This window comes from Dermacentor andersoni, chromosome 11 (assembly GCF_023375885.2).
Source record: "Dermacentor andersoni chromosome 11, qqDerAnde1_hic_scaffold, whole genome shotgun sequence".
Classification (NCBI taxonomy): Eukaryota; Metazoa; Arthropoda; class Arachnida; order Ixodida; family Ixodidae; genus Dermacentor; species Dermacentor andersoni.
In genome coordinates this window covers 208,279-1,257,060 of record NC_092824.1, presented here as the reverse complement: position 1 = coordinate 1,257,060, position 1,048,782 = coordinate 208,279, and the positions used below count along the sequence as shown (strand labels likewise).

The following is a 1,048,782-nucleotide window of genomic DNA, read 5'->3' as shown; positions in this document are numbered from 1 at the left end:
ACGATAATAGACTGGAGGACAGCGATCTGGATTAGAGAGCGAACGGGGATAGCTGATATTCTGGTTGACATTAAGAGGAAGAAGTCGTGCTTGGCAGACATTGCAATGCGTAAGGGAGAGAACTGCTGGTCTATTGGAGTTGCAGAATGGGTGCTAAGGGAAGGGAAGCACAGTCGAGGACGGCAGAGAATAATGTGGACGTGATGGAATTGGGAAACTTGAAGACACATGGAACCAGTTAGCACAAGACAGGGGTATTGGAGATCGCTGGAGAAGCTTTCGTCCTGCGATTGACGTCAAAATAAGCTGATGATGATGATGATGACGATGATGATGATGTGACGACATCCATGCCAGCTTCGCGGCATGTCATTCATGTTATGACATGCATGCGTGTCATGCACGTTCTGATAGCTCGATTTGCGTCGATTGCGGGGTGGGGGGGGGGGGTCTAGTAGCGGCGTAGCCAAGTGGGGCACACCGGGCACTTGTAACGCTCACTAACAGTAAATTTTTTGCTACTATGGCAATGGCCCCGCTCCTTCCCCCTCCACGGTCAATTGGGACCCCACCCCCCCTCACACGAAAAAATTTTCTGGCTACACCACTGTGGGGAGGGGGGTGTAAGATTGCTCCAGACCCCTCCCCCTAATTTGTCAATGGAAACGGGGGAGGGTTGGGCCGCTGCCACCGGGCCGCAAGCCTTAGGCAGCCCAATTACCGGCTGCATTTCCCTTTGGACGTGAATACTGCTCTAATGTCATTACACTGTAGGATTCGTGGCGGTTCTAGGGCCCCCATGCGACAATAAAAAAAAAAAAACACATACAGCCATCAGCAAGTCATAGCTTGAGCAGATCTTTGGGAGCTGGGCAAGACTCTCATAAAAAAAAAGCTTGGCACCCCTCTTACATGCATTGTCAACTCTGGGTCACCGCTGACTGCACATTTCCGGTAAAAAAATCATACAGGAACTCCTCTCGGATTTGTCTAAGTATGCGTAAGCATTGTGACTCTTCCTCATCCACACGCAGTCCATGTCGTTATCAATGTTACGAGACTTGATCCGACGAGTATAAGCGACAGCGCTGCGGCGACACGAGCTGCTGTGGTCGGCGGCGCCAAGTGAATGGCGCAAGAAAAGTACTGCAGGTGGCGGGGCCAGGTGCGCTGTGACGTTACGTTCGTTTTGAGCCGTTATCGCTATTTAGCACTTCTCAACCGCGTCGAACCATTATCAACCGTTCTCCGGCGGCGGCGGCTGCTTGTGGCACGGCCGCGCGAACCGTATCTCGAAAGCGAACTGCAATTTAGACAGAGTGTGCCCACTGCTGAAAACTTCACGCGCTGTGTTCTCACCGTTTACTTCGCTTTGAAAACAGACGCGCGTACACCTATCTTGAAAGTGATATGCGAAAAGAGCATAGTGCGGCATAAGCTGAGAGCTTCGTGAGCGCTGTGTTCTCGCCGCTTCAGTCGCGTTGAAGCGAGAGCTATCACGAAGGTGAATTCACTCGCTGCTGCGGGTTCTATTTTGAAAGGTATCGTGCGGTACGGACTGACGGACGGATGGTTTTTATTTGTGGGTAACTATAGAAATGCTTACCATAGAATAAAGAACAAACTTAGAGAAGGGAAACTGTACCTTCCGCCGTGGTTCGAAAATAAGCAGTGGCAGCGCATGGAACTTACTTTGGGGGACGCCAGATGACGTTGCTCAAACCGGAAGCGGAAGTGCACATTTTTTTTTTAGAGCAAAATTCAATATGGCCGTTTTTTGCCGGTCGCGTACGCTGGTACGCGCCATGCTTGCCCTGCAGGCTATGCGGCATGCCTCAATGCCTTCGCTGCCGCGTAGGTGGTGCGTTCTAATTGCCAAGAGCCTCTACTGACGCCCATACAAACAAGCCACAAGTGAGTGAACAGAACGCGCGACTTTATTGGCAGAAGACAAGCAGTGTACATTCTCGTGCAATAGCAGAAATAAAGTTTGCATGTCGAGATACGCTGGAATCATTGATGCGAGCTCGTAAACGGCTCACCGTCGTCGTCGCACGTGGTGGTCAGGTTAACGAGCAACAACCAGCAGCGGAAACATATTGGACAGAGTGTGCCACTTGTTTGCAGCGACAGTCGCCGTAAAAAATGCAATCGGGAGACGCAGGCATCTGCTACCGCAGCCTACACAGCGACATGGGCTACCCCAGATTTTAGCCATTCACTCCTTTCCAACCTGCACGTTTCTTTTCTTTCGGGAGCCGCTAATGTGTGGCTCACACTTGCTGTCTCACATTGTCTCACTATGGACAAGTCGCTTTCGTGGGCATCGCCTCCATCAGCTACTTTTGCGGGCCTTTCCAACCATCTGGCTATCAACTTCATACGCATCGGACTATGTAAGCACGTATGCTGGTCTCCGTTCATGCCTAATCGCGGCCGAGAAAGGCCAGAGGCACAATATGCCCATTGCTGCAGCAGGAAAGCGCGAACGGGGAGCACGAATCATGGTGCATGAAAATTGGGAGTCTATGTCGCTGTGCAGGCTGCAGGAGCGAATGCTTACTTCGAGAGACTGCTTCCCAGTGCAACCGACCAGGCCGCAATATTCTAAAAACATAACACTGCGACCATAACCAAGTGACATAACAGCAAAATTAAACAGCAATCAGTCACCGCATGAGGTTCAGACAATACATTATACATTGGCGACGAACCATATGGCAACAGTGGGCATTCACATACACGGGTCTCTTAGGGTACATTGAGCTGCCTACCTACAGGCGTAGTGCCTGCCTTCGTCGCACGTGGTGGTCTACTAACGAGCAACAACCAGCAGCAGAAACAGATTGGACAGTGTCCCACCTGTTTGCGGCGACAGTCGCTGTTAAAGATGAGCGACTTGCAGTGCAAAGCAATCAAGTGACGCAGGCATCTGCTGCCGCAGCCTACACAGCGACATGGACTACCCATCATTTTAGCATTGACTCCTTTCCAGCCTGCATGTTTCTTTTCTTTTGGAGGCCGCTAATGTGTGGCTCACACTTGGTGTCCCACATTGTCTCAATATGGACAAGTCGCTTTCGTGGGCATCACCTTCATCAGCCACTTTTACGGGCCTTTCCACCCAACTTCATACACGTCCGACCATGTAAGCACTTATGCTGGTCTCTGTTCATGCCTAATCGCGGCCGAGAAAGGCCAGAGGCACAATTTGCCCATGGCTGCAGCAGGAAAGGGTGAACGGGGAGCACGAATCACGGTGTGCGTAAATTGGGAGTCTATGTCGCTGTGCAGACTGCAGGATCATATGCTTACTACGAGAGGCTGCTTCCCAGTGCAACCGACCAGGCCGCAATATTCGAAAAACATAAAACTGCGACCGTAACCAAGTGGCATAACAGCAAGATTAAACACCAATCAGTCACCGCATGAGGTTCAGACAATACATTATACATTGGCTACGAACCATCTTACGGCATAATGCTTGCCTTTGTCACATGTGGTGGTCTGGTAACGAGCGACAACCTGCGGTACAAACAGATTGGACAGAGTCTCGCACCTGTTTGAACCAACAGTTGCCGTTGAAGATGAGCAACTTCCATTGCGAAGCAATCAGGTGACGCAGGCATCTGCTGCCGCAACCAACACAGCGACATGGACTACCCGGCATTTTAGCGTTAACTCCTTTCCAACGAGCACATTTATTTTCTTTCGGGGGCTGCTATGTGTGGCTCACACTTTGTCGCAATGTGGACAAGTCGCTTTTGTGGGCATCACCTTCGGCAGCCATTCTTGCGGGCCTTTCCACCCATACGGCTATCAACTTCATACACTTCGAACCATGTGAGCACATATGCTGGTCTCCGTTTTGAGCAAATCATGGCCGAGGTAAGCCACAAGCACAATTTGCCCATTACTGCAGCAGGCCAGAACGAACGGGGCGCACCAGTTACGGTGTGTGTATACTGGGAGTCTATGTCGCTTTGCGGACTGCAGGAGCAAATGCTTACCTCGAGGGACTGCTTACCAATGCAACTGACCAGACCCCCACATCTGAGAAACGTAACACAGTTACCACAGCCAAGTGTGGCAGCAAAACCAGATTCTGCAATCAATCACTTCACTGTAGCTTACACAAAGACCCAGGCTATCAAGGAAGAGGAGCAATCATCCACGAGACTAGGAATATGGAAAATGAGAAAGCTTGCATTCAAGAGAGAAGCCACTCTGCTCTGCAAGCATTGAAGGCTAAAAACATCAAGAAAAGTAAAATGGTGCATAGCACATGTGCATAGGTTAATGCAAGACGCATGCCGTTGCTGCATCAGCTATTTCAGGAGAGGAATTGCGCATGACAACATACACTAGAAGATACTGCTACAGATATGTTAGGCTGCTAGACAGTGACTGGTATTAAGTATCAGCGAAGAATCCGTTGACCTTTATATTTGGATGAGGATGAATGACCTCTAACAAAAATGGGCAATGAGAAAGCTTGCATTTATAGAAGAAAAATTACACTTGGCACAAACGGAATTAACATGGCTAGGAAGCTGATTAAGGGCAAACTGATGGAACTCAATCTTTTGGCCAGCGTCGTCCGTGCTTGGTCAGATGTTGCAGGTGCACCTGAAGACGAAGAATTTCTAGAAAGTCCTTTTTGAGTTACCTGGATGACTCAAACAAATGTCCGTGCTGGTGGAATGGTGGCTGAAGCTCTTTTCAGTCTTGACACAGTCCTCTGCAGACTTGATATCTCATTCATATTCTTCTGCATGTGCTTCTTTGTTCTTGGTGTAAAAGCCTTGCAAATTCGGCTCCAGCCCCTTCCTGTTGGCGCAGATAGGAGCTCCTGTGATGACCAAGATGGGCTTGGCATAGACTCTGTTGAGGCAAAACGGTGACACATGAGATACAGCACAGATTAGCCAAATTTATGTGTGTTTTATATGTTCGAACCAATTATACTGAACCATAAATATGAACAAACATTCATATCTGCTGCAAACAGCAAGCCAATACAGCATATATCAAACATATTTATTTCTGAACCATGTGTTGTTTACCTTGTAGTAGTAGCCAATGTGCACACAATGACCTTGTTGTAGCAGGCAGCAGCTTCTGTTTAGTGCGTGGAGTGTGTTGCTTTATACTGGTGCCGTCTTCATTACTGCATGTCTGGAACAGAAATTTTGACTGAATCAGAAATTGAAAAAGCAAAGTTTTAAAATGCAAAAAGGTGTGACATATATGTTGTAATGATTTGCGACTACAGAACACATGCAAATGTACACTGTCTGTTCTAGGGTGCTTAAGCAGCATGTTAAATAAATATTGCTATTGTCCATAAAATTGATGTCTGCCTAACTACAATGCATGTCAACAGCGCAAGTACTATTAAGATTACAAATGAGAACATTTGTGGGTTCATTTATACACTAGAAGTGATCACACTGCTAGTTCCACAAGCAAATGCATGAAAGTCATGAAGCTATTAGAACTGATGCATTATTTTTCTCCACGAACGTGATGCACTGCGGCACTACTGCAAAAATAAATGCCCTACGGTAAACCAAACTGAACAGCAAGAACATTTGGAACCAACAAGTACGAAATATGAGTGAATTATCACGCTTGCAACTGTTTAATACATTAAGTTCTGTACTTTCACATCATTTTACCAAAGGATTATCCGATTTTGTGGACGAAAAGAGATGCCGGCGGACTCGAAAATAAGTTTTATATGTATATTGTTAAGGCTACCCAGTCACCCATGGCCACGGCTACAATAAGATGAAAAATGAGGCGCGCGTTCCGATATCGCTCTTTCTTTCCCGATTGTGTGTGTATAACGATAGCCTCGTCAGTAACGGTTTATTTAGGAAACAGCAACGGAGGATCCCGACTGCCATATGCTGTGCAGGATCTAGTTCGTTAACTTGTCTCCGCCTGTAAGTTAATGAGACGAATATTATATAACGATTCAAGCAACGGTGTTAAACGACTCACCGTTATTGCCGTTGTCAGCCGCACCAGAATCCAACTCCCGTTTCGATGCAGACGTGTTCCGAATGGCTCACGACCGATACCCAACTTTCGGGCTTACATGTCTGCTTGCAAACACGTCACTTCACCCCAGGTTAAATAACGCGTGACATCGAAGCGCAATAAACTAGTTTTAGCGAAAAAGAAGCAACCAGTCTGAGCGCACGAACGAATGAATCCGTGCCGCCATGCACTCGAAAATACCGGTAAAAATTTTAAATCCAGGCCAGAGGTCACGTGAAATATCGATGATGCTGAACGCTATTTGCGTTTATAATGGCGAAGAAACAATAAACTTACTAACAAAGAGCACACTATCTAATTAGCAATGATAATTTTGCCCTGTTTTTATGTAAAAGAAAAGGCTTCGGTAATTGTAAGAGAAAGTTTGTAAGATATAATTGCGCTTATTACGGCGCCTCTACCGGGAAATGTTGGAACTAACGAACGAATCCCGAAAGTGATGCTACTACGTCGGCTTTGTTAGCAGCGGCGCGCGGTCGATTTTTTCGCCCTCTGTGGCCATTTGTTGAACTTGAGAGTGTGCTACCCCTGTGCTTACGTTATAAAAAAAATCGCAGGGTTCGCGGATGTCGCGATAACAACCAACTCCGTCTTGATCGCCCCCTCCCCACCCCGGGAAAAGGGACACTACGCCTCTACCTCAGTTGAAGAAACGATGATGAAACGTTAACGACAAGAACGGCGTTTTCTAACGCGTTGTCTTATGGCCTCCGAGATTTGCGCGCAAAGCTGGCTCGCGCGAACCTGGGGGGCCATAATTGGCTGCTTAATAGCATTAAAGGACAAAAAGATAATACCAAACGACACAGTAAAAATGCAAACAAAGAACTGATCTTCGCTATACTGTTTGGGGAAAAGAAATAAAAAATTAGACAGCCGCAACACACGCCACTAAAGCCACCACCGCCGGCATAACGCGGAACCAACAGTTGGCAACATTCGTTCGCGCTTCATTGCTTCGTGCTTCGTCCGCACGGAGTGTTCGTCCGTTTTGTCTCCGCAACGAAAGCCGCCATCCTTTCGCGCCGGCCGTATTGTCATAGTTTTGTTTTTCTGCAAGTCCGCGCACGCAGCTCATCGGTAGCTGCACGGGTGCACGGCGTCGCATTGCGACCTGCGGCATTTTCTCGCGTTCGCGCAATCGGTGTGAAACATGTCGCATGTGAAATATTTGATAGAAGTGCCTCACGTCCAAGTCAAGCCGCCGTACGGGTGTATGGCTGTGTGCCCCGTTCTCGGAAGCGTCGACGGGTTTCCGGCATGCGGATTTCAGGTACGTGCAAATGCGTTTCGCCCTCCCATTGAGCTCCGGAGCAAAGCGTGCAATATTTCATGGGAAAGATGCAGTGCCCGTCATCATGGTGTGAATTTCGAGCGGGAAACGAGAACTGTGGCACTTAGAGCACACCGCGGCTGCTAAGTCAGCATTGAAATTGTTTTACGTTACCGTAATATGTTGCTGTCTGTCTAATCTGCGGCTTGTGGACAGCTAGCCCATTGACTTTTGCTTGTGGCAGCGATAGGTATATAAATGGAAGCGGTAGTAATTTTTGAGAGCAGACAGTTGTTTCGCGCGATGTTTGGTCGTGTTCATGGCGTTATGAAAGCTAGAAAACTAACTGGCTTGATCGTGCTTAGTTCCAACTCTAAGGGGCGTAACGTTGGCGCTGTATATGTTTGTTTTCTGTACCACGAGTACCACTTTCATGCTTTTGTTGCATGAGAGTGGTAGCTGCTGCATGCCGTCTGGGCAGAATACAATAAAAGCAATTTCCTCACTTTCATACGTATGCAATGTGACGTAACAAAATTTCCAGCCTTTTATTCGGAGCGTAAATGTCCAGTATAGTTTAGTAAGAAACTCAAATTCTGTCTTAGCTTAGTAGGCGTGAAACAAGTGAAACTCTCATTCCTTTTTGAATTGTTCGCCCAAACCGCACCGCCCGCAGATGCGTCATCGGGTAATTGACAGTAGCTTCGCTACGTGAGTTCTTTTATGCGCCAATATTGCCCGGTTAAGTATCCTGTTAATTTATGCCGACGCTCGTTCATCTTGATTTTAAGCGATTACTATCCACGAGTACCGGACGATGCCAAACTTGTTGTGAGGTGTAGCAAACGCGGGAAATTCAAAGTGGCGTGGCTGCAAGTTCCTGTTTTTACGTTTCTTGCATTCAAAGCCAACAGACACAGTATCACTGATTTATTTCCATTTCTGCTTTACTTGATCAATCTAATGTGACAACTGCATTTGCTCTTTAATGTTCTCCATTTATGTGTATTCAGCTTGGCTGCCAGAAAATGCTTGAATTTTTTTCAGTATCCAAGTGACGAAATATTTCACTTACGGCCGTGTGTGAAACACTCAAGATGACAAAACTGATAGCAAAATGATGAGATGTTTCTTTTATAGCGTTTGGACTCGACTTTTGGTGAGGATGTCGATCGACCTCGGGCCTGGTGACCGCACACCCGACATGGCCAAAGTGCAGCCTATCAGTTGAGTGCCGCCGAATGGACCATCAACATCGGAAAATGAAACAGAGCCAGGTAGGGGCAATTTTTACTTTGGAACAGAATACTGACAGCTGCCTCTTTTTTTAAGAACTAAATAACATATTTACAAACCTATCCTTTCTCTTTGTGCAGCCTACATAGAATTGTTTTTTGCTTGTTATACAGATCTTCAGAAAGCAGTTCTTCTGAACCCTTTCTGCATGCACAAATAAATAAAGAGGAGTGCACTTTCTGAAGAAATTGATGCACTGAAATGTGCGTTCGACACACAATGAGATGCAAAATAACCAATAACATTAGAGCGGTAAAAAAAAACAAGTTTGAAACATGTTCTAACGTCATAACCCGCCTTGGCATACGGATCTAAATATAACAGCAACAGAGGTGCATGCAGAGAAGTGTTTGTAAATGTTTGCAAGATATGTACGTTGTCTAAGAAATTGTTTTTACTTACTCGGAGCTTCTTGGTGCCGTGGCAGTGCAGTAAAAGCTCAAAATGATGCCCCTGCTCCTAATAAAGCACCTTTAGATTTTAAAATTAAATTATGGGCTTTTACATTCCAAAGTCACAACCTGAAGTTTTGGGAACCTGGCCTTCTTTAATGTACACCCGAATCTAAGTGCATAAGCGTTATTGCATTTTACCCCCATTGGAGGGCAGCTGCCATGGCCTACATTGAAGTTAGGACCAGCATGACTGAGCAGCATGGCATCATAGTAAGTGGGCTATAACACCAGGTCAAAATGAGAAATACTGCTTAGAACTACCAACTTCTTGGCTCACAAGCACTTTGCACTAAGTTAAAGGAGTATAGAGTACTGACAGCGACCACTTATGTACCAATTTCTTTTGAGGCTGACTGTTATTAGGGTGCGAAGCTTCAATTAGTCAAAACCAGCCTAAATTACAGAACCAGCTCAAAACACGCACCAGGTATAGCTGGATTTGGACATGAAAATGGAGTCAATTCATGTCGCCGAAAATGGAGGTGGCAGTCACACTATGTCATGCATTTTGCCTAAAACATAGTCAATAATAATTAATCAATTTCTAAAATATTCTTTTCAAAAAGTTTTTTTCAAGCATGAAAGGAGGAGCCAAATGGTGTTCAGGTGCACGAGTGGTTAGTTGCATGGCACTTTTCGCATGTATTCACTGGCTTCTTTCAAGCTTGAAAAAAAAACTTGTTGCACCTATTGAGCAGTAGAAAGCTGGATCGGTAATTTTTCAGGATGCTCTACAATTTTTGCACTGACACTCTTGCTTTGAATATAATATTTGAGCAGTTAAATAATCGTTAATAACTAATTACCTAATAAGGAAAAATGCAAGAATTGGTTTCACTTCCTCAAAACAATGGCAAACGACATTACCTTGGTGCTGTTCAGCTACGTGGCACTTTTACATATTTAAAGCTTGCACATGTCAGACAGACCACCTGGTAATTACAAGGCATATATAGCAGTGGCTAAGTTGTGTGAGCCAGCCATGTGTAGCGAATCATGCGAAACGGCCATGTTTCTTTGACTTAAGGGCATGATAAGATTTACATGCTCGACACCTTGTATCAGTGGGTTCTAGGCCTGTTCGTAGTTTAGCTGCTACATAACCAATATTTCTCCACGTGTAAGCTCATATGCATCTTTCAAGTATATTCCCTCATGTGTCCAAAATAAACCATCCTCGCGCTTCCTTCATTATGTCTTCATCTGTGGCTGTGCTAAATTTTTAACATGCAACTGCACAAATGTTCATCTAGTTTTCATATTTCCTCGTTGTTTGGTGGCTTTATTTCTGAACAAGTTGTTTTCGTTAAACCCTGTTGCACACAGCAGTACACAGCATTTCTTCCTAGAGTGGGAATTTTTTTTTTTTCAGATTGACATTAATACACCTTGCCTGGGCAATGTAAGGCATTCTACATAACACGGCCCTGCAATAATGTTTTATATTGCATTCCAGCATCACGCAAAAGCTGTTTACTTACCATATTAGAATATGTATAAGTGTTGGAAGTAACAGAACTGGAAGAAGCCAGCAGATAATGAGGCCAAGGAAAGCATACAGGAACATGTTTTAAGTTTTTTATATGAAGTATAGAAATGGTAAATTCTAGGTAAATGAAAGTGGATTAAAAGATATCCACCTGTGGTTGAGGAACGGACCCATAACCTTCACATTACGCCTGTGATATACTAACCACTGTGGTACTACGGCCATGTTCGAGCGTCGACAATCTGAGGGGCCATTGTGGACGGTTGAATGCTGCCTCGGTGGCACAGTGGTTAGTGCATCGCATGCCTAATGCAAATGCTGTAAGTTCGTTCTCCCCCCACGCCTGTTTTTTTTACCATTTTCATTTCCCTTTATCATTTCTACATTTAAATAGAAAATTACAAATAAGTTTCCACGTGCCTTCTCTGGCATCTTCCAGCTGTGATTCAGAAAAAGTTTGACCCTCAGTATCCTTTCTTCTCATTTGGAAGAACAGGAGCTTCATTTTAAAAATAATGAGTTTACTTTGTTCAGCATCTCAATGTGGTCTCAAATCTTATCACAGCATGTGTATTACTAAGTGAAGTTTTTAAGATGATGATATAGCATGGGACCTAATTAGTAGCCTTTGTGTTCAGATATATGACTAGTCTAATAAATAGGATTTTAAGAAGCACTTCTAGCATGGTCTGATCATGTGTTTAAAAAACTAATCTAGCATGATTTCAGGTATAACTGTTGCCCCTGAAAAATATTTGGATCATCTGCATTGGTATCGTTTTTAGAGAGCACCAATACTGCTTTGGTTGAAGTAGCCTCGTGGAACATGAAGCATCGCTTCTTGCTGAGTCAAGGAAATATCTGCATATCTGAGGTGCATGTGTCATATGCTCGAATGCTGTTTAAAGGCTGCTAATAAGAAAATTACTTCACTTGCCTTCCAGAGATTGCTTCAGTAGTCTATGCTACTCGATCATAAACAATTTACCAGAGTGAACATTCATCACAGTTGGCTTTGCAATGTTTATGCAAAATACCACAATTGCCTACTAGACATGTGACTGCACTAAAACTTGGAATTATTGACCAGTAAGATTTATGGGACAGCAAAACTTGTGTTTATTACTCCAGAACAAAATGCCAGGCACTTCGGTTATTTCTGCCATAGAGTTTCTTACAGTAATTACTAGAGGGAACTCTGGCGCTCCAGTCGTACCACCATGGGAATGATGGGAAGCACATGGATTTGTCTGATATTCGTGCTTGTGAATTCAGACGTTCTTGTGGCTTCGTATATTATACGCTATATAAATCTTATTTTAAGTTTCAGCGCAGTCTATACTCTTCGAAGTGCAGAAGACGGCGCCAACACGCACAATTGCTATTAATTGCAACGATTGAGCTTGTCCAGGTGGCCAAATCGAAAGGCGCCAAGCGTCTCAAGGCACTGGTATGCCCGCGATAACTTCATCAGGGCGTTGCACTCGCTTGTCGTTACATGCCTCCGTGGCTTAATGGTTTCAATATCAGACTTCTGCTCTAGAGTTCCTGTGTTTGAATCCTGTCGTCGGACGATTTTAATGTTTATTCATTTATTACACAGAATATTGTTGAAAATGACTAGTTTACAAAGTCACAAAGCCGCTTGAAGCCAAACACGAAGTTTAGGCAAATCCATGTACTTCCCATAATTTCCATGCTGGTACAGCCGTTCTTGTTTGATCTCCTGTAGACACTAATGTCAGAGTTACCTCTAGTAATTATTGTATGAGACTGATTTCTGCACCTCACTCTTGCAGAAGCGGCACCACACCTGCTGCGTAAACATGCACTACCTTTCGTCCAAGTGCAGGGAATGCTGTGAACTCGCCCTGTACAAAGCCTGCACTAAGTAAAACAAATCACAACGTGCAGTTGCTGTCACGTTGAACTGGTGGAATGAGTATTGAAATGCAGCACCTCCTGAACTAGTTCAGGAAGTGCAGGTTAATCAAGTGGAGATTATATAGTAACAGAAGTTGAGTGATTCTGCATTACATTCACGAAATATACTTCATGATACTTTTCCATTTATTTCCTCAGTTATTAAGAATCCATTTTGCATTGTTGGACAAAACTACAGAATGCCAACATATTTTCTAGCATTCACTGGTAGCAAACATGTCAAAACTTGTTCTAGTTTCTGGATTGCCGCTTCAACCGTTAACCCCCTAGTTAATTCCGGAAAAATGTACAAAATTTTCCAAATTTTTTATGTACTCAATTTTCGGTGTCATTCTCATTTTAAAAAATAATTACTTCATTGGTCTCTGGTTAGAAATAACACAAAAATAAGAGCTGCTCTTGAGGGCAACTTTCCCTCAATGCCGACTGTAACTCATCTTTGACAATAACAGCAGCATAACATCGGGCAGAAAGAGTGCGACTCGTCATTGGCGATATTGGTACTACCTGCAGTCACTAGTACAGCTTGGGATCAAGGGTTAAAGGTTGTGACTTCGTTGCTGCCCAATTTTAATTCTGCAGCTGTTACACTTGGGTGTATCGCGTGTATGTACGTGTGCATGCATTAAAATGACTTCACGCTAGAGCAAAGCAACTGTAGCGCAGAGAGGCATTAGTCATCTTTATATATTTGCTTTGTAAAGATGCGCTAAGTTTATCTTTTGCAATATAGACTTGGTGCTCTATGGCCAAAGATGACCTTGTGCTACTAAAACCTATCAATTAGCTTTTTGCAGTAGCAGGTACTCATTCCTTTTTCGGGATTGGTGTGCGAGTTTTAATTTGTTTTTCTTGAACTGTGCAATTCCCACTCAGAGGACTGCATGTCATCTGAAGTGTTCCTTTTTCAATCAAGAATGTTGTGGTTGTGTTTGTGAAACTCGATTTCTTGCCTCAAACGAGCTTGTACAAACTGACCAAGCTGATAATTCTACCTGCTTATATATGAAATATGTTGCGGTTATGAACCCTCATAATGAATGACACATAGTATAAAAATTTTATCTATTAAAACAATTTAATGAAATTTTTCATGTTTTTCGCGTTCGTGTTCACTTCTCTACTCTCGTGTCCTGTCTGCATGCCTCACCTCTTTTTTACCACAATGCAGGGGGAAAAGGTTCCGGTAACACCATGCATTCAGTATGGTGGCCCAGACGTGTATGCAAGGAATCTCCTTCATGTGGACCAAGAACTACTCTGCAGTGTCTCGCAGGCTTCCATGCGAAGTCCTCAACATTCTCGTCTCAGTGGAATGGCGGCTCATCTATCTGCGTGTCCATCACCAAGACGGCCAGTTGTAAAGCTCCTGTACCCGTTTAAGAAAGCTTAATGATTTTTTTATTTAGTTTTCACAGTTGGCCGTAGAATCTTAACATTTTTGATGTTTATAACATTTTTACCTGGCACAAAGTGGTGCAATAACTTTAAACCAGTGTAATGTATTTAAGTGATGCTCACTCTAATGCCTATCTGGTTTTGTTAGTGTTTAAGAAATTTGTATGTCTGATGAGGTAAGAGCACTTAAATTTGTCATCGTGGCTTGTTTCAATGAGCTGCTAGGAAAAAAGTCGCAAAACTTATCACACGCCAGTTGTAGCATTTTTGTTTTCATGACTATAGTATACACGTTTCAAAAGATGGAAAGTGGGGAAAAAGCCTGAAGAACATAATCATCCTAGGATTGTCATGTCCTTACAACTCTGCAATGATAATGCCTCATACATCTTGGGAGCACGTTGGTCACAATGCCTGCAGGTATACTTGATAAGAGAATAGCTTGCACCCAGATTTGCCACACAGTTGATGGCTGATGGCTTTTGTTTGTCGTCTTCATGTTACTACTATGTATTCAATATTCATTTAGATGTAAAGGACACTAGAGGCACTGAAGTACCAAGTGACACTTGCATTTCAGGGGACAAAGTGCCCAGCATGCCTGTCACAAAACGTGTTCTAGGGGCTACCTTGCCTCTATAGGTAAATGGATACCAGATGCTCTGCGTACCGTGTAATCGGTGTACTTGTCTGGAGTGCTTGAAAGATGTGCTACGGGCTGTACTGGCACTGTCTGAAGATAATGCATGGTTCTAGAAAGCCTGCAGCTGAGCATCTGTCACCATACTGAAGGAACTGTCCTAATTTTGTTGATGTTGAAATGTAGGAGCTGCAATGAATAGTTGTGAATGTGGCAGTGCTGCCAAACTAAAGCACAAATTACACACCTCGACTCACACAATGCACTCTGAATGTTTTGCTACGTGGTATCTGTGTTTGCTGCCTGACCTTATGGCACCTTTACGAGCAATCGCAGGTGATTGCAGTTGCTGAGGCTTTATCAACTGGGAAGTTGAAAAAATAATGCTGTGCCACCAGTGTGGCTGCACATTCCGAGATGCAAGCTATATTGAACCAGGTGTTCGGTAGACAGTACCTGTGCAGCCAAAACATGGTGTTTGAGCCCTATAGGCAACTACGTTCACAACTGCCCACAAGTGTGCTGTCGGAACAGAAAGTTGAGAACAAGCAGCATTTTTACCGGGGTTCAAACATTAGTGCAAGTCATTCTTTCACCAAGGCTGGTAATCATGCATATGTAATGAGAACAGGGCATTTGTTACACACAAGGCGTCATGTGTCAAGTTTAATTAGATCAGTAATCTATGAGATGGAATTATAAAAAGTGTACCTTTCGTTCCTCAGTGGTCTCTTGGAGAGATGACCATTTCCGGCAGTTTAGTTTTGCCTTCTTTTGTCTAGATTTGGTGTGCATATTGCAACTATAACTAACAGTCAGTGCTCTGTCCTGCCCAGTTTTTATGCTGCTTTTGTGATATTTGCAATATTTTGCAGTTCAGCTGCAAAATGGGACGGTGAATTTCCCCAGCCAGGTGCACAAATCTCTGAACCATTTGTTGATCTTTTAATGTATCATGACCTAACGCAATTAGTAAAGCAACCTACACGCATACATAACGACTCAGAATCTATCTTGGATCTTTTTTTAGTTAGCAGAAGTATGCTTCCTCGGGTTACGGGACTTAGCGTCGTCAACGGCATATCAGATCACAGAATGGTATGTCTTACGATGTGTTTGGGACATGTCGCTCGGGTTCAGCATGAAAAGCGCTCAGTGCTTGTTTTCTCACGAGCAGATGATGTACGCATATTAGATGCTCTGGACTTATCTTTTTCCAACTTTGTTTCCCTCTCCCAGTCTGCTTTATGCTCAGTAGAGGATCTTTGGCAATACTTTAAAGATCTTGTGTTGCAATGCGTGAATAACTTCGTACCGACTAAAGTAATCACTGTCCGCAAAACCCGTCCATGGATAACAAAAGAAATTGTACGCTTGGAACGCAAGGCGAAGAAGACAAGAAAACAACTGCGGAAGCATCCCTCTGAAAGTCGCATGCGCAAACTTTCAGCGCTGCGCACTCATTTAAGCCAAAACATTAAAAAAGCAAAAGACTACTACCACAATGTCACTATGAAACAATTTCTCCTTTCGTCCCCTGCAAAATTCTGGCGGCATTTTTCTTCAAAATCAAAATCCGTGCCCACCCTCTGCATTAATGGTGAAACAGTATCGGAGAAATTACAAGTTGCAGAATCGCTCAACAACTTTTTCTGTTCCGTATTTACAGTTGATAACGGTGAAAAACCCATATTTTCGACATTGCAAAGCGTTCCACCTATTAGTAATATTATAATAACGGAAGAAGGTGTTCTAAAGCTTCTACTTAACATTGATACAAAAAAATCTTCTGGCGTCGATGCGATACCCAACACATTCCTATTCCGGTATGCCGAGTGGTGCTCTAAATTCTTATGTGTGATTTTTAATAAGTCGTTACAACTATCCGAGTTGCCTCATGACTGGAAGTTTGGAAAGATTGTTCCAGTGCCAAAAGGAGGAGACCCATCGCTGCTTTCTTCCTATCGACCCATTTCTATACTCTGCACATGTTCCAAACTTCTTGAACACATTATCTTTAAACATCTAACAGCTTATCTTGAGCTTCATGGTTTTCTTGACCCCAGGCAGCATGGATTTCGTAAAGGGCTTTCAACTACTACTCAGCTTATAGAAACCATTCATGATTTCGCAGCTATTCTGGATGAGCAAGGGCAAATTGATATTATTTTTCTAGATTTCGAGAAAGCGTTTGACCGGGTATCACATACCAAACTCATGATAAAATTGAAACCTATACTTAAAAATGAGTCCCTTCTTTCTTGGATTCAAGCATACCTTACTTCGAGACGACAAACTGTAAACATAGACGGAACACATTCACGTTCAAGACCTGTACTATCCGGAATCCCACAGGGATCAGTGCTTGGGCCCTTATTTTTCTTAATTTTCATCAATGATATTGCACAGGAATTGCCAGTTAAAATAAAATTGTTTGCTGACGACTGCGTTTTATATAAAGAAATCCGTAGTCCCGCTGACCAATCGCTGTTAAATACCTCGCTGTCTACAGTGCAATCATGGTGCAGCACATGGCAAATGAAAATCAATGCGAAAAAAACTGTAGCGATGACCGGGACGCGGAAATGACACCCTTTAAACAACCGGTATTCGATCGATGGGCAAATTTTAGACCGCGTGACAAGCTATAAATATTTGGGTGTAGTTATCAGCTCGGATTTAAAATGGAATGAGCACGTGTCATACATAGAAAAGAAAGCCATGCAGAAGCTTGGTTACTTGAGGCGTTGCTTAAGAAATTCACCCCATGAGATAAAGCTACTAGCTTACAAAACTTTCGTCCGCCCGATTCTTGAGTATGGGTCTGTCGTCTGGGATCCACATAGCGATATCAACATACAAAAGGTGGAAAAAATTCAGAGAAAGGCGATAAGGTTTGTATTCAATTCCTTCAGCCGGTATGCATCACCAAGTGCTATGCTCGAAACAGCAGATCTGGTTACCCTGCAAAAACGGCGATTTAAAGAACGATTAAAGTACATGTATCTGCTCTATCATGGAAAATTGGGCATCGACAAGGACACGTATACCGAGCCTCTAACTCGTCGATCAACTCGGTCTAGCCGCGCTAAGCAGCTTAAAGATTACTACTGCAAAACAGAAGCCTTTAGAAATTCATATTTTCCCCGAACCATTAGGGAATGGAATGTACTTCCTGCTGCGGTGGTTGCCTGCGACACCATCGAATCATTCTTAAAGCTGCTCAAAGAAATTGTGTAAATGACCGGGGTACATACCTGCCCTCCTTTCCTTTTTTTCTTTTCTTTTCGGCTTGTCCTTCCACATAGCTGAACGCACGTGTTTTCTGATGCTTGTGCCACGGCTACACATTTTTACACACTACCACATTATATTGCTCTGACAGGATGTATGTTCTGTAATCGTTTACCACGAATGGTATGCTTATATTATTCTAGTTTAGTTTTTCTGTCTCTTAAGTGTTTGTGAACTTGGCGCTAAGAGCAGTTTACATTTCCTTCTGGAATAATTTCACATTGTTAGCGCTAATTGCTACGTTTTCGCAAATGACACGCTGCTTATATTTTCAGATTCAGTGCTATTTCATTTTGCTCACGCTTCACACCTTGTACTCAGTCTTGTTCGTCATGTATGTAACCACTCCTGCTTAAGGCCTCTAACCAGAGGCTGGCAGTAATCTTGAAATAAATAAATAAATATTGTCTATAGTATTATACATCGTCTATGCAAGTATATGTCTACTATTAGTAGTTTTCATCTTCAACTTTTGTGCAGTGCTCACTAGTTATTACTAGCCATGTTTTGTTCACACATGCTCTTGGATTGTTGCGCGAAGTGACACGGACACAGACTACAAGCAGACAGGACGAGCGCTAACTCTCAACTAAATATGTCTTGAAAGGACGAACATATATATATATATATATATATATATATATATATATATATATATATATAAAGTAATTGCAGAAAACCGCAGCATAAGAACATGACAAGGTATGAAGAAATCAGTTAAACATATCAGGAAGTAGGGAAGTTCAAAAAGGAAACAACAAAAAGACACTACTTCAGATTAACACACGTGTTGTGAAGATACTGAAATTCGCATTCTAACAGACAAAGATGCATGGCTAATGCAAGTCTCTCCTAATTTTTTAATGTGGAATGCCTTGATTATTTCCCGTGTGGTTTGACATTTGTCTCGAAAGAATTTTTGTGTCTTCAAACAAAGGTTTACAACCGCAATTGAAACAATGTGATGCTAGATGTGAAGCATTAGCGTTGTAAAGTGAATGTTTGTTTTCTTGTAGTCTAATATTAATGCACCTGCCGCTCTGGACAATGTAAGTCTTCCCGCACTTGAGAGGATACTGATAAACTATACCAGTGTTACAAGGCACAAAAAGGGACACATGTCTAACGCCGCAATTATCTTTTCTGTTTTGCCACCCTGTTCAAGTTTCCTATTTATCATAGGCACACGATAGACAACTTGCGGGGCCGAGAAAACTTTATCCACATCATATGTATTGACCACGTTCCATAAACCATCTGATAACCTATGTATATAGGGCACCACAGCAAACCTTCTTTTTCTGTTTTTCTTGTTTCTTAGCCTGGCCTTTTACCCATTTTAAAAGCTTTTTGCAGGTTAGTGATAATAAATGCACAGGATAACTAGCCTTCTCGATCCTATTTGTTGTGAAAAACTGTTTCATATTGTGTGGACATGACTAGCTTACTCAGCTCTTAAGTTTGTCATTACTAATGTCCACAATATGAAACAAAGTTTTTGACAACAAATAGATAGAGAGGCATTCCACATTAAAAGATTGGGAGAGACTTACATTAGCCATGCATCTTTCTCTCTGTTAGTATGCGAATTTCAGTATCTTCAGAACACGTGTGTTAATCTGAAGTAGTCTTTTTGTTGTTTCCTTTTTTACTTCCTTACTTCCTGATATGTTTAACTGATGTCTTCATACCTTGTCATGTTCTTACGCTGCGGTTTTTTGCAGTCACCTATATATATATATCTTCTTCGTTTCAATAAAATTTAGTTGAGAGTTAGCGCTCATCCTGGTCTGCTTCTAGTGTGTGTACGTGTCACTTCGCGCTACAATCCAAGATCATGTTACTGTACCAACTCGCCCAACTTTCTATCCTTGTGTTAACATAGACACACTCAGACTTGTTCTTACTTATGTGACCGGTTATTTTTATACTTTATAATAAGATGCAGTGCTTTTCGAATGAAAACATGTGATAGTTCGTAGTGAGATAATTTAAAAAAAACTTTTCTGCTTCAAATTTATTTGAACAAGCCTGTGCCATTATTCGGTGCTTATGTCTTTGTATTGGTATGGTTTTACTCCTTATCTTCCTTTTTACTTTTAAAATGTGCAAACATTATTATGTAAGCATTTCTCTTTATTGAAATAATAAATACTTTTCTTATGACATTTCGTCACAAATTTTACAATGATTTTGTTCAATTAGGTAAGCTTAGACTAGCTGATTGTTATTCTGATAGCTTAACTTACTATGCCTGTGGGATATTCAACGCAAGCACATGGTGAAAAATAAACTAAATTATTGGGTATAAGCAGGTCACTGGCAGTAAATGGAGCATACATATATTTCAGGAAATAGTGCATGCTTATATATTCAACAGCATGCACAGCTACACATGCTGTTTTGTTCGTAAATGCTGAAACAATATTCGAAGTGGAAGCGCTTTGTTGCACTTTGTTCTTTGGCTTTCAGTGCTACTTTTAAGTCATATATGTGAAAGTACTAGTAGAAGCATCCCGTGGAGATAAATGACAACTTTGATGAATAGAGGTATAAAATGTGTGCTTAAAACGGCAAAAAACTGCTTCACAGGCAAACGTATGCTTCTGTAGTACTGCACTTGTTACCGTCGCCAATCCATGCATTGCTTGCGCTCTATTGCATTCAATATGAGCTACGTCAACGAGCTGTGGTGTCTTTCCCTCCTGGTCGAGGTGGTGTTGCGAAAATTTTTGAGCAAGAAAAGTGGAGGTTTTTAATTATTTCTGAAATGCATGCAACCATGCTTTTGGCTGTGTGCTGTTTCCACGGAGTGATAAGTACTGGTGCACCAAGGTGCGGGAGATCCTGTGTCCTTTGTGCAGCGCGCGTTGTTATTGCGCTCTGCATCCTGCCGGCAGTGTACTATCACTGCAGAGGAAGATTACGAAAAGCATAGGATGTGTGCATTTCTGCGATCATGAGACTTAAATTTTTTGCCTGAAAGGGTTGCACGTTATGCTACCACATGACGGACCAGAAGCGTAATATGACGACGCCTCACAGATTCTGGCTCATACTGAACAAGGTAGTACCTTAGCTAAGGCTAGGCAGCATTCACAACAGCTAGTCTGCCCATTAACTACATGGCTGTAGTGAACGCTAAAATACTTGCAGGGATAACACCCTTTCGGAAGGGTGTTGTCCATGGTACACCCATATTGAAAGGGTGGTGTCGTGTTACACCCCATATAGAAAGGGTGTCGTTTGTTTTACACCCATAGGCAAGGTGACGTCATATTAACACCCCTTCTTTTGTGGGGTGTTAATTTGCATCCCTTTGCTTGGGGTGTAGCAATACACCCAAAAAGGGTGTCACCCATGGGACAAGTCATTTACACCCTTAAGGGTGTTAAAATCTTTAGAGTGTACATGTTGTTGCAGGGCTATAATATGTGTCACAAAGTTGTCCCACTAAAATTCAGTACACGCAAGACTAACTCACTATGGCCGGCTTGCTTTTTTGCAAACAGCTCCACAACCCCAGGCGCGGCGAACATGCCTGAAGATAGCCCCAAAAGTTACCAAATAAATTACAATACTTTTTCGGGTCAGAGAATGCGTCACGAACTTGTACATACCAGTAAGATTCAGTACAGGCGAAATTAACTGCGGCACACAGCCGAGCTGCTTTTCGCTAACTGTGCCACTACGCCGAGCGCGGCCACTGTGCTTGAAGAGTACCCCAAAATGTAGTGAAATTGGTTACAATAATGTCTGGGGTCAGAGAAAGCGTCAAAACTTGTCCCGGTAAGATTCAGTACACTCGAAACTGCGTCACACGGCCAAGGTGCTTTTCGTCAGAAAGCCACGTGCAGCGAGCGTGCGCAAAAACTACGAAATAAGTTATGACTATGCTTGGCCTCATAAAGGCGTCGCAAACATGTCCCAGTACGAGTAGTTAACTCATATTAACTAGGCTTGGACTGCGGCGCTGTTTTTCGATAACTGCGTCACTATATAGGTTCAGTTTTGTGCAGTAAGCCTAAATGTGCTTGAAGTGCGTTGCAGACTGTCAAACAAAATTCCTCACCTTGCTGTAGTCCAGTAGCGCAGCGGTGCCGTGTCGAAATGCAGACGGAACACAAGAGAACGCCGGGAGCCCAAAAAAACTGATCCAAAAGAGACGGGTCGCCGAGCACGCGAGCTTCACATACGCAGCCGGCCTCGCTCACTCCTGCGGCTTGTCTGGCGCATAACTTATGCACGCGCGTCTGGCGTGCCGCTAGCTTGTTGCTAGGCAAGGCAACAAAAATAAGTTGCAAAGTATAAGTTCATTTACACGCAAAACTTTTTCACTTTTTGTGGGAATGAGTAAAAAAAATAAAACGTTGCCTGGAAGTTTACTTCACATTCTTTTTTTCTGATGCTCGCGTCAACTAACGGATGGAGTTGAAACTAGGCGTGACGTGTTTCCTGTTGCCAGTTTTCGAAGAGGGTCCCCTCTTCTTGCATTTCTTTCTCTATGATTGCACTGCAATGTACGACCATTCCGATCTGGTGAACCGATGCCTTGATTCGTAGATCAGATTCAGAGGAAGCGCTATTTTGTGCGCAGCCATCGCTGCGCTTTGATAGTTATTTTCTTTTCCAGCGCAAGGTCGCCTTATAATGAGTTTTATTTCTGACGCACTTTTTTGGAACAGCCTTGTTCTCTATTGAGTGACTACTGAGAAATGGACTACGATTTTTGTTGCGTTTGTGTTTACTCATTTATACAAATAATTTATTATTTACAACTGACTTTTTAATCTAAGAAGCTGTAAATGGCAGAAACCTGGACACTCACAGAAGGTCTCAAGAATTAAAAAAATTTAAATGCTTATTAGTCTGGTTTCGCCTAATGCCAAGCAAGGAAATTTGAATAAAAATATCCTTAGAATAATTAAAAGCCTATGCACTTGAAAACGTTTCCTCTGAGTTACCATTTGTAAGCGGATACCCACTTGAAGGTGTTGTGTATTGTGGGTCCTTGACGTACGTCCAACCTTCGAACAAAAGGTCACTCTGAGTTTTTCATTTCGGGAAGGCGTGTTACCCTGCTGCCTTTCACTCCGGTTCACAACCACACAAAAGACGAAAGTTCTGCATGAGTAGCGTCGTTAGTCTAAACCCACGAGCTGCCGTAACTCACCTCGCCTGTATCGCTGTAATTCAGGCTTGGATAGGAAATGTATCTTTTAAATTGACGCTACAGGAGTGCGAAAAAATCTGCCCTCTACTAGCTCAGCTATGTTTCTTTCATATTGTACTTCGTCTGTGAGAGATGAGGCAGGCCACCGACAAAAAAAACTGCAACATACTAAAGAAAAGGGAATATAATTGAAGTGCCAAAGGCAAGGAGTTTAACCATGGGCAATTGGCTACCGTACATATGGGGAGGGAAAAAATTAATGGTAATTTAGCGGTAAATGCGAGAAGAAATGCAGTAAGCATTACGTCGCACCTTTGTGGGGTCCCGGATCCATCATTTATGCCAAGGTTACTAAATTGCAGTACCTGACTCGACAAACGTCCTGTCTCTTCTAGGCGCGAATTGTAACCGACGGTAGGGTCTGGAGCATACCACCATGCATGTATATATATATATATATATATATATATATATATATATATATATATATATATATATATATATATATATATATATATATATATATATAGAGAGAGAGAGAGAGAGAGAGAGAGAGAGTTATTAGTAGAGTTTGCGGAACAGAATAATATGCGGATAATGAATACCTTCTTCCGCAAGCGGGATAGCCGAAAGTGGACGTGGAGGAGCTCGAACGGCGAAACTAGAAATGAAATAGATTTCATACTCTGCGCTAACCCTGGCATAATACAAGATGTGGACGTGCTCGGCAAGGTGCGCTGCAGTGACCACAGGATGGTAAGAACTCGAATTAGCCTAGACTTGAGGAGGGAACGGAAGAAACTGGTACATAAGAAGCCGATCAATGAGTTAGCGGTAAGAGAGAAAATAGAGGAATTCCAGATCAAGCTACAGAACAGGTATTCGGCTTTAACTCAGGAAGAGGAAATTACTGTTGAAGCAATGAACGACAATCTTGTGGGCGTCATTAAGGAGTGTGCAATAGAAGTCGGCGGTAACTCTGTTAGACAGGATACCAGTAAGCTGTCGCAGGAGACGAAAGATCGGATCGAGAAACGCCAATGTATGAAAGCCTCTAACCCTACAGCCAGAATAGAACTGGCAGAACTTTCGAAGTTAATCAACAAGCGTAAGACAGCTGACATAAGGAAGTATAATATGGATAGAATTGAACAAGCTCTCAGGAACGGAGGAGGCCTAAAAGCAGAGAAGAAGAAACTAGGAATTGGCAAGAATCAGATGTATGCGTTAAGAGACAAAGCCGGCAATATCATTACTAATATGGATGAGATAGTTCAGGTGGCTGAGGAGTTCTATAGAGGTTTATACAGTACGAGTGGAACCCACGATGATAATGGCAGAGAGAATAGTCTAGAGAAATTCGAAATCCCACAAGTAACGCCGGAAGAAGTAAGGAAAGCCTTGGGAGCTATGCAAAGGGGGAAGGCAGCTGGGGAGGATCAGGTAACAGCAGATTTGTTGAAGGACGGTGGGCAGATTGTTCTAGAAAAACTGGCCACCCTGTATACACAATGCCTCATGACCTCGAGTGTACCGGAATCTTGGAAGAACGCTAACATAATCCTAATCCATAAGAAAGGGGACGCCAAAGACTTGAAAAATTATAGACCGATCAGCTTACTGTCCGTTGCCTACAAAGTATTTACTAAGGTAATTGCAAATAGAATCAGGAACACCTTAGACTTCCGTCAACCAAAGGACCAGGTAGGATTCCGTAAAGGCTACTCAACAATAGATCATATTCACACTATCAATCAGGTGATAGAGAAATGTGCGGAATGTAACCAACCACTATATGTAGCTTTCATTGATTATGAGAACGCGTTTGGTTCAGTCGAAACCTCAGCAGTCATGGAGGCATTGCGGAATCAGGGTGTAGACGAGGCGTACGTAAAAATACTGAAAGATATCTATAGCGGCTCCACAGCCACTGTAGTCCTCCATAAAGAAAGCAACAAAATCCCTATAAAGAAAGGCGTCAGGCAGGGAGATACGATCTCTCCAATGCTATTCACAGCATGTTTACAGGAGGTATTCAGAGACCTGGATTGGGAAGAATTGGGGATAAGAGTAAATGGAGAATACCTTAGTAACTTGCGCTTCGCTGATGATATTGCCTTGCTTAGTAACTCAGGGGACCGACTGCAATGCATTCTCACTGACCTGGAGAGGCAGATCAGAAGGGTGGGACTAAAAATTAATCTACAGAAAACTAAAGTAATGTTTAACAGTCTCGGAAGGGAACAGCAGTTTACGATAGGTAGCGAGGCACTGGAAGTGGTAAGGGAATACATCTACTTAGGACAGGTAGTGACTGCTGATCCGGATCATGAGAGTGAAATAATCAGAAGAATAAGAATGGGCTGGGGTGCGTTTGGCAGGCATTCTGAGATCATGAACAGCAGGTTGCCATTATCCCTCAAGAGAAAAGTTTATAACAGCTGTGTCTTACCAGTACTCACGTACGGGGCAGAAACCTGGAGGCTTACGGAAAGGGTTCTACTTAAATTGAGGACGACGCAACGGGCTATGGAAAGAAGAATGATAGGTGTAACATTAAGGGATAAGAAAAGAGCAGATTGGGTGAGGGAACAAATGCGCGTTAATGACATCTTAGTTGATATCAAGAAAAAGAAATGGGCATGGGCAGGACATGTAATGAGGAGGGAAGATAACCGATGGTGATTAAGGGTTACGGACTGGATTCCGAGGGAAGGGAAGCGTAGCAGGGGGCGACAGAAAGTTAGGTGGGCAGATGAGATTAGGAAGTTTGGAGGGTCAACATGGCCACAATTAGCACATGACCGGAGCAGTTGGAGAAGTATGGGAGAGGCCTTTGCCCTGCAGTGGGCGTAACCAGGCTGATGATGATGATGATATATATATATATATATATATATATATATATATATATATATATATATATATATATATATATATATATATATATATATATATATTCTTCAAAGCGGTCTCATCTCTCGGCCTCTCCCACGTGACCAACTTGCCAAACTTCACACGCTTAAACTTTTGTTCCTCTGTAAACAATCCTAATGCTACGTATTAAACTATAAACAGAGAGATAAGGAAAAAGAATGAAGCGTTAGTGAGAATTAACCCTGCAGTAAACAAAGTGCACGCACTTTCAAGCGGCATCCTTTTTGTGGCCTTGTGAATGGAATAATGCTTCGACCAATGCCTTCGAACAGGGTAACAGTTGTTCACGGAGCAGAGTGTTGAGTGTGGAAGTGGCAGAGGAGGTGCTCTATACTGTCTCGTAACCTACCGAAAATTGCATGCGCGCTGCTGGACATTCCTAGAAAACTGTATATGCGACACCGAGCCATATGCAACACAGCAGCATTGTTTTGCGATGGCAGATTCCAGGTGAGAGAGAGGATGACATGTACATGAAGAGACGCTATCTTCTGCAGCAATTTAGGATGAAATAAATGAGTGAATGAATTCATTAAAAAAGGGGAGAACCGAACGTCGGTGGAAGCACGTCTCCGTACAATGGGAAAGAAGCGAGGTACAAAAAGAGAAAAAAGGTAGAGTCCAGGTCGCAGGCGATGTCGTAGGTAAGGGTCGAGAGATTATAAGCGCAATTTCTGAAACCAGTTTAATTTCAGTGTAGATGTGTGATGTAGCGAGCAAATGATCGGAGCCAGCACCCATCCTGCGTCCTTTGTGGTAGTATAAGTACCCGCCGTTATTGGTAATTAACGTTTACCAAATATGAACCTTTGCAGTTACTTATTCATCGGCCATACCTCACCACGTATCGCTTAGTGACAGGCCCTGTGAACTACAGCTGCGCTATCGTAACAACGCACGACAATACTGTGACTCTTGCGGTTTCCGATGCCCTACTCGTCACCCTTGCGTTTGCAGAAATACTATAAACATCGGTTTACTGCACATGTTGGAGAACAGACAGTTTATAACAGCGTTTCTCGCCTTACATCCGCTCAACGCTAGCACCTTTGCAGTATGTTACGGTGCGCGTCCCTTCAAGACAAAAGAGAGTTATGGCTCAGCGAGCCAGCAGGCCAGCGTGCCCAGTGTGCTAGCGTAGACGCCAGTGCGCATGCGCGTTACGACATGCGCAGTGGCGTCTACGCTGGCCCGCTGTACCCGGGGGCTCAAAGACGCGAACGCAAACATAAGAGCACGTTAGAAGACAGGGTGCCGTCTTGTGCCTCATGCCAAACATATCCAAGCCAATAATCTATTAGAAACCGTGCTGTCATTATAAGGAGGTTATATAATTTAACTTCTGGAGTGCCAGTGGCAGCCGCCGCCTATGGGAGTGCATGAAGCCGCCGCCGGCCATATTGCTAGAAGAAAAAGAGTGCGGCTAGTGCATATATGTGGCCGCGGTGTACGCGCGGTGCTCCCTGCACTTGCGGTTCCGCGATGAAAACTAAAATTAAACCCCCTTAAGGAGTACTTAAGAAGTATTCGAGAAGTATATGATCAATAAATATCAGTCCGCCGTTGTGCGTCGCTGTTGTAGAAAAAAAAATTGTCATGGTGGCGGGTGCATTGTGTTGAATAAGTTGCAAGAATTGAAAAACAGTCATATTTTCTGTTTTCCTCATTCAGTAAGCTGCTGCGTGCATCGGCAGTGGGATGCCCCTTCGTCGACACGTGGTGTCGGCCCGTATTGGCAACGACAAGACCTCAAAATATAGTAACCTTATGCCATTTCTTAAAAAATCGCTGTATGTTTAAATGAGTGTTCAAGTCGCTGATAATGAAGCTGTTGCTGCTGTAAAGTTTGGAATGAGCGCTCTTGATTTAAACCTAGAAAATAAGCAAAAGAATTTATGGGCACTTTGCTGAGCTAAACTGCGATAGCCGAAAGCCTATCTATGACTGCCGCTGTTGTTACCTGAACTGTTCTGCGAACGGACGCTGCCGTGGCCGCGAGCATGGGATGCAATCACAGCTATACATGCACGTTGACCGTGACACTAAGTTTTTAGCGTACACCACACTTGTCCGACCGATTCTAGAATACGCCAATATAATCTGGTTCCCCTTCACAAGTAGCGGTATCAGCATGCTTGAAATTGTGCAGTGCAAAGCGATTAGATTCATTTTTAACCGCTATCAACGCCTTGATTCCCCGACAGAATTGCTACGCCGTGCAGGTTTGCCCTCACTCCAAAGTCGAGCTAAAATTCCCCGCCTGAAGTTCTTATATGTGCTACTGCACAACTATATTAAGATAGACCACACAAGATACGTTGAAACTAAACAAACAAGGCAACTACATCATACACATGATCTCACACTCCAAGAATATACGTGCAACAACAATGCATCCTATTATTCTTTCCTCCCTAGATCCATTCGGGAATGGAACACCCTTGACCGACTTGTAGTCGAACAGCAAAGAATTGATGATTTCCTTGAGATGTTACATAACGCATTAATACGTACTCATCCACCTGATGTCATTTATTTGTAATCTCCATATGATTATTTTTTTTTTCTATTGGCATGCCTGGCAATACTCGTATTCTTACTTACTTCGTATGTATATTTTTCCCTCCTATTTGTAGTGTTTAGCATATCTACCTTGACAATTACTATTATTACTGTTTCTTTCTGTATCCCACTCCTGTAATAACCCTGTCAAAGAGTTGACAGTATGTTGAAATAAATAAATAAATAAATAAATAAATATGGCTACAAGGTCTGTCGCTGATGTGCGCGCATCCCCACGCGCATGTGTACCCTCTCGGACGCGTCCACTCGCACAGCGCTACTGACATGGCGTTTCCTCTCCTTGCTCCCTTCGCCGGTGATCACCGCTTTTTTGCGTCCACCACGGACTGCGCCCGGACACTCATGAGCCACTGAAGGCTTGTGCCTTAATACGGCGGTATGTCTCATTTTTGTCCAGCGTTTCAGTTTTAACAGGAAAGCCTCATTGAAAGAAAATTTACAATAAAGCTAAGGCGATGATCTGCATCATCATCACCAGCCTGGTTACGCCCACTGCAGGGCAAAGGCCTCTCCCATGCTTCTCCAACTGCCCCGGTCATGTACTAATTGTGGCCATGATGTCCCTGCACACTTCTTAATCTCATCCGCCCACCTAACTTTATGCCGCCCTCTGCTACGCTTCCCTACCCTTGCAATTCAGTCCGTAACCCTTAATGACCATCGGTTATCTTCCCTCCTCATTACATGTCCTGCCCAAGCCCATTTCTTTTTCTTGATTTCAACCAAGATTTCATTAACTCGCGTTTGTTCCCTCACCCAATCTGCTCTTTTCTTATCCCTTAACGTTACACCCATCATACTTCTTTCCATAGCTCGTTACGTCGTTCTCAATTTCAGTAGAACCCTTTTCGTAAGCCTCCAGGTTTCTGCCCCGCAGGTTAGTACTGGTAAGACACAGCTGTTATATACTTTTCTCTTGAGGGATAATGGCAACCTGCTGTTCATTATCTGAGAATGCCTGCCAAACGCACCTAATTTCAGCCTCATGATCCGGATCCGCCGTCACTACCTGCCCTAAGTAGATGTATTCCCTTACCACTTCCAGTGCCTCGCTCCCTATCGTAAACTTCTGTTCTCTTCCGAGACTGTTAATCACTCCCTTAGTTTTCTGCAGATTAATTTTGAGACCCACCCTTCTGCTTTGCCTCTCTAGGTTAGTCAGCGTGCATTGCAGCTGGTCCCCTGACTTACTAAGCAAGGCAATATCATCAGCGAATCGCAAGTTACTAAGGTATTCTCCATCAACTCTTATGCGCAATTCTTCTCAATCCAGGTCTGTGAATACCTCCTGTAAACACGCTGTGAATAGCGTTGGAGAGATCGTATCTCCCTGCCTGACGCCTTTCTTTATTGGGATTTTGATGCTTTCTTTATGGAGGACTACGGTGGGTGTGGAGCCGCTACAGATATCTGTCAGTATTTTCACACACGGCTCGTCTACACCCTGATTCCGCAATGACTCCATGACTGCTGAAGTTTCAACTGAATCAAGCGCTTTCTCGTAATCAATGAAAGATATATGTAAGGGTTGGTTATATTCCGCATATTTCTCTATCACCTGATTGATAGTGTGAATATGGTCTATTGTTGAGTAGCCTTTTCGGAATCCTGCCTGGTCCTTTGGTTGACGGAAGTCTAAGGTATCCCTGATTCTATTTGCAACGGACAGTAAGCTGATCGATCTATTTTCTTTTTCAAGTCTTTGGCGTCTCCTTTTTTATGGATTAGGAATATGTTAGCGTTTTTCCAAGATTCCGGTACGCTCGAAGTCATGAGGCATTGCGTATACAGGGTGGCCAGTTTTTCTAGAACAATCTGCCCACCATGTTTCAACATATCTGCTGTTACCTGATCCTCCCTAGCTGCCTTCCCCTTTTGCATAGCTCCCAAGGCTTTCTTTACTTCTTCCGGCGTTACTTGTGGGATTTCAAATTCCTCTAGATTATTCTCTCTTGCATTATCGTCGTGGGTGCCACTGGTACTGTATAAATCTCTATAGAAGTCCTCAGCCACTTGGACGATCTCATCCATATTAGTCATGATGGTGCCGGCTTTGTCTCTTAACGCATACATCTGATTCTTGCCTATTCCTAGTTTCTCTTTCACTGCTTTTAGGCTTCCTCCGTTCCTGAGAGCATGTTCAATTCTATCCATATTATACTTGCTTATGTCAGCTGTCCTTCGCTTGTTGATTAAGTTCGAAAGTTCGGCCAGTTCTATTCTAGCTGTATGGTTAGAGGCTTTCATACATTGGCGTTTCTTGATGAGATTTTTCGTATCCTGCGATCGCTTACTGGTATCCTGTCTAACGGAGTTGCCACCGACTTCTATTGCAGACTCCTTAATGATGCCCATAAGATTGTTGCTCATTGCTTCAACGCTAAGGTCCGCTTACTGTGTTAAAGCCGAATACCTGTTCTGTAGCTTGATCCGGAATTCCTCTATTTTCCCTCTTGCCGCTAACTCATTGATCGGCTTCTTATGTACCAGTTTCTTCCGTTCCCTCCTCAAGTCTAGGCTAATTCGAGTTCCTACCATCCTATGGTCCCTGCAGTGCACCTTGCCGAGCTCGTCTACATCTTGCATGATGCCAGGGTTAGCGCAGAGTATAAAGTCTATTTCATTTCTAGTCTGGTCATTCGGGCTCCTCCACGTCCGCTTTCGCCTATCCCGCTTGCGGAAGAAGGTATTCATTACCCGCATATTATGCTGTTCTGCAAAGTCTACTAATAACTCTCTCCTGCTATTCCAAGTGCCTATGCCATATTACCCCACTGCCTTGTCTCGAGCCTGCTTCTTGCCTACCTTGGCATTGAAGTCGCCCATCAGTACAGTGTATTTTGTTTTGACATTACCCATCGCCGATTCCTCGTCTTCATAAAAGCTTTTGATTTCCTGGTCATCATGACTGGATGTAGGGGCGTACACCTGTACGACCTTCAATTTGTACCTCTTATTAAGTTTCACAACAAGACCTGCCACCCTATCGTTCATGCTATAGAATTCCTGTACGTTACCAGCTATATTCTTATTAATCAGGAATCCGACTCTTAGTTCTCGCCTCTCGGCTAAGCCCCGGTAGCACAGGACGTGCCCGCTTTTTAGCACTGTATATGCTTCATTTGTCCTCCTAACTTCACTGAGCCCTATTATATCCCCTTTACTGCCCTCTAATTCCTCTATTAGCACTGCTAGACTGCCTCACTAAATAACGTTCTAGCGTTAAACGTTGCAAGGTTCAGATTCCAATGGCGGCCTGTCCGGATCCAGAGATTCTTAGCAGATGATCTGCACGATGGCGCAAGTCCACATGCCCTCCGATGAGAGTAGCCTGCCAAAGTTAGTCATGTGTTACCTAGCGGCTCAAGAAATCGTCACTTTTTTTTCGTTTCTGCGTCAATTCTGCCTGCGTCAGTGACCAAAACGAGAAGTGGGAAGGCGGATAAATTGACGGTGGCGGGGGAATGTGGTATCGTAGTGGTTAGCGTGCCCAGCTTCCGAATGTAGAACGCTGCGGATACAGGGGCTTGAATCACGTGGCTTCTTTGTGAAAACACCTTTCTGTGCTCTCTGGTGATGACGAAGCTAAGCATGAGGCGGCGGCCTGACAGCAACGCTCGCGGTCACCGCAACAGAATAAGCTAGCGTGCAAACTCGCATCTAAAGCCCAACGTATATTCATTGGAAATACAGTATGCCCCTATCGACAAAAAAAAGTCATGAATAACGAGCGCTGTTGTTGAGCGAGGTTGTAGACCGATAATGTCACCAAAGACAGAGTAGCGTTCTTATCTCGGTAACTAGAGATAATTAGAGCAACTGTGCATCAACAGCCTGTCAATCAGCGCGTAAATGATACTTAATTAAGGTCGTTGCGTGCTTGTGCTGTGTGTAGCACGAGTGAGTATTGTAAGAGATGACACTGAAGACAAGGCGGTGAGCGAAGTCCGCGAAAAGTAGTTGAGGATATTGAACGTCAGCGCCGTGTTGACGTAAGCCTGCGACTTCAGTTGCTCAGGTAGCCAGAAAGGCTAGAGTGGTAGCATACCGTTGGGCGTATTTGGTAACCACAGAGATAAACACAGGTTTTGCGAAAACAAAAAGAGGAATAGGGTCAAGTGAGTTGAAAATTAATATAATGAGATAACTCGTGTGGTGTATGAAGAGATTGAAGAAGACAATCAGGTTAGATGGACAACCTTTTTAAGCTAAATAGTATATACCAAGCCAAATGAATCAGCTTGGTGATAGTTGCGCGACACGCCATGGTTTCGTGCCACCAGGACATCATGAAGTTAGGGCGATGACAGTTCGCACTGGGTGCTTGAGAATAAAAACCAGTACACCAGAGACGCCCGAGGGACGTTTCTACGGTACAAGATCACATCCTGAAAAAAAAAATAGCTTGCGAACAGGCACATCGGAAAATCGAGTACTACGGCCGTTGTTGATTTTGTTCAGCATGGCGTTAGCGTTTTATACAGCGTTTATCTCTGAAAAAATGAGATCAAGCTATGTTTATTTGCGTCGCAATTGCGGGCGTAATCATGCAAGAAGTGAAAGCATTAGAGAGTGCCTGAGTACCGTGTGTAGATTAGGTACGACAATGATAGCAACTATACAACATTATCATGATAATCATCATCAGCCTGGTTACGCCGAGTGCAGGGCAAAGGCCTCTCCCATATTTCTCCAACTACCCCGGTCATATACTAACTAAGGCCATGTTGTCCCTGCAAACTTCTTAATCTCATCCGCCCACCTAACTTTCTGTCGCCCCCTGCTACGCTTCATTCATATTTAAAACAGCGCCAAGAAACACGGACAAGGGAGGACACAGGACAAGCGCTGCCAACAGCACCTTTATTGGAGCGTGCGCAAATATATACAATTTGCAACAGGCATAAAGAGAGTGAAAGAAGGGGAGGGGAAGACGAGTCATCGTCGGTCAACTACTGCTGCGCATGCGTCAATGACATTAAACAATATAAAAGAAACCATAACATGGTGGACACAGGCCAAACTGCTTAGCCTCTAAGGAACTTAAGTTCTTTATCACAAAGTGCAATAGAAGGGGAACTAACACAGGTGGCTCCTAACTGACACATTGAAGATGCCTCAAAGATTTCTCTGGCCATCTGATTGCTGTACCTTTTCAACACACGTGTGTCGTCAAAGAGTGGAGAACAGCCACACTTGGCACAAAGCACAGCCAGATTACTGCCAGTCTTAATCTGGACACAGTGCGCATGCTCACGCAAACGTTCATTGATACAGCGTCCTGTTTGCCATATGTAAGTGCAGCCGCAAGAGGTGGGAATAGAATACACTACATTGGTACTGCAATCTACAGGCTTGACGACATGTTGCTTATTACACGGTCCAGGTGTTCTCCGGCTTTCATTTTTTTTTTTTTTGCACATCCTTCCCAACTTGTTAGGCGCAGTGAACACGGCCTTTATACCAGCCCGGCCTGCGGCTTTCTTGATGCGATGGGACACACCATGTATATACGGTATCGCAACAGTCTTGTTTAAGACATCACCCGCTTCGCGCTGTTTCTTGGAGGAACGAGCCTCTTGCAATAAAACTTCCGCCAAGGATGACAGCAGTTGTTCAGGATAGCCACTTGTTTTAAGCCGCTGTACTTGATTGGAGAGGCTGCTGGATATCGAGTGGTGGCAAGAGCGAACGACCGCATTTCTAAGGGCCCCTAGGGCAATGGAGCGCTTCACCACTTTAGAATGGTTGGATGTGCAGGGGAGAAGGTGTTTCTTGGAACGCGGGGCATACGTCCAACACGTGTGCCCTTCCTGGAGGTGTAGTGCAAGGTCTAGGAAGCGCATTTGGCCTTTTTCCGGCAATTCTCTTGTGAACGTCAAACCTCAATAGATGCACTTGAATTTTTCAAACACTTGGTCGAACAGGGTTGTGGCTTCATTAGGGTGGGCAGAAAAGATCACCAGAAAATCGTCGACGTAGCGAAGCACCTTCTTAAGAGGAATTGTGCTGAGTTGCTCCTGGAGGAGACTATCATAGTGCGCCAACAATAGATCACTCATTATGGGCGCAATACGAGAGCCTGTGCATATTCCGTTCTTTTGCACATAGAACTCTTCATTATGCTGGATGACGGTAGATCTTATGTAAACCTGCAGCAGGTCCAGGAAATCGGCGACGCTGGTGCCAACCGCATTCTGGAACCGGACTTGACATATCGTTTCTATGCCTTCCTGCACGACGGCGAAGAGGTCATCTTGAGGTAGGGAACAATATAGGTCCTTGATGTCTACCGAGAACGCCTGTGCTCTTTTGATGCTTGACTCCTTTAGGAACTGGTCTACCTCTGTCGAGTTGCGTACTAAAAACGGGTCATTTATTGGAAGCTGCCTGAGACCTTCCAGAAGGTAGGACCCTAGGCACTTTTGCCAAGTACCACTTCCGAAACAATGACTCTGAAGGGGTGGCCCATCTTGTGAGTTTTAACAGTAAAAAACGCGGAAAGGCACATTCCTTTGGAGCGCTTCATCGCCTTAGACAACGTTTCTAGACCGGCTTCCTCACATCTGCCTACGGCGAACTTCTTGGTCTTGGAAGGGTTGAACCCATCGGCAACTTTAGAATTTTCATTGAGTGCGCATTCTGCGGAAAGGTGAAATTGCAGGGAGTGGCATACAACAAAGCCGCCTTCTTTATCTGACACTAGCAACTTTAAGTCACTACTCCGCAGCGATTCGATGATACTTGATGCCTTCGGTCGACAGGGACCGGAAGATCCCAAAGAAAGTGCATCAACGCACTCCAGAATCACCCTTTCGCAGTCAGGGGAAGCGGCTCTACTCGCACTCCTTCTAACAAGTGACAACGCTTCGGCTTTGTCAACCTTAGGCGGAACGCAAAACTTAGGTCCCAAGCTCAAAACTTTCTCCGCTTGGTGCGTAATAACTACCTCTCCCAGTTTGGCAAGTGGCTAGCCAGGTGGAGGCCCAGGAGGCTTACCAGTGACAATGGGACGAATAGCACGCCAAAGAGCTTCTGGGAGAAGAGACACCACCTTCAGCTGTCGGCGGAAATCTTGAGCGAGCCTGCTCGGGGAGGAGGAGGAGGAGGAAAAACGTTTATTTAGCTCTAGAAAATTCTATGAATTTCGCGGAGTCAGATGGTGTCTTCCATCTTCTTGGCAATGGCCGTCTGCCCCTAGTCCAGGGCTCCGCTGGATGCCGCTGCCAGCTGGGCCCGTCGGATCAGCCCTAGTTGGACGTCCTGACGGTCGCTGGAGAGCATTCCTTCCCATTGCTCCGCACTCGGGTTTGGTATTATTGGTGCCGCATTTGTTTTCTGGCAGGCCCACGTTATATGGTAGAGCGTGGGTGTGTCCTGGCACCATGGGCATTTGTCACTGTATTGTGTGGGTTGTATTTTGCTGAGGGTGTTTAAGTTCGGATATGCACCCGTCTGTAGCAGCCTCCAAGCTACGGAGTCCTCTCTAGTGAGAGACCTATGCGGCGAGGGGTACCGCTTCCTGCTGCCCTTATAGTGATTCAGGATAGCCGAGTATTCTCTGGGGACTGGCTCGGTTTCCTCGAGGTCATTGGCGGAGGGTGCTCGGTATGCAGTGTATCCTCGGGCTACCCTGTCGACCTCACGGTTGCCTTCCACGTCCGTGTGACCCGGCGTCCACATTATCGTGTGTCTAATTGGTTGTTCTTTTTCTGGGTTTTTTGTGTGGGGATCTTCCGAGCGGAGTATGCGGAGCGCTCTGTGACCTATTCTGCCGAACATGTAGTTTCGGCATGCTGTTTGGGAGTCGGTTAGTATTGTTAAGGACCGCCTAGTCCGATAGCCCTCCGCTGCCGCTAGAGCGACGGCCGCTTCTTCAGCCTCGACTACCGTGCAGTCCCGTAGAGATGCGCTGACGATTTCTCGCATATCCGAGTTTATCACCACCGCTACTGCGTTGGGGTTGGTCTGTCTCGCCCTTCTGGTGTATGTGGCTGCGTCCACGTATACCGTTGTTGCCTGGGAAGCTAGGGACTTTTGGATGTATTCGGCTCTCGCCTTCCTGCGTTCTTCGTGTAGGTTGGGGTCCATGTTCTTGGGAATGGGAGCCACCTTGATTGTTTTTCGTATATTGTCCGGGATAGTCGCGGTTCTTTGGGTTTCTTGTATCTGTTCGCTGCATCCCAACTTCTGCAGAAGTTCCCTGCCAGACGGAGTCTGTTGAAGTCTGCGCAGCTGAGCAACATGTTGTGCCTCTCTGAGTTCTTCGAATGTGTTATGAATTCCTAGTGCCAAGAGCTTCTCCGTGGATGTGCATTGTGGTAGGTGGAGCGCGGTTTTGTATGATTTGCGTATGATCGCGTCTATCTGCTGAACCTCGCTCTTGATTGGGTTGTAGTACGGGAGACTGTAGGTAACCCGGCTGATCACCAGACTCCTAACCAGCTTTAGCGTGTCTTCCTCTCGCATGCCTGAGCGTCTGTGGGAGACGCGCGTTATCATGCGAGCGACTTGAAGAGTTGATGTCTTGAGTAGAGCGAGAATGTGTGAGCAGCGTTGATTCGACTGTATCCACATGCCCAAAATTCTTATGAGCGTTTTCTCCGGTATTAGTTTTCCCTCGAGGTAGACGCCAAGCTTGAGCTCGTCGCTAGTCGGGACCGTGCGATTCTGTTTCCCTCTCCAGACTCTGAGCAGCTCAGATTTCTCGGTGGAGCAGGCTAGCCCTCTTGCCCTCACGTAGTTCTCCACGCAGGTCGCAGCCTCTTGCAGTCTTTCTTCTTTTTCTTTAAGTGATCCCGTGTTGGTCCAAATGGTTATGTCGTCGGCGTACATGGCATGGTGTATGCCCTCGATCTCTTTGAGTTGTTTCGCAAGGCCGATCATTGCTATGTTAAATGCTCGGGGACAAATTCCTTGAACACCCCAGTAGAAGTAGGTCCTTCAGGAGCCGAATCTGCCTCCAGGTCTCCGACTTCAAGAGGCGGCACAACCTGAGCGCTTGGTCCTCAGCAGGCAGGAAAGGGCCTACCAACAAGGCTACTTGCGGAGGCACGAATGAACGTTTGATGGCGAACGTGTAAAAGGCGGGCGTTGCAGAAGGCGCGCACAAGAAGAGCTGAACAAACGGATGGCTCAGAGAAAACACAAAAAGGAACCCTGCTGGCAGACGATAAATGATGGCTCAGAAGGGTTTGGTTGCGAGCTAGTTGGTACGGATCATTCATATTTAAAACAGCGCCAAAAAACACGGACAAGGGAGGACACAGGACGAGCGCTGAGTCGTCAGCGCTCGTCCTGTGCCCTCCCTTGTCCGTGTTTTTTGGCGCTGTTTTAAATATGAATGAACCGTACCAACTAGCTTGCACTCAAACCCTTCTGCTACGCTTCCCTTCCCTTGTTATCCAGTCCGTCACCCTCGGTTATCGGTTATCTTCCCTCCTCATTACATGTGCTGCCCATGTCCATTTCTTTTTCTTGATTTCAACTAAGATGTCACTAACTCGCGTTTTATTCTCACCCGATCTGCTCTTTTCTTATCCCTTAACGTTACACCTATCATTCTTCTTTCCATAGGTCGTTGCATCGTCCTCGATTTAAGTAGAACCATTTTCGTAAGCCTCCAGGTTTCTGCCCCATACTTGGGTATTGGTAAGACACAGCAGTTATACACTTTTTTTAGGGATAATGGCTACCTGCTGTTCATGTTCTGAGAATGCCTGCCAAACGCACCCCAGCCCATTCTTATTCTTCTGATTATTTCAGTCTCACATATGATCCGGATCTGCGGTCAATACCTGCCCTAAGTAGATGTATTCCCTTACCACTTCCAGTGCCTCGCTACCTATCGTAAACTGTTCTCTTCCGAGACTGTTAAACATTAGTTTAGTTTTCTGCAGATTAATTTTTAGACCCACCTTTCTGCTTTGCCTCTCCAGGTCAATGAGCATGCATTGCAGTTGGTCCCCTGAGTTACTAAGCAAGGCAATATCATCAGCGAATCGGAAGTTACTAAGGTATTCTCCATTAACTCTTATCCCCAATTCTTCCCAATCCAGGTCTGTGTGGATACCTCCTGTAAACACGCTGTGAATAGCATTGGAGAGATCGTATCTTCCTGCCTGACGCCTTTCTTTATTGGGATTTTGTTGATTTCCTTATGGAGGACTACGGTGGCTGCGGAGCCGCTGTAGATATCTTTCAGTATTTTTACATAGGGCTCGTCTACGCCCTTATTCCGCAGTGCCTCCATGACTGCTGAGGTTTCGACTGAATCAAACGCTTTCTCGTAATCAATGAAAGCTATATATAAGAGTTGGTTATATTCCGAACATTTCTCTATCACCTAATTGATAGTGTGAATATGGTCTATTGTAGAGTAGCCTTTACGGAATCCTGCCTTGTCCTTTGATTGACGGAAGTCTAAGGTGTTTCTGATGCTTTTTGCAATTACCTTGGTAAATAGTTTGTAGGCAACGGACAGTAAGCTGATATGTCTAATTTTTCAAGTCTCTGGTGTCCCTTTTCTTATGGATTAGGATTATGTTAGCGTTCTTCCAAGATTCCGGTACGCTCGAGGTAATGAGGCATTGTGTATATAGGGTGGCCAGTCTTTCTAGAACAATGTTCCCACCATCCTTCAACAAATCTGCGGTTACCTGATCATCCCCAGCTGCCGTCCCCCTTTGCATAGCTCCCAAGGCTTTCTTTACTTCCTCCAGCGTTAGCTGGGGGCTTTCAAATTCCTCTAGACTATTCTCTCTCCCGTTATCGTCGTGGGTGCTACTGGTACTGTATAAATCTCTATAGAACTCCTCAGCCACTTGAACAGTCTCATCCATATTAGTAATGATATTGCCGGTTTTGCCTCTTAACGCATACATCTGATTCTTGCCTATTCCTAGTTTCCTGTGCACTGCTTTTAGGCTTCCTCCGTTCCTGAAAGCACGTTCAGTTCTCTCCATATTATATGTCCGTTTGTGAGCTGTCTTACAGTGCTTGATTTACTTCGAAAGTTCAGCCAGTTTTATTTTAGATGTAGGGTTAGAGGCTTTCATAATTTGGCGTTTCTTGAGTAGATTTTCTTCTCCTGCGATGGCTTACTGGCATCCTGTCTAAGAGAGTTACCACCAACTTCTATTGCACATTCCTTAACGATGCCCATAACATTGTCGTTCATATCTTCAACACTATGGTCCTCTTCCTTTGTTAAGGACGAATACCTGTTCTGTAGCTTGATCCGGGATTCCTCTATTTTCCCTCTTACCGCTAACTCATTGATCGGCTTCTTATGTACCAGTTTCTTACGTTCCCTTCTCATGTCTAGGCTAACTCGAGTTCTTATCATCTTATGGTCACTGCAGCACTCCTTCCCAAGCACGTCCACATCCTGTATGATGTCAGGATTAGCGCAGAGTATAAAGTCTATTCCATTTCTCGTCTCGCCATTCGGGTTCCTCCACGTCCACTTTCGGCTATCCCGCTTCCGGAAGAGGGTATTCATTATCCGCATATTATTGTGTTGTGCAAACTCTACTATTAACTCTCCCCTGCTATTCCTAGTGCCTATGCGATATTCCCCCACTAACTTGTCTCCAGGCTGCTTGTTGCCTACCTTGGCATTGAAGTCGCCCATCACTATAGTGTATTTTGTTTTGGCTTTACCTATCGCCGACTCCACGTCTTCATATAAGCTTTCGACTTCCTGGTCAACATGACTGGGTGTACGGCCGTAGACCTGTACGACCTTCAATTTGTACCTTTTATGAAGTTTCTCAACAAGACCTGCCAGCCTCTCGTTAATGCTATAGAATTCCTCTATGTTACCAGCTATATCCTTATTAATCAGGAATCTGACTCCTAGTTCTCGTCTCTCCGCTAAGCCCCGGTAGCACAGGACGTGCCCGCTTTTTAGCACTGTATATGCTTCTTTCGTTCTCCTAACTTCACTGAGCCCTATGATATCCCCTTTACTGCCCTCTAATTCCTTCCATAGCACTACTAGACTCGCCTCACTAGATAACGTTCTAACGTTGAACGTTGCCAGTTTCAGATTCCAATGGCGGCCTGTCCGGAACCAGGGATTCTTATCACCCTCTGCTGCATCGCAGCTCTGACCGCCGCCGTGGTCAGTTGCTTCGCAGCTGCTGGGAACTGAGGGCCGGGGTTTGGTTGGTGTGTTCATATAGGAGGTTTCGGCCAAGTACTGCACCAGGCTGGCCAATCCTGCTCTGTTGAGGGAGTGCGTTACCGATTCTGGTCACCGGGATCAGGCCACACTGCAGGCCTAGACGCACGGCACACGGTCATCTCATTACGCCCCTTGGCCGATGCACCGCAAGACTTACGATAAAAGGCTTCACTTACGTTTCTGACTTTATTGTACTGCCAGAATATTCACGGGAACTTATATTGGGAATGGATTTTCTACAAGCTAACGGCGCCATAATTAACCTACGTAGGTCCAGTGTGTCTTTCTCGACAAAACAAGCTATACCTGTGGAAGAGTCTGAGGAGCGACGTCTCGCTGCACTGCGTGTCGTTGACGATGACGCAACTGTGCCGCCACGCTGCAGTATAATGGTTCTTGTGGAGAATGAAAGATTTTCCGACCGCAAAGGCATAGCGGATAGAAAAATAGAGCTCCTTTTCAACAAAGGTATTTGCGTGGCTCGGGGTCTTGTTCAGTTAAGCGATGGCCGTGCAAATGTCGCACTTACGAATTTCGCAAATGAATTCCAACACATCGCACAAGGAACAGCTATTGCCTATTTCTACGAGTTCTGTGTAGTGACCGAATTATGCAGCCTAACTACAATGTCAACTGCCCTGCCAGGAACCTGCAGTGTCGACAGATCAATTACCGTCAACCCGAGACTGCCGGAAGCCCAACAGAAACATATATATGCCTTGATAAAGGATTTTTCTGACTGTTTCTCCACTTCCTCGAAGGTACGGCGTACATCTGTTGCAAAGTACAGAATCATAACAGAGAACGCCCCAAGACCGGTATGCGAGCACCCGTATCTAGTTTCACTAAAAGAAAGGGAGATCACCAAGAAACAATTAGAGGAGATGCTTTCAGGTGACGTTATTCAGCCTTCCAGCAGTCCATGGTGGTCTCCCGTAGTGCTCGTCAAGAGAAAGATAACACACTTCGATTACGTTAGATCGGCTTCAAGGTACAAAGTTTTTGTCCTCCCTGGATCTCGAGAGTGGATATTGGCAAATAGAGGTGGATGAGCGGGACCGTGAAGAGACAGCATTGGTATCCCCTGATGGCCTCTACGAATTTAAAGCGCTTCCATTTGGCCTCTGTTCGGCGCCTGCAACCTTCCAGAGAATGATGGACACTGTTCTCGCAGGATTGAAATGGCAGTCGTGCTTAGTGTATTTTGATGATGGGGTCGTATTTTCCACCACGTTTGACCAACATCTAGAGCGTCTGGGACTAGTACTAGGAGCTATCCGCGCCGCAGACTTGACAATTAAGCCGGAAAAATGACAATTTGGCTTCGATGGACTTCGGTTTCTTGGACACGTCATCAGAGCTGAAGGCGTTCGGCCAGATCCCGAAAGGACAGCCGCTGTTGCGAGGTTCCCGACACCCACAGGCAAAAAGTCAGTGCGATGACTTTTTCGGGTTTTTGCGCATTCTACAGAAGATTTGTAGAAAACTTTTCAAAGATTGCTGAGCCCCTTACAATACTAACAAGTGAAGATCAACCTTTCATGTGGGAAATAGAACAACAAGACGCCTTTGACGAGTTAAGGAAACGCCTGCAAGCTTCTCCAATCCTTGCCCATTTTAATGAGACAGCCGACTCTGAAGTTCATACCGATGCGAGTAACGTCGGCCTCGGTGCCATACTAGTACAGTGGAAGAACGGCCAGGAGAAAGTAATAGCTTATGCCAGCCGTACGCTCTCGAAAGCAGAGGCAAACTACTCAGCAACCGAGAAAGAGTGTCTTGCAGTCATTTGGGCAATATGTAAATTTCGGCCCTGCCTCTATTGTAGACCATTCAGCGCAGTCAGTGATCACCATTCGCTTTGCTGGCTGGCGAATCTCAAGGATCCAGCCGGACGACCAGCAAGATGGAGCCTTAGGCTTGAACAGTATGATATTACTGTCGTATACCGATCCGGCAGGAAACACAGCGATGCCGACTGCTTGTCACGCGCACCAGTCGAGAATACTCTGTCAGACGAAGAGGATTTCCCGTTCCTTGGCATTGTTGACGCGTCACAAATCGCTCAACAACAACGAGATGACCCATACTCGCTTCCACTAATACAGCGCCTGGAGGGACTCGACGTTCAACTCCCGCGTATTTTCTCTAGAGAACTTTCCTCGTTCTGTATGCGAGGAAATGTCCTCTACAAGAGAAACTTTGAGAACAGTGAGACAAAGTTTTTACTTGTCGTACCCACAGCTATGCGAGAATAAATTTTGCATGCGTGTCACGATGAACCGACATCTGGACACATGGACGTGAGCCGTACATTCGCCAGAATTCGTCTGAAATACTACTGGCCCGAGTTATTAGCATCAGCGCGGCACTACGTCAAGACTTGTCGCGAGGGTCAAAGGCGCAAGATTCCATCCGTAAAACCGGCAGGCCTCTTCCAGCCAATAGAGCCACCAAAAGCCCCATTCCAACAAGTCGGTATGGACCTCCTTGGACCCTTCCCAACATCATCTTTAGGCAAAAAGTGGATAGTTGTGGCCATGGAATATCTGACCCGTTACGCACAAACTGATTTCCTGTACAGTGCAACGGCTGTCGAAGTTGCAAAATTCTTTGTCAACAATATCGTGCTCAGGCATGGCGCTCCCACAGTTATTACCGATCGTGGAACAGCCTTTACTGCGGACCTAATGAAATGCTTGTTGCAAATGACAGATACTGATCATAGGAGAACTACGGCGTACCACCCTCAGACAACCGGTTTAACTGAACGCCTCAACAGAACACTGACTGACAGGCTTTCGATGTATGTCGACGTTGAACATAGGCTGTTGGACGAAATTTTGCCGTACATCACCTTCGCATATAATACGGCCGCTCAAGGAACAACACGAGTCGCTCCCTTTGAACTTGTATTCGGCCGAGCAGTAACCACAACTTTGGATGCTATGTTGCCGTAAGATGAAGAAAACAATAAGTCATCCGACCTCGATGATTTCTTGCAAAGAGCCGAGGAGGCACGACAGATGGCAAGGTACCGAATACGCCGCCAACAACGCATCGACTCCAGCCGGTACAACCAGCGCCGTAGTGAAGCTCATTATCAGCCCGGTGAGAAGGTGTGGGTATGGACCCCAGTGCGACGACGTGGACTGTGTGAAAAGCTTCTGTGCGGATACTTCGGTCCTTACGAAATACTTCGTCGTATAAGTGACGTCACTTACGAAGTGGAATCCGCTGGACACGAGAGCCCAGGACGGCGCAACTCTGCGGAAGTTGTGCATGTTGTCCGCATAAAAGCCTACCAGGAAAGGTCATGAACAAAAAAAGACAAAAAAACGTGAGAGCCCACAGCAACCCGTACATCCTCTCACGCATCGAGCCGATGCGGTAGGGAGGGGGATAATGCCGCGAAAACTTGGTCACGTTCAAGTTGCGCGCCCTTCTATTGGACACTGTGCACGCCGTACCGTGTTCTTCTTCAGCAACAGGCAGCGATCTTCGCGGCACGGGCAGCCAGTTGGACCCGGCTCGCATGCGCCACGCACACGAGGGTCACGCGACAAGAAAGAGGAAGGCGGTTCGAGCCCAGTTTGAGAACGCAACTGCCGCGGATTTCTTCACGACCGCAGTGACCTTTAGTTGTGGGCAGAAGTTCGCCCTTAATAAATATCGTTGTTTTATTAACATCGTTACAATATAGTTATCAGGTGGCGAAAAGGGCTTATAGGCTCAAAGATGCGCACCGCTAGCTTTCACTGAGCTGCAGAAGGTCGGTTGTTATCGACATATTTCTAACTTTAAAACCCTGTTTATGAATTTATTAAAGTATGTTGGTCTTGCCCACAAAAATAAGTGTATCAAGCTCTATGAAGCTTAAACATTTCTTATCGGCGCCGGTAATCTCGACAAAACTGACACAGAGCGCCGAACGCAATGGACGCGCGTGTATTTTTCTGGAAGCGAGAAAATTTTTACCGGCGTGTGTGCAGCATGAAAAAAATATTTCGTTTTCACGTCATTGTGGGTAGCATTGGGCTTAAGGACGTAGTTAAGTTTGGATGGCCTGGTTGTAAGTAAATTTCACTGATGCGCGATTAGCAATTCTTGTTTTCTTTTTGCTCAGCTCCAACTATTCTAACTTTACAAAGTGAGCAGAAATACCGACACTGTCGCGCACGTAGCTTGGACAGAAAGCCATAAATACCCCATATCCAAGCGGATAACCTAAGCACGACTCCGAGGCGCGCGCAACGCTGTAATGCAGTCGTCGAACAACTGGGGAAGCTAGCTGTCCTCCTCCTTTCGGGCAAGCACTCGCCTACGAAATGCTGGTGACTGCAAACGACGGGAGTAGATGCCGTTCTGTCTAGAGAGAGCGCCGCGAGGACGTCGCTACTAGGCATGGCCTGGACGCCACAACCGGCGGCCTGAAGGCCACCCAGAACGCTGCTTTTCAATTCTTTTTTTTTTTTACTTTTGGCCTTCTCATCACTAAAAGGTTTTCACCACCACCGCCGCCGCGCGTTCGTGTTCGCGGCCTACCTTAGCCGGCCACTGTGAGCAAAGAGGAACAGAAACGGCGTGAAACACGCAGAAAGTGGCAGCCGTGGTGCCCGTTGTATATGAGGCTCAGCGTACTTCACTTGGGATGCACACAGCAGAACAGCAGACAGATCGAGCATGCTGAAGCTTCTACAAGGAATTGCAAAAAGGTTACGTTGCTGCAGAAAGCGTCGATGAACATTTATTTTCGCAGTATTTCAGTAGTTCACGTGCTTGGAAACTGACTATGTTGCGACCCAACGTTTTCCAGGAATAATAATAGTAACAATATATATATATATATATATATATATATATATATATATATATATATATATATATATATATATATATATATCTTGGTTAACACAACACTACTTTTGGGACCACAGCAAATACTGTTTCTGCATAATCGTGCATGCTAATAAAGAGCTTTTAGTAATATTAAGGCGTAAGTCTTTGGTGGCTCATGGGTGTCCGTGCACAGTCCTAGATGGACGCAGGAAAGCGGTGATCAATCAAAGCCGGCGACAGCTGTCACAGTGCTTGATGGATGACCATACAAGCAACAGAGGCTGTCATAGATAGACTTTCGCCTACCGCAGTTTAGCTCAGCAAAGTGCCCATACATTTTCTTATAAGGAAGAAGAAACAGATGTGCTTGATCGTGAACATATAAAAAGATATTCGTTTCAAACGTGATTCAAGCAGTTGACGTGCGAAACGCAACTGCTTGAATTTACGACAGATTTCCATTTTAACATGGGCTCAAACCTTCAAACTGACAGCATCTTTCTCGATTTTTCTAAAGCTTTTGACCGCGTAGCTCATTGTCGCCTGTTTTTGTAGCTATCATCATTAAAACTTCATTCACTAACTCTATCCTGGCTTCGAAATTTTCTTTCTAACAGACAGCAGTTTACTTTCGCTAACAGCTTCTCCTCTCCCCTTTCAGATGTTTCATCCGGTGTACCACAAGGAAGCGTTCTTGGTCCCCTACTCTTTCTGATATACATTAATGACATACCCAATAACTTATCATCATGCATGCGCATTTTCGCTTATCACTGCATTATCTATTGTTCTATTAACGCCTCCGATGACCACCTGATACTCCAAAATGATCTTGACCAAATTATTAATTGGTGTGACACCTGGCTAATGACTCTAAATTCATCAAAATGTAAAGTGATGTCCTTCACCCGCAAACACACTAACTAGGACTATTCTTACTGTATTAAAAATGTCCCATTATCTGGGACCTCATCATTTAAATATCTAGGCGTAAATCTTTCAACAAACCTCTTCTGGACTTCTCACATTACCACCATCTGTGCCAGTCCTTCTCGATCACTGGGTTACCTGCGACGTAACCTTCGGAACTCACCTCCACTCATCCGCAAACTGGCATTTCAAACATTTATTCGCCCTCGACTTGAGTTCGCCGCTCCAGTCTGGTCTCCCCACCAAAATTACTTAATTACCATGCTGGAATCAATCCAAAATAGAGCCGCACGTTTCATTTCCCGGAATTATGACTACCATTCTAGCGTAACTCATATAAAGATTCACCTTTCACTTCAACTGCTAAGTAATCGTCGTGACATAGCCCTTTTGTTATTATTTCATAAATACGCCCACCATACTAACAAACGTTCCCTACACCTAGAAACGCCCTCGCACACGTCGCACAGATTATACAATCATCATAGCTTCACGCGCATCTATGGTAAAACAGAAGCATTTAACTCGTCTGCAATCCCAAGTGCAATATCATTTCTTTTTTTGTCGCGCAATATCATTTAAGTAATGGATTACCAACTTGCCCGGAGTGCTGCTCCCAAGTGCCATTCGCCTCTGGAACAACCTCCCCGACAACATAGTTGCGGAAACTGACCGTGAAAAATTCAAGACACTCACTGTTCGGTGTTATTTTTTCTACCTTTTTCTTGCACTGTTATACGTTTGTTACAAACTTATATAGAGTTCCTTTTTATTGTACTCATATCCAGCCTTATGTAGCTAATATGTTTTTCAGACTTTTAGGCTGTGCACTTGGCTGCTGTTTTCTTTTATTATTGTTGTTACTAGATTGTATGTACTTGATTTTATGCCCACCTTAATCAATTCCCATATAGGGGCCTTGTAAGGTATTTTACAAATAAATAAAATGAATAAATTACGCATTATTCACCGTATAGCTCTCAGAACCAACCTGTATCCACCAAATTAAAGAAATATAACGATCAAATAAACAAGAAATAAACGACGCGTCTGAAGTCACGCTTAAGTCCGCGCGAGAAGTCCATTTTAAGCGATGGTAACTATTCAGTGTGATTGAAGATGTCTCGGGTTTGCGGCACTTCGATCCGGAGCTCTTTCTCAAAAGTCAGAGAAGTAAAAATACAATTTAAATGCTTGCGACGCCCGCCGGTTGCGTACTTTCAAGTACGGCAGAGCGGTGAGATCGGCCCAGATAAAGTCCCTCGATAACTTAAAGTACCGCCACTCTTTGAACTCTGCCGCCGCTGTGCGACCTCCTCGCCTCCTCCTCGCCCTTTGCGCGTCCCTCCCCCCCCCCCCCCCCCCCCCCCCCGCGGCAGCCAGCTTTGGCCCCGTTTTTCTGGATGGCGATTGGTCTCCCGGCGGTTGCCCTTGGAAACGCGTGTATCTTGCGCTTTGCTTGTGTTTTTCTTTTTCGTTCGCGCTATTTTTCTCCTCAGCTCGGCTGGCTCGGCGCTTTGGGTCGGCGTAGCGAACGTTGTACGCTGCGATTCCTGCTCTATGTGCTAGCGCTATGCCGTGCCGTTGCGCATATAACTGCAGCAAGAAGCCTGAAGATGGTTATCCTCTTTTTGTGATATCAAAACGAAAGGATGAAGGCTTGCGCGGGAAGCAGTGGCTGCATAACATTGGCCGAAAAATCTTTGTTCCGACAAAGAACAGCGTTGTTTGCGAGCTGAGGCAACTTTGTTATTGCTCGCAGCAAAGCATCCCGTAATGCTGCATTTTTTTCATTCTTCCGGCCTGCTCGCCGGCGTTTTTGTTGCGGCTATTTACGCTGCATAAACATGCGGTTGTCTTCAGTATGCTTAATATGCTGCACGGCTCCATCACCTCGCACGTCGCCAAATGTTGTTACTCAGCCGGAAACGCAGCACTATAGACTCTGATTTCCACTGTGAACAATTATGTGCGAAATGCAGCCTCTCGATTTCACTTTTCGAGATTTTTAGGATCCGCTGCCTGTTTTACTGAAAATTGATATAGCGGCTTAGAGAGGATCTATTATTTGTAGCTTACGTCGAACTGTGCGTCAGTCAGATACAATTAATGCAAGCCCTGAAAAATATTAGTGGCTAGTATACCTGTGCCATTGCAGGTGATGAGCGCTAGCTAGTCCCCATTGCGTTTTTTAAGTTTTAAGGCGAAAGCCTTTAGATCTCTATTCTTCAACGTGGCGTTGTGAACAGAAAATATCACGTGACCTAAGGAAGGCCAGAGACGACCCAAAGCATGTCCATCCCTGTATAAGAGAATGATTCGCCAAGTTAACTAATGATTTATTAGTGACTGAATTAAGGTGGATTAGAATGTATTAAGGAGGATTACGGTGTATGGATAAGCATACAGGTGTATGAAAGAGGATTAAGGTGTATGAAGGAAGACTAGGGCGGATTAGGGTGGGTTAAGGTGAATTAGGGTTGATGAAGGAGTATTTAGACCGATTAGGGTGGATTAGGTTACACGAACAGGGATTAGAGAGGATTAAGGTATTAAGGTGGGTGCAGAGGATTAAGGTAGATTAGAGTAAATTAGGGTTCATAAAGGATGATTGAGACAGATTAGAATGTATTAGGGTTGAGGGAGGTGGATTACGGTGTATAAAGCAGGATTAAGGTGGATTAAGGTGCATGAATAAGGATTTATCATCATCATCAGCCTGGTTACGCCCACTGCAGGGCAAAGGCCTCTCCCATACTTGTACAACTGCCCCGGTCATGTACTAATTGTGGCCATGTTGTCCCTGTAAACTTCTTAATCTCATCCGCCCACCTAACTTTCTGCCGCCCCTGCTACGCTTCCCTTCCCTTGGAAAGCAGTCCATAACCCTTAATGACCATCGGTTATCTTCCCTCCTCATTGCATGTCCTGCTCATGCCGATTTCTTTTTCTTGATTTCAAATTAGATGTCATTAACTCGCATTTGTTCCCACACCCAATCTGCTCTTTTCTTATCCCTGAACGTTACACCCATCATTCTTCTTTCCATAGCCCGTGGCGTCGTCCTCAATTTAAGTAGAACCCTTTTCGTAAGCCTCTAGGTTTCTCTCCGGTACAGGAGTACTGGTAAGACACAGCTATTATACACTTTTGTCTTGAGGGATAATGGCAGCCTGCTGTTCATGATCTGAGAATGCCTGCCAAACGCACCCCAGCCCATTCTTATTCTTCTGATTATTTCCGTCTCATGATCCGGATCCGCGGTGACTACCTGCCATAAGTAGATAGATGTATTCCCTTACCACTTCCAGTACCTCGCTACCTATCGTAAACTGCTGTTTTCTTACGAGACTGTTAAACATTACTTTAGTTTTCTGCAGATTAATTTTTGGACCCACCCTTCTGCTTTGTGTCTCCAGGTCAGTGCGCATGCATTGCAATTGGTCCCCTGAGTTACTAAGCAAGGCAATATCAGCGAATCGCAAGTTACTAAGATATTCTCCGGTAACTCTTATCCCCAATTCTTTCCAATCCAGGTCTAGGAATAAGGATTAAGGTGTATGAAAGAGGATTAGGGTGGATGAAGGAATTAATGTGTGTTGTTTAGTGACGCAAGGGCCAGGTAGTGGATGAAGAAGCATTAAGGTGAATTAGGCTTGATGAAGGAGTATTAAGACTGATTAGGGTATATTACAGAGGATTAAGGTGCATGAACAAGGATTAAGCAGTATTCCGGTGGATTAAGGTTGATGAAGGAGGATTAAGGTTGTAAAGCCTACTGTAACAAACCTTAATCCATGCTAATCCTTCATCCACCTTAATTATTCCTAATTCGCCATAATCCACCTTCATGCACCTTAAGCCTCCTTAATCCAACCTAATCCTCCTCATTCACCTTAATCTACGATAATTCTCCTTAATGCAGCCTAATCTACTTGGCCAAAAGAAGCATATACAGTGCTAAAAAGCGGGCACGTCTTGTGCTACCGGGGCTTAGCAGAGAGACGAGAACTAGGAGTAGGATTCCTGATTAATAAGAACATAGCTGGTAACATACAGGAATTCTATTGCATTAACGAGGGGGTGGCATGTCTTGTTGTGAAACTTAATAAGAGGTACAAAATGAAGGTTGTACAGGGCTACGCCCCTACATCTAGTCATGATGACCAGGAAGTCGAAAGCTTCTATGAAGACGTGGAATCGGCGATGGGTAAAGTCAAAACAAAATACAGTATACTGATGGGCGATTTCAATGCCAGGGTAGCCAAGAAGCAGGCCGGAGACAAGTCAGTGGGGGAATATGGCATAGGCTCTAGGAATAGCAGAGGAGAGTTATTAGTAGAGTTTGCAGAACAGAATAATATGCGGATAATGAATATCTTTTTCCGCAAGCGGGTTAGCCGAAAGTGGACATGGAGGAGCCCGAATGGTGAAACTAGAAATGAAATCGACTTTATACTCTGCGCGAACCCTGGCATCATACAAGATGTAGACGTGCTCGGCAAGGTGCGCTGCAGTGACCATAGGATGGTAAGAACTCGAATTAGCCTTGACTTGAGGAGGGAACGGAAGAAACTGGTACATAAGAAACCAATCAATGAGTTAGCGGTAAGAGGGAAACTAGAGGAATTCCGGATCAAGCTACAGAACAGGTATTCGGCTTTAACCCAGGAAAAGGACCATAGTGTTGAAGCAATGAACGACAATCTTGTGGACATCATTAAGGAGTGCGCAATAGAACTCGGTGGTAACGCCGTTAAACAGGAAAACAGTAAGCTATAGCAGGAGACGAAAGATCTGATCAAGAAACGCCAATGTATAAAAGCCTCTAACCCTACAGCTAGAATACAACTGGCAGAACGTTCTAAGTTAATCAACAAGCGTAAGACAGCGGACATAAGGAACTATAATATGGATAGAATTGAACAGGCTCTCAGGAACGGAGGAAGCCTAAAAGCAGTAAAGAAGAAACTAGGAATAGGCAAGAATCAGATGTGTGCGTTAAGAGACAAAGCCGGCAATATCGTTACTAATATGGATGAGATAGTTCAAGTGGCTGAAGAGTTTCATAGAGATTTATACAGTACCAGTAACACCCACGACGATAAGGTGAGAGAACAGTCTAGAGGAACTTGAAATCCCGCAAGTAACACCGGAAGAGGTAAAGAACGCCTTGGGAGCTATGCAAAGGGGGAAGGCAGCTGGGGAGGATCAGATAACAGCAGATTTGTTGAAGGATGGTGGGAACACTGTCCTAGAAAGGTTGGCCGCCCTATATACACAATGCCTCATGACCTCGAACGTACCGGAATCTTGGAAGAACGCTAACATAATCCTAATCCATAAGAAAGGGGACGCCAAAGACTTGAAAAATTATAGACCGATCAGCTTACTGTCCGTTGCCTACAAAGTATTTACTAAGGTAATCGCAAATAGAATCAGGAATATCTTAGACTTCTGTCAACCAAAGGACCAGGCAGGATTCCGTAAAGGCTACTCAACAATAGACCATATTCACACTATCAATCAGGTGATAGAGAAATGTGCGGAATATAACCAACCCTTATATATAGCCTTCATTGATTACGAAAAAGCATTTGATTCAGTCGAAACCTCAGCAGTCATGGAGGCACTACGGAATGAGGGTGTAGATGAGCCATATGTAAACATACTGGAAGCTATAGCGGTTCCCCAGCCACCGTTATCCTCCACAAAGAAAGCAACAAAATCCCAATAAAGAAAGGCGTCAGACAGGGAGATACGAAATCTCCAATGCTATTCACAGCGTGTTTACAGGAGGTATTCAGAGACCTGGAGTGGGAAGAATTGGGGATAAAAGTTGATGGAGAATACCTTAGCAACTTGCGATTCGCTGATGATATTGCCTTGCTTAGTAACTCAGGTGACCAATTGCAATGCATGCTCACTGACCTGGAGAGGCAAAGCAGAAGGGTGGGTTTGAAAATTAATCTACAGAAAACTAAAGTAATGTTTAACAGTCTCGGAAGAGAACAGCAGTTTACAATAGGTAGCGAGGCACTGGAAGTGGTAAGGGAATACATCTACTTAGGGCAGGTAGTGACCACAGATCCGGATCATTAGACTGAAATAACCAGAAGAATAAGAATGGGCTGGGGTGCGTTTGGCAGGCATTCTCAAATCATGAACAGCAGGTTGCCACTATCCCTCAAGAGGAAAGTGTATAACAGCTGTGTCTTACCAGTACTCATCTACGGGGCAGAAACCTGGAGGCTTACGAAAAAGGTTCTGCTGAAATTGAGGACGACGCAACGAGCCATGGAAAGAAGAATGATAGGTGTAACGTTAAGGGATAAGAAAAGAGCAGATTGGGTGAGGGAACAAACGCGGGTAAATGACATCTTAGTTGAAATCAAGAAAAAGAAATGGGCATGGCCTGGACATGTAATGAGGAGGGAAGATAACCGATGGTCATTAAGGGTTACGGACTGGATTCCAAGGGAAGGAAAGCGTAGTAGGGGGCGGCAGAAAGTTAGGTGGGCGGATGACATTAAGACGTTTGCAGGGACAACATGGCCACAATTAGTACATGACCGGGGTAGTTGGAGAAGTACGGGAGAGGCCTTTGCCCTGCAGTGGGCGTAACTAGGCTGATGATGATGATGATGATCCTCCTTCATGCACCTTAATCCTCCTTAACCAACCCTAATACTTCTTCATTCCCCTTAATCCACTCAATTCATCCTTATTTATTTATTTATTGATACTGCAATCGCAGTATCGGGATTCTATCAGGGTTGGACGAAGAATTAGGTAGTTTTACAAAACTGGCGAAATGTAGACAAAAGAAATAAGGGTACAGGTGGAAGCTCTGCAGCCAGCATCAGGAATACAACATTTCAACGAGATATCAAACAGTAAAAAATAAAATACACAATAGAACAGTAAAGTGATGAAATGCAGTAACACAGACTAGGGAATATGTTCTGCGAATAACGTCAGTGACGGTTGCAACACTTAATTGTTAGTGAGGTTATTCCAATCGGTAATAGTTCGTGGAAGAAATGCGAATTTAAAACAGTTATCACGGATGCGAAAAGGAGTTAAAGTTAGCTGATGTTGTCGGGTCGCATACCCAGACGAAAAATGAACTAAACGGGCGAGTTCAGTTCTGTAGTGTCCTTTAATTAAGTGGTACATGAAATTAAGCTTTTTATTTATTTATTTATTTAGTTATTTATTTTGAAATGGGGTTTATTGTAGCTCGTTCGAGGGATCGCAGGTAGCTCTAGATCACGAGTCCTAGCGCTTCGCATCAACAACCCGCGCTCGTGTCTCGCGCCGCAGCGGTGGCAGTCCGCACAGTGCCACATGCATATTACCCACTACAACTACCCCCGGGGCGAAGAGGAGCCATCCTGGCGACCTAAGGCGATGATACGATAAGGGGGTCGTGGTACGGCTTCAGGCGGCTGACGTGAACAGTCTCGCGGCCACGGCGGCGTTTGTCCGAAGATGGTGTCACCGGTTCGACCACATAATTTACAGGCGAAGTACACGCGACGACCCGGTACGGACCTTGATATTTCGGAGCAAGCTTTGGGCTAAGGCCTGGAGCTTGGAAGGGCAGCCGAAGCCAGACGTGAGAGTCCACGGCGAAGGACTGTGTGGGCTGATCGTTGTCGTGGCGATCTTTGTGGATTCCTTGGGTATCCGACGTGAACGAGCGAGCCAGTTGGCGGCACTCTTCAGCATGGCGAGCAACTTCGGAAAGAGGGGTGAATTCAGAAGCATCCGGGTGATATGGTAGTACGGTGTCGAGGGTAGTGGATGGTTCACGCCCATAAAGAAGGAAAAATGGTGAGAAGCCTGTGGTAGCCTGAACGGCGGTATTGTATGCGTACGTCACAAAAGGGAGGACATCGTCCCAATTTGAATGATCCGACGCAACATACATGGTGAGCATGTCCCCAAGGGTGCGGTTGAATCGTTCCGTTAGACCGTTAGTTTGTGGGTGATACGCCGTAGTGGTGCGGTGAATAGTGCGGCACGCGGCGAGTAGCTCATGAATAACTTCGGACAAGAAGACACGGCCTCGGTCACTGAGTAGTTCTCGCGGTGCGCCGTGCCGTAAGACGAAATGCCGTAAGATGAATGCGGCGACGTCGCGAGCAGCAGCCGAAGCAAGTGCAGCAGTTTCAGCATATCTTGTCAGGTGGTCTACTGCGACAATTATCCAACGATTTCCGGCAGCACTGCACGGAAGAGGCCCATAAAGGTCGATGCCAACCCGATCAAAAGGACGTGCAGGACACGGTAAAGGTTGCAGAGGGCCTGTCGGATGAGAAGATGTCTTGCGTCGCTGACAGGCTGCACATGACCGAATGTATTTGCGGACATAAGAATACATGCCGCGCCAGTAGTACCGCTGGCGGAGCCGCTCGTAGGTTTTCAGGACGCCAGCATGAGCTTGTTGTGGGTCTGCATGGAAATACGTGCATACGTCGGAACGCAAATGGCGAGGGAGGACTAGCAGCCATTTGCGACCGTCGGGCTGATAGTTTCGGCGGTACAAGATGGCGTCCCGTAGCACGAAGTGGGTGGCTTGGCGACGAATGGCTCGAGGGCATGTAGACGTTGAAGAACTGCTAAGAATCTCAATGAGAGACAGAATCCACGGATCTTTTCTCTGTTCAGACGGCATGTCAGTAACAGCAAGCGTAGCAACCGGGCACTCTATGGATGAAGGTGGCCTTTCGTCGGATCGCATGGGCGCACGGGAGAGCGCATCTGCATCAGAATGTCGGCGCCCGGATCGATAAATGACGCGAATGTCAAATTCTTGGATCCGAAGAGCCCAACGTCCAAGACGCCCCGACGGGTCTTTCAGTGACGCAAGCCAGCAGAGCGCGTGGTGGTCTGTCACAACGTCGAACGGACGGCCATACAAGTAAGGGCGAAATTTGTTTAAGGCCCAAACTATAGCTAAACATTCTTTTTCCGTGACAGAATAATTGGATTCTGCCTTCGTGAGAGCACGACTCGCATATGCAACCACATATTCTGGAAAGCCAGGCTTCCGTTGTGCAAGGACGGCCCCAAGACCAACGCCGCTGGCGTCGGTATGAACTTCAGTGGGTGCACTCGGGTCGTAGTGGCGTAGAACAGGCGGTGAGGTAAGCCGACGACGCAAAGTGGTGAAGGCTTGGTCACATGCCGGAGTCCAGTCACGAAGGTCACCAGAGCCAGCCAGGAGCTTCGTCAGGGGAGCGATGATGCAGGCAAAATTGCGCACAAAGCGGCGAAAATAAGAGCAAAGACCGACGAAACTGCGGAGCTCTTTCACTGTAGTCGGCCGCGGAAATTCTGCGACAGCACGAAGTTTGTCAGGGTCGGGAAGGACGCCGTCTTTGGACACGACATGGCCAAGTATGGTCAGCTGGCGGGCTCCGAAGCGGCACTTTTTCAAGTTAAGTTGAAGGCCGGCGGTGGTAAGACAAGTAAGGACTTCGCGTAGACGAGAGAGGTGAGTGGTGAAATCAGGGGAGAAAACTACCACGTCGTCTAAATAACACAAGCACGTCTTCCATTTGAGGCCTCGTAGAAGATTGTCCATCATCCTTTCGAATGTCGCGGGTGCATTGCAGAGGCCGAATGGCATTACTGTAAACTCATACAGGCCATCAGGCGTAATAAAAGCTGTCTTCGAGCGGTCGGATTCATCCACTGGCACTTGCCAATAGCCCGATCGCAAGTCCAAAGAAGAAAAGAATTCGGCACCATGAAGACAATCCAGGGCGTCATCTATGCGCGGTAGAAGATAGACATCTTTTCGTGTAATCTTGTTGAGGCGACGATAGTCCACACAGAAACGAATCGAGCCATCTTTTTTCTTAATGAGTACTACAGGAGATGACCAAGGGCTGCAGGATGGCTTGATAACACCACGTTCAAGCATGTCTTCAACTTGCTCGGCGATGACACGACGCTCGGTGGATGACGCGCGGTACGGACGCTGGCGTAATGGTGCGTGGTGTCCCGTATCAATGTGGTGAGAGACGGTACTCGTGCGGCCTAATGATGCTTGGTTGCAGTCAAAAGAGGCGTGAAAATCATTTAAAAGAGTAATAAGCCGCTCACGTTGTGTCGGCTCGAGGTCATCGGCAATAGAGCGACAAAAAACATCCGGTGGTACTCGGTTAGATGGCACATGGGGTGCCAGTGCTGTTACGTTGGCAGTATCCACGTCGTCGGGAACAGGGAACTGCACAATAACGTCAGCGTCCACAGTCTGGATGGTACCAATAGTCTCGCCACAGTGCAAAGCCAAAGTGTACGAATTTGGGTTAGAAATCAGTATTTCTGCAGCCCCATGGTGAACCGTGAGGAGGGCGAAAGGCAACAATATAGGCTGGCGGCGAATGAAGACGGCAGCGGGTGAAAACATGACCGTCGCTTCGGCAAGCGATGCGCATGAAAGAGGGACAAATACCGCGCTGTGAGGGGGAAGGTCAGTATCTGAAGCTACACAGATCCTGGTAACATCATGAACTTGAAAGTCGTGAGATGGCAAATCGCACAGAACGGAGAACTGAACCTCAGCACGTGCACAGTCAATGACCGCGTGATGGCGCGACAGAAAATCCCAACCGAGAATCACATCGTGGGAGCAACAAGTTAGCACAAAGAAATCAATCGAATACAAAATGTCTCGAATCAACACCCTGGCAGTGCACATAGCGACTGGCTGAACTTGTTGTGCACTGGCTGTTCTAAGCAATAATACCGAAGGCATCATGGTCACTTTCCGTAATTCACGGCAAAATTTCTCGCTAATCACAGATACAGCAGCACCTGTATCGACGAGCGCAAGACATTTGATGCCATCAACAGACACTTCAATAACGTTAGCGGGGGAAAAAACGAGGACTTTGATGTTCCGACGATGACGCAGTTCGTGCCTCAGGAACTGCGGAAATCAGTTTTCCGCCTCAGTAGTACTGGCACTGGGCCTACGACGCATGGGTGAGAGTGAGCGCCGACGAGGGGAAGGTGAGCGACGAGTATTGTAGAGCTGTGACTGCGGTGCTGGTATGTCATCAGCAGCGTAGGCTTCCGGTGGTGGTCGTGAAGGCATACGGAAAGGTCGGAAGCCGGAGCTGGGTGGTCGCGCGGTGCCCACGAAGGCCGGCAAGCGCCGGCGGCAGAAGCGCGCTACATGTCCCGGTGTACCGCAGGCATAGCATATTGGGCGGTTGTCAGGAGTGCGCCAAGGATTTGTACCTTGCTGCTGTGCGCTGAAAAAGGCAGCGACCTGCTGGCGAGGCGAGGGCGGATGAGAGAACACCGGCTGGAGAGGCGCTGAAGGCGGAGGTGAGAATCCCGGCAGACGAGGCGCCCGTGCAGCGGCTTCAGCATACGTCAGAGGCTCGGCCACAGGAGCCGGCTGACACGGAGGTGGAAGAGCTTCGGTCACTTGCTCTTGAATTACCTGTCGGATCGCTGGAGCCAAATATTGAGAAGGCTTCTCCGTGGTCGGCAAAATCGAGAGCTGTCGCGCGACCTCCTCGCGCACAAATTCTTTTATTTGCGTCAGCAAAGTTGTGTGGTTGTCGCCAATAACCAATGCTGCTAACGAATCTTCCGTAGGCGGTGGGCGCCGAGCTAAGATGCGTTGTTTCCGTAGCTCGTCAAAACTTTGGCACAAGTTGATAACTTCGGCCACGGTACGCGGATCCTTCGCTAGCAACATTTGAAATGCGTCCTCATCAATGCCTTTCATAATGTGTTTTATCTTGTCCTGTTCCGCCATTGACGGATTCACGCGCTTACACAGGTCAATGACATCTTCGATGTAACTTGTGAACGTTTCACCGTGATGTTGCGCGCGCCCCCGTAAGCGTTGTTCTGCGCGAAGCTTGCGCACAGCGGGGCGCCCGAACACTTCTGTGAAACTTGTCTTGAATCTGCTCCACGTTGTGAAATCGTGTTCGTGGTTTCGGAACCAGAGGTTCGCGACGCCGGTTAAGTAAAACAGCACATTGTGCAACTTCGTGATGTCGTCCCACTTGTTATGCTGGCTCACCCTTTCGTAAGATGACAACCAATCCTCCACGTCATGATCATCGGTGCCGCTAAAGATGGCAGGATCACGCTGGCGCAATGCACCGGAAACGTTGATCGTCGGAGGCTGTGGTGCATCTTCCTGGGTGGTTTCGTCAGGCATGGTCGCAGCAGTCGGTAGCGTCCGGCTTCGGAGTTCCAGTTTTCGAGGTTACCCCGCAGCTCCACCAAATGAAATGGGGTTTATTGTAGCTCGTTCGAGGGATCGCAGGTAGCTCTAGATCACGAGTCCTAGCGCTTCGCATCAACAACCCGCGCTCGTGTCTCGCGCCGCAGCGGTGGCAGTCCGCACAGTGCCACATGCATATTACCCACTACAATTTATTTATTTATTTATTTATTTATTTATTTATTTATTTATTTACATATACTGCCATCTTGCATAGCAAGATAATGCAGGAGTGAGCATAGTGCAGTGAAATGAGCGCCGAACGATTTCGCTCATTTATTGTCGGCAGACGAGGTTTGATTAAAAGTTGTGTTATCGATGTACGTCGGTAATTATTGTATACGTATCGAGCAGCCCTCCTTTGAACCCTCTCTACTTTGTTTATGTTAGTCGGAGTGAATGGGTCCCAGATGATAGCAGCGTAATCTAAGGAAGGCAAAACAATACTTTTGTAAGCAAGGAGGCAGACAGATGGAGTGGATAACCGCAATGCCCGTGCTAAGAAAAACAATTTACCAAAAGCGCTACACGTTATGAAATTAATGTATGTTCCAGCTGAGATTGTTAATGACCCAGAACCCTAGATTTTTATATTATGTTACTTCTCCAAGTGCTACATCATTAATACTGTAATAAAACGGTAAGGCATTATTTTTGTGACTCACCCTCATCAATACAGTTTTTTTTTTCAAAATTAATGGGCATTTGCCACGGTTCACACCATGCAGAAACTTTTTGCAACTTGCTATTCAGTAGTATATGATCCGAGACACTTCTCACTTCTGTATAAATGACGCAATCATCAGCGTAAAGCCTAATTTTCCCAGAAATGTTAGACACAATATTGCCACAGAGAGCTCTCCACATGCCAGTTACGAGCACTCTCGTGAGGCATTACTCATCGCATCGCCATTAAAAGGGCGCCAGCAACGCCCCTCCCGTCCAATGAGAAGCCACGGCGTGGCTCCTCGCCTTCGGGGCACGTGAAAAGTGTGTTCGGCGTGGAGACGCGGTTGACTGTGGAATAGACTCCTGTTAACTATTCTTTTAAATCGTGTGAATGCTTAGTATTGAGTTTCCGGGCACAAGTTCGCCCACAATAAACCAGTTTGTTTAGTGTGCTTCTTTGAAGAGTGCTACATTTCTGGTGGAGGTGCAGGGTATGATTGGAAGTCCCCATTTCGTAAGAGAACGGAGCCCTGACCCTCAGCGATTGGAGCCCAGGGAACTGACTCCAGTACACCAGCGCGCCAGCCGCCGCATCCGAGGAGACCCGCCCGAGTTCGGACCGCTACCTGTTGCTGCAGCAGCGCAGGCAACAGGAAGCGCAGGCAACAGGTTTATCGTTTACGAGCGACGGTGCAACCATGACCAGCCCCAGCTCATCGTGTACTCACCACGCACGCCCGAGTCCTTCAACGGCGATACGTTCGAAGATGTGGAAGACTGGTTAGAGCACTTCGAGCGAGTGGCATATTGCAACGGCTGGGACGAGGCACGGAAGCTTCGCAACGTGTACTTCGCGTTACTAGAGTCAGCGAGGACATGGTACGTTAATCATGAAGCGGCGCTATCTTCATGGGAAGAATTTCGGTGACAGCTGCTTGCCACGTATGCCAGCATCGATCGGCGAGAGAAGGCAGAGCACTCTCTACAAGCCAGAAACTAGCGCGCTAACGAGAGTGTCGGCATGTATGTCGAGGACATGTCCAGTCTCTTCAAGCGCGTTGATCCAAACATGACCGTAGAGAAGAAATTACGCCATGTGATGCGTGGCGCTAAGCAGGAGCTGTTTGCAGGACTCGTCCGCAACCCACCACACAGTGTTGCTGAGTTTCGCACCGAAGCGACGACCATAGAGAAGGCGCTGCAGCAGCGTGCTCATCATTACAATCGTGATGTCACCAGCGCACCAGTCGAAATCCTGACAGTAGGCCCAGGCAGTAACACGGAAGCGCTAAGAGAACTGGTGCGATCAATTGTAAAGGAGAAGCTTCGAAAGCTGCAGCTACCGGAAGCCACGCGGACAGTTTCAACTCTCGCCGCCGTCATTCGAGATAAAGTTCGCCACGCAATTCTGCAGCCAGGACGTGAGGAACCGCCTGTGCATCACGAACAACCATCACTGGTACGTCGCTTGCCGACGTACGCTGATGTGGTGCGCCAACCGACCGGGCATAGTGCTCCACTCGTGACCCCCAGCAGCCGCCAGCCGACTCTGCGTAGTGCACCCCTTTTAGCAGAGCTGAGGCCACGAAAAAGCGACGTGGGGCGTGCACCCGACCGGACGCCACTCTGTTTCCACTGCGGAGAAGCTGGACATTTTTACACAATATGCCCATATCGCAGAGCATGTCTTCGCGGCTTTACGATAAATGCACCTTGTCCCCGTAATGGTGAAAGACCCATGGAAATTCAGGACTACTTGACCAGACAACAGGACCCGGCTGCTAGATACCAACACCAGTCACGATCACCAGCGTCTACACGCTAGCGATCACCGAGTCCACGGCCATCCTCGATTTCACCAAGGCGTCGTTAACTGAGCCAACGTCAGGAAAACTGAAGCGAGAGACCTGTGGAGGCGAGGCCTCTGACGTTCGAAAAAGCCAAGATCCTCCGTCAAGTTTACCGAGCAGCCGCGTCGAACAGAAGCGGATGAATAAGATAAGTGAACAGAGAATTTCTTCAGACTTGCGCATTACGATAGACGGTCATGAACTGAGTGCATTAGTTCACACAGGTGCTGGTTATTCCGTCCTAATATATGCGCTCATCAAGGAACTGATAAAAGTTTTGATGTCGTAGAGTGGACCACAGGTATATACGGCTGTTAGGCTCCTCATTACGCCCCTGGGTAGATGTACAGCGAGAATCGGAATTCGAGGTTTTTCTTACGTCGCTGACGTTGTCGTACTACCAGAATGTTCGAAGGATGTAATACTGGGAACGGACTTTCTTCTAACAAATGATGCCATAATCAACCTGCAGAATTCTAGTGTGTCATTGTCTACGAAGCAGACTGTACACATGCAAGGGTCAGAGGAGCTAGAACACGTTGCCTTGCGGGTTACTGACAATGCCATAACCGTGCCAGCACTATGCAGCATGCTGGTTCGCGTAAGAAACGAAGCATTCGATGACTCGGAAGGTATAGCGGACGCCAACGTCGAGCTACTGTTGAAAAAAAGGTATTTGTGTAGCGCGAGGAATTGTTCAACTACGCGATGGATATGCTGAACTTCGGATGCTGATGAACTTCGGAAGCGAATTTCAGCACGTCGCAAAGAACACAGCCATCGCCTTCCTGCATAGCGCTACTGCAGTCACAGATGTGCGTAGCTTAGCGTCAAGGCCGCCTGCTGTCCAAACTCCGCATGACGCCGTAACATCAGTGGCGATCAAAGTCTGTCGCCAGCCCAGAAAGAAATGATGGAGGACCCTATAAATGAATTCGCACAATGTTTCTCCACCTCGTCAAAGGTACGGCGCACACCAATTGTTAAACACCGTATACTAACTGACGAAGCGACCAGGCCAGTATACCGACATCCGTCATCCGTCCCGAGTGTCACTAGTTGAACGAGAGGTCATAAAGAGCCAAGTGCAAGAGATGCTTGAGGACAATGTCATTCAGCCATCAAATAGCCAGTTCGCGTCGCCCGTAGTCCTTGTGAGAAAAAAGGACAATACATTGAGATTCTGTGTTGATTACCGGAAATTGAATTCCCCGCATTGATGACACGTTGGATCGCCTACGACATGCAAACTTTTTCGCTTCATCAGATCTCAAGAGCGGGTATTGGAAAATTGAAGTAGATGAAAGAGAGCGTGAAAAAACTGCTTTCGTAACCTCAGACGGCCCCGTATGAGTTCAAAGCACTTCCATTCGGCCTCTGCTGTGCGCCGGCGACATTCCAGCGAATGATGCACAGTGTCCGCTCGGGTCTCAAATGGCAGTCATGCTTAGTTTACCTAGACGACGCGGTGGTGTTTTCGGCTACATTCGACCAGCATGTGCAGAGGCTGCGTTTAGTGCTCCAAGCCATCCACTCGGCAGGCCTAGCCATTAAACCAGAAAGTGCCAGTTTGGATTCCAAGAACTTCGTTTCGTGGGTCACGTAATTGGCGCGCAAGGTATTTGTCCGGATGCCGACAAGTCTGCTGCCGTTGAGCGATTTCCAAAGCCGACAAACGAGAAGACAATACAGCAATTTTTGGGGATATGCGCTTATGACAGGCGGTTTGTAGAAAACTTCTCAAAAATTGCCGAACCTCTAACGAAACTTACTGAAGAAGACTTATCCTTCATGTGGCATACTGAACAAGTTGCATTCAATAAATTAAAGAAACGATTGCAAGCCCCACCGATCCTCGACCACTTCGACGAGACGGCGGACACAGTAGTCCACACAGATGCAAGCAACCTCGGTCTCGACGCGGTTTTAGTTCAGTGGCGAGATGGGGAACAGAAAGTCATAGCGTATGCTAGCCACACTCTCTCGAAAGCTGAAACAAATTACTCTGCGACCGGAAAGGAGTGTTTGGCTGTCATATGGGCCATCAGCAAGTTCCTGCGATAGAGGTATGGTAGGAACTTGCTGATTCCTACCATACCTCTATGGCAGGCCGTTCCGTGCAGTCAGCGATCGCCATTCTCTTTGCTGGCTGGCAAACCTAAAGGACCCGTCTGGACGACTTCCGAGGCGAAACCTCAGGCTCCAAGAATATGACATTACTGTTGTATACAGGTCTGGAAGAAAACGTAACAATGCTGACTGCTTGTCCCGCTCACCAGTGGAGTCTACGCCTTCAGAAGAAGAAGATTTCCCGTTTCTTACAGTGATGACAGCTTCGCAAATCGCCGAGTGTCAACGGGTTGACACAGAATTGCTCCCACTCATGAAGTACCTCGAAGGATACGACGTCCAAGTCCCACAATGTTTATGAGAGGTTTATTGTGATATTGCCTCCGAGATAATGCGCTCTACAAGAGAAACTTTGAACACAACCAGGAAAAATTCTTGGTCGTCGTACCGTCAGCCATGCGACCGGAAATTTTGGAAGCTTGCCATGATCAACCATCGTCGGGTCACCTAGGTGCCAACCGGCCATTCGCCAGAATTCTTCTCAGCTACTTCTGGCCTAAATTGTTAGCGTCGGTGCAGCATTATGTGAAGACGTGTCGCGAATGTCAAAAGCGCAAAACTCCACCGGGGAAACCGGCCGGCCCTCTCCAACCCATAGACCCACCGAAGACTCCATTTCAACAAGTTGGAATGGATCTTCTTGGCCCGTTCCCAACATCATCGTCAGTGAAGAGATGGATCGTAGTAGCCACGGACTATATAACACGATATGCAGAAACTGGCTGCCTTGCGCGGGGAACGGCAGTTGACGTTGCAAATTTCTTCGTTTGTAACATAGTACTGCGACATGGTGAACCAATGGTCATGATTACCGATCGAGGAGCAGCCTTCACAGCTGATTTGATGCAGTGTTTGATGAAGATGACTCACACCAGTCAAAGAAAAAGCACTGCATAACATCCCCAAACAAACAGCATGACAGAACATCTAAACCGAACCCTGGCCGATATACAGTCCATGTATGTCGACCTAGAACATGAGACATAGGACGCAATCTTGCCTTATGCCACGTTCGCCTATAATACGGATATACAGGAGACAATTCAGATCATTCCATTTCAACTGGCCTATGGCCGCACAGTAACTACCACACTGGATGCTATGTTGCCAGTAGATGATGACAACAGCCCGTACGACGTCGACGACTTCCTACAACGAGCTGAAGAAGCCCGGCAGTTGGCACAATTCCGTACACGCCAGCAACAACGTAGGGACGCAAGCTACTACAACCTCCGCCCAAGCAAGTACCCAAGCCCCCTCCCCCCCCCCCCCCCCCCCACACACACACGCTCCCCGTCCACGGCACTACTTCTCAAACGCATACCTAAAGCGCCGCAAGATCAATGTTGAGACTTGACAGCTATTCGGCGATCAACATTTTGCTGCCTTTTTAACTCCTTTTGGATGGGGTAGTTATCGGGATCTACTGGTATGTGAAGGCCGGTTTCCTCGTCGATTCCGTGCGCTCGCGATCAACTCGATATGTATTCAGTTGTCGCCGCCTATTCAACGGTCACACGTGTAGTGTCTGCTCCCAGCGCGGGTGTTATCTCTATTCCAGATAAGAAGACTGGACTCGAGTAAAACTCAAAGGAACGTTTATTCCACACCGTGTCGAGCGCCGCGCTTCCCGTGGCCCTCCCCCACTCAGCCCAGTTGTCGCACCAGGATTCTTCTGTAATGCACATAGGGGGCGCTGCTTGTGGGTTGGCTTTTGTTGGCGATGCTACAACACGCATCACTGTTGGTTCGTTAGTTCAACCTTCTTTGTTTAGACTGATCTAGAGACCAGGAAAGGGATTCTGTTCGTGGTCAGCTGGTCTGTATGCCCGCGGAACGAGCTGCGGCCGGATAAAGCACCAATTGCGTTTAACATTCCCTTTTGCCTCATTATTTCCTCGAGTGACGGCTCGCCGAAACGCTGACAGATCCTCAAAACCGTATGCCCGTGATATGGGCTAGATAAGGTGGAAAATAAAATAATGCGAGACCTTTAAACCCTTAAACTCATGGGCAGTGCGACTTTCACCCATTAACTCGTCTGGTTTTTCCCTAATTGTGCAGCTCTTTTCGTGCAAAATGGCCAACTGGAAACGAGAGTCGCAAGGAGTTGAGAAATTCAGCGATCTACTAAGGGAGAGAGAACAGCCAAACAGGATGGAAAAGTGAAAATTAACAAATTTACCGTTTGTCTAAGAAAATATTTATGGAACAAGATTCTTTCATTTAATTAGGAAGTAGAGAAAACGCCACCGGAAGTGGAGAACAATTTCGTGCGTACTGGATGACGCTTATACAGTTATCATTCGAGCCGCCTGACGTAGCGTCTTCTCTGCTGTGTTTATATATATATAGGTGTCTTTCTAACCTTCAGCGGCGGCCGCAGTACATTTAGAATCCCAGCGTCCTGTGCCCTACGCGGTTTTATGGGACTGGCGGCCACGCATCCTTACGTAACTTCCCAAATAATATACGAGTTAGTTGTGGCACTTTCTAGTGCAGTCAATGAGGGATCCAAAAGAATTAGTGATTGTTCCGCAAATATATATTTCTCTATAATTCATTCAGAGCGAATTCAAAAAACAGTACTATAGTCGGCTACAGCTTAAAGGGACACCAAAGTCAACGTGGACTGTCGAAATAGCATCCCAGAAACCTCGAAACGCTTGTTTCATGCGAAGAAGAGACTTATTTTAAGAGAAAATGCGTTCTCAAACGTCCGCGTACCTCTACCGCTGTTCAAATCGCCTGTCCTCCGATCGAGGAGTGGTGACGTCATGGTCTCATAGTGACGTTGCGCCGTCGGTGAGTAAAAGGGCGGCCGCAGACGGCACTACAGCTTTTCTGCGCAAAACGCAAACGCGCGGCAAGAAACAGAGCCAAGACAGAGCCGACAGCAGCGCGAAAGCGGAACTATGGTGGTTAGCGGAAGGGAAAGCGCGCGACGATAAGCTGATTATTTTATGATGCCAACTTCGACGCTCGTGGCAATGGACGACGCTGACAACGACACATTGGCTCGCGATGCCGGGCTCGACTTCAGCGATTTAAGAACTGGTAAACTTGACCTGCTGCTGAGGGCTCGCGCTGCCGGCGTCGTTGCGTACTACTGCGACGGCAACTGTATGTCATGGCTGTACATATTCGCACATTAGTAGTTTTGCCTTCGTGAAAGCCAAATGCCGCACTCACCACCCCGTCTTCGACCTGCAGTTGTTCTTGCGCTTCAGAGAATGCAGTAAAGAACGACGGAACAGCGCTACGGGAAAGCATGCTTTGAAAGGCACTCCACACGACTTCAGTAAGTCGGCGTTGAACTCGTAATCCTCTGGACGAAAGTGCAGCGAGCACACTATGCGATTTTTTGGCCGTTTGCGACCGCGCTGTGGCAGAGGTACGGCACTTAACCACTTCGAACGGAGAGGTTCACTCGTTGGCACACAGTGATAAGTAACGTAACGAACGTTGGATTCGTTGCTGCAACTGCCCTTGGCCAAGCTCCGCGGATCGGTCGCGCATCCCACGACATCACATGGATGTGGCATACTCGCTGCTTGTTCCAAATGCAAGTTTCGCGAGCCAGCAGGGCTAGCGCAGCACAACCCGATAACGAAACAACTGAAACTCCAAAGCGCGCGCGGCGCAGAGTCGAGCGGGCAGAGTCAAGCGCGCAGAGTCGAGTGAAAACGAAGCCTTACGACCACACATATTACTCAAGGGTAACGTCAAATGTTATTTTTTCTTAGAATCGAATTGAAATAGACAAGTACCAATGTCTTCCGTCTTATAATCTAATGAAATGATCTTTTTAATGCGTGTAGCTGAGTACTAGTGACATAAATTATGATGAGGAGTGCCTTCGTCATCGGGCAAGTGCCGGAATGTCGTTGTGGGGTCTCAAATCGTGTCATGCATTTACCTCAATTTCTCGGTTACTAAAGCTCTGTTCGCGATTATATTGACGCCTGAGACGTTCTGGAGCATTGCTCTATCACTTTAACTTGACTTCATAGTAACCTTTAGTGTCCCTTTAAGTCCGCCAGCCACTGTTCCTCCGCGAGGCTGCAAATAATTCGTACTTCGAACTTTTTCTGTTACCCTCATAAGGCTGTTACCACAAAAATAATATGACTAACGCGTAAGTTTATACCTTTTCCCACGCCTATTATAGGGGAATGGCGAAAGCCTAATTCTTTATTGAACTGGAATAACATGCTTGCTTCTCTGCAACTATTTATTGTCCTGTTTCACTTCAGTTGGCAGTGATGTTTCATGAGTAAAACGGCTTCAACTGTGAAATGAACTGCACCACAGACTTTTGAAGAATGAGATGTTCCGACTCCATACACTTTGTCCATGTATGTTGCACACCTCATTGCTTCCGCCGATAAAGACTCTTCAAGAACAGGAGACGCTCTGGAGGTATCAAGTACGACGCCATTTGAAAAAGGCCGCATGACGACGATTTTGTTTGCTTCTGTGATTGGCTAGCGGAGTAAAACAACTCCGCGCGGTCCGTGTGCCTTGGTTGCCAACTGCTGCTCTTTTCAAGTTGTATTCTACTGAAGTAATATTTCTTTTAAGCTTTCGGTTCTTGTTCTTGGCGTCGTTCTTCCTGCGCTGCTTTCTTGCGTGAGTCCATTTGACATGGTGCCTTGTTTGCCAAGTAAAGGAGAGTGGTATTGCATAGGTGTAGCTGTAAAACACACCTTACTTGATTTCTCTTTTTGTTGGTTTACACTTGTTTATGGCAAATGGTGGGTGTTATTCACATTTCTACTAGTAAAGGTACCCCCCCTCATTTGCATAGAAAAGTTACCTTGTGGGTATGGACACCAGTGCGTCGTCGCGGACTATGTGAGAACCTCCTTCGTCGATACTTTGGACCTTACGAAGTTATTCGCCGAGTAGGTGACCTGAATTACGAAGTCATCCCTCATGAACAAGAGCGATCAACGCGGCACAACCATGCGGAGGTCGTACACGTAGTCCGCATGACGCCCTACTACGACAGGCAATGAAAACACATCTCCAGATCAATTTGTTTCATACGCATCGGGACGATGCGTTTTCGGAGGGGGACTAATGCCGCAGAGAGCTCTCCAGATGCCAGTTGCGAGCACTCTCGTGAGGCATTACACATCGCAACGCCATTAAAAGAGCGCCAGCAACGCCTAGAGCATGGCGATACAGCTCGTGTCTCCACACGGCAGCGCCTGAGCCTCCCGTCCAATGAGAATCCACGGCGTGGCCCCTGGCCTTCGGGTCGCGTGAAAAGTGTGTTCGGCGTGGAGACGCGGTTGACTGTGGAATAGGCTCCCGTTAACTCTTCTTTTAAATCGTGGGAATGCTTAGTATTGAGTGTCCGGGCACAAGTTCGCCCACAATAAACCAGTTTGTTTAGTATTCTTCCTTGAAGAGTGCTACAATATCATTACTATATATTAAAAACAATAGAGGCCAGGGACGCCAGAGTGAACTGTAAGCTTGTCAGAAAAATGATTGTTAAAAACGACGAATTGTTCTCTGTTTAAATGGTAGGCTGGAATCTACATTACTAATTGTTTGTTATGAAGTATTGTGTCTAACTTATAAATTAGCTTTTCGTGACTGACATTGTCAAAAGCTTTGGAGAAATCCATAAATACAGCGTCAATCTGTGTTCCATTGGTAATTGAAGAGGAAAATCATGTATAGTTTCTGCTAGCTGTGTACAAATTGAGTAACCCCCCCCCCCCCCACCCCCTGAATCCATGCTGATATTTAGTAAAGGAATTGTTAGCTTAAGTTCTTGATCAATCGCTTGTCTCCACTTTTGTGAAGCGGCTCCACTCTGGCAGTCGCCCAGTCTCTCGGAATTTGACTTTCACACAAGGACCTTGTAAACAAAACAAACAAATATTTAGATATTCATTGTGCATTACTTTTGAAAAAGGCATTAGTTGTGTTGTCCGGTCCAGGTGATTTCCTTACCTCGAGGTTTAGCAGCATACTTAAGATACCATGGTCACTAATGACAAGATCCTCCAAAGGCGGCAGTGAGGCTTCAAATTTTGGAAAGATGTTATTGTCGTTAGTAAATACGGACCTAAAATGTTCATTGAAGATATTAGATACTTCTTGTGCATCACTGACCAGAACATCTTTGATTTCAAACTGATCATGGGTCCTTGAGGTTGGGGAAACTGAACGCCAGAATTTCTCAGGAGACTGATATAAATTTGGGCAAAGATTTTTCAAAATAATGCTGTTTGTCAATGACGGTTTGCTTTTTGAGCTGAGAACTAAGGAAAGTTATATTTTGTTCAAATTCCGGAGAAAGAATGTTTGATTTTCTTTTCTGTTTCATGCGCTTCAGTTTTCGTTTTAGCTGCAGTGTCGCCTGAGAAATCCATGGGTTTCTTGTTTTCTTTTTAACAATCACCGGCACGTCACATTCAACAAATTCATGTACCATGCCTTTAAACTGGTCCCAAAGTTTTTGAACGCTTGCAGTGTTGTTACAATATGCATAAATATTAAAGGAAAAAACATCAATAATGGAAACATCGTCAGCATGGGAGAAGTTTATAAAATGCATTTGAGGGCAGATTTTATCAAGAATCATGCCGTAAAGTGTCAGGAGAACGGCCTCGTGATCGGAGATACCAGGTACCTTTACCACCGCAGTCTTTACGAAGTACACTGTAGGAAGCCGGCACAATTTCACTGTCGTAAATGGTATCATTTAACCATGTCTCTGTTAAGACCACGGTCAGGATCTTCGCAAAATAAAGTTCCTTCCAAATCAGAAATTTTGTTTATTATGCTTCTACAATTTACATTAAGTATTTTAGTGATTTAGGAATGGGCTTATGCTGTCATTTATTTTTATTCGCCAGCTTATAACGGGCGTCTTTAACTTCATCCCAGCCGTACATTACATTGTCAACGGACAATTTATTGTGCACTAGTTTCACCTTGGCTCCAATAGCCTGTTCTTGCGCGGTACTCTTCCACAGGTGTCGTATTTCTCGCGTTCTGGTGGAAAAGTCTTTAGAGATAGATATTTCGGAACCCTTTAGCTTGTGCGCGGATTTCAATGCTGACGTCTTCTCTTGGTAGTCTAAAAATTTGAGTATCACTGGGCGTTTCTTATCTTTAAATTTGCAGCCAATTCTATGACACCTGTCAACGCCAGAGACAGTTAATCCTAATTTGGCCTGAAAGACCTCAATCACTACTTTACTTTCAAGCTCAGCTGCTGTCTCTTCGTCATCGTCAGTTAGCCCGTATATAACTAACTTGTTTCTGCGACTCCTATTTTCTAAGTCATAGACTTTAGAAATGAGAGCAGATAACTGTCTATCAACCTTCGCAATAGTGTCCTCCATCGTTTTCACACGGTTGTTCGGTGCGTTCAAACCAGCCAGATGTTTTTCAAAACCTTCTATGCGTTTGGTCAGTGTTGAAATGTTCTTCTCAATATCGTTCTGACAACTGTGTGAGGCTTCCACAAATGTGGTAAACTTTCACTGGCCGATCAGTAATTCGGAAAGCATTTCTTTTTCTGTAGGACCCCGATTCACCTCTATATCACCACACACCAGCAAGTCACTTGGCATAGAAATGACATAACTGAAAACATTTAATAAAGATAGTGGGCAGAGCAGCAGCGCTAAGAAGCGATTATCGCTTCGATAGCATTTAGTAGGTAAGTACTGACTAACCTGCAGTACGAAACAGAAGGAATTCCTTAGCATGTTACGGCTGAGGCTGCTGCCATGCCCACTGGTGAAGCTCGGTGTGGTCTGGCCTTTTATAGCGGGAAAGCGGGTCACGTGGTCCGACGTAAACGCAGTTCGCATAGACGCGGGGATGATAGTTGGCGGCGACGAATCTTCCACGAGGCAAATGTCACCGGCACGTGTAGATGACATCGGATCCGCCCCCTGATTTCATTGTTGCGTGGTGCAGCGGGGAAACAACCGCATGATGATGGCTCGGTTTGCAGCAGAACTGCCACAACCTGCAGTACGAAACACAAGGGATTCCTTAGCATGGTGCCGCTGAGGCTGCTGCCATGCCCAGCGGTGAAGCTCGCTGTGGTCTGGCCTTTCATAGCGGGGAAGCGGGTCATGTGGTCCAGCGTAAACGCAGTTCGCCTAGACGCGGGGATGATAGTTGGCGGCGACGAATCTTCCACGAGGCAAATGTCACCAGAACGTGTCGATGACATCGGATCCGCCCCAGGATGTCATTGTTGCGTGGTGCAGCGGGGAAACAACCACATGATGATGGCTCGGTTTGCAGCAGAACTGCCACAACCTGCAGTACGAAACAGAAGGGATTCCTTAGCATGGTGCCGCTGAGCCTGCTGCCATGCCCACTCTATCCTAACCCTTCTTCATTCACTTTAATCCCCCATAATCCACCCTAATTTATTTATTTATTTATTTATTTATTTATTTATTTATTTATTTATTTATTTATTTATTATACCCTCAGGGCCAAAGCCATTACAGAGGAGAAGTCGGTAATATAGGTTACAAAGACAATCAATACAATACAGTGAATTTTGTTAGAACCTAATTTCAACATTCTCCAAAATAAACAAAGGTTGTTAGTGCATCGCGAAATCGTTGATTATCCTTAATGGCTGCAAGATTAGGAGGGAGGCGGTTCCATTCGACAGATGTCTGGGGAAGGTAGGACAGAAAGAAAGCTTTCGTATTGCAGTTTTTGATGCCAACCTTGTGACGATGATCAGTGCGATGGGAGATGTATTCCGGTGATGAAACAAAATCGTCGTGTAGCTCAACGTGATGATATACCTTGTGGAATAGAGAGAGGACACTGATTTTCTGGCGAGATCTTAAAGGTGGGTGAGTAAAGGTGAATTTTAAGAACGATGGAGAAGCAGAGAAGTTGCGACGTAAATACCCTAACATGCGATTAGCGTTATTATTAAGGTATTCAGTATGGGCACATGGGTACACTTTTAATTCACCTTCATTCACTCTAATTCAACTTCATCGACTTTATTCCGCCTTAATTATCGTTAATACAACTTAGTCCTCCATAATTCATCTTAATCCAATCACTAATAAATCATTACTAATCTTTGTTAATCAGTAATCATCTCTTATACACGGCTGCACATGCTCTGGTTCGCTTCCGGCCTTCCTTCCGTCACGTGATATTTTCTGTTGCTCACAACGGGACTTTGAAACAGAGAGGCTTTTGCTTAATAAGCTGCGCATAAAGCGATGTGCCACAAACAATACTAGATTCGACGCACAAAGTAAGGCATCTCTCATCATAACCCCTCATTTCGCGCTTTCTTACGCCTTTCTTTGGAACAAATAAAAAAAGATATGCCCGCTGCACCTATCTTCTTTTTTCGAAACTTTAATCATCCCAGCATCAATTGACCATGACTTTCAGCACCCAATAAAACACCCTATAGTGAACCCAAACAGTTTCTTGAAATAACTCTGGACTTTAACTTCCACCGAGCAATAACATGCCCAACTAGGGGCGACACCCTGGATCACCCTGGATCTCTTGTTAACATCTAGCCCAGAAAACATAAAAAAATGTGACTTCGCTCCCTGGCTTTAGCGACCGCCGCGTACTTCATATCGGCGTTTCATTACCATTGATAAAGAAAGCCCTCGCGCAAAAATTAATCACTGATTACATGAAGGCTAACTTCGACAAATTTAACCGCGAACTTGCACTCTTTGACAAAGATGTTCGACAGTCATACTCTGCTCCCTCGTCAACGCCAATTGGGAATTATATAAAAACACTATGCTAAACTTAAAAAAACATATTGTTGCGGTGAAGAGAAGGAAGAAGTTGAATTGGACTAGAGGAAGACAAAGTCTGGCAGTTGCCTGAACGCCATATACCTCTGTGGTAAATATACATTATTTTACACTCGTGGGCCTGCTTTCTTCCTGCAACATTTTGGTGGAAGGTGCGGGGTACAATCACGGAACTTCGCAGCGAACGTCATCTACCTGTCGCCACAATGGCAAATAAACCGACACAAGCGACAACACCTCAGCAGCCCATGCCGACGGTCATCCTCACTCATCCGCGGGACCCAGGGACATGTTGTGGCACGGACAACGCCGACGTCGAGGACTGGCTTACGATGTACGAGCGAGTGTGCGACAACAACAGGCGGGATCCAATAATGATGCTAGCAAACGTGATATTTTATCTAAGAGGAACTACGAAGCAATGGTACGACACACACGACGCTGACCTAACGTGCTGGGATGTCGGCAAAGAAAAAATGCGAGACCTGTTTGGCAGACCTGTCAGTCGTCAGCTGGCAGCAAAAAAAGAACTTGCGTGCCGCGCTCAGACGTCCACAGAATCCTATGTCATGTACATACAGGATGTGCTGGCCCTCTGTCGCAAGGCTAATAACAACATGACCGAGGCAGACAAGATTGGTCACATACTGAAAGGTATTGCAGACGATGCCTTCAATCTTGTGATGTGCAAGGATTGTGGCACTGTGGATGCAATTATAAAGGAGTGCCGGCGCTTCGAACAACCGAAGGGCCGCCGCGTCGCTCACACTTTCGACCGATTGCCCAATACCGCCGCGACATCTTCTTGCGAAGACCCGCCGCGGTTCGCTCAGCTCACAGGCCCGGAGGATATCACGCGCATCATTCGCCGTGAGCTTCAGGCCATGGCTCCGGCTTTAGTTCGTTCCAACTGTCGGGAAAGCGTGCCCGCCATCTCCCTTATACAAGCGGTCGTTCGGGAGGAAATAGCAAGTTTGGGCATTCCGTCTCTCTGCTCGGTCCGCCATACAAACACCTACCAGATTTCTCCTGCCGCTCGCTCCCAGACGCGAAGCTTTCCACCACTCCGTCGCAACCCAGCTGACTGGCGCACAGCGGATGATAAACCCATCTGTTTTAATTGCTCCGGTATTGGACACATCGCCCGTCATTGCCGCAACCACTGGTCGTCGCCTCCTCCGTGGTCGTCTCCGAGTCACTACCGCCAAGATCCAGACAATCGTACTTTTTCGCCCTATATGCCGACTAGGAACATCAACGCCGGCAGTGCTCCACCAAGATCCAGCCGCTCCCCGTCTCCGCAAGGTCGTAGGACCCGTTCGCCTCTCATTCATCGCTCTTCTTCCCCTTCTGCTACTGGCCGCTTCGCTTCGGGAAGCTAGGCGGTCCATCTCCCGGAGGTGAAGCTGCAACTCCGACCCGGCCCACAAATCCTCTGTTGACTCTGCCTACATGTGGAAACCTACTGGACATTGAAGTTGATAGCGTTCCTGTTAGATATCTCGTTGATACAGGAGCGCAGCTTTCAGTTATGAGCGCTGCTCTCCGTCGAACGCTCAAAAAGGTTTTGACACCCGCCGTACCGTGCACTGTGCGAGTCGCCGATGGGAGTACTTCACCTGTCCTTGGAATGTGCACAGCACGTGTGACCATTGGGGGCCATTATACCGTTGTTGTATTTATCGTCCTTGAACACTGTCCACACGACCTAATTCTCGGCATCCACTTCCATTCGAAACACTCTGCCCAAATTTACTGCTCCGCGGGTGTTGTACAGCTGGATCTGCCGCTTCCTCCCGACGCAACAAATTGTGCTTCTCACCGCTTATGTTCTGCTGAGTTTGCAAGGCTGTCTCCACAAGCGGCTACATATGTCCTCCTGACGCCCTGTCCTCCCGTACCTGATGGCGAGTACGTCGTGTCGCCGCTTACTGACGTGGTTTTGTCGCGCAATATTGCCCTACCGAGCACCTTAATCCGGATCCGCGAAAACTGCACTCGCGTGCCCATCCTCAATTATGGATTTTCGTCGCATGTGCTGCCACACGGTATCGCCATAGCGCATATCACTCCTTTGGAAGAATTTGAGGTTTCTTCTTTGACCTCTGAATCCTTCCTCAGTAGCAACGAACATTTGTCACCCACTCCTCCGTACTCGACGCCTGCGGACGATGTTTCTAAGATGATCGCCCCTGACATTCCTTCCGAACAAACAGCAGCTCTTCGTCACCTCCTGTCATCTTATCGGGACATCTTCGATTTGGACGACCGTCCACTTGGCCAGACCCCTGTTGTCACGCATCACATCAACACCTGTGACGCCAGCCCCATTCATAGGCGACCATATCGCGTCTCCGCAACAGAAAGGGCCATCATACAGAAAGAGGTTGACAGGATGATGGACAAAGACATCATTGAAACTTCCAGTAGCCCGTGGGTATCACCGGTTGTCTTAGTAAAGAAAAAAGACAACTCGTGGCGCTTCTGCGTTGACTACCGTCACTTCAACAGGATAACAAAGTAGGATGTTTACCTCCTGCCTCTCATTGATGACGCTCTTGACTGCCTTCCCGGATCCCAATACTTTTCATCAATTTACCTCCGCTCCCGCTATTGGCAGATTAGCGTCGATGAGATGGACCGCGAGAAAACCGCCTTCGTCACACCGGACGGCCTCTACGAATTTAAAGTCATGCCCGTTGGATTATGTAATGCGCCAGCTACATTCGACCGCATGATGGACTCTCTCCTGCGCGGCTTGGAAGTGGTCTACATGCCTCTGTTACCTCGACGATGTGATTGTGTTTTCGCCGAACTTTGAGATCCACCTGCGGCGCCTCACAACCATACTCTCCGTGTTTCGCAGGGCTGGCCTTCAGCTAAACTCCTCCAAGTGCCATTTCGGTCGCCATGAAATTAACATAGTCGGCCATCTCGTAAACGCCACCGGAATCCAACCTGATCCACAGAAAGTTCACGCCGTGCGAAATTTTCCTGTACCATGTTCAACAAACGACGTCCGTAGTTTTCTGGGCTTACGCTCTTATTTCCTGCGATTTGTGACAAATTTTGCCGGCATCGCTCACCCTCTGACTGACCTTCTTAAGAAAGACGTCTTTTTCTCTTGGGGACCACTGCAGGAGAAAGCCTTCTCTACCCTGATTGAGCGGCTTACAACTTCCCCAATTCTATCACCCTTTGACCCTTCTGCGCCCACTGAAGTACGAACTGACGCGAGTGGTCATGGCATCGGTGCTGTCCTCGCTCAGCGTCAGCAGGGCCAAGACCGTGTCATCGCTTACGCTAGCCACCTTCTTTCCCCGCCCGAGCGAAATTACTCCCTTACTGAGAGAGAATGTCTCGCGCTCGTATGGCGGTCGCGAAATTTCGGCCATACCTTTACGGTCGGAGCTTCTGCGTCGTAACCGATCATCACGCCCTCTGCTGGCTCTCCTCTTTGAAGGACCCAACTGGACGGCTTGCACGTTGGTCATTGCGTCTACAAGAATATACATTTTCTATTATGTATAAGGCAGGGCGCCGGCATAAAGACGCTGACTGCCTGTCCCGCAATACCGCGGATCAACCGGACGATACCGATGCAGATTCGGACATCAGTGTTCTATCCCTCTCCGGCTTCCTCCACATTGGCGACGAGCAGCGCAAAGGTCCTGTTCTTCGAACACTTATGGAACGCCTGAGCTCCTCGCCCAATGACCCGTCCCTCCGGATGTTCACCTTGCGCGATGGAACTTTATGCCGTCGTAGCGTTCACCCTGACGGTCCGGAGCTCCTCATAGTCGTTCCCAAGCACCTCCGACTCGCCGTGCTCCAGCAACTTCACGACGCTCCTACTGCTGGACATCTGGGCATCACTCGTACGTAGGACCGCCTGCGGCGCCGCTTCTTCTGGCCCCGCATTTATCGCTCTGTGCGCCGTTGTGTCGCTTCTTGCGACCTTTGTCAGCGCCGGAAGACGCCAGCTATGCCTCCCGCTGGTTTGCTGCAACCAATAGATATTCCTACAGAGCCCTTCTTCCGTGTGGGCCTAGACCTCCTTGGCCCCTTTCCAATTTCCATCAAAGGAAACAAATGGATTGCTGTAGCAAGCGATTATGCCACCAGATATGCCATCGCACGAGCACTACCAACCAGCTGCGCTACAGATGTCGCACACTTCTTACTATACGACATCATCCTGCACCACGGCACCCCTCGCCAGTTGTTGACGGATCGCCGCCGCTACTTTCTATCGAAGGTCGTCGATGGTCTGCTCCGCTCCTGTTCTACAGAACACCAGGCTGCTACCGCGTACCACCCTCAAACGAACGGCCTCACCGAGCGACTCAACCGCACGCTAAGTGAAATGCTGGCGATGTACGTTTCCGACGATCACCGCGATTGGGACGTCGCTTTACCATACATCACTTTCGCATACAACTCGTCCCGTCACGACACTGCCGGATTTTCACTATTTTACCTGTTGTATGGCCGCGATCCCACCTTGCCCTTCGACACATTGCTACCTTCCGCAGTACAATCACCCAGCACTGGTTACGCTCCCGATGCTATTGACTTAGCCGCCCAGGCCAGAAAAGTCGCCCGTCATCGCCTCACAGTCTCGCAAGCTTCTCAAAAGCGAAGCTACGACCTTCGGCACCGAGACTCCCATTTTTCACCTGGTTCCCTTGTCCTTCTCTGGACGCCTTCACGTCGCGTCGGCTTGTCGGAAAAACTTCTTTCCCGATATTCTAGTGCGTACCAGATCTTACGCCAACTGTCCGACGTGACATACGAGATCGCCCCAGTCGGTCAGCCTTCAGTGCCTCCCAACGTCACCAGCGATGTTGTTCACGTCGTCAGGCTCAAGCCCTATGTCCTCCCATTAAGTGACGCTCTATAACTTGCACCGGGACGGAGCTACTCCACCGGGAGGGTGATGTTACGGTGAAGAGAAGGCAGAAGTTGCATTGGACTAGAGGAAGACAAAGTCTGGCAGTTGCCTGAACGCCATATACGCCAGTTGTAAATATACATTATTTTACACTCGTGGGCCTGCTTTCTTCCTGTTGTGAATCAGCATGCGCCGCTGACACGTGTTTGTTTTGTTAGATTCACCGGCCATGCCTCTTGTGAATCGGCAGTGGCTGCGGTGACGTCACAAGATAAAGAATATAAAAGCCACACTAACCTCTAATAAAGCGTTCGTTCTTTGCCAACTGCTTCTCGAGTTACTTCACTTCCTGCAACAATATATATCCCTACTATTCTTATAGATACCGACAAAAATAACCAGTGGTTTACGCAACACCTAAAACGTCTACTTAAGAAGAAAAAACGCAATTATCGGAAAGCAAAGTTAAGTCATAACCGCAGAGTTTGGGATAGGTACGAACTAAGTGTCAAAAAGTACATTGAGGCATTGAAGGCTTCTAAAAACAATTTTTTTTCAACTGACCTCTGCTCCTGCAGTCCTTCAGTCTAACCTTCGTAAATTCTTTCAGATTATCTCCCCGCATAAGCGCCAAACTCAGCTCCAGCTATCAGGCGACGACAACGCACTAATTGAAACTGAAAAATGTGCTATAGCCCTTAACAACTTCTTCACATCAGTATTTTCCCCTGCTATAAACGTCAGTTCTATCGAACTACCAAACCACTCGCCGACCACAATGCCCGATATCCAGATTAACCCTAATGGAATAGCAGTCCTAATACAGGCTCTAAAATTATCTTCCTCCGCTGGTTGCGATCAAATCAGCAGCAAATTAATTAAAAACACCAGTTCCCTGTTATGCGCAATACTTAGCTTACTTTTCCAACAATCAATCAGTACTGGTGAAGTTCCCTACGATTGGAAAAAGGCTCAAGTCATTCCCGCCCATAACTATGGTGATCGAACAAAAGCATGTAACTATCGTCCAATTTCTCTAACCAGTATCGCCTCTCAACTGCTGGAACATATCATAGCGACCAATCTAATACACTACCTCGAATCAATTAGCTTCTTCTGTTCATACCAGCATGGTTTTAGAAAACTGTTGCCCTCGAAACTCAGCTCTCTGAATTCACCGATGAAATCTTGCAACACATGGATGATCACGTACAAATTGACGCCCTCTTAGAGTTTTCGAAGGCCTTCGACCGCGTCCACCCAATCACCTACTTGCCAAATTATCTACTCTTGGAATCCCCCCATCACTGATTACTTGGATCGAACATTTCTTAAAAGGACGCTTTCAATACACATCCACTAATTCGCATGTTTCACACCTTTCTGATGTTACGACCGGTGTCACCCAGGAAGCAGGCTTATCTCCCCTGTTATTTTTAATCTATATCAATGACCTGCCATGCAACACAAAAACCAGACTTCGACTTTTTGCTGATGACTGCGTCATCTACAACGCCATCGATAACCCTGGTGATTTCATTGACCTACAAAAAAACAGACACTTTCGTTTCATGGTGTGAAAAATGGTTCATGCCTCTTAACCTTAATAAGTGCCAATATATGTCCTTTTCTCCTAAGCGCAGCATCACAATTTACATGTACCACATAAGCTCAACTAAAATACCACGAACAAACTGCTATAAATAGGTGTTCACGTGACATCGTCGCAATCATGGGTTACTCACATTGAAACAATATGCGCAAACGCATCGCGCACACTTGGTTTCTTGCGTCGCTATCTGAAATCTATATCGCCCCCTATTAAAAAACTTGCGCATCAGACATACGTTCGGCCGAAGCTGGAGGACGCATCATCTATCTGGCACCCCTCACAAGCATATCTCACCTACGAATTAGAAGGCATTCAGAATCGTGCTCCACGCTTTATCATGTCAAACTGCTCAAGTAAAACCAGCATAACTGAACTAAAACGCACACTCGATCTTCCCAGTCGCCAATCACGTCGTATCATCTCGCGTCTCTGCATGCGTCACTCTTTCTGCTATCACCCAATAGCCAGACACCCTCGACTACAACCCCCGCCTAGAATCTCTCCCCGCCTCAACCACAGCTGTCCAATCGGGCACATTCAGTGCCGCACGTCTTCAATGAAGGATTCTTTTTTTCCGAATGCAATAGCGCTATGGAGCACTCTTCCCGACTGCATTGTTTCTTCCGCCGACCACACGACTTTCCGTGAGAAACTAACAATCCACCTCACCTAGAATGTTTTGTTAAAAATGCATTTGCTACATGACCCCTTTTAAGTCAAAAATTGTTAGTGATTCCTTCTCACGCATAGTATGCATTTAGTAGTACTTATGTAGTATATATTTTGTTGTATTTAGTAGTTGCTGATTATTACAGTGATATTGATGATAGTGCCGCTTGCTCGGTTCCCTTCTGAGCTTCACTTCACTTCACTTTGTTAAGGGGACAGGGTAGGTCCTATTCTTGCCATGCATTTTAGGCTATGTTTGTGACCCTTTTTCTCGTGATCTGCTGGGGTTAGAACATTAAACTTGGTGGCATTGTAATCACCAATGTTAGGCAGTGTTACTGAACCAGGATTATTTCTTTTTGAAGATTAGTTTTTTTGTTTTTGTTTTTTTACTGGACCCACCAAATTTTAGAGCCAAATCTGCAGTAAATAGCCTGTAAACAAAAATCCCCTACAAGGATATCTATAATCCTGGTTCAGTAGACTTTCTGTAATGTTTGCTCAGTATCTGGAAAATATTTTCTCCCTAGCTCTTGTAGTTTCTGAAAAAAAGGGTCAAATACAGCAAAATTTGGTGTTTTGAGATAATTGGCTTTGAAGTGGAAGAAAGAGCTTTATTGCAATCTAGGACTATAGAAACAAATTCTGGCGCATTTTTTCAATAGCCACCAGCCTGGTAGTGCCCTCAATTATCAACACTTCTTTTCTGTGCTAGCTGCCTTGTTTTCCGGGCCTCCTTAGTTACCAGTCGTGTAGCCCTCTCTGCAAAGTACAGTCGCCGCCGGTCAACTTCGCGCAACCACTGGACTGTGAACCGTCCTGGAGAAACTCCGAATGACCTCAAAATGTCGGATCGAGCAATGCTGCGGTCATTAAAAGTTAGCACAGCATCCATTGTCGATATTTTCAGCGTCTTGAGGCCAAGAAAGACATTCTTCGGAGTGTGCTCCCATACAACGTTGTTGAACGCCTCATTCGCGTTGCGAGTTTTTCCATAGAGACATTTCTCGAGAAGCTCAGGCTTTGAGAGCTGCTGAAACACCGAGTTGCGCTTCGAGCGTTCCGCCGAGCGCGAAAGCTTCGATGCAGACGCTCACGTGGTGGCCGCGGCGCCCACTGCTGGATTGTGTTGCGGAGAATTGGCGTCATTGGAGGTCGACTTATGCCGGTTTCCGTGGAAGATACGTTTTTTGAAGCACTTCTCTGGCTTCGTCATTGCATTACCGCTAAATAACCAGCACCAAAGAATAAATAAATTCGATTGTCCGCGAAAACACGCCAAAGCACGAGCAAAACACCGCGCGTTGCGAGTAATCCAGCTGCGTCTTTGGATTCGTTTGGCTAAGTGAAATATGCTAGCTAGGTTTTCACTGTTGCCAGATGAGTGACAGCCATTCCGCTAAACGTGACAAAAAATAGGCGGTGAAAAAAATTTTTTTTTCAGTTTAGGAGAGGCAAAGATCCCGAGCATGTGTCAAAGGGGGCGTGGCTGGATGCCGCCTAGGTTTCGAAAAATGTTGATTTTGAGGTAAATATTTCGCGTGCGCGCAAATGAAACACTGGGTCATGTTAAAGAAAGAATAGAGATTTTAAATTACACAAAAACAAAAAATCAATTTTTTTCGGAAAATTTGCCTACCCTGTTCCCTTAACTTAAAAACCCCATTGGAGGGGTATTACATAAGGGGTGGTTAGTAAAATTAACATTAGAAACCGGCGTTCATTTTGAGATATGAGTGACAACAGCTTCGGTAAAGGCAGATGGGCTTGTGATGGCTGCGATGGCGTGTGGAAGGCCGTTCCAGTCCCTCCATGCTCGAATAAAAAATGATGCTTGAAAAGTGGTGGTAGGGGCACGTGCGCGTGCAAACTGAAGTGGATGACCGGTGTGATGAGATATGTATGAAGGGGGCGTGATGTACGGTGGGTGATTTAGGGGGCTGAAAAGATGAATGGAACGGAGAAAGGGTGGCAACCTATCGACGGAAAGAAAGCGTTTCCAAGCCAGATTCGGCTCTCATCGATGAAATGCCGATATCGTACGAATATGAAGATTGAATAAACCTAGTAGCACGATTTTGCACAACCTCAAGTGCATTTGTGATATAAATCTGATGCGGGTTCCAGATGGGAGATGCATACTCAAGTTTCGATCTTACGAATGATTTATAGGCCAATGCTTTTACTTGTTGTGGAGTATGACGCAGGTGTCGCCTGAGAAATCCCAGCAGCTGAGATGATGTTGGTAGTGTGCAAGCGCCAGGACAGATCACAAGATAGGGTGACACCGAGGCATTTGAATGATTCGACTGATTCTATTGGAACATCAGCAATGGTATAGCTAAATGTGAGGGGGTTACGGCAGCGAGTGGAAGACATGAGTTTACATTTGTTAGGATTTAGTTTCATTAGCCAGCGATTACACCATTCTTGTACACTCTTGAGATCCTTCTGAATGAATGTGTGTTCAGATGTGTTAGTAACTTTGCGGTAGATTGCACAATCATCTGCAAGCATATGAATGTTACATGATACATGTGTTGGTAGATCGATAATGTAAATTTAAAAAAAGTGGTCCTAAGACGGAACCCTGGGGGACGCCTGATGTTACTGGGAGTCTGCTAGAATAATGGTTATAAACAAAAACAAACTGGGAGCGGTTAGTCAAGAATGCTTCTATCGACTTTAGTACGTCGGGGTGTAAATGTAACTGAGACAAATTTAGCACCAAACGTTTATGAGGAACTATGTCAAATGCTTTTGCAAAATCCAAGAATATGGCTTCAGTCTGAAGGCTACTGTCAAGGTTAGCATGCAGGCCGTGAAGGAACATTGCCAACTGTCTTTCGCAAGAATAGCCTCTTTGAAATCCGCACTGACAAGGGTGAAAAAAAACAGATTGAGTCTAAAAAGTTCATGATATGCGAGTATATGACGTGTTCCATGATATTGAAAGCATATTTAGCGCCAGCAAACAAGGACGGAAGGGAGACGACAACACAATGCGCTAACTTCAACAACTTGATTTTTAGGAAGTACACCTATATAAACCATGCACAGTGGCGCCACCTCATCCAAATCTTATCCATCCAAAAAAGCCGTCTCCTTATCTAACAGGTCGATTGAAGGGGCACTAACACACGTGTCTCTATTCCGCCAGATAGCCTGCGCTTCAATGATCTCTCGCACGTCTTTATCTTTGTGCTTTGCAAGAACCCGACAGGATTCATAGACCGGCGCACAGCCGCATTCTTGACAGTGGGTTGACAGATGACCGATTTGCTTATTTTTCACAGTTTGGCAATGTTCCCGTAATCGGTCATTAAGACATCTCCCTGTCTGTCCGATGTATTTCTTCCCACAGGACAGCGGAAGCTCATATACAACACTTTCTGCGCATCCCACTGGCGCTTTCCGATGATTCGTAGAGCACCCGGCAGCTGGCTTACGGTACGGGTCTGTCAATCGACATATTTTTGCCAGCTTTTCTGGTGCGGAAAAGACCACTTTTGTGTCCACCCGGCTAGCCATTTTCTTAAGTTTATGTGCGGTTCTATGCAGGTAGGGCACTGCCACTACCTTCCTTCTACGCTCCGTCCTTTGATTTGCCGTGTCCTGAATTGTGCTATCCGACCTGCACCTTTTTAGCAGCCCCTCGACGACCGAAACTTGCACTGATTCCGGAAACCCTGCTGCTGATAGCCTTCCCGATTGATCCATAAGGCTCGTATAGATCTTGTGGTGGCAAGACTTCTTTAGAGCATTTCCAAAGCATAAGTTGGCAATGCTCCTCTTGACGAGCTTCGAGTGGGCTGACCTATATGATAACAGGGGCTTATTAGCTCTAGGTTTATACTCCCAACACGTGTGCCGTTCCATGAACTCGAGCTGAATGTCTAGGAAGCGCAGCACGTTATTGGAGGGCTCTTCAATCGTGAGAGTAAGTGGGCTAAGGCCTGCAGAAAATACTTCGTAAAGCTTGCCTACCGTAAAACGTGCGTCAGGTTCAAAAAGAACGAGATAGTCGTCAACGTATCTGACAACTTTAACCACCCTGTGCTCCGACAAGGTACGGGACAGGATTCTGTTGTGGTGAGCTAGAAAGATGTCACTTAGTATGGGCGCCAAACATGAACCGATGCAAACCCCTTGCTTTTGAATGAATATGTCGTCGTTCCATGCTGCATATGTAGAGTGAAGGTAGCAACTAAGCATGTCTAAAAAGTCTTGAACGGACAAACCGGCTGAATTTTGGAACGGTACCACGCCATACTCGTCTATGCACTCTTCTACACAAGTAATTAGTTTCTTTTGAGGCAAGGAGTAGTACAAGTCCTTTATGTCAAAGGAGCAAGCTGATAAGCTTTTGTCAGAATTTCTTTTCAGGAAATCTACGATTTCTGCAGAGCCCCTAACCAAAAATGGGTCGTCAATATTAAGAATTCGCAGCTTATCTTGCAAGAAAAGAGCGAACTTTTTCTGCCAAGAACCTGTTTCTGAAACTATTACCCTTAATGGGTAATCGGGTTTGTGCGTCTTCGCACTAAACATAATTTGAAGGCAACCAGACTTTGCGTTGTCAATTTCACGAACCAAGTGACTAAGGTCTGCCTTCTTACAAAGACGCTTCGCTTCTAGCTTGATTTTTCGGAGAGACACATTACTACACTGGTCGAACACAGAGGCGATCGCAGAGCAGGCTTTCGTATTAAAATCACCTTCCTTGAGGACAACAAAGCCACCTTCCTTGTCCGCTGGCAAAACACACAGACCATTTTGCCTCAAAAACGAAGTTGCGCGCTTAACCGGTACACGTGAGACCATCGGTTTGTTGCGCGAAACCACATCGACCCCTTCAGAGATACATCGATTCACTTCACCTTGTGGGGCGCACTTTGAAATCCTTCGCACAATGCTCAGAAGTTCCGGTGCGCTCAACCTTGGTTCTACGGCGAACTTGGGGCCAAGTTCAAGAACACCTTCAACGTAGTCTGGAAGACTAACCTCGCCGAAGGTCCTGACGCCACAAGGTCCGGCAGGTTTCTTCTTAGGGATGCTGTCACGCAGGCCGGGTAAGGTCCTCTGCCACAGAAATTCCGTGCCGCTACTGATGATCGCCAGGAAGTCGGTCCACTTCCTGCAGGCACCCTGTTGTTTCCCTGGAGCGCCCAGCGTCGCTCTCAGCAAACCTTTCACCACCCTCGCTTGCCTTTGCCACTCACTTCTCATTATCTTGAGGACTCTGATGCCTTGGCCAACGGAAGGAGCAAGGCCACCAAACAACCGCAGGACTTCGTTGGGCAAATGTTTGCAGCGAATGTAGAAGGAAAGTGACCGAGCTTGGCAATTGGCGTAGATGAGGAGGGAATGGCAATGCTCCAAGATATTGCAGGGGATACTAGTTAATGATATAGGACGATAATTTAATGGGGTGTCTCTGTTGCCTGATTTGAAGACTGGAACGACCTTGCCCACTTTCCAGTCGGGTGGTAAGATTCCTGTAGAGAGCGACTGCAAAAACAACAAAGTTAGGTACGCAGCAAATCCACGGTTAATATTTTTTAAGAGTTTGGAATTAATATCATCTACACCTGCTCACGATGAAAGCTTCATGTTATCAATGATCGAGGTGATTCCGTCTGCCGAGAATATAATTGGCGACATACGCGCAGTTATGTTAGTTGATGTGGGAAGATCTGGAGTTGAAGTCCCGTTAGTAAATACAGAGAAAAATGCTGCGTTAAAAATGTCACCATACTCGCTGTCGCTGACCACTTCGCCATGTGCATTTAACACGCTGATCATGCGCGCCTCCTGGGGGTTTATTATTTGCCAAAATTGACGAGGGCTGTTCGTAAGCATTTTAGGCAGTTCATCGTGGAAAAAGGAGAATTTAGCATTCCGTATAGCCCTCAGATAATCGTCTTCGGCACAAAATATTTACCCCAATTAGTGGGGTGTCCGTTTAGTTTGGCTGAACGGAAGAGACGTTTTTTTTTTTCTTTTCAAGTCGCTTAATCTTTTTGGGGAACCATGGCTTGTTTCGGTTTCCACGGAAGGTTATTCTCGGTATGAACTTATCAACGACATCACCTAGTTTGTTTTTGAATATTGACCAATTTTTATTAGTAGAGCGCGTAGAACATAACCTCACGAACGTAGGAAGAAATGCGCTCAGATCGCTATTAATTGCATCATAATTCCCTTTACTGCACAGGCGGATTTTTACTGACTAAATGGCGTTTTACGGGTTGAAACGAAATTGTGGCGTGAATTACTTTGTGGTCGCTGACTTCTGGTAGATACGCTATTGATGATAAGCTTTCGGGATTACTGGTTAGAATGAGATCTAAGATGCTAGAAGTGCTCAGTGCAACGCGTGTAGGTTCTGATACAAGTTGGGTTAAATTCAAATTAGGGCAGAAATCCACAACATCTCTGGCAGGCTCACTGCCCATAGTTATGGGGACGTCATTGCTCCAGTCTATTTGAGGAAAGTTAAAATCGCCAAAAAGGAGGACTTCTGCCTGCGTGTGTTGACTACTAAGGTCACTCAGACTGTTAATAAGTTTAAATGTGAAATCTGGAATATTATTTGGAGGCTTGTAGCAATGATAGTGTGGGGGGAAGCATGAATTATTAGCCATGATACTTCAACATCAGGAGTGATGTTTTTGGCTACGGAGCACGATAACCGCTGGTGCACAGCAATCAGTACACCCCCCCCCCCCCCCCACATGGCTTTGCAATCCTTTCGATAGACATGAAATTCTGGTAGCTCGGCTAGTACTTCTGTATGTGTTATATCTTCTGTTAGCCAGGTTTCGTTTATCGCCATTATATTACTGTTGGATGGTAAAACAAGGTTGGAAAAAGCGTCACGTTTTGGAAGGAAACTGCGTGCGTTGGTTAAGATTATAGACAATGATATATTAGATTTGGGCTTAACAGCGCAACAGACATTTCTACGACGGAGAAATTGCTATATTATTTCTCTGACAGACTGCGTTTGCTCGTCGTAGACGTAGTGCTTGTGGCCCATATGCAGTGTTTTGAATCGCAAAGAAAAACGTAATGATTTGCTTTTCGCGAAAGTTATGAGGTGCCTGCGAGTGTTTTGTACGGAACGAGAGAAATCCTCTCCCACGCTGAAGCTGGTTCCTTTGAACTTGTGGCCGTTAGAAAGAATCAATTCTTTTGTTTTATGGAAGGTTAATTTTGCTATGATAGGACGGTGGTGGTTAGTATCTGTGCGATGACCGAGACGATGTGCGCGCTCAATTTCTTTCAGCTCGATACAAATATTCAAATGATCGTGGCAGTGCTTGATGATAAGTTGCTCGGTCTGGGCAAACACCTGTGATCCAGTTGATTCAGAGAGGCCATAAAAAATAAGACTATTGCGTCGTGACTGGTTCTTGGCGTCATCAATACGCGTTTAAAGTCAGTGTATCACGGTGACCACTTGAGCGTTACACGTTTTCACGGTTTCAAAGTCAGAGCGCAGGGAGACGAGATTTTGATAACGCCCCTCTAGATCAGTCATGCGTTCGCCCATATCAGCAATAGCTTTGTCCGTCGACAATAAATGAACTTTGAGGTCTTGAACCTGACTGATTAATTGCGACTGACCAACAGACAAGTTCTTCAATTCAGTTAGTAAAGCATCGGAGTTCAGGCCCGGGTTGCTTTTAACATCGCCCGATATCATCAACAAGGCACGAATTACATGAGAACACTTAAGAGCGACAAAAAGGCAGCAGTGCGGGCTCGGCAGCTGAAGCAGGAAATAATTGCTAGACTTCTTAGAAAAAAAGACTAAGCTTTACTAACCTGCATGACAAGAGTGAATGGATTTCCTTTTCCATTTTTCGTCTATCTTTTCTTCCTCTTTTCCCTCCTTTGCGTGATGAAGAGTTGCTCACACTTTGTTTGCCCCCGCCTTTTGTAATGTCTTCCGGGCCTTTAAGGCTTCAGTAAATGAAGTGAAATGAAATCATGTGGCAGAAAATGCGCGGGAAATAGAACTCACCTCAACGCTGCTTTTACATCAGTATAGACCGTTCATACGGCTTTAGGAAAATACCAACCTCCTCATAAACCTTGCCTTGAGCATTATCGATGCTCTTATCAGCATTTCTTAATATTTTCAACACCACTGGGGCGCGCAACTATACTAAAATAGCCCGGCTCCATAGAATGCTGCGGCCCATCGGCGGGAATCCAGGAGAAAAAGCATGCCGTGCGCAGCCGCCGGGCGAGGAGAATCGATGAGGAAAGCGCCGCAAGGGGAAGAGTGTCGCTACTTTCAAATCAGCAAGGGGTTTTAGGCCCAGACTGTCCTTGCTGCCACCTTACGCAAAGCGGCGGCAACTCGAGAGGCATCGCGTTTTGCGCGGCGCATTGCCGGAGCGGCGCCGTTTGGACACTTCTATTCTGCCAGCGAGGTCATCACTGCCCGGCTGTGTGGCGGGAGATTTGCATTGCGATAGGAGTATTCGGACACTTGACATGCAATTTTCTCGTAAACTAAGTCTTTGCTTGGTACGAAACAGCCGTTGCGAGCTTTTCGGAATGGTATTTAAACAGTCTACTGTCGACGCAGTTCTTGCCTTTAGTGTCCCTTTAACTATAGCACAGAGCTCACGTTTTTCCATTGAATGCTGCGTATGTTAGTACTTAGTAGGACTCGATTATCATTCGTAGACGGTCTTGTGCTGCACCCACAACGTGCCTAGCTTGTCGTAACGTAACGTTCGCGGCCAGACCGGAGATGGCGAGGTGATATATTGAAGGGTACTTGTTGCGATAAAGCTTGAACCCGGCCTGTTTCGTAATTTGATCTGCTTGACGAGTCGTAAACCTAAAATTTACCGTTGGCAGAAGTTTAAAAACGCCATTTAAAGCTGTACCGTATTCAGCCAAAGCGTTTCTAGCCTGTCTTGTTGCTGAAGTCGTTCCTCACCAAGACTTCGTTTCCGTTGAGCAGGCAACGCTTGGAAAGCATGGTTTCTTTTGCTGGCATAGGAATTTCAGAATGGTCGGTGGAGACATATATGTGCTCGCAAACGTGCCGATCCTATGCGCACGGGCAATTTCATCAGTCGTCAAAGACAGCTGCAGGGTGTTATTGATAAAGCCAGGTACTTTTCATTCAGATTGCGGTAGCACTACTGAATAGGAATGAGGTATGTTGTAGAAAAGGTTATCTCTTCGCGAACGATCTTTAAGGTCACTCAGGTGGTTACTTCACTGGTTTGTTTCTTATCTAAGGCATTCGACAACTGCGCCGGCCGCGCTGAAATCCTTTGGCGCGCTTCACTGCCTAATGATCTCGTCCCGACTGCCTGCAAGCGCTCTTTTATATAAACATTATCGCCCTTCAAGGCATGGGGTGCTTGTTTTAGTTCACTACTGGCAAAAGACAAAGCACTTTGAGCAGCCTCCATCCGAATACAGTGTTCGTCGGTATTTTATAACAACGAATACAAATGCGTGAGCAAGGTGACGAAGACGCCTGGCAGGCCCCGATTGCAGACAACATCGCCATATTGACACGTCTACTTGTTTGTCTTTATCGGGCGACACGTTTCATGGCTTAACAAATGTTATCACACAGCGCAGGACGCGCCTGCATGTATCGGAAGTTTCTGGAATGTTATCAATGCTTCCATCCGCTGTCTGTGACCGAACCTTGTTTAAGCTGATCGCGTGTGTGCGCAACGCGAATAATGCAGAACTTTGTGGAAGGCACGTGGCTCCCAGCGATTACTCTGGAACATTCGACGGCAGATGTATAAAAGCCGACGCGCTTGACCCGCTGATCAGATTTTCGACGATCGCCGACTGTGTTCGCCGCTGTCGCTGTTCTTTGAGTGTAGCCTGTTTTTGAGGGCACAAGTTCGCCCACTAAAACGCTAGTTTCGTCTTTCGAAGTTTGGCTGCGTTCTTCACAGTCACTACCGCGTGACATCTCGTGGAGGTGCTTGTGCGTTAATGTACCGAACGCCCCCGCGAAGCCGCGATCTAAGCCCGAAGCCCGAGGACAAAACAAACATCGCCCAAGACCAGCGTGCTAGCCGCAGACTGCAAGGACTGCCCCAGAGCAAGGACTTCTACCTAAGATGACAAAGAAGATCGTGGCCAAGACAACCCCAATGGATGACCCAGCGTCCCCTGTTATCCTGCAACAACCTCGGGACCCACCGACCTTCCATGGAGCAGCTACTGAAAACCCGGAATCCTGGCTGGAGACCTACGAAGGAATCGCGACTTTCAACAACTTGGACTCCTACGACAAGCTGCGGCATGTATACTTCGCCTTAGAAGACGCCGCCAGAACGTGGTTTGAGAACCGGGAGTCGGCCATGACAACATGGGACTTGTTGCATAGCGGCTTCCTGCGGACCTTTACGAGCGTCGTGTGCAAGGAAAGGGCCGAACCTATGCTGGAAGCCCGAGTGCAGCTACCTAACGAGAACGTTGCCATATTTACGGAAGAAATGAGCCGTATGTTCCGCCACGCCGACCCGGATATGCCCGAGCAGAAGAAAGTCCACCGAGAAGAAAGTGGCCTTGATCGCCGACATCGTAAAAGAAGAGGCGCACCGATTGCTTGGAGTTCCTGAGGTGCAACCACAATTACCACAGCCCCAGCCAGAACCAATGACATACACCGCCGTCGCATGGCGTCAAGGTCCCTCTCTGCGACCGCCCCAGGGCCCTGCAACGCTGCAATTCTGTCGTCCGCCACCGCCAGCATGCCCACCCGTCGCCCAGCGCAACTACGCGAGGAAGATGGACATTTGGCGAGCCCACGACCACCACGCACTCTGCTATCGCTGTGCAGAAGCCAGCCACGTGTACCGCCGATGCCCATACCAGGAGATGGGACTGCGAGGTTTCGCCGTTAACGCGCCGCGACCACAGATTGGAGAACGACCTCGCGATGTCGCCGACTACCTCGCCACCCCTCAGTGGAGCCCTAGACGAGCGTCCCATTCGCCGTCACCCGGCCGCTACTTGTCGCCGCAGCGCCGACCATACACTGGCCCAGCCCGGGGCTGGTCTGCGAGCCCATATCCGGAAAACTAATAGCAGCAACTGATGGATGTGCGGTTGCTGTTCGTCGAACTGACGAAGATCCGCCGACGAAGACACCGAAGAAACGACCTCAACAGCATAACGACACGCCGCCGTCCCGACGAAGTCTGGAAGCAAGGAATACGCCGCTGAAAGACGACCTGACGACGCCACGTACCAGCCACAGGTAAACGCGATGCAGCCGGGATCCGACGCCAAGACCTAACTATAACGCAAGGCAAAGAACCGCCGACCTCGACGTGCTTCTCGACGGTCACGCAGTCACCGCCTTAGTAGACACAGGAGCCCATTACTCCGGCATCAGTGGACCAGCTCTCGTGTTCACCACGCCTTGAGTGTGCTCGAAGATCAAGTGAGCAACCCACTGCGCTCTGGCATAATCATTTCCGTCAGCACCGAATCACCCGCTGACGTAGAAGGCGTCATCGAGGGTGACGGTGACCAACGTCTACTACCCGACCGTGAAATTTGTGTCGCAAGAAGGATTGCTCAAATGTACGGAGGAAAGTTCAAGCACGTCAGCAAAAGCACGACAATTGCGTAAATCGAGGAAATTCGACGGCGCAATCATCGACCTGAAGTCGAAGTTGATAACGCAGTCGGAAGATCGTGCGATACTGCCGGAGAGCTTTCGTCACTACGCCTTAAGCGTGCTTGAAAGTCATGTCAGCATCCTGCCCCGCTCCAGCATTGTCATTTCCGTCGGCCCCAAAACACCTGCCAACGTAGAAGGCGCCATCGAGGATGACCAACCTCTATTGCTAGACCGTGAAATTTGCGTCGCAAGAGGGATCGCTCGAGTGCACGCAGCAAAAACTAAAGTGTTCCTGACAAACTTCAGCCAGGAGTTCAAACACATCAACAAGGGCACTACGATCGCGTACACCAAGAAAATTCTGGAAAGAATTAATGCGTTTGTCCTCTCGGATTCTCGGAGTAGCCAGACTTTAGGTCCGTCGATGAGAAGTATTTAGCATTGCAGAGTCGATCCAATGCGTCGTCTATCCGTGGGAGGGGGTATACGTCTTTCTTCGTGATTTTGTTCAGTCGACGATAATCGACGCAGAAACGTAGGGTTCCGTCCTTTTTCTTCACTAAAACGACTGGAGACGCCCACGGCCTTTTCGACGGCTGGATGATGTCGTCGCGCAGCATTTCGTCGACTTGTTGTCTTATAGCTTCGCGTTCTCGCGTCGAAACTCGGTAAGGGCTCTGGCGTAGTGGTCGAGCGCACTCTTCGGTTATTATGCCATGCTTTGCGACTGGTGTTTGTCGAATCCTCGATGACGTCGAAAAGCAGTCTTTGTATCGTCGAAGCAGACTTCGGAGCTGTTGCTGCTTAATCACGGGGAGACTTGGATTTATGTCGAAGTCTGGCTCGAACTACGGTCGTCGGTGTAGATGCAACAGAATCCGAGAGGACAAAGGCATCGCTGGTTTCCTGAATTTCCTCGATATATGCGATCGTCGTGCCCTTGTTGATGTGCTTGAACTCCTGGCTGAAGTTTGTCAGCAACACTTTCGTGTTTCCTCCGTGCAGTCGAGCGATCCCTCTTGCGACGCAAATTTCACGGTCGAGCAGTAAACGTTGGTCGCCTTCGATGACGCCTTCTACGTCAGCGGGTGTTTCGGTGCCGACCGAAATAACAATGCTGGAGCGAGGCGGGATGCTCACTTGATCTTCGAGCACACTTAAGGCATGGTGACTACGAGAGTTCTCCGGCGGTATCGCTTGATCTGCAGACAGAATTATCACCTTCGACTTCAGGTCGATGACTGCGCCGTGTTGGTTTAGGAAGTCCATGCCGAGAATGACGTCGCGTGAACATTGTTGGAGGATAACGAAACTGGCAGGGTAAGTCCGGTCATGAATGGTAATTCTTGCCGTGCAGATTCCACTCGGCGTGATGAGGTGTCCTCCAGCGGTCCGAATTAACGGGCCTTCCCATGCAGTCTTAACTTTCTTCAATTGGGCTGCGATGGGTCCACTCATGACGGAGTAATCGGCTCCTGTGTCTACTAAGGCGGTAACTGCGTGGCCGTCGAGAAGCACGTCGAGGTCGGTGGTTCTTTGTCTTGCGTTACAGTTACGCCTCGGTGTCGGATCACGGCTACGTCGATTTGACCTGTGGTTGGTACGTGGCGTCGTCAGGTGGTCTTTCTTCGGCGTGTTCTTTCCTGCCAGACTTCGTCGGGACGGCGGTGTGACGTCGTTGTTATGTCGTCGATGTAGTCTTTTCGGCGCCTTCGTCGGCGGCGGAGGATCTTCGTCAGTTCGACGAACAGCAACCGCACCTCCATCGGTTGCTGCTTTTAGTTTTCCGGATATGGGCTGACGGACCGACCCCGGGCTGGGCCAGTGTATGGTCGGCGCTGTGGCGACAGGTAGCGGCCTGGTGACGGCGAACGGGACGGTCGTCGAGGGCTCCACTGAGTAGCCGCGAGGTAGTCGGCGATGTCACGAGGGCGTTCACCTTCCCGAGGGCGCGGTGCGTCGACGGCGAACCATCGCAATCCCAGGTCGCGGTATGGGCATCGGCGGTACACATGGCCGGCTTCGCCGCAGTGGTAGCAGAGCGGGCGGTGGTCGGGGGCTCGCCAAATGTCCGTCTTCCTCGCGTAGCTGCGCTGGGCGATGGGTGGGCGTGCTGGCGGCGGCGGCGGTGGACGATGGAATTGCGGCGTCGCAGGGCCCTGGCGCGGTCGCGGAGGGGGACCTTGACGGCGTGCGACGGCGGCGTAAGTCATCGCTTCTGGCTGGGGCTGCGGTACTTGTGGTTGCACCTCAGGGACACCAAGCGATCGGTGCACCTCTTCTTTCACGATGTCGTCGATCGAGGCCACTTGAGGCTGCGACGATGGCAAGACCTTGCGCAGTTCTTCGCGCACAATGGCCCTGATGGTCTCGCACAGATCGTCCGTGGCCAGTGATTGAATTCCTGCGTAGTGGGTAGAGCTTGTGCGGCGGTTAAATTGCCGGTTCCGCATTTCGAGTGTCTTCTCGATGCTGGTGGCCTCGCGAAGGGACTCTTCTACGGTCTTCGGTGGGCTTCGTATCATTGCGCCGAAAAGTTCTTCCTTCACACCACGCATGAGAAGGCGGACTTTCTTCTCCTCGGGCATATCCGGGTCGGCGTGGCGGAACAGACGGTTCATTTCTTCCGTGAAGATGGCAACGTTCTCGTTAGGTAGCTGCACTCGGGCGTCAAGCATGGCTTCGGCCCTTTCCTTGCGCACGACGCTCGTAAAGGTGCGCAAGAAGCCACTACGGAAGAGGTCCCATGTCGTCAAGGTCGAATCGCGGTTCTCAAACCACGTTCTGGCGGCATCTTCTAAGGCAAAGTATACATGCCGCAGCTTGTCATCGGAGTCCCAGTTGTTAAAAGTCGCGATTCGCTCATAGGTCTCCAGCCAGGATTCTGGGTCTTTAGTCGCTGCTCCATGGAAGGTCGGTGGGTCCCGAGGTTGTTGTAGGATAACGGGGGACGCTGGGGCAGCCATTGGGGTTGTTTTGACCACGATCTTCTTTGTCGACTCAGGTCCGTGCTCTGGGGGCTGTCCTTGCAGTCTGCGGCTAGCACGCTGGCCTTGGGCGATGTTGGTTTTGTCCTCTGGCTTCGGGCTTGGATCGAGGCTTTGCGGGGGCGTTCGGTACATGAACGCACTAGCACCTCCACCAGATGTCACGTGGTGGTGACGTTGAATAACACAGTAGCAATACTGTGAACGACAAAGCTATCTTTTATTGGGCGAACCTTTGCCCACAAAACAGGCTACACTTATAGCACAACGATAGCGGCGAACACGCTCGGCGATCGTCGAAAATCTGATCAGCGGGTCATGTGCGTCGGCTTTTATACAGCAGTCATCGAAGGTTCCAGACTAATCGTTGGGACCCGCATGCCTTCCACAAAGTTCTACAACATTCGAGTCACGTGATGAAATCAGATAACACAAGGTTCGGCGGCAACAGACAGCGGATAGAAGCATCGATAACTTTCCAGAAACTTCGGATACATGCAGGCGCGTCCCGCGCTGTCCGATAACATTTGTTATGCGGCGAAACATGGTCGCCCGTTAAATATAAGTACACGTGTCAATATACAAGTACACGTGGCAATAGCTAATTAAGCCTCCTGGTGTCTCACTCACCAGGACCTTTGCAGTGTATAGTGGCTGTACGTGAGGAGCCTTGACACTAGATCTTTTGGGCGCTCAGTGTCTATTTCAGTGCATTCAAGCACCATCCTCCTGTCATTCTATTCTTTGAAATACATTGTGAGATAGTTGACAACTGCGGTCTTCGTTGGCCAGAAAATATCATGCTCAAGAATGGTTGCTAGAATTAAAATTGAATCCTTGAAAATGTTCGACAGAGTTGTACGGTAGACACTAAACAACACCGCCAGCAGAGAAAAATGTTAAATCATGATAGAGCTTCATGTATGTGAGGAGCACAGCATCGTCATCACTCAAGGATAAGCGTCGCGTTCTTTGACACAACCGCCTTTCTGTGTGAAGTTCTGTTATGCTGTAGAACAACTCGAAAGAGCCTATGCGTGTGAGGTCAAGAAGAGCATGCTCATCGCGCACTTTTACAATTGTGATAAGCTGTTCTTTTGCAAATATGTTGTTTCTAGTGTGGACCTGAATTCCAATTTCTTTAGACAGCTCCTCAGCCTCGGCACTACTCTCTGAAAGAAAGAAAGGAAAATTGAGCGTAGCAATAACAAATTATAGCAGTCTCAAATATTAATTAGTATTATTACGAACAGCAGTCAAACTGCTGTACTGTTTGCTGGATACCTTCTGAAATTGGAATGCAGTCAACTGGACTCGCAGGCGGAGTATCTGCAGGATGTAAATCTAAAATAAAATTAAACTAACTAAGAAGCAATGTACTATACAGCACAGTTAATGATGTGGGTGCCCAAATGCAACACAAATTTGGCACGTCAAATTTACTATTACTTAAGAGATAAAAATACTGTTGCATTCAACTGGTTCTCGCTCTTCAGCCAGTGTTACCTCAAGTTCTAACATCACGCTGCTCGAGCTTTCGTCGGCGCCTTCTTGGTATTTTTCTCCAGTATCAGTGCAAATCGAAGATGTCTGTGGCAGCTGGTAAGAGCCTATGGGAATGCCTCTTTCCCCTGAAATGGAAATCCAAGGTTTTCTGGACATTTTATTAATAGATAACACTAATGCCGCTTCCGATCGCGACTGAGGCTGATCGGGATCAAAATTATCGATTGCGATTGACTCCCTTTGGCAGCTTGCGCTAGGTAATTTCGATTCCGATGAGGCTAGATAGCGGTAGAAAGTGCCCCATGTGACACACGTTTAAGATAGCTGCGGAATTGTTTTAATACGTAGACAGTAATGACTTGCTGCTACAGTGAATTAAACAACAGAGGAAGCGCTCGTGCGGGTACAAATGCGCGATCAACATTGCTTCTGCATAATCAAACACGATAGGAGCTCTTCCGTGAGTCAATGTGTTACCCTGCTCGCTCCTACACCGAGCAACGCCGGAGCGGGCGACAGCGCATTTCGCCCATTCTGGCTACCACAGATCGTTTTCATTAATTTATGGCATCTACATATATGTGTATATGACTTGTTATAGCTAACTGCACAGAGAATCAATATCGATACACTTACGCCGTCTTATCGCCGCTCGCACAAGCGGCCGCCTCGCATCGTGTGGACGTACAGGCAGGTTGACGGACGGAACTGCTTCCGGCGACAACTTTCGGTACTTGTAGCCTGGTAATAAAGTGACAGACACGTTGACTGAATGCAAAGAACCGAAACGTACACCCGAAATGGCCTTGCCTAGCGTCTTTTATACGGGATATAGAAAATCCTCTTCTCTGAAGTGCTTGCTGCAGACGACGGGGTGTTTTGACGGCCGCTTGCCCATTCTAAGCTTTATTAACCAAACTTTCTTAAGCTTCGTCGACTTTGGATAGAAGTGACACCTTACACTATCTTCCTTGCGAGATTTATATTGTGGAACAGAGTACCCGCCGCGGTTGCTTAGTGGCTATGGTGTTGGGCTGCTGAGCACGAGGTCGCGGGATCGAATCCCGGCCACGGCGGCCGCATTTCGATGGGGGCGAAATGCGAAAACACCCGTGTGCTTAGATTTAGGTGCACGTTAAAGAACCCCAGGTGGTCAAAATTTCCGGAGTCCTCCACTACGGCGTGCCTCATAATCAGAAAGTGGTTTTGGCACGTAAAACCCCAAATATTATTATTATTGTGGAACAGAGTAGTAAGTCACCATCGTATCGCACAAAAACGGGCGCGGACGGTGCAGATCTAGGAGATCGTCGGCGGCGGAGCAGGCAAGTCCTTGTCGTGACGTCACACCACCAGTGTTCGTTCTCGGGGATAATGCTCAACTCCGGAACCGACGCCTATTAGCCCCGAGAACGAAATACAGGGGCGCTGCGAGCGTGACGTCAGGGCAAGGACTGTAGCAGCCTGTCGTCCGCTGCAGTTCGGGCGTTGTCCGGGCGCTTTCTGCGGTGTTTTCGTTTTTTCGCCCTCGTTCTTTCTGCTTGTATACTTATGGTGGTCGTCTCAAATATATTTTTACGACGTCTCCCTTTGCGAACACTTATTCAAAGAGCTAATTTCTTAGACAACAATGCAGCTCTCAAGGACAACGCTACAGTGCCAGCCGAAGGAATGCAAAAGAGCCCATTGCAGGTTTTTCATGCGCGGATGGACAATCGCAAAAACATAGCATACATAAATCCAGTTATACCATACCTGTCGCGGTGCAACAAGTATATCACAAACGCTGGCTATAGATGACTTCTACAACAGTTACGTTGATTTTAATCCGCTACAACAGGTTTGCTCACGACGAGTAGTTCATGGTATAATATCGAATTTTTGCATTTGTTCACAGAAACGCTCGGCAGTAACATGGGGACTTAACTAATACTGGAGTTTAGGTTCTACAACCACCACTTGCTTCTTTAACTGCTTGTCAACATTAGGCGGTTCTTCCCGTGTTTATCTTAAGCGGCGGAAATTTGAAGTAAAGTTAATGAAGGCTTACAGCTATTTACAGAATACAAATGGGAATGTACCAATATATGTTTCCTTTTCCGTGGTACACGTTCAACTCACTTGAGAAATTTACGGGCGCTTGTTGCTTGAGGAATATAGATGACGAATCTGTTTGGCAAACAGGCTGCTCGGCCCAATTTTTTTAGCGAAGTATGCCTGTTAGACCGCAAGGCTGCATCCAGGAAGAGGTCGAAGCGTCAATCATTAGTAGTATGGGCAGTATTGAAGATATCGAAATTCCCCGGTGGAGGGCCAGAAATCAAGTGAAAGTATATGCAACGCTTGAGGTGCTTTCTTTATGAATGTTTGCGATTGGATTGGAGCAAGCTTTATTTAGACTGCACTTGGGCAAGGTTCTCTTTTATGTACCGAGGAATCCAATAGTTACCCGTTTGTATAATTATAGAACGCTGGATCGAGACATGGTGAGACAGAAGGTGCTTGAATTTTCCTTTTCTAGGCAATCTAAGCTGCGCTGTAGTAGCTCGAGAATACTTTAGCCATTCGTGTTGGCGCTGTAAAAAAATGCTTTATGGTTTCAATTCGAAGTTGTAGTGAACTGATGGGTTTCGCGAAGATAGCGTGCCTGGCCATACCGACAGTCGATTGCTACCGGTACGTGATCAGGGGTGTGCCATATTTCGAGAAAGGCTACTGAGGGCCACTATGAAACATTTCATCACTTTCAATTGATGTCATCACTTTTCTCTCAGGTGATTGCTACTATGGTGTTTGTGAAAATACTTTACATGACGCGCCGTCGCGTTAGCAGCCATGAGCAATTCGTTTTTTGGAAGCTTGTTTCAGAGAATGAAAGTAGCAGCAACCTTTTAACGCGACAGCGTTAAGGAGCTCGTGTCGCAGACAAGCCGGTGTCGTCGGTGTCGGCGTCCGCGGCGTTGGCCGTGAGAGAAAAATCCTGGCAGACAATTCATAAATAAAAATAACTTGCAATATGGGCTGCGCGGGAATCGAACCAGGGTCTCCGGGGTGTGAGGCGGAGACGCTACCACTCAGCCACGAGGTTTTTTTTCCTTTATACTCAGCCACGAGTTCGATGCTTCAAAGCGGTACAAAAGCACCTCTAGTGAACGCGGTGTTGTCTTAGAAACGTGCCATAGAAAGCTATACTGTGGTGTATATCGGTAATTGAGCATGTAACTTACAGAAGTTGCAGTTACACGAGTAACGAAGTACGTTTCCGCTACATTTCTTCTGCGCTTTCCGCACACGCAGAGCCATCTTGCGGCAAACACAGAAGAACCCCTCCTGCCTGTACGGCGCTGCCCCGACAGGTGGCGCGCCACGCGCGCATTGGGGCTGTGAGGGGGCCGGTGCGAGGCGCGTCGCGGCCCCGACTCCCTCTCCCGTGACGACGCTTCGCCGTGCTCTCTCGCGGGTTACAGAATCAAGCGTCCTTCCTTTCTTTAGATCACTATCTATATATCTCTCTGCCCGTGCCGATCACGACGTTTGGCTGGCGTAGATCGTTTCCCCCTCCGAGACACCGAGTTCTTTGGTTCGTTCCGCTTGCTCAAGCGCACGTTTCGTTGCAGCGCCGAACGCTGCGTTGCTCGACGCTCACCGCGTGATTGGTGGGTGCAAAGTCCGATGCAGGGCGCCTCGTAAGTGATCGTTGCGCCGTAGCACATTGTCTTACACCCCTTGGCGGATCGACGGGAACGCTGTCGCGTTTCACTCTTGAAGGCGAAGCTTAAGCGTCCTCCAATTTTCTTCATAAGAAATGCGCGCGTATTTTTTTGCGCATTAATGAATGGCCATATTTGAATAGAACAACACACCAGAGTATAAGAATCATGATGACAGATTCTCTGGGCAGTGTCTTTTTAATATCGGATAACATGCTGCCGCCAATTACCAAGATTTTTCTTCCATGTAAAATGCAATGTCGCTCATAGCTAAATACTAAGGGAATGTTAAATGTTTAGTGAGGCATCATACACAACTTCGCGTGTTGAATTTGCAGACATTCTTTTTACGCAAAATTTACGGATAGACACGGCGCATATGTGCATTGCAAAACCAGTAGACCCTTTTAACGCTACATAGGTTGCGATATCCAAGCCGCAATGTTTCTCCACTCACGCGCTTTTGAAGAAGAAACTGTGGTTAGGGCATGGCAGCTGAAAGAAGCCGACGTATCCTTCAATACGTACGGCTCCAGCCACCCATACCCCAAGCATACACGAAGGGAACGAGCGCGCGCGGCAAGCGAGCGAGCCGGAGCGACTCGCGTCCTGGCCGTGACGTCACTCGCGAGAGGGCGCCACTCCTAATTCTCGCTGCTAATGAGCTGCGCTCTAATAAATAACTAGCAAATTTGTCCATGCGCACAACTGACGCGCAGGGCGTGCCGGCGCAAAGACGGATTAAAGCAGTGCGCGCCGAGACGACAATACCCCAACGGCCGTCCTGCAAATGAACACTTCGGCCACTATATCCCAAATGTGCAACACTGGGAGGCCGTGTTCCACGACGGAAGCCCAGGTGGCCAGCTGGCTCTGGTCCGTCGGGCACAGAAGGTGGCAGTATGGCTTCAGTACCCCCTCTCCCAGTTACACTACAATGCGCCGTGTGAAGGAATGGCAGTGCTGACGTTCTCGTAGACTACGGATAACGGCGCACAACTCCTCGAGCAATGCTTCAATTGCATCGATTCCCATAGTATATGGGAACTGAAAAATTTTATAATTTAATAATCAATTTAGGATTATATAAAAACTGCTTCAACCTTTCGTCGTAATATTAGTTTTATGGCTAGACGGCACGCCTCAATGATTCTGCCCGGTTACATCATTTTTGCGCTTTACATAAAGAAATAGCACACAACCTTCGGTTAACGGAATTTGAAATATCGCGGTTAAACTTAGTTCACACTCCAGGAACCCAGATGGCGGAAGCAGCTGCGTGCATGGCCGCAAGCTGGCGGCGCTGCAGTGACGGGCGGCGGCGGCGCGAACGGACGTGTCCGCTGTTTCCGTCATGCTGAACGCAGTCGGCCAAGTTTGCGGCGCAGCCAGAGGCTGCGCGGAGGTCCCTCTCGTCAAGCTCGAGTTCCTCACCGAGGAGACTGTGTACAGAGGTGAGCGGCATGCCATCACCAATACCAGCCAAGTTACGTCGCGTGGCGATGCTGGCGTCGCATTTCTCGGTCCAGGGTTGAGCGTCGCCGCTGTGCAACGACTGCGCTCATATGAGCGCTAGAGTCACGAGAGAATCCCACGACGCGCGGATGCTTTGCATTGCCTTGTCGTCCTTCTACGTGCTCGGCGCAAGCGGTTAGCTTCTGATGATGTCTGTGTTGGCGCGCGAAATTTGACAATTGGTATCGCCCGGCGTTTCGACCTTAGACGGTCATTATCACTCTAAAACGGTTGTCATCATTTTTGACAGGGTGCAATCCAGCACCCTTGAGTGACACGACCTTTCTTTCTAGATGCTATTCAATAGGGCTATATTTTTTTCATACACTGGCTACACAAGTGTTTAGCTAGTGTAGGAAGACGCGTTTTTTCTTTTTTACTTGGGGGAGAGAATGTAGCTCCGCCCACCTACACGAAGGCTTTATTTATATCTGCAGTGCAGCATGAAAAGTACACTTTCAACACTGCGGTTTCGATCAGTGTAGGCAGCAGGCAACAAACAAGTAGGCTAGCGTTACAAATGCGTGTCGACATTTTGTCAGTGACTGTCGGCTCTTTCATAACTACGACAGTGATTATTCGCTGCAAGAGAGGTAGAGAAGTACTGGCGTTACCATATCATAGAGGAAGATGAGCTAATCTTCCGTGAAGTTAAAATCATCTTACTCACGGATGGTGCGGGCTGTTTCAGACTGCGCGTGTACTGTGCATTCCCGATGAATTTCTCTGCAGTTTGTCTAGAATTGTTGATAGAAGAAACCTCGTATATGGGCGTCTTGCGCTGGAGTTTGAGGTATAGTAGCGGCGCCTGGTGGCGGCGTGCGAAACATTATCTGGGTAGTACAAGCTTGGGTAGTATTGAGCGCTGGCTGTGGCGAAGCACGTTTCTACCCCGAGTTTTGCGTCGATTCGCGCTTTTTTCTGCTCCGTTGCGAGTGCGAAAAAGCTCGTCACTTCTCAAAGACCACGCCGACCACGCCGCGAGCTCGCCGCAGCCTATAGTTTAACGAAAACGGACTCTCCGTGAGACGTAATGCAGGAAGCAGAAGGTATCGGCGACGCGGATCCGGAGAGACCTAGCTCAGCCTCGAAAAAGCGTCACCATCGTTACTTCTGCGTCGTGGGCTACCATGAACAAGAAGGCTTGAATCCCAACATCAGATTCTACCTCCTTCCTTCAAGGCCTCACGAAGCGGAGCGTCGGGCCCTCTGGATAACTGCAGTTCGTCGCGCTGGGTGAGCGAAACTTCGCGCCATGCTGACTGCTTCGCCTGTCTTGAAGCTTGCTTGATTATCTGCGTTCTAAAATACGGTATTTTGCACCTACAGCCTTGACGGCAGACCGACAAAGCAGCAGGCATGGCCAGTGATTCACGATTCGAGACCCGGCCACAGCGACAATTAACAATTCGACCGGTGCGAGGTGGTGAAGTGACCAGGTGTGGGCAAATGAGCACAGATGATCGGGCTGATTCGGTGACCATTCACTATCCCACTACGAGCAGCAAAGGTTAAATGTGCTCATGCTTGACCTCAAGCCAGCAAGTTGAGGCAGCGCAGCAAGGTGTATTGATTGCAGCACATAGATGTTCGAGCGCTATCATTAAAAACTACACCAAGCGAGCAGCGCACGAGCTCGCGCTGCAGCGCGATTTCCACGTACGTTAGTGCGAGCTCATATGCATTGCATCATTTATTTATCGCTTGTTAAAGGGACAGATGGCCACTACTACACCGCAGGCATAATTACTTGTCTAGCGACATGCAGTCAACAAAGATTGCAGAAGGCCCGCCGTTTCGCGGCATGTCGAAAGACCGCTGCCGTCGCGGCTCGTACGATCGCGCACTCGAACAGTTCATACATCGCGGCGTGCTGAAAGACCGCTGCCGTCGCGGCGCGTGCCGTCGTGCGCTCGAGCAGTTCCGCACAGTGATGTCTGCTTATCGCTGCTGTGAATTCATTTATATCAAGCATTTCCTCGCGTTTCTGCGCCTGAATCTAGCAGCGTGCAAACCTTACCTCAAGTTCAACTTTGTACGTGACTCGCTTCACTTGCGATTGACACCGCGCTAAAACTTCGCCGCTTGTTTGTTGAACAGTATACACGTATTCGGCGTTGCATATTTTCTTGCCTTTCGTGCCACCCCTGAAAAAATCTTCGGCGCCCGATATTCGCTGCAAGCCGTGGTACAACACAACCGAAAGTGGCGGGTCCCTATTGTAAACGTGCTTTCCGAAGCAGACGACCGACCTTGGTACAACCCAGTTCAGGCCAAGCGGCGCTTTTTAGCACCATTTTCGCAGCGTCCCCTCGGCAATGCAAGAACCCCATTGCCGTTTAGTTGCAGGCACGGGCATATACGCAACCAGTGTGTGCGAAGTGAGGCGAAGTGCGTAGTCAGGTAGACGATGACGCGCAGTCATCTCTGATTGGCTACAGCCCAGCGAGCCAAGTGCACCACACGTCATGGACAAGAACGGCACCGGGAGCGGCGCTGCTGCGCCGGCGTTGAGAGCGATGGATGCGAGAGAGAGAGATTCTTGGTTTGGGAAGGAAAAAATGGGGTAAAGTGCAGCGCAGTAACTGTCTCTCAGATGAGGACACCTCAACCGCGCTGCACAAGAGGGAGAGGGAATTGAAAGAAGGGTGATAGAGACGCGGCGGCGGCCAAAACGGCGTGCGCGGGCAAGTTGGTGGCCTTCACTTATGTGGCGCGGTAACGCGCCTAGCCGTAAAGCCCCTTAATCTCCCAAAGTAGCGCCATTCACTTCCCTCCTCCTCCGCTCGGCGCGGCCTCGACGGTGGCGCCGCCAGTGGTGGGCCTGCCGTAGCAGACGACGGCTAACACGCTACGGGAAGAAATCCGCGGAAAAGCTTGTTCGAGCCCTGCGGAGCAGTTTTTTCAATACAGATGTTGCTTCGTCAGTCGGTAACTGGCATTAAAGATGTCGTGTTGGAATTGTGGAAGAAATAGAGAAAAGGACTATTATTCAAACCGTATTTAAGGCGTAAAGTGCGCGCACGTTGAGAATTCGTTTTGCTGAAACAGACGCAAGCACGCGGTGTGCTCAAACCCGCGCGTAATTACCGAAGTTTCAGCTTTTGACAGCGTGAAAGTATGTGTACGTGGTTTCGTAGGTTCATTTGCGTACCTGCAGGATACTTTTGTTCGGCCGGCGCATGAGAGATTCCGACTGTCTGCGGTCAGCTATGCCTGGCAACAGGGCCGCTTTTTTCATTGCGGCGTGCTTTGGTAATCGTGACAATAGATTGTTTTTTTTTTTACAAGTGCTGCTCCAGGAGGGCACATGTAACGGCTAACGGAGGCTTCTGAAGAGCACTTGACATTACAATAAAGCAGGCGGCGCAGGGAGTGTTCGCATACAACATCGGCTGTCCGCTATAGCACAGCCTATATATACTCCCTTCGCATGCACAGGCTTCGGCGAGCCCCATCCAGCCCTGGTTCTAGCTTTGGTGCTCCCGTTGCAGCTTTGGTGCCCTGGAGGCGCCGTCAATAGTACGAAATAATGACACGTTGTTACAACTAGTAAATAAAATATATTGAAGAAATGCAATCGCGCTGAGGCGCCAACTTCTAAAGCAGCGCCAGCGCGAGAATTATGAAACGCCAACGAGGAATTTACTGGCCCACCTACGACTCTACGATCAAACTGCACGTTAAACATCCCCTGGCGACCTAGATAAGTTTATCCGGAGCCATGCACTACGACCTCCATCAGAGCTTTAGTCGCTTCGGGAAGTTAAAAACGTTAATCACCACAAACCAAATCAATACATGCGGGCGTACATTAGAAGCTAAAAGACTGCATTCATAAGTCATAGTGAGGCTTGCAAAAGCATCGAGAATGTGCTAACTTCTGGTGGAGCTCAAAACACACCCAGTATAAAGTCGCTTCTATGTCACAGGCCAGCTGCAGATGCGTGCACTTTCACCACAAGACGAAACTACATGAAACAAAGAGAGCACGTTCGAAAAAAAAGTCCAACTTCAACGCGCTAAAAACCACGCAGAGCATGGACACATACACTTTTTCGAAGCGGAAGGTGTCAACTAAGCTCAAAAGAAGAGGTTGTGTGGAGCTGTGGCACTTCACGAAGCCATGCGTTCTTTGCCACTTCCTCGAAGTGAACCCGCCCGATCCTGTGAATCCACACTTTTCTTTTTGCGTTGCGCCCGCCGGATGGCAAAGCAAAAAGCTTTTTGCCCTCGCTGTGTCTGTTGCGGCAACTGAAGGCGCAGCAGCACGGCATCGCAATTAAGTTCTCGGCCGTAACACATTCTATTACGCTAACGCATTCCGTCAGTCCGCCTGCCGTACTTTCATCGCGCAGGCCCAACAATGGAGGTCGGAGCGCGCTGGAAAGGAAAAACATACAAAAACGCGGTGCCTGCTCCGCTCTGGAAAGAAACAAATATACAAAAGCGCGGCGCCTGCTTCCACGTGACACAGATTGGCCAATGGGGGAGCGGAGGAGGCTGGGGAGACAGGAGGCGTGTAAAGCCCCTCAAAAAATTGAGGGACTTTAGAGGCGCGGAGGAGGAAGCGCCAGGGTGAGCGGGGTGGCGGAAATATATCAGAATGGCGCTACTTTTGAAAAATTGAGAGGCTTTACCTAGCCATGATGAAGCAGTGCTTCTTGCGCGGCGAAAGCCGCGTCACACATTTCACGAACGTTGCCGTCGATGGCTGGGCACAGGACGAGCAGGGCACGGAGTGCGGCCGCGAGAGCGGCTATTAGCGCGTCTCTGGGGTCGTCGTTCAGAGTGGTTGGAGGGCCGCGCGACGGCTCAGCTGCGGCTGTCTGGGTGCTGCGACCGCGCAGGGCGTCACTGTAAGATCGGCCCTGCGGGGAGCGAGCAGACGTAGGCGGAGCGGCTGTACGCGGCTCGGAAGGTGCGGCGCCGGCTAGCTCAAGCGCTTTCTTGCGCGAAAGGGGCCGCTGAGACGATGACAGCAACACGGCCGCCTTTCTCTCGCGCTACCACTCGGGACAGCTCGGTTCCGTCGACGGGTGACGGCCGCCGCAATTAATGCAGCGAGGCTTCTCTGCGGGGCAGTCTCCTGTGGCATGCGACTCACCACAGCGGAGGCAGCGGGCGTCGCGGAAGCAGGTGGCGCCGGCGGGGCCGAAGACGCCGCAGCGGTCGCATTGAAGTGGTCGGGGCAGACGAGCACGTACGGCGCGCAGCTGCTTGAAAAGCCGCACGCTTGTCGGCACGACGTTCCCGACGAAGGTAACGGTGACGCACGCGCCACTCCGTGAACATGATAGCACCGCGACGGGAGCCTCAACGTTTTTGCGAACCGCGCGGGCGTCGAAAGCAGTGTCGACCCCATGGATGACACCCACACAGGTGTTGCTGTGTAGCGCCTTGGGGCGCACCGCCACGCCGCCGATGTCGCACACTTCGAGGAGGGGCGCCAAGTCGGCACCGCGCGTCACGTCAGCAGCCACCACATTCCCGTGAAAGTTCACGCGAACGCATCTCACGCCTGGCACAGAGGAGAGCTGGGCAGCGATACCGTCCCTTGAGAGTGCGAGGAAAGTCGCTTTGCGCCTGATGGGACGGTAGAGGACCGTGACGGCGGTACCGCGAGCGAGGCCGTCGTCAACGGGTGGGATGTGCGGCTCGAAGTCGATGAACCGTCGGTAACGGCGTCTCCTTCTTGCGGCTTGTTTTGGCTGGTTCACTGCCGGTTGGCAGGCTTGGGCGCCCTCGGCGGCCGCGAGCAGCAGCGGAGAGTTTCTGGGGGTGAGCTCCCCTGTTCCCTCAGCAGCTGGGGCAGGGGTGGGCGCTCTCGGCCGGCTCTCGTTGTGCGAGGGGCCGTCAGCTGGGTCGTCGTCGTCGTCGACGAGAGCAGCCACCACCGCCGAGCGCGAGCCTTTCTCCGCCGCAGGTGCAGTGGGCTCGGTGTTGGTGAGCGGGGGCGACGAGCAGGTCGCCGACGACGACAGTGGTGGAGAAACCGGCCGGACAGGACATGCCTCGGGCGAGGTGGTCGCGTCCGTACGGGAGGACGTAGTGTCGGCACCAATCATGCTTGCGGTTGGCAAGAAGAAGGTGCCGGCACTCTCGTCGGTGTCGCCGGTCGACGGGCAGCTGGCACCGTCCTCGGTAGAGGCAGCCGAGGTGGAGGCCTCGGCGGTGGTGTCCGTTGAAGCGGACAATGCGGCGTGTTGGCCGCTGGGTGTCGTCTTCGGCGCATCAAATGGAAACGCGCGGAAGGGAGTATCCAGGGCAATTGGGGCGAGCGCGGAGGGCGTCGCACTCACGTGCGTAGGCGGGCATGACGGCGTGGAGCTCGTCGAGTCAGCCGACAGTGCACGTAGCGTGCGTGCTTTCAGCCCGCGCTTCCATCGCAACGCAGGAGGCGATCTGCCGGTGCGTGGTTCCGTCCACGTGGCTGGTGCTGCCGGGCTATCGGTGCTCCGAGTCGTCGTTGAAGCCAGGAACTGACTTCTTGGGCCTCTTCCGATGCTGCTTCTTCGGAGGGTCACCCATGAGATGGGGTCTCCGTACAGTAGCGTGGCTCAGGAAATCGTGCCAGCTGCCGTGCGAGCCCTGAAAAGGGCTGCACTCATAAGCGCGGTCGAAGGCGGAGACGTGCGCGCGAGAGAGAGAGGAGATTCTTGATGATGGGGAGGAAAGGTTGGGGTAAAGTGCAGCGCAGTAACTGTCTCTCAGCAGAGGACACCTCAACCGCGCTGCACAGGGGGTAGGGAATGAAAGTAGGGGGAGAGAAAGAGCACCAGAAACAGCAGCACGCCGCGGAAATGGGATGGAGCTAAAGGCGGTCGGCGAGGCCGACAGCCTCGGCGAATGTCAGGAGCGCACGTAGAAGTGTCCTGTGTCGTGAAGGGCAGCCCGAGGGGTGCAGGAGTTCAGTCACGGTGTCGCACGGCAGGCCGTGCCCCCGGTAAACACGGGCAAGGGACGCGCGCGCGAGCGAGAAGTTGGGGCACTCACATAGCAGGTGCTGGAGTGTCTCGATCGCGCCGCCGTCGCCGCAAAGGGGAGAGGGGGCTCCACGCAGTCGATGCCGCCGCTCGGCGGGCCACACAGAACCGGTACGAAGGGCGAGGAGGAAGGCGCGCTCGCGCCTAGTGAATCCGGTCTGCGGGAGATAACGCGGTGGGCGCCCCTGCGCAACTCGGTCGTCGGGATGGCGGAGCGCGAGCTCCCGTCTGAAGTGGAGTCGCGCTGTATCCAGCGAGCTCACCCGGTCTGTCAGCGCGGTCGACGGGTCGTGTGCGCGCCTGGCCAGCTGGTCCGCCGTCTCGTTGTCCGCGACTCCGACGGTACGGGCGGAGGGTCGACCACCAGGCTGTCATACAGTTCGCACACTGTTCCCACTCGTGACTGGGGCAGGCAACGGATGAGGGACAGGATGGGTCCTGCGTCCGGGGCACAGGAGAGGCGCTCGAGGTGACCGAGGGCACGCAGGTGAGCGATGAGCGAGGGAGGCCGTGGCACATGCGAAGCACTCGGCGGTGGTCGCTGTCGATGAGCTTCCACAGCCGGGCACTGACACGACACAGTGGTAGCGCGTACAACACTTTCGGCAGTGCCACCGCAGAGTAGAGCGCCGCCGCGAACGAGGCAGGGCAGCCGTCGCCACGGGCGAGAATGCCGCGCACCGCACTCTCCACTCGACGCATCTCAGCGCGCAGCCGGCGCACAGCAGCGAACCACGTGAGGCGGTTGTCTATCGTGAGCCCCAGGTACCGTACTGTCGGGCGCCAGGGCAAGGGCACTCCTTCGACGAGCACGCAGCCGGTGCGGCGGCGAACACCGCAGGGGCGGATCAGGATAGCCTCGGATTTCGTCGACGACAGCCGCAAGCCGATGGCGCGCAGGAAGTTCGCGACGCCGTCCAGCGCCTCCTGAAGCCGGTAGCGCATCTCCCCCGTCGCAGAGGTCGGCCCGTGCACGAGAAGCGCGATGTCGTCTGCGTAGAGCACAGCACGCACAGGGAAGCGGCCCGTTTTGGGAATGCACTCGATTATGGGCGCGAGGGCAAGGTTGAACAAAAACGGGCTCAACACGCTTCCCTGAGGCACACCGCAGCTCACAGGACGGGGCGAGCCGACCGTGCCCCCGACTCGGACAGCTGATGTTCTCCCGGCGAGGAAGGCCTCGATGTAAGCAAGGAGCCTGCCCTCCACACAGAGCGCCCGCACGGCCGAGAGGATGGTGTCGTGAGGGAGGCAGTCAAATGCGCTCTGGACATCGAGGAGCAGCAAGAAGGCAGTCTCCCTGTCGAGCCTGGCCTGCTCGAGGGTGCCGACGACGACAGCGATGCAGTCCGCCGTGGAGCGGCGAGCGCGGAAGCCGCACTGCTCGGGAGGTAGGGCACCGCGGGCATCCGCAATCCGCTGGAGCCGGGACAGAGCCATCGCCTCCATCGTCTTGCCCGGGATAGACGTGAGGGAGATCGGCCGGTATGAGGCAGGGTTGTGAGGTGGCTTGCCGCGTTTCAGCACGGGGACGATTACAGCATGTCGCCACGAATCCGGGAGGGAGCCGCTGTGCAGGACGTCGTTGTAAGCGTCGAGCAGGAGGCGGCGCTGCGGCTCGTCCAGGTTCGCAGCATCTGCAGCGTGATCCCGTCCGCCCCAGGCGCGCTGCGGCGGCGCCGGCCGCGCGACAGGCCGAGTGAAGTCACTCTCGCACAGGCTTATGATTGCCTGTGCGTGGTTTGTGTGAGCTTCGCCCCGCACGAACACCGCAGCGTACAGCGCCTGTAACACATCCGGGGGCGCGCTGGAAGCAGGAGGGGTGGCAGCAAAAGCGTTCGCCAGAAGCTCTGCGAGCTCAGCTCGCTGATCCCGCGCGCTATGGCGATGGCTAGCACCGGGAACCGCGGTGCCTTCGGGTTCAGGAGGGCCCGGAGGACTCGCCATCCACGGCGCTCGTTGCACGGCTGGGCGAGCGACGAGCACAGGCCGGCCCAAGATCGGCGGCGCAGCTGACGGGCGTGTCGTCTGCACACAGCGTCCAGGCGGTTGTACAAAGTCCAGTCCCCCTCGGCTCCGGTTCGCATCGCTCTCCGCTGAGCGCGGCGGCGAGCGGCGCGCACATTGAGGAGCTTGATGTCCGGGCAAGGGCAACCGGCAGGTGCGGCAACACGCGTCGAAGCCCGATTCGCGCACTCTGCGATGTGCGCGAAGAAATCGTCGCCGCGCGGTGTTTGGGCACAGAAATCGCGGAACATGGGCCAGCGCACGACCGTGTACACACGCATGGCGCCGCGATTCGGCCGCACGGGGGAGGGGGAGATGGGGAAGTGGTCGGATCCCGCGGTGTCCGGGGCACGCTGCCACTCGTATGAGCAGCGCTCCGAAACAAGCCCGAGATCGATCACTGTGGTGGTCCCGCTGCGACGGGCGAAGGTGGGCTGGCCGCTGTTGATGACGGCAAGGCCCGCCGCACCGGCCGCGCCCATCAAGTTCTTCCCCCGGATGGTGGTCTTCGCAGAGCCCCAGCACCCATGATGCACGTTGAAATCGCCACACACCACACAGTCACGCGCGAGCGAAGCGGCGAGGCGCGACAGGAATGTCATGTCGCACTGCAGAGCGGGTCGCACGTACACACTCGCGACCGACGTATCGGTGCCGCGCACACGGACGGTAACGGCCACGCACTCGACCACTGCACAGCACAGATGTTCCGTGGCGATGAGGGCGTGCGGGAGAGAGGCACGCACATACACCGCTGCGCGAGGGGAGCCAGGCGGGTACGCCGCGTCGGTGCAGGGCGCAGCATGGCAGTCGTCGCGTCAGCACTCTGTGGGGCTGCTGTATCCGATGTAGCCGGGCAGCGAGACCTCCTCTGCACGCGCATACGTTTCCTGGAAGGCGAGGACGTCGTAGTCGTGCAGAGGCAGCTGCTCGGCCAACTCTGCGTGCCTTCGCCGCAGGGAGTTGCAGTTCCACTGCAGGATGCGCGGCCGACATTCAGCAGTGGGACTGGCCATGATGGTTCGGTGGCTGTTGTAAAGCCACTGCCTGCAGGCAGATGGATCGTAGCGGATGTTCAGCTGGCAGCATAGCGCCGACTGCTGGCATGGTAACCAGCAGGTTTGCTACCAGCTGATCCACTGTAGTCTGGCCAGGGGGGGCAGCATTGTCCCGTGTCTCCTGACGGCGGGAGGTTCGAGGGGCCGGTACCGGACGCTTGGGTGCGGGGCTGGGGCCTTTCAGCGCGCTCGCATATGACCGCGCCAAGGCTGAGGACTGCTGCTGGTGCTCCTCCCTGACTGCCGCCCTGACAGCACGCCTCGACAGCGCTGCGGTGGAAGAAGCCATGATCGTTGCCACCTGGCGTTCTTCTTGCCATTTGGGGCAGGCTGGGGTGTCGGCCCTGTGGGGGCCCCCGCAGTTCCTGCAGCGAACCGTCCGGCAGGGTTCGCCCTCCGCATGGCTTTTGCCGCAGCAGATGCAGTCGGACGGCCAATGGCAGGATTCCAGCACGTGCCCGAAGCGGCCGCACTGGCGACACTGCACTGGACGCGGCCTGGCCGGCCTCACCCTGAAGCCGAGCTTGAAGAGGCTCAGGTGTTCAGGGGGGACCGGTCCCGCGAACGGGACAGTGACGGTGCTCCCGTCCCGCGTCGCCGACAGCACTGGAACGCTCGACTCCATGGCTCCTAGCAGGTCAGCATCCGCAGGTAATCCGTTCACCCCGTGCAGGTAGCCGGTGCTCTGGCCGCGCACGGCCGGCAGTCGGGCAGTCACCGAGATGCCGTGCAGCTCGGTTATTGCCAGCAGCTCCTCCTGGCATTCCCGGGTGGTGGTGTCGGCGGCCACGATGTTGCGCCTGTGGTTGACGCGCACCGCAGCAACACCGGCCCGCGATGAGAGGGCCGCCGCGAGTGCGAGGGGCGGTGCTCCCCTGAAGGCTCCGCCGGGCGCCGAGGGCCGGAAGAGCACCGTACCGATGACCGCAGGGTCCACCGGGAGTGCTGCAGTCTCCAGGGCCTTCGCACGCCGCCTGTCCCACCTCGACTGCACGAGGGTGAAGCCATCTGAGGTTGGTTCGCTGGCGGGTGGTGTCTGCCTCAGTACAGCCGCTGCAGGCACGCTGGGGGCGACAGGGCTGGCGGGCGGGCGCTGCGAGCCGTCCGAAGCGACGGGAGACGAAGACGAGGCAACGGCAGGAGCTTTGTTGTGCTTCTGGTGCTTCTTCCCCTTTCGCTTCGGCAGCGGAGTAGGCTGGCGTGGCGGGTCCTTCAGGAACCGCGCCGCGGGGTGCTCGGGGCCCCGCTTGGACGAGCCGGGGGGAGGTGCGTCCGCCACCTCCATCGCGTCGGTAGCGTTATCGTGTGCAGCCGAAACGCTAGCAGACGCCGTTGCCGGAGGGGCTCCTGCTTGGGCGGCCGGAGCGGAGAGGGCGGGGGCTGCTTCTCGGGAGGGTGGCAAGATGGCGCCGCCCTGGCCTGCCTGCTCCACGTGGCCGCTGGCTTCAACGTGCTGCTCCGCGCTGGGGGGAGCATACGGCGGCTGCTTGCGACGCGCGGTTGCCTCGTCGTCGTCGCTCTCCGTTTCACGAGCTCGTTTTCTGGAGCTCGACAGGTCCATCTCCTCGTCGTCAGAGGAAGGGAGCGGGAATGAAGCATGGGGCTCCTAGCTTGCTGAGAAACCCTCCGCGGGAGGCTTCGAGGCTACCACGGGGGCAGACGGACTCGTGGTGTGTCCTGGGGCAGCCTCAGTCTGTGAGGGAACCACGGGTGGAGCAGTGGTGGTGGTGGCCCGTTGACGAAGCCATTCGCCCAGCATGCGTGAGGCCCTCACATGCAGATCCTCCCTGGCGCGTAGCTCGTCAAGGGACGCGGGGCCGAGCGTCAACCGGCTCATGCTAGCATGGCGTCGGTGGCGCACGGGCGGCGGGCGCTCGCTTGGCGAGCGAAACTCCATCATAGGCTGCGATGGCCTCTTCTCGCGAGCGGGAAGAAGGCCAAGTGCAGCGAAGGCACGTCACACGTGTAATCTCGAAGGTCGCAGGAAGCGTCCGTTGTCGTGCTCGGAATAGGCGAGGAAGAGCGCGTGAGACGCTGTAGCGTCTGCTGCTGACGCAGGAGCTCAAACCTCACGTCCGCACACGATGGTAGCTCCGAGTAGACCCGCGCACGAGAGGTGGCGGGCGAGCCGTAGTCGTATGAGCGAGGGGCGAAGCGACCGTTAGCTTCGAGTGTCCGGGAACGTCTCCGCCGGATGCGAAGCAAAATTATATTAGCGGGTGGTACTCCTCTCCCACTTCTCGTTCGTACCGCCTTGATTGCCTCCTGCACTGCGCGTGTTTGGGCACGTTTCGTGCCGCGCGCGGTGTTTGCCTACGTGTGTGCTCGTGGACATTTCATTCGAAGGGCGATGTACAGTCGGTTTCACATTTAGGGGAAAACTCGGAGCGCATTGCGTCGTGATGCGGCGAGTGCTTGAGTCAGGCGGCGGCAGCAGCTCGCGCAGGTGCTCGAAGGAAGGGATCTTGAACGGCGTCGTCTGCTACGGCGGCGCGCGCTGGCCGCATTGTCGGGAAACGTTCTACTGTCAGTTGCAGTGCACCAACATCATCGTTACTGCATGAAATGATCCGGAAATTTCGGGCCAGGTATCGTGACGTCATGGATCGGAGTGAACAGGCCTTGTGCTATCTAGGTGGCGTTGCCAGCGCGCTCCGCCGTAGCAGACGACGCAGATCACGACCCCGCCCCTCGAGCGTCTGCGCCTGCTCGAGCTGCTGCCGCGCACTACTCTATTGCCTGCCGCATCGCGATGCAATACGTTCCGAGTTTTCCCCGAAGTGTGAAACAGACTGCACACGCTTCTCTTTGCCGTCAAGAGGATCGGTACGCTTGACGGTTCTTTTTACGGCTGCAATGCGGCGAAAGGGCAGCGTCTGCTTAGCCATGTAATTGACGCTGAGCAGGTAAATGGAAATGACATAGTATGCGCCGCCGGAAAAATTGTCGGCACATACGATGCGGCACATACATACGGCACATACACGAGCTAAAGTCGTTTTTGCAGTTTCTCACAAAATATTCGCTACAAATCCGTGTTGTCTCTAATCGCGACAACGGACTTCCATCGACACTGCGGAAATAAAAAAAAATATATCGCTGCATAGCACGAGTACGACATGCGCACACAACTTTAACTAGTACATCCCCTACAATATAGAATAGAGGCAGCAATGTAAATAGCTTTCGGCTTTAATTCAGGAAGTGGACCTTAGTGTTGAAGCAATGAACGACAATCTTGTGGCCATCATTAAGGAGTGTGCAATAGATGTCGGTGGTAACTCCGTTAGACAGGATACCAGTAAGCTATCGCAGGAGACGAAAGATCTGATCAAGAAACACCAATGTATGAAAGCCTCTAACCCTACAGCTAGAATAGAACTGGCAGAACTTTCGAAGTTAATCAACAAGCGTAAGACAGCTGACATAAGGAAGTATAGTATGGATAGAATTGAACATGATCTCAGGAACAGAGGAAGCCTAAAAACAGTGAAGAAACTAGGAATTGGCATGAATCAGATGTATGCGTTAAGAGACAAAGCCGGCAATATCATTACTAATATGGATGAGATAGTTCAAGCGGCTGAGGAGTTCTATAGAGATTTATACAGCACCAGTGGCACCCACGACGATAATGGAAGAGAGAATAGTCTAGAGGAATTCGAAATCCCACAGGCAACGCCAGAAGAAGTAAAGAAGGCCTTGGGAGCTATGCAAAGGGGGAAGGCAGCTGGGGAGGATCAGGTAACAGCAGATTTGTTGAAGGATGGTGGGCAGATTGTTCTAGAGAAACTGGCCACCCTGTATACGCAATGCCTCATGACCTCGAACGTACCGGAGTTTTGGAAGAACGCTAACATAATCCTAATCTATAAGAAAGGGGACGCCCAAGATCTGAAATATTATACACCAATCAGCTACAGCTACAAACCATTTACTAAGGTAATCGCAAATAGAATCAGGAACACCTTAGACTTCTGTCGAGCAAAGGACCAGGCAGGATTCCGTAAAGGCTACTCAACAATAGACCATATTCACACTATCAATCAGGTGATAGAGAAATATACAGAATATAACCAACCCTTATATATAGCTTTCATTGATTAGGAGAAACGTTTGATTCTGTCGAAATCTCAGCAGGCATGGAGGCATTACGGAATCAGGGTGTAGACGAGCCGTATGTAAAAATACTGAAAGATATCTATAGCTGCTCCACAGCCACCGTAGTCCTCCATAAAGAAAGCAACAAAATCCCAATAAAGAAAGGCGTCAGGCAGGGAGATACGATCTCTCCAATGCTATTCACAGCGTGTTTACAGGAGGTATTCAGAGACCTGGATTGGGAAGAATTGGGTATAAAAGTTAATGGAGAATACCTTGGTAACTTGCGATTCGCTGATGATATTGCCTTGCTTAGTAACTCAGGGGAGCAATTGCAATGCATGCTCACTGACCTGGAGAGGCAAAACAGAAGAGTGGGTTTAAATATTAATCTGCAGAAAACTAAAGTAATGTTTAACAGTCTCGGAAGAGAACAGCAATTTACAATAGGTAGCGAGGTACTGGAAGTAGTAAAGGAATACATCTGCTTCGGGCAGGTATTAACGGCGGATCCGGATCATGAGACGGAAATAATCAGAAGAATGAGAATGGGCTGGGCTGTGTTTGGCAGGCATTCTCAGATCATGAACAGCAGGTTGCCATTATCCCTCAAGACAAAAGTGTATAATAGCTGTGTCTTACCAGTACTCAACTACGGGGCAGAAACCTGGAGGCTTACGAAAAGGGTTCTACTTAAATTGAGGACGACGCAACGAGCTATGGAAAGAAGAATGATGGGTGTAACGTTAAGGGATAAGAAAAGAGCAGATTAGGTAAGGGAACAAACGCGAGTTAACGACATATTAGTTGAAATGAAGAAAAAGAAGTGGGCATGGGCAGGACATGTAATGAGGAGGGAAGATAACCGATGGTGATTAAGGGTTACGGACTGGATTCCAAGAGAAGGGAATCGTAGCAAGGGGCTGCAGAAAGTTAGGTGGGCGGATGTGATTAAGAAGTTTGCAGGGACGACATGGCCACAATTAGTACATGACGGGGTTGTTGGAGAAGTATGGGAGAGGCCTTTGCCCTGCAGTGGGCGTAACCAGGCTGATGATGATGATGATGATCATGATGATCATGATGATGATGTAAATAGCTTCGCTATTTTTTAACAGGGCTGAAGAGGCGGAAGTTGAAAGTATTAGTAATCATTTCTGCTTCAGCAATGCCGGCGCTACCAAGGCGCGGGCGTGTTCGTCCAGTAACTCGATCGATCGGTGCAGTGGTGATGCAGGAATGAACTCCGGTCATGTTCAATGCGTCGTGCACATATTCAATTTCTCGGCAGGCGTGAACTTCGGCCACTGCTAGCGCATTCAACAGAAGTGGTTTCCATTCTTGGGCAGCGCACACACAAACAAAACACTAGAAAGATGACAGGACAAGCGCTAGTCGAACAAATGAAAGTTATTATATTAATAAAAGAATTATATACCGAGTGATTTTAAATTGATGTGGGTTACATATAAAAACCGTCATACACTCAGGAGTGATCAATGATCGAGCTCGCTTCGTTTTCCAGTTGTTTACTTCGTTCGGTGCATCGCACTAATCCATGTCTCTCATCTGCTGTTTTCGTACCATTTTCTTGTGAATCGGGAGCATTTCACTGGTGGCATCAACCATTTCGTGTTTACATTGCTGCCGTGACACTTAACAACAAAATAATAATGTGCGGTCATCCGAAGAGGTGCTGTCGGAAACAAAAGACGTTTCGCGCGCAGCGCGAACTGAACGCGGGCGCGATCGTGAAGGGAAGCGGCGGCGGAAACCTGCACCCGTTGGAGATGAAATCGTGCCGCCAGGGTAGAAACGAGCGCTGGCGTCTAGGATGAAACTTGGCGTGCGGACGTCCATGGATGGCGACAATTCTGATAAGCAGGAGGAGGCCTGGAATCGACATCGGAACGAGATGAAGAGGGAACGAATCGCCCAGGGTTTTAAACAGACGAACAGCGCGCCGAACGACTGGCTAAACGCCGCAACATAGCTGGACAACCAGACTAACCTGGACTTGCAATCAACATTAACCAAGGCCAACCATGCTATGCCTTAGCTTTGGCTACGTATATCCTCGCATAGCCGAGCTAAGCCACTGCCAATTTTTAGTATAGCGCGATATGATCGTTTTAGCGTTTTCGTGTTCCGGACACTAGAGGTTTGCGGAACGCTATTCAATAGGGCTTTAGTATAGCGTGAAACAACGAAGCGCCACAAAGCGCAAAACTTTACCGCGCCATCTAGGCGCGAGCAGTCAAAGCTTTTAAGCTTATTGGCTCGCTATATGGTTAAGAGTAGTCAAAGCAGCATTTTTTTATAGTGCACCGTTTTAGAATAGCGCTTGTCGTCTTATACGTACACATACGTTCAACGCATGCACCTTTGCAGGAGGTTATGTTAAAAAAGAGGGCGCCGTCTCGTGCCTGGTGACAAACTTTAGCAACCAGTCTGTTGTTGCTATGCGGACGCGTCTCGTCAGGCCTACGGACGCCAGAATCGCAGAACGATCTCGGAAATTGGATGCGGTATGCGCTCATCACTAGTGTTTCAGGAGAGTTTAGAGAAAGTGAAAGCTCATTTCAACAGTTATTGGCGATCAACGAGTGAGTGCGTAGCCTTCACGATGACGCGGGGGCTATGCGCGCCGCCATGTTTGACAACGCTATTTTTAGCGTCCGTGCTTTGCAAGCGTTAGCGTCTCCCGCTAAATTCAGCATAATTACAGGGTCTCTTAAAATCTCTCTTAATATGTGAACGGCGAAAGCCTACTCTTCTGCCTCTTATCAATCGCCTATTTCGCTTTTCCTCTTCTCTTTGTCTTCTTTGGTTTCCGCTTTCTCTTCTTTGTCTTTCTCTTTCCTTTTTCTCTTCACCTATTTCCTCATTCTTCGTTTCTTCTGTTTCTTTGTCTTACTTCCTTTTTTCCCTTCTTATGTTTGCTGATTACAAAGACGGCGCCGAATAAAACAACGCACGAAATACCGTTATGTTCCCTTGTGCAATCATTGTCCGTGCATATGTATGAAAGCAGTCATTTGTATTAAAATTGTTTAATAACTGCTGCTGCTGTGTAAAGATGCAGCCACCTCGTCAAGCCACTAAACTCAGTAGCTTTTTGTGGCTGCTCCTTCCTTGTGTATTTGTTCAAGGAGAATAAAAATTCAATTCAATTCAATACTAATTACCAGACGTTTCTAGTGATTTCTAATCAGTTGTGGTCATTACAAGCCGTCGTTAGACTTATTGGTCATTTCGTAGTCATTAGTAGTCATCGCAAGTCATTAGTAATTACTACTCATTACTAGACATTTCTAGTAATTTCTAATTAATTGTGGTCTTTACAAGCCGTTGTTAGACATATTGGTCATTTCGGAGTCATCATCATCATCAGCCTGGTTATGCCCACTGCAGGGCAAAGGCCTCTCCCATACTTCTCCAACTACCCCCGTCATGTACTAAGTGTGGCGATGTTATCCCTCCAAACTTCTTAAACTCGTCCGCCCACCTAACCTTCTGCCGCCCTCTGCTACGCTTCCCTTCCATTGGAATCCATTCCGTAACTCTTAATGACCATCGGTTATCTTCCCTCCTCATTACGTGTCCTGCCCATGCCCATTTCTTTTTCTTGGTTTCAACTAAGATATCATTAACTCGCGCTTGTTCCCTCACCCAATCTGCTCTTTTCTGATCCCTTAACGTTACACCTATCATTCTTCTTTCCGTAGCTCGTTGCGTCGTCCTCAATTTAAGTAGAACCCTTTTTGTAAGCCTCCAGGTTTCTGCCCCATACGTGAGTACTGGTAAGACACAGCTGTTATAAACTTTTCTCTTGAGGGATAATGGCAACCTGCTGTTCATGATCTGAGAATGCCTGCCAAACGCACCCCAGCCCATTCTTATTCTTCTGATTATTTCAGTCTCATGATCCGGATCCGCAGTCACTACCTGTCCTAAGTAGATGTATTCCTTTACCACTTCCAGTGCCTCGCTACCTATAGTTAACTGCTGATCTTTAGGTTCAATTATACATTAGTGGGCAACGATTTAATACAAACTGACACAGTAAAGTATTTAGGCATAACCTTTACAAGCGCGTTAAAATGGAATACCCATATCAATAATACATGTACGAAGGCCTTCCGAACACTCGTTTTCGTGCGAAGAAAATTAACTGCAGCACCATCCTATGTGAAACTAACAGCATATTAAGCTTTAGTAAGGCCAATTCTTGAGTATGGTACCGTAGTGTGGAACCCGCACTAAAAAGGTCTCTCACAGAAATTAGAAAATATTCAAAGTAAAGCGTTGCAATTTATATACCATAAGTATTCTCGACACGAAAGCGTAAGTGCTCTTAGAAGCCAGGCAGCACTGCCTACCCTTGTTTGTCGGCGTCGTGTGGCTGTCATGAAATTTCTTTTTATGCTATGTAATGACAACATTAATATAGATAAGCGAGATTACCTGCAGCCACCACACCGACACTCCAATAGAACCTGCCATAATGAACACATCAGGCAGTATCCGACACAGTGCGACATGATTAGATATTCATATTTCCCATGGACAATTGCAATCTGGAATTTGTTGCCAAAGGAAATTGTAGAATCAGATTCTGTGGATGGTCTTGTCTCTAAATTGGAGCCATATTTTGGTTGTTCATGAAAGTATTTAAGTGCTTAGTTCAAAGGTAATGCGTTGGTTGAGTGATTGGACACTAGTGCACGTGTGATTGCATACTGCCTTATGATCTCAATGTAAATATTGCAATGTGCTGAACAGTGGTGTTTTATAGATGCACGATAAATACAAGAATGTTATACGACTAATATTGCAATTGTTTGAGCACCTTCTGTTATTCCTTGATTCATGAGAAACGAAGAAAGTGTCTTGTGTTGAATACCAGTGCTGTTGTATCGGCGTTTTTTTTTTTGCTTTCTATATCTTTTTTTGCCTGTTTTTCCCATGCTGTTGGAATCGCACCGCTGGCACGAGTTGTTGGAACCTCAGTGCTGACGCCCGTTATTGCAAATGGGTCGCAAGCCCCAAGGGTAGCGTTGGCCTGGCGGCCTGGGGCACTGGAAGCATCCGAAGGTCCCGGCAAAGCATGAGTCGACTGGTAACAGAACAACTGGTTTATTCTAACATCGCAAAAGAGCGCGCGGTCAGGTCGACCGAAGTGGAGAGACGGGAGAGCACGTAACTCAACGGATGAAATCGGAGCCTCTCTCTTGGCGTCCGGGGGCAGCTGCTCTTATACTTTCGCAGTTGAGGGCAAGAAGGAAGGCCTCGTGACGAGACCACGTGACGGCGGGTACGGACAGACTGAGAGACACGTTGAGACGAGTGTAGTGACGCATCGCCAAGCTGGCGCCTGTCAGACCTCCTCGCTTCACACTTGGGGAGCTCCTCTCCCCGGCTGCCGCGCTTTGACAAGCGTGGGCACACACACACACACGCACACACGAAGACACGTGGCACTGAAACACGCCTGGACGCGCTTGGCGGGGAGACTGCGGGAGCTCCGAACGGGCCAAAATGTCCGCCGCTTTGAACGAAGCCCCGGCGTCCGTTGCATCCGCGCCGGCTATACCGCGCGTCGTAGGCGAAACGTAACAGACCGCCCCGCCGGGGGAAGGAGATCCCGATGGTCAGGGGACTGCATCCGCTGTCCGGAGGGATGTCGCTTGATGATGCTCATAACCGAAGTCGGTCGTCCTTCGGCGTTTCTTAAGCGCAGCGCACAGAGAAGGCCTCGTTCTCTCGTTCAGGTTCACACAGGACACTGCAAAGTGACTTCGGGAGAGTTGACATTTTTGTTCTCGTTCCCGGCAAGCGTTAGAACTACGCCGAAAGTCAACCGCTCAGTCAGCAAGCACGGCACAACCCTCACTAAGCCCTGCCAGGCTCTTTCCCCTTTTATACTACTGCCTAGTTCCTTACAGTAGTTTAGCAGCACTCAGAACGCGTCCACAAATCGGAAAATTGCACTAGAAAGCACATCATCACTTTGAAACACTACACAAAAGCAATATGTTAAAAATCCTGCCTCAGGAAGAAAAACATCAGTAACAAACAATTTTGAGGCTGATTCCCACGTTAGGGGCTTCGACTTAAGCCATCGGCGTTACCATTGAGACTCCCCTTTTTGTAACGCACCTCAAAGGAATATTGTTGCAAAGCGAGGCTCCAGCGCAGGAGGCGGCCATTTTTGGGAGAGATGGTCTGCAGCCATTGGAGAGGGCAGTGATCCGTCTCAATGATAAACCTCGAGCCAGCTAGGTAACATGACAATTTCTGAACGGCCCACACGATACACGCACACTCTTTCTCGGTGGCGCTGTACGCCTGCTCACGACTGGTCAGCTTACGACTAGCATACAGGACGGGGTGTTCTACTTCTCCATTTTCCCGTTGGCACAGTACAACGCCCATGCCTCGCTCACTAGCATCACACTGAACAACGAACCCTTTTGTGTAGTCGGGCGATCGTAGCACAGGCTGGCTTGTTAGGGCGCTCTTTAGGGCGCTAAAAGCTCTTTCCTTCGTCTCGTCCCAGACGACTGTTTGCGGCTCTGTCTTTCTTAGAGCATCCGTCAGGGGAGCCGCGATATCAGAGTACCTGGGGATGTACCTCTGATAGTAGCCGGCGACACCTAAGAACGACCGAATATCGGTCTTCGTGCGCGGTTGCGGGAAGTCTCGCACAGCGGCCACCTTTATTTCAGAGGGGCGGCGACGACCCCGACCAATCACGTGACCGAGGTAGACAACCTCGGCCTGTGCTAACTGGCACTTGGGAGCCTTGACTGTCAAGCCCGCATCGCGCAGGCGGGTTAGCACTGCCCGCAAGTGGGCCATATGCTCAGGCCAGGATGCGGAGAATATCGCTACGTCGTCTAGATACGGTAAAGCGAATTCTTGCTGTCCCCGCAACACTTTATCCATGAGGCTTGAAAAGCAGTATGGCGCGTTCTTCAAACCAAAGCTCAACACTTTAGGACGGAATGTTCCCATTGGTGAAATGAACGCTGCATACCTACTAGCCTCTTCTGTAAGTGGAACCTGCCAATAACCCCTGACAAGATCTAGGGTGGAAATAAACTGAGCGCTACTCACTCTCTCAAGGCGCTCCTCGATGTTAGGGATCGGATAAATTTGATCCTTAGTGATGGAATTAAGCCTGCGGTAGTCGACGCAAGGACGAGGTTCCTTGCCCGGTACCTCAACTAAAATCAAAGGGGAGGTATAATCACTCTCACCCGCCTCAATAACACCGAGGTGTAGCATTTTCTTTACCTCAGCCTCCATGATATCGCTCTGGCGGGGTGACACCCGGTACGCTTTGGATCGTACTGGCTCTGGGGAGGTAAGTTCTATGTCGTGAGTAAGGACAGAAGTCCTACCAGGCCTCTCAGAGAACAGACCTTGAAACTCTTGTAAGAGCTGGTGTAGTTCGGTTTTCTGCTCAGGCGACAGCGATGCTTTACTGATTAAGTCACTAATGACTTGATCGGTGTCTTTCCTGTTCGTCACTGAGCCTAGTCCCGGAAGCTCGACCGGAAGCTCTTCGGGAGCGTTTACCATCATACACACTACTGCTTCCCGTTGCTTATAGGGTTTGAGCAGATTACAGTGGTAAACTTGCTGTGCTTTCCGTTTTCCTGGCAGACTCACCACGTAGTTAACGTCCGACAGTTTTTGAACAATCCGTGCTGGGCCCTCCCACTGCACGTCGAGTTTGTTCTTTAGCGATGTGCGCAATATCATGACCTCATCGCCCACCTCAAAACGACGGGCCCTGGCTGTCCGATCATAATAAACCTTGGCCCTCTGCTGGGCCTTTGCCATTGCTTCACCTGACAACTCCTGTGCCCTTCTTAAGCGTTCGAGGAGCTTAAGCACGTACTCCACCACGACTGGGTCGTCGCCCCTGCCTTCCCACGATTCTCGAAGCATGCGAAGCGGAGATCGCAGCGAGCGACCGTACACCAGCTCAGCTGGCGAAAACCCCGTAGCCGCATGCGGCGCGGTCCTTAATGCAAACATCACCCCAGGCAGACACAGCTCCCAGTCAGTTTGATGTTCAAAACACAATGCTCTCAACACGCGCTTCATGACGGAGTGGAGCTTCTCAACGGAATTCGACTGGGGGTGGTGCACTGAGCTGTGTAACAGCTTTACCCCGCACCTTTCGAGAAAGGCTGTCGTCAAAGCGCTCGTAAACACCGTGCCCTGATCTGACTGGATTTCCGCAGGAAAACCAACTCGCGCAAATATGGACAGTAGTGCATTGACTATCTCAACTGAGCTTAGTTCTTTAAGCGGCACTGCTTCAGGGAACTTTGTCGCTGGGCAGATCACAGTCAAAATGTGTCTGTACCCCGTGGCTGTTACCGGCAGAGGTCCCACTGTATCAATAACGAGCCGTCTGAAAGGCTCCGTAATGATAGGTACCAACTTCAACGGCGCCCTCGATTTGTCCCCTGGTTTGCCCACCCGCTGACAGGTGTCACATGTCTTCACAAAGTGGTCTGCGTCCCGAAAACACCCTGGCCAATAGTACTCTTGCAAGAGACGGTCCTTAGTTTTCTTAACTCCTAGGTGTCCGGACCACGAACCCCCATGCGACAAGCGCAACAGATCCTGACGATAGCATTGAGGCACGATCAGCTGATCGAACTCCACTCCTCTGCGGTCTAGATACTTTCGGTACAGGACCCCACCTCTTTCCACAAAGCGAGCATTTTTCTTGGCGATACCTTCCTTGACAATGCAGCGTATGTTTTCTAGGCTGCCATCCTTCTTTTGCTCGGCTATCAAAGCCGCCCGGCTGACTTTTAGCAACCTATTAAGTCCGTCTGACGTAGGCGCGATGAGCAAATCTGCAGATAGCTCTTCTAACTTTCCCGCATCGGGAATTTCCTCTCCAGTATCTGGTGCCTTTAACGCTACAGGCTCAATTTTATTCAGTTCGGACGTGCTCTGAATATCAGCTTGCTGCACCTCTGACCCTTTCTCATTGTTCGACAACGTCGGCCCCGCAACTACCGCCTTTGCAGCGAGCTCCCGAACCTTCGATCTGGTTAAGGCCTGAACGCTAGCCTCACCAAACAAAAGCCCCTTCTCGCGCAGGAGGTGATCGGACCTGTTCGAAAATAGGTACGGGTACTGGGGGGGCAGCATAGATGACACTGCCGCCTCCGTCTCAAGCGCTCCGAAAGGTCCTTCAATCAGCACTTTTGCTACGGGCAGACACACGCTGTGAGCTTCCACGGCTTGCTTGATCCATGCGCACTCGCCCGTGAACATATCGGCTTCTACGTAGGAGGGGTGAACTACATCCATCGTAGCTGCGGAATCGCGAAGCACTCGGCACTCTTTCCCGTTCACGAGGAGGTCTCGCATGTAAGGCTCGAGAAGCTTCATGTTCTCGTCAGTGCTGCATAAGGACAAAAACACGACTTTTGTTTTTGTTTCTGGACACTGCGCCGAAAAGTGACCCGGCTTCTGGCACGTATAACAAACGCGCGCTTGCCTCGTCTCGAACCGCTTTCTGCGTTCGGCTTCGGTTGCCGCCGTCTCCTTACGTTCGGTCGGACTGCTTTCACTCGCATCCGCACTACGTGTGTCCCCCTTTGCTCTCATGGGCGTGAACTTCGGCCTCTCAAACTTGGAGCCAAATTCACCCTTTTGACCGTCCTTAGCTCCGCGAGCCCGACGCGTCACAAACTCCTCGGCTAGCTCGGCGGCTCTAGCCACCGTACTAACGTCTGGCCTATCCAAGACCCAGTACCGCACGTTCTCAGGTAACCGACTATAAAACTGTTCTAGCCCGAAACACTGCAGAACTTTCTCGTGGTCACCAAACGCTTTCTCTTCTTTGAGCCACTCCTCCATGTTTGACATAAGCCTGTACGCAAACTCTGTATATGACTCACTTCTGCCTTTCTCGTTTTCCCGAAACTTCCGACGGAAAGCCTCCGCTGACAGCCTGTACGTTTTTAGCAGACTCGATTTCACTTTGTCGAAATCCTCTGCCTCCTCTCTATTCAAGCGAGCGACTACGTCGGCCGCCTCGCCGGGTAACAAAGTGAGCAAGCGCTGTGGCCACGTTTCCCGAGAGAACCCCTGCTTCTCGCACGTTCGCTCAAAGTTAACCAGGAACAAACCAATGTCCTCTCCAAGCTTAAACGGCCGCATCAGGTCAGTCATTTTGAACAATACTCGTTCTCCTGCACCGTGTGCCTGACTTCCATTACGAGCGCGTTCCATCTCAATCTCGAGACGCTTCATTTCCAAAGCGTGTTGACGGTCGCGCTCTTCTTTTTTCTCTTGTTGCTCTCGTTCTATCTGTTCTTTACGTTCACGCTCTTCTTTTTCTTTCTGTTCTTTAAGTTCACGCTCCTGTCTCTCTTTCTGTTCTTTAAGTTCGCGCTCCTGTCTTTTTGCCGTCTCCCTCTCCTCAATGGTCTCAAGGCATTCCGACAGCTCGTCATCCTCAGCTTCTAACTCAAGAATAGCCCTTAGCAGTTCTGGTTTTCTGAGTTTGTCTGAGACATCCAGACCCAACTCTCTTGCAAGCTCCAGCAATTTCGGTTTGCGCAACGACTTCAAATCCATGGCTGCTCTGAACGCTGCTTTCTCTACTGCCTACTATTGTCTTGCCGCAAACTAACCCGGCAGCAACGACAACCACAATTACCAGCTCTGTTTCTGACACTAACAAAAGCCTGGCAAAACTCAGTAGAAGAAAGTCCCGCACTCACCAAACCTCGCAGCCAAGAATTCAGCGCAGTCGTTCCGCTGCAGGCAACCAGTCATCACACAGGGCTCGTTGCACTGCTCCCGGATGGTCGTTGTGCTGCTCAGCATACAGTCAACCGCATCTCTTCGCTGCTGGCCTCCGTTGTCGCGATCTCACCGCTGGCAACCAGCTGTTGGAATCGCACCGCTGGCACGAGTTGTTGGAACCTCAGTGCTGACGCCCGTTATTGCAAATGGGTCGCAAGCCCCAAGGGTAGCGTTGGCCTGGCGGCCTGGGGCACTGGAAGCATCCGAAGGTCCCGGCAAAGCATGAGTCGACTGGTAACAGAACAACTGGTTTATTCTAACATCGCAAAAGAGCGCGCGGTCAGGTCGACCGAAGTGGAGAGACGGGAGAGCACGTAACTCAACGGATGAAATCGGAGCCTCTCTCTTGGCGTCCGGGGGCAGCTGCTCTTATACTTTCGCAGTTGAGGGCAAGAAGGAAGGCCTCGTGACGAGACCACGTGACGGCGGGTACGGACAGACTGAGAGACACGTTGAGACGAGTGTAGTGACGCATCGCCAAGCTGGCGCCTGTCAGACCTCCTCGCTTCACACTTGGGGAGCTCCTCTCCCCGGCTGCCGCGCTTTGACAAGCGTGGGCACACACACACACACGCACACACGAAGACACGTGGCACTGAAACACGCCTGGACGCGCTTGGCGGGGAGACTGCGGGAGCTCCGAACGGGCCAAAATGTCCGCCGCTTTGAACGAAGCCCCGGCGTCCGTTGCATCCGCGCCGGCTATACCGCGCGTCGTAGGCGAAACGTAACAATGCTCATGTGTAAATCTTACAATCCACTTCCTGTTTGGGTCTAGGCCTACAGTATTGTTAAATAAAAAAATAAAAGAGTGTGCTCGACCGCTCTGCCAGAACCCTTATCGAGTTTCTACGCGAGAACGTGAGCCTATAAGACACCAAGTCGACGAAATGCTGCACCACGACATCATCCAGCCGTCCAAAAGCCCGTGGGCATCTTCTGTAGTCTTGGTGAAGAAAAAGGACGGAACCGTACGTTTTTGCGTCGATTATCGTCGTCTGAACAAGATCACGAAGAAGGACGTATACCCCCTCCCACGAATTGACGACGCATTGGATGGGCTCTGCAACGCTAAGTACTTCTCGTCGATGGAACTCAAGTATGGCTACTGGTAAATAGACGTCGACGAAAGAGATCGCGAAGAGACCGCCTTCATCACCCCAGACGGCCTCTACGATTTCAAGGTTATGCCATTCGGACTGTGCTCGGTGCCTGCAACGTTCCAGAGCGTGATGGAGACGGTTTTAGTAGGATTGAAGTGGCAGACCTGTCTCGTATACTCGGATGACGTCGTAGCCTTCGCCGGAAATTTCGACGATCACCTTAGGCGGCTTGCAACAGTACTAGAGGCCATCAGGTCTTTAGGGCTTACTCTGAAGCCGGAAAAGTGCCGCTTCGCTTACGACGAACTTCTGTTTCTAGGCCACGTCATCAGCAAATCTGGAGTCCGCCCCGACCCGCAGAAGAGAGCTGCCATCGCAACGTTCCCGCAGCCCATCGACAAGAAGCCATTGCGTACATTCCTTGGCATGTGCGCCTACCACAGGCGCTTTGTCAAGGACTTTTCACGCATCGCGGAGCCGCTAACACATATAACCAAATGTGATGTCCAGTTCAAGTGGGAAATGCCACAGGCCGATGCATTTCAAGAACTGAAACGACGCATGCAGTAGCCGCCGGTACTTGAACACTTCAACGAGGACGCCTATACCCAAATCCGCACTGACGCCAGTAGCCTAGGCCTCGGTGCCGTCCCAGTCTAGAGGAAAGACGGATTTGAACGGGTGATATATTACGCTAGGCAGTCGTTGTCAAAAGCGGAAGGAAATCACACGACTGAAAAGGAATGCCTCGCCACCATTTGGGCTACACTAAAATTCCGCCTTTACCTATATGGGAGGCCATTCAAAGTGGTCAGCGACCATCACGCGTTGTGTTGGCTAGCTAACTTAAAGGACCCTTCAGGATGTCTGGCGCGGTGGAGCCTCAGACTACAAGAATATGACATCACTGTAACCTACAAGTCCAGACGAAAACACTCAGATGCTGATTGCCTATCACGCGCCCCATTGACCCGCCGCCGTAAGGTGACGAGGATGACGACGCCTTCCTTGGAATAATCGCGGAAGACTTCGCTGATCAGCAACGAGCAGACCCGGAGCTAAAAGGCCTCGTCGGTTATTTAGAAGGGCACACCGACGTTGTCCGTAGGGCATTTAAGCGCGGATTGTCTTCGTTCACGCTTCAAAACAACCTACTCGTGAAGAACTTCTCACCAGTCCGCGCCAACTACCTTCTTGTTGTTCCGTCGGCGCCGCGTCCAGAAGTACTGCAGGTCTTACATGACGATCCGACCACTGGGCACCTCGGTTTCCACCGGACGCCATCGAGGATACAAGAAATGTATTATTGGTCACGCCTAACCGCCCATGCCGCTCGTTACGTCAAGACATGTCGACTGTCAGCGACGCAAGACACCACCGACAAGCCCAGCGGGATTACTACAGCCGATCAAGCCTCCTTACCGACCTTTTCAGCAGATCGGGATGGACTTGCTGGGGCCGTTTCCGACATTAACTTCCGGAAATAAGTGGATCATCGTGGCGACGGCCTATCTCGCACCCTTCGCTGAAACTAAATCTCTACCGAAAGGCAGCGCAGCCGAAGTGGCGAAATTTTTCGTCGAGAGCATCCTGCTGCGACATGGTGCTCCAGAAGTCATCATCACCGAGAGAGGAACGGCGTTTACAGCAGAGCTCATCCAAGCCATTCTGCAATACAGCCAGACAAGCCACAGGAGGACAACTTCCTACCACCCGCAGACGAATGGTCTCACCGAGTGCCTGAAATAGACGCTCGCCGACATGCTAGCAATGTAACGTAGACGTTGAGCACAAGACGTGGGATGCCGTCCTGCCGTACGTAACGTTCGCTTACAGCACGGCGGGGCAAGAAACAGCACAGATCGCGCAGTTCAAGCTGGTTTACGGCAGGAACCCGACGACGACGCTCGACGCCATGCTGCTGCACGTCACTGTCGAAGAGAATCTTGAAGTCGCTACCTATCGCCAGCGCGCCAAAGAAGCCCGACAGCTCGCCCGCATAAGGATCAAGAACCAGCAGCGTACTGACAGCCGGCACTACAACCTCCAACGATGCTTTGTCGAGTACCAGCCCGGCGACCGTCTTTGGGTTTGGACCCCGATACGCCGATGAGGACTGAGTGAGAAACTATTACGACGCTATTTCGGACCCTACAAGGTCATTCGACGTATTGGCGCGCTGGACTATGAGGTCGTGCCAGACGGCATTTCGCATTCACAGAGGCGTCGTGCACGATCTGAAGTGGTCCACGTGGTGCGTCTTAAACCATTTTACGGACGCTGACGAACTTCCTTATTTTGTGGTTCTCTTTGTTACAGGTGTTTTTCTTTATTACTTTCGTTTGCAGCATCGGATCGATGCTTTTTAAGAGGGAGTATTGACACGTGCACTTGCCTATCTTTATCCGGCGACCGCGTTTCGCCGCCTAACAAATGTTACCGCACAGCGCGGAGCGCACCTGCATGTATCGGAAGTTTCTGGAATGTTGTCAATGCGTCTATCCACCTTCTGTTGTCGCCGAACCTTGTGTTATCTGATTTCATCGCGTGACGCGAATGGTGTAGAACTTTGTGGCAGACACGCTGTCCCAGCGATTAGTCTGGAACATTCGACGACTGCTGTATAAAAGCCGACGCGCTTGACCCGCTGATCAGATTTTCGACGATCGCCGACTGTGTTCGCCGCTTTCGTACTGCTTTAAGTGTAGCCTGTTTTGTGGGCACAGGTTCGCCCAGTAGAAGCTAGTTTTGTCTTTCACAGTATTGCTACTGTGTTCTTTAATGTCACTATCACGCGACAATATGTCGTGATGACGCTTCGGCAGACAGTCCGGCGGTCAGGTCTGCTGCCACAAACTTCACCATGAGCATAGAAAGGCTTTCGCCTTCAAATAGCGGAGGAACGCTATGCGCAAAGCTGCTACAGCGTTCTGAGGATGCGTAGTGTGGCCCCGCTATGGCTTAGCGTATAGCGTGGTGCCACTTGCGCTATACTAAAGCTGTCTTATTTACGTCGTCGTGGCTTATGGGCTTCGCGGGCTCGCATCAGTCTTCCACGGAATTCGACAGGCTGAAAAAGCTCGCCTTCATTGGTTGCTGCTTTCTCGCGTCATTGTGACTGCATTTTGTGAACGTACAACTGCGCAGCTAACCATCGACATGACGACGACTGCTATACCTTCAGTTGGCGTTCTGCAGCAGGTGTCCACCTCGAAGCATAATGAGACTGCGGGCTGCACATACACCATGAATCAGCATAAGGGAGGAATTAGCCTCAACAGTTTCGCCGTCGCGCAGATCGTCGCATACAACCGCTACCGGGACACTTGCGCGTGGTGGTAAAATTACACTGTCGGCGTCAACATGAAGCGCGTTACGTCGGCAATTGTCGCGGCTGTTCGCTGCTCTCTCTGTAGAAAAAGTCACTGTGCGCTCCCGGAGGTCTATAATGGCACCATATTCTCGCAGAAAGTCGATGCCCAAGATGAGGTTCCGAGAACAATCGTGGAGTATAAGGCAGCTGGCTGGAAACGTACACCCACGAATTTGTACTCTGACCGTGCACATGCCCAACGGTGTTACGATATGCCCGCCAGCAGTACGAATTTGCGTTTCAGACCAAGGCGTGATGACTTTTCTAAGTTCCGTCGCTAGTTTTCCGCACAAGATTGAGTAGTCGGCACCGGTGTCCAAAAACGCACTAACGTGGCGGCCGTCGAGCACAACAGGTATGTCAAGCGAGAGTCTGTCACTGAGTTCGGCTGCTGTCGTCGCAGAATCGTGCTGAATAGACCGTGCTCCCGTCGATGGGAGGTCTTCGGAAGGGCGATTATCAGTTGCCTCGCCCCCTAAGGTCGCTGTTCTTAGTTTTCCTGGCGAGGGCTTGGCGATCGTCCTTGCGCTGCCATTGTAGGGCTTCTAGGAGCTGGGGAAGATCGCCTGGGGGACGGCGAGCGCGACTGCCGCCGCGGGAACGTTGGCAGACGCTGCTGGTTCAGGTGCTCTTCAATCGCCCTAGGCCTTTCGCCATATCTGGGCCTTGGTGAATCCGCGGCAAAACCTTGCAGTCCGAGGCGGCGGTATGGGCACTCGCGGTATACGTGACCGGCTTCTCCACAGTGATAGCACAGAGGCCTTCTGTCCGGGGTACACCAGACGTCAGGTTTCCTTTCAAGCGGGCGCCGATCCTCGATACGTTGGATCGGTTGCACTGATGGGAGCGGCGGGACGTATGACGCGGTGTAAGACGTGGCGGGAATGAAGTGGGTCGGAGCTCGGACAGGGACTCGCCCCAAATCTTCCGCATACGACGGCCGCTGCATCTGTGCTGTCAAAGGCGGTGCATTGCTGCTTGGAACGGGATCTTGTATCGCTTGCTGCACTTCACTTCTCACGAGGGCAGAAATGGAACCGAGCATGGGCTGAGGCGGGCAGCTGAGCCGTTGAAGCTCATCACGCACCACAGAGCGGATAAGGTCTCGGAGAACGTCCAGGTTTCCAAAGGCAACCGCGTCCGCAGTGAAGCAGCATTCGCGTGCCTGTCATACGTAGCTGAGCGCTGGTCCGAAGCTGAAGTAGCGTTCGTTTGCATTCCATAGAAAGCTGAGCGCTGGTGTAGCATCTTTTCCATCGTAGTGGCTTCGGTTAAGAATTCAGCCACGGTCTTCGGCGGGCTTCGAACCAGACCAGCAAATAGCTGTTCTTTAACTCCCTGCATTAGGTGGCGCAGCTTCTTTTCCTCTGACATGGTAGGGTCTACCCGACGGAAGCGGCGCGTCATATCCTCTACGTAAGACGTCACGTTCTCATTCGGCAGATGAATGCGGGATTGGAGCGCCCGTTCGGCTCGTTCGCGGCGATCAGCATTGGTATACGTCTCCAGCAAGGCACGGCGGAACTCGAGCCATGATTTGAGGAGCCCTTCTCGGTTCTCGTACCAAGTGCGAGCACCGTCCTTCAAGCTGAAGTAGACGTTTCTCAACTTCGCCGCGTCGCTCCATTCGTTTATCTCGGCCACGCGCTCAAACTGGGCTAACCAGTCTTCAACATCCTCGAAGACATCCCCGTGGAACACTTTCGGCGCTTTCTGTACAAGATAGCTTGTACAAGAATTTCTGTACAAGATAGCTTTCCCATTGACTGTAGTACACCATAGGCTACAGTACTTCTTGTAGTATGCCTGTGTTGTCGGTGTGGGTGGGCCAGAGGTACCTCCAACTGTCACCTGAAATTTTCTGTCTTTCGAAAAGTTACTGTTGAACTTAAGTGCTCTACCAGAAATTTTCTTGTTCATCGTTCCTCTTGTTAAAGTAGCATGAGGTACTGCTGTTAAAATTCTCTTCACTCTTCATTCTTTCATAAGCGGTATTACACAATGCCTAGTAATAAAGTTTCTTCTGCTTATGACCCACTCATATCTGTCAGAAAGGACAACTCTTGAAAAAGGTTTTCCTTGTGCTTAGGGCAGGATAGTAGTATGAGCATTCATGTGATGACATTTATACATCTGTAGAACCAGCTTCCTGACAGAGTAATCGCTATGCCTGCTCATGCTTATTTGTGCAGTGCTGTTGGACAATACATATCGACGCCATGAATCTTTACATGCTCGAATTATCAGAAAAGATGCTTGTTTTTCTAATGCACCCTTTGCATTCGATTGGTGTTATATATTGCGTAAGCACGCCCCCCCCCCCCCCCCCATGCAATAGTATTTGGTAGTTTAACGGTTCAATAAATGATCATTCATCATCATCATCAGCCTGGTTATGCCCACTGCAGGGCAAAGGCCTCTCCCATACTTCTCCAACTACCTCGGTCATGTACTAATTGTGGCCATGTTGTCCCTGCAAACTTCTTAATATCATCCGCCCACCTAACTTTCTGCCGCCTTCTGCTACGCTTTCCTTCCCTTGGAATCCATTCCGTAACTCTTAATGACCATCGGTTATCTTCCCTACTCATTACGTGTCCAGCCCATGCCCATTTCTTTTTCTTGATTTCAACTAAGATATCATTAACTCGCGTTTGTTCCCTCACCCAATCTGCTCTTTTCTTATCCCTTAACGTTACACCTATCATTCTTCTTTCCATAGCTCGTTGCGTCGTCCTCAATTTAAGTAGAACCTTTTTCGTAAGCCTCCAGGTTTCTGCCCCGTACGTGAGTACTGGTAAGACACAGCTGTTATAAACTTTTCTCTTGAGGGATAATGGCAACCTGCTGTTCATGATCTGGGAATGCCTGCCAAACGCACCCCAGCCCATTCTTATTCTTCTGATTATTTCAGTCTCATGATCCGGATCCGCAGTCACTACCTGTCCTAAGTAGATGTATTCCCTTACCACTTCCAGTGCCTCACTACCTATTGTAAACTGCTGTTCCCTTCCGAGACTGTTAAACATTACTTTAGTTTCCTGCAGATTAGATTTTAGACCCACCCTTCGGCTTTGCCTCTCCAGGTCAGTGAGCATGCATTGCAGTTCATTAATGATCATTAACTAAACCTAAGTGCAAGAGGTTTTTTTACCTGTAATTCCCGTTGAAATGCAACTATCATGGCTGGCAATTCAACCCCTCGTCTTGTGTTAGCAGCAGAATGCTATAGCCACAGTTTGGGGGGAGGGGGGGGGGGGGGCAGGTGAATAGATTGAACACCAATTTTGTTGTCTACAGTTTTTTTTTCTTGGCTGTATGTAGGTCAAATGATATTGCGTAACAAAAAACGACACGGACGTGAGGACGAGACACGAAGCGCTTGGTGTGTCGCTTGGTGTAGCGTCCTCTCACGTCCTTGTCGTTTTTTGTTGCGCAATATCATTTGAGTAATGGATTACCAACTTGCCCGGAATGCTGCTGTCATGTATAGGTAACACTTGGAATGGGTTTGTCATGGCAAAAGAGCAGTTTGCGGTCCTGATTGAATAAACCGTATATTCTGTATAGTTGCAATGCATAAATTTCTTTTAAAATCCCAGGATGAGATGTTCTTGCAGGTAGCATAGTATTTCATTACTTATAAAGGTAGTAATTAAAGTTGATATCGTTATATGGGTTTACATACTGGCTGACTTCATTGCACAGTTTTGATTTACTTTCCTCTAGCGTGTCGTCTTCTACTGTTTCTCCTCCACAAGAACAGGCTGTTTGTGTGTTTTTCGCATTGTTGCACGAGTTTTACAATACGGTGCAGGACGGTATGTTGTCACTGTGCCACTACAGCAAGGGAAATGATCTACTATGTGTAGAGTTAATTACCGTTCAAAGCAAATGTTAATACAGGTGCAGTAACCATACAAAGTCCGCAACATATTCAATGTGTATTGGTTTCTGTGCAAGGAAAAATATTATCCGGAGAAGAGATGCGACGTGCATGAAATATTCGAAAACAAATTAACGACGCTGTTTGTTCAAGCCACAGAGTTAATGCTGTCGTAGAAAATTCATTGTGATAGTGTATACGTCTGCTGTGTCAAATTTAGTAAGTAAGTCAGGTGAAGTAACCTTTCAAGATACATCGGGATATTCACGCTTGAAAACCGAGACGTAAAGGCAACTGAACCGTACCACGTTCAGCACAACGTTGAAACTTGGGGTACTTTGCTGTCTTGTCATGTGCACTTGCTGAGGTTGAAATTATTTAAGCTGTTCCGTACGCGCGATTTTGGTATGCTACCCAACAAAAGAAGATTGTGGCGACTCCAAAAGGCCATATGGTCCCGTGGTGATCGAACACCCAACTCTCAAAGGCGTACGAAGCAAACGTGAAAATGCACTTCATTGGCAGCGTAACGTGTCAACCAACGCATTTAAATGGGAGAACGGAAATTGTGGTACAAGTTTGGTGATGCGTCCTTCGCGTACGTACCGAATTCGGCAATCCATGTCTGCGCGCATTGTACTTACAGAAAGGGAGCGAGAAAGCGGAACTGGCCTCCTCAGGCCGGTAAGTTCCTCCTTACACGCACTTCACATGTCGTGCGCTCTTGTGGCAATCAAAAGGGGAGGAACGTTTCTCCCTTGCGTGCGTATCTTGCGTCGCTGCCGCCGGTGATACGAACATCGGCTACACTATACTCTTTTCGATGGAATGTAATGCTAAGTAGCAAAACCCGAGGTCCAAACGTTTCAGCACAAGCGACCACCAGTGTCAAACCTCTAGCTCGAACGGGCGCTGCGATACGAGAATAGTTTAACTCAAAGCAGCGCCCGGCTGCTGACGCCGAGCGAGACAAATCTGTATTCACACTGTCAACGAAAATAAATCCACTTGGGAGTTTTTAACAGATGATGTGCCCTAAAACCTCCCCCTCTCGAATATGTACTCCGATGTATGGGAACAAAACGGCGCCCTCGTTTCGCTCCGTTGGCTAGCTGCCGGAGGATCAAGGCGACATGACGCGATTTTACTCCGCTTCAAAATCATGTTCTCCTGTGAAAACTCCGACAGGTTGCTTTAAAAAACTCCCCTCCGCTGAAACAGGTTGGTCACGTGGCGCTGCCCATGAGGCTGTGCGCCTCGCTAGCGACCGGGCGCGTTCGAGGGCAGTGCTCATGGCTGACGGTTTGTTTACATCTGTGAAGTGTCGTTCCGTGACAGCGTTTCGTCACTTTGTTTTCTGTAGTTCCTTCCAGAAAGCATTATAGGCGTGCCTGAAGCTCACGGTATCTCAACTTTAAGTACGTTAGCTCTGATTACTTTGCTGACAACGATGAATGCAAGAGCAACGTTATCAAGTGCATAAAAAGGCTTAAGTATACCTCGAAGCTGGGGTGCTATGCAGGATGCGCCGAGTTTCTCGTTCACCCGAGTTTTACCCGAGTTTGCTCGACGGAAGTCAGTGAACGGAGATAACCCGAAACGCGCCGAAGGTGCAGGCAAAAAAATATGTAGACAAAAAACCGCGAATGACAACATGAGCGCACCCTGCGCGGCACGCTGCTTCCACGTTTCAAGCGCAGAAGGCTGCACAACGAAACGCGCCAGCGCCGCGTATAGTTATCAACGGATTATCGCAACTTAGCAATACCGTGACTGTTTCGCTGTCTGTCTGCACACTTGCCGTGAGCCGCTTGCCACGCCTTTCCCGGGCGCGTCAAGGGCGTGCCTCTTCTTTCGGGCGCTATCTTTCTATCCTCCATCGAATGCGAACAGAGTACATGGGGCGCATTCTTGCACCTACACTTTCACTCAAATGAATACGTTAAAATACAACATATAGAATAACGAACATTTTTATTTCTTTTAGTATCTGTTTTTTGTTTTCAACGCTAGAAATTTGTGATGACAAACGCAGATCGAGCAAATTATTAAATTTTGCACTTCTTGCCGCGAGTGGCGACAGTGACGCGAAAGCTTAGAAGCGTACATTGAAGCGGTCGCACGCACGAGGGCTTTCATACGGTGATAAGGCGCCTAGGGGCGCTGCAGTGCTATTCTCAATAAAGTCGGTCATGACCCATGGAGGGTCATGGCCACTCTTTTTCTATTAGGGGAATAGAAACGCAGCGCCGCGGTACGGCTGTTCATCGCAGGCGCTTCACTAGGCCATTAAGGCCCCCGCTTTACCAACTAAAAACGACACAACGGCTGTCGCTGCGAAATGGCGGTATGTTATTTTAGAGTGCGTAGTGACGCAGTTCAGTGAAAATGTACCAGTTTATCTTTGTGCGCGAAGCCTCTGTGATACATTGCGAAAAGTGCGTGCTTCCCCAGCGACACAATTCATCGCTTGTCATCGCTTGCCCAGTGAAGGTGCCTCTGAGCGCATGTACGCAGTATATGAGTGTGTTGTGCAGTCGAAGGTGCTTGCGGATTACCTCTGCTCGAGCCAGCAGCGATCGCAGATGGATATCGTAACGACACCGCAGCACTCGCATTTTGGCAGGTGAGGGCTCTTGTGTGCAGGTATGAAATCAGATTTCGAACGGAGAGAGGTGTTGGAACTGTTGAGTGCGCAGTGCTTGTGATGAGGAAATGCCATTGCACTGGGTCTAGAGGAGCGAGCGATTCTCGGACGCTGATCGTGTTAACGACGCTGTGGCTCCGTTTCATCACCGATGACAGAGCAGCCATATCAAACGACTGCTGCAATACGCACTCCTCAGCATCGTCGTCCCACTCGGCGCATCGACGCCTTGCAAGCAGCTACAGTGACGTGCCGATAATTATTTACTGTGCGCTACGCGCCACAATGCAGGCAATGAAACCGTGTTGTGCGGCCATCTCAGCCCGAGAAAATGTATGCATAAGCCAGCGACAGTCAACGCTTTGTTTTTGATAGTGGTGCTCAGTACATGACCGATGACAGTGCGTTGTGCGTGTTTTATGTCGGCGGTCAAGATTGTTGATGCCTCTCAGCTCGACACCGCGTCGCTGTTGCCGGAAGATAAGTTGGGCGTGGCCCGACTGTAGTGGGTGCGCGCGCAAGAGTTACATGCCTCGCGCGGGGCGTGACCTCTGGTTTTGATTGACAGGCGAACTCGTGCTAAACTCGTACATCGCGAAACCCCCTCCGAGTTCAACTCGGGAGCATGGCGGCGGCAGCAGCAGCCTCTTTCATTGCATCCAGAGACAGCAAGCGTCAGTATGACCGTCCGGACCCGTTCACCTACATGACCGACGGGGAGTTTCAGCGTCATCTTCGCCTGTCGAAGACATCACTGCGCTGGCTGTGTGACGAGCTAGGCGAAGACTCTCGTCTGCGGAGACAGTGTGGCGGGCTTCATTCGCTCAATGTCGTAGAGCAAGTCATCTGTGCCCTCCGTTTCTACGGGACTGGGAATTTTCAGGGAAACGTCGGCGCCGAGCGTTACATTGGACGCCATCAAACTACTGTTAGCCACTGTGTCAGAGATGTGTCTGACGCGCTTATCGATGCGGCAGTGCGTAAGCGGTGGCTAGCTTTCCAGAATACTGCGGCTGAGCGGGCATATATTAAAGAATGCTTCCTACTTCGTGGGAACATTACGAACGTAGTCCGGTGTGTGGACGGAGCGTACGTAGGAATTAAGGTGCCTTCAATGTCAGCGTTACTGTGATTAACATTGAAGCAATGTTTAGACACGCCATATTACCAAGTTTGTCACCTTTGTGTAGCCGACTTAAATTTTGTGTTAGCGACATCTCACATGCGGCTGCTTATGATACTGACTTTTTCGCTGGTTGATGACTTTTTGCCGATTGTTATACTTGTCTGTCAGGGTGCCTTCCAAATGGCTCACTTGGGAAAGAGGTTAATTAAGTATAAATACATAAATGGATATCACAAATTGTGTGAAGTAACCTATGAATCCTAATCTCATAAAGAACTTGGGGTTCTTCATTGGTGAAGTTACTTAGTATGCACAATGCTGAATTTTTGGCATGCGTAATCTATCGGCCGCACTATGAAACAGCGAGGCATTGCACAATTTGTTGCAGCGCGAGATGTGGATGTTGCGCCAAGCCGGTTGTGCCTATGCATTTGTGGCGAAATGAAAATGCATTGAGAATCTTAGTGTGTTGGCTTGCATGAAGAAAATACCTCAGATTGTTTGGTCTGTTCACTGTCGATGCATGTGCCAGAGGTTCAGTGTATCTTCTTTTTTTTTTGGGGGGGGGGGGGGGCGGCGCTAATCTGGATGGATAAATTGTATGTTTTCGTCTCATAATGCGGCTCTAATTCTTAAGCAGTAGAACAATGCACATCGAATGCTCTGCAGAACTCTCTGTACGTGAAGATGTCATGAACCACCAAGGCAGAATTACATATTGGGAGAAATGTGGTGCAGATGCCAATGAAAATTGGGTCTTTAACCCACTATGATTAAAAATAAAAATTGCAGAGCAGATAGACCATTTGTACAGCTTTAGAGCAATGATTACACAAAACGTGATATGCTCAAACGAGTAAACGCTTGCCGCAATGCCAAAGTAGGCTGAGCGACATGCGGCATGTATTGGCATTGAACATGTCTCGTAACTGTTATATTTATTGTAAGCCTTCGCTATCACACCTTTCCCTCCGGTACTCCCTTTACTGAAACGTGGCACTGTCTTTTAATTGGTGCCATGATAATAATGGTAACGGCAGCAGCAAGGCTGGTTATTGCTTGCCCCTTTGATTCCTGCGAGTTTAGTGGTAAAGAATATGGCACCAGCATACATACACCTGTGCTGCAAAACTTAACATTTGTGATTTTTTGGAGAGCTAAATTGTGCTGGGAAATTTCAAAGATGTGCACCATTGTGGCCTAATAACTAGAGCATTGGTGAGGTTGAAGACTGGGTGTATTGGTATAGAAGCTTGAAGTTTAATTGCACAACAATTCGACAGGACACAAAGAAGAGAAATACACCAGCAGAATGCTTTGCTGTGTGTGTTACTCTTCTTTGTGTGCCGCTGAATTGTTGTGCGATCCAACTTCGAATAGAGCATTGGGCTTCTTTGGTGCAGGACCGAGGAAGTGTGAGCTATTCGACAACATGCCAGTGCCTTGCCACACAATTATGGAAGTCGGAAGGTTTGCAAACAAAGCTTTGCTTTCAAATCCACCTGCTCATGTAATACAAGCACTGACTGAAACAACCATCATACAAAAATAATGGTGAAATCAATGGCCTGTGAAAAGTGTAATTTGTATATTGACACTGTTGACATACTAGGTGCCATACCGGCCTCAATACTGTACTGGACAGAGCAGTTTGTTTCCTATGTGAAGCACAACCTCCCATTACATGCTGTGCAGATAACCAAGCTCAGTTTGTTTTGACATGCTACACAACATTCACTGTAATCTGTTTTTGATTCTAAAGAAGTGCCAAACACCACCTCTTTTTCAAGGACGTCATGGGAATATTTGGCGAGACCATTTTTACAGCGCCTCATAATGGAAGTGTGGCCAGCCAGCTTTGCTTGGATGCCTTTATAGATTTCTGCTCCTGCACTGTGTGCTATCAAGTTGCAGAAGTCTATGCAACTGGTGCAAGGCATTACGTGTTTTTATAGTCGGATACAACTTTATGAGGCTGCGGAAACTGCACTTTAAGGCAGGTGAACACAAACCTGCACCAATGGGCGCGCACTCTAGACTGACATCGTGCCGCCGGACAGACTAATACCTGCTCGTGGAGAGGAACTATTTCTTTAGACGTGGAGACAATCGGCTGCTGCGCTTTGGTCATCTGGCCGGGCCTCTCCTGTCTTCTGAAGTTTTATCCGACTGTAAAGGATGCTGCTTTTCATACAACACAAAGTACAAAGTGTACAATTATTTGGCCTATGAAATGGATACATCAGAAGTGTGCTATGATGTGTGAAATATAGTACATGCGATTATAAGACAATGTTAAAGAATATGTGGTATCGAACATGCATGTAATGGCACATTTGAATCGGGGAGTGTTGAAGTCATATGCACAGTCTATAGGTGATAGCATTATTAAGCTCCTGCTGTTTCCTGTCTTCATTGTGAATTACACACGGTTCATCTTGTGGCTAATCAACACGCACTGTATTCTTGCACATAAAAAGAACAAACAGCACAATGACGTGTATGCTGCATTAGTGTATTTTTTATTTACATGGTCCAAGAGTGGCACAGGTTGTCTTACGTTTCTGCCTATTTTGAAGGGACACCAAGTGCATGTTACAAGTCTCCTGATATGCACAGCACAATGTTTACTGCAATAATGTTATTCATGTTCTTGAATAATAAACAAAATATTAAACTGAAAGCTCCTTTATAAGGTGCCTTCTGTGGGCTCAACAGGAGAGCAGTGAGGGCACCGATACTACTGTTGCAGAGCAGCTCTCTGGACCTCTGCCATACTCTCAAGAGCACGTGCCTGGCGCTCGCCTACTGCCACCAGGCGGTTGAGTGCCTCCAGCAGCAGAATGTTTTCCTGCAAAAAAGTGTACTGGAATGAATCAGCCGCATACAAACCATTATTTACAAAGAAAAATGCTCGTTGCACTAGTAGTACTAAGTGCCCTTAACTGTGGAAGCCTTTAGTGTAGTATGCATAATAGAACAATGTGTTGGGACAACGTTGCTTTATTTTTCATAACAAGGGTTTTCTTTTTCAGAGCCAATTGTCATGTTGATTAGTGCGCCAGCAGCTGAGGTGGCCCCGCACCTTCATGAGTCTCTACTGTCAGCACTACAAACCTATTTTTGTTCGCTGCAAAACAAATGCCTCACCCTACAATCCCGACTTATACAAGCTGATTGCATCCTATGCCTACAAACATCATATTTTTGACCCATTACGCAATTTTCTACCATCCTCAAGTGTAGTTCTCTCTCCTTGACATCCATTCTGACACGCTTATGTAATCACCTGTTATGAATTGGCACCAAGTCATCGAATACGTGCATGGCCTGCCTGCCGATTCCTTTTTTTTTTCTTAGTCTCAACTAGCATATCAGTTGCCACGGTTTACTACGCCACTGTCTTCCTGCTTTAATGGTATCTCCAACAATTTTTTTTACTTCGCTTTCTGCACAGTCCTTGACATCTCAAGTTTCTTGGTTAACCTCCAGGTTTATGTCTCATATTGCATAACCGGTAGAGTGCAATGGCTCTAAACTTCTTTCAAGGATATCGGTAACGTGGCGATCACAATTCGGTAATGCCTTCCATGTGCTGTTCAACCCATGAAATTTTTATATAAGTTTCCTGCTTTATATCAGTACCTGCTATTGATATTTCACCTGGATAAAGATACTCTTCCATAAATTTTGCGGGCTTAATGTCACTCATGAATTTCTGTTATCTCACCAAGTTAGTGAAGGTTACCTTCATCTTTTCCATATTTTCGCGGGCCCACTTGCATGTAAAAGCACGAGCACTCATTGGTTCTCACTGCCTTCTTTAAACTGCTGGACATTCAGTTCGTTACTACGAAAGTGACTTAATCCATGCACTCTTATTATGCTAAATATGAAACAGTAGAAATATGCTTATCTGCAGTTTGTTGAAGTCGCCTTCACTGTGTTGGTAGCGAGATCCATCGTCGGTACCACCTCCTTGTCGCATCATAGCTATATAGGATGTCTACCTTTTGCCCACACTATGTAATATTCATGACGCTCGCAGTCACGCAGAGTGGAGGAACTCAGCGCACTCGCAGAAGCAGCACCGGACAAGTTGTTCCTTCAGCACTGCGCCGTGAACAGTAGGTGCGCGTTGCGATCTGCAAAATCGCCGAAGCTATTGGCAGTCTTTCGGCGTGCACGGAAAGATTGCTCACGGAGGAACAGAACTATCCAAGAAATAGTGGTCATCGTCGAGCCTGATCACTACGCACACTGCAAGCTCGTTGTACTAGTTTGTTTACACTGTGCGCCTCCGATGCTTAGCCGCCATGCTCGCCCGGTGAATGGATGTGATGACGCCACCAGAGCGTTCCCTCGTGGTATAATGCGAAGCGTACTAAATTACAAATTAATGCGTATTCGGTGTACATGTTGTAAGCTTTAAAATGCTTCTAAACCACGTTAAACTAAGTAATAATATTGTACTAAATGCGTTTGCTTTATAACTCGCTTGTGTATTTAATGCACTCGGTGGAACGACAAACAAGTGAAAGAAGGCACGACCATGCACCGACGGTATGATCACGTGAGCCCCAGTTTGTCGACCGCCCAGAAGGCAACGCCCAAGGATTGATAGCCAGCCAGAGTGAATCCAGATAAACCAATGAAACCGGAGGCTTGTCGAAAGATAAACTGTGTCTCGGTACCATTCGTGCTTTCATCTTCGGGTGTCGCCAGAGCTCGTGAAGATCCCGAGTTTCGCCAAACTCGGCGCATCCTGCATAGCACCCCTGCTCACTGGCTCGTCATGTCGGCTGAGGTTCTGACTGTGTTTTCGGGCTGCGTGACCGTGGCTTGTGTTCTTCAGTGCGTATAATGCGGCTTTTATGTCCTTTTAGGTACATACTGACAATGTCCAGTGTAATGTTTGAAAGGACCGCGTAGCAATGGCAACAGCAGCCGCTGTTTTAGCGACGACGTCCGTGCTAGTCGCACATGAATGGCGTACCCCAAGTTCGTTGCGGTGCTGTGTTGCCACTGAGGAAGACCGGAGTGCAAGCAGCTGTTTTGGTGTATCATTGTACGGATAGCCTCGCCTAAGAAAAACGGTAGACATAAGTATGCGTACTGTAAATAAGGCTTCTTACTGAGCGATGTGAATCGAATTGCTATCGCGCATATAGGTTTTGTGAGAGTGGCTTGTTGGGCTAGTTATTACATGGTTATACTAAGAGAACGCCAGCAAACTTGAGAGTAGAAAAATATTCAAGAACCAGACATAGACAAAGAGACAGGGACGTCGTTTTCATGAATGAAGTTCAATTGTTAGTCCAGCCAATTTCCTGTCTCTTTGTCTATGTCTGCCTCTTGATTTTTTCTACTCTCACGTTTGCTGGCATTCTCTTAGTATATAGGTTTTGGTCACGTCGTTGCTTCCGATATTGTATTTACATTATGCTCCATCCCAGACACTGATTGAGAAACGTACCTACTGGCTCCGAGTTTAAGTATTCACTCGACAGATCAGCGATGTAGCTCCATTTCACAAGCGAGAGAGATCGCTTGGACGCTGAGCAAGTTGTGCGGTGTAGAAATTGTATGACTGCACACTTTTCAGTGTTACGTCGGCTGCTGCGGGTCATGCTCACACGTAATCATTTCTTGCTACGCTACCACTATATCGCAAAAAATTAAATTTTGCTATGAAGTACACGCACTTACATTTTATTGCTTACTGTAACTAACGCACTACGTTTTGGCCGCGAACGCTGGCAGTGTGCGAAGTCGCTTCAGAACTCACAGAATGGCATGCAAATTTTGAAAAATTACGCTATTAACTTTTTCTCTCATTATGCTGAATTAACTGTATTGTGGTAATTAAGGTAATCTGTTAATTTCAGAGGGGCAGATCTCGTATGAACGAGCATGTGAGTCGTAATTCTGAAAACAGCACAGCTGCTCCCTAGGTGGTTTTGAGGCAAACATTATCATGGCTATTATACTGGCAGCGTTGCTTCTTGGGTATCGCGCGTACGTCAGATGTCTTTCAAAGTTGTGCATTGGGCGTTTCTGAAATGTTTATGTATGTCATTATTTATGTGCTTTCATTGACTTGCTTCGTTGAATTTAACGCAGTCTTGTGTGTATATTTCGAAATTTGAGCAGTAGCCTTCACGAAAAAATTTCCACGCAAGCTAACGCGGTACCTTTCATATACTCCCGTTGCACCTCGAAAAAACTCCGTCCATTGCAAAGCAAAAAAAAAAAAAAAATACCACTCCCATGTTTCCACGCCAAAATTTCGCACGCACGCAGTAAAAATTCTTCACCGATCATGCGGAGCATAATAAACTGCCAACCGGGGGGTCGCTAGAGGACAAGCATTATACTCCCACCTGGGAGTTATTTCCGTTTACAGTGCAGGCGCCTCGGCCTAGACACCGCAGATATCATCAGCCAGCGTTTCTCGTTTTGATACGTGACATTATGATGGGAAAAAGGTTAAGCTATCTAAAATGTATGTATTTGTGGCCGTTTTCAAGCGCCATGCGCGACGGCTTCGCAGGGAGAGCAAAATGCTGGCGCCGTCGGCACGTAGCTGGACGGTGTGAGCGCATCAGCGCCTCAAGCGACGCCGTCAAATCCACAGCTGGAATACACATCCTGCAGATAGAGCAAGGAGGCGCGCACCATGCAACCAGATATGTAGCTGTATATCCAGCGTCACTTGCGTGCCGTCTCCGCCCGCCAGCGGCGGCTTCTCCGTGACGCATCGTGTAGCGCGCACTACATTACAGAGACGGGAAGCACGGACCAAGAATACAAGACGTATTTCCTAAAAGCTGAGGCAGAAGCAAACGTACAAAGCAAAAGTACCCAGAAAATAAATTTGGAAAAAGCTTCTACAAATTGCTGACTTCCGCGTTGCAGTTTTGCATATGCGGCTGTCGGCGTCTGAAGAACAAGGCACTCTCGAAGATAACATGTAGACGGACAATTGAAACTACAAAGTACGAAAGGCCTAATGAGAGACACAAGGGTACGCGGCAAGCCATAGAGTTTCTAAACAAATACCCTAGAGGGAAATGTGGCGCTAGTGTCTACGGGGGTTCTCATGAGCGTTGCCTCAACCTACATGGGAATGATGGGAAGTACAGGCTTCGGATTGACTTCGATCTTTAGACTAGCGGCGTTTGCTTGCAGTGCTGTAAACGAAGCTATACTCAAATATTATCGCGTGAAATCTGATTTTATTTCTGCAGTGTCTTATGTAATGCACAACACGTTACATAAACTTTGTATGACTTGGAGATTGAAGCACGGTCTACTACGGTTTACACTAGGACACACCAGGGTATGCATTCTTGTGCAATTCTTTTCCCGATTTAACGCCAGAGAACAATAAAAACGTGTTAAATTTAATTTAATTAATTTATTTCATAATTTTTACAACAGCACTAACAACCGTGTATGTGCTTGTTTAAAGATACTCATCAAGTATTTATGGAAATAAAAATTTTGCATTATGAGAAAGTGTTGCCCCCTTGAGAGGAATGCTACACGCGTCGTCTGCTACGACGCCTGCTCGCTGCGAAGGCGAGACTTTTCTCGCAAATGACAGGCACTTGCGAACTCTCTCGCTCTTTCGAAAGGCTGCGTCGGCTGTCGCGATTGCTGAACGTCTTCAAGTGCTTTTAAGCACATCTGCTGCAGTGCTAGCTAGGGCGCGTATAGCCTCCTACGAGTATGCTTCATTTTATTTTATGTTGACTTACCGCTTCCGAAGCGTTACGGCGTGGCTTTGCACTTACCCATTTTGCGACACTTGACAACAGCCAAGAAGCAGCAACCTTTCAAACCAGAAGTAAGTTTGTGTTCTCAAAGTCCTAAAACACGCATTTCGATGAGGACATAAATGAGCAATGCGTAATGAAGCCCTCAATAAAAAATGTCACTAGAAGTAAACTGTCTGTCTTCTATCAGTAGTGCCTTCTTTTTCGTCTTCTGAAGTTTCATAAAACATGTAATGCTACAGCGCCAACCTAACACACTTAACAAACCAAGGTCCAAACGGTCAAAACATGTTCTTTCAACATTTACGATGCCATCGCTTTCTGGTCAGGGTTTCGACACCACACCGCGACACAAACATCGTCATGGCCGCTGGCCCAGCGCGCTATCGCCACTTCGAGCAACAGAAGAAAGGCAGAGAGCTTTGTGTTGCAATGTCCCACTGCAGATTATAGCAATTGCGCTTCGAGCGAAACCAAAACTTTCAATAAATACTTGTAGACTAGTTTGCCAGTCAAGAAATGCCAATACGTAGCCTCTACTACCCATCATTCCCTTGATGGTTGAACGATCGCAGCGCCAGATTTCCCTCTAGTTATATTAATATGAAACTGTATGCGTCAAACGGATATGCTTATTCTTGAACGGGAGATAAGCTAATGGGACACACATATGTACACATAGGCGCTGTTTCAAGTGCCGGGATTCTAGAAAGCTTCAAGGTGCTGTCGAACTCGAACGTCGGTACGAGGCGAATCCATTCTCTCTCTAGCAGAAAGCACGGCTAGTACGGCGCTGACACAGCTTAGCACTATAGCCGCTCAGAGAGAGACAGCATACTCCAAAGTCGGAGCTATCCTTCTCGGTCACTTCTCGCGAAGGTTGCTCTTTAGTCACTATAGTTACGCTATGGCTATAGTAGTTGTAGCCTGGTGCAGTGTATCGCAACCATCTTCGTTACCACGACTCCCCTGGAGATGGATATAACACAACAGCAGTTCGCCTTCTGCTATTGGTGGGCCAGTCACGGCAACCGCGGTAATCTTTGGTTCTCGTATGTAGCAGTATCCTGACGGCGAGTAACTCCTTGGATGCAATACTGTTTACGTCCGCTCTCCTCACAAATCACACGCAGCTGCTCAGCGTGTAGCAGCGAACGACGTCCTCGATGTCGCAGAATACATTTAGTCTGTGGACAGGCAGGCAAAACATGAACTCTAAGGCTTGCTCGAAAGCGGTAGCTTCAGCTTCCTGGCAAGTCCGGCACACCGCGCGCCGGCTCGCACGTGTACGCTTTGCAAGCGGCGCGCCGCGTATAGCAGGTTGTTCGCAGCTGCTGTATGAAATTCTGCGAGAAAACGTTCAAGCGATCTCAACAGAAGGTATTTTGTAAACGTCAGCGGTTCTTGAAGCGCCATCCGCTACGGCTTCGAAGTGAAAGGCTTAGATCGCCGTCGCCACCGTGTTAATAATTGATAGTCGCTAGTCAAAAGCATTCTTCATAGTGAGGTTTTATATTAACATGTTTGTGTGGATTTGCCGGGCCTATCAGGTGACTATACCCAAACAAATATTCTATCGAAATTTATTGCTGCATAACGTATAACAGAGTCACTCACTGGCGGTCTCAATAGCGGTCACGCAATGGAGGTCGAAACATACTTCAGCGCAATGCGTTGGCGGGCTAGTTGGTGCGAATCCATAATTTGTTTAGCGCAAAACAACGAACACAAGAAAGACGACAGGACAAGCGCCTTGTCCTGTCGTATTTCGTGTGTCCGTTGTTTTGTGTTAAACAAAGTAATTAAGGTCTAAACACCATGGCAGTAAGGTTCAAAGGCATATAGATGTACGCAGCTCGAGCAGTATTTATTTGTGCCGTGTGTCACGTGTTGTGGTTGGTCTGTTCTGCGCAGTATGTTCTGTTGCTCTGTCGTGACTTGAGCCGTGTATGCGTTGTGTTGCTCTGTCGTAACCTTGCCGAACGATAAATGCTAAATATAGCCGCAGCTTTTTTTTTTTTAAGGTTTTAGCGTCATCTATCGAGCCGCGGAGTAACTATACGGTTTAGTTATATGAAGCCTTTCCAGGCGGCATTAAGCGCGTTTTTTGGGTATGTTTGGGCTGGGAGAGTGTTGACGTATCTGTACAGGAAAAATATTCATTCACAGCGGAGGAAAAGAACTAGGAAGCTTACCAGCAAGTATGCGACCTGTAGGGTGAGCAACACAGCAACAAAGAACGTCAAGCGGAAATTCAGTGAGGCTGAAATAATCTCATGGTTGGCGGCAATGGAAGGAAACCTGCCATCAGTAACTACTTAGCAGGAAAAAACGATATCAGGAAAGAAATAATTTACAACTAAAAGGGAAGCTCATTACTTTTCGAAGCGAGATCGGGATGCCTTAGAACATGCACCTATAAAGCGAGATATAGGAAGGAACACGAAGCATGTGCTTGCTGCGGTAAAGCTAGGGAAATGATGGAGCATGTTTTATTGCAATGTGAAGACATCTGATTTTCATCGTATTTTTTTTTTCTTTTTTCTTTTTTTTTCTTTTTTATCCTCGGTAGGACATTAGGCATTAAAATAGCAAGATCTTGGTGGCGCACCTTACCACCCCGTTCCCAAGGGGGCGCTCCTAACATCCATCCATCCATCCACATTAGCGTGTGTGTGTTTGCGTGCGACGGATTGATGTATGGATATATCTATGTTTGCATAAGTTCAACGCCGCGATGTTCTAGCGACGCCATTCCTTTTCGCGCTTCAACAGTGGCCGTCAACGGTGGGTGATTAGCGGTGCAGTAGAGCGGAAGGCATCGCTACAAAATCGTGTCGTATTTGCACCTGGTTTCTTGTATGGGCGAAAGAAAGCTTAGCGAGAGTGTTTTTTTTTCTTTCTTTACAAATGTATCAGTAACGTGCACTATGCTTATGACGCGCACGTTGTTTACCAGCTGCGAACTGGCACAGTTCGTAGGCCTAGTCGCATCCATCGCTTCCCTTGCCTGGAGTCGGCCGTGTTCATTTGGGAGAGGGAGGAACCGTTGCTCCCAAGCACGAGGTAGGGAACTTGCTCCATTTAAAGATGAACGCAGGGAACATCGCGGTTTCTCCCTTAATGGAGCAAGGGTCACTCGTTTTTTCTCAGAGTGAGTGAGACGCGATTTCCCAAAACAAACCGGCGAGATAGCTCTCCGCGCAATTTCGACGGAAAATCGCAGCGAGCGCTGCGCCGGTGCGACTGTGCGGCCAACGGGTTGGTCGCAGCCGAAAATCAGGGGGTCCGGGGGGGTCGGCACTACGACTTTCGTCGCAAACGACGGAAGTGGCATCCTGTGAAGCAGGCTTTTCTCGCGAGCGCTCCACCACAGCAGACGAGCTCTCGCGTGACAACGCGTGCGTCTCGATTGTAGCCGAACGCAGCCCGCTTCTCGGTGGCGCCAGAGCGCGTGGCTTCGGCGAATGTGTCCGTGGCATCGGCCATGGAAATCCGACCACGTCAAGGGGCGAGCGAGCCGAATAAGCCTAGGATAATTCGCGGGAAAATATCTGGGAATAGCGCACACGTGAGACATTTCATCCGTTCCCTGTATCGAAGCTACGTGCGTCATCTGCCGTTCATTGTCGCTTGGATTATCACGCTGTTATATTTTTCTTCTTTAGTTCTCTATGTACATATTTTCCACGCGCTCACTTCTGCCCTTACCGCACATCGAGCATCTGGTTGTTATTCAGTGCTGGGTGTGTCACGCTGTAGGTTCCTTTTGCAATGAGATGTTCCAGCGAGCGCAACGAAGTAGCAGAAAATGTCCGCGCGTCTGCGTCCTCGCGTCGTTCCCTTGCGCTGGTTTTATGAGCCCTGTTTGACAGCGGCACTACTCGTGCTTGCGGTTCCATTAAAATGTACGTTATTCAGATAAAAAAAAACTATAATTCTGGGGTTTACCTGCTAAAACCACGATCTCATTATGAGGCACGCCATAGTGGGGGACTCCGGATTAATTTTGACCACCTGGGCTTTCTTAACGTGCGCAGTTGCGCGGTACACGGGTGGTCTTACATTTCGCCGCCGTCGAAATGCGGCTGCCGCGGCCGCGCTTTGATCCCGATACCCATGGAGGTCAACGTAGTTCCGTTCCGCACCCGCTCGAAATTCGGCCGTCGTGAATTGCAAACCAAGACAGATGTGTTATAAGAACTCCATAGCTACAGAGTCGCCGCAGTGACGTACTTGGTTTAATTAGTGTATTAGTTGGCTTCTCCGCCTATCGGTTAAGAACAAGGTGCAATTAGTTCATGTACATTCTTCAAAGTCTTCTTCTGGATTTTACTTAATGTATACGGAGCCCTTTGCTCCGAATATGGCCTAACGTTGAACAGCAGGAACGCAGGGAAAAAAAAAGAAAGCTGGCTCGCCAGGCTGTCGACTCGTCGTTCAACCGAGCGATAAATCCGCAGAGCAGTTCGTCTATCGTAGGCGCAAAAGTAGGATTCCTTTTTAAACGTGCCCGACTCGATGGAAAACATAAGCGGCGCTATACCTATGGCATTTCTAAAATGGCAAGCCTGCCAGACACATGTCGGCGAATGCCCTTTTATTCTCTCTGCATTCTTGTGTGTCGAAAGCTAGCGGAGCGCGTGCAAAAAAAAAAAAAGAAGAAAAAAACAAGCCAGGAGTTTTACGCACCGCCGGCTGATTTGCCGTATCGGAAATTGCCCTATAACACGCGCATGGCCGACGCGTGAAATTACCTGTTGTTCAGAAAGAGCAGCATCGCATTTGCATATAATAACCTCATTAGTGTGTCGGCAACGTCAACACTCGAAACCTGCCCCCTTTCTGTTTTGACTCATAGCCGGAAAAGGTACGCGGTAATGGTTGTGTTCGTTTGGCACGTTTGGGCATTGTATGCGATATCATGGTATCGTGGTTTCCGAGGAATCAATTGGAATGAGAGCGTTGACGGCCAGCATGGGGGTGTCAGAGCGGTCCCTAATCTTAAGCCAGAAATCTAGACGCTTAAAGCAATATGCGCAGTTTCTGAGTTTTTGAAATGGATCGTAAAAACCGTTAGTATTGTATTACCACTGCTAAAGCGTGCACTTGAAGCGTCGTCTCGGCTTACGAAGGTCCTTATGCGAAGCACCGTCTGCCGCCGTGCGCGTTGGGGGTGGCGGAGCACTCGTATTCTGGTCACTGAGGTAAACGCCCAGCAAACGCAGCTCCACGGCTCGAAATGTTTCTGTGGGAGACTACGCTCTAGTTCTAAATTACAGGGGACCGCCGAGATGACAACCGGGTATTGTGGTTAGGCAAGAAGTACCTGTTTCTTATACCGTCAAGGTGCACACGCCACGGGACTTGGTAGAGTGGCGACGCCACCAAGATCAGCTTCTCCTGGGTACAGCTGACGTTTCTACGGGTGAAGAGAACACGGAAACGTTCTGGGAGTTCTCAGACACACGTGTGGAGACGACTTCGGTAGCGCACGTCGGTTGGGAGGCTGCGCCATCTGTACGAAAATATTCCGCACGCAATCGACAACCACCACGTCGCTACACGCCGTCTTAGTTTTGTATAAGAGTAGCTCCCCCCAAATTAGGCCACGGCAGCTGGCCGCAGGGGCACATGGATAACCCGTTTGTGTTCATCGCGTAGGTAGCCGCAACCCTGCTGCTAATAGCCGCAGGTCATGGGTGAGACACCATGCCTACAGATGGATAACACGCATGCTGCGCGTCCGCTTTCGAACCGCTGCACCACCGAGCCGGTCCTGCTGGCATTGCACAGCAACAGCCCGTACTATGAACACGTCGACTACTCCGAGTGCCGGTTCAGGCTTCAACCCGACGTTGATGGCGCATCAATCGCTTCGTGCCATAAGAAGGGACGGCACATTTCCGCGCGTCATAGGGCACGGCAGCTGGCCGCAGGGGCACATGGATAACCTGTTTGTGTTCATCGCGCAGGTAAGAAAACGCTTTAAAGATTGCATGCAATCAAACGAGCTTTGTTTAGTTGTGCTGCCGTGCCCTGGGATGCTGTGTGAACTAAAGTTTGACATAGTGGATCTCGTCAAATTATTACTACTGGCTGGAGATATAGAAACAAACCCGGGTCCTGATACACCCGAAATTTCACGGCAACTACAACAAATCCTGTGGCATTTAAATAAATGAAGGAACAGCGTTTAACCGCAATAGACAAGAAACTCGAGCAACTTACAACCCTAGACAAAGAGATTTCGTCTTGCGCGGGAAAGATCACTAAACTACAGACAGTCCTTTCAACGCTGGAACTAAGAGTAGACGACCTTGAAAACCGCTCCAGACGATCAAATCTAATTGTTTATGGTGTGCCAGAAGAAGACAAGGAAAATGAAGACACACTACAACCTACAGTAAATGAAAAAATTGTCAAAAATGTCCTGAAACTCGAAGCTGTACGTATCGAACGCATTCATAGATTAGGCAGGCCAGATACCACTAAAACAAGACCAATAATTTTTAAACTTCTCGACTTTACAGACAAAACTAAAATTTTCAGAAATTTTTTCAAGCTAAAGGGGTCAAGTTTTTCAATCTCCGAAAATTTTTCGCCTCGCGATCGAGACTTAAGAGGAAGTTGTGGAATTCTGCCATACCAAGGAAAGAATCCGGTGACAAAATTAATCTAATTTATGATTAACTACGAATAAATGGCGATATGTTCTACTGGGACGACGAAAATAATAATAATAGCTACTTTGAAACCCGGTTCTGTCAATCCTGATCCAAAAGATCAGCAACATGGCCCTCGAAGCCTGCGTTCACGCAGAACTTGATATCCGACTTATCCTTTTTGAACATAAATGCCCGTAGCATATTAAAAAAACGGATTCCCTTGAAGCCTTGATTCTTGCATATGAACCTGACGTTCTAACACTAACAGAAGCCTGGCTAACAGCTGATATTATAAATGTTGAGATAGCCCCTGCCAACTCCGGAAAGACCGGACAACACGAGGAGGCGGCGTGGCCATTCTATTAAAGAAAGAAATCCCGTTTTTAATGTTAACGCATGTTGCGGGCGTTGAGGCTATCTTTTGTAAACAGCGCTTCGCATCCCACACTATTGTCGTAGGCTGCGCCTATCGCAGTCCTTCTTCCGACCTCGACAATATGCGCTGATTGCATGAATACACTGAGCAATATGCATCAGGGTCCAGATTAATAATCGCAGGTGATTTTAACGCTCCTGAAGTGAACTGGCAAACAATGCAGCATCATTCACCCTGTGCTGATGTGTTATTTGACTTTATGTTATCGTTCAACCTTACTCAAATTGTAACTGAACCTACACCTGTACAGGGTTCTAGCTTTTCCATACTAGATCTAATATTCCTCAGCAATCACTTCATAAATGACGAAAATAGATGAAGCTTACTAGATGCTATTTCACGTCACAAAATCACCTATTTCACTATACCTCTTCATGACATCGTTACCCCTCAGCAAATCATCGCTTACCCCTACTATAGTAAATCTAACGACACTAGTACGCTTGATTACATGCTTAATGAATACGACCCGTTTTTGCAACTTTCACATAACAGCAATACGGACATCGATACATTTTGGCTTGCATTTAGCGTCATTATATCTCATTGTATACCCAATTACATACTAACTAGAAAAAAGAAACTTACTAGGCGTAATCCATGGATAACGCGTGACCTTATACATGCGAAACGTAAAGTAAACCGAACGCGAAAATTGCTGAAAGCTAACCCATTAAAATTTACGCATGAAAATTTCAGCGCAGCTACCCAACTTATGAAATAAAAATTAAGCCAGCTAAACGGTACTACTTTACTAATACACTCACAAACGTTTTGAAAACTGCTCCCGCAAAGTTCTGGAGCTACATTAACCAAAAAAATCGTATCGACAACGGAGCCTCAAATGAAGATAACAGAAACTCTGCTAAGTTGCTTAACGACTACTTCTGCTCCGTTTTCACTGAGGACAACGGCACACTGCCGCAAGCAGGCTTCTCTAGAAGTAAGCCTCTAGACCCACTCGCACTAACCGAAACAGGCCTACTTAACCTACTACTTAACTTAGACCCAAAGAAATCACCAGGACCTTATAGTATTCCAAATGCATTCTTTCGCAGATACGCTGAGTGGATGGCCAAGTAGTTATTAATAATTTTTAACAAATCAATCTCCTCAGGTACCCTCTCAAAAGGATTGGAAAACAGCTAAAGTGAAACCAATTTATAAATCGGGAAGTAAAACAGAACCCGCTAACTGCTGGCCGATCTCACTAACATGCACTGTCTGTAAAATATTAGAACACATTATCTTAAAGCACCTAACCAAAGACCTTGAACTTGAAGAAATACTAACAGATTGTCAGCATGGTTTTCGAAAAGGAGTTTCCATGGTCACACAGCTAATTGAGCTTGTCCACAATGTATCGTTAAGTATTGACCTACAAAATCAAATCGATCTAATCTTTGTAAATTTTTCTAAAGCCTTCGATCGCGTAACACATAAGAAATTAATTCATAAACTCGAACTGACCTTGGGCCCTATTCTGAACTGGATCAAAGACTACCTTACTAACCACACTCAGTTTGTAGAAGTTATAACCAGCAATATTCCATTAAATCTAGCGTAAGATCCGGAGTTCCACAAGGAAATGTTCTGGCTCCAGTTTTATTTCTCATATACATTAATGATCTGCCTTCTAGTATTCCAATCAATGTTAGACTGTTTGCTGACGATTGTGTTTTGTATCAGGTAATCAATTCTTATAATGACCATGTGGCCTAGAACGACGCTTCGTCACTTGTATACAAATGGTGTAATGAAGAGCAAATGACTTTAAACATTAAAAAATCAGCTATTTTATCAATTACGAGACGATATCTCCCATCAGAATTTACCTACACTCTAAGTAACGCCACACTTAACAAAGTGAAGGAGTACAAGTCCCTTGGCTTAACGTTAACACACGATTTCAGGTGGGAGCGCCATGTTAACAACGTTACGTTGACCGCACAAAAAGTAGTTTTTCCTAAACAGACTTCTTAGACTAGCCCCCGCCCCCCAAACACAGAACTACTAGCATATAACACATTTGTCAGATCTCTATTAGAATATGATAACGTTGTTTGGTTTCCTTTCACCCAAAAACTCGTTAACAAACTACAAACAATTCAAAGGAATGCACTAAGATATATTTACAACAATCATAGGTTAACTAACACCCACAGAATTGCTAAAACGGACCGGTATACTGACCTTACAAAATCGAGCCAAGCTTGCACGATTAAAAATGATGTATCAAATTATTCGTAATGAAGTCAAAATAGACAGTTCCAAATACTTGTGTATAGCGTAAACACGACACACTAGACATAAACATTCACTATGATTAAACGAACGTTCATTTCATACGGAAAGTCGTAAGCATTCGTGTTTCCATTTAATGACAGGTGAAAGGAGTAAGCTGGACCCTAGTATTACAAACAGCCCATCCTTAACTACTTTTTTAACATTAGCCGAAAATGAATTGCATGCTTCACAATTATGACGTGCCTGTGTCACCATTTATTTCTGTGCCATTTTATTTCATTATCATCATCAGCTTGGTTACGCCCACTGCAGAGCAAATGCCTCTCCCATACTTCTCCAACTACCCCGGTCATGTACTAATTGTGGCCATGTTGTCCCTGCAAACTTCTTAATCTCATCCGCCCACCTAACTTTCTGCCGCCCCCTGCTACGCTTCCCTTCCCTTGGAATCCACTCCGTAACCCTTAATGACCATCGGTTATCTTCCCTCCTCATTACATGTCCTGCCCATGCCTATTTATTTTTCTTGATTTCAGCTAAGATGTCATTAACTCGCGTTTGTTCCCTCACCCAATCTGCTCTTTTCTTATCCCTCAACGTTACACCCATCATTCTTCTTTGCATAGCTCGTTGTGGCGTCCTCAATTTAAGCGGAATTTCAATATTTCATTATATTGTGGGCGTAATCACAATTTTTTTAACGACATCTTAAACGTATCTTATAGATTGCTACCTCTTGTGTATACCTCACTTCTATAAGTTGTATTACTTGCCATTACTGAGTACTATTGTTTATTTATGCGACAGGTTTACTTCTTTTCCTGTTGTAATTATTGCTACCACCATTGGTATTTGACAGACTACCTCATTACCCCTTGTTACACTTAAATTTACTGCTATGTGTTATTGTGTAATTAATGCCTACCATTTTGTTCACATTTTCTACCTTTTTGATTACTTCTTGATTTTTTCGTAACGATATTCGAATGTATTACGTTGTTTTTCTGCCTACTATATTGTTTGCCTTTGCTAATTGTATGTCTATTATGTGTAATCCTAATATTGTGGTAATTATCATTGTTACATTGCAAGATAACTATGTATGCCCTTCCTGTTATGATCCCTGATGGGATGGACAGTATGACTAAATAAATAAATAAATAAATAAAAAAGATAAATTAAGCCGCAGGAAATGTATGTGATAGCAACACGTGCTGTCGATAGCTAGTGAAGCTTCCAAGTAGTCACGTGACCCGACCGCAACTGCTTATTTCTAAGGTTGGCCTGTTCCTCTTCTGGCAGGGTGTCTACCAACCGGGAAAGCCGGGAAAACCGGGAATTCTCAGGTATTTTGAGTAGTCTCGAAAAACTCGGTGAAAACGCAGGGAATTTGTGCTTCTATCAGGGACATTAGCTGTAATTTTACTGAAAGGGAAGTCACGGTAACGCTCTCCCGAGTAACAGAGAGGAATCGTAACGAATTGTCTTTGACGCCGCGTAGTCGGCTGTAGTAGTTGCCAGAGTACAGTCAACGAGCGATTTTCCGGACGCCAGATTATTCTGACGGCTTCGCGGCACCACTACCTACCCAATAGGGTCAATGTATAAGAACGTCTGAACTTTCGGACGCAAGAACCCTTTGCCGTCCGATTTTGCGGATCTTTTGCCGTGACCGCAGGTCCGAAACGGTATTAATAAAAGCCACAACTGGCGCCATTTTGATAACCTCGCCGCCTCGAACCGGCACACTCGCACGCAGATCCGCTGGCAGCCGTAGCCACCACCGCGGCAGTGCTAGCTCTAGCTGCTTCGAGGTTCGGCATCAAGCTTCTTGCGTTCTGTACCGTATTTTTCATTGAAAGAATTCGGCCCTGTCAGCAACGGCACCGACACCGCCTTTGTGGTCATTGCAATTGGCTTCGAAGTTCGGAAAGCACGGCGCGTTGCATGATGCTGGTTCCCGAAAGTTAGCTACACCTCATTACAGTAGTGTTACGCTGCGCAGCATAAGTGTGCGAAGGGGCAACTGTCACGGGACACAGTATGTATTCCTTAATTATACGCGCGTGCACCCGCTATCTTCAGTCACAGTACGAGCACCGATATGCCTAATAAGTGTACTGGCGGGCCTTCGGAGCTTTTTCGTTTTCGCAGACGTTTTCGCGGCCCCTAGGGAGTACGAAAAATCGGACGCTAAGTGCACAGCTGTCCAAGAGGATGCTTCAAATAGTCCATGTGGCGAACGCGCAGCCGAAGGTGAACAAGAAGACAAAGGACCTATACGCATTGAGAAATGAACGGGAAAGGAAGCATGTCGCAGCTTTTTTGAATGAGCTTACACTCTAAAAGCAAAATGTTGGCTGGCACCGAAATGCAGGTGTCCCTCATCCAAGCAAAAAAACTATAAAGAACAGTGAAACGCAACACTGAGGCGTTGTGCGCGGGCTGAGAGTATGTCAGGACAGTTGAGGTTTACACACCAGCTGTTAAGAGAGAATCTCACTTGTGATAAAGTTCAGGCATCATACGAATTAGCTTGCTATCATTGATAGAAATAGCTCATATTCGAAAAAATTATGTATGCGTCTCTTTTTTATTCGTATTTGAGAATGTTCGACTCAATTTGCAGTGGGTTTTACTATTTCTTTCGGAGATATTTAAATGCTGTGCATTTTACTAGCCCCTCCCTTCTGTTTTCTTTTTGAATAAAATAAACACTACCCCTTACTATTCAATTTGGATTCAGTTTTTTTTTTTCTAACATGCTTACTAGAGAGTGACGCCATTGGGCGACATGATGTAGAGCCCGTGTTGGCATAAAACAAAGTTCTGTGCCACTCAGGGAGAACCTGGAACTCTCAGGGAATTTGGGAATGTCGACTTGGTAGACACCCTGTCTGGCCACTTGCACTCGTACTTACGTTCTAGCTGCACGAAGTAGCAATAAACGGTTTTTTACTGTTCTGCGTTCGTCTGCGGGTTGCAATCGTTTTCGGAAAGCTAGGACACCTTGAAGGTGCGCCTTCAAAGCAGCTTTAACTTCTCATTAACATCTCATTTTCCCTTAATTCACTATGACACAACGACCTGTTTTATTGAGTTATCGGAACTAGTGCTCGGATGTGCAATTATATCAAAGGAAAAGAAATATCGGTAGGCCGCTATAAAATTGGAGGGCTGACAAGGTCCGCCTTCGTACTTAGATGGTTTGTCTGTTCTTCGTTTCCTTCGCTCGATTATGCACCGCAAAGGAGTAAATTTCATTGAAAATACGTAATACGGGGGAACGAAGACATTTCATGAAGATTTTAGTTGAGGAACGCATTATCTGTGCAACGATATCCACATTGTAGACGAAGCCTCGCTCAGCATTAGCCAACACCCTCGGACAACGTCATTCCCATGACGGCACAGCGCTCACATATAAACCTCCATAGACGGTGGCGTGCAATTCCCGTCTGGTGATATTGTGAGAACCTCTATGGAGAGCGGGGCGATCGGCGCTGTCTTACCGCGCTAAAAGGGGAGGGTATCAGCTGTTCTTATTTCGTACAGTGACCCTTCATGCCTGCTTTCGCCCCTCTCCCCCAGTCTAGCGCGTAAAATCTTCGTCTCACAAGAACAGACGATAGTCACCTTCTGTGCGACCTGTGCGCCAATCACTGATCCACGCAGTTTCAATCAATCAATCAATCAATCAATCAATCAATCAATCAATCAATCAATCAATCAATCAATCAATCAATCAATCAATCAATCTTTATTTTCATTCTGTCAATAATAAAGGAAGAAGGACTGTGACAAAAAGCTGCTTTTCAGGACAGCTTGACTAGGCCACAGCCCCACAGAAAAATTTAACAGGCGAAATATTGCAGGTAAGGGACAGCAAGTTCACAGTGGTGCTTATATTGCATATATTGAGATTCCACGAAGAATAAGGGAAAGGGGCAGTGCTGGCATGGCGACACTTCGAAGGGCGATAAACGAGGCGTAAATTTCTGAGGTGGTGGCAGCTCTTATTTTCACAAGTGAGGATGACAGCCAGCTCACACAAAACGCGGCCACCGGCCTGTTCCGATTATAACAGCGGAAGCTATACTACGCCATGGGGGTTCTCGCAAGGTCATTCATCGCACTGAGCCGGCGGAGCGCAAGTTTGGCAGGTGTGACGTCACGCCATGTGATCCGCTGCGGTGAGGCGTCGCGGCTGCGCTCGCTCGGACCCTCGCCGCTGCGGTACCGCGGGACTAGACGAGGGTTACAGGGCTAAATATGGTTCGACATGATGTGAGCGCGCGCACGCGTTACGTCACGTTGGCGAGAACAACAATAGCTCGACCGATGGTTGGACCAGCTGCTCGAGAAAAAAAAAATCACGAATCCGCCAGAAAGGCGAAGCACCGAAGCGCAGATAGCTCTACGAAGTAAGGATAGTAGTTTTATCGGCCGTATAAACTTTGTAAACATTCGCTTACTAAACTGACAATGATAGAATATGTAAGCGTGGCTTAACGAGGACGTAGACAGAAACATACGCACAGAGACAGCGCTGTGTTTCTGGGTCTGCGTCTTTCTACGTCCTTCTTCAGTCGCGCTTATACATTCTATCATGGATTCAAAGCAACAAGCCCGTGAAAGTGCTTTAACTAAATTAACCAGCGCAATGTCACGCGCTCACAGGTAAACATGAACACATCTCGCTCGATGAGAGCGGAAACTGTCTGTGAAAACGCTGGTGTTGGGAATCGCGGCAGCAGCCGCGAGCCAATTGACCTCCGTGCATCTGTAGCTTCAACGTGTACGAAACGTTGAAAGCACAGCGCATACAAAGCTACCGGCACTACGCGCACGCTGCAAACATCGCAGATCGCTTTGAAGATGAGGCCTGCGCGAGCGCGCACTTCGGCGACGTCGCAGATCGCTTTGAAGACACACGAGCGCCGCAACGCGTCCCTATGGCGTCCGCCAAAGGCATCTACGGCGCCCGCGATACGGGTGGCTAACACCGTAGTTGACGCCGTGGATGTCTCCACTCTGTACGCAACGTCGGGCGAGGAGGACATAGAGGTACCCTAGCAGCTGCCGGAGAAAAAACGCCCCTCCTCCCGTGCCTGACCCCCCTGCCTCGCGCTCCACAGGAGAGGACACGCATCGGGGCGGCGTTCCTCGGTTGCGCACGCGAGATTGAACCGTGTTCGCCGACTCACCCTCGCACGCTTTCACTTATACGAAACCTCTCGACTACGGCGACGGCAGAAAGGCGCCTGGAGTGTTCCTATAATTCCTATCGCAATAAAAGTGCGCCTGCCGCGTACATCGAAAACGCTGTGTTCCGCAGCAGCGCCACCAGCCGGGGACTGTTGTGTAGGATCGGCAGAGAAAATGCGTGAGGGACGCGCTTCGAACGCCGTCGTCCGTGGAAACCGACGCATCCCATCTCCGAGAATGAATGAATGAATGAATGAATGAATGAATGAATTAATGAATGAATGAATGACAAACTTTATTTTCACAAAGGAGGTATACCGGCGAAGGTGGAGCCTTCATTCCAGGGCCCCTGTGGCCTTTGCCATCTTGCTTGCTCTGTCGATCAGTTTGAGCTGTTCTTCAGGCTTCGAGCAGGACAGCGCAGCCTCCCACTGCTCCGGGGTGGTGTTTTGTGTACTGGTGCTACCTTCGGTTTTTGGCAGGCCCATATAATGTGGTAAAGCGTCGCGTGTTCCCCACATAGCGGGTATTTATAGTCATATGCTGCCGGATAGGTTTTGCTGAGTAGACTCAGATTGGTGTATGTATTAGTCTGCAGTTGTCTCCAGGCAACCGACTGCTCTCTACTAAGGTCTTTGTGGGGAGGGGGGTAGATCCTCTTTAGGGTTCTTTGGTTTTCTAAAATTACTCCATAGCGTCTGGTGACTGTCCGGTTCCCCGTCGTGGTGCGCACCCCGGTTGGCATATGCTCGGGCGTTGGCGTCGGCACGCTGGTTCCCTGTCACAGTTTCATGACCTGGTGTCCACGTAATGGCATGTCCACGTCCACGGTGGCAGGTCCACATGGCCTGATGTCCGCCGCCCGTGTTATTTCTGTGTTCTCTGCCGCTGTCCCCGTCTTTATTTGCGGGCAATGTGATATGTAGTAAACACCAACTAAGCCAAAACTGAAGTTGTTCACACGTAATGAAGCATCTCGAATAGGTGATTTTTCTCGTCTTGTGCATCCGGATGGCCGCAGTGGATATACGTCCACTGCTGTACCTTCTGCACGTTTCTTGCGAGTCCGTAAGTATTGCTGTTGTGGCCTCTTCGCCCTGGTGGATGATGGTGAGTGCTATTGCCGCTTCCTCAGCGTCGAGGATGTTCTTACCTTTGGTCGATTTCTCTAAGCTGGGGATCAACAACGCTGACTACCGCCCTGGAGTGTCTTTTATCCCCGCGAAACAACTTTTGTATGCTTCTGATCTTGCCTTTCTTCTGGCCTTGGGTATATTGGCGTACATGTTTCTCGGTATCGGGCTGATCTCAATGATTTCTCGAATCTCTTTAGGTATGCTTTCTGTGCTGTTAATTTCTCTGCAAGCATCCCTCATACCCACTATCTTCAGCGTGTTCCTGCCCATTGTGGTCAGCATGAGTATCATTTTCTACGCGAAAAGGTGAGCTTCGATATGTTCTAGCATTGTGAGGTTTATGCCAAATTTAAGGAATTTGTCCGTCGAGGTGTTGACCGGCAGTCCGAGAGCGCATTTGTAGGCATTCCTAAGGATTGCTTCTAATTGTTCTTTTTTCTGCTCGAGAGGTGTTTGGTAGGGGACATTGTGTGCAATTAACCACCGCATAAAAAAATCCGCGTGTTGATAAAATTGTATAAACAGGCATAGAGTGCGGCCTGATCCCGGTGACCAGAACCGGTAACGCACTCCCTCACCAGAGCAGGATTGGCCACCCTGGTGCAGTACTTGGCCACAACCTCCAATATGAATACTACAAACCCCGGCCCTCAGTCCCCAGCGGCTGCGAAGCAACTGACCACGGCGGAGGTCAGGCCTGTGACGTAGCAGAGGATGCAAAGAATACCTGGGTCCGAAGAGGCCGCCATTGGAATCTGAACCTGGCAACGTTTAACGCTAGAACGTTATCTAGTGAGGCGAGTCTAGCAGTGCTATTGAAAGAATTAGAGGGCAGTAAATGGCATATAATAGGGCTCAGTGAAGTTAGGAGGACGAAAGAAGCATATACAATGCTAAAAAGCGGGCACGTCCTGTGCTTCCGGGGCTTAGCGGAGAGACGAGAACTAGGAGTCCGATGCCTGATTAATAAGGATATAGCTGGTAACATACAGGAATTATATAGCATTAACAGAGGGTGGAAGGTCTTGTTCTGAAACATAATGAGGGCTACAAATTGAAGGTCGTACAGGTCTCCGCCCCTACATCCAGTCATGATTACCAGGAAGTCGAAAGCTTCTATGAAGCAATGTTTGGGTGCAGGGCTAGTTGGTATTCCATGGTATCACTCGTCACTAGAATCGAAGGCGTGGAATCGGCGATGGGTAAAGTCAAACAAAATACACCGTCCTGATGGGCGACTTCAATGCCAGGGTAGGCAAGAAGCAAGCCGGAGACAAGTAAGTGGCATATGCTCTACGAATACCAGAGGAGAGTTATTAGTAGAGTTTGCAGAACAGGATAATCTGCGGATAATGAATACCTTCTCCCGCAAGCGGGATAGCCGAAAGTGGACGTGGAGAAGCCCTAATAGCGAGGCTAGAAATGAAATCGACTTTATACTCTGCGCTAACCCTGGCATCCCACAAGATGTGGACGTGACCGGCAAAGTGCGCTCCAGTGACCATAGGATGGTAAGAACTCGAATTAGCCTAGACCTGAGAGGGAATGGAAGAAACTGGTACATAAGCCGGTCAATTAGTTAGCGGTAAGAGGGCAAATAGAGGAATTGCGGATCAAGCTACAGAACAGGTACTCTGCTTTCACTCAGGAAGAGGACCTTAGTCTTGAAGCAACGGCAATCTTATGGGCATCATTAAGGAGTGTGCAATAAAAGTCGGAGGTAACTCCGTTAGACAGGATACCAGTAAGGTATCCGAAAGACAGGAGACGAAAGCAGGAGACGAAAGATCTGATCAAGAAATGCCAATGTATGAAAGCCTCTAACCCTACAGCTAGAATAGAACTGGCAGAACTTTCCAAGTTAATCAACAACCGTCAGACAGCCGACATAAGGAAGTATAATATGGTGAGAATTGAACATGCTCTCAGGAACGGAGTAGGCCTAAAAGCAGTGAAGAAGAAACTAGGAATAGGCAAGAATCAGATGTATGCGTTAAGAGACAAAGCCGGCAATATCATTACTAATATGGATTAGATAGTTCAAGTGGTTGAGACGTTCTATAGAGATTTATACAGTACCAGCGGAACCCACGACGATAAAGGAAAAGAATAGTCTAGAAGAATTTGAAATCCCACAAGTAACGCCGAAAGAAGCGAAGAAAGCCTTGGGAGCAATGCAAACGGGGAAGGCAGCTGGGGAGGATCAGGTAACAGCAGATTTGTCGAAGGATGGCGGGCAGATTCTTCTATAAAAACAGGCCACCCTCTATACGCTTGCCTCATGACTTCGAGCGTACCGGAATCTTGGAAGAACGCTAACATAATCCTAATCCATGAGAAAGGGAACGCCAAAGACTTGAAAAATTATGGACCAACCAGCTTACTGTTCGTTGCCTACAAAGTATTTACTAAGGTAATCGCAAATAGAATCAAGAACACCTTAGACTTCTGTCAACCAAAGGACCAGCAGGATTCCGTAAAGGCTACTCGACAATAGACCATATTCACACTATCAATCAGGTGAATGCGAAATGTGCGGAATATAACCAACCTTTATGTATATATATATATATATATATATATATATATATAGCTTTATATATAGCTTTCATTGATTACGAAAAAGCATTTGATTCAATAGAAAGTTCAGCAGTCATGGAGGCAATATGGAAACGGTGTACACGAGCCGTATGTAAAAATACTGAAAGATGCTTATAGCGGCCCCACAGCCACCGTAGTGCTCCATAAAGAAAGCAACATAATCGCAATAAAGAAAGGCGTCAGGCAGGGAGATACGATCCCTCCAATGATTTTCACAGCGTGTTTACAGGAGGTATTCAGAGACCTGGATTGGGAAGACTTGGGAATAAAAGTTAATGGAGAATACCTGAGTAACTTGCTATTCGCTGATGATATTGCCTTGCTTAGTAACTCAGGGGACCAATTGCAATACGCGCTCACTGATTTTGAGAGGCAATGCAGAAGGGTGGGTCTAAATATTAATCTGCAGAAAACTAAAGTAATGTTTAACAGTCTAGGAAAAAAAAACAGCAGTTTACGATAGGTAGCGAGGCACTGGAAGTGGTAAGGGAAAACACCTACTTAGGAAAGGTAGTGACCGCGGATCCGGATCATGAGACTGAAATAATCAGAAGAATAAGAATGGGCTGGGGTGCGTTTGGCAGGCATTCTCAGATCATGAACAGCAGGTTGCCATTATCCATCAAGAGAAACGTGTATAACAGCTGTGTCTTACCAGTACTCACGGACGGGGCAGGAACCTGCAGGCTTACGAAATGGGTTGTATTTAAATTGAGGACGACGCAACGAGCTATGGAAAGAAGAATGGTGGGTTGAACGTTACGAAATAAGAAAAGAGCAGATTGGGTGAGGGAACAAACGCGAGCTAATGACATCTTAGTTGAAATAAAGAAAAAGAAATGGGCATGGACAGGACATGTAATGAGGAGGGAAGATAACCGATGGTCATTAAGGGTTACGGACTGGATTCTAAGTGAAGGGAAGCGTAGAAGGGGGCGGCAGAAAGTTAGGTGGGCGGATGAGATTAAGAAGTTTGCAGGGACTTGGCCACAATTAGTGCATGACTGGGGTAGTTGCATAAGTATGGGTGAGGCCTTTGCCCTGCAGTGGGCTTAACCAGGCGGCGGCGGCGGCGGCTGCTGCTGCTGCTGCTGAATTTGCAGTTTGCAGATTAAGAAGTTTGCAGGGACATGGCCACAATTAGTGCATGACCGGGGTAGTTGCAGAAGTATGGGTATGGGGTAGTTGCAGAAGTAGGGGTGCTGCTGCTGCCTTTGCCCTGCAGTGGGCGTAACTAGGCGCCGCTGCTGCCGCCGCCGCTGCTGCCGCCGCCGCCGCCGCTGCTGCTGCTGCTTGTATATATATATATATATATACATATATATATATATAAATTATTCATTTATTTCGAAAATGACATACAAATACGAGCCTGCGCAAGCCAACAATGGGCTTGTGGGGCAGCGCTCGGCAGAATGGAGCAAGCCAGGGAGCGGCACAGTAAATCAATTATGTACAAGACTCAAAATAAAACTAAAGAAAGAAAGAAAGAAAGGAAAGAAACGAAATTACACATACAAATAAAAAATATAAGATTTAACTTCGGTCCGTGTGCTGGAAGATAAAACTTTATCTGGCAGGTCATTTAACACATCAGGTACATAGAAGGCACGGACACGTTTGCCATATCTTGTCCGTACTCTTGGTAAGGTAAAGCGGTCGCGTGTACGTAATGCTCTGGCGGGGACATACGGGAGGCAGAACTCATTGTTCCATATATACAAAAGGATTACCGTTTCTTTGAATAACCGCCTGAACAAGGGCATGTGCGAGCATAAAAATAGACTGGAATTGTTAGTAATGTGCACACCATACATCACCGCCCGAATTATGGATTTTAGTAAAGAATCAACTTTATTGCGCCAAAACACTGAACAGAAATAAAAAGAACAGATTCCATATCTCAGCACACTGTACGCTAATGCATGTGCTATTGTTTTCCTTACGTAAATTGGGCATAGTGCTTATGCTTGTATGCAATCCTATTGACCACGAGAGCCTGTGTTAGCCTACATGTGTCCTCTTCCTTTATACCTCATCGTCGGATTGAGAATTTTGCGATCATGGTCGTGATCTGCGCTGTAGCGTTTGCGAGCAGTCTGATCATGTGATCCGCACGACAGTTCCTTTGTATCCACAGGCCAAGTATCTTAACTTGGGATACCTCCGGAATCTTCTTCCCCCATATAAAGATGTCTATGGACTTTTGCAGAGTGTATCCGCTTCTGTAGACTCTGAGTACCTAGGATTTCTTCGGGGAGCATGCAAGTCCATAGTATTGTGTATGCGTGGACTGCATCTGTTGCACTCTGCAGGAGGTGTTTTCTCCTAAGAATGAGTTGTCACCAAGATTGTGACGTCGTCGGCGTATATGGCATGCCTGAGTCCAATTTTTTTCGAGCTTCTGTGCTAAGCCGATCATAACAATGTTAAAAAGCATAGGGGATATCACAGAGCCTTGCGGTGTTCCTTTTTGGGCGTGTGGAAGGTGTAGTCCTGATACCTTATATACCAATGGTGGCGGTGTTGTCACTGAGGAATTCTTTGACGTAGTTTTGTATTCTATGCCCGCAACCAATGTTGCTGAGACCGTCCAGCACAGCCCTATGACTTACATTGTCGACGGCTGCCTTCAGATCGAGTGCAAGCAAGATATTGTCACGTGGTGGTGACGTTGAATAACACAGTTGCAATACTGTGAAAGACAAAACTAACCTTTATTGGGCGAGCCTGTGCCCACAAAAACAGGCTACACTTATACCACAACGATAGCGGCGAACACGGTCGGCGATCGTCGAAAATCTGATCAGCGGGTCAAGCCCGTCGGCTTTTATACAGCAGTCGTCGAATGTTCCAGACTAATCGTTGGGACCCGCGTGCCTTCCACAAAGTTCTACACCATTCGCGTCAGGCGATGAAATCAGATAACACAAGGTTCGGCGACGACAGACAGCGAATAGAAGCATCGATAACTTTCCAGAAACTTCGGATACATGCAGGCGCGTCCCGCGCTGTGCGATAACATTTGTTAAGGCTTTTTCACATGCTGCGACTGCAACGACAAAAATCGGTGCTGTCGCACGCGTCGCAATGCGATTTTTAGAGGGCTCATTTCACACGATTGCGATTTCAACAATGCGACTGGTGCGACGCCAAGGGTTGCTTACTGCCAGGTTTTGTGGCACACGCTGCATAATTATTTCATTGTAGTGAGTAAAACGTTTACACTATATTATTATTGACTTCTCTTGATTAGAAGCAAATAATATGTACGTTTACTAATTTAGAAACGTTAGTTAATATTTGTCTTGGAGTGCACGATGGCGGTTTCTGTAGTTCAGTGCGACATCGCGCACGTAAACAGCTGTTCGCAGGTGGTTCAGCGGTTCTTTATTCTGTGGTTCAGTGCTGTGTGTTGTCTTATCTACCTTCTATGACCGTTTCGTTCTGCCTGCGCTACAACAATCTACAAGATGACCTATCGACAAGTTCATATAGCTACCCTCACCGCATATGCAGTATTCGGAATTCGGCTGCCACGAAGTTGTCGTGTCAGCCCAATAAGATCCTCGCGCTACCCGTGCTCGGCGTCATGTTCTGGAGAAATGATGCGTGTATATTGCCCGTCATTGCGCATATGTGGTGCCTGCTCCTAGCCATATTCTTACGCCAAACGCAACAACAAGCACCAACCCGAACGCCCGCGTGTGCCCCTGAACGAAGCCTCAAACGATCTGTGTGATTACTACGTGTAATGAAAATTGTGTTGTGAAATTCAACCTTAGCGCTAGCCTGGTTCGTCCATGGCGGTGCTTGCACTGCGAATATATATATGGGAGCCCTCTCTGAATATTTCTAAAGGCGCAAAAGCCGACGCATCAAATGTTTCGACAAGTTACCGTCACTTTTGTAGAAACATGTACGTTGTAACATAGCATTCTAAAAGACACGCTTCTCGTCCACTTTGTTGTCCCGTGTCTCGCGCTGGTAGTATACTCGGAACTTCTAACAAGAAGACCATATCAGTACGCGCTATCCATAATGCAGGATCGTAGGCCCACGGCAGGCGCACTTGCCGTAGAAGTTTTCAGCTTCCTGCTCAGCTTCGCACGCCTCTCAAGGTTAGCCTGTTTTGTGGAAGTAAATATTATTATTATATTATTAATGTTATTAGATATTATAGTTTATTCACTGTAACTTATAGCAATCGTCCAGATTTCTTAAGCTAGTCATGCATTTAACCTGTATTAGATCAACGTTGTTATGACATGCTTATGGGAGTTAATTCAAACTAGATTGCTCAGCCAGAGAAAGTGCAAATGCAAGTCTCAATGTTTATTCCAATTTGGTATGCCTAAACAGATTACAGTGGCATAATTTTATGCCTGCTTGCATTTCCTGCAATTCAATGTTCAGAGTTGGAAAAACTGATTCCTTTTCTTGCTGTCGAAAGGCTGCTTCAATGTCGATACCAAGCTATAATTGTTCATTTCGAAAGTGTTAAGCAATGACTATATGTCCAAGCTTATCAATGCGTTTTTGTTCCACGAACACAATTAAGTTTTCTCTCTCCCTCTCATTGACAGCCATGGAATGAAACCATTCACTTTCATAAGTATCGGGATGCAAACATTCTGAAATTTGGCCTGAGCATTTGTCTGCATCCTATAGTGCGCATGTTTGTATCAAGTTCTGGGGTTACAATCGCAGTTATCTACACATATTGTTATATTGCAACAAACAAATTTATTTAACTTTGTTTTCAAATCTACAATGTGGCCATGCAGTAACGACTACATTAATAAGCAAAAAAAAACTTCAGATTCAGTGTACGTGTTGGAATCTATGCGAAGTGAAGTTTTTGTCAAGTGGTCAATTAAATGCTGTTAAAGAAACTGCGATATATACAATTTGTCTTAATTTCAACAATTGAACATGTCATCTTTTGCAAGGTTTGCTTATGCACCGCATAGTTCACAACCTTAACGTCATGTAATCTTTATGCATTACACTGTTCACAAACCATACCGAAATGCAAATGGCAGTTAATGTAGATGCACGTTGCGAGACATCAACACAATGACGTTTGTTGAGCAAGTAATGGTGCGAGGTGTATGCAGATGAATGAATGACGTTGTTATGTACTTATTTATATACGGCGCAGGCTGCAAGGTTGGAGTATTATGCGAGGGGGAATAAAAAAGTTGTTACAAAAGGAAGAAGGGCACAACATTAAGAAAAAAACCAGCAAAGAAAGCAGTACCAATACATTGCACCAACTAGTCGAACGTATTTTACTGGCACAACATTATACAATACTTAACAAACAACAGAAAAGGTTACTGCCCATGCACCCTGTACAGACGGTAAACCAGCGAAGCTGAAATGTGCGGCCCCGCTGTTTATCACTGGGTTAATTCCAATGGTTTATTCAAGTCTTTCTATATTATTGGTTATGTCTGTGTTTCTTAATGAGGTTATGCACATGTTTGTCTTGGGTTTATCACATTGTTTATTTGTAATGCCACACATCGCACTTGCAAGATCACCATCATGGAAAGTGCAATGAGTGGTTCATTGTGCTAATCCAGCGGGTCCATCAAAGTCTTTCTGAATTATTTTACGCACTTGTGTTTTGTAGTGCGTTAATCATAATGTTTATGACTCAGTTATGCACTGTAGTTACCAAGTGACACACCGGGGCTGCACATTTCATTTAATTAAATACAGGGACACATTTTTGAACCTATTGGGAAGTCGGAGAGAGACGGCTGCACGCGCGCTCTGCTGTTAGAGAGAAACGACGTCACTATCGCTGTGGCCAATGGCCCACCGCACCTTTGCTGCGCGATAATAATGACATCATGATCTTGTGTTAACCCCATCCCCCTCTGTGTCCCTTCCCTGCAAGAATACGTAGATAAATGTATGTTTGAAATGCATAAGCATTTCTATGTCTACCCAACAAGAAATTTCTCCGTCCATCATGCAAGACGAATGCAATGGCTCACACCCCCTTAAACAATGGCTCACACCCCCACACTAGGGCTTTTGGGATCGGACCACGAGTGTTTCGCCTAGGCATATACAGCTTCACTGTAAAAAGAATGAACACCTTTCTGCTAGCGACCAAGAAAATCATGAGGTGTATTAACAAATGAAAGTTTATTGAACATGACAAGAAAATGCTGGCCGACAGGCAATAAATCGAAATTACACAAGAAGCCGAAGCAAGATCTGATGTGTGTCCATACAGATCCCAACAAGAAACGCATTTATCTCTGAAAGTGTAACAGAGGCCATGCTGACACAAGATTCTCCCAGTGTCTTTGCATCTACAGCTTCCATAATTTCTCTAGGCAGCCGATCTGCACAGAATGCTAGCTTCCTCTACAATGCATTCTCCACATCTGAGCGTGCATTGTAGAGAAAGAAGCTAGCATTCTGTGCAGATCGACTGCCTAGAGAAATTACGGAAGCTGTAGATCTAAAAATGTGGGGTAATCTTGTCAGCACGGCCTCTGTTAGAAATGGATGCATTTCCTGTTAGGAAATTCACATGAATTTCTGCTTCTCCTTTTTGTGTATGTTCAGTCTATTGCTTGTCAGCGAGCATTTACTCGGTGTGTACATTAAACTTTTGGTTGTTAGATCATCTCGGTTTTCTTGTTTGTCCTATGTGTTCTCTGGTGCTATTTGCAGCCAGGCTATTCATTTTTTCAGACTGCAACAAGTCACTTTATTAGCCCTTATGATGCTTCTGTGTACCTTATAAAATCTTTTATTTGGCCAATGTAGCAAGAATGTATAGTGTGAAGCAGTAAGAACAGGGTACGCTAACTTCTAATTAAAAGGTTTATTGTGAAAATGCAGTGATCTATAAAGGTTACCAGAAAGTAGTACATCAATAAAACCTGATAAAGACTAGTGCTTGAAGGAGCCTAACATAAAAGAAGGAAAGGGAGAAAATACATATAGATATACAAGCCCAGAGAAGAAAACATTGTGATTACCAAGTGTGCATGTGGCTACCTTACAGGAAACTCATTCTTTCCCCAATGGCATGGAACTGGAAGAATGTGCTTGCATAAGCAAGCTGTCAGTCTGTCTATTGGAATAACAACAGTGTTTCTTGAAAGGTGCTGCATGCAGGATTGGCAATTGTAATGATTTTTTCCTGCACTTGGAATTTTTCTGTATTTTCTTTCTGTAGCATTTTTAGTTATGTTTGGCTGCATCAATCACCAATTTTTATCTATCCTTCAAAGATGTCTTTCTTTTTCTGGGCAAAACTCGGGGAAGGCGGGAGATGGAAATTCAAGATGATGAGCAACACGAGAACAAGGTGAAAGTAGAAGCCAACGTTTCCATAAGTGGACCTTGAAGAAGACAAGTCCACTTGTCGAAACGTTGGCTCCTGCTTTCACCTTGTTCTCGTTTTGCTCATTGTCCTTTTTTTCTGGTAATTTGTATAACTCGCCACATTTTGACAAATGAACCTCAGTTGAAAGTTAGTCCTCATCCATATCCAGTGTCATCCTGTTGATACTGCTTCATGCTATGCACTCTTGCAACATTTGTGTGTGTGTGTGTGTGTGTGCACACGCGTGGATTTGGATGTGAAATCGGGCCCTTGGGCAGAGGTATCATTCTTCTCCTGTGCAGCCTCGTGAATTCATTAACTATACTGCAACAGAAACACGATGGCCAAGAACGAAGTGAGCACACAGAGCGCTTCGTTCTTGTCTGCTGTCTATCTGTTGCACTTTAGTTAGTAATGAATACACTCAAACTCATCTAGTTTTCATTTATTATGTCGGGCTTATAAGTCCTCTTGTGCCCTGGAATATTTACATGGCTATGTATACTGTAATTTAATTTCTGGCCAAGTGCTTACAAGTCGCGTGTCAATCTCCTGATTTTCCTGCCAATCTTGTGTGATGTGCAGGGTGTAATCTGCACTACAAGAGCTGCTTTGATTGCTTTCAGTTCAGCTTTTCTAGGTGTAGGACGACCTGGAATGGTACTCACTTATATGGGGTTTAGTTTTATGTAGTGTCATACTACTGTTACACTGCTATTGCCAGATCAGTGTACATATTATATGTGCCTTATGTTTGCTTGCATCTTCATGATTAGCAACCTCCTCTGTGTTTTTGGCAGTTGCATATAGTCTCCTGGCCTAATTGTTTGCCCCATATTTCACGGTATAGGCCTGTTGTGTTTCACGTTCAGCTACTCCCGAGGTTGTATTTCTGAAGGGAGGGGTAGTCGTCTTTGCATCTCACATGCTAGCTGGCATAGTATCTTGGGACGAGGTTCTGAGCTCTTGAGACAAAGAATTTGTGCTGCAGGCTGCAACTGTACTCTGCCTAGGTGCTTGTTCGTTAGCTCTTTCTCATAGAGGTCTTCAAGCATGGTAAAGTTGGAAAGACCTGTTATTACTACTCGATGCCTGTATTCGATGAGTTGTTTTTTTCGTGTGCTGCTGGTAATTCATACTGTACCATACCTTGGACACAAGCACAGCATCTGCGATTTTCCATAGTATCCACTCGTCCACCCCCATGATTTCGAGATTATTCTTTTCACCAGGTGTGGAAGTTGCGTCCAGGCATTGCATAATTGTTTCACCCACGTGCCGTCATGGGCTTACACTAGCTGAGGATTTGTGGATGTTGACTTGCGGGCATATTTGTCCAGCTATGTGGATCACAATGTGCAATCTGCGGTAGTTCTTGATTCTAGTCTTTCATTTTTTTCCGACGTCAATATGAGCTGACTTATCAGAAAGTGAGAGGCCAGACTGGCTAAGAAAGTCTGCAGTGTTGTCGAGGGCTTGTTGCATCATTCTTGATTTCTATAGAAGATAGATTTCCCATGTACTGTAATACAGCATAGGCTGTAGTGTTTCTTGTAGTATGCCCGTGTTGGTGTGTGTGGGCCAAATGTACCTCGAACTCTCACTTGGAATTTTCCGTCTTTCAGAAAGTTACTGTTTAAGTGCTCTACCAGAAATTTTTTTGCTCATCGTTCCTCTTATTAGAGTAGCATGAGGCAGTACTGCTGTTAAAAGCCTTTTCACTCTCTTCATTCTTTCATAAGCGGTATTACACAATGTCCTGCAATAAAGTTTCTGTTGCTTATGGCCCACTCATATCTACCAGAAGGGACAACTCTTGAAAAAGGTTTTCTTTTTGCTATGTGTGCGACGAAGTATGAGCATTCATGCCTTGACATTTATACATCTGTAGAACCAGCTTCCTGACAGAGTACTTGCTATGCCTAATCATGCTTATTTGTGCAGTGCTGTTGAACAATACATATTGATGCAATGAATATTTACACACTCGAATTATTACGAAAGATGGTTGTTTTACAATTCTGCCCTTTGCTTTCTATTGGTGTTAGATTTTGCATAAGCATGCCCCCCTATGCAATAGTATTTTGAAGTTTAAGGGTTCAATAAAAGGTGATGAACTAAATCTAAGTGCAAGAGCGTTTTTTTTTATCTATGACACCCATCAAAATGAGACTTCCATGGCTGGCAAATCAACCCTTCGCCTTGTGTTAGCAGCAGAATGCTATAGCCACAGTGGCAGGTGAACAATTTGAAGAACAATATTTCTGTCTATAATTTTTTTTCTTGCCTGTATGTATGTAAAGTTTGGAATAGGTCTGTCATTGCAAAAAAATCCCAGTTTGTGGTCCTTTATTGAATAAACCACATATTGTGTATAGTTGAAATGCAGAAATTTGTTCTAAAATCCTCGGGTGATATATGTTCTTGCAAGTAGCATGGTATTTCATTACTTATAAAGATAGTAATCGCAGCGGATATCGTTATATGGGTTTACACACTAATATATGCGATCACAAACTTATTAGAAACTTACTAGAAACATGTAAGGCATGAATGTTTCTGCACACTTGATCAGCTGTGAACGTGCAAGAACTGCTTGCACTGGCTGACTTCACTGCACAGTTTTGATTTACTTTTCTTCAGCGTGTCGTTTTATACTATTTTATCCCCACAAGAACAGGCCGTTTGCCTGCTTTTCGCATTGTTGCACGAGTTCTACATGATTGTGCAGGAGGGTACGTTGTCACTGTGCCACTATAGCAAGCAATTTACTTAATATGCTAGCTCTAGAATTAATTACCTTTCAAAGCAAATGTTCATACAGATGCAGTAAGGATACAAAGTCCGCAACATAGTCAATGTTTATTGGTTCCTGTGCAAGAAAAAAAAATTATCCAGAGAAGAGGTGCAACTTAACGTGCATGTAATATTTTATTCAAGCCACTGATTTAATGCTATCGTAGCAAATTCATTACGATAGCCTACACTTTTGCTCTGTCAAATTTAATAAGAGGTAAGATAAGCTTTCAAGATGCATCGGGAAATTCAAGCTTGAAAACCGACAAGGAAATGCAACTGAACGGTACCGCGTTCAGCGCGACGTTGAAACTTCGGGTACTTTGCTGTCTTCTCAGTTGCCTTTGCCGAGGCTGAAATAATTCAAGCTGCTCCGTAAGCGCGATTTTTCCATGCTACTTAACAAAAGAAAATTAGGGCGACCTCGTCGTCTGCAGGGGATCGAACACCTGCTAGCACTGACAACTCGCAAAGGCGTACGAAGCAAACGTGATAAGGCACTTTATTTTGTAGCGTGTCAACAAACGTACATAAATGGGAGAATCGAATATGCGGTACAAGTTATTTATTCTCCCTTCGCGTACGCACCGAATTTGACGATCCACGTCTCCGCGCATTGCACTTGACGTGCGAGACGCCATTTTCCAAAACAAACCGGCGGAATAGCTCCGTTGACAGCTCTCCGCGCAATTTCGACGGAAAATCGCAGCGATCGGTGCGACGGTGCGACTGTGCGACCAACCGGTTGGTCGCAGCCGAAAATCGGGGGGTCGCCACTGCGACTGCGATTTTCATCGCAAACGACGGAAATCGCACTTCCGGTGCGACGAAAATCGCATCATGTGAAACAGGCTTTAGGCGGCGAAACGTGGTCGCCCGATAAAGATAAGTACACGTGTCATTACCCCCTTCTTAAAAAGCATCGACCCGATGCTGCAAACAAACGAAAGTAGTAAAGAAAAGCACTCGTAGCAACGAAAACAACAAAATGAGGAAGTTCATCAGCGTCCGTAAAAGGGCTTAAGGTGGACCACGTGTACCACTTCAGATCGTGCGCACCGCCCCTGTGAATTCGAAATGCCGTCTTGCACGACCTCATAGTCCAGTGCAGCAATACGTCGGATGACCTTGTAGGGTCCGAAATAGCGTCCTCGTCGGCGTATCGGGGTCCCTACCCAAACACGGTCGCCGGGCTGGTACTCGACGAAGCGTTGTCAGAGGTTGTAGTGTCGGCTGTCGGTCCTCTGCTGGTTCTTGATCCGCAGGCGGGCGAGCTGTCGGACTTCTTCGGCGCGCTGGACATAGGTAGCGGCGTCAAGATTTTCCTCGTAAGTGACGTGCGACAGCATGGCGTCGAGCGTCGTCGTCGGTTTCCTGCCGTAAACCAGCTTAAATGGCGTGATCTGTGTTGTTTCTTGCACCGCCGTGTTGTAAGCGAGTGTTACGTATGGCAGGACCGCATCCCACGTCTTGTGCTCGACGTGGACGTACATTGCTAGCATGTCGGCGAGGGTCTTGTTCAGACGCTCCGTGAGACCATTCGTCTGCGGATGGTAGGCAGTTGTCCTCCTGTGACCTGTCTGGCTGTATTGCAGAATGACTTGCGTGAGCTCTGCTGTAAAAGCCGTTCCTCTGTCGGTGATGAGGACTTCTGGGGCACCATGTCGCAGCAGGATGTTCTCAACGAAAAATTTCGCCACTTCGGCTGCGCTGCCTTTTGGTAGAGCTTTAGTTTCAGCAAAGCGGGTGAGATAGTCCGTCGCCACGACGATCCACTTATTCCCGGATGTTGATGTCGGAAACGGTCCCAAGTCCATCCCGATCTGCTGAAAAGTTCGATAAGGAGGCTTGATCGGCTGTAGTAATCCCGCTGGCCTTGTCTGTGGTGTCTTGCGTCGCTGACAGTCTCGGCATGTCTTAACGTAACGGGCGACATCGGCGGTTAGGTGCGGCCAGTAATACCTTTCTTGTAACCTCGATAGCGTCCAGGAGAAACCAAGGTGCCCAGCGGTCGGACCGTAGTGTAGGGCGTGCAGTACTTCTGGACGCAACCCCGACGGAACAACAACAAGGTAGCTGGCGCGGACTGGTGAGAAGTTCTTCACTAGTAGGTTCTGAAGCGTGAACGAAGACAATCCACGCTTAAATGCCCTAGGGACAACGTCGGTGTGCCCTTCCAAATACTCGACTAGGGCTTTTAGCTCCGGGACTCTTCGTTGCTGTTCGGCGAAGTCATCCGCGCTAATTATTCTAAGGAAGGCGTCGTCATCCTCGTCATCTTGCGGCGGCGGGTCAATGGGGGCGCGTCATAGGCAATCGGCATCTGAGTGCTTTCGTCCGGACTTGTATGTTACAGTGATGTCGTATTCTTGTAGTCTGAGGCTCCACCGTGCCAGCCGTCCTGAAGGGTCCTTTAAGTTAGCTAGCCAACACAACGCATGATGGTCGCTGACCACTTTGAATGGCCTGCCATATAGGTAAGGGCGAAATTTCGCTGTAGCCCAAACGATGGCGAGGCATTCCTTTTCGGTTGTAGAATAATTGCCTTCCGCTTTTGACAACGACCGGCTAGCGTAAGCTATCACGTGTTCATGTCCATCTTTTCTCTAGACTAGGACGGCACCGAGGCCTAGGCTACTGGCGTCAGTGTGTATTTCGGTATCGGCGTGCTCGTCGAAGTGCGCAAGTACGGGCGGCGACTCCATGGGTCGTTTGATTTCTTGAAATGCGTCGTCCTGCGGCGTTTCCCACTTGAACTCGACGTCACATTTAGTTAGCTGTGTGAGCGGCTCAGCGATGCGTGAAAAGTCTTTGACAAATCGCCTGTAGTAGGCACACATGCCAAGATATCTACGCACTGCCTTCATGGGCTGCTGGAACTTTGCGATGGCAGCTGTCTTCTGCGGGTCGGGGCGGATTCCAGACTTGCTGATGACGTGGCCTAGGAACAGAAGCTCATCGTAAGCGAAGCGGCACTTTTCTCGCTTCAGAGTGAGCCCTGATGACTTGATGGCCTCTAGTACTGTTACAAGCCGCCTAAGGTGATTGTCGAAATTTCCGGCGAAGACAACGACGTCATCCAAGTAAACGAGACAGGTTTGCCACTTCAATCCTGCTAACACCGTGTCCATCAGGCGTTCGAACGTTGCAGGGGCCGAGCACAGTCCAAATGGCATAACCTTGAACTCGTAGAGGCCATGTGGGGTGACGAAGGCGGTCTTTTCGCGATCTCTTTCGTCGACTTCTATTTGCCAATAGCCAGACTTGAGGTCCATCGACGAGAAGTATTTAGCGTCGCAGAGCCGATCCAATGCGTCGTCTATCCGTGGGAGGGGGTATACGTCCTTCTTCGGTGATCTTGTTCAGACGACGATAATCGACGCAGAATCGTAGGGTTCCGTCCTTTTTCTTCACCAGGACAACAGGGGATGCCCACGGGCTTTTCGAAGGCTGGATGATGTCGCCGCGCAGCATTTCGTCGACTTGTTCTCTTATAGCGTCACGTTCTCGCGGCGAAACTCGGTAAGGGCTCTGGCGGAGTGGTCGAGCGCACTCCTCGGTGATTATGCGATGCTTGGCGACTGGTGTTTGTCGAATCCTCGATGACCTCCATCGGTTGCTGCTTTTAGTGTTCCGGATATGGGCTCGCAGAGCGGCCCCGTGCTGGGCCAGTGTATGGACGGCGCTGCGGCGACTAGTAGCGGCCGGGTGACGGCGAACGGGACGGTTGTCGAGGGCTCCACTGAGTGGCGGCGAGGTAGTCGGCGATATCGCGAGGTCGTTCGCCAGTCTGTGGTCGTGGCGCGTTAATGGCGAACCCTCGGAGTCCCATCTCCCGGTATGGGCATCGGTGGTAGATGTGCCCGGCTTCTCCGCAGTGATAACAAAGTGGACGGTGGTCGGAGGCGCGCCAAACGTCGGTCTTCCTTGGAATGCCGCGTGAGGTGAAGGGTTGGCGTGCTGGCGGCGGGGGTGGTGGTGGACGACGGCACTGTGTCGTCACTGGGCCCTGCCGTGGGCGCGGAGGGGGAACGTGACGGCGGGCTACAGCGGCGTATGTCATCGCTTGCGGCTGAGGCTGCGGCGATTGAGGGGCTACACCGAGTTGTTGTTGGAGCTCCTCACGTACGACGTCGGCAATAGAAGCCACTTGGGGCTGTGATGACGGGAACAGCTTCTGTAGCTCCTCCCGCACGACCGCTCGGATAGTCTCGCGCAGGTCGTCGGTGGCCAGTGACTGAACTCCGGCGTAGCTTGTCGAATTCGTGCGGCGGTTGAATTGCCGGTTCCGCATTTCCAGTGTCTTCTCGGTGCTAGTGGCCTCGCGAAGAAACTCGTCGACAGTCTTCGGTGGGCTTCGTACCATACCAACAAAAAGTTCTTCCTTTACACCACGCATCAGTAGCCGGACTTTCCTCGGACATTTCCGGGTCGGCGTGGCGGAATAGGCGGCTCGTTTCTTCTGTAAAAATCGCGGTGGTCTCATTAGGCAGCTGCACTCGGGTTTCTAGTAGTGCTTTGGCTCGTTCTCGGCGTACGACGCTTGTGAATGTCTGCAGGAAGCCGCTTCGGAAAAGGTCCCAGGTCGTTAAGGTGGCTTCTCTGTTCTCGAACCACGTCCTGGCAGCGTCTTCCAATGCGAAGAAGACATGTCGCAGTTTGTCGTCGCTGTTCCAGCTGTTAAATGCAGCGACCCTCTCATACGTCTCGAGCCAGGTTTCCGGGTCCTCAAATGTTGAACCGCGGAACGTCGGGGGCTCCCTGGGCTGCTGCAGTACCACGGGGGACGCTGGGGCTGTCATTGGGGTGGACTTGGTGGCAATCTGTCTGCTCGTTTCAGGTAGAAGTCCGTGGTCTGGGGGCAGTCCTTGCAGCCGGCGGCTAGCACGCTGGTCTTGGGCGATGTTGGTTTTGTCCGCGGGCTTCGGGCTTGGATCGCGGCTTTGCGGGGGCGTTCGGTAAATGAACGCACAAGCACCTCCACCAGATGTCACGTGGTGGTGACGTTGAATAACACAGTTGCAATACTGTGAAAGACAAAACTAACTTTTATTGGGCGAACCTGTGCCCACAAAAACAGGCTACACTTATAGCACAACGATAGCGGCGAATACGGTCGGCGATCGTCGAAAATCTGATCAGCGGGTCAAGCGCGTCGGCTTTTATAGAGCAGTCGTCGAATGTTCCAGACTAATCGTCCGGACCCGCGTGCCTTTCACAAAGTTCTACACCATTCGCGTCAGGCGATGAAATCAGATCACACAAGGTTCGGCGACAACAGACAGCGAATAGAAGCATCGATAACTTTCCAGAAACTTCGGATACATGCAAGCGCGTCGCGCGCTGTGCGATAACATTTGTTCGGCGGCGAAACGTGGTCGCCCGATAAAGATAAGTACACGTGTCAATATTTTCTGCGTATTTCGGCATGGTAGTAAGTACCTCCTCAGTCTGCATGATGATGTCTTGCGTTGAGAGGCATTTTATGGATCCAAACGTAGTGTGTGGCATGAGCTCGTTATCCTACAGGTTGGTCTCCGCCCTCTGAAGCACAATTCTCTCGTATACTTCTCCCAAGCAGGGCGTTGCCCAAATGCGTCGCAGATTTTCCAGGCAGGGAGTCTTTCCGGGCTTCGAAATCATTACTATTTCCGCATGTCTCCAGTCGTCCGCGATCGTGTCCCGTTCCCAGTGTTTATTTACGAATTTTTTCAAATCGTTTGATGGTGTTTTCGTTCAGGTTCCTTATCATGGCGTTGGTGATGCCATCCTTACCTGGCGTAGGGCTCTTTGGGGCAGACATCACAGCGTGTCTCACTTCTGTGGTAATGGGTTCATCTAGAGCGGGATTTTCTTCGCCCGTGCATGCCAAGCTGCAGTCGACGTCCGTTGTATCGCCAATGTAGCGGTGGTTGATGTTCTCTAGCATTTCCCGGTCGGTGCCGTGGAATCGGTGCGGGATGTGTTGGGTCGATTTACGATTTTCGGACTTGGCCATGGTTTAGTCTATAAGAGCCCTTAGCAAGGCCTAGGGTCCCCTGTAGCTCGTTGCATTTTTGGTCCTAGTTGCGCCCTGAGAGTTCTGTCGCATACTCATCCGCTTGTGTGGTGAACTCAACGATCTTTAATCTCACTTTTCTGTTGTGCTTCTGCCGCCTCCATCTTCCTAGTAGCCCCGTCGGGCGTCCCATAGGTGAAAAACATGCTTATCCACCTCGGGTGTGTTGGTGGTGAGGGCGACCTCTCGGGTTAGCCTTTTGCAGTCTGCCTTGATTCTTGCGACCCAGCTCATAATGTCTGTGATCTCAGTGTCTTCGGACTCCGCCCTAGTTTTTGTATAGGCTACCTAGTCGGTGAGCCTAGCCTGGCCAAGTCTTTTCCTGATCGGGGGGGTTTCTATCTTGATGCGCAAAATGAAGTGGTCGCTGCCAAGCGTTGCCCTGTCCTTTTCTCATCAAGCATCCCTCACCCCTATGACGAATGTCAAGTCTGGGCATGAATCTCCGTTGATACTGTTCCCGACTCGCGTGAGTTGAGTGTGATCTGTGATGAGACTGAGCCTTCTGCGATCCTTTTTTCTGGCTAGGTCCCTGCCTTCATTGAGTTTCCTTAACGCAGCCCCAGCTTCTTAACCAGGCACTAAAATCCCCAGGATGACGAGACCCTTCTGGCCTGCTGCTTATTCTGCCTTGCGTAGCAGGTAGCCGAAGTTGGCTTTCCTCTGGCAGGGCGGGCTGTAAATGCTGAGGAGACAGATGCTTTCTTGGCTTCCTTCTTTTGCTGGTAATAATTTCAATAAAGGCGTGGTCAATGTCCGTTGCGTCGATGTCATTCTGATTACGGTGGCAGCCTTGGCAACCAGCGTCGCGACCTTACTCTGGCCGAGCCCTTCATACACTGAGTAGCCCGAAAGAGTGGGTGAGCAGCCGGTTTCCCCTAGGGCGAGTATGTCTGGTGGAGCTGTGCAGTTAGTGATGTCGTGTGTAAGGAGACCCCGCTTTCTGTGGATCCCACGGCAGTTCCACTGCAATATATCGAGGGTTTCCTACTTGACCGAGTGGTTACGGTTGCTCGCCATACTCAGCCGACGGCCTTGTATAGGGTTTAGTTCTGGATTTCATGCCCGTAAACTGTACTTGGCGTTCTCTATCGGCACGCCTCCTCTTGGACGTTAGAAATGTGGTTGCTAAGGTTCGTTAGTGCATTGTTCATGGCTATCCCCGCAGGGGCGTCTGCATCAACAGGCGTTTGGTGTGTTGCGAAACCATGTACCCGAGCACACGAGGGTTGGACCCTCCCACGTGTAGCCATACGCGGCTAGCCGTGTCTGCGAAAAGGGCGATCCTGGGGGTTGAGCCGATGCTGGGTGTACGTACCTTTAAAGCCCCCCGGTGTAGGCAACACACCTCTTCGGCCTCGGCTTCACATCGACGGCACCTCCAGACTGACCCACCTGGGGAAATCGACAGTCGCTTTCTCCTGTCCTCCTCTCCATCTTCGTCCTTCTCTCTCACCTTTTCATCATTCCTGTCTTCTCTTCACTTCTTATTACTTCCGTATTTCCTGGTGGCAAGGGTTAACCTTGTGCATTATGCCCAGCCTTGGGTATTGGTATTTGGTTATAGGAGGGATGTACTGCTGGCGTGTGCATAACTGAATACTTCCAGTCCTGTGTCGTCCCCTGGTTGGGCTCCATGGTGGGTGGCGGCCATCCCTGCCGAATATATTATTTTCTTATGGAATCAGCTTTCCCTCCATTCCCTGATCGCTCCTTCAAGAGGGGGCGCACCTAAGATTCCTTCAACTTCTTTATGGGTTCGAAAGAAATATTCCCAAAGTACCATGTAATTCACAGTCAGCATGAAAGCAAGACAGCCCGAACAATATCCCCTTTTGTTGTGGTAAAATCATTGACAAACTCAATCGGTCCAGGCTACAAAGTAACTACGATGGGAAGCGGCGACCTTGAAGTGCGTGACAAGACCCAGTACAGTAAATTGTCAAAACTAATTGCTTTTAGGTACATTCCAGTTTTAGTAGGCCCACACAGATCCTTGAACACTGTCCGCGGTGTCGTCTCTAAAGATGACCTGCTCGATCTTAGTGAAAGTGAGGCACTTGAGGGATGGCAAGTTCAAAATGTAGTAAAGGTCCAGAGAATAACGATTAGACGCGACGGTAAGGAAATCCCCATGAAACACGTAATCTTAACTTTTAGAACTAGCAACTTACCACACTCAATAGAACAAGGATACTGCAAACTCCATGTAAGGCCTTACATTCCTAACTAGCGCCGATGCTTCAAGTGTCAGCGGTTCGAGTACGGTTCGCAAAGCTGCCTAGGGCGCGCTACCTGTGCAAAATGTGCGTCAAACGAGCACTCATCCGTCACTTGCACTTCCACCACCCGTTGCGCTTACTGTGACGTGGGATCACCGAGCGTACTCCCGTTCTTGTCCATCCTAGAAAAAAGAAAAACAAATCGAAATCAAATTGAAACTCAACCTTTCATTCCAAGAGGCGCGCAAGCGCTTCTCGACGAAGCAGTCTAGTCCGTCCTACACCGATGTGGCGCGCCGGGGAGCAGCGCTACATCATTCGGCGGCCACCCAAGTCACACGGAGTGTGACAGCGGTCACGCCATCAGCCCCCCCTCCCCCCCCCCCGGCTGGAACAGCCAGCGCTGCTGCGGCCCCCGCAAGGGAGGGCCAGCAGACCCTCGGGCCTGTTGGACCCAGGGCCCGTGCAGATAGGCCCAACACCCCCGCAAACATGCCCGCGGCGCAGGCACTATCCACCGCCTCAGACGAAGTGATGGACACAACAAATACAACTCCGGCGTCTCAGACGCCCAGGAACGGCGCAGCTTTCTCGAGCGCACCGGACAGAAAGAAAAATCTCGTATCAGGGGCCTGGAAAGGTATCGTAAGCTAATCTAATCTATATCTCTTAGACATACAGCACAAGACACAGTCAATATGGACACACAGATATTAAAGTGGAATATCAGGGGTTTACTCCACAACTTAGACGACATGAAGGAACTTTTACGTAGGTACACTCCAAAGGTGTTGTGTGTCCAAGAAACACATCTTAAACCTTCGCAAACAAGCTTTCTCCGACAGTGTGCCATTTTCCGAAGACCGCAACGCTTGCCTCGTCGGGCGGTGTGGCAATAATAGTAGATGAGAGTGTTGCTTGCCGGCAATTACAGCTTAAAACGCCCCTAGAGGCAGTTGCAGTCAGATCAGTGCTTTTTGGTAAGCTGCTGACAATCGCATCTTTATATATTCCTCCCAACTGTCAACTCTCCAAAACTGAATTTGAAAGCTTTATTACGCAACTGCCGCAACCCTACATTGTCATTGGAGACCTAAATGCTCATCATACCTTGTAGGGCTACTCTCGACGTGATGCCAGCGGGCGTCTGATGGAAAACGTCCTCTTAAGTACAGGTGCGTGTTTGCTAAATAGGAAGGAGCCAACTTTTTATAGCGTTGCAAACAGGACGTTTTCATCTATAGATTTAGCCATTGTTTCAAGTACAGTCGTGCCGTACTTGGAGTGGAAAGTGCATAAGAATCCATACGGGAGTAATCGTTTCCCGATTGTTTTAAACTTAAGGAAACGGGACGGGTGTTGTCCGCATCTGCCCCAGGGGAAAGCTGACTCAGCGAACTGGCAGCGATAGAGAGAGCTGACATATGTAACCTGAGATGATATTCGTGTGCTTAGTATTGACGATGCAGTGTCATATTAAACCGCATTTATTGTCGACGTAGCGTCAATATGTATCCTGCAAATGCATCGCCTATTCAACGACGTGTTCCCCAGTGGAACGATGTACGTAAGGAAGCGCGAAACAAACAGATAAGGCTTCGAATCAGCTCCGTGACTCTCCGGCTACCGAAAACCTTATCAGGTTTAAAAAAATAAAATCAGAAGGTTGAAGAACGAGCCGCCGTGCCAAAAGGGACAGTTAGCAAAAGTACATTTCCGGCATTAATTCTTATACAGACGAAAGAAAAGTCTGAAACAGGGTAAACAAATGAAAGGCCGCGATACTCATCCTCTACCATTGTTAAACACAAAGCAGACACTCTTGAGGACCAGGCTGATTGTCTAGGAGCTCAGTTCGAGCACATCTCTAGTACATCTCATTACACACATACATTCCAAAAATACCAGCGACAAGCAGAGCAGCCGACTCTGGGTCGGAAAGGCACACCCAATGAAGTATACAATCGTCCATTTAGAATGGCTGAGTTCCAGGCCTCACTAAACTCCAGGAACTGCAGGAGTCCGCTCCAGGAAGTGACAGAATAAAGTATCAGATGATCAGACACTTACACTCTCACAAAAAAATTGTTGAAAGGTTATTGTAATATCATTGTTCAACGTCAACAAATGACCTTGAAAGATCATTGGGAAATTGTTGAAACATCATTGAGGAAATTGTTGACAAGTGTTGATAATTGGCCCGCGACATTTTGTCAAAACCTCATTGTGGCCTCTCAATTTGAAAGATCATTGGCATAGCGTTGAAACTATGGTGTATTTCAATGTTGAAAGTCCATTGAAGCATTGTTCAAGATGTTTGTCAATGTTGAAAGCCCATTGAGGTATTGTTGAAATGTGCTGTTTGTTAACGTTGAAAGCCCATTGAAGCATTGCTGAAGCTCAAAAGTGAAAGCCCATTGAGGTATTGTTGAAATGTGTTGTTTGGTAATGTTGAAAGCCCATTGAAGCATTGTTGAAGATGCGTTGAGTCTCAAAATTGAAAGCCCATTGAGGTATTGTTGAAGTGTGTTGTTCGTCAATATTGAAAGCCCATGGAAGAATTGTTGCAGGTCTGTTGAACATCAACACAAATTATGTTGAAAGCCCTTTATGCCCCACTGGGTATTTAGCAGTTTAAACCTGCACTTTCCTTAAAATACTGCTGAGCTATGTTGCCTATAATTACCTTTGATGTCACGCTGGTATGTTTGCTGTGAGAGGATAGGGATAAAATTTAAATACAGGCGTTTTGTATCGCAGGCCTCTGTCACCCTGGGCTCAAAAACATGCTCCTAGATTGCCTGTAATAAACCATATTGTAAAACTGCTAGCAGTACTGTTATGCCACTTTTTTCAATTGTCAGAGTGAATGGTCCTCCACAAAAGCGAGTGCTCAACTGATGCAGACAAAAACCATATTTCTAGGTGAACTGTTTATTTGTAACCAAACATCTGTGTAAATGTACAACCATTTCTAGTTTGAGAACATCAGAAGCTTCTTAAAAACTATTGCACAGTACAAACTTCCTGCAGCTTGACACCATAACAAAATTGAATACTGAAGATGTAGTCTGTGGCCCTCAAGTAAAACACATTTCCCAAAAGACATAAATTAAAAAAATAAACACCCAAATAAATAAATGTACAAGCACACTGACATGACTAAATACGAACACTCAAAAAAGGTACTTGCTTTCTCTATTAGGTAGCCAGTGGTACCACAACCATGGCATGATTTGCTTGAGCCCACAGCACTCAACTGAGACTTGATATGCAGGGTGGTTATCTTTAAGTTTCATGGAATTTATTGAAGACTGGCTGTTGCAGCTAACATAATTCTAAATACAGAGTGCCAAACATTACTTGCATGAGAAATCAAGACACCATAGCCAGCTGATTAACAAAACCTCAGTTCCTAATAAAGTTTTTATGAATAGTAGCCAGTAATTTTACAAGGTGTATCCACTTAGAATGAATTTCCAGAATGACACCAGTAACGAGACACATGCCATCAAACTGGCTGTAGAAATGCACTGCTGTAGCACCTACTTTTTTTAACAAAACGCACTGTTATGCATTGAAGCAAAAAAGTAACCGGAATGCCCATGTATTTCTCTCACATTTATGGAAAAATCTCGAAACTGGTGTCATCCTGGAAATTAATTTCAAGTGAATATGTCTTTCAAGCTCACTGGCTACAATTGGTAAATTGAAATATGTGCCGTGATGTTATAAGTGAATTAATAAATTTATGAGAATCAGTTTTATGTTTCCATTTCTTGTGCTAGTAATGTCCACCTCTGAATGATCCAGCTCAAGAAGAAGAATTATGCTAACTCGCACAGGCAACTTAAAAGAAATCTGTAAAACTGAAAAAGGATCACTGTACAATCCTTATTTCTTGGTTGAATGGTGTGCTTATGGCAGCAGTTTATTATGCTGCATTGCTGTTGCATGATCCAGTTGTTTTCTGCCATGATAACGTTCCTGCGCAGGTCATTCCATATCAAGCGACTTATTCATATTAACTGCTTCAGATTTTATATGAAAAAGAAACAGCTATTAGTAATGTGCAAGAATACAACAAAGTTACTCCTTGTGTGAGTTCCATTTCAATTTTATTCACTGCCAGAAACAATAACGAAAGAATTGAGAAAAAGATATGGTTTCATGCAAACATGAAAGGCACGTCATTGCCATTACCGGAGATTTTTTGTTGCATTTTAAATTTAAGCCGTCTTATACCTATTAATTTTTACTCATGTATTTTAGATAGCAAAAACCATTTCTACAAAGTTATGTAAAATGCAGTTTTTACTGAACTCTGACAATGGCACTGATGCACTTGCAGGTCTGCGATTCCATGCCGAATCGACCAGCGTTTTTTTTTCTTTTGACACTACACATATAGCTGAAAGATTGCCATATGTTTACTAGAGTTCAAAACTCGTTACCAACTTTAATTTATTTTTGCCAGACATTTTGTAGCATTTTGTTAACAGTTTAGTTTTCCTGCTCAGCTGAGCTAGAGGACATCAATCAACATTCTTTTTGAAATGCCCGTTGTATTGATCGAGGCCTTCAAATGGTGTGCATGGAAATACGGTGAAGTGATGCAACTGCCAAAATAGCCAATTTTTCAAATATTTGAATACTTCAATTGCTTTTGGCACTGGCAAAAATGAGTCAAATTGCAATCCGTTAGTTTTCTTTCGTAAGCAAAAATTCACAGGGCAGAAATTAAATACAGAATGGTAGCCCAGGTGACATAGTATAGCAGAAAAATATATGAAGCTCTCAAGGTTCAGCTGATCCTGTAAAAAAAAAAACTAATTCTAATCGTTTGCAAGAAGCTTCATGTTCATGGAAAAAAACAGCTTTCGTAGTTGGCCAAAAAATATATGATACATTATTGGATAGCTCTACATCTATGCTTATGTCAAGTTAAAAAAGGCAATATTTTTAAATGCGAGAAATTCTTTTTTGAAATTTTGTCAGCACCGACTTTTCTCGGATTTGCGCACAGCTTGCCGGCCGGGAATGCAGACGACAAAGCTGGCTTCGTCTGCAACACAGATGACGGAAGCGGTGTTAGGGTCTGCATTTTATTGCCAAGGGACACATGTTCTAACGCAACGAGGCCTGTGTTTGGTGTGGCCCAGGTAAACCATACAGCCATTGCCCATAAAATATTGTCACGTGGTGGTGACGCTCAATAACACAGTAGCAATACTGTGAACGACAAAACTAACTTTTATTGGGCGAACCTGTGCCCACAAAACAGGCTACACTTATAACACAACGATAGTGGCGAACACGGTCGGCGATCGTCGAAAATCTGATCAGCGGGTCAAGCGCGTCGGCTTTTATACAGAATCGTCGAGTGTTCCAGACTAATCGTTGGGACCCGCGTGCCTTCCACAAAGTTCTACACCATTCGCGTCAGGCGAATAAATCAGATAACACAAGGTTCGGCGACAACAGACTGCAGATAGAAGCATCGATAACTTTCCAGAAACTTCGGATACATGCAAGCGCGTCCCGCGCTGTGCGATAAGATTTGTTAGGCGGCGAAACGTGGTCGCCCGATAAATATAAGTACACGTGTCAATACCCCCCTCTTAAAAAGCATCGTCCCGATGCTACAAATATAAGATAGCGAAAACACAAAAGGACACTTATTAAACATAAGTAACAAAACAACGAAACGAAATCAAGTCCAAAGGTCAGTTACGCGAAGTCCCAAAGTTCGTCAACGCTGGTGGTACGGCTTGAGTCGCACAACGTGGAAAATTTCAGGTCGTGAGCGGCGCCGCTGTGACAGCGAAATACCGTCTGGCACGACCTCATAGTCCAGTGCGCCAATACGTCGGATGATCTTGTACGGTCCGAAATAGCGACGCAAGAGCTTCTCGCTCAGTCCTCGTCGGCGTATAGGGGTCCAAACCCAAACACGGTCACCGGGCTTGTACTCGACAAAGCGTCGTCGGAGGTTGTAGTGTCGGCTGTCAGTCCTCTGCTGGTTCTTGATCCGCAGGCGGGCGAGCTATCGGGCTTCTTCGGCGCGCTGGAGGTAGCTAGCGACGTCAACATTTTCTTCGTCAGTTACGTGCGGCAGCATGGCGTCAAGCGTCGTCGTCGGGTTCCTGCCGTAAGCCAGCTTAAACGGCGTGATCTGTGTTGTTTCTTGCACCGCCGTGTTGTACGCAAAGGTTACGTACAGCAGGACCGCGTCCCACGTCTTGTGTTCGACGTCGACGTACATTGCTAGCATGTCGGCGAGAGTCTTGTTCAGGCGCTCCGTGAGACCATTCGTCTGCGGATGGTAGGCAGTTGTCCTCCTGTGGCTTGTCTGGCTGTACTGCAGAATGGCTTGGGTGAGCTCTGCTGTAAAAGCCGTTCCTCTGTCGGTGATGAGGACTTCTGGGGCACCATGTCGCAGCAGGATGTTCTCAACGAAAAATTTCGCCACTTCGGCTGCGCTGCCTTTTGGTAGAGCTTTAGTTTCAGCAAAGCGGGTGAGATAGTCCGTCGCCACGACGATCCACTTATTCCCGGATGTTGATATCGGAAACGGCCCCAACAAATCCATCCCAATCTGCTGGAATGGTCGGCGAGGAGGTTCGATCGGCTGTAGTAATCCTGCTGGCCTTGTCGGTGGTGTCTTGCGTCGTTGACAGTCTCGGCATGTCTTGACGTAACGGGCGACTTCGGCGGTCAGACGCGGCCAGTAATACCTTTCCTGTATTCTCGACAGCGTCCGGGTGAATCCGAGGTGCCCAGCGGTTGGATCGTCGTGTAGGGTGTGCAGTATTTCTGGACGCAGCGCTGACGGTACAACAAGAAGGTAGCTGGCGCGGACTGGTGAGAAGTTCTTCTTCACGAGCAGGTTGTTTTGTAGCGTGAACGACGACAACCCGCGCTTAAATGCCCTAGGAACAACGTCGGTGTTCCCTTCCGAATACTCGACGAGGCCTTTTAGCTCCGGGTCTGCTCCTTGCTGTTTAGTGAAGTCTTCCGCGCTTATTATCCCAAGGAAGGATGTCGTCGTCCTCGTCGTCTTGCGGGGGGGGATCGATGGGGGCGCGCGATAAGCAGTCGGCGTCGGAGTGTTTTCTTCCGGACTTGTATATTACCGTGACGTCATATTCTTGTAGTCTGAGGCTCCACCGCGCCAGCCGTCCTGAAGGGTCCTTTAAGTTAGCTAGCCAACACAATGCGTGATGGTCACTGACGACTTTGAATGGCCTGCCATAGAGGTAAGGGCGGAATTTAGCTATAGCCCAAATGATGGCAAGGCATTCCTTTTCAGTCGTAGAATAGTTGCTTTCCGCTTTTGACAGCGACCGGCTAGCATACGATATCACCCTTTCAAGTCCTTCTTTCCTCTGGACTAGGACGGCACCGAGGCCTAGGCTACTGGCGTCAGTGTGGATTTCGGTATCGGCGTCCTCGTCGAAGTGTGCAAGTACCGGCGGCGACTGCATGCGTCGTTTGAGTTCTTGAAATGCCTTGGCCTGCGGCGTTTCCCACTTGAACGCGACATCACATTTGGTTAGATGTGTTAGCGGCTCCGCGATGCGTGAGAAGTCCTTGACAAAGCGCCTTTAGTAGGCACACATGCCAAGGAATCTGCGCACTGCCTTCTTGTCGGTTGGCTGCGGGAACGTTGCGATGGCAGCTGTCTTCTGTGGTTCGGGGCGTACTCCTGATTTGCTGATCACGTGGCCTAGGAACAAAAGCTCATCGTAAGCGAAGCGGCACTTTTCCGGCTTCAGAGTGAGCCCTGATGAGTGGATGGCTTCTAACACTGTCGCAAGCCGCCTAAGGTGATCGTCGAAATTTCCGGCGAAGACAACGACGTCATCCAGGTAAACAAGGCACGTCTGCCACTTCAGTCCGGCTAACACCGTGTCCATGACGCGCTGAAACGTTGCAGGCGCCGAGCACAGTCCGAATGGCATGACCTTGAGCTCGTAGAGGCCGTCTGGCGTGATGAAGGCAGTCTTTTCGCGATCTCTCTCGCCGACTTCTATTTGCCAGTAGCCAGACTTGAGGTCCATCGACAAGAAGTATTTAGCGTTGCAGAGCCGATCCAATGCGTCGTCTATCCGTGGAAGGGGGTACACATCCTTCTTCGTGATCTTGTTCAGTCGACGATAATCGACGCAGAAGCGTAGGGTTCCGTCCTTTTTCTTTACCAGGACTACGGGAGAGGCCCACGGGCTTTTCGACGGCTGGATGATGTCGTCACGCAGCATTTCGTCGACTTGTTGCCTAATAGCTTCACGTTCTCGCGTCGAAACTCGGTAAGGGCTCTGGCGGAGTGGTCGAGCGCTCTCTTCGGTTATTATGCGATGCTTTGTCACTGGTGTTTGTCGAATCCTCGATGACGTCGAAAAGCAGTCTTTGTATCGTCGGAGAAGACTTCTGATCTGTTGCTGCTTACTCATAGGAAGACTTGGATTCACGTCGAAGTCTGGTTCGGGGACAATGCTCATCGGGGTAGATGCGGCTGAATCCGAGAGGACAAACGCATTGCTGGTTTCCACAATTTCCTCGATGTATGCGACTGTCGTGCCCTTGTTGATGTGCTTGAACTCTTGGCTAAAGTTGGTTAGCATAACTTCCACTTGCCCTCCGTGGAGTCGAGCGATCCCTCTTGCGACGCAAATTTCACGGACGAGCAGTAGATGTTGGTCGCCCTCGATGACGCCTTCTACGTCAGCGGGTGTTTCAGTGCCGACGGAAATAATAATGCTGGCGCGCGGCGGGATGCTCACTTGATCTTCGAGCACACTCAAGGCGTGTTGACTACGACAGCTCTCCGGCGGTATCGCTTGATCTTGTGACAGCGTTATCAATTTCGACTTCAGGTCGATGACTGCGCCATGTTGATTCAGGAAGTCCATGCCGAGAATGACGTCTCGTGAACACTGTTGGAGGACAACGAAGGTGGCAGGGTAAGTCCGGTCATTAACGGTAATTCTTGCCGTGCAGATCCCAGTCGGCGTAATCAGGTGTCCTCCAGCGGTTCGAAGTTGAGGGCCTTCCCATGCAGTCTTAACTTTCCTCAACTGGGCGGCGATGGGTCCACTCATGACGGAGTAATCGGCTCCTGTGTCTACTAAGGCGGTGACTGCATGGCCGTCGAGAAGCACGTCGAGATCGGTGGTTCTTTGTCTTGCGTTGCAGTTAGGTCTCGGCGTCGGATCACGGCTGCGTCGTGTTGAACTGAAGCTGGAACGTCGCGTCGTCAAGTCGTCTTTTGTCGGTGTAGTCTTGGCTTCCTGACTTCGTCGGGACGGCGGCGTGTCGTCATTAGGTCGTCGAGATGGTTTCTTCGTCTTCTTCGTCGGCGGCGGAGGATCTTCGTCAGTTCGACGAACAGCAACCGCACCTCCATCGGTTGCTGCTTTTAGTTTTCCGGATACGGGCTCGCTGACCGGCCCCGGGCTGGGCCAGTGTATGGTCGGCGCTGCGGCGACAGGTAGCGGCCTGGTGATGGCGAACGCGACGGTCGTCGAGAGCTCCACTGAGTAGCGGCGAGGTAGTCGGCGATATCGCGAGGGCGTTCACCTCGCTGCGGGCGCGGAGCATTGACGGCGAAACCTCGCAGTCCCATCTCCCGGTATGGGCATCGGCGATACACATGGCCGGCTTCTCCGCAGTGATAGCAGAGCGGAAGGTGGTCGGGGGCTCGCCAAATGTCCGTCTTCCTCGCGTAGGTGCGCTGGGCGACGGGTGGGCGTGCTGGCGGCGGTGGCGGCGGACGACGGAATTGCGTCGTTGCAGGGCCCTGGCGTGGTCGCGGAGAGGGACCTTGACGGCGTGCGACGGCGGCGTAGGTCATCGCTTCTGGCTGGGGCTGCGGTAATTGAGGTTGCACCTCAGGAACCCCAAGCGATCGCTGAACCTCATCTTTCACGATGTCAGCGATCGAAGCTACTTGAGGCTGCGACGAAGGCAGGACCTTGCGCAGTTCTTCGCGCACAATGGCCCTTATGGTCTCTTGAAGGTCGTCCGAACCCAGTCCTTGGATTGCATACTGCGGCGTGTGCCCCTGGCGGTTATATTGCCGGGTGCGCATCTCCAGAGTTTTCTCGATCATCGATGCCTCTGCAGAAAACTCAGCCACAGTCTTCGGTGGGTTACGAATAAGTCCGGCGAAAAGGTCTTGCTTGACGCCGCGCATCAGGAAGCGAATTTTTTTCTCCTCCGACATTTCCGGGTCGGCGTGCCGGAAAAGACGGGCCATCTCCTCCGTGAAGATCGCGATCGTCTCGTTTGGCAGCTGCACTCTGGTTTCTAGTAGTGCTTGGGCTCGCTCTTTTCGCACGACGCTTGTAAACGTGTGCAAGAAGCCGCTTCGGAACAGGTCCCACGTCGTTAAGGTGGCTTCCCGATTCTCGAACCACGTCCTGGCGGCGTTTTCCAATGCGAAATAGACATGCCGCAGCTTGTCGTCGCTGTCCCAACTGTTAAACTTAGCGACCCTCTCATACGTCTCCAGCCAGCTTTCCGGGTCCTCAAATGTGGAACCGCGGAACGTCGGTGGCTCCCTGGGCTGCTGCAGAACTATTGGGGCTGCTCCGGCTGCCATTGGGGCTGTCTTCTTGGTCGTCTCTGGACGAACTTCTCTGACGCTCTTCTTGGTCGTCTCTGGTAGAATTCCGTGTTCTGGGGGCAGCTGCTGTAGCCGGCGGCTTGCTCGATGTTCCGGGACGGCGCTGGTGTTGACTTTGCGGTCCGGGCTTGAATTACGGCTTGTCGGGGGCGTCCGGTACATGAACGTAAAGCACCTCCACCAGATGTCACGTGGTGGTGACGTTCAATAACACAGTAGCAATACTGTGAACGACAAAACTAACTTTTATTGGGCGAACCTGTGCCCACAAAACAGGCTACACTTATAGGACAACGATAGTGGCGAACACGGTCGGCGATCGTCGAAAATCTGATCAGCGGGTCAAGCGCGTCGGCTTTTATACAGAATCGTCGAATGTTCCAGACTAATCGTTGGAACCCGCGTGCCTTCCACAAAGTTCTACACCATTCGCGTCAGGCGAATAAATCAGGTAACACAAGGTTCGGCGACAACAGACTGCGGATAGAAGCATCGATAACTTTCCAGAAACTTCGGATACATGCAAGCGCGTCCCGCGCTGTGCGATAAGATTTGTTAGGCGGCGAAACGTGGTCGCCCGATAAATATAAGTACACGTGTCAATATCAATACGAGGTCTGTTAGAAAAGTATCCGACCTTTGGCTGAAGAAAAAAAACTGGCATAACTGGAACGTTGGAAACCTAATCACCCTCAAAGTAGTCTCGTTGGGACTCCAGCCACTTCTCCCAGCGGTGCTGCCATTGTTACAAGCATTCCGAGAAGGCCTCTTTCCGAATGGAGTTTAGCTCAGCTGTCGTTGCAGCCTTGTCTTCTTTTGTCTGAAATCGCGCTTCTTTCAATGGCCTCGTGGTTTTAGGAAACAGCCAGAAGTCACAGGCGGCCATATCAGGAGAGTAAGGAGCGTGTCGAACTACAGGCGTCTGGTTTTTCGCCAAAAAAGTCTGAATCAAGTGCGAGAAAAGCATTGTCGTGATGGATGCGCCATTTCCTGCTGATAACTTCGGTATCTTGCACCACACAGCATCACATAGGCCATGGAGGACATCCCTGTAGTAGTCTTTAGTGATTGTTTGACCCTGTGGTCCGTACCCGTGGTATACCACACTGCGGGAGTCAAAGAAAGCAATCAGCAACACTTTGACGTTGCTGCGCACTTAGCGGTCTTTGGTTGGTGACGTGGAATGCTTCCACTGTAACGAGTGGGATTTAGTTTCCGGGTCGTAAACATACACCCAAGACTTGTCACCAGTGATTATGGTGTTCATGAAGTTGGGGTCACTGTTTGTGGAATCCAGCATGTCTGTGAGACTTCAACACGAAGTTGCTTTTGCTCCACCATGAGCAGCTTGGGAACGAATTTCAGCGCAACTCTCTTCATGACCAAATCTTCGGTGATAATCGAATGTGGATAAAATGTGCTGATGCCCACCTCTTCCGCAATTTCTTGGATAGTCACACGACGGCAATGACCTGGTCATTTCGGCATGTTGATGGCCGACTGGAGCGTGGCTCGCTCTCCACCGATGTGTGGCCGTCTTTAAACTGGTTGTACCACTCCTTAATATGTGTGCTCCTCATAGCAAATCACTGAAAGCAGCATGAATCTTCCGAATGGCTTCCACTTGGCTGTCGCCCAGTTTCTGGCAAAATTTGATGCAGTAGCACTGATCCAGTCGCTCCACCATTTTCCTTGCAATAAAAAACCGACGAGAGCACTGTGTACTACCTCATTCAAACGCTGCGTCCTGGCAATTCACGCTATTGGCAGGGGAGAAAAAATTCGTGCATGCGCACAAAGGTTCAAGGGCGGCTGATGAAAAGGCGCTTGTTTCATATTCATCAGGTGTTCGCAAAAAAAGGTCAAATACTTTTCTTACAGACCTCGTATGTATTAAATACGTGAGGGAATCCTGCAGTGCTAAAAGATATGTTTCATGCAGTTTACAAAAGAAAATAACAGCTATTATGTAGACAGTAAATCCAGAAAGAGCGCTGATATTGTTCATACAAAGCATTTTAAAGGGCATGTCACATTGGAATGCAACATAGAGGGAGCAGGACACTTTGTGTCCTGCTCCCTGGAGCCCAATGATGATGCAAGTAGAAAACACCTTCATAATTAGGACTGAAAACCTACATGAGTATGAACAAATTGTTGTGGTGTTGTTTGCTACCACTGTTTCAGAGCCAGAACATGCTCATCTATAAATGTCATATGTGCCATGTTCAGTCTGATGCGGTCAGACACTATTGGCGACCACTTTTTGCGTTCATGTTAAAAAAATACGAGTTGAGACTGCAGCTGCAGCGCTTGACGTCACCTGCCCTCGTAATGATAAAAAAGGCAGTCAGTTTGTTGAGTAGTTCTTGTGGCTAATTATATTAACAATCTTTCCTCGCTAGATGACATGGCTTCATATATTTATGCTGTATGTGTGATCCACAAATGAACATAAAAAATAGTTTATCGCACTTTAAGAATAATACCTTTTTGTTACTTGTCACATGCATAGCAGACATGTAGGGCTGTGTGATGATGGGTGACATATACTTTCGTGCCAACCACCAAAGCTAATTTGTTTACCTTCAACACGAAGCTTTTTGCAAAAAAATTTGAACTTTACAGTTTTTTTAGCTAATCAAATGAACCTCCAAGGCTTGAAATATTTTCCAGCTATCCCAAATCAACCAGTCTGATTTTATATTTATTTTGTGCCTTCTGTATTTCCCTACGTTAATAAAAATTCAAACTTTGCAAATTTTGGTAGTCACACCACTTCAGTGTCTTGACATGAACACCATCTGAATATCTGGATCATACAATTTCCCTTTCAAAAGAAACGTGTATCAGTTCCTTCTAGCTTAGCTGGGCAAGAACAATAAATTTTTGCCAAAATTCAAAAAAATTTTTGCGAAGGAAAATAAATGAGGAGCAAGAGTTCGGAGCTTCAACAATATCTGTGATGGTAAAAAAAACGCTGGTTGGTTGCCCTGGAATGACTCAAGTGTATGTATGAAAGCAAATTTTCTCAAAAATTTTCTCATGGTACCTACTCAAAATCAAGCAAACTTGAAATGGTTTGCCATATTGGAACAGTTCTTGACAAAATTGGGTGGTTTGGCATGAAATGACTTAAGATACTTAAAAAATATATTAATAAGGAAACACTATCCTTAATGGAACGATATCAAAAACTAACATAAAATGTAGTTTACTATAACAAAGCACAGCACTTGTATTCTGGATAGAGAAATCCAATGTGGGCTTCTCAGGAGACTAGCATAATTATCATAAATAAAATTACCATAAGAATGTCAAGGCATAGAAAGGCACAACATTCGTATGCTCATTTGAGAAATCCAAATTGGGCCCTTCAGGAGACTAACATAAAACGTAGAAATTTCGAGAGTTACAAAAGCACAACACTTGTGTTTTGGTTTGAGCTGTCCAACTTGGGCTCTTCAGAGGCTATTGGACCCATGCGAGAAGCGAGGCCATAGTTCTTTACATAGGGCATGTTGGTACCAGGAAATTTACGGCACGTGAAGCCTGCAAAAACAAGTCAGAACAAGTTTTAAAAAGCAACTTTCACATGCAAAAGAATGGCATGCAATATGCCCTCGTTATAATGAAATTGATTTATGTATTTGCGTTGCTTTATTCCAACTTTCCACGGGTACGGCTTTACAGCATGACCATTTTATTTTTTCAGTGTGGCACAGGACTCCACTAAGTGTCAAATGCAGGAAAGGGCAAAGAGGAACGAAACACTGTAGCAAAATAACTTAATGAATATCCTCAATGTCGAAGATCTGAACTTTGCTTGCTGAGAAACAAAATGGTGAAAAAAATTGATGTCGTTCATAAATAAACGTGAACTGACAACTAAAATTATTTCTTGTAACTTTCATAATTAAAATGTGCAGCACTTCACTGTGCTTTTCCATGCTCCAAATACAATACTGTCATGTCACTACAATTGAGTGTAGTTTCATTTGAAGTTAGGTTTCCTGAGTTCATATGCAGTCGGAATGTACTTCTCGCCTTACAATGACTTAGGACTTTCTACATTAAAGACGACACTGCTTACAGCGAAGTATGCTTTCTGCCTCAACGACTGAATTACTGTTATAATGAGGATTCCGTGTAGTTGTGCACCAAGCTGCTTAGCTGCTTAGCATGCAGAATGTGACAGATACGAAGCAATGCTGTCTTTTAAGAGCCATATGCCATAGGACTGTCTTCTTTAACCCTCTTAGGGTTCACTGCCGTACATCTGTGGCTGTGACGGAACGTTCTGAAAAAATTTGCCCTCTAAGAACAAAGTGTTGCCTAGCATCCCACTGGAGGTGTTGCAACTTTCTGAAACTTCTAGAAAATATTCTTATAGTGCTGTCGCTCCTTGGGTTTCTCCAAAACTGATTTTTCACTTTGCACCTTGGTGTCTGTCATTGGAGTAATTTGGGAGTGTTGCCACAAGCTTTTGTAAGTTTCATTACACAAAAAAATTATGCTGCTTTATCCCGCATAAAAAAATAAAGCATGTAAAACTGAAAATACTGAAATGGTATTGCCAATTTGCTGTTATCTAAAAAAATTATTTACCAGTTTATTTTCTCGGTAAGTCACTCTGAAGAACTTAAATCTGCAATAAAAATATTAAGGATGTGCGAAAAGTGAGTTTTGAGACTGAACCGAATAATGCCAGAAGCAAATCAAATATTGGATAGCTTCTGAATAATGAACAGCTGATATCACAATTAATGTAAGATGAGGTTCACATCCTAGTATTCTTAAAGTTAGCAAGTTTCTGTCATTGTTATGTTATAAAGAGCTGTTTATTTAAAGCACAAATGGAGCAGCAAAAAGTATCTTCACATGCACAGGACTCTTTAGTAAGCATAAATGATTGCTGTACAGCCTCTGAAGTACAGCTACGTAAGTAACGTAGCCTGGTCTACTATTCTTACAAGTTCCTACGTTTTATGTCTATACAGTCAACTCTCACTTGAGTGAACTTCAAGGGACCGAAGGAAATAGTTCACTTAACTCAAAGTTCACTAAACTGAATATTCACTAGACCAACATAAGACATGGCATACAGAGTCAAAAGTTTGAAGTGCAATTCATGGAGCAAACGAAATGGCATTCATATTGTTAGAAATGTGTGAAATGGAATTTGTACATATCAACAAGTACAAGGTTCATAACAGTTTTAATGCTGCCTTTCTCACTCAGAAAAAAATCTGTAATCTTCTTCTGCACTTGTACTTTTAAAGCACAGGACGTAACAAACTGTCCAAAGAGTCAATGTTCTTGTACACTTCTTCTGGCACAGCTTGCTGTTGAGACGCAGTCTTTCAACTTTCCAATGTACCCTCCAACCTGAGCTAGAGTTATAGGGCTTGAAACTGGCGCGGCAGTTGCCTCTTTTTCGTCGCACTCTTCCTCTTCTTCAGGACGAACACTGGAAACAATATCCAGATCCGTCTGTCCAGCACAGGTAATCAGTGCACTGTCACACAGTGCATAGTCTTCAAACGAAGTATCTGATCGTAACTTATCAGTTACGATCAGATAACTGAGTAAGTAACTGATCGTAAAAATAAGCCTTGGTCCTCTGAGCGAGTTCGTTAAACTGAAATATTGATTTCCGAAATTCGTTCAAGTGAAACATTTATCCATAGAATCTATAAGAAAACTGCCGTGGATTCTTAAAAAGTTCGTTATTCTTAAATATTCCATAAACCGACGTTCGTACAACTGAGAGTTTACTGTACTATGTTATTGGAGGTGAAAATTCACCGTACTTTGGCTCAAATTTCATGTTTTATTGGCGTTTCGAAATATTAGAATAATACTCGCATTTACAAATAGTGATCATTCAAAGACTAAATTGTATAGGACACTATTCAATTCGAAAGTTTTGAGTATTTGCACACCACAAAAAATATATACCTCCTAAATTAGAGAGGCATATTTCTCCCCAAAATGTGATCATCAACGGGCTAAACAAGAGCGACAGAAAAACCCATTCATATTTTTGATAAATTTAATCACATAATCAACTTGGCAATGATTCATAATAACCCTGTTAACAGGCAGGTGAAGTAAGGAAGCAGGAAACAATTCTAACAATTTCAGAATTGGAGTAGTGGACATGTCCGATGGTCTGTAAGAAGCTTTATACATTAGGCCCCAATAGCCTGTTCTCACTTTATTGAAGTATGTGGGGAAAAGCCACATAAATATTTTTTTCATATCTTAGAATACAAAGTGATAAAGTGCATGTTAATAAATACGAGTCATAGGTTAGGTGCTTAGAATGAGTAAGCATCCACTAAAGATAGTACTGTTGACAGTGAAGCTGGCAACTCTGTCCCCGTTGTTTCTTTGATTGAAACAACCAAAAGAAAATTGCCACACCACTCAGGTTCCCTCTGCTGAAAGGCTGCTGTCTGGCATCACATGGACCTCCTTCAAGATAGGATCAACTTTAATTCGATGTGGTCTGTCAAAATTGGCGAAACTACTGTTCCACATCTCAGAGCCTGGAGAGCTCCTTTGATTTCTGCAATTTAATGAACGTGCTCCTGCTCGAGCTGAGCAGTAACCACACTTGAGCATAGCTTCTCCGCAATTCGTGTATTAGAATAACACTTTCAGGCTACTTAAACATGTCCTCCATGCCAATAGATTTGGAGCGTGCTTCACAGACAACTATTCCTTGCAATGACAGCCAAGTAGCACTGCTAATGCGCAAATGCAGCTCATTTTATGTGGTGGAGCCACTAAAAACTTTCGGCAGTGAAGGCAGCTTTTAAATTTTAGAAGCATTTGAGTATGGCGGCATTAGGCACTTAAGATCATTTGAACAGTCATTCCTAATGGTAGGCTATTGTAGCACACAACTGCACACACGGGCTACTTGAAGATCGTTTGTTATGCCAATGGCAAATTCATAATTTTAGAAAAGAATGTGAATGTAAAAATGCAGCCGGAAAGGATATATGGTACTTGCCTATAACAGCACTGACCCTGGTGGGGTCAAGAGCCTCTTTTGCCCCTTGGCGTTATTTCCAAAGCCCAAATTGCCCATGAGCTCCTCTGTGAACACATGGTGAAGCAAGGCCCTTGCAAACTTTCCTGGTCCACCATGGCAGGCCATGGTAAGCTGTGCCAGGATAACCTTCTCAATGTGCACTCCTACAACCTATGTGAACCTGTATGTTTAAGTAAATGTTAGCAAAACAGTTTTAAGCCTTTCAAGCACATTCACACAACAGCCCTACTGCAAATAAATTACAAAAGTGCCTGTTGCAAATCTAGAATGCTAAACTTGACTTCTTACAAGCTTCTTATGCTGTCTGGATGCTACATGTTTCAGAAAAACAATCCAGCACAAACAAGAATAATAGACCAAAGTATCCAAACATCTAGTACTTGAAAAGGGGGAGTACCAGCGAAACACAAATGACACGCACACAAGGAAACGACATTAGACACGGACGGACGTTGGGACGGGCCAGCGTCCGTCCCTGTCTGACGCCTTTTCCGTGTGTGCGCGTCCTTTGTTTTGCTGGTACCCCCCTTTTTCAAGTTCATCATGCGCCAACTGGCCCAAGAGTTTGCGCTAATGCACATCTAGTACTATTTATTGTGATTACCATTCTTAGGATACTTCATATTTTCAGGTGTCTGTCTCTATTTTCCCACCCATTTGTGTCAATAGGTAGGCCATGGTATAATGGGGAGATTGGGCTGCTATGTTGAGGGAAGAGTTCAAAATCGACCGTCGGAACAGCTTGGGTGACTGGGTATGCGACCCTGGGCATATGCCACTTTTAAATGAATCTCTTTTACGCTATCTTGGGCAACTGCTGCTGCTTGTGTTGGCAAGCAGCATTAGGAGCTCGAAGAGGTACATGATTGTCGATCATTACTAAGGTTACCACTACACATCACGTTCGCTTGCTGTGCTCCAGAAGTAATATGCGAGATTCCACTCCACTGTATGAAATGTACATAAGCCGCAAAGACAGTATGTGCCAACCACCACCTCAATTAAATTAATCGACTCGCAAAGCGCAGGCTGCACAAGGTCACGGAGTGAACTCATAAGTTTGTGGACAGTCAGTTGATGTCCACGTTACGGACCTCTAGGGAAACTCGGTCATTTCCTCGATGTGCATCATCGTGCCGTCACACATTGTGTTACAGTTCTGTCTGTCTCGTACCACCGTTCTAATAGTCATCACGTATCACCACAATTCAAAACATAAATAGACACTTATATCTACTGCTTATTTAATCTTTATGAAGAGTACTTTGAGCATGAGTTTTTGCAGAGATCATGGATTCTACAGCTTAAAGGAGCACTAAAGTAAAATTAAATTAATTAAATTCTGGCGTTTTAAGTGCCAAAACGACAATCTGATGCTTAGGCACGCCATAGTGGGGAACTCTGGATTTTTTACCAAATCAGGCTGCAAGGTACATGGGCAGTTTTGTATTTCACCTCCATCAAAATGCGGTTGTTTGATCCTGTGACCTCGTGCTTAGCGGCGCTGTGCCAACACCTTAAGCAACTACGGCATGAAAGCACTAAAGAGAAAAATTATCTTAGATGCATCTGTAAATGACCTTCCTACAATTCAAGAGATTCACTCGTACCGTGACAAGAGGCTGAGTAAACTGTAAAAGCAGCAAGAGGAAAGATTGGTGGCAGTGCTGCCTTGAAGTTACCACACCCACTTGCTGTGACGTCATGGATTTTGATGATGTCTGTTCAGGTGTAGGAATTTTTTTTTACAAATAAAGATGTTCTTCATCGTATTCCAAAAACCCAAAATAAAAAGCGTCAGGAACTTTTACAGCACCAATACAGCCCAAGGCTGAAAAAATACTTGGAATCCACGATGTGACAATGAGGTGTCAGCACGAAGATTTTGGGGCGATACTCAGAAAATTGAACTTTGAGCTTTATTTTCTCTAATAATCCAGCAATTACCAAGAAATTTACAGAAGTAGATATTTAAAACGATGCTTTATTTTAAATTCATTTAGGGTGTCATTAGTGTCCCCTTAATACAAAACAAGGAATGCATGTGGCTGCTTAATAGGTTAACAAGCATCACTGGTCCTCATTAAGGTAGGATTATCAGTATAGCAAAGGGCATGCACTGGCTGCTCCAGAGGGGAGCCCCTGCCACGTCCCCTCAACCTCCCAATTTCTGATTGCTTTATGAGCAGTGATGCAATTTCTGTATCTTAAAGATACATAATGCCAAGGAGATTCATGCCATGCTGGCTGCAGTATGTGGTGACGGGCACTTCACACCGTCCAGCTCGGTATCAATCTTTTTGGAATTTGGCCCTTGAAATGCAGAAATCCCCGATCACTGCTCATTCTTCAGCCAACTTTCTCAATGGGTGCTGCTGTTTTGGCTTGATACCCTTAGCAGTGCACCGCTGTGTGACATAGGTCATTATATCTCCATTCTGGTAAAACCAGAAAGATGTGCACTCATGTAGACCACTAATGTACACACTAAGTTTCTGAACGCCCCTCTCATATCAGGCATATACACTGAAAAAGGCACATTCTGCATTTAATATGTTCACAAGTGACGCTGAAATTCACTCCCAGTCCCGGTGCAGTTGCAGTCTTTCAGCTGAGTGCTTAAAGGCGCCATGTCTCCTAATGAAGGCACTCTGCACCAATTGATGAACCCCTCGCCTTGTGTTAGCAGCAGAATGCTATAGCCACAGTGGCAGGTGAATAAATTGAAGAATATTTTTGTCTATAGATTTTTTTTCTCGCCTGTGTGTAAGTAAAATATAGAATAATTTGTCATTACAAAAAAGCCAAGTTTGTGGTCCTTTATTGAATAAACCACATATTGTGTATAGTTGAAATGCAGAAATTTCTTCCAAAATCCTCGGGTGATAGGTTCTTGCAAGTAGCATGGTATTTCATTACTTATAAAGAGTAATCACAGCAGATACCATCATATGGGTTTACACACTAGTGTATGGGTTCACGAACTTATTAGAAACATGTAAGGCATGAATGTTTCTGCACCCTTGATCAGCTGTGAACGTGCAAGAACTGCTTGTACTGGCCGACTTCACTGCACAGTTTTGATTTACTTTTCTTCAGCGTGTCGTGTTATACTGTTTTATCCCCACAAGAACAGGCCGTTTGCCTGCTTTTCGCATTGTTGCACAAGTTTTACATGACGGTGCAGGAGAGTACGTTGTCACGGTGCCACTATAGCAAGCAAGTAATTTACTTAATTTACTAGCTATAGAGTTAATTACCTTTCGAAGGAAGTGTTAATACAGATGCAGTAAGGATACAAAGTCCGCAACATAGTCAATGTTTTTTGGTTTCTGTGCAAGAAAAAAAATTCTCCAGAGAAGAGGTGAAACTTAACGTGCATGTAATATTTTATTCAAGCCACGGATTTAATGCTATCGTAGCAAATTCATTACGATAGCCTACACTTATGCTCTGTCAAATTTAATAATAAATAAGCTTTCAAGATGCATCGGGAAATTCACGCTTGAAAACCAACAAGAAAATGCAACTGAACGGTACCGCGTTCAGCACAACGTCGAAACTTCGGGTATTTTGTTGTCTTGTCATTTGCCCTTACCGAGGTTGAAATAATTCAAGCTGGTCCGTAAGCGCGATTTGAGCATGCTACTGAAGAAAAGAAAATTGTGACTATTCATATTTAAAACAGCGCCAAAAAACACCGACAAGGGAGGACACAGGACGAGCGCTGTCCTGTGTCACAGCGCTCGTCCTGTGTCCTCCCTTGTCCGTGTTTCTTGGCGCTGTTTTAAATATGAATGATCCGTACCAACGAGCTCGCACCCAAACCCTTCTGAGTCAAAATTGTGACGACATCATTGTCTGGTGGGGTTCGAACACCTCCTAGTACTGACAACTCGCAAAGGCGTACAACGCAAACGTGAAAATGCACTTCATTTGCTGCGTGGCGTGTCAACAAACGCATAGAAACGGGAGAATGCAATCTGCAGGACAAGTTTTTTATTCTCCCTTCCCGTACGTACCGAATTGGGCAATCGACGTCTCCGCACATTGCACTTGTTGTGTGAGACGCCATTTTCTAAAACAAACCGCCGAAATAGCTCCGCGATAGCTCTCCGCGCAATTTCGACGGAAAATCGACTGTGCGACCAACCGGTTGGTCGCAGCCGAAAATCGGTGGGTCGGCACTGCGACTGCGATTTTCATCGCAAACGACGGAAATCGCACTTCCGGTGCGACGAAAATCGCATCATGTGAAACAGGCTTTAGGCGCGAGAAGATGGCAGCTCTCGTTGCGAAGATGAAGCAGCGGTGTGGCGGTGAGCCAATGTTGCCAACTGTTTGTTCCGACGTTATGCCGGAGGTGGTGGCTTTAGTGGCGTCTGTTGCGGCTGTCTGATTTTTTATTTATTTTCCCCCAACAGTATGGCTCAGATCAGTTCTTTGTTTACATTTTTTTACTGTGTCACTTGGCATTATTTTTTTGTCATGTTATGCGATTAAGCGGTCAATTATGGCCTCCTATATTCGCGCGCGCCAGCTTCGCATGCAAATCTCGGAGGGCATAGGACAACGCGTAAGGATTCGCCGTTCTTTTCGTTGTTAACGTTTCATCATCGTTTCTTCAACTGAGATAGAGGCGTAGTGTCCCTTTTCCCGGGGGTGGGGAGGGGGCGACCAAGACGGCATCGCAGCCGCCGCCGGAGAACGGTGGATAATGGTTCGACGCGGATGAGTGAAGCGCTAAAGAGCGATAACGGCTCAAAATGAACGGAACGTCACTAGCGCACCTGAGTCTGCCACCTGGACTACTTTGCTTGCGCCATTCACTTGGCGCCGCCGACCACAGCAGCCCGTGTCGCCGCAGCTCTGTCGCTTATACTCGTCTGATTAAGTCTCATAACATTGATAAAGACATGGACTGCGTGTAGATGATGAAGAGTCACAATGCTTACGTATACTCAGACAAATCCCAGAGGAGTTCCTGTGGGATTTGTTTTTACCGGAAATGTGCAGTCGGCGGTGACCCAGAGTTCACAGTGCATGTAAGAGGGGTGCGAAGCTTTTCTTTTTATGAGGGTCTTGCCCAGCTCCCAAAGATCTGCTCAAGCTAAGACTTGCTGATGGCTGTATGCGGATTTTTTTTATTGGCGCATGCCCTCGGACCGCCATGAATCCTACTGTGTAATGACATTAGAGCAGTATGCACGTTCAAAAGGAAATGAAGCCTGTAATTGGGCTGCTTAAGGCTTGCGGCCTGGCGGCAGCTCCCCTCGCCTCCCCCGTTTCAGTTGACAAGTTAGGGGGAGGGGTCTAGAGCAATTTTAAACCCCCCTCCCCCAGTGGCGTAGCCAGAAAATTTTTCGTGTGAGGGCCGCGGGTGAGGGGGTCCCAATTGACCATGGAGGGTGAAGGAACGGGGCCATTTCCATAGTAGCAAAACATTTACTGTTAGTGAGCGTTAAAAGTGCTCGGCGTGCCACCCTTGGCTACGCCGCTACACCCCCCCCCCCCCGCAATCAACGCAAATCGAGCTAACAGAACGTGCAGGACGCGCCTGCATGACATAACATGAATGACATGCCGCGAAGAAGGCATGGATGTCGTGACATCATCATCATCAACAGCCTATTTTGATGTCCATCGCAGGACGAAAGCTTCTCCAGCGATCTCCAATGCCCCTGTCTTGTGCTAACTGGTTCCACGTGTCTTCAAGTTTCCTAATTCCATCACGTCCACCTTATTCTCTGCCGTCCTCGACTGTGCTTCCCTTCCCTTAGCACCCGTTCTTCAACTCCAAAAGACCAGCAGTTATCTCCCTTACGCATTGCAATGTTAAACATTACTTTAGTTACTGCAGATTAATTTCTAGACCAACCCTTCGGCTTTGCCTCTCCAGGTCAGTGAGCATGCATTGCAGTTGGTCCCCTGAGTTACTAAGCAAGGCAATATCATCAGCGAATCGCAAGTTACTAGGGTATTCTCCATTAACTCTTATCCCCAATTCTTCCCAATCCAGGTCTCTGAATACCTCCTGTAAACACGCTGTGAATAGCATTGGGGAGATCGTATCTCCCTGCCTGACGTCTTTCTTTATTGGGATTTTGTTGCTTTCTTTATGGAGGACTACGGTGGCTGTGGAGCCGCTATATATATCTTACAGTATTTTTACATACGGCTCGTCTACACCCTGATCCCGCAATGCCTCCATAACTGCTGATGTTTCGACTGAATCAAACACTTTCTCGTAATCAATGATAGCTATATATAAAGGCTGGTTATATTCCGCGCATTTTTCTCTCACCTGATTGATAGTGTGAATATGGTCTATTGTTGAGTAGCCTTTACGGAATCCTGCCTGCTCTTTTGGTTGACGGAAGTCTAAGGTGTTCCTGATTCTATTTGCAATTACCTTAGTAAATACTTTGTAGGCAACGGACAGTAAACTGATCGGTCTATAGTTTTTCAAGTCTTTGGCGTCCGCTTTCTTATGGATTAGGATTATGTTAGCGTTTTTCCAAGATTCCGGTACGCTCGAAGTCATGAGGCATTGCGTATACAGGGTGGTCAGTTTATCTAGAACAGTCTGCCCACCATCCTTCAACAAATCTGCTGTTACCTGATCCTCCCCAGCTGCCTTCCCCCTTTGTATAGCTCCCAAGGCTTTCTTTACTTCTTCCGGTGTTACCTGTGGGATTTCGAATTCCTCTAGACTATTCTCTCTTCCATTATTGTCGTGGGTGCCACTGGTACTGTATAAATCTCTATAGAACTCCTCAGCCACTTCAACTATCTCATCCATATTAGTAATGATATTGCCGGCTTTGTCTCTTAACGCATACATCTGATTCCTGCCAATTCCTAGTTTCTTCTTCACTGCTTGTAGGCTTCCTCCGTTCCTGAGAGCAAGTTCAATTCTATCCATATTATACTTCCTTATGTCAGCTGTCTTACGCTTGTTGATTAACTTCGAAAGTTCTGCCAGTTCTATTCTACCTGTAGGGTTAGAGGCTTTCATACATTGGCGTTTCTTGATCAGATCTTTCGTCTCCTGCGATAGCTTACTGGTATCCTGTCTAACGGAGTTACCACCCACTTCTATTGCACACTCCTTAATGATGCCCACAAGATTGTCGTTCTTTTCTTCAACACTAAGGTCCTCTTCCTCAGTTAAAGCCGAATACCTGTTCTGTAGCTTGATCTGGAATTCCTCTATTTTGCCTCTTACCGCTAACTCATTGATCGGCTTTTTATGCACCAGTTTTTTCCGTTCCCTCCTCAGGTCTAGGCTAATTCGAGTTCTTACCATCCTATGGTCACTGCAGCGCACCTTTCTGAGCACGTCCACATCTTGTATGATGCCAGGGTCAGCGCAGAGTATGCAGTCTATTTCATTTCTAGTCTCGCCGTTCGGGCTCCTCCACGTCCACTTTCGGCTATCTCGCTTGCGGAAGAAGGTATGCAATGTCTGCCCAGCACGACTTCTTCCTCTTGATGCCAACCAGAATATCAGCTATCCCCATTCGCTCTCTAATCCACATCGGTGTCTTACAGTCTATTATCATCATGCCTAATGTTTTTCATTCCATCGCTCGTTGCGCGGTCCTCAACGTCTTCCCAAGCTTCTTTGGTAACTTCCAAGTTTTGGCCCCATACGTTAGTAACGGTAGAAAGCAATGATTAGCACTAAGCTCCATGGTCATGATTTAGTAATGCCTGGCGTAAGCTCTCCAACAGTTTTTTTTTATTTTTGGTAATTTCCTTGATCAGAGGCCCCTGCGAGTAATTAAATTCAATAAACGTGTTTCTGCGCAGGTTCTAGAGGCTGACTGCCGACCATGACATTTCGTTTTCTTGCCAGGCTGTGGAACATTACTTTTCTCTTCTGCATACTAACTAACTTCGAATACTAACTTCGAATCAGACTTTTACACTGTCTGCGCTAAGGTCCTCAAACGTTTGTGGTAAATAGTGTGCAGCGTTGCTGAGTATGCCAATGTCATCTACAAACCGTAAGTTGGTGAGCTATTTACCGTTAGCCCTCACTCCTAGCCATTCCAGTCTAACTGGTTGCACACCTTGAAGTATTCAGTGATAGCATTGTAAATACTTTGCCATTGATCATGCGAAGCCTTTTGCAGATATCTGGCTATGCAAAGTCGGCGCGTTAGTGTCATCCGTTGGATATCAACATTCGTGGGAACTTCATTTTTGACCGCTGTTCCGAGTCAGTGCGCTGCTGCCTAGATGCCCCGATCTAATCATTCCAGCTACCTGATTCAAGCGCAGGTAGCGCGCGTTTCATGTATAGCCAATATCAACGCTTTATCTGCCAATGTTCATTTATCATATACTGTACGCTTGTTCACTTACTCCCTTATAATCAGGGTGTAAATTAGAAATACCGGGGTGTTTCAAGGGTAAGATAAGTACACCCGCATTACACCCACAAGGGTGTGAAAATGTTAGGAGGGTACAACAAATATGAAAAGGGTGTTTCAAGGGTGTTTACAAGGGTGAAAAGATAAGTGCACCCGCATTACACCCATAAGGGTGCGAAAGTTTAAATAGGGTACAACAAATATGAAAATCAGTATAGTAATACAACGAATACAACCGGTCAAGAAACAGTAATGCGAAGTTTAGGCATAAGGAAAATTGTGCATATCGGCAAAACGTGCCTTGCTTCGCACTAATTGCTGAAACAGCGCGAAACAAGACTCGACAAGAAAGAACACACAATGACATAAGTGCCGGCTTTCAATTTATCCCTTGATGTCGCCACGTATAAATACACACATGAACCGCCAGCGTGAAAGTTAAAAGAACTATAAAGGTGACTGACACACACCTGTACAACTCAACTCTTTTCTCGATAGTGCCAGCGATGACACGATCACACACCTGTTACCTGTACGTGTGATATTCATTGCCTCGATAATTTTGCTAACCTGTTTGTCTGTGTAATGGTTTATAATGGCTTCAATCAAAGGCACAAATGGGTTCGAATGACTCCGTCACCTAGATTATGTCCCACATAGACGGCAGTGCAGGATGGGGTGGCCCTGGTTGCTCTCATTGACGTTGTAGTCATTGTAGCCTGTAGTGCAGTCAATGCAGTACTCAATCTAGGCGACATATCCGTTCTAGGCCATGCGTGCCTTTGTTTGAACAGCCGGATCACCAACCGGGACAAAGGCAAGCGGGTTAGGGAACTTATCGAAGCAATAAATATTGAGCAATAAATTGAGCTCTGTGAACATGGCATCACTGGAACATCACAAAAGAGGTCATGTTTTTGGATCGTCGGCAATCAGCAAAGGGGTGAGTGGTATCGATTGTGCTTTTCAGGTGCATGCTGATGGTTCATGCATTAATAAAGGGAAAATCAGAATCAGGTTCATGCATGTATTCATAGATGCGGAATTCACAGATGACAACAGCATAACAGTTGAAAGTGAGTGCTCGTGTCGTGCGCTCTATTTTGTCCCGCCTTGTTTCGCTCTGTGTTAGCACTTACGAACCATCAACTCGGCCAACAAACCCGCCGCGGTTGCTCAGTGGCTATGGTGTTGGGCTACTGAGCACGAGGTCGCGGGATCAATCCCGGCCATGGCGGCCGCATTTCGGTGGGGGCGAAATCCGAAAATACCCGTGTGCTTAGATTTAGGCGCACGTTAAAGAACCCCAGGTGGCCGTAATTTCCAGAGCCCCCCAATACGGGAGGGGGAGGGGGGCTCATAATAAGAAAGTGGTTTTGGCATGTAAAGCCCCATAATTTAGCTCGGCCAACATGCATAAATTCTGCCTGACATTAGTACTGCACGAGCCAGTGAGATACAAGCAACCAGACATAAGGCATGATACAGTGTTTGTATTTTCACAGTGTAAGCATTGACTCGTTCTACTTAGTGCGTCCAACCTTATAACTAAAATAAATATAGAGATTAAAGTATTTATACAAAAGAGAAATTAGTATTACAATGAATACAATCAGTCACTGAACTGTAAGGGCAAGTTTATGCACAAGCAAAGTTTCTTGGGCAATCTGTGCGTTGCTTAAGACTAGTAATGCATTAAGCAGTGAGCTACAAAGGCGAGATAAGGCATGCTACGAGTTGTTGCGTTATCTTAGTGTAAGCACAAAACATTGATTCACTCTGCTTAGTATGTTCAATTTTGAGACTATAATAAATATTGTTACGTGTGAAAAGACACAGAGGAAAGAGACTATTCACAGGCTATTTACACTGTAGCCAGACAGCCAGGCCGACCTTCGCTCGCGCTTAAGGGCAGGGACCAATTTAATCGTCGTTCTCGCGGCGCCCCGTCTCTTGAGCATCGCTCGATAATATCTTAATACTAACCCCCGGTGGCAAAAGCGCCGCCACGGTGCTGTTAAAGGTCCAAGGCGCGCGGAGAGTTGTAGGGCTTGAGTCGGGCGACGTGGACAATGTCACAGGCTGTCACAGCGGAGGACGTAGTGGGCGTGGCTAGAGCGATTCCATAGGTGACATCGGTCACTTGGCGGAGCACGTGATTTGGGCCTGTGTAACACGAAAACACTTTTTCACAATGGCCAACTTTACGCGTTGTTGACTAAAGCAACACGAGGGTGCCGGGCACAAAATGGACGTCTTGGTGACGGAGGACGTAGCGTTGGTTCGTTTTGCCTTGAGACGCTTGTAGAGGAGCGCGCCAAGTTGCCGAGCATTGCCAGCATAGGCGATTGCATCACGGGCATAATCGCTAGTTCAAGCTATGGACGGTTCTCGCCCATACAAGAGGTAAAACGCGGAAAAGCCAGCAGTTTCGAGACGGGAAGAGTTGTACGCGAAAGTAATGTAAGGTAGAGCGAGGGTCCCAGTCAAGTGGTCGTCTGAAACGTATTTGGATAGCATGTCTGTAAGGGTGTGGTTCAAACGCTCAGTGAGGCCGTTCGTTAGGGGGTGGCAGAAGGCGGTAAATTTATGCTGTATTGAGCAGGCACGCATGATGACATCAATGACTTTGGCCAAAAACGTACGGCCATGGTCTGTTAACAATGGACGCTGAGCACCATGCAGCAAAATTATATCATATAGGAGGAAGTCCGCAACATGAGTTGCGCAACTGGTCGGAAGAGCGCGGGTTACGGCGTAGCGGGTCGCTTAGTCCACCGTGATTGCAACCCACTTGTTTCCTGATGTAGATTCCGAAAATGGGCTGAGAAGGTCTAAGCCGACACGATGGAAGTGCTCAGCAGGGATGTCGAGCGGCTGCAGGCAACCAGCGGGGAGCTGGGAAGGCTTTTTGCGTCGTTGGCAAAGTTCACAAGTGGCGGCGTAACGTCGTACGGAACGGGCGAGACCCGGCCAGAAAAATTTGCGGCGTACACGGTGATAAGTTTGACATATGCCGAGGTGTCCTGCCGTCGGTGCGTCGTGAAGCTATTCTAGAACGGTGGAGCGGAGGTGTTTAGGTATGACAAGTAGGAACTCAGAGCCGTCCAGATGAAGGTTACGACGGTACAGGGTACCGTCGTGGAGGACGAAGAAGCGTAGAGCAGCATCGGCCGGAGAGTGTTCAAAACTTCAGGACGTTGCTCGTCGGCGAAGTGAAGCAGCTTGACACAGAGAATACGCAAGAAGCACTGGCAATATTGGAGGAGTCAGAGTCGTCAACAGGGTAACGCGACAAGCTGTCAGCGTCTTGGTGCAGGCGGCCAGACTTATAAACCACGGAATATGAAAATTCTTGTAGCCTCAAAGCCCATCGACCAAGCCGGCCTGTAGGGTCTTTTAGTGATTAAAGCCAGCAGAGAGCATGATGGTCAGTGACTGCGGAAAAAGGGCGAACGTAAAGGTAAGGACGGAACTTCGCAACCGCCCAGACAACAGCAAGGTATTCTCGTTCCGTGATGGAATAGTTGCGCTACGAAGGTTCTAGGAGGCGGCTCGCATAAGGAATAACGCGATCCTGGCCACGCTGACGCTGGGCTAAGACCGCACATACGCCAGGACCGCTGGCATCTGTACGCAATTCTGTAGGGTCATCAGGGTCGAATTGGGCGAGAATGGGTGGTGAGGAGAGAAGAGTGGCGTTGCGAGAGAAGGCGGCGGCTTCTGCAGTACCCCACGAGAGTTGTACGCCTTTCTTCAAAAGATTAGTGAGGGGTCTTGCAGTTGCCGCAAAATCTTGAACAAAACGACGAAAGTACGAGCATAGCCCGACAAAACTTCGAACGTCTGCGGCTGTCTTCGAAACCGGAAACTCACGGACAGCGCGAGTTTTGTCGGGATCAGGCTGTACTCCGGAAGCGTCAACGAGATGGCCCAGACGAGTAATTTGGCGGTGGCCAAAACTACATTTGGACGAGTTAAGTGGCAGCTTCGCCTTTCGAAATAGATCAATGTTAGTTGTTAGACGCTCCAGGTGAGTGTCGAACGTTGGCGAGAAGACATTAACGCCGTTGAGGTAGCGGGTGCATGTGGACCATTTGAAACCTTAGAGCAAGGAGTCCATCATACGTTCAAAGGTGGCAGGGGCGTTGCATAATTGAATCGGTGGGCTCGGTGGCTGCGCCACGACACTGTCGTCTAACCCACTGGTTTTCGCCTTACAGATGATCGCCGTTGCCCTTTCGCACGTGCTGCTGCCCGCACTGGCGGCTGCTTGTTCTCGGACCCCTTCGGAGCATGCGCCATTTTGCCACCGGTTTTCGGATCAGCGAGGCGTCGCACATGACTGCGCCTCTCCGGTTACCTATGTACTGCCAGCACAGCAATGGATGCTCGATTCATCGTAGATTCCTGCATCGACATCGACGCTCTCCAGCTCGTCGACTATAAAAGACAGCCTACCGCTTCGGCCGCTCTGTGGGCTCGGTGGCTGCGCCACGACACTGTCGTCTAACCCACTGGTTTTCGCTATGCAGGTTGGTACAAGGCGCAGCCTTTTAGCTAAGAGGTGTAGCGACTATTGTCTGGTGCAGCTTCCGAGCCCCCATTGCTGCCTTGCTCTTATGGGTGAATGTGTGGAAGGGATTCGCCGCTTACTAATACTCTGTGGCGACGTTGAAACTAACCCGGGACCCGACACGAACGTTGTGTTGAAAGAATTGCAGAAGATTTCAGCCAGTCAGAATACACTAATGAGTGAAGTTGAAGGCTTAAAAAGTCAGATTTTAAACACTCATAAGATTCTAATGGACTTGAACAAACGAATGACCGAACTGGAACATCATTACCAGGCCATGATACCACTTCAAAATGAATTAGAAGCTGTCAAATATGCCGCTGCTCAAACTGCCAGCGTGATATCCGGCCTCGAAAATCGCCTAGACGATGCAGACAACCGGTCCCGAAGAAATAATCTAATTTTCTATGGCCTTCCTGATACTAACCCAAAAGAAACCTTTGCAAAATCAGAAAAGCTGATCATTGATGAAATCACGGATATCATGAAGGTAAACCTTTAGTTCAAAGATTTCGAACGTGCTCATTGCCTTGGACGCTATTCACCTAACCGGCACCGTCCCATTATTATCAAATTCGCGTCATATAAAACGAAAGAATCAGTCCTGTCTAACGGCCGCAAACTGAAAGGCACAAATTATAGCGTGAGCGAAGATTTTTCACCCGCAGTTCGGAACGCCCGAAAACATCTTATCGCCTGCGCCAAAAGTCAACCTATGCCTTTTTCCATGCGTTTCAAAACGCTCGTTATCGGTTCCCAGCGCTATGAATATGACGAATTGACGAAATCAGTTAAAAATATTCAGTAGCAATCATTGCACAATATGCGTGCAGTTAATAACCGCCCTTCCGCCGCTAAGAAAAACCTTTCCCTATCTATCCTTTACACTAATGCCCGCAGTTTCATTCCCAAACGAGACGCAATATCAAATCTCGTGACGTCATCTAACAGCAACTTGCTAGTTCTAACGGAAACGTGGCTCACAAGTGAAATTAGGGACGATGAAGTAGTCCACGACTTGCCAAACTTCGATGTTTATCGCTACGACCGTCAAGGGGCACGCGGGGGTGGCGTTCTTATTGCTTGTAGTCGTGAATTATCCTGTACAGTCGAGCGCGATTTGAAGGTTATCGCGCGAGCGTCAACCAGCCCAGCACTCCAGGCACCTGGCGGCCGGTTTCGGGACAGGAAAAATCATGATTTCGCACTCTTCTCTCCCTCGTTCGCTGTTACATACAGCAACCATCACCCCGCGACAAACTCACCGCCCTTTCTCTCTATTCTAAACTTTTCATTTGTTGCGATAAAGTGTGGAGTTGGTTACCTCGTATCTTCGCGGGCTTAAGCTAATGTTCTTGGTCACCCATACTTCGTGGCTCAACAGCAATGACGTTACATAGGCTAGATGCAGCTTCATAACGTCCAATTTCAGATAATACCGAAGAATACGTCGTGCGCACTACGATCACTGCCTGTTCGCAGAACCAAAAAAAAAAGAAAAAAAGAAACTGATAGCCCAGCAGGGAGTGACGGCTGCTGAAGGAACAGCAAAAAGAGTGAGGGAAGCAGGCCTGATACCTCCCTCGCCTCGGCAGAGAATTCTGGGCCATGGCGCTGTTCGCGTTCCCGGTCGACGCTCGCGCGATAACCTTCAAATCGCGCTCGACTGTACACCAAATATTATTTCTTCCAACTTAGAAATACTATGGCTTCTTATTCGCTCTTCCCCTCGATATGTCCTTCTAGGTGTGTGCTACAGGCCACCTACCAGTAATACAAACTTCTCACCAGAACTTAACAGTACTTTATGCCAGATTACAGTAAACCATCCTAACGCTCATATCCTTCTGTTCGCTGATTTCAACTTTCCCATTATTCATTGGAATAACGTAACTTCCGCAATGAATAACACAGAAGCGAAGGATTTCATCGACATCTGTTTGAATTTTAACTTAACACAGCTTATCTCAGAGCCGACACGTGTAACGCGCGACTGCGCAAACATTTTGGACCTTATACTTACTGACCATCCAGAGACATTATCATCGGTTACCTACCTTCGTCCTATCAGCGACCACAGTGTAATTCATGCCACATTTGACTTTGCCCCAGCACCCCGTGTTCTTTCCAGCAAAAGTATCAACCTGTATGAAAAAGCAAATTTTGGAGCTATAGATGAAGAATTACGCACTTTTTTTGCAGTCTTTGAAACCTCATTCAATGAACGATCTGTTCAAGACCCCCAACTGGGAACTGTTTAGAAATAAAATGAATGAGCTCGCAAACAAGTATATTCCGAAACTAACATTCTGGTTCAAACTGGTTCAATAAGAATTTCAAGAGGTTGGAAAATAAGAAAAAAAGACTTTTTCGTAGTGCCAAGCTGGAACCAAGCCCAACTTCATGGGATAAATATTACGCCGCTGAGAGTGAATACTTACGTGCTGTCCGCAATGCCAAATGGTCTTTTTCAATAATGACTTACCTAAAATGTTGACAGCCCCAAGAAATTTTGGAAAGTTATCAACCCAAGTACACATGCACTGTAACTCTTGTTGATGATATGGGTGAAATCATGCCTGAAACTGAGTGCGCACTCATATTTAACAACGCATTTTCGTCAGTATTTTCTAATGATAATAACGTCCCATTAACTAATGTCCCTTGCAACAAAGCTTCTAGCATGCAGAGCGTGGTGTTTTATCCTGATGGTGTTTTGCCCATAATTGCAAACCTTAAACTTTCATCCTCAGCAGGTATCGATGGTATAAACTCTAAACTGCTAAAAAGTACAAAATATATTTCTTCATCATTTTTGTGCCTTATATTCTCGCAGTCACTTTCTACAGGTTCCATGCCTCACGACTGGAAGGTGGGGAAGGTCATTCCCATATACAAGTCTGGTAATAAGAACACACCGCTAAATTATCGACCCATCTCTCTAACTAGCCTTCCTTGCAAAATCATGGAACACGTCATATACTCCCTGACCATAAATCATTTGGATGCGAATCAATTTTTTCATTCGCCACAGCATGGGTTCCGCAAGGGTTTTTCTACCGAAACGCAACTAGCTCTCTTTCTACACGACTTACATGTAAACCTTGACTCTAAGCAACAAACTGACGCTTTTTTCTGGACTATGAAAAGGCCTTTGACAAAGTTCCTTACCGCCACTTACTACTAAAGCTTTCTTTTTTGAACTTACACAGTGACGTACTCAAATGGCTCGAAGCATTCCTTACTGATCGCTACCAATTCGTTTCTGTAAATGACAAATCATCCACTCTTCTCCCTGTAACTTCTGGAGTCCCTCAGGGATCAGTTCTCGGTCCTCTTCTTTTTTAAAGTTATATTAATGATTTACCCCAACACGTATCTTGTAAGATACGAATTTTCGCCGATGACTGCGTGATTTACCATCAAGTTTCTACTGCTACTGACGAAAACACCTTACAACAAAGTCTTAACAACGTGCAGTCTTGGAGTGAACACTGGCTGATGTCTCTTAATCTCAACAAATGTAAACATATATCTTTTACCCGTCCCCGTAACCCTTTCCTGTCCTCTTATACAATAGTAAACGTTCCCTTAGAATCAGTAGAATCATTTAAGTACTTGGGCGTCACGCTTCCTCGTGATCTCAGTTGGGGTACGCATATTTCCAACATACTTTAATCAGCTAACCGAATTTTGGCTTCATGAGACGACACTTGCGTGACGCCCCGCAGAACGTAAATTTCTAGCTTTCAAATCCCTTATCAGACCGAAAGTTGAATACGCATCACCCATCTGGAATCCATATCAAGTCTACTTAGTTAACGAGCTCGAGTCCTTTCAAAACCGCGTTGTCAGATACATCCATTCATCCTACTCATACGACGTAAGCGTATCATCCTTAAGGGCAAAATCTGATCTACAGCCCATTGCACGTCGCCGCGCTACTGCCAGCCTTTGCCTCTTTCATAAGTTATTTTACAGTTCCTTATTTCACGAGCCATATACCACACCACCCGCACGCATATCGCTACGAACTAGGCACCCATTACAAGTCTTACGCCAATGCTCCCACACAACTACTTTTTCCACGTCTTTTTTTTCCCGCACAGCATCAGACTGGAACGCCCTTCCCGACCACGTAGCTGCAATCACTTGCCCGACATCGTTTCTCGAAAATGTGTCCTTGTTGGCTAATCAATAACCTGCTTTCTCACGTGTTATTATTTCTGTTTTTATGCACTTGCGAAAATGTAGCTTCCATGTACAATTTCTTCTGTATACCTGTGTTTATATTTGCATTATCAATTGTACCCACCCCTTATGTAATACCCCTAGCAAAGGGGTCTTTAAGGAAATAAAACTGAACTGAACTGAACGGCATTACTTTAAATTGATATAGGACATCAGGTGTGATGAACGCGGTTTTTTCTCTGTCCATGTCGTCTAGAGCAATCTGCCAGTATCCTGAACTAAGATCAATAGAAGAGGAATAGCTGGAATCGTACAGGCAGTGAAGCGCCTCGTCTATACGTGGGAGCTGGTAGGCGTCCTTCATAGTAATGTTGTTCAGATGACGGTAGTCTACACACAAGCGCCACGTGCCGTCATTCTTCTTAACCAACATCACAGGTGACGCCCAGGGACTCGAAGAAGGCTCAATGATGTTTTTATCTAGCATTTTGTTCACTTCATTTTAAATTACTCGGCGTTCCGACGCAGAAACTTGATACGGTCGTCGGTGAATAGGCGTAGCATCGCCAGTAAGAATCCTATGCTTGACCGCAAGCGTCTGGCCTAAAGGGTGACCGTCGAAGTCGAAAATATCTCGGTAGGACGATAATACTTGGCAAAGGTCTTCAGCCTGCGCACAGGACAGGTCCGTCGCAACCATTTTCTTTATGTATTTTGGGATCGGCGCCCGAGACTGGTGCTAGGGAACCGAGCGAGAACCATTGGTCGATAACGCTGCCACGTGATGGTCGCCGAGACAATCACCGGTGGCAAGGCAAGGCAATACCTTGCGGTAGAATTTGCTTTGCCAATCCAAAGTTAAAGACAGGCATGCGAGTGCGGTTCGCAGTAACAGTAAGTATACTGTGAGGCACGGTAACGTCCTACTGTAGTGGAATGTCGGGCAAAGGAGTGACGAGCTACTCGCCATCAGGTACTGGTGCGGACGACAACCTTTAAATATAGGCTATTTACTTTGGCGGCAGGTGAAGAAAGCCGGTGGGACGTAAGCGGCCTTGGGGTGCGTCAGAAGGTTCTGCGAGAACCGGCAACTCAAGGCGAAGGATACTGGAAGAGCAACAATAAGAGCAAAATGCGCAAAGAGAAAATCGACGCCGAGAATTAGGTCGTGGGGGCAATGAGAAATTACGGCGAAGAGGACAGGAGTATGGCGGCCGGCGATGCTGACACGTGCCGTACACATGACGGCGATAGGCACAGTACCGCCATCCGCAACGCGGACGACGCCTGCCGACGCTAGGGTGAGGAGCTTGTTCGGTCGTCGTCGGAAGGCAGCACTCATAATAGAAAGATGTGCTCCTGTATCGATCAGTGCCGTGACAGGATAGCCGTGAATGTCAACGTCAAGAAGGTTTCGGTTCGTAGGTAATGTGAGCAGAGGATTTGAGGCCAGGGTCGACAACGCGGCTTCATCTCCAGAAGCTGCAGTGCCTAGTTTTGCGGCTGGGTCCGGGAGGCGATACGCGGCGAAGAGAAGCGACGCGGTTGCGGCGAACGAGACTGATGGCGTCGAGGTGAGGGCGAGCGGCTGTAGCGAAGGTTCGGAGAAGGAGCATAAGCAGCAGCACGTTCATGGCGGGTGGTATAGGGAACAGAGGGTCTAAAGGTGCGGGATTAAGCGGCGGCGTATGTCCGAGGATGTGGTGGTCATCGGTTGCGGCAGTGATGAGCGTCGTCGCCGATGCGACAGCAGTGGAAGCAGATTGGTCTGTCATCAGGGGTACGCCATTTGGACGGGTTGCGGCGAGATGTGGCAGAAAAGGACTGTCGGGGACGAGGAGGACCGCTAGAGAACTGAGGAACGCTGGGCTGAGACGTGGAACACACGGAGTTCAGACCCACGTTCGGGAAATTCTTGTCTGACGACAGCCTGAATCATCGCTATGGTGGTTGCTGGCAGATCGGGAGGCGTCGCGGAGAAAGCTGGCGAACAGGCAGCCTCGAGTTCGCGGCGAACAATACGGGTTACGTCGTCACAGGGGGTGGTCTGACGCGGTCGAGCCTCACATGTCGACGTAGCAGCAGTGTTGGGCAGCCGCGTGATGTGATGTGCGATACGGCGGCTCTTAGCTTATTCAAGGCGACGGCATTCTTTGATGATGGCGTCGATAGTCGAGACGTGGCCGAAAACAAGCAAATTGAAAGCATCGTCGGCGATGCCTTTTAGCACATGCGATACTTTATCTGCTTCAGACATCGTATCGTCAGCTTTGCGGCAGAGAGCCAAGACGTCGAGGATGTATGAAACGTACTGCTCTGTGGATGTCTGAACACTAGACGCAAGAGCCTTTCTCGCGGCAGCCTTGCGCCCAATGGGGTCGCCGAACAGTTCCCTGAGCTTTTCTTTGAAACTGTCCCAACTGTTTATCTCGTCGTCATGCGTTTGGTGCCACACGAGTGGGGTGCCGCCGAGATAAAAGATGACATTGGCGAGCATAATCGTTAGGTCCCACCTGTTATCAGCACTGGAGTGTTCATACAGCTTGATCCTTTCGTCAACGTCCTGTCCCTCCAGGCCAGAGAACACATCAGGGTCGCGATGTGGGGCAACCGTGATGATAAGAGCAGTCGGACAAGGCGAAGCCGTTGCCGAGGTTGGCTCGTCACCGGGAGGCATGGGGACAAGCTCGATGTGCCGACCACTTCGCAATTCCGTGGCGAGGACGGGGATCGCTAACCTCCACCAGAATGTTACGTCTGAAAAGACACAGACGAAGGAGGCTATTCACAGGCTATTTGCACAGACAGCCAGGCTAACCCTCGTTCGCGCTAAGGGCAGCGACCAACTTCATCGTCGTGTGCGAACATTGTTTAACTGCGCTAACAAACGGACCACAGAGACAGCATGGGACAAGGACGGGCGCAGACTTGCAACTAATGTTTATTCCACTAAGACCACATATAAGTACACCCCCGACATACACCACTGCGCGTGCGAGAAAAAAGAAATGATAAAGGAAAGAAAAACTTTGCATATGCAAAACGCGCCGTACCTACGCTCGTCAATAAACCTCATCTCAATGTTGTGTAAATAAACTGAGGTGTCACTGACACAGTCTTGTCCCTTCTTTCTAATATGGTGCGTCTCGAGTAGCTCTCTGGCTCGGGTATCTCGTCAGCGGCACAAGATCTTTACTTCCTTCATGATCGGCTTGCACGGGCACGCCAAGCAGTAACGCCAAGAAATGTAAATTCGTGTCCTTCTCCCGCCGTCGCAACCCTTCCTTCTTCCCATATGAAATTAATACCACCCCATTAGAATCAGTACAATCCTATAAATATCTAGGTGTAACCCTGTCTCACGATTTGTCTTGGCGCGCACATGTCACTAGCATTATCTCTGCAGCTAACAAAACCTTAGGTTTTCTAAAACGAAACCTACGGCAGGTCCCATCAGATTTAAAGTTACTAGCATATAAGTCACTTGTCAGGCCGAAACTGGAATACGCGTCAGCTATCTGGAACCCGCATCAAGCATATCTCACCGACGCATTAGAATCAGTTCAATATCGTGCTGTTAGATTCATTCATACCTCATATTCATATGACGTCAGCGTTTCATCACTGAAATCAGAATCCGGCTTGTCAATACTTTCATGTCGACGTCGCATTTCCAGTCTTTCCCTGTACCACAAGTTCTTCTTTTCCTCCCTTAATCAAGAGCCTTACATCACAGCAGCAGCACGCATATCTCATCGCACCAGCCATCCACTTCAAGTGGCACGCCCACGTGCACGGACAACCACCTTCCCAGCCTCCTTTTTCTTCCGTACCGCCACAGACTGGAATGGCCTTCCCGCCAACATCGCTAATACGACTTGTCCATCTTCGTTCTCCGAACTTGTAACCGACCATTTTTTTTAAATAATTATTTCTGACGATATTCGGCTATATTATAAAAACCCACCCCTTATGTAATGCCCCTACGGGGGACCTTTAAGGTAATAAACTGAACTGAACTGAACTAGACAGGCAGGTGCCCATTCGTATTATTTCTAATTGACAATTCATGCTCACGCAAGCGCACATTCATGCACCTTCCTGTTTGGCCTATCTAAACTTTGCCGCATGATAGAGGTATCTGATAAACTACTCCAACACTGCAATCGATGTGGAAAATGGCGTGTTTTGTTCCGCACCCTTGGATCCTATCTTTACTTCTTCCTATGCGTGAGCATAGCCCAGCGAGCTTGCCGGGAGCCAAGAACGCTATCTCAACTCCATACCGTTTCACAACCGTTTTTAAGTTGTGGGAAGTCTTGAGAACATAAAGCACAACTTTACGTTTCTTATCCTTGCGCTCCCTTGCTTCGTCAGTAATATTGCTTTCCGTCTTTATCTTCTTAAGCACTGCCTCCACTACTGCTGAAATGAATGATTGCGGGAAACCTGCTTCTTCCAATCTTACAATCTGCGTGTCAAAGCTTTCCTGTATTTTGTGTGTGCAGGACCTTATTAAGGGTGATATGATAGACTGGGTGGCTGTTGCCCGCTTTAGCGTTTTCGAAGGAGCCGCATCGTAGGGCAAGAATTTCTTTTGGGATCTAGGGGTATATTTCCAGCACACATGGTCGTCACAGAAGCGTATAGCGCTGTCTAAAAACTGAATATTATTATCCTTTGTTAGTTCATGGGTGAAAGTCAAACCTTTGCCAAGGCGCTGGAAGATGTGTAGTACACCTGCTATGGCGTCGTCCTACGTGGAACTGGCTTGCTTTTTTAAATGTACAAGAAAATCGTCAACATAACGAAACACGGTAGCAACCTGGTCACGATCGATCCCTTCGTTTACCGCCCTGTCTAATTCTGATAACTAAACATTGCACAAAATAGGAGCAACGCAAGAGCCTATACATATACTTTGTTTCTGCACGTAAATGTCTTCTTCAAACTGTATGAATGTAGAGTTGAGGTAAAATTCAAGCAACGCCAGAAACCTATCAACAGTCAACCCGCATAATTCTGAAAAGACACTTCACCATTAACTTCAATACATTTTTGAACAGCCTGAAACAATGCAGCGTGAGGGATGGAATAAAACAAATATTCTATGTCAATGGTAAAAGCATGGCCAATATCGTCATTCGACTCTATAAACCTAGTAACATCTTCCGAGTTCTTTGTTTCAAATGGGTCGTCCACTTTCACGTGCGATAAGCATTTCTGCAAGAACTTGCTTACTTCGTTCTGCCAAGTTCCTCTTTCACTCATGATAGACCTGAAAGGGTTATCCTCTTTGTGCTTCATGGCCGTAAAAAACACACGATGAAGCCATCACCTTTGCTTTTGTTGAGTGACGTAGCCAGCTTGTGCAGTTCCATCTCTTTGCACATAGAAACGGTCTTCGCCTTTATCTTTGCGGCTTTCACTGGCACAGGCTTGCAGTTCTTTTTCACAGCAGCCGTCGCCATCTCGTAGAAAAGCCCCGACGGCATTACCACAAACCCTCCTTCTTTATCCTGTTGTAGCAGTCTGTGGTCATTCTGTCTAAAAAAACCTGACGATTCCTGACGTTGGGTCCTTCCGCTTTGGCATTTCTTCAGTCTTCTTGACTGTGTTGATTAGGCTGTCCACGCCATCCAATAAACACCTTTCTTGATCCTCTGCCTCCGCTTGCTTGGCCAGGCTCCGGTTTAGGGTCAACCATTCATACGCTTCCAGTGAAGTTTCCATGCTGTGCTTGAGCCCTTTCTTGAGGGTAGACAGAATTCTTTTGGTCACCGCAGCTTCTCCGAGCAGGATAACATTACCCAAAGCTTGTGGTTTGGTGTTCTTCATCTTTGCTAAGACATCTCGCAGGTAACAGCGCCACCAACGTTCCGTCGTCTGCGCTTCTAGCCATTTGGCGTCACGCATTTTGATGGCAACCAGCCATGCAGGATAATTCGCAAAGAAGATGAGTCCCAGCATGTCTACAAAACTCCGCGTACGTCTGCTCCTTTAGCTCGTCGTGCATATTTCGACATACTTGTTTTCCATGTTTCAAGGAAGGTTTCACATGCCCATACAATCGGAGTACATCTTCAGGAACCACATTCTTCCTTATGTAGAAAGCATACAGCCGCGCGCGGCACTTCGCAGTGACGATGTTCGCGATGATCTCCGGAACACGGCTTACAGGCGCGGGAACACAAAAACCATGATGATGATGATGATGAAGCCTCAGGTAATGGCACAAACCCACTGAGGGGGATAGGCCACGAATCGGGTGGTAATATGACTCAATACATAAAATAAAATAAATTGGTTAATAAATAAATAACTCGAAAAAGGAAAGGAAAACAAACATTCCAAGATATAAAATGAACTATGAATACATGAGATGAAGTATTGATCAATACTATGGTAAGCCTTGCGTTGATAGGAATGTTAAAAAAAAAAAGGATATACTTAAACTTGAGTAAGTTAAATTATGAATAGTAATAGTAAGATTTGAACTGTGAATTTGTGCTTTTACTTTTTGAATTTTCTAAACTGCAGTAGAAATAAATCAATTCTTCAAACTAAAAACTATTAACAAGGCATTCTTTTTGTGCCACATAGGAAATTATAAATGGCTAGGCAAACGTTCCTGTGGCTATATCCCAAAACTGTTGCTCCAAGGGAGAGTATAACAGTGCTGCTTAAAGGTAATCCTAAATTTTGAAGTGGAATTTCTAGACATAGTTTTCGATGATTTGAAAACCGCCGGCATGATGATAAAAAATGGTCTATAGTTTCTGGTTCATTACAGAGGTAGCATAGAGGGGATACCGCCAGACCACATCTGTGCAAGTAAAAATTAAGTGTTGGAATACGGCAACGCAGCCTAGTTAATGAAACTTCAAATTTCCGGTTAGGACACCATTGCCGGTTCCAAGAATAATTTAAGTGTAAGAAATCTGAAGATTTTGCTAATGACAAAGCTTTTTTGTCCTCGCTCAAAGAAAATTTCCGATATCTGGCTGCAGTAATGTGCGCAGTTGCCGGCAGCACAAATAGCACAGGACCTACTAAAGAAGCTCTTGCTAAGGAATCGGCTTTTTCATTAATATGAATGTCTCGGTGGCCAGGGACCCATAAACCATAGCCCGCTGTAGAACAAGTTCTTCTAAACTTCATCGTCGTTCTCGCGGCGGCCCGTCTCTCGAGCATCTCTCGATGATATCGTAATAATATAAATATCAAAATAGTATTACGGTACCGTGAGTACAGTACAGAATGTAGCAATACAATCAGTACAACCGGTCACGAAACTCTAACACCAAGTATACGCAGAAATAAAATTGTGCAGATTAGCAAATTGTGCCTTCCTTGAACACTAGTGTTGCATGAAGTAAAGAAAGAAGTGAAGAAGAAGTAAGGAAAGCCTTGGAAGCTATGCAAAGGGGGAAGGCAGCTGGGGAGGTCCAGGTAACAGCAGATTTGTTGAAGGATGGTAGGCAGATAGTTCTAGAAAAACTGGCCGCCCTGTACACGCAATGCCTCATGAATTCGAGCGTACCGGAATCTTGGAAAATGTATGTTCGGCCCATATTAGAATTCGGCTGCGTGTACTTTCCGGTGGCCCCGCCTACAAAATTAAACCTCTCATACTTTTAGAAAGAGAAGCTCTACGGTCATGCCTCGGACTTCCTAGATTTGTTGCCAATGCTGTTTTATATCAGGAAGCTCATATACCCACCCTAGATTGCAGATTCCGCATGCTTACGGTTCAAACATCTTGAAAAATTTGTGAGTTTTCAAAAAGACGTACGCAATATGCCTTTATCACTGAACCTGCTGAGTTTTTCCAAGTATCGTGGTCGAGATTGCACAGCCCTCAGATAGTATTCGTACAAGCACAGTTACAAAAACTGGATGTATCCATACGCCAAGTTTACCATTCAAATGATGCCTTTACAGACCTCAAAATTGAGTTCGAGGACATATTTCCTAATCATACTAAACTATTACCAAGGCGATATTTAATTAATATCTTACACGGCCACCTGCACCAGCTAACCACTGACAACGTAGTAGCTACTGACGCTTCTGTTTGCAATGAGAAGGCAGGAGTGGGGATCTTCTCTGAATCTCTTCAATGGTCCTACTCCCTTCGCCTTCCCGACTTCACACCTATATTTCAGGCAGAACTATTAGCGATTATATTAGCATTACGAAAACTCCCCCAAAAAGACCCATTAGCTGTTATCGGGACCGACGCGCTATCTGTATGCACAGCACTAACTGCATCATTAAATTCAGCAATTCAAAGAACATTTCGTTCGATGATACCTCCGTAGTTACGAAAAGTATGTTTGCTTTGGGTACCGGGACATCGTGGGTTGCACTTGAATGAAATGGCAGATTCACTCGCACGAGCATCCCTTAACGGCCCTATCATATCTGTTTTGCCGACATTAGCTTATGTCACCACGTAAAGGTACAGAAATTTCGCTATATCTCAAAATTCTGCAATATCCATGCTAACACCGTGTTCTGAATTCCACCATCTTGGCTTCCCATGGAATATTAATTGGTGTCCTTCAAGGCAATTGGAAGTATCTTTTACAAAATTGAGATGCCGTATACCTCCTCTAAATTTTTACTTACACAGGTCCCCTCTATGTTCTTATTGCAGTGCACCTGAAACTATCGAACATTATTTTCTCTCATGCCGCCGCTTTCTAAGACAAAGAAGAATATTAGAATACTCATTTACCAAACTTGGCCTATCACTAACCTCGACAAACATTCTTTCTTTTGGGGCAACTTCACTGGGAACCAGCCACAGGGATGCTTTTCTTGCTGTTTACAATTTTATTAGAGAGACAAAAAGAGTACCTTGCTGATTTTCTACAATTATCCATAGTTTCTATTACTTAATTTCTTTACGTTAAATTATTTTATCAATATTCTTGCCAATACTTTCATTGCAAGTCTAAATTACAGTTCTATCGTCCCACGCTCCACTATTCAAATCTAGTTTCTCTATACTTCTAACCTTACGGAAAACCGCCTGCTTCTTGGCCAATCCCCCATAGTGGGTACGCGCCACTGTCTGGGACACAAGACAATACAAGACAAGAACGCTAGCATAATCCTAATCCATAAGAAAGGGGACGCCAAAGACTTGAAAAATTATAGACCGATCAGCTTGCTATCCGTTGCCTACAAACTATTTACTAAGGTAATCGCAAATAGAATAAGGAACACCTTAGATTTCCGTCAACCAAAGGACCACGCAGGATTCCGTAAATCGTACTCAACAATAGACCATATTCACACTATCAATCAGGTGATAGAAAAATGTGCGGAATATAACCAACCTTTATATATAGCTTTCATTGATTACGACAAAGAGTTTGATTCAGTCGAAACCTCAGCAGTCATGGAGGCATTACGGAATCAGGGTGTAGACGAGCCGTATGTAAAGATACTGAAAGATATCTATAGCGGCTCCACAGCCACCGTAGTCCTCCATAAAGAAAGCAACAAAATCCCAATAAAGAAAGGCGTCAGGCAGGGAGATACGATCTCTCCGATGCTATTCACAGCGTGCTTACAGGAGGTATTCAGAGACCTGGATTGGGAAGACTTGGGAGTAAAAGTTAATGGAGAATACCTGAGTAACTTGCTATTCGCTGATGATATTGCCTTGCTTAGTAACTCAGGGGACCAATTGCAATACGCGCTCACTGATTTGGAGAGGCAAAGCAGAAGGGTGGGTCTAAAAATTGATCTGCAGAAAACTAAAGTAATGAACTTGGTTAAAACACGTTGGCGGGCTAGTTGGTTAGAATCCATGGTAGAGTGTATAAGCGCGACTGGACGAGGACGAATAAAGAAACAGATACACAGACACAGCGCTTGTCAACAGTTTAACAGTCTCGGAAGAGAACAGCAGTTTACGATAGATAGCGAGGCACAGGAAGTGGTAAGGGAATAGATCTACTTAGGGCAGGTAGTGACCGCGGATCCGGATCATGAGACTCAAATAATCAGAATAATAAGAATGGGCTAGGGTGCGTTTGGCAGGCATTCTCAAATCATGAGCAGCAGGTTGCCACTATCGCTCAAGAATAAAGTGTACAACCGCGATGTCTTAACAGTACTCACGTACGGGGCAGAAACCTGAAGGCTAACGAATAGGGTTCTGCTTAAATTGAAGACGACGCAGCGAGCTATGGAAAGAAGAATGATAGGTGTAACGTTAAGGGATAAGAAAAAAGCAGATTGGGTGAGGGAACAAACGCGAGTTATTGACATCTTAGTTGAATTTCATTTCATTTCATTTATTTACGCACAACCTGTTGCTTGTATTTTCAGTGTTATTATGTATTACCACTCCCCTCTGTAATGCTTTGCCCTGAGGGTAAAATAAATAAAATAAATAAATTGAAGCCTTAAAGGCCCGCAGACATTACATAAGGCGGGGGCAAACAAAGTGTGAGGAACTCTTCATCACGCTAAAGAGGGAAAAGAGGAAGAGAAGATAGACGAAGAATAGAAAAGGAAACAACGCTCAGGAGAGAACCAAGCAAGCAGTACTATCATCAAAATCACTGTAAAGAAACCATAATATACAACAAAATACATACTACATAAACACTATTAAAACATATTATGCGTGAGAACGAATCACTATCAATTAATTACTTAAAAGGGGTCAATAAGCAAATGCATTTGAGACAAACCATTCTAGGTGTAGTGGATTGTTAGTTTCTCACGGAAAGTCGTGTGGTCGGCGGAAGAGACAGTACAATCGGGCAGAGTGTTCAACAGCGCTATTGCATTTGGAAAAAAAGAATCCTTCATTGAAGACGTGCGGCACTGAATGTGCCCGATTGGACAGCTGTGGTTGAGGCGGGGAGAGATTCTAGGCGGGGGTTGTAGTCGAGGGTGTCTGGCTATTTGGTGATAGTAGTAAGAGTGAAGCATGCAGAGACGTGAGATGATACGACGTGATTGGAGACTGGGAAGATCGAGTGTGCGTTTTAGTTCAGTTATGCTGGTTTTACTTGAGTAGTTTGACATGATAAAGCGTGCAGCACGATTCTGAATGGCTTCTGATTCGTAGGTAAGATATGCTTGCGAGGGGTGCCAGATAGATGATGCGTACTCCAGTTTCGGCCGAACGTATGTCTGATATGCAAGTTTTTTTTATAGCGGGCGATGCAGATTTCAGATTGCGACGCAAGAAACCAAGTGTGCGCGAGGCGTTTGCGCATATTGTTTCAATGTAAGTAACGCATGATAATGATGATGTCAAGTGAACACCTAGATACTTATAGCAGTCTGTTCGTGGTATTGTAGTTGAGCTTATGTGGTACGCGTAATTTGTAATGCTGCGCTTACGTGAAAAGGACATACATTGGCACTTATTAAGGTTAAGAGGCATGAACCATTTTTCACACCATGAAACTATAGTGTCTATGTCTTCTTGTAAGTCAATGGAATCACCAGGGTTATGGATGGCGTTGTAAATGACGCAGTCATCAGCAAAAAGACGAAGTCTAGTTTTTGTGTTACATGGCAGGTCATTGATATAGATTAAAAATAACAGCGGGGATAAGCCTGCTCCCTGGGGGACACCGGATGTAACATCCGAAAGGTGTGAGTCATGAGAGTTAGCGGATGTGTATTGTACGCGTCCTTTTAAGGAATGTTCGATCCAAGTAATCAGTGATGGGGGAATTGCAAGAGTAGATAATTTGGCAAGTAGGTGATTGTGAGGGACGCGGTCGAATGCCTTCGAAAAGTCTAAGAAGATGGCGTCAATTTGTAGGTGATCGTCCATGTGTTGTAAGATTTCATCGGTGAATTCAGAGAGCGTAGTTTCGCAGGATAATAGTTTTCTGAAACCTTGCTGATATGAATAGAAGAAGTTAATTGATTCAAGGTAGTGCATTAGATTGGTTGCTATGATATGTTCCAGCAGTTTAGAGGGGATACTGGTTAGAGAAATTGGACGATAGTTACATGCTTTTGTTCGATCACCAGATTTATGGACGGGAATGATTTGAGCCTTTTTCCAATCGTGGGGAACTTCACCAGTACTGATTGATTGCTGGAAGAGTAAGCTAAGTATTGCGCTTGACAGGGAACTGGTGTTCTTAAGTAATTTGTTGCTGATTTGATTGCAACCAGCGGAGGAGGATAATTTTAGAGCCTCTATTAGCCCAGCTATTCCATCAGCGTTAATGTGGATATCGGGCATTGTGGACAGCGAGTGGCATGGTAATTCGTCAGAACGGAAGTTTATAGCAGGAGAAAATACTGATGTGAAGAAATTGTTAAGGGCTGTAGCACATTTTTCAGTGTCAATTGACGTCAATCAAGAAAAAGAAATCGGCAGGACATGTAGTGAGGAGGGAAGATAACCGATGGTCATTATGGTTTACGGACTGGATTCCAAGGGAAGGAAAGCGTAGCAGAGGGCGGCAGAAAGTTAGGTGGGCGGATGAGATTAAGAAATTTGCAGCAGGGACAACATGGCCACAATTAGTATATGACCGGGGAAGTTGGAGAAGTATGGGAGAGGCCTTTGCCCTGCAGTGGGCGTAACCAGGCTGATGATGATGATGATGATGATGATGATGATGACGGCATGAAGCAGTGAAATAGAAGCAACAGGACATAAGGCATGAAACAGGCTATTTGCATTATCACAGTGTAACCAAAACACATTGACCTAGAAAGCTTTGAAATTTTAGAACAGCTTAAAGTTGAAGTCTTGCAACTATGCGATGAGGGAAGTAATTTTTGGAGGAAGGCAATGGTGCTTTTTCTTTGTGCGCTCTACATTGGTTCCCCTGCCAGAATTCACACCTGCAATGGTCCTAATGCAAGGATAGAATGTCTTGGTTAAAACATGTTGGCGGGTAGTTGGTTAGAATCCATGGTAGAGTGTATAAGCGCGACAGTATGAGGGCGTAGGAAGAAACAGATGCACAGACACAGCGCTGTGTCTGTGTATCTGTTTGTTCCTACATCCTTCCTCGTACTGTCGCGCTTACACGCTCTACCATGGATATAATGTCGTTATACTTGGCACACTGAAAATATCTGTATTTTCTGCCAAGAAATAGCAGGATTGCTGCCCCTCAGCCACCCCAAAATTTGATTCCTATAAAGCCCACATTGCAGTAATCTTTAGTGTTCAACGCAAAACCATCAACTTCTAAGCCAAACTGAACCTCTCCTTAGTGATCATTTGGATCAGGTTTTGCGAGCCTAATATTTTGTTAATCGGATGAGAACTGTTCCCCGAATACTATCACTGCGTGTTAAAGGGATACCAAAACCACTCCAGGCAAATTGTTCTAAGGAAAAAATGATTTTGTTGCACTTTCGCAATTCATTGTCATTTGTGTGGCAGCAAAAGATGCATTCATTGCTGAAAAGCAATAGCATCATCCTAATTTCATTCCACAGCTGGTTAGTTGTTTGGGCCGAGGAAACATTTTTCAAGATTGTTTTTGTACGTATCAGCAATATCATAAAAGGGTCCTATGATAAATGAATGTCTGTAACGTCGATCATCACTCCACGTGTGATAAGTGCAAAAACCAAACAATAAAGGCCATCGCAGCTTAGTTCACAAGTGAACTCGGTACCTACCGCTGTGTGCACTCCAAGCAGAGACTTGTGTCCTTGGAGCACGCAACATTGAAAGCATAGTGCACGAAGAAGGTGAGCTTGAAAGCCTGGCATGGATTGGTTCCATGTATCACTGGCAGGGTGTCAACGCATATGGTGAAGCTCTTTGCGGTAAGAAAAGTGCCTCCTGCACAAAAGAAGTTTTATATCAGGAGTGCTTGCCCGACTGCGGTACCACAGAACATTTTACCTTTCGCAAGGAAGAAAGAAGAACATGGCATGTCCCAAACTTCATCATTGCTGGCAGACTCCTTGTGCAACAAAAAGTTGCAGGCATATAAGAATCAATGCCTACCAAAGTAGCACCATGTGAAAGCTGAAGCCTTCCACTGGTTACAAATAAGCACATGGTAAAGCATAAGTATGAATAAGGTATTTCAATGCTTTCTCAGGCTCACGATAATGTTCGTCCTCGACACTGTGTAGTGAATTAAATAAATGCTTTGGCTTATTATAAGTAAGTGCCACCCGGTTGGTAAGGAGCTGAAAACCAGCATGGGTACTTAAACGTGTTGGCTTAATATTTTGCAGTACTGGGGCTAATATATACCTACATACCGGGCGTCCCACATAATTTGAGCCAAGCATACCAAATATGCAAATGCAACGTAGCTGGATAGGACCAAGGTAATGTTCTTTGCCGTCGCTTGGAGATACTCACATTTCTTTTTCATTACGCCTAATTGGATAATTAGTCTTGATTATACAACATCTCAAATATTATAATTAGATTAAAAGTTTCAGTGAGAAAATTGCAGAGCAACAAGAATAACTTCCGATGCAACTTCTTTTTTTTTTTCATCCGTGCTACATAGGTGTTTTTCCGAGCGTGAAAGAAGGCCGCAAATACACACAAAATTGCCGCATGGCTGGCCTCTCGAGGCACCTCGCTTGTACGATTTTACTTGTTTCTGCATGAATAAAAAATCAATAAGAAAAATAACATACCAAGTTTGAAGACCCCGCGCTTTTTAACGTACTCCACCGCCAACCAACCTAAAAACATCCCACCTTTATTCACTCGGATTTTGTAGTGCGGATACCTGCCAACAAAGCAAAATTTCTGCGCCTTTCATTTTTTCATAGATTATAGTGCTCTTCCGTGTTCCTCACTTCCATTCTCTCTCTTCTGCGCGCTGTGTATTCTTTATAAGACACAGTGAAGCCAAAGTGACGAATCGGTGAAGCGGCAGTCGTTCGCACGCTAGTTCGAAAGAATAGCATTCGCTCCAAACGCAGATGCAGGCGTGCTTTTGGTTCTTTGCAAGCGCATTACGACTCTGCAAACTAGTTGGGGAGACTCCTAGTCTTAAGGTCTCTAGTGGAAACTATTCGGATCTCTCTACTCAAGATTCTACAAGATCCCTCAGCGATTCATTTTCGCTGCCTTTTCAATAGGAGTACGAGCCCGCAACAAGAATTCTGAAAGCCTGCATAAAGTGTATCAATCATGCCTATAAGAATGTGCATCACTCATCTTGTATGTGAATAGCCTGACCGGTGAAAATCACAGGCGCAGCAGGCCGGTATTGCCGCCCGTCACATTCATCCCGCAATGCATGAATGCAGGACCGTAGAAAGAGTAAGAGCTGCAGAATGTATGCTGTTTCACACTCTGTGGGCTAATATTGCGCACAATAAGGTTTTTGGCACTTAAAATATGCGAAGTGGCTGATAAAGAGTGGCAACTGTTTTTCTAATCACTTCTTTTTTTTTTTTTTTGTAACAGAGATGCCCACGTTACCAACCGTTTGGTGATTTGTGGGTCGGGACTCAAAAAACAGAAAAGAAAAGTTTTTTTCATGAATGTGTTCCTGTTTAGAGCGTAAAACAGGGATTTTCTGTATGAGAGCAAAAAATTTCCGTAAAAATAGCCGTTATTTGACACACATTTCTTACAGTGTCATGAAAAGTGCTGTCGCACTAGGAGCCCGCTGGAATGCCCTCACCCGCTCCTGCCATGAAGAAATCAACTGAAGCTTTGCAACCAAATCCAGCGCCTTAGAGCAACCGGCTACCCTGAATCCCTTCTCTCATCCTTGACAGAAGTTCTTGGCCAGGAAATCATATCTCCCAGGGACAAGGGTCGGCCTCAACTTGAAAGATTCAAGCTAGCGGCCATTGCGTACGTGCACGCCGTGTCCCAGCGAGTCAAAAAGCAGCAGGTCGTGCAGGTGTCCGCGTTGTGTTTACAGCCCCTAACAAAAGCGGTTCCTTCTGCAAGAACGTGAACGAAATCCACCTTGACAACACGTCTTGCCGCAACAACCACTCTTTCCACTTTGTGCAGTGCAACAAATTCTTTACGAGGTTACGGAGCTGCAGCATCGGTCAGCAATACGGCTCTGTCTTGGCGTTCCCCGAACCTCAGAAGTGGCAGCCACTTTGGCTGAGGCAGGGGCCTTGCCCCTGTCATTACTCTTCCTACAACAGGGGTTACGACACATTGATCGCCTACACCGTGCCGCAGATGGTCAAGCAATCCTGACCCGCCTACGCTCCCGGCCAGCATGACACATGGGACGGCCGTGTGGCCTCTATAAGGAGGTCATAGGGGACACGCCTGCAAACGCTGTACAGCCTCGCCCACCACATCGACCACCAATCCCTATCTCGACGGAGCTGCCAGGTGTCTCGAAGAACCGTTCCCCAACATGTGCCCTACAGCAGACGGCAGCCTCTCTCCTCCAAGAGAGACTTGGGGACCACCTTCACATCTTCTTTGACGGATCCGTGATACCGGAGACTGGCTCATCCACAGCAGCCTGCGTTGCACCGGCCCTACGAAAGAACAAGCTGTGCTGTCTCCTCGGGCACGCAAGTTCTACCGCAGCAGAGTTAGCAGGACTCCACCTTGCTGTGGACCTACTTGCAGAGGAGCTACCAGCGACCCCGGCAGCCATCTTCTGCGACTCCAAGGCGGCGATGTTCTGCCTGCAGAACCCTGACAGGGCTAGCTTTGGGGTAGCGCTACTCTCTTCAAGACTGACGGCCCTTCAGGACGCAGGATGCTCAGTATCTCTGCGTTGGCTACCGGCACACGTGGGGATCCCGGGCAATGAAGAGGCGTATACTCTGGCAAAAAGTGCCCACCACTCAAGCGTCCCCCTCAGCCCTGCTGTAACGGCCGCAGACTTCTCGAGGCACAGGCTGCGCTGGCACATCATCGCCTGCCACCCGGACAAACGGGTATCCCTGGGCCGGCCTGCACGGCCTCTTCCACAGCACGGCCTCCTACGAAGGGATGCCTCGTTGCTGCTCCGACTGCGAGTTGGCTGCTACTGGACGGCAGCCCGCCGGCACCGCCTTGGGAAAGCCACCTCGCCAGCCTGTGCCTCCTGTGGTGAACCAGAAACTCTCGAGCACCTACTGCTGGCCTGCCCGGCTCACCTGCAGCATCGCGGTCGACTTCTGCAAGAGTTCCACCGCCTGGGGCTCCCATGTTCACGACAGGAAGATATCCTCTTCCCCTGTCGTAATCAGCTACCAGCCTTCCTGAGTGTCGTCGAGTACCTCGACTCGTCGGGGCTCTCGGCGAGACTATAGGACATTTCTACAAACACGGATGGCCTAACGGCCATCCCACCGCCTCGGCCTTCCTGATCGGCCACTACTTCGCTTCCATCTCTACGACCTTCTACCTGTCTCCCTCCTACCTTCTCTCTCTCTTTTAACCCCACCCCCTGCACCCTGCTGGCGCTGAGCCGTGCTCCTGCATGGGTTGCAGAAAATAGCGCTAGCCTTTTCTCCTTCCCCACAAGAACCACTTCTCTCTACGAGGTTACGTGTGGCAGAACGTATAACGAGAAAAAAGGGTTAACCAAGGGCCCCGATTTTTATTAATCATAAGAAGCCAACAGACACTGACACCAAGGACAACATAAGACAAATTGCTTGTGCTTAATAAATGAAATAACGAATTGATAAATTAATGGAAATGAAAGTCGATGAAAAAACAACTTGCCGCAGGTTGGGAGCGATCGCACGTCTTCGCATTACGCCTGCGATGCTCTACCGATTGACCTAACGTGGCGCCGTTTCCCCATCCACTTTCTTGGGTATTTATGTTCCCTAGTAAAACCCAAGGACTGTTAGCCAGCGCCACCATTCACAAGCCTTGGCGACGGATGTGGAACATCACTTCTACCGTAGACTTCACGAGAACGTGATCTTTTTGAGTGAAACCATCTGGTCAATAAACCCACACATGCTACCAGAAGGCACCAACGTTGCCGGATTCGAGACCCTCGTTATGCAATAAACGAGAAGAAAGGGGGTAAACAGAGGGCCCCGATTTTTATTAATCATGTCATAAGAAGCGAACACTGACACCAAGGACAACATAGGGGAAATTACTTGTGCTCAATAAATGAGATAACGAAATGGTAAATTAATGCAAAGGAAAGTGGTTGAAAAAACTTGCCGCAGGTGGGGAACGATCCCACGTCTTCGCATTACGCGTGAGATGTTCAACCAATTGAGCCACCTCGGCGCCGTTATTGCCCGTCCACATTTTTTGGTGTTTATGTTTCCTATAGTAGAACCCAGGCAGTGTTAGGCAGCGCCACCACTCACAAACCTTGGCGGCGGATGTGGAACATTCTTCCGCAGGCGTCACGTGAACGTTTTCTTTTTGGGTGAAGGCAACTGATCAGTAAACCGACACATGCTACCTGAAGGCATGAGTGTTGCCGGGTTTGAGACCCTCGTTATGTAATAAACGAGAAGAAAGGGGGTTCCGGGACCCGAGTGCCAGGCGACCTACCGACGCCACTGTGCGTGGAGACGGCCAAGTGGCACAACGCTTACGTATACTTAGACAACTGCTAGGGGAGTTCCTCCGTGAATCTTTATTTTTCTCCGGTACATGCCTGCTTAATAAGAAAGAGCTTACATCCTACAGCGTTGCACTCAAAACATTCTCTTCTGTTGATGCAAGCCTGATTTCGAGTACACTCCTGCCGTATGTAGAGTGGAGCGTCAAAGAATCCCTACGCAAGTGACCGCTTCCCGATAGTTTTGAGTCAAAACATGATGAAGGCCACACGTTCGCACACGTTCCCCGATAGGAGGTTGAGTAAGCCAAGTGGGAACCTTTCCGCCAACTTACATATTTGAGCCGGTAGGATATTGCCTTACTTAATGTAGGCGATGCTGTCGCGTATTTATCAGACTTTATAATTGAAGCTGCCACTTAACGCATCCATGAGACTAATGGAGTGGAGAATAGAAGTCGCACCGTGTGGTGGTACAACGCATGTTAAAAGCACAGAAAAATCAAAACAAACCTTGGGGACGACTTGGCGACTCTGCAACCGCCGAAAGCTTGATTTGCTCTGAGCATATGAAGTCACTGAGTAGAAGAAGACGTTGACGTTCTAAGAGAGAGAGAGAGAGAGAGAGAGTTTAGAGACGTGCATCTGCGAGATAAGTTCTTACACTGTGTGGAATAGAGTAAATGTGTGAAATAGGGTAAATAAATTAAAAGGCCGGGAGATACACCCACTACCTTAAGTAAGTACCCAAGGTGAAAGCCTAAAATATCAGGCAGATTGTTTGTGCGAGCACGTTGACTATATCTCCAATGTGAAGGCATACAAAAGAGAAGAGGAATGGCACAACGCGGGGGGTCTCTCCTCTTGTGCTCGCGTCTTCGAAGGCTTTTCAAGCTATGTACCAACAGACTCCAGCTCCAGACTCTTCCACGTTGTATCTCCATTGCATCCCATTACACACAAACATGCCTGAGGTTCAAAGAAGGAGTAGACAACTGCGACTTGATGGGATATGCAGACGAAATAAATTGAATTGTGGAGTTTTACGTGCGTGCCAAAATGACGACTTGATTATGAGGCACGCCGTAGTGGGAGACTCCGGATTAATTTGGCCAGTAGGTTATCTTTAACCGGCCCCCAACAACCAAGTACAGGGTAATTGAAAGTGTAAATAGACAAGCAGGAGTCATCAGAAAGAACGTGACAGAAACATGAACAGCGAATTGGATGCAAAGAATGGAAACAAGAGAGCCTTGAAGTTTACCACAATGTGCATAAATAAATTAGAAGGGAAAGTGTGTACTGTAACACAAAGGGCAGTACCCCGCTTATTGAGCCTCGAGATGGTTGCGTAAGGACAAAAACATACCGCAGCAAATATTCGCAACAAGATGAGGCGTGTGAATGCTGCAGCAAAAATCCGGAGACCACTGAGCACATCCTAATGGAATGCGAAAGGATCCACCCAGTAAGACCCGCAGGTAACGTACACCTTCCAGAAGCGATTGGACTCAATGTGGACGAAAGCATCAACTGGTCAGCAGTCGAGATAAACAAGAGGCGTGCAGAGTACTGCTGAAAAAAAATGTAGGGAAGAGATTTATGCGACCGGATACGTTACAGGCAATGGTAGCGGTACAAAGCGGATAGAGAAGTTCTGAAGAAAAAATAAGATTTGTATGAATACAGAAATGCTAAATGAAAAACATGTACAGCATACCTAATGAAATCAAGCAGGCTTGACGACTGTTTGTCACCATCCCGTTTCTAAGGGGATGCCAATTTCATTTCATTTTATTTGATTACCTTAAGGACCCCTCAAGGGGGTGTTGGATAAGGGGTGGATATGCAGGAAAAAAAATTTTTTTTGACAAATGTAATGACACGTTAATTCGGCGACAGGTAGTATGTTACATTTTGAAGAACTATTGTGGGGCAGGTGTTTGCAGCAACGCTGTCGGAAAGGTCATTCCAATCGGATGATGTGCGTGGAAGAAAGCAGGGGGAGAATGTAGCATTGCGGCTGCGTGGTCGGGCGACTTGCAGGGCATGGCCGGTACGATGAGATGTGCGGGCTGATGGGATTATAAGGTTTGGACGCTCACTGGCGCTGTAATAAAAGTTATGGAACAGGGTTAGAGATGAGGAGGGGGGGGGGGGGCGATGAAGCGACGAAGTGCGAGAGACAATAGAGATTATTCTGCTTTTAAGGATGATACAATGGTACGATACGAATAGGATGAATGAGGCTGCTCGGGCTGCACTGGGGCAATCGGGCAATGGGGCAATCGGGCTGCTCGATTGTGCACTGCCTCTAATCTGATGCAGGCTCCAGATGGCTGCGGCGTACTCAAGTTTTGGCCTGATAATGGATTTGGAAGTCAGCAAATTTAAGTGTTCAGGAGTGTGATGTAAATGACGTTTTAGAAAGCCGAGTGTTCTGTTGGCAGACGCTACTAGCTTAGTGATATATGCGCACCATGTTACATCATATGACAATGTTACCCCTATGTACTCATGTTTCGAAACTCTCAGCATTAATGTTACGGACAGCGTAAGGAAAAAAGGGATTACGACGACGCGGAAAAGATACTGATTTACATTTAGTGGGGGTAAGTGTCATAAGCCACTGGTTACAGCATACCTGAATACATTTAAGATCATTTTTCAGAGCTTGCTGCTCAGAAGGGTTCGTGATGGAACGATAAATCACGTAGTCGTCCACAAACACATGAATCTGACACGTTACCCGTAAAGGCAACTCATTTATGTATATTAGGAACAGGGGCCCCAGTACCGACCGTTGGGGGACACGGGACGATACTGGGAGGGGGTTAGAAATGTGCTCATTAACAAAGACGGTTTGGGAACGATTGCTGAGAAAAGCTTCAATCCAGGTAAGAACAAGAGGGTGAATCTTTAGACCAGAGAGTTTAACACTGGTCGCTTTGCGACCACTGTCAGTCGCCGGTGTGAATGAGCCCTTCGACCTGTTTTAGCGTATGCTTCTGTAGTGTGGTCGTCTCATATCATAAAGGATATTTTTAAATTGGAATCCATTCATAAAAAGGCTGTTAGATTTATCGGTGTCCGTTACGACCCTACGTTTTCACCGTCATCCCACGCACACGCTTTATCACTGGACACATTGTCGTTTCGTCGCACGTGTGACCGTCTAGTCATGCTGCACAAAATTGTACACTGATCGACTTACATTGAAGCCCCTATCTCACTGATCACACCTACTGCGCGAATAACCTGATATACTCACCCAATAAACATAGGTCCTTCGTTCCAATAATGGATTGTTTTCAATTTTTCTGTTTTTCCACACACTGTTGAATTATGAAATGAATGGTTCTTTGCGTTCATTGCCCACTAATCAATTTCAGAAAGAACTGCCTAACCATGTTAGTTGACATTCATGTGTTCGTAAGTTATGTACTCTACCTCTGCTATGTCTCTAAATGAGATAGCAGTACTTCTAAATAATAAAATTAAGAAATAAAAAAATGCATAGGGAGCGATCGGACTCGCAACGGACCTTTTCATTCGCTATTGCGTATGGTATCCTAAGAATAATTTTGAGGCCTCTCTTCTGTACTAATTCAAAGATCTTCAGCTGCCCATAATTACTTTGTTTAGCGCAATATAACGGACAAAAGAAGGACGACAGGACAACGTGCTACTGTCAACTGACATCATTTTATTGCCTCACTCCTTTGTAGAGAGCAGCACAACATGCGCTTTGAGCACCATGTACAGGAACCACCACAATATGCGATCCCCAGAGCGCACTCATGTGACAGAATAAAAAAAAACATATTCAGCACTGTAAAAGGTTAAAAGTAGGCACACTAATGTACTGCGAACCCAGTGACTCTATGAAAAAAGCTCCCGATAATTCTCTGGCGGTGGTATCACGGCTCTTTTTCAAAATCGTGGTATCATGAAACATAGCTTTGCACTTGGATATTTTGCAACATTTTACAATGTTGAGCTAAATGGGAACCTCTGCCTGTCGGTATGGATTACTCATGTTCTCTAAGGCGCTCGTTAACACAGCGGCCAGGCTGCCCTACATACACTTTTCCACATGACAACGGAACCTTATATACCACACCGCCCTACAAACTACAGCCTTCGCGTGGTTGTTTTCACAATCTGGTTTTTTGCTTGCTTTTTAAATGCGGCTGCACAACATTGACATGTTCTGAGGAGCATAGAACGCTACTCGCATTTGGTATCTAGTGGGGACATTCTTTAGTTTGTGAGCCATTAGATGAGCTTTAAATTGGGAGACAGTAGGCGACACGTTTGCGCTTCCACTACTTTGTCTCGCATACCTTTTCGCCGGCATGATAAGCTGCCACCTGACGAGACCCGGCTGTTCTGAGGGCTTTTATAGCTTGCGCTTCATTCTTGACCTGACTTCACGTCGCAGGGAAGCACTCCTCCCCGACTGCCGAGTACCCGCCCGCTGTGGACGGTTCAGCCAATGGCAAGCTGTGTGGAGTGGCCGCCCTCAACCACAAGCGTCGGCGGCTGGGCGGCGACCAGCAGGAGAGCCTAGCAGACGAGCTGGGCATGTACAGCGGCCGTCTGCCGGTCCCTCCAGTCTGCACGCCTGCAGCCGATCACCACCAGCGTGGCGCCCGCATCGGTGGGTGTGCGGCGGGATATTGGGCGGAGAGTTGGCAAACCTGACCTATTAGTGTGGGCCAGCAGTTGGCAAGAGTGGTCTAAGCCGAGGCATGTAGCACAAGTAAAAAAAATGGGTGACCGGACGCCACACGTGCGTTACACTCACAATTCATTTACTGCAGTGCCCCGCAAGACCAGAGAAAACGTGCAGAATTGTACGCATGCGTGCAGATTCAACTATAATGAAAACTAATCTCGCTTGTACATAGGTAGACGTGTCACTTCCGCAATCCACATCTTTCAGTCTATTGGCGAACGCGATTCGGTTTCTTTACTCTTTTATTAGCCGTATTGAACCTGTACACCAAGTTCAACAAAAGCAGTTCAGACATATGCAATATGCCTGTTGCCTCAACTCCGACAGAACGAACCCATCTCACAATGAGTGTCGACGTTAATGCGATTAGCATTGGTGCAGTGTAGCGAACGCTGTATTGCCATACTTTTTTTTCTTTCTCTATGGTATTGCTGCCACCGATACGCGTCCCGTATGGAACATGTATGCAGCCGCGTTCCTTTCTTACGCTTCGATGTTATGAGCGTCCCCGTCGGAACGGGACGGTGGGTTGCGCCACCAAGCTCTGGCTATTATACTGCCTAGTGTCCTACTTAGGTTAAACAAGAAAAAAAGAAAAAGAACACTATGAACTCCCACAATCAAAGTTTCTGATCCCGTATTGCGAACTGTGCTTTTGTACGTCTCAGTTTTTTGTCGTTTCCCTACTTCCACCAATCTTCCAATCGCCTCTTACTAATCCCTATTGCGGACATGTTTACTCTTCCACTGCTGTCGCTGAACCCAAGGGATTTGAGGAGGCCAGTGGTGCCTAAATCGACCCCTGGGTAGACGTCTTCACGTTCTAATAAAACAGGCTCCATAGTTTCATTTCATTTCATTTTCATTTTATTACCTTAAAGACCCCTTGATAGGGGCATTACATAAGGAATGGGAATACATGAGTACATAATTTGCCTAATAGACAACTGAACACGCAAACAACAACAAAAAACCATGTGAGCTAAAGTGCTACATACGTCAGCGCAAATACATAGAACTAAATAATACAAACTAAAATTGCACGACCACATAAGCCTGTTAACACAAGTCATTTTCATTGTGAAAAGTGCGCAGTGACACTCTCCATGAACGTACAAGGGCAAATGATGGCGGCGATTTGGTGGGGCAGGTTGTTCGAATTTGTAGCGGCATGGCAAAAGAATGAGACGGCCTAGCTTTACCACAGCAAGCACATGCTTCTTCTTCCCTCTTATATTGCGCTTTATAGGTGCGTGTTCTAAGGCATCCCGATCTCGCTTCGAAAAGTACTGAGCTTCCCTTTGAGTTATCATAAATTGTTTCTTTCCTGATTTCGTTTTTTTCCTCATAAGCAGTTACTCATGGCAGGTTTCTTTTCCATTGCCGCCACCCATGAGATTATTTCAGCCTCTCTGACTTTCCACTTGACGTTCTGTGTTGCTGTGTCACCCACCCTACAGGCCGCATACTTGCTGGGAAGCTTCCATAGTGCTTTTCCTCCACTGTGAATCAATGCTTTTCCTGTACAGATACCTCAACACTCACCCAGCCCATTTACTTTCTTGCATATTCCTCAGTCGTTCTTCACACTCAATGTTACTGTGAGCTTCCTCACTTCAAAACCAGTTGCACCCTGCACAGCTTCCTTTGTAGTCTTTCTGTGAGCACCCAATGCGAGGAGACCCACTGACCTGTGGTTCCTATCGAGTCCTGATTGTACCCCTGATTTGAAACAAACAACCGCATACACCTCGTACCTATTGTATCCCCATAACGCCTTGTGCTTCATTATGGCTGCATTTCTTTTCCCCTTCACTGTTATTGTTTTTTCCTGTGTTTCCATATACCAATTGCCTTCGTTTATCCATATACCAAGGTATTTATATTCTGTTGCGCGAGGTATTTCCTGGCGCTGTATCGCCACTGTCTGTTCACTGTTTTCATTGAATACCATAACACCTGATTTTGTGGCACTAAATTTCGAACCTAAATTGTTGCCTTCCTGTCCACAGATATGAGCCAGACGTTGCAAATAACATTCCTCGTTAGCTAGCTATACAATGTGGTCTGCATAAAATAAACCTGGAAGTTGCTGCTCTACTAGTGTACCCCCTGTTTGAATGAGAGATTAAAGCTGATATTACTTCCTTCTAGCGCCCTCTCCATCCTCACCATGTACATCGTAAAGAGCAGTGGAGATAAAGGACACCCCTGCCTCAGTACCTTGTTGATAGGAACTTTCTCCTCGCTCCTCATTCCTTCCCATTCAACGCAAACGGTGCTTTCTAGGTCTAGCCTTCCTCTTCCAGAATGTACCACAAAAAGTTGTGGTCTACGTTGTCATAGGCTTCTGCAATGCCTAAAAAGGCCACATATAACAGTCGGATTTCTACTTTTGATATTTCAATACACTGAGTAAAAACAAAACAGTTATTATCTAAACGCCCACCTATTCTGAAGCCATTCTGAAGTTCTCCCAAGATGCCATTATTCTCTGCTCATGCTTGAAGGTTTAATTTGATTGCCTGTATTGCTAGCCTTGTACTCATATTGAGGGTTCGTTAAAGCGCAACACAAGACAAGGACAAAAGAAGGTATAAAACGACGACACGGCGCTGACTCTCAACTGATATTTTATCGAAGATATGTCTAACATATTTTGTAGGTGCCAGTTGATAACCATGACATACACGAGACACAGATGAATCGAAGCAACTGTGACAAACTGCCGCATAATATAAATTGAGATAGGTAACGCAGTTCCTTGTCATGACGAGTAATGGACGGTTCGCTGACACATGCCTTGTCCCTTGTCATTATATTGTAAGCATCGGAGCTTTCCCTTGTCAGTTGGCTCGCTTGTTTAAAAATTACACTAGTCTTTTTTTTTATAGTTACGGCTGACAACCGCAAGTCTTGCAATGCTCCGGGACATGAAGTGACGCAACCCCTTGAAGAGATAGCTTATGCTCCCTGAGTCGAACGTTCACACGTCGTTTCGTTTGTCCCACGTACTCTCTACAACAAGATAATGTAATGACATACACAACCTGCTTTGCACAAGTGATGTACCTGTTCACATGTTTGACAGTGCATTTTTCCTTCACTAATTTGCTGAAGGATAACTTCAGCAAATTATCAACTAACGGGCATATACGAAATATTTTATGTTTCGCAGGAAAGCGAACATCAATGCAGTACCTTAAACCAACGTTCTTAATCCCATGCGCCAGCTTGTGTACATACGATAATTCTGCGTTTTTTTTTTCTTTTTTCTTCTGACTTCGTTTTTACACCTTGGTGCTTTATGCTCTTGATGCGGCGAACCATACTTTCACTCACAGATGAAATAATCACTTCAGGGTAACCAGCGTCCAGTAGACAATTTAACTGATCAAAAAAAACAGCCTTCGACATATGAGAAGACGAATTTAATACAGTATTTAGGATAGTTTTCTCTATAGCCCGCTTCACTGCCTTAAAATGACCGGATTTATAGTTCAAAATGGGCTTGACCGACCTGGAATTATATTTCCTTAATGTGAATCCCAACCAACTGGCCCGTCTTGATGCAGTATATGTCTCAACCCAAACCTTCAGGACCCAGCCTGTCTGGCAGCCATTGTAGCCGTGCGCGTATGTAGGGCCAGAGTTGCGTCTTGGCACATCAGACAAGGAATCTGCCCAGCTGACGTGCAGTTGTGTGGGTGGCTCCGGCCTTCCGTTGGACATTCACGAAGATTGTGCAAAATTCTAAAGTCCGAGTGGTGGCGACAAGTTAGAACTATTAAGAACTTACTTCAAATTGCGTGTGCAAATCCTCCGGAAAGTCCACCACATTCACGCCAATAGGGGCAGTGGTGCAACATAGTTGATTCCTCCAGTGAATTCCTTTGGCGCACGGTTCGACCTACGCTCCCGTTGAAGAAAAAAAGGCAACTTGTTCAGGGCCATGTGCTTAACTTGAGCACCATGCCTATTCCGGAGGAACAGAAGCGGGAATTGGGTCTCGGCCCGAAGTACTGCTTCGAACCTCACCTGAACCGCTTTGAGAAGGTGGACACAGCAATGTCGGTCTCAAGGTGTGCCAAATCGGACGAACGTTCCAGGTGTGTTTCGGAGTGTGCAGATGCCACTGCGAGGACAGGAAGAGGGAAGGGTGGCAAGGACGTGCTTAGACTCTTGGTTCACTTTCAGTGTGAAAAGAATTTGCGTGTGGTAGTAGCAGACAAACAGAGGCACTTCGTTGTCATGAATTCTGATGTGCATTCACAAAAGTCTGAGGATGCAGGGCGGAAAATTTTCAAAGCTGTAAAGGTTAAGGCTGCGAAAGTCAAGCAGCAAGCACTATCTTTGTTGGAAGGAAATAATTTTCAACGTTTAGCGGCCAGCGTAAAGAAAACCTTTACGGTTTTTTTTACTGTGAAATCGCACAAGGATGACACGCCGTTCCGGGCCATAGCCTCGGAAAAGGACAGCTGGCAGTTAAGCGCGTCGCGATTTCTGCAGAGGAATCTTGTGCGCTTAACAATAGTGTATCCTTTCCGGATAGCCCATTCGGATAATGTGTGCAGGTACCAGGAAGACAGTTCGTTGAACATTTGGTGTGCCTTCAGCTTAGATGTGGAAAACTTATATTACTCCCTTCCACATGCCCAGGTTATGAAATGTGTTAAAGACTGCACAGTACGTGACAATGATGAAGAAGCCTTCATCAATGGTTGCGGTGTCTCAGTAGAAGCCTTTCTTGAACTTGTGTCCTTATACTTGAGATCTACCTTTGTTTCATGGAAAGGGGGTCTGTATTTACAAAAATCAGGGGTAAGCATTGGCTCGTGCGTAGCTCCTATCATTGCTCACATTTTTCTAGGTTATATTAATAGGCAACTAGAGGGCCACCTTCCTAAGCTTTCCAATAGGGTTTATCGCTATGTTGATGATTTTTTATATTTTTACTAGTGACATTCACGCCGAGGGTGTTGATGAAATTTCAACGTTATTCAGGAAGCACGGCATGGGCCTTGATTTCACTTTCGAAGTCCCTAAGGAGCATCAACTGCAGTTTCTAGACCTGAGATTAACCTCTGGTAAAAATCATGTGTGCTGGAAATATAATCCGAGGTCGGTCAAGCCCATTTTCAACTATATATCCGGTCATTCTAAGGTAGTGAAGCATGCTATAGCGAAAACTATCCTAAACGCTGCAATAAAGAAGTCGTGTTTTCATATGCCGAAGGCTTTCTTTTTGATCAGGTAAATCGTTTACTGGACTCTGGTGACGCCGAAGTGATTATTTCATCTTTGAGTGAAAGTGCGGTTCGCGGCATCAAGAGCATAAAGGACCAAGGTTTAAAAATGAAATCAGAAGAAAAAGGAAAAACGCAGTAGTACCGTATGTGCGCAAACTGGCGCATGGGCTCAAGAACATAGCTTATCGGTACAGCATTGATGTTCGCTTTTCTGTGAAACATAGGATATTGCGCATATGCCCGTTAGTTGATAATTTGCTGAAGTTATCCTTCAGAAAATTAGTGAAGCAGAAATGCACTGTCAAACATGTGAACAGGTACATCACTTGTGCAAGGCAGGCTGTGTATGTCATTCCAGTATCTTGTTGTAAAGAGTACGTGGGACAAACGAAACGACGTGTGAACGTTCGACTTAGGGAGCATAAGCTATCTCTTCAAGGGGTGGCGCCACTTCATCTCCCGGAGCATTGCATGTCATGCAGTTGTTGCCTTGAATTAGAAAAACAAATTGTGTCATTTTTAAACACGCGAGCCAAGTGACAAGGGAAGTCTCCGAGGCTTACAATATAAAGATTAGGGACAAGGCATGTATCAGCCAACCGACTATCACTCTTCATGACAAGGAACTGCGTTACCTATCTCAATTTTGATTATGAGGCAGTTTGTCACAGTTGCTTCGATGCATCTCTGTGTCTCGTGTTATCTCATGGTTATCAACTGGTACCTATGTATGTGTTAGACATATCTTCAATTAAATATCAGTTATGACTCAACGCCGTGTCGTAGTTTTATACCTTCTTTTGTCCTTGTCTTGTGTTGCGCTCAATATTACTACGATATCATCGAGCGATGCTCAAGGGACGAGCCGCCGCGAGAACGACGACGAAGTTGGTCTGTGCCCTTTGCGCGTGCGAGTGTCGGCCTGGCGGTCTGGCTCCAGTGTAAATACCCTGTATATAGCCTCTTTCATCTGTGTTTTTCCACACGTAACATTCTGGTTGAGGTCAGCGATCCCCGTCCTCACCACGGAACTCCGGAGTGGTCGGTACATCGAGCTTGTCACCATGCCTCCCGGTGACGAGACCGCCTTTGCAACGGCTTCGGCTTGTCCGACTGCTCCAATTATCACGGTTGCCCAACATCGCGACCCTGGTGTGTTCTCTGGCCTGGAGGGAGAGGATGTTGACGAATGAATCAAGCTCTATGAACACGCCAGTGCTAATAAGTGGGATCCAACGATCATGCTCGCCAATATCATCTTTTATCTGAGCGGCACCCCACGCGTGTGGCACCAAACTCATGAAGGCAAGATAAACAGTTGGGAAAGTTCCAAAGAAAAGCTCAGCGAACTGTTCGGCGACCCCATTGGGCGCAAGGCTGCCGCGAGAAAGGCTCTTGCGTCTCGTGTTCAGACATCCACAGAGCCGTACGTTTCATACATCCTCGACGTCTTGGCTCTCTGCCGCAAAGCTGACGATAAGATGTCTGAAGCAGATAAAGTGTCGCAAGTGCTAAAAGGCATCGCCGACGATGCTTTCAATTTGCTTGTTTTTGGCCACGTCTCGACTATCGACGCCATCATCAAAGAATGCCGTCGCCTTGAATAAGCTAAGAGCCGCCGTATCGCACATCACATCACGCGCCTGCTCAACACTGCTGCTATATCGACATCTGAGGCTCGGCCGCGTCAGACCACCCCCTGTGACGACGTAACCCGTATTGTTCGCCGCGAACTCGAGGCCGCCTGTTCGCCAGCTTTCTCCGCGACGCCTCCCGATCCACCAGCAACCACGATTGCACTGATTCAGGCCGTCGTCAGACAGGAATTTGAGAACATGGGTCTCAACTCCGTGTGTTCATCGTCTCCACCCACGGTTCCCCAGTTCTCTAGCAGCCCTCCTCGTCCACGGCAGTCCTTTTCTGCCACATCTCGCCGCAACCCGTCCGAATGGCGTACCCCTGATGACAGGCCGATCTGCTTCCACTGCTGCCGCATTGGCCACGTCGCTCGTCACTGCCGCAACCGATGGCCACCAACTCCTCGGACATACACCGCCGCTCATTCCTGCCCCTTTGGACCTTCCGTTCCCTATACCACCCGCCATGAATCCACTGCCGCTGATGCTCCTGCTCCGAGCCTTCGCTACAGCCGCTCGCCCTCACCTCGACGCCATCAGTCTCGTTCGCCCCAACCCCGTCGCTTCTCTTCGCCTTCTATCGCCTCCCGGATCCAGCCGGAAAACTAGGCACTGCAGCTTCTGGAGGTGAAGCTGCGTTGTCGACCCTGCCCACAAATCCTCTGCTCACGTTACACACGAACCAAAACCTTCTCGACGTTGACGGTGATGGCTATCCTGTCACGGCACTCATCGATACAGGTGCACATCTTTCTATTATGAGTGCTGCCTTCCGTCGACGACTGAACAAGCTCCTCACCCCAGCGTCGGCACGCGTCGTCCGCGTTGCGGATGGCGGTACTCTGCCTATCATCGGCATGTGTACGGCACGTGTTAGCATCGCCTGCCGCCACAGTCCTGCCCTCTTTCTTTCTTTATTGATTTATTTAAGACAATGAACATATTGTCTTAGGGTTCACGGCTAAAGGCAAACATTTGCCTGACTAGGCCGTGCCACCCGTACATTGGCAGCAAAATGGCAGTGGCAAGCTTTCAGGAGAGCACACATGAAATTAAAGTAGTACACATTTTCCAACGCTTCAGTACACAATTCGCGTAAGAAGACAGCAAAAAGGTTAAAGTTAATACAGTTTTCTAATCACTTGAAGCACAGCAACAGGGAAAAAGACAAGTACAAAATTTTCCACACCTGTAGCTGAAAGGTTAAAGTTTACACAGTTTTCTAAAAACAAGAAAAAAAACATGTACGAAATTTTCTATACCGGTAATTGAACATTTCTATTAGTCTTCGGATAGTAACAATTCTTTTACCGCTTTGTTAAAGCTTTGCTTTGAAATTCCAGAATTTAGCAGGTCCAATACCAAGGGGTAGTCGTTTAGAAGGTTAGGAAGTTGAACTGCTAGTTTTTGATCTCCGTATTTTGTTCTGCAACGTGGTTTTCCTATCACAGTTTTTCTGAGGTTATAGCTTGTCATTCTGCCATGGTATTTACTTTGGAAGGAACATTTGTCTTCCCAGAATTGCCGTGAAATTTCGTGGAATAATTTGTAAGTGTGAAGTTTTGATGGTGTTAATATTTTATATTTGTTATAGTATGGTTTAGTGGTATCAGTACGTTCTAATTTACCTATCGCGCGCAGTGCGCGGTTTTGGAGTGTTTGAATTGATCTTAAGTTAGTTTGTGTAGAGGTTGACCAAACTAGAAAACAATAAGTTAATAGAGGACGTATAAGCGCGTTGTAAATATTGCGCTTCACATTTATCGGTAGCAAATATCGCAACCTGTTTAGCACACCGACAGCACGAGCAATATTTTTTCTAAGAACATCTACGGGTGGTGACCAGGACATATTTTCATGGAATATAATTCCTAAAAATCTGGCTGTTGGTGCCTGTTCGAGGTTGACCTTCTGAAATTGGAGTGTTAGCTGAGGGTGGATTATTGTTCCTTTTGATTTAAACACTAGATACTTAGTTTTAGTTATGTTTAATTGGAGTTTATTCGCATTTAGCCACAAGCTTAGTTGCTGTAACCAGATTTTAGCTTGCTCAAAAAGATTTCCTATTTCCCTTCCCGAGAAGAACACGTTAGTATCATCCGCGTGTAATATAATATTGGAACAACCTTGAATATTGGCAATATCATTAATATAGAGTAAAAATAAAACAGGCCCCAAGACGGATCCTTGCTGAATTTCGGAACTAACTCCATTTATTGTTGTGTGCTGTGTTCTAGAGGTGGAGATAACTTTTAAGAATGCGACACCACGAATTCCATAAAGAGGTAGCTTTTTCAAAAGCACATCATGTTGCACGCAATCGAAGGCCTTCCTAAAATCTAGAAAGATGCCACCCCCAGCAGCTGCGCCTGGCTGAGAAAATTTTGTAGGTCGGTACGCTGGCAGGCCATTCGTAACTGTATTAATTCAAAATTCAAAGGAACCATCACCGCCGCCTAAGATGAACGAGAGCGCATGTGCCACCTCAGAGAAACCAGTTCTTTATATGTTAATGCAATTGACGGCTTACCAACTGTATCACCATAGAAACCATGTCTCAATGTGTTTCAGCAGTTCAACGGTCAATCAAGTTACACTGTTATGTATAGCATTTTGTCTTGCCCGTAAATCTCAGCGTCAATCATTGGCACTAGCAGAGGCTGGTCTTACGTCTGGCTGGCGTCATATCCAACAGAGTTTTGCGCATCTTTTTGATCGAACCCAAGCTCTCAGTATTTTTGCGCTGCCAGTGCCATCAGTTAGTCGAACGATTTCTCATACAGTTTCGGGTTTGTGTTGCATTGATGAACGCAATATTAACCACTTGTGTAACCTATTTAGTGGTTTGCTAATGCCAAGGTGGTTGCGTTACATCTCGTTTTAACGGTGTAAACAATTTTGCTTTTGCAATGACAACGTTTATACGCTTATAATCACCGAAGAGAGTTATTATCGCATTTAATACTTCGTATAATGTCTGTTTGCATTTGCTTGCTTCTTTTAATGTGCTTCAATTGCCTTTTCACAGTTTCAATGTATGCCGTCCTCGCTCACAGAATAATCTAGAAAAGAACCTGTGAGGAATATGTAAATGAATAAAAAAATTCAAGGGGCACACAGTTATCCCTACGTAGATGAATGCGAAAGAATTGCGATCACCGCGCGATCTTATGCGCTTTCAGTCATCTTCATTTAGCTTCGCCTTAGTTAACACCAAAGGTCGAGGTTTCGACTCCCAACAAACGTCAGGGTCCGTGTGTCTTAATTAACTATACTAATTAACTGCAGCCTAATTAACTCAATATTAATTAATATCAAAGCTCGCTGGTACGACTCCTAAAAAACGTCATGGGTTCTAGTGGCTTAATTAACTCTCTCTTAATTGACTTCACCTTAATTAGCACCAGAGATCATGGGTTCGAGTGCCGTAAAGAACACTATATTATAGTCGAGGGTTCGACGAAAGTTCGTCTGGTCAGGTAACATGATGATGAAGAAATTGCAGTCACTGACCAAGTCAAGTTGAAAATAACAGACGTTTCGGAACCCGTACGGCTTCCTTCATCACACTAAAAGCGGGCAAGAGCCGCAAGTCGTTTTTGTGCCAAAATGTGAGGTACAGAACGGGTGTAGTTCGCAGGCAGATTTCCATCAGTCATGTTGATATTGTTGTCCGTAGTTTGAATAAATAGAGATTGTAACGAGAGTCGGGTCATCAGATTCCTTTCCTTAGCTATTATAGCAGTGTTGTCCCAATCGATGCGGTGACTGCGATTATCGGCGTATTCGTGTCAAGGATTGGTGGTGAGGTAAAAGCACTCTCCGAACCGGAGGGGATGGGGCGACAACAAACCCACCCCGCGTGCGTTTATTGAGGGTTCGACTGCTGACCGGCGATAAGGTCCACGCCTGATCGACCGTGAACCAGAGGCATGAGACGGGAGGCGACGTACAACACACACACTCAATTTAATGCAATAAAATCATGCGCGAGACATACGGGAAAAAGGACATACAAACTACAAGCTGTGGGGCCTAGTTCGCGGAAGGCGTGCGGGTCACACAACACACGCCCTGACGCCACTCGCACGACACTAAGCCCACCACGTGGGAGCTATTAACACTCGCGAAATAACAAGAAAATACGCGACAAAAATGAAAAATACACGCGACAATAAGTAGGGCCAACACTACACTAACAGAACATACAAAAATAAACACGCGATGGATAAATAAATGAAAGATTAAACGCGATTAAAAAAATACAGTCCGGCGGAAAGTTCTGAGAGCGGGCTGGAACACGAGGCTTAACTGTGGCGTGCTTGCCGAGATCCCGGTCTGAAGAGCGTCGGGCTGCTGGTACCTCGCTGCCGAAGATCCTGACGGACTTGCACCGTCTGTCGGTCGAACGGCGAAGACTTCGGCCTGGAGGTTTCAGCCTGCCGACCACATCTTCAGCTGTCTCCCGGTGCACGACCACCCTCCTCCGTCTTCCAAGCCACTCTGCCGCTCCCCGAGCTGCCTCGTCCCTCCGTCGCGCTCAGGCGACCCACGTGACCAAACGGTCGGGCGAGACGGGAACAATGGGGACCGCTCTCCCCCATCGCCGTGCAAGCGGCGCTGTAGCTGGGGCGGCACTGGCGGCCATCCCGAGAGGGACGCGGGCATGCACTCTGTGACAATTCGTGAAGGGCGTTCGAGGCTTTTTTTCTTCTTGGAGACGTCCCTTTGGTGCTCTTTTAATCTTCTCGTGAATTTGGTGGTTTCGCCGATGTAACTGCAGGTGCAGTCTGCGCATGATACCTTGTACATGACTCCAGGGTAATTCTTGCGGTCAAGCCGATGCTTTACATTAGCAAGCTGATTTCTCAGCTTGTTGGATGGCATGCGTGCTCTTCTAAGATCGTATCTTGCGAATGCGCGGCTAAGAGCTTCGCTGACGCCAGCGCGTTTCGTGAACGACTTGCCTTGAGACGGATTTGGATGGAGGACACGAGCTTCCATTGTGTTGGTAAACTTCTTGCGGTACCCGTTTCTGGATAATTCGTGACGAATTGTCTTCAGTTCGTTCTGCATTTCGTGGCCACTTGAGCAGATGTGTGTGGCCCGCGTCACGAGAGATGAGACAATGGATTGCTTGTGGCAAGCCGGGTGACATGAGCTGAAATTTAAGTACCGGCCGGTATGAATCGCCTTCCTATGCACGGCAAATGACCGTCTCGTTCCAATTCGCCGCACGAGGACGTCAAGGAAGGGGAGGCTATTGTCACACTCGTATTCTGTAGTAAATTGTATGGCTGCGTCTGCTCAGTAGAGACGATGCAGGAGCCGTGGAGCGTCCTGCCTTCGCACAATGCAGTCGTCTACGTAGCGGATGAAAACCTTTGGCGCTAGAGCGACGTCAGTGAGGGCCTTCTGTTCAATAACCTTCATGACCAAGTGGGCGGTAGAAACGGAAATGTAAGCACCCATTCCGTTGATCTGCCTGTAAAACTGTCGCCAGTGAAGTCAGTGTTGCTCAAACAAAAGTCTAAAAGCTAGCAAATGTTTTGTACTTCCAAAGGGGCGCGCTCAGAAAGCGTGTCATCCGCCAGCAGGACATCTCTGTACGTAGATACGGCCAGGTCAACACGAACTGAAGTGAAGAGCGACTTGACGTCAAATGACACCATAATGTCTTCTTCATCCAGGGAAATGTCGCGCACTTTCTCCCCGAAGGCTAAAGAAGTCTAAATGTGCGTCGCTGTCTTGCCGGCGAGCGGGACCAGCACTTGGTGTGTGTAACCTGATAACTGGTGCTGCGGTGACCTTGTGAAGTCAACAATAGGGCGTAGTGGAACGCCTGGCTTGTGAACTTTCGGTAATCCGTATATTTCAGGTGGGCACCCGTTAGTACACAAGAGGCGATGCTTTTGCTGCGGTGGTACAAATTTCAAAACCTTGGATAGAAGCTTTTGCAGTTTTGTTTGCAGGTTAACCGAAGGCCGAAGGAACCCACCCAAACCAAGAAACTCATCCTCAACTTATCCTCCTACAAGCCTACTGAATCTGAAGCTGCCGTTCTGCGCAAGGGCTTGAACTTCAACACCGGCACCTCACCCAACCCGGCGAGAGTAATTTGCGCCATGGAATGCGCTGTCACTCAACTTCCTTCTGAAGTAAGAGAAGAAGCTCGCACCCGCGCCATTGGTGTTCTGTCAAAGTGGCGGACGCTCAACCCTCAAGCCCGATTTTCACCTGCTGAGAAACAAGCCATCGAGGGCCTCCGGAACAATGCCTCGATTGCCATTCTTCCTACAGAAAAGGGAAACGTCATTGTGTTGCTCAACAGAAGTGACAACAATGAGAAAATGAAGGATTTGCTCTCAGACGAGGATGCCTACGTCGCGATCCAAAAAGACCCCACGGTAAACCTGCAAGCAAAACTGCAAAAGTTTCTGTCCAAGGTTATTAAATTTGTACCACCGCAGCAAAAGCATTTTTACCATCGCCTCTTATTTACTAACGGGTCCGCACCTGCAATATATGGATTACCGAAAGTTCACAAGCCAGGCGTTCCACTATGGCCTATTGTCGACTTCACAAGGTCACCGCTGCACCGGGTATCAGGTTACCTACACCAAGAGCTGGGCCCGCACGCCGGCAAGACAGCGACGCACATTTCGAATTCTTCAGCCTTCGTGGGGAAGGTGCGCGACATTTCGCTGGATGAAGGCGATATTATGGTGTAATTTGACGTGAAGTCGCTCTTCAATTCAGTGCCTGTTGACCTGGCCGTATCTACGTGCAGAGATGTCCTGCTGGTGGACGACACGCTCGCTGAGCGCGCTCCTTTGGAAGTAAATGGCATTTGCGAGCTTTTAGAGTTTTGTTTGAACAACACCTACTACACTTAGCGCAAACAGTTTTACAGGCAAATGAACGCAACTACCATGGGTGCTTCCATTTCCGTTACTACCGCCAACTTCGTCTTGGAGGTCATTGAACAGAAGGCCGTGGCTGGCTTCGCAACGGCGCCAAAGGTTTTCATCGTAGACGATTCCTTCTGCATTGTGGAAAGGCAGGACGCTTCACGCCTCCTGCGTCTTCTCAACTCAGCAGACGCAGCCATACAATTTACTACAGAATACGAGTGTCACAATAGCCTCCTCTTCCTTGACGTCCTCGTGCGGCGAAGTGGAGCGAGACGTTCATTTGCCGTGAATACGATGGCGACTCATGCCGGCCGGTATTTAAGCTTCAACTCATGTCACCCGGCTTGCCACAAGCTATCCGTTGTCTCATCTCTCGTGACGCGGGCCACACACGTCTTCTCAAGTGACCACGTAATGCAGAACGAACTGAAGACAATTCGTCACGAATTATACAAGAACGGGTATTCCAAGAAGTTTATTAACAAAATGGAAGCTCGTGCATGTCCTCCACCCAAAGCCGTCTCAAGGCAAGTCGTTCACGAAACGCGCTGGCGTCCCATATGCGCCTGGCGTCAGCGATGCTCTTAGCCGCGCATTCTCAAGATACGATCTTAGAATAGCACACATGCCATCCAACAAGCTGAGAAATAAGCTTGTTAACGTAAAGGATCGGCTTGAAAGCAAGAATTACCCCGGAGTCATCTACAAGGTACCATGCGCCGACTGCACCTGCAGTTACATCGGCGAAACCACCAAATTCACGAGCAGATTAAAAGGGTACCAAAGGGACGTCTCCAACAAGAAAAAAGCCTCGAACGCCCTTGCCGAATACGCCGATAATCGCAGTCACCGCATAGATTGGGAAAACGCTGCTATAATAACTAAGGAAAATAATCCGATGACGGGACTCTTGTTAGAATGTTTATTTATTCAAACTACGGACAACAATATCAATAGGACTGATGGAAATCTGCCTGGCAACTACACCCGTTGTCCACGTCACATTTTGGCATAAAAACGACTTGCGGCTCTTGGCCGCTTTTAGTGTGATCAAGGAACCAGTACGGGTCCCGAAACATCTGTGTTATTTTCACCTTGACTTGGTCAGTGACCGCAATTTCTTAATGAACGTTATCATAATTAAACCTGCTTTAATGAACACCGCCTTAACTAACTTCGCCTTAATTGACGTCATTAACTGCCTCGATTGGCTCACTTTATGGTCACGCCAACTCCGGATTTTCTGCCTCACGAGCGATATAAAACTTTATCCTGATCTTGGGTTCTACCGCGAAGGGACACAGACACAGACTAGAAGCAGACAGGACGAGCGCTAGTCTGTGTCCGTGTCCCATCGCGCTACAATCCAAGATCATGTTACACTACCAACTCTCTAAACTTTCTATCCTTTTGCATATATAGCTTTCGCATAAATAAATCAATAATTGAATGTGTAAATAAATGAATAAATGTGACCAGCTCCTGAACTGGATTGCAGGCCGCAGCTTCCTGACGATCCGACACAATGCGTCTGTGTTCCACACGGAGGACTGGAAGCCGCGTGGCTGCACCATGTACTTGCCGCTGGCGCAGGACGTAATGATCAACATGCGCTGCATCGACCAGGTCAGCTTTGAGAGTGACCAGTTCTTCCTCGCAGATGGGAAAGGCAACTACATTGGCGCCAAGAGTGGTGCGTACTAATCATAACGCCTTGCATGCATAAGATGCAGCTGCAGATTAGGTGGTACAGCGCGAAAGCACAGGAGAAATAGGGGTAGAGCTGGTGATAATTAAATTAAATTATGGGGTTTTACGTGCCAAAACCACTTTCTGATTATGAGGCACGCCGTAGTGGAGGACGGAAATTTCGACCACCCGGGGATCTTTAACGTGCACCTAAATAAATCTAAGTACACGGGTGTTTTCGCACCGCCCCCATCGTAATGCGGCCGCCGTGGCCGGGATTCGATCCCGCGACCTCGTGCTCAGCAGCCCAACACCATAACCACTGAGCAACCACGGCGGGTGGTGATAATCATTAAATTTGTTGCGCCTATGTGTTCTTCCTTCTCACGCTGTACACAATCAAAATTGCATACCGACAGGTGCTAGCATATCTTAATGTATTGAGACGGGCGGCCAGCCCTTATAAAAATGAACGTTAACATTCTTTAGAACTCCTACCAACTTTCTATTTACTTTATTGACAGTCTATTTACATTTACATTAAAGTAACATTTGTTCATACACAGTCAAAAGACTTCCTTCTTACTTTTGTATAAAGAATATTTTCAATACAATGTTAACAGACTTTCTTCTTACTTTTGTATATAGAATGTTTTAAATACACGATTAAAAGACTTCCTTCTTGCTTTTGTATAAAGAATATTTTCAATACACTGTTAACAGACTTTCTTCTTACTTTTGTATAAAGAATGTTTTAAATACACCGTTAAAAGACTTCCTTCTTACTTTAGTATAAAGAATATTTTCAATACACTGTTAACAGACTTTCTTCTTACTTTTGTATAAAGAATGTTTTAACTACACCGTCAATAGACTTCCTTCTTACTTTTGTGTAAAGAATATTTTAATACACCGTAAAAGACTTCCTTCTTACTTTCGCACATAGAATATTTTAAGGTCCCCATCAACATGTATTTTTCTAGCTTTTGTCTCTATACCCACTTTAGTACTGCGTCAAAAGGCTCGTTACTTTTGGGTAAAGAATGTTTTACTATACATCATCGAACTATATTTTTTTGTTTGAAGGACATGTATCCTCAGTACGTCCACAGCTCTCACTGTTTGCCGAAAAATATTTAGAATGGGAGGTAACTTGAGAGTTTTTGATAGATTTTTCTAACACACATTAATGCCGATATGACATACTCAGGAGTCAAGCTCTTTGTTTTAAATCATAGTCCCAATCCAAGTCGGTAGTCAATTGTTGACGGAGTGCTACTAAAATGTGTAAAGAAATATGTTCGTAAACTGTTAGAACTAATCTTTTTAAAGGTTCTACTGGACTACGTGAGCGTGCGGTCACGTCAGCTCACTCCGAGAAAATTTGCTTGCGCTACACCACCTGACCGGTGTGATATCGGACTACTGTGCAGGCCGCGCACCAGTTGCAGAGCTTTATCCCGACCTTGGGGCTGGTTAATTAAAGGCCGATTTACGCTTGAGCCGTGACGCGTGCGGTTGTGCAGAAAACTGTACATTTCGCCCACTGGTTCACAAATTTTGGCAAACACTGGACTCGCACATGCAGTGTAAACCGAAATGTGTGTACCAGTCTACGAAATGTGCAAATTTTCGCCCGACCACATGTGTGCGGGCAGGCGGGTGGTGTGCAGTGGGGCTCGAGCGTAAATTTGCCCTTACCACGCACTGCTATTGCAATGCCACCAATTAGCTTTGCAACGAGATAATCAGGTCAGTGCATTCTGCGATATAAATAGTACACCCTAAGCTGGAACGTGTCAGCATAATAGCGCCACGATATTTGTTAAAAAGTAGAAAAAGAGCCGAAACTCAGGTTAACACGGCGCTGGAACGTTGCCGCTCAAATGTCCAAAAGGCTGCAAAATACAGCTGCTGCTGAGTGACAGCGAGTATTGACCTGAGAAGCGCACAGGTCGAATAGAAATAAAAGCTGAACTCTGTGCAAGTAACACCTTTCTGTAAAAAAATAATTAAATTACTCTTACTGTATAAAAAATGTAGCTTTCGACGCGTTCCTGTTCGCTCGCTTTCGTCCCTGCCTCCTACCGACGGCTTCTGCACACTAAAGGAAATAGGACATTGCATTAAACTGAAGGCAAAGTGACTGTGTCAACTGATGTGCTTGATGGCGATGGTAGCTTGCTGTGTGTTAAAACAGATTGAGAAGAAATAATTATGCACTCTTAACATTCAGTGATCTTGCTTCACAACACGGCGACAAAATTTTGAGCTCCGACAAGGGGTCATCATGACATCCGTAATAATGGCATTCCGTATACCAAGAGCCAGAATATCAAAGGCCATGCTTTTGCCCTGCTTCGGGCGTCTGAAAACTGCTAACATCATAGCCGCCACGCTTTGGACATGTATTTGACTATGAAAATAGTATTACTATGTGCTTCACCGCTGGGCGCCAAGGAGCAAAGTTTTGTCTTTGAAAGCAGCAAGTGCTAAAGGATGCTCTTGCGCAAAATAGAATAACCACATAATTTACCCAATATGATTTTATTTTTCTGTTTATTTAATTTCGAGAAATGAGTCGGTTTTCAGAACAATAATTGTCTCGAAAGCTAAAACTATACAGCCCCCAAATGCCCAACAAAATTGAGCTGGCTGTCTTGTCAGTTTTTTTTTTTTTTTGTCAACCTCGGCGAAGAGGTACATTCCTCCCTCTAGCGCACTTCCCAGAAAGGGGTGCGTACACAAAAGCCGGCCACAGCTTTCACCGAGAGGCGACGAATGTCTAGGTGTGAGTCAACCATCCCAAGGTAGTAAGGGAGGGTGGGGGGGGGGTCATGTTTCGGCTAAAAGAGGGGCTTTAGTTCCGCGGCGGTCAAGGCGAAGCAGGTGGATGGAAAGAATGTCACATGCATCTCCCGCGCATGCGCACAAATTTGACAGTTGGCCGAGTCGAGGCAAAGAGGGAGACCATCGCAATCGCCATCAGTTCCTTTGCGACGCCGGCATGGTACGGTCGGAGCGGCGTAGGTGTTTCGTGGCGTTTTGTAGCAGCAATCTAGCTATTTTTGCTGCTATTTATTCTTATGCTGTGTTGTCTTGCCACACCCTGCTGTGGCAAGCCAACCAGCAGGGTGTTTGCGAAGCCCACGGTGCTTTCTTCGTTCCGTGATGTGAGCGTTTCTGGAACTTCTCTGCCAGCTGCGATGCAGTGTCGTCTGAAGTGATTTAATATTGGCACTGTCCGTGTTTTAAACTGCGCAAATAGCGAACAGCTGTTCCTCAAGACTGCTATGCGCCGAAGTTTTCTCTATCTCCAAATTATAATAAAAGGTATGTTCTTTTCCATCATTTTTCATAAACATATTATTTTGATGTTATTTTATTTCCGTTTCTTACGCCGCATTTTGGCATGAAATCATTCTTTGCTCTTTCCTACTCTGGCTGCACAGGATGAGAGATAGTAAAATATTGAGCGTGTAGTTTCACGGTTCATAATTACATATGTTTCAGCGAACCGGTTCACAACGACATAGGTCTCACTGCTTAGACAAGTCCGAATATGAAAGAAAATCATTCGCACTTGTTTAAACATTGCAACCAACGTCATTGTGAACTGGTATTTTCTGACACTGATATTTTGTTTTCGAGTAAAAATAAACGATCACGTCAAATTACAGAGGCGCTCCATATAATAAGGCGTGCTTAAAAATGCGTCAGTCAGCCATTGGTTGCTATCACTGACAAAGTATTTGTATTCTTGTATACTGCTTGAAGCTCTGTAATCTGCTTATATAAAAATGGATGACACGTTTTGCACATGCTCGGTGCAGCTAGCTGGCGCTGTCACGTTCAGTCCTTTCAAAAATAACCAGCTGTGAGTAAGCGCTCGCGTGTCCACCGTCTCTGCGTCCGTGTTATTGTGCGCGCTACAAATTTCACCATGAATAAACCATGTAATTAACTTTTAGTTAGAGTGAGTAACTCATTTAGGCAGATAATTGGTAGAGAAAATTTTGGACGCTTTCGTAATTTTAATAACACGTAGCAAATACAACGCAGCAAAGGATATGCGTTGCAAAATGTGCCAAATCCTTGCCATCTCATCTGCAAGTAAACAGGGATGACGGTTACAATTTTAGGATTCATGTGAACCTTGTTAAAAAGCTGTTCTGTGTATGTGATATGCTAATCTGAACATGATGTTAACACTGACTATCTTGTTTCTGTGCAGGGTTGGTTCATTCTGCAAACATTCTGAGACATCAGCTCTGAATGTAAAAAATCCATTATAATCGATGCCTGCTAGAGATTATGCGACAGCTGCCCTGCCGTAATCAACTAAGTCATCATTCATTTATTATTTTTATTAATTTCTCTACTACTTTTCTCACAATTCTGTGCAAATATTTTTGTGTGAATAAACTTCTTTCAGTGCAAACTTGCATTTGTTTTCCATGTACATGCACCTTTTAGGTTGCATACTGCCTTTTACCAACATGTTCACGCATACTGACGAATTTTTACACCATGCTACTAGGGTGTATAAAGACAAATGTTAATAGGTGATTGGTAGGAAGTTGGCAGAACGTTTACAAACATTGTTCAATTGGAAGAATGTTAATACGGCGTATAAAGAAAGCTTGTTAATAGGGGATTGGTAGGAAGTCAAAAGAAAATATATGAACAGTTTTCTTTTGAAAGAATGTTAATATGGTGTATAAAGAAAGTTTGTTAATAGAGGATTGGTAGGAAGTTAACAGAATATATATGAACATTTTTCTTTTGAAAGAATGTTAATATGGTGTATAAAGAAAGTTTGTTAATAGGGGATTGGTAGGAAGTTAACAGAATATATGTGAACATTTCTCTTTTGAAAGAATGTTACTAGGGTGTATAAAGACAAATGTTCATAGGAAATTGGTAGGAAGTTTAAAGACATCCTATGAACATGTTTCTATTGGAAGTTGGTGGCCAATTGTTTCTAGGGTGTTACTAGAGCGTTGTTAGGATGTATAAAGACAGCTGGTAGGATTTCAATTGACTGTTGGTAGGTTCTAGTAACAAAAGTCTAAAGAGTGTCTAAAAAATGTTGCTAGAAATTTTTATAAGGGAGATGAAGTTTGTGTTGACATAGTCTGTCACAGTTTGTTGCTAAGGTGCTGGAAATCTTGTAAGTTTCTGTGTAACGTCTCAAAAGCTTTTCAAAAAGACCGACATGATGACATGGTGTCCAGAGAAGGACAACAGACTCGAGAGAAGTGTCGACTGTTATGCTGCTACATCGGGCTGCACAATGAGTAACAGCATAGCAGTCAACTTCGTGAGCCGCTAGGAGTTGCAAAATGTAGCAATGTCCTACATGACCATCTTCAGCGTTATGGTGTGACAGTGCAGACACCTTTTTGGAACAAAACAGAAAGTGCTCATAGAAAAGATTTCATACTAAATTATCCGGAATGCTCTGAGGCTTGCCATTGTTTTTATAGAGTAGTGAGGTGCAGGAAATTTATTAATTGCGGCACAAACAAGGACAAAGTGAGGAGCAGACAACACAAGCGCTTACTTCCAACTGGTCGTGTGCTTACAAAATTGCATAATTTGAACACTTTCCTTCATGAGGTCACAAGATCGAAATGCCGACATCAGGTGGGCATGCTCAGAAACTTTGTTTCATTGGACTACAGAAAAACAGAAGGTGCGCTGGCACACGACACACTCGCCTTCGTATTGCAATCTGCTTCAATAATCTCCCTAACATCCTGATTCTCATTTTTGGCTACTATCCTACACATGTTGAACAAGAGTTTACACGGCTTCTTGTTCTATATTCCACAGTCATGACAATGTGCAAAGATTCCCATAGCGGTAATTCTCCGCCTTCCTCGTGTGTTCTAGAACTCTTGCACTCAGACACCTTCCAGTCTGACCGATATAGCTGGAACCACACGATAAGGGAACTCCATATACCACGCCAGACACACATGTTACAAAAGGATCACGATGTTTGACAGTGCACGGCTCTTTCCTTTTCTTTAAAGGATTAGTCATTGGGCAAAGCTTCCCTAGCTTCTCAGGGGCGGAAAGCACTACTATGATATTGCTACGATTTCCTACTCTTTTATGGCGGTGCGACGTATTGTGGATGTACGGAATTACTACAGTGCGTACTCTATTTCCATCTTGAGAGCATCTTTCAGTTTTTTAATCCTTTTTTCAACTTCCCCTCAGCTATTGATACTAGAACACTGTCAGGATACCCTGCCAACGAAAGTCGTGTCACTCGCCTTTTGACTTTTGTCGCACGATATTTGTCGGCAGGGTATCCTGACAGTGTTATAGTATCTATAGCTGAGGGGAAGTTGGAAAAAGGATAAAGAAATGAAAGATGCTTTCAAGATCGAAGTAGAGTACGCACTGTAGTAATTCCGTACATCTACAATACCTCGCACCGCCTAAAAAGAATAGGAAATCGTAGCAATATCATAGTAGTGCTTCCGCCGCTGAGAAGCTAGGGAAACCTTACCAAATTACTAATCCTTTACAGAAAAAGAAAGAGCCGTGCAGTATTAGACGTCGTGAGCCGTTCGTAAAGTATGTGTCAGGCGTGGTACATGAAGTTCCTTTATCGTGTGGTTCCAGCGATATCGGTCAGACTGGAAGGCGTCTGAGTGAAATACTTCTAGAACACACGACGAAGGTGGAGAATTACCGCTATGGGAATGTTTCTGTACATTGTCATGACTGTGGATTACAGAACAAGAAGCCGTGTAAACCCTTGTTCAACATGTGTAAGATAGTAGCCACAAATAAGAATCAGCATGTCAGGGAGATAATTGAAGCAGACTGCATTAGAAAGGCGCGTGTGTCGTGTGTCAGCTCACCTTCAGTTTTTCTGTCTCCAAAGAAACTAAGTTTCCGATCATGCCAACCTGGTGGCATATCGGTCTTGTGACGTCATGAAGGAAAGTGCTCAAATGATGCAATTTTTTTACTTAAAAATTGTAATAGCCCAAACACATGCATCCACAAAGTAACAAGGACGAGACACAAGTGCTGATTTTGTAAGCACACGACCAGTTGGAAGTAAGCGCTTGTGTTGCCTGCTCCTCACATTGTTCTTGTTTGTGTGCGCTTGACCGTGACTTGCTATGCGTAACTAACTAGCCAAAAAGTCGATGCTCTTAATTCGATACGGTCGTGTGATTGGTCTTTACAGAACTGGAGTGCCATGCTGCAGACAGTACCGGTGTGTGTGTAGTGATACACTCCAGAAAAAGTTTGCACGATTTAGCATTTATTTTCTCCCCAAATAATATTCGTCATCTTGCATGGCTTTCTTTTCTTTAGCGCTGAGTGCCCGGTACCTCCAGGTTGCAAATGGCATGCGTACTATCATACTGACATAGCATTCTTGACAGGAAATTAGCAAGCGCAGAGTTTTCAAGAAAGGAAACTGAAGCCAGACAGATTACAGTTATTGCTCGAGAACAATATTGACACGTGTACTTATCTTTATCGGGCGGCCACGTTTCGCCGCCTAACAAATGTTATCGCACAGCGCGGGACGCACCTGCATATATCCGAAGTTTCTGGAAAGTTATCGATGCTTCTATCCGGCTGTCTGTTGTCGCCGAACCTTGTGTTATCATTTTCATCACGTGACGCGAATGGTGTAGAACTTTGTGGGAGGCACGCGGGTCCCAACGATTCGTCTGGAACATTCGACGACTGCTGTATAAAAGCTGACGCGCTTGACCCGCTGATCAGATTTTCGACGATCGCCCACCGTGTTCGCCGCTATCGTTGTGCTTTAAGTGTAGCCTGTTTTTGTGGGCGCAGGTTCGCCCAATAAAAGTTAGTTTCGTCTTTCACAGTATTGCTACTGTGTTCTTGAACGTCACCACCACGTGACAATATACACCCCAAAGTGTTGTAACATTTTTAGAGAGGGAAGTGTTGATTGTTGGCGTATAGGAACAGTGCACATGAAATTAGTGAGAAAAGTAGGCCATCCACTTATATTCCTGTATTTGTGTCCATTACATGGATACTACGTGACATAGAAGTTTTTGCAGAAGGGTTGAAATCTGGGCCAGTTGGTACATACTTGAAGGAAAAAACCAGTCACAAAACGCGAAGGACAAGAAGAGACGTTCGCACCACAACGACTGGTGAGCTTAAGTTTTTACAGCGCAGTAGACTACAAAGGAGACTTACATGGGTGCTGCACTTCCAACTCTGTCTACATTGAAATAGATGCCATACATTTTTTTGCTGGATGTGACCCAACTATGAAAGGATTGCTATTGCACAAGGGTGTATCTTTTGCTTGCTTTACAAATATTATGTGTTGCAGCCAGAATACGGGAATCTCATGCTGAAGGGCTGTATGATCTGAAAGCCGTTTTTACACGGCTGCTAGTCATGACAAGAAAAACCCGGCAGGGGCGTCTGCGTCAGCTGGCGTTTGGTGTGTTGCGACACCACGTACCCGAACACACGACGAGTGGACCCTCCCGCGTGTAGCCTTGCGCGGCTTAGCTGTGTCTGGGGAAAGGGGAATTCTGGGGGTTGAGCCGATGGTGGGTGTATGGACATTTAAGGGCCCCGGCAGAGGCAACACACCTCTTCGGCATCTGCTTCACATATACGGCACCTCCTGATTGACCCGCCTGGAGTAAATCGGCAGTCGCCTTTTCCTGTCCTCTTTCATTTTCATTTTATTTCGGCATTACGGTACATTAGAGCATGCAAAAAAATGCTCGATCTTCGTCTCTCTCTCACTTTTAACATTTCCCGTCCTCTCTTCACTTCTTCTCGCTTCAAACTTTCCGGGCGGCAAGGGTTAACCTGGTGTGGGTACTCAACCTTGGGTATACCATATTTGGTTAAACTAATGGCATAGAGCTGGCGTTTGCAGGACCTGTCTTTCCAGGTCTTGGAGCGTCCCCTTTTGGGCCCCATGGTAGGGGGCTGGCATTGCTGTCGAACACTTTGCCTTTACATATGAAAAACTCATTCCCCCCACTCCCTGATCGCCCTAAGAAACGAGGGTGCAAAGAAGAAGTTTTTAAGCTTTTTGGCCGAAACATTGACAATTTTTCACGATTTCATGTAAAACATTCAGAGAAGAAAGGAAAAGCAGCGAGAACGATCTCGCCTTTTCTGGTTGCAAAGACACTTACTGAAGCTTTTGGCCCTGGTTATAAAGTCTCCAAGTCGACAAACGGCGACCTCCTTTTAGAACTCCACGAAAACAAACACGAACAACTCTCTAGTGTCATTCGGGAATCACCCAGTGACAGTCACACCGCACCGCACAATGACCACCAGCCACGGAGTCGTTTCCGATGCTGATCTCATTGAGCTGAGTGAGGATGAACTACTGGAAGGCTGGAGTGATCAAACTGTGATCATTGTCAAGACAATTAAGATGAGGTGCGATGGCAAGAAGATCAAAGCAAAGCTCCCAATTCTAACTTTCCTATCAAGTCTGCTACCTGAGACAATTGAAGCTGGGTACATAAAGATCCGGGTCTGACCGTACATCCCTAATCCTCTCCTATGCTTTAATTGCCAAAAATTTGGCCACAGTTCGCAAAACTGCCGAAGACGCCAGGCTTGCACTAAATATAGCGCTGAGAACACCCATCTGAAAATGGCGAGAATAGTCCACACTGCTTGAACTGTCATGAAGAGCACGCCGCGTACTCGCGGTCCTGCCCATCCTCGAAAAAAAGAAAAACAAATCGTGACGATAAAAGTAACAGAGAATATTTCATTCAAAGAAGCACGCAGGCGTGTATCCTACCTGGAAAAGAACAGCTTTGACGAAGTGGCGCGTCAAGGGGCAGCGCCACAACAGCGTCCGACGGCTGTCCGACCCACACGCAGTGAGCTGGCAGTGACGCCGTCACTGCCGACGCGAATTGGCATTCTAAAATGGGACAGAGCGGCAGGTGCTTTAATATTGGACTACAAGAACACAAACATTCACTAAACAACCCTAATGCTTCACATCTAGCGCCACATTGTTTCAATTGTGGTTGTAAACCTTTCTTTGAAGACAAAAATTCTTTCCAGACACAAATGGCAAACCACAAGGGAAATAATCGAGGCATTCCTCATCAAAAGATTAGGATTAGGATTGCGTTATCCATGCATCTTTGTCTCTGTTAGAATGTGAATTTCAGTATCCTCACATCACGTGTTAATCTGAAGTAGTGTCTTTCTGTTTCTTTTTTTGACTTCCTTACCTCCTGATATGTTTAACTGACGTTTTTATACCTTGTCATGTTCTTATGCTGCGGTTTTTTGCAATCATCTATATATACATATATATATATATATATATATATTCTTAGTTCTAATAAAAATTTTGTTGAGAGTTAGCGCTCTTCCTGTCTGGTTCTAGTGTGTCCGTGTCACTTCGCGCTACAATCCAAGATCACATCAGAACCTCCTTAAACGTGCCGCCGAGGCGTGCCAACTGAGTTACAAGCGCCCCTCCTGTGGTCAAAGCGAGCACATAGTGGAGGTTATTACTGTTATTATCATTTTGAAGTTAAAGTAGCGTGTTCTGAGCTCCGTGTCGTAGCAAAATCCGGGTTCGCAGTCTTCCGATTTGCCCGTCAGCGAAGGTTTTCGTATATACAGGTGTATATATGGACGTCCGCAGACCAAGTTTCATCCTAGACGCCAGCGTTCGTTTCTCCCCTGGCGGAACGATTTCATCTCCGACGGGTGTAGGTTTCCGCCGCTGCTTCCCTTCACGGTCGCGCCCGCGTTCAGTTCGCGCTGCGCGCGAAACGTCTCTTGTTTGCGACGGCGCCTCTTCGGATGACCGGAAATTATTATTGTGTTGTTAGCTGTCGCGAAATCAATGTTAACACGAAAGGGTTGATGCCACCGGTGAAATTCTGCCGATTCACAAGAAAACGGTACGAAAAAAGCAGACGACAGACATGGATTACTGCGGTACGCGGAGCGAATTAAACTGGTGTTGAAACTCATGGGAGCGGACAACAAGAGAAAGAAGACGGCGGGCTCCAGAGGCGCGCGCGCTAAGGAAAAGCAATAAAGAAAAAGAAGAATCTTGATTTCGTTCGCATCGAAGGCAGCTGTCTCGTCTCGTTTCTGCGACATGGTGCCGTGACCAGGATAGCGGCTACTCCTCTTCCGACTGGCCACGGACTACCAGAACGACGGACTGGCCACAGTAGACGGACGAAGAGGAGGCCCGCATGCGAACCAGCGGCAGCGAGGCGAGACATCGACAGCAAGGAGCGGCACGGACACAGAGGACGGGAAATACGGGAAACAGTGAGGGAGCAACCCAACTTTAATGGCGAAGCTAGACAATCGCAGCAAACAACAATAGTGAAGTTACCAAAGCTAGAATTGATGAATTTCGACGGCGATAGAATGAAATTGCAGAGATTTTGGCGGCAATTTGAAACAGCTGTACACGAAAGAACCGACTTGAACGAAAATAAGAAATTTACGTACCTTCTGTCATCACTAACCGGAAAAGCGGCAGCTGCCGTGGAGGGACTACAGTTTTCCGGCAGTTACTATGGGAATGCCATTGACCTACTCAAGCAGAAGTACGGAAAAGATGACGTGCTGGTAGTAATGCATATGAAAAAAGTAACTAACTTGAATACAGTAGCAAGCTGCAATGACCATGATGGTTTAAGAAAGCTGTCACAAAAGGTGCAAGTGCACATACGTGGATTGGAATCCTTAGGATTCAAAACTGAGTCCTATGCATCGATGTTGCTTTCGATCCTGAAAAGAGCTTTGCCAGTGGATCTGTACATTGGATTCCAGTTAAAACAAGAAGTAATCAGTAGATCTTCAGCACAAGATCAGAACGTGGCTTTACGTCAAGAAGATATTCTCAGGTGCTTGATGAAACACATAGAAGATCAGGTAGAGTGCAGAGAGGAATTGTCGAGAGAAAGGAGAGAAAGCTATGGCATCAGAACGGACAGTAAGCAGCACACAAGAACGTACTTTTCAATGTACAGCTGCAAATTCTTGCATATTTTGCGAGAATACTACTCATTATACTGATGATTGCAGGAAAACGATGCCTTCTGAAGATAAGAAAACATTGGAGGACGGTTAAGCTTCGCCTTCAAGAGTGAAACGCGACAGCGTTCCCGTCGACCGGCCAAGGGGTGTAAGACAATGCGCTACGGCGCAGCGATAACTTACGAGGCGCCCCGCATCAGACTTTGCACCCACCAATCAAGCGGTGAGCGTCGAGCAACGCAGCGTTCGGCGCGGCAACGAAACGTGCGCCTGAGCAAGCGGAACGACCCAAAAACTCGCTGTCTCGGAGGGGGAAACGATCTACGCCAGCCAAACGTCGTGATCGGCACGGGCAGAGAGATATATACATAGTGATCTAAAGAAAGGAAGGACGCTTGATTCTGTAACCCGTGAGGGAGCACGGCGAAGCGTCGTCAGGGGAGAGGGAGTCGGGGCCGCGACGCGCCTCGCACCGGTCCCCGCACAGCCCCAATGCGCGCGTGGCGCGCCACCTGTCGGGGCAGCGCCGTACATTGAGAGGAGGGGGACTTCTGTGTTTGCCGCAAGATGGCTCTGCGTGTGCGGAAAGCGCAGAAGAAATTTAGCGGAAACGTACTTGGCTACTCGTGTAACTGCAACTTCTGTAAGTTACATGCTAATAATTACCGATATACACCGCAGTATAACTTTCTACGGCACGTTTCTAAGACAACACCGCATTCACTAGAGGCGCTTTTGTACCGCTTTGAATCATCAAACTCGTGGCTGAGTGACAATAAAGAAAAAAAAAACTCGTGGCTGAGTGGTAGCGTCTCCGCCTCACACTCGGGAGACCCTGGTTCGATTCCCACGCAGCTCATGTTGCAAGTTGTTTTTATTTATGAATTGCCTGCTGGGCTTTCTCGCTCACGGCCAACGCCGCGGACACCGACGCCGACGGCACCGGCTTTTCTGCGACTCGAGCTCCTTAACGCTGTCGCGTTACAATGAAGCTCAAAGAAGCAAACATGTTTCCGCTGTACCAGGCCTCGCCGTACTGCTAAAATATGTAAGGCAAACATTAGGTGCAAGATATGTCAAAAATGACATGCGACGTCTATGTGCCGAAGCACACAACCGACAGCACAGTTTTACAGCATCTACTCCTGGTGAAATTGAATATCAGAAAGAGAAAACATCTACTTGCCAGTTTATGAACCTCTCATCAAGTGTTTTTCTGCAGACTGCAGTTGCATTAGCAGAAGGCAGAATGCAGTCATGTTATTGTCGTGTTCTGCTGGACGTCAAGGCAAGCCTCGAGGAGCAGATCTCGGGAGAAAACGGCACTCCTCTCTGAGCAGGTGCTACGTACCAAGGAACTGCTGAGCAAGCATCGGGAAGAAGTGGAGCAGCTAGTGAAAACGGCGGAGGCAAGGCTAGCTGACCAGCGGAGACGCATGACGGAAGAGCTGGACGTCCTTCGCTGCAGCCTCTGAGAAAAGGAACAGGCTCTTAGCCAGTATACCAACGAAGAGCAGGTGAAGGCTTCTGCCGAAATGGCAGAGCTTATCAACAAACACGGTGAAGAGGTCCAAAAAGTGTCCTCTGCCCTCGAGGAAGAGCAGAAAAAGACGGAGTCACTCCGCAGTGCACTTGATTTGATTCCCTCAAGAAAGAAAGGGCGAAATCGTAGAGCTTGCAGCATCACAAGTACCAGGTTGAACTCGGCGGTTGACCCAAGCATGCAATTAGACGACTTGCAGAAGAGAATGTGACGTTGCGACGAGAGGCGGAAGCGGCATGCATCGAATATGAGTCTATGCTCTCTGAGGAGAAGTCTAGGCTGAAAGACGAAGGGGAGACTGTTCGTGCCGAGTACTAGTCTACACTGCAGAATCTGGAGGAGAAGCTCCGAGGGACCGAGGTTCGACCACAGGAGACATCTGAAGGAACTGCTTGCAAGACAGAAGCAGTACCAGGAAGAAGTGAAGTTGAAAGACGAAGAGCTACTTCTACTGAAGCACGAAGTGCAGCAGTACGCTGACACGCTTGGCTCGCAAAGGCTGGAGTATGACCAGGAGCGGGAAAACATCGAATGAAGTCTGGAGGCCAAGCACGCTGCCGGGATCGAGTCACTCAAGTCAGAGCACAAGAAAAACACTGAGGTGCTGAGAGAGAGTCTGCAACGAGAGCTGTTGGTACGCCATATTCGTCAACTAACGCTGCATGGAGGAATCAGCGACACATCATCGCAGCTTCGAATTCAGTACTGTATAATACAAGGAAGACAGCTGGTGAAGAAGATAATTGATGGATGTCTGAAGTGCCAAGGTTTTAACGCCAGACCGCTACACCAAGAAACAGCCCCACTTCCTGCTGACAGAGTGAGCTTTGTTGCACCATTTACAGTGGCAACGCAAGGACGTTCAAGAAGGCCAACAGAGACAGCAATCGTGTGATTAAAGAACTACAGGAAGAAGTCTCCAACACAGCAAGCCAGGGAGATCAAATCAAATGGAAGTGCATTGCAGAACAAGCTCCTTGGTGGGGAGGCTTTTATGAAAGGATGGTACGATACATGAAACCAGCAATGAGGAATGCTATTCGAAAAAGACTGTTGTCAAGAGAAGAGATAACAACTAAAGTTGAAGCTATCCTTAATAACAAACCGTTGACCTATGTACACAGCGAACCGGATAAGCCTCTACCTGTTGTGCCGGCTGATATAATAGGTGGAAAGCATAGGATGTTAAAGACATAGCCGAAGGTAAAAAAAAAAAAAGTCAGCATAGAAGAAATGTGGAGAAATAAACAAAAAATCACGAAAGATTGCTGGAAAAGATGGAACAGGAAAAATCTGAAAGAACTGAGAAAGCAGTGTAACGCAAGAAAGCACGTAATGACGGTGAACCAAGGAAATATTCTTTTGATCGGCGCACGCACTCTTAGATCCTTCTGGAACCTGGCTAAGGTCATTGAAGTATACTCTAGAGTCGACGCGAAGCCGCGCTTCTGTCTCTTAAAAACGAAAAGAAGACTCGTTCGGAGACACCCCCCCCCCCCCCCCCCCCCCAGTACAGCATCTTTAAACACTTGAATGCTGCTTCCAATGATGAGAACAAAGCTTTTCGCGGCCGCAAGCTGTTGAACCTCATGGGAGCGGACAACAAGAGAAAGAAGACGGCGGGCTCCAGAGGCGCGCGTGCTAAAGAAAAGCAATAAAGAAAAAGAAGAATCTTCATTTCGTTCGCATCGAACGCAGCTGTCTCGTCTCGTTTCTGCGACAACTGGCAAACGAAGCAAGCTCGTTCATTGATCACTCCTGAGTGTATGACGGTTTTTATATGTAACACACATGAATTTCATAATTACTCGGTACATAATCCTTTTATTCATACAAAAACTTTCAGTTGTTCGACGAGCGCTTCTCCTGTCTTCTTTCTTGTGTTTCGTTTGTGTGTGCGCTGTCCAAGAATGGAAACAACTTCTGTTGTATGCGCTAGCAGTGGCAGTGGCCGCAGTTCACGCGTGCCGAGAAATTGAATATGTGCACGATGCATTGAACATGACAGGAGTTCATTCCCGCATCCCCACTGCACCGATCGATCGAGTTACTGGACTATACAGGCCCGCGTCTTGGTCGCGCCGGCATTGCTGAAGCAGGAATGATTACCAATACTTTCGACTTCCGTCTCTTGAGCACTATTAAAAGATGGCCAAGCTGTCTACATTGCTGCCTCTATTCTATGTTGAAGGGGACGTACTAGTTAAAGTTGTGGGCGCATGTCGTACTTGTGCTATGCAGCGATGTATTTTGTTTATTTCCACACAGTGTTGATGGACCTCCGTTGTCGCCATCAGAGACAACACGGATTTGTAGCAAATATATTGTGAGAAACTGCAAAAACGACTTTAGCTCGTATGTGCCGTATGTATGTGCCGCATGGTATGTGCTCACAATATTTCCCGCGGCACATACGATGTCGTTTCCAATTACCTGTTCAGTGTCACTTACATGGCTAAGCAGACCATGGCCTTTCGCCGCGTTGCAGCCATAAAAATAATCGTCAAGCGTACCGATCTTCTTAAAGGCAAATAGAAGCGTGTACAGTCTTTTCACGCTTAGAAGATAACTTGGAACTTATTGCATCGCGCTGCGGCAAGCAATGGAGTCGTGCGGCGGCAGCAGCTCGAGCAGGCGCAGACGCTCGAGAGGTGGAGTCGTGATCTGCGTCGTCTGCTACGGCAGCGCGTGGTGGCCGTATTGTCGGGAAGCGTGCTACTGTCAGGGGCAGCGCACCGATTTGAGCGGTACTGCGGTAACTGAGCTGATATTCTTTACTAAACGTTGTGCGACGCCAAACTCTGTGCCTTCATTGGCGATAATGGAGTTCCACAAACTTCTTTTGACAGCATGCTTCGTTTGTTCTTTCGAAAGGCCGGAGTACTGAGCGCATGCACGTATATTTCTTCACTGTGTGTGCTACCGTAATAAGCAGCGACAAGACGCACGAAGATGTGCGCGCAACGTGCTCAGTCTTTATTTGACTCGAAAGGAAAACAAAGCATTCAACAATGATAACTATGGGGGTCGAACACGATGAAACAAACGGCTACGATTAAAGGAATGTTTTAGGTTAAGACAATGAGCTGGAAGTGATTTTTCTCGACAATCAATCACCACACCAGACAGACCCTGCCCGCCGGCGGGGAATTGGACACGTCACGCTTCGAACTTCAGTTAGTATCTCGTCATGTCCTCAGCGGCAGCGATGACAGTGCTCATCCTGGAAGGGAGTGAAGTGTAGAATGACTTGATCAGGGATGTGTTCATTCGCAGCACGTCTCAGTCGCTCACGATCGTGAATCGAAGCCTATCCTCGGGCGACTGATAGAGGGGATGGTGCGCCAGCGATACTTTCAACGAGCCCCAGACATCTTAAATGACGTTGGCGCCCGGGGATTGAGGCGGCCACTCCAAGAGAGTGAATGCGCGCTCTTCCAGCAGTTCTTGTACAACACGAGCAGTGTGGATCGGCAACCTATCGCGTTAGATTATGTAGTCGCCTTCCAGGAACGGGCCGTCAAGAATGTATGGAATCAGTACGTCGTCTATGACTGCCCCGCACATTTCTGCGATGAACTTACCTTCGAGGCGTATCAGCGGGCGTCGCACAACGCTTAGGAAAGAATACCGGCTCATTTCACGCAGTAACGATGAGATCGGCGCACTGCAACTGACAGTAGAACGCTTCCCGACAATGCGGCCAGCGCCTGCCGCCGTAGCAGAGGATGCCGTTCAAGATACCGCCCCTCGATCACCTGCGCGAGCTGCTGCCGCCACCTGACTCAAGCGCTCGCCGCATCGCGATGCAGCGCTGCGAGTTTTCCCCTAAATGTGAAACAGACTGTACATCGCCCTTCAAATAAAACGTCCGCGCACACACACTTAGGCACACACCGCGCGCGGTACGAAACGTGCCAAACGCGCGCAGTGCAAGAGGCAGTCAAGGCGGTGCGAACCAGAGATGGGAGAGGCGTACCACCCGCTAGTTGAATTTTGCCCCGCATGCGGCGCTCTCATCGCCGGCGCAGCAGCGCCACTCTCGGTGCCGTTCTTGTCTGTACGTGTGTGCGTACGACAAAGCAGCTTATCCATTCTCCTCGGCTCGGCCTTCAAAGGAGCGCAAAATAGAGGTGCGTCATGTCTAGTCGCCTTTCCGGTGAGAGAAGCGACCAGATTTCCACCATTATCTTACCCCTCCATGTTTTAAGCGCTGTCAAAGGCGGCCGAAACGCCTTATGCCCCAACCACTGGAACGCGCCGGAAAACTTCGGCACGCGCCGAAGCGTCAAAAGCGTCGGTCGGGAACACGGCGAAGCGTAACGACGCGCAGCGATTATGTCTACTGCCGATGCTAGAAGTTTGCCGACGCGCGGCGAAACTGCGCCGGCGTGCACCAATGAGAGGCTGCGACGCGTTGCAGGCGTCAACCAATCGGAGGCTGCGGAGCCTCCGGCTGCTAGACCTATGATGGCCGCCCGTACGAAGGCGCCAGCACCAACTATCGTCCGAGTTCCTTGGGCGTACGACGCGCGCGACAGTGTTCCTGAAAGACAGTATGCCGACGACGTATGCCGACGACGACACAACCGACGACCGTGGGTTGTGGCAGTGCGACGTGGATCCGAAGCGACTTCGAACGACGCCGACTAATCCAACCTGTGCAGTGGGTTCCGCCGGGCTCACTGCGATCGTCTGCTAAAACAGCCAAATCACAATTACCGCAACGTCTTTGCTTGTTGTATGTGTATTTTGTTGTGCTCAAAGCGAATGGAAACATGTTTACGAGTTCCGAAGTCTGGATAATCAGCACTCGCCTATCGCCGATGTTGTTTACGCTACGCGTAGGCCTAGCGGGTCCATCGAGTTCGTAACTGGCGAGTGAACGAGGCCAGCTAAGAAACTCTGTTGAAGGAAGTGAATTTAGTAGCAAGGTTGCATTACAGCGATTTGAAATGTAGTTTGCGCGGTGAACCTCGGCGTGCTTGCATTCAAGACCGGAATCCGTCGTCACCGTTGACGAAGCCAGCCGTCGCCCTCTCCGGCTCATCTCAGGAATATATAACCACATGCGTTGTGTATTTTTTTTCGATTTGTGCATTTTACGACGTTAAACCGTCGTTAAATTTGAGGACAAATGATTCGCGTGTGATGCCACGCGACCGACAAGTTGCCCTTCGATACAGCGGCGTGTGAACTTTGCTCAGCTTACAGGCATCAGCTGCATGTGCGCGAGAACTGAGCCAGAGATATCCGTGAAGAACAGTACACCAAGAATACATCCGCTAACGGCGGAGTAGCACGTATAGAAACCAGCGGCCGGCGATAACCGGCAAACAGTGGCCGGCAAACAAATCGACGGTTTCGGCCTTGCGAAACTGCTCGGAAGGCGCAACCTCACCGCAAGCCTCCATCGTACACGACGACACTTCCTGATCGATTGCTACGGGTCATGCTGTCTGCTGTTGCCGTGCTGTTTCTGTGCTTACTGTTCGCGTGTAGTTCGTTGTGTGTGTCCGAGAAGCATGGCCGGTATGATCACCGACACTGAATTGCTGATCGCTGCTGTTGAGCAGCGGCCAGCTTTATGGAAGGCCCGGCACCGACAGCACAAGAACAAATTTGTAAAAGCGGCTCTGTGGCGTGAAGTAGCGGCCGCCGTCATGCCCGTTGGTGTGGGCATTGAAGGTGAGTTGACTGGCGGATTTTGATGCTTTGCTTATGTCAGCACTGTTACTATACATTCTTCTGATTGTCATGTGCGCAGAAGGCGTTGAACTTGTCCAGAAACGATGGAAGTCGCTACGGGACAAGTTTCGGCGCCTCTTCTTTGCCCACAAGGATCAGCTCAGAAGTGGCGCCAGCCAAGAGGATGCAGAATAGTCGGAGAGTTCATGGCCCTTTTTTGACGCGCTGCTGTTCTTGAAGGACACAATGCAGACAAGGGTGTAAGTGTTAATTTTGCCAAAATTTTCTAATGTCATTTGCACACACAGCTGTAGTTCTGTGTTTGGATACCTTTATTGGATGAGATGTGTTCTAAAACCGAAACTTTGCTATAGCGTCTTTACTGCTTATTTCACAACATATTGCCACATGCAGTGGCACAGCAAGGGGACTAAAGAAGAAGAGAACGAGGTTCGTCTCGGCATCGCGCATCAACGGTTTCGTTTCGTGAAGGACAAACGCCTGGATCCCCATTCAGTGTGTATACTTCAGCAGAGTATGGGCACGTTGCAAGTGCTAGGCGGCGCCCTGTCTTTCCGACCCCTAGCGCCATCTGACGAATAGTTGCGCGAATGTGGTAGGATTACTCACGGCGTCAGCAGCTCGCGCTGCGTGTTTGGCGTCCTGTCAAACGGCAGCGATGGCGCGAAACAGCGTGCCGATATTAATTTTAACCGGGTTTCGGGAATTAAAAGATCTTCATAGCTTTTTTAGGGAAAAGAACTTAGAGAAAGGAAGTCGTCTATTTGAAGTGGGGCACGTCTACGGCGTGAGCGAAGTGCTGAAATCGCACTGATCGGAAGTGACTGCTAGGTTTATTCCGCAAACGAAAAATAATGCACCAGCGAGATGCGTGAAGCTCAGCTTAAGTTACTTCGTTATCTATGGTGTTGACGCATGAAATTATAGGCGACATTGATTCTTGAAGATCGGCGACAGCAGACAAATCCTAGCGGGGAGCTGCGATTGCCGTGCTGGTATCGCAGGGAAGTGCAAGGACGCCGCGGTAGTTTCCCTGTACATACAGGACGGCAAATACGAATCCAAAACATCTCATCCAAGAACGTGGGGCGTACGAACGACTCGTAAGACCTACCAGAGGTATTCTAACGTTGCTCTCCCCAAACACAAAAAAAGGGGATGAACTTACCAGTTGTTAGACTACGCTGGGAAAATATTTTCGCCCAAGTTACTGGAAGTGCGATATTTTTATGTTGCGATTTTTCAGTGCGTGCAAAGGAGGTTCCAATAAACCACGTTGTCAAAAATTTTGGTGATCTCATCTGCCCCTTCGTTGATATGCTGGGCGCAGAATGGTGTATGCCAGCTCAGCCGGCTGCAACCCCTCCTTAAATCTCTCAGCAAGCCCTAGCGCTGTTTGAATGGGCGAGGATTGGGAAAGGGTTCCAGAGCTTTACTGCGGTATAGTGTGGGAACAAACTAGTCTGTTTGCTGCATATCCTGGTACGCACTGCAGGCAGTGACGTAGCAAAGGAGGGGGGGGGAGGGGGCGTAGGCTCCGGGTGCAAGGGGCCAGTGGGGTGGGGGGGTGTCATATGCGTCTGGAGACACGCGGAAATTGTTGATATCCTCGCCTTCCTCGAATAAACCCGGGGGAGGGGGGGGGGGACAGAAGACTTATGGGCCCCGGGTGCCAGACGACCTAGCTACGCCACTGACTGCAGGTGTCCCGTTGCTGCCATCATTGCTGTAAAAGCAAAGAATTCAGCGTTATAACGCACTTGGCATAACGCCGGAACATAAAACAGCTTATGCCGTCGGACGAGCGCTATCCAGTGTTGACGCCGTTCTGGTTCATATGGTCGGCTTGGAAACCTGTAAAACTTTGTTCCTCGTGAGTTGGTGTACGTGCTGTTGCAGCCCACTACTCAACAGCTCGGGTTGCACTTCGGCATTGCTCAGAAAAGGCAACAGCTACGCACGAAACAGTGCATATACAGGCTTTCCGAACGCAAGCGAGCCGGTCGTATCCTGCCGGTTCCGCGCTCGCCGCCGCGAGGGGCGCCCTAGTAGGCGCGGGAACTACGTGCGCAACCTGCCTATACGCGAATTTGGTGGAGCTTGCTGGGTACACCCAACTTATGCAGGAGACCCCACTGGGCAGCAAGAACCTCGCACAATTGGAGTTGACTCCAGTTCACCGCACAAGCCGGCGAATCCGAGGCCTCGCCCCAGAATTTGGAAACCTCCAGGAAAAAGTGATGACTACGACCACTGCGACGTCTATGGAAAGGGTGACAGCGACTTACCTAACGCTGCTCAACCCCCAAGTGCCGACGGCTTTTCATGGCGACATATTTGAAGACGTGGAAGACTGGCTGGCGGAGTTCGAGCGCGTGGCTGCGTATAATGAGTGGGACAACAATGCTAAACTCTGGAACGTCTACTTCAGCCTCCAAGATGGTGCTCGCACGTGGTTTGTGAACCGCGAAAGTGCTCTGTCATCCTGGCCTGAATTTCAGCGCAAGCTACTGGAGACTGACTCCAGCCCCGATCGCCGGGAAAAAGCGGAGCGAGCCCTTCAGTCACGCGTCCAAAAGCCCAACGAGAGCGTCACGATGTACGTGGAGGACATGACGCGTCTCTTTCAGCGTGCCGATCCGAGCATGTCGGAAGAGAAGAAGGTGCGTCATTTGATGAGAGGCGTAAAGGAACAGCTCTTTGGCGGTCTTGTTCGGAATACGCCCAAGACTGTCGCGGAGTTCCTCACCGAAGCCACCGCAATGGAGAAGACGCTTCAGCAACGGTCGAACAAGTACAACCGACAAGTAAATTCCGCCTGCACTCCGGATACGCCCGTAGGCTTCGGGTGCGACGTCGCCTTGCTTTGCGAGCTGATTCGCTCAGTGCTTCGCGACGAGCTGCAGAAGCACCACGGTACGTCGCCGCCGCCAGTCAGCTCCCTTGCCAGCGTCGTACGCAACGAAGTACAGCAGGCACTGCAGGCATCTCTTTCCAGCAGTGAAGCGCCACCTCTGCCAAGTGAATCCCGGCGCAAGACTTACGCAGAAACGTTACTGAGCCCCGCCCAAGCTTTCGCACCTACTTATGTTGCGTCCCCAGTTGCGTTGCAATCGGCACAAGCCGCTCCGACAACTCCGCTACCGTACTTCGACGACCGCCGAACACCCGCGAGGAAATCAGAGGTTTCGCGAGCACCCGACCGACGACCGCTGTGCTACCACTGCGGCGAAGCTGGTCATGTGTATCGGGAGTGCCCCTATCGACGACTCGGCCTGCGGGGTTTTTCCATCGATTCGCCTCGACCTAGGATTGGCCAGAGGCCTCCCGACATCGCAGAATTCATCGAACAGCAGTGCAGGCCGGGTGCATCGCAGTGGCAGTCACGCTCACCCTCACCGCGGCGATGTTTCCCTGCTCGTGATACCACCTCGAGGACAACGCAAGGGCGATCACCAAGTCCACGCCGGGAAAACTGACGTCAGCGACCTTCCGAGGCGGGGCCGCTGATACTCGACGCGCTGAAGACCTCGTATCGTGCCGACCGCAGAACAACGAGAACACGACGACGCCAGAACCAGTTCCCGCCAACAAAATTTCACTGGACATACCTGTGTTGATCGACGGCAGAAAAATGAGTGCACTTGTAGATACCGGCGCCGATTACTCCATTCTTAGTGGCAAACTGGCGAGCGTTCTGAAAAAAGTTACGTTACCCTGGAATGGAGCACCAGTTCGTACGGCAGGTGGCCACGTCGTCACACCGCTTGGCTTATGCACGGCGAGAGTAGAAATTCGCGGTGCTGCTTTTCTCGCCACTTGTCTGATTCTACGCGAGTGTTCCCGCGATTTAATTCTTGGGATGGACTTTCTCCTGGAATATGGCGCCATTATTGACCTCCGCGAGCGCTGCATCACTTTCTTGACACAAAGGGCAACAACACAGGCCGACGCCGTTGGACCCAGATCCGCACTTCTCGTTTCGGACGACAGCATCACGATACCGCCGCGTGCGAGTGTTATGGTCCCGGTCAAGTCCGACAAGCTACAAGACGGTGAAGCCATTGTAGAAGGCAACATTTCTATGTTGCTGGCCCAAGGTATTTGTGTAGCACGAAGCCTTGTGGAACTTCGTGATAGCCAGACAGCGGTCCTCGTTACCAACTTTAGCTTTGAGCATCGGCACATTTTTCGTGGCACTGCCGTCGCCTACGCCGAAGCATCAACGGACATCGTCGAGTGATTTGCTTCTGAAGTGGGCACAAACGACGGTTCGCTCAGAGACGTCGATATAGACTCCGAGCTTACGGATGACCAAAAGAGCGCACTGCAGGAACTCTTGAACAAGTTCCGCGCGTACTTCGCTCGGTCTACTAAGGTGGGCCAAACGCCAATCACGAAGCACCGAATCACGACATCCGCCGACGCACGCCCCATCAAACAACAGCCTTATCGTGTCTTGCCGAAAGAACGTGAGGCAATTCAAGCCCAAGTCAAGGAGATGCTAGATGATGGTGTCATTCAGCCTTCGCACAGTCCGTGGTCGTCTCCGGTCGTTCTGGTCAAGAAAAAAGACGGAACGGTTCGTTTCTGTGTTGATTATCGACGCCTCAACGATGTCACCAAGAAGGACGTGTACCCACTACCACGTATCGATAACTCTTTAAACAGGTTGCGGCGAGCTAAGTATTTTTCGTCCCTCGATCTAAAGAGCGGTTACTGGCGAATTGAGGTAGATGAACGAGACCGCGAAAAAACTGCTTTCATCCCTCCAGATGGCCTGTACGAATTCAGGGTACTTCCTTTCGGGCTCTGTTCGGCACCAGCAACTTTCCAGCGAATGATGAACACCGTTCTCGCTGGTCTGAAGTGGCAAACCTGCCTCGTCTACCTCGACGACGCGGTTGTTTTTTCGGGCGACATTTGACGACCACCTGAAACGACTGCGGCAAGTTCTCGAAGCCATCCGATCGGCTAACCTCACCCTTAAGCCTCAGAAGTGTCACTTCGGCTACAAGGAGCTTATGTTTCTGGGACACGTGGTCAGCGCGGAAGGCGTTAGCCCCGATCCCGCGAAAACTGCCGCTGTAGCCACATTGCCAACACCGACCGACAAGAAAGGTGTCCGACGCTTCCTGGGCCTTTGCGCATACTACCGGCGTTTCATCGAAAATTTTTCGAAGATGGCGGAGCCGCTGACTCGACTCACGAGGGACGATGTATCGTTCGTCTGGGCCTCAGAGCAAGAGACTGCTTTCACTGAACTTCGACAGCGTCTGGTGTCAGCACCAGTTCTGGCCCACTTTGACGAGGAGGCGGACACGGAAGTTCACACAGACGCCAGTATCGTTAGTCTTGGCGCGGTACTTGTAAAACGGCAGGAAGGTATTGAAAAAGTGATCGCCTACGCAAGTCGCACACTATCGCGTGCAGAGACCAACTACACCACTACGGAGAAAGAGTGTCTTGCCGTCGTATGGGCGCTGGCCAAATTTCGACCTTACCTCTACGGCCGCTCATTCAAAGTTGTAACCGACCATCACTCGTTATGTTGGCTTGCAAATCTGCGGGACCCTCTGGGCGACAGGCACGGTGGAGTCTACGTTTGCAGGAGTACGACGTGACCATCGTGTACAAGTCAGGCCGCATACACGAAGACGCTGACGCACTCTCGCGCGCCCCTATCGACACTGCCAACCAAGACATTGAGGACGACGGCGTTTTCCTTGGGCCGTAAGCGTTACTGATTTGTCCACACGGCAGCGCGCAAACAACTCACTACGACCTATATTCGAACATCTGGAAGGACGAAACCCATCAATACCCCGGCACATCGCTCGAGGATTGTCGTCTTTTTGTTTACGACATGGCGTCTTGTATAAGAAGAACTCCGCTGCCACCAACAAGACATACCTTTCGGTCGTTCCAGCAGACCTCCGTGCCGAAGTTTTATTCGCCTGTCATGACGAGCCTCCATCTGGCTATTTGGGTTTTACGCGAACGCTTGATAGAGTGCGCAAATCCTACTACTGGCCGAAACTTGCCGAGTGTGTTAAGCGATACGTCCAAGCCTGCCGTGAATGCCAGCGCCGAAAGTCGCCAGCTGTGAAGCCTGCGGGATTGCTGAATCCGATTGACCCACCTGGCAAACCTTTCGACCAGGTCGGCATGGATCTTCTGGACCCGTTCCCACTGTCATCTTCTGGCAACAGGTGCATAATCGTCGCCACAGACTATTTAACGCGATATGCTGAGACAAAGGCGTAGCCTCGAGGCACAGCTTCCGAGGTTGCCCAGTTTTTCATACTGAACATCGTCCTACGGCATGGCGCCCCATCGCACGTCATCACAGACCGAGGCAAAGCCTTTACAGCGCAGCTCATTGAAGACGTTTTTAAACTCAGCTGCGCAACCCATCGACGGACAACTGCCTATCATCCGCAGACAAACGGCTTCACCGAACGACTGAACAAAACGATGGCTGACATGCTGTCTATGTACGTAGACGTACAGCACAAGACGTGGGACGAGATACTCCCATACGTGACGTTTGCGTATAATACTGATACGCAAGAAACAACACGCTTCACGCCCTTTTACCTCGTTTACGGCCGTGAAGTGCAGACTATGTTAGAAGCAATGCTGCCATGCGACAACATCGATCACCTCGATCTCGCCCAAGATGCCGAACTCTTCGTGCAACGAGCGGAAGAAGCCCGTCAGCTTGCCCGAGTGCACATAAACAACAGAACATCGATGCACAACGTTACAATCTCCGCCATCGACAAGTCGAGTTCCAACCTGGCGATCAAGTTTTGGTCTGGACTCCCGTGCGCCGAAAAGGACTATCCGAGAAGCTTTTGAGTCGCTACTTCGGACCTTACAAAGTGTTGCAGCGGATTAGCGACGTGAATTACGAAGTCCTTCCTGACGGAAGCCAGCCTCCCCGACGTCGACAACCGCAATCTGAGATTGTGCATGTTGTGCGGTTGAAACCGTATCATAGCCGCTAAAATCCGACGTCTTCAGCCGCTTAGGTTAGTTTTTGTTGTTGCTCGTCCCTCAGTGCCTTGTGACTATATCTCACACCACAGTGATTGTGACTATAGCCTATGTGTTCGTCCTAGGCCATCTCAGTGCTCTCACGTCAAGCCTATGTATGTTTTCATTCTTTTATTATTATTTTTTTGAAGAGGGGGTAGTGCCACATGCAGTGGCACAGCAAGGGGACTAAAGAAGAAGAGAGCGAGGTTCGTTTCGGCCTCGCGCATCCACGGTTTCGTTTCGTGAAGGACAAACGCCTGGATCCCCATTCAGTGTGTATACTTCAGCAGAGTATACGCGACAATATTAAGCACTGTCCCCCTCAAAGTAGCCCCTCTACTGGCATTACACTGTTCCCATCGTTTCTTCCATTTTTTGGAAAGCCTCCTGGAACGACTTCTAGGATGCAGTGCAGGTCTGTTGTCACATTGTGTAGAATGTCCTATGTGGTCTGGAAACAATGCCTTTTAAACATGGTTTGCAGTTTGGGAGACAGGAAAAAGTCAGCTGGGGCTAGGTCTGTAGAATACGGTGCATGGGGCACAACAGCAGTGTGACGTTTTGCTGGATAGCTGCGGACAAGGAGCGACATGTAGGCCGGTGCATTTTCACGATGCTACATGCAAGTCTGGTTTTCCCACAATTCAGGACTGTGCACAGCAACCCTCAAATGTGCCAGACTTCCTCGTTTACCATCTGACCCCATGGTACAATTTCCTGATGTACAAGTCCTCTGTAGTCAAACACACAACCAACATCACCTTGCTGTTTGGCTGACTCATGCGTGTTTTTTTTTTTTTTTGATAAGGAGACCCTTTGCTCACTCACTGCGACTGCACCTTCGTTTTAATGTACACCTTTTATTACATTCTTAGGGAAATTTTTATAGGGAGTGGCAAGCAGTTCCTGGCCAATTTCAACACAAGTCTGTTTCTGGTCATCAGTCAGCAAATGCGGCACGAATTTTGCAATGACACGACGCATCTCAAGTTTGTCACTCAAAATTTTATGGCATGATTCTGCACTGATGCCCACTTGTCAGCTACTTCTAGAACAGTTAAACGACGATTTGCACAAATCACAGCACTAACTCTCTCGACATGGTCATCGTCTGTTGATGTGGAAGGTTGTCCAGGCTTGGGATGATCGCCGACTGACATTCTGCTGTGTTCAAGCCGCTTAAACAACTCGTAGCATTGAATGCTACTCATCCAGTTGCCCCCTTTTTTTGGCTATGCAATTGTAGCGGCGCGGCGATGGAGCTGCGCACCACCCCCGCAGCCATAAACAACTCTGCGGGGCGTCTCGCGGGCCTCCCGTAAGCGGACCTTCGCGAGTGTTGGACACCAGGCACACGGACACATGATCCGACTCACTGTGCCGAACGTCGTGCGCGAGCTCCCTTTTCTTATTACTTTGTTTACTGCTTTCCTTTCGCACTAGGTCCGCGCACCGCACATCTCTATGCTCCTTTTCCCTCTTTTCTCCTCTCTCTCTCTAAAGCCCTCGCCACTTCCGGCGCGCTGCGCGCGCCCGCTCAATTCTCTTTTTGGACAGAATAAACTAGACCTTGTTGCCGAAAAGACGTGCGTCCGTCTCTTTAACACGGCTCTACAAAGTTATTGTGGAGCCATGCACAGCAACGAGATGCAACCAGACACTGAACTTACGGGCACGACCGAGCAACAAGACGTCTCTGCGGTTTCCATCCGACTCCCACCATACTGGGACCGCAACCCTGCAGTTTGGTTTCTTCAAGCGGAATCGCAATTTATTCTCTCTGGCGTTTGCACGGAACAACGCAACTACCACCTAGTTGTTTCGGCACTGTCGCCTACTGCTGCAGAAGAAGTTGCCGACCTGCTTTCTGGACCGGCTTCCGCCACTCCATACAGCCATCTTAAGGCTGCACTTCTCGAGCCCGCATGCAGCAGTTGCTCTCCGCAGAGGACTTGGGAGACCGTCGGCCAAGCCAGCTCCTTCGCCGTATGCGGCAGCTCATGAGCGGCAACACAACAGTAAACGACGACCGCCTCCTTCGGGAATTGTTCATGCACCGCCTTCCAGTAAGCGTTCAGATGATACTCGCTACAGCCACGGTAATGGACCTCAACAGCCTGGCCAGCCTGGCGGACAAAGTCATGGAGGTGGTGACGCCAGCGGTGTGCAACGTAACACCATCAAGCACCACTGCGAGTTCAGTGCCGCAAACATCATCCTCCGCCGCTTCTCCCATCGACGTGGTCTGCAATCGCCTTGAACAATTAGTTTGTGCTGCGGAGCGCCATCGCACTTCACCCCGTCACGGAAGGTACCGCAGCTCGAGTAGATCACGGCGTCCAAGAGAAGAACGCTCCCGGTCTCAAACGCCACCACGGGTATGCTTTTATCACCGCCGCTTCAGGCAGGAGGCGCGCCACTGCCTCCGTCCTTGTGCATGGCAGGGAAACCAGCCGGCCGACCTTTAATGGCGACAACCGGTCAGGGCCAAAGCAAAAGTCGCCTATTTCATGTCATGGCCAGAACCACAGGCCAGTAATACCTCGTAGACACCGGGGCGGAGGTCAGCATTATTCCCGCGCAACCTTCCGACCGAACTACACCGCCGACCTCCTATCTTCAAGCTGTCAACGGTAACAGGATACCTGTTTACAAGTCGCGGTCCCTCACCCTGAACCTTGGCCGGCGCCGCGTGTTCCGTTGGGTTTTCCTCGTCGCTGACGTTCGCCGTGCTCTTATTGGCGCTGATTTCCTGGACCACCATGAACTGCTGGTCGATGTGAAACGCCAGCGCCTGCTGGACACTGCTACGTTGCTCTCTGTTCATGGCGTAGTTTCCTGTGACTCGCCTATAGTCGCCCCAACCACAACAATTGCTGGTGATCCTTTTGCTTGCCTCCTTCAAAAGTTCCCCAACCTCACGCGACCACCCGACTGGACAAAGCCCGTACAACATGATGTACGTCATCACATCCTAACAACTGGTCCACCTGTATTTGCTCGCCCACGATGACTCGCCCCAGACAAACTCAAAATTGCCCGAGCAGAGTTCGAACACATGTTGGAACTTGGAATTATACGACCATCGTCCAGCAGCTGGGCGTCTCCGCTCCATCTGGTCCCCAAGAAATCAGGTGACTGGAGGCCATGTGGGGACTACCGATCCCTGAATGCAAAAACCATTCCGGACCGGTACCCACTGCCTAACATCCAAGATTTCACGTCGGCACTGGATGGCACTACACTATTTTCCAAAATTGACCTGGTGCGAGCCTTTCACCAAATTCCTGTCGCACAAGAAGACATTCCAAAAACAGCAATTACCACTCCATTTGGCCTCTTTGAATTTTTGAGAATGCCATTCGGTCTCCGAAATGCTGCACAGACATCACAGCGGTTCATCGACACAGTCACACGTGGTCTGCCGTTCGTTTTCGCCTACGTTGACGACTTGCTTGTGGCAAGCTCATCCCACGAAGAGCACCTCCGACATCTCCATCAGCTTTTTGAGCGCCTATCAGCAAATGGTATCGTCGTCAACACTGCCAAGTGCGAGTTCGGAGTACCATCACTTGATTTTCTAGGCCATCGCTTGGATAACAACGGCATCCGCCCTCTTCCTCACAAAGTGCAAGCCATCATGGAGTTCCCCAAGCCAGCTTCAATCACTAAGCTGCGCCAGTTTCTAGGCCTGGTAAACTTTTACCGCCGATTCATTAGAAACTGTGCTGTGCTGCTGGAACCCCTCGAGCGTTTGCTCTGCGGCAAACAATCGTCAACTGCACTGCCGTGGGACAGCACAACAGATCAAGCTTTCAATTCTATCAAGCACGCTTTGGCCGATGCCACACTGCTGGCTCATCCCAACCCCAGCTATCCGTTGTCGCTCATGACGGATGCCACCAGCTCTGCGGTCGGAGCGGTACTGCAACAAAAAGTAAACGATTGGTGGCAGCCCCTTGCCTTTTTCTCAAAACGCATGACCCCCGCACAAACACGTTACAGTGTTTTCGGCCGTGAGTTGCTCGCCATATTTCTCGCCGTGAGGCATTTCCGGCACCTACTTGAAGGCCGCTCGTTCACAATCTTCACTGACCACAAGCCTCTCACCTACTCAATCGGCCGCTCCGAATCATTATACACTCCACGTGTGGTGCGCCAGCTCGCCTTCATCTCAGAGTTTTCAACTGGCATACGCCACGTCAGCGGCGTTGACAACTCACCAGCTGACGCTCTCAGTCGCGTGGATGCTATCACACGCAGTCGCTCCAAGAGCTCTATTTCAACATCATTTCCTTTCAACCTCCAAGAATTGGCTGCAGAACAAGCTAGTGATTCTGAGCTCCGTCACCTACGTGACGCGTCAACATCTCTTCAGCTTGAATCAGTTACCTCTGAAGATGTGCCAGTTGTTTGCGACACCTCCACGGGCACACCTCGGCCTTACCTAACCACCTCTTTTCGCAAGCAAATATTTGACTCATATCACACTCTTGCACACCCAGGCATTCGCGCATCTCAAAAGCTTGTCTCATCACGCTTCGTCTGGCCGGGCATGAACGCAAATATCAGGGACTGGGTCCGCTCGTGCGCACCTTGTCAGCCTTTCTTGCAACCCAACGAACGTTTCTCCGTTGTGCACGTCGACATTGTCGGCCCGCTACCCCCATGCCAAGGCTATCGCTATCTTCTGACATGTGTCGACCGCTTTACCCGCTGGCCCGAAGCGACACCTATCCCCGACATGTCTGCAGCTACTGTCGCCGCAGCTTTTGTGTCCATTTGGGTATCCCGATTTGGCTGTCCAACGAAAGTTGTCACTGATCGAGGCCGGCAATTCGAGTCGTCCCTTTTCACGTAGCTACTTCTACTTCTCGGAACAGCACGCTTGCGAACTGCCTCCTACCACCCTCAAACAAATGGCCTCGTCGAGAGATTTCATCGCCATCTCAAGGCAGCACTCACAGCGCACGGCTGCCCAAACAAGTGGGTTGACAGACTTCCGCTCACGCTTCTCGGAATTCGATCTGCCTTCAAAGAGGACCTCTCCTGCGCTACTGCGGAGCTTGTTTACGGCACCTCGCTTCGCCTGCCAGCCGACTTCGAAGAAAAGACCCTCACCTCCTCTGTAACAGCAAGCGAGTACGTCGACCAGCTTCGCGATGTGTTCCGAAACCTCCGTCCGCAGCCTACACGTTTTAACAAACCCCGTGCAGTGTACATCACTTCAAACTTGCAGACAGCCACACATGTTTTTGTGCGTTACGGCCCCGTGCGCGGCTCGCTTCAGCCCCACTACCTCGGGCCATTCCCCGTTTTAGAACGTTTTTCTTCTAACTTCGTCGTCGACGTAAATGGGACACGGGATACGATCGCGCTTGAGCGACTCAAGCCAGCATTCAGCGAGGCACCCGCGCTTAATTATCTCGCCTTCCCGGGACATGCGGACTCCGCCTTGCAAGTGCGCGGTTCGTCACCTCTTCGTCGCGTGCACTGGGCTGCCACTTGTGCATTGTGAGCATCGTTCGTCGCTTCCGCTTCCTCTCTAAGGGGGGAGCAATCTGTAGCGGCGCGGCGATGGAGCTGCGCACCACCCCCGCAGCCATAAACAACTCCTCGGGGCGTCCCGCGGGCCTCCCGTAAGCGGACCTTCGCGAGTGTTGGACACCAGGCACACGGACACATGATCCGACTCACTGTGCCGAACGGCGTGCGCGAGCTCCCTTTTCTTATTACTTTGTTTACTGCTTTCCTTTCGCACTAGGTCCGCGCACCGCACATCTCTATGCTCCTTTTCCCTCTTTTCTCCTCTCTCTCTCTAAAGCCCTCGCCACTTCCGGCGCGCTGCGCGCGCCCGCTCAATTCTCTTTTTGGACAGAATAAACTAGACCTTGTTACCGAAAAGACGTGCGTCCGTCTCTTTTACCACGGCTCTACACAATGTAACGTCTGTGTTAACGTTTTGCCAAGTTTGTAGCAAAATTTCAGTCACATACACATTGTTCTTCAATCTCTTTCATTGTCACTTGGGCACTAATCCGACAAACAGCTTAGGCACGTGCTCAGTTCAGCAGCTACAGCGCGTCAAGTAACAGACAGAGTGAAACGCGGTAAATGGCAGTTTGTTGTCTAAGCCTGCCACTATGTGTGCTCAGTAGCTGCAGCACACTCCCTGTGCATGTTGGCGGGCTATTTATTTACAAAATGTTGTTTCTATTTAACTACCACGTATAGTGTAGCTTGTGCATTTTTGAAGTACAAGCATTGATAACTGACAGCTGATGTTGTTGAATATGCACACAGGTGTGCAAAGATTTGAGCAATGCTATCCTTTGCAGATACATGTTAATGTGCTGTTCCTTTGCTAACTTTTATTGTAAAATACAAGGGCGATTTTTCTCCGTCCTCATGGACAGCTACTTCTGCGTCACAGTTACCTTCCTTGAGTACGTCACTACCGAATACAAGTGTCCTACTTCTGCAAATTCGGGCTTCTGAAGTGGTTATCTGGCGATGAAAACTGAACGGCACACAACGAGAAGTTAGTAGTGGGCACATCTTGTGATGTCCTCTCACATTTAGTGCAACCTGCAATGTGCGAGCGCTTTGCCATGCATTCTCACGTAGCTTACATTGAGTGCAATAGTATTTCAGTTGCAGTAACATGACCACTTTGCTTCTAATCAGCAGTCCGGTCATGCAAAGCTGCAGGTAACTTTATGGTGCTTAGACATACCCCACTTTCTACAATGAACTCTATGCGCTCATTTGCTGTATGGAAGTGGCTCTATGCTACTTTTGAAAACGAAACTAATGTCTTCAGGTGGAGGTGTCTTAACTACTACAAGCGATAACATATTCCATCATGGACTTCCTCCAGCAGGAAGTAGAAACTGTGATTGCGATTTAGGTGAACGATGTGAAAAGACCAAACATATCGGTGCAAAGTGGGCAGGCTAGGCTTGCTGAAACAAAGACTAGGCATCTGTTAGTCTAGATAAAATGTGATTAGCGTGAAGAAGTCAGTATTCATAATTGAAAAGAAAGCACGAGCATTGCCGCACACAGAACGGGCAGAGGGCAAATTTGCCCGATTCATGACGCGCCACCAAGCCATTAATTTGTCTCCTCATTTCATGTGTGACATTTTTACATGCATGTTTACACTGCAAATTGTAACTAGTGTTTCGTGTTTTACAGTCTTTTTCATTATTTGCATATCCAGTCATTTTGAAATAAAGTTCCGCACTTACTTCATTATTCTGCAATACAGAAGTGATACCTTATAGGATTTTCGAAGCTAGAGCACAGTGCTTCTTTACCCTTAGTGACGTGCCAAATGACAAAGTGCAAAAGTTTTTAAGTTTGTTATTTGAGGGAATCTCTTGTGGCTACACAATTGCCACTGTAAAGTTTCATGCTTTGGGACACGTGTGATCCATTGACAAGGTCAACATGCTGAAAGGCAAAATGTGTGCTTTTGTATTGTTCCTTGCTTACATAACCACATCAAGAGGAAGAAAATGAGAAAGGGCACAGCTCGTGTCCAGTGAAAAGAATAATGCAAGACGCACCGGTAGACATGTTATGAAAATGATATACATCTTTGTCTTCTTGAAGAAATACGCTATTGCAATAGTGCTAATGCAGGGAATATGACCTATGAGCAGCCACAGAAGAGTTGTGGCAGTGGATGGAAATTATGGTCGTATTACACATGTTGGAAAGGCCTGGTCTGGCTACTGCAATTTCGCACTCAAGTTGTGGGGGCTGGTACCATAAGATGCATTTTGGTTCACACCTATGTTTTGCCTCAAGTAGGGCTTTCTCTTTTTGTAAGCTGTCTTGTTTCTCTCAAAACGAATCTTTCTGCTGATATAAGCCTTTAGATGCTCTAAAACGGCCTCGGCCAATCGCATATCTGTAAACTTGGTTATGACTTCGAGGTTTCTGTTTCATGATTACAGCAGTGCTGCAAACGAATTGGTGGTTCCATTACCTATCACAGCATAACAATATGCTAACAACAGTAATAGTATACAAGATAACTCTGGAATACCCGTTAAAATCTTTATTTCATGTCATTGTGTGGAAAGAGTTTGCACGACAAATATTTGTACATATTGATAGATACGTTTGGCCTTTTTGTTTGTGTAGGACGTCGGGCAATTACACGTCATATCAGACAAGCCAGTGCCTAAGTCCTGGAAGCGAGTCGGCGAGCATTGGAAGCCAGGCAGTGAGCCCAGCAAGCCAGGGGCCAAGGCCTGCAAGCCATCTGCCGAGCCCTGCAAGCCAGTCAGTAAGCCCTGCAAGCCAGCCAGTGAGGCCAGCAAGCCCAACTGCTAGCTGTCAGCCGAGTGCACAGGAGCTTCTTAACAACATCGTGCAATTTGAAGACATGTTCTCCTAGAAGCCTCTGTGCACTCGGAAATAGTCTTGCAAACACCCTCCCGGCCACCACTTTGCCAGCTGCAAACGCATGCAGTGCCAACTACTGCGCTTAGGGATTTTCAAAAAAATGCTTTTACCCCCCAGCACAAAGGCAGCAAAAGAAAGCACGACACTAGCGAAACAGACGCACATTTCGGCGACCTTTGCGAAGCTCTGAAGAAAACAGCCACGCAATGAGCATGAACATTTTGGGCTGTGTCTGGCCAAGTACATGGAGCGTGTGCCTGAAGAGAGGCAGTTAGAACTTAAAATAAAAATGCTAGAACTAGTGAAAGAATTTGCAGATGATTAACTTAATTTTTCATTGATGTGTTTGTTTATTTCAATGTAGAAGAAAAGGCTAAATGCATTACACAGTGAATTGTTAAATAAGGGGAAAAAACAATGTGAAGAAAAAGGAGGAGTAACAAATAGCCGTCACTAAACCAGCTCCGTTGTACTGCAGCCAAATATAGGCTTTTAACTTTTATTCGTTATTTATTTACAGAGTAAATGTGCGGGAAAGGGGACTCTCAGTTCTTTGAATATGCAGCCAGTATGCTTAAAGGGATCCTAAAGGCAAATATGAAGTCAAGCTAAGGTAATACAGTACTCAAGGACGTGCGTGACATCAGTATTATGGGAAGTTGAGGTAAATGCAGTCCATGATTTTATTAACTTTTTTCCTGCTGAAACATTTATTTATTTATAATCTAGTCATGAAAGATGTTAACTGAAAACAAAGTTGGTAATAAATTTTCGCAGAATTTCATAATTTCATTACTTGGCACTCCCACCGCAACATTAGAGAGCTTTAGTTTAGGGGACGCAAGTGGCTTGCGTAAGCAAGCACTAAGAGCGACGGTACTGCGCATGCACGGATTCCTACGTCTAGGTCAGCACATGCGCACTACCGTCACCCCTAGCTCTTGCGTACGCAAGCCACTTGCGTACCTTAATCTAAAGCTCTCCATTATGCTTACATGCAGCATGTGCACTTGAAATCCGTCAACGTGTAGGTATAAATATGAAAAGATTTTTGTGCAGAACACAAGGTGCCTGTCCAGCAATACACGCATTTTGTATAGTGCTAACCAAGCACAGGAGGCGCTCTTCATAGAAATTTCCATGTCTGGGTGCATGCCCTCATGTGCAAAACCATTCGCGAAATATACCCCGCCAGACACACCCATATAGGGCATTAAAGGCCAACCGCAACAAATTTGGGACCGCGTAAGAAACCTAGTTTTATATAGCGTACATATAGAGCCTGCATGCAAGCAAATTCTGACATTTCGAATGGTAGGGGATGCATCCTCAACATCTCGTAGAAAGAGACCTATATATGAAAAAAATGCCACTATTGCCACTTGTTGAAAGCGACATGGGACATCGCACGTGTTGCTCCTCAACATGACCTCGGAGAACAGTGCTGAGCAGTATACGCAGAGTGCCTCAAGCGGCCAGCCTCGCTGCAATTGCGCATGCATTCGCTGGCTTTTTCACTCTTGGAAAAGCACTTGTGTAGAATGTGCTGAGCAACAGAAAGCTGTATCTGGTTTTTTTTATGTTGCTCTACAATTTTCTCACTGACACTTTTCATCTACTTATATTAATTAAGAATTACATTAAGACTAGTCATCCAATTAGGCAGAATGCAAGAAATATTCGGAATATTTCCAGGCGACGGTAAACATTACCTTGGTTCTGTCCAGCTAAGTGGCATTTGCATATTTATAAAGTTTGCGTGTACCAAAGAGAAACACCCTGTATAGTACTATTGCAGCCTGTTTGGGCAAAGTATAATTTTTTTATTGTAATTGGCCTTTAACTTGTACTTTTGACAACACAACCACTTCACAAAAAAATATACAAAGAAAATTGTAATGCTGCATGGAGAATACACTTTCTCCTTGGCCGGGAGGGGTGGTGGGTAGTGGCGGTGATGCACAGAAGGATGTGCATAATTATGTTTCTTCCAGCAGCTTGCTGAAACGAGAATGCTTGCCTTACAAATTCAGCAGTGATGCTTAATTCAATTAACCTAAGAAATTTTGCATGCTGAAACAGTATGATTATGGGGCCTGCAGTGGCAGGGGCAGATTAATTTTGACCACCTGGGCTTGTTAAACGTGCACCCAATGTATGGTGCATAAGCATTTTTGCTTTTCCCCTTCAATGAAATGCGGCCACCTTGGCTGGGATGGCTGTGATGTTTGTATCAGGCCAAACTGTCAAAATGAACTCGTGCGAAGTGACCTGCTACCATATGCACGACTGAAGAGACCAGCTCTTATTATTCTCATGCTGATACAAGACAAATGTGGTATGTGCATGGGGTGCTACTGAATCCACTTGAACATTAATGTTTCAGTAACAATTGCTTATTACAAGACTTGTGCATTGGAATGCCTTTCCCAAACTCAAGCAGATAGCTGTTGATGTGACTGCAAACATTTTTCTTTTTTTTAGCACGAATGTTAGTACTACAGTCGAACGCACTTATAACAATACTCAAGTGCCACTAAAATTACATTGTTATATAATTGATATTTGTCAAGCCGGGTTTCATGAAAAAATCAAAATGGGGGATGGCAGAGCTGTTGTGAGAAAGCTATAATGGCGCGGAGGCCAGTGCCCCACACCACCACATTCCTCCATCAGGCTGCTGATTGTGTTCACTCGTTTAACTGCCTCTTGGGTGCTCCGATCTCATGTACCAAGCCACGGCTGTCGGCGTTATAAAATTGCACTGCTATAACAACTGCTAAGAAGGGTTACGGGTGGTAAGTGATATGCGAGCTCCGCCAAGGCATCGCTTTGGTGGCTCCAAAAGGGGCCTTTAAGAATGCGAGAAGGTTGCCGCGGCAGCCTGTCAACTTGAGAAATCCAGAAGAAATGCTGAGGCGAAATCGCACGAGCATCCCGCCACGTACTTCTCACTGGCTTGTACGAGTAAACCCTATGTCCGTCAGCCTTACATGCTTTATGCAAACCTTGCCGTCATCCTTCATGAAGGCATCCAGGTGCTTCACATAGTGCAGTGAAAGGTTCCTCACGAAAACAGAGCACTGGAGACAGTGCATCATCTGGCGGTCCTTCTGTGAAGACAACGTTGAGGCAACCTGCCCTACCGAGTCATTGCTGCTGTCGTTGCCGTCGGTATCCAATGCAAGCATGTTTGCGACGATCGCCTCATCGGTTAGAAGCACTTAGTTTCCACATCTATAGCTGTGTGCTTTCTTTACACTGGCAACATCGTGCGTTGTCGATGATCAGTGGGCGGATCATTCATCTCCCGTTTCAGCAGCAAGTCAGGGAAGGCTGAGAAACCACGTGGCCAGGAATAATTTCACTGCAGCCAACAAAGACGAACACGAGCGATTAAACTCTGCATAACTGCACTGAATGAGGAGCCAGCGAACAATCTGGGAGCAGTGCAGTTGGCGCGGTCCATTCATGTTTCAGAGGGTGGTGCGGCTTAGAGCTGTGGGTGCTGCCCATTCGTGTTCGGAGGAGTGCAAGAGCGACGGGAGAGAGGTGCACGAAGAGGGGTAGAAAATAAGCGCACGGCGGCCGTTGAGGCAGCGGGCCATCGTTCAGCAGCTCGAATTTCTCGTTTTCATTTTTTTTTTTTCTTTTCAAGGATTTCGCATTTCAATACCTTCTGGCATGAACACCCAGCACTTATACTTCATCGTTATAACCGATAATGCAGCAGCGGGGCATTGTAGTAAGTGGGTTATTTCACCATGGAAAACATACAAAAGTTGACTGCAGCAGCTTTTCATTGTTATAACCAACATATTATTAAAACCGGTATCGCTATAAGTGGGTTCGACTGTACATGCTATAACTTTCACAACTGCTGCATCACCTGTACACAGCACCGCAAGATAGGCATGGCAGATAGGCTGCCATTGGCTAGTGTCATGCGTTATTAAATCTGTTGCATTATCCACTGTGTATTGAAATGGGAGTGTTGACTTTGCAACTGTAGTAACGTCTAGAGTGCTTTGCGTTGAGCAGATGGAAAGTACAAGTGCTTGTAGCACACGAGAATATTTCAATACACATGAAATCGACTGTGACATGAGGGCTCCCTGTGCCTGCTTAACTTTAATGCTTCTTGTTGAATTTGGTGACATCTGTGATACATGTTCTTCGCCGTTCTTTTTCAATTGCACGCCTTTCCATAAACTTGCCATGTTTAGTCTTGGAGTTTGTCTTGTACCTGAAATCTTGATACGCATCTTTGTGTTCGGGGTCCAGTGGTCACACTCTCAGGTTATCGTTTTTGGCAGCACCTTCTATTTCATGTGACACAGTACAAGGCATGTTGTATGATTCAAGCGGTTGTTTGGTCAGTGTACACTGAAAGTGATCATCCAAGCTTACATTGCCTGGGTAATGAATTGCAACAAAAGTGTATTGTTGGCAAATCATTTCTGGTGAAGCCCAGAAAGTGGAGGGACATTCATAAAAAGGAAAAGACTTTCCTTGCTTTTCGAGTTCGCCTAATTTTCTTTTATAGAACACTAGTAGACTCATTTTGGGTACTTTATTTCAGCACAATGTCATGAATCTTTTTCTAGTCTGACAATGTTCTTTCCTTCTTTTTTAATATGTATTGAACAAGCACAATAAAATTGTATGTGCCTAATAGTATGCTTCCTGATATTCCTTCTGAAGTGTAACAATGGTTGGCTATGCAGTTCAGTGCTGTGCAATAAAATATACTACAGCAATTGTGTATGGCGCAAACTTTAAATGTGAAGGTGAGGAAAATGAGTTTGTTGGGAATCAACACAAAAGTCACCATGCGCAAAGAAATCAGAAGAGGAAGCTTTTGAAGAAGTGTGTGCATAATGTACAATTACTTTGGAAAATGTTTGGTATTCTGAAATAAATCTGGACACTTGAAGCAATTATGCATCTTTACACTCTGTCACGTTGTCAGTGCTTCTCCGGTACAAACCATTCAAACGTTCAGATTGCCATGTTCCTGGTATCTGATGCTGTCATTTTGGCAATGTCGGCAAAGACTCGCTTGATATGTTGAAACCAGTTACAAAACATGGTCGTTATTCAGTGAAAGCTTGCCTTGTAGTTCACCAGCTGCTCGATGTGGAGACCTCGTGATACAGTATTGATGCCCTGACATCCTAGAACAATGATTACGTGCCGCATGAGACTTGCCATTGATTTTCTGCCTAGCTTGCAAGGGCATTTCCATAGATATATTTTGTAATTTCAGCTGGTCACAAGCCAGGTGTGGCTCTTGCATGGGAGCAGGCCATTCGGCTCTAATATTTTCGGCCGTGCTTAATCTCTGCGACTCTTTATTACCAAAACAGTGAACAGCAGTCTTTTTTCACAATGGTATTTATTCATTACAAATCACTGTATTCACATTACTGCGCTGCACTCGTCAGAGAAGCCGCTGCCAGAGTGGAAAACAATGCTATAAGTAGGAAAAGTTCACCGCAAGCTGAACAGGCGTCTACAAAAAACACTCAATAACACAGGCAGGAGACTAATTTAGTAGGCCTTTCTAAATGAAGGGTTGGTGTGAGATGTGGGGTAGCAATGTGTTGTCAACTTCCAGTTGATCTGACATTTGTTCCGCACAGTGGCGTGCATCCCATTATTGGCACCCAGGGCGGTGGCCTGCTGCAATGGCCCCTTGCGCTCTAGTTTCGAGCAGTGAAGCAGTTTCATCCTCGTAGCTTGCTCAATATGGAGTTTGCTCTGTAACTAATGAGTAATTGTTTAGTTTTTTTTAAGTGTCCAATGTGACCAGTGCACCACACAACTCCCAATTAAGCGTATTACTTGTAAGGCGTATATTTACATGTTTATTTTGTACTAACAGACAACAAAGCATGAGTTTGCAATTTTTCCATTTGAAAAAAAAAAACACTTCAAAAATAAACAGCAAATATTTTTGGCAGATAAATGTCCAGATTACCATTATAGAAATAAACATGCACACAGAACACAAGAAATACAAACTGACCACATTGAAAGGCCTGTAGAAATATGTATACGCATAGTGTATGCGGAGCCAAGTTTGTTGCAGATTGCATATGTAGCCACACAGGTATGTACAACAATAGATTATCCGCATTTTAAAGTGAAGTTGACCGAAGCACCTTGAAGGGACAGGAAACTGAAGATGAGCCACAAATAGTAGGCCACTAGGCGAAGAAGAATACAGTTTCAGTAGAATGTGGTATTATGGAGCTTTCACAACAAAATTAAAGCACAAATTTATGCCAATTCCGCACTATTCGCTAGCATAGTTGGCCAGGGTGGGGAAGTATCTCTACAGCAGTTGCGAGCGCTATGCAGATGCAGCTGCAGAACATTTTATGTACCCCTAATGACGCCACCGGTTCCACATCTGTGTATAAAGCACCTTTTCGAATCCTAACACAGTACACTTTGGGTCATTGCAATTGTGTTAATTTTTTCAGTCTGATCTCTACCTTGCATCTTGGCCAGTGTCTGGTTATTGACCTTCACTGGATACCTTGAATTTAACTTGCAACCATGCATGCACCTCATCACAAAACTGACAAAAATACAAAAAAAGTTGTGTCAAGCGCACATCATCTCCCGAGGAAACTGCCTACTTATGGCTGGCTATAGTGGAAACGCTAGCTCACACTAAATTAATACTTGTTACACAACTCCAATGGAAGCAATTTGTCAAACTGGTCTAGAAATTGACACCACAGTGCAGTTGTCTATGAAATATAAGCTGTGCCTGGCATGCCGCTCAGCCTCCTATCAGGTCTAGCCTCTCAAGCATCATTGTTATTACCCTCAAAAGATAACTATTATTCTGCCGGGAGGAACCGCAAATCTCCCTCACAGCTGGGGGGCTCCCCATTCCAAAAGTGGACAAAATCAGAGTTCTGGGACTTTTGATTCAGGCCAACAGCTTTAATGGCGAAACAATAAGGAAACTAGACGGCTGCACACTGCAGACCATGAGGCTGATCCGCAGGATTGCCAACAGGCGGTCCGGGATGAGAGAAGCGAATCTGGTTAGGCTAGTCCAGGCCTTTGTTATAGATAGAATAGCTTATGTTGCTACCTTCCTCAGTTTTAGGTCATTCGACAATAAGAAGATTGAGGGCATCATACGTAAAAGTATAAAACAGGCGCTGGGGCTTCCCATCCGCACTGCAAATGAAAAGCTTTTAGCTCTAGGGCTCCACAACACTCTTGAGGAGATTATCGAAGCAGTGAGGATCTCGCAGTATGAGAGACTTGCGGGAAGCCCTACGGGCAGGCAAATCCTAGCTAGGCTAGGCATAAACTATGAGAGGCGGGAAGGCATCAAAATCGACCTGCCGCGAAGCTTGCGGAACCGACTAATAATCCCACCACTACCTCAAAACATGCACCCAATCCATCACAAGGAACGCAGAGAGAAACGGGCCGAGGCTCTTGAGAAGCGTTTCAAAAACTCGAAGGACGTGCTCTTCGTTGATGCTGCAGACTATGGCAACGGCCGCATGGCCCTAGCTGTAGCGAGCGCTGAAACTAGATTGATAGCCAGTGGCACAGTTCCAACGGATTGCTCTCAGATTGGAGAAGTATCTGCCATAGCACTTGACTTCAGCCAAAATTATAGTCAGCGACTATAAGGTTGCGGTGATGAACTTTGCCAGAGGCAGAATTTCTCCCGAGACGAACAGAATCCTGCAGACCTGCTGAGATAGCAGGATAATTGAAATAATCTGGGCACCTGCGCACGCCTTCCTCGCTGGGAACGAGGCTGCTGAAGAATTAGCTCCAGGACTTATATTCCGAGCTGGTGGGCTAGCCGAAGGCTTCACGGGGCGGGACCGCTTAGTGTGTTACAGAGAGATCACACAACACTACAGACTAGGGCGGGTTAAATATCCTCCGGCTGATATATCCTTGAACAAGAGCCAGGCCTCCACTTGGCGCCGCCTGCAAACCAACTCGTTTCCGAGCCCGGTGTCGTGCAGCCTCTACTACCCGGGTCAGCACTCCAGCCAGTGTAACCTATGTAAAGCCAGGGCTAATCTGTCCTGTGGGAATGCCCACAGGCTCCCTCTGAGGGAAGAATAAGGTCTTTAGAACAATGGGAGACCTTATTATTCAGCTCTGATCCAGAGATTCAACTGAAGACCGTCCGACTGGCCGAAACCGCCGCTAGGGTCCAAGGACTCCTGGCCGTCGTCTAGGTGGGAAGGCTTAAAGCCTTCCCTACATCTGTTGGACAAATAAAGTTTTACGATCCAATGCAAAAATCTGCTGTGCCCATGAACAGCCAAAGGCCTTTATGATGGTGCAGTTCAGGAAAATAGCAAGGAAGCACTGAACAAAAAGAACCGCAAGAGTAGCAAAAATAATTCTTAGGACAGGCTCGTAAATTGAAGATTTCAGCTTTGCTGCTGCACATACGTGTGTGGATTTTAGTCATATATCTGACCAATACAATTCTGTCATTTCAGGATTCCTTCAAAGAGTAATAAGCACACTCAGCATGCTTGAGATTGATAAAAACTTAAGGAATGCGAGAAGCGACACACACTGCGCTAACTTCCAACAATTTTATTGTGTTGCCACATAGTGTGTATATACACAAGAGAGCATGCGCAGAAAAATGGAAAGCAGTCACAAGCGGTGTTCTAACAGCAAGTCATTGTACTATGAACATGGTCACATGAAACAAATGCGCACTACTATTTCTATCTATTGAGATACATGGCTGCACTAGGTGTCAGTGCAATAGAGGGGGCACTAATGTGCAAACTACCCAGTTTTCTGATGAAATATGCTTCTGTAATTTCCCACATGAGCTGTAAGCTGTTGCAGATTTCATTAGAAAACGGGGTAGTTTGTGCGTTACTGCCCCCTCTATTGCGCTGCCACCTAATGAAGCCATGCATCTCAACAGATGGAAATACTAGTGTGCATTTCTTTCATATGACCATGTTCCTAGTACAATGACTTGTTAGAACACCCCTTGAGACTGCCTTTAATTTTTCTGTGCATGGCCCCTCTTGTGTATATATATATATATATATATATATATATATATATATATATATATATATATACATATTGTGGGGACTGCGTAGCCCATTTCGTTGCAGCGCCATAGCGCAGCACGTTTTGGGCATAGGAGCCGCAGCGCGGCGAGGTCGCTTTCGAACTTCGCGCGCGCGGTCCATCGCTTTCCCTCTCTCTCGTTCCTCCGAGGGCACCGAACGGCAGCGGGACCCTAAAACACTTGCTGCTGTCCGCCCCCGAACGGTCCAGGGGCTCTCCCGATTGGTCTGTTTGGGTGGGAACCCGCGTTCCCTCTCTCCTGGCGAATCAAGTCGACAGAGGAGCGGGAACGCGGGGAGAAGCTCTCGGACAGCGAAACGGTGCGTACTGACTTCCGATTCTCCCGGTCATCCCTTTGGTTGGCCGGTCTTGCCGAAGGTCCTCGACCTGAGGCGGTTGCGTACCTATTCGTTGCTCCTGTTCTGAAGGCTACGCCAAAGAGACGCGGCTCACTTCACGTGCGCGGTCGTACTGCGCCGAGTCGCCCTCGGAGGCTACTCAGAGCTGAAAGAACGTTGCCCTGGTAGCACAGTCGTTGGGAGCCATCCTCCCGTATAGCGGCGTGCTACCGCGCGTTTGAGATACCGAGTGTCACCCCTTGACTTGTGGGAGCTTCGGCTCACGAGCCCCGCGCCGAAACGGGTGTATACAGATATCCTGAACGCAAAGGTGGTCGTACAATAAACGCCTTCCTTGTACCCTGGGCCTTCTCCTTGCGGCGCTCTGTTTCGCTCCCAGAGGAGACCGAACGAGCGTCCGCTTCGGGCACACGCTACACACGCGGCTGAGCTGATCGTCCCCCGGAGGGGCTCGGATCCTCGGACCCGCGCGGTGGTCTAGGTGACTCCCGGCGGAGCACCGCTATATAGGCACAGACCACAAAGTTGCAGGGTTGTGGTGTGCCGGCGCGGCTGGTTGAGGGCTGCAGCGGGAGTGACTGCCGAAAAGGCGTGCAAGACGCTTGTTGTGTTGTTCTTTTGTCGGGCTCTGCGACGCGGCCGCAGCCGCTTTGTGTGCGCGCGTCTGGCGGCATTCCTGTGAACGTGTTGCGTGGGGGTGGTGTGTGCGTGTGTGAGTGCGCCCGTGCCCGGGGCGAGTGTGCGTGCGCGCTTAGTTGGACGCCCTAGATCGCCGGTGGCATCCCCGACCTTGTGCCCCTACTCGCACCTCCCCGGGGGAAGGCGAGCGAAACCCACTGCGGCCCGCGACGCGAGACCCACCTCGCTTCCCCCGGCTGGCGGGGGGGGGGGGGGGGGGGGGGCGATGTTTTATGGCATCGGTCCTATCTCAGAGTAACGGGATAGGGTTGCGCCGGCGGTCCTGGCCCAATTCCCTGAGCGCAACTTTGAACCGCCGTTTACGTGTTTGTGTACTGCCTGTGTGCATTGGTGGCCGCTTCGGTGGGGGTCGAGACGGACGGGCGAATAGGGAGGCTTCCCGCGTTTTTTTTCGGGCGCCTCCGTAACTCTTGCGCGTTGTGCGCGGGCACTTGTCTACCTGACTTCGAGGCGCAAGGTGTACCATCGATGGCTCTGCAGTTCTCCGCAAACGGCGACCGTCGCGGCGACTCCGCTCTGCAGCATCCAGGGCCAAGGGCAAAAGAAACCCTTGGCTCGCAACGGGACCTGGTTGAGGCCGGCCCGGCCCCTCGGCGGAGCCGGACATCCAAGAGGAACCGCCGACAGGGTCAGACGAGTGCTCGGCGGCTGGACCGGGCTGCGAGGAGTGTGGCCACCTGGGCGTGCCAGCAAGATGGGGCGCCACCCCTGACCTTCTGCAGCAGTGCCCCATGGAAAGCGCAGAGGCGGGTTCGCCGAGATCGCGATGTGAGCCTGGCGCCCTATCCATTCCGCGGGCACACGGTGGCCGAAACGAGCGGCTCGGCGGCGGCACAGTTCCCTCTTCCCGACGGCGCCCGCTGTTGCCGGCTATGTGCCACGCCGGTCTACTCACAAAACCACTTCCGAGGTTCTCTGCACCGGGCTCGAGAAAGGGCCCTTTTTGAGGCTGGTGCTGGCGACCGCAATCCGGCACCAAGCGGCCCTCAGATTGCGGACTCGGATTTGGTGGCCCTGTGCCGGCAACGCTTACGGGAGAACCCCGGGTTCGCGGCAATGGTCGGCGCGGTGACCCCGACGGCGGCTATCGAGGAGAATACGGCACCGGGCGTCAAGACCAAGGTGACGGGCTGCGGAACTTCCCGGACACCCCCGCGTCATACTGACGATCTGATGCACGAAGTGGGGGGGGCTTTCGTGGCCGTGACCGGGCGTTGCGCAGGGGAGCGTGCGGACGAACATAGCGCTATGGGACTCCCGTGAGGGCCATTTCCCTTGTTCGGGCCACCCTTATTATTATCATTTTGTTTTATTGAGTTATCATTTTGTGTTTTGTGTTTAACTTTACTATACTATACGTGTTTTCTGTGTGTAATTGTAAATAATCTTCGTTGGGGTGGAACCTTATTACTGTTTCCCCCGCTCCTGTGTTGCTGTTTTTGTTTTGTTTCTTGTTTATTTGCGTGTGTGTTTTGCCTCTCGTATATGCCGTGACTCATAATAATAGTATACTGATGTAACTTTATAAAATGGTTTCCATTCGTGTTTTCTTTGTATCTATCAGTAATTATCTTTTTCCATGGTTATTTTAACATAGACATGCATGCCACTATTTATGAGCAATTGTAGAAATTTGGGCTGAGCTGAGGTTTGCGCGCGCCCCGCTAGTCTGACCATGTCAGGCCGGTGGGAGGGCGATTTAGGAGGGGAGAGTGTGGGGACTGCGTAGCCCATTTCGTTGCAGCGCCATAGCGCAGCACGTTTTGGGCATAGGAGCCGCAGCGCGGCGAGGTCGCTTTCGAACTTCGCGCGCTTGGTCCATCGCTTTCCCTCTCTCTCGTTCCTCCGAGGGCACCGAACGGCAGCGGGACCGTAATACACTTGCTGCTGTCCGCCCCCGAACGGTCCAGGGGCTCACCCGTTTGGTCTGTTTGGGTGGGAACCCGCGTTCCCTCTCTCCTGGCGACTCAAGTCGACAGAGGAGCGGCAACGCGGGGAGGAGCTCTCGGACAACGAAACGGTGCGTACTGACTTCCGATTCTCCCGGTCATCCCTTTGGTTGGCCAGTCTTGCCGAAGGTCCTCGACCCGAGGCGGTTGCGTACCTATTCGCTGCTCCTGTTCTGAAGGCTACGCCAAAGAGACGCGGCTCACTTCACGTGCGCGGTCGTACTGCGCCGAGTCGCCCTCGGAGGCTACTCCGAGCTGAAAGAACGTTGCCCTGGTAGCACAGTCGTTGGGAGCCATCCTCCCGTATAGCGGCGTGCTACCGCGCGTTTGAGATACCGAGTGTCACCCCTTGACTTGCGGGAGCTTCGGCTCACGAGCCCCGCGCCGAAACGGGTGTATGCAGATATCCTGAACGCCAAGGTGGTCGTACAATAAACGCCTTCCTTGTACTCTGGGCCTTCTCCTTGCGGCGCTCTGTTTCGCTCCCAGAGGAGACCGAACGAGCGTCCGCTTCGGGCACACGCTACACACGCGGCTGAGCTGATCGTCCCCCGGAGGGGCTCGGATCCTCGGACCCGCGCGGTGGTCTAGGTGACTCCCGGCGGAGCACCGCTATATAGGCAGAGACCACAATATATACACATGATGTGGCCACACAATAAAATATTGTTGGAAGTCAGCGCAGTGTTTCTCATCTTTAGCAGTCCTTACAGTCCTTGTCTTTTGCACGGTAAGAAGTTTTTGCTACGAATTACCAACTAGCCCAAGCAACCATGCTAGTTCAATGCTTGTCATTGTTGAAGCTCGTTGATAAGGACAAGGAAGTGGTGTCTAGAGCACTGTACAGGCTGGTCTTGGAAGGCACACATAGTTGCTCAGAGTTCTGGAGAATTGATATGTGAAACTTTAGAGGAGCACCTGAAGAAGCATGACTGAAAGTACTAATAAGTTTTATTTAGTATAGGTATCAAAGTGACAAAATTTTTAATATTCAGTATATATATACCTTGCTCTTAGTTCCCAACTTCAGGAAGGTAGGCACACAAAACAAATTTTATGCAGGTTTGGTAGCGTGAATATTAGCCATAGCGGTGCCCATTCCATGTAGGAAAGCCATGATTTTGCAAATACGAAAACAGGCAGACACCTACGTATGGTGCAGGGAGCATTTCTTCCGCATGCAAGCAAGCACTCGCAGCATTTTTTTTCTGCATTCTTCAGGCTTTCCAAGTAATAGTTGTCAGGTTGCAGAGCATGCACAAGCTTCCTTATACTTGATTACTCTGTTGGATCAGCCCCTCGCGTACAAACGGGTGTAGTCATGTATCCGGAACTTGTACTGAAACCATGATGGGCTTTGTAAAGTACTTGTACAGTAATGCACAAGGGCAATTGAACAGGCAGCGTATCAAAAGTGAGATATTAGACTGCTAGAAAAGCTTATTTCGTCCGCCTGAAATCGATTGTGTGCTGTTCTGTGAATGCAAGCTCCACACGACGCGGAGCATTGCTCGTATTAGGATGAACATCGTCATCAGCGTGGCTATGCCCACTGCAGGGCAAAGGCCTCTCCCTTACTTCTCCAAGTACCCTGGTCACGTACTAATTGTGACCATGTTGTCCCTGCAAACTTCTGAATCTCAACCGCCCCCTAACTTTCTGCCGCCCCCTGCTACACTTCCCTTCTCTTGGAATTCAGTCCGTAACCCTTAATGACCATCACTTATCTTCCCTCTTCATTACATGTCCTGCCCACGTCCATTTCTTTTTCTAGATTTTAACTCAGATGTCATTAACTCACGTTTGTTCTCTCACCCAATCTGCTCTTTCTTATCCCTTAACATTACGCCCATCGTTCTTCTTTCCATAGCTCCTCGCGTCCTCACTTTAAGTAGAACTCTTTTCGTAAGCCTCCAGGTTTCTGCCCCGTAGGTGAGTACTGGTAAGACACAGCTGTTATACACTTTTCTCTTGAGGGTAATGGCAACGTGCTGTTCATGATCTGAGAATGCCTGCCAAACGCACCCCAGCCCATTCTTATTCTGATTATTTTAATCTCATGATCCGGATCCGTGGTCACAACCTGCCCCAAGTAAATGTATTCCCTTACCACTTCCAGTGCCTCGCTATCTATCCTAAACTGCTGTTCTCTTCCGAGACTGTTAGACATTACTTTAGTTTTCTGCAGATTAATTTTTAGACCCACCCTTCTGCTTTGCCCCTCCAGGTCAGTGAGCATGCATTGCAATTGGTCCCCCTGAATTACTAAGCAAGGCAGTATCATCATCGAATCGCAAGTTACTAAGGTATTCTCCATTAACTCTTATCCCCAATTCTTCCCAGTCCAGGTCTCTGAATACCTCCTGTAAACACGCTGTGAATAGTATTGGAGAGATCGTATATCCCTGCCTGACGCCTTTCTTTATTGGAATTTTGTTGCTTTCTTTATGAAGGACTACGGTGGCTGTGGAGCCGCTATAGATATCTTTCAGTATTTTTACATACATCTCGTAATGCCTCTATAATTCCATAATGCCTCCATGACTGCTGAAGTTTCGACTGAATCAAACTCTTTCTCGTAATCAATGAAAGCTATATATAAGGGTTGGTTATATTCCGCACATTTCTCTATCGCCTGATATCACATACACTCTTGAAACGATAATGGATAAAAGGAGCCCACACGAGAAAAACTAAAGGTCCGTTTCATACTACTCGAACATAATCATGAAAGCTACACACACTACTGAGCATGTACCAATGTTTCACACAATGTTAAAACCGAGCCTCACGAAAGGTTCACTGATGCACAATGGGCAAGCCCCCCCCCCCCCTCCCCTTCATTCTTTGAACACACCATTGGCTCTTGCCATGCTACCCGTGTCATCAGTCATCAAAAAGAGAAATGGTGAGGTTTAACCCTGCTGGTGTTACCTGGAGCACCCTGCTGACATAACGACGTGCGAAGGAGGCACCGGAATAGCCAGGGAAGGAGCACGAAATGCACCATTCAGCATGCACCACCAGCAGCACGCAACGTACAGTCAGTATGTTTTGCTGCTGCTATCTCGTGCAGTTAAGAGATGCCCCCTTGGACACTCCTGGTTGGTGCCACTGCCAAGGCACCTGGCCAGCACTGCTGCAGAAGGAGGCAGTGAACAGGTCCCTGGCAGCAGCTGCATCAACCTGGTGGTTCCTTGAGTGCGTTGCTCCAATAGGAAAAAAAACGTTGCCTGCTGTACTTTGCATGCTTCGCCGCCAGTGTCCTGCAACAACATTCCGAAAGCTATCTTCCCTATCTGGGAATTTGTGGGCCTGGGGGTTATAGATAGTTAAGAAGTTGTGAAGCACACAGGCAGCTTTCACAACAAAATCAACATTCTCCGGCAGCAGGTTCATGGTGCGCAACAGTACTCTCCACCTGGCAGCAGTAATGCCAAAGGCATTTTCGACACAGCGCCTGCAGAAATGAAACAAAACACAGTTTGAGCAATGATATTAGATATGACAAACAATGGGGCTTACAAACACGACATGAGCACGTACTCGGATAAGCGCAAGTGGCAAAGTAATGACAGCTTTGCGACCGGGGTAAAGGTTCTTTGTAAACAGAGTGCCATCTGCCTAGTGTCTTGTGAATTGTAGACGCGTGCTCCCCCACACCATGTTGCCTTTCGGGCTTTTTTTGGTGGATCCTTTTAAATATGATCACTTGGGAACACCACTTCAGCTCACCAGCAAACATAACTACGCATTTCCAAGTCAGCAACACATACACGGGGCCACTTTGTGCAATACCTGTGTTGCAAATTGGTTTAAGGGACTGACAACCAGCCAGAACATTTTGCGAGCTGTTCGTAAAAGTGAGGAAAAAAGATTATTTATAGTGATACAATCGAGCCTGCCGATCACGACTTCAATGTAAATTATAATTTTAACTTGCATACAAAATCGCAATAACCAGCATGAATAGGCAATGAACCCTTCGTACTTTGAATGTGGTATATGAGATTACTGTACATTAGCTGATCGTTATAAAGTAGCACATAGTTGTTTAAAATTGCAGTACTTATGTAATTTGGCTTTTGCAATTTATTGTACACGTATTATGCAGCAGGAAAGTGCACACTAATGAGCGCCGCTAGTTTCATGGCAACGAGTGGAGCAGCAGAGCGGGCAGATCCATTCAATGTATTGTGGTGCATATTAGGGCTGCTGTATGCACCCAAGTTTGCAATTTAGTGCCCAGAGCACTGTGAGAAACAAAATGCCATCGACGATTTGTGCCATGAATGAGTGCCAGCCCTGCAATAATAGCACTACTGGCATATCCTACCACTTAGCTTGGTTTGGTTGAAAAAAGCTTCGCGCATGCAGCCTGCAAAAGCATGGCTTTCGAGATCAGTTTATGTTACGTGGAGGGAGCTGTTGCTGGGCCGTAGATTCAGACACCACCTATTATTGTAAATATAATTCAACGCTTCAGGAAACATGAACTGTAGTTTACATTAAACTGATAAACAAATAACTTTTCTTACATATAGAGTCGTACTTGACTTCTACTTTCGACTAATGCCTGCGTAAAAATCGCTATCACAATCACATTTTACTGTTTCCAGCATGTTTCTTGAGCACAACCACATCCGGAATGCAGAACGGAAAATTCTGATAACAAGATGTTCCCAACATTTTCCGCATTACCACTGTACACTAACCACCTGTGCGATAGCTACTCGAAGTGTTCATGTTCACGATAAACTGCAGTGCTCTACATTGCAGAGACTAAGTGCATTTTACCAAACTTGCTTACAAGGACCACCGAGTTGTTGCTACCAGCTGTAGGTGGATGTGAACTTGTTTTTTAGCCAACAGTGCTGGTGTTGCAATGAAATCAGAGAAACACTGTTATGCCATACCTTGCCCGGCTGAGCCTGTAATTGAAGATCCGTTTGTTGTCGTTGAGGTGCCTGGCTGGGAATGGTCGCATGAAATCGTTCCTCAACTGCAAAGCCTCGTCCCCAACAAAGGCATATTGAGCGTTTGTTGATGTTACCGGTAGACAGCCAAGCGAGGGGATGTCAAGTTGGCCATGACTGAGGGCATGACCAAAGTCAGAGTTATTGAATGTCCCACCGTCGCTCATCCGACCTTCGGCGCCCACATCAATGAGTATCTAACCACACGATGATAGTATGACATCATGAGTATCTAACTGCAACGTCTTGTGCCAGCAGTGCTGCATCCCACATAAATTCTGCTCGTTTATTAGTGCTTCGCAAGCAACATGCCATGTCAGTAACAGAAGTGGCCATTCATGCAGTGAAAACATGTGTGCTGCTTCAGTAAGTACACCACTGCAACAAATTGGCAAAGCTGATATGCTGTCTCGAAGGGCCAGAGAGCCTTTACCCTGTAAGTCATTGCAAAGAAAAAGATGACCACTGTGAAATGTATTAAAAATGTGACCAGCAATTGAAGATGCATGCAGGCTCACCCAACACACTCACTCAGGCTGCATACAGGATTACTAAAGACAGACTCGAAGTTTAGACAAGCAGCATTCTCTCAAAGCTCTATTAATTTCATGGTGAGAGGCTGATTATTAGAAAGGAAAATGACGGCCCATACATTCATCACCTAAAATTTGCGGCAAAACTCCTCAATTGCAATGTCAGCGTGATGTCACAAACTTCTGTGCGTTCTTTGGTATCTTGACTCTTCTGTTGATGAAAAAGTTATGGAAACTTGGTCCTCTAGCTGTCTCGCATAATGCAAAAGTTGTAGGTTCAGTAGCCACCAGACTCAGGTAGTTTTGTCATTTACTTTCATTTCTCCTTCAATTTATCATTTCTACACTTCAATCAAAACAACAAAACACTTCCTTTATTCTTCTGCTTGACTTCATTATCGGTTGGTTCTTTCTGGCCGCTGCTATATAAAGCAAGTTAATCCAGATGTACGGATAACTATTACAGCAGGTGCAAACAGACGGTGTCACAATTCATCACATCACAGCAAGCTGGTGTGGGGACTTCAAGGTAATGTTACAAGTCTCATTTCTTGCACCTATTTAAGCTTACTGGCCCTCCTTTCACAAAAAGTGTCCTTTTTGGAATTGTTGGAGACTACTAGAACAAGTAAACCTACTTTGCTCTCTAGTGCCCTTGTTAGCTTGCAATGATAAAATGAGCGAGGGACTCACAAAGTGAATCCACATGAGCTTTTACCTTATAGTTGAAGTATGTGCTGCCAGACTGTCGAGGACAGACGATTGCTACATGCTTGCCATCAACAGCTCCCAAGCGGTTGGCGAACTGCCACCGCGAGGCAAAGCCTTCCGCAACATGTGCCCAGTCTTCTCTGGTACGTTTCTGGACGTAAACAGTGGTAATGCAGTGAGCCGATTAAGAGTTGCTTTTGCACAATATATCATGTGATAATCAAATATGTATTATATTTGAAACACAGGTGCAATAAACAGTGGCAAGACGAGAGGCATCAGCCTAGAACCACTTTTTTTTAAACAAGGGAGACTTGCTCCCATCAATTCAACAACTACGCACATGATACAGTTTGAAATAGAATGCCCAGCTGTTCAGTGACACAGCCAACGTGACCCCCATACTGGCATGCCATTTGATGATTATCCCTGGTTAGGTACATGTATGACAAGCACTCTGTTACCTGTTCCGACACAGCAAACAGCTGAATTCTCAGAAGCGCATCCATCTATCATGCTTTAAAGTGTTCATGCTCGTGAAACTTGGTTTATCCAAAGTTAGCAGACAGTGACGTCTATCCTTTCATTCTTTCTAATTACTCCCATGAATCCAAGTGCAGCTTCCCTATCTCTCCGATACATAATCTCTGTGGCCACCCACTTATGGCATTTCTCGAGTAGAGCACCATGACCGGTAAATGGGCACACATTGCAGATTTTTCTGCTCTTTCACGCCTTGTTTTATTGGGCTACAGAAACAAGGATGAATGGGCAATTCAGATTTTTAAAAAAAGCTTTGAGTGTTAAATTTTTTAACATTATTTAATGCCTCACAATAAATTACAATCACTCTAACTCGATACTTCACATATCAACAGTGTACCGTGTTTGCATTTTTGCAAGCGATACTTATCACAGAAAACAACTTCCTTTGCGTTCCCCCCCTCCCCATGCCTATTTTTTTGTCTGGCCACTTTGACAAAGAAAATGAATGCAGTATAAAGGAACATTCAGTGGGCCACACTGCAGTGCACCTTGATGTATGCATATCCCGGTGTGCAGGTAAATGTCAGTACATAAAATTAAAATATATTAAAGCGCAGGTTGTAGTGACTGCTATGCTTGCAACAGGCCTTTTGTGTATGAGCACTTGAGCATGCATGCATCAGTGGAAATGTGAGTAAACAGAACATTTTCACCTCTATTAAGGGCACAGAATAATTGCATATTGATATTATATGAGCCTATGTAAACATTCTACAATGGACGTTTGTCTGTTTCCATTAAGCGTCAGTGCTTTAGCTTACCTTCATGACATGGTCTTTGAGTCGTGCCCAGATAGCACGACATGACAGGTGAATGCACAAACGTGCCGTCTCAATTCCTACCCGGTAGGCCAATGCAATGGAGGGAATATCTTGCCCAGATGCCAGGTAACTGCAACAACAAAAAGGCAAATGCAAGCAAAAGGTATTTTAGAATCCTAAATTTCTGCTTATGATGAGGTCATCCTTTAACTAAAGATCTACTAACCTCAAGGCTATAGCCAGTCTTTCACCAGGTTCCAGGGGATCCCTGGAGACATGCCACCGTGTCAGGTCTGCTGACACAAACCCCAACAACGTGTCGAACAGTGCTGGCGTCATGCGGAAAAACTTTTAAAAAAGCCGTGGTCCCCTTCACGCATACGACGCATCTGTTAACAAAAGGAAAATTAAGTTAAAATTCAGGTGAATTAAACTGTTTCCGACAAAATTGACACACATACAACGTAACGACATGCGTACATTTTATTTTAGCCCATTCACAATTTCGTTCAATACATTTCTCCTCAAATTGATAAATTAGGATGCATGAAGAAGTCACACATTAAATGTGATATATAGCCTTGGTTTCAATTTTTTTGACAGCTTTTTATCAATATTACATCACAACTAAGTATACTGTATTTCACTACTACGGATATGGGGGTTTGCCTAGGAAAGCACACACGCATGCGCAGCAGCTGTTCATTGGCTATTTGATGTGATTGCTGCTAAGTCAGCAATCACATTAGCAGGGAATAAGCTTGGGCATGTTGGTGGGATACATACAAACTGGGTACATAGTGCAAGAATGACACAAGGACACTCGTCCCGTGTTCTTGCTTCGTCCTTGTGTCATTCTTGTGCTATGTATCCCAGCAATCACAGCAATATAACTGGTGCTCCAAGTGCACAATTAGTAGTGCAGAAAGCTCAGTTATTACATGGAAGGGTGCATACATGTGCAACTATTCTTGTTGCATTATTATTTATAATATTTAACTATGGGCTGATATGTACGTTTCCAAATCTCAGGGGAAAATGTCTACTCTTGCCACAATGGCATATTCTACAGTTGTGCAGTATCACCAATTGTTTGGGTGAATTATTTAGCACTGTGACATCTATCAGGAACCTCCGCATGCGAAATTAATATTTTAATAGCATTGCTGCTATCAGAAAGTGTGGTTGTTTGGAGCTTGTAAACAGTATCTCATGCATTGCACGAAGTAATATCCTCTGTCAAAGGCAAGACTGATATGCGTGGTGCTGAAAGGGAAGTGCCTGCTCAAGTTCTGTCAGTCAACTTCACAGGTATGCTGAAATGCGGCAATGCCACCAACTAAAAGTATTCTGCTGCAAAGCTGGGCGAATCTATACATGAGAGAGGGATAAATTAGTCGCGTTTTCGTTTTATAGGAACCTTTAGCTCGGCCCCAACTGCGATGCCGCCTATCTAAATACATGTAATACACAAAAATGCTTTTCCCAGATAACCCCTCGGCCTGTTTTATTGAAATTTGTTGCATTTGAGAGAACAATTAAATTCTAGTGGGGACTGTTGATAGGAGAATTTCGATTGAGAACCTCAGTTGTTCTACCTCATTTGCCGAAAATCGGCAAGTTCGAAAAGGATGAAATTTCCAAATACGTAACTCTACCAAAAACAAATATCACACTTATGTAAACTGCATCCGTTAGAACAACCAAAGTGGACAAAGTTGAAATAGTGATTTATATCTTACGTGAATTTATTGAAATTTTGACTTGAATTTATTGAAATTTATTGAAATGTTTAAAAGTGCATCGCGAAAGTTTTGCTCATATATCAGCGTTGTGTTTAAGAGCCATGTATAATATATCAATCTTTTCTGCTTTAGATGAACCAATATATTCACTTTTCGGAATTGTGGTATCGCTTTCCGTTGCAGAGTTACGGAGTAGGAAAACTTATAGTGTCGGGTTGAGAACACTAAGTTCAATAATGAATAGGACAAAAATCAACGGCGTAAATCGAAATTTTGCTCCCAGCAGTCCACTACATTCCTCCTAATACTATTAAAGGAGAAAAACAATTTCTCCTTTCCCGCGTATTTAGAGAAGAGAGCAGCGAATGAAACTTACCGCGGTGTGGTAGAGACCTTCCTGTTTGCGCGCCATGAAAACAGGGCGAACCCACCAACGGCGTGAACGCCGCTGCTCTCGTCTCTGCTTTTTCTTTTTGATTAACAGCAGCAGCGCAGCCATCTTCATTAAAAGGATGACTTTGTTATTCCTGGACAGAGCTGGCATGGTCGTGCACCTGCGCTGGCAGGCCATTCGCAAACCGCGCGTCTGTATTGCACTGCCCGCGCAAGCGTTGATGTCGATGACTTGCGGACAGTGTTCTGGCTGTTTTTACGAACCTTTATACATCCAAAAATGTTCATTGTTACTTCAACAGCAAGAAAAAAGGTGTTGAAACTAGCGTATATTCATTAATCAAATGTCTTTTTATATCTCACAACGCATACAGACCACAAAGTCACAGTTTCTAGCTCAGTTGACAGCACGCTGTTTTAGGCCGTGCTAAGCAAAATGGTCAAGGCACAGTGCGCCGCAGCTGAGGAGCGAGCGCCGGCGCGCGTCAGAGCTAGTCTCCAGTGGTTGCGCGCCCTTTCCCTCCAGCCGAAGCGAAGCGACGCGTTCGCTTGCCGGCGCGCGCCGAAGCGTCAAAAGCGTCGGTCGGGAACACGGCGAAGCGTGACGACGCGCAGCGATTATGTCGACTGCCGATGCTAGAAGTTTGCTGACTCGAGGCGAAGCTTCGCCGGCGTGCACCAATGAGAGGCTGCGACGCGTCGCAGGCGTCAGCCAATCGGAGGCTGCGAAGCCTCCGGCTGCTATGGCTATGATTGCCGCCGATGCGAAGGGGCTGACACCAACGATCGTCCTAGTTCTTTGGACGCACGACGCGCGCGACAGTGTTCCTAAACACAGTGTTGTAATAGTAGGCCGACAACGACACGACCGACGACCGTGGGTTTTGGCAGTGCGATGTGGATTCGAAGCAACTTCGAACGACGCCGACTAATCCAACCTGCCCACTGGAATCCGCCGGGCTCAGTTCTATCGTCTGCTAAAACAGCCAACCGAATCAGGATTGTCTGTGGTTGTTGTACGTGTATTTTCTTGTGCTCAAAAGGAATGGAAACATGTTTACAAGCTCCGAAGTCTGCGTAATCAGCACTCGCCTATCGGCGATGTTGTTACGCGTAGACCTAGTGCTTCCATAGAGTTCGTAACTAGCGAGTGAACGGGCCCAGCTGAGAAACTCTGTCGAAGAAAATGAATTTTCAGTTCCGTTTGGTGCTGCAATGATTTAAAATATGGCACTCCTGACTTCGTGCGATGTGTGATATGGTGAATTAACTGTGTGGATCTTGGGGTGGTCAACCGCGGTGTGTTTCGTGTGGTGTAGGGTGACTCTAACGTTAACGGGCAAGCTCTGCGCTGTTTCCAGTGGCAAAGATAACTTTCGAAAGCGAAAGACGCTAGTAGCCGAACTATTGGAAGTACTTACATAATTAGCCATGGCGCCCATTTCAGCTGACAGTGCGCTTTTCTATTCGGCATGTGAATCCAGTTCAGTACAAGTTCACTGTACTGAACTCATGCATCACCAACTCGCCCACCAGCACATGCTCAGGTACTCCTTCACTCACTTCTTTCAAGTTCGTCCGTCTTTTGGGCTAGTTGGGGATAAATCACTCGTGCAGCACTCAAGAACACTGACGCACTGAAGCATACGTGACAGCGCAGTCATGTTTGAGACAGTGTGTCCTTATGCTTGAGCACTGCAAAAAGAAATGATCTGTTTGCAACCTGCGCACCATGTGCAGTGCATAGCAGGACCTGCATCATGCAAGACCTATGCATGTAGCAGCGTATACCAGGATTGCTTCGATGCCTGCTTCAGAAGCAGCAAGTACTGAGTCAATGAAGATGTAATTGATTTTTTATCTGACTGTTTGTTTATGTAAAGGGTAGATGGTGTAAGTGCGTTGAGGGGAAGGTGAAAAGTGTCATCATTGCTTTGTGCAGTCGGTATGCTTAAACTGCTCGAATCCCTTCAGCTTCTACTAAAATGTTTCTTGCTGCGATACTATAAATTGTAATCAGGACAAAGATCTACTCACAACCAAGTAACTAATGCATCTGCGTAGAATGTGATTGATTAACAAGGTAATACTTCCACAATAACATTATGCCTATGCACATCATATCTGCTTGAAATAAATACGTTCCATAAAAGTGGACTGGGCCTACAATAACAAACTTTGTAGTAGCACTGCAAAAAGGGCTGCCATGTACATCAGCCGCAACAAAACTGCTGCGTGTCCAACCTACTTCCTCGGAGGCACCTTTATAAAGACTGTTCGGGCCCTTCCCATTCTGGGTGTAACATTCAGCTTTTCTCTCAGCTTTTCCGCATATGTCTCCAGCATTGTATCTAAGCACCAGCCCATTCTTCGGTTTGTGTCCCGTGTCTCCCTTCCATGATGACGTAAGGTTTTCTGAGCACTCTACGCTTTTATCATTCTGTCACGACTTGAGTACTGCTCATAAGTATAGTTCCCATACCAAACTTGCGACGCTAACAAACTTAAGCTTGTTTAGCGCCACACAACACGCACCCTCTACTCCCGTCTTTTCGTTTGTCGCAAGCTCATGTCAGCCTACGAGGATTGCCTCAAACCCCTCAAGTAGCACACCCCGCAATGCCAGCGCAACATTGTACTAGTCTATACTGGAGGGTGCTGGACGGCTCTCTGGACAGCACTAATCTTTCTTCTTCAGTTTGTCTGAACATGGTGGTCAGCACAGTCTGAGCCCTCATTGCGCCTCTATGGCCCGGCACCACAACTCCATGATTATATCTGGCATACAGAGCTTTCTCTCCACCCCCCTGGCCATTTAGATCCTCCTTCCTTGGGACTAGACTGAATTGGCACCTCTGTGTGTTGTGCACGCGTCGAATGTGTGCGTGTGTGCCGTGCTGTGTGATTGAGCAAGTGTGTGTGTGTGCGTGTGGGTGCATGTGGAGGGGAAGGAGGTGTCTTCTGCATCCTGCAAATTCCTGCTCTTGATGGCTGGCTATCAGACGCTCTAACATAGAGGCATCAGCCTTTTTTTTAGTCTAGGGTGCCAAGTTGCCACTAAGATTATTATTATTATTATTATTATTATTATTATTATTATTAGAATCATCGCTACGACCACAATTGTGTGGAAGCCAGCGTGACACATAATTCAAAATATTTCTGGAGCTTTGTGCGCTCTCACTCTTCTAAAGAGAGTGCCAAAGATCTACGTCTTCTTCATGAAAATAGTGGTGTTGTCTCGAACACTGCTGATTCCTTTGTGGAACATTTCTGTTTGCTATATGGTGTGAAGTATGCAAGTAACCTTTCTTTTCAGTCTGGCATAGTGTGCACGCTGTCAGTCAATGAAAACCTTGTTTTCAAGTGTATGTATGCCTTAAACCTACCCTTTCTTGTGGTGTTGATGGTAGTTCTTGAGCAGAGCTTAAGACGTATGGAAGCATACTTGTTCCCTGTTCTCACAAGCATCTTCAATAGTTCCCTAAAGTCTAGTACGTTTTCTAGCACTCGGAAGGTAGCATGGACATTGCCCATGCACAAATCAGGTGCTAGATGTGCAGTTACTAACTGCCGACCTATATCTATCCTCTGCAGTGCGTTAAAAGTGTTTGAATCGATATTGGATTCCTTGCTTTCTTTTAGTGCTAAGAGCATTTTAATAAATCAACAGCATGTCTTTGTGTTCCGACGACTTAAAACTATTTGAGACTGTCAACAGCGTCCACCACTGCATTGACTTTCAAAAAGACATTTTTTCACTCTCAAACTGGTGCAGCAATAATAAGTACTCTTAAATGCTTCCAATACAATGGCATTAAGTTATATGCAGGAAACGCACCATGTGAAATTTTGATACACCCTACGTGATTCTGAACTAAACGTAACAGCGCAAACGTCTAAGACGAGCCACAAAAAGAAGGACAGGACACACACTGGCGCTGACTAACTTCTTTTTTCCTTTCGTCGTCGATGCATATATATAGCTAGGCCACATAATCGCGCAGGCGCAGAGAATACATTACTGACATCTGCCAACTTATCGTATACGTAAACGTAGGAAATCAAATTCTGATTGGTGCAGGGTCAACGATGTGTCACTAATGCAATTATTTCCTTGTCTTTTTATGTGATAGGCCTCTAAGGCAAGCCGCGCATGTTCATTCTTGAATGAACATGCGCAAGAATGAACATGCGCGGCTTGCGTTAGAGGCCTACCACATAAAAAGACAAGGAAATAATTGCATTAATGACACATCGTTGTCCCTGCACCAATCAGAATTTGATTTCCTACGTTTACCTATACGATAAGTTGGCAGATGTCAGTAATGTATTCTCTGCGCCTGCGCGATTATGTGGCCTAGGTATATATATGCATCGACGACGAAAGGAAAAAAGAAGTTGTTAGTCAGCGCCAGTGTGTGTCCTGTCTTTCTTTTTGTGGCTCGTCTTAGATGTTTGCGCTGTTACGTTTAGTTCAGAAGTATGTACCAACTAGGCCCAAATGAAGTGTTACTGAAAAACCCTACGTGATGCTCCACTCGTTAGGGTCGATGAAAGATCTTGGTGTGTACTTCGACAAAATGCTAAGCTTCTCTTCACATAGATAATTACAGAGCATACCCTTCACGCTCTTATAATTGCATGCCGTGTATTGCGTGATTTCCACTCACCTGTTGTGTTTCTGAAATTCTGCTGTGTGCCTCCAACTACTAGAGTAGGCCTCTGTAAGAGGGGGTGCAACGAACAAACCTAATTCGGATCTCATTGAAGGCATCCAGAATAAATTGATATCTATCTTAAAGCACCACTTTTGCCATTCTGGCGACCACAGTTTAGCCTTCTCAAATCTACCTCAACTCGTACCTACAGTTTCAAGACTTAATTAATCACACTTTTTGTTCCTGTATAAGGTGGTCCATGACATTATACATTCCCTACAGCTTCTTGATCATATGCATTTGTTCATGCCGCAACAGTACATCAGGTAGCATTCCATATTCGTTGCCTGGCCGTGTTGCAAGATTCTGCTATATAAGACTCGACTCCAAAATAAACTTCAGAGTTCATTTCCTGTGTTTTGTGTATCTGTAGATAATCACGTAGGATTAACTCCCTTTTACTCTTCCTCGTTTCCTTTTTTCCCTATTTGTTTCTCTATTTTGCATTTTGTCTACCACATTCATGTTTTCTGTACAGTTTGTCTCACATATTGCTCGTTAAGTGCACCAGTACAAAGGCTCTCTAGCTGTTCCTGGGCACTACGAGAAACATTTGAATGATTGGCTATTATCGGAGTATAAAATCGTGCTTTTCAAGTATGTACTAGTATACAATTTCAGTGCAGTAGCTTTCGTGCAAGTAAAAAAAGGGCATGAATTAAGAAAGTGCAATAATAGTATGCTGTGTGCCTGATCATATGCATGGTGCTATTAATTTCTTCTGAGTTCTAATAATGGCTGGCTACTGTACCCAGTGTTGTCCAATAAAATATTATGCCACAGCAATTATTGCGTGCCTCGCAGAACAAGTTGAACATATCTTTCTTAGTCAAAACATCATAGCAGGCTGAAAACAATAAACTACAGTTTTTTTTTTTTTGTCGTGACGAAGTGTATAAATTATGAAAATAACCTGTTTATATATTTCTTATAATATGCAAATGAGCTGCACCCATACATTCGAATAAGCGCTTCAATAGTACGACTTGGCAAAGGGCAACGAAATACCCCTATTAAATCCCTCCAATTCTCAAGCTTGTATTATCTGACGGTATGTCATTTCATTAATGTAAAGAAAGACAAACTTGACATGTGGAAGCCATGTACAACAGAACATGGCCTTTACACATCGAAATTTTTTCTAGCAATACACTCAATGTGAAGGCCTCCGGAGGCGGTGTTGATGCATCAAAACAACCTCGAATAATAGAGGTGCTCCATGGGCCAGATTTGACGTAATCAAGAATCGGTGGGAGGCAACCTACGAATTACATAAATTTTAGCTATTCTATATTTTTTGTGAGTGCTACAGGTGTTTCAATACCTTTTTGCTGACTTTCTAAGAACCCACCTTTTACGTATATTTCATGCGCCAACAAGCATAATTATATTGACACGGATGCTCTATCTCTATCCGGTGACCGTATTTCAGGCGCTAAAAATGTTCAACGTTATCGCTTGGTGCAGGATGCGCCTGAATGTAACGGAAGTTTCGCGAATGTTATCGATGATCCTGTCTGTTGTCGACGAACCTTGTTAATCTAATGCATACGCGACACGAATTGTGTAGTGGTTTCCGGAAGGCGCACGGCCACCAGCGAATACTCTGCAACTTTCGACAACTGATATATGCAAACCGACGCGCTTGACCCGCAGATGGGATTTTCGATGATTGCCGACATTGCTTGCCGCCATCGTTGCGATTGAGTCTGCACTATTTTTCACCGTCACTACTACGTGACAATATTTCCAACACAGATTCATTCAGTAATACTTTGCACGCCTAATTCTTACATAGTTGGCTGTGCAATGAGCTACCAAAAAATGAAATGGTACGACAGTTTTTGATATGATATGGCATCGTCGTGCAGTTGTTTGCAACGCGATCTTGCAGATAGACAACGGGCAAGCGCTGATGTCGATATCTTGTCTACTATTGTTACTTCAAAAATAAAAGCAAACTGTTACGGCAGGCGCATATTCATTATTCAAACGTGTTTTTTACATCTAAAAGCGCATGGAGATAACTAACTTATTGTTTCAAGCTAGTTTACAGCAGGCTGTTTTAGGCCGGACTTTGACGGATGAAGACAAAATAGTCCAGCAACAGTGCGCCGCAGCAGAAGAGCGAGCTTCGGCACGCGTCAGAGCTTCTGTCCAGTGGTTGTGTGCCCTCTACCTCCGACCAACGCGACGCGAAGCCTTAGCTTGTCGGGGCGCGCCGAAGCTTTCCGATGCGTGCCAGTGGTTGGGGCATTATACCTAGCCGGGTTGTCGGCCGACTGCGCACGTGCGATTCCGGAAATACGAGGCCAGAACCGTTTAGAAATCGTTCTGTATTTAGTTACCCATCGCGATCAACTACAGGCATCTATCGCGGAAAAATCAAGAAAATTTTTAGGCACGTAAGTTTCACAAAATACCCGGCAGAAACTCGTGAAACGCGCTGCCGAGGCGTGCCAACTGGAGTTGGAGTTTCTCCAAAGAGAGAAATTTCGGATAGGTACATCACCAGTATAAGTACGTACACCGATAAAACAAGAGTGTGGAATAAAGTAAGTAAGGTAATAGGTTGGGAGTCAGATCCCCTACCCTTAGTCACCATCACCATCATCATTATCATCAGCCTGTTTTATGTACACTCAGGCACGTACCCAAGGGGGGGCCCGGGGGGGCCCGGCCCCCCCCCCCCCGAAATCAAGTGGCATACCCCCCCCTCCCCACCCACGCCACCACTCCTCAAACATTCCTAAAACGCCGCCAGATCAATGTTGAGACTTGGCAGCTGTTCATCGGTCAGCATTATGCTGCCTTTTTCACTCCTTTTAGATGGCGGTAGTTATCAGCATCTCTTGTAATGTGAAGGACGGTTTTCTCATAGATTCCGCACCCGCGCGATTAACTCGAGATGCGTTCAGTTGTCACCATCTATTCAACCGTCACGCGCATAGCTGTTGCTTTTGTTAGTTCAACCTTCTTTGTTTAGGCTGATCCAGGGACCAGGAGAGGAATGCGACTGTTACTCAGCTGGTCTGTACTCTCATGGAACGAATTGCGGCCGGAGAAAACGCCAGTTGCGTTTAACTTATCCCTTTGCTTCATTATTTCCTCGAGTTACGGCTCGCCGCGACGCTGGCAGATGCGCCGGAAGCGCTGCCCGGAACCATACACACGTGATATGGGTTAGATAAGGTGGGAAATAAAGTAATGTGAAAGAGCGTCCATAATGAAACCCTGCAATAACCCTTAAACCCGTACGCAAGATGACTGTCGCCCGTTACCTCGTCTGTTTTTCCCTAATTGTATAGCACTTTTCGTGCAAAATTGGCAACTGGAAACAAAAATCGCAAGGAGTTGAGAAATTAAGCGATCTACTAAGGGAGAGAGCCAAGGCAACAACGAAACTGCGAGCAAAAGCGAATAATGAAAAAGTTAACCGTTGTTTATGAGAATATTTATGGATCAACATCTTTTTATTTAAAAAGGAAATAGAGAAAACGCCGCCGGAAGTAGAGAACAATTGCTTGTTTTGAATGACGCTTCTACAGTTATCGGTCGAACCGCCTCACGTAGCCGCTTCTCTGCTGTGCTTATGTGGGTGTTTTTCTAACCTTTCGCGGTGAGCGCAGTACGTCTAGAATCGCAGAGTCCTGCGCTCTACGCGGTTGTATGGGACTGGCCGCCGCACAGCGTTACGCAATTCGCGGAACTGTCAAAACTGATCAACAAGGCGAAAATAAATGATATACGAAACTATAACATGAGAAAGACTGAAGAAGCCGTAAAAAATGAACGCAGCCTGAAATCAGTAAAAAAGAAACCTGGCATAGGACAAACCATGATGTATGCACTAAAAGAGAAGAAGGATTATATCATCAGCAATCTCGAAGATATAGTAAAAGCAGCGGAGAAATTCTAAGCTGACCTGTATACAGTACTCAGAGGAGTCACGATACCTCACTAAGACACAGTAATGAACAGGATACAGAAACTCTCCTATAACTAGCGATGAGGTCAGAAGGGCCCTGCAAGACATGAAACAATGAAGAGCGGGAGGAGAAGGTGGAATAACAGTCGATTTATTGAAAGATGGAGGAGACATAATGCTTGGAAAACTGGCGGCTCTTTATACCAAGTGCCTATCGACTGCAAGGGTCCCAGAAAACTGGAAGAATGCAAACATTCTATTAATCTACAAAAAAGGAGACGTTACAGAATTGAAAAATTATGGGACCATTAGCTTGCTCCCAGTATTATATGAAATATCTACCAAAATAATCTCCAATAGAATAAGGGCAACACTGGATTTTGTCAACCAAGGGAACAGGCTGGCTTCAGGAAGAGATACTTTACAATGGATCACATCCATGTCATCAATCAGGTTATCGCGAAATCTGCAGAGTACAATAAGCCTCTCTATGTGGCTTATATAGATTACGAAAAGGCATTTGATTCAGTAGAGATACCAGCAATCGTAGAGGCACTACGTAATCAAGGAGTACAGAACGCTTACGTGAAAAGCTTGGAAAATATTGCTACAGGCGTGTGGTATTTGTTTGTTTGAACGAGGCGCGTAGGCGCCATCACTCCAGAAAAGAGGAGGAAGAACGAACTGGGCTCGCGCTGTGAATCTAACCGGTCAGCGCTGCAACCGTTGTTGTAAATATAATCTGTAAGTAGTTTCTCGTCTTACTGACTCGTCCTTCGCGTAAGAAAATCTACAGAGGTTCTACAGCTACCTTAATTCTACACAAGAAAAGCAGGGAGATACCTATAGAGAAAGGGGTCAGACAGGGAGACACAATTTCTCCAAAGCTATTCACTGCGTGCTTAGAATTCAAGCTATTAAACTGGGAAGGCTTAGGAGTGAAGATCGACGGCAAATATCTCAGCAACCTTCGGTTTGCCGATGACATTGTTCTATTCAACAACAATGCAGACGAGTTACAACAAACGATTGGCGACCTTAACAAAGACAGTGTAAGAGTGGGGTTGAATATTAATATGCAGAAGATTAAGATAATGATAAATAGCCGGGCAAAGGAACAAGAGATCAGGATCGCCAGTCGGCCACTAGAGACTGTGAAGGAGTACGTTTACCTAGGTCAATTAATCACAGGGAGCCCTGATCATGAGAAGGAAATTCACAGAAGAATAGAAATAGGTTGGATCGCATACGGCAGACATTGCCAGCTGTTGACTGGAAGCTTACCATTATCATTGAAAAGGAAGGTGTACAATCAGTGCATTTTGCCAGTGCTGACATATGGGACAGAGACTTCAGAGCAAGTTAAGGACCGCGCAAAGAGCGATCGAACGAAGATTGCTAGGCATAACGTTGAGAGAGACAGAGAGCGGTTTGGATCAGAGAGCGAACGGGTATAGACGATATTCTAATTGACATCAAGAGGAAAAAATGTAGCTGGGCAGGTCATGTAATGCGCCGGTTAGGTAACCGTAGGACCATTAGGGTTACAGAATGGGTACCAAGAGAAGGGAAACGCAATCGAGGACGACAAAACACTAGGTGGAGCGATGAAATTAGGAAATTCGCGGGCGCTAGTTGGAATCGGTTAGCGCAGGACAGGGGTTATTGGAGATCGCAGGGAGAGGCCTTCGTCCTGCAGTGGACAAAGAACAGGCTGATGATGATGATGATGATGATGATGATGATGATGATGATGATGATGATGATGATGATGATGATGGAGGTGGTGGGCCCCCCCCCCCCCCTGAAAAAAAATCCTGGGTACGTGCCTGTGTACACTGCAAAACGAAGGACTCTCCCAGAGATCTCTAATTACCCCTGCAATGCGCCAGCCGATACCAACTAGCGCCTGCGCAGTTACTTATTTCATTCGCGGCCACCATGTGCAATGGCTGAATCGTCGCTTGTATTCCGTTATAGCATTGCCTCGTGCTGTATGCTGCTGCTGCCTCGCTACTGACTATCATGAAAAGCTCATGCTGCTTTCACCCTATCTGTCGTCCATCGATGCGTCAGGGGACAGCTGCGGCTCGCTTCCGACGTCAAGACGACAGGAGCACCATCGTGGCCTTTATAACGAAGAGTCAAACACCACCTACTAGGGATTCAAGGCCACCAGGTGCAGTGGCTTAATCGTCTCTTGCATTCCGTTATAGCATTGCCTCGAGCCGTATGCTGCTGCTGTCTGGCTACTGACTATCATTACAAGCTCAGTGCTGCTGTAACCTTATCTCTCGTCCATCGAATCGTCAGGGAACAGCTGCGGCTTGCCCCCGACGTCACGAAGACAGGAGCACCACCGTGGCCTTTATAACATAGCGGCCATCAAGGCCACCAAGTGCAGTGGCTGAGTCGTCGCTTGTCTTGCGTTATAGCATTTCCACGTGCCGTATGTTGCTCCTGCCTGGCTACTGACTATCATGGCAAGCTCAGTGCTGCTGTCACCCTATCTGTCGTCCATCGAGGCGTCACATGACAGCTGCGGCTCGCCTCCAACGTCACGACGACGGGAGCGCCACCGTTGCGTTTGTAACGGAGGGTCAAACACCACCTACTAGGGATTCAAGGCCACCAAGTGCAGTGGTTGAATAGTCTCTTGTATTCCGTTAGAGCATTGCCTCGTGCCGTATGCTGCTGCTGCTTGGCTGCCGACTATCATAAGAAGTTCAGTGCTGCTTTTACCCTACCTCTCGTCTGTCGAGGCTTCAGGGGACAGCTGCGGCTCGCCCCCGACGTCTCGAAGACAGGAGCACCACCGTGGCCTTTATAAAGGAGCGTCAAACACCACCTTCTAGGGATTCAAGGCCACCACATGCAGTGGCTGAGTCTTCGCTTGTCTTGCGTTATAGCATTGCCTCGTGCTGTATGCTGCTACTGTCTGGCTGCCGATTGTCATGACAAGTTCAGTGCTGCTTTCACCCTAACTCTCGTCAATCGAGGCTTCACGGGACAGCTGCGGCTCGCCCCCGACGTCTCGAAGGCAGGACTACCACCGTGGCCTTTATAAAGGAGCGTCAAACACCACCTTCTAGGGATTCAAGGCCACCACATGCAGTGGCTGAGTCTTCGCTTGTCTTGCGTTATAGCATTGCCTCGTGCTGTATGCTGCTACTGTCTGGCTGCCGATTGTCATGACAAGTTCAGTGCTGCTTTCACCCTAACTCTCGTCAATCGAGGCTTCACGGGACAGCTGCGGCTCGCCCCCGACGTCTCGAAGGCAGGACTACCACCGTGGCCTTTATAAAGGAGCGCCAAACACCACCTGCTAGGGATTCAAGGCCACCACATGCAGTGGCTGAGTCTTCGCTTGTCTTGCGTTATAGCATTGCCTCGTGCTGTATGTTGCTCCTGCCTGGCTACTGACTATCATGTCAAGCTCAGTGCTGCTGTCACTTTATCTGTCGTCCATCGAGGCGTCACTGGACAGCTGCGGCTCGCCCCCAACGTCACGGCGACGGGAGCGCCACCATGGGGTTTATAACCAAGCGTAAAACACCAGCAGCTTGTGATTCGCGGCCACCATGTGCAATGGCTGAATCGTCGCTTTTATTCCGTGACAGCATTGCCTCGGGCCGTATGCTGCTGCTGCCTGGCTCCCGACTATCATGAGAAGCTCAGTGCTGCTTTGACCTTATCTTTCGTCCATCGGGGCGTCACGGGACAGCTGCGGCTCGCCCCCGACGTCACGACGACGGGAGCGCGACCATGGATGGCCTTTCAAACCGAGCGTGAAACACCACCAGCTTCGTATTCGCGGCCGCCATGTGCAGTGGCTGAATGGTCTCTTGTATTCCGTTATAGCATTGCCTCGTGCCGTATGCTGCTGCTGCCTAGATGCCGACTGTCATGAGAAGCTCAGTGCTACTTTGAGCCTATCTTCCATCGAGGCGTCACGGGACAGCTGCGGCTCGCCCCCGACGTCACGACGACGAGAGTGCCACCGTGGCCTTTGTAAGCGAGCGTGAAACACCACCAGCTTGGCATTCGCGGCCGCCATCTGCAGTGGCTGAGTCGTCGCTTGTATTCCGTTGCAGAATTGCCTCGTGCCGTATGGTGCTGCTGCCTGGCTGCCGACTATCATGAGAAGCTAAGTGCAGCTTTCACCCCAGGTCTCGTCCGTCGAAGCGTCACAGGTCAGCTGCGGCTCGCCGCCGGCGTCACGACCACAGGAGCACCACCGTGTCCTTTATAACGGCGCGTCAAATATCACTAGCTTGGGATTCGCGGCCACCATGTGCAGTGGCTGAATCCTCGCTTGTATTCCGTTACAGCAATGCCTCAGGCCGTATGCTGCTGCTGCCTGGCTGCCAACTATCATGAGAAGCGCAGTCCTGCGTTTACCCTATCTTTCGTCCATCGAGCCACCACGGGACAGCTGCGGCTCGCCCTCGACGCCACGACAACGGAAGCACCACCGTGGCCTTTATCACGGAGAGTCAAACACCACCTGCTAGGGATTCAAGGTCACCAGGTGCAGTGGCTGAATCGTCTCTCTCATTCCGTTATATCATTACCTCGCGCCCTATGCTGCTGCTGCCTAACTGCCGCCTATGATGAGAAGCACAGACCTGCTTTCACCCTATCTCTCGTCTATCGAGGCTTCAGGGGACAGTTTCGTCTCGCCTCCGACGTCACGACGACGGGAGCACCACCGTGGGCTTTATAACGCAGTGTCAAACACGACCTCTTGGGAATCGCGGCCGCCATGTGCAGTGACTGCATCGTCGCTTGTATTCCGTTACAGGATTGCTTCGTGCCCTATGGTGCTGCTGCCTGGCTGCCGACTATCATGGGAAGCTCAGTGCTGCTTTGACCCAATCTTTCGTCCATCGACGCGTTACGGGACAGCTGCGCGGCTCGCCCCCGACATCACGACACAGGAGCACCACCGTGGCCTGTATAACGGAGTGTCAAACACCACCTGCTATAGGCATTCAAGGCCACCAGGTGCAGTGGCTAAATCTTCTCTTGTATTACATTATAGCATTGCCTCCTGCTGGATGCTGCTGCTGTCTGGCTGCCAACTATCATAAGAAGTTCAGTGCTGCTTTCACCCTATCTTTCGTCCATCGAGCCGCCATGGGACAGCTGCGGCTCGCCCCCGACGTCATGAAGACAGGAACACCACCGTGGCCTTTATAACAGAGTGTCAAACACCACCTGCTAGGGATTCAAGGCCACCAGTAGCAGTGGCTGAGTCGTCGCTTGCCTTGCGTTATAGCATCTCCTCGTGCCGTATGTTGCTCCTGCCTGGCAACTGACTATCATGACAATCTCAATGCTGCTGTCACCTCTTTCGTACATCGAGGCGTCACGGGACAGCTGCGGCTCGCCCCCGACGTCACGACGACGGGAGCACGACTGTGGCCTTTATAACCGAGCGTGAAACACCACCAGCTTCGGATTCGCGGCCGCCATGTGCAATGGCGGAATCGTCGCTTTTATTCCGTTGCAGCATTGCCTCGTGCTGTATGCTGCTGCAGCCTGGATGCCGACTATCATAAAAAGCTAAGTGCAGCTTTCACCCTAGTTCTCGTCCGTCGAAGCATCGCGGGTCAGCTGCGGCTCGCCCCGCGTCACGACGACAGGAGCACCATCGTGGCCTTTATAACCGAGCGTGAAACACCACCAGCTTGGGATTCGCGGCCGCCATGTGCAGTTGCTGAACCGTGTCTTGTATTCCGTTATAGCATTGCCTCGTGCCGTATGCTGCTGCTGTCTGGCTGCCGACTATCATAAGAAATTCAGTGCTGCTTTCACCCTATATCTCGTCCATCAATGCGTCAGGGGACAGCTGCGGCTCGCCTCCGACGTCACGACGATGGAATCACCACCGTGGCCATTTATAATGCTGCGCCAAACACCACCAGCTTGGGATTCAAGGCCACCATGTGCAATGGCTGAATCGTCGCTTGTATTCCGTTATAGCATTGCCTCCTGCCGTATGCTGCTGTCTGGCTGCTCACTGTCATGAGAAGTTCAGTCTTGCTTTCACCCTGTCTTTCGTCCGTCGAGCCGTCACAGGACAGCTGCGGTGCGCCCCTGAAGTCACGAACACAGGAGCACCATCGTGGCCTTTATAACCGAGCGTGAAAGACCACCAGCTTCGGATTCGCTGCCGCCATGTGCAATTGCTGAACCGTGTCTTGTATTCCGTTATAGCATTGTCACGTGCCTTATGCTGCTGTTGCCTGGATGCCGACTGTCATGAGAAGCTCAGTGCTGATTTGACGCTATCTGTCGCATATCAAGGCGTCACGGGACAGCTGCGGCTTGTCCCCGACGTCACGATGACGGGAGCGCCACCGTGGCCTTTATAAGCGAGCGTGAAACACCACCAGCTTGGGATTCGCGGCCGCCATGTGCAGTGGCTGAGTCGTCGCTTGTAGTCCGTTATAGCGTCGCATCCTGCCGTATGTTGCTGCTGCCTCGCTACTTACTATCGTGAGAAGCTCACTCTTGCTTTCACCCTATCTTTCGTCCATCGAACCGTCACAGGATAGCTGCGGCTCGCCCCCGACGTCACGGTCACAGAAGCACCACCGTGACCTTTATAACGGAGCGTCAAACACCACAATCTTGTGATTCGCGGCGACCACGTGCAGTGGCTGATTCTTCGCTTGTATTCCGTAATAGCATTGCCTCGGGCCGTATGCTGCTGCTGCCTGGCTACCGACTATCATGAGAAGCTCAGTGCTGCTTTGACCCTATCTTTCGTCCATCGAGGCGTCACGGGACAGCTGCGGCTCGCCCCCGATGTCACGACGACGGGAGCGCCACCTTGGCCTTTATAACCGGGCGTGAAACACCACCTCCCTAGGTGTCTTCCACCGAGGCCTCATGGGTCAGCTGCGGCTCGCCACAGGAGCACCACCGTGTCCTTTATAACGGAGCGCCAAATATCACTAGCTTGGGATTCGCGGCAACCATGTGCAGTGGCTGAGTCATCATGATCAGCATCATTTATTTTTTCTTAAGGGCCCCTGTCGGGGTATTACATAAGGGGGGGGGGGTACAGAAGATAAGTATAGAAACAAAGATATGGTTACAATTTCTTACAAGACTCAGCCTGTGGATTCGTATTAAAACAAACAAACAACAACAAGAAAGCCAAGAGGCACACTGAATAGAATAGGAAAGCAAATCAGCAAAACAGTGACAATGTGAGACGGCAATCGCAAAAGAATGAAGGCACAGTACGGTCATTATAAGTGATCAGTAAGCAGCTGCTTGAAGAAAATGGTGTTGCGCTCATTGACTACTCTATCTTGTAAATTGTTCCACTCTATAATGGCGCTAGGCAAAACCGATTGATTAAAGGAAAATGTTGAACCATGCAAGCGCTGGATGCTGCAAGAGTTAAAAAGGCGACGAGATGTACGGGTTGGTGGGATTAGAAGCCTTCCATGCAGTTCGGGGAAGTTATAATGAAGTCGCTGGAAAAGGCACAGCTTTGCAATTTTCCGACGCAACACTAATCGTTCGAGTTCTAGAGATGATTTAATCGCACTGACACTTTCTTCACGGCTGTACCTGGAAGTGATAAATTTAGCGGCGCGATTTTGTGTTGATTCTAACATATTAATTAAGTAAGCTTTGTGCGGGCTCCAAATAGCTGAGGCGTATTCAAGTTTACTTCGAATAAAAGTTTCATGAGGTAGTTTTCTTGTGGATAAGGGCACAGCGCAAGGGTACGTCTCACGTAACCAAGTGATTTATTGGTGTCGGTAGCCAATTTTGTTATATGGTCGGACCAGGTCAACTTGCTATTAATAGTTATACCGAGATAACGATATGATTCAACGGTGGATAGGGCTGTCGAGTTGAAAAAGTACGGGTGATCCTTGTTAGAGCGTTTATGGCATACCTGCGTAACTTTGCATTTGGAGATATTAAGTTTCATTAAAAAGTTGGAACACCAGGTTTCTAATGAATGTAAGTCTTTTTGGAGCATTGCATGGTCGATTGGGTCTGTAATGTGACGGTAGTTAACGCAGTCATCTGCAAAAAAAGTCGGATATTGGATGATATGCCGTTGGGAAGGTCGTTTATGTAGATGAGAAAGAGAAGGGGACCGAGGACAGACCCCTGTGGTACTCCGGAGATGACGCTAGCAGTGGTTGAGCAATGATTTCCGGTAGCTGTGTACTGGAATCGATTATTAAGAAAGCAACGGACCCATGACAATGCGAGAGGGTCGAGACCGAGGCATGAAAGTTTGTCCAAAAGCCACTGATGGGGAGCACAGTCAAATGGTTTGGCGAAGTCTAGATATATGACGTCAGTTTGAAGTGATGAGTTCAAGTGAAATTCAGTACTAATTTCAAGAAGCTGTGTATCGCATGACAAACCAGGCTGGAAACCGTGCTGATAATGAAAAAAAAAAGGCATGATCACCGTGATTACATGCTATTTGCAAATATATTATATGTTCTAGGAATCTACAGGGAATACTCGTTAGGAAAATGGGGCGATAGTTGGAAGGATCAGAGTGGCTGCCTGACTTATATACCGGTACCAGGAGTCTACAGGGAATACTCGTTAGGAAAATGGGGCGATAGTTGGAAGGATCAGAGTGGCTGCCTGACTTATATACCGGTACAACTTTAGTAATCTTCGAGTCATTTGGAAGTGAACTGTCAGTAATACTGGGTAAAAATTATTTATAATATTAGACTGGAAATTGCTTTCGTACCTTTTAGTACCTTAGCAGTGATGTTATCTGGCCCGGGGGCACTAGAAATTTTTAGGTTATCAATAGGTTCATAATGCCTTGAGAATTAACCGTAATGGGAAATATGAGGGGAAAACGGTGGCTGGGCAAATCAAAGTCCTTCAGCGCAGGCTCACGAGTGAAAACAGAAGAAAAATTGATTTCATTACGCCTGACCGCTGATCAAGTGGCACGTTTGAACCGTCAGGATAAGTCAAGGAAATGTTGTTGGAGTTATTGCTTGGTTTCAGAATATTCCAAAATTTTGGGAGGTTGACACGTATGATGTTAGGCAAATCGTGGTGGAAGTTCTTTTTGGATTGCCTCAAAGCGCTAGTGTATTTGCGCAGGCATTTGAAGTCCTTGTCCCACCTTGAACAACATTTAGAGCGTTTCGCATCACGAAACAGACGTTTTTTCCCCTTCCCGACAACCTCCGAAGTGTGTTAGAAAACCAGGGTTTTCCTAAATTACCGCGAATGCGAAGCAGAGGCACATGTCTCTCAACAAGCCATAATAATTTTTTCTTAAATAACAACCAGTTTTCATCTATTGTACGAGAAGGAGCAGTCTCACGAAAAAAATTTGTGAAAGTGTTCAGTTCCGTTTTAATTTTGCTAAAATCTGCTTTGTTGTAGTCCCTAATGTATTTGGTCGAGGGCTGTCTGAATGGAACTGGGATGCAGAGATTAAATAGCAGTAATTTGTGGTCGCTTAGACCAGCAACGGATGATAGCGATTTTATTATTTTGGGGTTAGAAACAAGGACAAGGTCTAGAATGTTCTCCCCACAAGTTGCCATATTAACTATCTGAGTAAAGTTGAATGTAAGGATTGTGTCAAGAAAATCTTTGGATTGCCGGTTATGTGCCTCTAGATTTGCCCAGTTAACGTCCGGAAAATGAAAATCGCCACAGAGCATACAATTAGCAGACGGGAAGCGTGAGTAAAGATTCGCTAGTACAGAATTTAGTTCATGGTTGCAAGAAAGACCAGAGTCAGGAGCGCGATAACAAGCAGTAATCATAGTCATACTTGACCAAAGTGATATATTTACAAACAAAATTTCATGTTGACAGTTCGATTTGGTGACATATGAAGGAACGCTTTCTTTCACAAAAGTCAAAATGCCGCCTCCCCTGCGCCCCAACCTGTCAAGCCTGTGAACAGCGTATGTTTGGCTATTATTTAGTAGCTCGTGGTCAGCAATATTTGGATGCAGCCAAGATTCCGTAAGTATAGCGAGGTCAGTATTGTTGTCTTTCAAAATATATTCTAGGGCGTCTTTCTTAGGCAGATAACTACGCATGTTTGCGAGCAAGACCAACATATTCTGGTAAACAGGGATAGTAATCGAGGCGAGGCAGGTCTGGGCGGGAGAAGAGGGACGCGCATGCCTAGAGAGACGCAGCGACCGCTATGCCCTCAGTTCAACTATACAATCAGATTCAGCATTGTACGTGAATTGCTTGCCATCAAGCAGCAGCTTGTCAAAGCGAAGTTTAAATGATCTGCCGCTCTGTTGTCCATGAAGATAAAGTTTCCTGGGCACCTGTCGAACTCTGGCTGAGTAGTCCTCGCGAATCGAAAAATTCGTACCCTTGAGCTTAGAAGCCACTGCAAGAATTATTGATTTATCTTTAAATCTTGCATATTTTACAATAACAGGCCTAGTTTTGTCTTGCTGGTGACGACCAAGTTGGTGTGCACGCTCCAAGTCGTCTGTACTAACGGATAAACCGAGTTTCTCGGAGCAGAATGATACTATTTTTGTCTGGGACTCAAGCCATGTCTCACCCTTTGTGTCTTGAATTCCACAAAAAAAAAGTAAGTTTGAACGACGCAGGCGATTTTCTGCATCATCGCATTTTTCGGTAAGAACTTTGATTTCAGTGGAAAGTTTTGCAAGGCTACATGTCACGTCCGCCCTTAAACCCATTTCGTTTGACTGAGTCGACTGGACAATCATCTCCAGGGCATCAACGCGAGCCTAAAGGCTGGTTACGAGGGTCTCGAAGCTATTCTGTGATGCTCGGATTAAAGAAAGTTCGGACAGAACAGAGCTTTGTGATGTTTCTATGCGAGATATGGCCTTTGCAATAGTTTCAATGGACGGCGGTGAAACGTCATTTGGTCCTGGGTTTAATTGTACATCTCCCGACAGCAACAGGAGCAGAGTAATTGTTTTATCATTGATGTATAGAGATAACATTTCACACAACAGCCCCCAACAAGTTCCAGTAACACAAGGGGGGCACGACACCGCAAGAAAACAGCGATTTCCAGAGCGGACACAAGCCGCGTTCGCAAGGTAACTGACCTGCGTCAAGAACGGGATTTTTGTGACCACTGTCGTTGCGGTGGCGTGCCCCAACTGGCCCCAATCCGGTGGTGCGATATGCAGTCGATGCGGCTGTCCGTCGTGCATGGTTGCTCGATGTTGCCAGACGAAAAACCAGGCTGTGGCGAGGTAATGGCTTGTGTGAAGTCACTTGCGAAGAATAGTTCAGGGCCATGGGTAGCATCTGGGCGGGTGCGCTTTGGTGATAAGCCAGAAACGTGTTGCTGCCATGGAAGCTCAGCCGAAGCGACAATACAAACCACATGACGAGAACCTGCGTCAAGAAGGGGATTTTTGGGACCACTGTCGTTGCGGTGGCGTGCCTCGTCGTCGCTTGTATTCCGTTATAGCGTCGCCTCGCGCTGTATGCTGCTGCTGCCTGTATGCAGAGTATCATGAGAAGCTAAGTGCAGCTTTCAGCCTAGGTCTCGTCCATCGAAGCGTCAGGGGTCAGCTGCGGCTCGCCCCCGATGTCACAACCACAGGAGCACCACCGTGGCCTTTATAACGGAGCGTCAAACACCACTTACTTGGGATTCGCGGCCACCATGTGCAGTGGCTTAATCGTCACTTATATTCCGTTATAGCCTTCCCTCGTGCCGTGTGCTACTGCTGCCTGTATGCCGAGTATCATGAGAAGCTAAGTGCAGCTTTCACCTTAGGTCTCGTCCGTCGAAGCGCCACTGGTCAGCGGCGGCTCGCCCCCGGCGTCACGCCACAGGAGCACCACCGTGTCCTTTATAACGGAGCGCCAAATATAATTAGCTTGGGATTCGCGGCCACCCTGTGCAGTGGCTAAATCGTCGCTTGTATTCCGTTACAGCATTGCCTCGGGTCGTATGCTACTGCTGCCTGGCTGCCAACTATGATGAGTAGCGCCGTCCTGCGTTCACCCTATCTTTCGTCCATCGAGGCGCCACGGGACAGCTGCGGCTCGCCCCCGATGTCCCGACAACAGGAGCACCACCGTGGCCTTTATAACGGAGAGTCATCATAATCATCATAAGTCTGGTTACCCCCACTGCAGGGCAAAGGCCTCTCCCATACTTCTCTAACCACCCCGGTCATGTACTAATTGTGGCCACGTTGTCCCTCCAAACTTCTTAATCTCATCCGCCCACCTAACTTTCTGCCGCCCCCAGCTACACTTCCCTTCCCTTGGAATCCAGTCCGTAACCCTTAATGACCATCGGTTATATTCCATCCTCATTACATGTCCTACCCATGCCCATTTCTTTTTCTTGAATTCAACTACGGTGTAATTAACTAGCGTTTGTTCCCTCACCCAATCTGCTCTTTTCTTATCCCTTAACGTTGCACCTATCATTCTTCGTTTCATAGCTCGTTGCATCGTCCTCAATTTAAGTAGAACCCTTTTCGTAAGCCTCCAGGTTTCAGCCCCGTACGTGAGTACTGGTAAGACACAGCCGTTATACACTTTTCTCTTGAGCGATAATGGCAACCTGCTGTTCATGATCCTGATCAGAACCCCAGCCCATTCTTATTCTTCGGATGATTTCACTCTCATGATCAGGATCCGCAATCACTACCTGTCCTAAGTAGATGTATTCCCTTACCACTTCCAGTGCCTCGCTACCTATTGTATACTGCTGTTCTCTTCCGAGACTGTTAAGCATTACTTTAGCATTAGTTTTCTGCAGATCAATTTTTAGACCCACCCTTCTGCTTTGCCTCTCCATGTCAGTGAGCATGCATTGCAATTGGTCCCCTGAGTTACCAAGCAAGGCAATATGATCAGCGAATCGCAAGTTATTAAGGTATTCTCCATTAACTCTTATCCGCAATGCTTCCCAATTCAGGCCTCTAAATACCTCCTGTAAACACGCTGTGAATAGCATCGGAGAAATCGTATCTCCCTGCATGACGCCTTTCTTTATTGGGATTTTGTTGCTTTCTTCATGGAGGACTAGAGCCGCTATAGATATCTTTCAGTACTTTTACATACGGCTCGTCTACACCGTGATTCCGTAATGCCTCCATGACTGCTGAGGTTCCGACTGAATTAAACGATTTCTCGTAATCAATGAAAGCTATATATAAGGGTTCGTTATATTCGGCACATTTCTCTATCACCAGATTGATAGTGTGAATATGGTCTATAGTTAAGTAGCCTTTACGGAATCCTGCGTGGTCCTTTGGTTGACGGAAGTCTAAGGTGTTGCTGATTCTATTTGCAAGTACCTTAGTTAATACTTAGTAGGCAACGGACAGTAAGCTGATCGGTCTGTAATTTTACAAATCTTTGGCGGCCTCTTTTTTATGAATTAGGATTATGCTGGCGTTCTTCCAAGATTCCAGTACGCTCGAAGTCATGGGGCATTGCGTGTACAGGGTGGCCAATTTTAACGCGACATCGTTAAGGAGCTCGTGTCGCAGATAAGCCGGTGTCGTCGGTGTCGGCGACGTTGGCTGTGAGCGATAAATCCCGGGAGGCACTTCATAAATAAAAAACAACTTGCAAGATGGGCTGGGTGGGAATCGAACCAGGGTCTCCGGAGTGTGAGACGGAGACGCTACCACTCAGCCACGAATTCGATGCTTCAAAACGGTACAAAAGCGCCTCTAGTGAATGCGGTGTTGTCTTAGAAACGTGCCGTAGAAGGTTATACTGCGGTGTAATTATGAGCCTGTTACTTGCAGAGGTCGCAGTTACACGAGTAGCGAAGTACGTTTCCGCTACATTTCTTCTCCGCTCTGCGCACACGCAGAGCCATCTTGCGGCAAACACAGAAGATCCCCTCCTCGCAAAGTGCGGCGCTGCCCCGACACGTGGCGCGCCACTCGCCCGCTTCTCCCCTTCGGGCCGTGCGGGGAGCGGTACGAGGATGCCCCACTACCCTTGCGTTTAATATGTTTTCTCGCTCTCTCCCCTTCCAACTTCCAGCGTGCGTCACTCGAACTCTCGTGTTTAGGCGACACGGCTCCTCTTTCCGCTCACAGCGCGATTCCTAGGTGCAGCGTCCGATGCGGGACGCCTCTGACGTGATCGCTGTGCCGTAGCGCGTCTGGTGGGAAAGCGTCCCCTGCGATGTGTGCCGAGCTGCTTCCGAGGAGTCATGTGAATGCGTGGTGCTCCCAAGCGAGATAGAGGACGATCCCATCGAGGCGTCAGCCCCATGATCGCGTCGGCCTTCATGGCGCGTCGCGGCGCGGCTGTCCGTGCCGATCACGACGTTTGGCTGGCGTAGATCATTTCTCCCTCCGAGACACCGAGTTCTTTGCTTCGTTCCGCTTGCTCAGGCGCACGTTTCGTTGCCACGCCGAGCGCTCCGTTGCTCGGTGCTCACCGCGTGATTGGTGGGTGCAAAGTCCGATTCGGGGCGCCTCGTAAGTGATCGCTGCGCCGTAGCGCATTGTCTTACACCCCTTGGCGGGTCGACGGGAACTCTCTCACGTTGCACTCTTAAGGCGAAGCTTAAGCGTCCTCCAATTTTTTTTTTTTTCTAGAACAATCTGCCCACCATCCTTCAAGAAATCTGCTGTTACCTGATCCTCCCCAGCTGCCTTCCCCCTTTGCAAAGCTTCCAAGGCTTTCTTTACTTCTTCCGGCGTTACTTGTGGGATTTCAAATTCCTCTAAACTATTCAATTTTCAACTTTCAATTCCTCTAAACGATTATTTCTTCCATTATCGTCGAGGGTGCCACTGGTACTGTATAAATGTCTATAGAACTCCTCTACCACTTGAACGATATCATCCATATTAGTAATGATATTGCAGGCTTTGTCTCTTAACGCATACACTGATTCTTGCCTATTCCTAGTTTCTTCTTCACTGCTTTTAGGCTTCCTCCGTTCCTGAGAGCATGTTCAATTCTATCCATATTATACTTCCTTATGTCAGCTGTCTTACGCTTGTTGATTAACTTCGAAAGTTCTGCCAGTTCTATTTTAGCTGTAGGGTTAGAGGCTTAGGTTAGAGGCTGGTTAGAGGCCAATGTATGAAAGCCTCTAAAGCCTCTAACTCAATAAGTATACGCAGTAACAAACAGTAGGAAGAAGTGCACTGATCTGAACACCATTTCTGACTGACGTCAGTTACTGGCAAATAGCAGCCGAGTATGGGAATCTACTGCATTACGTAATAAAGCGTCCAGAAAATAGTGAGGAGCAGGCTTTTGTTGGAAAGAGAGCGTTTGAGAGAAAGGCCACTTCGCGCTCCGCATGCGAGCTCCACGCGCCGTACACGACTGAAAAATTTGGCTGAGATGTTCAGAGTAGCGAATGCTATCCGTGGACTATGTTTTTTTTTATCAAGCCCTAAGGGCGGTTCAGGATCCCTTTAAATAAGGCACTTCCTTGCTACAACAGAGTCGAAATTCTCATTGACGTTTTGGATCCCGTGCGGGTTCCTTGATCACAATGCAGTGGATCCGACATGGTGGCGCAGTCGGTTTATAGAAGTAGCATGTATCAAAGAGAGCAAGATAAACTTGATGCCATTCGTCCAGCTGATAGTGTTAGATGCCGCTTATGTCAGTAGTGATTCGAGCAGAAGCCTAGTTCCCAACAACATGATTTGGGCTACTCGATTCATTTTGAGTACAACTTGAAGCAGCGCGAAGAAGACGAGGACAACAATCCTGTTGTGTGTGTTTTCGATTGTTGTCCTCGTCTTCGTCGCGCTGCTTCAAATTTTACTTAACCTAGCTGTCACATTCTTCTCTTTCGTGATAATTGACCAGGTGTGCGATCATTGAACTCTTGATTAGAACTTGTTGCTGGGCGAGTTGGTTAGGATCTAATGAATACATTGTTGCGCCAAAAAAAGGGGAAAAAAAGACTTGGGAAGGAAGAGTACGAAACGACCAATTGAGCGCTGAACTACAACTTATTTTATACTTGGAGCAGGGCAGGGAGAATGAACAAATTCGCATGCGTACATGATACGTTAGCAAGAGAACTTTTGGAGGCATATCACATAAAAGTAAGAGGCACGAGTTCTTTTAGTGACACGTCTATTTGTCTGTTTGAAAACGAGTTGCAAATGTTTAAAACGTCACTGTAATCGCTCTAGGCAACACTGATGTACGCGTGCGCATTTGTTCATTCTCCCTGCCCTGCTCTAAGAATAAGATTAGTTGAAGTTCAGCGCTCAATATGTCGTTTCGTACTCTTCCTTCCCAAGTCTTTTTTTTTTCCTTTTTTTGGCGCAACAGTGTAATCATTAGAACTCTTGATTATTCCACTGGACCTGCGCGACGCGACTGGCTGCGAAAATCCGTAGCCACGTCACCCTTAACGTGACATCGCTGGTCCTCAAGTTAAACCTGCCATGCTGCTTTGGATGGGCATTCTCACTGAAAGCGAAACTAGCAAAGAAACCATGCAATGTTAAAAATTCGCTTAAAGGTGCTATTGTGGACGCACTGGCGAACATGGGCCTATACTCTGAAGTCTCAACTTGGAGCCATTATTGAAGTAGAATTCAATAATTGAGGCCGAAGATGGTTTTATTCAGTACCCATAGAAAACAGTGGTAAAAGAAACTGTAAAAACAATAAAACTTCTTCTTGGGCGAATTCTTCGATGTATGTATTGAAACCATTGTAGCGCAAAGTACTGTGTAAACCATGGTCGCGTATGCTTAAGATTCTAGGCAGAAGTAAGGACACTACTGCTCGGAAACATTAGAAAAAGATGCACACATTGCGTTAGCGAAGCGTCGATTTGCTTGTTTTGCGGCGAGGCGCGCCTTTTTAAATTTTCTATTTCTTTGCCACGAAGAGCGTGTACGCATGTGCTATACTGTGTGTATCTATTATTTCCTTTTTTTCTGGGCGACCCAATAAACTAGTGAGTTAGCGCCTGTCGTGTGCAAAAACAATTTGAAAGAAATATTTCAACGCTTCAGTGAAATATTATTGCTGTTCCTCAAGTCATCATTATGTCCTCAACTGCCTTGCGTACCTAATGGAATAACAAAATGGATCAAGTACTCTACATACCGAAATGTACTGAGAATGCAAAATAGTCAAGAGAGGTGCAGGAGGTGTAGTTATTAGTACTGGAGGGCTGCCCCCATACTACACCCAAAAAAGCATTTATCCGTGCATTAATATTTCGGTAAATGATAAGTAGTGTTAGCACTAATCGCTCTCCTAGGTCGCAACCGCATAAGTAATACCTGATACTCTGAGTTTTGTCACCACAGGCCACGCCATCCACCTGTGGAGGTACGACCATTCTACCAAGCGGCTCTTCATTTCTCAGTCGGTCCTCTTCCTTCGTGAACAGGTGAGGACACGCTCTCTCTCTCTGTGTGTTACAGTGCACAGCATACACGGCATGCTTTTTTTTTTCAGCTTCATGACAGGCTTTGCAAGCATCAGCCGCGGCATATAGCACAAGTCTACAACTTGAGCTTGATTACTCTAAAAGGCGGACGGTATTTGCAGAACAAAAAAACGAATAGTTGGGTAGTTAAAGAAACTTTGCTAATTAACTTTATTTATTTATTTATTTTTACTTCACCAAATTTTTGACGGCTCATTATGCAGTTTAGGAATTGTAGTTGGTGACTTCGAAAGTCATATCAAGTCATAGCAACAGTTTCGAGATATGCGTTCTTAAAGTTTGCAAGGAGGGATTGTACATTCCAGTAACTTTTTGTTCTCAATCCATAAAAAGACAATTTCGCTGAAGGAAATTGCATTAATTTTCTGAAAAAAACAATACATTTTCACCGCAAGTTTGACAGTGCTTATCTCTAAACTGTTTCTTGTTTCAAAATTCATTCCAAGTGGATGTGCCTTGTGTAATCACTGGCGCATCCATGCATGGTGCATTGCAATATGTGCTATAAAATAAGTGGTTAAGAATTTTATTCATGAAATATTGTTACTTTTAACATACCGTATGTACCTGAATCTAACGTGCCCCTTTTTTCCACGATAATGGGTTTGAAGTCGCCTGCGCGTTATAATAAAATAGGAAACCAAAACCGTGTTCGCAGCGTTTGCTACAGCCTACCGCCAAAGCCCTCAAGCGCAGCGTCATCGCCATCACAGAATGGCCACGAAGCGCGATTTTGTGCACTACCTACTGAACTCCATACCTGCACAGATGTCGCTCCTTCGTCACGCCTAGTCTTGTCCTTTTTAACGCTTGGGACCGAGTGAAGTGGCGTTAGTGTTAGCCTGTCCGCTGTCGTCTGGTTCTGCGGTCTGTTCCATGGCTCGTGCTGTAATAAGCAGGCAGAATGCGCTTATATTGTTTGTAATTGCATAAATTAACAAAAATAAAAACGAAAACAAATAGGATTTTTGAGTGTTTTGCATTTGAGTAGTGAGATTAGAGTAGGGGGAGCGGTGTAAGAAATGTAAACAAAATGTACAGGCGGCAGACCGTACCGTGAAAATTGAAGCTGTTTCAAGGAAAGTGGAGCTTTTTTTCAGTATTGTTGCACGTTTAAGGTAATTGAAAGCTTCCAACAGGTATATCCCAGTGCTTTGTGTGGTCATTGTGTCTCGTACCTGATTGCTGTACAGATGATGGAAGTCTTTCTAAACTGCCAAGGTAGCTTTTCCGCATCGCACAGCGGCAGCAGTACGAACGATAGGTGCGCAGTGAATATGTGCGGGCAATTTTCTTCTTGAACTCACTGGCAGCTTCGAAGAAATAAAAGAAGTGGGCATCGTTCGTACTTGAACGTTAAGGCTGCTTTCAGTTCGAAAACGCGGGAAAGGGAACATTACAAATTAGACGTAGCAACTATTGCGAACTTTACGAAATCAAGCAACACTACGACTTTATATGCAAGAACAGGCACGTATCCAGGATCTTTGTTTTTTTTTGGGGGGGGGGGGGAGAAATCATTTGCATAGAAAGGTAACTTTTCTATGCAAATTAGAGGGCGGTACCTTTACTAATACAAATATGTATAACGTCCACCATTCGCCACAAAGACGCGTGAACCAGCAAAAGAGAAAGAAAACATAGTGTATCTGACAGGTAGGCCTGCGAGATACACCTCTCCTTTACTTAGCAAGCAAGGAACCACATCAAATGGAGTCGCGCAGGAAAGGAGCTCAAGAAGAACACTGCCAAGAACAAGCAAACAAGTGGAAGTGCAAAATAAAGATTTCTATAGTAGAGTACAACTTAAAAAGAACAGCAGTTGGCAAGCAAGGCACACGCACCACGCGGGCTTGTGTTACTCCGCCAGCCAATAACAGAAGCAAACAAAATGATCGTCATGCGGCCTTTTCACGATGGCGTCGTACTTGATATCTCCGGAGCGTCCGCTGTTCTTGAAGAGTTTTTTTCATCGGCGGAAGCAATGAGATGCGCAACAGACAGAGACAAAGTGTATGGAGTCTGAGCATTTCACTCTTCAAAAGTCTGAGGTACATGTCATTAAACTGCTTAGCTCGTTTTATTGATGAAACTTCACTGCCAACTGAAGTGAAAATGGACAGTAAATAGTTTCAGCAAAACAAGCGTTTTATTTCTCTTCAATAGAGAATTAGGCCTTCACTCATTTCACTATAATAGGCGAAAGAAAACGTATAAAGTTACGCGCTAATAATTTTATTGTTGTGGTTACCGCCTTATGTGGGTAAAAAGAAAAGTTTGAAGTACGAATTTGCAGCCTCACGGAGAAACAGTGGCTGGCGGTTATGAGGGCGTGGGCAGGGCTTCACTGCAGACTTAAGTTGTATCCGACTATTAGCGTTTTCTTTTAATTAGCTCTGGAAAAATTACAGAGAAATATATATTTGTGGAACAATCACAGTTCTTTTGGATCCCTCGTTTACTGCTCTGCCAAGTGCCAAAACCGCCTCGTATTGTCATTCGGGAAGTTGCGTAACGATGCGGGGCCGCCAGTCCCGTACAACTGCGTTGAGCGCAGGTCGCTGCGTTTCTAGACATACTGCGCCCACCTCGCAAGATTAGAAAAACACCCACAAAAGCGCAGCAGAGAAGTGGCTACGTCAGGCGGTTCGACTGATAACTGTAGAAGCGTCATTTAAACGCATGGAATTGTTCACCACTTCCGGCAGCGTATTCTCTACTGCCTTATGAAGAAAAAAGATGTTGATCCATAAATGTTTTCATAAAACACGGTTAAATTTGTTAATTTTCGCCTTCCTTACTGTTTGGCTGTTGCCCTTAGTAGATCACTTAATTTCACCTAGCGACTCATGTTTCCAGAAGGGTTGAAATCTGGGCCAGTTAGTACATACCTGAAGGAAAAACCAGACACAAAACACAAAGGACAAGACGCTCTTTCTAATAAAGCTCAGTCGATAGTCCAGTCGTTGTCGTGTTCTTGTCCTTTGTGTTTTGTGACTGCTTTATTCTTCTTCTTGTATCCAGTTGCCAATTTTGCACGAAAAGTGCTGTACAACTAGGGAAACACCAGATAATGTAACAGGTGACATTCGTATTGCTTATGGGTTTAAATGTTAGTGCAGGGCTTGATCATGGACGCGCTCTTTCGCATTATTTTGTTTTCCACCTCACCTAACCCTTATCGCGGGTTCCGGGGATCTCCCAGCGTCGTGGCGAGCCGTCACTCGAGGAAATAATGAAGCAAAACGAAAAATTAAACGCTACTGCCAGTCTCTTCGGCCGCAACTCGTTCCACGAGCATACAGACCAGATGACTAAGAACCGAATCCCTTTCCTGGTCCCTAGATTAGTCTGAACAAACAAGGGTGAACTAACGAAGCAATAGCGATGCGCACTACCGTTGATTAGATGGTGACAGCTGAACGCATCTCGAGTTGGTCGCGCGGGTTTGTGCTGGCGCAAGAACTGTTCGGTTTGTTACTATTCATGAAAAGACAATCGGAATTATCATTTAACGCTATTTTAGCGAGAATCTAGGGGACTACTCGAGCCACCATTTCCCGGTTCGGGCAGTCAATCTTGGGAGCCAAGTAGCCTTGTACCATCGTAACCTCGTGATCGTAACCTTGTACCATTACTGAGCTTGTGTCCGCATCATCATGATCATCAGCCTGGTTACGCCCACTGCAGGCCAAAGGCCTCTCCCATACTTCTACAACTACCCCGGTCATGTACTAATTGTGGCCATGCTGTCCCTGCAAACTTCTTAATCTCATCCGCCCACCTAATTTTCTGCCATATTTTGTTTTGACTTTACCCATCGCCGATCCCACGTCTTCATAGAAGCTTTCGACTTCCTGGTCATCATGACTGGATATAGGGGCGTAGACCTGTACGACCTTCAATTTCTACCTCTTATTAAGTTTCACAAGACCTGCCACCCTCTCGTTAATGCTATAGAATTCCTGTATGTTACGAGCTATATCCTTATTAATCAGGAGTCCAACTCCCAGTTCTCGTCTCTCCGCTGAGCCCCGGTAGCACAGGACGTGCCCGCTTTTCAGCACTGTATATGCTTCTTTCGTCCTCCTAACTTCACTGAGCCCTATTATATGCCATTTACTGCCCTCTAATTCCTCCAATAGCACTGCTAGACTCGCCTCACTAGATAACGTTCTAGCGTTAAACGTTGCCAGCTTCAGATTCCAATGGCGGCCTGTCCGGAACCAGGGATTCATAGCACCCTCTGCTGCGTCGCAGGTCTTACCGCCGCCGTGGTCAGTTGCTTCGCAGCTGCTGGGGACTGAGGGCCGGGGTTTGATTATCGTGTTCATATAGGAGGTTGTGGCCAAGTACTGCACCAGGGTGGCCAATCCTGCTCTGGTGAGGGAGTGCGTTACCGGTTCTGGTCACCGGGCTCAGGCCACATTCCAGGCCTGTTTATGCAATTTTATCAACACGCGGATTGTCTTTTAATCCGGTCGAAAATTGCGCGGCAACGGGATTCGAAGCACGGTTCTCTTGCGCGCGAGGCGGATATTCTACCTCTACGCACCGCTGCACCTCTGTTGGCAAAAATTATCAAAATGCGAGCACTTCGTCTCGGCAGAACAGCTGCCGTTCGCATTACACCTTCGCACCAGCCCAGCGTAGAGTAGCAGATGATGATCATGACTTCTTGGCATCTTCTTTGAAACAAAGCTGTCACAAATATTCACCTAGCCTACTAAAGTTAATCAGGTATGCTACACATGCTCTAAATTGTAGAATTTTTGTGTACGCCTCCGTAACCTTTTTCTCTTCCTAAAGCCTTATGCCGCTGCCTGTGCCTGTTACACATACATTAAACATCTCTTGCTTATTTCGAGTACTGACTGCTTGATGCTTCCGTCCACTTTAAATCCTAGCGGCTCTAGGATGTGTGCATTACCTGCGTGTCTCACTGAGTGAATCCCTTCGCATTCCGTTAGGAGGTTCTGAGTGGTCTCTGGATTTTTTTTGCAGCGTACAGATGCCGTGATCTTGTTGCCAACACTGGTTCCAGTATGTTTCTTCCTTAAGCAACCAGCTCGACCTTCAAATAGCAAAGCCTTCGCATTACCGTACAAATTTTCCCTTCTCATTTCTTTCGTCTCATTCTTGCAAATCTCCGCAGTCTTTTTTGTTTTCAGTCTTTGCATCCAATTCACTCTGTTTCTCTCACTTTTTTTATGCCTCCTGGTTGTGTATTTACACTTTAAACTGCCTTGTACTTGGTTGCCAACTTTCTTAACCTCTTAACGCTTTTCAGGCACAGATTGATACTTGTGCGCTTTAGCCACCCGTTATTTTCATCCACGTTCCTGAGTCTTTCTTCAAAGCTAATTTTGCTCTGCGCTTTTTTGACTTGAAAAAAAGCCCAACCCATGTTGCGCTACACTGCCTCATTTGTGGTTTTACCGTGGGCTCCCAGAGCCGACCGGCCTATTGATCTTCCGTTAACTTCCAACGTTAGTATTTTGATCAGAAAATGCACACGTTAGCACTGGCACCAGTACTGCGGTGCCGCATCATCTGAATTCGGCGCCGTCTTTGTAATCATCGAAAGCCCGCTTATTGCACCAAGTGCGCGGGCTCTACCAAATGAGCACTGCATAAAAGCAGCCACGCTATCTGCAATAAAGAGTTCTTTGGCTTGCGCCTACTGCGTGTGTTGCTGTCACTCGCGCTGCTACAGTGGCAACAAAGGTGGGACTGAGGCGAGCGTGGTCTGAGCGGACCGAATCGAAGGATGGCATTACGCCCTCCGGTTTTCGACGAGGCCGTGAGCAACTGCAGCACTTACAGGATAGGCCTGGAAGCTTATTTTGAGGTCAATGTGACTGCCGACAATACAAAACGCCGAGCTGAGCTTATGTGTTCGTTGAACGATAATGTCGTCCGCATGTTGCAAGGGCGCCTTTCAACCGCGTCGGTCAACCGCCAAACTTAATATCAAGTCGTTCAATACATCGAGGAACATTACAATCCTCAAATTAATGAAATAGCAGCAGGTTTCTCGTTCTTTATGCGCAAGAAAATGGATGGCGAGGCCGTTCGGGAATATATCGCTGACCTCTGGAGACTGGCGGAGAGTTGTAACTTCCACGATTGACTGAACCGAATGCTGCGAGACCGCACAGTACGCGGATTCCGGGACGACGACGCCCGTCGCTGCCTACTCATACGCAAGAAGCTAACTTTCGAGGAGGCAGAAGAATTCGCCATAGCTTCGGAGAAAGTGCTAGACGACATGCGAGACATGCGAGAGGGTTCCCGGGGACTTCCATAGCCAGCATCAACGTTGCACAGTCGCAGCAACGACGGCGGCTCTGGACGCAGTGGAGGAACACTCCAACGAATAATCATTCATGCGATCGATGCGGCGGTCCCAACGTTACACGTACGTGCCGTCATCGGAACACAAACGGCCACTATTGTGGCATTAAAGGCCATCTGGCAAAAGTTTGCAGCAGGGGGCGTTCCCATAAGGCTGGGGCATTTGCCGTAGAGCAAACGAAGAGATGCTGCTTGCTCTTGTTGCTCACAGCTCTGCCAATGGATTCACATGGAAGCCTCTCCAGGAAGACTTGACCTGGCAGGGTCGAAAACTGCGAATTATTATAGACCCGGGTTCTCCGGTCAGTATCATGCCAAAGAACATATTTCACAAGTACCGCAAGTGGTAGCCAGCATTGGAAACATCACTCCGTTTAACGTGCTACCGGGGGCCGATACCGGTCGTCGGTAACATAACAGTGCCGGTAAAATCGGGCTCAACTGTTGTAACGAGCACTCTAATAGTTGTTGGATGTCACGGACCACTGTTCTGTGGTCGGAACACGATAGAAGCATTTCGTATGGCAGACGCCGCCTTTTGGGATGCTGGAAACACCTCAAGTGTAAACATGGTTCGGGAGAACGGCAACGTGAATCCTCTGCACGAGGAATTTTCGGATCTTTTTTGAGAACAAGCTTGGCTGTTGCAAGGGCCCACCTATGAAACTGCACCTCAATGATGAAACCCGCTCACGTTTCTGTAAAGCGTGAACAGTGCCTTATGGTATGCACTACAAAGTTTCATCTGAGATCGACCGTCTTGTACAAGACGGAGTGCTTTCACTGGTAAGCGTTTCGGAATAGGCAACTCGAGTGGTCCCGGTGGCAAAAAAGAACGGATATATACGGTGGTGCGGTGACTTTAAGTTAACCGTCAACCCAGCGTCACACTTGGAGCAGTATCCCTTGCCCAGAGTTGAAGACATCTTTGCAGCTCTTTCTGGAGCCAAAGTTTTCAGCACGCTTGACTTGCGCAACGCCTAAAATGAGCGGCGGCTGGACGCAGAAGCTAGAAAGACAGCGGTACTCAACACACATCGGGCTCTTTACGGCTACAGTCGTCTGACATTTGCGATTGCTTCAGCCCCTGCCATGTTCCAGCGACGTACGGAATCGGTTTTGCAAGGCTTGCCGAATATTCATGCTTACCTCGACGACATCATTGTGGCAGAAAAGGAAAACGAGACCTCCTTACTGCGGCAAGTATTTCAGCGGCTGCATGAACACAACTTGAACAAAGCCAAATGCCGGTTTAAGGCAGCGCAAGTGTCGTTTCTTGGGCATCGCATCGATGCTAAAGGTCTTAATCCTCTGCAGGACAACCTTGAGGCTGTGCTAGCCGCGCTGAAGCCAACATCAGTCATCATCATCATTATCGTCTGCCTATTTTATGTCCACGGCAGGACGAAGGTCTCTCCCTGCGATCTCCAATTACATCTGTACTGCACCAACAGATTCTAACTAGCACCCGCAAATTTCCTCATTTCGTCGAACCAGCTAGCCTTCTGCGGTCCTCTACTGCGCTTCCCTTCTCTTGGTGCCCATTATGTCACCCTAGTGGTCCAATGATTATCTAATCTGCGCATTACATGACCTGCACAGCACCATTTCTTTCCCTTAATATCAATTAGAATATCGTCTATACCTGTTTGCTCTCTGATCCAAACCGCTCTCTTTCCGTCTCTTTTAAAGTTGTGCCTAGCATTCTTCGTTCCACCGCTCTTTGCGCGGTCCTTAACTTGTTCTCAAGCTTCTTTGTCAGTCTCCAAGTCTCTGTCCCATATGTCAGCACACGTAAAACGCACTAATTGTATATCTGCCTTGTCAATCATAACGGTAAGCTTCCTGTCAGGAGCCCACGATGTCTGCCGTATGCGATCCAACCCATTTTTGTTCTTCTGTGAATTTCCTTCTCATGGTTTTTTGTGATTAGTTGCCCCAGATAAACGTACTCCACAGACTCTAGAGGCTGACTTGCGATCCTGAACTCTTGTTCCCTCGGCATGTTGTTCATCATTATCTTTTTCTTCGAACGACTTTGTCTTCTGCATACTAATCTTCAACCCCACTATTACACTCTCCCTGTTAAGGTTCTCAATCATTTGTTGTAACTCGTCCACAGTGTTGCTGAATACAACAATGTCATCGGCAAACCGATGGTTGCTGAGGTGTTCGCCGTCGATCCTTACTCCTAAACATTCCCAGTTTAATAGCTTGAATACTTCTTCCAAGCACGTAGGGAATAGCTTTGGAGAGATTGTGTCTCCTTGCCTGACCCCTTTCTTTATAGGTGTCTTCCTACTTTTCTTGTGTAGAATTAAGGTGGCTGTTGAATCTCTGTAGATATTTTCCAGGGTATATACGTAAGCGTTCTGTACTCCTTGACTACGCAATGCCTCTATGACTGCTGGTATCTCTACTGAATCAAATGCTTTTTTCGTAATCTATGAAAGCCATATAGAGAGACTTATTGTACTATGCGGATTTCTCGATAACCTGATTAATGACATGGATGTGATTCATTGTAGAATATCCCTTCCTGAAACCCGCCTGTTCCCTTGGTTGGCTAAAGTCCAGTGTTGCCCTTATTCTATTGGAGATTATCTTGGTAAATATTTTATATAATACTGGGAGTAAGCTAATGGGCCTCAGTTCTTTAACGTCTCCCATTTTGTGGATTAGTATTAGGTTTGCCTTTTTCAGTAGCCAGCTGAAATCTTTCTTGGGCTTGGTTACATATTACGCGAGGTTCTTGCCCAACTTGTCATTCACGCTAGCTACTTTATATGTCTTGCTGGCAAAGTGGATACAATGGAAATTGGAGTCGTCTCAAGACAGAGCGTATCAAGAAGACTGCTTTGGCTAAAGCTAACCTTCTTGTGCACTATGACCCGCAAAAGCCCCTTCGACTGGAGTGCGATGTGTCGTCGGTCGGCTTGGCCGCAGTACTGTCCCAGCGCTCGCACTATTTTTGGGTGTAACAAGATTTCGAAGCTCTTCTTGGGAATAAATTTTGTTTGATAACGGGTCATAAGCGATTGACGGGGCTGTTCCATCGCGATAAACCCATTCCGCAAATGTCGGCGGCTAGGATACAGCGATCATCATCATCATCATCAGCCTGGTTATGCCCACTGCAGGGTAAAGGCATCTCCCATACTTCTCCAACTACCCCGGTCATGTACTATTTGTGGCCATGTTGTCCCTCAAAACTTCTTAATCTCATCCGCCCACCTAACTTTCTGCCGCCCTCTGCTACGCTTTCCTTCCCTTGAAATCCACTCCGTAACTCCTAATGACCATCGGTTATCTTCCCTCCTCATTACGTGTCCTGCCCATGCCCATTTATTTTTCTTGATTTCAACTAAGATATCATTAACACGCGTTTGTTCCCTCACCCAATCTGCTCTTTTCTTATCCCTTAACGTTATACCAATCATTCTTCTTTCCATAGCTATAGCTATAGCTATACAGCGATAGGCACTACTTTTATCGGCGTATCAGTATAACATAGACTATCGGAAAGGACTGCTGAACGCAAATGTCGGCGCCTTAAGCCGTTTGCCTTTGCCAGAACGTGGAAAGCCTAGTGAAGATGATCCTCTAGAATATGTGCTGCATGCTCAAGCCTTGTCAGATTTTGCTTTGTACATAGCAATTGGCAGACAGCACTAGTGACGACGTCCTTCTCCGACAAATGAAGACATGGATTCTGCACGGCTGGCCAAACTAACTGAGACCCGAACAACAGTGTTTTCAGCCGTACTTCACCCGTAGACATGAACTTACCGTGAGTAATGGGCTAATCTACTGGGGTCATCGTGTCGTTTTGGCCGGAGATCTGCGGTCAATTATTCTGCAGGAACTTCACGAGACCCATCCAGGCATGACGGTAATGAAGCGCCTGGTGCGCACGATGTTTTGGTATCCCGGATGGAGCCGCGACATAAATTGGATTGATTTAATAACTTCAATGAAAGGTCCTGCCAGCTACGGGACACAAGGTCCCATAGAGCGGGCTACTCCCACGTTGGGACCGGGAGTTGTAACTCCCTGGCCGCATCCTGGGCTCGCTGGACTTCCCAGAGCTGCTCCGCCAGGTCCGTGCTGCGTAATGCTTCTTGTAGCCTGGCGGAGTCTTGATCCTTGTTTGCGTGGGTCCGACTACAAGGCCAGAGCAAGTGATGTACGTCTAGTGTGCTACAGCAATTTTCGCAATATGATGTATTGTATAGGTCAGTCATGTAGTGATGTAGTCTGTTCTGCGTGGGGTACATGTTTGTTTGAAGCATTCTGAACGTGAGGGCTTGAGGCTTGAGGCGACATAAAAAAGCTTGTACAAATCTGCCACCAATGTGTACAGTGTTAGCCAGCGGGACAGGTAGCTGGCCGAAGACCAACAAACAATGGTCTCGCCAGCATGTCGACTCTGCAGGGCCGGTTGAAGGTCACATGAATTTTGTGGTAGTTGATGCGGAAACGAAATGGATGGAGGCAGTACCCCTTAAATCAGCAAGTGCAGAAACCGCAGTGCAAGTTCTGCGGGGGATTATCGCGCGTATTGGCCTGCCAACACAGTCGTTTCCGACAATGGGCCACAACTTAATGGTGAAGTGCCTGAAAGATTCTTCAAAGATAACCATGCGCGTCATGTTAACTCCGCTCCATATTGCCTTCAGTCAAACAGATTGGCAGATCGTTCTGTGCACACCAGTAAGGAGGTAATCAAGAAAAATAAAGCGGGAAGTCTACTCAGTCGGATTAACACGTTTTTGCTGCGCTAGAGGACGACGCCGACACGAGAGGGGAAATCGCCCGCCGAGATGTTGCTCGCTTTTGGGCCAAGGACCGGTTAAGTGCAGATTTTTCAGAGGAGGAGGTGGCACCGCGGGATTCCACGGTGAGCACACCCCCGGCACCGACGCCGCAGTTGCTTCCTCCGGGAGCACCTGTTTGGTCACGCCAGTGCAATCAAGCCCACCAGAGATGCTTACCCGGCATGGTGACATCAACAAGAGTTAGCCGCTTGGTTATGGTGGTAACCACAGGAGAAGTTCAGTGCCGTCACGTGGACCAACTGCGACCACGGAACGCAATGACAGGGTTAAAACAGGAACTCGGCACAACTCGGCCTTCAGAACACCACACCTCGCTAAGTAATAGACCCTCAGACGACCAAGGCTCGCAGCGTGACAAACCTTCACCAGAAGACACCGAACCGGCATTGGGCGTATCGCTTGGTACAGGCCGGTCGCCCAATTAGACAACCTTAAAGGAACCGACAGTCTCGGGACTTCCCAGGCGTTAGATCTCCCTATAGACTAGGCTTCCCGATAGACTAGGCTTCCCGATAAACTAGACGTCTAAGGGAAAGGAAGTGCCGTGTCGCGTCATCGGAAGCCCGTTCATCGCATGAAGTGCGCATGCTCGACCAAATGCGCACTGTATAAGAGCAGCCACGCTATCTGCAATAAAGCATTCTTTGGCTTACGCCTACTGCGTGTGTTGCTGTCACTCGCGCTGCTACAATTACTCCTTTCCAGATTCCACGCACCAAATTGGGCCCTCATATTTATTGTGGCCACAACGTGATCTACGTTTCATTATTCCCTTTATTTATTTGCAGGTTATATTGGTGGGCGCCTCCGTAAAGTTTTCCTTCGTTTATGTATCCGCCGAGGTATTTATATTAAAAGACATGTTTTGCCGCAGGTTAAAACACACACAAAAGGAATACACGTAAAGACAGCACGGGCGGCACTTTCAACTTGTTTATTTGGGCTGTGACCCATGAATACACATACACGCATGCGCAGGCTGTTCACAAATCTACGTTGCTCAGCGGTCAACAATCTTGTTTCCGATTTGTAGGGCATGATAGATGTACCGCTAATGCAATTTGAACCTTTTTTATATAGTAAGATTCCATTAGCTCACGTGCTCTTTGCTTTCTGCTTCTGCCAAGAATCCTAATCTCAGAAAAACGTGATCTGCACATGCAGGCCTTGCAGTGCGCTAGCAGATTTGCCACGCCATCTTTCATTAGATTTAGAACGACATAAATCTGAGCTAGTTGGTAACGATTCATTATGCAAAAAAGGAGAGGCGTGCAGGCAGGACACAAGAGAAGTGGACAACACGAACGCCGTTCGTGTTGTCCACTTCTCTTTTCTTCTGTCCTGTCTCACCTCACGCACGCCTCACCTTTTTTGCATAATCAGATTTGGTTCGTGCTCCTTGGCTCGTTCATTTATGCAGCGTCCAGTCTTTATGTAGGACTTTCCGCACGCAAGGGGAATTTCATACGCCACGCCTGTAGCGCATCTGCCGTAGGGCGTGCCATGTTTCTTGCCACAGCCTTGCGAACCGGTCTTGCCACAGCCTTGCCACAGCCTTGCAAAGCTGAAGCATCTCAACTCACTGACGTAACGGCTTCCGCGTTTGTCAGTGGATGGATCCCGCGCTTGGGATGCCTCAGCATTGTAATGACCGATCGCGGCCGACAGTTCGAATGTGACCTTCCGCGAACACACATGGCTTCTTGGTGTCCGCCAAATCGATATTACTGCGTATCACCCATGTATCACCCAGGTTGAACGTCTTCACCGTCAACTGAAAGCCACCTTCATGGCCCCCCGCGCTCGCTCTTCTTCCTCTCGTCCTTCCTCTCGTCCTGCTAGGCGTGCGCTCCTCTTTCAAGGAAGACCTCAGCTGTACGGCTGCGGAGCTGTTTTGTGGCAGAACGTTGCGGTTGCCCGGTGAATTTTTCGAACCAGCTACTGTTGATATGGCCCATCCAGAGCTCCGCTTCATGTTAGCACGCTTGCGTCCTTGCCCTAGCGCGGCTGCATTTTCAAAGTAATGCTTTTGGCAGCAAAGATACGCCACAGCGAACCATGTTTTCGTACGGCGTGAAGGCATTCAACCATCTCTTACGCCTCCCTAAGACGGCCCTTTCAAGGTACTCACGCGGGCAGAAAAAGCTGTTACCATCGAGCTCAACAGACGCGAAGTAGTCGTGCTGATAGACAGGGTCAAGCCAGCCTACCTGGCGACCTCGCCATCATTATCCGCTTTGAACGACTTTACAACCGCTGAAACGACGGATCTATACCCGGTCGCTGGGCATCAAAGGCTGTTTTTGGGCACCGTCGTGCCGCTACTCATCTTTTAAAAGGGAAAGGGCCCTCGTAGAGCCATCTTCATCTTCCCTCCTTTTATAAATGGCGCGCTCCGGCGCGTGTGTCTCGTGCCTCGTACGGTAAGCTGCGAGATTAAGATAAAATGGCAGAAAATGTGGAATAACAAGCATATATAGGAAGATACCGAGTCAAAAAGCGCCCCTCTAAAGCGCGAAGACAGCATAAGTAGGCATTCAAAATTCAAACAAACCATGAGCGTCTCCTTCGGGTGAACGAGCGCGCATGTTCGATCTCAAAAAAAGCAAGGGCATCGCGCGCGTAATGCGAAGACGTGGGATCGTTCCCCACCTGCGGCAAGTTGTTGTTTCATATACTTTCATTGCCATTAATTTATCCTTTCTTCAATTCAGTTAGTAAGTACAAGTAATTTCCTTTGTGTTTTCTTTGGTGTCCTTTTTTTTGGCATCTCATATTATGAATCAGATGTATGCGGTAAGATACAAAGCCGGGAATATCATTACTAATATGGATGAGATAGTTCAAGTGGCTGAGGAGTTCTATAGAGATTTATACAGTACCAGTGGCACCCACGACGATAATGGCAGAGAGAATAGTCTAGAGGAATTCGAAATCCCGCAGGTAACGGCGCAAGAAGTAAAGAAAGCCTTGGGATCTATGCAAAGGGGGAAGGCAGCTGGGGAGGATCAGGTAACAGCAGATTTGTTGAATGATGGTGGGCAGATTGTTCTAGAGAAACTGGCCACCCTGTATACGCAATGCCTCATAACCTCGAGCGTAGCCGAATCTTGGAAGAACGCTAACATAATCCTAATCCATAAGAAAGGGGACGCCAAAGACCTGAAAAATTATAGACCGATCAGTGTACTGTCCGTTGCCTACAAAGTATTTACTAAGGTAATTGCAGATAGAATCAGGAACACCTTAGACTTCCGTCAACCAAAGGACCAGGCAGGATTCCGTAAAGGCTACTCAACAATAGACCATATTCACACTATCCATCAGGTGATAGAAAAATGTGCGGAATATAACCAACCTTTATATATAGCTTTCATTGATTACGAGAAAGCGTTTGATTCAGTCGAAACTTCAGCAGTCATGGAGGCATTGCGGAATCAGGGTGTAGACGAGCCATATGCAAAAATGCTGAAAGATATATATAGCGGCTCCACAGCCACCGTAGTCCTCCATAAAGAAAGCAACAAAATCCCAATAAAGAAAGGCGTCAGGCAGGGAGATACGATCTCCCCAATGCTATTCACAGCGTGTTTACACGAGGTATTCAGAGACCTAGATTGGGAAGAATTGGGGATAAGAGTTAATGGAGAATACGTTAGTAACTTGCGATTCGCTGATGATATTGCCTTGCTAAGTAACTCAGGGGACCAACTGCAATGCATGCTCACTGACCTGGAGGGGCAAAGCCGAAGGGTGGGTCTAAAAATTAATCTGCAGAAAACTAAAGTAATGTTTAACAGTCTCGGAAGAGAACAGCAGTTTACAATAGGTAGTGAGGGACTGGAAGTGGTAAGGGAATACATCTACTTGTGGCAGGTAGTGACTGCGGATCCGGATCATGAGACTGAAATAATCAGAAGAATAAGAATGGGCTGGGGTGCGTTTGGCAGGCATTCTCAGATCATGAACAGCAGGTTGCCATTATCCCTCAAGAGAAAAGTTTATAACAGCTGTGTCTTACCAGTAGTCACGTACGGGGCAGAAACCTGGAGGCTTACGAAAAGGGTTCTACTTAAATTGAGGACGACGCAACGAGCTATGGAAAGAAGAATGATAGGTGTAACGTTAAGGGATAAGAAAAGAGCAGATTGGGTGAGGGAACAAACGCGAGTTCATGATATCTTAGTTGAAATCAAGAAAAAGAAATGAGCATGGGCAGGACACGTAATGAGAAGGGAAGATAACCGATGGTCATTAAGAGTTACGGAATGGATTCCAATGGAAGGGAAGCGTAGCAGAGGGCGGCAGAAAGTTAGGTGGGCGGACGAGGTTAAGAAGTTTGCAGGGACAACATAGCCACAATTAGTACATGACCGGGGTAGTTGGAGAAGTATGGGAGAGGCCTTTGCCCTGCAGTGGGCATAACCAGGCTGATGATGATGATGATTATGATTAATAAAGATTGGGCCCCTCGATTAACCCCCTTTCTTCTCTTTTTTCGAAAAAAGCAAGTTCTTTATCTGTTAATGTAACTCACGGCTTGCTAACCGAGTCACCTTCAGCCATCGCTGCTTCTTCAGGGATAAGTCTGTGTTTTCATTAGGATTCCCAGCAATATATACTGGTCTTTTCAAAGACGGTATACATCCGGGCAATGGTCTCCTAGAAACCTTTCTTGCCCTTTGCGCACTTTATTGATATGTTGTTGCACTCTAACAGTTAGACATCTACCTGTCTACCTGTGCATGTAAACTACACAGCTACACATCACTGAGCTTCAGGTACATGATTGATGAAACAAAACAGCTGTTTTCCTGTAGATTCGTGGGATTTCTCACAAGCTTAATAGGATGAATAACAAGCATATATAGCAAGATACCAAGTCAAAAAGCGCCCCAGCAGAGGAAACTGCTGTCGATGCAGTTTCCTCTGCGCCTAGAAAATATCCACAACTTTGCGTTAGAACTAATTCAGGGCGTCTACCAAGATGACATTTCCAAATTCCCTGATTTTTCCAGGTTTTTCTCTGAGCACCTTTGAAAAATTCCCTGAATGAGCCAGAACTTTGTTTTATGTCAAGACAGGCTGACACCCTGTTGCCCGATGTTGTCACTCTCTTGTAAGCATAATGAAACAAAAAAATTACTTAATCCAATTTGAATAGTGAGGAGTAATATCTATTTTATTGAAAAAGAAAACAGAAGGAAGGTGTTAGTAAAATGCACAGCGAAAAAAAATGGTAAAACCCATTCCAAATTGAGTCGAACATTTTCAAATACGAATGAAAAGGAGATGCATACATAAATAAATATTTTTGAATATGAGCTGTTTCTATCAATTGATAGCAAGGTCATGGGTATGAGACCTGAACTTTGTCACAACTAAGATTCTTTCTCAGCAGCTGGGAAGTCAACCTCAGCTGTCCTGACATACTCTCAGCCCGTACACGACATCTCAGTGTTGGGTTTCACTGCTTTAATGAGTTTATTTTGGTTTGGATGAGGGACATCTGCATCTCGGCGTCAGCCAACACTGTTTTTTGAGCTCAAGCTCCTCTAAAGCGGCGGCGGCTCGCTTCCTTTCCCGTTAATTCCTTAGTGCGTCGGTCCTTTCTGTTCCCATCCTCCTTCTGCCACGCTTTCACCCCATGGGATCATTTGAAGTATCCTCTTGGTCAGTTGTACAGTCAACGTCCGATTTTTCAGATTCCCTAGGGGCCCCAAAAACATCCGAAAAATCTGGTAGTCCAAGAACAAATGAATGTGTGTCTTTAACTGCCCTTAAGGCTAAAATTGCCACAGGCACGTCCGAAAAAGCTCTTAAGGAGGTATGGTAGGGTAAATAACAAACGAGTTTTAACGTATTATTTGAGAAGCGCCTGCAGATATTCGCATCAAATTTCGCGCGATTATAAACGTGGCTCTTGGTTAGAACATGATACACTTTGTTTGAGTCTAGATGGTTTGCTTTTCCTGTGGCCCACTCCCAAAATTTCAAGTTTGTTTAATTATTTGATGTACCTTTTCTCTGCAAGAACGCAGAGGAATGTGATGATAGTGAAGTGCTTTTCTAAATACCAATAGGTTATATCTAAACTAAAGCGATATCACATCCACTTTGAAGTTCGCCCCCCCCCCCCCCAAAAGAAATAACATCTCTGCATGCGCAAAGCCAGAAGGGTGATTTCTTGCAGTGTAAAGTTTTCCAGTGTTGTCATTCATATGATCAGAGATTTCTTTAGTTCAGAATATTTATGACTGGTTGTAGAACATATATACAGTTTCACTGGAATTGGATGAATACTTTCTGAGAAAAGGTACTATGAATAGGAAAAAAATCATTAAAAAAATCAATTTGAAAATAAATAAGTCTTCTGTTCGAATACTGCTTCTGGATGCTGAAAATGCCCCAGGACAATACATTTCACTGCTGACTTTCTTCCATGTGTCTCCAAAACCCTTCGTAGCGTTCCTTTTTATCAGTCATCCTTCCTTGCTCTCAGCAGAGTCACAAAATTCTGTCCTGTCAACACGCTATTTGCCTGAATACAGCATTGTTAGTTGCTGTCTTCAATGTGTAAGCACTGACAAAGTTTTCTTATGGCAGCGGCACCAGATTAGTTGGTTGAGCGACTAATTATTGTTCTGTGTTCGTCCACGAAAACGTTTGCTCAGGAGACCAATCACTTTTGAAAGTTCTCATTCTGCTCCATTTGCTGGACGATCGGGCCATCTTCTGCACAAGTAATACGTTTGAAACTCGAAACAGAGGCGACCACGACCACGTAAGCAAAAGCAAGAGTTTGACGTAATAGTTCTTTTCTACAAAGGTCTATTACGTCAAACACTTGCTTCGAGTTGTTAACAAATTCGACTTCGCCCTGCCATCTGCTAGCCGCCTGGATCCGGTTTCTTCCACGTGCTGAAACAGGGGAAGCGCCGAGTGATATGCTAATGCTGCTTTGCATGCACAGCGTGTGGAATACTAGAATGGACATCAGGCATTGTCATATACAGGCTCACTCAGCAAGACACTATTTTGTTGAGAGCATTATATACACACGCGACTTGTTCAGAGAACTATGTGAACCCCCGGAATGGCTTCCTGTACTAGACCAATTGGCTTCTGTGAAGCCCTTTTGAACACCTTACACTGGCCGAGCTGTGGCTGGTGTTTTTAGAATATGTACATGTCGTGTATTTGATCTTCTTGTTTGCGTTTGTGAAAAGGCAATATAAAAAAAAAAAAGCCTGGTTAGCTCAGATGGTAGACTGACTGCCCCAGAAAGGCGGTGGTCCCGGGTTCGAGCCCCGGACCAGGACGAATTTTTCATCAACTGCGATGCTTTTCTTTCGAGGAACCCATATGGGATTCCTTTGTGGCAATTGCTACGATTGGGTGGATGTCTCATTTTCTTTTAAATAATATATAATTTTTTTAGTACAAATCATTTACTTACCACACACACACACGCACACGAGTAAAAAGAAAAAGAAGAAACACGCCATAGCGAAGAAAACCGCGAACGAAAACGACAAACAAACCAGTCTCTGCCCGCCATTCTTAAACGCCAGGACGCGCGGCACAATTCGGCGCGACATTTGAATCGCTTTGAGCTGGCGCTCGACTTTGCGCTTCCGCAGGTTTGCTCCTCGTAGTGCAGTCAATTTTTCTGTGCCAAAATCGCAAATTCAATTTTTAGGGGGTTTACCCTACCATGCCCCCTTAATGCCTGCCAGTACACTTATTAGGCATATCGATGCTCGTACTGTGACAGGAGACGGGGATGCACACGTGTATAATTAAAGAATACATACTGTGTCCCGTGACAATTGCCCCTTTTCATGCTTGTTATGCTTCACCGCTTAACATTACTGTACAGAGGCGAAGCTAACTTTCGGAGACTGGCATTACGCAACGCGTTGTGCTCTGCGAGCTTCGAAGCCAATCGCGAGGATTACAAAGGCGGAGTCGGTGCCATTCTAGACAGCGGCGAAGTCTTTCAATGAAAAACACGGCACCGCACGGCAAGAAGCTTAATAGCGAACGTAGAAGCAGCTAGGCCTAACGTTGCCGCGGTGGTGGCTACGGCTGCCAGCGGATCTGCCCGCGAGAGTGCCGGTTCGAGGCGGCGAGATGATCAAAATGGCGGCGGTGGTGGCTTTGATTAATGCCATTTCAGACCTGCAGTCAGATATACATTCACTATATGGAGTACGTGGTGGTGCCGCAAAGCCGTGCGAATTATCGGGCATGCCTGAAAAATAGGGCGTCTGGAAAATTGGTCATTAACTACTCTGGCAATTCATCGTGCCGATGACAGGGTGCCAAGGACGATTCTTTGCAATTCCTTGTTATTGGAGCCAGGATTAACACGAATTTCGTTCCCTTTCAATAAAGTTATAGCTAATTTTCCCTGATAGAAGTACAAGGTCTCTGAGTTCTCCCTGAGTATTTCCAGACTATTCAAATTCCCTGAGAATTCCCGGTTTTCCCGGTTGGTAGACACCCTGTAATTGTTTTGCTAATGGAGGATCCACACGACGGACTACATCCGTCTTTTCCGCGACGCACGGTGCATCACATGACTACGCGTCACGGATTCGTGCCGTCCGCACGTCGTCCGCGACCCTCAGGGACGAAAAATGCCGAGCTATGTTTCACATACGGATTCTGGGAGTCGAATGCTACGGATTTAGCCTAGCATGCTCTACAGTCTGGCAACAAGCGCGGCTTTGGGATCTTTCTGAAACAGCTTCATTGCTTTTGACACCATTCATGCCATTCTTGCGCGCGACTCGCGCAAGAGCGACTGTAGTGAACTTGAAGGACGAGGCAACTTTCTTCTTCTTGCATCTCGTGAAGCAGTTCCCCGCGTTGTGGGACATCACTCCCACAGATTACGCGGACGCAAGAGACGATTTGGCAGCAACTGAAGAAACTGCTCTCTTGTCACTCGAAGGAGCCTCCAGTATTACTCGAATGTCACTTACCAACAGCTCCCGGTACAAGTGGTTTTGCACACCGAGGTGCTTGTTGGCGATATAGTCCTTTTGCGAACAAGGCCTCCTTCATTGAATGAACCAAGTACTCGTCATGATCCAATTCGGACAAAACAGCCATTGCGGCCAACCGTCGTTTTCTTTCGGTCTCCATCTTTATTCAGAGTGAGATACATGTACGGCAGTCTTTATTACACCGATGGCGCCATCTACAGTGAGTAGGAACAAGCCAACATTTGGAACTTACGGCCACTGAGATCCGCTCGAGCCACCTTCGAGCCACCTTCAACATCTTCGAGGCTATATTCAGCCAATACAGCCAGCCTAAGCCTACACGCCTAGAATCAGAGTATGGCTTTCTGAAACGGTGCCCACTCATCACGAATACCTTGCTGTCGAAGCTTCTGGACACAAATATATACCAAATACAAGCCCCAGTTCGAAAGTTACGGGCCAAAATAAGAAAGTTACAGTGGACAACGACGACTTGACAGGTTCGAGGCGGACGGCAGTCGCTTCGGGCGGTGCCGCCATCTTTATTTTTCGGGCGCGTTCGTCTGCTCACTCCGTCCGTCGTATGGATGCGCTTCGCAGCCGGGCGGGCGGCGGAATAAGCGTCCGCGGAACAGATTTTCGCGGAGCCGTCCGTCGTGTGGATCCACCATAAGGAGCGTAGTTCTCGCAGTGCCAATCACAGGAAAAAGCATGATTATTCGAAAGGTGTAGCTTACAAGATACCCCTGAAATGCGGTCGTCTTCATTGTTTAGCTTCATTGGCTGACGTACCGCGTTTCGCCGCCTAACAAATGTTATTGCACAGCGCAGGACGCGCTTGCATGTATCCGAAGTTTCTCGAAAGTTATCGATGGTTATATCCGCTGTCTGTTGTCACAGAACCTTATGTAATCTGGTTTCATCGCGCGACGCGAATGATGTAGAACTTTCTGGAAGACACGCGGGTCTCAGTGATTACTCTGGAACCTTCGATGACTGATGTACAAAAGTCGACGCGCTTGACCCGCTGATCAGATTTTCCACGATCGCCAACTGTGTTCGCCGCTATCGTTGTTCTTTGAGTGAAGCCTGCTTTTGAGGGCACAAGCTCGCCCAATAAAACGCTAGTTTCGGTAATTGCAGTTTTGCTGCCTTCTTCACCGTCACTACTACGTCACAATATTGACACGCATACTTGTTTATCGGACGACCACGTTTCACCGTCTAGCAATTGTTATCGCACAGAGCAGGAGGCGCCTGCGTGTATCGGAAGTTTCTGGAATGTTATCGATGCTTCTATCCGGTCTCCGTCACCGTACCCTGTGTAATCTGATTGAACGTATGTGCGACGCGCAGGCACGTACCCAGGGGGGGGCCCCGGGGGGGCCCGGGCCCCCCCCCCCCCCCGAAATCGAGTGGCATACCCCCCCCCCTCCCCACCCACGCCACCACTCCTCACACATTTCTAAAGCGCCGCCAGATCAATGTTGAGCCTTGGCAGCTGTTCATCGGTCAGCATTATGCTGCCTTTTTCACTCCTTTTAGATGGCGGTAGTCATCGGCATCTCTTGTAATGTGAAGGACAGTTTTCTCAAAGATTCCGCACCAGCGCGATTAACTGGAGATGCGTTCAGTTGTCACCATCTATTCAACCGTCACGCGCATAGCTGTTGCTTTTGTTAGTTCAACCTTCTTTGTTTAGGCTGATCCTGGGACCAGGAGAAGGATGCGGCTGTTACTCAGCTGCTCTGTACTCTCATGGAACGAGTTGCTGCCGGAGAAAACGCCAATTGCGTTTAACTTCTCCCTTTGCTTCATTATTTCCTTGAGTTACGGCTCGCCGCGACGCTGGCAGATGTCCGGAACCATATACACGTGATATGGGTTATATAAGGTGGGAAAATACAATAATGTGAAAGAGCGTCCATCATGAAAACCTGCAATGACCCTTAAACCCATAAGCAAGATGACTGTCGCCCGTTATCTCGTCTGTTTTTCCCTAATTGTATAGCACTTTTCGTGCAAAATTGGCAACCGGAAACAAAAATCGCAAGGAGTTGAGAAATTAAGCGATCTACTAAGGGAGAGAGCCAAGGCAACAACCAAACTGCAAGCAAAAGCGAATAATAAAAAAGTTAACCGTTGTTTATGAGAATATTTATGGATCAACATCTTTTTATTTAAAAAGGAACTAGAGAAAACGCCGCCGCCGGAAGTGGAGAACAATTACTTGTTTTGAATGACGCTTCTACAGTTATCGGTCGAACCGCCTCACGTAGCCACATCTCTGCTCTGCTTATGTGGGTGCTTTTCTAACCTTTCGCGGTGAGCGCAGTACGTCTAGAATCGCAGAGTCCTGCGCTCTACGCGGTTGTATGGGACTGGCGGCCGCACAGCGTTACGCAATTCGCGGAACTGTCAAAACTGATCAACAAGGTGAAAATAACTGATATTCGAAATTATAACATGAGAAAGACTGAAGAAGCCGTAAAAAATTAACGCAGCCTGAAATCAGTAAAAAAGAAACCTGGCATAGGACAAACCATGATGTATGCACTAAAGGATAAGAAGGATAATATCATCAGCAATCTCGAAGATAAAGTAAAAGCAGCGGAATAATTCTAAGCTGACCTGTATACAGTACCAAGAGGAGACACGATACCTCACTTAGAAACAGTAACGAACAGTATACAGAAACTCTCCTATAACTAGTGATGAGGTCAGAAGGGCCCTGCAAGACATCAAACGATGAAGAGCGGGAGGAGAAGGTGGAATAACAGTCGATTTAATCAAAGATGGAGGAGACATAATGCTTGGAAAACTGGCGGCTGTTTATACGAAGTCTCTATCGACTGCAAGGGTCCCAGAAAACTGGAAGAATGCACACATTATACTAATCCACAAAAAACGAGACGTTAAATAATTACAATATTATAGGATAATTAGCTTGCTCCCAGTATTATATAACATATTTACCAAAATAATCTCCAATAGAATAAGGGCAACACTGGATTTTGTCAACCAAGGGAACAGGCTGGCTTCAGGAAGAGATACTTTACAATGGATCACATCCATGTCATCAATCAGGTTATCGCGAAATCTGCAGAGTACAATAAGCCTCTCCATGTGGCTTACATAGATTACGAAAATGCATTTAATCCAGTAGAGATACCAGCAGTCATAGAGACACTACGTAATCAAGGAGTACAGAACGCTTACGTAAAAAGCTTGGAAAATATTGCTACATGCGTGTGGTATTTGTTTGAACGAGGCGCGTGGGCGCCATCACTCCAGAAAAGAGGAGGAAGAACGAACTGGGCTCGCTCTGTGAATCTAACCGGTCAGAGCTGCAACCGTTGTTGTAAATATAATCTCTAAATACTTTCTCGTCTTACTGACCCGTCCTTCGCGTAAGAATATGTACAGAGGCTCTACAACTACCTTAATTCTACACAAGAAAAGCAGGGAGATACCTACAGAGAAAGGGGTCAGACAGGGAGACATAGTTTCTCCAAAGCTATTCACTGCGTGGTTAGAAGAATTCAAGCTATTAAACTAGGAAGGCTTAGGAGCGAAGATCGACGGCAAATATCTCAGCAACCTTCGGTTTGCCGATGACATTGTTCTATTCAACAACAATACAGACGAGTTAAAACAAATTATTGGAGACCTTAATAGAGAGATTGTAAGAGTGGGGTTGAATATTAATATGCAGAAGATGAAGATAATGATAAATAGCCGGACAAAGGAACAAGAGATCAGGATCGCCAGTTGGCCACCAGAGACTGTGAAGGAGTACTTTTACCTAGGTCAATTAGTCACAGGGAACCCTGATCATGAGAAGGAAATTCACAGAAGAATAAAAATAGGTTGGATCGCATACGGCAGACATTGCCAGCTCCTGACTGGAAGCTTACCATTATTATTGAAAGGTAAGGTGTGCAATCAGTGCATTTTGCCAGTGCTGACATATGGGGCAGAGACTTGAGAGCAAATTAAGAACCGCGCAAAGAGCAATCGAACGAAGATTGCTAGGCATAACGTTAAGAGAGAGAAAGAGAGCGGTTTGGATCAGAGAGCGAACGGGTATAGACGATATTGTAGTTGACATCAAGAAGAAAAAATGTAGCTGGGCAGGTCATGTAATGCGCCGGTTAGATAACCGTTGGACCATTAGGGTTACAGAATGGGTACCAAGAGAAGGGAAACGCAGTCGAGAACGACAGAAGACTAAGTAGAGCGATGAAATTAGGAAATTCGCGGGCGCTAGTTGGAATCGGTTGGCGCAGGACAGGGGTAATTGGAGATCGCAGGGAGTGGCCTTCGTCCTGCACTGGACATATGATGATGATGATGATGATGATGATGATAGAGGTGGTGGGCCCCCCCCCGAAAAAAAATCCTGGGTACGTGCCTGGCGACGCGAATAGGGTAGAACTTCGTGGAAGACAGGCGGGTCCCAGCGATTACTGTGGAACATTCGACGACATGTGTATAAAAGCCGACGCGCTTGCCCAGCTGATCAGATTTTCGACGAACGCCGACTGTGTTCGCTGCTATCCTTGTGCTTTAAGTCTAGCCTGCTTTCGGGGGTGCTAGTTCGCCCAATAAAGATTTAGTTTCGCCATTTACAGTTTTCCTACTGTGTTCGGCCCAGTCACTACCACGCGACAATATCAATAAAGTGCGCAAACGGCGAGAAAGGTTTCTAGGTGTCCGTTACGCGCAATGCGGCTGTATTCTGTCCTTTGAAAAGACCAGTATTAACGCGACAGCGTTAAGGAGCTCGTGTCGCAGAAAAGCCGGTGTCGTCGGTGTCGGCGTCCGCGGCGTGGGCCGTGAGCGAAAAATCCCGGCAGGCAATTCATAAATAAAAACAACTTGCAACATGGGCTGCGTGGGAATCGAAGCAGGGTCTCCGGAGTGTGAGGCGGAGACGCTACCATTCAGCCACGAGTTTTTTTTATTTATTGCCGGCTTTGACATACACAAACAATACAGAAAAAGGAAAAACATGTCAACAAGGATTTTGCTGGCACGACATATCAAAATGTTTTTCAATGCTGCAGGTTTATCTAGCATGTCAATCCATGTTGGTTGTTCAGGGAGTGCCCGATGGACATCCCTGAACCGTACTACAGATTCCAGTGAAGTGATCACGTGTATGTCGCGAATTTACATCAGCATTGTTGAACTGCGTTCTAGCTTTCCACAAGCTGTGGAGGCCCAGGAGCATTATAGCGTCATACGGAAAAGCCTCCGTTTCTACCGGTAAGTATCTTATTCCATGTGGATCTAAAGGTAACTCTTTCTTTAAAGTCCTTTGTAGCACAATCCCAGAAAAAGATGGGATCCCAGCAATCTAGAAAAGCATGCTCTATGGTTTCAGGTTTCTTTCATAAGGAGCAGTTAATGGACCACGGGACAAAAATACCCCTGTTATGCATCCATGTTTTAACTGATAATGTGTTAGTGTGTAGTTTAAAGAAAAAGTTTTTACCGAAGGGTGTACTGGCATTATTTTAACCCCGTTGAGGACATCTCCTGGGCCTCCACGGTTTGACATACGGTAAATCGGTACAGGGAGCATAATGTCAATTAGGTCCTTATACAGTTTTTTCCTAGTAATATTGGCGAGATACTGCACAGAAAACCGCACATGCAACATTCTGTACGCAAGCACGACTTCTCGCAGGTAACCTTTAACGGAACCATGCCTTCACACGAGCATACAACAAATCCTGGAAGGTGACGACATAAAAGCACTTGCATGACTGTGCGAAGGAACACATCATTCTGATCGCGAAGGTACATAAAGCGCGACACAACTTGTCGCACAAATAAATGTGCCAACCCAAGGCCCCTTTCTTTACTGGCAAGAACAAGTTTGTGCGGCTGGTCCTTTCCCAAGTCGATGCCCATATGAAAACGGCGAAGATACGGTGGATTTTTTGGATGTTGATCCGCGAAGCACACAGCACATTCATGACATACCATATCTTGGACGTAAGAAATAGGTTACAGACCGTGGCGCGCGAGAACATTGACAGCTGTCGCCCCTGCCACGCGTTAGTCTTTTCCTTTGCTCTCGCCACTTGTTCATTCCAGTACGGCTCAGGGTCGCGATAAGAGTCGAGAGGCACGCCTAGGTAGGTTTTTGCAGTGGTGACCACCGAAGTCGATCTAAGCAGTCTGGCGTTTCTTCCCATTCACCATGCCAAAACCCATAACTCTTCTCCCAGTTTACTTGCGCCCCGGTGCACTTGCCGAAGGATTCAACTACCGCCACGGCCTCACAAATACTATTTCTAGTTGAACAGAATATGGCGATGTCATCGGCATACGCCAATATTTTCACCTGTGTGGACTGTAACCTGAAGCCAGTTATCCGTTCATTGTTTTGGATGGCCTTGCACAAAGGCTCAAGGTAAGCCGCGAATAGCAGGGGCGACAGCGGACATCCCTGCCTCACAGAAGACAGCACTTGCACGCTGTCTGTCAGGTCCCCGTTTACAATGACCCGAGTTGAGCAGTTAGCATACGCCATCCTGACACCGTCTGTTATTACGCTTCCCACGTTGGAATGCTCTAATATGGCGAAGAGAACATCGTGGGAAACACGGTCGAAGGCTTTAGCGAGATCTAGTTGCATCATAGCCACTCGATCGCCAAATACATCGCAACATTCTAGCACACTTCGAACAACGTGTATGTTCGTGGCGATGCTTCTACCCTTTATACGACAGGTCTGATGCGTGCCAACCAGCCTCGTTATCACACCCTGAAATCGTTTGGCCAATACCTTCATAAATATCTTGTAGTCGACGTTGGTAAGGCTTATCGGGCGATAAGACCCCACCAACGGACGTTTTTCAGGTGTCTCAGTTTTTGGGATGAGAACGATGTGCGAAGTTGTGAAGGACAGTGGTATATATTTTTGCTGATAAGATTCGGCGATAACTTCGAGTAGAATCTGGGCTATAATTGTTTTGAATGTTTTATAAAATGCTACTCCTAGGCCATCAGGGCCGGGTGCCTTGCCGACAGGTAGTGCATCTATTGCATCCTCTATTTCTTTCATGGAAATTGGCTGTTCCAAACGCGTTCTTTCTTCTTCTTCCAGCTTTGGCAGTAACGACAGAAATTCCGCTTTAAAGCCCCCTATAATGGTGCGCGGTTGACCGAGCAATTCTTTGAAATGATCAGCGACGACGCGTTTGATTACATTGCGGTCCTCCGAAACGTCATTACCGTTTCTTATTTGCCGTATTTCCTTATTGCAAGCGTATTGTTTTTCGTCCGATAACGCACGTTTTGTGGGCGTTTCACCGGCTCACAGCTTTTCGGCGTGTGCACGGGTAACCGCTACTCTGTACTTTTCTGCATCAATTCTCTCTAACTGAATATTTGTTTCTTAATTCGTTGGTGTAAGTACCTGGTTGGGAGCATTCTATACCCGTAAGAAATTCAAGTTGCTCACGAAGCAGTGTTTCGTTTCGTTTGTCTTCATAACGCAATGTGCTACTTCTTTCGATGGCTTTCATTTTTACTAATTGCTTAAACTCCTCCCACTCTACACCAATACTTAAAGATTGCACTGCGAGTAGCTTCTTTAGCTTCTCATCTACATCCTTAACGAAAACCTGATCCTCCATCGATTTCGCATTAAGTTTCCAAAGTTCCCACTTGAAGTACTTTTTGTGTTCTTTTTTACCAAAGGTTGCAATAACTAGACAATGGTCACTGAATGACACTGGCTTAACCTCGTACGATGTGCATAGTGGCACAAGTTCAAGCGACACATACAGCCTGTCCAATCGTGCATGGCTATCGCCTTGAAAATGTGAGAATTGCGGACGCGCACCATTTGTGACAACACTTCCGATATCTTCTAAGTTGTGGTCGTGAACTACAACATTCAAGACCTCCGCACTCTTATCTCGCACTGGCAAGCCTTTTACACGGTCTACCGAACGCAAACACAATTGAAGTCACCCAACAAAACTAGTACTTTTTTACAATCGAGATACATCTGAAAACGCTCAAAAAACTTTTCTCTCCGCCTCTACATTTGGAGCGTAAGCGCAAATGACACGGAAATTCAGACCATATTGGAAAAAATCGACAACCAGGAGGCGTCCACTTTGGCACGAAAAGAGCGATTGCACAGTTATACAGACACTATTGCGGATGAAAAGGGCACAACCACCAGAGGCACCGACAGAATGACACACACAAACATCGTAATGCTGACGGAAAGTGGACACCATTCGATCAGTCGCTTCCTGGCTATCAATTTTGGTTTCTTGGATTGCCACCACGTGTAGATTGTTTTCTAAGAGAAGGCGACTAAGTTGACACTGTCGCCTTCTTGCTCCAAGACCTCGTACATTCACAGTCGCTACACGTAGTGCTTCAGGAAGGTGGATCGCCATATCGAGAGAAAAGAAACCCTATCTTATGGTGTCTACCCTCACGACAACATTGCACGCCCCCATACCCCATTTCGGGATCTACAGCACGAAACTACGGAGGCGGTTTCCCCGCCTGCCGTGATTCGGCCGGAATGTTCGGCCGCAGTTTCCAGGACGCTCGCCTCATACCTGCTGCTTTAAAAGGAGGCTCATCACCGCCTATTTCATCCGGTTGCAACGCCTTGCTCACGGCCTCCTCGTGCGACCGCTTTCCGGCCATGTGGCTGGACCCTTCAGGGGAAAAGTCCATGGGCTCCGCCACAGGTTGGTTGGCGTTCTCCGAAGAGGCGTCAGGCGTTTCCGCTGCGTTCTGTGACGCCGCCACGGCATCCTGTGCCGGAGGTAGAGGCGTCTGTCCAGGAGATGCGCGAGCCTTGGGTTGCGCATCCAACTGATGCGCCCTAGAAGCAGCCGACGTGGTCTCCTGCACCGCTGATCCGCTAGCTTCTTTCGATGCCTCCTCCGCGTCGGCCTCATCCATGAGAAGTGCTGACGTCTCATCAGTGCTCACTGGCCCGGCGACGCTGGCGTACGTCCGTGCGCAGTGGCCCTCGTCGTGTCCAAAGCGACGGCACGAACCACACCGTGGAATTTGACAGTCACGCCGAATATGACCTGTGCCACGGCAGCATTCAGCCACAAGTTCGATGCTTCAAAGCGGTACAAAAGCGCCTCTAGTGAATGCGTTGTTGTCTTAGAAACGCGCCGTAGAAATTTATACTGCGGTGTATATCGGTAATTATGAGCATGTAACTTACAGAAGTTGCAGTTACACGAGCAGCGAAGTACGTTTCCGCTACATTTCTTCTGCGCTTTCCGCACACGCAGAGCCATCTTGCGGCAAACACAGAAGACCTCCTCCTCTCAATGTACGGCGCTGCCCCGACAGGTGGCGCGCCACGCGCGCATTGGGGCTGTGCGGGGACCGGTGCGAGGCGCGTCGCGGCCCCGACCGCGTCTCCACTGACGACGCTTCGCCGTGCTCTCTCACGGGTTGCAGAATCAAGCGTCCTTCCTTTCTTTAGATCACTATCTATATATCTCTCTGCCCGTGCTGATCACGGCGTTTGGCTGGCGTAGATCGTTTCCCCCTCCGAGACACCGAGTTCTTTCGTTCGTTCCGCTTGCTCAGGCGCACGTTTCGTTGCCGCGCCGAACGCTGCGTTGCTCGACGCTCACCGCGTGATTGGTGGGTGCAAAGTCCGATGCGGGGCGCCTCGTAAGTGATCCCTGCGCCGTAGCGCATTGTCTTACACCCCTTGGCGGATCGACGGGAACGCTGTCGCGTTTCACTCTTGAAGGCGAAGCTTAAGCGTCCTCCATTTTTTTTTAGCGAGGCATCCTAATGAAAGCACTACACTTATCACTGAAGCAGCACCGATCGCTGAAGGTGACTTGCTTAGTAAGCCGTCAATTCCATTAACAGATGAGGAAGTAGCTTTTTTGAGATCGCACATGCGTGCTCGTTGAACTTAAGGAGGCGGTCATGCTTCGTTTGAATTTTGAATGCGGATGGGACGCCTTTTGTCTTGGTGTCATTGTATACATACTTATTATTCAAAATAAAGAAAGCCATTTGGAAGCCAGCGCTTGTCTTCGTTGTTCTTTCGGTCCCTTTGTCGATGTACGCGCTGTAAGTGAAGTATCTTTGCAGGTCTGGAGTTCGAGTACGTCGTGATATCGTGAAGGTTACTGTCGGTTCATTCTGTGCTTGACTGCGATATTGTGAAGTATTTTTGGCCAATAACATTCAGAAAAAATATCGCTTTTGCAATATTTCGCGCGAATTGGCACCAGATTTGTCGATATGGTCAGCCCTAGCCCTTCTGACGCTACTAAGCTCGCTTCTGCGCAGTGCCAGGAATATTGTCGGACGCCTACATCGGTAACTCCGATGCCGAGTCTCGACGAAGTGATAGTAGTATATGTATAAAAGTGATCGCCCGAAAATACCGCAACTGTTGTCTTTGTATCTGTGGCCAATTCAGTGCGAATGGCGACGACGATTTGCCGCTTTTATTAAAAAGCTAATTTATAAAATTATGTATTGTCTGTGATAGTAAACTCTGCACGCCTCGTTTGTTGTTTTTTTTTTCTGCTTGCGAACGTGGGGGGAATGCTATATTTTGATTGCATGAATCGGCGGCATGGTACATTCAGGTCCACTTTTATTTTCTTACTTTAAGCCGGTGAATGCGTATTGAATTCAGGACGATCGGCAAAACGAGAACGAGCTGAACGCAGGAGCCAACGTTTCGACAAGTGGACTTTATTTTATTATTTTTTAATTAGTACATACTGCAGACCACATTGTGGTCCTCGCAGGACGGGCAGACATTGAGTACAAGACATATACAAGATACGTTTGTATACATTCATAAAATATATAGATTTTACAATGATATATTGCCCACAGAAACACTTAGTGAAAAGATCAAAACACAATACCTAAATCAATCCATGGTGCAAACAGAACGACGTAAAAAAACGCAAGGGAATTGCACATCAAATGCAAGGGAGTTTAAGATTCGAGGACATGCCTTACTCATGCAACGGCAAGCAGAACACATTCTGTGCAAAAACAAAAATAAAATAAAAACTTACATAAAACACAGTCACATGTTGTGGGGCGGGCAGCGAATTCCATTCAGAAATAGTCCGGGGAAAGAAGAACTTATAGCTGTCTCTCCTAGCATAGATAGGTGTCAGTGGGTCCGGACGATGGTGTCGTGGAAAGATGACTTACATATAGTGAAGGGTCCAGAGCCAATGTGTGATTAATTAGATTATGTAAAAAATATTGCCTGTGTTTCTGTCTTCTTTGTTCAAGCGAAGGAATGTCGTTAGCCAACATCAACCCTGACGGCGAATCCGAACTTTTGAACTTGGAATAAATAAAACGAACAGATTTCCTCTGTATTCTCTCAACTTTGTTAACATTGACGTTAGTATAGGGATCCCATTTAACACAAGCATATTCAAGTTTTGGCCGGATATAGGTTAGGCAATTGAGTAGCTTAACGTTTGAGGCGGCATTTCTTAGTTTTTATCGCAGATAAGTTAGCTTCCGAAAGGCAGAAGAACTTGTCAATGTGAAGGTTCCAAGAAAATTTATTAGTGAACGTTACGCCAAGGTACTTGTAACTCTCAACTTGCTTTAATGGAACAGATCCCATTTGATACGCGTACTCCAGGGGATTCTTTTTATGTGTTATGCGAGGAGAGACAGTTTTATCTATGTTTGCAGCCATGCCCCATTCTTCGCACCACAAAAATATATTATTCAAGCTAGAGTTAAGTTCCTTCTGATCATCCTCGGACTTAATAGTACGAAATACTACGCAGTCATCTGCAAACAGCCTTATTTGTGTTCCTGGTTTGATGATGGTAACTATGTCATTACTATATTTTACTATATACTTTCACTAGCTAAGAAATTCAGAGGAACAACTTTCGGCATTTCCGAAGATTTTTCCCCCCAGTTCGCCTAGCTCGTAAGCGCCTCATTGAATTCGGAAAGACGAACAAGATCCCGTTTAAATTACGTTACGACAAACTCGTTTCCGGCAACGAAACCTACATTTTCCACCAGCAAGCCGATAAGGTAGTTGAACACAAAACTTGGCAATTACCTAAGTCGAAGCCTCATTCCACCCCTCCTAGTCCTTCTTCTATTGCTTTTTTGTTCACTAATATTCGCAGTATCATTCCAAAGCGTGATTCTTTATGTGGCCTCATCAGCTCATCTTCAAGTAATGTTGTCTGCCTAACAGAAACGTGGCTTAATTCGTCTCTTCTAGATTCTGAGATCCTGCCCCTCTTTCCCGACTTCGACATCTTTCGCAAAGATCAAGCCGATGATACTCGTGGTGGTGGTGTCCTTATCGCCACGAGTCATCACCTCCGTTGCATCCCGGTTACCATATCCTCATCTCTTGAACTGTTTTGGCTTTATTGTACTGCATCCTTCCCGCGAATCCTTCTTGGCATTCGCTATCGCCCTTCTTCTACTGACTCTTCACTTTTGCCGCTTTACCACGACGCCTTATGCAAGATAACTTCCTCATATCCTAACACGCCTATCTGATATATAGTATCAAACAATAACGCGGTTAGCCAGTTCGCGAACACGTGCCTCACATTTGGATTAACCCAAGTTGTCAGTCATCCCACTCGCACTACAGACCATTCCTCTATTATATTGGATTTGGTACTAACTTCACACCCTGATAATTTTTCCCTTATCTCGTACCTGAATGGCCTCCGCGACCATAAGATACTGCACGCTTCTTTTTCGTGCCATATATCTAATCAAACAAAAACGAAAAAAACACTCACGCTTTACGACAGAGGCGATTATGACAGCATGACCCGAGATTTAACAACCTTTTATGATAGATTCACAGCTGACTTCTATCTTCGTTCACTTGAGTCTAACCGGTTACTGTTGGAATATGAATTCTTGCGTCTGCTTAAATTATACGTTCCTAACATAACAATTAATTAACGGAAACAATCACCATGGTTTAACAACACACTAAAACGACTGAACAACAAGAAAAAAAAGAACGTCTGTTCCGTTCTGCAAACTCTTCTCAGTCCGAACTTATGTGGGAAAAATACTAACTTGCAGTCAAACAATATGACACGCAGGTCGCAAAGGCCAAACGTGGTTTTCTTTTTTTCAACCACGCTGCCCTCTATGTTGCACAATAACCCAAAACGTTTATGGGAATGTATTAATCCCCAGTCGTCAGACACTGTTTTTCTGCTTGACAGTTCTGGCTCCCCAGTCCCCGAAACCGAGGTCGCTGAAGCTTTAAACACTGCATTCTGTTCTGCTTTTACTAATGACTACCCTGAAATTCTTCCCACATTACCACCTTTGACTTACCCTTCTATGGCAAACATTACTTTTAATGCGAACGGAATTATTAAAAGCACAGATTCCTTAAAAAACTCGTCCTCGTGTGGTACTGATGGCATTAACTCCAAGGTTTTAAAAAGCACTAAGCACATTAGCAGTCTTTTTCTAACGCTAATATTTATTTACTTATTTATTTATTTATTTATTCAAAAGTACCTTACAGGCCCTATGGCAGGGCATAAAGTAATGGGGCCATATCAAACAGTACAGGTATAAAAAGTACAAATTTCCAACGGGAACAGTGCTATAAAAAAGATTACCATGTTACACAATATTGAAGGCACTAGGAATACAAAGCAATATCTGAAGGCACACGAACACTTCTTACTGTTAACAGAGCAAAGGAATACCGTTTACGAAAATGATATACAACATGGCAAAAATGCACGACAACATCCACTAGATTCCTCACTCGTGAACTGTATCAAATGGGAAAAGCATGAGTAACTGGGAGCGGAACGTGACGGGATTGTTCATTTCAACAGTCTCTCACAACGGGATCAGTTCCCACTTACTGGAAAATAATTCCCATCTTTAAAAAGGGCGACCGTACAAATCCTAGAAACTACCGTCCAATTTCAATCACCAGTGTTTGCTCGAAACTGATGGAGCACGTTACACATTCCTATATTGCCACTTTCCTTTCATCTGTCAATTTCTTTCATCCTAATCAGCACGGATTTCGCAAAGCTCATTCTTGCGACACACAACTTGCTCTGTTCCTGCACGATTTGCATTCTCATCTCGATCGCAACATCCCCACTGACGCTCTCTTTCTGGACTTCGAAAAAGCCTTCGATAAAGTGTCACATATTCTTCTCCTGCATAAACTGTCGCACCTTAGTCTTCACGCAGACATCTTTAATTGGATCCGTGAATTTCTAACCGAGCGCCTTCAGTGTGTTCCCGCTAACTCGATCCCATCAATCCTATCTCCCGTTCTATCCGGTGTACCCCAAGGCCTCTCCTCTTTCTCATATATATTAATGATCTTCCACTTAACTTATCATCCAGCATACGCCTTTTCGCGGACGATTGCGTTTTATACCGACAAATAACTGTTTTAGACTGCTCCGCTCTTCAGGAAGACCTCCTCCAAATCCAGGCATGGTGCAGCAAATGGTACATGTCCCTCAATGCCAGTAAGTGTTTTCACGTGTGCTTTCATCGACGTCCTAATTATGTAGTAGCGTCCTACTCTCTTAACAACTGCACTTTAACACAGTGTGAAACATTTAAATACCCAGGAGTGCATATATCTAGTGACTTTTCTTGGACCCATCATATAAATCAGTTAATTAATTCCTGTAACAGATTACTAGGTTATCTACGCCGTAACTTGTCATCAGCACCTCCCTCAGTCAAACTACTAGCATACAAAACCTTAATCCGAACTAAACTTGAATATGCTTGTGCTATTTATCACAACCATCAAGTTAATATGATTAATACCATTGAATCGGTTCAGAACCGAGCGGCCAGATTCGTTCTTTCTGACTACTCATATAACTCAAGTGTTTCAGCCTTAAAATCCAGGTTGTGTCTTCCCTCGCTCACCTCCCGCCTCAAAAGTGCTCTTCTTCTTTTTTTAGGTTCTTTCATTTACAGCCCACAGGTAACCAGGTCATCATTCCAGCCCATCGTTTTTCCCGCCGCACACATCCTAATGATGTGTATCTACCACGCTCCCATTCCACTACGTATCAAAGTTCTCTTTTGCAATCACAGCCCGTGAATGGAATACCTTTCCTTCTGACATCGCCCTCATCACTGACATTTCTCGTTTCAAAGCTGCCATCGAAGACCATCTTTCAAGTCACATAACGTAACCAGACACGCCGTTTTTTCAATGTGCCCACCCCTCATGTAATGTCCTGTTCAAGGACCTTTGAGGTATAATAATTAAAAATAAGTAAATAAAATAAAAATATAAAAGAAAGAGCAATGGACCCAGGACACTGCCCTGGGGAACACCAGAAGTGACTGGAAGATATCCCGAGTTGTGATCGTCAACTTAAACATACTGTTGGCGATTATCCAGATAGTCTGTAATCCAGGTAATTATGACGTCCGGAAGGTTAATGTTCCTTAATTTTAGAATTAGCATTTTGTGAATTACTCTATCGAATGCTTTACTGAAGTCCAAAAACACTGCATGAATTTGATCGTTGGCATCCAAAGTTTTGGCAATTGAATCAAATATTGTTACTAATTGTGTGGTAGTGGAACAACCTTTTGTGAAGCCATGTTGAGCACTTGTTAGTATGGAGTGTTCATCTGAGAATTCATTAATGCGAGTTGCGATTGTGTGCTCGAAAAGTTTGCAGCAAGATGACGTTAATGATATGGGGCGGTAATCCTCGAGCAATAATCGATCGCCTTTCTTAAAGACCGGAACAACTCGAGCCATCTTCCAATCTTCAGGCAGTTTCGCGCATAACAAAGATGCTCCAAATAATACAACTAAGAACTTGGCAACAGTTTCGGCGTATCGCCTAAGAAACACATTCGGGAGGTTGTCGGGGCCTGGAGTTTTGGTTTTTAAATTGAGTAACATAGACACAATGCCATGGTAAGATATAAAGTTCGCCTCATGCTCTTCAAACACTGCAGAACTCGAAGATGGGTCTGATCGTGCACGGGAGAACACGCTATGAAAATTAGTGTTAAAATGATGTGCGATGGCATTCAAGTCGTTAAGAATGGTTCCATTTACTGCAATTTCCGTAATAGTCTTTTTCTATTGCCAAGGTATCCCCAAAACTTATCCGGTGCGTTTTTTTCTTTATAAAGTTGGGCAATGGGGGGGTTGTGGAAAAATAAAAATTTTTTTAATCGCGCACAGCGCATGACAGCTTTTTTAGGAGTTCCGTGATAACGACCGTGCGTGAATGCTTCCTTCTTATTCGTTTGATCTTGCGCTTTAGTTGTACTATTCTACGCGTCATCCAAGGGGTACTTTTATAGACTTTCTTAGTTTTAGTGGGTATGAATGTATCTATGCGATGCCTGCACATTGTAGTAAACGCGGTCCAAAGTGTAGACAAATCACTACCACTATCTGCAAAACGCATAAGACAAGTTTCCATGTAGTCAACTATGCTGGAGTCATCCGCTCTGGGGTAATCTTTAAAAGATTTGGTATTGGCTGTTTTATGAACGGTAGTTTTGACAGTGGGCAAGGAAAGTGCAATAAGGTAATGGTCAGATAAGCCATCTTCCATTGACACGGTATGCTCGGAAAAGGTTCGGTTTAACGAAATAACATCTAATATAGAACATGGTGACTCTTGCACACGCGTGGGTTCATTAACCACTTAAATAAGATCATGTGTTAGCATAATGTCAAAAATAATGTTAGCATTTGCATCAGCCTTATTGTTTGCTTGGAGGAGCTCCCAATTGACACCAGGCAAGTTAAGATCGCCGATCAAAAAAATTTCCTTATTTGGTAGAGAGACATGTCCTCTTTAAGTGTAATCAAGTAGTCTGGTGTAGCATCAGGTGGTCTATAAAATGCGAATAGCACAAAGCATTGACCCCAGCACGATAACCTGACGCGTAGGTGCTCTAGTTCGGAAGTATCACCGATAAGCGCGGCTCCGATTTGATCTTTAACTAGAACGGCTATACCTCCGCCTCTGCGCAGTCTATCCTTACGAAATACATTGTAATGGGGTGGAAAAACAAGTTCATTTGTTATATCGCTGTGCAACCAGGCTTCCGTTATGACTGCGATGTGTGGATCGTGTTGTAGCAAGTGAATTTCCAGGGAATCTGTCTTGTTCACCACGCTACGAGCATTAAAATTCACGATACGCAGACGTTTATCCTTGGCTGAAGCTGAATGTCTTCTTCGAGGAGACATATGCTTTCCTCGTCACAGTATATATAGGTGGGGTTCTTTTAAAGGGAAGAAGGTGGAAGGCGGGTGGGTACGGCAATGAGCGAAGGTGTGGTAGCGTGTCGCATTGAGAATAAAGGAGCGCTCTGCACAAGGCCAGTGACCTGGCCGTCTGTCAATCACGTGTCAACGCGCGCGTGTTAGCCGGCGTGTCAACGGCGTCTGACATGCCGGCTGTAAGAAAAAAAAGGAAGGAAAAGGAAGGAAAAGGAAAAAAAGAAAAAAATGCTTAGAGATCAAACTAAGTGTTGTTGTCTATAGCTTGAAATGTAGCATTACGAACAGATACTAAAGCTCCCTTTGAAACGTTTATGCCTATTGGTTGCAACGTCTTGAACTTATGGATAAGGTATGATTATCTGTATTTTCTTTCTCGTTCAGAACGGGAATTTGACGGTAGGATGCCGAGTTTAAGTTCATCAAAGTTATGACCTGTTTGGTTGGAATGCTCGGCGACAGCTTTGGGAAGCTCTTTAGCTGTATCCGAGCGATATCCGTTTAATCTGACGTTCATTGATTGTCCTGTTTCACCGATATATTGTTTCTTACAGAAGGAACATTCAAGCATATAAATCACATCCGAACTTGTACAAGTGAAGCTAGATTTGACTTCGTGTGTATAACTATTCGCGGTGCTTTTAATTTTAGTGTCACTTTCAAGGTGCCTGGAGCTTTGGACCTTGGGTGACAACATGCATTTAATACGGGAGAATGCTGTTGGCTGACTTATGCGTGCACTAACACGTCTTTAAAGTTCCTGTTGCGGCGTTAGGTAACCCTAAGTACATCCGGGAATGCTTTTCTCAGGCGCTCGTTACTTGGTAATATTGGGTGATATTTTCGTAGGATGTTATTTATGTTTGGGAGTGCATTAGAATATTTTGTTATAAAGGCCGGCGGTCTGTCAAATTCTGCTGTGGGCTGTTTCTTCGCCAATTCCGACTGTCTCTCCAATCTTGACGCGGCATCGTAAGCTCTATCGAGAACAACTTCGGGATCGTTTAAGTTAAGTAAGGGGATCGTTTAGCGTCGTTTTAAGGTCATTTAGGTGGTGGATATAAACGTGGTCGTCGCTGCAGATTCTTCTTATTCGTTTCGCTTGGCCGACAATAATTCCTTCCTTGCAGTGTCGCGCGTGATGACTGTTGTAATCTAAATATTGCTGGCTATCCGTAGGCTTCCGGTAAAGTGTCGTTCTCAGTTTTCCGTTTTCTATGTAGACCGCCATGTTCAGGAAGTTGATCTGACTGGGAGAGTGGTGAGCAGTAAAGTTAATACTTGGGTGAAATCAATTGAAATGGCTAATTAAGTCGGTTAACACGCTTGTGCCGTCTTCCCATATTATAGATATGTCGTCAATGTAACGAAGATAGGTGTGGGGTTTTAAAGGGTAGGATTTCAACAGGTCTGCTTCAAGCTGTCCTATAAAATGTTCGCATACGTCGGAGCGAATTGTGTACCCATGCTAGCGCTGAAAGTTTGCAGGTAGTCAATAGAATCGAATTCGAAATACTTGAGCGTGCGAACTAACCTAAGGAGCCACAGGTAAACTTCAGTAGCGTACACTTGGGGATTGATTCCGAGGGATCCAGAAACGGCTTCAATTCCTTCACTCATGGTTATGTTGGTGTAAAAGTCAGAAACATCTAAAGTGACTAGAATAGCGCGGTCGGAAAGGATTTGGTTTGCGTTCATGCCATCAATAATTCGAAGGAAGTGCGACGTGTCTTGAACGAAAGATGGGAGGGTGGTGGGGATGTTTGACAGGTGGTGATTTAAGAATTTAGATAGTGACTCGGTAGGTGTATTAGACACAATAGGCCGACCTGGGATTTCTGCTGTAAATATTTCTTCGACCGGAACTTTATGTATTTCAGGAAGAAAATAAAAGCGGCCTGCATTTTTGTTTTGGGCATCATGAAGCGATATTCAGATTGCGTGATTAGTTCCCTGGACAGGAGCTCCGCTATTGTGTTTTTCACAGTATTGCTGTAATCTGAAGTTGGGTTAAAGTCGAGTTTTCTGTAATGGGTGCGGTTGCTCAGTTGTTTAGATGCCTCATTCTTGTACTTTTCTATAGGCCAGAGTACGATACTGCCGCCTTTGGCTGCTGGTTGTATTACAATATCATTCCTTTTCGCAAGTTCTTTAAGGATGTTGTGTTGAGCGGGGGACAAATTTTTGCGTTTCCGTGCTGACTGTAGAATTTCCTTTGATATCAGCTTTATGTATAAAGCCAGGTCTGGGCTCTGTTCGGTTTCCGGTGTCCACGTGCTAGGTGGTGTAAGAGAGTCTCTATCTTGTTTTCCTACATCTGCTCTATCGAAAACCAACTCCTTGATGCGCATGCGTCTTGAAAACTCTTATATCTTTGTGGAGTTCGCATTCGTTTACTGCGTTGTTCGTCGGACAGAAAGTTAGACCACGTTTCAAGAGATCAACTTCCTCGCGGCTTAGACTCTGGCATATGTCTACTACATTGCTGCAGTGCTCTGGATGCTCGCCTGTAGCACTATCGGTGGAGCTACGTGCTACAAGGGTTACACTAGTTTCTTTGGGTGGATCTGCAGCTCTAATATCTTTGGGCTGGTAGTTATCTAGTAATTTTTCCTGCCTAGCTTGGAAGAATTATTCAAGTTCTCTTCTTTCCGGTTCAAATAAATTTATGCTGTCGAGTTGATCAGCAATTATCATAAGTTCTTCGTTGCAGTGTTCTTCGAGAATATCAATAAGAGAGAGCGATGCGTTTTATAGGACAGCATTCCACTTCAATAATAGCCTGGAGGGTAAAGAACCGAGGGTGCATCTAACCTTAATTCTGAGACCTTTTGGGATTTTCCTCGGTTTAATGCAGCTAGTATAAGTTTTTAGGTGAAATCTGTAATTTGTTTGTTTGGCGGCGAATTTGCGGGATTGGAGAAAAGGGCGAGATTTGTTGTTGCGTGTGCTATCCCTAGTGCGTGGTAGTCATTTCTGTTTGGTTCGGGCAGACCTCCGGGGCGAAAAATCTTCAGGTAATGTCTTTTTGCGCTTAATTTTCTCGTCGAGGCCTGCAACGTTGTCTGTCTGTGTATCTGTCTGCGTACCGGTCTGCTTATTAGTGTACGTAGCTGTTTGCGTGAAGGCTTCGCGGGTGATTATGGGCTTCCGTATGAGCGGGTGTTGTAAAAGTTGTGTTGGTTCACCGTCCACCGTCTATGTAGATGCTTCTTCGGTTCTAGCTTTGGCGCAACGTGCGTGCGTTCCTTCGTTTATTGCCTCTGCAAAATCATGTATAGCTTGAACTAGGTGGGTGTTGGTAGAAAATCCACGTCTAAAGACATGCTGTGCGTCAGTTAGAACGTTATTTTGGTCAAGGAAATCAGCTATGTTTACAAATAATATGTTCCATAATTTTGCATGCGGTTGAGGTTGACGTTAAATAACGAATGTCTAGCATGTCAATAATGGATTCATCCTGAGCGCGAGAGAAGTTAGGAAAGAACTGTACAGTGTCATTGCGATCAAAGCCTGCATTGGTCAAAGTCACTATTACAGCTTCGTGATCAGAGATCCCGGTGGTTACATTACATTCCACTCTGTCCTTAATTTAGAAAAAATAAATCCAGAATTGAACCTGATCCACTCTGACTTCTAGTAAAGTCTTTATCTACTTGTAGTAGGTCAAATGCAGTGGAAATATCAAGCATAGTTTCTTCAATGATATTAGAATGCGAATAAGTTCTCCAATCTGTGTTGGGCATATTAAAATCTCCCGTCAAAATTAACCTATCCTTCAGTTTCACATGGCGCTACAAATATTCTTTTAGATTTAATAGCAGCTCAACGGACGAGTTAGGTGGCCTGTAAACGGCTCCAAGGATGTAACGAATATTGTTTGTGTAAAATTTACAAAATGTGCCCTCTATACGCTGACTATATCAGGCATAGAAAGTTTAACGTTATATTTTTTGTAAAATATAACGTTATGCTAATGGAAACACTGTACGATTATCGACTGTGTAGAGCTTATAAACAAGCGTTAAACAGTGGATGGAGTTATCCTAAGCAACTGACCGTGTCAGAAAACAATAGCACTATATATGCAACACGCAACAAGGAACGCTGGAAAGTACCAACAGGAAGAACTAAATGTGGGCAACAGACGCTTCGTAATAAACTATATAGATTACATAGCGAAGCGATTCAACTGGAGAATGCTACCTTTATCCTACACCTACACTGCCTACACTAACAGTTATTTCAACTTAAAACTAGGCGAATTTCTTTGGTATTCTTTCTTTCATTCCTTTGATTTTTTTTTTTGCGAAATAATAGTTTTTGGTCTGCTGCCTTTTTTGGACATGAACAGTATGTTCGCTCTGTTCGTTCTTGATCTCCATCTAGCAGAAAAGTGTGTGCAAAATAATGTACACCCAGCCTTTTCTTTCTTGCCTTTTTTTCTGTTGCAACTCTATAGAAGATTGCATTTGCCTGTGTAGGAATATATGCTTATACTTCATGTATATCTGTAGGATTGTGTAAGTCTGTATTCTGCTGCACAACCTTGTTCTATTTTATGCGTATATTTGTGTAAAAATTTTCAAAAGTTATAAACTGATTGTGCTTGTTGTTGCTGTAATCGCCAATGCGGGAGCCTGCGGCTTTGTCAAGCTGTCGAAATTACAGCTTTTTCCGCTCGCGTCTTCGTATCATTACACTGTACGCATGCAAAAATAAACATCATTATCATTGTCATAGTGCAATGCCGGACCTACGCGCGGCGGAGGTGAAGAGGCGTTAAGCACTCCTCATACGTGGGCCGATCCCGAAGGTATACAATGCCGGGCCGACGCGCGGCGGAGGTGCAGTTCTCCATTAAGGGGGCCCCATACACAGCTTCGCTGGTCATCCTTCTTCACAGAGTAAAAGGGCACTGAGTTTTTTTCATGTTCAGTGCTTTGCACCAGAAATATGTTTGGGAAGCATAGGTAACAAATAATGTGACATCAAGAAAGCGACTCCCAAGCCCAGTCGTCTAGGCCCCCAAGGAGGAGGTTTGCGCCACTCCCATGGCAGCCATATCGTATGTGGCGCCCCAATGCGCCTAACATTTATTTATTTATTTATTTATTTATGAAAATGTCAGCTATAAAGCCGTTACAGGGTGGATGTAAAAAATGCAGCTCAACAACTGCGCACAGCCACAAGTACAGCATTAATACAAACCTAGTTCAATTAACTTGAGACCAACAACCTTGATAACACAATTGCCCAGCGGCCGTGTATATCCAGCCCGCAAATACAACCTACAATACCTACATCTTACCTACAGTAGTCACAACAGTACGACAGTTTTACAAACTAGTGAAAATCCAAACTTCCACGAACGGCATGGCAAGAAGACTAGAGAATGAACAGAATTTCTATTCGGATAAGTAATGGGAGAGACAGTGTTCGAAATTGAACAGGTTAACAGCTTGTAAGAGAACCTGAGGCAGGGCATTCCATTCTGCTATTGTTCTTGGAAAGAAAGAGTACTTAAATGAGCTAATTTGGGCCGTCATGGGTATAATCTGATCTTTGTGAGAAGTTAGCACAGCTCGCGAGGAACGCTGCTTCAAGTAAGAGCTTGTGTTTAGGTTGAAGTTATTATTGTGCAACAGATAAAGAAATGCTAGCCTTTCTTTGGTTTGAAAGTGAAGGCAAGTTTAGCTCACGGAGCATGTCACTCACCAAATCTGTAAATTTGAACCCTGGTGAAACGAACCTAGCCGCCCTTCTCTGAACTTTTTCAATGTTATCAACTTTGTTTGTAGATGCGAATCTCATACGACGCGCGCATATTCCAGTGTCGGACGTACCAATCCTAGATAGACAGTTAGTTTTGCTTTTCTGGAAGCAAGGTTCAGTTTTCTTCTGATAAATCACACCGTTTCGGCTTTAGAGGATATGTTATCGATATGTGTATGCCAGTGTAGATTATATTATATAGTGACACTTGAGTATTTGAAATGGTTGACTCGAGTTAAAAACTGCCCGTTCATTTCATAATCAAAAGAAAATACGTTTTTGGTTTCGTTTGTAGTTGTAATATATAATGTTTTTGCATGATTAATTTTCATTTTGTATACTGTTCACCATTGAACTCTGCATTGAATAATAGTGTTCCATGCAGAGTGTAGTGTGAATTGGTCTTCTTGTTTTGAGATAACCGAGTAAATTATACTATCATCCGGGAATAGGCGGACTGTAACATGGAGCGGTATGGAAAGTGCAACTTCATTGATGCAGCATAAACATAATATGGGACCTAGCACAGACCCCAGAGGGACACCAGTACCCCAAAGACGTCGGGTTTTAAGACATTTACCTCCACGAACTGAGTTATGTTGTTGAGGCATGTTTTATCCACAGCACAGTATTTCTGTTTACACCAAGGTCAAACAGCTTACTAACACGCTCTTCATGTGGAACATGGTCAAATGCTTTGGACATATCCAAGCAAACAGCATCCACCTGACCTCTGTGATTCATTGCCTTAGAAAAATCGTGCAGTGTTTCTACAAGTTGGGTAACGGTAGATGCCTGCCGTCTGCAACCGTGTTGATTTGGAATTAGCTTCTTGGCGTCCTCAAGGTGTTCGGATAAGCACTTTGCCAAGATAGGCTCAAGTATTTTGGAACAGGTGCAAGTGATATAAATAGGTCTATAGTTATCTGGAATGTGTTTGATTCCAGGTTTGTGTACTGGTACAATTCTAGCCTGTAACCAATCAGCTGGTAAGCAATGATGTTCTCAAGGAGCTTTAAATATGAGAAGTAACTTGAAAGAGCGTAGGCTAGGGCGTGTTGGTATTCCATAACTGAGGTCTTTTAGCGCACGAAAAGGGACGAAAGACAGTGGCAAGACGCGGACACAGTGCTAACTTCCAGCAGTTGTTTTATTACACGAAGCGGTACACATATATATAGGTAACAGACACCACCGTACGCATGCGCATATGTACTGATTTCTAATCAAATGAGACAGTAACGATACATGTGTAATGGAAAGTTAAGATATCAAAGATGAAAGAACGACCATGCATAGCCAAAAAAAAAAATTTTTGTAATTGCAAGATTAAAATGTATTCTCCATCAGGCCACCCTCTGTATCACGTTTAAAAAATCAAATTCTTTTCTTGAAAGATCGATTGAAGGCGCGCTAACACAAGCGCTCCCCAAACTAGCGATCTTCACTGCTTCAATAATCTCACGTGTTGTTTGCGCTGGGCTTCTTCCTATCACCGTGCACTGTTTATAAATGGGACTGCATCCATGCTTTCTGCAGTGAAAAGCCAGATGCCCCACTCCTCCAGTTCGCACATTATTTGAGTGTTCACGCAATCTGTCATTTACGCACCTTCCCGTTTGGCCGATGTATTTTTTGCCGCACGACAGGGGCAGTTCATACACGATATTGTTCTCACAATGAACGTAGCATTTCATGTGATTTGTCCGGCAACTGGGCTTCTCAAAACCACAGTAGCTGGCCTTGCACAAGTTGGACAGCTTGATTGGCGCTGAAAAGATGACGCTTCCATCTTACAACGCTTTCAAATACATCGACGCTTACAAATACATCGGCCAAACGGGAAGGTGCGTAAATGACAGGTTGCGTGAACACGCAAATAATCTGCGAACTGGAGGAGTGGGGCATCTGGATTTTCACTGCAGAAAGCATGGGTGCAGTCCCATTTATAAACAGTGAGCAGTGATAGGAACAAGCCCAGCGCAAACAACACGTGAGATTATTGAAGCAACGAAGATTGCTAGTTTGGGGAGCGCTTGTGTTAGCGCGCCTTCAATCGATCTTTCAAGAAAAGAATTCGATTTTTTAAACGTGACACAGACACAGAGGGTGGCCTGATGGAGATGACATTTTAATCTTGCAATTACAAAAAAAAATTTTTTTGGCTATGCATGGTCGTTCTTTCATCTTTGATATCATCTTAACTTACCATTACACATGTCTCGTTGCTGTCTCATTTGATTAGAAATCAGTACATATGCGCATGCGTACGGCGGTGTCTGTTACCTATATATATGTGTACCGCTTCGTGGAATAAAACTGTAGAGCCGTGGTAAAAGAGACGGACGCACGTCTTTTCGGTAACAAGGTCTAGTTTATTCTGTCAAAAAAGAGAATTGAGCGGGCGCGCGCAGCGCGCCGGAAGTGGCGAGGGCATTAGAGAGAGAGAGGAGAAAAGAGGGAAAAGGAGCATAGAGAAGTGCGGTGCGCGGACCTAGTGCGAAAGGAAAGCAGTAAACAAGGTAATAAGAAAAGGGAGCTCGCGCACGACGTTCGGCACAGTGAGTCGGATCATGTGTCCGCGTGCCTGGTGTCCAACACTCGCGAAGGTCCGCTTACGGGAGGCCCGCGGGACGCCCCGCAGAGTTGTTTATGGCTGCGGGGGTGGTGCGCGGCTCCATCGCCGCGCCGCTACAAAACAATTGTTGGAAGTTAGCGCTGTGTCCGCGTCTTGCCACTGTCTTCCGTCCCTTTTCGCGCGCTAAAAAATCTCAGTTATGAGAAGTAAATATTCAGAGACCCATTCAGCGTATCGCTTCAGAAACTCACTAGGAATAGAATCAGGGCTAGGCCACTTTTTTGTGTGTTTTTTGAGGGAAAATATGCCTTGTTCAGACAAAACATCAGGCATGTCAGATGGCAGTGCGCACCTTCCTGTACAGGATTTTGGAGGGGAAGAAGTAGGGGGACTGAACACAGAATTAAAATAAGCATTGCATCTGTTGGCGATTTCTGAGTGGTCAGCAATAAAACAACCATCTGTTTCAAAGAACCTCATTTTTTCATACAAGGGTGAAAGGCGACGCCGAAAACGCTGTGGGGAAGCTTTCATAAATTGCCTGAGCTTTTCTGAAGAGCACTCTTTTTTCGCTGCCACCAGCCTCTGTTTAACCATAAAAAAAAGGCGCGATATTTCTTTTGCATACTTTTCTAGCTTATGTTTTCTGCGTTTTGTTTGACGTTTGAGTTGGATAATCTCATAATTTATCCAGGCATTATGCTTGCTGACTATTTTGCTTTTTTGAGGAACAAACTTTTGCAGGCAATCGTTTACAATGTGTTTAAACTTAGCCCATAACGTGTTGACGTCATCCTCTACATCAAATAAATCCAAGGACGTTTCCAAATAGTTTAAGATTCCTACATCGTCAGCTTTTCACAAATTTCTAACGGAAATAGTTCGCCTTTTTTCATGTTTTGGTGGTCTGAGCTGCTTTAAAGAAACTAAGACGAGTTTATAATCAGAGAGCTCTTCTCTAACGGACGCGTCATATTCAGTGATTTTACTGCTAACAAAATCCGTCTAATATTGATTCTGTGGTTATTCCTATCTTTGTTACATGTTTAACTACTTATGCGAGATCATTATTGAAAGTAATGTCCAGCATTGCCTCACTGTGTTTAGCATCAATTGTGCCTACCTCAAGCGACTCCCAAAGGACGTTAGGCAGATTGAAATCGCCTGCAATGATTACCCCTGCATTGGCAGATACAGAAGTTAAAAGATAATCTTGAAGTGACTCAAGAAATATGACGGGCGTTGAGAGGCCTATAAACCGCTGCAATTAGACATGAAAGAACGCCAAGGCTTACTCTGCACCATGTGCTTTCTGTGTTAGGACAACCTTTCGCGGAAAGAAATTTTATTTCTTCTTTAGAAATGAGTGCGACACCTCCATCACGCTAATCATGATCCTTTCAAATCATTTTATACGTAGGTGGCATTATCTCACTGTCAGCAATGTAAGGACGCAACCGTGTTTCTGTAACTGCGATCACATCTGGCCGAAAAAGCATACTGATGTGTTCAAGTTCACCAGTTTTATTGATGGCACTGTGTGCATTGACGTTTATCAACTTAAAATTCCGCTCTTCCGTTCAACACTGCCACGTTGTTCGGCGATCAGTTGCGAGCGCCTGCTTCGCTTTGGCGCGGCAATGATTTTCTTCATACCAGACGGATGCCTGAATATGAATGTAAATTCTATCATGTTCGAGCCGAACATTCGTGCCTCCTTCCATTTCTTGGTTCGCACTAATTTGAGTCTCTTACGCTATTGTAAAGTTGGCTGAGGATAGTCATTTGATAACGAATAGTCGCTACCCTTTACTTTATTGCAGTCCCCAAATAAATTCTTTTCGTTGTAGTCAAGAAACCTTATAATGACTGGGCGCACCTTGCCCAGGCACTTCTGTCCAAGTATGTGTATCCGCTCCACAGTGTCAACGTTCGTGGATGGCATCCTGGAGCACTTTCTTATTGAGATCATCAGTTGTTCCGCTAATAGTTTCGAGTATTCCGAAAACAAATAGATTATTTTGGCGGCTCCGATCATCCAAATTGATTATTTTCATTTGCTGCGAGTGGATAGCTGCTCCCATTCCCTACGCTAATAAGTCCAATCGTTCTTCATTTCATTGCATATTTGTTAAAGTGTTCTCGGTTTCTTGCGTCTTTTCATTAACTTTTGCCAGTTGTTTCGAAAGAGAGCCCTGATTTTCTTTATCTTGCATAATATCTTTAGTGCTTTCTGCCCTTTCATAAGTTGACTAAACATTTCCTGGACAATTTCAGGCCCAGGATTTCGCTCAACATCCTCGGCAAGCATCGATAACAATGAACTGCACTCCAGCATTAATTCAGCACACACTGCCGGGCACGGCAACACAATAATGAACCTATCATCACTCCTAAAACTTTTACCATGCTTACCAACGTGCGAAAACAGGATAAAAAGTTAAGGCGGCTTCATTCTGGAGACCTCACCGTGCCCACGGTATGGCTCGATATCGACTGAGCTTAAGTAGTAGGTGCTGTCCGTAATCCTTGCTGCAGAAGCCGTCGTTGGAAACACATGGGCAAGGCGAAGCTTTCCACACAGACAGCCGCGAAAGATGATTGTCGTATCTGGTAGCGATTGAGCACGTACTTGGGGCGCGATCCCATGTTGAAGCATGGCAGAGGAAGGCCTGCGAAAACAGAATAAAAATTAGGGCGGCTTCATTCTGGATACCTCACCGTACCCACGGGATGGCTCGATGTCGGCTGAGCTTAAGTAGCACGTGCTGTCCGTAATCCTTGCTGCAGAAGCCGTCACTGGAAACACGTGGGCAAGTCCGTTCCAAGTGGCAGCTTTCTACACAGACAGCCGCGAAAGATTATTGTCGTATCTGGCAGCGATTGAGCAGGTACTTGCGGCGCGATATAAAGTTGAAGCATGGCAGAGGAAGACCTGCGAAAGTAGGATAAAAAGTTGAGGTGGCTTCATTCTGGAGTATGTGGAAAGATTGGTTGCGCTTTGTAGACGGTCACAAGAATACAGGACAGGCGTAAACCCGACATGACCGCTGATGCTTGGCATGATGAAGGGAGAATACTAAAGGAAGAGCCCGATGTAGAAGAAATGAAGTTTAGCAGCATGCATTGTTGGGCAAGTTGGTTCATTGTATTTGGAAAGATTGGTAGCGCTTTGTCAAGCATCATGCCAAGCATCAGCGGTCATGTCGGGTTTGCGCCTGTCCTGTCTTCTTACTTGTGACCGTCTACAAAGCGCAACCAATCTTTCCAAATACAATGAACCAACTTGCCCAGTAACGCATTCTCCCAAACTTCATTCTGGAGACCTCGCCGTGCCCACTAATAGGTTGGGAAACCCCTCAGTTCGGGTGAAAACTCAGCTTTCCAAGCACTGAAGTCCCATAATGAATGAGCACGTGGCCGGGAGCATGCTTGTACCTATTTGACTGGTAGGTACCAGGCCGCAGTTCTAGACTGCCTCCCGCACCGCAGCGGTGGCAACATGGTAGAGCGTCTGCCTCGTATGTGGGAGGTACATACGTCGAATTCCATTGCCGTCGATAATCCACCAGTATTTTTCCAATAGGTAGAGATCTACCCCAGCCCGGCGCTTGCTTGTTTATAGGGTTTCTTTACTTGAAATGGGGTTCTACGTTGTGCCGTTTTACTGAAAGGGAATCGCGCGATATTGCGTTGTATAATCGAGATTTTTAATGCGCTCTCTCTTTGGGGAGCTAGCCGGGACTGCGCTATTCTGTTGTAAAATCCGGTATGTCACATTTCGGGACCACATAGCCCGTAGTACCGCTGCAATAATAATAATAGTAGTTATTATTATTATTATGTTGGTAACTCTCGAAATTTCGAGAGTTACTAACCACCCATATTTGCAACTAATTATGCAATAACCTGTTCGTTTTAGTGTCTTTTCAGTTGCTGCCTTTTTTTGCTTTGTAGATGACCATTCCTTCGATGTTTGTATTATTGTTTTGCCTTCCCCTTATGTAATACCCCACATGGGGCCGTTAAGGGAATATTAAATGATTATTATTATTATTATTATTATTATTATTATTATTATTGTTGTTGTTGTTGTTGTTGTTGTTGTTGTTGTTGTTGTTATTTATGCACCGTAATAACATAACAATTAATTAACAAAATATACAAAACAACACAAACAGGCCGGTCTAAGTCTCAGTTGGCTTGTAGGACCGTGCGTAGGAAAATGATAGGCATGGTAAGAAAAAAAATGTACAAATTGAAGAGACATGTAGCATAACGAAATAAAGCAAATGACAAAGAAATTGAATAGAACAAGATAACATTTGGTTTATCTACTTAAAACAAAAGAGGTTGAAGAAGTAAATATTGTGTTGCGAAAATGTTCTGTAGGTTAATTTAAACACATCTGCTTTAATAATTCTTTCAGCGTGCTTTTCGATGACACGTTAAAAATTTTGTCTGGCAATTTGTTAAAGATGTCCGGCGCATATGCACAGCATCCGGCCCCACCATACTTTGTGGCTGAACGAGAAACTACGTAACTGCGTAATAATAATAATAATAATAATAATAATAATAATAATAATAATAATAATAATACGTTTATTTGTAGATTCAATACGACTTGTTTATGGCGCATTCATGTCTAATGCGTTACATGACCTAGTCCACCCTTTTTAGGTGAATGTGAAATTATCTCGGTCATTTCTTTATGACCTGTCTTTAACCAATGTAATGGCCTTTACTGGGATTAACGGCGCAGACAGACAAGCAAATAAACATGCAACGAGCTGGGTGCACACATACAGTTTGTCTGGGCGGTGGATTTGACAGTAGGAAATATGGAGGACACCATAAGAAACCTATGTCATGAGCTACAAAAACATGTCTCCCTTTATGGCAGGCAGTCTCTATAAGTTAACTACAGTGTTTATTGGAAACGAAGTGATGCCTTTGGATTTTACTTTATTCGGCACACCTACATCGCCTGCAAGGCAATATTGTAGAGGGGTTCAAATACAGGTGGTTACAATGGAAAAATATTCAGCAACATGTAAAAAATACATCAGTAAATACATTTCTTAATCCCTCAAATTTCCAAAAGCGGAAGACAAACTAACAAATTAAGTAACAAAGTAACTGAAGAAAGAAAACAGTAGCGTATGTGCAGAGATTAATACCAAAACATTCAAAGAATATGGCTCTCAATAGCATTTTCAATGCTAGACGCTGCCATCACTTCATTAGGGAGCTCATTCCAATCGTTAATCGTGTTAGGAAAAAATAATACTTAAACACATTGGTACGGCACTGATAAGCTCTAATTTTGTTACCCTGGTCTCTCCTAGGTGAAACATAATGCGGCTCCTTAATGAACATTGTTTTGTCAATACCAGTTTTAGTTTTGTATATATTGTTACGGTGAAGGGGAGGAAGAAGTTGGATTGGACGAGAGGAAGACGATGTCTGGCAGTTGCCTGAACGCCATTAACCTCAGTTGTAAATAAACATTATTTTACACTCGTGGGCCTGCTTTCTTCCTGCAACATTTTGGTGGAAGGTGCGGCGTACAATCACGGAACTTCGCAGCGGACGTCATCTACCTTCCGCCACAATGGCAAATCAACCGACACAAGCGACAACGCCTCAGCAGCCCGTGTCAACGGTCATCCTCACTCATCCGCGGGACCCAGGGACATTTTGTGGCACGGACAGCGCCGACGTCGAGGACTGGCTTACGATGTACGAGCGAGTGTGCGACAACAACAGGTGCGATCCAACAATGATCCTAGCAAACGTGATATTTTATCTAAGAGGAACTGCGAAGCAATGGTACGACACACACGAAGCTGACCTAACGAGCTGGGATGTCTGCAAAGAAAAAATGCGGGACCTGTTTGGCAGACCTGTCGGTCGTCAGCTGGCAGCAAAAAAAAAGAACTTGCGTGCCGCGCTCAGACGTCCACAGAATCCTATGGCATGTACATACAGGATGTGCTGGCCCTCTGTCGCAAGGCTGATGACAACATGACCGAGGCAGAAAAGATTGGTCACATACTGAAAGGTATTGCAGACGATGCATTCAATCTCCTGATGTGTAAGGATTGTGCCACTGTGGATGCAATTGTAAAGGAGTGCCGGCGCTTCGAACAAGCGAAGGGCCGCCGCGTCGCTCAAACTTTCGACCGATTGCCCAATACCGCCGCGACATCTTCTTGCGAAGACCCGCCGCGGTTCATTCAGCCCGCAGGACCGGAAGATATCACGCGCATCGTTCGCCGTGAGCTTGAGGCCATGGCTCCGGCTCCAGTTCGTCCCGACTGTCGGGAAAGCGTGCCCGCTATCTCCCTTATACAAGCGGTCGTTCGGGAGGAAATAGCAAGTTTGGGCATTCCATCTCTCCGCTCGGTCCACCATACAAACACCTACCAGATTTCTCCGGCCGCTCGCTCCCAGACGCGAAGCTTTCCGCCACCCCGTCGCAAACCAGCTGACTGGCGCACAGCGGATGATAAACCCATCTGCTTTAATTGTTCCGGTATTGGACGCATCGCCCGTCATTGCCGCAGCCACTGGCCGTCGCCTCCTCGGTGGTCGTCTCCGAGTCATTACCGCCAAGTACCAGACAATCGCACTTTCTCGCCCTATACGCCGACTAGGAACATCAACGCCAACAGTGCTCCACGGAAATCTAGCCGCTCCCCATCTCCGCAAGGTCGTAGGTACCGTTCGCCTCTCGTTCATCGCTCTTCGTCCCCTTCTGCAACCGGTCGGTTCGCTTCAGGAAACTAGGCGCTGCAGCTCCCGGAGGTGAAGCTGCAACTAGGACCCGGCCCACAAATCCTCTGTAGACCCTGCCTACATGCGGAAACCTACTGGACATTGAAGTTCATGGCGTTCCTGTTAGATCTCTCGTTGATACAGGAGCGCAGCTTTCAGTTATGAGCGCTGCTCTCCGTCGAAGAAGGTTCTAACACCCGTCGTACTGGGCACTGTGCGAGTCGCCGATGGGAGTACTTCACCTGTCCTTGGAATGTGCACAGCACGTGTGACCATTGGGGGCCATTATACCGTTGTTCTATTTATCGTCCTTGAACACTGTCCGCACGACCTAATTCTCGGCCTCGACTTCCTTTCGAAACACTCTGCCCAAATTGACTGCTCCGCAGGTGTTGTACAGTTGGATCTGCCGCTTCCTGCCGACACAACAACTTGTGCTTCACACCGCTTATGTTCTGCTGAGTTTGCAAGGCTGTCCTCCCGTACCTGATAGCGAGTACGTCGTGTCGCCGCTTACTGATGTGGTTTTGTCGCGCAATATTGCCCTGCCGAGCACCTTAGTCCGGATCCGCGAAAACTGCACTCGCATGCCCATCCTCAATTTTGGATTTTCGTCGCATGTGCTGCCACACAGTATCGCCATAGCGCATATCACTCCTTTGGAAGAATTTGAGGTTTCTTCTTTGACCTCTGAATCCTTCCTCAGTACCAACGGACCATTGTCACCCACTCCTGCGTACTCGACGCCGACGGACAATGTTTCTAAGATGATCGCCCCTGACCTTCCTTCCGAGCAAACAGCAGCTCTTCGTCAACTCCTGTCATCTTATCGGGGCATCTTTGATTTGGACGACCGTCCACTTGGCCAGACATCTGTTGTTACGCATCGCATCAACACCGGTGACGCCAGCCCCATTCATAGGCGGCCATATCGTGTCTCCGCAACAGAAAGGGCCATCATACAAAAAGAGTTAGACAGGATGATGGACATCATTGAACCTTCAAGTAGCCCGTGGGCATCACCATTTGTCTTAGTAAAGAAGAAAGACAACTCGTGGCGCTTCTGCGTTGACTACCGTCACCTCAACAGGGTAACAATGAAGGATGTTTATCCCCTGCCTCGCATTGATGACGCTCTTGACTGCCTTCACGGATCCCAATACTTTCCATCAATTGACCTCCGCTCCGGTTATTGGCAGATTAGCGTCGATGGGATGGACCGCGAGAAAACCGCCTTCGTCACACCGGACGGTCTGTACCAATTTAAAGTCATGCCCTTTGGTTTATGCAATGCGCCAGCTACATTCGAGCGCATGATGGACTCTCTCTTGCGCGGCTTGAAGTGGTCTACATGCCTCTGTTACCTCGACGATGTGATTGTGCTTTCGCCGAACTTTGAGAGCCATCTGCGGCGCCTCACAACCATACTCTCCGTGTTTCGCAGGGCTGGCCTTCAGCTAAACTCCTCCAAGTGCCATTTCGGTCGCCGTGAAATTAACATGCTCGGCCATCTCGTAAACGCCGCCGGAATCCAACCTGATCCACAGAAAGTTCACGCTGTGCGAAATTTTCCTGTACCTTGTTCCACAAACGATTTCCGTAGTTTCCTGCATTTATGCTCTTATTTCCGGTGATTTTTGAAAAATTTTGCCGACATAGCTCACCTTCTCACTGGCCTTCTTAAGAAAGACCTCTCTTTCTCTAGGGGACCACTGCAGGTCAGACCACTTCGGCAGACCACTTCGAACACTTATTGAGCGGCTTACAACTTCCCCAATTCTGTCGCACTTTGACCCTTCTGCGCCAACTGAAGTACGAACTGACGCGAGTGGTCATGGCATCGGCGCTGTCCTCACTCAGCGTCAACAGGGCCAAGACCGTGTCATTGCTTACGCTAGCCGCCTTCTTTCCACGCCCGAGCGAAATTACTCCATTACTGAGAGAGAATGTCTCGCGCTCGTATGGGCGGTCGCGAAATTTCGGTCGTACCTTTACGGTTGGAGCTTCTGCGTCGTAACCGATCATCACGCCCTCTGCTGGCTCTCCTCTTTGAAGGACCCAACTGGACGACTTGCACGTTGGGCCTTGCGTCTACAAGAATATACATTTTCTATTATGTATAAATCAGGACGCCTGCATAAAGACGCTGGCTGCCTGTCCCGCAATCCCGTGGATCAACCGGACGATACCGATGCAGACTCGGACATCAGTGTTCTATCCCTCTCCGGCTTCCTCCATATTGGCGACGAGCAGCGCACAGATCCTGTTCTTCGAACACTTATGGAACGCCTAAGCTCCTCGCCCAATGACCCATCCCTCCGGATGTTCACCTTGCGCGATGGAACTTTATAGCGTCGTAGCGTTCGTCCTGACGGCCCGGAGCTCCTCCTAGTCGTTCCCAAGCACCTTCGACTAGCCGTGCTCCAGCAACTTCACGACGCTCCTACAGCTAGACATTTGGGCATCACTAGTACATACGAACGCCTGCGGCGCCGCTTCTTCTGGCCCGACATTTATCGCTCTGTGCGCCGGTCACTTCTTGCGACCTGCGTCAGCGCCGGAAGACGCCTGCTACGCCTCCCGACTGCTTCAACCAATCGATATCCCCACAGAGCCTTTCTTTCGGGTGGGCCTAGACCTCCTGGGCCCCTTTCCAATTTCTATCAAAGGCAACAAATGGATTGCTGTAGCAACCGATTATGCCACGAGATATGCCATCGCGCGAGCGCTACCAACCAGCTGCGCTACAGATGTCGCAGACTTCTTACTATACGACGTCATCCTGCACCACGGCGCCCCTCGCCAGTTGCTGACGGATCGCGGCCGCTACTTTTTATCGAAGGTCGTCGATGACCTGCTCCGCTCCTGCGCAACAGAACACCGAATTGCTACCGCGTATACCATCCTCAAACGAACGGCCTCACCGAGCGACTCAATCGCACGCTAACTGAAATGCTGGCCATGTACGTTTCCGACGATTACCGTGACTGGGACGTCGCTTTACCATACATCACTTTCGCATACAACTCGTCCCGCCACGACACTGCCGGATTTTCGCCATTTTACCTGTTGTATAGCCGCGACCCCACCTTGCCCTTGACACGTTACTACCTTCCGCAGTACAATCACCCAGCACTGGTTACGCTCGCGATGCTATTGACTTAGCCGCCCAGGCCCGAGAAGTCGCCCGTCATCGCCTCACAGTCTCGCAAGCTTCTCAAAAGCGACGCTACGACCTTCGGCACCGAGACTCCCATTTTTCACCTGGTTCCCTTGTCCTTCTCTGGACGCCTTCACGTCGCGTCGGCTTGTCGGAAAAACTACTTTGCCGTTATTCTGGTCCGTGTCAGATCTTACGCCAACTGTCCGACGTGACATACGAGATCGCCCCAGTCGGTCAGCCTTCAGTGCCTCCCAACGTCACCAGCGATGTTGTTCACGTCACCAGGCTGAAGCCCTATGTCCGCCCATTAAGTGATGCTCTATAACTTGCACTGGGACGGAGCTACCCCCGCCGGGAGGGTGATGTTACGGTGAAGGGAAGGAAGAAGTTGGATTGGACGAGAGGAAGACGAAGTCTGGCAGTTGCCTGAACGCCATTAACCTCAGTTGTAAATATACATTATTTTACACTCGTGGGTCTGCTTTCTTCCTGCAACAATATTGTAAAGGAATTTCAATCTCAGGATTTTCCTGCGTGAAGAGAGAGTTTTCCAACCCAACCTAAGTTTCAAGTTCCAAGTTTCTATTTACCATTCCTATTAATTTGTATACCATGTTTTGCGATGTTTTTGCCACGTTGTTGCATTCGTTCCTTATTTTTCCTTGTTCTCTTTATTAATTATTGACTTCCACGCATTTAGCTTTGACGTTTTTTCGGAAGTTCTTGCTTCTTTGTACTTATATTTTTGTTCTATAATCAACAATTATGTAATTTGCCTCTGTATTTACCTTGCCCCTTCCCTCTGCAATGTACAACCGTACCTTGTATAATAAATAAATAAATAAATAAATAAATAAATAAATAAATAAATAAACCCTTCCCGTATTCCGGATCCTCTGATAGTAAAATAATAATTTCCTGTTACGAAGCGTGCTGCTTGCTTCTGGACGCGTTCTATTTGATCTATGCGGTGTTTAGGGTACGGATCCCAGGTAACGCATGCATATTTCAAAATAGGCCTGACGTTTGTTATATACAAGGTTGCCTTCAGGAATGAAAGAGAATGCTTAAAATTTCGTCGCAAAAAGTGATGAAGACGGTAAGCTTTCGCGCTAATTGTGTTAACATGATTAGTCCAGTCAAGCGTTTCAGGAAACGTAAGTGCGAGGTATTTAACATGTTCAGTGGTACCGAGTGCAATATAATTTACGCAATAGGAACTGGGTAATTTTTTTCTATTAACACCAGGCAGACAGTGAAGGTGTAGTAGCCCCACTTTTTTACGACTGCTTCTGATCATAGCCTTGTTGACAATACACAGCACAAAGAGCACTGATAGACCATCAAAGCTGAGTAGGTTTGAATTAATAATTTCTTGCAGCCCATATTTTACCAAACTGAGGCATTGGCGAAAATTCACTTTTTTTCCGCTGCTGCTATGTTCCATAGGAGAAGTAGCTCTCAAATATGGCAGGGTACTCGCGCAACATGTTCACTAGCGCACACCACAACTCTATTGTCAATTCCTTTACTGACTAGGAAGAAAAGACACCTTGTTTATCGCATAAAGCACGTAATCAGATACCTCTGTCATATAATCGGGCAAGTACTGCACTGCATCACCGTACATGCTGTAGCATTTAGCTACAAGCTTTCTATAGCATGATTTCACTGCTAACTTTTCCGTTTTGGCATTGAAGAGACGACTGACCCCCATATTCTCATCCTTCATTCCACCAAGTTGAGCACAGCGCCACCCCTCGACTACACTTCTCAGGAATTGCTGTAGATGATCATGAAGCGTGTTGAGGAGTGGTGCTGCTATCTACTTTCTCGAGTCCAGGAAAAGTGTTTTGGTTGGAGGAACGTTCTACAATGCGGATGTGGAAGTGCGTAGACTGAATGTGTAGCCTCCAAGAAAAAAGAAAGGACAGCATTTGGAATAAATTCGTCAGTAGTGTACCAGTCACCAAGCGCAACTTGTCTCAATGCAGGACCACCGAGAGGTCCTGGAGCAGTTGGAGTACCTCTGATACCGGCCTGTGCAGCGCATGCTCTGGGTGTGCCCACATCTGTCCATGCTGAGTGCATCATGACACAAGAAGATACTCGTATTGAGAGTTTCCAGTGTCGAAGGTGTAGCCGTGTTTCTATGTGACAACTTCGCAGGTGTATGCTTCAGAAAGAAACAGATTCTTCAAAATTACAGATTTTTAAATTTGTTACCTTGACACCATGCGTAAAATATGCCCGGCTCTTTGCCAATCCCAGTGAGTGGGTATGCGCTAGACACATCATCATCATGTTTCTTTAGGAAACGGACCGTGCACACGAAGACAGTGCTCAAAGTCAGGATGCTGTGCCTAATCTATGCATCATAGTATAACCCCCCCTCCTCTTAGCGCCCATGCACTGCGATTGGTCACCGCATGGGCACTGCCATGGTATAACAATATTAGTAGACAACATGATTGTTTGGTGAGGTGGAACAATAAAGGTTCATCGTATTTAACAAACTTCTGTTTGTCACGGCTTGCACATTGGTTGAGTTCTCAGTACGTGTGAACAGAAAGCACAGGCGACACGATGCGATTGAGACGAGATATGCGATCAAACTTAATCCAGAGCCTCACTGAATATGGTAATGCCAACTTTTTAAAGTTCCTGCAAACGCACCCTCTAAATTGTACAAGTAGCCATTGAATCATTCTCACAAATGTAAGGAACGAGCTACACACTATTTGCATGTACGTGCTACGTGCAACCGCTTATTTTTGCATTATACAGTAGAAACTCTTTGTTACGTTCCCGTTTCGTACAATTTTCCGGCGCCAAAGTTAGTGTCGAGAACTGAAAAAAATGGATTGTAGTGAAAAGGAACGCCTGGCGCCGCAGACACATCGCCAGTTCTCCGGGCAGGCACGAGCTAGAGATTACCTGGGCTGCTCTGGTTGAAACCGCTGCCAACGCTGCCTGCTGCTCTCATGTTCTGACCTTCAATTGTTTAGATTTCGGTAGAGGCTGCTGCGGTTTTCGACCACCATGGAATTATGCAGTTGGACTCTGCCATCCGTCATACTTGACGACACCAGCCAGACATAAGCACAGGTTTCGCCAGCCATCTTATGTGTCCCGGCGCCCAGCGTCAGTGAGATCCTCATACCTTTAGCGGCATTGATGAGAAAGACGATGAAGATTGGCCGGAAGGTGATCGTGTGCGTCTTATTTTTGACAGGCTGTGCCTAAATAATGTCACTTACATTTGGGACACAACTTCTAATTGCGCGGTGTGTGTACCACGCACCGACACACGCTCAGCAATGACCCCACCTACGTGACGTGCCCCTTCTAAGCGTCAAGCACATGTAACCACCCCATCTCGTTCAGACGAAAAGGTCTCTTTCTTCTACACTAATATCAGAAGTGTTCTTTCTAAAAGTATTGAACTATCGTCAATTATCGACTCAAGTTCGCCTTCCATCATCGCACTAACAGAAACGTGGCTGAACGATACTGTTTCCGATAATAATATTTTTGTCAGTCAAGTAGATTTTAACTTTTTTCGATGCGATAGAAAGGATCGAAGAGGTGGGGGTGTGGTTATTGGAATTTCTAAAGATTTCTTTGCTATACCTATCTTTGTTAACTCATTTCTTGAAAGTGTATTTGTGTCCCTGAAGCTTGGTTCCACTGACCTCATTGTTGGTGTTTTTTATCGCCCCCCGGACATGAATGCGACCTTCGAAGGTGAATTTCATCGCGTTGTTGTTGAAATATGCGGGAGGTTTCCAAATGCGGTTCTTATAATCTTCGGAGACTTCAACTATCCCAATATTCAATGGTCCATACTATCTGTTTCAGCCAACGATACTCAGGCACAGGAATTTCTTGATTCTTGCCTTGATTTTTCGTTGTGCCAGCTTATCGAAAAACCTACATGTTGCTCGAGCACATGCACAAACATTCTTGACCTAATTTTCACTTCTCGACCTGACCTGTTTACTGACATAGCCCATCTCGATGGTCTTTCTGATCATGACATAATTACTGGAAGCTTAACTTGTTCACTTAACAAAAAGAGAGTTGCTGGAAAATGTATAAGGTGCTATAAGCGAGCCAATTTTGATGCAATATGTATCGAATTATCCCATTTCACGGACCACTTTTTAGACGCCCACTTGTCACGTTCCATTGAAGATAACTGGAACCTTTTTAAACATACTCTCTCAAACTTCATTGACAAATACATTCCAGTTATGACCATCAAAACAAGCAACATTTCTCCATTGTTCAATCAGCAATTACGTCGACTTAATAATAAAAAGAAACGACTTTTCAGAATGGCAGACAAAAACAGATTATCGGCTTCGTGGTGTCGCTATTAAAAAGTGTGACAAGGAATATCAACAGCTTTTAAAAACTACTCGTCGTCGCTTTTTCAGTCGTGATTTGCCATCTTTGCTAATAAATAACCCTCGGCGCTTTTGGCGCACAATAAATCCCAGCAACCACCCCGATGTAACTCTTGCTAATACCAATGGTTCTCCTGTTACTGAATCCGAATGTGCTAAATTATGAAATGATTCATTCTCAAGTTTTTACTCTTGAGGATATTACTACATGCCCTAGCATTGATGTTGTTTCCGGTATTAATATGACTGAAATAATAATTGACGAAAATGGTATTCTATCTCTACTTGGAAAATTAAAAACGTCATCTGCATCTGATCATAATGGCTTCAACAACAAAATACTTAAACATATTTCTTCTGGTATCTGTCGTTGCTTGGCAGCCATCTTCTCTCTATCAATATCGTCAGGCACAATTTCTCAGGACTGGCTAATAGCAAAAGTAGTGCCCATATTTAAATCAGGGGATCGCTCGTCCCCACTTAACTACAGACCTATATCTTTAACTAGTACCATCTGTAAACTCTTGGAACACATTATACACTCACAAGTAATTACATATTTAGAGGAACACAATATCATCTTCAAATACCAGCACGGTTTTCGCAAAGGCTTCTCATGCGAAACACAACTTGCAGGATTTACTCAGGACTTACACTCATCATTGGACGCCGGCATCCAAATTGACGCCATATTCCTTGACTTCTCAAAAGCGTTCGATCGAGTTCCTCACCACCGGCTCTTACTAAAACTTAGACAACTTAATATTTACCCACTTGTTCTGGCATGGGTGCAAGCCTTCCTCTCTAATAGACAACAGTTCACGTCGGTCAATAACTTTGACTCTCCTTTCGTCCCAGTCTCATCCGGTGTTCCTCAAGGAAGTGTGCTCGGTCCATTGCTTTTCCTAATTTATATAAACGACTTACCCTCGTCCCTCAAATCTAGAGTTAGGCTATTCGCTGGTGATTGTGTTATTTACCGCAACATCTCTTCTGAAGCTGACCGCCAATCTCTACAATCTGACCTTGACTCCTTAACTTCGTGGTGCACAACTTGGCTAATGACACTAAATCCTTCAAAAACTAAGCTGTCTTTCACTAAAAAAGCTTCTCGAATTCCAACGTCTTACTTGCTAAATAATACTTCAGTAGAACTTACGACCGCGTACAAATATCTTGGAGTTAACTTTCAGTCTGACCTGTCCTGGAATTACCATATTAACGTCACCCTTGCTTCAGCAAACCGCTCACTTGGGTTTCTTAAACGTAACTTGAAACACACCCCATCGCACTTACGTAAACAAGCTTATATCACTTTAATCCGTCCTAAAATAGAATATGCCTCAGCCATTTGGGATCCCGATCAAGTCTACAATATTAAAAACATCGAAGCCCTGCAGAACCGTGTTGTGCGTTTTATTTTTTCAGATTACTCACGTCACACCAGCGTCACTTCATTGAACACTCGTGCTGAACTGCATGTGTTATCATGTCGCCGCAAAATCGCTCGCTTATTACTTCTTCATAAGCTCTATCATCATGCATCACTTCGCGAGGACTTCTTTAGGCCACCCCCTGCCATCTTTCCCCGCCGTGATCACCCTTTTAATATCGAACGCTTCACGTGTCGCACACTAATTATGCCAAATCATTCATACCACGCACCATAACCGAGTGGAATAGCTTGCCATCACACACCGCAACCGTCACCGACATAAATGAATTCTAGAAACTTCTAATCCTTAATGAAAGTGCGTAAACCTTTCTTGTGTCATGTCCCCCCCCCCCCCATTTTTTTCTCACTACGAATGATGTTAAAAAATGTTCCTGTCCTCTATGTAACATGCATATCTTTATGGTTATTGTTCCTATTTTTATTGCGGTGTTTTGCCTTTTTCTTTTTAGTTTACGTGTTTCGTTTACTGATCTGTTATACATTAATGGTCCGAGTGCTTTCTATGACCCAGATTACCCTCCATTTTTCGTGTTTGTGATATGTATTCTCTTTTTGTACACTTCTAATTATCATTACTACCACAATAATTTTATTGGTCTTGTATTCTTATCTTTTGTGATTATTGTTCATGAGTTCCCAATTTTTGTTTTCAACTTATTACTCATTTATTACATCTATATGCGTTACTGCACTTCCACCCCTATGTAATACCCTACTGCGAGGCCTTTAGGGGTATTCTGAATAAATAAATAAATAAATAAAATAGCGAGCGCCACCGATAAATGGGACGGTCCCCTGAAGCTCAACAACGCGCTCTTTTCTTTAAGGCGTGTCGCCAAGCTGTGGTTTAAAAACCACGAAGCCAATCTCCTGACATGAGCTAGCTTCAAAAGCAGTATCACAGAACTTTTAGGCCGCACTGGCCTGCGCAAGCTCCGCGCTGCACAACGCTTGCAAAGACTGTCTCAGCAGACCGGTGTAACGTTCACCAGCTACATAGAGGACGTCGTCGACCTCTGCCGGCGTGTCAACTGAACGATGGCGGAGGCGGACAATGTTCGTCACATCATGAAGGGCTTTTCCGACAATGCCTTTCATTTGCTGCTATCGAAAAACCTTGGCACTGTTTCTCAGGTCACTGAGATTTGCCACGTTTGCCAGAGACCGCAGCGCCGAGTATTCTTCACTACGGGGCCGATACAGTTACGCTTCTTTTTTACTGGTTAGTAAGTGCCCGGAAAACACGATCTTTAGGTATCAAGACCGCGATCGGAGATCTTTGTTCGATACGCGTCCAGCTCGGTTGCTGCAACGTCACAAATAGGTAGTATGCAAAATTTGTGAGAACGGGGCGGAGAGAGCGGCCAGTCAGCAAGCGGTGACTTCCCCGGATGTTTACTTCCCTTGTTTGTCGTCTGCTTGCAGACAGTATACTAAAAAACGAAATGGTTCTCTTCTCCCAATGACTGAAATCTTTATCTAAAAAATGTATTTTTTCTTCTCACCCTTAAACACCTTTCGAAATAGTAATACTTGTGACTACTACAACCAATAACTATTAGTTTCTCAGCGTCGCCCCTAGGTGGTGTCGTGCACCGCGAGGAAAAAAACACAAACGACGAGAACAGTGGTGCACTTTTGAAGAGGCAACAGCAATGTTGTAGTGGCTCGCTGGCACGCGATGATGGGGTCGAGTTTGCCGCACAACTAATGCACTATTTATTTCAAGAAACGAAAGCGACGCTTCTGCCATTTCTTCAAACGCATTTCGCACCTCCACTGCTCTCTTTCCTCCTCAAGCAACGCCTATGCGACAACCGAAGTCCCCATCGCAGGTGACGTTTTCTCGAATTAAACTATGGATTGGATACGAGCGTGCCATTCCGCGACCGAAGCCACCGTTTGGACCCAATCTAATCACCAGACGCGCCTTGCGAAGCCATTCTCGTACGAGCGTAAGATCGCTCCGAACTTTCGATCTCCCGTTGCTTTCGGCGCCAAGCAGACGACGTCCTCGGTTGCAAGATTATTAGGAGCGTGTCGTCATTTTTACATCACCGAAAACGTGGCCGCGCCCCCCGGCTGGCGATGTCGGCGCGGAGTAGGCCAATCGCGCGCTCCGGTAACCAAACGAACGCGCCGAACAACGATCTCCGATCGCATCCCAGCGTTCGGTATATTACCAAACTGCGATCATTTTCCAGCCGCTAGATCCCACGTGAACAAGAAAAGGCGCAAAGCACCCGCGATTGGGAGTAGTAGGCGACCGCAACGGAAGCGTCTCCGAAGTACTCACCCACTACGCACTCTCTTACCTGTTTCGGCACCAGCAAATCTCGCAGGTCGTCGCACGTCGCCACTCACAGCCATTGTCACCAAACCTACTGTGATAAGCATCTTCACCTATCTGTTTAGGAGCGTGTGTGGCGTGTAGTGGACAGTTTTAATAGGCGATAACCTAAATGCGCCGCTGTTGCCTCCGCACGAGGTGCGCGTCATCGTGCGCACGATGGCTTCACATTCAGGAGTTGCCCATCCGCTCGATTTCGTTTCGGTTTCGTCGCTGTCTTAAAACGACTAAGTGTGTCGCGGACCTCTCGGGCTCCACTAGCTCGAAGCGCGTTTTCGTCTCGTGTCGCAGCGATTCACGCCAAGTGGGAACGCCGAAACTTCTCACCGAAATCTTCCGCCCAAAGAAGTTGCTGCCGTAGGCTGAATTCGATGAGCACAAAAGTAAGCTTGCCAAAGACACAAAAACATGGACCGTCGGGCTTCACCAGATCAGCGCGCGTCGGCGTCTCATGCTGCAACGACTGACACAACGCTTATCATTACGTGTATTACTGTTGAGTCTGCTGGACCTTCGGTGCATTAGGATCGTACGTTTTTCCATGTAGTACATTATTTCTTACATCTTTGTTGAGTAGGATGAATGAAAGAGTGTACTAAATTTTATTGACGGAAGACGGATACGTTATATAAGGCTCAGAGGTGACGTACGTTCATCGATGCTCAATGTCATTTATTAATTGTATCGCTCCCTTCCACTTCACCTCTGCCTTTCGCTTTATGTAAGGTATCCGTCTTCCCTCAATAAAATTTAGTTGACAGTCAGCGCTTGTGTCTCCTCCTTGTTCCTTTGTAGATGCATGTGTTAGCGCTGTTATAATTTTCAAATCAAGTATACACCAACTCACCCAGAAAAAAGTTTTAATGAGGCTCTACTGTATTTCTAGTATTTATAGCGTTCAATAGAATTTATTTCGGCCAATTTGAAAGGAACTGTGCCAGCCACAATGAGAAGTTTTGATATTGTCACGATCCGCCCGGGTTCGTGAAGAAGGGAGGGCTCGAGACACCCTCCGTTAGACGCACGCTCCGCAGCGTGGTGGTGATGAACGATGACTGACCGCCGAGCAGCTGTGCTCGCCGGTGTTTATTGCGGTGCGGTGACCAGTGTTGCCAACCGACGCTGGCAGGCCACCAAGCCTGGCGGGCCAACGAAGATTATGCCCGAGGGGGCGTCACATGCTTGCTACACCCCCTTACCCCCAGTTTGTTTGTTAACTAAAATAAACAAGCGTCCAAGTTCAAAGTACGAGGCTCCGCCTTCGTTCTAGCCGGGCATATCCAGCTTTTCTGGACACGTACCAATAGCGCCCCAAGCGGGCCCGGCACGAAGATAGCGTGTTTTCAATGGAACGAACGGGTTTTTCGCGAATAACAAAAGCTACAGGTCGATTACTGAAATAAGGCAGGTGACAGACGTGTTCTGGAAGACAATCCACACGAGCCAAATGCAGTGATCACGCTATGGAACATAAGAATTTTGTTCCCACAGCGGTTAAAGATTTAGCAATGAAGGCCTATGGAAACGACGAAAACTTGTACTCGATTATCCAGACAAGAACGATGCTTGTGATAAAACTACGGCGCCTAACGTAATACCCAGTGCAGCGTATATAGTCCGGAGACTCAGCTTTCGATTGATGCCTATCTCGGCTCTCCAGACATGGCGTAACGCTGTTCCCAAAAGCGAATTTTGTAACACTGTCGTGAAAATTCACATGGTATCTATAAAAGCATAAGCGCACCGCTTGGCGAAGCCTCGGCATCCATGGCTGAGTGATAGAATCGCGCGCACCTAGAGTCCCGCGTCACGGTGGCCGCGGTTGGATTTCCGCTTTGCATTTTTTTAAGCTGCATAGGACCTAGTTTTGTAGTCTCTCACTAGATGGCAGACACACAAAACCCAAGATTTGCTTTCGGTTCTGGTTTTCCAGTGGTGCTCTTGAAATATGTTTTCTATTTTTCCTTCCTAAAACATAGCAGTGTTGTGTTCATTTGTTAAGTCATCGCTTTTATGAAGATTTTATTCATTGGACATCACAACTAGAAGCTTGCGCAAGGCTTTGTGTTACGCAAAAAAAAAACTTTCGTCCTTTCTAGCGTGGAACCTGAGAGAACAAAATTACTATTCTTATTGCGTTCTTCTGGAAGGTCCGTTTTCTTCGACTTTCGGCTGTCCTTAATGGCACACACTCCGAGCGAATCAGGTCCACCTGGGCCACAATGCCACCCGGTGGACAGTGCCATTCCTATGCAACATTCGTGTGGAACAAAGGGTCTGCTCGGCTGAGTCGCTGCCCGAACGTTAATTATTTTTAAAGATTCATCCAAATAAGAAATGCACCAACTAGGAGATGTGCAGCGTCTGGATTAATAGCTACTGTTAATGTGTTCCCTACAGCTAAGTGGTATGAATCCTTAGGTGTAGCCGTAAAAAAAAACCATTTGAATAAATGTCCCGTGCTGTGTTCGCCCCGGTCGCTCTACAGAGAAGCTAGCTTGGCTAGCCATCAGCATTTAGGATCAACATATGGCGTCCCTTGTTCAGTGTATTTGCTTTTAATGCGCAGCATTCTTTGGCGAGTACCCCAGCAATTTGATAGGAAAATCGTACAAAATCGTGTCTGTAACGCCAAAAAACTTGACGCATTTCCCATATAAATACATAGGTCTTAAAAAGGGTTGGGGTGGCCAACTTGAAATTGGAAGTGGCATTAGCATAAATTTGGGCATGATACAGGGATCAGCCAAGCTAAATTTGGTAGTGATATTTTATTTATTTATTTATTGAATACTGCGGACACGTGGTCCAAGCAGGGAGGGCGACATATGGTACATACAAAGAAAATCAGATTGACAAAACAAACAGAACAATGAAAAAGAAGATTAGGAAGTAGATTCAATTTATACAATTCCATTCGGTTACAGTTCGAGGAAAAAAGAAAACGTATATGTGTTTGTTCTTGCAAAGTAAGGGGTTAATGCATCATGTCTGCGGTGGCGTGTAGTTCTGGTCGATAACTGCGATAAATGTTCAGATGGGTCAAGGGATAAATTGTTAGTGTGAAGTAGTTTAAGGAATTCAAGTCTCTGTTTTTTTCTTCTAAGTTCGAGTGGTTCAAGGTTGTTAATTTTCATAAGTTCGGTGGGGGAATCACATCTGGAAAATTTGTTAAATATAAATCTGACCGCTTTTCTCTGAATTCTCTCAAGGCTATTGATAATAGTTTTTGTGTATGGATCCCAAACTATGCAAGCATATTCGAGCTTAGGTCTAATTAGGTAGATGTAGCAAAGCATTATAACGTTAGGTGGGGCTTTCTTAAGTTTGTGTCTCAGCAGGCATAGTTTTCTGAAGGCTGAAGCGCAAGTGTTAGTTATGTGATCATTCCATGATAGTGAATTGTTAAGGGTCACTCCTAGGTATTTATAGCTAGTGACTTCAGGAAGAGGTGATGGACCTAACTTATATGTATAAAGCAGGGGTGATTTCTTATGTGTCATTCGCAGTAGTACGCTTTTATCTGTGTTTAGTGTCATTCCCCAGCACCCGCACCATGCAAGAATGTTATTTAAACTACAACATAAACTAGTTTGATCATGGAGATAATCTCTTTAAAGAGTACACAGTCATCGGCAAATAATCGAATCTGTACACCACCTTCAACCGTGTTAACAATATCATTAATATATAGAACAAAAAGAAGAGGACCGAGCACACTGCCCTGAGGAACACCCGATGTGACCGGAAGGCAGCCCGATTTTTCGCCATTTATCTCAGCGAATTGTTTCCGGTTAGACAAATAAGCTGAAATCCAAGAGATAAACATCTGAGGGCTTCCTGCATTTTCAAGTTTTAGGATTAATTTATCATGAGGGACCGTATCGAATGCCTTACGGAAGTCAAGGAAAATTATGTCTGTTAATCCGTTCTTGTCAAGGGTTGATGCAAACGAATGAACTACAGTGACCAGCTGTGTGACAGTCGAATACCCTCTTCTGAACCCGTGCTGGAAATTAGTTAAAACTGAATGTTTTTCTAGATATGTGGTTATGCTTTTTGCTATGATATGTTCGATGAGCTTGCAGCATGATGACGTTAAAGAAATAGGACGGTAATTATCTACAAGTAGACGGTCTCCCTTTTTATGAATTGGTGCTATTCGGGCTGTTCTCCAGTCACTCGGTAACTCAGACGACCATAATGAAGCACGGAATATTATAACAAGAAACTTTGCTAAGGTTACAGCATATCTACGGAGAAACAAATTAGGGATATTATCAGGCCCACTTGAACATTTCGGTTTTAGGTTCAGCACCATAGACAGTACACCAGCATACGATATAAAATTCACATCAAACGGTTGGTACGCTGGGCAGCTACGTGAACAATTACTGGGAGTTGAGAAGACACTGTGAAAAAACATATTAAAGTGATGAGCAAGTTCAACCTTCTCCGTAACCATCTGTCCATTTATTGTCATTTGGGATATTGGTTTCTTCTTCTCGGCAATTTAATTCCAAAATTTACTTGGATCGTTTGTAATAAAATTAGGCAGGGATGAGTTAAAATAATAATCCTTTGATTTACGCACGGCAAGTGCAAGCTTGTCTTGTAGTTCAGATATTAAGTTTGGCTGCGTACGGGCCTTCTTTAATCTCTTAAGTTTACGTTTCATATGAATGATGTTGCGATTGATCCATGGTGTTTGCTTGTGAACTTGTTTTTTCTTATTTGGTATGAATTTATCAAGGCAAAAATGACACATGTCCTTAAAGCGGGTCCAAAGTAAGTTAACATTATTTTCGTCAAAATCAGTTAGACAATCTTCCAAGTAATCAATCGCGCATGCGTCGTTCGCGCGAGAATAATCTTTGACAAAATGGACAGATGATTTTTTAGTTTTAGCACAGGAAACAAGCTATAAGCCAACACAAAAAAGACAGTGGTCGGATAGCCCCTGCTCGATTACCACCGTGAATTCATCGAATTTCCGAGCTAAGAAAACAAGGTCCAAAACTGAAGATGAAGAACCTTGCACACGTGTTGGTTCAAGAACAACTTGTCTGAGATCATGTGTTAACATGATATCAAAGAATACACTAATATTCTGACTGTGATGTGGCCCAGGCTGAAGGCGAATCCAGTCTACACCGGGCAAATTAAAATCGCCTAATAGGATAATCTTACTGTGTAAATAGTTATTCATACAAGACCGTAATTCATGCAAAAATTTAGGAGGGGAGTCAGGAGGTCTGTAGATTGCGAATATAACGAGGGTATAACCCCAAAGAGATACCTTTATGCATATACATTCCAACGTAGGTATTATGTCCAGAACGACAGCCTCTATCGGATCTTTAATTAGTACCGCCACACCTCCTCCCCTAGAAGACCTATCCACGCGATAAACACTATAGCAGGGAGGAAAGATGTCCTGGTCCTTAATATCTTCGCGAAGCCAAGTTTCGGTAATAACAGTAATGTGAGGGTCGTGCTGAAGTAACGGTATTTCTAAGGAATCTGCTTTATTTACAATACTTCTAGCATTAATATTTAATAATCGCAGTTGCTTATTCCTTGAAGGTTCATTGTTTCACGACTGCGTTTGCCGAGAGCGACTATCTGCAACCTGTACCCGTTTGTTCTGCGATTCGTCCCAAAAGAAAACATGCCTGGCTACTTTGAGCTTGTCGTGTATAAGTGACACCTTCTTTCCTTGAAGTTTATCGTTTCTTGCACTTTCCCACAGAAGCTTGCGCTTCTTTAAGGTAGATTGCGAGTAGTCGTTCTGGACGAAAATACTAGTTCCGTTCAGTTTTTTGCATTTTGCAGTATTTCTTTGTTTTCATTAAAATTCTGAAGATACAGAATTACCGGTCACTTGTCACCTTGCTTTCCTAATCTGTGAATCCGACCGACAGAATCACACTGTACATTCAATTTTTCTTTAAATACATCCTTAACAACTTTATCCTTGAGTGAATTTTCTGTCTCATTTGGAATTTCAGGTATCCCATGAATTATCAGATTTGATCGTCGGCTTCGATCGTCAAGATCTGTAAGCTTTTTAGCCTGGAAGCTGATCAAGTGCTCAATAGACTGTAAACTATGGGTGTTTGTTACTGGGGTATCAATTGTTTGCATGATTTGCGTCTGCATTTTGTTAAGCGTGCTGTAAAGTTCCAAAACCAGCTTCTCAGTTTTCAAGAAATGCGTTTGAAGTTCTTGTATAGCGTTACGAAGAGTATCCTGCCCCTCTAATAACTGCTTAAGCATCTCGGTCTGTGTAGGGCCGGGATTTACTTCAACATCACCGCAAAGTAGCAATTTACACACAACGAGACATTCATAAGCCATAGCAATGCATCGCCGTGGGCACGGCAGGACCATAACACCACGATAATCGCTACGCAAGGAGCTTGTATCGGAACCAACCTGCACAACGAAGAACAAGGCTCCCGTCAATGTCATGGCAGTTCCTGGTCCGCCGTGCCCACAGAAGGAAAATTCCTGCGGCGCTTCTTTTATACGGGTGACCACCGATGACGTCACAGCGCTGCGCTCAAAAGGGGCCGCTAGGTGCAGGGTTGCGTCTGGAGATGACGACGAGATTTGAGGCGTGATATCACCGCCGATGGTGCATATGCGCACATCACAGAAAGGATGTTCGCCGAGCCGTTGATGAACAGAAGTTGATACCACGGCGAATCCAAGAAAGCCCTGCACAACGAAGAACAAGGCTCCCGTCAATGTCATGGCAGTTCCTGGTCCGCCGTGCCCATGGGAGCGGCCCAACCTAAATTTCAGTTGAAATGGTAGTGAGCCAAGCTGAATTTGAGGCTGATATGGGGGTGGCCCAACCTAAATTTGAGGTGATATAGGGGTGGGTAAACTTAACTTTCAAAAAAGGTATTGCAGTAAAACACGTTGTGTGGCTAGTTGGTGCATATCTTTCAAAAATGAAGCGCCAACGGTAACGGCACACAAAGAAAGAACAAAAGACAGGACAAGGCGACAAGGGTAAGCTTAAGTTTGGGGGAATATGGAGGGTGGGCCAGCCTAGATTTGGGGATGATATGGGGGTGGGAGAACCTAAATTTGGGGGTGATATGGGGCTGGGCCAAGCTGAATCGGGGGTGATATGGGGGTAGGCTAACCTAAATTTAGGAGTGATTTGCGGTGGGCCATCCTAAATTTGAGGTGATAGAGGGGTGGGCCAGGCTAAGTATGGGGCTGATATGGGGGCGGGCCAACCTAAATTTGGGGGTGACATGGGGACGGACTAACCTAACCATGGGAGTGATGTGCGGCTGGGCCAAGCTGAATTGGGGGGTGATATATGGGTGGACGAACCTTAATAGGGGGGGGGGGGGGGTGATTTGTGGTGGGCCATCCTAAATTTGAGGTGATTGAGGGGTGGGCCAGCGTTAGTTTGGGGCTGATATGGGGTGGGCCAACCTAGATTTGCAGGTGGTATAGGAGTGGGCCAATCTAAATTTGGTGGTTTGTGGAGGCGGGCCAATATGTATTTGGGGGTGATATGAGGCTGGTCCGACCTAAATGTGGGGGCAATCTCGGGGTCGGCCAACCTGAATTTGGGGGCGATATGGTGGTGGGCCAACCTAAATTGTGGGGCGCGTCGACTCAAAATTTGGGGGCGATTTATTTAAATTCGTGGGTGGACCAACTTCGAAATTAGGGGTGGCCCAATTGAAATTTGGGATTGGGCCAACTTGAAGTTTAAGGCTGGGCGAAATTAAAATCAGGCGTGGCCGACATTAAATTTGGGGGTGGGTTAATTTAAATTTAAGGGTGTGCCAAGTTGAAATTTGAGGGTGGGCCTAATTAATGTTTGGGGGTGGGCTAATTGAAATTTGGGGGCCTGTTTACGAATAGGTAGACAACACCAGTGGTGTTTCTGCATCCTTTTCGTCATCGCAAAGTACGTATAATAATAATTGTTAGCCAATACCCCTCAAGGTGAGCTACCACTCCAGCCTTCCCAGCCCACTGGGCTAATAATGTCACAGGAGTGCGACTGCGACGTTCATTCTGGAGATCCACAAGAACTTATCACAGACAGAGCTGACCATTTTCACAACAATGTCATCGCTAGCACTACTCGCTCGTGCTAGAGCAACACAAGCTTACAACGATCATAATTCAACTTTCAATCGCAGGCTAGTCGATACGCTCTCAGTGGACAATTTCGCCAATCATCTGGATAGGAACCTTGCTGGATGTTTTACTGTTATGTTGCGTCGTTTTTCACGGTGGCCTTCTCCCACAAAGAGAATACATTTCTGAGATTGACGAGGCATGCTAATATATAACTCATACGCAGCAAATGTATCAACGGTTATAGTGATTTTTCAAAAAGTATATATAAGTAAATAAGATTTCAGATGGTATTGTTTCGACCGGGCATGACAACGATTTCTTCCCGCCTGTCACAGTGCTTTGACCAAAAACATAGTCATTGTGCTCAAACGTGGCTAAATGTACAAAAGTGCGGTGCGTGGTCACAGCTTCAGAGCCAGTATATATTGTGTATTGTTGTTCATATTGTAGTAATGCGGAGTTTTCCTCTTCATAAGAGCACAGAAAGAAAAATCTTACAGTAAGTAGCTAAGCGTAAAGTACATTGGAAGATTTGAAACCAGCGATTTTTTTTTTAATTTGCGGGTTGGTCTTCTCGGCTGGTCGATCGCTGTCCGATTACTTGAACGAATTTTGTTTGTGTGCAACTGCAGCAATAACGTCGATACTGTCGTTTCATTTCAAGGACTTTTATGCCCTCCATATACACAAGAAGGACACCAGATAATTGGCACACGCACTTTTATAAACTGATATTGTTTTGCCAATTTCAGTGTAGGAGGTGTCTGCGAAGGGAGCATTTTGTTAGTATCAGTCCAGTGTTAGCAGTGAGAAGCAGTTCGGTCGACCATACCCACGAGGGCATACTAGCCATTGTAGCGCTTTACTGTAGGACAAGTGAAGTGCTAAAAACCTGGTGTGGCTTGCCCTTTCCGCAGGTCGTCCATTCATTATGTTATGGCGACGATCAACGTTGTGTCCGTCAGGACTGCTTCTCATTTTTAGCTTCACCATCGCGAGAGCGGACTGACAAAGGAAGCTTTCTTCAGAATGAGCCCCAGCGGGATTCCACCACTCGTAACTGCTGCAATTTGCATTCAGTCGCTGCGCATGCTAACCACATCCTTAGTTTCACAATCGCTAGAGCGCGCAGAAAAAGGAGAGCTTTCGTCGCTATCACTACCACGAACCCATGTCAATGCAGGGGCTGGCCATGCTAACTTCTGCGATACCACCTGCCGCCACCTTCGATTTTCCATGCATACCTGCTTCTTGTTTTCATCGCAGACGCATGCATGACAAACGCGGATACGAAAAAAATCTCAGTGCCCTTCCACTCTGTGAAGAAGGATGACCAGCAAAGCTGTGTATGTGGCCCCTTAATGGCGAACTGCACCTGCGCCGCGGATCGGCCCGCGATTGCACTATCTTCGGGATCGGTCCACTTATGGGGAGTGCTTAACGCCTGCTTCACCGCCGCCGCGGCTCGGGTAGATGTTGCACTATCTTCGGGATCGGCCCACGCATGGGGAGTGCTTAACGCCTGCTTCACTGCCGCCGCGGGTCGGGTCGGTTTTGCACTATCTTCGGAACAGGTCCACGTATGGGGAGTGTTTAACGCCTGCTTCACCGCCGCCGCGGGTCAGTCTGGCATTGTACTATCTTCGGGATTTCGTGCTACACGCGGACACGATAGCGGAGAAAGTAGCCCATAAGAGGAAGCTTTAGCTCGGGCGATTTTATCTAAATATATGTAAAAGGAGAAATCGTTTTTTTCGGCAACCACTGCAACAAATTTGACAAGGTTTGTTGCACTCTAAAGAAAAACGTAAAATCTAGTGACTGTTCGTTTCGAATTTTTTATTTATGTCATCATTTGTTTATTGAAAATTGGTAAAAATCGCAAATTTTCGGAAAACGAAACCATCAAGTCTACAACTCTGCCTTTCTATGAAAACTTATTCTGGGCGAACCTGTGCCCGTCAACAAAAACGTCCCTTGAGCTTTGCTTCTTCTAACGTCGTTCTTTGTCGCCTCCTGTCGCGTGCCAGTCCGATTCTCGCGCACGAGCCGCCGGTCTGTCAGCACCGGCCCAGCGTTGCCTTGCGGTGCTTTTCTTGACGCTTGCGGTGTGGCGGCTCTTTGAAACGCAGTTGGGATGTGGCGGTCGTCTTGTGTTCTCGCAATGCTGGCGGCAATATATATAAAGAAAGAAAATAAATGCTTCAGCCGTCAAAACCGCCGCCCCATATTTCGTCACGATGGCACCCTCACAGTCGGCATTGGCTCCGTGAGCAGCTACCAAGCTGTTCGCTTTTGTTATCTTCCTTTCCTCGGCGCATTGTCTTGTTGCCAGCGACGCGCTATATCTGCACGATCATTGCGTCATCATTGCTTCTGCAACCAAGCAAGCTTTCGGCGGCACACGCTCGCTGCAATATTGAGAATAAGGATTTAAACTGCTTGCCACCGAAACAACAGCGTGAATAAAACTCGAAAGCGCACTAGCCGGCCATAAAGAACATGCTCACGGGGCTATACTATTGATGACAGCATCACAAAAAGCTAGGTGCGGTCAGATACGGGTTTGCAAGTAATGACTGACGGGCTAGTTGCTTCATTATCACAGAAAGAACAGCGCTTCAAGTTGTTAGCACAGTTTGTGTGTGGTTCCTCCTTTGTGTCCCGTCTTCAACTGCTGTTCTGTGACTTTACATATGTTCTTTTTCTGTGTCAGTTACGCCTTCCAAGAGCGTTAGAAAATTTTTGTTCGCATGCCTCTTACAGAAGCATGTTTAATCGAAATTTCTTCGCTTGGCTGCATAATCTCGAGGACGGGCTCCAAGCTGCTCATTTTCTTTAGTCATTTCAATTACTGAAATGTTAATAAACGTAGCTTTGTTAATTATGCACACAATTTCTCAACTTGCTCCTCATCCAAAGGTTACAAATCTGAACACTCGCATGATAAAATGATGTCACAATTGCTTATATTGGTTTAATAGTTTTGTTTGGTGCAGTTAGAAGCAGCCGGCATATTGGTGGTGTGGTAGGCTTATAAAGTAAGTATGAAAGTATGGACAGGTTATCTTCGCGCAAATCAACTTTATGAGCTTAAGAGAAAGCTTTATCTAGGGCCCAACTTCGACGCGGCCTATTCATGTATGTACATGTAAAACGCAAAAATGTTTTTCTGAGATTACCCATGGGCCAATTATAATGAAATTTGTTGCATTTGAGGAGTACGTTCAAGTATAGCGACGGTTGGAAGCGCAATCTTGATTTAGGGTCATTTTGTGAAAAGAATTTTTAAAAATTCGAAAGTTCGAAAATAATAGACGCACGAAGTTTACAAATTAATAGCTCTGCATCAAGGACAGATATCGCGGTTCTGTAAACAGCATCCATTAGATCATTCAAAGCTGACAAGTTCTCTATGCCAATTTATATCTTACACGAATTTGCTACGTTGTGTATGAGGGTTCTGCAAGATCTGTATTTACATATTACTGAATTTTTGACATTCATGTGTAACACATCAATTTTGTCCGCTTTAAATCTACTATTAGATGCAACTCACAGAATTGTGATATCATGTTTCATTGCTTAGTTACGGAGTTGTAAATTGATATCATCGTTTGCTGAAAATTGACGATATTTGCCAATTTTTAATAAAAGATTGGCGACCTCAATAAAAATTTGAAACCACCAGTCACTAGATATTAAGTCTTTACTTTAAATGCAACAGAGCTCGTCAAATTTGGCGCAGTGGTTGCCGAGAAAAACGAATGCTGCTTTTACATGTATTTAAGTAGGAGCATCCGAGCTAAAGCTTGCTCTTAAGCAAATGTGCCCAACCATGCACTTCTGCCTTTACAATGGACTATTCTGACCGCTACGGTACACCACGCAGGGTGTGCGAGAACATTGTCCACCTTCCTGTTTAGATTTCTGAGCGCTGCTGGCATCAGGCTCGGTTTCGTGCCACATTCAGGAATAAGAACAGCTGCCTGGGGGAAAGCATTGGAAACATTTTCAGTACTTTGTACTATATGGATCAGTGCGGACATGTACGTTAGAACGAAAAGTAATGAAGTATTAGGATGACGGTTTCGCTGCACGTATTTTGGCTGTCTAATGTTAAGATCTAAAGAAAAAATGCTGTGATTTTGTGACAATTACTGCTGACATGAAATACGAGCTCCGACACAGTACCCGTGGTGGAACTGGGCCCTGGACTACAGGGCTATATTGCACCACGAAATGCTCGTTTGATAAATAGCAGTAATTGCAAAGTTTTTAGCTTTTCAATTTTCTGCATGTCGGCGCCGCCGTGCAGTCTTGGGGGCCCTTTTTAACACGAGCACTATGTTTCAGCTAATATTAAAAGCAACTCTTCTCTTTTTTTTTTGGGGGGGGGGGGATTTTTTTAGCATCTAATCACTGTTCCAAAGTTATAGGTTAGTTCAAGACGCACTTGCATGTGTTTCTAATATCCAGTATGTTGTCACGGATTCAATACCGAAAGATCGTTATATTATCAGATTGCGAGCGCGAAGCGAATACTGGCGCACATATTCCATCACTTTTGAGGACCCGAGATTGCGCTGCAATGTACGGACATTCCAATCTGATGAACCGATGTCTTGATCCGTATATCAGATCCAGAGGAAGCACTACTATGCGCGCAGCCATCGTTGTGCTTTCCAGCGCAAGCTCACCGTTTATAATATGTTATATTCGTGAATCACTCTTGTGGAGGTCTTTTGTTCTTGACATCACTACTACGGGTGAGAGTATAGACGTTCTCCGTCTTCATCTTGAGTGAATACTGGGAAACGGACTAGGACTCTTCTTGGCGTCTGCGTTTACACATGTACTGCAACAATTTGTTATTCATACCTCACTCTTTAATTTAGGAGGGTGTAAAAGACAGCAACCTTATATTAACATGAGGTCTTCATAACAAATAAAATTTAAATGCTTATTCGTCGGCTTTCACCTCAGGTTAAGGAATTTCAATAAAGAAATCCTTATGATAATTAAAAGCCTATCCGCTTCAGAACGTTTCATCTGAGTTCCCCTTTGCAAGCTGATACCGACTTGCAGCTGGTTCATATCGGGGGCCCTTCACATATGTTCAACCGTCAAACAAATAGTTATTCCGAACGTTTCCTTTCAGGAAGGCGTATTACCCTCCTGCCTTTCATTCCCGTTCGAAAACAGGCGTAAGACGAAAGTGCTGCATGAAGAGCGTCGTTAGTCCAAACCAACGAACCACCGAAACTCACACCGCCTATATAGCTGTCATTTAGGCTTAGATAAGAAATATATATTTTAAATCGACGCATCACGAATCCGGAATGAGCTGCCCCCGACCAGCCCAGATAGGTTTCTTTCATTTCGTACTGCGTGCTAGCGGCTAATAGTAGCTCACGAAGCAAAGCGCTAATTGTGGATGTGGCAGAGAAGGCGCTTCATGTGCTGTCTCGACGCCCACCGAAAATTGCACGCCGCGCTGCTGGCCATTCCTAGAAAATTGTATATGTGAAGCCCAGCCATTTGCAACACAGCAACATTGTTTTGCGATGGGACAGTCCAGGTGAGAGACAGGGTAGTTATGGAGATGAAGAGAGGCTATTTTCTGCAGCAACTTAAGACTGGATGAATGAATGAATGAATGAATGAATGAATGAATGAATGAATGAATGAATGAATGAATGAATGAATGAATGAATGCCTTCATTTATTGAGAAAAAGGAGCAGCAAGCATCAGTGAAAGCACGTGTCGGCACATTGGGAAAGAAGCGAGGCACAAAGAGAGGAAAAGCTGGAGTGCGGGTGGCAGGCGAAGTCGCAGTTTAGGGTCGACAGAATATAAGCGAGAGTTGGTGAAACCAGTTGGATTCCAGTGTAGATGTGTGATGTGGCAAGTAAATGATTGGAGTCACCGCCCAGCATCCGTCCTTTGCGCTAGTATAAGCACCCGCAGTTCTTGGTCACAAACGTTTACTGAAAACCAATCTTGGCAATTACTTATTCATCAGCCATGCCTCAACGCTCATTCCTTACTGGCGGGGTCTGTTGATTACAACTATACGCTGTCGCTTCAAGTTACGACTATAATTTGACGCTTGCGGTTACGCTTGCTAAACTCGTGACTCTTGCTATTGTGCGAATACTATAAACATGGGTTTGCTGCACAAGTTATAGAACAGACATTTTAGAATAGCGTTTCTCGCCTTACATACGCTCAACACAAGCACCATCGCAGCATGTTGCGGTGCGCATCCCTTCAAGACAGAGACGCGAACGCAAACATTAGAACGCGTTAGAAGACAGGGTGCCGTCTTGGGCCTCGTGCCAAAGATATCCAAGCCAATAATATTTATTTATTTATTTTTATTTATTTATTTATTTCAAGATTACTGCCAGCCTCTGGTTAGAGGCCTTAAGCAGGAGTGGTTACATACATGACGAACAAGACTGAGTACAAGGCGTGAAGCGTGAGCAAAATGAAATAGCACTGAATTTGAAAATATAAGCAGCGTGTCATTTGCGAAAACGTAGCAATTAGCGCTAACAATGTGAAATTATTCCAGAAGAAAATGTAAACTGCTCTTAGCGCCAAGTTCACAAACACTTAAGAGACAGAAAAACTAAACTAGAATAATATAAGCATACCATGCGTGGTAAACGATTACAGAACATACATCCTGTCAGACAAATATAATGTGGTAGTGTGTAAAAATGTGTAGCCGTGGCAGAAGCATCAGAAAACACGTGCGTTCAGCTATGTGGAAGGACAAGCCGAAAAGAAAAGAAAAAAAGGAAAGGAGGGCAGGGATGTACCCCGGTCATTTACACAATTTCTTTGAGCAGCTTTAAGAATGATTCGATGGTGTCGCAGGCAACCACCGCAGCAGGAAGTACATTCCATTCCCTAATGGTTCGGGGAAAATATGAATTTCTAAAGGCTTCTGTTTTGCAGTAGTAATCTTTAAGCTGCTTAGCGCGGCTAGACCGAGTTGATCGACGAGTTAGAGGCTCGGTATACGTGTCCTTGTCGATGCCCAATTTTCCATGATAGAGCAGATACATGTACTTTAATCGTTCTTTAAATCGCCGTTTTTGCAGGGTAACCAGTTCTGCTGTTTCGAGCATAGCACTTGGTGATGCATAGCGGCTGAAGGAATTGAATACAAATCTGATCGCCTTTCTCTGAATTTTTTCCACCTTTTTTATGTTAATATCGCTATGTGGATCCCAGACGACAGACCCATACTCAAGAATCGGGCGGACGAAAGTTTTGTAAGCTAGTAGCTTTATCTCATGGGGTGAATTTCTTAAGCAACGCCTCAAGTAACCAAGCTTCTGCATGGCTTTCTTTTCTATGTATGACACGTGCTCATTCCATTTTAAATCCGAACTGATAACTACACCCAAATATTTATAGCTTGTCACGCGGTCTAAAATTTGCCCATCGATCGAATACCGGTTGTTTAAAGGGTGTCGTTTCCGCGTCACGGTCATCGCTACAGTTTTTTTCGCATTGATTTTCATTTGCCATGTGCTGCACCATGATTGCACTGTAGACAGCGAGGTATTTAACAGCGATTGGTCAGCGGGACTACGGATTTCTTTATATAAAACGCAATCGTCAGCAAACAATTTTATTTTAACTGGCAATTCCTGTGCAATATCATTGATGAAAATTAAGAAAAATAAGGGCCCAAGCACTGATCCCTGTGGGATTCCGGATAGTACAGGTCTTGAACGTGAATGTGTTCCGTCTATGTTTACAGTTTGTCGTCTCGAAGCAAGGTATGCTTGAATCCAAGAAAGAAGGGACTCATTTTTAAGTATAGGTTTCAATTTTATCATGAGTTTGGTATGTGATACCCGATCAAACGCTTTCTCGAAATCTAGAAAAATAATATCAATTTGCCCTTGCTCATCCAGAATAGCTGCGAAATCATGAATGGTTTCTATAAGCTGAGTAGTAGTTGAAAGCCCTTTACGAAATCCATGCTGCCTGGGGTCAAGAAAACCATGAAGCTCAAGATAAGCTGCTAGATGTTTAAAGATAATGTGTTCAAGAAGTTTGGAACATGTGCAGAGTATAGAAATGGGTCGATAGGAAGAAAGCAGCGATGGGTCTCCTCCTTTTGGCACTGGAACAATCTTTCCAAACTTCCAGTCATGAGGCAACTCGGATAGTTGTAACGACTTATTAAAAATCACACATAAGAATTTAGAGCACCACTCGGCATACCGGAATAGGAATGTGTTGGGTATCGCATCGACGCCAGAAGATTTTTTTGTATCAATGTTAAGTAGAAGCTTTAGAACACCTTCTTCCGTTATTATAATATTACTAATAGGTGGAACGCTTTGCAATGTCGAAAATATGGGTTTTTCACCGTTATCAACTGTAAATACGGAACAGAAAAAGTTGTTGAGCGATTCTGCAACTTGTAATTTCTCCGATACTGTTTCACCATTAATGCAGAGGGTGGGCATGGTTTTTGATTTTGAAGAAAAATGCCGCCAGAATTTTGCAGGGGACGAAAGGAGAAATTGTTTCATAGTGACATTGTGGTAGTAGTCTTTTGCTTTTTTAATGTTTTGGCTTAAATGAGTGCGCAGCGCTGAAAGTTTGCGCATGTGACTTTCAGAGGGGTGCTTCCGCAGTTGTTTTCTTGTCTTCTTCGCCTTGCGTTCCAAGCGTACAATTTCTTTTGTTATCCATGGGCGGGTTTTGCGGACAGTGATTACTTTAGTCGGTACGAAGTTATTCACGTATTGCAACACAAGATCTTTAAAGTATTGCCAAAGATCCTCTACTGAGCATAAAGCAGACTGGGAGAGGGAAACAAAGTTGGAAAAAGATAAGTCCAGAGCATCTAATATGCGTACATCATCTGCTTGTGAGAAAACAAGCACTGAGCGCTTTTCATGCTGAACCCGAGCGACATGGCCCAAACACAATATATTAGCAATCCTGCTGTCGTTTCTACGCAAAAAGGTTAGATATTTAAACTGCTGGAGTGACAGTCCTGTTCACCGCCTACGGGAGCGCTTGAAGCCGCCGGCGGCCATATTGTTAGAGGAAAAAGAGGGCGGCTAGAGTACGTGGCCGCGGAATACGGCGCGGCGCTCCCTGTGCTTACGGAAATTAAAATTAAACGCCTTTAAGAAGTATATCAGTCCGCCGTTGTGTGTCGCTGTTGTGAAAAAAATGTCATGGTGGTGGGCGCCTGGTGTTCTTTGTCTAATAGGTTGCTTGAACTGAAAAACAGTCGTGTTTCCTGTTTTCATCATTCAGTAACCTGCCGCAGGCATCGGCAGTCTGATGCCCTTTCGTCAATACGTGGTGGCAGCGACATGGCCTCGATATGGCCTCCTTATGCCATTTCTTTAAAACGTCACTGTTTGTGCGAATGAGTGTTTTCGGTTTAAACTTAGAAAGCAAGAAAAAAATACAACGGTAGGTCTCATTTTGTCCGGCTTTCAGTTTTATCCGAAAAGAGTCGGTGAAACCAAGTTTACAATAAAGCTAAAGCAACCCACGATCTTCACTTAGCCGCAAGCACATGCGCTCCAATGAGAGTAACCTGCCAAAGTTAAAGGGACACTAAAGTGAAAAATGATTTCTTCTGCATCAGTAAATTACCTTTCTACAGCACCAAAAACACCACCCTTACAACGATAAGACGTTTGGTAAGCCAGACAAAGCGCAATAACGAAATACGGGTGGCTACGCCTACTTAAGTTCCCGCAACAGCGTCATGAATTTTTATGGCATCTTCTACGGCCTACTAATTATATATAGCGGTACAGATTGACTACATTGTGTTCTAAAGGGACCAAATATTAAAGATGGCCAGCTTGGGGAACCTTTACTTAGCCAACGCAGCCTAAATGCGAAAACATACTTTGCAATCCCTGACGTCACGCTGACGTACCGGCGCTGGGGTTTCGGCGCGAAATTCAAATACTGATACTTGGACGTTCATTTTCTCATCTAATAATCAAACTATTTTTTTGATATGACTGCCTTCAGTGTTCTGAAACAATGCTTCATTAGTCTAAACTGATTTATTGTTTCGCTTTAGTGTCCCTTTAAGGTCATGTGTCAGCTGACGGCTGAAGCACTCTTTACTTTTTTTTTTCTGCGTCCGTTCTGCCTGCGTCTGCGACGAAAACGAGAAGTGGGAAGGCAGGTAAAGAGAAAGTTGCGGAAGGAGGTAGTAGCGTAATGGTTAGCGCGCCCCGCTCCCAAATGGAGGATGCTGCGGACACAGAGACTCGAACACCGGCGTTGGGCCGGGTGTGGCAACGCCGGGTGCTGCCTGAGCCGGCCTCGCTCCGTCCGGAGGGTCCGCAGTGGTCGGCGTTGCGAGTGCTGCCGGACTCAAAACCGGTCCAACGGGCGCCGCACCACTGGCAACGCTTGCCGCCTCTGAGGTGGACGGTGCTCCACTGGAAGCGACTGGTGCTGCCGCTAGTCTGCAAGCGGGTTGGAACTCGGAAGCGGCAGTCGAGGGTGCTGGCCAGTTACCGAGGCGAGGCCTAACATGGTCGACGTGTCTGTGCCACGTGACCCCGTCTGGCATGCGGACGAGCAGCGATGACGCGCTGGCAGGAGACACCACCTGTCCGACAGACCAGGGTGGGCCAGGACGGAAGTTCCTGGCGAAAACTGAAGCTCCCGGCAAATGCACGGGACGGAGCCCTTGGTCAGCGGCCAAATTCTGCTTCAGCTGCTTCAGGAGCACTGTGGATCGGAGGTCCGGATGCAAGACCTCCAGGGAGTCTTGACTATCCGACCCAGCAGGAGCTCACAAGGGGCACGGGTAGTGACATCGTGGGGCGTGGTCTGGTAGAGAAACAGTATCCGGGCAATCCGCGTCCGGAAATCCCCAGTCTGGCGCTTTTTGAGCTTGTCCTTGATGGTTTGCACCAGCCGCTCGCTGCACCGTTTGAAGCAGGGTGGTATGGCGGAACCATCATCCGGCGGATTCCGTTCTTCGTCAGCCAGGCCAGGTAATCTGTGGTGGCGAAAGCAGGACCATTTTCGGACACGATGACGTCCGGCAACCCCTGGGTAACGAAGACTTGTCGCAGCGCTGTAATAGTCGTGCCTGCTGATGGAGTGCTGACAGGTAGAACATCCACCCACTTCGAAAAGGCGTCCACCACCACCAGAAGTAATGGCCCTTGAAAGGTCCCCCAAAATCCACATGTAGGCTGGACCAGGGTCTCTGTGGGAACGGCCGTGGGGTGATTTTCACATGACGCGAGGCTCGCTGATGCTCCTGGCAGATTTGGCAGCTCTGCACCAAGTGAGCGACGTCCTGGTCCAGGCCAGGCCACCAAACATGGTACCGAGTCACCATCTTGGTCTTTTCTAAGCCAGGATGACCCGCGTGCATCAACTGCAGGACCCTGGACCGGAGACATTGTGGGATCACCAACCTGGAACCTCACACTAGGCAGCCCTGCTGCAAGCTCAGCTCAACGGCCTTGTGGCTATAGGCCTGCGGAACCAATTCCTCCCTACGGGACACGGCCTTGACCACCTGAGACAGGACTGGGTCCCGGCTGGTCAATTGCGATACCGTAGATTTGGAGAACACCTCCGGGTACGCGTGCTCCAGCATGAACACTTCAGCAGGTTCCAGAACAGCATCAGGCACCTCTGGCAGGGGCAGGTGGTTCAGGGCATCAGCAGGTCCCAGATCCTTTCCCGGACGGTAAACCAGCTGGCTACCGTAAGCCGCCAGCCTCAAGGCCCGGCGTACCACTCGAGGTAATACCAGCACGGGAACTGCCTTGTCAGGCCCCAGCAGCCCCAACAAAGGCTTGTCTGTGACCGCCTCGAACTTCCGGTCCCACAGATACTGGTGGAAGCGTTCTACACCGAACATGAGGGCCAGGCCTTCCTTGTCCAGCTGGCTGTAGCGTTGCTCTGCAGCGTGAAGCCGACGACAAGCAAACGACACCGGGCGTTCCTGGCCATCTTTGTCCATCTGCGCCAGGACGGCTCCCGCGCCAGGACGGCTCCCGCGCCAGGACGGCTCCCACGCCGTACGGCGACGCATCTACGGTCAGGGCGACAGGCTTGGCGGGATCGAAGTGTACCAGCACTGGAGCATTGGTGATTAGTTCTGTGCTGCGCTGCAAGACCCAGTCCTGCGACTTCTTCCAGACCCACTGCTGACCATCTCGATGTAGAAGATGAAGCGGCTGTAGATGTTCTGACAGGTTTGGAAGGAAACTCCTGTAGAAGTTGATGAGGCCGAAGTAGCTCTGATGCTCCTTCTTGTTCTGCGGCTTCGGCGCCTTGAGCACAGCATCAACTTTGCGGGGAGCCGGGGCTAGGCCAGCTTGGGAAATGACATGTCCCAAATACTCAACAATGGGGGCCAGGAAAATGCACTTTTCTAGCTTCAGCTTGAGGCCGGCGTCCTGCAGTCGTGCCAGGATGTTGTGAAGCTTTTGCAGCTGGTCCCCGTCGTCGCTGCTAGTAACTAAGATGTCATCCAAGTACACCGCCACGTGCCTCATGTCCCTGAAGAGATTGTCCATCTCCCTCTGAAATATGGCTGAGGCCACGCCAAATGGTAAGCGCGTGTACTAGAAGAGTCCCAAAGCTGTCGATATTGTTACATATTTCTGGGAGGCATCCTGGAGCACCAGCTGCTGGTAAGCATCTCTGAGGACGAGCTTGGTGAACTTCTGTCCACCGGAAAACGCTGACCAGAGATGTTCAATCCGGGGCAACGGGTGCTTCTCGTTGGTAGCGACGGCGTTGATGGTAACCTTAAATTATGGGGTTTTACGTGCCAAAACCACTTTCTTATTATGAGGCACGCCGTAGTGGTGGACTCCGGAAATTTAGACCACCTGGAGTTCTTTAACGTGCACCTAAATCTAAGTACACGGGTGTTTTCGCATTTCGCCCCCATCGAAATGCGGCCGCCGTGGCCGGGATTCGATCCCGCGACCTCGTGCTCAGCAGCCTAACACCATAGCCACTGAGCAACCACGGCGGGTGATGGTAACCTTGAAATTGGTAGCCTGACACTGCCGTCTCGCTTGAGGACTGGTACAATGGGAGTGGCCCATTCAGACGTATTGACGGGCACCAGGATGCCTTCTCCCTGTAAACGTTGCTGCTCCTGGGATACCCCGTCCTTCAGGGCGAACGGCAGTGGGCGAGGCTTGAAAGAACGAGGCCGGGCTCCCTCAGGTTCATAAATGTCAGCCGTCATGCCGGGGCATGTGCCCACTCCTGGCTGGAACAGGGACTTGAACTCGGTCAGGAGGCTGGGGACGTCTTTCACCACAAGCAGGCTGGCTTCCTGGTACTCTGGCAGACGAACGCCCAGTGGATCAATCCAGTTTCGGCCCAGCAGCGTTGGCGACGACCCCTTAGTAAAGTAGAAGGGAAGGGTTACCTCCCTGTCGCCAAAGCGAACGCTGACCTGTGCCTGACCCTGCACCTTGGAGAACTGCCCGGAGTAGCTGCGCAGCATCACGCCCGAAGCCTCGACGGACACGCGGGGGAAAGTATGCTTGAAGAGTTTCCCGGCCATTACTGACACGCTGGCCCCTGTGTCTAGCTCCATGGAAATGGGGTGCCCGCAGATTTCGACGGTCAGCATGTACGGCGGCACAGACGACGGTACAAGGCCTGTGTGCCACATGTCGAAAATCGGTGGGTCCTCGGCCACGACGTGGAGCCTGGCCGCGGAAGAACTTGAGCCTGCTGACGCACGCCCCTGCCGCGTACCCTTGCGACGTCTATCCTGGCCGCGGCCTTGTGTGGTACCTGGGCTTCGTCCTCCCCCTTCGGCGTATCCGTGCCAGGTGCCCAGTTTTCCCGCACGCGAAGCATTGTGCATGAGAGAACTGGCACTGTGAGGGGGAATGGGCACCACCAGAGCGACCGCAGGTACTGCCCTTTGTCGCCAACTTGTTGACCAGCACTTCCGCCCACGGTAAGTCAGTCGCACGGGCAATCTCGCCGGCGTCCTTGGCGGCAGCTTCCATTGCCAGCGCTGCCTTCACGGCGTCGTCGAGCGAGTGCTCGGGAAGCTCCAGGAGTCGCTTCTGAAAGGCGGGGTTGTTGATGCCGCAGACGAAACTGTCCCGGAGCAGCGAGTCCAGCTGGTCCCCGAAAACGCAGACACTCCCTAACCCTCGCACAGCAGCGACGAACTGCCCAAGGGTCTCTCCTTCCCAGCGGCTCCGGTTATTGACGCGGAAACGCTGCATTAGTGTGGACGGTGCTGGGTTGAAATGCGAGCGCAGTATGGCGAGCACCTCACCCAGCGTCTTAACATGCGGGCTGGCTGGCTTGAGAAGGTGAGCAGGAGACTGAAGACGCGAGTCCCGCAGCTGGCCTGGTAAATGTCCCGCTGTTTCGCCTCGGGGGTGTCGTTTGCCCGGAATAACACGTGGACTTCATCATCATCATCATCATCATCGGCCTGGTTACGCCCACTGCAGGGCAAAGGCCTCTCCCATACTTCTCTAACTACCCCAGTCATGTACTATTTGTGGCCATGTCGTCCCTGCAAACTTCTTAATCTCATCCGCCCACCTAACTTTCTGCAGCCCCCTGCTACGCTTCCCTTCCCTTGGAAGGGAAGGGAAGCAGTTTACATAGGCCTAACAGGAAGGTGTGTGAATGTGTGCTTGCGTGAGCATGAATTGTCAATTAGAAATAAAACGAATGGGCACCTGCCTGTCCACTGCTTGGCGCGCACGTGCAAGCCGATCATGAAGGAAGTAAAGATTTTGTGCCACTGCCGAGATAGCCGAGCCAGAGAGCTACTCGAGGCGTACTGCGTTTCAGTGACTCCGTGTGTGCACGGCCTTTCACACAGACTTAAAAAGGTGGCTGGTAGTTACGCAGTAAAAGTGGTATTTTCGGCAAAAAACAAAATAGGTAGTGTGTGTTGTAAGGTTAAAAATAGGTTCGAAATTAAGGATTATGTAAAGAAAGAATGTTGTATTAAACATCCGCGCAAGAACCAGTTTGTTGATTGCGCGAAGAACGTTGTTTATCAGATTCCTATGATGTGTGGTCATGTGTACGTAAGGCAGACTGCGATATGCATTAACACGAGGTTAAAGGAACACTTGTCCAGTCTGAAAGGTCGCCCTAGTATGCATTTTGCAATGCATTGCCAAGAACATGATTGCTCACCTTGTCGTAGTAGCACCGACATTTTGTATAGGCATAGGAATCAAACCGCGAGGGAAATTGTGGAAGCACGCTGAATTGAAAAACAAAAAGAAAAATGCATAAGCCATCCTTCTGTTTCATTGTTGGATAAAGAAAATTCGCTTGTATCATCACATCTTTAACGCATTTTATCGTAAGTCGTTGTTTCATGCATTTTGCTGTTTTTATGATGACCAGGTGGCTTTTGTCCACGTCTTTTTATCACAAGTGTTATATGTGCTATAGACGTGCTCTCTTGACTTGATCGCGCAGATTTGTGGGTATTTTGGCAGCTGGTTCTTCAAAAATAAAACCAGTTGTTAGAAAGCGCTCGTCCTTGTGTTGCTCCCATTGTTCGTCCCTGTTTGTTTGCGCACAAAAAGTTTAAGATGTTTCACGAAAGATTGGATTTCTTTGATTGAAAATGCTGTGTCATTATGAGAAACAACCAACTCCGGCAATGCGTATGAAGCAAGCATTTTTCGGAGTTTTCTGATGATTGCTGACGAGCAAAGCGATGACATTATTTCAATCTCGGCGCATTTTAATAACGCGTGCATGACAGCAAAAGTTTGACGTAGTAGTTCTGCGGAACCCCGCAAGGTGGAGAGAAGTAATGAATAAAGGGAAAAGTCCACCCGTTCGTAGCAATTGCTACAAAGGAAACCCATACGGGTTCCTCGAAAGGAAAGCCTCAAGGTTGAAGAAAAATTCGTCCTGGTCCGGGACTCGAAACCGGGACCACCGCCTTTCCGGGGCAGCCGCTCTACCATCTGAGCTAACCATGCAGTTGGCTAGCAGATGGCAGAGCGAAGTCGAATTTATCGACAACACGAAGCAAAGGCAAGTGTTTGACGTAGTAGTTCTGCGGAAACCCGCAAGGTGGAGAGAAGTAATGTAGTGTTAAACATCCGCGCAAGAACCAGCTTCTTGATTGCGCGAAGAACGTTGTTTATCAGATTATCACTCACAGGAAGGAACTCCACTGCTTCTAGCAAAAGTACGTCGCCTGTAGGCTCCATGTCCTGCCGGTCTACAGGTATCGGTAGCTTGCGTAGACAGGGAGCATTGCCGTTATCTTGGGTTTCCTTTGTAGCAATTGCTACGAACGGGTGAATGTCCGATTTTCCCTTTATTCGTGACAGCAAAAAAAGAAGCCCTTAGGAGGTCGTGCAAAGTACATAAAAATTTTGCTTCATGGGGACGTTCGGGCTTCGTCCAGAAATGTAGGGGCGTCTTGGGTTCGTTTTGCCTGTTGGCATAGTTAACAATGAGCACAAATTCTTCAATCTAGCCATCGATTTCGGCCACCACACATACGACCTTGCCAGAGCTTTCATGCCTGTCATGCTAGGGTGATTTGCATGCAAGTTAGAAGAACGTTCTTGCGCAATTTTTCTGGCAGTATTGATAGGTTTCCCCACAAGAGGCAGTCGTGGTGAAGAGAAAACTCTTGGCGCCTCACTTGATAGGATTCATGTGCTGCAGCATACCATGTTTTGGCCAGCCGGCTACGACCCATTTCTTGACACTCAACGAACAAGTGTCAAGCAGATTGAGTGATGCGACGCCTGCTTCACTCACAGGAAGGAACTCCACTGCTTCTAGCAAAAGTACGTCGCCTATGGGCTCCATGTCCTGCCGGTCTACAGGTATCGGTAGCTTGCGTAGACAGGCAGCATTGCCGTTATCTTGCGTCTTTCTATACTACAGTTTGTAGTAACAAGCCGATAACTTGAAACATCACCCCAACATGCGCGGTGACAGAACCGCCGGGATTCGCTTTTCTCGTTGAAATATGCCTAGGAGTGGCTTATGCTCGGTAAAGTTGCACAATGTTCGTGCTGATGAAATTGACGAATGCCAAAGAGACTCACGGTTAATCTGGGCGCATTTGCGTTCCGTCTTGGCGAGTGTTCTTGACGCGTAAGCAACAGATTGGTCGGGTCCTTCTGCATCGCTGTGACCTAATACAGCTCGCACATTTACATGCGATACGTCCCATGATAGAATCAGTGGTGCACCAGGATTGAGGTGCACTAAAGTGACTAAGACGTGAGCAGCATTTTTACCCCTTCGCAGGGCTCCTGCTGCTCTTCGCCCCACTTCCACGTATTGTCACACTCCAGTAGGCGAAACGACACTTCTGGAACTTCACAACGACCCCTTAGAAAGCGATTGTGAAAATTCATCCCTATAAGGGCTTGCAGTTCCTTGTACTTTTGGTACAGCTAGGTGCTTGGTGAACAGCATCGACCGTAGCTTTTTACGGGTAGATACACTTTGCATTTGCATCATTCCACGGCAACTGTCCCAACCGTGGCGCTTGACAAGTATCCATTTCTCTCAATAATTTACAAAAAAAAAAAATCCACGTACGTAAGCATTAGCCGCACAGTATCTTCCCCAGTATATCTTGAACGGAAAAATTATTCGCCCGTGAGGGCAAATCGAATTTCAAGAAATTGTGCAAAACAAAGTGCGAAATAAAGTTTTAAAAAAAATCAACCGTTTCCTGTCTTATTTCAAACGTTACGTTGTTGCGTTATCTAAACATATTTCTTTCATTAGGAAAGAGTTTCACAATATAATTTTATGTTCTTAAGCCCTTAAGACCGAGGTAAAAATTGCGCAAATTATAGCGTTCTGGGGGAATTCTTCGCGAGAAATTGTCGCGCAAGAAAACCTAGAAATATTTTCATAGAACTGTGCCTACCATGTGATTTGGTTGGTTGGTTGGTTGGTTACAACTTTATTTATAGTCCTGCAGCGCATTCGCCTATGGGGTCTTAGGTCTCCCACGTGGGGACGTCGCGGTGCTGCCTCGCTGCCGGCTCGCGGACCTGCTGGACGGCCCAGAGTTGGTCGCCGAGGCTGGGGCTGCGCAAGGCAGCGGCCCACCGCAGCGGAGAGTTAGCACCGTGCGGGTTTTTATTGCGAAGCAATACTACTTTAGGTCGCACTTCAGCCCGTTCCGTGGCGAGGCGGTGGTAGGCACCATTGACCTTTAGCGTGACGTCACACCACGTGACCTAGACTGACGTCACATAAATAACGTCATTTCATAAATAAAAAACGTCTTGTAAGCTGGGCTGGTGGGAATCAAACCAGGGTCTCCGCGGAGACGCTACCACTCAGCCACGAGGTCGCTACTGCAAAACGGGACAAAATCGCCTCTAGTGAATGCTGTGTTGCCTTAGAAACGTGCCGTAGTAAGTTATACTGCGGTATATATCGGTAATTATTACCACGTAACTTACAGAAGTCGCAGTTTCACGAGTAGCGAAGTACCTTTCCACTACATTTCTTGTGCGCTCTGCGCACACGCAGAGCCATCTTGGGGCAAACACAGAAGACACCCTCCTCGCAATGTACGGAGCTGCCCCGAAACGTGGCGCACCACTCGCCCCATGATCGCGTCCGCCTTCATGGCGCTTCGGGGCCCCGCTATCTTTGCCGATCGCGACGTTTGGTTGGCGTAGCGCGTTTGAGTAGGCGGTGCGAACGGGGTGCGATAACGCTATCGCGTTCCACTCTTGAAGGCGGCCTAACTCCCGAACAAGGCAGCTCGGCAGAATGCAAAGAGGAAGCATCAGCGAGCTACGGAGACGAGATGAACGACTTTCTAAGCGGCGTACCCAGTATGCAGCTCGGCGACACACTATTGCTTCGCAATCACCAGGCTTAACCAAGCTAAGCCACGGCCGTTTTAGAGCGCAGCTCTTTGGCGTCCGTTCCTGGGTTTCGCGTCGTCGTCGGCGTTGTCGTCGGCCTCGTAACCAGCTCCGCCCCCCTTTCATCCCCCCAGCGCTAGCAGCGACCGACTGATACCGCTGGATGCCGCTGACGCCGCTAGAGAGTCAAGATAACGTGACTGCATAGAACACCGTCGCCGCCATGCAGAAAGAAGAGGAAAGGGTCCCCCCCCCCTGTTCTTGTGTGGCGGATAGGGTGCTCTTCAGTTGCCGACGCGCCGGTTATTTCACGTAGGCCCCGGCACGTCGACGAATACGTGACCACCTTCCCACGGCTAGACCTGGTTCTTAGCGCTGCGGAAGCGAGGGTATCATATTGTTTGTGTCGGCATCGGCGGCGTTGTCCCTGAAACCAACTCCGCAGCTGGGGTTGACTCACTATCGGCGTCAGCGGCATCAGTCAGTCGCTGCTATCTCTTCCCTCCTCCCTTTATCGTGTTGTCCGCTTGCTGCGCGCGCTTCTGCCCCCATCGTTTGCCGCTGGGTGTACACGCCGCCCCCCTCCCCCCTCTTCCTGCGAGTCTCCGGTTGTCAAAGCGCCGGCTCGAACTTAATTCCTTTCTTCGCTCCTCCTGCAATGCAACCCCTGTGCGGTGGCAATCAGAGAGCCAGATCGGTGGCGGCGGATGTGTATATGTGCACCGCCCGAGCCGAAATTGCCGCTGCCGTTCGCCCTGTGCGGTGGCAATCAGAGAGCCAGATCGGTGGCGGCGGATCTGTATATGTGCACCGCCCGAGCCGAAGTTGCCGCTGCCGTTCGCCACTGCGAAATTATCTTGCTGGTAGTAGCTGCCTACTTCGCCCCTACCGCACTCACGAAAGACGTCGTGCACTTCCTGCAACTCGCATTAACCGTCCATCGATCCACACCGATGTTAGTAGTGGGGGACTTTAATGTTGACATAAAGACAAACAGCAATTTCCTAACACTTATGCGGGAGAACATCCCGTTCCTCTCGCTCGTAACGCGTCCCACGGCTGTGACAACCTCGCGAGGCACTTGTATAGATCTCGTCTTTGAGAATCAAGCATTGGTGTACCAAGTCGAACATATATCAGTCTATTTCTCCGACCACAAAGCTTCCTTCATGACTGTCAAGAACTGTTAGTGGAGTCTTTGTTAAAGGAATACGTGTGAAAAATAAAAAAAAAATTCTGTGATAGCGCATACATGTGTTGCTCGATTTCTTTGCCTCAATCTATCGAAAAGGTGAAACAGCTTATTTGCTGCGCTCAAATTTCGCATTAGGAAGTAACGTAATCGTCGGTAATTTTTTTGTTACCGTCCCAGAGCATGTGAGATAAAGTGGCTATATCAGTGTGGCAGACCTTGCGTACATTTGTCGGGTATGTATCGGAGGAGAGCCTGTGGTATTGTGCAGGGTTAGGGTACGTGAGCGTCTGTAGTTGTCTGAGGGCCACCGCCTGCGCCCTGAACAGCATTGTGATGTTATTGGGTGCAGGATCACTCAGAAAGAGGCAGAAGCAGCACGCAGAAGCACAAACACACATCAGACATGTATTGACGCACATAACATACAGAAAACGGCACACACACGCGACAGTTCCCCAAAATACCTCAGACGACATGCAGCTATATACATGTATCAGTCAATTATAATCGGCCTACAGTTCAGGCGGAAGCGCGTGTCGCCGTGTCGGAGACCTCGTGGAACCGATGTCAGCCAGCGGGGTCGGACAGCAGTGTCGGACGGCCGAGTCGGACGCCCGGGTCGGACAGCCGGGTCGGACGGCCTCGCTGGGTTCAGGTGGCCCTGCGCAACAGTCGATATACGGGAGCCTCCGCGTGCCCGGTTGCCCTCCGGGTGGGTTTGCGCTCAAGCGCCCACGGCCGCAGTCACCGGGTCGCGTCCACAGTTGGCAGGGTAGCCCTGTAGCCGTTCACCCGAACGCTCGATCGCCCCGGTTCAGGACCACCAGCCCTCCTGGACCAGTTCCTGGACTCCCCGGTTCCGGTGGCACAGGAAATTGGCGCCATCTCTGTAATGGGCGACGCGAAAATCCGTTTCCCTTGCATGGCCTCGTAGATCGTTGCGCGCACGCGCGCCGATCCAGGTGTCCATGCCCTTCCCCCCACTCAACTCCTCTCCCTACGCCCTCTCTCGTAATACCCTCTCAACTCCCTCACTTTCGACTGTCTACGCGCCCGCGCCGCCGTGCCATCCCCGCCGGCCCGGCTGCTGCTTAGTCCGCTACGTAACGCTTTATTTTTGTTATCTACTGTCATCGAGATGCGTGCGCTGCTGTGCGTTGACCGACGTGGCTAGTTTCGTCAGTTCTGTGGCCCTCGATAGCTGTGTGCTTGTGCTCCGCGATGTTTCACCCGTTTCACGACTCATACCGCTCGTGCATCGTGCAGTGGTGCACAAATACCTCAAAAACAAGTCCTGCAAGGTTGTTCCGGGTGCCTAAAGACAACAGGTGAGCGCTCAGACCCAAGGACATCAGAAGGCGCATGTACACGAACACAGCCCTGTCCATTTGTGTACTCCATGAGGCTCCGGACGTCGTTGCGCCTTGATTGTGCTACACTTGCCTCTTCCCGGTAGAGAAAGCTGACAAATAGATGTTCCACCTCATTGTCACCTGGTCTGTGACTTGTGTTTTTCTGTGCCAAGTCTCATTCTGCAACTTCAGTAACTTGCCCAGCTTTCCATACCGCCCTCAGTGCTTTTTCTGTGTATCACGTTCTACAAACCAACTAACAGCTGATAAATTACTGTTAGTGTTTGTGTACTATCTCAGTAACCCCCGATGGGAAAACCGCGCGAACAACCTTCATATGTAGGCATGATACGCTTTTTTTTCCTCTGGAAAGCATGAGCATTGCAAGTGTCCTACATGCAGATTTTTGCAGTTCGTGTTTATTATACAAGGGAGAGCCCAGTAGGTACGACTTAATGCCTTAAGTGACGTAATTTTATTGCTAAGCATTGCATTCGGGTAGAAAGAAAAGTCGTGTTGGCTTGTTTTACCTGGTCTTTGATTGAGGAATAAGCCTTTCTGCGAATGTTTTCTATGTGCTGCTGCAAAAGCCGACTACCTTCTGTTCCCCTTGCCACCGTTATTCAAGTTGTGGCCAAGTGCAAAATAATGTGATAATGTGTGTTTCAGTTTTTAGTACAATGTTATTTTTTTCTGCCATGTTTTTTTCAATTTGTTCAGCAGTAATGAACATGTCAAGCATTTCATATACTATCGTGCAGATTTATAAGTAAGTTTTCTTTTGGTATGGCTCTCAATCAAACAATGTTAGCATTTTATTCTATCTTTCAGGTATTTTGCGTGTCATTGTTGTTGCCATTACTAGTGAGTTTTCCCTTTTTATAGTTGTCATGACTATGTCATACACGTCGCCCAATTTTGTGCAATATCTTAGTGCACATATCAGGAGCTCGTCTACATTTAGGTCTCGAGGACGTTATATAAAAATCTTGTTTTTATATGTGTGTACATGAAATGGCCTTCGCGTTTTCTAGCACTTTCTTTTGTTATTTCACCATCTGTGAACTTTTGTCTTTAGTACTCTTGTATATGTCATGCACCTCTCACTTTTGCTCATTTTTTGAGCGTGTATCACACCACGTTGTAAGAAAAATCTCTTTTCGGAAACGAAGTCAATAAAGCGAGACTAAACATCTGTTGTGTTCGAAGTGGAATTTTTTTTATGTCCCGGCACATGCAGGTATAATATAAGTATGGGCAAGACTGCGTGCGTGCCAACGCATAGCCCACGGCGCACCACGCGCCAGCTCGCAAGCAATGCCAATGCGCGGCGTAGCGCGCGCATTGCTTGCGAGCTGGCGCGTAGCGCGCGGTAACAAGCGCGCTATAAAAAAGAAAAAACGCGCCGCTTACGGGTAAAAACAAAAAAAAAAGTGAGCGGCGCGCGCGGCATGGGGGAAAGGGGGAAAGAAAGTGGAGCGGGTCGGCATAATAAAAACAAAAAGGAAAGAAAAACGTTTGGGAGAAGAGGTGCCGCGCGGCTGCTGTTGCTGTTGCCATGACAACGTAAACAATCATGTGCGCCGCCATTTTGCTTAATGCGTCGCCCATTGGTTAGGGCCGTAACTGAAGGGGACCTTGGCGCTAGCGTCGAAAGAGCGTCTGCTCGAAAACGGCCAATGGGATGTATTCGGAGTGTCCCCCCCTGCTATAAGTGTAGCCTGTTTTTGAGGGCACAGGTTCGCCCAATAAAAGTTAGTTTTGTCGTTCACAGTATTACTACTGTGTTCTTCAACGTCACCACCACGTGACATCTGGTGGAGGTGTCTTTCGTTCATGTACCGGACGCCCCCGACAAGCCGTGATCCAAGCCCGGACCGCAAAGAGAACACCAACGTAGTCCCGGAGCATCGAGCAAGCCGCCGTCTTCAACAGCTGCCCCCGGAGCACGGACTTCTACCTGAGAAGACCAAGAAGATTGTGGACAAGGCTACCCGAATGGCAGCCCCAGCGTCCCCCATCGTGCTGCAGCAGCCCAGGGAACCTCCGACGTTCCGTGGATCAACATTCGAGGACCCGGAAACCTGGCTCGAGACGTATGAGAGGGTCGCTACGTTTAATAGGTGGGACAGCGACGACAAGCTGCGGCATGTCTATTTCGCACTGGAAGACGCCGCCAGTACCTGGTTCGAGAATCGAGAAGCCACCTTAACGACATGGGACCTGTTCCGAAGCGGCTTCTTGCAAACGTTTACAAGCGTCGTGCGAAAAGAGCGAGCCCAAGCACTACTAGAAACCAGAGTGCAGCTGCCAAACGAGACGATCGCGATCTTCACGGAGGAGATGGCCCGTCTTTTCCGGCACGCCGACCCGGAAATGTCAGAAGAGAAAAAAGTCCGCTTCCTGATGCGGGGCGTCAAGCAAGAACTTTTCGCAGGACTTATTCGAAACCCACCGAAGACCGTAGCTGAGTTTTCTGCCGAGGCATCGACGATCGAGAAAACTCTGGAGATGCGCACCCGGCAATATAACCGCCAGGGGCTCACGCCGCAGTGCGCCATCCAAGGACTGGATTCCGGCGACCTTCAGGAGACCATCAGGGCCATTGTGCGCGAAGAACTGCGCAAGGTCCTGCCTTCGTCGCAGCCCCAAGTGGCTTCGATCGCCGACATCGTCAAAGAAGAGGTGCACCGATCGCTTGGAGTTCCCGAGCTGCAACCACAATTACCGCAGCCCCAGCAAGAAGCGATGACATACGCCGCCGTCGCACGCCGTCAAGATCCCCCTCCGCGACCAAGCCAGGGCCGTGCAACGACGCAATTCCGTCGTCCGCCGCCGCCGCCACCAGCACGCCCACCCGTCGCCCAGCGCAGCTACCCGTGGAAGACCGACGTTTGGCGCGCTCCTGACCACCGCCCGCTCTGCTACCACTGCGGGGAAGCGGGTCACATCTACCGACGATGTCCGTACCGGGAAATGGGACTGCGAGGTTTCGCCGTGAACGCTCCACGCCCGCAGCAAGGTGAACGCCCTCGCGATATCGCTGACTACCTCGCCGCTACTCAGTGGAGCTCTCGACGACCGTCGCGTTCGCCATCACCAGGCCGCTACCTGTCGCCGCAGCGTCGACCATACACTGGCCCAGCCCGGGACCGGTCAGCGAGCCCGTATCCGGAAAACTAAAAGCAGCAACCGGTGGAGGTGCGGTTGCTGTTCGTCGAACTGACACTGATTACACACCTGATTACGCCGACTGGAATGTGCACGGCAAGAATAACCATTCATGACCGGACTTACCCTGCCACCTTCGTTATCCTCCAACAGTGTTCACGAGACGTCATTCTCGGTATGGACTTCCTGAACCAACACGGCGCAATCATCGACCTGAAGTCGAAGTCAATAACGCTGTCGGCAGATAAAGCGATACCGCCGGAAAGCCCTCGTAGTCACCACGCCTTGAGTGTGCTCGAAGATCAAGTAAGCATCCCGCCTCGGTCCAGCATTGTTATTTCGGTCGGCACCGAAATACCCGCTGACGTAGAAGGTGTCATCGAAGGCGACCAACGTCTACTGCTAGACCGCGAAATTTGCGTCGCAAGAGGGATCGCTCGACTGCATGGAGGGAAAACTGAAGTGTTGCTGACAAACTTCAGCCAGGAGTTCAAGCACATCAACAAGGGCACGACGATCGCGTACATCGAGGAAATTCTGGAAACCAGTAATGCGTTTGTCCTCTCGGATTCCGCCGCATCTACCTTTACGACCATAATTCCCGAACCAGATTACGACATTAATCCAAGTCTCCCCGTGGTTAAGCAACAGCAGCTCAGAAGTCTGCTCCGACGATACAAAGGCTGCTTTTCGATGTCATCGAGGATTCGACAAACACCAGTCCCCAAGCATCGCATAATCACCGAGGAGTACGCTCGACCACTCCGCCAGAGCCCTTACCGAGTTTCGCCGCGAGAACGCGAAGCTATAAGAGAACAAGTCGACGAAATGTTGCGCGACGACATCATCCAGCCGTCGAAAATCCCGTGGGCATCCCCTGTTGTCCTGGTGAAGAAAAAGGACGGAACCCTACGTTTCTGCGTCGATTATCGTCGTCTGAACAAGATCACGAAGAAGGACGTATACCCCCTCCTACGGATAGACGACGCATTGGATCGGCTCTGCAACGCTAAATACTTCTCCTCGATAGACCTCAAGTCTGGCTATTGGCAAATAGAAGTCGACGAAACAGATCGCGAAAAGACGGCCTTCATCACCCCAGACGGCCTCTACGAGTTCAAGGTTATGCCATTTGGACTGTGCTCGGCGCCTGCAACATTCCAGCGCGTGATGGACACGGTTTTAGCAGGATTGAAGTGGCAGACCTGTCTCGTTTACTTGGATGACGTCGTTGTATTCGCCGAAAATTTCGACGATCACCTTAGGCGGCTTGCCACAGTACTAGAGGCCATCAAGTCATCAGGGCTCACTCTGAAACCAGAAAAGTGCCGCTTCGCTTACGATGAGCTTCTGTTCCTAGGCCACGTCATCAGCAAGTCTGGAGTCCGCCCTGACCCGCAGAAGACAGCTGCCATCGCAAAGTTCCCGCAGCCCACCGACAAGAAGGCAGTGCGTAGATTTCTTGGCATGTGTGCCTACTACAGGCGATTTGTCAAGGACTTTTCACGCATCGCTGAGCCGCTGACACAGCTAACTAAATGTGACGTCGAGTTCAAATGGGAAATGCCGCAGGCCGACGCATTTCAAGAACTAAAACGACGCATGCAGTCGCCGCCCGTGCTTGCGCACTTCGACGAGCACGCCGATACCGAAATCCACACTGACGCCAGTAGCCTAGGCCTCGGTGCCATCCTAGTCCAGAGAAAAGATGGACATGAACACGTGATAGCTTACGCTAGCCGGTCGTTGTCAAAAGCGGAAGGCAATTATTCTACAACCGAAAAGGAATGCCTCTCCATCGTTTGGGCTACAGCGAAATTTCGCCCTTACCTATATGGCAGGCCATTCAAAGTGGTCAGCGACCATCACGCGTTGTGTTGGCTAGCTAACTTAAAGGACCCTTCAGGACGGCTAGCACGGTGGAGCCTCAGACTACAAGAATACGACATCACTGTAACATACAAGTCTGGACGAAAACACTCAGATGCTGATTGCCTATCACGCGCCCCCATTGACCCGCCGCTGCAAGATGACGAGGATGACGACGCCTTCCTTGGAATAATAAGCGCGGAAGACTTCGCCGAAGAGCAACGAGGAGACCCGCAGCTAAAAGCCGTAGTCGAGTATTTGGAAGGGCACACCGACGTTGACCCTAGGGCATTTAAGCGTGGATTGTCTTCGTTCACGCTACAAAACAACCTGCTCGTGAAGAAGAACTTCTCACCAGTCCGCGCCAGCTACCTTCTTGTTGTACCGTCAGCGCTGCGTCCAGAAATACTGCACGCCCTACACGACGATCCAACCGCTGGGCACCTCGGATTCTCGCGGACGCTGTCGAGAATACAGGAGAGGTATTACTGGCCGCGTCTGACCGCCGACGTCGCCCATTACGTCAAGACATGCCGAGAGTGTCAGCGGCGCAAGACACCACCGACAAGGCCAGCAGGATTGCTACAGCCGATCGAACCTCCTCGCCGACCATTCCAGCAGATTGGGATGGATTTGTTGGGGCCGTTTCCGATGTCAACATCCGGGAATAAGTGGATCGTCGTGGCGACGGACTATCTCACCCGCTTTGCTGAAACTAAAGCTCTACCAAAAGGCAGCGCAGCCGAAGTGGCGAAATTTTTCGTCGAAAACATCCTGCTGCGACATGGTGCCCCAGAAGTCCTCATCACCGACAGAGGAACGGCTTTTACAGCAGAGCTCACCCAAGCCATCCTGCAGTACAGCCAGGCAAGCCACAGGAGGACAACAGCCTACCATCCGCAGACGAATGGTCTCACAGAGCGCCTGAACAAGACCCTCGCCGACATGCTAGCAATGTACGTCGACGTCGAACACAAGACGTGGGACGCGGTCCTGCCGTATGTAACCTTCGCTTACAACACGGCAGTGCAAGAAACAACACAGATCACGCCGTTTAATCTGGTTTACGGCAGGAACCCGACGACGACGCTCGACGCCATGCTGCCCCACGTCATTGATGAAGAGAATGTTGACGTCGCTAGCTATCTGCAGCGCGCCGAAGAAGCCCGACAGCTCGCCCGCCTACGGATCAAGAACCAACAAAGGACCGACAGCCGACACTACAACTTGCGACGACGCTTCGTCGAGTACCAGCCCGGCGACCGTGTTTGGGTTTGGACCCCTATACGCCGACGAGGACTGAGCGAGAAGCTCTTGCGTCGCTATTTCGGACCGTACAAGATCATCCGACGTATTGGCGCACTGGACTATGAGGTCGTGCCAGACGGCATTTCGCTATCCCAGCGGCGCCGCTCACGACCTGAAATAGTCCACGTTGTGCGACTCAAGCCGTACTACCAGCGTTAATGAACTTTGGGGCTTCGCGTAACTGACCTTTGGACTTTGTTTCTTTTCGTTGTTTTGTTAGCTATGTTTAATAAGTGTCCTTTTGTGTTTCGCTCTCTTATATTTGTAGCATCGGGACGATGCTTTTTAAGAGGGGGGTATTGACACGTGTACTTATCTGTATCGGGCAACCACGTTTCACCGCCTAACAAATGTAATCGCACAGCGCGGGACGCGCCTGCATGTATCCGAAGTTTCTGGAAAGTTATCGATGCTTCTATCCTCTGTCTGTTGTCGCCGAACCTTATGTTATCTGATTCCATCGCGTGACGCGAATGGTGTAGAACTTTGTGGAAGGCACGCGGGTCCGAACGATTAGTCTGGAACATTCGACGACTGCTCTATAAAAGCCGACGCGCTCGACCCGCTGATCAGATTTTCGCCGATCGCCGACCGTGTTCGCTGCTATCGTTGTGCTATAAGTGTAGCCTGTTTTTGTGGGCACAGGTTCGCCCAATAAAAGTTAGTTTTGTCGTTCACAGTATTGCTACTGTGTTCTTCAACGTCACCACCACGTGACAATATACACCTCTGGAATGGGTTCTCGTCTGACAATTGCGATATTACAACCGGTGTCTCGTAATACACGAACACTTCTTCCTAGCAGCCGGCCTTCAACCACTGGCATCCCGTCGATGAGGAAAGTTACAGCAGTCCCAGGGCTCTTGTCGTCGCTGTCACTTGATCGGCGAGTCTTCTTTCCTGGACGCTTTGATTCTTTCGCTGGACGAGTCCGAAATGGTTGAGATTCGGTGAGTGTACACGAGGAACTCGCTTTGTTGTCCCCGTACTGAGTTCTCCAATTTTCAGCTGTGAGTCCCGTTCTGTCGCACAACTCGCACTTCAGCATACGCTTTGGTGGGGTACTGCAGTCAGGAGCCAAGTGTCCAAACCGGTGACAGAGGGTGCACATAAGTTGCGGTTTCCTGGGAGCTTCAATGTTTTTCCCACTATAATCATTTGTGTTAGCGGGACCCTTTCCTAGGTTTGTCCAGTTCTACGCTTCAAGAAAGCGATCCGTCAAGCTAGCAAGTTCGTCAAGGGATTTGCACTCTCGCTCCCTCAAGAAAATGACTAGCTTTGGCTCACAACAGCGCAGAAACTGTTCAGAGATCATGTGATCTCGTAGGCCTTCATATATGTTAGACACGTTAGCCATCTCAATCCAATGATCAAAATAGGCCGAAATTCTTGCTGCTAACTGTCTTCTAGTTTCACCCTCTACTGCTCCTGCTTTCCGAAACTTCTCTTGGTAGCCTTGAGCCGTGAATTGGAACCACTGTAGCAAAGCTTTCTTTACCTTAGGGTAATCTAATGAATCGGCGGCAGTCATCCAACCGATCATAGTTAAAGATTCCCCAGTCAGACACATGCTCACAGCAAGAGCCCATTTTTCTTGTGGCCAGTCCTGCCCTGTTGCTACGCGCTCAAATCGCTGTAAATACGCGTGTAAGTCATCGCGTTTCTCGTCCAACAAAGGAAGTAACTTCCGTGGATTGAGGGATGACGAGGAGGTGCTGGGCGCAGTCAAATTTTCAGAAGCCGCTCACATTCCGAGCTCCTTCCTGAAGCTGCACCTTTAGCTGGAGGATCTCACGTTGCCTCTCGTCAGCTAAGCGCGCTAACTAAGCAGCTTCCTTGATTGCCTCTCGCTCCGCAGCTCCCTCGTCCCTTTGTTTTGCCTGTTCGGCCTCAATCCATCTGCGAAGTTCTCCGCCTGAGAATGCTATTTGGAGTCCTATAGCCGTGATTTTCTGAATTTCTGATTTTCTCTAAATCCGCGGTGCCGTGTACTAATGTGTGTCTGCGCTCAAGCGAAACTGCCCTCTTTCACTGTATTTACGAGTGAATACTGGCAGGCTCGCCAGTTTGTGATGTTATTAGGTGCAGGATCACTCCAGCAAAAGGCAGAAGCAGCACGCAGAAGCACAAACACACATCAGACTCTCAGCGGGCGACAGCGTTGACTCAGGTGTGGCGTAATGGCGCGGGCGGCGATAGCTCCTACGGGCCAGACGCCCAGCGAGGAAGCTCTTTTTCGTCCAACGCCGAACCTCGCTCACTGCTCACGCCACGGGCCACACTCTCGCGCCACGCTTTTTGAGGCGCCACTGCCGACGCTCTCAAATTGGTGTCGCTGATGATGATCATGGTCTTCTTCGCCACCGCACGGCGCACTGTCTTCATATGTTTATGCTTCCAACTCCCGCGTACCATATATTACCACAAGCATGTCGCTGGGTTGAGGGAAGGTTCGGCGGGCCAAGCAGAGGGCTTTGGTAACTTCGTTGTAGCTCGTCAATCAGTCTTTGGTGCTGTACCACAGACGACGGTCGCCGGCGTGGTTCGCGAGCTCGCGCGCCTTGGCGTGTGCCGTCTCGTTTCGGTTGCGATGTGTCTCCAATACTTCTCCCATGTGTGCCGGGAACCACTGGATTATGATTTGAAAATCTGCGTCCCGCTGGACTTGTCGATTGCTCAGGACTCGGGCCGCTCTCGGTGAGGTCCATCCTTCGGCGATGTTTCTGACCGCTTGTCGCGAGTCTCAGAGAACCGTCGTACTCGTCGGACCCGTGAGGGCGAGTGCCACCGCCGCTTCCTCTGCTTCTTCTGCGCGCTCGCACGCTACACTTGACGATATGCGCGTTTTGCCACTCGAATCGACCACCCATACCGCGAATCGCGAGCTTTCTGCGTAGTCCGCGGCGTCAACGAACCCTGTCCCCGTTTCGGCTCTGTGGATGTGTAGCAGATATCTGGCCCTGGCCACTCTTCTTCCCCGATTGTGTTCCCAGTGGGCGTTCTGTGGAATCGGATCGACTCTTAGCGTTTGTCTGATCGCGTCCGGAACGGCAACTTTCTGGCCTTGTTGTGCGTGGTAAAGGATGCCGAGACCTCCCATGATCTGGCGTCCCGCTCTTGTGCTCCCTAATCCTTCTAGTTGTGGAGTGCGCTCCGCCTCGGCGATTTCGTAAGCGTGTTGTGAAGGCCGAACTGTAGCAACCGGTGCGTTCTGGTGGACTCGGGTAGACACAGCGCTATCTTGTACACCCTGTGGATGATGACGTGGATCTTGGCTTCTTCTCGCTTGTTCCAGTTGTGGAATTCCGCGACGTACGCAATATGGCATATGACGTTAGAGTTTTTGAGTTGTGTGAGACTCGCCTCCCTCATTCCATTTCTTCTGGTAGTGACGTACCCTCTTGAGGATTCTCATGGCGTTAGCCGTCTTTTGCTTTAATTTAATCGTTTCGCCGTTGACGCCGTTGGCCTCGCTTATCATGCCGAGGACCCTAATTCTCTGCACTATCAGCATGGTCGCTCCTTTTCTCTTGCGTAGTCTGATCTCTTCGTATTCTCGCCTAACATGTTATATTGACACAATGATGTGGGGCTCCGTAAGCGCGGGACGGCGCGCGCAAATGTCGGCGCCATGAAAGACGATGAAGCGCGTAAGTTGCACGTTCTTCATCTGGCCCGCCATTAAAGAGCAGCGTCTATTTTGCAAGACTCCGTCTCCAATCTGCGTTACATCTTTCCGGAGGAGGTGTGGGATACATGCTACCACTCCCATATGCAACACCGTCTACAAGCCCAGTACGAAATCCAGTCGAGCTGGCTCCTGTTCACGTACGGACAAGCCGTCGACTTCAAGGACTGCCACCTGAGCGCGAGCCTCTGCCCAATCGAGTCAGAAGGATGAGTACATCAGTTCCGTCTTCTTCCTCAACGGCACCGACCGAGGTCGTCCTTAACCAGCCGCGAATCCCCACATCCTTCCATGGGGACACCTTCGAGGATGTTAAGGACTGGCTCGATCACTTTAGCGTGTCGCTGAATTCAACGGTTGGACTCCAGAGCGAAAGCTACGCGACGCCTACTTTGTCCTCGAGAACTATGCGCGGACATGGTTTGTGAAACGTGATGCGGCCCTATCGACATGGGACGTATTCCGACGGCAGCTAATCAGCACATGCGCGAGCCTCGATCGCAAGGAGCGAGGTGACTCTGCAATTCAGGCGAGAGTACAGCGGCCAACCGAAAGTGTCGCATTGTTTGTCGAAGATATGTGCTGATTTTTACCACGCACCGATCCGTCCATGCCGGAAAAAAAAAACCTCAGGAAGTTGATGCGCAATGTCAAGCAAGAGTTATTCGGTGGCCTAATACGCAGCCCACCAACACAGTTGCAGAGTTTCTTGCGGAAGCCATATCAATGGAAAATGCACTGCAGCAGCTAACCAGGCGGTACAACCGCGACGTGTCGACCCTATCGCGTGACCCTCTCGCTATACCCTTGAACAATACCGACGCCTTGAGGGAGCTCATTATGCTTGTTGTTCGAGAGGAGCTCCAAAAGCTTCTGGTGGCTCCGGTATCGGTACCGCGACTCGCTCTGGCTGAGGTCGGCCGGGAGGAAATCAGGCAGGTAGCACAGGTCCCGAAGCGAAGCGAGACACCACAGCACGAGGTACGGCAGCCACAGCCTCGCATGCGGAAGCTGCGCAAAGTTCCTTGTCCCCGATTTTTCACGATGTGCGCGACGACCCAGACTTTCATTGTGTGCGCGCCGTTGAACAAGCAACTGGCGACTTCAGGATTCTCCGCACGCCATTCATGGCTGAAACACCAACGTCCCGAAAGAGCGACGTATGGCGCACTGCAGACCGGAGGCCCTTGTGTTTTCATTGCGGCTTCACCGCAATGAAAACACAAGGGCGTGTCCTTACCGCCGAGCTGGGCTCCGTGGATTTTCACTGAATGCGCCGTGCCCGCGCAATGGTGAACGCCCCGTGGAGATTGAAGCCTACCTCGCGGACGCTAGGACTTCGTTTGCCCCGCGATTCCGTGACCCCCGGTCACCGTCACCCGCGCGAAACAGGTCTTCCAGCCACGTCTTCACGCCGAGCGCAACAAGGCGTCGCTCACCCAGCCCTGCCTCCCGCGAAAACTGAGTCCAGCGACCTGTGGAGGTGAGGTCGCTGACGTTGCGAATGCTGAAGATCCTCCACTACGACGACCGCGATATGACGTAATTGACACGCAGAGAAAGCAGTGTAGTTCGGTGTCACTATCTTGCGACGTACCAGTTACCACAGATGACCACGAAGTGACGGCGTTAATCGACACGGGTGCGGACACGTGTGTTATGAGCCAGAATCTCGCACGTATGCTGAACAAGATTTTGACGCAATGGACCGGGACTCAGATTCGTACTGCAGGAGGGCACCTCATAACTCCAATGGGCCGGTGCACGGCACGAGTCAACATTCCGGGCTTCACGTACATCGGCGACTTCGTCATTTTTCCTGAATGTTCAAAGGACCTTATACTCGGCATGGATTTTCTTCAGTCGAGCGGTGCGATCATCGACCTGCAAGAGTCTAGAGTCAGCTTCGCTACTACATGTTCCTATGGGTAGGCAGCGCAACCCGGACGAAAGACGAGAGGAAGTACACAATACGAGCGCTGACTAACAACTGGTTTATTTTTTCCAACAAGAGACTATAATATACAGGAAATGTAAACACGTGTAAACTGACGTTTACAAGTGTGTTAGCCTATCTTGCCATTCAAACAATCAGTTTCTTTATCCTGCAGAGTGATACAAGTCTGGCTGACGCATGCGGATGAGTTTACATGCATGAAGTAGGCTTCACGGCGCGTGAAGACCTGGCGTGATTGTCAGCGCCGCAAGAAACCACCAGCTAAACCGGCTGGCTTTCTCCACCCTGTGGACCCTCCTCAAGCATCGTTCCAACAAATAGAAATGGATGTACTGGGGCCATTCCCAGTGACCCCTTAGCGCACCAAATGGATAGTAGTCGCTACCGCCTACTTAAAGGGAAGCTGAAACGGTTTTCAATTTCTATGAATTGCTGGGATTGGGAAGAACAGACCTAATAATTTACGGTTCTGAAATTTTTTCTTTCGTTTTGTTAATATAACGGGCGGAAATCACTTTCTAAATCACCCGCGCGGACACGCCCCCATCGCTTCCCGGAGCGCCGGGTGAGGACGTTGGCAGAGGAGAGAACCGGCGAGAGTGACGTCATGGGCGGAGACCGAGCCAACCGAGCTGCGGACCGGCGTGCTGACATGTGCTGGCATGCGTCTTTCCGTCCTGCGCTTTACTGAACGACGCTACGAGAGATCTGCCGCCGCCGCCGCCGCCGCTCACGTTTGTTTTGCGATTTTCGTAAACTGTTCTTTCCTTCTGTGCTGCGTGAGTGCCTACAGCCAAGGGCGCCCAACATGCCCTCGTTCTGTGCAGCATTCGGCTGCGCGAACACAGGCGGGCGAGACGATGTGGTGTTTCACAAATTCCCGAAGGAAACGAAGCTTGCAGCGCAGTGGGTACGTGCGGTGAGGAGAGATAAGTTCGTGCCGACGAAATCAACTGTGCTGTGCTCGGACCATTTTCGCGACAGTGACTATCATTGGAGCTTGACAACGATGCGGGCAATCGGTATTCCAATTAAATCGGCGCGACTGAAGCCCGAACAACTTCAAGTACACAGCTTGGCAGAATTTGACGGTTCTTCTTTCCCAACTTTTTCCATACTAGCCAGACAAACTGGCGGTATGCTGCATACCTCAACTGCCTGTAAAAAAAAAATTGCTTTTGCATCACTCTTTTTCCATTGGCCATATCATTTTCACACCTGTGTGTAAACTTCTTGCCTTGTCCAGCCGGTTCGACTCCTTTCTGGGCAAGTGCCACTTCCAGTACTGCCCTGCTGAGGCACACAATCCTGAATTGTCTTGAACTTGTTACGCACTGCGTGCGCTTCTGTTTTTTTCTAATCTCTTGCACCTCCTGGCAGCGCAAGCAGTTCTCTTCATCTTCCATCAATACGCACATACGCACATGCAGGTGCACCTAGTTTAATGAAAGCGTGATTAGGCCCACATTGATGCACTGGAGAAATACGAACATTTGCAGCCATTAACGTCTGGTAACACAGTTTTAGCGTAGCCGGATAGCCTTACGACAAATGCGAAAACGCGTTGTTGCTAGCGTTGCTATACTCCGTTTCATAGGTCCAACGCTGTGGAGGCTTGAGATACTTCTTGCAGTGGCTGCGTTCGCACTTAGAAAAAGTTCGGTGTTTCTTGACCCGATTTTTCAGAAAGCTTTCCATATATAAGCTCAGTTCGGAATGAAAAAAAAAGAAGAATTTACCCATAGAAACCATCCGTGTACTTATACGGCTGCTAACACGTTCTTTTAAAAAAAAATTTCTTTTCGGTATTTTTTAATTGCAGCCCGTCGCGGCAGCTTCATGTGAATGCTCGCGCGAGCAAACGCCGCTGGCACGCTGCGAAGCATAGACGGAAACGCGCGCAGTAATAAATTTTGGTGACAGGACTTCGAGCGTAGCTTCCACAGCGATGCACCTGAGGTATCAAATGGAGTGTAGGCTTGCCTAGTGACAGAAGGTGCACACATCGCTCTCGCTGTTGGCACACTCAATATCGTCGTTGACTCTGTTGCCGCCATCGTTTTCCGTATCGGCTGTGGGTTCAAACGTACGGGGACAATACAAGCTGTCGGAGACAGCGAGAACGTTCCATCTTGCAACTCAGCTATGAAGCCAGAACAGCAGAACCGCGTGCTACCAGAGAGAAAGGAATGGTGCTACGCTCTGGAACGGAGACATGCAGCGGCGCCGACCGGCGACTACCGCCAACGACGTCACAGCGGCCCCGACCAATCACGGGCAACAGCGGCGTTCGCGCGATGCCCTGAGGCGCTGGTGCCCGTTTTCTTGGAAAAACAGCCGCTTGCGTTTGTTTCCGCCCTTTTTGAACCAGATATTCGTGTTCAGGGGACTCAAAACCGTAGAATGCCGCAGAGAACTCATTTTTTTCGAAAAGTGTTTCAGCTTCCCTTTAACCCGGTACGCCGAAACCGAAGCTATTCCGCACGCAAACTCGTACGAAGTGGCCAAGTTCTTTGTACGCCACATCGTCCTACGACATGGTGCACCGTTCTCCACCTGAGGCATTGCTCTCAACGCAAGAGCACTGCGTATCACCTTCAAACCAATAAATTAACGGAACGTCTGAACAGAACGCTGGCTGATATGCTCTCCATGTATATCGACGTAGAGCACAAGACGTTGGACGAAATTTTACCCTATGTGACCTTCGCGTATAACACTGCTGTGCAGGAGACTACACAGTTTATGCCGTTCGAACTTGAATACGTGCGCCACGTCACGTCAACACTTGACGCCATGCTACCTCTGGCTGATAATAGCCCGACCAGCGAACACGTGGAAGAGTTCGTACAAAGCGCCGAAGAAGCACGCCAGCTTGCTCGGCATCGTATCCGGAGCCAACAGCATATTGACACCCTTCGATACAACTAGAGTCGACGTGACGTCCATTACAATACCGGCGCCTGCGTGTTGGGTCTGGACGCCCATCCGTCGCCGTGGACGCTCGGAAAAGTTACTCCGCCGGTATTTTGGTTCCTACAATGTTACACGCCGCCTCAGTGACGTGGCCTACGAAGTCGTCTCCTGCAGTTCTGACCCCGGTTCGCTCCGTCGTCGTCCTCGCGCTGAAGGTGTTCATGTAGTGCGCATGAAACCATACTATGCGCGTACGTGAACGCCGAGATGCACCTGAGCAGCTCCATTTCTTGTCGTCGCTGAAAGAACTTTTTCACGCGACCGAGATGGTCGCTTTTCGCATGGGGGGCAATTGACACAATAGTGTCGGGCTCCCGTACAGTGGGACGGTGCGCGCAAAGGTCGGCGCCATGAAAGACGATGAAGCGCGTAAGCTGCACGCTCTTCTTCTGGCCCGCTATTAAAGAGCACCGTCTATTTTGCAAGACTCCGTCTTCAATCTACGTTACAATATATTGCCGCTAGGTGTCACGAGCCAGCGCTGAGAAAGAAGTTGTGACTGGAACGCGCGCTCAGCAAGAGGCGGGCGCTGAAGAAGGTGTGGAGGCTGTGGACACCGGCTTGAGTCTTGCACGACATCTTATACAACTGTCTGTCTCGCCGACGCCGGGTACATCTTCAATTGTCTTTTCGTGACAAAACTGATGGAGCTACGGGGTACGGTTCATCCGATGCTGCAAACGCCTCCTGGTACCAGGAGTACCAGTCCTATACTAGTGAACACACCTGTTCACCGGGCCAGCAGGAGATGCGAGGATTGCCTCCGGGGCTTGATCATCTCTCCGCAACAACATCGACGCCCCCACGGACCGGTATAGAAGGAACGTCGACGTCTCTACCGACCACTATGCAAAGTACAGCCACAACGGCAACTCAGTACCTGCTGCAGAATCTCCGAGTGCCGAAAATACGTGTTCCACGGGAATCTTCCAGGATGTAGAAAACTGGTTAGCCCAGTTTGAGCGCGTTGCCGAGATAAACGAATGGAGCGACGCGGCGAAGTTGAGAAGCGTCTACTTCAGCTTGGAGGACGGTGCTCGCACTTGGTACGAGATCCGAGAAGGGCTCATCAAATCGTGGCTAGAGTTCCGCCGTGCCTTGCTGGAGACATACGCCAATGTTGAACGCCCCGAACGACCAAAACAAACGTGGCAGAGGCTGCGCGCGCCCGCGAGCAGTGATATAGACAAGTTATGCCAATTATAAATGTATTTATCCACAAGATAAAGCGCAAACAAAAATTCTTACGCTAAGCTCCACATCCTCCCGACTCTGTAGGTTCAAAAAACATTGTTATCTCGGAATAGTTTGTTCCTGGCGACAGAACGTTGCTAGGTTGCACAAATGCAACAACGTGTGCATGGTTTATTTTCCTCGGAAAAGTGAAATAGCTCCCAAACGCTGGTATGGCCGAGAAATTCCTCCTGATAGCGAAGGCAGTGATTTTTCAATTAGTCACGACAACCACGACTGTAAGTCCGTTTCCATTCAATATGTGGGCAAGATGTTTTCTGGTCGAATTTCCTTTTTTCTCTTCAAAACGATGCTGTGCATCCGTACGTTGCCGTGTCGGGTTTTCACGGGCACAGCCCTACGTCTGTGCTTCTATGTTCTAGATTTTGACAATAACCCGAAAACACTGCATTGTTTCCTGGCTGCACGGGAATCTGCATGACGTACTGCACGAAGTGTGGGAACCACCTGTGCTGCACAAGCATGTACAGGTGCTTCTTTTTGTTCCACACTAAGTCATAGGTGCACCAGGGATTGTGACGTGCAAATAATCATCTGAGTATGAATCGCACTAAGTCTATCTTTCACTTTCAACTTCTTTATTTGCACATTGTTGCAAATACGCAACATACCCTTTTTCTGCAAATTCAAACCACAGAAATTCGCTAAGCAAATTTCTATGGGAGTTCAGCTAGTGTTATGCTTCCCTACAGCTCCATGAATAATATCTTGAGGAAACAAAAAATTGTGCAGCAAAGGGTTAATCTCATCCGCCCACCTAACTTTCTGCCGCCCCCTGCTACGCTTCCCTTCCCTTGGAATCCAGTCCGTAACCCTTAATGGCCATCGGTTATCTTCCCTCCTCATTACATGTCCTGCCCATGCCCATTTATTTTTATTGATTTCGACTAAGGTGTCATTAACATTTTGCTAAGCACAATTCCTTTGTGTCCGGAAATACATGTTTATGTTTACGCGGACGATATCGCATTTTTTACGTCCACAAATAATATACATTCACTACAACAGTCGTTGCAGAATTACTTAGGAATGCTGGAGAAATGGCTAGAGAGGTTATGCATGTCGTTAAATATTAGCAAAAGTGCGGTGTTAGTATGCCCATTAACTGCACAGGTGCATATATCTTTACAATACCGACAGGAAATCATTCCTCAAGTTGAGGAAGTCAAGTACCTTGGTGTCATTTACAATGGCAAACTCACCTGGCGCAGCCACATTGAACACATTAAAACAAAGGCAGAACGAGCCGTAGCAATGCCGCGCCGGCTCAGCCACCGTCGCTCTGGACTACGCAGGGATACCTTATTGATGATCTATAAAATGTATGTTGGGCCCATATTAGAATTCGGTTGCGTGATATTTTCCAGTGGCCCCGCCTACAAGATAAAACCTCTCATACTTTTAGAAAGAGAAGCTTTACGGTCATGCCTCAATTGGGCTACCTAGATTTGTTGCCAACGCTGTTTTATATCAGGAAGCTCATATACCCCACGCTAGATTGCAGATTCCGCATACTTACGGTTCAGACATTTTTAAAAATTTATGACTATTTAAAAAGACGTACGCAATATGCTTTTACCACCGAACCTGCTGAGTTTTTCCAAGTATCGTGGTCGAGATTGCACAGCCCTCAGATAGTATTCGTACAAGCACAGTTACAAAAACTGGATGTATCCATACGCCAAGTTTACCATTCAAATGATGCCTTTACAGATCTCAAAATTGAGTTCGAGGGCATATTTCCTAATCATGCTAAACTATTACCAAGGCGAGATTTAATTATTATCTTACACGGCCATCTACACCAGATAACCACTGACAACGTAATAGCTACTGACGCTTCTGTTTGCAGAAGACAGAGTGGGGATCTTCTCTGAGACTCTTCAATGGTCCTACTCCCTTCGCCTTCCCGACTTCCCACCTATATTTCAGGCAGAATTATTAGCGATATATTAGCATTACGAAAACTCCCCCAAAAAGACCCATTAGCTGTTATCGTGACCGACTCGCTATCTGTATGCACAGCACTAACTGCATCTTTAAATTCAGCAATTCAAAGAACATTTCGTTTGATGGTGCCTCCGTACTTACGAAAAGTATGTTTGCTTTGGGTACCGGGACATCATGGGTTGCACTTGAATGAAATGGCCGATTCACTCGCACGAGCATCCCTGAACGGCCCTATCATATGTTTTGCCGACATCAGCTCATGTCACCGCGGCTAGGTAAAGAAATTTCGCTATATCTCAAAATTCTGCAATATCCATGCTAACACTTGTTCTGAATTCCACCATGTTGGCTTCCCGTTGAATATTGGTGTCCTTCAAGGCAATTGGAAGTATCTTTTACAAAATTGAGATGTCGTATACCTCCTCTAAATTTTTACTTACACAGGTCTGGTCTCGCTATGTCCCCTCTGTGTTCTTTTTGCAGTGCACCTGCAACTATCGAACATTATTTTCTATCATGCCGCCGCTTTCTAAGACAAAAAAAAATATTAGAATACTCATTTACCAAACTTGGCCTGTCGCTAACCTCGACAAGCATTCTTCCTTTTGGGGCGACTTCACTGGGATCCAGCCACAGGGACGCTTTTCTTGCAGTTTATGATTTTATTAGAGAGACAAAAAGAGTACCTTGCTGAAATTTGTACAATTATCCATAGTTTCTATGATTTCATTTCTTTACGTTAAATTATTTTATCAAAATTCTTAACAATATTTTCATTGCAAGTCTAAATTACAGTTCTATCGTCCCACGCTCCACTACTCAAATCTAGTTTCTCTATACTTCTAACCTTACGGAAAACCGCCTGCTTCTTGGCCAATCCCCCACAGTGGGTACGCGCCACTGTCTGGGACACTAAGACAAGACGTCGCGTTGACTGCTCTCATAAAGTGCGTTCATACGTCCTCTACGCCGGCTTTCGCGTCTCCTACTAGGCTGCGACAATAAGACTAATAAAAATCGGGCTCCTCGGTTAACCCCCTTTCTTCTCGTTTATGTCATCCAGGTAACTTAAACAAGTCTTCCACGTGTGTCTGCGAAAGATGGTGTCAACCACGCGCTCGAAGGTAGCGGGAGCATTGCAGAGCCCGAAAGGCGTAATGTTAAACTCGTACAGGCCATCGGGGCTGATTAAAACTATCTTTGGGCGGTCAGCCTCAGCCATGGGAACCTGCCAATAGCCAGGGTGGAGATCTAAAGACGAGAAAAATCCAGCACCTTGCAAGAGCGTCGTCGATCAAGTAAACAGCATCGTCGATCCGAGGCAGTGGGTAGATGCCTTTCCTTGTAAACTTGTTTATGCGGCGATAATCGATACAAAACCAAATGGTGCCATCTTTTTTGCACACTAGAACGACAGGTGTCGACCAATGGCTTTGAGAAGGTTGAATGACGCCGCACTGCAGCAGGTCATCCGATTGTTCCGTGATAATTGGGCACTCTTCTGCGGAAACACGATATGCTCGCAAGGGGCCATGGGAACCGGTGTCGATAGCATGAAAGACACTTGTCGTGCGACCCAAGGATGGTTCGCTGCAGTCGAACGAAGAAATGAACCTATTCAGTAGAGTAAGAAGTTGAGTGCGGTGAGACAGTCTGAGTCGATGGCGTTGTCAAAAACTGCTGAAGGCGGCGGTGATAAGACGGAAGTTATGGCGTCGGAATGGATGACGGAAACGGCGACCTCGGCATCTATAAGTGCTTGGGAGGATGCTCCCTTGACATGGATGTCAGTGATATCCTGCGGTGAAAATTGAGGCTTAGAAAGTTCAATAAGCTTGCCGTTCTTGCCTCCGGAACTGCGCTAGTAAGCTTCCTTTAGCAGTAGGCGGCTGACGACGCATAGGTGACAGCGACCGTCCACGTGAAGGAGAACGGTAACTGTCTGAACGGCGGTTGCAATCGAAGGGTCTCAGCGGCAAATCAGCGGCATCTTGGCAGCGTATCTAAGCGGCATGTTGCGGCGCGTACAGAAACTGGTCGAAGGTGTCACGGTGTGAGGACATGTTACGACGACAAAAGCGCACAACGTGACCAGCACTGCTACAGGTGAAGCAAATAGGCCTGTTGTCTGGCATGCGCCACGTGTCAGCTCGACGAAGAAGCTGGGTGGCTGCCGTGGAACAGGAGCAGAGGGAGCCCGGTGGTGGGACGGAATATGACGGTGGGGGTGGCCATGCGACAGCGGCAGCATAGTTGAACGGTGCCGTTGCACATGCGAAAAGCGGCGGGTAGTCAACATAGGAGAGCAGTGCCGTCACAGGAGCTGGCGGGCGAACGGGGGTAAATGTGTCAGATATTTGGGCACGAATGGCTTGTTGCACGGCCGGAGTGAGTGTTGGAGCAGGCTCCTGGCTGTGAAGGAGCAGCGACAGCTAGCGGGCCACTTCCTCGCGAATGAAATCCTTGAGGTGAAGGATGAGAGCAGAAGGATTGGCATGGCCAGCAGTAACTGCAATGGCCGAAACCGGTCAGCCTGTGGGACGTTTTGGCGGGCGATGTTACGCTGGCGGCACAATTAGTCGAAACTCTGACACAGGTTGAAGAGTACAGCGACGCTGATTGGACTCTTGGCCATCAGCATTTGAAATGCATCATCCTCAATACCCCTCAGAATATGGTTCATCCTCTCGTCCTCTGCCATCGTTGGATTAACATAGGTGCAGAGATCCGATACATCCCCATATGTATTGACTAGTATTGGCTTGTACATTGAAAATGCTGTAGTCTTTTTCTTCTCCCCATTGCAGTTGTGATTGCCTTATGCTGTTGTGAACTGAAACCTGCTGTATTTATATCTTCATCTTAGGGTTCGTAACACCCCCCCCCCCCCCCCCTTTAATGCCTTTGTGGCGCTGAGGGTGTTAAATAAATAGCTAGGGAAAGTCTCGCCCGGTTGCTGTGCTCGCTGGCGTAGACGCTGTTCGGCGTGCAGCTTGTGGACAGCGGGCCGGCCAAACACTTCGGCGAAATGTGTCTTGAATGCCAACCAACTCGAAATGTCAGATTCGTGATTCTTAAACCATATATTTACGACGTCAGCAGGGTAAAAAAAAAATGTTATTCAGTTTAGACTGGTCGTCCCCCTTATTGTGAGCGCTTACACGTTCATAGGAGGACAGCCAGTCTTCGATGTCATGTTCTCCGGTCCCACAAAAAATGGCCGGGTCGTGCTAATGGAGAACGCTGGCGCAAGTGATAGGGGCAGCCACGGGTACAGTCGGTATGTAGGTTGAATTAGTCATGGTGTAAATGGGCAACGTATGATTGCGGAGCTCCAAGGTGACTCGGGTACAGTCGGTATGTAGGTTGAATTAGTCATGGTGTAAATGGGCAACGTATGATTGCGGAGCTCCAAGGTGACTTGAGGGATTCCAGCAATCTCCACTAAATGTAATGATGTTTAATTAAAGGTGAGAAGCAGCAGATAAACAGCAGCCTAGCATCAGCGAACAGCCCAAGCTCTCTTGCAAATCACAGCACGGGTCGTCGTCATCGCCTCCGAGCTGCTATTGGAAACATGAGGCGCGTCTGCCTCATTACACCAGGGATAAAGATTCACAAAAGGGAATTGGTTAATGACTAAGCAGAGTGAGCACGAGCACCAACAACCGTCTTCTTTCACATCCTTTGTTGGTGCCTGTCTTTGTCGCTACATGATAATTTGTTTGCTAAGCTATCCACAACTGGGAACATGCTCGAGCACAGAAAAACACGACTACAGGTACCTGTGTTTCTCATGTTTAAATCACAATTTCGATGTATCAAATATCATCGTCAACAACCTGGTTACGCCCACTGCAGGGCAAAGGCCTCTCCCATACTTCTCCAACTACCCCGGTCATGTACTAATTGTGGCCATGCTGTTCCTACAAACTTCTTAATCTCATCCGCCCACCTAATTTTCTGCCGCCCCCTGCTACGCTTCCCTTCCCTTGGAATGAAGTCCGTAACCCTTAAAGATCATCGGTTATCTTCCTTCCTCATTAAATGTCCTGCCCATGCCCATTTCTTTTTCTTGATTTTATATCAAACAAAGGATAACATAAATGATACATTGGGCATTGCAACCATGTAATGTGCACATTGAGTGCCTTTTCGCTTCTTCTTTTGAGGGTGCTCAAGATTTCTAGTTGGGTTGCCTTAAATGTGTTGGGTAAGTGCATCTTCCTTCCAAAGTTAAGCTGCTATAGATGTGCCCTCATTGTTCAGGTTGCGTCTGACGATGAGTGAACATTCTTGTGGCTATGATGTGTGATGTTTTAGGACACACATTGTGCTCAATTCTTAATGATTGCTGACATGATTTGTCACAAATGGTTTTAGTAACATAACTGCACAGGCAATGCAAAATGAGGTTTAGCATATGTTTCCCCTCCTGCATGTTCATGATCACCGATAAAACAGTGATGCAGACCACGCAGCACAAGAAATTAATGTTTCCGCTCTTTCTTACAGGCTGCTGTGTTTCAGCTAAATCTGCTTTCCCTGCATCTAGTGACCTCGTCGCTCAATTGGTGCTTGCCAATTTCCGTTACACTGTGACCCACTAATGTTAAATTGTGATGATGACGATGTATGGGGTTTTATGGCGCAAGGGCCAGGTATGGCCAAAAAGCGCCATGTCTGTGGTAATGAGTCTGCAGTGTAATTATGATTACTATGAAGTTGGTGTGACGTGGCTGTAAAGGGGCCTTAAAATATACGCTCTAAAGTGCGTAAAATCTGTATAATAAAATTATGGCGATGACGTATGACTTGTACTATGAAAATTTAGATGCATTTAAAAAGAATGATACGATAGGTAAAATATACCAGATTATAAGAAATGCTAGAGCACTACTGCCTCCTTAGAGCCCTTGAAACACAAGGGCCTGGAGGCATGTGCTATGCAAAACAATTATCGCAGTGGCATCCTCTGGAGAGAGGAGGCGCTACGAATGCATGGAACTAATAACATGTAATACCACATCTCTGAGCAAACCTAGGACTGTGTCTGTATTAAAAAGCGGTTCTGGACCAAGAAACATTGCAGGATGAAGAAGAATGTGCTGTCGGTATGCTAAGGAAAAATATCTCTTTCTCTCATATTCGGCTTCCCAACACTCCAGGAGGACGTGGAGTACGGTCAGCCTCTGCCCGCATCTACCACAGCTTGGAGGCTCACTTCCGGTGAGTAGAAAGTTATCGGTGCCAAATGTGTGTCCTATCCTTCGACGACAGAATAGGACACCTGTTCGGCGTGATTTTGTTGCAGAAGGCCGGAACCCGAATTGTGGTTTTATTACGTGCAGCTTATTATTTGTTTCCATGTCCCACGAGCGTTGCCAGTAGTTTCGCAGTTTCCTACGCAAGAAGGGCCTCAGATCTGTAACAGGGACTGCAGCGGTAGGATTAACAGAATACGATGAAATTGATGTGGCCATCTGGTCCGCCAGAACGTTACCTTCGATGCCCCTATGACCCGGCACCCAGCATATGATGACATGCTGGTTACATATATACGCTGTACATAGGACGGAATATAGTTCATTGATTACTGGATTTTTGTGCTTAGAAAATGACATTAAGGCCTTCACAGCACTTAGGGAGTCCGTATATATAACTGATTTCTGGAGTTTTGATTTCTTTATATGCTTTACAGCCGACAACAGTGCGTAGGCCTCAGCCGTAACGATACTAGTTTCCGAATGCAGTACAACGGTTTCCGAGAAGGATGGACCGAAGGTTGCATAGGACACCCCGTCGTGTGACTTCGATGCGTCTGTGTAGAACTCCGTGCAGGAGTACTTGTACTGGAGTTCCAGGAAATGCATTCGGATTTCGATATTTGGGGCTTCCTTTGTAACTTGCAGGAAAGATATATCACATTGTACCAGCTGCCACTCCCAAGGAGGTAGCAGCTTAGCTGGAGGCATTAGGCGATGTTTGAGGATTGGGACATCCATTTGCCTTGGCTTTTTAGCGTTGCTGTAGTGATAGCAAATGCTGTAAAGGTATTATTCTATTTTTTTTTTCTGCCATGGCTTCCACGGAAAGAGAGATCTGTTTGTGTTGTAACGACGAGTGTTTGGATAGCGAAGGACTGCTTTGCGCGGAGTGTGGCTACCGATACCATTTTGGAAGTTGTTCTAACGTGTCTGAGAACACATTTAAGTCAAAAAGCGAGTCATGGAGAAAGGCATGGCGGTGCCCTACTTGTAGAACGGGCCGGACGAGGGGTGTTCAGGAAACCAAGCCCAGGATTGAAGCTGATTTAGCAACACTCCTGGTTGCTCTGAATGAAAAGGTGGACGGACTTGCAACGCTTAAAGATACTGTTGAAAGTATCGAGAAATCAGTTCAGCTGATGTCAAGTCAGTATGACGAAATTCTGCTCCACATGCGTCGCCAGGATAACGAAATAGGCGAACTGAAGAAACGTGTTGAAACAATTGAAAGGCAAGAAAAAATCTTTGATACCTCCCAGATCATGAAAGAGGTTGACCAGCTAGAATGGCAAAGCAGGAAAATGAATCTCGAGTTTCACGGCATTCCGGTAAGTGAAAAAGAAAACCTGTTGTCAAAGGTAAATGAAGTAGCAAGGAAGATTAAAATCCCGGAGTTGACTGATCATGATGTTGTCGCTATTCACAGGCTGCCAGCCGCTAAAGATAAGGTGCCAGGAATTATTGTCTGTTTTGGAAGGCAGTCGACAAAGGAGGCGTTCATGAAACGAAGAAAGGAACTAAACGCGTTGAATGAGCGATTTCACATCCTTGAAAATCTGACGAAAAGAAACAGTACACTTCTTGCAAACGTGAAAAACTGGGCACGAACGCATGGCTTCAAATATGCGTGGCATCGAAATGGAAACATATATCTTCGCCAAAAAGACGGTGACAACGCTATCAACGTCCGCCACGAGGAGGACCTAGATAAGCTCGTTTAGTTCGTTTGATCTCTTGTTCTAACCTTGGTCCCACAGTTTACCATGGCTGAGTCCGATTATGTTTTACCTTCCGATCTTGCCAAACAATCTTGCAATCTACACTCTAATTTTTTTAAGTTTTTTCACTTGAATGTACAGTCTGCCAGAAACAAGGTCGTTCAACTCGAAACGTTGTTCTCTGAAATTCAGTCGCATTTCGATTTTGTAATGTTAACGGAAACGTGGTACGTTGACGATTCAAACGCCTTTCGCTTGAAGGAATACAGTAATTTTTATCTCAACAGAACTACCGGCCGTGGGGGCGGTGTAGCAGTGCTTGTTAAAAAACAGTTTTCATGTGAAATCTTGCCGGCCTACTCATGAATTCACACAGACTATGAAATCCTGTCATTAAAAATAGACAGAAATATTATTGCTGTTGTTTACAGGCCCCCGAGCGGAGACGCACGCAACTGGTTTATTTTTCTGGAGTCTTTACTGGCTTTTGTCGGTGATAATAAGTACACTGTTATAATGGGCGGAGATTTCAATATCAACATGCTTACTGATACTCCCGCTAAAAGAGAAATGGAGCAGTTCTTTCTGTCCTTTGGATGCTCAAATGTTATTAGTTCCCCCACCCGAATTACCGCTACATCTGTAACACTACTTGACCTATTTATAACAAATAACTACACACCTTCTTGCAAAGCCGGAGTAATATGCAGTGATGTTAGCGATCACAATGCCATATACATGTACCTTGAAATCAACCACGCACGCCCAAAGAGCACACAGCGTGTTCAGTTCCAAGAAATAACACCTAAAAACTTAGAACTTTTCAGACAAAGAGTCAATAATTTTGATTGGAGCAATGTGTTGTGCGAAATAGAAGCAGATCATGCATATAACTTATTCTTGAGTAGCTTTGTGAAGTTATATAATGCATCATTTCCTTACAAGTACCTTACGCAGTCAAAAAAAAATACGTAAACCCTGGATAACGCCAAGTCTACTTACTAGAATTCAAGCGAAGGATAGGATGTATAAGAAGTTCTTGAAAACTCGCGATTCTGATCTCTTTAAAACAGACAAATGCCTTCGTAATAAACTAACAAAAGATATCAGAACCGCTAGAAACGAGTATTATTCCAATTTCTTTTTTAATTCAACCTCTAGGACTGACGTGACGTGGAAAAAGTTAAAAAGTGTGCTTCATCCTCCCTCTCTATCAAACCAAGTTATAAAAATTAGTCGGGAAAATGAAGAATTGTCTGGCAGGAAGTTGGCTGATGCGTTTAATGATTTTTTTATTGGTCTCCAGAGAAATGTTTATGATGTGATGGCTCTGGACTACATAAATTGTACCATGAATCAGACATGTTTCCTAAGTCCTGTCACTCAGTCCGAAGTAAAGACCGTATTTTCTTCATTAAATAATTCCGGGAGTTGTGACAAAGACGGTATTAAGGTGAAACCTGTGAAATATGTTATGGATCTAATAGCACCGAGTCTCACCCATATATTTAACCTTTGTCTGGCAAATGGTGTCTTTCCTCAGCAAATGCAGATTGCAAGAGTAGCAGTTGTTTATAAGAAAGGTGACAAGAATGAGTTTGCAAACTAAAGGCCTTTGTCAATACTACCTGTTTTCTCGAAAGGGCTTGAGAAAGTAATTTTGACCCGGATGAATAACTTTTGTAGTAAGCATAATATACTGACACCCTCACAATTCGGTTTTCGAAAACACCGGTCCACCAAACTCGCTCTATTAGAACAAAAAGAATACATTCTAAAATCTCTTGATGACAGGAATTTAGCATTAGGAGTATACGTAGATTTTTCGAAGGCTTTTGACCACCTGAACCACAAGTTACTTTTAAAAAAGCTTCAAGTATATGGCTTCAGAGGAACGTCATTTATGCTTTTGAGCAGCTATCTCGGAAGTCGACAACAGTATGTTGAAATAAACGATCACCGATCCAATGTTAAAACCCTCTCTTCCAGCGCACCGCAAGGCAGCATTATGGGCCCGTTTCTTTTTAATACATACGTGAATGACATAACACAGATAGACAGAGAAATAAAAATGGTCATATATGCTGATGACACCAGCTTATTCTTTTCAGCCTCGTCTGCCTCGAACGTGGTCATGAAAGCAAATACAGCACTTAGGCAGCTTGAGAAATGGACAAAATATAACGCTCTAAAAATTAACACTTCCAAAACAAAGGCCATTATTTACCGTCCAAAGAACAAGGATGTTCATATTACCGATGATATCACTCTTAATAATTTAAAATAGATATAGTAAATTCCTTTAAAGTACTAGGTGTACTTTTCAATGAGAAAATGACGTGGGATGACCACACAAATTACGTAGCATCTCAACTGTCACGTGTCATCGAATCGATTTACACTCATAAGGACATCCTCCCTATAAAAGTGAAATTGCACCTTCACAATTCCTTGTTCTGTTCGCATCTAAATTATTGTCATTTGGTCTGGGGGGAAACATCCTTCGCGAATCTGCGAAAATTACAAGTTCAGCAGAAAAGAATGCTCAGAATAATATACAATGTAACATATGACCACCCATCTAAACCGCTCTTTATGAAAGACAACATAATGCCGATTCATGATCTGTACGCATACCGCCTAATCACTAAATACATCACCGAGGTCAAAAATAACGTCTCGTTCATTGCCCAACTGGCATCGCTGCAGAAAAGAAATTTCGCGTACGCAACCAGAAACACCGATATTTGGCATATACATTCATTCAGAACAGGTTACGGACAACATATGCTCAGAAACACTCTTCCACATCTCTTAAACATTTGCCAACATTACAATTTAGATCTCCAACGCACCCGGTCAAAAGATTTGCGTCATATTGTTTCACTTATAAGTGAAAGTGCGGCACTTTCTATTTGAAATGTATGACATCATATTATGTACATCGCTTTGTTTTTTTGGAATTGTACATTTCTTGTAAAAATTGTCATTTGTGATATTCCTTGTGTGTGTACTTATATGCTTGTACTGTTTGCCTTTTTTTTCTAAACATCATGTATTGTATCGGGGAGGCGAGAGCCCGTCAAGCTGGATATCTAGCTTTTTCTCTCCCCCTCCCACATCCTTGGGATGAAAAATAAAGGCATTATTATTATTATTATTTCAACACTAAGCTCCCTCACACGAAGTGAGAAGGGCTGTCTTGCAGAGGAACGATTACGAAAGAGTGTATCATATGTCATATCGTTAAGTGTATTAAAACACGGATGTTCAGGATTAGACTGGACTTTCAGGAAATATGTTTGGCTGATGTATGTTCTCTGGAGATGGAGTGACCACTCATTTGATTCGACATACAAACTTTCAATGGGACTTGTTCTGAAAGCGCCAGTGGCCAGTCTAATTCCTAAATGGTGAACCGGATCTAGCATCTTTAGCGCGCTCGGGGCTGCAGAATGTTAAATCACGGCACCGTACTCTAATCGTGATCGAATGAGGCTTTTGTGAAGATTCATCAAACATTTTCTGTCGCTGCCCCATGCTTTATGGGATAAAATTTTCAGTAAGTTCATTGTTTTTAAGCATTTCACCTTGAGATATTTTATGTGCGAAATAAATGTTAGTTTAGAGTCAAGTATGATGCCTAAGAACTTGTGCTCTTTGTTCACAGGGATTTGCAGGCCATACATTTGGATATCGGGATCTGCAACGAGGCCTCTCTTTCTTGTGAAAAGCACACAAGAACTTTAAATCCGTTTTCATCTGCCCATTTAGATACTTTGTTCAAGCCCTGTTGTACTTGCCTCTCACACACTGCAAGGTTGCAGGATTTGAGACCTATTTGTATATCATCTACGTAAACAGAATAAAAAATGGCTGGCGGTAATGAAGCACGAAGGGTGTTCATTCTCACGATAAAGAGTGTGCAGCTAAGCACACCTCCTTGAGGTACACCATTTTCTTGTATAAAGGGTTGCGACAATACATTGCCGATTTTCACGCGGAAAGTACGTTTCAACAGATGGCTTTCTATTATGTTTAGCATATTTCCACGGATGCCCATCCCCGACAAGTCTCGTAAGATCCCGTACCGCCACGTCGTGTCGTACGCCTTCTCCATATCGAGGAATATCGATAAGAAGAACAGTTTATGTACAAATGCATCGCGGATATTTGCTTCAATGCGTACAAGATTATCAGTCGTGGACCGCCCTTCTCTGAAGCCACACTGATAGGGATCAAGCAAATTGTTAAGTTCAAGGAAATGTATTAGTCTACGATTAATCATTTTTTCGAATAGCCTACAAAGACAACTTGTAAGAGCTATCGGGCGATAACTTGCCGCCAAGGAAGGGTCTTTTTCCAGCTTCAAGACGGGAATAACAATAGCCTCCTTCCACGAGGATGGGAGGTATCCGGCAGCCCAGATAGAGTTCAAAAGTGCCAGAAGTGTCATTTGTGTGTCTTCGTGTAAGTTCTTAATCATGTCATAGATGATTCTATCAGCTCCCGGAGCAGAGCTTCTACATGTGCTCAATGCGGCTTTAAGCTCGGCAATGTTAAAAGGACGGTTATATGGTTCATCCGGACGGCATTTACGATCAAGTGTCTTAAGTTCAGCTAATTGTTTATATTTGAGGAATGATTTTGTGTAATGTGTGGAACTTGATACATGTTCAAAGTGTTCGCCCAGAGCGTTCGCCTGGTCCTCCAAGGTAGTCCCTTGGTCGCCCACTAAGGGCAGAGGGTGGATTTGTTGCCCCTTTATCTTTGGTACGCCATTCCATACTTTGGACTCTTGGGTGTAGGAAGTGATGCCCGAGAGAAACCTCTCCCAGCTAGCCCTCCTTGCCTGTCTCCGTGTGCGCCTTCCTTGTGACTTTGCCAGTTTAAATTCAATAAGGTTTTCTGCAGTCGGGGAGCGACGCAGCAAACCCCACGCTTTGTTTTGTTTCTTTCGTGCCAGTCTGCACTGTTCATTCCACCAGGGTACCCGTCTTTTACAAGAGACACCTTGTGTTTGGGGAATGAACTTTTCAGCTGCGTCGATTATAAAACAAGTAAAATATGCTACAGCATTGTCTATGTTAAAATCAGTGATAAGATCTCGTGATAAGTAAGTTGCTTCCTTAAAATCATTCCATTCGGCGGAGGCTAGTTTCCACTGGGGTGTATGTAGGGGGCATTCATGTTGAGGCATTGAATTCAACATTACAGGAAAGTGGTCACTTCCATATGGATTTTTTGTTACATGCCATTGCAAGTCCGGGAAAATTGAAGCCGAGCCAATCGACAAGTCTGTTGATGAATATGAATTATTATGGATATTATAATAAGTTGGCTCCTTCTTGTTGAAGAGGCATGCACCGGAGTTCACAAGAAAATTTTCAATGAAACGGCCTCTCGCGTCACATCGCGAGTCTCCCCACATGGTGTGGTGGGCATTAAAATCGCCTGCGAATATGTAAGGGTCTGGAAGCTGGTCAATTAGGTTATAAAAATCACTTTTTTCCAGATGAAAATTAGGGGGTATGTATAAGCAACATACAGTGATCAATTTATTAAAAAGAATTGCCCGAATTGACACTGCCTCAAGGGGCGTCTGAAGGGTGACCTGGTGACAAGCTACGGACTTGTCTACAACTATTGCTACACCGCCAGACGAGGTATTCGCCTCGTTGCGGTCTTTACGGTAAATGGCGTACTGACAAAGAAAGTTTGTGTGCATTTAAGATGTGTCTCCTGAACACACAGCACCTTTGGGTTATGTTTGAGTAAGAGTTCTTTAATGTCATCGAGGTTGTGAATAAGACCTCTAATGTTCCAGTGTATTATTTGTGTAGCCATATTGTTCGTGCTTTTATGCTGTGTGTCAAGAGGAGTCAAGTCAGAGAAATGACTTGCGGAGCCTTTTCAGGCCCCGTGATTATGGTACGAGTTTTGTCCTATTTGGAGCGGTCGCGAGACTCGCGCCGCTCCCGAGGCGCTAGATGCGCCTTCTGGCTCGGGGTTTTGTCCATCGACTCTTGGGAGCCGCTGGACTTCCGCTCACACGAGCGGGGTGTTTTCACCTTAGGCCTTGCCTCGAAAAGCAGGGCCTTGGAGGCCACCAACCCAGAGGTCGATGGGCCCTCCTTCGAGGACGGCGCAGCAGCGCTGGCTGCTGACGCCAGGGGGGCTGGTGGCAAGGCCGCAACCACACTCGTTGTGGGCTGGGCCGGAGCAGGAGTCTGCTGCGACGTTGCCCCCTTGCGCGCCGCACCAGCATACCCTGAGGTATGGAAAAAGGAAACACGTTTCCGCGCTTCTTGAAATGAAATGTTTTCTTTGATTTTCGTTGCGATTATGTCTTTTTCTTTTTTCCATGTGGGGCAGGTTCGAGAGTATGCTGCATGTCCACCGTCACAGTTGGGACAGTGGAGTGTGCCATTACAGTTGTTGGATTCATGTTCGTGTTCGCCACACTTTGCACAGGTAAGTCGGCCACGGCAGCTTTGCGAACCATGGCCATATCTCTGACACTTAAAGCATCTTCGGGGGTTTGGGATGTAAGGCCGGAAGTTTGGTATATTCTGTTTCTAAGGTTTTTGGTAGAACGCTGGACGCGAAGGTGAGGATGAGATGTTTAGTTGGGATATCTTGGTTGTCTCGCTTGATCTTTATTCTTTGGACCTGAATCACATTGTGTTCCTTCCAGCCCTCCAGGAGCTCTTCCTCGCTTAGGCTCAACAGATCTTCATGAGAGATGACTCCTTTAGACGTGTTCAGTGATCGGTGGGGAGCAACAGTGATTGTCACATTACGGAATGCTGAGAGATTGGAGAGTTTACCATGCTGTAGAGTGTCGCGGACCTCAAGAAGAAGGTCGCCACTGCTTAGTTTCGTCACTTTGTAGCCAGCACCTAGTGTGTCGGTAAGGCATTTAGCTACGATGAAAGGTGAGATAGTTCTGACTGTCTTTTCAGGATCTTGACTGTGTATTACATGGTAGCGGGGGAAAGTTTCTTTGCGCTAGCTGAATAGTTGAAAAGTTTCTTCGGTGCGCCCTCTTTTTGAAAGAGGACGATCGGAAAGTGGGGGGAATGACGTATTAGCCATGCAGAATTCATTTATTTCGGTAGCTACGCCAGCCGCCCACCACTGAGCCCAACAAGGGGACGCCACGAGTCCGGGAGGAAACGCAGACGCCAGTTGTACGTAGCCACTATAACCTAATATAAGATACCCAAGGTTGGATACATACACCAGGTTAACCCTTGCCGCCTAGAAATTCGGAAGTGAGTAGAAGTGGTAAGAAGACAGGAAAGAAGAGATAGCGAGAGGGAAAGCAAAAGATTGAATAGAGGGACAGGAAAAGGCGACTGCCGATTTCCTCTAGGTGGGTCAGTCTGGAGGTGCCGTCTATGTGGAGCAGAGGCCAAAGAGATGTGTTGCTTCCGCCGGGGGGCCTTAAAGGTCCAGACACCCAGCACCGGCGCAACCTCCAGCATCCCCCTTTCCCCATACACGGCTAGGCCGCGCACGGCTACACGCGGGAGGGTCCAACCCTCGTGTGCTCGGGTACGTGGTGTCGCAACACACCAAACGCCTGCTGACGCAGACGCCCCTGCGGGGGTTAAATTGTGATGCCACCCCTCTCTTACCTTGTCCTTCTGGCCTATTACTCTGCTGCAAGCTTTTAGATTTTAATGCTGAATTGATTAATACAAAAATTGATCCAACCATATTTTTACAGCTACCATGACGGCAGTGATGTAGATGGACTTGAATTGAAACTCAATGAGAAAACAAAATAGGCATGCCTGACTCATAGTAAAATATTTAGCGCGCACAATTGACAAGGACACAGTGAAGGGGGACCCAGGAGCGCTTGTGTGTCCCCCTTCACTGTGTCCTTGTCAATTGTGCACGCTAAATATTTTACTACGAATTCGCACCAGCTCGCCCAACTATCAGTTCTCTGAGCTTTTTTAACTATAATGAACATGAACAACATAACATAATGAACATGATAACAACATAATGAACGACTCAGGCATGCTGCAAGCATGCCTGAGTTCCTGGTGACCAAACCGGTTCAGTGCTAACCTTTAGGTCCTTGCCTCAAGGAAATTGGTCTTAGACTCGCTGGCTCGTGCACTATCTCTTTGGGATTGCTCCTTGTTTTTTTTTTTTATATTGAACGACCTTATAAACTCCCTGTCTTCACGAAATAAAACCAGTTGGAAGTCTGCATGTTGTGTGTGTGTCTATAATTAAGTCCACGTCCTGTCTTCCTTGCACAGTTTAAAATTTTGCATGACAAGCTGTATAGTTTGCATATAAAGGAAGTAATTAATATTATGATGAGTACAGCACGGCAGTGGTCTAGTGGCATAGTGTTGACATCGTATAGAGGAGGTACTAAGTTAAAAACCTGGAAATGCCATAAAGTTCACAATCAACCCTTATCCCTCGGTTCCCGCAGCTGCAGAGCACTTGACCACTGCAGTAGTCAGACATCCTGTATAGTGGAGGGTGCCAGGAATTGCGAGATCCAGACAGGCTGCCAATGGAAGTTCCTTGGGCCAGGTGATACATCAAAGGCATCCAAATATTTCTATATTTTGCTATATAACACTTTGTAAAACGAGGAACTTTTCAAGAGTCAAGGTGTTACACACAAAAGAAAATAATTACTAAGTAGTGACCAGTTTGTTCTGTGTGTCAAACAGATTACACGTATTTGACATGGTTTACTAACTCTTACTTAGCTAGCTCTCCAATACAATAAACATATTGACAGTGTCTTTAGCGGGCGACCCGTTTCGCCGCCTAATGTTATCGCACAGCGCAGGACGTGCATGCGTGTATCAGACGTTTCTGCAATGTCATAGATGTTTCCATGTGCTCTCTGGCATCGAACCTTGTGTAATCTGATTGCATGTGTGCGCGACGCGAATAATGTAGAACTTTGTGGAAGGCACGCGGGTCTCAGCAATTACTCTGGAACATTCGGCGACTGATGCATAAAAGCCGACGCGCTTGACCCGCTGATCATATTTTCGACGGTCGCCGAGTGTGTCCGCCGCTATCGTTGTTTTTTGAGCACAGCCTGCTTTTGTGGGCACAAGTTCGCACAATAAAACGTTAGTTTCTTAAATGACAGTTTTGCTGCCTTCTTCACTGTCACTGCTACGTGACATCTGGTGGAGGTGCTATACGTTCATGTACCAGACGCCCCGACAAGTCGTAATCCAAGCCTGGACCGCAAAGACAACACCAACGTTGTCCCGGAACATCGCCGCCGGCTACAGCAGCTGCCCCGGGAATCCGGACTTTTACCAGAGACGACCAAGAAGATCGTCCAAGAAGACAGCCCTAATGGCAGCCGCAGCGGCCCCAATAGTTCTGCAGCAGCTCGGGGAGTAACTGACGTCCCGCGGTTCCACATTTGAGGACCCGGAAAGTTGGCTGGAGACGTATGAGAGGGTCGCTACGTTTAACAGCTGGAACATCGACGACAAGCTGCGACACGTCTATTTTGCAATGGAATATGCGGCCAGGACGTGATTCGAGAATCGAGAGGCCACCTTAACGACGTGGGACCTGTTCCGAACCGGCTTCCTGCAAACATTCACAAGCGTTGTGCGTAAAGAGCGCGCCCAAGCGCTACTGGAAACCAGAGTACAGCTTCCCAATAAGACCATAGCGATCCTCACGGACGTGATGGCCCGTGTATGTCGGAGGAGAAAAATGTTCGCTTCCTGATGCGGGGCGTCAAGCAAGAACCTTTCGCCGGACTGATTCGCAACCCGCCGAAGACCGTAGCCGAGTTTTCTGCAGAGGCATCGACGATCGAGAAAACTATGGAAATGCGCACCCGGCAATATAACCGCCAGGTGCTCACGCCGCAGTGCGCCATCCAAGGACTGGGTTCCGACGACCTTCAAGAGACCATCAGGGCCATTGTGCGCGAAGAACTGCGCAAGGTCTTGCCTTCGTCGCAACCTCAAGTGGCCTCGATCGCCAACATCGTGAAAGATGAGGTTCAGCAATCTCTTGGAGTTCCTGAGGTGCAACCTCAATTACCCAAGCCCCAGCTAGAAGCGATGACCTACGCCGCCGTCGCACGCCGTCAAGGTCCCCCTCCGTGACCGCGCCAGGGCCCTGTAACGCCGCAATTTATTTATTTATTTAATTTATTTATGAGAAAATGTTCCAAAAGCCAGGGGAACTCATGCTTCAAAGTGTTGTTTTCACTGGCTTTACTCAACGAAAAATAACAAAAAACATAGACGTTTCGCCCTCTATGCGGGTGGCATCGTCAGTACATAAATGGCAACAAATGAGAAATACATCCTATTTATCTATGAAACTGCCGTAAACATCCGGCAGGGGGCCACGGTTAGAGTTGCATGAATATTGATTACGACGGATGAACCATGATTCTACAAATTTTCTTGGGCCCCATCGGTGTTCCCGTGCTAGCGTGGTTACATTGTCAAAATCGAACATGTGTCCCTTTGATAAACAATGATCAACCAATTCCGTCTTGGCATGTGTAGCATGGGTGGCTTTCGTAGCATCTCGTAAATGTTCCTTGAGTCGAGTGCGACGTCGCCGCCCCGTCTCACCAATGTAGCTGGTACCACAGTCCGAGCAGTCGACCTTGTAGACGACACCACTTTGTTCGTCCGGAGGTGTGCGGTCCTTTGGCTTCGGGAACACATTTCCCAATGTGTACGAGGGTTTGAACACAGTTCGGACACCCAAAGGCCGTAAAGCCCTGCGCACTGCTTCTGATACACCGCGGACATACGGAATGCACACAAAGGAAGCTGGCCTTTCGGCCTTGCTCTCGCGGGGTTTTTGCATGCGGCGCTGCGTATCACTGACAAAGCGCTCAGGGTAACTCCGTTTATGCAAAAGAGCGGCAACATTCGTTAATTCTTGCTCCCTCAAACTTTGCGTTGGTGAGAGCGCATCGCAACGGGACAGGAGCGTACGTACCACGGCATGTTTGTGTTCTATAGGGTGGTGAGAGTCAAAACTCAACACACTCCCGCTATCGCAAGATTTGCGATATACGGATGTCTCCACCGAACCTCCTTCGCTCCGTCGTACCAGCACGTCTAGAAAGGCTAGGCTGCCATTATTCTCCGTCTCGCATGTAAATTGAATGGCATGATGGACGGCATTAAGCGCCTCATGCATGGCATGCAGGTTTTTCTTTTCGACAATCACAAAGGTGTCATCTACATAGCGACAGTACATTTTGACAGCGAAGGGCAAGGACGTCATTACAGCCGTTTCCACGTGTTGCATTAACAGATCAGCCACGATTACAGAAACAGGACTACCCATCGGGACGCCTTCTATCTGGTGATATACGGTACCGGCAAACGTGAAATATGTTTGCTTCAAGCAGAACCTAAGCAGAATCATGATGTCGTCGACAGTCAGGGAAGTACGGCTTTCTAACGTACAGTCATCCTGCAGGCGTTTCTCAATAATATCCGTAGCCAATGCTATCGGCGCATTCGTGAACAAGGACACAACGTCGTAAGATACCATAACATCGTCATCCCGAAGCTGCTGCTGTCGTACCGCGGTAACAAACTCTTTAGAATTCTTGACCGTGAACGTGCTATCTTCCGCAAGTGGCTTTGAAATTTCAACCAAAAGCTTAGACAAGTTGTATGTCGGCGACCGAACAAAAGAAACAATAGGGCGTAGGGGGCAGCCGTCTTTGTGAACTTTTGGCAACCCGTAGGCTCTCGGCATTGCTCCGTCAGACGAAAAAAAGTCAACGGTACAGCGTCTGGTCAGCCCTTCCTTTCGCTTTTAACCTGCGCAAATAGTCGACCAACTGCCTTTCGCAAGTGGAAGTGGGGTCGTGCTGCATCTTCTCAAAGTGCAGAGGATCATCCAAAAGCAGTTGCATTTTTCTATCGTAGTCCTTGCGGTTCATTATTACAATACCTCCGCCCTTATCAGCTTCGAGGACCACGACCGATGCGTCAGACTTCAGGTCATGAAGCGCTGCGCGCTCCTTAGTGGTTAAATTAAATTGAGGCGCCTGGGCATTTGCCAAAATATTCACAATGCATAGGTGGCGAAACGTCTATGTTTTTTGTTATTTTTCGTTGAGTAAAGCCAGTGAAAACAACACTTTGAAGCATTAATTTATTTATTACATACTGCCAGCCTGGATGTCAGGCTTTAGACAGGAGTGGGGTACATAACAATACAGTATATAGGAATACAATGTACATTTGGTAGAGCAAGTACGGTATTAGAAGAACCTACACAAGACATACAAAGCGAAGTATAAACAATATGCCACGGCAAGGCGAAGCATCGTTAGCTATTGCAGAATGCACTCAAGAAAGAAGACACCGTCGAACACTCAACCACATTGGCAGGTAGGTTATTTTATGTGCGAATTGTGCTCGGGAAAAATGAGGCTTTGAACACATTCGTTCTGCATAAGAACTCGCTCACCTCCTTTGAATGGAAAGAACGGGTTTGTCGCTGGGTAATTGAATTAAAATATGCAATTTTGTTTATTCCAAGTTGGTTATGGTAAATTAAGTAGAACATTTTTAGTTTTTCCTGGTGTCGTCTTACCTGTAGGGTCTCTAAATTGGCTGTTTGCAAAAGGGCTGATGGGGATATTTTCCAACTATAACAATTATATATGAACCTGACGCATTTGCATTGGACATTATCAAGTTTGGTAATATTGCACTTTGTGTGTGAAGCCCAAACAATTGCTGCATATTCTAGAAGTGATCTAACGAATGTTTTATATCCGAGCAGTCGAATTTTTGTAGAGGAGTTAATAAGGGTTCTTCCTAAATATCCAAGTTGTTTCATTGCCTTATTTACAGTGTACGTTATGTGGTCATTCCATTTCAGATCTGATGTAATTATGACTCCTAAGCATTTGCATTTTGGAACCTGAGATAAGGTGTTATAGATGGTGTAGCAGAACTTCAAAGGATTAACTTTGCATGTCACAGTCAAAGCTACTGTTTTTTTATAATTAATGCACATTTGCCAAGTTGAGCACCAGGCCTGAATTTTACGTAGTAACATATTTAATTTTTCCTGATTGTCGTGCCACAAAACCTCATGGTAAAGTATACAATCATCGGCAAACAGACGTATATTAATTGATATATTGGCAGCACTATCATTTATCGAAACCAAGAAAAGTAATGGTCCCAGGACGGAGCCCTGAGGAACACCGGACTCTACAGGGGCAGGGTCCGAACTGATTCCATCAATATATACTGTTTGATGCCTGAATGATAAGTGTGCCGCTGGCCATGTGAGCAATGTATCCTTTTTCAGAATAGGTTTGAGCTTCAAAAGCAGTTTTTGGTGGCACACTCTATCAAAAACTGTCTCGAAATCCAGAAATATCATGTCTATTTGATTACGTCTATCTAATGCTGCTGCGAGGTCATGGACAATTTCTAATAATCGCGTTACCGTGGAATGTTTGCGACGGAAACAATGTTGTCGACTATCAATGATGCAGTTTTCCTCAGCAAAAGTGGAAATATGTGCGAAGATAATGTGCTCGAGTATCTTTGCACATGTACATATAATAAGGAAATAGGCCTGTAGGAAGAGACAAGAGACCGGTCGTCAGTTTTCGGTATCCGTGCGATTTTAGCATGTTTCCAATCGTTCGGAAGTTCAGCACAGGACTATGATTTATCAAATATCAAGCATAAGTACTTTGCGCACCATTCAGCGTAACGGAAGAGAAAAGAAGCAGGAATGCCGTCAATTCCCGGCGACTTTCTGATATCCAGATTGAGAAGAAGTGTCAGTACACCTTCTTCACTGATAGATTTATTGCAGGAATTTCGTCAAAAGCATTGAATTGTGGAATTACATCGTCATCCCTGGTGAACACGGAACAGAAGTAAAGGTTTAATGCATCTGCTACGGCAGTGCCATTTATGATAAGGTTCAAAACTGATTGCTTCTTTGGCGACAAGTGACGCCAAAATTTTGCCGGCAACGCAACAAAAAACTCTTTTAAACGTACACTTTGATAATGGTCTTTACTTTTTTGATAGCATTCTTGAGAAGTAGTCGCAGTTCAGATAACTGGTGTGCGCCCTCAGGGGAAGGGCGTTGTAGATACCGTTTCCTTGCTTTTTTTTTTTACTTTACAGCCTGCACTGGCCATTTCTTTAGTTATGCAAGGCTTGCAAGTACGTTTTCCAACCTTTTTGTGCGGAATGAAGCATTTTGTGCAGTGCATGACTAAATCACCGAAAAGTAGCCATAACGTATCAACAGATATACCATTGCATTCATATTGGAAAAAACAAACAAAGAATCAATTGTTCAATGCATCGAGTACATCCACATCACTGGCGCAAGAAAAATTGAGCACAAAGGCTTCCGTCTGTTTCAGTTTTGAAACTTTCTTCAATTCCATTATAAAGGACACTATTTTGTGGTCTGAAATCCCTTCAAAAATGGGCACGTTTGGATTCATACGTTTGGATTCATGTCATTAACGAGGAATAAATCTAAATTTGACGCACTAAAGTTTACGCACTTCCACCGTGAACACGAGTAGGCAGTTTCACAAATTGCGTTAATTGTGTAGCAGAACTACGTCAACAAAGGGCTCCGCAGTAGGAGAGCACGCATTTGGGAACTCATGAGCCCAATCGACATCCGGAACGTTAAAATTATCTGCCAACAAAATTCTGCAAGATTGGTTTCTATATTCGCATAGAAATTCATTCAGGTTTGAAAAAAATGCAGGGCTGCAGTTTGGAGTGCGATAAAATCCTGCAATAAGAAGAAAATCTTCAATTAGAACGACCTTTACAACAACGCTTTCCATTCCAACAGGGTCAGGTAGTCTGGACACATTCAAGCACTCCTTAAAAAGTATGGCTACGCCACCACCTGGGGAATCTCTGCCGTTAGGTAAATTCCATAACCTGCTGGAGTGATTTAGATATCGTTGATACCTCGACGTAACCAAGTTTCAGTTATAATTATGATCTGTGGGCTATGAACCATACCAATACTTACCAGATCTGCTGTTTTGTTAATTGCTTAATTGCAACTACGTGCGTTCACGTTGAGAAAACAAAATGTACCTTTATTTTTTTTTTTTTTTGTAAAATACCTTACAAAGCCCCTACATGGGGATTGAGTAAGGGGGGCATATAATTAAGTACATACAGTCTAGTAACAATAATAATAAAAGAAAACAGCAGCCTAGAAGTCAGAGAAACATATTAGCTACATAAAGCTGCATATGAGCACAATAAACAGAAACTCTATGAGCATAACAGCGAGTCGGCCTAGTTGGAACAGATTCATCTTAAAACTTTTGCGCGCAAACAAACAGGGACGAAGAAAAGGGCAACACAAGGACGAGCGCTTTCTAACAACTGGTTTTATTTTTGAAGAACCACCTGCTTAAATACCCACAGATCTGCGCGATCTAGTCAACAGAGCATGTCTATAGCGCATATGATACCCGCAGATCTGCGCGATATCAAGAGACTTGATCGAGAGAGCTCTCTTGATTTGATCGCGCAGATCTGCGGGTATCATATACGCTATAGGCGTGCTCTGTACACTAGATCGCGCAGATCTGTGGGTATTTAAGCAGGTGGTTCTTCAAAAATAAAACCAGTAGTTAGAAAGCGCTCGTCCTTGTGTTGCCCTTTTCTTCGTCCCTGTTTGTTTGCGCGCAAAAGTTTTAAGATGAACTCTATAAGTTTGTAACAAACGTATAACCAGTGCAAGAAAAAGGTAGAAAAATAACACAGAATAGCGAGTGCGATATTATTGATTAACAAGGGTTAAGCGACTTCAGTGAGTGCTTGAATTTTTCACCGTCAGTTTCTGCAACTATGTTGTCGGGGAGGTTGTTCCAGAGCCGAATAGCACGTGGGATTGCAGACGAGTTAAATGCCTTTTCCATAGATGCACGTGAAGCTATGATGATTGTATAATCTGTGTGACGTGTGCGATGACGTTTCTAGGTGTAGGGAACGGTTTAGTGTGGTGGGCGTATTTATGAAATAATGACAAAAGGGCTATGTCGCGACGATTACTTAGCAGCTGAAGTGAAAGGTGAATTTTTATTTGAGTTACGCTAGAACGGTAGTCATAATTCCGGGAAATGAAACGCGCGGCTTTATTTTGGATTGATTCCAGCATGTTAATTAAGTAATTTTGGTGGGGAGACCAGACTGGAGCGGCGAACTCAAGTCGAGGGCGAACAAATGTGTGAAATGCCAGTTTGCGGATGAGTGGAGGTGAGTTCCGAAGGTTACGTCGCAGGTAACCCAGAGATCGAGAAGCACTGGCGCAGATGGTGGTAATGGCACAGGTGGTGGTAATCCAACAGCAGAGTCGGGTCACGTCTTCTCAGATGCGAGTGAACGCACGATAGGCACTATTTTCATTTGGGTACTGTTCCACAGAAACATTTATTTGTCAATGCGAACTTTGTCGTATATCAACTTGACCTTTCCTCCCTGCCTTCTAATGTCAGCCGTATTGTCCCACAAGTATTTTCTTACTTGCCTCGTGGCTAACGAGAAGTCTTCGACAGATAGGTTCTTTTCTTTTTTTAACTTGAAACAGTTTTGAAGATCGTTCACTTTTTCACGGTGATCAATAAGTTTAAGAATTAATGGTCTTTGTTTATATGGTTTCTTTCTGCCAATTCTGTGTATCCTTACTAAGGAAGATACCTGTACGCCCAGTGTAGTTTGGAACAAGCCATTAACCACATCTTCCGTAAGTGACGTAGACGTTTCATTGCGGCGCTCAGGAATGCCTAACACTCCTAAGTTGTTTCTCCTACTCCTGTCTTCAATGTGAACTAAATTTCTTTTCATACCAGCGATCCTCGTGCCTACCTCCTCTACTATTGCTGCTGATTCCTCCACCTGCTTAAGCTTTGCCTCGATTGCGTGCAGTCTTTCCTGCATACTCTTCTGACCATCCAGAAGTTGCAGTAGTAGCTCTTCAGTGTTCGGCCCGGGATTAACCTCGACATCACCACAGAGCGTCAGCAATGAAACCAAAATATCCTGTACATAGAGGTACACCACACAGGCACTTTTGGGGCACGCCACCAGGACCAGACAACAGTTGCTAGTTTTTATTGTGGAAGAATTATTACTGACCTGCGCAAAAAGCAGGAACGGGTTTGTCATGGTGTTGACCGGTGGCCCGCTGACATGCCCACTTATTCCGTCGTCCGCCGCCGCCGCCGCCACCACCACCAGCACGCCCACCCGTCGCCCAGCGCACCTACGCGAGGAAGACGGACATTTGGCGAGCCCCCGACCACCGCCCGCTCTGCTACCACTGCGGAGAAGCGGGTCATGTGTACCGCCGATGCCCTTACCGCGACTTGGGACTGAGAGGGTTCGCCGTCAACGCGCCGCGTCCACAGCTTGGGGAGCGCCCACGTGACATCGCCGATTACCCAGCCGCCACTCAGTGCAACTCTCGACAACCGTCCCATTCGCCGTCACCAGGCCGCTACCTGACGCCGCAACAACGACCATACACTGGCCCAGCCCGGGGCCGGTCCGTCAGCCCATATCCGGAAAACTAAAAGCAGCAACCGATGGAGGTGCGGTTGCTGTTCGTCCAACTGATGAGGATCCTCCGCCGCCGCCGAAAAGTCTATCCCGACGACATAACAACGACAACACACTGCCGTCCCGACGAAGTCTGGCAGCAAAGAATACGCCGATGAAAGACGACCGGACGACACGACGTTCGAGCCATAGATCAACGTGATGGTGCCGTGATCCGATGCCAAGACCTAACTGTAACGCAAGACGAAGAACCACCGACCTCTACGTGCTTCTCGACGGCCACGCAATCACCGCCTTAGTAGACACAGGAGCCGCTTACTCCGTCATGAGTGAACCCATCGCGGCCCAGTTGAAGTTTTACTGCAAAGTTAAGACTGCGTGGAAAGGCCCTCAAATTCGGAGAGCTGCAGGACACCTCATAAAGCTGACTGGAATCTGCACGGCAAGAATTACCGTTCATAACTGGACTTACCCTGCCACCTTCGTTATCCTCCAACACTGCTCACGAGACGTCTTCTCGGCATGGACTTCCTGAACCAACACGGCGCAGACATCGACCAGAAATCGAAATCGATAACCCTGCCGGAAGATAAAGCGTTACCGGCGGAGTGCTCTCGTGGTCACCGCACCTTGAGTGTGCTCGAAGATCAAGTGAGCAACCCACTGCGCTTCAGCATAATCATTTCCGTCAGCACCGAAACACCCGCTGACGTAGAAGGCGTCATCGAGGGTGACCAACGTCTACTACCCGACCGTGAAATTTGTGTCGCAAGAAGGATCGCTGAACTGCACAGAGGAAAGTTCAAGCACGTCAGCAAAAGCACGACAATTGCGTACATCGAGGAAATTGTGGACAGCAGCAATGCGTTTGTCCTCTCGGATTCTGCCGCATCTACCCTGATGACAATAGTTCTCGAACCAAACTTCGACATAAATCCAAGTCTCCCAATGAGTAAGCAGCAACAGATCATAAGTCTTCTACGACGATACAAACAGTGTTTTTTCGACGACATCGAGGATTCGACAAACACCAGTCGCAAAGCACCACATAATAACTGAAGAGTGCGCTTGACCACTCCGCCAGAGCCCTTACAGAGTTTCGGCGCGAGTTTCTGCGTTTCTGCGTTCCTAAGTTTCTGCGTCGATTATCGTCGACTGAACAAGATCACGAAGAAGGACGTATACCCCTCCCACGGATAGACGACGCATTGGATCGACTCTGCAGCGCTCAGTACTCCTCATCGGTCGACCTCAAGTCTGGCTACTGGCAAACAGATGTCGACGAGAGAGATCACGAAAGACCACCTTCATCACGCCAGACGGCCTCTACGAGTTCAAGGACATGCCATTTGGACTGTGCTCGGCGCCTGCAACGCTTCAGCGCGTCATAGACACAGTGCTAGCAGGATTGAAGTGGCTGACGTGCCTTGTTTACTTGGATGACGTCGTCGTCTTCGCCGGAAATTTCGACGATCACCTTAATCGGCTTGCGACAGTATTAGAGGCCATCAAGTCATCAACTCTGAAGCCGGAAAAGTGCCGCTTCGCTTACGATGAGCTTCTGTTCCTAGACCACGTAATCGGCAAATCTGGTGTCCGCCCCGACCCGCAGATGACAGCTGTCATCGCAAAGTTCCCGCAGCCATCTACAAGAAGGCAGTGCGTAGATCATGTGTGCCTACTACAGGCGCTTCGTCAAGGGCTTTTCACGCTTCGCAGAACCACTAACAGATCTAACCAAATGTGATGTCGAGTTCATGTGGGAAACGCCGCAGGCCGACGCATTTCAAGAACTCAAACGACGCATGCAGCCGCCGCTCGCACTTGCACACTTCGACGAGGACGCCGATACCGAAATCCCCACTGACGCCAGTAGCCTAGGCCTCGGTGCCGTCCTAGTCCAGAGGAAAGACGGACTTGAATGGGTGATATCTTATGCTAGCCGGTCGCTGTCAAAAGCGGAAGGCAATTATTCTACGACTGAAAAGGAATGCCTCGCCATCATTTGGGCTACAGCAAAATTCCGCCCTTACCTATGTGGCAGGCCATTCAATGTAGTAAGCGACCATCACGCGATGCGTTGGCTAGCTAACTTAAAGGACCCTTCAGGACGGCTGGCGCGGTGGAGCCTAAGACTGCAAGAATATAACGTCACGGTAATCTACAAGTCCGGACGAAAACACTAACGCCGACAGCCTATCACGCACCCCCATCGATCCCCCGCCGCAAGACGACGAGGACGACGACGCCTTCCTCGGAACAATAAGCGCGGAAGACTTCACTAAACAGCAACGAGCAGACCTGGAGTTGAAAGCCTCGTCGAGTATTTAGAGGGGAACACCGACGTTGTCTCTAGGGCATTTAATCGCGGATTCTCTTCGTTCATGCTAGAAAACAACCTGCTCGTGAAGAATAACTTCTCACCAGTCCGCGCCAGCTACCTTCTCCCGGAGATTTTCCCGGAGGCTGTCGAGGATGCAGGAAAGGCATTACTGGCCACGTCTAACCGCCGACGTCGCCCGTTACGTTAAGACACGCTGAGAATGTCAACGACGCAAGACACCACCGACAAGGCCAGCAGTAATACTCCAGGCGATCGAACCTCTTAAAACTTTTTGTGCGCAAACAAACAGGGACGAAGAATAGGGGCAACACGAGGACGAGCGCTTTCCTCAAACCTCCTTGCCGACCATTTCAGCAGCATATCATATTGATCTCAAATAAAGACGGGCACAGGCGGAAGAGAACACATAAACACGGTGTTGTTTATGTGTTCTCTTCCGCCTGTCCCCGTCTTTATTTGCGGTTAATATGATATGCAGTAACACCAACTAGGCCAGATTGAAGTTCTGACCATTTCAGCAGATCGGGATGGATTTGTTGGGACTGTTTCGGACGTCAACATCCGGAAATAAGTGGATCGTCGTGGCGGCGTTCTATGTCACCCGCTTCGCTGAAACTAAAGCTCTACCGAAAGGCAGCGCAGCCAAAGTGGCAAAATTTTTCTTCGAAAACATCCTGCTACGACATGGCGCCCCAGAAGTCTTCATCACCGACAGAGGAACGGCCTTTAGCGGAGCTCACCCAAGCCATTCTGCAATACAGCCTGACAGCCCACAGGAGCACGACTACCTACCACTCGCAGACGAATGGTCTCACGGAGCGCTTGAATAAGACCCTCTCCGACATGCTAGCAATGTTCGTCGAACACAAGACCTGCGATGCCGTTCTACCGTACGTAACCTTCGCTTACAGCACGGCGGTGCAACAAACAACACATTTCACGCCGTTTAAGCTGGTTTACGGCAGGAACCTGACGACAATGCTCGACGCCATGCTGCCGCACGTCACTGACAAAGAGAATCTTGACGTCGCTACCTATCTCCAGCGCACGGAAGCCCGACAGCTCGCCTGCCTACGGATCAAGAACCAGCAGCGTACCGACAGCCGACACTACAACCTCCGACGACGCTATGTCGAGTACCAGCCTGGCGACCGTGTTTGGGTTTGGACCACGATACGCCGACGAGGACTCAGTGAGAAACTATTGCGACGCTATTTCGGACCATACAAGATCATCCGACGTATAGACCGTTTCATCGGGCGAGGAGGATAGGGCGCGCGGAGAGCCTTTCCTCCTCTCTGGCTTGGGCGATCCGGCGCGGCGCTGCATGAAAGTATTGCTGTCGCGTGCTGCGGAACGATTTCGAGATGTTTTAGATCGTACTTTGTGAAATTTACGCCATGTTCGTTCATATAAGGTCGTAAGGGAAGCGTTTCGGTGCATCGGTAACTACTGTAGGCAGAAATATGTCTTTGGGGGCGCAAAAATGTGACTCGCATAATCAGCCGCGGTGTACGCGCATTATCAATCGCGGTGCATGTATGTGTTGTTTACTATATTGCTTATATCGATTTTAATTCAACAAAGAAAACCGGCGTATCTGAATTAGCAGCATTAAATGGTAAATCAGCTCACTGTCTGATCGATCGGCGTAGGGAGTAAAACATAAAACGTAAGAGCGCATGCTCGTGCACGGCCAACCTAAGGCAACCATGAAACATCTAAGCGGCAGGCGCTATCAAATATTTGTGATACACTGGCATCGTTCTCACGCATTTCAAGTGTAGTATGCTTGAAATTACCATATGTCTACGTTAGCCTTGCTGCATGAGGCCCGTGGCGCTGCTCAACACAGCGATCACTGCGGTTGGTGAGCCAGCACGATACATATATAAGCTGTGTGCTTCGGCATTGCCTTTTTGGCCTGTATACAGCCATAATATATGAGAGGGTTCGCATAAAAAGAATGCGATGGCTATTTCTTTAGCGCAAGATTTCCGTAATACGTGTGAGTACGTCGTAGAGAACTGAACGAACACAACCGAAAAAAAAAATTCGGCTATCATCCTCTTTCTCTAAAAAGCAAGAGAAAACGGGCTAACGTCTCACAACGTTTATAAATATAAAACCGCTGATGCCGTATGCTTGGACCATGCGCTATATAGAACAAAGATATCTGTAATTCAGCACCTAATACTGATTAGGACGCTCGCGCAGTTCGTAAACGGTCGCTTTGCTGGACAAGCTTAATTCAGACTGTATAAGGTATGCTGCTATTACTAGCCAAAACTATTTTATTCATGGGTGGAAACCTCATCCATCCAACCAAGTAGTCACGCAATGTAACCTGCAGCGAATAGTTTGAACGCTTGTCAAAGTATAATAGCACAGCTCCTATCGTAGCAGAACGGTACCCACGCTGTTACGATCGTCGCGTATGTTTCATGGCTCCTAAACCGCAGCTTAGAAATAGAGGATAATACTGTAATAAAGTCACATTACTGATTGGAACATTCGGAAATACACAATTGATCTCCGAGGCTGATTGTAGGCTCAAATATGCGCGCGCACATCGCGCTGCGTGTTCCGTCCAACTCAACGCCAGAAGAAATTCCGGCCATGACGCCTTAAACCACTTCAGCAAGTCTCACAGAACCGTTTACCATGTAGAAGACGCGCGTCATACTAAACAGAAAGCACGACCGCGAAAACAAACGCCAGAACCTACCGCCGGGCGTATACCTGCCATGCAAAAGACCGCTTTCACCCAAGCCAGTATGGCGCTGCTCATAGGCGGCGCCACTGCGTTCACAATATGGCGGTGCCTACGAAAAAACGGTCTATAGGTGCACTCGACTACGAGGCCGTGCCAGACGGCGTTTCGCATTCCCAGCGGCGCGGCGCACGATCTGAAGTGGTTCACGTGGCGATTCTTAAGCCCTTTTACACACGCTGACAAACTTCCTTATTTGTTGTTTCTTCGCTGCGGGTGCTTTTGTTTATTACTTTCGTATGTTCGCAGCATCGGGTCGATGCTTTTTTTAAGAGGGGGGGGTATTGCCACGTGTACTTGTCTTTATCGGGCGACATGTTTCACCGCCTAACAAATGTTATCGCACAGCGCAGGACGCGCCTGCATGTATCAGAAATTTCTGGAATGTTATCGATGCTTCCATCCGCTGTCTGTGACCGAACCTTGTGCAATATGAGTGCGTGCGTGCGCGACGCGAATAATGTAGAACTTTGTGGAAGGCACGCGGGTCCCAGCGATTACTCTGGAACATTCGACGACTGATGTATAAAAGCCGACGCGCTTGACCCGCTGATCAGATTTTCGACGATCGCCAAGTGTGTTCGCCGCTATCATTGTTCTTTTGGGTGTAGTATGCTTTTGAGGGCACAAGTTCGCCTAAAAAAAGGCTAGTTTCTTTAATCAGTTTTGCTGCCTTCTTCACCGTCACTGCTACGTGACAATATGCATTCACATATGTTTTCAAACAAAACTATTGTGGAGACATGTTTGTGGTAGTGCAACACAAGATAAATGCTATGTTGCGTGACTCTTTGGTAATATTGTTAAATTCGAGTGAGTTGTGGCCGATCTTTTGGCTGCTCTTTACCTGTTTCCTGGCGAGTTCATGGAAGTTCACGTGAACAGGTACCTTTTTCCTGCACTCAAGTTTTTCTGCGAAGTTATCTTGAAAGCCCTAGGACTAGCATGACACAAGCATGTGAATTGAGAGCAAGTGCACATGATACAGAATAGTTCATTTCCACCTGGCCTCTTTGTTTCATGACTGGATCCCTTGTTAAAAAGGTAGCAATGAACAGATCCACAGCTTCCTGCTCACAGGCAAGTAGGCAGTGGCTGTCTCGGCAATGGTGATACCTCCATTTTTGTGAACGACAATGTAAGCTACAATTTTTGCAAGCACTCTGCAAATGCAGCTCGCTTTGAAGCACCCAACTTTCTGTGTCTAAAATTAAAGAAACACAAATAAATGTCCAGTATTCTTTTTTACCTTTTATTAAGCTTATCCAGGGTGTCTACCAAGTTGACATTTCCAAATTCCCTGAGTTTTCCAGGTTTTCCCTGAGCACCTTTGCGAAATTCCCTGAATGAGCCAGAACTTTGTTTTATGTCAAGACAGGCTGACACCACGTTGCCCGATGCTGTCACTCTCTAGTAAGCATGCTGAAACAAAAAAAATGACTTAATCCAGTTTGAATAGTAAGGAGTAATATCTATTTTCTTTAAAAAGAAAACAGAAGGAAGGTGTTAGTAAAATGCACAGCAAAAGAAATGGTAAAGCCCATTCCAAATTGAGTCGAACATTTTCAAATACGAATGAAAAGGAAATGCATGCATAAGTAAATATTTTTTTAATATCAGCTATTTCTATCAACTGATAGCAAGCTCATCTGTATGAGGTCCTGAACATTGTCACAACTAAGGTTCTCTCTCAGCAGCTGGGAAGTCAACCTCAACTGTCCTGACATACTCTCAGCCCGTACACAACATCTCAGTGTTGGGTTTCACTGCTTAAACAATTTATTTTGGTTTGGATGAGGGACACCTGTGTCTCAGCGTCAGCCAACACTTAGGTTTTTTTTAGCTCAAGCTCCTTCAAAAAGGCGGCGGCACCCTTCCTTTCCCGTTGATTCCTCAGTGCGTCGGTCCTTTCTGTTCTCATCCTCCTTCTAACACGCTTTCACCACATGGATCATCTGAAGCATCCTCTTGGTCAGTTGTACAGTCAACATTTGATTTTTCGGACTTCCGAGGGGCCGCAAAAAAAAAGAGAAAAAACGGGCAGTCTGAAAAACATTAATGCATGTCTTTAACTGCCTTTAAGGGATAAAATTACCACAGGCACGTCTGAAAAAGCTCTGAAGGCCTGCCAGTAAGCTTATTAGGCATATCAGGGCTTGTACTGCGACAGGATACGGGGTGCACGCATGTGTAATTAAGGAATACATACTGTGTCCCGTGAAAATTGCCCCCTTCCCACGCTGGTTATGCTTCACCGCCTAACACAATTGTACTGAGGCGAAGCTAACTTTCGGAGACTGGCATTACGCAACGCGCTGTGCTCTGCGAGCTTCAAAGCCAATCGCGAGGATTACAAAGGCGGAGTCGGTGCCATTGGTGATAGCGGCGAATTCTTTCAATGAAAAACACGGCACCGCACGACAAGAAGCTTAATAGCGAACATAGAAGCAGCTAGGCTTAACGTTGCCGCGGTGGTGGTTACGGCTGCCAGCGGATCTGCCTGCGAGAGTGCCGGTTCGAGGCGGCGAGATAATCAAAATAGCGGCGGTGGCGGCTTTGATTATAGCCATTTCAGACCTGCAGTCAGGGCAATATACATTGACTATATGGAGTACGTTGTGGTGCCGCAAAACCGTGCATGCATGTGTGTGTATCGGGCATGTCCGAAAAATCGGGCGTCCAGAAAATCGGTCGTTAACTACTCTGGCAATACATCGTGCCGATGACACGGAGTCAATGACGATTCGTTGCGATTCCTCTGTTACTGGAGTCAGCATTAACACGACTTTCGTTCCCTTTCAATAAAGTTACAGCTAATTTTCCCTGATAGAAGCACAAGTTCCCTGAGTTTTCCCTGAGTTTTTCCAGACTGTTCAAATTCCCTGAGAATTCCCGGTTTTCCCGGTTGGTAGACACCCTGTTATCATATAGCTCAGTGTTCACAGGAGAGGTTACAGAAAGCAATAACGAAAAACATGTGAATCAGATCATTTTATTTTTGAGAACAACTTTTTTGGGCACGGGAGGCTCAGCAAATGGTGATGTAGCAACACTGTAAGAAGTGAATGAGATGGATGACTGCCTCTGCAACAGAACATTTGTGGATGCTTTTTCACTACCTGAGCAAGACTACAAGCAGTGATGCACCATAGGTCACTTTCCTGGTGCTTCATCATGGGCTTTCTGCAGCCGACCTCCGTTATTTCTACCCTCATGAGACTGACGAAACTGATCAAATTGTCCGGCGGGTTGAATTAAACAAGATACAGAAACATGCCGAAACACCGTTGATTCATTCGGAAGTATAGCTAACACGCCTCTGAAACGGACACACGCCAACTTTCTATTTGTCCAAAGTATAAAACTAAAGTAGAAATGACTTAAACTTCAAACCAAAGTATAAACCTAACGCGTACCTCATCTTTTTTTAAAATGGCAGCCGATTTTCTAAAGTCAGCTTTGTCGTATAACAGCCATGATATGCGGTAAAGCATATGAATGCCCCAAGCGCGGTTTTAATTTTGACACCCGATTGCGCAGCGTATCTTATTTTGTTGTAGCGCAAGCTGAACACGGGCAACAGAAAGGCACATCTGATACGCACAGCGCTAACTTTCAACAGATTTATTTCCCGTTTTCGTCACTATATATACACCCTCGAACCGTCATGCAGCACAAAAAGTTTTCCTGACAAAAAGTTCCGAAGAGGTTTTAAATTTTGTAAGAGCTCATGAAAATGAACGTTTAAAGGCCTTCTCCGCAGATGTTAAAGACCTTTATTATTCTCTGCCACAATCAGAATTATTAATCTGACTGTTGCATCGATACATATGGTGCCGTTAGGTTTAGCACGGAAGCAGGTACATCCATTGAGAATTTCTTTAGAATTTTTATTTGTCCTCTACGTTTATCGAAAACAACGGTACCCTGTATCTGCAGAAACAGGGAGCATGTATAGTTTCTTGCTAGCAACAGTGCTCAGTAATCTGCTTTTGGCCAAACTGGAGAGAGACCTGTCAGAGCACCTTCACAAATCTAAGGTTGCCAAAGTTTTAGATATGTTGATTACTTTTTATTTCTTATTGACTGTACATCCGCTTGTTTTACTAATGAATGTGCTCCTGTTTTACCGCTATTCGTGACTGTCTTAATCCACTAGAAGTGACCTTTGAAATGCCATGTGACGGGAGGATTAGATTCCTTGACATCAAGTTTGTGCTCACCGATAACAAAACCTGCTGGTGTTACGAACCTAGGGCAAGTAAGCCCCTTTTACCATTTCATTCCGCGCATACAAAGCTTGTGAAGAGTGGAATCGCGAATATGTGTTTCAGCGAAGCACTGAAAAAATCATGCCAACACCTAATGCACGATAGCTTCGGACGGCAAGCCTCGCGTTTAAGCTGCGCTGGTTACCCGAGCCACATGCTTGTGTCAGTCGCAGAAGGACTGCTTAAGAAGGCACAGCAAAGCTGTTCGCAACAGGTGCATGGTTCGAGCATTGACATGAACAAAAGAAAGGTTGCTGTCATCCCCTACATACACGGGTTCTCCCACAGATTAAAGAAGATTGCTGGAAGGAGAGGCATCAACGTTGTATTTTCGGCACCTAATAAATTGGTCAGCCTGTGTAAAAACACAAGGTCAGAAACAATCGCATGTACCGCATGCGAAAAAGAACATAAAAACAAATTCATTGATTGCATCGTGGGTATGGTATACCGCATTTCACTCGGGTGTGGACGATCCTGCATCGGTCAAACAGGCAGATGCATAAATGACAGGCTACGAGAACACAATAACAAAGTAAACAACTTGGCGCGCTGACGGCTTTCTTGCCATCCATTGCCAGAGATGCAAATGCAAACCTAGATTTAAAGAAACAGCCATCATGAGTAGAAGCAGGTGTGAGATGACGCCCTTGATAATAGAAGCTAGACACATACCAGCATTCGACAATGCATGCGTCAATAAGCCTTCCATTTCGTTATCCTCAAAAAAGCTCAATTATCTTTGTTCGCACTGAACGTGAACAGTGCTCACGGAATGAAATGGGACACGGAGCATTTAGTAGAACCCTACATATGTGCAAAGTACGCGAGAGCAGCATGTCATGTCGCTAGGAATTTGATCACCAAAGGTGACCAGGACTCCGATGCAAGTGTATGCGCCAGAATTACGTCGATGTGACACGAACTGCAATCGGTTGAAACGAAAGTGTGCGCATTACTTAGCCCTAAATTGACGCGTTTCATTCAGTGAGCACTGTACATGTCTGTGAATATGTGAGTCAAGGAACTGCTTACATGTGGCTCCCAGTTTATATTTATTTGTTCATTTCTTACTGAAATTTTACACGTGCTGTATGACGGTTCTAGGGTGTATATATAGTGACGAGAACGAGAAATAAATCTGTTGTTGAAAGTTGGTGCTGTGTGTGTCAGATGTGCCTTTCTGTTGTCCTTGTTCAGCTTGCACTACAACAAAATAAGACATGCCGTACCAACAAGCCCCTGTAGCTATCCTCATGCACAGCGTAGGCAATTTTTGGCCCAATTTTCTTCGAAAACAAAAGGTGCCCGTCAGAATCGGGTAATTACTGCTCGAAAACCTTCCTCGGGTGGGTCAAAAATGGATGTTTCAGACAGGAGATGGCATTTGTTTAGTGCATTCACTGTCCCCTAAGCTCTGCTGAGACAGACGCTGCCACTAAAGGGGGTCGTTGTTGGGGTCAAGTTCACATTATCCCGGCGAATGCCAATTTTAGTATAGGAATAATGAATGTTTAGGCCCATAGAAATGCACGGGCGCCGGCCGGGACCTTTGACCAAAATCGAATTAACCGAAAAATTAAATTAACTGTAGTCGGATTAATGGAAGTTTACTGTATACCTTTTCTGTTCAACAAGGAGTTGCCATTTTTAATATCTAGTTTGCTTCTGTCAATGTGGCAATGGTGACAAATTTTCCATTTGTTCAAATCATCCATTCTTCAAATTAAAAGGACATGTTACAAAGTAGGGGCACCCTTTGAGACTTGAAACATTTGTACATATAAAGGCAGGATAGGTTAACAGCTGTCCAATTAATGTAAGTTGGCTGGATTATGTGCCTGTGGTTGGTTTATTGGGAATGTGGTCATTCTGTAAAATAAAGCTGCATTTGTTTCAAATAAATTGCTGAACTATTACTAGTGTTTTCCTGTGCTCTCTGTTCTGATTGCACTTTTGAAAGTGCAGTGACCAAAGACTGAAATGCACAAGGCTTTGCTTTACCATGCCAGGAAGTATTTTGGCTTGATAAAGGAATACTAACTAGCCCATACCCAAACTTTGACAAAGGAGCCTTAACCCCTTCCATGCACACACACTTTTTCTGTATAAACAAATCAAATTAAAAAGAATGACCTTTTCTCATGGATTTTATAACCTGGCAGTGTTAAAACAGAAGCTGCACAAATACAATTTACTGTAAGTATAGGGCTCGTGCACTGCAGCTTCAAGCCGCGCACGTAGCGCCCTCTGTCGCGGGTGACGGCGATTATAGGTTGGGGGTGAATGCGAAGTGGACGCGTTGACAACGTGGGGGAGCATGGCGCCTCGTCGCGTGGTTGTGAAAACCGGGTCGAGGAAAGACAATTCGCCGTATTGCTGCGTTTATGGCTGTCACAACAGCTACAGGAACACTGCTGGAAAATTGCCGCCGATCAAATAAATTAAGAAATTCACGAAGATTTGCTCCTTCAAATTGAAACTGGCGTGAAAAGGTTCACCTTCACTGTTGTATTACATGCATTTGCAGGTCATTCAGGACAGCATTAGTCGTTTTACCAGCATTTATCATGTAGGGAACCATTGCATGTGACCTCAGGCGTGTATTGCAAGGAGTACTTAATTGTGAGAGCTAGGCCCATCATTCTTCTTGTGTACAGATTTTATAGGAACTGTGTTGTTTGAGGATTTTCACCTTGGTATTAACAATGGAACAACCTGTAGCCTTGGGCAGAAATGCAAAAGACCTGTGTATGTGAATTTAATGCACATTAGAAGACCCAGGCAGTGAAAATTAATGCAAAGCCCTCTACCATGGTGTCTCGTAGCTCAAACAGAGCTTCAATGTATTGAACTCTAAAGCATGGTTATAACCATGCTTTAGAGTTGAAAAGTTACAAAAATGCAGCTGCAACATGTTCATCTATGTTGTGTGTAAAATAACAAAATTTGACTTGACATAGTGCACCATGGTGCTGTGTACAGTACTTTTAATGAGGTTCCTTTCGATATGATTTGGCTAAAGTGGAACTCAGTGAATGCAAACTGCATCATTTGCACTCTGTTGTAATAACACCAAGCTTGTTTCACATTTATTGTCTTTGCACTGATGCTTGCAGACAAAGCGCAAGAATATTTAATGGAAAGGGAAAAAAAGTCAACTATATAAGCAACAGGTTTGTGGCCTGTAGGCAACACTAGGCAGATCACTAGCAAACTACGAATGGCCTTGTGTGGAACTCATACAGATATTTCTTTGTGAAATATTTAGCACGCACAATTGGCAAGGACACAGTGAAATGGAGACACACGAGTGCTTACTCACAACTGTATTATTTTCGGAAAGACACAGAACATAAATACCCCAGCTATCAGCACTGAGCATGTGCAACAAGACAACTGTTCACTCACTAGGCTCATTCCTGAAACAGTGACAAAAGCACGTGTATGAGCACTTCTACACTAGCATTGTAAAAAAAAATTTTTTTGTGTGGAATATACATGCACATAAATATGAGCACTTGTCTCTAATGAAGCATTTGATGAGGTTTGTGCATGTCTACTTGCCGAGCTACACTTTTAGCGGAGAGCAGAGTGATAATACTGAGCGAGGCACTTCAAAAAATATGTGAAGTAGAAATATTCCATCTTAGGAATATATTCTGCGAGGAAGCCGTCATCACGGTTGACGTGAACTATCACACTCTGGTTGCTCGAGTAAAGAAAAGAGAAAGCATGGTTGAGCATTACTAGCTACAACATGAGCTGCACCTGTGTGAAATACGGATGAGTGCTCCTTAGATTAAGTTGCCCATTAACATAATGGATGCAAGGGACAAAGCTAATTTCATTCACGGAATCAATAAGTGGGTTGTCCCGTAGTGAAAATGGACACTTGATCTCGGCTAAATTAATCGAGTCGCCGAAATCTATGATGCCATCTGGGCTGCAGCACAATCACGGTTGCTTCTCTGATATGATAAGTCCAATCTGCAACAAAACATATTATGTAGTTTCCACGCATTGATGGCAATTATACAGATTTGGTACCTTCTGTATGCGAAGCCCCATAGAAACCTTGAGTTCCTCTCTTGCTGTTTCTTCGGTGTTCTTTCCTGCATGCAGAAAATGCTCATTGCCTGCACTACAATAAAAAGGCTGCTGATAAGATTCTTGCATTTATCAGACACTGGTGCAGAGTAGAATTTGCTATCTTTTGCACGAGTGCATGTTCTGCACATACTGAGAGATTTAAAGAAGAAATGGCAGCAAGGCTAATCATGGTGCCCATACAGCTTATTTTAATTCTTGCTATATGAAGTTGCAGCTGTAGAAAAACATTTCGGTGCAACTAGTGCTTCGGCCAGACGATCAAAATTACTTCTCCTCTTCACCTTGTGGGCACTAGAACTTGTTAGGCAGATGCGGTGCTCTTTGTGCCATCTGGAAGAAAACATGTCTCAGTTAAAACAAGTCACATGTATTTAAAATTAGAAGTGTATGTTAATAAAAAATTGTCAAACCTCCGCACGGCAGCCTGGCCCTTGGTGATTTCGGCAATCTCGAAAAACCGCAAAACAACACACGCCGACCACTCATCAACGCCATCTCCACACAACGCGCAGCGCGCAGTGCGGCCGTACACAGTAGTGCCCCCTACCTGAAATCTCCGCGGATGGGCACACGTGGCGCTGCATGTACCGGTACAGTGGCGCCGCGTAACCAGATCTCGAGGCATATTGCTGCTATAACGTCATGTGTGTGCATAGTATGTGCATAGTATGTGCATGCAGTGCTGGCTATGGCTTGGTAGAGCCCTGGAACAGCTTTCACCACACCGCTTGCTATAGCATTTCTCTGTTCTACAACGTGAGAGCAAAACTACATATGATCTCTAGAACTTCAGTAGCTTAAGTGACAGCTATTTCCACATGTTTGATGCACTCCTGGCCAGGGAGTTTTTCTCCAGTAGGCAAAATAAATCACTGCCTCGGACGCCATTTCGGGAAGAGCACAGCATACCTCGAAATACACCTCGCAATGCTTCACTAGCAGGGTTTACCAGCAAGAGTGGAAAGGGGCACAATAATTTGACTTTGCATGGTGCAGCACAATACCTTAAAATGCTGCTGCTTCTGGCTCCCATTTACACAGACAAGCTTGTGGACCTCAACACGGAGCAACCCCATTTTACTAACGTTTACTCCAGAATTGTTCTGCCAATATGGTGTGGTGTGAATATCTATGATCGCTCATAGCACGTCTGTCTAAATGTACAAAACATACACAGCACGTCTAAAAAGTGCAAAAGCTGGCATAACTGTAATGAGTGACTTACAGTCATCCGAAATGTGGAAAATTGCAACAATTGGCCAAGCTCACTTAAACACTGCAGAGTTTAAGTAGTCCTGGTGTGCAGCTGTCAATCAGTTAATTACACTACGAAACTTCAAATTTCTTCTATTCACAACAAATATATCCTTAATGGAAGCATTTAAAAATGTGCCAAAGGCAGTGTGGCTCCAAGATCCGGTGCCATCATTGCATGGTAGGCCACAAACAAATGATGCATGATCCAGTTGTTCATGAGTAAGCCATGCCATTATTAGGTCATTGAAAACTAAGCATGTTAGGACCTCTCTGCACCACAACATTGGTCTTTCTGTCTTGGTACACATTTGACGTGCAATGGGTGGAGCCACATGGAAGATGAGGGTGATGCTCTACGTTCCTTGAGAAGTGGCAGTAGAAAAGCTTGTAATGCAGACTCATTTTGTGCTGAGTGCAAAGAAATGTCTAAGAAGTATTCTGCTGCTGAGGTCGTGGGTTCAATCATGGCCATGGCGATTACATTCGGATGGGGGCAGAATACAAGAACGCTTGTGTAGTGTGGAGTGGGTGCCCATTAAAAATCCTCGGGCGATCAATGTTAAGCCGGAGCCCGTTAACTACGGCATGCCTCGTAATTGTATCGTGGTTGTGACTTGTAGAACACCAGAATTAAATTAATTTTAATTTAGATGTTTGAGAAGAGTTGAAATGACTTTTATTTATTGAAGCAGGTCTTGGCACACATTAAGAATCCCTCAAAGCACAACCAGTTTTCACTGGCATAGTGTGGTCATAGGAGCTGCCATGTTCAACCAAATTAATATTTAAAAAGTACAAAAGTTTAATGTCTGTGCTCCTTTACATGTAAGCACGAGGGACACATCTTTAAAAGCATTATTTAAATTCTGTGTAAGTATTTATTGATAAATATCAAATGGCCCTACATCTAACATATTCCTATGGGTGGGCAGTGCAACTCTAGGAACATGTTCAGTCACAAACTCGCCCAGCTTGCTGTCTTAATTCAGCCTACATTTAAGGCAGTTATAGGGTGGTTAAGACAACAGGAAGTCAGAAGATTTGTGTTGTGCACTCTTCCTATAGAAACAATATAGGGCAACAACAAATTAGTTGAGCCTAGCAAATAAGTCACTCAAGGCCCTTGCCAATTTGGAAGGTTTACTAATACTAAAGGATATGAAGATCAAGCATCCTGAAATTCATGTCCAAACCTCACCAGCATTGCATCACTTAGGTATTTCAAATAATCTTTATTTTGTCATTTTGCCAGAGTAAAAGTCCTCGAAGCTTGCTAGGCTGAGTGTTTGGTTTCATTTGAACGCAGCATAATCCATATTTAGTGATCTAGACCCATCTTTACTGATATGCCATTAAGTAGATCAAAACAGGTGCTGTCGAAGTGCATGTGACAGAGTGTTTGGAGTGGGCATTCCTGGGTGACATTGCCCAGAAGGCAGTTCTGAGCTTAAAGGGAAGCTGAAACACTTTTAGAAAAAATGAGTTCTCTGCGGCATTCGACAGTTTTGAGTCCCCTGAATATCTGGTTCAAAAAGGGCGGAAACAAATGCAAGCGGCTGTTTTTCCAAGAAAACGCGCACCAGCACCTCCGGGCATCGCGCGAACGCCGCTGTTGCCCGTGATTGGTCGGGGCTACTGTGACGTCATTCACGGCAGTCGCCGCCGTTTCAGAGTGTAGCACGCTGTTCTGTTCTGGCTTCATAGCTGAGTCAGAGTTTTTCTTTATTCTATGGCTGAGTTGTAAGCATTATGGAACATTCTCGCTGTCTCGGACAGCTTGCGTTTTCGCCGTACATGTTCGAACTGACAGCTGATACGGAAAATGATGGCGACAACGACGATGTTGAGTGTGCCAACAGCGAGAGCAATGTGTGCACCTTCTCGCGCGTTGGAAATCTTAGCTGGTACGTATGTTCTTTTTTTTTTCATGTAGCTGCACATTCCAATGACGGGAGAAAAAATGCGCTAAAGTGTCACTGGGAACTTGCTGCTGGAAGAATGCCGAAGCACTAACTTCTCATTAGATTGTAAACACAGGTACAATTACGCGATGTCAAACACCTTCCCGCTGCTTGTCTAAAGTTCCGTGGTTTTTTGCGTATTGATACACGATCGCGAACATAAGTGCCGCGTTAGGCTACTTCAAGCTCTTCATCATTATCTGCCTGTGTCACACTGGCTGCTTCAAACTCTTCGATTGGTGATGGTAGTAGAACAGGTTCATCAGGGGCTCGGTTCTCTATGTGCTCTGCTAGAACCTGAAAGAGTGCAAGGCATGGATGTCATGAATTTCAGCATATCATGCATATCAGCAAACATGACAACAGTTGGATTACTTCCAGTAATTGAAATACTTTTTCAGTAATTTATGTGATGGATTAGTTGTCTCGTGATTTAGCAATGTGAATTATTTGGTGTCTGTAATTTCATGGCTGAAGTAATTTATTAATTGCGTTAAATATGCACCAGTAAGTTGTGTACGATGCCAGAACGTTGGTAGTGTCGTGAGGTGTCGTGGAGGAACATGGGGGGGCGGGCATGAAATGTTGGCAAGTGTATGTTACCTTGAAGAAAGGTTGGCGTCCCTTTAAACTGCTTTTTGCTTCTTGTATGCATGAAAACTTTTTGGAAGCAATCATAAAGTAATACCATTTTTGAAAGCGGTAATCGGTAATGTAATTCAAATCGATGATTGTAATAAGAAAGTAATGAGTAATGTAATATAATTACTTTTAAATAATAATTTTGTCATGCCTGATACATAGCTAGTTCTCTAAGTACAAAGGGAAGAAAACATTTTTTTGTGCAGCAGCGATGCCTGTATGGGGCTAGATGACGTCGAACGCTGACAAGTTCAATACCTCACAACGTTACTTCATTATCTGAGCCCGTTCGCCTTGCCCCGGGCGCGGCTGTGCCGACGCTTGTTTTTGCGGCATTTCGCTGCTGGTAGCAAACTGTGAGTGCGAAATCTACAGAACGAAGTTTTTACACGCCGAGTTCAACTACTGTATCACGAGCATGAAAATATTACCGTAACGCGTCATGTCGTACGATTTGAACACGAATGCTGAACAGCTAAACCTGCGGGCACCACGTGGTAGGACATTGAATAGCAAATATCACCTAATGCACAAGCGTACCCCCGGTCAGTTATTTCACCGTATCAAAACAGCACCGAACAAACAGCCGTAGTACAGTGTTCCGTGATACAGCGGAGGGGAAAAACAGGATTAAAATGGCAAGCTGTTTGCACGCATGTGCATATTCCCGGCTGTGCCTCCACCTCGCTTCGTCAAAGGCCGCTGTAAGGCCGTTTGTTCGACACTCAGGTGATCATCTGTTTAAAACATTGCCCGTGTGCACATTAAAACCCTTACCTCACCCTTTCTCCTCTTGGTGAAGGCCGCTCTTGGAGGTGGCGAGGTGTTTGTCTTGTGGGAGAATATAGACGGAACAACGCCGGGCTTCAGTCGCGCCGATTTAATTGGGATACCGATTGCCCGCATCGTTGTCAAGCTCCGATGATAACCACTGTCGCGGAAATGCTCCGAGCACAGCACAGTTGATTTCGTCGGCACGAAATTATCTCTCCTCACCACACTGCGGTGCAAGTTTCTTGTCCTTCGGGAACATGTGAAACACCGCATCGTCTCGGCCGCCTGTGTTCGCACAGCCGAATGTGCACAGAGGTTAGGCGCCCTTGGCTGTAGGCACTCACGCAGCACAGAAAGGAAGCACAGTTCACGAAAATCACAAAAGAAAACAAACGTCAGCGGCGGTATATCTCTCGTAGCGTCGTTTAGTAAAGTGCAGGACGGGAAGAAACATCCCAGCACATGCCAGCACGCCGGTCCGGCAGTACGGTCCCCGCGAGTGACGTCACTCTCGCCGGTTCTCTCCTCTGGCAACTACCTCACCCGGCGCTCTGGGAAGCGACGGGGGCATGTCCGCGGGGGGGATTTAGAAAGCTATTTCTGCCCCTTATATTAACAAAACAAAGAAAAAAGTTCAGAACCGTAAATGAATAGGTCTGTTCTTCCCAACCCCAGCAATTCATGGAAATTGAAAACCGCTTCAGCTTCCCTTTAATGCACATAGCAGCTATAGCATATGAAAACCAGCATTTTATTAACTTTTTACATACCACAAAACTTTAGCAGAGCTTCAGATAATGCTGGTTGTAATCTACTATAATTTCAACAATATGGCCATTGTCATCACATTGTTTTTTTTTTATGGTGCTACAATTTATTCCCAATGTGTACAATCTCTGCCAAGGACAACAGGAACAGTATGATTGAAAACTGCAGAATTCTCCATCTGCAGTGGTGGCTGGCTGGCTGATTGCCGTATGAGATTCTTTGTGAGCTGGCATATATATTGATGTATAAATCTCAACTGCTCTGCAAGCATACAAAATGGGCTTTGAAATACTCTTACCACAAGAAGAGAGACTAGAATAGCTGTTGCCTGTGACATATGGCACATACCCATGACGAGGAATTGGCTAGGATTCTCCCTGAATACAACACGGAGCCAGGGATTCTTAGCAGAGGGTGCTAAGAAACCCTGGCTTCGGACAGGCCACCATTGGAATATGAACCTGGCAACGTTTAACGCTAGAACGTTATCTAGCGAGGCGAGTCTAGCAGTGCTATTGGAGGAATTACAGGGCAGTAAATGGGATATAATAGGGCTCAGTGAAGTTAGGAGGCCAAAAGAAGCATATACAGTGCTAAAAAGCGGGCACGTCCTGTGCTACCGGGGCTTAGCGGAGAGACGAGAACTAGGAGTCGGATCCCTGATTAATAAACATAGCTGGTAACATACAGGAATTCTATAGCATTAAGGAGAGAGTGGCAGGTCTTGTTGTAAAACTTAATAAGAGGTACAAAATGAAGGTTGTACAGGTCTACGCCCCTACATCCAGTCATGATGACCAGGAAGTCGTAAGCTTCTATGAAGACGTGGAATCGGCGTTGGGTAAAGTCAAAACAAAATACAGTATACTGATGGGCGACTTCAATGCCAAGGTAGGCAAGAAGCAGGCTGGAGACAAGGCAGTGGGGGAATATGGCATAGGCACTAGGAATAGCAGGGGAGAGTTATTAGTAGTTTGCAGAACAGAATAATATGCGGATAATGAATACCTTCTTCCGCAAGCGAGATAGCCGAAAGTGGACGTGGAGGAGTTCGAACGGCGAGACTAGAAATGAAATAGACATCATACTCTGCGTTAACCCTGGCATCATACAACATGTGGACGTGCTCAGCAAGGTGCGCTGCAGTGACCATAGGATGGTAAGAACTCAAATTAGCCTAGACCTGAGGAGGGAACGGAAGCAACTGGTACACAAGAAGTCGATCAATGAGTTAGCGGTAAGAGGGAAAATAGAGGAATTCCAGATCAAGCTACAGAACAGGTATTCGGCTTTAACTCAGGAAGAGGACCTTAGTGTTGAAGCAATGAACGGCAATCTTGTGGGCATCATTAAGGAATGTGCAATAGAAGTCGGTGGTAACTCCGTTAGACAGGATACCAGTAAGCTATCGCAGGAGACGAAAGATCTGATGAAGAAACGCCAATGTATGTATGTAGGGTTAGAACCCTACAGCTAGAATAGAACTGGCAGAACTTTCGAAGTTAATCAACAAGCGTAAGACAGCTGACATAAGGAAATATGGATAGAATTTAACATGTTCTCAGGAACGGAGGAAGCCTAAAAGCAGTGAAGAAGAAACTAGGAATTGGCAAGAATCAGATGTATGCGTTAAGAGACAAAGCCGGCGATATCATTACTAATATGGATGAGATAGTTCAAGTGGCTGAGGAGTTCTATAGAGATTTATACAGTACCAGTGGCACCCACGACGATAATGGAAGAGAGAATAGTCTAGAGGAATTCGAAATCCCACAGGTAACGGCGGAAGAAGTAAAGAAAGCCTTGGGAGCTATGCAAAGGGGGAAGGCAGCTGGGGAGGATCAGGTAACAGCAGATTTGTTCAAGGATGGTGGGCAGATAGTTCTAGAGAAACTCGCCACCCTGTATACGCAATGCCTCATGACTTCAAGCATACCAGAATCTTGGAAAAACGCTAACATAATCCTAATCCATAAGAAAGGGGGCGCCAAAAATTTGAAAAATTATAGACCGATCAGTTTATTGTCCGTTGCCTACAAAATATTTACTAAAGTAATTGCAAATAGAATCGGGAACACCTTAGACTTCCGTCAACCAAAGGACCAGGCAGGATTCCGTAAAGGCTACTCAACAATAGACCATATTCACACTATCAATCAGGTGATAGAAAAATGTGCGGAATATAACCAACCTTTATATATAGCTTTCATTGATTACGAGAAAGTGTTTGATTCAGTCGAAACCTCAGCAGTCATGGAGGCATTGCGTAATCAAGGTGTAGACGAGCCGTATGTAAAAATACTGAAAGATATTTATAGCGGCTCTACAGCCACTGTAGTCCTCCATAAAGAAAGCAACAAAATCCCAATAAAGAAAGGCGTCAGGCAGGGATATACGATCTCTCCGATGCTATTCACAGCGTGTTTACAGGATGTATTCAGAGACCTGGATTGGGAAGAATTGGGGATAAGAGTTAATGGAGAATACCTTAGTAACTTGCGATTCGCTGATGATATTGCCTTGCTTAGTAACTCAGGGGACCAACTGCAATGCATGCTCACTGACCTGGAGAGGCAAAGCCGAAGGGTGGGTCTAAATATTAATCTACAGAAAACTAAAGTAATGTTTAACAGTCTCGGAAGAGAACAGCAATTTACGATAGGTAGTGACGCACTGGAAGTGGTGAGGGAATACATCTACTTAGGGCAGGTAGTGACTGCAGATCCGGATCATGAGATTGAAATAATCAGAAGAATAAAAATGGGCTGGGTGCGTTTGGCAGGCATTCTCAGATCATGAACAGCAGGTTGCCATTATCCCTCAAGAGAAAAGTGTATAACAGCTGTGTCTTACCAGTACTCACGTACGGGGCAGAAACCTGGAGGCTTACGAAAATTGTTCTACTTAAATTGAGGACGACGCAACGAGCTATGGAAAGAAGAATGATGGGTGTAACGTTAAGGGATAAGAAAAGAGCAGATTGGGTGAGGGAACAAACGCGAGTTAATGATATCTTAGTTGAAATCAAGAAAATGAAATGGGCATGGGCAGGACACGTAATGAGAAGGGAAGATAACCGATGGTCATTAAGAGTTACAGAATGGATTCCAAGGGAAGGGAAGCGTAGCAGAGGGCGGTAGAAAGGTTGGTGGGCGGATGAGATTAAAAAGTTTGCATGGACAACATGACCACAATTAGTACATGACCGGGGTAGTAGTTGGAGAAGTATGGGAGAGGCCTTTGCCCTGCAGTGGGCGTAACTAGGCTGATGATGATGATGATGATGATGATGATGATGACTTATGAGTGAGCCACAAGGGGAAAGATGGAAACGTTTGTGTTAACTGCATGAAAAAATGCGCTTAAAATGTCCTTCCAGCAGCAACAATATGATTATGTACAAACTAACAATACTCTTCAGGCACACCCCAGGCTGCTCACACCATTATCTAAAAGATTTGAAGGCCAACATGCAAAAGGGGTAGCTGTCAAAATTTTTTTTCGCCTGAATACCTTCAGCAGAAAAGGAGAAAGCTATTCTATTCCATATCCTCGCATGAAACACTTAGCAATAATGTTACAAGCCATTCTCGCACACTGAACAAGGCACCAGCAGACTGATCAAGACAATTGAAGAAGCACTCATGTTCTTATTTACGTTTCAATACAAACCTACACTTGCTTATTTGAAGGTGCAAGTGCCGAATTCGACATCGTAGAATACTAAATGGCACCGTGTACTGTTAAGAGGAACATGGAACGGACATTCCAAGAAAGTGTGAAATATCTGTAATCCAGTAGGGCAAGGAGGGATTCACTGTTGGTGTTGACAGAATTTGGCCAGTCAGAAGGGTAAGGTGCTAAATACAAAAAGAAATCTACAGGCCCACTATACAATGCTTTTGCGAAGCTATCCGAAACTTCAATGTGTGCAAGTCCACAGTGACCAGAGAAAGAAACAAACAAATTTCTTGAACATGGAATGAAAAAATAATCTTGCGATAATTCAGAAATGAATCCTTTGTACTTTCCAGTGACATATGGATAGAGACAGTCTGTGAGCACAATTACATGCGACACATACTTCTGGGTCTTGACATGAACTCATGGCAGTGCTGCAGGGGCAAATACCACACTCATACTTCCGAGAGGCGTTAATTACAAATACTGAGTTGGGAGGAAAACTATGCGAATACTTCTTCAGAATTTCAAGCATTTGATAGGTAAGCACTTTAGCATGACTAGGGAAAAATATAATCAATTTCACAAATAGCACAATTCTAAAAGAACTGGCACTGCATTGATTGTTCAGCTGATAACAATTTTTTCTCAAAGCCTCTGTACGTCAATATAACCTGAGGCAGCTCAAATCTAGGTTACATGGAATCGAAAAATATAGCGGCAAGTGTAACACTGAAATTTGCTATCTCGTGGACATGAGCGAAAACTTAAATTAGAAAAGGTTTGCTCGAAAGGAAAACTTTTACGGTTGTAATGCTGCTGCCCATCGTGAGTCAAGTCGTAAGAAGAAAAAAAAAGGCGCACTGAAAAAAAAACAATAGGACATAAAATAAGCTGAGTCAAGGTTTCGATGAAAATTCGTCTGGTCAGGCAGTGAAGTGAAAAAAAAAAAAAGAAGTTTGCAGTCACTGACCAAGTCCAATGAAAACGATGTTTTGGAACCCGTACGGGTTCCATGTTGAGGACAACAAGGACAACAGGACTATAGGAGGACATAGGGCCAAGGACAACATAGGGGAAGTTACTTGTGCTTAATAAATGAAATAAAGAAACAAATTAATGGAAATGAAAGTGGTTGAAAAAACAACTTGCCGCAGGTGGAGAACAATGCCACAACCTATTGTTTCTTTATTTCATTTATTAAGCGCAAGTAATTTCCCCTATGTTGTCCTTGGTGTTAGTGTCGGCTTCTCATGATATGACTCATAAAAATCGGGCTCCTCAGTTAACCCCCTTTCTTCTCGTTCATTACATAATGAGGATCTCGAATCCGGCAATATTGACGCCTTCAGGTAGCATGTGCGGGTTGATTGAGCGGCTGCCTTCACCCAAAATGATCATGTTCTCGTGATGCCTGTGGCAGAAAGGATGTTCCACATCCGCCGCCAAGGTTTGCGAGTAGTGGTGCTGGCTTACACTCCCAGGGTTCTACTAGGAAACATAAATACCGAAGAAAGTGGATGGGGAAGTGGCATCGCGGTATCTCAGTTGGTAGAGCATCGCACGTGTAATTCAAAGGTTGTGGAATCATTCCCCACCTGCGGCAAGTTGTTTTTTCATCCACTTTCATTTCCATTAGTTTATCGTTTCATTTCATTTATTAAGCACATTTCCTGTATGTTGTCCTTGGTGTAATTGTAGAAGTCACTCAAAACACACGGAATCGTTGTCCACTTCCAGCGGCGTTTTGTCTACTTGCTTTTGTCTACAACTTTTCTATCATCACATCTTTAACGCATTTTATCGTAAGTGGATGTTTCATGCACCTTGCTGTTCTTTTGCTGACTGGGTGGCTTTTATCCACGTCTTTGTTTTTTATCACAAGTGGTATATGTACTGTAGATGTGCTCTCTTGACTTGATTGCGCAGATCTGTGTGTACTATATGCGCTATAGGCGTGCTCTGTATGACTAGATCGCGCAGATCTGTGGGTATATAAGCAGGTGGTTCTTCAAAAATAAAACCAGTTGTTAGAAAGCGCTCGTCCTTGTGTTTCTTCTATTCTTCGTCCCTGTTTGTTGCGCACAATAAGTTTTAAGTTAAATAGAAAGATGTTGATCCATAAATGTTTTCATTAACAACGGTTAAATTTGTTAATTTCCTGTTTGGCTGTTGCCTTGGCTCTCTCCCTTGGCAGATCGCTTAATTTCTCAACTCCTTGCGACCCTTGTTTCCAGCTGCCAATTTTTCACGAAAAGTGCTGTACAATTGGGGAATAACCAGATGAGGTAACAGGTGACAGTCATATTGCTTACGAGTTTAAGGGTTATTGCAGGGTTTCATGGTGGACGCTGTCTCGCATTATTTTATTTTTTTTCCCCATCTAACCGATATTGCGGGCATGTGGTTCTGAGGATCTGCCAGCATTGCGGCGAGCCGTCACTCAAGAAAATAATGAAGCAAAAGGAAAAGTTAAATGCAACAGGCATTTTCTCTGGCCACAACTCGTTCCACGAGCATATAGACCACCTGACCATGAACCAAATCCCTTTCCTGATAAGGACCGCCATCCAAAAGGAGTGAGAAAGGCAGCAAAATGTTATCTGCCGAATAGCTGTCAAGTCTCAACATTGATTTGGCGGTGCTTTAGGAATGTGTGAGGAGTGTGCGAAGCCACAGCGTCGATTTGGGTCTGCTGTCTTTGTCCGTCGCTCCTGAGGCATAAGCCCACAGTATCTTCATGACTGAACACAGCAAAAAAGGCATCCTTTAGATTCTGTACAGACGTAAACTCCGGAACTATCTTGCCATATATTTATTTATTCAATTACCCTCAAGGCCCTAGGACATTAGAGAAGGAAGTCTGTACAATGTAAATAAAATGCAATACAAAAGCAGCAGAATAGTCAAAATAGGATACAATTGACAACCATAGAAGGAATGCATGTAGTCCACATTATCTGTGAGGACTACATCAGGTTAATAAGCTGGATTATGCGCCAGAACCTGCGAGGATTATTGGTAAGCACTGATGCTAAATAATGACGGAAAGAATTTCGACATGCAGTTATAAGTAGGGTTTGGCATTCAGCAGTGCATTCCTCGATACAGGCTCTTCTCTGTTATTTAGACACTCTTGTTTGTCAAACCAAGATGCGACTTTTCTTCCTGGGCCTTCGTTAGAGGTCCTGGATTAGATTTGATGTCCCTGCAAAGTATTTACTTGCGCAATGATCGCACTTCTTTGTCAAAAAAATTGACGCAAATTCAGGGGTGTGATGATTACGTGGGGTAAATTTCCCATGAAAAGAAAACATCTTTTTGTTCATCCCATGTCTGCTGCAGAATGGCAACAGATCAACTAATAGGTGGCTGCCACTGTAACAGTGCAGGACACCAAAACAAAAATGGCGGCCAGCGGAGCAAGCCGAATGCGCCGAATGCAATTTTTCTTCTCATGAGTACATTACACGCATTGAAACAGTTTCTTCTGTATCAGTAATGAATAATGTCGTTACTATTGGCAAGTTTGCGGCAATAACGTAGCCATGAGCACTTTGAGGGGACAGAAGCAGAGATGGGCGCGCTTAGCTGCCAGTGACAGAAACCCATGGCGGGCACGCTACGGAAACTGTGGCATTTGTCGTCGCTACTATCTTATTAATATGGCACACTTACGCCATGGGTGGGCGAATATCTGAGCTGTGTTACAAGCGTCGGCGTATGAATAGGGTACACTTCTAACGAATTAGTGTAAATGTGGCTACTATGGTTGCCACTCACGATTTGTTGTGTGCCCGCGAGTGCACATGAGAAGAATCGAAAAGCGCCTTTTTTGTTGTTGACCACAACCATTGTAAAGCCTACAAATAATAAAGCCAAGGCAAGCTTGGTTGTAGCTTTTTTTTCATGGAAGTATGGAAAGTGATGAAAGGAATGAAATGGGGCATCTTCTTAAGAATGTTCGGTGCCTGCAGACCGCTTGGTATGCCTTGAAGAGTCGTTCGCATAGCATTCGACAGCATTCGACAGATGGTAAGAGTGATCATCATTAGCTAGACTTGGCACACGACATACTGCTGTGGCAAGTTCGGGGCGCGATCATTACACGGGAAAGGGAAAAAATCGAATTTTGACGACAAAATTGAGGGGTGCTATCATTACGCGAGTGCGATCATTATGCAAGTAAATACAGTAATAAGTGATGCCGAACATACACTACAAACTTGCAAGCAAGCTTCAATAATGGTCATGACACCAATTACAAGCACACATCGTTATCCTGGTAAGACTTCATCTTGTAGTGACTAACCTGAAACATTTTGCTTGAGTGCTGTGCCGTCAATGCAGTGTTGAGGTCCGTTGCTCCGATGAAGTTTCTGTGCTTTTCTGGTCGTCAGCTTGCCTGGTGCCATGTTGCCAGCTAAATTTCCGGTTTTCATCCGGTATCAGCAGTGACTGATGTAAACAAGTTAATGCTGCTCACAGGGTAGCAAGGGCCGATAACTCCCTTGATGGTGCCACCACATGGTTGGCGGTTTCAACCAGCCACACCAGGCTCGCAGGCCATGGTGGTTTGAAATATAACCGATGGAGCGGCTGAAACAACATTTTGCTTGTGTCATCATCATCATCATCAGCCTGGTTACGCCCACTGCAGGGCAAAGGCCTCTCCCATACTTCTCCAACAACCCCGGTCATGTACTAATTGTGGCCATGTCGTCCCTGCAAACTTCTTAATCTCATCCGCCCCCTGCTATGCTTCCCTTCTCTTGGAATCCAGCCCCTAACCCTTAATGAACATCGGTTATCTTCCCTCCTCATTACATGTCCTGCCCATGCCCATTTCTTTTTCTTGATTTCAACTAAGATGTCATTAACTCGCGTTTGTTCCCTCACCCAATCTGCTCTTTTCTTATCCCTTACCATTACACCCATCAATCTTCTTTCCATAGCTCGTTGCGTCGTCCTCAATTTAAGTAGAACTCTTTTCGTAAGCCTCCAGGTTTCTGCCCCGTAGGTGAGTACTGCTTGCTTAAGTGCTGCACTGTGAATGCGGTGTCGTGGCCCATTTCTCTTAGGAAATTTTGTGTGCTTTTCTACCCGGCTGTCAGCTGACCGTGTCTCATGCTGCCACATGAATTTCCGAGTTTTCGTCAGGTATCCGCAGTGATGGATGCAAAGTGGTTGAATGCTGTTCACAGGATAGGGAGAGTAAGTTGATAAAGATCCCTTTATCATTACCAAACTATCACCATAGTTTGATAATGCCATTGCTTTGTGTTCCTCTGTACCACCAGATTTTGTTGCTGCTTTTGTAAACGGAGTGTGGCAGGGCTAGTCAAACTGCCAAAATGCAGCTTCTTTCCCAATATCATTATTTAGGTACAGACAACCACAAAATTTTATCAACCACAGTATCACAGAAAAACCTGAATATTTCCAGAGCCTCATTACACAGCCTGGCATTCGCATTTCCAGCCTACACTAGTATATGCAACCAAGATTTTAATGTATGGTTTCAGTGGCTGCTCAGAAAGTCAATGTTTTCCTAGATACCACAGTCTGTGAACTTTTGTAACAGACTGTACGTTCTGTTGTGCACTGATGTAGTGAAATAGATCAAATCTCAAATTAAAATTTACACAGCATGCCACTGCCAAGTTGCTCACTAATTGAAAAGCAGCCTAAGGTGTCCCAAGCTCTCACTCGATGCTTCTGGTGGCCTAGGCTGCAGTGAAGCACAACCATTGGCTGTCCTGCATTCCCAGAACCACCATTATGGGAATGATAAATGTTGCTGCAGATAACAAATAGTTTATTTTGTAACAAGACAGCAGGTGCCACACTTGCAACATTTCAGCTGATTGAATGGGCCTTTGCAGAATGTTCAGCGTATAACAAAGCCTGCAAGTCCTGCATATATGCATGTAGCCTGTTAACACTGCATGATACCTTGTCCAAGCAAATCAGCATCACACAATGGGCAATCTCATCACTGCCAAGTGAATCAGCTCAGAAATGTCAGCTCCTGAATGCTGCTACATGAAAGCAAGGTGCTCGGTCTATAACCAAGAGCAGACACAGAGCAGTCTTTTTGCAGCATCGCATAATTTACAATGCCTGCAGCATAAAATTGTCAAGCCACAATTTCACAATAAGAGAAGGGACATCCCCAGAAACAATATGAGCATCCTGTCATGAAGCATCGATAAAATGTGTCTGGGCTGTTGCAATTTCCTCAGAAAGTAAAGCACATGTATTCACACACGCACACAAGATGGCTGGCGTTGCAAGGGCAAGACTGAACCTCAGTGCAAACCACCGTACAGAACCATCGTTCACCGTACGAGCACGCGCCTGCACGGTCACCAGTCACATTCAGTTCACATCCTCTTGCCACCGAGCAGCCAGGAAGCGCCGATAGATGACGGTCACGTAGATGGCTAGAAGCAGCACCACAAAAAGGTCATCCAGCAGACCGAGGATGCCGAAAATTGCCTCTGGAATCATGTCGAGTGGTGAGATGAGGTACATGATAGCGGCTACGAAGCAGAGCACAATGCGCAGTCGGAACATGTACATGATGCCGCCCACCGAGAAGAACTCTGAGCCCGCGTGGCGCAGCAGTGTGGGCAGGTCTCGCAGGTGGTCCAGCCACTGGTAAGAGACAAGCAGCTGCTTTCACAAGGCACAAAAACTCAAAGTGGCAAAGAATGCTCAAAACACGCACCATGTGGTGAAGTGGGAAGAGCGCTTTGTCGCAAAATTTATCACCATAACTAATTGCTGGTCATCCAAACCACAAGGCAATCTAGACAATGTACATTCTTGAACCTTCGAACGAATTCTCAAGTAGAGTAGTGATGTGCAAATACCGAATAGTAACTTCAAATCGAATATCAAATTGAATTAGGAAAAAAAAGCCAAATATCGAATATCAGAAAATTCAAAAGCTGGATGTATAATATATCAAAATTAAACAATTACAAATTTTGGTTAAGACAATACGGTGCTGCACATGCTTGGGAGTCTTCTAGCATTGCACAACCAGTATATATATCAAGCTATTGGTGACATAAAGGTAGATAGAAATATACCGTACAGTCTGCTCTTACTAAAGCGAACACCCATTTCGTAAGTCAGCACTGATTAAAACTCAGTTCTAATATATGAAGGTCTGGAAAATATATTTTTATCAATAGAATTTTTCTTGAATAGAATCAAGTGCTTTTTTCCCCCTTGAAACATGAATTAATGACGTTTGAATACCACAGAGATTTTCAGTAGTACAGTGGACCTGTATTTTGCGGCAATCTTTTATTTCTTGAACAGAAAGTTTTTCTTTCCAGCCTTTATCCAAAATACAGAAGAGAAGGGCTAAACAACTTTGCAGCTGTTGGGTTATCGTTAAGCCAATCTACGCGACAGATGAAAAGACTGCACATAACATGACTCGATCACCACTCCGCACATAGCCGGTGCCAACATGAAAGAGCAAGGGGCTGCTTGATTGTCAGGTTCAACATGATTTTCCACCTGCTAAAGATTTTAGAACCTGGAGGGTCACGGCAAGTTCCATATCCTATAAGCATCCACTGGCAGGACATGGATATCCTAGGGATGTGTTGAATTAGCACGTCCTCTATCTTTCTCTGCCTAGGAAACAGAGGAGAACAAAGGGAACCGGCCGTCAGTTCTAGTACAGCTTTTTGCCGCCACGCACCACTGCTGGAGTAGGACTACCATCGCTCATGGAAACACAGGCCGCGACTGTATTTGCAGCTGTTAAATGATTGAGCTTTCAACTGTATTTGCATTGTTTCAAGTATAATCAATACTTTTGCAAACAGGAACCCTGAAGCACTTGTCGCTCTCGGCAACCAGCCCATTTTAGAGGCATGTGTCGTTCACTGCTATTGCTGTTCGATGTGCTCACACATCATCTGCTGCGCCAATACAAGAGTGCACGCCAGCTGAAAACCAATTCATGGAAAATTGTTCTCACTGTTATGTTCGCTTGTCTGAGTTGATTTTTGAAAACAGTGTTTGCCAGCAGCTAATGCTGAAAGCTTGGGCATTGAAAGAGCCCCAGTGGGTGCTACCATCTACTCGTGTAGCAGACAACACGCAAGCCAGGAGTGCATGCGCTAAATGGCCCATAATGTCATTAGACTGCTTCTAAAGCAGTACGTGATCCCACGTTCCCTTCGTAAAGTTTTTGATAATTACATTTGTTGCCACTGAAAGGAAGCCACAGCTGGTGCCAGAAAATAAGAAGCTGTGCCGTGTGATACCATGATTTGAGAGCTTAAGGGGAGACGCGGGTCGAAAAATGGCTATTTTAATTAAAAATGTCAGTTTTATGTTTTCCACTGTTTCAGCAAGATTGATCCCTCCTCTTTCACATATAAAGAAATCAGAGCCGTAAATGATCGGGAAATTATAAATAAACTCGCTGAAAGCACTCGAGGTGGCAAGAAAATGTGCAAATCTGGCCCATTTTCCAGTGCGTGATGCATCAAATCGCGGCATCGCGAGCCATGGGCGTCTTGTGCTGGAGTTTGAGGTATACAGTGCAGTCCACTTATAACGATACCACATATAACGATATATCGGTTATAACGATGGGTCGACATGAGAGTGTCATTTTATGCATTAGGTCCATGGGGAAAAAAACCATTTATAACGATAGGTTATTCACCGCATATCGGATATAACGATCAAAATTTTGCAGTCTGGACGGCGTTTTCCGTGCCAAATAATCGTAACGTTTGCGTTGCTTAGTTCCCTGAAACGAACGATGTCGAGACGAGGCGATGTTTACCTCCGTAAGTTCGTATCTGCCGCCATTACCGCGCAGCGCGTCTCGCCCCGCCCGCGCACGAGTAGGCGCAGCGCGCCACAAGATGGCGCTAGCTGCTTCATGCGCGTCGGCCACAGTCGCTCCGAAAGAGAGAGAAAGAAAAAAAGAAGCGACAAGCAAAGCGGCGCGGTGGCGCCCGTCCCTTACCCGTCCCGCGTCTCTCTCGCGATAGCAGGCTGACGCCACCGAAGCAGCGTGCAACCAACGGTTCAACCCAGTTCGAAGATGGCGCCGACAAAGCGCAAAGCTGTGTCGCTTGACACGAAGATGGATATATTGCAGGACTCTCGATGCGGCTTCAAGGTGAGCGCCCTCGTGAAGAAGTATGAGCTCGTCCAGTTAACGATATCAACCATCTTGAAAACCGGGAGCACCGCGATTGTGAAGGCAGGAGCTATCAGCGGCCATTCCGATCAGCGGAAAAGGGGTTAGAGACCCCTTGTACGCCGATGTTGAAGAGGCGCTTTACCAGTGGTTCATCACCAATGGCTTAAAGAAGGCGGGCTTTCTGCGTAAGGACGAACTTCCCCAACCCGCTGAGACCGACCCGGTGGAAGTCGCTGACATAACCGAGCTCTGGGAGCTCGTTCCTACTGGTGACACAAGTGGTGTGTCGAAGGAGGAGTTTTTGACTGCAGACAGTGCTGCCTCGTTCTGCGATGAGGTCACCGACGAGGCGATCGCCGAAGATGTGCTGTCTCGACAGACGCAAAGTTGTGCGACGGTGGCGACGGCATCAGCGACAGTGACAACGAGATCGACAGTGGCTCCTTGACCTCGACCACGATGTCCACGCAAAGTGCACTGTCGTCGATCGACTCCTTAATTGATTTTATGCATGCTAAAGGATTGCCGCCAGTGTTCGCGCAGCAGCTGGAATCCATGCACACCGCGGTTGTGAAGCTGAAGCTGCCGCAAAAGCAAGTGCAGATTTCGGACTATTTCGGCGCGCCTAATCCTTGACACGGTCATTGGCGCTAGAAATAAAGTTTGTTTTTCACGGCCTACTGTATACATCATCTATTCTTTACAGCAAGCAGCGAATTCGAGTTCAGAGCTGCAAAGGTAAAGAGCGCAAACGCGTATAAATTTTTTTTTTTTTGATAACTGCAGTCCAGATATAGCGATCATCGGTTATAACGATCATATTTTTCGTCTTTATCGATATCGTTATAAGTGGACTGCACTTAGTAGCAGCGCCTGGTGGCGACGCGCGAAGCGTTATCTGGGTAGTACCAGCTTGGGTAGTATTGAGCCCTGGCTGTGGCGAAGCACGTTTCTAGCCCCAGTTTTGCGTCAATTCGCACTTTTTTCTGCTCTGTTGCGAGTGCAAAAAGGCTCGTCACTTCTCACAGACCATGCCAACCATGCTGCGAGCTAGCCACAGCCTATAGTTTAACGAAAACAGACTCTACGTGGGACGTAATGCTGGAAGCAGGTGGAATCGGTGACGCCGATCTGGAGAGACCTAGCTCAGCCTCGAAAAAGCGTCACCGTCGTTACTGCTGTGTTGTGGGTTGCCATGAACAAGAAGGCCTGAATCGCTACATCAGATTCTACCATTTTCCTTCAAGGCCTCTTGAAGCAGAGCGTCGGGCGCACCAGGTAAGCGAAACTTCGCGCCATGCTGACTGCTTTGCCTGTCTTGAAGCTTGCTTGATTATCTGCGTTCTAAAATTCGGTCTATTGCACCTACAGTCCCAGCAGGCATGGCTGGTGATTCATGATTCGAGACCCGGCCACAGCGACAATGAACAATTTGACTGGTGCGAAGTGGTGAAGTGACCAGGTGTGTGCAAATGACCACAATTGATCGCGCTGATTCGGTGACCATTCATTATCTCCCTGCGAGCAGCACAAGTTAGAGAGTTAAATATGCTCATCCTTGACCTCAAGCCAGCACGTTGAGGCAGCACAGCAAGGTAGTATTGGTTGCAGCACATCGATGTTCGAGCGCTGTCATTGAAAGCTACTTCAAGCAAGCAGCGCACGAGCTCGCACTGCAGCGCGATTCGCACGTACGTTACTGCGAGCTCATATGCATTGCATCAGTTATTTATCAGTTGCTAAACTGATCCGGACAGGCCGCCATTGGAACATGAACCTAGCAACGTTTAACGCTAGAACGTTATCTAGTGAGGCGAGTCTAGCAGTGCTATTGGAGGAATTAGAGGGCAGTAAATGGGATATAATAGGGCTCAGTGAAGTTAGGAGGCCACAAGAAGCATATACAGTGCTAAAAAGCGGGCACGTCCTGTGCTACCGGGGCTTAGCGGAGAGGCGAGAACTAGGAGTCGGATTCCTGATTAATAAGAATATAGCTGGTAACATACAGGAATTCTATAGCATTAACGAGAGGGTGGCAGGTCTCGTTGTGAAACTTAATAAGAGGTACAAAATGAAGGTTGAACTGGCAGAACTTTCGAAGTTAATCAACAAGCGTAAGACAGCTGACATAAGGAAGTATAATATGGATAGAATTGAACGTGCTCTCAGGAACGGAGGAAGCCTAAAAGCAGTGAAGAAAAAACTAGGAATTGGCAAGAATCAGATGTCTGCGTTAAGAGACAAAGTCGGCAATATCATTACTAATATGGATGAGATAGTTCAAGTGGCTGAGGAGTTCTATAGAGATTTATGCAGTACCAGTGGCACCCACGACGATAATGGAAGAGAGAATAGTCTAGAGGAATTCGAAATCCCACAAGTAACACCGGAAGAGGTAAAGAACGCCTTGGGAGCTATGCAAAGGGGGAAGGCAGCTGGGGAGGATCACGTAACAGCCGATTTGTTGAAGGATGGTGGCCAGATTGTTCTAGAGAAACTGGCCACTCTGTATACGCAATGCCTCATAACCTCGAGCGTACCGGAATCTTGGAAGAACGCTAACATAATCCTAATCCATAAGAAAGGGGACGCCAAAGACCTGAAAAATTATAGACCGATCAGCTTACTGTCCGTTGCCTACAAAATATTTACTAAAGTAATCGCAAATAGAATCAGGAACACCTTAGACTTCTGTCAACCAAAGGACCAGGCAGGATTCCGTAAAGGCTACTCAACAATAGACCATATTCACACTATAAATCAAGCGATAGAGAAATGTGCAGAATATAACCAACCCTTATATATAGCTTTCATTGATTACGAGAAAGCGTTTGATTCAGTCGAAACCTCAGCAGTCATGGAGGCATTACGGAATCAGGGTGTAGATGAGCCATATTTAAAAATACTGGAAGATAGCTATAGCGGCTCCACAGCCACCGTAGTCCTCCACAAAGAAAGCAACAAAATCCCTATAAAGAAAGGTGTCAGACAGGGAGATACGATCTCTCCAATGCTATTCACAGCATGTTTACAGGAGGTATTCAGAGGCCTGGAGTGGGAAGAATTGGGGATAAAAGTTGATGGAGAATACCTTAGCAACTTGCGATTCGCTGATGATATTACCTTGCTTAGTAACTCAGGAGACCAATTGCAATGCATGCTCACTGACCTGGAGAGGCAAAGCAGAAGGGTGGGTCTGAAAATTAATCTGCAGAAAACTAAAGTAATGTTTAACAGTCTTGGAAGAGAACAGCAGTTTACGATAGGTAGCGAAGCACTGGATGTGGTAAGGGAATACATCTACTTAGGGCAGGTAGTGACCATGGATCCGGATCATGAGACTGAAATAACCAGAAGAATAAGAATCGGCTGGGGTGCGTTTGGCAGGCATTCTCAAATAATGAACAGCAGGTTGCCACTATCCCTCAAAAGGAAAGTGTATAACAGCTGTGTATTACCAGTACTCACATATGGGGCAGAAACCTGGAGGCTTACGAAAAGGGTTCTGCTGAAATTGAGGACGACGCAACGAGCTATGGAAAGAAGAATGATGGGTGTAACGTTAAGGGATAAGAAAAGAGCAGATTGGGTTCGGCAACAAACGCGGGTAAACGACATCTTAGTTGAAATGAAGAAAAAGAAATGGGCATGGGCTGGACATGTAATGAGGAGGGAAGATAACCGATAGTCACTAAGGGTTACGGACTGGATTCCAAGGGAAGGGAAGCGTAGCAGGGGGCGGCAGAAAGTTAGGTTGGCGGATGACATTAAGACGTTTGCAGGGACAACATGGCCACAATTAGTACATGACCGGGGTAGTTGGAGAAGTATGGGAGAGGCCTTTGCCCTGCAGTGGGCGTAACTAGGCTGATGATGATGAAAGTGACGTCAATAAGTTCTTTGGCTAGGATTGAAACCAATGATCCAGTGTCAATGAGAAATGACACGGAAAGTCCTTCAATTTCCAACACTGTATACATTCCTTTCTTACGGCTTCAGATGTGAAAAACACTTATGTGAACATCCATGTGAGCCGTACCTTTGTCGTTTTCCGCAACACGCTGAATTTTCTTTTTTCAGACTTTTCGAGAGACTTGCACACCTTTTCCAAATGGCCAATCTTTTCACATTTGCGACACTTAAGTGTCTTACCTTTGCAGTGAGAGCTATTTGCGGGATGCTCCAAAGAACCACAACAATATTCTTGCTCTTTCAAAGCTCAATGACTTTCAGTTTGCACCTTATAGCACATGCACGTGCCACAGTGCTTTTCTCTCGTATTTGAAGTGTTTGTGTCTTTAATGTGTTGCACTTGTGCTTCATGTCATGCAAGTTCTCTCGCTTCTCTAGTCACTTGATCATATTGTCTTGGAATGGCAAGGGCCCGAGAAAGCGTAAGAGACTCTTTCAGTAGGAGACGTTCACGCTAGTATTCGCTAATAGCTTTTTCTATGAGCAGGCCATGTATCATGCCATCCGCCAAGTCACCGAAATTGCATGCTCCTACGAGACCTCGTAGCATGGTGACTTAATCGACAGCAGCCTCACTTAGGGCTTGTGCACGTCGATGAAAATGGTGACACGCTGTGGTGACATTAACGGAGCTCTTGTAGTGACTTTCAAGTGTCGCAATAGTGTGGTTGAACTCATCTGGGGCAGGAGTTATCAATGTCTCTCCGGCGGCGCTTGAAACCAAATGGCATGGGCCATCCTCTGACATGAGAGTCTGGAAGATGCATTGTCCTTCCTAGTCCCCTGCAGTTGAGCAGAATCACCTTCCGATGCCTGGCAGGTAGGTCGGAGGTGCCTGACACCACCATGTAATTCTTGAGTGCCTGAATCCATTGCTCCCATGAGATGACCGGGTGTCCAGGTGATGACAGGAAAAGGGGTGGCAGTTGTAGCCCCGGAATACTAATCATAGAGGATGATATGCAGCAATCGAAAGCGCAGATGAAGAGCAAGCCGGTAGCACATGGGTTATTAAATCCTCGTCACCAATTATGTTGTATACAGTACCCAATAAGATATCAATGGGGACATTACTAAGTCTCTCACCATTTGTTCCATTTTTTTTCTCCTTTTTTTTTTTTTTCAGGCAGCTCCAAGCACGCACCTTCTAATGACGCTGCAGTCGGCAGTGACGCCTTATATAACGGTATTGATCTGGTGTGGTGCTACTGTGCATGGTTATGAAGGTGCTTTTTGCTGGGAATAAATTGTGTTAGCAGATTATGTAGTCAATGTCTCTTCTGTCCTCATCCACTGGCGCTAAAAGTGTCATCCAAACTATACTTTCACATGGGACTTCCAAGGGGAGGTTACAATGGTTCGGTAATAGGCAATAATTCACTATATTCGAGTTTGATATATCCGGGATCAACTGTATTTGGTGCTGGTTCTATCTAGTGCTAGTTCTATCTCATAGCTCTATCTGTTGAGATTAGTGTGCTAAACAAATGACCATGTGTATAAGGGCATCCACTGTCTATGAGATCCTTCCTTTAAAAATGACAGTGCCACCTGGCAACAATATCTTGCCATTCAAGAAAGCTAACCGTGTTATTATTGTACCAGCCACTTTCCTAATGCCTTAAATAGAGGCCTGTAAGGTACTTTGAATACCTAAATAAACAAATGTGAACGTGAAAATGTTTGCTGCCAAGGAACCCTAATGCTTTCGATGCACTGGCTCAGACTGACTACAAAACAGTGTCACCACTTACTGGCCTAGGCTCCCCTGAATATCGGCGGTTGTAGTCATTGATATCTCGAAGCAGGCGTGCCCGTTCTTCACGCTGGGCATCTGTTTCATCGGCCAGGTGTTGGTCCTGGAAGCAGCGCAGCATCACGGACACCTGCGCAAGCATAGATCACTACCATGAGCTCTCAAACAAAATAATATGGCAAACAAGGCAAAAATGGGACAAAAGATTAAAGAAAAGGGCGATATCAGCATTGCAACAATGATCCTCTCTGGGAGCACGCCAAGAATGTGAAACGCAAGTATAGCAGCAACCTGGTTTTGCTAGTCATGTGAGCGAAAATTCAAGGAATTCATCATCATCATCAGCGGACACACATTAACGCTTTCACCATTGCCAAGCATGGCTTAGCTTGCATCAGCACACCATCTATTTAATTACTAGGCAACGAAATAGTGCAAGAAAGCTTTACAATCTCTTGAAATGTTGGAAGCTTGAGCGAGTTGGTGATTCAATATTGACATGTTTGCAAAGCGCAAAAGACGAGGACTGAAGGAAGAACACAACACAGCGCCTGTGTTGCATTCTTTCTTCAGTCCTCGTGTTTTGTGCTGTGCAAACATGTCGACTTACCCCAATCACTCATGTAATAATTTTTTTTATGTGCGAGTGTTTTGTTCTCCTCTGCCTATATCTTTTGCCCTTGCGCAAGATGTGTGTGTCTTGTTCTCCTCTGTCTATATTTTTTGCTCCAGTGCAAGAAACCTTGTTGCAACGCGGTTCCTACGTCGTCTGTTCCCTTATTCTTGAAGTATGTAAAACCTCGTTAATTCAGCCTCCGTTAATTAGGAAATTCGGTTAATTCGGACACGCCGTCTGGTCCCGTCAAACATGTACATAACCCTATGGCAGGAAACTCCCGTTAATTCGGACATATTTGGTCGTACTTCAGTTAATTCGGACAGTTCGCGGAGCTCAGAGGCACGTGAGGCATATAAGATCGGGTGGCACTAGGGGGTGTTCAAATCGCACTGCGAGCGATGGAGTCTTCGATTAGCGTCCACCGATCTCAAAGGCCATGCCTGCATTTGCTGGGAGTGCCGAAAGGCCGGAAGTACATTAAGGCTGCCATGTTTATTTTATTGCTACATAATAGACAAACCTACGTCTCAAAAAACATGGTGGCAATGACGTACTTCTGGCTTTGCAGTCGCTTTTGGAGCTTGGCACTACCTCTGCATCGCTATAGTTATCGGCACAGTAGTTACTGGTCTATGCTAGCAACCCTAATCTATACATAGAGTTTCTCACTATATTACCTAGAGGGAAATCTGGCGCTGCTGCACTGTCGTATGCATTAGAATGCCTGTATATTGTGACTTCGGATTGGCATCGTTCTCGGAGAGCCAGGACAACTTGAAGACACGCCTGGCAAGCACCACCCCGTCTGTCACAATGTTCATTTTCTACTAAAACAGCACATAAAAAGCTGTTTTAGCTTTATTATTACACAAAAACATGTTTTGTTTAACTATGAGAACTTGTTATTGCATGTACAATTATATTATTTGTAAAAAGTATCAGCAAGCCACTAAAGTTGGAGGACAGACGGCAAGATACGCGCTTGCTTTGAGACAGTTTATCATCTGTTCTGGCTTTTCTTTGCTTGGCCATGCATTGTAGGCGAGTAAAGATGTAATATGGGTTATGGAAACATTTTATGAAGATTTTACTTTAAGAACGCGTTATTTGTGTAGCCATATCTATGTTCTTCACGAAGCCTCTTACAACACCAGCCAACACGAGCCTCGCAGACACGTATACCGTCATTCCAATGACGGCACGGCATTCCTTAAATAGACAGGGGCACCAGATTTCTCTCTAGGTGTTATAGTGAGAAACTCTATACATCTATAGATCCGTTTTTTCTTTGTATTGCTGTCCGCCATTTCTGATGTTGTCTTTTGCTTGTGCAAATTGTGTGGTTGCGTAGTCCTGCAGTTTTTTTTTTTTCGTTGTCGTTTTTATCGTATTTATCGGTTTGCGTCAGGTGCGTGTGCGAGGACGGCGGAACTTTTTTTCTGTGTGTTGTATTTTGTTTGTGCTTTTCTTTTTTCTGTTTATACTTTGTTTTTTCTTGACATCGTGCATTGTTACGATCGGCCTGTGGGTGCTGACGATCTTCGGAGAAGCGACCTCCGAACTCTTCCCAGCCTGCTGCGATGACTGTCTTTGTAAAGACAACAATGTGCCGCCTCAACAGCCCAACGGCGCCGGCATGTCTAGCCACGTTTGGTGGGCTGAGCATTGTTAGTTTATTCGCTGTCGCCTTCACGGTTTGCTTGGAGCAAGAGAATTCCTGGAAAAGGATGTTTTGAGGTGCTTTCTCACGGGCCCCAGAAGTTATCACAGTCAATGAACAGACGCGGCGGCTACAGACTGCGGGGTCAGCTCTGGGATCAAGAGGCGCCTGCTCCGATCAAGACCTCTGTCTACGAGAACCCTCTCACCTCGGTGTGTTCAGTGAAACCAAAGTGCAGAAGTGAGTGAAACCTCTCCCTCAAAGTAAAATTCCAAGTACTATCAAGCAATCTGCGGGCTCTTTCGCCCTAGGCTGATCATGGACCAAAAAGAGCAAGGCTGAAGCCAACTCCGTGCACACGGTTTAGCAGCTCTTTCTGTAAAACATCTCATTCGACTTAGGAAGAACGCACAGGAAACAGAGCTGTGCTCCGTTACCCCACGCCGCCTGCAGAGTGCGGTCAAGTGCTGAGAATGTCTCGCTGCGCCTGCTCTGTGGGGAGCGCCTGACTTCAGAGTCGGGGGAACCAAGTTCGATCTCGGCCACTGCGGCCCTGTTTTGATGGAGGCTAAAGGAAAGACGGTCATTTAATGCGCTATATCCATGCATGGTAAGAATCGCTGGGGGTCGAAATGATTCAGATCCCTCTACTACGTCGACATCTCCCATAGCGTGAGTCGCTTTTGGGCATTTAACAGCATAAATCAATCCAGACTAGAGCTGAAAAACTTGAAACACCTGCATTTAACCGAGAATGCTGCACTGCTGAGTTGCCGTATTCGGAACCAACAACAACGAGCTGTAGTCAGTGAAATGTGACAACACCATCTCGATGCATCTGGGCGCTGCCAGCACACAGTTAGGTACACCTCCCAGCAAAGCAAGCACGGTGCGCTTCCGCGCTGTAGCAGACGACACGAAGCACCGCCTCCAGTCTCCTGTGCGCCTGCGCCACATTGTTTCGATGCACGACTGCGCCGGATGCGCTGATGCTCCGCGGAGCGTGGCCACGCTTCGCCGTGTTCGCACATATTTTGGATGACCCTGTACTTGACCACTGCCATGTGCAAATGACTTGTGCTCCCTTAATCTTATATTGACACATCTGGTCTACCCTATATAGGCAGAGCCACAGATAAGAGCCACACCCACCTGAGTTCAGGTAGGCTCATGTTATCGCCAGGCACCATAATCAGACAATTCGGGTGATTATTGCGACATGGCACATACATAATAAAAGAAGAATAGTGTATCAATTTTCCATCTACTGTGTTGCATCTGAATGGCTAACTTTTCTTTGTTTAACCACATGTGGGTGTATATTGTCCTGTCTATTGTGAATAAATTTGATTTGTGAGTCGGGGCTAGTCTTCAGTGTCTTTCCGTGGTGCCGTGTAGCAGAATTAAATCTTTCACTTTACCTGCTAGTATTACGTAAATTCTTTCAGCTCTTTTGCTCATCCACCCCCCTCCTCCTCATGCAATGCTCCTTCAGGAGGCTGTGAGGTAACTGAATAAATAAGTGAATAGATTATATGAGCATAAGTACAAAATGTAAGAGAAGTACAAGCAGGGCAATCTGGCTCATACTGTGCACGGTACTAGTGCACTCTGGTGTTTGAGAAATACTACATTATTAAAGAGCAAAGGCCCATAGTCCCTAGCAAAGACTAGGGAACTTATCGGAGCAGATTTGATAGATTTGGCAAAGCAACGTGTAAGCACTCATTCTATCTTTTCTCTTGAGACAGAAAAGGTGTTCCTGTGCAAGATGTAAATTGTTTTTCTTTTTTGCTGCGTTGACTATAAATGTATGCCATCCCCAAATTAGGAAGGCCCACTAAGCTTCAACAAGACGCTCCCTCACCAGAAAAGGAATTGGCCTCCCTGGTGCAGTATTCGGCCACCCCCTCCCACATGGCTAACTCAATTAGCCAATGGCCCTCAGCCCCAGCAGCTGCGAAGCACCCGACCAAGGCGGCGGTCAGACCTGTAACGCAGCAAAGGGTGCTAAGAATCTCTGGGTCGGGTCAGGCCGCCAATAGAAACTGACCCTTACAACATTTAACACCCGAACCTTCTCGAGTGAGGGTAGCTTAGCAGGACTCTGAGGAACTATCAGACATTATTTGGGATATCATCGGCCTTAGTGAGATTAGAACTGATGAGGGTTATACATTGCTGAATAATGGACATGTCTTCTGCTATAGAGGTCTCCTAGATAAGAAGCAATACGGGGTAGGATTCCTAATTCATAAGGACATAGCAACATTGACGAATTCTACAGCATTAATGAGAGGGTAGTTGTAGTCATAATCAAACTTAATAAGAGGTATAGATTAAAGGCGGTACAAGCCTACGCTCTAACATCCAGTCACGATGATGAGGAAGTAGATCAGTTTTATGAAGATGTTGAATTAGCGATGAGAAAAGTGCAACCTCAGTATACTGTAGTAATGGGCGACTTCAATGCAAAAGTGGAGAAAAAAGTAGGCTGGTGAACAAGCAATAGGCAACTACGGTGTCAATTCTATGAACGTTAGAGGAGAGACGCTGGTAGAATTTGCAGAAAGGAATAAGCTCCGAATAATGAACACCTTTTTCGGGAAGCATAGCAACAGAAAGTGGACCTGGAAAAGCCCTAATGGTGAAACAAGAAATGAAATTTACTTCATACTTTCTGCTGATCCCAGCATAGTGCAGGATGTAGAATTGATAGGTAGGGTAAAGTGCAGTGATCATAGGTTAGTGAGGGCTAGGATTCACCTCAATTTGAAGCGAGAAAGAGCAAAATTGGTCAAGAAGAAACCGGTCAACCTAGAGGCAGTAAGGGTAAAAGCAGACAAATTCAGGCTGGTGCTTGCAATCAAATATGCAGCCTTAGAACAGAGAGATGATGATGACATAGAGCTGATGAATGAAACCGTAACTCGGTTGGCTTTAGAGGCAACAATTGAAGTGGGAGGCAAGGCACCAAGGCAACCAGTAGGCAAACTCTCCCAAGTAACAAAGCACCTAATAAAGAAACGACAAAAAAATGAAAGTGTCCAACTCAAGAGATAAGATAGAATTCGCGGAAGTGTCGAAACTTGATCAACAAGGCGAAAATAAGTGATATTTGAAACTATAATGTGAGAAAGACTGAAGAAGCCATAAAAAGTCATTACGTCCAGCCCTGAACTCATCCTATCCATATTGAGCACTGACGGTTTCAGTGACCACAACACAGTTATTTTCAACCTATCACTTCCATTTCCCCAACGGCAGTGCTCTGTTAAGTTCATTCGTGATTATAAAAAGGGAGACTTCGCCCGTATCAACTCAGAGCTTGAGAACTTTTTTTTCATTTCAGGCAATCCGCATCTAATAGGTCTGTCGAAGAAAACTGGCTAGCTTTCAAAAATAAACTTTCAGGACTGGTCGAAACCTATGTTCCGCTGATATGCATTCGCGGCGACTCTAACAAGCCCTGGTTTCTAACTCCTTAAGGAGGCTTTCTCAAAAGAAAAAGCGTCTTTTTCGTGAAGCTAAAGAAACTGCGCTGGCTTATAAATGGAAGAAATATTTTGCGTGCCTACAGGATTGCACGCGTCTCCTAAGGTGTACAAAAAGAAAGTTTTTCCACAATGACCTGTATGGCATTCTACAAAAATCCCTAAGAAATTCTGGCGGATGTTATCACCCAAATCAAGCAACACTCATTGCATTCCATTTTTATATTCAGATGGTTCACAGGTACCTGCAGAACTTCAATCTGATGTCATAAACTCTTATTTTACATCAGTCTTCACACATGAGCCTGCCTGGAATACACCACACTAAAAATTTTTTAACTTTCCTGCAATGGCCCCCATCAACGTCACTACTGCTGGCATTTGTGCTCTGAAAGACAAACTAAACTTGTCCAGTGCCGCTGGGCCAGACAACATCACTGCGAAGATATTAAAATCTACAAAAAATGTATCTTCTCATTTTCTGAAAATAATCTTTGATCAATATCTTGCGAACAGTTCTATACCTAGTGACTGGAAAATTAACAAAGTTGTTCCTGTGTTCAAGGCTGGCAGCCAGAGCGACCCGTTGCATTATCGTCCTATTTCATTAACTTGCATACCATGCAAATTTCTTGAGCATATTATATACTTGCATATTGCATCCCACCTGAATTCCAACTCCTTCTTCAAAAATCAGCATGGCTTTCGTCATGGCTATTCAGGTGAATAACAGTTATTTGAGTTTGCTATGGACCTTCACTTAAACCTTGATTCTTTGTTCCAAACCCATGTCATCTATCTTGATTTCTCCAAAGCATTCAACCGTGTCCCACATCAACGTCTTATGTCCAAACTTTCAGGTCTTCACCTTCACCCACTTGTTTTAGACTGGATTCACAACTTTCTCACAGCTCGCTCTCAGTTCAACGTAATAGGCGGACTTCCGTCAAGTTCTACTTTCGTCAGCTCCGGAGCACCACAGGGGTGGTCTGTGTTGGGTCCGCTTCTCCTCTTAATTTTTATTAACGATCTCCCAGTTAACATCTCATCCACCATCCACCCTTTTGCAGATGATTGCATTATCTACCGGCGTATAAATACTAAAGACGATCAAGCTGCCCTCCAGAATGATCTGAAGCTTATTGATAACTGGTGCACTTTGTGGACGATGGAACTAAATACTAGGAAGTGCAGTTTTATGCAAATTTCTCGGAAACCCTCTAATTTAACTTATCCTTACTCTTTATTTTCTGAGGACCTATTGCAGGTAGAATCTTATCATTACCTTGGCATCACAATCAATACCAAATTAACTTGGGTTTATCATATTACAAAAATTACGGCCGACGCTTCATGGTTTTATCAGAAGATCATTTCCCACTTCCCCCGCTAAGATACGAAAACTGGCATATGAAACTTTTGTCCAGAGTAGGCTTGAATATGCATCCACGATCTGGCGTCTCCATCAGTCCTACCTAATTAACCTGCTTGAATTCGCCCAGAACTGTGCAGCACGCTTCATACCGTCGACATATGACTTTCATTCCAGCGTAAGCTCCATTAAATCATCACTTGGCCTCACTTCCTTAGCTCTCAGACTAAAAGTTGCGCGCCTGTGTTTATTCCATAAGCTATGCTTCAATTTCTCCTATCTGCCTGGTTCCCTTATATCTCCTTCCATTCGTACATCGCGCCGCCTATTCAATTCAAACAGCATCCAACGACTTCATGGCTCCACGAATGCTTTTAACAAATCCTTCTTCCTGAACGCAATTGAAGAATGGAACCTGCGACCCGATTCACTAACTAATGAGCCCGACATGACAAGGTTTACGACGATGTTGTTAAATCATCTGGGTTGACATGTTCTTTGCTCCGATTTGTGTTCATATGAAATGTTATCTTTTTTCCTGTATTGGGTTATTTTTTTTTTTTTCTTCCCCTGTAACCATTGTGTACTCGCCCTGCTGCACTAACCATTCGCCGACGTGTGTGGCGCTTGTGGCATAAAGGCAATATTGACAAACACCGTTTTAACTATCGCATTCTTTGCTTCTTTTTATGTCCCTGTGTTGCATTGTTATATTTTTATGACCTTTGTTTTTATTATCTACCTTGTATACGCTCCCCCTTATGTAATACCCCAACAGGGGCCTTTAAGGGACAATAAATTATGATGATGATGATGAAAATGGACGCAGCCTGAAATCAGTGAGAAAAAAACTTGGCATAGAACAAACCAAGATGTATGCACTAAAAAATAAGCAGGGTAATATCATCAGCAATCTCAAAGATATAGTAAAAGCAGCGGAAGAATTCTATACTGACCTGTACAAGTACCAAGAGGAGTCAAGATACCTCAATTAGATACAGTAATGAACAGGATACAGAAGCTCCTCCTGCAACTAGTGATGAGGTCAGAAGGCCCTTGCAAGACATGAAACGAGGAAGAGCGGCAGGAGAAGATGGAATAACAATTGATTTAATCAAAGCTGGAGGAGACATAATGCTTGGAAAACTGGCGGCTCTTTATACAATGTGTCTATCGACTGCAAGGGTCCCAGAGAACTGGAAGAATGCAAATATTATACTAATCCACAAAAAGGGAGACGTTAAAAAATTGAAAAATTATAGGCCCATTAGCTTACTCCCAGTATTATATACAAAAGTCTTGTGTTAACACAAAAGGTCACTGGGGGGAAACACTCATCCTCATATTAAAGGGCAACATGGGTGCTGGCCACTTTATGATACTACAGTTTTATCGCACCATGAGGATCAGCTGACCAGGGAAATAATCGAAGCCTTTCACATTCACAAGAGGGGAGAGGGTTGTATCAGTCAGCCAACTGTACATCTAAGCCATGGCGAGGTTGCCTTTTTGGAAGAACACTAAAGGAAGAAAAAGTTATCTAATAAAAGATGTTCGTTAGGGGTGCAACAAATACAATAGAATTGTACACCAGACAGATAGGTGCCATATCTTTGACGCCCGAGTATGCGGGGGCAGATGATTTTAAAAGACGCCTTTAATCTTGCCTTGATTATCTTTGACGCCTGAGGGTGCGCAGGGGCCGTATTCTGTAGCGGTTCCTTTGGGAACCGGTTCCTTTGGGCTGTTGCCATTGGTCGGCGTTTCGTTGTCGTCATCCCTGGTGGGCGGGACGACAAATTTTGATGACGTCACACAGGTTGCCAATCTTCTGGAAAGGAACCGGTTCCCTGCTAGGAGAGGAACCGCGGAGAAGTGGTTCTCTCGAGGGTCGCGCGCGGGGGCAAGCATGATGTCGAGGGTTGCTAGGGCAACCGTGGCTGCCGGCTAACCTCGCGCCAGCTGACGAGCCGGCACCTAGACGAGACGAGACAGAGACGGCAATGGCGGCTCCTTTGGTTGTGTTGCTGGGGAGTGCCGAAAGACAACGACGCGACGAGAGGCAACGACGCGACGCGTTCGGCATGGCCGAAGAAGAGTTTCGAAGGCATTTTAGGCTCTCCAAAGACATAGTGTGACGTCTTTGTGATGAGCTGGAAGGACATCTCGGACCTCAAAGATTTCGTGGTGTCGACATTACGATGAAAGTGCTGTGCGCGCTGCGGTTTTTTGCCACCGGGAGCTTTCAACAGTGCGTCGGGAATGAAGAAGCGATTGCACTGTCGCAGCCTTCGATCAGCCGGATCATTACAGCCGTCGCCAAGGCCATTACGGTTGTGGGCAAAGAAAAAGGATGGGTTAGATTCCCATCCACGGCGCAACAGAAAGCCGCCGTCAAGGAAGGCTTTCTTAGCCGTGGAAAAATTCCAGGAGTTCTAGGATGTGTGGACGGGAGTCTGATAGCCATCGTTCGCCCTAAGAAGCTCGGCCCCGGCGAAACGGAATCGTACTGGAGCCGTAAAGGGTATTACGCCCTCAACTGCATGGTCGTGAGTATTGTTCATTGACAAATATTTTCGATATGTGATTGCGCGAGTGCACGTTGTAAAAAACTTCGTTTCGTTATTTTTCATCAATTGCCGGTAATACTTGCGTTCCTATTCGAGAAAGTAGCGTTTGTGTTGTATGTGTAATGACGACTTTGATCTTGGCAATAGAACCCGGCCGCACTTTTTCAGTGCTCTCTAATCACAGTTGAATAGCCTTTTCGATGCTACAATGTAAACACATTACGCGCGACTTAAACCGGAATAGACGCCGTAGCAGTGAAGGGAGTCTTCGTCTGCGAGCGATCCTAACAGAAGACGAGCCCTTGTGATTCTTATTCGACGTAAAACTAAAGCATTGTGGCCAACAGACTGTAAACGTGAAAAGGAGCATCCCATCAATGAAAATGGTGTGAGGGAGAATGAGAATGTGTGGACACCCATTTGCTCTAGCTGTTAATACGGCACATGCTGCCACTTCCGCGTTCTTTCGCTTGTAATAGGCACTTTGTCTGGAAAAACAAGAAAAAAACACAGGTGGCACTCTTTAGCAGAATCTTGTACAATATGGACGGAAGAAACCAAAGGAATTATTTTGCACATTGTGTTGTGACCGCACGCCATACATGAGCACATGTACACATGCCAACATTGCATTTGTAGATAACATTGTTATCATGCTGATGATTAGTTCAACTGCCTACTGCGTATGTTGATATCTCCTTTTCTGTAATTGTGTTGGCTGACTTTTCTGTAATTGTGTTGGCTGACTGAACAGTAACTGATTGGCAAGTAGTGTTGTAAGCAAAAGTTTGTGCCAGATATTTGTTGCAGTGGCATTGACACCTTCTCTTTGCTTTCTCTTACGAGGTGTGTGATGCAAAGCTGAATATCCTGGCAATTGACCCACGGTTTCCGGGATCGTGCCACGATTATTTCGTTTGGAGGCATTCTGCATTTCGCCGCCGCCTCACTCGTGGCCTGTTACTTCATGGAGAAGTCTTGCTTGGTAAGTGCACCTAAAGTAGCAGTGCTTCTTCCACATGTAAAACATACACAGTCAAATAGTTTTGCATCCTAGCAAGCTTTAAGAAAGCGTGATTTGCTAGAAATGTGTTGTGAATGTAGCAGTACCTAATGAACCTGCAGCGACTATCGAGAGAAACATGTCTCTCTTAGAAGGCAGATATTTTTACCAGCATGTATACAACAGCTGACATGTTATTCTGTTTATTTACTTATTAATTTCAATACACTGAATGCCACGTGGAGCGTTACAGGCAGGGGTGTAATTCTACAGAACACGTCGAAATGGCAGTTTTCAAGTATGATGGAAAAGGGTTGGTGACAGTGGACTCGGGTAGCTGGTTCCTGGTCACTGTCCTTGGAACGAAGGAATAAGCGTGTGCGTGAAACTTTCGGCATCGACGTTAGTGATCGGTGTAGTATATATTGTAGAATAGTGCAAGTTGCGCTATTTTTCTTTGTGTCACAATGTCTGCAATTTTTTTTGTTGCAGCGACATGTGGTGTTGGAGTGATTATAAAGGATCAAACGGGTAGCTCGAGTTCGGGTACCTTCACGAGAAGAGGTACGAAAAGTAGAGTAAGGATCCCAGATACTGGCAGCATATTCGAGAGTAGACCTTAGAAGTGTTTTATAAAATAACACTTCTGAAGAGAGAAGAGCTAATTAGTTTTAGTGGAGGATGTACATTTAGGGAGAAGCAAATGGGATGAGCGGAGCAGAAAACCACGAGTATGAAATAAATATTACATGTCCAACTTAACCCGAGAATGAGATTTGCAGCCGAGACAACAGGTGAAATTGGGCTTTTCTTTAAAATGAGTCGAACTTTCTTTACAACTTTCTGGGAAGGTCAATGTTCGATAGATATTGCAACAATAAATCCAAGACCCGCTGCTGTTGTAAAAGGGCCCTGGCGTAGACTGTGTTCTTGCATTGTGCCTTAATGTATCCACGTTCGTTCACTGACGTGCAACACTTTACAGGGGAATCTGGGTACCCGCTAGAGCCATGGATCATGACTCCTGTGCCTGGTCACCCAAATCGCCTCACGGCAGAGGGGCGCTATAATGAGGCACACGCATCAATGCGAAATGCCGTTGAGCGGTGCATAGGAGTCGTCAAGAGCCGCTTCCGATGCCTGCAGAGGTATCGGGTGCTCCACTACTCGCCTCAGAAAGCAGCCACTATTGTTGCAGCTTGTGCAGCGCTGCATAACATCTGCCTTGCAGCAGGCGTGCCTCTGCCAGACGACCCAGGTGACGACGGTGCACATGACGACAGCGCACAGGAGCCAGCCCAGGCACAAGTGCCGCTTCAAGTACAGGTGCCACCGCAGGCGCACCCTGTACAGCCTTCTCGAGCTTTGTTTCAAAGAGGCCGTGCGGTGCGTGAAACCATAGTTGGTGTGTTTCGGCTGCCCAGAAATTTGCGCATTGCCTACCTGCAAAGTGTGTGCCGGCGCATTCGCTGGCAAATGAGGTGGAGACATGTGCTGGTGTAACATATTTTATTTTTATTATCATAAAAGTAAATAGGCCGTGCACTTCAACATAACACATTGCGTGTGCTCACATGTGGCTAATCATAGTATGCTGCATACTGCAGTAGTGGAAAGCACATGATTTGTCTATGTTGAGCATGACAGATACACATGCAGTGACAAATAACCATGTGCCATTATGTTACTCCTTTGCTTTGTTCACTGTGCTTTTGAATATTGTCTCGCCAGGGAATTTTCTTTAAATAAAGGTTATTTCCAAGGTGAATGGCAACCAATCTTGCATTGTTGAATATTGCTTTGCAATGCCTATTTTACTGTGCAGTATGCATTGTTCCAAAGCTGAAGATGTCTGTTCATGTGTGACACGCAAGAGCAGCATGAGTTACACAGCAACTGAAATGTCGTCAGCAATCTGTATAGCACATATTGAAACGTATAGCAACAAACGAGACATGTCAAGCACTTATTGGAGCAGGGATTTCGTTAAATAGCAGACACTCATGCTTACTACTGCTTTGTTTAAACTCAAGAGTTGCTTCAACATTGCATTTCTTGCACACATGATTTCACATAATGCTCGTAATTGCTGCTTAACAAGGTGCAACAATATAAACAAAATCATGACAATGAAACATTTCTTTATTTATTCATTTTATTCATTGGGTACCTGCTTCGCCATTCAGGCATTACAGCAGGGAGGGTACAACTCATATAAATGAACACTCAGAATTACACTCATAAAGCATGGAAGAAATCATCATTTGAACAAATACAGACAGTGTCAGGTGGTAGAGTATTCCAGTCTCTTATAGTACGAACATAGAAAGAGTAGCGGAAAGCGTCACTTTTAACCCTCTATTGCATGGCGTCCCATATTTGGCACATACCGGTTACCATTCTTTTTCGCATGTGTGAGATTCCCAGTTGAGAATGTGATACCGTCAGAGTAAATCTCGTAGTTATGCGCACTTATTATGGGCAAGTGCTGCCATCTCTTGAGTGATACGCAAAACAGAGGTGAAGTAGATTTTGGGATGCGACGTGAAACTCGGAGGGGGCAAACACGAGCAATTGGTTTTTTTTTTTCTCTGAAAAGTTCGACCGCAGAAACGTAGAAAAATTATTTTGGCATATTTTTTGGCCTCGCCAATTCAAGGCAGTTACTAGTTTTCTCAATTTTGCCTGCAACTACAGCAGAGAAACCGAAATCGGTGTGTGCCATATTTGGTACAGTATGAACTTGAAATACAACATATGGTAACGTGCTGCCATCTGTTCAATAGCCCGAAGCTGCAGGTCACTCTATCACAAGATGTAATTTTGACGATCGGTACGGTGAGGGCGAATTGTCTACCAAACAGCCGCCTGAAAAGTGAAAAGGAACTGAAATGTAAAGGAAGTGGTGCTTCAGAGGCACTCACAAGCGCGATAGATGACGTAGAGTTATCGTGTGTGCGTTGATACGACAACCGCGCCGTGACATTTCTGTCGAGCTTTGATGGGAGAGATCCAGTCCAAAAGACTCAGCGCTGGTTTACCTCCGCCAAGGTGTTTCGCGAAATTGATTGCCCCAGCGTAGTAAAGGTCCATAACAGGCACATGGGGGGTGTCGACCTGCTGGACTCTCTGTTTGGACTTTACTGCATACATATCAGATGTCGAAGAAATGGCACTTTCGAATTTTTACGCCTATGCTAGACTTATCGGTACTAACAGCATGGGTATTGTACAGGAGGGTGCAGGAGCAGCTTAGGAGGAGACAAGTACTACCGCTGGCTCAATTAAAAGCAGAAATTGCAGAATGCCTTACCTCGCATAACAAGTGCCTACCCAACTAGTGACCAGGAAGGACTTCTAGTCAGGACATCGAATTCCATGTTCAAGTCAAAAAAACACAGGGACCAGCGGCCGCAATGCCACCCAAAGACGACCGATCTGACCAAGTCAGCCACTGGCCAGAATTTGACGAGAAGAAACAAAGATGTAAGCGGCCACCTTGCACAAACAAGTCGTTGGTAAGATAGAAGAAGTGAAACATTCATCTGTGCCTGAACGCAGCAAACAACTGTTTCATTTCATTCCCCACATCACATTAAAAGGCCACCATCCGTGAAGCTTTGTTTTCCGCCCATGGCAGCAAGAGCGCTCAGCCATCTTCATGGTGTGCCATATTTGGCACAAAGCTTTATCTTTATTATTACAGTCATGTTTGTTCATTCAATCAATAATGAAAGCTGAAAAAATGACTTTCATAATTCATGCAATAGAGGGTCAAAAGGAATCTCACATATTTTTAATTTGTGATCTCGCCTTTTAGAAACATATGTGGGCGGCTGAAAATACAATTACCTGGCTATCCCCGTATTAGAGTGGTATATGTTATGAAGAAATTTTAATCTGAGATTTCGGCGACGGTGTTCAAGAAGATGCCAATTTAATGCTTTTTTGCTTTCTGTCATGCTAAGTATCCTGTCATAATTGCCAAGGACAAACCGAACTGCCCTGTTCTGCACTTTTTCTAGTTTATCTACAAGTTCTGTAGCATATGGATCCCAGCAAACACACGCATACTCCAGTGTACTGCGCACATGTGTGAAATACAGTTGCTCCCTAAGTTTCTGTGGCAAGCTACTAAAGTTACGTTTCAAAAAATCTAATGCTCCGACAGCCTTGTTCGTAACATGAGTAACGTGTCTGTTCCACCTTAGATCAGCAGAAAAAAATACATCTAAGTATTTATATTCTGACACTTGTTCAAGAGTAGCATTATTTATAGTGTTACGATTGCTGTCGTATGAGCTCTTCCAGGTAAAGGTGACGTGGACACTCTTTTTCTCATTCAGTGACATTTTCCATTTTTCACACCATATGGCAATCAAATCCAAATCGTGTTGTAGTGCTTGTTGGTCAGATTCGCTGTTGATGACCCTATATACTATACAGTCATCTGCAAACATTGTAAATATTTATTTATGTATTTACATGTACCTTACAGGCCTTCAAGAAGGTATAGTGTAAATGGGGAAATACGGTAACATATTAGCATGGAATCGGGAAAGAAATAAACTGCAGCATAATGAAAGGAGTACGCACAGAACATGGAAAATTATTACATTAGCAAATACAATATGTAGAGCAATAACAATAAATGGTAAACAACAACATAATAGCATAATAACATTGTAAACATTTTTGCATGTTATACAGTAGTAAGTATTGTAAAGAAATTGGGACCACTGAAATTCTTTAACTTGTAGAAAAAATGCAAGAAAATTACAAAAGACATGACGTGTTTAGACGGTTGAAACGGCATATTGATCGTTTAGCAGATTGCGAAATGCAGTGCGTTTATATTGGCATGCAATGGTATCTGGTAGTGCGTTCCATAAACGGACCGCACGGGGCAAAGTTGAAAAATTAAAAGCGTGTGTGTTGCCATAAATCGCGACAGCGCGTCGACTTGGCGTTGACCTATTGAAACCCATGCGCTGATGTTCACCTCTTCGTCGGGCTCGGAGAACGGCGGGCAGACTCCGATGGCGCTCGCCCTTCCAACTAGGGAGAGGACGCGCCCTCGCGGTCCGGGCAGGCTGCCTCCTCCGGTTCCTCTGTGATTAACACGTTTGTTAGAATATGGTGCGCAAAAGCTCCGTCAACGAGTGTGCTTACCTGCTTTCGGCGTGCAAGGCGGCTGCATCACGGCGGGCGTTATACACATCTTTCTTCCACACGCCGCGCCATTGGGCTGCAGTTTTCACTGCCGGGCCCTCAGCATTCAGCAAGGCAGTCACTGGCTGCCAGAGCTCCTCCTTGCGCGCCGCCGTCAGCTGTTGACCCAGCACACACGACGCCTTCGCAAGGTAGGGGTGCTCTTCAACAAATGACAAGAGTATATCGCGCGGCCTCGCTCAAACATGAGGACCCAGTTTCGGATTCGGCGCGCAAACTGGCAAGTCCAAAACGTAAACAAAGCGAGGCAACTTGTTTGCATAACGTATGGCACACCACCTAGCGACTAAATAAGAAAACAACACAAATAAAATTACAACTCCCAGTAGCGGTCTGCGCCGCAAGCTCACATTTATTACTGAAAATATATTTGCAAGTGTTCTATACAAACCAATGTTTTTTTTATCAAACCAGCAACATCCTTCAATTGCTATACCGTCCCCTAAGTACAAACAAAAATGATGACGTGATCTTCCGGCAGACCGCCGCTCGTTGATTGGTTCCCCTCACGCCGCCCCGTTCCACTCTTTCTCCGAGTGACGTAATCCAGACGTAACAGCCAAAGGGAACCGGTTCCCAAAGGAACCGCTACAGAATACGGCCCCAGGTATATAAATATGAAGTATGTGACGTAGCAGTTCTGCAGATACCCGCAAAGTGGAGAGAAGTAATTATTAAAGGGAAAATCAAACATCCACCCATCATGAATTCGTCAATTTTTCTTCAACTCTGAGGCTTTTCTTTCGAGGAACCCGTATGAGTTTCCTTTGTAGCAATCGCTACGTATGGGTGGATGTCTGATTTTCCCTTTATTAAATATGAAGTATGTGTTCTGAAATAAAATAGTTGCGAGTGCAGTGAGTGTCATCTTTTCTTGTGTGTCTTCACTGTGTCCCTGTCAGTGCGCTGCTTCACCAGCAAGGTATGATGATTCGGAGTAAAGATCGACGGCGAACGTCTCGGCAACCTTCGGTTTGCCGATGACATTGTTCTATTCAGCAACAATGCAGATGAGCTACAATAAATTATTGAGGACCTTAACAGAGAAAGCGTAAGAGTGGGGTTGAAGATTAATATGCAGAAGACAAAGATAATTATAAATAAATGGGCAAAGAAACAAGATTTCAAGATCGCAGATCAGCCTCTAGAGTCTGTGGAGGAGTACGTTTACTTAGGTCAACTAATCACAGGGAACCCCGGCCATGAGAAGGAAATTCAGAGAATAAAAATGGCTTGGATCGCACATGGCAGACCTTGCCAGCTCCTGACTGGAAGCTTAACATTATCATTAAAAAGGAAGGTGTACAATCAGTTCATTTTACCAGTGCTGACATATGGGGCAGAGACTTGGAGACTGACAAAGAAGCTTGAGAACAAGTTAAGGATCGCGCAAAGAGTGATGGAACGAAGATTGCTAGGCATAACGTTAGAAGACAGAAAGAGAGCGATTTGGATCAGAGAGCAAACGGGTATAGGCAATATTCTAATTGACATCAAGAGAAAAAAAGATGGAACTGGGCAGGTCATTTAATGCGCAGGTTAGATAAGTGTTGGACCATTAGGGTAACAGAATGGGTACCAAGAAAAGGGAAATGCAATCGAGGAAGACAGAAGACTAGGTGGAGCGATGAAATTAGGAAATTCACGGGCACTAGTTGGAATCGGTTGGCGCTGGACAGGGGTAATTGGAGATCGCCGGGAGAGGCCTTTGACCTGCAGTGGACATAAAACAGGCCGATGATGAAGATGGTGATGATAATGATGTATGCCGTCCAACAAAGAAAGACCAGTTGGAAGTTGGAACGACGCCGCTGAAAGGATGGGACGCTTACCGTTGCTGTTTTTCCAGATTACGTTCCTCGGTGCCTTATCTCAGCGAGTTCTCGGACCTTGGCCACGCTGGGCTGATAAAGAATTTCTGTCCCAGTTTCCAAAAGTGCAAGGATGGCCACGTTTGGTTCCTTCGACTACTGGTGGCTGGCAACATGGTTCATTCATAGACACCCTCGCAAGCTATGAAGCAGCGGGATATAAAGGCCAGCCAGGCACCACTTCGGTTGGGCACAACGCCGCTGAAAGGATGGGACGCTTACCGTTGCTGTTTTTCCAGATTACGTTCCTCGGTGCCTTATCTCAGCGAGTTCTCGGACCTTGGCCACGCTGGGCTGATAAAGAATTTCTGTCCCAGTTTCCAAAAGTGCAAGGATGGCCAAGTTTGGTTCCTTCGACTACTGGTGGCTGGCAACATGGTTCATTCATAGACACCCTCGCAAGCTATGAAGCAGCGGGATATAAAGGCCAGCCAGGCACCACTTCGGTTGGGCACAACGCCGCTGAAAGGATGGGACGCTTACCGTTGCTGTTTTTCCAGATTACGTTCCTCGGTGCCTTATCTCAGCGAGTTCTCGGACCTTGGCCACGCTGGGCTGATAAAGAATTTCTGTCCCAGTTTCCAAAAGTGCAAGGATGGCCACGTTTGGTTCCTTCGACTACTGGTGGCTGGCAACATGGTTCATTCATAGACACCCTCGCAAGCTATGAAGCAGCGGGATATAAAGGCCAGCCAGGCACCACTTCGGTTGGGCACAACGCCGCTGAAAGGATGGGACGCTTACCGTTGCTGTTTTTCCAGATTACGTTCCTCGGTGCCTTATCTCAGCGAGTTCTCGGACCTTGGCCACGCTGGGCTGATAAAGAATTTCTGTCCCAGTTTCCAAAAGTGCAAGGATGGCCAAGTTTGGTTCCTTCGACTACTGGTGGCTGGCAACATGGTTCATTCATAGACACCCTCGCAAGCTATGAAGCAGCGGGATATAAAGGCCAGCCAGGCACCACTTCGGTTGGGCACAACGCCGCTGAAAGGATGGGACGCTTACCGTTGCTGTTTTTCCAGATTACGTTCCTCGGTGCCTTATCTCAGCGAGTTCTCGGACCTTGGCCACGCTGGGCTGATAAAGAATTTCTGTCCCAGTTTCCAAAAGTGCAAGGATGGCCACGTTTGGTTCCTTCGACTACTGGTGGCTGGCAACATGGTTCATTCATAGACACCCTCGCAAGCTATGAAGCAGCGGGATATAAAGGCCAGCCAGGCACCACTTCGGTTGGGCACAACGCCGCTGAAAGGATGGGACGCTTACCGTTGCTGTTTTTCCAGATTACGTTCCTCGGTGCCTTATCTCAGCGAGTTCTCGGACCTTGGCCACGCTGGGCTGATAAAGAATTTCTGTCCCAGTTTCCAAAAGTGCAAGGATGGCCACGTTTGGTTCCTTCGACTACTGGTGGCTGGCAACATGGTTCATTCATAGACACCCTCGCAAGCTATGAAGCAGCGGGATATAAAGGCCAGCCAGGCACCACTTCGGTTGGGCACAACGCCGCTGAAAGGATGGGACGCTTACCGTTGCTGTTTTTCCAGATTACGTTCCTCGGTGCCTTATCTCAGCGAGTTCTCGGACCTTGGCCACGCTGGGCTGATAAAGAATTTCTGTCCCAGTTTCCAAAAGTGCAAGGATGGCCACGTTTGGTTCCTTCGACTACTGGTGGCTGGCAACATGGTTCATTCATAGACACCCTCGCAAGCTATGAAGCAGCGGGATATAAAGGCCAGCCAGGCACCACTTCGGTTGGGCACAACGCCGCTGAAAGGATGGGACGCTTACCGTTGCTGTTTTTCCAGATTACGTTCCTCGGTGCCTTATCTCAGCGAGTTCTCGGACCTTGGCCACGCTGGGCTGATAAAGAATTTCTGTCCCAGTTTCCAAAAGTGCAAGGATGGCCAAGTTTGGTTCCTTCGACTACTGGTGGCTGGCAACATGGTTCATTCATAGACACCCTCGCAAGCTATGAAGCAGCGGGATATAAAGGCCAGCCAGGCACCACTTCGGTTGGGCACAACGCCGCTGAAAGGATGGGACGCTTACCGTTGCTGTTTTTCCAGATTACGTTCCTCAGTGCCTTATCTCAGCGAGTTCTCGGACCTTGGCCACGCTGGGCTGATAAAGAATTTCTGTCCCAGTTTCCAAAAGTGCAAGGATGGCCAAGTTTGGTTCCTTCGACTACTGGTGGCTGGCAACATGGTTCATTCACTGACGTCGCAAGCTATGAAGCGGGATATAAAGGCCAGCCAGGCACCACTTCGGTTGGGCACAACGCCGCTGAAAGGATGGGACGCTTACCGTTGCTGTTTTTCCAGGTTGGTTACTTCAAAGATGCATCCTGTATAAATTGCAACCATTACAGCCTTGTTGCGGTGTCATGCCCGACCGAATTGTATGATAAGATGCGGTGTTTGCTGCTGTTCTTTTCATTCTTGCGCAATAATTCTGCATGTCTGTTGTTGTTGCTTTCGGGTGATATCAAATCAAATCCCGGCCTTAGCGTCGAACAAACACTTGAAATTGTCCTTGAAACTGTGCGTAGGCTAGAAGTGGGTCAGAATACATTAATCGGTGAAATTAAGAGGCTAAGCAAAAAGCAAGATGCTACAAATAAAGAAATTAAAAGCTTGACAGAGAGAGTGGTCCCTTTGGAGGCAAAGCTTGTTTCACATGCCCCCACACTGCTAACAGCTCTGACCATGCTACGGGTTCATTTGCCAATCAACTTCTGGCAGTAATTTCAAGGTGTGACGAAGCTGAGAACAGAATGCGACGGTGCAATCTGCTGTTCTTTGGAATCCCCGACGAAGATAAAGAGAGTTGGTCAACTACAGAAAGAAAAATTGTTGCCCTATGCTCAGATAAGTTGGAAATCACAACTGCCAGTTCTCAGTTTGAACGTGTGCACAGGCTGGGAAAACTTGCTTCAAATAAATCTAGACCAGTAATTGCCAAGCTTACATTCTTTAAGGATAAGCAGGAAATTCTCATTAGTGCACATAAGCTGAAAAATACTGGGATCTCTATTAGAGAAAATTTTTCGCAAGCTACTCGATAGGCACATAAGAAATTGCTTCAATTTGCCAGAGAACATAATTGTCCTTACAAACTGAATGTCGACAAACTTCGTATCGATAATATCACGTATATTTACGACAGTTGTTCTGATTCCATAGTACCTGCTCGATAGCTAGTTGCCAATGTGCACAGTGCTAAAGTCCAGCGGCTATCAACTTCACGTGTACCTTCACTTTCAGTATCATTTACTAACATCCGCAGTCTCTTGCCATAACGTGCCCTGCTTGAATCATATCTTGAAGATAGCATGTCTGATGTTGTATTGCTAACCGAGACCTGGCTTCATGCAGATGTAGGTGACTCTGAGTTATTTCATACTTATAATCAGTAAGCCATTTATCGCCATGATCGTTCACATAAGAAGGGGGGCGGCGTGTTGGTGGCCATCAATAAAACTATTCCTCCTTTTCTCGTTGACACTGACACTGCTCTTGAGGTAGTTTGGGTGGCTTGCCCTACATTATACGGGAAGTTACTGATGGGCATTTGTTATCGCCCACCTGCCGCTGACCGCTTGTTCGTGTCCGATCTTCATAAAAGTATTACCAGGGCCCTTGAACAGTTTCCCACTAATAAAATCTACCTATTTGGGGATTTTAATTTCCCTGATATTAATTGGTCTCGCTTGTCTTCATCAAGCATTGATTCAGGTGATTTTATTGAGCTGTGTTTAGAGTTCAATCTTACGCAGATTGTTTCTGAGCCTACCCGCGGTACTAATTAATATATTAGACCTTATTCTCGCAACAGAGCCACATAGAATAAGCCCTGTCATGCAGCTTGATGGCTTTAGTGACCATAACCTACTGCAGTTCTCAATTTATATTCCATTGAAATTCGCTGGTGCTGAATGCAAGATTATCAGGGATTATAGCAAAGCAAATTACGAACAAATGAACAATGAACTTGAGGTTTTCTTTCAGAAAATGTTTCTTCCATCATTCACAAATAATTCTGTTAAAGCAAATTGGAATTCATTTAGAAATATTATGTCACTTCTAGTAGACAAATATGCGGCACTAGTCACTATATCTAATGACAAACATAACCCATGGTTTAACAAATCACTTAGATCACTCCGAAATAAAAAGAAAAGGTTATACGCTTCTGCTAAATGGCTATCATGTCCGTCGTCATGGTCTAAATATAAGGATTGTTTAAAATCTTACTGCCTAGCAATATGTGAAGCCAAAAAGAAGCATTTTTCCAAAGATCTGTCCTCACTTCTACACATTAACCCTAGAAAGTTTTGGCAAGCTATCTCTCGTGATCGTGATGGTAATACAGGTAATACAGGTATTACATGACGCTGACAATGTTCCTGTCTCTGCATCTGAGTGTGCTTCAGCTTTCAATTCGTTTTTTAGCTCTGTGTTCACCAATGAAGACTGCTCCACTGTTCCCTGTGTCCCCGACCTTCATTATCGCTTCATGTCCCCTATTAATATTAGTGCTGAAGGCATTTCAAAACTAATACGTGATCTAAAGGTGTCTACATCATGTGGCATTGACAATATTAATTCTAAAATTCTAAAGAACACGTCAGCTATATTCAGTCAGATTTTGTACTACATTTTTCAGCAGTCTTTATCAACAGGTCTTCTTCCTGCTGACCGGAAGATAGCCAAAGTTATTCCTATATTCAAAGATGGAACCAGACACTCACCTGGTAACTACCGCCCCATTTCACTAACATGCATTTGTTGCAAGCTCCTTGAGCACATCATTGCCTCCCATTTATCCCACCATCTTGAATCTAATAACTTTTTCTTTCAATATCAACATGGTTTCCATAAAGCGTTGTCTTGTGACACCCAACTACGGGAATTTACGTCAGATTTATATTATGGCATGAATAACAGCAAAATTATTGATTGAATCTTTCTCAAGTATGCAAAAGCCTTTGACAGAGTTGCTCACTGTCGTCTAATAGCTAAATTAACTGCTCTTAGGATTGACTCATTAACATTATCTTGGCTTCGCAATTTCTTATCTAATCGGCAACAGTTCGTATCTGTGAATAACTTTAGCTCCTCCACGTTTGTTGCAACGTCAAGTGTACCCCGAGGTACTGTGTTAGGCCCTCTTCTTTTCCTAATTTTTATCAGTGATTTGCCGAGCAACATTTCCTCCTGCATACGACTTTTTGCGGATGATTGCATAATTTACAGAACGATTAACTGTCATGATGATCACCTAACTTTGCAAAATGACCTTTACTTAGTTAATCAGTGGTGCGACCGTTGGCAAATGACACTTAACGCATCTAAGTGCTGCGTTCTTTCCTTCACTTGTATGAAATCATATCCGAAGTTTCCTTACAAAATCTGCTCCTCGGAAGTTCTCCGTGACACTACTCACAAATATCTTGGCGTTTATTTTTGTACTAACCTAGCCTGGAGCTTTCACATCGAGAAGATATGCACTAAAGCTAACAGAACTTTAGGGTTTTTACATTGTCTTCTGCACCTCTCGCCATCTACCATCCGTCAACAGGCCTACCAAACTTTTGTACGCCCTCAAAATAGCAGGAGGAGTGCCAAGGGAACATATTCAAGGACGACAGTGAAGTGCAGTGTGACTTGCAGGCGAAGAATGGAGTCAGCTGCTGGGAAACTTCTGCAGTGGGGTGTTCAGATAAGGACAGGCTAAAGGAGGTCGCGACTATTTTTAGTTCGTAGCGAAATCTTTATACAAGTTAGGAAAATGTCTCTGTAGGAAGGAATCAACCTTCGTTTTGCCTTTCAATAGGTGAAGCACCAATAGTGACGGCACGCAAGAAGGAATACAGACAGGACAAGGCGCTACTTGCAACTGTTTATTGAAGTCAGAGGTGGCTGATTATATAGCGATGAGGAGAGGGGAACGAAAAAAGAGGGACACTGACTATGTGAATGCACATGTGCGAGAACACTGAAGACATTGTTACGGCGTTAAAAACAGTCAGACGTGTATTTACAGAATATTTACAATAATTATAGCCACTGACAAGATGATAGACAACGTGCGAAGACCAGAACATCGTCTTCTGCCGACGATGATTAAAACACCTTCTTCGTCAGCGTGTCACATGACCCCTGGCGGCTGAAGCACCGGCTCGATGCTGGTTAGGAGGCGGGCGAGTAACACAACTTAAGACGCGCGACGTGGACCACGTCGCAGCGATGCTGAGCCACGGTTGGCTCAAGAGGGGCGATTTCGTACGTGACATCAGTTACTTGACGCAAGACACGGTAAGGGCCGGAGTAGCGTGAAAGTAACTTTTCCGAGAGGCCAACGCATCGCGACAGCGACCAAAGGAGAACCAGGGCGCCCGGTGTGTAACGGACGTCACGATGGCGGGCGTCATATGAGCACCGCTGATTGCCCTGCGACTCCACAACTCGACGTCGGGCAATATGGCGTGCTTCTTCTGCTTTGAGGATGGCTTCACGGGCATACTCGGAAAGTGGAATTCAGACTAGCAGGCAGAACGGCGTTGAAAGGTAACGTAGCGTTGCGGCCAAACAAGAGGAAGAATGGAGAGAAGCCTACGGTATCATGGCGAGACGAATTATAGGCGAAAGTAATGAACGGCAGTGCAATGTCCCAGTCGCGATGGTCATCGGAGATATACATGGACAGCATGTCAGTAAGGGTGCGGTTAAGGTGTTCGGTTAGACTGTTCGTTTGTGGATGGTAAGCAGTAGCAAGTTTGTGTTTAGTCGCGCACGAGTGTAGAATGTCATTGACAACTTTAGAAAGAAAGTAGCGGCCTTGGTCGGTGAGGAGCTGTCGAGGGGCGCCGTGGTGAAGGATGACGTTTTCTAGGAGGAAGTCGGCGACATCGGTTGCACAGCTTGTTGGAAGAGCCTGTGTGATTGCATATCGGGTGGCGTAGTCTGTTGCTACAGCAATCCACTTGCTTCCCGAAGCAGATGTAGGAAAATGGCCTAAAAGATCAACACCTACATGGAAGAATGGTTCTGATGGTACGTCAAGTGGTTGAAGGCGACCAGCAGGGAGTGCGGTCGGCTTTTTGCGTTGTTGACAAAGATCACACGCAGCGACATAACGGGAGACGTCATGGTATAGACCAGGCCAAAAGAAGCGCCGACGAACTCGGTCATAAGTCCGTGACATGCCAAGGTGACCTGCAGTTGGTACATCATGAAGCTGGGCGAGAACAGTCCGACGCAGATGCTCAGGCACAACGAAGAGTTGGGCAGGGCCGTCCGGGCACATGTTAGAGCAGTACAATATACCATCTTGAAGTTCAAACATGCGAAGGGAAGGATCAGGCGTCGTTGAAGTGAGCCGTTGAATAAGGTGTTGCAAGGAGGCGTCTCGACGTTGTTCGGCTCCAATGTCACGAAAAGCAGCCAGAGAGAGAACGGTGACAAGTATGCCGGCTGCAGAAACGTCAGGAGGGTCGACAGGATGGCGCGACAAGCAGTCCGCATCTTGATGTAACCAGCCGGTTTTGTATACAACTGAATAGTATTCTTGGAGGCGCAGAACCCAGCGGCCAAGGCGCCCTGAAGGATCTTTGAGGGACGAAAGCCAACACAGAGTGTGGTGATCAGTGATGACTGTGAATTGGCGGCCGTACAAATAGGGGCGGAATTTACCCATTGCCCAAACGAGAGCCAGACACTCGCGTTCAGTGATAGAATAATTGCTCTCCGCAGAGAAACGAAGGCAGCTGGCGTAGGCAATAACACGTTCTCACCCTTGTTGTTTCTGTGCCAAGATAGCTCCAATACCGTGGCCACTGGCATCCATACGGACTTCTGTTGGAGCTGACGCATCAAAGTGAGCGAGAATGGGCGGGGATGTAAGCAGCCCAATCAGCTCGGCGAAAGCACCAGCTTACTTGGGGCCCCAAATGAATGCCGCGTCTTTCTTCAGAAGCAGATTGAGAGGGCGCGCAACATTCGCAAAATTTCGGACAAACCAACGGAAGTAGGAGCAAAGGCCCAAGAAGCTGCGAACATCCTTGGCACATATTGGCACGGGAAAGTCTTTGAATGCCCATATTTTATCGTGATCAGGGCGTACACTAGAAGAATCGACGAGGTGCCTGAGCACAGAAATTTCAGGACGGCCGAAGTGGCACTTGGACGAATTTAGCTGTAGCCCCGCCTGACGGAAAACAGATGGATGGTCGACAGGCGTTCGAGGTGTGTCACAAAAGTCGGAGAAAAAACGATCACGTCGTCCAGGTAACAGAGCAGATGGACCCCTTGAAACCGTGTAGGAGGGCGTCCATCATTCGTTCAAATGTGGCCGGGGCGTTACATAAACCGAAAGGCATCACTTTGAACTAATACAGGCTATCGGAAGTAATAAAAGCAGCCTTCTCGCGGTCCATGTCATCGACGAAAAATATTGTGCTTCATGCAGGCAATCCAGGGCATCGTCAATGCGTGGTAGCGGATAGACGTCTTTCTTTGTTACCTTGTTGAGGTGTCGATAGTCGACGCAAAATCACCAACTGTTGTCTTTCTTTTTAACTAGTACAACAGAGGATGCCCATGGGCTGCAAGAAGGTTCAATGATGTCTCGAGAAAGCATCTAGTCAACTTTGTGTTGGATGATATGTCGCTCAGTAGGCAAGACACGGTAGGGTCGCCGATGGATCGGGCTCGCATCACCGGTGTTTATTCGATATTTTTACGACCAATGTTTGTCGTAGAGGGCGTTCTCCAAGGTCGAATATGTCCCAGTATGAGGCAAGGAGTCAACGTAGTTCTTGAGCACGCTGGGTAGGAAGGTCGGGAGCAATCATTTTTGTTAGGGCATTCAAGTCTGAAGGGACAGGGGGCGAAGCAAGAGTTGAACACGAGGAGCTGTCACAAGTTAAAGCCGAAATGTGGTAGTCTCTGGCTGGTGTTATTTGCGCCAGGGATATTCCGCGCGGGAGTACTTGTGTACAGAGTGCAAAGTTCACAAGCGGAAGGCAGGACCTGTTGTCCGAAATGGTAACGACGGTGTGAGGAAAAGCGACGTTATGCGAGAGCAGGACATCTGGATTAGGAGATACGATGTAGTCACCGTCTGGTACAGCTGGAACGGGGGAGACACCCATGTAGGTAAAGGCACGGTGAGGAAGGCGAATATGCTCTGTGGAACATAGCCGTATCGGAGCACTATCGGGAGGGTCAATACCAGCAGGTAGAGTGAGTTGCACAACACCAGCAGAACAGTCTATCAAAGCGGAATGTGTAGACAGAAAGTCAAGGCCCAGGATGAGGTCATGAGGGCAGTGCTCTAGTAGATAGAATAAAACAGAAGTATGATGTCCGGCGACACTCACGCGAGCCGGACACATGCCAAAACGGCTGGTGTTCGACCGTCAGCGACTTGGACCATAGGCGAAGGAGCAGGACTGAGGACTTCCTTGAGACGATTCCGAAGCTAAGCATTCATCACAGATATGTATGCACCAGTGTCAATCAGAGCCGTAACAGGTACACCATCCACGTTCACGTTAATGAGGTTCCGATGTGTGGGCAAGGTCAAAAGAGGATTTTTGCGTCGGGTCGGTTTAGCAGCATCACCTCCAGGTGCTGCACCCGTTAGTTTTCCGGAAGGGTGCGCCAGAAGGAGCTAGGGGATGGTGATCGGTGAGTGGGGGCGATCGGGAGAAGCGGCGACGTAGCAAAGGAGAGCTGGTAGGAACAGAAGTGTCGCCAGAATTTGCTGGCTGTATTTGTGGTGCAAACCGAGGAGCAGCATGAGGGTCGTGGGATGGGTGGTAGGACCAGGGGGTCGAATTCCACGAAGACCGGCAGTGACGTGAAATATGGCCGACACGGCCACAAGTGAAGCATATAGGCCTGTCGTCTGGAGTACGCCATTCAGCCGGGTTGCGATACCACGTTGGGGCATTCAGGTTGCGGGTGCGTATGACCAGTGCTGGACGGCGTGTAGTTAGGCCGATTAACTGAGCAGATGTTGGTCAAGCCAACGTTGGCCAATTCTTGGCGCACGACGGACTGTGTCAATGAGACGGTCACCTGGCAATTGTTGGGGCCATGGGTTGAGGTCATGACAGGAGATGCGGCTTCTATTTCACGTCGGATGAGGTGGAGGATGTCAGAGCGATTGGGTGTGGGCGGACTGCGGAGGTCTTCGCAGGTGGACGTAGCAGCCGTGTTGGGAAGGCTGGGCAATGTGGCGACTCTTGGCTTCTTCAAACCGCCAGCATTCAGTAATGATGGCTTGCACAGTGGAAGAATTCTTGAAGAAAAGGAGATGGAAGGCATCATCTGCTATGCCCTTAATGACGTGTGCAACCTTATCAGGTTCGGACATCTTCGGATCCGCATTGCGGCACAGAGCGAGCACATCCTGGATGAACGTGAGATAGGATTCAGTGCACGTCTGGACACGCGAAGCGAGGTCTTTTTGGGCGGTGCATTGACGTCCAACAGGCTTGCCAAACAAATCTGAGTTTCTGTTTACAAATGTCCCAGCTGGTAAGTTCCTCCTTGTGAGTCTGAAACGAGATGCATGCCGTGCCCACAAGGTAAAATATCAAATTAGCGAGCATGATGGTCTGGTCCCAGTGGTTGCTGGCATTCACCCTCTCATATAGTTGAAGCCAGTCTTCAACATCAGTGTCGTCGGTGTCAGAAAGGGTTCCTCGGTCGTGGGGTTGTGCTAGAATGACGGTGGGCGTGGGTGCCGATGGGCCTGAAGCATCTTCGCCTTCAGCTGGCATTGTAGATGCAGCCAAGGAGTGCCCACAGTGTAAATCCGCCTTGATAATGATCCCGCAACCCCCACCAAAAATGTTACGGGGTTAAAAACAGTCAGACGTGTATTTACAATAATTATAGCCGCTGACAAGATGGTAGACAGCGCGCGAAAACCAGAACATCGTCTTCTTCCGACGATGATTAAGACATCTTCGTCAACGTGGCACAATATATGAAGGAAATCATGCTAAATCTAAATCTAAAACTTATCTAAAAATATGCTTTCATTCATGTATATATTCAGAGATGGGGTGCTGACACAGTTGTCCCCTCTTTTCTTAATCTCGTTGGCCTCCAACAATTCACGCGCCACAGAATCTTTACTTTTAAACATGATTGTTGTATCATGAAGCCTTGCTTGACATACTTGTTTATTCTCATTCCCGCAGGCCTTGCAATGAAGCGGCAAATTTGAACCATATCCATTTTTCAATGAAAGCTTATGTTCCCGCAGGCGTTCATTAATACATCGGCCAGTTTGGCCAATATACTCTTTTCTACACTTCAGTAGCATGTGGTATACGACCCTTTCTTCACACTTAACAAAAGGGTTCGTATGTTTGATAGAACACCCTACTTTCTTAGAGTCATCCGGACCAATCAGGCGGCACAAGTAGCAAGTTCTCGCGGCGCAGAAAAAAACCACAGGAATTTTGTATTTTATGGCGACATGTTTAAGATTATGCGCCACTTTATGAGAATATGGTATCACCACCGCTTTAGGTTTCTTTTCGACTGTTTGACCTTCACTTCATTTTTTTTCTTTTTTCACCTTTTTCAATAACGCCTTCGAAACTGCGCTTAAAACCAAGCAAGGAAAGCCAGCCTTCCTCAACTTCAAAATCTGGTCGTCAAAGCTTGCTTGTGCCTTTGACAGCACAATTTTTTCAGGGCGGATTCGAGGCACATAGTGGCAATTGCTCGTTTAACAGTCTTGGAGTGTGTAGACTCGGCGGGCATGGGCTTGGTACATCCAGCAGGAACCTTCGTCCTTAAGGGTTATGTCAAGATCTAAAAACTGAATTGACCACAATTTGAACACAAATTTCATGAAAAAAATTTTGTTATTTCACTAAATGTAGAAAACAGCACTTTAACAACTTGCAGATTTTACAAATTTGAAGGCCAATCACTCTCAAATTAGCACATTTTACCCTGCCAAATTTGTACGGTAAATTACACTGCTAGTACTTTGGCCCACAGGAAGTTAAATTTACGTCACCCCAATTTGTTATTGAAAAATTGCCAGACTTCAGAAAGCAACTAAGTTTATTGCAATTCTATGAGAAATTTCATAACATTATGTTCAGTGTGCATTCTTTGTTGAATTCAACTTCTTGAAAGTCTTGTGAGAGAAAAAAAGCTCTGTTTGCTTAATTTTCATTTAAAGAAAAACAGTGCTAAAATGACGAGGACAAAAAAAAAACGTACCACGGACATGCGCTAAACTTCCAACTAAATTTTATTTTAACAAACAGGGTTTATAACATGGAAAACGAATAGTACCACTGTGACGTCAAGAACTCTCTATCACATCAAAAATGCAATCTCTTTGTTGGGAAGTACCACTGACGGGCTGCTAATGCATGTGACCTCGACCCTAATCATGTAAAACGCTTCTAATATCCCCTTTCCAGTTTACCTCAGGAACGTGCCAGAAACTTGGTGTCATGAAGGTACAGACAGCATTTGTGACCTTTACAATGTTCAGCCAGATGACCCCCCCGCATTATTATTTACAGCCCAATTGTGCTCTTGCACCCTTTCATTCTAACACCGTCCCATTTGCCCAATATATACCTGGTGTCATAAATGACATTTCTTATGCACTGCATGTACCGCGCTGGATGATTCTTAGAGCATGGTTCTGGTTTTGCTTTTGTCAGCATAGAGCATATCTTGGCCAATTTACATGGTGCATAAAGACAAGGTTAACAATGTGCCTTTGCACAACCGTCTTGAGGTTGTGGGACACCCTGTGCCAATATGCAATCATTTGTACTCTCTTCTTATTGGCTGGCTTTTCTTTGTTAATTCCTTCCCTTACCTGTTTGATTTTTTGAAGAAGCTTATCGCAGATGCTAGAAGCTAAATAAGACAGGAAACCGACTAGGCGCAGCCTTGTAACCTGGTTGCTAAAGCTGCGTCCTACTTTGTGGATGCAAGATTTATGTAGAGCTGCCTTTAGACAAGTGATTGCAACTGCTCCTTTTACTAACTTGGAGTGGGCGCTGTCATACGATATCAAGTGCTTGTTCAACCTTGGCCGGTATTCCAAACAAACATGCATGTTCATTAAAGTGAAATTCAGGTCCAGGAAACGAATGCAGCATTCACTGGGCCTTTCACTCCACACAAGCAAGTAAAACAAAGAAATGCTTACCTGTTGTCGGCACACGGGACACCGCACTGCTCCTCTCCAGTTGCCATGGTGCCAGTAGGAGACGAGACAGCTAGCTGCAAGCACAAATCACTTCACTTGATCAGTATGCACCAACCACCACTTCTGGACAACACCACCTTCCCCCCCCCTCCCCCCAATTTCTGCTGCAACACAACACACATTTCCTGATAGGCTAAAGAGATCAAGCACCCTGCTGCCTACATTTTCCCATGGATACTGGTGCAGAGGTCAGTGTCATCCCATCCTCAGCTGTGACTCGCAAGCGCAGGCGAGTCCAATCAAGACTACAAGCTGCCAAAAAGACCCCCATTGCCACCTATGAGGAACAAACACTGTCCCTCAACATCAGTCTCTGCAGGACGTTCCGATTAATTTTTCTAATTGCTGATGTTGCCTAACCCATCTTGGGTGTGGATTCCGTGCACCACTACAATCTCTTAGTCGACATGCACTGCAAAAACCTCGTTGATGCAACGACACATTCTGTGCTTGGATGGATGGATGGATGGATGGATGGATGGATGGATGGATGTTATGAGCGTCCCCTTTGGAACGGGGCGGTGGGTTGCGCCACCAAGCTCTTGCTACTATGCTGCCTAATATCCTACCTAGGTTAACCAATGAAAAAAGAAAAAAAAAAACACTATGAACTACCGCGTCCAAACTTTCTGATCCCCTATTGCGAATTGTGCTTTTGTACGTCTCCGTCTTTTGTCGTTTCCCTACTTTTCTTTTACCAATCCTCCAATCGCCTCTTACTAATGTCTATTGCGGACCTGTTTGCTTTACCACTGCTCCCGCTGAACCCAAGGGCTTCAAGGAGGCCAGTGGTGCCTAAATCGACCGCTGGGTATACATACGTCTTCACATTCTAGTAAAATATACTCCGTCGTTTCCCTAGCTTTACAACAGCAAGCACATGCTTCTTCTTCCTTCTTATATCTCGCTTTATAGGTGCGTGTTCTAAGGCATCCCGATCTCGCTTCGAAAAGTAATGAGCTTCCCTTTGAGTTATCATAAATGGTTTCTTTCCTGATTTCGTTTTTTCCTCTTAAGTCTTTTTCCTCTTAAACTCATGGCAGGTTTCTTTTCCATTGCCGCCACCCATGAGATTAATTCAGCCTCTCTGACTTTCCACTTGACCTTCCTTGTTGCTGTGTTGCCCACCCCAGAGGCCGCATACTTGCTGGTAAGCTTCCTAGTTTTTTTCCTCCACTGTGAATCAATGTTTTGCCTGTACAGATACCTGAACACTCTCCCAGCCCATTGACTTTCCTCTATATTCCTGGGCCGTTCTTCATACTCAATTTTACTGCGAGCTTCCCTCACTTCAAAACTAGTCCAGCCCATATCCTCCTGCACAGCTTCATTTGTAGTCTTCCCGTGAGCGCCCAATGCAAGGCGACCCACTGACCTTTGGTTCCTGTCGAGTCCTGATTGTACCCCTGATTTAAAGCAAACAACCGCATTTCCAAAAGTAAGTCCTGGAACCATTACCCCTTTCCACATACCTCGGAGGACCTCGTACCTATTGTACCCCCATAGCGCTCTGTGCTTCATTATGGCTGCATTTCTCTTCCCCTTGACTGTTATGGTTTTTTCCTGTGTTTCCATATATCCATTGCCTTCGTTTATCCATATACCAAGGTATTTATATTCTGTTACCCGAGGTATTTCTTGGCCCTGTATCTCCACTGTCTGTTCACTGTTTTCATTGAATACCATAACACCTGATTTTCTAACACTAAATTTCAAACCTAAATTGTTGCCTTCCTGTCCACAGATATTAGCCAGACGTTGCAAATCGCTTTGCTTGTTAGCGAGCAACACAATGTCGTCTGCATAAAATAAACCTGGGAGTTGCTGCTCTATTACTGTACCTGCCTGTTTGTATGAGAGATTAAACCCGATATTACTTCCTTCCAGCGCCCTCTCCATCCTCCCCATGTACATCATAAACAGCAGCGGGGATAAAGGGCACCCTTGCCTCAGTCCCTTGTTGATATGAACTTTCTCCGCGCTCCTCATCCCTTCCCATTCAATGCAAACGGTATTTTCTAGGTAAATCTCTCTCAAAAGCTGTATACAATCGTTACCTAAGCCTTCCCCTTCCAGAATATCCCACAAAATGTTGCGGTCTACATTGTCGTAGGCTCCTGCAATGTCTAAAAAGGCCACATACAACGGTCTGCTTTCTGCTTTTGATATTTCAATACACTGAGTAAGAACAAACAAGTTATCGTCCAAACGCCTACCTATTCTGAAGCCATTCTGAAGCTCTCCCAAAATGCCATTATTCTCTGTCCATGCTTGAAGCTTTAATTTGATTGCCTGCATTGCTAGCCTGTATATTACCGATGTAATGGTCAACGGTCTATACGAGTGAATTCTGTCTTTCTCCCCCTTACCTTTATAAATTAAATTCATTCTACTTTGTCGCCAACTGTCTGGTATCCGTCTATCTTTTAAAGTTTTTTCCACTGTTTTCACCAGAGCTTCCTTACTTTTTGGTCTTAGTTCATTTATCAGCTTAACGGGAACCTCGTCTAGCTCTGTGGCTGTGCGCTTAGGAATTTTCTCTTCCGCTTTCTTCCAGTTTAAATTTGTCAGAACCAGCTCCTTTTCCTGGGTCTCTTTCATGCTCTTTTTTTCCTCAAATACAACCTCGTCATTGCCTTGGAAAGTGTTGTGTCGGCAGCGGCAGGCAAGCGGGGGGCCCCGACGGGCGAACGCGCGGCTAGCGCCGGCGCAGTGAAGGAGACACGGAGCTAACTGCTCCCGATGAAAACCGGAACGAAGACTCCGCCGACCCGCGGCTGTTTATTACTTATAAAGGCTTCACACGCTAGATGACACCTCCCGATTGGTACAAGCTCGTCACATGACAGAAGGGGGGTGCGCCATCTAGCTAAACAACTACAAAACATACATGTACGATGACACAGAGATCTGACAGGGGGCGACACTATACTACATCATCCCCCCCTGGAAACAAAGCAAGCATACAGTGAAACGCGCACCCAAGGCGCGCACTTAAGTGCAAAAGCAATTCAGTTCGTTCCCCCCCACGTTCACACACGCGCACCAGTCGCACACAAAGCACGCACTTAAGTCCACAACAAATTCAATCCATCCCCGCCCAAGTTCACATACACGTGCACCAGTCTTGGGCACCAAAACACAGGCAGTCACTAAGTCTGACAAAGAACACGCACAAAACTCACTGCACCGCAACAAGGAGCACATTTTATACCTGTGTTAATGAAACATGTGGACTCTCAACGAGGCCCCTAGCCGTGGCATTTTGAAGACGGAAATACACTCTACACTACAGAAACAAAATCATCGAGCCACGGAGGCCGTTTTCTGTCACGATGAGGACGCGTGCGTACCTCAGAAGAACTTTGGGGGTTGCGACGCGTATCGGTCGACTTTAAAGACCTAGTCGTCCCACTATTATTTACCTCCCCCTGGTTGGAAAACTGAATGTGGTTGTCGCTCAAAGCTGGAGAGGGTTGCCCAGGAAGCTCCTCTCGACGTCCCAACAAGTCCTGGGAGGCTACCAATTCCCCAACGGAATCAGAGACGACTGCTGACTGTGTAGACTCGGAAGTGATACAGTCAGACGCACAAGTTAACTGAAGCTTATGACTATGAGAAGACGCTGTCACTACAGACAAGTCATCGGAATGACTATCCAAGTTTGAATATGAGTACAAAAAGTCTCTATCACTTGTACACAGTGTACTACCTGCTGGATCCTTCATCACTACGGTTAACTTAGACACATGCCACGTTTGCCCATCACCGAGTAGAAAAGTAGATGGTCCTATCTGGGCCTTGACTTTACGAGGTTTACTGTACTTAAAAATTCCTTTCCTGTTAAATCTAATTCTGACGGTGTCTCCCACCTTGATACGAGTTGCCTGAGCACCTCTACGTTTGTCTACGTACTGTTTAGTCTGCGACTGTTTCTGCAAGACCCTTTCTTGCACTTGAGACACAAGACTGTCCTGTTCTCGTAGATCTACACAGAGCCGCATGGTTCCATCCTTCTTGCGCACCACCACGAGTGGAGACACCCACTCGGTAGCCTCGACGCGCTCGATGACGTCGCAGTCCTCGAGACGTCGCAATTCATGTGTGACCTGGTCACGGAGAGCCAGGGGTAGTCGGCGCAACTTTGAAGATACTGGTTTCGCATCTTGCTGCCGATGAATTCGGTGCACAAAGTTGTTGACGAGGCCCAACTCGTCACTGGAAAGGTGATCAAAACCCGGAGGCACACCTGTGGGGCTCTGTACTGAAGGAAGCGATGGTAGACGACATGTCAGCGACGTACCGTCGATCTGTATGCCCAAGCGTTGGATGGCGTCTAAACCCAGCAGTGATGTTCCTGTAGTCGTTACGTGGAACGTGACGGAGCATGACTTTTGGAAAAACTGGACAGTGGCTTGAAACAGGCCTTGAATGTCGATGTGTTGCTTGGAGAAATTTTTCAAGTCCACTGTTTGTGACAGTCTGTGCTGTCGACCAAAGTGCTTTCCAAAATCTTCGGCCGTCATCAATGAGACAGACGCTCCCGTATCCACCGGCAGTCGCATGGAGACGCCGTTCACTACGACTGGGACTTGTAAATCCTTTTTAGTTTCCAAAGTGCTCACCGTCAAGACAGACGCGGACGGCTGTCCCGCGGAAGTTGAAGACAGCGTCTCTGCGGAAGAGACGTGTTGAACAGTACGGGTTTTTCGGCATACTGATGCAAAATGGCCCAACGTGTGGCAGGCGTTGCACCGCCGGTTCCTTGCTGGACAATTCCTGTACGTTGCAATATGCTTCGCGCTGCCACACCGGTCGCATGCACCACGGTTCCCGGAGGAGCCATGTGCGAAATGTCGGCAGTCTCGGCGGCTTCTCGGAAGAAGTCCGTCGTCTCGGCGGCTTCTCGGAAGAAGTCGGCCATCTTCATGGCCTCCCGGACTACGTCGGCCATCTTGGCGGCTCACCGGAAGAAGTCGGCCATCTTGGCCCGTCGACGGAACGCCAAGTTGAGATGCCTCGATTCTTCGAACATTTTCGGAGCCGAACGCGCGGTTCGCTCGATGCAAGGCTTCTAACGAGCGTCCAATTTCTTCTGCCTTGTCCAGGGACAGGGTTTCGCCATGAGCCAGTAACTTTTCGCGAACGCTGACGTTCGCTACCCCATGTATAATTTGGTCTCGGACGCGCTCGTTGTAGGCTGTGCCGAAGTTGCACTGTACCGCCTTCTCCTTCAATGCGGTCACGAATTCCAGGAATCCTTCTCCCTCGAACTGCTTTCGACTGGTGAATTCGTGCCTTTCCGCCAGGACATTTGTTGACTCGGCGAACAGCCGGTCAAGCCGCTGCAAGAGTCTCGGAAACTCTGACGCTGGCGGGACCGCATCACTTGACGTTGACGCTGCGCCGGTCGACTGCCTTGCTGCTTCGCTTGAAGCTGACGCTGCGCTGGTTAACTGCCTTGCTGCTTCCTGCTCCTTGTCTGCAAAGTACTTCCGTTGTCCCTCACGCCCGAGAGCGCTGACGAGCGCGGACGCTCGTCGCGCGTCTGTCCAGTCGCCACCGCCGGCCGCTTCGAGGTGGGCCTGAAAAATTTTTTTCCATCGATGCCATGGAATTAACGGTGGGCCGGGCACTTCAAGAAAAACGGGAAGGTTCGCCGTAAAAGCCATGCCGGGTAGCGTGCAGGAGACAGTGCAGGAGGCAAGCCGGAGCTCGCCGCAGGAATGGGCAAGGAAGAACAAAGGGGGCGAGAAGGCCTAGGCTCGGAAGCCTCGCGACGCCAAGTGCGTCGGCGGCGTTTGCCTGCCGTGCGGACACGGAAAGGGTCGCTTCACTTACGAAGCTCGTTGGTTTCCCGGGGCTTCGGTCGGAACCGCTGCGGGAATCCCATCCTCGTCGCCAAAAGATGTTGTGTCGGCAGCGGCAGGCAAGCGGGGGGCCCCGACGGGCGAACGCGCGGCTAGCGCCGGCGCAGTGAAGGAGACACGGAGCTAACTGCTCCCGATGAAAACCGGAACGAAGACTCCGCCGACCCGCGGCTGTTTATTACTTATAAAGGCTTCACACGCTAGATGACACCTCCCGATTGGTACAAGCTCGTCACATGACAGAAGGGGGGTGCGCCATCTAGCTAAACAACTACAAAACATACATGTACGATGACACAGAGATCTGACAGGGGGCGACACTATACTACAGAAAGATTCGGCTGTTATTTTTCGGATGTAATTTATTGCAGCTTCTCCTTCCAGTCTGCTTTCATCTTCGTCTAGGATATGTTGTTGTATTGTTGTTGACTTCCTGCCTAATAATTTTATGTGGTTCCAAAATATTCTAGGTGCGGCCTTCCTTTTCTCACGTATTTCTGACAACCAACGTTCACTTTCACCTTTTAATTTTGCTTGCACCAGTATTTGAACCATAGACTTTTTCTCCCGGTATATTTCCCATTTACTAGTTACTTCATCCTGTGACAACTGCGCCTTCTTTGCCTGCCTGTGCTATCGGGATGCTTTCTGTCGTTCGGCGATCGCTTCTCGTATCTCCTTGTTCCACGAGCTTTTTGGTTTCTTTTTTCCTTTCCAATGAACGTGTTGTTTCTCTTTCCGTATTTCTGTCGTTATTACACTTAGAAGCTCACCATATTCCCACTCTTTACTTGGCCATTTGCCAAGTTCTTCCTCAACTCTAGTGATTGTATTTGCTATTTGTTCAGCGTTCAAATTTGGACTGGGCATTTTGCTCTCCTTGCTCTCTTTCCCAACTACATATCCCATTTTCAATATGATGCGTTTATGGTCACTCCCTATGCTGTTAAACCCTTCTTCATCGATGACCATTTCTCTCAACTTATCATGAATTCCTTCTGTCATCAGACAGTAATCAATGGTTGATTGCCGGTTTCCCACTGCCCACGTGACCTGTCCTTCACACTTAGGCCCTGTATTCACGATCACGAGGTTATGTTGCTCACAAAGGTCCAGCATTGACTTCCCGTTATTGTCGGTATAGCCATCTAAATCCTGTATGTGGGCATTCATGTCACCTAATAGGACAATTTCAGCCCCACTCCCGAAACCCTTAATATCAGCGCTTATGCATTCCACTAACTCTTTATTCTTCTCTGTGCAATTTTTTCTGGTCCACAAATACGTAACACCCAGCCAAGTTTCTTTCCCACTCATTGTACCTGATAACCAAAGATGCTCTTGACATTGTGAATTTACTCTTTTCCATTTGGCTCCCTGATGGATGAGCGTTCCGACTCCCCCTCCTTTTCTTTCTGACTTAGTTCTGTTGCACCCTTCCCAAACATAATTCTCAATAACTGGCGGCTCTTCTGAGTCTCTAAGGTGCGTTTCTGTAACCGCATACACCCCTATTTGCTCTCTGTGTAACTGCTCCTCAATCTCTGCCCACTTTTCCTTTCTTCTGCCGCCCTGCATGTTTATGTAGCCTATTGCATGGCAAGCTCTTTTTCTTGTTTTCCTCATTTTTCTATTATCGACGGCGATGCTCTTCTGATGTTCCCCTAGGGGACCTTCTTCATTACGATCTACTCTGACCTCCTGAGCGCCTGCGGGCCCCCTAAAAAAGCAACAGCGCGACCACCAAGTCGCCAGCCCACTTCTCGTGCTAACCTGTAATTGAAGTGGATCCCGTCTCGTTTAAAACCACCACAACTTCTCACTTCCCTGTTTACTTCGACAACCTCGAAGCCTTTCTCTCGGCTCATTTTCCAGATTGCCTCATTAGCAGCCACTACGGCTCTTTGTACGTGACTGTCAAGCACAGGCACCTCCGGTACCGTGCACAACACGATCTGCACCTGAGGGGATAGCTCACGCAAGTCGTCCACCCCCTTCACCAAGCGTTGGGCTAGTCCTGGCCCTTTCCTGTTTAGGACGTCATTTAGCCCACCTGCTACTATGACGAGGTTGCGCACGTGGGCATTTTCCGCGAGCTTTTCTTTTGCTCGCTCCATGATAGAACCAAGTGTGCGCCCTGAAAATGTCCCTACCACCAGTCCTCTGTCGCCTTTCACCCTCTCCACAATTGCTTTTGAGCACCCAGCCAGGTTTGAATCGCCAGCGATAATGACCATTTCACTTTCTCCTACCTCTCCCTGCTTCCCTTTGTCATTTTCCGCGTGATTCAGACTCGACAAGGGGGATTGTCCCCTGGGCTCCTGCTTTTTCCGCGTAGCGGCCTCAAGGTAGGTGCTGCTCTTTCCAGCTAACCCTTCATCACCCTGCCTGCGTTCAACGTATTTCTCTGACCCTCCCTCGCATGTCGCGGTGGGGGTCTGCGTTCCATTGTCACGCACATTGTCGTTCACAATGGCGGCCCTGTTCAGCTTTTCCTTGGCTGCTTCAAGCCTTTTTTCAACTACCTTCCGTGCCTCACGCTCACTGTTTAGCTCATTTTTGAGCTCTTGCACCTGTTTGAGAAGCTCTTCCTGAAAAGCCTCCATTTTCTGCAGCCTATTATCGACATCACATTGTGTGCCGGTTGGTTCTACGCCCTCTCCATTCTCACCCGTCTCTTCATCTGCCTTGAGGGACCCCCCCCCCCCATACTGCCTGCTTTACCGGCTTTCTCGCCATGTATTGCACGGCTTTTTGCAAATACTATAATACTATATCAATGCAGAGCACGTGCCTTTTAGAAAAAAAACGACACGCACAGGATCCAAATCCTCAAAATGCCACAGAGCAACTGTCACCACTGTTTCAAAAATAAACAATTTCGCGAAGACCGAAGGTATGACACGCTCTCGCACGCGCTCAACCACGCGGCCACGCTCTCACTTTTCTACCAAACACGCACAGTAAAACCGCTAATAGCTATTTGTCTTGCCACTTCCAAGCTACTAGTTAAAGACTACAAACACTCAACGTCCCACCCGGCTGCACGTGTTGGAACACGTGGCACAAAAGGACGCTCTAATCATTCTGCGAAACAAATTTACACGAAGCACACCCGCGCACCCGAAATACGAGAGACAAAAAAAGGGAAAGAAAAGGAAAACCCCCCAATTACTATTTAAATGCGAAAAACCAGCAAATAAAAAACAGAAGCAAGCTCAAAGCATGCACAAAAACTTATGATTTCGTCGTCGCCACGGAGCCCCGAAAAGCACGTCCATCCGCCACAAAATCCAAATGCGCGGTATAGCTTCGCGAGTGCCACTTCCGGCAGTCAACCGTACATTGCCGAAGTCAGTCTACATGAAACTTCTTGAGCAAATCCCACCCCTTCTACGACTGGCCAACATCCATTTGCCGGTAAAACATGATATCACTCCCATATCATTACAATCGGCCTGCCCGCCCACACTCGAGCTCGTTGTTTACCACCTGATCGCTGGAAGATCGCGCGCAGTGAATTTGAACACATGCTTGAACTTGGGAACATGCAGCCCTTATTAAGCCTTTGCGCATCTCCACAGCATGTGGTGCTAAAGGCATCGCCTGGAAAATGGCAGCCACACAGAGATCACCGTAAGCTGAACAATGGTGCATTACCCACTGCCGCACATTGCAGATTTTTCTGCATCATTGCACGGAGCACTGATATTCTCCAAGATCGACCTGGTGAAGGCTTACCACTTTCTTAAAACTGACCCTGAAACATTTTGGCGACATTTGAACTATAAGAAGAGGCAAGCTCTTGATCACCTAAAGATTGGTGGTCAGATAATTCAAGATAAGCAACACCAGGCATCCAAATTTAATCATTACTTCCATTCTATCTTCTCTGAGTAATCAGTGCTCTCCGGTCATTGCTGAAGATGTGGAAAACGTAAATTCTGATTTTATAACATATGAGGGTATATTTTCTATGCTCTTAAATCTAAACACAATAAAGACATGCGGTCCTGACGGCATTTCTAATGCTTTTCTTCGTCGCTATGCCGAGTGGCTTTCACATTTTCTTCTCGTAATTTTCCGCTCGTCCATATCTTGTGGCATCATTCCATCAGACTGGCGGGTCGCTCGTGTTGTGCCTGTATTTAAGAAAGGCGACCCTACATTACTATCAAACTATCGCCCTATATCACTGACGGTTACATCTTGCAACCTTTTAGAGCATATTATCTCAAATTACATGACGGAATTTCTTGAAAAACGTGTTATTCTGTCCCCGTGCCAACACGGCTTTCGTAAGGGGCTGTCTACCACTACTCAGCTTCTCTCTAGCATCTACGCTTTTGCCTCCGTTCTTGATAAAGCCGGACAGGTTGGTGTTATATTCCTCGATTTCAGCAAAGCCTTCGATAGGGTCTCTCATTTTGGTTTGATAACAAAACTAAGCAACTATGGGTTTCCACCTAACATTGTAAACTGGATCTGTGCATATTTGAGCATGCGCAGACAATTCATCGATGTTGAGGGCCATTACTCTGGATGTCTCCCCGTAAATTCGGGAGTGCCGCAGGGAAGCGTGCTCGGACCGCTACTTTTCCTAGTATATATTAATGACATAACAGCATGCATAGACAATAGTGTGAGTATTAAATTGTTCGCGGACTGCTTACTTTACAAAGAGATTAAAGATGCCAATGATCAAGTGATCCTGAATAAAAGTCTTGCTGCGATTTCTGACTGGTGCGACACCTGGGAAATGAAACTTAATGAAGAAAAAACGGTTTTTATGCGCATTACCAACAAAAAACACCCTCTAACATATCAATACACTATTAATCAATCCGCGGTCTCTGAAACAGACTCCTTTAAATATCTGGGTGTAACCATCAACAATCGTCTAACCTGGTCGCAACACATTGATAATGTTTGTGCGTCTGCTCGACATAAACTCGGCATACTGAGACACAAGCTTAAACATTCTCCTCCATCCGTAAAGCAATTGGCATTCAACACACTCGTAAGGTCACGATTAGAATATGCTTGTGTCATCTGGGACCCATTCACGAAGAAAGATATTAAAAAACTGGAAAACATAAACAGGCTTGCCGTCCGCTACATATATAATTGTTATGGACGTTATGACTCCCCCTCTCAATTGATTAATGAAAATAATATTGCCACCCTAGAATCCCGAAGGAAGGTAGCACGCCTAACACTGCTTTTCCGCCTTTGGAAAAGGGAACTACAACTTGGTCATTCACCCTGTCTCCAGCCGCTACCTGCTAGAGCTACCAGAAATTATCACCCTACAAAATAACCCCTATTTTCGTGCGTACAAATTGCTTTAAATATTCCTTCTTTCCTAGAACAATAAATGATTGGAACTCTCTGCAGACCGATGTATCCCTGTCCAATAACATATTACATGCCATTGAAAAACTGCATTTCAAATAAACGTGTGACCACATCAGTACTTTCATGCGTGTTAGCATGAAAAAAAAACAAAAACCTGTGTAAATGGTACTGTAAATATTTCTCTTCTTTCAATTCAATCCCTTGCATTGTATGCTTGTAGAATGTGTTTTTTATGTATTTATATCATCCTTCAATGTACCTCATATGATTCCGTGTATTTCATATTTCATATGCACTTCTTTTCTTTGAACGTATTTAATTACATTACTGTATGAACGTATTCCCTCCTGCCTGGGTCACACGTTGGCCTGCAGTATTCTGTAAATAAAAAAAAATAAAAATAAAGTTCCTGTAGAATCAGCAGATATTCCCAAGACTGAACTCATCAGGCCATTTAGACTCTTCGGGTACGTGCACATGCCTTTTGGTCTTTGCAATGCTGCACGAACTTTTCAATGATTCATCAACACAGAAACAAAAGGAGTGCCTTTCTGTTTCGCGAACATCTACGTTTTATTTGTCTTTAGCCGCTACATGGAACACCACATCCAACATCTGGGCCATCTCTTTCATCACTTCGCCGAATATGGCCTTGTCATCAATAGGCTGAAGTGCGAATTCAGTGCGCTTGAGTTGGACTTCATCGGTCACTGTGTAGACAATGGCGGCATTTGTCCCTTGTTGTTAAAAGTCCAGGCCATACAATATTTTCCTCAGCCATCTTTCTTTCGTGAACAAGCAAGTTCAAATTAAAGTTTATTTACCAGACAATAGGCTGGAAGGTGCTAGCCACAAGCTGTGCAAGTTTCTTGGCCTAGTGAATTTCTACAACCGCTCCATCCCTAACTGTGCCATTTTTCTCCAGCCCCTAATGGACATGCTCCAGGGCCACAAATCCAAAACTGAACTCACCTGGTCTCCAGAAGCAGCAATCGCTTTTGACACCATCAAGACCAAGCTATCTCAGGCAACCCTTCTCGTCCATCCGAGACCAGGAGCCCCACTATGGCTCATGACCGACGTGTCCGACGCTGCTGTTGTTGCTGTGCTTCAACAGTTCGCAAATAATGTCTGGTAGCCCTTTGCCTTCTTTTCTCAGAAGCTCTCATTCATAGAGACCTGCTACAGCACATTCGGAAGAGAACTCCTCGAAATGTACATGGCTGTACGTCACTTTAGACACCTTCTTGAGGGTCGAGAGTTCCACATGAAAACAGACCACAAACCTTTAACCTATGCTGTCCGGTGAAATTGTATCAAATTTTCACCATGGGAAACCGCTATCTCGTCTTCATCATGGAATTCACGATGAACGTGGGGCGTGTGCATGGAAGGGACAATGCTGCAGTGGACGCACTGCCTTTCTTCCATCACTACAGACAAGCCGGTTAGCATCGACTTTTCTGCACTTGCTGCCCAACAACAAGATGATACTGACACGTGTACTTATCTTTATCGGGCGACCACGTTTCGCCGCCTAACAAATGTTATCGCACAGCGCGGGACGCGCCTGCATGTATCCGAAGTTTCTGGAAAGTTATTGATGCTTCTATCCGCTTTCTGTTGCCGCCGAACCTTATGTTATCTGATTTCATAGCCTGACGCGAATGGTGTAGAACTTTGTGGAAGGCACGCGGGTCCCAACGATTAGTCTGCAACATTCGACGATTGATGTATAAAAGCCGACGCTCTTGACCCGTTGATCAGATTTTCGACGATCGCCGACCGTGTTCGTCGCTATGGTTGTGCTATAAGTGTAGCCTGTTTTGTGGGCACAGGTTCGCCCAATAAAAGTTAGTTTTGTCTTTCACAGTATTTGCTACTATGTTCTTCAACGTCACCACCATTTGACAATACAGAGGTAGTTGCGATTCATGAGAAACGTGGCACCTTACACCTGCGTGATGTCCATTTTCAACCCTGCGCCATTCCTATTCTTTGTGATGTCTCCACATGCTCTCCACATCCAGTCGTTCCACTCAATTTCCGAAGCACCGTTTTTGATGCCCTTCATAAACCTCAAGATCTGGGCCACGCAACATCTGGTGACACAATGTTTCGTCTGGCTGGGCATCAACAAAGACGTTGATGTGCAGCCTGGGCAACGCCTGGGTGAGTGGTTGTCTGGTATGTCAACAATCGAAGGTTTACCAACACACAAGGGCAGCTTTCAGCTTGTTTACATCACCATCTGAATGATTCAACAAAGTATACAGTGACGTTTTGGGGGCATGGCCAACGTTATTAGACTAGCTTCAGTTGTAAAACTCTCCGCCCGCGCGCTTACAGCCGCTGTCGCCTCTTCTGTGACGGCTGCCAGATGGCAGCGCCGTTCCATCGAGCTCTACTGCAGACGCCTCGCCGCAGCCTTGAGCTCGGGCGGACGGGCCGTTTGCGCTTGTTTCATGCTCGCTGACGTTCTCCCTGGTCCGAATTAGTGATACGATGAGAAGACGGTATCCACCCACAGCAATAAGATTTATTGGGCCAGTTGGTTCATACTGAAAGAAGGGTAAACTGCACGAAAGGAAGAAACGCATGCAGCGAATCACAGAAGCTGCGTTGCTAAATGTGTGTTTCTTCCTGTCGTCTTAACGTTTCGCGCAGTTTCTTAACGTTTCAATCAGTTTAGGCTCAGGAGCCTGAAGATCTGGCCAAAGTGCGTGATTGTAGGATGATCTTCATCCGCATCGAAGCTTCTCACCGCGCCAAAGAAGCGCTACAAAAAGAAAGATGAGGTCAGTCTTTAAACAGACAAGCCACGAAAAAAAAAAAAAAAAAAACGGCTTTTCCACTCCGTGAACATGGTTAACCAGTGAAGCTGAGACGTGCGGCCCATGTTTATCACTGGGTTAATCCCGAGGGTTAATTAAAGTATTTCTCAATTATGAGGTTACGCACACAATCGGCTGCGACGGAGAGAACGACATCACTGACGGTATGCCCGCAGTCCGCCGTTGTCACTTGCGTTCGATGTCTCGAGTTTGCTCGGCGGCGTAGTTAGCAGCCTTCGTCCTCCATTTGCCGCTTGTGATTCTTTGAAACGAAATTTTTTCAAAATCAGATGTGACCGTTACGTAAGAAAATGAGTGGTTCATACTCCTTTAAGCAATGGCTCATGCCCCCGTAAACGCTGCCTACCCATAAACGACGACAGAAGTGGAATTCTATGCTGCAATGATGAACGGCAACGCAGCCAGCTGTGGATGACGACGACGAACGCGGGAGCAAGGGCATAAGCGCATGCCGTGGATATCGCAGGGAGTTCCCGGTCGGCACGAGGAATCGCTCTGCTCCATGACGAGCAAAGCGTCGCATTGCTGGCAGTACAGAAAAAGTGGCGCACCGAACTGTCGACATCATTCCGATAGCCACCTATGCAGCCAGGTACGCAGCACACCGGCATCGTCTGCTCATATTCTGAACAAACTCGGCGAAGGCTACAGTTTCGCGGATGACATTCTTGCTGAAATTCGCCGTCAACAACGAACCACAGAATACACCAAGGAAATGCGGGCAAGACATGACGATCATTGCTGTGTGGCAAGATATGACCCGAAGGGTGTATGCAATTTTGTTTGGGGATGTATCGGCATGCGACGTGGCCCATAGCGTGGCGTTACCGTAATGGCACCAAACAGGCGATGCCAATACAGTGTCACTTTCAAACGAAAAGGTGTGCTAGCCACAGAGGCACCGTAAAACGTTCAAAGCCGGGTGAGACTTAAAACGTCCGTCGTTGGAGAGGTAACGGGGAACGCTTTTTGCGTGTGCCGCAACGAGGAGATGATGGCAACAAGGAAAATAAGCATGCGATAACAGAGAAGAGCTGAGATTGTGCCGTGTTTCGATGCGTGAGAGTCATGCTGCACTGTCTGCACATGCATGGGCACGCCGACGCGAGCTTGCGCACATCCGCAGGCGTGTGTGTGGTCTGGCTAGTGGCGATGATAACTTAGAGTGAGGTTGGCATATTCATATTAAATAAATGCTATTTTCATTTTGTGAACACTGTCATCACTTTTTTGTTAGGCCTACATTCGAGGTAAGTTTCTTTATTTTTTCTGTCTTCAGACATACCGGGGTCGGCTTACAATCGACGCAGGCCTAGATTCAAGTAAATACGGTAAGTTTCCTACAGTATTACCCAGAGAGAAAGCTGGCACTATGACATCGGTGTATAGATGGGAATACCGGGATGTAGAGGCCTTGGATGGGCATCATTCTTGGAGAGCCAGAACACCTTGAAGACACGCTTGGCTAGCACTGTTTCGTCTGTTACACTGGTTCATTTTTTTCAAAAATAGCATGTGAAACGCTATTTATTTTTATTATTACATTGTATTCCATCATGAGGACTTGTGCTTAGATGTACAATTATATGAAACGTAAGAAAGATCAGTGGTTTGCCAAAGTTTGAGGTCAGAAAAGGACTACCCTCGCTTTGCAACAGTTTGTAGTCTGTTCTTGCATTGCTTCGCACAAATTGGCACATCAGGCGAGTAAAGCTTAATGAAAGATGTAATATGGGTGAATGAGAACCTTTTATGCAGGTTTTATTTTAAGAAACCTTTATCTGTGCAGCCATGTTCATGTTTTAGGCCAATCACCACACTCGGATACCACTGTTCCTACGAAGGCACACTGCCTGTTAGGAAACTAGCATAAACGGTGGCACCAGATTTCTCTCTCGGTTATATTGTAAGACTCTTTCTGGCCAGGGCAACAACCCAGTGTGACACCCACCACAGAAGAGGTGTCCGCAGTTGGTCTCCACGGGGTGTCGGGGCTCAGCCAGGCATATGGGGCAGTGTGCATCTGATCCATAGTGTGGGGCCGTTTCCATGCTGCTGCTGTGTTCTGCCACTGGTGACACAGCTGTGGCACCATTGTTGAGCCTCGCACTTGTCAGTTCACGCCGTGACGGCTGCTCAGCTGGCGACGAACTTGGCAGCTGCCGCAACTGCTGCCACCTGCCAACATTGGAGACAGGACCAAAGTAAACAAAGACAGCCGTAAGTACATTTTCACTGTAAATTGTTCTTGGGCGAGTTGGTTGATATTTGTTGAAGCCACTGTAGAGCAATTAAGATGAATGCAAAAGTACTACTCCATGCAAACTTTGGGAAGCTTTCCATATCACAAAAAGGGGCACAGATTGTGTCAGTGACATGCCTATTTTCCTATTTCGAAGTGCGATATTTTCTTTAAGTTTTTTTTTTTTTACATGACGAGTGATGAGCTACTACACATGTGCATTATTCTGTATGTCTTTCTGCTCAGCTGGTGAAACCCCATAAAATAAGTTATGAGTGTAGCGATTGTGGTGTCCCGTCTGCTCTTCGTATTTTAGGCCTACAATGGCTTCATTTTCCTTGTGTGTACAGTGCCAAGCATATTGCAGGCTTCACCTGTGTCAGCATACAAACTCCTGAAATGACAGTCTGTGCGTGCCATTCAGATGTAGCTTGGCTAGTGGGGAGAGCTGTCAGATCAGGTCACATTACGAAAAAGTTTAGCTATGAAAATTTACATCCCATCTGAGGGAGTACTGTGTAAGTGTGTGACTGACCATTCTGGCTTCTCAGATCAGCTGGAGCAGTGCCAGCAAGAAGGAGACTGACCGGGGGTGCCTACCTTCGTATACTGGTACTCCAGCCCAGCCAACCAGCACTTTCGCAGCAGCCAAAATGAACATTCCAGTAGATGGACTCTTACAGAATACTCCCTCCCCCCCCCCCCCACCCCCCGTTCATGACAGGTGCCACGGCAGAGGGCTCCAATTAACTTTGGTCACCTGGTATTTCTTAACGTGTTCTCAAAGATCAGCACACCTAATAAACAGTGCAAATACAAATCTTTGTCATGTGTTTGCATGGTTTACTGTATTGTTTGTCATGTCACGATCCACCCGGGCTCGTGAACAAGGGAGGGCTCGAGGCACCCTCCGATAGACGGACGCTCCGCAGCGTGGTCGTGCTGAACGATGACTAACCGGCGAGCAGCCGTGCTCGTTGGTGTTTATTGTGGTGCGGTGACCAATGTTGCCTGCCGAGCTTTAGCAGGCCACTGAGCCTGGCGGCGAATGAACATTATGCCTGGGGGGCGTCACATGCTTGGTACATTGTTGTTGCACCAAGCCTAGCTAACAGCCATTTCATACGACAAGCATTTTTCATTCCACCCACATTGGTCTATGGCCAGGAGTAGGTGGAGCCAAAGTCCATGCCTGTGACTGCTGCCTCCGAGCAAAAAAAAAAAAAAAAATCTAACAGTCTATGTTTTTGGTCATGGTTGCTATGTTTTGGAAACCACCTGCAGGGATCTGCATATTTTGGTTAAAATGAAAAATATCTCACACTTACTACTGCTCTGTTCTTGCTGCAGTTTTGCACAAAGATTGGATACAATGGTCCAGATCATTCAGTATAACACTTGGAACTGCTACTTGCCTGATTTTTTGCCTTGCAGTATGCAATGTTTAAAACATGGCGGACATCTCACTTCCATTGTCTGCAACATGGAAAAGCATTCCCTTGGAGACCGGTTTCCACGAAACCCTTAGGAGTGCATAAGAGGAATGCAGATGAAAGCAACTTTCTTTTTTTCTTAGAAGTCAGGCTGTGCCCATAATATAGACCATAAAATATGATCCTTCTGAAAAATGTGAGCAAAGGCAGGGCAGCAATGAGGGCAAATACTTCTTTGCAAGATTTGAAGCGACGTACAGTATGCACATCCCTGCACTGTGCTCAGCAGCACAATTTTAAGGCTACTGAGCCCCCTTGGTGGGTGTGCAGTCCATGGTGTGAGGCAGCTGCAATAATTCAATTTGTAAAAAGAAATCATTCCGCATGAAAGCATCTGTTATCCTGACTGGTCAGGGGCTGCATCATCCACCGACCATGTGAGCAGTTGAAGGGACACTAAAGAGTTACACAAAATCAGTTTCGAGTGACAAGGTATTCTTTCAAAGCTACATGTTAGTTAATTTTGTGGCAATACAATGGCTGGAAGTATACAGCTGAGCTTGTTGGATTTCATGCTGAAATTCCAGCGTCAGTGTGGTGCCCATGCCAAGTTCAGCCATCTGGAATAATGCAATTCAGTCCGTCTTTACCAGTAAAAACTGAACTAGGCCCGAGCACACACTCAAAATCCTTGACATCGCGGCAAGCTGGTGCGGGAACTTCAAGGCAGCATCATAGCCTGTACTCAGTTTTTGCACCTTTTCTTGTTGACCACGCCTCTTCAAAATGGAAAGAATGGTCTTTTTTAGTACTACTGTGGAAAAAAAACTTCCCTAATACAGCTCAAATTATTTTCCTCTTTAACCTAACATTTCTGAACCAAAAGGTCTCCTTGTTAACAACTTAAACGATTTGGTAATGTTAATTAACCTTTTCTGTATATCATGGCATAACATACATTGCTGTGATGTGCCAAGTGCATTTAGGGTACATAAATATGAAGGTCATGTGAGTAAACTTCAAGGGTGAGGAGTGCCTGCTAGAATTGCTGACCGCATTCGCTGGCTGACCGCATTCGCTGCTCAAGCATGCCTTTACCTTTATTGACCAGCATCAGCTTGCTATCAACAGCTGTTGTGGCCACCGTGTGTCATCACTTGTGTCCAGTAATGGCAACATGCGTGCCGTCTGATGTGCACCCTAATCCGACACCCAAAACAAGCACCTAAAGTGTTGCATTGTCACACAGTGTAAGCGGCTTATCATGCTGCCATAAGACTGTTCATGCATTGTCACAAATTCAAGTGCCTATCACTCTGATCAATCAATCTACCCATCATCAACCTTGCTGCACTAACCCCTTAAACACTGTACCGCTTAGATGCCACCACGGTTACATTAAATATTCATTTTTTTTCCCGAAACCATGAAGATACAGAACAGCCTCGAATGTGCACTGCGCAACTTTCCAAATGAAACATTTGTTAAAGAGCTACCTAGCCGTATTTGTATGTGAGTATTGCTCTGTCGCTGCTTTGCTTTCTTTCTTTAAGTTATTTAACCTTGCACTTGATAGTTTACAACCTATACTTTTCATATTATTTGTCTTACCCATATTTCTGTGTAGTGTTAGCATTGCTTCTATTTTGTTGTTGTGCTTCTTTCAGTTTTGTAAACTTGTATTTGACATTACACCCTGCTATGTCTAGAAAAAAAGAAAAGACAGCCAGATATGTAAATAGAGCAGCGACGATGTTGTTGCTCAAAATCCCCTTCTGCTTTCAGATGGCTATCCGCACCTGTGCTTGCGGTTGGACCAGTTGCTCCAGCATCGACACCGTTGCCGTTATCATCACTGCTCCGGATACCTCCGGCAACAAGCGATTGTGACCGGTGCAACGAGCTTTGTCCTAGTACCGCCTTCCCTTCATGGTCAAGCATGGCATCAGCACTGCCACCGACAGTATCTTGCTACCGGGATTTAAAGGACTTGCATCGGCTTTCTGCCTTCAGTGGGCACAGGAGAGCAGCGACAATGTTGTTGCTCAAAATCTCTTTCTGCTTTCATATCGTGGGCACGGAGGAACAGCCAAAATGCGCTCGCCGCTCAATGTCTCCTTCTTCTATGTGCAGATTTTCTTCTTTGGCGGATCGCTAGGCTTGGTACCACAAGCTGCTGATTACCAGATATCGTCAGCACGAGTGCTTCCATCTTCGACATCAGCCGAGCAGTGTGGGTTCTGCTGTCGTCATCGCCACGAGACCGGCCACGCCTCCCTCTTCAACACGTCACACACAACCTCACAACGGTGCCACTACTTAAAGGACTGGCACGGCCTAGCCGCCTTCAGTGGGCACGGAGGAGCAGCCAAAATGCGCTCGCCGCTCAATGTCTCCTTCTTCTATGTGCAGGTTAGTGGCAGTCCGTCACTGCATTGCAAGCGTTCAAATAACGTCTTTTTGCTGCTCCTGCCGTGCCCGAGTGTGTTATATACCATTTTTTGTGATTGTGCGCACGTTTCTAAACTGCTCGTTCTCTGCGGGGATGTAGAGATGAATCCTGGGCCTGATGATGTAACTAGCCCAGTCCTTGCTGCCATTGCTGCTTTATCCGCTTTAGCTGAGTCCCGTCATGAAGACGTAATGCGTTCCTTTTCGGAACTTAAAGCAACCCAAGAAGCCCTCACTCACAAAGTGTCGGACCTGTCAACCAGATTGCTAACCCTTGAAGCAGTTGTGGAAACACTTCAATCTTCCACGCCTCCCACGGACATATCCAAAATAGTTACTACTGCCATTAGTACCGAAAACTCTGAATTAAAATCAAGGCTTGACGACTTGACGGATCGATCCCGGAGGGACAACCTTTTGTTCTATGGGGTTGTTGATAACGCTTCGGAAACATGGGCACAAACTGAAATCCTCGTGCGCGATCTTATTAAAAACCATCTAAAATTAGACATATCTGACGAAGCGATTGCTAGGGCACATCGTCTTGGCTCTTTTGTGGTCGGCAAGACTCGCCCCATTATTATCAAGTTTTCATCATTCAAGACGAGAGAAAAGATCCTGTCACTAAAAGGCCTACTAAAGGCCACAAAAGTATCGGTGGGAGAAGATTTCTGCAGGGCTACACGCCAATCTCGAAAGAAACTAATTGAATTCGGGAAAGCTAGCGGGCAATCATTTTCTTTGCGGACAAATAAATTAGTCATGAACAAGAAAACCTATGTGTATTCTTCTGTCACCGATACTATCTGCGAACTTCATTCTTCCGATTTCGCCGCTGAAGTAAATAACGATGCCACAGGTCCTATAAATCCTTCCTCTCATTCTGCATAGCTATCTTCGAGTCGACCTTGTCAAAATGGCGTGTCTGTTCTTTTCACTAATGTGCGTAGCGTTTCCAACAAGCAAACAGCTTTATCTTCAACTATCGATTCTTGCTCCGCTGACGTCATTGTCCTTACTGAAACTTGGCTTTCCGCAAAAATAAATAACAGTGAAATATTCGACTGCGAAAGTACTTTTAATATCTACAGGTGTGACCGCGATATCCGGTCAGGAGGGGGCGTTTTGATTGCCATCAAAGATAACCTAAATTCATCTGTTATTGACATTACATCACCCCTAGAATTAGTCTGTGTGCGCGTCAGCATTTCAGACCGTCCCTTTATATTCTGTGCATGTTATAGACCACCAAATTCGTCCTCTACATTCTCTGCAGATTTCCATGATGTCCTTAACAAATTGATTGTTAGGTTTCCCAACTCTCTGTTATTTATTTTGGGGGACTTTAATTTTCCAGATATAGTATGGGAGACTGACTGTGTTAATTTTAAACGTACTTCAGCCGAGTCCATTGAATTCTTAAATTTGTGCTTTGACTTCAACTTAACACAGCTGGTCCACAGACCAACCCGAGTCACTCCAACATCTTCTAACAGACTTGACCTAGTGCTGACTACTACCCCCGACTTAGTTTCCTCCTTAACTTATCTTCCTGGGATAAGTGATCATTCATTGCTGCAGTTTGATTTAAAAACACGCTTTTCTTACACAAAGAAGGTTAAGACAATTCGCGATTATTCCAAAGCTGATATTCCCGCAATTACGCAAGAAATGGAGCATTTTATGGATGCAGTGATGCCCGATTTCGACCAACGAACACTTGAAGAAAACTGGACCCTTTATAAATGCAAACTGTTATTCCTAATTCGAAAATATGTTCCGCAACGAAAAGTACACTGTAATCCCCAGTCGCCTTGGTTTACGGCCGCCTTGCGCCGTCTTCGGAACAAGAAAAAATGGTTATTTCGTTCCGCAAAAAACTAACAACCCCATTTGTTGGTCCGAATATCACCGCATCAACGATGAATATTGTAGCGCTATTTCCCAAGCTAAGCAAACATTTTTCAACATTACATTACCATCATACTTACATGTCAACCCACGTAAATTCTGGAATGTTGTTCATGGTAATACACCAGCCGCAATACAATTGTCCCAGTTCAACACCCCTGTTCAAAGTGATCAGTGTTGCACAATTTTTAATAATATCTTTGCTTCCTTTTTTCATGATGCTGCACCTATGCTTTTGCCGCCTCCAACGACAGTTTATGATACCCCTATGGATTCAATTCTTATAGACTGGGTGGGCATTAGAAAACTAATCGGTAATTTGAAAATATCTTCGTCGGCGGGTTCAGATGAAATTAATTCAAAAATACTAAAGTGTACTGAACTGTATTCATCAATTATTCTTTCTAGGATATTCCAACAATCATTACACTGCTCATCACTACCAAGCGACTGGAAGGTGGGGAAGGTGGTTCCTGTTCACAAATCAGGTAACACACATTGTCCCGAAAACTACCGCCCCATATCACTAACCAGCATTCCCTGTAAGATTCTGGAGCACATAAAATATTCCCACATAGTTGATTTTCTTGAGACGAACTCCTTTTTTAACAACAGTCAGCATGGCTTTAGGAAATCCTTCTCCTGCGAAACGCAACTAGCTTGCTTTACTAACGACCTCTTTTCTAACACCGACTTAGGATTTGACACCGATCGCATCTTTATCGATTTTGCTAAAGCCTTCGATACCGTATCCCATAACCTACTAATCTATAAACTTAGTCTTCTTAACATTGACCCGCTAGTACTGGACTGGATTAAAAACTTTCTTGCTGATAGAACACAATACGTAATCGCTAACAATTTGTCGTCTGCGCTCCTCGTGGTAACGTCAGGCGTGCCGCAAGGGTCGGTTCTCGGTCCTCTACTTTTTCTAATCTATATTAATGATCTTGCTTCCTGTGTGAAATTTTCAACTATTAGACTTTTTGCTGATGACTGCGTTATATATCATAAAATTACTGACCTCAATGATTCTCGTAAACTCCAAGACGACATTAATAACGTTCTGTTATGGTCTATGAAGCGGTCTATGAAGCTTAACTTAAGCAAATGTAAATGCATGCGGGTATCACAGCGTACTAATACTACTAATCTGCATACATATTTCCTGAATAATAGCCCTCTCTCAGTTGTCTTGTCGTACAAATACCTTGGACTAAACATCACCAGCAACCTTTCCTGGCACATGCATGTCGACATTATATGTAGCAATGCCAATCGCATGTTGGGCTATTTGCGCCGAAACTTCTCATCCGCACCATCGTCACTGAAACTAACTCTCTACAAAACATTAGTTCGCTCCAAACTAGAATACGCATGCGCCATTTGGGACCCGGCTAACATTGCACTCATAAACAGCATAGAAGCCATTCAAAATCGTGCAGCGCGTTACCTCAATGAAGACAACACTTAACTTGCCAGAACTTTCTTTCCGTCGTAGATGCTTCTGCCTTTCACTATTCCATAAAATCTACCACCACAACCCTTTGTTGAAAGAACAGCTTATCACCCAACCGTCGTACATATCATCTCGCTCTGACCATAGTTTCAAAGTTGGTGTGCCGTCTTCACATACTAAACTTTGTAGTAATGCATTCATCCCTAGCACAAGCTAAGATTGGAACCACCTTCCCGCCACCGTTGCAGCCATCCTGGATACCAACACCTTCAAAACCAGCATTCATGAAACGCCACGTTGAATCTGTCTTTGTATATTGCACAAATGCTTTGTTATGTTCACCCACTCCTTTCTGTAATGCCTTCGGGCCCTGAAAGTATCTTAAATAAATAAATAAATAAATAAATAAATATGCAGGTTGGTGCAACTCCATCTCTTTATTGTAAACGTTTGAGCAACAGATGTCTCTTCCTCTTCCCGTGCCCAAGTGTTGCTTGAGATACCTTGAACAACTGTGTATTTGTTGTTAAACTCCTGATGCTAAGCAGTGACACAGAACAACACCCTGGTTCGCCTCAGCCTGACCCTAGCAAATTGCACAAGGAATTGCTTCATGCCATTACTGCCTTGTCAACTAAATTCGACAAAAGTCACATGGAAGTAATAAACTAAATTCGACAAACGTCACATGGAAGTAATAGAATCTTTCGCGGAGATAAAGGAAAACCAAGAGGCATGCAAAGAGTCACAGGTCTTACAGAAGAATTGGTAACCTTGGAATCTATTGTTGAATCCATTCAAAATTTGTCAGCCCTAGCTGAAATTAACCGCCTTGTTCATGAAACTGTTAGGAGTGAAGCTGCCACACTCAGCTCAAGGCTTGACGAGTTAGAAGATCGGTCCCGAAGGGACAATTTATTATTTCACAGCATATCTAACAGTGCTAACAAGACGTGGGCACAGTCTGAAGACTGTGTTAAAGGTCTGCTGTTGCACCATCTAAGCTTGAATGTTACCGACGGTATGATCGACAGAGCAAAAGTTCAAAGCAGTGAATTTTTCAACTGTGAAAAGAAATACGCTATTTATCGATATGACTGCAATATTCGTGTCGGCGGGGGTGTCTTGATCACTGTTAAGGAAGAGTTTCCTTCCTCCAGTGTCCAAGTCGTGTCAGCTATAGAAGTTGTGTGCGTGCATATTACTACTGACCATAGGGATTGTATTTTTTTCGCACGTTACAGACTGCCAACTGCACCCCGTTCGTTCTGTCATGAACATCATGACATGTTATATGATACCCCACATTGCCTTTCTTTCTAGTTCTTTTTCGATAGACCAGATGTAGGAAAAGAAGATAGAGACTCACTTTGACCACCTAGCACGTGGACACCGGAAATCGAACAGTGCCCAGACCTCGATTTATACATAAAACTGATATCAAAGGAAATTCTACAGTCAGCGCAGCATTGCCGGAAACGCAAAAATTTGACCCCCGCTCAACACCAAATCCTTAAAGAACTTGCGAAAAGGAATGATATTGTAATAAAACCAGCAGACAAAGGCGGCAGTATCATAATCTGGCCTATAAAAAAGTACAAGAATAAGGCCTCTAAACAACTGAGCAACCACACCCATTACAGAAAACTAGACTCTAACCCAACTTCAGATTACAGCAATATTGTGATAAACACAATAGCGTAGCTCCTGTCCAGGGAACTAATCATGCAATCTGAATATCGCTTCATGATGCCCAAGAACAAAAAAAGCAGGCCGCTTTTATCTTCTTCCTAAAGTACATAAAGTTCCGGTCGAAGAAATATTTACACTGGAAGCATAGCGCGCAGAAAAACGAACCACAAAGACCAGACAGGACAAGCGCTAACTTTCAACACAGCGTTTATTGCGGAACAGGAGCACATATACGCAACTGATTCTGCCATGGGAAAGAAGGACAAAAGTTTGACAAAAAATGTCGCATGCCGTCATGCCAAGAATTCAAGCTCTGTAGATTATAATGCCACAGACGGTCTACTGACGCATATATCACCTGCCCGTGCAATCTCGGATGCTTCCTTGATTTCCCTTGTCAGGTCATTGCGGTGCCAATACAAAATGACCGTTTTATCTAGCAAAGGATGGTAAGGTGGTTGAGCAACACACTTTTTACAATGGGCCGCCAGATGACCGTCTGTGGAAATATTGCCTACTTTATTACTGTGCTCTTGGAGATGCACATTCAAACATCTGCCTGTTTGGCCAATGTAGAATCTTCCACACGAGAGTGGAATTTTGTACACAACCCCCCTCCTGCAAGGCACGTAGGTATCTCTGTGTTTAGTTGTGCATTCAGGCTTCTGCGTTCGAGTGGGGCAGCTCTTTTTGCAGACACTCAACAGCTTTTTTGGCCAGCAGCTTCTTATAGCGTCACACTTTGTCGTCTTTGTAATGTACGTTTTTTATTATTATTAATATACCCCATACTTCATACCTATTAATTCAAATAAATTGAATCCATAAAAACTTTTCCTTCTGTATTTTTGTACTTATGGTTTTTATGGCGCGGCAATGATGAATGTAACGCACTCGATTAGCTTCACAATTGCATATGAACAATTTTATTACTGCAGTCCACTAACTTGCAACTGAAATAAGTTTAGAAATGAGATATAAAACATTCGTGCAGCTATTTACAAGGAAACGGCTGCCTTATTGCGCAGAGTTTCAGCTTTTCTCTTCCTTGCCTAAGCTTTAGCATCTAATAATTTGTCATTCATCTTGAAGCAGTAGTTCTTCAATAAAATATTAGTGCTATGCCACAAAAGGTGCCTTAACACAAATTAACATTTGTGCCCATCCTCGCAGGCGTCGAACTCTGAAGAATCATCACTTTCTGTAAAGGCACTTCCTGTAATTGAGCAGTTAACCTTTTCGTATTTTTCAAAAGTAATTATTTAGAGAAGTTCTGAACATCTTACCCTGGAGTGCGGTAATACAATGAAGTTTGCACGTGGTAGCACACTAATCCAGGCACTCTGGGCTTCTTCATTTTGCGGAAACTTAAAGAGATAATTTTTCAGCCCCGATTTTTACATGTAATTGCCTCGGCAATTGGGCATGCAGCACTTATTAGGCATATCTTGGCATGGCACTCCACATTACAGGGCAATGAAGACTCGCTGTACACACAATCGCAAGCACAGCACAAGTGTTGAGACTACATGCACTGGTCATGTCAAAAAAAAATGTGCGTTCGGAAGCATGCAACAGCATGACCAAGCATGCCGGGACTTGTTTAACCACGAAGCTATTCAAGGAGCGGCAGGGCTCCTGGAACTAATCGAATTGTTGTCGCCGCCGTCGGCCCCTCGGTCTTCTCTGAATAATAATAATAATAATTTTATTTCTGCCTCAAAATATACAGACAGCTTTCGGCAGAAAAAGCTTTCGTAAACAGCTTGACTCGGCCGCAGCCCGGAGTTAATCACTGTATGTGTTCCGCGATTCATTTTCAACACAGGTGCGTAGCTTTGTAGCACGCTGCACGGAACTTCTATGTAGGCCTCTTATGCGTGACGTAGCTCAAGGGGAGAGGGTCAGCTAGAAAGCCTTAAGTTCTCTAGAGGGTAGCATATTTAACAGGGATAAGCGGGCTAGTTGGTGGTCATTAATGGAATGCATCATGTAACCGCACTAAAAAACAAGGGACAAGGAAGGAACACAAGGGACAGTTGAAGTTCCGCGCCTGTCTTGTGTGTTCCTTCCTTGTCCCTTGTTTTTTAGTGCGGTTACATGATGCATTCCATTCTCTAGAGGGTGTTGGTGGAGAGCCTTTCCTCCTCTCTGGCTTGGGCGATCCGGCACGGCGCTGCTTGAAAGTATTGCTGACGCGTGCTGCGGAACGATTTCGAGATGTTTTAGATGGTACTTTGCGAAATTTATGCCATGTCCGTTCATATAAGGTCGTCAGGGAAGCCTTTCGGTGCCTCTGTAACTGCAATAGGCAGAAATATCTCTTGGGGGCGCAAAAATGTGACGCGCTTTATCATCCGCGGTGTACGCGCATTAGTCGCGGTATGTGTGTGTTGGGAACTATTTTGCTTATATCGGTCTTAATTCAACAAAGAAAACCGGTGTCTCTGTATTAGCAGCATGAAATGGTAAATCTGCTCACTATCTGATCACTTGCCGTAGGGTGTAAAACATAAAGCATAAGAGCGCATGCTCGTGCAAGGCCAACCTAGGACAACCACGAAACATCTAAGCGGCAGGTACTATAAAATGTTTGTGATGCACTGGCATCGTTCTTGCGCATTTCAAGTTTAGTAGGCTTCAAATTACCATATGTCTACGCTAGCCTTCCTGCATGAAGCCGATGACGCTGCTCAACACAGCGATCACTGCGGTTGGTGAATCCAGCACGATACATATGTAAGCTGTGCGCTTCGGCATAGCCTTTTTGGCCTGTATACAGCCATAATGTATGAGAGGGATCGCATAAAAAGAATGCGATGCCTATTTTTGAAGACAAAATTTCCGTAATACGTGTGAGTGCACCATAGAGAATGGAACAAACACAAGCAAGAAAAAATTCGGTTGCCATCCTCTTTCTCGCAAAGAACAATAGAAAACGGGCTAACGCCGCAATACGACCTTGCATAGTCACGCGGCACAATGTTTATAAATAAATAACCGCTGATGCTGTATGCTTGGACCATGTGCTATATAGAACAAAGATATCTGTAATCCAGCACCTACCACTGCTCAGGACACTCACGCAGTTCGTAAACAGTCCTTTTGCTAGACAAGCTTAATTCAGACTGTAAGGTATGCTGCTATTACTTGCCAAAACTATTTTATTCAAGGGCGGAAACCTCATCCATCGAACCAAGTAGTCACGCAATGTAACCTGCAGTGAACGGTTTGAACGCTTGTCAAAGTATAACAGCACAGCTCCTATTGTAGTAGAATGGTACCCACGCTGTTACAATCGTCGCGTATGTTTCATGGCTCCTAAACCGCAATTTAGATGTACAGGATAACACTGCAATAAGGTCACATGAGTGATTGGAACATTCAGAAATACACAACTGATCTCCGAGGCTGATTGTAGGCTCAAAAATGCGCGCACATCGCGCTGCGTGCTCCGCCCCCTCAACGCCAGCAGAAATTCCGGCCATGACGCCTTAAACCACTTCAGCACGCCTCACAAAACCATTTACCACGTAGACGACGCACATTATACTAAACAGACCGCACGACCGCGAAAACAAACGGCAGAACCTCCCGCCGAGCGTATACCTGCCATTCAAAAGACCGCTTTCACCCAAGCCAGTATGGCGCTACTCATAGGCGGCGCCACTGCGTTCACCCCCCCAATATGGCGCCGCCTAGAAAAAAACGGTCTATACTGTGGTGACGAAAGCATACGTCACCTTAAAGAAGACAAGTCCACTTGTCGAAACGTTGGCTCCTGCTTTCACTTTGTTCATGTTTTGCTCAACGTCTTGAATTTCCATCTCCCGCATTCCCCGTGCTTTCCCTGGCATCCTTAGTTGGAGTTGTCACTTACTTATTCATTTCCCTTGGCATGCATGCTTCTACTAAAAAAGCTTCAAGGTTGTTCGTGATTACAAGGACCGCTTCTATCACAGCAGAAATGGGACTGTTCACAACTGCTTACATCGCCGGTTTTGACGACCGCTCAGTTGAGGATAACTGGCAACTTTTCAAAAATAAACTATTATCTTTAATTGTCAGCTATGTACCTCAAAGAACACACGATCGCCATGGTTTAACAACTCTCTTAAATGCCTGCACAAGAAAAAGAAAAGGTTTTTCCATCAGGCCAACCAGACGAATCTCCCCGCTCATTGGTCAACATACCGTCAAGTGGGCCAAGTACATCCAAACGTTTAGAAACGCTAAAGATTACTTCTTGAACGTTACATTGCCCTCGGTTCTTCAAACGAGCCCGCGCAAGTTCGGAGTGTTGTCAATCCCACTAAAACAAACGTTATACATTTAACTTACCCTGATGGCACCTGTATTCCACCTAATCAATGTTGCAATGGTTTGAGTAAGGCGTTTGTCTCTTTCTTCAATACAAATATCACCGATTCACCGAGTGCACCAAGTTTAGGCTTCCCTGTAATGGATCCCATAATAATTGACTGGGTTGGTATTAGCCGGCTAATCAATAACCTAAAGGTTTCGTGCGCCAGTGGACCTGATAGTATGAATTTCAAAATATTAAAATGCACTGAAGCGTTTTCATCTGTCATTGTTTCTAAAATTCTTGCTCAGTCGTTGCAGTGTTCTTCGCTCCAGCGTGACTCGAAAAAAGGAAAGGTGGTTCCAGTCCCTAAGTCAGGCAATGCACACACTCCCAAGAACTACCATTCCATTTCATTGACAAGCATCCCATGCAAACTTTTGGAAAATATAATTTACTCTTACCCTGTTGACATTTTGGAGACCAATTCGTTCTTTCATTCATGTGAACATGGCTTCAGAAAAATGCTCTCGTGCGAAAACCAACTAGCTTGCTTTACTAATGATCTTTTTGTTAACTTCTCAGAATCAAGCATTAACCAAGAGAATCGCAGACATAGAACAGTACAGCAGAATGAATAACATTGAAATTAAAGGCATTCCATCATCACAAGGAGAGGAATGCTCTCCAATCTTGAAGAAGGTTGCCGATACAATTGAGTGCCCAATTTCTTCTGGAGACATTGACATAGTTCATCGTGTGGCCAGCAAGATGTCAGACAGGAACATCATCGTACATTTTTGCTGACATAACAAAAGGAATGAATTTCTTCGCAAGGGTCGCAAAACTCGTCTGCGATGCTCCCAGATTGGCCTTTCTGGTAGTAATGATAATCCCATTTACATTAACAAACACCTCACAATCGACAACAAACGTTTATTCAGCAAGGCCCTTGCACTGAAGAAAGAGAACAGTTGGCAGTTTTTATGGACTGAAAATTGCCAGATTAAAGCCCGTAAATAAACCGACAGCAGGGTCTTCCGAATAAACTCAGAGGCTGATTTTCGCATCTTTGCGCAGGCGTAGCTTGTTGCTACATTTCCTGTCCTGCAAACTGATTGCACACACGTCCCTGAATACTTTTCATCATGTCTTTGCTATCACCAGCCGAAGTCAACCCATTGCTTTCCTCTTCCAATATCTCTATTCTTCATATCAATGCGCGAAGTTTGCGCAAGAACCACGATACCTATTCTGCATTTACTGACTCACTTAATCATTCGTTTTCATTTATTTGCGTTTCAGAAACATGGCTTGACAATGCTGATAGCAATTTATATGGTTTTTGCCATACCAAGCAGAATACTGCCATATTATTTTGGATCGATACAGCGGTTCCGCCATATTTGTTTCACCTCATATTAAATATAAGCGTAGGCTTGACCTTTTTTGTAATGTAAATCACTGTGAATCGGTATGGACTGAAACTGACTTACAGCTGAATTCTCATAATCATAACAGTTTTATTCTTGTTTGCGTATACTGCTCCCCTTCATCTAGTCCCGATTTTCTGGGTGAACTCTGCATAGTTATGAAAAAAATTTCTCTTGAACACAAGCAAGTTCTAATTGTCGGTGATATTAACATCAACTTACTTGACGTCGACAACGGAAGTGTAACAGCTTATACAGACTGTCTTGCTGGTTTCAGACTGGAATCGTTAATTATCTCTCCTACTAGGTGTTCTACTCATGGTACCAACACGCTTCTTGACCATGCTCTAACTAACATCACGCCAACTCCAAACTCTGCTGTCATAGATACGCAGATCACAGACCATTTCCCAATATTCGTCTCCTTTGAGGCCGAAATATCTCAGTCCGAGCCTTGCTACTTTTCCTGCAAGTTTGACCGAGACAGTTTTGTTAACACTATAACAAATACTGATTGGTCGGCAATTAACTCCCTGCACGATCCCGATCGAGCTCTTGAAAATTTTTGTTCCATCTTTCTACAGGCCATTCGCAGTAACACCACTACCATCCGATGCAAGAAACATTTTAAGTTTCCTGGTAACCCTTGGGTAACGAGAGGTTTACTGACTAGTATGTGAAAAAAAGAAAACGTATACAAAAAGACTAAAAAGAAACCTTTTAATGTACGCTTAGCGGCACACTATAAAAATTATTGTAACATTCTGAATAACTTGCTAAAGAAGTCTAAATGACAGTATTATGAAAATGAATTTGCTAAACACAAGAACGATCCCAAAAACAATGGACATACTTAATGCATTCGTGAACTTACCTAAGTCCGGTAATACTGCTCATCAAATAAACTACAACAATAAAACTCATACCGATTCTTCTAGCATAGCAAATAGTTTCAGTGACTACTTCTACAATATATACAGCAGTCGTCCTATGACTACTACTTATCCCATTTATCGCTGCAATCATTCTTTTTTTCTCTTTCCCATAACTGCGGATAAGGTATGTTCCATGGTATTAGCTCTAAAGAATTCTAGCCCCGGCTTAGACAATATTTCTGTATTTCATATAAAACTTGTTGCACCACTTATTTCTGATACGCTTTGTATTATAATTAATATTTTTAAATGTGGTATTTTTCCCACTTCACTTAAAAGGGCTAAGATTATTCCTGTACACAAGAAAGGTGATAAAATGGAGGTGTCCTATTTCTATTCTGTCGTCGATTAGTAAAGTGGTTGAGAAGTTATTTTGTAAGCGCCTAAATAATTAATTTAAAAATTTAATTTGATGCAATCCTCTCAATTTGGTTTTCACACTGGCAGTTCAACTAACTTAGCTTTAAAATCTCTAACTACATTCGCCACTCATTGATACGGGTAACTTCGTTGGTTCGGTATTCTTGGACTTCACTAAAGCTTTTGATACAATTATTCATAACATACTTTTAACTAAGCCAGAAGGCCTGGGAATTACCGGTCCAGTACTAAAACTCCTGAAAAGTTACCTATATGATAGAGAACAAAGTTTTTTTTTTGTTTGAGGTGCTTATTCAGATACTAAAATTATTAACCAAGGTCTACCACAAGGCTCCATACTAGGTCCCTTATTATTCTCTATTTATATTAATGATTTACCCACTTGTCTTAAGTCGGCACATTGTGTACTATATGCAGACGATACTACTATCTCGTTGCGTACAATTCTTTAACAACCTTAATCCTTAAACTAAACAATGAGCTTGACCATATTGCTGCTTGGTGTTTGTCCAATCAATCAATCCAATCAATTAATTATTAATCCTTCAAAAACTCAATTCATAATTTTTTATCTAACCAAAGAACCTAGCTTAACTGAGAACTCTAGATGGTCATCACATTCCCGTCTCTGACTGTGTATAATTTTTGGGCATCAAATTAGATTCTAACCTTAAGTTTTATCAACACATTGCCTTCATTAAGCAAAAGTGTGCCTTCAGTGTTAGAGAATTTATCAAATCAAGACCATACTTTGCTAAAGACACATTATTAGCATTATACTTTGCCTTCATTCACAGTCACATTAATTATGGCATTGTTTCCTGGGGAAGCACATATAGCTGTCATATTTCATCTATTCAGCACTTACAAAACCAAGCAATATGCATTATCACTAACAGTGGGTATTTCACGAGTGCTACTACTCCTCTACTTTGTGAAAATAACATCCTTGTCGGAACGAACTTGTTCAAATATCATCTAATAATTATGTTTTATGTTACTTACTAAACAGCTCTCATACCAATTCACTGATTCCAGGCACCTCATCAATAACAATAATACCAGGTTTGTATGTAACTCTAATTTCATGTCTCTTAATTTTCTACTACCTATGATTCATTCTAACTATAGAAAAATGACATCATCATTCGCTGCTATAAAACTGTGGAATGGTTTACCCGTTAGCATTAAATCTTCATCCTTTCATACATTCAGTCATGCTCTTAAGCTGTTTTATATGTGTAACTAAGTTTCCGTCATTCATTACGCTATATTTGTCATTTGTATGTATTGAAAGTTTTTTTTTTTTTTGCTTTACCGGCTTATATAAATACAATTTGTTTTCATTTATATTATTATGTCGTATTTTCGCAATTGTGTTCATTTGTTTTAGTTAGCTTGCTCTTCTTTAATACATCTCTACATTGTTATTATTAACCGAGGGTCCCATTGCAGTCTTTGACTTTGGGACCCTCGTCTGTATATTGTATCTTTCCAATGCATTGTATTTAAAGAATAATAAACTGAAACTGACAATAAATTTGATGTTGACTGAATTTTCTTGGACTATGCTAAGGCCTTTGATACCATAGTGCATGAACAACTAAACCTCGAACTCAGTCAGCTTAACACTGATCCAATAGTATTACCTTGGATTAAGGACTTTCTTTCTAATCGAACCCAGTACGTTACTGCTAATAATGCTTCCTCTACTTTTTCATCAGTTACACCAGGAGTACCGCAGGGATCCGTCCTCGGGCCTTTGCTCTTCTTAATTTATATTAACGACCTCCCTGACTGCATGAAATCATATTCAATTAACTTAGTTGCTGATGACTGCGTAATATATAATAAGATTGGTGACCCCGTCGATTCCACTAAACTACAAGACCTTAACAATTTATCCATCTGGTGCAAGACATGGAACATGAAATTAAATGTGAATAAATGTAAATATATGCCCATTTCACGTCACACTAACATTACTGTCACACGCACGTATCTTCTGAATAGCGCCCCACTCTGTCAAGTTAAATTCTACAAGTATCTCTGCCTTTGTGTCACTGGCTATCCATCGTGGTACAAAAATGTTGAACATATAACCTCTAATGCTAGTCGCAAGCTAGGCTATGTGAGCGGAAACTTTTACGCCGTTCCTGCATCTTAAAAGCTGACACTCGACAAAGCACTTGTTCACTCAAAATTAGAATATGCCTGGGCCATCTGGGATCCCCCTTAAGCATCACTAACCCTCTCTCTCGAAGCCATTCAGAATCGCACGTCCTGCTTTATTCTATGTAATCACTCTTGCCATACTAGTGTAACACTCGTGAAGCAAAACCCTTAACATATCGGATCTTTCAGTATGTCGCGCATACAGTCGCCTCTGCCTTTTCCACAAGGTTTACCACAACCCGGTATTAAAAGAGAAACTTTTAACACCCCCTTCTTACTTTTCATCCCGCAGCAATACCCTTTACAAAGTTTCCATGTTATCTTGTAGTATGAATGCGTACTATTACTCGTTTTTTCCTCATACGTGCAATGACTGGAACCATCTTCTCGCATCGGTCGCCACTATTAGACGCATCGAGGTTCAAGACTGTTGTTCTCAATGACATGTAACAATTCCTTTGTTTGTTCTGCATTCCTTTTCTGTGTATGTACCACTCCTTTCTGTAGCACCTACAGGCCTTGAAAGTATGTAAAATAAATAAATAAGTAAACAGAGGCGTAGTACTGCATCTGCCTGCCTGGGAATGGACTAGAGGGTCACCCTGCTTTGTTTCCAAGTGTCCTGTGTCTCACAGCCAGTTAGCTGCTGCAATGCTGCTATGCTCATTTGACCTTTGTGCTTACCTCACAGTTGACGATCGAAACTGACAAGGGGTTTTCCACAACCTTCTGCAATCTTTGTTTTCACCTTCCACCAACCAAGAGTTTCATTTCCATGGGGGTTGAATTCAAAGTGATCAGAGATCATAAGTTAGCAAATTACGATTAAATGAACAGAGAACCAGTAGTCTCCCTGCATGAACATTTCTTCCCTCATTTTTTTGCTGGTCTGTTGAAGAAAACTCAGATTTGTTTAGGAATATTATGGCACTACCAATAGATCAGTATGTGCCACTAATAACTACTTGATGTTATAAAAAGAAACTAATAAAATAAAGCTAATATAATAAATAAATATAAATAAAAATAAAGTATCATCATCATCAGCAGCCTAGTTACGCCCACTGCAGGGCAAAGGCCTCTCCCATACTTCTCCAACTACCCCGGTCATGTACTAATTGTGGCCATGTTGTCCCTGCAAACGTCTTAATGTCATCCGCCCACCTAACTTTCTGCCGCCCCCTACTACGCTTCCCTTCCCTTGGAATCCAGTCCGTAACCCTTAATAACCATCGGTTATCTTCCCTCTTCATTACATGTCCGGCCCATGCCCATTTCTTTTTCTTGATTTCAACTAAGATGTCATTTACCCCCGTTTGTTCCCTCACCCAATCTGCTCTTTTCTTATCCCTTAACGTTACACCTATCATTCTTCTTTCCATAGCTCGTTCACACATTAGAGGGACATTTTCAGCTAAAGTTTTTTGTAAAAGAAGGGAAAGCTTCCAGCTCGCCAGACTCTGCTCTGTTGTTGCAGCTGTTGCAATCAGAGTAGCAGATTCAAAAAAGGCATACAGGCATCCGATTAGGCTCATTTTTATCAGGCACACACTGCCGAAAACTGAAGTAGATTCTATTTCACAGAACCAAGTTCAAAAGTCCACGAGGCATTCTGAGCGCAAAAAGTGAACTCCGTGTTCCTGCACCTTTTAAACTTCTTTCATTGGGCTCACTTGCTTTGTTTTTTAACTGCATCTGACATGAAAGCCTTTTGCAAACAAAGTAAATGAAACATCTTGTAAATGCAATGTGCCACGAAGCACCAGGCATTGCAGAGTGCTGAACAGGCAGAGTGAAGGCATTAATTCTAAGATATTAAAAAAACACATCAGTTTTCTCCAAATAGTTACATTTTTCAGCAGTCATTATCATTGGTCTTGAGACAAATAACTTCTTTTTTGACAACCAACATGGTTTCATTAAAGGAAGGGCTGCCTTGATACTACTACTAAATTATACTAAACTACTAAAATTCATGTCATAATTCCACATGGCACAAGTACAAACAAACGCATTGACTGCATCATTCTTGAATATGCAAAAGCCTTCGACCAATTAGCTCACTGCCGCCTAACCTCTGTTAAGCGTGACTTGCTCTTAATTGACTCTTTAACATTCATCATCATCATCATCATCCCCTCTCTGCAATCCCCAATTACTTCTGTCCTGCGCCAACCGATCCCAACTGGCGCCCACGAATTTCTTAATTTCATCGCTCCACCTTGTCTTCTGCTGTTCTCGACCAAGTTTACTGTCTCTTGGTGCCCATTCTGTAATCCTAATGGTCCAATGGTTATCTAACCGGCGCATTACAAGACCTGCCCAGCTCCATTTCTTTCTCTTAATGTTAATTAGAATATCGGCTATACCCGTTTGCTCTCTGATCCAAACCACTCTCTTTCTGTCTCTTAATGTTATGCCTAGCAATCTTTGTTCCATCGCTCTTTGCACGGTCCTTAACTTGTTCTCAAGCTTCTTTGTCAGTCTCCAAGTCTCTGCCCTATATGTCAGCACTGGTAAAATGCACTGATTGTACACGTTCCTTTTCAATGATAATGGTAAGATTCCAGTCAGGAGCTGGCAATGTCTGCCATATGTGATCCAACCCATTTTTATTCTCCTGTGAATTTCCTTCTCATCATTAGGGTTGCCTCCCTTAGTTTTCCCAAGAGAGGCAAACAGAATATTTGGGCCATGGGGACTGACGAAGTAGTGATTAGTGAGATTGATGACCCCATGCTGACGATGAATGGCTAGTACTCCACGCAGGCAGGGTGGTGTCACTGCTATGCAATGGAGGGTCATCCATAAGAGTGAGTCTGAGCTCCTGTCGGCTGGTGTCGAAGAAAGGCAGGGCAACAAATACAGTCGGTTGTGGCAATGGCGGGACGCGTGGCCAATCCCTCTGCAGTTGCAGCAGATAGACTTGTTGTCACATGTGTGCCACTCCGCTGTGTCGCGATATGGGTGATAAGTCGCCTTGGGTTGAACAAACAAAATAATACGGCTGACGTCTTCAAAGTTAAGAACAGAGACGGGCGTGATACCAGCACACTTCTGGCACACGACAGCTTGAAGAGGCGCAATGGTTGGTCGAGGTTCTTCGTTTTTGCGGAATTGAAAAGCAGTAGAAGAAGCAGCCTCAACCTCAGGTTGGACGATGCGCACCATGTTTCGGTTGCAGACGATTGGTGGTGCAGGAGGAGGTCCTCATAGGATGAAGTAGCGGCAGCGTTGGGCATTCGGACGAATTTCTACTGAATTTGGCAACTCTTTGCTTCTTCAAACCGTCAGCATTCTGCAATGATGCTTGCAAATGGAGCGCAATTCTTGCATATGAGCAAATGAAAAGTGTTGTCAGCGATTCCTTGAATACATGGCCAACTTTGTCCAATTCTAATGTCTTGTCACCAACTTTACAGCAAAGGGCCAAGATATCCTGGATGTAAGCTAGGTATGATTCGGTACACATTTGAGCACGAGTGGCGAGTTTTTTTTTCTTTCAGTGTGCTGATGAATGTCCAGCTTACCAAAAAGGTCTCACAAGCTTTTGCTTGCAGATGTCCCAGCTTGTAATCTCCACTTCCTGCACTTCGTACCACACACATGTTGTGCCTAGCAAACAGGATATCCCATTTTCAAGCACGAGCACAGGATACCAGCAGTTGTGAACACTGATGCATTCATACCAGTTCAACCAGTCTTCGACGTCAGCACACCGTTTGGAGAAAACGTACCAGGGTCACAAGGCTGCTCCAAGATAACCAATTGCGCAGCAGTCGATAGAGAAGTGACCAGAGGTGACCTAGGTGCAACAGTTGGCATGGTTTGGGGTTGCACGAAGAGTCCACTGCGGAGTTGTTTTGCCATGACAATAACTCGCACTTCCACCAAAGACGTAATGAGGAAGGAATGAGCTGGAATATATTTACAAAATTATTTACAGCAACAGCAAGCCTTCGTCATCTTCACTTTGTCACATCCTTGTGGGTATTGCTGACTCACTGTTTCATGACAACATAACTGCACATGCTGCCATTTTAATTGGCTCAACATGCACCGATCTGTACGCCAGTACATTTTGTGCAACCTCTTTTAATATCACAAGAGGCTCTTTATTCTGACTAATAGACCCCTTGAACATCTGGGCATCATGCATGCACCCTTCTTTCACATTGGCCTGAACCTGCTATGCCCATTCCCTGCGTCTTACTATGGGAACAAGTGGGTCGCTGTTCAACAAATTGTGCCACACAGTATGCGATCATGCACACTCTCCTGAACAGCTGTGCAAATGAGATCGCCAACTTCTTGTTGTGCAACCTAATTCTTACTCACAGAACTCCTAAACAACTCCTAACCAAGAGGGGTACACAGCTTTCATCCAAAGTCATTACCGACATTCTTGGATAGTGTTCAACCCATCAAAAGCTTACAACAGCCTACCACCCTCAGACTAATGGGCTGACAGAATGCTAGAATCGCATGCTCACAGACATGTCGTCGAGGTATATTTCTTCCGACCACTGCAATTGAGTTGTGAGCTTACCATTTGCAACATCCGCTTACAATTCCTCACACCATGATGCAACTGGATTCTTGCCTTTGTCTTTGCTGTACAGCGGTGATCCTGCTTTAACTATGGGCACCCTGCTCCCCTTCCACTGCGCTTACCACCAGCGACTATGCCTACGACACCAGTGCCCGAGTCGATCACGCCTATCAGATCGCCGGCCAACGATTAGCCACATCAAAAGAGCACCAGAAAAAACTATGTGGCAGGCATCGCCGGCCAGCCCACTTTAGGCCAAGTTCCCTTGTCCACCTATGGACTCAAACGTACCTGCTCAAACTCTCAAAAACTACTTTCCCATTCATCATCATCTTCAGCAGCAGCAGCAGCCTGGCTACGCCCACTGCAGGACAAAGGCCTCTCCCATACTTCTTCAACTACCCCGGTCATGTGCTAATTATGACCATGTTGTCCCTGAAAACTTCTTAATCTAGAGCACGGGCAAGAGAGCAACATAAGCAGCATGGTTCACGCATGGCCTGTTTGCGCTTCGCAGGTTTTCCTGTCATCCGTCCATATGCTGTGCTTGCCTCCTGCTCTGACGGCAATCACCGTTTCTACAACTATGGAACGCCTGGACTACACCAAAGAATGCTATGCTTTTCCGGGTATTATCTCGGATGTTTGCCCAGCACCGCAGCTCTCTGTCTGCAGGGAATAATCAATACGGGCATCAGTTCCTGAGACCACCTATATCTACTGGCCGCAAGCTCATCACTTCAGTGGGCAAGAGAGCAACGTAGGCAGCATGGTTCCCGCTTGGCCCGTTTGCGCTTTGCAGTTGTGTAAACAATATTCCTTATATGCTAAAAAAAGTGATAACCCATACTTGCTGTTCCTCCCTTGCCCACAAGTGTTTTATGAAATTGCCTGTGACTGTTTTTCGTTAATGTTTCTACTACTATGCTCCGGTGATGTAGAAACAAATCCAGGCCCTGACACTCATTTGGCATCGTTGCTTTCCTTGGGAGACTTGCCCAATGATCCCGATGAACAAATGCGGGTTCTTTTTCATTTGCTGAAAGTTCTGCATACTCGTTCTGTGCAATAAGCAAAAAGTCAGGCCGAACTGTCCGCTGACATAAAAGCCATAAAAAGCAGTCAGAAAAGTATCGAAACGAAGATCGGCAACATTCACGATCGAAAAAACGATCGTTCAACATTATGTCTGAAGAACTTAACGGAGTACGCCATACACTGGAAGGCGCTACCGCCAGACATGACTCTTTAGAAGCTCGTCTAGACGATTTAGAAGATAGGTCCCGTCACGACAACATTTTCTGAGGTATACCCGACTCTCTTGAATCGTGGGAGCAGTCTGAAGCACGAGTCAAATCTGCCCTTCTTTGTGTTGCTGATAATTTGCCCGCTAATGCTATCGATCGTGCGCATTGTATCGGACCTCTTGCCGCCAACAAGTGCCGCCCCATTGTTGTGAAGTTTTCAAACTATAAAGTTAAAGAAAAAGTTTTGAGTGCACGTAAAAAGCTAAAAGAAAATAACATCACTATGAGCGAAGATTTTTCACCCGCAATGCGTCCTATACGCTCGAAACTTGCTGATTTTGCCAAAAATCAATCGGAAACACAGCCCTATCAGCTTAGGTACAAAACCCTTGTCATGAATAAAAAGCATTACGTATACAATGCAGAAACACACAGCGTCACTGAACGTAAGCAATTTGCTTCATCCGATAACCGCCATACAAATGCAAACGTAACTAAGGGTGCGCGAGGGACTGTGGGCAAGATCAGTTACACACATCTGTACTCTTTACTAATGTTCAAAGTCTGTCTAATACGCGTGACCTTTTAAACTCTGCTATTGATATTTGCAATGCCTGCATTCTCGTATTAACAGAAACCTGGCTTCGGTCAGAGATAATGGATAATGAACTTTTTTCGTCAGTTAATGAATTTTCTGTATATCGCTGTGATCGAGGGTCATGGACAGGCGGTGGTGTATTGCTCGCCATCTCGAAAGAACTCCCATCGTACCACATCCACATTCTAAGTGAGCTGGAAACCGTTTGGGTTGTCGCTGAATTTCTTAAGCAAAAAATAACTATTGGTGTCTGTTACCGCCCCCTTCTAAAAATTTAATTTTTGTTAACGAACTACATGACATGTTTAATTCTGTGGTGTGTCAATTCCCGAGGTTACCACTTTCATTAATTGGGGATTTTAACATCCCTAATGTTTCGTGGGACTGCGAGCCACCTGTGCTGAATCTGCCTTCTTCACTCGCAAGAGATTTTTTGGATATGTGTGCTGTATTTTCTTCAACACAATGGATAAAGAAACCAACTAGAACCTCTGAATCAACAGCAAACATTATTGATCTCGTACTAGCAACACACCATGAATACGTTTCTAACGTCACTCACCTGCCCGGTATTAGTGACCACTCCATTCTATCATTTCGCATTAACATTTCACATCCAAAATGCAAACAGAAAGAAAGTTATAAACGATTATAAAAATGCAAATTTCGAACTAATCGACCAGAAACTTTGCACTTTTCATGACGTTTTTCTCGATGGTTTTGATGAGTGAACAGTACAATCAAACTGGGATTTATTTTTATTCAAGGTTCAAGAAGTAACAAATACATACCTACTCGTACGATAATTGCAAATGCTGATGCACCATGGTACAACCGCCACATAAAACGTTTGTTGAATAAGAAAAAATGCACATACCACTCAGCAATACAATCCACAGATGACGGTTGTTGGGCAGCCTATGAACAAGCTTCCGCCGTGTACATAGCAGCCATAAAGAATGCTAAAAATACTTTTCTAAATGACACGTTACCTTCAATGCTCACATCCGATGCCAAATAGTTCTGGCACATGTTTCATCCTAAAAGTGATAGTGCAATCAGTCTTAGAAGAGCAGTTTGCTGGGCCAGTTGGTGCATGGTGAACGTATAATGGTTTCCAGCAGGTACGGACGCGAGCACAAGTAAGTAGAAACAGACAGGACAACGCTGGACTTACAACTGAAGTTTACTGTGAAAACATTCTACAAATCTCCGCCGCGCTTGCGTATATACCCAAGAACAAGGTTTGTAGTCAATTATCAATTACTACTACGAAGTCAATTAGTGTATAACTTTTGTTGATAATTGACTACGAACCTTGTAGTCACACATGTATACGCACGTGTGGCGGAGACTTGCGGAATGTTTTCACAATAAACTTCAGTTGTAAGTCCAGCGTTATCCTGTCCATTTCTACTTGTGCTCGCGTCTGTACCTGCTGGAAACCATTATACGTTCAGCAATCAGCCTTGTTGATTCTGCAGGGAATGCTATACCTTATGCACAGTGTGCCCGTGTGTTAAATGAAGTCTTTGTCCGCAACTTCTCTACAGCAGCTCAAACAATGCCTTCTCATGTTAAACCTTTAGGATTTAAAGTAACGTCTCCCATTATAATTGACTACAGTGGCATGATCAAAGCTATAAAAAATTTAAAAGCATCCTCCTCACCTGGGTACATCCAAACTACTTGCATGGCTTGAATGTTTTTTACTAAATCGTTCCCAATTTGTCTCTGTTAATAACACTGACTCTCCTTCGAGTCCTGTTTCCTCAGAGGTACCACAAGGATAAATGCTTGGTGCTCTCCTCATTCTAATCTACATTAACGACTTACCTTCCTGCGTCTTTTCCCATATCAACTTGTTTGCAGATGACTGTATAATATTTCGAGAAATAACTAGTCCTAACGATACTACTATTCTACAGTCTGATCTTGATGCTGTGTCCGCTTAACTAACTCAAACTAACAAAACTAACTCAACGTTACAGCGCAAACACCCAAGACAAACCACAAAAAGAAAGACAATACACACTGGCGCTGACTATCAACTTCTTTTTTTCCTTCGTCGTCGACGCATATATATACCTAGGCCACACAACCGCGCAGACGCAGAGGATACATTACTGACATCTGCCAACTTATCGCATACGCAATCATAGGAATTCAAATTCTGATGGGTGCAGGGACAAAGATGTATCACTGATGCAATTATTGCCTTGTCTTTTAATGTGGTAGGCCTCTAAGGCAAGCCGCGCATGCTCATTCTTGCTTTTGCCAAGAATCAACGTCCGATCAAGTCGCGCCTCACAATAGCTGCAAGAGTTTATATGCGCAACAAGATGCGCTCCTCTATCTACATTTTTGTTTACTTCTTGCGCATCTTCCCTGCGTCGCTCATTGACGCAACGCCCTGTCTGGCTGTTTTAGGCTTGTAGCGCAGCTCAGAAGAGCAAAAAAGGAAGGCAGTAGGGGTAATCAAAGGGAACGGAAAACAGAGTGAGCACTAACTTCCAACTGATAGTTTATTTCGTGACACAAGACTACTTATACACTCGGCAAACCATACGACATCAAGAGATTACAAAGAAACCAAGCAACAAAACCGATAGTAACCAAGTGGCAACATATTCAGACAGCCTGTGGCTGCAGTCGGAGATACGCCAATTCATTGCCTGATAATGATAATGAAGGTGAGCTTACACATGCATGGCCTAGACCAATGATAGCCTTTGCTTCGATGATTTCTCTTGTGAGCTGATTACGACCGCGACCTAGAATGACGCATTCCTATAAGACAGGTTCGCAACCCCACGTTTTGCACTGGTGCGCAAGAAACCCCCCAGCTGTAATACAATTCTTGGCATTTTAACCATGTTCGCGCAGCCTGTCATTCAGACATTGGCCAGTTTGACTAACGTAACGTTTTCCACACTTGAGTGGAAAACAATAAGCAACACAATGTGCGCAATTAACGAACTTATTTTTGTGGTCTGTCGCACTCTTTCTGCAGGCAAAGCTAGCCATTTCACCCGTGAGTGACCCGTTGTTAATACGCAACTCCAATGAAGTAATTGAATTCTTAAAGGACAACTCTGATCGAGGCTTTCAAGTCTTCTCCGTCGATGTGAAGGACCTCTACTATTCCTCACAATAACCTGCTGTCAGCTATATCGCAGACAATTGATGAATTTGGCGTCACCCATTTTCAAAATAATGCTGGGCTGTCTAGTAATCACATTTTAGAACTTTTGAGCTTTTATTTGTCATCAACATTCATTACATGGAATGACACCATCTATTTGCAGAAAAAAGGGAGTCTGCATTGGTTCGTGCATTGCCCCGCTCCTCAGTGATTTATTTTTAGCTCGCCTAGACGTCACCATGTCAGTGAACCTTTATCAGACTAACATTTTTAAAATATTTCGTAATGTGGACGATTTTTTGTTTTGTGTTCAGTGCTCTCCGGTTGACCTTGAGACTGAAGTTGCCTCGGTAGTGCCAAAAGTCCAAGAATGCCTTGCGCCCCTTGACGTTACCTACGAGCTCCCACAGGATCATAAGATCCGGTTTTTGGATTTGCGCTTAGCTTGTTGGGATATTCATACGTGTTGGTACTATGAACCTCGTGCTAACAAACCACTTCTTCCTTTTCATTCTGCCCAGTCTATGTTGGTCAAGAGAGGCATTGCTAACCTTTGCGTTAATAATGCTTTGAAAAATCGTGCCACCATAGTGTTTCGTCTAGCTTTGCCTCTCAGTGTGAGCGGCTTTCGCAGGCTGGTTATCCCGTGTCCCTACAAGTGTCAACAGCAGAACGAATTCTAAGAGAGTGTAGAAAAGACAACCAACACGCAGATAATCCTGTAACTACTCGAGGTAGGACAAGCACCATCCCTTATATTCACACCGTCTCACATCATCTTAAGAAAATCGCCCAGCGAGCAAATGTTCGTGTAGTGTTTTCTGCCCCTAACAAGTTCATGAGAATTTGCAAGCTCACTAATCCGAATAAGGTAGCTCCTCTTTCCGGTGATAAGAACTACAAAAGTAAGTTCGTTAATTGCGCACATTGTGTTGTTGTTTTCCACTCAAGTGTGGAAAACGTTACGTTAGTCAAACTGGCCGATGTCTGAATGACAGGCTGCGCAAACATGGTTACAATGCCAAGAATTGCATTACAGCTGGGGGGTTTCTTGCGCAGCACTGCAAAATGTGTGGTTGCGAACTTGTCTCAGAGGAATGAGTCATTCTAGGTCGCAGTCGTAATCAGCTCACAAGAGAAATCACCGAAGCAAAGGCTATCATTGGTCTGGGCCATGCATGTGTAAGCTCACCTTCATTATAATTATCAGGCAATAAATTGGCGTATCTCCGACTGCAGCCACAGGCTGTCTGAATATGTTGCCACTTGGTTACTATCGGTTTTGTTGCTTGGTTTCTTTGTAATCTCTTGATGCCATATGGTTTGCCGAGTGTATAAGTAGTCTTGTGTCACGAAATAAACCATCAGTTGGAAGTTAGCGCTCACTCTGTTTTCCGTTCCCTTTGATTACCCCTACCGCCTTCCTTTTTTGCTTTTCTGAGCTGCGCTACAAGCCTAAAACAGTCATGACATACCAACTCACCCAAACTGCCACGCTTTTGCCCTGTCTGGCCAACGTATGTCTTACCACATGAGAGTGGAATGCCATATACCACGCCGACAGCGCACGACACGTATGAGGCACCATGCCGAATTTGGCATCCTCCTCTGCTCTCTCCGCAGGTGCGGGAACATAGCTTTGAAAGCTTGTTTGGCGCAGAAATTGCCAAAGGAACACCATGCTTGTAAGCAACTTTCTTGAGTTGATGGGTCACCTTATGCATATAAGGGACCACCGCAGGCCTTCGCACCGCAAGCCTTCACGTTTCACGTTCGGCGGCCGGCCTTTGGTTTTTCTTCTCTGGATCAGAGCTTCAACCACCGCAGTCCAAAGCGACATAGGGAACCCAGCTGCCAAAAGTCGGCTGATGCGATTATCAAAACTTTCTTGCATCTTGTGCACACACGAACTCTTAAGAGCCAATCCCATACATGACGACGCAATGCCTCTTTTCACAATCTTCGAGTGCGCAGACCTAAAGGAGAAAAGTTCCTTTTTCGCACAGGGTTGATATGCCCAACACACATGGCGTTCACAGAATTCAAGCTTCAGTTCCAAGAACTGCAATACATTGTTTTGTGGACTCTCGTGGGTAAACACAAGACCTTGTCCATGTACCTTAAAATCCTCTAAAACCTTATTGATCGTATCCTGGTAGAACGAGTGAAGCGATAAAAATACCAAAAAATCGACATACCTAAAAACTTTTAAAACTTTCCGTTCAATAAAAGCATGGTCTAAAGAATGATCCACACTAGACAAAAAAATATCCACAAGAACGGGAGCAACACATGACCCAATACAAATACCATTCCGTTGTAAATACGGTTGGTCATTAAAATACGGTCATTAAATACATTTGTCAAATACGGTTGTAAGACTTTGCGCATGGAATTGAACACTAAAAAATGAAGTCATGCGTGTAACTAGATCTACTAATGCAAATGTTTCATATCATCTTGATAACTTTCCTTTGGAAGTAGTATCGTCATATAGATGATATCTTAGCGTCATTACATCCTCAAAACTAACCTGGAACGATCACACTGAATTCATAATTGCCAGCGCCAGCAAAACACTTGCATATCTTCGCCGGAATTTCTCACGCGCTCCTCAAGCTTTCAAACCTTTACTTTATAAAACACTAATTCGTTCGAAGGTGGAATATGCCGCCTATACTTGGGACCCTTTCCATGACAATCTAATCTACTCACTCGAAATGGTTCAAAATAACTCTGCACGTTTTATTGTCTAATTATGCTCAAACCGCAACTGTGACTAATATGAAATCGAGCCTTGAAGTACCATCACTAGCATCTCACCATGAGATTCATCGCTTGTGTCTTTTTCACCGCATATTTCACCATCGTTCACTACACAATGATTTCATCTTTCCTCCCCAATATGTATCATCACACATTGACCACCGATATAATGTAGCCGTTCCTTTTTGTAGGACTTCTACATTTCAGTATTCATTTTTTCCCAGGACTTGTGAGGAGTGGAACCATCTTCCTACCACTACTGCAGAAATTACAGACCATCAACGTTTCAAGAATGCTTTAACTAACAGTAACTAATTAGTTCTTTACCTCATGTTACTTTTCGTTGTTTTTGTTTGCTTGCGCTTACCTATATCATTTTGTCATTTTACATTGTTTTGTATTTTGGTGATTTGCATTGATTTGTTTTGTTAATTAGAGTATTGTATTTGTATTGGTACATCATATAACTCCATGTATAAGTGTATCTTTTCACAGATATGTTCTTTTTTTGCCACTCCCCTCTGTAATGCTTCGGCCCTGAGGGTACAATAAATAAATCTCATCTGTCCACCTAACTTTCTGCCACCCCCTACTACGCTTCCCTTCTCTTGGAATCCAGTCCATAACCCTTAATGACCATCGGTTATCTTCCCTCCTCATTACATGCCCTGCCCATGCCCATTTCTTTTTCTAGATTTCAACTAAGATGTCCTTAACTCGCCTTTGTTCCCTCACCCAATCTGCTCTTTTCTTATCCCTTAACGTTACACCCATCATTCTTCTTTCCATAGCTCGTTGCGTCGTCCTCAATTTAAGTAGAACCTTTTTGTAAGCCTCCAGGTCTGTGCCCCGTAGGTGAGTACTAGACACAGCTGATTTACACTTTTCTTTTGATCCGAGAATGCCCGCCAAATGCACGCCAGCCCATTCTTATTCTGATTATTTCAGTCTCATGATCCGGATACGTGGTCACTACCTGCCCAAAGTAGATGTATTCCCTTACCACTTCCAGTGCCTCGCAACCTATCGTAAACTGCTGTTTTCTTCCGAGACTGTTAAACATTACTTTAGTTCTCTGCAGATTAATTTTTAGGCCCACCCTTCTGCTTTGCCTGTCCAGGTCAGTGAGCATGCATTGCAATTGGTCCACTGAGTTACTAAGCAAAGCAACATCATCAGCTAATTGCAAGTTACTAAAGTATTCTCCATTAACTCTTATCCCCAATTCTTCCAAATCCAGGTCTCTGAATACCTCCTGTAAACATGCTGTGAATAGCATTGGAGAGATTGTATCTCCCTGCCTGACGCCCTTAATTATTGGGATTTCGTTGCTTTCTTTATGGAGGACTACGGTGGCTGTGGAGCCGCTATAGATACCTTTCAGTATATTTACATACGGCTCGTCTACACCCTGATTCCGTAATGCCTGCATGACTGCTGAGGTTCCGACTTTATCAAACGCTTTCTCGTAATCAATGAAAGCTATATATAAGGGTTGGTTATATTCTGCACATTTCTCTATCACCTGACTGATAGTGTGAATATGGTCTATTGTTGAGTAGCCTTTACGGAATCCTGCCTGGTCCTTTGGTTGACAGAAGTCTAAGGTGTTCCTGATTCTATTTGCAATTACCTTAGTAAATACTTTGTAGGCAATGGACAGTAAGCTGATCGGTCTATAATTTTTCAAGTCTTTGGCGTCCCCTTTCTTATGGATTAGGATTATGTTAGCGTTCTTCCGAGATTCCGGTACGCTCGAGGTCATGAGGCATTGTGTATATAGGGTGGCCAGTTTTTCTAGAACAATCTGCCCACCAACCTTCAACAAATCTGCTGTTACCTGATCCTCCCCAGCTGCCTTCCCCCTTTGCATAGCTCCCAAGGCTTTCTTTACTTCTTCCAGCGTTACTTGTGGGATGTCAAATTCCTCTAGACTATTCCCTCTTCCATTATTGTCGTCGGTACCACTGGTACTGTATAAATCTCTATAGAACTCCTCAGCCCCTTCAGCTATCTTATCCATATTAGCAATGATATTGCCGGCTTTGTCTCTTAACGCATACACCTGATTCTTGCGTATTCCTAGTTTCTTCTTCACTGCTTTTAGGCTTCATTTATTCCTGAGAACATGCTCAATTCTATCCATATTATACTTGCTTATGTCAGATACCTCACGCTTGTTGATTAACTTAGAAAGTTCTGCCAGTTCTATTCTAGCTGTAGAGTTAGAGGCTTTCATGCATTGGCGTTTCTTAATCAGATCTTTGGTCTCCTGCAATAGCTTACCGGTATCCTGTCTAACGAAGTTACCACCGACTTCAATTGCACACTCCTTAATGATGTCCATAAGATTGTTGTTCATTACTTCAACACCAAGGTCCTCTTAGTGAGTTAAAGCCGAATACCTCTTCTGTAGCTTGATCCAGAATTCCTCTATTTTCCCCCATACCGCTAACTCAGTGATTGGCTTCTTATGTACCAGTTTCTTCCGTTCCATCCTCAAGTCTAAGCTGATTCGAGATTCTCCCCTTAGAAATTATCCTTGTACATATATTCCCTCTTCTTCCTTTCCCGCTACAATATTAACGATTTGCTCAGTAACCTGTTTTTCTGTATCCGACCCGTCCCAGATGATTGCGTAATTTATAGAACTGTTAATTGTAAGGATGATCTATCTTTGCAAACAGTGGTTTAACCGTTGGCAAATGACAATAAACACCTCGAAGTGGTGCATAATTTCTTTCAGTTTTAAGAGTTCCATCTTTACCTTCGCATACACAAGTTGTTCCAATGAAATTCCCCAGGCATCTACTTATAAAAGCCTATGCATTCATCTTTGTTTTAATCTTTCCTGGTGCGCTCATGTTGAGAAGGTATGTGCAAAAAGCTAGGAAAGTCACTTAGGACTTCTACATCACCACCTGCATCAATCTTCGTCTACCATTCGACAACTGGGCTACCGAACCTTTGTCTGCCCAAAATATAAGCTTCATCCACCTGATCTCTTCATCAAAAGTATTTAGTAGATATGTTGGATCCATCTAAAATTGTGCTGCCCGTTTTATAAAAGGCAATTACAACCATCAATCCTGCATTAATCAAATTATACACAATATTACGCTTATTAACTTGGATTCCTGCCGTTCTATTGCTCCTATGTCTTTTCCCCAAGTACTTTAAAACTCATTGTCTAGTCATCTCGCTTGAAATTCCTTCACGCACATCTGGCCGAGTTCATTTCAGTTCTTGGTGCATTTTTGGTCGCACGCAGTTTCAAAAATGCAGCATCGCCACACATCAGAACACTAGGATGCGTGGCAACCTTTCTAGCAAAGTAGAACTTAGTATCGCAAAAGACGAGGACGTAGAAGAGGCACACAACAGCCACACATAGTGCTGCAAGTTCAGTGCAACTTCCGACTGTATAAAAATTATGGAATTTTATGTACCAAAACAATGATTTGATTACGAGGCACACTGTACTGGGGGGTTCCGGAATAACCTGGACCACCTGGGGTTCTTTAAGGCTGCCCTGAACCACTTTTTATTGAAGTGGAGAAAGGCATTTGAAGTGAAAATAGGCTACTTCTGAAATACTTTGCCGCAAAAAAGTACTTCAATGCGTTCAGAAGCGGAGTTATTGGCAATCAAACACAAGTCTCTGCTATGCTCCTGTTCCTTCTTCAATGCCTTGCTCTGCACTGCAAAGGCTATGGCACAGTGGGTTTACCTACAACAGCATTACATTTTGGGCGAGTTGGTTGTACATGGTTCTTAGACTTTTGCGCATGTTGTGTGTCCCTTCTTCATTCGACCTCCTGTCATTGTGCGCGCATAAGTCTAATAATTACCTACAACACTCCGCCTTCTAAATGTAACTGTGGCTCGCAGTTCAAATTTCATTTTGGATGTTAACACAGACACCACAATGTGCAAAACATTAGCCAAACACAGTTGTTTTCAGCGAGCTGCAGTGCGCTTAGCCAGTGGACTCGTGGGGGCACCCCATGGCGGCCGTGGTATCTATGCACCGTAGCAGACCTCAGCTTGATATCAGCTATCGGCCAATAGCAACGGTCTAAGGGAATGATGAAATAAAGCACCCAGAAGAGAGTAAGGACGGGGCCGTCTGTTGAAAAGAGAGCATTTGAGAGAAAGGTGACTTTGCGATCCATTTGCAAGCTCCACGCTCCACATACGACATTCACAGCAGCGTATGCTACCCACGGAATATTTTATTTCACCAAGCCCGAGGGGTAATTCAGGGCCCCTTTAACACGCACCTAACTATAAGTACACTGGTGTTCTTGCATTTTGCCCTCATTGAAATGCAGCCACCATGGCCGGGATTTGATACCGCTACCTTGTGCCCAGCAGCCAATCACCATAGCCACTAAGCAACCACAGCGGGTTACATGTGGTTGTTGTCTGCCTTTTCTGTGTCCTCCTCTTTCACGCTGTTCCCTAGTTCAAGTTATTCAACCAACTAGTGCTGACACATTCACTGTATCAGACTTTCTAGCGATAGTGTCACTAGGTGAACATGCTAAATTTTGCAAACTGCAAGTTCATATGTCAACTTGATTTTGTACAAGAATACTTATTTCTGTTTTGTTTGTTTCTGCACTTGTGTACACTGTTTTTATTTTATATATATTTTGGTTCTTTTGCTTATGTGAACTATTTTTCATTTGCAGTATTTTTATATCTCATTCAATCATTATTACGTAACATTCCCCTTTCCTATGCTCCTGTGGGGCCTGTAGGGGTAATATGAACAAATTAATAAATAAAAAGTAAAAACATATTCACGCATGGTAGTGTTTTTAACTGCGTCCGGCACAGGCCACCAAAGCTCAATGTCGGACGTTGCCCTTCTTGCAATGCTATTATCATTTGTTTTACCCGCCGTTGTTGCTCAGTCGCTATGGTGTTGGGCTGCTGAGCACGAGGTCGCGGGATCGAATCCCGGCCACGGCGGCCGCATTTCGATGGAGGCGAAATGCGAAAACACCCATGTAGTTAGATTTAGATGCACGTTAAAGAACCCCAGGTGGTCAAAATTTCCGGAGTCCTCCACTACGGCGAGCCTCTTAATCAGAAAGTGTTTTTGGCACCTAAAGCCTCATAATTTAATTTTTTTATCATTTGTTTTCACAAATTACACGCTTGGTTAACGCTGCGAGGGAGTCACGATGTAACAACATAAAAGCATGTCACGAGTAAAGGCGCACTCTGTGACCTCCCCACTTCATCCACGCATGAACACGCGAAGTTCGTGCAGCTTACAGGAGCGGATCTTTTATCCAAAGAGCAGCGACGCCTTCCTGCGGCGCTCACCTGTCTCATCCGCACCAAGGCGACACAGGTAGCCCACTTGTATTGTGTTGCGCCACTCCTCTCACTTGGCGAGACCGTCGCGAAATCCCAACTCACGCGGCAGCGATTACGTACCCGGCAAAACCCAGCAGTCCGACGACAACAGCTGCGACGACAGGTACAGTGAAGAGGACCTCGTTTCCGACGCCTTCGATCAGGCCCCCAGCATCGTCTGTGCACATGTCCACGCTTGCACAATCATTACAAAGCTTTCAAGGACAGTCTATCAGTACGAGAGACCGCGCACGCCAACCAACCATACGCACTACATGTGACGATAGCATTTGAGACAACTCTAAAGGAAGCTGCGAGGCTCTGGCCATCGCTGGCTGCAAGGAGCGTGCGTCTAAATGTCGAACAAAAATCTCTCACGTGACCTGATCCTAGGTGCCTAGGGACAGGATCGTTTAGGGATTTTTGAGAATGCACTATGGTGGCGCCGAGCGACGGCGAGGCATCGCCCCCGAGGGCTCCGCGGTCGCTACGCATGCGTGAGCTGAGAGAAGGTGAGAAAGGAGAACAGCTCTTTCTCGCAGTATGTGACGTCACATTGTTGCTTGTTTTTACTTTTTTTGAAAAAGCTACTCTCGAACGTAGATTAGCCATTGCCGTCGTGTCGGCATGGTATCGGCTGCATGACGTTCTGCGCGCGCTTTTGTGCGTGTCGAAAGCGTATAACGTGCGCGATATTCGTGCGAGCGCAGTTTCACTTGAGCAATCGTGGGCTTGGACTCCGTGAGACTTGCTTTCGTCATATGCGAGTTAGGGGCTTGCCGACAGTTAAACCGCCGCTGTACTTAAGTGAATACCTTGTTTTTCGTGGCCCTGAAATAAATGGCGCGTCGCTGCGATGGCGACTTCAATAGAGTGCGGTAATTGCTGCGCATTACGGGCGATTTAATTGCATAATACGTTCTGCATTATCGGTGTAGGTAGAGAAAACTTATCCTGTGAGCCTTACTTCCGTCAGTCAGTCGGTTACATGTTTCACTCTTTTCCAGTGCACATTCCTTGATATCCACTAACGAGCTGCTTCAAATATCGAAGTGTCTATTCATCGTGCAGATGTTTTTTTTTTTTATTATTATTATTAACACAACTGGCGACGAGCAATAGAGTTACGGCCGTGAGTTTTCCTTTCGAGCAAACCTTTTCAAATTGAAGATTTCGCTTATGTTCGCAAGATAGCAAATTTAAGTGTTACACTCGCCGCTGTATTTTTCGATTCCATGTGACCTAGATTTAAGCTGCCTCAGGTTGTATTTACGCGCACAGAGGCTTTTAGAAAAATAGTTGTCACCTGAGAAATCAATGCAGTGTGCCAGTTCTTTTGGAATGGTGCTATTTGTCAAATTGATTATATTTCCCCTAGTCATGCTCAACTACTTACTGGTCAGATGCTTGAACTTCTGAAGAAGTATTTGCAAAGTTTCCCTTCCAACTCAGCATTGTAACCAACGCTTCTCGGAAGTATGAGTGTGGTATTTGCCCCTGCAGCACTGCCATGAGTTCAAATTCAAATTGTGCCCACCGACTGTCTATCCGTGTGCCACTAGAAAGTACGAAGAATTCATTTCTCAGTTGTCGCAACATTTCTTTTTCATTCCATCTTCAAGGAATTTGTTTACTTCTTTTCCTAGTCATTGTGGACTTGCACACATTGAAGTTTTGGATAGCTTGGCAAAAGCATTGCATAGTGGGCTTGTAGGTTTTTTTTTTTTTGTATTTAGCGCATTGCCCTTCCGACTGGCCAAATTGTTTAGACACTAACAGTAACTGCATTACAAATATTTCACTTCCTTGGAATGTCTGTTCCATGTGCCTCATAACAGTACACGGTTGAATTTGGCACATGCACCTTCATATGACCAAGTGTAGGTTTGTATTGCAATGTAAATAAGAACATGAGTGCTTCTTCAATTGTCTTCATCACATTGCTGATGCCTTCTTCAATGTGTGAAAATGACTTGTAACAATATCGCTGTGTTTCATGTGAGGATATGGAATAGAATAACTTTCTTCTTTATGCTGAAGGTATTCAGCCGAAAAAAAATTGACAGCTACCCCTTCTGCCTGTTGGGCTTCAAATCTTGTAGAAAATGGTGTGAGCAGCCTGGAGTGTGCCTGAAGAGTAATGCTAGTTTGTGCATGATCATGTTGTTGATGCTGGGAAGATGACATCTTAGGCACATATTTTTCATACTATTAGCACAAATGTTTCCATCTTTCCCTTTGTGGCTCAATCGTAGTAGACCTGTTCGTTTTTCAGTTACTTTGTTGTTTATTTTTGTTACATATCAGTATTATGTACTATCAAGTTAGTGGGAATATAAAGCTATTTGATGTATTCATGGGGAATCCTAGCTGATCTTTCGTCATGGGTATGTGCCATATGTCACAGGCAACAGTCATTCTAGTCTCTCTGCTTGTGGTAAAAGTATCCCAAAGCCTATTTTGCGCGCTTGCAGATGAGTTCAGATTTAGACATCAATGCCAGCTCACAAAGCATCTTATACGGCAATCAGCCAGCGACCTCCGCAGATGGAGAATTCTGCATTTTCCAATCGTACTGTTTCTGTTGTCCTTGGCAGAGATCATTGTACACAGAGGGAATATATTGAAGGACAATAAAAATAACTTGTGATGACAAGGGCCATATATGGTGAAAATTATAGTAGACTATGACCAGCATCAGTGCAAGCCCTGCAGTATATAAAAAATTAGTAATGTGCTGGTTTTCATATGCTACAGCTGCTATGTGCTCCCTTCTCTCCCTTCTTGGCAACATCACCCAGGAATGCCCACTCCAAACACTGTCACATGCACTTTGACAGCATCTGCTTTGATCTACTTAATTGCATATCAGTAAAGATGGGTCTAGTTCACTAAAGACTCACAATGCTGCATTCGAATGGAACCAAACCGTTCTCAAAAAGTTCTTGAAACCAGCCAAGCAGGTTTTCGAGAACTTTTAATCTGGCAAAATGAAAGTTATTTGAAATAAGTGATGCAATGCTGATGAGGTCTGGGCAAGCATTTCAAGGTGATTGGCCCTCATTATCTCTAGTAATAGTGAACCTGCCAAATTGGCAAGGATCTTGAATGAATTGTTCACTAGGCCCAACTATTTTGTTGCTGCCCTATATTGTATAGGAAGAGTGCACAACAAAAATATTGTGGCTTCCTGTTATAACACCCTATAACTTCCTTAGATGTAGGGCCGTTTGATATTCACCAATATATACTTACACAGGATTTAGATGATGCCTTTAAAGATGTGTCCCTCATGCTTACATGTAAAGGAGCACTGACATTAAACTTTTGGACTGAAATTTTTAATATTAATCTGGTTCCACATGGCAGCTTTTATGACCACACCATGCCACTGAAAGCTGCGTGAGCTTTGAGCGATTCTTAATGTGTGCTGAGACTTGCTTCACTAAATTTTCTTATGACTCTTCTCAAACATCTAAATTGAAATTAATTTAATTCTAGTGTTCTATAAGTCACAACCACGATACGATTACGAGGCATGCCATAGTTGCGGACTCCGGCTTAACTTTAATCGCCTGAGGTTTTTAACATGCACCCACTCCACAGTGTGCACCAAGACAGAAAGGAAAGACCAATGTTGTGCTGCATAGTGGCCCTAACATGCTCAGTTTTCAATGACTTAATAATGGCATGGCTTACTCGTGAACAACTGCAGCATGCATCATTTGTTTGTGACCTACCATGCAATGTTGTCACCAGATTATGGGGCCACACTGCCTTTGGCACATGTTTAAATGTTTGCATTAAGGATATATTTGTTGCGCATAGAAAGAACTTGAAGTTTCGTAGTGTAATTAACTGAATGACAGCTACACACGCATAAGAAAAAAATTATGCCAGGACTGCTTAAACTCTGCAGTGTTTGAGCTTGACCAATTCTTGCGATTTTACACATTTTGGATGACTGCAGGTCATTCATTACAGTTATACCAGCTTTTGTACTTTTTAGACATGCTATTTTGCCCCGGTTTTATACAGTGATCATAGATAGCCACACCACACCATGTTGGTAGAATTCAAAATTTTAGCAAAATGGGGTTGCTCCATGTTGAGGTGTACCAGCATGTCATAGTAAATGGAAGCCATAAGCAGCAGCATTTTAAGATAGTGTGCTGCACCATGTAAAGTCAGATTATTGTGCCCCACTCCACTCGCTGGCGAAACCTGCTGGTGAAGCATTGTGAGGAAGCTTTCGAGGTACGCTGCACTTTTTCCAAAACAGCGTTCAAGGCAGCCATCTACTTTGCCTACAGGACGAAAAGTCCCTGGCCAGGAGTGCATCAAACATATGGAAATAGCTGTCAATTGCGCTGCTGAACTTCTAGATATTTATAGTTTTGCCCTCAGGTTGCAGAACACAGCAATGCTATAGCAAGCAGCGTGGTGAAAGCTGTTTCAGGGCTCAACCACAGCATAGCCAGCACTGCATGTGCACACTATACACAAACATGAGGTTTTAGCAGCAATACTTAACCCATATATGCCTGAACTTGGGGAAATTAAGAAAAGTGATTTATTTTCCCGTAATAATTGCTTCTGGTACCTCAGAAAGTAGAATCAACCTTTTATTCAAAAAAAAATTTTTCGAACTGCGTTTTTGTAGCCGTCCTACATATAGGACACTAGGCACATATACTACTCCTTTCAGTGGTACAATTTGAAACATTTTACATGGACTCCGATGTCGCATTTTTCACAACGTGTTGTGGTCTTCTCATGGCAATGAGCACACCTTGTTTGCTTCTCTTGAGGAATCACTGTGTGGTCAATGCGGTCAAATCGGCTTTGGGCTTCCAGTAAAGATTGCCGGCTTTTTCCACGCAATGGCTTGGTGCCATAACTCTTCATATACGACACCGCTATCGTCCTTCGAAATGTGAGGAGCTCTGTTTTGGTCGTTCCAATTCTGTACAACTGGAATGCATTATTCACACATGCATCAACCAGATATGTCAGGAGTGAAGAATACCACTTCTTTCCTCGAATGGCTGTGCGGTACTTTGAAATATTTTGGTCTAGTCTGTCAACTCCTCCCATGTTGCCATTATAGCTCGAAATCAAGAACGGCTGCTCCACCGTGACTTTGGACTTGTTTTCTCTCGAATATCTTTTCACCATTTGTGTTGGCTCGACCCCGTGAGCATTTGAGACGACGGTCACTGTGCTGTTGTCCTTCCAGCGACATGCAATAATTTCAGATTCAGCGTCGACTTTGTAATCGTAGAAGCCTCGATTCTTGCTTTTCATTTCTTTCTGTGTCAGGATGGGACAGTTTTCTATTCGGTTATCCCGCACGGTGCCTGTGCACTTGACACCCATTGACGAAAGCATTCTAACAAGTTTGAGACTTGAAAAGAAGTTGTCAAAGAACACATGAAAACAGTAATCAAGCCTTTCTTTCAACCTGGACACCATTTCTGTAACAACAGATCCTCCTAGACCAAGCTTGTTTTTATCATCCACATTGACGCCATACCTCCCTTGGTAGGGCTCAACAGAAAGCAAATAGCCCAATGGGGTGCAAATGCACCACAATTTATAGCCAAATCGGATTGGTTTCCCTTTCATAAACTGCTTGCATCCATGCTTTCCGAAGTACTCGCACATGCTTTCATCAATGCTGAAGCAGTCTAGTAATGGAGCATACAACAGAAACCGTCCATTCAAGAGCCTAAACAGTGGTCGCAGTTTTGTGAATTTGTCTTCTTGTACTAGGTTGTTGTTGTCAGCCACATGTAGGTTGGTGAAAATGGCTTCAAATCGGTCCCGCCTCATAGAGTTCGCGACGAGTTCATTATGAGAATCACGTGAGTTTTCCCACAACATGCGACGCCTTGGAACCGGCACATAGCCACTGAGAAGCAGAATGCCGAGAAAACATCTCATCTCACCTGCGTTCACGTTCAACAACCGATTCTTCTGTTGTGCATAGGTGTTGGTGTTTGCAACAAGCAGGTTGATGACTTCATCATCGAAAAATTTTTCAAATGCCTCTACTGGAGTTAGCGGTGCTCCTTCAGCGGAGTCTGAATCACACGAGTGGCGAGTTGGGAAACTCGCGTTCAAATCGCGTTTATCCCACTTGACACGTCGTTTCTGTTGCTTAGCTGGTGGCTCCTGGTCGTTCTCGTCCTCACTTGACTCTGAACAAGTGTCCAGAACTTCAGCACGAAGAGTGCTCCCCGGCAGATGGTCCATGCTGGTGCATTCTTCATCACCGCTTTCTTCATCTGTCACTGCCGCCGCGTGATTTTCGGGCGGAAGAATGGCCACCGTAGACGGTACATCTTCCCCAGCGTCAATCTGGTTTAGAATGTCGTTGAGCGTTTGCGGATCTCTTCTGCGGTAAAATGAACTGCAGGGAATCTTCTGACTGCAATTGGAAAAAAAAAAGTTTCTGCCATACGTCCATATGTATTTTACTATGCTACTTCAACGCTACGCGCGCGACGCATCGCGCGTTCCAGAGTGAAACAACAGCGACCCCCGATCTGCCTAGCGTCCTACATATAGGACACCGCTGTTTGACAGATCGTAAACAAAAAAATGTTGCCTATACCACATTGACATTGTTTTCACAGCATATTCAATTACTCAGGAATAACTGACAAAAATCTCGAAAACATCAAAAATCATTTCAATTTATATTACTTACATTTTCTTTCTCGGCATGGCGTTCGTCGAAGCTCACGCGGAACGCCGATTTTGAAACTGCAAGCACGTGGCTATGGTGGCTAACGTGGCGAGCTGTGCTCCCACGCTAACCAAGACTTGCACGCGAGAAGGCCATAGCCTCAGAAACACCCCCTAGGGGGCGCTAGCTTTTTGACAAAAAAAATTTTTCGAGTTATTTGAAAATTTTCAGTGTCCTACATATAGGACACTAGGCATATATGGGTTAAGAGGAAGCTTTAGCTCGGGTGCTCCTATCTAAATACATGTAAAAGGAGAATTTATTTTTCTCAGCAACCACTGCACCGAATTTGATGAGGTTTGTTGCATTTAAAAGAAAAGCTTAAAATCTAGTGACTGTTGGTTTCGAATTTTCGATTTAGGTCGTCAATTTTTTATTAAATATTGGCAAAAATAGAAAATTTTCTGAAAACGCAGCTATCAAGTTTACAACTCTAACATTGATGAAAGATAACACAATTCTGTGAATTGCATCTAGTAGTACATCTAAAGCGGACAAAATTGATGTACACATGAATATAAAAAATTTTAGTTATATGGAAATACAACTTTTGCAGAACCCTTGTAACCAACGTAACAAATTCACGTAAGATGTAAAATGACATATCGAATTTGTCCGCTTTGAATAATCTAATGTATGCCGTTTACAGAACCGCGATGTCTGTTCTTGATGCAGACCTATGAATTTGTAAACTTCGTGCTTCTATTTTTTTTTTTTTTTCAAATGGTCGAATACTTGAAAATCTTTTTAACAAAATTCAGGCCCTAAACTGAAATTCCACTTCCAACAGTCACTAGAATTTAACTTTCTCTCTCAAATGCAACAAATTTCATTAAAATCAGTCCAGGGGTTGTCTCAGAAAAACGTTTTTGCGTTTTACATATATTTAATAGGCTGCGTCGGAGTTGGGCCCGAGTTAAAGCTTCCTCTTAACAGCAAATGGTATTTGTACTTCACTCTGTCTAACACTGCCAGGCTTTAAAATACATGAGGTCACTCTCTTTCATTTGATGTGTTTATACAAAAAAGTTTGTATGCATGGGAGGGGTCAAGGCTCCTTTGTCAAGCCAAAAAATCCTTCCTGTCATGATAAAGTGAAGCCTTGTGCATTTCAGTCTGCAGTCGCTCACTGCACTTTCAAAAGCGCAATCAGCGCAGAGAGCACAGGAAAACACACAAGCAATAGTTAAGCAATTTATTTGAAACAAATAAAACTTTCTTTTACAGAATGACCACTGTTATATTCAGTTTCGTTATTCATTTCGGTTCTTTATTCCCCAGGGGGCGCTTCTGTTCTTCATTATATATATTGGTTGTATATGTTAAATAAACGGCTTTTACTTCGGGACGGCTGGAGTCTGACTTCCACCTTCGGTCAACACCACATTGGCGACGAGGATGTCGTCTGCCGTATTCTCTCCGTTCACCAGTATCAAATGAGCTTCATAGGTTGCTGAGCCTTGACATCATCGAGCGGATCGATGCTTCTGAATGGGTGTCCCCCATTGTTGTTGTTAACAAGAAAGATGGTAGCATCAGGATCTGTGTAGATCTTCGAGAGCCGAACAAAGCTATTGTTCCAGACAGTTTCCCATTGCCCCATACAGAGGAGCTGCTTCACGCTTTGGTAGGCGCTACACACTTCTCCAAACTTGACTTGGCTTCTGCTTACCATCAGGTTCTCTTGCACCCTGACAGCAGGGATCTGACAGCTTTCATCACCCATGATGGCCTTTTCCGTTTTAAAAGAGTTTGCTTTGGGTTGGTTTCTGCCCCAGCGGCATTTCAGAAGATGATGGCGAAAATCCTTGACCGCTGCCCTGGCGTGTTGTTCTACATTGATGATGTCATCATTTTTGGCAAGACCGCAGAACAACACCTTTCAAACTTGAACACCGTGCTGCAAAAGATCAAGAACGCAGGTCTGAAACTGAACGACAAATGCCTTTTCGACGTTCCAGAACTTGCCTTTCTAGGGCACAAGGTCACTGCACGTGGTATCTTGCCACTTCCAGAGAAAGTAGACTCCATAGTAAACACACCAGTGCCAACTGATGTGGCCGCCCTTCGTTCGTTCCTGGGCCTCGTAGAATACTACTCCAAGTTTGTTCCACACTTGGCACAAGTGGTTGAGCCTATGAGAGTCTTACTTCGCAAAAATGAGCCATTCATCTGGTCTGCCGAAGCAGACAGCAGTTTCCGGAGGGTCAAGGAAATGCTTTCGTCAAGTACAGTCCTCCAGATGTTCGATCCGTCATTGCCAGTAATTGTGTCGACCGACGCGTCCGACTGTGGGCTGGGAGCAGTCCTGCAGCAACAAAGTGGCCACGAGCTCCGCACAGTCGCTTTCGCATCTCGTACACTGTCGCCTGCAGAGAGAAAATATTCAGTCGGTGAACGAGAAGCACTTGCGTGCATTTGGGCGTGTGAGCGATGGCACACGTACCTGTGGGGTCGCCATTTCACAATTCGAACAGACCACCAGGCACTGGTGTCCTTGCTGTCGTCACAAGGACATGGAAGACGCCCACTTCGAATCGCACGCTGGAGTGCACGACTGCTTTGCTACAATTTCACTGTTGAATACCGCAAGGGGTCCACAAACACTGTAGCAGATGCACTTTCTCGGCTACCAGCACCTACCTCGGAGGCAGAGATTGCTAAGGAGGAAGAAATTGTCTCGTTCATTGAGCCAGCCTGCGTGACTAAGGAGAAGTTCAGGCAGGCCGCCCTCGACGACAGTTGCCTGGAAACCGTCAAGTCATTTGTGCTGAGTTCCTGGCCGCCAAAGAAGTCCATACCAGAAGAGGCGAAACCATTCTACACCATTCGGGAAGAACTTTCTGTTGTCGATAACCTGCTACTGCGTGGAGAGCGCCTCGTTGTTCCGTCCTCCCTCACGGCTCAGATCATCGGCATCGCGCACGAGACACATCCGGGTATCACGCGCACGAAGGCGCGACTGCGTGAGCGGTTCTGGTGGCCACGAATGGATAAGCAAGTGGAAACGGCAGTAAATAACTGCCATATCTGCCTGGAGGCAGATAAGTCCGCCAAAACATCACCAGCACCGTTGCAACCTGTTGAATGGCCTGAGCGACCGTGGCAAAAGCTTGGCCTAGACATTGTTGGTCCCTTGGAGCATGCAGCCTACAACAGCAGATTTGCTGTAACGCTTGTTGACTACCATTCGAAATGGCCAGAGGTGTATTTTTGCAGCGAAGTGTCCACGAGCACCGTGAAAGACTTTTTAAGAAGTGTTTTTGCCCGGGAAGGCTACCCGGAAGAGATCGTTTGTGACAATGGACCTCAGTTCACTTCGCGTGAGTTCATAACTTTCCTGCAACACAGAGGCATCAGTCTTTCACATTCTTCAGTATACTACCCCCAAGCCAATGGGCAAATAGAACGTTTCAATCGCACATTGAAAAACTTCATTCAAGTCTCACTCCTCGAAAGACGACCACTCCGGCAAGCTGTCACAGAATACCTTGCCATTTACCGCTGTACTCCGCACGCCACCACCGGAGTCGCCCCAGCAGTTCTGCTGCATGGTAGAATGCCCCGAACCAGGCTGGATATCGTGGGTTTCTCGGCACCAGCATTTGCGGAAGATCCAGCCAAGGAGTTGGCGCGACTTCGTCAAAGGGTTCGGCGTCAGCAGCAAAGCAGCAAGCACTACACGGACAAAAGAAGAGCCGCCAAGAAGACGAAGATAGCCGTAGGCGATTTTGTCCGTGTCAAAAAACCGTCCGTTCGGTTCAAGGGAGACTGCGCCTTTTCTTCACCCACTGAGGTGATCAAGAGGAGGGGACCAGCCTCTTTCCGACTTGGAGACGGCCGTACGTGGAATGCCTCCAAGCTTTCCAGGGTTCCGGAGAGGGGCACCTGGGGACCAGGCCCACCTGCCACGCCGCAGCCGCGGTCTCCTGATGGGCTGCAGCCCGCCACGTCGCAGCTTCCTGAGGCGCTGCAACCTGCCACGCCGCAGCCGCGGTCTCCTGAGGCGCTACAGCCTGCAACGCCGCAGCCGCGGTCTCCTGAGGCGCTACAGCCTGCCACGCCGCAGCCGCTGTCTCCCGACGTGCTGCGGCCTGCCGTGCTACAGCCTCCTTCTCCCAGGACGCAAGAACTGCGTCCTGGCATAGCGCAGCAGCAGTCGACGAGCCCGTCGCCAGTGAGACGTCCAACGCGGCCGACCCGAGAGCGCCGGCCACCGGCCTGGCTCAAAGACTATCAGACCAATTAGTTCGTGGTCTGTCATTGTGTACATAGGTTGTAAATATGTGTAAATAAGTACAGTGTGCATGCTTTGGGGTTTTCGTTACTAATACTTACTAACAACTAACTACTAAAAATAAGGGAGGGAGTATGTTATATTCAGTTTCGTTATTCATTTCGGTTCTTTATTCCCCAGGGGGCGCTTCTGTTCTTCATTATATATATTGGTTGTATATGTTAAATAAACGGCTTTTACTTCGGGACGGCTGGAGTCTGACTTCCACCTTCGGTCAACACCACAACCACCTTCCAAAAAAGCAACCACATACTATGCAGATAATACAGCCAACTAATGTTAATTGGACAGCTGTTAACGTGTCCTGCCTTTATATTTGCAAATGTTTGAAGTCTCAAAGTGTGCCCCTACTTTGCAACTTGTCCTTGGAACGATGGATGATTTCGAATGCTAAATTTAGCACCATTGCCGCACTGATAGAAGAAAACTACATATTAAAATGACAAATCCTTGTAGAACAGAAAAGGGTGTACAGTAAACTTCCAATAATCCAACTCTCGTTAATTTCATTTTTCAGTTAATTCGATCCTGGCCGAAGGCCCTGGCCGGTGCCCATGCATTTCTGTGGGCCTAAACATTCAGTATTTTGATCCTAAAACTGGCATTCGCCGTATAATGCGAGCTTGACCAGACCCCAATAACGACCCCTTTTAGTGGCAATGTCTGCCTCAGCAGAGCTTAGAGACAGTGAATGTGTTAAACAAACAAAATCTCCTGCCTGAAATGCTTATTTTTGACCCAGCTGAGAAAGATTTTTAAGCTGTAACGGTAGCTGACAATGTTTGATTGTAGTACGTATCTGATTCTAACGAACACTTTTTGTTTGCCAAGGACATTGAGCCGAAAATTGCCTAGCTGTGCAATCAATCGTGAAACTAAAACCATGTTTGTAGCATTCATATGCTTTACCTTAGAAGAGTTAACTGCTGGGCTAGTTGGTGATCTTGCATACTGAAAAGATTTTGCGGCAAAAAACAACACACGCAAGAAAGACGACGACACCACGGGCGCCCGTGGTGTCGTCGTCTTTCTTGTGTGTGTTGTTTTTTGGTGCAAAATCTTTTCAGTATATGCTTTACCGCATACCTTGGCTGTAATACAGCGAAGCTGATTTTAGAAAGTTGGCTGGCATACTAAAAAATCAGGTACGCGTAGTTTTCTACTTTGGTTTGGAGTGGTCATTTCTACTTTAGTTTTATACTTTGGACAAATAGAAAGTTGATGCATGTTCGTTTCAGAGGAAAATTACGCAAGCACATAATGCCAAGTGAATCAACGGTGTTTCAGCAGGTTTTTGCATATTAATTCGACCCGTCAGTATCGTGAGGGTGGAATTAATGGAAATTGACTGTAGAAATCGCCTGATTAAGCACAAAGAAAGTTACCTTGCTCAGGTAGTGGAAAAAGTGCTTTACACAACATACACCGATGTTCTGTTGCAGATGCAAAAGCTGCCTTTCGAAGACTCGAAAGCTGCCTTTCGAAAATTCCTTTCGAAGACAAAATAAAAAAACAAAGTCATCAAGGCATTCCACATCCATCTTATTCAGTCTTTACAGTGTTCCTGCATCACCATTTGCTGAGCCTCCTATGCCAAAAAAGGTTGTCAAAAATAAAATGACCTGATTCCCATGTTTTTCACCATCCAAGCAGTGTTTACTGTCAATTATTACTGCTTTCTGTAACCTCACCTGTAATTTCTGTATGTTAGCACTGAGCTATATGATAAGCTTCGTACAAGTTGAAAAAGTATACTGGATGTTTATTTATGTTTTTTTAGACATAAGAAGGGGTGCTTAAAAGCGAGCCGCATTTGCAAAGTGCTTGCGTAAATAGCAACTACCCCGGTCATGTCCCAATTGTGGCCATGTTGTCCCTGCAAACTTATTAATCTCATCCACCCACCTAACTTGCTGCCGCCCCCTGCTACGCTTTCCCCTCTCTTGGAATCCAGTCCATAAACCTTAATGACCATCCGTTATCTTCCCTCCTCATTACATGCCCTGCCCATTTTTCTTGATTTCAACTAAGATATCATTAACTCGCGTTTGTTCCCTCACCCAATCTGCTCTCATCTTATGCCCTTAACGTTATACCCATCATTCTTCTTTCCATAGCTCGTTGCGCTGTCTTCAATTTAAGTAGAACCCGTTTCGTAAGCCTCCAGGTTTCTGCCCTGTACGCGAGTACTCGTAAGACACAGCTGTTACACACTTTCCTGTTGAGGGATAATGGCAACCTGCTGTTCATGATCTGAGAATGCCTGTCAAACGCACCCCAGACCATTCTTATTCTTCAAATTATTTCAGTCTCATGATCCAGATCCACGGCCACTACCTGCCCTAAGTAGATGTACTCCCCTTACCACTTCCAGTGCCTCGCTACCTATCGTAAACTGCTGTTCTCTTCCGAGACTGTTAAACATTATTTTAGTTTTCTGCAGACTAATTTTCAGACCCACCATTCTGCTTTGCCTCTCCTGGTCAGTGCGCATGCATTGCGATTGGTCCTCTGAGTTACTAAGCAAGGCAATATCATCAGCGAATCGCAAGTTACTGAGGTATTCTCCATTAACTCTTATCCCCAATTCTTCCCAATCCAGGTCTCTGAATACCTCCTGTAGACACGCTGTCAATAGCATAGGAGAGTTCGTATCTTCCTGCCCGACGCCCTTCTTTATTGGGATCTGGTTGCTTTCTTTATGGAGGACTACGGTGGTTGTGGAGCCGCTGTAGATATCTTGCAGTATTTTTACATATGGCTCATCTACACACCGATTCCATAATGACTGCTGAGGTTTTGACTCAATCAAACGCTATCTCGTAATCAATGAAAGCTATATATAAGGGTTGGTTTCTTATTAGGTCTTTCGTCTCCTGCGATAACTTACCGATATCCTGTCTAACGAAGTTACCATCGACTTCTATTGCACACTCCTTAATGATGCCCATAAGATTTTCGTTCATTGCTTCAACACTATGGGTCTCTTCCTGAGTTACAAGCCGAATACTTCTTCTGTAGCCTGATCCGAAATTCCTCTACTTTCCCTCTTACCGCTAACTCATTGGTACATTCTTATGTACCAGTTTTTTCCATTCCCTTCTCAAGTCTAGGCTAATTCGAGATCTTACCATCTATGGTCACTGTAGCGCACCTTGCCGAGCACGTCCACATCTTGCATGATCCCAGGGTTAGCACAGGGTATGAGGTCTATTTCATTTCTATTCTCGCCATTTGGGCTCCTCCATGTCCACTTTCGGTTATCCCGCTTGCGGAAGAAGGTATTCATAGTCCGCAAATTATTCCGTTCTGCAAACTCTACTAATAACTCTCCCCTACTATTCCTAGAACCTATGCCATATTCCCCCACTGACTTTTCTCCAGCCTGCTTCTTGCCTACCCTGGCATTGAAGTCGCCCATCAGTATAGTGTATTTTGTTTTGACTTTACCCATCGCCGATTCCACGTCTTCATAGAACTTTCGACTTGCTGGTCACTGGATGCAGGCGGCTAGACCTGTACGGCCTTCAATTTGTACCTCTTATTAAGTTTTACAACAAGACCTGCCACCCTCTCATTAATGCTATACAATTCCTGTATGTTACCAGCTATATCCTTATTAATCAGGAATCCGGCTCCTAGTTCTCGTCTCTCCGATAAGCCCCGGTGGCACAGGATGTGCCTGCTTTTTAGCACTGTATATGCTTCATTTGTCCTCCCAACCTCACTGAGCTCTATTATATCCCATTTAATGCCTGCTAATTCCTCCAATAGCACTGCTAGACTCGCCTCACTAGGTAACGTTCTAGCGCTAAACGTTGCCAGGTTCAGATTGGTGGCCTGTCCGGATCCAGAGATTATTAGCACCCTCTGCGGCGTCACAGGTCTGACCGCCGCTGTGGTCAGTTGCTTCGCAGCTGCTGGGGACTGAGGGCCAGGGTTTGATTGTTCTATTCATACAGGAGGTTGTGGCCAATCCTGCTCTGGTAAGGGAGTGCATTACCAGTTCTGGTCACCGGGGTCAGGCCACCAGGCCTGTTTATACAACTGTATCAACATGTGGATTTTTTTTATCCAGTGGAAAATTGCGTGGCACCTGAATTTGAACCACCGTCCTTCTGCACGTGAGGCGTATGCTCTACCTCTACGCTATCGCTGCATCGGGGCGCAAGTAGTAAGTAATTATACAGGAAGCGTTTTATTTACTGTAATTGGAGGATTGGAGTAGATTAGTTTGACCACTCAAAGAGTGGGAATGGTCCAAATGTCAGAATTGTAATGAGTTATAAGGACTGGAATCGCATAAACCACAACTCTGAAGGAATGGAGTGGGAATAGAATGGAGCGCCCCCACTCTGCAATTCTGCACCATGCTCATACATCCTGTTCTTGGGGGATGCCAGCGCAGCTCTAGAACTACAAAGACGACCGCACTACCAGGTCGAAACGCATCAAAGGCCCGTCAGCTGCCGCATGATCACGTGCTGCCAACGAGCAATCCTGCACAACCTATATATATATATATATACATATATTATTACGATATGCTCAAGCGATGCTCAAGAAATGAGCCGCCGCGAGAACGACGACAAAGTTGGTCGGTGCGCTTGGCGCGAGCGAGTGTCAGCCTGGCTGCCTGGCTCCAGTGTAAATAGCCTGTAAATAGCCTCTTCTGTCTGTGTCTTTCCACACGCAACATTCTGGTGGAGGTCAGCAATCCCCGTCCTCACCACGGAACTCAGAAGTGGTCGGCACACCGAGCTCATCACCATGCCTCCCGGTGACGCGCCCACCTCTGCAACGGCTTCGGCATGTCCCACTGCTCCAATCGTTACGGTCGCCCCACATCGCGACCCAGGTGTGTTCTCTGGCCTGGAGGGCCAGGATGTTGACAACTGGATCAAACTCTATGAACACGCCAGTGCTAATAACAGGTGGGACCCAACGATTATGCTCGCCAATGTCATCTTTTATCTCGGCGGCACCCCACGCGTGTGGCACCAAACGCATGACGACGAGATAACCAGTTGGGACAATTTCAAAGAGAAGCTACGGGAACTGTTCGGCGACCCCATTGGGCGCAAGGCTCCCGCGAGAGGCTCTTGCGTCTCGTGTACAGTCATCTACGGAGCCGTACGTTTCCTACATCCTAGACGTCTTAGCTCTATGCCGCAAAGCTGACGATGGTATGTCCGAAGCCGATAAAGTGTCACATTCTAAAAGGCATCGCCGACGACGCTTTCAATTTGCTTGTTTTCGGCAACGTCTCGACTATCGACGCCATCATGAAAGAATGCCGTCGCCTTGAGCAAGCTAAGAGCCGCCGTATATACACACCACATCACACGGCTACCCAACACTGCTGCTACGTCGACATGTGAGGGTCGACCACGTCAGACCACCACTTCTGACGACGTCACCAGTATTGTTCGCCGCGAACTCGAGGCCACCTGTTCGCCAGCTTTCTCCACGACGCCTCCCGATCCGCCAGCAACCACCATTGCGATGATCCAGGCCGTCGTCCGACAGGAATTTCAGAACATGGGTCTGAACTCTGTGTGTTCCACGTATCAACCCAACGTTTCCCGGTTCTCTAGCGGCCCTCTTCGTCCTCGGCAGTCTTGTTCCGCCACATCTCGCCGCAACCCGTCCGATTGGCGCACCCCTGATGACCGGCCGATCTGCTTCCACTGCTGTCGCATGGACCACGTCGCTCGTCACTGCCGCAACCGATGGCCACCAACTCCTCGGACATACACCGCCGCTTATTCCCGCACCGTTGGACCTTCCGTTCCCTATACCAGCCGCCATGAATCCACTGCCGATGGCGTCGAGGTGAGGGCGAGCGGCTGTACCTTCGGTACAGCCGCTCGCCCTCACCTCGACGCCATCAGTCTCGTTCGCCCCAACCCCGTCGCTTCTCTTCGCCGCCTATCGCCTCCCGGATCCAGCCGGAAAACTAGGCACTGCAGCTTCTGGAGGTGAAGCTGCATTATCGACCCTGCCCTCAAATCCTCTGCTCACGTTACCCACGAACCGAAACCTTCTTGACAATGACGTTGACGGCTATCCTGTCACGGCACTCATCGATACAGGAGCACATCTTTCAATTATGAGTGCTGCCTTCCGACGACGACTCAAAAAGCTCCTCACCCCAGCGTCGGCCCGCGTCGTACGCGTTGCGGATGGCGGTACTGTGCCTATCATCGGCATGTGTACAGCACACGTCAGCATCGCCGGCCGCCACACTCCTGTCCTCTTCACCGTTATGCTCATTGCCCCCACGACCTCATTCTCGGCCTAGATTTTCTCTCCGCACATTCTGCTCTTATTGACTGCTCTTCCGGTACCCTTCGCCTTGAGTTGCCGATGCTCGCAGAACCTTCTGACGCACCCCACTGCCGCTTACGTCCCACCAGTTTTCTTCGCCTGCAGCCAAAGTCAATAGCCTACATTGAACTGTTGTCTTTCCCACCAGTTCCTGATGGCGAGTACCTCGTCACTCCTCTGCCCGACATTCCAATAAGGTATGACGTTACAGTGCCTCACAGTATACTTAATATTACTGGGAACCGCACTCGAATACCTGTCTGTAACTTTGGATTGGCAAAGCAAATTCTACCGCAAGGTATTTGCCTTGCCACCATTGATTGTCTCGACGACCAATACGTGGCAGCGTTATCGGCCGATGATTCTCGTGAGCTTAGCAGGCCCCTCGCGCCAGCCTCGGGTGCCGATCCCAATATAAAGAAAATGGTTGCAACGGACCTGTCCTCGGCGCAGGCTGAAGAGCTTTGCCAAGTATTATCGTCCTACCGAGATATTTTCGACATCGACGATCGCCCTTTAGGCCAGACGCTCGCGGTCAAGCATCGTATTCTTACTGGCGATGCTACGCCTATTCACCGACGACCGTATCGAGTTTCTGCGTCGGAACGCCGAGTAATTCAAGATGACGTCAACAAAATGCTCGATAAAAACATCATTGAGCCTTCTTCGAGTCCCTGGGCGTCACCTGTGGTGTTGGTTAAGAAGAAGGACGGCACGTGGCACTTCTGTGCAGATTACCGTCACCTGAACAGCATTACAAAAAAGGACGTCTACCCGCTCCCACGTATAGACGACGCCCTTGACTGCCTGCACGGTTCCAGCTATTTCTCATCTATTGATCTTCGTTAGGGATACTGGCAGATTGCTGTTGACGATATGGACCGCGGAAAAACCGCGTTCATCACACCTGATGGCCTATACCAATTTAAAGTAATGCCGTTTGGATTATGCAACGCCCCTGCCACCTTCGAGCGTATGATGGACTCCTTGCTCCAAGGTTTCAAATCGTCCACATGCCTCTGATACCTCGACGACGTCATCGTCTTCTCGCCAACGTTCGACACTCACCTTGAACGTCTCACAACTATACTTGATGTCTTTCGAAAGGCGAAGCTGCAACTTAACTCGTCCAAATGTCGTTTTGGCCACCGGCAAATTACTCTTCTGGGCCATCTCGTTGATGCTTCCGGAGTACAGCCTGATCCCGACAAAACTCGCGCTGTCAGAGAGTTTCCGGTTCCGAAGACAGCCGCAGACGTTCGAAGTTTTGTAGGGCTATGCTCGTACTTTCGTCGTTTTATTCAAGATTTTGCGGCAATTGCTAGACCCCTCACTAATCTTTTGAAGAAAGGCGTACAATTCTCGTGGGGTACTGCAGAAGCCGCCGCCTTCTCTCGTCTCGTTACTCTTCTCTCCTCACCACCCATTCTCGCCCACTTCGACCCTGATGCCCCTACAGAATTGCGTACAGATGCCAGCGGTCATGGCGTAGGTGCCGTCTTAGCCCAGCGTCAGCGTGGCCAGGATCGCGTAATTGCTTATGCGAGCCACCTCCTCACACCATCGGAGCGCAACTATTCCATTACGGAACGAGAATGCCTTGCTGTAGTCTGGGCGGTTGCGAAGTTCCGTCCTTACCTTTACGGTCGCCCTTTTTCCGTAGTAACTGACCATCATGCTCTCTGCTGGCTCTCTTTGCTAAAAGATCCTACAGGTCGGCTTGGTCGCTGGGCTTTGAGGCTACAAGAATTTTCATATTCCGTGGTGTACAAGAGTGGCCGCCTGCACCAAGACGCTGACAGCTTGTCGCGTTACCCTGTTGACGACTCTGACTTTTCTAATAGTGCTTCTTGCGTATTCTCTGTATCACAGCTGCTTCATTTCGCCGACGAGCAACGCCGTGACGCCTACATCAGAGCACTCATCGACCGTTTTGAGCACTCTCCGGCCGATGCTACTCTACGCCTCTTCGTCCTCCGCGACGGTACTCTGTACCGTCGTAACCTTCATCCGGACGGCTCTGAGTTCCTACTTGTAATACCTAAACACCTCCGCTCCATCGTTATAGAAGAGCTCCACGACGCACCAACGGCAGGACATCTCGGCGTATCTCGAACCTATGACCGTGTACGTCGCCGTTTTTTCCGGCCTGGTCTTGCCCGTTCCGTACGACGTTACGTCGCCGCTTGTGAAGTTTGCCAACGACGCAAGAAGCCTTCCCAGCTCCCCGCTGGTTACCTGCAGCCGCTCGACATTCCTGCCGAGCCCTTTCATCGTGTCGGCTTAGACCTTCTCGGCCCATTTCTGGAATCTACATCAGGAAACAAGTGGGTTGCAGTCGCGGTGGACTACGCGACCCGCTACGCCGTAACCCGTGCTCTTCCGACCAGTTGCGCAACTGATGTTGCGGACTTCCTCCTACGTGATATTATTTTGATGCATGGTGCTCCGAGTCAATTGCTAACAGACCGTGGCCGTACGTTTTTGGCCAAAGTCATCGACGACATCATGCGTGCCTGCTCAATACGTCACAAATTTACCACCTCCTACCATCCCCAAACGAACGGCCTCACTGAGCGCTTGAACCGCACCCTTACAGACATGCTATCCAACCATGTGGCTATCAACTTCATACGCATCGGATTATGTAAGCACGTATGCTGGTCTCCGTTCATGCCTAATCGCGGCCGAGAAAGGCCAGAGGCACAATTTGCCCATGGCTGCAGCAGGAAAGGGCGAACGGGGAGCACGAATCACGGTGCATGAAAATTGGGAGTCTATGTCGCTGTGCAGGCTGCAGGAGCGAATGCTTACTTCGAGAGGCTGCTTCCCAATAAACTGACCAGGCTGCCACATTCGAGAAGCATAACACGGCGACCATAACCAAGTAAGATAACATCGAAATTAAACAGCAATCAATCACCACATAAGGTTCAGACAATATATACATTGGCTACGAACCATATGGCAACAGTGAGCATTCACATACACGGGTCTCTTAGGGTACATTCAGCCGCCTACCCACAGGCGTAGTGCCTGCCTTCGTCGCACGTGGTGGTCTAGTAACGAGCGACAACAAGCAGCAGAAGGAGATTGGACAGAGTGACCCACCAGTTTGCAGCGACAGTCGCTGTTAAAGATGAGCAACATGCAGTGCGAAGCAATCGGGTGACGCAGGCAGCTGCTACTGCAGCCTACACAGCAACATGGACTACCCATCATTTTAGCATTGACTCCTTTCCAACCTGCATGTTTCTTTTCTTTCGGAGGCCGCTAATGTGTGGCTCACACTTAGTGTCCCACCTTGTCTCAATATGGACAAGTCGCTTTCGTGGGCATCACCTTCATCAGCCAATTTTGCGGGCTTTTCCACCCAATTTCATACACGTCCGACCATGTAAGCACATATTCTGGTCTCCGTTCGTGCTTAATCGCAGCCGAGAAAGGCCAGAGGCACAATTTGCCCATGGCTGCAGCAGGAAAGGGTGAACGAGGAGCACAAATCACGGCGTGTGTAAATTGAGTCTATGTCGCTGTGCAGGCTGCAGGAGCAAATGCTTACTTCGAGAGACTCCTTCCCAGTGCAACCAACCAGGCTGCAATATTCAAAGTCTGGTAACGTGCAACCAGCGGTACAAACAGATTGGACAGAGCCTCACACCTATTTGAACCAACAGTTGCCATTGAAGATGAGCAACTTCCATTGCGAAGCAATCAGGTGACGCAGACATCTGCTGCCACAACCAACACAGCGGCATGGACTACGCGGCATTTTAGCGTTAACTCCTTTCCAACCTGCACATTTATTTTCTTTCGAGGGCCGCTAATGTGTGGCTCACACTTTGTGTCCCACTTTGTCTCAATGTGGACAAGTCGCTTTTGTGGGCATCACCTTCGGCAGCCATTCTTGCGGGCCTTTCCACCCATGCGGTTATCAACTTCATACACTTCGAACCATGTAAGCACATATGCTGGTCTCCGTTTTGAGCAAATCATGGCCGAGGTAGGCCACAAGCACAATTTGCCCATGGCTGCAGCAGGCAAGAACGAACGGGGAGCACCAGTTACGGTGTGTGTATACTGGGAGTCTATGTCGCTTTGTGGACTGCAGGGGCAAATGCTTACCTCGAGGGACTGCTTGCCAATGCAACTGACCAGGCACCCACATCCGAGAAACGTAACACAGTTACCACAACCAAGTGGGGAAGCAAAACCAGATTCTGCAATCAACCATTTCAGTGTAGCTTGCGCAAAGACCCAGGCTTTGAGGAAGAAGAGCAATCATCAATGAGACTATAGGAATATGGAAAATGAGAAAGCTTGCATTCAAGATAGAAGCCACTCTGCTCTGCAGGCATTGTAGGCTAAAAACATAAAGAAAAGTGAAATGGTGCATAGCACATGGTGCATAGGTTAATGCAAGACACATGCCGATGCTGCATCAGCTATTTCAGGAGAGGAATTGTGCATGACAACATACACTAGAAGATACTGCTACAGATATGTTAGGCTACTAGACAGTGACTGGTATTAAGTATCAGCGAAGAATCGGTTGACCTTTATGTTTGGATGAGGATGAATGATCTCTAACAAAAATTGGAAATGAAAAAGCTTGCATTTATAGAAGAAAAAATACACTTGACACAAACGGAATTGACATGGCTAGGAAGCTGATTAAGGGCAAACTGACGGAATTCGATCTTTTGGCCAGCGTCGTCCGTGCTTGGTCGCATGTTGCAGGTGCATCTGAAGAAGAATTTCTAGAAAGTCCTTTTTGAGTTACCTGGATGACTCAGCCCGTGCTGTGGCATGGTGGCTGAAGCTCTTTTCAGTCTTAACACAGTCCTCTGTAGACTTGATATCTCATCCATATTCTTGTGCATGCGCTTCTTTGTTCGTGCTGTAAAAGCCTTGCAAATTCGGCTCCAGCCCCTTCCTGTTGGTGCAGATAGGAGCTCCTGTGATGACCAAGATGTGCTTGGCGTAGACTCTGTTGGGGCAGAACGGTGACACATGAGATACAGCACAGATTAGCCGAATTCATGTGTTTTCTTTTATGTTCGAACAAATTATACTGAACCACAAATATGAACAAACATTCATATCTGCTGCAAACAGCAAGCCAATACAGCATATATCAAACATATTTATTTCTGAGCCACGTGTTGTTTACCTTGTAGTAGTAGCCAACGTCCACACAACGACCTTGTTGTAGCAGGCAGCAGCTTCTGTTTAGTGCGTGGAGTGTGTTGCTTTATACTGGTGCCGTCCTCATTACTGCATGTCTGGAATAGAAATTTTGACTGAATCAGAAATTGAAAAAGTAAAATTTTGCAATATGAAATGCAAAAAGGTGTGACATGTATATTGTAATGGTTTGCGACTACAGAACACATGCAAATGTACACTGTCTGTTCTAGGGTGCTTAAGCAGCATGTTAAATAAATATTGCTATTGTCCATAAAATTTATGTCTGCCTAACTACAATGCATGTCAACAGCTTAAGCATTATGAAGATCACAAATGAGAACATTTGTGCGTTCATTTATACACTAGAAGAGATCACACTGCTGGTTCCAATGCATGAAAGTCATGAAGCTATTAGAACTGATGCATTATTTTTCTGCACGATCGTGATGCACCGCTTCACTACTGCGAAAATAAATGCCCCACGGTAAACCAAACTGAACAGCAAGAACATTGGGAACCAACAAGTACGAAATATGCGTGAATTATCATGCTTGCAACTGTTTAATACATTAAATTCTGTACTTTCACTTCATTTTACCAAAGGATTATTCGGTTTTGTGGACGAAAGAAGTTGCCGGCGGATTCGAAAAAAAGTTTAATATTGTTACGTGTAGCTGACGTACGAGTCTATTTACAATATATTTACACGTAGACAAACGGTGGCAATGATGGCGACGCTATATCAAGCGGTGGCCACGTCGTCTTCCTTCTCCTCAGTGCAGCCACACTGTGGCGGCTGTTCCGTAGCATCACCCCCGGCAGTAGAAGCGCCGTCCCGGTGCTTAATCTACACATCCGCGGTGAAAGGTGTGTGATATGGCTTTAGTCTCGCCACGTGAACGATGTCACTTGCAGCCGACGATGACGCTGAGAGGCTGGCGGGGATGACTTCATACGTGACATCGGTCACTTGTCGCACCACACGGTATGGGCCAGTGTAGCGCGACAGCAGCTTTTCGGAAAGGCCCACACGTCGAATGGGGGACCAGAGAAGCACCAGAGAACCCGGAGTAAACTGTACGTCGCGATGGTGGCAATCATAGAGGCGTCTCTGATGCTCCTGCGAGGCCTCGAGACGGGTGCGGGCGAGCTGGCGCGCGTGGTCGGCGTGTGCGATCGCGTCGCGGGCGTATTCAGTGGTTGAACGTGTGGCCGAGGGCAACAAAGTGTCCAAGGGCAACGCGGGTTCTCGGCCATATAGGAGATAGAATGGTGAATAGCCGGCGGTGTCGTGACGCGATGAATTATACGCGAACGTCACATATGGTAAGTGAAGATCCCAGTCGTGGTGGTAGGTCGCGACGTACTTGGAGAGCATGTCGGTGATGGTCCGGTTGAGGCGCTCCGTGAGGCCGTTGGTCTGTGGGTGGTAGGACGTGCTGAACTTGTGCTTAGTCGAGCAGGAGCGGAGGGTGTCCTCGACGACTGCCGACAGAAAGCTGCGGCCACGGTCAGTGAGTAATTGGCGCGGGGCACCGTGCACTAAAATGATGTCATAGAGCAGAAAGTCAGCAACGTCAGTAGCGCAACTTGTCGGGAGGGCTCTGGTGATTGCGTACCGCGTAGCATAATCAGTAGCTACGGCGACCCATTTATTTCCGGAGCCCGAAAGAGGAAACGGTCCAAGAAGGTCTAGACCAACACGGAAAAAGGGTTCCGGTGGGATGTCGATCGGCTGAAGACATCCAGCTGGAGGTGTGGAGGGCTTCTTCCGGCGCTGACAGGGCTCACAAGCGGCAACGTAGCGCTGCACGGAGCGGGCGAGACCCGGCCAAAAGAATCGACGGCGTACACGGTTGTATGTGCGCGAGACGCCCAAGTGTCCAGCCACAGGAGCGTCGTGAAGTTGTTGGAGGGCAGTCGAACGCAGGTGTGATGGAATTAGGAGCAGAAGGTCATGGCCGTGTGGATCGAGATTGCGGCGGTATAGTGTCCCTTCCTTAAGGAGAAACATCCTGAGAGAGGCGTCGCCAGGCGTTGACTCCAGATGGTCGATGAGGGCTCGTAAAGAAGGATTGCGGCGTTTCTCATTGCCGATTTCGAGCAACTGGGACACAGAAAAAACGTAAGTGATGGGGTCCGCATCAGCCGGGTCGTCGACGGGGTAGCGGGACAAACAATCGGCATCCTGGTGCAAGCATCCCGTCTTGTATACCACGGAGAAGGTATATTCTTGCAGGCGTAACGCCCAGCGAGCGAGTCGTCCCGTGGGGTCCTTGAGCGAGGATAGCCAGCAGAGCGCGTGGTGATCAGTGATGACACAGAAGGGGCGTCCGTACAAGTATGGACGAAACTTGGCAACAGCCCACACAAGAGCGAGGCACTCGCGCTCTGTGATTGAATAATTGCGCTCGGCGGGTGATAGAAGTCGGCTGGCATAGGCTATAACGCGATCATGTCCACGCTGGTGTTGTGCTAATACTGCTCCTATGCCGTGACCACTGGCATCAGTTCGAATTTCCGTTGAAGCAGACGGGTCAAAATGGGCCAGAATTGGAGGCGTGGTAAGGAGAGTAGTGAGCTGCGAAAAAGATGCGGCATGGTCAGGTCCCCAAGAAAATAGGGCGTCTTTCTTCAAGAGGTCGGTAAGGGGACGGGCGATGGTCGCAAAATCCTTCACAAAGCGTCGGAAATATGAGCACAGCCCTACGAAACTACGAACGTCCTTGGTAGACTTCGGAACAGGAAAGTTCGTAACGGCGCGAATTTTGTCCGGGTCAGGTCGCACGCCTCTGGCGTCCACGAGGTGTCCAAGGACGGTGATTTGGCGGCGAGAGAAGTGACATTTTGACGAGTTCAACTGGAGACCGGCGCGGCGGAACACGTGAAGAATCGCTGAAAGGCGGTCTAGATGCGTGTCAAATGTGGGTGAATAAACGATGACGTCGTCCAGATAGCACAAACAGGTGGACCACTTGAACCCCTGAAGCAAAGAGTCCATCATTCGTTCGAAGGTGGCGGGCGCGTTACAGAGACCGAAAGGCATCACCTTGAATTGATAAAGGCCGTCAGGGGTAACAAATGCAGTCTTCTCTCTGTCCATGTCGTCGACGGATATCTGCCAGTATCCGGACCGTAAGTCGATAGTAGAAAAATAAGTGGCACCGTAGAGGCAGTCTACAGCGTCATCAATACGTGGCAAAGGGTACACGTCCTTTTTTGTGATTTTATTCAGGTGGCGATAATCTACACAAGAACGCCACGTTCCATCCTTCTTTTTGACAAGTACGACGGGAGAAGCCCAGGGACTACAGGAAGGCTCGATAATGTCCTTTGCAAGCATCTTTTTGACTTCCTGTTGGATAACAGCTCATTCTGACGCAGAAACACGATATGGACGTCGGTGAATAGGGTTTGCATCGCCAGTGTTTATGCGATGGGTCACGACGGACGTTTGACCAAGGGTCGATTGTCAAAGTCAAAAATATCGCGATAGCCTTCAAGAACACGGCAAAGGGCTGCAGCTTGAGCAGGTGTAAGGTCAGAGGAGACCATCTTCTTAATGTCGACGTCAGTACTGTGCGATGACGTCACGGTATGGGCTGAGCTGTAACGATCTTCCACTGTGAATGGCTCGATCTCATCATCCTGCAAAGCGCGAATTATAGCCAAGGAGATCCCCTGAGGCAGAACTTGCGCGGTTAGCGCGAAATTGACGAGTGGAAGGCAGGTGCGGTTGCCAGTAATTTTCAGCACAGTGTGCGGCACGATAACACCATGTGTAAGCATAACGGCCGGAATTGGTACGGCCACGTAATTGCCGTCAGGTACAGCTGGTGAGGACAACAAGTCTACGTGTGTCATAGAGTGAGGTGGTAGGCGAATAAAATCTATGCAGCTCAGATGGCTGGGAGGCGGGTCCCCAGGGTCGGCAAGAAGAGGCAAGTCAAGGCGAAGTGAGCCGGCCGAACAGTCAATGAGGGCAGAATGATGGGCAAGAAAATCCAGACCTAGAATGAGTTCGTGAGGGCAATGCTCGATGACGGTGAAGAGAACGACGGTGTGTCTCTCAGCAATGGTGAGTCGGGCAGAGCACATGCCAACAATAGCGACAGTCCCTCCGTCGGCGTCTTGTACAAATCGGTTCGGGGCAGGCGTCAGAACTTTCTTGAGCCGACGGCGAAGAGCAGCACTCATAATGGACACATGCGCCCCGGTGTCAATCAGCGCGCACACAGGAACATTGTCGACGAGAACGTCCAAAAGGTTCTTGTTCGTCTGTAAGGTGAAGCGAGGATTTTGAGCCAATGTCGTCTTTGCAGCTTCACCTCCAGAAGCTGCGCTGTCTAGTTTTCCGGTCGGGGGTGCGGCGAGTAGGTTGGAGAAGGAGCACGGCGAGACGGGGGCGAGCGAAATTGACGACGGGAGGGAGAAGGCGAGCGGGAGTAGCGGGGTCGTGTCAAAGGCGTCGCAGGGTCAGATGATAGGGTGGGCATAGAAGGGGTGAAGGAAAAGGACGCACTAGAGGGGCGAGGGTGGTAATTAAGAGAATAGCGTGTCGGGGAAGTCCAGCGGCTGCGGCAGTGGCGAGCGACATGTCCAAGGCGTCGGCAGTTAAAACAGATCGGCTTGTCGTCCACGGTTCGCCATTCGGAGGGGTTGCGCTGTCCATAAGAGTAAGAAGGGCGCGGTGGGGCCGTGTGTGGAGAGAGAGGTTCCGAGCATGCGGAACGATTGGAGTGCAGGCCGACGTTGGATAACTCTTGACGGACGATGGCCTGGATCAAGGAGATTGTCACCGGAGAATGATCAGGTGACGGAAATGAAGAGGCCGCCGGTTGTGCCGCTTCGACCTCACGACGAATGATGCGGGTCAAGTTGTCACATCGCGACGGCTGGTGGAAGAGGTCGTCACAGGATGACGTAGCAGCTGTGTTGGGAAGTCGCGTGATGTGCTGGGATACCCGGCGGCTTTTTGCATGCTCAAGACGGCGGCACTCCTTGAGGATCGTATAGATGTTGGTGACGTTGGTAAACACCAGTGAATTGAAGGCGTCGTCAGCAATCCCTTTGAGGACGTGATTTACCTTATCTTCCTCAGACATGGTCGGGTCAGCCTTGGCACAAAGGGCCAAGACGTCGAGAATGTAGGACACGTAGGACTCGGTCGACGTCTGTACACGTGTGGCTAGGGCTTTCTTGGCATTGACTTGACGACCGAAGGGATTGCCAAAAAGGTCGCGGAGCTTCTCTTTAAAGAGATCCCAGCTCGAGATCTCCTCTTCGTGAGTCTGGAACCATGCAAGTGGAGCTCCGTCGAGGTAGAAAAGAACGTTCGCGAGCATAATAGGTGGATCCCACCTGTGACTGGTGCTGACACGTTCGTATAAGCCGAGCCAGTCGTCAACATCACCCACGAAACACGCAAGCAGCTATTTGATGTCTAAAAAATGTCTTGAACGGCTAATTCAAAAGCCTAGTAGCTGTCTTGATCAAGACATTTTGTAGCCATGGACGTCTAGAAGTACTTCAGTAAGCCCTGCTAACGTTACGCTAAAAGTTGGCTAATGGACAGCTTGACAAGAACAACTGAAGACTTTTATTAGACGTTCCCTCAGATTTTTGCGGCAGCTGTTACAGTAACACAATGTTTGCCCACAGTTACAATTTATTTTAAACGAGGCATGGACATCAGAAAAATAAGTTTATATTGTCGGATAGAGTGATGCACAGGTAGCTCTTCCAGATGTGAACCACGGGAATAGTGTAGTACAGCCTCATTAGTCAATTAGTGCTTTTTAATTAGACCAATCAATTGAATGCTACCTGTCAGAATTATTTTGCAAATAAAAGATCTGCATTGTATGCTGATATCATTCCAATGTTCACCCATTGACCTAAACAAGAACATCTCTGCATGGAACACGTCCATTATTGACAAAACTTTGCCCTGCTGGGTCGCCACCAAATTGAAATAGTTTCTAGCAAAGAAAAATTTTGTCAGTGATGCTGCAGTTCAGGCAAAAATTACGTCCTGGTTTCAGCTACAGGGGGCACAATAGCCTTACACCAGTATACGAAACAGAACACTGTGCTGCAATGAGTTAAGAAATAAAGGATAGTACACATCTGGAAAACCGCTCTGCTAACTACTCTAACTAGCAATATAAATATATTTTTTTCTGATGTCCATGCTTCATTTAAAAGTGAATTGTAACTTACTTTGTGGGTAAGCCACACAGGCTTGCACAACGCCGCAGGCTTGCACAGCATCACGCAGAAATAATGGCCAGTTCTTCGGCATACCATCCATTAGTGAATTCCTTGTACGTTGCATGTTACCAGAATTGAAAGATAAATCATAATATGCTGTTATTTTTTTTCATAAACTGTACGATGGGCTTTTCATGCATAAAAGATGATTGCAAGTGAAAATGCAGCAAGACATCAACTGCACACCATGTCACATACTCATACTTTATTACCTAATAAATTAGAAAAGATGCAGAAAGTGCAATCAACAAGAGTGACAAACAGCAGCAAAGGTGATCATGGATAAATCTTGAAGATGATTGCCGTTGCTGCCAGAGTAGGCCAGCCTTCGTACGAGAGCACTTGCTGCCCACAAAAGCTTGCTGCCACAGGCCACGCGTGACGGTTCTTGTAGACATAGGCAAGCAATACCTGCACAGAAGAGAAAAAAAAAAGGCAAGGGAGGAAATGGGAATATTGAAATTGAAACTTCAATTAGCAATGTGTGCTAAGTAAAAAGTTTGGCTCACATTAAAAATAAATTTAAGCACTCCTTTTTTTTAAATTACGGGCATCTTAAGGTATGTTTGCGATGATGTTTACAATGACTAGTATATTTCCTATCATAAGAAGCCAACAAACACTGACACCAGCGACAACATAGGGGAAATTACTTGTGCTTAATAAATGAAATAAAGAAACGATAAATTAATGGAAATTAAAGTGGATGAAAAAACACCTTGCCGTAGGTGGGAACTGAACCCACAACCTTCGCATTTCGCGTGCTATGCTCTACCAATTGAGCTACAGCGGCGTCGTTTTCCCATCCACTTAGGTATTTATGTGTCCTAGTAGAACTCTGTGAGTGTTAGCCAGCGCCACAACTCGGAGACCTTGTTCCTGGCATATAGTCATTAAGTTGCATAGCAGAGTCAAAGTCAGCCTTTAAATTATTATATGGTGTTTTGTGGCTAAAAAGCCACTTATCAACCTGTCAAACAAGTCTGAGAAGCTTCCTGCAAAATATAATCAGTTTAAAACAGTAATTCACTCTGCAGGTAAATGCCCGTCATTCGATTATGCGCAGACACGACACTTGCAGGGCTGCTAATAGAAAAACATTAATTTCATGAACTGTTACTTACCTCTTGATAGGCGTAAGACGTACAGGTGCCGCAGAAATGGAGCTCCAAAGCGCATGACAAAAACGTTCACTAGAGCTGACCAACGCTCACCCTGGAACTCATGAGCTCATGGCACAACGATACAACCACCACGTTGAGAGAAAGCGCGCGAACTGAGCGTATGAGAGCGCGGAGCACACCAACCCAGCATCCTTCAGGCCTTGGCATTCCGAGCTTGCACAGAAGGGCGAAGAGATCCAATAAGACGGTGTCGTTACGTCATGTGACCGACTACGCACAAATCAGCGCAAAGCGTGCGTGTGAACGCAACAGATAGTGGTGATTCGACTGGGTAAAAGCAGTCACTGCTCTGTACAACGGCGGGGGTTGTAGGCGTTGCAGAGGTTGCCGTACTCTTCTTTCTCGACATCTTCGGATGGCGTAGGAGCATAGAGCACGATTGATTCGGTTACACCTTGCGGTAGGTGGTAATGCGCAGTTGTTCCGGCGTTCTGCCCGTTTCTTCGTAACGTTTCCTCCCAATATGCTTGTGCAATTTCGGTTGTTCATTTCAACTTCTCCATTTATCGTCTGCATTGGAAGTTTGATTATGAGTGCAGCAACATCACATAGCTGGCTGTCATGTCTTTACGGAAGAGCGTGCGCTGAAGGCAGCCGTGGTAGAGATTTAATATGCCGCGATGATCACGTAGTACGTGTAGGACTGTGTGTGTTGGTCCCACATATGGCCGGTATGGGACATCCCGTTGAAAACAACCTTCGGACATCCATAGGATTAAAGTTTTGGGATTTTGTTTAGATCCCAGAAGTTCAATCGCGTGGATGTCTGAAGGATGTCTTAAATAGGACATCCCGAATTTAATATCCACATGTTACCCTCTGGACGTCCTGAGCGGGACTTGGACGTTCGGATCTAATCGGGATGTCCAGAGGATATTCGTGGTCCAATGGGAAGGAAGGCGTCGTCGTCCACGTCGTCTTGCGGCGGGGGATCGATTGGGGCGCGTGATAAGCAGTCGGTGTCGGAGTGTTTTCTTCCGGACTTGTATATTACCGTTACGTCATATTCTTGTAGTCTGAGGCTCCACCGCGCCAGCCGTCCTGAAGGGTCCTTTAAGTTAGCTAGCCAACACAACGCGTGGTGGTCGCTGACGACTTTGAATGGCCTGCCATAGAGGTAAGGGCGGAATTTAGCTGTAGCCCAAATGATGGCGAGGCATTCCTTTTCAGTCGTAGAATAATTGCTTTCCGCTTTTGACAGCGACCGGCTAGCATACGATATCACCCGTTCAAGTCCTTCTTTCCTCTGGACTAGGACGGCACCGAGGCCTAGGCTACTGGCGTCAGTGTGGATTTCGGTATCGGCGTCTTCGTCGATGTGTGCAAGTACCGGCGGTGACTGCATGCGTCGTTTTAGTTCTTGAAATGCGTCGGCCTGCGGCGTTTCCCAATTGAACTCGACATCAGATTTCGTTAGATGTGTTAGCGGCTCCGCGATGCGCGAAAAGTCCTTGACAAAGCGCCTATAGTAGGCACACATGCCAAGGAATCTGCGCACTGCCTTCTTGTCGATTGGCTGCGGGAACTTTGCGATGGCAGCTGTCTTCTGCGGGTCGGGGCGCACTCCAGATTTGCTGATGACATGGCCTAGAAATAGAAGCTCATCGTAAGCGAAGCGACACTTTTCCGGCTTCAGGGTGAGCCCTGATGACCTCTAATACTGTCGCAAGCCGCTTAAGGTGATCGTCGAAATTTCCGGCGAAGACGACGGCGTCATCCAAGTAAACAAGACAGGTCTGCCACTTCAATCCTGCTAAAACCGTGTCCATCACGCGCTGGAACGTTGCAGGCGCCGAGCACAGTCCAAATGGCATAACCTTGAATTCATAGAGGCCGTCTGGCGTGATGAAGGCGGTCTTTTCGCGATCCCTTTCGTCGACTTCTATTTGCCAGTAGCCAGACTTGAGGTCCATCGATGAGAAGTATTTAGCATTGCAGAGCCGATCTAATGCGTCGTCTATCCGTGGGAGGGGGTATACGTCTTTCTTCGTGATTTTGTTCAGTCGACGATAATCGACGCAGAAACGTAGGGTTCAGTCCTTTTTCTTCACTAAAACAACTGGAGACGCCCGCGGGCTTTTCGACGGCTGGATGATGTCGTCGCGCAGCATTTCGTCGACTTGTTGTCTTATAGCTTCGCGTTCTCGCGTCGAAACTCGGTAAGGGCTCTGGCGTAGTGGTCGAGCGCTCTCTTCGGTGATTATGCGATGCTTTGCGACTGGTGTTTGTCGAATCCTTGATGACGTCGAAAAGCAGTCTTTGTATCGTCGAAGCAGACTTCTGAGCTGTTGCTGCTTAATCACGGGGAGACTTGGATTTATGTTGAAGTCTGGCTCGGGAACTGCAGTCGTCGGGGTAGATGCAACAGAATCCGAGAGGACAAAGGCATCGCTGGTTTCCTGTATTTCCTCGATAAATGCGATCGTCGTGCCCTTGTTGATGTGCTTGAACTCCTGGCTGAAGTTTGTCAGCAACACTCTCGTGTTTCCTCCATGCAGTCGAGCGATCCCTCTTGCGACGCAAATTTCACGGTCGAGTAGTAGACGTTGGTCGCCTTCGATGACGCCTTCTACGTCAGCGGGTGCTTCGGTGCCGACCGAAATAACGATGCTGGAGCGAGGCGGGATGCTCACTTGATCTTCGAGCACACTCAAGGCGTGGTGACTACAAGGGCTCTCCGATGGTATCGCTTGATCTTCCGACAGCGTTATTGACTGCGACTTCAGGTCGATGATTGCGCCGTGTTGGTTCAGGAAGTCCATGCCGAGAATGACGTCTCGTGAACACCGTTGCAGGATAACGAAGGTGGCAGGGTAAGTCCGGTCATGAATGGTAATTCTTGCCGTGCAGATTCCAGTCGGCGTAATGAGGTGCCCTCCAGCGGTCCGAATTTGGGGGCCCTCCACAACAGTCTTAACCTTCTTCAACTGGGCGGCGATGTGTCCACTCATTACGGAGTAATCGGCCCCTGTGTCGACTAAGGCAGTGACTGCGTGGCCGTCGAGAAGCACGTCAAGGTCGGTGGTTCTTTGTCTGGCGTTGCAGTTAGGTCGTGGCGTCGGATCACGGCTGCGTCGTGTTGAACTGAAGCTGGAACGTCGCTTCGTCAAGTCGTCTTTCGCCGGTGTAGTCTTGGCTTCCTGACTTCGTCGGGACGGCGGCGTGTCGTCATTAGGTCGTCGAGATGGTTTCTTCGTCGTCTCCGTCGGCGGCGGAGGATCTTCGTCAGTTCGACGAACAGCAACCGCACCTCCATCGGTTGCTGCTTTTAGTTTTCCGGATATGGGCTCGCAGAGCGGCCCCGGGCTGGGCCGGTGTATGGTCGGTGCTGCGGCGACAGGTAGCGGCCTGGTGATGGCGAACGGGACGGTCGTCGAGGGCTCCACTGAGTAGCGGCGAGGTAGTCGGCGATGTCACGAGGGCGTTCACCTTCCCTCGGGCGCTGTGCGTTCACGGCGAAGCCTCGCAATCCCAGGTCGCGGTATGGGCATCGGCGGTACACGTGGCCGGCTTCGCCGCAGTGGTAGCAGAGCGGGCGGTGGTCGCGGGCGCGCCAAATGTCCGTCTTCCTCGCGTAGGTGCGCTGGGCGACGGGTGGGCGTGCTGGCGGCGGCGGCGGTGGACGACGGAATTGTGGCGTTACAGGGCCCTGGCGTTGTCGCGGAGGGGGAGCTTGACGGCGTGCGACGGCGGCGTAAGTCATCGCTTCTGGCTGGGGCTGCGGTAATTGTGGTTGCACCTCAGGAACTCCTAGCGATCGGTGCACCTCTTCTTTCACGATGTCGGCGATCGAGGCCACTTGAGGCTGCGACGATGGCAAGACCTTGCGCAGTTCTTCGCGCACGATGGCCCTGATGGTCTCGCATAAATCGTCCGTGGCCAGTGATTGAATTCCGGAGTAGCTTGTTGGCTTGGTGCGTCGGTCAAATTGCCGATTCCGCAATTCCAGTGTCTTCTCGATGCTCGTCGCCTCACGAAGAAACTCGTCGACGGTCTTCGGTGGGCTTCTTACCATACCGGCGAAAAGTTCCTCCTTTACACCACGCATCAGTAGACGTACTTTCTTCTCCTCGGACATTTCTGGGTCGGCGTGGCGGAACAGACGGCTCATTTCCTCAGTGAAAATCGCGATCGTCTCATTCGGCAGCTGCGCTCTTGTCTCCAGTAGAGCTTGGGCTCGCTCTTTTCGCACGACGCTTTGAAATGTTTGCAGGAAGCCGCTTCGGAAGAGGTCCCACGTCGTCAAGGTGGCTTCTCGATTCTCGAACCACGTCTTGGCGGCGTCCTCCAATGCGAAATAGACATGTCGTAGCTTGTCGTCGCTTGCCCAGTTGTTAAACGTAGCGACCCTCTCATACGTTTCCAGCCAGGTTTCCGGGTCCTCAAATGTGGAACCGCGGAACGTTGGTGGTTCCCTGGGCTGCTGCAGCACGATGGGGGACGCTGGGGCTGCCATTGCGGTTGCCTTGGCCACAATCTTCTTGGTCTTCTCAGGTAGAAGTCCGTGCTCCGGGGGCAGCTGCTGAAGACGGCGGCTTGCTCGGTGGTCCGGGACTACGTTGGTGTTCTGTTTGTGGTCTGGGCTGGGATCAAGGCTTGTCGGGGGCGTCCTGTACATGGACGAAAAGCACCTCCACCAGATGTCACGTGGTAGTGACGGTGAAGAAGCAATACGGTGGAATACAAAACTAGCTTTTATTGGGCGAACCTGTGCCCACAAAAATAGGCTACACTTATAGCACAACGATAGCGGCGAACACGGTCGGCGATCGTCGGAAAACTGATTAGCGGGTCAAGCGCGTCGGCTTTTATAGATCAGTCGTCGAATGTTCCAGATTAACTGATGGGACCCGCGTGTCTTCCACAAAGTTCTACACCATTCGTGTCACGCGATGAAATCTGATAACACAAGGTTCGGCGACAACAGACACGCGGATAGAAGCGTCGATAACTTTCCAGAAACGTCGGATACATGCAGGCGCGTCCCTCGCTGTGCGATTACAGTTGTTAAGCGGCAAAACGTGGTTGCCCGATAAAGATAAGTACACGTGTCAATATCATGTGACTGACAGTTTCTGCTGTAATTTTTGCACTTGTCAAATGCACTGTGAAGAGTTCATTTCTGTGAATATGTGCTGGCCTGATTCTTCTTGTTCACACATTTCAGATATTGTGCTATGAGATGAGGAGGCGTAAAATAAAAACACAGTGTAGATTTCACAATACCTTTAAGAAACCACGCAAAGCTTGGAGATGAAGCATTACATGCAACTTGAACCAGTGTCTGGACACAGCGAGTGAAGGTTGTCTTGTCATGAGCGAGGGTGTCGGTGTTACTTGTAACTACCTTTAAATAAAAGTTTGTTTCAAAACAGTGGCTCAACTCTGTGTTCCCCCGGTAAAAAACAATACCATTGGAATTTCCAATTCGCTTTTTAAACATAATTGACCAATATGAATAAAAAAAACTTGATGAATCAAGATATAAGCTTGCCATACCATGGAAACACTTGAAACTCCTTTTGAGAAGCTTATTCATACACGAACACAATATAGCAATTATTTTCAATCGTATACCCACAATTTGCCGCGTCACCACGTCAAGTTTCAAGGTAGATTCTTTTTAGACTCCATAAAGCTATATGCTTAATTATATCAATTGTTTACTGCATTGCATTTGATTTTCTATAACAAATAAAATTGAATTCTCCATTGATTGCGCCGACGCTCACGTTATAATTATATGCTATTATTATTGACTAGTGATATATTTTCTTGGGGGGTGGGGGGCTGCACCGGTGGTGTTCTACGAATTTGCGCCGCGTGTTTGTGTGGGTAAGCTTAAGTGCAGAATTTTTTTTGCGCGGTATGAAAACAATGCACTGCAGGTATTTTAATTAATGCAACGAGCTGTATGAAATATCGGTCAAGGGGTTGGAAACGTCGTTATAGAGAATCCCGACGATTTTCTTTTGCGTGTGTGTATTTGGAGTTGATGCAGTTTTCTTTATTTATTTTGGCTACATTGCGCTTCCATAGAATAAGGAAACGCGCTTCCACGCGCTTGCCGACTCGATCGCAAGGGAACAGCCTGATCAACCAGTGATGCCATGGCTGCTGATTTATCAGTAGATCTACTGATATTTAATGTTTTCTGCTGATTCAGTGATAAAGCGCTTGAATCTGCTGATTTTGTTGCTTTTCTACTGAAACGAAAGCGAAATCTGCAACTTTTTCAGTACAGAGGATGGATGGATGGTCATAGAGGTTACAGAGGTTATATTAATGTAATGCCACCTAGCGATAGAAAAAAAAAACGTGGTTGGCTCCAAGATTAACATACATTCTTGCGTTTCCAGACTCTCAAAAGTGGCGCTACCTCTGTCTTTAAGCAAAGTAGGGAAAAGGCATACAGTTTCTATGCTCTATGGGAAAAGTCGAGGCGATGAATTTGTGGAAGTGGCTGCACTACCGAACCCCACAACTATGAAACCACCATTAGCATCATCATCATCATGACCAACCTATTTTTATGTGCACTGCTAGGGTGGCTAGAAGGGGAGGTGTGAATACCGGCGGCGCAAACGTGACCCCGCAGCGCACCGATGCCGCGGGGCGGCGCTGTTGACCAAGGCGGGGGACGGGGAGCAAGTGCAGTGCGACGAGTGCCTGCGCTGGTGCTTCCTCGACGAGACTAAATTCCAGAATTTAGCAGACGCGGTGGGGTCTAGCTTCACGTGCAGGTCGTGCGAGGGTGTCAGGGAAGCCGTCCAAAAACTGGAAGAGAATTGGGCGGCTAAGTTTGAAGAGCTTAAGGCAAACCTGAGGGAGGAGCAGGAGAAGCGGGTAGCACTGCAGGCGAAGGTTGAAAATTTCGTCAAGGTGGAGGCGGCCCAGGCAGCGCAGTTGGTGAGGACTGTGGCCGAGCTTGGGGAGGCGAAAGAAAGGAACGCCGAACTGCAAAGGCGGCTCGACGCTCTTGAGACTCGGGCAGCGGATAATGTCGGGTCAGGACACCAAAGCGAGGGCAAAGTGGGAGGCAGGGAGCCAAAGCAAGCGGTCGCCAGCTCGCCGCCGGTGAATCGGCGTAGCTATAGCGAAGCAGCGCAACACGCCCCGAGTGAGGCGACGCTGCAGCCACGGGAAGCCGGGAAGCAGGGAGAGGTAGGAGAGAGTGAAAGAGTGATTATCGCTGGCGACTCAAACATGGCTGGGTGCTCAAAAGAGATTGTGGAGAGGGTGAAAGGCGACAAAAGAGTGGCGGTAGGGACATTTCCAGGGCAGACACTGGGTTCTGTCATGGAGCGAGCAAAAGAAAAGCTCACGGAAAATGCCCACGTGCGCAACCTTGTCGTAGTAGCAGGTGGGCTAAATGACGTCCTGAACAGGAAAGGGCCAGGACTAGCCCAGCGCTTGGCGAAGGGGGTGGACGACTTGCGCGAGCTATCCCCTCAGGTGCAGGTCGTGGTTTGCACGGTGCCGGAGGTGCCTGTGCGTGACAGTCACGTACAAAGAGCCGTAATGGCTGCCAATGAGGCAATATGGAAAATGAGCCGAGAGAAAGGCTTTGAGGTTGTCGAAGTAAACAGGGAAGTGAGAAGTTGTGGTGGTTTTAAACGAGATGGGATCCACTTCAATTACAGGCTAGCACGAGAAGTGGGCTGGCGACTTGGGGGTCGCGCTGTTGCTTTTTTAGGGGGCCCGCGGGCGCTCAGGAGGTCAGAGTAGGTAGTAATAAAGAAGGTCCCCTAGGGGAACATCAGAAGAGCATCGCCGTCGATAACAGAAAAAGGAGGAAAGCAAGAACAAGAGCTCGCCATGCAATAGGCTACATAAACATGCAGGGCGGCAGAAGAAAGGAAAAGTGGGCAGAGATTGAGGAGCAGTTACATAGAGAACAAATAGGGGCGTATGCGGTTACAGAAACGCACCTTAGAGACTCAGAAGAGCCGCCAATTATTGAGAATTATGTATGGGAAGGGTGCAACAGAACTAAGTCGGAAAGAAAGGGAGGGGGAGTCGGAATGCTCATCCATCAGGGAGCCAAATGGAAAAGAGTAAATTCACAATGTCAAGAGCATCTTTGGTTATCAGGTACAATGAGTGGGAAAGAAACTTGGCTTGGAGTTACGTATTTGTGGACCGGAATAAAGTGCACAGAGAAGAATAAAGAGTTAGTGGAATGCATAAGCGCTGATATTAGGGGTTTCGGGAATGGTGCTGAGATAGTCCTATTAGGTGACATGAATGCCCACATACAGGATTTAGATGGCTATACCGACATTAACGGGAAGTCAATGCTAGACCTTTGCGAGCAACATAACCTCGTGATCGTGAATACAGGGCCTAAGTGTGAAGGACAGATCACGTGGGAAGTGGGAAACCGGCAATCGACCATTGATTACTGTCTGATGACAGAAGGAATTCATGATAAGTTGAGAGAAATGGTCATCGATGAGGAAGGGTTTAGCAGCATAGGGAGTGACCATAAACGCATCATTTTGAAAATGGGATATGTAGTTGGGAAAGAGAGCAACGAAAGCAAAATGGCCAGTCCAAATTTGAACGCTGAACAAATAGCAAATATAGTCACTAGAGTGGAGGAAGAAATTGGCAAGTCGCCAAGTAAGGAGTGGGAATATGGTGAGCTTCTAAGTGTAGTAACGACAGAAATACGGAAAGAGAAACAACATGTTCATTGGAAAGGAAAAAAGAAACCGAAAAGCTGGTGGAACAAGGAGATACGAGAAGCCATCGCCGAACGACAGAAAGCATCTCGAGAGCACAGGCAGGCAAAGAAGGCGCAGTTGCCACAGGATGAAGTAACCAGTAAATGGGAAATATACCGGGAGAAAAAGTCTATGGTTCAAATACTGGTGCAAGCAAAATTAAAAGGTGAAAGTGAACGTTGGTTGTCAGAAATACGTGAGAAAAAGAAGGCCGCACCTAGAATATTTTGGAATCACATAAAATTATTAGGCAGGAAGGCAACAACAATACAACAACATATCCTAGACGAAGATGAAAACAGACTGGAAGGAGAAGCAGCAATAAATTACACCCAAAAAGTAACAGCCGAATCTTTCCAAGGCAAGGACAAGGTTGTATTTGAAGAAAAAAAGAGCATGAAAGAGACCCAAGGGGGAAAGGAGCTGGTGCTTACAAATTTAAACTGGAAGAAAGCGGAAGAGAAAATTCCTAAGCGCACAGCCACAGGGCTAGACGAGGTTCCCGTTAGGCTGATAAATGAACTGGGACCAAAAAGTAAGGAAGCTCTCGTGAAAGCAGTTGAAAAAAACTTTAAAAGATAGACGAATACCAGACAGTTGGCGACAAAGTAGAATGAATTTAATTTATAAAGGTAAGGGGGAGAAAGACAGAATTCACTCGTATAGACCGTTGGCCATTACATCGGTAATATACAGGCTAGCAATGCAGGCAATCAAATTAAAGCTTCAAGCATGGACAGAGAATAATGGCATTTTGGGAGAGCTTCAGAATGGCTTCAGAATAGGTAGGCGTTTGGACGATAACTTGTTTGTTCTTACTCAGTGTATTGAAATATCAAAAGCAGAAAGCAGACCGTTGTATGTGGCCTTTTTAGACATTGCAGGAGCCTACGACAATGTAGACCGCAACATTTTGTGGGATATTCTGGAAGGGGAAGGCTTAGGTAACGATTGTATACAGCTTTTGAGAGAGATTTACCGAGAAAATACTGTTTGCGTTGAATGGGAAGGGATGAGGAGCGCGGAGAAAGTTCATATCAACAAGGGACTGAGGCAGGGGTGCCCTTTATCCCCGCTGCTGTTTATGATGTACATGGTGAGGATGGAGAGGGCGCTAGAAGGAAGTAATATCGGGTTTAATCTCTCATACAAACAGGCAGGTACAGTAATAGAGCAGCAACTCCCAGGTTTATTTTATGCGGACGACATTGTGTTGCTCGCAAACAAGCAAAGTGATTTGCAACGTCTGGCTAATATCTGTGGACAGGAAGGCAACAATTTAGGTTTGAAATTTAGTGTTAGAAAATCAGGTGTTATTGTATTCAATGAAAACAGTGAACAGACAGTGGAGATACAGGGCCAAGAAATACCTCGGGTAACAGAATATAAATACCTTGGTATATGGATAAACGAAGGCAACGGATATATGGAAACACAGGAAAAAACCATAACAGTCAAGGGGAAGAGAAATGCAGCCATAATGAAGCACAGAGCGCTATGGGGATACAATAGGTACGAGGTCCTCCGAGGTATGTGGAAAGGGGTAATGGTTCCAGGACTTACTTTTGGAAATGCGGTTGTTTGCTTTAAATCAGGGGTACAATCAGGACTCGACGGGAACCAAAGGTCAGTGGGTCGCCTCGCATTGGGCGCGCACGGGAAGACTACAAATGAAGCTGTGCAAGGGGATATGGGCTGGACTAGTTTTGAAGTGAGGGAAGCTCGCAGTAAAATTGAGTATGAAGAACGGCTGAGGAATATGGAGGAAAGTTAATGGGCAGGGAGAGTGTTCAGGTATCTGTACAGGCAAAACATTGATTCACAGTGGAGGAAAAGAACTAGGAAGCTTACCAGCAAGTATGTGGCCTGTGGGGTGGGCAACACAGCAACAAAGGTCAAGCGGAAAGTCAGAGAGGCTGAATTAATCTCATGGGTGGCGGCAATGGAAAAGAAACCTGCCATGAGTAACTACTTAAGGGGAAAAAACGAAATTAGGAAAGAAACCATTTATGATAACTCAAAGGGAAGCTCATTACTTTTCGAAGCGAGATCGGGATGCCTTAGAACACGCACCTATAAAGCGAGATATAAGAAGGAAGAAGAAGCATGTGCTTGCTGCGGTAAAGCTAGGGAAACGACGGAGCATATTTTATTAGAATGTGAAGACGTCTATCCAGCGGTCGATTTAGGCACTGGCCTCCTTGAAGCCCTTGGGTTCAGCGGGAGCAGTGGTAAAGCAAACAGGTCCGCAATAGACATCAGTAAGAGGCGATTGGAGGATTGGTGGAAGAAAAGTAGGGAAACGACAAAAGACGGAGACGTACAAAAGCACAGTTCGCAATAGGGTATCAGAAAATTTGGACGTGGTAGTTCATAGTGGGGTTTTTTTGTTTTCTCATTGGTTAACCTAGGTAGGATATTAAGCAGCATAGTAGCAAGAGCTTGGTGGCGCAAGCCACCGCCCCGTTCCAAAGGGGACGCTCATAACATCCATCCATCCATCCGGGTAAGCACGCAGCCGAAATGAGCGCCTCGCCAGCCTCACGTCAGCTGCATCTCTGCCACCGAAGTGAAAGTGAGCCCGCTTCGGGTATCACGCGCTTTCTGCGAGCGTCAATAAATGAATCTTTATCATGACAACAATGTTATGTCAGTCCACATCATTACTCCTGTGAAATTTTACGGGCCCAGTCCGCACTGTATCGAAATTAAAACGCGTTTCGTCTGTGCGCATTTCGTGAGCTGGCTTTGGGTGTTAGGGGCTAGTGGGGGGCTTCGAAATAATTTCGACCACTTCGGGTTCTTTAACGCGCACTGACATCATACGGCACACGGGCGCCTTGCATATCGCCTCCCTGAAAATGCGACCGTCGTCCTCGATATCAGCAGTCAATCACCCTATGCGTGCCTTAAGACCTGTAAACTGCAGACATTACCTGATAACGTCTGGACGTATTTACAAACCACTTTTTGCCTGCGCTTGCAGACCTGTAGCATGTCATTTTGACGCTCATATAAGGAATTTACTATGATTGCAGACAGTGAAGCAACAGATCTGGTCATGAAATCGTTTATTTACAAGTGAGCAAAAAAATTTACAACACACAAGGTTTCAGTGTTTTCCGTTTCTTCTCAATGCTCTGCTGATTGACACCTTTAAGCAAAAAGTGAATCCTTGTGAGGCAATAAAAACGTATAACTGAGGCTGTCAGGGTAGCAGAATGGTCTAGGCAACCAATCTTTGACATTTAACCAATTGACTGCAAAATTTCGGCCGCAGCTTTGGCATGCTAGCGTGTTACACTGAATTAAAAATTATGGGGTTCTACGTGCCAAAACCACTTTCTGATTATGAGGCACGCCGTAGTGGAGGGCTCCGGAAATTTTGACCACCTGGGGTTCTTTAACGTGCACCTAGATCTAAGTACACGGGTGTTTTCACATTTCGCCCCCATCGAAATGCGGCCGCCGTGGCCGGGATTCGATCCCACGGCCTCGTGCTCAGCAGGCCAACACTGAGCAACCACGGCGGGTGTTACATTGAATAAACGAGTGAGTTTGTTTTAAAGGGCATTGTCCAACTTATAGAACGATTCTGAGGGATATAAAAGGCCCTCAAGGTCCACTCTTTGGATGCCTCTGGTGGAAGCTCTCTGGGGATATTGCCTTTATGGTGCTTCGCAGTCTTCACAATGTGTGGGCAAAACACGCCTTCTCGCCACATAACCTGCAATGTAATAAACTAGCCGTGCGTCGCTGCGGTGCTCAACATAACTTTGGTGGTCCACAGCATCTCGCCCTCGAATGACGGAATGTCGGGAGGAACACTCCAAAACAGGCGACGAGACCAACTGACAACGGAAGGCGCAGGCCACCTGAACCAACGTTACTAGACTAGCTTCAGTTGTAAAACTCCCCGCCCGCGCGCTTACAGCCGCTGTCGCCACTTGTGTGACAGCCGCCAGAGGGCAACGCTGTTCCATCGGGCTCCACTGCAGACGCCTCGTCCCAGCCTTGAGCTCGTGCGGACGGGCAGTTCGCGCGTTTTTTCACGCTCGCTGGCGTTCTCCCTTGTCCGAATTAGTGATACCACGAGAAAGCGGTATCCACCTACAGCAACAAGATTTATCGCGCCAGTTCGTTAATACTGAAAGAAGGGGAAACTGCACGAAAGGAAGAAACGCATACAGCGAAACGCAGAAGCTGCGTTTCTAAATGTCGTTTCTTCCTGTCGTCTTAACGTTTCGCGCAGTTTAGGCTCACGAGCCTGAATATCTGGCCAAAGTGCGTGATTATAGGATGATCTTCATCCCCACCGAAGCTTCTCACCACGCCAAAGAAGCGCTACAAAAATAAAGATGAGGTTGGTCTTTGTACACACAAGCCACACACACACAAAAATAAGTCGGATTTTTTATTCCGTGAAGACGCTTATTCAGCGAAGCTGAAACGTGCGGCCCCTGTGTTTATCACTGGGTTCATCCAGAGGCTTCATTAAAGTATTTCTCAGTTATGAGGTTACACACACAATCGGCTGCGAGAGAGAACGACGTCACTGACGGTATGTCCGCAGTTGTTGCTTGCGTTCGATGTCTCGAGTTTGCTCGGCGGCGTGGTTAGCAGCCTTCGCCTGCGATTTGCCGCTCGTGATTCTTCGAAATTAAATTTCTTCAAAATTACATCTTTCCGTTACGTATGACCATGAGTGGCTCATACTCCCTTAAGCAATGGCTCATACCCCCGTAAACGCGGCCGCCCCATTACGACGACAGAAGTGAAGTGAAATTCTACGCTGGAAAAATGAACGGCCACACAGCCAGCTGTGGAAGACGACGACGAACGCGGGAGCAGTGACACGAGCGCGTGCCGTTGATTTCGCAGTGAGTTCCCGGTCGGCACGAGGAATCGCTCCCTTTCACGCCGAGCGAAGCGTCGCATTGCTGGGAGCACAGAAAAAGTGGTGCGCCGAACTGTCGACATCGCTCCGATAGCGGCCTATGCAGCCAGGTACGCAGCACGTCGGCATCGTCTGCTGATATTCTTAAGAAACTCGGCGAAGGATGACACGGATGACATGCTTGCTGAAATTCGCTGTCAGCAACGAACCACAGACTACACCAACGCTGCACCGCGTGCTGAGTCCGGCCCGCCCGCGTAGCCGGCTAGTGAGGAAGTGAAGCCGGGGCAGCGTATTTCCAACTGCTCGTAGGTACAACGGGGCGTGGAACTTGCGGAGACGACGGACGTTTGCGCGCATGCGCGAGTGAGAGCGGGTGCGAGAGAGGAAATGTGGGGAGTTTTGATTCTTGAAAATACGACTCTGCCTAGGTACTACGGAGGAGTCCCTTGGGGCGCGGTGTATGCGCTTGTCCCTAGGCGCGCCGTGCCGGCAGAAGTCGCGGGGCGCGGTTGTGCTGAACTTAGCATCGCAAGTTGGCGGCTCGACGCAATCATATTTAATCGATCATGTTTTTACTAATGAAAACAACGTGTCATTATTTCGCATTATTGGCGGCGCCTCCAGGACACCAAAGCGGCAACGGGGATATCAAAGCTAGAAGCCGGACTGGTCCGTGGGTCTGCTCGCAGAGGCCTGCGCGTGCCAGGGGAGTATAAGATCGGCTGTCCGCTATCGCGGACAGCCAATGTTTTATGCGAACACCCCCAGGCACGCTTCGGCCTCTGCGGCCCCAACCCACGGGCCGCCCGGCTTCCAGCTTTGATCCCCCCGCTACCGCTTGGGTGCCCCGGAGATCCTGCGCCGCCTGCTTTAATATAACCTCAGGTGCTCTCCTGAGGCCTCCGTTTGCCGGTTACATGTGCCCTCCTGGAGCAGTGCTTGTAAAAAATCCGATCTATCGTCGCGACGAAAAATTCGACCCGTGACTTATAAAACACCAGTCAGAACATTGTCCCTTCAGACACAGCTATCACCAAGCGGCGTCCGCGCCCACTGCCTCACCGCGCGGGCAGCCAGCGGCGGAGCGTATAAACCAACTCGACCGAACTCCGCAATGCCGGCATGTCAGGGGACAAACGAATACAACGCAATCTAAGAAACCTCCTCCGTAGTGCCTAGGCTGAGTCATATATTCAAGGAGCAAAAGCCCCCAGATTTTCTCTCTCGCGCCCGCTCTTACTCGCGCCTGCGCAGAAACGTCGAGCTCCGTCAAAAGTGGCACGCCCCGTTGTAGCTGCTAGCGGATGAAAATACGCAGCCGGGCACGACTGCAGCGCCACGAAGGCGCGGGCGGGTGGCGGTTCCGCGCAACGGCGCCGAGTTTTAAAACTGAAGCTAGTCTAGTAACGTTGACCTGAACATCGCCCCCGAGGGCATAGAGTTTCCTACAAAATAACTAGAGGGAACTCTGGCGCTAGTGTCTACGTGAGCTACAATGGGAGCGGTTGTCCCAGCATGGGAATGCGTGCGTCTATTTGTCGTACAAAAATCCCTCACGTGACCTGATCGTAGGTGCCTAGGGAAAGCATAGTTTAGGGATTTTTTAGAAGGCGCGATGCTGGCGCCGAGCGACGCCGTGGCGTGTTCGTTCTCTGGACCGCGCGTTGTTCAACATTGCTCATGTGATTTTACGTGCGTTGCTTGTGTGTTGGTTGTAGGTTCTGTGTTACTTGGCGGAAAGCCGTGAGTAGTGGCGGTGCGGCAGTGCGGCTTTGGCCTCGGTGAGCTCTGGTAGTACAGAATCTGCGTTGTGTGACCCGTGCTTTCTAGAGAACCCGGCGGTGGTGACAATTGAAATATCGAAGTGGCCTAGCGCTTCGGCAGCGAAGTTCTGCGAACCGCGATGTGTCGTCGCCGTGTCCGACTTTGCTTAACGGACATAGAGGGATGTGCTGCTCGCTGCAAGTCATGTTAATGTAACTGCGTCGACTGCCCACTGTTCAGCGCTGAATGCTTGTCTGGTGTGCTGTGCTTGAAACGAGTGGTGCAGCCGTGCAGCGGGGGTGGTGGAGGAGCAGAGTGGTTTAGGGGCTCCGTTTGCGTGTTCACAGACATGTGCTCCTGTCTTCGTCTCAGCGGCTGTCGCGGGATTGTGGTGTGCTAGCTCCTTGCCTAGTATGAAGTTTACGACGCTAACACACAGCATGTTCACGTTTTTCCGCGCTATATGTCATTTGCATGACGGCCGAGTTGAAAACGAGACGTATGTCTGTGTTCTTTGCGTTTGTGTGTTGTAAATTACGTTCTGTTATGGAAGTTCTGGGAATCTTATTACGCAAGGAGTGCGAACGTAAACATAAACACGTGTCTGTGTGAATCAGCTGCCGTATGTTGCGACGCTCTTCCGTGTGGTAGACTGATGCATGGTGCGATTTTATTGCTGTACTGTTGTAAAAACCACTTGTTTATTCACTCAATAAAGATGTACGGCTTCTTCGCCGGAGTACATTTTAGTTACGCGGTGAAGCATACTAAAAGTGGGAGGGGACCGCTATCAGCCAGCATAGTATGTCCACTTAGGCGACCTCAGAGGCCGCGGGTGCGCGAGTGTATAATTACAGAACTCTTATTATGTCCAGTGACAGTGGCCCCTTTTCACTTTTAGTACGTTTCACCGCAGTGCATTGCTTAGGCTTCACCGCGAAATATTAGTGTATTGCGAGAAAGATAATCGTAAAAAGCCTAATTATGCAACGTTTCTTTCGTAGCTTGCTACACCGCAGTACAGGGGTGTAATAAGCATCATGCAGTAAAGCATACTAAGAGTGGAAGGGGCACATAGGTTTACACTGTGCTCATTATTTTCAGTTGTGACATAATTTGCAAGTGCATCTATGCTCGTGGTAAGCTTCATTGACAATTCTTTGTACATTACAAATTAATATTGCAGGGAAGCTTACTAAAGCACATTCGCCATTATGGTACGTGTTATTCACCTTCAGTGCAGGAGCACAATGCGGATTCTTGCCCCCTGCTTTTGGCTGGACTGCACATGCTCTTTGAGAAATGATTCATTTCATTGATTCATTCTTTAAGCACGAGACCTAGCAATGGGTAGCCCAAATATATATTTGAGAACACCAAAATGAATTCAGCAGTAAGAAGCTAAAGGGTTGTTTCGGTGTAGAGCAGTGGCCAAGTCCGGATATGAAAGAGGAGGAAGAAAAGCTGAGTCTTTCCACTTCAACACTGGGAGGAACAACTCCCACAAATAAATACGACTCTTACTTATTTTACTTTTGAAGATTACCGACTTGCATTGGCAATTGTTCAACAAACAATTGTTCACCAGCTACTGCATCATTGTTTCACATTACGAGTGAAACTGGAATTTTCTTTATGCCACAACTTGCCCACTTTTGTGTTTTCCAGTAGGATGTTAGCAGTGCTATTAAGGCACTTAAATACTCATGCATAGTAGCAGAGAGAAAAAAAAAGTAAGAAAGCAGTGGCTTTTCGTGCGTAGACTATGCATACACCTGGTGCTCTTATGGTCATTTTTTCGCTATCCGCTAAACCATTGTAAACAAGATAGGTTTATACACAATTAGCGTATACACAGACCACAACTAAACCACAGGTATCATTGGTAAGCAAAGTATATTTATTCGGTGACATTTTCTGCAGCCCTTCTATTGGGCTTTCCTTCCTTCATTTTCACCTGTGCAGATTCATTAAGAAGTGATGAGACAGTTTGACAATTTTAATCGCTGAAAGCCTTAACGAAGCCTTTTTCGGGTTGTTTATTCTTGGTTTCAGACTCTGCACATTGCATTTAAGGCGTGTTTTCTGTGTTTGTTGCTTTTTCTTTATGGGTAGGGCATGTCAACATTTTTTACACCATGTCAAGTATGTGGTGCCATAGACTGTTCTTAGATGGAGTCTTGCCCTTTCATTCTGTACAATATGATGTCGGTTTTTTTGTGTCCAAGGCCGTTTTACAGCGTGATTGTAGCATTTTGCTAAGTTTTGCCTCTGTCACCCAAGCTTGAAAGATTGCTACCCACTGCTGGTGGCATGACTCATGTGACATTTCTTTTTCAATAAAAGGAAGTCTGTCACTTATCCTGTGCACTGGTTCTCTCTTTGAATTGCAATTTGTTGCCTATATTTGCTCTTTTGTTGCATTTCAGATTAGGAATGGCTATCATAATTGACATTTAACCATATTGCACACAATGTGGATGATACGTAATTGCTATATATGGCCACCATAAATATAATAGAAGTTAATAATTCAAGAATAGTGCCTTTTCATGGTGATGCAGCCATGAATTGTGGCTATAAGGTACCAGCACTGCAGGTAGCACTGCTTGTGCAGAATATAGTTCAACTCTGCTACTTTCAAACATCATTGTTTTTATCTGTATTTATAGAGCTCCAGTTTCTGTGAACAACGCACATCTGGTGGAAGAGTGGCTTGCACCTGCAGTTGGGTCCAATTAATAGCAAAATTTCTGCCCGTTTTCATGTTATTAGCATATTAGTAAAGGCAGTTGTTTTTATAGTAGCCTGGTTGCCCAGTGTAGAAGCCGCTGCAGGGTGTCAGGATCACATACACATCTTCAGCTTTGCAGGGGACACAGCATCTGGCACATAGTTTGTCACAGGCCATGTATTCGGGGCAAGTTGAGTTTACTCACTAGCAAAGGGAAAACCAAGCTTGTTGGATATGAAGTAAACCGCCTGTATACTCAGTGGCCTTCTTCATATCGTGTGACATATGTGGTTACAGCGACCCTTGTTTTAAGCACTTCTTGTCCAGCAGCAGTCGTTTGCTTTTGAAACACTCAGGATAGCTTTCAGCAAGCTGGACAGGAATAACACTGAAAAACCAGCAGATGTTAATTGTCGCACTTATCATGCGAAGCTTCGTACAGTATGATGAGGGTGTTCCTCAAGGCCTTGTAGCACATGTCACGAGTTTGGAGGAACATGATTTATAGCACTTTTTTGATTGCATGCTACAGGTTTAGCAGGTGTGGCCATGGTTGAAGTGCAGTGCAAGGTCAAGAAAACATATCTATGAGCAGCACCCTGGTAAAGGAGACTCTGGGAAAACTAGTGGGAAGCCTGTTGAACATCAGGTTGGCCCACTTGCTGGCTCCATCAGGTAAAGTATGATAAAGAGAAGGAAGTCATCAACACGTGAGACGGTTTTTACATCCAAACACTGTGCTAAGGCCATAACATGCCAACAAGTCTTAGTGCGCAGACTATGCATGACCAACTACATATGCCTAGTACTAATTGCTTTGGTCTGTCGTTTTGTTTGTGTGTTATATCTTTGAATTGTAATAATTGGCGTGTTTCATTGCTTTCTTCTGTTTTGACCAACAATGTTTCGTTGTTTTGATTGTGACCCACTCCTGTATGAGCCTGTAAATGGCTTACAGTATTGCTAAATAAAAAAATATGCCTTCTGTTCGGACATTGCTCATTGTAACTAACAAGGATGGAGTGGACAAAAAAAGAACAGCAGCTCCATTAATTTGGTTTCACTGGTATCAACAGTGTTTTGTAAGTGTACATTGCCATACTCCCCAATGGCTTCTTGGGTGACATCAGCACGGACCAGCTTGAGGCAAGGGGTAATAGACGTCTTTACAAGCTAAACATGCATGCATGCATGGAGAGCACATTGTGTCCAAAAAGTAGGCACTTCACAGGGGCACTGGAGAAGGAACAGATTATTAACAGTGGGCAAAGACAAGCTACTAAACACCCAACACTGTTGCATGTAACGACCTCTGAAACAATCTCTAAAGAGGAAATCATTTTTGTGCATCCATAAAGAGGGCAGATGGGCAAAGCCCCTTCAGTAATGCTGCCAGCTTCAAAAGCCCACTTTGCACATCCTGAATGCTTCCTTCTTACTATTTTGCTGGGTGCAAGCATTCTACTGTCCAAAAGCTGTCATTGAGAGCACTGTTGGTTTGGTGGCAATACAGTTCAGAAGCGATTGCAACAAAGCTCCTTTCCTAGTTGGCCTGGATGCTCACGGTGCTTACCCATGAAACACGCAAGCAGCTATTTGATGTCTAAAAGATGTCTTGAACGGCTAATTCAAAAGCCTAGTAGCTGTCTTGATCAAGACATTTTGTAGCCATGGACGTCTAGAAGTACTTCAGTAAGCCCTGCTAACGTTACGCTAAAAGTTGGCTAATGGACAGCTTGACAAGAACATCTGAAGACATTTATTAGACATTCCCTCAAATTTTTGCGGCAGCTGTTACAGTAACACGACGTTTTCCCACAGTTACAATTTATTTTAAACGAGGCATGGACATCAGAAAAAAAGTTTATATTGTCGGATAGAGTGATGCACAGGTAGTTTTTCCAGATGTGAACCATGGGAATAGTGTAGTAAGACCTCATTGGTCAATTAGTGCTTTTTAATTAGACCAATCAATTGAATGCCGCCTGTCAGAATTATTTTGCAAATGAAACAAGATCTGTATTGTATGATGATATCATTCCAATGTTCACCCATTGACCTAAACAAGAACATCTCTGCATGAAACACGTCATTGACAAAACTTCGCCCTGCTGGGTTCCACCAAATTGAAATAGCCTCTAGCAAAGAAAAATTGTCAGTGATGCTGCAGTTCAGGCAAAAATTACATCCTGGTTTCAGCTACAGGGGCACAATAGCATTACACCAGTATACGAAACAGAACACTGTGCTGCAATGAGTAAAGAAATAAAGGATAGTACACATCTGGAAAAACACTCTGCGAACCACTCTAACTAGCAATATAAATATATTTTTTCTGATGTCCATGCTTCATTTAAAAGTAAATTGTAACTTACTTTGTGGGTGCCTCTTGTAAGTAACGCCACATGCTTGCACAGCATCACGCAGAAATAATGGCCAGTTCTTCGGCATGTCATCCATTAGTGAATTCCTTGTACGTTGCATGTTACCAGAACTGAAAGATAAATCATAATATGCTGTTATTTTTCTTCATAAACTGTACGATGAGCTTTTCATGCATAAATGATGAGTGCAAGGGAAAATGCAGCAAGACGTCAACTTCACACCATGTCACTTACTCATACTTTATTACCTAATAAATTAGAAAAGACGCAGAAAGTGTAATCAACAAGAGTGACAAAAAGCAGCAAAGGTGATTATGGATAAATCTTGAAGATGATTGCCGCCGCTGCCAGAGTAGGCCAGCCTTCGTAGGAGAGCACTTGCTGCCCACAAAAGCTTGCTGTCACAGGCCACGCGTGACGGTTCTTGTAGACATAGGCAAGCAATACCTGCACAGAAGAGGAAAAAGAAGGCGAGGGAGGAAATGGGAATATTGAAATCGGAACTTCAATTAGTAATATGTGCTAAGTAAGAAGTTTGCTCACATTAAAAATAAATTTAAGCACTCCTTTCTCTTAAATTATGGGTATCTTAGGGTAAAAAGGTTAAAGGTTAAGGTTAAAATGACTAGTATATTTCCTATCATAAGAAGCCAACAAACACTGACACTAAGGACAACATAGGGGAAATTACTTGTGCTTAATAAATGAAACAAAGAAACGATAAATTAATGGAAATTAAAGTGGATGAAAGAACACCTTACAGCAGGTGGTAACCGAACCCACAACCTTCGCATTTCGCGTGCTATGCTCTACCAATTGAGCTACAGCGGCGTCGTTTTCCCATCCACTTTCTTGGGTATTTATGTGTTCTAGTAGAACCCTGGGAGTGTTAGCCAGCGCCACAACTCGGAGACCTTGTTCCTGCCATATAGTCATTAAGTTTCATAGCAGAGTCAGCCTTTAAATTATTATATGGTGTTTTGTGGCTAAAAAGCCACTTATCAACCTGTGAAACAAGTCTGAGAAGCTTCCTGCAAAATATAATCAGTTTAAAACAGTAATTCACTCTGCAGGCAAATGATGTACTAACTTAATTAAAAAGTTAAATAGCATTTTATATTGTTAAACTAAAAGCAAGTTTGACATTTTGCACTGCCTAGCTGTTGCCTTCTTTTCAAACTTAAACATGACACAGAACAGAGTAAGCAGGTAGCATGCAAAGGAGGACTGGTGATAAAATAGTGTTCCAAAGCAACACTCCTAGCTGGATCAATCACTTTTGTTGATATATTTTCATGTGGCCCCAATTGGTTTAGGGCAATACCTCACACAAATGATGCAGCACCTTGGATGATGCGTCACACAAAATTGAAAGTATCTCATGATGTGATCAAACGATAACATTGCCCACTGTCTTGGAAGTGTTAACATGCTGTTTGCACAAGAAAGTGCAAAGTGATTCATATAGGTAGCAAATTCATCAGTGCATCTATAGCCTCAGGTAATTCTGAGAATCTATGTTGACTCGCAGTTGAGAAGCCACTGCACACAAAAAGGTGTATTCAAGTAATGGTCCATGCTGAATAATTTCCCACCTAGTGAAAAGGCAAATGTGGCAGGCTAATGGGCTAGGGCAAATAGATTGCTGAATTCGGATAACACCTCCAATGATATTATTGAAATAGGTGATAAAAAACAGCACAGGTAAAATTGCAGTTATGACAAAATTTTAAAAGCACCTCTGCAAACTGCTGGAACCCTGAGCATCATGCCTGTTCTACACGCACATATGTTGCAGCGCAATCTACATCTCAGACGCAGGCGCCTCCACACATCACTTTGTGATCTCCTCACAATAAGGTTAAAAAACAGTCTGGCACAAGCTACCTGATGCGATTCATTTTGCAAGCGCCAGCCAAGTGCTGATGGTGGTAGAGCGAAATTGAAGTTTGTCCTTGTATGGAAGCCTCGGCCCATGTTTTATCAATTCTAGCGGCAAAGCACACCTTTTACAGCACACATACATCTTAAATTACACTGCTTGCTGATGCTGTACAGCAAATTCCTGTAAAGAAACTAAATCACACAGAAAACATGTAGAATACCAAACTATTCAAATACTGGCTTGAATACATTTGTGCATTAGGGAAGCAAGGTGTAATGTGCACTGTTGTAGCAAATTTTTACTCATGTATGGTACACTTGTATGACACAGCAGAGTTAACTTTTGAGTTCTTACATAGCAATGACTACCTACAGGTACATTTTGTAAGGCTTAGGGAAACTAATTATTAGTAGAACTGTGTATGTACACTGGCACTGAGAAATTGGTTATAATAGTGGCAGCTTATAATGGACCAGCGCAAAAAAAAATGCCCGTTTGTGAGACACCAACTAGCTATTTTACCACGAAGCACTCCCTGGCCTTAACCCATATAAAAAGCACTGGGAGGACCAGAGAGGGTACAGTACATTGGCTTACACTGATCATGATGAGGTCCCGTCATCCAGCTAGCGCCAAGGTACAAGAAGGATGTCCAGCAGTCTATAGAGTGAAAGGAACAAAATAAGATAGCATCAAGTCAGTTGAAAGGCAGATTTGCAATTACAACTAAGGTGACCCAGTCACAGTCATTCAATAATAAGTGCCAAGCTGTCGTGTTTTCACTCCCAGATGAAGCACCTACTAGGTTAAAGGTTTTGCTGCTTATTTAGAACAAAACACAAGTGAAATTTGTACATCAGCAGACGATTTAATTTGGAATTGTATAGATGAAGTAAACATAGCAGTTATATTTTTTGTTTTGCTATAAAGTGGGAACGCTACAAACTGCATAGTCACTGACACACACGCGCGCACATGCACGAACAAAAGGACACAAAATAGGGCGAGTTCAGTCTGGTTCAGCATTACAGCCAGCGCGTCGTCTTCGAATGCACTCCTTTCGGTTGGTTCGTGCTACGTCAACCACAAAGACTAACAAGCAGGGCAAAGTTCTGACTGGTGTTGCGGAAGTCGTGGAGCGCGGTAGTGCTGAACGGCTGAACACAAGCAGAACCCTCGTATAAAAGTAATGACGAAAACTCGCAGGGCAGAAGAGCCCATATATAAAGAACTGTCGCGGGTAACACCTAAAAATATTCACATTGTTGACGAAAAACTAAGTGCAATGTATTTCACTTACCGCAAAAAGTGTTATCCGAACGTGCGACGTACAAAGACGCACCGAGACACGAAGGCGGCGAACGCAGATCCCGCCATTGTGGTAGTAAGCCGTCGGCGAAAACACGCAATACAGCCGATGTCACGAAGCACTGATGCAAAACACACGGCAAACAGCATCAGCACAGCTAAATGACTCCAATTAATATCCAGTATAAATGTACAGAACGGCTTAGAATGACGCACAACTGGCATAACGAACCCACGACCAGCCCACGACCGAGACATTGCGGGCGGCAGTGGCCGTTTTTTCAAACTTCCTGCCTCCCAGTGTTTCCAGCACAGAATGAGATGTCCGACAAATTTGGATTAAGTTTCCGCCGAAGTGATCGCAGCGCGGTGGCTCGGTGACACCGCTGTGCAACGCCGGCGTTACGCTCCTGCTGCTGTCAGTATACCTGCTGCGCGAGCATAGAATGGCTTCCAGGCGTCGTGTGCGCGCCCCGTATGGAAAACAATAACACGCCCTTGATTGTTGAAGTTCTGGTGTGAAATTATTTAATATCAAAGCCAATTAACTTATGTTGCTTCCAACGAGTTCGATTTGTCTGTGGCGTCTTTTATTCGCTAACGCCGACGGCCAACGGTAACCGCACTTTTAACACGCCGTTTGCCATTTTATGCACTTTTAGACAAAAAGATCTAGAAAAGTTCTTGAGTTAGACATTCTGAATGCGTTTACCAAAACACTCTAGTGACACCAGTAGTGGGTTTTGCCGCATATAGAATATATACTAGCATATTCCAAGTGCTGAGGTTATGTTTAGAAGAAATTCTATTTTCAGTCTTATCATAGACCAAGACGTCTATAGCCGTTTGTAGCCGTTTCAAGAAGTTTTTAAGAGGTTCTGTGTTTCGTGGGTATGAAGCAGCACCATGAGGCAAGCAAGGTGAACGGATGCCTCCAAGCCCTTGTTCGTTTATCACACTGTTCTGTTAGTAACAACCATGAGACTTGAAAACAACAAGCTCAAGTTCGGCACTCGCGTGGTTACTGCGGAGGATCCATAAAAAGCACAAAAACAGAAAACTTAGGGAAAGGATAAAGCACCATTTAACACTTAGTATTGCTGCAGCCCACCCCCTTCTTTTATTTTGTCTGGTCGTGCTACATCTTTTTACTATATATAGGCATGAACTTAGGTGATGTTCCCAATCAGTGTCCAATTTTTATATACACTACGTGCTGGTTCAAAGAGGCTCGAAACACTGCAACGGAAGCTTCAAGTATAGAAAAGGTGCCTGGAAGAAAAAAAACGTTGTGCTGCAACCATCTCGGCAACATCTTGTCCACTTAATAAAAATTGTGCTATCACATCACTTCATACTAGGCAAGGAGCTAGCACACCACAATCCCGCGACAGCAGCTAATGAGACCAAGACGGGAGCACATGTCTGTGAATTCGCAAACGGAGCCCCTAAGCCACTCTGCTACTCCGCCACCCCCTCTGCACGGCTGCACCACTCGTTTCAAGCACAGCACACCAAACACACATTCAGCGCTGAACAGTGGGCGGTCGACGCAGTTGCATTTATATGACTTGCAGCGAGCAGCACATCCCTCGATGTCCGCTAAGCAAAGTCGGACACGGCGACGCCACATCGCGGTTCGCTGCCAAGGCGCTAGGCCACTTAATTATTTCAATTGTCACCACCGCCGGGTTCTCAAGAAAGCACGGGTCACACAAGGCAGATTCTGTACTGCCAGAGCTCACCGAGGTCAAAGCCACACTGCCGCACCACCACTACTCACGGCTTTCCGCCAATAACACAGAACCTACAACCAACACACAAGCAACGCACGTAACAATCACATGAGCAATGTTGAACAACGCGCGGTCCAGAGAACGATCACGCCGAGGACGAACACGCCACGGCGTCGCTCGGCGCCAGCATCGCGCCTTCTCAAAAATCCCTAAACGATGCTGTCCCTAGGCACCTAGGATCAGGTCACGTGAGGAATTTTTGTACGACAAATAGACGCACGCCATGGGAATTATGGGAAGTACATGGATTTGCCTAAACTTCGTCTTTTTGGCTTCAAACGGCTTTGTGACTTTGTAAACTCGTCATTTGCATCAGTTTATTGCATAATAAATAATTAAATAAACATCATTAAAATTGCCCGACGGCAGGATTCGAACACAGGGACTCTAGTACAGAAGCCTGATATTGAAACCATTAAGCCACGGATGCATGTATCGACAAGCGAATGAAACGCACTTATGAATTTATCGCAGGCATGCCAGTGCTTTGAGACGCTTGGCGCGTTTCGATTTGGGCACATAGACAAGCTCAATCGTTGCAATTAATAGCAATTGTACGCGTTCCCGGCGTCTTCCGCACTTCGAAGAATATAGATTGCGCTGAAATATACGACAATAAGATTTATATAGCGTAATATACAAAGCCACAAGAACGTCTGAATCAATAAGCACGAAGATCAGACAAATCCATGTACTTCCCATCATTCCACGGAGGAAGAAAACTAATAGCGTCCTCGATCACCCGCACCGGTGCGCACCGGGGCGCCTTGGTGCGCACTTTCATCCTCGATCAACCGCACCGGTGCGCACCACGGAGGAAGGAAACTAAGGAGAGGCCCTACCCCCTCCGCGCGCTAGGAGAAAAGTGTGGCGGAAATGACGTAGTAGGTTCTCATTTTTTTGCTGCTTTTTTATTTTTTTTGTTGTATGGCCACGCCTTTTGGGCCACAATGGCGGCGTTGTTATGGTTTTGAGCGCTCACACATGTTGCTCTGGTAGGTTTCGGGCCGTGGCAAAGGCGCTGAGTGGGCGGGTTTGCGTTAGTCACCGTGTCTTGTTGCGCTGTGTTACCTGCACCGTGCTCTGCCAGATGTTGCGCGAGCGCGCGACACCACGCACAGCGCGGCGTGGTTTCGCGAAAGATGTAAACAAGAGAGGAGGGTGGCCCAAAAGGCGGAGCATCGCCATGAGCAACGCCAACTTCCGGCTTCACTTTTGCTTCACAAAGAGTGACGTCAGGGCCTCTCCTTAGATTCCTTCCTCCGTGGGTGCGCACCGACCATCCTCGATCACCGGAAGCGCACCCTGTTGGAGCGGTTTTCTGCTGCCCCGCCTCGCACCGAGAAAATCGGCGGTGCGCCGGGGTGCAATCCCAGCAAGCAATGCGGGACGCGCGCGCGCACTGCCGACTGCAGAACCGCGGACGCTCTGGCCCGGTAGCGTGTTTCTATTTGATCCCAAGCCCAGCGCTCGATCGCTGCACCGCCATGCGCCGCCCGCACGTACTACATTTCTAGGTACTTTTTCGCCGAAGCGCCATGGCACGCGCCCTAGATATATTTGGTTTTGCGTCCCGGGCTGTGCCAGGGCGCGCGGTGTGTTCGGGCCAGCCCGCATTCGCAGAGTTTAGGCGGTGTAGGTAAATTTTAATTCTGAATGCTTAAAGCGTTGTATGCTTACCAAAAGAGAAAACCGTCCCTTTGTCCGTCCCATAATAATGACGACCGCTTTCGAGATAGCGCCCGCAGTAGCGAACGAATTTGCCTTTGCGCTGCCTTCCGCTTCAACGGCAACGAAGCGGCGAAAACACAGGGCTGGCGTTGCTCTCAGTTAACGCCTCATTCTGAAACTTTCGCAGATCGCTTTGAAGTTAAGCGGGCCTGCGTCTCTTCAAGACTATGTAAGTGGCAAGAACACAACGCGCGAAGCTATGAGCTGTTGGCACTGTTTTGTGGGCATCGCAGATATCGTTTTCAAGCTGCGTCCCACGCGGCATTGCCATAAGAAGCCGCCGCCTGAGTACGTTCATGGCTCAATAATAGAGAACTTTAGGGCGTCCAGTATTCTGGCAAGAGCGGGCGGTTTGCCGGGTGAACGGGGGCGTAAACGTGAGTGGCCACATTGGTGGCGCCAGCTGTTGGCGCAAAGCTCAGCCACACAAACACGGAGCCAATTGCTATATTCTGCTTAGCTGCGGGTGTAAACTTTGCACAGCGGCGTAATCGTGTGGACAATTATGCCACTGCCAAAAATTTGCACCAGCACTGCAGCGAAGCAGAATATAGTAGCTTACTGCAATTTTAGCTCTGTGTTTGACTGGTTGAGCTCTACGCCACCAAGGCGGCTGCACCGCTCCGGCCGCTCACGTTGCTCCCGCCCATCCGGCAATCCGCCCAAACCACCCCCGTTTAGCGGTATACCGGACACACTAAATGTCTCCAATGGTTTCACGCGGATGAATAAGGCTCTGAAGAGCGATAAAGGCTTATAAAAACGGTCATCAGCGCACCTCGGGCCTCCACCTGCAGTACTTTGCTTGCGTCATCAACGCTCCTTGCGCCGCTGTCGGCACCAGTTCGTGTCTCCACTGCGCTGTCGTTAGTATGGCCTAATCAAGTTACATAACATTGGTGATGACACCGGGCTGCGCGGAGATGAGTTAGTGGCACAATGCTTACGCATAGCCTAACTCCCAGAGGAGTTTCTGCGAGATTTTTTTTTTTTTTTTGTACCTGGACGTTTAATATGCGTCGTGTATGGCGCCAGCGCATTGCTATTGTTTCTGCTGGAAGAGGGATAGTGATGTCAATAAGGAAAGGAAGCTTGAGCGCAGCGATGATGTGGCTGGTGGTGCGAGAAACGCACCATGCCCCACGAGCATCCCAGCTTTTGTAGATCGAAGCGCCTCGCACACCACGACCAACTTCTTATCACATCCCTTTATCCCCTTAACCAAATTGAAAAATTTCGTCCAGTGTTACGTCAGCTTCCGCACGCAACTCTTATTTCGAAGCAGCCTAGGCGGCTTGTATTGAAAAACCTATTTTCTCTTAGCGACAGCTGGGTGAGCAGGTTGTGCGTCCAGGCATAACATCTCTCTAGTCACCAAGTACCTACAAGGATCTAGGGCGCTCGCCGTGGAGCTTTGGGGAAAAAGTACCTAGAAACGTGGTACACGCGAGCGGCGCATGGTGGCGCAGCGGTCGAGCGCTGGGCTTGGACGTAAATAGAAACACGCGGCCCGGTAGCTGCGGTTGCAACGGAGTTGACGGAGTTAGCCAGTGGATTTGTCGGCAATGAGAAAGGAAGCGCTGCTAGTTGCCGCAATCGATAAGCATTATTCAAGTTCGTCTGACAGCGAAGACGACATGCTGCTCGACCTCGTCCAAAAACAGTGTGGTGAAGAGCGGCCGAAAGTGGACAGGTTCATTGAACGGGTCGTCAGGATTAATTATAAAATCCATTGGTGTTTGCTTGCAACCAGGTATGTCGGAGCACGCAGTTTGACAAGGTTCGAGCGCTTGCCGCAGATGCTCAGCATCTGCAAACAATAAAATATGCGCGCGCGCGTGTTTGCGCACGTTTTCCGCGCCAGGGGCAAAGTAGCGCTGCATGCAAGCACCCTGCACAGGGTGCAGTTTTGTCCTCGATGTTGACCCTCCGCAGTGCGGCACCACGGCGGGGCAAAGCGCACCATTCTGGTTTCGGGGCAACCCCGGGGCAAGGTGATCGAGGACGCTATAAGGAGAGGCCCTACCCCCTCCGCGCGCTAGGAGAAAAGTGTGGCGGAAATGACGTAGTAGGTTCTCATTTTTTTGCTGCTTTTTTTTTTGTTGTATGGCCACGCCTTTTGGGCCACAATGGCGGCGTTGTTATGGTTTTGAGCGCTCACACGTGTTGCTCTGATAGGTTTCGGGCCGTGGCAAAGGCGCTGAGTGGGCGGGTTTGCGTTAGTCACCGTGTCTTGTTGCGCTGTGTTACCTGCACCGTGCTCTGCCAGATGTTGCGCGAGCGCGCGCGCTCCGCGCGCGACACCACGCGCAGCGCGGCGTGGTTTCGCGAAAGATGTAAACAAGAGAGGAGGGTGGCCCAAAAGGCGGAGCATCGCCATGAGCAACGCCAAATTCCGGCTTCACTTTTGCTTCACAAAGAGTGACGTCAGGGCCTCTCCTTAGTTTCCTTCCTCCGTGCATCATTCCCATGGTAGGACAACGACTGCAGCGCCAGAGTTCCCTCTAGTAATTTTGTAGGAAACTCTATGCCCGAGGGCTCCGCGGTCGCTACGCATGCGTGAGCTGAGAGAAGGTGAGAAAGGAGAACTCTTTTTCGCAGGATGTGACGTCACATTGTTGCTTGTTCTTACTTTTTTTGAAAAAGCTACTCTCGAACGTAGATTAGCAATTGCCGTCGTGTCGGCTGCAAGACGTTCTGCGCGCGCTTGGCGCGCTTTTGTGCGTGTCGAAAGCGTATTACGTGCGCGATATTCGTGCGAGCGCAGTTTGACTTGAGCAATCGTGGGCTTGGACTCCGTCACATTTGCTTTCGTCATATGCGAGTTAGGGGCTTGCCGACAGGTAAACCGCCGCTGTACTTAGGTGATTACCTTGTTTTTCGTGGTCCCGAAATAAATAGCGCGTCGCTGCGATGGCAACTTCAATCGAGTGCGGTAATTGCTGCGCATTACGGGCGATTTAATTGCACAATACGTGCTGTATTATCGGTGCATATAGAGAAAACTTATCCCGTGAGCGTTACTTCCATCAGTCAGTCGATTAGATATTTCGCTCTTATCCAGTGCACATATTTCTTGATATCCACTAACGATCTGCTTCAAATATCGACGAAGTGTCATTGATCGTGCAGATGATTTTTTATTCACACAACTGGCGATCGGCAGCAGCGTTACGGCCGTGAGTTTTCCTTTCGAGCAAACCTTTTCAAATTGAAGTGTTACACCCGCTGCTGTATTTTTCGATTCCATGTGACCTAGATTTAAGCTGCCTCAGGTTGCATTTACGCGCACAGAGGCTTTTAGAAACATAGTTGTCACCTGAGAAATCAATGCAGTGTGCCAGTTCTTTTGGAATGGTGCTATTTGTGAAATTGATTATATTTCCCCTAGTCATGCTCAACTACGTACTGGTCAGATGCTTGAACTTCCGAAGAAGTATTTGCAAAGTTTCCCTTCCAACTCACCATTGTAACCGACGCTTCTCGGAAGTATGAGTGGTATTTGCCCCTGCAACACTGCCATGAGTTCAAGTTCAAATTGTGCCCACCGACTGTCTATCCGTGTGCCACTAGAAAGTAAAGAACTCATTTCTCAATTGTCGCAACATTTCTTTTTCATTCAATCTTCAAGAAATTCGTTTAGTTCTTTTCCTGGTCATTGTGAACTTGCACACATTGAAATTTTGTGTAGTTTGGCAAAAGCATTGCATAGTCGGCCTGTAGGGGTTCTTTTTTTTGTATTTAGCGCATTGCCCTTCTGACTGGACAAGTTAAGTAACTGCATTACAAATATTTCACTTCGTTTGAATGTCTGTTCCATGTGCCTCATAACAGTACACGGTTAAATTTGGCACATGCACCTTCATATGACCAAGTGTAGGTTTGTACTGCAATGGAAATAAGAACATGAGTGCTTCTTCGATTGTCTTCATCACATTGCTGATGCCTTCAATGTGTGAAAATGGCTTGTAATGATATTACTGTATTTCATGTGAGGATATGGAATAGAATAACTTTCTTCTTTTATGCTGAAGGTATTCACCCCTTTTGCCTGTTGGGCTTCAAATCTTGTAGAAAATGGTGTGAGCAGCCTGGGGTGTGCCTGAAGAGCAATGTTAGTTTGTGCATGATCATATTGTTGCTGCTGGGAAGATTACATATCTTAGGCACATTTTTTTCATACAATTAACACAAATGTTTCCATCTTTCCCCTTGTGGCTCAATCGTAGTAGACCTGTTCGTTTTTCAGTTACTTTGTTGTTTATTTTTGTTACATATCAGTATTATGTACTATCAAGTTAGCGGGAATATAAAGTTATTTGACGTTGTATTCATGGGGAATCCTAGCCGATCCCTCGTCATGGGTATGTGCCATATGTCACAGGCAACAGTCATTCTAGTCTCTCTTCTTGTGGTAAAAGTATCCCAAAGCCTATTTTGTATGCTTGCAGATGAGTTGAGATGTACACATCAACGCCAGCTCACAAAGCATCTGATACGGCAATCAGCCAGCCACCTCCGCAGATGGAGAATTCTGCAGTTTCCAATCATACTGTTTCTGTTGTCCTTGGCAGAGATGTTGATTGTACACAGAGGGAATATATTGTAGGACAATAAAAATAACTTGTCATGACAAGGGCCATATATGGTAGAAATTATAGTAGACTATGACCAGCATTAGCGCAAGCCCTGCGGTATCTAAAAAATGAATAAAGTGCTGATTTTCATATGCTATAGCTGCTGTGTGCATTAAGCTCAAAACTCCCTTCTTGGCAACATCACTCAGGAATGCCCACTCCAAACGCTCTGTCACATGCACTTTGACAGCATCTGCTTTGACCTACCTAATTGCATATGAGTAAAGATGGGTCTAGTTCACTAAAGACTGACAATGCTGCATTCGAATGGAACCAAACTGTTCTCGAAAAGTTCTTGAAACCAGTCAAGCAGGTTTTTGAGAACTTTTAATCTGGCAAAATGACAAAATGAAAGTTATTTGAAATAAGTGATGCAATGCTGATGAGGTTTGGGCATGCATTTCAAGGTGCTTGGCCTTCATTATCTCTAATAATAGTGAACCTGCCAAATTGGCAAGTATCTTGAATGAATTCTTCACTAGGCCCAACTATTTTGTTGCTGCCCTATATTGTCTCTATAGGAAGAGTGCACAACAAAAATCTTGTGGCTTCCTGTTATAACACCCTATAACTTCCTTAGATGTAAGGCCATTTGATATTCACCAATAAATACTTACACAGGATTTAGATGATGCCTTTAAAGGTGTGTCCCTCATGCTTACATGTAAAGGAGCACTGACATTAAACTTTTGGACTGAATTTTTTTATATTAATCTGGTTCCAAATGGCAGCTTTTATGACCACACCATGCCACTGAAAGCTGCATGTGCTTTGAGCAATTCTTAATGTGTGCTAAGACTTGCTTCACTAAATAAATTTTCTTATGGCTCTTCTCAAACATCTAAATTAAAATTAATTTAATTCTAGTGTTCTATAAGTCACAACCACGATACGATTACGAGGCATGCCGTAGTTGCGGACTCCGGCTTAACTTTAATCGCCCGAGGTTTTTAACATGCACCCACTCCACAGTGTGCACCAAGACAGAAAGATCAATGTTGTGCTGCATAGTGGTCCTAACATGCTCAGTTTTCAATGACCTAATAATGGCATGGCTTACTCGTGAACTGCAGCATGCATCATTTGTTTGTGACCTACCATGCAATGTTGTCACCAGATTATGGGGCCACACCGCCTTTGGCACATGTTTAAATGTTTGCGTTAAGGATATATTTGTTGCGCATAGAAGGAATTTGAAGTTTTGTAGTGTAGTTAACTGAATGACAGCTACACACGCACAAGAAAAAAATTGTGCCAGGACTACTTAAACTCTGCAGTGTTTGAGTTTGACGAATTCTTGCGATCTTACACATTTCGGATGACTGCAGGTCATTCATTACAGTTATACCAGCTTTTGTACTTTTTAGACATGCTGTTTGCCCCGCTTTTATACAGTGATCATAGATAACCACACCATGTTGGTAGAAGAATCCAGAATTTTAGTAAAATGGGGTTGCTCCATGTTGAGGTGCACCAGCATGTCATAGTAAGTGGAAGCCAGAAGCAGCATTTTAAGGTATTGTGCCGCACCATGTAAAGTCAAATTATTGTGCCCCCCTCCACTCTCGCTGGCAAAACCTCCTGGTGAAGCACTGTGAGGAAGCTTTCGAGGTACGCTGCGCTCTTTCCAAAACAGCGTCCGAGGCGGCCATCTATTTTGCTTACAGGACGAAAAGTCCCTGGCCATGAGTGCATCAAACATACGGAAATAGCTGTCAATTGTACTGCTGAACTTCTAGAGATTTATAGTTTTGACCTCAGGTTGCAGAACACAGCAATGCTATAGCAAGCAGTGTGGTGAAAGCTGTTTCAGGGCTCTACCACGGCATAGCCAGCACTGCATGCACATACTATACACAAGCATGAGGTTTTAGCAGCAATACTTCACAGTAAATTGTATTTGTACAACTTCACTTTGTCTTTAACACTGCCAGGCTTTAAAATACATGAGAAGAGGTCATTGTCTTTCATTTGATGTGTTTATACAAAAAAAGTGTGTGCATGGAAGGGGTTAAGGCTCCTTTGTCAAGACAAAATGCTTCCTGGCATGATAAAGTGAAGCCTTGTGCATTTCAGTCTGCAGTTGCTCACTGTACTTTCAAAAGCACAATCAGCACAGAGAGCACAGGAAAACACACAAGCAATAGTTCAGCAATTTATTTGAAACAAATGCAACTTTGTTTTACAGAAAGACCACATTCCAAAAAAGCGACCACATGCTATGCAGACAATACAGGCAACTTATGTTAATTGTACAGATGTTAACATGCCCTGCCTTTATATGTGGAAATGTTTCAAGTCTCAAAGTGTGCCCCTACTTTGTAGCTTGTCCTTGGAACAATGGATGATTCAAACAAATGCTAAATTTAGCACCATTGCCACACTGATAGAAGAAAACTACATATTAAAATGGCAACTTCTTCGAGAACAGAACAGGGTGTACAGTAAACTTCCAATAATCTGACTCTGGTTCATTTAATTTTTTCAGTTAATTCGATCCTGGTCGACGCCCATGCATTTCTATGGGATCAAACATTAATTATTTCGATCTTAAAACTGGCATTCGCCGGATGTGTTAAACAAATGCCATCTCCTCTCTGAAATGCCTATTTTTGACCCACCCGAGAAGGATTTTCAAGCAGTAACGGTAGCTGACAATGTCCGATTGTGGTACTTATCTGATTGTAACGAAGACTTTTTGTTTTCGAAGGGCGTTGAGACAAACATTGCCTAGCTGTGCAATCGATTGCGTAACTAAAACCATGGTTGTAGCATTCATATGCTTTATCGCATATCATGGCTGTAATACGGCGAAGCTGGCTTTAGAAAATCAGCTGCCATTCTAAAAAATCAGGTATGCGTAGGTTTCTACTTTGGTATGGAGTTAAGTCATTTCTACTGTGGACAAATAGGAATTTGATGCACGTTCGTTTCAGAGGCGTGTTACTCAAGCACATACTATTGCCAAATGAATCAACGGTGCTTCAGCAGGTTTTTGCATCTTAATTCGACCCGTGAGTCTCGTGAGGGTAGAATTAATGGACGTTGACTGTATACATTGCGTGATGAAGCACCAAGAAAGTTACCTTGCTCAGGTAGTGGAAAAGCATGGAAAAAGTGCTTCACACAACATCCACCGATGTTCTGTTGCAGTTGCAAAAGCTGCCTCCCTTACCTGGAACAGAATAAATTCCTTTCGAAGGCAAAATCAAACAGAAAGAGAAGTCATCAAGGCATTCCACATCCATCTTATTCAGTCTTTACAGTGTTGCTACATCACCATTTGCTTAGCCTCCTATGCCAAAAAAGGTTGTCAAAATAAAATGACCTGATTCCCATGTTTTTCACCATCAAAGCAGTGTTTACTGTCAATTATTACTGCTTTCTGTAACCTCACCTGTAAATACTGTATGTTAACACTGAGCTATATGATAAGCTTAGTGAAAGTTAAAAAATACTGGATGTTCATTTCTGTTTTTTTTAGACATAAGAAGGGGTGCTTAAAAGCGAGCCGCATTTGCAAAATGCTTGAATAAACAGCAACTACCCCGGTCATGCACTAATTGTGGCCATGCTGTCCCTGCAAACTTCTTAATCTCATCCGCATACCTACGGCTCGGCGCTAGTCAAGTGCTCCCTGTACCTCAGGCAGCACGACTGCTGCTATGCCTGTGGTAGACTAGGCCACAGAGCCGACGTCTGCCCAACGCCGGAGGACAAGCTATGCAGGAAATGTGGGGCCAACAACCCCGACGACAACCACACCTGCTCGCCTACTTGCAGCCTCTGCGGGGGCCCGCACGCTACAGCGGACAAGATTTGCAAGCAAAGATTCCAACTCCCGTACATCGTTCGGCGGAGGAGAAGGGAAAGAAATGCGGAATCCAGGAAGCGAGACCCGCCACCAGCGCAGACAAGCGCCGACAGCGAACCGGCTAGACCTTCGAGCAGGCGCTCCCCCTCGAGAAGCCGCTCGAGGTCCAGGAGCTGTTCCCGGTCCAGGCCCAGGAGCTGTTCCCGGTCCAGGTCCAGGAGCCGTTCCAGGTCCAGGTCCCGGGGCCGCTCCAGATCGGGAAGCCACTCCCGGGGCCCACAGAACAGGGTCCGATTCGAGGAGCCAGCCGGTGCTGGGAAACAAGGTGCCACTTGGGCAGACAGAGTGCGCAGTGGAGGGAGAACTGCCGTAAAGGTAACTGGGGGTGCGGCGCCAGAGCATGGTTCGTCTGAAATAGCTCAGCTTAGGAAAGAAAATGCCGAGATGCGCAGCATAATCGAGTTAATGCGAGCCGAAATAGCAGAGCTCAGAAAGGCTAATCAACCTCACCACGTCCCAGTCCCTAGTTCAACCCCCTCAGGAATCCCTTCGGCGACCCCCTCTCCCCAAACCCCTCGGGGACCTCACGCCGTTCCAGTCGCTAGTTCATCCCCCTCGGGGACCCCCTCTCCCCAAACTGCAGATGTTCCCATGGTCGTGGATGCGAGCCACTCAGGCAACCCAGCCAAAAGAAAGGCCGTTCCCAGCATGCCCGAAAATGTACCGGCTAAAGCCAAGTCCGAAGTCAGAGAAATGTTGAATTCAATCTGCTACGAGATCAAGAAGATTACCGAACGACTATCTGCAGTGGATCAGCGACTCTTGGTCGTGGATCAGAAGTTAGACGCGCAAAATGTCAAAATTCAATGCTTAGAAAACAGAATGCCAGAGATAGAGTCCAAGGTGCAGGAAATGGACATCAGGACGTCAACCCACGTACGTCCCGTTTACTTCACGGATGGCGCGTTGGTACCTACGCCGCCACCACTGCACATTCCCGGACCGATTAATAGAACCACCTCCCTCGAGACCCTAGTAGCAACGCCGGAAGGCGCTCTATACAGCAAGGATGGCGCCACACACCCAATTTAGGATTTGGCAGTGGAACTGCAGGGGACTCCGCCATAAAAAATGCACCCTGCAGCAGTTTGTTCGCACTCACAAAGAAAAGCCACATGTTATATTATTGCAAGAAACGATGACTGATCAGGTTTCACTCCCGGGATACAAAGCTCTTGCTCTCCGTGGGGATGGCAGAGGAATCTGCACATTAGTCAGCAGCAAGTTCACTTTTGTCGCACACGATCTAGGGGTCCGGCCTAGCAAGACGGAGACCTCCCTAGTAGAAGTCATCCCAAGCCAATCCAATATCTCTAGCATTTTTATACTTAACGTATATAGCAGCCCGAGCGATCACACACAACGTTTCAAAACCATCATCACTAGGGCAACGAAACTCGCCGGAAACTCTCCCCTGGTTGTGGCCGGCGATTTCAACGCCCCCTTTCACGCGTGGAACTACACGCACGACACGGTCAAGGGTAAAAGTTTGTGGCAGGAGGCGGGAGATGCGGGACTCTCTCTATTGACGGACCCAGCCTTTCCCACCAGACGGGGCACCTCCTCGACCAGGGACTCTGTCCCGGATCTCGCCTTTGTTAAAAACGCTGTCTCAGCCATGTGGTCGAATCTGCTCATAGACCTCGGTAGTGATCACTACATCACGGTCACCAGCTTACAAGTGGAGCAGAAAAGAAAGAAGGCATTCTCGGTGCCTGACTGGGACAAATTCCGTGAGGTTCGCAAGGCCCGCGCCGCCCGTGGAGAAAAGCCGGAGAGTCTCGTCCAGTGGTGCGCACTAATTCGGCAAGATGTCTGCTCCACCACCAAAACCATAGAGACGGATCTACAGACAGACAAAATGGATAGTAGGCTAGCACACCTTCTCGAGGCTAAGCAATCACTTCTCGAGAGGTGGAAAAGCCAACGCTTGAATCGCAAGCTCAGAAAAAAGATAGCCGAGATCAACAAGCAGATCGACGAGCACTGCCAAGCCCTGTCTAGGCAGCAATGGGACGAAATTTGCAATTCAATCGACGGGCAGATGCGCACGGGAGGGAAGTGGAATCTTCTCAAACACTTGCTCGACGACTCCGGCACCAAGTCAAACCAGAGAACTGTCCTGGCTAAAGCACTCCACGAAGCCAAGAAGTCGTCTTCGGAAAAGGACATGCTGGAGATCTTGGCTAAGAAGTACCTGCCGCTCAAAACTGTGGCCGATGAGGCGGCATACCCAGTATACAAAGGGAAGCCGAACTCCGCGCTGGACGAGCCTTTCAAGATCAGTGAAATCCGCCGCGCCCTACACGACCTCAATGGTAGGTCAGCACCCGGCCCGGATAACATTAACAACAAGGCTCTCAGAAACCTAGAGGACGCATCGATCGAGTTTCTTACAGATGAGATAAATCGGATTTGGGAGCAGGGAATTGTACCTGAAGAATGGAAGTTGGCGAAGGTCATACTAATCCCAAAGCCCGGTAAACCGCCGAGCCTGGACAACCTCCGCCCAATCTCGCTGACGTCATGTGTAGGAAAGGTGGCCGAGCACGCCATCCATAACAGAATTGCCGAGTATATCGAGTCCAACGACCTTTTCCCTCACAACATGATAGGCTTCAGGCCAGGCCTCTCCACCCAGGACGCCATGAAGCTTATCAAGATCCAAATCCTGGAACGCTGCACTCGGGACACGAGAGCCATCCTTGGTTTGGACCTGGAGAAGGCCTTTGATAACATCCGTCACGAGTTCGTCCTCGACGCCATCTCCAAGCTCGACCTGGGCTCGTCCTTCCATGCCTTCGTCAGATCTTTCTTGAGCGACCGATGCGCCATCCTCAAGGCTGGAGATTTGGAATCGGAGAAAATGGAGCTGAGCAGAAGAGGCACCCCCCAGGGGTCAGTCATCTCACCACTCCTCTTCAACATCGCAATGGTCGACCTCTCAAGGTATCTAGGCCAGGTCCAGGGCATCGGTCACACGATCTACGCGGACGACATCACTGTCTGGTGCGCGGGTGGCAGTAACGGACAAGTCGAAGCCGCTCTCCAGGAAGCTGTCGACACTACAGAGCGCTTTCTAACCGGCACGGGACTCCGGTGCTCCCCAAAGAAATCGGAGCTCCTTCTCTACAGCCCAAGTAGAAAGGGCCGCAAGCCACAGAACTGGAAACCCCCCACTGAAATTGACATTAATCTCTACACCAATTGCGGAGATCCTATTCCCAAAGTCGCGTCCATTCGAATCTTGGGAATGACACTCGAAGGGGCGGGCACGAATAGCATCACCATTCACAAACTAGCTAAAAAGACGGATAGCGTCATCGGTCTAATCAGGCGGGTAGCTAACAGAAGGAGAGGCCTGAGCGAAGAGAATCTGTTAAGGCTAGTACACGCTTTCTTGCTGTGCCATTTTACGTACGTAGCGGCCATGCACGTCTGGAAGAGGGCCGAGCGAGACAAGCTAAATGCCATGATAAGGAGGGGGATCAAGAGCACGCTCGGGTTACCAAACTACACACGCACCGACCGACTCCTGGAGTTGGGTATTCATAATACCCTGGAAGAGATTGCAGAAGCACAAGAAAGGGCACAGATTCTCAGGCTCTCCGGCACCAGGGCGGGCAGACGACTCCTAACTGAGATGGGCGTCCCCCCGGCCACTGTCGAAAACGCCTACCAGGGCCTTCCAAAAGAGCAGAAAGATAACATCATCATATCGCCCGCCCCGCGCAATATGCATCCCCAGCGCAACGTACAAAGAAGGAATGCCAGAGCGGTGGCGCTCCTACGCCGCGCAACAGAACTCCCTGGCGGCTGCTGCTTCGTTGACGCGGCCCAGTATGGCAACAGCAACAATTTCGCGGTAGTGTCAATCAACCACAGGGGTTCGACCGTTAACGCCGCTTCGGTACGAAGCACGTCGTCGCATGCGGCCGAGCAAGTGGCCATTGCCTTGGCCCTCCTGGACGACGGACATGCCAATATCTTTAGCGACTCCAGGGCAGCCATCCGCGCCTTCAGCGTTGGCGCCGTGTGTAAGGAAGCCTTTCGCATCCTCGACGGCAAAAGCATCGCCACCCACACTCTCACGTGGTTCCCCGCTCACATGGGATCCATCATGGGAGGCCCCACAAACCTCAACGAGCTGGCCCACTCCAAGGCGCGAGGTCTCGCTTTCCGCGACCATGGAGAACTCCAACGCCGGCCCGCAGTGGTGGAGAACAGAGATCAACCGACCACATACAACGAAATTGCGCAGCACTTTTATCTCGGCAGGAGAGACGTGTATCTGTCAGCAGTTTTCTCGAGATTCTCTCTTTTTATTTAGCTTCAACCGTTGTTGAATGGAAAGGAAATTTATACCGACAAAAATCTGGCATTTGCATTGGCTCCAAGGTTGCACCGGTACTAACTAACATTTTCCTAGGTAGCGTAGACAGAAATATAGAAAGTAACCTAGATGACCGAACATTGAAAGTGTTAAGATATGTTGATGATTTTCTCATCTTTGTGAAGAGTACTAATCTCCAACAAATGATTCATAATATACTTCAAGTATTCCACAAATGTGGCTCAGGACTAGTTTTCACACATGAAGTGCCGGATAAGAACGAATTACAATTTTTAGATATGAGGCTCAACTTAACTGATACGCATGTGTGCTGGATGTATTGCCCAAGGTCAGAAAAACCAATTTTAAATTTTCACTCCGCACATTCCAAGGTTGTAAAATATGGCATTGCGTTTTCGGTTTTATTTTCCGCACTTTCGAAATCGTGTTTTCACAAGACGTCTAAGAGTTTCTTAACACAACTGGAGCGTTTGAGAGCGGCAGGTTTTCGAGAGGATGCTATCCGCATGACAGTACAGAAGCTGGTTAAACGTGTGAAATTACGAGCACCCTCAAGAATGAATAATCCAGAGCCTGCTGACAAGAAGAAAAAACTGGTTGTAATTCCATATGTGCATAAACTATCCCATAATCTCAGGAATGTAGCAGGCAGATTTGATATAAAGGTTGTTTTTTCTGCCCCTAACAAGTTGATCAAAATTTGTGGTAAGATCGATAGGAAATTGGCCCAGGCTGCCTCCACTCATGCTGGGAAAGGCTGTACTGTTAAGCATACGTCCCCGTTTGTGCACTGTAGAATGGGAGCTGTTTACGAACTTCCATTTTCCTGCGGTCACGTATATATCGGTCAAACAGGTCGTTGCCTCAATATTAGATTGTCTGAACATAGGCGCTCACTAACGGGTAATGCCTACTCGCATGTCGCGCGGCATTGCTCTGAGTATGGCTGCACTCCAATATATAAAGACACCACAATACTTTCCACGCACAAAAATCAGACTACGAGGGAGATTATTGAGGCCTTCTATATCAGAAAAAAAGGGTAGCGCTGTGTAAGCATGCCATCGATAAATTTGCATGATAGTGAATTTGAATTTTTAAGCAGCTTCATAACGTAGCATTAGATTAAATGGTTTTGCGTGTTTTTTTGCCTGCGCACTGATAATGACGCCATGGATGGGAGAGCACGTGGCTATGGGTTGTGTACTTAAGTGTATGTATGCCTTCGAATAAAGTTAGTTGTGAGTTCAGCGCTGTCCTGTGTGTTCCTGCCTTCTGTCGTCGTTTTTTTGCGCTGCCCCTTCAAGATGTTCAACCAGTACCAACTCGCCCAAATGTCGATCCTCAAAGGCAATGCCGATGACGCCTTCAACTTGCTCGTATTTAACAACGTGGCGACGGTGGGTGCAGTTATAAAAGAGTGCCGCCGCCTGGAACTCGCTAAAAGCCGACGTATCGACCAACAGTTTGCCCGTCTGCCCAACACCCCAGCGACATCTTCCTGTGCCGACGCTCCTCGTCCAAACAACACTGGCGATGTTACCAGGATTGTCCGGCGTGAGATCGAGGCCGCCTGTCCGGCTGCCTTCGACTCCAGCCCCTCCAATGCACCTGCAGTTACTGTTTCCCTGATCCAGGCAGTTGTCCGCCAGGAGTTCGCCAACATGGATATTTACACCATCTGCTCGGCCCATCGCCCTGATACCCACCCGGCTTCTTCGATTCCGCCCCGTCCCGCACCTTCTTACACACCACGTTTCCGCAACCCCTCTGAATGGCGCACCGCAGATGACAAGCCAATTTGTTTTCACTGCCATCGAATTGGGCACATTTCTCGGCACTGTCGCAGGAGTTCCCCGAACCAGTCTACATATACTGCCTACTCTCGCCCCCCAGGTGGCCTTTCTCGTCCCTATGCTGCCCGCTCAGATAATGCCGCCACCGATTCTCCTGCGCCGAGCCGCCCCTATTCTCGTTCTCCTTCGCCCCAACGACGACAATCTCGCTCCCCCCCAGCCCCGTCGCTCCTATTCGCCGACTCCCTTCGGACGCCGCTCCCAGCCGGAAAACTAGACGATGCAGCGCCTCGAGGTGACGCTGCATTGCTCCCTACGTCGCCAAATCCTCTCCTGACGTTGCCCACTTATCTGAACCTTCTTGACGTGCAAGTCGACGGTGTTCCTGTATCTGCTCTCATAGACCCTGGGGCGCATTTGTCGGTAATGAGCGCTGACCTTCGTAACCGGCTGAGGAAAATAATCACGCCCGCCACGACGCCTGTTGTCCGTGTCGCCGATGGCGGAACAGCCCCTGTAATTGGTATGTGTGCCACCCGCGTCTCCTTCGCCGATCGCTCCACTACCGTGCTATTCACAGTCATCGCTCACTGTCCCCACGACATCATCCTCAGCTTAGACTTCCTCTCCGCACATTCTGCTCTCATCGATTGCTCCGCCAGTACTCTCCGCCTCGACCTGCCTGTTCTGGATCCCACTAAACAACACCCTACTCGCCTCAGTTCCGTCGACTTCGTTCGCTTGCCACCTTCGGCACTGACTTACGTTGACTTCGTGTCATCCCCACCAGTCCTCGACGGTCACTACATCGCGGCTCCTATGCAAGACGTCCTCCTTACGCACGGGATCACAGTACCGCATACAGTTTTATCTATGAAGGCGAATTGCGTCTGCCTGCCAGTGGTCAATTTTGGCTTGACGACACAAGTGCTGCCACGCGGGATGTCTCTGGCCCAACTTTGCTCATTCGAGGATCACTTTGTAGCATCGATTTCAGTAGACAATTCAGCCGATCCTCCTCCACCATCGCAGTCGGCAACTTGTACCACCGCGAACTTACAGAAAATGATTGCACCCGACATGCCGTCCGAGCAGGCTCGGGCGCTCTACCGCGTTCTGATTTCCTACCAAGATATTTTTGACTTTAACGATCATCCTTTGGCCCAAACAACAGCTGTTAAACATTGCATTAATACCAGCGATGCCCCTCCTATTCATCGCCGCCCGTATCGAGTATCACCGACTGAGCGTCAAGTTATTCACACAGAAATTTGCAAACTGCTTGCCAAGAACATTATTGAACCGTCATGTAGTCCATGGGCGTCACCTGTTGTGCTGGTAAAAAAGAAGGATGGCTCATGGCGCTTTTGCGTGGATTATCGGCACCTTAACAGGGTTACCAAAAAGGACGTGTATCCCCTACCTGGGATTGATGACGCCCTTGACTGCCTCCACGGTGCTCGCTATTTCTCCTCTATTGACCTTCGCTCCGGCTACTGGCAGATTGCCGTGGACGATCTCAACCGCGAGAAGACTGCCTTTGTAACACCCGACGGTCTTTATCAATTCAATGTGATGCCGTTCGGTCTATGTAACGCTCCTGCCACTTTTGAATGCATGATGGACTCCCTTCTTCACGGTTTCAAATGGTCCACGTGCCTGTGCTACTTGGACGACGTTATAGTATTCTCCCCAACATTAGCTACGCACCTCGAGCACCTCTCAGCAGTCCTGGACGTTTTTCGGCGAGCCGGTCTGCAACTCAACGCATCGAAGTGCCAATTCGGCCGTCGCCAGGTTACCGTCCTTGGACATCTCGTTGATGCGAACGGAGTGCAACCGGACCCAGGCAAGATCCATGCTGTTACGCACTTCCCTGTTCCAAAGTGTGTCAAGGATGTGCGCAGCTGCATCGGCCTTTGCTCGTACTTCCGCCGTTTCGTGAAAAATTTCGCGGCCATAGCACGACCACTAACTGAGCTTTTGAAAAAAGACGCCCCTTTCCAGTGGGGCGATAACGAGGCCTCTGCATTCTCGCTTCTAATCAACCGTCTCACAACGCCTCCCGTTCTGGCCCATTTCGATTCTTCTGCGCCTACCGAAGTCCGTACTGATGCCAGCGGTCACGGAATTGGCGCAGTACTGGCACAACGCCAGCGTGGCCATGACCGTGTTATCGCTTGCGCCAGCAGGCTCCTCTCGCCTGCGCAGCGCAACTATTCTATCACTGAGCGTGAGTATCTGGCCCTAGTTTGGGCGGTTGCGAAGTTCCGCCCATACTTATATGGCCGCCCCTTTTTCGTTGTCACAGACCATCACGCGCTTTGCTGGTTATGCTCATTGAAAGACCCTACAGGAAGAATTGGCCGCTGGGCCTTACGCCTCCAAGAATATTCGTTCTCTGTCACCTACAAATCTGGCCGACTACACAAGGACGCTGACTGCCTGTCTCGCTACCCGGTAGACGAGCCTGACGCCGCCGACAGTAGTACCGCCAACGGCATTTTCTCTAAGTCTGCCTTCGCTAACATCGCCGATGAGCAGTACCGAGACCTATCGCTGCGAGTACTCATGGAGCGTCTGCGCTCTACACCTACCGACGCATCCGTTCGCTGATATGTCCTCCAGGGCGGCATTCTGTACCGAAGGAACTTCCTCCCCGATGGCCCTGATCTTCTTCTTGTCGTGCCAAAACATCTACGACAGACTGTGCTCTTTGAGATGCATGACGCACCCACTGCAGGACATCTTGGGGTAACCCGCATGTACGACCGCGTCCGCCGCCGCTTCTTTTGGCCTGGTCTCGCTCGCTCCGTCCGACGCTATGTTGCTGCCTGTGATCCCTGCCAGCGTCGAAAAACACCTCAGGTGCTACCTTCAGGTCATCTCCAGCTGATCACCATCCCTGTGGAACCGTTCTTTCGTGTTGGATTAGACCTCCTCGGTCCCTTTCCCACGTCAACCTCTGGGAACAAATGGGTAGCCGTCGCAATTGATTATGCCACCCGATACGCTATCACGCGGGCTCTCCCTACCAGTTGCGCCACTGACGTCGCAGACTTTCTCTTGCGTGACATTATCTTAGTGCATGGCGCCCCGCGACAGCGCGCTTACTGACCGTGGTCGTAACTTCCTTTCGAAAGTTATCGCCGACTGTGCGTTCGTGCTCTATTCAACACAAGCTGACTACCTCATACCATCCTCAAACCAATGGCCTGACAGAGCGATTAAACCGTACTCTTACCGACATGCTGTCCAAGTACGTTTCGAAGGACCACCACGACTGGGACGTTGCCCTGCCTTACGTCACATTTGCTTATAATTCTTCCCGGCACGACACCGCCGGATTTTCTCCATTTTATCTACTCTACGGTTGCGAACCGACCTTGCCCCTTGACACGGTACTTCCTCCTGCTGCGATCTCAACAACCGAGTATGCACGCGACGCCATCGCCCTCGCCGACCATGCACGCCAGGTTGCCCGTGCTCAACTGATGGACTCGCAAACCACGCAGCAGCGTCAGTACAATGCCCGCCACCGTGACGTACAGTTTTCGCCTGGTGCACCCGTGCTCCTGTGGTCGGCCTCTCGTCACGTCGGACTTTCAGAAAAGCTCCTTTCGCGATACACAGGGCCCTACCGCCCTGTGTACTTCAGTCGGTGCAGATGGATCAAAGTGGGCAAGTATGGGAGAGGTGGTCAGAAACCTGATGAGAGCGGCAAACGCATGAGTCTGCTCCGGGCCCCATGAGAATGGCGTGTTCTTTTTGATCTGTCAAAGGCCGAGCACTGTTGGCAATGTTTTTGATGAAACGATGTGGCAGAATGTGGCACAGGGAAACTGTGTATGGCTCGAACGTTTTCCGAATCTGGTTGGGCACGAGATGTGTCAATGAGGTGCCCCAACACGGTAATCTGACGGTGCCCAAATTGACACTTAGTGGAGTTGGAGGCCGGCTTTTCAGAAGACCGCAACAGTGGCAGTGAGTCGGGTAAGGCGGCTGCCGAACATGGGAGAAAAAGCAGCTTCGTCAAGGTAACAAAGACAGGTGGTCCATTTGTAGCATCGCAGAAGAGAGTCCATCACAAGTTCAAATGTCGCAGGAGCATTGCATAGGCAAAAGGGCATGACTTTGAACTGATATAAGCCATCCGGTGTGATGAAGGCTGTCTTCAACCATTTCATCAACCGAAATCTGCCAGTAGCTGGATCGAAGATCGATGGACAATAAGTATTTAGCTCTGTGCAAGCAGTCCAAGGCGTCATCGATGCATGGTAGTGGGTAGACGTCTGTTTGTGTGATCTCATTCAAGTGCCAATAATCGATGAACTTATGCCAGGCACCATCTTTCTTTTTTCACACCGATGACAGGCAAAGGGTTGGCTGATGGCTCGATGACCCCTTTGCGGGGCGTTTTGCCCACCTCTGATTGGATGACTCGACGTTCAGCATGCAATGCACGATAGGGACGCTGACAAATAAAATTTGTGTCTCCAGTGTTTATATGGTAGTGAACAACAGATGTTCAGCCTAAAGGCCTGTTGCCGAAATCAAAGATTCCACTGTACGATTCAAGCAGGAGACGTATGTCCCTGGCCTGTGCAGAGGTGAGGTTAAGTGCAGTCATTTTCACAAAGTCGTCCGTTAAGGAACCAGAGCTGGGAGCTGCGATTGGCACCAATAAACTACTCTCAGAATTCAGACTCTCAATATCGAATTCAGAACCACTAGACACGCTGTCCAAGAACATGCTGACCGGAATCACTTGAGGGCACAGGCTGAAATTCAGAAGCGGTAAAACAATGTCATTATTAGTAACCGTGACCGGTTCAAAGCACATTGATGATGGGGTGAAGCACATATTCACCATCAGGAACCTGTGCCTGGGCGGTCAAAGTGACATAAGCAACTGCTTCGGGTGACAGACGCACATCACAAAGCGACCACAAGTGCGGTGGGGCGGTGCTCGGAGCATCGGCGAGTTGAGGCCATTCTAACTGAAGAACGCCGGCCGTGCAGTCGAGGAGAGCAGAATGAGTGGATAAAAAGTGAAGTCCTAGGATAACGTTGTGAGGGAAGATGTTGCTCACAGCAAAGAGAACAGAAGTAAGGCCAGCTATACTTGCAGTAGACATTCCAAGAACCAGCATTCCACCGTCAGCCATATGAAGCACTCGGGCAGCTGCTGGGGTGAGGACCTTCTTTAAACGACTACGCAGGCTAGCACTCATCACAGGTATGTGGGCTCCACTGTCGATGAGTGCTTGGACAGCTATGCTGTCTATTTTACCGCCAATTACACTTCTCCTTGTGTGCATAGACAGAGGATTTTGCTGCAGCATTAGGCAATGCAGCACCACTTCCGAGGGCTGCATTTCTTAGTTTTACGAACGGGTGCAGCCAATCGCCACAGGGGACGAAAAGCGACGTGGCTGTGGCGAACGCAAAGATGGGCGACATGTTTGCGGTGAACGAGACTGGTGTCTGTGCGGCAATGGTGAGCAACTGTACCACATGTTCCTAGCAGTGTTGGCGCTGTTAGATTCGGCGGTGGGCGAAACATTGTGGGCATTTTCATCAAAACGGCTCAGGTTGGTTGGCATGCGAAGTGTTAAGGGCCACGAGTTGTGACAGTATCAGGCGACATGACCAACGCGGTGGCAGGTGAAACATATCGGCTGGTCGTCCGCAGTTCTGTACTCAGTCAGGTTGCGATAACGAGGAGAGAAGCGTTGGGGTGGAGCAAAAATAGTAGAAGGGTTTGTTAGCTCTGGGATTGGCAACAGCACAGACAGAACGTAAGCCAATGTTTTCAAGTTCCTGGTGAATGATGGCTTGTAAGGGGACTGAAAATGTTGTAGCATCAGGGATAGGCGAACAGAAATGCAGGCGCCATTGCATCCAGTTCACGTCAACGATTCGCACCACATCCTCCGATGGCGACGCATGCTGCTGTGTGGGTTGATCTTCACACGTCGGCGTTGCAGCAGTAGTGGGAAGTCTGGCGAATGGTTGCAAGATGCATCAGCTTTTGGCGTGCTGGAATTGACGGCACTCTTTAAGGATAACATCAACTGTAGAGCAGCTTTTGCACATGAGCAGATGTCGTGATCGGGTTTGCTTTACGACAAAGTGCCAGCATGTCCTGGATGTACAAGAGATAGGACCCCATGGGGGATCGGGCACAGGAGGTCTGTTCCTGTTTTGCGTCAATTTTACGGCCGGCTGGTTTCCCAAACAACTCTGTCAACTTCTCTTTGCATTGGTCCCAGCTGGTTAGCTCCTCTTTGTGGTTTTCATACCACACCTTTGCCGTGCCTGTTAGGTAGAACAACAGGTTAACTAGCACACACGTGGGGTCCCATCTGTTGATTCCACTCACACGTTCGTACATAGCCACCCACTTTTCAACATCGGTGCCATTGGTCCCACAGGAAGTTCCAGGATCCTTGGGTTGCACAACAACCTTGGCTATGCCCGATGACAAGGTACAGCAAGATGCTACTTTACCCCCAGATGTCACCTCTTATGACATTTCAAGGCAGCGAGACTGAGACTGCACTGTATTCAGCGGCACTGACAACCATGATGTAGAGGATCGACTTTCCCCCTATGTACAACACATCAGCAGAATAAGAACAAGGAAATGCCCCACACAGGTGCATGGCACTAAACTGGACGCATTACCTGCTGTATGCAAGAGAGAATGAGGAAGAATGAGCTTCCCGTTACTCGTTACTCCTCAGCACCTACCTGCAACTGTTTTTATGGGCACAGCATTGAAGCTGCAATTGAGGTAATGCCTAACACCACATGAAATACAAAGCACAATACGTCAACACAGAGAAACCAAAACAACTGCACACACTTCTCACCGAAATAGACACAACACCTGGTTTCTTTGCATCTGAGCTGAAACGGGTGAATCCCAAACTCTGTGTCACATAACATCTGAGAGAATTAGCTGCTACGAGAGAACCAATGAGATTAATCTGGCGCGCTATGCATGCAACTTTAGCCTAATGGATAAAGAATTGGGCTGCTGCTGCACTAAGGACGCAGATTAACGACCCACCATCAGGCACATTAACTATTATTGAGCCTATCGTACTGGATGTACGAAGAAGCCAGGAGACAGCTCATGATAATGCTTTGCATAAGAGACAACAAACCTGAACCGACGTTTTCTACCTTGTGCTTGCAATGCTCTACCAAGTGAGCTTCAACGGCAGTTGTCCCAATGTCAATTTTCTTGGATAGCTGCGCATATGTACTAAGCATAGCCCTGGGAGTGCTAGGCAGCAGCACTCACAGTTATGATGGCAGATGTGTAGTATCCTTTAAAACACCCACATTACAAAGCACATCATCTTAGAAGCTGGCAACTGGCTAATAAACACTCGTTTTCTACCATGAGGCCTTTAGGCAGCCGAAATCAAAACATTTGTATCTGATGAGCGAGAAAAATCAGGGGAATCATGCAGCTCAATTTTTTGTTTATAACAAGCGTGTGATGGCAACAGACAACGAAGCAACAGTGAGTATATAGAAAAATGGGTTAGAGCTGACGACAATCATTGGCAGCTCACACTATAATGCTTTCTCTACAATGTATTGTCTCAAGACATCTGGCAGCAAATCTTCTGGATTCTTCTACTATGTCTTTTGCAGCTGAAATTTTAAATGTGTGTAATACTTCACGGCAACTTAGAACACTTAAATGTTAAGCATCTCCATACCTTAAATTTGTGGACCAGCTTTACCTTTCTAGAACAATAACTCTCTGGTGTCATACATCACTCAAACCAACTAATTCTCACTCAAACCACTACTAATTAAGTCTACCTTTAGATGAGCAATACCTGCATTAGACGCAGCAGCATACCCTTTTAGCAAATGGATATACATACCACGCTCAGACTGAGCAAACCAAACAAACCAACAGCAACCAGTACTTGTGTCCATTTGTCTGTAACGAGGCAGAGACGGGCCAGGTCTCGATAAACACAACAAATAAAAGGTGCAGCAGAGGAATTAAGCAGAAGCTGTAAAGACAGCAGCAAAGTGAAACAAATTAGACAAGTTTGCACACAGTCAGCGGTCTGGGCCGAGGACAATTCACAACGTTACTGCCACAATTAGAAGCAAATGCTCCTCATGCAACAAGAAAAAACACGTTTTAGCTGTAAACAGCACGACTGCGCGGAGTTGGTTGATATTCTAAAAATAGCACAGACAACAATTAAAGCAGACACACTACTTGTGTCATCTGTCTTCTTGCTGTTTTTACAATATCGGTCACGGTTGCAAAGCTACGCACATGATCTATGAACGAAAGCAACGGACGTGCATATAAAGCTTGGTGAGCCGATTCATAGTAATACATGTTAAATTTTGAAAGTTCCCGTAAAAGGGATACTAGCAGCAGCAGTAAAGTGGGTTCGTTTACGATCACTGCGGGACCTGCGAAACGGTTTCGTGTTCCTTCGAATTTCGAGATCACATCGACCGCAGCTCGAATGCGCAACTGCTTTTTTACGTGTCAGCAAGAGAACGGGTAATCGCACGACACTTACCGTTGCTCCAAGTACGTCGCGGTAGCACCAGCAGCTGGGCAACAAATGTCATCAAGCCCTGGCCCACCGCAGTGTCCGTAACTTGAAGCTTCTAAGCATTCGCCGAAAACAAAAAGCAGGCCACATCCATACGTACGCGCGCGAAGGAGACGCAAGCCATGCCGTCTGAGTTCGAGAGTAGTTATTTTATAAAAACAAAAAAAACAACAACAATGTGACGTCACATTCGGTAAAGGTAACTTGTCCTCCTTTCTCACCTTCTCTCAGCTAACGCATGCGCAGCGACCACGGAGCCCTCGGGGGCGATGTTCAGGTGTGCCAGCCTAGTAATCGTCACTTCCTCCGCAACAGGAAGTGGGTCGGCTGCGAGCGCCGTCTCTCCTCGACTACCCTGAACTACGGGAGCCTCCGCTCCAATGGGAAGACTAGCGACGCGGCAGGCATCTGCCGGTAGTCATGAGATGCCGTTTCCGCTGAATCGACCAATGAGAACAGCGCAAGTTTATTGGGTTCTTACTTTTACCACGCACCAATCAGGAGCGGCTAACCCGTCGGCGGGCAGACAGAAGGCGCGCAAATTCGATGGCTGCGCGCCGCCATTACGGCGCTTCGTTCTGCTTTTGTGCTGAATTGTGGCGACGTCCGTAGCGACTGGTGATCGGTGTTATCTCTGTCGGACTCACGACCCACTTGTGTGTGCACGCCTGTCGTTACTTAGCAGCGGTGCTAACAAGCGAGCTTCTCGATGGACACCTGAAAGAGCGTGTGGGAGTCATGTACCGACGACATTTTGCCCAAAGGTGAGCTGCCGCTCTTTCCTTTCTGCGTAAAAAAAACTCCGTCGATGTTCATCAATCGGCACCATAGCGCGGCTGATCTTCGTGCAGCGTCACACGTGCCTCGAGGCAGGTTTGTCTTCCGGCGATTACTCAGAGCGGGCGCGCGCACGGCAGCTGTCGAGGAGGGCGCCTTGGAAACGCGCGAACGAGCGATGGCGCGCATGCGACGTCAGTTGTATCGATGGTGCCGCTTATGTTTGGTTGTCCATGAGATAGTATGAAGCCATGTGACATGTGATGATAAGCGGTTATAGGATTGTATTCACGGTAAAACGGGTGACTGCGTAAAAGCGAGACGACCAGAAGGAAACGGGCGAAGCGCGGATCATCTGTTCGCCCTGTCCCTCAATGTGCAACAACTGCCTCAAGTTCGCATAGTAGTTTGCAGTGACATTTATCTGCAGCCAAAGTTGGATTACTCCGTTAGTGGCTCTTTGTCTGGCGTGAACGAGCTGCTCGGGAGTGCGCGTGTATGGTCTGGCACAAAGTCATGCTTTGTTAAAGAGCCGCGTAGTCCGAGTGCCTGTACTCCCCAGTTATCCGTGCACGACTTGCTTAATTGAAAATAGCCATGTGAAATTAGTATAGGTTGGCGTATTAAGAGGACTCGTATTTTTTTTTTTATCTGTTCACTTAAGCTCACCGGCAGTCGCGTCCACTTGCACTGATTCACACTCGGAGTGACTCTTGTGTCTTGCATGGTGCGACGCCGGCCTCGTTGAATAACACTGGTGTAATGGGGTGATTACCTGGTCGAGGTGAAAACGTATCCTTGACAGTCATTGATAGGAACCGATACAAGAAACACATGCTTTTCTACTGGGCATCGCAATGCCAGACCGACATAATCTCGACTTGCACGTGCAGTGTGATTGAACATAATCAACATCAAAATGCAATCACTACGGTATATTAGCGAGGGAATATGCTAGGCAACTCTAGCGTGCTAACGATGCAATCTGAATAGTAAAAAAAAAGAAAAAATACACGTCAACAAACATGCCCGCTTGTGTTTCTCATCATATGTGTGTGCTCGATTTGCGTTGTTGCCACTGCTTCTAACCATCTTGCATACCTGCCAAATTTTATTATTTTATTGTAAAGTGCTCGATTTTTAGAGCTCGTGCATGACTCTTGTATTGGCTTTTGTAAATGGTCTTGGGCAAAAAAAAAAAAAGAAATAGGACACAGACGCCAAAATAAAATACATTGACAGGCATACTCTCGCAACTGATTTTTATTTTCCCCGACGCTTCACTTATTATTCTCAGGCATGGAAACAGGAACATACACAGGTGAGGTCACACAAGATAAAAACAAAACCTAATCATATCCTATCATGTACCAACTGGCCCAGCAGCAGACGTTACTAAACTATCTTGTATTGACATCGATAATGTTTAGTTTTTCATTTGCATCTAGTTTAGGGAATAAAAAGAGTCACTGACCGATTTTTCAGAGCGTGTTTCTCTGGACCCATTAGTCATTCAGGCGCTTTCACAGAAGTGACACCAATTAGCTTACAGAATCAGTGTATAATGGAAGCCGGAATTTCGGTTTAATTAATTAATTTATTTATACAATACTGTGGACAAGAAGTCCAAGCAAGGTGAGCAAGATGCAAAAGATTATATACACAGAAGAACAAGATGAAACAAGTGTGTAACACCTTTTTCACACCAATTGTTGGTCATAAGGTAGACGATTAATAAAATTTTAAGCTTGATTACAATAACTATATTTAATACACGAAATAACAAGAATATTTACACAAATAGTATGCAGCTCACAGGCGCTGGGGGTATGCTTGAGTTAGTTTATTCCAGTCATTTATTGTTTTTGGAAAGAAAGAGTACCGAAAAGTGTCAGTCCTTGCGAAGATTGGTGTTAGAGAATGAGGGTAGTGGTGTCGAGTAGGTCTGCTTATCAAGGGGGATACGTATTTTGCAGTGTCTAAGGCCAGCCTATGATTAAGTTTCAAAGAAACTCTAGCCGACTTTTCTTTCTTCGAATTTGTTATAGTTCAATGCCGTTATCGGTTAGTAATGCAGTGGGGGAGTCAGTAGACTTAAATATACTGTAAATAAATCGTACTGCTTTTCTTTGAATTCTTTCTAGGTTCTTAATGTTAATTTTTGTGTGAAGGTCCCAAACTATGGAAGCATACTCAAGTTTTGGCCTAATTAAGGAAAAGTAAGAAAGTAGCTTAACACTAGGCGGAGCAGTCTTGAGTTTGTGGCGCAGAAGGCACAGTTTCCAGAAAGCAGCAGGGCAGATGGTATTTATGTGCAAGTTCCATGATAAATCACTTGTTAATGTTAAGCCTAAACATTTATAGGAGGCTACTTTCAGTAAAGGTGCTGTGGCCAAATTGTAAGTGTAGTCTAAGGGGACTTTTTTGCATGTTATGGGGATATCGACACACTTAGTTGCATTAAGAAGCATTTCCCATTGCTCACACTATTTCAACATATTGTCTAAGTTAGCGTTAAGGTCGTATTGGTCAGTAATGCAGGTAACTTCTCTAAACAAAACAGAATCATCAGCAAATAGACGAATTTGAACTGGGGTGTTAACCACATTGACAATGTCATTAATATATAGTAAAAAAAGTAGAGGGCCAGGTATGCTCCGCTGCGGAGAGACTTTATTGAGCCGAGCTCGACATCTTAGACGCCATCGAAGGAAGTGGTTACCTCTTCACGGGACCCATATACTTCCCTAGCCGTCTGGCCTCTGCAGATCAGGACGAGCTGGTCTTCCAGGGCGGGGCTGTTTAGCAAAGTCTCCCATCGCTCAGTAAGGGTAGATGAGGGATGGGGTAGGGTAGTGGGGCAGGTAAGAGATGGAGGGATTGCCTGTCGGTCCCGACGTGGGAGCGGCCCGCGACGTGCTAATACGCGTTCTGCAGGACTGTAAAATAAAAGTTACTCAATCAATCAGTCAATCAAATTGACGTGTTGGAGCGTGCCTAACTGAGTCTTGCAGAAATTACATTTCTTCTCGTACCTTTCTGGGTACATCTTGTTCTGAAGGTAAGGGTGCGGGAAGGATCCTGCCTGTATCTGCCTGTTGATCGCTTGCTGTTCTCTGCTAAGCGATTTGTGAGGATCGGGGTAACAGCGCCTCTCCGTCTTGTAATGGTTCGCAATGTCCCTATAACTAATTATGGACTGTGGCTCACCTTTCTCTACCTGGTGTTCTATCTCTCGGGCGAACTGGTGGGCAAGTCGTTTCTCTCCAGTCTAGAGTGAGCCGGTGTCCATATCAACTCAACTTTCCTTTCAGGTACGTCGCGTTTACTCTTGAGAATATCTAGTACCGCAAGAGACACCCACCCCTTTCTGTAGCTGTCATACGCCTTTTGTGAGTCAGTCAAAATTCTTCCCACCTTGGGCTGTGCGAGTGCTAGCGCCATTGCGGAATGCCAGAAGTTACCGGAAGGCAGCCAGAGTGTTGATCTCCCACGTGAACATATTGGTTGCTGTTATTCAGATAGGCTGAAATCCAGGAAATGAGTAATTGTGGTATGCCAATCATCCCAAGCTTAGTAATTGGCTTATCGTGTGGAACTGTGTCGAATGCTTTGCTGTAATCTAGGAATATTACGTCAATTTGACTGTTCGTGTCTAGACAAGCTGCAAAGGTGTGAACTATAGTAACCAATTGTGTTGTAGTAGAAAATCCTTTTCAAAATCCGTGTTGATGATTTGATAAAACTGAGTTTTCTTCTAAGAATTCGTGTAATTTGTGAGCTATTATGTGTTTGATAAGTTTACAACATGAAGATGTTAAAGAGATCGGGCGATAATTTTGTGGTGATAGACAGTCGCCTTTCTTGAATATAGGCACAACTCGGGCTGACTTCCAGTCATCTGGCAATTCCACTGATAACAGAGAGACACCAAAATAATGACTAAGTATTTAGCAACAGACTCGGCAAAGCGACGAAGGAATATGTTGGGTATATTGTCGGGACCACAAGAAGTTTTAGTCTTAGAGTCAAGCAACATAGCAATGACACCAGGATAAGAAATGAAGTTTACATTTACAGCATGGTCCATGTTTCTGGTGGGTAGAGAATCACTAGGGGCAGAAAATACACTGGAAATAGTCATTGAAGTGTTGAGCAATGGCGGTTTGATCAGATACCATTCAACCATCGACAAAAACCTGTAATGTGGGTTTCCTTTTTTTGCTTAAATAGTTCCAAAACTTCTTTGAATCATTTTTTATACAGTTTAGGAGTGACGTATTGAAGTAGTATTCTTTCGAGGTAAGCACTGCATGTGCAAGGCTATCTAGAGTGTCGGATATAAGTTTGTGATCAGCATGCTTTTTCTTTAATCTTTTCGCTTTATGCTTGAGGTGAATGATGCTTCTTGTCATCCATAGTGTGTGTTTATGCACCTTCTTACGTTTAAACAGTATAACGTTTTCATTGCAGTAGAAGCATATGCGTTTAAATTGGTCCCACAAACTGCAAACATCGGTATCAACAAGATCTATCAGACAAGTTTCCAGGTGGTCGATAATGCATGCGTCACGGGCACATGTAGAGTCTTTCACATAATGAAAGGACGGGTTCATAGCTTGCGAAAGTTCATAGTTTGAATGGAAGCAACATAGTGCAGTAAGGACGAGGGACCAGTCGAGATAGGACAAGCGCTAACTTTCAACAAAGATTTTGTTGCGAATTCTAGGCATATATATACACCCATCCAAATTGGCAGAGAAGACAAAGGTACACTGCCAACGTGCAGACTTTGTAAAAAATCCAAGCTCTTTCTTTGATAAAGCCACTGACGGCCAACTGACCAATCATCTTCTGCCCATGCAATCTTGGTAGCTTTTACAATTTCCCTGGTTGAGCTGTTGCAATGGATATAGTCTGATCAAAAAGAAGACAGCCAGGTGGCTGCTTGGAACATTTCTTACTATGGGCAGCCCGTTGGCCGTCTGTAGCAATATTACTGACTTTTTGTTGTGCTCTTGCAGACACACATTCAATCAGCTGCTGGTCTGACCAAAGTAGTGTCTTCCATAAAGAGAGTGGAATTCTGTAAACAATTCCCTTTTTGCAGGTGACGTAGGCATCTTTTTACTCGCTAGTACAATCTGGGTTGAGAATTCTCGTAGGGCAGCTCAACTTGCACTAGCTCAAATACTTATTTGGTGCTGTGAACACCACTTTGGTGCCGCAATGTTGCCCTACCTTTTTCACATTGTGAAAACTTTATGCCGTAAGGGGAACCACTGCTACCTTAGCTTTGTATCCTTTTTCTTTTTTTTCTGTTCTCTGTTCGTGGCTCACACGCGATCTTAGCTTTGTAGCTTTCTTCTTTCTTTCCTGTTCTCTGTTCGGGGTTCACACGCGATGCAGGCCTTTAGCAACTGCGACTATAACGTGCCTTGGGTACCCCGCCACCTCCAAGCCTGCAACTTGCCTTTGAAAAGCCTTCACATTAGGTGAAGGCTTTTCAAAGGCAAGTTAGGAGCAAAAAAGAAGTTACATCAATACAATAAAGGAAATAAACAATAGCGCACTGTACGTGGAGAAAAAAAAAGCCTCTAAGCATACAAACCACAAAAAGTTCTTATCAACACAGAAAAAAAAAAAAGGAAAGGACACTCAAACCAGTAATATATGCCTACAAAACAAAGGTTGGCGGGACAAAGAAAAAGAGAAAGGCTAAGCAAAAATAAAAAGGATGACAATGCTACAATCTTTTGTGTTTATGACAACAGCAGGTTAGCTAAAGCAGCTTTGAACTTAGGATTATTAGATATTTCGATGACAGATGGAAGAAGGCGATTCCAACTTACTTATGTACTGGGGATGAATGAATTGAAAAAAAAAATGATTTGTGTGGCATGAAGGAATACCAACCTTATGACAATGGTCGATGCGAGCTGAAACGTAACAAGGGAGGGCTATCAAATTCTTCTTAAGAATGGGGTTGTCATAATATATTTTACGGAACAGGCAAATGCCTAATGTTTTTCAATGTTGTGATATAAGTGGTAATGATTAAACTGCTTTCGTAGTAGTGACACTGAAGTTGCAGTAATAATTAGAAAGAATGAAGCGAGCCGCCCGGTTCTGGATAGATTCAAGTTGATAAATGAGCATCTCTTCACAGGGCTCCCGACATATGCAGCATATTGAAGTTTAGTACAAACTAACGATTTATAAAGTAGTTTCACAGAACTAGAAGAAAGATAAAAATTTCGACGTATGTAGCCCAGCACGCAATTAGCATTGTTGGTTATATGGTCTACATGCATCTTCCAACAAAGATTAGAAGAAATAAAGATGCCTAATAATTGTAACAAGACACAGATTTAAAGTTACTAGTATCAAGATGGTATGTTAGGGCAGTGTAGTATTACAATGAGAAACACGCATGTACTTATATTTGTTAATGTTTAGTTCCATGTTCCATGTGTTAGTCCAGTCGAGAGCATGGTTGATATCAGACTGAAGACCTATATTGGAGTCACTGTTAGTTTCACAGTATATGACACAGTCTTCTGCAAAAAGATAAATTGATGAGCATAACCTATCAGGTAAACCGTTAATATAACTGAGAAAAAGCAAAGGTCCCAGCACAGAGCCTTGTGGCACACCTGATTCAACTGTAGAAGTGGCAGAGCAAGTGTTATTAGCTGTGACAAATTGTGAATGATTGCCGAGAAAAGAGTGCAGCCATTGGAGAACGTTAGGGTCAAGGTGAAGTTTACTTCGTTTTAAAAGAAGCAGTTGATGAGAAACTTTGTGGAACACTTTAGAAAAATCTAGGAATATACAGTCAACAATGGAATCCCTGTCGAGCATGGGATTTAGATCATGTGTAAACGATAAAAGATCAGTTTCACAAGGAAAATGACTTGCGAAATTCATGCTGATGTTCTGTAAAAAAGGCGTTTGACTGTAGGAATGCAAGGTGGGAGTAAATGACATGTTCCATAATTTTACAGGGAATGCGCATAAGTGAAATGGGCCAATAATTTATGGTGAATGGCTATCCCCAGACTTGTTTAAGGGAATCACCTTCCGGTCTTTCGTAATGCAGGCTGTCTGAAGAGATTGCTGGAATAGGCTAGAAAGTATTACAGCATTGTACACTTTAGTACTGATTAAAAACTTGGAATTTATATTATCAATGCCACATGACGAAGAAACTTTTAACTCATCTATTTCTATGCCAGCAATATCAAAGACAATATGGCCCATCGGTAAAAAGTCAGTACCGGGATAGGTAGAGGTTACAGAACACAAATTTTTGGAAAAAGCAGAAACAAATACAGAGTTAAGAACATTGCGCATTGATCAAGTTGGATTAGTTGATCGCTTGAGTCTTTAAATGTGATAGCTGAGCGGTCTTTTCTTTTACTAGGCTCCAACATTGCCTACAGTTAGTAATTAGAAGGGATGATAATGTAGTTTTGTAGAATGAATCCTTGGCATGCTTGAGAGCCTTTTTTGTATTCAGTAGCCATGGCCTGATATGTAGTCCAACTTTCTTGAGTGCCAGTTAGTTTTGCAGAGTGGAAAATGTGTGTTTTCTTATTACAGAGCCTTTTTAACAATTGAGTGCACCATGGAGATTGCCAGTTTGACGCAATGACTATGGGAAACATATTTTTCGATGGGCGATGGAACTTTTTCTTTGAAAAAATTCCAGTTCGTATTCACGGAGTGATCATGAAAGTTAGGCAAGTAATCATCTAATGAGGCAGTGAGCTCATCGTTAATAGCATCATAATCAGCGTGTTTATGGTCACAGATATATTTTTCTGATTACTCTTGTGAGGCATAGTGCAACTCAAAGAAAAACGAAGCAGTAAGTGATCACTTAGCCTCGGTAGGTATGATATAGGATGAAAAAGATCAGGCGTAGTAGTGAGTACTAAACCGAGGATGTTAGAAGTAGTAAACGTAATTCTAGTTAGTGGCCTGCATTACAAGCTGGGACAAGTTGAAATCATTGCACAAATTTAAAAATCTGTCGCCTTCACTGGAAAAAGGATGACAGTATGAATGCACATTAGACCATACTTATTATTAGGCAAATTGTAGCCACCTAATAAAATGAATGGGCTATTTGGATACCGCACCGTAATCATATGGATTACATCATGAAGGTCGTCAGCAAAGGCGGTGAACAGGATGGCGGACGATAAGAAACGCCCCATATCAATTTCTTGGACCATGTTTGTACTTGAACTAAGACAAGTTATAAATCCTTAGTAAGATGGATAGCAAAAGATAAAACAACATCAGAGGCATAAGCATGCCTCTGCCACACCTAGCACCCCTGTCACAATGGTAAATGATAGTGTTTCTTACAATCGATCAATTTGCTACTATCAATCTTCGCAGATAACCAGGTTTCAGTAAGACAGATCATGTCAACGTCAGAAGCATCGATAACAGAGCAAAGATTGTCACATTTTGGTAGTATGCTTCGGATATTTGTGAATAAAAGAGAAAGTCGGTTACTGACCGGTAACATTGATCCACTTTCCCACGCGTAGTGCTATTCAGTGGTGGGTGGCGCAAAAGCATGACAAGATTCTGCCAATGGCATGAATGCATTAGAAATTTAATTCACACAATCATCAGAGGGATTGTAGGTGTAGTACTTTTTATTTATGTACAGTTTGTCTAAGCGAAGCTTGAAAGTTAAAGGTTGCATTTTGCCAAATTCAACCAGTTTCTTCCTGGCAAGACGAGTAGCGGTACCGGTATATTACCGGTACCGTCTATATACCGGTATATTACCGGTAGACTATATTATTACTATATTATTACGGTACCGGTATATTACCGGTAGACTAGCGGTAATATTTGCTGCTTGAGCTTGAAAGAACAGAATTTGGCAATAACTTGTCTGCACTTATTTGAAATGTACTTGCCGAGCCTTTGTGTTCTCTCGATCAGTATTTCAGAGGGTGATGTTTTCAAGCAGGATGAAAGCACATTGACCAGCTTTTCCTCCGACTGGGTGTCTGATAGGCCATAGAATAGAAGGTTGTCTCGCCGCTGCATGTCTTCAAGCTGAGCTTGCTTAGAGTGCAGTTCAACGTTTTCACCCTTAATTTGATTAATAGACTGGCGAAGGCACTGTACTTCCTTCTAAAATTCCTCAAGCGTGGGAAGCTCATTACTTTTCGAAGCGAGATCGGGATGCCTTAGAACACGCACCTATAAAGCGAGATATAAGAAGGAAGAAGAAGCATGTGCTTGCTGCGTTAAAGTTAGGGAAACTATGGAGCATGTTTTATTAGAATGTGAAGATGTCTACCCAGTTGGTCGATTTAGGCACCACTGGCCTCCTTGAAGCCCTTGGGTTCAGCGAGAGCAGTGGAAAAATAAACATGCCCGCAATAGGCATTAGTAAGAGGCGGTTGGATGATTGGTGGAAGAAGAGTAGGGAAACGACAAAAAACTCAAGACGTACAAAAGCACAGCTCGCAATAGGGGATCAGAAAATTTGGGTGTGGTAGTTCATAGTGTTCTTTTTTCCTTTTTTATTGTTTAACCTAGGTAGGACATTAGGCAGTATAACAGCAAGAGCTTCGTGGCGCAACCCACCGGCCCGTCCCAAAGGGGACGCTCATAACATCCAGCCATAAGGCGCACTTTTTCAAGGGAGAAGCGGCCGTCCATGCGGTCCATGCGCCGGGAAGCAAGCGTTGCGAAGTAGCGAGGTTACTGTTTCACGTACGTTTTTATTGAGCGGCCGTGGCTGGAACACGGCCGCTCATGCTGTAGTTGGGCGGCGGCAGCAGGCGCTCTAGGGGCGGAGTCGTGATCTGCGTCGTCTGTTACGGCGGCGCGCGCTGGCCGCATTGTCGGGAAGAGTGCTACTGTCAGGGGTAGTGCACCGATTTCATCGTTACTGCGGGAACTGAGCTGATATTCTTTACTATATGTTGTGCGACGCCAACTCGGAGCCTTCATTGGCGGCAATGGAGTTCCACAAACTTCTTTTGGCAGCATGCTTAGTCTTTTCTTTCGAAAGGCCGGCGTACCGAATGCGTCCACCTATATTTCTTCACAGTGTGTGTTAGCGTAACACGCTGCGACAAAACGCAGCAAGATGTGCGTGCAACGTGCTCAGTCTATTTGACTCGGAAGGAAAACAAGGCACTCAACAATGATAACTATGGGGGTCAAACACGGTGAAAGAAACGGATACGAATAAAGGAATGTTTAGGTTAAGACAGTGAGCTGGAAGTGATTCTTCTTGATAATCATTCACTACACCCTGCCCGCCGGCGGCGAATTAGACACGTCACGCCCTGAACTTCCCTTAGTATCTTGTCATGTCCCCAGCGGCAGCGACGAAAGCGCTCATCCTGGAAGTTAGTGAAGTCACTTGGTCAGTGACGTGTTCATTCGCAGTACGTCTCACTCGCTGACGGTGGACCAAAGCCAATTCTCTGGCGACTGATAGAGAGGATAGTGCGCCAGCGATACTTTCAATGAGCCCCAAACATTTTAAACGATGTTGATGCCCGGGGTTTGGGGCGGTCACTCCAGGAGATTGACGGCGAGCTCTTCTAGCAGTTCTTGCGTAACACAAGCTGTGGGGATCGGCGACCTGTCGTATTAGAATATATAGTCGCCTTCCGAGAACGGGCCGTCAAGAACGTATGGAATCAGTACATTGTCTATTATAGCCCTGCACCTTTCAGCGATGAACTTACCTTCGAGGCTCATCATTGGGCATCGCACAACGCTTAGTAAAGAATACCGGCTCATTTCATGCAGTAAGGATGAAATCCGCGCAGCAGCGCGCTTCCCGACAATGTGGCCAGCGCGCGCCGCCGTAGCAGACGACGCGGTTCACGACTCTGCCCCTCGAGCGCCTGCGCGAGCTGCTGCTGCCGCCTCGAGCGCTCGCCGCATCGCGATGCAAGGCGCTTCGAATTTTAAGGTATCCTCATTTTTTTTTTTCATCCTCTATGGTATCCTCGCCGTCTACGGGAATTGGTTTATGTGACTGAGCTGTGTCGGATGCTCTGTTGCCATAGTCCCTCGAGTTCGAATCCTTCTCAATTTTTTTCTTTCGTGTTTTTTTTTAATCTGACGACGGTGAGCGCACAGAAGACTTAGGTCCTCGCGTCGAAAAGCCTAATGCGAGGCTTGCATTAAGCTGGAACCGCATGGCGCATTTCTCGCGAGTGAAAAACGCGACGCGCTGCAAACGCCCGCGTTGCCGCCGACGCGCGAGCACCCGTACGAAAGAAAAGGACCGGCGCTTTCGCGCCGCGTTTTCCTGGCTGCCAGACAACCTAACTCCCAAGGACATGAATTGTCTTTTTTACTGCATTTTACTACAAACTTACAGAACATTACAATAAAAACAGTCCTCAGGTAATTAGACAGCGAAATTTTTTTTTTTTTTCAAAGTGTATTTATCAAGCTACATTTCAACCAGCAAGATTGCGAAACTGCGACTATACCTTCCACACCGCGGTCGCACGTCTTTCCGTCGACCCGCGCGCCAGTTCTCTGCCGAGAGAGAAAAAAATGCACAAAGAGCAGGGCCATCTGGTGGCAAAACCAAAATGCCACGTGACTTAAGCTGGAACCGCATGCATAGACCGCATGGCGCGTTTCCCGTGAGCGAAAAACGTGATGAGGTGCGGCGAACGCCCGCGTTGACGCCGACGCGCAAGCACCCGCACGAAAAAAGGAAGCAACGCTTTCGCGTCGCGTTTTCCGGGTTGCGAGACAACATATTCCCAACGACGTGAATTGTCTTTGTTACCGCATATACAATATGCCCTTAAACTTACAGAACACTACAATAAAAATAACCTTACTTTAATTAGACAGCGACATTTTTGTCCGAAGTGTATTTATCAAGCTTCATTTCAAGCAGCAAGATTGTGTGCGAAACTGTGACTATGTACTATTATGAGCAATATGAAAGGGAACACAGAAACGCTTAGAAAATACCCTCAGACCCAGCTATATGGGCTGGTACGCAGCGGCCACTGTTGGAAACAAAGTGGGAAGGGGGACGCTGTTCTAACAATTGTTTGCACTCCCACCGTGCGTCTGCAAAGTGCGGAACTTCGCACCGCCAGCAGACAGTGATTACCGTGTTCGATATTGCGTCACTGGTAACCTTTTGCGTCGAATCGTTACAAAAGGTAGCACTGTTCCTGACTTCGATATTGATTTGTGGTACATATTGTAAATTGGGAAAAAATGGTATTTAAGGGTGAGTTCAAAATAAGTTTACTGGCGCTTGCTGAATATAAAAAAGATATTGAAGCAAATGAAATAAGGCAATAGCGTCATCGGAGCTTATCCTCGTCCTTTGTTTTGTTCGTTGGTGGCCTAATAACGCGTCATGCCACCGTCGACTTGAACGACGGCCTCCATTCTTTGGGGCCGAGACGCGTAGAGAGCCTCGATGAATGCGGTATCACCATAGGTATCACGCTGAAGGCGCTTCCACTCATAGTTGGTCGGAGTTCGTCAATTCTAGTGAGCTCTTCGATAGGTTCACTTTCATACGGCCCCAAACGTGCTCTAGAATGTTCATGTCGGCACCCGTCGCGCACCACTGAAGTTGCATTACCCCTCGCTCTTCCAAAAGGTGCGCCACGTCTTTCGATGTGTGAACGGGAGACAAGTCCTGCTGGAAAAAATAACACCCATCCGGGTGCGGCCCGTTCAACACATAGGGGATCATCTGGTGCTCGAGCAGAGTGAAATACGCAGCACTGGTGAACCTCCCATCAATTCTCACCAGTGGGCCTAGGCCTTCATGGGAAATCGCCCCCCAGACGTTCACAGACACGCGTCCGCTGGCGGCCACCTCCTGGATATTCTGCGGACTAAGGGCCGATTTACGCTCAAACCGCCCATCGCCGCACGCCGCACCGCATGCATGCGGTTCGTGAAAAACGGGCGGTCGTCGCGATCGGTCACAAAATTGCATTTACGCTCAAACCGCATGATGCGGTGCGTTTCGCATGCGCCCTCTGGTTGTCCAAATAGGTAGCCAGCAACTGGCAACATGCATCAGCGAGTTGGCAGTCTCGTGTGCTGGCGACCAGCAAAATTTCGCGCCGTGCCAGAATTTTACTATTACGTTTGCTGTGTTATTAGTTATTTTTTTATTATTTAGCTCGAGCGGTTCGAATGCGCCTGCATCCGCACTTCGGTTTGGGGACGCGACGTCTGTTGAAAGCTGGCAAACATTCGGCAGTGCGCAGGGCAACACTGTTCGAAGTCGGCAACTATCGCCAACAGCAGACGACACTAGTATATTTTTGTCAATGTAGGTTGAAGCTTCCGCATCGTGGTGAAAACGCGACTCCTGCACTGTCACATTCTGTGCTGCATGTGTGGCATTGACGTAGTGACCCACCTTTGGAATACTGTGCAGTCGTCTTACCTGTGCCGCTTTTTTTGTTATTTGTTTATTGCTACCGCATAATGTTGCGACAACATAGGTCACTATGTGCTCGGTTGTGTACGGCGCGCTGGCGCACTTTTTGTAGCTGTGCTAGCGAATGCTTGCGTTGTGGACAAGCGACGCACCATCGCTCCTCGGCTGGACGAAGCACCAGCGCGGAGAAACGGGAAGCGGCACCATCCCGAGTCGAGTTCTGCGAATCCTCCGTCACCCTCAGCGTCTCGGCTACCGGACAGGGACCGAGAGTTTGCCCCCTCGAACACATCCAGCTCTCGCCTGCGTCTTTTGTAGAAAATAAACGGTCTGTTTTCTGCCACCAACCGATGCGCACTCCTTTCACGGATGGGGCCAGACCCCGTGCCGTACGTAACACTGGCGATGAGGCAGGAGTTGCGAAGCGGATAATTTTTCGACCGTGGCTACAGGACGAATGCACGGCGCTGTCGAGCCTTTCTCGGGCAAATCATGGGAATCGTGGATCCAGCGCCTCGATTTTACTTCGTGGCGAGCGACGTCAGCGACGAAGCCGTGTTGAGCCGACACTTTCGAACACCGTGTGCGCGCGCTGATAGCGCCGAAGATCCCGGCAGAAGTCAACTTAAATGATTTAGTGACACTTCTTAGGCGGCGCTTCGACAACAGGACATCCGAGCTTTAGAGCCGGTACGTGTTTCAAAGACCCGACCAACGGCCAGACGAGTCGATCAGCAGCTACGCTGCGGCCCTCGGAACCTTGACAGCCGACTGCAACTTCGAAGCGCTGCCTTCGGCTACAATATCGACGACGTCACCTGACACCCAAACAACCGCTTCAGCGGCGAACCCAACTATGCCGTCCCAAGATGTGATGCTGCGGGACAGGTTCGTCCGCGGCGTCTGGGACGAACATCTTCCGCAGAGACTGTTCGCAGAAAAAGCCTGACATTTCAATGCGCTGTGGACTTAGCCTTGTCAGCGGAAAGTGCGTCAAGGCATCAGCGAGATATCAAAGGAGTGGCAAACTCGGGGGAAATAAACAGGACGTCGCAAACCAAGCCAGGAGGCAAGCATACGTCAGCGCGACATTGCTATCGATGCGACGGCTTGCACGACCCTGAAACATGCAAATTCAAGACAGCCGAGTGCCGTTTCTGGTCCAAGGAAGGTCACGTCGAGCATGCCTGCATCTCAAAGAAAAAGAAAAACACGGAACCACGCTCTGACAACTAGCAGCTACGGGCACACAGTGCCAAACCACATCCTGCTGCAAGCTGCACACATATAGTGTACGTACACACTGCCCCAAGTCCCTCGTGGACTTGATAGTGGAGGGAAATCCAGTCCAGTTTGAGGTGGACACAGGTGCGGCATGCTCCCTGATAAGCGAGGACACGGACTACAGAAGGTGGAAGAAAAACACTCCCGTGGTTTTCATGCGAGCCGCTCGATTTGTGCACATGGTCAGGTAAACAATTACACGTCCTGGGCTCCGCACAAGTTCATGTGATGTTGAGATCAAAGGACTATCTGCTGCCATTGTTGGTTATGAAGGGCACCGGGTGCAACCTCCTAGGAAGAGATTGGTTTTTGGCACTTCAAATTCAGGTGAAGGGGATCAACCACATTGGAGAGCCAGCACTAGAAATTACAGAGGTCGTGGGATGACACCCAGATGTCTTCAAGGAAGACATTGGAAGCTATACAGGTCCTTTAGTTCACCTGGAACTCGAAGACGGTGCGACAGGAATGTTTTGCAAGGCTCGTCCGATTTCAGTGGCGCTGCAGGCGCTTATGGAACATAAGCTTGACCATCTACAGCCCCAAGGCATCCTAAAACCAACGCAGCATACCAAATGGGCAACCCCATTGGTACTTGTTCAGAAGACCGACGGTACACTCAATGTCTGTGGTGACTATAGGAGTACTGTTAATACTGTTACTGTTAATGCAGCAGCGAAGAAGGCATCTTACCTGCTACCAACTACAGATGAAGTGTTTGCAAACCTACATGGTGGAACCCTCTTCTTAATGTTGGTACTTTATCAAGCATATCAACAATTGAAAGTTGATGAAGAAACAGCAGCACTGCTCACAGTGAACACCACAAAACGACTATTCAGGGTGGAATGCCTCCCGTTCTGAATTTCCGCTGCACCAGCTATCTTCCAGTGCCTGAGGGAGACACAGATACCTGGAATTCCAGGGCTGAGTGTTCACCTTGACGACATCATTGTCAACGGGAATAGTGCAAATGAGCACGCACAGCGTCTGAATCAGGTTCTGTTGAGACACTGAGAAAGGCTTACGCCTCAAGAAAGAAAAGTGCAGGTTCGGAATTACGTCAGTTTAGTTCCTGGGACATCGAATTTATGGCAGTGGTGTTTGCAACACCGAGAAAAAGGTTGAGGCTATACTTCAAGCACCCAAACCATCTAACAAGACATCCCTAAGGGCTTTTCTGGGCCTTATTTCATTTGACTACTGCATTTTGGAGAACAGAGCAATGGTCGTGGTGGAATTGTATAGGCTCCTAAAGAAAAACACGCCCTGGAAGTGGAAGAGCAAGCATCAAGACAATTTTGAGGCACTTAAGGAGATGATTCATGCATCTACAGTGCTCGCTCACTACGACGGGACGAAGCCCCTTCTTTTGTCTGTGGACGCATCGCCGTACGGTGTTGATGCCGTCCTCGCTCAGGAAGATGCTATTTGCTGAGAGGCGCCCATTGCATTCAGTTCATGAACACTGGCAAGTGCCGAAAAGAGCTACTTCCAGCTCAACAAAGAAAGTGCAGCAGTAATCTACAGCATCAGTCATTTTCATAAGTACATAGCTGGCTGGCATGTGACCATAACAGATCGCCAGGCATTGATTGGAATCGTGAGTGAAACAAAGCAAGTACACCGAGTCTTTTCATCAAGGATTACGCGATGGTGCCTTAAACTAGCAACGTATGATTAGAAGTTGCTGTACAGGCCTGGCCTACTGCACCAAAATGCGGACACTCTAAGCTGACTTTCACTACCGGCACAAGTTGAACCTTATCCCCCAAGAGACGTGCTCATGTTGGGTACCATGCTCAGCTTTGAGCATTCACCGCGTCAACTAACACGAATGACTCGAGAGGACTCAGTTCTGTCCCAAGTGCTGGAGGCTGTTTCAAACGGTGAAGTTCATAAACTGCCAAAAGAACAGTTTTCATCGTGCCGGAAACTGGAGACTGAGCTTTCAGCGCAGGAAGGGTGCCTTGTTAGAGGCTCCCGGATGGTAACTCCAAAACAAAGGCGAGAAACTACCTTCTTAAACTCGCACCTGCAAACCACCATATAATTGTGGTCATGAAGGCATGTGCACGAAGGTACTTTTGTTGGGCAGGCATTGACGCAGATATCGAACGGCTCACTAGAAACTGTGCAACTTGTTGTCAACACCAAAGGGCACCAGCCAGGGCACCAGTGCCCAAATGGGAACGCACCAGAACGCCTTGGGACACAGTTCACGCAGACTTCGTTGGTCCCATAGAAGGCAGAATGCTGGCTAATTGTTGTGGACACATACAGCAAATTGTTGGAAGTGTGCTCCATGCATAATACACAGTCTGCCACATTGATTGAGGAACTCCGGAACCTTTTCACAGCTTTTGGGCTCCCCAAAAAGCTTGTGACTGATAACGGGCCATCCTTCGTTTCAGCAGAAGTTGGGAGCTTCCTAAAGAAAAATGGAGTGACCCATGTAACAAGCACACCGTACCATCCTACAACAAATGGCCAAGCAGAAAGGATGGCTTTTGAAACAAAACGAGCATTAGCCAAAAGCAAGGACAGAACGTTCGCATGTAGGCTGGCCCACTTTTTCTAGAGCAACACACCACCATCTGCACATCAACGGGTGAAATGCCAGCTGCACTTGGGTTCGGGCGTGAGCTGGATACAGCTGTCACGTGCATTCAGCCCCAAGTAAAAGCGAACAAAATCCATACGAACTGCAACAGGGACACAAAGTCGACAGTACTCGCTGTCAGACAAGCAGTTTTCTTTCGAAACTTCGGAGGGAATCCGATCTGGACAGAGGGAACGGTTTTGGAAAAGCTAGGCCATAGATCGTGGCTCATTAAGGGCCCCAACAGGTTAGTGCAATGACAATGTGACCACATCAAGCCCCGTGTTTTGAGACACCCCACAGAAGATTCGGCGACACAGGATAAGGGCTGTACGCTAACCGCGAGCAGTGTCCCGCTCCCATTTATGCTTGGGGTAAAAGCAGATAACTCCACGTCGTCAGAGGCCACTCTCTCAGGAATGCTGAAGCCTTCGCAATCATCGGTGACCAAACCAGAGATTGGCACTGCCCCTGAGACCGTGCCAAACACAACTGCAGAGTCATGCCCGCAGCGGTAACGACACCCTCCGGATCACTAAGGCGACTCCATCTGAGAAGGGAGGAAAATGTTGTGTACAAGTGATGCACCACCACTCCTCGGCTGGACAAGGCACCAGTGCAGACGAAACAGGAAGCGACCCTACCCCAAGTCGACTTCCAAGAATTCTCCATCATCCCCAGCATCTCGGCCACTAGACAGAGACCGAGAGTTTGCCCCCTCGAACACATGCGGCTCTCATCTGCATCTCTTGTAGAAAATAAACTCGGTCTGTTTTCTGCCACCAACCAATGCACATTCCTTTCACGGATGGGGCCAGACCCTGTACGTAACAGCTTGGAAGAACGTGCATACATGAACACACAGGTGTATCTAAGCCAATGAGCAAGGGATCTGTCACAGCAACAGCGTAGCCTGCTGAAGCGCCGCAGCATTATCTATTAACATACTCCTATACAGATGGTTCTATTATCACAGAATACAGCTGTGTTGATTGACAAGTCACTTCGTCACTGAGCACGCATGTGAATCATCAAAAGTGGCTTGTTGATTTAGTTGCACTTTGCTGCTGAGGTCTCTTTAGTAGCTGTCAAGTTAATAGTGAGCCTACAATTGCTTACATGATGTAATATGGCATCACACTTCTGAACAATGATGTAACACCGAATGAACGTACACGAGCGCACAGAGCTAGCATTTGTTCATACTATGTTACATCATTATTTCAAAGTGCACTGCCATGTTAAGTCATGACTAAACAACTAGCCATCAGTACGTCCTGAGCAATTGATTACAATTATGACATACATAATAGTGATATGTACATATCACAGTTACTTCTTCAGGCAGAGATGCTTGTCAGATATGTTTTCAAGAGAAGAATGTTTGCATGAAAACAAATATTAATTCATATTGCTGAAAAGACACCCCATATAGGCGTGAATTCACCTAATGTTTACATTTCTTGTTGCTGCTAAAGATGTCCCTGCCAATAGAAGTAGTGTTATGTCATTCATGCCTTAAGAGATGACAGAGGTTTATGGGGCACGCAAGGCAGCAATGCCCATGCATAAAGGCCTGGGTGGCCAATCTGCTGCCCCTTCACTATTTATCCATACCTCTATCAGCATTTAAACAATGTACAGCCTGTGGTCAAAGTGAATACAGGCATGCTTGCTCTCTCAGCAATGGCGACAATCAAGGATGATTGCCTTGAGACCGTTTGCTGCTATCAACATCATTTATGCATGCATTCTCTTTTTATTCTTTTCCCTAGATAAAAAAGAAGCTTGCACAGTCAGTGAGCTATAGCAAAGGAATGTTATTTGATAGCGTTAGGCATGGCCCTAATCTCATTCATGTAGTGACAACCTAGCTAGCTAATGCACAGCCACATTAAAAAGAAAGAGAAGTGCATAGACTAACAAATAGGTGCACAGTATGTGTACTTCATCTTAAAGCAAAGCAAGATTATCAAGCGACTATAGAGATCTAGATTAAGGGGACACAAGCATTGAGGCCCCCTAGTACTTAGAGCCTCAACGATTCCATCCCCCTGATCTAAAACTCTCTAATAAGCTTTGCAATGAGTGCAGTGATCTTGCATGTGAAATGGTTGACGTAGTAAGTCGTTTTATATTTGCCTTTCTGAATCAGTAACAGCTTAAACAGGTACACGACAATGAAATGAAATGCTGGCTCATATGGTGCACAAGACACAAGCAGGGGAGAACATTTACCATGCCTGCTGTAACACCAATTCCAACATGCAGTAGCTTGTAGGCAATGAATGCATGTTCATTGTGTCAGGGCAGCTTGCACCTACCCCTAATGAAAGAACAGAATGTCTGCATCGTAGACATTAGTTAATTAGCAGCATTTACGGGGCAGCACAAGAAAGTAAGGGAATGTTTGTTGCCATTTCTTGTTTTCATAACCAACAGACAGTTTCTCGGGTGCAGCTTTATGATGAATTCATATTCTGTTCTGTGTAAATCTGTAATGTGGGCATGTTCCATTATCCAATCACTTCATAAGTAGTCAAATGAATGCAGGTAGCCCCATAAACACTCTGAAACGGAACGCAGAAATTTCCAGTTAAGAAGCCATAGTGACTCACACTCTGTGCTGAACATAAAATATAGAAAAAATGCGTAGTGGCAAATTGGGTGCACATTCTCATCTGCCATACAAATCCATATATTACAAGTAATCTTTCACTCGTTCTCGTATTGCTTACAGTTGCACAAACCTTACTGCAGCATCCTCTGTGGAGCAAAATAATCTTGCCAGTCACAGCTACTTGTTAACTCTATTAACATATATTAGCCCCCAGGCTCTCCTGTATTCCTTCATGCATGCTACAATAGCATGGCTGTGCTCAATCACCTCTTTGCATTCCACTGAAATGAAGATGGCATATATTTGTTACCAAAATATGCTCTAAAGCATAACTGTTTATCACTCTTTAAGCCTCTGAGAAGTAAGGATGGATGTTCAGCCTTGCTGTAGTGGCATTTCATAGGTTCTAACTCACCATCATATTTCTAAACAAGCAATGATGAAATTATATAATCAAGCCATACCATTAGTACAACTGAGGTATTGCTTTCCCAGGGAGTCTCACTGCCATCTCCCCAATTTCGTGAATAATTAGACATGTTGACAACCTCGACATGTTGAAGTTACCTTCACAGCCTGTGTTTTAAAATGACAAATAAACCAGATTAACCAAACAGCCCTTACATCATTCTCTTAGTCACTTGATATACTAACTAGCACATGGCATTATGGTCATATTATATTCTGTTTGTATGTTTGGTGAATTGCACCAATCATTTTTGTTGCCCTTACAGCCTAGCTGATGCTGTCTTTCTTTATAACAATGAAGCAACAACCTTACTTGGTGCATTGCTGTGAGAACTATAACTAGCTTCACAGTAGCACTGCACATGTACCCTCAGACCACATCATAGACATGCTTCTGTACATACTGGAGGCTAGCCACAATCAGCATAATCTTGAAATCTAGATGAACAGGGTGCGAATTCATGTGTATCAAATAAATGTCTGTTCCATTGAGAGGCTGTGTGTATGCGATATAGTTATCAGTTCACTATACTTATGGCAGAAGAACAGAATACACAGAACAACAAAATCAAGTTCTCTCTGAAAAGCTGCTTTTTGCCACTATTATATGCAGCAAAGTAAGACTTCAGAAAGCACAAATATGGCTTAGAACGACAGAAAGCTGAGCTAGTCGGTAAGGATTCATTATGCAAAAAAGAGGTGAGGCGTGCAGACAGGAAACAAGAGTAGAGAAGTCCACTTCTCTACTCTTGTGTCCTGTCTGCACGCCTCACCTCTTTTTTACATCAAAAATATGGCTTGGGCGCATATTCGTGCATTGTGAGGTGGGCGAATGTTAATTTTTTTCGAACAGAAATTGAACAAAAATAGTAAGTGTCAAATATTGAATAGTGACACGACGACGTGAGTACTTGTAGTAGCAATATTTATTTCCATATATTTAGGTACTACATCTTAACCAACTAGTGCAAAATAGAGCTAACTATTGGGGACAAAGGATAAGTTTTAAATACAAGGCTACTAATGTTATATAAAAAAATACTTGAATAATGTATCAACAACTTTACAGCCTCGTTGCAAAGAAGCTTTCCAAGAAATAATGGCTGCTGTATGAAGAGCTTCCAAAAATGCAAAATAAATTGTTTCCAAAAAAAAACATGAAAGTTGTAGAGAAACAAACATAATGAAGGGCCAATGTTTTGCAGACACATGTAAAAGGACTTGCTGCAAGGAAAACAGCACAGACTTGTCACATAAAAGATAAATCTGCTAGATCGAGATGGGTGGTTGGCTTTAGGCAAAAAAAAGCCTATCGGAAAGTTTTGTGCCAATACGGCTAAAAGATACATTCGTTACCGTGCTTGCCTTTGGAAGGCTGCATACGCTTGTTCACCTGCAAGTACTTGTCACATATTCGTTGTTAAAAAACTTCCAATTTATATATTGACACAAAAGCCTCCTCTGATCACGAAAAAAGAATAGTATTGTCATATAGTATACATAACATTTAGAACATCAGGCTACTATTTTTCACATTATGCAAATACTCATGAAAGACAAAACTGCAAGAAACAGCATAACACTTTGGCATAATCCGTAACTGATATATCAATGAGTTTCCCATTTCATGAGGCAAACTTGCATAGGGCAGATTGGATGTGATATCTGTGATTCAGAGATGCGTTATCGTATCTGAGCACAAGTATTATACAACTGATCATTGTGGGAATAAAGAAATAACAGGCATTGATTACCAGTATGTCATCATGTCACTTCTATCTGAAAAGTGACTATCATATCAAGTCAAACTTGCAACTGGCAAACTTGCATTGGGAATGATGTTTATGTGCCCATATATGTGGGCCCCATGAACCGTTGCTTTAAGTTATGACCAGTGTCATGTCATTCCTGTATGTAAATGTGGTTTTGCACTATACAACTATAAAACTTTTGATCAGCATCCTAGTACATTTCCTTGAATTTGCACCACAGGCTTTCTGTCGCAACACCCTCTTCGCACCCATGATAAATGCTGCAGTCAGTAAAATAGAGCTTTAGATTATTTCCTAAACTGCTTTCATTCCAGCAAGTAGATGCCGAGCAGACGCTGCGCCGCAAGTGAACATTTATGAGGGCGTTCATACCTGCTGTTTATTAAGGTGGCTGCAAGGTAAATGAAGGGAAAGTGTACAGGTTAAGCGAAGCTCCGCTGTCACATGCACGTAAACAAGGCTTCTGGTTATGGCGTAAAAACATTTTTTTCGTCAATCCTCCAACAATGGAGCATGTAATGACAGGATGGAAAGCAGACACCGAGCAGACGGTGCGGTGCGATGAAGACACCTTCAGGGCCATTCAGCCTTCCTATTAACTAAGGAGCCGTGCAGCTTCCCCAGTGCGGCAAGGAACTACTGAGATGGAGTACAGCTCACAGAACAAATTGTGAGCGTGAAAGGTTGGTGTCGTGTTCCAGGGCTTCCGTGAACGAAGAGGCAGACTGAACTTGAAACATGTTTTATTGCATGGCAGCAACTTAACGTGGCAGAATGACAGCCAAGGAATATAAGGACAAAAAAGTGCACCACAGCTTGGCAGCCAACAATTATATACACATAGTGAGCGAGAGTGATGTGATCGCAATATGGCCCGCATGACAGAAAGGGAAACGCTATCACACATGTACACGTGTACAGATATGCGACAGTTGGGCAGTGGCAGAGAAGGTGTTTTGCTGTGTCGCCACGTGTGCAAAAGATTGCATAAGGAGCATTTGCATAGCTTACATTACAGCACATGACACCTAGCACAAAATGAATAATTGCAATACATGGAGCAGTGATATAACTTCTAAGCTGTTCCGTAGCCTCCCCTCTTCATAAAGTGTAAAATGTGCAGAGACAGCTCTGGAAACAAATGTGTACAAAGCAAGGAATCTGCTTTGATACAATACCTATATTGAGAGGCATAAGAGCATAAGCGACCAACGATGCTTCTGCAATGTTTATTACTGCAGAGCACATGCAATTGACAGAAAAAAATCACAGACAATTACGACACTCCCTAATACGAAATTTTAGTGCAGCTCTACATGTGTTGTCATTTCACTGGCAAGGACAATCGGTCTTGTGTGGCATGTTGCAAACGGAGCGAAGTGTGGCGCCACTGCCTTGCCAATCTCGAATCGCGTGAGCCAGCGCATGGGTGATGCGTGGACGTGGTTCACAGAAGCCACCGCCAACAAACCTCCCAGACATTGCGTGCTACTCTGGCACCATCTCGTAGCTACCGTCACTGCACTTCGCTTTTATTCGCACACTTTTGCCATACACTCCTCTCCTTTCTGCCTCACGGTTATGCTGCACCTTCCTATCCACTTTCCTCCTCATGCCTCTTCTTACTTGCCGATTTTTTAATCTCCCACTGCATGCTGCCTTCGCTCTCATCTTTTGCTGAACTCGTTCGCTCAGTTTAACCGAGCGAACGAGTGGTCCTCACAGCACGACAAAAGCTAAAGGAAATGTGCTCAAAAGTAAATGGAATGACCAGCGAAAGGAATACCCTGAATGCATGCACTATAAACCACATTAAAGGATTGACTGAGTGCACGATAGACATGGTCTACAAGATACCTTTGACACGTGGGGCTGATTACATGCGCCAAACAGGCAGGTGCGTAAATGATTGACTGTGCGACCATCTATACAACTGCAGTCTGATACAAGCACCCAGAGACCTTGCCATGCATTGCGCTTCATGCCGTATCTTCCACAGGATGGGGATCTTGCTGAAATGTAGTAACCAAAGAAAAAGAAGTCATGGAAGCTTACAACATCAAGATGACCCCATGTGCCATCTATATCACTCAGCAAAGAGATTAGCTTAATGAATGACAATAGATGGCGTGGTTAGACTGGGAAGAACATCCCTGAACATGCGAGTAGGCTATATGAAGGTCTCATTTTCTGAAAAACAAGACAGTTGTTAGTTTGCACTCGGGTGTCGTGCATTGTTTTTCTCTCGTAAGTCCTGTCCCTTCGTCACTTTGCGCAACAGTGTTATGTCGAATCAACTAGCCCACTGGGAAATTTTCTTTAATTATATGTAATATGCTCTGAGTGCACATTTATGTGAGTCTTGTTTGCAATGCACATGTGAAAGGCAGCACAAAAAAGATGCAATATTACAGGTGAGCAAATAAGTATTTTCAGGACCGAATAGTATAGTGCCAGAAGCAAATTGAATTGAATACTTTTCTAAAAGCGAATAGCCATTACCACAATTAATACAAACTGATGTTTACATCCCAGTATTTTTGAAGTTAGAAAGTTTCTATCATATGGTACCTTATTAAGTATGGTATTTGAAAAACACAAATTGAGCATTAGGAGCAAACAAGTACTTTATTCGCATGCACGGGGTCCTTCAGAAGATGCAAATGATGCAAATGCAAATGACCAACAAGCACACTGCCAGTGGCCTTGACAAGGAAGGAAGTCACCTTTTTGAGACAGCCTCAGATATATGAGAAGAGATATGGCGATGAAAAAAAATGAGAGGGAATTTCAATAAAGAAATCAGCTGACAGTGCAGCTGTGTCCTTATCTCCTCGTTCTTTCTGTGTCCGTGTTCCTCAAGGTCTGCTGCTACTATCCTCGAAGAATGGAACAACTGGCCCCGTTAAACACCTCTTTGACATTCATTTTCAGCACTCTCAGCATTTCTGCTTGTTTCCTGGATCTCCTTGACTCACGACAAATATGTCTTCACATTGCCTTCTTCACTTGCTGGGCCCGCTTATCCTCATGTTGCATCAAGAAGAATGTTTCAGTGGAAGACGTTAGGTTGCTACTCAGGATGTTGTCGCCTTCCCAAGGACACGCAAGAAGAATTATGAAGATACTGCGGGCTGATATATGGAAACAGATTCGCCTACTCACCGACTTCCTCAAGGTGCGATCCTCTGGCAAAAAATACTATCGTCTTCACTTGGCCAGCGGCAGTTTTAACACTGAACACATGTGGCATAAGTGGTTCCTGCCAATTTTGAAGTCAACAATACAAGGTCAAAAAGAGTACGAGAAGATAAGAAAGAACCCAGTGGTGACAGTAGGACAGGTGCAGCGCTCACAACCTTCTGAAGTATTGGAACTCTGTCCAAAATTTGCGCTTCCCCTGAGACTAGACGCAGCAGTGAAGCTTGCCATTACCAGACGAGTAGCAGAAAAAGCGAATGAAGAGGACGCTAGCAGAGTTGTGGCTGACAGAGTAGATACACTGGCTCATTCAAAAGAATGCAAATGCCATGTGCACAGTTTTGTTAAAACTGTAAAGGAACTGAAAAAAGAAAACTTCATATTGTGCCTTTCAGACAAAGAGGGATTTGTAGTATTTGATGCCAGCAGCTACAATACAAAAGCATTAGAAGCCATCAACAAGAACTTCTGCAAGGTAGAAAATAAAGACCTAAAGAAAGCGAAAAGAAAGGTCAAGATGCTTCTAGGAGAAACAACTAATGGTAGCCAGCTGTGCAACAAAACCACCGCACTGTCGGTGTTCTTCAGTGAAAAAAGCCATAAAATTGGTACGTGGCAATTGCTGCTTTCAGCACACCTTTTCACGCAACTTTCTCAAGTTAGGGTAAAAGATCAGTTCATGATTAGGAACTCCGCAGAACTAACCTTCGAGATAAGAATGTACGAAATGAATGATTGGTATGGGTCCTCGATTGACATCGAAGATATGTATTATTCAATACCGCATGTGGATTTGATGAATGTATTGAGAGAGACAGTCATGAAGCAAGGAGTCATTCCATTTCAAAACTCTGTAGGAATGTCTGTGGAGACCTTCTTGGAGCTGTTGAGCGCCTATTTCGCTGCCACAATCACTGTACATGATGGTACCTTGTTTGTCCAAAACAGAGGGGTCTGCATTGGATCAAAAATAGCCCCAATCCTGAGTGACTTGTACTTGGCAGCATGCGACAAGAAAATTCAAGGATCCATCAAGGAAAGGCGTGTCACACGGATCTATCGATATGTGGACTTCTCGATACTGTGCCAAACAGAGAATGCAATAAAACATGTTGTGGGGCTAGTTGGTGCATAGCTTTCAATAGATGAAGCGCCAATAGTGATGGCACACTAGGAAGGAACAAAGACAGGACAAGGCGCTACTTGCAACTGTTTATTGAAATCAAAGGTGGCTGATTATATAGCCATGGGAAGAGGGGGCGAGAAAAGAGGAACACTGATTATGTGAATGCGCACGTGCGAGAACACTGAAGATATATATGAAGGAAATCACATTTAATCTAAATCTAAAACTTATCTATGAACATGCTTTCATTTGTGTAAATATTCAGAGACGGGGTGCTGACACAGGCGTCCCCTCTTTTATTAATCTGGTTGGCCTCCAACAATTAATGCGCCACAGAATCTTTACTTTTAAACATGATTGTTGTATCATGAAGCCTTGCTTCACATACTTGTTTCTTCTCATTCCCGCAGGCCTTTCAATGAAGCGGCAAGTTTGAACCTTATCAATTTTTCAATGAAAGCTTATGTTCACGCAGGCATTCATTAATACATCGGCCAGTTTGGCTGATATACTCTTTCCCACACTTCAGCGGTATACGAACCCTTCTTCACACTTAACAAAAAGGTTCGTATGTTTAATTGAGCTTTATTTGTGCTCAACTGCTGTTTGTTTTCAAGGCTAGTGTTATGTGCAAAAGAAAGGAATTTGTATTGGCTCATGCGTGGCTCCCGTACTTTGCAACATTTTCCTTGCGGGCATCGACAGAGTGCTGTCCAAGGTGTTTGACGGAGGCAAAGTGCTCAAGGTATTTAGGTATGTTGACGATTTTTAATTTTACTGACGGAATGATCCCCTGTGACTTACTCGCATACTGTGCAGGGCATTTTATCTGATTTTAAACAGAAAGGCATAGGCTTAGATTTTACTTTTGAACTAGCCAAGGATAACAGCTTGCAGTTTTTAGATCTTGACATAACCCTTACTGACAAAGGTTCCTGCTGGATGTGCTGACCCCGCGCCCGCAAGGAATTGTTGCCGTATGAGTCTACACACTCCAAGACTGTTAAACGTGCGACTGCCAGTATGTGCCTCGAATCCGCACTGAAAAATATCCTGCTGTCATAAGGCACAAGCAAGCTTTGACAAACAGATTTTGAAGTTGAGGAAGGCTGGCTTTTCTTGCTTGGTTTTAAGCGCAGTTTCGGAGACGTTATTGAAAAAGGTGAGAAAAGAAAGAAAGAGAAGTGAAGGTCAAACATTCGAAAAGAAAGCTAAACCAGTGGTGATACCATAATCTCATAAAGTGGCGCATAATCTTAAACACATCGCCGTGACATACAAAATTCCTGTGGTTTTTTTCTGCGCCCCGAAAACTTGCTACTTTGTGCCGCCCGATTGGTTCAGATGGCTCTAAGAAAGTCGGGTGTTCTATTAAACATACGAACCCTTTTGTTAAGTGTGAAGAAGGGGTCGTATACCACTGAAGTGTGGGAAAGAGTATATCGGCCAAACTGGCCGATGTATTAATGGATGCCTGTGGGAACATAAGCTTTCATTGAAAAATGGATAAGGTTCAAACTTGCCGCTTCATTGCAAGGCCTGCGGGAATGAGAAGAAACAAGTATGTGAAGCAAGGCTTCATGATACAACAATCATGTTTAAAAGTAAAGATTCTGTGGCGCATTAATTGTTGGAGGCCAACCAGATTAAGAAAAGAGGGGAAGCCTGTGTCAGCACCCCGTCTTTGAATATTTACACAAATGAAAGCATGTCCATAGATAGTGCACATTTACATAATCAGTGTTCCTCTTTTATCGCCCCCCCCCCCCTCTCCCCATGGCTACTAATCAGCCACCTTTGACTTCAATAAACAGTTGCAAGTAGTGCCTTGTCCTGTCTTTGTTCCTTCCTAGTGTGCCATCACTATTGGCGCTTCATCTATTGAAAGAGAATGCAACTGATTACCAACAACTTGAGGACACCGTACTGGAGTCCTTTCGATCAACGTGCCCAGAGTTGAACTTCCCTTATGAGCGTCTGAACCACAGTCCCCTGCAGTTCCTCGACATTTTACTAGAATTCCAACCAGGACATCTACACTGGGGGTTCGAGCCCAGAGCATAGAGACAATTTCTTCCCTTCACGTCAAGCCATTTCAAGACTGTAAGAAGGGCAATAGCGAGTGCAGAGTTTAGTTCAGCACTAAAATCATGCCAGCATCAAAATGAACAAAGTTTTCAGCGGCAGTTAAGTAGGCTGAAAAATGCAAGGAAAGACATGCCGTGTGAATACTATGCAGCATAGCTGAAGGCCTCGTAGAGAAGACTAAAAGCAAACAAGAAAGCAAAAGCGGATCTGAAGTTGTGAATGCCAAAAACAATTCTGCAAGAATTACATATGTGCACGGACTGACCCAGAATGTCATCAAGGTTGGTGAAAGACACGGCGTCCGAGTAGTGTGCTCAGCACCAAACAAGGGAAAAAGTATGTGCTCATGAGTGAACCAGGAAAAAAAGGAACCACAATGCCAGATCATGCACCAGAGCAGATACTGCGATTGTGTCAAAGGAGTAGTGTACGCCATCCTCCTGTCCTGTGGAAAACAATACATAGAGCAAACAGGAAGATGCCTTAATGTTCGAACAAGAGAGCACCCCTGGCAGCAATCTGGCCTTGCACTGCAAATGTTGCAAAATGAACAAGAGACAAGATAGCTAAGTAAGCACATGCACCTCCAAATTTCGTGAAGTGCAAGTCCTGAAAAAGAACAACAATAGGCTAACTCATGAGATTCTTGAGGCATTTGAGATGAGTAAAACAGGAGCGCAATGTGTAAGCACACCGTCAGTCGCCTTGACAAGAAAGGAAGTCACCGTTTTGAGACAGCCTCAGACAGATAAGAGATATGGCGACGAAATAAATAAGAGTGGTAATTTCAATTAAGAAATCAGTTGACAGTGCAGCTGCATCCTCGTCTAGTCGTCCATTCTGTGTCCGTGTTCCTTAAGTTCTGCTGCTACAATCCTCGAATCATATATTGACCATACCAGTTGTGTTGTCATCTTCTTGCTTTGTTACATGCATATGGCTTTTTATCAAAAAATGCAAATTGTCAAGAATCAAAAGGAAGTATGTAATTTTCACACATTATATGCTTATCATGCCGTGCCACTGGTGTTGGCACTAACAGTGTGTACTCAGATACTAACAAGAAACAAGCAGCTGAATTTCTTGCACATGCAAGATGCTCACATCCCTCAGTATTAGACTGCATAATTTGCTTAATCTAGAAATATACCTCAGGAATTTTGCTGTTCACACCAGCGTCCACATGACAAAAATGAAGGGTGCCCGAAATTTGCGTTCATGAGATCGGTGCATAAGCGCGCCCACATTTCACGACAGCGCGCATGTACTTATGTAACTTTTAAGCTGTTCCTTATATTGCCCTCATTGATTACAAACACCTTCATAGCACGGAAGTAACTTCTGAAAAACACACAAGATACGTGAACGAGGCAGAAAGGGCCGGAACCAAAACTCGCCCGCAACGCTTATGCACGGTTCACTTCAGAACATATGCATATTGCATGAAACGAACACTTATACGCGTAGCACCACTGCGACACATTGCACGTACACATCACAGTACACTTACGCTTCGTAAAAGTAAGAACCCTAGCGCTCGAACGTTCTGTACGTGTTCGCGGTCACCAATGCGCATCGCAGCCCGCAAAACAGCTCACACGAAGGTAGACACAAACAGCACATTACGAATGACTGCGATGAGGCGATAATGAAGCTCATCGCTACACATCGTGCCATCACTTCTGAAACACAAACTAGTACTGCACAAACTTGCAATCTTCGTATCGATGAAGCGCGCACACTCAACACCTACGAACACCATATGCTGAGGAGGGCGATCGCAATCTTTTCATTTTGCTGCGTACCAAACTAGTGTCAAGCTCAGAATGCAGGTGTATACGATGGCTTTCGCGTTTGTAATGCACATGCAAAAAACGGCAAAACACACGAAATCGGCGGCTCCATAACTTCCGACCCTCGCGTAAACACAACACACATCCGTCTGTTTCCTTTGGCGATCGCACGTACTGAAGAGATCAGGAAGAGTACCGCTGCTTGTTGCGTTAGACAAATAGCTTTGCAGGTGCTGAATAGCTCTTGCAATGATCACAATAAACCACACAAAAAACAAACTGCCGCTGCAGCCTAGGGGCCTAGGCCTCGCGCTCCGCTTCGCTTCGAACCAGCGCCATGTTTAAGCGGTCGCCGCACGGAGGCGAAAGTTCACGACCGCCCCTCGTGACGTCACGTCGGCCATTACTGGCGGACCGCTGGCTTGCGGTGCGGCGTGCGGCCATGGGCGGTTTGAGCGTAAATCGGCCCTAAGGGCCCGTACATGGTCAGTCCGCCCTTCTGTTCCGCCCGCGTGCTGATGGCTCTCTACTGGTGAGCGAGGAGCGGACGCAACTTTCCCGTCCGCACGCCTGCTCGTCTCATTGGCTGGTCCGAGGCGGATGGTTCGGCTGTCGTCACAGCAAACATGGCGCGTGCTCGATGCGAAGCGAAGCGGGGACGTAAGGCCTAAGCTACAGCCGCGTCAGAAACAGTCAATTTTTTCTCCTTTTTGTGATTTGAGTTATCTGGCACCCACGGAGATAGTCATCGAAAGCAGCAAGCCGGTGTACCCTTCCAGACCTCATCAGTGCGTGCGATCGCCAACAGAAAAAGACGGAGCGCAGGAAGTGTGTGTTGTGTTTACGAGGGCGTCGGAAGAAATATTTGAAGCCGTCGACTTCGTGATTTCTTAACCCTTTGAGGGTCGAATTATTTTGAAAAAAACTTTCCCAGGTGGTCAAATTATTTTATTGCGGATCTTGAATGTACAAAATGTATTAAGTCGGGAATAAATAGTCAAAAATATTTAGGAACAGTATTTTGGTGTCGGCATCACTCAGAACTGCAAAATGTTCAATAGTATTTCCGAGCATGGTACTCCTTGAAACTCGGGTCTACGCACAGCACCTTATCATCGCAGTCTGCACACCTAAAATGCGTGTCTGTTCTCTTGAAGCGAGGAGTTGTGTTGGCGCACACATGCCATCTCTGCGTGCGGCTGCGTTGGGCAGAGGGTGAGGCACCCTCTCGCGTAAGCGCGTTGCCGCGGAGAGCGAGAATACCTCGCGAACGGCGCTGATAAGCAAGTGGTGATAAACAAGCTAAGAGCAGTGCCAATCAAGATAGAAATCAACTTCCGCCGCCCATGCGAGAGCGTGCCGACAAAGAGAAAAACCACGTTTCGCGCGCCTCCGTTGCGATCACGCGGCGGAACCGAAACCGCGAAAGCGCGTTGCCACTGAGAGCGAGAATACATCGCGAACGGCGCTGAAGCAAGCTAAGAGCAGCGCCAATCAAGATAGAAATCAACTTCCACCGCCCTGCAAGAGAGTGCCGACAAAGAAAAAAAATGACGTTTCGCGCGCCTCCGTTGCGATCACGCGGCGAAACCGAAACTGCCAAAGGGGCGTTGCCGCAGTCTGAGCGACGCGCTGAAGCTAGCAATCAGCTCTGTTTATCTCCCCAAGAAGGTAGCACCAATTTCAAACGCATCTTGTAATTGCTAAGAGGTGGCAGCACCTCCCGATGAGCGTTCATCGTCATTATGGCGCGAAATTTCAAACGGAGGGTCGGAACCGTACCCGTACGGCAAAGACCTTGCGGGACAGAAAACCGCCGCCGTACATGTACGGCTAAAACCTTCAAAGGGTTAAGCCATGCTTCGGTGTGCGTCGCAGACGAGAACTCCATCACATACACGTGCATTCTGAGCAGCACACATGTTCAAGGCGTGGCGAAATAAGTAGCGTCCGATTGGCGCACCCAGCGTACACGTTTGGTTTCTGCTCTGTGTATGCGGATCGTTGCCGCGGAGTGGTGAACGCCAGCCCTTCGCAACTTTCAGAAGTAATGATACGATCAGTAGCGATAAGTTTTTATCGCCTCGTTATCGCTGCCATTCTGCGTGTGCTATACTGCGTGTGAGCCGTTTTGCAGGCTGCGATGCGCCGGGGTGACCGCGACGTTCGAGCTGTGCTCTTGCTGTCATGAAGTGCATTTGCAAGCTACAAATCGTGATATATATGTGCGATGTGTTGCAGCGTTACTGAGTGTAGAAGTGGTCGTACTACGCGATGTTCGTGTGCTCAGAAGTGAACTGAGCATATGTGTTGTGCGTTTTCTTATGTAGTAGCCCGATAGAGGAGCCCTATCACACCGGCCTTTTCTGCTTCTTACATCTATCGTTTCTTTCAAAAGTTGTTACTGCACGGTTAAAGATGCTTCTATCGGTGGGGGGAAATTAGGGAACAACATTATAATTGCATACGTCAAGACGTTCAGCGCTGTCGTGAAATGTGGACGCGCCTGAGAGCGCTGTCATGAATGCAAATTTCTGGCAGCCTTGATTTTCTTAATGTGGGCACTAGTGTGAAGATCAAGAATTTCTAGATTTCGTGAAGTAAATTCCTTTATATTTTGTGATGCGAGCGGCTTACCTAGCCAAAAATCTGAGCTGCTTGTTTTGACTAGTGACTAAGCACAGAGTCTGTTTGTAAAGACACCAGTGGCATGGTAGATGAATATGTTATAGGTAAGAACTGGATACTACCTTCTTATTAACTAAAAATTTTACATTTGCTGACAAAAAGCAATATGAATGTAAAAATGAACACGTAGAACGAGCAGTAACAAGTAAGTGTCACAGGTAGGGTGTTATATAATATTCTGCTAGCAGCCAGCAGAACTGCGTGAAAGAAATTTTGCCCAGAGTTCTTTCTTCCTCACTGGCCAGCCATGGTCACGTTACTAATGCAGGCAGAATTGGGTAAGCGAAAGTTTGTGGTTACTTTGTTTATCCACCCTATTTGATTATCTGGTTTGTGTCGCCTGTTTTGTCACGAGCCTTCAGTTTAAAGGGAACAATAGCACAAGTACCAGCATTATATGCCTGATAAGTGCTTTATTTTCTTTCCTCGTGTTTATTCTGCCAACAGTCATTAGCAAATAATGTGCATTAAACTGACTTGGGCCTGTAAAGTATGTCCATTAAATGTTTTTCTAGTGTGCTTTAATCTGCCAGTAAGTTTACTGCTACCTATCATTCATGGGTGTGGGATGTTGGATGCTATAAGTGGCTATCTGACTGATCTTTATTTTGAATAGGCCACGGTTCCGCTCATTAACTGAACAGTTTTCAGCTGCGCTGCCAGACTATAGAAAGGGGCACCTTGCCTCTTGTCATTCTTTAGCATGTTCATGGCCACAGTGCGTTGTCCCTGAGAAGTCAGCTGCTATCACAATATAAAACGTGCCTATTGGCTGCTATGAGTTTATCCTGAACACAAATTTTCAGTTATGTAAGCATTAGTTATGTGACCGAAGCCAGCCAAAGAGCACGAACTGCTGGCAGAATTTTCAAGTGACTCTGCAGGCAGAGTGTCTGCTCCCTATATTATGTTAGCCACACTGCTTTGTCACTGTGCTGAATTGTTCTTTCTTGACAGAAATTTACTACCTAGCCAGACAAGATATTGCCAAACCATCAATTTTAGGCCCGTACACATGGTCACTTTATTTTATGATATTCTGGACATGGACACCCATGGCTTAACTTATGCACGGAGGTGTGTTGCTGCATGTGAGAAAAAAAATCACTGCGTAGCTAATAGGAATTAGACTGGTACGAAAAAATTATTTATCTTTATGGCCTGTAGTATAAGTGGTGCTGTTCATTTGATGCACACAGTAACACGTGAACACAAATGTATGTGTACCTTGCATTTATTTGCATGTGTGTGTGAATAAAACAGCACAACTTCTAATATCAAGGCACGTTGCACCAACTATACCCATTAAAGATGTTCTATGTGGTATTCAGCTGATCTTATTGAAATTTTATCACATGGTGCAGTTACAACATTTCATACCTGTATGTAAACCAATTTAAGAACTGTATTCACTGCATGTGAGAATCCATATTTTAGGCCAATGCAGTACCTGGGGTAGCAGCTTTTTAGTTAGCTTTTGCCACAGCTCATTAGAGGGATCTTGTTGATTATGCCATCCAAACAACTCATATAAAGGTTTGTGTTTAGTATACCAGCAGTGAAATACTGAATGCAGCTGCAATTCTTTGTATACTAGTGAGATTAATTCCACTGCTCATTGTTCTGTAACGTGTTGTTCTTCAGTCGCACATGGTGACAGTATTTGGCATCATGAGTTCTAGGCTAATTTTCACATGGGCCTTTCGATGAAGTGAAATCTGCCTCTTTAACAGTCAGTTTAGTGGAAAGCCACCACTGAACCAATAGCTCAAAGACCAATTCCTGCATGCTTTTCGCCAATTGGGTAGTGTGCGGAAACTATGTGTGATACATCACTTCAGCTACACCAATAATCACACAGCTAAACCTGCCACATATAGTTAAGTCATTGATATAGGCAGAGGAAGATGATTCACATATGTAACAGTTACTCATCCCTTGAAATGTGAATGACCCAAACCTTCGCGAGCATATCAGTCACAACCATCCAGCAGCACAAGTGGGAAAGCTTGTGCTATCACAAACGAAAACAAGTAGAATAGTACCACTGTCTCAGCTGGTTTGTCATGATTACCTTGCCTGCAAGTTTCTTGTTTATATTGGATAGGCTTCCTGCTTCCTACAAATAGCGTGTATACGTATTTGACCTGCACCACAAAGAGCTGATGTGACAAAAAAATGTGTACACCTTAGTGTTATGTTGTTTTTCATGGTGTCTCAGTTTACTTAATACAGTTTTGAATTTACAGGTTGCTTCACATGTTTATAGCTAAAAACCATAGAAAACTACTTGCATGTGACTGTGAGGTCACAACACGAGGATTTGTGTGGTATCCTTCCTGTTCATCGGTGTGTCCTTGCACTATAAATGTAAAACGTCACACCTGCAAACCTGAGCATCCACCCTTACATTTCAAAGACTTTTTTGAATGCTCGGCAGTTATGCTTACAAGCACATTGTGACAGCAAATGTTCACCACCTTAATTTAAGTGCGATGTAAAGGGTTGTTTGTGCATAGCCAAGCTGTTCTAGCGTGCCTGCAGGGATACAGCATTGTCCAGTGGCACCGTATAGTTCAGGCGTAACAGTGAACTAGTAAACAAAACGGCTGATAATACTAAGCTGACCCATATGTAGGAGCATTATATTATCTAACCCACACGCAAAGTTGCTTTCAGTGTACTGAATAACCACAGCTTTGATTTACCAAGTTATATTACTGCACACACACAGCGCTGAAACAGTCTGTACAATGGTGAGAAATGTGCCAAGGCATGAAAGATTACTTGTGATGCGTGGATTTGAATAGTAGATGTGAATGTATACCCAATTCCCCAGTATGCATGTTTTCTTTTGGAACAATTTTACATTTGGCACAGAGGCTGAGCCACTACGGCCTCTTGACTGCAAATTTCTGTGCTCTCACAGTGCTAATGGGAGTATCGTTCATTTGGCTATCCGAATAGTGAATAGGTAATAGAGCACTACAATCTTTCAGTTTTACGCAGAACACCTTGTGCATTATTCACAAAACTGAACCTAAGGAACTATTCGCTGGTTTGTTATGGAAATAAAAAAATGGCAATGAATGTTTCCTCGCTTTTTGTGTGGCCCTGTCTTCTGCCCTACGTGCCTTCATTTCATTGTCATGTGCATGTTAAAACAGCAACTAAGTAAGAAAGACAAACACAAAACTACTAACTACATCAACCTTTTCACACCACAAGAGGTCACTGAACTCACTGCTTAGCTACACTTGATAATATTGGTTTACTTTCAAATAAATACAGGCACTGGCCAGCTGTTTATGTTATGCTATGCATTTTTCATTTTCCTAAAATATGGCTGTGCATGAGCTAGCAAGGTTGTTACTACATAAATACATTAGGAACATGCAGCCCATGCCCAACTAACTCGTATAACCTGAGTAGAGCTTATTTTTTATATGTAGAGCAATCAAAATAGAACACGCATGTATGATGCCGACAGTATCAAACAGTCTCAAGTCGAACATCCTTGTTTGGTGCCATGGGTGAGAGAGGGAGCATGCCTGTCAAGGTACTGCTTAATTTTGTCCGCTTTGGTAATGTTTGTACATTGTTGAAATGTTAAATTAGGTATGTTAAGTAGTAAGGTGGCAATATATTGGCCACCCAGGCTGGCAAGAAAGAATGCAATTGTTTGATTTCACTCAAAATAAGTTTTCTTATCAGCAATGTAAATTATATGCTTCCAAATAAATACTCCCCTTGGAAACATATCTCATGAGTATGCATATATCTGCATAAGGTCACCGCTATACATACATATTACTTTAAGCCAGTCATAATGAATTGTACACTCACTGCTTAACCTTCAATTCCTTGCTGCATGAAATTAACCACTTATGCACAACTTTTTTTGCACACGGTGGCAACTTCAGTCATCGCTGAGCACATCATTTAAGGAAAAGGCATTCCATGCATCCAAGTGCTTTAAGCACTCTCTTAAAATTGGCAGAGTGAAAAAAAAAATGCACGAGCAAGCGTATCAGCAAGCTGCACTCGGAGCCTCACACACGTGCTCAGTGGTAAAAAGGTGCGTCTTGGCGACCTACGCAAATGCATTCCGCGACAGATGTGCGTGTGTTCCGTATTCTTGCAAGCCGTCACTAGCACTACAGAAACCGCGCCACCGCGCTTCCGGCGACACTATCAGTTTCGCGTGACGCAGAACGCATCACGTTGGATAATTAGAGAGGTTTTATTCAACCAGCCAAGTCAGCGCGCACTGAAAGTAATCCGAGAATACGTCGCGTGCTGCGACGTGATGCGATTGCAATACAGGTGGCGCAGATAAGACGACTGTGCAATGTTTCGAAGAAGGATGACGGTGCCAATGCAACACATACGCCTGCAGAACAGAATGTGGCAGTGTAAAGTCGCATTTTCACCGGAACGCGGAAACTTGAAATCACATCTGCAAAAATATGCCAGTGTCGTCTGCTGTCAAAGGTCGTTGCCAACCTTGAACACCTTTGCTCCGCCGAACGGTTGCCAGCTGTCAACAGGCCGCGTCGCCGAATAGGAGTGCGCGTGCGTTCCGCTCGTGCGGATTGAGCGTGCATCGAATTTTGCGACACCTTCCGCCTTTTGGGCTTCCGCACGCGGGCGGACGAGGGCGGAACGGACGGGCGGACTGACCATGTACGGGCCCTAAAAGCCTGGATAATTCGGTTGACCGTTTTCAATGGGCGGCCTGTCACGAGAGCAATATTGCGCTGCGTATAACCTCTTTTAGACATTTCTATTATATCTTCCCGCTCTATAAGAGGCACTCGAGGCATCTTGAGGCTACAAAATCAGAGTTGACTGCTCTGCGTGGGCCACTGCAGTGTGCGACGTGAATTTTTCTGAACGAACTTCGTGCAACAAAGTCGCACGAGAGACAGTTTATCAATGTTCTTATTTTTAATTTTTCTTTATTCTATTCCTCTGTCGTCATTGGTACAATCGTCGCCGCTGTTCGAGGTGTGTGTTATCACACGGCACGCGCGTTATCAGCATAGAACAGTTTACACCGTTTGGAGTGTCCCTTCTGATAACGCGCGTGCCGTTCGTTACTGGAAAGTTCCGGGCTCGCAGCGTTAAAGAAAGGAAACGCATCAAGGCAGATAACGATTATTGTTGTGTGGCAGAAGGGGCAAGCCAAAGGGTGTAACTTTGCCTAAAGCTGGAACCGCATGGCGCGTTTTTCGCGAGCGAAAAACACGACGGGCGGCAAACGCCCGCGTTGCCGCCTACGCGCGAGCACCCGTACGAAAAAAAGGAGCGGCGCTTTCGCGCCGCGTTTTCCGGGTTGCCAGACAACATAACTCTCAAAGACGTGTATTGTCTCTGTTACCGCATATATAATATGCCCTTAAACTTACAGAACACTACAATAAAAATAATCTGAGTGTAACTAGACAGCGACATTTTTTTTCCGAAGTGTATTTATCAAGCTTAAGAGGAAGCTTTAGCTCGAGTGCTCCTATCTAAATACATGTAAAAGGGGAATTCGTTTTTCTCGGCAACCACTGCACCGAATTTGACGAGGTTTGTTGCATTTAAAAGACAAACTTAATATCTAGTGACTGTTGGTTTCGAATTTTTCAGTTAGGTCGTCAATTTTTTATTAAAAACTGGCAAAAATCGAAAATTTTCAAAAAAACGAAACTATCAAGTTTACAACTCCGTAACTAAACCACTAAAAATGATAATACAATTCTGTGAATTGCATGTAATAGTACATCTAAAGCGGACAAAATTGATATGTTACACATGAATATAAAAAAAAAATTAATCATAGGGAAATACAACTTTTGCAAAACCGTTGTAACCAACGTAACAAATTCACGCAAGATGTAAAATGACATATTGAATTTGTCCGCTTTGAATGATCAGATGGATGCCGTTTACAGAACCGCGATATCAGTTCTTGATGCAGAGCTATGAATTTGTAAACTTCGTGCTTCTATATTCTTCAAACGGTCAAATATTTGAAAATCGTTTTAAGAAAATTCAAGCCCTAAATCGAAATTCCGCTTCCAACAGTCACTAGACTTTAACTTTCTCTTTCAAATGCAATAAATTTCATCAAAGTCGGTCCAGGGGTTATCTCATAAAAACGTTTTTGCGTTTTACATGTATTTGAATAGGCCGCGTCGGAGTTGGGCCCGAGCTAAAGCTTCCTCTTAATTTCAAGCAGCAATATTGTGCGCGAAACTGCGACTATGTACCTTCCGCATGCTGAGAAGCCGCTGCTTGTTTACAACTTCACATAGAGGGTCGGCCGCTTACTACCGAGCAGAAGAGGCGATTGCTACTATTAAGGGGGATGCTGATACTGAAGCAAGAAAAAATGCGGGTCAGGAGGTACATGTGGGTGCGGCCTGCTTGGTTGAGAAGAGAGCTAACACCATACACTGGTAATATTATTAGCAAATTGTCTTGGCAGTATTAGCGATGAGACGCGACGCTTCTCCACTTTAGTTATTAGGGCCTCGTTGAAGGTTGCTTTGTTCATTTTAGGTGAATACGATGCGCGAACGAAATCACGGTAGCACATGTTTTCCTTGACGTGCGCGCCAGTTCTGCCGAGAAAAAAAAAAAAAAAGTTCCGCCGAGGAGGTTCCGTCGAGATGCGTAAAGCCCCTCAATTTTTCAAAAGTAGCGCCATTGTTAGATCTTTCCGCCACCCCGCTCACCCTGGCGCCTCCTCCTCCACGCTTCCTGTCGCCCCAGCCTCCTGCGCTCCCCCATTGGTCAAGCTGTGTCACGTGGAAGCAGGCGCCGCGCTTTTGTATATTTTTTTCTTTCCAGCGCGGAGCAGGCGCCGCGCTTTTGTATATTTTTTTCTTTCCAGCGCGCGGCGACCTCCATTGTTGGGCCTGCGCGACGAAAGTACGGCAGGCGGACTGACGGAGTGCGTTAGCGTAAAAGAATGTTTAGGGCGGAGAACTTAATTGGGATGCCATGCTGCTACGCCTTCGGTTGCCGCAACAGACACAGCGAGGGCAAAAAGCTTTTTGCTTTACCGTCCGGCGGGCGCAACGCAAAAAGAAGTGTGGATTCGCAGGATCGGGCGGGCTGACTTCGAGGAAGTGGCAAAGAACGCACGGCTTAGTGAAGTAAGGGCCACGGCTACTCACAACCTCTTATTTCGAGCCTAGTTCACGCCTTCCGCTTCGAAACAGTGTGTGTTCATGCTCTGCGTGGTTTTCAGCGCGTTGTATGACTTTTTTTTCGAATGTGCTCTCTTTGTTTCATGTAGTTTCGTCTTGCGGTGAAATGCACGCATCTGCAGCTGGCCTGTGCCATAAAAGCGACTTTATTCAGGGTGTGTTTTGAGCTCCACCAGAAGTTGGCACATTCCCGACGCTTTTGCAAGGCTCAATATGACTTACAATGCAGTCTTTTAGCTTCGAATGTACGCCCGCATGTATTGATTTGGTTTGTGGTGATTAACGTTTTTAACGTTAAGAAGCGGCTAAAGCTAGGATGGAGGTCGTAGTGGATGGCTCCGGATAACTTTATCTAGCTCGCCTGGGGATGTTTAACGTGCACGTTGATCGTAGAGTCGTACGTGGGCCGGTAAATTCCTCGTTGGCGCTTCATAATACTCGCGCGGGCGCGCTAGCGCTGCTTTAGATGTTGGCGCCTCGGCGCAATTGTATTTCTTCAATAAATTTTATTTACTAGTTGTAACACCTTGTCATTATTTCGTATTATTGACGGCGCCTCCAGGGCACCAAAGCGGCAACGGGAACACCAAAGCTAGAACCAGGGCTGGATGGGGTTCGCCGAAGCCTGTGCATGCCAAGGGGGAATAAGATCGCGGACAGCCATTTTTGTATGCGAACACTCCCTGCGACGCCTGCATTATTGTGATGTCACGTGCTCTTCAGAGGCCTCCGTTAGCCATTACATGTGCCTTCCTGGAGCAGTACTTGTAAAAAAAAAATATATCGTCACGATTACCAAAGCACCCCGCAATGAAAAAAAAACGGCCCTGTTGCCAGGCATTGCTGACCGCACAGAGCCATTCCGGCTGTGAGCGGTCAGCAATCTCTCACGCGCCGGCCCAACAAAAGTATCCTGCAGGTACATAAATGAACCTACGAAACCACGTACACATACTTTCACGCTGTCAACACCTGAAACTTTACTAATTACGCGCGTATTTGAGTACATCGCATGCTTGCGTCGTGTTTCAGCAACACGAACTCTCAACGTCGCGCGCTTTACGCCTTAAGTACGCCTTGAATAATGGTCCTTTTCTCTATTTCTTCCGCAATTCCAACACGGAATTCTAAAGGCCAGTTACCGACTGACGAAGAAAGATCTCGATTGAAAAAAGTGCTCCGCAGGGCTCGAACGAACTTTTCTGCGGATTTCCTCCCGTAGCGTGTTAGCCGTCGCCTGCTACGGCAGGCGCACCACCGGCGGCGCCACCGTCGAGGCCGAGCGGAGGAGGAGGGAAGTGAATGGCGCTACTTTGGGAGATTGAGGGGCTTTAGAGATGCGCAGAGAGCAAGGCCATCTGGTGGCAAAAAAAGAACCAAAATGCCACGTGACTTACCTGAACTCTGATTGGTGGACGCGCCGCGTGACGCGTTTTTTTCTACTCCGAGCAGCAGCACGCGGCGGCGCGATTTCGTGGCGGATCATGCTGGGCACGCGTCAAAATGACGCGCGCGTCCCACCATCCGCGCGTCAATCGCGCCATGCGGTTCCGCCTTAAGGCCAGAATACATGGAGCGAATATGCGACGAATAGTCGGCGTTCGACGCCCGGCGGCGTACGCGCGACGCGCGGCGGCGGAGAAAACGTCGTTCGCCGCCGATCCAGCTGGCTCAGAAAAGTTCGTCGGGCGGCGACGATACCGGAAGCGGCAAACGAGCGGCGCCCCAAAGCGAGCCAATCAGGTCTCACTATCCGCCCCGACTTCCGGCTAGGCTTCCCCGCTTGTCCGTGTATCCCGATCCCGCTCTATCGTTCACGCCAGTCTCCCGCTTTTCGTATTCATGGCGTCCAAAGCGGCGCGGCTGGAATTTAACAAGTTAATAACAGCCATGGTTAGACAAGCTCACGTGCGCTACTTTCGGGTCTGCTTGCTTCGGCCGCGCGCGCGTTGAGCCACAGAACAGAGCCGCGGAGTCGGAGGAGCCGAAAGTTGTTTACCCGCCCAGTGTTGCCGCAACGCATAGCATCGCCGCTTTCTTTAATCTACATCGGCACATGAATGTCTCAAACACATAAAAAAGACTAGAAATCATTTCTAAACAAAATTTTACGCGTTTTTAGAGTGTTTCGTAATTCAAAAGCGATAATAATTGTCGTTAAAGTTTTTTTTTTTTTTGTCATGTGTTTCACGACAGCGCATTTGCCTCGTCTAGCCACACTGATAACAACGCAGCGACTCGCCGGCGGCGGCCGGCCTGTCTTCGCTCCATGTAGCGCAGCCCGACGAACATGCGGCGTCGCGCCGCGGCAGATTTTCTGCCGCCCGAACTTCGTCGTGAAAGTTCGCTCCATGTATTCTGGCCTTTAAGCTGGAACCGCATGGCGCGTTTTTCGCGAGCGAAAAACGCGACGGGCGGCAAACGCCCGCGTTGCCGCCGACGCGCGAGCACCCGTACGAAAAAAAAGGAGCGGCGCTTTCGCGCCGCGTTTTCCGGGTTGCCAGACAACATAACTCTCAAAGACATGTATTGTCTCTGTTACCGCATATATAATATGCCCTTAAACTTACAGAACACTACAATAACAATAATCTCAGTGTAATTAGACAGCGACATTTCTTTCCGAAGTGTATTTATCAAGCTTAGTTTTAAGCAGCAATATTGTGTGCGAAACTGCGACTATGTACCTTCCGCATGCTGAGAAGCCGCTGCTTGTTTACAACTTCACATATAAAAAGGAGGGTCGGCCGCTTACTACCGAGCAGAAGAGGCGATTGCTACTATTAAGGGGGATGCTGATACTGAAGCAAGAAAAAATGCGGGTCAGGAGGTACATGTGGGTGCGGCCTGCCTGGTTGAGAAGAGAGCGAGCACCATACACTCGTAATATTATTAGCAAATTGTCTTGCCAGTATTAGCGATGAGACGCGACGCTTCTCCACTTTAGTTATTAGGGCCTCGTTGAAGGTTGCTTTGTTCATTTTAGGTGAACACGATGCGCGAACCAACACGATGCGCGAACGAAATCACGGTAGCACATGTTTTCCTTGACGCGCGCGCCAGTTCTGCCGAGAAAAAAAAAAATTCCGCCGAGGAGGTTCCGTCGAGATGCGCAGAGAGCAGGGCCATCTGGTGGAAAAAACAACAAAATGCCACGTGACCAAATGCCACATGCCTGAACTCTGGTTGGTGGACGCGACGCGTTTTTTTCTACTCCGAGCAGCAGCACGCGGCGGCGCGATTTCGTGGCGGATCATGCTGGGCACGCGTCAAAATGACGCGCGCGTCCCACCATCCGCGCGTCAATCGCGCCTGAAATCGCGCCATGCGGTTCCGCCTTTAAGAGTGTACCTCGTATATTCTGAAATACTGAGTACTTCAAGTTCAAATAGGAACAAGCGCCAAAATTGTACTCTATTCGAAACTTACAATATTCGCCCACCCCTAGTACAAATGTACAAACGTTGTATTCTTAAGGCGGAACCGCATGGCGCGATTTTAGGCGCGATTGACGCGCGGGTGGTGGGACGCGCACGTCATTTTGACGCGTGCCCAGCATGATCCCTCACGAAATCGCGCCGCCGCGTGCTGCTGCTCGGAGTAGAAAAAAACGCGTCGCGTCCACCAACCAGAGTTCAGGCATGTGGCATTTGGTCACGTGGCATTTTGTTGTTGTTTTTTCCACCAGATGGCCCTGCTCTCTGCGCATCTCGACGGAACCTCCTTGGCGCAATTTTTTTTTCTCGGCAGAACTGGCGCGCGCGTCAAAGAAAACACGTGCTACCGTGATTTCATTCGCGCATCGTGTTCACCTAAAATGGACAAAGCAAACTTCAACGAGGCCTTAATAACTAAAGTGGAGAAGCGTCGCGTCTAACGCTAATGCTGGCAAGACAATTTGCTAATAATATTACCAGTGTATGGTACTCGCTCTCTTCTCAACCATGCAGGCCGCACCCACGTGTACCTCCTGACCCGCATTTTTCCTTGCTTCAGTATCAGCATCCCCTTAATAGTAGGAATCGCCTCTTCTGCTCGGTAGTAAGCGGCCGACACTCCTTTTTATATGTGAAGTTGTAAACAAACAGCGGCTTCTCAGCATGCGGAAGGTACATAGTCGCAGTTTCGCGCACAATATTGCTGCTTGAAATGAAGCTTGATAAGTACACTTCGGAAAGAAATGTCGGTGTCTAATTACACTAAGATTATTTTTATTGTAGTGTTCTGTAAGTTTAAGGGCATATGATATATGCGGTAACAGAGACAACACATGTCGTTGAGAGTTATGTTGTCTGGCAACCCGGAAAACGCAGCGCGAAAGCGCCGCTCCTTTTTTTCGTACGGGTGCTCGCGCGTCGGCGGCAACGCGGGCGTTTGCCGCTCGCGAAAAACGCGCCATGCGGTTCCAGCTTGATGACGCCGTGGGGGTGGGGCACGAGCGCGAAAAATTATACTTGGTCCGCTATGTTCTCCCGATCAACCTATTACCGCCAAGTCAACGAGTTTAGAATAATTGTTCAAGAATACTATGCGGATCTAAACGCATTCTGTTTAGCGGTAGCACACGCCAAGGCCAGCAACATGTCGCACGCGAGATGGGAGCGCGTCACCGACGAGGAGGAAGAGCTGCGTGTCATCGGGGAGGTATCGACTATTTGTGATGTGCGAGAGGACCTACAAATTATATTTGATGACATCTACCCAAATAATGCAAAACTTCTCTCATAATATATTAAACGGCTTATTACAGGACCATTTATTGAGTTTATAAGTACGGTCATTGCGACAGACGCCTCACAGTGTGAAGAAAAATCTGGAATTGGCATTTTCTCTCCCGCTCTAGACTGGTCATTTGCAATCAGGATTCCGGACTTTTCCGTATTTTTGGCTGAATTTCTAGCTGTAGTTCTAGCCTTACGCAATAAATTCGTCAATATCGGTGGTAGTAATAATAACAGATTCTTTATCCTTATGTTCCTCGCTCACAGCAAATGGTGTCACTAACCTTTTACGTACATTTCATTTTCTAGTGCCTGCCCACATAAATTTAATTAAATTGCTTCGGGTGCCTGGACATAAAAGATTAGTCATGAACGAAATGGCTGACAGTCTCGCGAGAGCGGCCCTCAGTGGCCCTGTATTACCATTACTTCCTACAGTAGCTTACCTAACGACTACTAGATTCAGGAGATGTACAATTACTCAAGACGTTTTGAACCCAGCTGTAGCAAATTTTTCAGAATATCGACACTTCGTATTCCCTTGGCCCAAAAATTCCTTTCACACCAGAAAAACTGAAGTCATCTTTACCCGATTACATTGTCGAATACCAAAATTAAACTTCTATCGTCACAGGGCTGGTCTGGTGCCCTCCCCTCTGTGCCCAGTCTGTGGAGAAGATGAACCAGTCAGTCAGTCAAGAACTTCAGTGAGGTCCTTCAGTGAGATGAACCAATAGATCATTTTTTCATATTCTGCCGCCGTTTTACTTCTTTAAGAAAAAATATTCTAGAGTCACGATTTACACTGCTTGGTTTAAGCTTTTCAATTGTAATTATCCTTTCTCTAGGAGCCTCCTCTCTTGGAAAGTGCCGCAGGGATATTTGCTCAACCGTGGAGGAATTTATAATTGCTACAAAGAGATTGTTTTGAATTCTTAAACATTTTATTTTTGTTCATTTCCTCCAGTTGGCTTTACCAATTTTAGTATTTAATAAAGATTGCCTGATTTCACCCAAACCTTGGCCAATCCCCCACAGTGGGTGTGCGCCAATCTCATAAGGAATACCATACCATACCATCGGGGGGTGGTTCCGCCACGGTGAGTGCCTCGCCCCCCCTCTCTCTCGGCGTCGCCTTCAGCCGATGCTGTGCAAAGTGTTTTGCGGGTAGCCCAGCATCGTTTGGAATTCCGTGATGCGTTAAAAGGTGTCATGCCATTCGTGTCATGCCATATTGTATATATCCGGTTGAAACAACCACGGCTGCACCACGATCGTGTCAGGTCATTCGGTATTGTTAAAGCGATGAACGAAAATTGTTAGGCGTAACGTTGAGACAGGAATAAAGCAGTGTGGATGAGGGCGCAAACGGGGTAGCCGACATTCTAGTTGACATTTAGAGAGAGAGAGAAAGCTAAACATGGAGCTGGGCAGGCCATGTAATGCATAGGGTAGATAAGCGGTGGCGCATTAGTTAGAGAATGGGTGCCATGGTAAGGGAAGCGCAGTCGAGAACGGCAGAACACTAGGTGGGGCGATCAAAGTTGGAATCAGCTAGCGCAAGACGGGTAATTGGAGATCGTAGGCCGATGCCTTCGACCTGCAGTAGACATAAAGAAATCAAAGCCTTTTTCTTAAGAAAGATTGTTGAACGCGAAGTTTTCCCCCAATTCAGTCTGAACCAAAGCCAGCGACCACTCAACGAACCCAAGAAATGCTGAGCGACCCGATGCTATGCATAGCTGATTTGATTGCTTGTTTAGGGTTGTATTTTTTTAGCGTTGAATTTGAATGAAGACGCATTTATTCAAGTTGTATAGGCTCTTGCGATTTATGAACGGGCGTCTGATTCAAGCGCCCGCGTTGCCGCCGATGCGCGAGCACCCGTACGAAAAAAATGAGCGGCGCCCATAGTTTCCTACAAGAATTGTAAGAAGCTCTATGGCGGCGCCTTCGCGCCGCGTTTTCCTGGCTGCAGGACAACCTAACTCCCAAGGACATGAATTATATATTTTACTGCATATATTATATGCCCTTAAACTTGCAGAGCGTTACAACAAAAACAGTCCTCGGGTAATTAGACAACGACATTTTTTCCAAAGTGTATTTATCAAGCTTCATTTCAAACAGCAAGATTGTAAATTGTGTGAGAAACTGCGACTATGTACCTTCCGCACCGCGGTCGCACGTCTTTCCGTCGACGCGCGCCAGTTCTGCCAAGAGAAAAAAAAAAAAATGCGCAAAGAGCGGGGCCATCTGGTGGCAAAACCAAAATGCCACGTGACCAAGCACCACGTGACTTACCTGAACGGACGCGCCGCGCGACGCGTTTTTTTCTACTCCGAGCAGCAGCACATGGCGGCGCGATTTCGTGATGGAAAAATGACGCGCGCGTCCCACCACCCACGCGTAAATCGCGCCTGAAATTGTGCCATGCGGTTAAGCTGGAACCGCATGGCGCGTTTTTCGCGAGCGAAAAACGCGACGGGCGGCAAACGCCCGCGTTGCCGCCGACGCGCGAGCACCCGTACGAAAAAAAAGGAGCGGCGCTTTCGCGCCGCGTTTTCCGGGTTGCCAGACAACATAACTCTCAAAGACATGTATTGTCTCTGTTACCGCATATATAATATGCCCTTAAACTTACAGAACACTACAATAAAAATAATCTGAGTGTTCTTTTTTTGCCACCAGATGGCCCTGACAGTGACATTTCTTTCCGAAGTGTACTTATCAAGCTTAATTTCAAGCAGCAATATTGTGTGTGAAACTGCGACTATGTACCTTCCGCATGCTGAGAAGCCGCTGCTTGTTTACAACTTCACATATAGAAAGGAGGGCCGGCTGCTTACTACCGAGCAGAAGAGGTGATTGCTACTATTAAGGGGGATGCTGATACTGAAGCAAGAAAACATGCGGGTCAGGAGGTACATGTGGGTGCGGCCTGCGTGGTTGAGAGGAGAGCGAGCACCATACACTGGAAATATTATTAGCAAATTGTCTTGCCAGTATTAGCGATGAGACGCGACGCTTCTCCACTTTAGTTATTAGGGCCTCGTTGAAGGTTGCTTTGTTCATTTTAGGTGAACACGATGCGCGGACGAAATCGCGGTAGCACGTTTTCCTTGACGCGCGCGCCAGTTTTGCCGAGAAAAAAAGAATTCCGCCAAGGAGGTTCCGTCGAGATGCGCAGAGAGCAGGGCCATCTGGTGGCGAAAAAAGAACCAATATGCCACGTGACTTACCTAAACTCTGATTGGTGGACGCGCCGCCGCGCCGCGTTTTTTTCTACTCTGAGCAGCAGCACGCGGCGGCGCGATTTCGTGACGGATCATGCTGGGCACGCGTCAAAATGACGCGCGCGTCCCACCATCCGCGCGCCAATCGCGCCTGAAATCGCGCCATGCGGTTCCGCCTTTACGCCTTGACACGATACAATCCCGTGTATCAACAACGGCATGCAGAAGCCATGAATCAGCGCACTTGCATCCGACACGTACAAAGGACATACACAGACGCTGGACTGCACCTGAAGAGAGGTGATTGCACGTCGATTCTTGCGAACCCCACGATAGGCGGCTGGCGTCCGTCTCGCTCGGATTGTCGACAGATACGCGTAGCTCCGCTGCATGCCGATACGCGGAAACGGGCACGCTTACGTTCGCGTACGGCGGCCTCTTTTGTTGTGCGCTGCACCCGCGGTCAGGAATGCATGGCGTGACGCGCGTAAAGGCGGAACCGCATGGCGCGATTTCAGGCGCGATTGACGCGCGGATGGTGGGACGCGCGCGTCATTTTGACGCGTGCCCAGCATGATCCGTCACGAAATCGCGCCGCCGCGTGCTGCTACTCGTAGTAAAAAAAAAAAAAAAAGCGCGGCGCGTCCGCCAATCAGAGTTCAGGTAAGTCGCGTGACATCTGGTCACGTGGCATTTTTGTTTTTGGTTTCGCCACTAGATGGCCCTGCTCTCTGCGCATCTCGATGGAACGTCTCTGGCGCAATTTCTTTTTCACGGCAGAACTGGTGCGTGCGTCCAAGAAAGCCGTGCTACCGTGATTTCGTTCGCGCATCGTGTTCACCTAAAATGGATAAAGCAACCTTCAACGAGGCCCTAATAACTGAAGTGGAGAAGCGTCGTGTCCTGTGGGACGTACACGACCGCAATTACAAGAACATCAAAAGTGAGCAGGCTTGGTGAGCTATAGCAGATACCCTCAGCGTAGACGGTATTGGCGGCGAGGAGTTACGGAGTCGCCATCTATCGGAAACGCTTTGCTGGCATAGTATGAGGGATCACACGGCGCGCTCCTCATAGGTTTTGCTGTCAGCGCTCACTGAAAACACCACGCGCGAGCTCTCCGAGACATTTCTGTAAGTACTTTCGAAACGAGAGAAGTTTTTTACTGTCTAAATATTCTTGGGCAAACTTAAAGCACAGAATCGTTTACAGACTCTATCTCTTTACCGAATACCTACAGTGAACGCCACTGCGCGCGGTCGCCGCGATGGAGTCTCCCTTACCGCTTCTTACCGCTCCCTTTCCACTCTAGTGAACTTGCCAGTATATATAGCAGCGACAAGTTCATAGGCCAAACCGTCATGACATTAGCCGGGCAGCAGACGGGGCGATGGTCTCAGTGCACGTTTACCGAACGTCGCAGACCCGGCGCCGTAGCAGAAATTTTCCTCGTGTCTGTGCTTGCTGCATAACCGAGTTGTAGCCGATGACTGTTTGCCGGTTTGATGTTTCGCGAGCCAAGCTTCACCTAGCTTCTTGTCCTGCGGCTACGTGTGAATAAGGCTGACACCGGGCTCCGTTGCGTACGTCCGGCACTGCGGCACCGAGCAGTAGCCTACCATGTTGCGCACCTTCAAAGGCAGCCACTGCCTATTGTAGTGCTTTCAAGCATTGTAAAGGAGACACTCGAAGCGGGAAAATCTCGCCACTAAATACGAGTACGAGGGAATTTAAACTCTCATATTCAGCTCGCTTCTGCGCTCCCGAAGCAGCCGACGCGGCCGCTATGTCCACGCGATCCCTAATAGGACGTCACGCCGACGGTGGCGCCAGCTTTTTCAGTGGTGGAGCTCGAGGCCTATAGCAGATGCCCTCAGCATCCCCCTTAATAGTAGCAATCGCCTCTTCTAACTCGGTAGTAAGCGGCCGACACTCTATTTTCTATGTAAAGTTGTAAACAAGTAGCGGCTTCTCAGCATGCGGAAGGTACATAGTCGCAGTTTCGCACACAATCTTGCTGCTTGAAATGAAGCTTGATAAATACACTTTGCAGCGGTGGCGTAGAGGTAGAACACCCGCCTCGCGTGCAAGAGGTCCGTGGTTCGAATCCCGGTGCCGGCAATTTTCCACCGGATTAAAAAAAAAAATATCCGCGTGTTGATAAAATTGCACAAACAGGCCTGGAGTGTGGCCTGATCCCGGTGACCAGAACCGGTAACGCACTCCCTCACCAGAGCAGGATTGGCCACCCTGGTGCAGTACTTGGCCACAACCTCCTATATGAACACAACAATCAAACCCCGGCCCTCAGTCCCGAGCAGCTGCGAAGCAACTGACCACGGCGGCGGTCAGACCTGCGACGCCGCAGAGGGTGCTAAGAATCACTGGCTCCGGAGAGGCTGCCATTGGAATATGAACCTGGCAACATTTAACGCTAGAACGTTATCTAGTGAGGCGAGTCTAGCAGTGCTATTGGAGGAATTAGAGGGCAGTAAATGGGATATAATAGGGCTCAGCGAAGTTAGGAGGCCAAAAGAAGCATATACAGTGCTAAAAAGCGGGCACGTCCTGTGCTACCGGGGCTTAGCGGAAAGAAGAGAACTAGGAGTCGGATTCCTGATCAATAAGAATATAGCTGGTAACATACAGGAATTCTATAGCATTAACGAGAGGGTGGCAGGTCTTGTTGTTAAACTTAATAAGAGGTACAAAATGAAGATTATACAGGTCTACGCCCTCACATCCAGTCATGATGACCCGGAAGTCGAAAGCTTCTATGAAGACGTGGAATCGGCGATGGGTAGAGTGAAAACTAAATACACTATACTAATGGGCGACTTTAATGCCTAGGTAGGCAAGAAGCAGGCTGGAGACAAGGCAGTGGGGGAACATGGCATAGGCACTAGGAATAGCAGGGGGGAGTTATTGGTAGAGTTTGCGGAACAGAATAATATGAGGATAATGAATACCTTCTTCCGCAAGCGGGATAGCCGAAAGTGGACGTGGAGGAGCCCGAACGGCGAGACTAGAAATGAAATCGACTTCATACTCTGCGCTAACCCTGGCATCATACAAGATGTGGACGTGCTCGGCAAGGTGCGCTGCAGTGACCACAGGATGGTAAGAACTCGAATTAGCCTAGACCTGAGGAGGGAACGGAAGAAACTGGTACATAAGAAGCCTATCAATGAGTTAGCGGTAAGAAGGAAAATAGAGGAATTCCAGATCAAGCTACAGAACAGGTATTCGGCCTTAACTCAGGAAGAGGACCTCAGTATTGAAGCAATGAACGACAATCTTGTGGGCATCATTAAGGAGTGTGCAATGGAAGTCGGCGGTAACTCCGTTAGGCAGGATACCAGTAAACTATCGCAGGAGACGACAGATCTGATCAAGACACGCCAATGTATGAAAGCCTCTAACCCTACAGCTAGAATAGAACTGGCAGAACTTTCGAAGTTAATCAAGAAGCGTAAGACAGCTGACATAAGGAAGTATAATATGGATAAAATTGAACATGCTCTCAGGAACGGCGGAAGCCTAAAAAGAGTGACGAAGAAACTAGGAATTGGCAAGAATCAGATGTATGCGTTAAGAGACAAAGCCGGCAATATCATTACTAATATGGATGAGATAGTTCAAGTGGCTGAGGAGTTCTATAGAGATTTATACAGTACCAGTGGCACCCACGACGATAATGGAAGAGAAAATAGTCTAGAGGAATTCGAAGTCCCAAAGGTAACGCCGGAAGAAATAAAGAAAGCCTTGGGAGATATGCAAAGGGGGAATGCAGCTGGGGAGGATCAGGTAACAGCAGATTTGTTGAAGGATGGTGGGCAGATTGTTCTAGAGAAACTGGCCACCCTGTATACGCAATGCCTCATGACCTCGAGCGTACCGGAATCTTGGAAGAACGCTAACATAATCCTAATCCATAAGAAAGGGGACGCCAAAGACCTGAAAAATTATAGACCGATCAGCTTACTGTCCGTTGCCTACAAAATATTTACTAAGGTAATCGCAAATAGAATCAGGAACACCTTAGACTTCTGTCAAGCAAAGGACCAGGCAGGATTCCGTAAAGGCTACTCAACAATAGATCATATTCACACTATCAATCAGGTGATAGAGAAATGTGCGGAATATAACCAACCCTTATATATAGCTTTCATTGATTACGAGAAAGCGTTTGATTCTGTCGAAACCTCAGCAGTCATGGAGGCATTACGAAATCAGGGTGTAGACGAGCCGTATGTAAAAATACTGAAAAATATCTATAGCGGCTCCACAGCCACCGTAGTCCTCCATAAAGAAAGCAACAAAATCCCAATAAAGAAAGACGTCAGGCAGGGAGATACGATCTCTCCAATGCTATTCACAGCGTGTTTACAGGAGGTATTCAGAGACCTGGATTGGGAAGAGTTGGGGATAAAAATTAATGGAGAATACCTTAGTAACTTGCGATTCGCTGATGATATTGCCTTGCTTAGTAACTCAGGGGACCAATTGCAATGCATGCTCACTGACCTGGAGAGTCAAAGCAGAAGAGTGGGTCTAAAAATTAATCTGCAGAAAACTAAAGTAATGTTTAACAGTCTCAGAAGAGAACAGCAATTTACAATAGGCAGCGATGCACTGGAAGTGGTAAGGGGAGTACATCTACTTAGGGCAGGTAGTGGCCGTGGATCCGGATCATGAGACTGAAATAATTTGAAGAATAAGAATGGGCTGGGGTGCGTTTGGCAGGCATTCTCAGATCATGAACAGCAGGTTGCCGTTATCCCTCAAGAGAAAAGTGTATAATAGCTGTGTCTTACCAGTACTCACCTACGGGGCAGAAACCTGGAGGCTTACGAAAAGGGTTCTACTCAAATTGAGGACGACGCAACGAGCTATGGAAAGAAGAATGATAGGTGTAACGTTAAGGGATAAGAAAAGAGCAGATTGGGTGAGGCGAACAAACGCGGGTAAATGACATCTTAGTTGAAATCAAGAAAAAGAAATGGGCATGGGCCGGACATGTAATGAGGAGGGAAGATAACCGATGGTCATTAAGGGTTACGGACTGGATCCCAAGGGAAGGGAAGCGTAGCAGGGGGTGGCAGAAAGTTAGGTGGGCGGATGAGATTAAGAAGTTTGCAGGGACGGCATGGCCGCAATTAGTACATGACCGGGGCTGTTGGAGAAGTATGGGTGAGGCCTTTGCCCTGCAGTGGGCGTAACCAGGCTGATGATGATGATGATGAAATACACTTCGGAAAAAAATGGCGTGTCTAATTACACCAAGGTTATTTTTATTGTAGTGTTCTGTAAGTTTAAGGGCATATTATATATGCGGTGGCAGAGACAATTCATGTCGTTGGGAATTATGTTGTCTGGCAACGCGAAAGTGTCGCTCGCTTTTTTCGTGCGGGTGCTCTCGCTGCGATGGCAATGCGGGCGTTCGCTGCACGTCACAAGAGAAGTGGACAACACGAACGCCGGCTATCAACTGAAGGGAGCACTGAGGGAAAAAAGAAAGAAGAGACAAAACTCATCTGCGCATGCTCTGGAATGGTATCGCCACGTGTCAGTTGGGCACATGTTGCTAAGAGACTGGCATTGCTGTTAAGGCGCTTAATCTCTTGCTTATGTAAAGTAATTGAAGGTTGACTCATGCATGCACTTCCACCATTATAGATATGCCATGCCTCTTCCATAAGATGTGTATCTTCATTCTTATGCCTGTACAATATCGCGCATTCATCTAACTCTGGCGTGCAGTTACAATCTTGGCAATGTAGGGAAAGATTAGAAGGTGATGCACCGGTTAACGACCCGCTGCGGAGGTGAAGCAGGTGTTATGCACTCCTCATACGTGGGCATATCCCGAAAATAGTGCAATAACGGGCCGACCCGCGGCAGAGGTGAAGCAGGCGTTAAGCACTTCCCATACGTCGGCCATTCCCGAAGATAGTGAAGTACCGGCCCGACTCACTGCGGAGGTGAAGCAGGCATTATGGGCCGATCGCGAAAATAGTCCAATGCCAGGCCGACTCGCGGCGGAGGTGCAGTTCGCCATTAAGGGGCCTACAGACATAGTTTCGCCACTCATCCTTCTTCAGAGAGTGGAAGGGCGCTGAGTTTCTTGGATCATGTTGCAGGCATGTGCAGCATGCGTGACTGGCTCACCTTCTCTGACTAGCGTCGCTAGTGCAGCACACGACGGCCCGGCGCTGGACTCTATGTGCCGAGCGCAGGCGTTGCAGCGGCGGCATCGAGCAATGCCTGCCGCTAGCGTCTCCTCGCTTCGGGCCTTTGCGCAAAGCGTGGCACTCGGTCGTCTTCGCACTGGCGAATGTTTTGTTACCCATGTGGACGGGACAGCAGCATCAACCGGTCAGCAGTCGCAATAAGCAAGAGGGGTGTTGGTGGAAGAAAAGCAGGGAAAATATCTGTGCTATCAGATCTTATGCTCAGGTAGCGGTACAAGATGAAATTTGAGGAAAAGAAATTGGATTTGTCACCACCCCGTTTCAAAGGGGATCCCGCTAAGTCACCTCGTGCAGAACCGTGCCAATCATGTGGCCTCGAGGCAACATCGGCGGAGGCACCCCTTAGAGACGCCCGGTGGTCCGCACACTAGTCAGTATATTCCAGGCATTACCCCTCGGAGACATCCGGTGGTCCTCAAACTAGTCGGTATATTCCCGGCACTACCCCTCGGAGACGCCCGGCAGTCCGCAGACTAGTTGGTATATTCCAGGCACTATGTCCACCACATTGTGTTCTGAAATCCAGTTTTCTTGAAATGATGAACGCTCATTAGATGTTCCACAGTTGGTTGAGTTGCGAACCAATGGCGTCATGCATCTCGCGAAGGTGCCACCGTGCGGCAACGCCCATACGCATCTCGCGGAACACCGCAGAATCACGCTCAGCCGCAGAATATATGTTGCTGCTGCACGGGGTGTCTTATGAAGACCGCAACGATATGCAAAGGTGCGGTTCGCGTGCAATGATTACCACTATTGTTGCCACACTGGAAGCGAATGTTGCCAGGCGTGGCAAATGTTTATTGTTGTGTGGCAAGATACGAACCGAAAGGTGTAATTTTGTTTTAGAGTAAAGTTTTATGTTTCATCGCATCATATTAGCTCACCATTTCTGGTTTAACACTGAAAAGAATGAGGACCGTTGTTCACTATATTGGATACTAGTAGATCTAAGGAGGTTAATGCGCAACTCTGGCGATTTCTCAAGGTCAACGGTCTGAATGAAATTTGCTGGGTGCGTACTTGTGCCCGCTTCCGTCATTTTTTTTTTAAATATCAGGCTTGAGAGTTGTCCTTTCATTTTTACAACTGAATTTCGTTCATTCGCTCGAAACACCCGCCTTGCCCGCTCCTCAGCTACGGGCCACATTGTGTTATGACATAAAAGGAGGTTACGCAGAACATGCCGGGAATTAATGGCAGACGACAGAGGGCCATGCCATGAGCAGTTACGTTCTGTGTGGACGGACAAGAGACAGGAGGCAAGCGTTGTCGGCTGCACGAACTCGGTGTGAGCCGATCATGTTCGGCTGAGTTTGTGCGTCTACTGCTGAACAATTAAGCCAGTAGGAAGAAGAGTTCAGTTTTGTCCATATGGACTTGCAGTAATCCATTCTTCATTTTGTGCAGCTCACACAGAAACAGCTATAAGCGACGACACGGCGCGCCATAAACATTGTCGGTACGTTGCCGCACTCGAAGGCTGCCAGTCGCACTTGCCGGCACTAACCCAAACTAAATGCGACTGCGTATACGGGTGTACTGTCGCGCATTGTTGTGTTGACTTGTTATTTAGCTTCCGAGGCTCACTGTTTGCCTCGTATCCCAAATGGGCAGCAAGCGGAAGCCACTTCGGTATAGAGCAGCGTAAACAACCGCCTTGTTCAGCTGCTAACGGTGTCAAATACTGGAATCGGCGTTTCCACGAGACAACTTCAAATGAACAATCATACACGCAATATCCTAATCTATTACTACTTTCTGGAACACTAATTTTGTTCACAAAGAGAATACAAAGAATGGTAAGTAGCGTAACAATTAACGCTCCCGTAGTACGGTCTCCTACTCGCTGTTTCTGAAAGTGCACGGTCGCTTGTATCAGGTCGACTCAGGAGTGATGCACAGGTGCTTACATGCACAAAGTGTGCATGTCTTGCTATGCTCGGACATGAATTGATGCCACCGACGAGTGGCTAGCATTGTATCTCAAGGCAACGATGAGTGGTCACCTTACCGTGCCGATGTAAACAAATGCACCAGTCGGTGCTTTGGACTGCTAACGGCGTCCTTATGGGATACAAATGCCGAAAGTCTCGCTCCACATCTTGTAATGAGTATGCGAATGGCTTCCACAAAGAGGAGTCATGATCAGCATCATCATCAGCCTGGTTACGCCCACTGCAGGGCAGAGGCCTCTCCCATACTTCTCCAACTACCCCGGTCATGTACTAATTGTGGCCATGTTGTCCCTGCAAACTTCTTAAATCTCATCTGTCCACAAAACTCCTTAAAGCACACCTTAAAAAGTATGGCTACGCCACCACCTTGGGAATCTCTGTCGTTACGGTAAATTCCATACCCTGCTGGAATGATTTTGACATTGTTGATACCTCAATGTAACCAAGTTTCAGTAATAATTATGATTGATTATTATATTACCATAGCAACACTTTCCCGACCTGCTGTTTTGTTAATTATACTATGTGCGTTCACGTTGAGACAACAAAATGTACTTTTAACAGTTGCACGTTCACTCGCGTCTGCGAGAGTGAACGTGCAACGATGGGCACTATTTTCGTTTGGGTACTGTCCCATTGAAACATTTCATTATCAATGCGAACTTTGTCGTATATCAAAATTACCTTTCCTCCCTGCCTTCTAATATCAGCCGTATTGTTACACAAGTATTTTCTTACTTGCCTCGTGGCTGCCGAGAAGTCTTCACCAACAGATATGTTCTTTTCTTTTTTTTTTAGCTTGAAACAGTTTTGAAGAATGTTCACTTTTTCACGGTGATCAATAAGTAAGAATGACTGGTCTTGGTTTATCTGGTTTCTTCCTGCCAATTCTGTGTATCCTTTCTACAAAGGACACCTGTACGCCTAGTGTAGTTTTGAAGAAGCCATCAACCACATCTTCCATCAGTTATGTAGACGTTTCGTCGCGGCGCTCAGGAATGCCAAATACAATTAGGTTGTTTCTCCTACTCCTGTCTTCAATGTCGACTAACTTTCCTCCCAGAGTTTTAATTGTTCTTTCCATATAAGCGATCCTCGTGCCTACCTCTTTTACTATTGCTGCTGATTCCTCCACCTGCTTAAGCTTTGCCTTGATTGCGTCCAGTCTTTCCTGCATACTCTTCTGACCACCTAGAAGTTGCAGTAGCAGCTCCTCAGTGTTCGGCACGGGTTAACCTCGACATCACCACATAGCATTGGCAATGAAACCAAGATATCCTGTACACTGTTGTGCCTGTACAACCAGCCCGGATTCCGAATCTACAAGATGCGGAATTTATCCTGCGAAAACGCCCTTTGGACAAACCCGGGGCTGCGCCGAAAGGCACAGCGCCCTTACTCTCCCTTGACAAGTCAAGATGCTGAGCCGCCAGGCAGCGGCGTCCTGAGGAGAAGCATCGGCGAGCGACATGTCCAACCATGCAACAAAGTGCTAGACAGCCCGGCGCCGTATTTCCTTCCCCCTGGAAGTCACCGCACACGGCAACTTTGAAGCGGGTGGCCAGCGCGGTCGCTGGTCGGACCTCTCGGACGACCGTTGAGTGCTGGCTTTTTATTGGGCCATTTGAGTGACAATCGTTTCTCGGGGCTTTGTAAGCCCCGCCGCCGGGAGAACCGGATCCACCGAACGACTGTGAGGCGAGTGTCGCTCTCGAGTGGAGCGAGATGTGTCACGCGTTGGAGTCTCGCCGGACGTCGCCGTGCGGGAACAGTCGTGTTTATTGTGAGCTCTCGGCCCCCGTGCCGATCCGATCTTGTCCTGCATAATGGCCTGTATATAGTGTATAAAGTCCCTTTCGTTATTGTCACCGATGCCTGACTCGGAGTCTTCGCTACCAACGCTCTGTCACGAAACGGGTGACGAGCGCTACGGGACCACCTCAAAGTCGTAACAACATACAGGTACACCGCACAGGCACTTTTGGGGCACGCCACCAGGACCAGGCAACAGTCACTAGTTTTTACTGTGGAAGAATTATTTCTGACCTGTGCAAGAAGCAGGAACGGGTTTGACGTGGTGTTGACCGGTGGCCCGCTGACATGCCCACTGAAGGGATCAGCGTACGACGAGCTTCTTATATAGGTCGTGGCTGTGGAACTTGGGGGCGGTGCCGTCGAAGTGTTGACGTAATGCAGCAGTCTTGGCACGCAGACTCCGTAAAGTCTGGCAGTGGTGACATGTGTTGCTCCAAGGGGCAGTCCATGGTCCAAGGGGCAGTGGAAATCAATTCAGATGGGGCTACATTGTATATTTAATCCATTAGCGTAAATCCCCAGTATCAGAAGTATCAACTGGGACTGTATGCAACGTTTTCTTTTTCGTTCTTTGTTTTAGTCAAGCAAGTACTTAGTACGTGAAAGTTTCGGTTCTTTCGTATGTTACTTCTTGAACGTTGCATATTATTACAATGATAGGCTCTGTAAACATATGAAAAAAGATGTTCGTCTACAGTGAATATGGCAAGGCAATTGCTCACCAAAGGTCGGTGAGTGATTGCTGTGGCAACGTCGAGGGGACAACTCGTCGGTTTTCGTACTGTACTCCTGTGACTGTTTTTCCCTTTAAACTTTGCGCCTATGCGTGATTGCGATTATGGCTTAATTTTTATATGCATGTACTTTATCATCATTGTAAATCTTTGTTTGTCTTACTAGTCTTACATTGTACTTTGCTCATGCATATTTTCCAGCTGTGATGAGAAAAAAATGTGTCCGATATACATAATAGGTGCTTGTCGTACTGTTACATCCATATTTTATCATTTTTGCACACATTGCAGTGGTGGATGGGCAAAGACTTCTTGCCAAGTTGTTAATGCATATACAGTGTTCTACTGACTTCCTATTCTGGTGTATAGTGCTTGAATTTGTTAGACAAAGGGGTTTACTTTATACTTGATTTCATTACAGCCGTGCACGACCCATATAGATTATGTGTGTTCTCTAGTAGGATTACATTTCTTTACTTTTTTTTCAAGTCACACGAAAAGTAAGGTACACAGCCCCACTCATTTGCGCCTGCATTCACAGAAACTGAATTACACGTGTTCATATAGCACAAATCTCACCAGTGGATCGCCGTTTAAATATTGCACAGTTCAACTCTTCGATACTAATGTCACCTGGATTATTACCAGCGCCATAATGCAGGTTTAATTTTAATCCAACCTCTTCTGTTATGGGTCAGCAGGTCATTCTGTTTGTTCCCACTCAAAGGTGAATTTCAGTGCCAAGTTCCACTTCTTCGCACGAGGAAAATTTGAGATGGTTTCAAGTTTTCTCCAGAGTGCCTCCAAGCAGCAGCGTTTACTAACTTAGCGTCGAGCTGCTTTCGAAGAAATTGGAAAAGGAAGAGAGGGAGGGAGAGAGAAATGAAATTTTTATTTTATGAGTCAAGCTTAGGAAAGGCATACCTATTTTAGTGCCGTGAGCTCGGGCTGCCTCTTGGGCAGCCCGAGCCCGGATTGCCCGGATTGTGCACACCCCAAGCTGATCCTTGAGGAGCTGGCAACATTTTGCTTGACTGTCATAAAAAATGCCTCTGGTACAGCGAAGTGCTAACGAAAGTTAGCTCAGAATGTGGCTCAGTAAATACGAATAACGTCATGAGTAAATCGAAAAAGAAATCCTTCGGTTTATTGTAACAATAAGCAGTGGCGTAGCCAGAAATTCCGTTCGGGGGGGCTCACGTTGCAGCTTGGCCTCCTCCTTAACAGGAAGCTTTAGCTCGGGTGCTCCTATCCAAATACATGTAGAAGGTGAATTCGTTTTTCTCGGCAACCATGGCACCAAATTTGTCGAGGTTTCTTGCATTTAAAATAAAAACTTAAATTCTACTGACTTCTGGTTTTGAATTGTTAATTTAGGTTGTCAATTCTTCATTAAAAATTGGCAAAAATAGAAAATTTTCACAAAACAAAACTATCACGTTTAAAGCTATGGAACTCAAAATGAAAAATAATATCACATTTCTATGAATCGCATCTAATAGTACATCTACAGCGGACAAAATTAGTATGCTACAAATGAATTTAAAAAAAAATTAGTATTATCGAAATACGGCTTTTGCAGAACCCTTGTACACCATGTAACCAATTCACATAAGATACAAATTGACATACCAAATTTGTCCGCTTTGACTCTTATAATAGATGCCGTTTGAAGAACCACGATGTCTGTTCTTGATGCAGAACGATTAGTTTGTAAACGTCTTGCTTCTATTCTTTTCGCACTTTAAAATTTTTCAAAATATTTTAAACAATTCAGGCCCTCGAACAGAATTCCGCTTCCAACAGATACTAGAATTCAACTTTCTCTCTCAAATGCAACAAATTTCATTAAAAGCGACCCAGGGGTTATGTCAGAAAAGCGTTTCTGCGTTTTACATGTATTTCAATAGGCCACGTTGGAGTTGGGCCTGAGCTAAAGCTTCCTCTTAAACAATTTGTCAAGGGATCAAATCATGAATAATAACTGCATTGCCCTTGCCAAAAATGCTGCAAACGAATTCTTGAACCCTACGCACTGTCAAAACAAGTAATATATGTATTTTTTTCATAGAAAGATATACTCGTATATGCGAAAAATTGTGCCCAAAATATCTAATATCAATGCTTCCATGTATTCGTCTATTTTATATGTGAAGAAAATATCACACGATCTTTAGAACTACATCAGTTCGAAACCAGCAAAGCAGTTCATGCCGCTGATATGAAAAATGTAAAGGCCATGAAATGAACAAGTTGAGGACAAATATGTCAATGAAACTTTGTCATTCAAGAACCTTGTTTACATTTTTGTACATATGCAACGGCCACGGAAAAATCTCAGTGATACTGTCATTTATTCCAGTGTATTACGCAGGAGCAGCTGTCACCAGTCTTGTATCGTGAGTAATTGCACCGAAATTATTGTCCCAACAGAGAGAACGTATATAAAGGCGTTCTGCAACATATACAAGGGCGAGTCAAATGAAAGTGAGCCAATGCGAATATATGACAAACGGGGTAACTTTTTTAATAGTAGTCTCCATGAGCATTTAGACATTTGTCCCATTCACTAAGGAGTCAGGTGATTCCCGTCTCACAAAACTCCTTGGGTTGCTGCTTCAAAAAACCTGCAACTGACTCTTTCACGTCATCGTCCGACATGAATCTTTTTCCCTTGAGCTGTTTTTCATTTGTCCCAAAATGTGGAAGTCGCAAGGCAACAGGTCTCAGCTGTATGGGGGATGTTGCAGCGTTTCCCACATCAACTTTGCCAGTTTTGTATTAACCACATTAGCGACGTGGGGACGGGCATTGTCATGAAACAATTAAAAATTAATTATAGGGTTTTACGTGCCAAAACCACTTTCTGATTATGAGGCACGCCGTAGTGGAGGACTCCGGAAATTTCGACCACACGGGGTTCTTCAACGTGCACCTAAATCTAAGTACATGGGCGTTTTCGCCTTTCGCCCCCATCGAAATGCGGCCGCTGTGGCCGGGATTCGATTCCACGACCTCGTGTTCAACAGCCCAACACTATATCCAGGTCGTGGAACAAGATGACCCCATTCGTCACTTTTCCACATTGTTTGTTTTTGATTGCGACATGCAGACGATCCAGCGTTTCACAATATCTGAAACTATTGATAGTCTCTCCGGCTTTAGCAAATTCTATCAGTAATGGCCCCTGACGATCGAAAAGAGGAAAGTCAACAACACCTCTCCGGAGGAAATAACAGTTTTGCTTTCTTTGGGGGTGGTGAATTCGAATATTTCCACTGTAAGCTTTGCCGGCGTGTTTCAGGCTTGTAGTAGTGGCACCATGGTTCATCCCCGATCACAATTGCAGACAAGAAGTCGTCACCCTCATTGTGATACCGGATCAGATGAGTCAAGGCAGCGCAGAACCTTCTTCTGGCAGTGGTTCAAAATCTTGGGCATCCATTGTGCACACAAGAGCCGATAACCGAGATGTTCATGAATTATGGCGTGAACAGAAGCATGGCTGATGTTTGCACGCTCTGCCAGTTCATCGATGCTTATCCTCCGTTCTTGTCTAATCAGCTCATCAACCTTTGCAATTGTGTTGGGGGTGATTGCACGGTGACTTTGGCCCGGTCTTGGATCGTCTTTGCAACTTTCACGTCCTTCATTGAACCGTTTGCTCCAACGCTTCACAGTTGCCAATGAAATGCAATGTTCAGTGTAAACATGCAGCACTACGGCAACTAATTTCTTTTGAGGATACACCCTCAGCTGAAAAAAACCTCAGAACACCCCGTTGCTCAACTTCTGCAGCGTCCATTACGTCACACAACCATATTCAACCCAGTGTATGAGAGCATTAAAGAACATGTATCCTCACACCTGCATGTCACTTTTGTAAATGGGAGATGCTTGTGTGCTACGCGTATGCCTCGCAGATAATGAACCGAACCATTATTGCGTGGGGTGGGGTGGCTCACTTTCATTTGACTCGCCCTCATACATTAGAGATGCGAAGATACAATGGAATATACAAATGCAACGATAGAGCTTGATAAAGGGCAAAAAAGTCACTGGAAACAAAGCTCACTGCATGTATACACACAACCTTGCAACAAGATATTTAAATATACGTATAAATCTCCAACAAATCTACGTATCTAAGCAAAAAGCCACTGTTATAATGTGTCAAACAAGGTAAATAAAGATGTTGCGCAATCACAGATTCACAGATCACAGAATCCTAATGCCCGCCCACCCTCCTTCCACTTCCCCCGATGTATAGCGTGTGACGGAAGGCGGCGCGCTTGCTCGCCGCTTTTTTCCTTTGCGCACACAAGGCTGAGCCAACATCGTCGGCTCACCCATTCCAACCCCCCACCCTACGCTTTCTCTCGCACATACACCATGTGGTGCAATGTCACGATGTTATCACTCTTAGACTTTTTATCAGAAACATGAGGGCGAAGGCGACGGCGGGAATGCGCCTGGATTGTCCATATAATTGCTATTGCAATAATATAATAAGAGTATCCGGCAACTGAAGCGTCCCGTGGCCCATTACTTTCCGCAAAAGAAGAAGTAACAAAATTGAACTTTCACCATGTGATAATTTGCTGCGCCGCAACAATGTGTTTTTTCTTCCTTTTGAGGGGGGGAGGGGCCACCGAAATGAACAAAGGCCACAATGTTGGCCACAATCGAATGCCTACTTTGTGCACCTAAATTGGCTACCTAAAAAAGCCCCATAAGCCCCCCCCCCCTCCCTTGGCTACGCCCCTGACAGATAAGTGTTGTCCAAATCCATGTCTGAGTGTCAGCTCACACTAGAATTCTTTATTCAGATCTTGAGCCGATTGTTGTGCTGGTTGCATGTGGCGGAACTAATTTTGGAGCCGAAAATATGCGGTGAGATTTCGACATCATCTACACTGTCTATAATACACCTGCAGAACATCGTCAAATGTTTTGGGTACATTTTTGGCTACTTATCGCTCACAAAAAATTTGGGTCTGGCTTTTTTTGGGCACATTTTGAGATCATTTGGCTATTTTTTGCTGGGACCATCTGACAACCTTGATGCAATGTCATGTGACAGACTGGCCACCAAAGCGAGCGAGGCCGGCTGCGCATGTGAAGTTCACCATAGATCGCCATGGCGACCCGTCTCTTTTTGGGTGTAGCCCATTTGTTGGGCTGCTGCTGTTTTCTTGCGTTCCTTCTGCATTTCAAAACGGCACCACTACACTATTGGACTAGAACAAGGTGAGAAATTTTGTTCGTCAGTCTGCAACGCAATTCAAGCAAATTTAGGCTTACGGCACAAAACCGAGGCTAGTGACGCAGTTAGCGAAATGCAGCTCAACTGTGGTGACTGTTTCGCGTGCACTGGATCTTACTGGCACAAGTTTGTGACACCCTCCCTGACCCCCAAAATTATTGTAATTAATTTCGTAACCTTTTGGGATACTTTTGAGGCATGCTCGCCCCGCCTGGGGTTGTGAAGCGGTTAGCAAAAAAGCAAGCCGGCCGTGGTGACAGTTGGGCGTGTACTGAATTGCAGGGGGACAAGTTTATGACGCCTTCTATGGCCCCGCAACAACATATACTTTCTTTTGGTACTCACGCTTGTTGAAAACACAATGAGCGATTGCAAAGAGTGATAACACGGGAGTGTGATGCTTGAGTCGGCAGGATGCGTAAAAGATAACGCCGAGGAGCTCAAAAACCAAGAACTTGACAATTCTGTCTTCTGATCGACTGAAAACGGGCTTTGCACCCACGAATTTGTCTTGAGTGCGACTAGAAGGCATTCGGCGAGCGTTTAACATCGTTTGGCTGAGAGCCTGCGTTGGGGTCAACTCTGTGTACTTGGCGTACCATCACGTCGACTGAGGCCAAGTTGTTTTTGAAACGCGCAGTCACCCGCGTATTTATGCTTTTAAAGTGCAGGAAATAATACCCGAGAAAGGAGGGTATTATATGCTTGTAAATCGGATGTTTTCTTCATATTTTATGGCATTGTTTGGGAGGAGTCTACTTACTACGAAATGTACGTAAACGTGAATTTATCTGTTATGCCGTGCATTCACCATTTATGCGCGCTTCGCCTCTATGTGCAATATTCCTGTTAGGTGAATATACCAAAATGATACATGCTTGTAATTTACCTTTTTTCAGCTGATGACATGTGGTGAAGCTTTGTATGGCAGCGACTGCTGCTTACCTGGTGTTACAACTTTTGATGAATGCACAAAAAGCCCGGAACGAGCATTCATATAGAGCAAAATAAACATTTCATCATTTCAGAAGACGTCTTGCATTAATGAAATTGCATGTGGCACAGATTTCGTGGAGGCTTGTAAAGATTGTTCAGTCATTTTTACTAAATAATAAAATGATTCCACGCCAAGGCCGCGCACTGTTTAGCAGTAGGAGCGAAAAATAAAAAGGAATGCCACGCCGATAAGCTGGTGTTCAAAATGTGCGCCCAAAACCGAAAACAGAAGATGTTAATCCTATCCACTTTGTGCGCTACAGTCAATTCGGCTGCTGGACTCTATGGGAGTGGCCGCTCTTGTTGAATCCCTTTCTCTATGCTTAAACCTCTGGACTTCTCGCAAGTGGCCGGTGCAGCCACTCCCGGCTGTTGTCACTGCTGTGGGAACGGGCGGCCGTATTTCGAGTGTACTAGAAAGTGGACCGAGCGGTGCCCCCTAGCTGAGGCGCAGTGCTGCAGTAGGTTCAGTGGGTGGGCGTCTGTCCAGAGGATCGGTATAGCGTAAAACTATTCCGATCTGTTTTTATGCCCATATGGGGAAAGCCTGCGCCATTTCAACCCATGATGAAGGGTAGTGGCGGATTTGTAATAAAAACATATTTGAATGGTTTTGCGTTATACCAGAAAGTTAAGCATCAGGTGCTTTGGAATTGACCTGGTCTAGCCATGTAGAATTGGCTAAAAAAAAAAAAAAAGTTGCAGTTTCGCCCGAAAGGGGAAGCATCGATTGCGATAACAAATTAGTAGACAGCTATACGAAGTAAGGATAGTAGTTTCATCGGCAGTACAAATGTGTAAACATTGGCATGGGGAACTGGCGATCGCAGCTCAATCTTGCGAAGAAAGCGAAGAGGCAGCGCGGTTGGGAGTGGTGATGGCTTCTACTCCATGGCCAAGTGCGTACATTGCACGGCCACGCGCGGTCGCGTGCACCGTATCTTAAAAGGGATCCGCAGACGGCTGGTAGCTTTGTGTGCGCTGTGTTCTAGCTGCTCTGGGGTCGAAGCGGTAGGTGGTACGAAGGTCACTTCGTTCGCTGCTGCTGCTGCTGCTGCTGCTGCTGCTGCTGCGCTTGCTAACACCATCGCTTTGACAGCGAGTGCCCGTGCTCATCAAGCGTGATGTTTGTGCGCTTGTGCTTGCTTGTGCGTGCTGACACCATGGTTGTTAATTCCCTTAGTGACTATTTTCAAGTTTATACGGCCAATAAAGTTGCTATCCTTACTTCGTATAGCTATCTACTAATTTGCTATCACATTGGATGCTTCGCCTTGCGGGCAAAACTGAGACTTTTTTAGCACTACTGTCGATTGCTGGTGATTCATGGTGAAATATTGTAATACAATCTGTAGTCTATTTTACACTATCGATAGGTTAAAAAACTGCCCATACTGTTAGTAGTAAAAAACTGATGGTTTTGCATAACTAGTGCATGAGTGTGCAGAACAAGATGTAGAATGTGTTTTGGAGCAGACGACAGAGCTTTGGCCCTGTGGCTGCTCTGTTGCCATGTTGAGTGATGCTCACTTGACGACTGTGCAGGGTAAAGCAAGAGCCGTGCAGCTCGGATGACGAGGACGACGACAGCAGCAGCAGCAGCAGTTCGTCGTCGTCGTCGTGCCGATCCCGCGGCCAGCAGCAGGAGCGCGCCACCACGGCGGCACCAGCGCGCCGGGGCAGTGGCGGCGGCCAGAAGCCACTCAACAGAGGTCGCTGGGACAAAGAGGAGGACGAGCGCCTCAAGCGTAGTGTCCAGGCCCTAGGCACGCACGACTGGGCCGCTGTGGCACGTTGCTTCTCGGACCGCAGCGATGTCCAGTGCCAGCAGCGCTGGCACAAGGTCGTCAACCCCGAACTTGTCAAGGGCTCCTGGTCCAAAGAGGTGAGGTTGCTACCACTTGGGCTCGTTCCACCCAAGAGCCCTGTGGCTTTTAACACACTTGGACAGGCTTTCTTACAAACACTGAAACGGTTCAAGACGAGTCTGATGCGAGTGTAGATTGCACAAATGGCCCGTCTTGCAGCCGATGATCAAGCCATACATGTAGACTGGTCTAGAGAAGGAATTCCTACTGGCTAGTTCTTTGTGATAGCTAGGAAGAAATGAAAATTTGCCATGTAAGAAGGGTGACATCACCAGCATTGTTGTAGCATTCTCCTTGGTGTGTAATATACTTGGATTTTGGTACCACTTTCTAAATTATTTGTGAGCACATCAGAGTGAAAGCTCAATTGTTATCTTATTTACCCAAATCTATTGGGCCTCTATTACACTCGCATACGAAACCAAAACTGCGTGTGCGGCGTTTGCAACAACCAATCATCAGAGGCAACATCATCTTCATCACACAATGGCAGCATAGCATGTTCTTGTGAAGGTTGGTTAGGGTGGTTGGATGGTCAATGAATAGTAGCCTGTTGAAGATTGTGTTCATGCGTTGCATAGCGAGTTGCCTATAAGTGGCAGCCACACCGTCACGAAGCAGCAATACGCTGAAGGTCGATCGCTGGACAAAGTGGTGGCTAATACGGGCGCCACGTGGTGCACCTTCGATCGTGATCAAGCCGGATCAGGGTGAAATTTCTTATCCGCGAATGGCTTCCTTGTGCAAGTTGCAGAAAGTAACCTGTCCCGGTCGAAAAATTTAATCACTGTTGAAAGTGCCGTCTTTGTCTCCCATATGAGCAGCAAGTCGAGGCCTGGGCTGCAATCCTGTACGGCACAAAAGACAACCTGCTGTGGTCCATTGACAGCAACAAAGCGCTTCCGTATAGATGAATTTTGCGAGTCCCGTGTTTTTTTATCACGGACGTAGAGGTGTGTTATAGTTTTCGTTTATAAATTGAATGCATATTAGATACAGGGGCACGTTAGAATTGGGTAAATACGGTTCCTGCTTGGAGTGGAAGATTGAGATAAGCATGTGACAATACCCTCTTATGATGGGGTTTTGTTGGGACGCCAGTTACTTGAAGCCTTGACCGGTGTTACTACTGGGTAGCCTGGCGTTGTCGACAGGTTACAGTCATTCTAAAAATCCTTTCTCTACGCTACAGGCTTCTAGAACACTGTTACCGAGATAACCCTGGCCCCTGGCTAACCGAGACATGCACAATGCTGTAGTGGAGAGCAGTTGACGTAGCATATGCGAGTCGCACAGTTCGGCAGCTCGGAGCGGTCTCTCGTTTGCTTGACGTTTCTCAACGTGCACGTACACGTTACTTCCCGTACACACCCGTACACGTTACCGGCACGGCAACTCGCCGCACGCTGTTTGCCGTTCGCAGGCCACTTTGCTCGCGAACGGCGAGATTTCCTTGCCGTAGAGAGGCTGGGACCGGGACCCATTCGTCCAGCAACCGTACGGCGAAGCGACCGTATCAGAGGCAACACTGAGGAGTCAGAGGAGTGGTCACTCTGCTGGCACCGGTGCGTGACACTGTGGTCACGTTCAGCGGCGCCAATATCGTCGCTAGGCCTTTTCCGGTTCACTTCAAAGCTAAAACTGACGGCGCTTCGGAATGAATCACCTACTCTCACAAGCCGCAATATTTTCTTACCGTTGTTGTCGCTCTTCGCAATAATTATAATAATCGTGATATGCACTTCGAGTCGGCAGTTGTTTACCTCTGCTAGCAGAGAACGCGTTATGCGCGAGCAGACTACGCAGTATAGTTTTACGTCACTATTTCTTGTGACGCACGTGACCAAGCGGTGTTGGGTTTCCTCTCCTACGACGTCATAGCGTCACCCGAAACCCAGGAACCGAAATCGATTGGTATAATAATGCTATTATTAAATTATTTATTGGGTATATATGAATCCCGCGGTGTGTATCGCGCTTCCTGAAGCAGTACGCAACGCTTGAATCGAAGAACACATGAACGAACATTTTCCTGTCTCCACCTCTTTAAATAGGCCTGCTAAAATCGTAGGCGGGAATTTGCTCACCTCAACGTCACGTGATATGTACTGAGTCCGGTCGGAGATGGGCAGCTGCTCCCTCTCTCCCGGGCGACGTTGCGCGTGTTTGCCTCCGCTGGTGGCAACCCGTGGGTCCAGTTTGGTTCGCGGAAATGAGTCCCCTTGAGTCGTACAGTTCGCGGAAGGCGGCCCTCCCTCCTGTCACGCACACATACAAAGGGGCCCGTAATCACTGTGGGGTGCCCGCCAGACCGGCAACCGCTCGAGACACACATAGAAAATTAGGGATCAATTCTCCATTACGATTAGCCATGGTCTTTCGGTCATCGTTTTCGCACGGGATGTTACATGCCAACCGTAACAGTTTTGAGATCAAGTAATGTGTGTTGCATACATTGCAATGATACACACGTTTGTGAACTTGCACCCAAACAAGTGCTATATACCATGTAAAGGAAGGCACAAGCAGCAAAAACTTTGAAACATGCAAGATATATCACAGTGGCCTTTTCAGTTGATGCACATAAGGGCTCATTCGTACTGGCAATATGCAGAGGTTGCGCGACAAAGATAGTTGCAAGTACGATCTCAAATGGTTGCTTTGATCGAAAAGTGACTGTTTTGATAATGAAATATTTAGCGTGCACAATCGACAAGGACACAGTGTAGGGGGACACACGTCTTTGTGTGTACCCCTTCGCTGTGTCCTTGTCGATTGTGTGTGCTAAATATTTCACTATGAATTCATGCCAACTCGCCCAACTATCAGTTCTGATTGTTTCGAGTCAGTTGCTCGTAGCTTGATATTTTGTTCGCATGACCACAATCGCAAAGCTTGAAAACCAATCGTGCTTTCTTGCATGGCTATGGTGGCATTAGCAGACGTGAGCCATAGCGTGAACAGCACCAGTCGGTCTGCCAACGAGCGTGCAGCATCAAAATCTTGTGATTAATGCCAATCTGTCTGGTTGCATTGATCGTGAACATTGATCACTGTTAGTCGCTTCTTGGTTGCTAGTTGCGGTCGGTCGTGCAACGAGCGCTGTTGTGAATGAGCCCCAAGTGTTTTGTTGTTGTGAAACAACCACGCTGATGCATAGGTTTGTGTGCAGGAGGATGACAAAGTGGTGCAGCTGGTGCAGAAGTATGGCCCCAAGAAGTGGACCCTGATTGCCAAGCACCTCAAGGGACGCATTGGCAAGCAGTGCCGCGAGAGGTGGGTGCGCACTTGGGCAGGGCAGGCAGTGGCTGGTGACGAATGACTGTGTCGGTGCCAGAGGTCGCCAGTCTGCGTGTGCAACAGTTTCATTTTTCTGTAGACCTGCTTTGCCGCAATTTACAACCTGACAACTCCAATAATGGCCTTGCCACGACAACTGGCATTACCATGGACGGTTAGGGCCTAAAACAGAAGTCGAACCAAGAGAATGTTTGTGACAGTTCAGAAGAAGACAAAAAATGAGAATACAGCTGTATTTATTCGGTTCTAGCGCGCCCTCGATTGTAACGTGCACCAATTTGCCGTGAATGAAAAGAAAGAAAAGTCCTTTGCAATATTGTGCACCTTATTCTTTCATAAAGAAATACAACTTACTCTGATTTGGAAAAACAAAGATTTACTCCCAATGCACTAAAACTGCGATAAATAAAAAAGTTGCACTTTCGCCCGAAAGGTGAAGCATCGATTGCAATAGTAAATAAGTGGACAGCTATATGGAAAGTAAGGATAGTAGTTTTATCGGCCCTATAAACTTTTAAACTCTCGTTTGCTAATTAAATTAATGAGCATGGTGTCACAGGCGCACAAGCAAACATGAATATGTTCCACTCAATGACCGCGGAAACTCTTTATGAGAATGCTGGAGTGAGGAGGTGCAGCAGCAGAAACGAGCAAATTGACCTCTTGCTTCAATGTGGCCTAAGCGACAACACAGCGCAGTGCGCCTAGATGCGTTGACTGTCTCCATATCGCAGATCGCTTTCAAGATAGGGGCCATGCGGCTGTGTCTGTGCAGTAGCCGCCAGAGTAGAACGCCTCCTGTTTGCGCCAGTCCCGTACGCAAGCTTTGTGAACTCCGAATGCCCGTGATGTGGCCCGATTTCCGTCCATCTCTGCACGTGATCACTTTCCCTTTCTTGGGGGGGGAGTGGGGGCTGTATGAGCTCGTTTGTTAGCACTGCATTTATAGTTTTGTATTGATCGGAGTATGTGCAGAAAATTTCGCTTATGCATCTTTTTTGCTTGCCTATGTTCGCTTATTCATCATCATCATTAGCTTATTTATGTCCACCGCAAGACGTAGGCCTCTATCTTCAATCTCCAATAACCCCTGTCTTGCACCAACCGATTCCACCTAGCACCCGCAAATTTCCTAATATCATCTCACCCCCTAGTCTTCTGCCGTCCTCTACTGCGCTTCCCTTCTCTTGGTACCCATTCCGTCACCCTAATGGTCTAGTGGTTATCTAATCTGCACATTACATGACCTGGCCAGTGCCGTCTTTTTCTCCTAATGCCTATTAGAATATTGTCTATACCCCTTTGCTCTCTGATCCAAACTGCTCTCTTTCTGTTTCTTAAAGTTATGCCTAGCATTCTTCGTTCCATCGCTCTTTGTGCGGTTCTTACCTTGTTTTCAAGCTTCTTTGTTAGTCTCCAAGTCTCTGTGCCATATGTCAGCACCAGTAAAATGCACTGATTGTATACTTTCATTTTCAGTGATAACGATAAGCTCCCAGTCAGGAGCTTGCGATGTCTGCCGTATGTGATTCAACCCATTTTTATTCTGTGAATTTACTTCTCAGGGTCAGGATTCCTTGTGATTAGTTGACCTAGGTAAGCGTACTCCTTCACAGACTGTAGAGGCTGACTTGCGATCTTGCAATCGTCTTCCCTTGCCCAGTTATTTATCATTATCTTAGTCTTCTGCATATTAATCTTCAACCCTGCTCTTACACTCTCCCTGTTAAGGTCCTCAATCTTTTGTTGTAAATCGTCCGCAGTGTTGCTGAATAGAACAATGTCATTGGCAAACCGAAGGTTGCTGAGATATTTGCCGTCGATATTTACTCCTAAGCCTTCCCAGTTTAATAGCCTGAATACTTCTAAGCACGCAGTGAATAGCATTGGAGAGGTTGTGTCTCCCTGTCTGACCCCCCTTTCTTTATAGGTATCTTCCTGCTTTTCTTGTGTAAAATTAAGGTAGCTGTGGAAGCTCTGTAGATATATTCCAAGGTATTTACGTAAGCGTTCTGTACTCCTTGATTACACAATGCCTCTATGACTGCTGGTATCTCTACTGAATGAAATGCTTTTTCGTAATCTATGAAAGCCATATAGAAAGGCTTATTGTACTCTGCGGATTTCTCGATAACCTGATTAATGACATGGATGTGATAATTGTAGTGTATCCTTTCCTGAAGCCAGCCTGCTCCCTTGGTCGACTAATCTTGCTGTCATGGAACACTGAGACCACTCCGTGGTCCCGAGGTACTTGCAAAATCTGCTGAACCCGCTCGGATGAAGACGGATGGTTACTTCCAACACCTGCTCCCCCAGGTGCTGCGGGGGCGTCCGCTGCCTCCTCCGAGGGCATTTCGTCGGCATTTGCTCGTTTTCGTGCTGCAGGATTTGGGTCCCCGTTATTTTCACGCTTTCGTCCGGTTGGCATTCCATACAGACTGCGGCTTAGTATGTGCTCCTCGACCACGTTCTTCGCACCCAAGCTGGCTGCGCCCAAGGCGGAGTGCCAACTGCCTGTTGATATAAAGTCCTTGAAAAACTCCTTTGTAGACGTCCGGTCGGCTGCAAACATGTCTGTGTCGCTTTGCACTCTTTCGTACGCCTTGTCGTGCCGCTTGGCAATGCGGTCGTCCTCTTCCACGGGGGTCCTTCCTTTGTGGCTTTCGGGGCCCAAGTAGTGGTGTCCTGGAAACAGCATCACTGCGTAAAGTAACAACATACGGTAGCGGTAGTGACTACATCACCAGCATCATATTAGACGCATAACTTAAGACGCATCTATTTAACCTAACCTAACCTAACCTAACCTAACCCAACCCAACCCAACCCAACCCAACCCAACCCAACCCAACCCAACCCAACCCAACCCAACCCAACCCAACCCAACCCAACCCAACCCAACCCAACCCAACCCAACCCAACCTAACCTAACCTAACCGTTGCAGTTGTAAAAAAATGCAAATCTTTACAGGCCCTACATGCCTAAGAGATCCGCTAATTTGTCCACCCTTTGCGGGTTTTGCTGATTGTCATAGGTTGCACGACACAGTGTCAATTCTCAGTGGCCCTAACCTCCTGTTCCCGAATTTCACGCTTGCACCCGGTCTTGAGTGCGCCTAGGTACACAATGTATTTTCGCTGAATTTAACAGCACTTAACACTTGTTCATAAAAATAAAAAAGGGAAAAGGTTTTCAGAAAAGGCCCCGAGTTGCGTATGATCCGCTCGTCGCGTCTGCTTGTCCCTTAACGTCTGAGAACCAAGTGCTCCCGGGTAGCTATGCAGAATGGTGAGTTGCGCCGCTGTCTGAATATTCACACCGCTGTCTCAATACCCCTCTGAGATTTCCACAAAGCAGGTGACCTTGACGGCTCCCAATGGGGTCTTCATCTTTTCTACAGCTTTGGACAGTGGTTATACTAGAGATAATGAAAGGGAGGAAAAGGGGGGGGGGGGGGTAACTGACCTTGTAGTTTTTTCTGGGAACGCAGCGAGCCTAAGCGCTAGGGTGTTGAGCATTGTATGCCTCATTTAACCTACAGTGGTGCCTTTTTCGATCAGTCAGGCATGGTTTGAACATTTCACGCTTGTAAGAAATTGACAGCTCGACTACCGCCGCGGTTGCAATGCACATCGCGGGAGTACAAACGAAACTAAGCAAGAAAGAATAACTGCAGATGTACCGTATTTACACGATTGTAAGTCGACCCCCCTATATACAGCTATACAAAGTAAGGATAGCATTTTATTGGTCGTGTAAACTGGTAAACATTTGCTTACTAAATTAACAAACATGGTGTCATGCACACATGCAATTGTGAACACGCCACTTGAGCACCGCGTGCACATGCTGTCTCAGCGCTCGAGTGAGGAAGTGCGACAGCTGCAGCGAGGGATGTGAACTTTGTGCTACCTCTTGTTTCAATGCGAACTAAGCAGTGGAAACACGGCGCACACGAAGCTATCATCATTCGCACATGCACTGTCCCCATCGGAGATAGCTTTCAAGATAGGGCCCAGGCGACCGCCATATGCAGCAGCTGCCGGAGTGGAACCCACCCTCTCCTCCCCTTCCCCGGTGCCTTGCGTACATGAGATTGAGTCACCACCCTTGGCTCATCCTTGCACGATTTCACTCGCACATATAGCATACGGCACGCAGCGGCAATGTTATCATCCTTGAGCTTTATAAGAACACCACGGTGATTCCAACGATGATGGCAGAAGTGCACCTGGTGTGTCCGTATTGACACCTGTACTTATTTATCCTTTTCTTGGGGACTGCAGTTTACCCACTTACAACTTCATCACTCAGTGCAAGTCGTGCCCGCACGATTGGAACTTACTGGAATGTTATCACTGGTTCTATCCATTCTCTTTCGTCACCGAAGCTTCTGTAATCTGATTGCATGTGCGACGCGAATGGTGTAGAACTTTCTGGGAGATACGTGGGCACCAGCAATTACTCTGGAACCTTCGATGACTCGTGCATAAAAGCCAACGCACTTGGCTGGCATATCAGATTTTCGCCGATCGCCGACTGTGTTCACCGCTATCGTTCTTTGAGTGTAGCCTGTTTTTGAGGGCACAGGCTTGCCCAATTAAACTTAGTTCCTTCAGTCACAGTTTCGCTACTGTGTTCTTTACCGTCACTACTACATAACAATATAATTGCTATCACACTAATAAACCATCGTAGTTTCATTTCTCTCATTTCTCCGTATAGTTTGTTGCTGAAGCGTATTTCCAGGGACTTCACTCACACTGCCGAGAGATTAAAGAAAGATGTATTTATAAAATGTGTCTGCGGTTATTTTTAGAAGCTTCAGACACACTAATGCAGAATGGATGTTTCTTGTGATTGCTACCACAAATTAAAAATCTACAGGCACTACAGTCGCGGACCGTTAATTCGGACCTCACAGGGACTGCGAAAATGTCTGAATAAACAGGTGTCCTAAAAAGCAGATTAAGGGGGGAGGCTACACTTGAAATACTACTTTTTTATTTGTGGACAGATCTGAACGAAATTTTCACACTTTGTGTATTTTAATATGCAGATTCTAAAAATATAATTAATTTCACCATAGGATAAGTAGTTTCTGTTATACTCTAAAAGCATTGTATAAGCTGGGTCCTTTGTTTGGAGGAAAATTAGCATCTACACAAAAAACCCTAACACAGTAATTTGAGTATAAAGACTATCTAGAATGTTCAGGGAGTGCCATAAGGTATTAATTAATGTTCTAGGCTAATCTGAGCAAGAGTTAGAGCTCATCAAAGTTGTGAGAAAAAAACACCATCTTGACATGTCAAGCATGTGACCCATTTCAAAAACTTTTTGAGAAGAGTACTGCTTTTAAAAGGTGCATATTGCGTACTGCATACATTTCTCTTTCTGGCAAAAAAAAAATTATGCTGATAGCTCAAATAGGACAGAAGCTATTTTACCTCCAAAATTGGAAGTCTGTCAAAATTGTTGTTTTGAGAAATCAAGGAAAAACATTCTGCAATATCTTTATTGAGAACATACCAATAAAATCTCAAGGAAATTCACCAGGGGCATAATCTGGATGCATCCTATCTTTATGCCGCTTTTTGGCTAGCTTCCTTGCGCTCAAAGAGGCTTCTCGCTCCTTGCTGGAGTTAGCACTTCGATGGCAGTCTTTCTCCTTTGCTCGCTGAGATGCAGTGCCAGGAATACATATTCATGTGTAGCTGCTGTAGAATTGCAGTGGACGCAATCAGGTTCCCAGTGTTGAAGCGTAGGACAGCTTCCCCAACAGCAGCTTGCACAGCAAAGAGAGATGCATGCTGTACCTGAGTGAATGCTGTACCTGTACCTGAGTAATCACTGAGTGAAGGCTCTCATTCGAATTCTGTGTCCTGCCTCGCTGGTATCTCTGGAGCAGGGATTTTTCAGATAGCCGCGTATATACAGGCAGCATTGCTTCTGCCACATGTTCTGGCAAGTTGTAGTGGTGCCTAGGTTCAGGCTCTCCCTTTGCTCTCGCAGCATTGTGACGACAGAACATTGTCAGAACACTGCCGAGTGCCTGTACTCCTTGGCGGGGTCCTTGAAAGCATCACCACTATCTAGCCGCACCCGGGACACAGCACGAGTGCAAGGAACTCTTGTACGACGGATAAATCCACGATTGCAAATTCAGTTCCGCTGTCGTTGACGTCCTCTCTCGTGTCGACACCCAGCAGCGTGAACTTTCGTTCCATTGCAGACTGCGACGCCAGGCACGTTTTCCAGCGCTTGATACTTTCTTCAGTCGTGAAGGAAACGGTGCCTGCACGATCTGTGCCAACACGCGTAACGTGGGCGGGCGAAGTGTTGACGCTAGACGTGCCGGTTTGCAGCTCGGAACTCGATCGGGTAGAATGTCAAGGCAGACCGGCAACTCGGCGAGTATGACAGGCCTAGCCGCCTTCCGTCGCGCATTCCACAGCCGCTTGACGCGTAGTAGCCTTGAGACGACGATCTTTTCCAGCCATCCGAGCACCTTATCAAACGTCGTCGTGAAGCAAGCGGCTGAACAAACGTAGACAGCGGCGCGATGAAACCAGAGATAAACAAACGTAGCGAAACGCGAGAGCGGTCGAGCGCGCGCCAAAGAGCGCCGGACCAATAGGAGCGAGGCGCGCGGGGGGTGTGCGCGCTTTGGCCAATCGGCGGCACGGACGCATCCTTCAGAAATGACGCGATAGCGTCGGTTTCCCTTCGCCGACGCCATTTTGAACTGGCGCAAAATGCGCACAAAGAAAACAGCTTCAAAACAAGCGCAAGATGGCGGCCATCGGCCACCGCGTTCGCAAATGGCGACGGCGCGAAGTTTTAACATTTTTGACCAGATTTTGCTGATTTCGCGTTCACCCTGGCCCCTTTATGCGCGATTTTTTATTGTTTTCCGATTAAATTTAGCTTCTAGATTTCGCGGAGGGATTCTTGAATGTATAAACGTAGCGAAAATGCACTTTTCCGAAAATCGACTTTTTTGTGATTTTTTGCCGTTTCAAGACCCGCGTCCCCCCTTAAGGGAAAAAAAATGAAATCCTTTATTTCCATGCACTTATTCGGGCTCGGCAGTAGGCTTGAAGAAATCATGAATGCACCATTTCACGCTGTTCCGTTTACGCGCAATCAGATAAGTCTGAATCTCGGACAGGGTCGTACGGTCACTATAGGCAGCTGAAAGCACAGTCACTGCTTGTACAGGCTCCGCATGCGACGGCAGCGTAGCACATGGTGCGTCATCTTCTGACTCGGTCATCGTCCGGCGGTGCAGCAGAAACCTGACGAATGATGTCGCCTTTGTCGAGTTATGCGCATGTCAGTACAGCAGTGTCAGCATCTGTGAAACTGTCAAATGAGATGTTGTCCGGAATCGCAAGGCAACCACTGCGAAAGTCTCGGCAGAACATTTTCCGAGTCTGTAGGGAGCACATCGGGAGGCGACAAATCCCCCGGCACCCGCTTGCCGGCATTCCCCAGCGCAGTCTGCGCGGGCACTGTTGGCGCCATTAGACACTTGACGTGATGTTTCTGTATGCCACGTTGGATCACCGGAACCTCGACACAGCACACAAAGCAAACACCACCATGCCAACACCAGTCGCACAAACGAAAAACGTGACCTACTCGCAGCGTCGTGCGTGAAGAAACAAATCAGCTGCTGGATTGTCTTGACATGGCTTACAAAGCTGAAAACGGAACTGCTGTAGAACCACTCTATCGAACCAGGCAGAAACGATGATGAGCAGGGATTTGCAGTAGCGCCACGTCGTGGGGCATCAAGGAGGCTCCGTTCAAAACAAAAATGGCGTTCAGCAAGTCGAACCATGCACCGGTCAGAGTCGGTGCATGGTGCTCTCGATCGAGTTGGCTCGAGGAGTGTCCGAAAAATCGGATGAGAGGTTGTAAGGTGTCCGAACTTTCGGAAGTCGTTATACATTATAGTCTATGGGGAGAATGGCGGTGCCGCGAAGATGACCGAATAATCGAGCATGTCCGAATTTGCGGAGTCCGGAAAATCAGTCGGCGACTGTATTACCAAAATTCACATGTGCTACATGCTTGCAGTATCGGTGCAATCTGCTTCAAAATTCAACTTAAGACATGGTTTAAGTCAGTTGCAGTACAGTAATTACAGTGCAGTCCACTTATAACGATATCGATAAAGACGAAAAATATGATCGTTATAACCGATGATCGCTATATCTGGACTGCAGTTATAAAAAAAAAAAAAAATTTTTTTTAAACGCGTTTGCGCTCTTTACCTTTGCAGCTCTGAACTCGAATGCGCTGCTTGCTCTAAAGAATAGATGATGTATACAGTAGGCCGTGAAAAACAAACTTTATTTCTAGCGCCAATGACCGTGTCAAGGATTAGGCGCGCCGAAATAGTCCGAAATCTGCACTTGCTTTTGCGGCAGCTTCAGCTTCACAACCGCGGTGTGCATGGATTCCAGCTGCTGCGCGAACACTGGCGGCAATCCTTTAGCATGCATAAAATCAATTAAGGAGTCGATCGACGACAGTGCACTTTGCGTGGACATCGTGGTCGAGGTCAAGGAGCCACTGTCGATCTCGTTGTCACTGTCGCTGATGCCGTCGCCACCGTCGCACAACTTTGCGTCTGTCGAGACAGCACATCGGCGATCGCCTCGTCGGTGACCTCATCGCAGAACGAGGCAGCACTGTCTGCAGTCAAAAACTCCTCCTTCGACACACCACCTGTGTCACCAGTAGGAACGAGCTCCCAGAGCTCGGTTATGTCAGCGACTTCCACCGGGTCGGTCTCAGCGGGTTGGGGAAGTTCGTCCTTACACACAAAGCCCGCCTTAAGCCATTGGTGATGAACCACTGGTAAAGCGCCTCTTCAACATCGGCGTACAAGGGGTCTCTAAACCCTTTTCCGCTGATCGGAATGGCCGCTGATAGCTCCTGCCTTCACAATCGCGGTGCTCCCGGTTTTCAAGATGGTTGATATCGTTAACTGGACGAGCTCATACTTCTTCACGAGGGCGCTCACCTTGAAGCCGCATCGAGAGTCCTGCAAAATATCCATCTTCGTGTCAAGCGACACAGCTTTGCGCTTTGTCGGCGCTATCTTCGAACTGCACGCTGCTTCGGTGGCGTCAGCCTGCTATCGCGAGAGAGACGCGGGACGGGCGCCACCGCGCCGCTTTGCTTGTCGCTTCTTTTTTTCTTTCTCTCTCTTTCGGAGCGACTGTGGCCGACGCGCATGAAGCAGCTAGCGCCATCTTGTGGCGCGCTGCGCCAACGTTGGCTGCGCCTACTCGTGCGCGGGCGGGGCGAGACGCGCTGCGCGGTAATGGCGGCAGATACGAACTTACGGAGGTAAACATCGCCTCGTCTCGACATCGTTCGTTTCAGGGAACTAAGCAACGCAAACGTTACGATTATTTGGCACAGAAAACGCCGTCCAGACTGCAAAATTTTGATCGTTATATCCGATATGCGGTGAATAACCTATCGTTATAAATGGTTTTTTTCCCCATAGACCTAATGCATAAAATGACACTCTCATGTCGACCCATCGTTATAACCGATATATCGTTATAAGTGGACTGCACTGTATAACAATATTCAGCTGCCACGATAATTTTATAGGTATAACGGATAATTTTTATAACCGGGTTGCATGAGACAATGAAAATAGGGGGATGGCAGAGCTGTTGTAAGAAAACTACAATGGCGGGGAGGCCAGTGCGCCTCCCCACTGCCTACCTCTATCCAGCTGCTGATTGTGTTCACTCGTTTAACTGCTTCCTGGGCGCTCCGATCGTGTGTAACAAGCTGCGGCTGTCGGCGTTAAAGAATGGCACTGCTATAACAACTGCAAAGAAAGGTCATGGGTGGCAAGTGATATGCAAGCACCGCCGAGGCATCACATTGGTGGCCACAAAAGGGGCCTTTTAAAAATTGCGAGAAAGCTGCCGCGGCAGCCTGTCAGCTTGAGGAATCCTGAAGAAACGCTGAGACGAGAACGCCACAAGCATCTAGCCATGTACTTCTCACTGGTTTGCATGAGAAAACTGTATGTCTGTCAGCCTTGCATGCTCTACGCAAAGCTTGCCGACATCCTTCTGCAAGGCGTCCAGGAGCACCATGCCCAAGGCATTCTTCTCCAAGGTGTCCAGGTGCTCGACGTAGTGCAGCTGAAGGTTCCTCGCGAAAACGAAGCCCTGAAGAAACACAATCATCTGCCGCGCCTCCTTTGAGGGCAACGGTGAGGCAGTTTGCCCTGCTGCCTCATCGCTGCCGTCGCTATCTGATGAAAGCACATTCACTACGATCGCCTCATCGGGCAGCCTGCCCTATCGCGTCATTGCTGCTGTCGCTATCTGTTGCTAGCACGGTCACACCGATCACCTCAACGGTTAGAAGCACTTGGCTTCCAAATCTCCAGCCATGTGCTTTCTTTTCATCGGAATCGTCGTGCATTACCGATGATCAGCGGGCGGATCAACCATCTTCCGTTTCGGCGGCGAGAAACTGCGTGGTCAGGAACGATTTTGACACAAACAACGAAGACCAACGCGAACAATTAAGCTGTTTGCAGAACTTCACTGAAGGAGGAGCCAGCGAGCAACATGTGAGCAACCTGCGAGCAGCACAGTTGGCGCCGTCTATTCGTGTTTCGGAGAGTGGGGCTGCATAGAGCTGTGGGCGCAGCCGAGCTGTGCGCATAGCCCATTCGTGTTCGGAAGGGTGACGAGAGAGAGGCGCGCGGAGATGGCTAGAAAATGAGCGCGCGGCGGCTGTTGGAGCAGCGACCCATCGTGCAGTGGCTCAAATTTCTCGTTTTCTTTACTTCTTTTCAAGGATTTCGCATTTCACTACCTTTTGGCTCGGACACCCAGCAGCCAAACTTTATCGTTATAACCGATAATGCGGCATCAGGGCATTGTAGTAAGCGGGTTATTTCACCATGGGAAACCATACAAAAGTCGACGATGCAGCAGCTTCTCATTGTTATAACCGATATATTGTTAAAACCAGTATCTTTATAAGTGGGTTCGACTGTACAGCGCTCGTGTTGGTTTATTCTGTTTTGTTGTGGTTTCGAAGTGCACTGCTATATTGCATATTCCATTATTCTACCAGAATTCAGATTGGCCTGCTCCAAATTGCTTGAATCTGCAATTTAGTTTGCGCAAGCTACTCCAAAATGCAATTTTGCTTGCTCCAAAAATGCTCCAAGGTGACTTTGGGCAGTCCCTCCCCTGCTGAAGGCAAAATGCCTGAAGATGGTGAACCTTTTAAAACTTCTGTCATGCACAACATGGAGTAGTGATCGGAGGTGCTTTTAGAACTTGTCTGCTCACGCCTTGATTATGGTTCTATAATCTAATTCTGCAAGACCAAGTGCATAAAAAAAATCTTGGACCTCGTTCACCATTTAGGCATCCGCATTGTGACTGGTGGCTTCAGGACAAGTCCTGTAGAAAGCCTCTAAGTACAATCAAACGAGTGGTCACTCTGTCTACAGAGGTCATATTCCAGCTTGACTTATCTTCTGAAAGTACAGTGGGTGTCACCCTTGTGTAGAGCGCAGGAACGGTTGCCTCTAGGGTGTCCAGGAGCCAACCATTGACATCTAACGGAAGTTGCTGTGCCCGCATGTGCACAGCAGCTATTGTTAGACTTCGGGCCCTGCAACTAGCGTTAGACATTGCCTGCAGAGCGCCCCGTTGCTGTTGCTGTTCCCGCGCTCTACACGAGGGTGACGCCAACTGTACATTCAAATCCTGAACATCCTTGCTACAAAATTGTCAATGATGTGCCATACTTTTTAATGATCGACCCACATCGAGGGAGCCTCTCTCACTGCGTGTGAGGAAGCTCATTATCAATGGGACACACTTGTATTTGCTGTAACACTGGAATGTGTGCACGTGTGAACCTTTGCTGATAAACACATGCATGTTACGGAAAAGCAGAGATACTGTGGTAGGGCAGCTAGCAGAGGCTATAGGAAAACAAGAATGAGTTTAGTTTTCTTGATGGTAGGATGCGATGAAGCCTGGCATTAATCTCGTGTAAACTCATTTGTTTGTTCTTGTGCGCATGCCTGAGGGTATATAAAGCGAAGCATTTGGAAAAAAAAAAAATCAGTTGCAGCTTTGTGCTTGTTTGTGTTGTGCCTCAGACCATTTCTAGCCATGCACCCACGGTATCAACGCTGCCTGGCCCTTGCACGATAAAACCCCATTGATTGCCATCATCAAGTAAAGTGCATAGGCATGTGTCTCGCTTTGAGTGCGGGTGGCCTTGTTTAATCTATTGAGTGTGCATGCATCTACCCTTTGTCGGATTGGTCGGTTATTTGTACACTTTCGTGATTTGCCACGTGCCTCCAGAAATGCCATGCAAATTCTGCTGGTTGAATGAATGTGCTTGGCTGCTGTGGGAGCTATGACCATTTTGCGTGACCTATCATTGAGATTATGTTGTAGCTTGAGAACCATTGAATTTGTTTGCAGAGGTATTGACAACTGCACTTTGAGGACGGTTCTGTTGCTCTTGTGGTGACAATGTTGGCATAATGTGCAGAGACAAACATGTTCGGTGGCTCTGACAACAATGTGCCACGTATGCTGTGTAGGTGGCACAACCACCTGAACCCAGCCATCAAGAAGAGTGCCTGGACCGAGGAGGAGGAGTGCACCATTCTCGAGTATCACCGACTTTGGGGAAACCAGTGGGCCAAGATTGCAAAGCTGCTGCCTGGGCGGTGAGTCTGGGGGCAAGGGTTTCTCCCTGGAACTGCACGGTTAATGAGACACTGAGATCGACTAGTAAGTAGGGAGCGAAGCCTCGGGTTATTGGCATCGGCAGTTGTGATCTTAATATTGGTCTAGTGTGCGATGGCTTTCAGCATCGAAGGAGAATTATTAGAAGTATTAGAAGCATTTAGGAAAACGGTGATGTAGCCTTGTACCAGTAAGAAAGCACTTTGTTGGAACTTATCGTGAGATGCCAACAAACAAAGACGCCAAGGACAACATAGGGGAAATCACTTGTACTTACTTAAAGAAATGAGAAAATATTAGGAATTGGAAAAATGAGAAAATAATGGCGATGAAAGTGGATGAAAAAACAACTTGCCGCAGGTGGGTAACGATCGCACGTCTTCTCATTGCGCGTGCGATGCTCGAACCAATTGAGCTACCCCGGCGTAGCTTCCCCATCCACTTTCTTGGGTATTTATGTTTTACTACTACAACTAACCTTGGGATATCTTGTTTTGTTGTAGTGCAAGCTGAACAAGGACAACAGAAAGGCACATCTGACACACAGCGCTGTGTGTGTCAGATGTGCCTTTCTGTTGTTCTTGTCCAGCTTGTGCTACAACAAAATAAGATATGCTGTACCAACAAGCCCCTATAGCTACCCTCATTAACCTTGGGAGTGTTAGCCACCACTCGCAAACCTTGGTGGCGGATGTGGAACATCCTTTCTGCCGCAGGCATAACGAGTATGTGATCTTTTTGAATTAAGGCAACTGGCCATTAAATCCACACATGCTACCTGAAGGCATCAGTGTTGCCAGATTCGAGACCCTCGTTATGTAATGAACGAGAAGAAAGAAGAAACTGAGGGGCCCTATTTTTATTAATCATATTATGCTCAAACCACTTGAGCTCAATTGGTGAGAGCATGATATGATCAATAAAAATCGCTGGTGCTCTAACCAGTTCAGCTCATTTGGTTAGAGCATCGTACGAGAAATGCGAAGACGTGGGATCCTTCCCACCTGTGGCTAGTTGTCTTTTCATCCACTTTCATTACCATTAATTTATCATTTCTTTAATTCAATCAGTAAGTACAAGCAATTTCCCCTCTGTTGTCTATGGCGTCTTTGTTTGTTGGCTTCTCATGATATGATTAATAAAAATAGGGCCCCTTGGTTAACCCACTTTCTTCTCGTTCTAGTTGGAACGAGAAGAAACCACAACACCATAATCTCTTTACTTTCTGTTTTCACCTGTGGTGCTGCAATTTTGCACATGTCTTCGAGTACATTGTGCAGCACGTAGACAATTTTTTAAAGCCTAATAAAACTGTTGTTAGTGGTGCATGCCTTCTATCCTTCGTGTGTGAATGTGTTAATTTGTGGCCCTCTTCTAATACCTTAAAACATTGACGCTGAACGTAGGCTTTTTTTGTTTGCCCACCGTTGATAGATTACTGCAGTTGAACATCATATAGTACTTATCTGTTAGGAACATAGTGCAGCTACATGCTAAACAATAGTATGCACCAAGCAGCTACCGTATTTACACGACTGTAAGTCGACCTCTCTTTCTAAATTTGAAAATTTGAAGTCAGGGGGGGGGGGGGTGGGGGGTGGACTTGCAATTGAAACCAAAATATGGCACCGCCCAAAAAGCGAGACCAATGAGATATCAGGGGAGCTACAACGTAGTTACAATTTTATGTTTGCTCTATGGCCCTACTCGTAGTTTTCGCTATCCCACGCGCTTGTTTGCTTTTCGGAAGGGTTTCTTAATATTTTTAGAGAGTTTTACAGTGCAAACAATACTCATGGGGGGGGGGTGTCGATAGCTGATGGAAGTGCTGCTGTTTCATTCGTGGCGGCACCCCCAGAATGGCGGCGCTTGTAGGGAGTACATGGGGAGTATCTATAGTTCATGGAAGAGCAGACACCGCTCACATGTTTCTCTTTCTCTAAGTTTGACGTGTTTGACTCGACATGCCGGCTATGTGCTACTTCCATGCTTCCTCAGTCGTCATGAGTGCTCCAGGCCCACTAAACATTCGGCGCTCGTTCACAGCAGCGTTCAAGAGGGCTGCCATCCTTTACGCCGAAGAAACAAATCACTGCGCATTGGGCCGCAAGTTCGCTGTTTCTGAATTGGTGGTGCGAGAGTGGCGACTGCAGCGAAGCAAAATTTTCACCTGTGATGGCAAGTGAATTTCCCACGGGCCTAAGTCTGGATGCTTTCCGGAGCTTTAGGCCAATCTTGCGGCTTACGTCTCCGAAATGCGTGATTGGTTTCTGCCAGTGAAGTGCGACATGGTCATGAAACAAGCCCGGAACTTCACCTTTTAACCCTTTGTGGGTCGATTTTTTTCGCCAGATGCTACCGCCCAGGGTCGATTTTTTTTTATTGCAGATTCCAATTTTTCTTAGGGAGTTATTTCTAAAAAGATTTACCGTAGTTTTTCTAGGGTGGCCGTAAAGTGAGAAAAAGATATTTTGCATTGGAATATATGTACTCTTCATTCATGAATAACAACAATAAAAAAGGAAATAAACTTGTTAGAATTGAAAATTTTATGCATTTTTATAGTTCAAGGCTTTGAAAATGCGCACACGAGAATATTTCACAAGACTCAAATGTTCCTGCTCTTACACTAATGTGTACATCCATAGTATAATCGAACTGCGTAGGTGCGTGCACTAAAGAAAACTGCTTGTGTGCCCGTCAAAAAAGCAAAACGTGTGACAAACTTCCGCTACTCTTCATCTTATCGCCAACCAGAGGCAATTAGTTTTCGCGAGTAAAAAAAAATGAGAACAAGAAAAAACAAAAGCAGCGGTAACGCATGCATGGCAGCATCCTTCCTATGCGCACCCCTGTGAGCACTGAACGAGTGAGAAAGAGGCGGTCGCACTTTGAGTGATTAGTAACGAGATAGCCATCAGTTTTGCAAGTGCAAGACGTCGAAACCGACCGCAGAACAAAACCCAAGCCGCCGCCGCTCGCCCGCACGCACGCCAATGCACGAGCGGTACTACATAGACGCGCGGGAGCGAACTAGCGCTAAAACAAACCACGCAACGAAAACCGAGTGAGGGAGGCACGCGAAAAAAATTCCCTGTATTCCCACATAGTGGCAGCACATGACAGAAAAGAAAAAGTTGGGAAATTGGCAGACAGTATACAGACAGCGCTGTAAATATACGGCATCGACCATTTTGGAGTTCGTTCGCGGAGCCGTATATTTAAGTCGTCATCATCATCATCATCAGTCGGTTACGCCCATTGCAGGGCAAAGGCCTCTCCCATACTTCTCCAACAACCCCGGTCATGTACTAATTGTGGCCATGTCGTCCCTGCAAACTTCTTAATCTCATCCGCCCACCTAACTTTCTGCCACCCCCTGCTACGCTTCCCTTCCCTTGGAATCCAGTCCGTAGCCCTTAATGACCATCGGTTATCTTCCCTCCTCATTACATGTCCTGCGCGTACCCATTTCTTTTTCTTGATTTCAACTAAGATGTCATTAACTCACGTTTGTTCTTCACCCAATAGCTCGTTGCGTCGTCCTCAATTTAAGTAGAACCCTTTTCGTAAGCCTCCAGGTTTCTGCCCCGTAGGTGAGTACTGGTAAGACACAGCTATTACAGTAGAAAGCCGCTGTTACGTTCCTCACTGCTGCGTTTTCCCGGATGCTACGTCGTTTTCATCCGGTCCCGGCATAGCTTCCATAGGATCCAATGTATAAGGAACCCCTCTGCTACGTAGTAGCTGTGAAAACGTTCCCACATGATGCGTCGCAACCCGAACCCGCCTGGGCTAAAGCAGGCAACGCGCTCCAACCGCCATTTTGGCTTTTGACGAGTTTTGACCGGGCTTGGCCGGGCTTGGCTATGGAACTGGCTGCAAGAAGCCGCACGCCAGTTCGAGAGGCCGCCACTAGGTGGCCATTCGTGAAAAATGCTCTCACTATCATCACTGTGATTATGGTCGCCACGTGGTTTGTTGCATAGAGTTTCTATGGTTTGTTGGACTGGACGACTCACGGAGGAAGGAAACTCGGGAGAGGCCCAGACGTCACTCTTTGTGAAGCTATAGCTAAAGGGAAGCCGGAAGTTGGCGTTGCTCATGGCGTTGCTCATGGCGTTGCTCATGGCGTTGCTCATGGCGTTGCTCATGGCGTTGCTCATGGCGTTGCTCATGGCGTTGCTCCGCATATCGGGCCAGCTCTCCTCTCTTGTTTTCGTTTCCCGCGAAACCACGCCGCGCTGCGCGCAACCGGGCTGCACGGACGCGCGCGCTGCGCAGCAATACTTAACAATCATTAGCACATTAGCATGATTACGCCAAAGAGGGGCACATTTTCTCGTGGATATTCCTTCGTTCGTTGCCATTGCCGTGGCGCGGTGACGACGAGGAGCACGAGCCGCATGATGCCGGGGAGTTGCCAAATCCTAGCTTTGGAGAAGCCATCGCGGCTCTGGACCTCCGCAGGTACGTCGCACCTCACAGCGACGCTGACAGCAATGCGGCCTTCCAGGCTATTGAGAAGCGTGTGGTGATTTCTAGCGAGCGAAAGAAACGGCAAGCCACCATTCTACATTCTAGACTTTTTAAAGTTGTAAGCGCACTCTGTGGAAATAAATTGTCTACAGTTGAAGCTGCACTCTTTTCATTCATTTTCGGAGCTTTCCTCACTGTTGCGTTTTCCCGGCTGTTACGTTTTTTTTCCGCGGTCCAGTGAAAAACGTATGAACGGGGTTCCACTGTATATACTTTTCTCTCGAGGGATAATGGCAACTTGCTGTTCATGGTCTGAGAATGCCTGCCAAACGCACCCCAGCCCATTCTTATTCTTCTGATTATTTCTGTCTCATGATCCGGATCCGCAGTCACTACCTGTCCTAAGTAGATATATTCCCTTACCACTTCCAGTGCCTGGCTACCTATCGTTGCTGTCAGCAATGGCACCGACTCTGCCTTTGTGGTCTTCGCGATTGGCTTAGAAGCTTGGAAAGCATGGTGCATTGCATAATGCTGGTTCCCGAAAGTCAGCTGCGCCTCTTTACAGAAATGTTATTTGTTGAAGCATAAGTAAAGGTATTGCAGTGAAGCATTACAAGCATGGGAAGGGGCTATTGCCACGGGACGTAGTATGTATTCCTTAATTATACACATGTGCACCCGGAATCTCCTGTCACAGTAACACCACCAATATGCCTAATACGTGTACTAACAGGCCTTCAGAGCGTTTTCGCATGTGCCTGCGGTGGTATGAGCCCTTAAAGGGGTTGGGACACCAAATTTTGAGGCTATAAAAAGCATTTTGTAGGCTGCTTTCGTATGCAAGGACACCCAGAACGAGGTATTGGACGCTGCAAACATTTCAAGATAATTTTAATTCAGCTCCAAAAAGTCATTAAAAACTCCTTCTCGTAGTCGAGACCCATCGCTAGCGCGGCAGTTACTACGTCACAGAGGAGGAACGAAAATATTGACGTCATAGCACACTAGCACAAAAACGTGACGTATGATGATGAGCGATGAAATGCCGATTACCGCGACCGAGCCTAGCGACCGAGCATAGCCTCCACTATGACCGAGCTGCAGGCATATAGAAATCCTTTCAAAATGGCGACCTTGCTTGTGTACGGGTGGCTACTGGCACGGCTAGTTGCGGCTGCGATACTGACTTTTGTAGATGGCACTAGCTATGCACCATACTTAGCAGTTTCAATGAAAAACTGGCGCGTTATTTAAAATCCTCGAATCTAAGCCGACCCTAGAGTTTGGAATATGATTATTTGAAAAAAAACTATTGGCCTAGATTCGAATAAATACGTTATTTAATATGAACATGCCAAGTGCAATCTATGTTATTTTTGCTGCTAGCTTCGTCGCTATAGCCCGGACCACACGCCTGCCCGTGTCCGCACGCTTATGCATGTGCAGACAGTGCGGCACGGCTCGCACGCATTAAAACGCATCGTGATCTTGGTGAATGGCTCCTCTCTGTTATCGCGCACTTGCCTTCCTCATCGCTGTCATCTCCCTGTTGCAGCACATGCAGAAAGCATCCCCCGTTCCCTCCAAAGATGGTATGTTTTTCCTATTGATCCCAAAGTCCCGCCCGGCTTGAACGTTTGACGATGCCTCTGCGGCTAGCACAACTTTTCGTTTGAAAGCGGCACTATAGTGGCATCGTCTGTTTGGTACCATTACGATAATGCCACGCTATGGGCCACGCTGCACACTGATACGACACAGGTCAAAATAGTGACGTCACTCGTGTACTTCAGTTGGCTACTGGCACGGTCAATAGCAGCTGCGATACTGACCTTTGTAGATGGCGCTAGCTATGCACCATATTTATCATTTTCACTTATAACCTACCACGTTTTTTAAAATCCTCTAATTTAAGCCGACCGTAGAGGTTGGCATATGATTATTTGAAAAAATCTATCGGCCTAGATTTGAATAAACATACAGTAGTATCATGTCTACAGGTTGTGTGTAAGTTGCACTTTACGAATTGTCTGACCCAAATTATTGGGAAGAATTCAACTAATTCAATAATGCACTTGCACGTGGTTAATGTCCTAGAAAAATCACTTACGAGCGTGCACATGTGACGTACGTCGGTTGTGCTTGTCTAATGTCAGCAACAGTTTTTCTAGACATCCACTTTGACAGGGTGAAATGAAGGTGGATTTTATTTTGTTTAATTTTTCTTCCTTTTCTTTTTAAAATGTGAATGCAGTTCTACTGTAGTTAGCTAGCTGACTCTGATGAATTTGGAAGGACATTGTTAATACAGGCATAGCATTATCTTGCTGACTGGAGTAAACCATTTGGGTTGCAGGACTGACAATGCCATCAAGAACCACTGGAATTCAACGCTCAAGAAACGTGTCGAGTTAGAAGGAGCACAGAGTGAGCGTACCCGCAAGATGGATGCAACCTCTTCAACTTTGAAGCAGCGAATGGTGAGCAGAACAACCTTTGCTCCATTGCAATCTGTAGTGCAGACGATGGCTGCCCTACGGACGTGGCTTGCTTTGGTGCTCTTGTTTGTGAGAAAAGTTTTTTGTAGCAACATGGTAAACGCATCATCACCTGCTGCCTTCTGCCTGAAGAACATAAAGCAGAAAATGTCAAGAAAATATTTGACAGGCAAAATGACAACTGCAATTACTATGTTGCATAATTTGTGACAAACAAGCTCCAATGAGAACTGAAAATAGAGCTTTTTGATCATGAGCAATAAATAAGCTTTATTAAAAAGAATGGTCCAGCAGTTTTGGTTGTGGTGGCCTTGGGTTATGCTGCTTGAAGTCCTTGGACTCGGGTTTCATCTTCGGTTTGCCGGATGGCCCAGATCTGGTTTTCCAGCTCCAAACTTTTGAGGGCTGTCTCCCAGTGGCGGCAACGATGATAGAGAAGATCCCTGGTAGCCCCCGCAGCAGGGGCGTCGTCAGGAAGGAGCGAGCTCGAGGCTTCCTGTATGCTGGTAATGGGCGCGGTTATGGACGCTTCGCAAACTGCAGTTGTTCCAGTACCGTTGTTGCCGGCACATTCCCAGAGCATGTGTCCGCACGCTTTACACACATATACTAGAAATTTTTTTTTCAGTGCAGGGAATGAAAAAGAAGACAAGCGTTTGTAGCACTGTTTGTGTTTGCTTCTCTGTAGCCCGAGACTTTCCTTGCTCTGAAGAAACCTGATTTGAAGAGGGCTGTATAGCTAGGCACATCCTTGTGCTTGTATGACTTGGCAGGACTTGGCAGGTTCCCAAAGAATTATTTCACTCAGCTCACACACTCTACCTCTGCACAGAGCTTTTAAAAATTCCGGTGGGCATCATGGAACCTGCACCGCTAGCAGATAATGCTGAAACACCTCTAAACTTGAAACGGTGCTTGTAAACCATGGTCTTTTGTACAACCATGCAAGGTTCCCTGCAGGAATGTACCATTTTCTTGCAGTTGCAAACCTAGTACAGTCAACGTCGGATTTTTTCCACTTTCAGGAGCCATGAGAATGTTAAAAAAAATCGGGCAGTCGAAAAAAGAAAGAAAAGAATGCATGCTTTTTACTGGCCCGCAGGGCTCAAGTCACAGCAGGCATGTCTGAAACAGCTCTGAAGGCCTGCATGTACACTTATTAGGCGTATCGGGGCTCACACAGTGATAGGTGCACACGTCTATAATGAAGAAGTACCGTGTATACTGTGTACCATATGTACCGTGTCCTGTGACAATTTGCCCTTACCACTCTTAGTATGCTTCACCGCGTAACCTTGCTGTATTGAGGCGAGGCTGACTTTCGGGAATTGGCACTTCGTGCTTTTCGATCCTTGAAGCCATCCGAGAGGATTACAAAGGCGAAGTCAGTGCCATTTTTAACAGCTGTGAAGTGTTTCAATAAAAAACATGGTGCCGAACAGCAAGAAGCTTGGTTGTGAACTTCGAAGGAGCTAGGCCTAGCGTTGCCACGGTGGCGGCTACAGCTGCCAGTGGCGCTGCGTGCAAGAGCGCTGGTTTGAGGTGGCAAGATGGCGGTAGTAGTGGCTTCGATTAATAACACAGCGTTTTGGACTTGTCGGCGTGACATATATGTCTATATGTGGTTGTTTTGCTCAAACACTGTTGTAAGTCAGCGCCTGTGTGTACCTCGTCCTTTCGTGGGCTATAAGCCAGATTCGATTAATGCTGTTTTGTACCTACAGTCATGGCAAAAGTTGGGAAAATCAGACAGTGAAGATATTTTGTCTCCGAAATTTCAGACATTCTTATACACTGACTCTATGGGGGTATGCTGGTGCTGCAAACACGTTTCTAAAATCTGTCCTTGACTGTATCAATTGCTCGAAGGAGCGTTTTAAAAAGCTGTGGTAGTGCTTTGAAATTTTTCTACGCTACCTCAAATGTACCTACATGATTAAAGTTTCTCCAGCGTGTTTCTACTATGCACACTTAGTACCAACTTTGTTTGACTATGTAAATTTCACAGCTCCACACGCACTGCGTGCTTTCCGACGTGGCCATACCAGTGGCTGTGGAAGCTACCATATACAGTAGAGTGTTGGTGGTACGAATCTCTCGGGACAGCACAAATATTTGTAGCATCCAAAGATGCTAAAGAAATTGCGAAATTAAGGAGGCACTCACAATCCTGTCAAATTTTTATCTCGTGGCAAAATATTTCGAAGAAATATGCAGCAGAATTGTAGAAAACTGAATCTTTTTTAGTGTTTTTTTCAAAATGGGGAAAATCGGGCTTCAGGAGGCGCTATCACACTGCTGGTTGCGTGAGCGTGGTTTTTCCATTGACGCAGCACTGCCATCTTGGTATCACTACAAACATGAGAAATCAGAGAATCGGTTAGCCACAGAAGTGTATTTCTCCATGCAGAAATAAAAGAAACAAAAGTCAGCACGAAGAGGGAAAAGTAGCATCGCAGTTTGTCAATGCAGGTGTGTGGCGCGCTGGGAGTGTTCCCGTTGGCTGACGTGAATATGAATCACTGGCACAGACTTTGGCAGCTGCGAGGTGCGCACTTGGCTTGTTTCAAAGCTGACATGCCAAGATCTGTCTGGATGTGCTCGTTACTGCGTCCTAGCTGCTGTTAGATGGGGATGGTGAGATGACGCGCACAAAGTACAGTGAAACCTTGTTAATTCAGGTTTTGTGAGACTGAAAAAAATTTTCGAGTTAACCGAGTGTCCAAATTGTCGAGAGTATCAAGAAAACGATAAACAAATGCTTACTACTTCAACACGCCTTTGTTTACTGAATGAAACGGCAAATCATGTTACTATTTTACAAAAAAGCAGTGCGGAAGCTGTAATACTTGTCGTCTCGTGGGTGAAGGCCTTCACAGCGCAGCTGGGTGCGCCTTCATCTGACAGGCTTTGTTTTCACTGCCGCACGCACATCCCGATTATTTTTTTGCCACTGAGCTGGTCGTCAAAAGATTGTCCGTCCATCGTGATATAGCTTATGGTTCCTATGTCTGAGAAACCCGTATGGGTTTTCTTTGTAGCTTTGTGCTACATGCGGGTGGATGCCAATTTTTCCTTTCATGAAGGAAAAATTCATCATGTAGAGGCGTGCGACTAACGAATAGCAGATTTCGAACTGAGTATCAGATGGAATCGGGAATGGAAAAGCCAAATATTATATCGAATATCAGATAATTTTTCACAAAATCTAATGCTTACAAATTTTGGGCAAAAAACATGGTACTGCACATGTTCAGGAGTCTCCTAGAATTGCATAACAGGTATGTATCAAGCTATCAGTAACTTAGGTACCTAGGAATTAAGATGTACAGTATGGACTGCTGTTATTAAAGAAAACACCAAATTAGTATGCCAGCACTCGTTGCACCTCAGTTCTAGTACACATAGGAAGTTCTGGAAAATATTTTTGAATGAATGGAATTTGTGCTGAATATAATGAAATGCTCCTTTCCCTTAAAACTAATGAATTATAGTCGGATACAACTTTAGAAAAAGGGGGCGTTTACTCCTCCGAGGCGGATGCACATGAGCACCCACCAATGGGCACGCACTCTGGACCGACGTCATGCGCCGGACGGCCGGTCACCCCGCCGTCGGAGAAGATAGCCGCCCGAGCTTCGAACTGGGCCAAGTCGTGTCAGCTGTGCGCGTCAACGCCTCGTCACAGTGAATTCCCAAACTGTTTGTGATTGTCTATCATGCCCGAAATATTACTGCGAGCTTACGATGCGGCATTTGTGCCACGTGCGTCTATTCTAAGCTGTGATCCGGCGATGAAACATTGCAGCGAGCATCACTGACGCTGCAGTACGCTTTGCCTGAAAACAGGATCCCACGGCGACCGCTGCAAACACACATCCTGCCTGTTTGTTCCATGTCTTTTTTATTTCGCTCGTGAGTGAAGTTACGACGAGAAAAGTTTGCCAAAGTCTGGTGCCTACTGTCAGCGGCGAGTGTGTTCGTGTACTGTGTCGCTGCGTTTCTCGTCGGACGGGGTGAAGTGATGGAGCAAAACAATTCTCAGCAGAAATGAGAAAAGCATGCGCGCATGAAACAAACCTACGAGCGTCTCAACAGAAAATATTTGCGAAAGAAGCCTCCAACGCAAAGATTTGTCGCCGTCAACTTAGCGTGAACGATCGTTATCAACAGTGAGATAGCAGAGCGTTGTGTAGCACCGTCGATGGATTGCTTTCCACCAGTGCTCACTGCGTGCGCAAGCTGTAGAATGCGTGCTGTGGCACAGTCATGCATAAGTTGGGTTGCCAGTGCTCGAAATGGTTTTCCACAACATAGCTTCGCGCTACTTTTCGATTCTCGTGATATGTTGCAATTAAAAATTCCCAAGACAGTGTTAAGAGAACGGTTAAAAAAAAACATACGAGAATGTAGGCACAGCAGCTTATGAATCCGCTCCTATAATACCTCTACCCACGTCTGTTTGTAAATGTCCGTATGTTTTCTTGCGCTTGTAACTTTTATTTTATTTCCCACATTTCCTTATATTTTAGTTTTTCTTAGTTATCGCATTTGTTTGTGCATATGTGCCTGCTTCCATGCGTGTTTGCGCTTACTCTTATTTCTGTCCTTTTATTTTGTATTAGCATTTGTTTTTGCTAGTTTTCTTTCAGCACAGTCTTTACACATTTTCATTAACCAATCTCATTCAAAGCACTAACTCCTGTGCACTGCAGGGCTGGCCTCTTCCATCTCATTAAAACCTTTCTCACTGGTCTACCTCGTCTTCTCAATCTGCCTACTTGCTGTGTTTTCTCTCCTTGCTTCTTGTGTTGTTGCTGCAATGTGATAAACCAATTTGCTCAAAACAAATTTTGATCGCCTATGAGAACGGAAAGGTTTAGAGATAAATTTTCTTAAAGGCGTCACGTGGTTTGCACAGTAGCTTTGCCTCTTACCTCTGTTCGTGTTTATGCATCAGTGCATGTGGCAGCTCGCCATATGAAAGTGCATATGAAAGGCTGCATATTGCGAAACAACACCTTGCTATGCTGTTGCATTTTTCATGTATTCAGTCTTAGTAAACATACGGTTTCGCTGCCCATCACATATGATGGTAAAAATGTTCAACACAAATAACATTGTGCAGTGGGGTGTCATTTCCTGTCTGACGCTTTCTTCATTGCAAAGACATTTTTCAGTGAATGGAGCCCATGAAAGCAGTGCACTGAGAGCTTTTACAACTTTCGCCATTTATTACTTCACAAATGTCATTGTCTGAATCCGGCTGTCGATCGCTATGCTGATGGCTTGTGAATTAAATAATTGCCTCAATAAAACACATTCAAATTCACCCAGCATATTTTAGTACAAACAATGCTAGCAGAGCTATTCAGGGTGAATAATTGTGCTTACATTGATGTTACTTGCCCGGTCAGATAAACAAATACAACAATGGCTGCGGCATGACTGTGATTTGATGTGCAGACTGCAAACGGTGCCTTTCAAGTGTGCCCTCGACTACTGCTATTAATAGCTACCCGAATGAGTATTTTGGGCCTCACTAAGCTAATAATGTTTGATAATTGTTCTCTTATCCGTATTACTTGCCTGAGCCATATAAGCAAAATAAAGAATGCGACCACATGAATGTGTGTTTGCATGGAAGCTGCCAACAGTGGCTGTCATTTTTGCGTTGATTGCTGCCGTTTCACCAACAGGGGCGACGGCTTGACTGCGCTTTGACGTGCAGACGGCTAATGGTGCCTTTCAAGCGTGCCCTTGACTACTGCTATTAATAGTTACCCGAATGAGTATTTGGGCCTCACTAAGCTAATGATGTTTGATAATTGTTCTCTTATTCGCATTACTTGCCTGGGCCAGGTAACCAAAATAATCAATGCCACCACATGAATGTGTGTTTGCATGCAAGCTGCTAACAGTGGCGGTAAATTTCGCGTTGACTACTGCTGTTTCACCTACAATGGCTACGACATGGCTGTGCTTTGGAGTGCAGATGCTAAAGGTGCCTTTCAAGCGTGTCCCGACGACTGTTATTTCGTCACAGGGCCTGTCATGCTCGTAGGTGGCTGCCCAATAGAGTATTTTGGGCCTCTCGACATTTTCAATATTCGTCTCAACGGGCTGGAAAAAACAGTAGAGGCAGCACAACTGCACCAAAGCTTAATGTGCTTTGGCGTTCAGACTGCTAAGAGGCTGTCAATTTGACATTGACTACTGCTTTTTCGTGTGAAGCTGGACAGTGACTGCCCGAATGAGCATTTTGGGTCCCACATAGTTATTCAGGGTTAATAACTGTATTTGCATTCAGATTTTCCAGCATTTCAGCACGTTTCCATGCCAATACTTATATTGAGCACGATCTGTGCAGGACGTTGCTTTTTCAGAATTGGGCTTGCATTAAAAGGAATATGTTACCAAATGAACTGCTTATTTATTTGAGAGGTCACGGCAGAATGCTTGGCTGCTGTGCTTGACGCACAGTACACCACTTCAGTGATGGGAGATCCATTGTTGCGTGGGCCGAGGTTTGGGTGGCCGGCAGGAGGTCTGGACCCCACTTCACGCTGAGTCAGAGACGAGGAGAGCTTTCTCGGCGAGGAATTCTTTATACAATGTTTACATGTTGTCGTTATCAGGAGAGAAACCAACAGAGCAGCTGCAAGGTGCTTAAATAACACCCCTCACTCCCGAGATTCCCCAGACAGTCCTTAAGGATGAAACAAGGTCGAGAGAGAGAGGGTCCGGGCAGCCTCCGTGGTCCTAACGCTGCTCTCGGTGACCGGCACTTCCTCAAACCGCGCTGTGGCGATGGGCTGATCTGGCGGTCGGTCAGAATGGTGCGCCGGGGAAGTTTTATGGCCTGCATAGGACAAAGGGAACCAACTGCAAGGCACGAGGTCGAAACACAGCCCTCCTTTGGAAACCGTCCCAAATACAGCGGGAGTCGTTCGTGGTGCGGGCGCCGCCGGAATAAGGAGGGGGGGTTGCATTGCTGCCGGCACGGGGAGGGGCCGAATAGCAGTTCATGATCCGGTGGCTGCTTCCGTCGTGGACACCATGCAGCCTCGAGGAAACCTGAGTCATGCACGTAGTCGTGTGCCCGAAGCAGGGATGAATCTGCCTCCACGGTCGACACACCATAGCACTGGCATTCCGTCAGGCAAATCCCAGGGCACAAACATAACATCATATACGCTTCAAGAACTCGTTAGTGATCTTCTCGACCATCGGTATCTCGTTGCGGCCAAAGAAATCGCGCACACGACTTCGGCGCGCACAACGTGTCGTACTTCGTGCTGCGTCTTCTTTTCTCCGCATTTCGTGGTCGCTTTCGTGAGGGCGTTGACAGTTTGCCACCCGAAATATGCGAAGCTTTGACCTCCCTCCTCACCTTGAACGCTGTGCTTTCGTTGACACCGAGCATCTTGAGTTTGTAATGGTTGAGATAAATGCATTGTTTTATGTAAGTACCTGTTCACTAGCAACTGATTCATTTGAAGCTCGGAACAGGAGTAGTAAATGTGCCGTGTACATGTAAACAAGTCATGCAGAGCTGCTCTTTCTACTTTTGTAATGAAGCTAAAGAGCAGACGACGGGCAGCGTTGTGGAAGGCACGGGGTTATTTTTCTGTCGCGATCCGGCATGCGCTGTAGCACATGAGAGCTCTACTAAACCAGCCATCAAATACAATAGTCTTTATTTATACCGAGAATCGCGCCTTTCAGAAGCACGATTTTTTGAGCGGGATTATTTTAGTCGCGGAGGCAATCGGACGTCGCGCTTCGGTCATCTGGGCGGGGCCTTCCCATTTTTCTAAAGTTGTATCCGACTCTAGTTATGTTCTCTTGTGCAGCATACCAGTAAGGTTCTCAATTTAATAGTGGACCTGCGTTTTGCGGCAGTCTTTTATTGATCTTGGCTTTCCAGTTTTTTCTCCAAAATACAGAAGGGTTATCCCAAGTTCACAGCAGGTGGGTTATCTCAAGTCCAATCTGTGTGACAGATGAAAGGACCATGCATCACGTGACTCGATCACCGGTCTGAGCGTAGCCTTCGCCGACAGTCTGTGCCATTTCATTGTTAGGTTCGTTGTGATTTGCCACCTGTCAAAGATTCTGAAATCTGCAAGGTAACGGCACGTTCGTGCAACCCCTCCTGCGCCCCCTTTTTCCTTTATCCACTGTCCGCTCAAGTGTGTGCAACCGGCCGTGACACTTTCGCATCTACCATGGCAACCAAAATCTAGTCTTGTGACTGCTTGCATGAAGCTAGAAAAGAGAAATAAGAGAGAGAGAGAGAGAAACAATGTGTGTCTATGAACGGCGTTGGGAACGAGAGACCGCCGTACTATGAACAACTTTGTCCCGTGCGCTTGCTTTAGTTTGCAAGGCGGTTTGTCAGCTTTCCGAGTATCATGTGGCTGCAGCAATTATATCCGCATCAATTCGGCACCAAACCGTAGCATTAGTCGGTGATGCCAATTAGGCCTAATGGCCTAGGCAGTGTGCCCGTGACGAAAATCTGCTGGGGAATGCTTGCCTGAAGCAAGTGCGTAAGCACCCCTTCTGTATCCCTTTTTGCTGCAGAGCTTCATTTTTTGGAAGCGACTGCTTACTGATTTCAATGTATGTTTAGTATCCCTCGCCTTTTGATAGTGTTTTTCTAGTTTTTTCGTTTTCTTGTTTTTTCTGCGCCTGATTCCGTTGACTGCTGGCACGTTCGTTCATCGATGCGCATTGTCATTTTTTCCCCGATTGTATCACTCCCTTCCCCCTTCAATTCTGCCTTTCCCTTATATAAGGTATCAGTCTTCCATCAATAAAATTTAGTTGACAGTCAGCGCTTGTGTTCCGTCCTTCATACGTGTGGTTGCATGTGATTGCGCTGTAACAATTTTTATGTCAGGAATGCTTGCCACTCGTACAATTATATAGGTGACTCATCGGGTGATCGGTCGCAGGGTCACATGTGCGGGTTAGACTAATGGGATTTGAAGCAGTGTGCAGTTTGTCGCAGCATATCCAACACGATTTGCATGCCTATCAACGACTAATTAGCCTGAACTTTTCACATGCTTTCGCACTTGACGAAATGCTTTTGTTGCCGTACCTTCCGGCCGTGTTGAGTTATTGTTTCGGTTGGTTTTGTCAACCCTTGTATGAACAGAGGCTGCCTAGGCCGATGCGGTGCCGTTCTGTGAATTGCGTGGTTTAGATGCTGCATGTGTGATCCCCACACCGGACCAATCTTGGGGAGTGCTTACAGTGACAGACCACTGCGTGAGACGAAGGGGGGGGGGGACTCGTCCATGGCGTGCTGCTCAGTGCTCATGTTGCGCCAAAGATGCAATGAAACGCTCGCTTGGGCGGGGTTCAGCTTGAGAGGCTCTGCAGCACATCTGACAGCTGGCACTGGGTGGGGTGTATGCACCTAATGTACCGAATAGTTGAAAAATCGAGGAGTAGATAATCGATTCACCAATTGCATTATTCACGAGTTCATTATTTGATTCGATTCGGTGACATTTCATATTTGCACACTCTTACTTAAAAGAGATTTCTTTGATCTAGGAGCAAATATGCGGACCAATTGAAGATGATTTGAGCAGGCGCTCATTGAGCAGGTTGCTCAGTGGCTATGGTGTTAGGCTGCTGAGCACGAGGTCGCGGGATCGAATTAGGCCACGGCGGCCGCATTTCGATGGGGGCGAAATGCGAAAACACCCGCGTACTTAGATTTAGGTGCACGTTAAAGAACCCCAGGTGGTCGAAATTTCCGGAGTCCTCCACTACGGCGTGCCTCATAATCAGAAAGTGGTTTTGGCACGTAAAACTCCATAATTAAATTTTTTTTTTATGGCGCAGTCGGGAAGGAAAGCTGCACTGAATTTATAAGGTCGTACAGTGTGCTCGCTGTTTAGCTAACCAGCTTCGTTGTACACTTGGTGTGGTGCCCTGTTGGTACATCTGCGTTCGATTAAGGGGGGACATGAGTCTTAAAAACAAAAAAATCACGAAAAAAATCGAGATTCTGGAAGTGTTATTTTCGAAATTTACAACTATTTTTCTACCTATCTGCCAAGATTCTTGTTTCTAGAATCAGTATTTTAGGCGAAATAATAATTTGTGCCATGAGTTCCAGCTGAATTACAGCCGAAATGAACCCCAACACAGCCCTTTGTTCCCATCGCGCAGCTGCCGTTTCACGGTGCCTATCGCCACCATCTTGGTCTCGTTTGAAAGAGCCACCTTCCTGCTTAAGTTTCCCGCCACCGCCGCTCAGTTTCGCCCATTATATGGTGCAAAATATATCAATGAAGAAAAGATGATTATTTGTTTCCTATTGGTTGAACAAGCCATGTGAGAAGACCACACCACCCGATTGGCGGAGCTGGCTGGTGCTGTCTGCTAAGCGAGCCAGCCCGCCCGCCGCCGTCGCACTGAGTCGCCATTTCAAAAAACTGCGTGCAGCGACTGAGGAACGCAATAATGCCTGGGTTAGTGAGAAAGTTTCATACACTAAACAAATTCGGCAAAAAGCGGAAGAAATCGATGATTGGTAATATGAAAGGTCATCGCACTTCCCCAAGATGCGGTGAGGGCGATGTAGAGGCTACATTGATTGGAAGTTGGCATGGGTCCAGCGTGTACGCCAGCTCGCGCAGCCGACAGCATCCGTGTCCGCCATGACACGGTAATGCTGCAGCCTTCTTATGTGGAGCAGAACAGGATTCGACCCGAGGAAAAGCCCGAGGAACTCGCGTCAATGGCAGCGACGAAGCGGAAATTGGATTGTTTTAACCGAGAAAGCGGTGTGGTCGACAGTGCACTTGACGAGATGGCATTCATGATTGTCAATTTGGTTCCGAAAACCAGCTTTTGAGGTTTGCAAAGTGCACAGCGTGTGATAGCGGCAACGTTGAGTTCAAGAAAAGTGAGCGAGAATACGGCCTCGCTGTGAAACTTAACACTCTCATGTTCCAAGTGCAGAGACATCGCGTCCGCATGGAGCTCGCCGCGGCTAAGCGGCGATCAGACGGTGAACCCGTTCGTTTTAAATGTTTTGGCAGCGCGTGCTATGCAGTGCACTGGGAACCAGCAGACAGCACTTAATGATATTTTTTCGGTGATGAACATTTCCAACCGCGGCTTCCACAACAAGGCGTGGCAGAACTACGTGATGAAAAATTTGACCCCTGCAGCAATTCGTGCGGCTGAAGAAGTGGTGACTGAAAGTGCACAGTCGGTTCATCAACTATACAGTGTGCTGAACTTGGGAAACGCTGACAACATCGCCGTAACTTTTGATGGTTCGTGGATGACGCGTGGACACTCATCCCATATAGAAGTAGGTGCAGTTGTCGAACTTTTTTCGGGGCTCGTGCTGGACTATATTGTTTTAAGCAATTTTTGTGCTGGCTGCGAGCGGGGACAAAAGAAGGATGACCCAATGTACACAGCTTGGAGGGCTAGCCATTTATGCCAGAAGAACACAGACAATAAGGCTGGAGAAATGGAGGTGCAAGCTGGCCTTCTACTTTCAGAGTGGTCCCTGAAAAAAAATGGTATTCGCTACACGACAGTGCTATCTGATGGCGACAGCCGCAATTTTCTTGCTTTGCAAGAGGGGGATGGCTACGGTTACATAAAAACTGAAAGAGAAGATTGTGTTAACCACATGCAAAAGCGTATGGGCACAACCCTGTGCAACTTGATCACGAAACACAAGGGGACAGAGAATCTTGGTGGCAGGGGAAGGCTCACGGGTGACCTCACAACAAAGTTGAGCTCTTACTATGGTTGGGCGTTGAAATCGCACAAAGGAGACGTAGAGGCAAATCACGAGGCTGTGATGGCGACATATTACCACATTACTTCTAATGATAAAGTCGCTAATCACAGTCTGTGCCCAACAGGCCCAGATTCTTGGTGCTGGCAGAATGCAGCATTAGCCCGAGGCGAGCCTACTCCCAAACACCGGTATAACTTGCCACCTCATGTGTGCAAAGCATTGCTTCCAATTTATGAGCGCCTCTCGGAAAGGAAGCTTCTTGAGCGGTGCCAGAGAGGTAAAACTCGGAACAATAACTAGAGTTTACATTCCGTAATCTGGTCACTTGCACCAAAGCAATGCCATGCGTCACTATTTCCTGTAGAAGCTGCTGTGGCAGAGGCAGTGATGCGATTCAACGCAGGCATCAGGAGGACATCGGCAGCAATCCTGAACGAGCTCAGCCCAAATCCCAGCCCAGTGGGCAACAAACAGATGGCTGCGAAGGACAAACGCAGAGAAAAAGAATGTGCTCGGAGTCATTCCTTGGCCCACGGTGTTCAAGGGGCACTGAAGAGACATTTAAACAGCAGCAGGCGATTAGACTACATTCCTGGTGGTTATTAGGAATGATGTGTGTAAATATGTGCAAAACATTTGTTAATATTCATTTAAATTTTGTGCTGTTTGTCTTTTGCATTTTTGTCAAAACACGAATTGTTGGCTCCATGCAATTTCGAGTCCTCGATATCTCAACTCCTAGAACAGTTAGAACTGAAATTCCTTTTGCAGAATGAAGTCTAATGTATACTCTATGAAAGATAACAATCGGATTTCTGGCCTTTCATTTCAGAAATTAATTATTTTGCTACATATTGAGCCACGTGGGTGCCACATCTTGTGGGCTTACATTCAAAGGGCTGTAAAATATCTATTAACGGTCACATAAAAAAAAAGAAATGTTTGTATACTTCAATCCTTTGCTATGTATCCATGCCTTACAAATAATTTTTTATTTTGCCATTTTTTTTAATTGAGGCCGCAAACAAAAGGAATTAAATGTTAATTACCTTAAGAACTAATTGAGCTACACCAAAACTAAGTACATATTTGAAGTCAGTGCAGAAATATCAATAAGACGGACGAGTTTGATTAGTATGGATGGGAAAATGAAGAAGAATATTTATATAGCAGTGTCCACCCTTAATGGGCGAGCGCCGTGCATCTGATGTAAATCTATTGTGTACATGCACCACATCCGGTTACCGGCATGATAGTGTGCTCTGCACACCGACCAACGACCGACCTGCTTAATTTCATGGAATGGCAACTGTGATGGTCACTTCCATTTTCACTCAGGTTACGCTATTTTCTGCAGGGCCACACCACGCAAGACCAAGCTTTTACCGTCGCAAAACGCAAACCAAGGATGTAAAGTTTCACGTTTGCGCAACCTTACCGGCCAAATTGTGGTCATAATTAAGTGTTCGGTGAAGTCGCAAACCTCCAAAATGGCGTTCGCGGCAACGATGTCCACGACGAGACTTGCACAATTCGAGTACAAAAATTTTAATAAACGATTGTTTGGCGCATTAAATATTGGTTGCCTTTTCACTATCTTTATGGCACCAGTAGCAGAACCGAGAATAAGCCCGAATAATCTAGCTTCTTCGATATATTGGTCGACGACACAGAGCGGAAAGCCAGGGAACATTTTTTATCCCGTTATGCTTTTCAAAAATATCTTGGAGCTTTCTCTCGGCAAGCGATGCGAAATACTAGCAAAGTGTAATGACCAGTACAACAAGTTCACATTTAAAAAATATCGATGCCAAATTATTAGTCTTCACCATATATTTGGGTGGCATACTTTGAACATTGTGTCTCTTGGTCCAGGTTTTGGAGCGGCGTTCCAAGGCCCCGACTATTGCTGTGAAGCAGGAACCTGAGCCCAGAACGTGCAAGCGTAAGTTGTGCCATGTGCTGTGCAGAAAGAGCGCAGCATATGTTTGTTGTTGTTTTGAGGCTGTTGCGTTGTGTCTGCACTGACTCATGCCTCCTCAAACTTTGTGTTACGATCAGTGACGACGCCACACGTGTTTCACTTGCCCATTTTTATCTGTCACAAGGTCACTCAAATTAAATGGCAATGAAAGTGTTTAAGTGGGGACGTGGGTCCTAAAAATTATTTTCTTATTTTTGGGTGAATCTTTAACAAACTCCACTGTCTAGGTTATTTTTTCGTGATGATTTCACATCTGTAATTAGATTTTTGATAGCTGTAGCAGTTCAAAAATTAATTTCAATCTTGTTACGGGGCTTTTTGACGATTCCTTCTTGCTAAACCAAAAACTAAATGCATGACACCATTGCTAAAGACTTACTGTAGGGGGTGATGCTATTTTTATTCATTTGGAAGCATTTTGCGGACAAGAAAACAATATTGCATTTATTATGAACATTTTTTTCTAATTAGCAGCGAGTACTATAGTACCTGAATGTAATATTCATGACGGTGCAAGAGTAATAAAAATAGCATCACCCCCCAGATCATTTTAATACGAATGAAATTATACCACCCTTGTCATTTTTGGCCAAAAACAACCCAAAAAAAGCACCTGTAAGGTAGAGTACCGTGTGCAAAAACATCGAACTGAAATGAAGTTTGAAGTATTTGAAGTTTCAAACAAATGTAGCTTTTGCTGAAGTGAATCTACAGCAATACAAATGGCCCCATTTTGAAGCTCTATGTTTTGTGCGAATGGCCATACTAAATGTGTGACTGCACACTCTCAAAATAATAGCACACTGGCCACTGAACTAGCAGAAGAAACTTCATCAGGCACCATTCTCTACAAAGAGCATGGTGCCTGGGTTTCAGACCGAGGCGCAGAATTCTGTGTGGGCATGAATATAGTTCCAGTGTTGTACCTGCAGGCTGCCTGATTGATAGCAGTCTCCAAAACAATCAGTGAGGCATTTTTTTTTTTCATTTTGTAGAATTGACCATTACTGAATGAAGGCTCTGAGTGTAAGTAGCCTTCCAAGTCATCTCACCTAACAATGGCTTTGGAACTTAGGATCAGAGAGCCAGTCATAGATATGCAGCTGCTAGGTGCTTTCCTGAATTGTACTTTTGTATGATGCCTTGATCACTTCTGCAGCCAGATGTTGTGCCAGCCCAAGGGGTCTAATGAACCGAGCTCATGATGAGGTTCTATTTATGAAGGGGGGGGGGATAATATAGTTATTGTTACGAGCTATCGTGACAATATGATCATAGAGTCAATGCGCAATATGCTTGGTCGCGGGTCCGAGGTGCCGACGCGCGAAATGCCTCAACGCGGGCTCGAGGAGTCGACACTTGATGTGCTTATTTGCGCAGTCGGAGGTACCGACGCGTGAAATGCCTAGATGCGAGCTCGAGGAGTCGACACTCGATGTGCTTATTCGTGCAGTCCGAGGTGCCCACGCGCGAAATGCCTAGACGCGTGCTCGAGGAGTCGACACTCGATGCTCTTGTTCGTGCAGTCGGAGGCGCCGATGCACAAAATGATTAGGTGAGGGTCCGAGAAGTCCGCGCAAGATGTGCCTGATCGCCGAGTCGGAGACTCCCTATGGGCAAAATGTTTAGCCCCATGTCCGAGGATTGCGTGCACGATGTGCTTTGTCACGAATTCCGAAACACCGAGTGTTGAAAGGCTTAGCCGCATGACCGAGGATTCCGCGCGTGATTCTCGGTCGCGAAGTCCGCGTCGTCGATGCTCAGAATGCTTAGCCGCGAGTCTGAAACGTCCACAAGCGTAGGAATCGGCCACACTACTGTGATGTCCACGTTGCGCCCGTTTTCACACGTTGAGATTACGGCGAGTGGAGACGTTCACACCTGCGAGGTGCAAAGAGCCGAGCAGACGACGCGAGCGCCGGACCAATGGCGAACCGCGCTGGAGTCACAGGGGGGCGCGGCCAATCGCAGGCTCCGGCACGACCTTCAATCATTGCTTTTTGTGCACTTGTCGCTGTATGGAGGACATCACTGAAGCGGCAAATTCGAAGACGGAGAAATGCGCTTTCCAACGAGACCAAGATGGCGGCGCACGGGCGCGCCATTCCGGATATTGTGGCGTGAAAAACGCTGCTCTTTCTTGATTTCGGGAAAATTTTTCGCCACCTTGGCCGATAAAACAAAGTTTTTTAGAGCATTTCTACGTGGTTTATATGGATGATATTTCAAAGTCGGATAGAAAAAGAATTATAGAAACTGGAAATGCGATTTTCAAAAAATCATTTCCTTTCGCCATTTTTTGTGATGTAAAACCCACGTTCCCCCTTAAGGGGATACGCAGCTTTCGCAACACAAAAAATGGTAAAAATATCGATTTTTGAAGGGGGGACGCGTCTTTTGCATCTCGAGAAATCGTCAAAAAATCGAATTTTTGAAAATCACATTTTCAATTTCTATTACTCTTTTTCTATCTGATTCCGAAATATCACTGCAAACCACATAGAAGTGCTGTAAAAAATTTATTTCATCAGCCAAGGTGGCAAAAAATTTAGCGAAAATCAAGAAAGAACAGCATTTTTCAAGCCACAACATCTCCGGAATGGTGCAATTGAGCGCCGCCATCTTGGTCTTGTTGGAAAGAAAGCGCATTTCTCCGTCTTCAAATTTGCCGCTTCAGCTACCTCCTCCATACAGAAACAAGCCCACAAAAAGCAAATGATTGAAGGTCGTGCCGGAGTCAGCAATTGGCTGTGCCCGCCAGATGACCCCAGCGCGGTTCGCCATTGATCTGGTGCTTGCGTTGTCTGCTTGGCTCTTTGAATCTCGCAAGTCTGGAAGTCTCCACTGGCCGTAATCTCGAAGAGTCAAAACGGTGCGCTACGCGGACATCGCAGTAGCGTGGCCGATCCCTGCAGACCTGCAGAGACCCGCAGAGACCCGTAGCTAAGCATCGGCGATGTGGACATCACTACCGAAACTCACGCGCGGAATTCGGACACTCGGCTAAGCCTTTCAGCACTCGGTGTTGTAGACCAAGTACATCACGCACTCAATCCTCGGGCACGCCGCTAAGCATTTCGTGCATAGGAGTCTCCAACTCTGCAATCAAGCACATCGCGCGCGGATATCTCGAACCCTCGCCTAAGCACAATAGGCATCGGCGCCTCCGACTGCACGACTACGTAGTGCATCGAGCGTCGACTCTTCGAGCCCGCGTGTAGGCATTTCGCGCATCTGCACCTTGAACTGCACGACTAAGAACATCAAGTGTCGACTCCTCGAGCCCGCAACTAGGCATTTCGCGCATCGGCACCTTGGACTGCGCGGCTAGGTACTTTGCGCGTCGGCACCTCCATCTGCGCAAATCAAAGGACAGAGACCCAAAAGATCACCTGTCAGCGAAGAAAGCAACAACTACAATACTGGTGCATTTTGAGAGATGTGAACTGCTCCAAAAACTTTGAGAGACTTTTTCTCAAAGGTGCGTTTTGGGCACTCTGCATTGTCTGTGGAAAGGGTAGCATGGGAATGCTTGGATGAATTTTGAACCTGTTTGTTTTTATATATTCCATGAAGTGTGCTTGAGGATATGACAGTCTTCAATATCTTGCTGAGGGCTTAGTTTTTATTCTGCATGCTAATGTGTGAATGACAAGTTCTGGTACAATTAAAAAAGGTGAACATGATGTTGTGTGTAAAAAAAAAATAAAGCAGTTAAAAAAATATTAGAACTGTTGTACCCTGTAGTGCTCTTTTGAGCAAAGATTAAAACTACAGGCAGTTCCTTGGCATGTTTTGTTACAATACCAGGTTTTCCACAAGCGGAACACATGTAACATTTTGTTACTTGAAAACTAGTCAAGGTATCATAATGAAACTGCATATTTCTTTATTTCAGACACTTTTGAGTGTGGCTGCCAAATTTCGTTGCTCTAGGTCAAAGAACAAAAAAGTTAGCTCTGATCGCCACCTCCCTCCTTAAAAATCACATTTTCAATTTCTATAACTTATTTTCTATCTGATTCCGAAATATCATCACTCTAAACCACGTAAAAGTGCTCTAAAAATTTGTTATATTAGCCAAGGTGGCGAAAAATTTCGTGGAAATCAAGAAAACTTCGTTAAAACACGTTTCATTCATTTCATTTATTTACCTTAAAGACCCCACTAGGGGGTATTACATAAGGGGTGGGTGTGCATAAAAAATATAACACTCAAATTTGTGACAACAGGTACTCAGTCACATTGGTAGAAAAAGATGATGGACAGGTGAGAACGACGATATTGCGAGGAAGGCCGTTCCAGTCTTTGGCTGCACGAGGAAAAAAAGATGCTGAAAAATTAACAGTTCTCGTACGTGTACGGGAAACTTGCAGTTGGTGGCCAGTGCGAGGAGATATGTATGCGGGTGGTGTTATGTAAGGGGCACTGTTAAGTGATGAATGGTAAAGCTTATAGAATAGGCAAAGTGTAGCTATGCGTCGGCGGAGGGATAAAGCTTGCAGCCCAGATTCCGCTTTGAGGGCGGTAACACTGATTTCGTGAGAATAAGATGAGTGAATGAATCTGGCGGCACGATTTTGTACCGCTTCAAGGTCATCTACGACGCATGCTTGATGTGGGGACCATATGGGTGACGCATACTCTAGTTTTGAACGGATAAGTGACTTATAGGCTAGTAATTTAACGTGTCGGGGAGCGTTACGAAGGTGACGTTTCAGAAAACCGAGAGTTCTATTTGCCGATGATATGATGTTTGTAGTATGTGCATGCCATGAGAGATCATTGGACAAAGTAACGCCTAAGTATTTAAATGATGTTATTGCTTGTATAGGTTCGTTAGCAATTATGTACGGGAATGTAACGGGGTGCTTTTGGCGAGTAATGGAAAGAAGTTTACATTTAGTCGGATTAAGGGTCATTAGCCAGCGGTCGCACCATTCCTGGACACGGTCTAGATCATGCTGAAGTTTTGCTGCGTCGCAATGATTAGAAACTGATCGGTAAATTACACAGTCGTCAGCGAACATTCGGATTTGGCAAGATAAGTGTTGAGGCAAGTCGTTAATATATATTAGAAATAGGAGAGGACCGAGAACAGAGCCTTGGGGTACACCGGATGTTACAGGAATAGGGTCAGAGGTATGATTATTAACACGGACGTGTTGGGACCGGTTAGACAAGAATTCTTTGATCCAAGTCAGAACGTTGTGGTTCAGGTTTAACTGGTTTAGTTTAAAAAGTAATCGTTGATGCGGCACTTTATCAAACGCTTTTGCGTAATCTAAGAAAATGGCATCAGTTATTATGTTGGTGTCGAGGTTAACATGCAAGTCATGAATGAAAATGGCCAGTTGGGTCTCGCATGAGAAGCCCTTTCGGAAGCCATGCTGAGATGGATGAAAAAAGTTATTTTTATCGAGAAATGCCATGATATTCGAATAAATGACATGCTCCATGATTTTGCACGGGACGCTTGTTAATGATATGGGGCGGTAATTTAGTGGGGAATCTTTTTTACCAGATTTGTAGACAGGAACAACCTTCCCCACTTTCCAATCATTTGGCAAGTGACCTACAGATAGTGAATGAGAAAACAAAATACACAGATACGCAGTAATGGTATGTCTGGTGTTCTTTAATAGCTTGGAATTGATTTCGTCGACACCTGTCGATGAAGAAAGCTTAATGTTATCTAACAATGATAAAATTCCATCATGAGTTATTGTGATAGCAGGCATAGTAGACAAAGTTTTAGCTGGTGTCGTAAGCAGAGGTGTACTGGGTTCTTTTGTGAAAACTGTGCTAAAAGCAATGTTGAAGGTGTCAGCGCATTCGAGGTCCCCGACGGTTTCTCCCAATTCGTTGGTCAGAGTGATAGCGCGCGATTCGATAGGGTTGATGACCTTCCAAAATTTTCTCGCGTTATCATTTAACAATTTTGTCAAATCGTTGTTGAAAAATTTGAACTTAGCATTTTTCACAGCAATCAGGTAGGCATTCTCGGCAGTATAGTACCGCTGCCACGCGTTAGACGAGGCTCTTATCTTAGCAGCACGAAAGAAGCGCTTTTTTCTGCCTTCTAATGTTTTAAGTGTCTTAGTGTACCATGGCTTTTGGTGATTCTCACGGAAAGTAATTTTAGGAATGAATTTGTTGGCCAAGTCCTGTATTTTGTATTTGAATACCTCCCAGCTCTTCTGGAGAGGCATGCTGTAAAATTGGGCTTCAAATAAAGGGAAAAAATTTCTAAGCTCGTTGTTAATTGCGTCATAGTTACCTTTTTCATATAGAAGGATTGTTTTCTTACGTTTTTCGCGCCGTTCAAGGCAGAACGAAAATTCGGCGTGGATAACTTTGTGATCACTAATTTCTTGCAGGTAAGTTATATGTGATAAGCTCTCTGGATTCGTAGTTAGTATAAGATCCAAGATATTAGCACTGACGCCAGCAACACGCGTTGGTTCCCTTACCAACTGAGTGAGATTGGCATTCAGACATACTTCTATAAAATCCTTTAATTCTCTGTGTTTCGCACCTGAGGGAGCTAGTTTCTGCCAGTCGATACCGGGATAATTGAAATCACCGAATAGCAATATATGTGAATTTGGATGTGCAGTACCGAGATCAATTAGAATATTGTTCAGCTCACTTGCAAAGTTAGGTGAAGTATGCGGAGCCCTGTAGCAAACACCAAGCAAAACGGATTGCGCCGATGAGCGAAAAATTAACCATAACATTTCTAAATCAGAGACGATGTCTAATGGTGTGCACGATAAATTAGGGCCCACAGCAATCAAGACACCACCCCCTCGAGTGCATCTGCGGTCATTTCTGAAAACTTGGAAACCTGCCAAGTCGGCAAGTACTTCTGTATCAGTGACATCAGGGGTAAGCCACGTTTCGGTTAGTATAAGTATGCTGCTGTTTGAAGAAATCATGATGTTAGACACGAGTTCACGCTTAGGTAGGAAACTGCGAATATTTGTGAATATAACAGACAATGAAATATTATTTCTTGGCATGGTTTGGGGGCGGGTAATCACATTTTTCCGGGCGGACGATTGCTATAACACTTCTCTTACAGTTTCAGATACGCTATCAAACACGTAGCGCTTCTGTCCGATGTGCAGGGTTTTGTAGCGCAGATTAAATGGGGCAGATTGCTTTCTGGCAAATGCAACGAGCTGGCTGCGAGCAATTCGAACTGCACGAGAAAAATCTTCGCCAATACTATAATTGGTACCTTTTAGTTTCCGGGCGCTCGACAGGACAGTTTCTTTTGTTTTGAAAAATGTGAATTTTGTTATTATTGGACGGGGTTTGTCGTTCGAATGACGTCCGAGACGATGGGCGCGCTCTATCTCTTTCGTGTCAATGTGTATATCTAAATGCTCGCGGCAATGTTTAATGATAAGTTGTTCTGATTGTGCGTACGATTCGGGTGTAGTTTCAGGGAGTCCGTAGAATACCAAGTTGTTACGTCGCGTTCGGTTTTCCGCATCATCGAAACGTGCCTCTAGTTTTGAAATTAAGCGAGTAGCTTTAGTTGCGTCGGCGCGGAGAACTTCTGTGTCTGTTTTAAGTGTTACAAGGCTTTCGTAATGGCTCTCAAGTTCGGTCATACGTTTGCCTAGGTCAGATACATTTCTGTCTGTCGCTAATAACTGAGATTTTAGATCTTGAACTTCAGAAATAAGCTTGGACTGGCCAGTAGATATCTTCTTTAGCTCTGCGAGGATAGCTGCAGTATCCGGACCGGGGTTAGTTTCTATATCACCGGAAAGTAGGAGTAACAGCGAAAAAACGACATGAAAACAATCAGCAAGAACAGCGTTAAGGCACTGTGGGCTTGGCAGCTGTACTAAGAAGTAGTTGTTAGACTTTTTGGCAAAGAGGCTGAAACGTTCACCAACCTGCATTACGAAGACGAAAGGATTAGTGGCCTGCGCAGTGGCAAAGCCGCCAAGCCCACAAAGTGCCACTGGTGGCTGCTCCTGTTTTATAGCTGGCCCTAGTAGTGATGTTGGATGCGATGGGGCTTCCCATTCGGTTGCGAGGGGCAGATAATCCAAGGACGAGTGTGTCGTTCCAAAGACGGGTGAAGCGATGGCAGTGGCTCGTTGACGAGCGCCTGATACATCCACGCTGAGATGGGTTGGTAAATATGAAGGTGCGGTCAGTGGCGTAGTCGCCAGTCCAGGAAGGAAAAGACACGCGATGAATTGTCCGAGCACCTACGTTGGCGAGCTAGTTGGTTAGAATCCATGATAGAGTGTATAAGCGTGACTGAACGATAACGTAGAAATATGTTTTTCAAGCCACAATATCTCTGGAACGCTGCAACCGAGTGCCGTCATATTGGTATCGTTGGAAAGCGCATTTCACTGTCTTTAAATTTGTGCTTCATCTATCTCCTCCATACAGAAACATGCGCACAAAAAACAAATTATTGAAGGTCATGCCGGAGTCTGCGAGTGGCTGCACCCGCCACGCGACTCCATCGCGGTTTGCCATCGGTCCGGCACTCACATTGTCTGCTCAGCCTCTACGAATTTCGAGTGCTTCCTTTCGGCTTGTGTTGAGTCCCAGCTATTTGCCAGCGAATAATGGATACTGTACTCGCTGGACTGAAGTGGCAGACATTTCTCGTGTACCTTGATGACGTAGTAGTCTTTTCTGAAACATTTGAGCAACATTTTCATCGCTTGTGTAATGTGCTAGAAGCAATCTGTTCGGCTGATCTCATGCTTAAACCAGAAAAGTGCCACTTCGGTTATGAAGAGCTCAAGTTTCTCGGACACATCGTAAGCGCCAGAGGAGTTAGACCCGATGTTGCCAAGCTTTCCGTAGTAGCAGCAATTCCTCCTCTGGCCGAGAAGAAGGCCGTGTGGTGTTTTCTAGGCTTGTGTGCGTACTATCGCCGTTTCGTTGAAAACTTCTCTCAGTTAGTGGAACCCCTGACTCGCCTTACAAGGGATGACACACCATTTGCCTGGACAAGTGAGCAACAAATGGCCTTCGCTGAACTATGTCAATGCATGCAGTCAGCACCCGTCCTGGCACATTTTGACCACGACGCTGACGCCAGTAACATTGGTCCTGGCGCAGTAGTCGTCCGGCGTCAAGACGGCATTGAAAGAGTAATAGCTTATGCTAGCCGCTTGCTGTTCCATGCTGAGGTGAACTATTCTACCACAGAAAAAGTGTGTCTCGTGGTTGTGTGGGCGACCATGAAGTTTCGTCCTTATCTTTACGGCCGTCCTTTCAAAGTGGTGACAGACCACCGTGCCCTGTGTCGGTTGACAAACATACGGGATCCTTCAGGACGAGTGGCAGAGTGGAGCTTGCGGATACAGGAATTTGACGTCACTATCACTGTCGCGTGCACCCGCCAAATCTCTCAATCGAGAGTTAGAGGACGATGACGGCTTCCTGGGCGCCATTACTGCATCAGACTTGATACGACGGCAGCGGGAGGATGCTGAAGTTCGACCTATCATCGACCACTTAGAGGGCAGGCCAACAACCATTCCACGCCATCTATGTCACATATTCACGTCTTTCTGTCTATGCGACAATGTGCTTTACAAGAAAAATACCCATTCGAATGACCGAGCCTACCTCCTGGTGGTCCCAAAAGACTTGCGGGATGACATTCTTATCGCTTGCCATGACGAGCCGACATCTGGCCACTTAGGCCCCTCACGAACGCTTGCCAGAGTGCACGAGATGTATTACTGGCCCGGGCTTTCGGCGAATGTCAAACAGTATGTTAAAAGCTGCCGCAGATGTCACCGGCGAAAGTCACCGCCCATGGAGCCCGCCGGGTTATTGCAACCTATTGAACCACCTAACAAGCCATTCGACCAAGTCGGCTTGGACATTCTTGGGCCTTTCCCTCTCTCGAGCGACGGCAACAAGTGGGTGATTGTCACGGCTGACTATTTTAACCCGCTATGCCGAGACGGAGGCGCTCCCACGAGCCACGGCTTCTGAGGTCGTGCAGTTCTTCATGTGCCGCATTGTATTGCGCCATGGTGCCCTGTCCACTGTAATCACAGACAGAGGGATGGCGATCACAGCACAGCTCATGCACGAAATTTTTCATTTGAGCAACACCAGGCATAAAAAGATGACTGCTTACCATCCTTAGTCCAACAGACTTACGGAGCGACTAAACAAGACCATCACGGACATGATCTCTCTGTATATTGACGTCCAGCACAAACCAAGGGATCATATTTTGCCTTACGTGACCTTCGCATACATTACCGCCGTACATGAAATCACGCACTTTACACCGTTTTGTCTCCCTTATGGCCGTGAAGTTCCGATGATGCTAGCGCTATGCTGCCATGTCAAGACGATGAGTGCATAACTACTGGCGCCGAAGAATCTGCTTAGCGCACTGAGGAAGCTTGCCAGCTTGCGAGGCTGCACATTGGTCAGCAGCAGCACGCAGATGCACGGCGTTATAACATCCGCCACAGACAAGTATGCTACAACCCCGGCGGCCAAGCGTGGGTGTGGACTCGCGTTCACTATCGTGGCCTTAGTGAAAAGTTGCTCAGCTGGTATTTTGGCCCATACAAAGTGCTGCTCTGCATTAGCGACTTGAACTACAAAGTCGTTCCGGTTAGTGCGGCTCAAACATGGCATAGACAACAACCCAGCCCTGATATCGTTCACATTGTACGCATGAAACCATATGTCGCACGTTCGTGGTTATTATTTTCTTCTGCATGTCACGCTTCACTGCTGCTGTACTTGTGGCTTTCCTGTAGCTGTGACTGTGTTCTTTGCGAGAGCATCTGCCTTGATCATGTTTCTTTTCCCCCTCTTTTCCTTACACCACTTCTTCCCCATCGAGCCCATTCTCTTTTCGAGGGAGGGAGAAAATGCCACCTGCAGTAGCGGGCACAATGGAAGAGAAGAGACACAAGAAGAACAAGAAGGAAAAAGCACACGTGCTACCCACGCCCGCTCGATAGCCAGGTCCCACTGGCCTGTTTTTTGGGATCCAGCTGTCTGCATTAAACGTTGCGAGTCCTCTTTGAAGACACGTGACAATATCTTCGAGATTGTTGATGATATGCCCTGAAAATGGAAATTTCAGCGGTCATGGCTGAACAACGACAACTACCGAGAGTGGCTTGCACCGGACATGTCAAATCTGCACAAGGTAAAATGCAAAGTTTGCTGTAAGTATTTCGACATCATTGCCATGGGGGAGTCGGCACTAAAAAGTCACCTAAAAAGTGCAAAGCATAGAGTGTACATGCAAGCCGCCAGGAGTAGCTGCATGATAAGGAGCTTCCTGACGATATCTGAATGTCTAGCGAATGAACCACAGCCAGCGCCATCGCAGTCGTCAAACTTGATGGATGCGTGCAAGAAGTATGAACTTGTGATGGACACAGAAATTCTGTGGACATTGAAGGTTATAACATCGCACTATTCATATCATTCTTCATCAAAGGTGAATGAATTGTTTAAGAGGATGTTTCCAGACAGTGAGGTGGCACAATCTTTCATATGCGGAGAGCAGAAGTGCTTGTATATTGCATGCCATGGTTTGAGGCCATTCTTTCTTTCCTCTCTGCGGCGGGAGATAGAGAACAGCGACAACTATGTTGTCTTGTTCGACAAGTCTCTGAATGAGAATTGCCAGCAAAAGCAAACGGACGTTCATCTAAGGTACTGGGATGCATCACAGTACGCTACTTCACATCTGTGTTTATGGGCCATGCCAGGGCTGAAGATCTGCAAGAAAAACTGCCGTATTTACATGATTGTAAGTCGACCCCCCCATATCGCTTGACCGGAAAAAAAAACAAAAAATAAGAGAGCATACCTGAGGGCGCATTCGATAACGAAAATTTATTAGTAGCTGACATGGTCACTGGACTACTCGTCTTCACTAGTGCTGCCATCGTCATCGTTGCTGCGTTCCCACAGCACGTCGTGGTCCAGCGAAAGTTCAAATTTGGCAAACGACCGCACCAGGACATCTTGCAGAACAGCAGCCCACGCCAAATGCACCCAACCACACGCAGCCGTCAGGGACGCTCTTTTGACAGGTCCGGTTTGCGTAATTTCGCAGTCTTCTGCCGCCAGCCACTCGTTGTACTCACGGCGGAACAGAACCTTAAAATTAAGGCGAAGGTCCGGGCTTGTTTCATGACCACGTCGCACTTCACTGGCAGGGACCGATCACGCATTTCAGCGACGTACGCCGCAAGCTTACCCTACAGCTCCGGAAAGTGTCCAGACTTCGGCACGTGGGAAATTTCTCACCTGCCATCACACATTTCGCTTCGCTCGCACATCTCGCACCACCCGTTTAGAAACATCGAAATCGCTTTGTTTCTTCAGCGTAAAGGATGGCAGCCCTCTTAACGCTGCTGTGAACGAGTGCCGAACGATTAGTGGGCCTGGAGCACTCATGACGACTGGGGAAGCATAGAAGTAGCACGTAGCCGGCAGTCAAGTGGAACGCGTCAAACCAATACCAATGCCTTTAAACCACGACCGACTAGTAATAAAACCGGTCGTGCTTTAAACAGAGAAAGAGAAACCCGCGCGCCGCCGTTCTGAGGGTGCCGCCGCAAATGGGAACAGCGGCGCTTCCATCAACTATCGACACCCCCCCATGAGTGTTGCATGCACTGTAAGACTCTCAAAAATTTTGAAAAACCCTTCCGAAAAGCGAACAAACACGCGGGATAGCGAAAAGATACAGGTAGGGCCATAGAGCAAACAAAATTGTAACTACATTGTAGCTCCCGTTAGTATCACTTTTTTTGGCGGGGCCATGTTTCGGTTTCGTTTGTAAGTCGACCCCCCAACTTCAGACTTCCAAATTTAAAAAAAGGGGTCGACTTACAATCGTGTAAATACGGTACTTTGTGCCTTAGAACCACTTTCGTTACATAAAATAGTGCAACTATCAATGGACGGAACCATTGTGAATTTCAAGGCATTCAAAGGCCTGCAGGAGCACCTACAGAAGAACCATCCGGTGAGGTGCTTAGACTTGGGCAGCTGTAGCTTGCACATTGTGCATAATGCCTACAAGGCCGGTCTTACAGCAAGCAAACGGAGCTTGGACATTTTGCTCTCAAGTATGAGTAGGTTGTTTCTTGGTGCACCTGCCCGGAGAGAAGACTTTGTAGCTGTCACCGGACAAACTCTGTTTCTTCTCAAGTTCTGTGCACATCGGTGGATTGAAAACATTCCGGTGATTGAGAGGGTTCTCCTTCTCTGGCTTGACGTCAAAGAGTATGTGGAAGTGCCAAGAAGCAAGGAAGTGAACCTTCCCAAGTGTGCTTCTTTTCAGAATGTTTGTGACTTTCACTGTGACCCACTGGTGGTAGCAAACCTCAAGTTTGCACTTCGTATTGCGATGACCCTCCAGCCATTTTTGACACACTTTCACGCAGATAAGCCAGTTATGTTCTTTTTGGCAAAGGACCTTGAGAATATTGTCAGAAAACTGCTAACAATGTTTGTCAAGTCTTCTGTTCTCTGTTCATCAGTGGGAATCACTGGCCTCCTGAAGATTGACTTTGAAGATTTAAACAACCATGTGCCACTCAAGAAGATAGATATTGGTCACACAGCCAAGCAGCATCTTAAGAGCCACAAAGTAAGCTTGAAAGCCGCATTTTCACTTCACATGCAGTGCAAGGAGTTTGTTCTAGTGTCACAAAAGAGATCCTGGAGAAGAGCCCCCTGTGATATCCCATTGTGAGAGGCCTCTCTTCACTAGACCCCAGGCAGATGTAATCGAAGCCGGATGAGTGTCTGGAAGGCTTAAAGGATGTTCTGGATGCACTCATCTCAGTAGAGAGAATCCATGAGTATTCAAGAGATTATGTGCTTGCACACTTAATTGAGCTGCTACAGGAGCGCAAACATGAGTTGTAGCTATATGAAAGGAGCTCGCATACACTTGACAAATTTTCTATAAAGTTTTAAAGGTTGGCTCAGCATATGCCGAGCTTTGGAGGGTTGGAAAACTGCTGCTTACACTTAGTCATGGCCAAGCAAGTGTAGAGAGAGGATTCAGCATCAATCACCAGGTTTCAGTAGAGAATATGAAAGAAGTGTTTTACATTTCACAGCGAATTATCTGTGATGCTGTACGCATAGCAGGTGGCATTTTCAGTGTGCCCATCACAAAGGAATTGAGAGCATCTGTGGCTTCTGCAAGGAACCAATACCGTGCCTTTTTGGAAACACAGAAAAAGCAGGAGTGTGAAGGTGCGAAACAGAGGAAGAAACGCTGCATTAATGAAGAAATTGAAACTCTCAGAAGGAAGAAAAAGAAACTAGAAGCCTCTGTTGCAGAATTGACAGCTTCAGCAGACTCATGTGTAGTATAGTGTCGCCCCCTGTCAGATCTCTGTGTCATCGTACATGTATGTTTTGTAGTTGTTTAGCTAGATGGCGCACCCCCCCTCCTGTCATGTGACGAGCTTGGACCAATCGGGAGGTGTCATCTGGCGTGTGAAGCCTTTATTAGTAATAAACGGCCGCGGGTCGGCTGAGTCTTCGTTCCGGTTTTCATCGCGAGCAGTTAGCTCAGACTCTCCCTCTCTGCGTCGGCGCTCAACGCGCGTTCGCTGGCCGGGGGCCCCCACTTACCTGCCGCTGCCGACACAACATCTTTAGGCGACGAGGATGGGATTCCCGCAACAGTTCCGACCGAAGCCCCGGGAAACCAACGAGCTTCGTAAGTGAAGCGTCCCTTCCTGTGTCCGCACGGCAGGCAAACGCCGCTGACGCACTTGGCGTCGCGAGGCTTCCGATCCTAGGCCTTCTCGCCCCCCTTGTTCTTCCTTGCCCCATTCCTGCTGCGAGCTCCGGCTTGTTTTCTGCACTGTCTCCTGCACGCTACCGGGCATGGCGTCTTTCACGGCGAACCTTCCCGTTTTTCTGGAATTGCCCGGGCCACCGTTAATTCCATGGCATCGATGGAAAAAAATTTTTCAGGCCCACCTCAAAGCGGCCGGCGGTGGCGACTGGACGGACGCGCGACGAGCGTCTGCGCTCGTCAGTGCTCTTGGGCGTGAGGGACAACGGAAGTACTTTGCAGACGAGGAGCACGAAGCAGCAAGGCAGTTAACCGGCACAGCGTCAGCGTCAAGCGAGGCAGCAAGGCAGTCGACCGGCGCAACGTCATCGTCAAGTGATGCGGTCCCGCCAGCGTCAGAGTTCCAGAAACTCTTCCAGCGGCTTGACCGGCTGTTTGCCGTGTCAACAAATGTTCTGGCGGAGAGGCACGAATTCACCAGTCGAAAGCAGTTAGAGGGAGAAGGATTCCTGGAATTCGTGACCGAATTGAAGGAGAAGGCGGTACAGTGTAACTTCGGCACAACCTACAACGAGCGCGTCCGAGACCAAATACATGGCGTAGCGAACGTCAGCGTTCGCGAAAAGTTGCTGGCTCATGGCGAAACCCTGTCCCTGGACAAGGCAGAAGAAATTGGACGCTCGTTAGAAGCCTTGCATCGAGCGAACCGCGCGTTCGGCTCCGAAAATGTACGAAGAATTGAGGTATCTCAACTTGGCGTTCCGTCGACAGGCCAAGATGACAGACTTCTTCCGGGAAGCTGCCAAGATGGCCGACTTAGTCCGGCAGGCCATGAAGATGTCAGACTCCTTCTGAGAAGCCGCCAAGATGTCAGACTTCTTCCGAGAGGCCGCCAAGACGACCGACTTCTTCCGAGAAGCCGCCAAGAGGGCCGACATCTTCCGAGAAGCCGCCAAGACGGCCGACTTCTTCCGAGAAGCTGCCAAGACTGCCGACTTCTTCCGAGAAGCCGCCAAGACGGCCGACTTCTTCCGAGAAGCCGCCAAGAGGGCCGACTTCTTCCGAGAAGCCGCCAAGAGGGCCGACATTTCGAACATGGTTCCTCCGGGAACCGTGGTGCATGCGATCGGTGTGGCAGCACGAAACATATTGCAACGTACAGGAATTGTCCAGCAAGGAACTGGCGGTGCAACGCCTGCCCCACGTTGGGCCATTTTGCATCAGTATGCCGATAAACCCGTACTGTTCAACACGTCTCTTCCGCAGGGACGCTGTCTTCAACTTCTGCAGGGCAGCCGTCCGCGTCTGTCTTGACGGTAAGCGCTTTTGAAACTAAAAAAGCTTTGGAAGTTCCAGTCGTAGTGAACGGCGTCTCCATGCGACTGCCGGTGGATACGGGAGCGTCTGTCTCAATGATGACGGTCGAAGATTTTGGAAAGCACTTTGGTCGACAGCACAGAGTGTCACAAACAACAGTGGACTTGAAAAATTTCTCCAAGCAACGCATTGACATTCAAGGCCTGTTTCAAGCCACTGTCCAGTTTTTCCAAAGGTCATGCTCCGTCACGTTTCATGTAATGACTACAGGAACATCACTGCTGGGTTCAGACGCCATCCAACGCTTGGGCATACAGATCGACGGTACGTCGCTGTCATGTCTACCATCGCTTCCTTCAGTACAGAGCCCCACAGGTATGCCTCCGGGTTTTGATCACCTCTTCAGTGACGAGTTGGGTCTCGTCAACAACTTTGTGCACCGAGTTCATCGGCAGCAAGATGCGAAACCAGTATCTTCAAAGTTGCGCCGACTACCCCTGGCTCTCCGTGACCAGGTCACACATGAATTGCGACGTCTCGAGGACTGCGACGTCATCGAGCGCGTCGAGGCTACTGAGTGGGTGTCTCCACTCGTGGAGGTGCGCAAGAAGGATGGAACCATGCGGCTCTGTGTAGATCTACGAGAACAGGACAGTCTTGTGCCTCAAGTTCAAGAAAGGGTCTTGCAGAAACAGTCGCAGACTAAACAGTACGTAGACAAACGTAGAGGTGCTCAGGCAACTTGTATCAAGGTGGGAGACACCGTCAAAGTAAAACTTGCCAAGAAAGGATTTTTCAAGTACAGTAAACCTCGTACAGTGAAGGCCCAGGTAGGACCATCCACTTTTGTACTCAGTGATGGGAAGATGTGGAATGAGTCTAAGTTAACCACAGTAGTAGATAATTCAAAACATAGTACATTGTCCACAACGGATAAAGATTTTTTGTACTCATATTCAAACCTGGATAGTCATTCTGATGACTCGTCTGTCGTGACATCATCCTTTCATAGGCATCAGTTAAGTAGTGCGTATGACTGTATCACTTCCGAGTCTACACAGTCAGCAATCGTTTCGGATTCCGTGGGGGAATCTGTAGCACCCCAGGACTTGTTGGGACGTCGAGAGGGGCTTCCTGGGCAACCTTCTCCAGCTTTGAGCGACAACCACATTCCGTTTTCCAACCAGGGGGAGGGAAATAGTAGTGGGACGACCAGGTCTTTAAAGTCGACCGATACGCGTCGCAACCCCCAAAAGTTCTTCTGAGGTACGCACGCCTCCTCATCGTGTCAAAAAAACGGCCTCCGTGGCTCGATGATTATGTTTCTCGAATGTAGAGTGTTTTGCCGTCTTCGAAATGCCACGGCGAGGGGCCTCGCTGTGACATTTAGGAGGCAGTTCACATTTTTTTCGTTCGCACAGGTAAAATGTGTTCCTTGTTGCGGTGCAGTGAGTTTTGTGCCGTGTTTCTTGACGGACTTTGAGTGACTGCCTGTGTTTTGGTGCCCAAGAGTGGTGCGCGTGTATGTGAACTTGGGCGGTGACGGACTGAAATTGTTGTGGACTTAAGTGCGTGCTTTGTGTGCGACTGGTGCGCGTGTGTGAACGTGGGGGGGAACGAACTGAAATTGCCTTTGGACTTAAGTGCGCGTCTTGTGTGCGCGTTTCACTGTATGCTTGCTTTGTTTCCAGGGGGAATGATGTAGTATAGTGTCGCCCCCTGTCAGATCTCTGTGTCATTGTACATGTATGTTTTGTAGTTGTTTAGCTAGATGGCACACCCCCCTCCTGTCATGTGACGAGCTTGGACCAATCGGGAGGTGTCATCTGGCGTGTGAAGCCTTTATTAGTAATAAACGGCCGCGGGTCGGCTGAGTCTTCGTTCTGGTTTTCATCGGGAGCAGTTAGCTCCGAGTCTCCCTCTCTGCGTCGGCGCTTGCTGGCCATGGGCCTCCACTTGCCTGCCGCTGCCGACACAACAATATGCAGAAAAAGTTGAGGCAACCAGTGACCCAACTTGCATAATAAAGTCACAGCTTAAGGAAGACTGCCAAGAGCAAGCAGCAGGAGATCTTGGACATTGACGTAAAAATTCAGGAGAAACAAAATGAGGCCACCTAAGGACTGAGTGAGTGTTTGTTGCTTGGTTGATCTGCTTTAGCGAGTAAATGTTTGCATCTAATAACACACAGAAAGTGGTCATGCATGTAACTCTGACAAACAGTGATGAATAATGGTCGAAAAATGAAGTATCGCTGGAGCCATCATTTTGTCTGAAGACAAGTTTCTTTGTTAAAATGATGGCTGCAGTGACAATTCCGATTTATCAGCGAATTCTCATCATTTTGAGCCTCTGTCTACCCCTGAACATCTGTCTTATTTAGATTTCTAACAGAGAATGTAATCCTTGAAAATCCACACACAGGGCCTTGAAAGTCCTTGAAAACCCTTGAATTTTTGTCATATACACTAGCATGAACCCTGTTTTAAACTTTCGTTTACTAATTACATTAACGAGCGTGGTGTCACGAGCGCACAAGCAAACATGAATATGTATCACTCAATGACTGTGGAAACTCTTTGTGACAATGCCGGAGTGAAGAGGTGCGGTAGCAGAAGCGAGCGAATTGACCTTTGTGCTGCCTCTCACTTTGACGTGACCTAAGCGATGTCAAACACAGCGCTGTGTGCCTGGATGCGTAGATTGTCTCCATATTCCAGATCGCTTTCAAGATGGGAACCATGCGGCCGTGCCTACGCAGCAGCCGCGGGAGTAGAACGCCCTTCCTGTTTGTGCCAGTCCCACACACAAGTTTCAGGAACTCCAAATGCCCGCGATGCGGCCCGATTTCCGTCCATCTCGGCACACGTGATTGCATTCCTTTTCAATGCGGCATCTTGATAAACTGGGCATGTCTTCGCAGTCGGTGCTTACATGGTGATAAAACAACCACAGAAAATGGGAAAACAGACGATGGAATAAGCACACATACTGTGGCACATGGAGGAAGCTACAGCAGTTAAATTTGAAGGGCATATGAACCAGATTTAGGGTAACTCGATTCTAACATGCACGTAATCTGTGAACCCATTTAATTGGAAAAGAAGCGCGTGTTGGATTCGAGCAAATACGGTTAGCTACATTTTATCAGTCTGGTTTGGCCGAAACTGCACTAAAAGTGCCTGAACAAATATTAATTTATCAGTGCACAGGGCGAGAAAACAGCTTTAAATCGTGCAGAGTGCAGTTCGCAGAGCCTTATCTCATCTTTCCCGCCACTGAGCGCCACCATCATGGAACTGTTCGAAAGTTCAAAGTTTCACTGTTCCATTTCTAAAAGCTTTATTTGTCGCCATCTTGTAACAAATGCACAAACAAAGAAGCACGGGTCTGCTGGAGATGGTTACATGGGCCCTCCAATGAAAGCGAGCCTCTGATTGGCTGCCCTGCTGAAAGGCGCAGCAGCGAAGCAGAGAATTGCCCTGTGTCATCGACACCAGTAATACAGACCACAGAAGACATGCCGACGGAGGCCCCCACCTCCCTTGCCTCAGCGTATGGTCGAACAGATTAGTAGCAGGCATCATTGAAGGTGACCCGTATCGAAGGTCACCATTTCCAACAAAGACAGCGTACTTACTTTGATACTTCGTGTGACACGGACACGCAACCTGTGAGCGAACCCCAACTGTCGACGAGCTACAGCAGGGAGGAAATTTGGGCGTGTTGGTAGTTCAATTGTAAACTGGGATACATAGCGCAAAAAATGACATAAGGACGCAATAAATAAATCTGCAATAAATCAATTGTTGAAAGTTGGCGCTCGTCCCGTGTTCCTGCTTCGTCCTTGTGTAATTTTTTGCGCTATGTATCCCAGTTTACGACGAGCTACAGTGTGACAACCTAAGATTCACGGGTGAATCGTCACACCTTGAGCTGCGCTTCGTGTCAGGCAGAAGCGCATGCTTGCAGCATTCGCAACTCCCTTGACTGGTTGTCGCAACTGAATGAAAGTTGTTTGATGGACTAGCAAGGTCAAGAACAAATTTCTGAAACCCACTAAACGAAGAGGCAAAGGTTTAGAAGATGCCTGACAGCAATCGTGCCAAATATTACAGCCCTGGTGTGTGCTAATAAATCTGTACTACTTGCAAATCCTTGCAGCCCTTTTTCACAAATGAGTTTTTTTCGTCGCCTCGCTCGTGGAAATCATTGCACAACAATGGCGGGACCGATTTCGTTCCTGTTTGTTTTGCTGTGATCCATAAACTGTGCTGTACACCAAGACAGTCTTGAAATCTTTCTTCATCTTTCAATTATTTTATTATTTCCCAATAACTATGTGGCTCCATGCAGGGAAGCACAGTGACATGCATCTCATGCAGAGCTAAAAATGATTAGGGCACTAAATAAAAAAAATAAAAAAATTGAGCACTAGTCTTGTTGTAGATTGGACATTTGGGCTAACGTGCTGAAGTATTCTATGCTCCCTATCATGTTTCGTTACTGTGCCGGCTTTCCACATGCGGGGAGCTTATAAATTATTAAACGAAAACTAATGACAATATCTTAATAAAATTTAAGCTTTGTCTCATTATTGCAATGTGCAGTGTGTGCCAAATTTCAGCCCTTTCTGCGAAGAAACAAAGAAGTTGGTTTCAACACCTGCTCCCCACTTAAATGAAATAGCATGAGATCGCCCACTTCATCATCATCATCATCAGGACAAAGGCCTCTCCCTGCGATCTCCAATTACCCCTGTCCTGCGCCAACAGATTCCAATTAGCACCCGCAAATTTCCTAATCTTGTCGCATCACCTAGTCTTCTGCCGTCCTCTACTGCGCTTCCCTTCTCTTGGTACCCATTCTGTCACCCTAATGGTCCAACGGTTATCTAATCTGCGCGTTACATCACCTGCCCAGCACCATTTCTTTCTCTTAATGTCTATTAGAATATCGTCTATACCCGTTTGCTCTCTTATACGAACCACTCTCTTTCTGTCTCAAAGTTATACCTAGCATTCTTCGTTCCATCACTCTTTGTACGGTGCTGCTGATGGCGATTGTTTCGAATAGAGTACTCCTAAGGCCTCTGGGAAGAAGGCCAAATGGCCAGCATAGAATTCTTCCGCTGTTTGTATTACAGTTGCTGACAGATTTTTTCTGACTCCAAAAATTCGGACATGCTCCATTATTCGGTCTGCTTCGCTGCACCGCCATTCTCCCTATAGACCATAATGTATAACAACTGCCAAAAGTTCGGACACCTTGTAACCTCTCGTCTGATTTTTCGGACACTCCTTGAGCCAACTTGATCGAAAGCACCGAATCCCTGCTCATCATCACGTTTCTGTCTGGTTCGTGGCTAAAGCAGTTCCGGTCTCAGCTTAGTAAGCCATGTCAAGACAATCCAGCAGCTGATTTGTTTCTTTCTTCGTGCACGATGCTGTGAGTAGGCCACGTTTTTTGTTTGTGTGACTGGTATCGGCGTTGTGGTGGGGTGATGTTTGCTTTGTGTGCTGTGTGGAGGTTGCGGTGATGCAACGTGGCATACGGAAACATAGCGTCAAGTGTCTAATGGCACCGACAGTACCCGCGCAGACTGCGCTGGGGAATGCCGGCAAGTTGATGCCGGGAGGCCTAGGATTTGTCGCCTTCCGATGTGTACCCTACTGATGCCAAAGTGTTCTGCCGAGACCTGTGCAGTGGTTCCGGACACTGTCTCATTTGACAGGTGCACAGGTGCTCACGCTGCTGTACTGACAAGCGCAGAACTCGATGACGGCGAGATCATTCGTCAGGTTTTTGCTGCACCGCCAGACAATGACTCAGAGTCGGAAGATGACGCACCATGTGCTACACTGCCGTCGCATGCGGAGCGTGCAGAAGCAGTGACTGTGGTTTCAGCCACCTATAGTGACCGTACGGCCCTCTCCGAGATTCAGGCTTATCTGATTGCGCGTATACGGAACAGCGTGCAACGGCGCATTCACGATTTCTTCAAGCCTACTGCCGAGCCAGAATAAGTGCGTGGAAATAAAGGATTACTTCTTTTTTTTTTAATCTGCTTTTTCGGACACCTGTTTATTCGGACATTTCTGCAGTCCCCGTGAGGTCCGAATAAACAGTCGGCGACTGTATACATTCGATATTGCAGATGATATTACCCTGCTTATCTTTCAGTGCATACATCTTGGTTTGTCCTATGCCAAGCTTCCTTCTCGCTGATTTCAGGCTGCGTCCATTTTTTATGGGTTCTTCAGTCTTTCTGTCGGTATAATTTCTAATATCACCTATTTTTGCTTTGTTCATCAGTTTTGACAGTTCCGCAAATTGTGTCCTATCTCTTGAGTTGGACACTTTCATTCTTTTTCGTTTCTTTATTAGGTCCTTTGTTACTTGGGAGAGCTTGCTTACTGGTTGCCTTGGTGCCTTGCCTCCCACTTCAATTGCTGCATCTGAAGCCAGCCTCGTTACGGTTTCATTCATTACCTCTATGTCATCGTCATCATCATCATCATCTCTCTGTCCTAAGACTGCATACTTGTTTGCAAGTACCAGCCTAAATTTGTCTGCTTTTACCCTTACTGCCTCTAAGTTGACCTGTTTTTTCTTGACCAATTTTACTCTTTCTCTGTTCAAATTGAGGTGAATCCTAGCCCTCACTAACCTATGATCACTGCACTTTACCCTACGTATCACTTCTACATCCTGCAATATGCTGGGATCGTCAGAAAGCATGAAAGAAATTTCATTTCTTGTTTCACCATTAGGGCTTTTCCAGGTCCACTTTCTGTTGCTACGTTTCGTGAAAAAGGTGTTCATTATTCGCAGCTTATTCCTTTCTGCGAATTCTGCCAGCTTCTCTCCTCTAGCGTTGCTTGAATCCACGCCGTGGTTGCCAATTGCTTGTTCACCAGTCTGCCTTTTCCCCACTTTTGCATTGAAGTCGCCCATTACTAGTTTGCACTTCTCTCATCGCTAATTTAACATCAATTTAACATAATTCACAAAACTGATCTACTTCATCATCATCATAACTAGATGTTGGAGCGCTGGCTTGTACTACCTTCAATCTATATTAAGTTTGATCACGACTAGTCCCACCCTCTCATTAATGCTGTAGAATTCGTCAATGTTGCTCACTATGTCCTTATGGATTAGGAATCCTACCCCATATTGCTTATCTGGAAGACCTGTATAGCAGAGGACATGGCCATTATTTAGCAATGTGTTCCTCACCAATTCTTCCAATCTCACTAGGCCAATGATATCCCAAACAATATCGTATAATTCCTCAAAGAGTCCTGCTAAGCTAGCCTCGCTAGAGAGGGTTCAGGTCTTAAACATTGCAATGGTCAATTTCCATTGCCCACTTACCTGTCAAAAACTTGGAGAGAGTGTGATGAAAGGGGAAAAAACATGCAGTATTTATTCATTTCACGTTACAAAAGTTTCGTTATTTTCGTTTGATGTCGCGGCAGCCTAGCAGAGACGACAGCGGCCTCAAACTTACTAAAGCTGCGAGTCAGCTTTTCAGCCAGCCCCCTCTTCTCGGCAATCACACGCATAGCAGATTCTTTGTTTGCGCAGCATATTCTCCGTGCAGGGGCGAGGTACCGCTGCTGCAGTAACAGGGTGCCTTTTTCATTGAGGGGTGCTGTTCTCGTCGACGATTGCATTCATGAGGCTGATGTAACTCGCTGCTTCTGCCACTGTTGGGCCTGAATCGTCTGTGCTGTCGCTTTCCGTGTCGTCCTCAACACTGTCGTTAGGCGACACTTTGGCAACAGGCAACAATGGCGAAAAGTCGAACATCGTAACCGATATCTTTTTGCGGCTGCAGCAGTGCTGCCGAGCAACTTCTTCGCATTACAAATGCCACACACCGTAGTCAACGGTACATCCCTGTCATGTTCCAGTGCCGACTTCTTTGTGCGACATTCGATAGCACAAACGACGTCCAATTTTTCTTCTATGCTGAGCACCCGGTGTTTTTTTATCCGAGCTTCGGCATGGTGCGAGTCCTTGCTTGCATGAAGTCGAAATGATGTTGATGGGGCTTCACGCGCATATGCACAGGGTGCTCGGAAGCCGTTGTTCCCATCTCTGAAGCTTGTTGCTCGACAGCCTGCTTGATGGGGACGACGCACCGTCAGGATTGCGTGGCGAAAAGTGGAAACACTACGTGTTAACCAATATCTGTGAAATAAGGTGGTACAGTTTAGGCAGATACAAGACTCATTTTGTTCAATGGCCACTGAGTCGGGGATTTGAATTTACTACTTTTAAAACGATGCTGTTTAAGCAGGTATGGTTTAACAAGGTTTTGCTGTATTCCTTAATTATACATGCATGCACCCTCTGTCTCCTGTCAAAGTGCAAGCACCAACATGCATAAAAAGTGCTTTGGCATGCCTTTAGTGCTATTTTGGACTTGCCTGTGTCAATTTGAGCCCTTGGAAGCTGTAAAAGCTATGCATTCTTTTTTGGACTGCCAGATTTTTCTGACATTATTGCGGCCCTTAGGGAGGCCGAAAAATTGGACGTGGGCTGTATATTTTAACTACTTCACGACCTCCTTTAAGTTCGATATACCTGGGATTAGCTGTATTTGATTCGTGAATCAAATCATATGATGTTTTACTGTTGAATTTGTGTTTTTAAATTCAAGTATTTGTGAACCCCTTGTGTTCTCCACATTGTGCAGTAAATTATGCCATTCCGAAAAACACATGCACCTAGTTGTTTAAGGGAGGACGCGGGTTTCGAGGTTTCTGGGAGGGTATTTCAACAGTCCATGTTGACTTAATATTAACCTTTAGTGTCCCTTTAAGTTGAAATGGCAAACATGGCAATAATTGAATACATTGTCGAGGAACCTGGATGATGGGTTCATAGGCATGGACTTGCAGAGCTTTCTTTACCTTGTAGGTAATTACTTGCTCAAATAGAATGGGGAGGTATTGTTAAACTGGCAATCCAATTTGTTAATTATGGCAATTACTGAGCTGGAATGTGCACACGAGATGTCTTGCAATGGCCATTCTTGTGCGAGCTGGAAGTTATGGCAAGTCTATGTGCTTACTATTGATGCACTAACGGTTTGCAGAGGAGTATGTGGCTGCTGCTGAATATGTGCCGTACCGTGCACCAGGCGTGGCTGGCCCAGAGATCCTGCCCACTGCAGAGGCCCTCTGGCAGCCCGAGGAGTTTGCCGCTGTGCTGTCAACATCTGGTGGGGACCTGGAGAGGGTCAAGGGTGAAGACGGCACCCCCCGCCGACGTAAGGGCGAGCACGACACTGGCTCGGAGTACATCGACATCAATGACCTGCTCTCACCACTCAAGTGGGTAGCCTGGCTTTTGTACAGTGGAAATTCACTGACACACCCTCGCTGCTCTGTTTTTCTAACTTCTACGCGCTTTTCTGAGGTCCTAATCTGCTGAATTCACTTTTGTACAATGGAAACTCATTGACACATCCTCGCTGCTCTGTTTTTCTAACTTCTACGCCCTTTTTCGTGGTCCTAATCTGCTCAATTTACTAACTAAGCATGTAACAAGAGATGAACTGAAAAAAAAAAATGGCACCTTTATTCAACGAATTGCTACAGTTAAACCTCGATATAATGAAGTCTGTAAAATCGTCATTTTGCTTTGTTATATCCAAATTTTGTTATGTTGATATTCAAACTTTTATGCAAACAAGTACAGTCGTTGATCAATTTTCCTTACACAGAAAAGGGCTGCTGAATTTTCAGAATTATTGGGCAATCAAAAAAAGCAAGCTTGCATGAGAAAACAATTCATTTTGATTAATTTAGGAGTCTGCGATCAATGATACAGCTTCATACCATGTCGACGATATCTTCGCATCGGCGGCACGAATTAGGCAAAGCCAGCCTCGCTTTCGCGTGCACTCCGCTTCCACGGCTGATAGCCTCGGCTGCGTTGGAACGACGCTATTATTAAAAGTGCTGGCGGAGTGGAGGGACTGTTTCGTCTGTCTCTCGCTCAAATGGGTCACCAAAACTCGTGGTGTAAGAAGAGGCTAGGTGGCTGAACGAAGGTCGTCCAGGCGGAAAAAGGTTGTGCATGTATCGTGTCACCCTCGGCAGATGGCGCCAAGGGCCTTGGTATTGAACCAGAGAAGCAGGGCGAGAGTTATTACGGATGTGAAAAATGTCAATAAAATGTTCAACTTCGCTTCCTACGTTAAACTAGATTAAAACTCTGCACGAAAACTAGGAACCGCGGAGAAGTGGTTCGCTCGAGGGTCGCGCGCGGTGGCGAGCATGATGTCGAGGGTTGCTAGGGCAACCGTGGCTGCCGGCTAGTCTCGCGCCAGCTGACGAGCCGGCACCTAGACGAGATGAGACAGAGACGGCAATGGCGGCTGCTTTGGTTGTGCTGCTGGCGAGCGCCGAAAGACAACGACGTGACGAGAGGCAACGACGCGACGCGTTCGGCATGGCCAAAGAAGAGTTTCGAAGGCATTTTAGGCTCTCCAAAGACATAGTGCGACGTCTTTGCGATGCGCTGGAAGAACATCTCAGACCTCAAATATTTCATGGTGTCGACACTACGATGAAAGTGCTGTGCGCGCTGCGGTTTTTTGCCACCGGGAGCTTTCAACAGTGCGTCGGGAATGAACAAGCGATTGCACTGTCGCAGCCATCGGTCAGCCGGATCATTACAGCCGTCGCCAAGGCCATTACGGTTGCGGGCAAAGAAAAAGGATGGGTTAGATTCCCATCCACGGTGCAACAGAAAGCCGGCGTCAGCTGCTGGCCCAACACACACGACGCCTTTGCTAGGTAGGGGTGCTCCTCGACAAATGAAACGAGTATTTCGCGCTGCCTCGCTGAAACAGGACCCAGCCGCCTGTCCTTGTGCGACGACATCGTTTTGGTTTCGGTGCACGAACAAGTCCAAAACGTAAACAAAGCGAGGCAAGTTGTTTGCATAACGTATGGTACACCGCCTAGCGACTAAATAAGAAAACAACACAAATAAAATTACAACTCCCAGTAGCCGTCTGTACCGCTAGCTCACATTTATTACTGAAAATTATATTTGCAAGTGTTTATACAAACCAATGTTGTTACTTTTAGCCGAATTCAGAATACTGATGTTCCTTGGTTATAAAGGGGAAAATAAACTACCTGCTTTATTCTGAAATATGCGCTGTATTGAAATTCGTAGTTCTGAAATATTTTTACATTGAGTATATAGGCAATCTGGTGGGGATCTTTAAAATCTTAGTAAAATTGAGAAATTTATGAATGTAGGGTTCGTAGTAACGAGATTTGACTGTACGCCATCTTCTGAAAAGACCGTGATGAGGCGAATGCCTCTGCGGTGTAGCAATAGTTGCCGACAGTCTGTAAATTGTCAACACCTTGCATGTTGAGCACTTAACCCTGGAAGACGCATTGGGCATCCTTATACCTAAGGAACAGTGCACTGTTGCCCTTAAGGAGGGACGCGGGTTTTGCATCGCCAAAAATTTAAAGAAAAAATCGATTTTTCACTTTCTATAACCCTTTTTCTATCTGATACCCAAATATCATCTCTGTAAACCACTTAGAAGTGCTCTAAAAAATTCGTTTCATCAGCCAAGATGGCAAAAAATCTTGCGGAAATCAAGAAAGAACAGCGTTTTTGACGCCACTATATCCCCGGAGCGGCTCGATCGAGCGCCGCCATCTTGGTCTCGTTGGAAAGTGCATTTCTCCGTCTTTAAATTTGCCACTTCAGTGATCTCCTCCATGCAGAAACAAGCGCACAAAAAGCAAATGATTGAAGGGCGTGCCGGAGTCTGCGATTGGCCGTGCCCGCCACGTGACTCCAGCGCGGTTAGCCATTGGTCCGGCGCTCGTGTCGTCTGCTCGGCTCTTTGCACCTCGCGAGTCTGGACGTCTCCACTCGCCGTAATCTCGACGTGTTGAAACGGGTGCTATGCCGACATCGCAGTAGCGTGGTCGATCCCTATGCCTGTGGATGTTTCTGACTCGCGGCTAAGCATTCTGAGCATCGGTGACGCGGACTTCACGACCAAGATTCACGCGTGGAATCCTCGGACATGCCGCCAAGCTTTTCAACACTCGGTGTTTTGGAATTCGTGACGAAGCACATCGCACGCGCAATCCTTGGACACGCGGCTAAACATTTCGCACATAGGGAGTCTCCAACTCGGTGATCATGCATATCGCGCGTGGACTTCTCGGACCTTCACTTAATCATTCTGTGCATCGGCGCCTCCGACTGGGCAAATAAGCGCATCGAGTCTCGACTCCTCGAGCCCGCGGCTAGGAATTTTGTGCGTCGGTACCTCGGACTGCGCGAATAAGCGCATCGAGGGTCGACTCCTCGGGCCCGCGACTAAGTAGGTAGCGCGTCAGCACCTCGGACTGTGCGACTAAGCACATGACGCGTCGGCTCCTTGTATCTGCGGCTATGCATCTCACACATTGACACTTTGGACTCACAACCAAGCATATTGCGCGTTCACTCTATTATCATATTGTCACGATAGCTCGTAACAATATCTATCATACCACCCCTTCATAAAGAGAACCTGAATAAAGGGAAAATCAGACATCTACCCGGTCGTAGCAATTGCTACAAAGGAAACCCATACGGGTTCCTCGAAAGAAAAGCCTCATAGTTGAAGAAAAATTCGTCCTGGTCCGGGACTCGAACCCGGGACCACCGCCTTTCCGGGGCAGCCGCTCTACCATCTGAGCTAACCAGGCGGCTAGCAGAAGGCAGGGCGAAGTCGAATTTGTCGACAACACGAAGCAAAGGCAAGAGTTTTGACGTAGTAGTTCTGCGGAAACCCGCAAGGTGGAGAGAAGTAATGAATAAAGGGAAAATCAGACATCCACCCGGTCGTAGAAATTGCTACAAAGGAAACCCATATGGGTTCCTCAAAAGAAAAGCCTCATAGTTGAAGAAAAATTTGTCCTGGTCCGGGACTCGAACCAGGGACCACCGCCTTTCCGAGGCAGCCGCTCTACCATCTGAGCTAACCAGGCGGCTAGCAGAAGGCAGGGTGAAGTCGAATTTGTCGACAACACGAAACAAAGGCAAGAGTTTTGATGTAGTAGTTCTGCGGAAATCCGCACTGTCATTTCCCGAAATTCAGCAGTCACCCAGTATCCACTGGTAGATGATGTTGTGTCCCTTGTCGATTGCGTAATGGTGGAGCAGTCAGATCTCTGCGACTAATTGCACATTTGGTCCGTGGTTGAAAGGGGACAGCGGACACTGGAGAGCTGCCTTTAAATCGCAAAAGCTGGACCATGAATGTGGTGATTTTGGACCGATAAATTTCAGAGCAGCACGGATAGCTGCGAATTCTGCAGCTGCTGATGATGTAACGCGAGACGTCTTGAATTTGATAGTGACAGATTGAGCGGGAAGTAGCACTGCTCCAGTGGAACTTTTAGAGGAGACAGAACCGTCCGTGTAAACGTAGGTGCGTTCGTTGTGTTTTTCATGTACGAATGAAAGAACGGTTTGTTTGAGGGCGCAAGATTACATCTCCGTTTTCTTTTTGATGCCGGGAATAACAAGAGGGGCCTACAGGGGTAGAGATGGTCGTGCTGCAGGTGTGAAGTTTGACGGTAAACTTCCGTGGTTGGTGGCAATAATTCTGCTAAATGCTGAACGAGGTCGAGCGGCAGGAAGGGAGGCGAAATGATGCGATGGAAGTCGGGTGATGTGCCTGATGTGCACGCTTAAGGAGTCAACATAATTATACGTATTGATAGGGTGGTCACGCACGATGGCTATTGTTGCTGCCGTTGATGCACACCTGGGAAGGCCAAGACAAATTCACAGAGCTTGAGCTTGTGCATACTGGAGGGCTCGGAGGTTGGTCTTACTGGTCCCACCTAGTACAGGTAAGCTGTAGCATTGGAGACCCAGGAACAGTGCGTCATAGAGTTGTCATTGCACTCACAGATGCACCCCATGACATTCCTGCAAGAAATCTGAGCATGTCTGTTATCATCACTAGTTTCCTGTTTAAGTAAGAGACGTGAGGACTCCAGGAGAGGTCTCGATCTATTATCACTCCTAGAAAACGGTGTGTCTTCTCGTAGGCAATAGGCTGTCCATTCATACTAACAACGTATTGTCTCATTGCTTTACGCGTGAAAGCGACCATAGAGCACTTCTGGGAGGACACCTCCAAACCTCGTGCTCGAAGATAGCTGGATGTTAGTGTGGACGCTTTTTACAGTCTGCCGCGCACCTGTGGATGCGTTGCTCCCGATGACCAAATGCATATATCGTCTGCATATATCGACATATGGACGGATTGTGGAAGCGTGTGAACCACGTCGATGAGCATGAGGTTAAGTAGAGTGGGGCTCAAGACACCGCCACAAGGCAAAGTCTTGAGCAACACAACACCATGGTAGGTGTTGTGTTGTGATGATGCACCATCCTCTGTTTGCACAAAGAATGACCTGTCCGTCAAGTAAGTAGCTGAATATGCATCGAAACACAAGTCCACCTAGGCTGACATCGCCCAAGGCGTCCAGGATGGCTCGATGTGTTACGTTGTCATAAGCGCCTTTAACGTCCAGGAACATCGCCGCTGACAGTCTCCTTAGGCTTTTTTCCTGTTGAACAGACGAGACAAGATCTATGACGTTGTCTACTGAAGAGCGTCTGCGTCGGAAGACTGGCATAGCGTCAGGGTATATCTTGTGGTGTTCTAGATACCACTCTAGACGTGTCAGCACCATCCTCTCCATCACTCTTCCTAGACAACTGGCCAGAGCAATGGGACGATAAGACGCCACATCTAGGGGTGATATTATAAAATCTCGTGGTAGATAAGTTGATTCTTTAAATTGCTCCCGTTCTACCGATGCTAATTTTCATCGAGGAATACGGGGAGGGCTTTCATGCAGAGTTATCAGGTATAAAGTTACAGTAAAGTGCTCACTTCCAAAAAGTTTATTGATGACGTTCCATTCCAGGTGAGGCAGAAAAGAAGAAGAGCGAATTGCTAGATCTATCAATGAATACGTGTTGTGTTGGACATTGTAATAGGTCGTCTGCTTATTAAACAGACAGGAACTAGAGGTCAGAAGAAAATTTTCTATGAATCAACCTCTTACATGACATCGCGAATGTCCCCACATCGTGTTGTGCGCATTAACTTCACCCAAGTGTATGTAGGGTCAGGAAGCTTATCAATGAGGTTATAGAAATCGCTTTTTCTGAGATGATAGTTAGGAGGTATGTATATAGAAGACACAGTGACCAGTTAATTAAAAAAGATTGCCCGAGCTGACACTGCCTCAAGGGCCGTCTGAAGGGTGACATGTTTATTATTTATTTATTTATTGTTAGACTCAGGGCCAAAGGCATTAAAGAGGGGATTGGGTTACAGCCAATAAGAAAAGAAACAAATATAAACAGTTAGAATGTATAAGTACAAAGGCTCCTCGTTATAGTTTTAGCTAGGGTTAACAACATCATGATAAATTAGTCACAAACTAAGATAGTAAAGTGGTAAATACAAATACTAAAGTTACAACCATAAGAAAATAACAAGAACAAAAAAATTCTTCAATTACACAATGTTAGCTAGAACTGCTTGAAATCTTTGGTTATCGTAAATGGATACGATTTCACCAAGAAGATTTTTCGATTCAGTGGACGACTACAGAAAAAATGGCTGCAAAGGAGCTTTAGTGTGACATGATTCAGGACCACCTTTATAACGTTGATTGATTTGAGGCGATACATATTGTGGCGGAAAAATGAAATCGTTGCAGAGTGTTGAATGATGGTATAATTTATGAAAAAGGACTAAACGTGAGATTTTACGAGAAGAAAGTGGGGTAAGTGCAAGGTCGGTTTTCATGGACGACACACATGCAGTTCTGCTGTAATTACGCGAGATGAAATGAACTGAATTATTTTGCACAAGCTCTAACGGCTTAATTAGTTTGTCAATGGCAGGATCCCAAACAGTGCATTCATATTCAAGCTTCGGACGTATAAATGTGGTATAAAGAAGCATTTTTAGGGATGAAGGGGCAGTTGAAAAGTTAAGGTGTAGGTAGCCAAGCATGCGGTTAGCATTGCGAATTAGATAGTTGGTATGAACATTCCAAGATAAATTAGCAGAGATATGCAAAACTAGGTATTTATAAGAGTGAACTACTTCCAAGGGAACATTATTTAGGTTATATGTATGCATGCTGTTATTCAGGATATCCACATCACTTTACATTTGCCATCGTTTACTTCCATTGGCCAATATTTGCACCAGCTTGCTACACTAATTAGATCAGACGCGGTTAGCATCCTCTGCATTACTTATTTCACGAACGACAACACAATCATCAGCAAATAAGTGACTGTGAGATGATAGTGACGCAGGAAGGTTGTTAATATAAATGAGAAACCAAAGAGGCCCGAATACAGAACCTCGAGGTACGCCGGAAGTTACGCTTCGAAGTGGGGAGTTATGGCTGTTTGCAGTTACAAATTGAGAGCGATTAGATAGGAAGCATTCAATCCATTTCAGGATGTTAGTGTCGAGGTTCCCCTGACTTATTTTATAAAGTAGAAGTTTATGACAGACCTTATCAAACGCTTTAGCGAAGTCTGAAAAAATGCAATCTGCAAATGACGCACGATCAAGGATACAATGCAATTTGTGCGTAAAGATTGCAAGCTGAATTTCACATGAAAATGTTTTTCTAAATCCATGCAGGGTTGGTGTTAAAAAATGCATTAGATTCCAGAAAGTTAACAAGATGTTTGAAGATTATATGTTCGAGCAATTTACAGCAAGTGCTTGAAAGTGAGATGGGGCGATAATTAACTGTTAAATTTTAACTGATGTTAACTGATAAACGGTCGGCCCATGATGGTGCCCAGATTATACCCATACCGCTGTCAAGAACAGATTCAGCCACTAGTCTTCGCTCCCTCGCACGCGAGCTTATGCTAACTCGGCCCATCCTTCTCGGAATCCTATGTACTGCATCCGGAAACAAACATCTTCACGGCTGAGGCCTATGCACTATTGTCCGCTGTGGAGCGTAAAAGAAAATAAAAGTTCCACAAAGCATTTATATATACAGACTCCCTAAGCGTCATGAAAGCCTTGATGTCAATCTGCAAGCACAAAAATCCCGTACCTAATGAGCTCTATTTCGTCCTCTGTAAAGTGCATATATCTAACCAGCATCTCATTATATGCTGGGTGCCTGGCCATAGGGGCATCGAGGTTAATAGAGTGTTTTAGTTGAATGTCTTTACAGCCCACTCCGCTCCGCGTTGCCCCACTAAGTCACACCGGAGCGGTGGGTGATTTTCACGTTTTAGTCATACGTTTAGCATAGCGGAGCAGTCCTTTCGTAATTAAACACCCATTGATCACTTTTACACTTTTATAAAGTAAAACAAATATATATAACTTATTTGTCCATGAAGTATCTAGGCGTGTGCTTGTAATGTGTTACTGGTCCATTTTATCCAGTGGAAAATAAAACACCATATTGGGGAATGCCACATGATAGCCAGCGAGCTTGCTGTTGCATCCAATCCAATCCTCCGCTTAGGCAGCTTGTAAGCAGACCGTGTTTTTCGCTCTGCTTGCGGATAAGCGGAGGGTGCATTCGTTCTTCTGAGCGTAAAAATGCCAAACTAAAGCTAATGTTGTGGCGGACCAGATGGCCACGTCAGTTGCATCGCAAGCTTTTAACGCTACCACTGCTTTCCCTGTCACTGACCTGAGGCGTTTTTGACGAAAGAAACTGCGAAACCACTGGCAATGCATATGGGACGCTGAAACAAATAATAAGCTCAATGTGATAAAGCCACAGTTAGGTTCCTGGCCCTCTGCAACAAAAGCACGCTCAACAGATGTTCTATTCTGTCGTCTCGGAATGGGACGCACATTTGGCACCCATAATTTTATGCTTACTGGAAATGATCCTCCAACCTGTGGTGTAGATGTGGGCAGAGGCTCACTGTCGTCCATATCCTCCTGGAGTGTCGGGAGGCCGAATCTGAGAGAAAGAGATATTTTACCCTTGCATGCCAGCAGCACATACCTCTTCATCTTGTAATGTTTCTCAGTCCAGAAACGTTTTTTGATACCAAAAATACAGGCCTAGGTTTCCTGAAAGATGCTGCTGTGATAGTTGTTTTGTATAGCACCAGAGCCCTTGTGCTTCAAGGGCTTTGGTGAGGCAGTAGTGCTCTAGCCAATTTTTGCTTTTGACGTATTTTGTTTATCGTATCATTTTTTTTGCAATACATTTTAATGCTCATAGTACATGTCATTGGACATCAGCATAATCGTATTACGCGTAGATTTTACGCCCTTTACGGCATCTATTCTTGAGGCCCCTTTACAGCCATGTCTAATCAACTTCATAGAATTCATCATTCCACTGCGAAGTCACTAACACTGGCGCGGCGCTCTTTGGCCATACCTGGCCTTTGCGCCACTAAACAACATACATTCATTCATTGAATTATAGATAGAATGAAAGCCTTCTTGGCTTCCATTTTGTGCTTGACCATGCAACAACTCTAAGAACAATGTTCGTATTTTCAAATATTGACTGTTAAATTCATTAATAAAAGATATTGAATGCTCTCAGACCGTTAGACTAAACTGATACGTACCATATTACTTGAATCTGTGCCGGCCTGATTCTAAGCCGACCCCCGAATGTCTGAAGCCAGAAAAAATAAAAAACTTAGCTCGAGTGTAGGCCAAACAAAAAAAGTGAGGATAGCGTTGACAAAATGATAACGGCATTTATTTAATATGAACATTCCGAGCTCACTGTACGTTGTCAGTGCCGTTAGCTTCGTCGCTATAGCCTAGACTACACACAAGCTCGTGCCCGTGCATGCGCAGCCACTGCAGCACTGCACACGTTGAAACGTGGCGCGGTCTCTGTGAATGGCTTCTCTCTGCTTTTGTGCGCTTATTTTCTTTATTGCTGTCATCTCCTCGTTACAGTACACGCAAAAGCGTCTCCCATTGCCCCTTCCAACTGAAGTCCTGCCTGGCTTACTATGCCTCTGCAGCTAGCACAACTTTCTCTTTGAAAGAGGTACTATAGTGGCATCGCTTGTTTGGTGCCGTTAGGGTAATGGCATGCCGCAAGCCGATGCTTTAGAATAATGGACCAGCTCCGATACGACACAGGTCAAAGAGGCAACATTGCTCGTATACTTCAGTTGGCTACTGGCTCGTCTAGTAGCGGCTGCGAATTTACTTTTCTAGGTAGTGTTAGCTATGCACCATATTTATCATTTTCAGCTGCAAACTAGTGCATTTTTATTTAATCTACAAACCTAAGCTGACCCCAGGGTTTTGTATGTGATTATTTGAAGAAGAAAAAAAAAAGAAAACTATCGGCCTAGATTCGAATAAATATGGTACTTCACATAGAGTGATTTGATTGAAAGGAGTTGCTTGTAGCACGGCATCTGTTTTGCTTGGTGGGCTGGGGGCCTGTGCATTCAGTGCTACAGTGCAAAAATGGCTGTGCATTAGGGGCACGTGAAGGACCCCTAGTGGTCAAAATTAATCCCCCACTACGGCATGCCTCATAATCAAGTTGCAGTTTTGGCATGTAAAACCCCAGAATTCAAATAAATCGAAGTTGTTGCTCAAAAGTTACTTTTGGGTTAGTGCGTCTCCAGGAAATGCTGGAGAAAAATTCTGTAGTTGGCTCTAACTGGTACTGAGGCGACTTTGTAACAATTCACTATCACATGTTAGCCAGTGCTTATTTTCAAGCTCCTTTCTTTGAGGATCACAAGCTTTCGCTTTTACCAGCTTGCTTCTACACTCTAGAATGCAGTTTTCGCGTGCCTCTCGTGTGCCCAGTGTGCCTGCATCAACCTGTGCATACACACACTGTCTGTCACTACTGGGACTGCAGAGTTTCAGGGCCATCTTCTCAGCTTCTTGTGAATCAGGAATGGAGTAGGATGGTGTCAGGACAACAGCAGCTCGTGCACTCAACGCCAAAAGGTGCTTGGTGGAGTTGAAGTGTTCCTGGGGTAGCTGGTTGATACTTGAACTGCCACTTGCCACAAACCTGTGCACGCGTGCTTTTTATTGTATGTTTCTTCTGGTCTTTTATGGGACTAATAAATCAGTTGTGAACGTAGCACCAGTCGTGTTGGGTCTTGTGTTCTTTGTTATAATATTTATTTGTGCTGCAATGGCTTCCCCAAGTGTTTTCTGAAGACAGGGTCTCATGCAAAGTTCTCACCTGCTGTGTCTCTTGCAACTAAGAATTTTTGCCAAGAACCAGCTTGCCGTGCAGGGACATCAATGTTGAGGAGCTGGAGACTGCAACAGCAGCAGCAGCCCCGAGCCCCCCCGTGGTGCCCGACAGCAATGGCTCGTTTGGGCAGCTGACTGCTTTGGACCTGGTCCGAGGCACCTGTGTCACGCCTCACGTCACCCCAGTCAAGTTCACCACCTGTGCAGGTGTGTGCGGGTTCAAACAAATGCAGGTTCTCAACGCATTGCAGTAATTGGTGCAAGTTATGCGATTGTGTCTACTGTGACGCCGCTGCTTCCAAACAGCTTTGCTTTGACGCTTAGTTAGATGACACGTATTATGTTAGCCCCAGCGAATGCAGCATCAGAACCCTTCAGAGGCTGCCAGGTAAGTTTCATTTTATATCTCGTAGAAGCGTGGGCGACAGATGTCAATTATAGCAATATAATTGCAACAATTATAGCAATATGTTTTGCAACAGAGCACGCGCACATCATGCTCAGAAAGTCTAGCATGGTCTACTACAGCATCCGAAATTTTAGTCACTATTATCCGCAGGTTCTATGGAGTTAGCAATGGTGCCGTGGGTTATGTCCAGTGAGACTTAACACGGCATCTGAACGGCCTTTATATTTTCGGTCATCGGTAATGACATTGCTCTATTCAGCAACACTGCAAACGAGTTGCAACAAATGATAGAGGACCTTAACAGAGAGAACGTAAGAGTGGGGTTGAAGATTTATATGCAGAAAACAAAGATAACGATGAATCGGGCACGGGAACAAGAGTTCAGGACCGCAAGTCAGCCTCTAGAGTCTGTAAAGGAGTATGTTTGTCTAGGTCAACTAATCACCGGGAACCCTGACCATGAGAAGGAAATTCACACAAGAATAAAAATGTCTTGGATCACATACGGTAGACATCGTGAGCTCCTGACTGGAAGCTTGCCGTTGTCATTGAAAAGGAAGGTGTGCAATCAGTACATTTTACTGGTGCTGACATATGGGGCAAAGACTTGGAGACTGACAAAGAAGCTTGAAAACAAGTTAAGGACCGCTTAAAGAGTGATGGAACGAAGAATGCTAGGCATACTGTTAAGAGAGAGAAAGAGAGCGGTTTGGATCAGAGAGCAAACGGGTATAGACAATATTCTAATTGAGATAAAGAGAAAAAAATGGAGCTGGGCAGGTCATGTAATGCGCAAGTTAGACAACCGTTGGACCATTAGGGTGACAGAATGGATACCAAGAGAAGGGAAACGCAGTCGAGGACGGCAGAAGACTAGGTGGAGCGGTGAAACTAGGAAATTCGCGGGCGCTAGTTGGAATCGGTTGGCGCAAGACAGGCTTAACTGGAGATCGCAGTGAGAGGCCTTCGTCCTACAGTGGACATAAAATAGAATGATGATGATGATGTATAATGACATGGATGTGATTCATTGTAGAGTATCCCTTCCTGAAGCCAGCCTGTTCCCTTCGTTGACTAAAGTCCAGTGTTGCCCTTATTCTATTGGAGATTACTTTGGTAAATATTTTATATAATACTGGGAGTAAGCTAATGGGCGTATAATTTTTCAGTTCTTTTAACAGTTTTAACAGTTTGCAGTTAATTTCATCTACGTTGGCCGATGATGAAAGTTTAATTTTGTTGATGATGGACGAGATGTCAGCAACAGAGAATGTTACTGGTGCCATCATTGGTAATGTCGTAGTAGGTGGCGTAGGAAATCGGTAAATCAGTTTTTTTAGCAAAAACAGATGAGAACGCAATGTTAAGAATTTCAGCACAATGAGCGCGCTCACCTCCTTGCCGTGATTGTTTGTAAGTGTAATGTTGTGTGTCGGTTGCGGGTTTATGACTTCCCAGAATTTTCTATGGTTACTTGTTAGCATTTTAGGTAAGTCACTGTGATAAAACGTTTCTTCAGCATTTTGAATTGCAGTATATGTGTATTCAGCAGCATAGTACTTATTCCATGCGCACTCATTTCCATTGAGTCTTGCAATACGAAAGAGACATTTCTTTTTGTTTTCTTGTGTTTTTAAGCTTTTTCATAACCATGGTTTCTTTTTATTGGCAAGGAAGTTGATCTCGGGGATCAATTTATTCGTTTATATTACAAGCTTAGTAGAAAACCCAATAAGCATCAGTAAATAATAATTCAAGTTAAAAGAAAAATTAGGGCATTTTCCAATTGCTGGTGCTCCTCGTTTCGTGCTCCGTGGCATCACCACAGATCGCACACGAGATGACCATCTTTATGGCGAGACTCAACTCACATTCACCTTTGCCCACTGTTGCACTGCTACCACACAACTTGCACTTTACACAAGGCAGCAGAGCATTGATGGAATTGAGGCTTACAATAACGAAGCGTGGCTTTATCACATCCGAGTCAACCGCATCAGCATGAGTGACAAAATCTGATTTTCGCTTGGTAGGCGGTGTTGGAGCATATACCTGCAGTTTCTCTCCAAATTGCCAGGCTGCAGTAGTTATGCTGGAATGCCGCATAAACACGGCCACCGTCAAAGCTGTGTTGATCTGCTAAACCTATTCCGCAGGGACGGGTGCGGGAGGCTTCGGCGGTGCTCGGCACCGTCAGCAAACTATTGTCCACATTTTCCAGAGCTACTGCGCTTTTTTGAAACTTCAACACCCTTTGTTTCTTCTGTTTGCCAAGTTTGTGCGTTGTAAACAAACTGGATTTGACATCATATTGCATGCCCGAGCGGCCCGGGCAGACAACGGTGAAAAAAATTAGCCTTTTTGCATGAAATATTATGTGACTCGTGTATGCGTGCCTGTGCTGGAAAAAGTACAAAAATGGTTAGTGAACTTCAAATCAACTCGAAGTTGACAGTCAGTGTTTGTCTGTGGCGTTTGTTTCTTCGTGTCCTTGTTTTATTTGCACGGTTAAACCTCAGTGCCAGGCATGCTTATGGTCACGTGTCTCAAAAAACAAATGAAATCGCTCATCGTGACTTTTTTGCAGGCTTTTTCTTCACAGCCATTTGGCACATGGAGTAGTCGTGCTGCGAAAACTAAACGAGAGTGGCCGTTTCAGACAAGACCAAGAACGTCTGCTGTTGGAAATGTGGAACAGCAACAAGCTTGCCGACAGGATGTAAAATGCCATTACAACTAAAAAATTTATCCAAAATGCATGAAAGATTTTGAGATGATGCATCAGTTGATGTAGAATCACAATATAACATTTTCAATAAACTGATTTTTTCCATGATTAATGGTCTTTAAGAATGTCCCCCCTCCCCCCCAAATTCCACCTTTCTTCTTTTTTGGTACTGTGAAATTTAGAATAAACGAGGTTATACTGTATAGTACTTTTTTACTGGTGAATTTGTTCCTGGAAAATGTGATGTTTCAGCACTAATTTTCAGTACGTTGCCAAACTGCAATTGTATGATAGATTTTCTAGCCACTGGATGAACAAGAAAGGGCATGAAGCGTGCCCTGTCGAGAGCAGTGGGCGGCCCACCACCCAGTATTCGCCCGCACAATGGTCACGTGAAAATACCAGCACGAACTCGGTTTCCATTTCGATCCCAGCAAATGTGCTTGTGGATCACCCCATTTCACAGCTATCCCCGCCGACGCTATTGCAATTAGGATCTTCACCTTTCTGTTTAACAGCACATGTGACATAGTGCCGTTGGAAGCATACTGCATGGTTTTTCTAGCCGTTAACTTAAATGCACTGGTATAGGCGCCACTAAGTGAGTGTCATGCTTTGTCCTGGTGGCATCGTATTCTGGCTTGCTCGCGAGATCAATTTGGTTTTGGACTCCACAATAGAAAAAAAAAACCCTCATGGGTTGTTTCTCGTAAGTGGGCACATCGAACTTCCCGCCATAATTCCCCCCCTTCACTGAAGCTGGCCAAGGCTCAATTCAAGGCGTGCAAAAATGTAAGCTTGCCAAAAAGAACAGTGTGTGCCCACTAGCTCGGCACTGTCTGTCATTTTAACGCTTTGTGCAATGCTTCATATTACGTAGATTTCAACTTCACTTCAGTCTACAAATTTGTGAATTTGCCACCCTTGAAAACTGCTGGTGGTTGTGCTGCTTCTAACATGAGGGCATGTCTGTGTGTATTTACAAAATGAGGTGGCACAGTACAGCTACAAGTGCAGGGAGTGCATGAATGAAAAGCTCCAAGAGAAGGCATTGAACCTCAACGAAAAACAGTTTCTTCTCTTTCTTCGTTTCGAAGGGAAAAAGTTGTTCTGGTTCCAGTTCGTGCAAAATATTTTTTTTTTCTCTTTTAGTTCAGTTGACTCGATACACTGCTCCTATGCTGGAAACTATCTGCTCCAAGCTACTATAAAGTGAAATTTTGCCTGCTCCGAAACAACTTTGGGCTGTCCCACTCCTGTAGAACTTTAATAATGAAACTGTTTTCTAATAAAGCATGCATCATCTGCCCAGCACTCTGTGAATGGATGAACGTGCTTAGGAATGGCTTCTTCGCAGATGGTGCGCCGCCATCGCAGCTCGGGGATGTCACGGAAGTTCACGCCGTCTCCTCAACGACGTCGCACGGCAGCAGTGCAAGTAGTTCCCGCCTCGTCACGCCGCCCATTCTGCGGCGGGGAAAGCGGAGGCGACTGGTGGGTTTTTTCTCTTGCCGTTAAGGGGGGAGGCTAATACTTTTTTATTTGCGTACAGATCTGAAAGAAATTTTCACACTTTGTTTATTTTAATATGGAGATTCTAAATATAGAATTAATTTTGCCATAGGATAAGTAGTTTTTGATATACTCTAAAAGCATTGTATAAGCTGGGTCCTTTGTTTGGAGGAAAATTAGCATCTAAATAGAAAACCCTAACATAGTAATTTGAGCATAAACACTATCTGGAATGTTCAGGGAGTGTCATAACGTATTAATCAATGTTCTAGGCTAATCTGAGCAAGAGTTAGAGCCAGTGGCGTAGCAACAGGGGGGGCCGGGGGGCCGTGGGCCCCGGGTGCAAAGGGCCAGTGAGGGAGGGGGGGGGGTGTCATATACGTCTGAAGAAACCCCTCTTTCCGCCGGCTACACTCAGCGGGGGGGTGACAGAAGACCTAAGGGCCCCGGGTGCCACGTGACCTAGCTACGCCACTGGTTAGAGCTCATCAAAGTTGTGAGAAAAAAATGCCATCTTGACATGTCAAGCATGTGACCCATTTCAAAAACTTTTTGAGAAGTGTACTGCTTTGAAAAGGTGCATATTGCTTACTGCATACATTTCTCTTTCTGGCAATAAAAAGTTATGCCAATAGCTGAAATAGGACAGAAGCTATTTTACCTCCAAATTGGAAGTCTGTCAGAATTGCTGTTTTGAGAAATCAAGGAAAAACATTCTGCAACATCTTTATTGAGAACATACCAATAAAATCTCAAAGAAATTCACCAGGGGCATAATCTGGATGCATCCTATCTCTATGCCTCTTTTTGGCCAGCCTCCTTGCGCTCAAAGAGGCTTCTTGCTGGAGTTAGCACTTCGATGGCCATCTTTCTCCTTTGCTCGCTGAGATGCAGTGCCAGGAATATTCATGTGTAGCTGCTGTAGAATTGCAGTGGACACAAGCAGGTTCCCAGTGTTGAAGCGGACAGCTTCCCCAACAGCAGCTTGCATGGCAAAGAGAGATGCATGCTGTTCCTTTGAGACACTCCAAATCACTGAGTGAAGGCTCTAATTCGAATTCTGTGCTTTGCCTCGCTGGTATCTCTGGAGCAGGGTTTTTCAGATAGCCGCGTATATACAGGCAGCATTGCTTCTGCAACATGTTTTGGCAAGTTGTAGTGGTGCCTAGGTTCAGGCTCTCCCTTTGCTCTCGCAGCATTGTGACGACAGAACATTGTCAGAACATTGCTGAGAGCTTGTACTCCTTGGCGGGGTCCTTGAAAGCATTACCACTTTCTAGCCGCACCCGGGACACAGCACCCTTATTACCGACCCCTTCGTTAAGTAAAAGGGAAGGGTTGCCTCCCTGTCGCCAAAACGAACGCTGACCTGTGCCTGACCCTGGACCTGGGAGAGTTGCCCGGAGAAGCTGCGTAGCATCACGCCCAAAGCCTCAACAGACACGCCGGGGAAAGTACGCTTGAAGAGTTTCTCGGCCATTACTGACACGCTGGCCCCTGTGTCCAGCTCCATGGAAATGGGGTACCCGCAGATTTCGACGGTCAGCATGTCCGGCGGCACAGATGACGGTACAAAGCCTGTGTGCCACATGTCGAAAATCGGCGGGGTCTCGGCCACGACGTGGAGCCTGGCTGTGGAAGAACTTGAGCCTGCTGCCACACGTCCCCGCCGCATACACTTGGGACGGCTACCCTGGCCGCGGACTGGTGTAGTACCTGGGCTTGAATCAGACTGCTGCTGCTGTTTGCTGTTTGTCCTCCCCCTTCGGCATACACTATGTCTGTTCGAGAACCGAAGCAGACGTAGTAACCTCATCATTTTTGGAGTAAAGGAAGCAAAAGGGAAGCATTTTGCCTCTCTTGAGCGGACAGTATCGAAAGATATCCTTGACGACCTGTTGAAGCTGCCCAACGTGGGCATTGAACGAATCCACAGAATCGGTAAGCCAACAGAGAATAAGTGTCCAGTTACAGTTAAACCTGGATATAACGAAGTTGACAAAAGCTCGCAATTTTTCGTTACATGCAGGTTTTCGTTACATGCAGGTTTCGCGTGAAGGCTTGTACGAATGATGCAGAAACGAAACCAAATAGCTCAATATATCCGTGAAGGTGAACTCACCCTTCAGTCATTTATTTTACACTAAAAAACTGCGTAATTTCCGCTTGCTTCTTCGGCACGAGTGTAGGCACAACACGCCGCTCCAAAGAGGCTAAATCGTGTAGAGCTCCTTCATCGTCGAGCGAGCCGACGAAACGGCGCATAACGTCCATTGCGTTCATCACCTCCTTTGCAGTAGGCACGTCACACGGATCTGCCTCACAAGCACCATCATCACCGCCATCCGGATTTTGCACGCTTTCAGCTACTGCTGCATCAGACATTTCTTCTGTAGTCACGGCGGCGTTGTCGGCAAACAAAAAGTCAGTCAGTTCAACGTCGTCGGGTACACCACCGTTAGTACATAGCTCGTTCCACGCTTCGGCCACATTGGACGGAGTAGAAAGGTCTTCCTCCTCCTCGTCGGCACCAGCCCGTGCATTTTTGGCTATTCCGGCCTTTAAAAAGCAATTCGCGATAACTTCTGCCCTGACCTCTTGCCAGGAGGCAGCAAGCATCTCGACTGCTTGATAAATGTCGATCTTCATCTCCCGTTCCAGACGGATGTCGAGAAGTATTTTCAGGATTAGTCGGAGCCGGTAACAGCATTTAAAACTGTTAATGACCCCTTTGTCCAGGGGTTGTATTAGGGACGTGCAGTTGGCCGGGAAGTAATGCAGTTCGATGTTCGACAGCTGCAGGCCCTCGACGTGGTGCGCCGAGCAATTGTCCAGCAGTAGGCAAACTTGACGGCCTTGCCGCTTGACGTCCTGGTTAAATTCCTTTAACCACTCAGAAAATATTGGCCGAGTCATCCACGCTTTGGAATTCGCCACATACTTCACGGGCATACGCTTCGTTCCCTTAAAACACCTGGGACGGGCACTTTTGCCGACAACTAGCGGGACTCGCTTGTCTGTGCCGTCGAGGTTGGCACACAGCAGAATTGTTATGCGGAGCTTGCTCTGCTTTCCACCGCGGCAGTCATCGCCTTTTAACGCTAGCGTGCGGCCCGGAAGCATTTGATAAAATAGAGCTGTCTCGTCGGCATTGTAGACATCAGCCGCCTCGAAGCGACTCAGGATTCCAGGCAGCTTGTCAGCCACCCACGAAGCAGCAGCATCGCTGTCTGCGGAGGCAGATTCGCCGCTGATTACTCTTCCGACGACACCGTGCCGGCTCTTAAATCCCTGCAGCCACCCGTTGCTTACCTTGAAATCGTCATGACCCAAGATACACGCAAAATCCTTTGCCTTCTGTTGCAAGATCGCGCCGCTTATGGGTACATTTCTGGCTCGCGTGTCCAAAAACCACGTGAACACTGCCTTGTCCACATCAGTGTATGTGGACAGCTTCAGTCTTTTTTTCTTCGAGCTTGTTCCCGACTCCACTGCGTTTCTGATGCTGTGTTCCGCACTCAAAATCGTTGATAGTGTGCTCGCTGGAATGCTGAAACGGGTGGCAACGTCCTTCTTCTTCTCGCCCGCGGAGACTGCATTTAAAATTGCGAGTTTGTCTTCAAAAGACAGAACTTTTCGTTTTCTGGCAGTAGAACTCATCACGACCAACCGACGACGCAGTTAGAAGCGGAGACGCACGACTACACGCCGACAGGCAGGCCTAGCACCTCCAAAACAAGTCGGACAAACCAGTACCAGAGCACAGTTGACACACGCACACGTGCAGAACGCAGGACAACACTCAAGATGGCGAATGCAACGCACCCATAGAGAAAGAAAAAAAAGTGACGGATATCGTTCGTCATCGTCCCTCCCCCTCTCCCTTCCGGCGCCTTGGCAATGAAAGAACCGGCTATCAGCGTTGCTTTTCAAGTGAATTCTTACACATAAGTGTGTATTAGCCGTTGAAACAAATGAAAATCACAAAATAAGAATGTTTGTCCTCAAATCCATACGAAACAAAAAAATTCTGCAAGAAAAATCAGCTGCCGATACCAATGCCACCTGGTGCCACGCTAGACAAGCAAAGCCTGAAAAGACTGCTACGTTAGGCACGGAGCGGCGCTAGTTGCCGCCATCATCATCATCATCGCTAACTTTGCTCGGTCGCGGCAATCCCTGGCGTGCGCGTAGCTGCTGGCTCCTTACAGCATTAATATTCAATAATCTAGAGCATTTCTTCGGCCGAATTTTCCTTAAAAGTGCTAAAAGTAATGACTGATCAGCTTTGGGAGTTCGTTACATCAAGGCTAACCGCCGCAACGCGTTCGTTACATCAAGGTCGAAAATACATGGGCTTCAATGGGGGCAGCGTTGGGGAATTCAAAAACTTCGTTAAATCCAGGAATTCGTTACATATAGGTTCGTTACATCCAGGTTTAACTGTATTCTCAAACTTGTTGATGGGAGAGACAAATTTAGGATCTTGAAAAACTGTGGTAAATTGCGAGATACGGAATTCAGTATTTCGGAGGACTTTTCGCCTAGGGTACAGTCTATCCGGAAGAAGCTTTGGGCAAGTACCAAAGTAAACAGGTCCAATGGGGATAAAGTCATCCTTGTTTTCGACAAGGTTAGAATCAATGGAACCTTTTACTTTTGGAATGAGGCGTGGAACGAACTTGTTCAGGCTACTAGGCAATGACCACGCTCTTGGGATGACTGCAACCAACAGTGCAATCCAAACAATCCCCCACCGCAGCCGATAGTTTTTCACAACCGAAGAGCTTTTTCCTTAATGAATGTCAACGCTAGAAGCATTTTAAATACCGTATTTACCCGCGTATAACCCGCCCCTGCGTATAACCCGCACCCCTAACTTTGAACTCGGCGGAAAAAAAAAAAAAAAACTCGCGTATAACCCGCACGTTTACCTGAAAAAAAAAAATGAGCGCTAGAAAGATGCAACTCACACTCAGTGATCATTTCGTTTTCAGAACATTTATTCAAACGACCGCCACCACGTCACTGGTTATCCGATTCTTAATCGTCGCCGCTCTCACTACTGCCATCCGAGGCTTCATCGCCACTCTCAAAGACGTAGTCGTCCTCGGAACCATCCAAACTATTACTGATCGCACATTTTTTAAAGCTTTTCCGCACCAAATCGGCCGGTATCGCTTTCCACGCATCCACGATCCACTGGCACAGCAATGGAATATCAGGCCTTCGCACGCGTCCCGTCGGTGTGAGGGCGTAAATGCCGTCGGCCATCCACTGGGCATACAGCCGCTTCACGTGTGCCTTGAACGGCTTGTTCAGGCACACGTCGAGTGGCTGTAGCATGGACGTCATGCCGCCAGGTATTATGACGAGGTCGGTGCTGGTCTCGGCAAGGCGAGCCTTCACCGCATCAGTGCAGTGGCCTCTGAAGGAATCTAGTACGAGCATCGACCGGCGTGCCAGCAAGGCACCTGGTCTTCGCTCCCAGATTACTCGAAGCCAGTCACCGACTAGGCCACTGTTCATCCACGAATTTTCTTCCGCACGCACAACGATTCCTGGGGGCAGTGGAATGCTAGGTAGCGTCTTGCGTTTGAAAATGACATACGGGCGCAGTTTCGTGCCGTCAGCCAAAGCGCATAGCATGACTGTGCAGCGCAGCTTGGCATTTCCGCCGGTCAGCACGCTGACTGATTTGGAGCCCTTTTTTTCCATGGTCGTGTCCATCGGCATCTCAAAGTACACAGGTGTTTGATCAGCATTTCCCACCTGAGACAGCAAATAGCTGTGCTCCTTCCGAAGTGCGATCACATATCGTTGAAAGTTCAACAACTTTTCCTCGTAGGCTTCAGGAAGCCGCTGGCACATGGTTGTTCGCCGCCGCATAGAAAATCCATGTCTTCGCATGAAGCGCTGAAGCCATCCACGGCTTGCACGAAACTCACGTGGAATGTTCAATTCCCGGGCCAACTTCAGGGCTTCCATTTGCGCCATCTCAGTCGAAACAGCGTGGCCACGACTTCTCTGCTCCTCAATGAACTTCGCAAGCTGCGTCTCGAGGTGGGGGTACGCGCCAGTCTTCGGACCCCGAAACGCTCGCCTGTCCCGGTTCGTTGCTTCGAGACTCTCTTTTTTCTTCCTCCAGTCGCGAATGCACGACTCGTCGACGTCATGCTGTCTTGCAGCAGCTCTGTTGCTGATTTCTTCGGCAGCGGCTATAATCTTTAGCTTCTCTTTCGCTGTGAAACACTGCCGTCGAGTCGCACTCATGATGCCAAAACAAAGCAGGCAAACAGTGCAAACTGGGGTAAGTACACTAAACAGCGCCTAACGCGAGGCTCAACAATGCTGGCCTTTCGTTGGCCCTTCATCGGCTTGACAAGCGTCGATGACGATGGGGATGGCGGACTACACGGGGAGGCCGCCGCACATTGCGGTGAAGCCGACCCCCCCCCCCCCCCCCCTCCCAAGGAAAAAATTCGCAGATAACCCGCACCCCCACTTTTTAAACGCGTTTTTTCACATTTTGGTGCGGGTTATACGCGAATAAATACGGTAAAAGCGACGATCTGGAAGGTTTACTCATTGCTTACGATCCTGACATCACCGTGGTAACAGAGACTTGGCTTCACGATAGCATAGATGATGTAGATGTTGTACCTGTAACGCATGAAATTATCCGTCATGATCGCTGTTCAAGAGGGGGAGGTGTGGCACTTCTGATGAAGAAAGGCACTCAGTATACGCTGGTTCCACACAATAAGCAGATTGAAATGGTGTGGATAGCTGCCAAACTTTCCGGCCAAAACGCACTTATCGGAGCTGTCTATAGGCCACCCAATGATGACATTTCTATGCTGGAGGCACTACACGACTTTCTGTACGCCAACAAAAAGCGCTACAGTTGCGTTATAATGAGTGGCGACTTCAACATGCCTAATATAGACTGGGACTTGATGTGTGCTACGTCAACATGCCAACACGCGGATCTGTTGCTAGACATCGCATATGCCTTCGATCTACACCAGGCAGTGCATACCCCAACGCGGCAGACTGCCGTATCAAGTTCGATTCTCGACCTCGTCTTCATATCAGAAAACGTCAGTCAACTAGGTTATACTGTCGATATCGTGCCCGGTATATCGGACCATTTCTCTGTCCTTTTTAAAAGCCAACTGTGGCGTGAAGCTGAGCGCAGCAAGCCAAAGCCCTACTATGATTTTAATAATGTGGACGATGTCAGTATATTAGATTTCTTAGAACAAGACTATGATTTCTTTTTACAGTGTCACAGAAACTTTACAACTGTTAATAGTTTGTGGCTGCACTTCAAATGTGCGGTGCGTCATTGCATGAATAAATATATCCCGAAACTACATAAGAGCAAACGTCGAAGCCCCTGGATAACGCGCGAAATCATTCATATGAAGAGGCGCGTAAAACGACTATCATCTAAAACCAGAGAGATAGCGGCACCTTGGCTGAGCTGCGATCGGACTTGCGTTCGAAAATAAAATCGTCCAGATTCACTTTTTTTAACGTCAAAATGCACAACTTCCTTTCCCACGATGCGAGAAAGCTTTGGCTTCACTTGACGCAAAAGAAGGAACGAGTTAATAAATTGAAAATACACGATAAGGACGTCACTGACCCAACTTATATAGCAATGGCATACAGCGACTATTTTTCGTCCGTTTTTCTGCGCAGTGCCGATAACAATATAGACTTCAGCTACGCAACTATGTATGAACTTCCAGAGCAATAATCACAGAAGAAGGTATTTTTTCAGCATTGCTTAGCTTAGACATTAGGAAATCTTCGGGACCCGACGAAATCCCAAATGCATTTTTGTTTATATGCGTGGAGTGGTGTACCAAGTATCTTTATATTATTTTTAGCAAAAGTTTGGAGAAAGGGGAAGTTCCTTCTGACTGGAAAATAGGCAAAATTATACCAATACACAAGACTGGCGATAAGCTCACAGTAACTAACTATCGCCCGGTGTTGTTGTTGTGCACAGCTAGCAAGGTATTGGAACATTTTCTTTTCAAACATTTAAGCAGCTTCCTAGAAAGCAACAGTTTTTTCATGAACAGTCAGCACGGATTCAGGCGTGGCCTTTCAACAGTGACACAGTTACTCCACATTACTAATGATTTGTTTGCAGTTCTTGATAACAATGGCCAGGTCGACATAATCTTTCTAGACTTTGAAAAAGCCTTTGACCGCATGTCGCATTCCAAAATTATATTAAAACTAAAGCATCTCTTTAGAAATGAGCGTATTCTGAGGTGGCTTGACTCTTACCTAACGCAACGCCAACAATATGTTCAAATAGGTGACTCTAAATCATCAATGCTTCCAGTCCTTTCGGCTGTACCTCAAGGGTCTGTCCTTGGACCATTACTTTTTCTTGTTTATCTGAATGATCTCTCACTTGACACTGCTGTATAATGCCGATTTTTCGCGGATGACTGCGTTATTTATCATGCCATTCAAACTAAAGATGATCAATTACTCTTAAGTAATTCTCTAAGATCAATTTCTAACTGGTGCCAGACCTGGAAAATGAGCCTAAATATCCCTAAGTGCTCCCAAATGACCGTAACAAAAAAGAAGAGTCCACTATCGCATGCATACAAAATTAACGACATTGGTGTTACTCTTGTCGATACGTTTAAATATCTGGGGATTGAAATATCTCGCGATTTAAGATGGAGTACGCACATTAAAAAGATATTTTCGTCAGCCTCAAAAAGACTATAATTACTTCGGCAACGTCTGCAGCACTGTACAAGCAAGACAAAACTAGTTGGTTATACTTCACTGGTGCGTCCTCTACTTGAATATGGTGATGTCATTTGGGACCCGCACACTAAGACTGATACAGATAGGCTGGAAAAAGTACAAAAAAGAGCACTCAGGTGTATTTTTAATGCCTACGGAAGACAAGTGTCACTATCATCTCCGTTCAAGGTCTGGTCTTCCAACACTGGAGGAACGCCGTAAGCTACACCGTCTGAAGATGCTTTACACGATAGTGAACGGCCAAACTAAAATGAATTTTGACAAATACTTACAGTTTAACACGTGTAGAAGTATCCGCGGAAAGCACGAACTTACCCTTATTGTACCCCAGGCTAGAACTATCGCTTATCAATTTTCATTTTTTCCTAGAACGATAAGAGAATGGAACAGGCTTCCACAAGAGGTAACGAACAAGCGTACTGTCGACTCTTTCTTATCGGCTATTTCTCAGTTGTGAGCGAAACACGCAATTCCTTTCGTACCGAATTTTTATTCAACTCGTGTCATTAGTTGGAGATATTGTTCTGCGCAGTAGCGTACAAGTATGATCTGTGTTGCACTGTGTGTGAGCTTGCTGTGTTCGAATTTTATTTTGACATTTTCTTTGCTTGAACAGTATCCCTTTTTATTTTCTATGGACCACTCCTGCTTTGGCTGCTAAAAAGCAGCTGGCAGTATTTTCAAATAAATAAAATAAATAAAACATGTGCCAGGTGCCCAGTTTTCCCGCACGTAAAGCATTGTGCTCGAGAAAACTGGCACTGTGAGGGGGTGTGGGCACCACCACAGCGACCGCAGGTACTGCCCTTGTCGCCAACTTGTTTAGCGTGGCTTCCGCCGACGGTGAGCCAGTCGCACGGGAAAGCTCGCCGGCGTCCTTAGCGGCAGCTTCCATTGCCAGTGCTGCCTTCATGGCGTCGTCCAGCGAGGGGTCGGGAAGCTCGAGGAGTCGCGTCTGCATGGCGGGGTTGTTGATTCCGCAGACGAAACGGTCCCGGAGCAGCAAGTCCAGCTGGTCCCCGAAGGCGCAGGCACTTGCTAACCCTCGTAGCACAGCAACGAATTTCCCGAGGGTCTGTCCTTCCCGGCGGCTCCGGTTGTTGAAGCGGAAACGCACCATTAACGTGGACGGTGCTGGGTTAAAATGCGAGCGCAGTATAGCGAGCAGCTCACCCAGTGTCTTAACGTGCGGCGTGGCTGGCTTGAGAAGGTCGAGCAAGAGGCTGAAGATGCGGGTCCCGCAGCTGGCCAGGAAAATGTCCCGCTGTTTGGCCTCGGGTGTGTCGTTTTCCCGGAAGAACACGTGGACTTGCTCCTCGTAAATTTGCCAGGTGGACCCATCTCCCTTGAACGGCTTGAGCCTTTCGTACGGCTGCATGACGGCAGCAACGGGGGGCGGTGTTTCGTCGCTTGCGGCGGCGTGGGATGAACCGCGGGTACTCGTCGCCATCCTCGTTGCCATCCTCGTTGCCAGTGTCACGATCGCCCTGGGTTCGTGAACAAGGAAGGGCTTGAGGCACCCTCCGATAGAGGGACGCTCCGTAGCGTGGCGGTGCTGAACGATGACTGACCGCCGAGCAGCCGTGCTCGTTGGTGTTTATTGCGGTGCGGTGACCAGTGTTGCCTGCCGAGCTTGGCAGGCCACCGAGCCTGGTGGCGAACGAACATTATGCCTGAGGGGGTGTCACATGCTTGCTACACATTGTCAAAACAGTTCTGCATGCGTGCATATTGAAGGGACGCATACCGTGCGACGTGGCCCCCTTTGAGTGCTTCGCCACATAAAACTGCTGTATTGTCACGAAGCTGACTTTAGGGAGCTGTCAAACCTACAATTGTGTGGTGACATGTTTATCGGGAGGGACTGACAATCGCATACTTACGGCATTTCACACTACTTAATTGGCCTCTGCACCGCTGAACTTATGCTACCACCGCATTCATACATAACCGAGGTTCTGGAAAATGACAGAAAATCATGACATATGAAATGGGAACATAATACATAGGAGTCACTGGGCTTTAGGTCGAAATCTTGAAAATGCAACGTAGCAGTCAGAAAACGTCAGTAGTGAACTTATCAACGGGATTCTGCTGTTTCATTCTTTGCCTCCTTTGGGCACTTATCTAGCCTCTGAGGCACCGTTGTGATAATTTCGTTAACTCTGTATATATCAAGATATGCATGACATGACATGAAACACACAGCAGTACATGACATGTCCAGTTAAACCTCGATATAGCGAACTTCAATATAAAGAAATTCTAGATATGTAGTATATTTAATTTTTCATAACCTCTTATTGATAGAACACCATGTATTTAGAGCCTCAATATGAGAAGGCGTGTTTGTATGTGATTTCAATATAACGAAATTTCACTTCCACAGCAAAGGAATGCCGAGGCAATAAATAGAAGCTACCATGAATGGAGATGGTCAAGTTATTGAATTACAAGTTGCTGCTTGCAAGCACCTCTCAAACTGCCTGCGCGGCACGACATGAGCGACCGCCAAAGTGAAGCCGCATCATGTTTTGTATAAAGTACAAGGGTGATAAGCTCCTATTGCGCCTCACGCACTGAAAGCGTGCAAGGGTGAGAAAGAAAGATAGTGGCTTCATACGCAAGTGCCACCTCCCTGCATGAGAAAAGTGAAAGGGGGAGGGGAGCGAGCTTACAGTAATGTGATCAAGCGTGTTGGAGGGGGGGGGGGGGGTAAGTTGGCGCGCGCTGCGATTTATGGTGTGTGTCTCAGCCGGGTCTGCGCATGGCTGCAAGCGCAGATGAGTGCATACGCAGCCGCGCACCCTGCTTTACAGATAATCTGCCGCATGTACAAAGAGTGGGTGTGCCTAGACGGCATGGCATCATGTAAGTTTTCTTTCTGCACGTTTAGTATTAAAGGTTGCGCAACCTTGAGTTTTGGCAACTCGTTGGTGCAAGAGGAGGACGAAGCATTTGCTCCCCGCTGCCAGCACTTTTCGTGATAGCGTTGTCCCAGTGCAGGCAACGGCATCAGCTGTGGGGGCGCAGTGCACACGAAAGTATGAATGGCTTCGCTTAATTCGTACCGCCGATGCGAAGATGTCGTCGGCATGGCATGAAACCGTTTCATTCGTCGCCGACCCCCAAATGTATAAAAAGATTAAATTATGGCATTTTATGTGTCAAAACCAGCATCTGATTATGAGGCATGCCGTAGTGAGGGACTTCAGATTAATTTTCACCACCTGAGGAAGTCCCTCACTATGGCATGCCTCATAATCAGATGCTGGTTTTGTCACGTAAAACGCAGTAATAAAATTTTTTAATGCATTTGGGAGTCAGCGATGAATGAGATGGTTTCATGCCACGTGCACATAAATCTAAGGACACGGTTGTTTTCATGTTTTGCCCTCGTAAAAATGCGGCCGGTGGCCGGGACCCAAATGCCTCAAAATTAATTTTCTTATTTAAATTTCCCTTTTTTTGATTGCCGGATAATTCAGAAAATTCTGCGGCCCCTTTCCCTGTAAGAAAAATCGATTTGCGGATGTGCTTGTTTGCATAAAAGGTCAAATTTTTATGGAACGAAATTTCCATATAACAAAGCAAATTTCCGATTTTACCTACTTCGTTATGTTGAGGTTTAACTGTATGTCACTTATGCTGTCGTATCGTGATTGTTTCTTTAAGGGGGGACGCAGGTTTCGCATTGCGAGAAATGGCCAAAAAATCTATTTTTTGAAAATCACATTTTCAGTTTCTATAACTCTGTTTCTATCTGATTCTGAAATATCATCTATATAAACCACATAGAAGTGCTCTAAAAATTTGTTTTATTAGCCAAGGTCGCAAAAAATTTCGTGAAAATCAAGAAAGAACAGCGTTTTTCAAGCCACAATATCTCTGGAATGGCGCAACCAAGCGCCGCCATCTTAATTTCATGGGAAAGTGCATTTCTCCGTCTTCAAATTTCCCGCTTCAGCTATCTCCGTACAGAAACAAGCACACAAGAAAGCAAATGATTGTAGGTCGTGCCAGTCTGCGATTGGCCTCGCCCGCCACGTGACTTCAGCGCAGTTTGCCATTGGTCCGGCGCTCGCGTCGTTTGCTCCTCTCTTTGCACCTCGCAAGCCTGGAAGTCTCCATTCGCCATAATCTCGACGTGTCAAAACGGGTGCTACGCGGACATTGCAGTAGCGTGGCTGATCCCTACGTTTGTGGACCTCTCAGACCCACGACAAAGGATTCCGAGCACCGGGGACGCGGACTTCGCGACCAAGATTCGCACGCAGAATCCTCGGACATGCGGCTAGGCCTTTCAGCACTCAGTGTTTCGGAATTCTTGACCAAGCACATCGCGCATGCAATCCTCGTATCGCGACTAAGCATTTCGCACATAGGAGACTCCTAGTCGTCGATCAAGCACATCGCGCGTGGACATCTCGGGTCCTCGCCTAAGCATGCTGTGCATCGGCGCCCCCGACTGGGCGACTAAGTCCATTGAGCGTCGACTCCTCGAGCTCGCGTCTAGGCATTTCACGCGTCGGCACCTCGGACTGCGCGAATAAGCGCATTGAGTGTCGACTCTTCGAGCCCACATCTAGGCATTTCGCGTTTCCGCACTTTGGACTGCATGAATAAGCACATCAAGTGTCTACTCCTCGGACTGCGGTCTAGGCACCTCGCGCATCGGCACCTCGAACTGCGCGGCTAAACCCAATGAGCATCGATCGACTCCTTGTATCTGGGGCTAGGCATTTCGCACGTCGGTACGTCAGACCCGCAACCAAACATATTGTGCGTTCACTCTATTATCATATTGTCACGATAGCTCGTAACAATATCTATCATACCCCCCCCTTCATAAAGAGGACCTCATTGGTAAAGGGAAAATCAGACATCCACCTGTTCGTAGCAATTGCTACAAAGGAAACCCATACGGGTTCCTCGAAAGAAAAGCCTCAGAGTTGAAGAAAAATTCGTCCTGGTCCGGGACTCGAACCCGGGACCACCGCCTTTCCGGGGCAGCCGCTCTACCATCTGAGCTAACCAGGCGCCTAGCAGATAGCAGGGCGAAGACAAATTTGTCGACAACACACGAAGCAAAGGTAAGTGTTCGACGAAGTAGTTCTGTGGAAACCTGCAAGGTGCTTTCCGTGGGTTTCCGCAGAACTACTTCGTCAAGAGGACCTCATGATGAGCTCTGTTCACTAGGCCCCTTGTGCTGGCACAACATCTGGCTGCAGAAGTGATGGAGGCATCATAAAAACATACAATTCTGGAAAGCACCTAGCAGCTGCATATCTTTCACTAGCTCTCTGATTCTAAGTTCCACAGCGATTGTCAGGTGAAGATGATTTGGGAGGCTACTTACACTCAGAGCCTTCATTCAGTAACATGGTCAATTCTACCAAATGAAAAAATGCCATATAGTCACACATTTAGTATGGCAATTCTTACAAAACATTGAGCTTCAAAACGGTGCCATTTGTATTGCTGTAGATTCACTTCAGCAAAAGCTACATTTGTTTGAAACTTCAGATGCGTTTATTTCAGTTCGATGTTGTTGCACACCACGCTCAGCCTTACAGGTGTTTTTTGTGAGTTGTTTTTGGCTAAAAATGACACAGGTGGTATCATTTTATTCGCATTGAAATGATCATGGAGTAGATGCTATTTTTATTAATCTTGCACCGTCATGAAAATTACATTCAGGTATACAGTCAAACCCGGCTATATCGAACTCCGAATAAACCGGTCCGAATAAACGGTCAGCGACTGTAGTTTGCCTCTGCTTTCGAGACTTACGGCTGGCATAAGCTATTACTTTCTCCTGGCCGTTCTTCCACTGCACTACAGTCAAACCCGGCTATATCGAACTCACAAAAAAAGCGCCTATCAGTTCGATATAGAGCATAATTCGATATAAGCCTGCTAAATAATTGGATGTCATAAAAGCACATACCATTTATAAGATCACTTTATTGAAGAAACTAGCGTAGTTTCGCATCAATTAGTCCTGCATTTTCTTCTGCTTGGGCAATTTCGCTGCCTGCGACGCACGCACTTCCCCACGTTGTCTAAGGAGTTGGAGCAGCTGAGGCCGCAACCTTCCACATTCGTGCAGAAGCACCGGACTAATGCGAGTGCACCAATCACTTCGGAGGATGTGGGCGAAGGACCGTAGTTGCCTTCCTCAGTGGGCCTACTTTCATTTGTGCTCGGTACGATGTCGGCGATGTAGTCTTCGCTTCTGGGCCTTACCGTGGTCGCGACACCATCATCTGCACTCACAAACTCGTCCACTGTTGATTCGAATGTCTCAGAAATTTTGACAGCTCGCTCCAAACTTCGGCACCACTGGCAACAGGGCATTCATCAGAATTTACAGTCATCACCGAGCACGCGGAAACCGGAACGTATGAAGAACCCCTCGTACACAGCCGTGCGTACGCGTCGGGCACCATGGGCACCGGGTTGCGAGTCTGGCCACTTTAGCCCTAATCGTACCGAGAGTGCTCCTCGGAATCTTGCACGCTGCGGGGACATCCAACTTCTCATCGCATTCGACGCGATTTATGATTTCGAGCTTCACGATGAAAGGCGAATTCTGCCGCTTCATCACGGCAACACTGCGGGAGAAGGCCCACAAGGCGCAAACACGATAAACCAGAAAAGCAGCCAGACAACTCCCACTTTCACCATCTTGCACGAAGAGGTCACAAGAGCCTCTGATTGGCTGTCTGAGCAAGCGCTGAGGCGGGCCAGGATCATTTTTTGCTGGGGAGTGTCGATAGATAGTGATCTAAAGAAAGGAAGGACGCTTGATTCTGCAACCCGTGAGGGAGCACGGCGAAGCATCGTCAGGGGAGAGGGAATGGGAAGTGAAAGATGATAGAGAAAGAGGGAGGATGTGGCCTAATAGACTCCACGCGCGACAGGGGAGTGTCGACGGCTCGCCCGAACAGCCCGAGGCAGCGCGGTCACGGTAGGGAGAGCGGTTGGATGGAGCCGCGCCGCCAGGTTTCCCCGCTACCGCGAGGGAAAGCCAACTTCTGGGGGCACTTTTCCGCCGCTTGACGTTCAAAATATCGGGAATCACTGCAATATTTGTTCGATGTAAGCGTAATTTTTGCTATATATACTCATTGTGACTATACCGTGACCAGAAATTGTTCGATATATAGAATAATTCGATGTAAACGGGTTCAGCAGTCGGGTTCAACTGTAGTACTCAATTTGCTAACTAGAAAAAAATGTTCATATTAAATGCAAGATTGTTTTCTTGTCCGTAAAATGCTTTCAAATGAATAAAAATAGCATCACCCCCTACAGTAGGTCTTTGGCAATGGTGTCATGCATTTAGTTTTTAGTTTAGCAAGACGGAATCATCAAAAAGCCCCATAACAAGTTTGAAATTAATTTGACTTCACACCTCAATATTTTTTGAACTGCTGCAGCTACAAAAATCTAATTAAAGACTTGAAATCAGCACGAAAAATTACCCAAGGCAATTGAGTTCATTAATGATTCACCCAAAAATTAAAAAAAACATTTTAGGACCCGTGTCCCCCCTTAAGGGGGTACTGGAGGATCAGATCGCGAAAATCTAAAAAAAAAAGAAAGAAAAAGAAAAAGAAAAAAAATTGGCAACGATGTGTTTCAGGGTCTGCAATGCCTAATCTACATTGTATCAAAATGGTTTGGCTGGAAACGTACTATATGTGCCCGAAAAAAATTAATATATCACTGCGTAGGGCGAGAAAACAGCTTTAAATTGTGTCAAATCACTACAGTTTGCGGAGCCCTAACTTGTCTTTCCCGCCACCGAACGCCGCCATCTTTGTATTGTTTGAAAGATCGAAGTTTCGCCATGCCGTTTCAGAATTCTTTGGTCATCGCCATCTTGTAACAAACACACAAACACAAGAGAAGCGCGAGTCTGCTAAAGGCGGTCACACGGGCCCTGCGATGATAGTGGGCCTCCGACTGGTTGCCGTGCTGAAAGGCGTCTCGCCGTTGGTTGCTGCTGCAGCAACGGGCAAGCTGGCAACCGCAGCGGACTGTAGTTGTCTGCTTTGAAAACCATGCCGGCGTCTTTCTTCGTTTGACACTGGCAGAATTCGGATTTATGAAAGCTCCCAGGTCAGTGATGGATTGTCGCTCGTTCGAAAAGAAATTTTAAGGGGGGACGCGGGTTTTACATCGCGACAAATGGCCAAAAATTCGATTTTTTTAAAATAACATTTTCAGTTTCTATAACCCTTTTTCTATCTGATACCCAAATATCATCACTGTAAACCACTTAGAAGTGCTCAAAAAAATTAGTTTTATCAGCCAAGCTGACGAAAAATCTCGCGGAAATCAAGAAAGAACAGCGTTTTTCACGCCACAATATCTCCGGCACGGCGCGATCGAGCGCCGCCATCTTGGTCTCGTTGGAAAGCACATTTCTCCGTCTTCGAATCTGCCGCTTCAGCGATCTCCTCCATACAGAAACAAGCGCACAAAAAGCAAATGATTGAGGGTCGTGCCGGAGTCTGCGATTGGCCGCGCCCGCCGCGTGACTCCAGCGCGGTTCGCCATTGGTTCGACGCTGGTGTCGTCTGCTCGGCTCTTTGCACCTCGCGAGTTTGACGTCTCCACTCGCCGTGATCTCGACGTGTCAAAACGGGCGCTACGCGGACATCGCAGTAGCGTGGCCGATTCCTACGCTTGTGGACGTTTCAGACTCTCGGCTAAGCATTCCGAGCGTCGGCGACGCAGACTTCGCGACCAAGATTCGCGCGCAGAATCCTCGGACATGTGGCTGAGCCCTTCAGCAGTCGGTGTTTCGAATTCGTGACACATTCGTATCGCGCACGCAATCCTCAGAAACGCGGCTTAACATTTCGCGCATGGGGAGTCTCCGACTCGGCGGTCATGCACATCTCGCGCGGACTTCTCAGACCGTCACCTAATCATTTCGCGCGTCGGCACCTCGGACTGCGCGAATAAGCGCATCGAGGGTCGACTTCTCGAGCCCGCGGCTATGCATTTCGCACATCGGCACTTCGGACTCGCAACCAAGCACATTGCGCGTTCACTCTATTATCATATTGTCACGATAGCTCGTAACAATATCTATCATTCATACCACCTTTTCATAAAGAGAACCTCATCATGAGCTCTGTTCACTAGGCCCCTTGGGCTGGCACACACCTGGCTGCAGAAGTGATCGAGGCATCATACAAAAAATTCTGGAAAGCACCTAGCAGCTGCATATCTATCACCGGCTCTCTGATCCTAAGTTCCACAGCCACTGTCAGGTGAAGATGACTTGGAAGGCTACTTACACTCAGAGCCTTCATTCAGTAACATGGTCAACTCTACCATATGAAAAAAAAAAATGCCTCACCGATTGTAATGGAGACTGCTATCAATGAGGCAGCCTGCATGTACAACACTGGAACTATATTCATGTCCACACAGAGTTCTGCACTTCGGTTTGAAACCCAGACACCATGCTCTTTGTAGAGCATAGTGCCTAATAAAGTTTCTTGTGCTAGTTCAGTGGCCAGTGTGCTATTATTTTCAGAGTGTGCAGTCACACATTTAGTATGGCCATTCTTACAAAACACAGAGCTTCAAAATGGTGCCATTTGTATTGCTGTAGATTCACTTCAGCAAAAGCTACATTTGTTTGAAACTTCAAATGCGTTTATTTCAGTTCGATGTTTTTGCACACTGTACTCTGCCTTACGGGTGTCTTTTCTGGGTTGTTTTTGGCGAAAAATGGTATGGGTGGTATCATTTTATTCGTGTTGAAATGATCTGGGGGGTGATGCTATGTTTATTACTCTTGCACCGTCATGAAAATTAGATTCAGGTATAGTAATCGCTGCTAATTAGAAAAAGAAATGTTCGTAATAAATGCAAGATTGTTTTCTTGTCTGCAAAATGTTTCCAAATGAATAAAAATAGCATCACCCCCTACAGTAGGTCTTTAGCAATGGTGTCATGCATTAAGTTTTTGGTTTAGCAAGACAGAATCATCAAAAAGCCCTGTAACGAATTTGAAATTAATTTAACTTCAGACCTCAATATTTTTTGAACTGCTACAGCTATCAAAAATCTAATTACAGATCTGAAATCAGCATGAAAAATTACCCCAGGCAGTGGAGTTTATTAAAGATTCACCCAAAAATAAGAAAAATATCTTTAGGACCCACTTCCCCCCTTAAACGAAGCAGGCCTTCGGAAAACGGAAGCGCATGCCTCCTACGCTGAGAAAAAGACGGCGGCCAGCAGTAGAAGCGGAGCACTCGACTGAACACGCGGATAACGTGCCGCGTTATCCTGCACCGTAAAATTCCAGCAGCGAAGCTGACAATCGCCCTGTGACATCGACACTGTTAACCAAGCCACCGGAAGACGTGTCACCGGAGGCTCTCGCACCTGTGCGTACGGCCGCGCGAGTCAGCAACCAAGATCGTGTTGTTGGAAGTGACTCGGGTCGAGGGTCACCATCGCCGGCAGAGACGGTGTACCGTTTCCGACGCATCGTGTGACAGGGACACACAGTCTGCGAGTGAGCGCAACGATCGACGAGCTACATAGATTATGACTCAAGGCTCACTAGACGAATCGTTGCCCAAATGTCGCACGATTCAGATGCGCCTCGAGCCGCATTTTGTGTCAGCGGTGACTGCAGAAGCGCAGGCGTGCAGCGTTCGCGACTCCCTTCGCGCAGTGTCCGCAACTGAGCGGAAGTTTAGTTTGATGGACCAGCAAGGCCAAAAACAAATTTTGGCCCCTTGTGACTGTGAGTTCATTGTTGTGCAGTTTTCCGCGATTAACTCTGTGATCGCTAAAACTCTGTGCTCAAGATGCCAACAGCGTTCTGTGGGTGTACGCTGCAATACTAGGCTTGGTCTGGCAGTGAAAATGGTGGTCATGCACTACTCCAGAGGGCTCAAGAAAAAGATGAAGAACACCTGAAGAAGGCATCCAAAGCCCACCAAACAAAGAGGCAAAGGTGTAAGAAGATGCCTGAGAGCAATGATTCAAAATATTACAGCCCTGGTGCTTTTTAGTAAATTTGCAGTGCTTTTAAAACTTTGCAGCCAGTTTTCTCAATTGCATTTTTTTTTTGTCAGTCACCTCGCTCGTGGAAAGTGTAGCACAACAATGGCTTGACCGATTTTGGTCCAGCTTGTTTTTCTGCGATCCACAAGCTGTGCTGTACTTAAAGACAGTCTTGAAATGTTTCTTTATCTTTCCATTATTTATTTATTTCACAATAACTACATGGCTCCATGGAGGGAAGCACAGTCATGTGGAGGCTATGTTGAGCAAAAAATTGCTAGCACACTAAAAAACAAATTGAACACTGTCTTGGTGTAGACTAGATATTTGGGCAAACATGCAAAGTATCCCCAGTTCCCTATCGTGTTTCGTTACTGTGCCAGCCTTTCCACAAGCAAGCAACTTATAAATTCTTATAAAACATAAACTAATTAAGATATCCTAATAAAATTTTAGATTGGCCTCTTTCTTGCAATGTGGAGTGTGTGTGCCAAATTTCAGCCCTTTCTGTCAAGACACAAAAAGTTATTTCTGATCCCCTCCTCCTCAAAATTGCGGATCGCGAAATGACAAAAAATTGCAAAAAAGTCTATTTTCGGAAAAGTGCGTTTTCGCTACGTTTATACATTCAAGAATCCCTCCGCACAATCTAGAACCTAAATTTAATCGGAAAATAGTAAAAAACACACTTATACGGGCCAGGGTGGCTGCAGAATTAGCAAAAATTCGCCAAAGAAGTTCGAACTTTGCACCGTTCTCATTTGCGAAAGCGGTGGCCAGCGGGCACCATTTTGAGCTTGTTTGAAAGCTGCTTTCTTTGTGCGTATTTTGTACCGGTTCAAAATGGCGTAGGTGAGGAGAAACCGGCACTATGGCGTCATTTCTGAAGGATGCGCCTGTGCTGCTGATTGGCCAAAGCGTGCACACCCTCCACGCGCCTCATTTTTATTGGTCTGGCAATTATTGGGGCACAGTGAGTGCATTTGCCATCTCCTATCGAAAACATCCGTTTTCAGCCTGCTCTAGGAAGATTTACAAGCAACATCCATAGCTCACAATAACTGACTGTGGTTTTTACCTGATTCTAACATATGTCCTTTTTTTTAAAGAAAGAAACATGAGCTGTAAGTTGCCTATGTGGTGCAATCGGACGCAATGCCAGAACCGTCTTTACGGCATTCGTATGCGTCACTGTGAAGCACAAATGTATTGCGGTGTAGCTGACTTTAGCACACTGGCCGCTATTGTGCAACGCATGTTAGGCCCTTGCCCATTTGTTCTGATGAAAAATAGTTTGCATCTTAGATTTCTACTTTGTTTAGGAGCTTTGCTGCCATTTCTACGTTCATTTTCTACTTTTGGCTTGTAAAAAGTGGGTGCATGTTAGAGTTGAGAAAATAGTGCTAAATGAATTGGCAATGTGTTTTGTAGTTTATTTGTGTATATTTTGACCCTCCGGATAATTCAGTCAATTTCGTCGGGCCCATCAGGATTGAGTTAACGAAAGTCAACTGCACATTGTGGAACCCAAAACAATCCTAGATAGCCAACTGCATGCAAAATTCTTCGCATAACATTGATCCCCACAGTGCGTAGGATCTGCCTAATTAACCTGCGTGTCTAATTTTTTTGTCGTATTTGCAGCGATCAGCTCAGTCACACGACTCTGACTACAGTCACTTGGAAGCAGACAGCACCACATATGACGAAGGGGGGCTCTGCGATGAGTCTGAATCAGTTGAATTGAACATCCTTGGTTTTCCCTCGGTACGTACGCATGCCTGTTTCTGGCAGTCTAGAAATGTTAGTATAATAAAATTAGGCTTCGGCAGCCGAAGGTGCTGACCAAATTGTGCCATTTCTGTGTTAAAAAATGTTTAGTGGTAAGCAATTTGTTGTGACCACCGCTGTTAGCCAGGTTACGCCTTGGAACACACCGCCAGCTTTCCACGTCGCAAGCGTAAACTTCCTATGATGAAGCAACTATTTTTTAAAAAGTGGCCATTGTATCTGGGCACATATTTGAATACAGTCGCCGACTGATGATCCATACACGGAGGCTACCACTTTAAATTCAGAATAACCGCCATTGCGTCCCTCTGCATCTGGCTATGTTTCTTGGTAAAGAACTGCTTTTTAAGACCAAAGCAGTCCTCGCTTTTTTGAAAGATGTTGTGCTGCATGTTACAAGCCCATTAATTTCGTAGCGCATCCTCTTTCCAGAGGATGCCGCTATGATAGTTTTCTTTGTGTAGCACATGCCTCTAGGCGCTTGGGTTTCAAGGGCTCTGGTGAGGTAGCAGTGCTCAAGACAATTTTAGCATCTCACATATTCTATGTATTGCATCATTCTTTCTCAATGCATTTTAATGTTCATAGTACAAGTCAATAGTCATTCCCATAATTTTATTACACATAGATTTTATGGAATCTAGATAAACTATTTTAGGCCCCTTTACAGCCACGTCACATTAACTTCACAGAGCCCATCAGTCCATTGCGAACTCATTAACACTAGCATGGCGCTCTTTGGCCATACCCGGCCTTTGCACCATTAAACCTAAAATGTTCATTAATTAAATTCAGCATAATTGAGAGTCCAAAACATAGTAAACCCTCATTATAACAAAGTGAACAGGGTGGCAACGTTTCATGTAAGGGGAAATTCAATAACGGATGCACCATAAAAGCTGTAGCACTAGCATCTCGGCTCTTTGGCAACACTGCGGGAGTGAATGGGATGCCCTAGAAATCGCACATCAGTGATAGCCACCCTTGCCTCACTGAGACACAGGAGGTCAGCTCAGTCTGTTGCAAGCAACGCCACTTCTAAATTATCCAAGCAGTGTGCAAGTCCATGGTTGCTGTTGCTGTATTCACTCCACCTTTTTCATGACGCAACGGCACAGGATTAGACAGAAACTAGCGGATTAGGCAGGAACGTTTTCGAAGGTCTTGCGTGTGGCCACAGGCCAGGAAGTCCCCCGCAAAAAAAATAAATAAATAAAAGCGCTTGGACGCACGCTGCAGCAAACACTCCTGTCGTGGGGCGCGTTGAAACTTGACTGGTAGCTTGGCATCGGTGCGCTACTGAAAACATGCATAGTACAAGATTGCAACTCCACTATAAAACAAATAGCGGCCAGGGCTTCCTCCGAGGTGTCTGGACTGCACCGTGAGCCAGGTAGTTGTCACCTTTTATGGTGGCTACCAAATTTAACGAAAAACCTGCGCGTTACACTTGGGTGACATTTAAGGAGGGACACGGATCTTAGGGACGGAAAAATCTTGAAAAAAAATCACTTTTTTGAAAACATTATTTTTAGATTCTACAGTGTCTGATGCATTATCTCAGAAATTTTTACGCATCTTGGGCCAATATTGTCGTCGTAATGACGTTTTATATTGCGTCGGCGAGCTGTATTTTTACTGATGAATGCTAAAAAAAAGGGCCTTTTTTCGTGACGCGCAGTTGCCGTTCTAAGTTCTCTATTGCAGCCACCTTGGTCTTCTTTGAAAGAGCAACTCTTCTCATTTAGTTTTCGCGCCACCGCTACTCTGTGCACTGAATATGCATGAAGAAAAAGCCTGCGAAAAAGTAGTCCCCATGCGCAATTCCATTCGTCGACTGAGGCACGTGACCGTAATAACACCATGCCAGGGGCGGATTTTCGTCGTTGTCTGCTCAGGCTGCGACACTCTCCACGAAACTGTCAAATTCAGTTTGCTAAAACTTTAAATTCGGCGAACAGAAGAAGAAAAGAGGAGTTTTAAGCTTTCGAAAGTGCGCAGTGGCTTCAGAAGATGCCGGCAATAGTTTGCTACCCATGCCGAGCCCCGCCGGAGTCTGCTCCCGTGACAGCGGAATAGCCTTAGCAGATGAAAGTGCTTTTGGCAGCAGCCAGTGTTCATGCGGCATTCCAGTACTACTAATACAACCCGATGATTTGGAGAGAGTGAAGAAGGCACAAGAAAAATGGCAGGACTCTGCTTCAACGCGGGCTACCAAGTGAAAATTGGATTTTCTCGCTCACGCTGATGCGGCCGCAGCTGGCTCGCATGCCTGGTAGACGTGCATTAATATTGTAAGCCGCGATTCTATGATTGCTCTGCCGTCTTGTTTGAAACACAAGTTGCGGTGCAGCAGCGGGCAAAGGTGAACGTGACTGCGGTCCCCCCATAGAGATAGTCATCGTGTGTGGAATCTTCGGCGATGATGCATCGGCACGGAGTTTGTTGCGCGTGAGCAGCAGCCAGGTGTGCACCCCGTTCCTCGTGAACCCTCTCGCTGTGCACAAAATGCGGAGCACTGTTAATTGGCAAAAAGCGTTAAATAAATTCTCGAGCATGAGACGATCTGTGGTGGTGCATCGACCAAACGTGCAACCCATTCCTCGTGAACAATCTCGCTGCACACGAAATGCGGAGCTCCGGTAATTGGCAAACGACACTTTTTCTTTTTCGATAACACACGTTTCACACTAGGGCGTACATGCTGGAGCATGTGCTAGGGGCATACTAGCCTCTTAACTGGTAACCTGTTAACACTTCATATCTTCCTGAATAAATCAAGCTGTCTGTTTTTCTCAGCACAAACTTCTTGCTTGCCTATTTGTGGCAACATTAATACACCTGTAATTTCTTTATATATATATATATATATATATATATATATATGAAGGTAAATGCATTAAGCTTGAAGTGCGGCAAGAAGATTACTATGAGGCTTACAAGTTAATTCTGAATGCGAATATGTAAATAGCAATGTTGCACTGAGCAAAGTTGTTCTTTTTTCTCAAAAGATGGTTTTCGGTCACTTTGCTTGTTTACTGAATCAATATCGTTGCATCTAAGACAGCTAGAGCCATTATATCTCTTGCAGCACAAAGCTAAATGTATTGAGAATTCAACACTGAGAGCAGATCTTTTTATTTTCAGCTCCAATTTTTTTATTTACATTTACATTTGCTCTTATTATGCTGTGAACACAGAGCTTCCATGGGCTGTAAAATGACATATAATTGTTGAATTTCGAATCTGGTTTCAGCATTGCTATCCTTATGCACTTCAATATCCAAATATATGTTGTTTGCAACTTTCCCTTTAGCAGGTAAATTTTAATTGTTTCAACAAACAATAGCAGATAAGTATTAATTATCTCAGCAACTACAATGTACTACATGCAAAATATAATTAGATATATAAAATAAACATGAAACACTGAAAGAACATATGCAGCTTTATCAGAATTGATCAAGAAATAACAGTTACAGTGCAGTCAGTCAGTCCACTTATAACAATATTGAGAAAGAAGAAAAATATGATCGTTATAACCGATGATCGCTATATCTGGACTGCAGTTATAAAAAAAATAAAAAAAAAAGTGCAGCATATTTTTGCAGCTCCGAACTCGAATTTGCTACTTGCTCTAAAGAATAGATGATGTAGAAAGTAGGCCGTGAAAAACAAACTTTATTTCTGGCACCAATGACCGTGTCAAGGGTAAGGCGGGCCGAAATAGTCCGAAATCTGCACTGGCTTTTGCGGCAGCTTCAGCTTCACAACCGCCGTATGAATGGATTCCAGCTGCTGCGCGAACACTGGCGGTAATCCTTTAGCATGCATAAAATCAATTTAGGAGTCGATCGACGACAGTGCACTTTGCGTCGGCATCGTGGTCGGGGTCAAGGAGCCACTGTCAATCTCGTTGTCAGTGTCGCTGCTGCCGTCGCCACCGTCGCACAACTTTGCCGTCTGTCGAGACAGCACATCTTCGGCGATCGCCTCGTCGGTGACCTCATCGCAGAACGAAGCAGCACTGTCTGCAGTCGAAAACTCCTCCATCGACGCCCCACCTGTGTCACCAGTAGGAATGAGCTCCCAGAGCTCAGTTATGTCAGCGGCTTCCACCGTGTTGATCTCAGTGGGTTGGGGAAGTTCGTCCTGACGCACAAAGCCCGCCTTTTTGAAGCAGCCTTTTGAAGCAACGAAGCGCACGGCTTTTAAAAGGCTAATCTTCAGGTCAGGGGGCTCGTCCGCATGACCTGTCGTGCCAGGAGCTGCGCGGTCAATGGCTAAAATTAGCCACTCCAGCATGCGCCACCGATACAGCATTTTAAAGTTGGTGATCACACCGGCGTCTAACGGCTGAAGGCCTGCCGTGGTATTCGGAGGCAGAAACATCAACTCGACAGATGTTATCTTCAGGTTAACGCTGTGTGCGCTACAGTTGTCAAGTAGCAACACTACTTTTCTTCTTTGGCCTTCGATTATGCTGTCGAACTCGAGCAGCCATTCTTGGAACAGGTCGTGGGTCGTGCACGTCTTCTTATTGCTGCGATAGCGGACCGGATGTGCTGATTCTTAAAGCACGTTGGCTTCTTTGATCGCCCGATCATGAAAGGCTTGAGACGATGGCGCCCGTCCATGCTAACGCACAGCAACACGGTCACCCTAAGTTTCGAGTGCTTCCCGCCGGGGCATCTATCCCATTTAAGAGCGCGAGTCTTCGACGGCAACATTTGAAAAAGACAGCAGTTTCGTCGCAATTACAGTGCAGTCCACTTATAACGATATCGAGAAAGACGAAAAATATGATCGTTATAACCGATGATCGCTATATGTGGACTGCAGTTATTAAAAAATTAAAAAAAAAACGCGGAATATACCTTTGCAGCTCCGAACTCGAATTCACTACTTGCTCTAAAGAATAGATGATGTAGAAAGTAGGCCGTGAAAAACAAACTTTATTTCTAGCGCCAATGACCATGTCAAGGGTTAGGCACGCCAAAATAGTCCGAAATCTGCACTTGCTTTTGTGGCAGCTTCAGCTTCACAACCGTGGTGTGCATGGATTCCAGCTGCTGCGCGAACACTGGTGGCAATCCTTTAGCATGCATAAAATCAATTAAGGAGTCGATCGACGACGGTGCACTTTCCGTGGACATCGAGGTCGGGGTCAAGGAGCCACTGTCAATCTTGTTGTCACTGTCGCTGCTGCCGTTGCGACCGTCGCACAACTTTGCCGTCTGTCGTGACAGCACATCTTCGGCGATCACCTCGTCGGTGACCTCATCGCAGAACGAGGCAGCACTGTCTGCAGTCAAAAACTCCTCCTTCGACACACCACCTGTGTCACCAGTAGGAACGAGCTCCCAGAGCTCGGTATTGTCAGCGACTTCCACCGTGTTGGTCTCAGTGGGTTGGGGAAGTTCGTCCTGACGCACAAAGCCCGCCTTTTTGAAGCAATTGGTGATGAACCACTGGTAAAGCGCCTCTTCAACATCGGCGTACAGAGGGTCTCTAACCCTTTTCCGCTGATCGGCATGGCCGCTGATAGCTTCGGCCTTCACAATCGTGGTGCTCCCGGTTTTCAAGATGGTTGATATCGTCGACTGGGCGAGCTCATACTTCCTCATGAGGGCGCTCACTTTGAAGCCGCGTCCAGAGTCCTGCAAAATATCCATCTTTGTGTCAAGCGACACAGCTTTGTGCTTTGTCGGCGCCATCTTCGAACTGGGTTGTACCGTTGGTTGCATGCTGCTTCGGTGGCGTCAGCCTGCTATCGCGAGAGAGACGCGGGACGAGCGCCACCGCGCCGCTTTGCTTGTTGCTTCTTTTTTTCTTTCTCTCTCTTTTTGAGCGACTGTGGCCGATGCGCATGAAGCAGCTAGCGCCTACTCAGGTACTCTCCGGTGCGCGGGCAGGGCGGGACGCGCTGCGCAGTAATGGCGGCAGATACGAACTTACGGAGGTAAACATCGCCTCGTCTCGACATCGTTCGTTTCAGGGAACTAAGCAACGCAAATGTTACGATTATTTCGCACGGAAGAAGCCATCCGGATGGCAAAATTTTGATCGTTATATCCAATATGCAATGAATAACGTATCGTTATAAATGGTTTTTTCCCCATAGACCTAATGCATAAAATGAATTGCAGAAGGGTTGAAATCTGGGCCAGTTGGTAGATACTTGAAGGAAAAAACCAGCCACAAAACACAAAGGACAAGAGAAGAGGTTCACACCGCAACGACTGGACTACCAACTGAGCTTTATTAGAATCGGTGTAGTCCCAGCAAGGCCAGCAGAGCATACGCAACTGCATCATCGCTAATCACAGAGCATGAAAAGACAAGAATCGCTTCTGTTGTGACCGACCTAGAAATGCAAATTCTTTTTCAAGTAAGCGCACCGAGGTTGTACTAACGCAGTCGTCACCTAATAAACTGATGTAGTACGTTTCCAGGATTTCTCGCTCTTCTTTGCCCTTGCCCCTACCAAGATCGTCACATTGTTGTGGTGTGAAGCTCTCCTCTTGTCCTTTGTGTTTTTTGACTGGTTTTTTCCTTCAAGCATAAAATGACACTCTCATGTCGACCCATCATTATAACCGATATATCATTATATGTGGTATCGTTATAAGTGGACTGCACTGTATCTCAATAACCCATGTCCCCGATTAAAAACATCACATTGCTGACAAAGTCTTCATGCAGCATCGACTCACTGGTTGGTGGTGGCAGTGCGTGCCTGACTTTACGTACTCGCTTAAGGGGGGACGCGGCTTTCGCATCGCGAAAAATGACCGAAAAACCGATTTTTCGAAAATCACATTTTCAGTTTTTATAACCCTTTCTCTACCTGATTCCAAAATATCTTCCCTGAAAACCGCTTAGAAGTGCTTTAAAAAAATTATTGTATCAGCCACGGCGACGAGAAGTTTTGCGGAAATCGCAAAAAGACGGTGTTTTTCAAGCCACGACATCTCCGTAACGGCGCAACTGAACGCCGCCATCTTGGTCGCAACAGAAAGAGCATTTCTTCAGCTTCAAATCTGCCGCCTTCCCGGCCTCCTCCGAGCGAAAACAAATGCAGAAAAAGCAAAAGTTTCGAGGTCTCGCGGAGGTTCCTGATTGGCGGCGCGCGCCACGTGACAGCGGCGCGCGGCCCCGTTGGTCTCCGGAGCGGTTGCCCCTAGCAACGGCGGGCGAAGTGCCGCGCGTCGTCTGCTCTTCCCGGGGCTACGTTCTCCATCGCCCGTATCACGAGCCTCTCCATAGTTTCGGTAGCGGCTCAGAAGCTCTGTGGCGTAGTTTCGCGTTGGATCTCGGCTGTGATCATGGATCGGCGACGGCACAAGAAGAAATACAAAACTTCGCATCAATTTGGCAGCCGTAAGCGCAAGTCGCCGACGCCCAAAAGTAGAGCGTCATCAAGAGCTTCCAGTGCTGATTCTGCTGATGTTCAGTGCGGCGCGGACATCGTGGACACACAGCAGCAGTTCCCTCAATGTATGGATGCTTCGGACCCACAACCAAGCACCTCGCGCGCCGACGTCTCGGACCCGCGACGACGCACCTCGGGCGCGGACGACTCGGACCCGCGACCAAGCACCTCGGGCGCCGACGACTCGGACCCGCGACCAAGCACCTCGGGCGCCGACGTCTCGGACCCGCGACCAAGCACTTCACCCGCCGACGACTCGGACCCGCGACCAAGCACTTCACCCGCCGACGACTCGGACCCGCGACCAAGCACTTCACCCGCCGACGACTCGGACCCGCGACCAAGCACCTCGCGCGTGGATGAAACGCAGTCGAGATTCGGCAGTACAATTCAGGCTCACTTGGAACCGCACTACATATCGATAGAAGCTTCTCGTGGGCGAGCCGAGACAGTGCAAGCATCACTCAGTTCTGTTTCGGCGACCGAAAGAAAAATGAAGCTCACAGGTGAGAGAGGAAGTTGTGCCAATGTGGAGCTGGCGGATGAGTTTTTGGTTGTGCAGGTCACAGCATTGAATGCTTTGTACAAGAATGCCTTGTGCCAAGAATGCTCTCAGCCGGGACTGACTGTTCATTTGGGAACAAGGCATGGATTGGCTGCACGAATGCTACTGACCTGCAATGCCTGCGGCGTTGTTGCAAGTGAATGGTCATCGCCGCGAGTAGAGGGTGGTAAGGCTTTTGACGTGAATATGCGTGCAATGCAAGCAATTAAAACCACCGGCAGAGGGGCAACTGCACTGACTGACTTTTGGTCAGTAATGAACGTTTCACACAGAGGCTTGCACCATAAGACATTCCAAAGACACCTGAAATCAAAATTCAGGCCTGCTGGTGGGATGGCTGCGGCAAGTCTCTTTTCTGATGCTGTGGCAGCCGTGCGGAAAGTTTACAGCGAAATGGACCTGGCATTCACAAAAAATGTGACGGTAGTCTACGACGGCACATGGATGACACGTGGTCATGCATCCCATATTGGTGTGGGCACAATAATTGAATTTTACACTGGTCTGGTGCTTGACTGCGTTGTGCTCTCGAACAGATGCCATGGATGCACGCTTGGGCCGAAAGAAAACGATGAAGGCTACAGTGAATGGAAAGAGAATCACGTGTGCCAAAAGAACACCGATGCAAACTCAAGCCGTATGGAGGTCGAGGCAGCGTTGATCTTGTTCAGAAGGTCACTGGAAAGGAATGACCTCCGCTACACATGTGTTGTTTGTGATGGGGATAGCCGTACCTTCCAGGCCCTTTGTGAAGACAAGGCTTATGGCTTCATTACATTCAACAAAGAGGACTGTATCAATCACGTTAAAAAGAGGATGGGTACAGCCCTGCGAACACTTGTCTCAAAAAGCAGAAGAAGTAAACCAATTGGAGGGAAGGGTGGCCTGACCCAAGACCTAATCAAAAAGCTCACCAATTATTATGGCATGGCCATACGTAACAATAGTGAAGTAGATGATATGCAAAGGGCCATAATGGCAACCTTTTATCATATCACTTCAACAGATAAAGACCCTCATCATGAGCTCTGCCCTCCAGGACCCCTGAGCTGGTGCAGACACCAGGCTGCAGAAGCTGAAGGTAAAGCTCCGCCAGAACACAAGTACAAATTGGCAACACATGTTTCAGCTGCGTTGCTGCCTGTGTATCAACGCCTCTCGGATCCTCAGCTACTCAGCCGTTGCCAAGGCAAGAAGACTCAGAATGCAGCCGAGAGTCTCCACGCTGTCATTTGGTCAATTCTACCAAAAGAGCAAAATGCTTCATTGATCGCAGCGGAGACAGCTGTCAATGAGGCAGTCTGCAAGTACAATGCTGGAACGCTTCGTGCATACAGACAGTTTTGTGCCTCACTTGGCTTGAAGCCAGGAAAGCATTCCCTTCAAAGAGCTGCAGAAAAGGATGCCCTATGAAAAAAAAAGGCATCGAAAAAACATCAGATGAAAGGTCACATGCCCAAGAAGCCCCGCTGTGCTAAGGACACCAAGGACTACAATCCTGGTGCATTTTAGGAGAGTGGAGGCAAGGCAAAACTTTGAAGGCCTTTTTCTCAAAACTGTGTTTTTGCCTTTCTGCTCAGTTTGCGGAGCTGATTTCTTTGTTACCGTTTGGCCTATTCTGACTCTGTTTTTTTTGTCTTGTTCCTTGGGCTACAGTGCAGGTCGTGACATTCTTGCTTTTGGGCCTTGACGTTTTATAAATTTATGATGTGGCTATTTGTTCACCTTGAAAGTGTGCTTGATACGAAGGTAACATAAAAAATGACACTCCAAAAAAATTTGTGTTGAAAAAAACAAAAGCAAGAATGTCACGACCTTCAGCGTGCATTTAGCTATGCAATCAGTACTTAACAAGCCTTCTATCACGTTTTTTATGTTCCCCAGGCTCTTCACAAAGTTCGAGGTTGAAACATTCTGCTCAATCAAATTTAATAAAATGTTCTTAAGGTATCACCCTGAAACTTTTATGGAAGCATCAGGGAGACATTCTAAACATTTGTGCCAATTTTAATCAAAATCTATGAAGAAATAAGAAAGTTGATTTTCAAAGCCACGTCCCCCCTTAAAGGGAAGCTGAAGAGTTTTCCAGAAAAAATGAGTGAAGAGCTGTACGTAATGGTTTTCAACCCTCTATATTCAAATATCACATCGAAATTGAGCGAAAGAAAGCGCAAACAGATTTTATTTCAATAAAAAGTGCAGCAGCACACTCGGGCAGCTAGCGTGCCTCGTTTCTACCTGTGATTAGTCAGGCGCCTCGTGACGTCAACATTGGTGTTCGTCCAGACCAGCCGCTGCCGCCACACATGAAGCACGATGCAAAGTGGTTTCGCGCTGTAGTTTGGTGAGACGGTAATGGATAATTTCTAGAGCTTGCGTTTCTCTGAGGAGTTCGGCGTTGCTCCCTACATGTATACGTAACCGGCCTCTCCAAGAAGCAAAAGATGCTGGTAGCAAGCAATACTTTCGATGCGAACGAAAGCGAAGTGTTAGAATCTCCTCGTGTTAGAGATGTTCTTTGGTGAGCATGTTTTTTGCAAAGCTGCATTCAGCGATCCAGTGAGCTCGTTCCCGGGCAAACAACTGTACTGCTATGTTCCTGCATGCCTCCTCGTGGAACGTAAGGAGGGATGCGATCGTTAGCATTTGTGCGCTGCCCCAAAGCTGTCGACAATCTACACAGACCGTTTACATGCGGGAAAAGTTTTCTGGCTCTTGTAGCACGTGTAGTGGCCTTCATCAGCGTGCCATCCGCACACTACTCATAATCGGAGCCATAAAGGTGGCGAATTCCGTCGCCAACGTGAGACAACCAGTTTCTCTCTGTGCGAGATGGGGAGCGCAGCGTCCTGGCAAGCGCCGGCTTTCAAACACTGCATAATTGTAGCTGCATGTTGGCTGTTTCACAGCACATGTGCGAGTAGAAAATTAACGGCGGTTTGCGACGAAACCTGCGTCAAGGGTGGAAGATGAGCATGTACCTTCCGTTCAGCATGCTAGCACGAAGGACATAGCAATAAATCAAAATCCAGGTTTGGACGAATTCGTGTATTCATAGGGTCTTCCAAGACCAGTTACCATCAGTCCGCCCGCACCCGTCCCGCCTTTGTGTGTTCGTTGCCCCTACCTTCTCGCGCTGCGTTTAGAAAGCCTGCTAGCAGAAAGCCGTACTCTCACTCATTCACACATTATTGATAAGCTCTGGTAGTAATTGTCGTCACGGAAGTGGTTAGAGCACAGCGCTGTTGTTCTGGAGCACCTGAAATTCTTTCGGTTCACAGCAGCCTCCCACTTAGCTGCAAGCTTCTTGTCTTGCGTGGAGTAATGGAACATAGCGCGGCCGCTTGTGTTCGTGCAGCCGTAGGTTGCACAGTATGCCGGCGTGATCGGCCCACCACTTCACTTGATGCTGTGCACATCAAGTGCCACTCTAAATACACACAAACAAAGGTATGCAGGCTCGAGCGAGGCAGGTTATGACGCCACGCACGCAGAAACAAGCGCGGTCAGGCACATTCGCGGTGACTACGAAGGGAGTGGAACACCAGTGCATACGTCACTACGCTGCGGCTTCTGGTCTCCACTCGCATCGTCAGCGTCAGCAGCAGCACGCGGCACTCGACGGGGGGCGGAGCGACAGTGCAATTTTAAGCGGCGATTACGTCGTTCCTAAGTGAAAAATCCTACCCCAAATTTTACGTGCACGGTTTATAAGGTTCTTATAAAGTGTCTTATCGAATTAGAGAGACACTGCAGATGACACGGGTCTTTGCAACGAAAAAATCGCGAAAAAATCGATTTTTTGAAAATGAAATTTTCGAATTCTACAGCTAATATTCCTTTAATTCACCAAGTTTCGAATCTCAGGGAAGAGTATTTCGTCCGCAATATCAATTTATAACATCACTGTGAGCTGAATTCCGCGCAAAAACAGCCATGTTTATCGCGGCGCGTAGCTCTTTTTCTATGCGCGGGATCGCAGCCATCTTGGTCTCGTAGGAAAGAGGAGCCTTCCTTCTTTAATTTCCCGCCAAAAGTGACTCCGTCGGTACGCCAGTGACGTTGAAATCCGGGGAAGAAAAAAGGCCGAACGCGTGATCCGATTCGTTGACTAGCGCACGTGACCAAAAACGCGTGCTGTGGTTGGCTGCGCGAGGTTCCCATCGTCTGCTCCACTCCGCAGGCGAAGCGACGGCGCGTCTTGTAGCTTTGTTGGCACATGCCCACCGATGTCCAGTCCACCGGGGAAGTTCACCACGAGGCACAAGTTCGGCAAAAAGAAGAAGCGATCAGCTCATAACTTTCAAAAGCGCTCCATTGCTTCTGAAAGCATCGAGAGTAGCTCGCCCGCAACCGCAAATGATGCCGAAGCCGCGGACGATGCCGAAGTAGGCCTAGCCAGCTCACAAATGAGTGAAATCGTTACGGACAGCAGCCGCGTTCGGCGTGACGCTGCAATGTCGCGGCGTGCGGATTTTTTGCAGAGGGAGATGAATGCTCAAATAAACTTAAAGTTCTTGCGTCAACGCCAGCAACAAAGCAGGTGTTGGATTTGCTCACTCGCGCCGACTGCGCTGCAGCCGCGCCAGTCGACGCCGAGGCAGGCTTCGCTATCCTCAGTAGGACTCCGTGAACGCACTGATGTCGTTTATCAAGCGCAAGGTGTGCGGCGGCAACGTCGCAGGAGGCAAAAGCGAACGGTAATCTGGCCTCGCCATAAAGATTGTTATCACGTGCGCGTGTTGCGGCGATATCGCGTCGACGTGGAGCTCAACCCGCGTGAACGACAACATTGCCGCGCTCGCGATGCAAGCCACCGGAAATCGGCGAAAGGTGCCAAACGATGTTTTTGCCGCATTTGGGTGTCCGTGGTCAGAGCGACTACATTACTGGTGGCGTTTAGCCACTTTCACTGCAAAATAATGCAAAATTATTTCTGTACTTTTGATTAAAAGTGAATGTATTCCTTTTTTCTCGTTTTCTCGAAACGCCGACTTTTGACTTGTTGCTGATTTGCCGCGGCGATACCTCTGCCTTCAAAGCAGATAGAGCCATAATTTTTGTTGTGGCTTGTAGCTGAGTGTGCAAAGTACACAATGGTAGGGTCAGATTCTGGAATTTATGCTTTAAAACTTTTCTATTCTGTTTTAGAACAGACAGTGGGGTAGCCACAATTCGAACAGTAAAGATTGAATTGCTATAAAATTGCTAATATTTGATCTATCAAAATAGTATTCCTACCATTGTGTTCCTTATGTTTTCTAGTACCCAGGCATGTGCCAATATGAATTTTGTAGCGCATTTTTTCCCCCCTATTTGTGCAAATTATGAACAATGAATTTCATTTATCTTCAGAACTAAATGGCCTATTGGAAAAATAATTACATATTTGAAATCAGCACAAAAGTCTTAACAAGAATGGAAAGTTTCATGAATATTGATGGAAAACATCATTAACATTATTTGAAGAACAGTGTCCCCCCTTAAGGAGGGAAGTGGGTCATAAATTTTTTTTTTTTAATTCTTGGTCCGATCTGAATGAACTTCACAGACTCGATCAGTTTTTTACACTGATTTCAAATCCATAATCAGAATTTTGATAGCTGCACCGGTTCAGGTACAGTTGAAGATATTAAAAAAAATTAATGGGTACTTCTTACGGGGCTTTTTGGCAATTTCGCCTAGCCAAACACAATAAGCAAGTGCTTGGCCTCAATGCCAAAGACCTACTCTAGGGGGTGATGCTATTTTTATTCATTTGAAAGTAAATTATCGACAAAAAATTGAACCAACATGTACTGCAATTAATATTGTTTAATTTTCTCACATTACCATCTTAACTTGTTAGTTGCGAAATGATGCTAGAGTGACATAAATAGCATCACCCCCTAGATCTTTTCAACACGATTACAATAATACCAAATTTGTCAGTGTCACTAAAAAAAGACATAGAAAAAAGCCCCGTAAGGCTGAGTGTGGTGCCCAAAAACATCGAACTGAGAAAAACGCATTTGAAGTTTGAGACAACTATAAATTTTGCTAGAATGCAGCTACAGCAGTGTGAAGGGCATCATTGTGTAGCTCTGTTGTTCAAGAGAAAGACCATACTAAATATGTGATGGCACCCTCCAAACAAAATTGCAAAAGCTTGCCATAAAGCCATGTACTACCCCTAGGGTTGGTATAAGAAACTACATCTACCACCTTCATGTGCTTGTTTCAGTGCCCTATACTCTAAAGAACAATTCAAATTGTGTAATAGAGTGGTCTTGCCACAGATAAACAAACTTACACAATGTTTACAGCTAAACCATAGCAGCATATTTATTCAGATGACCTAAAACTGCTCACTGTCCCAGGATGAAATTGGTCTACAGCAGACCAGGGCTGTATGCAGGGTCACCTGATGGCTTGTGGCGCTTTGCAAGTCTAGTTTTGGTATCAGTAGCAACCAAGTGCTCCTTTTGAGACTTCAGAAGCCTGCTTTTATCCTTCTCAAGGCTGCGGCGCACTAAGCAGGTTCCCGCACTGTAGCCAAGCTTATTGGCAATTTGTGTGTTACTCTTCATTATTCCCTGGTTGAAGCGGCTGATAGCCTCAGGCACTCCCCTTTCAGTGCTATGCATTGAGGCACGTTGGTTCTTTGAGACCTGGTCCCAAATCATGGCGTGCAGGCTTTCATTGGAATTCTGCGCGATCCCATCACTGCACCGCTTCAACAGAGCATCATCGCTCAGCCGCCTAAACACAGGCTCCAATGCCTGGCACACAAAGTCAGGCAGGCTATTCTTGTGTGGCGGGGGCTCCTCATTCTTAGCTCTGGCCCTATTGAATTTGCACCATGACTCTGGGCCTTCAGGGCAAAGGTCATGTCTCGGTGCCTCGTCCGTCGACGACATGTGTTGCAGTGTGGCCTGGACAGCTTTCTGCATGCTTGGCACATGATTTCTGTGGCTCCGTAAAGCGTAGCCATAATAATTCGTGATCTTCTTGATCCTCTCTTGCGTTAGTCGCCCTTTACCCCCAAGTGGCTCACCTTGGGCTTTTTTTTTTGTCCAAAAGGGTGTGCAAGGCAGCTCCCATGCGCTTGTGCACATGGTTGATGCAGTCTTTTTTTTCAACCTTTATGAAACCATACACAGCATCTTCAGTCAGTGCATGAAAGGTTCGGGTATCCCCATCCGAGAGCATGGTAGTGTAGCGAAGCGTGTGCTTCTTTAATGAGCGCCGAAACAAACACAGGGCTGCTTCCACTTTCCAGAAGAGGGTTATAACGCCGAAAAAACACAACGCACAGCAAGCGAGACGGGACAGGCGCAACTTCCAACTGTTTATTCACCGCGTATGCGAATGAATAGAAGGTCAAACAAAGATGGGTAGCAAGAACCACACATTGGCACGAGGTTTTTACAAAAAGCGGATAAAGATAGGTGAGGTACACACGTATCTCACGCCCGTGTATCTAAAAAGGCAGTTTCATTCTTATAAATGGAGATAGATGGGGCGCTAACACAATCGCTACAGTTTCTTTCAATATAGTAGGCCTCCAACAGTTCACGGGCTGTCTGGTCGTTACTTGTTTAAAACCTTTGCTTCTTTCAGCCTTGCCACACACTTAATCTTCCTTTCTTCTCCGCAGGCTTTACAATGATGCGGCAGATGAGAACCAGTACCATTTTTTAAATCGCGATTATGTTCCGCTAATCGGTCATTAATACAACGGCCGGTTTGTCCGATGTACTTCTTTCCACATGTGAGAGGTATCTGATATACGACACCCACGGCACATTTAACAGGTGGGGCTGCATGTCTCTTTCTACAGTCAGTTTTGTTTACCTTGTTGGGATCAGTTTTAACGCACAATCCAGCCAGTTTCTTTGGGGCGGAAAAAACCACAGGAACCTTATATTTTAGACTTCACCCATGAGCTTGCCCAAGGCAACAGATTGCAGTTTTTAGGCATTGACATCACCCTTAAGGGGAGACGCGGGTCAAAAAACGGCGATTTTCATCAGAAAAGTCAGTTTCATTTTTTTGACTGTTTCAGCAAGATTGATCCCTCCTCTTTCACATATAAAGAAATCAGAGCCGTAAATGATTGGGAAATTATAAATAAACTCGGTGAAAGCACCCGAGGTGGCGAGAAAAGGTGCAAATCTGGGCCATTTTCCAGCGCGTGATGCGTCAAATTGCGGCGTCGCAAGCTATTGGGCTTGTGTAAGGCAGTAGGCCTACGCTTTTTCTCTCCGAGGTCGGCTTTGCCGCGTCACAATCTCCCCGGGAAGTAATAATAAAAACAACATTTCACCGCCAAAACCGAGCGCTTTCGCTGGATTTCTAAATCACGTGGTGCGATTCCGGCCACGCCATTGGCTGCTACCGCGCGACGCGGCCGCAGGTTGTCTGCTCTTTCTGCGACGCGCCGCTCTCTCGACGTGATCCCAGGCTTTCAGGCATTTTTCTGCTCCTTGTTTCGATGGATCCCGTGAAGAAACGCGATTTTCGATCTCGAAAGTATCGGTCGAAGCACAAGTTCATGGGGACTCGCCGCAAAGTCAAGCGGCGTGCAATGGAGACGTCCGCGGCAGCTAAGCCTAACCTAGGTGTACGGCGGCGCTTTCGACGGTTCAGAGCTGGCCGGCAGCTCAAGTTTCGTTGACAGCGCAGACGAATTCGTCAGCGCATCGGAGAAAAAGTAGATAATCTTCGACAATCAAGATAGGAGCAACGAGGAGACGGCGCGACCTTTATCTGCGAGATCGGCGTCGCGAACGTGAGCGCCGCGGCATGTCCGGCGTGCGGACGGCGCGACCTTTTTATCCGTGAGTTGGCCAAAAAACGGAAACGACTCGCGTCGTTTTTGGGATTGTGTTGCAACAATGCAGCGTGTACCACGTCCGTTATCTCGTCGACGTATTCGTCGCGGCGTGCATCTCCGGTAGACGACGCTAACGGTGGAGCGCGCCCTTCGGCCAGCCCAAGAGAGAGTTTCGCCGTGAATATCAAGGCAGTGGTTGCGGCGCGCGCATTTAGAGCTGTACACAATCAACTCGTCCGATTTTGTGCAGTTCTTGGTTTACTAAAACCGATGCACCATAAATCGTTCACCGCCATAACAAAGAAAGTGCACCTCGCTGCTACAAGAGCAGTGGCTGAACTTGGAGTTGGCTCGGAAAGTAACAGCGCAGGAAGCGGGTCAGCATGGTGCTTACGAAGACTCTATGAGAGAACGACATATGGCGCAGGTGAATTCTAAAGTAGTGCACTGAATCTAGATACTCTGGCCTGCATTGTGTGCAATTTTTATATAGATTTCAGCGCTACAACACAAATAAAGAACTTTTATAACTTTCAATCGTGTTTTTCTCAGCTTCATATTTTTGGCCAAACATGGCTTTTGTGCACGACATTTGATGTACTTATTGTGGTCCAATCAAGACCAAATTTGGTGTGCATCATCTTTAAGATGTGTAGAATGCACTGATATAGATTTTAGTGCAACCAGTTTATTTTTAAGAATGGAAATGTTCAATACCCTTGGGTACCAGTCACTGAAAACGAAGCATCAGATATGAAATTCTCTCAAAATGTTGCCTGTCAAGGGAATTGCATTATCTTGGTTATTAGCACTCAGTGGAGTGTTAGGGACAAGAAAAGCCATTTTGCACTGCTATATCATGCCAACTGCTAAGTCCAGTGACTGCACAAACATGCACTGTTTTTCACTTATGCATGGCACTTAGGACATGAAAGCATCAAGCTATCCTAAAACTAAAAACGGATTTGGAATGAGGATATCAAGCTATATAAGTGGTACAATTTTCATTTGTCTAGCATTAATATTAAAAAAAAAAAGGTTTCTGAGGAGCGTCTCCCCTTAATGACCAAAGCTTTTGCTGGATGTATCGCCCTCGCGCACAAAAAGAACTAATGCCTTATGATTCATCCCATTCAAAGACAGTAAAGCGCGCCATTGCTCAGATGTGCCTGGAAGCGTCGCTGAAGAAATCTTGTTGCCATAAGGCAGAGGAAAGCTTTCACACCCAGATTCGGAAGTTGGAAAAAGCAGGCTTTCCAACCTCGATCTTAACCGGAGTAGCTGAAGCCTTGCTGCGAAAATTGAAAAAAGAAAGTACAAAGAAGGGCGACCAAGATGACGTCCCCAAAAGCAAAAGTAGACCGGTTGTCATCCCGTACACCCATAAGGTAGCGCACAATTTGAAGCATGTAGCGACAAAATATAAGGTTCCTGTGGTTTTTTCCGCCCCAAAGAAACTAGCTCGATTGTGCGTTAAAACTGATCCCAACAAGGTAAACAAAACTGACTGTAAAAAGAGACATGCGGCCCCACTTGTTAAATGTGCCGTGGGTGTCGTATATCAGATACCTCTCACATGTGGAAAGAAGTACATCGGACAAACCGGCCGTTGTATTAATGACCGATTAGCGGAACATAATCGCGATTTAAAAAATGGTACTGGTTCTCATCTGCCGCATCATTGTAAAGCCTGCGGAGAAGAAAGGAAGATTAAGTGTGTGGTAAGGCTGAAAGAAGCAAAGGTTTTAAACAGAAGTAAGGACCAGACAGCCCGTGAACTGTTGGAGGCCTACTATATTGAAAGAAACTGTAGCGATTGTGTTAGCGCCCCATCTATCTCCATTTATAAGAATGAAACTGCCTTTTTAGATACACGGGCGTGAGATACGTGTGTACCTCACCTATCTTTATCCGCTTTTTGTAAAAACCTCGTGCGCATGTGTGGTTCTTGCTACCCATCTTTGTTTGACCTTGCATTCATTCGCATACGCGGTGAATAAACAGTTGGAAGTTGCGCCTGTCCCGTCTCGCTTGCTGTGTGCTGTGTTTTTTCGGCGCTATAACCCTCTTCTGGAAACATGCACCAACTAGCCCCCCAACAAGTATTACTGCTTCCACTTCCATTTGCCCCGCTTTACAGTCCATGTTCTTCTGGCACAGTGGAGCATGCTGGGTGAGCCAGGCTGCATGGCCTTGCTCATTTTCTTTTGGCCCATTTGCGCAGCCAAGGCAAAAGTTCGACAGCACAACATGGTCTATTACAAGACCCGTGTGCATCTCAATTATGCACCCAACACAAATGTGGGAGCTATGTCCACGAGTAAGCCAGGTGCCGTTGTAGACAACGTCGATGTTTCCTGGCATGCTGCCAAGCTCCACGTACAATTCCTTTACGCGAGCAACACTAGCAGCCTCGCACTCGGTAGTGGTCGCAGTGCAAGCTTCCACCATCATTTTCATGTGACCCTGATAAGTTTTGTGATGCAAGCCACGATGAGATATATTCATTATGGCGAAAAAGTCGCCGAGGGCTGCTGCTCCCTTGCCAATGCTATGTATGGCCTTCATTGCGCGCACGTTGACTTCGAAAGGCATTACCTTGGACTTAGCACCGCCGGATACTCTCGGAGACGAGAAGCGCTCTTCGCGGAAGTCGCAGGTGCTGCAGGAGAGCACGAGCTTTGAAGAGAGCCCATACTGTCTGCCCGACTTAGACAGAGTCATATCTTTCATGCCGCACTCGGGGCAAAGCACAGTACCAAACAACGCATTCATCACTGCTAAATCCACGATGACAAATTAATTCTGTGCCATTTTCCTTGTTGTCGCTCACCAACTCGACGTGCAGCAGTTTGAACTTTCGTGCCGTTGCGCACTGCGACGCCAGACGCTCTTTCAAGTTAGGCGCATTTCTCGCGCACTCGGCAAGACTCGTCAGCGGAATAGTACACCGTATCGATTCCGTCTTGGACGCTGCTGGAAGCGCTTGCCGACGACTTGATAACGCCCGATGTGCTACATATCGGCTGAGAAGGCGCCGTCGGCGCCGCTTCGGACGCTACAGGTGATGCTAGCAGCGCGCCGTCCTCCGACTGCGCGTTCCACGCACGCTTTCGTTTTTTTCCATACGCTTGATGCGTCTTCTTTAAGCGAGCGTCTTAGGCCATCCCGGAACAAAATGGAAAAACTGCGTCGGGAAACACGCTCGCACGAAGACACGACGGCAAAAAAGCACACACGATAAATGCCGCTGGCCACAGCGTAGAACGCGAAACAAAATTGGGCAAAAAGAAAAAAATGACGCGGCCGTCGCGCTGGCCAATGGGAGGCGCGGAACACCTCGCGCGCACGCTCCCGCCAATCAGCGGCCTGGAAACGCTCTTTGGAAAACCAGCAACGGTGGCTGTTCTGCTTGAGCGACGCCATTTTGAGATGCCGGAAAACACGCACAAAGAAACCAGCTTCAAAACAAGCCCAAGATGGCGGCGATCAGCCGACGGCTCGCGCGGAGAAAATTTGAACAAGTTTTGTTCGTTTCGGAGCATTTCGCCGCTCCCTCGGTGTTTTGAAAGCAGATTTTATCGTATTTGCCGATCGAATTCAGCGTTAATATTTTGAGGGCAGGTGCTCGAAGGTTGAAACAGTCCGAAAATGCGTTTTTCTAAAAATTAATTTTTTGCCATTTTTCGCCATTCTAAGACCCGCGTCCCCCCTTAAAGGGACACTAAAGGTTACCAGAAACTCAAGTTAAAGTGGTAGAGCAATGTTCTAGAACGTCTAAGGCGTCAATATAATCGCGAACAGAGCTTTAGTAACCGAGAAATTGAGGTAAATTCATGACACGATTTGAGACCCCCCAGCGACATTCCGGTACTAGCCCGATGACGAAAGCACTCCTCATAATTTGTGTTACTAATACTCAACTACTCGTATTAAAAATATCATTTCATTCGATTATAAGACGGAAAAAAATGCTACTTGTCTACGTCTATTCGATTCTAAGAAAAAATAACATTTTGACGTTACCCTTCAGTAACGTGGGTGTTCGAAACGTTTCGTTTTCGCTCGAGTCTGCGCGCTCGACTCTGCGCCTCGCACGCTTTGGAGTTTCAGTAGTTTCGTTATCGCGTCGTGCTGTGAGGGTTCTGCTGGCTCGCGAAACTTTCATTTGGAACAAGCAGCGAGAATGCCACGTATGTGATGTCGTGGGAAGCCCTCGTTGCGTTCCCGCTCCGGAGAACCGGTGTCGAGGCCGTCGTCGTAGTACGCAACGACGCCGGCAGTGCGAGCCCTCAGCAGCAGGTCGCGCTCGTCGGTGCTCAAATCGCTGAAGTTGAGCCCACCATCGCGAGCCAATCTGTCGGTGTCAGGGTCCATTGCGACGAGCGCCGAAGTTTGCGTCATAAAATGAAGTACCAGCTTATGGGCGTCTTGCACTGGAGTTTGAGGTATAGTAGCGGCGCCTGGTGGCGGTGCGGGAAACGACATCTGGGTCGTGCCAGCTTGGGTTGTATTGAGCCCTGGTTGTGGCGAAGCACGTCTCTAGGCCGAGTTTTGCGTCGATTCGCACTTTGTTATGCCCTGTTGCGAATGCTTAAAGGCTCGTCACTTCTCACAGACCACGCCGACCACGCTGCGAGCTCGCCGCAGCCTATAGTTTAACGAAAACGGACTCTCCGTGTGCCGTGGGACGTAATGTGGGACGTAATTCGTTTCTCCTTCCGCTAGCCACCATACTCGCGCTTTCGCTCTGCTGTCGGCTCTGTCTTGGCTCTGTTTCTGGCCGCGCGTTTGCGTTTTGCGCAGAAAAGCCGTAGCGCCGTCTGCGGACGCCGTTCTACTCACCGATGGCGCAACGTCACTATGAGACCATGATGTCAGTACTCCTCGATCGGAGGGCGGGTGATTTGAACTGCGCTAGAGGTACGCGGATGCTTCAGAACGCATTTTCTCTTAAAATAAGTCCCTCCTTGGCACGAAACAAGCGTTTCGAGGTTTCTGTGATGGTATTTCAACAGTCCACGTTGACTTAATAGTAACCTTTAGTGTCCCTTTAAGGTGCGGTAACACTGAGTCGATACGGGAAACCGGCAAGATGCTAACACCAACGATTGACTGACTTTTGTGCATCACTGAAACCATTTTATCATAGCAGGCCGATAATGATGCAGCCAACGAGCGCGAGTTGTCGTACTGTGACGTGCTTTCTTGTCAACGGCACCAACAAAATCAGCGTGTCAACCATCGTTCGACCATATCCCACACGATTGGCCGTCGAACCAACAGCGCAATAGCGACAGTGCTTTTGCTTGTATATACAATTAATCGCACTCAAAATGAGTCAAACCCAAGTTGGAATGCACAAGCTTCAACCCTCTGAAGCTGTGCAGGTGAAGTTTGAGCCAATGTTGATACTGCTCAGCGAACGTTAAGCCTGGCGCTGTGAAGTTCGTGCACCCGCTACCGGCGGTCCTGAACTAAAGTGTAAGCAACTAGGACTAAGGAAACTGCTTTTCAATTCTGGCCTTAGCAATTTAGCAACCTTAGCAACCTCGCTGCCTCGAACCGGCGCTCTCGCACATAGATCCGCTGGCAGCCGTAGCCACCACTGCGGCAACGCTAGGCCTAGCTGCTTCGACTTTCGCTATGAAGCTTCTTGTCATTGGGTGCTGTGTTTTTTATTGAAATAATTCTCTGCTGTCAGGAATGGCACGAACTCCGCCTTTATGGCCCTCGCGATTGGCTTAGAAGCTTGGAAAGCATGGTGCGTTGCATATTAACAGTTCCTGAAAGTTAGCTTTGCCTTTGTATTGAAATGTTACTTGGTGAAGCGCACGTGCAGTGAAACATAAAGAGCGTGGGAAGGCGCTATTGCCACTGGACACATTGTAAATTTCTTAATTACACACGCGTGCACCCGGTATTTCCTGTCACAGTACATGTACCGATATGCCTAATACGTGTACTGACAGACCTTCAGAGCGTTCTCGAATGTGACTGTGGCGGTTTGAGCCCCTCAGGGCAGTAAATGACAAGCATTTATTTTTTCCAACTGGCCAATTTTTCTGGACTTTTTCGAGGCCCCTAGGGAGTTAGAAAAATCAGGCGTGGACTGTGCAACTGACCAAGAAGATGCTTCAAATGTTCTGTGGGGCGAACGAGTGGCAAAAGGAGGACAAGAACAGAAAGGACCTGTGCATTGAGGAATGACGGGAAAGGAAGCATGCTGCCGCCGCTTTGAAGGAGCTTGAGCTAAAAAAAAAAAATAGTGTTGGCTGATGCCGAGGTGCAGGTGTCCCTCATCCAAACCGAAGTAAACTATTTAAAGCAGTGAAACACAACACTGAGGCGTCGTCTGCAGGCTGAGAGCATGTCAGGACATGGAGGTTGCCTTACGAGCTGTTGAGAATCTCAATTGTGACAAAGTTCGGGCCTCATACCACTGAGCTTGCTATTAGTTGACAGAAATAGCTCATGTTCGAAAATACTTGCTTCTGTATGCATCTCCTTCTTATTCATATTTGAGAATGTCCGACTCTATTTGCAATTTTTTTCGAAGACATTTTATTTGCTGTGCATTTTACTAACCCTCCCTTCTATTCTTTTTTTGAATAACATAAACACTACTCCTTAGTATTCAAATTGGATTGAGTCATCTTTTAAAAATTTTTTGATATGATTACTAGAGAGTGACAACATCGGGCGATATGATTTCAGCCCGTCTTGACATAAAACGTAGTTCTGCATCACTCAGGGAATTTTGCAAAGGCACCCAGAGAAAACCTGGAAAGCTCATGGAATTTGTAAATGTCAATCTTGTTAAGCCTTCGATAATCAATCGAAAATCGTATGGTGCTGTCTTTCTTTTAAGTAGGACGACTGGTGATGCCCAGGGACTACTAGAAGGCTGGATGACACCACGTCTGAGCATATCGTCCACCTGGTCATCGATAATATGTCTTATTGTCGCTGATACTTGATGCGGACGCTGTCAAATGGGTGCATGACTCCCAGTGTCGATAGTGTGCGAAATTGTCATTGAGTAGCCGAGTGATGTTGCTTGGCAGTCAAAAGAGAAGCCACGGAGCAAGGGAAGAAGTCAGTCACACTGCGTCTTCGTAAGGTCACTGGCAATAGCTGGCGTAAGAGAATGCGGCAGTGACTGAGGAAGCAATGCCTCGAGAGTGGCAAGATAGCCGGAGTCGTTCATCGTGTTAAATATTGACGGTGAGGCCAGTGGCTCTGCTCTGCCAAGGCTTTCTCTGCGGCATAAAGTACAGTAAAACCCTGTCAAACCGTACCCGCTTAAACAGTAGTTTCATTTTAAAAGTAGTAGAGTCAAAACGCCGACTCAGTGGCCATTGAAAATAATGTGTTTGGCATCCGCATAAACCGTACCAGCTTATTGCGTACGTATTGGTTAACACGTAGTGTTTCCACTTTTTGTTGCATAAACACGGCGGTGTGCAGTCTCCATTGGGCAGCCCGGCAGAACAACAAGCCTCAGAGATCGAAACCATGTATCGGAACAACAGCCTCCAAGCGCCCTGTGTGTTTGCGCATGAAGCCCCATCAACATCGACATCATTTTGGCACCGTGCCAGAGAACGTTCTGACGTCGTGCGAACAAGGACTCGCTTCATGCCGAAGCTCGAATAAAAAAGACACCACATGCTCAGCATAGAAGAAAAATTAGACATCGTCTGTGCTATCGACCGTGACACGAAGAAGTCGGCGCTGGCATGCGACAGGTATCTACCGTTGACTACGGTGTATGGCATTTGGAATGCGAAGCAGTTCCTCGGCAGCGCTGCTGCAATCGCGAAGAGATTTCGGCTACGAGGTTCGACTTTTCGCCATCATTGCGTCTGCTGTTGCCGAAGTGTCGCCTAGCGACAGTGATAAGGACGACATGGAAAGCGACAGCACGGGCGATTCAGGCCTAATAGTAGCAAAAGCTGCGCTTTGCGTCAGCCTCATGAATGCAATCGTCGCGACGAGAACAGCACCCCACAATGAAAAAGGCACTCAGTGACCTCTGCAGTGCTATTGCGCTTGTGCACGGAGAGTATGCAAGGCCAACGAGGAATATGCCATGCGAGAGGATCTGTTTGCCGAGGAGAAAGGGCTGGCTGAAAAGCTCGCTCGCAGCTTAGTAAGTATGAGGCCATGGTCGTCGCTGTTAGGCTGCCGCAGCAACAAACAAAAATAACACTTTTGTCGTGCGAAGTGAATAAATACTGCATGTTTCTTTCCCCTTTCATCGCGCTCTCTCCATGTTCTGTTTTTGACAGGCAAGTGGGTGATCCTGTGCTATTTCGGTTAAGCAGTACTACGGTTTAGTACATACTTTTTCCAAGGTCCGGCCAACTGCGCTTTAATGAGCTTTCACTGTAATTCTTCGGCCGAGAGGTTTGACATGCATATGAGAGAGGTGCTAGTTTTGAACTCGACAGTGGTAGTGATTGACGGCAAACTAAGAGTTCAGATGGTGCGAGCAGTAATATGCCGTCATTTACAGAGTCACAAGAGATGCTGACAAGAGAAGTGGTTGTGAGCAGGAAAATCAGGGAGGTATAACGGTGTCTTCCGAAATGGCTATTTTGCGACAAGGGTCCTTGTGGTCAGTGATATGTCAAAAATGGAAACAGGTTGATTTCAGCATGGGCGCAGTTGAGGATTGCAGGATGTGGGGAAAGTCACGACCTAAAATGATGTCGCGAGAACATGATGGCAGCACAATGAATTCGATGTCATAAAGAACCTCCTGAATGTTGACAGCGCGCTAACAGTGTGAAAGGACAGTTCAAAAAGCGTTGTCGTTACTTTTCCTATTTTGTGGCAAATATGGGCATCTATTGTTCAAAGTGCAGCGCCGGTGTTTACAGGTGCTAGCATCAATATTCCTTCTATTGTGACCTTGATAACATTTTTCGGGGAAGTGCAAGGCCCTATACATTTCGCTGACACCACAGTTCTCGACTCCTGAACTGTGGTTTTTAGTTTTGCTGGCACAGAGGGCTCTGCTGACGGTGCATGGGGGAAAGGGAGCGCTGGTGAGGAGAAGGTGGATGGCGAGCAGAGAATACGGTCTCGAAGGCAGGAGGAGATTCAGGGCTGCCCGAATAGTTGTGGCGTTCGGTGTAAGCAGGCGACAGTGACGTGCCACGTGTCCAGCACGGCCACAGTAAAAACACATCCGTCTGTGGTCTTTCGTGCACCAATAGTCTTGAGGTTTTGCATACTGCAAAACTGGCCGGGCAGGAGAGGATACGGGCAAATGAAAAGACGAGTGAAGGGGACTTTAAGTCTGCGGTGCAGGCGTCGTAGTGACTTCGGCGCACGTCCCGGGAGCGACAGTCGGAGTCGGCTGGAGAGAATGCGCAACGTGGTCGGCTGCCTGCTCCTTGATGACGTTATTGGAGAGCAGGCGCCAGTGGAGAACTTCACTGGCCATGTGTAAGCAGTATCAGCAAAAGCTGATGAGCCACTTCTTCACGGATGAACTCCTTGATTTGTAGCAGCAGAAAAACTGTTATTCAGGTTAAGGCGGGACGAAGTAATGAAAACATTTTTTTTTATGGCAACAAATTGGTGAAATTTGGCATGCAGGTGGGATTTGTTATGCTGACATCATAACTGATATTAGTTTTGTGCTATCTATCGTATTTACTCGCCTAATGATCGCACTTTTTTATTTAAAAAAAAATTGACGCAAATTCAGGGGTGCGATCATTACGTGGGTTAAATTTCCCGCAAAAAGAAAAACAAAATTTCATCCTGCATTTGCTGCAGGATCAAAACAGGTCAACAAATAGACGGCTGTCGCTGTATGTAGTGCAGGACACCAAAACAAAAATGGCGGCCAGTGGAGCAAGCATAACACGCCGAACGCGATTTTTTTTCTTCTCGTGAGTAGATTACGTGCATTGAAACAGTTCCTTCCCTATCAATAATGAAGAATATCGTTAATATAGGCAAGTCTGCGGCAATAACGTAGCCATGTCCTCTTTGAGGGGACAGAAACACGCTTAGCTGCCAGTGACATAGGAACACATGGCGGGCATGCTGCGGAAACTGCGGCATTTGTCTTCACTACTATCCTAATACGGCAGGTTTCCACTACCGGTGGGCGAATATCTTAGCTGTGTTACAAGCGTTGGCGTGTGAATGGAGTACACTTCTAACGTATCAGTGTAAACGTGGCTGCTATCGTTGCCGCTCATGATTTTTTGCGTGCCCACGAGTGCAGACGAGAAGAATCGAAAGGTGCTTATTTGTTGTTGACCGCAACCATTATAAAGCCTTGATCACCAAACTGAATCCGCCTGTTGCTACAATCCACCACCACCACCATCACATTATAAAGCCTACACCTAATAAAGGCAAGTTTGGTTGTAGCTTTTTTTTTTGTCATGGAAGTGCGGAAAGTGATGAAAGGAATGAAATGGGGCATCTGCTTAAGAATGTTTGGTGCGTGCAGACCGCTTAGTTTGTCTTGAAGAGTCGTTCGCATAGCATTCGACAAATGGTAAGCGCGATCATTATTAGCTAGACTTGGCACACGACATATCGCTTCGGCAAGTTCGGGATGCGATCATTACACGGGAAAGAAAAAAATCGTATTTTGACGACAAAATTCAGGGGTGCGATCATTACGCGAGTGTGATCATTATACGAGTAAATACGGTATTATAGTTTTTCAGTTACAACAATTCACAGTCTGTAATGGTCATCCCCAAATTAATTAAGTAAACACACACAAGTTCGCCAAGTCTTTCACATCCACATGTTCACAAAGGCCCATTCTGTGCAATAAAGGTATTGGTTTATTTTTTAAATGCCGAGATGAGCACAATTAAATTTTTTAGCTTTTCTATACATGTTGTCTTACTAACGACTTTTGCAAAAAACGCATTACAATTTTTTTTATGAGGTGCAGTTAAAAAGGGACAGCTTTATTGCTCTTTCCAATGTTTCAGAATCTAAGTGTGAAAGACAGAATTATTTTGTCTTGATTCATTGTGAAATGGCACTGAGATGACTGAAAGCAATTGCACAAAAAATGAAAGCTGAGATAACGAAGGTGTTTCATTTGTTGTAAACATTTAAATCTTTACTTTGAGCACCTAAAACCTGCCTGGAATGTAGCCCTTTACCTGTGAGGACACATTCTCTTCACGTTTTTATGTAGTTTTTTCTGTTCTTGCAGCAGTTTTGTGCTCCTTAGTTGCGTGTTTGTTCATCCTACAGAGGCAGATGACAGCGTATTCGAAACGTCTGCTCTTGTCTCTTGTTCCGCAACGTGTTTATTAGTGAGAGTTAGAGCTGAAATTCGCAGTTGAATATTTGGCGCGAAAACTTCTGGTCCGCCGATGTGTTGCCGTCATGACCACGCATGGACGCAGTCACCATCGCTTGCGGCCGCGCTGTCACCATAGCCCACGGTCGCATAGGTGTTCTGCAGTCGCGTTAGCACAGCATGCGGGCGTACTTTCCCAGTTACCTATGTGCGCCGGTCGTGCCTCATCAACAAGCTCGGCGGCATATGCTTCTACGAGTAGTTTCCTCCCTCTTTTTCACGCCTTTCGTGGTCTTCCGTACACGTGGGCCGTTTGAAACTTTATTCCTTTGGGGCTCATCACAGAAAAGGTGCGTAAGCTACCACAATCGTCAATCACGTTGATCGGGACACGCAGCTCGCTGCTGCACAAATATGCGCGAGATAGGTTCATCAGCAATTCAAATCTACAACAGCCAGTAGCAGCATGCCTTGTGCGCCACGTGACTGCTGCACCCTATCGCAATGCCGCATTTGCCTTTTTTCATATGCTGGTTTATTTTTTTGTGGTGAATTGCGTCACTCGGCTATCTTGAGCCCCGATCTCTCGTCCTTACGGTGATGCCAAGATGGTGGTGCTGCGTCAGCGATAGCCGGGCAATCCGTACTGCAATGGGGCCACGAGAAGCCCGATTTTTCCGCAGCTTTTGATGATCGCACTGTTAGAAAGTGCCGTTTTCTTGATTTCTACCACGTATTTTCTTATATTTCATCGCGAGGTAAGTAGTGTTCTGTGGATTGCAAAAAATAAAATAAATTAGAAAATATAAAATTTTGAAAATTTTACCACTTCAATTGCTGCGTCTCACCTTAACAGCTAAGCTTGACATTGAAGTTGCCTGAGGCGGAGATTGGTGGGTGGTTACACGTTGTTTGCACAGTTCATCGAAGCTTTGACAAAGACTGATGAGTTCAGACACTGTTGTCGAATTTTTCGCCAACAACACTTGGAAGGCGACACGCCTTCAGTGCCTTTTAAGATATGCGTGATCTTTTCGACTCTGCCATTGTGAGGTCGGTGCGGTTACAGAGGTTGACAAAATATTCTGTATAACTGATAAATGTCTCCCCGCTCTGTTGCACATGACCATGTAGCATTGCTCTGCGTGAAGCTTGCGAACGGCTGGGCGCCCGAATATCTCCATCTGGGTAGTTTTGAAGGCCGCCCATGTCATGAGATTGCGATGGCGGTGCCACACGCTGGTGACACCGCTGAAATAAAACAACCCGTAATTCAGTTTTTCTCGTGTCATCCCAGTTATTGTGGATGCTCACCCGGTCGTAGTGAGCGAGCCAGTCTTCTGGTTTTCTTGGACGTTATGGTCTTCTGTTCTGCTGAAGATGGGTGGGTCGCGTTGATGCAACGGGCCAGAGCAGACCACAGTAGTCGCAGGGGCTGTGCTTGTGGTGGTGCTTCTTCCGGCATAATGAAGATGGTCTGCAGTGTCCGATTGCGAAGTTCCTGATTTCCTGTTGTACCCAGCAGCTCCACCAATTCTGAAGGGGGTTTATTCGGGTCCTAAAACAGCAGTGACAAATGCAGCACCAGCGACAAACGCAGCACCGGAGTTAGGGCACAGCCAGAGAACGAGCTGGGTACGTGCCACGGGATGGCTATGGGGCTTCTTACTGTGCCGATCTTCTTCCTCACACCACATATAACATGCCACTGCCTATTTATTTATTTATTTACCCTCAGGGCCTTTGGTGCGTTACAGAGGGATGGGTACATGGTTGAACAAGAACAGAATCTAAAGTTGCAGATGAAATCAATAAAAAACAGAAATACACCATAACCCGCACCCCGATGCAACAGTCCGGAAATAAAAAAAAAGGGGTGGGGGGAATTCGGCGCTTATAACTAGCCCAAATAACTGCATAAAACAGTACTAAATATCCTTGCAGAAAGTCCCTGTTTGTGGATGCACGATTAATCCGTGTCATATCTTCGGCCAGAGGCTCTTGGCAACCTCCTTCCTCTTTGGCGATGCTGTTAAAATTGGATACACACAATGGACTAATCAGTCGCGTGACAAAGGATGTGTATCAGATCACTTCTCGACTAGCATTCGCACAACAAGGGATGACAGTATGGAAGGAGCCGGCCACGAATGGGCAACGATGGCGGAGAAAACGCAACCGAGCTGTATTGTGAAGCGCTGCACACTGACCAAGGGAGCAGCCCCGTGGGCATGGTAGACGTATCGATGATGACGTCATATGCAATCCACAAGCCCAAATCACAATTTGCTCTGTCTGTGAAAGCTTTGGCATCAGCTTTTGATGTGCTAGGATGGTTGTTGAATGCAGCTCATCTTGATTCGAGTCCAAGTTTGCTGGTGCTGCGTCCCCCCACCGTAAAATGGTCTTGTAAAGAGTAGTGGAATGGGCGGCCATGGAGGGGAGAGGGCAGCCTTACCACGCAAGTGTGGGGTTCCCTACGAAAAACGAAATGCGGAGAACCTGGCCTTTAGGCCTGGCTGCACAGCAGCGTGGGCTGCGCTGCTATGATTGGGTTTTAAATGTTCTTTGTAACAGTCCAGAACTTCTGAAAATGTTTTTTATATCTGGATGCATTCAATGGGCAGGGTGGAAAGCCATAATTGCCGTGAAATGTGGTCGTTAGAACTGATAGATTGTTATAAGTGCATTCGTCTGTACATCCATCTTGCGTTCAAAACTGCTTGCTATAAAAATTTTAATATGCATGTAATTCTTACAAATATTCAGCTGGACATAACCAGTAATTCGTTATACCCGTGCTTGTTATATCGAGGCTCCTCTGTATATCTCCTTGGAGACCGAAGTGGAACTGGTATGTCGAATAAAGTGTATAGGGTGCTCTGTGGCTTGCTAGTACTTTTTCTGGCATTTTGATGTCCTGCACCTAATTAAAGAAAAAAGAAAAAGCAAGATGACTTATCTGTACTCCTTTAAAAAGGCATAGTGAAACACCATGTTTAAATATTGCCAATGATACTGGTTTCAATGATGCTTTTATATCCTGCACTGATTAAATGACTACTCACGACTGCATCGGGAACTTTTGGGTGATCTGTTGAGCGAATTGCAAGTTAACGCCTATGTACCGTGCTTACTCCATCCAACTGAGTATGTGAATTTCGGTCCTGCACATCTGTGTGTATGGTGTGCGCACTACAGGTGGTGCCCCTTCGAGCAGTGGCCGACGAGCAGCAACTTCCGCTGGCAGGAGGGTTGCGGCCTTCCCTGCGGGAGGAGCAGGTCCTCGGGACACGCTGGCGCCACGACTTGGCAACACCTCGCAAGCCACTGCCCTTCTCACCATCCCAGGTGTGTGTGTGTGCTAAGCATGGTTACGTACTTTACAGTAAGCCACGAAGGAGATCCTTGTGGAATTGTCAAAAAAGTGTCACAGTTATGCCCGAAGGGCAAAGCATCGATTGCAATTGCAAATTAGTGGACAGCTAGTTATACGAAGTAAGGATAGTAGTTTTTTCGGCCTTGTAAGCTTGTCAATGTGGGCATACTAACTAAATTAAGAGGGGACGCGGGTTTTGCATTGCGAAAAATGGCCAAAAAAAAATTGATTTTTCGAAAATCACATTTTCAGTTTCTATAACCCTTGTTCTATCTGATAGCCAAATATCATCACTGTAAACCACTTAGAAGTGCTCTAAAAATTTGTTTTATCAGCCAAGGTGGCGAAAAATCTCGCGGATATCAAGAAAGAACAGCGTTTTTCACGCCACAATATATGCGGAACGGCGCGACCGAGCGCCGCCATCTTGGTCTCGTTTGAAAGCGCATTTCTCCGTATTCAAATTTACCGCTTCAGCGATCTTTTCCATACGGAAACAAGCGCACAAAAAGCAAATGATTGAAGGTTGTGCCGGAGTCTGCGATTGGCCGCGCCCGCCACGGGCCTCCAGCGCGGTTCGCCATTGGTCCGGCGCTCGCGTCGTCTGCTCGGCTCTTTGCACCTCGCAGGTGTGAACGTCTCCACTCGCCGCAATCTCGACATGTCAAAACGGGCGGTACGCACACATCGCAGTAGCGTGGCCGATCTCTATGCTTGTGGACGTTTCAGACTCGCGGCTAAGCATTCCTAGCATAGGTGACGCGGACTTCGCAATCAAGATTCAGGCGCGGAATCCTCGGACATGCGGCTAAGCCTTTCAGCACTCGGTGTTTCGGAATTCGTGACAAATTCGTGACGTTTCGAATTCGTGACAAATTTGTATCGCGCACGCAATCCTCGAAAACGCGGCTAAACATTTTGCACATAGGGAGTCTCTGACTCTGCAATCATGCACATCGCGCGCGGACTTCTCGGACCGTCATCTAATCATTTTGTGCATCGGCGCCTCCGACCGCGCGAATAAGCGCATCGAGTGTCGACTCCTCGAGCCCGCAGCTAGGACTTTCGCGCGTCGGCACGTAGGACTGCGTGAATGAGCGCGCTGAGTGTCGACTCCTCGAGCCCGCTACTAGGCATTTCGCGCGTCGGCACCTCGGACTGCGCGAATAAGTGCATCGAGGGTCAACTCCTCGAGCCTGCGACTAGGCATTTCGCGTGTCGGCACTTTGGACTTGCAACCAAGCACATTGCGCGTTCACTCTATTATCATATTGTCACGATAGCTCGTAACAATATCTATCATACCACCCCTTCATAAAGAGAACCTCATCCTGAGCTCTGTTCACTAGGCCCTTTGGGCTGGCACACACCTGGCTGCAGAAGTGATCACGGCATCATACAAAAGTAAAATTCTGGAAAGCAGCTAGCAGCTGCATATCTGTCACTGGCTCTCTGATCCTAAGTTCTACAGCCACTGTCAGGTGAAGATGACTTGGAAGGCTACTTACACTCAGAGCCTTCATTCAGTAACATGGTCAATTCTACCAAATGACAAAATGCCTCACTGATTGTATTGGAGACTGCTATCAATCAGCCAGCCTGCATGTACAACACTGGAACTATATTCATGCCAACACAGAGTTCTACACTTCGGTTTGAAACCCAGGCACCATGCTTTTTGTAGAGCATGGTGCTTAATAAAGTTTCTTGTGCTAGTTCAGTGGCCAGTGTGCTATTATTTTGAGAGTGTGCAGTCACACATTTAGTATGGCCATTCGCACAAAACATAGAGCTTCAAAATGGGGCCATTTGTATTGCTGTAGATTCACTTCAGCAAAAGCTACATTTGTTTGAAACTTCAAATACTTCAAACTTCATTTCAGTTCGATGTTTTTGCACACGGTACTCTACCTTACAGGTGCTTTTTTTGGGTTGTTTTTGGCCAAAAATGTCAAGGGTGGTATCATTTTATTCGTATTGAAATGATCTGGGGGGTGATGCTATTTTTATTACTCTTGCAGCATCATGAAAATTAGATTCAGGTATAGTAATCGCTGCTAATTAGAAAAAAATGTTCATAATAAATGCAATATTGTTTTCTTGTCCGCAAAATGCTTCCAAATGAATAAAAATAGCATCACCCCCTACAGTAGGTCTTTAGCAATGGTGTCATGCATGTAGTTTTTGGTTTAGCAAGACAGAATCGTCAAAAAGCCCCGTAATGAGTTTGAAATTAATTTGACTTCAGACCTCAGTATTTTTGAACTGCTACAGCTATCAAAAATCTAATTACAGATGTGAAATCATCACGAAAAAATAACCTAGACAGTGGAGTTTATTAAAGCTTCACTCAAAGAAAAAAAAAATTTAGGACCCACGTCCCCCCTTAACAAGCATGGTGCCACGTACGCGTAAGGAAACATGAATACGTCTCACTCGATGACCGTGGAAACTCGCTGTCAAAACAGTACAGTGAGAAAACGCGGCGGCAATAGCGAGTGAATTGACCTCCGTGCAGTTCGTATCATCAACGTGAACTAAGTCATGAAAATGGAGCACAGCGTGGACTTTGTGCCCGTCGCAGATGGCTTTCAAGACAGAGCAGCTGCCTGGGCTGTCCGGAGTAAAATGCGCACCCCGTCCCTACCCTGCCCCAGAAGCCTTCCGCGCAACAGAAGACAGACGTGCTTCCTCCGTGCTTTCGTCCACTGTGTGCGTGAGATTGAGCAGCGATCACTTGCACATTAAGCTTACAGCACACGGCGACAATTTTGTCATCCTTAGACTGTATACGGACTGTTGTAAATCGCACCGCTGGCACGAGTTGTTGGAATCTCAGTGCTGACGCCCGTTATTGCAAATGGGTCGCAAGCCCCAAGGGTAGCGTTGGCCTGGCGGCCTGGGGCACAACTGGAAGCATCCGAAGGTCCCGGCAAAGCATGAGTCGACTGGTAACAGAACAACTTGTTTATTCTAACATCGCAAAAGAGCGGCCGGTCAGGTCGACCGAAGTGGAGAGACGGGAGTGCACGTTACTCAACAGAAGAAATCGGAGCCTCCCTCGGCGTCCGGGAGCAGCTGCTCTTATACTCTCGGAGTCGAGGGCAAGAGGAAGGCCTCGTGACGAGACCACGTGACGGCGTGGCACGGACAGTCTGAGAGACACGTTGAGACGAGTGTAGTGACGCATCAGCCAAGCCGGCGCCGAAAGACCTCCTCGCTTCACACTTGGGGAGCTCCTCTCCCCGGCTGCCGCGCTTTGACAAGCGTGGGCACACACACACACACGCACACACGAAGACACGTGGCACTGAAACACGCCTGGACGCGCTTGGCGGGGAGGCTTTGCGGGAGCTCCGAACGGGCCAAAATGTCCGCCGCTTTAAACGAAGCCCCGGCGTGCGTTGCATCCGCGCCGGCTATACCGCGCGTCGTAGGCGAAACGTAACAGACCGCCCCGCCGGGGGAAGGAGATCCCGATGGTCAGGGGACTGCATCCGCTGTCCGGAGGGATGTCGCTTGATGATGCTCATAACCGAAGTCGGTCGTCCTTCGGCGTTTCTTGAGCGCAGCGCACAGAGAAGGCCTCGATCTCTCGTTCAGGTTCATACAGGACACTGCAAAGTGACTTCGGGAGAGTTGGCATTTTTGTTCTCGTTCCCGGCAAGCGTTAGAACTACGCTGAAAGTCAACCGCTCAGTCAGCAAGCACGGCACAACCCTCACTAAGCCCTGCCAGGCTCTTTCCCCTTTTATACTACTGCCTAGTTCCTTACAGTAGTTTAGCAGCACTCAGAACGCGTCCACAAATCGGAAAATTGCACTAGAAAGCACATCATCACTTGGAAACACTACACAAAAGCAATATGTTAAAAATCCTGCCTCAGGAAGAAAAACATCAGTAACAAACAATTTTGAGGCTGATTCCCACGTTAGGGGCTTCGACTTAAGCCATCGGCGTTACCGTTGAGACTCCCCTTTTTGTAACGCACCTCAAAGGAATATTGTTGCAAAGCGAGGCTCCAGCGCAGGAGGCGGCCATTTTTGGGAGAGATGGTCTGCAGCCATTGGAGAGGGCAGTGATCCGTCTCAATGATAAACCTCGAGCCAGCTAGGTAACATGACAATTTCTGAACGGCCCACACGATACACGCACACTCTTTCTCGGTGGCGCTGTACGCCTGCTCACGACTGGTCAGCTTACGACTAGCATACAGGACGGGGTGTTCTACTTCTCCATTTTCCCGTTGGCACAGTACAACGCCCATGCCTCGCTCACTAGCATCGCACTGAACAACGAACCCTTTTGTGTAGTCGGGCGATCGTAGCACAGGCTGGTTTGTTAGGGCGCTCTTTAGGGCGCTAAAAGCTCTTTCTTTTGTCTCGTCCCAGACGACTGTTTGCGGCTCTGTCTTTCTTAGAGCATCCGTCAGGGGAGCCGCGATATCAGAGTACCTGGGGATGTACCTCTGATAGTAGCCGGCGACACCTAAGAACGACCGAATATCGGTCTTCGTGCGCGGTTGCGGGAAGTCTCGCACAGCGGCCACCTTTATTTCAGAGGGGCGGCGACGACCCCGACCAATCACGTGATTGAGGTAGACAACCTCGGCCTGTGCTAACTGGCACTTGGGAGCCTTGACTGTCAAGCCCGCATCGCGCAGGCGGGTTAGCACTGCCCGCAAGTGGGCCATATGCTCAGGCCAGGATGCGGAGAATATCGCTACGTCGTCTAGATACGGTAAAGCGAATTCTTGCTGTCCCCGCAACACTTTATCCATGAGGCTTGAAAAGCAGTATGGCGCGTTCTTCAAACCAAAACTCAAAACTTTAGGACGGAATGTCCCCATTGGTGAAATGAACGCCGCATACCTACTAGCCTCTTCTGTAAGTGGAACCTGCCAATAACCCCTGACCAGATCTAGGGTGGAAATAAACTGAGCGCTACTCACTCTCTCAAGGCGCTCCTCGATGTTAGGGATCGGATAAATTTGATCCTTAGTGATGGAATTAAGCCTGCGGTAGTCGACGCAAGGACGAGGTTCCTTGCCCGGTACCTCAACTAAAATCAAAGGGGAGGTATAATCACTCTCACCCGCCTCAATAACACCGAGCTGTAGCATTTTCTTTACCTCAGCCTTCATAATATCGCTCTGGCGGGGTGACACCCGGTACGCCTTGGATCGTACTGGCTCTGGGGAGGTAAGTTCTATGTCATGAGTAAGGACAGAAGTCCTACCAGGCCTCTCAGAGAACAGACCTTGAAACTCTTGTAAGAGCTGGTGTAGTTCGGTTTTCTGCTCAGGCGACAGCGATGCTTTACTGATTAAGTCACTAATGACTTGATCGGTGTCTTTCCTGTTCGTCACTGAGCCTAGTCCCGGAAGCTCGACCGGAAGCTCTTCGGGAGCGTTTACCATCATACACACTACTGCTTCCCGTTGCTTATAGGGTTTGAGCAGATTACAGTGGTAAACTTGCTGTGCTTTCCGTTTTCCTGGCAGACTGACCACGTAGTTCACGTCCGACAGTTTTTGAACAATCTGTGCTGGGCCCTCCCACTGCACGTCGAGTTTGTTTTTTAGCGATGTGCGCAATATCATGACCTCATCGCCCACCTCAAAACGACGGGCCCTGGCTGTCCGATCATAATAAACCTTGGCCCTTTGCTGGGCCTTTACCATTGCTTCACCTGACAGCTCCTGTGCCCTTCTTAAGCGTTCGAGGAGCTTAAGCACGTACTCCACCACGACTGGGTCGTCGCCCCTGCCTTCCCACGATTCTTGAAGCATGCGAAGCGGAGATCGCAGCGAGCGACCGTACACCAGCTCAGCTGGCGAAAACCCCGTAGCCGCATGCGGCGCGGTCCGTAATGCAAACATCACCCCAGGCAGACACAGCTCCCAGTCAGTTTGATGTTCGAAACACAATGCTCTCAACACGCGCTTCATGACGGAGTGGAGCTTCTCAACGGAATTCGACTGGGGGTGGTGCACTGAGCTGTGTAACAGCTTTACCCCGCACCTTTCGAGAAAGGCTGTCGTCAAAGCGCTAGTAAACACTGTGCCCTGATCTGATTGGATTTCCGCAGGAAAACCAACTCACGCAAATATGGACAGTAGTGCATTGACTATCTCAACTGAGCTGAGTTCCTTAAGCGGTACTGCTTCAGGGAACTTTGTCGCTGGCCAGATCACAGTCAAAATGTGTCTGTACCCCGTGGTTGTTACCGGCAGAGGTCCCACTGTATCAATAACGAGCCGTCTAAAAGGCTCCGTAATGATAGGTACCAACTTCAACGGCGCCCTCGATTTGTCCCCTGGTTTGCCCACCCGCTGACAGGTGTCACATGTCTTGACAAAGTGGTCTGCTTCCCGAAAACACCCTGGCCAATAGTACTCTTGCAAGAGACTGTCCTTAGTTTTCTTAACTCCTAGGTGTCCGGACCACGAACCCCCATGCGACAAGCGCAACAGATCCTGACGGTAGCACTGAGGCACGATCAGCTGATCGAACTCCACTCCCCTGCGGTCTAGATACTTCTGGTACAGGACCCCACCTCTTTCCACAAAGCGAGCATTTTTCTTGGCGATACCTTCCTTGACAATGCAGCGGATGTTTTCTAGGCTGCCATCCTTCTTTTGCTCGGCTATCAAAGCCGACCGGCTGACTTTTAGCAACCTATTAAGTCCGTCTGACGTAGGCGCGATGAGCAAATCTGCAGATAGCTCTTCTAACTTTCCCGCATCGGGAATTTCCTCTCCAGTATCTGGTGCCTTTAACGCTACAGGCTCAATTTTATTCAGTTCGGGCATGCTCTGAATATCAGCTTGCTGCGCCTCTGAGCCTTTCTCATCGTTCGACAACGTCGGCCCCGCAACTACCGCCTTTGCAGCGAGCTCCCGAACCTTCGATCTGGTTAAGGCCTGAACGCTAGCCTCACGAAACAAAAGCCCCTTCTCGCGCAGGAGGTGATCGGACCTGTTCGAAAATAGGTACGGGTACTGGGGGGGCAGCATAGATGACACTGCCGCCTCCGTCTCAAGTGCTCCGAAAGGTCCTTCAATAAGCACTTTTGCTACGGGCAGACACACGCTATGAGCTTCCACGGCTTGCTTGATCCATGCACACTCACCCGTGAACATATCGGGTTCTACGTAAGAGGGGTGAACTACATCCATTGTAGCTGCGGAATCGCGAAGCACTCGGCACTCTTTCCCGTTCACGAGGAGGTCTCGCATGTAAGGCTCGAGAAGCTTCATGTTCTCGTCAGTGCTGCATAATGACAAAAACACGACTTTTGTTTTTGTTTCTGGACACTGCGCCGAAAAGTGACCCGGCTTCTGACACGTATAACACACGCGCACTTGCCTCGTCTCGAACCGCTTTCTGCGTTCGGCTTCGGCTGCCGCCGTCTCCTTACGTTCGGTCGGACTGCTTTCACTCGCATCCGCACTACGTGTGTCCCCCTTTGCTCTCATGGGCGTGAACTTCGGCCTCTCAAACTTGGAGCCAAATTCACCCTTTTGACCGTCCTTAGCTCCGCGAGCCCGACGCGTCACAAACTCCTCGGCTAGCTCAGCGGCTCTAGCCACCGTACTAACGTCTGGCCTATCCAAGACCCAGTACCGCACGTTCTCAGGTAACCGACTATAAAACTGTTCCAGCCCGAAACACTGCAGAACTTTCTCGTGGTCACCAAACGCTTTCTCTTTGAGCCACTCCTGCATGTTTGACATAAGCCTGTAGGCAAACTCTGTATATGACTCACTTTTACCTTTCTCATTTTCCCGAAACTTCCGACGGAACGCCTCCGCTGACAGCCTGTACTTTTTTAGCAGACTCGATTTCACTTTGTCGAAATCCTCAGCCTCCTCTCTATTCAAGGAAGCGACTACGTCGGCCGCCTCGCCGGGTAGCAAAGTGAGCAAGCGCTGTGGCCACGTTTCCCGAGAGAACCCCTGCTTCTCGCACGTTCGCTCAAAGTTAACCGGGAACAAACCAATGTCCTCTCCAAGCTTAAACGGCCGCATCAGGTCAGTCATTTTGAACGATACTCGTTCTCCTGCACCGTGTGCCTCACTTCCACTACGAGCGCGTTCCATCTCTACCTTGAGACGCTTCATTTCCAAAGCGTGTTGACGGTCGCGCTCCTCTTTCACTTGTTGCTCTCTCTCTTTCTCTTTCTGCTCTTTATATTCGCGCTCCTGTCTTCTTGCCGTCTCCCTCTCCTCAATGGTCTCAAGGCATTCCGACAGCTCGTCATCCTCAGCTTCTAACTCAATAATAGCCCTTAGCAGTTCTGGTTTTCTGAGTTTGTCTGAGACATCCAGACCCAACTCTCTTGCAAGCTCCAGCAATTTCGGTTTGCGCAACGACTTCCAATCCATGGCTGCTCTGCTTCCTCTACTGCCTACTATTGTCTTGCCGCAAACTAACCCGGCAGCAACGACAACCACAATTACCAGCTCTGTTTCTGACACTAACAAAAGCCTGGCAAAACTCGGAAGAAGAAAGTCCCGCACTCACCAAACCTCGCAGCCAAGAATTCAGCGCAGTCGTTCCGCTGCAGGCAACCAGTCATCACACAGGGCTCGTTGCACTGCTCCCGGATGGTCGTTGTGCTGCTCAGCATACAGTCAACCGCATATCTTCGCTGTTGGCCTCCGTTGTTGCGATCCCACCGCTGCCACCAGTTGTTGTAAATCGCACCGCTGGCACGAGTTGGAATCTCAGTGCTGACGCCCGTTATTGCAAATGGGTCGCAAGCCCCAAGGGTAGCGTTGGCCTGGCGGCCTGGGGCACAACTGGAAGCATCCGAAGGTCCCGGCAAAGCATGAGTCGACTGGTAACAGAACAACTTGTTTATTCTAACATCGCAAAAAAGCGGCCGGTCAGGTCGACCGAAGTGGAGAGACGGGAGTGCACGTTACTCAACAGAAGAAATCGGAGCCTCCCTCGGCGTCCGGGAGCAGCTGCTCTTATACTCTCGGAGTCGAGGGCAAGAGGAAGGCCTCGTGACGAGACCACGTGACGGTGTGGCACGGACAGTCTGAGAGACACGTTGAGACGAGTGTAGTGACGCATCAGCCAAGCCGGCGCCGAAAGACCTCCTCGCTTCACACTTGGGGAGCTCCTCTCCCCGGCTGCCGCGCTTTGACAAGCGTGGGCACACACACACACACACGCACACACGAAGACACGTGGCACTGAAACACGCCTGGACGCGCTTGGCGGGGAGGCTTTGCGGGAGCTCCGAACGGGCCAAAATGTCCGCCGCTTTAAACGAAGCCCCGGCGTCCGTTGCATCCGCGCCGGCTATACCGCGCGTTGTAGGCGAAACGTAACAGGACCCTCACGGCAACGCTGACGGCAGAAATGTGCCTGGAGTCGTCTTCTTCCATAGGCGGCTGGCTCTATCTTGAAAGCGATCATGTTATGCGAAGGAGGGATAGACGGACAGTTTTCTCATTGTGTAACCATAGAAATGCTTGCACATCTAGAAGGAAAGAGGAGACACAAGGACAGGGGCTACACGTGCAGCTGTTTATTCGGATGCAAAACATGCTGCATATATGCAGTACAAATGCTCTATGTCTGCTCTTTCCTTTCAGCTCTACAAAAATTGTGTCTTAGAGTGAACACCAATTCGGCCAAGAAGTTATTTTGCACACTGTGAACTAGCGCACCATAGACGGTGGACAGTGTTAATACCTGCGCGGTATGCGTTTGTGCAGTTTCTGAACCAGCCCCACATGTGCCCACTGGGAGGCATGCAGCGGACGTCAACCCCTGTGCGGGGTGGCGATGTGCCGCACCCTTCAATCCATGACTTCCAACTGATGCAGATGTCGCAGTCACCAGCTGCTGCCAACAGGTGCGTCTACTAACAAATCAAAGGCCTACGTAAAGCAGGAAACAGCAATATTACGGCACAAGAGATTAAGGGAACAAAGTACACGGACCTTTGCTATCACCTTGTTCTCGTTTTTCTCATGGGCCCCAAGTTTCACTCAAAGGGTCTAGAAACGGCTTGGGCAAATTTATAGACCCACAGGGTACGGCTACAGTAAAATATTTGTGCCATAATTCAAGTGAATCCATCTCATATTAAAAGAGCTACGGATGATTACAAGTCCTAGCTTCTAGCTTTCAAATCCCTTATCAGACCGAAAATTGAATACGCATCACCCATCTGGAATCCATATCAAGTCTATCTAGTAAACGAGCTCGAGTCCTTTCAAAACCGCGTTGTCAGATACATCCATTCATCCTACTCATACGAGGTAAGCGTATCATCCTGAAGAGCGAAATCTGATCTTCAGCCCCTTGCACGTCGCCGCGCTACTGCTAGCCTTTGCCTCTTTCATAAGTTTTTTTACAGTTCCTTATTTCACGAGCCATATATCACAACACCCGCACGCATATCGCTACGAACTGGGCACCCATTACAAATCTTACGCCCACGCTCCCACACAACTACTTTTTCCTCGTCTTTTTTTTCCCGCACAGCATCAGATTGGAACGCCCTTCCCCACCACGTAGCTGCAATCACTTGCCCGACATCGTTTCTCAAAAATTTGTCCTTGTTGGCTAATCAATAACCTGCTTTCTCACATGTTATTATTTCTGTTTTTATGCACTTGCGAAAATGTAGCTTCCATGTACAATTTTTTCTGTATACCTGTGTTTATATTTGCATTCCCTACTGTACCCACCCCTTATGCAATACCCCTAGCAAAGGGGTCTTTAAAGAAATAAAACTGAACTGAACTGAACCCTCATTGCTAGTCCTGCTTCTACTCCAACTCGTTCACTGAGCGATCGGGGCTAAGCTCTGCCTTTGCTAGCTCTGCATCCTGTCTTGGAGCCAGCACACGAAGCCTCTCCAACCTCCTCACTGGCCACCTGGCCGTTGATACCCAGCAGCAAGCAAGATCCAAGCAGCATGCATTGCAAGTGTTCTGCTGCAGTGCCAAGCGCATCTGGTATTTGGTCACCGGAGCCGAGCTAGGCATTCTGACAGAGTGACGGAGGCGTAAATGGGAACGCTCTGCACGGTGCAGCCACCTAGTGGTGCAGTGCTTAACCAGCCAGACACAGAGCTAATATTGCTGTAACCAAGTGTAAAACATTTTAAGCATATTGTAACGATGTTGAGGAACGCAGGTTATAACAAAACAACAATATTTATTAAGGGCAAACCTGTGCCCACAACTAAAAGTCACTGCGGCCGTGAAGAAATCCCTGGCAGTCGCGTTCTCAAGCTGACCTCGAACAGTCTTCTTTCTTCTAGCGTGATACCTCGTGCACGTGGCGCATGCGAGCCGGGTCCAACCGGCTACCTGTGCCACGAAGATCACTGCCTGTTGTTGCTGAACACCACCACGCTATGGCATGCCCAGCGTCCAATACGAAGGCGTGCAACTTCAATGTGACCAAATTGTCACTGCATTATCCCCCTCCTTACCGCATCGGCAATTACCAATTACCATCGGCATGCGCAATTACCGTGACGAACAACCAAGGGAATGAGCTAGTCACTGCCACCATACCGGCCAGAAATCCAGAAACGGCGAAGGAAGTGGCCATCGTCATCGGCATCGCCACATGCAAAGACACAGCAATCATCTTGAGCGACTCGCAAACGACGTCCAGAAACCTACGAAAAGGCCGAATTTCTGTCGCAGCAGTGAAGATTTGTGGGGTTCTCCTCCCGTGCTCTTGGGACAAAGGAACGACAACACAGTAGTGCAAACAATTGCAAGGGCATTTATTGCACCTTTCATAGATGAATGCCTGTTAGCCGAGTTGCTATACACAAAACATGCCGATGGGCGCGCGACAAGTCTAGAAGTCCGACTCACCGCGACGGGATAGCGAGCGAATATGTTCGCCCCATGCTGGATCCCAACGCCTGGTCGTTCGCATGTACGGTCACACGAACGGTGGCGCGTTCGAAGGCGGCCACGCGAGACAGTCTCGCAGAAGCATGGATCGGCGTCAGCATGGGACGTCCGCGCCGCTCGACGATCTCGAACCAAAGAGGAAGCGCCTTGTCTTTCGGTGCCCAAGTAACCCCGCCTGTCGGCGGCGATAGCAGCACAACACTCGCGCCCTCTCTCGTACTGCACCTCAACCACTCCGACCGCCGCGGGCGCCAGGCAACGCGGCGAAGCTGGATTACAGCAGACGCGCCGTGCGAGAAAACAACATATCAGGGGACGCGTGAGAGTCGCGCATCCCCACAGATTCTAAAAGAAATAACAAGACGCCAAGAACTACCCAAAATATACGTCGCATGGACCCCAGGCCACGAACACCTGGCAGGAAACAAAGCAGCACATGCTGTCGCCCGAGAGCATACCAGCCGGGATTTCGTGCCGCATGATCTCCGGGAAGCGACGAGGGTGGAGGACATTCCCATCAACTACGCCGCAATATTCCAACATTACTGACTGGAAAGAAGACAATATCCTCTACCATAGCCAAAATTAAGCAAGGAAGAAGCCACCGCCCTCTGCAGACTACAAACGGATACATATGCCCATGGAATTATCAAGCACTGGATGCAGCCTACCAAATTCTCATACCTATGCCGATATTGTGATGTACCAGACACCCTCCAACACATGGTGTTGGTGTGCCCACACCGGGAGAAAAACAGTCGAGATGATGCCTCAGAACCGCTACAAGCGACCGAAGAAACTTGAGAGGCAATGTTAAAGGCACAGAGCCTGGATGATCAGCGAAGTGTGGTGGACCGGGCCCAGGCTGCGGCATTAGCCAACGACTTTCTGGAATACTTTGTTTAGCGCAAAACAACAGACACATGAAAGACGACAGGACAAGGCTTTCTGGACTAAGAGAGCCGCCCACCTAGGGCGAAGAAAGAACACTTTCTCGGTGTTTCTGACGATAAACATTCATTCCTCCTCTTCATGACTTCTCGTGGTAGGGTTTCATGCGGACAACATGCACAACTTCCGTGGAGTTGCGCTGTCTTGGGCTCTCGTGTCCAGCGGATTTCAATTCGTAATATATGACGAAATATTTCGTAAGAGCCGAAGTATTGGCAGAGAAGCTTTTCAGACAGTCCAAGGCCTCTCACTGGGGTCCATACCCAACACTTGTCACGTGGCTGATAATGAGCTTCACTACGTCGCTGGTTGTACCGGCTGGAGTCGATGCGTTGTTGGCGGCGTATTCGGTAGCTTGCCATCTGTCGTGCCTCTTCGGCTCTTTACAAGAAATCATCTAGGTCAGATAAGTTATTGTTTTCTTCATCTAACGGCAACATGGCATCCAAAGTTGTGGCTACTGCTCGGCCGAATACGAGTTGTTACTCCTGTTGTTTCTTGAACGGCTGTACATATGCGAAGGTGACGTACGGCAAAATTTTGTCCCATAGCCTTTGTTCAACGTCGACATACATTGAAAGCATGTCAGCCAGTGTTCTGTTGAGGCGTTCAGTTAAGGGTGGACGCGGGGATCAACTCGGGAAAAACCACCAAGAAATCACTTTTTAGAAAGTTGCAGATTTCGAATCTTTGACCCCTTTTCTATAATATTTTCAAATATTTCCGCTGAAAACGACTGCTAAGTACCATAAATAAGTATATACATAAGGCAATACAGCGAAAATTTCGTGAAAATCAGTGGAAAAGTCGCGGTTTTCGAGCGTCCCTAGCTCCGGAACGGCAGTACGCGGCGCGGCCATCCTGGTACCGTTGAAGAGCGTGCTTCTTCGCCTTTTGACTCCTCCCTTTCATTTCCTGATAGAGAGAAGAGCAAGCATAAAAAAACAAAAAGTCTGAAGGTCGCGGAGCAGCTTGTCACGGCCGCCGATTGGCTTGCTTCGTCACGTGCGTTCTATGAGGCGCCCCATTGGCTGAGTCTGGAAGCGAGCTGCTGCGGCGTCTGCTTCTCCCGTTTCTTCGCGCGCTGGCCGCTGCCTCTTTGTATACGCGTTGGATACTCGAGGTACGCCGCCGCTTCATCGCTTTATTCGGATTTGAGTTTTTTATTTCATTTTCTGGCTTCGAGCATGACTGGGCGGACGTGGACGACGAAATTCGCTACCAAGCACCGCTTCGGCAGCCGCAAGCGCAAGCCACCGAACATCCGAACGATAAGTAGGCCTAGCGGAGATGTATCCGCGCACGAGCTTGCAAGAGAGACTGTCGACGCATTGCCGGGCAGTTCGCGAGCTGTTACAGCCTTGTGTTCCAGTGGTGACAATACCGAACTGATAACGACCTTTCCCGATGCTTTCGGGCCTTCGACGTCCTGTGAACGCTCCGCGGCGTACCCCGATTGTGCCACCGCCGTCACCGAGATGGACGACGAATGTGTGGTCCAAGCGCGTGCGTCTGCCGGCCGTGAAGACGAACCGTGCATCAGCAACGGCCGCACCATACAGTCACATCTTGAGCCACAATTCATCTTGTCGGAGGAGTTGAATATGACCGCTGCCACTGTCCGCGCGTCACTTGGTTCTGTGCCGGCAACCGAACGGAAGATGGGGTTGACGGCTGGAGGAGCATGCTCGGTGGCGACGGACTCAAGCGAGTTTTTGCTTGTGCAAGTTGCCGCTGTGAATTCGCTTTTTCGCAAAACACCGTGCCATCAGTGCTTCCAGCCGGGGATAGCGGTAGTGCCGGAAACCAGGCTTGGCCTTGCCGTGAAGATGGTTTTACGTTGCTCAGCATGCGGTGTTTCGGAAACACAGTGGTCGTCACCAAGAGAAGAAGGAAGCCGGGCCTTTGAGGTGAACCTGAGGTCCATGCAAGCAATCAAGAGCATAGGGAAAGGTGCCACTGCCCTTACAGACTTTTGGTCTGTGATGAATGTTTCGTACAGGGGGCTTCATCAGAAGATATTTCAGGGGCACCTGAAAGCTAAATTCATGCCTGCTGCAAGCAAAACTGCAACAAACGTGTGCACTGATGCTGTTGCAGCTGTCAAAAGAGTCTACAACGAAATGGACCCAACATTCCATAAGAACATCACAGTCATTTATGATGGCACGTGGATGACCCGGGGTCATAGTAGCCACATTGGTGTAGGGGCTGTGATTGAATTTTACAGTGGCTTAGTGCTGGACTTTGTAGTCCTCTCGAACTACTGTCATGGGTGCATGTTGGGGCCAAAGCCAGGTGACAGTGACTATGATGCGTGGAGGCAGGCGCATCAATGTCAGAAGAACACGGGTGTGAAATCCAGCAGGATGGAGGTGGAGGCGGCACTTGAGCTCTTTCGTCGCTCCTTGACAAAGAATGATCTGCGTTACACCAATATAGTGTGCGATGGGGACAGCCGGACGTACTTGGCGCTTTGTGAGGACCAAACCTACGGGTTTATCCAGTTCTCCAAAGAGGACTGTGTAAATCACGTTGAAAAAAGGATGGGGACAAACTTGCGCACTTTGGTCACTAAGAGCAGTAGAGACCCTTGGTGGCCGAGGGGGCCTGACACAAGACCTCATAAAGAGGCTGACAAGCTACTACGGAATGGCCTTGAGAGGGAGCGAGGATGTGAAGGACATGGAGAGAGCAGTCATGGCAACGTTTCATCACGTCACCTCTACAGATGAAGAACCGCACCACGAGCTCTGTCCTGCGGGCCCGACAAGTTGGTGTAGGCATCGAGCAGCAGAAGCAAAAGAGGAACCGCAGCCTGCTCACAAGTACAGGTTGAAACCGCATGTAGCTGAGGCCATGTTGCCAGTTTTCCAGCGTCTCTCTGAGCCTCAGTTGCTGGAACGTTGCAAAGGAAAAAAAAACTCAAAACGCAGTAGAAAGCCTGCACTCCGTGATTTGGTCAATCATGCCAAAGGATAAAAATGCTTCCCTGATTGCTGTAGAGACAGCCGTAAGTGAGGCAGTGTGTCGCTTCAACAGTGGCACCCTTTGAGCTTATACGGAGTTTTCACCTCGCTTGGCGTGAAACCTGCAGGACATGGACTCCGTCGAGCGGCCGAGAAAGATGCCTTGCGCAGGAAGAGGGCACAGAAAGCCCATGAAGGAAAGCATAGAAGATTCAAGAAGCCAAGAGATGCACCTGACACCTGCAACTACAAGGCCGGTGGTTTCTAGTCGAATAAACATGGCCCAAAACTTCAAACGCCTTTTTCTCAAAACTTTTTTCTACCACCAAGGTCAACTTGCAAAGCCAATATCTCAGCCACCATTATGAATATTTTTACACCGTTTGTTTTGTTACGCTCATTGTGCATCACTGCACACAGTGACATGTTTTGTTTTCAAAATAGTTGCTTCAATAATTTGTTATATTTTGTTTTCACAGTCGAGATTTTCATGAAGCTGGAGTAGCTGCCAAAGAATAAGAATATAAAAACATTCTGTTAGGTTAAAAAAATTACAGGAATGTCACTGTGTGGAGAATACATGTAGGAGTGCTATCAATGTTTGCTTGAACTCCTAGCATCAATATACAGGTGTGCAGGCATTTTGCAAAAATGAAAGCAGAAAAATATTGTAAACAAAAAAGTACTTGAGATATTGCAGCCATATTTTCACAGTTTTGTTTATGTGATATTATTAACACCTGTGCAAAATTTCATCAGAATCGGCTGGTAAATAAAAAAGTTAGTTTTGATCCCCATATTTCCCCTTAAACCGTTTGTCTGAAGGTGGTACGCTGTAGTTCTCCTGTGATCAGTATGTGTCATTTGCAACAAGCATTTCATTAGGTACGCAGTAAAGGCTGTTCCACGATCGGTAATAACAACAAATATTGTGGACAAAGAATTTTGGAACTTCGACAGCCGTTGCACTATACAGGGAATCAGTTTCTGCGTAACGGGTCATATAGTCCGTGGCCACAACTATCCACTTTTTGCCTAAAGATGATGTTGGGAAGGGTCCAAGGAGGCCCATACCAACTTGTTGGAATGTGGCTTTTGGTGGCTCAATTGGCTGGAGGAGGCCTGCCGGTTTTATGGATGGGGTCTTGCGCCTTTGACAATCGCTACAAGTCTTGACATAGTGCTTCACTGATGCTAATAACTTAGGCCAGTAGTATTTCAGACGTATCCTGGCGAATGTACGGCTCACGCCCATGTGTCCAGTTGTCGGTTCATTGTGACACGGATGCAAAATTTCTTCTCGCATAGCTGTGGGTACGACAAGTAAAAACTTTGTCTCGCTGTTCTCGAAGTTTCATTTGTAGAGGACACTTCCTCGCAGACAGAACGAAGATAGCCCTCTAGAGAAAATATGTGGGAGTTGAACATTGAGTCCCTCCAGGGGCTTTGTAAGTGCAAGCAATTCCGGGTCACCTCGTTGTTGAGCGATTTGTGATGCGTCAACAATGCCAAGGAATGGGAAATCCTCTTCTTCTCACACAGTTGTCTCGACAGGTGCGCGTGACAAGTGTCACTGTGTTTCCTCCCGGAACGGTATAGGACAGTAATGCCATACTCTTGAAGCCTAAAGTTCCATGTTGCTAGTCGTCCCGATGGATCCTTGAAATTCGCCAGCCAGCAAAGCGAATGGTGATCACTGACTGCTTTGAATGGTCTACCATAGAGGTAGGGCCGAAATTTACATACCGTATTTACTCGCATAATGATCGCACCCCTAAATTTTGTCGTCAAAATTCGATTTTTTTTATTTCCCGCGTAATGATCGCACCCCGAACTTGCCGCAGCGATATGTCGTGTGCTAATTCTAGCTAATAATGATCGCGCTTACCATCTGTCGAATGCTACGCGAACGACTCTTCAAGACAAGCCAAGCGGCCTGCACGCACCAAACATTCTTAAGTAGATGCCTCATTTCATTACTTTCATCACTTTCCGCACTTCCATGACAAAATGAGGTACAACCAAAATCGCCTTTATTATGGGTTGGCTTTATAATGGTTGATGTCAACAAAAACGATAAAGGCGCATTTCGATTCTTTTCATCTGCTTTTGCAGTCGTGAGCACGCAACAAATCGCGCGCGGCAATGATAGTAGCCACGTTTACTCTGATACGTTACAAGTGTACCCTATTCATACGCCGACGCTTGTAACACAGCTAAGATATTCGCCCACCCTTAGCGGAAACGTGCCGTATTAGGATAGTAGTGAAGACAGATGCCGCAGTTTCCGCAGCACGTCGGCCATGCATTTCTGTCACTGGCAGTTAAGCGCGCCCACCTGTTTCTGTCCCCTCCAAGTGGACATGGCTGCGTTACTGCCGCAAACTTGCCGATATTAACGATATTATTCATCACTGATACGGAAGAAACTGTTTCAGTACACGTAATGTACTCACGAGAAGAAAAAAAAAAATCGCGTTCGGCGCGTTCGGCTTGCTCCGCCGGCCGCCATTTTTGTTTTGGTGTCCCGCACCCGCAATCTCGCATCCCGCAGCAAACGCGAGGCGAAAAAAAAATTTTTTTTTTCTGCGGGAAATTTAACCCGCGTAATGATCGCACCCCTGAATTTGTGTCAATTTTTCTGACAAAAAAAGTGCGATCATTATGCGAGTAAATACGGTATTGCCCAAATGACTGCAAGACACACTTTCTCGGTTGCTGAGTACAGTCGCCGACCGATTTTCCGGACTCCAAAGATTCGGACAAGCCCGATTATTCGGTCGGCTTCGCGGCACCGCCATTCTCCCCATAGACCATAATGTATAACAACTGCCGAAAGTTCGGACACGTTGCAACCTCTCGTCTGATTTTTCAGACACTCCTTGAGCCAACTCGATCGAAAGCACCATGCACCGACTCTGACCGGTGCATGGTTCGACTCGCTGAGCGCCATCTTTGTCTTGAGCGGAGCCTCCTTGCTGCCCCACGAAGTAGCGCTACTGCAAATCCCTGCTCATCATCATTGTTCCTGCCTGCTTCGATAGAGTTGCTACAGCAGTTCCGGTCTCAGCTTAGTAAGCCATGTCAAGACAATCCAGCAGCAGCTGATTTCTTTCTTTCTTTGTGCACGACACTGCGAGTAGGCCACGTTTTTCGTTTGTGCGACTGGTGTCGGCACGGTGGTGTTTGCTTGTGTGCTGTGTCGAGGTTTCGATGATCCAATAAAGCATACGCCGTGGTGGATCATGGCGTACGGCATGATCCAACATGGATCATGGCGTACGCATCCATTCATCAACATCCATCAACACGGCGTACGCAATGTTGGATCATTATTCGGACCGGCGTACGCCAGTCCGAATAAACGGTCGGCGACTGTAGTTTGCCTCTGCTTTCGAGACTTACGGCTGGCATAAGCTATTACTTTCTCCTGGCCGTTCTTCCACTGCACTACAGTCAAACCCGGCTATATCGAACTCACAAAAAAAGCGCCTATCAGTTCGATATAGAGCATAATTCGATATAAGCCTGCTAAATAATTGGATGTCATAAAAGCACATACCATTTATAAGATCACTTTATTGAAGAAACTAGCGTAGTTTCGCATCAATTAGTCCTGCATTTTCTTCTGCTTGGGCAATTTCGCTGCCTGCGACGCACGCACTTCCCCACGTTGTCTAAGGAGTTGGAGCAGCTGAGGCCGCAACCTTCCACATTCGTGCAGAAGCACCGGACTAATGCGAGTGCACCAATCACTTCGGAGGATGTGGGCGAAGGACCGTAGTTGCCTTCCTCAGTGGGCCTACTTTCATTTGTGCTCGGTACGATGTCGGCGATGTAGTCTTCGCTTCTGGGCCTTACCGTGGTCGCGACACCATCATCTGCACTCACAAACTCGTCCACTGTTGATTCGAATGTCTCAGAAATTTTGACAGCTCGCTCCAAACTTCGGCACCACTGGCAACAGGGCATTCATCAGAATTTACAGTCATCACCGAGCACGCGGAAACCGGAACGTATGAAGAACCCCTCGTACACAGCCGTGCGTACGCATCGGGCGCCATGGGCACCGGGTTGCGAGTCTGGCCACTTTAGCCCTAATCGTACCGAGAGTGCGCCTCGGAATCTTGCATGCTGCGGGGACATCCAACTTCTCTCGCATTCGCCGCGATTTATGATTTCGAGCTTCACGACGAAAGGCGAATTCTGCCGCTTCATCACGGCAACACTGCGGGAGAAGGCCCACAAGGCGCAAACATGATAAACCAGAAAAGCAGCCAGACAACTTGCACTTTCGCCATCTTGCACAAAGAGATCACAAGAGCCTCTGATTGGCTGTCTGAGCAAGTGCTGAGGCGGGCCAGGATCATTTTTTTGCTGGGGAGTGTCGATAGATAGTGATCTAAAGAAAGGAAGGACGCTTGATTCTGCAACCCGTGAGGGAGCACGGTGAAGCACCGTCAGGGGAGAGGGAATGGGAAGTGAAAGATGATAGAGAAAGAGGGAGGATGTGGCCTAATAGACTCCAGTAAAACACGTTGTGGGGCTAGTTGGTGCATAGCTTTCAATAGATTAAGCGCCAAAAGTGACGGCACACAAGAAGAAATACAGGCTAATAGACTAATAGACTAATAATAAAGCTAATAGACTCCACTATGCGCGACAGGGGGAGTGTCGACGGCTCGCCCGAACAGCCCGAGGCAGCACGGTCACAGTAGGGAGAGCGGTTGGATGGAGCCGTGCTGCCGGGTTTCCCCACTACCGCGAGGGAAAGCCAACTTCTGGGGGCACTTTACCACCGCTTGACGTTCGATATATGGGGATCACTATAATATTTGTTCGATGTAAGCGTAATTTTTGCTGTATATACTCATTGTAACTATACCGTGACCAGAAATTGTTGGATATATAGAATAATTCGATGTAAACGGGTTCGATATAGTTGGGTTCGACTGTAGTATGGCACCGAGGCCGATGTTATTCACATCGTTATGAACTTCAGTGTCGGCTGTCTCATCAAAATGGGCAAGGATTGGAGAAGCTTGCAGGCGTTTCCTTAACTCGTCAAAGGCGTCTTGTTGTTTGCTTTTCCACATGAAAGGTTCCTCTTCTCTTCTCTCAGCAGGGCTCAGCAATATTTCAAAGTTTTCCACAAATCTTCTGTAGTATGCGCATAAACCCAAAAAACGTCGGAACAGTCGCTGTTTTTTCGGGATCTGTCCGAACGCCTTCAGCACTGATGACGTGTCCAAGAAACCGAAGTTCATCGAAGCCGAATTGACATTTTCCGGCATTAATTGTCAAGTCTGCTGCGCGAATAGCTAGTCGCAGGTGCTCTAGATGTTAGTCAAATGTTGCAGAAAATACGACCACATCATTTAAATACACTAAGCACGACTGCCATTTCAGTCCTGCGAGCACAGTGTCCATCATTTGCTGGAACGTTGCAGGCGCGGAACAGAGACTGAATGGAAGCAAATACTCTGTTGAACCTGCCTACATGTGGAAACCTACCGGACATTGAAGTTGATGGTGTTCCTGTCAAACTGGAACCGCATGGCGCGTTTTCCGCGAGCAAAAAACATGAGGCACGGCGAACGCCCTCGTTGCTGCCGACGCGTGAGCACCCTCCGGAAAAAGGGAGCAGGGCTTTCGCGTCGCGTTTTCTGGGTTGCCAGGCAACGTAACTCCCAACGACATGAATTGTCTATGTTATCGCACATATAATATTGTCACGTGGTAGTGACGTTAAAGAACACAGTAGCAGTACTGTGAACGACAAAACGAACTTTTTATTGGGCGAACCTGTGCCCACAAAACAGGCTACACTTATAGCACAACGATAGTGGCGAACACGCTCGGCGATCGTCGAAAATCTGATCAGCGGGTCAAGCGCGTCGGCTTTTGTACTGCAGTCGTCGAATGTTCCAGACTAATCGTTCGGACCCGCGTGCCTTCCACAAAGTTCTACACCATTCGCGTCACGCGATGAAATCAGATAACGCAGGGTTCGGCGACAACAGACAGCCGGATAGAAGCATCGATAACTTTCCAGAAACTTCGGATACATGCAGGCGCATCCCGCGCTGTGCGATTACATTTGTTAGGCGGCGAAACGTGGTCGCCCGATAAAGATAAGTACACGCGTCAATACCCCCCTCTTAAAAAGCATCGTCCCGATGCTACAAATATAAGAGCGAAACACAAAAGGACACTTATTAAACATAAGTAACAAAACAACGAAAAGAAACAAAGTCCAAAGGTCAGCTACGCGAAGTCCCAAAGTTCATTATCGCTGGTAGTACGGCTTGAGTCGCACAACATGGACTATTTCAGGTCGTGAGCGGCGTCGCTGTGATAGCGAAATGCCGTCTGGCACGACCTCATAGTCCAGAGCCCCAACACGTCGGATCATCTTGTACGGTCCGAAATAGCGACGCAAAAGCTCCTCGCTCAGTCCTCGTCGGCGTATAGGGGTCCAAACCCAAACACGGTCACCGGGCTGGTACTCGACGAAGCGTCGTCGGAGGTTGTAGTGTTGGCTGTCGGTACGCTGCTGGTTCTTGATCCGTAGGCGGGCGAGTTGTCGGGCTTCTTCGGCGTGCTGGAGAAAGGTCGCGACGTCAAGATTATCTTCGTCGGTGACGTGCGGCAGCATGGCGTCGAGCGTCGTCGACGGGTTCCTGCCGTAAACCAGCTTAAACGGCGTGATCTGTGTTGTTTCTGGCACCGCCGTGTTGTAAGCAAAGGTTACGTACGGCAGGACCGCGTCCCACGTCTTGTGCTTGACATCGACGTACATTGCTAGCATGTCGCCTAGGGTCTTGTTCAGGCGCTCCGTGAGACCATTCGTGTGCGGGTGATAGGCAGTTGTCCTCCTGTGGCTTGTATGGCTGTACTGCAGAACTGCTTGGGTGAGCTCTGCTGTAAATGCTGTTCCTCTGTCGGTGATGAGGACTTCTGGGGCACCATGGCGCAGCAGAATGTTCTCGACGAAAAATTTCGCCACTTCGGCTGCGCTGCCCTTCGGTAGAGCTTTAGTTTCAGTAAAGCGGGTGAGATAGTCCGTCGCCATGACGATCCACTTATTTCCGCATGTTGACGCCGGAAACGGTCTCAACAAATCCATCCCGATCTGCTGAAATGGTCGGTAAGGAGGTTTTATCGGCTGTAGTAATCCTGCTGGCCTTGTCGGTGGTGTCTTGCGTCGCTGACAGTCTCGACATGTCTTGACTTAACGAGCGACGTCGGCGGTCAGACGCGGCCAGTAATACCTTTCCTGTATCCTCGACAGTGTTCGGGAGAATCCGAGGTGCCCAGCGGTTGGATCATCATGTAGAGCGTACAGTACTTCTGGATGCAGTGCTGACGGAACAACAAGGTAGCTGACGCGGACTGGTGGGAAGTTCTTTACGAGCAGGTTGTTTTGTAATGTGAACGAAGACAATCCGCGCTTAAATGCTCTAGGTACTACGTCGGTGTTCCCTTCCAAATACTCGACGAGGCTTTTTGGTTCCGGGTCTGCTCGTTGCTGTTTAGTGAAGTCTTCTGCGCTTATTATTCCGAGGAAGGCGTCGTCATCCTCGTCGTCTTCCTGCGGGGGATCGATGGGGGCGCGTGATAGGCAGTCGGCGTCTGAGTGTTTTCGTCCGGACTTGTAGATCACCGTGACGTCATATTCTTGCAGTCTGAGGCTCCACCTCGCCAGCTGTCCTGAAGGGTCCTTTAAGTTAGCTAGCCAACACAACGCGTGATGGTCGCTGACAACTTTGAATGGCCTGCCATATAGGTAAGGGCGGAATTTTGCTGTAGCCCAAATGATGGCGAAGCATTCCTTTTCAGTCGTAGAATAATTGCCTTCCGCTTTTGACAGCGACCGGCTAGCATAAGATATCACCCGTTCATGTCCGTCTTTCTTCTGGACTAGGACGGCACCGAGGCCTAGGCTACTGGCGTCAGTGTGGATTTCGGTATCGGCGTCTTCGTCGAAATGTGCGAGTACCGGCGGTGACTGCATGCGTCGTTTTAGTTCTTGAAATGCGTCGGCTTGCGGCGTTTGCCATTTGAACTCGACATCAGATTTGGTTAGATGCGTTAGCGGCTCAGCGATGCGTGAAAAGTCCTTGACAAAGCGCCTGTAGTAGGCACACATGCCAAGGAATCTACGCACTGCCTTCTTGTCGATGGGCTGCGGGAACTTTGCGATGGCAGCTGTTTTCTGCGGGTCGGGGCGTACTCCGGATTTGTTGATGACGTGGCCTAAGAACAGAAGCTCGTCGTAAGCGAAGCGGCACTTTTCTGGCTTCAGAGTGAGCCCTGATGATTTGATGGCCTCTAGTAGTGTTGCAAGCCGCCTAAGGTGATCGTCGAAATTTCCGGCGAAGACGACGACGTCGTCCAAGTAAACGAGACAGGTCTGCCACTTCAATCCTGCTAAAACCGTGTCCATGACGCACTGGAACGTTGCAGGCGCCGAGCACAGTCCGAATGGCATAACCCTGAACTCGTAGAGGCCATCTGGGGTGATGAAGGCGGTCTTTTCGCGATCTCTTTCGTCGACTTCTATTTGCCAGTAGCCAGACTTGAGGTCCATCGACGAGAAGTATTTAGCCTTGCAGAGCCGATCCAATGCGTCGTCTATTCGTGGGAGGGGGTATACGTCCTTCGTGATCTTGTTCAGACGACAATAATCGACGCAGAAACGTAAGGTTCCGTCCTTTTTCTTCACCAGGACAACAGGAGATGCCCACGCGCTTTTCGACGGCTGGATGATGTCGTCGCGGAGCATTTCGTCGACTTGTTGGATAATAGCTTCACGTTCTCGCGTCGAAACTCTGTAAGGGCTCTGGCGGAGTGGTTGAACGCACTCTTCGGTTATTATGCGATGCTTTGCAACTGGTGTTTGTTGAATCTTCGATGAAGTCGAAAAGGAGTCCTTGTATCGTCGGAGAAGACTTCTGAGCTCTTGCTGCTTGCTTATGGGGAGACTTGGATTTACGTTGAAGTCTGGTTCGGGGCCTATGGTCGGCGGGGTAGATGCGGCAGAATCTGAGAGGACTAAGGCATTGCTCGTTTCCACAATTTCCTCGATGTACGCGATTGTCGTGCCCTTGCTGATGTGCTTGAACTCTTGGCTGAAGTTGGTTAGCATCACTTCCGTTTTCCCTCCGTGGAGTCGAGCGATCCCTCTTGCGACGCAAATTTCACGGTCTAGCAGTAGACGTTGGTCACCCTCGATGACGCCTTCTACGTCGGCAGGTGTTTTTGTGCCGACGGAAATGAAAATACTGGAGCGAGGTGGGATGCTGACTTGACTTTCGAGCACGCTTAAGGCATGATGACTGCGAGAGCTCTCCGGCGGTATCGCTTGATCTTCAGACAGGGTTATCGACTTCGACTTCAGGTCGATGACTGCGCCGTGTTGGTTTAGGAAGTCCATGCCGAGAATGGCGTCGCTTGAACACTGTTGGAGGATAACGAAGGTGGCAGGGTAGGTCCGGTCATGAACGGTAATTCTTGCCGTGCAGATTCCAGTCGGCGTAATCACGTGTCCTCCAGCGGTCCGAATTTGAGGGCCTTCCCATGCAGTCTTGACCTTCTTCAACTGGGCGGCGATGTGTTTACTCATGACGGAGTAATCAGCCCCTGTGTCCACTAAGGCGGCAACTGCGTGGCCGTCGAGAAGCACGTCGAGGTCGGTGGTTCTTTGTCTTGCGTTATAGTTAGGTCGTGGCGTCGGATCACGGCTGTGTCGCGGTGACCTGTGGCTGGTATGAGACGTCGTCAGGTCATCTTTCGTCGTCGTATTCTTTGCTTTCACACTTCATTGGGACGGCGGCGTGTCGGTATGTTGTCGAGGTAGTTTCTTCGGCGTCTTCGTCGGCGGCAGAGGATCTTCATCAGTTCGACGAACAGCAACCGCACGCACCTCCATTGGTTGCTGCTTTTAGTTTTCCGGATATGGACTCACGGATCGGCACTGGGCTGGGCCAGTGTATGCTCGCCGCTGCGGCGACAGGTAGAGGCCTGGTGATGGTGAACGCGACGGTCGTCGAGAGCTCCACTGAGTAGCGGCGAGGTAGTCGGCGATATCGCGAGGGCGTTCACCTTGCTGCGGGCGCAGAGCGTTGACGGCGAAACCCCGCAGTCCCATCTCCCGGTATGGGCATCGTCGGTAGACGTGGCCGGCTTCGCCGCAGTGGTAGCAGAGCGGGCGGTGGTCGGTGGTGCGCCAAATGTTCGTCTTCCACGCGTAGGTGCGCTGGGCGACGGGTGGTTGTGCTGGCGGCGGCGGCGGACGACGGAACTGCGGCGTGACAGGGCCCTGGCGCGGTCGCGGCGGGGAACTTGATGGCGTGCGACGGCGGCGTAGGTCATCGCTTCTGGCTGGGGCTGCGGTAATTGAGCTTGCACCTCAGGAGCTCCCAGCGATCGTTGAACCTCATCTTTCACTATGTCAGCGATCGAGGCTACTTGAGGTTGCGACGAATTCAAGACCTTGCGGAGTTCTTCGCGCACAATGGCCCTTATGGTCTCTTGGAGATCAACGGAGCCCAGCGCTTGGATGGCGCATTGAGGCGTGAGCACTTGGCGGTTATATTGCCTAGTGCGCATTTCTAACGTTTTCTCAATCGTCGTAGCCTCTGTCAGGAACTCAGCTACGGTCTTCGGTGGGTTTCGGATTACTCCTGCGAAAAGTCCTTGCTTTACGCCTCGCATCAAGAAACGCACATTTTTCTCTTTGGACATTTCCGGGTCTGCGTGCAGGAAAAGACGGGTCATCTCTTCTGTGAAGATAGCGATGGTCTCATCGGGTAGTTGGCCTTGGGTTTCCAGCAGAACTTCGGCCCTTTCTTTTCGGACAACGCTCGTGAACGTCCGCAGGAAGTTACTGCGGAACAGGTCCCATGTTGCTAGGGTGGACTCCCAGTTCTCGAACCAAGTCCTCGCGGCATCTTCCAAGGAGAAGTACACGTATTGTAGCTTATCTTCAGAGGTCCAGTTATTGAAGGTCGAGATCCTTTCGAAGGTTTCGAGCCAGGTTTTGGGATCCTCCGACGTAGCTCCACGGAAGGTAGGGGGCTCTCTGGGTTGTTGAAGTACGATGGGTGATCCTGGGGCAGCCATGGTGGTTGTCTTGGCCACAATCTTCTTGGTCTTCTCAGGTAGAAGTCTGTGCTCCGGGGGCAGCTGTTGTAGACGACGGCTTACTCGATGGTCCGTGACTACGTTGGTGCTCTCTTCACGGTCCGGGCTTGGATCACGGCTTGTCGGGGGCGTCCGGTACATGGACCAAAAGCACCTCCACCAGATGTCACGTGGTAGTGACGTTAAAGAACACAGTAGCAGTACTGTGAAAGACAAAACTAGCTTTTATTGGGCGAACCTGTGCCCACAAAACAGGCTACATTTAAAGCACAACGATAGCGGCGAACACAGTCGGCGATCGTCGAAAATCTGATCAGCGGGTCAAGCGCGTCGGCTCTTATACTGCAGTCGTCGAATGTTCCAGACTAATCGTTCGGACCCGCGTGCCTTCCACAAAGTTCTACACCATCCGCATCACGCGATGAAATCAGATAACGCAGGGTTCGGTGACAACAGACAGCCGGATAGAAGCATCGATAACTTTCCAGAAACTTCGGATACATGCAGGCGCACCCCGCGCTTGTCGATTACATTTGTTAGGCGGCGAAACGTGGTCGCCCGATAAAGATAAGTACACGCGTCAATATGCCCTTAAACTTACAGAACATTACAATAAAAATAATCTTGGTGTAATTAGACTGCGACATTTTTGTCCGAAGTGTACTTATCAAGCTTAATTTCAAGCAGCAGCATTGTGTGCGAAACTGTGACTATACCTTCCGCATGCTGAGAGGCCGCTGCTTGTTTACAACTTCCCATTGAAAATAGAGTGTTGGCCGCTTACTACCGAGCAGAAGAGGCGATTGCTACTATTAAGGGGGGACGCGGGTTTCGCATTGTGAAAAATTGCCAAAAAATCTATTTTTTTGAATATCGCATTTTCAGTTTCTATAACCCTTTTTCTATCTCATACCCAAATATCATCACTGTAAACCACTTGGAAGTGCTCTAAAAAAAATTGTTTTATCAGCCAAGGTTACGACCAATCTCGCGGAAATCAAGAAAAAACAGCGTTTTTCAAGCCACAATATCTTTGGAACGGCGCGATCGAGTGCCGCCATCTTGGTCTAGTTGGAAAGCGCATTTCTCCGTCTTCAAATTTGCCGTTTCAGCGACCTCCTCCATACAGAAACAGGCGAACAAAAAGCAAATGATTGAAGGTCGTGCCGGAGTCTGCGATTGGCCGCGCCCGCCACATGGCTCTAGCACGGTGCGCGATTGGTCCGGCGCTCGCGTCGTCTGCTCCGCTCTTTGCACTGCGCGGGTCTGGATATCTCCACTCGCCGCAATCTCGACGTGTCAAAACGGGCGGTACGCGCACATCGCAGTAGCGTGGCCGATCCCCACGCTTCTGGACGTTTCAGACTCACGGCTAAGCATTCCTAGCATCGGCGACGCGCACTTTGCGACCAAGATTCAGGCGCGGAATCCTCGGACATGCGACTAAGCCTTTCAGGACTCGGTTTTTCGGAATTCGTGACGCCGCACATTGCGCACGCAATATTCGGACACGTGGCTAAACATTTCGCGCATAGGAATTCTCCGACTCGGCGATCATGCACATCGCGCGCGGACATTTCGGACCCTCACCTAGGCATTTTGTACATCGGTGCCTCCAGCTGGGCAAATAAGCGCATCGAGTGTCGACTCCTCAAGCCCGGGGCTAGGAATTTCACGCGTCGGCACCTCGGAATGCGCAAATAAGCGCATTGAGGGTCGACTCCTCGAGCCCGCGACTAGACAGCGCGTCGGCACCTCGAACTGCGCGACTAAGCACGTCGTGCGTCAGCTCCCTGTAACTGCGGCTAGGCATTTCGCACCTCTGCACTTCGGACCCGCAACCAAGCATATTGCGCGCTCCCTCTATTATCATGTTGTCACGATAGCTCGTAGCAATATCTCTCATAACACCCCCTCATAAAGAAAACCTCATCATGAGCTCTGTTTACTAGGCCCCTGGGCCTGGCACAGGCACCTGGCTGCAGAAGTGATCGAGGCATCATACAAAAGTACAATTCTGGAAAGCACCTAGTAGCTGCAAATCCATCACTGTCTCTCTGATCCTAAGTTCTACCGCCATTGTCAAGTAAAGATGACTTGGGAGGCTGCTGACACTCGGAGCCTTCATTCAGTAACATTGTGAATTCTACCAAAAAGAAAAGCCTCACTGATTGTACTGGAGGTTGCTATCCATCGGGCAGCCTGCGGGTACAGGCTGCCTGAATGTACACTGGAACTTTATTCATGCCCACACAGAGTTCTGCACGTCACTTGGTTTGAAACCTAGGTACCATGCTCTTTGTAGAGCATCAGCAGCAAAGAATGCCCTATAAAAAGAAAAAGGGGGGGGGGGGGGGGGGGTAAGCATACGAGACCAGAGGCCACATATACAGGAAGCCCCACATCACAAAACACCCCAAAGACTACAAATTTAGTGCCTTTTAGAGAACCGAAGCAAAGGTGAAACTTTGAGAGCCGTTTTCTCAAAACTGTTTTTCTGCCTTTCTGCTCAGTTCCTGGGGCTGATTTCTTCGTTACCGTTTAACATATATTGACTCCGTTTCGTTTTTTTTGGTCACGTTGTTTGGGCTGCAGTGCAGGTCGTGACATTCTCGCTTTCTTATCTTGACCCTTTGTAAGTTTACAATATGGCTATTCGTCTACTCCGAAAGTGTGCTTGATACGAAGGTAACATAAAATATGGCACTCCAAAAAGTTTGTGTAGCGAAAAAAAGAAATGCAAGAATGTCGCAACCTTCAGCATGCATTTAGCTATGCAGTCAATACTTAACAAGCCTTCTATCACGTTTTTTTCATATCCCCAGCCTCTCCAGAAAGTAAGAGGGAGAAAAATTCTGCTCAATAAAATAGAATAAAAAGTTCTCAATATATCGCTCTGAAACTTTTATGGAAGCATCAGGGAGACATTTAAACATTCGTGCCAATTTTCATCAAAATCCACGAAGAAATAAGGAAGTTGATTTTCAAAGCCATGTCCCCCCTTTGGGGGATGCTGTGGGCATCTGCTGTACCATCTATGCTGAGGGTATCTGCTATAGCTCGGCAAGCCGTGTGATGTTCTTGTAATCGCGGTCGCGTATGTCCCACAGGACGTGACGCTTCTCCACTACAGTTATTAGGGCCTCGTTGAAGGTTGCTTTGTCCATTTTAGGTGAACACGATGTGCGAACGAAATCATGGTAGCACCGGCTTTCATTGACGCACGCGCCAGTTCTGCCGAGAAAAAAAAAATAATAATAATTCCGCCGAAGAGGTTCCGTCGAGATTCGTAGAGAGCAGGGCCATCTGGTGGCAAAACCAAAAACCAAAATGCCACGTGACTTACCTGAAGTCTGACTGGCGGATGCGCCGCGCGCTGCATTTCTTTTTTCTACTCCGAGCAGCAGCATGCGGCGGCGCAATTTCGTGACGGATCATGCCGGGCACGTCCCACCATCCGCGCGTCAATCGCGCCTGGTATCGCGCCATACGGTTCCACCTTTAGATCTCTCGTTGATACAAAAGCGCAGCTTTCAATTGTGAGTGCTGCTCTCCGCCAAAGGCTCAAAAAGGTTCTGACACCTGCTGTACTGTGCACTGTATGAGTCGCCGATGGCAGTACTTCACCTGTCCTTGGAATGTGCACAGCAAGTGTGACCATTGGGGGCCATTATACCGTTGTTCTTTTTATCGTTCTTGAACACTGTCCGCACGACCTATTTCTCGGCCTCGACTTCCTTGCGAAACATTCTGCCCAAATTGACTGCTCCGCAGGTGTTGTACAGTTGGATCTGCCGCTTCCTGCCGACACAACAACTTCTGCTTCGCACCACCTATGTTCTGCTGAGTTTTCACGGCTGTCTCCACAGGTGGCTACAGATGTCCTCCTGACGCCCTGTCCTCCCGTACCTGATGGCGAGTACGTCGTGTCGCTGCTTGCGGACGTGTTTTTGTCGCGCAATGTTGCCGTACGGAGCACCTTAATCCGGATCCGCGAAAACTGCGCTCGCGTGCCCATCCTCAATTTTGGACTTTCGTCGCATGTGCTGCCACACAGTAATTTGCGATTTCTTCTTTGACCTCTGAATACTTCCTCAGTACCAACGGACCTTTGTCACCCACTCCTCCATACTCGACGCCTGCGGACAATGCTTCTAAGATGATCGCCCCTGACCTTCCTTCCAAGCAAATAACAGCCCTTCGTGACCTCCTGTCATCTTATCGGGACGTCTTTGATTTGGACGACCGTCCACTTGGCCAGACATCTGTTGTCACGCATCGCATCAACACCGGGGATGTCAGGCCCATTCATAGGTGGCCGTATCGTGTCTCCGCAACAGAAAGGGCCATCATACAGAAAGGCGTAGACAGGATGATGGACAAGGACATCATTGAACCTTCCAGTAGCCCGTGGGTATCACCGGTTGTCTTAGTAAAGAAAAAAGACATCTCGTGGCGCTTCTGCGTTGACTACAGTCACCTCAACAGGATGTTTATCCCCTGCCTCGCATTGATGACGCTCTTGACTGCCTTCACGGATCCCAGTACTTATTATCAATTGACCTCTGCTCCAGCTATTGGCAGATTAGCGTCAATGAGATGGACTGTGAGAAAACTGCCTTCGTCACACTGGACGGTCTGTACCAATTTAAAGTCATGCCCTTTGGATTGTGCAATGCGCCAGCTACATTCGAGCGCATGATGGACTCTCTCTTGCTCGGCTTGAAGTGATCTACATGCCTCTGTTACCTCGACGATGTGATTGTGTTTTCGCTGAACTTTGAGAGCCACCTGTGGCGCCTCACAACCATACTCTTTGTGTTTCGCAGGGCTGGCGTGATGTTATTAGGGCTATGATGTTAATGTTGCTTTCAATTCTCCCAATAAGCTAGGTAAGATATGCGCTGCGGTACAGAGGAAAAAGCGACAGGTAAAAGGTAAAAAAAGAACAGATATTTGTCCAGTGAAGCAAGATAAGAACAACAGTTTTACTGACTGTCGTATAGGTGTGGTTTATAAAATTCCCCTTAGCTATGGCCAGTTCTACGTAGGGCAAACGGGACGGTGTATCAATCAGAGGCTAATGGAACATAAAAGGTCGTTAACCGGTGGATCGCCTTCTAATCTTTCCCTAAATTGCCAAGATTGTAACTGCACGCCAGAGTTAGATGAATGTGCGACATTGTACAGACATAAGAATGAAGATACACGTCTTATGGCAGAGGCATGGATATCTATAATGGTGGAAGTGCATGCGTGAGTCAACCTTCAATTACTTTACATAAGCAAGAGATTAAGTGCCTTAACAGTTACCTCTCACGTACACCCGCACATGTACCCGACTGACACGTGGTGATACCATTCCTGAGCTTGTGCAGGTGAGTTTTGTGCATTTTTTCTTTTTTCGCCTTAGTGCTCCCTTCAGTTGATAGTCAGCGTTCGTGTTGTCCACTTCTCTACTCTTGTGTCCTGTCTGCACGCCTCACCTCTGTTTTGCATAATGTGTCAGCCAAGGTGGCGAACCATTTTGCAGGAATCGCAAAAAATGTTACTGTTTTTCAAGTCACAATATCTCCGGAACAACGCAACTGAGAACCGTCGTCTTGGTCTTGCTGGAAAGCACATTTCATAGTCTTCAAATGTACCACTTCAGCTATCTCCTCTAGAAACAAGTGCATAAAAAGGAAATGATTGAAGGTGTTCCAGGAGTTAGTGGGGCCCACCACATAACTGTGGTGCGCTTAGATATTGGCCCCTTGCGAGCTCTTGACATCTCGACCACTGCGATCTTGACGAGTGCCGAAACAGGCGTGATGCGGACCTTGCAAAAACACAGCCGATCCTTCGATTACTCGGTGTCTCAGACCTGTGGCTAAGCATTCAGAGCATCGGTGACGCGTTGCTTCGGACATCGCGACAGAGCACATTGCACATGCGATCCTTGGGACCTGTGACCGTGCACATTGCACCCGTACTCTTGAACCCATGGCTAAGCACACGTGAGAGCACAATGGGACAGAGCAACACTCACGACTACTTTATTTTTATGGAAAATATGTACGTATATACCCTCGGTATGCGCCTGCGCAACAAGCACACTCAAGCATCAGTTGCGGTAAGATAAGGACCTTTCAACAAACTTTTTCTCTGACTTGTACACTGATAAGGACGTTAAACTAACACAGAAGCCACCTTTCTTAATGATATAATATGCTTCCATTATTTCCCTACTTTCGTATTTTTGCTTCTGGTCAGAATCTGCGCGTCAGAAAAGTTTGCCTCTCAAGAATGCGAGGGGCAGTTTCTAATATGCTTTGGTATATTAGGGCCCTCTTTATTTTGCTCAACATTTCGTTCGTGTTTCCTGATCCGCTCATTCATACAGCACCCTGTCTGTCCTATATGCGAACAACCACAGGAGAGGGGAATTTCATAGACACCCCCTATGGCACATTTCATCAGCTGTCTGCAGCCTTTTTCTTTTTCTTTCTCTTTTCCCTTATCTATCCAAGAGCAAAGGCCTCCAAGTTTCCTAGGAGCTGTAAAAATGAGTGGAATCTAGTAAATCTTGTCCTCTCATGTGTGCTATGTGTTGTTTTTTGGCACCTTAAAAATAGGTATAAGGAACCAGTACCAACTTGCCCTGCAAGAAGTTCTCTTATTAATGGTACAACTTTAAAAACCATTTTCTCAAAACTATTCTTCTTGAAAAGCATATATAGCGTCGGCAAACAAGGACGAAAGGCAGACGACACCGCTATGTGCTAACTTCAACAACTTCATTTTCAGGAAGCACCCTCCTATTTAACCCATGCACAGTGGCACTACCTACAAGGAAACGCATACGGGTTCCTCAAAAGAAAAGCCTCGCATTTTTTCTTTCGAATTTTTCTTCATCTGCGAGGCTTTTCTTTCGAGGAACTGTTCCTTTGCAGCAATTGCTACGATTGGGTGGATGTCTTATTTTCCCTTTATTAAGTAGTAAGCATTTGTTTATTATTTTCTTGATACCGTCATTAATTCACGTTCAATTAATTTGGACACCTTTTCAGTCTCGTGAAATCCAAATTAATAAAGTTTTGCTGTACTTGCTTGCACTCCAGCTGTGGCGGTTGCATTTCGATGGGGGTGAAATGCAAAAGCGTTTACTTAGATTTAGGTGCACATCAAACAAACCAAGATGGTCAACGTTAATCTGGAGCTCCCACTATGCTATGCCGCATAATTAGATTCTGGTCCTGGCACATAAAACTCCACATGTTATTTATTTATATTATTTGTATTTAGTGATCCCCTGAACACACCTGTGATGAAGAAACTTGGCAGGGAGAACGGACCACAGACCCCTACCCCATTCAAGAATGCACTCGCAGAGCTGGAGAAAAAAGGCGGACCCATCTCCCAGCTGGTGAGTTTTTGTGGTTTTCGCTTTGGTTTATTTACTTTGAAATTTTGGTTTATTTACTTTGAGGGTTTGAGAGGGAGAGCAATTCTGCGCATTCTTTTGACCTGCATATATGACTGCATGTGATCTGTTCGCATGTGTATGTTGTGCACCATTCAGTGTAATGTACGCTTTGGGCGGTCTATACAATCCTATACAGTCACTTTCCATTAATTTGATTAATCTGCTCTTTTGGTTAATTTGGTCCTGACCAAAGGTCCCATCCACTGCTCATGCATTCCTTTGGGCCCAAACTTTCATTATTTTGATCCTAATACTGTATTGGACTTCGCCTGACAAATCGAGGTTCACCAGTCAGCACGCATGTACTTACATGCATGCTAAATGGTGAACCTCGATGGTGACTGGTGAACCCCATGGTGACCGCAAATGCAGCCCCTTCAGTGGCAGTGTTTGTCTCAGCAGAACTTAAGGGACAGTGAATGCATTGAACATACGTCGGAAATGTTCCACTGAAAACGCCCATTTTCTACTTGACCTATGAAGATTTTCAAGCAACACCATAGTTCGCAATGTATGATTATAGTATTTACTAGAAGTGTGTAAATACAGAATAGTAAATTCTGAAGCAAATATTTATTCAAATCAAGAAAAAGGCCGAATATCGAATGAATATCAGAAAATGTTTCATTAAGTTTAATGCTTACAAATTTTGGGCATGAAAATATGGTGCTGCGCATGCTTGGGAGTTTCCTAGTATTCCATGACCAGAGTGTAGCAAGGTATCTGTAACGTAGGTACTTAGAAATCAAGATATTGACACGTGTACTTGTTTACTTTCTCTATTGACCGCTTTTCACCAGCTAACAAATGTGAAACGTTTTTGCTGAGCGCAGGAAGCACCTGTATGTATGGAGTTTCTCGAATGTTATTGATAGGTTTATCTGTTGTCTGCTGTCACCGCACCTTGTGTAATCTAATTGTATGGGGGACGTGAATTGTGTACTAATTTCTGGAAGACACCTGGGCACCAGCAATTACTCTGGAAACGTCGATGAGTCATGTATAAAATCTGACGCCCTTGACCCGCAGATGAGATTTTGGCGATTGCCACTATGTTCGCCGCTGTCGTTGTGCTTTGAGTTTAGCCTGTTCTTGTGGGCCCAATTAAAACTTAGTTTCCTCATTCATAGTTTTGCTGCTGTGTTCTTCGCTGTCACTACTACGTCACATCTATTGGAGTTGCTAGTACGTTCATCTACCGGATGCCTCCGCGGAGCTGCAATCCAAGCCCGAAACCCGAAGATAACACCAACGTCGAGGACCAGCAAGCTAGCCGTAGGCAGCTAGGACTGCTACTGGAATACGGACCGCTTCCCGAGAAGACCACAGAGATCAAGGCTAAGTCAACAACCCCGATGGCCCCAGCGTCCCCCATCTTGCTGTAACAACCTCGGGAGCCTCTGACCTTCCGTGGATCATCGGTGAAGACCCTGGAACCTCGCTGAAGACATACAAGGGGACCGCGACGTTCATCAACTGGAGCAGCGACGACAAGCAGCGCCATGTCAATTTTTCATTGGGTGGCGCCACTTGGACCTGGTTTGAGAGCTGGGAGACCAGCCTTGTGACGTGGGACCTTTTTCTTGAGAACTTTAAGACCTTCATGAATCTCGTACGAAAGGAAAGGGCCGAAGTTCTCTTAAATACCGGAGTGCAACTACAGAATGAGAACATCCGATCTTCACGGAGATAACGACTCGCCTCTTTCACCATGCCGACTCCGACATGTCTGAAGAAAAGAAAGTTCAGTTCTTATGGGGTGAAAGAACAACTATTCGCCGGATTGATATGCAACCCAGCCAAGACTGTCGCGAAATTTGTGTCGGAGGCCACAACAATCGAGATGACGCTTGAAATGTGCGACGGGCAATTCAACCGCCATGCACTGACAACAAACTGCACTGCAGCTCAAGCACTAGGCGCCGCCAACCTGCGTGAGATGATCAAAGCGGTCATACGGGAAGAGCTGCAGAAGTTGTGCCTAACATTGCAGCCCCAGGTAGCCCCGATCGCTGACATAGTTAAAGAAGAGCTGCAGATGTCACTAGAAAAACCAGAAGTTTCCGCATCGCTGCGACCCCAGCTGGAAGCGATGACCTACACTGCCAAGATTCCCCTTTACGACTGTGCCAGGACACCGTAATGCCGCAAATTTGTCGTCTGGCACCGCAAGCCTGCCCGCCCGTCGCCCAGCACAGCTACCAGAGGAAGACGGACATTTGAGCTCCCTCAATCAGCGCCTGCTCTGCTGTCACTGCGGCGAAGCCGGCTATGTCTACCGCTGATGCCCATACTGTGACTAGGGTCTGTGAGGGTTCGCCATCAGTGCACTGCGCCCACAGAAAGGTGAACGGCCATGTGATATCGCTGACTACCTCGCCTACACTCCGTGGAGCCCTCGACAACCGTCACGTTCGCCATCACCAGGCTGCTACCTGTTGCCACGCCATCCATACATTGGCCCAGCCTGGGGCCGGTCCGTCAGCCCGTATCCGGAAAACTAAAAGCAGCAACCGATGGAGGTGGGCTAACTCAAACTCGTGAAGATCCTGTGCAACTCCCATAGACGCTGAAAAGACTATTTCGACAACATATCAAAGAGATGTTGCAATCCTGACGAAGCCTAGTAGCAAAGGAGACCTGATGATGCGACGTTCCAGCTACAAGTGAACATGATGCTGCTGCGACCCAACGCCAAGACCAAGCTGCAATGCAAAACAAAGAACCACCGACCTTGATGTGCTTCTCGACGGCCACGCAGTCACTGCTTTAGTGCATACAAGAGCCGATTACTCGGCCATGAATGGATTCATCACTACCCAGTTGAGAAAAGGGAACACTGCATGGGAAGGCCCTCAAATTTCGACCACTGGAAAAATTACCGTTCATGACCACACCTACCTTGCCACCTTCGTTATCCTCCAACAGTGTTCACGAGATGTCATTCTCAGCATGGACTTCCTGAACCAACACGGCCCAATCATCAACTTAAAGTCGAAGTCCATAACCCCGTTCGAAGATCAAGCAATACCGCCGGAAAGCTATCGTAGTCACCACGCCTTGAGTGTGCTCAAAGATCAAGTTCGCATCCCTCCTCGCTCCAGCATTGCCATTTCTGTCGGCACCGAAACACCCGCAGACGTAGAAGGCATCATCGAAGGTGATCAACGTCTACTGCTCGATCGTAAAATTTGCGTCTCGAGAACGATTGCTTGACTGCATCGAAGAAAAGCGAAAGTGATGCTGACCAACTTTAGCCAGGAGTTTAAAAGTACTCTAAAGTGAAAAATGATTTCCTCTGCATCAATAAATTACCGTTCTACAACACCAAAAACATCACTCTTACAACGATAAGACGTTTGGTAAGCCAGAAAAAGTGCAAGAACGAAATACGGGTGGCGGCGCCTACTCGAGTTCCCACACCTGGTAGCTGCGACGTCGTGGATTTTGATGGCATCTTCTAGGGCCTACTAATTATGTATAGCGGTACAGATTGACTACATTGTGTTCTAAAGGAACCAAATATTAAACATGGCAAGTTTCGGGAACCTTTATTCAGCCAACGCGGCCCAAATGTGAAAACATACTTTGGAATCCCTGACGTCACGCTGACGTACCGGCGCTGGGGTTTCGGCGTAAAATTCAAATACTCATACTTGGACCTTCATTTTCTTCTCTAATAATCAAACTATTTTTTTTAAATGACTGTCTGCAGGGATCTCAAACAACGCTCCATTAGTCTAAACTGATTTATTGTTTTGCTTTAGTGTCCCTTTAAGCACATCAACAAGGGCACGGCAATCCCGTACATAAAGGAAATTGAAGAAACCAGCAATGCGTTCATCCTCTCGGATTCTGCTGCATTTACCCCATCGACCATAGTTCCCGAACGAGACTTCGACATAATAGCTCGAACAGACTTATTCCGCTTTTCTTTCTTTCCTGATGCTATTAAACTGTGGAATGAATTTCCGAATGATGTGGTACAAAAAAATACTGTGAGGGATTTTGAGGTTGGTCTTGATAAGTATTCAAACTGCATAGCTTATTATTTATTCCTTGCATGTAACTGTGTTTTTTCTACAAATGATCTTCAATGTTTGTTCTATCTACAACTCAATTACTGACCCTCCCTGTAACGACCCTCAAGTGAGGGTTAACAGTATGACTAAATAAATAAATAATATATACAAGTCTCCCCATCACTAAGCAGGTAAAGCTCAGTCTTCTCCGACAACATAAAGACTGCTTTTCGACGTCATCGAGGATTCGACAAACACTAGTTACAAAGCATCGCATAATAAATGAAGAGTGCGCTTGACCACTCCGCCTGAGCTCTTACCACATTTCGACATGAGAACATGGAGCTAGAAGGCAATAGGTCGATGAAATGTTGTGCTGCAACATCATCTAGCCTAGAAAAGCCTGTCGGCATCTCCTGTAGTCTCGGTGAAGAAAAAGGACGGAACCGGTTGAACAAGATCACAAAGAAGGATGTATACTGCCTCCCACGCATAGACGACGCATTGGATCGGCTCTGCAACGCTAAGTACTTCTTGTTGATAGATCTCAAGACTGGCTACTGGAAAATAGAAGTTGACTAGAGGGATCGCGAAAAGACTGCCTTTATCACGCCAGATGGCCTCTAGGAGTTCCATTCCATTCCATGGAATTCGGAATTTCGTTCCATGCCATTCGGACTGTGCTTGATGCCTGCAACGTTTCAGTGTGTCATGGACACGGTGTTAGCAGGATTAAAGCAGCAGACCTAGACCTGTATGACTTTGTATTATGTCGTTGTCTTCACCAGAAATTTCTATGGTCACTTAGGCGACTTTCGACAGTGCTAGAGGTCAATAAAGGGAAAATGAGACATCCAGCCAATCGTAGCAACTGCTACAAAGGAAAGCCATACGGGTTCCTCGAAAGAAAAGCTTTGCAGTTGAAGAAAAGTTTGTCCTGGTTCGGGACTCGAACCCGGGACCACCGCCTTCCGGGGCAGCTGCTCTACGGAGCTAGCCAGGCGGCTAGCAGATGGTAGGGCGAAGTCGAACATTGTCTCATTTTCCCTTTATTGATTACTTCCCTCCACCTTGCGGGCTTCCGCAGAACTATTACGTCAAGTACTAGAGGTCATCAAGTCATCAAGACTCACTCTGAAGCCAGAAAAGTGCTGCTTCACTTACGATGAGCTTCAGTTCCTGGGCCACGTCATCGGCAGATCTGGAGTCCTCCCTGACCTGCCGAAGACAGCTGCCATCACAACGTTCCAGCAGCACATCTACAAGAAGGCTCCTTGGCATGTGTGCCTACTACAGGTGCTTTGTCAAGGACTTTTCATGCATCGCTGAGCCGTTGACACATTTGCCTAAATGTGATGTCGAGTTCAAGTGGGAAACGCCACAGGCTGGCACATTTCAAGAACTCAAATGACGCATGCAGTCGCCACCAGTACTTGCGCACTTTGACGTGGGCCCCGATAGAGAAATCCACACTGATGCCAGTAGCCTAGGCCTCGGTGCCGTCCTAGTCCAGAGGAAAGACGGGCTTGAACTGATGATAGCTTATGGTAGCTGGTCACTGTCAAAAGCGGAAGGCAATTATTCTACAACCGAAAAGGAGTGCCTCACCCTTACCTATATGGCAGGCCGTTCAAAGTCGTTGGCAACCATCACGCATTGTGTTCGCTAGCGAATTTAAAGGACCCTGCAGGACACCTGGCAAGGTGGAGCCTCAGACTGCAAGAATATGACAGTGTAATCTACAAATTCTGACGGAACCACTCTGATGCCGATTGTCTATCATGCACCCCCATTGACCTGCTGCCTCAAGATGACGAGGGTGACGATGCCTTCCTTGGAATAATAAGCGCAGAAGACTTCGCTGAAATGGAACGTGCAGACCCGGAGCTAAAAAGGCTTGGGTATTATTTGGAAAGGAACGCCGACGTTTTCCCTAGGGCTTTTAAGCGAGGGTAGCCTTCGTACTCGCTTCAAAACAACCTACTCGTAAAGAAGAACTCGCCAGTTCGCACCAACTGCCTTCTTGTTGTTCCTTCGCCACTGCGTCCAGAAGTACTGCCCGCTCTGCATTTACGATCCGAATGCTGGGCGCCTCGGATTCTCCTGGATGTTATCGAGGATGCAGGAAAGGTGGGCGGTCAGGCACGACATGGGCCGTGCCTGACCGCCCACGTCGTGCATTACATGAAGACATGCCGAGTCTCTCAACGACACAAGACTCCACTGACAAGGCCAGCTGGATTACTACAGCCAATCAAGCATCCTTGCCGACCATTTCAGCAGATCGGGATGGACTTGTTGGGACCCTTTCTGACGTCAACAACCAGAAATAAGTGGATTGTCGTGGCGACAGACTACCTCAACCGCTTCGCTGAAACGAAAGCTCTGTCGAAAGGTAGTGCAGCTGATATGGCGGAATTCTTTGTCGAGAACATCCTGCTGCGACGTGGCGTCCCGGAGGTCCTCATCACCAACAGAGGAACGGGCTTTACAGCAGAGCTCACTCAAGACATTCTGCAATATAGCCAGACAAGCCACAGGAGGACAAGTGCCTACTTTGGGTGACTTTGGGTGAAAATAGTTGGGTGACCGGGACCTTGTCAGGCTCTTGCCTTTTGTCTTGGCGCCCTCTTTTTGTTGAAAAGAAAATAAACTTTCACTTTCACTTCACTTCACTATTACCTGCAGACAAATGGTCTTACGGAGCTTCTGAATAAGACCTTCGCCAACATGCTAGCAATGTATGTCGACATCGATCACAAGACATGGGATTTTGTCCTTCCGTACGTAAGCTTTCCTTACAATACAGCGGTGCACGAAATAACACAGATTACGCCGTTCAAGCAGTTTACTGCAGGAACCCAACATCAACTCTCGGTGCCATGCTGCCACACGTCACCGACGAAGAGAATCTTGACGTCAGTCACTCACTCACTCAATCAATCAATCAATCAATCAATCAATCAATCAATCAATCAATCAATCAATCAATCAATCAATCAAAAAGTGAGCTTTATTTAAACAATTCAAGGAATGCACACAAAAATAGTTGGACCAATAGTCTATGTGGCTAGTAGCTGGTCCAATACACAAAAATACATATACAGGTCAACCAAGTACATACAGTGGAACCCCGATTATACGACTGTCTCGGGACCGCGAAAAAGCGGTCCCGAGAAAAACCCGTGTCGGCGTCGTAAAATCCAGACTTAAGTTAAGCCAATAAATATTATACTTATTTTGCGTGACGGATTTACGAGAAACTTCAATGTAAACTACTAACATACTCTGCAGGGCTTGGAAATCCAAATTACCAAAAAAGTAAATGCGATAAGAATTAATGCTGCAGTGCAGGTACCAATCATACTTTATTCAAACGAACCTTTACGTACTCCACTGCTCACTGCCACGATTCCCGCTAGCTGACACGTACTTTCAAAAAAGGCTGTAAGTTTCTTTTGGACCTTGTTTGATCCGTCAACCGAGAGCTTTCGCTCAAGTTGGGCAACGTATAAAAGGAGGTCTTCTGCGGCGTCGTGTGAATAGATGAAGTTCCGGGTGCCATCTATGTGCCGTAGCACCTTGGCGAACGTGGTAGGCACAGGCACAGCATCTGTGGCATCGTCGTTGTCCTCGTTTGATGTTGCAGCGGTGTCGGCGCTAGGCAAAGCCTCCTCGATGGCGTCATCCAGCGGCACCTCGCTGCAGATCGCAACATTGTCGTCGGCCTCCACATACTCGGTGAAGGTCGTGGTGACGTTTAAACCCTCGAAATCGTCGTTGACAAAGCCTGCGTCGGCCTCAGTGCTTGGAAAAGCTAGTGATTGTGCTTCGCAACACTGCGTTCCACGAACTGGCAATAAATTGCATGGCGTTGAGCACAGTGATCTTCTTTTCCGATACTGCGCTCCACAGCCGCCAGCCAACGCTGCACTAACCGCTTCCGGTACCCCTGCTTGACGCACTTGATGATACCGGCATCCAGCGGCTGCAGCCGGCTTGTGGAATTGAGCGGGAAAAAAAACAACCTTTATGTTCCTCAGGCTGGTAGTATCAGGCGGGTGGCACGGCGCGTTGTCTACGAAAAGCAATAGTTTCCTCGCCTTAGCACCCATTTTGTTATCCAGCTGCTGCAAAACGTTGCTGAAGGGCGAAGACGTCATCCACACCTTTTTGTTGAAGTTGTAGCTGCACGGCAGCGTCTTTAAGTTCTTGAGGCACTGTGGCTTTGCAACCTTTCCAACAATGAGCATGGGCATCCTCTCGGAACCGTCCTCATTAGCACAGAATGGTGTCGTCACATGCTCTTTACTACGCTTGCCACCATGACAGCTGTCACCCTTAAGCAAGGGTTTGCTTGGGCTGCATATGGTAAAAAATACCGCTCTCATCGGCGTTTAAAACGTTGCAGGGCGTGTATGCAGCAATCGTCTCCAGCAGCAACTCCATCCACTCGTTCACCGTCAAAACGTCCACGGAAGTGCTTTCTCCGCAGGAGCTGCTGTACACAATCCTTTCATTTTTAGAGCGATCCAGCCACTCGTTCGATGCCTGAAAGTCATCGATGCCCAGATGCAATGCCACAAGGTCCGCCTTTTCTTTTAGAATGGCGCCGTCAATGTTGATTGCAGAGCTCCGTGCTTGATGCAACCACTTGACGAGAACTTTTTCTAACTTCTCATGCTGTCTTTTGCCACTTTCCGCTTGAGCCCGAACTTGTTGGCATTCTGCAATATCACCGCTTTGTTTGCCAGGATTGCCTTAAGCGAAGATTCGGGTGTCTTAAGGACCCGGGCAATGCTGGCTTTCGTGGCTCATGCCACTTTTCCGCTTCTTCGATAATATTCAGCTCATCACTGAGCGACAGAACTGTTTGCTTTCAGGACATCGTGCGTCACGTTGCTCCACACAACTCGAAACCTTCGCTGAACGCTGGTTGCTAGGATTACAATGAAGAACACATGCGATAAACCTAGGCCTCTTTGCGCTACCTTGTCGGCGATCTGCTGCTGGTAAACTGGAAGGAGAGAAATGCTTCCCCAACGCAACGAGAGGCGATGCCACCAAGAAGAAAGTGATTGTGGAGAAGAAAAGGCGCCAATTCAGCACAGCGGTCGTCGTGGGCGGCTGCTGGTGGGCAGGGGGGGGGGGGGTAGGGGGGAAGCTTCCCCAACGCGATGAGAGGTGACGCCACCGAGAAGAGAGGGAGAAAGAGAGATGGAGCGAGTAAAGAGACCCGCTGCACTTTTCTTTCGTCCGCCGTTCCGTCCCGCGCTTTACAAGGGTCGTCGTATACCGTGGGTCCGACGTAAAATTGCATCAGATAACCGAAGTTTTTAATGCTTCTATGGGGACTTCGCCGGGACTGCGCTAATCCGTCGTAAAACCCGGGTCGTCGCAAAACCGGAGGACGTATAACCAGGGTTCCACTGTATCTGCCCAATGAGTAAGAGCATTATTTACAGGAACAAGTACTTTTTTTTAAGGAAGAGGTATTACGTTTGGCTAGACAAGAAGTAGCGTTTACATACAAGATCAAAATTTACTTTTATTTCCACAGGCACAGTGTTCCAAGTTATAGCACCAAAGAATTCTAATAATCGTTCATCGGAGACATTGCTGCAATAAGGAAGATTTAACTTAAAGTTAGTTGCTTGCCTGGTGTTTGCACGCGGGAAGTTAAATATGGTGTTGGGTAAGGGAAAGTTGGTACAGTGAAACCTCGTTAAACCGTAGTTGGCCGGAGCTCGGAAAAGGTACGTACTAAACGGTAGTACTGTTTAACCGAAATAGCATGAGATCGCCCACTTACCTGTCGAAAACGGAACTCGGAGAGAGTGCGATGAAAGTGGAAAAAACATGCAGTATTTATTCACTTCGCGCGACATAAGTGTTATTTTCGTTTGATGCCGCGGCGGCCTAGTACGACGACAGCGGCCTCAAACTTACTGAAGCTGCGTGCCAGCTTCTCAGCCAGCCCCCTCCTCTCGGCAAACACTCGCACGGCAGATTCCTCGTTGGCGTTACGTACTATCCGTGCACGCGCGCAGTAGTGCTGCATAAGTCCCGGGGCGACTTTTTCATTGCCGGGTGTCGGAGTTTGGAAAACTTTTTGTTTGGAATAGTTCCGTTATCGCGCCCCTGTTCTTGTTGCGACGATTGCATTCATGAGGCTGACATAGCGCGCAGCTTATGCCACTGTCGGGCCTGAATCACCCGTGCTGTCGCTTTCCGTGTCGTCCTCATCACTTTCGCTAGTCGACACTTCGGCAACAACAGAGGCAACGATGGCGAAAAGTCGAACCTCGTAGCCGACATCTCTTCGCACTCGCAGCAGCGCTGCCGAGCTACTTCGCATTCCAAATGCCACACACTGTAGTCAACAGCAGATCCATGTCGCGGGCCAGCGCCGACTTCTTCGTGTCACGTTCGATAGCACGGACGATGTCTAATTTTTCTTCTATGCTGAGCACCCGGCGTCTTCTTTTATCCGAGCTTCGGAATGACGCGAGTCCTCGCTTGCACGACGCCACAACGCTCTCTGGCACGGCGTCGAAATGATGTTGATGTTGATGCGGCTTCGCTTGGAGGCCGTTGTACCGATCTCTGAGGCTCGTTGTTCTGCTGGGCCGCCCGATGGAGACGATGCACCGCCGTATTTGCGCGACGAAAAGTGGAAACGCTACGTTTTAACCGATGCGTACGCAATAAGCTGGTACGGTTTATGCGGATACAAAATACATAATGTTCAATGGCCGCTGAGTCGGGGAATTGACTTTACTACTGTTAAACCGAAACTACTGTTTAAGCGGGTACGGTTTAACGAGGTTTTACTGTATTGAGTATTTTGTGAACTAAACAAGTGATCTTAAAATTTCTTAACCCCGTGAAAGAAAGAATATGAACGTCAGTAAACAGAACGCTACTAGGGTGATGAATTGAGGAAAATGTTATTATTCTTACGGCGCATTTTTGCAACTGCAGTATAGGTGTTAAGTAAGTTGTATATGTTAGGCCCCATATTTCACAACAATAGCGGTCGCCACCTATCTCTAGCATGCCGCAGAAGCCCGACAGCTCGCCCGCCTGCAGATCAAGCAGAGTACCGACAGCCCACACTACAACCTCCGACAACGCTACGTCGAGTACCAGCCCTGTGACTGTGTTTGGGTTTGGACCCAAATACGCCAACGAGGACTTGAAGAGAAGCTTTTACAGCGCTATTTCGAGCCCTACAAGATCATTCGATGCATTGGCACACTTAACTATGAGTGCTGACTTTTTCACTATCATTATCACAGTGGTATTTCACTATCACTGCGGCCTCGCTCAGGACCTGAAATAGTCGATGTTGTGCAGCTTAAGCCGTTCTGCCAGTATTAACGAACCTTAGGACTTTGCATTGCTGAACTTTGGACTTTCTTTTTTAATGCAAAACCTTTACTACCTGTGAACTTGCGATTTCGCCGTGGTGGTGCTTCGAGGGGGCACATGACGTCACAACGCACGCCTCGCCTTGGATATTTCTCCCTCTCTCGCACCCTAGTCACTACTGCGCATGCGCCACTACTAGCACCGAGCCACAGGTGTTCCGCCGCCGCCGTTTGGTATGACGTCACACCGCGTTCCTCGTCGTTGCGCTCGCCTCCTCTCGTTTCTCAGCTGTGCCGCAACCACAGTTGAGGCAGCAGTATGGACGGCGACAATTTGGATAAGCAGGAGGAGGCCTGGAATCGACATCGGAACGAGGTGAAGAGGAAACAAATCAACCAGGAAACAGACGAACAGCACGCCGAACGACTGGCTAAACGCTGCAACATAGCTAGACAACCAGACTAACCTGGACTTGCAATCAAGATTAACCAAGGCTAACCATGCCTCTTATTGCCTCTCATTGTTCTTATGGCCTTAGCTTTTGCTATGTATATCCTGGCATAGCCGAGCTAAGCCACTGCCAAGTTTTTTGGACTGTGTTACTTGTTTCTTTGTTGTGTTGTTACCTTTATTTAATAAGTGTCCTTTTGTTTTCTGCTCTCCTGTTTTGTTTGTAGCATCGGGAAGCATTTTTACAATTTCTAGTAAGCACAGCGGGGCATGGCATTTCCCGAGGCACTTTCGGAGGCACTTGACGCTTCGGCGCATGCGCGAGCAAGAGCGGGCACGAGAGAGAAAATCTGGGGGCTTTTGCTCCTTGAATATGACTGCCTAAGCACTACGGAGGAGAAGTTTCTTTGCTCGTGTTGTATGTGTCGAGTTTGTTCCATTGGGGCCACGAACAGTGTCAGTTAGTATCTCCGCATCTGTCGCCAGGGCGACCTCGGCAGCAGCAGTAGCGCTCGTCCTGTCTGCTTCTAGTCTCTGTCCGTGCCACTTGGCGCCACAATCCAAGAACATTTTACCTCTTGGCCAGCAATCTTATGAACAGCCTCGTACAGGTCGCTGCAAGTCCAGTCATTGCCAGGCTGGTAATCGTCAGGGTCGCTGATGATGGCACAGGAAAAGCCAGAGCATGCGCAAAGCAGTTGCCGACCTTTGGAGGTGCGAGTTCTTTCCATGAAAAGTTCAGCAAATAGATTGCACCAAGCAAATCAATGTTGTACCTCTTGCTGACATCATACGCTGTGAGCATGCGCTGCTAAAGAGCCTTGTGGTACAGCTTCTGGATGGTCTCAAAGATGCCCTGATCCGTTGCTTGCAGTACTGCACTTGTGTTTGCAGGCAAAAATTCCACAGCGATCGCCATGAGATTATCGATCTCCTCGTGGCTCGCACAATTGTGAGTTATAAGCACTTGGCGATTCTTCGCGTCGTGTATCCAGAAGGTGCACATAGTCTTCAAAAATAGCAGCAGTCATCCATGCTCGCTTGTTACTTCTGTAGCTGAAAGCACTTCTTGTTGGGCTAGTTGGTAGCTATTCATTATAAAATATGAAGACGCCAAACAAACATACACACACAAGAGAAGAAAACGGGACAGGGCGCTGCATTCCGGGGAATAGTTGCATTTCGGAGGCACCGTGGCTTCTTCGCCTCCCCAGTAGCAACAAGGGAAGTTTGTCCTCGCCTGTTGCACTGGCACCAAACAGCACTTTGTCATGCTCCTTGCTTTGTTTTCCTCTGGATGAGGATCATCTGCCAGCGGTAGTGAATGTGCGATTCGGTAGCATTTTGTAGAAAAATGCCGCTTCATCTAGGTTGTAGATGTCTTTGTTTTCATACTTTTCAAGCAGAGCTTATTTGTTTATTTATTTTCAATGCTCTCGCCATAGGCATTACAGAGAGGAAGGGCATAGAAAATTGGTGACGGTTATCCTCAAATTTGTTGACGTCGGTTAAGGCAGCGACGAAGGTGGTTCCAGTCATCTCGGGTTAGAAGAATAAATGAATTTATTCCTAGGCTAGTTGGACAGTGCGGCATGCCTACTTGAAGTTGTGGTCAGTTCGTGAAGATATGTAAAATGGAGAAAGGAGTAACTTATCTTTGAGAATAAGATTAGTATAATAAATTTTATAAAGAGACAAACGAAAGTATTTACGCCACAGGGAAACAACCGGAAGTCCAAGGGCTAATTTTATTCCAGATACCCTTGCTGTTCAAAAGTAATTTGAAGCAATAAAACGGGCGGTGTGGTTTTGGACAGACTCTAAAGTGGTAATTAAAGTTATCTGATTAGGACCCCAAATGAAGCATGCATATTCTAGTTTAGGTCTCATTAATGTCCTATACAGATAAAGCTTAACGGTGCTAGGAGCTATGAAATGGTGCCGTAAGAAACCAAGCGTGTGGCTAGCCTGGTTAGATAGGTGGTTCACGTGCATTTTCCAGGACACATGGTGTGTTATGTGAATACTCAGATGTTTGTATGATGAGACAGGGGATAATGGAGTGTTATTAAGAAGATAGCAAGGGCTGTTATCACGAGGGGGCTGGAAATACGCAGCGGTTTGCACTTATTCGCAAGATGCATGTTTTCAGTCAGACTTGAGTCGATCACAGGGATTAGTAAGTAAACAATGTAGCACACAGTCATCTGCAGAGAGGGTTATCTGGGAGATAACGTTGTTAGGAAGATCATATAATGTAAACTTGAAACAAGACAGGACCTAACACAGAACCTTGAGGTACTCTAGAGGTTACAGAAACAAGAAGTGAGTAATAATCGTTAACTGAGACATATTGGCTACGGTTGAAAAAAGAACAGTTAATCCAGCCTGATCGTCAGTATTAAGAGCACCGAGTTTAACCCTTTCAGGGTCAATGATGTAAATATACGGCGCCGCGAACAAGTCCGAAACAAGTCCGGAATAAAAAAAGGAAATAAGCTTATAAGAATTTAAAATTTGATGCATTGTTATACACATAAGGCTTAGAAAATGCGCATGCAAGAATATTTTGCAAGTGTCAAATATTCCTGCTCTTACACTAATATTTGTGTCCATAGCGTAATCGAACTGCGTAGGTGAGTGCACTCAAGAAAACTGTGGTTGTGTACCCCTCAAAAAAGCAAAATGTGCGACAAACATCCGCTAATCTTCATCTTATTGACAAACAGAGGCAATTAGTTTTTGCAAGTCCCCAAAAAAAGAAAACAAAAGGAAACGCATGCACGGTGGCATCCTTCCTATGCGCACCCCTGTGAGCACTAAACAAGCGAGAAACAGGCATTCACCCTTTGAGTGATTAGTAACGAGATAGCCATCAGTTTTGCTAGCGCAAGAAGCCGAAAGCGCCTGCGGAACAAAACCCTACCGCCGCCTGCCTGCGCACGTGCGAATACGTGAGTGGTAGTATATAGATGCATCGGAGCAAACTAGCTCTAAAACAAACCGTGCAACGAAAACCAAGAAAAGGAGGCCAGAGAAAAAATTCCCTGCATTCCCACATACTGGCAGCACATGCCAGAAAAGAAAAAGTTGAGAAATTGGCGCGCATTTTAAACGTACAGACGGCGCCGTAAATATACAGCATCAACCATTTTGGACTTTTTCGCGGGCACGTATATTTACGTCATTCACCCTCAAAGGGTTTAAACCACGGAGCATGAGAGTTGGATATAATGCGTTTCTGAGGGATGAATTGATTAAATAAAGAAATGATGTTTTCTTTGAATAAGGTGCAATTTTGATCAGCATTGCGAGTGTGGAAACCTTTAATGAAGTGAGTGATAAAGTCCATTAGTCCACAGTTTATAGACTCAAAGCTGGCGTTTCTTGTAGCCGATGTTGGCGCCATACGTCTACAGTGCCACGGTTCACGGCTGCACTTTTGCCAAAGATCGACTTCGAGGTCACGCCGTGTCATTTCTTGAACCGTGTGGGAGATACGGGGGTTCTCCTCCGTACTCTTGGGACAAAGGAACGACAACACAGTAGTGCATTTATTGCACCTTTCATAGATCAATGCCTGCTAGCCGAGTTGCTATCCCCAAAACATGCCGATGGGCGCGCAACAAATCTAGAAGTCCGACTTACCGCGATCGCATTGCGAGCGAATATGTTCGCCCCATGCTGGATCCCAACGCCTGGTCGCTCGCGCGTACCGTCACGCGAATGGTGTCCAAGGCGGCCACGCGAGACTGCCTCGCAGAAGCATGGTCGGCGCACGCGCGGGCGGCACGTCCGTCCCGCTCGCTTCCCGAACCCAAAGAGAGAGAGCGCCTTGTCTTCCGGCGCCCAAGTAGCCTCGCCGCAGCGCAACACTAGCGCCATCTCTCGCACTGCTCTTCAACCACTCCGACCGCCGCGGGCGCCAGGCCACGCGACGGGCGAAGCCGCCCTGCAGGAGACGAGCTATGCGGGAATACGATCTCAGGGGAGGCGTGAGAGTCACGCATCCCCACATCCCCCCAACCTTAAATCACTACATATTCTGGCGAAACATTTCACACAGTCTAACATCAACACGTGCTTCGTGAACAAGGTGGTACATGCAACAGTGGCCGCGCCGGGGAAATGTCCACACGCTGTCCATAACATGCGAGCCGACTGTCCTTGGGGTACACCGCTGGCGTCCGCCGGTCACAGCAGCAGCTTTGCAGACTCGACGGCAAGATTCCAGGCCAGGACTGCGGAAATGGCTACGCAGTAGTTGGAACGAGCAAGCGTCGCTCGCACCGACACGCCCTGCTGGCAAGAGCCGCCGCAGCTGTCGGTGACCGCCGGCTCTTTTGTCCGCCGCCGAGGGTTGTGAGCTGGATGCAGGAGGCCGCCGAAGTCGCTGCGCCGAACTGGCCACAGCATCACCATCGCCTGGGGTGACTCCAATGACGCTGCATAGACTCAACACACTCGGCAAACACTACAGTAGTGCAAGGGAGAGGAATTCTGCATGCGCATCGCCCACGTGGTACGATGTTCAACTCGGCTAGCAAAAGATCGGGCAGCTACTCAGATGCAAAGTTCACGTGAACGAAGCTCGCTTCCTTGAGCCGAACGAATAATTTCAATTCGTGCGAGGCTAAATAGAATGAGGGAAGCAAATTGCAACGCCTCAACGCCACGGTCCACCAGGTTGTGTCCCTCCACGTGCGACAGGCAGCTTCGTAAAGCCTTAGGCCTAAATCATTGCTACCCTGACAACAACCGGCATCCAACAAACAACACCCAAAATGGGCGCAAGACAGGCAGCCGCGAGGAGACGTTAGCTCTGTGAGGTGGTCCCACTCCGCTCGGTGCACACAGCATCCGAGTTGATGGCGCCCACCGTCCCAGACAGTGTCGGAGCGCCCGGTGCCAGGCCGCAATACCAGTCAGCCCGTCGTGGCACCCGTGGCCCGCGGCCACCCGGCTCCCAGAGCCGGGACTTCATCCGAGTCAAAGAGATAGAAGAAGCTATTTACATAAGAAATTCGGACCACCCACGAGGCTTCCATACTCACTCGCTTCAGGCTTGCCACTGCTCCGCGGGCGCTCAGCCTCGCTCTCCCAGGATGCAGACCACATGGCTCTCGTACTGACGAATGTCATTAAAAAAACACTTGCGAAAAGGCTTAGCATGTTGGATAAGTTAAACACACTACAGCCACCGTCGCCTCGCTCAAGAAAGCACGCTGGCAACGCTAGCGATCAAAATCCACGCTAGCCCTACGCTTCGGTTCAAACAAAGGTCTCGAACGAAGCAAAACTGTTAAATCTATCGTCCGATGCCCCAAGAGTCCCACGTTGTGCAGCCAGATGTGGGAGATACGGGGGTTCTCCTTCGTACTCTTGGGACAAAGGAACGACAACACAGTAGTGCAAACAATCACAAGGGCATTTATTGCACCTTTCATAGATCAATGCCTGCTAGCCGAGTTGCTATCCCCAAAACATGCCGATGGGCGCGCGACAAATCTAGAAGTCCGAGTTACGGTGACCGCATTGCGAGCGAATATGTTCGCCCCATGCTGGATCCCAACACCTGGTCGCTCGCGCGTACCGTCACGCGAACGGTGTCCAAGGCGGCCACGCGAGACGGCACGGAGGAAGGAAACTAAGGAGAGGCCCTACCCCCTCCACGCGCTAGGAGAAAACTGTGGCGGAAATGACGTAGTAGGTTCTCATTTTTTTGCTGCTTTTTTATTTTTTTTTGTTGTATGGCCACGCCTTTTGGGCCACAATGGCGGCGTTATGGTTTTGAGCGCTCACACGTGTTGCTCTGGTAGGTTTCGGACCGTGGCAAAGGCGCTGAGTGGGCGGGTTTGCGTTAGTCACCGTGCCTTGTTGCACTGTGTTACCTGCACCGTGCTCTGCCAGATGTTGCGCGAGCGCACGACACCACGCGCAGCGCGGCGTGGTTTCGCGAAAGATGTAAACAAGAGAGGAGGGTGGCCCAAAAGGTGGAGCATCGCCATGAGCAACGCCAAATTCCGGCTTCACTTTTGCTTCACAAAGAGTGACGTCAGGGCCTCTCCTTAGTTTCCTTCCTCCGTGCGAGACGGTCTCGCAGAAGCATGGTCGGCGCACGCACGGGCGGCACGTCTGTCCCGCTCGCTTCCCGAACCCAAAGAGAGCGAGCGCCTTGTCTTCCGGCGCCCAAGTAGCCTCGCCGCAGCGCAACACTAGCACCATCTCTTGCACTGCGCTTCAACCACTCCGACCGCCGCGGGCGCCAGGCCACGCGACGGGCGAAGCTGCCCTGCAGGAGACGAGCTATGCGGGAAAACGATCTCAGGGGAGGCGTGAGAGTCACGTATCCCCACAACCGCTCAAGCCAGATATTGCTGCACTTGAAATCTTTATGGCCCATTTGGAGGGTGAGAACTTCAGTTTTTGCAGTAAGTGCAGGTCCATGTACAGGGAGATTTTTACTCCTGACATTCTTCAGCCACTTAGAAGTGCACCTCCCACTTCGGGGTATATTGAATCGCGATTTCACTTTCTCTTCGCCGAGAATTTCTTTTCAAAGCTATCAAGCACAGCTTCCTTGTATTTTAATACGGTTGATAATGTAGATGGCAGTATGCCAAATTTCTTCGCGATTTCAGTTTTCTGCTGGCCGCCTTTTTCCACTTCTTTTATCAGTAGAACTTTCTGCTTCAAAGTCGGGACACTCGCCCGGAGACTGACGGAGCCATCTATCATTGTAGACCACGAAAGCACACGCGAGGCATGCCTAACGAAACACTCAGAATAACACACAGTCATGCGGCCTGCAGCACAAATCCAAATGTATGCACCGTTGGCACGAAAGGGACTGAATACAGTGGGTGATGCAGAAGGCAAAAGCTTCAAAATGTCGTCAGGGCATCTCGCTTTCCTCGAAAGTGTGCGCTGTTGATGACAACGGTACTCCGGCAGCAACTGTGTATTGCATCTCCCACGTACGAGGGAGGAAAGCGGGAAGGAAACAGTGTTTTCTGTCGTGCGCATGGTGCCGAGGAGACGGGAGGGAGGGGGTGTGCGGCGTTTTACTCCAGCAACCGCAACGGCGCATTGCGCGGCCGCAACACACCCTATCCGCAAAGCGATCTGTTTCTGGGACTGAGTCGATGGTGGCTCATACCTTTGTGCGTGCTGCATTCTCGCTGCTCAGTTTGCATTGAAACAAATGTTTGCAAGTTTACACGGCTGATGAAACTGATGTCCTTACTTTTCATATAGCTGCCTAGTAATTTGCCATCACAATCGATCGCTTGTATTTTGGGCAAAACTGACTTTCCTAGAGGTGGCTGCAGAAAAAAGGAATCGCTCAAAACTTTACTCCGCATAAGGAACGCACCGCCCAACTTTATGCATACTTTTTGGGGAAAAAAGTGCGTTCATTATGCGAGTAAATACGATATGTCATTTTCTACTCAGCATGCAATCTTGCTTTGTAATCTGCTTCTACTGACTTATACTGCTAGTCTGGTGTCCTGGTGCACAGCACGCAAAATCTTGCGCTGCACGAAACGAGACAAACGCAGCAGCTCTCGCGCGACACCGTCAATGGAAGTGCGCTGTGCAGCACTAAAGGAAGGGAGAGAGAAAAAAAGCGGGGCCCGTGACATATTTGTTAAGTGATCTTCGAGCTCCTGTATGGGAGAATTCAGGGAAGGAATTTCACTTGCAGAGGCTAGAGGGGGCAAGTGGAAAGAGTGTTAGCGGTGATGCTCACCTCCTGATATCTTGGGTTCGTGGCACTGAAATATTTGTCTTGGCTATTAACGAACCAATTTGAAAAATTGACGGCCCTTTAAAATGCTGCTGCCAATGATCGTATGCACACTGACCTGGCAGCAACAAATCTTTGCATTGGGGGTAGCTTTCACAAATTGTTTCTGTTGTGACACTCGTAGGCTTGTTTCATCCATGTACACTTTTCTCATTTCTCCCGAGAATGGTTTTGCTCCATCGCTTCACCACGTCGAAAAACACAGCTACACAGTACATGAACACACCCGCTGCTTGCAGTTGGTGAGAGACCTTAGAAATCTTTCCTCGTCGTAACTTCACTTTCCAGTAAAACAAAAAAAAAACACCATAGAAAAAATGCACAGGATGTTTGTTTGCAGCGGTGTGTCACCGCGGGATCCTGTTTGCAGGAAAGCGTAGCGCAGTGTCATCGATGCTCGCTGCATTCTTTCTTCACCGGATCATGGCTCAGAATAAACGCACGCTGAACAAATGCTGCATTGTAAGCTCGCGATAATATTTCTGGCATGATAGACCACTACAAACAGTTTGGGAATTCACTCCAACGAGGGGCAGATGCACACAGCTGATACAACTCAGCCCAGTTTGAAACACGGACAGCGGCGTCGCCGGCCGTGCGGCTCGTGACGTCAGTCTAGAGTACGTGCTCTTTGGTGGAGGCTCGTGTTCATCTGCCTTGTAGGGCCAAGTGCCGCTGTGTTCTAAAGTTGTACCCGGCTATGGCAGTGGCGTTTCCTTGCTTTCTTACGTCACCTTTTCGCTCTCTCCCCTCCCCCACAAATACGGGAGCTGCAAGCAAAGAGTGGCAAGGCTCTTTATTAGTCACTCGTTTCGTGACTGCATCGGTTCTACCCTTTCTTTGCCTCCTTGCCCCTTCCTCCCCTCTACCATTCTATCAACTCCCCTCTGGACGTTTGCACATTCGTGCAAAGGTAAGCGCTGCAGTTTCTGTAATTCCTTTGCGGGGCCCCGTGAATAATTACAGCCGTCAGAAGGGCATTGTGGTGATGCCCAGGGAGCTCCAGAGGGCATTGTTAGGACCGTCGATGGAAAGGTCGTATTGAGTTTCTCACGTTGCCTTTCATCTCTGCCAAGCTGCGGCCATGTATATGCACGATCTGAACCACTCCCAGACGTGGCATGCAGCAGAAGAAGTAGCGGAAAAATCAAAGGAAGAGACAAAGAAAGCTTCGCTTTAATAAAAATGTAATTCTGATTGTATTTCTGGCATTTGTTTAATATGCGAATTCAATCAAGAGAGAGAGAGAGACAGATAAATTGGTTTGGAAAGGCGGGAGGCTAATTGGTGCTGGCCTTTCCACGGTATCTTAACATGGCAGCTTTGAGGAGTTCATTGCTTTGCGAGTGATTGCAAAAAAGAAAATGTTGTTGCTGCATTTGCAGCCGGACACTCCGTCCCTCAACCTGGATGACATCGGTGACCTGCTGGGCAATGTGGCGCGGCAGGGACGGCAGCCAGCCACCACTGCGACGGAGGTTGTCCCCCCCAAGAGGCGGGGAAACAAAGAGGTCAGTATGGCCACCTTGAGTACTGCTTGGCATCACCTAGTGGAATGCCAGCGAACGAGAGGGAAACCAGAGCCACAAGGAACAAAAGGCTCTCAAGCTGTTCCTTCCATCCATCTCGTTTGCTGGCATTCCACTACGTGATGCCAACTTGCCCAACAAGCCACTCTTGAGGGACTGCTTGATTCATGCTGAGTGGCGGCGGCCTTGTTACCATATTTACTCTATTGTAACGCCCCCTCGATTGTAACCCGCACTTGTTTTCCGTGACAGAAAAGAAAAAGACCTCACCTGTAACGTGCACCCATCTGCCGCAACCTAAAAAAAGAAGAAAAGTCCTTTACAGTACTGCACATCTCATGATTTCATACAGAAGTACAACTTTCTCTCATTTGGAAAAACAAAGATTTACTCCCAATGCACTAAAGTTGCGATTAATAAAAAAAGTTGCCGTTCCACCGAAAGGCAAAGCATCGATTGCGATAGCAAATTAGTAGGCAGCTATCCAAAAAGTAAGGATAGCACCATATTTACTCGCATAACGATAGCACTTTCTGTCAAGAAAAGTTACGCGAATTCAGGAGTGCGATCATTACGCAGGTTAAATTTTCTGCAAAAAGAATAAAAAGTTTTTTTGATCCCTCATTTGCTGCGGGATGAAAACAGGTCAACAACAGTGTCTCCTCTGTCAACAAACAGGCAGGCGGCTGCTACTGTAACAGTGCGGGACACCAAAGCAAAAATGGTGGCCGGTGGAGCAAGCTGAACACACCAAACGTGAATTTTTTTCTTCTCGTGAGTACATTGCGTGTATTAAGAGTTTCTTCCGAATCAGTAATGAATAATATCGTTAATATCGTCAAGTTTGTGGCAATCACATAGCTATATCCTCTTTGAGGCGACAGGAACGGAGATGGCGCGCTTAGCTGCCAGTGACATAGAAACACATGGTGGGTGTGCTTCAAGAACTGCGCCATTTGTCTTTACAACTATCCTAATACGGCACGTTTCCCCTAAGGGTGGGCGATTATCTTAGCTGTGTTACAGGCGTCGGCTAATGAATAGGGTACACTCCTAGCGTATCATTGTAAACGTGGCTCCGCTCGCGATTTGTTGCGTGCCCACAAGTGTAGATGAGAGGAATCGAAAGGTGCCATTTTTGTTGTTGCTGACCACAACCATTATAAAGGCTAGAAGTAATAAAGCCAGGCCAAGTTTTGTTGTAGCTTTTTTTTTTCATGAAAGTGGGGAAAGTGCTGAAAGGAATGAAACGGGGCATCTGCTTAAGAATCTGTTTCATGCATGCAGACTGCTTAGTATGTTTGAAGAGTCGTTTGCGTAGCATTCAACAGATTGTAAGCATGATCATTAGCTAGACTTGGCACATGACATATCGCTGCGGCAAGTTCGGGGAGCGATCATTGCACGGAAAAAAATAAAATCTAATTTTAACGACAGAATTCAGGGGTGTGATCATTACACGAGTGCGATCATTATGCAAGTAAATATGGTAGTTTTATTAGCCGTATAAACTTTTAAACATTAGCTTACTAACTAAATCAACAAGCATGGTGTCACGTGTGCACAAACAAACATGAACACGAATTGCTCAATGACCGCGGAAACTCTTTAAAAGTTGCAGTGAGGAAGTGCGGTAGCAGGAACAAGCGAATTGACCTTTGTGCGGCTTCTCGCTTCAATGTGAACTAAGCGACGAGAACACACCGTGGTGCGCCTAGGTGCGTAGATTGTCTTCAAATTGCAGATCGCTTTCAAGGTATTGGCTGCATGACAGTGCCATATGCAGTAGCTGGCGGAATAGAACGCCTCTCCTGTTTGCGCCCTCATAGCCAACATCTCTTCGCAGTCGCAGCAGCGCTATCAAGCAGCTTCTTCGCATTCCAAATGCTACACACCGTAGTCAACAGTAGATCCCTGTCGCGTGCCCGCGCTGACTTCTTCATGTCGCATTCGCTAGCATGAACTATGTCTAATCTTTTTTCTATGCTGAGCACCCGGCGTCTTTTTTATCTGAGCTTCGACATGACGCGAGTCCCTGTTGGCACGACACCACAACGACCTCTGGCACGGCGCCGAAATGATGTTGATGTTGATGTGGCGTCACGTGCAAACGCACAGGGCGCTTGGAGGTCGTTCTGATCTCTGAGGCTTGCTGTTCTGCCGGGCCGCCTGTTGGAGATGATGCACTGCCGTGATTGTACAACGAAAAGTGGAAACACTACGTGTTAACCGATACGTATGCAATAAGCTGGTACGGTTCATGCAAATACAAAACACATTATGTTCAATGGCCGCTGAGTCAGGGTTTTGACTTTACTACATTTAAAACAAGACTGCTGTTTAAGCCGGTATGGTTTAACAAGGTTTTACTGTACGTACAATTAAATTTGGGTACAGTCGCCGACCGTTTATTCGGACCTCACGGGGACTGCGGAAATGTCCGAATAAACAGGTGTCCAAAAAAGCGGATTAAGAAAAAAAAAATGATATCCTTTATTTCCACGCACTTATTCGGGCTCGGCAGTAGGCTTGAAGAAATCGTGAGTGCGCCGTTGCACGCTGTTCCGTTTACGCGCAATCAGATAAGCCTGAATCTCGGAGAGGGTCGTACGGTCGCTATAGGCGGCTGAAAGCAGTCGCTGCTTGTGCACGCTCCGCCTGCTACGGCAGCGTAGCACATGGTGCGTCATCTTCCGACTCGGAGTCATCGTCCGGCGGTGCAGCAGAAACCTGACGAATGATCTCGCCGTCGTCGAGTTCTGCGCATGTCAGTACAGCAGTGTCAGCACCTTTGAAACTGTCAAATGAGACGGTGTCCGGAATTGCAATGCAACCAATGCGCAGGTTTCGGCAGAACATTTTCCGCGTCAGTAGGGAGCACATCGGAAGGCGACAAATCTTAGGCCTCCCGGCACCCGCTTGCCGGCATTCCCCAGCGCAGTCTGCGCGGGCACTGTCCGCGCCATTAGACACTTGACGCGATGTTTCCGCACGCCGCGTTGTATCACCGAAACCTCGACACAGCACACAAAGCAAACACCACCGTGCCGACAACAGTTGCACAAACGAAAAACGTGGCCTGCTCGCAGCGTCGCGCGCGAAAGAAACAAATCAGCTGCTGGATTGTCTTGACATGGCGTACTAAGCTGAAACCGGAACCGCTGTGCGACCACTCTATCGAACCAGGCAGAAACGATGATGATGAGCGGGGATTTCCAGTAGCGCCACTTCGTGGTACAGCAAGGAGGCTCCGTTCAAAACAAAAATGGCGTTCAGCAAGTCGAACTATACGCCGGTCAGTCGGTGCATGATGCCCTCGATCGAGTTGGCTCAAGGAGCGTCCGAAAAATCAGACGAGAGGTCGCAAGGTGTCCGAACTTTCGGCAGTTGTTATACATTATGATCTATGGGGAGAATGGCGGTGCCGCGAAGCTGACCGAATAATCGGGCATGTCCGAATTTTTGGAGTCCGGAAAATCGGTCGGCGACTGTATAACCAAGTGAATTGCTGACTTTACCGACGTCATTGTAACAGTTTAACTCTACTAGATTTCGATTCACGAGCGGAATTATTAGAACATTCGCACACCTCTACTGTTGCACCTCATTTGAACACTTTTTGTTTTCTTTCCTTTAGTACCTTTTCACCCCCATTTCTTGTCTAACATCTTCTTTTTTTCTATTTGCCACCATATAATAAATATGAACTGAAAGTCAGTGACCATATTGCGTTTCCTGTGATTCGACGTGAAAGCCTGCAATTGCTGTGCTCTGTCTGTTCCTTTCACACATTTAGCAAGTGCGTGCCAGCATTGGAATAGATTACTGGCTAGGCCCACACAGTGCCACCAACATGACACAAAATGGCCGTGTTGTTTCAGAACCTCTCGCCATCCAAGCGGGTCCGCAAAGCCCTCCACGAGACCTGGTCCACTCCCGGTGACATTGCAGTACCAGGGCTCACCTCCACAGGATTTGCACCGCTGGAGCCGGAGTCGTTCATCCTCCCTGAGACACCCGTGCGTTGCTGCTTGTTCTCAGTGCAAACTGCTTAGTGAAAGCCTGATAGAAAGCTAGCAGTATTGTTTAGAAGGAACTTCCGTACACACTTGTGCAAAGAGAGAGAACTTGTTGAAGGGTTGAAATCTGGGCCAGTTGGTACATACTTGAAGGAAAAAACCAGTCAAAAAACACAAAGGACAAGAGGCATGTGCGGCATGGTTTACGGCATGTGCTGCAGGGGTTGTCTATAAGTTCCCTCTCACATGCGAAAGATTTTACATAGGCCAAACCGGTCGATGTATTAATGACCGCCTGCGTGAGCACCACTCCTTCCTGGGGTCAGATAACGGTGCAAGCTTGCCTCGCCATTGCAATGAATGTGGTTGTTATCCTTTGTTCAGCAATGTAACGATTCTTGGTAGGGGCAAGGGCAAGGAAGAGCGAGAAATCCTGGAAGCGTACTACATCAGTTTATTAGGTGACGACTGCGTTAGTTTACTGCGTTAGCTTACTTGAAAAAGAATTTGCATTTCTATGTCGGTCACGATACAAGCGATTCTTGTCTTTTCATGCTCTGTGATTAGCGATGATGCGGTTGCGCATGCTCTGCTGACCTTGCTGGGACCACACCGATTCTAATTAAGCTCAGTTGATAGTCCAGTCGTTGTGGTGTGAACCTCTCCTCTTGTCCTTTGTGTATTTTGACTGGTTTTTTCCCTTCGAGAACTTGTTATAGGTAGTTAAGGGATACTGCTTGACCTTTCAAATGGGTGTTTATTTTGACCAGAGGTGATCCTCCCCCCCTTTTCTTCTTTTTTTTTTTCAATGTACACTTCCTCGAAAGCCTTTCTGTAGCTTCTACAACGAATTTGCTTCGTGAATACCTCACTTAGCTCTTCACTATGCAATATATGTCTACTTGTGCCACAAACAGTAGTTAGAAAATCCTTTATTTTACCCTGTTTCAAAATCAACAACAATTCTGCGAAGCAAGGATCTTCACAGAAGAAAATGTATTGCTTTCACTCTTTCACTGTCAGAGTCGACAAGTGGCTTTCCTTTGCCTGTGATACTCTCATGCAAGCTGTCAGTGGCAGATGCCACCGTTCCAAATCTGCCAAAAGGTGCAAAAAGCGCATGTTTCCAAAACACGATCTTTGAGCACTGTCTAAGTGCCACCATCTATGTGGTAGAAAGCAAAGACTGCAATAAGCGCGCCCCTTGAGCACTGATGAAATGGCTGTAATCCACCTTGCAGAACACATTTGAATATAGCCTCTCCCCGCTTTTGCCTTGCTTGCGCGGGAAGACGGCGCTGACCAAGCCACCATCCATCTTGGCTCACTACACTTGCACGCTTTCACTCACACTAAAGCTTACAGCGTGGCATGCATGCAAGGCATGGCAGTCTCGCCAGCGCGAAGGAAAGCAGCGAAAAGGAGGCGTTCAGCTGATTCATGACTCTGCTGAACCATTAGCATGTCTTCGGGTGACAATGTCAGCCTCACCAGCTTTTCAGAGCTGTCAAACAGTGGCAGCTGCAATTCTGACAAATTCAGTGGCCACAAATATCTGTTCACCTTTGACCCCCACCACTGCGCGAATGCCAGCACCCATGCGCCACATATAGCGCTGAAACATGCAAGACCAAGCCCCTAACCACTGATTTTATACGTGCTGCTTGCTATTTTGGGCATTTTGCCCCTTTTTGTGGAAGCCATTCGCATACTCATTACAATATGTGGAGAGAGACTTTCCGCATTTGTATCCGGCAAGAACGCCATAAGCAGAAGGATAGACAGTTGGGCGAGTTGGTACGGTAACATGATTTTGGCTTCTAGCGCGAAGTGAAACACAGACACAGAAAGAAGCGCTCGTCCTGTCCGCTCCTTTCTGTGTCCGTGTTTCACTTCGCGCTAGAAGCCAAAGCCATAAGCAGTTCAAAGCACCGACCGGTGCATTTGTTTACATCGGCACGGTATGGTGACTGCTCGTCGTTGGCTTCAGATACAATGCTAGCCACTCGTCGGTGGCATCAATTAATATCCGAACATAGCAAGACTTGCAAATTTCGTGCACGTAAGCACCCCTGCATCACTCGTGAGTCGCCCTGATATGAGCGACCGCGCACTTTCAGAAACAGCGAATGGGAGACCATACTACAGGAGCGTTAATTGTTACGCTGACTACTTACCATTCTTTGTATTCTCTTTGTGAACAAAATTAGTGTGTCCCGGAAAGTAGACATAGATTAGGACATTGCGCATGTTATCGTTCATTTAGAAAATGCGCAGTTTTCTCGTGTAAACACCGATTCCAGTGTTTGACACCGTTGGCAGCTGAACGAGGCGGTTGTTTACGCTGCTCTGTACCGAAGGGGCCTCCGCTTGCTGCCCATTTGAAATACGAGGCAAACAGTGCACCTCGGAAGCTAAATAATGAGTCAACACAACAATGCGCGACAGTACACCCGTGTTCGCAGTCGCATTTAGTTTGGGTTAGTGCCGGCGAGTGCGACTGGCAGCCTTTGAGTACGGCAACGTACCAACGATGTCGATGGCGCGCCGTGTCGTCGCTTATAGCTGTTTGTGTGTGTGCTGCACGAAATGAAGAATTAATTACTTCAAATCTGTATGGTCAAAACTGACTACAGAAGCAGTTTTCTTTTTCCTAATAAGCGGCTTAATTAGCTTCAGGTCAGTTGCTCAGCAGTACACGCACGAACTCTGCGACTGTGATAGGCTTAAACTGGGCTGAACACTATCTACATTGGCTCACACTGCCGTATTTTCCTGCGTGTAACCCGCACCCCCAATTTCTACAGCCTGTAAATTAAAAGTGTCCGCACACATAATTCACAGAAATAACTGCATACAACACTTAAATCTTCCAAAAATATTCTCCATTTGTGGATATGCGACTCATCCACGGCATATATTTGGCCAGCGGCTCTATTGATCCATTCTTCGACGATCCTGACAAAGCTGGATTCACATGCCAGATGTTATTGCGGACAAATCGGTCACGCTGTAAGTGGCGTGGGTTGGATCACTTTGCGGCTAACATTCAGACGACAGTGGATGACAGCGCAGACGGAGCAGCCCTCGCATAGGCAACGGCGATTGAGCAAACACAACTCAGCCGAAAATCCCTATGGTGATTTGGTTCACCTCCGTATCGCGAAGCGCTTCGCATGGACTGAAGGAGCACGGTGCACTGTAAGCACCATGTGCAATTCATTAACTACCAGACACAAAATGGCAACACGCCTCGCCTCCTTCATGGGCGACCATGAAGGAGGGGAGGTCAAAGCTTCAGCATGCAGGAGTGAGAAGAGCGTGCGGTCTCCTAGGAGATAACAAAACCTCAAATGACAGAGAAGCTTGCATTGAGGTGCGACTTCATGGCAGCATGCGCCGCACTGCCGTGAAGCCACACTTTTAGGGCGAAATTTCCAATAACCTACACTCTGACATTACTGTTAAATTTCTTTTACATTTTGGTGCTGGTTATGCGAGTAAAAATACAGGGTATGTGTGGATGGCAAGGGCTGGAGTTCGTGCAGCCCACAATGCTACACCACTTGCCTTCACTTCACCACTTCACTTGCCTGTCCACATAGAACGTAACTTCTTGTAACAGCAATTTCTCATGCCAAACACTATGTCACGGTCGCTGTCCTCGACTACTCGACACTGTTGTCTGCTGCTTTAAAGAAATGATGGAAGTGTGCAGAGTAATGCACCCAGCAAATTTCACTGAGATCCATAGACCTAGAAAAATCGCCAGAGTTTCCCCTTTAACACAATACAGGGCAGATAGCGAGCATAATGCTGCCTGGACCTTCTGAGTGCCTGTGATTTGGCTCAGGTAACCAGCGCCACCTAAAGTGTAGGTGTACAAGTAGGGACGGGTACTTATCAAACACTCAGCGCATTACTCTTTCTTTGAGAACACTCTTTCCCGAGTGCTTGCAGGCATTTCTTCGTGCCAAGTACAACTCCATTCGAAGAGCACGTACAAATGTACCATGTCGTGTGTGCATCTCTGCACCAGAGCATGGTTTCGAATTGGTGCTAGCAGTAAGGCTACACAGTTCCCGCTGATTCTCTTTTGCAGTGCCAGGCATGCTCAAAGGGTTGTCTGGATCAACCACTGAACAGTGAAATACACTATGAATTAAGAATTAGTTTTATGTGATTGCTTGGGCGAGAAGACTAAGTCCAAATTAACTGATTTTACTTATTAAGCAGAGAACTTGCATAATAGTCAAGTAGAAATCACTGTAGCAGCTCGTTCTTGGCATTACATGTTCATATTGTGGTTCCTGATACAGCAAAAAGCTCGTTAATTCAGATTTCGCAGGACCGGAAAGAATGTCTGAAATAATCGAATGTTGAATTATCGAGGGTATCGAGAAAACAATAAATGCTTTCTACGTTACACGCTTTTATTTACTGAATGAATCAGCGAATCCGGTTTCTGTTTTGCAAAAGAGCAATGCTGAAGCAGTTCTTGTAATCTCGTGACTGATTGGCAGTGAAGGCCCTGCGACTTTCTTTTCGGCACAGCCGCTGCGTGTATCTTTAATCCGGGATGCGAAACACTTTTTTTTACTACTGTGCGCGCATCCCAGTTATTTTTTTGCCAGTGAGCTGGTTGCCAACAGATTTTCCATCGATTGGGGTGTAGCCGGCACACTTCATCCGCAACAGCTTTCGCCGTGTTTGTGACATTGCGCGCATAGCTATCGCATCAAGTCAAAACGAAATGCCACAACTGCTGTGGATGAAACCGCGATCATGGATGACGACTATAGTTATGAAGGCACGCGGCCAGCACGCGCACAGAGTGAAAGCGAAACTACGCCATTTGCCACAGCCGCTGCGGTCAAAGGTGTGGTTGCTATCGACGCAATGATGAACGGCAACTAAGCAGTTACGACTAAGCCTGCCTGTTTGGTTATTTGTTTGAAGTTTATTTACATCCTGTAGATGTGGCCAAGCTTGGGCAAAAAGTGAAACATATTGCTTGAAGAAAGCCCAAGCCCTCTTATACAAGGCACACAACAGCAGCATAGATACTATACAGTCGAACCTCGATATATCAAACAGCGCGGTGATCGCAAAATAGTTCGATATAGCCAGAATTCGATATATAAAATCACGCAGAAAACGCGTCAGAAACTAGCGCAAATCAATCAATGAACCAATCGTGGTGCAATAGATACTCACATGAAGCTTCAAACAAAGTATTTATTTAGTTCGCTGAAAGTACTGAAGCAGCGTAGCCTGCTTCATATTAGCAACCGCGTCCTTGACCACGGCGTCCTCAACATAGTCCAAACGGTCCACAAGAGACAGTCCAGTGCCTTCTATTGCGCCGCAGTAGCGGCGTACAACGGCCAAAGCAGCTACAGCCTCAGTTGCAGTCGGGAGCGGGGCAACATCAGCGCTTGCTGGATCAGCCTCGGCAGTGTCTTCATTTGGTCGCTCAGCAGTCACTTCTGCCGCGATCTCCACGTCTGTTAACTCCGCCACTGTTTCGGTGCTGTCGTCACCGCCAACGAAGTCCGCAATGCACATGATGTGTGGCTCAGCACGGACAAAGTGCTCCAACTGGCTCCACGGCCGCCTCGATCACGCGCGCATGGCGAGGCTTGCCCGCGCCGTGCACGCGTGATCGAGGCGGCCCCCGCCGTGCGCGCATAGGTGCGCGCGTGATCGAGGCGGCCGTGCTGGCTCCAAGCCGCCGCGTGTGTACGCCACTACGTTCAAATGGCGCCCTCGGCGCAACCGATGTGGGCAGCTGTCGTACGCACCAGTCTGGAACGCCGATCGCGCCGCCGCTATCTTCGAGAGTGTTGCGGGAAAGCTCGCCTCCTGTCAACAGAGCGCACTTGGTCTGGGGCGGCGGAGTTCGATATATCCATTTTACATCCGGCCCCGTTCGAAATAAAGAATTAAAAATGCATGCGATTTTCCATGTGATATAGAAATTGTTCGATATATGCAATAATTCGATATATCCGTGTTCAATATATTGTCACGTGGTGGTGACGTAGAGGAACACAGTAGCAATACTGTGAACGAGAAAACTAACTTTTATTGGGCGAACCTGTGCCCACAAAAACAGGCTACACTTATAGCACAACGAAAGCGGCGAACACAGTCGGCGATTGTCAGAAATCTCATTAGCGGGTCAAGCGCATCGGCTTTTATACAGAATCGTCGAATGTTCCAGACTAATTGTTGGGACCCGCGTGCCTTCCACAAAGTTCTACACCATTCGCGTCAGGCGAATAAATCAGATAACACAAGGTTCGGCGACAACAGACTGCGGATAGAAGCATCGATAACTTTCCAGAAACTTCGGATACATGCAAGCGCGTCCCGCGCTGTGCGATAAGATTTGTTAGGCGGTGAAACGTGGTCGCCCGATAAATATAAGTACACATGTCAATATCGAGGTTTGACTGCACATAGATGTGGTACATAGATGAAAGGTGGGTAATGTACATATGTACATTACCCACCTATTACATCATTTGTCTCAGAGGTAGTTTTTGAGAACAAGAATTTTAAATTTTACAAGGCACAAGTTTCTAATGTTCTACTCTGACGCCATGACAGGTAATTTGTGTATTATCAAGTACAGATATTAAAAATAAGCATTTTAGCACAATTGATTTTTCTGTAATGAAGTAGAATAGTGGTGTTGAACTATCTATCTTCTTCTTGTTGGAAAAGCAACAAACGACAACAACCATAGCGATGCGGGCACTCATTTCTGTTGGAAGCCAGCACAGCTTTTGCTCCCTTGCACGTTTGCGGCGCTTTGTGCTCGCCGAGCTCGGAGTCGTCCAAATTAACCAGCGTGTGACTAAATACGTCCTAATTAAGGACAGTTTGAGTCCGTTAAATAATGCATGAGCCTGCCTGGACCAGAAGACGAGTCCGAATTAATGAGATTTTACCCACGGGAGTGGAAATGCCTCGTGGCACTTGCCGCGCTTTGCCGTGTTTGATTTGTGCCCTCGGATGCCTCACTCTGGGTGTGCTGCGTGCAGAGCAAGAGCCTGCTGGGCGACTCGTCGGTGCTCTTCTCGCCGCCGTCCATAATCCGCGAGACGCTGCCAGAGGTGTCCTCCGGCGAGCCGTTTGCCACCCCGGTGCCGACCAGGCCCAAGGTGAGACTTGCCTGCACTCCGAGAACTGGGCCGAGTGGTGCCAAGGAGCAAGTGCCGTACCGTGCTCCCTCGCACCGCACGTGCAAGCCGGCTGCTTGGGCAGCCGTAGCGTACCACCACAATGCCCTAGCTTTCCAGGGCAGTGGACGCGCACGATCAGTTCTTGTGGTTGCCATTTCAGTGAGCTGTTCTCTGTTGTTGACACTGCACAGCCCAAGCCAGTCCAGCACGGTCTGCTCACGTTTCGCACCCGGCACTCGGAAAGCACGCCTTCGTCGCGGAGGCTCCGCCAGGTAGCACCCCCCTGCACTGCATGCTGCCTGCTTGCCTGTTGTGTTGTCTCACTGCACCCATGCATCGCGCCCAAGCCAAGTCACATGACAGTGACTCGAGAGACCTTGCTCGGCAGTGCACTCATCTAGTGCCACTGCATAGAGTTTCTTACTGAAATTACTAGAGGGAATTGGGGGAATCGTGGTTGGTACATGGATTTGGCTGTGGCGTTGGTTGTTGGGGCTTCAAACGTTTCACGATGTCAATATCCCCAAGTTTAACAGAGCCGTGGACTATCGTTTAGAAGTTCAACAGTCTTCAATAAAATCAATTTCAATAAAATTCAAAAAAGAAATTATCTGATGCAGTTAACTATAGCACGTATATTATTCGACGAGTACACTAATTTGGTGTTAAATACGAGAATTCTGTGTGAATTTTCCGGATTTTCGTTCGGGGGTGACCGTTGCTCACTAATGACATCCCACAGTATATAATCAGTGTGCATTTGTCATGCAGGAATAAGCATACGCAATGCAGTCGTCTGGCAATGAGCGACACACACTCGTGGTACACGCCGGCAATCATTGCAATCGTGCTCGCTTGACGGCCTGCCGTTTGTTTGTTTCGATGGTCCAGCTCCTGTCGACAGTGGCTCACATTTTTTTCGCCGTGTTCGAAGCCTGATGTGGCCGGCGAGACTTCGCTTGCCATTGTTTGTACCAGCTGATAGTTGTTAACGCGTACAGTGTTCACGAATAATTTCCACCGTGGTGTCTTCAAGTTCAGTGTGAATGGCATTATGATCATGGAATGTCGACGCCTGCACCCACTGTGGTTGCACTGTTTATGAAAGCAGAAAGTGCCGTTCACTGAAATTGTGCCAGACCAGTATAAAGATGAAGGAGTACTTTTTTATTTCCTTTTTTTTAACTTTAGCTATATTCTGTTTTTTTTTTTTTCCTCACAAATCAGTCACCATTACAATACAAAACACCCTGAGGAGCTTTTGCAAAAAGCATCCTTTCTCATTTTACACCATGCTCTTTTCACACCGACTGCACTCGCATTTAACTTGTAACGATGGAATGCCAACCAAGCAACATTGCACACACACAACTGCTGTGGCTGTGCTTATGCGTGCCACAGTGTCAGCCATTTGCAACACGAATGCGTGCTTTCAGATGGTGGGAATTACAGCGGGCCAGTTAAACATGCAATTTTGAACAGAAAAAGAATATGCTTTGTACTCGACGTCTGCTCTAGTAGCGATACTCCAAATGGACGCACACAGCGAGAGTGCTAATCTGCATACGGTAGTGGTGCACCTGTAATGGAGACTTGTCAGAAAACACTCAAGTTTACAGTGCGGCTTGTTGGAGATTTTATTTTCCATTCTTACATTGTTACATTGAGGCTTAACTGTGGAGGCTGGACTTATGAGGCCCACGACATGGGCGTACCTAGTTCTGTGGGTGCCTTTGTGGCACAATAGCACAGTTGTGCTGTATTCATAGGAACTGCACATTCAGCTCTCTCCTTTTTTTATCCACCCTGCCTTTCAGTTCATTCTGCTCAATAATTGAACTGCCATTGGAGTTTAATGTTTTCTGGGGTCAGTTCTATTTCTCTAAATGCAATCTCCCAGTGTCGAATTTTTTTATTGCAGATTAAAAATTTTCAGACTGACCTATATCAGAAAATTATTACCGCAGTTTTTCTAGTGACCATAAAGAGAAAAAAAATATTTGCTGTATGTAAACGTGCATTTTTATTCATGAGCACAGTTGGGCTTCCATAAATTCGTAATAAGAATAGAAAAAGTAGATACACTGAAATAGATATATTCTGATTCGTCACTTGGGTCTGCATTGGAGGAATCACCGCTCGACTTACTGGCACCAGAGCAACCAGCGCCCGTGGCATAATCGAACCACGTGTGTGTGAGCACTGTTCTGTCGGCAGCGGCAGGCAAGCGGGGGCCCCCGACCAGCAAACGTGCGGTGAGCGCCGACGCAGAGAGGGAGACACGGAGCAAACTGCTCTTGATGAAAACCGGACAAGGACTGAGCCGGCTCGCGGCCGTTTATTACTAAAGAGGGCTTCACACGCCAGATGACACCTCCTGATTGGTCCAAGCTAGTCACATGACAGAAGGGGGGTGCGCCATCTAGCTAGACTACTACGAAGCGTAAATGTATGATAACACGGAGATCGGGCAGGGGGAGACACTATACCACAAGCACACTCAAGAAAACTCCATGGCTGTGCACCTGTCAGAAAAACCAAACTAATCAGAAAGGAGTCCTTCATTCTGTAGCCACTGTGGGGCAATCAGTTTTCGTTGTCTCGAGAAAAGAAACACGGGCATCGCAGCATCGTTTGTATACACCAGCCCCTGGCGGAGAGAGATGAGCAACCAGAGGGAGACCAGTTTTTAAGAGTGCAACGAAAGAAAACGGCCCGCAAAACAAAACCAAAACTAACCACCGCACGAGCAGTTTCTGAAACGCCAGTGTAAAAAAGGCCGTGGAAAAAAAAAAGAAAATGCTGCATCGCTTCATACATGTACACAGGGTGGCAGTGCTCGTTCGGCAACAAATAAATGGAAAATTGGCATGTTTTGGAACACACATACAGTGCCAACGGCATCGATCATTTGGAACTTACTAAAGGAAAGATAAACAGCGTTGTTCACAATGCTGTTTCTTTACTGCATTGACCCTCAAAGGGACAGAAGTTGACCGAATGGTAGGTAATTGTGCATTAAATTTGTGACTAGCCATCGAGCGCTGCCACACTTTCAAATCCAAGTGCCAAGTTTATGAAGGATCTGCTGAAATTAGTTTCACATTACAACACATTTAGCAGCAAAAGCTTAATTGTGAAAATTGTGCATTGCCTTTCTGCTGGCTTGCCGAAAGCATACTGCAAAGCAAACGCATGCAAGGGGTCAAAACCTGTACCAGATGGGTTGACCTTCTTTGTTGAGCTGATACGTGTAAGGCTACAACAGACCCTATAGCTATAGTTGACCAGAGTAGCAATGTGTGCTTGTTGATATGACATCTTGATCTGAGTTTTCCAGCGCAAGTAAGGCTAGACACAGGATACACATGGCGCCGTGTGTGTCCTGGGCTTTTTCTTGTCGCACTAAATAAATTCAGGTCTGTAGCTAAAGCCTAGAAATAAGTTTAATAGGCATAATATGGCAAACAGCACAAAAGCTAGACAAAACATTAAGGGAACAGTGCTGGTGTCATATCGACAAGCGTAGCTAACAAACATTTTGCTTTTATAAGTTAATGAGCAGAGTCACTGTCATGTGTTCTGGGTTTCGTCAATCTACTGTTAACACAAATTACCTCTGAGAGGAGAGTAGCTACAATTAGGTTGTTCCTAGAGGAACAACCTAATTTAGATGGCCCGGTTGTACTTGGCTTGTGGCAAGAGATGCATGTGCACTTGCACGCAAGCTGTTCCAGTGTTGAGTGAGTGGATCATCAACATTGCTGGTGGAAACCTTTTGGAAAGAATGTCTAGAACACCAGGACACAGTGGAAAACCCACTTATAAAGATTGCCTGTGAAACCGCTTTATTCATTTCTGCAATTGGATGTCAATTCTACAGATTCAGTGCCCTGCCTACTGCAGGTTCAGCATCGTTTCTTAAAATTATATTGATGCTGGCTTGCCAAACCAAACAAATGTGCTCAGAACAATCAGGGGAAAAAATGTAAAAAACTTTCGGGAGCTTTGTGAAAATACACTCAGGCACCTCAGGGTCATCTACTCCACAGTTCCCCAATGTGTGTAGATGCAGCATGTTTCTCACATTGCTGCCTTCGCACTGAAATATGGGAGTGGCTGGGTTTCCATTCATTCACTGCTTGCTTTGATGACCATTTTTAAATGCACACACATCCCTTATCTTCTTGTAAACTGTGGTACTACTGCAGAGTACGTTATGGAACCAAGGTGCCCCATGGCATAGCAGACCTCAAGAAAGGAGATGTTAAAGAATTGAAAAATTGTGAACAATGCTTTCTATTTGCGTTGTGCAATATATTTAGTATTGTAACATCAATAAATCGCCGTGCAAGCACTCCATACAGATGGTTGACCAGCAAAGCTGAAATGTGCGGCGCCGGTGTTTATTACTGGGTGAATCCCGATGGTTCGTTAAACAACAGCCAAATCCTTAGTACGCAGTTGCTGCTTGCACTCGGCTGCACAAGCCTGTTCTTGTGCCTGGGCTGCAGAATCAGGATGGCGTAGACGAGCTCGTTACCGTTTCCGCTCGCGCCGTTGTTGGTCGAAAGCTGGCGGCTCCTCAGGAGTGCATATGACGCATGGCCTACCCATTTTGGAGCCATAGAGGAATGGCTGCGACGGAGAACAAAAACATCACTACTGGCGCAGCTGATCAAACACCACCTAGATAGCAGAAGGCCTTTTCACTTTCATCCATGACGTCACGTTACCTGGCCTGACTGCCATGGAATCTAATGGGAATGCCCCTGAGTAGGCAGTAGTGATTTTGACGTCACTGCTTTCATCACGCCAGCCTTGTCCATGGAAATTTCGGGCCAGGTAGCGCGACGTCATGGATCGGAATAAGCAGGCCTTGTCCCATCTTGGTGGTGTCGGCTAATCACGCGCTTCTCTTTCCCTCTCTGTCTCTTTTTTTCTCATGCATGTGCCTGCGGTTGCGCCACAGGAGTTTTCGGCACACAGGTGACCAACAGACAGACGAACCGGCTAGCTATATACCGATTCACTGTAATATGCCATATTTATTTGTGTAAGGCCCGCAACCCCACTTTAGTGCACGAAAATTCGAACAAAAAAAGAAGTCACTGAGCATCACGTGACCATAACTTCCGAGATCACACTATGTGCTGTTGCAGTTTCTGTGGCCTGCCCGCACACTCGCTGATTACCTTCTGTCAAGCTACTACAGTGTAGACCGCTTATAACGTAAGTCATGGGAGTCTTAAAAATCCGCGCTATAAGCAGCACCGCGTTATAACCAAAGCTTGCTTTTTTCGGCTTTTGCCTATGCCAAATGGACCACCCACCTTTCAAACACAATTTATTACATATTTCACTCACACACACATACAACACAATCGCAGCACAGTACAGAAACCAAGGCCTTCTGACAAGTGTGGCATCAGCAGAAGAAAGCTGTTATTTTCATCTGGAGACGTTTTTTAACAACGCTTCGAACAATTTCGTCCTCTACGAGGCTTAAGCACTGAAGTGCTTTCTCACTCAAACTGTTCTTCGCACAGTACATCTTCACTTTGCTGAGGTATTCCAAAGCGTCTTCACACAGGACATCTGGGTCTGGCGTCGGGTCGACATTGTCGTCCGACTCATCTTCGGTTGCAAGCTCTGTGCTACCGTGCACAGCTGCGACGGTCGCATCATCCGTGCTCGCTTGCTCGCAGACGGGAAGCTCTGACTCACCGGTGTCGACATATTCTTGGAAGGTGTCTGTGGCGGAAACAAACTTGCTTTCAACGAAGCCGGACTACGTGTCGTCGGTGTTGACTGTCTCATCGACAACATTGTCACTCGGCTTATCGGCGTTAAGAGCCTCTGCATTGCGTACGAAGCCTGCTTTCTTGAAGCACTTGCTTATTGTCCTGGTTTTTACCTGCCACCACGAAGCGGCAACCAAATCAATCACACCCCTTAAATTCACCTTAAGAGGCTGCTGCTGCTGCACACTCGGCAAAACTCTCTTGCAGATGCGTTTTTTGTAAAGTGCGTTTACGGTTGCAATGACACCCTGGTCGAGCGGCTGACATTTTGCAGTTGTGTTGGCAGGCAGAAACTTTAACTTTACTGCAGTCAACTTTGGCTTGATGTTGTAGGCTGTGCAATTGTCGAGAATGAGCACGACCTGTCGCTTCTCTGCCTTCACGTCTTCATCGAACTTGCAAAGCCAGCTTGTAAACATGTCTTGCGTCATCCACGCCTTTTTGTTGGATTTGTATGTCACTGGCAGGCACTCTTGCTTTTTAAAGCAACGTGGCCTCGCTGATTTTCCAACGACAAACAGGCAGCACTCGTCCCTTCCATCCATGTTAGCCCAGAACAACACAGTTATGCACGCTTTTGAGGCCTTGCAGCCAGAGCAGGCTTCGTGTCACAGCGCAAGAGTGCGGTTAGGCCTTGCAGCCAGAGAAGGCTTCGTCTCTCAGCGCAAGAGTGCGATTGGGCGGAAGGTTATAAAATATGCCAGCTTCGTCGGCATTGTATATGTCGCTGTTCCTGCACATGGACAGCATGGTTTCCAAATTTAAGCGAAGCCAGACTTCGATGGACTCGTCGTTGACATCACCACTTTCATCACACACCACTTTGCAGCTGATGCCATGGCGATCCTTGAATTGCTGGATCCATTCATTAAGTGGGTTGACATCGTCGTGGCCTAAAAGAGCACCAAGGGACTTGGCTTTTTGTTGGAGCATGGGGCCACTCACTGGTATGCTCTGAGCCCTAACTTCATGGAACCATCTGAAGAGCGCTGCGTCCACGTCTACGTACTTCGACGTACGTATTCTCTTCCGTGACAGGGAAGATGAATCTTGCTGCAGTTGCTGCCACAATTTGTCCTTATCTTTTTATATGGTCGACACGGTTGTGTCGGAAACGCCGTATTTGGCCACCGCCGGCACCTTCAGCCCACTTTCTGTCTCTTATAACGCATTCCTTCGTCTCCAGCGATAAGGCATGCTTTCCTAGGTATACTTTGTGGTGCAAAATACATTCTTGAAAAGGGACAGAACAAAGGAAGACAGTGAAGCGCCAAACTACCAACTGTTTATTGACAGTCTGAAAAAACATACAGAAGAAAAGACAACTTCCGCTCATGCGCAGGGAGCCAAGGTGTGACAGAACATGGTCATGATAACATACTTTGGATAAAGCACACTTCGGTGGAATATAATATGATACATGTATCGCTGACGCAATCAGACCCTTTCTTTTTAATATAAAACGCTTCTGACGACTCCCTAGGTCCCGACTTTTGCCATGAATCAATACTCACTCAAAGCATGGCGTTGCAATCACCTAAACTTTGCAATCAATTACCAGCCGCATGGCTTTGCAGTGGTATGTACTGCTCATTCATAACAAATTCAGCCAAACTGAAATTCCATTGTAGTTGGCCTTTAAAGGGGTCCTGAACCACTTTTTATCAGAGTCAAGAAATGTATTTGACATGAAAACAGACTATTTCAGAAATACTTTGCCCCAAAAAGTACTTCAGTGCATTCAGCAAAAGCGGCACTATTGGCGATCACAGATCCCATTCGCGGTTCTTCCACTCCTTCAGTGCCTTGCACTGCAATGGCAGAGCGAGGCATGCCCAAAACTCTCCGCCTACTAAACATGGCATGCAGTTCAAATTTGATATTAGGTGCTCATGCAGACCCCACTAGTAATGATTTTGGTGCCTACGTTTTGCCAAAGTCGGACGCTATGCCTCTGCTTACGGTTGAGTTCAGTGTCTCGTCCCTTTGCTGTGCTACACACAGTGTACCAGATAGTCACGCGCAGCTAAGTAACATAGTAGCATGAGTAGCGCATTTCCTTTCGCTTATCTCTATGATAATCAGACAATTTTAGAGAGTCAATCCAACTTCATCTTCATGTTCGCTCGTCCAAGTACGTTGGCAGCGCCCACATTGGCTAAGCAATGAATGCCACGCTTCGGACTTGTGTAAAAGGATTCCTAATGTAACGAGCTTCGGCCATGATGGCGACACACCTCGAGGGCGTGCCACTCGGGAAGCAGATACCCGTTCGTCGGAGGTAGTCCTTGAGCCACGGCACCCTGCAGCAGCCGCAGTATCTATGCTACGTGGCATGTGCAGCTATGTGCAGTTGTGGTGGCCAACTGTTTGCCTGACAGGGGTGGAGTGCACGCTCACACTATGCTGCAGTCCGGCCATGCTGTGTGATGCAGACCACCTTTGTCCTGCACCAGCTTGACCAATGGATGGTAGCCGAATCCGAATTATGCATTTTACTCAGTCGATTAACATGAAGCAAAGTCTGCCAAGGCGTCTAGCCAGGAGTGAGTATGCACTTGCAAGCATACGTCTAGTCTGACATCAAGTTTTGCATGGTTCGAGGCTAATTGACTGTTCAGAACTAACAGAAATTAGCAAGACCCGACGGCCACAACACTGATGTACAGTGCAGCCAAAGTCACCCGTGATACCTGCATCGGTATCACGGGTAAGTGTGAGCATACGATAGTCGCACTTCCGGAAGTGTGTAATTCATATCGAAATTTGAAACACAGATTTTCACTTGCTTCAGCCTGTTTATTAAACTGTGTCAAGAAATATATGCAATAACAGTAGGAAGAACTGCACTAATCCAAACAACCTTCTTTCTTGATGCGATCTATTGGCATCAGAAATACTGAAGATTTGCACTAGCCAATCTACTATTTATTAAATATTGCAGCCCAGAAAGAGTGAGGAGAAGGCTTCTGTTCAAAAGAAAATGTTTAAGAAAAAGGCGACTTCGTGTTTCGCTTGCAAGCTCCAAGCGCCCTTCACGACTGCAAAATTCAGCTGACAGCTCACAGTTCAGTTCACAGCACTGTATGGCATCTGCGTACCGTGTTTTTTCACTAAACCCAAGGGGTGGTTCGGACCCCTTCGAGGAACAAGAGTCCATGATTGGTAGTCACTCTCTCAACGCTGCACAGGAGTATTTTGGTCGGTGAAACAAAATGTAGATGGAAATGAAGTGATGGACATGATGTTAGCATCATGTAGCTCATGTGCTAGTTGAGAGGAAGTAGAACACAAGTAACGCATAGAGCGGAAAGGCTGCTGGATACACAAAATCGTTCCCGGAATGTACATCAGGTCACTTTACGTGACAGCAGAGAAAACAGACAATGCATACAAACTAATCCTATTCTGCTTTTCAATACGTGGGCAACAGCGCAAACGCTTAGTTACACTGGACACATTCACTTATTGACACTGAGTGACTGATGTGAGCTATGTGCTTGTTCTTCGCATTTCAATTCAATTGACTCAAATTAGCTCAGTTAATCTGAATAATTTGAGCGGTCCTGTAATTTTTGATGCAAATTCTATCGAATAATATGAATAGCCCGCGCAGCTCTATCTGGATAATTAGTAGTTTGTGGCTGGCAGCAACGTGCGAAGGGCGCTGCCACATACAGTCTTTGACTGACTTTGCAGACCTTGTGGTGACCGGAAAATTCTTTATTTACTCGAATCTATACTCGCGGACAACCTTCTGTGTTAGGAATGGAAATCTACGGGGGTGGAGCTTCTGCACATGTGTTACCACGCCAAGTAGTCCGCCAGCGTTTGACGGTGCTTTCGTTACCCAGAATAGATGCTGAATCGACACTGCTTTTCCGTTCACACATGGAAGGGAAAAGCCGCAAAATAAGTTAACTTTTATGTTCAGTGGTGTGTTTTATCGTATATAACTGTTGCTGATAAGGAGTTTATGCTTTCTCTTCCCCAGCTTAAACTAACGTGGATGAAAACACGGGACTCTTTTCAGAAGCACTCTCATTTGTGTGTGCTTTGACTACGTAGCTTTCCCTTCATTGCCACAGAAAGTTGTCCGCGAGTATAGGCTGGCCCCGATTCTAAGCAGATCCCCGATCCCCAAGGCCAGGAGAAAAAAATTTTTTTTTTATATATATATATACTTGCCTCAAATTTAGGCCGAACAAAAAAAGTGATAGCGTTCACATAACGAAAACAACATTTATTTAATATGAGCATGCCAAGCTCATTCCACATCGCTATCTTCCTTATCACTGTCATCTGGTTGCAGCCAGTGCACGTAAAAAGCATCTCCCGTTGCCCCCTCAACGACGGACATTTTTCTCATCGATGCCAAAGTCCCACTTGGCTTGAACATTTGACGACGCCTCTGTGGCTAGTACAACTTTTGAAAGCAGCAGCATAGTGGCATTGCCTGTTTAGTGCCATTACGATAACACCACGCCGCATGCCAATACGACACAAGTCAGAATGGCAACGTCGTTCATGTGCTTCATTTTGACTACTGCCGTGGCTAGTAGCGGCTGCGATATTGACTTTTCCAGATGGCACTAGCTATGCACCATATTTATCAGTTTCAAGCGTTTTTTAAAATCCTCCAATCTAAGCCAACCCTCGAGTTTGGTATATGATTATTTGAAAAAAAAAAAAAAAAAAATTTATCTGCCTAGATTCGAATAAATACGGTTGTCCGAAAAACTCATTCAGCCAAAAAAGAAAACTTTCTACGCATAGAGCAGCTTAAAAAAAGCTCTAATAATGCCTTGCTTGTACTACACTTAGAGGCAATCAGACTTGCTTGGATTTGCGCAAGGGTGATGTTGCTTCCGTATACGGTCTGACAAGAGTGTCACTGCATTGGCGATCTCCACCAGTGGAGTTCGCCATGGAGATCGAAGAAACGAGCTTTGCACCACTCCACTCTCACGAACGCACAGGAAGTGGGCTCGCTCACACAAATGCTGAGCTGCACAAACACCCATAAAGATGCAACATCTGCGAGACACACCTGCTCAGTGGACACACCATGTGCAAAATAGCAACCGGCACTATTAGGGGAAAAGAAAGACAAGAAACAGATCATGCATTTAGTTATTATGACGATAGTGTTGACAGAAAGCAGAAAGAAAAAAAGAAAAAGTGCCGTCCCCTGGAGCTTTTTGTCAGCCAAGGAAGAGCGGACATGTCCTCTGAGACTAGAGAGGGGCGCTTGCTCTATTTCTGATAGCTTGTGCCTCCCAATCTTGGAGGCTATAGAGCAGGCCACTGAAAGCCAAGCCAGGAAAAAATCCATCATGGCAGCCTCCAAGAACGCGTAGTGTGGGTCGGAATGAGCGATTTAATTCGGAAAATCGAACTTTGGGGCCTCAATTCGCCCGTGAAACTGTGCGTTCACAAAGTCTGGAATATCCGTCAACTCTGAATTTTTGGAGTCAAGCACCCTCGCACACGCTTTAGCGGCGGTTATCGATTCCGTGAATGTCGTCCGCAGCTTTGTTGAGTGCAGCGGTGGTGATTTTTTTGTGCTACGTGTTGTGAGCCAGCTGGGGTACATGGCACTTGGGGTGGCGAACTACCGCGGCAAGCAATCCTGCATCAGTGATTATATATAAATTTTTTTTCTTCTTCATTTTGGTTAATTCGAAAATCTGCTTAATTCTAAGAATTTTATGGTCCGGCAGCCTTCGAATTATATTGAGGTTTCACTGCATCTTTTGTTGAACATCCCAACGCTCATTCGGCTTTCAACTGTGTTGTGGCACGTGGTCCTGTGATACGTAATTCGCTAGCTCAAATCACGGTATGTTTTTGTCTTGTATAAGCTGCTGTCTAATAGAGTGACAGGACGTGTGTCAAGGAAAGAGCAACGCAGTCGAGGATGGCAAGAGTAGGGATGTTGTCGCCTGATGCTTGATGGAGGCCATTGAAGCTCAGGCCTGCCAATGAGATGATATTGTCACATTGTTGTGACAGTGAAGAAGCAGACGATAATGAAAACGGTGGATCGGGAATGCAATTCTTTATTGGACGTACATGCACCCAGGAAGAACAAATAACACTCAAAGCACAACGATAGTGACTAACACATGCGTCAATTGTCGAAAATTTTGTGCACGGGCCAGACGCATCGGCTATTTATATGCGACTCATCAATAATTCCTGCCTGATCACTTATGTTTGCAATCCTTCTGAAATCTGCGACACTATTCACATCGCACATGCAATCTGATTATAAGGTTATGTGACAGCGTAGACAACGATTGAGAATGTTCTGATGCATGTGGGTGCGCCATGGAATCAACAGTTAGCAGGTGAACAAGCGGTCACCAGGCAAAGGACAAACAATGTATGCGTGTCAATGTGGCGAGCAGTTTTCAGTAAATTTTTTCTTATGAGTGGGTTTGACTGTGTCCAGGTTATTGTGCCTAAAGCTGGTGCTGCTGTATCGTCACAACTCACTGAAAGCCTCGAAATTGGCAACAATTGTAGCAAATTTGTTGGTTTTGACAAAAATGCATCTGTCAACCCCCCACAAGCTTCTTGTTTGAAGTTTTACCCAAGGCCTTCATTTGTTAGTTCATATAGTAGAGAACATGCAGACACCATGAGTGTTTAAGCTTTCCCATAACCAGGTGTGTCATGTGTGACATGCACGCTATACATGCGCGAGCATTTATAAAGCAAAACATAGGTCACGCAGTCTTTCAAGCTCTGGCTACGTTCTTTGGCCAAGTACAGTTAGATGTTTAAACAAACACTGTGGCAAAGCCAACAACGCCAGAACGAGACATTAGCTGACTGAGTGATCAACAGTGATTGACCAAGGGATATCTCTGCCCAATGTTTCGACAATTCCCTCGTTGAGCGTTACTGACAGCATGCTGTCACTGGAAAACTTGGCGCAATTTGGAAGCAGGGAACCGATCGGGACGAATGCTGCTATTAACTGTTCATTTTTCTAAACACACAAACAATTTATAAGCTGATTGTTTGAATGCTTATACCTGACAAGCGTGGAAGTTCTTTCTGATTTGCCTTCTTGCTTTCCTATCAAGAAGTGGCGTGTTGCATGCACTTGAATAAACGTATAAATCAGTGGTGTTTTGAGAGAAACGACCAGTTGGTAGTGGAGGTGGTTCTTCTCGGTTCCCTATATCTGCTAAGTTTTCGAGTTAACGTAATAGAACTAGCCCAACAGCCAGTCCTTCTGCCATTGTTTGGTCCTGCAAAATCCACTAGTAAAACAAGGACATGAAGAAACAAATACCACAGACAAGCACTGACGGCCAACTGGAAGTTGATTTGAGAATTCTCCACCCATTTTATACCTTTTCCAGCATAGGTATGCGTACGCCAGTCGCACATACATCTGCAAAAACAGCTACATCATAATCTTTCATGTCTATGCTGGAAAAGGTATGAAATGGCTGGAGAATTTCAAATGAACTTTCAGTTGGCAGTCGGCGCTTGTCTATTGTATTTGTTTCTTCGTGTCCTTGTTTTATGTTTGACGTCGTAGTTCTACGGAAACCCACGAGGTCGAGAGAAGTAATTATTGAAGGGAAAATTAGACATCCAGCCAATCGTAGCAATTCCTGCAAAGGAAACCCATATGGGTTCCTCGAAAGAAAAACCTCACAGTGAAGAAAAATTTGTATTGGTCTGGGACACGAACCTGAAACCACCGCCTTTCCGGGGCAGCCGCTCTACCATCTGAGCTAACTCGTGTTAGGTTCGTGTCCCAGACCAGGACGAATTTTTCTTCAACTGCGAGGCTTTTCTTTCGAGGAAGCCATATGGGTTTCCTTTGTAGGAATTGCTAGGATTGGGTGGATGTCGAGTTGTCCTTGTTTTATTTGTGCTGTTCTACCATGGTCCTAAATATGAACCAACTAGCCCTCGTGAAGATCTTACTAGGCATTCACAATCTAGTTGTCTAGCTCGTGTACGATTCCAGGGCTCGATTGTTGAGGAAGATCACTTGTGCGAACTTACTGGCAGTAAGCTTGGTCAAATGCCATGGCAGTTTGAACATTGTGTGCATGAATTAAATCAGAAAAACCGAGTAGGTCATGATACAGCATCCTGAATTTCGGGGGTTGTACATTGCTTCTGGTAGTAGTGCTGTAGAAAAGTACTGGAAATTGGACTTGTCTGAAATGTTGGTTAGGCAGCCACATGCAGTAGTGTATGGCAAGCTTTAGGGAGCAAAATAAATAACTGATGAAGAAAACATAATGCTACTTGACTGGCATTGTCAGGAATCAGTGCTCACATGAAATGTACCATTTGCAAGGAGGCAGCAGTGTGCATTAAGCAGCCATCTGTAAGCCATCTTCCTTAGTGTTTCAGATGGCAATTTGGGCTAGTTGGTTAATGGTTCATGTTGAAGTTTTTTGATGCAATTCGCTTTAAGAGTTAGCAGTTGGATGTGTTGCACCTAGAGGATTGCATGCTTGGACCCCTCGGTGGCCAACTCTAACCACGCCTCACTGGCCGCCGTAAGGGAAGGGAACAGGCAACACCTGGAGGGCAAGTAGGAATGAAGAAGCAAAGTGCAGAGTTCCAGCGGAGCTCAAGGGTTAGGGAACGCACTGCGAGTAGTACATTGAAAATTTTGCATGGCGCACGCAAAAGGGAGCTCAGAACAAAGCAGTGGGACCGCTGTCTGTGTCGCCACATGTCCACTTGTGACATTTGAGCTCTCTGGCGAAAAACAAAAGCACACACCGTCCAAGGTTAAACATTATTTAAAACTTGACATTTCTACCTCCACACAAGAGCCTTGTTCACAATGGCTCATTGTGAACAAGAGTCCCATGTGAAGGTCACTTTGTCAGGTTGTTACCCCTTGGTCATTGTCTGTATTGCTTTTTGCCATGATTCTTCCAGACCAGGCAAAATTTGGTCAGACTCTTGACTTCATTTCAGCACGAGTGGCATCCATCTGCACTCACTACATTGCTCCACACAACGCCTTTTTTCGCCTTGATTTCAGGTGTTTGTCATGCCGACACTGACACATGCGGTTGGCAAGGTATTTTGGGCGCTCGTGTTGGTGTAATGTCGTGCTCACTACCAAGGTGGATGCACCATGAATTTGTGTGTATGGTGCACTAGGGCGATCTTTACGAGCTGACTGGTTGTCGGGCAACACTGGTGACAAAATGGTGTGTGGCATTAACACCCTCTCGACTGTCACAGTGTGACACTGATGGTTCAAAAATTGGAAATAAATTATTTGTCATTGATAAATTAAAAATAATTTTTTCTTTGAAAGGCCCAGAGTCATGTTTGAGGCAGGAGCATAGCTAGCTGGTGGGTCCACATAGCTGTTGTATGGGAAGCGCGCTTTGCTGCAGCTAAACTGTAGAGGTAACCCGTGCCTTTTTGCCACGCCAGTTGGACAAGTTCAGTGCCCTGGTGTGTGGAAAGACGCGGGACCAGCTGGAGCTGACGCAGCAGGCCCGCCAGTGGATGCTGAGCCTCAAGCCGCGCTCACTGAACCTCTGAGAGAGGGCGTACTTGCACAATCCCTTCCTCGGTACGTCCCTCCACCATACGTGGGTGCCCCCAGTGTGGCCACGCAAAATCTGCACTGTTTGTTTGCATGCGCTGCGGTGGTGTAGACTGCACCACTCCCTTGCATGGCACTCTGCTTGCGTGCTGCAGTGATCACTTGCTCTTGTTTGTGACCCCACTCTCACTGCTGTTTGGCATCTAGCACTTGGCACTGCGAGACCTCTGGTAGGCCGGTTGCTAGTACACTGTTAATGGCGATGATGCATTTTTAAGCGCAGTGTTGCTTTGAGCCATTTGGTGCTTTGGGGAAACCAATGGGGAGAAACACACACACTGAGAAACATGTGGCACCCATCCTGTTTCACGGTTCTTGTCTGTTTCTCATCCTTTATTTTTTCATGAAGCACACATTCTTTAAAGGGGCCTGGGTGTAGTCATCCAACTATTCTCAGTTTGTCATTTTAACTGAGGGCAAAGGGCCTTATGTTCTTTTACACACAAAAAATGCTGGGCCTTTAAGCACACATTTTAATCAAGCATTTTAGTTTGACATCACTTCCTCTAAGCCCATCTCACAAACAGCAACAGTCCAATCATTTTGGCATGCTTGTGTGATGTCAAGAAGTGTGGGGCCACTGTTGTGTTGTCTGCTCCAAAACACTCTTTAACGACATGTGGACTTTAATGGACTCTCCTAGCACTGTTGCATTGTGCTTTTCACTTTGAAGAACTTTTTTTACTATTAATAATGTGTAGTGTCGTTGAGCGGAAAAAAGGGAGGAAGAAACGGAGTGGACAGAACAGACTTTCATAATAACGTGATTAATAACATGATTATCAAAATCGGTGGCTCAGATTGTAATTGCATCAGGTCTGGCAAATGCTTGCTCGGGCCCAGTTTGACACTGCATAAAAGTAATGCAACAGTGTTGCAACAACTCTGCACAACTAGAATGCTCATGTACCTTTGAAGTCGTGCTGGCGAAGTTGGATAGTTACAGGGTGAATTTGGAAGCTACGTGGGTGAGTGGGTGACTGGGACCTTGTCAGGCTATTGCCTTTTGTCTTGGCGCCCTCTTTTTGTTGAAAAGAAAATAAACTTTCACTTTCACAACAAAGTGTCAAAGTTGTACAAATTCGCAGCTTGCCAGAAGAAAACCAAAACACAAGCTGTAAAAGAACTACCAAGTGTATCGACAATTTCTGGGGACCGAGTGTGGGCTTGGCAAAACATTACGCTTAAGATCTCAGTCACTGCACAATCTGTGAAACCTGTGATAAGCTGACCCAAGTTGTCAAAGCCATAGAAATGGCCTTTTGAGCAGAGTTGCAGTGCATTCCTTACCCACACCATTTTAAATAACGGAGGTGCCCATAATTCCACGTCCCTTTTAACTCCTCAGACTAGTGCGAGCTGAGTGCGCAGTAACGCGCACTGGGTGAGAGATTTTGTTTGAAATAACCATGGTGCAGGTATTGGAGTTGAAATTTGCACGAGTTTTTCTCCATTCACAAGCATTGTAGATTGGGTAAGTTGGTGCACATTGCGTTCTCAAACTGGTACAGTTTGTGAATGCAATACAGTTTGAAGAAGAAAGTCTGTTTCTTCTTTTGGTTGGCTTGGCTGTTTCTTCATTTCCTTGTTGCCCTGTACTATTTCGAGAATATTCAAATGCATAGGACTTTGCCAGAACCAACAGAGCTCTTCGAATTATCCATCAATCCAAATTTCTTGAATTAGTCTGCTTTCACTGTAGTAGTACTGCTCTTTCGCACAAGAATACACTTCGTGGCATCTTATCTCGGCTCCAAGTTGTTGCCTTTAATCTCTCTACTACAGCAGAACCTCATTGATACGAACCCGTTATGTGCAATTTACTGGCGCCAACATTTGCGATCAAGAAAAAAACTAGTCTGAGGACCCCTAAGTGTTTCCATGGTGAATATGAAAGCATTAATGTCCAATTGAATGAGCGGTCCTTCGATTCTTGCGTTGCGAGTGATGTATGTGCTGCCTAAGCCAGCAAGCAGCGGCAGCCTGCGATGCCAGCACCACATGCCACTGATGCCCTCACGCAACACCTGGTGCGGTACCGCCCTTTCGCTCACTCTGCCAACGCCTCTTAGATAGCACAAAGGCTGGTGCACTTCGATCCGTGACGTCATGCTACCTTGCCCCACTGCCATAAAATCTAATGGGGACGCTCCTAAATAAGCTGCGGTGATTTTGACGTTACTGCCTTTGTTGCGCTGGGCTTTACAGTGGAAATTTCAGTCCATGCAGCATGATGTCATAAAGCAGAGTGCACAGGCCTGCTATCTAGGAGGTGTTGGCTTGGCTCTGTTGAGGAGCGCTTGTGCCGAGTAACGGTGACATAGCCCTTTCCCCTCACGCGACACCTGGTGTGCTAGCTCGGTAGGAGGTGTTCTATTTCGCTTGTCCTGCTGCATTGAGGCACAGCTCATGACGTGGTGTCGTAGCCAGTGGCAGTGCAAGTTTAGGTGCCTTTTCACTGCTACAGACGACAGATGCTGGCATTCTCGCTCAATGGGTCATTTGACCCTTTTCCATTAAAATCACCCAGTGTATTGCACTTCTTTTTTTACCAGTTCATAAGTTCTCGTAAAACACAATATTTTGGCACCAACGTTCAGTATATTGCCAGACTGTAATTGTGTGGTACAATTTCTGGCTACTAGATCCCATGTAAGCAAGAAAAGGCACGAGATGCGCACGCCAAGAATGGTAGCCCAGCAGAAGCTTCCCTGCAATACTTGCCCACTTCTGAAAACGCCAGCATGCACTTGGTTTCCTATTCCAGTACCAGAATATTTCCCGGGTCGACGTATGCTGCATTCACAGCTGTCGCCACCAGCCTTATCGCGATAAGCCTCTTCACCTATCTGTTTCACAATACTGTTTCGCAGGTGGGGTGCTGCTGTAAGCATACTGCAAGTTTTTCATTGGCGATAACTGAAACGCGCCGCCGTTCCCTGCTGCAGGTGGTGCGAAGTGAGCGTCATGTCTGATGGCGTGGTAGGCATTGTATTCCAGCATCCCCTACCAGTTTGATTGTGTTTCGGCTTCCCATCGCTGTCTTAAGACAATATGCAATAGGGGAAGACAATGTGCGTCTCGGGTAGCTCGAGCCCCACCAGCTTGATACAGGTCGGCAACTCATGCCGCAACGATTTGTGAAGAACAGGGCATGCAACACTTCCTGCCAAAATACCTTGCGTGAAGAAACTGCTGGTCCATGCCGAATTCGACGATTGCAATTGTAAGCTTGCAAGCTGCAAAAACGACAACACAAGTTTCATGCTGCAAGGATTTGCGTTTCGCTTCACGTCAACTACAATTGAGTCTGTCAAACTTTTTAGGGACTTCAGATCGTATATTTTGGTGGTTAGTATGTCGTTTTCCAAAACTATGAATGAGGTTCTTCTGTATCTACTGTTTTTAAAAGAAGCCTTTTCTAAATTTCTGTCTCTGCTAAAATCTCTCTGGTTATGTGTAATAAAAGCTTAAAAGCTTTATACCCTGAAAGGACCCCTCACCAGGTCTGCCCATTTTGAGCTGACAAGCGCAGTGCATACAGTGGGTTCTGACAATCATGTCTGCTAAGTATTGCATCCCTATGTGCCACGGAAAGAGCTTGAATTTCAAACCGGGTGCTGCGCTCCCAGCTAGAGTGTCAGTCGCACATGTGCACCTACGTACATTTGAGGAGTTTTTTTTCGAAATGGGTCAAATCCACGTAAACAAAAGTTGAGAAAAAAGCAAAAATTTGTTACCGGACCTAAATGCAACGCTAGCAAAGCTATTATAGGATATGCTTTACATGTCGGCTAGGGCAAGTTTACGACCACAAGTAATGAAAAATTATGCGGCAGATATGCCCAATATTAGGGTGAGAACTCTGGATTTGGCTCGTATTGAATTGAAACACTGGATTTTAGGCGGTATTGTTATGAAAACTTTATTAAAATTGGCTTTCCAGAATGGCATCATGTAATAATGACAGAAAAGCTATAATAACATTGGCAGCAGGGCTTTGCTGTGCTTCAAGAACAATAGAACTATACTTGAAGAGCAGGTGCGTCTTCTTGGCAGCATAAGCAGCTCTCTTCTAATTCTTCCGCAGGATCATTTCCTTGGGCGCGCCTGAAGACACTAACGAAGTACGCAAGCTCTTCATTGTCTTGCCAGGAATTTCCGAAATGCTTCACAAGAAGGCTGGTCACATCTCTGACTTTCATTTCGTTGACGTGGTGTGCGTACAGTGCACATCTTATGGGTGCTTGTGCAAGGGACCTTCCCCTTTTTAGCACTGACACGAAATTTGACACAGAAACTTTATAGTGAGGCTCTGCTCTAATTTGAGGACTCCTACCAGCTGCATTTCTTTGAATGTAGAAGACCTTCGTTTCGGTTATCTTGAACGGCAAGCTGGATGTCGACTTCATCACCGCCGTGCAGTAGGCCTTCCAGTCGTACGCATGCCAATGTTTTCCAAGCTCTAACACAGTGCCGTGATTTGAAAAAATCCTTTGGTAGCTTTGTGGATTCAGGATTTCTTCGTGTCGTCTAACATCTTTTTCAATTCTGCCAAATACCCTGTCTGGGGGTAAAAAACTGTGTCCTGTGACAGGAAACACAAGGGAAACTACTGAGACACCTGCTGGAGCCTCATTCTGGAGCCACCAAAGAAGCATGCAAAGCACAGTACTGTTCTTGTTTTGTCCAGCACAGCCATCGGCTACTAACCGCACCTCTCTAATTCCTTCGAAGTTAGCGCTTCGAAGTGTATTATGTACCGCACTGGCTACTTGGTTGCTTCCTTTGGAGCTTTCATCTTCGCTCCATGTGTAGGAATGGATGGCCTCTTTGGGCATTGATCCATCTGCCTGGTTTTCCACCACGCAGAGGTGGTACTGATAGAGCTGGCGGCTGTAGTAGGCTTCCTGGTCCGGAACTTTGGGGAGCACTTGATTTTGTTGGCAATCAAATGAGAATGTTTTCAAGTCTTCCCTCTTCTCACGCAGCAGGGAATAAAAAGCCTTATACTTCAACTTGTGTACACGTTGCTCTGTTATGACACGCTGCTTCTGTGAAACATCTCCACAAGTTTTCATCTCATACGCATTTTTCAGGCACACAGAGCAAACGTCTGTCCTCGGTGTTCTGAACGAAAGATTGAACGTCGCTCGAAAAATGTGGTGAAAGAAGCCATACTTCACCCTCACATCTTCGGGTGCTTGTTGGTTATAAATCTGCCACAGGTTTCGGATGCTCTTCAGCTCACTTGGAAGGTATAACTTTTTTGTCTTCTTCCAGTTGTAGTGCGACTCTCTTGCCCGAAGTCGCTTAATGAAACCCACAACAGCTGATCGCTTTCGACCGTAGCGCTTGATCTTCTGGTCACCTCCACGACTGTCGGCTTTCACTTCACCTTTTTCATGCTTGTGCTTTATATAGCGAGTAACTGTGCTGTGACTAATATCAAGCACTGCGCAAAACATATCGCGACAAACGCGAATCTCTTGGCCATTTTCTATCCGTACCTTGTAAACAACAGCAAGGCTCCGACGAGGTTCCGCTTCTTTTCCTCTCCTACGTTTTACGGCTGTTGGCGTGCAGTACATCAAAACGAACGCCTTTTGTTCCACGCTACACAGTTCGTAAAACTTCTCCTTGAAACGTTTAGTGGATGCTTCTGTCACAAGCGCACACCTGAGAGTCTTTTTCGCGTGTTTACATTTTGGCAACGGCGCATTCTTGCTTTTACGGTGGTGATGCGGCTTTTTGTCACTTCGCCGTCGACGTCTAGGGATAGATCTTTCGCCGATCTCTTCATTGCAATCCGAATCCATGAACAACGATATCAGAAAAGCGAAGAACTCGCGAAAACACGAACGAAACACTCTGAGCTGTCAGGCGGGAACCAACTCCTTGGCGGGAACTGACAAGGAGGCAGCGATGGCTAAATGACGTCATGCCAAAAGCGCTCTCCTATTGGGCAAATGGATTTGGCTCATTTTGATCCGTGCAACAGCTGGATCTGGCTCAATTTCGATACGAAATACGATCTGCGAACACGTTCGCCTGGCGTTATTTGACCCATTTCGTTGCAACGGTTTTTCTATGAGAAAGTTGCCTAGTTTTTCTTGTCATTACCGTTTTATCTGACCCAGTTTCGGTTTGTGGATTTGGCTCATTTCGAAAAAAAACTCCTCATTTGTCTTTGCTGTGACATCGCTCGTAGTAACACGTGACTTTGAGGATTATTCAAGGCACCATCAGTTATTTGTTCAATCTGTTGCTTCAGTAGACGAATTAAAGTTTAGATAAATAATGAAACATACAAACCGAACGTCTGCATGTTTTTACTTTGCTTCATACCATAGCAAGAGGTATATAGTCTCGTTTCGTCTGCTTGTTCCCACGTCGTGCGTTTGCTCACGCCGAAGACAAATCGAGGTAATTTTCTACCGTGTTCCACCACCGCAATCATGTTCTTTCATCCTTTTGTGTCTCCCTTAGTGCTCATCATTGTGGCACTGACTTGTACTGCTAATTGGGTGCTCTTGTACAGAGCACGCGGGATCGTCACTGGAAGTGCGCCACGTGGCAAAACCTCGAGAGAGAGAGAAAGGGAAAAACAAAACAAAAGAGAAGCTGGGGGCCCGTTTGTCGCGCAATCCTCCAGTATAGAACACAGGGAAGGGATGTTGCTTGCAGAGGCTAGACCGGGCAAGTCGAGAGAGTGTCTACGTTGGCGCTGATGCTCGCCTCCTGACATCACGGGTTCACAAGACCTCAAATTAATTTTGGAAAATACTTGTGGTAGAATGCTCCTTAGAGAGGGCATGTAACAATTTCCGATGCATAACCAAAATTTGCCATGTGGTCTGGTGAGGGGCCCTTTAAAATAAAGCATTGTGCAAAAACTCTCATGGTAGGCCACATACCTGTTACTGGTAGAGTACACATACTCAGTGGCTATAATTCATTAACATACATGTTGAGTACACAAGACATTGGCTTGTGATAGGACTCTACAAAAACAAGTAAAATGGAACATGGCATAAAACGCATGTAGACTATCTCAGTTGAACAAGTTCAGCTATACACACCAGGCTTGAAACCCTACATGTTTTACTTTCAAGAACATTGTGTAAAAATTATTTAGAAGACATTCTATCATGCAGTAAAGCATTTATTAACACAAGTTAGAAACGAGAAATAAGGGGAGCTGACCTGTCGTGTTTTGTGCTATTTCTACGAACATGTACCAATCATCAATAACTGTTGGACAAATAAAGTTTATTCCTATCCCATCCTGTACCCTTATCTTTCTATCTCGTTGGGGATAGGGAGGTATAAGTATAAATGCGGCCATGGATTGTTGTCCTTGTCAAGGACCTTAGTCAAAACGTTGCTGCAGCGAGATACGGCCTTTATTCGACCACGGAAGGTCACTTCAAGACTTTGACTGCATTTTCTGCGGTAGTTCCTAGTGATGTAGTGCATGTTACCGCACAGGTTCAAGCAAGTCCAAGGCATCTGCAGAACTGCGCGTTTCCTAAGGAAAACGTTTAGCATCATGTGAACCTTGTCGTCTGCTTTAGTTTGTTCCATTATGGCAAAGCACATTAGGCATGGGAAGCCAGTTTTACAAATGCAGTGCGTATTCTGAATAAAACCCGCAGCCAGAAGCTGCCTTTGTGAGCATGTTGCAAAAACCTTCTAGCCACCAAGTTCGTAACTCGCCTTCTGCTGCAGTCAGTCGAGTGTTCTGCCACTAACAGTTCAGCACTTTCAGACGGGCAAGACCTACTGGTGCTGAGGAATGATGCAACAAAACTGCTGAGGAGTGAGCAGCAAACATGGACATGACTGCGCTGCACAGAGGAGTAGCAAAAGTGCTCATGTACATGTGCAAGTAGTATTCGTGGTTCGCTCCACAATATTTTTTGCTGCATCAAAAGGTGTTCCAACGTGACTAGACCCAAGTACAGTTGGCATCAAATGTCTACAAACTGTAATGAAAGTTGGGCGAGTTCATAACTGTTTATTATTCTACTGCAGCACGTACGAAAGTCCATGCCTGCTTGTTCTCCTGCCTGTGTCTTTGTATGTTGTGCACACTGAAGTATAATAATGCAGAGTTTATGGACTGCAGGATGTGAGGAAACATTCTGTGCAGCTTGTGATCAGTAAAACTTTAACATTACACTGTGCACATTATACATCTTGGAAATCCAAATATTGGGCTGCAGAAACATCCTACTTTGCCTCAGTTCTGTTTAGTGTTTGTCACTGACTATTACAGTGTAATCGCTGTGCTTCATACTGTCAATGCCGATGTTACTAGCATTGTTTCAGAATGATGCAGCATATCTTCTTTATTTTAATTTGATTTTTATCTTATTGTAGCAGGTGAAAGTCATTTGCCTTCGCCGAACATAGCCAGTATTTTTTCGTGCATGCATTCAGTGTAATTGACAACTCAAACAAGTTTGGCAACAATGTGCTTGTATTATTTGGCCTCCTTCCCCCAGTGTGTTTTGTGCACGCAATTTAGCTTCTTGCTATTCTCACATTGTTGTTGCAGCTGTCTTCTTGCCTAACTGCTGTGCGGGATTAGAGTTGTGCGGCCAAGTTTGGGAGAAAGAGAAGCGCAGTGTAGCCTTGACTTGTGGCACCACCTTGTGCAGGTGCTCTCTGCCGGGGTGACACATCCGCTTTTCTATCACCAGCGCCACCTGCAGCATTACGGTCACAACCGGGACCCCTTTGGCGGCGTCCAGCACTACTTTTAGAAGGGACCACCATCTTTCTTTGTCTATGGCACCAATGAGTGGCCCTATGGCTCACTCGTTGACATTTCTGTGCACCAGTTTTATATTGAGCTTGTCACCAACTATTGCATCACAATTGACAAATCCGCTTGATGTAGCGTGGCAGCCCTGCCTGCTTTACGTGTTCACAGAGCCCTTTTTTTGGCCCTGCGTTCTTTTAGCCCCTCGTGAACCAGCATTTCTTTTATACCCATGCACCACCACCCCTTTTTTAATGCGATTGCATTTTGAGCAGCGGCCAAGGACAGCAAGCTTGGTGACTAGCGGCTGACAACTTTTTTTAATGGATCACTTTTGGAACTGCTTTTAAACATTGGGCGCAGGACTTGCCCGTGCTTTTAGTGTGATGACTTGTACACCCTTTTATGCTGTATTTCTTTATTGTGCTTTTACACCACGGGAATGCAAAGAGCTGCTATTTTTATAAACTCTTGTGGACATTCCTTGTCTTTTGTGTTCAAGTTATTGCATTTGTTGCCTCGCACGGTCTCTTGGGGATTAAATCACTAGCTGCGAGTGAGTGTGCGCTCCTTATTCAGAAGGGTTCTGATCTGGGCTTGTTAGTTTACATTCATTATGGTGAAAACAGCACAGACGACGAGATGGGGGAAATAGACAACACAGCACATTGTGTTGTCGGTTTCACCACGATGTCCTCATTCAAGTTGCAGACATGTGTGAACCATCTCGCGATACTTCATACGGAGAGATTATAGACTGCGAGTTGCGTAATGTAAAAGTGTAAGCCCTAGATACAAATGAGGCATTGCTCCCCATGAGAACTGCTGCTCCACAATTTGTCCGCCTTCTTTCGCACCCAAGTGACTTGCTTCTTGTTAGTGGCCTGCCACAGCAGACAGTTCGCAAGGCTGCCATGTATTCTTCCATGGAAAATTCCTCAGGGGTTCCCATTGTAGGCTTTCTTAGTTTGTCACAATATGTTTTATGACTATCATTGTTAGCACCAATGTTTTGTTATCATTACCGGTCTAGAGCTTCCAGCAAAGGTCAGCAAAAGGCAGTGAACAACCTTTTTTTGTGTGTGTGTGTGCATGATCCTCTTTATACTTCCTATTGTCACAACTCTTGAATGGGAGTCTTTATTGCCGCTAATGCACACTGCTCCTGTGGTGCTCTCATTTTTTCAGGTGTCGTTGCTTTTACACAAATTCACTGATGGATGTGGGAGTATTGTTTGGCCAACCGTGGTTTTTCCGAGTAAAATGTTGCCTCTCTTTTTCTTTTATTTCTTCAGTTCATCTTCATTTACTTCGTTCCAACCACCTTTTTGTTGTCTACCTCTGTCTTTATTGACTGTATTTGCATTAATTTGTCCCAAAAGATTTCTAGACAAACATCGTAGAGGAATGCAGCGTATTAAGATTGACGATTGTTGCGACTGTTGTCTATGACCAAATATCTCTATTCTCAGGATCTGACAGACTTCATGAAAGGTGTGCACTTTTTTTAGTTGTCTGTGTCAATATGTGCTCTGTAAACAGTCACATCGGGATGAAAGGTGAGCCCCACAGTACCAGTGTTCTAATTTAGAAATGGGCAGTTAGTCCTCGTCTTGTAAATGTTGTCCAGGTTGGATTTTTCCCCCCATGTTCTGTTTTACACTGAGAATGGCATGAAAGCACAGTCAATTATCGTCGTGCGTGCGAATGAAGCTGAATTAACAATATTCAAAAGCACTGTTTACTGTGTGCTTCTGTGATGCTTCTACAGAACTTCTGCCTCAAGGAGGTGTTGTGTGAGCTGTGCTGAAAGCCTTTCTTTCTCGTTCTGGAAATTTTTGTTGCCATAGCATTGGAACATCTCGGTCAAATTGTTCAGGTGAACTGTCACACGAAGAGAGATGAGTGTTTGTCTCCTAATGTGTTTGTGCTTCTTTCAAAGCACTTCGTCATCCGAATAATGATGCAATTCAAACGCTCTCTCCCCTTGAATGATTTAATCTTTTACTCCATAGCATACCAAGTGACCAGTGCCGTGTCGTGCATTTTGGAATTCTTGTGTTCTGGCCGAGGGTTATGATTATCCTAGTGTGGTGAAAGCTTTTATTTTGCATTTGCCTCACATATTATTGTCTGCTCTTATGCAAGGACCATACTTTTAATAAATTTGAGCCTGAATTTGCTGAATGTAGTTGTCACATGTGAAATAAGTAATTTATTAAATGTGCACTTGCATTTAAAAACTTACAGGCTTGCCACTGTATAGATCATATATTGAGAAAAATCTGGCACTAAATGCCTGTGACGCCATCTAGTATAACAAATTCAACATGATTACAATGCGCCAGTATGGCTGTTCATTTGGCAAGAGAATGATTGGAAGCACATGGATTTACCTAAACTTTGCCTTTCTGGCTTCAAACAACTTTAAACCACTTTTTTAACCATAAATGCTTTGTACGGCAACAAATGGTTGCATTCAGTATTTAATTATTATTCAGAATGTAAAAAAAGTAAGCACATGCTAGTGTTACTTTGCAAACTTGGGCTAGATTTTGTGACATGCATTGTAATTTATTTATGCACTGGAAATTATGCAGCAAGTTATAAGTATAATTTCTCTCGCTCATGAAATATGGGGCTAACATGCTATGCCAGAAGAAACAATAGGCCGCAGCATATTGTCTGTGAACGAATTGCCAAAAATGGTGCATGCCACTGCCATAAAATTTTTCACTGCAACAGCTTTTACACAGAGCATTCATTTCATTTCATTGCCATTCCAGCAACCTATCTGAGTGCACTGTGCATTTTCTTTGCAGAAGGGTACACATTTGAGCTGGTTGGTTCACGATGACGGGCAGAGAACAGCGCTAAAATGATGGGACGAAGAGAAGGACACAGGCCACAGCGCTAACAACCAAGTGAATAGGTTTACAGTAGTGCAATTAAAAGACTGGACAACAGAACACACACAGGGACACACACGGCACCATGTGTGTCCCTGTGTGTCTTCTGTTTTGTCTTTTCGTAAAACTATTCAAGAATAAAAACACTTGGTTGTTAGTCAGCACTGTGGTCTGTGTCCTTGTCTTCGTCCTGTCGTTTAGCACTGTTTTTTGCTCGTTTACTTTGGTTAAGGAACTCGATAATTCATCACTATCGGCTGCATCTTATAAAACGTTGCCATGACCACGTTTAATGATATTGCAGAATAAGGTAAACAGCATGAGCCAAATTATTGCAGTTAACAGGCGAGAAACTGAATGTTTGTAGGTTATTCCAGGCAGCATTGCAACAGAGCGCTACACCAGTGTCGCACTGGTATACCGAGTGTCTCGGATGCTGGTTGAGGTGTGCTCATGTGAGGAGTGTGCATACCACATTTCCCATTCCACAAACATGCGAGTGCGGCCTTTAGATGACATCGTAAAAGTGCTTACACAAGTTTATTTGTTTAGCTAAGGTGTGGGCCAAAGAAATGTGTGTCCTTGTGCTAGTATAGCTGATTATATGATGGTTTATTTGTATTGTAAATGTATAATTATTGCATTTCATTGTGTACATAAGAGGCCTTTATTTGCTATTGATTAGAGATATATTGGGGAACAAGAAAAATACCCGGGAGAGTAGTCTATGTAGTGTGGTCACGTCTTGTCTTGGTCACCCAAGTGTGCTCTTGCTTATGACAATAAAAATTAAGAAAATGCTTTGTCATTGTGTGCTTCCCCTTGCACAGCTTATGGCTTCAAGTGGACAGTGCCCTTCCCATCGCATTTTGAAGCAGGCCAGCTACACTCTGGAAGTGGTTTTGCAGATTTGGTTGTAGAAAGTTATGATCTAAGTGAAGTGCATACGTGGTGGTCCAACTGCACCATTTTGCTGCAATTCAACTTGCCTGCTCCTCGCTATGCCCACTCAAGTGCCATTTGTGCCAACTGTGCAAAAGTGCGGTATTTTTGCCTTTTCCTGGCAATGTCATGGTTTCAGTAGTGTTATGCAACTGCAGTCAAAGACTGATTTTTCAGACGTGCCCGATAATTCGGATGTGTTAATAGCACTGCCAAGGTACCCGTACAGTCAATGTGTAAGAACGTCTGAAATTTCAGACACAAAAACTGTTCACTGTCCGAGTTTCCAGACTTCTTGTCGTGACTGCAGGTCAAGACAAAAAGTTTTGTCAGGTCTAAAACGGCATTGATCGAAGACACCACCGCCACTGTTTTGGTTATCTCGCCGCTTTAAACAGGCGTTCTTGCACGCAGATCTGCTGGCGGCTGTAGCCACCACCGCTGTACAACGATAGGCCTAGCTACTTGGAACGACAGAAAGCTGAGCTAGTTGGTAAGGATTCATTATGCAAAAAAAAGGGTGAGGCGTGCAGACAGGACACGAGAAGAGAAGCGTCCGTGTTGTCCACTTCTCTTGTGTCCTATCTGCACGCCTCACCCTTTTTTTGCCTAGCTGCTTGATGTTCATTACCAAGATTCTTGCTCTTCGGTGCTTTTCATTAAAACAATTTCGCTGTTAACAATGGCGCCAACTCCGCCTTTGTAATTCTTGCCAATGGCTTCAAAGCTCGGCAAGCACGATGCATTGCATAATGCTTGTTCCCGACAGTCGGCTACGCCTCAATATAGTACTGTTATGCAGTGAGACGCCCAAAGTATCGAGGTGAAGCATACCAAGTGGGAAGAGGCAATTGTCACAGGACACAGTATGTATTCCCTAAGTATATAAATGCACACCTGCTGCCTCCTGTCAGATTATGAGCATCGATATGCTTAATAATTGTACTGGAAGGCCTTCAAAGCTATTTCAAACGGGCCTGTGTGATTTGGGCCCTTGGGGGCAGTAAAGGTAGTGCTTCGAAAGGTCGGTCAGGTCTGTGCAACAAAAGTTTTTGTTTTACGCCGAATTGACTTGTAACTATTCTCGGAGGCCACACGACACACGGGAAGCCTAAAACTGCCTCACAACGAGAGCAAATGTACGGGATAGTACAAACATACCATCATCACCCTCTGCGATACACCGTACAGAGGCATCTATCTCATCTTGGCACCATTCATAGACTCGTAGTCTCTTGTCGAGCTTCTAGCATTGTTGTTGGCTTAATACAGATTTTGTCTAGTGCGGTAAAACACATCAATGCACATCTGACATTTGGAATGCACATAAGACATTTGCCATCACTTTTTGCCTTGTGCCTGACTGCGTAAATTGTTCTAGCTCATTTGTATATTTATGTGTCGTGCACCCGGGTGCATATCTTTGTTCTCGTTAGCCTACAATGCACGATATGTTTGCAACATACCGTGCATCGTATACTTGGGGTGTCTACCAAGTTGGCATTTCCACATTCCCTGAGTTTTCCAGGTTTTCCCCGAGTGCCTTGCAAAATTGCCTGTGTGATGCAGAACTATGTTTTATGTCAAGACGGGCTGAAAACCATATCGCTGGATGCTGTCACTCTCTAGTAAGCATATGTAAAAAAAAAAAAAAACAATCCAGTTTGAATACTAAGGAGTAGTGTTTGTTATTCAAAACGAGAATAGAAGGGAGCGGTTAGTAAAATGCACAGCAAATAAGACGTCTTCGAAAAAAATTGCAAATAGAGTCTAACATTCTCAAATACGAATTAAAAGGAGATGCATACAGAAGCAAATATTTTCGAACGTGAGCTTTTTATATCAACTGATAGCAAGCCAAGTGGTATGAGGCCCGAACTTTGTTACAAGATTGTCAACAGCTCGTAAGGCAACCTCCACTGTCCTGACATACTCTCAGCCCGCGCACGATGCCTCGGTTGTGTTTCACTGCTTTAAAGAGTTTATTTTGGTTTGGATGAGGGACACCTGCGTCTCGGCATCAGCCAACACTTTGTTTTTTGAGCTCAAGCTCCTTCAAAACGACTGCAGCACGCTTCCTTTCCCCATCATTCCTCAATGCATGTAGGTCCTTTCTGTTCTTGTCCTCCTTACGCCACCCGTTCGCCCTACAAACCGTTTGAAGCATCTTCTTGGTCGGTTGCACAGTCCATGTCTGATTTTTCGAACTGCCTAGGGGCCGCGAAAACGTCCGAAAAATCGGCCAGTTGTAAAAAATAAATGCATTTTATTTACTGCCCTTAAGGGCTCAAACCGCCGCAGGCACATTCGAAAACGCTCTGAAGGTCTGTCGGTACACGTATTAGGCATATCGGTGCTCGTACTGTGACAGGAGATAACAGGTGCACATGTGTATAATTAAGGAATACATACTGTGTCCCGTGTCGATAGCCCCTTCCCACGCTTGTGCTTCACTGCAATACTTTTGCATATGCTTCACCAAATAACATTTCTGTACAGAGGTGAGGCTGACTTTCGGGAACCGGCATTATGCAACACACCGTGCTTTCCAAGCTTCTAAGCCAATCGCGAGGACCGAGTCGGTACCATTGCTGACAGCAGTGAATTCTTTCAACGACAAACACGGCACCCAATGGCAAGAACCGTAACAGCAAACGTCGAAGCAGCTAAGTCTAGCGTTGCTGCAGTGGTGGCTACGGCTGCCAGCGTATCTGCGTGCAAGAGCACCGATTCGAGGTGGAGAGGTAATAAAAATGGTGGTGGCTTTGATTAATGTTGTTTCGGACCTGCGGTAACGGCAAAGCATCCAGAAAATTGGATGGCGCTAAGTTCTTGCGTTCGAAATTTCAGACGTTTTGATACATTGACTCTATAGTACTTGGTAGTGCCGCGAAGCCGTCCAAATTATTGGGAATCCGAAAAGTCAGTCATGACTACACTGGCAACTCCTCCAGCTGACTACAGGGCGTCAAAGACGATTCATTATGATTCCTGTCATTTACTTGAGCCAGCATTACCGCGACTTTCAACCGTTCCAATAAAATCACAGCTAATTTTCCCTGATAGAGGCAGAAATTCCCCGAGTTTTTCCAGACTACCCAAAATCCCTGAGAATTCCCGGTTTTCCCAGTTGGTAGACGCCCTGTATACTGTCCGTGGGAAGGCAAGCGTAATTGGTCGCTGTTGGCTTTGTCACTTGCTTCACTGTTGAGCAGTACTTACTGATTGCGCAGTAATAACAAGCTTCTGCTGTGCTATTACTGCTGTGCTACTCCAAATGTTCCAAAAATACCAGGTTTTCTGCTCTGAAACTGCTACAGAACGACATTTTTGCTATTCCGAAAATAGCTTTAAATCTTAAACTGGCTGGAGCACTGCTGCACATCTGAAAGGCATAGACCTCTTGAACCTCCATAGGTGATGCTGTCATAATGGCTGGCACCAACCTCAATTGGAGGCGACCGAAGACGTTACTGAACACCCCAATTTGTTCTGTTTTTTCCATGGCACAGTGACCACTCCATATCACCAGGACTGGCGGTATGCACTGTTGAGAGCATACTTACCAACTTTTAGGATTTTATCATAAAATGCCACATTTCTAGTTTTCTTATGATTGCCATATTGATGCCAATCATTTTACAATTTTTCGTTTGTGTGCAATTTGGGAAAAAGCTGATCTTAAGAGAAAGCAAGTATAGACTTTTATTGAGGGTGCTGCCATTTTGCACTCACAACAGCGTCTATCTTCCGGCACCACGGTATGTTGGATCGCACGGGAGGGTGCAGAGCGAGTGTGCTGTCAATGACGAGTGGCAAGTTTCTGCGTTTTCCTCAGAGGTCTCAAGTTATTGTGATTGGTAAACTTCATAGCGTGTCGTTTATTATTTATTATTTGACAATACTGCAGACTCCGATTGGAGTCTAAGCAGGAGTGGGCACAGGAACATAATCAAAACAAAAGTACAAAAACACATGCAGAAAACCCAAAATTAGGCATTTACACTTTTCAAACAGGCAATAAAATCCACTACTTCCAATAGTCAACAACACTCTGTGGTAGCCTATTCCAATGGGAAACAGTATTAGGAAATATATTTAAATGAATTGGTACAAACCCGGTGTTGTAAAAGTTTTCCATGGTTAAAGCAAGTGGTTGCTCGTGATGCAGAGGTGAGATAGCAAGCCTTGTTAACCTGCATCTTGTATAGCAGATATAAGAACTTCAAGAGGAGCTGACACACTTTTCGAAAAAAAGAGTTCCCTGCGGCATTGCAGTTTTTAGTCCATTGAACACGAATGTCTAGTTTAACAAAGGCAGAAGCAAACGCAAGGGGCCGGTTTTGTGCAAGAAAACGCGCACCAGCGCCTCAGGGCATCGCGCGAACGTCGCTGTTGCCCGTGATTGGTCGGGACCGCTGTGACGTCATTCAAGGGGATCGCCGCCGTTTCAGAGCGTAGCACGCAGTTCTGGTCTGGCTTCACGGATGAGTTGTAAGCATTGTGGAACGTTCTCGCTGTTTCGGACGGCTTGTATTTTCGCCTTACATGTTCGAACCGACAACCAATACAGAAAACGATGGCGGCAACGACGATGTTGAGTGTACCAACAGCGAGAACGATGTGTGCACTTTCTCGCGCGTTCGAAATATTAGTTGGTACGTATGTTTTTTCATGTAGCTGCACGTTCCAATGACAGGAGAAAAAAATGCGCTAAAGTGTCACTGGGAACTTGCTGCTGCAAGAATGCCAAAGCACTACTTCTTGGATTGTAAACACGGGTGCAGTCCGCCTCTCATTTTCCTGTGCTGCCCTCTGCCGCACGCCACTGAAAACGTTTTGGAAGGGTCCCGGGGCTTTCGCCGGTTGATTTGTGTGCCTGCGCCCACGTTGAGTACGCGTCGGTTGTGCGGTTCGTGGATCGCGAATCATTATTAATGGCTTCTTCGGGACAGCATGTCGTTCCTGGAAGCCATGTCGCACTCAATGACTACTGGGTGAGCAGGCCTGAGTGCGCTGTTCAGCAAACAGTGCTGCCGAAAAAGGCACGCTGAGTTCCGTTTGGCAGCGCGGCTGCCTTGGAATTTGTCACTGATTTCTGCACTTAAACATAACTTTTCGTATTGTTTTTACACATTATTTAGACGTTTCGCATATTCAAACGTCTTCTAGCGCAGCCTTCGTCGGATTTATTAAAGCGGTGCACTTGTTTACATCGACATCAACAGCCGCAGGTCGTTATCGCCAAATATTGTGGAAAAGGTCCATCGCTGATATGAAATAGTGTCAAAATGTAGCAAAACATGCATACATGCGCATATGTGCCATGTTGTTACACCCTGAGACGAGTCAATATGAGCGGCCGAACCACTTAAACAACGGCAAATGTGATCCAGATACATATATTACGGGCTGTTAACTCATTGTCGCTTTTCTTTAACTCCATCATACTTAGTTTAAGCGTGACATAGAGCATTATTAGAGAAAACTGCTCGCATAAGTGCTCATTTGTAGGCCATGTTGTTCTCATGAAAACGCGCGGATGCCATCGCTCACACGGCGTTGGTATAAATGAGCGAGGTGGTTGTTTATGCTGCTGTATACCGAATACACCGTCTCTTGTTCGCCGCTTGACGCAGAGGCAAACAGTGCATCTCTGAAATTGAGAAATGATTCGGCAAAGCAACACGTACAGGCCCACCCATATACGTAGCGAATGCGGCCGACAGCCTACAGGTACCGTGACGTACAGACGTTGGCAGCGCTGTCTCGCCGGTTGTCGCTTATTGTGTACGCACCGTGCGAAGTGAATTGTAGCTGGTTTCAAATCGCAAAGGCCAGAATTGAACTATAAAAACAGTTTCGTTCGACCTAACTGCTTACATTTCACTTCAGGTCCGCCGGTAGCGAGTGCACGAACTCGACGGTGCCAGGTTAATCTTCGCTGAACGAGATCGACATTGGCTCAAACTTCGTGGGTATGGCTTGAGAGGGTTAAAGCTTGTGCATTCAACTTGGTAGGCGTGTTTGACTCATTTTGAGCACGACTAATTATATATACAAACGAAGACGCTGTCACAGTTGTGTCGTCGGTTCGACGGCCGATCGCGCAGGGTTCAGTCGAACGATGATCAGCACCACGATGGGGGCGAAATGCGAAAACACCCGTGTAGGTGCAGATTTAGGTGCAGGTTAAAGAACCCCAGGTGCTCGAAATTTCCGGAGTCCACTACGGCGTGCCTCATAATCAGAAAGTGGTTTGGCACGTAAAACCCCATAATTTAATTTAACGATGGTCGGTACGCTGATTTTGCCGGTGCCTTCGACAAGAAAGCATGTCGCAGTACAACTCGCGCTCGCCGGTTGCGTCGTTGTCGACCTGTTATGATAAAAAGGTTTCAGTGACGCACAATAGTCGGTCAATCATTGGAGTGAGCGCCTTGTCGGTGTCGTATCAACCCAGTGTTGCCGCGCCTTGCGAGTACGTGCATGCAGTCAGGAACGCGCTGCCACCACCGTGGACGACCGCACGCCAAGTTTTATCCTAGTGTTCCTGTATATGCTCCCGCAGGGAGCAGAGTTGCGCATACCTTTCCCGGGCGCCGCTCGCACCGCTATTCGCCGAGCGCTATCAGGTGGTAGAAAAATGGCGTCAAATGATCAACTGCGCCGCGGCGAAGCTAACTTTACGGGCACGGCGCCGGCTCGTTTCTGTCGGTGCCATCGAAATTGCAATCGGCGGACCGTCAGGCGTGCGTTGCCCCGATCGGCTCCTGGTTGCAGGTACGGTGTTGGACGATATTAAGTTAATAACATGGGGAAGTGGTAAGAAACACATCATTTTGAAACTTGTATTCGAGTATGACGGGGTGCAGCGTACAAAACTGCACAAATCGCACGTAAGGTGGCAAAGCTTATTACGCGGTGCCGTGCGGACGGACGAGACCGGCCAGCTCCGAAGGGGACCAGGATATGTGAGGTGCGTTCGCCTTGTTTACAGAGGTGAGTTCGGCTTGTTTACGCTAACGCAGCATTTATCTCCAGTAACACACCTGTACACGCTGACATGCGTACTTCTCCGTTGAGAGGTTGTTCACTTGTGCAATTTTTGGAGTATACGTGCAGCGCGACACAGACGCGGGGCAAAGAATGGACGACACGTCTGTGTCGCGCTGCACATATACGCCAACAATATTAGCTTACCAACTAGCCCAATTCGCTATGTAGCTTGTATAATTGTTCTGACTATGCGGCTCCATAACAGTATGTTCAAAAAAGAGTAAATACTAGCAGATACGATTTGCCCGCTGCATCCTGGCTTTTCTCTACTGTTTCTTTTTGTCGGCGTTCTCATTTTTCATGTAAGGTCGATCAATGTACTCGCGTTCATTATTTTGTAGCATGCGAAAACATCGTGCGCTCTCGCTGATGAGACAGCTGTGATAGCATTTACCGCCCGCAATATGTTTCTTGTTCGATCAGCCTTAGCGACGTGAGGAATGTGAAATTACTTTTGTAGGTTTAATAGGTGCTGTGTTATAGTAAATTAACCTGAGTAGTATGAACAGATAAAGAAAAATGTGTTGTCATATTACAGTCTGCAATGTGTGAATAATTACTTTGCAAGTTTGCCATCTTATGTGATTATAGTGCAATAAAAATAACCTGTTGTTACTCTTAATAACTTGTTACCTTTCCGGTGGCTTTGAATCCTGGCCCCAAGGCTCCAAGAACCAGCACTCATCTCCTGCTGCCACCAGCCATTGCTCATACATTCCCTTGTACGAAATAAATTTGATCTAGAAGCTCGTGAATTTTGAATATTTTTCTACTCACAAATTCGCTCCTACGAAGCACCTGTTAAGTTTGCGGGATGAATCATAAAAATGAGCTCTGCATAAATGTGCGCAGGTGAACATTTGAAATGCGTTTATATATACGTGTCTGTACCGCATATATCGAAAACGTGCAGCAGCTGTGAATGACGGTTAGTGACGAATGGCGGTCACGGTTAACCGTCACTGACATAACTGCAGGCGCGATAGTTCTCTTGGCCACGATCATTATTCGTCCGGTTTCGGCAGGCAAAATGTGCTCACATAACTGTCCACCACACATGCGCCAAGTTTTCTTTAAACACCCTTTAAAATATTTCTTGCCTTCCGGCATCCGCGAGAAAACTTCATATGCATGCTGAAAAACATTGCACCGCTTTCTGTTGCAAGGTGATACGCGTGTACACGCGAATTTTTGAGCGGTTCGAGTCACGGGCGCAGTCACGATTTTATTTCGAGGGAGCGAGTGGGCTCCTATATGTAGGTTCGTGGCGTGTGTTTGTATATGTGAGTGTATATATTACGTACAAACTAAAAATTTCGAGGGGTTGGTAGCCCTCCGGCTGCGCCAATCGTTGGAGAGTAGCCTGCATTAAAAACTGTCATCTCGTTCACCGCTTGCGAACAGTTGGCACGTGTAGCTCACGACCAGCAGAAAAGAAAGGAAATGAACCACCGCGCTGCATTTGCCTCCTGCGCGCTCGAGGAGTTGCTTCACTGCAGAGCTGGAGCACAACGGCGGACCTATGCGCAACTCTGCTCCCTGCGGGAGCATATGCAGGGACACTACCCTGCGCAACTCGGTCGTCGGGATGGCGGAAGAATTATAAGCAAATGTGACGTAAGGAAGGGCAACGTCGCAGTCGTGGTGGTCCTTCGAAACGTACTTGGACAGCATGTCGGTGAGAGTACGGTTTAACCGCTCTGTCAGGCCATTGGTTTGAGGATGGTATGAGGTAGTCAGCTTGTGTTGAATAGAGCAGGAACGCACAATGTCGGCGATAACTTTCTAGAGGAAGTTACGACCACGGTCAGTAAGAAGCTGTCGCGGGGCGCCATGCACTAAGATAATGTCACGCAAGAGAAAGTCCGCGACGTCAGTGGCGCAACTGGTAGGGAGAGCTCGCGTGATAGCGTATCGGGTGGCGTAATCAGTTGCGACGGCTACCCATTTCTTCCCAGAGGACGTGGGAAAGGGACCGAGGAGGTCTAATCCAACACGAAAGGGGTTCCACAGGGACGGTGATCGGCTCTAGATGACCGGAAGGTAGCACCTGAGGTGTTTTCCGACGCTGGCAGGCATGACAGGCAGCAACATAGCGTCGGACGGAGCGAGCGAGACCAGGCCAATAGGCTACCCAAGCACCGCGAGCGGCGCCACTGCTCCTGACAGGTAGCGCCCTCTGTGGCAGAAAAATCGAAACTGGGAATATCCACTGCGCATTTCTCCTGCGCCGCGCTGCAGCCGCTCGCTTTTTGTGCGCGTGCAGGGCCCTCTCCTCGCGTTGCACGTGCGGCGCGTCACAATGTATCGCCTTCAGTGCGGCTTCAACAAGATCGGCCAGCTGGACAGCTATTTCAGGAAAGCCAACTTGTTAAAACGAGAAAAGCTCGTCAGTCACGTGTACTCTGTGGAGCCGACAATCAACGGCAACTATGCACAGCGCAATGCGAAATGTATTTCACAAGTCAGCGACAACATCGTGTAGGACATGTACCTCGAGATGTCATTCTGTCATATGTTAAAAATACTGATTGTCTATACACACTGCGAAATGAAGCCGCGTACTCTCGATGTTCTTCCTTGTCGAATATGAAGCATATGTTTTAGTTGTTTTGATATGGCAGCCTTACAGTTGTTGTCGTCTACTGTCGGGGACGAACGTTCGCGGCGTGCGAAAAAAAATAATTTTACGGCCATGGCATCCCACTGAAAAGCTTGCGAAAATATACTTTTGCTTCGCCCGTTGGAGCATCAGCCACTGACTTGGCGGCGAGGCAGCTGAAATTTAAGCACTGGGAAGTCGGTTGAACTGATCAACTCGTTGATTCCGGCGGTCGCGTCATGCCTGCACTCGAGTTTTGTGAAAGTATCGGCTTTACAGGCGCATAAAACCTGCTGCACGAAGGCGGTTCAGTGCGAGTGGTGCAGAATTAAAGGCGCGATATGGTATCGTGCGCGTGATGCGCTCGCGTAATTAGCGCGCTAGTGAACGCACACTCGAAACAGTGTGCTAGTGTTTATATTAGTAAACGTAAGCATATTATGTTGCCTTTATTTTCGCTTTATAGGGCAGCATAGAGTATTGTGGCAGAGCTTCAAACTTGGAGTTAGCTTTGGAAATGCGCACCATGCCATGTTGCTGAATATTTGTAGAGGCAAGTTTGGAAGGCAGCTGCATTTGAAAAGTAGTGGCAAATGGCTTCACTGTCTCGCCCTTATTTTTTTTCTTTCATAGCTGCAGTGGTCGTGCCATGAAAAGCGGAATTCTTGCGTTCGAGAAGGCAGATGCACCTGCAAAGCTGGCATTACGGCTCAGTGCAAGCACACAGATGCGGTGTGCATTGACGTCAACAATAAAGAAGTAAATTCATGCACCAGCCAGCCCTAGAAATGGGGCAAGCCAAGTGGAAAGCCAAAGAGGCGCTTAGAACAAGATGTCTCGGACCTCTTCCCAAATGAGTTAGAAAATCATTCATGCTGTAGAATGCACTGCTTCAGTGAAGTAACTGCACCAGTAATGAAGGTACGAGAATTAGGGGCTCGTTACGACACAGCAGCCCACGACACCGCAATACTTCGGACCGCGCTTTTGGCTTCGGCGGGGCCGCTTTTGCCATAGCGGAAACTCAACTTCGCGCAAGAAGCCTTTTGACAACGTTCCCAGCTGGCGACGCGACGCCCCAATGCCCCGGCTCGACTGAATAGCGCGGGCGCGCACGTGCAGTGGCCGCCTGCAAACTGGTTGCGCCTGGCTGCGCGGGCGCCATCTATCCCCAGTTTTGCACGGCTCGCTCGCTAGAGCAGCAGTGCGCGCTGTCGTCGCGCGCCCAATCTTGAGCTTGGGTTCCGGTCGTACGTGCGGGTTACCCCAAGATGTCCTGCAGTGGGTGCGTCATGCATCTCAAAGAGCACAGTCTGTCGTAGATGTTTTGGCACGACAAGAAGAAGATCAGGGCCATCAGCGAGGAAGTTCCTTCGGTACAGAGTGCCGCCCTGGAGGACATATCGGCGAACGGATGCGTCGGTAGGTGTAGAGCGCAGACGCTCGATGAGTACTCGCAGCGATAGGTCGGCGTACTGCTCATCGGCGATGTTAGCGAAGGCAGACACAGAGAAAATGCCGTCGGCGGTACTACTGTCGGCGTCGTCAGGCTCGTCTACCGGGTAGCGAGGCAGGCAGTCAGCGTCCTTGTGTAGTCGGCCAGATTTGTAGGTGACAGCGAACGAATATTCTTGAAGGCGTAAGGCCCAGTGACCAAGTCTTCCTGTAGGGTCTTTCAATGAGCATAACCAGCAAAGCGCGTGATGGTCTGTGACAACGGAAAAGGGTCGGCCATATAAGTATGGGCGGAACTTCGCAACCTCCCAAACTAGGGCCAGACACTCACGCTCAGTGATGGAATAGTTGCGCTCCGCGGGCGAGAGGATCCTGCTGGCGTAAGCGATAACACGGTCGTGGCCACGCTGGCGTTGTGCCAGTACTGCGCCAATTCCGTGACCGCTGGCATCAGTACGGACTTCGGTAGGCGCTGAAGGATCGAAATGGGCCAGAACGGGAAACGTTGTGAGAAGGTCGATTAGAAGCGAGAATGCAGAGGCCTCGTTATCGCCCCACTGGAAAGGGGCGTCTTTTTTCAAAAGCTCGGTTAGTGGTCGTGCTATGGCCGCGAAATTTTTCGCGAAACGGCGGAAGTACGAGCAAAGGCCGATGAAGCTGCGCACATCCTTGACACACTTTGGAACAGGGAAGTGCGTAACAGCATGGACCTTGCCTGGGTCCGGTTGCACTCCGTTCGCAAACGAGATGTCCAAGGACGGTAATCTGGCGATGGCCGAATTGGCACTTCGATGCGTTGAGTTGCAGACCGGCTCGCCGAAAAACGTCCTTGACTGCTGAGAGGCGCTCGAGGTGCGTAGCGAATGTTGGGGAGAATACTATAATGTCGTCCAAGTAGCACAGGCACGTGGACCATTTGAAACGGTGAAGAAGGGAGTCCATCATGTGTTCAAAAGTGGCAGGAGCGTTACATAGACCGAACGGCATCACTTTGAATTGATAAAGACCGTCGGGTGTTACAAAGGCAGTCTTCTCGCGGTCGAGACCGTCCACGGCAATCTGCCAATAGCCGGAGCGAAGGTCAGTAGAGGAGAAATAGCGAGCACCGTGGAGGCAGTCAAGGGCGTCATCAATCCGAGGTAGGGGATACACGTCCTTTTTGGTAACGGTGTTAAGGTGCCGCTAATCCACGAAAAAGCGCCATGAGCCATCCTTTTTTACCAGCACAACAGGTGACGCCTATGGACTACATTACGGTTCAATAATGTTCTTGGCAAGCATTTTGCGAACTTCGGTGTGAATAACTTGACGCTCAGCCGGTGATACTCGATACGGGCGGCGATGAATAGGAGGGGCATCGCCGGTATTAATGCGATGTTTGACAGCTGTTGTTCGGGGTTAAAGGACGATCGTTAAAGTCAAAAATATCTTGGTAGGAAACCAGAACGCGGTAGAGCGCACGAGCATGCTCGGACGGCATGTGTGGGGGCAATCATTTTCTGTAAGTTGGCGATGGGACAAGTTGCCGACTGCGACGGTAGAGGAGGATCGGCTGAATGGTCGTCTACTGAAATCGATGCTACAGAGTGATCCTCGAATGAGCAAAGTTGGGCCAGAGACATCCCGTGTGGTAGCACTTGTGTCGCCAAGCCAAAATTGACCACTGGCAGGCAGACGCAATTCGCCGTAATAGATAAAACTGTATGAGGTACTGGGATCCCGTGTGTAAGGAGGACGTCTTGCATGGGAGCCGCGATGTAGTGACCGTCGGGGACTGGTGGGGATGACACGAAGTCAACGTAAGTCAGTGCCGAAGGTGGCAAGCGAACGAAGTCGACGGAACTGAGGCGAGTATAGGGTGTTGTTCAGCGGGATCCAGAACAGGCAGGTCGAGGCGGAGAGTACTGGCGGAGCAATCGACGAGAACAGAATGTGCGGAGAGGAAGTCTAAGCCGAGGATGATGTCGTGGGGTCAGTGAGCGAGCGATGACTGTGAATAACACGATTGTTGAGCGATCAGCGAAGGAGACGCGGGCGGTACACATACCAATTACGGGGGCTGTTCCGCCATCGGCGACACGGACAACAGGCGTCGTGGCGGGCGTGATAATTTTCTTGAGCCGGTTACGAAGGTCAGCGCTCATTACGGACAAATGCGCCCCAGTGTCTATGAGTGCAGATACAGAAACACCGTCGACTTGCACGTCAAGAAAGTTCAGATGAGTGGGCAACGTCAGTAGAGGATTTGGCGGCGCAGGGAGCAATGCAGCGTCACCTAGAGGCGCTGCATCGTCTAGTTTTCCGGCTGGGAGCGGCGTCCGAAGGGAGTCGGCGAATAGGTGCGACGGGGCTGGGGAGAGCGAGATTGTCGTCGTTGGGGCGAAGGCGAACGACAATAGGAGCGGTTCGGTGCAGGAGAATCAGCGGTGGCGTTATCGGAGCGTGCGGCATAGGGACGAGAAGGGCCAACTGGGGGGCGAGAGTAGGCAGTATAAGTAGGCCGGGTCGGGGAACTCCAGCGACTGCGACAGTGCCGAGAAATGTGCTCGATTCGATGGCAGTGGAAACAAATGGGCTTGTCGTCAGCAGTGCGCCATTCAGATGGGTTGCGGAAACGTGGTGGGTAAGAAGATGCGGGACGGGGCGGAATCGAAGAAGCCGGGCGGGTATCAGGAGGATGGGCCGAGCAGATGGTGTGAAGACCCATGTTTTCGAACTCTTGGCGGACAACTGCCTGGATCAGTGAGACCGTGACTGCAGATGTGTTGGTGGGACTGGAGTCGAAGGCAGCCAGATAGGCTGCCTCGATCTCACGCCGGACGATCCTGGTAACATCGGCAGTGTTGTTGGGACGAGGTGTCGGCACAGGAAGATGTCGCTGGGGTGTTGGGCAGACGTGCAAACTGCTGGTCAATACGTCGGCGTTTAGCGAGTTCCAGGCGGTGGCACTCTTTTATAACAGCATCCACCGTCGCTACGTTGTTGCAAACGAGCAAGTTGAAGGCGTCATCAGCAATGCCTTTGAGGATGTGGGCAACCTTGTCGAACTCAGTCATGTGGGTGTCAACTTTGCGGCACAGAGCCAAGACGTTCTGAATGTACGTGACATAGGGCTCTGTTGACGTCTGCACACGGCCGGAAGCGCCTTCTGCGCGGCAAGTTTGTGACCGTAGGGGTTGCCGAACAAATCTCGAAGCTGTGTCTTAAGTGAATCCCAACTGGTGAGCTCATCTTCGTGCGTGCGATACCAAACTCTAGGTGGGCCACCGAGGTAAAAGACTACGTTGGCGAGCATAATAGTAGGGTCCCACCGGTTATTGCGGCTGACGTGTTCATACAGGCTGACCCAGTCTTCGACGTCTTCCCCATCTTTGCCAAAGAATACGCCAGGATCACGGGGAGCGGGGAGAGTGATGTAGGTCGTCGAGGTGGCAGCAGGTGTCGCAGCCGGTGGAGTCGGGTTGTCGTCGCCGGGAGCCATGAAGGAAGGCTCGACGTACCATCTACTGCGAAGCTCCGTGACGAGGTACAGGGAACGTCCACCTCCACCAGATATGTTACGCAGGAAGACGCAGACGAAAAGCTATGTACAAGTATATTTACAAGAAAATACATTGCGCTTGGCCAAGAGGCAACAGCCCGCGCTAGCTTCTAATCGTCGTCGTCGTCTTACTGCTCGGCTCTTCGTCATTGGAATACCATCCCGTAGCAATATTTTATTACAAAAGCTTTCACTATATGGGATATGCGGTAACGCTCTTGAACTTTTAAAAAACTCTTTGACAAACAGAAATTAAACAGTATCAATAGGTGAAAACCGGTCTTCTTATCTCACAATTAAAACCGGTGGACCGCAAGACAGCGTTTTAGGCCCATTCTTATTTAACACATTCACAAATGACATTGCCGACATAGACACTTCACTTAAGTTCGTTATTTACGCTGACGATAGCACTGTTTATTTTTCTGGTCCAGATGCACACGCTTTCGCACGAAAATGCAACAATTTTTTGAAGAGTTGTTTTACTAGTCCCAACAAAATAGACTTGAAGTGAATCCAACTAAAACCAAAATCATTGTGTTCCGCTCAAGAAACAAACCATTGACAATCAATCGCGCCGTTTATTATGCAGGCCAGGAAATCGAATTCGTGCACCAACACCAAATACTGGGCGTCAGTTTCGAAGCCTGTTTCCCTTGGGATACACAGGTGAATCTCATGCATCTGGACTGATGGCACCTTGTCGCACAACTTTTCCGACATCTGTCAAAATTCAAATATATCAGGCATATCAGGCATATTGAGGACGACGCAACGAGCTATAGAAAGAAGAATGATGGGTGTAACGTTAATGGATAAGAAGAGAGCAGATTGGGTGAGGGAACAAACGCGAGTTGATGACATATTAGTTGAAATCAAGAAAACGAAATGGGCATGGGCAGGACATGTGATGAGGAGGGCAGATAAATGATGGTCATTAAGGGCTACGGACTGGATGCCAAGGAAAGGGAAGCGTACCAGGGGGCGGCCGAAAGTTAGGTGGGTGGATGAGATTAAGAAGTTTGCAGGGACAACATGACCACAGTTAGTACATAACCGGGCTAGTTGGGGAAGTATGGGAGAGGCCTTCGCCCTGCAGTCGGGGTAACTAGGCTGATGATGATTATGATGTTACTGTTGACTATCGATACGCAATGCAGACAGCGCAAGTGGTTTTATTTTCAATATCCACTAAACTTCGAAGCTATATTATTGCTGGAAATGGATATGTTATAAATTTTTACTGTTGGTATATCTATGAGCTGTTAAAGTCAAATCGATTTGTCTGTGTATTTTTAATATATGCATGCGTTAGTATATATGTGGATATATATGGAAGAATATGTGCATGTCACCTGTATGTATTCAATAATGGCTATGTTTTATAATTAATCAATTTCATCTCCTGAATGTGACTACTGCTATAAGTTTCCACGTTGCCCGGACCCAGTGAAGTTTTCAAAAACCAGCCATTTTTTATTTACCCAGGTAGCCCTACCAGAAATGTTTAATTTTTCTGGAAAATAAAAATGAAACGAAATGAAACGTTATGACTACCACTTCGACTTCTTTTGTGAACTATGCTGCTTTGCACAGCCAGATGTAGCACCATAACGGACCATTGAGTGAGCTAAAGCAAGTGCCAAACTGGTGCAATATCCTACGGCCGTACAACCACTTTCTGCGTCCAAATGTTAGGAAACATGCATCGTCTAGGAAACAAATCAAAATCGGCTCGGAGAAATTTAAAACCAATAATCTGGGCTGCTTTGACACTTGCCAGTATGTGTCGAAGGTTTTAGGCTCCAGGACATTCATTAAAAAAAATTGAGGACGCTTAAGCTTTGCCTTTAAGAGTGGAACGCGATAGCGTTATCGCACCACGTTCGCACCGCTCACTCATTCGCTCGGCATGCTCTTGAGTCACACAAAGACGACACGTGCGCCTGAGCAAGCGGAACGAACCAAAGAATTCGGTGTCTCAGAGGGAAAAACGATCTACGCTAGCCAAACGTCGTGATCGGCAGGACAGCAGGGCCGCGACGCGCCATGAAGGCGGACGCGATCATGGGGCTGACGCCTCGATGCGATCGTCCTATATCTCGCTTGGGAGCACCACGCAGACGCATGACTCTTGGCCAGCGGCCCGGCACACATCGCAGGGGACGCTTTCTCACCAGACGTGCTACGGCGCAGCGATCACGTCAGATGCGTCCCGCATCGGACACTGCACCTAGGAATCCCGCTGTGAGCGGAAAGAGGAGCCGCGTCGCAGTGTTGAGCGTGGTCTAAGCCCTCAGAATGTCTGTACTATCTAGTACGACCACACATAAGGTACGTCTCTGTGCGTAGCAGGCCACGTCGGTGTATAGGACTGGTGGGTTCGATGTGCCATTGCAAAAGAGTCAAACCAGGACTTGCACTCCAGCCTTTCTTCAGCATTCATGACGGTCAGGGTGCATATTCCGGGGAATTGGGGCCACGTGAATATTGTTGAGAATGCTAAGCACAAGAAGGGTACGGTCTTCCTGTTGTGGGTTTCTTGGTGTTTGGTATCCTAGCCGGGATAGAATGAGGCACTCTTGCATTGTTCGTTGGAGACGTTGCAATAGGCTTTTAAGATCACCTTCGCTTAGTTCGCAGGATGGTGTTGTGCACCCCGAGTCGTGGTAGGAGCGGCGTGGACGCATGTTGGGGTAGCCCCAGCGCTGCGTTTAGTGGTGCACGTAGGAGTGTCCCCACCTCGTGCATCTGGGTCTGAGTCAGGTTATGATAGAGGAGGTGGCAGGTTAATCTGGTAATTATGAGGGCTTGCTCGATCGGAGTACATCTTTTCCTCGGAGTCGTTGTCGGCGGTTTTTAATGGCTTTATCATGTGCGTTACTTCAATGATTTGTTGGTAAGTAATGAAGCATTGCTTAAGAACCCACCAATCTATGTAAGACTGATGCATAAGATAGATCTTGCTATTGTCATAATTACACATAACGATTCTGTTTGTCTTCATCTAGGTATAAATCTTTGAAAATTGCCCAGAGGATATTGCTATGTATTATTATGCAGCAGCACTTTCAGTACTCCCTATATGTGCACCATCTTCAATAAACGGCACACAACTGCTTCAACATTACAACGGGGTTTCTAAGGTACAAATGTACAGCACACAAAGTATGAAACATAAGGGAGATACATGAATGGGTGCATTACTAGGTGTAATTCTTTGGCTGCCACTATAAGACCGGGGTAGTTGGAGAAGTATGGGAGAGGCCTTTGCCCTGCAGTGGGCATACCCAGGCTGATGATGATGATGATGATGATGATGATAAGAAAGAATACGAAAATCCTACATACAAATATCCCAAAAGTACAAATAACCTACCCTTCCGGGTATGATGCTGCGAATAATTGAAGTTCAAATTGTATAAGAACCTTTGTCTGCTTGACTACAATTGACTACAAATGCACTTCAAGTGTGGGATACCTTAACAATGGGCAATACAACTTTCTCTCTCTGTTTCTTTTCTATCATGGGTTTCAGACACTTCACCATTTTTGGCGGCATCTTTAACAGAGAAATTTAACAATTCCTGCTATTGGAGAAAACTTTGCTTGCAGCCGCGCACCTCCTGGAATTATTTTCAAGCATTTGCAAAGAACACAAAGAATTTAATATAAGTACAACTGCACTACCAGTTATTAAAACGGGAACTGCAACAAAATTTTTGGCCACACAAAAGGTGCAATTCATAGCATTCTCCATGCAAAATTTGACGTTTTAAATATAAGTGGAGGCATCAGGAAAGGCTTTCGAAAGTGGGCTTTATTGATACTGACACTAAAAAAATATCTAATGTAGTAGTTCTGCGGAAACCCGCAAGGTAGAGAGAAGTAATGAAAAAAGGGAAAATCAGACATCCACCCGTTCGTAGCTACGAAATGAAAAAAAGGGAAAATCAGACATCCACACGTTCGTAGCTACTAACTGGTGGATGTCTGATTTTCCCTTTTTTTACTTCTCTCTACCGTGCGGGTTTCCGCAGAACTACTACGTCAAACACTTGCCTTGCTTCGTGCTGTCGACAAATTCGACTTCGCCCTGCCATCTGCTAGCCGCCTGGTTAGCTCAGATGGTAGAGCGGCTGTTCCGGAAAGGCTGTGGTTCCGGGTTCGAGTCCCGGACCAGGACGAATTTTTCTTCAGCTATGAGGCTTTTCTTTCGAGGAACCCGTATGGGTTTGCTTTGTACCATTGCTACGAACGGGTAGTTGTCTGATTTTCCCTTTATTCTTAAAAAATCTACCGCTATCACTAGCCGAAAGCCAGATATAATTCCCAGCACGTGATTCCTAAGCAAATCCTCTTACATTGGGTGCCACCCGTGTTGCACTGAAAAATCTCGGAGGTGACGCACAGGGATTTGAATATCTGCTAACCACAAGGTGCATGCATCCCACGCATAAAGGGGGACCCTGAATCACTTTTTACCGAAGTTGAGGAATACATTTGAAGTCAAATTAAACTATTTCATAAATGCTTTGTCACAAAAAGCACTTTAATGCATTTAGCAGGAGCAGGGTTCTTAGCAATCAAACATCCCTGTTGCGGTGCTCCTGCTCCTTCTTCAATGCCTTGCATTGCGAAGGCACAGCGCTGCAACTAGTGAGCCTCACGGTGACATGCAGTTAAAATTTTATTTTGGATGTTGACGCAGATGCCACTACTTCCAAGTTTGGTGCCTACGGCGTGCCAAATCCAATTGTCTTCGGTGAGTTTCAGTGCGCTCAGTGATCACTCATATCAACACCTCGTAGCCGTGGTATCGACACTACATCTTGGACATCGCATTGTAGTGTAGATACCAGTTACAGAAACTGCACTGCCTATGCTCAGCGTTTACTTAGTGCTCGATAGGTACTCATATGCTCCAGTCTAGCCTCGTTTCGGGAGGCGCACCGGCTTTACGCTGCTCCACCTTGATTGATGGATTGTAGCCACATCCAACTTTCACATTTTGAAGCAAAGTCTGCCAAGGTGTGTAACCAGGAGCGGCCATGAGTGAGCGCGCGCTGGCAAGAGAGTGTATGGTCTGACCTTAAGTCCGGTCTGGTCTTAGACGCTTAAACAGGCAGCTGTGGCGTCCCGTGAAGGCGATAGTTTTTTCTTTAGGAAGTACGTACTCATCGAAATTCCAGAGTATATTTTCACTTGCTTCAGACTGTTTATTCAAATTGGGGCCCGTTATACCCACTGCTGTTTAATTATGTACATTGTGTGGATGAAACGCGCACTAGAAGGAAGGAATATCGGATTTAATCTCTCATATAAACAGGCGGACGCATTAGTAGAGGAACAACTTTCAGGTTTGTTTTATGCGGACGACATCGTGTTGCTTGTTAACAAGCAAAGGGATATGCTCCTGGGTCTGTGGCCAGGAAGGCGAAAATTTAGGTCTGAAATTTAGTGTCAAAAATGAGATGTTATAGTGTTAAATGAAAACAGTGCACAGACTTTTATTATTCAGGGCCAGGAAATACCTCGCGTAAACAAATATAAATACTTTAGTATAGGGATAAACCAAGGTGATACATATCTGGAAACAGGAAGAAACATAACAGGAAAAGGCAAAAGAAACGGTGCCATAATGAAACACAGAGCGATATGGAGGCACAATAGCTGCGAGGTGCTTCGGGGTATGTGGATTGGTGTAATGGTTACAGGACTTACATTTGGAAATACGGTTTTTGGCTTGAAATCAGGGATACGATCAGGACGCGATGGCAACCAAAGGCCAAGGGGGGCCTCCCAATGGGAGCTCACGGGAAGACTACAAATGAAGCTGCGCAGATCGATATAGGCTGGAAAGCTATAAAGTGAGAGAAGCTCACAGTAAAAATGATTATGAAGAGCGTCTGAGGAATATGGAAGAACGTAAATGGGCTGGGAGAGTTTTCAAGTATTTGTACAAGAAAAACCTTGATTCACAGTGATGGAAAAGAACCAGGAAGCTTACCATCAACTATGCGGCTTGTAGGGTGAGCAACACAGCAACAAAGAACGTCAAGCGGAAAGTCAGCTAGGCTGAAATAATCTCATGGGTGGTGGCAATGCAAAAGAAACTTGCCATGAGTAATTAAGAGGAAAACACGAAATTAGGACAGAAACAGTTCATAGCATCTCAATAAGCAATACCCTCATCGAAGCGACATCAGGATGCCTTACAACACACCACAGCAAGTACCACGTGCTGAAATGAATTACGCTGAAGCAGTACGCCGTTCACCACCCTCAAGTACATACAGCATGGCACACCGCGCTCAAGAAATGGACGTAAGCTTCAGGCCTCGCAGCCCACCGCACATCACCGAAGCAAGGACTAGAAACAGCGACGTCTGGCACACTACAGACAACCAGCCCCTTTGTTTTCATTGTGGCGAAATCGGGCACATCTACAGAACGTGTCCTTATCGTCATGTGGGGTTCCATGGATTTTCACCGTATGCACCTCGTCCACGACCAGGTGAGCGGCCGCCGGAAATAGAGAGTTTCGTCGCAAATTCTCTAAACGTTGATAAGCGATGGCACAATCCCTGTTCGTCGTCTCCTGCTCGTTACAGGTCACCATCACCAAGCCCAGCCTTCTCTCGCCGCACTCCCAGATGCCACTCGCCTAGCTCGGCGGGTCGGCAAAATTGAGTTCAGCGACCTCCGGAGGTGAGGCCACTGGCGTCGACTGTACGTAAGATCCTCCACTATGGCGACAACGACGTAAACAGAACGACGCAGCCGTACAGACGCAGTCAAACACCATACCAGAGGTAATAACTTCTAACATTCCCGTCACCGTAGACGACGGAAAAATAACGGCGCTAATCGACACTGAAGCGGATACCTCAATTATGAACATGGACCTTGCCAGCAAGCTGTAAAAAGTTTCTACCAAGTGGACTGGGTCGCATATTCGCACTGCAGGTGGCCATCTGCTAACCCCGGTAGGAAGATGGACAGTGCGAGTGAGCATTCTAGCGTTTACGGACCTCGGATGTTTTGTTATCCTCCCAAGTTGTTCAAGTGACCTCATTCTGGGAATGGACCTTCTGCAGGCTAATGGAGCAGTGATTACCGTAAAAAAGTCGCGGGTAATGTTTTCGACGGCAGAGGCCCTAGCAGGGAGCAGCCCTGACGACACTTATGTCAGCACCATGAGGATTATTCACGAGATCATCACGGTGCCGCCAAGGAGCAGCGTATTGACCCTAGTAACCTGTGACGCATTCGACGACCAGAAGGTATTGCGCAGGCAAATGTGATACTGCTGCTCTAAAGACACACCTCCATCGCCTGGGGTCTTGTTGAATTACAGAATAAGGGCTCGCAAGTTTGTTGACCAACTTTAGCAATGAGTATCAGCACGTCCCTCGTACATCTGTAGCGTTTCTAAACGACAATGCTGACTTCTCCCACGTCGGCACGTTAAACGTGACTTCACCGGATGCAACAACTCACACCAGCCTGAATACCCGCGTCCACTATAATGCGGACTTAGCAGATGTACAGAAGGATCCGCTGCTGATCTTAGTGACAAAGTTCTCTGGCCGGCTTTCCACGGTCTCTAAAGTCCAACGCACCTATGTTACGCAACACAAAGGAGTCGGCGCGGCCTGTTCGTCAGCATCCGTACCGTGTGTCACCTATGAAGCGGGAGGCGATTAAGGGTCAAGTTCAAGAAATGCTTAATGAGGACGTCATCAAGCCGTCGGCAAGTCCTTGGGCATCGCCTGTCATCATCATCATCAACAACAGCCTGGCTACGCCCACGGCAGGGCAAAGGCCTCTCCCATACTTCTCCAACTACCCCAGTCATGTTGTATTCATATAGGCGGTTCTCGCCAAGTACTGCACGAGGATGGCCAATCCTGCTCTATTGAGGGAGTTCCTTACCGGTTCTGGTCACCGGGATCACGCCGTACTCCAGGCCTGTTTTCGCTTGTCGTACTAGTAAAAAAGATAGACAACACGCTTCGCTTCTGCGTTGAATACAGACGGTTTAACCGAATCACTAAACGCAACTTTAGACCCCTGCCACGGATCGATGACGCCTTGGACCGTCTGCGTCATGCTGAGCTTTTTGCTTCGTTAGACCTAAACTCTGGGTACTGTCTAATAGAAGCAGACAAGCGTGACCGTGAAAAAACCGCCTTTGTGACTCCCGACGGGCAATAAAAATTTAAAGTCCTGCCTTTCCGTCTCTGTTCTGCTCCTGCTACGATGCAACGAATGATGGACACTGTACTCGTTGGATTAAAGTGGCAGACCTAGACAATGTTGTTGTGTTTTCCAGTACATTCCATGAACATCTCACACGGCTACGAAGCGTCCTTACCGCGATACGCAAGACAAACCTCACCATCAAGCCTGAAATATTGCTTTGGCCCAAAGGAACTCAAGTTTCTATCCCACGTAGACCCTGAAAACTCGGCTGCCTTTGCCGAGTTTTCTCATCCTAAAGACAAGATGCAGTTCAGTAGTTCCTGGGTCTCTACACTTACTACCGTCATTTCGTTGAAGGCTTCTCAAGGATTTCTGAACCTCTCACGAAGCTGACGCGATAAGATGTGCCCTTTACGTAGACGGAAGACCAAGGCCTTCACCGAATTGCACAAATTCAATATGCTGTTCTGCTCCTGCTACGTTCCAACGAATGATGGACTCGTTGGATTAAAGCGGCAGACGCGCCTAGACAACGTTGTTGTGTTTTCCAGTACGTTCCATGAACATCTCACACGGCTACGAAGCGTCCTTACCGCGATACGCAAGACAAACTTGAGCATCAAGCCTGAAAAATTTTGAAAAATGAAAATGTGGGCCAAAGGAACTTCGGCCCACATTATCAGGTTAGGTTAGGTTGGGTTAGCTTAGGTTAGGTTAGGTTCAGTTGGGTTATGCCCCAACCACTGGCACGCGCTGGAAAGCTTCGGCGCGCGCCGAAGGGTCAAATGCGTCAAAGCGTCGGTCGGGAACTCGCTGAAGCGGAACGTCGCGCAGCGATTATGTCTACTGCCGATGCTAGAAGTTTGCCGGCGCGCGGCGAAGCTGCGCCGGCGTGCACCAATGGGAGGCTGCGACGCCTCGCAGGCGTCAACCAATCGGAGGCTGCGGAGCCTCCGGCTGCTAAGCCTGTAATGGCCGACCGTGCGGAGACGCCGGCACCAACGATCGTCCGAGTGTTTTGGACGCACGACGCGCGCGACAGTGTTCCTGAAAGACAGTGTTGTAAAAGTAGGCCGACAACGACACGATCAACCGACCGACGACCGTGGGTTGTGGCAGTGCGACGTGGATCCGAAGCGACTTCGAACGACGCCGACTAATCCAACCTGCCCACTGGGTTCCGCCGGGCTCAGTGCGATCGTCTGCTAAAACAGCCAACCGAATCACGATTACCGCAACGTCCGTGCTTGTTGTGTGTGTATTTTGTTGTGTTCAAAACATGTTTACGAGCTCCGAAGTCTGGATAATCAACACTCGCCTATCGCCGATGTTGTTTACGTTACGCGTAGGCCTAGCGCGTCCATCGAGTTCGTAACTGGCGAGTGAACGAACTCACCTGAGAAACTCTGTCGAAGGAAATGAATTTTCAGGTCCGTTTGGCGCTGCAGTGATTTAAAATATGGCACTCTTGACTTCGTGTGACCTGTGATGTGGGGAATGAACCGTGTGGAAGTCGGGTTGGTCAACCGCGGCGTGTTTCGTGTGGTGTCGGTTGACTCAAGTTTAACGGGCAAGCTCTGCGCTGTTTCCAGTGGTAAAGATAACTTCCGAAAGCGAAATACACTAGTAGCCGAACTATTGGAAGTACTTACATAATCAGCCGTGCCGCCTGTTTCAGCTGACACTGCGCTCTTCTATTCGGCATGTGAATCCAGTTCAGTACAAGTTCACTGTACTCATTCACTCACTTCTTTCTAGTGCGTCCGTCTTTTGGGCTAGTTGGGCATAAATCGCTCGTGTAGCAATCAAGAACACTGACGCACTGAAGCATATGTGACAACGCAGTCATGTTTGAGTCAGTGTGTCGTTATAGTTGAGCACTGCAAAAAGAAATTATCTGTTTGCAACGTGTGCCCTGTGTGCAGTGCATAGCAGGACCTGCATCATGCAAGACCTATGCATGTAGCAGCGTATGCCACGATTGCTTCGATGCCCGCTTCAGAAGCAGCAAATACTGAGTCAATGAAACTGTAATTGATTTTTTACCTCACTTTTTGCTTATGGAAAGTGTAGATGGTGTGAGTGCATTGTGGGGAAGGTGAAAAGGTGTCATCAGTGTTTTGTGCAGTCAGTATGCCTTCAGCCCCTACTAAAATGTTTCTTGCTGCGATACTATAAATTGTAGTCAGGACAAAGATCTACTCAAAACCAAGTTACTAATGCATCTGCGCAGAATGTGTTTGATTAACAAGTTAACGCTTCCACAACAACAATATGCCGATGCACAGCATATGTGCTTACCATAAATACATTCCGTAAAGGTGAACGACTGGGCCTACAATATCAAACTTTGTAGTAGCACCGTAAAAAGTGCTGCCATGCGTATCAGCCACAACGAAACTGCTGCACGTCCAACCTTCTTCCTTGGAGGCACTTCTGTAAAGACTGTTCGGGCCCTTCCCATTCTGGGTGTAGCATTTAGCTGTACTCTCAACTTTTCCGCATATGTCACCTGTACTGTATGTAAGCACCGGCCCTTTCTTGGGTTTGTGTCCCGTGTCTCCCTTCCCTGATGACCTAAGGTTTTCCGAGCACTCTACACTTCTATCATTCTGTCACGACTTGAGTACTGCTCATCAGTATAGTTCCCGTACCAAACTCGCGACGCTAACAAACTTAAGCTTGTTCAGCGCCGGACAATACGCACCCTTTACTCCTGTCTTTTCGGTTGTCACAAGCTCATGCCAGCCTTCGAGGACTGCCTCAAACCCCTCTAGTAGCACACCCTGCAATACCAACGCAACATTGCACTAGTCTATACTGCAGGGTGTTTGACGTCTCTCTGGACAGCACTAATCTTTCTTCAGTTCGTCTGAACAAGTGGTCAGCACAGCCTGAGCCCTCATCACGCCTCTATGGCCCGACACGACAACTCCATGATTATATCTGGCATGCAGAGCTTTCTCTCCACCCCCCTGGCGATTTTTATTCTCCTTCCTTGGAACCAGACTTCATTGGCACTCCTGTGTGTTGCGCACCTGTCGAATGTGTGCGTGTGTGCCGTGCTGTGTTATTGAGCAAGTGTGTGTGCACGTGGAGGGGAAGGAAGTGTCTTCTGCATCCTGCAAATTCCTGCTTTAGATGGCTGGTTATCAGATGCTCTAACAAACAGGCATCAGCCTTCTCTTTAGTCTAGTGTGCCAAGTTACCACTAAGATTATTATTATTATTATTAGTATTAGAATCATCACTTTGACCACATTGATTACATTGATTGTGTTGAAGCCAGCGTGACACATAATTCAAAATATTTCTGGAGCTTTGTGGGCTCTTTCTTCTAAAAGGAGTGCCAAAGATGTACGTCTTCTTCATGAAAATAGTGGTGTTGTCTCGAACCCTGCTGATGCCTTTGCAGAACATTTCTGTTTGCTATATGGTGTGAAATATGCTTCAAGTAACCTTCCTTCTCAGTCTGGCGTAGTGTATGCTAACAGTCAATGAAAACCTCGTTTCCAAGTATACGAAATGCCTTAAACTTTGCCTTAAACTTTCCCTTTCTTGTGGTGTTGATGGTATTTCCTCCACAGAGCTTAACCCTTTGAGACGCTGTCTACACAATTGGGCACAGCAGGAGCGTGCATCAATAGCAAAAGCACTGATGAAAGTAATGGTATTTGAAATGTGTTTCATACATCTTGAAACACTTATTATTGGAACTGTGCTGCAATTTTGAATAATGTGCAGAATGTTTTAACAAAATGAGTGGGAAGGTAGACGGCTGGGTGTTGTTACTCTGTGTCAGTATGTTGTATGTAGCGGGTTCACTTCTTTCATTGTTTTTTACAATGTCGTGCACCAGGCATAATTGTCAAGTGGCTGGATAAGTGCTTTTCAAGCTTTTCAAAACACGAAATAGTACATGTTTTCATATTTTGTGTTCCTGTAGTGAGTTTTTACATGGAGTCAAAATTTTGTAAACTTGACAAAACTCGCTAAACAATAGAAAATTCTTAATATTTGCTGCAGCTGTACACTTTCTATGATTCTGAGGATGCAAGAGATGTGGTGAAAGCAACTTTTCAGTCAACGGGATAAAGTGGTGTCTGAAAGGGTTTAAGACGTATGGAAGCATACTTGTTTCTCGTTCTCACAAGCATCTTCAATAGTTCCCTAAAGTGTAGTACCTTTTCTAGTACTCGGAAGGTAGCATGAACATTGCCCATGCACAAATAAGGTGCTAGATGTGCAGTTACTAACTGCCGACCTATATCTATCCTCTTCAGTGCGTCAGGTGTTTGAATCCATATTTGATTCCTCGCTTTCTGTTAGTGCTAAGAGCATTTTAATAAATGAACAGCATGACTTTGTATGCCGACAACTTAAAACTATTTCAGACTGTCAACAGTGTTCACCACTGCATCGACTTCCAAAAAGACATTTTTTCACTCTCAAACTGGTGCAGAAACAATAAGTACTCTTAAATGCTTCCAACACTATGGCATTAAGTTATATGCACAAAACGCACCATGTGAAATTTCGATACACTCTACGTGATGCTCCACTCCTTAGGATGGATGAAATGAAAGATCTAGGTGTGTACTTCGACAAAATGCTAAGCTTTTCTTCGTATAGATAATTACACAAGATGCCCTTCACGCTCTTGGAATTGCATGCCGTATATTGCACGATTTCCACTCACCTGTTGTGTTTCTGAAATTCTTCTGTGTGCCTCCGACTACTAGAGTATGCCTCTGTAGGAGGGGGGTGCAATGAGCAAATCTAATTCTGACCTCATTGAACGCATCCAGAATAAATTGATGTCTATCTTCAAGCACCATTTTTGCCATTCTGGCGACCAGAATTAAGCCTTCTCAATTATACTTCAACTCGCACCTCTAGATTCAAGTCTTAATTAATCGCACCTTTTGTTCCTGTATAAGGTGGTCCATGACATTATACATTCCTTAAAGCTTCTTGATCATATGCATTTGTTTGTGCCGCAACAGTATACCAGGTAGCATTCCACATTCGTTGCCTGGGCTTGTTACAAGACTGTGCTAATAAGACTCGACTCCAAAAGATACTTCAGAGTTCATTTCCTGTGTTTTGTGTATCTGTAGACAATCACGTAGGATTAACTCCCTTTTACTTTTCCGCGTTTCCTTTTTTCCCTATTTGTTTACCTTCCATTTTTTTTGTCTACTACATTCATGTTTTCTCTACATTTTGTCTCACATAGTGCTCGTTAAGTGCAACAGTACAAAGGCTCTCTAGCTGTTCCTGGGCACTACAATAAAAATTTGAATGATTGATTATTATCGTAGTATAAAATTGTGCTTTTTATGTATGTACTAGTATACTATTTTAGTGCAGTAGCTTTCGTGCAATTAAAAAAAGGACATGAATTAAGAAGAGAGAGAAAATGATAAATGAAAGGTAGGGAGGTTAACCAGGACTGAGCCCGGTTGGCTACCCTACACTGGGGAAAGGGGGACGGAAAGATTAAAAGAAGAGAAAGTCCACTGGGGATATCAGTCGGTCACTCAGTCTGGATCACAGACGCTGACTCAATCCGGTATCTTTCAAATATCGCAGCAGCGCTTTTGTGGCCTTTTGTAGCTGCGATATGCGAGGCCATGGTCCCAAGATCTTGTTCAAGATGAACGGCTTTCCATCTAGCTGATTAAGAGCTCTGCAGAGGTCTTGCCTTTCATCTTCAAAAGATGGGCAGTAGCACATTAGGTGTTCTATGGTTTCCTCGACACCGCAGGCATTGCACTCGGCGCTATCAGCCATTCCAATCAAAAATGCATATGCACTGGTGAATGCGACGCCCAAACGTAAGCGGCACAGCACTGTTTCCTCATTTCGCAGAAGACCTGGTAACAGCCGCAGTTGCATAGAGGGATCGAGGGAATGCAATCGATGTTGAGTGAATTCAGGTGTGCGCCACTTTTCCAATGTCAAAAGAGTGCGCTAGCTTGCCTAAGTGTTGGGCTGCGTCGGTCCGCGATAAAGGTACAGAAACGAGGGTTGCTCCTTCGTGGGCTTTCCTAGCAGCTTCGTCAGCGAGGTCGTTGCCGGAGATACCGCAATGACCAGGAAGCCACTGAAACACGACGTTGTGTCCTTTCATGATCATGTGATGGTGCATTTCTCACATCTCCGACACGAGTTGTTCACATGACCCGCGATGAAGAGATGACAGGAGACATTGTAAGGCCGCCTTTGAATCGCAGAATATTGCCCACCGATTAGCCGGTTGGTTATTAATATAATCAACGGCACCTCGGAGGGCAACAAGCTCCGAACCGGTCGATGTTGTCAAGTGAGAAATCTTGTATTGGATGCTTAGTGATCGTGATGGTATAACCACTGCGCTGGTGGAGCTGGTCTGAGTGGAAGAACCATCCGTATATATTTGGACTCGATCAAAGTAGAAAGTGTGCAAACAATCCAGAGCTGCTTGCTTCAAGGCCAAGGTAGGCAGGACGGTCTTCTTTCTTATCCCTGGAACCGTAAGACACACTTGAGGTTGTTTTAAACACCACAAAGCTGAGGTTGAACGTGCTGAGGGTGTGAAGCCCGATGGTAGGAGGCACGATGGATGCTGACCTTGTTGGAGAAGGACGCCAGTGGTCGTCGTTCTGGCATGAATTAAGAAAGTGCAATAATATGCTATGTGCCTGATCATATGCATTGTGCTATTAATTTCTTCTGAGTTTTAATAATGGCTGGCTACTGTATGCAGTGTTGTGCAATAAAATAATATGCCACAGCAATTATTGCGTGCCTCGCAGAACAAATTGAATATATCTTTCTCAGTCAAAACATCATAGCAGGCTGAAAACAATAAACTGCAATTTTTCTTTTTGTGGTGACGAAGTGTATAAATTGTGAAAATAACCTGTTTATATATTTCTTATACTATGCAAATGAGCTGCTCCCATGCATTCGAATAAGTGCTTCAATAGTACGACTTGGCAAAGGGCAACGAAAGACTCCTACTAAAACCCTCTAATTCTCAAGCTTGTATTATCTGACGGTATGTCATTTCATTAATGTAAAGAAAGGCAAACTTGATATGTGGAAACCAGTTACAATAGAACATGGCCCTTACACTGTGAAAATGTTTTGTAGCAATACACTCAATGTGGAGGCCTCCGGATGCGGTGTTGATGCATCAAAACAATCTAGAATAATAGAGGTGCTCCATGGGCTAGATTTGGCAGAATCAAGAATTGGGGGGAGAGAAGATACGAATTACATACATTTTAGCTATTCTTTTTCTTTTTGTGAGTGCTACAGGTGTTTCAATTCTGTTTTGCTGGTTTTCTCAGAACCCACTTTTTCACGTTTCTCTCATGCACCAACAAGCATAACTATATTGACACGGATGCTTTATGTGTATCCGGTTGCCGTATTTCACCGGCTAAAAAATGTTAAACGTTATCGCTCGGTGCAGGATGCGCCTGAACGTATCGGAAGTTTCGCGAATGTTATCGATGGTTCTGTCTGTTGTCGACGAACCTTGCTAATCTGATTGCATACGCGACACGAATTGCGTTGTAGTTTCTGGAGGGCGCGCGGGCACCAGCGAATAGGCTGTAACTTTCGACGACTGCCGTATGCAAACCGATGCGCTTGACCCGCAGATGAGATTTTCTACGATTGCCGACATTGCTCGCCGCTATCGTTGCGATTGAGCCGGCACTATTTATTTACCGTCAGTACTACGTGGCAATATTTCCAACACAGATTTTTTTTTTCAGTTATACATTGCACGCCTAATTCTTACATAGTTGGCTGTGCAATAAGCTACCAAAAATGATATGGTGCAACAGTTTTTGATATATGGCATCGTCGTGCAGGTGTTTGCAAAGCGATCTTGCAGACAGACGACGCGCGAGCGCTGATGTCGATATTTTGTACACTATTGTTACTTCAAAAATAAAAAAGTGTTGCGGCAGGTGTATATTCATTATTCAAACGTGTCTTTTATATCTAAAAGCACATACAGATCACTAACTTATTGTTTCAAGCTTAGTTTACAGCAGGCTGTTTTAGGCCGGACTTTGACGGATGAAGACAGAATAGTCCAGCAACAGTGCGCCGCAGCCGAGGAGCGAGCTTCGGCGCGCGTCGGAGCTTGTCTCCAGTGGTTGCGCGCCCTTTCCCTCCAGCCGAAGCGAAGCGACGCATTCGCTTGCCAGCGCGCGCCAAAGCTTTCGGGGGTGCCAGTGGTTGGGGCATTAGGTTAGGTTGGGTTGGGTTAGGTTGGGTTGGGTTAGGTTGGGTTAGGTTAGGTTTAGTTTGGTTAGGTTAGGTTGGGTTAGGTTAGGTTGGGTTAGGTTAGGTAGGGTTGGGTTAGGTTGGGTTGGGTTAGGTTGGGTTAGGCTAGGTTTAGTTTGGTTAGGTTAGGTTAGGTTGGGTTAGGTTAGGTTGGGTTGGCTTGGATTGGGTTAGGTTGGGTTGGGTTAGGTTAGGCTGGGTTAGCTTAGGTTAGGTTAGGTTCAGTTGGGTTAGGTTAGGTTGGGTTGGGTTAGGTTAGGTTAGGTTTAGTTTGGTTTGGTTAGGTTGGGTTAGGTTAGGTTGGGTTAGGTTAGGTTAGGTAGGGTTAGGTTAGGTTGGGTTAGGTTAGGTTGGATTGGGTTAGGTTAGGTTGGGTTGGGTTATGTTGGGTAAGGTTAGGTTAGGTTGGGTTAGGTTAGGTTGGGTTAGGTTAGGTTTGGTTAGGTTGGGTTAGGTTAGGCTAGGTTAGGTTGGGTTAGATTAGGTTGGGTAGGGTTAGGTTGGGTTAGGTTAGGTTGGGTTGGGTTAGGTTAGGTTCGGTTAGGTTAGGTTGGGTTAGGTCAGGTTGGGTTAGGTTGGGTTGGGTTGGGTTGGTTTGGTTTAGGTTAGGTTAGGTTGGGTTAGGTTAGGGTGAGTTAGGTTAGGTTGGGTTAGGTTAGGTTAGGTTGGGTTAGGTTAGGTAGGCTTACGTTAGGTTAGGTTGGGTTAGGTTGGGTTAGGTTAGGTTGGGTTAGGTTAGGTTAAGTTAGGTTAGGTTAGGTTAGGTTAGGGTGGATTGGGTTAGGTTGGGTTAGGTTAGGTTGGGTTAGGTTAAGTTAGGTTGGGTTAGGTTAGGTTGGATTAGGTTAGGTTGGGTTAGGTTGGGTTAGGGTAGGTTAGGTTAGGTTGGGTTAGGTTGGGTTAGGTTTGGTTAGGTTAGGTTGGGTTAGGTTAGGCTTTGTGGGGTTCGGTTGGGTTGGGTTAGGTTAGGTTGGGTTAGGTTAGGTTGGGTTAGGTTAGGTTAGGTTGGGTTTGGTTAGGTTGGGTTAGGTTAGGTTGGGTTAGGTTTTGTGGGGTTAGGTTGGGTTAGGTTAGGTAAGGTTAGGTTGGGTTAGGTTAGGTAAGGTTAGGTTGGGTTAGGTTGTGTTGGGTTAGGTTAGATTGGGTTAGGTTAGGTTGGGTTAGGTTGGGTTATGTGTGCTTAGGTTAGGTTGGGTTAGGTTAGGTTGGGTTAGGTTAGGTTGGGTTAGGTTGGGTTGGTTTAGGTTAGTTAGGTTAGGTTGGGTTAGGTTAGGTTGGGTTAGGTTAGGTTGGTTCGGTTAGGTTAGGTTAGGTTAGCTTGGATTAGGTTGGGTTATGTTAGGTTAGGTTGGGTTAGGTTAAGTAAGGTTGGGTTGGGTTAGGTTAGGTTGGGTTAGGTTAGGTTAGGTTGGGTTAGTTTCGGTTAGGTTAAGTTAGGTAAGGTTAGGTTAGGTTATATTGGGTTAGGTTGGGTTAGGTTAGGTTAGGTAGGGTTGGGTTAGGTTAGGTTGGGTTGGGTTAGGTTAGGTGAGGTTGGGTTAGGTTAGGTTGGGTTAGGTTAGGTTGGGTTAGGTTGGGTTGGGTTAAGTTGGGTTAGGTTAGGTTAGGTTGGGTTAGGTTAGGTTATGTTAGGTTAGGTTAGGTTGGGGTAGGTTAGGTTAGGCTGGGTTAGGTTAGGTTAGGGTGGGTTAGCTTAGGTTAGGTTGGGTTAGGTTAGGTTAGGTTGGGTTAGGTTGGGTTGGGTTAGGTTAGGTTAGGCAAGGTTAGTTTAGGTTAGGTTGGGTTAGGTTAGGTTGGGGTAGGTTAGGTTAGTTTGGGTTAGGTTGGATTGGGTTAGGTTAGGTTGGGTTAGGTTAGGTTGGGTTAGGTGGGGTTAGGTCAGGTTAGGTTGGGTTAGGTTAGGTTAGGTTGGGTTAGGTTAGGTTGGGTTAGATTAGGTTAGGTTAAGTTAGGTTAGGTTAGGTTATGTTGGGTTAGGTTAGGGTAGGTTAGGTTTGGTTAGGTTAGGTTGGGTTAGGTTAGGTTAAATTAGGTTCGGTTGGGTTAGGTTAGGTTGGGTTAGGTTAGGTTAGGTTACGTTACGTTAGGTTGGGTTAGGTTGGGTTGGGCTAGGTTAGGTTGGGTTAGGTTAGGTTGGGTAAGGTTAGGTTAGGATGGGTTAGGTTAGGTTAGGTTGGGTTGGGTTAGGTTAGGTTGGGTTAGGTTAGGTTACATTAGGTTAGGTTACGTTAGGTTGGGTTAGGTTAGGTTAGGTTATATTGGTGTCAGGAGTGACAAGCGTAAACGAAGAAAGAGCACGAGGAAGAAGGAGTGGAGCGGGCGCGTGGAGCCGCCATCTTGGAGAAGGGGCGCGCGCAGGGTTGGACGTGGTGGCCGGGCGCAGCGTTCCAGGGGAAGACGGCCGGAGATCGCCTCTCTGGGTCCTGCCCCAGTTCCTAGGCGACACATCTACGTCCCGCCCGAGTACCAGGCTCGGCGAGCAGATGTCCGACGTCCCTGGAACTACCGCTGGCCCGGACCTACCTGCCAGGACACGTCAGCGTTTGTGCCGCTGATCGTAGACGCGCGGAGGCTGGCTACAGCCAGTCACCGTCACGTCCGGAGAACTGCGCTGGGCCGGCGCGCACCGGGAGCGCCAGCCGGCACGAGCCGCGCTCTGCCGGAGCGCGACAGCCCATCAGCGACTGTGCCTTCGTCACGTCGGCCGGGGCATCGGTGACGCCGGACACTAACAACGACTGAGGACGACCAGATCGCATCGACGGACCACAGACCGGGGGACGCCGATACCCGCGTCGAACAGAACCGGTACTGTAAGCGCCACTACTACAGCAAATAGACGATCGCCGCACAGACGTTTGTAAACGCGGTAGTGTGAGTGGAAAGCTGAGCAAGGGTGGACGCATTCCGTGTGTGATAAGTGTTGAATCTTACCGTGTGTTCCTGTTACTAAAATAGCCTATTGAATGAATGTTACGTGTGTATTGCATCTTGCGTTCGTGTGTTCCTTCCGCCTGCTGAAGCAAGCGTACCAGGCGTTAACTTATGCGTGACAACATTGGCGAGCCCGCCAGGATCCTCTTAACTTCGTCACGTGCCTCGGGGTGTCTTGAGCAGCGGAATGGACCTTGAACGTTTGATGACGGCAGGGAGTGCCGCGGGCATGTCGGCTGAGGCCATAATAGCACTGTATCACGAGGAACAGAAGCGATTAAGAGAAGAACGCGCAGAGGCGCGAGAGGCTGCGAAGAAAGATGAGGAGAGGGCGAAGGCAGCTGAGGAGAGAGCGAAGGCAGCTGAGGAGAGAGCCAAGGCCGCTGAGGAGAGAGCGAAGGATGCGGACGAGCGTGCGTATAGGAATTTGATTTTGGAAAAAGCGCTTACAGAAAAGAAATTGCAGCTGCGCATGAGTAACAGTGGAGAAGAGGCAGGAAATAGCTCAGACGTGCTACCTCAGAGAATAGTGACAGTGTGTCCCCAAAAGCTTATCGCCCCTTTTGACGAAAGGCGAGATGACCTAGATGCCTACATGCAGCGTTTCGAGCGAATAGCAACTGGACAAGGCTGGCCGAAGAGTGACTGGGCGATGGGATTGAGTATGTGTCTCGTGGGGGAAGCATTGGCCGTGTACAGCCGGATGTCAGCGACTGACGCACTAGAATACGACAAGGTAAAGAAGGCTCTCCTACAACGCTTCAGACTAACGGCCGAAGGTTTCCGGGATAAATTCCGAAGCTCCAAGCCACACGATAACGAGACAGGCCAGCAATTCGCCGCTCGAATCTCCAAGTACTTTGATCGTTGGTTGGAGATGGCTAACATAGAGAAGACATTCGAAGACTTGAGGGACAACATGATTGCAGAACAGTTCCTAGCATCATGTCATCAGGGCGTGGCAATATTCCTGAAAGAATGCAACTTGAGGACGGTGGCAGAACTATCTGAACACGCCGACCGCTATTTAGAAGCCCAAGGCCAAAAGAATTTTGGAAAGGGGAAGGAAGATAAAAAGACGCCAGATGAGAGAGAACAGACTCGAAGCGCAATCAAATGTTTTATGTGTGACAGGATAGGGCATCGGGCTGTGAATTGCCCCTTGGGTCGTACTCGCAGTTCGACGTTGAAGTGCGAGGGGTGCGGACGGCATGGACATACAATACGAACCTGCCGAGCTAAGTCAGAAAATAAGACTGCCTGCATTGTTGCGAGCGAAAATCCCATTGGTGTTGACAGTACGCGAATAGAACAGAAGGAGGCTAGCGACAAGGCAAGTGCTGTCACGACGGCTCCGAGGTCAGAAGACCCGGAAACCTCGATGCCCGTAGTAGTGGGAATGCTGCAGGGACGAAAAGTGTCTGTACTCAGAGACACTGGGTCCAACATTGTTCTAGTAAGGCAATCCATGGTGCCGGAAAGAAATATCACTGGTACAGAAACGCCAGTTCGATTGGCGGATGGTACAGTAAGGCGAATGCCTATGGCTCGTGTGTTGCTTTTGACGCCTTATTATTGCGGTTGGATTGAAGCCCGGTGCGTCAAAGAACCGCTTTACGACGTCATTCTTGGGAATGTGCCAGGAGTCAGAAGAGTGGATGATCCAGATCCCCTCTGGAGTTTTCCCAATGTCCAGATTACATGTAGGATGGAGCATGAATCCACCGAAGCCGGGGGCAGAGATAGCGAAAGAAGTGCGGATCCGTATAACGGAGAAGCTAGCATATTGTCAGTAGAGGAAAGCCCAAGGAACCAGGATAGGAAAGATGTCCGTATAAAGAATACTTCAGGCACCGCCATCGATATTACCACGACGGAAATGAAGAAAAGGCAAGAAGCGGACAGTACGCTGCGACATTATTTTGAAATGTTAGGGAAATGGATTCAGAATAAGAAGAGCCGGGTCGTACATAAGTTTGAGAAGGTTGGAGAATTACTGTACCGAATAGCCAGAACCCCTGATGGAAGAGAAACACGACAGCTAGTAGTGCCAGTGAGCTTACGAAGAGCAGTCCTCGAGTTGGCGCACGACACTATAATGGCTGGCCATCAAGGAGTAAGAAAGACGACCAACCGAATATCAGAAGAATTCTTTTGGCCGTGCATGCAAAGTGACATTAAACGGTTTGTGCGATCTTGTGACATATGCCAGAGAACCACACCAAAAGGATTGGTATCAAAGGTACCTCTAGGGACTACGCCTATTATTGAGCAACCGTCTCAAAAGGACACACGAATGGTCATCACAGATTTGGTTGTGGAAAGTCCACGCCAAGCAGACATCCCAACGACAGAAATGATCCCTCAGAAGGTGAAGATGACAAGCATGGTGTCTAAATTGAGCATATGTGAGAAAAGACGGGCTCAAGAATTGAAGAGCAATAGACGTGTCATCGCTGTGTCCGACAACATTGACAAGCCCTCGGCATGCAAGTCTGGGTCCCGCGCCAACTCCTGGTTTCCTCCAAATCATTCTGCGCGAGGCAATGTCGCGATGAGGTGCCGGCGTCGAGAGTCAAGACCAGTGCACAGCTTCCTGTCTGGCTGTATCCATGTCAGACAAGAACCGGTAGGCAGGAGTACGCGGACCAAGTGAAGGACATCGCCCACTTTGCGGAATATGTTCGTTTACGTGTTTAATTTGTGAATATGTTCGTATACTGGGGAACAGCTTGCTGCGCATGCATATAGTGTTTAGAGCTTCTGATGAGTCTTCCTCAAACACTTGCGGAATATAAGGCCTTGTGCATAGTGCTATCGTTAACATTGACGTAGTGTTAAGACTCGGCAGAAACTTACGTGCCTACGTGATGTGCGCGGGGGTGCAGTGAAGTGCGGTGAAGTGCAGTGATGGGTGAAAGAAGCGGCGAATGAAGTTATATGTGGTGTGACGAAGTGAAGTGCAGTGTCCGTGTAAACCCAAGAGGTGACGAGCAGTGAGTGAAGTTTTCGTGGAGCGAAAACTCGGAAAACAGGGGGGCCATTGTCAGGAGTGACAAGCGTAAACGAAGAAAGAGCACGAGGAAGAAGGAGTGGAGCGGGCGCGTGGAGCCGCCATCTTGGAGAAGGGGCGCGCGCAGGGTTGGACGTGGTGGCCGGGCGCAGCGTTCCAGGGGAAGACGGCCGGAGATCGCCTCTCTGGGTCCTGCCCCAGTTCCTAGGCGACATATCTACGTCCCGCCCGAGTACCAGGCTCGGCGAGCAGATGTCCGACGTCCCTGGAACTACCGCTGGCCCGGACCTACCTGCCAGGACACGTCAGCGTTTGTGCCGCTGATCGTAGACGCGCGGAGGCTGGCTACAGCCAGTCACCGTCACGTCCGGAGAACTGCGCTGGGCCGGCGCGCACCGGGAGCGCCAGCCGGCACGAGCCGCGCTCTGCCGGAGCGCGACAGCCCATCAGCGACCGTGCCTTCGTCACGTCGGCCGGGGCATCGGTGACGCCGGACACTAACAACGACTGAGGACGACCAGATCGCATCGACGGACCACAGACCGGGGGACGCCGATACCCGCGTCGAACAGAACCGGTACTGTAAGCGCCACTACTACAGCAAATAGACGATCGCCGCACAGACGTTTGTAAACGCGGTAGTGTGAGCGGAAAGCTGAGCAAGGGTGGACGCATTCCGTGTGTGATAAGTGTTGAATCTTACCGTGTGTTCCTGTTACTAAAATAGCCTATTGAATGAATGTTACGTGTGTATTGCATCTTGCGTTCGTGTGTTCCTTCCGCCCGCTGAAGCAAGCGTACCAGGCGTTAACTTATGCGTGACAATTGGGTTAGGTTGGGTTAGGTTAGGTTGGGTTAGGTTAGGTTAGGTTGGGTTGGATTAGGTTAGGTTGGGTTAGGTTAGGTTGGGTTAGGTTGGGTTGGGTTAGGTTGGGTTAGGTTAGGCTGGGTTAGGTTGGATTAGGTTAGGGTAGGTTAGGTTTGGTTATGTTAGGTTGGGTTGGGTTAGGTTAGGTGAGGTTAGGTTGGGTTAGGTAAGGTTAGGTTAGGTGAGGTTGGGTTAGGTTAGGTTGGGTTAGGTTAGGTTACATTAGGTTAGGTTGGGTTTGGTTAGGTTAGGTTATATTGGATTAGGTTGGGTTAGGTTAGGTTATGTTAGGTTAGGTTGGGTTAGGTTAGGTTAGGTTAGGTTAGGTTAGGTTAGGTTGGGTTAGGTTAGGTTAGGTGGGGTCAGGTTAGTTTGGGTTAGGTTGGGTTAGGTTAGGTTAGTTTGGGTTAAGTTAGGTGAGGTTAGGTTGGGTTGGGTTAGGTTGGGTTAGGTTAGGTTAGGTTGGATTAGGTTGGGTTGGGTTAGGTTGGGTTAGGTTAGGGTAGGTTAGGTTATGTTAGGTTAGGTTAGGTTGGGTTAGGTTAGGTTAGGTGGGGTCAGGTTAGTTTAGGTTAGGTTGGGTTAGGTTAGGTTAGTTTGGGTTAAGTTAGGTGAGGTTAGGTTGGGTTGGGTTAGGTTGGGTTAGGTTAGGTTAGGTTGGATTAGGTTGGGTTGGGTTAGGTTAGGTTTGTTTGGATTAGGTTAGGTTAGGTTAGGCTGGATTAGGTTGGGTTGGGTTAGGTTAGGTTAGGTTTGGTTGGGTTTGGGTTAGGTTAGGTTGGGTTAGGTTGGATTAGGTTAGGTTAGGTTGGGTTAGGTTAGGTTAGGTTGGGCTAGGTTGGGTTAGGTTAGGTTGAGTTAGGTTTGCTTAGGTTAGGTTGGGTTGGGTTAGGTTAGGTTAAGTTAGGGTAAGTTTGGTTGGGTTAGGTTAGGTTGGGTTAGGTTAGTTAGGTTGGGTTAGGTTAGGTTGGGTTGGGTTGGGTTAGGTTAGGTTGGGTTAGGTTAGGTTAGGCTGGGTTAGGTTAGGTTAGGTTGGATTGGGTTAGGTTAGGTTGGGTTGGGTTATGTTGGGTAAGGTTAGGTTAGGTTTGGTTTGGTTAGGTTGGGTTAGGTTAGGTTTGGTTAGGTTAGGTTGGGTTAGGTTAGGTTGGGTTAGGTTAGGTTGGGTTAGGTAGGGTTAGGTTGGGTTAGGTTAGGTTAGGTCGGGTTGGATTAGGTTGGGTTAGGTTGGGTTGGAAGAGGTTGGGTTGGGTTAGGTTAGGTTGGGTTAGGTTGAGTTAGGTTAGCTTAGGTTAGGGTAGGTTAGGTTGGGTTAGGTTAGGTGAAGTTAGGCTAGGTTTGGTTGGGTTAGGTTAGGTTGGGTTAGGTTAGGTTAGGTTGAGTTAGGTTAGGTTAGGTTGGGTTAGGTTAGGTCAGGTTAGGTAAGGTCAGGTCAGGCTAGGTTAGGTCAGGTCAAGTTAGGTTAGGTTAGGTTGGATTGGGTTGGGTTAGGTTAGGTTGGGTTAGGTTAGGTTAGGTTAGGTTAGGTTGAGTTGGGTTAGGTTAGGTTAGGTTGGGTTAGGTTAGGTTGGGTCGGGTCGGGTCAGGTCAGGTCGGGTCAGGTCAGGTTAGGTTAGGTTAGGTTAAGTTGGGTTAGGTTAGGTCAGGTTAGGTTGGCTTAAGTTAGGTTAGGTTAGGTGTGGTTGGGTTAGGTTAGGTTAGGTTGGGTTAGGATAGGATAGGTTAGGTTAGGTTGGGTTAGGTTAGGTTGGGTTTTGGGTTAGGTTAGGTTGGGTTAGATTAGGTTGGGTTAGGTTAGGTTAGGTAAGGTTAGGTTGGGTTAGGTTGGGCTGGGTTAGGTTGTGTCAGGTCGGGTCAGGTCGGGTCGAGTCAGGTCCGGTCGGGTCAGGTCAGGTTAGGTTAGGTCAGGTAAGGTCAGGTCAGGTTGGGTTAGGTTAGGTTGGGTTACATTGGGATGGGTTGGGTTAGGTTAGGTTAGGTTAGGTCAGGTAAGGTTAGGTCAGGTCAAGTTAGGTTAGGTTAGGTTGGGTTGGGTTAGGTTGGGTTAGGTTAGGTTGGGTTGGGTTAGTCAGGTCAGGTCAGGTCAGGTGAGGTTGTTAGGTTAGGTTAGGTAAGGTCAGGTTAGGTCAGGTCAGGTCAGGTCAGGTTAGGTTAGGTTAGGTTAGGTTAGGTTAGGTCAGGTTAGGTCTGGTTAGGTTATGTTAGGTTGGGTTGGGTTAGGTTGGGTTAGGTTAAGTTAGGTTAGGTTGGGTTGGGTTAAGTTAGGTTAGGTTAGGTTGTTAGGCTAGGTTAGGTTAGGTGAGGTTAGATTGGGTTGGGTTAGGTTAGGTTGGGTTAGGTTGGGTTGGGTTAGGTTAGGTTGGGTTGGGTTAGGTTGGGTTGGGTTAGGTTAGGTTAGGTTGGGTTGGGTTGGGGTAAGTTAGGTTAGGTTAGGTTAGGTTGGGATGGGTTAGGTTATCTTACGTTGGGTTAGGTTAAGTTGGGTTAGATTGGGTTGGGTTGGGTTAGGTTAGGTTAGGTTAGATTGGGTTGGGTTGGATTGGGTTGGGTTGAGTTAGGTTAGGTTAGGTTGGGTTAGGTTGGGTTAGGTTAGGTTAGGTTGGGTTGGGTTAGGTTAGGTTGGGTTAGGTTGGGTTGGGCTAGGTTGGGTTGGGTTAGATTGGGTTAGGTAAGGTTGGATTGGGTTAGGTTAGGTCAGGTTAGGTCAGACTAGGTTAGGTCAGGTTAGGTTAGGTCAGGTTAGGTTAGGTCAGGTCAGGTTAGGTTCGATTAGGTCAGGTCAGGTTAGGTCAGGTTAGGTTAGGTTAGGTTAGGTCAGGTTAGGTTAGGTGAGGTTATGTTTGGTCAGGTCAGGTTAGGTTGGGTTGGGTTATGTTAGGTTGGGTTAGGTTAGGTTAGGTCAGGTTAGGTCAGGTTAGGTCAGCTCAGATTAGGTCAGGTTAGGTCAGGTCAGGTTAGGTCAGGTCAGGTTAGGTTAGGTCAGGTTAGGTTAGGTCAGGTTAGGTTAGGTTGGGTTGGGTCAGGTCAGGTTGGTCAGGTAAGGTCAGGTCAGGTTAGGTTAGGTTAGGTTAGGTCCGGTCAGGTCAGGTTAGGTTAGGTCAGGTTAGGTCAGATCAGGTTAGGTTAGGTCAGGTTAGGTTAGGTTAGTGTTATAACGTCATCAGGCAGCCAAACCGGGAATGGAATCAGTTTATTCAGTGCCGGCGTACACATATATATATATCGCTATGTGACGTCACATGGATTATGGCAGTAGCCCGCCCAGTACACATGCGGCATGACGTGCTGCACTATCACAACTCCTTCCCGCTCAATTAAATACATGGGTTAGCTAACTAGAACACCTAGTAAGATTAGGAACAGTAATTAACAATTTGACATTACCACCTGACTAATTAAGAGGAAATTACTTAAAGTCCTCAGATCTAAACCAGTCCGGTTGCCGGCGCACACGAGCACCCCGACGTAGTGGCGGCTGTTCCTCCGAGTTGGGTGCAGCTGGCGCCGCTGGCACGTGCGACTCTGCCAAGTCTTGCGGTACGGGCTGCTGTGTGGGTGGCGGTACTGATTCGTCGTGCTCTAGTGTTGTTCTGCGATCGGGGTCTGCCGGCGTCCCTGGGGAACTGGGACCATCCTGGTCTGCCTGCGTTTGTCTTGGTGTCGGAGTGCAGTCGTCTGCCGGTAGCCCTTCTGGTGGCGTTTGTTTTACACCCACCTCCGCGTGCGGGTGCGTCTCGCCGGGGTCAGCATGTCCAGGACGCAGGTGATCGGCGTGTGTGAACCGGAGTTGATCGCGCACTTTCACCATATATGTCACAGCACTGACAATTTGGATCACAGCACCTTCTTCCCACGAAACGCGTTCACCACGCACAGTTTTCACCAACACCCGGTCCCCCACCACGAAGCTGTGCTCCTGCCCACGAAACAAATCGCGCTGCTCTTTTAGTTTTTCCTGTTTGTCTCGCATGGATTTTGCAAAATCAGGTTGGAGCAGTGAAAGCTTTATGCGTGGCTGGCGCCTCAAAAATAGTTCAGCTGGTGATTTGCTTGTCACACTGCTCGGTGTGTTCCGGTAGGCCATCAGAAAACTATCAATATTTTCCTGTACTGTCTGCTGCTTACCCGAGGCCTCATGCTCGAGCACCTGTTTCAGTAAGGCCTTTTTCACGGTTTGTACTGTTGGTTCTGCAGCACCATTGGACGCTGCGTGATAAGGCGGAATACGAACGTGTTTTACACCGTTGGTGCTCATGAATTCTGCAAACTCCTCTGAGGTGAACTGTGGCCCGTTGTCACTCACCAATACTTCGGGCAAGCCATAAGCGGCAAAAGCACCCCGAGGTTTTTCCAATGTTTTTTGTGCAGAGGTTGAGGACATCGGCCATACTTCGATCCATTTCGAGAACGAGTTGACCAATACCAGAAACACGTTCGTACCCTTCTGTGCAAAATCTACATGGACGCGTGACCAACACTGGGCGGGCTATTGCCAAGGGTGAAGAGGAACCGGCCGAGAAGCTGGCTGAACTGCTTGGCAAATTTTGCACCATGAATAATTTGTTTAGCGCAAAACGACAGAGACAAGAAAGACGACAGGACAAGGCGCTACTCTCAACAGACATCATTTTATTGCGTCACTCCTTTATAGACCGCTCAAACCAGAGGAACATGCGCAGTGAGACCCATGCGGTGGAGCCACCAACATCCGATTCCAAGAGCGCACTCATGCGACAGAATCCAAAAAACCAAATTCAGCGCTGTACAAGGTTAAGGAAGGCACACTAATGCACTGTGACCCCAATGACTGAATGAAAAAAGCTTCCGATAACTCTCGGGCGGTGGTGTCACGGCTCTTTTTCAAAATCGTGGTATCACGAAACATGGGTTTGCACTTGCATGTTTTACAATGCTGAGCCAAATGGGAACCGGTGCCTGTTGGTATGGATCGCTCATGTTCTCTAAGGCGCTCGTTAACACAGCGGCCTGACTGCCCTACATACACTTTGCCACATGACAAGGGAATCTTATAAACCACACCGACTCTGCAATCTACAAACTTCACGTGGTTCTTTTCACAATCAGGTTTTTTACTTGTTTTAGAAATACGGCTGCACAACATTGACAGTTTCTGAGGAGCGGAAAACACTACCGGAATTTGATATCTAGTGGCGACATTCTTTAGATTGTGAGCCACTCTGTGGCAATACGGCACAACTTCAGGCCTCTTCTTTTGTATGATGCGGTTACTTTTGTGCCGCTTCCCTTTCAGTTTCTGAAGCAATACCTCCGAGACTGACGTCACCACCACACTTGGGTAACCAGCAGCCTGCAGCCTATTTAACTGAGCAATGAAACTCATTTTCGCAGAGTGATGACAAGATTTCATTAAGGAAGATTCTAAACACATCAAAGCAATGGCGCGTTTCACAGTCTTTGAGTGCGCAGACGCGTAAGGTAAAAGTTCCTTACGTGCACGTGGCGAATACATCCAACAGGCGTGGCCTGTTTGTAAGGAAAGCTGCAAATCTAAAAACTGGAGTTTTCCGTCCCTAGATAGCTCATGTGTGAAAGTTGAGTTGAGAGTAGCGCCTTGTCCTGTCGTCTTTCTTGTCTCTGTCGTTTTGCGCTAAACAAATTATTCATGGATTCGCACCAACTAGCCCGCCAACGCATTGTGCTGAAATTTTGCACCGCTGAACGTACTGTTTAATGGCCAAATCGATTCCTGGCCACCATACGAAACTCCTCGCTAGCATTTTCATGCGGCTGGTGCCAGGGTGCTCCTCGTGCAGCATGTTTAGTGCGCGGTCCCTCAGCAGCTCCGGAATTACGACTCTTACGTCCCACGTCACGCAGCCTTGCTCTAGTGACAGCTCATCGCGGCGAACATAGTAAGATTTCAATTCATCTGCATGCTGTCTAGGGCACCCGTTTAGCGTATATTGTGCCACGCAGCATAGAGTTAAGCTTCGCTTCGAGACTTTTGCAATCTCCTCTGCTGTCAGCGGGAGACACTGAAAGATTGACATGCAATCTGATGACTCGTCGTTCACCGGTCCTGGTTGGGGCAGCCTAGACAAGGCGTCTGCCACTTCAACATTTTTTCCTTTCCTAAATTTCAGCCGGTACCTCTAAGCTGCGAGGGTTAAAGCCCAGCGTTGCATACGCGCGGCAGCGATAGTCGGGATACGCTTATCGTGCCCTAGTATCCCAAGCAGTGGCTGATGGTCTGTATATATAGTGAATTCTCGGCCGTACCGGTGAAATTTCTTTAGGCCAAAGATCAACGCCAGGGCCTCGCGTTCGCACTGCGCGTATTTTTTTCTGCTTCCGACAGTGTACGCGAAGCAAAAGCAATTGGTTTTTCGTCACCTTCAGCCGTCTCGTGAAAGATAACGGCTCCTAAGCCATATGACGATGCATCGCAAAGCATTGCGAGCGGTTTCTTGACGTCATAGAATGTGAGCACCTTGCTGCTTGTTAGCAAGTGCTTCGTATCTTTAAACGCGGTGCCGCACTCCTTTGTCCACGACCATTTTTGTTCTTTTCTAAGTAGCCGATAAAGCGGCTCTGCTACTGTCGAAGCATTTTTGAGAAACTTTGAGTAAAAGTTCCACATTCCCAAGTACGCCTTAAGCTCTGTAACTGTAGTGGGCTCGGGGGCTTGTAAGATTGCGCTCTTCTTGGTGTCGGTAGGGTAAATGCCGTGCTCAGTCACTGTGTGACCCAAATATGTAACCGATTTTCGGAAAAAACGGCATTTATTCAGGTTAAGCGTGATGTTGTATTCACTGAGGCGTTGCAAGACACGTTCTAGTGTCGCCTGGCAGTCGCCGATATCTGCCCCTGTGACGATAACGTCGTCAATATAACAGCCTACACGTGGGATGCCATGAAGTACCTCGTCCATCATTGCCTGAAAGATAGCGGGTGCACTTGCCACCCCGTAAGGAAGGCGCTGAAATTCGAACAACCCAAGACTAGTGTTTACTGTCAAAAATGGTCGTGACTCCGGAGTGAGTGGCAGCTGCTGGTACGCCGAAGAAAGGTCTAGTACACTGAACACCTTTCTTCCTGCTAAGGCAGTGCACAATTCCTCCGGTCTGGGTTGGGGGTAATGATCTGTTTTGCCGTTTTCCTTCCCAACTGTGACAAGAGGGGTAGCCCAGTCGCTCCGCATTACAGGACGCAGCATGCCCGTTTCCACGTGTTCTCGCAGCTGCCGCTCAACTCTTTCCTGTAACGCAAACGGAACTGGTCTAGCGCGGCAAAATACAGGACCTGTACCCGGTTTCATAACAATCTTTGCTTCAATTTTTTGTATTGTCCCCAGCTTTTTAGAAAACACGGAAGGGTACTTCTGTTTTAGCACCGCGACTCTGTCTTCAACTGCAATCTGGCCAATTTCTAGCCAGTCAAGCTTCAAACGTTCTAACCAATTTCGCCCCATTAGTACAGGCGACTTCCTCCCATTGTTTTTTACAACAATGACTGGTAGAGTCATGCACTGATTGTTGTACTTAACCACCACGTCACACTGCCCTTTTAGCTGCATTTGCTCCCCAGTATACGTGCGAAGCGACATTTTGCAAGGTTCACATTTTACGTGTGGAAATTCGGACAGGTACACTTGCTCCGGGACAATTGTGACAGCCGCTCCCGTGTCAATTTGCATATTCAGTTTGCGCCCTTCTATTTCCACACTCACTTCATAAGATGATTGGTTGGCGTTAATGACATGGTACAGTTCCTGCTCCGAGTCATCGTCAGAACACTCGAGCGCATGCATGTTTTTTGGCTTCGCTCTAGTAACTGGGCACATGCTTTTCAAATGACCTACAGCCGAGCACTTGCGACAAATAAAGTTTTTGTACCAACATTCTTCCGACGAGTGTCCCCTGCCGCATCTTGCGCATTTTTCGTTCTTGCGGGCTTCGACATGCTTAGGATTAGCTGGTCTCTGATACTGGTGTGGTCGGCTTTTCACGACAAGCACGGGTGCCTCTCGTTCTCTTGACCGTAGTTGTTCAGTGTCTCGCGCCGCTAGTTCTCTATCCAGGGCCATTTTGCAAGCGCCATCAAATGTCAGCTCTCGTTCAGCAAACAGAGCACGCTGGGTCTCTTCGTTCCGTATGCCAGCAACCAGCCTATCTCGGAGGGCGTCTTGCAAAAAGTCACCGTAGTCACACTTCCTGACTAAATGTTTAAGTTCCACGGTGAACCCCTCCACGCTTTCGCCCTCCTGTTGTACGCGCCGGTTGAACTTGCATCGTTCTGCTATTACGGAACTCCTGAGGCTGTAGTGCTCCTTCAGGAGGCGTTTAACTTCTGCGTACGACTTTTCTCCCGGGGCTGCCGGCACAACAAGACTTCTCAGTACTTCGTAAGCCTCTGGTCCTATGACTGTCAAAAAGACGGGAAGGCGCTTTGCGTCGACGATATCATTAGCCGTTAAGAAATGTTCAAAACGCTCTAAGTACGACTCGAAGTTTTGCGTTTTCGGGTCGAACTCGGACATCTTTCCCAGTGGCGGCATTTTGACAGCAGTACATATATCCGTTACTCATCAGTTTGGCGTTTCCTTGCTTGGACGTGCTGCCAGCTCCAAGCCCCGTTGTTGTTCCTTGTGGCCGAGCACTTCCTCCGCAGGGGTGTTCGGTGGGCGGTGCCGTACTCCGGGAGCACGTGCAGCGCCTTGAAGCTGGACGAAAACTCCGCTCGCTTGTTTGCGTTCATGCCTCTCCAACCATGCAGGACCAAGGCTGTCGCTTACGTGGGTACGCAAGACCCTCGTCGCCAGTTGTTATAACGTCATCACGCAGCCAAACCGGGAATGGAATCAGTTTATTCAGTGCCGGCGTACATATATATATATCGCTATGTGACGTCACATGGATTATGGCAGTAGCCCGCCCAGTACACATGCGGCATGACGTGCTGTGCTATCACAGTTAGTTTGGGTTGGGTCGGGTTAGGTTAGGTTATGTGAAGTTAGGTTAGGTTAGCTTAGGTTAGGTTAGGTTACGTTAGATTAGGTTAGGTTGGGTTAGGTTAGGTTAGGTTGGGTTGGGTTGGGTTGGGTCGGGTTAGGTTAGGTTGGGTTGGGTTGGGTTGGGTCGGGTCAGGTCAGGTTAGGTTAGGTCAGGTTAGGTTAGGTCTGGTTAGGTTATGTTAGGTTAGGTTAGCTTGGGTTGGGTTTGGTTGGGTTGGGTTGGGTTAGGTTAGGTTAGGTTGGGTTGGGTTAGGTCAGGTAAGGTCAGGTCAGGCTAGGTTAGGTCAGGTCAGGTTAGGTTAGGTTAGGTTAGGTTGGGTTGGGTTGGGTTGGGTTGGGTTAGGTTGGGTTAGGTTAGGTTAGGTTAGGTTGGGTTAGGTTAGGTTGAGTTGGGTTAGGTTAGGTTGGGCTGGGTTAGGTTAGGTTGGGTTGGGTTAGGTTAGGTTAGGTTAGGTTAGGTTCATTGTGCGGAATGAACCTAAGCTAACCTAACCTAACCTAACTTCACATAAGCTAACCTAACCCAACCCAACCCAACCTAACTGTGATAGCACAGCACGTCATGCCGCATGTGTACTGGGCGGGCTACTGCCATAATCCATGTGACGTCACATAGCGATATATATATATGTACGCCGGCACTGAATAAACTGATTCCATTCCCGGTTTGGCTGCGTGATGACGTTATAACAACTGGCGACGAGGGTCTTGCGTACCCACGTAAGCGACGGCCTTGGTCCTGCATGGTTGGAGAGGCATGAACGCAAACAAGCGAGCGGAGTTTTCGTCCAGCTTCAAGGCGCTGCACGTGCTCCCGGAGTACGGCACCGCCCACCGAACACCCCTGCGGAGGAAGTACTCGGCCACAAGGAACGACAACGGGGCTTGGAGCTGGCAGCACGTCCAAGCAAGGAAACGCCAAACTGATGAGTAACGGATATATGTACTGCTGTCAAAATGCCGCCACTGGGAAAGATGTCCGAGTTCGACCCGAAAACGCAAAACTTCGAGTCGTACTTAGAGCGTTTTGAACATTTCTTAACGGCTAATGATATCGTCGACGCAAAGCGCCTTCTCGTCTTTTTGACAGTCATAGGACCAGAGGCTTACGAAGTACTGAGAAGTCTTGTTGTGCCGGCAGCCCCGGGAGAAAAGTCGTACGCAGAAGTTAAACGCCTCCTGAAGGAGCACTACAGCCTCAGGAGTTCCGTAATAGCAGAACGATGCAAGTTCAACCGGCGCGTACAACAGGAGGGCGAAAGCGTGGAGGGGTTCATCGTGGAACTTAAACATTTAGTCAGGAAGTGTGACTACGGTGACTTTTTGCAAGACGCCCTCCGAGATAGGCTGGTTGCTGGCATACGGAACGAAGAGACCCAGCGTGCTCTGTTTGGTGAACGAGAGCTGACATTTGATGGCGCTTGCAAAATGGCCCTGGATAGAGAACTAGCGGCGCGAGACACTGAACAACTACGGTCAAGAGAACGAGAGGCACCCGTGCTAGTCGTGAAAAGCCGACCACACCTGTATCAGAGACCAGCTAATCCTAAGCATGTCGAAGCCCGCAAGAACGAAAAATGCGCAAGATGCGGCAGGGGACACTCGTCGGAAGAATGTTGGTACAAAAACTTTATTTGTCGCAAGTGCTCGGCTGTAGGTCATTTGAAAAGCATGTGCCCAGTTACTAGAGCGAAGCCAAAAAACATGCATGCGCTCGAGTGTTCTGACGATGACTCGGAGCAGGAACTGTACCATGTCATTAACGCCAACCAATCATCTTATGAAGTGAGTGTGGAAATAGAAGGGCGTAAACTGAATATGCAAATTGACACGGGAGCGGCTGTCACAATTGTCCCGGAGCAAGTGTACCTGTCCGAATTTCCACACGTAAAATGTGAACCTTGCAAAATGTCGCTTCGCACGTATACTGGGGAGCAAATGCAGCTAAAAGGGCAGTGTGACGTGGTGGTTAAGTACAACAATCAGTGCATGACTCTACCAGTCATTGTTGTAAAAAACAATGGGAGGAAGTCGCCTGTACTAATGGGGCGAAATTGGTTAGAACGTTTGAAGCTTGACTGGCTAGAAATTGGCCAGATTGCAGTTGAAGACAGAGTCGCGGTGCTAAAACAGAAGTACCCTTCCGTGTTTTCTAAAAAGCTGGGGACAATACAAAAAATTGAAGCAAAGATTGTTATGAAACCGGGTACAGGTCCTGTATTTTGCCGCGCTAGACCAGTTCCGTTTGCGTTACAGGAAAGAGTTGAGCGGCAGCTGCGAGAACACGTGGAAACGGGCATGCTGCGTCCTGTAATGCGGAGTGACTGGGCTACCCCACTTGTCACAGTTGGGAAGGAAAACGGCAAAACAGATCATTACCCCCAACCCAGACCGGAGGAATTGTACACTGCCTTAGCAGGAAGAAAGGTGTTCAGTGTACTAGACCTTTCTTCGGCGTACCAGCAGCTGCCACTCACTCCGGAGTCACGACCATTTTTTACAGTAAACACTAGTCTTGGGTTGTTCGAATTTCAGCGCCTTCCTTACGGGGTGGCAAGTGCACCCGCTATCTTTCAGGCAATGATGGACGAGGTACTTCATGGCATCCCACGTGTAGGCTGTTATATTGACGACGTTATCGTCACAGGGGTAGATATCGGCGACTGCCAGGAGACACTAGAACGTGTCTTGCAACGCCTCAGTGAATACAACATCACGCTTAACCTGGATAAATGCCATTTTTTCCGAAAATCGGTTACATATTTGGGTCACACAGTGACTGAGCACGGCATTTACCCTACCGACACCAAGAAGAGCGCAATCTTACAAGCCCCCGAGCCCACTACAGTTACAGAGCTTAAGGCGTACTTGGGAATGTGGAACTTTTACTCAAAGTTTCTCAAAAATGCTTCGACAGTAGCAGAGCCGCTTTATCGGCTACTTAGAAAAGAACAAAAATGGTCGTGGACAAAGGAGTGCGGCACCGCGTTTAAAGATACGAAGCACTTGCTAACAAGCAGCAAGGTGCTCACATTCTATGACGTCAAGAAACCGCTCGCAATGCTTTGCGATGCATCGTCATATGGCTTAGGAGCCGTTATCTTTCACGAGACGGCTGAAGGTGACGAAAAACCAATTGCTTTTGCTTCGCGTACACTGTCGGAAGCAGAAAAAAAATACGCGCAGTGCGAACGCGAGGCCCTGGCGTTGATCTTTGGCCTAAAGAAATTTCACCGGTACCTGTACGGCCGAGAATTCACTATATATACAGACCATCAGCCACTGCTTGGGATACTAGGGCACGATAAGCGTATCCCGACTATCGCTGCCGCGCGTATGCAACGCTGGGCTTTAACCCTCGCAGCTTACAGGTACCGGCTGAAATTTAGGAAAGGAAAAAATGTTGAAGTGGCAGACGCCTTGTCTAGGCTGCCCCAACCAGGACCGGTGAACGACGAGTCATCAGATTGCATGTCAATCTTTCAGTGTCTCCCGCTGACAGCAGAGGAGATTGCAAAAGTCTCGAAGCGAAGCTTAACTCTATGCCGCGTGGCACAATATACGCTAAACGGGTGCCCTAGACAGCATGCAGATGAATTGAAATCTTACTATGTTCGCCGCGATGAGCTGTCACTAGAGCAAGGCTGCGTGACGTGGGACGTAAGAGTCGTAATTCCGGAGCTGCTGAGGGACCGCGTACTAAACATGCTGCACGAGGAGCACCCTGGCACCAGCCGCATGAAAATGCTAGCGAGGAGTTTCGTATGGTGGCCAGGAATCGATTTGGCCATTAAACAGTACGTTCAGCGGTGCAAAATTTGCCAAGCAGTTCAGCCAGCTTCTCGGCCGGTTCCTCTTCACCCTTGGCAATACCCCGCCCAGTGTTGGTCACGCGTCCATGTAGATTTTGCACAGAAGGGTACGAACGTGTTTCTGGTATTGGTCGACTCGTTCTCGAAATGGATCGAAGTATTGCCGATGTCCTCAACCTCTGCACAAAAACATTGGAAAAACCTCGGGTTGCTTTTGCCGCTTATGGCTTGCCCGAAGTATTGGTGAGTGACAACGGGCCACAGTTCACCTCAGAGGAGTTTGCAGAATTCATGAGCACCAACGGTGTAAAACACGTTCGTATTCCGCCTTATCACGCAGCGTCCAATGGTGCTGCAGAACCAACAGTACAAACCGTGAAAAAGGCTTTACTGAAACAGGTGCTCGAGCATGAGGCCTCGGGTAAGCAGCAGACAGTACAGGAAAATATTGATAGTTTTCTGATGGCCTACCGGAACACACCGAGCAGTGTGACAAGCAAATCACCAGCTGAACCATTTTTGAGGCGCCAGCCACGCATAAAGCTTTCACTGCTCCAACCTGATTTTGCAAAATCCATGCGAGACAAACAGGAAAAACTAAAAGAGCAGCGCGATTTGTTTCGTGGGCAGGAGCACAGCTTCGTGGTGGGGGACCGGGTGTTGGTGAAAACTGTGCGTGGTGAACGCGTTTCGTGGGAAGAAGGTGCTGTGATCCAAATTGTCAGTGCTGTGACATATATGGTGAAAGTGCGGGATCAACTCCGGTTCACACACGCCGATCACCTGCGTCCTGGACATGCTGACCCCGGCGAGACGCCCCCGCACGCGGAGGTGGGTGTAAAACAAACGCCACCAGAAGGGCTACCGGCAGACGACCGCACTCCGACACCAAGACAACCGCAGGCAGACCAGGATGGTCCCAGTTCCCCTGGGACGCCGGCAGACCCCGATCGCAGAACAACACTAGAGCACGACGAATCAGTACCGCCACCCACACAGCAGCCCGTACCGCAAGACTTGGCGGAGTCGCACGTGCCAGCGGCGCCAGCTGCACCCAACTCGGAGGAACAGCCGCCACTACGTCGGGGTGCTCGTGTGCGCCTGCAACCGGACTGGTTTAGATCTGAGGACTTTAAGTAATTTCCTCTTAATTAGTCAGGTGGTAATGTCAAATTGTTAATTACTGTTCCTAATCTTACTAGGTGTTCTAGCTAGCTAACCCATGTATTTAATTGAGCGGGAAGGAGTTGTGATAGTGCAGCACGTCATGCCGCATATGTACTGGGCGGGCTACTGCCATAATCCATGTGACGTCACATAGCGATATATATATATGTACGCCGGCACTGAATAAACTGATTCCATTCCCGGTTTGGCTGCCTGATGACGTTATAACACTAACCTAACCTGACCTGACCTAACCTAACCTGATCTGACCTAACCTGGCCTAACCTAACCTGACCTGACCGGACCTAACCTAACCTAACCTGGCCTGACCTTACCTGACCAACCTGACCTGACCCAACCCAACCTAACCTAACCTGACCTAACCTAACCTAACCTAACCTAACCTGACCTAACCTAACCTGACATAACCTAACCTGACCTGACCTAACCTGACCTGACCTAACCTGAGCTGACCTAACCTGACCTAACCTGACCTAACCTAACCTAACCCAACCTAACATAACCCAACCCAACCTAACCTGACCTGACCAAACATAACCTCACCTAACCTAACCTGACCTAACCTGACCTGACCTAATCGAACCTAACCTGACCTGACCTAACCTAACCTGACCTAACCTAGTCTGACCTAACCTGACCTAACCTAACCCAATCTAACCCAACCCAACCTAGCCCAACCCAACCTAACCCAAGCTAACCTAACCCAACCCAACCTAACCCAACCTAACCCAACCTAACCTAACCTAACTCAACCCAACACAATCGAACCCAACCCACCCTAACCTAACCCAACCCAACCCAACCCAACCTAACCTAACCTAACCCAACCCAACCTAACCCAACCCAACCTAACCTAACTTAACCCAACCCAACCTAACCTAACCTAACCCAATCTAACCTAACCTAACCTAACCCAACCCAACCCAATCTAACCTAACTTACCCCAACCCAACCCAACCTAACCTAACCTAACCCAACCCAACCTAACCCAACCCAACCTAACCTAACCCAACCCAACCTAACCTAACCTAACCCAACCCAATCTAACCTCACCTAACCTAACCTAGCCTAACAACCTAACCTAACCCAACCCAATCTAACCTCACCTAACCTAACCTAGCCTAACAACCTAACCTAACCTAACTTAACCCAACCCAACCTAACCTAACTTAACCTAACCCAACCTAACCCAACCCAACCTAACATAACCTAACCAGACCTAACCTGACCTAACCTAACCTAACCTAACCTGACCTGACCTAACCTGACCTAACCTGACCTAACCTGACCTTACCTAACCTAACCTAACAACCTGACCTGACCTAACCTGACCTGAGCTGACCTAACCCAACCCAACCTAACCAAACCCAACCTAACCCAACCCAACCTAACCTAACCTAACCTAACTTGACCTGACCTAACCTTACCTGACCTAACCTAACCTAACCTAACCCAACCCATCCCAATGTAACCCAACCTAACCTAACCCAACCTGACCTGACCTTACCTGACCTAACCTAACCTGACCTGACCCGACCGGACCTGACTCGACCCGACCTGACCCGACCCGACACAACCTAACCCAGCCCAACCTAACCCAACCTAACCTAACCTTACCTAACCTAACCTAACCCAACCTAATCTAACCCAACCTAACCTAACCCAAAACCCAACCTAACCTAACCCAACCTAACCTAACCTATCCTATCCTAACCCAACCTAACCTAACCTAACCCAACCCAACCTAACCTAACCTAACTTAAGCCAACCTAACCTGACCTAACCTAACCCAACCCAACCTAACCTAACCTAACCTGACCTGACCCGACCTGACCCGACCCGACCCAACCTAACCTAACCCAACCCAACCTAAGCTAACCCAACCTAACCTAACCTAACCCAACTCAACCTAACCTAACCTAACACAACCTAACCTAACCTAACCTAACCCAACCTAACCTAACCCAACCTAATCCAACCTAACCTAACCTAACTTGACCTGACCTAACCTAGCCTGACCTGACCTTACCTAACCTGACCTGACCTAACCTAACCCAACCTAACCTAACATAACCCAACCTAACCTAACCTAACCTGACCTAACCTAACCTCACCTAACCTAACCTGACCTGACCTAACCTAACCTAACCTGACCTGAATAATCGAACCTAACCTAACCTGACCTGACCTGAGCTAACCTAACCTGACCTAACCTGACCTAACCTAACCCAACCCAACCCAACTCAACCTAACCTAACCCAACCTAACCCAACCCAACCTAACCCAACCCAACCCAACCTAACCTACCCTAACCCAACCTAACCCAACCTAACCTAACCTAACCTAACTCAACCCAACCCAATCCAACCCAGCCTAACCTAACCCAACCCAACCCAACCTAACCTAACCTAACATAATCCAACCCAATCCAACCTAACATAACCTAACCTAAACCAACCTAACCTAACTTAACCCAACCCAACCTAACCTAACCTAACCCAATCTAACCTAACCTAACCCAACCCAATCTAACCCAACCCAACCTAACCTAACCCAACGTAACCTAACCTAACCTAACCCAACCCAACCTAACCTAACCTAACTCAACCTTACCCAACCTAACCTAACCCAACCTAACCTAACCTAACCTAATGCAACCCAACCCAACCTAACCTAACCTAACCCAACCCAACCTAACCTAACCCAACCCAACCTAAGCTAACCTAACCCAACCTAACCTAACCTAACCCAACCCAACCCAACCTAACCTAACCCAACCCAACCCAACCTAACCTAACCCAACCCAACCTAACATAACCTAACCTAACAACCTAACCTAACCTAACCTAACTTAACCCAACCCAACCTAACCCAACCCTACCTAACCCAACCTAACCTAAGTGAACCTAACCTAACCCAACCTAACCTAACCCAACCGAACCTAACCCACTTAACCTAACCTAACCCAACCCAACCCAACCTAACCTAACCCAACCCAACCTAACCCAACCCAACCAAACACAACGCAACCTAACCCAACCTAACATAACCTAACCTAACCAAACCTAACCTAACTTAACCTAACCTAACGTAACCTAACTAGACCTTACCTGACCTAACCTAACCTAACCTAACCTAACCCAACCCAACCTAACCTAACCTAACCCAACCCAACCAAAACCCAACCCAACCAACCCAACCTAACCTAACCTAACCTAACATAACCTAGCCTAACAACATAACCTAACCTAACTTAACCCAACCCAACCTAACCTAACCCAACCCAACCTAACCCAACCTAAGATAACCTAACCTAACTTAACCTAACCCAACCTAACCCAACCCAACCTAACCTAACCTAACCAGACCTAACCTGACCTAACATAACGTAACCTGACCTGACCTGACCTAACCCAACCCAACCTAACCTAACCCAACCTAACCCAACCCAACCTAACCTAACCTAACCTAACTTGACCTGACCTGACCTGACCTAACCTTACCTGACCTAACCTAACCTAACCTAACCCAACCCATCGCAATGTACCCCAACCTAACCTAACCTAACCTGACCTGACCTGACCGGACCTGACTCGACCCGACCTGACCCGACCCGACACAACCTAACCCTGCCCAACCTAACCCAACCTAACCTAACCTTACCTAACCTAACCTAACCCAACCTAATCTAACCCAACCTAACCTAACCCAACCTAACCTAACCTATCCTATCCTAACCCAACCTAACGTAACCCAACCCAACCTAACCTAACCTAACCTAAGCCAACCTAACCTGACCTAACCTAACCCAACCCAACCCAACCTAACCTAACCTAACCTGACCTGACCCGACCTGACCTGACATGACCCGACCCAACCTAACCTAACCTAACCCAACCCAACCTAACCTAACCCAACCTAACCTAACCTTACCCAACTCAACCTAACCTAACCTAACCCAACCTAACCTAACCTAACCCAACCTAACCTAACCCAACCCAATCCAACCTAACCTAACCCAACCTAACCTAACCTGACCTGACCTAACCTAGCCTGACCTGACCTTACCTAACCTGACCTAACCTAACCTAACGTAACCTGACTTAACCTGAGCTGACCTAACCTGACCTCACCTAAGCTAACCCAACCTAACCTAACATAACCCAACCCAACCTAACCTAACCTAACCTGACCTGACCTGACCTAAGCTAACCTCACCTAACCTAACCTAACCTGATCTAACCTAACCTAACCTGACCTGACCTAATCGAACCTAACCTAACCTGACCTGACTTGAGCTAACCTAACCTGATCTAACCTGACCTAACCTAACCCAACCCAACCCAACCTAACCCAACCTAACCCAACCCAACCCAACCTATCCTAACCCAACCCAACCTAACCTACCCTAACCCAACCTAACCCAACGTAACCTAACTCAACCCAACCCAATCCAACCCAGCCTAACCTAACCCAACCCAACCTAACCAAACCTAACATAACCCAATCCAACCTAACCTAACCTAACCTAAACCAACCTAACCTAACTTAAGCCAACCCAACCTAACCTAACCTAACCTAATCTAACCTAACCTAACCTAACCCAACCTAACCCAACCCAATCTAACAAAACCCAACCTAACCTAACCCAACGTAACCTAACCTAACCTAACCCCACCCAACCTAACCTAACCTAACTCAACCTTACCCAACCTAACCTAACCTAACCTAACCCAACCTAACCTAACCTAACCTAATACAACCCAACCCAACCTAACCTATCCTAACCCAACCCAACCTAACCTAACCAAACCCAACCTAACCTAACCCAACCTAACCTAACCTAACCCACCCCAACCCAACCCAACCTAACCCAACCCAACCCAACCTTACCCAACCCTACCTAACCTAACCTAACCCAACCTAACATAACCTAACCTAACAACCTAACCTAACCTAACTTAACCCAACCCAACCTAACCCTACCCAACCTAACCCAACCTAACCTAACTTAACCTAACCTAACCCAACCTAACCTTACCCAACCGAACCTAACCCAACTTAACCTAACCTAACCTAACCCAACCCAACCTAACCCAACCCAACCAAACACAACCCAACCTAACCCAACCTAACATAACCTAACCTAACCAAACCTAACCTAACTTAACCTAACCTAACCTAACCTGACCTAACTTGACCTAACCTGACCTAACCTAACCTAACCCAACCCAACCTAACCTAACCCAACCCAACGAAAACCCAACCCAGCCCAACCCAACCTAACCTAACCTAATCTAACCTGACCTAACCTAACCTAGCCCAACCCAACCTAACCCAACCCAAGCTAACCTAACCCAACGTAACCCAACCTAACCTAACCCAACCCAACCTAATTTAACCTAACCCAACCTAACCTAACCTAACCTTAGCTAACCTAACCTAACCCAACCTAAACTAACCCAACCCAACCCAACCTAACCTAACCTAACCCAACCAAACCTAACCCAACCCAACCTAACCTAACCCAACCCTGCCTAACCTAACCTAACATAACCCAACCTAACCGAACCCAACCTAACCCAACCCAACCTAACCAAACCCAACCTAACCAAACCTAAGCTAACATAACCCAACCCAACCTAACCTAACCTAACCTAGCCTAACCCAACCTAACCTAACCCAACCTAATCTAACCTAACCTAACCTAACCTCACCTAACCTAACATAGCCTAACCTAACCTAACCAAACCCAACCCAACCTAACCTAACCTAGCCTAACCTAACATAACCCAAATTAACCTAACCCAACCTAACCTAACCACACCCAACCCAACCTAACCTAACCTAACCCAACCTAACCTAACCCAACCTAATCTAACCTAACCCAACCCAACCCAACCTAACCTAACCGAACCTAACCTAACATAACCCAACCTAACCCAACCTAACCTAACCTAACCTAACCTGATCTAACCTAACCTAACCTGACCTAACCTGACCTAGCCTGACCTAATCTGACCTAACCTAACCTAACCTGACCTAACCTAACCGAACCTAACCCAACCTAACCTAACCAAACCACGTGCTAAGCACGCCCATGCAGCGCTTTAGAGCGCACGCGCATGCATTTGTGTCAAACCATTTGTGTAGCATACACATGCATCTTTTGGTAGCTGCGCACGTTGTTTTCTGCCAAACAACAAGTTAAGCATGCACATGCTGCTTTTGCCAGAATGCGCACGTGGATTTCTGACAAACCACGTGCTAAGCACGCCCTTGCTGCGCTTTTCAGCGCACGCGCATGCATTAGTGTCAAACCACTTGTTGAGCATGCACATGCATCTTTTGGTAGACGCGCACATTGTTTTCTGCCAAACCACATGTTATGCATGCACATGCTGCTTTTGCCAGAATGCGCACGTGGATTTCTGCCAAACCAAGTGCTAAGCACGCCCTTGCTGCGCTTTTCAGCGCATGCGCACGCATTTCCGTCAAACCACTTGTTGAGCATGCACATGCATCTTTTGGTAGACGCGCACGTGGTTTTCTGCCAAAGCACAAGTTAAGCCTGCACATGCTGCTTTTGTCAGAGCACGCACGTGGATTTCTACCAAACGACGTGCCAAGTACGCCCATGCTGAGCTTAACAGCGCACGCGCATGCATTTGTGCCAAACCACTTGTTAAGCATGCACATGCATCTTTTGGTAGACGCGAACGTTGTTTTCTGCCAAACCACAAGTTGAGCATGCACATGCTGCTTTTGTCAGAGCACGCGCGTGGATTTCTACCAAACGACGTGCCAAGCACGCCCATGCTGCGCTTTGCAGCGCACGCGCATGCATTTGTGCCAAATCACTTGTTAAGCACCCACATGCATCTTTTGGTAGACGCGCACGTTGTTTTCTGCGAAACCACTCGTTAAGCATGCACACGCTGCTTTTGCCAGAATGCGCACGTGGATTTCTGCCAAACCACGTGCTAAGCACGCCCTTGCTGCGCTTTTCAGCGCACGGGCATGCATTTTTGTCAAACCACTTCTTGAGCATGCACATGCATCTTTTGGTAGACGCGCACGTTGTTTTCTGCCAAACCACTCGTTAAGCATGCACATGCTGTTTTTGCCAGAATGCGCACGTAGATTTCTGCTTAACCACGTGCCAAGCACGCCCATGCTCTGCTTTTCAGCGCACGCGCATGCATTTCTGTCAAACCACTTGTTGAGCATGCACATGCATCTTTTGGTAGACGCGCACATTGTTTTCTGCCAAACCACAAGTTAAGCATGCACATGCTGCTTTTTCCAGAATGCGCAAGTGGATTTCTGCCAAACCACATGCTAAGCACGCCCTTGCTGCGCTTTTCAGTGCACGCGCATGCATTTCCGTCAAACCACTTGTTGAGCATGCACATGCATCTTTTGGTAGACGCGCACGTTGTTTTCTGCCAAACCACTTGTTAAGCATGCAGATGCTGCTTTTGCCAGAATGCGCACTTGGATTTCTGCCAAACCACGTGCTAAGCACGCCCATGCTGCGCTTTTCAGCGCACGCGCATGCATTTGTGTCAAACCACTTGTAGAGCATGCACATGCATCTTTTGGTAGACGCGCACGTTGTTTTCTGCCAAACCACTCGTTAAGCATGCACATGCTGCTTTTGCCAGAATGCGCACGTGGATTTCTGCCTAACGACGTGCCAAGCACGCCCATGCTCTGCTTTTCAGCGCACGCGCATGCATTTCTGTCAAACCACTTGTTGAGCATGCGTATGCATCTTTTGGTAGAGGCGCACGTTGTTTTCAGCCAAACCACAAGTTAAGCATGCACATGCTGCTTTTGTAGAGCGCGCACGTGGATTTCTGCCAAACCACGTGCTAGGCACGCCCATGCTGCATTTTCAGTGCACGCGCATGCATTTGTGTAAAAGCACTTGTTGAGCATGCACATGCATCTTTTGGTAGCTGCGCACGTTGTTTTCTGCCAAACCACTTGTTAAGCATGCACATGCTGCTTTTGGCAGAGCGCGCACGTGGATTTTCTCCAAACGACGTGCCAAGCGCACCCATGCAGCGTTTAACAGCGCACGCGCATGTATATGTGTTTTTGAGCATGCACATGCATCTTTTGGTAGACGCGCACGTTTTTTCTGCCAAAGCACACGTTGAGCTTGCACATGCTGCTTTTGCCAGAATGCGCACGTGGATTTCTGCCAAACCACGTGCTAAGCGCGCCCATGGTGCGCTTTTCAGCGCACGGGCATGCATTTGTGTCAAACCACTTGTTGAGCATGCACATGCATCTTTTGGTAGACGCGCACGTTGTTTTCTGCCAAACCACTCGTTAAGCATGCACATGCTGCTTTTGCCAGAATGCGCACGTGGATTTCTGCCAAACCACGTGCTAAGCACGCCCATGCTGCGCTTTGCAGCGCACGCGCATGCATTTCTGTCAAACCACTTGTTGAGCATGCACATGCATCTTTTGGTAGACGCGCACGTTGTTTTCTGCCAAACCACTCGTTAAGCATGCACATGCTGCTTTTGCCAGAATGCGCACGTGGATGTCTGCCAATCCACGTGCTAAGTACGCCCTTGCTGCGTTTTTCAGCGCACGCGCATGCATGACTGTCAAACCACTTGTTAAGCATGCACATGCATCCTTTGGTAGACGCGCACGTTGTTTCTGCGAAACCACAAGTTAAGCATGCACATGCTGCTTTTGTCAGAGCACGCACGTGGATTTCTACCAAACGACGTGCCAAGCACGCCCATGCTGCGCTTTTCAGAGCACGCGCATGCATATGTGTTGTTGAGCATGCACATGCATCTTTTGGTATACGCGGACGTTTTTTCTGCCAAAGCACACGTTGAGCTTGCACATGCTGCTTTTGCCAGAATGCGCACGTGGGTTTCTGCCAAACCACGTGCTAAGCACGCCCTTGCTGCGCTTTTCAGTGCACGCGCATGCATTTGTGTCAAACCACTTGTTGAGCATGCACATGCATCTTTTGGTACACGCGCACGTTGTTTTCTGCAAAACCACAAGTTAAGCATGCACATGCTGCTTTTTCCAGAATGCGCAAGTGGATTTCAGCCAAACCACATGCTAAGCACGCCCTTGCTGCGCTTTTCAGCGCACGCGCATGCATTTCCGTCAAACCACTTGTTGAGCATGCACATGCATCTTTTGGTAGACGCGCACGTTGTTTTCTGCCAAACCACTTCTTAAGCATGCACATGCTGCTTTTGCCAGAATGCACACTTGGATTTCTGCCAAACCACGTGCTAAGCACGCCCTTGCTGCGCTTTTCAGTGCACGCGCATGCATTTGTGTCAAACCACTTGTTGAGCATGCACATGCATCTTTTGGTACACGCGCACGTTGTTTTCTGCCAAACCACTTGTTAAGCATGCACATGCTGCTTTTGCCAAAATGCGCAATTGGATTTCTGCCAAACCACGTGCTAAGCACGCCCATGCTGTGCTTTTCAGCGCACGCGCATGCATTTGTGTCAAATCACTTGTAGAGCATGCACATGCATCTTTTGGTAGACGCGCACGTTTTTTTCTGCCAAACCACTCGTTAAGTATGCACATGCTGCTTTTGCCAGAATGTGCACGTGGATTTCTGCCTAACGACGTGCCAAGCACGCCCATGCTCTGCTTTTCAGCGCACGCGCATGCATTTCTGTCAAACCACTTGTTCAGCATGCACATGCATGTTTTGGTAGACGCACACGTTGTTTTCTGCCAAACCACAAGTTAAGCATGCACATGCTGCTTTTGCCAGAGCGCGCACGTGGATTTCTGCGAAACGAAGTGCTAAGCACGCCTTTGCTGCGCTTTTCAGCGCACGCGCATGCATTTCCGTCAAACCACTTGTTGAGCATGCGCATGCATCTTTTGGTAGAGGCGCACGTTGTTTTCAGCCAAACCACAAGTTAAGCATGCACATGCTGCTTTTGCAGAGCGCGCACGTGGATTTCTGCCAAACCACGTGCTAGGCACGCCCATGCTGCACTTTTCAGTGCACGCGCATGCATTTGTGTCAAAGCACTTGTTGAGCATGCACATGCATCTTTTGGTAGCTGCGCACGTTGTTTTCTGCCAAACCACTTGTTAAGCATGCACATGCTGCTTTTGCCAGAGCGCGCACGTGGATTTTCTCCAAACGACGTTCCAAGCGCACCCATGCAGCGTTTAACAGCGCACGCGCATGCATATGTGTTTTTGAGCATGCACATGCATCTTTTGGTAGACGCGCACGTTTTTTCTGCCAAAGTAAACGTTGAGCTTGCACATGCTGCTTTTGCCAGAATGCGCACGTGCATTTCTGCCAAACCACGTGCTAAGCGCGCCCATGGTGCGCTTTTCAGCGCACGGGCATGCATTTGTGTCAAACCACTTGTTGAGCATGCACATGCATCTTTTGGTAGACGCGCACGTTGTTTTCTGCCAAACCACTCGTTAGGCACGCACATGGTGCTTTTGCCAGAATGCGCACGTGGATTTCTGCCAAACCACGTGCTAAGCACGCCCATGCTGCGCTTTTCAGTGCACGTGCATGTGTTTGTGCCAAACTACTTGTTGAGCATGCACATGCATCTTTTGGTAGACGCGCACGTTGTTTTCTCCCAAACCACAAGTTAAGCATGCACATGCTGCTTTTGCCAGAATGCGCACGTGGATTTCTGCCAATCCACGTGCTAAGCACGCCCTTGCTGCGCTTTTCGGCGCACGCGCATGCATGACTGTCAAACCACTTGTTGAGCATGCACATGCATCTTTTGGTACACGCGCACGTTGTTTTCTGCCAAACCACAAGTTAAGCATGCACATGCTGCTTTTGCCAGAGCGCGCACGTTGATTTCAGCCAAACGACGTGCCAAGCGCACCCATGCAGCGCTTAACAGCGCATGCGCATGCATTTGTGCCAAACCACTTGTTAAGCATGCACATGCATCCTATGGTAGACGCGCACGTTGTTTCTGCGAAACCACAAGTTAAGCATGCACATGCTGCTTTTGTCAGAGCACGCACGTGGATTTCTACCAAACGACGTGCCAAGCACGCCCATGCTGCGCTTTTCAGAGCACGCGCATGCATATGTGTTGTTGAGCATGCACATGCATCTTTTGGTATACGCGCACGTTTTTTCTGCCAAAGCACACGTTGAGCTTGCACATGCTGCTTTTGCCAGAATGCGCACGTGGGTTTCTGCCAAACCACGTGCTAAGCACGCCCTTGCTGCGCTTTTCAGTGCACGCGCATGCATTTGTGTCAAACCACTTGTTGAGCATGCACATGCATCTTTTGGTACACGCGCACGTTGTTTTCTGCAAAACCACAAGTTAAGCATGCACATGCTGCTTTTTCCAGAATGTGCAAGTGGATTTCTGCCAAACCACGTGCTAAGCACGCCCATGCTGCGCTTTTCAGCGCACGCGCATGCATTTGTGTCAAACCACTTGTTGAGGATGCACATGCATCTTTTGGTAGGCGCGCACGTTGTTTTCTGCCAAACCACTGGTTAAGCATGCACATGCTGCTTTTGCCAGAATGCGCACGTGGATTTCTGCCTAACGACGTGCCATGCACGCTGAAGCTCTGCTTTTCAGCGCACGCGCATGCATTTCTGTCAAACCACTTGTTCAGCATGCACATGCATGTTTTGGTAGACGCGCACGTTGTTTTCTGCCAAAGCACACGTTGAGCTTCCACATGCTGCTTTTGCCAGAATGCGCACGTGGATTTCTGCCAAACCACGCGCTAAGCACGCCCATGGTGCGCTTTTCAGCGCACGGGCATGCATTTGTGTCAAACCACTTGTAGAGAATGCACATGCATCTTTTGGTAGACGCGCACGTTGTTTTCTGCCAAACCACTCGTTAAGCATGCACATGCTGCTTTTTCCAGAATGCGCACGTGGATTTCTGCCAAACCACGTGCTAAGCACGCCCATGCTGCGCTTTTCAGTGCACGCGCATGTGTTTGTGCCAAACTACTTGGTGAGCATGCACATGCATCTTTTGGTAGACGCGCACGTTGTTTTCTCCCAAACCACAAGTTAAGCATGCACATGCTGCTTTTGCCAGAATGCGCACGTGGATTTCTGCCAATCTACGTGCTAAGCACGCCCTTGCTGCGCTTTTCAGCGCACGTGTATGCATTTCCGTCAAACCACTTGTTGAGCATGCACATGCATCTTTTGGTAGACGCGCACGTTGTTTTTTCTGCCAAACCACAAGTTAAGCATGCACATGCTGCTTTTGCCAGAATGCGCACGTGGATTTGTGCCTAACGACGTGCCAAGCACGCCCATGCTCTGCTGTTCAGCGCACGCGCATGCATGTCTGTCAAACCACTTGTTGAGCATGCACATGCATCTTTTGGTAGACGCGCACGTTGTTTTCTGCCAAACCACAAGTTAAGCATGCACATGCTGCTTTTGCAAGAGCACGCACGTTGATTTCAGCCAAACGACGTGCCAAGCGCACCCATGCAGCGCTTAACAGCGCATGCGCATGCATTTGAGCCAAACCACTTGTTAAGCATGCACATGCATCCTTTGGTAGACGCGCACGTTGTTTCTGCGAAACCACAAGTTAAGCATGCACATGCTGCTTTTGTCAGAGCACGCACGTGGATTTCTACCGAACGACGTGCCAAGCACGCCCATGCTGCGCTTTTCAGAACACGCGCATGCATATGTGTTGTTGAACATGCACATGCATCTTTTTGTAGACGCGCACGTTTTTTCTGCCAAAGCACACGTTGAGCTTGCACATGCTGCTTTTGCCAGAATGCGCACGTGGATTAATCCGAAACCACGTGCTAAGCACGCCCATGCTGCGCTTTTCAGCGCAGGTGCATGCATTTGGGCCAAACCACTTGTTGAGCATGCACATGTATCTTTGGGTAGATGCGCACGTTGTTTTCTGCCAAACCACAAGTTAAGCATGCACATGCTGCTTTTGCCAGAGCGTGCACGTAGATTTCTGTCAAACGACGCTCCAAGCACGCCCATGCAGCGCTTAACAGCGCACGCGCATGCATTTTTGCCAAACCACTTGTTAAGCATACACATGCATCATTTGGTAGGCGCGCACGTTGTTTTCTGCCAAACCACAAGTTGAGCATGCACATGCTGCTTTTGTCAGAGCACGCACATGGATTTCTACCAAACGACGTGCCAAGCAGGCCCATGCTGCGCTTTGCAGTGCACGCGCATGCATTTCTGTCAAACCACTTGAGCATGCACATGCATCTTTTGGTTGACGCGCACGTTGTTTTTTGCCAAACCACAAGTTAAGCATGCACATGCTGCTTTTGCCTGAGCGCGCACGTGGATTTCTGCCAAACCACGTGCTAAGCACGCCCATGCTCTGCTTTTCAGCGCACGCGCATGCATTTCTGTCAAACCACTTGTGGAGCATGCACATGCATGTTTTGGTAGACGCGCACGTTGTTTTCTGCCAAACCACAAGTTAAGCATGCACATGCTGCTTTTGCCAGAGCGTGCACGTGGATTTCTGTCAAACGACGCTCCAAGCACACCCATGCAGCGCTTAACAGCGCACGCGCATGCATTTGTGCCAAACCACTTGTTAAGCATGCACATGCATTTTTTGATAGACGCGAACGTTGTTTTCTGCCAAACCGCAAGGTAAGCATGCACATGCTGCTTTTGCCAGAGCGCGCACGTGGATTTCAGCCACACGACGTGCTAAGCACGCCTTTGCTGCGCATTTCAGTGCACGCGCATGCATTTGTGTTAAAGCACTTGTTGAGCATGCACATGCATCTTTTGGTAGCTGCGCACGTTGTTTTCTGCCAAACGACAAGTTAAGCATGCACATGCTGCTTTTGCCAGAGCGTGCACGTGGATTTCTGTCAAACGACGCTCCATGCACGCCCATGCAGCGCTTAACAGTGCACGCGCATGCATTTGTGCCAAACCACTTGTTAAGCATGCACATGCATCTTTTGGTAGACGCGCACGTTGTTTTCTGCCAAACCACAAGTTGAGCATGCACATGCTGCTTTTGTCATAGCACGCACATGGATTTCTACCAGATGACGTGCCAAGCACGCCCATGCTGCGCTTTGCAGCACACGCGCATGCATTTCTGTCAAACCACTTGTTGAGCATGCACATGCATCTTTTGGTTGACGCGCACGTTGTTTTTTGCCAAACCACAAGTTAAGCATGCACATGCTGCTTTTGCCTGAGCGCGCACGTGGATTTCTGCCAAACCACGTGCTAAGCACGCCCATGCTCTGCTGTTCAGCGCACGCGCATGCATTTCTGTCAAACCGCTTGTTGAGCATGCACATGCATCTTTTGGTAGACGCGCACGTTGTTTTCTGCCAAACCACAAGTTAAGCATGCACATGCTGCTTTTGCCAGAGCGTGCACGTGGATTTCTGTCAAACGACGCTCCAAGCACGCCGATGCAGCGCTTAAGAGCGCACGCGCATGCATTTGTGTCAAAGCACTTGTTGAGCATGCACATGCATCTTTTGGTAGCTGCGCACGTTGTTTTCTGCCAAACGACAAGTTAAGCATGCACATGCTGCTTTTGCCAGAATTCGCACGTGGATTTCTGCCAAACCACGTGCTAAGCACGCCTATGCTGCGCTTTTCAGCGCACGCGCATGCATTTGTGTCAAACCAGTTGTTGAGCATGCACATGCATCTTTTGGTAGACGCGCACGTTGTTTTCTGCCAAATCACAAGTTAAGAATGCGCATGCTGCTTTTGCCAGAATGCGCACGTGGATTTCTGCCAAACCACGTGCCAAGCACGCCCATGCTGTGCTTTGCAGCGCACGCGCATGCATTTCTGTCAAACCACTTGTTGAGCATGCACATGCATCTTTTGGTTGACGCGCACGTTGTTTTTTGCCAAACCACAAGTTAAGCATGCACATGCTGCTTTTGCCTGAGCGCGCACGTGGATTTCTGCCAAACCACGTGCTAAGCACGCCCATGCTCTGCTTTTCAGCGCACGCGCATGCATTTCTGTCAAACCACTTGTTGAGCATGCACATGCATCTTTTGGTAGACGCGCACGTTGTTTTCTGCCAAACCACAAGTTAAGCATGCACATGCTGCTTTTGCCAGTACGCGCGCGTGGATTTTTGCCAAACGACGTGCCAAGCGCACCCATGCAGCGCTTAACAGCGCACGTGCATGCATATGTGTTTTTGAGCATGCACATGCATCTTTTGGTAGACGCGCACGCTTTTTCTGCCAAAGCACACGTTGAGCTTGCACATGCTGCTTTTGCCAGAATGCGCACGTGGATTTCTGCCAAACTACGTGCTAAGCACGCCCATGCTGCGCTTTTCAGCGCACGCGCATGCATTTGGGCCGAACCACTTGTTGAGCATGCATATGCATCTTTGGGTAGACGCGCACGTTGTTTTCTGCCAAACCACAATTTAAGCATGCACATGCTGCTTTTGCCAGAGCGCGCACGTGGATTTCTGCCAAACGACGTGCCAAGCACGCCTATGCTGCGCTTTTCTGCGCACGCGCATGTGTTTGTGACAAAATACTTGTTGAGCATGCACATGCATCTTTTGGTTGACGCGCACGTTGTTTTCTCCCAAACCACAAGTTAAGCATGCACATGCTGCTTTTGCCAGAATGCGCACGTGGATTTCTGCCAAACCATGTGCTAAGCACGCCCATGCTGCGCTTTTCAGCGCACGTGCATGCATTTGGGCGAAACCACTTGTTGAGCATGCACATGTATCTTTGGGTAGACGCGCACGTTGTTTTCTGCCAAACCACAAGTTAAGCATGCACATGCTGCTTTTGCCAGAGCGTGCACGTGGATTTCTGTCAAAGGACGCTCCAAGCACGCCCATGCAGCGCTTAACAGCGCACGCGCATGCATTTGTGCCAAACCACTTGTTAAGCATGCACATGCATTTTTGGTAGACGCGCACGTTGTTTTCTGCCAAACCACAAGTTGAGCTTGCACATGCTGCTTTTGTCAGAGCACGCACATGGATTTCTACCAAACGACGTGCCAAGCACGCCCATGCTGCGCTTTGCAGCACACGCGCATGCATTTCTTTCAAACCACTTGTTGAGCATGCACATGCATCTTTTGGTTGACGCGCACGTTGTTTTTTGCCAAACCACAAGTTAAGCATGCACATGCTGCTTTTGCCTGAGCGCGCACGTGGATTTCTGCCAAACCACGTGCTAAGCACGCCCATGCTCTGCTTTTCAGCGCACGCGCATGCATTTCTGTCAAACCGCTTGTTGAGCATGCACATGCATCTTTTGGTAGACGCGCACGTTGTTTTCTGCAAACCACAAGTTAAGCATGCACATGCTGCTTTTGCCAGAGCGTGCATGTGGATTTCTGTCAAACGACGCTCCAAGCACGCCCATGCAGCGCTTAACAGCGCACGCGCATGCATTTCTGTCAAACCGCTTGTTAAGCATGCACATGCATCTTTTGGTAGACGCGCACGTTGTTTTCTGCCAAACCACAAGTTAAGCATGCACATGCTGCTTTTGCAGAGCGTGCACGTGGATTTCTGCCAAACCACGTGCTAAGCACGCCCATGCTGCACTTTTCAGTGCACGCGCATGCATTTGTGTCAAAGCATTTGTTGAGCATGCACATGCATCTTTTGGTAGCTGCGCACGTTGTTTTCTGCCAAACGACAAGTTAAGCATGCACATGCTGCTTTTGCCAGAATTCGCACGTGGATTTCTGCCAAACCACGTGCTAAGCACGCCCATGCTGCGCTTTTCAGCGCACGCGCATGCATTTCCATCAAACCACTTGTTGAGCATGCACATGCATCTTTGGGTAGACGCGCACGTTGTTTTCTGCCAAACCACAATTTAAGCATGCACATGCTGCTTTTGCCAGAGCGCGCACGTGGATTTCTGCCAAACGACGTGCCAAGCACGCCTATGCTGCGCTTTTCAGCGCACGCGCATGTGTTTGTGCCAAACTACTTGTTGAGCATGCACATGCATCTTTTGGTAGACGCGCACGTTGTTTTCTCCCAAACCACAAGTGAAGCATGCACATGCTGCTTTTGCCAGAATGCGGTCGTAGATTCCTGCCAAACCACGCGCTAAGCACGCCCATGCTGCGCTTTTCGGCGCACGTGCATGCATTTGGGCCAAACCACTTGTTGAGCATGCACATATATCTTTGGGTAACAACGTGCGCGTCTACCCAAAGATACATGTGCAGGCTCAACAAGTGGTTTGGCCCAAATGCATGCGCGTGCGCTGAAAAGCGCAGCATGGGCGTGCTTAGCACGTGGTTTGGCAGAAATCCACGTGCGCATTCTGGCAAGAGCAGCATGTGCATGCTTAACTTGTGGTTTGGCAGAAAACAACGTGCGCGTCTACCAAAAGATGCATGTGCATGCTCAACAAGTGGTTTCACAGAAATGCATGCGCGTGCGCTGAAAAGCAGAGCATGGTCGTGCTTGGCACGTCGTTAGGCAGAAATCCACGTGCGCATTCTGGCAAAAGCAGCATGTGCATTCTTAACTTGTGGTTTGGCAGAAAACAACGTGCGCGTCTACCAAAAGATGCATGTGCATGCTCAACAAGTGGTTTGACAGAAATGCATGCGCGTGCGCTGAAAAGCGCAGCATGGGCGTGCTTAGCACGTGGTTTGGCAGAAATCCACGTGCGCATTTTTGCAAAAGCAGCATGTGCATGCTTAACGAGTGGTTTGGCAGAAAACAACGTGCGCGTCTAACAAAAGATGCATGTGCATGCTCAACAAGTGGTTTGACACAAATGCATGCCCGTGCGCTGAAAAGCGCAGCAAGGGCGTGCTTAGCACGTGGTTTGGCAGGAATCCACGTGCGTATTCTGGCAAAAGCAGCATGTGCACTTTTAACATGTGGTTTGGCAGAAAACAACGTGCGCGTCTACCCAAAGATGCATGTGCATGCTTAACAAGTGGTTTGGCACAAATGCATGCGCGTGCGCTGCAAAGCGCAGCATGGGCGTGCTTGGCACGTCGTTTGGTAGAAATCCATGTGCGTGCTCTGACAAAAGCAGCATGTGCATGCTCAACTTGTGGTTTGGTAGAGAACAACGTGCGCGTCTACCAAAAGATGCATGTGCATGCTTAACAAGTGGTTTGGCACACATGCGTGCGCGTGCGCTGTTAAGCGCTGCATGGGCGTGCTTGGCACGTCGTTTGGCAGAAATCCACGTGCACGCTCTGGCAAAGGCAGCATGTGCATGCTTAACTTGTGGTTTGGCAGAAAACAATGTGCGCGTCTACCCAAAGATACATGTGCATGCTCAACAAGTGGTTTGGCCCAAATGCATGCGCGTGCGCTGAAAAGTGCAGCATGGGCGTGCTTAGCACGTGGTTTGGCAGAAATCCACGTGCACGCTCTGCAAAAGCAGCATGTGCATGCTTAACTTGTGGTTTGGCAGAAAACAACGTGCGCGTCTACCAAAAGATGCATGCGCATGCTCAACGAGTGGTTTGACGGAAATGCATGCGCGTGCACTGAATTGCGCAGCAAAGGCGTGCTTAGCACGTCGTTTGGCTGAAATCCACGTGCGCGCTCTGGCAAAAGCAGCTTGTGCATGCTTAACATGTGGGTTGGCAGAAAACAACGTGCGCGTCTACCAAAACATGCATGTGCATGCTGAACAAGTGGTTTGACAGAAATGCATGCGCGTGCGCTGAAAAGCAGAGCATGGGCGTGCATGGCACGTCGTTAGGCAGAAATCCACGTGCGCATTTTTGCAAAAGCAGCATGTGCATGCTTAACGAGTGGTTTGGCAGAAAACAACGTGCGCGTCTAGCAAAAGATGCATGTGCATGCTCAACAAGTGGTTTGACACAAATGCATGCCCGTGCGCTGAAAAGCGCAGCAAGGGCGTGCTTAGCACGTGGTTTGGCAGAAATCCACGTGCGTATTCTGGCAAAAGCAGCATGTGCACTTTTAACATGTGGTTTGGCAGAAAACAACGTGCGCGTCTACCCAAAGATGCATGTGCATGCTTAACAAGTGGTTTGGCACAAATGCATGCGCGTGCGCTGCAAAGCGCAGCATGGGCGTGCTTGGCACGTCGTTTGGTAGAAATCCATGTGCGTGCTCTGACAAAAGCAGCATGTGCATGCTCAACTTGTGGTTTGGTAGAGAACAACGTGCGCGTCTACCAAAAGATACATGTGCATGCTCAACAAGTGGTTTGGCCCAAATGCATGCGCGTGCGCTGAAAAGTGCAGCATGGGCGTGCTTAGCACGTGGTTTGGCAGAAATCCACGTGCACGCTCTGCAAAAGCAGCATGTGCATGCTTAACTTGTGGTTTGGCAGAAAACAACGTGCGCGTCTACCAAAAGATGCATGCGCATGCTCAACAAGTGGTTTGACGGAAATGCATGCGCGTGCGCTGAAATGCGCAGCAAAGGCGTGCTTAGCAAGTCGTTTGGCTGAAATCCACGTGCGCATTCTGGCAAAAGCAGCATGCGCATGCTTAACGAGTGGTTTGGCAGAAAACAACGTGCGCGTCTACCAAAAGATGCATGTGCATGCTCAACAAGTGGTTTGACACAAATGCATGCGCGTGTGCTGAAAAGCGCAGCATGGGCGCGCTTAGCACGTGGTTTGGCATAAAATCCAAGTGCGCATTCTGGGAAAAGCAGCATGTGCATGCTTAACTTGTGGTTTGGCAGAAAACAACGTGCGCGTCTACCAAAAGATGCATGTGCATGCTCAACAAGTGGTTTGACACAAATGCATGCGCGTGCGCTGAAAAGCTCACCATGGGCGTGCTTAACACCTCGTTTGGCAGAAATGAACGTGCGCGCCCTGACAAAAGCAGCATGTGCATGCTTAACTTGTGGTTTGGCAAAAATAACGTGCGCGTCTACAAAAAGATGCATGTGCATGCTCAACAAGTGGTTTGACGGAAATGCATGCGCGTGCGCTGAAAAGCGCAGCAAGGGCGTGCTTAGCACGTGGTTTCGCAGAAATTCATTTGCGCATTCTGGAAAAAGCAGCATGTGCATGCTTAACTTGTGGTTTGGCAGAAAACAACGTGCGCCTCTACCAAAAGATGCATGTGCATGCTCAACAAGTGGTTTGACACAAATGCATGCGCGTGCACTGAAAAGCGCAGCATGGGCGTGCTTAGCACGTGGTTTGGCAGAAATCCACGTGCGCATTTTGGCAAAAGCAGCATGTGCATGCTTAACGAGTGGTTTGACAGAAAACAACGTGCGCGTCTACCAAAAGATGCATGTGCATGCTCAACAAGTGGTTTGACACAAATGCATGCCCGTGCGCTGAAAAGCGCAGCAAGGGCGTGCTTAGCACGTGGTTTGGCAGGAATCCACGTGCGCATTCTGGCAAAAGCAGCATGTGCATGCTTAACTTGTGGTTTGGGAGAAAACAATGTGCGCGTCTACCAAAAGATGCATCTGCATGCTCAACAAGTAGTTTGGCACAAACACATGCGCGTGCGCTGAAAAGCGCAGCATAGGCGTGCTTGGCACGTCGTTTGGCAGAAATCCACGTGCGCGCTCTGGCAAAAGCAGCATGTGCATGCTTAAATTGTGGTTTGGCAGAAAACAACGTGCGCGTCTACCCAAAGATGCATATGCATGCTCAACAAGTGGTTTGGCCCAAATGCATGCGCGTGCGCTGAAAAGCGCAGCATGGGCGTGCTTAGCACGTGGTTTGGCAGAAATTCACGTGCGCATTCTGGCAAAAGCAGCACGTGCAAGCTCAACGTGTGCTTTGGCAGAAAAAACGTGCGCGTCTACCAAAAGATGCATGTGCATGCTCAAAAACACATATGCATGCACGTGCGCTGTTAAGCGCTGCATGGGTGCGCTTGGCACGTCGTTTGGAGAAAATCCACGTGCGCGCTCTGGCAACAGCAGCATGTGCATGCTTAACAAGTGGTTTGGCAGAAAACAACGTGCGCAGCTACCAAAAGATGCATGTGCATGCTGAACAAGTGCTTTGACACAAATGCATGCGCGTGCACTGAAAAGTGCAGCAAAGGCGTGCTTAGCACGTGGTTTGGCAGAAATCCACGTGCGCGCTCTGCAAAAGCAGCATGTGCATGCTTAACTTGTGGTTTGGTAGAAAACAACGTGTGCGTCTACCAAAAGATGCATGTGCATGCTCCACAAGTGGTTTGACAGAAATGCATGCGCGTGCGCTGAAAAGCAAAGCATGGGCGTGCTTAGCACGTGGTTTGGCAGAAATCTACGTGCGCGCTCTGCAAAAGCAGCATGTGCATGCTTAACTTGTGGTTTGGCAGAAAACAACGTGCGCGTCTACCAAAAGATGCATGCGCATGCTCAACAAGTGGTTAGACAGAAATGCATGCGCGTGCGCTGCAAAGCGCAGCATGGGCCTGCTTGGCACGTCGTTTGGTAGAAATCCATGTGCGTGCTCTGACAAAAGCAGCATGTGCGTGCTCAACTTGTGGTTTGGCAGAAAACAACGTGCGCGCCTACCAAAAGATGCATGTGCATGCTTAACAAGTGCTTTGGCACAAATGCATGCGCGTGCGCGGTTAAGCGCTGCATGGGCGTGCTTGGAGCGTCGTTTGACAGAAATCCACGTGCACGCTCTGGCAAAAGCAGCATGTGCATGCTTAACTTGTGGTTTGGCAGAAAACAACGTGCGCGTCTACCCAAAAATACCTGTACATGCTCAACAAGTGGTTTGGCCCAAATGCATGCACCTGCGCTGAAAAGCGCAGCATGGGCGTGCTTAACGCGTGGTTTGGCATTAATCCACGTGCGCATTCTGGCAAAAGCAGCATGTGCAAGCTCAACGTGTGCTTTGGCAGAAAAAACGTGCGCGTCTACCAAAAGATGCATGTGCATGTTCAACAACACATATGCATGCGCGTGCTCTGAAAAGCGCAGCATGGGCGTGCTTGGCACGTCGTTTGGTAGAAATCCACGTGCGTGCTCTGACAAAAGCAGCATGTGCATGCTTAACTTGTGGTTTCGCAGAAACAACGTGCGCGTCTACCAAAGGATGCATGTGCATGCTTAACAAGTGGTTTGGCACAAATGCATGCGCATGCGCTATTAAGCGCTGCATGGGTGCGCTTGGCACGTCGTTTGGCTGAAATCAACGTGCGCGCTCTGGCAAAAGCAGCATGTGCATGCTTAACTTGTGGTTTGGCAGAAAACAACGTGCGCGTGTACCAAAAGATGCATGTGCATGCTCAACAAGTGGTTTGACAGTCATGCATGCGCGTGCGCTGAAAAGCGCAGCAAGGGCGTGCTTAGCACGTGGATTGGTAGAAATCCACGTGCGCATTCTGGCAAAAGCAGCATGTGCATGCTTAACTTGTGGTTTGGGAGAAAACAACGTGCGCGTGTACCAAAAGATGCATGTGCATGCTCAACTAGTAGTTTGGCACAAACACATGCGCGTGCACTGAAAAGCGCACCATGGGCGCGCTTAGCATGTGGTTTGGCAGAAATCCACGTGCGCATTCTGGCAAAAGCAACATGTGCAAGCTCAACGTGTGCTTTGGCAGAAAAAACGTGCGCGTCTACCAAAAGATGCATGTGCATGCTCAAAAACACATATGCATGCGCGTGCGCTGTTAAACGCTTCATGGGTGCGCTTGGCACGTCGTTTGGAGAAAATCCACGTGCGCGCTCTGGCAAAAGCAGCATGTGCATGCTTAACAAGTGGTTTGGCAGAAAACAACGTGCGCAGCTACCAAAAGATGCATGTGCATGCTGAACAAGTGCTTTGACACAAATGCATGCGCGTGCACTGAAAAGTGCAGCAAAGGCGTGCTTAGCACGTGGTTTGGCAGAAATCCACGTGCGCGCTCTGCAAAAGCAGCATGTGCATGCTTAACTTGTGGTTTGGCAGAGAACAACGTGTGCGTCTACCAAAACATGCATGTGCATGCTGAACAAGTGGTTTGACAGAAATGCATGCGCGTGCGCTGAAAAGCAGAGCATGGGCGTGCTTGGCACGTCGTTAGGCAGAAATCCACGTGCGCATTCTGGCAAACGCAGCATGTGCATGCTTAACGAGTGGTTTGGCAGAAAACAACGTGCGCGTCTACCAAAAGATGCATGTGCATGCTCTACAAGCGGTTTGACAGAAATGCATGCGCGTGCGCTGAAAAGCAGAGCATGGGCGTGCTTAGCACGTGGTTTGGCAGAAATCCACGTGCGCGCTCAGGCAAAAGCAGCATGTGCATGCTTAACTTGTGGTTTGGCAAAAAACAACGTGCGCGTCAACCAAAAGATGCATGTGCATGCTCAACAAGTGGTTTGACAGAAATACATGCGCGTGTGCTGCAAAGCGCAGCATGGGCGTGCTTGACACGTCGTTTGGTAGAAATCCATGTGCGTGCTCTGACAAAAGCAGCATGTGCATGCTCAACTTGTGGTTTGGCAGAAAACAACGTGCGCGTCTACCAAAAGATGCATGTGCATGCTTAACAAGTGGTTTGGCACAAATGCATGCGCGTGCGCTGTTAAGCGCTGCATGGGCGTGCTTGGAGCGTCGTTTGACAGAAATCCACGTGCACGCTCTGGCAAAAGCAGCATGTGCATGCTTAACTTGTGGTTTGGCAGAAAACAACGTGCGCGTCTACCAAAAGATGCATGTGCATGCTCCACAAGTGGTTTGACAGAAATGCATGCGCGTGCGCTGAAAAGCAGAGCATGGGCGTGCTTAGCACGTGGTTTGGCAGAAATCCACGTGCGCGCTCAGGCAAAAGCAGCATGTGGATGCTTAACTTGCGGTTTGGCAGAAAACAACGTGCGCGCCTACCAAAAGATGCATGTGCATGTTTAACAAGTGGTTTGGCACAAATGCATGCGCGTGCGCTGTTAAGCGCTGCATGGGCGTGCTTGGAGCGTCGTTTGACAGAAATCCACGTGCACGCTCTGGCAAAAGCAGCATGTGCATGCTTAACTTGTGGTTTGGCAGAAAACAACGTGCGCGTCTACCCAAAGATACATGTGCATGCTCAACAAGTGGTTTGGCCCAAATGCATGCACCTGCGCTGAAAAGCGCAGCATGGGCGTGCTTAGCACGTGGTTTGGCATTAATCCACGTGCGCATTCTGGCAAAAGCAGCATGTGCAAGCTCAACGTGTGCTTGGGCAGAAAAAACGTGCGCGTCTACCAAAAGATGCATGTGCATGTTCAACAACACATATGCATGCGCGTGCTCTGAAAAGCGCAGCATGGGCGTGCTTGGCACGTCGTTTGGTAGAAATCCACGTGCGTGCTCTGACAAAAGCAGCATGTGCATGCTTAACTTGTGGTTTCGCAGAAACAACGTGCGCGTCTACCAAAGGATGCATGTGCATGCTTAACAAGTGGTTTGGCACAAATGCATGCGCATGCGCTGTTAAGCGCTGCATGGGTGCGCTTGGCACGTCGTTTGGCTGAAATCAACGTGCGCGCTCTTGCAAAAGCAGCATGTGCATGCTTAACTTGTGGTTTGGCAGAAAACAACGTGCGCGTCTACCAAAAGATGCATGTGCATGCTCAACAAGTGGTTTGACAGACATGCATGCGCATGCGCTGAAAAGCAGAGCATGGGCGTGCTTGGCACGTCGTTAGGCACAAATCCACGCGCGCATTCTGGCAAAAGCAGCATGTGCATGCTTAACTTGTGGTTTGGCAGAAAAAACAACGTGCGCGTCTACCAAAAGATGGATGTGCATGCTCAACAAGTGGTTTGACGGAAATGCATGCACGTGCGCTGAAAAGCGCAGCAAGGGCGTGCTTAGCACGTGGATTGGCAGAAATCCACGTGCGCATTCTGGCAAAAGCAGCATGTGCATGCTTAACTTGTGGTTTGGGAGAAAACAACGTGCGCGTCTACCAAAAGATGCATGTGCATGCTCAACAAGTAGTTTGGCACAAACACATGCGCGTGCACTGAAAAGCGCAGCATGGGCGTGCTTAGCACGTGGTTTGGCAGAAATCCACGTGCGAATTCTGGAAAAAGCAGCATGTGCATGCTTAACGAGTGGTTTGGCAGAAAACAACGTGCGCGTCTACCAAAAGATGCATGTGCATGCTCTACAAGTGGTTTGACACAAATGCATGCCCGTGCGCTGAAAAGCGCACCATGGGCGTGCTTAGCACGTGGTTTGGCAGAAATCCACGTGCGCATTCTGGCAAAAGCAGCTTGTGCAAGCTCAACGTGTGCTTTGGCAGAAAAAACGTGCGCGTCTACCAAAAGATGCATGTGCATGCTCAAAAACACATATGCATGCGCGTGCGCTGTTAAGCGCTGCATGGGTGCGCTTGGCACGTCGTTTGACAAAAATCCACGTGCGCGCTCTGGCAAAAGCAGCATGTGCATGCTTAACTTGTGGTTTGGCAGAAAACAACGTGCGCGTGTACCAAAAGATGCATGTGCATGCTCAACAAGTGGTTTGACAGTCATGCATGCGCGTGCGCTGAAAAGCGCAGCAAGGGCGTGCTTAGCACGTGGATTGGTAGAAATCCACGTGCGCATTCTGGCAAAAGCAGCATGTGCATGCTTAACTTGTGGTTTGGGAGAAAACAACGTGCGCGTCTACCAAAAGATGCATGTGCATGCTCAACTAGTAGTTTGGCACAAACACATGCGCGTGCACTGAAAAGCGCACCATGGGCGCGCTTAGCATGTGGTTTGGCAGAAAT

General features: G+C 47.0%; 9 protein-coding genes, 6 long non-coding RNA genes, 1 other non-coding gene and 2 pseudogenes across 27 annotated transcripts; 9 read left to right on the top strand and 9 right to left on the bottom strand.

Annotated features, from left to right (window-relative positions):
• The first annotated feature begins 7,084 nt into the window (after window positions 1-7,084).
• Window positions 7,085-18,279, top strand: LOC140214255 (uncharacterized). The gene is made up of 3 exons (XR_011891223.1): window positions 7,085-7,342; window positions 8,483-8,619; window positions 13,698-18,279. It is a non-coding gene; the product is annotated as an uncharacterized lncRNA (long non-coding RNA).
• Window positions 18,280-95,597: 77,318 nt separating this feature from the next.
• Window positions 95,598-97,446, bottom strand: LOC140214170 (uncharacterized; annotated as a pseudogene).
• Window positions 97,447-101,544: 4,098 nt separating this feature from the next.
• Window positions 101,545-462,134, top strand: LOC126517480 (uncharacterized). 4 transcript variants are annotated; one of them, XM_055064241.2, is made up of 6 exons: window positions 101,545-101,712; window positions 241,177-241,395; window positions 256,772-256,966; window positions 339,442-339,524; window positions 456,501-456,561; window positions 461,988-462,134. In XM_055064241.2, exons 1-6 carry the CDS (start codon window positions 101,613-101,615, stop codon window positions 462,065-462,067), a joined length of 738 nt encoding a protein of 245 aa, XP_054920216.1. In that variant the 5' UTR covers window positions 101,545-101,612; the 3' UTR covers window positions 462,068-462,134. The 4 variants fall into 4 exon arrangements, with proteins under 4 accessions (XP_054920216.1, XP_072141544.1, XP_050023163.1 ...); XM_072285443.1 differs by lacking the exons at window positions 456,501-456,561; window positions 461,988-462,134 and adding exons at window positions 364,981-365,046; window positions 397,371-397,892 and having other exon boundaries at window positions 101,547-101,712; XM_050167206.3 differs by lacking the exons at window positions 456,501-456,561; window positions 461,988-462,134 and adding an exon at window positions 397,371-397,892 and having other exon boundaries at window positions 101,551-101,712.
• On the top strand, window positions 259,129-261,403 carry LOC140214030 (uncharacterized). Its single transcript, XR_011890943.1, has 2 exons — window positions 259,129-260,295; window positions 261,197-261,403. It is a non-coding gene; the product is annotated as an uncharacterized lncRNA (long non-coding RNA).
• A 2,111-nt stretch (window positions 462,135-464,245) lies between the features above and the next one.
• Window positions 464,246-609,412, top strand: LOC140214169 (uncharacterized). The gene is made up of 3 exons (XM_072285527.1): window positions 464,246-464,593; window positions 464,693-464,791; window positions 609,191-609,412. Exons 1-3 carry the CDS (start codon window positions 464,246-464,248, stop codon window positions 609,254-609,256), a joined length of 513 nt encoding a protein of 170 aa, XP_072141628.1. The 3' UTR covers window positions 609,257-609,412.
• On the bottom strand, window positions 504,306-597,057 carry LOC126517479 (E3 ubiquitin-protein ligase RNF170-like). Its single transcript, XM_050167204.3, has 5 exons — window positions 596,779-597,057; window positions 560,553-560,779; window positions 544,459-544,532; window positions 513,424-513,555; window positions 504,306-505,164 (listed from the first exon to the last, which is right to left on the bottom strand). Exons 1-5 carry the CDS (start codon window positions 596,883-596,885, stop codon window positions 504,886-504,888), a joined length of 819 nt encoding a protein of 272 aa, XP_050023161.1. The 5' UTR covers window positions 596,886-597,057; the 3' UTR covers window positions 504,306-504,885.
• LOC129381408 (putative nuclease HARBI1) lies at window positions 522,265-525,911 on the top strand. Its single transcript, XM_055064242.2, has 3 exons — window positions 522,265-523,119; window positions 523,987-524,125; window positions 525,129-525,911. Exons 1-3 carry the CDS (start codon window positions 522,772-522,774, stop codon window positions 525,644-525,646), a joined length of 1,005 nt encoding a protein of 334 aa, XP_054920217.1. The 5' UTR covers window positions 522,265-522,771; the 3' UTR covers window positions 525,647-525,911.
• Window positions 526,281-530,061, bottom strand: LOC129381409 (uncharacterized). The gene is made up of 2 exons (XR_008609601.1): window positions 529,316-530,061; window positions 526,281-529,254 (listed from the first exon to the last, which is right to left on the bottom strand). It is a non-coding gene; the product is annotated as an uncharacterized lncRNA (long non-coding RNA).
• LOC140214230 (uncharacterized) lies at window positions 547,262-550,563 on the bottom strand. Its single transcript, XM_072285583.1, has 2 exons — window positions 550,360-550,563; window positions 547,262-550,103 (listed from the first exon to the last, which is right to left on the bottom strand). Exon 2 carries the CDS (start codon window positions 549,081-549,083, stop codon window positions 547,803-547,805), a length of 1,281 nt encoding a protein of 426 aa, XP_072141684.1. The 5' UTR covers window positions 549,084-550,103; window positions 550,360-550,563; the 3' UTR covers window positions 547,262-547,802.
• LOC126517478 (piggyBac transposable element-derived protein 2-like) lies at window positions 601,300-603,486 on the bottom strand. The gene is made up of 2 exons (XM_050167203.3): window positions 603,413-603,486; window positions 601,300-603,130 (listed from the first exon to the last, which is right to left on the bottom strand). Exons 1-2 carry the CDS (start codon window positions 603,427-603,429, stop codon window positions 601,402-601,404), a joined length of 1,746 nt encoding a protein of 581 aa, XP_050023160.1. The 5' UTR covers window positions 603,430-603,486; the 3' UTR covers window positions 601,300-601,401.
• A 37,021-nt stretch (window positions 609,413-646,433) lies between the features above and the next one.
• On the bottom strand, window positions 646,434-652,412 carry LOC129381726 (uncharacterized). Its single transcript, XR_008609845.2, has 3 exons — window positions 650,422-652,412; window positions 649,719-649,781; window positions 646,434-647,683 (listed from the first exon to the last, which is right to left on the bottom strand). It is a non-coding gene; the product is annotated as an uncharacterized lncRNA (long non-coding RNA).
• A 4,135-nt stretch (window positions 652,413-656,547) lies between these two features.
• On the top strand, window positions 656,548-658,692 carry LOC129381675 (uncharacterized). The gene is made up of 2 exons (XR_008609787.2): window positions 656,548-656,799; window positions 658,408-658,692. It is a non-coding gene; the product is annotated as an uncharacterized lncRNA (long non-coding RNA).
• A 2,043-nt stretch (window positions 658,693-660,735) lies between these two features.
• On the bottom strand, window positions 660,736-677,610 carry LOC140214071 (uncharacterized). Of its 2 annotated transcripts, none has more exons than XR_011890991.1 (3): window positions 677,197-677,610; window positions 676,531-676,665; window positions 660,736-661,768 (listed from the first exon to the last, which is right to left on the bottom strand). It is a non-coding gene; the product is annotated as an uncharacterized lncRNA (long non-coding RNA). The 2 variants fall into 2 exon arrangements; XR_011890990.1 differs by having other exon boundaries at window positions 676,531-676,589.
• Window positions 677,611-677,772: 162 nt separating this feature from the next.
• On the top strand, window positions 677,773-970,995 carry LOC126517477 (myb-related protein B-like). Of its 8 annotated transcripts, none has more exons than XM_072285348.1 (20): window positions 726,334-726,926; window positions 727,044-727,219; window positions 744,832-745,171; window positions 748,327-748,430; window positions 761,099-761,227; window positions 768,085-768,208; window positions 781,896-781,965; window positions 807,300-807,492; window positions 818,488-818,654; window positions 822,942-823,078; window positions 844,604-844,726; window positions 876,072-876,221; window positions 885,986-886,125; window positions 910,513-910,633; window positions 931,735-931,860; window positions 935,760-935,897; window positions 942,950-943,069; window positions 943,282-943,362; window positions 958,339-958,480; window positions 967,180-967,269. In XM_072285348.1, exons 1-19 carry the CDS (start codon window positions 726,837-726,839, stop codon window positions 958,447-958,449), a joined length of 2,640 nt encoding a protein of 879 aa, XP_072141449.1. In that variant the 5' UTR covers window positions 726,334-726,836; the 3' UTR covers window positions 958,450-958,480; window positions 967,180-967,269. The 8 variants fall into 8 exon arrangements, with proteins under 8 accessions (XP_072141453.1, XP_072141449.1, XP_072141452.1 ...); XM_072285351.1 differs by lacking the exon at window positions 727,044-727,219 and adding an exon at window positions 742,108-742,274 and having other exon boundaries at window positions 726,335-726,926; window positions 807,255-807,492; XM_072285346.1 differs by having other exon boundaries at window positions 726,335-726,926; window positions 807,255-807,492.
• On the bottom strand, window positions 789,020-789,993 carry LOC126517482 (uncharacterized). The gene has a single exon (XM_050167207.3). It carries the CDS (start codon window positions 789,924-789,926, stop codon window positions 789,072-789,074), a length of 855 nt encoding a protein of 284 aa, XP_050023164.1. The 5' UTR covers window positions 789,927-789,993; the 3' UTR covers window positions 789,020-789,071.
• TRNAS-GGA (transfer RNA serine (anticodon GGA)) lies at window positions 810,829-810,903 on the bottom strand. Its single transcript has one exon. It is a non-coding gene; the product is annotated as a tRNA-Ser (tRNA).
• LOC140214070 (uncharacterized) lies at window positions 851,755-854,810 on the top strand. The gene has a single exon (XM_072285353.1). The coding sequence runs from the start codon at window positions 852,079-852,081 to the stop codon at window positions 854,161-854,163; it is 2,085 nt and encodes a 694-aa protein (XP_072141454.1). The 5' UTR covers window positions 851,755-852,078; the 3' UTR covers window positions 854,164-854,810.
• Window positions 890,296-892,868, top strand: LOC140214052 (uncharacterized; annotated as a pseudogene).
• Window positions 970,996-1,048,782: the final 77,787 nt, after the last annotated feature.

Coding starts and splice junctions, on each gene's coding strand:
- LOC126517480 (XM_055064237.1), top strand. CDS start 234,475: ATGGGACGGCCGTGTGGCCTCTATAAGGAGGTCATAGGGGACACGCCT.
- LOC140214169 (XM_072285527.1), top strand. CDS start 464,246: ATGGTACGAGTTTTGTCCTATTTGGAGCGGTCGCGAGACTCGCGCCGC. Junction 464,594..464,692: donor CCGCACCAGCATACCCTGAG/GTATGGAAAAAG, acceptor CATGTGGGGCAG/GTTCGAGAGTATGCTGCATG. Junction 464,792..609,190: donor GTTCGCCACACTTTGCACAG/GTAAGTCGGCCA, acceptor GTTCTGTTGCAG/ATGCAAAAGCTGCCTTTCGA.
- LOC129381408 (XM_055064242.2), top strand. CDS start 522,772: ATGAAAGTGCTGTGCGCGCTGCGGTTTTTTGCCACCGGGAGCTTTCAA. Junction 523,120..523,986: donor ACGCCCTCAACTGCATGGTC/GTGAGTATTGTT, acceptor TTCTCTTACGAG/GTGTGTGATGCAAAGCTGAA. Junction 524,126..525,128: donor TCATGGAGAAGTCTTGCTTG/GTAAGTGCACCT, acceptor AACACTTTACAG/GGGAATCTGGGTACCCGCTA.
- LOC140214230 (XM_072285583.1), bottom strand. CDS start 549,083: ATGCGACTGCCGGTGGATACGGGAGCGTCTGTCTCATTGATGACGGCC.
- LOC126517479 (XM_050167204.3), bottom strand. CDS start 596,885: ATGTGCACAGACGATGCTGGGGGCCTGATCGAAGGCGTCGGAAACGAG. Junction 560,780..596,778: donor GGACTGCTGGGTTTTGCCGG/GTACGTAATCGC, acceptor CAATGTTGGCAG/GTGGCAGCAGTTGCGGCAGC. Junction 505,165..513,423: donor ATTCAGGGGAGCCTAGGCCA/GTAAGTGGTGAC, acceptor GTCTCTTACCAG/TGGCTGGACCACCTGCGAGA.
- LOC126517477 (XM_072285346.1), top strand. CDS start 726,837: ATGATCCGTCACGAAATCGCGCCGCCGCGTGCTGCTACTCGTAGTAAA. Junction 844,727..876,071: donor ACATCCTTGGTTTTCCCTCG/GTACGTACGCAT, acceptor TGCGCACTACAG/GTGGTGCCCCTTCGAGCAGT. Junction 876,222..885,985: donor TGCCCTTCTCACCATCCCAG/GTGTGTGTGTGT, acceptor GCGTTTGTGCAG/TTTCTGAACCAGCCCCACAT.
- LOC126517482 (XM_050167207.3), bottom strand. CDS start 789,926: ATGCAGGTTGGTGAACGTTTCAGCCTCTTTGCCAAAAAGTCTAACAAC.
- LOC140214070 (XM_072285353.1), top strand. CDS start 852,079: ATGGATCGGCGACGGCACAAGAAGAAATACAAAACTTCGCATCAATTT.